The 1,153,433-nt window shown below is 35.1% G+C and overlaps 2 protein-coding genes, 1 long non-coding RNA gene and 1 other non-coding gene across 4 annotated transcripts; 1 reads left to right on the forward strand and 3 right to left on the reverse strand.

Moving 5' to 3' along the window:
- Positions 1-170,077: 170,077 nt before the first annotated feature.
- Positions 170,078-668,262, forward strand: LOC138694629 (uncharacterized). Its single transcript, XM_069818546.1, has 5 exons — positions 170,078-170,393; positions 635,156-635,368; positions 642,628-642,837; positions 661,402-661,592; positions 667,736-668,262. The coding sequence occupies exons 1-5, from the start codon at positions 170,216-170,218 to the stop codon at positions 667,814-667,816; spliced, it is 873 nt and encodes a 290-aa protein (XP_069674647.1). The 5' UTR covers positions 170,078-170,215; the 3' UTR covers positions 667,817-668,262.
- On the reverse strand, positions 437,326-443,514 carry LOC138694628 (uncharacterized). The gene is made up of 6 exons (XR_011330985.1): positions 442,871-443,514; positions 441,751-441,907; positions 441,394-441,644; positions 441,006-441,131; positions 440,566-440,773; positions 437,326-440,320 (listed from the first exon to the last, which is right to left on the reverse strand). It is a non-coding gene; the product is annotated as an uncharacterized lncRNA (long non-coding RNA).
- Positions 668,263-892,510: 224,248 nt separating the features above from the next.
- On the reverse strand, positions 892,511-1,090,833 carry LOC138694630 (mucin-2-like). Its single transcript, XM_069818547.1, has 4 exons — positions 1,089,979-1,090,833; positions 906,935-911,582; positions 904,917-905,056; positions 892,511-897,895 (listed from the first exon to the last, which is right to left on the reverse strand). The coding sequence occupies exons 1-4, from the start codon at positions 1,090,012-1,090,014 to the stop codon at positions 897,590-897,592; spliced, it is 5,130 nt and encodes a 1,709-aa protein (XP_069674648.1). The 5' UTR covers positions 1,090,015-1,090,833; the 3' UTR covers positions 892,511-897,589.
- TRNAY-GUA (transfer RNA tyrosine (anticodon GUA)) lies at positions 976,339-976,411 on the reverse strand. Its single transcript has one exon. It is a non-coding gene; the product is annotated as a tRNA-Tyr (tRNA).
- Positions 1,090,834-1,153,433: the final 62,600 nt, after the last annotated feature.

The following is a 1,153,433-nucleotide window of genomic DNA, read 5'->3' on the forward strand; positions in this document are numbered from 1 at the left end:
TTTGGATAGATTATGAAATCGTGATGCAAGGTATTTAGGGGTTGATGTATACAAAATCTGACAGAGGAGAGAAAGGCAATGCAAACTGCGCCTGTCAGCCAGCCGGAGCCAAGACAATTCATTGAAAGACGGTGAGATGTGATCATAGAGACGGATATTACATATAAACCGAACACAGGCATTATGGATACGCTGTAATTTTTTAGTCAGATCATGGCTGAGATCACTTAATAGAACGTCACAGTAGTCCAACTGCGGCATGATAAGTGTCTAGACTGAGATTTGTTTTAATTTAAAAGGAAAAAAAAAATTATTCGTCGAAGTGAATGCAGTATAGAAAATAGTTTGTTATATATGTTTAGTTTGTGTGGTCCAGTTTAATTGTTCATTAATATTATGTAATGTTATTTAATGTCGATGAGGTTGGTAACAGCGATGGTATTTGGCGAGATGAGGCCGATGGTTTACCAAGGATTACCTGATATTGGATTTACTGTTGGGGGAATACCTCGGGAAACCTAATCAGATTATCAGCCCAAGTGGTACTGGAACCAATGCCGAGCACAGCTTCAGCTCTCTAAGCAAACGCTCTTCCGCCTGGAGACTTCTTCTGAGGAAACCTACTGCATACCTGTATCCTAAATTGATCTTTCTTTATCTCTCACAGTTTTCCTATCTTTAAAAATAGACTAAAATGGATTCAATTTAATAACATCTCGTATTCCACTTTAATTTAATTTTGCATTTACTTTAATCAGTATAGAAGAAATAGACGACGATGAAGTCTATTTTTAAGGCCACGTATATTTAATTTAATTTTGCTTTTTTCAATCAGTAAAAGGACACGAGATGACGATCAAGTCAATTTTTCCTTCTGCAAAGAATTTTACAATGTTACAATTGTTGGGATCAAATTTCTACACATTTAAATGACAAAACTAATATTCTTTCAATCATTTATTATGACTATTACACTCTTACTACGCCATACTACTTTTGACCAATAAAACGGTACCAAAGGACGTATTTAAACCAATCATGGCTGCTTATCGCACAATTTTATCGCGTCCCTAGCATTTGTTTAATTTTATCGCGTCCCTAGCATTTGTTTCTTTGTTTAGGTACCAACATTTGAAACTGCGCTGGTCTGGACGTCAAAAATATATATAAAATTACAAACCACTCCAGTCGATGCACAGCAGTTTCAAATATGACTCGCATTGGCATTCAAGAACAAGAATTAATAAAAATCACTGATCATACCTATGCATCTTCTGAAATCCGATTTGCAAATAAATGAAGAGCACCATTCGGAAATCCTGAATAAGTTGAATACACCATGTAGGCCTAAATCCACGAGTTCCACTTCTATTACGCACACGTCCAATATAACATCAATTGAACCACCAACCACATTCAAATTTGAAAATTGTACATTCAATAATTATTCCTTTTAAAATTATTCATGTTTATTTTTTATGTCATCGTCGTTAATTAAAACTTTTCTAACACTTGTGTATATTAATTAGGTTATGTTATAGCTTCTGCTCTGAGAGGATAAAAAGAACTTCTGCTATATGATATTATGGATAGTCACGTATCAGAGATTGTTTAATATTAAGATTTATTGAATAGTAATCATTACAGTGTCTGTATAAAGACACTACTGCCATCTAGCATGCATCTAGCGTAATATTTGTAATGTTGAGATGGTACAATAATACATTTGAAGACAGTTGTATTTTCGTAAGTCAATTAATATTTTATTGCATTGGAGTACTTCGTTACTTCTAATCTTTATATACTTTCTTCTAATCGTGTAATAGTCAATTAAATCCCACTCGAGTTTTGATTTTCTCTAGATAAATCAAAACGTCTAGTGAGATTACTGTTGATAATACACTGCTCTCTTAAATTGACTGAGCATGTTTGGCTTTCCCAAAACACGCTATTAAATGCTTAATATAAAACTATTTTTATCTCGAAAAGGAAGCAAAAACGATAAAAATTGTATTAAACATTTTGTTTGAAATATCTCAAAGAATAACCTCCTGAAATTAATGACATTACTTACGGTTCATCCTGTACACGGAATTTTTGTTTTGTATGTAAATTTAACTGTACAAATAAACAAATGCTCCTTCTTCCACTGTTTCATAATTGTTGCTTTTATTTATTTTCCTAGTTCTGCCCTCTCATCCGCCAAGTTAGAATGCTAGAGCTTCATTTAGAACAAGACTTCGTGGCACTGTATTACGAATGTCTTTTAATTGTCTCTATGTAATTATAACTTATCTCCTTCAATATTTAATTCCTGTCTTCCGTTTGTGCTCATTATTAGATCTCGTATTTAAAAACAACTCCCATTGCTTAGCGCGGACGCCAACTTCTGAAGATATCCGGGGTTGCTGGCTCAGATAATTCCCATTGAGTTGTCCCCTGAGGAAATGGTATGGTACAGTAATTTTCTATTACTATTGAACTAGCAGTAAGAATCTTGAACTATGGAGAAATCAGTACACACAGAAAAATATTTCTGAACAGCGTCATTGTTGCCAAAAAAATTCAACCTACTTAGACTTTTAATAAATTGTCGTACTTTATTCACATACAATAGGCTCTATTATTCTTCTCTATGTTAATATTGTATTATATAACTTCATTGCAGCTGTAATTTTAATTTTAGTTCCTATTTTATTTTATTTGCTATATTTCTCTTATATTAATAATAAGTTATATCTGAACTGCGACCGAACACGAGCGCTGCTCATTCGGTCCACAAATTTTGTTAGTATTATTGTATTCTCTTTTTTATGTTGATTGTATTATTTTATTTCTATTTATATTGTAATTATATTCTGTATTCTGTACATTTAAATAATAAACAAATAAACTTAAACAAATTTGAACTCTGACCAACCGTCTACATCTGTCGCTCTTTGAGTCTTTCAGATTTCCATTCAAAGTACCTAATGTAATATTTTAGCTTCATTATTACTGTATTATTATTATTATTATTATTATTATTATTATTATTATTATTATTATTATTATTATTGCTAGGACGGTTCGTACCAAAACGTAGTTTTCATACTGACAGCAGACACGCATATAGATCTATTACACTAGCCTTTTTTTGTGTATACTATACTTTGTTCTCATAAATAATTCAGAAGTATACCTGCAAATGTGGATGGATGACTTTTGTAACTACATTGTAGCAATATGCACAGTTTACTGAGCGGTTTTTAGTATGGCAGAATTTAAGTCTTTCAATCACACGAAGTTGACTGCAATACTTCCAGGTTTAGGCCTACTGATAATCTACAAAACTAATATTAGTTCAGGAATACTACTACGAAATTACTGTATATATATATATATATATATATATATATATATATATATATATATATATATATTAATTTACAGGAGAAGAAAAAAACTGTCTTCACACTGGTTTATGTCGATTTGATTTTCTTTTGTTTGAATTATTGTAATGGGAGAAATACTTATGTCTCTTTTCCCAAGCGAGCAGATATTCCGTAAATTGTCAATAAATTATTAAAAAATGTTTGTAGAAACTAACTTATGCCACTTTTCCCAAACACTGCAGAATTATTGTTAGCAATATATAAATAAAATGGAGAACACAATGTATTTCATTACTTTAGTAACTTATAGTATCTATTTCTGTAAATTAAAGACAACGAAATTAAATTCCATGAGTCATGAGACCCAGTTTGTAAGAGTAATAGTGAAAATATCAAACATGCCCGAGATATTCGGAGCAAAATACCACCGCATCCATTAAAAGCACTAAGAAGGATGGCCGAGGGTACAAGAATTCAGAAATATGTCCATCAAACTCATAGGTGATTTGAAGTTGGACTTGGTTAATGAGAATTTTCAATGTATAAACTTCATGAGAGATATGTTTGGGCTACAACAGCCCTGGGCACAACGGGAAATTAAAAGGGAACTCAGAAACCCCGCCCAATTCTTTTCACTTACACCGCATTATAAACAAACAAACAAACAAACAGTAAGATATTATGAATCAGTGTTGGATTTTAGGCGAACAGCGAGAGCCGAAAGTTCGTAAAAGCTATGATTACTGCCGTATACAATCCGTCACTCAGCAATGTTTACTTTCCTGTGTACTCGTCTAGGGCAAAATATTACTGTCTCAGCCAGGGAAGGTGGAGTGGGGAGTTAAGGGGTGATCTGCAGTGACTCGATTGAGTTATTAGTCCCCAGGCTTGGGCTACAACTTGCATCATCCAAAGAACCAAACGTTCTCGGTGGATCCTGTATAGATATGGTCTTTGTAAGACATTTGGAAGGCCTCAGATGCACTCGCCATATTTTATATTTCTATCATCGCCCATAACTCGATGTCCAAGTATCTACACTAGTCGCCTAGAATCTGAGAGCCTAGCGGCCGTTAGCTTCGTCTGTAAAACAGTAATTGCGCATGCGCGAGCAAATACTAACACTGTTTCTACCCACCGCGTGGCGTCACTCATGCTTGCAGATCCCAGGCGGGAAGTGTACATATAGCTATGTGTAGAACCTGTAATCAAGAATAACGAAGAAAAAAGTCTAATCTACAATATTCATAGCTTACATTTACTGTGTACGTAGTCCAGTAGTTCTACGTTTAAAAGCTTACGGAATAACGCAGTTAGACCTATACTCCGGGAATTTTGTTAGGCCAATGTTTTTGTTTGCCGACTTCTTAAATGTCTCTACGTAATCGGAATATGTATTTCATTGCAACAAGATTTACTGCTTAATACTGGGCATAATTTGGGAATATAAACCTTAAAAACATACAATTACGAGCTATAACATGGTATAAGCTACTTACGAAAGGAAAACCTTTACGTAGTCAATAAGCGTAGTTGGACGAATAGCAAAATAAATACAATTACCATCATGAACCCTACCGCTATTTCGTGCTTAGCTGTGCCGAGGGAACCTTAGCAATAAAGAGTGCCAGTTGTCACGCACGCTTACAGATGTAATAATTGACCGCGAGATATAATCTATTGGCGGGCAGAGGGGTATTTAAAATGTTTTCTTGATCGTTTTGAGAGGCTCCACTAATCCCTATTAATAAACATGCAAATAGATATTCAACTGTATTGAATAGCATTAGAGCGAATGCCGCAATAACAGGCTGGAATCAGAAGCGGGGAACTTGGTAAGCCCCGCTCAACTCGTATTGTGTGTTTGTCGCACCAGGTTTACACTTTCGCTCTTGTCAACGTTTCAACGGGCTTCGCGGCCTCAGCACGAACTTGGGAAGAGTCCGAACGACCGGGTGCATCAAATTTGACTCCACTCGCAAACTAGCCAATACCACCGTCAAAATTATTACAATCTTTGGAAATAACATAGCATAGGCTATATAATATTGTTTATACCCTCAACAACTTCACAAATTGTCGAAAAATGGGCAGTCTTGCAGGTATGTATTGAATTTATCATTATTAAGTTTCGAATGTTTTCCTTTTATATACGCTCATGAAAGAATACATTTTGTTTCAATATCCTTACTATAATGCAAACAATTATTATTATTATTATTATTATTATTATTATTATTATTATTATTATTATTATTATTGTAATCTATGTCCTCCATTTTGTTTTTATCTCAATTATTTAATTTGTACCATAGTTGTTCATTTTATTGTATTAATTGTATCACTGTACTGGACTTTTATTGGCAATGGCTGTTGTCCAACAAATAAATAATAGTACATTATGCAACGAGCCTATAATGGTAGTAATTAAGACGCGAGTATGTTTGTTTATGAAACGAGCGCAAGCGAGTTTCATAATTTTCATACGAGCGTCTTAATTACCATTATAGGCAAGTTTCATACACTTTTTATGCTCGACCATATTTCTAACTTGAAATTATTCGTAAGAATTCATGTTATGGTTATGTAAGTGAAGAGCGGAACTGACCTGAATTGTGAGATGTGCGTAGACGCGAAAGTATTGATTTTTTCCGAGGCACGAATGTCATTGACCTTGATATAATCTAGAGAATAACATGACGATTAGTCTTGATATAACCTGGAAATTGATTTAGAATTGAAAAACGAGATGACAAATTGAATTTATTTGAATATTATTTACAATTAACGCTAATTATTATAGTAACAGAACATAACCTTCTGCGACAGTATTGGATTTCCAGCCTCCCGCTAATTGTCTTTCGATTGCATATCCGAGAATAATAGATACTTGAGGTTTCATAATGGTACAATGGTGATTTCTCATTGGCTGAACAACTGAATTATAGTGAATAGGTGTAATTTAATGAGGTGCATTAAAGGGCTACTACTAGGTGTATAATTACTACATTTCGGCATGATCGAGCATAAATAAATAAATAAATAAATAACTAAGTAAGTAAATAAATAAATAACTAAATAAATAAGTAAATAAATAAATAAATAAATAAATTATTGACCACTGTTTCTACACTGATGCTTAATTAATTTGTCACTGATTCTTCATACAATATTAATCTTGATGATTTTGACTTACAAGTTGTGGAACAACTGAAGAGTTATACACTTTCTTTTTCTTTGCGAGATGATGTGCTGTTGTGTCTAGTGTTTCACACAAAGTTTGGCTATTTTATTTGCTATTCTAAAATGTTTTACACTAGAAATTGATGCTTTTTAAGCCTATGAAAAAATTACACGTCATTTGGTGCATAAAGGAAACAAGTCACAATTTAATAAACTCGTTTTTCTCTATTAAAATATATCCTTACTTGTTTATAATATTGAATAATGTGTTAATATATGGAAAATATTTGGGCAAAAATTTTGTATTCAAGTTCAATTGCAAAGTTTTTAATAGTTTTTTCCTGTTCGCTAACATTTTGTAAAACTGGAGGTGCCTCCCAGTTGCTGCAAAAATTTCCATTTAAGTAAGTCAAAATTTTTCCGCGGATATTAAGTGACTCGTATCATTTGTCAACGTTTTTTTTAGCTTGATATAATAATGAAGAAGAATATCTTATAGAGATATTTGAATTTTAGCGCCATTGTATATTTTATTTCACTCGTTAAGTTTTTACTGAAATTATTATATTTAACGTGCATCATTCCGTACTGAATATAAGCTAAACAAAATCGGACCAATCACGTTCAGGCGGACAATTAGGATATATGATCTGAACCACTATTCCGGTATAGGATGCTTACCGCGAAAAATCTCTGATAAATATTATATGCCTTATTAGAACACTTTCTCTAGTGACAAAGTAAGACATGGTTTCATTGAAAGTAAAGATTCAAGGAAGGGAAAAAGAAGGAAACTGATGTCCATGTCATGGAAAGTCACACGTACTTTCTCGCTATGTTTTATGCGTTTCGCAACAATTAAGTTCATTACGCGTTACTAGTTATATTACATTTTGTAATTTGTTATATTTCTTTAAGTGTTATCAATTACATTCCAGCTTGTAGTTCGTTGTCCTTCAGTAATATTCCAGTATGTCATTTGTCTTTCTTTATGTTCTAACATTGATACTCGAGCTTGTAGTTTGTTGTCTTTCTTTATATTCTACCAGTGATATTCAAGCTTGTAGTTTGTTGTTTTTCTTTATATTCTACCAGTGACATTCAAGCTTGTAGATTGTTGTCTTTCTTTATTTTCTACCAGTGATATTCTAGCTTGTAGTTTGTTGTCTTTCTTTATATTCTACCAGTGATATTCAAGCCGGTAGATTGTTGTCTTTCTTTATTTTCTACCAGTGATATTCGAGCTTGTAGTTTGTTGTCTTTCTTTATGTTCTACCAGTGATATTCGAGCTTGTAGTTTGTTGTATTTCTTCATGTTCTACCAGTGATATTCGAGCTTGTAGTTTGTTGTCTTTCTTTACGTATTACCACTAATATTCCAGCTTGTAATTTATTGTATTCCTTTATTTGCTATCAGTGATATTACAGCCTTTAATTTGTTGTCTTTCTTTACATGTTATCAATGATATTCCAGCTTGTAGTTTGTCGTTTTTATTTACGTGTTACCTGTGCATTCGAGCTTACAATTTGTCTTTATTTACGTGTTACCAGTGACATTCCTGCTCGTAATTTATTTCCGTTCTCTACGTGTTATAAGTGGTATTCAAACTTGTAATTTTTAACACACTTTACGTGTTATCATTAATATTCAAGCATATAGTTTTTAATTACGTCTTACCATTGATAATCCAGCGTGTAGTTTGCCATTCTTTATGAATTATCAGTGATATTCCAGCTTATAGTTTGTCTTTAACTATCACTAAAAAACATACTGAAATGAGACCTTTTGCTGTACACCCAAACAAGAGAATAATAATTTCATATTTTACACATAAATACGTATTTATATAATTAAAAATGAGTGATATACAATGGCGTATTATAAAGTTTTAGAGTTTAAGACGATATACATTATATCCAAAAGTCGAACATCTTGCTTTTCAGTGTTTGTTGAATGATCCCATCAGACAAGTCTCTGCAGTCAGTGTGAAACAGTCTTCTGCAGCAAACAATTTAAGTCATTAATCAACAAGCTATTCTTTACACTGAAATACATTAACTAACTTATTCCTTGCATACGATTTCGCAAGATTGTGTATATTAAATTCAGTGTTCCTTAATTTTTTATAGTTATGATTTATTATTATATTGCATGTTGTTACAAAATACAGCTCTTACATACTTCCTATGAAATAGGGTTACAATAAACAGAGATTGAACAGTAAGTTTTATCTGATCCGTCTACCTCTTCACAGACGACCAATGTCTCTTCGTTCTCTCGGACTAGGACTTCTTTGGAATTCTGTCCGGAGGCAGTCCCATTACATGGCCATATCATTATTTTTATATTTTTTCACTACCTCTGTAATACTTATAGCATTCAGCTGGTTTCTTATATGTCTGCTTCTTTTATTATTCTTTAACGAGTAGCCTGGAACGTTTTAGTAGACATTTCTCTACAGCACCTATTCTTTAACTTTTGTTGTCCATTTTTGGATCAATACAATAGTACTGAAAAGTTACAGTTTTATGAAATGTTAAAACACTTTTTTCATTGCTTTGTAAAAATAAATTGTTTTCTTGATTTGTAAATCAGGTGCAATAATTTATGCCTTTTAATTTTAGAATTTCTGGAATGTGAAAAGAGTGAGACAGAATATTTCAACAAAAAATAATGTTTGTATTTTGTTACTAATTTTGATTTTAATATAACTTAGGGTATTTTTTTTTCCAAAACAACATCAGTTTGTTTCTACTGTAGATTAAAAAATATCTGTTTGTGCAGTCGTTCAAAGTACGAGTGTAAAAAAGTTTAAAGTTATCGCAGTGTTTGAAAATTAAATCTGACACTCTGCACAATTATACAGTTATAACGAGTTTATTTCTTTTCTTTCCTAGATGACAAAGATTATTTCTAATAAGCGGATGTGACGAGATTGTAATGCATAGTCACACAAAAAAACTCTAAGGCAAGCCCGAATAAAACTCCAGCGAGTCTAGTACGAATGGAGTTACAACGAAGAATTAATAAAATATTCCGAAATCAAATTAAATTCCGCCTTATAGAACGTTTACGCAAACGTTAAATTACAAATACCGTAAACTATATCACTCAGATGTTTAGACAACGACAGACTATTTCCCTGTTACCCTACGGCTGCGAAATGCGGAAAAACCTCAACCAGGTAGTTTGCCCCGAACGGGATTCAAAAATGGGCTACCTGATTTCACGGCCAGACGCGCTAGCCGTTACTCCACAGGTGTGGACTGCAAACTTATTTAGAGTACAGTGCGATCGAGAAGTCTCTCCGCAGTGCTTGTGTAGCCGAGAATCCACTAGGCAGAGAATTCAAATGTATTTGGTAGATAATTCAAGTGGCAGCACTGGCCGCTGAGCATATGATGGACTGGGGGTGTGAGGTTGTCAAACCGGAATGAATGGGGAAGTGCCAACTTTCTACAGAGTTGTATTCCAGGGTTACTAGAACAAATAGAGCTGCGGAGGGACTTTTAGATCGCACTGTATAAAAGCTACTGAAATCATGTTGATTACATTCGTAAGTTTCGTCGGAAATATCTTTAATCTCCCACTCTACAACCTACGGGCAAGCTTACGAAATCTATTTTTCGGTCTATATTGTTTTAATAATAATGAAGAAGAAATACAATTCTGAGACTTACTGAAATCCCACAAAATGTTCAATATAGTAAATTATATTCTGATTGAATACATGCTCCGCATCTTGTCAAGAATTTTCGAAACACGCTTGGGCTACACGATATTTTATGTACGAGACGCAGACTTCCTCAGATAATCTCATAAGTTAATTTACGAAAGCTTAACTGCTCTTGCTTGAAAATCAGCTAATTTTTCTTCTGTTAAAATACTTTTTCTTTTTACATCCTTTTTTCTTCTAACACAAAACTCAATTTACGCCATATAATTAGTGCACGAACATAATACGATTTCATTGGTAGGAGAAAGTCTGGGTATCTGTGACGAAACTCTACACTTTTAACACGTTTTACAAGATTTTTATTCTGTAAATAGGTTTGAAGTGAAATAATTCTCTACCCATTATTATGTCGAACCGTTGTGTTGGCATGACCTGACGGAAGCAAACTGCTGCTTATCAAAGCGTTATCTCGGTTAATTCAAGAGAGAGTGATGTTAAACTCTCTCAGTATTCTAGAAGAGTTTGTTCAGAAAATACGTGCAAATATTCTGTGAAATATGACTACAAAAGTGTTTAATTTCTCAGCAGTATCCCTCCAGATGTTATCACGGGTATTCCCATCCTTGTACGACTCGACCTCTGGATCAAATAATGGTGGGTTTTCTGCTACTAATTCTACCAATTGTTCGTCTTCTTGCCAGTGAATTTAATTTCCGACATTTTGGACAGGTATTTTACTCCACAAAACACGGGCTGCATAAGACTGCCGCGAGACACTGCTGGTCCGAAAGCAGTCTCGTGCGCTTTGTCTCAGTCGTCCGTCTCGGTCGCTTGTCTGTGTCTCTCGCTCTCAAACGTACTTCATATAATTTTATAGGAAGCAGACAGAAGACGACTAGTCTCGGTCTCTCGTCTGTGTCGCCTTCTCGGTCGCTTGTCTCTGTCGCGTGCACCCAAATGGTACCTCAAGTGTCAATAGCGTTTTGCATCGATGGTTGCTGTGACCGCTCTCAAATTATAAATGGATTTTTGTGTATGTAACGAATGGAAAAACGAATTCTACGAAAATATCTTGTACCACAAGCCTGGAGATTAGGAAGACATGAGTCCATCATACAACGGTGGAGGAGTTTGTTTTCATATCGAACAGATCAAGAGGGTTTATTCTTTTTAGGACAAGGAGAAGAAGAAAAACGTAAGATACACCATCGTGTAAAACAACATACGGAGAGATAGAACAGATTTAAATTAATATATTCGATTTTTGTCACAATTTCATGTACACTTAAGGGAATTTATTAACTCCTCTATTGTTCTCTAACATAAATATACGATCTTCATATAATAAAGGAACAAAGATGCGGCTTACGACTAAAGAAAATTAATTAAACTCGCTACAGTTTTCAAATAAGCTTAATAAGAACTTTATATAACGTAGCCATAGAGATATGTTACACAAGTTTTGTAATACAATGCCTGCACCGGTATTAACCTATGATTATTAAAATTATTTTACTGACAGAAATTAAGTTTACGAGAAACTTGGACAAAATTCCCTCATAATTACAATAAAAACCTCTAGACACTGATAAAGAACTGGAAGACAGAACACTTGAGATAAAATTCCATACTATGAAGTCGCGAAACTAACTCTTGAATACAACTGGTCTCGAGAAGACTAATAGAAGGGACGTGTAATATGAACAATTTATGAAATCGACCACGCCAAAAGTAGGCAAAGCGAGATGCAGCCACATAATAAACGACAATGTTAGGCATGAAATGAAATCGCGCCTATATGAGATTGGTTACGGAAACTGAGTTTTAAGTGAAACTGCCATTTATCACGCATGAATTCCACCACACTTGTCGAAATTGTAAAGGGCGAACACCGTTACAAAGCAATGGCAGAGAGCCAAACGACGGCGTTGACGACGCAATGATGACTACAATAACGAAGATGTTAATTACGGCTACGAAGACGCGATAATGACGAGATTATGGCAGTTATAACGACGAGATTATGGCTGTGATAACGACGATGTCAATGACTGCTGTAACGATGCGATAATAATGACAAGAAGATGACGGCGATAACGAAGAGATGATGACTGTGGTACCGACGATGTCAGTGACTACTGTAACGATGCGATAATAATAACGATAACGACGAGAAGATGACGGCGATAACGACGAGAAGATGACGGCGATAACGACGATGTATGTGACTGCAGTAACGATGTGATGATAATGGCGATAACGACGAGAAGATGACGGCGATAACGACGAGATGAATGACTGTGATAACGACGAAGTCAGTGAATGCTGTAACGATGCGATAATAATGACGATAATGACGAGAAGATAACGGCGATGTATCTGACTGCTGTAAGAATGTAATGATAATTGCGATAACGGCGAGAAGATGACGGCGATAACGACGAGATGAATGACTGTGATAACGACGAAGTCAGTGACTGCTGTAACGATGCGATAATAATGACGATGACGACGACAAGATAACGGCGATAACGACGAGATGAATGACTGTGATATCGACGAAGTCGGTGACTGCTGTAACGATGCGATAATAATGATGATGACGACGAGAAGATAACGGCGATAACGACGAGATGAATGACTGTGATAACGACGAAGTCAGTGACTACTGTAACGATGCGATAATAATGACGATAACGAGAAGATAACGGCGATAACGACGATGTATGTGATTGCTGTAACGATGTGATGATAATGGCGATAACGACGAGAAGATGACAGCGATAACGACGGTGTCTGTGACTGCAGTAACGATGCGATGATAATGACGATAACGACGAGAATACGACTACGATAACGACGGTGTCTGTGACTGCAGTAACGATGTGATGATAATGACGATAACGACGAGAAGATGACAGCGGTAACGAAGGTGTCTGTGACTGCAGTAACGATGTGATGATAATAACGATAACGACGGGAAGATGACAGCGATAACGACGATGTCTGTGACTGCAGTAACGATGTGATGATAATGACGGTAACGACGAGAAGATGACTGTGATAACGACGATGTCAGTGACAGCTGTAACAATGTGATGATAATGACCAGAACATGACGGCGATAATGACGAGATGATGACTGTGATAACGATGATGTCAGTAACCGCTGTAACTATGTGATGTTAATAATGATAACGACGAGAAGATGGCTGCGATAACGACGATGTCTGTGATTGAAGTAGCGATGTGATGATAATGACGATAACGACGAGAAGATGACAGCGATAATGACGAAGTCTGTAACTGCAGTAACGATGTGATGATAATGACGGCAAAGACGAGAATATGACAGTGATAACGACGACGTCAGTGACTGCTGTAAAGATGTGATGATGATGACGATAACGACGAGAAGATGACAACGATAACGACGATGTCTGTGACTGCAGTAACGATGTGATGATAATGACGGTAAAGACGAGAAGATGACTGTGATAACGACGACGTCAGTGACTGCTGTAACGATGTAATAATAATGACGATAACGACGAGAGATGACTCCGATAACGACGATATTTGTGACTGCAGTAACGATGTGATGATAATGACGGTAAAGACGAGAAGATGACTGTAATAACGACGACGTCAGTGACTGCTGTAACGATATGATAATGACGGTAAAGACGAGAAGATGACTGTGATAACGACGACGTCAGTGACTGCTGTAACGATGTAATAATAATGACGATAACGACGAGAGATGACTCCGATAACGACGATATTTGTGACTGCAGTAACGATGTGATGATAATGACGGTAAAGACGAGAAGATGACTGTGATAACGACGACGTCAGTGACTGCTGTAACGATATGATAATGACGGTAAAGACGAGAAGATGACTGTGATAACGACGACGTCAGTGACTGCTGTAACGATATAATAATAATGACGATAACGACGAGAGATGACTCCGAGAACGACGATATTTGTGACTGCAGTAACGATGTGATGATAATGACGGTAAAGACGAGAAGATGACTGTGATAACGACGACGTCAGTGACTGCTGTAACGATGTAATAATAATGACGATAACGACGAGAGATGACTCCGATAACGACGATATTTGTGACTGCAGTAACGATGTGATGATAATGACGGTAAAGACGAGAAGATGACTGTGATAACGACGACGTCAGTGACTGCTGTAACGATGTAATAATAATGACGATAACGACGAGAGATGACTCCGATAACGACGATATTTGTGACTGCAGTAACGATGTGATGATAATGACGGTAAAGACGAGAAGATGACTGTGATAACGACGACGTCAGTGACTGCTGTAACGATGTAATAATAATGACGATAACGACGAGAGATGACTCCGATAACGACGATATTTGTGACTGCAGTAACGATGTGATGATAATGACGGTAAAGACGAGAAGATGACTGTGATAACGATGACGCCAGTGACTCCTGTAACGATGTGATGATAATGACGGTAAAGACGAGAAGATGACTGTGATAACGGCGACGCCGGTGATTCCTGTAACGATGTGATGATAATGACGATAACGAGAAGATGACAGCGATAACGACGGTGTCTGTGACTGCAGTAACGATGTGATGATAATGACGGTAACGACGAGATGACGACGATAACGACTCAATACTGAAGAGGCTGCTGCAACGATGTTGGCGACGACAACGACGTAACGATTATTATAATAGTGTAGTATAACAACAATGATACTTTGTCATATTTTTATCGTCTTTGTGTGAATAATTACGTACGTTTCAATTAATACTAGAATTTGAGCTAATACTAATAACAACGTAGCACAGAAATAACATTCCAACTTCATTTTTGGTGAATAATTTCGAGGGAAAAAATTTTCCGTGGCCGGGTATCGAACCCGATATCTAACATAATTTGCCATTAAACACAACAAACCATTCCTAAATTTAATTTTGTTTTATATAGTACAGCTAACGTATTCTTCAGACTAATTAATATTATAACCGTTATCTGACATTACAGACTCTAATTTTATAAGCAATATAGACTAAATATTCAAACGCATCGATTTTGCAGTTCATTATGTTTAAAATCCCATCAGTGTCATATAGATCGACAACATTACGAGTGAGAACTCTTTAGTACAACATACAAGAGCGGTCTGGAATTTATTTTCCGTGTTAATGATAAATATCTAAAAGGTTATTACTGTAGCACGCAGATTTCCTACTGGATTTATGCCGTAATGAAATGTAAACCAGGCGGGAATACTGAGCACTGAATATCGCCGCGACATCTCTCAACTGAAAAGTAACCATATCAATCCATTACTTTTCGCCTTATTCCTTTGGGAGTTCTTCGGTTATTTAGTCTTTGTTTTTCAAAACTCAACAGTGTCGCAAAATGATTGATAGCTAAATATTTTCAGGCCATTAAATTGCTATGAAGAATAAGGAATATTTTTTAAATTTTTTATTATTTATGAAAATGAAATATACGATATTATTATTATTATTATTATTATTATTATTATTATTATTATTATTATTATTATTGTAAGAAATTGTTACCTACATGGTTTTAGCACAGTCTAGTATATACAGTCACGAAGCTCAATACGTAGTAAATATGCATCCATAGATAGTTGCTAACCACTAGGATCGCTACTATCGCCTCATTACAGACAATGCGAAATAGTCCCTGCACAGTCTATTGTTCCTAGTACCCTCATAAACTCAAGTTTCGTGACTGCGTATAGGCCTACTAGACTGTAGTTTTAGTATTAGATTTATTGATGGATTTTGATTATTTTGTCGATAATTCAAATTTTTTGTTCTCCATACCAAATAGATCCAAATCTCTATAATTAAAATTAAAATATCACATCTACTTTAATTAATAATTTGGTAATTTTATTATACTTTTTGCTAACTGATTAACCTAACAGAAGCTTGTATGTCTATGTATAAGCTGACGGATTCCAAGAAATGAGACCAAGATAAGAACACAAGCGGACTGCAATTTTGCCATGTTTCTTTTTATAAAAAACATAAGAAATTAGATAATCAGCTAACGAAAAAAAAAACCGAGGTCAGATTCATGTTTCTTGGCCCTGAATTGGTAAAAATTAACTATTTTGGGAAAAGAAACATGTGCAGTGTTTTTTGTTGTCCTGTGTAATTACCAAATAACCAACAGTCGGCAAAGGACTGGTAGAATAATATATGGTATTATTACAATTATAAATGCATAATATATGACAATTTACAATTAATCAATTTCAAAGGCTGTTCGTTGTGGCTTCAGGTATGTTTCCATTTCCTATGCCGTTCTTTTATAAGGACGCGTTACTAAGTTTTTGTCAGTATTTGTAATTTTCTTCAGTTCTTAAATATAATGCCAAAAATATACTGTTCCTTGAGGAATAGTGTAGTGAAGATTTCATAGCGGTATTTTTATTCTAACAAGTTAGAAATTCAGTTTGTCCCATATAAGTTATTATATTCAGAATGCATATTATAAACTTTAAAGCGGTTTTACTGCAAATCAGATTTATTTACATTTTAACTTAGGTATAGCCTACTAGAAATAACAAATTTCCTAAATGGTTGCATCTAGAGTAATGAAACTTTGCAAACATTTTCAAAACAGGTCTGTGCATGAAGTGCTGCGTTCATTATTTATACATTTCACTATTTAAGAAGCTGTGAATTTTTATGCCGGGAAGTGAAGTTAAAAAAGAAATAAATTATAATTTCATTATAGGGAGTCCTAGCTTAATTTTAAACTCTTAGGAAATTGAAGTGATATCCAGATAAACGATTTTTAAAAATTAAAATTATTTTAGATTAAAAAATATAAAAAAATATTCTGGGCACATTTTCCAACCTAACAATATGAAAAAAAAATTATACGCATGTGTTTTATCAATATCTATCATCATCATCATCATCATCATCATCATCATCATTATGAACATCACTCTATGGGCCGGTAGGCCCGTTCCGCTCCCCATAGGATTTCGTTATAGCGTATGTGTCATAGTCTTCATCTATCCATCGCAGTCTCGGCTTTTCCACGTTTTTGTCCTTTCGGTCTATATTTTAACATTATTTTTGGAATTCGATCGTCTTACATCCTTTCCAGATGCTGTGACCAATTATTTTTAATTTGTTATAGTTTTTCATTTAGATTACATATTTGTAGGTCGTTTCTGATGTCTTGACTTCTTCTCTGCTCTCGTAGAAAACTCTGGTCGAAGATCTCAGAAAACACATTTCTGCTGACTCAATCTTGCGTTTATTGTCCTTTGTTAAGGTCCAAGTTTTTGCTCCATATAAGTATAGGAACCGTCATTGTCTTGTAGAAGTTTAATTGAGTTTATCTTCTTGTTTTGTTTCTTAAGTTTTTTCCGAATTGTTACACATATCTGGTGGAATTTATTCAGCTTTCTTTCCATATCGATATTTTTTAAATATGTTATCATGCAGATATGGAGGATAGCTGTGAATATATTGAATAAGCAGTCGCGGACAGCTGATGAGGGGTGGTCCTCCAGCTTGGGGGTTGGGCGAAGGGATAACAACCAATCACCGTAAAAAAACAGCTTGTTACGAAACCTTCAAATAAGCCGCGGAATGGGACTGATTCTCTGGCACGACCACAGCAAAGGAATAAGGTTTTGAGATTTGGTATAATGGGCGAATCCAGAAATGCATATAGAGTGTTAGTTGCGAGGCCGGAGGAAAAAAGAACTTTGGGGAGGCCGAGACGTAGATGGGAAGATAATATCAAAATGAATTTGAGGGAGGTGGGATATGATGATAGAGACTGAATTAATCTTGCTCAGGATAGGGACCAATGGCGGGTTTATGTGAGGGCGGCAGTGAACCTCCGGGTTCCTTAAAAGCCAGTAAGTAAGTAAGTAAGTAAGTAAGTAAGTAAGTAAGTAAGTAAGTAAGTAAGTAAGTAAGTAAGTAAGTAAGTAAGTAAGTAAGTAAGTAAGTAAGTTATAATGCATCCCAAATAGTTAAAACTATGAACTTCTTCGATTATGTCGGATCCTATTACTATTTTCTATCTTTTATGCTGATTCCCAATAAAAGTCATGGTTTTAGTTTTCTGAACATATATTTAAAAATTAAACTCGCGTGATGACACAAGTGCTGAGTAATCAAGGCATATTGGCTAACATTGATATCATCTAGGTAGTCTTGCACTTGTTCAACCATGTCTTTGGGTTCCTTTCTTTCTAAATATGCTATGTTCGTGGAATAAGACAAATAACCAACTAGGTTGGAGCTCACGCAGTTACTACCTGCAATTAATTAATTAATTAATTCATTCATTTCATCATTAATTTATTGTATTCCATCGATCTTACATGAGCAATGAAGCTTTAAGATGTGGAACAATCAAAATTTTACAATATTACAATTACAATTTTTACAAATTTTTACAATATTTTAAAATTTTTACAGTTTTATAATTTAGTAATTTTCTACAATTTTTACAATTTTGTGCATTTTTTTACAATATTTTGGCGAGATGTAGTGAGATGAGATGAGGTCCGAGGATTTGCCAAAAGATTACACGGCATTTGCCTTTTGGTTGGGGAAAACCTCGGAGAAACCCACCCAGGTAATCAAATCAAAGCGGTGAAATGAAATAATGCCGAGGACTCGCCATAGACCCTCCGGCTTCAGTCCCACAGCTGGGGAAAACCTCGGAAGAAACCATTCAATGAGACCAAAGGGGGATCCAACCCAAGCCCGAACGCAGTTCCGGGTCAGCAGCCCAGCGAGTCTGCCGACTGAGTTACATCGATGGCTCTACTAAAAATATACAATACATAGCCAATCAGATTATTAAATTTACAAACGCAAACGATCATTCATCAGTTGAGCTATCTTGAGTTGTCTTACAATGACCAGTTTTCACGCACCTTTTAGTCTTCTCCTTCTATGCTCTTCCATTCCTTATCAATGCAAATTAATAATTGTTAAATATACGCTAATCCGAAAACAAATAAGAAATTAAAAGACTAATTTCTCCACGAATGAAATAATTCTGTAGAACTTGAAACACACGTGCGGTTAATTAGCTGGTTGACATTAAGTGACGCAGGGTGACCGAACCTGATACGTCCTGAATACTAGTGAAATTCGTCACTACTCCTGACAACTTGTGTAACTCACGTGACGTTAATTTTGAACGTGGGAAACCGCACGTAACTTTTGTCTATCGCAGAGCTAAACTTTGTTCAGTGTTAACTTAATTTGTTTACAGAACTATTACGTTGTTCCACGCCTACAGTACGTTCTGCTTATATTGCGTAACGTAGGCAGAATGCTACTACACTAATGTAATTGCAAGAGACAGAAAAGAGTTGCAACCTGCACGCGTCTTACAAAGTTAGTTACGAGAGTAGAGTATTAAATTAACGCAATTGGGGTAGTATTTTTTCGGAGGAATTCTGTGTCGTAACAGAGAAGATGAGTCGTCATATGATTATCTTCATCTCCACCATTATCAAGCAGAAATATTAATCTTTAGCTCTAGAGTTAAAAGACTGAGATGAAGATTAGAAGTCAATTTGAAGATCTGAATTGACCAACACCTCACGTCCATGGAAGTAAATTGTTCAGGAGAACAAAAAAACCACAAAGGTTTGCAATATTATAAGAGTAGGCCCTATTGAAATGAATATTTTATGATTCAAAGATAGAGGCCTAAATCAGACTTCGAATATTATTTTTTTAGAGGATAACAGCCTATAAAGAACACAACATATTATGTCAATAAAAAGTCGAATTCGATATATTTTGCGCTCGATGTTTGTAAATTCAGGCCTTTAATTATTGAAACCATCTGCCCCTTTTAGCTTTATCATATTATACAGAATGTCCCATTTATCTTGACCACCTAAAATAACTTTGTACGCAAGCACCAAATGAAAATTTGTTTCATACTGAAGGGGAAATAATACTGATGGGGAGACAACTTTGTAGCGTTATTTATTAATGAGATCCGAGTACTAACATTTTTTCTTTAAATGACACAAAAAGAAACATTATTCAATCGCTAGTGATGCCCCATTTTGATTAGGCTACTGCGATTCTCTCTTGACAAATATAACTGTCAATTTAACTGAAAGCCTGCAACGTGTTCATAATGTGTGTGTCCGCTTCATCTGCAATAATCGTAAATTTGACCATATAACGCCATCTTTTGAAGTTCTTTCTTGGGTTCGCCTAAAGGAACTTAGAATAGCACATTCTTTATCTGTTCTATTTAGAATATTATTCACTTCTACTCCTAAATATCTGTGAACTCGCTTTGAATATCTTACAACGTTACGGAATCAACATCAGGCCTTATTATCCATTCCTCGTTATCGTACCTCTTTCTATTCATCCTCTTTCACCGTGTCAGCTTGTCGCCTATGGAACTCCTTACCTCGTCATGTCAGGGATTGCCGAACGATTAATCAATTTAAATTAAGAATTAAGAATTACATACTTTTACATGAAATTGAATTGTGAGTGTTAGCCGAATTTTATAGGTTATTCTGTGTGTATATAAATCGTCATTTAGGCCTATCATAAAGTAGCATTAGGATATGAATTATAAATAACTTAATTATGTAATTATGTATCATGTTTAGTTAATATTTTATTATTATAGCCCATGTAAGCTTGTTAATGTGCATGAAAATTATTTTTATATTTAAGTATGATTTTCCTATTTTTGTCATTGTTTCATTATGTATTTCACTTCTGGTAGTGTGGAAGAGAAGGTCTCATGGCCTTAACTCTACCACAATAAATAAATAAATAAATAAATAAATAAATATGTACACTGCTCAAAATAATTAGAGGGTCACTTGTAATAAATTGAATAATTTAGTGTTTTCTGAAGCTGTGATGCTGAAAATTGTACCATATGTAAATTGGAACATTAATTTAATCTATGTATACATATTTGAAAGATCCATAGCCTTAATACAGAGTAATTACGTGAAATAACAAATATGGAGAATCTTTGATTACGGAAGGCACTGACAACTTCTAATTGGTAAGCTTTCTGACATTGCTATAGTGACGAATGCTGGTTATTGCCTTGTTTATTAAATTCTCTGACAAAATGAGTCACTTAAATGCCTTTGAAGTGTATCATGTTCTACTTCTTTTACGACAAGGTCAATCACTGAGATAAGTGGCTAGAGAGCTTGAGGTTTCTCCTTCCGTGGTGTCCAGATTACGCAACGGGCACAGAGAGACAGGTCAGTATTGTAGCAGACTGGCCAGGGATGTAAATGTAAAACAAGCCTCCAGGACGACAGATACATTGTCCTATCTGCTCTTCGACAGAGTACAAAAACTGCAAGATACCTGAAGAATGACCTCTGTATGGCTTCCGGAATCCGGGTTTCAGACCAAACGGTAAGGAACAGATTAAGGAAAGAGAATATTCGTCCAAAAAGGCCTGTTAAAAACAGCGTTTGACAAACGAGCATAAGGCAGCAAGACTTATGTTTGCTGAAAACCATGCGGATTGAAACCTGAACCAGTGGCAGTCTGTACTCTTCTCGGATGAATCCAGGTTGTGATGGTCGTTTAAAGGTGTGGGAACGGCCAGGGGAAAGATTTTCTATAGGGCTGTACAGGAAATTGACAGATTCAATTTCTTATATAGTGCAATGTTTTAAAACGTTATTTGTTGACATCATTCATTTCTTTTTATTGACATGGAGATAAATGTGACCATAAATAACAATAAATAATATACTTTATTAATTTCATGTCTGTACCTTTATCCAATGAAAACATATTTAAATAATTCATAGTGTTCCTCTAATTATTTTGAACAGTGTATTTATTATTCAGTATTTCAATCAAGCTCGTAAATACCTGTCCAAAAATGTAACACAGTGGGTCATTCTAATAAGCAGAACGTTAATAAACGGAACTTTATTGAAGCCTTGACGGCATGGTTCCTGTGCATAGTACATACAAAGGAAATGATTCTATTAACTTGGTGTAAACAATACATAGTAGGCCTACGTTGCAGATACCCAGGGTCGCGTAACCCACTCCACATAGCTTTGGTTTACAATAAACACATGAAACCAAATGTAGCACAGACCACTCACTCAGTCATCAGCGTTCAGCAGAATAAAACCAAAGCTACGTATAATGGGTTACGCGACCCTGAGTATCATCTGCAGTGTACTACGTATTGTTTACACCACCTTAAAGTCAAACTACTTTATGCTATGCACAGGAACTATGTCGTTAAGGCACCAATAACGTTCTGTTTATCAGAATGACCCACTTCGATACATTTTTGAAAAGTTCTTGACGACCTTAATTGAAATAGTGAATAGAAAATACATAGTGCGATTTAAAGAAACAATGTTACAGTCCACGTCACCGTTTTTGGCGTGTGAAATAAGTAATGGGAACGTTAAGTGCTAGTGTCTTACCTTTAGCGTAGTCAGTCTGACAAGTGTGTTTGACAAATGGCTGATGTGACGTGTATAGGAAGTGGTACCATTCTCAGCTGCACTAGCAACATGCTTACAAACTGGGCACTATATTATAGGACACACGCGAAAACGCTGGCGCCAGCTGTAATATTCATATCTCGTTAATAAATACCGCTACAAGGTTGCATCTCAATCAGTATTATTTTCCCCTTTCAGTTCTACAACTTTTGTACGAAACAATTTTTCATTTGGTGCTTGCATACAGTTATTTTGGGTGGTCAAGGTAAATGGGACAACATGTATAGCCTATAACTATAGCCACCAGCTTAACTCGGTTGTCTAAGATAGTACTTCTTAAGCTTTCAGAGACCGCGGGCTGGTAAATTCTTTTTCCATAAGACGAGGGCCCCGTCCCAAAATATTTAGCTACTCGTAAATACCTTTCAAAAATTTTTTTGAAGTTCATACGTTTAACTAACATAAATATTAATAATTAAGTATGGTGTCATCTTAAGACTTGATACACTATGAAAACAGTGTGATATGTAGACAAATAATTTACTTGATTAATGAAATTTTGTAACATGTAGTTTCATTAATTAATTTATGCTAATTTTCATTGACATAATATTATTCCTTTCTGACCACCAAAATCTTGTAGTAGTTATTTATGCAATAAGTGAATAATCTTGATGATTATGGCATGAGTGAATGACAGTTTTCACGAGTGTCATAATAAGATTATCCACGAGTTGGATACAACAGTTTATGGCATCTTAGTATTATAAATTGTAGGAAATGAATTATGAAAGAAATTCGGGATTCATAGCTGATAGAGTATTCATATGTTCGTATTGATTAGTTGCACCTGGCATTGACACTGAATAAAGAGAAATAGATGACCTTGCAGGTTATGTTACAAATGTCCCTTTATTTGTTTAATATACAGTCTGATCCGTTTGGGTATGGATAATATTAATTTATTATTATAAAGTTATTATGACAGTAGGAAAAATTTCTTACTGGTTATATTATAATTAAAAGATGGGAGTTTCCATACGTGACAATCAACAATGCATAATCTGAAAGGACGAATGAAAATCGTAGATGATTAAAATGGCTACTACAAATCAACAGCGGGCACAATGTGTTCTTTGGTATGCTAAATTTGAGAGTGTTAAAAGAGTTCAAAGGGAATTTCGACGTGAGTATGGTGTGCGTAATGCACCTAAATACGATTCCATAATGTTGTGGTATCGAACATTTGTAGAAACAGTTATGTGTTTAAAAAAAAAACACGCAGAAAGTCTCAGGCGAAACGCAGTACGAGAAACAGCTATATCTGGCTTGGTCCCCAAACTCCCCTCTTGACTTCTTCGTGTGCGGTTTTGTTAAAGACATTGTCTATTCACAGAAACCCAGGAACATTGATGATCTGAGAGTAAAAATTATTCAAGCTTTTCAACAAATCACCCCTCTTATGTTACAACAGAAATGGGCTAAATTGCATCACCGTTATGAGTTATGCAGGGTGCGCAATGGGGGTTATGTTGAGCTCTGAGGAATCTTCCATCTTTCAGTGTTGCATGCACAAAGTTTCAACAAATACAGTTCAGTAGTAAATGTTTTACGGTGTTTTTATTTTATCCATACCCAAACGGATCATCCTGTAGTTTCTCTGAACCACAGAACTGTTTTATGTGATATTGCAAAAGTGATACAAAATTGTTAAAGATTGGAAATAAATTTTACATTACCTTCTGTCCTGCATTTCATTTGTTACGTCGCGCGTAGAAGCGTTAAGCAAGATAGCAAGCGTTCTGGTATTACGTCATAGCAAACACGTCATTGCTTTCATTGGCACGCGTGCTATAATATGCCGATTACGCACGATATCGGATATAGTAACAATCTGCTTATAATGCTAGGAGATGGCATAAAATGTATAACGTTGGTCATTGTATTATTAAATTAGTCCGAAAAAGAAAATGGTAATGAGAAGAATTGTTATGCACTGTAATTCACCACAGAAGTCAGCTGAGTATGGAAAGCAACAGAAGACTGGCAATATTTCGGCGAAACACTTATTATACGTACACACGCCATATATTATATGCAATGTATGTAATTTTATGTATAAAATGTATGAATCACTCAATTTTAACACTATTTGAACACTAATTAATATTATGTATTTAAAAACGTAAAACATTAACACAGCAATAATTATAATTTATTAAAAAAGTTAAACTTAGTGCTTAGTATATTTTATTTTGTATCACACCTGAGAATTTTTAAGGTTTTAGCGAGATTAGTGAGCCTTTTGTTCCTGTTTTCTGTCCGTTAGCCTGTTAATTCTGGGACGAATTATGCAAAATGCATATTGAGATACATACAAAACCGTCTTTTGGCGCACGAATGAGTCACAGTTGAGCTACGACAATTTTGTATGATATTCTTATAAGGATGTTCCTCCCTTAGATTGAATAAAATGAAATTTGAAAAATTGGCACTTAGCACATTTATAATATTAAGGTCTTCAATTCATTCTACATAAACTGAAGTCAACTGGAACAAACACAGATAAATGACCTTAACAAAGTAGTGATCAAATGTCGCTGCTATGGGAAAAATTAAAGCCTAAAGCATGGACGACATTTATAAAGATAACCATAGTGAAGGATTCTAAGACAGAAAGACAGAAGTACGTAGTGTATATCTGCAACTTCCTTGTTGAAAAAAATTATTCTTAAGAGAATGTGCAATGTAAATATAAAGGTAAGTACGCATGAGAGTAAAAAAAGCAGAATAACATAATTTCATATTTTAAAGAATTTTAGGCACATTTTTCACATGAAATATCATGTAATTGGTGGTAATACATGAATATTTACTTGCTTTTCCAAACTGAACTTTGAACTAGTGAAACAAGAGCAAATTTAATCAAATGTTAGCTCAGTCAGTGGAAATGAAGCGAATTTCCCTTTGGAGATATCATTTTACTCAGAACTCCTGAACCCGTCGGCGTGTTATAATTGTTAAATAATTGACCGTCAGTTGTGGTTACCAAACAAAGGAAAAGTTTGTTTTGCACATTGAAACATTGAACACAGACATCAGGTTACAAATTTCTAATTAATTAAAAAATTATTAAAAATAAGGTAAAGTTTTTTTATTTTATTTGGTTATTTAACGATGCTGGATCAACTACTAGGTTATTCAGCGTCGATAACAGTGGTGAGAGCGAGATGATATTTGGCGAGATGAGGCCGAGGATTCGCCATAGATTACCTTGCATTCACATTACGGTTGGGGAAAACCTCGGAAAAAACCCAACCAGGTAATCAGCCCAAGCGGGGATCGAACCCGCGCCCGAACGCACTTCAGACCGGCAGGCAAGCGCCTTAATCTACTGAGCCAAGCCGGTGACTGGTAAAGTAAGAGTTTTGTCTTTTTTTAAATATATAAAATAGAAAACAAAATGTAAAATGATATTTGGCGGCAAGGAAATTTAAGTATAAATAAAAAACTATACGAAATCTTATCTCAAAGCCGTTTTGTCTTTAGAAAAACTGGAGCAGATTTTTTACTACATTGACCTCCCTTATACAGGATAGAAGTAATATAACCACAGCCTAGTACATACAGCCACGAAGTCAATACGTAGTCAATATGCATCCATAGATAGTTGCTAACCACTAGGATCGCTAATATCGCCCATTACAGACAATGCGAAATAGTACCGGCATAGTCTATTGTTCCTAGCACCCTCACAACTCAAGCTTCGTGACTGTATATATTAGTCTTTGATATAACTGTGCAGATTTTAATAGCTTACTCATTGGATAGAGTACAACAAAAATTTTAATAGCATATTAGTCCTTAATGAATGCTCTTCACAGAAAAAAATTCCCCATAAACGTTAAGGATATTTTACTCGATAAGTACTATTCGTACGATTCCGATTTTTACTCTTATCACTAGAGAAAATTATGAGAGATTATTTATCCCTTTGAATTTTTTTTAATAAAATGGACGGTTCTCTTACAAATTAAATAAGAAGATTAACACATATCGATATTTCCTGCCATTAGGAAGTCTGGCAACCCTACTGCAGTGACTAAGTGATGGAATGCCTGCTATTCAGACCTGAGTGCGAGTGTGTATGTTTGTAAGTGAGCGGATGTTGCGCCGCTGCCGAACTATGCAATGTTTCAGTGTAATTTTCTAATTGATTATGCACTTAATTACAAAACGCATTATAGTCTTTTTAAATTTATTTTAATGTATAGTATACTATTTTCTCCTTTAATCTGCACAGTTATATCACTGCCATTCTGTACACAGATAGAAGATTCATTATTTAATTTATATTACGTAACAAAAATAAGTTCATTTAATTACAAAATGCGTAATAGGTTTTTTCTTATTTTAATGTAGGTATATTCTACTTTTCCCTCCAATGTGCATAGTTACATTAATTCCATTCTTTATTCAGATAGAAGATTCATTATTTAGTCTCTATTATGTAACAACAATGCGTTCAAATTATGAACTTTATATAAAAAAGCTATTGAAACACAACTGCAATGTGATGCATGTTATGATTATAACGTGGTTCTTTAAGAAAAACCCATGCTAGACATGATAATTTGAATGTGATATAATAATATACGGTAATATTGCGTTGTCGTATATGGCACTGATGGTAGGAATTCAATTGATTCTTACACATTATTAGTGAATGCACGAATGAAACAGTCGTTGGTAGCAAAATGAATAACTGAATTTCTGCAGAACTTATGACAAAGCATTCATTGTCCGCATAATGTCGATTTTATTGTAAAATAATTCAATTGTTTCTAATTTATAGAAAACTGGATATTTTTGAGTAGGCCTAATTCAATTTTCAGATAGTGTTTATTGTAATAAAAAAATTTACCTCATGCGCGAAAATTAGCAGGCAGCTATCGACCAAGTGCGACTGGAAGAACTGTAATAATAATTGTTTTAATCATACGAATTTTAGAAAATAAATGACTACAAATTTAAACTTTCAAGAGTTTTTTATTTTTTGTAAAGTATCGAGAACAGTAGAGCAGAGAATGGAACAATTTAAATGTCTGACTGTAATGGATAAATATGGGTTCAGAATCGATATATTGATATTCTTTAATCTGTTATTGCCAGTTATTCTTGGAGAAAATAAAATTGGCTATTAAATGAGTCGCTTTTGTGCTATATTCCTTGGGAAAGGCTTGTATTTCGTAGCAACTGGGGAAGAGGTTTCAGTTAAAAGAGGTCCCAGAGCGGATTATACCCCTTCTCTCTATTGATTATTATTAGTGAAAAAATTCTCTGCATAGGTTAACAGGTGTGGTCTACTGCAAATATACATTTTTGTATTCGCTTTCCTTAACAGGGTCTTAGCAGTTATGTTTACACAACCTGGACTAAACATATTATGATTGCAGATGGAACGATAGAAGAATTTACCGATATTCTATAGCGATATTCGATAATCAATTTCTTATTCTTCAGTGAAACTGATTATATATTATACCGGCGACGAACTTACGCCCTTTGTAGTTACTAAAAGGAGAAAAACGCCAGGGACTGTATACATTATCACAACTGCAATATTTCTAGGTAGAATAAGTTTGAGGGTTCGCTGAGTTAGAATGGGACAACATAATTTTTTACAAGAATTTATTTATCACTTCTTCTTCTTCTTCTTCTTCTTCTTCTTCTTCTTCAGTAGGTGCTACAACTTCGCCGAAGTTTTGACATTCTCTGTTAATTTACGCCATTCCTTTCTGTTATGAACAAGATTTGGCCAATTCTTTACATTCATTGTTTTCAAATCGTTGGTTATGTTTGCCTTCCATCTACTTTTTGGTCTTCCTTTTGCTCTTTTACTGATGGGGTTCCATTTATATATTTTCTTAACTGTTTTACCTTCGTCCATACGATTGATATGGCCAAACCATGCCATCCTTTGCGCTTTGATATAGTTTACTATGTGTTGGTTTTGTGTTAAAATATTTAACTCTTTATTATTTTTAATTCTTCACTCATCGGTTGCATTTTTTATTGGGCCAAATATACTGCTTAGTATTTTTCTTTCAAAAACCAGGAGCTTTTGCTTAGACAATTCAGTTAGGGTCCAGGTTTCACTTGCATATGTTGCAATTGGTCTTATTACTGTTAAATAAGTCTTAATTTTGCTTGTTTTGATGCATATTTGCTTTTGAATAGGTTAAGATTTGCAAAACATGCTTTATTTGCCATAACAATTCTATTGTTTATTTCTTCCTCGATATTGTTTTCGTCGTTTACTATTGATTTTACTCCTTCAAAAATAGTATTATCCATCTGTACGTTTTCTGGTTCATTATTTTTGGTTGAGCAATTAAAAATAATTGTTTTCTTTCCATTTATGATTAATCCATATTGTGCTGATTCTTCCATTAAAGTTTCGAGCTTTTCAATTAATGCTTTCTTTGATCTTGCAATTATTTATCACTTACAAGCTTTATATTGGCTGAGATGCGTTAAAGTATCAGGGAACGAATGATTTGAGAAAAGGTTGGATGGATAAAAATTTTCTACAAATAAACGCTATAGTAGCCTATAAAAATTAATGATCCCCTAAAAGCCAGCAATCTGCATAAAACAGGAAAATTTCTTTTTAGTGTTAAAATTAGATCGGAAGAGAAAGTAAAAATTCTAACGGATATGGAATTATAAATGTTGAGTAGTCGGACACGATAGGAAACTATGAAAAGTAGTCAATGAAGTGAACAGAATAATTTTAAGAGACTGAGTACAGAAATGAAGTTAAAGTAAGAGTTTCAAATACAAGGGCTATACTTATTATTAGTTTCATTATTATTATTATTATTATTATTATTATTATTATTATTATTGTGTTGACACTTATAGGTTCAATATATATTATTGTTTGTAATAATTATATAGAGAGTGATGGCGGATTAAGAACTGGAACACATGTATTCCGCCATGACGTGAACAAAGATTGATGAAATAATAGTACATTATGCAACGAGCCTATAATGATAGTAATTAAGAAAGCGAGTATGGATGTTTATGAAACTCGCTTGCGCTCGTTTCATAATTTTCAAAAGAGCTTCTTAATTACCATTATAGGCGAGTTTCATACGACTTTTTATGCTCGACCATATTTCTAACTTGAAATTACCGGTATTCAGATGTATACACTTTATTTGTATCTGACAAGATCGGAAGTGACCTTGTTCTAGGTCGTGAATTGTGAGATGTGCGCAGACGCGAAAGTATTGATTTTTTCCGAGGAACAATAATGTCATTGACCTTGTGTAATCCCGTTAAACGTGGTATAACTTTGATTATTGAATTCGACATTGAAAAACGAGATGACAAATTGAATTTATTTGAATATTATTTACAATTAACGCTAATTATTATAGTAACAGAACATAACCTTCTGAGACAGTATTGGATTTCAGCCTCCGTGACTTTTCGCTAATTCTCTTTCGATTGCATATCCGAGAATAATCGATACTTGCGGTTTTATAACGGTACAAAGCTGACTTCTCATTGGCTAAACACATGTAAGCTGAGTTATCATTGGCAGAAGACCTGTACTTTAATGAGTAGGTGTACTTTAATGACATGCATTAAAGGACTGCTGCCAGGTGTATAATTAGTACATTTCGGCATGGTCGAGCATAAATAAATAAGTAAATAAAAAATAAATAAATAAATAAATAAATAAATAAATAAATAAATAAATAAATACATAAATAAATAAATAAATAAATAAATAAAATATTGGCTGAGATAGATCTATGAAATGATTATATGCTCAAAAATTTCATTTCTTAAGCGCAACCATTTCAAAATTATTTCCGTTCAAATTTCTCTAAACGTTACAGAATTTTAAATTCTGAATCGACTAACACCAAAACGAACACTTTACTATGTATAGTTCACGAGTTATGGTCGCTTGTGACACGTTTTCTCTCTCCACACTGTCACTACCTCCATCACTCCTATATCGACGACTCATCGCTCGGACCGCACGTATCAGAAACGTTCGTCCTTATAGTTAAAGTGCAACTTGGTTTATTTGAATATCTCTATTAGTTTACCACAGTAGGAGCTTTCAATCTCGTCCAATTCCGTGACACTTCCTAAGTAAATTTCGCTCCCTATACGTAGTGTGAACAAATACGTGTTCTATGTCAAAAGCAATTGAAGGGTTCAGAGCCATAGTGGGCCAGGCGTCATTTATTAAAAACGGAGAAAGCGAGGTCAAAGTTACGTGAATACCATAGTTTAATGAAGATTGACATATCATTTAGTTTTAATGTGTATACTTTATATTATTTGCTATATGTTTCCATTGAATATGGTAATAACTTCATTTTAACCCTTGTTTTCTGCGGTTTTAGTAAATGGCGCTTGGACCACTATGGTTCTGAACCCTTCAATTATGGATGACCGTGCTATACAAAGCGGTTAAGGCCAAACTTTTACACTACTTTAAATAAGTATGGGCTGATGGGACTGTCACTTCGGACAAATATATCTGGGATTGTCAAAGTAATGTCCTGTGTTTTCTTGGTGGAGACTCGGTGTCGAGCTTATCCCATGCAAAGGGAGAGCAACTGCACATCGGGGTTTATTAACTGCTAAAATTCAGAGCGTTCACTTAGATTCCGGACCAGAAACACGTGCATCTGAAATGACTGCATGGCCGGCGTAGACTGCGTCATTGCAAATCCGTAACCTCCCGCGAATTTTTACTTCTATAACTTTAGTAATAGCGTGTGAAAAATTATATTTTTATTTAATAATGAATACTAACCTCTGTTACAGGAGTTGTTAATAGTAGTGTTCGTCTGCATTCACATATTTCCGACGTAAATAAAATGTATAATGCACTCTATTTTTAAAGAAAATATATATATATATATATATATATATATATATATATATATAACTTATCTTTCCAAATTTCAAATAAAGTATAATGTTTACTGGTTGCAGTGATAATAACTCTACGGATTGAGGGACAATAGAATACTTTACAATAAATAAATAAAATACCCATTATGCATTTTATAATTAAGTGCAAGGTTAGTTAGAAAACTGGGCTGAAACTCTGTGTAGCTTGACAATAGCACATTACCTGCTCGCTTACGAATATAAACGAATTTAGATCTGAATAGCAGCATTCCGTCCCTTAGTTACTACAGTAGAGTTGCCAAACTTCCTAATGGCAGGAAATAACGATATGTGTTAATCTTCTTATTCAATTTGCAAGAAAACCGTCCAATCTATTTAAAAACTGCAAAGGGATAAACCATTTCTTATCAGTTTCTCTAATGATAAGAGTACAAATCAGAATCATACGAATAGTACTTATAGAGTAAAACAGTGTTAACATTTATGGGAAAATTATTTCTTTTCTGGGTATTATAAATTTTGTTGCAGTCTATCTAAAGAATAAGCTATTAAAATCTACACAGATATATTACTTCTTCTGTATACGTCTGTTTATTTTAATTAATTTTAATGCGTAAAAAACTATACGAAGCTCATGTAAAAAGGGGAATTTATTTTAATCTATTATAAGGACGTCTGTTATTTAAAGTCTAAAAATGGAGAACCCACCTTCTACTTTGAAGTAAAAACATTCTAAAATATTCAGCACATAAAAATATTCTGACAAAAGTTGTTGCTTTTCACATAGATACATATTTTATAACGTGCGGTTGGGCGACCTATAATGGACGTAAGTACTAAGTAGCGTGTGTGGTTACATATCTTTCGTTAAATATTAACAGTGAAATGTCGTCCATCCGAGTTAACTCTTGTGATGTGGTGAAATTTTTATGTAATGTCCCATGTGACATTTTCCAAGAGAGATAAATGCCCGTTAGCTTTCAAATTTATACTCTAGGTTCCCTTGTTGGAGTTAAAATGTAGCTAGATACCGATTATTAGATGTTATCCTCAGAGAGAAAAAAAAGGTTTAGAGGGAAAACGGTTGCAATATTACTCGTAGTGTTAATGACATAAAATATGTAATTTGGCTAGGTGCAGACGATTAGCCAAAGTCAATGTTAGTAGAATGTGGCATAACATTAATAGTACAACCAGCGTGGTATACGGGTTAGTGATTGATGTCCCGAGATTACACTTGGACGTCGATTCGAATCTAACTTGGGATGATTATATCCCGTGGATTTCTTTCGAGGTTTTTCCGAACTCTAAGACAAACCTCAGATTATTTCCTGGTGAATTCCCGGCCTCACCGCACCAAAATGCCATTTCGCCATCACCATTCCAGTGATTTTTTAGTTCGTTATTTAACGACGCTGTATCAACTACTAGTTTATTTAGCGTCCATGAAATTGGTGATAGGAAGATGGTATATATTTAGACCAGGCCGACGATTCGCCATAGTTTACTTGACATTCGTCTTAGACTACGGTTGGAGAAAACCTCGTAAAAACCCAACTAGGTACTGTAATAGACTCAAGCGGGAATTTATTTCGTACCCGAACGCAACTTCCAATAGTGTTATAAAGGGTGCGTCAGAAAGAACGGATGGATTTCAAACTATCGATACGCAACGAGGAGAGAGATATAGTGAGGGGGACCACGACTGTTGGGTCAGCCATAGAATGCAGTTTCAGTTGAGAATATGGTGTTGGTCTGGTGTACAACGTGCTTTCATCGTAGAGACATTTTTGAAAAATGAAGAGTCTGTGATCGCCACTCAGGACTCATTTCGACATCGGATGTCACGCTAGGATTCCAACTCGGAATACAATTTTGCGGTGGGTGGCTTCATTTCGTATCACAGTTCAACATTAAAGAAGAAATCACCTGGACGAAATTCTATTGCACTGAGATTGTCCGAGGCTACGGTAAGATCTCGCGCCCTGCGACTTCTTTCTTTGGGACCATTTGAAGGCGTAAGTTTGTAAACATCGATCACATACACTGGACGAACTGAAGACAGCGATTCGTGAAGAAATCGCGGCAATTGCACCAGCTATGACTGTGAAAGTGATGGCGAACATCAGAAAACGCCTCGATGCCTGTATTGAAAGCCAAGGACATCATATGGATAATGTTGTTTTACATAAATAAACTGCATGTATTGGTGAATATGTTGATAACAATACATTTTTGATTTGATGAATCTTTACAATTTTCTTGCCATGTGAAATCCATCCGTTCTTTCTGACGCACCCTGTATAACCGTGTAGTTGAAACAGCATCATTAAACAATCATTACAAACCTCGTTAATTATTCAGGAACGAAAAGCCTTTGTGACTAATAATAATAATAATAATAATAATAATAATAATAATAGGCGGCCGGGTAGCTCAGTTGGTAGAGCAGCTGACTCCGGACTTGAAGGTCCGGGGTTTGATCCCTGGTGGTGATGAGATTTTCTCGATGCCAAACTTCCAGAACGGCTCCAAGGTTCACTCAGCCTTTTGTCAAATTGAGTACCAAGTCTTTCCCGGAGGTAAAAGGAGGTCGGAGAGTGGTGCCGATCACATCACCTGATTCTAGTACCGAGGTCAAGAAAGTATGGGCCTGTACTTTCATGCCCCCCCCCCAAGTGCCTTCATGGCATGTGAAGGGTTACCTTTAGAGTAAGTATTACAAATATGAAATAGGGATACAAATATGAAATAGTGTGATATACGACTTGAGAAACCTTTCGGATTACTATGCACTGATACTTTCTTTCGGGGGAATGTGTTAGTTTGCAGTTAGAAGCTGAACTGTTGAATTGTTAATCATTATTGCGTTTTCGAGGAAAGTGAAAATTTTGGCGGCAAGTTCTTTTCTTGAATATAGATCTACATTGTTATCCTTCAATGTTAGAAATATTAGGCCTTACGATATATTATTAAATAATCTACGTGTTTAGCAATGTATGCTTAATTGATTTCGTTTTTGAATTATATGTTTTGAGGTTATGACTTATTACTTACATCAGAGTGTTACAAATATTAAATACTAGTATTATTAGTATTCCATCTTTATATCCTGGTTTTCCGTTTCTTTACTAGTGTTGGCACCTGTAGGAGGAGGGAAAACCTCACCTTCCAACGAACTTAGAAAAAAGTGAATTGAAAAGACAATGCAGGGAGCCGTAAAGCAAGTTCGACGAAAGACGAGAGAGACGATTCATCTGTATTCAGTATTACGGTTGAGAAAACACCTTCCAATGAAGATGCTCTGTGCTTTTCTTAGTAAAGGCCATTTTGACTTTGCATTTTTGTTAATAGTATTTCATATTTCTACCTCCACTTTTGTGAAGAAAATATGTTAGATTTTGAGAAAATTATTACTTTTCAAACGTTTTATAACATTTTACGAACTTCTAAGTCCGGTGTGCCATTCACAGGGACATTCAGCAATAAACACGACGATATTTTACATTCAGTATTCAAAACATGTAAATTCCAAAACGAAAAAAACTGGTATTCCATATTTGTAACATTTCCTCTAATAATAGTAATAGTAATAATAATAATAATAATAATAATAATAATAATAATAATAATAACAATAATAACAATAATAACAACAACAATAATAATAATAATAATAATAATAATAATAATAATAATAATAATAATAAATGAATGTAATTTGGTCAGTTTGGTCTTCAAAACCGGCGCATTAATATTGCAGTGTTTAACAGCTTCCTTAATAATTCCATTTCAGTTCTTCTTAGATCCGTATTACAATGATATCTGCCATACTGTGAAAAAACTTATACGTAATGAATGACAATATAAAGGCTTATTCAAAAGTCAGGGAAGATTATTTATTTTCACAGAAACTTTTGTTTCAATAGTTTCAGTATTGTTGCTATGGAAAATGAAATAAATAAACATCAATTCAAGCTTTCGTGAGAGATTTAATGTGTGTTTACCTTTCTCTGCAAATTCATAACACAAAATAATGGCTTTATGTCCATAAATGAGAATAATGGCCTTATTTAATGCTATTATGAATGCATTACACTAATAGAGTGTGTTTCAGCGCTCTCAGAAGATTCTGAACACTAAATGAATACTTAATATTGAGGTATGGACTCTGCAATTTGTCGTCATAGGGAAGCTTGTACAGCTGTCAAAAGAAAAAGTGGCCGCTCTCTAGAAGCTATGTTCCCATCGGGTATCTTCGCTACAATTCAGAGACAGGCGATGTTACATGTTGTTGGACCACGTTGATATCTACAGTTATAGATGAAAATAAATATCAAAGGTCCTTCAATAACTGTCTATATATTCTATATATATATATAAATATCAAAGGTCCTTCAATAACTGTCTATATATTCTATATATATATATATATATATATATATATATATATATATATATATATATATATATATATATATTGAAGGACCTTTGATATTTATTTTCATCTACTTGTTAACTTGTCGGACCAACATGCCTTTCAAATATACAGTTATAATTAAAGTGTTCTGCGTGTTACTGTTGTAGCGTAATGGTAGCGTTCCGGGCTGGTATTCGTGAGGTCGTGCATTCCAACACAACCTAATGCTTATGATTTTTTGTTGTTCTTAAGAGAGGGGGAGAGAGAGAGAGAAAGAAAGAGATATATGTCTGTTTACCGAAAATGTGGGACCGAAATAGTCGTTAATCAATTTAACAAGCATTAACGTATTATCATCAGTGACAAAAATAATAAAAAATAAAACTGCAGACACCGAGAATTTTACGACCTATGGCGAGTTTATGGTTGCACAAAATAAATGAAGAAATAAGAGTAAAGCAGAAATTGAAAACTCCGGCGACAAATCATAGACAATAAATGCTAGAAGAGCTGGATGGAATGCATGATAGCATACCAAAAGTGTTACTGAAACACAAATCCGCAGGTGAAAGAAATAAAGGCGGATCGAAGATATTACGGACAGACCAACTGTGTGAAGCAGTAACAAGCTACTGAATGATATTGTGAGAAAGAAGAAATAAATTTATATTATATTTTTCGTCTCCGAACGTCACAGCACGGAATAAGATTCTTTTTTCTTACTCTCCCCACGTACATTCCGAGTTCGCACCTTACAATAGGAATAAGAACACCTTACAGCAGTTGTCTCGCAAATACCGTTCTGTTCTGTTACTTCTACATCACTGATTCAATTTCATTTTCTTCCTCTCAGAAATCTAATATAACCTTACGTAGTCTCTCCTCTTCTATCGAATTCCAACTCGTTATACTCGAATCCAATCATTTATTATATACTCATGCAACATTACCTATTGCTCCATCAAACTCTCTACCGTGACTGATCGCACACTAATCTAAACCATTAAATAATACATCTTGATTACACAACTTTTAACATTACATCACACGGAATATGTATTATATGTCTTTCTCGTGTTAAATTTTACCGTAGCTGGTTAACATGTTTCAGCCTGACAGCCTGAAAGACAACAACACGCAGACATCATAATAAGGTACCTGGGGGTATTAAGGCCCAGCATGTTATAAGGCCCACTACCTACTTTTGCCATTAGTTAGGGTAACTAAGGGTAAATGGGGTCAAAAGTAACAAATACTTAATTTTATTGTTAATTTCATAATATATTACACTCAAAACATATCATTAGTTACAGCCACATGTAAGTACTACTATCCCAAAAATGTTTCTTTTTTTACTCTAAACTAACTGTCTGTACATGAACTGAAATATTTCACTGCTGTGACCCTCTTTACCCTTCTGTATAAGGATAAATGGGGTCAGTGTTTAGGGAAAATCGGGTCACAATTTTTCCCTCTATATACCTGCACGGAAGGTTAAAATCATTATTGAATTGATTTAATTTAACACTTTACACCTTCCACAAACGAACACTGTTTTCTTTTCTGCACCAACGAACTGTGTTGCAGTGTAGTCCAAAACCATATACGTAGGCCTACATGCATACAGTTTCAAAATTCTAGACATAAGTTCATTTTCTTGTTCTGGAGTAAACGTAGTTTGACGGCCTTTACTTTTCAAGTAGTTGACGTCGTTGCAGACTTGAATGAGGAACTCCTAACAACTCAGCAGCATGACGTTGGCTTCTTCCCTCGCGAAATGCTTTAATAGCCTTCTCCATGTTGTTCTCAGTCCACGAATTTGTCGTTTTCCTCTTACATTTAACCATCTGTTCAAAGAATTGAAAATAAATACTTAATTTGAGTGGACTGATTTGAAACATGTTGACCCTATTTTTCCGATATTTCTGACCCTATTTAACCCAAATTTAGAACTTTTTTGCTCTAGAGGTTGGTAGTACTGAATACTCCTTCGACGAAGGCGTTAATAGCCATAATCTCTTCTAAAAAGCTTAAAAATTAATATTGAAAGTTAATCGCACAAATTCTCTGCAATAGTTGTTGTAAAATAATAAAGGAGCCGTAAAGCATTATTTAAAATGTATAAAATACTCTTAACTCACCTTTATATTCTCTCTATTCTTTTATTGTCAACACAAAGAATACACACACCACCTAGCATCAATGGCACTCAACGTGTACAGGAAGTTCTCTTCCTGACCAGTATATTGGACTGGTTTGAGCTTGAATATGGAGAGATAGTTTTGAAACTGACCCGATTTAGACTGAGTTACCCTATACACTTTAGCAAAAGAGAGAAATTTTACCAAATTGTTTAAAAATACGTTTTTGGGAAGATTATTTATTTTAATTCTCAGTTGATTTATTTACTTCATGGTTTCAAACTTTTTCTTCTTTCTGCCCAATATGTTGTCATCTTACTATTTGTTCTTATTTTGTTTTCATTCTTTAATAAATTCTTGAGATATTGTTTTCCACTGTAGTTTCATGACTTTTTCAATTACATTGTACAACATATGTATATGTTCTTGTATAGCCCCTACATATGAGATATGCTTGTTGGGGCACACTCAATAAATTAAAAAAAAACAATGCTTTTATTCGGAAATAGGTTAGAACGCAGTATTGCCAGACGCGCAGAATTATCCGTCCTTCCCCTATATTTTTCTAGATGTATTTCGTCGATTGTTCGCAGCAATTCTAAGTTCCAGAAAAATTTCCAAACAGTAATCTGTCCAATAGGGCAACGAACTCATGCCCGAACGCACCTCCTGATCTGCAGGCAAAGGTGCCTGTCGAACCTACGTTTGCGATCTATGGAATGGAATGGAATTTAAGTGAGGGGGCCACGGATGGCCCAGCACTGCGACCTGTTGAGATCTATTGCGCTAACCCTCGATATGGAATTAGTTGCGTGCCATAGATCTCCTACGCGCACCTACCCAACCACATGACTCCCTGGAGACCGGTCCTTACAGCCAACAGAAATCCATCGGTATGGCATAGTTGCGCCCCACGGTCAATTGGAAGGCCTAGGCATGGCATAATTGCGCCCCGAAGAAATCAGGTAGCAGAATGGACATGGCATAGTTGCGCCCCGATGGGCATGGTACACACGAAAGTGATTGTCATAAAATAAATAAATTACTTAAAAATATTACAGTGATAGCTGCATTGAAGTCAGGTAGGCCTAGCATATGATCAATTTTGCTATTTAAAATAACACTTTTTTATCGATCACACACAATAAAAGAACTGCATTTTTTGTTTGTATAGCGATATCTTAACCCTACGGTACAGGGTTTCAAAAAATTGAAACTTAGAACCATTGTGAATTATTAACCCTTTACCCTTTTCACTAAACTTAACATTCATTTTAAATTAACCTCACTATACGCCACAGACGGTGTGAAAATCACTAATAAAATGTCAACACTGCTAAGGCCCCATATTCCAACGGCTTACTCATTTGAATATGTCAGTTAATAAAGTACTGCCAACTTCATGGTGTTTATTTTGACGGTAGGCTATTGATAATCACAGCATAAACAGTAGAAAAGTAGTTAATAAAGTACTGCCAACTTCATGGTGTTCATTTTAACGGTAGGGTATTGATATTCACTGCATAAACAATAGACAAACAGTTAATAAAGTACTGCCAACTTCATGGTGTTCATTTCAACGCTATCGATAATGAATATTAAATCGAATAAGAAATCAATAAGTTTAGTTGATTACGAGGCTCGAGTTTCCGTAGTGTCTTTTTCTCTATCTATTTCATCGGCGCGCAACTATGCCATGCCCCTTCTGCTACCTGATGGGAACGGGGAGCAACTATGCCTACAAAACAGGGACCCTTTTTTATCTGCTGCATCTTATCTGACCGTAGGGCGCAACTATGCCCTGCCCAAATCCATATACCATTCCTGCTTCGGCAATTTCCCCCAAGGCGAAACTCCTCCCCCGAGTAGGTCCGCCTCGGGTGTCATTGCAGAAACCATCCAACGTCGTTTAGCTACATTTCACGGAAGCCGGTCGAGAGAGCCAGTAGTTCCTGGAGGCCGCTTGTAGAGTGATCTGAAAAACCAGAAACGGGATGATGAGGAAAGAATGATGGGGGAGGAAAGGAAGTAGCGAAGATGAGTGGGGTTCCAATCCCCTGATAAAGTTACCTGATATTCATCCATAGGAGTGAGGGAAAAACCCCGAAAAAACCTCACCCAGGCAACTCGTCCTGACCGAACCCGGGACCGCTGGGTTCGGAGTTAGTCTCGCTAACCCCTCAGCCACAACGGTGGACTTTGCGACGTATACTATCCTAACATACCCTTTCCTATCAGAACCGTCCTCCATCCTATTCCAATCCACCCCAGCTGATATTCTCACAGAAGATACGTAATCATTGGGGTTGATAAGGCACCGCAGTTTAAAGATTATCATCTTGTTCCGCTTGAGAGGATCTGGCGACACGACCATCATCTCGCGTTCATCCCGCTTCATCTCGTGTCGTTATTGACTCGGTGCTCTCTCTGAATTTTAATTCGATATTAAATGCAGCGGATGTGAAAGTTGCTTGAGGCAGATCTAATCGTCGCTCTACATGGCTGATAGGGGCAGAAGCAGCAGAAGACTGGCTGGCAATAATTATTTTAAGCAAAACAACGCAAAGTTTGCAGATATGTCTGTACGTATCTCACAGTAAGATCTGAGCTCATTGTGAGGGATCGCATCGCGCGTGCTCGTATATCGTTTTTGTTGGCGTTTCGCTTCGCCTTTGTGGACGTATCCACAGAGACCGCGCTTGATATTGCTATCAGGTACACAGGTTAGGAAATGTCACACCAACAGTACACTCTGAGAATCAAATTATAGATACCCAAACTTACTGGTATTTATAGACAAAATTACACAATATGTAGGCCTACGACAACCTTAAGTAACACTTTTACAGTTTCAAAGTACAGCCTTCTCTTACTTCCTCATTATCAGGGTTGTGAAGTTCACATCATAAAATCTGTTGTAATATGCTGCAAGTATATCCTTAAAATGTATGAATTGTGCACGAAAACATACACTAAAATTACTAAATAATAATAATAATAATAATAATAATAATAATAATATTTTTATTTGGCATTAAATAATATAAATTAAAATAGGCTTCGTTAAAAGGAAACGTAACAAATTGAAAGACAAGTTCATTCACCCCCACAATAAAGAATCTGTCAACAGTATAAAAAGCCTTGTCGATCAACCAATTTAAAATAACTTTTATAAAATGAAAAACAAGATTAAAACATTTGGCATTAACTTTATAATTGAATAACTTTATTCCCACAGTTTCCCCAAAATTCTAGTGCTTTGGAATTGCGACAATACTTAAAACACAAATCATCACATGACCTAGTGCCATACTCATGAATGTTTGATCTAATTTCTTAATTATATTTAAGAGGAAGGTTAAAAAAGAAGCCAGAAAAATCGTGTACCTATTATTCACTGGCTCTTGATGACAGCAGTGACATTACTGATACAGTAAAGCTTGAGATTTTTATCCGCGGGATTGATCAAGATGTTAGTACAGGAACCACCACTGGTTGTAGTTTTCATGCCAAGTACCTTCCCTCCGTCTCCTTACTTCATAGGCTGTCTGTTGCATGTAATCACAATCACTGCAGTTCGGGTTTTGGTCACCGCTGGTCTAACTCCTTCTCAACTTCATCGGAACTTCCTACAGCGACAAAGCTGTTTGAAATTTCTTTGATTGCATTACAAAATTCTCACAAATTATTTAATATTTAGGAGTTATAAATATATGTACTCTATATATAAGTAAATAAATAAATGAATAAATAAATAAATAAATTAATTAATTAATAACTTAAACAATATATTTTTAAATAACAGTTGGGTCTTATAGATTTAAAAAATGAATAAGATATATTTAGTTTATAACTGAAAATTGAATAAGTTTAGAATATATCAAACTCATATACCTCATTCAAAACGAAACATGAAACGTGAAAGAAAATAACTTCGAGATAAACAATACTATAACAGAATGGGTCCGAAACTAAGTATCCGAGGCTTAGACATAAGGTTTAGAACAATGACACAAGTGTAGGTATGTATGTATGTATGTATGTATGTATGTATGTATGTATGTATGTATGTATGTATGTATGTATGTATGTATGTATGTATGTATGTATGATAGTTAACAGCATATTTATAATGAAGGACGAAGTAAGTGTTACTAAAATATTTCACGTTTCTGATATAAAAGAGAAAACTATGAAAGCTGGTTCCAAATATAACTTTTATTTTTGAGTCTGTACACGAATCGCATACATGTACCATATGCAATAGAAACGTTCATTGATCACTTGTTTTATTTTCGCTGTAAGGGAACATGAAACAGCACGTATGTGAATCTGACCGTGTGTTGATACTGTATGAAAGTTACTTTGTTATGTGTCTAGTATCATATCCCACACTTTGTGTCCCTCGACTCCGCTCTTGTCCCTGTTACGAAAGCGGGGGAGAAGCAGCGTTGTGGAATTGGAGTTAAACATGTTGTTTCGCCATAGAGCCTCTGGTTGCTGGGAATAGTGATCAAACGCTACACTAAAAAATAATTATTTGCTGTGTAGTTACATCACTGCGTGAAGTATACTGTAGTTTCCTTCAAGCCACAAAGTTCTCCACACCCACAATGTGCATTAATTGGACTAAAAACTAGTACATCTAGTTTAATGATACCCTACTCCTCCTCCTCCTCCTCCTCCTCCTCCTCCTCCTCGAAGTTTATATTCTAAGATGGAAGTACAGTTGGAAGAAGAGCAGTCTAGCTTCAGGAAGGGAAAAGGTACGAGGGATGCAATTGAACTACTACGAACAATCAGCGAAAAATACCTAGAGAAGAATAAAAAATGTGTACAGTATTTGTGGATTTAGAAAAGACGTTTAACAGAGTGAATTGAAACAAAGTGATGGGGATCCTAAAGAAAAGAGGTGTAGATTGGAAAGAGAGAAGGCTGCTCAGTAATCTTTATCTGAAACAACGAGTCAAAGTCAGAATAAGAAAATAAATGTCAGAAGGAAGTGAAATAGAGAGAGGAGTACGACAATGATGCCCTTTATCATCTACCCTGTTCAACGTTTACTTGGAGGATTTAGTGAAGAACAGTTTTCATAATATAGGAGGTGTGAAAGTAGAAGGAAGACGAATAAATTGCATAAGATTTGCTATGATCAGTATGGTATCGTCTCTTCCTTCTCCTCCTCCACCTAACAAAAATTCTTTTCAATGTCTTACCATTTCCTCCTACTGCTCCTGATAATTTTCCTTTTAATTGTTTCATCTCCACCTCTTTCCCTTAATTATTCTTGTCAGTATCTCACAACCTCATTTTCATACAAATTTATATTTTAATTCTTTAACCTCTTGCTCCTTCGAATTGTTTCTAAGTCTTATTAACTTTTCGTACTCCTCTTACTAATTCATCTTTTAATTGCTTCACCTCCTTTCTCATAATTTTTTCATTGCCTTACAATTGCTTCCTCTTCATTCTACTCCTACTATTACTTGTTTAATTTTTCCCATATTATTATTATTATTATTATTATTATTATTATTATTATTATTATAAATATTATCACCTAGTAATTTCTCGTTTGTATCATTTCCTATTTTTAAATCTCTTACTGTACCACTATTAATACTAAATTCTATTTCGTTACCACTACTAATATTAATTCTCTTTCGTTAAATTTCATCTTCCTTCTCCTAAGTCTTTTTTTTTACATAGTCTTACTTCCTGCACTTGTCCTCCTACTAATTTATCTTTTCTTTTATTTCACCTTCCTTCTCTTAATTATTTTCTTTGAATACCTTAATCCTCATATTCCTTCTCCTCTTACTAATTTCTCTTTTGTTTCATTCCATCTTCCTTGTTCTCATTATTTTTATTCAATATCTTACTATTTTCTTTTCTTTCTCCTTCTACTAACTTTCCTTCTGTTTCATTTTATCTTCTTTCTTCTCATAATTATTTCCTTTCAATATCTTACAATATCTCCTCCGCGTATTAATGTCCCTTGAGATTAATTTAATCTTACTACTTCCTATTATTTTCTTTTAAATATCTTATTATTTTCTTCTCCTCCTTCCATGAATTCTTCTTTTTTCTCATTTTCTTCTCCTAATTATTCTTTTTAATATCTTACTATATCCTCCTCCTTCTCGTGCTACTAATTTATTCCAGCATTCGTTTCATCTTCCTTATAATTAATTCTTATGTCTTACTATCTCTTCCCTCTCCTTCTATTAATTTTCCCTTCGTTTCATTTCATCTTCCTTCTTCTAATTCTCTACTGTTCCGTATCTTACCATGTCTTACTACCTACTCGTTACTACTTATTTCTTTTTTATTTCATCGTACATACCTTCTTAAATATTCTCTTCAATGTCTTACTACCTACTTATTCTTCTCTTCCTACTAATATGTTCCAAAATTTATTTTTTCTTTGTTTTAGTTAATTTTTAACGTCCTATTTTCTCCGTTTCTCTTCCTATTAATTTCTCTTTTGTTTCATCTCTTTACCCTTATACTTATCATTTTTTCACCAACTGCTTCTTCTACCATAATTTTTTTTAATGCCATCATCTACTATTCTCGTTTCCATAGTTCATTCCCCTCCTCCCGTTCTTTTCAATGTTTCACCTCCTCTTCTCTCTACTATTTTTTCGCATTCTCTTCTTCCCCTGCGCCTTCTAAGTCTTATCATTATTTACGTTCTCCTATTTTTATCCATTGCATTAATTTCTTCTTCTAATTTCATTTTTATTATTATTTCACCTCTTCCTATATCTATTATTCTTTTTAAAATTGCACGGGAAGCTTTACACTTACTTACTTACTTACTTAATCACTTAAGGCTTTTAAAGAACCCGGAGGTTCATTGCCGCCCTCACATAAGCTCGCCATTGGTCCCCATCCTGAGAAAGATTAATCCAGTACTACCATCATATCCCATCTCCCTCAAATTCATTTCAATATTATCTTTCCATCTACGTCTCGGCCTCTCCAAAGGTATTTTTTCCGCAGGTCTTCCAGCTAGCACTCTATATTCATTTCTGAATTAGCCCATACGTGCTACATGTCCTGTCCATCTCAAACGTCTGGATTTAATGCTTCCAGTTTTGTTAAATGAAGAATAAAATGCACGCAGTTTTGCGTTGTGTAACTTTGTCCATACGGGAAGCTTTATAGTGTAAATAAAAGTATTAACTACAAATTACTTCAATCTGTATTGAAATAATCATCCCCACTACATCATTCGGTACAATCACTGTTGTTTTACTTCGTCCTCTTCTTTGCCCAACTCTTTACATCGTTTCATCTCTTCCTCATCCTAATTCTTCTTTGTATTTTTTTATTATCTCCTACTTTTCCTAATTCTTCTTTGTATTGTTTTACTTTCCATTCCTAGTTCTGCTTCTTACAGTCCTCCTCCTAGTTCTTCTCTCCACTATTTATCTCTTCCTTCTACATTCCTTATTTGTTTAATTAGATTCTCTTCATTTTCTTCAATTCATTACATAGCTTTATATCCTCCTCTTTCTACTTTTCCGTTCCTTTTCACTATTTTTTCTCTTCGTTATTCTTCTATTTCTTACATTAATTAAACTTTTTAGTAGGTTATTTTACGACCCTTTATCAGCATCTAGGTTATATAGCGTCTGATGAGATGAAGGTGATAATGCCGGTGAAATGAGACCGGGGTCCAACACCGAAAGTTACCCAGCATATGCTCATATTAGGTTGAGGGAAAACCCCGGGAGAAACCTCAACCAGGTAACTTGCCCCAACCGGGAATCGTACCAGGGCCACCTGGTGTGGACTAACTAAACTTAAAACAAGAATTAAAAGCAAGAGGAACTCATCCTCCTCTCCCTTTTCTTTCGATTGTTTCGCTCTTTCCTTATAATTTTTTAGTTCTTTTACCTTATCTATAGTCTATCATTCATTTATTTCACTTTTTATATTCTTACCCATTCTCCTTGTTTACGTTGTTTCACTTCCTTCTGCTTCTCCTCTACTTCTCCTGCCATTCTCTCTTGCAAAGTTTCACCTTCTCCTTCGGCTTCTCCTTTTCTCTCAGATTCTTTTCCCTCTGTCATTTATTACGTCACTTTTTCCTCCTTTTCAATGTATAATCTTCTCTGCCACTAGCTAATGACTTCAGTGTTACATGCAGGACATTGGGCAACAATAACCTTTTATTAACTGTTTTGTTTCTTACATTTCTTTAATCTTCACATAATATGTTTTACTCAATGTCTTTACTCAATTTTCCAAAGACACACATAAAATTGCATTTGAAAGAAGTAAGGGCTTTGACTTTTCCCATTGTCGTTTATACATAGGAATTCACAAGTTTGCCTTTATTGACCAATGATTGTCAGGAGAATTTGGGGGAATGTATGCTAGAGGACCGAGATCATTCTGCCCCCCCCCCTTTTCTTCCTTACTTTAAGGAAAAGATAGAGCAAATATTAGAGGCATTGTGAATTTAACAGCAATGTAAATAGTCCAAGCCTTATACTGGGATTTGAACAGATGTACGATTAACAATGCACCGGTGTTCTATTGCACTGCAAAATTTAATAATTAGCCTAACAAAATTGGTATCTATTCTAATACCTTCGTAATATGTTTAAACCATTCAATAAAACATATTGGACAAGTGACATAACTAAATCGTAGTTCATTTTAACGATGTTAATATACGCTAAATATAGTGTTAAATTATAACTAGACACTAATAATGGGAACAAATCCTGTCAATGAAACAATGGTCTCATGTATCTGAAATGCGTAATATCTGTAATACTCTAAATGCATAGTTGTGGTAATGTTGACATTGAATTATACATAAATGTAGGCTACATATATTGGACATGTTAATTTGTATTAAAACATTATTTTGCTCTTCCAGTAAGTATCTCATATATTATATGGTATTATTATGTTTAGAATGAAGGTTTCAAATATATTTGCCCTGTTATAGACATAAATAAATAAATAAATAAATAAATAAATAAATAAATAAATAAATAAAGTAAGTAAGTAAATAAATTAATAATAATAATAATAATAATAATAATAATAACAATAATAATAATAATAATAATAATAATAAATTCCAGTCCAACCTGACATCTATTAGACCTACGCTTTTAATTTAATCAATTATCCAACCTGACATCTATTAGACCTACGCTTTTAATTTAATCAATTATCATTATAAAAGATTTCCATTTCATCATGTGTTAATTTCATTAAAAGATTACACTCAGTGTCATTTTTAAATATAACATATTATATATTATCTCAACACATTTTCATTTTTTATTAAAGCACTCTCGCTTCGATTGTTCTTCTAAGATGTAATCCCAATATTGTCACTGTCTTCCCAAACCTTCGGCACTACGGTTCATAGCCTATTATTAAATTTGTTTGATACTTATACTGCGTATATTCTCAAAAGACTGTTTTACATCTTGTATGTTTCATTGTTCCCTTCTTTTCATTCGTACTACGTATATTTCCTTCATAATATAAGCAAGTATATATAATGCTATTTCCTCTGCTTCTACTGCTCTTCTGTCGCTATTATTCATAATCCAGTCATATATTAACAGTTAACTTTCCTATTACTTCACAGAATTTCAACATAACATCTAATATCTTCTTAATGTTGACGTAATATTGACCAACACATTTACACTGTCAACAGGCATGTTATTATATTTCGGGTGAAAATTTTTATTTATTATTTTTTTCCTCCAATATATTACTCTCTACATAATACCCAAGACGGGAGCGATGTAAAGTTGTATTCACGTCAAAATTCACTTCAGACCTACCTTTCAAAGCAAACAGAAGGACATTAGAAGAAAACCCATTTACAGTAGAATCAACAAGAAATGGGAAGAAGAACCTGAAGAATAGAATTAAAATGCAGCGCTCTCATTTTAGGAGGAATTTTTTAATTTTTGCATCATTCCGCCGCCGGCCAACTTCCTGCTCTTCCGACCGCAGTGTGGGAAGCCAGTTATACAAAACATTCCAGCAGTTAGTTTCTTCTGAGAATTGTATCGAAACGTATGTGTGACTGTTCTTGGTATTAAGTAATGGATTGGAAAAGTGTACGCGGGGTACCGGTGCACTGTATAACATAATTAATTTCATACATAGTGTTCTGCCCAAGAGCAAGTCTTTCACTGAAAACCCAACATTCTCCAATCTTTCCTGTTTTCCGCTCCCCTTCAGTTCTTGAATATGATCCATGTATCTTAACGTTGCCTATCATCTGATATCTTCTTCTGCCTCGAACTTTTGTTCCGTTCGCCACTCTTCCTGTGAATTTTTCGGTAGGTAATTCCTTCTTAGCCAGTGGCCCAGCCAATTTCTTTTTCTCTTCTTGATCTGCTTCAGTATTATATTTTCTTCACTCGTTTTTTCTAATACAGTTTCATTTCTTATTCTCTCTGCCCATTTCAAAAGCTCCATTCTTCTACATATCCAAATTTCAAATGCTTCTAGTCGCTTCTCTTCACTTCGTCGTAATGTCCATGTTTCTATCCCATACAATGCCACACTCCATACAAAGCACTTCACTAGTCTCTTCTTTAGTTATTTCTCCAGAAGTCCGCAGAAGATGCTCATTTTTCTGTTAAAAGCTTTCTTTGCCATTGCTATCCTCCTTTTGACTTCCTGACAGCAGCTCATGTTACTGGTTATAGTACACCCCAAGTATTTGAAGCTGTTCACTTGCTCTACTGCCTCATTTAGAATTCGCAAGTTTATCTTCTTTAGTTTTATTCTCATATCCATGGTATTCGGTTTCTTTTCTTTCATCTTAATCCAATACTACTCACAGCTGTCATTTACCTTCAGCAACATATCCCTCAGTATCGTCTCCTCTTCTGCTAACAAACCCATATTTTCAGCAGAGTTTATGCACTTTATTCTTCTTCCTTCTTCTATCACCCCTGCCATGGTCCTCATTAAATCCTCCGAGTAGATGTTGATTAGGGTAGGTGATAATGGGCATCCTTATCGCATGATAACATGATAAAAACCGAATTGTTGAACATTGATCTCTTTCCAGCTGTAGAGTTTATTCTGCATCAGAATTTAATTTAAAGGAAAAATGGACGACAAAATCTGTGTTGAGCCTCTCTCAGGGACAGTGTTCTTGTACGTGATTTAAGTCCACGACACATAACCCACTGCTTTTATTCGTTTTCGGAGGAAGTCATGCAAAATAATTTATCGTTCCTTAAAATCCAAACCCTCGCTGGTTTGACACCGGGGATCTCAGACCTAATGACTAGCATATTGACTATTAAATCATCGCAGAATGTTACTGAATTGATTTAAAAGTCCTTCACCATCACCAGGGTTCGAATCCGGGTCCGCAATGCAGATATCATATTTATGCAGATGACGTTCAATTATACATTTCCGCCAGTCCTGATAGGCTAAGTGACTGTATTAATAGACTCAATAAAGATCTCGAATCTGTTTCATCTTGGTCTCAACATTTCGGACTTAACTTAAATACAGATAAATCACAGGCTATCTTATTTTCGAATAAAAGATTAATCCTAGATATTAATAAGTTGAATCTTCCTCCTGTGACTCTGAATAAAGCGATCATTCCATTCAGTTCAACTGTAAAAAACCTAGGAGTTCATTTTGAATCTAACCTTACCTGGGACACGCATATCAAATACACATGTAAGAAAGTATTTTCCACTCTTCACTCATTAAAAAGATTGTACCACTATCCAGCTAAATTAAAGCAGACGCTTGTACAGACTCTTATTATGCCACATTTCGATTATTGTGACGCTTTATTAAGTGATCTCAGGGTGGATTTATCCCAGAAACTGCAACGTGTTCATAATGCGTGTGTTCGTTTCATTTGTAATGTCCGCTACTACGATCACATTTCGCCTTATTTCGATAAATTATTGTGGCTCAGGTTAAATGAGAGGAAAAAGTTACATTCTTTTTCTCTCTTATATCGAATTTTGCACATCTCTGCTCCCTCCTACTTATTTGTCCGATTCCACAATCTTCCTCGTTATCATAACCTAAATACTCGGTCACAATACGATAACACGCTAGAAATACCACTCCACACATCATCTCTTTATTCTTCATCTTTCTTTGTTGCTACTTCTCGTCGCTGGAATTCTCTGCCGCCTGAAGTCAAGGGCTGCCGAACTTTAATTTCTTTTAAATGTAATTAGAAAAATATCTTATGATGAGTTGCCAGACCTAACGTGTTGCAAATATTTAATGCAACGTATTTCACTGTATTTATTTTTATTTGTTGTTTCTTATTTTATTGTGCAATCATGTAAATCGTGTTTATTTGTCACTTAACACCAATATGTATCCTACTGGGTGATTTTTTTATTATTATTAGTCCATTTTTTATTGTGTACATTTTATTCAATTGTCGGTTTCTGGTTTAATTGTGTGAATCCTACTTACTTATAATCTAATACTAATATGCATTTCAGTTTTTTTTTATTTTTACTGTGTTCATTTTTTTATTGAATTATCGGCTTCTGTTTTTGTGTAATTCGTATTTGATTCTAACAACATTAATATGTATTCCATTATGTTTTTTATGAGGCAATTTTTATGTACTACCTCTTTTGATCTCATTATGTACCTAAATCTTATCAGTATGTAATTACTTAATTCCGATCCAGTTCTATGTTCAACTGTAAGCAAGTTTTAATCCTGGTTGAGTGTAAGAGAAGGCCTTATGATCTTAACTCTGCCAGGTTAAATAAAGCCATTATTATTATTATTATTATTATTATTATTATTATTATTATTATCATATCGTAAGTGCTCTGATTTAGGCCTAGTACGGTATTTGATGCAGATGAAGGGAAAGATAGGGTGTAGGCCTAGTTTAGTTTAGGAGTGTCTACATTTTGACTTAGGAATTCCTTTTTTCCTATCCTCTTACATAACGAGTTTCGCGGTTCCAATTTTAGTTTCAAAAGGTGCCAACCCTATTAACGTCTATTGACTCGCATAAAATTCTGATTCTACTCTGTCGGGGAATACACGCAGAACATTTACATGCAATGAAAAGCGTGCTCACGTCGTAATAGGAACTGAAACATAAAGCATGAATCTTTGTCATTAGTCACGGTTTAAAAGACTTGTCTCATTTTTAACGCGTTTGCCGTTCTCATTACATATGAAACGTGACGCACAGAATGATTAATGAACGTGTATGATCCGTAAAAAAATTGTTCACAGCCTTTGTCACCTATGTGAACGGAGAGAAAAGACCGAAAATTTTGCGAGATCATTCTTTTTCCCCCTTTAGCAGGCACGCTCGAGTGTGGTGGGGTTGTGGGCGGATGAGGAGAAATCTGCGGTGACTGCGTACGGAAATTACATCTCCAGTTCACACGAACAAAAGAATCCCAAATGTACAGGCTGGTTCACGCGTTCCTAACTTCATTATTTCCATAACTTTTAAAGAAATGCTTTTTAGAGGTTTCTTAGCCCAAAGCTTTGAATGGTTTCACCACACCTTGTATATCTGTAAAGACTTTATAAGTCTATATAGCTTTTGTTGCTCTAACTTCTAAAACTCTCGCTTAAAGCAAGATTTCGTTTCAAGTTTAAATTCACTTGTCAACAAATATGGATGCTTTTTACACTTTAGACACACAATTCACGTTCACAATTTCGGTTCTGCCGTTTTATTGTAATCATATACTGCTAAATAATTCTATATCTTCAATAATAATTGAAAGCTATTCGAATGGTCTAGACCAGGGGTTCCTTGTATTTGTGTTGTAAGCAGACAGCGGATTTTCAGTCCCGATACAGAACGTTAGGTGTAGACCAGTCATGTCAACTGAAGCCCATAGGCGCAAACGGGCGCTTTAGAGCTCAGGAGAGCCTGAGCTCTTTACAGCGGAAAGGAGAGAGACAGAAGAAAGAGGTAGTATAGTGGAAGCTCTTAAATTCGACAGAAAACAAGTTCGACATTCTGTAGTTCGACTGCTAACGTAGGAGAATTAGACACGCCCATATAAGGCCACTAAGAAATGAGTTTGCCATTTGAATGTGTCTTGTAGTGATACTTTTGTTAAAGGAAAACAGGATATTTTATTGATTAGGACATCCATATTTAATCACTGATTTTAAATTAAAGAACTCTTCTTTTTCTATTTGGGAATTTTGCCGTTTGTGAGACGGAACTGTCGAAACCCACTGTGGTATTAGAAGAGCATACACAAGTCTCGGGGCGGGCAGGAAATGCAAGTACAGTACTGTATTCGTTGTCGGATAACCAATAAGAATTTGTATTCATTTCACCTGCCACACCCACTACCCTTAATGGACTGAACTTTCAATTCTGTTCAGTCGAACTTAGGAGAGTCCACTGTATATGCCGCTTGGTCGAGCTATATACAGGGATGGCAGAACTGATTCAATGGATAAAGGGAAGATAACTTATTAAAACTTTATCCATGTTAATTTTTTAGATTTGTCTGAGAAGTATAAGTACGTTATATGAATGTAAGTTTTAATTTTAATGTCCATTTTTCACAACTGTGCTTTTTTATTCAAAAGCAATATTTTCTTAACTTTTTTTACAGAAAAGTGAAATTTTCAGATACAGTATGTTTACTTAGTAGCCTTGCAGGGACTGAAACAATTTTTCCGCAAGTCTAATGTATCGTAAATATGTAATACTGAAGATACTGTATTGAAAATTTTGAAAATATTCGCATGAAAAATGTTTGTAAGGAAATGAATTAACAAAGCAACTACTGTTATATCATAAACAAAAGATATGTGCTCATGTGTTGTAAAAACGTCAGCTCTATAGCTTCAGCAGATTTCGAGAAAATAATTTAATATTTTGATGATAGGAAGTTGCGCGCCAATATCACCTTAAAAGCATATTGCGATAAGAGTTTTGTTACGTAATATTAGTTACAGTTAAAACATATACAGTACCTGGATAACTTTGCTTTGTACTATAATATCGTTTTTATTAGTTTATTGATTACTTCTTTATAAGGCTAAAGATGGGATCAATATCAATTCAAACTTATCATGTCATACTCAATCTCTTTCTCTGGGATAACACTTTCATTAAGAAAGATGTGTTTCATTCACTTATTACAGTATTGTAAGTTGTACTGCTATGGAATTTATGTAAATATTTCTTCTTAACTCTTTCTTATGTTATTAACGTTAAAACACAACTGAAATATTAAGAAATTGGTTTTAGTACTTTTGTAACATGAGCTGCTGGCAGGAAGTTCTGAAATATTAAGAAATTGGTGTTAGTACTTTTGTAACATGAGCTGCTGCCAGGAAGTCAAAAGGAAGATAGAAATGACCAAGGAAGCTTTTAATAGAAATAGGAGCATCTTCTGCGGACCTCTGGGGAAAGAACTAAGGAAGAGACTAGTGAAATGCTTTGTATGAAGTGTGGCATTATATTTGGTAGAAATATGGACATTACGACGAAGTGAAGAGAAGCGAGTAGAAGCATTTGAAACGTGGATATGGAGAAGAATGAAACGTGTGAAGAGGACAGTCAGAATAAGAAATGAAACTGTGTTGGAAAGAGTGGACGAAGAAAGAATGATGCTGAAACTGATCAGGAAGAGGAAAAGGAATTGGTTGGGTCACTGGAGGAGAAGAAACTGCCTACTGAAGGAATTGTGAACTGGAGAAGAGTTCGGGACAGAAGAAGAAGAACTCCTATCTGCAAAATATGAAATTTTTCAGTGGGAAGAAAAAAACACATTTATTCTTCCATGGCAGTAGTGCATAGGAGACTGTGAATTCTTACATTTTCGAAGAAAGAAATGTAATTACATATAGGAGACTTTATTATTTGCTGTATCACAATTTAAGTTATTTAATAGAACAAAAATCTGAAAATCGATAAATATGTCACATAGGAGTTATTACTGAAACAACGACGATATACTGTATGGATCATATGAGGAGACAAAGAGGAAAGCAGAAAATAGGAAAGATTGGAGAAAGCTGAGTTTGCAGTGAAAAACCTGCCCTTGGGCAGAACAATGAATGAATGAATGAATGAATCAGAGCCTGAGAGTTTGTCGCTGTGCTTTGAATTACAGAGAATGAAAATACTGAAATTTAAAAACTGAAATCATAAAATAAGCTCATATTAAAAGCCAGATTACCTCTAGTGAGACAACGTCGGCTAACTTACTACAGAGCCGCAAAAATATTATTATTCGTAGATGTTCCATAATCATAATCAAAAATCATCCTTTTATTCTCAGGTAATTGAAATGAAATTGAGCCCCTACAGTATCTTAATGGTATACGTGCACAATGAACATGGCTATGGGTCCTACGTCACATTTTTAAATGTCTGAGCGACCTTGAAAATTCAAGAAGCGGAATTACCCAGCTATTGGGAGTACATACGAAACCAGTTGAGTAGGGCCTTGCAGGCATGAGCTTATGTTTGCATATGACAAGCTTTGAAATACAGGTTCGCCGATTTTGTTTCCTGCCTCTTCAGCATGATGACTTGTAAATTTTTCAGACTTTGAAGGACATAGGGAAAAGTCATGGCGTTTTATTTTTACAAAAGGCTAGAACACTTAAATATTAAAGACCTACATGCAGCGTTGTCCACTAAAGACTTGTAATCCTAAGAAATTGAGTTCGATTCTCGTTATATATTGTAGTGTTATTCTCTCTATTTCTTCGCAAAGAACAACCTTCCACTCGTCATCTTTCAGTATGACCAGGAGCAGGTATTTATGGTGATTAATTTTATCATTTGTGTTTTTTACGTCTCATTTATTTAGCTTTATTCCAATTCATTCGCCAATATGGAATTTTAGGATGGAGAAATGCTTGTAATTCTAATCTCACTCCACTAATACTTATTCACGAAAGAATAATTAAAATATGCCTTAATAAACCAATTGATTACTCATCCGAGCTTTTGTTCACTGATTTTAATGTTTTGAAAATTAAACAGATTTATTATATTGCCATATTAAACTTCATACATAAAAATCGTAATAAATTCAAATTGTATCATCATCATAAATATGGAACTAAAAAATCCGATTTTATACGACTAGAGGAACCAAAGTGTTTCACAAGCACAGATTTTAGCCATGGTACCTACTTTGGTCCAAGGTTATATAATAAAATAATTGAAAAATACCCAAATTTGGAAAATTTAAGTGTCAGAAATTTAAAAATAGCGTTAGGAATTTAATTTTTAAAGAATACATATTGATTTAATATGTGTATGTATTTGTATGATTTAAATTATTAAAATTGAAATTGCATTTTTAAAGTTAATTTATTCCTATAATTTTTTTTCTTGACCCACTTTGTATCAAATAATTATCTTTGTGTTAAGCATGTGTTTAGATAACTCCCTGAGCACGCGTTTTTACTCCTTCAGGGAAGAATTAAGACTGTATTTTTGTACATGTTATTTTACTAACAATAAACAACAAATATCTCAATAATTTGTTATTTACATCTGAAGTTGTGAAGGTTTCATGTGAACATTCTGTATTATTATTACTCGTGTTTATTTCTCCTCGGATTTCTAAATTCCATTTATCAATTTTTTTCGTCTATGTTGGAATAATACTGCACAATTTTTTCTACTTTAATGCTGACTAATGACTTGAGAATAGCCCTGTAATAGCTTTCAGTGAATTATGGTACACAACCCTATACACGACGTAAGGAAGTTACCGTGCCCCTTCCCCTAGTGGGTATATGCAATGTGATTACACGGTGCTTATAGCGTAGCATCCAATCATACACACGCGCCCATGCCACGGGTTAATTATCTAAACAAATACGATTCCATTACTGTGCCTCCAATTGATTACCCGAACTTTGGCATACGGACTCAATCCATTAGCAGAACAAACATTACGTAACGTGGAGAGACTGAGAAAAACAACATTTTATTAATTGGTAAACACAAGTATATAATTTCTATATATATATCTATCTGCTATAAGTACTCTAACCTATTGATTTTGTACAATTTAGCTTAATTTTGTCTACTATGTTAGTAACATATTCTTCACTGTTAGTCAAGCAGTAAAATTTGTGCTTGCAAACCTAGCAGATCTTATCTGATCCGTTTGGGTATAGATAATATTAATTTTTTATTATAAAGTTATTATGATAGTAGGAAAAATTTCCTGCTGGTTATATTGTGATTAAAAGATAGGAGAGGCCATATATGACAATCAACAATGCATAATCTGGAAGGACGAATAAAAATCGTAGATGATTGAAATGGCTACTACAGATCAACAGCGGGCACCTTGTGTTCTTTAATATGCTAAATTTGAGAGTGTTAAAAGAGTTCAAAGGGAATTTCGACGTGAGTATGTTGTGCGTAATGTACCTAAATACGATTCCATACAAATATGGTATAGAACATTTATAGAAACAGGGTCAGTGCTAAAAAAATGCAGAAAGTCGCAGGCGAAACCCAGTACGAGAAACAGCTATCTCTTGGCTTGGTCCCCAAACTCTCCAGATCTAACCTCTTCTAGGGTTTTGTTAAAGACATTATCTATTCACAGAAACCCAGGAAAATTGATGATCTGAGAGTAAAACTTACTCAAGCTTATCAACAAATCACCCCTCTTATGTTACAACGGACATGGACTGAATTGCATCACTGTTATGATTTGTACAGAGTGCGCAATGAGGGGTCATGTTGAGCTCTGAGGAATCTCCCATCTTTCAGCGCTTATGCATAAAGTTTCAATGGATAAAATTCAGTAGTAAATATTTTTCGATGTTTTTATTTTATCCATGCCCAAATGGATCACCCTGTAGACTAGATTTCTATAAGAACAACGTCTGTACGCATGACCATTTCCTTTGTTCTGTTATGAGTCTTAAATTAACTTCTGACTTTGTATCATGTTTACACAATAATACGGTTGCATCGAATTCTTATGAATCTACAGTGATCAAAACTATTATCAAGTCAATGATGATGAACGGCCAGATGATCAAATCCTTAAAGGGTGGAGATGGTGGTGATAGTGATGGTGATAGTGGTTGTGCTGTTGAAATGTACGACGATGTGTCCCAAGCAAATGGTACCAGTAACTTTCGTCCCAATTTTTATGTTCCAGAGATGCTTAGTCCCTTCTTTTTGTGTCCCGATTTTTCGTCTCAAACGCCTGTACGTCCTAAGATGAAGTTAAAGTAATTTGTATATTTTATGAAATTCTGATAAAATGCAAACAAATTACAAATGATTTAACAGTGTACTAGCTTTATTTAATTCAAATATACATCAGACTAATGACCTGAAACAAATACTCATAACGATTTACGGCTTCATGAATTTTTCTTCTCTTTCTTGGAGATCTACCGACTTCAACACGCACGAATTCTCTGGCCACTACTGATGCCTTCTTTTGTAATTTATCTAGAAACTCATTAATAATAATTGATGGATGTGGCTTTTCCATGATTTGATTTATTTTGTTATTCTAACCTCCCACGGGGTTTCAATTGATGTGGAAGATACGTGTCGAATTATTATTGTTGTCGTACTTTCACTTGATGTTAAAGCGCCTTCCCTAATACTTGAAACGACTTCTGTGACCTTGCATTTACCCCAATCTGGAGCATGTGTATGTTTTTCATACAGTACCTGTAAGGTACCTATGGCCAAATGTACTCGACCTGAACACTGTTCTCTCTTCTCACATCTCCAGTCGGTTTTAACATCTCCTTCCCTGTGTTTTGTGTATAAGAACTCTTTGTAAATGATTTTGGGTTTCCCTCTTTTAGACATAGTCAGCTTGGCCGGTCCATTTACAGATAATTTTGTAATTTACGCTTCCAATTTAGAAACCTATTGATTTGTAATGCTGTAGCAACGACAACAAACACTGTATCTTTAAGTGACAATGTTGTATGAGTTCTGAGAATACTCTAACCATAACATATAGCCTTGTCTTTATATTAGTACCTAAAGAGTGGAACGAATAGAAACGTGAGAGAAAAGATTTAGGACAAAAATGTCTCGTTTTGGTCCCAGTCGCGTGATACGAACATTAATCTGGCAAGAAAACTATTTGCGACAAAATAATTTCTGGGACGAACCGCTCGGGACGGAAAGTCGTACTGCAGTGCTGCTGCTGCTGCTGCTTCTCGTAAATGACAGTAGAAGCGGATGCATTTATAAAAACTAATAATATTGATAAACGACATTTTATTGAAAAATTTTTTCTTGCTTCTAACAACTTTTCCTGAACTGCTTTAACGTGCTGGTTTCATTCCTTCCATGATACACAATTTTAAAGAGATATGACATTTTTAATACAAATAATACGCCTTAAAATCAAACGATATGGAGAAGAATGGAGCGTGTGAAATGAACTGACAGAATAAGAAACGAAATTGCTAAAAAGAGCAGATGAAGAAAGAATAATGCTGAAACTGATCAGGAAGAGAAATTGGCTGGATCACTCCCTAAGAAGAAACTGCCTACTGCAGGGTGCACTGCAACTGAAGAAAAGTTCGGGGCAGAAGAATACATCAGTTGATGGAAACATCATGATACGTGAATCGTATGCGGAGACTAAGAGGTGGGGGGGGGGAGAGGAAATAAGGAAGACTGGAGAATGCTGGATTTTCAGTGAAAGACCTGCCCTTGGGCAGAACAATATGGATGAATGAATCAAACTAGGAATTTTCGAATGTCTGTGCGGTGATCACTAGACATCGGATTTTTAGGCACTAAAAATTGCAGTTTTAGGCGCCTAAAATAAGCTCAAAATTTGTAAAATTAGGCTCTATTTTAATGAAAATACGCATTTTAGGCACATCAAGGTATCATACTTATTTCTTTCACTGAAATTTTTAGTTATACACTAAAATACGCACAAAAAATATGTTTAAACATTAAAAAAGAATACTATGTTATATTTATAAACAGAGCTGCACAAATTTAATATATTGAAACTAATGAAATAATGATTATTGATATCAAGATTACTCATTTTAAGTTATTGAAATTCAGTTCCATGCTCAGACTTTATTATAATTATCTGCACAGTACACCACCAGAATCATTTCTAAATTCTCCACAGTTAACCTTTGCCTTTTGTCACTGAGAATCATTTTGAAAGCAGAAAAACTTCTTTCAACCGAAACTGATGTGAGGCGCGCAAATTTTAAATTAGGTACAATACAAAAACATCAATACTTACTGGAACATTTACACTTTCCCCCGATATCACTCTTGATACTTTTTCCAACAATGAAAATCCTACATTCTTATTTAATACGTTGTCCCACTTATTTTTAACTTTTTTTTCCCAGTTTCGCCCAAAGCAGAATGTATGTTCACTTGAGCTTCCTTTACTATTGCTATTTGGCTACAAAGAGATTGTTTTTCACGTTCTAATTGTTCAATGCTTGCAGATATGAAAGAAAAGTTTGATGTTATGTAGGCAATATCGTTTTTCACTCGTGAGTCATTCAGACAATCTTTCACTGCTTTCACACACGCTGCACTATCAGTTTCAGGTAATTTATCAATAACTGTGACCACTTCTTTAAAATACTTAGAATAATACACCACTGACTGAATCCAGGTTCCCCATCGTGTAACAACCGGCTGAGGTGGGAGTGGGATATCTGGAAAGTTCTCTCTGAATATTGAAATCCTGGATGGGGCTTTACAAAAACATTTTTTTTTTGTGTTAGAAATAAACGAATTGACAAGAGGAAATTCATTCCGGATTGTTTCAGAAACCCTGTGAAGGCCATGTGCTAGACAGGTTACATGCGTGAGGTTAGGATAAAATGTTTTAAGAAGTGGAGCTGCAGCAACCATGTATGAGGCAGCATCAGTACAAAACAACATAACTTTAGAATCGTCTATATTACCTGAGTATAAAGACTGTAGGCCTTTATTTACAAAATAAGCAATGGCTTGGCCATTCACTTTCGAAAGTTCCTCAACACATACGAGGTGTGGAATCGAAGGTCCATCAGGACTAAGTTTTCCTACTACCATATTTGCTATATACCTATTCATAGGATCTGAGGTTTTATCCACAGAGACCCATATGTAAGAATCACCTATATCCTCCCGAATGGAAGCTAAAGTTTCATTGTACATTCTGTCTAAGTAATTTTTTCTTAGGGTCGACTCAGATGGGATATTTTGTTTGCAGTATTTTTGTAAAAACTGTCTTAAAACCGGATTTTCAATTGCATTCCAGGGAATGTTAGCAGCAACAAACGCTCTGGTTAAATCAGCATAGAAATTGCTGCTGAGATTGGATGAAGTAGGCTGTGTTAGTAAAGTTTGTTGCAGTTGATTTTTCTGCTGAGCTTTAGCCTTATGAGCCGCTCCTTGCACATGCTGCTTTAGGTGGCACTTCTTTTCTTGCGAAATCTAAAAATGTAAAGTACACTGAATTAAAATAAAATCCTAATTGTTGTATTGCCGTATTTCTATCACAAAGTTAGTGGGTTCGAACAATCAAAATTTTAATGACCTGCAAATACTTTAACTATCGGAATTTAAAAGGTTAAAGTGTAGTGGTCTTAAAAAGAATTATACGTCAGGATAGCTCAGTCAATGTATAAATATTATAGGCCTACTCATTAAAATTAATAGAATTTATATATTTCAACTATTGTTACATACCTGTTTGCTACAAACCTTGCAGAATATTATTTTTCCATCATAAATGAATTCTGAATATTCTGTTAGCCATTGCCGGATCAATGTAGATTTTGCACTTATATTTTTCGGCATTATCGCGTTAAACTTCACAGGAAAACGTCCTACCGCTCAAAACTTCTCAACACAAATAAGGTGAGGGAAAGAGCAACTGTTAACAAGCATTCAAATGAATCGTTGTTATTGAGATTCAATTGGACAAAAATACAAAGTTCCACTTATTGTTGCATTTCCTGGTAGTGTTAACACTAGGAGGGCCATTCTTTTAAATATTTTGTAACGGTTTACCCTACTAATTCGCAGTTTTACGACTTTTCATAAATATTTCAAAAACACTCTTTCTCCAAAAATTGTGATTTTATGACACTCTGAAGGGCAGTACAGCTAATCGGTTTCAGACCGAAAGCAGTCATTTTTATAGTATAGTATATCTCTGAATCGGTAGCAGCACATGTTGTGATTGTTGCCTGCTTCAAAACTAAGGTTGGTTCTTTGTCGGCATTTATGCCTCCAAACATGTTAAATTCGGTGAAATCTATTGCGAGTGTCGTGAGATTCAAAACATCTTGTTTCCTTTATCAATGGTTTCATGGCCGGTGTGAAGCAAACTTTCCACTTTTTAAATGCCTTAAATTTCGCAGTGAATGCATGTATAAATTATAAAAAGTAAGAGTAAAATGCGAAACTTTACAGTGAGTTAGGCATTTTTAGGCGAATATTAACAAATTAGGCTCTAATAACCGTTTTAGGGCATTTTAGGGCACTATAAAACTCTTTGAATACCTTTCAATTTCCATGAAACACAAATATTAATAATTATTTTTACTTTTCTCCTAAAGAAACAAAATAGGCATTTGCCCTAGAATCCGATGTCTGGTGATCACTGATCACTATGTGTGTTTATATGCAAAGTATATTAAAACGATTAGTTGTTGATTTTCAATTGAAATTAGCCTGAGAATTTCTCTGATGACACATTAATAAACAATAACATTCTTTTATTATTATTATTGTTATTATTATTATTATTATTATTATTATTATTATTTGGGTTATTTTACGACGCTGTATCAACATCTAGGTTATTTAGCGTCTGAATGAAATGAAGGTGATAATGCCGGTGAAATGAGTCCGGGGTCCAGCACCGAAAGTTACCCAGCATTTGCCCGTATTGGGTTGAGGGAAAAACCCGGAAAAAACCTCAACCAAGTAACTTGCCCCGACCGGGATTCGAACTCGGGCCACCTGGTTTCGCGGCCAGACGCGCTGACCGTATTATTATTATTATTATTATTATTATTATTATTATTATTATTATATTGATTGCTTCAATGTTAATCACATCATCCAATAGTCCGTCTCTATTCTTCTCTATTATTCCACCGATCCTCCTTGAGATGTACTGTAGTTCTAGTATAGCGCGCCTTTTACCATCTCTCCACATTGTTTTCGATCTTCCTCTCTTGAGCTTTCCTTGCTGTACCCATTCCAGTGTGCTGCTCTGTAGTTTTTGCTATTCCATCCGTTTTATGTGGTCATACCATTGCAACTATTTCATTCTAATGCAGTCCAAAATTGTACTATTTATATTCATTTCTTGTTGAGTTATTTCTAATTTTTATCTCTTCTAATATATTAGCTGCTTGTTCTACGCCAAAAACCAATTTGTGTAGCAAGTAATTTTAATTGTCTTCTTTTCTTTTGTGATCAAACTTCTGCTCCATAAGTAATATAGTCTTTCTAATGCTAGTGTAGAACTTGATTTTTGTTTCCTTGTGAATATTTTTGTCTCACAGCTGATATCGCAAATTTATCTTTATTATTTTTTTACTATTACTTCTTCTTCATTAATCTCCAACTTGATTTATCTTTATTCATAAATATTCGATTTCATTATGGTGTCTTATAATTTGCTCTTCATTAATAATCAAATCTTATGCCGTAACTCCAATTTTTATATATCTTGAGTTCTGATGATGGCCTATAACAGGCTGAAACATGTTAACGAGGTAATGTAAATTTAACACGAGAAAAACACATAATACGTTTTCCGATCCAATTTTTACGTATTTTAATTTATTTGTGTTTATTGTTAACATTCATTCCTTATATTCTTCTGGCATTATTATTATTATTATCATTAGGCCTATTATTATTATTATTATTATTATTATTATTATTATTATTATTTAATAGAAATTCTAAATCTTTCTCTTCGGTCTGCAGATGTATAAAATATGCTAACTTGCACGGATTAAACTTGGATCCATTTAATGTGTAGTATATACTGTACGTTTTGAGTTTTATTTCAGTTGTTAATAATAATTATGCCTTTTGTTTAAATATGTATTATAATATTATTCTCGTCATCTTGTATATTTTTGTAATACTATTTATATGATTCCATTCTTTCATTTGTAATTATCATTTTAGTTAATTCTCATTATTTTAATAATTATTCCATTATACTTTTATTGTAATTTATATCGTTTTCAATGTTTTTGTTATATTTCTTTGTGCTGAACTGTAATTGGCCACTGGCTGTTGTACAGCACATTAAATAAATAAATAAATAAATAAATAAATAAATAAATAAATAAATAAATACATAAATAAATAAATAAATAAATAAATAAATAAATAAATAAATAAATAAATAAATAAATAAATAAATAAATAAATAAATAAATATCCGCTCCCAATCGAACACGATCGTTTAATGGTTATCATTCTCGTCTAATTCGAAAAGTCCAGGTTTCGATCCAAGGAGCCAGCTATCCTCACTTGGATATTTTCCAATCCTCATTACCCTTTCATCATCACTTCTTATCTATTATCCCACCATCTCCCTGCGACGGGCCTGCCATCTGTCGGACGGAGTAACGCACTAGGCAAAGCTGTGCCCGATGTGTATGAGGTACGTATATGCCGTTTTGAAATACAGTACAAGGAGCAAACAATAACTGAAACTGGCTGAGTAGTGCAGTAATCATAGATGAATTGCACAACCTCCTTGATATGTTAACATCAAGCCTTATAGTAAACGATCGTCATCGACTCGCTTACAAATCACATTCTTCCTTGACAGCCTCAATTAGATTTTCAACTGCTTTAAATATCGTATTTCGTTTTTGTATCTTAGAAAAACAGCAAATCTCCCATTAATACTTCGGATATATTTAACAGGTTGTGCTTTCAGACACCGAACCATTTAACGTCGCGTTCTAGATGTCATAAAAAGGTTCTTTGTCCTGAAACGAATAGGAAGAGCTTCAGATACGTACATTTGTTTAAATGCGAAGTTTTCTTATATGGAATGAAGATTAGTTTTTATTGCTTGGCCCATGCTGTTAGAGGGTAGACAGACTTCACTGAGTAGTTTCGAAACGTTGGAAATGTCAAATTCCAGAACACGGTGAAATGCCCAAAAGCCTATTTTCAGAGTTTCATGAAATTCAACTTGTGTTTCTTTCTTTGTTTTATTTTGTTACGCTCTTCTTGATGTGCCACAAATGAAATTCATTTACTTATTTACTTTTCTTACCCATTATGTTACATGTTCAGGTCGCTGATTCTGTAACCAACAACACACACCTGGTGGTTTGCTACCTATCGTAAGTTGAGAGGGATGTAAGACAGTAATAAACAGTGACACCAGTCAGTACTCAGATGGAATGGTAGACGAAAGAAAAAGGAAATAAAAGAAAAAAAGAAAGTGGCAGTTACTGCACTACATAAATGCAAACATTCGACAAGTACAATGTTTAAGCTGTTAAAACTGCTAGAAATCAGCTTAAGTTTCATTTATCGTACTGTTAAGCGATACAAGAAACTTGGATATGTTGATGACAGAGAGAGATATGGTTGATCTTGTTCAGTTGATCGACAGCAGTGGTGGAAACTATTCGAGAATGAATTAGAAGAAATCCTTTAGTTTTCAAAGATCAAATAGTCCTCTCCGCTGGCACGCCAAAATTCGACACGAAAATATTCTCTTCACAGAAGAGAAAATTTTCCGTATTGAAGAGAAAAATTCAACAAAACGATAGTGTGTGCCCATAGCAGCCAGGAAGCCCGTCAGGTTGTTCCTCTTTTTCAATGAGATCATCCATCATGTGTGGTAGATTGGTTGAGGGTGTCGTATCTTTGTGTAACAGAAGTGCATTTTTTTAAAAAAAGTATGGAAACAAAGAGTAAGGTGTACAAAAATATTGTTTTAGAGAGGGTTGTGAAGCCCCTCAACCATGTTTAAAAATCAATATTCGGTCTTTCAAAAAGGCTCGGCACGTCTCACACATGCAAAAGTGGACTGGAAACATGCAAAAGTGGCTTAAGTAAAATATTTCATATTTTATTTGCATACAAATTGTTCATCCTCAAGTCCACATCAAAACTCACTGAATTCAATTTTGGAAAGGAAAACCTGCTTCTCACAACATAAAATTTCGGAGAGCCTGAAATGTAATTTGAAGCGAGAAGCAAACAATTTGGGTCTAAGTGTCATACGTGCAGCTATTATCGGTTGGCTACGCCATTTGAAATCCAAAGAAGACAATTTTGAATAATTTTGTATTCAGTCTGTTCTTAATATTCTTGATGTAAATATTGAGTGATGAGAATTTCGTAATTTATTTTTCTTTCTTCTGTCATTTTTCAGAGAATTTATTACAAAACAACCTCTACTCATACATGTATTAGAATTTACAGGCACTTTCTACTCCAAGCTAATTGATCATTTAGTCAAGTCACTAGAAAAAGAAAAATAAAATTCAGAATTTTGAGTTGTAATTAACTTTGCGTTTCCTTGAAAGTTGTCTGATTGTCCTCAAATAGAACAATATTAAAATTAAATCACACACTTAAAATTTCGTTTCCATTTCATAATGGCGGTCTCCGTAAAAACGCTGAAGAGTGCTGGAGGAAGTGGTTAGTCTTATTGAACACTCCGGTTTATTGTTGCTGTTTTATTGCACATCTTTTATTGTTTGTTTATTAAAATTCTTTTACTTTAACATAATCTTTTAATCACATTTATCAGGTGATTTGAGTAACCCTTTTCCTTTCATAATATTCCTCAGTGTCTTACGTACTACTTTATCAAAGGCTTTTTCATAATCTAAAAACATTATAAATGGGAAAATTGAATTCTCTCGTGTCCGTTAGCTAGCTCAGTAACCATTGGATCATTTAACGCGACATGAATTAGCCATTTAGACAGAGAGAAGGGTAACAGATTTTTATCTCTGAAGTAGTTTTCAAATTTACATTTGTTCAATGTTATTTTTCAATATATTCTATTTCTGGCTTCGTAAAATGTCGTTCTATATTTGCATTTCCACAAACATAAATATGTTTACTCTCTCTCTCACTCTCTTTCTCTCTCTCTCTCTCTCAAACGTACTGTGAAATTATTTTAATTAAGAATTCAACCTGAAACCAGTTAATAATTTTGTAGAATTATTAACAGAGTGCTCTGTTACGTAACTGAGTGTTTATATTTGTTCCCGATGGCATGAGTTCACAAAAAGTTATTATCAGATTCGCTCCGCATGCCATATGGCTGCAGCTCGGACATGCATGATGCCATACAATGAAAGTATTAATTGCAGAACATCAGCTGGTCGGCGAATCAAATTAAATTCCCATGCGTTTACGTGTTGTGACAGTACATGTTAGGATGTTACTTACATACCTTCGAGATGAGTTAGGTAATTTTAATTGATTGTCACAGCCCGACACTGGAATTATACGCCGTTTTCGAACGCGAAAAACATTTTAAATTATACAAGCTTTCACGTATGACCTAACAGTTTTGAGCTATTACAGTGGTGCACTGTAGCAAAGTGTTTTTTCTCGAAGGAGTTATGCTAGTGTTATCTCCTTCAGGATAGGCAAGCCTTCTCGCAGTTTTATTAATATTAATAAATCCTTGAGCGACAGCCCATGAAGGGTCAAGCTCGATCAGCCGTCTGCTGACTTCACATACCCTCTTCTGTCCTGTTTTAGAGTATAGGCTACGATACATAATTTTCTTTTAATTTTTTTGCAGTGTCTTGGATACTTTCGAATATTCTGAAAAATTAAATTTGATAGAAATGAAGAGTATCACTTTTGAAAAAATTCTGTACCAGAATTATAGATTAGAATTTAAAATTTAGAGGTACCATGAGCCTAAATTTCCCCAAAATTTGATTTTCTGTGAAGACTTTATTTGGGATTTTTGGAACCCCGGAATGATTATGTGACCGATTTTTTTTAAATATAAATTTGGGACTGAAGAGGATACTCATGCCTCAGCAGAGGAGAACGATCATCCAACAGGAACGGTGGTATCATATTGTTATTTCCAGGCAACATTCAAAACTTAGTGCTTCCGTCTTCTAGTAGTGCATGACGTCATTGTCTCACGCCCATTAGGTGATAACAAGAGGCATGGCAGAAAGGTATGCCATTTTATACTTTTAAGGGGACGTTTAATGTGATTTTTAAAACTTCTACAATTTTCATTCAAAATTTATTAATTTTAATCTACATAAACATGCATATAATACCATCACCTGTCAAAAATTTGGTGTCATTAGAGCTAATAAGTTTGAAAAAATATTTTTTAAATAAAAATGCTCCTTGTAACAAAGTTTTCAAAATTTTAGTTCATATTTGCTCAGAAGCTTGGAAAAAGTCATGTGAATAAAAATTAGTTAACGTTTGAGTGCAGTCTAAATGGAGGGTCACAATAAAATTTAAATTTCATGAATTTACCATTATAGCCTATTTTAATGTAAGTGCAATATAATTATTAGGTACTTAGTATTAATAATAATTATTAATGAATTAATTATTAATTATTATTAATGAATGAATTATAATTCATGCCAATTAAAATTTATTTATAAACATTTGACTGACCTCGGTGAGAAGTTTCAAACCAATATGACAGTAACTGTTGTGCAAGGAGTTTTTTTTATTCCAGAAACTACTTAAAAGTTTAAAGTCGAGAAAACAACATTAAAAAAATTCTCTCAACTCACGCAACGTGTGTTAGGCCACATTTGGTTATAATTGGATGGTACCTTAGAAGGATGAAGGTTTTCAATTAGAACGGGATTTGTCTGTGTAGCACAGAGAGCATTTTGTTTTTTTTTTTTTTGTTTTTGTTTTTTTTTTTTTTTTGCAATCTCTTTCTTCTCTATTACAATATATAAAAGTCATGTGACATAGTTTGAAGGGCTCTCAAATAGGAAACGAAACCATATTATGACACTAGAAGATTCAAATATAAATACGAACATAAAAACAAAACAGTAGATTTTTTAAAATTTTTAACCGTTATTTCATCATAGTTTCCCCTCAAGTTTGACCTAAAGTATACTAAGACAGCAGGATTAGAACAATGCTGTATTACACTATCTGGAATAAACCGTACTCCACAGAAGCAGATCTGTATTTATGAAGAGTCTCATGACAAAGGACTTAATCCCCATTCGAGACTGACCAATAGAAGCATTTGGTTTCTGTCCACGATTCTGGGTGGGCACCGGTCTCATACACTGACCAAAATTTCAACCTTTGAAAACTACATACATGTTCCATCATCAGGCATATAGGTAAGCCCAGTATACACAATACTACACATCCAGCCAAAAAACCAGAAACGCGACACTTTAGAACAATATGAAATTTACAAACACTAAAAAATACACCCACAACAACTTCTGAACACTCAACTGAATTTAAAAACACACAACGTTTTCGACATAATAATGAACACACCCCACCAGAACAAGAAACCAGAAGATAGAGCTGGAACTCTCTAGAATTCAGAGTATGGCGCAAACCACGTCGAAACTAGTCAAGCAGTCAACTTGCAATATTAACACAGTGAAGTAGTCATTACTTATTCAATAACGTTCATTAGTGATTATGTGAGTGTTAAAACAGTAATTTAAGCATATAATTTCTAGAAGTCTGTTCTTATTATAACGAGTTATTTTTTTAATCTTTTTAATTGTCATGGAAGAGCCCTCAAAAGCCGCTGTAAGCAACTAGTTCCTGTCTTTTGTGAGCCTAATTAAAAACGAAAACTTTCCTGTATTGGTCCTTTGTTTCCTGCTTTTAATTGTGTCATCATGATTTGCCCTTGAGTAATACATAGGAGGAACTTTTTTTCAAAACTTAATATGTCCAATAAATGAAAATACACTTCAAATGCCAAAAACTTACTTCTCTGCAATGAACAAAACGTATTCTATGGTGAAATATTAAAGATTTTTCTTTGCAATCTATTTGCATAAATTTTTACCGAAGAAAAATCTTCGTTTATTATAGAGACGCATATTTGTAGTAATTTCTAAAAATGGACATGTTCAGTTTTTAAAAAAAGCTCCTCTATTTAGGTTTTTAAATTCTTTTGCCTATGTTCCTACACACTGTGTTTTATACAGGATGGAAGGTAACCTTTTACAATCCTTCTGGGATATGATATTTCGAATTATGACAAACAGGAAAGTCTAATAATATTTTGTTCCCAGAAGGGCGGTTTTCGAAAAAAAATGGTCTTTTGTAACTTGAAATTATGATTAAGTTTTTCATGAAACTGCTCAAACTTGAATTTTTATCTCATGTAGGATGACAGAGTAAGGCGAGTAAGCTATATATGCATGTTGCAGTGGTATTTGCGTGGAAAATAACACAGATTTCGAATAAATCGCGTTAATACTCGTGTACACATTGCATGAGAACAGGGCTGTGACACTCTGGCAACACTGTTTCTTACGTACGCAAACCATGTGGCCGAGCTAGGTGTACGCAACTGGTGGACACTTTGAACAATACCTTTAAAAGACACTGTAGAGAATGGTGTACAAAATTTAACAGTGTACCTGACATTAATGTGTATCATTTTCATTTAGTTTCAAAGTTATTTATTTCTTTCAAACACTTCTTGTAATTGAGTTGTGATCCTCAATGTAAAATAATATGTATTTAATGGATTAATTTTGTTTTATGCATAATTTTTCATTCTACTGTATTAATGATGAAATTGTCTTAAAATGTAATGGAAACCAATTACATGTTTTTTCGTACTAAATTTAGTACTGAAACGATACAATTACGAACGTTTCATCATGGATAACGAATAACATAGTTCATATAATTAACATGTTATTATTACATAAATTTTGAATTGACTGCATTCTCAACAGATGTTTTTGTTTACAAAACGGTATGTGTGTACATTCCTCTCAAAATCTCTGCCAAGTAGGTGATTGAAGTGGCATTCATTATGCTGGGATGCAATAATCTCGCCAAGTAAACACTGCTACTATCTACAAGGTTGCAACATTTGTTTTCTCGAAATATTACAAAAACTATTGGGCGTATGAAAAACATTATTTGACAAAACGTTCCTAAATGACGTGATCTGTTATGTATTTGAAGGATTGTAAAAGGCTATCTTCCACCCTATATACGCCTTTTTTCTTCCTAGTTGCTAGAATTGAATTAATTAATATTATATTTATTTTATTTGTATACGGGCTAGAGATAGTTTCATGGTAAATATGATCATGTCCTGTTGCTCCTCGGACCCCAGCAACTCATCAACTCAATATCTAACACAAATTATTAAAATTACGGAACAAAAAATTAATAATAATGCAAGCGGTCTAAAATCGCGCTGGTATTGTCCAAGTTTAGCATTCTTTGACTCTAAATTGTTATATATTTTAATAAAATATATGTAGTCTCTTCAATTATTTGCACTGATGAAAATTAATTACAGAATATAGTGATTGGGTCGAAAGAACCTACATAATATTACCTTTTATATTTCAGTAAAGACATAATATATTGCATAATCTTACATTAAAACATACTGCAAGCTTCTGAAATTAATAACCATGGAAACGCTATTCCACCAGTGCCACATTTTGTCATTCTACGAAGATATTTTTCATCTCTGCTCAATAAATATTGCAATGTGTCGATATTCCTCCTTCCCGGAGAGAGAGCGGAGTAATTCATTGATTTATCGCGCAGAGGTTTTCGCGATATTTGTAGCCTTCGCATTGCGTATGGACGCCAGGATTTACACTAAGTCTGTTTATCGGATTCGTCATAATCCTTGCAGTAGAAAAAGATTAATCTTAAAGCATATTATGTTCCATATATCACCCGTGCAATGTAATTAGAAAATTTATGTCATAATCCGATGCTCTTCGACTGTTGCAGATGAAATGAATTACCTGCACCCACAACGCAATACTGTGTGGTTATAATTCACATTATATTTATTACCCTCTACGTGTTTCGTAGATAAAACGACTTTGTTTCTACTTTGATGAGTTGTGACACAGATTATATTCAAATTTCAAATAAAATTATACTTACCGTAGTAGGAAATGTGAGTGTAATAGGCCTACAGTTTCAGTCATCGTTATAAACTTAAAACATATTCCTATTTTTACAAGTGCTGAGTGTTACAAGTACCGATGAATAACATTAATATAATCATTAGGACTCGGAAGTTAGTAGCCAAACATAGTTTTCAGGATGAGTGCAAACACGCATATAGATCACGACAGCTCTATTGCACTAGCTGTCTTCTGTGTATAGTTACTATGTATACTCTGTTCACATAAACAACTCAGAGTACATCCACAAGTGCGGATGGATGACTTTAGTAACTATATTACAGCAACAGGCAAAGTAGAGAAGCAGTTTCATTACGTGCTAACGTTTGCAGTGCAGTTGTGCAGTTTAGTGAGCGGTTTTCAACATGGAAGAATTTAAATCTTCCAGTCACACGAAGTCAAATGCAGTAATTCAAAATTTACTGATAATCATATATCAAGAAATAAAGAAAAACTTTACTGGAAATATGTAATGTGGAAATAGGAAATATAAACTAGGAAATGAATATTAGTTCAGGGGACGCTGCTACGAATTATATATATATATATACAACTGATTACATGCATCCTAAGTCTGATCAGTGTTATATCACTAATCAGACTTAGGATGCATGTAATCAGTTGTTTTTTCTCTGACACATATAGACTAGTGAGAACTACTGATTGAAAATAAATGTACATATTAGCCAGAACTTAATTAGAGGTTATTATTATTATTACTATTATTATTATTATTAATATTATTATTGTTGTTATTACTATTATTTCAATACAAAGTAACAGAACTAATACCTTACATATTACTGATATTTTGAAGTTCAAGGGCGGACTCTGCTACTCTTCTGCAAAATCATATCAATACAAGCACGTTGTTTTGAATTTGGACATTTAAAAAATGAAGTATCACATACAGCTAGAAGGCACTCCTTAACATTCTCTGAATCTGTAAATAGTTTAATTCCTGCCACGTGGTACGATACTTTTGTTGTCATTGCGTTTTTTTATGTACTGTGGAATACATTATTTTCTGTTCAGATATTACGATATTTCAACATTTTCAGTTTTCCTATCCTTTATTGAGAATGTTTTGGATACTTGTTATCAAAATTTGTAATATCTATTAAGACAAAAACATTTGTAACCCATTATTATATCAAGATATAATAAAAGATTCTGACTGATATGCATACATCTACTGTATTATATGAGCCGTTCAGAGCAAAAGTGGTGTAAGTCAAAATTGGGTAATGAGGTTTAAAGTAAAAATTCTGTAAAATACAGCGCAAAGTAGCAATTAATATATCCTTCTTGCTATCCACTGACTACTAATAGTTTAAATAAATTGAATATTAATTGCTACATTTTTTGACTTACACCACTTCTGCTCTGAACGGCTCATATAACAGGCAGTACATCTCAACTGACATTTCTTGACCCTTCAGTAGCCCGCTCAAATGCAACGTTAGTGGTCGTGTGGATTACAGTTGTGGTCACATATAATTTAATTTTTTTTAACTTTTGTGGTTAATTATTAATGATGACACATTAACAGAGTTCAATTATATTCATTTCTTCAAATTTCACAAAACAATTGTTTGTTTAATTACATATGATAATAGGCCCTAAATTTTGTAAAAACATACATTTAGAGACTGAGAACATCTGTGTCGAGCACAGTCGTGATACAAAAACGCACCGACTTACTTACGTTCTAAGAAAACACTAGCTTAACATTTGTCAATTACAGCGACTAGCAGAGAGGTTAGAGAAATATATGAACGATAGATACCCAGATGGCAGATATAATAAGTGCTGCCATCTCGGATCATCAATCACAAATAAAGTATTGGATCACTATTATGATCCACGGGGCCACTGGAGGGTTAACAAATACGTGTTGTAGTTGAAAACCTTCATTGGCAGTAATGATACAGAAAAACGAAGTTTTCTCTAGTTGCGCATTATTACAGAAATAAAATTATATGTATATCCGTCATGTGGCTAATCGATGAGCCTAGAGAATTCAATCTTCCTACACTTCCGCAAAGGTGTATTACTTATATGCCAGAGAAGTTGCCTAGCAAGCACGGCGTTCATTCAGAAGAGTACTTACCAATACGTACAGTAACGCCGGTAGTGGCAGGAATGTGAACTGTTTCGAAACATGTACTGATGTGAGTTTTTTCTTACTGTCGGGATATGTGGTGAGGGTTAAGACGATTACTTACGTATTTGTTGACTTTAACTTCGACGGTCAACATGGACACGGAGCATTTGATTTGTGTTGTGGAATGTTGCCGTACTCAACCGATGATAACAAATACCCTGCGTACGACTTGCCGGCGCAAAACACAGTTCGAAAGAGGTTATGGTAGCACACAGACCGTACAGACCGCCATCTGTTGCTACGACGTTCAAGTTATACCGTACACTTTCTCAAGTTCAGATTGAACGCCTTGATTAATAGGCAACTTCTCTGACACAAAAGCTGAAACTCGCTTCAAATCGCTGACTCATCAATAGTCACGTCATGACACACTTTGAAATGAACACCCAGTATATATTTCTCAGAAAGCATTATAGTTCAAGAGCAGCAATAAATATATTTTGGGGCCACATGTGGCCCGCGGGCCACTGATTCAAAGTATAATAAATTATATTTAAGTCTCAATTTCTATGCGACTTGTTATCGCAATAAACGAGAAAAAATTTTATTAGGCTACATTTTTCGTTTTTTTGTTTTTTTGTTTTTTTTTTTTCTTAATTTGCTACGAACATATAGTAGTCGGACTGGACGGACATAATTACGAAACTCGAAAATGTTTTAAATAATAATGATAACGATATGTTAATTACGACATACATGATGTAAATTTCATTTTGTTGATATAATGAAAATTAGAGCTTGGGGCAAATTCACAATAAAACGCCCAGGTCGTTGTTTGCCATGAGTATGAATAAAATAACTTACAGCAACAAACACATAAAACAAGCCGATTTTTAGCCATCAGCCGTGATAACAGTTCTTTTTTTTTTTTTGTATCTAATCTAGAATTTTACAAAATGCTTTTTGAATTTTAGGTATTATTCTAGTCTAAATTTAATCCTAATCTGAAGCATTAAAAATCTGACGGTCGCCAGAAGCGGTGAGCAGTTGACCTGGTTTTTATATTCAGCTATTAAAACAGTTTATGAAACCAACGCGAACTAACTACCCTAATTTACTTCGTTTACGATCGTAAAAAGAGTTAACTCTTCGGCTGGACTTCAGGATAAGATCTAATCGTGGACTAGTGTGGTTCATTACCGAGCTCATTCCGGTTTTGTCAACAGCAAGCAGGGGAGTGTAAGTTTGAATTATCACAAGATTGCTTCCTAACACTGATAAACTGTTGTTGAACGAAATGAGTCGTATACGTATTTTAGCGCACACGAGAACACGAATCAGTCTTTTATAAAAGATCTGAAGGATTGTTCACTTCACCCATGTTACACTTCTCTTTGCTGTTCCTTTAAATTCTTCGTAGTTGTTGCATTTCATTCTACTGAGCATGTCTGTGATGTATTATCACAGTCTAGTATATACAGTCACGAAGCTCAATACGTAGTAAATATGCATCCATAGATAGCTGCCAACCACTAGGATCGCTAATATCGCCTCATCACAGACAATGCGAAATAGTACCGGCACAGTTTATTGTTCCTAGCACCCTCACAACTCAAGCTTCGTGACTGTATATACTAGACTGTGGTATTGTCTTCTGAGGCTTCCTTTTCCTTTCTTGCAAAGTGTTACCCCTTCCAATAGCATATATTATTATTATTATTAATATAATATATATTATTAATATAATAAGTATTTATTTACGTGTAAATAACTAATGGGAAATGCGTTTATTATTCGGTTGAGAAGCTTTTATCATCCAGTTTCCTCTCAAAATATTTGAAAGTTGAAATTTATAAAACAGTTATATTACCTGTTGTTCTGTATGGTTGTGAAAGTTGGATACTCACTTTGGGAGATGAACAGACACTAAGGATGGTTGAGAATAAGGTGCTTAGGAAAATGTTTGGGGCTAAGAGCGATGAAGTTACAGGAGAATGGAGAAAGTTACACAACACAGAACTGCATGCATTTTATTCTTCACCTGACATAATTAGGAACATTAGATCCAGACGTTTGAGATGGGCAGGGCATGTAGCATGTATGGGCGAATCCAGAAATGCATATAGAGTGTTAGTTGGGAGGCCGGAGGGAAAAAACCTTTGTGGAGGCCGACACATAGATGGGAGGATAATATTAAAATGCATTTGAGGGAGATGGGATATAATAATAATAATAATAATAATAATAATAATAATAATAATAATAATGATTCATTTAACCAGGCAGAGTTAAGACCATACAGCCTTCTCTAACACTCAACCAGGAGTAAAAACTGCGTTACAAAAAACACTACGAATTTACAAAGTACACTACAATTTTACACACAAAACTGAATAAGATAATAATAATAAAATGTAAACAACAAGGAAGAAGAAATCAGACGTAATATATAACATACAGAAAGAAAGAAAAAAATGTGAACAGCAGGTCAAAAATAAATGAGGCATACAAAGTATAAAAAAATAAGACAATATGATGGTAGAGACTGGATTAATCCTGGAACTATTTAAAACACACTGTTAGGAGTATATAGGTTGTCATTATTGTCCAATTTTGATTGAAAGAGTTCGCTATAATTGCAAAAAATAACTATAGGCCTATTTATTAGTAAAAACTTACGTAGGCTAGTTACTTTAGTACATTTTTTTTACAAGTTATAGGGCTTTCCTGTGAATTTAATTATCTTGGACTAAGCATTCAACATTAAACATTTTGATTCACGTACTGTATGTAGGAAATTATATTAAGAATTATTGCGCGTTACTGTTAAAGCTCATTCACAATGAAAATTAAACATAACGTAAGTGTTAACTTAAGAATATAAACGTTACTGTAAAATCAAGAAATCATACCATCATTCACGATGGGAACATAAACATAACAGCAAACATACTTGGTAACCATGGAAACATAACAACGACGCCATTTCCTCATATTCTATCATATACTTCAGCACTCCACGATTGTGTTCTGTTTGCAAATCACGTAAGCATAATCATGAAAGTTTGGAGTTTGCAAACTTTCATGTTAACGTCTTACGGTAATGTTTATGTCAATGCTTATGTGAATCAATTTGAATGATCCCATTTGATAACCTGGGGGCAAACTTGTGTGTTTATGTTACGGTCATGTTTAATTTTCATTGTGACTGGGCCTTTATACTATATTATTATTATTATTATTATTATTATTATTATTATTATTATTATTATTAATGTATCATTTAGAGGACCTAATTCTCTGTTGGGATGGACAGTATTTCTATATTCTTACAGCGCTGGTATTATCCACGTTTGTTGACTCTGGGTCGCTGCTGTTGTCACATGACTGAGTGGATGAGTGACAGTGAAATGTGGCGTAAAGCGTAGCACAACAAAGTATATAAACATCCTGCCCTACGGCAAGATTCGATCCCCACACCCTGCTGAAGTCATGTTCCTTCATAACAATGTGCTATCGACCGTAAATGCTGTTGCACAACGAATTTTACTGCATTAAGGGTGTATGGTAGCGGCAAAAATTTCCGTACTATACTTTGTGACGATTTGTGAACCTCAGAGCTCATCATCATCATCATCATCATCATCATCATCATCATCATCATCATCATCATCATCCCGTCGTCGTCGTCATGGTCATCGTCACCGTCGCTGAAGTCTGAAGTCGTCGCCGCCACTGTGGCGTCGTATTCTCCATTTTCTTCGTCTTGTCATCATCACTGTAATCTCAAGTTCTTCTCTCAGTAATCCACGAAGGAACACTTTTAATCTTTCTTATCTTTATCTTATATCTTGCCTCTCCTTCATGTTCCTTCTCTGCGTTATAAATCCCGGTGTTCGTCTTGGCAACGATCCAGCACTAAATGAATACACGATGGAGTTACAGTGGCATGGTGTCACCACAGTCTAGTATATACAGTCACGAAGCTCAATACGTAGTAAATATGCATCCATAGATAGTTGCTAACCACTAGGATCGCTACTATCGCCACATTACAGACAATGCGAAATAGTATCTGCACAGTCTATTGTTCCTAGTACCCTCAAAACTCAAGCTTCGTGACTGTATATACTAGACTATGACACAGGATAATGCATTTAAAATGGACGAACATGCATCTCCTAAACTAAATTTAAGTCCTGACGCTTCGTTTTCCATGGGCTGGTGGTTATCGCTATTGGCGGATTCAGTATCATCATCATCATCATCATCATCATCATCATCATCATCATCATCATCAGGATCCATATTCTGACCCAGAGTGCTCGGAGATAAGGTTAGTTGTTCATAGACTATACTGACGTGTCGTCATGTTTGTCGCGTGCCACAGGTACTATCACGAAATACTTGCATCTTGTTTGTGCTGCAGTTGACGTTCTATTTATGTTTCAAAACTAACACCTATCAGACTGTTCACAATGCAATTAGTGATACTATGATGACCTTTTATACTATTTAAATTGTGTATCGTATTCATTTATTTAATTAATTTATTTTTATTGACACAATTAAGGCAATAAAACCTTCTCTTCCACTAAACGAATATAAAATACATAGCAAATACAAATAAGAGAAATACAGAAAACAATTAAATAATAATAATAATAATAATAATAATAATAATAATAATAATAATAGTCAATGATAATAAGCAGGCTTAGGATCCGGGACACTTTAGCAACCAATGTACTTTCAACTTGTCCACACCTGTGGAGTAACAGTTAGCTCATCTGACCGCGAAACCGGGCGGCCCGAGTTCACTAAACTATTTAATAGTCTAATTTCACCTAATAAATTTAATGAAGGTTTCACTTTATTTTTGTTACTTTTAAGAGAATGTTTTCTTTGTTGGTCCGATCGGAGCAACTGACCTGGTTGAGGTTTTTTCCTGGGTTTTCCCTCAACCCAATATGAGCAAATGCTGGGTAACTTTCGGTGCTGACCCCGAACTCATTTCACCGGCATTATCACCTTCATCTCATTCAGACGCTAAATAACCTAAGATATTTATAAAGCGTCGTAAAATAACCTACTAAAATAAAAAAAATACAACTTGACTATAGAGTTCCTTGAACGTAGTAGACAGACATACAGTGAATGTAAAGAACGACGTCAATGTGCTGCGTTATATTCTACTGTTAATAGTACAATCCAGTGATATAACGGTGGAAAATGAAGTAAGATACACACTTCACAAGTTTTCATGTTCTCGGCGACGTTGAAGGAATTAGCGTTACAATGAACAACTATGTAGTACATACTTGCAACTAGTTCGAAAAAACTGTTCACTATGAATTGAAAATGCACTGTGATGTCCTGAGTTCGTTTCGTAGGGAGAGACGAAAGAATACTGTGCCTCTAATCACGAACCGGATTGTACACTAACGTAGAGGTAAATAAAATTCACCGCGATACCTCACTCCATCTATACTCCGTTGTACTGTTAACTTCACTTCATTCTTAAGTTGTCTCGCATCCTAAGCCCTATAATAAGTAAGAGCAAAATGTAGATGTGTTCAGTTATATGTAACTATAAGAGTTAAACAATTACAATTTAGTGTTAACTAAAATAATTTGGACGAAAGGCATGATTAACATAACTAAGGAAAATTGATATTTTAAAAGTAAAAATCATGTTCTATAAAAGTGATATCTGAAGAAAGATTATATTCAAGAGACGAAATAATATAGTACTTATAAATAAAATAAGTACTAGCATAGATATTCAGCCAAAAAATTGAAGCGAAATCACCTCTTCTATATTCAACATTAAATCCCGAAACTAATTCAGTCTCAGTCTTTTTAACAATCGGCTTTTGAAAGCAGTCAATACCTGACAGCCTCTTACACTGATGTATCAGAACACGCTATTTTTACTACTGACACTATCCTAAAGAATGTAGGCTTACATTGATCGAACATAGCCTATTTACACTAATATAGTATACGCTACTATTTATAAAATAAATAGGCTATGACAGTTTCTTCTCAACCAGTGACCCAACCGATTCCTTTTCCTCTTCCTGATCAGTTTTAGCATCTATATTATTATTATTATTATTATTATTATTATTATTATTATTATTATTATTATTACTGTTAAAACTTGAATTATTTTTTAATTTTAAATTTAATTAATAAAATTAAGTAACCAGTTTCGTTACAAACTCAACACATACCTAATAAACAGAATTTCATCACAAACTTGAAACATTAAAATGTCAAAATAAATAATTCCTGTGAGAAAAAAATTCATTTTCCTTATGAATTTGATGACGTTGTCATTGGAGACAAAACAGACGTTCACCATATTTCTAGCAAATTTAATGTCATATTTTATATTCTCTTCACGAAACGAAATTATATCGCATATTTCATAATTCTGCTTGCACACAAACCAAAATGCTATATAGATGCACAAATGACTGTAGGATGATATTTCTATGAAAGTTGTATGAACGCTTTTTTCCATTGTGTTTCTAAAATTCCTGCGTTTTCTTCTTCCTCCCTTATGAATTGCTAAGCTGCATAAAAACGTTTACTGGAGGAAATAATTCTAACGCAGCAGGTCATGCGTTTAAAATTATTATACGCATTGCGTTGGGAATGATATACTGCACGCTTGAATTTTATTATGTTGTTTCTTTCTCTTTCTGTGACAGTAATATAGCAGTAAAATTTGTATACAAAATTATTACTTTAAACTTTGTTACGTCATGGAGTAGGGAGCGAAGAGACTACATTTCATAAGGCACGTTCTAAATATGTGTTATTAAGATGAATGTAACACTGCTGTATTCATAATGTAATTTATAGCAACACCCATTTTCATGTGGAGCTACTGTATTTTATTATCCGATAATTTAAACACAGAATGCGAATAAAGAACTAAGAAGAAGTTTCAACTGCATATTTATATCTCTATCAGAAAGGATGTAGCTTAAATATAAAATAATCTATGTGCTCATTTGGTGTGCTTTGTATAGAGACAACTGCAGAGTTGTCAAACCATTCAATAAATCGGTAGACACTGTTAAAGGAATCAGAAGATTTCTATTGCCAACACAGTTAGAGCAGTGATTTGCAATAGACAGCCCGCGGGCCAAAAGGAGCCCCCCGAGGTTTAGTTCTGGGCCTCAGAGGAAACATTAGTGAAGAGAAAAAGAAAGCCAATTAGATAATACACTTTTGTGCGAGATCGTGCGTATTTGCTTGCTTTCCGCACAAAACCAATATGCGGTAAGTGTGAAATACCACATTCAGTATTCCCAACGTAACACACATAACAATTTCCCTCTTCTTACCGCTTAAGCGCCATATTCATTTTACTGCTTTAGGCTTTTAACATATTATTTTTAGAGACGTTTAACATAGTAATAATTATAAATTGGAAACTTACCACTGCAATTTCACCTAAATTGCACTGTTAATTATTGTTTTTAAATATTTGCAAAAATTAAATAAACTATATAACACCACAAAAGTTACTGCATTTGTAATGCAAGTAACATTAAGGAAGCCGTGAAAAAATCAACAAGATTCCAGATGCCGATGTTATTACTGCAATGTGTTATATAAATAATATTGTTAAAATATTAAAATGAAAAATAAATCATTCATAACCTTACCGTTTGTTTTAAGTTCGCATTTATAGACTGGAGGAAAAAAAAGACAGACGTATATCACGGCCTGCTGGAATATAGTAAACACAGAAAACATTTTATAGTAACAATGTTGAAGATAGATATTTTAGTTTTTAAACGTTGCCGTCATTGAACAGAAACCAAGATGGAGATTTCATTGCAATTAATTAGAAATTCGTCTTTCAGGTATGTAATAAACGATCTTCGCACAAAATAATGTACGATACACGAGCGGTATGTTTGTTTTCATGTTCACGGAAATTAAAAAAGCTCAACTACGTTTCGCTTTTTCAATTTTTTCCTCGAACATGAAAACATCAACATACCGCTCTTGTAACGCATATTACTATTTCTACTATAGTACATAAAGTTGCATTTTTCTCACTGTTATCTGTGCATAAAGACACTTGTGCTTAAAAAGTAATCACTTTAAGAACTGATATTCATTTTACGCATTGCCAAAGAAAATGCAATATTCAATGCACAACCTTAAAATTAATGCATTACCTCGATCTTTCATGACAAATATTACACGTAACAAAAACAAGTAACAAATTAGTATTGATATTTACATTTTAACCATAATTATTCCGAAGTTACATTATACAGGGTAGAAGAGCCTTGCAGATTAAAAGAGACGATATGGTATACGTACAGGAATAAAAAACCTATATTAGGTTTTGTGATTAAATACACGGTTAATGAGAAAATTAAATTTGAAGTTTCAGCAGTCCGGCAACAACGTCGCTAGAACACTGTACTGGTGATACAGATGTAAGAGGTCAACGAACTCGGTGTGGCTCCGTACGTAAGTTGCCAAGCTGCCAAGACGTTGCCACGCGTTCGCTTCGTGCAATAATTTGAATTTAGGGGTTTTTAAAATTAAATTTACACGAAAATCATGCACGGTATTGAAATACGCCAGAGGAATAAATTATTCTTTATTAGATTTCCTATCGATATGGACAAAATTCACGAGCCTACTCGCAATAATTACCGAATAAGAGATTGTTAAACTTCTGAGAAAAAAACATATTTTCTGAAAAAAAAAAAAATTATGAACTTTCCACCAATATGACATTATTGTTTTTTGTTACATTCAACATGAGCTATTCGCTCTGGAAATCTGCAAGGCTATTTCACTTCCACCCTGTATAGTACTCGTTGCAGCAAGATATAGCATATAGTGTTAGTTGGGAGGCCGGAGGAAAACAGACCTTTAGAAAGCCGAGATGTAGATGGGAGGATAATATTAAAATGGATTTGACGGAGGTGGGATATGATGGTAGGGACTGGATTAATCTTGCTCTGGATAGGGACCGTTATGTGAGGGCAGCAATGAATCTCCGGGTTCTCTAAAATGTATTTGTAAGTAAGTAAGGATATTTCAGTCAATATTGAATGAAAACAGTTGCCTTCGCGCATTTCTTATATTTCAATAATTTGTCATTAGAGTAGTGGTATACTGAATTTTCATCATCATTATCATCTTCACTTCATGGTTTAGGCTTAGTGGCTGTTCCGTCTTCACATTTTATTCAGTTCCACCTCTTCCTAGGACGTCCGACATCTCTTTTGCCTTTAGGTTGGTATTGTTGTATCAGTGCTGGAATTCTTTCATTATCCATTCGAGACAGGTGTTATTTCCACTTTTCTTTATAATCTTCAACTTTATCGTTTAGGTTGTATATATTTAATTCTTTACGGATATCCTCATTTCTTATCAGTTCCCTTCTGTACATCCATTTACTCTGCGAAGAAACCTAATCTCTGCAGCCTGTAATTTACTTTTATCTCGTTCTTTAATTATCCATGATTCGCTTCCATATGTCAACACGGGTACTGCCATAGATTTATAGAACTTTAGTTTTGTTTCTTTTCTAGTCTTATTTTTTAGTGTTCTATTTATTGTTCCGCATATCCACTGGAATTTGCTTATTTTGTTGTCAATATCTCTATCTAAATCATAAGTTATATGACAACCTAAGTAATCAAAATGAGATACTTGTTCTATGGGCTTATTATCAACTATTATTTTTGTACGAATTGGAAATTTACCACTGTGGGCCATTACTTTAGTTTTATGAGTTGATATGCTCAAATTATTTATAGTCTTCTTTTCCTAGTAGGTGTAGTTTGTGAATGGCATATTCCAATTTTTCTTCACTGTCTTGTATTAATGTTACATCATCGGCAAACATTAGAACATTTAAAAATGTATCTTTACTAATCTTTATACCTGGATTCACCTCCATTTTCCATCATTTAATTAAGTTATCTAGATATATGTTGAAGAGACTAGGTGATAGGCTACAACCTTGTCTGAGTCCTTGATTTATTCTTATTTCTTCTGTTTTCGATGTTCCTGTGTTTATTATTATCTTTGTATCTGTGAAGAGGCATTTTATTATTTCTATCAAATGTGGAGGGTAACCTTTATTGTACATTATTTTCCATAATTTGGATCGTTCTACACAATCAAAAGCTTTATCGAAGTCAACGAAAGCTATGTGCGTTTCTAGATTAACTTTTCGTCGTTTCTCTAAAATTCTTTTTATACAAAAAATATTGTCACTGCATAAGCGCCCATTTCTAAAGCCCATCTGCTCTTCTTCTAGATTCACTTCAGGCCTATCACTTTTAGACGATTATTAATTATTTTAGTATATATTTTATAAGTAGTATTTAAAAGGCTTATTCCTCTTATACTCAATTTTGCAAGACAAAATAGAAATATTATAACACCACTAGACTATAACTAAATAAATGACCGACTCATACAGCTAGCAGAATATAATACCATAAGTGATTATGTACATTAAGATTTACAGTACTTTACTTTAGAATTAATCTGCCTTCACAATTTGTTTTTCTAAATTGAAAATAAGTTAAAAACTGCTTGATAAATATCGACGGGATAGTTCAAAAGGGAAACAACTCAAAATTTACATTTTTAGGTTACTTCATTTAAAAGTCTCATGTTGATGTGAAAAATCGAAGGATCACTGAAATTATTTCAAATTCTGTTAATGATGTTTTATATATATATATATATATATATATATATATATATATATATATATATAGAATAAGTTTGTTAGAGTGATGTTTATTGGATTTTTCACAGCAATATAAAACTTTAAAATGCAGTATTGTGAAAATTTCAAATTTCGAGTTGTTTCCTGGGTAATTTTTCTCTAAATCGAGAAATTTTAGGTGTCTGGCGGGGAAATTTATTTACTGAACTTCACAACACTGTTTATTTATAAGCTATGAGTATAATATTACCAGCAGCATTGCTATCATATACAGAGAATTCTAATTTTTCTCTTTAACAGTATCAATTACTTGTGTTATTCATTAATTTTCTGTGACTGAAGTATATAAAATAATTCCCTGAAGGATTACTTGGAAATTGAATTGAATTGAATTCAATTACAGTATATAGGCCTCCTATATAAACAGCACACAATATTTTAATAATAGACATCCAGCGTTGAGAATAATACGGAATGACATATGAAGTAATTTATTTTGTAAATTGTAATCAACTTCATACAACAGATCAATTTTGAGTGAGTCTGCGAAGCGCACATATTTTGCGGGCACAACCCTAATTGGAATTTTATTTTTAATCTTTATTTCACGAATATGAAGTTATTTTAGTTTTCAGGAATTAGAAATAATTTATCATTTTATCATAACACTTTATTTAACAATGAGCACTGAGATGTGTTTTTACAAACATGATTATTCCCGAGCCTGTTCAGCCGATATTCGTCTAGGATTTATAACAAATAATTTGTGCGCTTTCACAATATTTTTCTCTGTATCTGCGATTTAAAGATGGAAACATCGAAATGTGATTGAAGTCTAAAGGAATGGTTCGTCAGTTTGCAGATTATTCAATTAATAGGGTAAATAATCTATAATTTATGTTTTGAAACGAAAAGAAATTTGGAATTTTTAATGCTATACAATTTATTTGTTTTATATGAAGTTATTTCTAGTTCTATTGTTAGAAATGATGGGCTATTGGTAATGTACTCTTACAAAAATATGTATTAAAGAATATGAATTCACCAATTACGTATTAACCAATTAATTAGCAATATAATTATATACAAAGTAAATTTATTCAATTATTTAAGAAATTAAGTTTCATTTAAACATAAGAAGTCATTGATTGTAAAAATTTCAGGAAGGATTTCAGGAATTGAGTATTAATTGTATTTTCAAACTCAACACACAGAATTTTTTTATTTTTTTACCACATAAAAACCCTATTTCACATGAGTATATTAGGATTAAAGTTTTCTATTTACTTGAGATAATATAAATACATTTTTAACATTTTTTTTTCTGTCGATGTTATGAATAAGAGAAGTGTAAACTTAATTTTACGACAGTTACAACTATCAACACAAACACATGAGAAGTCTGAATTGTAGGCCTACATAGGAAAGTTGTTGTTGTTTAGTCAACTGTCCGAAGACAGGTCTAAACTTCACAAATGATACCAAGAAGGCACCACTTATGAGGCAACTAGGCCAGGAGATTTTTTTTTAAATTTAGTAGGTTATTTTATGACGCTTTATCAACATCTTAGGTTATTTAGCGTCTGAATGAGATGAACGTGATAATACCGGTGAAAAGAGTCCGGAGTCCAGCACCGAAAGTTATCCAGCATTTGTCCATATTGGGTTGAGGGAAAACCCTGGGAGAAACCTCAACCAGATAACTTGCCCCGACCGGGAATCGAACCCGGCCCACCTGGTTTCGCGGCCAGACGCGCTAACAGTTACTCCACAGGTGTGGACAGGCCAGGAGATAATCTTCAAAAGGTGGTTGTTGAATAGAATCTAAAATTTCAATCAGTTATATGTACAGGGACATCATTTTATTTTTACTAACATTTTTAATATTAACCTGTCTATACTTTTAGAGAACCGGAAACACCGCTTGCTCCCCCCTTCAAGACTGGAGTTCGATGATACTGGCGTAAAACACAAATCACTCTACTAGGTATAGGAAGGAAGAAAAGTAGTTCATCCATTTACGTAAACTAGGAAATATCGTGATTTTGAGTTTGATAATTTTCATTAGGTTTTTCTTTAATGAAAGTACAGTACTGTATTAAGAATAAGTGTTTTTACTCACGAAGTGAGTCATCCATGCGAACGTATTCATTATGCGGTGTATATTATACTGTCTACAGCACATTAGCGTACAATATAGAGAAAGAAGTTAAATTGAAAAATAATCATAATATGAATATTTAAACACAATTTTGAAAATGGTGGCCGTTCATTTCGATACAGGCTTCAGTTCTTTTGTGCATATTATCGCACTATAGACTATTGCATCTAATTCCAATTGCCAGTTTCGTCCTTCGTACTAGTAACTCATGTTGAAATAATTCTATAACTACTCTACGTACTGTTAATTCAATCTTCACTTCTGCCCGACCCGAAAATATAAAATTACTCAGACATGCTATCTACTATCCGCCCAAGTGGTTATGTCGCATGATTGTAGAAAGGGAGGAAATCACGTGACAATTAATTACTTAACGAGGGCCTTTTATTTAAGTTAAATTAAACAGCTGTATAATATTACGTAAACGCCCAATTCCTAAGAGAAATTAATGTTTTCAGAAAAGAGCTAAGACAGCCCAGCTTTTACAGAGGGGCGAGCAGAAGCAGGTGGTGGAAATCGGGATGCGACGTAGGCAAACGGACAGTACCTGTGCGAAAATATGATTCAATATTGAAAGTTCTTTCGTCACTGGAAAACGCGAACATATTTCTGGAACGTACTATACTCAGTAACTCAGTACTGCTTATTATCTGCTGTCTTGGCTCTGTGTGGAGTTGGAACTTCATTAGTAGAAGGGGTGGGAGTGAAGTACATTCAAAAACTCAGGTACAATAAAAATTGAAGTAAAAATAAAATGATGTCCCTGTACTAAAGTTACACAATGGGTTAAATTACGAATCTGGCTGGACAGAAGTATTTTTCTTCATCATCAAAAAATCATTATTTATCCCGTGCATATTATTCACAAGTATCTGTTTCTAATTATCTATACTACAAACGTATGTCTGTGCAATATTGACAACACAGCACAGCCCCAAATCTGAGGAATATAATTATCTCCGCATGCGTTGTTTACATCATCTCGCAGAGTCGTTTGGCGGGTGGATGTCTGCGATTGTATTTATGTCATCTGAATGTTTATTGTGGTATTTTGAGATAGAGTATGTATCTAAAAGTTAGGAAATTTATATTTTAAGCAGTTTTAGTAATTATTTACAATAGATACTCTTCTCGCTAAGAAAACCGGGAAGACCCAGGAAGCTATTCTGTGAAAGTAGTAATGGACCTAAAAGAAGGGATAATCAACCTCTTGTGTCTGCACATTCGCAACAAGAAGTAAGGCATTAAATTCATTATTTGAAAAGGAAACTACTGAATTGACGTGAAGGGGCGTTAGTAAAATCACTTGTAGCTCCTGTACAAGTTTTCGAGAAAATCTATTTGACAGGAGGAAAGTTATTAATATTAATTTTGTTTAAAACCATCGCCTATAAAGGGGTGGTTCCTTCTACACAAACTTAATGAGAACTTGTACACAACAAATCTATGCTACCTGTAACTCCTGCACAAAGTTTCATGAAAATCTGTTGCATAGGAAAAAATTATCAATTTTATATATGTTTATATATATATATATATATATATCCCTCTAACTTCTGTATAAATTTTCAAGAAAATCTGACACACAAGAGAAAAGGAATTAAGTTTTTCTAAAACCATACCTATAGAGGGGTAGTTCCTCTTACACAAACATAATGAGAGTTTTTATATAAAAAGTATATTCTACCTGTAAGTTCTGTACAAAGTTTCACGAAAATCTGTTTGGTAGGAGAAAAGTTATTAATTTTGTCTAAAACCACTCTCTATAAAGTGATAGTTTCTCTTATACAAACGTAATGAGAATTCGTACACAAAAAATATATGCTACCTGTAACTCATGTGTAAAATTTCATGAAAACGTGTTAGAATATAAGTTATTTTGTCCCTCTAGATTTGCGTTTTGACCCACTGTGTGTTTGGCGTTTATGGGAAGAGACCTTTAGACCCAAATTAATTATTAATGATAAATCAATTGAACAGGCTTCGGATATTAAATATTTTAGGCTTTAATATATCACAGGATAGAAGTGAAGATACAGATATTAAACTAAACAAATTTGGAAGGATATGTGAAACTATTAGAAAATCTTTAAGACGAAAAGCACAAAGAAGTACACGTGTGAAAGTCTATGAAATCTTAGCATCTTCGATGCTGATGTATAGCTGGGAGAACTGGACACACAAAAACACACACACAGACACAGACACACACATTCATTTAGAAGAAATTATTATACAGCAAAAATACAACTAGTACCAGCACGTTTTAAGAATGGACAATAATAGGCTACCGAAAATGATATTACAAACCGTAAAGATACTGAGATATTGGACGAACTAAAGCAAGGTGGCAAGATGAATTCCTCTAAAGACGGAACAGGTCAAAGGTCTATCTCGTAAAGCAGATGATGATGATGATGATTATAATCTAGTACAAGTTTAGAAAAAGAAAGCTTTCCTGGCGACGTGTTACGGATATCTTTTCTTTGAACATACAATTGAGATTTTATGCAACAGCAAGTATCAAACTGTGAATAGTATAGAGCCTTTATTAATAAACCGACGTGAAAACTTGTATCTAGATAAATGTAATAAAGGGAAATTTTAATAATTTAAGATGAGATTTTCTGAGAAGTTTGATCGAAAGAGAGAAGACGATAAGGGAAGAATTAAATTTTTTTCATTTTGTAAAATATGTGGAGAATGAAACAAGAGACTGGTATCGTTATCTACTAAAAATGCCTAAAGCTAGAATCCTAAAAAGTTTAATTACAAAACAAGCAGTCGACATGCAACTGGAGACCGACCTATCTCGCAAAGAAGCGATCAATTTTTATAAGTTTTTTGTTGTCAAAGCAGACCGATAAAAGTAATCCTTGAAGCGAAAAATATGATGAAAATATGACTGAATAAAATATATTATCTGTATTAATGCACAACAGTTTAATTGTAGCCTATTCCATAGGCATATTATCAAATATTATGCAATAAGACCACACTGTAAATAAATCCTATTAAAATATATAGGCCTATACACTGTCCCATAACCCTTGGGACACTCCTGTAACTAGTGTATTTCAGTATAGGTCTATTTAAAAATAATTACTTATTTACGTTATTATTCGGTTGAAAAGCTTTTGTCATCCAGTCTGCTCTCAAAACAGCTGAAAGTTAGAATTTATAAAACAATTATATTACCGGTTCTTCTGTACGGTTGTGAAACTTGGACTCTTACTTTGAGAGAGGAACAGAGGTTAAGGGTGTTTAGAATAAGGAGCTTAGGAAAATATTTGGAGCTAAGAGCGATGAAGTTACAGGAAAATGGAAGAAGTAAACACAACGCAGAACTGCATGCATTTTATTCTTCACCTGACATAACATTAAATCCAGACGTTTGAGATGGGCAGGGCATGTAGCACATATGGGTGAATCCAGAAATGCTTATAGTGTTAGTTGGGAGGCCGGAGGGAATAAGACAGCGTTGTCAGACAGAGACTAAACGGAGCGGAGCGCTCCACTATGACTCGTTGCATGCTCCGGTGTTTCCACAGACATAAGCAAGTTCACGCTCCGACTGCACTCTCTAGCTCCACAACCGGTTTTGGGAGATTCCTCAGAGCTCCACATGACCCCCATTGCGCACTCTGCACAACTCATAACGGTGATGCAATTCAGCCTATGTCCGTTGTAACATAAGAGGAGTGATTTGTTGAAAAGCTTGAGTAATTTTTACTCTCAGATCATTAATGTTCCTGGGTTTCTGTGAATAGACAATGTCTTTAACAAAACTCTACACGAAGAAATCAGGAGGGGTTAGATTTCGGGAGTTTGGGGACTAAGCCAAGAGATAGCTGCTTCTCGTACTGGGTTTCGCCTGAGACCTCCAGCATGTTTTTTTTAAAACAGAACCTGTAATGTTCGATACCACAACATTATGGAATCGTATTTAGGTACATTACGCACACCGTAGTCACGTCAAAATTCCCTTTGAAAACTCTTTTAACACTCTAATATTTAGCATACCAAAGAACACATGGTGCTCGCTGTTGATTTGTAGTAAACCATTTTAATCATATACGATTTTCATTTGTCCTTTCAGAATATGCAGTGTTGATTGTCATATATGGAAATTCCGATCTTTTAATAATATAATCGGCAAGAAATTTTTCCTACTAACATAATAAATTTATAATAATAAATTAATATTATCCATACCCAAACGGATCAGACTGTATAATTTCCTTCCAAAACTTATCTTATTAGGTTATCATAGTATTATAACAAATACCTATAGACACTTTGAGGATGGTTGATTACATCCTATCAAGTAATTTCACTCAGTAAACATGTTACATTTAGTCTTTAACTTGTTCATATTTGTCCTTAGTGAGTAATTACGTAATTAGATTGAAATTGCTTATTGATCTGTAAGTTTTACCAGAATTCTCTTAATAAACCGAACTCAACTTCACAGCATACATTATGGCGATCCAATTAGCCTTCCTTTGAAGCTGTCATTGACCAACAATCCATAGTAACCCATTATGGCGAAATAATTTAAAAACGTTGAAAGAATTCTCTTTCATTAATACAGTTGCATAAGCAAAACTTCACAGGATTAGTTAAATCGGTTTTGAAACGAAAGAGGGCTGTTCAATATCTCTCCATTTATGTTCAAGTGAATTCAAATTTCAGCTTAAAGCCGGTATTAAATTGTGAATTTTCTTTCTTCTAAACGAAATCATTAATATGTGAGCTACATCAGGCATATCATTAGTCAAACGGCAAGAGTACAGGTCCTTCCACGTCATAGATCTTCTCCAAATCCAAGTGAAATAATTTGTATTTCAGAAATTATGCGGTGTTACGGCAAGTTTCTACATCCACAACTCCTCCATCGATTCGTAAATAGAGTCAGAATTTTTATGTAATATTCATCCTAAAAATATGTACAAAACTCTTGCACGACCAGTTCTTACATACGGCAGCGAAGCATAGACCATCAGGAGGGCAGATGAAATTATGAGGTTCCTGAGAATAATTGCTAGTTATTCCCTAACTGACCATAGAAGGAATGAGGACATACTCAAAGAATTAAAAATAGACTCAATTATTATTCAATACATAAATCAATATAGACTGAACAGGAAAGAACATTTTGCCAGAATGTCCTGTACCTGTTTGCCAAAACGAATCTTATCATACGTTCCAAGAAGTCGCAGAAACTTAGGAAGTCCTAAAAAACGATGGATAGAGATCGTAGCAGACCAGTAAGTCTAATACGTGGAATAATGTTGTCGTTGATGATGTTGATGATGATGATGCTGATGATGAAAATATGAACATAAATATTATGTAACTAAACACCTCGAAATATGTACTAAATATGAAATATCAAAATTGCATAGGAAGTTAAAATTGTTATTTAGGTCTATTTAAAATAGTATGAGTAGTTTTATTTTAAATAAAAGTATATAATGAAATTAATTTCGTAGGCCTACTATAAATTACACCACAGATACGTCACAACTCAGTATTTCGTGCGATTCTAAAGCTAATCAAGGCATAAAGCACAATGTTCCACAAGCTCTTTCTTCCTATTTTCAGGAGTAAAGTTCCGTCGATGATTGAACAATATGTTATTAGTGAAAACGAAGTCTCGGTATCACATGAAGTTACTGATTCACATTTAAGCAATTAATGGATGTGGCTGACAGAAATTTCTTCTTTGGGATTCCGCGTTTTTCCACTGAGGATCTGGATAACAGTAAATAAACTGCAGTAACCTCGATTTATTGCAAGAACTGCATCGAAGTTTTTGTCATCCAGTCTGCTGTCAAAAAAGCTGAAAGTTACAATTTATGAAACAGTTATATTAGCGGTTCTTCTGTATGGTTGTGAAATTTGGACTCTCAATTTGAGAGAGGAACAGAGGTTAAGGATGTTCAAGAATAAGGTGCTTAGTAATATATTTGGGACAAGAGGGATGAAGTTACAGGAAAATGGAGAAAGTTACACAAAGCAGAACTGCACGCATTGTATTCTTTACCTGACATAATTAGGAACATTAAATCTAGACGTTTGAGACGGGCAGGGCATGTAGCACATACGGACGAATCCAGAAATGCATTTAGAGTGTTAGTTGGGAGGCCGGAGGGGAAAAAGACCTTTGAGGACCGAGACGTAGATGGGAGAATAATATTAAATGGATTTGAGGGAAGTGGGATATGATTGTAGAGACTGGATTAATCTTGCTCAGGATAGAGACACATGGCTGACTTATGTGAAGGCGGCAATGAAACTCCGGGTTCTCTAAAAGCCGTAAGTAAGTAATAATAATAATAATAATAATAATAATAATAATAATAATAATAATAATAATAATAATAATAATAATCCTGCCATGTATTTTGCTGCCAGCCCTGGTACGGTCTTGCACAGTCTGTCCATCTCTTTCGAGGTCGCCCGAGAGATCTTCTCCTAACAAGGCGGTATCTTAAAACTGCCTTTGGCGTTTACTATTGCTTATCCCTTCCACTATCACGCTGTTTCCAATTCCGTTGATACTGTCAGATGTAGTCCATTACAGATTCACCCCAAGTTCAACCATGATGGCCTCGTTCCTCCTCTGAAATAATTACATTCCAGTCCGTCTCATGAATTTCATTTCGCATGATGTGATTCTACTAGTATCCTTGGTTCTTTAATATTCATGTTTCACCTCCATAAGAGAATACCGGTTTTGCAAGAATATTTTAGAGGTATAAGCGAGTATGTTTTCGGACATATGAAGGCTTGAAAACGTTATTCATACCCACTGTTTTTGTGTATTATCAATTTTCTAGGAAATACCTCGTTCACATTCCAAATATGTCCTAAATAATTCAATTCACTCGCTCTTTCAAGAATTTTCTTGTGTATACACATTTTGCTTTGAATTTTTTTAGTTGATTATTTAACGACGATGTATCATCTACTAGATTCTTTAGCGTCCATGGAATTGGTGATAGGGAGATGATATTTGGCGAGATGTGGCTGAGAATTCGCTATAGATTACCAAATTCATCTTACGGTTGGGGAAAACCTTGGGATAACCCATCCAGGTAATCGGTCCAAGCGGGAATCAAACTCACGTCTGAGCGCAGCTCCGGATCAGACGCCAAGCGCCTCCTTCGATTGAGCTACTTGAATTCCTTCTTTATCCTCAAAACGTCCTGATATTTTCTTTCTGAGATGAAAAAAATGTTCATATTGTATTGTCCACGAATTTTGTGCGAAATATAAAGTGACCGCCGTAGGTCATCTTTTGAAGCGCTAGTAATGCTAGATAATCAGCGAAAAGTGCGAAAGTTACGTTTCATTTTTAATGCGCAGGCACAACATTTTTCTATTCCGCTCCTATATTTATCACATCCTTCTCCCTTTAACGTCTCTTCAGACGTAGTAAATCATAATAATATGATCTATAAGGAGTGGAAGTGATATAACGCTGCAAGTTGAAGGGCGCAATAGAATATATTAAAATAAATAAAATATCTATTATTATACGTTTTGTAATCAAGTGCATGGTTAATTAGAAAATTAGGCTGAAAGACTGCGTAGTTTGGCAACAGCGCATCACCACGAGAACCCCACGCACTCGGTCTGAATAACAGCGTTCCTTTCCATAGTTATTGCCATTGTTGCTCGATGGGAGAGAGGCAAGTGGTTTCAGTTTAACCTGGTGTAACTGTGTTCTAGAGTCCCTCTACTATGTACAATACAAAGAAGGCGGCGTGGGTCGTGCTCCGTTAAACTACTGTGCCTTAGTTGTTCGCTATTTACATGCTTTGTGTTGCAGTCGACGAGTAACTTTTTTAATTTGTTATTTTACGACGCTTTATCAATTGCGACGAGTAACATCATGGGCTAGAGACTACAGAATTCCGTAGTAATTTCGAAAAAAAAATCGCGAAAAAATTTTATATTTCGCGTTTCATCGCTAATTAGTTATAAAATAATCGTAATAATTTCATATAAATTGGAAAGAGATTTTTACGTGAAAAATAACCCTATATTACGCGCTAAGCGTCAAAATAATGATAAAAAAGGTTTCATGCATCAATTTATTCAACACATGCACAAGGAACCCAGACACAATTCAACACAGCAGGTGTAAATTCGGGGTAATTCAACATGAGACCTTGTAATGCCTCAATCACGTCAATTTTAACATTGGAAGTGTTGGATGATTGTTTGAAAATTATTTCTTTCAAAGTAACAAATGCTACACTGCAATCAGTACTTTTGATATCCTTGAAGTAACTCATTGTTTTAATTCTATATGTGAGTGCATTAACATTATTAACATTTATCTGTATAACATTTGCTGGGTTGAATAGGTCATTTAAATCTACAAACAATTAATATGAATCACGTAACTCGTATTTTTCATTTTTCTGAATCACTAGTTTACTGACATGTTTAAATAATTTTTTATGTTTCAGTCTTTCAGTCTAAACTCAAATCGTTAATTAATTTGCATAACGACTCTCCTACATTATTAGAAATTACCACATTCATTCTACGCTTCATGTCTTTATGCGGAAATATGTGGTCTCTGCCCATCTCTCTCCACCGCACCGCTGACCATGACTACTCACGCGCAAGTAAACAAACCAGTAGCTATAGTCAAGGAACATCAAACCTGTTTCATTGAGCAACAAGTTTCGCTCCCTGCTCATTACACAAGACATCGAATCGGAGGACAATGTTCGATACAGCTGCCAGGATCTCATTCTCAGCGTTAACTTTGCTTCTACATCTAGATATTATCACCACTGAAAATCGTTCCACGCAAAAATAGGATGTGGCAAAAAAAGAGAATTACCCTCACGGCTTTCTTACTCAGTTCTGGTTACTCTTTTGCCACACTGCAGTGTCCTGGAAGAGAATGTCTGTGGAGTCTGAAGAGATGTCTCTTACTGTTTAGCCCAGTAGTGAAGTTTGATTGTGGATCTGTTGTGAATAAGTCTGTAACCCACTTCTGTTCATGTGTTACTGGAGAAAAGTAAATATATACTTACTTACTTGCTTGCATTTAAGTAACCCGAAGGTTCATTGCAGCCCTCACATAAGCCCGCCATCGGTCCCTATCCTGAGCAAGATTAATCCAGTCTCTATCATCATATCCCACCTCCCTCAAATCCATTTTAATATTATCTTCCCATCTACATCTCTGCCTCCCTAAAGGTATTTTTCCCTCCGACCTCCCAACTAACACTCTATATGCATTTCTGGATCGCCCATACGTACTACATGCCCTGCCCATCTCAAACGTCTGGATTTAATGTTCCTAATTATGTCAGGTGAAGAATACAATGCGTGAAGTTCTGCGTTGTGTAACTTTCTCCATTCTCCTGTAACTTCATCCCTCTTAGCCCCAAATATTTTCCTAAGCACATTATTCTCAAACATCCTTAACCTCTATTCCTCTCTCAAAGTGAAAGCCCAAGTCTCAGAACCATAAAGAACAACCGGTAATATAACTGTTTTTATAAATTCTAACTTTCAGATGTTTTGACAGAAGACTGGATGATAAAAGCTTCTGAACCGAATAATAACAGGCATTTCCCATATTTATTCTGTGTTTGATTTCCTCCCGAGTATCATTTACATTTGTTACTGTTCCTCCCAGGTATTTGAATTTTTCCACCTATTCAAAGGATAAATTTCCAATTTTTATATTTCCATTTCGTACAATATTCTCGTCACGAGACATAATCATATACTTTGTCTTTTCGGGTTAACTTCCAAACCTATCTCTTTACTTGCTTCAAGTAAAATTCCCGTATTATCTTTAATCGGTTGTGGATTTTTCTCCTAACATATTCACGTCATCCGCATAGGCAAGCAGCTGATGTAACCGTTCAATTCCAAACCCTCTCTGTTATTCTGGACTTTCCTAATGGCATACTCTAGAGCAAAGTTAAAAAGTAAAGGTGATAGTGCATCTCCTTGCTTTAGCCCACAGTGAATTGGAAACGCATCTGACAGAAACTGACCATTACGGACTCTGCTGTACGTTTCACTGAGACACATTTTAATTAATCGAACTAGTTTCTTGGGAATACCAAATTCAATAAGAATACCATATAAAACTTTTCTTTTAACCGAGTCATATGCCTTTTTGAAATGTATGAATAACTGATGCACTGTGCCCTTATACTCCCATTTTTTCTCTATTATCTGTCGAATACAAAATATCTGATCAATAGTTGATCTATTACGCCTAAAACCACATTGATGATCCCCAATAATTTCATCTACAAAGTAAATAAATATGTACACGAGCTGAAAATTTGCTTGTTCGCTTCACTGTATATTATAATTTGTAGAATCTCCTTATAACCGCGACGACGCTCCACAGCGTTGCGACGCAGAGTTTGGGAACCCCTGAGCTAACCGTCTACACTTATTGGCTTTAATGTGCATGATTCTGCTCTTAAAATTCTACACTTCGATTCGTGTTTCATTAAACCTTGAGTTTTCCCATCGCTCCCTTCACTTGCGAGTTGTGCTCCTAATTCATGACCTAGAATACAATGAAGAATAAATTAGACAAGGAAATTGTTGTACTGTAACTGCGAGACAGTCATAATTAACTTACAAAAGCTTATTATCAAATTTCTTGTCTTTAAATACGATTTCAGGACAAAGAAGAAGAATCTTTGGAAATCTGTTCCGATAAAGCTGTTTGGGGGAGGATTCCGTCGGTTATCCCGTCTACGTTACTTTGTTTCTGCAATTTGCCTCCAAGGTAAAGCTTAGAACAAGGAAACGTAATCCTGCCTACTATTATTTCTCCGCAAAAGACGGAGATTGTCTCCTATTTAAGCCAATGCTCTCCCTCTTCGTGTCCATTAGGAGAACAGCCAGAATACTGTTCTAATTATAAGAAAAGTCTCATGGGTATGTGTTTATGTAACGATAAATAGAGACATCATTACTGCATAATTTAAGCCTTCGTTTTGATCTGATGCGAAGCCCTTGGGGAAATGCATTGACGATACCAGAAAATATAACAAGCAGCACTTGGAAGTCAACAAACAAAGGAATGAAGGAAAACCAGAAAAGGAAGCAAAGAATAGAAACAAGGTTAAATCAGTGAAGTAGAATAAAAAAGTAGCAGAGGATAACGAAAATTATATAAGAGATGAAGACAATTAAATTATGAAGGCAAAATAGGTAAATTTAAGGTCGAAGCAATAAATGTAAAGTATTTAATTTAGTCTGTTATTTTACGACGCTTTATCAACATCTCAGGTTATTTAGCGTCTGAATGAGATGAACGTGATAATGCCGGCGAAAGGAGCCCGGGGTCCAGGACCGAAAGTTACCCAGCATTTGCTCATGTTGGGTTGAGGGAAAATCCCGGAGAAACCTCAACGAGATAACTTGCCCCGACCGGGAATCGAACCCGGGCCACCTGGTTTCGCGGCCAGACACGCTAACCGTTACTCCACAGGTATTTAGGAAGTGAAAAGAATAGAAATAAAATACGATAAAGTAAAGGAAAGAAGAAGAAAAAATTTATATTCATTCATTCATTCATTCATTCATTCATTCATTCATTCATTCATTCCATTAATTAATTCATTTTTAAGCTTGTCGAGTTATGGCTGTCAGGCCTTCAATACTACACCAGCAAAAATATAAATACAAAAATATAAAAATACAGGTACAGAGATATAATCACAATAGATACAAATAAGTAAAATAATAATGTACTAGTGTACACATTGCCTAATATATTTAGTGATGAAAGTAACTGAACTTCTACATATAAATAAGTAACTGATTGTACAGGGTGTCTAATTCAAGTCGTTCATATTTAGGCATCGCACACAACACGACTAGGGGTGGACACAATACTTTTCAACACTGGAATTCTCTAACTCGCAGCGCTTGCATTTGGTTTAAGTAATGATGGAAAACAATCAGAATAATAAATAGACATATTTAAGTTCGGTGGACTAATTGCTACATTAATTCATACTGTACTTCTGAGTCAAGAAATAAACATTTGAAGGGTTCAGAGCCATAGTGGGCCAAGCGCCATTTATTAAAAACGGAGAAAGCAAGGGTTAATGTTAAGTGAATACCATAATTTAATAAAGATTTACATATCATTTCGTTTGAAAATGTATACTTTATATTACTTACTATATGTTTCCAACGAATTATGGTAATAACTTCATTTTAACCCTTCTATGGTTTTATTAAATGGCGCTTGGCCCACTATGGTTCTGAACCCTCCATTTATAATACAGGATCTCTGGAGGATAGTTCATGGCTCTTAGCTAGAGTGATGTGTTCGTATGAATGTATCGACTGCCTGAGAGAGTTTGATATTCGGTCCTTCCTTTGGTACTTTTTAATTTCGAACTTCGATTACAGACGATTTTAGAATATTATAATTAACACTACTTTAAAATGAAAATACGCAATTCATCGTAATATCATATGAATAAGAATGTTCCATAGCAGTTATATAAGCTCGAATTCTACCGTTGGTAACCATTTACGGTTCGAATCTCCGAAGTTCGTAAAAGCACAATTGAAGGATATCTAAAGAATAATTAAGTATAAGTTGTTCTCGCAAGCGAATTTCGTCGAGATCGTCTAACTTCATGAGGGTTGTTATCGATCTCGTACGTCTTAGACCATATGGTTTGTCACAGCCTGAATCCATCTTTTTTCTTGATATATCCATATTCAGACGTTCTCATGGTAGTGCCACTAGGTGTGACATATTCAAGATAGGTACATTGAAATATATTAATAAATTTTGTTAACATTCTGCGCTGTCTGTGTTTTAAAGATACGTTGTTTACTTCGCATGAAACAAAACAAATAAATTAATTTGAAGGATTGGATATAACTTGTTGTGTTAAGAAAACAATGTTATAGGAAATATAAGAAGACCAAATGACTCAATAAAACATTATCCAAGAGAAGAATAAACGTTCGAAGGGAGAAATATAATAAATAACTAACATAACAGTTTGACAGGACGTGTTTAAGACAAAATTATCATATGAAGACTAAAATTGAATCGGTCATTGCAGAAAGGGGATGCCATAAAATCTTATTTTTGAGATAATCAATAAAAACTGTTTCTTCCAATACCGGAGTAATCATTATAAATATTTTTTCTTACTTTGTTTATGAATAGTGAAGTATAATACATCATGTTAGACATCTGACATCTCAAACACTTTTTTTTAAGTTGTTTAATCGAACCATGACTTATCCCCTTTCTGCAAGGAATTATTAAATATAAAAGAAAAAAAATATGATTTACAATTTTGGGCTAATGTAATATTTGAAAACAAACTAAATGTTAATATTTACAATGATAACGATGTTTTTGTGTGTAATTACTACATTACTGTCACCATTTACATAATTATTTTTGCATTTTAATCATTATTCCTACTACAGAAATGTACCAATATGTGATTTTATATCACTGTTTTAAATCAAAACTCTACTTTTAAACTAATACTTAAATACTGCATATAGGAGAGCACAATAAAAATACACTAAAGTACTACACAAAATCATTTGTTTCAATTGTTATAGAGTGTATTGTTAGACGTTGGAAGCCACGTCATTTGTAGATTCCTTGTCACAAGGTGGCCAGTTCAGGATCTCTCCGTAAAAGAAAGTGTGTTCCAATGGAATGTATTGCCTAACTTTCGATACGTCTCCAAGTTTTTTTTTTTTTTCGTATTAATGGGAATTTTCCCATGTATGCTTTTGTGTAGGCATTACAATGCGTCCAGAACCTGTTTTTTTCATACAGAATCTGTGTTTCCTCATTTCACTACCAATGAACAAACTGGCAGTCACACATCCTGGATCATCTTTAGAGTAAACAAATTCACTGAATTGTGCTGAAGAAAACATATTCTTATCTTTCCCTTTCTTCCTCAGTGTGTCTAATGAGCAGGTGGTTTTCTTGTAATACTCTGGCGACTAGTATTTAAAATTCAAAATATCATCAGTAGTAACTGATTCTACAGAAAATCTGTTGTTTGTGTTTGCCTGGTGGATCAAGGTATTGTATTGGTCTGGCACATATACCGTGTCTGCCTTACTTAGTTTGCGCTTCACTACACCAAAGTTGCGGTCACAGGGAAGAAATGAATGGCCTTGTTGTGGAAAATAATGAATGATTTTGTTAAATCTCCCCATTTGGGTCAGTGCAAGCAACAATCGAATTAAGGTATGATTTTTATTTTGCCCTCCACGGTTATCAGGGAAAAGATACAATTCCTTGACTGAAGAAGGGACATTATTTTTAATGTAGTTCAGAAGGAACACACTTCATTTGAAGATTTGTGGCCTATACCTTCATGATAGGAATAGAAGTGCGCCGTATGGTCTTTGAAATTGTGAATGTTGAAAATTGATGATTCAAAGTTGCTTCTAAACAAACAATGAGTAGTTTCTTACCCACATTGTTCTCCTGTCGTACGGGCTGCTACAGACTTCCCAATGGAATTGACGTTCCAATGCCTTCAGTCTATTTTTCTTATTTACATTTCTGCGGTAGTTAATTTCATTGCGTTTACGTTTACCACTAATAACACAGTTTTCTTCCCCTGGGTCACTTACTACTTCTAGCTTATCTGTCATTTTCCTTATCGGCACTCAGTTGCGTCACGTCGTCAGTCAGTGCTGAAAGAAGGTAAGTCGCTGACTTGTCCCCTTTCTGCAATGACTGCGCTGCTTATGGTACTCTGCTTTGCGTTGAGAATGAGCAAATTTGTCCCATAACTGTATGGAAATGTGTGTCTAGGTCTGGAGAAAGCAATGGCACTCTTAACTCATTTTCGCGTTTTTCATGACTTATCCCCTTTCTGCAATGACCGATTCAATTCATGACATTCACATGATGTGTCTCAGTGAACGTTATATCCACCCCTGATTCTATCTACGAAATCATTAAATACCTCCCATATGTCTCGATGTAATTTGGGCTGCCTAAGCAAAAAAGAAAAAGTCAGACACTATGTATACAAATTGGAGGAGAAACAAAACAGTAACAATTTCTAAATTTTTACAACAAAGTTAACATTTTCAGTTGACTGCTTTGTGATCTATTCAGTAAGAAAGTGCTTACAAAATTTGTTTTTGAATACTGTTAAATTCTGACAGTCTCTGATAGCCTATCACTGGGTAGGGTATTCCACAAACACGATAGCAATATAGTGAATTATGATGAATAAGTTGAAGTTTTAGCTGTGTTGGTATGACCAGATTACGGCTATTTTGCGTAAATGCTAATCGGCTAACTGAAGCGGAAGGCAAAGTAGGTAAGTGTAGACGTGTGAAGCACTTGGAAAAAGAAAACAAGGAAATGAAAATGTTTACGTTTATTAAGTCTAAACTAGTTTAGAGTTCGGAAGGATGGTTAATGTGGTCAGCAGGACGGACGTCGCAGACGAAGTGAACACAATATCATCTCTGAGGCTAGTTGACATTGAGGTCTTTGAACATAAAATCACAACAATCAAAATGAGTCATTACTAGTGTTTTACTCGTAACTGTTTTTTTTTCAGCTACAGCGGAAGCAAGAGGAAGGAAAGATAAATAAATTGATAGGAGGAAAAATTAAGGGGAAAGAGAGTAAAATATGGGAGAAGCAAACGAAAGTTAAAAAGGATAAAATAAAGTACAAGTAGATAGAATAGAATAAGACCAAAATAATAGGAGAAAATCAGTAGAAGAATAAGTATACGTATCCTAAAGTAAAGAAAGAAAAAGGAAGAAAAGAAAGTAGGTTGAATAAGACGGTAAGGAGAAAAAATGGGAGGAAAGAGAATATGAACAAAAGAAAGGTGGGACAAAGCTAAATAAGGAGGAGTAAGGTAAAAATCAGAAAAAAAATAAATACGGGACAAGGAAAAGCTGCAGAAAGATGCGGGAAACAGACGGGATAAATGAAAAGCGGGGCAAAATGAAAAGACGGATAAGCGCTAGAAGAAAAAAGCGGAGCAAAAGAAAAATGAGACGAAAAATAGAAGAGATGAAAAATTTATTGAAGAAATAGAAAAAATAACAAAAGAAACGAAAATTGGAAGAGAAGGAAGTTTAAAGGAATAAGAGTAGAAGAATGGAACGGCAGAAAAAAGGATATGGAAGAAAATAAGATATTAAGAAAGTCGATATAGTGTATAGTGAATTAAAGGTAAACAAATAAAAAAATAAATGAAATAGGCAAGGAAAACTAAAACAATGACAATAAAGAGTCATAATACAAAAAATGAAGACCGAAAAGCCTAGGAAAAAAAAAATTAAGAATGAGGGAAATGAGTGGAGAAAGAGAAAGAAATAAAGGATGTGAAATACATATAATTATTGAGATTTAGTAAATAATGATATACATTATCCGCAATATAGATATAGATTTTAATAAGTTAACTTCCTCTAACTTAAACCAACAACATTTTATTCTCAAACTGAGAAACTTGTTCCACTGACAGGAAGACTATTTTTACCGTATTTGAGAAACCCACAGAGTTGGAATACGTAAGATTCTTTATTTGGCACTTCCAAGAAGAATTTACTTGTTCATGAACCGGAAACAGCGAGCGTGACGTCAAGTTCGTGATGTCAGAGTCATCGACAACAGAACCTTTGTCGTCGTCGGTCCTTGTCATGAAACCTTTCATTAATATTTCATCAGGGATGCTATGGATTTTTCCGCTGCTCCATGACCTCGTATTATGATTTCAAACATTCCAACATTCCTCCGGTTACTATTACGCGCAATAGTGAAATTTCTTGTATATTTGTTTGAAATACTATATAATGATCTTCCTCAAAATATAAACTGATTAGCCTGGGGCTGCGAGAATTTCTAGAAAATTTAATCTAAAGAGCCAAAGGATTTCCAATATGAAAGGAACTTGACTGCAAAATGGAATAAAGGAAACTTCGGTATATTCGGAAAAAATAGGCCTTAGGCATTATGAATAATGTTATATGCGCTCTGCTTCGCTCTGGCATCCATTTTTTTCTCTTTGCCACCAGCTATTCTTTCTGCCATCAACTTATATTTTTAGTTGTAAACTTGTGGAACGGGTAACCCATTCATAAACTATTTCTGATATGAATAATAACTTTTCACTACAGAAACAAACTGTTATTTCCCGTTCATAAATAAACAATACTAATGCAGTCTGTTGAAATTCATATTGACCTTGTTCGTGGAATCTAAAAAAAAACGGGCTTTATTTTTTAATTACTATATTCCAGCATATGCACAATCATATTTCTCTATTAGCAGGATATATGTATGGCTAAACTTGTATTTTATATCACTGCAGTAAATCTAACGAAACATCCATTTGCATATATGAAATAAAGAGTTAATATCTACTGTAAACCGTTAAAGCTATACCGTTGTGAATAATCTCTAAATGCAATATAAAGTAATGAAGTTAGCATATTTTGAAATAAAACTCACCATTTCCGTCGTTTTCACAGAATGAATCCATCGATCACTTCCTGTAATAGATAACAGACAGTTATATACATGAATAACTACTTAAATGTACATTTAAGTAAGAATAATTGGGAACATTTTAATGTCACACAAATAATCTGGCATGCAAAATTCATCTTAAACATAATTCTGAATATTTAGTTTTTAATTGTTAATTTTGAAATACATTTTTATGTTATATGCTCTGATCCTATGGTTTCGAAAGAATTTTTCATCGCTTATTAAACTATCACAAAAATCATAACCATAGATCGGCGGAGGTTCCAAAAATAATCATCTTGAGTGATACCAGATTCTTATACATGATGACTTAAAAGATTCTGCTGAAAATGAAGAAGATTATAAAGAGGTTGGAATGTAACAGTTTTACAATAGGAACTCATGTTCAAAGATGTAATCCAGGGTCGTATAAGCCTGTGATATCAAGAACTAACTACATTATGGGTAATATACCAATGAAGTAATGGTAATTTGTGCACAAATTTAAGTAAGCAACGATTGCATGAACTTAACAATAAATTTTGTATTGCAACAAAAGTTGTTCAGACATTCATTGCAGGCATTGCATCGTCGAAGAAAACTCTCCCAAACACCCCAGGCACTTCCCGAACAGCCTTAGATGCCGCAAATATCCTAGCTAAAAGTGTCTCGTAAATTAGGCTTCTGATATGTCCCCGAAAGAAGTAATCTAGATGTAATCAGGAGAGCAGGCTGGCCATTCAATCGGACACCCTCTTCCGACTCAACGCCCGGGATATGGGAGAATTAGAAAATCTAGTACAGCAAGATAACATTCTTTTTTGTAGACTCGTGGACCAGTTATCGAGGTAGACAGGCTATAGAAAGAATAACTTCAGAAGGTAAAACGGTGGAAGTGTTAACAATTCCAAAGCACATAACTCCGATTGTTCAGCCTCTTGACGTTTATGGCTTTAGGCCTTGAAAAAATTTCATTCGGAATTTCTGATAATGTTTTGTTACTTGGCACAAATATTATATTGCATCAGAGAGATAATGTGATAAAATTGCAGTCAACACATAATCAGTTTTCACCTCTTAGATATATGAAGTAAGTAATGTACCTTGACAACAAATTAGATAAATTCGTCACTTCTGTAGAATTCTGTTTTCATATTAGTGTACAGAACTGCTCTAAAGCTGATTGTGAGAAACTTACTTTTATAAAATGTTGGTGGTGCAAAGTTCCACTGTGTTACACAGTGAGTAATTTCAGGTATGCTTACATTTTCTTATTATTTCTTCATAGAACATTGTATAGCCAATTTCATGAATATTATATTATATCTGATGATGTCATACTCATAACGTATATTATTATTATTATTATTATTATTATTATTATTATTATTATTACATAATTATTTTATTGGTATTGTGAAGATGAAAAGAATTGTCATTGTATTATATTAATTATGTATTATATTGTCTTGTATTGTATTATTGTATTGCTTTGAATTGAATTGTATTCTATTGTATCAATTATGTTACATTCATAGCATTGTAGTAATTTTCTATCATACTGGTTGAGTGGAAGAGAAGGCCGAATGGCCTTAACTCTGCCAGTTAAAGTAAACCATTATTATTATTATTATTATTATTATTATTATTATTATTATTATTATTATTATTATTATGGAGATTTTGACAGTAAGGTATGCAGCTAGATGAGATTTCCCTGATATATCTATTACATAGCACTGTTTGCATTAGCTGTTTTAGCTCTGGATGAAGAATTTGTAAAAATCGTATCTCGAAAACAAAGCCCTTTCTGGATGTAGAAATTTATAGAGAGGTTTTTTTATTTCAAATGGAAAGTATGGGGGAAAATCATTGTGAAAATCCATTATCATTTGGTGAGCCTTCTTTGTCAGTCATTTCTTTCTATCGTCTGACCAGCTATTGTTATGTTACAGTGCCACTTATAGCAAATAAGCAGACTTGTTTCGCTGTGTTTGAGAAACAATTTGTAAGAAGTCTCTGTAATGAAGCCATGAGGATACATTACTCAGATTTTATAAGACAACGGCTCTTCCGGTATTATTGTACGGCCGCGAAGATTGGATTCTTTCCAAAACGAGGCAAAAATTATTGAAAAGTAAGAAATAAAACTATTGGAGAAGATACACTCGCAAAAATAAAGAAAGAACTAAGCTATAGTAAAGTTACTTAAAGTGTGTAGTTTATTGAGTCCTCTGAGAGGCATGCCGAGCAAAAGAGACCATCGGACTGCAGAAAGCTATCCTCGACGACTGTGTCTTTTGAAAAGACGATAGAAATGTGAGGATTCTAAGAATTCAGAACAGGTCAAATAGACCTAGTGCCTGCTCAAGATAATTACTAAGAATTATGATTCATATGAAGGTCAAATTGGTAAACGATTAATGTGGTGAGAACTGATCATGGTGGTAGTGAAAATTCATTATGATGACAATATTGCTAATGATGATAAAATATGACAATAAAGCTATTGATCCCAAATAAGTTGATAAGGTTAGTGACGAGAAAGAAGTTGACGATTATGACGAAGTTAGTAATTATTAAAAGTTGACATAGATAAAGTTAACAAAGATTTTAAATTTTAAATTACAAAAGGGTTTATGATAAAGTTTACGATCATGAGTTAGCAGTTATGTTAACAAAGTAGATCGTTATCATCATCATTCTTATCTTTTACCTTGTTGGTCCTATTGACCCGTCGCAGCAGTCTCCCTACTAAAGTAAACAACTAAGATAAAATATACGATGGCGATAAAATAAACAGTTATGATAGGTAAGAGGATAAGAGCTGACAATAACTGAATCGTGAATTACAGAAACCTTGCATGCCCATTCAAGTAAAGTTTTCAGGAGGCACAAAAAAAGATTATCTTGAAAATCGTTTGGTAACTTGAAGTGACTATTTTTTCTTAAAGCATTATAAATAGTTCTGATGTTTGGCATACATACTTACTTACTTACTTGCTTTTAAGGAACCCGAAGGTTCATTGCCGCCCTCACATAAGCCCGCCATTGTTCCCTATCCTCAGCAAGATTAAGCCATTCTCTATCATTATATCCCACATCCCTCAAATCCATTTTAATATTATCTTCCCATCTACGTCTCGGCCTCCCCAAAGGTCTTTTACCCTCCGGCCTCCCAACTAACACTCTATATGCATTTCTGGATTCGCCCATACGTCCTACATGCCTGCCCATCTCAAATGTCTGGATTTAATGTTCCTAATTATGTCAGGTGAAGAATACAATGCGTGCAGTTCTGTGTTGTGTAACTTTCTCCATTCTCCTGTAACTTCATCCCTTTTAGCCCCAAATATTTTCCTAAGCACCTTATTCTCAAACACGCTTAACCTATGTTCCTCTCTCAAAGTGAGAGTCCAAGTTTCACAACTATACAGAACAACCGGTAATACAATTCTTTTATAAATTCTAACTTTCAGATTTTTTGACAGCAGACTGGATGATAAAAACTTCTCAACCGAATAATAACAGGCATTTCCCATATTTATTTTGTGTTTAATTTCCTCCCGAGTATCATTTATATTTGCTACTGTTGCTCCAAGATATTTGAACTTCTCCACCTCTTCAAAAGTTTGACATACATGAATATGAATTTTTTTCTTTAGTATTATCTGAAAAAAAAAACTTAATTTCCTGTAGGATGTGTGGTTTCTTCAATTCACGACTTAGTAACAATCATTTTACTTTATTTCTTTAAAACAATTTTTAGGTAAAGAAGACGGAGAAGAACTTTTTTCTTAATCTTGTGAAGAACTTTAAAGTTCTAGCTACGAAATTGAAAAAAAAGTACCCAAACATACAAAAATGCAGAGTTATGTGAATAGCATACCTAATACTTAGAATTTATTTGTTTCTATAAAAATAAAAGAAAAAGAAACTGAAAAGTTTTTCAGTTTCTAAAAAATTCCATATGCCCTAGATTTGTGGTTCTCCCGCAATTTCCTGCAATTCACTATAAACTACTGTCACTGTGAAATATACACTGAACACTGGACGTGTACAATTTCTGCACACTTGAAAGTCCTATGTGTGAATATTACAACCATATTAAAAACTGAATTTGAGAAGAAAATGTGACCTGTGGAGTTTTTGCAATGCACGATGCAATAATCACGAAGAAGAAGTTCATTATGATTATTCCAAAGTGCTGATAATAAAGGCACAGTTCACTATTCTTATGATAGAACTGAAGGTAGTGGTAGCATTAGTGGTGGTGACGTATTTTGACATTTGCCACAAAGCACAAACAGTATTACTGCCGGAATAAGACGAAACTCCACTCGAATGCAAGATTAATGCTGGCGTAGGCTGATCCGCTGAGCAATAATAGGAAACAACAGAATTAATTTGCATGTGGAAACAATGTCGAGGACTTGTTCCATAGCGCAGAAGAGCTTATAATGTTGCCCGATGGACATGGCCAGGCGAGGAGCAGATCCTGAAGTGTCCTTGTGTGATCTTATCTCAGGAGTTGAAATTACTCCCCAACCACAATCCATTGTATACAAGCTAGGCACCATGCTAATTATTCCGAACCACAAATAGTGGGAATTGTTTTGTGTTTGTAGTAGATTGTAGCAAAGCTAGTCAGAAGGGAATAACACCACCACCATCAGTCTTCAGGGTTCATTCGAAATAATTCTGTTCCGGCTACAAATCGTGTATGGAATTGGTCTCACAGTTCTTCTTTGGACAGTCCTATCTTCTTCTGCTTTATGTGACGTTTATTGTGACGTGTGATAATTCCATTCGTTTTTTTAATATAGGGTAAAGGTGCCTAATTCCGTAATACCCCTAATCCCGTGATAAATTTTCATTTGACTGCCATGGAGTTATGGTCTCTGATTTTTAAGTTTTTGAAATACCGAACAGATGCCAGATGTTTTCTTTTCAATTCTATTGACTACCCGCCTTTTGAATAGAAGCAGTCGACTGCAGAAGCTTTTGTTCAATGAAAGGTGGTTGACCAGTAAGTTTTTCTTTCTCTTTGACCGCTTTTGAAGAAACATTTTATATTTGAGGTAAGAATTAATATAGCATTATAAAAATGATATATTACTGTAGATTATAGTAGTTGAATCAATGTGTATGAGTATTTAAACATTATGAGACGATAACAATGCTACAAATGCTTTCCCATTTTTGGATTTATTTTCATATTTCTCCTTCCTGGCTCACTCGACCAGTGATGCCAACGCTAAATTGTGAAAATTAATGTCTATGAAAGAAAATAGTTCGTGGAAATAATAATAGAAATAAGTTATACAAAACATCAATTGTAATTATAATAAAATAATAGGGCATATATTTAACTTCATTACTGCTGTTGTTAGGAATATAATTAATGAGAAATAATTGTGTTATAATTCAATTTATTCAAATTTAATTTTGTATTGAATTTAACTTTCACTTTATTTTGTTTGTTATATATTAATATGTAATATGTATTCCTGTAGTTACACAAGTATTTTCTATGAAATTTGTCACTTAGGCCCTTTTTCTATGTTGTAATTTCCTGCTTAATCCATACTAAAACAATATACCACGATTTTAAAGTGTTTTCCCAAATACACATATGTTTTCTGAGCAGTTAATGAGGATCATTTTAGTATCACGGAATTAGGATATCACTCACGGAATTAGGAAACGACTATCACGGAATTTGATTCCCTGTCACGGATTTAGGAGCCACTGTATAACAATGACGAATCGTAAATATATATCAAACTTGTTAAACTGTTGACACTGAATATTGTAAAAACTGTAGGTAAAGGTCCAAATAACGTCATTTAGGTGTTATTTGAATATTTTTAGTACAAGTTTGGCATAAATATAGACATTATTAAATGTGTCGCGAAATTAGGCAACCTTACCCTACTGCATTGAATATTAATGATTTAGATCTCCAATCAAAAATAGGCCTATATTTCTTCATTAATATAAGTTATTTATCTAGAAAATTGTAACGGCGTACTTATTATCACAAATTTTATTTTCGATAGTTAATAGTCCACAAATCTCGTATGAAGGCAAGTTACCCTTGCATAATTTTACTTCTATGTCAATTGTACTTTCCTCTCGAAGAAATGTAATTTGTGGAACAAGGTTCTTGTATGGAATTAAGTCTGAAGAATGAATTGAGATAAAGATCCTGAACATAAGACCAATTTCCAAACAATGCTATAAATCCTACAGTTCTAACGTAAAATTGTATATGAAATATGAAAATCCTAAAATCCCACAAGGGCAACAACCTCTTACAATAGTGTATGGTGAGCTAAAAAGTCTACTACACTTGGGGAGCCACTCCAAGACAGCTTACACTATAAATTTACGAACTAAACACATAAACTATACAAACTGAACACACACAAAAAATTATACAAACTAAACACATACATTATACAAACTAAACACATAAATTATACAAAATTTACATAATGATACAAAGTTCACATAGTAGGCCTATTGTACTCGTAATGGTTTCTTCCAGTCTTTTCCATGCCTGTCTCTCGCTGTCCTCGTCCTCTGCGCTAGACTCTCTTTCCGGAAAGCATTCGACCACTTTCTTCTTGGACGTTTTCTGCTTCTTTTCCCAATGCGTGGGTCCCCCATGGTCGAGGCATAGGTCCGTCTGTTGCAGTCCATCCTACTCACTTGTCCGCCCCATTTCCATTTGAGACGCTGCGCCAGCAGTATTGCATCCTGCATACCATTTCTTCTTCGGATGTCAGTGTTATTTATCCTGTCTTGCAGTCTCAACTGCAGAATTTTCCTTTCCATTTTTCTCTGGCACACACAATCCATGTTCTTCTATTAAATTGTATATAGCCAATTTATTTTATTAAAAAATGACTACAACATGTCAAAGTTTCGTAGCTACTCTAATATTGAAATAAAAATATTTAAATTACAGATTAATATTGACAAAACCTGTGTTATTAAATGAGTTCATAATAGGAGACCCTTCAATTTATCTTTCAAATTATATGTTCTTGCGCCAAGTGTTAAATTATAAGACATATCTAGCTTTTTAATGCCTCTTGAAAAATTGTACAGTCATTGACAAAAGAAGACATGTACAAAGATTCAACACTTTTACATTAATGGTCATAATTAAAATGTAACTTACTACAAAAATGAAAGTCTGTAGTACATATTAATAGAGTTGTATCCAGTTATAAATACTAAATTTTATTTATTGATCATACTGTTCATTAAAAAATAATCTTAAAATGACACCGTGTCTTATATTAGGATCCAAGATCTTATATTATGTAGTCTACTTGAAAAACAAAGAAAAATAAAACAAACACATTAGTGTAGGTTCAGCGCCCAATAAATTAATAACATTAATATTTAAATATTGTGTATATTATACTACGCACTTACTTACAAATGACTTTTAAGGAACATGGAGGTTCATTGCCGCCCTCACATAAGCCCGCCATCGATACCTATTCTGAGCAAGATTAATGCAGTCTTTACCATTATATCCCACCTACCTCCAATCCATTTTTATATTATCCTCCCATGTTATACTTTACACTATTGCAATAAAAATACTTAGGGTCTACTTACATTTATAATTATAACACTATATCCAAAGAAAACGTGTTAGCTCTGCAAATACTTGCATGATTCTCCGGCGTCTTTAAAATGGTGGCTACTACAAGGTACAACGTTCAGTAATAGACTTTAACTTCTACTTAATAATATACTTTGAGGATTCAAATTGGGGGTTTCATATTACGCTTCCTTACACTAACTGATTTTTAAAATAATATACCGGTTGACTGATTTTTAGATTTCCTATATAAATTTATGGAAATATTTACATTAGAACAACTGTATCATAATGCCAATAAAATCTTGAAATTTTATTGGTTTTGTAATTAAATAAGAAATAAATTAGTCTATCGGGGACTTAAGTTAAATACAAATGTTATGTAAAATAAACAAATATTTAGAGATTCAATAGAGGAAAGAACATTGCTCATGTACAATATCCTTATATTTTATTACTCTCAAAAATACATTTTTCTCTACGTCATCCATATCAAATTTGAGGGATCTGTAGCGTTACAGTTAAGGCGTTGCGCTACAAGCCAGAAAGTCGCAGGTTTGATTTCCGATGGATCATGGATTTCTCCCACTAATTTAACCCTTTTATGACAGCTGAGGATAATGATAGTATTGATGATAATGGATATTGTGAATGATGATGAATGACTACCATAGATCACAGATAGTGATATAATGGTGAGTTATTGTGTAAATGATGATAGAAAATGAAAAAAATTACGATGCATTGTATGCCTTTCGGTACAAACATCAAAGGTTGACCGTCCGTAATTTAATAATAAAAAGAGTTTACCTTGAAATTCTAATCAATTTATATCGGAGGCAGAAAAACACCCGTTCACGACACGATATATATATATACATATATATATATATATATATATATATATATATATATATATATATATATAGTAAAATTTAGAAGACATATCGTCTTTATATTCGTACATCACACACATTTCTCGTGTGTACATAAGCTCTAGTCACTGTCTCGTGATTGTAGAATTATACATAGTGCATCATTTTTACTCTCTCATTGTAAGAAATATAAAAAAGAAATAAAATATATATATACAGGGTGAGAGTGAAATAGCATTGTAGATTTCCAGAGCGAATAACTCATATGGTATGTAACAAAAACCTGTAAATCATATTGGTGAAAAGTTCACAGTTTTTTACAGAAAAGATATGTTTTCCCAAATGTTTAACAACCTCTTATTCGGTAACTACTGCGAGTAGGATCGTGATTTTTGTCCATATCGATAGAAAATCTAATAAATAATAATTTATCCCTCTGGCGTATTTCAATAGCTTGCACGGTTGTCGTGTAAATTTAATTAAAAAAACCTAAATTCAAACCAATGCATGAAGCGAACGCGTGACAACGTCTTGGCAGCTTACGTACGGAGACTCGTTCGTTGACTTCTTACATCTGTGTACGAGTAGAGTGTTTTAGTGACAATGTTGCCGGACTGCTGAAATATGCTGAAACTTCAAACTTAATTTTCTAATTAACCGTGCATTGAATCACAAAACGTAGTATAGATTTTCTATTCATTTACGTCTGCCCTAACGTCTCTTTCAATCTGCAAGGTTATTTCACTTCAACCCTGCACACATATATCGCACTCCCAGTAAAACAGTGTCGTAACTCGAAAATTATGACATAAAGATATGGTATTGCCTAGGAAAATACTGTTGTAAAAATATTTTAATAAATAGATACCAAAACCTTTTCATTACTATAATTTCATACCTCCAATCAGGAAAACAGCGTTGGTAGTAATTTACAAAAGTAATATGTTATTTTCGACATATGACAGTATTTTGCTGGTTGTGCAATATATAGTCAATGTTTAATTTGCGGATTAATTCATGGCAACGTACCGTTTTTTTTTTTTTTTTGTTTTTCTTTTTAACTCCTATGTGAGCAGGTATGATATGTAATGTATTTTTTCTCCCATACGCGAACATATATACAAATTACCTGACCAGTAATAATGCATCAGTTCCCGTGAACTTTAGACGTAGTTGCCAGCCGGTCAATACCATTCAAAATTTAAACGAACCTCTATAAAGATCAAAGCGTACATTCCCGTTTTTATGCCTCCCACCCATCAATCTCATATGTAACCCCAATCCTATATAATACAGCAGAAGCCATTTTATTGGCTTGAAGATACGAAAGGAAGTAAAATTCAACAGACGGACGAATATTAAAGACATATGAAATTGGTTTGTTTAAAGTAGCTGTGTTCCTTCACTGAGAAACTTGAAATGATGTGGAGGAGAAGAAGAAGATGATTGCGTTGTTGAGATGTTTCTTTGAATCTTACATTTTATTGGCCCCGTTTTCCTCGCTTTTGCTTACGAAGGGAGGAGCCCTGTTTTAGAATAATGTCAGAGATGAGGGAAGTTCAAAAGGAAACTCAACATTTGTTAGTTTAGGAAGTATCTCAACTTTAATTTACTAGCAAGCAATCGCACTCATAGCATTTTCTTTCCATTAAAACAACGTAAATTAGGCACGTAGTGTTTTAATGTAAGCCCTAGATCATATATATATATATATATATATATATATATATATATATGCCTAACAGATAGCTCATTCCTATGTTAAAATCGGAAGCACTTTGAAGAGAACAACCGTCAGGATCGCCCCGTCCGCCGTAAACGAACACGAGATGGCAGTACAGTCGCTAATGCAATTCAAATGGGAGTTATGAAGTCACTCATGTAATAACTAGATGGCAGCATAATAAACCTGACAAAAGTTGTTACCGTCAAAGTCTATACGGCCGAGCAATCTGGATATATATGATCTAGGTGTAAACATACAAATAGAAATATCTAAAACATTTTTCAAAACATTCAGAAGATAATAAATTTTTCTGACACAGTTATTACTGAGATCACATCCCATACAGGAAAAATTCGTTCAAATCCCAAGGTAAAAAATGAACTCTGTAACGGTTAAGAACGGAATTGGGGTAGATTTTCAACTGCTCTAGCTTTCATCGATGTTACTCCACCTTTCAGAAATAGACTTCTGGGTATTCCAGTGTGTCCTAGAAATTCACATATCGGAAATTTGGGAAATATACCTATACAGATTTCAACAACAGGGATGTAGTTCTGAACGCCAAACATCTCTTTCTGCACACAATCACGGTGAAAGCTTAAATTCTCATACTCCACAGCTGTATTTTTCATGATATGAACTCCATCAGAGCTTACGGAAAGCTTTTATTTAACCAAGTACTAACAGGAATCCTTAAGAGTTGATGCCGACTACCTGAGTCATCAGATATAGTACACATAATAATGACTTTCCTCAAAAACTTTCACAAACGAGGAGAAGTCATCAATAAATTAAGGGTAAGGAGTAAAAACCAGGAAAGTCAATTTCTTTTTTCGAAATCGATGCATGATGAAGAGAAGCTTCTATTAGAGATATGAAATGAGATAAGAAGCAGTTTGGTCAAAAGTTATTTGCTCTCAAAATTTTGATGTATTGGGAATTAATCAGGGGAGTTAAGCGAAACAGTAAAAGAATCAGGTAAAGGCTGATTCACAATAAACCGGGAAGGAGAAGGAGAAAGGAAACGGGAAGTGTCGAACGAGAACGTGAAGATTTTTTATTCACAATAAACCGAGAACGAAAACAGCTATGCATATCGATATGTATGTCAATAACGATATGTAAAGTCGATATTACACATTCTGATGTTATTTGTGTATACTTGACCAATGGAGAGTACAAGCCGACCAACATAAACACAAGTTAGCCAACTTCGAAATTTAAGACGGAATATTTAAGAATTCAATTCACGTGGTACTCTGGTCACATTTACGCACGTAGCATATATTGAAAGTGATTCTACTGAATTTCTGCGTTAGTTACAAGCGATGAATAGACAAAATATTACATTACGGCCTCCTTACTACAAAATATACGACAACCAAATAGCTTTTTGATGACAACAGAATGAAGGCTGGTTCACAATAAACTGGGAACGGAAACGACAACGTTAACAAGAACAGAAAAATTGTTAAAATAAATGTATTTAAATGTGAGCACGTTTTCAGTTGTTTTATATTAATATACACATACCTTCTAGAGCCAGAATTATAGTAGAATTTCATGTGTATTTTTAGATCCTTATGGACGATTAGATATTACTACGATACACGGTTGTATAAATACTCTAGCCTCTAGAGTTCCTTACAGGCACATACATTAATTCCGAGAAGATGAAATTTCTACAGTAAGCAACAAATTACGGTATACACTTTTATGTCAGTGCATGCACAAAACAATTTCCTCGATTAAAAGAACCGTTCTCTTACTAAGCTGAAGAGGTAAAGTGTTTGTTTATATTGATACTAAGTGAAAATTACATTTTTATCGTTTATCTATACTTAATCCCCGAACGGATTTTTTTCTTGTAAAATTTTCTATGAATATGCAAAGGCGAACCCCGCATCGACGCTGTAGCCTACGATAGTTCGCAGACTCATTAACGGTTGGATCGAAGTGCATAGAAGCGGAAAGTCCGTACTGTTTTTATTTTGTTTTGAACTCGTAAAAGGATGTAACTTATGATTACCGTATCCATTTGCTAGTTAAAATAAAAGAGACTTCTTTAACCTTCATATTATGAGCAGACAAGTTTAGAATAGGCCTACATTCAAAATAACAGAACTTTTGCATATTTCAGCAATGTTCAAAATTTAATTTGTGTGTTTCTGTCACCAATACGCCTATATAAAATTATTATTAATATAATTTTCTTTAATATGAAATTTAACTATCAGAAACAGTCTACTATTGGAATTAACATTTTTCCTTTCTTTTAATTAACTTCTTTTCCCAATAATAACTAATTTATTTCCTTTGTAACGTAACGTTCCAGATGAATAAAACAACCAACAGCTATTACAGCAATTTCTTCTTGTGGTATGAAATTAACTCTCTCCTATTACCAGGAAACTATTATTAAAACAAGATTATGTTGATATAATGTAAACTAATTTATATTAGCAATAAGGACGCGAGTAGCGTCGTGGCTAAGGCATTGCTCTTCAAAACAGAAGTTCACGGGTTTGATTCTAAAAGTGCAACAAAAAATCACACAAGTGATTGAAATGGCAGTCATGATTATATACAATGTGTATTTCGTGAAGAATAAAAAACGTATTTCCAATATCAGATTTTTGTAATCATTTCCTTAAAAATTTAGATTTTGACGATTTTTTTCATTTCTGGCGGGACATTTTCTACAGAACACGATGAAGTCCATTTTCAGGACGTCTGACAGCCCGCTCTGCATTGCATTATCTGCTGGAGTTTTTACTGTAGAGGTTGACGTGCTTGCATTTAGAAAGCGAAGCACTTCTGTCTGCTCACGTGACTCCTGTTTGATTAAGTCTGGCAGAACAAACCACTTTAACAATTAGCTACATTAATATTTACAACTTAAATTGCAGGTATTTACACTATGTACATTAGAGTACACTATTTTAAAGAATATAGGCCTATATTGATTGGCTTAAATTATCTATTTTGATTTTTCCGAAATTTTCTCCAACTTAAGACGAAAGTCATGTGATTCCACGACCAATCCTCGGCTTCATCTCGCCAAATACCATCCGACTATCATCACTTCCATAATAACTTGGTGTAAATTGTTCGCCATCAGATATCACAAGGCAACAATCTGAATCGATCAATCAAGCAGTTCAAACAATGATAGGTAGTCGAATGCTCTACCACTAAGCTATACCACCGCCTACTTTTAATGTGAGAAAGTTTCACTAATTACAATGGGGAGGAATACATCAGTGGAGATGTCGGGGAAATTGTCGCTATATACAAGCACGACAAACGCCTGTGTACAAAACAGTTTACGACACATGTTAAAAATGATATTATTTTGTTTGTAGAGTTCGCAACTCTCGACCTGCAACCTAGTTTCGCAAACATCCCTACTCATAAAACAAAATGTATTTTTAATAATTCTATCTTGAATAATTATTCTTATTTCTTATTATATATTTATCATATTAATTCATTCGTAGTTTTCTGCCCAAGGGCACGTCTTCCGGTGCATCCAGCAATCTCCAATCTTTCCTATTTTCTGCCTTCCTCTTTGTCTTCATATACGATCCATATGCCTTAATGTCGTCTCATTTATCATTAAAGCTGTTAATTTTTTATAGACGTGGTCAAAATCACTGTCTCAATATTTACTTCACATTATTGTTATTGTTATGATTATTGTTATTATTATTATTGCATTATATTACATTATTTATATTATGTCATATCATATCATATCATATCATATATCATAATTATCATATCATGTCATATATCACATCATATCACATCACATCACATCATATCATATATCATATCATATCTTATATATCATATCATACCATACCATATCATATCATATCATATCATATATCATATCATATATACCATATCATATCATATATACCATATCATATCATATCATATCATATCATATCATATCATATCATATCATATCATATCATATCATATCATATCATATATCATATCATATATCATATCATATATCATATCATATATCATATCATATATCATATCATACCATACCATACCATATCATATCATATCATATCATATCATATCATATCATATCATATCATATCATATCATATATCATATCATATCATATCATATCATATCATATCATATCATATCATATCATATCATATCATATATCATATCATGTTGTTGTTTAGTCAACTGTGCGAAGACATGTTTGAATCTCATAAGTAACACCAATAAGGCATCACTCATGACACTCATGAGGCAACTAGGCCAGGATATAATGGGGTAGGATGGTCAGTTCCTTTCCCCCTCCAATGCATACATCACCGCCGATAGCTACATATTCTATTAATCAGACTTCAGATGCATACAAACAATTGTTCTTCCTCTGACACATCGTCAAGTGAGATGTACTATCTGATAATAGATATACATATCAGCCAGAACCTCAATCAAAGGTACATATCATATCATACCATATATCATATTATATTGTTACCAGCAATAGTAGTAGTAACAGTAAGTGATAGCAATGTCAGGAGCAGTAGTGTCAGTGATTATGTTCTGGTAATACCAGAAAATAATACAAATAAAAAATAAGTAACACATTTCCATGAATAAAATATGTTTTAACAGTGCGTGCACCCTCAAACCTGAGACATCAGATATTTTACAAATAATAGTAGAAACAGCGCTATAGAACATCATTTTCAGACACGCCCGAAGCGAGTAGTTAAAAAACGTATGAGCTATACAAATGTTTAACTTCACTTTCATCTTTGTTATCAATACAGCTTGAGAAGGAAAAGTGAATGTATTATTGTACATTATTTAATTTCTGTAACAGAAAGACTTTTTTTTCATACATATATGCATGTGTTTTATTCTAGTGTATTCTACTAGAATAAATCTCAGAATACCTAAGTTGTATTTTAAATATCATGTTTAATGCTTTTATATAGAGTTCAAGCTTAAACAATTGCAAATTTTAAGACTGTACGACAAATGCAGTTACTTAAGCTAGAAAAAAAATACGTAAGCAAATTGACTGACAGTATAAAGTTTACAACAATATACATTATTATACCTAACTCAACGCTAATTGTCTACAGTTTTAAGATTTTAGAAGCGAAATAATGAGATAGAAACATTTTTTTTCTGAACGACTATTCATGTCAGTTTACTTTAAGTTATAAAGCCAACATTATATCGGAATACCTAGCTATCATATATGTAGTATTTTCTAAGATAAATGTGAAACTGTCTTATTAGGTCTAAGAGACACTTATACAGTATAAATGTCTTCTCTGCTTCTATTGTGTTCGTATTTCCACACTGCAGTGTTACACAATACTGTATACCATCACATAAAATAAATATCCGATTTATTTCGTAGCAGTAAGTTATAAACGAAAATAAAAATATTTGTATATGGATTTAATTTTTGTTTTTAATATGCAAGTTACGGTTTATTTATTTATTTATTTATTTATTATTTCAACCGTAACGTTAATATGTAAAGCAGATCATGGTTATCCAAAAACAAACATTGGAATTTAAAGTAGTAGGCCCTATTTTTGTAGTGACAGCAATGCCTACCATCTACGCTTAGGAAATTACAAACCAAACAGGCATCATTGTTTTCTTAACATCATGTTTTTCTCTCTGATGTTTTCTATGCTAACGCTAGTTGAGTTGTGGAAGAAGATTATACTTGTCAGCGTTTATTTTACCGCTGTAACAGATATTCATTCAGCAAGGAAAACGAAGCTTTATTAAAATTAAATTCGGAGTGGCGAAAACCAGTCAGTACCAAAAAACGTTGCGAAAATATGTGGTGACGCTGCACTGTTATGCTATTAATCGCATTATCGATAGACGGGCTATTCTTAGCTCGAAGAGAGCAGGTGACCACGCGCAGTAGATACTTAACATCCATATTTTCGTGATACATATCCGTGCGAATTCGATCTCTTCTCGAAGATGAGGTAAACACTTGGAGTGATGCACACTTATTTCACACATCGGTCTAAAGCACTATATTCCCCGAGCGGACCAATCCGCCATGTTGATGACGTGACGTGACGTGACGTGACGTGATGTGACGTCTGTGTGGCGGGAACAACATACGGAAAGTAAAATATCTGACATGTGGATGCATTTTAGTTTTAAATATTAAACTATATTATTAATTTTACGCAATGGTTGGTTGTGCGGCTCCAAAGTGTACAAAATAATAATAATAATAATAATAATAATAATAATAATAATAATAATAATAATAATAATTGTAGAGCGGAGTCTACAATTTGTAGGTACCATTTTCTTCTGACAAAGAAAGAAGAAATAAGTGGCTCATAAATTCGAGACGCAAGGATTGAACGCCAAAAATAAATGATTAACTTTGTAATGTAAATATGATTCAACATATTTTATGGTCGACAAACAAAAGTAGATAATATTCAGTCATATGACTTATTTTTAATATAAAATAATGCAGTTGTCACTTTACATTATGTTATTAACATTGTGAACGTTTTCGCCATGTATTATGACATCTTCAGACATAGGTAGACGATATCTTATAAAACTAGCAATACATATTAAGATGTTAAAAAATACAAAAGTAGGCCTAATTTGTAAAAAGTAAAAAATACATTCCAGCATGTATTGCTAGTTTTATAAGATACTGTCTACCTATGTCTGAAGATGTCGTAATACCTGGCGAAAACGTTGACAATGTTAATAATATAATGTAAAGTGACAACTGCATTATTTTATATTAAAATAAGTCACATAACTGAATATTATCTACTTTTATTTGTTGATAGTTGACTTATTGGAACTTATTAAAATGAATTAAAAAAAATTATGGTCAAATATTCCAAGAAATGAAATGTGATTTCAATATTTGCATTCAGTAGTCATCAGGGGATTCTAAGTATATTGAAATATTTATTCAAACTGCAGTATTTCATATGGAGTGTTTAATTCATTGTTGTTGCTGATAGTCTAGTTGTTGAAATGCTGGTCTTTGAGTCGAGAGATCTAGGGTTCGAGTCTCCACCTGCAGATCCATTTTTTAGACTGTAATAATGTTTTCTATCTTTAAATTAATTGATTAATTTCCATTGAAACATTAATTGACATAGTATTCACCTTTCTTAATATTTTGTAATAAATTAATTTTTATCGAAACGTTAATGCACATACTTTATATTTTTAATTAGTTACTGAATTAATTAATTTTCATCTAAACATTAACGCATATGGGGTCTATTTGCTTTATATTTTATATTTTTAAATTAATTATTTACTTCAGCTTCTTGTCTATGCGGACAACATGAATATGTTATGAGAAAATCCATAAACTATTAGGGAAAACACGGAAATTTTACTTAATGCAAGTAAAGCGATGGGTTTGCAAGTAAATCCCGAAAAGATTAACTATATGATAATGCGACCAGAATTTTGTACGAAATGGAAATATAAAAATTGGAAACTTCGCCTTCGAAGAGGTGGAAAAATTCAAATATCTTGGAGCAACAGTAACAAATATAAATGATACTCGGGAGGAAATTAAACGCAGAATATATGGGAAATGCCTGTTATTTTTCGGTTGAGAAGCTTTTGTCATCCAGACTCCTCTCAAAAAAACTGAAAGTTAGAATTTATAAAAGAATTATATTACCGGTTGTTCTGTATAGTTGTGAAACTTGGACTCTCACTTTGAGAGAGGAACGAAGGCTAAGACTCTTTGAGAATAAGGTTCTTAGAAATTTATTTCGGGCTAAGAGGGTTGAAGTTGCAGGACAATGGAGAAAGTTACACAGTGCAGAACTGCACGCATTGTATTTTTCATCTAACATAATTAGGAACATTAAAGTCAGACGTTTGAAATGTGCAGGACATGTAGCATGCATGGGAGAATCCATAAATGCATACAGAGTGTTAGTTGGGAGGCGGAAGGGAAAAAGATCTTTGGGGGGTCGAGACGTAGATGGGAAGATAATATTAAAATGGATTTGAGCCATTTGTAACTAAGTAGGCCTAATGGCGGGTACTTGACTGTTCGCCGTTCACCCATATGAAGTCAGATGTGTAGATCAATTTACCTACAAAATCTTTGCCCAGGATGCATCACAGGAGACTGGTCTGTGCTACATCTGCTATGAGATGAAATGATTATGGAGATTTTTGGGATGCCACAGAGGAACCGGATCTCTCGGAGAAAACCGCTGTGTTACCTAGACCACGGACTTACCCAACACAAGTTGTCAATCGGGAATCGAACATGGGTCCTCCAAATTTATAAGTCGAGCGCTCTAGCGACTAAACCACCGTGGTAGCTTATATTGAATTAATTAAAACAAAAGGGCTATTCCATATGAAATCGATCAGTACAAAACCTCGCATTTTTTATACTCTTATTTTTCCCCTATTTATACAAGGTGCTGAGGAGAGTGCATTTGCTAAAATATACTATCGAAAGTCAAGCGGTTTTAATAATAATAATAATAATAATAATAATAATAATAATAATAATAATAATGGTTTTCGTATTGTTGAGCGACAAATTTAGCGTAGTTTATAAAAACAAGCCTCTTTCAGCGCTCAGAACTCTGGAACCATTTACTGCAGAACATTGAACAAGAGCTCATTTTGAAGCTAACATTTGATAGGTTATAATAAGAAGTAATCCTTATTTTTAGTTTTTACAGAGAGACAGATAATCTGATTTTACTTACTTTTAGGCTTTTTGCCCATTTGTAAAAATGTAAAAAAATATTGAGAAAAACCTTGCATTATTAAGAGGGATTCGGCATTGTTTGCTTAGTGTCACGGCAATAAGTTTCGGGGGTATTAAATAAATTATATTCACACACCTAGACTTGAAAGACGCAACACAGCAAGCACTGCCCGAGAGATGAAGATAAGCGAGCTTTGGGCGTCATTTTACTCCTGTGTTTATGAAAACATAGCATAGCTAGCCCAGCTATGCACTACTAGACGAAACATCACGTGTTATGTCTCCTGGCCTTGCTTGCCTAGGCTAGCTCCCGCCTCACAGTCAGCTGGTTAGCTCACGGGCGTACTATTTATTTTTTTGTTTGATTTTTCAATGCTTTCTTATTAACGTTGCACCAGTAAAGAATACGTGTTTATTTGTACTTTCAATGCGGAATCTAACCATATATTTTAAAAATATTTTTTCGTGGGCAAAGGTGTCTTAATTAAGAAAAATCTAAATTTCTCCATTTCCATAAAAAGTAAGAAAATTGTTTAAATGTCAATATAAACTGTAACTTTTCAGCATCAAAATAAACCATGATTTTGATCATTGGGTTTCGGAGCCACAACAGTTTAAAGTTGCTAATTGTATGAAAACACGATAAATTTAAATATTTTTAATTTAAACACTATGAAGTTCTGATGCCTCAAACTTTGCACAAAGCATTGTATCATAGTTGTCTACGGACAGAAAAAGTTTCATTGTATTTAAAAATTGCAAGGCTAATTTTCTCTATATTTCGGTCGATTTGAGATGGAATAGCCCAAAAGAATAACACGCAAATACTAAGAGAATAGAATGCAGAAAATACTTACTATTCTAGTTTCGTCAATTTCATCCATTTCTTTTTATTTCATAATATGAAATCGTCTTATTTTTGAACGTCTGTAATTACTATTCATTGATTATTTCAAATTCAGCTTCTGGTGATTTAATTTTTCATTAGTTTATTTTAAGCTCCTTGATTAGCTGCCGTTGTTTACTCTTCTATCTACATCTAATTTCGATTCTCTATGCAATCTTTAAAATTTAGTATAAAGTATTATAACGAACTCCTGTGTAACTATTAAAACATACATAAAATGATAGCATAAGCAAGAAATTCAGATGCGGCAGACACTTGACTGCGAACATAAAATATGCATCATAAATTAGACTCGCTACTTTGTGCAGTTTATTGCTGACGTCAAAAACTTCAGTAATTGAAATGTATATAGTATGTTGCATCGCTTTATATAGTATGTAACATTGGAGTGAGATTTCAATTAAAGAAAGCTATGCATATAAATTGGTGTTGGATTAAGTTAGATGAAAGCAATTCAAAACATCTGGATGAAAGGAACTTTTAACAGTAACACTCAAGACGTTTAGAGTAATGTATCTTATGCAAGAGCTTCAGAGAAGGCATCAACTGTTCTCATCCCACGCAATGGAAACCAATGTCTGTCTTCTCGTTTACAGTTGGTCTTACTGATTCAACATACAACATTTAAAGCGCCTAGAAATCTTGAAGTATATATTTTCATCATACATTTATTTTACGTGTTAGCAATCAACCAAATAACCGAAATCAACCTAATCATATCAATGTCTTCAAGGTCTATTCAAGGAAGTATGACATTGTACCATTTTAATAAAAAAAAATGAGAGGTTCAAAAATGGAAGTCATAGTGTACGTGCTTGCTGCAAGTCCGAAGTAAAATGGTAACCATTTGAATTAATGCATAATTATAATCCTTAAATTAAAGACGGCCTAGCTCGCTTTAATTTTGAATAATGATTGAACGTACAAGTATCAGTAATATGTTGCTGCATGTACACTGACGGTGTTGAAACATTTCAATAGACAGCGTCCTTAACAGTTCTCCAAAGAAACAAATCTAGTGTCGTGAGGTCAGGAGAACGAGCAGGTCAACTGACTGGTCCTCCACGTCTAATCACCAACCAGTGTATTTTAGGCCCAAAACACGATGGGCTCTGAAGTCGTTATGTGCTGGGCATTAATCATGCTGGTACCACAAAACCTTTCTGTTTCTCAAAGGTATGGCCTCCAAAATATCAGGCATATCGTCTGCCATTTAGAGTACAACTTATAAAATAAGGCCCTATAATGGTATTGTAATGCTACAAAAGTGTCATTTGACTTTAGATTTGCAATAAGTACGTACATTATGAGTTAGATATTTCTCTGCATCTCTCAATGATTTATTTATTAGAATGGAACACTGTTGTGCATTTTTGGACAGACCTTCAAGAGGTTAAATATTTCATTCAATAAATTGTACACTGTACCATTTAAATAAATGAAGCCTTTACTAGTATCTCCTTAACGAACAAGTTTACAAGAAAGATACACCTGTAGTAAGTTATTAATTTCCCTTTGCATTTAAACAATCTTTAGTTGAGAAAAACATATTTGGCGCCTAAGAAAACATTGGGTAAGCAAGATAAATGGGATAAACTGTATAATATAAGCATATACATATAGCCTACAGAGGTATCAAACCTGAGGGACCAACACTCCTGCCATCTCTCTGTACAACAGTCTGGCAAGTATATCGCCAGCTATTACGGATAACATACTTTACAATCTTGCAAGTAATCTTTCGCGTAATTAGTAATTAGATTATTCACTTATTTATACAGTTCATTATTTATTCATTTATTTATATTTTATTTATTTTGTTCTTATTTATTTATTGATTTATTTAAAAAATGGAGAGAATCTTGCCAGAACAATTTGCAAAATATCCTCGATTACGTTCTATAAAGGAAGTCGACAAAACCACCCAACGCACTTCTTGCTACATACCAATGTCGCAGATCGGTAAGAATGCCGGTAACTTAGGTTTGCTTTAAGCTTGGCTCAGGACACAATGCGTGATTTTCCTTGTCAGTTGTTGCAGCTGGCGACACAATTCTTCTGACGCTTTACATTGCCGATCTCAGTCTGTGAGTAGTACATTAAAACCATGGTTAGATATACGAGGGAGAGTCAAAAAGTAACCTTAATAATTGTTTTATTGATTGAATATGTACAATAAGACTACAAACATTTTATTATTTTTCAACATAATCCCAACTACGTTCAATGCAAGTGTTCTTGTTATTCTATGTTATTATTGATAAAGTGTTTATAGTCTTGTTGTACATATTCGATTAATAAAAAAAATATTACGGTTACTTATTGACTCTCCCTCGTACAATACCGTACTTCAATTTATTGTCATATTGGAAACGTGTCTACTGAAGAAAAAAAAAATAGTACAAATTGAGTTACGCAAGTTTCGGTGGCGTATAACACTTTCCAAAAACTACACAACCTTCGAAATACTGTGTTGTTAAATTATTAAATAAGTTGCGAGAATCAGGTACCATTCTTGATAAAGGAAAAGGATATTAAGATGTCTTTGTTAACACTTAAAATTCCTTTCCCTTAATACCGTTGGATTCTATTATAACCAAATGAAATGAAAAACATTGTCACGTCATTTAAAGGGAAGAAAATTTTTGTGGTTTAAATTTATTACCTTGGTTTAGCTTGATGTAAGATGGTTATCGCTGGTAATTTGGCTTCATTGATAACTTCTGGACCTTGTGTACTTTACATAATATTTTCATCACGTTATTGCATGTTGCAGGAATTCGCCGAGCTGTTTGCTTTTGTCATGCCTTTCTAGAGCATTATCGATTGATCGTTGCCAATACGCGAGGAGGTGGAACGAAAGTGGACAGACTTTTCAATTGCTGAAGCACGCCAAGGAATACCAACATTCAGCAAATAAAAATGAAGAGTCTCATATTACGTTGCTAAATTAATCAATAGGAAACGGTCTTTGTGAATGAGATTGGCATTGGCACTCCAGATAAACTCTGCCTAGTATGATACAGTATTTGAAAGAAACTTCGAATGAATTTTCAAACTCTGAAGCAGTTATTGTGATATACAATCATAATTTTATCAGTTATTTAATAACGCTGTATCAACCGCTCGGTTATGTAGCGTCGATGGGATTGATGACAGCGAGATAATTTTGACGAAATTCGCCGTGAAATTTTCTCACTTTCGCTTTAATGCTGGAAAATTTTCGGGATTACTGAACCGGATAATCACTCTAAACAGGATTCGAATTCACACTTTTGTCTCAGAACACGAATCCCATTCGCAACTCATAATCTTGCTGGAAGCCAAAAATACTAAAATGAAGTAACTTAATCGTGAATAAATATTAACTTCAGTACGGTCAATTATAGCCACTGTCCTTAAAGATGCGGATTACAACACCTTTGAAGAAGTACATGGTCTCTCCGTCACTGGCAGTACACGGCGCATAGATTTAATAGCTTTCAAGGAATCTACAAAATCTGGATACATAATTGATCCCAATGTGCGTTTCGAAACGGATGAGGAACAGCCAGCAGAAATGAATAATGAAAAAAAGAATATCTATAATCCTACCATTCCCTATTACCTCCAAAAATACCAGCTAAAAGAGCTTGAAGTAATCGGACTTCTGGTTGGAGCAAGAGGTACCGCTACTCTCTTCATGAAAGAAGTGTGTAAAAGGCTTGGAATACCTACATCTATTATTCTCGTTGTAACCTAAGCTGCATTGAAAGGATCAATTGCTCTTCTGAAGCATCACCTATATTCGAAATCAAACTAAGTTCATTAGCATTCTTTACTTTTTTGTAACACTTACCTCTCTAAAACTAGGTGTATTTTCACTAATCTTGAAATGTATTTGCAGCTATGTACTTGTAGGAGTTTCATTGTTAAAACAAAATCAATGGTTCAATAAACTTGTAAACATTTATATGGTTAAGTACTCTTTGTCCCTTGTGGCAGTTCACGAATGGTGAGAAGATTTATAAATTAATTAATTATGAGTGCAAAAATGTCAAAATAAGCTCGAAAAATATGCAGAAATACTTATTTACGATACAAGTGTAACAAATGGAATTTTATTTTATGAACAGCGGTGTTAATGAAATGAGGTCACAGGACGAGTGGAGCGAATCTGCGAACAAAATGGGTGTATGTAATGTGTGCCACTGTTAACCCTAATTCTGTAATTGAATGAAAATTATATATGTATAGTGCACGAAGATTTATAAACTACCCCACGTAGATTTGTAGATTGCGCCAGGAGTAATACGGTAAACAAAATCGAGGGAGTTCTATCAATATTGAATCTATCTATAGGTTGCTACGATTTGTCAACGGTTGGTAACAGCTGTTCTGTATCATAACAAAATAGATCACAACATACGCCCACTAAGCAGTCATTCACTTGTGTCTAAACTATCAAAGTTGTCATGAAAATGGAATGAAGTTCAAAGGAATGTTCATTTTATGTGAGAAAGGTACTAAGCCTAAGCCTAACATTTTAACCATTTTATAAGTGACAAATTTTCTAAGCCTAAGTCTAACATTTTTAACCATTTTGTAAGTGTCAAAGTTACTAAGTCTAACATTTTAAAATATTTTAGAAGTGACAAAGTTACTAAGCCTAAACCTAACATTTTTAACCATTTTGTAAGTAAGTGACAAAATTACTAAGACTAAACCTACCATTTTAACTATTTTATGTGACAAAGTTTCTAAGTCTAAGGCTAACATTTTTAACCATTTTGTAAGTGACAAAATTATTAAGCCTAAGTGTAATATTTTAACCATTTTATAAGTTTCCAAGCCTAAGCCTAAGCCTAAGCCTAAGCCTAACATTTTAAACCATTTTTAAGTGACAATTACTAAGCCTAACATTGTAACCATTTTATAAATCACAGAGTTACTAAGTCTAAGCCAAATATTTTTAACCATTTTCTGACAAAATTACTAAGACTAAACCTAACATTTTAAGCATTTTATAAGTGACAAAGTTTCTAAGCCTAAGGCTAACATTTTAAACCATTTTGTAAGTGACAAAATTCCTAAGCCTAAGCGTAATATTTTAACCATTTTATAAGTTTGTAAGCCCAACATTTTTAACCGTTTTGTAAGTGACAAAATTACTAAGCCTAAGCATAACATTTTAGCTATTTTATAAGTGACAAAGTTACTAAGCCTAACATTTTAAACCATTTTATAAATGACTAAGCTATTAAGCCTAACATTTTAACCACACCTACGTAATTTCGTAAACATTCCTAGTCTGGGAAAGTGGAAAGGAAAATATTAACGTGCCGTACTTTAAATATGTCGGTGACGTTATTTACACCATCTAGTTGGCGCACTTTACACATTTCGGGGGCGCAGTGTACGCCATCTCGGTTGGGAAAAAAGTGAAAGTGGCGCTGATTACCACCACTCAAAAAAACAGGCAAATATCATTTTCAATATACGTGTAGGCCTTCACCACTGCTGCAATTCGCCTTATTATCATAGTGAAACTTTAGCACGTTAATAGCAGCCGGTGTTGTAACACAATGGTGGAGCATTCAACTGCAGATTGAGAGGTGCCCAGTTTGAACTCGGTTGCTTCCTATTTTTTTAATTACGTACATTTAATTTTTCATTATTTATAAATAAAATAGTTGTTGAAGTTTATTTAATTGTGTGCTTTTGTTAACTGAAAGTTTATTTTCAAAGTAAGTCTACCTTTGTTTGAACCGCTTATTGATCGGTTGCGACTGCTTCCATGTGACATCTGGTGGGAAATTTGACAATTGGCGCAAACAGTTGAAAGTCAGTATTAAAATACTTTTCGCACTAGTGTTAAAAGTACTTTTAACATTCTACACTATAATAGTTAATTTTATCACTTCTACCTAGCGTTAAAAGATCTACTTTTATAGGAATGGCTGTATAAAGAATATTATTATATAGCCAACAGTGACAGTTAAATGATATTCTCTGCTGTTCTTACTTACTTACTGACTTTTAAGGAACCCGGAGGTTCATTGCCGCCCTCACATAAGCCCGCCATCGGTCCCTATCCTTAGCAAGATCAATCTATTCTCTATCATCATATCCCACCTCCCTCAAATCCATTTTAATATTATCTTCCCATCTACGTCTCGGCCTCCCTAAAGGTCTTTTTCCCTCCGGCCTCCCAACTAACACTCTATATGCATTTATGGATTCGCCCATACGTGATACATGCCCTGCCCATCTCAAACGTCTGGATTTAATGTTCCTAATTATGTCAGGTGAAGAATACAAGGCGTGTAATTCTGTGTTGTGTAACTTTCTCCATTCTCCTGTAACTTCATCCCTCTTAGTCCCAAATATTTTCCTAAGCACCTTATTCTCAAACACCCTTAACCTATATTCCTCTCTCAAAGTGAGAGTCCAAGTTTCATAACCATAAAGTACAACCGGTAATATAACTATTTTATAAATTCTAACTTTCAGATTTTTTGACAGCAGACTGGATGATAAAAGCTTCTCAACCGAATAACAGGCATTTCCCATATTTATTCTGTGTTTAATTTCTTCCCGAGTATCATTTATATTTGTTACGGTTGCTCCAGGATATTTGAACTTCTCCAACTCTTCAAAAGATAAATTTCCAATTTTTATATTTCCATTTCCTACAATATTCTCGTCACAAGACATAATTAATTCTCTGCTGTTCTAAGTAATAAAAACCACATTCGTGGAAAGAATTGTGTGTTTGTCGATTTTATACATCAAATTCATCTTTACACGTTTTAGTCCTTTATCTGTACCAGCACTGGTCTGAAATAGGATTAGAATTGCTAAATTTAGTTAACTGTCACATAGCGGCACTCAAAATGTTTGTATTTTTTAAAGTAAATATTACTGGACTAAATGTGAAATTGAGAAAGACAAGTACCAGTATATCTATTTCATAAGAAAAGGAAGACAAATACTTGAATTTTTTTCTGCATCGAAATAGGCGTTGCTGTGCACTTCAGTTATGAAATTATAATAGATTTTGAAAGCGATGTCTACGAGCATCAGGCCTGAATCCGTTTTACTTGCAAGCAATTCCACCTGTTCTTGTTTCCAAATGATCCCTGTAAGCTTATACGAGGTTATTGCAGCTTGCAGTTCACTAAGTGTACGTGGGAAATCTCGATACTATGCACAATTTGCTACTCCCCATGGATAAAAGTCTGGTAATAATAATAATAATAATAATAATAATAATAATAATAATAATAATAATAATAATAATAATGATTTATTTTAGCTAGCAGAGTTAAGGTCGTAAGGCCTTCTCTTCCACTCAACCAGCAAAAAGTATACATACATATGTATCAACTTACAAAGAATTCAACAATTTGATTTAGATAAGAGCTACATGTATACAAGAGTTATTTACGAATTAAACAACAAAATACTATGAACTATTAATTAAACACTGAAATACAGACTACGTAGCAGAATTAAGCTAAAATACATAGAATGTTAACATATTTCAAATAATGTTAGATAATACAAAGATATTATTATGAGACAATTTTGAAAATACAGCACTATCAGGATGCATGTCTAAAGGAAGGAGTAACAATGTAGACAGTGATAGTTTAAGTCAGTATTATTGGAGTGAAATGCTAAGAAGGTTATCTTTTAAGCTGTTTTTAAAAGTGTTTATTGTCTTGCAGCACCTAATACTTTGTGACAGGGAATTCCACTGTCGCGAGGTGGATACTGTAAAAGATGATGAATAACGAGATGTTCTATGAAGATGTACACTTAACGCGCCACAGATAAGTGATCTGGTATTTACGTCATGGTTAGAGTATAGATAAGAGAAACGAGACGAAAGGTAATTTGGTGCTGAAGTGTGCAGAATTCGAAAGAGTAAAGACAAAGAGTGTAAAGTTCTACGTTCTTTAAGTCGGAGCCACGAAAGACTTGCGAAGGACGGTGATATGTGATCATATCGTCGGATGTTGCATATGTAACTGACGCACATATTCTGAACTCGCTGTAACTTGACATTTCAGAACTTAGGTCACTTAACAAAACGTCACAATAATCGAAATGCGGCATTACTAGGGTTTGTACTAGGGTAAGTTTTAGTTGCTTGGGCAAGAAGTGAATGGAGGAACAGATTTTTTTTTATCGTTTCTTTAACTTGAAAATTCCAATTTAGATTATTATCGAAAAAGAAGCCAAGATTTTTTACGACAGATGAATAAGGGATTAGCGTGTTGTTAAGTGCAACAACTGAAATATTACTGTTATTAAGAGAGTTAACTAAACGTTTATGGCCAATAATTATAGCTTGAGTCTTACTTGGATTAAGTGCGAGTCCGGCTTGTCAGGCTTGAGAGTGTAGAGGCTATAGAGACGATGTGTTCTTAAAAAATCGCAGTGAAAATAGAATAGATTCATCAACTGTGTGTGTAGTGGTGCTGTCTTTTTGGAACCACGAGTACTTGATTTCATCTTCAAATAGGCAATGAAATTGTACAGAATATCAGAGCAATAACGTTCAGTATTTATTGCTCCATTAAAGAAAATAGAACCTACAATGCGGCGTCTGGAAATGCCAACCCAAGCTCCTAAACTTTCGATCATGTGTGGCATGCACTGTATACTGTGCGTTCTATGAATTGATGTAGCCGGAAAGTTGACATCACGTCTCTTCCGTGTAAATAGTAACATCAAGCACTTTGCCCACTCCTCTTTCGAATGAAATTTTGAAACTATTCGCAGTAGCTTAACCGGCTTTCGTGGTCAGCCGTTTACAGTTCTTGTACTGCCAAACATTGGAAGAGTTTTAATTATTTTCGAAAGACTTTATGCGCTATTGTAAGACCGATATCTGTTTATTGTACTAACTTACCTAAATTTTGTATCTTAGAGTTAGAAATATCCAGCAGCTTATCCTTGGCCAGTTTAGGTGGTTTCCCTACTCCTTTCGGCGTTCTTCACTTAGCTTGTTTTTCACGAAATTGATTGACAACTGCATTAAGATGCCGAACTGGAATTCCTCGAAATTTGTGCTATACTAATCCCGTATACCTTCCAAAAACACATTCTTTGAAAGAAAAACGCGTTCTTCTTGGAAAAGAATTATGGCGTCTACTCTACAGAACGCGGTAACTGCGAAATTATTATTGTAACGTAGGTAGCACTTCCAACTGTTAAAACTGAAAATAACCGTCACAATTTTATTCAGTTATTAACGTGGTCGTGACTTTGGAATGGTGGCAATTGCATTGCAAAAAAAGTTTGTGTGCCTGGGTCATACAATTTCACGATGATTTTCCGAACGCTCTGTGTATCTAAATCTTCGAGCAAAACATAATTTTTCAAGAATGTTATATCTCTAAATATTTAAAATTACTAAATGCAACACATAGTTTACAAGTGAATCCGTGGCCTATTAGTGACTATACAGGGCGATTCACGAGGAAAGGTAAAACATTTAGGATGTGAATTCTGAAGTCATTCTGAGCGAAAAAGTTCATATGAAAACTTCTGAGATTCCATTGCACTAACTCGCATTTAGAGACAGATAACGGACAAATTTAAAGTTTATATTCACGTATGCATACATACCTAATATTCTAGAAGTTGGGGTCGATGTTTTAGGATATTTTCAAAGGTACCTCCTTCTGCTTCACTGCACTGTTGCGCTCGGGCGTGAATCGCGCTCATCGCTCGGGAGAGTTGCACGTGGCTGTTCTTATGCCGCATCCAAAATACGTTCGAATAGCGACTCTCTCGTTTCCCCGTTCCTTTGCTATACCAAGTCTTTCATCCAACCCCATTGACAGTAAATACTCTGCGATATGGTACCCTTCTGTTTGGAAAGCGTCGTTCATATTCAGCGACGGCACGCAAGAAACTTCCATCGCACAAACCATAAACATACACAATATCGACATATTCTGCAGTCTAAAATTTATAAGGCATCTTGAAAAACACAACTTAACACTTCCCATAACTGTACTGTAGGTAGCTGACTGAACTGCTGTGAACCGATGCGATAGCGTATGTTGTGACATTTGTAATGGCCCACCACCCTGTTTGTTTCTCTTCTCTTATCTACATCGCTCACAATGCAGATTCCAATGTTAGTCATTCATCGGTGACCTTGTCTCACGTCAGCAGCATGGGGTAACGTCAGATTCACATTGGGGCGAGACGTTTTACCAAAAAAAAAAAAAATGCATCTAGCTCCGCCATCGTTCGAAAACGGACCTATGTTCATATCAACTTTTTCACTCAAAATGGTCTAAGATATTGTATCCTAAATTTTTTACCTTTCCTCGTGAATCGCCCTGTATGTACGTCACAGTACATAAAATTTGTCATGATGTAAAGAAAATAAATATTCAGTTCTTTCCCACTTCATTATTGGTAACATATTTATGTGAGATATTAATTTTTCCTCCAACATGAGTAAGTACCTAACATATTTAATTTCAATTTCAAATTTATTAGATTATATCTTGGATACATTTAGATTCTAATTAAATGTTATATCTTTTTTGTTTATCAACATGAATATTGATTGAATTATACTGCAGAACGTACATAGGTTTTAATTATGACGCATTAATTACTGCACTGTTCTTAACTTGAAATTAAAAAGAGACTTTATTTTACGAATTTCAAACGATTATGAATAATTGATAAATATACACTGCATTATTGCTAGTGTAAATATTGTAAATATGGTTGCAGAAATCATCTCACTCTATTTGATGCAATAACAGAACTGTTATTAAAGTTTCAAGAGAAATTTCCACAACGGCAGGTCGAAACACATTTTAGAAATTTATGAACGGGTACATAGCCCATAAAGAGTGCATATCCTATGAAAGCTGTTGTTATTGTTATTAAAATGTATTGCTTCTACAAAATATAGCCATCAACACAAACTGTAAGAGGCAGAAAATACGAGCAAGTTAGAAATGTACTTTAAATTTGTCTGTTATACTTATATTTTGAATATTACTTACTAACGAAAGCAAGCCAGATGTGTCACGCGATAAATAGCGAGAGGCAAAGTGGCAAATTATAGATGTAATAATTTAGCTAAGCCTATAAAAATCTTACTACGAACTGAATGTTATATAAGCAGTCCATTATTTTAATGTGTATGGTAGGCAAGCGAATTGCCATTTTTATGCAGTGGAATTCGTAATTAGCAGCTACAGACAACATAACCAATATGTACTCTTTAGGATAAATGGTTCAGTTACTGCTAAGCTAACTCTGCCAGTGGGTTAAATGTTAAGGATTTTCTAATGTGTGACTATCTGCCTGAATCACCATATGTCTGATCTTTCAATATATCTACCCAAGACTTAAGCCGCTTCATCAATGATGATGATGATGATGATGATGACGACGATGATAATGATAATGATGATGATGATGATGATGGAAGAATTACTAATTATTTACAAATTGCGACGAAATTCCCACTTCTTTTGTCCAATACAAATTCAGTGTAGTACAGACCGATTATTTGGTCCTGACAGCTCAGCGACGCGAAAGAGGGGAAGTAATAGGAGGAGTGGGGAGAGTTTCGGAGTAGAGATAAAGGCGTGTGGTCGGTAAAGGCAAGCGAGTGAATAACCCAAACACCCTTTGGCGTAACTAAATGGACTCGCCTGTCCCAGGCGCACATCTCCGGCGACTGTCAGGACTAAATAATCGTACTGTAGATGAGGTAGAAAACAAACCGTTTATAATTGATCTATAGACCTACAAGGATGGATGGTAAATGGTCACTGATAGTCGTGCATAGCATGTCTGATAAAAAGGCAACTAAAATGCATACCTTTTGTCTATTTTTTAAAGCTGCTACTTGTGTTTTACAATGTTACTATTAACAGCTAATCTCTTGTATTTATAATTTCCTTATAGTTTCGACTTATTAACTGTGAAATATTTTCTTTTCGTTACATGAACTTGCGTCCAAAATCACATGCATGTTCACTCAACCAATCACATAAAAATCCACTACACATTTTTCATTATGGATGAACCTTATGTTCGATGTATCACGCCGAATATGACGAATTACTCAGTCACCTTTTACATAAACAGAAAGCGGAATTAAAAATTACCATGTAGATAAAATAAAGAACCAAAACACGTCATGCTCCGCTAATGGAGTGGATATTTTGTGTTCGATAACTCTACCAACGAAAAAGAGGACGCGCCTCACAGTTTAGGAACTTCTGTCCCATAACGTCGAACTTTCCGATAGGGTAGTGTGAGGATAATCGATTTTGTTTAGATCTCTAGACAATTGAATCGGTCAACCGTGAAAAAATGGACGGGCAATGTGACAGTAATTATTTAACCATTAGGATATTCATGTCATTCTTCATGACATGGCCAATACAAATGATAAATTAAACATTAGAAATGGAGGCAATTAGTTATGGATACACACCCCAGACTGATAAACGTGCATTGTTCTCGTCAACAAATGGATATCCACAAATCCATCCGTAATTAACACAAAATTTATATGCAAATAAATTACAAATCACTCAGTAATGATTGCAATTATATTTTATCATAATAATCATAGTAATAGTGATGTTAGTAGTAATAATGATGACGATGATGATGATAATAATAATAATAATAATAATAATAATAGTCATAATAGTCATAATAATAATCATCATCATCATAATCATAAAATGGAGGATTCGTTATTTTCTGAGACTGCAAACCAAATAAATTAGATGCATAACATTTATTAGATGCAGTAATTTTAAGTTCATTACTGAAACATAACTTTCTGGTAAAATCAGGAATTTGATTTATAATTACTCCTACATTATAGGGGAAAGCTTCTTATTTCGTACCACCTCTGTATTTCTGACAAATGTGATTGGTAGGGCTAAGAATTGTATGCCGTTACACTGCGCTTCATGCGCCTCTGACTTTAGGTGAAATGAAATGAAATGATTAGCCTAAAAAATGTCCCGTTAAGGGCAAAGGCCTCCTCCTATAGAGGGAGAGCTCTATTTGTCTCACGCGGTGAGCTACTCCGCGTAAGAGTGGAATTGTTCACTTGGTTCACATTCTGCACAGTTTGGTATTGTTCATTTGTTTCTGTCGCACTGTCGCACTTGTTTTAGTCGCTGTTCGCTTGTCTTCTTAGGTTTTTCCAGTCTTCCCTATGTCTTGCTCTGCTTCACCAATGGCTTCCTACTCGTTCATTGAAGAGGTCGGCCCATCTTCGTCTTGGTCTTCCGGGTGATCTCTTGCCAATGCGGGGATCCCATAGTGTGACTTTCTGCGTCCATCTTCCGTCTCTAAGTCGTGCAACATGGCCTCCCCACTTCCATTTGGTATTGGTGGCTTGCAGTGCTGGATCGTCAATTGCTGCCATCTTTTGTAGCACTTCGTTTGGAACTCTGTCCCTCAGAGATAAGCCTAGTACCTTTCTCAGCATCTTTCTTTGGCACCAGTACGTAATTGCGTTGGAGTAGGCGATTTCAGTGTGTTTCGGTCAGCAGTTAACTTTAGTTGATCGGTTACATTACGACCGAATACTGCTAACATCTTGTGAAGAAGAATAATAGCAAGATGCCGAGGACGAAATTTGTGACTTAATTTCAAATGAGGAAATTTATAATGATGACACAGATTTTGAGATAAATAAGGTTTGTGTAAAATATTTTTCAAACCTGTCCTCATTGTTTCTGCAGAACTGGAACGAAGTTTCTCTAGATATAAGACTGTGTTTCCTAGCAACAGGCAATCATTCTCCTTTGAAAATTTGAAACTGTGGTCTGTTTTTCATTGCAACAATATATGAAACGAAAAACTATGTAAAACAAAAGCGTAATACACTATTATATCAACATAGTGAAATAATAAAGCTGATACTCGTCAATGTTATATTAGGTGTATTTTCTACAGACAGAAAATAACATGTAGTCAGTGATATTGTAAAACTGAATAGTTGGAACACGACATAGGAAAAAATGTAGCAAACAAGATGAAAAAAATACTCGATAAACATTATAGATATTTTAGCTCTATGTAAAATTTGTGACAATTTCAAATGAGAAAATTTATTAATAATGATACAGATTTTGAGATAGATAATGTTTGTGTAAAGTATTTCAAATATGTTCTCATTGTTTCTGCAGAAGTGGAACGAAGTTTTTCTAGACGTAAGGCTATATTTTCTAGCAATATGTACTCATTCTTTGAAAATTTGCAAATGTGATTTCTTATTCACTACAACAATATATGAAATGAAAAATTATGTACAACAAAAACGTAATACACCATCATATTAACATAGTGAAATAATAATGCTGATATTTGTCAATGTTATATTAGGTGTATTTTTTATAGACAGGAAACAACATGTCTTTAAAATAGTGAAATTTCTTTAACAAAGAAACTGATGTCTTTAAATTTTTCTTTAGCAGACAGTTGTGTTTCGAAGACAAAGGAGTGGCTTTCAACCACCCAAATGCTGAGGAATAACTTACCGTGATGATAAGTATGAGTTCAAACGAACGAAAGACACTGCGTTAACTCAAACATGAGATGTATTCAGAGTTATAGTCCCGTCGCTCTAATTTCCGGCAGCGAATCGCGTTGCAGGTCGGCGACATTTAAACGTGTACGTCTTGTGATTCGCTGATGAAGGCGTTATTCATTTCTTAAGGCTCGATAAATACTTAATATAATCGCCCTCCATTTTGGCTCTTTCGTTGGCGTTCGCAGAAAGCACACGAAGACGTTATTTGCCGCTCAATTATTTGCTGAATTCCAGTGCGTTTGATTTATTATCATAGGAGCTACGAAATGATAATGTTTAACAGTGTAGCAAATAAATTCCTCGTATGGTAGCTCGGCAATGAAAGAACAAAAATGGCGAACGGTACTACCTACCTAGACTTTATAGAGCCTTCACTTCCTAAGACGTAAGCAAAGAGGAGGAGTCACGCCGGGAATAACAGCGTCGCGACTATAGAGGCGCACGTACGCACTGATAGTATAACGGCATATATTTCTCAGGCCTACTGATTGGTATCGAGCTCTGCTGGCTAATAAGTGAAGCTGTTACTGTTCCCGCTAGTTGAGAAAAATAACGCTGTGGTGGATGTAGGTACGTTGTGAGTTGTTGCCGAACTATGATTGTTTCACTGCCTCTGGAAGTAGTTTTCAGACATCATTCGTAAGCTGTACGAAGCCAAAAGCTAAGTTTTACTTAAAAGCGGTAATTATTTTAAAATATCATATCCTGCAAATATTCAAAACTTATTCCTGGTGAAATACCACTATAAGTTTAGGTTTCAAGTGTTTGTTTCCATCTATAGAAGGTTTCCTAACTCGTACTGGTGGTACGATTTACGGACCCACATTCTTCCACATTTCAAATCTGTCAATAGCTAATTCAGGGTTCGAGTAGATCTATCTGTTTCGGATCTTTTTACTTTGGTATTAATAATTACTTCGGCTATTATATTCCAATACATTTTTCAATTAGCCTAAGTGCGAATTGAATTGTTAAAAGTACTCTAGTCCCGTCCCTCTTATTTCCGGCAGCCAATCACGTTGCAGGTCGGCTACATTTAAACGTGTGCGTCTTGTGATTTGCTGATGATGACGTTATGCATTTCCTAAGGCTCGATAAATACTTAATATAATTGCCCGCCATTTTGGCTCTTTCGTTGGCGTTCGCAGAAAGCAAACGAGGACGTTATTTGCCGCTCAATTATTTGCCGAATTACAGTGCGTTTGATTTATTATCATAGGAGCTACGACATGATAATGTTTAACGGTGTGGCAAATAGATTCCTCGCCTGGTAGCTCGGCAACGAAAGAACAAAAATGGCGAACGATACTACGTACCTAGACTTTATAAAGTCTTCACTTCCTAAGGCGTAAACAAAGAGGAGGAGTCACGCCGGGAATAACAGCGTCGCGACTATAACAACAGGATTCTCGATACTGTCGACATTGCTTTGTTGTATTTTAGAATTCGCATTAGCTCTCGCTTATTTGCAATACTCTTGCGGCATGCTTTTTATATGTTTGATTCCGCATTGGGTATCGTTGATGTTCTATAATAGCGCGGGGTTAATAAAATTAAAAGAACCAGATTCAGCAACACTTTACACTCCTTACCGAGTTCATGATCAGAAGTCATAGACCACTGCTAGGCAGCAAGTCGAATTTCTTATTGTTTAACCTGAAATCTGAGTATTTATTTCAAAGACTTCGCGAAACAGAGGTTCCAGTCATAAGTGTAGGGCCACAATCTGATGTTGAACCTTCTACTCTAGGGAAATGCAATATTGCACCTTCTATAGCTACTTCAGGGACATCTGATGTTGCACCGTCTACTTCAGGGAAATGCAATGTTGCACCTTCTATAGCTACTTCAGGGACGTCTGATATTGCACCGTCTACTTCAGGGAAATTTAATGATGCATCGTCTATTTCAAGGACATTATGTTGCACATTCTACTTCAGCGAAATCTGATGTTATAGAAGTAGTGGTTTGTCCCGTGTGTAAATATTGTTCTGTGGAGAACATAGTGCAGTGTTTGCAATGCGATACTTTACGTACATGAAATATGTGCTGGAGGTCTCAAACAATTTTTATGTGTACAATGTAAGTGAATAATTTGATTCAATGTAATGAAAACATTTTAATTGTATAGAAGTACGATTTAGGTACATTCTTCCTCCTCCTCCTCCTTCTTCTTCTTCTTCTTCTTCTTCTTCTTCTTCTTCTTCTTCTTCTTCTTCTTCTTCTTCTTCTTCTTCAGGCTCTACAACTCTCAGATGAAAGTTTTGGCATTCTCAACAATTTTCTTCCATTCCTTACGGCTTCCAACTATCTTTCTCCAATTTTCCACCTTCATCAATTTCAAATCATTCAGGACACCATCCTCCCATCTATTTTTTGGTCTACCTTGCTTTCTGTTAACTACTGGTTTCTATTTGTATATTTGTTTGACCAGTCTATTATTCTCCATTCTATTTATATGACCAAACCATCCTAATCTTAGTGATTTTATATGATTTATTATGTTCCTATTCTTTATCAGCTCATTCAGTTCATTGTTATATATAATTCTCCATGTACCATCATTCATTTTAGTTGGACCAAATATTTTTCTTAGTAATTATTGCTCTTTCAAAAATTAGTAGTCTGCGTTTTATGGAGTTTTTAAGGATCCCTGTTTCACTGGCATAGGTTACTACAGGTCTTATTGTAGTACAGTACAGCTTAAATTTGGACTGTTTAGATATCAATTTACTTCTAAATAACTGCTGGTTGGCATAGTATGCTTTGTTTCCCATTACAATTCTTTCTCTTATTTCTTCCTCAATAGTGTTGTTGTTATTAACAGTTGATCCAAGATATCTGAAACTTGGAAACTTGTTGAATCATTATATCATTTATTTTAAAATCTCCTAAAATTTCTCTTTTTTTGCTGCATTTTAAAAGTTTTGTTTTCTTCTCGTTAATTATCAATCCGAATTTTATTGCCTGTTCTTTTAAATTGTTAAATGTTTCTATCAAAGCCGATTTTGTTCTTGCAGTTATTATTACGATTTAAGTACCTGGTGGTAAGATTTCATATACCGGTTTCCTATATCGTATCCATTGCAGATATTAGAAAAAAAACATCTATTTTACTTAAAAATTTCTCGATATTGTAATTATTGCAGCTGAAGTATATCAGTAAAAATGTGAAGTTTTCTGAACTATTAAATTTCATATCATTGATTTGAAATTTATTATTATTATTATTATTATTATTATTATTATTATTATCATTATTATGAAAATCACGAAACTGTCTTTGTTACCTTTACTGCAATCTCTCTATACTTGAAGGAAAAGAATATATACCAGAGAAAATTAACACATACACTAGAGCTGCAGGAATTATTAATAGAATTACGAAGCCATCCCAGAATACACTTACACAGTACCTTAGCACGATCTATATTAGGCTATGGCGACGAAGCATGGGCAGTGAAAAAATCTCATGAGAACAGAATAACAGCTTATGAAATGCGATTCATGCGCAAAACGGCGGCATATACTAGTAGTGATCAAAAAATAAACAGATATTTTGCAAGAACTCAAAACAAAGTCAGGTCTGGAATACATCCATCAATATCAAATAGACTGGAAACACTATCTTGCAAGAAATAGCTCAACTGGGATCGCCAAAGCTGTTTATAACTACAAGCCAAGAGACGCTATGTAAAACGCTGGTATGGAAATTTTATTCAAGACCGTGAGAGACGGTAGGGTCTAAAATTTATCAGAATGATGATGATGATGATGATGATGATGATGATGATGATGATGATGACGACGACGACGTTAATAATAATAATTTATAATTCGCAACGCGTCAGTCTAGGTAAGAAGACAGAAGAAACAAACGAATCCAAACCAAACAGTCTTAGTTCTAGTTAGTATAATATGTAGTAGGTAAATTAACAAAACCACTAACAGATGAAGAATAGTTTTAAAGGAGGAATTTTATTAATTAAACATCGGATGAAAACTATGTTATTTGCAGATCTGATATTTTTCGAAGAAACAGAAGACGGACTACAAAGAGTAGCCAACAAAATGAAAGAAGTAATAGACACATTTAATTTAAATATTACAACTGCTAATACAAAATCCATAGAATTTAGAGGAAAAAAAAAATTGTTTTATTTAACGACTCGCAACTGCCGAGGTTATATCAGCGTCGCCGGTGTGCCGGAATTTGGTCCCGCAGGAGTTTTTTTACATGCCAGTAAATCTAGTGACATGAGCCTGTCGCACTTAAGCACACAAAAATGCCATCGACCTGGGCCGGGACCGAACCCGCAATCTTGGACACAGAAGGCCAGCACTATACCGCCTGTGCCACCCAGGGCGACTATAGGAAAAAATCACAAATGAGGTAAGGTAATTATGAACAGTGAAATAATTGGACACTTCTCTAGTTCTAGTTATCTGCGGCTTAATTTGTCAAATTGTGCTCAAGAAAGTGTAAATATAAAATTGAACAAACTCAAACAAGTTAATGGGCGAACATTGAAAGACAAGACACTAAAACTATGCAAATTAAATTTTACAAAGTCGCGGTGCGAATGAAAATTTACGGGCAGGAGAATTGGACTCTGAAAAAAACTGATAAAAGAAAAATAGAATCCCGATTAAATGACGTCCTTAAGATCGTTAGCTGGATTTACCCTCTTGAATAAAAAAATATATACACCAGCAATGAAATAGATGAATAGGAGTACAGTTTAAACACAAAAACTGCGAAACAAAAAAAGCTGGTTCAATATAAAGAAGGTTATTCAAAAGTACTGTAAGTTATATTTTGAGGCCGTTATAATCTTTTTAAGAATTAAGATGTTACACAAGACAAGAATATACTTAGCCTATACTCATAAAGATATGGGTTTTATTGGAGTCAGATTAAATGTTCAAGTTACCGAAAATACATATAAACATAAAAAAATACATTGCAATTCAAATTACTATAAGTACACTTTATCGTCATATTTCGTACTGTTGCCATAAGTAATTCTGTGATATTATATCGGTATTAAACTAACTTATATAATCAAAGGTCAATTTTATATAACATAAATAGAGCTAGAACTCAGTTCGTTTCCTTATCTTCGAAAAAAAAATGAACTCCAGTTAGCGGTTAGCGATGTTAATGCGACTGGGTTTCAGCCCTGAACACATACATATCAGATTGGCCATTCCTATGTATGAAATGCCAATACGAAAAGAGAACAATCACCAGAGCCTCCACTGTCGAAAAGGCATTTTTTGTTAACGAACGGTAGATGGAAGTACAGTTGCAAGCTATTACTGCATGCAATTCCATAAGGGTTATAACGTGACTTATTTTGCAGTCGCTAGGTGGCACCATAGTGAAATTGATAAAAGTGATTGTCTTAAACGTTCATGAAGCTGACCAGTCTGTTATATGCGATCAGGGGTTTCAGTCATCCAAGTGAATTTACTCGTCTCACCACTTTTAACTTTCATCTGAAAAATCTTGGAAACGTTGTAAAATAATATTATCAGAAATAGGAAAAACAAACTACTGCACTTCCTGAAAAATCCACCATTGGTATTCCCACTTTTAGAAAAATATCTTTCTGCTACTTATACCGAGGATAGATAACGGCGTAGTTGATACAACGTCGTTAAATAACCGATGCAAAAGACGACATGAAATTAACACAAGATATACTCATTCAATCACAGTGAAATTGAGTTTTTTAAATTTAGATGGAATTATGAAGAAGAAGAAGAAGAAGAAGAAGAAGAGTACTATACTATGAGTAAAAACTGCCCTATGTCTGTCTCTAGGGTCATAATTAAAGTTCATGTACCTATGTGCACACAGATTTGCAGCAGAATATGTAATACGGCGCTAGTTTTTTCTTAATAGTTTGCCTTTCCTCAAATTTAACAAAGCCCTGAAGGCGAAACAAATGCATGTCAAATGTCAACGCAATATGTTAAACCAAATATAATTTAGGTTTGTTTGTTAACAAATTCTATAATGCATGACCTTATGTATTCATATTTAACAATCATAAGCGTGTAATTATGGGAAAACAAAGCAAAATGTAGTTGTGTGAAAAAAGAAGAGTGACATTTTTGTATAAGCCATGCTGCAGTGATGGACAGACTAGAATGATTGCGACCTTTCTGCTCCTCTTGTCATATTTTTTATTGGATATTTTACGACACTTTATCAACTGCTAATGTTATCTAGCATCTGAATGAGATGGAGGTGATAATGCCAGCGAAATGAGTCTGGGGTCCAGCGCCGAAAGTTGCCCAGCATTTGTTCTTAATGGGTTGGGGGAAAACCCCGGAAAAAACTGAAAACTCAAAAAACTAACTTGTCCCAACCAGGATTTGAACCCGGGCCCGCTCGTTTCACGGTCAAGCAAGCTAACCGTTACCACAGTCTAGTATATACAGTCACGAAGCTCAATACGTAGTAAATATGCATCCATAGATAGTTGCTCACCACTAGGATCGCTAATATCGCCTCATTACAGACAATGCGAAATACTACCTGCACAGTCTATTGTTCCTAGAACCCTCACAACTCAAGCTTCGTGACTGTATATACTAGACTGTGCCGTTACTCCATATGCAGCGGTAGACTCCTGTCATCTCAAGGCAAAAGATGCATAATAGCCCTGATCACATATAACAGATTGATCAGCCTAATGGTCTTACAAGACAACAACTTTTATCAATTTCACTAAGCTGCCACCTAGCTACTGCAAAAGAAGTCACGTTATAACCGTTATGGAATTACATGGAGCAACTGCCATACGATCTAATTATCGACGGTGGAGGCACTGGTGGTTGTTGCCATTTCATAACATGTGAATGACCAATCTGATATTATGTAATCAGGTATAACATCAAACAATTTGAAGTTACTGCAGTGTATATTTTTCTAACATATGATGCTTTGGCGCGGGACTTAATTAGGGCCTATAGCTTATACAAGATCAATAAATCAACCAATTATGCTATATTCATATCCGGGCTTAATTTCAGCCGGGGCTGTCCGAAGCTCAGCTCCGGAATGTCTCACCAATGATGAAAAAAAGAACTAATATCAGTTGTAAACAGTATTGCGTGCGAGAGAGCAATGAATCTAATGATCACCTTTATAAGAGCGTCTCTTCAGATGAAAAGCGTGTGTGATTTACACATTATAAGACTTGAGGGATCTCCACTATATAAATGCCAATCTATTCAGTATGTAAAATCATGACTGATAAACGTAGGACACTCCGCCCCACACATTAAATCCAAAGATCGACCACAAAAAATTACGAGAAAGACAATTATGTACTATGGAAATGTTTTTTATGAACTTTATTTTATATTTCCTTGTGCACCAGCGGCTTGTATATCAGTATCTCCTGGTTCTTGTGTAACAATGAGTATTTCATAGTTTATATATGCTTAATGTTTCAATTTCCATAAAATATGATTATTTAAATCTACAAACATTTTGGTTAAAATAGATAGATAAGTGCATTTATTGATGAGTAATAAATTATACAAACTCATGTACACAAGATCCTTCGCACGAGCCCGTACGGCCATTCGTGCTATAACTATGCACAGTTTGAATCTTCAAAACGAAAATAATACTTCTAGTAATAAAATAGTAAAACAACAGTTATTATTATTATTACTACCGTTATCATTAATTATCACAATTAGAACTAATCTAACTTCAAACCAAATTTCACAAAAATAATAAAAATAAAATTAATGTAAGATATATATATATATATATATATATATATATATATATATATATATATATATATATATATATATATACAATTCAATTCGTTATTGAAACTGCACGAAATAATCCAGCTAATAAATATAAAGGTAATACATAAAAAAACATACACACCCAATAAAATACAAATAGGAAAAAAAAGACACAATAAATACAAAAAGAACATTATCCCCTAATTACCTCATTCGCTTAGTGATAATACTACTCATCACAACACTAATAAATAACTCTTTCCCTTATTTCCTAGGCTCCCTCCCCCTCGGCCAGTTCCACCCCCAACTGTCGAACTTTTGCCATAAATTTTCCCACACTGTCACAAAATTTAACGTTATTTAATATATTGTATGTCGCCAAGTGCCCCCTATTTAAACTTCACTAACCACAAGCAAATTTCATTGACAAATATTACATACTAATGAAAACATAACCAATTTTTTGGGGTTATGCATAAAAGGCGAATTAATACTGAATGTTTAATAATATTTCGAAATGATTATTAATTAAAAATATATTGCGACAACGACGTGAGATTCGAACTCACGATCAGCGTCCCGCGAGAAAACATATCGCGCGGGCTTCACGGAGCACTGTGGGACGGCGCGCGGCGGAGAGAAGACAGGGGAAAGGGTCCACGCGACGAGGGGAGAGTGCACGCGCAACTGCTGCATGCGGAGTAAGGGGGAATGGACCTTCCCGACTCTTCCAGAAGCCCGTCGAAGTGGAAAAATCGCGAATTCGAAGTCTCTCGGTTACGTTGCTGTGGTTATAAATTACGGACGCGAAGGAGTGTGAGCGTCATTCATGATTAGTTCAGTCAGTAAGCCAGTGAACAGAGCAAGCCTTGTGTACCGGAGTTCGACTCGAGTGTGCGTCCGAAACTGTATCAGCATCCGAAGGCCTGAGTTCGAGTACAGTGGACCGCAGTTGGAGGGACCTGAGTTCGAGTGCAGTGGACCGCAGTTGGAGGGACCTGAGTTCGAGTACAGTGGACTGTCTCTGAAGGTCTGGTTCGAGATACTGTGAACTCGAGTGACTGAGCTAGAAGAACTGTGAACTGAGAACTGATAGTTCTGATTTGTAAATAGTGCTTTGTAAATATTAGTTAAGATTAACAGTTCATTGTTGTTCGTACTAGTCCAAGTAAATTGTCATTGTCGTCGGTGGAGTGCTATAACGAATACTGTGTTGAGTGAAAATCCAATTGTTGACGAGAGCGTTTAAGGCGAATTGTAGAAAGGAATTATTGTTGGAAGAATAAAATCCTATTGTTGAGTGAAATAAAAGTTACAATATAAATCAAAGTAATATTCCTATTTTCATAACCTCCCGTCATTTTGAAAGCTACCATCTTGGATGGAATTTTGCAATTTGAAATGGAGAATGTGTCTTGTAATTAATCTGAATTGTGTGAAATTTGATAAAAAAGAAACAATATTAGACTGGCAGAATGGCCAACCAGATCTTCAGACTTAACGCCGCTTGACTTTTTACTTTGGGAATATGTAAAGAATTTGGTGTTACAGGCCTATGGATTATTTGAAGGAACACATCACTGAAACGTGCTAATATCACTTCTGAGATGCTATTAGCTTCAAAAATATCTAGCAACTAAACTAAGAAATCTTTTTTATTTGTGAACAGACAATCTGATTTATTGCTATACCCAGACATATTAGTTCGCAGAAACTTTCAGTCAAACCCCTGTTGTTATTGAAAGTATTTTCTGAGTTATGAAAGCGTCTAATGACACTGTATCTGAGAACAGGTCGTACGACGTGTACATTCGGACTTGGTGTGTGTGTGTGTGTGGTTGGGCGACAAGACTGTCCGTCCGCAATGATTGACGCCAGAATAATGGAGCGGATACATGTGTTACACCCCGGAGCGAGCCATGTGTTGTTACATGCATGTGTACTCCACTCCACTCTAATTTCTTATTAATGGAATGAAACACACAGTAAGAGGAAGCGACTTAGTAAACTTGTAGCAGTGTATCTTCATTTAATGATAACAACGACCCTTTAAAAACTATACAGTTTAGTACAGTCGATTGAATGTGACAGCGATAATGAATCAAAGGTAGTGTGGCTAGCTGAGTCAGCTGAACACTGGAAGAAAACGAAGTGCAAGTATTAAAGGCTGGTTCACAATAAACCGGGAACGGAAACGAGAACGAGAACGGAAATAATGTTAAAATAAATGTATTTAAATGTCAGGATTCACAATAGTTACATAGCACAAGAAAACGGATCCAACCCAAACATCATCATCATCATCAACATCAACATCAACCACAGGGATTAGGCCTATTGGCCTGTTCCGTCTTCAAAGTTTATGTCGTCTATCCATCTTGTTCTTGGTCTACCAACATTTCTGTGTCCTCTTGGTTCATAGTTCAGTATTACTTCAGGTAACCGGTCGTCATTCATTCTTCTTATATGTTGATACCAATTATGTTTTTGTCGTTGTATTTTCTCAGTCAAATTAAAAATATTTAATTGTTGTATATTTTTGTTCTTTTGACGATCTAAAAGAGTGAAACCAGTAACACTTCGAAGGCATTTCATTTCGCTGGTTTCAATTTTCTTTTTAGTTGCTCGGTTTATAGACCAATTTTCTGAACCATAGGTTAATAGGAGGCCAGCTAACGTTGTATAAAATTTTAGTTGTGTTGAACGTTGTGTTTTGTTTTTTAAGGTCCTTCGTATTGTTCCACACATCTGTTGAAATTTACTCATTTCATTTTTTACGTCTAGTTTTTTTAAGTATAATAATTATATTGCAGCCTAAATAGTTAAATGAGGATATCTGTTCTATGATTTCATGATTTAAAACTATTTTACATCTCCTGTGATCAAACATAATAAACAACATAATACGTAAGGCAAAACATAATCACAAAAAACATAAGAATACAACACAAACACAAGAACACAAAAAAATCATCACACTAACATACAAAAACAAAAACACACACAAGAACCACATTCAAGAAATTAAATTACAAAATCGCATACAGAACAAATAACACTCTACAAAAACACCTCAACACACAAACAACACAAACAACACAAACAAACAAATACAACCACACAGGCGTATACTAACTCAAATGTAACACCTGCAACAATTTCTACATAGGACAGAAAGGCAGATCATTTCAACACGTTACAAAGAACACATCACAGGCATAACAAAATTACAAAACATCTCCACATATGCAGAACACATCACAAATGCTAACTACACCTATAAAGATATCAACACAGACATGAAAATACTATACATCCAACCAAAAAGCCAGAAACTAAACACAGTAGAACAATGTGAAATATGCAGACACATAAAAACACACCCCAATGAAATTCTCAACACACAACTCAATTTCAGGACACACACACTCTTTGACTCCACATTACACTACACAAACACACCCCCACAGGAAACAAAACAAGAGGCGCCAAGACCAGCAACGACCAGTTCTGAAGAAGATCAATAACAGGTTGAAACATGTAAACCAGGTACGACAGAATTTAACACAAGAAAGTCATATAATACTCGTACATATTCCGAAGTGATACAGTGTTAAAAGTTGTGTAATCAAGATGTACATTTATTTTAACAATATGTCCGTTCTCGTTCCCGTTGTCGTTTCCGTTGCCGGTTTATTGTGAACCAGCCTTTACTCCAACAAGAAACTCCAGGCGTAGACACTGAGAAGTCACTGCGAGTTCAGAAAAGCTGAAAGTCATACAGTATAAAAAAAAAAGGTTTAAGAGCATTGTCTTATTTAAAATAAAACTTTACCGCTCTTATATATTTGTTGGTAAATTCTTCATGAATATTTTGTATACAGTTTAGAAATTCAGATTATCAGCCATCTAACTATTTTTTTAGTTGGTTATTTTAAGATTCTTTATTAACTGCTATGTTTATCTAGCGTCTGAATGAGATGCTACCCAACATTTGCTCTTAATAGGTTGAAAAATCTTCAATCAGGTAACTTGTCCCAACGAGGAAGTAAAAATTGGAGTAAATAGACAATAGCAGTACTGTAATGTAATCATTGCAAAATCTTAATTTACGACAAGAAGGAACACACTTAGGCCTATTACACTGCACAATCATTTTCTTTCTTTCTTTCTTTCTTTCTTTCTTTCTTTCTTTCTTTCTTTCTTTCTTTTCTTTCTTTCTTCCTAATGACGCGTACATGAAGCAAATTATGTAGACCAATTTACGGACAAAGTCGTTGCCCAGGGTGCGCCATAGGAAGCTGGTCTACGCTACATCCGCGATAAGATGATGGCGATTTCTTGGGATGTCACAGGGGAACCGGAGCTCCCGGAGAAACCCCCGTGTTACCTGATCACAGGCTTGCTCAAACAAGGTGTAAATCAGGAGTACGCCGGGGATCGAACCTGGGTCAATAGGATTATAAGTCCAACGCTCTAACCACTAGGCCACCGTGGCGACACAACGTACAATCCGCAGAAACTCTTTGGTCTTTAGTATAGTACCTGCCAGTTTTGTGAATTTCTTCAAGAATTTTGGTATCTTTTGATATTTCAATAAAAAGTTTTTATTTACGGAAATATTCGTTCAACCAGACAACTTGTCCCAACCAGGATTTCAATCCGAGCCCGATAGTTGCACGGTCAGACGTGCTAACCGTTACTCCACAGCGGTGGACGCCATCTATCTATGAATATAACATTAATTTAGTTTTCGAGTTGCATTTTTTATTACATGTCTGTTATTAAAATTTTAAAGTTTAATATCACTTAATTTTTCGGCACTAAACCATATTTTTTTGCGTTTGTGTAATGTTCTCAGTATTATGACATATTTGCACAAGGAAAAAAAATTCAAAATAATTTTCTATCATTTCAAATTCTTTATACTTTCTGAAAAATAAATATATAAATAATTTTTTGTTGAATATTTGACTACTAAGCTATTTAGCGTCGATGGAATTCGTGACAGTAAGACGGTATTTGACGACATAAGGCTGAGGATTTGCCATGTGATTACCTGGAATAAATCTCGGGAAAAATCCAACGCGGTAATCGGCCCAAGCGGATATCGAACCCACGCCTGAGCGTAACTCGATCAGCTACTTCTGGCAACAATACAAAGTTGAGTTACGTTCCGAAATCTGAAATGAATAAGGCATGTAGTACGTATGGGTTAATCCAGAAATTGGTATAGTGTGTTAGTTGGAAGACCTGAGAGAAAAAGCCTTTGGGGAGACCGAGACGTAGATGGGAGGATAATATTAAAATAGATTTCAGGGAGGTGGGATATGATGCTAGGAACTGGATCAATCTTGCTTAGAATCGGGACCGATAGCGGGCTTATGTGAGGGCGGCAATGAACCTCCGGGTTCCTTAAAGGCCATATGTAGGCTAAGTAAGTATTATCTTCTTGTTTTTCCCTTCAAGTATTAGGTCATATGGCCTGTTACGATCTCACAGTTGAATTTTCAATCCAGCGCTTCTTTGGACGACCGAGAAATCTCTTCCGGTTTGGACGATAGTGAAGCATGACTTTTAGGATTCCATCTCTACGCATGCGATGCAGATGATTTATCCAGTTGTTCCGATGATGTTTTACGTGATTAATTACAGGTTCTAGTTGTAATTATTACATCTTAATTACGTTTGTGATCCCATTTCGTATATCCCGCTATATATCTCATAAATTTCATTTCATTAGCCGTTATTATGCTTTCGTCTTTCTTCCTCAATGTCCATGGCTCACTGCCGTAAAAAAGTACAGGTGTCGCCAAGGTCTTCTATAGGCTAATTCTGCAGTGCTTGGGAAAAGTGACATAAGTCAGTTTTTCACAAACCTTTTTTGATAATTTATTGACAACTTACACTGGTTTATGTCGATTTGATTTTTTTCTGTAGGCCTATGAATTATTGTAATGGGAGGAATACCTATGTATTTTTTGCAAGCGAACAGATGTTCCGTAAGTTGTCAATAAATTATCAAAAAAGATTTGTGGAAACTGACTTGTGTCACTTTTCCCGAGCACTACAGAATTCTAGTATGCCTTTGTACTACGGAAGGTTTCATAATGTTGTTAATTATTCCCATTCTTTTGGTGTAGACCTATTTAGAAATTTTCTGTGAAATAACTACTTCATCGAAAAAAATAATGTGTATCCAAAAATATGTAAAATAATTTACTCTTTCTAATATTTTTGAGTCTAAACATATTTTGCTAGGCGCAGGGTATTTTCCACAGAAGACCACAATTTTAGTTTTTTCTTTATTGATTTTCATGAAATGAAATGATGAAATGATTAGCCTAAAAATGTCCCGTTAAGGGCAAAGGCCTCCTCCTATAGAGGGAGAGTTCTATTTGTCTCACGCGGTGAGCTACTCCGCGTAAGAGATGTTTATAAACTTGGAATTGTTCACTTGATTCACATTCTGCTCTATTTGGAATTGTTCGCTTGAATCTGTCGCACTGGTTTAGTCGCTGTTCACTTGTCTTCTTAGGTTTTTCCAGTCTTCCCTATGTCATGCTCTGCTTGACCAATGGCTTCTTACACGTTCTCTGAAGAGGTCGGCCCATATTCTTCTTGGTCTTCCGGGTGATCTCTTGCCAATGCGGGGATCCCATAGTGTGACTTTCTGCGTCCATCTTCCGTCTCTAAGTCGTGCAACATGGCCTCCCCACTTCCATTTGGTGTTGGTGGCTTGCAGTGCTGGATCTTTAATTGCTGACATCTTTTGTAGCACTTCGTTTGGAACTCTGTCCCTCAGAGATAAGCCTAGTATCCTTCTCAGCATCTTTCTTTGAAAAGAGGAGTTGAGCTCAGGTTCGAACCTATCATATCATATCATATTTAATTCCAATTTTGTTAAAATTAAAAACTGAACGTTGTAATTCATCTTCTGAGAATGCCACCAGAGCTAAATCGTCTGCAAAAAGTAATGAATCTAGTTATAAATGTCTATTGAGTTGATATATCCATGAGGTAATTGTTTCCATTCTCTAATTATTTGATTCATATATATAAACAGCAACGGTGAAAGGCCGCAACCTTGTCTTACTCCTGTATGAATTTCTGTCCACTGCGATAATTTATTGTCACACCTTACTGCAATTAGATTTGCCGCCCTCACATAAACCCGCTATGAAGTATTATTATTATTATTATTATTATTATTATTATTATTACTACTACTATTATATGATTGACTTATTCTGCATTCCGTTTATTGGACACATTTAAGTGTTACAGAAAATTGAATTTATTTACCCTAATTCCTATTCCCAGGGTCCTGTATGGACGTTACACACAATCATAGGGATTTTCTCAAATATCCAGTCACATTTTTTTAGGATTGAAATTTTACTCCTATATATTAAACATAAAAAATTAACTATTTACTGGCATTTAATTTGCATCCTTGCTACGTTGTTTCGAGACAGAATATACTATTAATAATAAATACATCGTTGAAAGTTTTTTTTTCATAGTACTACGTATTTGATGTAGCTATGGAAAAAGGAACGTACTTCTTGATATTACTGTATATCTATAGCATAATAAACACATGTAATGACTATTCTAACAGCTTAATCCTAATCCTACAAGTCATAATGTTAAATATTAGCAAAGTGACTCATGTAACAAGAGCGAGAGCTGCACTATCTAATGCCATTTCCTGTAACGCTGGTAATAGGAGTAATGGATATGACCTCTGCACTATCCTGGTTCATTTTTGCTATATAATATATGCTCATTGACGTTACAGAGTTCTCTGCCTATGCGATCTATGGAATCGAAAATGAGCCGTGGTCCCTAAATAATGTAAGCAAACGTGCGGCTTTCTCCGAGCAACAAGCATTTCAACTCTGAAGATTGCAAATTCGTTTGCGTTGTGGTTAAGGCATTATAAATGTAAGGCTTACATTACCCACATCTCGGGTATCAAAATGCCGAATCCGGGACTTTTTTTAGATACTGAAATAAAGTACAGTAACATAAAAAAACGTGTTTTCGATGTTACTCCTTTTTAGCGATTATCCAGTATTTTCAACCTAAATTATTTACCATACTTATGGCTTTTAAGAAACCCGGAAGTTCATTACCGCCCTCACATAAGTCCGCCATCGGTCCCTATCTGTGCAAGATTAATCCAGTTTCTACCACCATATCCCACTTCCCTCAAATCCACTTTTAATATTATCCTCGCATCTATGTCTCGGCCTCTCCAAAGGTCTGCCCTGCCCATCTAAAACGTCTCTGGATTTAATGTTCCTAATTATGTCAGATGAAGAATACAATGCGTAGTTCTGCGTTGTGTAACTTTCTCCATTCTCCTGTAACTTCATCCCTCTTAGTCCCAAATATTTTCCTAGCACGTTATTCTCAAACACCCTTAACCTCTGTTCCTCTCTTAAAGTAAGGGTCCAAGTTTCACAACCATATAGAACAACCGGTAATATAAATGTTTTATAAATTCTAACTTTTAGGTGTTTTAAACAGGCTATATGACAAAAACGTCTAAACCGAATAATAATAGGCATTTCCCATAGGCCTACTTATTCTGCGTTTAATTTCCTTCGGAGTGTCATTTATATTTGTTACTGTTGCTCCAAGATATTTGAATTTTTCCACCTCTTCAAAGGATAAATTTCGGATTTTTATATTTCTATTTCCTACTGTGTTTTGGTCACGAGACATAATCATACACTATGTCTTTTCGGAATTTACTTCCAAAACTATCTCTTTACTTGCTTGAAGTAAAATTCCCGTGTTTTCCGTAATCGTTTGTGGATTTTCTCCTAACATACTCACGTCATCCGCATAGACAAGCAACTGATGTACCCGGAAATAGTTTACCATACTTGATAAAATTGTATGAGTTACGTAAATAATTAAGATTAAGAACGAAAAATTGGAAAATTGAATAGTATGAATATCACCATTAAATACAAGTATCTCTTAGTAATAAAACGCGAATAGAACAAATTTGAAGTTTTTAAAAATTAAGTCGGTGCCAAATGTACCATGCAATGATGAAACGTGAATAGGCATAGTGGAAAAGAAAGTTAATTTATTACATAAACAAATAAAATGAATGATTGAGTAAATGGCAAACTTACTAGTGTTAAATTAAATAACCACGTGTGGCTTACAGCTGTTTCGGTGTATCCTTCACACCATCATCAGATCCTACTAGATCCCGGCGTCATCTCGACATCGCTGCCTGTTGTAAGGGTGCGTTTGCGTGTTGAAAAGTGGAGTCGAATTGTGTGTGTGTTCTGAAATTTATTTGTGTGTTGAGGATTTGATTAGGGTGTGTGTTAGTGTGTCTTGTGTGTTGAGGATTTGATTAGGGTGTGTTTTAGTACAATTTCAGAATACACACACTATTCGACTCCACTTTTCAACACGCAAACGCACCCCTACAACAGGCAGCGATGTCGAGATGACGCCGGGATCTAGTAGGCTCTGATGATGGTGTAAAGGATATACCGAAACAGCTGTAAGCCGCACGTGGTTATATAATTTAACACTATTAAGTTTGCCATTTAATCAAACATTTATATTTAAGTGTTAAAAGTAGTGTACGCAAGATTCAAGATGGAACATAAAATGACTTAAAAACGGTCACAGCTTTAATTGATAAGAAAACAACTGAACTAGAAAACAGATAAAAATAAAATGATAAGAAATTACAGGCGCCAATGGATAAATCATATAACCAGGATAGAAAATTATAGATCAGTGGTGACCACGTCGTGTTTTTTTTTTTTTTTTTGCAAGAGTACTCTTCGCTGAACACGAGTAGTATGCGAGAGCAGAACGTTCCAATGCTTGTAATACCAACGTTTACTCTTTTCCCCTCGTTGAGTGCATATAAATTTGTTTCGTTTATTGAATGAATGAATGAATGAATGAATGAATGATTTACAGAATAGGCTACAAAGTATTCTTACTGACTAGACTCATAGATTAACACTATGTTCTAGAAGTGGATGGTTGTAGATTCTCTTTATCAATTATATTATCTTACATCGACAGAGTTCACGGAGTTCTCTTGAGTCGCCAATCTCTTGTGTTATCTCTGTCGTCTCTTGCACTTCACAGCGGTGGTCTTGGGCTTGATTTCTTCCCCTTGGGATGCAATTTACTTATGTTATGCTCATCTTTACTTTTGCATTCTCTCAAAGTTTGAATCTCGAGGTATTTTGAAAGTTCACAAATTTTCATGAATACTTTTTTAAAATTTAGGGTTTAATTTATTCCGGATCATTTCTTTTTCGTGTTTATTTAGTCGACCCTGTCCATTTCGATCAATCGTTACCTCACACGTCTGGATTGGTTCAAATCTCACGAGGCTATGCGCTTAAAATATCCGTCGGAACGCAGTTTTCGAGGCATGTTTTGCCACACCCGTTTTGCCGGCCTAAAAGGTTGGACTGGTTTCGTGTGGATGTTTACGGTTATAGACTTCTTTGTATACATGGTGATATACTTTTCGTTTCACTATGTTTATTTCTTCAAAAGATATATGCGATTCTATTCTAACACTTTTTTTTTGGACATCATTACCAAGCGGTTGGTGATCTACCGTGCCGAATACAAAGACATAGTTCTACGTCAAAACTGGACAACAGCGAGGAATAGATCCTCAAAACTTTGGAATTGTTCGCCACAAAGAGAATTCCGTGTCGCGGAAATTTGGACTCAGGTCCCCGTCTGCCATGTACTCCAGCGCTCTGTCAACTGATCTACCAAGGTGTCTCTGATGATCATAATGTTTTAATAAGGTTATATTAGGCTACTAGAGTAAATTCGCAGCAAATTACGAAGATGCATTATTTAAGTCACTATTCAAGCGAATGGAGTGGCAGAAACATCCTGTTGTCTTTTAATTATTTAACGCGGAGAAGGGGATTTAAGTGTGCGAGAAGACAAATGTCAGGATTTACATAGCAGTGATCGGATGAATTCCGACACCTGGAGCAGGAACAAGCATAGATAACACGAATAATAGAAGAAATCTTTGTGACGAATGAGATTAAAGTGTGGTGTAGAATGGTGAGAGAGGCCTACGCTAGAATACTGAATGAAGACACAGAATAACATGAAATAGAAAACAAACGGGAATCGGTACACAGAAGAAGAAAAGAGTGGTATTACCAAGACTGGGAACTCAGTACATAAATTTAGACTCCGGCTCGCACTTCCGACAACTTTTAACGTATGAGAACAACATTGCCGACAAAGGATTACTAGAAATCAACCTTCACCAGGGCGTTATCATTTTTAGACAGAAAATTTTTGGGAGAGTTTTTAAAACATGAGGAAATGTCCTCTATTTGGGAGAGATATGGAAAATTTATTAACATTCTATGGTAAAATCTGATAATTATAGTATTTTCTTCCATATCAAAGTTTTGAAAAGGACAGTGATAATCTCAATTCGAAGCTCAAACTATCATTTTTGACGACCTCCTATTTATTTTCATATCGCCTCCACAGTCGTGCCACGCAAGAAGTTTCGATATCAAATTTTCGCGAGAATAGTGATATTTAAACAAATAAAATACGCGAATTCTTACACTAATATTAAAAAATGCTCAATTCTTTGTTGTAAAGTGGTAACATATTCATAAAGAAGTAATCGTTTGTGCCGAAAACAATGCTGAAGCGAAATATGTTTTAATGAACGATTATAAGATTATTTTCTTATTTTCTTATGCACATAAACTAAATTAATAAGTAAATATATACAGGCATAGAGATAAATTGTAAATATTCTTTTCTTAAATTGATCTTGTGGTAACACTATTCTACCAACGTCAACACAAGCTCCTTATTAAATGTCAATATGTAGTCAATTGATAATAATGAAGCAAATAGAATGGTAACACCAAAACTAGATTCATAAGGCTACCTTCAAGGTTAGTTTATCAAAATTGATTATTAGAGGAACTCAGATAAATTTTTCCTATACTGAACGTGTCTGTAAGTGTCACTCTTCCGCCAGTGTGTCACTATTAAGAAAGCTTTATGTTGTAAAAAGACATCGAAATCTAAGCTGGAGTCGGTAAGTGTTTAGTTACCATAATTCCGACTCCTGATTCCACTCAGAATCGCTTCCAGTTCCGACTGAATCTAGAATCGCTTCCAACTCCAAATCCATCCAGAATTGCTTCCCACTACAGTTATATTGTAATTCCTTCCGACTCCACCCAGAATTTTTTTCGGCTCCATTGTTTCCAAATGTGACTCAATCCAGAATTGTTACATGTCGGAATCACTTGGTTCCAGGATAAAACATGATAGGCCTACGCCTTATGAAATAAAGAAACAAACTAACAAACAAAGAAGTAGTAGAATATTCTATCTTGAAAGTATTTGCTTTATGCAATATAGTTCAGAAAATTATGAAAAAATAAACCATCAAGGTTCTGCATTTTATACTGACATAGGCCTATGCAATTACCTAATTAAAAATTGTTGTGAGAAGTTGAATCTGAGTTCATAGTTAATGGAGACTTTAACAGTTAAATTACTTACAAATGGCTTTTAGAGACCCCGAAGATTCATTATCGCCCTCACTTAAACCTGACATCGGTCCTATCCTGAGCAAGATTAACCCAGTCCTTACCATCATATCCCAACTCTTTCATACCCATTTTGATATTATTCTCCCATCTACGTCTCGGCATCCCCAAAGGTCTTTTTCTCTCCGGCTTCCCAACTAACACTATGCATTTCTGGATTTGGCCATATGTTTTACATGTTCTGTCGATCTCAAACGTCTGGATTTAATGTTTCTGATTGTGTCAGGTGAAGAATACAAGGCGTGCAGTTCTGTTTTGTGTAACTTTCTCCAGTCTCCTGTAACTTCATCGCTTTTAGCTCCAAATATTCTAATCACTATATTCTCAAATACCCTTAACCTCTGGTTCTCTCTGAAAGTGAGGACCCAAGTTTCACAACTATACAGAACAACCGGTAATATAACTGTTTTATAAATTCTAACATTCAGCTCTTTTGAGAGCAGACTGGATGACAAAAAGTTTCTCAACCGAATAATAACACACATTTCCCATATATATTCTGAGTTTAATTTCCTCTCGAGTGTCATTTATATTTGTTACTGGTGCTCCAAGATATTTGAATTTTTGAACATTTACAAAGGATAAATTTCCAATTTTTATATTTCCATTTCCTACTATGTTCTGGTCACGAAATATAATCGTATACTTCGTTTTTTTCCGGATTAACTTCCAAACCTATCTCCTTACTTGCTCCAAGTAAATTTCCCGTGTTTTCCGTAATAATATGTGGATTTTCTCCTAACATATTCACGTCATCAGCATAAGCAAGAAGCTGATGTAACCCGTTCAATTCCAAACCCTCTCTGTTTTTCTGATCTTACCTAATGGCATATTCTAGAACAACGTTAAAAATTTTATATCCTTTAGCCTCCAGTAAGATAGAAAAAATTATCTATACGGACTATGTTGTAAGTTTCATTGAGACACATTTTAATTAATCGAACTAGTTTCTTTGAAATACCAAATTCAATAAGGATATTATATAAAACCTCTCTCTTTACCGAGTCATATATCTTTTTCAAATCTATGAATAACTGATGTATTGTGCACTTATACTTCCATGTTTCTCCATTATCTGTCGAATACAAAAAATCTGATCAATAGTTGATCTATTACGCCTAAAATGACTAACAGTAGGCCTATCTGCAGAAAACTGTTGTCTGTAATCCTTCAATGAATTTTTAAGCAACTCTGTATAAAATGCGGGGTTGTAGCATTGATGAAATTTGTAATAGCGAGATATTTTGGCGAGGCGAGTCTAACGAATAACTGGCACGTTTATTACAGTTGAGAAATTACCTGTTTAATCAGTATCATACAGACATATTATAAATTGTATTTCTTTCATTCCTAATTCTACGTTAATAAATTTTCTTCTCTTTATTTAGAAACATTTCTGTATCTTGAACTGACTTTTTCTCGTTTTATAAATATAATAAATTGAAAAAAAACTCTTAAAATTTACTCGTGTGTTTGCTTGTGTATGTGTGTGTGCATAAGAATGTATATGTTACAGACAGTCATCCCGAGGCTGATTGGCCAAGTTCACAATTAAATCCTATGGATGATTGAATTGATGAATGGATGGATAGGTAATTGTTAAGTCTGTAGTCGAACATCAGATCCTTCGGCACATCATACTGGCAGAATGGTTTTGCTTACATATGTAATGTTATTGACGCACTTGGAAACGACCCTGTAGCTGTTTGACAAAAAATACCGGTGCATCTAGAAATTTTCTTTTTGTTATAACTTTAATGTCTTAAGACATTAAGGATTCAGAATTAAGGATGTACCTTAGTATACGTTTTCTACGTTACTTGCAAAGCAAATAATATTCGCCTTATTTAACTACTTTGCTTCATTTATGGCGGATTGCTAAGTCAAGACTACAAAGTATGTCTTGCTTCCTTCCGTAAACTAGAGTAATTTGTATTTAGATAATAATAGCAGCAAGTCATCCAAGGAACAATGAGAAATGCTGGTGTATTGTAGTCGACGAAGCAAAAGTTATATACGACAGCACGTTTAGAGTAATTTATAGCCTAAGGTTATGTCCTAACAGACTGCTTATTAGCAGAGCTAGGAACTTCGTACCGATCGCTATCGCCCTACGCAGGGTAAGACCAGCCACAAGCGACGGCATCAACGCATCAAAACAGCTACATATAGAAATAGGAAGGTACAGTGGAAAGGAAAACAAACTCGTCAAGGCAATATTCCCGTTTCCGGAAAAGAAAGACATTCGTAAATGTACAGCTAGTAACATAACTATGTACAACTATACAAATTGTTACATACATGTAGATTGACATTGATACAATATTTCTATTTATGTATTTACATCATTTACACCTTTAAAATATAACACAGTGTGTAACATTTACTGAAATTATGGAAACAATAGGTTAATAATAAAATAATATTGAAACGTTTAGTAAGTAAAAACCAAAGAAGAAAATAAACTGTGCAGACATACATGTACATACATCCTATACGTACGCACGCTCGCATACATACATACATACATACATACATACATACATACATACATACATACATACATACATACATACATACAGGTGTTCGGCGTGTGTAATGCTGAAAATGTGTTTTTTTTTTTTTCGTGAACATCGCGATAATAATAATTATTTTGTGGCATCACAGCATTCTATCTTCAAATTCTGTATAATAAAAAATTAAAAAATGAACGTCAAACATTCAACTAGTACGAACATTAAGCCTATATTAAGATGGAAGAACGCCATTTATAAAATCAACTCGTGTTCTTTAAGTTTACGAAGATGTCCGCCCCCGCACAAGAATGTTTTCTGTTCACGTGGATCAAGAGAAAAATATTTCCAAGAAACAGTTATGCAAGTGGGAGCATAGTTATTCACATGTCACCCGTTCCTAGAAACAGCAAAAACAGCATTAGCATTATGCAGGTAGAGATTATCACTATTTGTACAGTACACTCAGTGTAGGCTTTCATGAAAGGTCGAGTTCCTTCGGCATGTTATATAGTTTCAAGGAGATTATATCCTGTTACGACACTATAAAAGTGATTCTTATGTTGATCTCTATCGATTTAAAGGTTTTCTTTAGTTCTCCAGGCTCATATAACCTATAGTCCAACATTTTGCTCTTTATTCAGACATGGTTTTTACTACGTGTCGTGTCCCGGGATAGCTCAGTTGGAAAGAGCGCTCAGCGCGCAGAGCTGAGAGGTACTGGGTTCGATTCCCGGTGCCGGTACGAATTTTTCTCGTATTAAATAGTAATAATATCAGTTATATTTTAATAATGCATGTTATCTTGCCTATCAGTATTACCTCTGTACATCAAGCCTGTTCCGTCACACTGTGCAATCTCTGAAGATTTCCGCCATATCTTAAGGCCCATTCACAATGAAAATTAAACATAACCGTAACATAAACACAGAAGTTTGCGCCCAGGATACCAAATGGGATCATTCACAATGATTCACATAAGCATAGACATAAACATTACCGTAAGACGTTAACATGAAAGTTTGCAAACTCCAAACTTTCATGAACAGAACACAATCATGGAGCGCTGAAGTATACGACAGGATATGAGGCAATGGCGTCGTTGCTATGTTTCCATGGTTACCAAGTATGTTTGCGGTTATGTTTATGTCCCCATCGTGAATGATGGTATGACTTCTTGATTTTACCGTAACGTTTACATTCTTAAGTTAACGCTTACGTTATGTTTAATTTTCATTGTGAATGAGCCTTTATTCTTTTGACGTGCAGGCTGAATCGACAAATGGCACCTCACAGCTGAGCCACGACATCAAGATGAGCGCAATAGTTCGGACCCCAAAACTCACTACAGCTATAAGCGTTATAATCGCAATAGGCACTTGGAGGCAGCAGTACAAGCCTTCGGTCACCTCCACCGTATCATACAAAAAAAAAAAAACACACACACACACACACAGTAGAATTTCCTTAATCCGAACTAATTGGAGGAATAAATTTTCGGAATTAATTAAATTCCGGATTAACTGAAATATTTTAAAAGAACATTAGGTCAGATTGTGCATTAAAGCTAATTACGTTTACAACAATAAAACATTTCCTCTGATTGAGGTTCTAGCTGATATGTAGGGCCTACATTTACTATCAGGCAGTACATTTCACTTGACGATACGTGTCAGAGGAAGAGCAATTGTTTGTATACATATGATGTCTGACTTGTGTAATATGTAGCGAGTCGGCGATGTATGCAATGGAGGGGGAAAGGAATGACCACCCTACGCCATTATCTCCTGGCTTAGTTGCCTCATATGTGGTGTCTTCTTGGTATCACTTGTGAGGTTCAGGCCTGTCTTTGGACAGTTGACTAAGCAACAGACCTAATATTGTTGCTGCGCCTCTAAAATCCACTGTATTTTGAAAACGATTTTGCTGAAAGAAAAAGCATCGTCACTTTCAATTCCCTTGATTTTCAAAGCTATTGTCGGTATAATTTCATCATTTTTCTTGTAATTATTGAAATTATAACGAAAGTAGCTTTGAAAATCAAGGAAATTAAAAGTGACAGTACTTTCTTTCTTTGCCCTGCAAAAAAATAAAATAAAATAAAATAAAATAAAACATAACAGAGTTTGGAGGCGCAGCGACGTCATACCTTAATGTAAAGTGAAAATTATAATGAAGTGCTCGACTGCCCGCATTCTGCATTACTTTCTGCAGAAATCGGTTTAAAATATTTGTCCGTATTCAGCTGGGACTCTCTGTAATTTATTTTCTTCAGTAATAATTCTCTGAGGTCCCAAGTGGTCCTAGTACCCATATATGTCTTCATTGTCACCACTTACAACAAATTTGATTAAGTTGTTTTTAAGTGTACTTTCACGTTACTCAGCTTCATTTTTGACAAATTGTTGTCCCAATTAAGCCAAGCCTCGGATTATTGGTCCGGAATTAACCATATTTCCCAATTTTCAGATAAGATTCGGGTTTACATTTGTCACAGTAATAACAATATCATATTATTATTATTATTATTATTATTATTATTATTATTATTATTATTATTATTATTATTATTATTTTAACGTCAAATCAAAAATTATTTCCATAATCTGCGCTTAAGGTTCCTGGACGTATCTCTAGTCTTCAACTTAAAATCGTTTGGTTTCTCTGCTCACAAAAACATACTGCATTTACAGACACCCTGTAAAATATTAAAAATTAAATTTTATGTTACACATATTCATAGTGTTTGAGTACGTTCCAATACTACTGTGTTCTGCTATTCTATGGTTCTCTGTTTCCGAGGAACATATTTCAAGTAATGTCATATATCGTATAATCCCTTTATTGGGCTGTATAATTAATGGTATAATTTTTGTTGGTACTCCATATTACTCTGTACTACATTATTGACGTCGTCGTCGTCATCATCATCATCATCATCATCATCATCATCATCATCATCATCATCATCATCATCATCATCATCATCATCATCATCATCATCAACCTGGCGAGTTTTAGGCTCTAAAGTCTGTTATAGTCTTGGATTAAATTTTGATGCCAACGTTTTGCAGGTCTTCCCACACATCTTCGGCCTAATTATTGTGTAATTATAAACGTCTTTTGGTGATTCCAATTGAGATAATTCTTGCAAGATGTTGTTTCCAGGTTATTTGATACTAATGGATATATTCTTGAACTGATCTGATTTTAAATTATTTCAAAATATTCATGCTCGTTTTTGATCCTGCTTAGAGTATCTCGCTATTCTGTCTATGAATCGCATTTCACAAGCTGTTATTAAATCTATTCTCATGAGATTTCACTACCCATGTATTCCTGCCATAGTTTAATGTAGGTTCTATTAGAATATTGTGCAAACGTTTTCTGGGATGTTTTTGTATGAAGGATGGCTTCTACAATAGGTGTGGTATATCTCAATTTTTCATAGTTAACCTGTTTCTTGAAGAATAGATTGTCTGCTTCCAAATATTTTATTTTCCCGACAAATGCTACTTTTCTTAGCTCTTTTCCTTGAAAACCATAATTCTTGTCTTGTACTTTGATATTTGCATGTTATATTTGACCGAAACTGTCTGCAAAATTATAAATTGAACTTTGTAGGTCATCTTCTGGAAGTCCTAGAAGTACTAAGTCATCGACAAAGAGAATTGAATCCAGTTTTACATTTATATTGATTATTATGTACCCATGTCGTGTTTTCCTCCAATCTTTCATTCTTCTGTTCACAAAGATGATGAATAGGACTGTTGATAATCCGCAGTATTTTCTATCTCCAGTATTGGCACTTTTTTCAGTCAGATAATTTCCCATTTACTTTGATTCGTTTTATATAAAAATATTATAAATAATACATAGCATCATTATTATTACCATCATAATCATCGTGGTCACTAACGAAAGTAAATGCACAGATATTAATAATATTTCGAAGAAAAATTTTACAAACATTTGTGGGGCGGTGAAGAAACTTGTGAATGAGCAATGGAGAATTATAATGGAAGCAAAAATGTATTCATTTGATGAGCCAGATTTAGTTGCAAGGATTAAAATCAGGCACATTAAATGGGTTGGGCATATCGTGCTATATGCTGGAAAGACTGAGTAAAGCAATGATCTAAGGCGATACCAATACAATAATATGTAATAATAATAATCAGGGAAAGGATTTATATGTAAATACATATTTACTTATAAAGCTAATATAATTTATATTTTGCATTATCTTTATGTTTCACAATGTGTAGGGTTGAAAAATCCTACTTTTATTTTCCATATTTTTCCATATTTTAGAGTTTAGTATATATTTTCGTTAATTTCCATATATTTTCCATATTTCATATAAAACAGTCCATATTATATTAGGTTTAACAATAAAACAAAACAAAATTCCATTAACTTTTAAAAATACATTTCAACAATAGAGATTTAAACACATGTTCAGTAATCCCTTTAACATCAGAGTTATTTGAAAATTAGCAGTCCTATCAACAATGGGAAAGTAAGTTACAAAACTGTATTAATTTAATTTAAAATTTTTAACAGACTTCAGTTGTGCAGCTCAACAGTTAAATGCCAGTCAGAGTACACATAGGTTCAGTTTTGTAAATCATACTATAAAGACGGTAAATATGCCAAAAGTACGTCATTCAGTCAATTTAAAATCAAAACTAACAAGTTACATTTCAGAATTTAAAGAAGATGGTTTATCAACTGACAATAAAATATTATTTTGTAATTTGTGTCAGTGTGCAGTATCATCTACACAAAAGTTCCTGGTGCAACAACACATTACAACTAGTAAACATCAGGCCAACAAACAACTAAATTCCAAGCAGAGACAATTGTTTTTAACACAACCAACAACATCGAATGTAAGATCTGAGTTTAACATCGACCTGTGCCGTTCTCTCATCTCTGCTGATATTCCTCTCTACAAACTAAAGAATAAGGTCTTCAGGGAATTCCTTGAAAAATATACTCAACATACAATCCCGGATGAGTCAACACTTAGGAAGACGTATGCTCCATCCATCTACGATGAGACAATACAGAAGATAAGAGATGAAATTAAAGATAGTTCAATTTGGGTTTCCATTGATGAGACTCCCGACAAAGAAGGTAGACTTGTTGGTAATGTAGTTATCGGTTTGTTAAGTGAACAATATTCTGAACGAATTCTTTTACATTGTGATGTTCTAGAAAAGTGCAATAACAAAACTATAGTTAAACTGTTCAACGAAGCTATGGGTATCCTGTGGCCAAAGGGTATTATGTACGATAATGTGCTATTCTTTATTAGCGATGCTGCCCCTTATATGGTCAAAGCTGGACAAGCATTATCTGTTGTATATCCTAAATTGACTCATTTTACTTGTGTGGCGCATGCATTTCATCGTGTGGCAGAAGTGGTCAGAGACAATTTCCCTAAAGTAGATTTGTTGATTTCATCAGTGAAAAAAGTATTTCTCAAAGCTCCCAGTAGAGTTAACGTGTTGAAAGAAATGTACCCTGAAATTCCATTGCCACCAAAGCCAATTTTAACTAGATGGGGTACATGGCTAGAAGCAGTTGAATATTATGCCGAACATATAGACTCTATTAACAATGTTCTCCTTGCATTGGACTCTGAAGATGCAGTCTCAATTGATACTGCGAAAACAGTTACCTGTGACATAAGTGTGAAGAATGACTTAGCTCACATTCAGCATACATTTTCATGCATCATAAAAACGCTCAAAAGTCTCCAAAATAGGCACCTTTCACTATCTGAAAGTTTTGAAATTATAAATAGTACTGTGGAACAACTGAATCGTGGTAGAGGTAAAGTTGCAGATGCAGTAAGAGCTAAGGTGGACACTGTACTTTCAAAAAACCCTGGATATGAAGAACTACAAAAGGTTGTTGCTGTGATGAGTGGTGAATCAACAGTGAAGATTAACTTGGACTTATCCCCAGCAGACATTGTGAAATTGAATTATGTACCAGTTACTTCTTGTGACGTCGAACGCTCTTTTAGTCAGTATAAATCTATCCTCAGAGACAATAGAAGAAGATTCACTTTTCAGCACTTGAAAGAAATGTTTGTAACCTATTGTTATGGTAACAGACAATAAAAATTGTGTTTTGTTGAAACTACATTGGAAGATAAGGTACGTCCATTATATTTTTTGTTTAGTTTGATTAAAATGTACCAATATTTAACGTACATAGTCATTTTTTTATAATTTTAAGTCCATATTTAATTCCATATTTTGGTAAAAATCCATATTTAATTCCATATTTTGGTAAAAAATAACTACATATATATTTACATATTTCATATATTTTTAGTCCATATAAATCCGTTCCCTGATAATAATAATAATAATAATAATAATAATAATTATTATTATTATTATTATTATTATTATTATTATTATTATAAAGGAAATTCTTAGGACGTCCAAAATTATGATTCTTTGACAATTTGGAGAATGATTTTAAATACTGAAAGGTGGACAATGGTAAGACGTATTGTTTAGACAGACAAAACTGGTGTAATACTGTGAGATCAGCAGCAGAGAGCTAGCACAAGTTCTAATTTCTTGATAACAATAATAATAATAATAATAATAATAATAATAATAATAATAATAATAATAATAATAATAATAATAACAAATGACGCTTCAGCCCTTTAAGAATCCAGCCGGATGCTGGCCTCACGCCCACATGCCGAAGCAGAGGTGGACGATCATCCAACCATAATGGCGATATCGCATGGTTAGTACTATGGTCCCCCAACAGTCATAGCTGATCTTCGTAACCGAGTTTCGCTACCTATCGTAGGTCCCCAAGTGCATCACGATGCTGGGTGAGTATCGGTCCCATATACTGGCCGAAATTTCATGAGAAAATTTCTTCCACCAAGAGTACTCGAATCGGCGTGCATTTCAGAACGGGAGTCCTAGGCAGGATGCCTTAGACTCGACGCCACGGCGCGGGACTCATGTACTATCAGGATGATATTATTATTATTATTATTATTATTATTATTATTATTATTATTATTACAGGCGCATTTAGGTTGCAATGCCTTTGGCATCTTCCGATCCTAACAAGTTATTTTTTTAATATTCTCATGTTGTTTAAGGTCTAGTTAATGTATTACATTCGTATACGTATCAATTCTTTAGACTAAAACGATGAAGTGAGACCTTAAAAGGTTACCAGGCTTAATACGTGATAGGAAGAAGAAAAATAAGTTTAATTTATTAATGATTTTCTTCGATTCTTGTCTCTTCCATTTGGACAACGCTTGATTGCATTTTTTCCGTCTGTTGTTAAATTTTTTATACATCTTTTGCTCGCATAAAACAAATAATATGAGGCTTATATTTTAACGAGTTTTCAGAACTGAAATGTTAAAATATTATTATTATTGTTATTATTATTATTGTTATTATTATTATTATTATTATTATTATTATTATTATTATAACATACACTATTTTCACTCTTGGGGAAGATTGATAAGTATTGCTCATCAATCATAAAATGTTATGGCATACCTGCAATTGACAGATGGAATGTATCTCTTTGTTTCAGGGATTGTGGACAGGAGCGACGCTTTATGGAACATGGTTGATGACATATGGTGGCAGGTGCCACCGTAGCCAGCATCACACGCCGTTACTTCTAGTTTTATTATTATCTCCATCGTATAAAAAATAAAAGAAGATTTTTTATCACCCTGGTGCAATATCTGAACTTGGCAACGTTCGTTGTTACATCGAGTTAAATTTGGCACCGCCGTTTTCACTTGCAGTATTATAGAAGTGAGTGAGAAAGAACGTGTGCGGGAAAGAGAGAGAAGGCAGGAGTGAAGGAACTTGACCTAGCAAGCGAGTGAGAGAGACAGAAAGTAATTTCAAGTACCGCGAATAGATCTTGTCGGAACAGCTAACAGATCTGATGGCAAAGCCTTCCCCGTCGGCCCGGCTCTAAACGGAGTCTGGTGAGTGACTGATGGGAAAACGGTTCGAGAGTTCTTTACTTGCTTGGCCTTGGTAGTCGAATAATAAAAAAAGTCGAAGACAAAATAAAAAAAGCTGCGTCTGAATCCAAAATAATGGTATAGAGGGAAAAAAGCCTGCAGCTCGTCTGATACACTGAAACACGTGTAAGAGATTTTTAGAATGCGAGTGATTTTGTTCAAGACTGTTCTGGAATTGAACGGTTTGCGATAAAACGTGTCTGCTTATTTTATGGGGTCGTGAAAACGAACATTTGTGACGAGGAGATAAATGAAGTTTCGTGATTGTCTTATTGCAGCTGTGAAAAGACTGTACATTCTAATAAAAGTGAACTCGTCTCGAACAGTCGAGAGGGAGACTCCATAGAAAAGACGGAGAAAAATTATTTGTATCGCAAGTACGAGTTATTTATATCGAAATTTGTCTTCAAAAGCAAAGACGTCACGTCAGAAACAAATCTGCAATCAATAATTTTAAACTACACATCGAACTTTTTTCACTGGTATAAATTTTATACGACACTTAAAAGATATTACTACTTAATCTATACTTAAAACTCTTATGCCTGTGTTGCCTAAAACACAAGCCTTCTGTAATAAATAAATCTTGTTAATACCTTATTCCTCTCTCTCTCAAAATTAAGGTACGAAGTTGTAGTGTTTGTAAGCAGTGAATCATCAGACAAAGATAAAAAAGAGTATATAATTGGTAATAAAGACGTTTACCTGAAGAAAGAAGATGAACAAAATGGTAGGAAATTATATTCTACTCTTTCTATTGGTTACCAACAATCCCGTGTCGGCATGGGTGACCTGGTATTCTTCTACCCACCACGACACCAACACCACACCCGGGGCTGGTGCTGGTGACAGCAACGAAATTAATCATCAGACAGAAGACACCACAAGTATTCCAGGTAAGTTCCCAAAATGTGCATGAAATATGTTTAATTGCGTAGTGTTCAACAATGATCGTTGATGTTACAATTTACATGGTTACAGTTAACTTCTACCTATAAATTTAACAATCTGAAAACGCCTTTAAGCAATGCAACATAGATTTAACCCCGACAAAAAGAAATAAGTAACGAAATTTGAGAGTATAAAATACAATGAAATTATGATTAAACCATAACTATGTACATGATCGACTGTAAGGTTGCATGTTGACTGCCACCACCATTCGCAATACATAGCTTAAGGCTCCATTTGTGAAGTTACTATTTAGGTGCGCACGCACGAGAAAGCAGTGAGAATTCCGATTGTCAGTCGGTGGCAGAGCAATTGCCACACTTGGCTGGACTGAATAGAAACGAATGTTGTTGCTATTAAACGAATCATTGTTCAGAAAGAATTGGAACTCCATTGGGAGGAGTAACAATTCAGCCTCGATTTAATTAAAAGTGTGTAATAAATGTGATGGTTGCAAAAACTACCACCAGTATCTGTACTCTCCAAATTCATGTTTATTGTTTATTGTTAGTAAAATAACATGTACAAAAATACAATCTTAGTTCTTCCCTGAAGGAGTAAAAACTCTTGCTCAGGGAGATATCTAAACACAAAGATAAACACAAACAAAGATAATTATTTGACACAAACTGGGTCAAGAAAGAAACAAAATTACAGGAGTAAATTAACTTTAAAAATACAATTTCAATTTTAACAATTTAAATCATACAAATATATATACATATTAAATCAATATATATTCTTTAAAAAGTAAATTCCTAACGCTATTTTTTAAATTTCTGATACTAAAATTTTCCAAATTTGGGTATTTATCAATTATTTTATTGTATAACTTTGGACCAAAGTAGGTACCATGGCTCAGAGCTGTGCTTGTGAAACACTTTGGTTCCTCTAGTCCACCGTAGTTAGACAGAGACTAAACGGAGCGGAGCGCTCCACTATGACTCGTTGCGTGCTCCGGTGTTTCCACAGATATAAGCAAGTTCACGCTCCGACTGCACTCTCTAGCTCCACAACCGGTTTTGGAGCTTACAACTCTGACACTACTGCTCTAGTCGTATAAAATCGGATGTTTTAGTTCCATATTTATGATGATACAATTTGAATTTATTACGATTTTTATGTATGAAGGTTAATAGAACAATATAATAAATCTGTTTAATTTTCAAAACATTAAAATCAGTGAACAAAAGCTCGGATGAGTAATCAATTGGTTTATTAAGGCATATTTTAATTATTGTTTTCTGAATAAGTATTAGTGGAGTGAGATTAGACATACTTGCATGTCCCCATCCTAAAATTCCATACTGGAGAATGGATTGAAATAAAGCTAAATAAATGAGACGTAAAATATTAATTGGTAAATATGACCGAAGTATAACAAATATATAAATTGTTTTACGTAATCTATTGCATAAATATGTAATATGTTTATTCCATCGTAAGTGTTGGTAATGCCTAAATACTTAACTTCTGAGGATTCCGTTAATATGGGACAGTCACAATTTTGAGGACAATCAGAATGATGAATTTTGAGCCTAAAAGAAGATTGAGGAGATTGAAGACCACTGGACCTTAGTGAAAATGGAACAAGTGGAGAGAGAAATGATTTTTGTACCATACTCATCTTACGTAGGACGATTTTTCCTCATATATACATTCTCCTTTCGTATTTGTAGGTCGTTCCTATTTTCCCCTCTTTATCTTCCTTCGGTATTTCTTTACATATTTTCTCGTATTATGAATAGGACCACATTATGCAGAAAGGAATCAACCAACATAGTACTAAAGTTGAGCAAAATTGAGTTAAGTTAAAGGAAAATAAAAATTCATAAATAAATGTATACAGTTCGTTCTCATATTTGTCAAATTCGTATTATTTGGAACACCCAAATACTGAATTCATAAACCTTATATTTTTAAAATATAATATATTTTTGTGATTTGATTCCTCTCTGCAAAATGACACACAATACAAATGGCATTCTGCAGAAACAATAATCCAACTCATATTTAGTATATGATATATATTGCTACATACAATACAAAATAAATACAATATATTACACCCGTTTCAGCAAGTTCGTGTCCGGGGGTGATTCCTATAAATGACTACAGGGTTGTTTCCGATCTCTGATAAGGAATTTAAATGACGTCATGTGCGTCAAGAATCACACCGACAGCTGAATTGTGGCGAGAGGTGACAGACCAGTAGTGAGTGATTTCATAATAAGAGTGCACGGTGTATCACAGTAGCAATGCCCAAGAAAATCGAGCCTTTTTGGGAGGGGTACATAACTCTTTCCGATGCCAAGTACAGTTACGTGAAAATCATAGGAGCCTGCAAAACACGTGGTTTCGTTATTTCCAAGAAAGGCATCTTGTGTGTACCTAATAAGACTGGAAAAGCTCGGATGGGATTAATTCCAGAGTGGAAAAGCAAGCAAATCCATCCCCCGCCACAAGTCGCCGGACCCCACGAGGTGCAACAAATTAATTCCATTCGAGCTTTACCAATCTTATTAAGTACACAGAAGATGCCTTTCTTGGAAATAACGAAACCTCGTTTATTGCAGGTTTCTTTTATTTTCACGTAATTCTATTTGGCATCGGAAAGGGTCGTAATGTACCCTTTCCAAAAAGGCTCGATTTTCTTGTGACCTACTGGTCTGTCACCTCGCGCCTCAGTTCAATAAAATTACAAAATCGGTACAATTATTACAAAACAGGGATAATTACGAAGATGAAAGTAGAGAATCAAGTGAAGAATAGAATATAAGTTGGAATGAATAAATAAGAGGGTAAAAAGGTAAAAGTATCCCCGTCACATGTCATGAAGGCACTTGGGGGCTTGGAACTAGAGCCCCATGCTTTTCATGACCTCGGCACCACGCGGAATGAATAAATAGTATATTGAAATTAAGAAAAAGAAAAAAAAAGGACAAGAATACTAAGTAATTTGCTTAATGTTTTCTTAAATTTTTTAAACTCAAAATAACCTAGGTCAGGATTTATTATCGAAATAGTGTTGTATCACCTTGGCCCGTAATTCTGGCTATGATTTATTCCAGTGGTTGTGTAACATTCAGGTTCAACTAAAGGACATATCACATTTTTCTGATAGAATAAACATACTGTTCTTTATATTACAGACCATTTTTATGATAATAGTTTAATAATGTATATTTATATGTTTGTTCAATTTGGAAAACATTAAAATCGAAATAAATCAAATTTGTTGGATAATCAATTGACTTGTTTAAACAAATTTTAATTATCCACTTCTGAAACAATATGAGCAGAGAAAGTGTAAATTTTGTTGCTCCTCCCATCCGAATATGCCATATTGTATGACATATTGAACCAAACCTAAATAAAGTAATCGCAGAATATTTGTAGGGATGTAAGAGCGAAGAATTAAAAATTTATAAATACTTTGGTCGGCGGGAAAAGGTACACAAGTAAAAAAGTCGATTTTTTTATTGTAACTTATCACATAAGTCTAGTATTTTTTTCTAATTTTTTAAATAATAAAATTTATTTTATTTTAAATTGACAAGGGTCTTACTTTAACCAACATACTGTACATGACTTTCATTATTATACTTATATTCAGTGAAGAATAAATTAAAAAGAAAGTCTCTCCGGATTTTTTTATATGTGCCTTTTCCCGCCGACCAAAGAATTGTTTTACGAAATTTGTTACACAAAGAAGAAACATGTTCATCCCACCTTAAATGCTGATCAATAATAATTCCTAAGTACTTAATTTGAGTATATTATGTTTGAACACTTTTTTGATATTCTGCCCAAGGGCAAATCTTTCACTGCAAGCTCATCATTCTCCAATCTTACCTATTTTCCGCCTTCCTCTTAGTTTCCGCATATAATAATAATAATAATAATAATAATAATAATAATAATAATAATAATAATAATAATAATGTGGGTCCCTATCACCACGGCATAGCGCGTCCTCAGGTTGCGGATCGAGGAGACGGCCTCCAGATATGGAGAGTAGCTGTGAATATATTGAATAAGCAGTCGCGGACAGCCGATGAGGGATGGTCCTCCAGCTTGGGGGTTGGGCGAAGGGCTAACAATCCATCACCGTAAAAAACAGCTTGTTACGAAACCTTCAAATAAGCCTCGGAATGGGACTGATTCTATGGCACGACCACAGCAAAGCTTATATCATCCAGTCTGCTGTCAAAAAATCTGAAAGTTAGAATTTATAAAACAGTTATATTACCGGTTGTTCTTTATGGTTGTGAAACTTGGACTCTCACTTTGAGAGAGGTACATAGGTTAAGGGTGTTTGAGAATAAGGTGCTTAGAAAAATATTTGGGGCTAAGAGGGATGAAGTTACAGGAGAATGGAGAAAGTTACACAACACAGAACTGCATGCATTGTATTCTTCACCTGACATAATTAGGAACATTAAATCCAGACGTTTGAGATTGGCAGGGCATGTAGCACATGTGGGCGAATCCAGAAATGCATATAGAGTGTTAGTTGGAGGTCGGAGGGATAAAGACCTTTGGAGAGGCCGAGGCGTAGATGGGAAGATAATATTAAAATGGATTTGAGGGAGGTGGGATATGATGATAGAGACTGGATTAATCTTGCTCAGGATAGGGACCAATGGCGGGCTTATGTGAGGGCGGCTATGAACCTCCGGGTTCCTTAAAAGCCAGTAAGTAAGTAAGTAGTAATAATAATAATAATAACAATAACAATAACAATAACAATAACAATAATAATAATAATAATAATAATAATAATAATAATAATAATAATCTATTTTTACGTTTCCGCTCTAGTGATCGTGTTCTCTTACACAAACAGGCTGTGTTGTGTATACAACAAGCTTGAGTAGAAAGAGGTTTTCTTTTCTTCTGTCTTAGACTATAATTTGTATGCAAGAACATGTAAGTTTACAACTTGAGTCTGCACTTTAAGACATGTCACTCGATATCTTGACATATTCTTTTGCATTTCACAATGAAGAACGAAGGATCTAGTGAAACAAAGAACAACAGTTTATTTATACGACTTTACTGAATGAAAGAAAAGGAAACCGGAGTTAACGTACCGACATAACTTAGAATCGTTGAATTATGTTCCAACGTTGCTATTTCTTTTTCTCTTTCCGATTTAAGTAACGACATAATCCGACAAACTGAATGGAATTAACGACACGATAAAATATACGTATAGTACATTAATGCAAGTGCATTAGAGAAGGATTTATTTTTCTGTAATACAAAAGGGAATGAAAGGACTTGAGAATGGGAAAATTATACAAAATTTGAGATTCGGAGACGTAATATGATACGAAAATGACGCCTTTTATAGAAGCTCCAGATTCTTAATGATCAACAGTGTCTGAGAAATGACACTGGGTTCACAAGTCCATTTTCACTCTGACGTTGACAAAACACTGCTATTATCACAACCACCATTAAAAACAATATATTTATCTGTAAGACCATGGAATACAATGGAATTTTCGGGTAAGGGGGAGGGGCATTACGAGCCGGCACTATTGCGCTAATTCTCAAGCTATGTACAGTAGTGGCAAAAAAAAAATCGGACCGACCCTTGTACTGATTTCAGAGCCTTTTTCACTCCAGAGCACGATAGACTCTTAACTATGACTTTCGTGGTTCGAATCCTGTCTGAGAAGGAAACTTTTTTTTGTACCGTATTCAAATTTATTCCCAATACTTTTCGATTACAGCGATATTTTACTACTTATTTAACTTATTATTCTCAGAACATGAATTGTACCAGCAATCGAAAAGTATTGGGAATAAATTTGAATAAGGAACAAAAAAAAGTTTCCTTCCCAGGCAGGATTCGAATCATGAAAGTCTTAGTTACCAGTCTATCGTGCTCTGGAGTGAACAAGGCTCTGAAATCAGCTACAAGGGTCGGTCCGGTTTTTTTGCCACTACTGTACATTCACAAACCGACAGCGGCTGACTACACTAAGGTTCGCTGCGTAGCCAGATTTCAAGCAGGCAACCCCACTCATCCCTAGGCCAGCCCCCATCGTGCGTCTCCAGTCGGCGTTCGAGGAATGCTACGGAATGATGACGAAATGGAGAGATGTTGACGGAATGATGTAAGATGCCTAATAATATGGGGAAACGGGAGAACCCTGAGAAAAACCCCAACTGCGACCTTGTCTGCTATAAGTTTCACTATGAATTTTTCAATGAAAAATTCCAGGTCTGACCGGGACCCGAACTCGGACCTCCTGCGTGGCAGACAATGTCTGACCACTCATCCACCATAGGGAACTTCTGTAAGGCTAACTACAAAGGTTTTTAGAGCACTTACATTGCCTAAAACTCTCAACATACAGCATGATTTAAAAGAAAATGTCAACCAGCGAGGGAATAGATCAGAGTGATGTTCAGAGCAGGAAAGCTCTTTGTCATTATTATTTACAATCGCTTCACAGTTCAAACAGGTCAAACATTTAACAATTAATGTGTTATACTTGCTTCCGAGCATAATAATATTAGTAAAAATAATTTATCCTCAGTACCTTTTATTGGAGCAAATACTCAAACTGTCCTCCTTTTGCATGTAAGGATATATCGGCGTGTTTTCTAATAACGATGTGCACACTGTCCTACAACCAATTTTGTTGCCTAATGTTTACTGCAGCTGCATCAATTCGTTACAACAGAACACATCTCTATGCAGCATCTGTATCGTACACCTTTTCTTTAATACAGCTCCATAAAAAGAATTCCAAAGGCGATAAGTCAGGGCGTCGTGCCGGCCAAGCCATAGTACATCCCCTCCCTATCCATTGACCTGGATAATGTTCATCCAACTGCCAACGAACAGTATGTGTGAAATGTGCCAGTGCGTCATTCAGCTGATACATGTGCTGACGCGTATTGATACATCGTCCAGCAATCCGTGCAGAGTTTCCTGAAGGAAACTGAGAAAATATTATGTGCCTCTTATTCTGTCTGCCGGCATGTATGGAGCAATTAAACTACCAACAACTATTGCAATCCAGACATTAACACTGGATCACCTTATTTGTGAATTAAATGTTTAAATTGTAACTGTGAAACGGTTGCAAAAGTAAACAAAACGACAAAGCACTTTTCTGTTCTACATATCGTTCTGATCTACCTCCTCCCCGGTTGACCTTACTTTTGAATCATCCCGTGTAAAATAATAATAATAATTAATTATTAATTTTGTACAGTATTTATAATTATAAAAAACTTAATTATAAAATCTTTAAATTAAATTCACTTAAACGTGGAGAGTAGTAACTGAGATAGTATCAATTGTAAGATATACACACATCAAAACTAGATTAAAACCAAATAAAGGTATGAGATTGGACAAGATGTGCTGCTTGAAAGTTCCCATAAGCTCAAAACCTTCGGGAAATTGTATAAAATTGAAATCAAACCATTCTAATCTCTTCTTAATATAACTAGATTAAATTGGGTCTTCGGTAAGAACATTTTAATGTGCACTATACTCAGAGGATGGTAAAAAATTTAGGATGGAATCGTTTGATCAGTTCCACTTCTTGAGTCTTAGAATTGTTCACGCTTGTGTACTACAACTTTCCTGCTTCTTGTTTGTTTACAGCGTTATCATGAAACGTTTCAAGAGCTCTTGAACTTATGAATTGCTAGATTGGTGTTCAACACAATACTGTTCATGAATGACATGATGAGGTGAGAGTATACTGTATTCTAATAATAGAATTCCCTCTCGCAGTCGTCACTTCTAGTTGATATGCACACATGGCTGTCGTAATTACAAGTTATTAATATGAGCTGAATAGCTTACTTACATGAGATCGCATCCTTTGAGATCCTTGCATGTGCTAGAACGGAAAATGTAGTATGCGCATTGCATCCAGATTTACAGACTTAATGTAATAAGGTACTGAACGAGAATTGCACGTACTTCATGCAGGAAAGCTATTGTTGTAGTTTTATGTGTGTATCCAGGCACGGACTGTAAAAATGGTTTATTCTACATTAGTATTACTAAGACACCTCTACTTGATGCCGGATATTGTCTTCGAGACAAAATACGTGTGATATGATACACTGTATAGTCAATGACGAAATCATGACAAAAGTTTCAGCTTTATTCTTGGCATTTCATGGATACTTTTGTCTGGCATTTGTTCAGATTCTTAACGAACATTAAGGGCTCCAAACACGCAAAACCTAATCTGCAGGTAAGTCTGTGCAAACTTCACCTCCTAGACTTATAGCTCACCAAGAAGACGTGAGAGATCGTTGAAGTCAATTATTTCCCACGGAAAAATGCGATCACTCGAGAAATGCAGTTCCTCTATGGTTCTGCGTTCATTTGTTCACGATCCCTTACCGCCATTTTTAAATAGTATATATGTAGTTTCGCTGTTATGCTATAACTTATTTGATTGTCCATAAGCATGGAGAAGGTTTATACATTTCTATAAATTCTAAGATAAATGCATAAGAATAGTCCCTTAAATCTGAACTTTGGTAGCTTTCCCTCATTTCTCTGCAGAGAACTGCAAAACGTAACAAAAAAATCTCTTTTTCTATGAGGAGACATGCCTGTGGATTTAGGTTTGCACTGAGGTAAGACTCCAGCGTGTGTGAGGTCCTTTAATAGGAGTATGAAAGGCGTTAAGGCTAATGTTATATTTACCAAATTTACTTCCCTTTTTCTCTGGAAATATCAAAGGTAACAAATTTCACAAAGTATAGGCTCATATCTCGTAAATTCTCCGATCTGTCTTAATCAAAATTATCATTATTTCAAAGCAAGTGGAATTCATCGGAGCTAATACGAGATCTTTCCTAAGTAACTAATCACTCGAAAAATTTAACCTTTTCCTATTTGGTTACGTGTTTGCCAGCCAGAAGTCAGATTTCTTCACGAAAAAGCGTCATTTCTATTCCGTGTGTGTGCGTGCGTGTGTGTATGTGCAGATAAACCTCGCACCATATCAGAATTGATGGAAAGGATGGTGCACACGATACAGATTGTTACTCCCAACATACTATCGAAAGTGCACGAGGAGATGGTCCGATTCTTGCATTTGTGCATTCTTCGGGGCGGCAGACATGTTGAGAACTGTGAGCCATAATTAGTGTAAGTTCACTGCATTTTATCGTAATTTGTGGGTTTTTGGCACTAACCCTAAGTTTTAAGTTTCATAGCGGTAGAAACGTGGAAACTTCTGGCTGGCAAACGCGTAACCAAATCGAGAGTAAGGTCCGGTAAAGGTTCTTATTAGCAGAGATATATAAGACAGCCAAAAATCGTAAAAATTAACCAATTTTTTTGAGTGATCAGTTACTTTTGAAAGACCCTATATACTCACAGCCTCTTTGTTTTCCAAGTGCAGTAGAATCCCATCGAGATCGAACCTCGAGCTCCATTAATCATCATCTGTCAGCTGACTGAGCTACACTTGAGGGTACTTTGAACGAGAGAAGTTTGTTTGCATAGTTGTAATTTATACCGAAGCCTGGAGGTGCGAGTTGTATCTGTATTCAATTCAATAATCCATGAGTTCAGTTAATGAGGCAGTAGTAAATCACTCCAGGTACAGCACAGGTGTTGCGCAACTCTGCAGCATAAATCATCGTGATTAGTTCTTATTCATGAGTTCTACGAATTTCGATGTGCACTCGATACTCGCAAGTGCACGGAATTAATCAAACTATTCCAGGTGCCACAATGTGAATATCAACATGACGGCGACGCTCGGACTTTCAAAGACGGCTACTTCCGATTTTCGCACTATGTGAAGCACTGAGAAATCCAGGTCACTTGAAACAATCATGTGTTCAGCACAATGCAACATTTTTCTTTTTACACCTCGTGATGGATGAAGAAGCATATTCCGAAGTTTCTGAGTACATATCAGCTCCATGTGTAGCAGTGAGCCACTTCAGACGAGGCCTCCTTTAAAAGCACTACCGTTTGTGAATAATGGATTTAAATGGAGGCCTTCAGACACAACCACAGCCACAGAATAGTGGCGCTGCAGACGCTCTGAGTTGTTGACTTCGCCGTTGATGGTGGCCAATAAAAGTGGCGCTTTCCATCGCGATGCATAGGATTAAATTGCAGGTTTCAGATAGGGCCACAGCTACACCACTATTTTAGTGGCGCATGTGTAGCGCTGCTAACGGAAGACTGTTGGGCCACCAATCCCTACACCGTCACGACAGTGTACAGGCTTAATTAGACAAATATGTTACGACAGAATAACATAGAATGACGATAATAATAATAATAATAATAATAATAATAATAATAATAATAATAATAATAATAATAATAATATAATCATACACTACTAAATACCTGGACTATGCGAATTACGAATTTATTATGTATATATTATAATATAATATATCGACCCTCCCAAGTACTAACATTGTAACCCAATTTTTTATGGGCTTGAGTTATGCTAGTTAATATGGTCTTAAATTGTTTCTTTTTCTTCCAGTACTATCATTGTAGCTCTAAACCTTCCCAATCGTATGTAAAATCTTATTGTTACTATCTGTATACACTGATTTACATAAGCATTTTAAAACTTCATTTGCTTCTCCTCAAAAATGGAAGAAAGTGAGTTACAATGTTAATACTTGTGAGGGTCGATATTATATTATATGCTTGGACTGATGCTTATTATAATGCAAATTGCGACCTAAAATTAATAAAAAATGGTTCGATTTAAATTCACTTGTAATTAATAAAGATAAAACAATAGCCATCCCATTTTCTTTAAATAATAAAGGTAATAAACCAATTTCATCTATACTACAAATTAAAATGCATAATTCTGATTGTTCCGATATAAATTGCAATTGTTCAGTTATTAAAGAAGTTGATGAGGTTAAATACTTAAGTATAATTATTGATAATCATTTAAAATGGAATAATCATATTCATTATATTTGTAATAAATTACTTAAAACATTATGTTATTTTGTCAATTAACTGTTTACATATAATTTATTTAGCATTACTTCAATCTATATTTATGTATGGTATCATACGTTGGGGTGGAACTTATAAATCCAACCTTTATCCGTTAATTTTACTACAGAAAAAAGTATTAAAAACTTATTTAAAAAGCAGAAAGATTACCCAACTGAATTGCTATTTAAACACTTCAATGTTTTCAATATTAAACAAATGTATTATTTTATTTTATTAAAATATTTTCATAGAAATTTTAATAATTTTGAAAGGTGTATAGGGTAAATTAGGGTCTGTTGGACAATCGGGCTTGTTGGACACTTTGTACTTTAACGTGTTACCTCGCCACTTGTGGGCACCACAACCTGCTAGAAGTCAATGAAGGAAGTACTACGTGGCTACTTCCGTCATTGACATTCTAGCAGAATGCGGCGAAGTATCACGTTAAACTACAAAGTGTCCAACAAGCCCGATTGTCCAACAGACCCTAATTTACCCTACATAAATATAGAACTAAAAATATGAATTCTCTGCGTTTGTGTGAACCAAAATGCAAAACCAATGCAGCTTTTTATCATAGCATAAATCAAGGTCCCAGGTTATTCAACAAATTTTATTCCAATATTATTTTAACCACGAATTCTCTCCAAATTAATAAAAAAAAATATAAAAATTTGTATTGGATTTATAGTTTGGGTTTTAACATATTAAACACTTTTTAGTCTGTATTCACTTTCAATTTTAATTTTGTTTTTGTTTGTATTAGAATCTCCTCCTGAGCACGAGTCTTACTCATTCAGGAGTGGGCTAGTTTATCTTTCTTTGTATTTATTAATTTGTATTCATCTCAGACTTACTAGCAATAAAAATAAATAAAAATATTATATTATATTATATTATATTATATTATATTATATTATATTATATTATATTATATTATATTATATTATATTATATTATATTATATTATATTATATTATATTATATTATATTATATATTATAATATAAGGAGATATGCTTTTAGCAACTTTGCTCATACGGAGAAAGAATAGAAGAAGAGTCTGGATCCATCTATTAGTTTTGGAAAGACAGAATCGAGGACTACTTCATACCTTGTTTGATGATTTACATCAGGATGATAAAAAAGATTAATTTAAAATTAAGCAAATGAAGGACGATATGGGATAAAACATATTTTTGTTTAATATTTAAGAATTCTAAAATAAATACAATAGCCAGCAAACATGAAACCATTCTTAGCACATACTTCAACCAATATACTACAAATACTCGTAGGTTACACAAAGCAGTACTGGACGCATTGTATTCTTCACCTGGCATAATTAGGAACATTAAATTCAGACTTTGAGATGGGCAGGGCATGTAGCACGTATGGGCGAATCCAGAAATGCATATAGTGTTAGTTGCAAGACCGGAGGAAAAAAGATCTTTGGGGAGGCCGAGACGTAGATGGGAGGATAATATTAAAATGGATTGAGGAAGGTGGGATATGATTGTTGAGACTGGATTAATCTTGCTTAGAATAGGGATCGATGGCGGGCTTATGTGAGGGCGACAATGAACCTCCGTGTTCCTTAAAAGCCGTAAGTAAAAGTTTGATAGGCCTTTTATAACATAATAGTGAAACGTATTTTACTTTATAGTGCCGAAGCACAGACACTAAAACGGAAACACAAAAACAAATTGTTTATTACTGAGGAAGGATAAAGTGAGATATACTCGTGTTAAAGTAAGAGAAAAAATTAAAGTGACAAAACATATTTTTCAAAGAATAGAAGAACTGAAGTTAAAATTGTATACAAGAACTCAATTAAATAAAGAAGTTTTGAACTGGAAGCAACCTAGAAGAAAGAAGCGAAGAAGGCCACAACTTCCATGGGCTGATGAAATAAGGCAAAGCGCCTGCACTGTATGCTCATACTACAAGCAATACAAATCCAGCAAGGTTCACTTTTCAGCAAGATAAAGTACTACTGGGTGTTCATTTCAAAGTGTGTCATGACGTCACTGTTGTTGGGTCACCGATTTGAAGCGAGTTTCAGCTTATATGTTAGAGAACTTGCCTATTATTTTAGGCGTTCTTCAATCTGAACTTGAGAACGTGTACGGTATAACTTGAACGTCGTAGCAACAGATGGCGGTCTGTACGGTCTGTGTGCTACCATAACCTCTTTCGAACTGTGTTTTGCGCCGGCAAGTCGTACGCAGGGTATTTGTTATCATCGGTTGCGTACGGCAACATTCCACAACACAAATCAAATGCTCCGTGTCCATGTTGACCGTCGAAGTTAAAGTCAACAAATACGTAAGTAATCGTCTTAACCCTATCCCCATATCCCGTCAGTACGTATTTCCAAACAGTTCACATTCCTGCCACTACCGGCGTTACCGTACGTATCGGTACGTACTCTTCAGAATGAACGCCGTACTTGCTAGGCAACTTCTCTGCCTCATAGGTTATACACCTGTGCGGAAGTGTAGGAAGATTGAATTCTCTAGGCTCATCGGCTAGCCACATGATGACATACAGCGAGCCATGACACACTTTGAACTGAACACCCAGTATATAATGCAGTACAGTTTTCTTTCGGTTTATTGTAATATTAAAACGCAAATGAAATCCGTAATTTTTCACGAATTCTTGTAATACTTGGAGGAAGTGTCAAATTCATGTGTCTACACCAGTATCCATCATAGGTTTCAATTTTCGACGCAAAGAAGAAAAATTGTGAAAATTTAGATTTCGCGTGATTTTCAAAGACTATTATGTACACTCTTACTACGTCATACTACTTTTGACCAATAAAACGGTACAAAAGGACGTATTTCAACCAATCATGGCTGCTTATCGCACAATTTTATCGCGTCCCTAGCATTTGTTTAATTTTATCGCGTCCCTAGCATTTGTTTAATTTTATCGCGTCTCTAGCATTTGTTTCTTTGTTTGCCAACATTTGAAACTGCGCTGGTCTGGACATCAAAAATATATATAAAATTACAAACCACTCCAGTCGATGCATTGGCATTCAAGAACAAGAACTAATAAAAATCACTGATCATACCTATCCATCTTCTGAAATCCGATTTACAAATAAATGAAGAGCACCATTCGGAAATCCTGAATAAATTGAATACACCATGTAGGCCTAAATCAACGAGTTCCACTTCTATTATGCACACGTCCAATATAACATCAATTGAACCACCAACCACATTCAAATTTGAAAATTGTATATTCAATAATCATTCCTTTTAAAATTATTCATTCGGAAATTCTGAATAAGTTGAATACACCATGTAGGCCTAAATCAACGAGTTCCACTTCTATTATGCACACGTCCAATATAACATCAATTGAACCACCAACCACATTCAAATTTGAAAATTGTACATTCAATAATTATTCCTTTTAAAATTATTCATGTTTATTTTTTATGTCATCGTCGTTAATTAAAACTTTTCTAACACTTGTGTATATTAGTTAGGTTATGTTATAGCTTCTGCTCTGAGAGGATAAAAAGAACTTCTGCTATATGATATTATGGATAGTCACGTATCAGAGATTGTTTAATATTAAGATTTATTGAATAGTAATCATTACAGTGTCTGTATAAAGACACTACTGCCATCTAGCATGCATCTAGCGTAATATTTGTAATGTTGAGATGGTACAATAATACATTTGAAGACAGTTGTATTTTCGTAAGTCAATTAATATTTTATTGTATTGGAGTACTTCGTTACTTCTAATCTTTATATACTTTCTTCTAATCGTGTAATAGTCAATTAAATCCCACTCGAGTTTTGATTTTCTCTAGATAAATCAAAACGTCTAGTGAGATTACTGTTGATAAAAACATGAATAAAAATTGAAAAATCCCAACAGATTCGTACAAACATCGCGCTTAAGGAAATGTTATGCGGGTTCTTGAAAGCACGCAGTGCAGGTGCTTTGACATCCCTGGAATAAGGGAGAACATGAAGAAGAAGAAGAGGTGCATGGAAGTTGGAAATTTTCTGGATCGAGTTTTCACGAAATCGAAAACTCTATATCACATAAATATTCCACAGATGGAATAGTAGTAATAACAGAGATATAATATTTATTATTATTATTATTATTATTATTATTATTATTATTATTATTATTATTATTATTATTTCATACGTTACTCCAAATCTTTTATTGCAGACTGTTAATGTATTAGACATTTCAAGTGTAAAATGAACTATTTTCTCTTTTTTGTTTCCTAACAAGTGCATGTTTCATTTCCAGTTGGATGGTGCCTGTTTGACCAGTCGTTCAGTTACGGGTCATGACCCTCTACCGTCATAAACAATGCCCATGCGAAGTACGAGAGGAGCGGTAGAACGTCTGATTTATTGTTCGATTATTTGACGAACTAAAAAAAAAGTGGGGCTCTCTAATTCCACCACCGCTGTGCAAAAAGGGCAATAAAGGCTTTGATTAATTGATTCTCTCTTATATGCGTTTGTTAAACATAAAGCGAAGCTAATTTTAAAACTGTGTGAATGTAACGTGTTTTAAAATAAATTGCATTGTTATTTTATTGATCGGACAGGATCGATGTCGGGGTTAACTTGCGGCTAATGTTATCAACTTTTTAACGACCTAAAACAATACCTCGAGTAACTGTCTAAAATTTCCTCAATTCGAAACGATTCTGAGCTGTGTGTTCGTCTATGCTAATAGAATACATTATTTGAAAATGAGTAGATTTCAGAATTAAATTAGATGTCACTTAGTTGACAAAAAGTTTCAGACTATTCGTATAGGTGATGAGATTAGAGTTCTAGTAAATAACATGAATTTTTTAAAACAGAAATTGTATACCAGAATATACACAAACAACAAACATATAGGTTCAACACAAATAAAAAAATAAACTATTTTAACCGTACAGACGAATATAAACTAAATAAAACGCCTGTGCTTGTAATGAATATACCAGAATATACACAAACAACAAACATATATGTTCAACACAAATAAAAAAAATTAACTATTTTAACCGTACAGATGAATATAAACTAAATAAAACACCTGTGCTTGTAATTAACTACATTTGTATGTCGCACAAAATTCTAAAATAAGCTTACTAATGTAATGGAATTCAGTAGTTAGAGAAACATTAAATTAGACGAACTGAAATTATCTAAGAAGAGATGAATAAGTATTAACAGATCCGGCTTTAAGCAGATTGAGCCGATTTATCCCATCGGGCCCCGGGCCTAAGGGAGCCTCGCACTTGGATAACCCACTTCAATCCTATCTTATTTACTTACTTATGGCTTATAGAGAACCGGAGGTTCACTGCCGCCCTCACAAAAGCCCTCCATCTGTCCCTATCCTGAGCAAGATTAATCCTGTCTCTACCATCACATCACACCTTACTAAAATTCATTTATTATCCTCCCATCTACGTCTCGGCCTCCCCAAAAGTTCTGATATCAAATACACAAAATATTACTGCAACATACACATAACACCATAACAGTATACACGGAGAACAGGAACGATTTTAAATTTCGATAGTACATAAATTAAGTCACTAGGGAGTAGGGTATACGCGACTATTTCACCTCTAGTTTTATCATTCTTACAAACCTTATCCCAAGAGTAGCCAACACCAACTAGGTGGCTTTAATTTAGTCCAGGGATGCAAAACTGTGCTTCAATTGAAGCACGCGTCATAATCCGGAACACGTAACTCATCCCTTCCCTTCAACTCTCGCGTCGGTGTACGGTAGGGGAAGAGGAGAAGAGAGAACAGTGCTGGGTAACTTTCAGTGCTGGACTCCGGACTCATTTCACCGGCATTATCACCTTCATCTCATTCAGACGCCAAATAACCGAAGATGTTGATAAAGCGTCGTAAAATAACCTACTAAAAAAAAGAGAGAACAGTGTATATGCCAACGTCATACAAACGTCATTGAAAGATCCGGCCTTATGATTGGGAGAACGAAATGTTTCCCCATGTTTCTATCCCTCTCTTCCCCAGTTCTGCAACCCTGATTTAGAGCTTGGAGAGACGAAGTTGTACATGGAGCGTAGATAGCGATGTTAAATCATTGCACAGTAAATCAAACATATGATTTTCTAGCTATTTGAATTATCTAAATGTAGACCTAATCATTGTTTACTTGTGCCCTTACTTTGCATTAAATAGCATACACTTTCAATATGCATATCTTGATTCATTTCTTTGTATATAAGCCTGTAATAAACTATGTTTACAGTTATAGATTCTGCAAACCTTGTCTGAACATTGTGAACATGAAGCCCCCAAATAATTTTTCGAATTGGGCTCCGCAACTCCCAAGACCGGCTCTGAGTATTAATGGAGGTAGATAAAGGAATGTAGAAATTCTTCAGTAATTACGATTACATCAACTGCGGATATATAAATAAATGTAGATTTTAATTGTTAAATTATTTGCTTCGGATTAATGGTTCTGGTTTTCTACTCGTAAATCAAATTATACATTACGAATCTAATGGAACGCAGCTGTTAAGGTTAACTACAAGAAAATGAACCAAAGTCGTCGTTTTCGTCATCGTCATAGTCATCGTCGTCGTTGTCCTCCTCATCATTATCGTCATCGTCTTTGTCCGTTTGTCCGTCAACGGGTTAGGTCATTATCAGGCTTCGTATTTTTGTCACGCTGAATTCATCGAAGAATATAGCCTTGTAAGAGAGAGTTCAAATGACTGACGCTCTCTGCGTAAGTGACGGTAGGCCTGCGGTGGATGTAAAATATAACGGAGCATATCATGACAACACTGTAACTTAATTTTATTGTTTTGCACAATCGAAACGTTTTGAACAATTAATATGTTTGCCACGCCATTGTTCACAATTGAATTTCAAAATTAATAATCTGATAATAACTATACAACAGAAGTTTTATACATATATACAAGCAATTATTTACACCTATTTATTGAAATAACTACTATTACAATGACAAAAATATTCTTTCTAAGCATATGTTACCATTTGTTACACAAAAATAATAATTATTTACAAATTACAAAATAAACAACTGCAGTGTAGATATTTTTTATTGGGTTATTTTACGACGCTGTATCAACATCTAGGTTATTTAGCATCTGAATGCTATGAAGGTGATAATGCCGGTGAAATGAGTCCGGGGTTCAGCACCGAAAGTTACCCAGCATTTGCTCGTATTGGGTTGAGGGAAAACCCCGGAAAAAACCTCAACCAGATAACTTGCCCCAACCGGGATTTGAACCCGGGCCACCTGGTTTCACAGCCAGACGCGCTGACCGTTACTCCACAGGTGTGGACCATGTAGATATTGGTGGCGGCATTTGTCTCCTGATGTACTTCCTCTATGACTGAACGAGATCACAATGAACTCGTCGACATACAAACATACATAACAACGTGCGCTTCTACATAACACAAGGCAGAGGTCTTGTAACCTGCGTGTGTCTTTGACTGACGTCATCACTGTACCAAGAGAAACTACTCCATCCAATACAGCTCTTGTAGCAACCATGCGAAGCCTGGTCATTAAACCTATTCCGACATCAACCCATCGCGGCATTGCTTTCTAGATCTGCCTACAATCTCGTCTTCCTCTTGGCTTGTACTACAGTATATTATTTGTTTAGGATGTCTTTCTTCATTCATCTTGTGTATGTGACCTTTCCACTTTTTATTGCGATGTACATAATATGATATTTCCATGCAGGAATACTGCGTTATATGATGAAGGAACGTTGGAGCGGAGGGAAATTCTCTCCGGCATTGGGATTGGAACCCGGGTTTTCAGCTCTACTTGCTGACGCTCTATCCACTAAGCCACACCGGATTCCAATTCAGATGCCGAATTGAATCACACATTGGACATTGTGCCACTCTCACACATCTGTGATATAGTGCATGAGAGTTGATCACTAAAGGGAAACTAAGAGTTGGAGCTTAAACTGAGAGAATTCAATCCCGCATCGAAATTGAAATCCGGTGTGGCTTAGTGGATAGAGCGTCAGCACGTAGAGCTCAAAACCGGGTTTGAATCCCGATGCCGGAGAGAATTTTTTTCCGCTCCACCCATCCATCATCTTTCCACTTTTGTTGTTATGTTTCTATTTTCTTTGTTATTGCAAATATTTCAAGATCTTGTTTAATTTCTATGCTTTAAATCCTATCTTCCCTTGTACAGACTTTAACTGGAAGTAAACATTCATTTCTGCTGCAAATTTTATTTATATCTTGTTTTTTTATATCAAGGATTCAGAATCGTAGAGTGATACTGGTACTACAAATGTTTTATTAACTTTTAGTTGTCTCTTTTTTTTTTGCCACCTTATTGATTACATCACAGTCATAATCAAATAAGATTTCACATCCTAAGTAATTAAAATGGTTTACTTGTTCGATGAGTTTCTTTTCTATTGTCACTTTGGACTAATTTGTTATTTATCTTGGAATGCCATAACCCTGGTATTTTCAATGGATATTTTAAAAGTGTATTATTGACATATTTGATGTAATTTTAAAAGACTTTTTGCAATTCGTCTTCTGTGCTTGCTACTGTTATCTGGCTATGAATACAGTGTAATGTTTTCAGGTAATTTATATTCACGAATTTATTTGTTTCTTCATTCTATTTCTTTTACCATTTCATTTATTTGAGTCATCCTATGTTTATTTTAATTTTCTGTCAACAAATATTTATGTAAAACATTTAATACTCTAAAATTCAAATTGGAGAGTATACCGAGTCCTTCTGGGCTACCTTCAATGTGAGGCAGTTACCAAATTATATTAAAAAATTAAACAAACTTGTAGAAAGACTGCAACTCTATTGGACTTCTTGTTGAATATAAATTTGATTTTACTTACTTTGTTTTCAATTTTTAATGACAAATTTTGTGTTCTTACATAAACTTTTAATGGGTTCTATTAAGTGTCTCGGGTTCCATGTTCAGATTTTTATTCTGCCTACTTTGTCATTAACATAGTCAATTAATGCTGTGTTTGATGAACCTAATTTATTAAGGAAAACAGAGATGTGTACAAAGCGAGGTCGAAGAAGATATAAGCTATACAGAGTGTTCGGCCGAGTTTGTTACAAACTTTGCGGAGTGATAAGGGCTGTCGAAAGAAACAAGTTTTACCAATGAACACAAACCCGAAAGCGCTTGAGTACGACCTGCACATCCTTACAAGTAGAGCCTATCGTTTCGAACTTAGCCATTAATAATTCTTGTTTGTTTACATAGTGGGTTGCGGAAAGTTAGTGTTAGTTTCTCTTTTTACGTTGAACGTCTACATTCGACCTAGAAACTAGAAAATGTGCAGCACTTTGCGTAAAATGAAGTTCCTAAAGTTGATTACAGGGGCAGCACCATTGCTTTTGTTATTTCATCACCCGATATACGTCAGTTTCTAAATGAATGTCCATACAAGGAAATATTGACGTCGTACGTTGATATCATAACGGTCGGTCAGACGAGTATACAACAGAGGTTATTAGCACTAAGTTTGGTTGTTATAATGTGTTTGACAGGCTTTGGTACGAGCAAGATCTAAAGCGTGTGAATTTAATTAGATAGCCTACTACGAGTAAAGACGTTCCGCGTAATCCAAGGGATTTTATAAATTTCATGTCACTTTTAGGATCAAACTTTTAATTATACGGTATGTATGTTTTTATTTCTGTTTTAGTTACTTCTGACATACATGTTCTTGCATAGCTTTCATTATAATATTATAAGCTGTGTAATGTAGAAATGTGCTGATGATGTCTCTTGTCCAGTTCGTTGAACAAATTTAAAAGTCGCAACGTTGATTCTAATTCGTTTTTCTTCCGACGTCAAGAAAAATGCCTAAAATATTACCAGCTAAATATTCTTACACACTATCATAGTAGGCTTTCAACAAGGTACTAATTGAAATGTTCGAGGTCTGGGGAGCGTGGAGACTAAACATAATTAGCTTCTCTTCAGATCTACATACTGTATCGATTTAAGTGTGCCATCAGCGTATTCCGAATCTCACCGGATCAGTGGACAACAATGACGTCACGCTGCAGCGAAATAGGAACAAAACTGCTGGAAGGATCGATGGCTGTCATGGCGACTGTATAAGTTGTTGTCTGTGCTACGCTAGCAAAATTTTTCGAAATTTCCGTACTGCCATCTCATTCAAAGAAAAGAGAGCATAAACAATTTATTTCTTGAACCGGTAGTAATAACTGGTCCGTTGACATGTTCGCTCATAAGCCATTAACATATTGTTTTTACGTAGTGCTCATTACAAACAATACAGCAGAACTAAAGCAGAACACACCGCCATGACACAACAGTGCACGATGTCATTCGTCTGCTAATTCCCGCCCTATACAAGAACCAATCAGATTCACTGATGGCGGCTGATGGAGACTGCCACCACCTCTGCAAGCTGATGGAACCGGCGCGACACCGGTGGAGTATCAGTGACGCCATCGGTGAAATTCGGAACACCGTGATGCCATCAGATTGCTCAGCGCTGAGATTCGGAATACGCTCATATATGAGGACAAATAGACAGTACAGATGCGCTACTGGATATGGATTCATTACAATAACTTGTTCTTTCGACACTTATTATCCCTAGAATTTGTAACAGGCTCACTCGAATACGCTTTAGATATTGTTAAGGGATTAAAAGCTTCGTAATGCTAATAATATATACAGCTTAGATATTTATATACGTAATTTTATGGTAAATAACTTGCTTTGGACGAATGATTTTGGAATTGTATAGGGATATAAAATCCTGATCAATGGAAAAAGGTCGCATTAAAACTATAACAGAAAATGGATTAAAATTCTTAAGGACGACAGTAATGTATATTAATCTAGGCAGAAAAATAGGCCTATACATTTTATATGTAAAAATTCCGCAGCCACTGGCAGCTTCTAGCTTACAGCTTTACTTTAGTTATTTAACTCTAAATTTTAGAAAGCTTAACTTACGGATATCTGTCCATTAAATTGTTCTGCTGATTATTTTACGTGATTGAAAATGGTAAAAATAATAAGGAAACATTTTCCTAATTCGGTATGGAATTTTTAAAGGTTATTTAAGAGGGTATGTTGCTACTGATTTTCGTGTATCGCCATTGATTGTAATACCACTGAATCTTGACTTCAAATTGTAATTTTACCGAAAAGGCACTGAGCTGATTGTGAGTGATTATTTAACTTTATATTGTTGTGTCTATAAATTATATGAAATGATTTTAATACTCCGTAAACTTTATCAAATATAACTTACTCATATTTCACATCCATCACATTCGCCCCCTGAGCACGAGTTCTACTCTTTCAGGGGCGAGCTAAAGTTTTTCTCTATATATTATATGTTATGTTACAATTATAAGCAAAATAAATAAATAAAAAATAAATAAATGAATAAATTAATAAATAAATAAATAAATTATTAAATAAATAAATAAATAAATAAATAATAAATAAATAAATAAATTACATCCAAGTAATTTTATTCATTGGATGTAATCTCGGGAATCTTTTTTTCCTGTTGGATGTCGTTCCTGATCAATTCTTCCTTTACTTTAAAATGTAATCGGCGGCGCGCTTCACATTGCAGGTGGTCCTGGCCAGGCCTGGAATATTTCCATAGTGACACTTGTGGCGGGCAAGACCGCAGTTGGTGTTCTTCTCGGGGCTCTCCCGTTTTTCATTTATAGGCATCTACATCATTCCTTCAACATTCTTTAGCATTTCCCGAATGCTGGTTGGCGACGCATTGAAGGATCTGGCCTAGGGACAAATGGGAATAACTACTCGAAAATTGGGTGCGCAGTGCAGTCAGCCATCGTGGGTTTGAAAATGCGCCTAGCTTGAGTATTAACAAAATAGATCTTAAGGTCGCAGTGCTGGGTCGTAGTGCCTCCCCACAAATTCAATAAAACTCAATTCAAATCTAGCTATATCTAATTTTTGTTCAAACCGTACTTAGAATACCTTTCCTACAAACAAATTAGACAATTCAGTGTAATGTTTGGATACCATAAATTATTGAACTAAGTAATGAATTAAATATTACTTATAAATGTATATGAATATTATATCACCTAAATTGAACAGTGTGATCCCATAACTCGCTCTGTCCATTTGGCCATTTCTATGATTTATACATAATTTACGATTATGTTTGAGAAATCTATCACATTTTATGCTTGTTTTCTTCTGAAACAACTGCAATCATTGTCTGAAAGTTTGTATTATTTTTATTGTGCATGTCACTTGAAAACTCGCTTAGTCCTTAGATCGGTGGATAAAAACTAGCCCAGTCCTTTCATAAAAATGGACTTAACACGTTTTGGGATCACACTCTTCAATTCCTTTCGCAAACTTTATTGAAAAAAAATACGTTTTGCTAATGGCAGTGAGAATATCTCACCTCACATGCCTTTTTTTCCTAAATTAACCAGCAACCCACATAGCTAAGAAGCGTTGGAACAAAATCATGTGAATTATTAATATTTACATATTTCTAATTGCTCTTCTTCGTCTAGATTTTGCTCAGTCGACAAAAGTGTCACAAAGTTGGTACCGTTCCATAATTTAAACTTGGATAAAAATAATAGCTTCAGTCTGATTTAAAAATAAATGTCTAATTTAAACTTTGTACACCGTTATAGCTTTCCTATAAAATAAAAAAGACTCGAGAGACTTATTAGAAAGACAGTTGCAATCATGTCAGATGAGACCAGCCAAGTTTATATTTTAATGGTATTCACTGTAAAAGTCTGTTGCTCACAGTGATTTTTTTATTTTAGGCACTGTATCAACTACTAGGTTATTTAGCATCGATGAGATTGGTGATAGCGAGATGAGGCAGAGGATGCGCTATAGATTACCTTGGATCCATATTACGATCGGGAAAAACCTCGGAAAAACCCAACCAGGTAATCAGCCCAAGCGGGGATCGACTCACAGTGAAACAAATAACCTTTTTAAGTAGCCTATACATCTATTTTCACGTGAAAAGTCTGTATTCGACATAGAAACTGAGAAAATATGTAACATTTTATGTAAGACTAAGTTCATAAAGTTGATTACAGGGATAAAACCATTGCCTTCTTTATTGCATCAGCCGCTATATATGTTAGTTTTCAAATTGAATGTGTGTAAAATGAAATGATGGCTTCATACGCTGATAATGTGAAAGTCGGTCTTACCAGCGCAGGCTAGACCAGTAGTCCACTTATACAAGGGAAGTTGGACACTCAAAATTAAATACACGGAAAAATTCATTTTATTTATTTATAATATGAAATTTAAGATAGGAACTGTCACGGTACGATGATTAAGTTATGGAGATATTAGAGACAATACCCAGAATGGAAATGGGTAATAGTCACTTTTGATCCATAGCGCGTAATAGCCTAATTGGAGTAAAATGTCAAGAACACAACAACGATGTGAAGTATGTCCCTGAAATGATCGGATTTCTTGGCTTCACCGCAAGAACTGCGAAGAAAATAACTGTGACTGGTTTGTTTTCAAGTACTGTACTGTGAGTTCTCTGTGCAATGTCCCAGTTCAAACTGATGTTGCAATACGTATCTATTTCGGATTGTGAAGTAAGATAAGCACGTGATGTTTACATTGCATATGTCAAGCAGGCGCCGATTTCCATAGCGTGCTGCGCGACCCACCCGTTGTCAGGCGTTAAACTAAATCCTAGAAAACCTCTGTGCGCGATGTTTGGAGTGACAAAAGTGCAATTTGGAAGCACGAGATGTTCGACGAGGACATGAGCGGGTTACAGTCTGAGCTTAAACGCGTGCATACAGAAGTGTTTCCCACGGAGAAAGGCCCTAATACTTGCCCCATTAGACATTTGGGAAAAATTTCAGGGTAGAGTATTGGTTTCTATCTTAATGCATGATTTGATATCATCTATTATGCCCTGGTCTTCGAGGACGGCATTTAGTATTCACTCTGTACGTCAAGTTTCAACTGATAATTTTTATAACAATTAGTACAGCTGTCTTATGGAAACGGAAAGGTATCAATAATGAAAGTAAAAATGGTGTACCGGTAAAACTAAACTGTGATTAAAAAAAGAGTGGAAATAAACGCATAAGAGAGTGTATACAACGAAAAAGAGTGACAAAAATGTCATAAGTTACAGCAGCTATAAATAATAACAATCAGTGGAAGGGATTTGGAGCACTAAAACGTAGCCTAATATGGAACATAGTATATTATACAGGGACATCACTTTATTTTTACTTCAATTTTTATTGTATCTGAGTTTTTGAATGTACTTCACTCCCACCCCTTCTACTAACGAAGTTCAACCGTCTTGCACACAGATCCAAGACCGCATATAAGCTTACAGTTATAGTAAACAGTACGTTCCAAAAATATGTTCGCGTTTTCCAGTGACGAAAGAGCTTTAAATATTGAATCATTTTCGCATAGGTACTGTCGTCCATTTGTCTACGTCGTATCCCGGTTTCCCCCCACCAGCTTTTATTCGCCAGCTAGTAGTTAGGCTGTCTTAGATCTTTTCTGAGAACATTAATTTCTGTTAGTAATTAGACGTCTACGTAATGCTATACAACTGTTTAAAATAACTTAAATAAAAGGGCCTCGTTAAGTAATTAACTGTCACGTGATTTCCCTCCTTTCTACGATCCTACGACTTAACCACTCAGACGGACAGTAGGTAGTATGTTTGAATAATTTTATCTTTTCGGATCGGGCAGAAGTGAAGATTGAATTTACAGTACGTAAGGTACTCTTTTATAGAGTAGGTACAGAATTATTTCAACATGAGTTACTAGTAAGAAAGACGAAACTGGTAATTGGGATTAGGTACAATAATCTATAGTGCGATAATATGCACATTAGAACTGAAGCCTGTGTCGAAATGAACGGCCACCATTTTAAAAAATGTGTTTAAATATCCATATTATGGTTATTTTTCAATTTAACGTCATTCTCTATATTGTACGCTAATGTGGTGTAGACAGTATAATATACACTGCATAATGACTACGTCCACATGGACAGCTCAGTTCGTGAGTAAAAACACTCATTGTTAATGCAGTACTGTATTTTGATTAAACAAAAACTTAATGAAAATTATCAAACTCAAAAGCGCGATATTTCCTAGTTTACGTAAATGGATGAACTACTTTTCTTCCCTCCTATACCTAGTAAAGTGATTTGTTTGTATATTACGCCAGTATCATCGAACTTCAGTCGTGGAAGGGGTAGCAAACGGCGTTGATCCAGAGGTATAGCCAAGTTAATATTAAAAATGTTAGTAAAAATAAAATGATGTCCCTGTATAAGATATAGTCAAACGTGTACTGCACTTTTCAAGCAGGAGTACAGATCAATCAATGAAGATTACACGCAACTTACAGTAATACACAATTATTTAGGAACAACTGAATGCATAATAGCTTAAACAGATATCTTGGCGCACATACATAGTCTAATTGCAATATATACACTAAATATAGCCTATATTAGGGACATAAGCGTAGTTTCAAATGAGTTGATCTCAATTAGGTAAAATAGAAAAAAAAAAGAGCATTTTCCGAAATAGTTTAGTGAAACAGCACCCTCTTGTCCCCTTTTTTTGTCTCATTTTAGCAACATTTTCCCTCCTTTACTCCTATAAAAATTGCCCCTAAAAATCCTAACTTTGGTGATGAATTTGAGGAGCTGCGATATGTAGCGAAATCCGGTTACGAAAGCCAGCTCGGTTAGCACGTCTAGCCGCGAAACCAGGTGGCCCGGGTTCGATTCCCGGTCGGGGCAAGTTACCTGATTGAGGTTATTTCCGGGGTTTTCCCTCAACCCAATATGAGCAAATGCTGGGTAACTTTCGGTGTTGGACCCCGGACTCATTTCACCGGCATTATCACCTTCATCTCATTCAGACGCTAAATAACCTAGATGTTGATAAAGCGTCGTAAAATAACCTACTAAAAAAAAAGAAGCCGGCTATAACAGCTGGGCGATCATCGTGCTAACACATGATACCTCTATTCTGGATGGATGATCGTTCACCTCTGCTAAGAATGTGGGCATGAGATCAGCAGCTGGCTGGTCGGTATTGATCCTTCATGGGCTGTCGCGCCACGGATTATTTATTTTAATCAATACTGACAAAGTGCGTAGAGCATTTTTAACCACGTAATTTCATAGTCATTCATAAGTCTGGTAAAGTGGGACGAGAAATAATATGTCATTGGGCAATTATGAAACCTAGACACACCTGACACTATTTTGAGCAGAGAATCGTCCACTATATCGGAGGCCAGTTGAGGTGACCGTGGCGGATCTCGGTGTCTGCCTCTGGATTACTTTTTTCCTCTAGGTCGCCATTTGCGTGTCCGAATCAAGATGACAATTTAATTGTTTTATTTTAACACTACATGAATTTTATTCTTATATCTTTGTTAAATAAATATTATACTAATTTCAGTTGAAATCTTGTAGCGTAGTTACGAGTGACATACGTATGTTAGAAGACAGACACAACAAATACATAACTTCAGTGACTGAAAATTGTTAATTAATCAATCTACGCAAGGAACAATGTCTGTATGAGAGAAGATAAGAGTTCCTCTCTACATACTTCATTCACGTCCATTGAATTTTCCGACACATAGAACATACGGTCTCAGTGACAGGAAGTGAAATGAAGCAAAGTTTTATAAGGTGTCGTGATGTGAAAATCATGTTTTGTTCAGGAACTGCTCAGTGCACATTTTTCTTTGTAACGCCTCTTCTTGAAGCTCGCTAGGGAAGGTAAAGTTGAGGACATAAATTTGTCCTCACGCCTGTTTAATTAACACTTTGCAGCACAGGGAATGCTGACAGTGGTATGTATGCGTGGGTGAACTGCATCTCATGTTACTGTTGGGTTTACTTGAGACTGCCAAGTCAAGTACTTCTTGACATATCGTTCTTTATGGAGAATGAGGAGACTTTAAATTATCTCGAGCTGAAACTAACGCTTGTCTTGTCATCTAAACTTACTCGTACGATGAGTTTATAGCTTTTCAATTAGTTTCGCTCAAATTATATCAATGCCACAATAAATAAATATTTAACTTTGCAACCACGCATTAGTTTCTGTACTAAAAATATTTCAAATATACCAGACCAGCAGGAGAGTCAATATTTATCGCCCTTCCTTAGGGATTGGGTATGTTTTCTTTGTGTTGTGTGCTGTACCTGTGACGTCAGAAGGGATGAACTAGCACCGAACTGATCATATGACTAATAAATAGCCATTACCAGTGCTACTTCAGTATTCGTTCAAAATCTACAGAGTAAACAGGGAATAGGGACAACGACTTAATCTTCGAAAATAATAATAATAATAATAATAATAATAATAATAATAATAACAATAATAATAATAATAATAATAATAATAATCCATTATGTATTTTTCTGACGAACACGATAGTTCAGCTTTATACAGGTACATCATTTTATTTTTACTTCAATTTTTATTGTACCTGAGTTTTTGAATGTACTTCACTCCCACCCCTTCTACTAATGAAGTTCACCTGTCCTCCACACAGAACCAAGACCGCACATACAGTCATAGTAGCCTTACGGCCATAGTAAATAGTACGTTCCAGAAATATGTTTGCGTTTTCCAGTGACGAAAGAGCTTTCATTACTGAATCATTTTCGCACGCGTACTGTCGTCCATTTGCCTACGTCGCATCCCGGTTTCCCCCACCAGCTTCTATTCGCCCCTCTGTAAGGGCTAGTGGCTGGGCTGTCTTAGCTCTTTTCTGAGAACATTAATTTCTGTTAGGAATTGAACTTCTACGTAATGTTATACAACTGTTTAAGTAATTAACTATCACGTGATTTCCCCCCTTTCTACGACTCTGCGACATAACACTTGGACGGACAGTAGATAGCATGTCTGAATAATTTTATCTGTGCGGATCGGGCAGAAGTGAAGATTGAATTTACAGTACGTAAGGTATTCTTTTATAGAGTAGGTACAGAATTATTTCAACATGAGTTACTGATACGAAGGACGAAACTGGTAATTGGAATTAGGTACAATAGTCTATTGTGCGATAATATGTACAAAAGAACTGAAGCCTGTATCGAAATGAACGGCCACCATTTTCAAAAATGTGTTTAAGTATCCATATTATGATTGTTTTTCTATTTAACTTCATTCTCTATAGCGTACTGTAGACAATATAATATACACTGCATGATGAACATGTCCGCATGGACAGCTCAGTTCGTGAGTAAAAACACTCATTGTCAATACTGTACTGTATTTTTTTAAGCAAAGACCTAATGAAAATTATCAAATTCAAAAGCGTGATATTTTCTAGTTTACTTAAATGGATGAACTACTTTATTTCCCTCCTATACCTAGTAAAGTGATTTGTTTGTATTTTACGCCAGTATCGTCGAACTCCAGTCGTGGAAAGGGGTGTTTCCGGTTCTCAACCGTTGAACCAAAAGTATAGCCAGGTTAATATTAGAAATGTCAGTGAAAATAAAATGATGCCCCTGTATAACAACATTAAACTTTCACAATTTGAAAGTTCATCACTCAGGAAATAGGACAAAAACGAATATGAGACATCCACAGAACTCTTTTGGGAAAGATGTAACTTTTTACTTTTCTTCAGGAAATTGGAACAGGGCAGTTTCGATTTTCTTAGCATAGGCAATGCCACAGCTACTTGTTAACTTACAAAAACATGGTGGGGAAAAGTAATGAACAGAGAAACCTCTTTCGAAGTAGCGAGAGCTTATTTGGAATCAATGCTTCTGCAGTGTGTTCGCTAACAATCCTGGGAAGGAAAGCATTTGTGGAGAACAGAAAACTCTCTCTAATGTTCCGAAGTGATCAGACATCTCGCTTCTTTAAGAAACGGACCGACATACTCTACTCAATCAATTGAGACCATCGAGTTTAAACGATCCTTTATGGGAGCAGGTAAATCCATCGCTTTAAAACTAAGATTTGTCATTATGTTTTTGCTTTTTTTAATGTCGTTGCCTCCGGAAATACGTGCGAGTAAAATTGAAAACTATAACGAAATATATATTATTTAGACAGTAGTCAAAATATTTAATCCTATCCGAAGCCTATAAAGACAAACAAAGTAAGGAACAAACCAGATTCAGTCTCAGATACTCAACAAAAGCCAAGCTACAAATGATGTCACAACTCACTGAAATGTGGAAGAATTAAATAAAGACTTATGCAACATTTAAGTAATATAATTTGACATGATTATGGAACTGGTATAACACTGTACATTAGACAAATATATTTTTTTAGTTTTTTCTTTAAAATAGCATTTTGAAAGTAAGTCTATAAGCTTAATGTTTTCTTAAAAGAGAATAATATGTAAAATAAGTTCGAGATTCTCATTTGAGCGAAGTCAAGTGGAGTAAAGCAATAGTCAAATATGATCCACAGCATTAAACAGCTGTTAACAGTGATAACTGTATTAAAAACTCCTACCAAATCCTAATTAATCACATGGTGTCACATTAATAGCAATTGTAATTTTTCATGCCCTTTTCTAGGTTTCCTTTTTTTTTTTAATTTAATATCTATGTTTACATTGTATATTAATTTTTTTGAGGATATACTGATTCCGTAAGGGCTACCCTCAGTGGGGGGCAGTTTTTATAATAAAATAAATAGGAAATATCCATCTAATTATATGACAGAAATTGACAGGGCTTATTAATTATCAACAACTTTGTAGCATTCACTTAATTTACTAAACATGAGGTGTTTTGTGTACAAAATACAGTACAGTAGCGCATCGATTATCCGAATACCTATCAACCGAAACATCGGTTGACCGAAAGCGTTCCAGTCGGCAAATTCAAATTTGCGCGAACGCCATGTAGAAGTTTCGCTAGCGCTGTTTCCGAGATTTACCGGCAAAGAAACGAATCTCAGCTCTGAAGCAAAAAAAAAAAAAAAAATCTTCTTTCCTAAACTGTAGGCCTACTTTAATCACCATTTTGAATTTGTCAAACTAGGCTAGTCAGTTCTCTGTGTTATTTGCAAGACGTATGATACAAAGTATATACTTTATGTACAGTTTTGTGTTTAATATCAGTGTTTCTTTGTTTCATACTGCCCCTATGACACCGGTACAATTTGTTTTCGTAAATGATCGATTATCCGAAAAATCAGTTATCCGAATACCCTCCGTCCCCAATTGTTTCGGATAATCGATGCTCCACTGTATATATATATGTATATATATGTACAAGTTAAACCAAAAATCTGAGTAAATCAAACCTAGTCTATCAATGACACTCGCTTGTTTATTTTTCCATATATTGGCAGCAGTGAAATAAACATTCCTAGAGTCATCTGCCGGATAAATTCACAACTACATTCATTACCCTAAATCCAGTGAGCTCTAAACTGGAGGCACCACCACAATGCTCTTTCCTGTCTAAAATAGTGACTGTAGACGCCATGTTGAAGTGGGTATTGCTCTCTCTTTCTAACTAATGTGTTTCAATGAGTCTTTCTTTCATGTTCCACATGCGCAGTAAGCAATAAAAATACCGTTAATGCAAGATAGCATTCACTGCAAGAGAGACAAGGACAACACTATGTTAGAAAGAGGTAGGAATACCCCCAGCGCTCGGCATTCACGTCACGCTTTTAAAGAATTGAGTAGTGCTTCCAGTTTAGTATAGAGCTCACTGCCTAGATCAGGCCTGCACAAGGTTTGCGCTCTCCGAGCCGACTCACAGCTCATGAGCGGAATGCAGATATTAGCAGTGCTCTGTATAAGGGTGGACTGGAAGAAGGGGTGATCTCGTACAAAATATACACAAAAGGAAGTACTATTGCGAGTGTTCATGAAATGAATTCCCGTTCAGTGTTTGCAAAACTATCTTGGACTATTATTAATCAATAAAGAAATATTTATTTTACAGAAATAATAGAAATTCTATAGCTATTTAAATGTACAATATCATTTTGTTATATTTTTATTTATCAGTATATCAAAACGGGGTTTTATGCTGTTGGCAGCTGACAGTTACTCACAAATATAAATGTTGAGCCAAACATAGCAATCAATCCATGTAGTCGTGGATATTATTGCTAATGTTTAGTCTTGTAAAAACTCAACCAGGGTAGTAGTATTATTCAAACGATCTTTAGCCCTTAGATCACATTGAAGATCAATAAGTTCGAGCTATAAATCGTTAAATGTTTTCCGTCTTTTAGATTCCTTCATGCTGTATTGTAGCAGTAGGTAAGCAACGTGAAACACTTACTGAGAATATCTCTACACACTGCACCCCACTAGATAACTGAGTGGTCGTTTCCCTCTCCTCTACCTACAGCAAGTCTATGTCATTCTGACGTATCTTCCTCTCCGTTTCGGCGAGCGGTAAACACGGCTCTCCCGCTCCGAAGGAGCTCGCGCGCTCGTTGAGCGCTGTTTGTGCAGGCCTGCCCTAGATGAACATACAATTTGATTGAAATGTTTCTTGGATTTGATTGTAGAAATGTAGTATATGAAGCGACACTTCATTCAAAAGAGAGTTTATAAATTGATTAACGCCTAGAAAGAGGTTTGGAATCAGTTTATGATCTATTTGAAGAACCTCCAACTACCCGAATACTAACCCATATTTCATTCTGCGGTTTAATCGACTAGTGATGTTCCATGTTTTCTCATTCATAGTTATTTGCTCATACCACAATCGTCCTCTCCAGGTTGACGGTGACGTTAAATAAAGTCTACGAACGTAGCTAGTTGGTTATCTAAAATAGAATAGGCTATGTGAATTTAATATTATGTTCTTTTTCAGTTTTCAGCGTAAGGTTTACGACACATTACTCTAGTACAAGGCTTAAGATTGTGCAGAACTCTGCCTTTATGTAGGATTTTATGGGCGGGAGTATAATAAACAAGGTAATGTTGACGCAGTTTCGCCAAACTCGTTCATTCATATATAAATTCTGAATACAGAATTGTACGAGACACGTGTAAGGCCCAACTTATACACGCAATGAAATGTAACTATCTACAATAGCTACAGTACCTCAAAATTTTCATAATAGATATAAACGAAAAGATTGTAATCTTGTAATTTTCAATACATACAGATTAGTCTTATGAAGATCACTTCAGAAATTATATCGATTCTTAAGGTTATGGATCTGTGAAATTTCGAACTTCTACACTTTTACACCAATTAATCTGAAACTTTTACCACATATTTCCTACAATGTGCACATGCAATGCAATAAATTTTCACTTTTATATTCCAATTAGTTTATTTAAAATTAATTTTTGGTTGTTTCTTTAATACTGAATTCTAATTGTCTCAATTTTCAAGTTTATATAACTTTTATTTAAATTTATATTTCATTTATTCCTGGTAGAATTATGTAAAATATTATACATGCTTTCCATATTTTTCCAATTACTATTTGAGAAAAAATATTTACCCTTTTAGTTGTTAATTTTTTCATTTTTTTAACTTATCACATCCTCAACACATGGTGTGATTTGAATACTTTCAAGAGCAGAAGAAAACACATGTGTCAATTTACTTCACATGCTTTTGTGGACTTCTGCGCAAAAAATTTCACTGAGATTGAAGAAGAACTGCATTCATTAGAGTATTCTAACTGTTACAAAATGTTGAAAATTGGAAAATTGAGAAAACGAGTATCACATTAGAGCATGCATATGATATACAGGGTGAGTCATAAGTATGTTTGGAAAACGCGTGAGAGTGCTCCTGGATCAAAAATAAGAACAATTCCTTATATGAAAATTTGACGGAAAATGCTTATTTATTGGAGAAATGGTCATACTTGTTTTTTTGTTCTTTTTTTTTGTGTCACAAGTACATGTTTGGAAACTTGTCATTTAACGTTTACAAAAGGTGCTCAATGTGCCCCTCTCCATTGTTTACACATGCCTGAGCACTAAACTCAAACACCATGTTGTCATCACGAATCAATTTTCAACACGCTGCAATAGCTCCTCTGAATCATTCACTGGTGTTGCATAGGCAACAGCTGTCAAGTGACCCCAAAGGTAAAAATCTAATGGGTGAGGTCGGGTGATCTGGGTGGCCAAGGCACTGGACCACCGCGTTCAATCAAAACAATTTGTCACTATGTTGTTCGTAAACAAACTCTGGTACAAAATCAAAACAAAAACAAACAATAATATGATCAGAGACTTAATAAAACAAATCACTATTACTATTTTTTCCAATAAATAAGCATTTTTCGTCAAATTTTCATACAAGGAATTGTTCTTATTTTTTATCCAGGAGCACGCTCACGCGTTTTCCAAACATACTTATGATTCACTCTGTATACTATCGTTATCGTTAAATTGAATGACTTGAATATTATGGTTTGGGAGATATATTTCCTACATTATTTCACCAGGGACTGTAGCCAGAATATTATATTTTGAGAGGATAAGCTACTTTGTATTATTAAATCTTCCCTTAGTAATGTTTGTTGCTTGAATATTCATTACTGAAAGGTGAGAACCTTTCTAATGATTCTAGTTTTGGCATGAGTTTCAAGTCTAAACTTGCGTAGTTGAATGGGCAGATAGAGCTCTACGTCAGTTCCCAGAAATACAAAAGGCTGACTCAAAGTACTAGCCGGTTGTGAGCGTAATTTAACACTTTGGAGTAATCTATGCTTCCAGCAAGCTCTATCATCCATGAAAATCTCAGAATTGATGGTCCGAGGGTGCAGGGGCTTCGTTGCTGTTGGCTAAACAATTGAGTGAACTCGCAGAAACTTGCGAGAAGTGGCCAGAAATTTAGCCAGATTGTTTGTAGTGATCTTCAAATTCCTAACACGGTTCAGTTGTTTTACCCTTGCAGATCCTTATAAGGCCCGGATTTGCTAAAACGTGATCTGGGCCGCCAGTCGCAGAAACTGGCGAACAAAGGAAACCAGCTCTATAAAGCTTTTTTTCCGTACTTCAGTATTTAACAAGAATGATAATAGTGCTCTATTACATATTACTTTCACAGTTACTCCTTTAAACTGACAAAATTAGTGTCAAACTAAACAGAATAATAATTGAAAGACTATTATTATTATTATTATTATTATTATTATTATTATTATTATTATTATTATTATTATTATACAAATTCATTTGTATTATCGCCGCGGCCTCATACTTAACATGCCGGTATCATACAATAACGTGAGGTGTACTTTTAAAACAATTTTGCCGACCGATTGTTGCTCTGTAGGTTTCACACCAAGCGTCACGTTGTCACGTCTACTTCCTCGATAAGAATAAGCACTAGTTTGTTATATTGTTAAATGGCTATTATTATTATTATTATTATTATTATTATTATTATTATTATTATTATTATTTCATATACGAGTATGTTGACATTCTTGCTAATGCATTTCTGGATTCCCCGATACGTGCTACTTGCCCTGCCCATCTCAAACGTCTGGATTTAATATTCCTAATTATGTCAGGTGAAGAATACAATGCGTGCAGTTCTGCATTATGTAACTTTCTCCATTCTCCTGTAACTTCATCCCTCTTAGCCCCAAATATTTTCCTAAGAAACCTTATTCTCAAACACGCTTAATCTCTGTTCCTCAAAGTGAGAGTCTAAGTTTCACAACCATATAGAACAACCGGTTATTAATTCTAACTTTCAGGTTTTTTGTAAAACCAGATAATCATTCTCATTCCGAGACTTATTGTAAGGTTTTGTAACAAGCTGTTTTTTTTACGGTGATGGGTTGTTAGCCCTTCGCACAATCCCCAAGCTAGAGGACCATCCCTTATCGGCTGTCCACGACTGCTTATATTCGCAGCTATACTCCGTATCTGGAGGCGTCTCCTATATCCTCAACCTGAGGACGAGCCATGCCGTGGTGATACGGACCCACTATACTGTACTTGTTTATATTCTATTTTTAAACGACTATTTACTAATTTCGAGGGGATGATATAGAGTTCGGATTACATTTTTAATTTGAAATTGTTCAATAATCGTATCTATTTTCCGTGAAGTATTAAATATTTTTACTATTGAAATTCGTGATAATAAATTTCGCATTATCGTAGAAACTTCAAAAACAAGTCTGTGTTTTCATGGCAACTGAAAATAAATCAGAAACTACGGACAGGATATTAACAGGAGGGTACTCAATGTTTGAAAGTATTAAGATCCGATTTCAGCCATGAATCATATAGCATTAAATTACTAAAAATGACCGAATTATTATGGGAACTACGTTACACCTTCGCTAGTCGTATTACTTCTCCGGTAGTCAATACAATAGTTTCGTACCGATTCCTGTAAATTTTCCCCAATCTGTAATTCCCAATGACAATTTTATCCAATGTCTTTTTCCAAAACATATTTTTCCCAAACTGAAATTTCCTAAGAGTAACGTTCTTAAATTGGCCATTTTTTTCCAAAAATAATTTGCATTTGCATTCCCAAAAAATTCAAACAACATATAATTTTCCGAAACTGTTTGCTTAGAAATGAAAGACGATCAGTTGCAAACAGGAGTTGTAGCCAATGGATCTTAGAAAATCCAAAGTTCTGTTATCTTCTTTGTACTGATTGTAATTATCACGCATAATATTTCTTATTCTTTCGTTCATACAAACTCACTTTTGCTTAGACTTTGCCTTAACAGACTGACTCAGTGACAGTTGAGCAATGGATGCTTCGGTGTCTGCCTGTTCCTTTTGAAACTCACCAGCTAGTGTCATCTTGTAACAGTTTGGGATATCCTCTAAATCTTCTAAATTAATTGATTCTGTAGGCAGTTCCCTTTTCCTAACACGGCGTAAAGATTTCTTGACATTTTCTCAATCTGTGAGCTGTCTTAAAATTCCCGATTCAACTGTTGGAAGTTCTGTATGAAGGATTTGTACAGGAGGTATATTTCTGTGTGTTCAGTTGCAATTCTTTTCATTCGTTGAGCCACTAATTCTGCATTGACCTTTTCTTGGTTTGGAGCATGAGGATGAATACTTTCTTTCAGTATGGTAATTAGTTCTCCAACCCCTTGTGTAATTGCAGTAGCTCTTCATTCCTGATTTCGAGAACATTCTATAGCATACATGTCCATTAAGTAGTAATGTTTTTCCTCCTGCAGGTGAAATTATAATCTGTGCCATAATTATACTGGAATTTTGTATTACACTACTCCTAAATAGGATTACCATGGACACTCACCATAATATGTACTTGGAAAAAATGGATTGGGAGAAATAGCCATTATGATACCTTAACAGTAGGAATATTAGATTGAGAAAATTGAATTGGGAAAATTCTCTTTGGTACGAATGTTTTGGGATAAATGGTCATTGGGATAATTTAACAGTGAGAATATTAGATTGGGAAAATTGAATTGGGAAAATTCTCTTTGGTACGAATGTTTTGGGATAAATGGCCATTGGGATAATTCAACAGTGACAATATTAGATTGGGGAAATTCTCTTTGGTACGAATGTTTTGGGATAAATGGTCATTGGGATAATTTAACAATAAGAATATTAGATTGGGAAAATGCTCTTTGGTACGAATGTTTTGGGATAAATGGTCATTGGGATAATTTAACAATAAGAATATTAGATTGGGAAAATTCTCTTTGGTACGAATGTTTTGGGATAAATGGTCATTGGGATAATTTAACAATAAGAATATTAGATTGGGAAAATTCTCTTTGGTACGAATGTTTTGGGATAAATGGTCATTGGGATAATTTAACAATAAGAATATTAGATTGGGAAAATTCTCTTTTGTACGAATGTTTTGGGATAAATGGTCATTGGGATAATTTAACAATAAGAATATTAGATTGGGAAAATTCTCTTTTGGTACGAATGTTTTGGGATAAATGGCCATTGGGATAATTTAACAGTGAGAATATTAGATTGGGAAAATTGAATTGGGATAACTCTTTTCGAGATAATGCATAACTGGAACTATCAGATTGGAAAAATGTTTTGCGAAAACTGTCCTGTTACTTTCATACCTGTTACTTTTACTTATCTCCACTTTTTAGTAGGAGGGGCAGGAGAATAGAGGTAGCATTGAGGTGTTATTGTGCATTAAAGTGTATAACAGAGCACTAAGTCTTCATTAATCTTTCAATGCACTACATAGCTGTAGACTGTGATTAACTGTCGCCTGTTCTATCGGAATCGATTCTTTCAGGGCTAACTAGTTTGACCCCACTTACTCAAACAGCGGTCACGTAACCACGCAGCTAGCTATTATTCAATAACATTACCTTTATTTTCATGCCGTGTAACTGAGGTCATACAGAACCCAGGCATTTCTGTATATATTGCAACCAGCAGTGAGTTTGTGATGTGAAGTATATCGGTATTGTATAGAAGAATACCATAGTTAATAAATCACAAACAGAAATAAACTGCTCGAGTTGAAAAACGCACATTGATTTTTGTTTTAATTAGAATTTCAACATCAAAGATTGGTCTCTATCTCATGTTTGGAACTTTATATGGTTTGTACTGGTACAATAGTTTGGGAACATCTTCCTTATTATATTCCCATCGCTTAGTTGGATCATCTCAATTTTAACAACCAGTTCAAGTTTTCGACCTGGTGATCCGTTGCGGTCTCTATGGTTCCATGTCACCTTTTTGAGGGTATTCCAAAAGATCGTCTTCCTACAGGGCGATATCCTAAAGTTATTTTCAGCCATCTGCTCTCCGGTGATCTTGCTACATGGCTCTTCCAGTTAGCTTTGTATTCACATAGGAAACCAGTTATGGATTTATCTTCCATTTATTCCAAAATACACTCATTTCGTTTTTTATCCAAAATTATGTAGTGTGCTGTTTTCTTCACTAGCCGTTATTATCTGGATATCTCTCCTCGTCATTGTCTAGGCCTCAACACTATAGGCTTGAGTAGGTCTTGCCAAGATAATGTACAATGTTATGTTATGTTTTATTTAATGACGCTCGCAACTGCCGAGGTTATATCAGTGTCACCGTTGTGCCGGAATTTCGTCCCGCAGGAGTTCTTTTACATGCCAGTAAATCTACTGACATGAGCCTGTCGCATTTAAGAACACTTAAGAGATCGAACCCACAACCTCGGGCATAGAAGACCAGAGCTATACTAACTGCGCCAACTAGGTCGATGATAATGTACAATCTATTTCATTAATGCCATGTTTACAGCCAGTACTTAATCCTCCTCTCACTGTTACGTTATTAAGTTGTATACAATAGACAGACAGACAGACAGACAGACAGATAGATAGCCATTCATTAGAGCAGTGGCGTGTTGCTGCACCTCTGAAATGTTGGCATACGTACATCTCAAACCAGTTATAATACAACTGTGTAGCTGCTGCTCTAGCATGAACATCACTGAAAACTGGAATACAAAATACAGGCGAGTCAACCCGCATGCGCACAGTAGGGGTGGAGGTAGAAGAGTAGTTTTCGTTGTAAGTAAGACTAGGAAAGGAGTCGGCATTAATGGAATCTAGTGTACACTCTTAATTTATATCTTTCTCTTGTTCACATAATATAACGTAAGAATTTAAATGTGTTAATTTGTTCTAAAATTTTAGTATCGATGCAAACTTTGTTTCGCACAGGATATTTGTTATAAAATACCACTGACACCGAACAGTCAGCGATCTAGAATAGTCCACGCACCTTAATTGGGTGGGGGACATATTAAAAGAAGACAAACATACTTATTTAAAAACAGTGAATTCTATGCATAATGCTGATTCTTCTGAGGAAGCAAAATATATTGTTTTAAAAATACTGAGAGTAATTCCATGCTTGTCTTGAACGTTAATCTAGGGTTCTAGACTGTTAACAAGGAGATGAGATACACATTTCAATAGTAAGAGCAATGCCAAACTGTTTCTTGTAGTTCACACGACAACAAAAAACTATTTCGATTCTGGGATTTCGGCTTCCGTCAGCAAAGAACTCTGCATTCACTATTATTTGCTGAAGGCTCAGTTTTATCTTGCGCCAGTCCTTTATACAACTTTCACCCACATCATGTTTTCTTCCTACTGCTGGATTTTCGTTTTCTTCAGCATATTCAATAATTTTTATTCCTTCTTGTTCCACGAAAGAACGAGAAGGTAAGAATTTGGTGAACATCCTGCACAAAGCATAACCAGCGACGAGTGACTAATCACGCTATCCTCAAATTTTCCTCCAATAATTCATTAAAATTAACTTATCTCATGTATTCGGTCTATCATAATTTTCATCTGTACGTTAAAAAAGTACGCGAATAATTCACTTACTACAATATACTTTGTGTAATAAATTTAGAGTATTTAATTTGACTCTAATATTTCGATTTCTTACTTGATCGGTTCCTCCAATATCTATTTATTCCTCGTATAAAACTATTTCTTTATTACTGATAAATACGAGAAACATTTTTCTCGTATTTATCTCGTATTTATCAGTAATAATACAACTGACTAGCTAAGACTAGTCGTGTAATATTCAATGAGGTGGGCGAGACCTCATTCATATTTGATATATATATAACAACTTCTTTGTTGAGAAATTCTGCTCTGCCGAACTCTGCAAGTACAGTGGACTCTCCTAATTTCGACAAAACAGAATTGAAAGTTAAGTTCAATAAGGGTAGTGGGTGTGGCAGGTGAAATGAATACAAATCCTTACTGGTTACCCAAGAACGAATACAGTACTGTACTTGCATTTCCTGCCCGCCCCGAGACTTGTGTATGCTCTTCTAGTACCACAGTGGGTTTCGACAGTTCCGTCTCACAAAAGGAAAAATTCTCAAAGAGAAAAAGAAGAGTTCAAATTTAAAATCAGTGATTAAATATGGATGTCCTAATCAATACAATATTCTGTTTTCCTTTAACAAAAGTATCACTACAAGACACAGAACCAATTCCCATTCAAATGGCAAACTCATTTCTTAGTGCTCGTATAGGAGCGTGTCTAATTCTCCTACGTAAGCAGTTGAACTATAGAATGTCGAACTTGTTTTCTGTCGAATTTAAGAGCTTCCATTGTACAGTCGTTACCTTGTAAAACTTCAGGAAGTATCTCAATTTTTATTTTGCCATATGGAGACCTTTCAATTGTGTCACAAATCATTTGGAAATAATTCAGTTTTACGCCTAAATACATTAAAATTATTGAAACTAATGCTACATCTCGGGTATTTAAAACAAAAAAGTGTACTTTCAATATCTATATTGTACAAAGTAATTTAAAATCAAGTTTTTTTTTTTATTTTCGTACTATACAGGCTGAACCACAAGTAATGGCATTAATTTCAAAGGGTTATTTACCCTTTGAGATAGTTCAAACACAGAAAGTTTAATACAATTTTGAACGATTTTGCTTCCTTTCCGAAAAAAAACGTTCTACATGAAACATTTCCTAGCGTGTTGTAGGAAAGCCATTGATTTAATTCTCAATATGATCAGTCAATTTAAAAAAGCAGTGTATTACGATAATAAATGGATAATAAATGACTGAAAGTATTTTAGTTTTGTCCTTTAAGTGTGCAGAAATTTGATACGAACAAATGTAACATTTTAAAATTCCTTTGCAGAACGAGACTCCAGTATGAGAATCTGATGTCCCAGGCGTTTAGTTAAGGATATGACATGAAGTTTTAGTGTACTTCGAAAACGCGATTTCTCTGCAGATATTCACTTTCTACGTCACATTTTTTTGTAAATCTATAAACCTAGGATATTAAACGTTTATATGTCGCATATAACCAGTGGTACTCTTTGCGTATTTATTCAGAGCATTCGTGTTAAAGAACAATAACCTGCTATTCATATGTGTCACTTAGTATAAATTAGAGGGATAAAATCTTCATTATAAACACTAGTAACACTATTTTGCTTAGTACACTCAACACAACAAGACGATTGTGGTTTCAAAAATTATTTGTAGCAGGGAGGCACGCAATTTCATTCGTGTATTATTACTCATAATACGTAAATGCTGTTGAACTATACAGAATCAACTGTAAGTAATATAATTAATTTCAAGGGATTATTCTTTGAGATACTTCAAATAAAAAATTTAATACAATTTTGTCCGTTTTTGCTTCTTTTTCCAGAAAAAATTATGTTATCTGAAACATTTCATTGCGTGTTTTGGGGAAGTTTTGAATTTTATTAATTCCAAATATGCCAGTCAATTTAAGAGAGCAGTATAGTGTGACAATAAAGACTGAAAGAATTTTAGTTTTGTCCTTTAAAAGTGCAGAAATTTCATCTGAAGAAATGTAACTTTTCGTTCTGCAATAGTAATATACGTTACAAGAGCGGTATGTTGACGTTTTCATGTTCGAGGAAAAGATTGAAAAAGCGAAACGTAGTTGAGCTTTTTTAATTTCCGAGAACATGAAAACAAACATACCGCTCGTGGATCGTACATTATTTTGTGCGAAGATCGTTTATTACGTACCTGAAAGACGAATTTCTAATTAGTTGCAATGAAATCTCCATCTTGGTTTCTGTTTAATGACGGCAACTTTAGAAAACAAAAATATCTATGCTCCAGCAGGCCGTGATATACGTCTGTCTTTTTTTTCCCCCAGTCTATAAATGCGAACTTAAAACAAACGGTAAGGTTATGTAATGATTTATTTTTCATTTTAACATTTTAACAATATTATTTATATAACATATTGCAGTAATAACATCGGCATCTGGAATCTCGTTGATTTTTTCACGGCTTCCTTAATGTTACTTGTATCAGGAATGCAAAAAGTTTCGTGGAGTAGTAGACTTTACTTAATTTTTGCAAATATTTAAAAACAATAATTAACATTGGCAATTTAGGTGAAATTGCAGTGGTAAGTTTCCAATTTATAATTATTACTATGTTAAACGTCTCTAAAAATAATATGTTAAAAGCCTAAAGCAGTAAAATGAATGTCGCGCTTAAGCGGTAAGAAGAGGGAAATTGTTATGTGTGTTACGTTGGGAATACTGAATGTGGTATTTCACACTTACCGCGTATTGGTTCTGTGTGGAAAACAAGCAAATGCGCACGATCTCGCACAAAGGAATTTTTAAATGTTACATTTGTTCCTATCAAATTACTGCATATTTAAAAGATAAATTAAAATTCTTTCAACCAATTATTATCATAATACCACAGTCTAGTATATACAATCACGAAGCTTGAGTTTATGAGGGTACTACGAACAATAGACTGTGCAGGTACTATTTCGCATTGTCTGTAATGAGGCGATAGTAGCGATCCTAGTGGTTAGCAACTATCTATGGATGCATATTTACTACGTATAGAGCTTCGTGACTGTATCTACTACACTGTGATAATACATTGCTGTCTTAAATTTAATGAGCTTATTGCGAAAGAAATCAATGGCTTTCCCAAAACATGCAATGAAATATAAAACAATTTTTATCTCAGAAAGGAAACAAAAACGAGTAAAATTGCACTAAACTTTTTTGTTTGAAATATCTCAAAGAATAACTCCCTGAAATTAATGACATTACTTACGGTTCAGGCTGTATATCAGAAATTTATTAAGAATATAGACTATACATGAATGATAATACGTAAAATAAAATGAAAATCTTTGTTTTAAATAAAAAATACTTTTGATAGATGGCGTTGTTGAAAATGACAGGCCACTAGTGCCATCATATCAAATGCAAACTCTATCTAGCAGCATTCGTTTCAATGACAATCACGTGTCAATCCCCGGTATATGAAATCGATATGCAAAATAGTCATATTTGTCCAGACATTGCTAATCAGAACGTGCCAGGCCCGCCACATACATCTGCATATAGGGATAACTCTGCCATTAACATTAAATTTCATACAAAATATATAATTTATAATCAACAGGATTTCCTATCATCTCGCCATGTCCTCGCTGTCCATGTACAATGTTATCCCGTGTGGGAGTTAAAATACAATTTCTGTTATTTAACAACATATTTTTATTTCCCACATACGAGTAATCATTGAGATAGGAAACTAAGCGAATTTAATAATGATTAGTTTGCGGTCGTGTTTGGATAATGATTTAGTTTATTGCTTCTATTATCACTTTTGGAGCCGAAGTTATAATAATAATAATAATAATAATAATAATAATAATAATAATAATAATAATAATAATAACAATGAGGAAATTAAACGCAAAATAAATATGGGAAATGCCTGTTGTACGGTTGAGAAACTTTTGTTATTCAATCTGCTTTCAAAAAAGCTGAAAGTTAAAATTTATAAAACAGTGTTATATTACCGGTTGTTCTGTATGGCTGTGATACTGGAACTCTCATTTTGAAAGAGGAACAGAGGTTAAAGGTGTTTGAGAATAAGGTGCTTAAGAAAATATTTGGGACTAAGAAAGATGAAATTACAGGAGAATGGAGAAACGCAGAACTGTACGCATTTTATTCTTCACCTGACATAATTAGAAACATTAAATCCAGACGTTTGAGATGGGCAGGGTATGTAGCACATATGGCCGAATGCAGAAATGCATATAGAGTGTTAGTGGGAGGCCGGAGGGAAAATATCTTTGGGGACGCCGAGACGTAGATGGGAGGATAATATAAAAATGGATTTGAAGGAGGTGGGATATTATGGTAGAGACTGGATTAATTTTGCTCAGGATAGGGACCGATGGCGGGCTTATGTGAGGGCGGCTATGAACCTCCAGGTTCTTGTAGTCATGGATGAGATTCAGTAGTGAATCGCGATGTTTGTGCATCGTTTTACGATTTTCCTACAGATCTTCGTTCTACCGGATAATACTCGTAGTTTATCATCTGTAGGACCTGAAGTTCATGAATTTTCCAATTTTCTAATGCCAATAACTACATATTGAAAAATTATGTATAAGAATTATTAATTCTAAGGTCATCATCAAACACGGTCTTATGTTTCAAATTATGATATATATTTTCAATTCATATACTAGAGTGTCTCAAAGTCTTTTCCTGCAAATGTTCGACTAATTTTATTTTTTAATTACCAGATTTACGCTGAATAAGATGTACATCTGAAATTCTGTGGTCCCCAAGATTTCCGGATCTCATATCGTGTGACTTCTTTTTGTGGGGTTACATCAAAGACAGAGTATTCGTTAGTATCTTTTTTAAACGCGCCTCAAGAAGCATTAAACTGCATATGTATTTGCTGTATGTAGCCTAGTACCTATTATCTTCAGTTTTTCATTGAAAATTTGCAATGTTACAGTCGAATTTCGAGTGTTTCCGTATTTCTTTTGGGGATAAAAGCATGAATGCAAAATCAGCAGCTGAGAAAATACGTGAAGTAGCAAGTGAAGTGGTGGTCAATAGTATGGCAGTATCAAATTGCTTTAAGATGTTCAATGAGGGAGATCTAAGCCCAGAAGATGAACTTGCACAGTGCTGCCAAGACGCTGAATAAGACGTGCATCTGAAAGTGCTGTGGCCCCCAAAACCTCCGGATGTCATATCGTATGACTTCTTTTTGTGGGGTTATATAAAATACAGGGTATTTGTCCCACTGATGCCGCGCAATGTCGCAGACCTAAGGGAGGCATCGCAGCGGTTGACACTATCGACAGGTCCATGTTGATGCGTATGGCAAGAACTAGACTATCGTGTGCATGTGTGTCGTATCAGCTATGGTACCACATTGAACATTTGTAGGTGTAAAAAAAAACTGTTTGAATTCCCCATTCGTTCTGGAATGGTTTCATTAACCTAAGTTCAATAGTTTACTTGCAATAATGTTTTGTAACCCGTCACATCTTTACCAAACACGGTGTATTTAAATAGGCATTTAGAAGTATGCGTGATTTATAATATAACTATAAGAAAGTCCTTTCTGAATCTTAACAATGGATTTATAGCTTATTGGTAATTCTCCAATAAACAGCTCTCCTTTAACTTCTTTCTGTCCGAAGGAGGAAGGGAAATACTCTAAGAGTAAAAGTTAATTGAGAAATTTATCTATAAATGAAGAGTCCACTGCAAGAATGATGGATGTCACTTTCTTGTCGAAAATGAACCAAGACTCTCAATGCATAGCTTAAGACATATATAATGTAAGTACATAGAGAGTTATATGGATTAATGCTGATAGTCATTGTCCAGTAATGATCGGAAAATCACAGTTAAGCTTTGAGCGCTAAGCATTTCAAACTTTCAATTGCTTCTCCTGCAAAATGTATTCCAAATGACATCCATCATTCTTGCAGTGGACTATTCAAATGGATACAATATTTTAAATCTCACTATAAAATTAGACCAGTTTCTTTATTATAAAGTATATCTTCACATTAATTTAGTAATCATCTCTCTTAATGGCTACTATAGAGGAAAGCACAACGGTTGCTTATGATAGATTTGACTATCCAGTTTGATCAGAAACTAGTAAGTAAACAATTTATAACCGAAATTAATTTTGCGCAATCGTCGTCAGATGAACCTTTTTCTCTTTTCGAATTAATAAAACTCACATAATCGTAATACAGAGACGTTTAATTCACCATTACAATTCGAAGAAATAAACGAATACGAGATTTATTAATAAAATTGTGTTTTTTTTCCCTTTATCTATGAGACACTTCTCCGAGTCGTCCATGGAAATTATTCTAAAAGTAAATTTGCCACCTCCGAAATGACCACTAACTACTATATCAATGGTTTATTAATCACAGTCTAGTATATACAGTCACGAAGCTTGAGTTTATGAGGGTACTACGAACAATAGACTGTGCAGGTACTATTTCGCATTGTCTGTAATGAGGCTATAGTAGCGATCCTAGTGGTTAGCAACTGCCTATGGATGCATATTTACTATGTATTGAGCTTCGTGACTGTATATACTAGACTGTGCATTAATAATGAATCTCTAAGCAACTGTTTATTCGCAGTGTTTTATTTTTGAAACTTCTTGTGAAACATATTGTGTTTTACAAAAAGCTACTATATCTAGTAAAATATGAAACACATGGATGACTAGAATAATTTCGAGGGAAAAATTGTTTCAGAGCCCTGGAACAATTTTTCCCTTCAAATTACTCAAGTCAGCTTTACAGAGAACTATATCTGAATGCTAGATTTGTCGCGTCGCTACAAACTAAATCAACACACATACACTGCATCTGTGTGATTAAATAGCCATGATGTACTCATCTCTTCTATTTTCCAGTCAACTTACGCGATTTCAAATAAATAATCCATGATTTACTTTTAAGCCAGAAAGGTCATGCTTGCCTAACCTCATCGCCATATTTGACAAAGTGTATTGTAGTTATTTCGCATGCTTAATGCAAGCAAGTACCAAGGGTCGATAGAAACAAAATTTTTGTTTGTGAAGATATGTTGTTTGTGCCATATTGGAAGCGGAGTCATAAATTTCGACACAATCACTGTTGTGACACTCGTTACCTTAAAATGGCTACACATTACAAAACGTACAATGGCTTTGTTAATAGGAACAAAACCGACTATGCAAACACATTGCGTTTTAATGCCATTATGTGCGGACAGTTTATTCGAGAAATTATTTCCGAAAATGTTTAAACAGTTTCAAAGCTATGCTAAAGGGCTAACGTATTTTATTATCATACATTTTCATCAATTAAGTTAACAAAAAGTAATAAATACGAAACTAACAGTTTCAAATGTTTGTATTACGTTTCTGTATTTTTTTTGGTTGAAAATTAATTGATAATTACATACCGTACTTTTAAATTCATATTAAACGTGAGTCAAGAAGAATAATATTTAGAAAGAAGACTACGAATTGTAGGCTTTCAAACCCGTATTTAACTTTACTGATGTAACACAAAAGCAGCTGAATGAACAAGATTCGACAGAATTCCAGGGACACACAAATCATTATGAACCGTTTCGGTTCAGCTGAACCTGTTCCTGAATCTCAAGATCCTTTTGATGTGACCAGCATTGTTTAGGCAAATTATTATTTCATATTCTTTGTACATGATCTTAGTAATGGTGTCCAATATCTTTTATTTTACCTTTGATTAAGTTCATATTATTCGCTTCCGTGTAACATAATTTAAGAATATTAAACTCCTTTCACAACCCTTCAACCTCCGAAAAGAACTTCATTTATACGAACTAGGTCATGTAATACCTACTAAGATTTTTACTCCATTGTTTTAAGAATACAAAATAACGATTTAATTGTAAATTTTCTTCTTTACTTAGATATCACGTTTGAAATATTAGACATTATTTGTTTATAATATACTCCTAGTAAGTTATCTAAATATTATCTCAGTGACTTTTCCTCTTTGTAAACCGGATTTTAAGTCTTACTTGTGGACTTTCGAAGTTGTAATAGCCAATAGCATTTAAATTATATACATATTTTCTTTAAGCTTGTAGTCAGATTCTGTAACTACATTTAATAATTTGCAAAAAATGAAAAGTTTATCTAAGAATTCGTCTCTTTCTTTGTGTACTACTGATGTTTACTTATAGAAATTTGTTTCAAATTAAATTACCCATATATCCTTACCTTACTACTTCAATAATTTGACAAATGACAGACTCACCTGAAACAAAAAACAAACAAACACAAATAAGTTATACAATTTTACTACATCAAGTGAATCAATAAATTAAATATTCAACAGTATTCAATATCCCTGCTTTTTAAACTACAAGTTTGAGGAATCAATGAGCGTATTCCGAATCTCACCGGTGAGCAATCCGATGGCATCACGGTGTTCCGAATTCCACCGATGACGTCATTGATGCTCCACCGGTGTCGCACCGGTGCCATCAGCTTGCAGAGGTGGTGGCAGTCTCCATCAGCCGCCATCAGTGAATCTGATTGGTTCTTGTATAGGGCGGGATTAGCAGACGAATAACATCGTGCACTGTTGTGTCATGGCGGTGTGTTCTGCTTTAGTTCTGCTGTATTGTTTGTAATGAGCACAACGTAAAAAAATATGCCAATGGCTTATGAGCGAACATGTCAACGGACCCGTTATTACTACCGGTTCAAGAAATAAATTGTTTATGCTATCTTTTCTTTGAACGAGATGGGAGTACGAAAATTTCGCAAAATTTTGCTAGCGTAGCACAGACAACAACTTGTACAGTCGCCATGACAGCCATCGATCCTTCCAGCAGTTTTGTTCCTTATTTCGCTGCAACGTGACGTCATTGATGCCACCGGACCGGTGAGATTCGGAATACGCAGAATACAACTGTTCCGTTTGAAAGAGTTAACATTATGTTTAACATCTTTCATACAAAAATTCGTTTACTTATTTCAATAGGACTATGAACATTATAATCACTTCATTAAATATTGCAATTTGTCTCTGGTAATTACTCCCCGAGGGGACGAGCAAGTTGTCTGAAATGAAGCTACGTTCCCTTTCCGAGTGAATAATCTGGTCGCTTCTACCCAGCTGTTACTAATTCACAATTCAATCCTATGTACAGAAAACGTGTGGGATGTAAAAACTACTGAACCAATAAAAATAATAGAGTTGAATGTAATATTTAGTGATGCGTGAAAATTAAAGGCAATTTTGCTGGCAGGGAAAGTCGCCGCAGGATGCAAGCTGTAAAAATCAATTTAATAATTCAAACTCTCCCTACGTTTTTCCTATAATCTGTTTAATGGCTCTATATAACATCGGAGCCGTAGCTATAAAGCACCAACTAAAAATCTTTATTTTTAGATATATCTTATTAGAATCGATCTCCGAAATTAATACTGTACAAGGGGCAATCAGTAAGTTTTCGGACTGCCCTGAATGTAGGCGACACATAGGACATAGAAAATGGAAAAGTTGTCTAGGGAAAAGCCTGGAATGTATGCTGTATGCATCACTTGAAAGACAGAAGAAAACTAGCATTAGGCCTAAGGTTCATATGATGATATGGTTTATTCTCACGTTAATCTCTCTGGTTCTGCTGGTCCTTCACGGGCCAGTAGTCCCTTTCTTACACCATTTACAACTTTTACTACCAGACGTTTAATGATCGATTAACACATTCACTACTTTCCTTGTTCATCTACTATGTCCTCTAGAGATGAACAAAACTAACCGCCGCTCTCGCTCGCTGTGTTCGTTGCATTTGTTTTTCGAGTCTCGTCTCGTCATTCTCGTGCGCTTCGAGTCTCGCTCATCATTCTCGAAATAGCATTTGGCCGGCGTGGAAAAATTTCGTAACTTTGAATAACATACATCATTAAAATATGTAACAGTATAAATGTTTAAATGAGACAAAAAGACAAAACAGAACAGTATCTTAATTATCAAAATGTTCTGGTTATATTATATATCACCTATGGTTATATAAATAAAAAAAAAAACAATTCTCAAAAAAATTTTCATTTCTAAGAAACATAAAACATAACGCTAATATCTTTTTATTTGAGATTGCATACTTGATCTCAAACATATGAAAAGAAAAATCCTAGCCTTTTAATAAGGCCTAGTAATTAAATAAAGACTGGGGAACGGATTATTATACACTGAAAGGTAGAGATGATTTTTCAAACAGGCTACTTAATTGTTTATACATATATAACAGTTGCCAAAGTAGATAGAAGTTCAGATATAAACAACGAGTGGCGATTCAAGGCTGCTTGACGTTCGGGACTTCGAGAGTGATCAATCTCGGGGTCTCGAAATTCTCACAAGCAGTCTTTACGTCAACGACACGACTTATACAACATTGTCGTGCTGGGTTTCGGCCTTCCGGGAACTGTTATTCTTGCTTTCTTGATCGTTATTCATCTCTAATGTCCTCCATGTTCAATCACTACACTTTTACTCACTATATTTCTACATTTATTATCTAACCCTTCTTATATTCTAATCCTATCTCATTCTATTTCCTATTCATAACAATTTCCTTTACTATTCCTGCAGTCCCGCTTTATTATACGATTTACGCTACGATTCTATTATACTTACTCGATGTTATATTACTTTTACACTATATAATACATAACAATCTTAGTTACACTCTATTATTTCCTTCAAATCTGTCTATTTCACCTCTTCATTCTTACTGATATCTATCTAGGCTAATCCCTACTTTTAGTTCATCTATCTTACCATCTCTACAGTACGTACTACTCTTTGCCAACTATTTAAGTAAAATCATCATAAACTACACTTAATACTTAATCACTACTCATCCACATTTCACTACACACTTCTTAACTAATCCTTTATTCCACTATTCGTTCCATAACATTCTCTCAGTTTCTTTATAGTGAGGATAATACAATACAATACAATTTATTAATAGTTCACAAATATAGTACATACACTGAATAATTAAAACTAATCTATACGCAATTATTAATTTCACACAATAAATATAAAATTTTATAACGCAATTTCTATAATTTAAATATTTAATTTATGTTGTCTTATCCTGCACTTACCTGTACGTCTAGTTTTAGTGCAAGATTGAACCACTCTAGCTTATTGTAAACCATAATATTTATTTCGTTGCTTAAGTTGTATTTCTCATTTAACTCTACAATGTGCAGCGAGTAAATATAAATCATTCATTATGCTATTTTCTTCCATTCTTCCTTCACAACAGAAATATTTATAGTTCGTATAAGCCCTCTCTAGTTGGCAAGCCTTCATTTATTAATTAATTTCACAGTATTCTTTTGACATTCCTTCAAAACTATTAAATTCAGAAATAAAAACTTTATTCCACTAAAACATCTTTTGTTGAGATTATAAGATGACTTGTTCTTGCTGCTTTCCGCTCGATAACAAGGCGTAAATGGAGAGATTCAAGGAAAAGACGCAATAGATCTCTGATATATTTGTACAAAATCACGTATATAGGAGATGAGTTCTTAAAGACAATCGCAGGTTTGATAGACTGACTCAACAGGCATGGAAACAATGATTTCCAGTAACACGTGCATGTAGGCTATGTTATTTAACGGTACAATAAATACAAGTGAAGTTCGAAAACATATTGATTGCACCTTGTATTACAAGTAGCGCTCGATAGCGGGTCACCCATTCAACGAATTCGAATTTAGTTTCATTCAGTTGGTTGGGAAATTTCTCGAAACGCGCATTTTTTCTAATCGATTTCGTGGTGACAGCAGTGTACAGACCCAGTCTGTATCAGCAAACTGTTACATTTTGATTATAATTATTTAAGCACTTTAACGTAAAATATTGATTTGTAGTGTCGATGAGAATATACTGTTACTAATAGAGAGAAGAATATTTTCATTATACACGGAGAGCCGTTTTTTAATTTATCTTTTTACGTAATTTTAATGGCGGCCGGGTAGCTCAGTTGGTAGAGGAGCTGGCTACGGACTGGAAGGTCCGGGGTTCGATCCCAGGTGTAAATCAATCTTTCAGGTATAACTCCCTGTAAAGTTGATTTGAATAATTTCGAGGAAAAAATTGTTCCGGAGCCGGGTATCGAACCCGGGACCTTTGGTTTAACGTACCAACGCTCTACCAACTGAGCTGAGATACCCGGCCCCGGAACAATTTTTCCCTCGAAATTATACAAATCAACTTTACAGGGAGTTATAGCCTACCTGAAAGATTGATTTGCATAATACACGTCACTGTTCGTTAACAGAAAACCACAATTTAAGTCACACAGTTAGTGTGCACTCAACTTTGGTTGCTTGACGGTTGTCAGCCCACTTTGAGGTCTGTGGATATAGAGGGAAGCATTGGATCGGTATCTGGTAGAGTTCCCGGGTAGCTAAGTTGGTAGAGCGTTGGTACGTTAAACCAAAGGTCCCGGGTTCTATACCCGGCCCCGGAACAATTTTTCCCTCGAAATTATTCAGGATCTTTTCTCGTTGCCAAACTTTCAGAACGGCCCCGAGGTTCACTCAGCTTCCTATAAAATTGAGTACCGGGTCTTTCCCGGGGGTAAAAGGCGGTCAGAGCGTGGTGCCGACCACACCCCCTCATTCTAGTGCCGAGGTCATGGAAAGCATGGGGCTCTACCTCCATGCCCCCCCAAGTGCCTTCATGGAATGTTACGGGGATATCTTTACCTTTTTTACCTTTACGTAATTTTAATAATTTCTGTTGAATATTGAGTTGATATTTGGAGAGATTCCAGGAAAATTCGCTACGATATAGGTCCTTCACATATTTGCACAAATTCAGAACCAGAAAAATATTCACATAGATTACATTTTCTGTACGAAATACACAGAGTGGAAGTGACATTCGCCTTACGATTGGAGAAAACCTCTGAAAAAAAACCCAACCAGGTAATCAGCCCAAACGGGAATCGAACCCACGCCCGAGCGCAACTCCGAATTAGAAACTAAGCGCCTCTACCGCCTTAGCTAAGCTGGTGGCTTCAGAGATTTGTATTTTTCTAATGGAGTCAAAAACCGGTACGAAAGGGTGAGGTCGCGAACGGAAATCTCGATGAAAGTGGGTCGCGCCTTGAAAAAGTTTGGGAACCACTGCCCTTGAGTGAGAAACGTAAATCAGAGAGCATGACTACAGGCTCAATCTGCAAGTGAGGACAGGGTCATGAGTGTCGGCCAATTGAATGATTGTTGAGAGACGACTGGAAAATGAAACCATTCAATTGGCTTCTACACCGGCCTTTAAGCCTAGATTAAGTTATAAATCTTCATTACTCCAGATACTTGGCTGTACAGATAGTTAGCTGGGTAGTCTGGTGAGTATAAAGTAAAGATGTAGTCTAGAAAATCTATTGAAGCTTTGTCAGCTCAGAGTATCTTCAAGTAAGGGAAATGATCTTAAGTCAGTAGGACAAAAATCGAGGATATAATGACATAAATACGTGATAATCCAATAATATAATAGTATGACCACCAATAACAATTCTGCGATAAAATATAAAGGCAACTTGGCAACAGTCTCTACATTAAATTAATTAACAAATAAACAAATTAATTAAGAAATTTCTCAAAATTTTAAAGCAGGATAAAGGGTCTACATTATTAGATCATAAAATAACTATCGATATCAGATAGAATCATTTGCAGCTACGATTGAAAGATATAGAAGAAAGTGAAGGAATCGTCCTGCATACTGTGCCAGATACCGAAATAAAAATTAAGGCTGTCTCTCAGTACGGTCCTAAAGGAAAGAGAAATTCAGATCAATCCTTGAAAAGACGGTATAAAGAATTTTGAGACGGAACAGGCCGAAATGGCTAATTCTTGATAAGTAATAAAAATAAAAAAAATTAACAAGTAAAAGTAAATAAATTAATAAGTTAACACATAAACAAACAAAAATAGATAGGTAGATAAATAAATAATAAATAAATAAATAAATAAATAAATAAATAAATAAATAAATAAAAAAGGCTGCACTCTCCTTAACCATAGAATAACGAGCCTATACGTCTGTAATCAAACATTAAGTAGGCTACATCAGAAAAAATGAACGAATACAGAAGAAATTAGTATTTATATTTAGAGCCAATTCCTATAAGCCGAATCCGTAAGATATGTTGGCGAGAACAGCTATAAATCTTGGATACGGAACGGTTCAAGGGGTCTAATCTATAAAGTTTATGACGATGATAAAAGCCTATTTTAATAATAAAGTTAGTGTAGTTTAAATTTTTAGGGTGCTATGCTTAGACATTTCGCTAGCCCGCGCTACCAGCGTGCTAAACTAGCCCCGGCTATCGACTGATTACTTGTACGGGATTCATATCATATCATATCATATCATATCATATCATATCATATCATATCATATCATATCATATCATATCATATCATATCATATCATGTATCATATCATATATCATATATATCATATCATATCATATCATATCATATCATATCATATCATATCATATCATATATCCTATCATATCATATCATATCATATCATATCATATCATATCATATCATATCATATCATATCATATCATATCATATCATATCATATATCATATCATATCATATCGCTAACACTGGTTTATGAATACGAAAGACGTTAGTTCGCTGATCATCCACCGGAAGCCCGCGCTAAGAATGTCTATGAATATGACCCTTAAAAATTAATTTCATCATTTTTAAATTTATTTAATTGCCTTTAAAGTATCAAAACTTGAAAATAGATATAAATAAAAATAAAAAAAATTATTAAAACATTTGCAGCAAGAATATTAATATAATCGTTGAGGGCAGAAATTAAAAGGATCACAATTTCCTTTTCATCTCATTCCCTCCGCCCTTTCACCCTTAATTATGACAGGTAGGTCGTTTTAGTTCACTTTTAGAAAAAGGGAGATATCCACACACTACCAATACTGACATGACGGCAATTAAATATTTAAAAAAATGACAAAAACTCTTTTGAAATATCCAGAGAAAACTCTATCGCAAATCTTGCAACTTCATGCTGGATACGTACCCCGACCCCACAATTTAATAAACATGACAATTCTCGACTGAAATTTGGTTATTTGATATATCATCTTCTGTGCAAAATATGTACTAATGCAGTATGTGTCATTTACAGGTCACTGTTTCATTTGGAATTGTAGATTTTACATTAACGCAGTACAACTCAAGCATCTGCAACAGTTCAACACGCAATTCATGCTGTTTGCACGCAGCAGAGCCACATGTTGTTGGTCTCCTCACAAAAGCTTAACAGATTTCGATGAAACCTGGAAGTACAAGTCTCGCACACGAGAAAGAGCTGGTCGATAACCGCAGAGGTGGCGCTATCCTTTATACAGCACTAGTTTTTACAACACACGCCCACTCCTGCACCTCTGGGGAAGTGCGAGTGGAAGTAGACAGATAAAACATCCGTCCAGGATGTTCTCTGTTCTGTGAGATACTATCTCATCATTTCCCTGAGAGTAGACATTAAGCATGCAGCAGGTATATCATTGATTTTTGTGTCACAATATTAACTCAATGTAGTGTGTCTCAATTGTGCTTCAATCAGCGGGAGGATCACCACAAGGTCGTGAGCTTAGATCCCTGTCATATTCTGCCATGTTTACGACGCATAAAGAGAATGTGGTTTAAATTCCTAATTCCTTACTATTACTATTGCCTTATCTCAATCGGAGACATGATAGTTGTAAGGTGGATAAACGTAAGTATGTTTCAGGAAGAATAAGAAGAAAATAATAGGGTTTTTAATGCAATACATTCAGATTGGTTTTTAATGCAATATATTCAAATTGGTTTATACTGAATTTCAATCTCATAAAAATGTACAGTAGTGATAAAAAACCGGACTGTTCCTTGTAGCTGATTTCAGAGCCTTGTTCACTCCAGAGCACGATAGACTGGTAACTAAGACTTTCGTTAATATTTGAGGAGAAAGATTCGCTCCGGCGCCGGGGACAAATTCTATAGAACAAATTAATAAAGTCTTTAATATTCTCATAGCTAGCAGTGCATATTTCTGTACAGATTACTGTGCACTTGACTGCGGAATCCCGGCCAAACAAGTCACTCAGCTGAGTGCGCCCCTTGTATAATGACAGTTGACTTGAACACAACGTCAACATATATGCCTAACTTGGAGTCAGGCCACAAAGAGAAACATTGAAGGAGGAAGGTTCGATCCGGTGCTGTGGATTGAATTCGGCGTAGCTCAGTGGTCATAGCGCTTGGTACGTAGAACCAAGGACCCGGGTTCGATCCCCGGCGCCACGCCGGAGCGAATTTTTCTCCTTAAATATTAATTGTCAATATTACAGATGTTATTCTGTAGGACAAATTAATAAAATCTTAATAAGACTTTCGTGGTTCGAATCCTGCCTGGGAAGAAAACTTTTTTTTGTTCCTCATTTAAATTTATTCCCAATACTTTTCGATTGCTAGTAAAATTCATGTTCTGGGAATAATAAGTTAATTCAGTAGTAAAATATCGCTGCAATCGAAAAGTATTGGGAATAAATTTGAATAAGGAACAAAAAAAAGTTTCCTTCCCAGGCAGGATTCGAACCACGAAAGTTTTAGTTACCAGTCTATCGTGCTCTGGAGTGAAAAAGGCTCTGAAATCAGCTACAAGGGTCGGTCCAGTTTTTTTTGCCACTACTGTACGTACAGTATATTCGTGTTCTTTTCTATATGTTGGAGAGGAGGTAGGTATCAGAAGCGAAATATTACTTGTTTACACTTACTAATTTCTACAATATTATGGAAACTCTACCCATCGATATAAAAGATATGATAACGTTTAAGGGAATTGTATGGAGCTCAGATAATGTATGGAACGAAGAAATTTAATGAAAATAAAAATATGTGAGAAGTAGTGAAACGAAAGAAATGTAAGGAAGTTAAATGCAAAATGAACTAAATTAAAGATATGTGATAATGTAAATAAACTAAATGAAAGAAATGTGTCAATTTAGTGAAAAACACATATGAAAAATATAAAAAATTAAAATGCGGAATTAACGAAAAGAAAGAAATGTGCGAAATAAACTATATAAGAATAGAATAAATAATGTTAAAATGTTCAATCATATGACTTATCAATTTAATATTAACATTTGTTAATTCATCTTAAATATAAATAATGTATAAACGTTTTCGCCAATTTGATGGTTTACTATAAGTGAAAACAAAAGTTTCGCTATGTAATTTAGATATCGTAGAAGCAAATTGTATCTAATGATGCCGTAAAAGGACAGTCTAGTATATACAGTCGCGAAGCTCAATACGTAGTAAATATGCAAACATTAGATAGTTGCTCACCACTAGGATCGCTAATATCGCCTCATTACAGGCAAAGCAAAATAGTACCGACACAGTCTATTGTTTCTAGCACCCTCAAAACTCATGTTTCGTGACTGTATATAGTAGACTGTGGTTAAAGGCGAAAACGTTTATACATTATTTATATTTAGGCTAACATGTATTAACAAATATTAATATTAAATTGTTAAGTCATAAGATTGAACATTTTAACATTATTTATTGTATTTAATAACTGACATCTGAAAAACAAAACATGAATTCTAAACTATAAGAAACAATGTCCGAAGTTAACGAAACGGAAAGAAAACAATGAGCGAAATGAAGAATAAAAAGCGAAATGAACGAAACGAAAAATCAATTAGGAAAATGAACGAAACAAGAAAAACGAACGGGAAAAACGAAACGAAAAAGAAATGAGGAGAATTAAAAGAAACGAAAAAAGAATGAGCAAAATGAACGAAACGAAAAAGGATGAGCAAAATGAACGAAACGAAAATGGGTGAGCGAAATGAAGTAAACGACAAAATTAAGCGGAATGGAAAAAAACAAACAAACAAACAAAACAAAAGAATTGTGCGGAATGTTTGGAACAGGAAAAATTGTGTGTGTGATTACAGAAATAAAGAAATGTTGAAATGAACGCAAGAAAGAAATGTGTGAAATTAAAATGTGTTAAGCGAAGAAGATAGGAAAAATGTTTGTTGTGAAAAAAACGGAAGCAATATGTGGAGTGAAAGAAACAATGAAATATATGAAGTGAAAGTAACGGAAGAAATGTGTGAAGTGAAATAAATGGATAAATAATATATCAAGTGAAAGCAATGGAAGATATGGGCCTATGTAAAGCGTAAGAAATGGAAAACGAGAGTTAATGAATTATAGATCTAATAAAATTAGTTCATATGGTAGAAATGAATGAAACGATTAAAGTAGCAGGATCGAATGATACAATTGATACGGCAAATGAATGATGCAACACAGTATAAATTCTTTATCTTCTTTATACCACAGTCTAACTCTAGTATATACAGTCATTAACCTCAATACGTAGGGAATATGCATCCATAGATAGTTCCTAACCACTAGGATCGCTACTATCGCATCATCAGAGACAATGCAAAATAGTACCGGCACAGGCTATTCTTCCTAGAACTCTCAACAACTCAAGCTTTGTGACTTATGTACTAGACTGTATTTATACTGTGGATGCAATTGAAAATGATAGAAATAATTGAAATAACAGCAATAACTGAAACTTTAAAGTAACAAAAATGAAAAAGGATAACATAACAAAAATAAACAAATCGACTAAAATTATGCAAATAACAGTAAATTATAATATTGAAATTGCACAAATAATAATGAAAGGATTAGAATTATGCAATGTTTTAATAACATTTATAATAATAATAATAATAATAATAATAATAATAATAATAATAACATAATAACATTTAAGTTATTTAATACAGGGACATCATTTTATTTTTACTTGCATTTTTATTGTACCTGCATTTCTGAATGTACTTCACTCTCACCCCTTCACTAATGTCCTTGCTCCCGTCAGACACACAAACTTACGGCCGCTGTTGCATTCGAAGTCTTCAAGCACTGAAGTAAACACTGCAGTGCATAGTGTGTTTCAGAAATATGATTGCGTTTTCTATAGAAGAAAGAACCTATATTAATAATATCGTACTAAAAAATTATATTCAAGAAACGATAAATTCAATTTCAGAGGATATGCTTCAAAATGTTTTTAATAATATGCGTACTGAATTGAAGCCTGCATTGTAATGAACGGCAACCATTTTCAGCAACTTGTTTAAAAATTCAGATTAGCTTATTTTGAATTGAGGTGGCTAGAAGCAAAGAAATGCTAGTGACATTTGTAATACCATGAGTTAAGTGCATCCAGTGTAAGCAAAAGTATCTAAAATTTTAGTGGCAAAGGGATATTTTAATCGCATCAAACATTAAAATTTAAATAAAAATTTCACCGATTTTACGAAAGCTTAAATATTTAAACTCCATTTTCTCAAAAGTAACTTAAGTGCACTTACAGCCCTTTACTTATGACCCCCTCAATTTAAATGCACTCTCTATATTGTATGTTAACATCAATAATTAATATGCTAAATAAAGTAGACTTTACATAACGAACATAGCCGCCTGAGTTAAAAAAAAAATGTTACTACTCTACTGTATTTTGATAAATTCCGTAAAAGTGATGATCAAACTGAAAATCGTAATATCGTATTTCCCTACAACATAAATGGATACACTACTTTTCTCCCCTCCTATACCTAGTAAAATGATTTGTTTACATATTGCACTAGCAACATCAAACTTCTCTAATGGAAAGGGGCAACAGTGTTTCCGAGTATAGCCAGGTTAATGTTAAAAATGTTGGTAAAAATAAAGTGATATCCCTGTATAACTTAAATGGCGAATGAAATGTGTGAGATTTTAGAACTTAGTGATATCTATGGCATTAATAATACCATAAATTTATGGAATAGTTATATAAATGAACTGACAAAATTAATATACTGTAATTTATAAAGCAAAAGAAAAGTAAAATTAATACATTGCTAGAGGAAGGAATAAACTGGACTTTACACAAAACGATTAAAATGAAAGCAACAGTGAAGTAGGTAAATGTAACAACTGAATTGAAGATAATGAATGTAATTGATACAGACTAAAAGAAATACGTGATTTGAATTAATTTTGACTGAGAGGCTAAAAATCGTAAAATAATGATGTCTCTGAAAGCTAGGACGTGACGAATGAATGAACATTTGTTCGATCGTAAGTTGTTAACATGACGGTTTGGTAGCACTGATGTAGGCCTAGATTCTGATGATGGCGAGAGCACATCACAATCTGTGTGCTCTGGTTTCCACCATCCAGAGCTATTCTGAAGTGATGACGCATGGAAAAGAACCCTTGTAGTATACCTTCCGGGAATGTCACGCATGGTCTGGCAGCCTGTTGTGATAATGTAGCCTGATTTTGTCAATATTACAAGCATTAATATCCGGAGACGGAGTAAGCCAGTGCAAACACTGGAGTCGTAGTTTCAAAACCCGATGGAGGCGTGTGTGCATGTTTAAAGGTGATAAACTGCAATCAAATTACTAATATGGCAATCTGGTAGTTTTTTATTTTTCATACAAAGTATAGAAAAGTATTGTAATTCTACAAAAAATGCATGTTTCCATATTTTCAGAAGTGTATCTGTTCAGCACCCTGACGCCGAAAAAAAGTTTTTTTTTTTATCGTCAGTCCTGCAAAGAGCGTTGTCTGCTAGATTACTGAACACATTTGTTCGCACTATATTTTTATGCCTCAACAAACTGAAATATGCACATGATATATATATATATATATATATATATATATATATATATATATATATATATATATATACCAGGTGTTTCAGACCACTCATATCAGACTTTTTTCTCGAAAACTATCAATGATACTGGTTGTTCATAAAAAAATTTTCAATAACCCGTAACAAACCGAAAGTAGGGGTACCTGTGGTCAACTTTGAAATTTCAAATGAGAACGTGGGTCATTGAAGGTGCCATTGGAAACTATTGTTAAAAAGAGACAACTTTTACTGAAACTTTTTTTCTAACTTTTATTGTTTACTCACAAAGCAATAAAAATGGTATTTTCTGAGAAATGTTGTATGTTGTTTATGTACGTACACTCTTCACAGTAAGTGTTCAAAATGTCCGCCACCATGTGCAAAACAATGTTCTGATCTCCTCCTAACATCCTACGGGGTTAAGGGGACACTCAACTATATTTTGGAACTTTTTTCCTATTTGACCAATCTTTTTCAAATTTGGAGAAAAAGTTTAACATACACATGGAAAGGAACATGCAAAATCTCAGTTCATTAGATCCAATACTTTTCAAAATAAAAAATATTTCAATTTTTAATCAATCATTAATTGAAATATCACTTTTAATTATCATTTTTTATTTTTTGGCTGTGACTTCTCAATGAATAGGGGAAGAATTCTGCATATAGATTTAGTTGTCACGTAAATTAGTGTAGAAATTTAATTTTTCATTTCTATAACACTTTTTCTCCAATTTTTAAGTTGTGTGTCCCCTTAACTCAATTTTGCCATTAAATTTGTAGGCGTTTTAGCTTGCCCTTGAGCACTTAACTCATGTTCTTAGAAATGTCACTTGTACCCCTTTGCTTATGACCTCCTAAATTGAAAAAAAAAAAAAAAACCTCAGGCGTGTTTGTGCTCGCGAGCACTTTTCTCATATGACGAGAGCACCAAATGCCATTTAAAAAGAACAGATTGAGAGCGCCTGATCTAGAGGAACAGAAATATTTAGTTTACAGTAGTAATAATAATAATAATAATAATAATAATAATAATAATAATATGTTTATTTATTAACTGTTCCTTCATGCTCATCTGTGTTTGGTATCTGCTGATCTAAATTTAATTTGCGTACTTAAAGCTCAGCCGTTGCACTGTTAGAAGCAAACGAATGCTTCTCTGGTTCTATAAAGCGTGTTAGTTATTTATTAAATGGACTGTCATCTCTTCACAGATGGGTTCTCAATAATTACTTTCGATACCTCGATATCTCAATACTAGGGAGTATCAAGAGCGATCGATACCTTTGGGGAAAAGTGCTCGTTAATTTTTCGATACTTTTTAGTTCTTAGGGTTTTTCCCTTCCTTCCAATTGTTCTTTCGTCCGTTCCTTCCATCCTTCGATCTCTCGACATTTCTTTCTCCCTCTTTCTTTCTCTCTCTCTTCATTTCTTTAATTTTCTTTCTTTCTCTCTCTTTTTCTTTCTCTCTCTCTCCTTTCTCTTTCCCTCTTCTTCTTTCTTTTTCTTTCTTCTTCTTTCTCTCTCCATTTTCTTTCCTTCTCTCTTCTTTCTTCTTTCCGTTTCAGCAATGTATTAGACTTCTACTGTATTAAAAGTTTATGGGATCAAGTGTATACCTGGATATTCGTGTATATTTCGCCTTTTACATAGAGTTTAAATTTTACTGTCTTTTCTACCATTTAAATATATAACCGTAGGTTATAAAATAATAATCATTATCTCTAATAAAACAAACATTTCAATATCTTCAGTCGTGGGGTTGGAAACCTCCCAGGAACAGTGTGTAAGAGGAATATCTAGAGAAGTAGACATATTGTGAAAGGTTTAATATCGGCACCGTCTGCTCAGAATTGAATATCCCCCGGAGTAAAGATGTAACTCATACGGTGAAGTAATATAATTTGGACCCTTATTTCGAGGGTATTTAATATTTTTCCGGTCAGGTAGGTCTATAATACAGGCCTGGGCATCGGGAGCGGAACTATACTCTAAACGGGGATGCTTAATATTCATCCGTCACTGTATCAACGCTGCGCGGTGTTCGGCGGGGAAGAAAGGGGATGAAGAGAAATTATATGGCTCCCCGTGAGAGAGTAAAATCCGCTCTTGCTGCCCGGGCCTGCTATAATACGTGTGAAATAAGTCCAGATATGTAATAAAAATAGGCAAAGTCCGTATTTTCCAGAAAATAAGATATTCGAACCTGCTTCTTAAATAATTCATGACCACTGACATACGGAATGTATTAATAAGATGTAGAAAATTACAATGGCCTTTCATGTATTTAAATTTATTTATAGTGTTGTATTTTTAGTTTTAACCTTTAAACTTTTAATATCGAGTATCGAAGATCTGAAACAGATTTCGGTATCGTGTATTGAGTATCGAGAAACTGTGGTATCGACCCGTATCCAATCGCTTTGTGTCACATTGGTTTACTGATAAGCCCTATCCTTTTCAAACATCACGTTGTTGTCAAGTGTACCTAAAACTTTGAATGCCATAATCTCTTGAATTTATGTACACACATCACATAGAATGTAATATGTAAATTTCCACTGAAAAAAGTAATGATATTTTAGGAGAAGGTCCAATCCCATGCAAAATTATAAATAATTGAACGAGTTAATACATGTAATTACCTGGGATACAATCTATCTTATGTAAATGATGAAGATATGATCACAGCCTAGTATATACATTCACGAAGCTTGAGTTGTGAGGATACAATAGACTGTGCAGGTACTATTTCGCATTGTCTGTGATGAGGCGATAGTAGCGATCCTAGTGGTTAGCAACTATCTATGGATGTATATTTCCTACGTATTGAGCTTCGTGACTGTATATACTAGACTGTGATATGATCATGTACAGTATTTAAATCCTCTCAAGTTCAAAGACATACAATAATCCATGCACATAAAAGATTCGCATGACCGATATTGGCCTATTGCAGCGCCGGCCTCGTTTCTGCCTTGTTTACGTTTTGTGCATGTTGACATAGGGATGAGGGTAATGGAAGTCACTTAACCCGACTGCTATCGGAACATCAGGCGCGTCTTCCAGTGTTGCAGATTGTTTTCTTTCCACTGGGGAGCAAAAATAAGAATTGCGACAGCTTGTTTTTCAACACGAGAAAGGTCGTACAGTACGATTATTTAGTCGTGATAGTCACCGGCAATCTGTGTCTGAGTCAAGCGAGTCCATTAGTTACGCCAAGGGATGTTCAGGTTAGTCTGTTGCCTGCAGTCAGAGCGATCGGATGTCACACACGGAGTATAGCGTTGTGTTTCCAGTATAGTTAAGTTCTACTGCATTCCTTTACCGACTGTTCGCTCTTATCTCTACTCTGGAACTCTCCCCACTACTCCTATTATTTCCCCTCTTTCGCGTCGCTGAGCTGTCAGGACTAAGTAATCGGTCTGTACGCAAAGGGATATCGCCAGAATGTTACATATGAAAAATAATACGGTTGATGACATAATAAGGCGATGTGAAAGAGAGAACCTTATCGAATTCATACCGCACAAAGGGTGGCCAGAGGAACTAACAAATAGAAATATACGTTCTATAATCAGAAAAGTCCACACCTGTGGAGTAACGTCAGCGCTTCTGGCCGCGAAACCAGGTGGCCCGGGTTCGAATCCCGGTCGGGGCAAGTTACCTGGTTGAGGTTTTTTCCGGGGTTTTCCCTCAACCCAATACGAGCAAATGCTGGGTAACTTTCGGTGCTGGACCCCGGACTCATTTTACCGGCATTATCACCTTCATTTCATTCAGACGCTAAATAACCTAGATGTTGATACAGCGTCGCAAAATAACCCAATAAAATAAAATAAAAATAATCAGAAAAGTGAAGAAAAATTCACGGGTAAACGCACCACAACTAGGAGCAGACCTCGCAAGTAAATCTGGAAAGAACGTGCATTCCAGAAACAGTTCTAAAAGTTCTACGACGGAAGGAGTACCATGGAAGAGTGGCGAGGAAAAACGTCACTAGTCACTGAAGCCAACGGGAAGAAGAGGCTTCAATTTGCTAAAGATAACATTGACAAAGATGAAGAATGGTGGAATAAATAATTTTTGCAGACGGAAGTCCGTTCGATGTGTTCGATTCAGGTCATAGGTTGTTGGTGTAGAGTAAGCCTAATGAAGATATGAAAAAAGAAAACTTGCAACCAACTCTAAAACATGGTCAAGGAAATGTTATGGTGCGGGGCTGCATGTCAGCAGCTGGTGTTGGAGAACTAGTTCATAGATAAAACGATGAATAAGGAAGTGCAGTTGGGAATCCTTAAAGAGAATTTACACAAGAGTGCGGAAAAATTGGGGAGAAGAGATACATTCAAATTCTACCACGACAACGACCCCAAGCACAAAGCTTACATAGTGCGTAATTGGTTGCTCTATAATTGTCCCAAGGTGGTAGAAACGTCCCCTCAATCACCCGACTTGAATCCTATAGAGAATCTGTGGCAAGAACTCACAGAAGAGTCAGAGAAGTGCCAGTTTCTTCTAAAGAACAACTGAAGACACGATTTGAAGAGGGCTGGCGTAATATTAGTCGAGAATATACAAGAAAATCCGTAGCTAGTATGCCCAGACACTTACAGCTGGTTATACAAAAAAAAAAAAAAAAAAAAAAAAAAAGATATCCAACCAGATATTAAGTTTTGTTTCTGTAATTGTTGAAGGATATATTGTTCTGTTTTTGGTTTGTGACCGAATATTAAATTTACTGTGATATCTGTGAATATTTTGAATAATAAATGATTTTGTTAATATAGGAATTAATCAATTTGAAGTTTAATTTGTTTGTTCCTGTTAAGCTTATAAGAAGTTAAAATGTATTTATTTTATACATCATAATGCATTTATTTTATTTGGCATGATTGATAGAAGCTGTAAAGTATAATAATTACGGTCTGACCGAATATTAAAGTGACTATATGTACAGAGAGTGCAATTGGACTTTCCGTTCGCATCGACTCATCTGAACGAAGATTTTGGCTTACCAACTGAAGCTGACGTGAAGACCTTGACTACAACTGACTTAGAGATAGAAAAATTAATATTTAATTGAAATAATTATTATGACCTTAATATAAAGAAGCTATTTAAACAACATTCACAAAACAAAACAAAAACAAACAAAATCATTTAAACTCAAAGAACATGGTTATCTGATTATATCGTATCCATTTCTCAATGACAACTCCTGCTAGTGATAAGTTACTTTTAAACAGCTGCTACAAATGTTTGCAACAAGAGGCAGACAGCTTCAACATCTCCCTTCTTACTTCTGGCGAGTAAATAATGTTTTCCCGAACAGTGGGACGCCCAAGAGGCGCTGCTACTTCTACTTCTTCTACTAATTCTACTTCTTCTACCTCTACCATCTCTACATCTACTACATCTACTTCCTCTAACTCCTCTACCACATCTACCTCTACCTCCACCTCTAACACCTATACCTCCTCTACCTCTACCTCTGCTACCTCTACCTCTACTACCTCTACTTCCTCTAGCTCCTCTACCACCTTTACCTCTACTAACTCTGCCACTTCTACCTCCTCTACCTGTACCTCTACCTCTACTACCTCTACCTCCTTTAACTCCTCTACCTGTACGTCTACCTCTAACTCCTCTACCACCTCTACATGTACTACCTCTGCCACTTCTACCTCCTCTACCTGTACCTCTACCTCTACCTCTACCTCCTTTAACTCCTCTACCTGTACCTCTACCTCTAACTCCTCTACCACCTCTACCTCTACCAACTCTGCACTTCTACCTCCTCTATCTGTACCTCTACCTCTACTACCTCTACCTCCTTTAACTCCTCTACTTGTACCTCTACCTCTAACTCCTCTACCACCTCTACCTCTACTACCTCTGCCACTTCTACCTCATCTACCTGTCCCTTTACCTCTACTACCTCTACCTCCTTTAACTCCTCTACCTGTACCTCTACCTCTACTACCTCTACCTCCTTCAACTCCTCTACCTGTACCTCTACCTCTAACACCTCTACCTCCTCTACCTCTACTACCTCTGTCACCTCTACCTCCTCTACCTCTACTATCTCTGCCACCTCTACCTCTACTACCTCTACCTCTAACACCTCTACCTCCTCTACTATCTCTGCCATCTCTACTTCCACTACCTCTACCTCTAACACCTCTACCTCCTCTACTATCTCTACCACCTCTACCTCTACCATCTCTACCTCTAACACCTCTACCTCCTCTAATATCTCTGCCACCTCTAGCTCTACTACCTCTACCTCTAACATCTCTACCTCCTCTACTATCTCTGCCACCTCTACCTCCTCTACCTGTATGTCTACCTCTACTACCTCTACCTCCTTTACCTCTACCTCTACCTCTACCACCTCTACCTCTACCTCTAATTCTACTAAATATTGTTTTAACGGTTTCTCCACAATAGCAATATTTTACGTTAATAGTTTGTGATGTATGGAATGACCGATAACACGCTCTTTGCCGGGTTGCCACGTTGCAGTTTCTCTACAACTATTCATCCAGTGCTACATCGATCTCTGTGTCTTCTCACCTTGTTCTCTCATGCTAATTCGATAGCGTCCACTTTCCACAGAATGTTCAAGACATAATGCAATTTTATTTACATATTTATTGGCTGCTGACTGCGATGTACAAAAGGCTGAGGCGCACGGCTTTAATTCTGTGACGAGGTCAAGGTCGTCGTGGACATGGATGTTTGTTGTAGATGTGATGTTCTTTGTTATACTGATTGAACGCTCGGTTTCGTATTGAAACCGCCGGACTTTTAGCGTATAATCATACATGTATGATTATAAGTCCATAACATTCCTCTAACACTATGAAAAAGAAAACATTACAAATAGGTAGGCCTATTTATTGCACTCTCCTATAGGCTAATATTATTTCAATATTTTCGCAGTTCGAACATCTTTTCTGTAAATCGGGTAAGCAGGAAGTGAGTTTATACGCGTATTACTCGTATTTTATTTTTTCGCGTGTAAAGACGCTTTTCGTTTTTGGACAATCATATAGTACTGTGAGACTCGGAAAATGCTCTACCAAGCGCTCTTTTCTATTAGAACAAGGTTGCAGTAGATTCGTATCATTTAAACTTATTTGTTTAGAAAACAGTGGGTTTCAGTGATAAAGTGCATCTTGAAACAGAAACACAAAATGTTGCATATGATGGGATTGGTATTGCTATTTAGAAAACATATTGCGCGAATACCAAAATAATGTAAGTTAAGCAAATCTTGCCAGTGAAAATATCAAGAATTTCAAAATCTTAATAGAACCTCAGCGCTGCCTACGCTGCTATAAAGGTTTGAAACATGAACATTGGCAATGTTACAAGTAAAACGCATCGAGACAGCAGAGATGGAATTATTAATATTTTTCTTACGAGATGTACAGTTGCAGGAAAAAAATGGCCAGCCTAAATTTACTAAGTTCCAGATAAAATATATTGCACATGTGCAGTAAACAAGATCGCCTGTATATATATTTCTTATGGATAATCTTGCGAAGCTTGTTGCTACATACAAGTGGACTCCCATCAAGACTCGAATCATTTCTTTTTCTGTAAATGTAAATTATTTGACTATATGCTAAAATTATTTGAAGGAGCTAATATAGAACGAAAGGATGAACGGTTGAAAGGGGGGAGGAAGGAAGAAAAATAAGAGTGGTGCAAGAAAGGACGAAAAGTACGAAGAAAGGAAATCTGGGAGGCAGGGGAGCAGGAAAAAGAATCGCGAATGAAGGAAGAGAATGGAGAACAAAACAGAATGAAAGGAACTAGAAAAAGAAAGGAAGGAGGAATATAAGAATAAAAAGAAGAAAAGAAGGAAGAAAGGAGTGAATTTAAAAAGAAACGAAACTTACTAGAAATGGAAGGGAATGAAGACGATAAGGAACATTTAAAATAAGAATAACACAGAGAAACAAAAATGAGAAAGGCAGGTTTAAACAGAAAGTAGGTGAAGAACTGAAGAAAGAAAATAGCGTTGGAATTTGAAAGAGATTACAACTAAGACTGGAAAGGAGAAAAATTTTTAAATTTTTATCAACATCATCATGGTCATTACTAGGGCTCCGAAGTTGATGAAATATAATCTTTTTTCTGAGATATCATAGACAATACGGGATGCAAAACAAACTCATTTCACTTCAACACGAACTAATATAGCCTATTTTTATTTTGCATTTTTCGGTCTATTATTGTCTATTGGCCATTTTTTAGAAACTGTTCTACTGTTTGTTATATTTTTGTTCTTTTCTGCTTATCAACGGGCATTTTTTACAGTGTAGTCGTAGTATATACAGTATTCGAGAATCTACTGCAGATTGCTTACGCAATTCGATTGCGTCTTAAAAGAATTTTCCTTGTGGTTGCATCAGCCTTGACTCCTAATCACTTGTGTTACGTGCTTCCTTCCATTCAGTGCAACAGAACAAATACTGGAGCCGCATTGTTCGCATTCAGAATATTGTATCACAGAAGTGAAGATGTAAAAATGCTGAAAGAAAAACAAAGCAAACAAAGTTTTTTGTGATAGTTAGTGACTAAGTTGAGTGACAATTATAGATGAACAACGATCGAGAAAGCGAGACTAACAGCGCCGGCAAAACCGAAAAACCGCACGACAATGTTGTATTACGTTGCGTCCTTGACGTAAAGACTGGTTGTGAGTGTTTCGAGACTCGATACTGTTGACTCTCGAAGGCCCGAAGTCAAGCAGCCTTGAATCGCCACAGTTGTTTATACCTGACTGAACTTTTATCTACTTTGGCAACTGTTATACAGGGTTTTTCCGAGGTAGTGTCACAAACTTTCACATATATCAATTTGAGATAAGGAACTCTGGTCCGGAAATGACCGAGTCGAAAGTTACATGCAAAAATAGTTCTGTGGAAATGAAATAATTTTATTCCTCTGTAGGCCTACACCTTATTTATGTGTTTTTATTTGTACATCTTACACATATTGTATTCATCTGACGTTGTTTACGTTGTCTACTTACAGTATTCCATTCAGTGCGCTGTCTGAGGGATGGGGACATGAAACTACACTAAAGCAATGCAGATAGCGTAATGTGTAACGGACATGGTCGGTTCTGATATGCACATCTGTAGACAGCAGTGTATGTGTACAAGTTGCAGTGTCCTGTCGATCAGTCCTAGAGAAATGGAGGAGTACACGAGAGCAGAATAAGCAGACCTGATTTTCGAATACGGATGAGCAAATGGGAACAGTAGACAAACTCACAGATTGTATCGGGACAAGTACCCACGTAGGAGACATCCGGCCCATATCATTTTTCCACGACTATTCCAAAAGTTAAGGGAAGGAGGGCACGTGGTGCCAAATTACAATTCCATTTCCACACAACTATTTTTGTTTATAACCTTCGACTCAGTCATTTCCGGACATGTGTCCTTCCCCATCATCCCTGAAAGTTTGTAACACCGCCTCGGAAATACCCTGTATATCTATAAACGGTCAAGTAGCCTATTTAAAACATCATCTCTGTCTTTCAGTGAATAATAATCCGTTCCCCAGTCTCTATTTAATTACTAGGCCCTTATCAAAAGGGTAGAAATTTTCTTTTCATATGTTTAAGATCAAGTTTACAATCTCAAGTAAAAAGTTATTGTTATGTTTTATGTTTTTTAGAAATGTAAATTTATTTGAGAATTGTTTTTTTTTTTATTTATATAACCATAGGTAATATAATATAATAGAACAAGAACATTTTGATAGCTAAGATACTGTTCTGTTTTGTCATTTTGTCTCATTTAAACATTTATAATGTTATTTATTTCAATGATGTATGTTATTCGAAGTTACGAAATCTTTTCACGCCGACCAAAGGCTGTTTCGAGAATGATGAGCAATACTCGAAGCACACGAGAATGACGAGACGAGATTCGAAAGACAAATGCAACGAACACAGCGAGCGAGAGCGGCAGTTGGTTTTGTTAATCTCTAGTGACAATGTATTTTTCAGACATGGAAGTATACTATTATTTTGTTTGTATTTTACTATTCAAATCATGGTTTTCTTTTCTTTTTAATTTTAATATAATATTCTCAGAAATATTAGGTAATTTTATAATGATATTTATGTGATTTTTAGGCCATCAACTTCCGAACCCTAGTCATCACTGTCATCATCATTACTAGGGACCGGATTTTTATGTAATATCAAGGTGTGAAATATGTACATATTTATGTAAGAGAAATAAGCTAAATATGTACCAAAATATGTAAAATCATGAAAATATTTAATATCAATATCTGGCAGGTGTAGGATAGATAAAACTCTCCAGTTGTGATTTCATAGAATACTCGACTTTTTTGCCGCACACTTGACACATTACTATTTTTCCATCTGTAGTGAAAGCTTCGTCCATCGCAATCCATGATTTTATTTTTGTCGTTAGGATTGAAGGTACAGGGGCCATTTCAGTTAGTTAAAAAGCAGTAGATAAACTCACTTGCACTTTATAGGTACTTGAAGTACTAAAACTAGTGCTGAGTGAAATGAATGACACAACAGTACTGCAAGCATTGTTTCGCTTTACTGGATTAGGAGAAAATAAGAGGAGATGTGGGACACATGTATTTTAGCTGCTCCCTGTAAGAAACAAGTACCTACTAAAACCTCAAACTATATAGGCATTTACAAACTGTTGTTTGAAAAGTGACATTCATGTCTCATTCAAAAGGGTAGAAATATTCCAGCCGAGAACCATGCTTTCTAATTGGTCGGAAAATCCCATTTCCGTATAGGTCTACTAAATTTAAAATAAAGAGGTCAAGCAATAACCTGAAAGTCTCATGTCAAACTAGACACGGGTTTTCCCTGGAGGGATTAGGAAGAAGGTGAGTAAGATTGCAAATTGCATGGGAACGGCTTGTTAAGACGTGTGCAGAACAAATTATAGTTGGAGACAAATCATGTCGTCCTCGTCCTATCCACCGCATAAAGGCAACGCTACTTTCTGAGTGATTTTACAATACAAGGTAGTTGTATGAGAATTGTTGCCTTTTGTTCACTCATATTTACAGCGGGCGGTATGGGATGAGTGGCTCTATTACTTCCTGGAACTAAGGACGTTATGTTTCGTCCCGAAATATATCCTTTCTTGGGTAGGTAAAAAGGCTTTTTAAATCTGTGTATTTCAAATTGTAAACTTCCCCAGCATAAGTTTTTTTTTTTCCCTTTCAGAGAAGTAAAAATGAATAAAACCCCTAAATATGTAGATTTATGTAATACCAAGCCATAATATATAATGTGGGGTAAATATGTTAAAATATGTAGTATCAAATTTTAATATATTAATGGTAATTACCAGACCCCGGAGAAAGTATTGCTTACAGGGAAACGCGCGATCTAGTATAGCTAATGTTTATGAACTGAGGACTCTCGCACGCGTCACTGTGAAGGTAGGAGTAGCGCCGGCGTAGCTTAGTACAACGCAGTCAAAAGCAATCGACACGGGTCTTCAGAATGCCGAGACCAAAAGTACGCAAGATAGAAGTACTAAGGAAATAAGTTCGTCAATATGGAGAAAATGTCTTTTCCATCCATGGTAATGAACTGTTTTGTGAATTGTGTCACGTGAAATTGGCAGCCGACATGACATGCATCGTTAGGAAGCATATAAATAACAATAAGCATAAACGCGCATGTAACAGACAACAGAATCTAAGCAAGGTACAGCAGGAATCTCCTTCACAACTACACTTGAACGAACATTTTACGGAGACATGTGTGACGCATTTATTGCTTCAAATATTCCGTTAAACAAATTAGAAAACGCGAAACTCCGTGGCTATTCAGAAAAGTACACTGGAAGACAAATTCCTAAAGAAGGAACACTGCGGAAGAAGTATGTGCAACATGCATATGAGAAATGTCTGCGTGAAGTGAAGTGTAAATTACAAAATGAGAAGATATGGGTTTCTATAGATGAAGGCATGGACTCCGTTGGACGTCACGTTGCAAATGTGGTTGTGGCTGCCCTTAGTACGGAATGTTGCTGTAGACCCTATCTCTTAATGAGTGAAGTGTTAGACAGGGTTAATTATTCCACCATATGTGAACTTTTTGACAGTGCTATGGAGTTGCTATGGCCATCATATGTGCAATTCGAAAATGTGTTACTATATGTTATAGGTGCTGAAAGCTATATGAAGATATCTGCTAAGTTTCTTGAAACACGTTATCCGAATATGATACACGTTACATGTCTTGCACATGCATATCATAGTTCATTGCAACGCATCAATACGTAAATAATATTACCAGTATGTCAAGTACAATGAAATATTTAGGTCTCTTAATGAGAATAAATTACAATTGTACTTTGTAATCTTCATAGCTAATCACTGGAAACTAGACAAAAGGACGCATAAATAATGAGACTTTCATGTATTACTTCATTTCTCATGAACCAAACTGCACTACTGCCAGCGTCACGCTGTCTATCGTTATTTACCCCATCCCTCTCAAAGCAGGTATGCTATGTTGCATACTAAGCTGAGAACAATACTTTTCCCGGGGCCTAGTAATTACAAGATTCGCAAAGATTTGTTATTTATATACGGTAAGGTTGAAAGGAATATAATATGTAATTACATAAAAATCCGGTCCCTGATCATTACACCTCCGTCATCGGGACTACGCTGAAGCTTGAGGTTTGAGCAGGGTTGCCAGATAAAGGAATCGAAACCGTCGTACTAACTTATGAAAATTGTCGTACTTCAGCATAAAATTGTCGTACATTTCTCAACTTCCTAATATACTTCTAGTCCATCGCTGTGTAGTAATGGTTACCACGTCTGACTGTGAAACGAGCGGGTCAGAGTTCATACCCCGGATGAGACGAGTTATCTGGTTCCGGGTTTTCCCCTCAACCCATTAAGAGCAAATGCTGATTAACTTTCGGCACTGGAATCATTTCACTGGCATTATCAGCTTCATGTCATTACGCAGTTGTTAAAGAATCTCAAAATAAATATATCTATCAGTAAATTTTAGTTCCAATTAGAAATACTACTAATTATAGTTCACATCTACAATGACATTCAGCATTGAAACAAATCACCACCCATTTCTTCATTATCAATACTGTCATCGAAGTAAGGCGTGCACTATGACGCTTAGTTAGAATCAACTTTCTTATATTTAAAGTCAGCAGAATTTGATATTTGGCCAACGTGGCGGCAGATAAGCCAATAAATCCGGCAACTGAAAATTATATCAAATTAATTCATCTACAGTCGACTCAAATCCGACACCTCTATAATGTCGGCGCGTTTAGACTTCTTAATGCTACTGCGGTACTATTTCATGATAAAAGATTTCCTTTATCGAACAAACAAGGCATTTAATAAAATTAAACTCGTATTACTTTGATATTATGAAACTAAGAAAAAGAAACCGTGGTTTGATGAAGATTGTTGCATGGTAGTAGAAAGAAGGAAACAGGCAAAATTGAAATTCTTACAGGATCCAGTTGAGGAGAAGAGAGATAATTATTTCAATGAAAGACGGGAAGCAAGTCGTACACTTAGGAATAAAAAGAGAGGTTACTTGAAGGAAAAACTGAAAGAAGTAGAAACAAATAGTAAGAATAAAAACATTCGAGATTTATATGAGGGTATAAAGGAATTTAAGAACGGATATCAGCCAAGGGTAAACGTTATCAAGGATGAGAATGGTGACTTGCTTGCAGACACTCCATCAATCCTAAACAGATGGAAAAACTATTTTGCGCAACTACTAAATGTACATAGACCAAATAGAAATGATCGGGACGATATTGAAATACAAACTGCTGAGCCATTTATACCCGAACCCACGCTTTCAGAAGTCGAAATTGCGATAGAAAATCTGAAAAAGTACAAGTCTCCAGGTATCGATCAAATTCCAGCAGAATTAATACAAGAGGGTGGAAGTGCATTATATAGCGAAATTTATAAACTTGTACTTGCTATTTGGGAAAAGGAAATTGTACCATAACAATGGAAGGAGTCCATAATTGTACCTATTTTTAAAAAGGGGGACAAAACCAACTGTGGTAAATTTCGAGGAATATCACTTTTGTTGACGTCGTACAAAATTTTGTCCAATATTCTTTTGAGGAGATTAACTCCGTACGTAGATAAAATTATTGGGGATCATCAGTGCGGTTTTCGGCGTAATAGATCGACTATTGATCAGATTTTTTGTATTCGGCAGATAATGGAGAAAAAATGGGAGTATAAGGGTACAGTACATCAGTTATTCATAGATTTCAAAAAGGCATATGACTCGGTTAAGAGGGAAGTATTATATGATATTCTTATTGAATTTGGTATTCCCAAGAAACTAGTTCGATTAATTAAAATGTGTCTCAGTGAAACATACAGCAGAGTCCGTATAGGTCAGTTTCTATCTGATGCTTTTCCAATTCACTGCGGGCTAAAGCAGGGAGATGCACTATCACCTTTACTTTTTAACTTCGCTTTAGAATATGCCATTAGGAAAGTTCAGGATAACAGGCAGGGTTTGGAGTTGAACGGGCTACATCAGCTTCTTGTCTATGCAGATGACGTGAATATGTTAGGAGAAAATACACAAACGGTTAGGGAAAACACGGAAATTTTACTTGAAGCAAGTAAAGCGATCGGTTTGGAAGTAAATCCCGAAAAGACAAAGTATATGATTATGTCTCGTGACGGGAATATTGTACGAAATGGAAATATAAATATTGGAGATTTATCCTTCGAAGAGGTGGAAAAATTCAAATATCTTGGAGCAACAGTAACAAATATAAATGACACTCTGGAGGAAATTAAACGCAGAATAAATATGGGAAATGCGTGTTATTATTCGGTTGAGAAGCTCTTATCATCCAGTCTGCTGTCCAAAAATCTGAAAGTTAGAATTTATAAAACAGTTATATTACCGGTTCTTCTATATGGCTGTGAAACTTGGACTCTCACTCTGAGAGAGGAACATAGGTTAAGGGTGTTTGAGAATAAGGTGCTTAGGAAAATATTTGGGCCTAAGCGGGATGAAGTTACAGGAGAATGGAGAAAGTTACACAACACAGAACTGCACGCATTGTATTCTTCACCTGACATAATTAGGAACTTGAAATCCAGACGTTTGAGATGGGCAGGGCATGTAGCACGTATGGGCGAATCCAGAAATGCATATAGAGTGTTAGTTGGGAGACCGGAGGGAAAAAGACCTTTAGGGAGGCCAAGACGTAGATGGGAGGATAATATTAAAATGGATTTGAGGGAGGTGGGGTATGATGATAGAGACTGGCTTAATCTTGCACAGGATAGGGACCGATGGCGGGCTTATGTGAGGGCGGCAATGAACCTTCGGGTTCCTTAAAAGCCATTTGTAAGTAAGTAAGTATTACTTTGATATAACTGCGCCGTCTACGTGAAACCTAGAGCTCGATATGGCTGATTATGACTTGCATGGCAAGCTTGGTTACCAGATCGATTTGAAAGCATACCCCCCCCCCCTTAAAAGCATGTTTCTTTCATATTAGTCCAGGACAAATTAAATGAAGAAAACTTGTCTAAAAGGTACGAATTAACCATCAATTTCATTTTAATTATAAACCAATATTATACGTTCCCAATTATTTTTTTCCCTTCAGTGAAATAGTCGTACAAAATTGCGTACGACATAGAGTGCGGTCGTACCTCGTACAATTAGTCAAAATAGTCGTATGCGTACGACTATAGTCGTACGTATGGCAACCCTGGGTTTGAGGCTTGAGTCTTGAAGCTTGTACAACCTCAAAACAACAACAAATTCATGCATGAAGCAAATTTGAAGTTCTCTGTTCATTAACGAATTGGCCGAGCAGCTAGCTCGCGTTACAGTGGTCTGCGAGAGGTCGGGGCACGGCCTTCTCGACCTCCAGCGCGCCTAACAAGGATATCCAGTAACAATATACTCGAGGCTAATAAAATACTCTTCACTCCAACGGTGCATTTACATGTTACAACGAGAGAGGACAGTTCCTCGATTCCATTAGATATTTCCTGTAGGGGAGGAGGGCAGCGTTACATTAATGCGTCGCATTTTTGTCCCATCGCACTCTCAAGTTTTAACCGGTTTGTAGCATGACTGATGAGACATTTTCTGTTTTAAAAACTACAGGAACGACGAAGGGAGCGTATGACGGGTTGGCGGGGAATAGGGGATTTGTTACAGGGGAGATTTTCGTTGGCATGGCACGCTAGGAGGGTAGGAAAAGAGTGGGAGAAAAGAGGGAGAAGGAAGGGGGTTTAGCGAGGCAACTGTCGTCGATGATTGATCGTTTTAAGTCGAGCCACCACCCCACCCACCCCTACATCCCCCAGCAAAGGACCGGCTTATAGGAGTGATGTTTAAGTCACGCTCCACCATCGCATGTCACAAATCTGTATGCACGCTCCGGGGGACGGATACCCACTGAACTGCATTTCAATAACATCTGGAAAACATGTTTACAATATTATTATATGCATATTTGCTTTTATTTTAGAGTTTTCTTTTGTAGAACTTTGTAATGACTGTATTATATGCGGTAATCTACGTAGCCAGTCCAGCAGTGACTGTTGTAACTTCTACCCTAGATCATACATGTTACAGATTGCTCATCCCTATGTTAAAATCGGCAACACTTTGAATAGAACAACAGCCAGGATCGCCACCCATCCACCGTAAACGAACACGAGATGGCAGTATAGTCGCGAATGCAATTCAAATGGGAGTTACGACGTGAGTCCTCACGTAATAACTAGATAGCATAGTAAACCTGACAAAAGTTGTTACAGTCAAAGCCTATAAGGCCGAGTAATCTGGGTATATATGATCTAGGCTTCTACACATTCAAGGAAATTGTTGCGTCGTGTTGTTCAAATTATCTAATTTGATACTTGGTCAAAGTAAACAACGCAAATGAACGTATAATGTAAATTATGAAACCTCTTGTAACTATACATACAATTGTTATTTTCATCACAACTGTCTAAAACAGCCGTGGCGAAAAGGCCATGGTGCACCGAGCCACTGTGTAAGCTGCAACGTGCATAGCACTTATGGAGGGAGGCGGACAAACGAAGGGGAAGTTAATGTTTAGGACGTGTAACGAAGAAAGAAATGAACAAGAAAACATAGGACACATTATCATAACCTAAAATTAACTGTCTTCAGAATGTCTCTGCGACAAAGTTTCAAAATCAGGAATTATGTCACTTACTGCCAATCGTAGTTGATCACGAAGGTATTTGTCTGTCAGTCGTGATAATAATTTGATTTTTACTATTTTCATTGTTGAAAATAATTTTTCACAAACGCAAGTTACAGCGAACATGGCTTCAACAGAGCAAGCGAAGAAACGAAGCTTCAAATACTTATTTTTTTCCAAAGATTTGAAAAGTTCAATATCTGTCAAGTCCTTACATCTAGCTTTCATTTGACGTCACATTGTAAATCTGTGAGTTTAAATTGAAAATCTAACCCGCATTATTCGTACTTCTGCTGTAAAAGAATCGACGTACAGAGATGATAATGATAATAATAATAATAATAATAATAATAATAATAATAATAATAATAATAATAATAATAATAATAACACTTAACCTTTTAATGTTTCATCAGTAACATGTAGTAACTTATAATGTCGTTTTATGTTATACATCCGTTTTCCTAGTAATATTTGTGAACAAATCATACAGTTAATATTTTCATCATATTGTAAGCAAAAGAATGCATCCTCCCATCCTACTTGAAACTTTCGTTTTTTTATAGAGGTACATGGTTTCGAGAGAGATATTGCGACGATACGCCACTCGCAGGTCCGAGAAAAATACAAATAGAACGGAGTTTGACTCCAGTGAGTGAGAGGGTGGGGGTTGTAGGTAGGAAGCGAGGGTAATGCACTGCGAGCCACAATGTGCTCGTGAGTCGCATTTTCGCCGCGGCTGGTCTAAAATATAATTTTTCTCAGAATCTTTAAGCATCAAAGAATGTCATTTTTGACAACTGTAATTTTATTTACAGTATGAAACAAAATAAATTAAATTGGGCAGGAAATGTTATACATATGGATGACTCCAGCAGCGCAAAACGAATATATATGAACACCTTTAACAACACAAGATCACAGAGAAGACCTCGAAGTAGATGGAAAGATGAAATTCAGAATAAATGCATGGAAATGGAAATTACCAACTGGGAGAATCTAGCAAAAGACACAACAGAGTGGAAGTGTTTTGTGAACTCGACATGCTCCATAATGTCCTTTGATTGATTGATTTTTTTAGTCGTTTATTTTACGACGCTTTATCAACATCTCAGGTTATTTAGCGTCTGAAGAAGATGAATGTGATAATGCCGGTGAAATGAGTTCCGGGGTCCAGCACCGAAAGTTACCCAGCATTTGCTCATATTGGGTTGAGGGAAAACCCCGGGTAAAACCTCAACCAGGTAACTTGCCCCGACCGGAAATCGAACCCGGGCCACCTGGTTTCACGGCCAGATTCGCTAACCGTTATTCCACAAATGTGGGATTGATTGATTTATTGATTGTATGAAAAAAACTTTAATAACAAATTCGTACCTTAGTAACGTGTAAAACTTCAAACTACAGGTTAACAACTGAAAAAACTCCGTTGTAGGAGGTTACTAAACCTTACCGCTGCTCTGGAGGCGGAGTCGGAGTTTCCCTCCATTAATCTGAACCATTGTCGCTACTGATTGACAAGTCATCTGATGGATCACTGCCATCAGTTAAACATTCTTCTAACGAAATTATTCTGTCAGTTTCACTGTCTATTACATTAGCACTAGAAAAATAGTGTTCTTTGTTATTTTTAAAAGTGCTTAACACATTTCTTCTACTTGCCTTTTTCATATTTTGTGAAAAGGCGGAGACACAATCGTTCCTTTACATTAATTAAGTTTTCTGTTATAAAAACCAATTGAAAAAACTGGAGACAACTGACTAAACATTTTAGTCTGTCCCTTTAAATAAATGAAACCATTCAAAACAATAAACGCTTATTTTAAAGCATATTTTGGTTTTGAAGATAAATAATGTTGATGTACGCGCTACTTGACAGACCGCGAGCAGTCAGACAAACTTAACAAGTGATTATATCTTATCGACTCATTCTATTAACATAGAGTTTCTATTAACAAAGAAGAATGTATTTAGACGATTTCATATACTGCAAATACCTACTTATCTCTTCAAGAAAAAGAAGTTTATCGCTGATCTATTTTCTACTTCAAAAAATATTATTTTCCCAGACTTCAGTAGTATAAAACAAATCTCAATTAAGAAGTCTTACATTTGTTATATTGCGGTAACTCAAACATCTTAAAATCTGCAAATAATAATATTCAACATGCTTTTTCTCCTCATTAGAATCTGACTAATGCTTTTTGAGTTATTATTACGTATAAAAAATGCGAAAATATTCTGATTCGAAGAAAGTCTACGTAAGTAACGCCTTCTCTCGTTATTGAATGACAATTTGGAAGGAGAAGGTGAATAGTATATTGTGTCACTCTTTAAGATTGAAGCATGCGCAGACCAACGGAGTTTTCTAAGTTGTTCCCCTATAGATTGTTTGAGTGAAATTTGACTAAATATTAGTGAAGCAGTCAAGCAGCGAGGGACCCATTGCGCAGAAATTTTTCTCTTCTTCAAATTCTCTGCCAAAGTACGGAATACTGAATTTGGTCAAATCTTCGTAGCTTCTGAAATTTCTCACACGTTGCTCGATGATCTTCTTGTTCACTTTGTTCATGTGTTGATATTTTTTACCTTCCTGGTTTTGCATCCTCGTCTAAGCTGACACGAAAACGAGTAGACCAACAAGAAACTGCACTACTGCCCACTGTAAGCTCACCACAAACTCCGCTCCGCTGTGGATTCAATCGTCACAGTACCCGAGACACGTGTAGGCTCCATTTCTATCTCTCTTTACCTAAACACAGAATATTCTACGGACGAAACGAACACACAATCATGCCTCTTCCTCAATCTTTCAACTACAACTTACGTAATTTTTATTGGTGTTACGTCACCCAGTTCACAGTTCTGCCAAACTGTATTATTTATGAAATGACCGTCGTATATTTAAGATTCATTCTGTGTTAATCATAGAAATAGAAAAGTGAGATGCGGCATAAACCTGAACAAAATATACATAATATTTCCGAGGTGGTGTTACAAACTTACAGGGATGATGGCGAAGGGCACATGTATCAATTTGAGAAAAGGAACCCTCGTCCGGAAATGACCGAGTCAAAAGTTACAAGCAAAAATAGTTCTGTGGAAATGAAATAATTTTATTCCTCTGTACACCTTATTTATGTGTATTTATCTGTACATCTTACACATACTGTATTCATCTGACGTTGTTTACGTTGTCTACTAATAATATTCCATTCAGTTCGCTGTTTGAGGGATGGGGACAGGAAACTACAGTCAAGCAATGCAGATAGAATAATGTGTAACTGACATGGTCGGTCCTGATATGCACGTCTGTAGACAGCAGTGTATGTGTACAAGTTGCACTGTCCAGTAGATCAGTCCTAATGAAATGGAGGAGTATACGAGAGCAGAATAAGCAGACCTGATTTTCGAATACGGATGAGCCAATGGGAACAGTAGACAAGCTTACAGATTGTATCGGTACAAGTACCCACGTAGGAGACATCCGGCCCATACCATCTTTCCACGACTGTTCCAAAGGTAAGGGAAGGAGGGAACGTGGTGCCAAATTACAATTCCATTTCCACACAACTATTTTTGCTTATAACTTTCGACTGAGTCATTTCCGGACCAAGGTTCCTTATCTCAAATTGATACATGTGCCATTCGCCATCACCCCTGAAAATTTGTAACACCACCTCGGAAACACCTTGTATAGCGTATGAACTTTATAAAGTAAGAATGTTTAAAGAAAATTTACAGAGATCAAATATTAGGAACTTCTTATTTTGTAAATGATAACAATTGTAGCCTAATGGTGATAGTGATGGTGATGGTGATGGTGATAGTGATAATGACGATGATAATGATGAATGATGATGACAACGGAGATCGTTTGAAAAACTGCTCCATTAGCACTTCATCTAAAGTTCCCCTTTTTTTACGTTTCACTGTGTGATGACGTTTATAACTGATGATCTTGTGGTTATAAAAAGTACACAAAAATAATACTCTCTTAAGAGATGTGCCTGAACGTCGGCAACCCAACTGACTCCTTGCTCTTACGGGAAGTCTAAACAGTAAGGGGAACGAATTGTAAATGGTCATAAATCTCTCTCCCTACAAGACAATGTACGACCACCCACGTTGTGAGAAACCGGAAGGTCCCTCTATAAATTGAAATGGGAAGTGTTAGAAATTCTGCCGTATAGTCTTGGTTCAAAGTTGTTTGAGCTTCCTCCTTGTTCCTTCTTAAAATATACAAAATGTTTCCGCTATATATCGAATGACAAAGCATCGGAGATAATAAGATGCAAGAGGCAAAGCCAGTCACCGTCTTCAAATTGAAAGGAGAAACATAAACGTGATGTAAAAAAAAAAAAAAAACAAACAAAAAAACAAAAAAAAAAAAAACAAAGGAAGAGTGACAACGTGCTGATCACATCTGTTATAAATCCTTTGTAGAAAGGCGGAGTAGTCACAAAAGAGAGGTGGTAGAAAAGTCATGTTCCGGCAGCTATCGTGTCATGAACTTCACCTTTATTATTATGCTTATTTTCGTCTTCATACTCATTACTTCTTTTCACTTCAATACACTCGTCGACTTCTACACACTCACCGCCTTCAATACATTTGTCACAACATATTCGTCACATTCACATTCAGCACTTACAACACATTCGTCAAATGTAAAATATTTATCAACTTCAATGTCAAATTCATTATCTTCAATATAATATCTTCATCTCCATCTACAGCTTCACCTACTCCAGTAACTACATTTACATCATCTTCAACCTCTTCGACATCTTTAATATTATATTCTCCTACATTTTCATCTTCAACACCATCTTTCTCTCCTCTTCATTATCACTATGTCTTCACCTTCCTCTTCAATATCTCATCTTTTTCATCTTCTCTTCAACGTCTTCATTTCGTCTTCTCTCCAGCGTCCTCAGCTTCCTCTACTCTTGAACGCTTTCATATTCTCCTTCCCCTCAACGCCTTCATTTTCCTCTTCTCTTCAACATCGTCTTTTCCTTCCTTTCAACGTCGCCACTTCCTCGTCTCTTCAATGTCTTCAACTTCCTCTCCCCTTCAACGCCATCACCTTCATTTCCTCTTCAACCACTTTGCCGTCCTCTTCTCATCAATGGTGACAACGCTTTTTAGTTCTTTTAGCACTTTGATTATTATATTATTTATGTCTTTGTTATATTAAGAATTTTAGATAAGGGCGCAAATAGCCATAGTAGCTGACGCGCCCTTCTTAAACCCTACTACTACTCTTCTCATCAACCCTTCGCATTAATTTTCTTCATTATCTAAGTCTTCATACCTTTGAATTTCTTCACCATTATCTTCTTCTATATGTGCACATTTAATCGCAGAATCTTCACCTTTATAATCCCAGATCTTAACCGTCATTTTTTTCCACATCTGTACATCATCCTTTTCAATATCTGTAGACCACCATCATTTTTTATAACCATCATAATCTTCTTCCTAATGCTTTGATATCTACTCTTTAATGGTTTTTAACATCTACACCTTTACATTAATACCGTCTAAGTAAACATTTCTACTCTTATCATCATTTTCACCATCTACATAATCATTTCAAGCTACATCATTTTCACATCTACGTCAACCATCATAATCAAGATTTCTACATTTATAATCAATAATCTCACCTTCAACGTCAACATTGCTATTTGCATCAATATTTTCACCTCCATCAACATTTTTACATTCTTCTTAAAGCATTTTTATTACCTTACTCATCTTCACCCTTACTTTTCATTTTTATTACTATATTTTCTGTCATTTTCAGCTTCAGTTGCATCTATAAGTTAGAATTTATAAAACAGTTATATTACCGGTTGTTCTTTATGGCTGTGAAACTTAGACTCTCAGTTTGAGAGAGGAACATAGGTTAAGGGTGTTTGAGAATAAGATGCTTAGAATAATATTTGGGGCTAAGGGGGATGAAGTTACAGGAGAATGGAGAAAGTTACGTAACGCAGAACTGCATGCATTGTATTCTTCACCTGACCTAATTAGGAACATTAAATCCAGACGTTTGAGATGGGCAGGGCATGTAGCACGTATGGGCGAATCCAGAAATGCATATAAAGTGTTAGTTGGGAGGCCTGAGGGAAAAGACCTTTAGCGAGGCCGAGACGTAGATGGGAGGATAATATTAAAATGGATTTGAGGGAGGTGGGATATGATGATAGAGACTGGATTAATCTTGCTCAGGATAGGGACCAATGGCGGGCTTATATGAGGGCGGCAATGAACCTACGGGTTCCTTAAAAGCCAATAAGTAAGTAAGTATAACCATTTTTCATTTCCATTCTCATTTTCACCTTCATCTCGATATCAATCTGTATTGTCTGCCAATAAGAACAAAAAGGAGGGAGAGAGAAAGAAGAAAGAATGAACGAAACAGAGAAAAATTTAGAAATAAAGAAAGAATGGGTATAAGGAAGAAGAAAAGGGAGAACAGAAGAACTAATTAATGGAGGGGGAAATTCTGAAGGAGATTAATCTAAACGTATGAGAATTACTACGTCTTCGCAGGAGTCCTGCTAACTAATTACGTGAAATCTCGCGCATAGTTCTCAGCTCACTCCAGTTGTCGCTGACAAGAGATTGCTATGGCGGAGACTGAGGGGCGCAGATACATGAGATGTGAGGGTTACGCCTTGTACCTGATCCTACTCGTTCGTGAAGATTGACGTGCAACATGTTCTTCAAATAGCTATGAAGACCATTGAATGAAAGAGTTTTTCAGGTGGATCCAGGCACGTACAGTAGAGTAATATTAAACCGAACTTGATTTAATATAATTTAAAACTATCAAAAATAATAACACACAAACCATTTCATGAAATATAAGCTGAAATATGCACTCTCAGTTTAAGAATATAGTCATTATGCTTACATACACAAAACTTTGAAATATGATAAGTGCTAACATAAATAATCCAAAATTATTAAAGTCGATTATTTCTTTATGCTCGACCATGCCGAAATGTAGTAATTATACACCTGGTAGCAGACCTTTAATGCATGTCATTAAAGTACACCTACTCATTAAAGGTCAGGTCTTTCAGTCAATGACGACTCAGGTTACAACTGTTCAGCCAATGACAGGTCAGCTTTCTACCGTTATAAAACCGCAAGTATCGATTATTCTCGGATATGCAATCGAAAGAGAATTAGCGAAAAGTCACGGAGGCTGGAAATCCAATACTGTCGCAGAAGGTTATGTTCTGTTACTATAATAATTAGCGTTAATTGTAAATAATATTCAAATAAATACAATTTATCATCTCGTTTTTCAATGTCCAATTTTATTTCAATGTTATCTCTGTAGGTTCTTATGGCCTAGCAAGGTCAATGTGGACATCTGTTCCTCGGAAAAAATCAATACTTTCGCGTCTCCGCACATCTCACAACATACGGGATATTGCTCCAGGTCAGATACAATAAAATTAATAATATCAAGTTAGAAATATGGTCGAGCATAAAAAGTCGTATGAAACTCGCCTATAATGATAATTAAGAAGCTCGTATGAAAATTATGAAACTCGCTTGCGCTCGTTTCATAAATATCCATACTCACTTCTTAATTACCTTCATTATTGGCTCGTTGCATAATGTACTATTATTTTACAGTATTTCATTAAAGTATCAAAATCTAAAAGTTATTATAAATTCTGTTATATACGTAAGTACGTTTAAGAAATTTTAGTTACTTCCTTTAACTGTTAGCGATTACATGTCACTTGCTTAAATTAAATTTCCTCTAATTTGTCAAATATAAATCTGAGCCACTGACATAGCTCAGTCGGCAAAGGCGCTTGCCTGCCGATCCGGAGTTGAGCTCGACCGTGGATTCGATTCCCGCTTAGGCTGATTACCTGGTTGGATTATTTCCAAGTATTTCCCCAGCAGTAAGGTGAATTTCAGGTAAACTGTGATGAATCCTCGGCCTCATTTCGCCAAATATCTTCTCGCTATCACTCTAGATCATATATGTAACAGATAGGTCGGCCTTATAGGCTTTGATGTTAACAACTTCTGTCAGGTTTACTACGCTGCCATCTAGTTGTTGTTGTTACGTCATAATTCCCATTTGAATTGCATTAGCGACTGTACTGCCATCTCGTGTTCGTTTACGGCGGACGGGTGGCGATCCTGGTGGTTGTTCTCTTCAAAGTGTTGCCGATTTTAACATAGCGATGAGTTATCTGCTACATTTATGTTCTAAGCTATCACCAATCCCATCGACGCTAAATAACCGAGTAGTTGATACAGCGTCGTTAAATAACCAGGTAAAATATATAAATATATAATCACCAGATTCGATTCTGAACAGACCCTGTAAAATCTGTAATGAACACTGCGACTGTAGGTCAACTTTTGCGAGTAATTCGCTTTCCCCTGACATTTTCTGCGTAACACACGGCCTATATCATTATCCTGTATTGCATATTCGGTTTTTAATAAAGTTTGCAGTTAAAAAGAATGTTAATTAAAGAATTATATTATTACTACATATCTTAATCGGTGTGGAAAAAAATTTTAGAAATATTGTACCGTTATTCAAAGTATTACGAAACAAGTCCTTACAAATGGACAGTTCTGTTCTATTAGCCCTCACAACTGAAAAGCGTTGTTAGCTTGTCCTGACAACTGGACGCCATCCTTCTCCTAATTCTGATTAACTAAGCATACGAATAAGGTTATGTAGAAATAGTCGCGACAAAATCAAAGTATTATCCCTATTATCTTAAACAAATGGATAGTATTTTCCGGTTAGTCCTGACATCTGAACAGTGTTACCTGGGTAGGCCTGAAAACTGACTGTTATAGCCCAATAGTTTATTTTATTGGGTTATTTTACGACGCTGTATCAACATCTCAGGTTATTTAGCGTCTGAATGAAATGAAGGTGATAATGCCGGTGAAATGAGTCCGGGGTCCGGCACCGAAAGTTACCCAGCATTTGCTCGTATTGGGTTGAGGGAAAACCCCGGAAAAAACCTCAACCAGGTAACTTGCCCCGACCGGGATTCGAACCCGGGCCACCTGGTTTCGCGGCCAGACGTGCTGACCGTTACTCCACAGGTGTGGACCAGCCCAATAGTAAAGATGGGAACGATATATCGGTTTTTACGAAATACCGGTATTTTCGTTTCGATATAGCGATATATCGATATCGAAATTTTGATTCAATATATCGTATAACATATAGGTTTTCTAATAAATTTATCGATTTTTTTTGTGGAATTATTATCATTATCAACAACAACAAAATCCACACTAGACAACTCCGATAATTCCCGAGAAATGGCGCTACTGAAGGTGAACAGTTACATAATTGTGCAACCTTACTCAATACCTTGTGCTAATTGGCTGGACTGGAATTCGAACTGTTTAATTTGCAGCACCAAAATTCAAAATGCAGCGTGCACTAACGTGAGACAGACGGGAGGTTTATCTCTACTGTTCTAATATTGTAATTAATGTTCTCCAAGGCAGGAGAGCAACTCCCACCCTGAAAGGGTACTGTCTGACCTCAAAACGGGTATCAAAACTTTTATTTATATTAATATTTGAGGAGAAACATTAATAACATCTTTAGTAAATTTTATTTCTATATTCTGAAATGGAAATAGAAACAAGGATTTAATACCGATATGACATTTGTTTACGTCTATGAATTCTATGCACAACCTAGTGCTGACATTCTGTTTTCTTATTATATCCTTTAGTGCATAAAAATTCTATCGAACAGTGAGTTTCTTTCATCTACTACACGATGATAGTACCTGATTGACGTGGTTACGTTTCTGTGATGTCGCATAGAGAAACGTAATCATGTCATTCAGGTACTACCATATGGTGGTAGATGAAAGAAACGCACTGTCCGATACTACCCGATGTCCGATACTACCCGACTCTCCCCTACAGTATTACCACAGTCTAGTATATACAGTCACGAAGCTCAATACGTAGGGAATATGCATCCATAGATAGTTGCTAACCACTAGGATCGCTACTATCGCTTCATAACAGACAATGCCAAATACCGGCACAGTCTATTGTTCCTAGTACTCTCATCACCTCAATCTTCGTGACTGTATTACGAGACTGTGGTATTACCGGAGTGGTGCTGGCAACTGGACAGTGTTGTCCGCATAGCACTGGCTACTGTACAGAGTTATCTGAGGAGTCCTGACAGTTGAACTGTAGTGTCTGCGTAGCCCTGGTAAATGCATGGTATTGACTGAGCAGTCCTGGCAACTCGACAGTATTGCCCGCATAACATTGGCTACTGTACAGTATTATGTGAGCATTGTTGACAATTGAGCAATATTGTTCGCGTATCCTTGGTAACTACACAGTGCTATCTGATCATTCTTGATAATGAATAGTATTGTCCGTATATTATTGTCAATTTCACGATGATATCTGAATAGTCTTAACTACATTTTATGAGAATTAATGTAGACTTTCATTTATATGACGTCATTCCATTTTCGACAAACGAAATGTAATGATATTTTGAATTCCAACCAATCACAGTCATACAACGCGATAACTTTTGCAGCTCGATTTATCACTATCAATTTATCACATGGTCATTCTTTTTATTTAGTCTCAGTGTCGCCAACCTTTTCCATATACATGGATGGGCACGAATCCATTGTAATTACAAAATAAAGTGCGAAATCCTACTTCCACATCTACACCTTCATCTTCTAATTCAATGTCCATTGTATCTAAAGAAAATTACACTCCTTCATGACAATTGTTCAGTTAATTAATGTATTAATTACCGGTAGGTTATTATTCTGTATTTATATTATTAAATATTTAAATTAAATTATGATTTCAGCAGATAAAAATGTTTTTCTGTTATAAGAACAAAAGAAAAGCACAGTACATGTAATTAAAATTGTTAAAACTGTATTTCGCTTTTCTAAATTGGCATTACTGAATAACATCCAATTTCTTTATTGCAGTAATCGATATTCATCTATTTCAAATTCACAATATCTGAATAGGTTAAACATTCATAAATATACATTTGTTAACATTTTGTGGGCGAATTTTAGGGATATGTTATTTGCATTTTTATTTTTTTCACGAAATAGTCGTAATAAATGTCACTCGAGATCTGAGATTTCCCAAATAAATATCAGACCTCTTGTGACATTACTACAGATAATGCTGAAAAAAATTCCTGAAACGATGAAAGCTCGTTCTTTTATCATTTTTTTAAACACGCAACAATTATACGACAATGTAAATTTCAAATAACGTCTATGTAAATTACGATATCTAAAGTTGTTTTGAACAATATTTTATTATTACTTTGCACAAAGTTAAAAATATCTCTTCTCAAACCTGTTTTCCGTAACATTTGTCATGGAACTGCATATTCGTAATGCTACGGAATGTTAAACTACTCTAGAAAGGTCAAGCTGTGACAGCTTTCGAACACATAACTCTTAGAAAACATCTTTCCTTTTCGGGAACTGCGAATCTGGCCGCGCCGCCGCATTCTAATGAATGTATAAACGTCAATGCTGTATTCACTTTATGACGTGGCATCGCTCCAAAATGTTTTATTCATTTTGTTACATTCACTTATAACATTACCAAGTCAGACACTAAGAATTCGTCCATCACTCCTACAATCTCTTCTTCGAAATGCACTTCACTTCGTTTTTTGCTTTACTTTCCTTTCATTTCCACTTTCCTTTTTATTCAATCTTTTCTTTCCTCTTTACATATTTCCTCTTCTATTCGTGACAACAGAAGCTTAGTGATGAATTGTAAATTGTCGTGGAATAGGGTGTCACTATTGAAACTTTTTCTCTCAAAACATTAAAGCTACAACTTCCTTGGAATAATCCAGAAATTCTTTGTACAATGAGAAAAAATGGAATAAAAAATGTAGCAGCTCACATAAAATACAAAGAGAACTGAGGTAATGTGAGCTGGGGACGTTAGAGAAGTTGTTATCATTATGTCGTTATGGAGCAATAAAATTTCTACGAACAACAATCGTACAAGCCTTAATGCCTTACTTCCTCCTTTAAATGTTGATAGTTTTACCAAGTTCCTTATCCTCTATGTATGACTTTCAAATGTTGGTAATGCTTCCGTCTTGATAATGTTCTTTTGTATTGAAATTATTGCCCCATTGTATGTGCAACTCAGAAACAGATACTCGGGTAATATGAGTTTCTAAAAACTTGAATGTTATTCGTAATATCACAACATTTCTTTTGGCAATATTATAACTTTCTCTTCTGATTATAAAATTGTAATTTAAAACTATAACATTTTTAATTAAAGTATTTTTTTTAATTGTCGGGCTTGATAGGACTGTCCATTATCAGATTTGCATTTTATTATTTATATCAACGCCATTATCAGGCTTTGTAAATTAACTGTACACAAAACCATATACGTCAGAGGTCTGCATCGGACTTTTCGCTCGAGCGCCAAGTAGTTCATAGCATAATCCGATAGGTAGCGCACATGCACGATGGATAAAATTGTCACGAGAGATAAATCCTCGAACGGTATAAGCCGAGCGTTAGACATTCGTTCTTGTTACAGTGATGATAGATGTTTATCATTTCAAAACTTTGCAGTGTTTAACTAACTTCTCCATAGTACAACTAGAAAACTTGCTTTAAAATGTAATATAAATGTTGTAGGTAAAGGTTTTTTTTTTCCGCACAGGAGTGATTTTGTTTTTGCATATTTGATAGATGTTATTGGATGTAAATGTAATTATTATAAACGAAGAACACAATCACGATAATGCAAGAACTGTATCAAGTTTTCTAGTGATAATAATAATAATAATAATACTATAATAATAATAATAATAATAATAATAATAATAATAATAATAATAATCTCTAATAATTAGTGTATCAATCTTTGCGTCTGTAACAGTTGTGCAGCATGATTATTCGTTTTATTATATTTTGTGTGACGTTATCTCTGTACTAATATTGTTATTAATCTACTGCTACATCAATAATATTTTGTAAAACATTTCTACATTGTCGCAGTATATAGGGGGAACACTATGTATGGACCTATCATTATATATGTGGTAAATCAAATATTGAATAATTATTAATTAGCAATAATAACTGTATATCGAAGTTTTTCATGCTACTTTATTTATAATTTCATGTTCCTGTTTTGGTACGTTCCATTAAACGTTTGTCATAAACGCAGAAAATAAAGCCTTATTTCTACCGTGTGAGCAAAACACATGTGTATCTTCTCTGTCGCCTTCCATACAAGATAAGACATGTCAGTGAGATGATCTTGTACTGTGCTTCTATTTATTACGAGCGTATCAAGACCGATCGTATCTCACTCGAGGGTGCGACACTCGACCGAGTTCAAGCGAGCGATTTAACTCCAATGCAGCACTCTGATACGTGCTTCAGCATAATAACTTTCCCGATGCAGATAACCCAGTATACACAACTAATAATGAAGATGTGTTACAAAATTCAATGCATCGCCTCAATATTTTTTACTTGATTATTTAACGACGCTGTAACAACTACTCGGCCATTTAGCGTCGATAGAATTGGTGATAGTAAGATGGTATATGGCGAGCTGAGGCCGAGGATTCGCCATAGTTTACCTGACATTCCTTACCTCGAAAATAAACACAACCAGGTAATCAGCACAAGCGGAAATCGAAGCCACGCTCGAGCGCAACTGCGAATCTGCAGGCAAGCGCTTTAGTCGACTGAGCTACGCCAATGGCTACCTCAGTATTATTGGGGAACATTTTAACATGGCAATATCAACAGAGAAAACAGAAGTCATAGCATTTTAGGGGTGGAAATTCATTCCGTATTAAGATGTATTAGTTAAATTATTTTGAGACGTTTAAATTCTTTTCATTACTTTTAATAGATAAAAGGACGGCGAGGTCCTCAAAATAATAAACATACTATATATTTAATTACATGAAATATAACCTCTCCTACCACACTTCATTTCATTAAGGGTGAATGTCCATTTTTACTATTTTCGGATTCTTAATTATTCTTAATAAGAAAAGGATTATCTATCAGATCACAAAAGCTGGTAAGTTGAACTGTCAATAGTGTACAAGAATCTGTTTGTACAAGGTCGGAAATCAATGTCATTCCTGTAGCACTAAGGGTGAAAATGGATTTCCAACTTCTGAATTGATAATAATGCTATTTTCATGAATAGCCATCTAAATAACATCGACAACCACCTTTATTGTTAACAGTTTCTTCATTTTCATAAGGCTGTAGTACACAATTTTATTTTGTTTTTTTTTCCCTTTCCTGGAAACCTCATAATTGTTACAACCGTCCTTATGTACTATAGAAAAACATGATATTAAATTGACTATTACACTTTTACTACGTCACACTACTTTTGACCAATAAAACGGCACGAAAGGACGTCTTTCAACCAATCATGGCTGCTTATCGCACAATTTTATCGCGTCCCTAGCGTTTGTTTATTTTTATCACTACCTTAGCATTTGTGTCTTTTTTTGCCAACATTTCAAACTGCACTGGTCTGGACGTCAAAAAACAGAAAATTACAAACCACGCCAGTCGATGCACAGCACTTTCAAATATGACTCGCATTGGCATTCATGAACAAGAATTAATAAAGATTACTGGTCACATATGAAGAGCACCATTCGGAAATTCTGAATAAGTTGAGGGATACACCATGTACATCAACGAGTTCACTTCTTTTACGCACACGTCCAAAATAACATCAACTGAACCACCAACCACTAAAACATTCAAATTTGAAAATTGTACTTTCAATAACTGTTTCTCTTAAAATTATTCATGTTTATTTTTTATTTCATCATCGTTAATTAAAAAGTTTCTCGTTTATTTCATCATCCCTAATTAAAACTTTTCTAAGGCTTGTTTATATTACTTAGGTTATGTTTGTTATAGCTTCTGCTATATGAAATTATGGATAGTCACGTATCAGAGATTATTTAATACTAAGATTTATTGAAAATCATCTGTCAAGTGACGTTGATTACTGGGATCCGGATGATTGAAGTGGAATGCAAATGTTTTAATAAAAATGAAACTGAATCAACAAAGCCCTCTTGACTAGTAACCGTCTACAAAGTTCAATGAAGATTCCATAGTTGGCACAACTAATAACAAGCAGACATAATCATAAAACACTACTGCCATCTAGCGTAATGTTGAGATGGTACAATAATACATTTGAAGACAGTTGTATTTTCGTAAGCCAATTAATATTTATTGTATTGAAGTACTTTGTTACTTCTAATCTTTATATACTTTCTTCTAATCGTGTAATAGTCAGTTAAATCCCACTCGAGTTTTGATTTTCTCTAGATAAATCAAAACCTCTAGTGAGATTACTATTGAAAATTCACTATTTTATTTCACCTCTCAGAATAATTTATCACGCCTTCACGCCAACCAATGTACAATTAGATACAACAATTAAAACTAAATTACAATTTTGGTAGACAGTACTTCTTATGGAAATAAGGATACAACTCATCTGGTATCATATTCATTTTTAGTTGGTTATTTAACAACGTTATAACTACTAAGTTATTTAGTGTCGGCAGAATCTGTGACACCGAAATGGTATTTCGTCATGTGATAATTTGACATTCACAATGCAATTGGAGGAAACCTCAGAAACAACCCAACCAGATAATAGGTCCAAGCAGAAGTCGAACCCACAACCGAACGAAGCTCCGGATCAGCAGGCAAATGCGTCTTCCGTCTAAGTTATACTGGTCACTTTCTTTGGTTTTATGGTAACTGTTATGGATATTAGAACACAAGATGAATATCGAATTACTATAGCTCAAATTAAATTCTTGAGGACCATAAGAAAATCAGAAAATATTGAAAAGCCTCTAAATTATTCCATTAGTCCGGTACTTAAAGCAATATAGATACAACTAGCTTCATCGTGTTAATATTATGAACAGATTTAAGTTACGACGAATTTTCCATTACTTTCTGCAAGGGACAGAATCCTTGGAAAGACCACGCAATATATTGAGACTGTAATAAGTCAGAAGGTCCAACATGGGAAAGAATTATGATGATAATGGTAATAATGATGACAATATAAGCCTACCGGTATATTCAATTTATTTAGAAATTCACTGAATACTGGTATTATAGCAATTAAATAAAATATAAAATGCGGTAATTTAAAATGTTCGGTTTCATAGAAACATGAAGATGATAATCTGACTGTTGCATAAATTAGTTTAAATATTGTATTTCATAGAAAGATGAGTGCAAACAAATTACTTTGTAAAATAATTATAAAATGTATTTTATACAACGATAGAAGCAATAGAGGCATTGGAAAATTAATTGAAACCTTAACTATATTTCACATATTAACGCAATTTAAGTACAGTGTAAAATAACCAAGACAACTGAATTTCCCAGGAACGTGAAGGCAAGCAAATAACCGTAAAAATAATTTAACCAATTGTGTTGTATTTTAAAGAAAGATTGAGGTAACAGAAGTACATATTCAAAGAGATTTAAGCAATCGGAGTACCTATTAAACTAATTAAAGTAACTGGATTTTACAGAGAGATTGAGACTATCAAAGTATTGATTACAATAACAAACAACTTTACTTTACAGAAAGATTAACGCAGTCGAAGTACCGATTAAAATAATTAAAACAATTGTATTTCACAGAGACTGAAGCTATCGAAATACTGATTACAATAACAAACAACTGTACTTTACAGAAAGATTAACGCAATCGAAGTACCGATTAAATTACCGTATTTACTCGAATCTAATGCGCCATCGAATCTAATGCGCACCCCAAATTTGAAACTTAAAATTATATATAAAAAAGAGTTTGTTTTGAATGTAATGCGCATCAATGGTAGGATAAACGGTATTTATTTAAATTTATATTTAATACAACAATGGATCTGTACGTAAACCATCAGAACACAGAATTTATATAATTAGACTATTGTTACATGAAATACGGTAAGTAAATATTTCACTCACCACTATTCACTAATGCTTTCGTCATAGAATCCTCGGAGATGTCTACGTCAGTAGATTCATTTCCTCTTTCTCCGTCATCTTCGTCGTTCCAGAGCACGTCATCTTCGCTGCCATTCAAAGCATTTGAAATGCAATCATTCAAACGTTCTACGCAATAATAGGCCAATTAATAAATACCGGTAAATGAATTACTTTAACGAAGTCGAGAATCGCAGCATGCGTTGTGACGTAACAAACGATAAAATATCTGAATGAAGTTACCGGGGAACTACGTACGGAACGGATTTGCACTCGAATCTAATGCGCCATCGAATCTAATGCGCACCCCAATTTTGAATACTACATTTGGACAAAAAAAAAAAAGTGCGCATTAGATTCGCGTAACTACGGCAATTAAAACAATTGTATTTCACAGAGATTAAAGCTATCGAAATAGTGATTACAATAACAAACAACTGTAATTTACAGAATGATTGACGCAATCGAAGTACCGATTAAAATAATTAAAACAATTGTATTTCACAGAGATACTGAGGAAATGGAAGTACCGATTAAGATAATTGAAGAAACTGTATTTCATAGACAGATTATGGTAATCGAACTACTAATTAAAATAATTAATGCTACTCTAATTTACAGAGAGAGGCATTTAATCGAAATACCGATTAAAATAATAATTCAAGCAATTTTACAATAATCTTAAGACATTCTACGCAGAGATTACAATAATTGAAAGAACTCTATTGTACAAAGAGACTGAGGCAATCGAAGTAACGATTGAAATAATTAAAATAAGTGTGTTTTGCAGAATGCTTGAGACAATCGACGTAAAAGTTAAAATGATTAAAACAACTCTATTTTGCAGAAGAATTAAGGCAATCAAAATATCGTTTAAAACAATTAAACAACTCCATTTTTCAGAAAGATTGAGGTAATCGAAGTATTAAAAATATCAATTAAAACAATTTAATAGGAAGTTGCAGAAAGGTTAAAGTAACCGAAGTATCGATTAAAATGGTTTAAGGAACTGTATTTTACAGAGATATTCAGAGAATCTAAATACTAATTAAATACATGAACAAAAATTATTTTACGTTTAGAAAAAAGCAATTGAAGTGCCGATCAAAATAATTAAACCAATTATATTTTAGAGACAGATTAAGGCATCAAATTAGCAATTAATATAATCGACAAACAGTATTTCGCAGAGAGAATGAGGCAATCCAATAATTACGAATTAAAATAATTACAACAACTGTACTTCATAGAAAGTTTGAGGCAATCGAAGTAGGCCTTCTGATTATAATAAAAAATGTATTTTAGAGATAGATTAAGTCAACAGAGGATCAAATTAAAATAGTTGGCAAAACTTCATTTCTCACACTAGTTTATTAAACCTTGTCGGACTGTAAAGAAAACAACAATCGCAATGTCCATATTTTATATGTTGTACAATATTATACTATTGTGAAATTTTAATTTTCTTACCAATTTTTTTCTATTGTTCTATTAAAATTATAGCATAAGCCTATTAACACAGTCTAGTACTGGGACATCATTTTATTTTTACTAACATTTTCTATATTAACCTGGCTATACCTTTCTATTAACGATTTAAACAGGAAACACCGTTTGCTACACCTTTCACGACTGGAGTTCGTTGATACTGGCGTAAAATACAAACAAATCACTTTACTAGGTATAGGAGGGAAGAAAAGTAGTTCATCCATTTATGTAAACTAGGAAATACCGCAATTTTGAGTGTGATCATTTTCATTAGGTTTTTGTTTAATCAAAATACAGTACTGTATTAACACTTAGTGTTTTTACTCACGAATTGAGGTATCCATTCGAACGTATTAATTATACAGTGTATATTGTACTGTTACAGCACATTAGCGTACAATATAGAGAATGAAGTTAAATTGAAAAATAATGATAATATGGATATTTAAACACATTTTTGAAAATGGTGGTCGTTCATTTCGATACAGGCTTCAGTTCTTTTGTGCATATTATCGCACTACAGACTATTGTACCTAATTCCAATTACCAGTTTCGTCCTTCGTACGAGTAACTCATGTTGAAATAATTCTATACCTACTCTATAAAAGAATACCTTACGTACTGTAAATTCAATCTTCACTTCTGCCCGATCCGAAAAGATAAAATTACTCAGAAATGCTATCTACTGTCCGTTCAAGTGGTTTTGTCGCAGGGTCGTAGAAAGGGGGGAAAACACGTGACAGTTAATTACTTAACGAGGCCCTTTTATTTAAGTTATTTTAAACACTTGTATAATATTACGTAGACGTCCAATTCCTAACAGAAATTAATGTTTTCAGAAAAGAGCTAAGATAGCCCGGCTACAAGACTTAACAGAGGGGCGAACAGAAGCAGGTGGGGGAAACCGGGATGCGACGTAGGCAAGCAGGCGACAGTACCTGTACGAAAATATGATTCAATATTGAAAGCTCTTTCGTCACTGGAAAACGTGAACATATTTCTGGAACGTACTATACTCGCTAACTCAGTACTGCTTACGCGCCCTCGGCTCTGTGTCCTTAACGGTTGGAAGTTTACTAGTAGAAGGGGTGGGAGTGAAGTACATTAAAAAACTCAGGTACAATAAAAATTGAAGTAAAAATAAAATGATGTCCCTGTATATACAGTCACGAAGCTTGAGTTGTTGATGGTACTAGGAATAATAGATTGTGCAGGTACTATTTCGCATTGTCTGTAATGAGGTGATAGTAGCGATCCTTGTGGTTAGCAACTATCTATGGATGCATATTTACTAAATATTGAGCTTCGTGACTGTATGTACGAGACTGCTATTAACCTGTTGTATCATATAGGATACTTTGTCAATTTAAGGGTTAAAGCAATTCTTGTTTTACAGAAATATCGAAACGATCAAATTACCCATGAGTATTAAATAACTGAAACAAATGTATGTTACAGAAAGATTGTGACGATCGAAGTATCGATTAATACAGTACAATTTATACAACTCGATGGCTCAGAACGAGACTGTTACAACTCAAAAATAGAGATTTTTCAGTAGAGCCATTTAAAGTTTTCCATTGTATATGGCAAATTAGAGAATCATGGCATAACAATGTGCATTTATGTCCCACTAGGAAATTTTTAGAGTTTTAACACTTTCACATAGCATAGTTCTCAATTCAAGTGTTCAAATGATGGTAATAACTCAAAAAGTTAATTTTTTGAGTTGTAACAATCTCGTTCTGAGCCATCGAACTGTATTTTACACAGGGACTGAAGCAAACTAAACACTGATTAAGATAATTGAAACAACTATATTTTACAGAGAGATTAAAGCAATGGTAGTAACCTGAAAATTAATTGAAACAATTTGTTGTATTTTACAGGAAGATTGAGGCAATCGAATTACTGCGCAAATAATTAAAACTATATTAATTTATAAAAAGAATGAGGCAATCGAAACATGGATTAAAATAATTGAGACAACTATATTTTGGAAAGAAATTGAGGCAATAGGCATAATGATTACAATAATTGGAAAAACTGGATAATACGAAGGTAGAGCAACACCGACTACGCTGGCCACTAGTCACCAGGCCTTATAATCGAAATGGTGTAGTAAAATTCGCGATTATATTCTTAAATAATTGACTCGACTAATCAAGCCAAGGCTTACGGAGCATAACGGCGGTGTTCTGAACACACTGAAAAATGCAAATGTGGTAACATCTTATAGTAGGTTATCACAACGAAATAAAGGGAAAAAAAGGAATGGTTCAGGGAATATAATTGAAATGAACGAAATTAAATTTGTGGTTAATGTTCGCCAAAGTATTAGAGAAAATACCTCGTCATTTATAATATTTTTGTATTACATACGAGTAATAGAAATGAAACAGTTTATGTTTAAAGTTACAAATAATTTATTAAGTGTCTTGCAGCATGATATGATTTAAACTGGTATATGGAAAATGAAATGAAATGTTATGTTTAAATTAACAAGTTTTGTCACATGAGGCTCGCGACAGGGATAGTTTGGCTGTGAGTTGATAACTGCGCATGCACGGACTTAGTTAATAAAAACCTAAACTAACCAAACCTAACCTTCGTATATGCAAGATGTGTAACCGAGAAAGAAGAAAATAAGAAAAATAACAGTATATAATGCTAATGTCAATATATTTGAAAATATTGATAAGGAAGAACATAATTCTAATGAGAACATATTTGAAAATACTTTTAAAGAACACAATAATCCTAACGAGAGTAGGTATATTTCAAAATATTAATAAACCTTATCATTGCCCGTGTGTCTAAATTAGAGTAGATAATATAATTATCTGCACATCAAACTCTACCTAACCTTGTCGCTAACAGTGTTGCTATCTGCCAATAATGTTCAGAACGAAGGAGGTAGAGAGAGAAAGAAAAAACAAATTTCTCCTCCTAACGACGCCACAGGCCAACGTCATGCCCTTATGTTGGCGACATTGTGTATCTAGTTATATTTGGTCGTAACCGTAACGGCACGGTTGAAAGTCACCGTTGCTAATTCTCCATTTTAGCGAAACTAATTAAGATAATAATTGAAACATTTTAATTTCATGGGCAGATGAATGTAATCGAAGTATTATATAAAATAAACTAAGCAATTCTATTTGATAATATAGAGCTGAAGACAATCTAGATATACAGTGTGAAGTAGCTAATTGAAACTATTGTATCTCATAGAAAAATGAAAACGAAAGTAGGAAGGAATAAGGAAAGACTATTAATTTCATAAGATATACTCTCATGCCAATGGCTTACCGTTAATTCTGCTAACATGAATTAGATGATTATATAATTTTGATGTGTGTTAGAGGAGGAGAGTTGTTTTTAAATTTACTGGACTCAACCAAGTTGACATACCTGTCTAAGTGAAGGGCTCAATAATAAGTGTAAATTGTAATGCAGACATGAATTTATTTTTCTTGTAGGAATTTAATTATCTCTAGTTAATTTCTCACATTTAAGTTTGAATGAAGTTTCATGAAGTCTCGAAACTTTGCAAGATGATCCGAGTGGGATAATAGGAGGGACTCTTATTGTTTGAAAGAGAATCGAGCCGCAGGCGCGAGTTGCAGACACAGAACTCGAGGAAATAGCATGTCAGGTAGGCCTATCCAGTGAGACATCCAAGACTATGACATTAATAATTACCGGTGCCATCATTCGGAAAATTATCTACTCTCTAAATCTAAACTACAAGTGTGCCTTAACGTGCAAACGAAATTAATTTTCTGAGTTTGTATCAAGTTCAGTGGAAGCAGAGGAGAAGATTTCAGCAAATTTTAATTATGCCTAATTGAAAAAAATTAAATCATAAAAATAAATTAATATCCCAAATAACTGTAAGGAACACTATAAAATTCCTCTTCATCTTACTGAAATACACATAAGTAGGTAAAAGAATTTTAGAAAGATCCCCTAAATCAGAGATGCAGAACTGGGGAAGAGACGGGTGGAAGCATGGGGAAAGAGTTTGTTCCCTCGTCCACAATCCTCCAGCCTTCAATAACGTATCTGTGACGTTTGGCAAATACACTGAATACATATCTCTTCTCCCCCTATCATGTCCAATGAAGCGAGGATTGTAGGAAGGGATGAGTTACGTCTTCCGGCTTGTGACGTCTGCCATAATTGTAGCATAGTTTTGCATTCCTGCTCTAAATAGTAAAAGGGACAAGTTTATAGCTGATACAAACTTACATGAAAATAATTAACAACAGGTACGATGACACTAATGATAGTGACTATAACGAAGACGGCGTTGACGAGATTGCAATGGTGCAATACCACTGCCATGATTGTAAATGTCAAATATAGCGACGATGGTGATGTCATGAGTAACGATGATCGCTACTACGATAACAGGCAACGCTGACTTCTACGACCACAGTGGTGACGAACACGAGCGTCAAGACAAAGAACACGATCAAGACAGGGACGAACACTGTCACCATGGCGACGGAAATAACACCATGGAGACGAATGCGAGCATCGTGGCAGTGAACGGCGATTACGGCCACTACTGTGACGACTACAACCATCTGGAGACGATTATGATCATGGAAAAACTATGGCTACCATGGAGACTACAACCGCCTGGAGACAATTACGGCCACCATGACGACGACGACGACTACGACTACCATGGCGACGACTGCGACCACCATGGCCACGGTTACGGTCACCGTGGCGACGACTACGGCCACCATGGCGACGACTACGACCACCATGGCCACGGTTACGGTCACCGTGGCGACGACTACGGCCACCATGACGACGACTACGACCACCGTGGCGACGATTACGACCACCATGGCGACGACTACGGCCACCATGACGACTACGACCACCATGGCGACGACTACGACTACCATGGCGACGACTACGACCACCATGGAGACGACTACGGCCACCATGACGACTACGGCCACCATGACGACGACTACGACCACCATGGCCACGATTAGGGCCACTATGGTGACTACGACCATCATGACGACGACTACGGTCACCATGGCCACGATTACGGTCACCATGGCGACGACTGCGACCACCATGGCGACGACTACGGTCACCATGGCCACGATTACGGTCACCATGGCGACGACTGCGACCACCATGGCGACGACAACGGTTACCATTGCGACGACTACGGTCACCATGGCCGCGAGTCACCATGGCGACGACTACGGCCACCATTGCCACGATGACGGTCACCATGACGACGACTAAGATCAACATGGTAACGACTATGGTCACCATGGCCACGATTACGGCCACCATAGTGACGACTATGACCACCATAGCGACAACTAGGATCACCACGGCGGCGAGGACTACGATCACCGTGGCGACGGTGACCACGGCCAACATGGCGACGGCAATAACGAATATGACGAAGACTATAATGAATATAGCGATGGTTATAACGACGATGGTGATGATTCATTTGACCATTGTGACGACTAAAACGACGAAGTGAAGGTACGATGGCGACGGCTATTAAGAAGAGGGCAATAGCTACAACGATGACAGGAATGGTAAAACGACAATGGTGATTGAAATTAATATAATAATAATAATAATAATAATAATAATAATAATAATAATAATAACAAAGCGATACGACACAAAGGCGATGATTGTAACAAGGTACTATGATGATGACGACGACGAAACGACATGGCAATGACGACGATGTCTATGGTGACGTTCCTTCGAAACTGCAATTTAATACCGAATACTGATTAGTTCATAACTATTTGCTTTCCTATTTTACAAGTTTCAATGCATTACCAGGATTTTCACTCTCTTAGCGTTATCAACTGGCGGCTGTGCGAAATCGTGATCGTTTCCTAGAAAAAAGTCAATTCTGTATAGCCATCTGCATCTGGCATTACTAAGGTTAGTAGCCACCTGGCACTACATATGTATTTTGATGAAATAAAATATAATAATATAAAATGGAAAGTAAAGTAAAATAGAATTTGTTGGTGAAAGAAATTTCGTCAAATTGAACAAAATTGTAAAATTCTGGAAAACGTTTTCCACCACAAGTATGATTCCTTTGACATCGAAGCTGGAACTTGAGTCCGAGCTCTAAACTGAGCTATCGATGGAACTTCAAACCATGTGTCACTTTGTAGGTTGGTTATATTACGACGCTTTATCAACATCTTAGGTTATTTAGCGTCTGAATAAGATTGTGATAATGCCGGTGAAATGAGTCCGGGGTCCAACACCGATAGTTACCCAAAATTTGCTCATATTGGGTTGAGGGAAAACCTCGGAAAAACCTCAACCCCAACCGGGAATCGAACCCGGGCCACCTGGTTTCACAGTCATACGTGCTAACGTTACTCCACAGGTGTGGACTCATATGTCACTTGGTGTAATTATTGTGAATATTTAATTTCCATATTTTTGACTCACGATCGACCACCAGTTAGTCGCTGTATCAAATTTATACGTCCTGATATCATCATGTATTCCCTTTCTATCCTTCCCTAGCTGCATTTTCTCTTTTCGTTCTTCTTTCAGTTTTTCCTTCCTCTCAAATTGTCCGTTACTTTATGTACATAGATCTTTGCCTCAGGCGGGAGTCGAACGTATAAAAGTGAGCCCCACCTCCCGTGTCTACCTCTCCACGCTAGTCATAATTCCACACCGAAAGACCTGTCTTGAACTAACAGAGGTTATAATCTGTGCCATTGCCCCGAGAAATTAACACAATGGAAGCGGAACTCATTATAATTCCTATGTATATTTTATACATCACATTCAGTTCCACCCCTATCAAGAGTACAAAGATCAGTGTTTTCATTTTGTTTTACCAACACTTTCAATTTCACTTTTATTCCGTAGCAAGGCACGTAAGAGGCATCGCATTTAAAAGTAGAAAACGTGGCCACATGTCTCTGCGGTTACGTTCGATTGTGCAGAGATTTGTATATACGATAATAGCGAACAAGTTAGAACATTTGTAGCGGTAACCGATACACTGAATGTTGGGAGTAAATAAAACCACAAATGTGGTAGCATTTTATTGGATCACTCTGTATATTGAAAACGACTGTAACCACTTACACCATCTGTTGTAGATCGTTGTATAAATTTGGTTTCGTCCGACCATATCGGTCTACCATGGACTGTGTTCCAAGTCAAACCTAACTTCTAGTTTGTGGCTAATGTATTACCAATGAAAAATCAGTGCGAATTACAAGCAGGCACTGACACCTTACTCACCTAACTGTATAAATTATCCTTTTGTACAGACTATCTGAATCATATTTGTTTTACTATTTTGCGAATAAAAGAAATGTGGCATTATTAAAGATGTCTGGGCAGTTTTAAAAGCCGAAACTTTTTAAAAATTACTTCTACACAGAAATATGCTACAGAATGCGATTTATATGAAATTTGATTAATTTGGAATTGAAATATGACTGCTATTTTAGTCCTCAATAATTATTAGTAATCTTTCTTCCAGTTTTCGTATAGAATTTAGAAGAAAGGGTTTCGAAACGCATTTGGATTTCCTAAGCAGCGTACAAATATTGACATAAAAGCACTGAATAAAATTAATTTGCTACTGTCTCAAAGAAAAAATTTACGAAAAAAACTAAATTCACCCAAGAATACATAGACTGCAATATCTTTGATATATTAAATAATATAATATTATGACATTGAACCACATTATCTTACCAATAATAGCTTATCACTACGGGTTATATTGGTATAATATCATTACATAAAATTGTAAATACTACAAATTTCATTCATTACTAAAGATTAATGGACTTATTTCTCTCTTTATCCGTTTTACTTAAAGAACGCCACTACGGTTTAGAGTAGAAAGAGTAGAATGGATTTTCTTATACATGGGTCATTCTGTAAAATTATTAGTGGCAACAATGTTGTTTGTATGTGGCGCTATCAGCGGTAAATGATGCAAGCTGATAACAGTGAGAAAGAAGAGCATCTGATGTGTCTTATCTGGGAGCTTGAAGACAATCTCATTTAAAAGATTTATTTATTTATTTTATTGGGTTATTTTACGACGCTGTATCAACATCTAGGTTATTTAGCGTCTGAATGATATGAAGGTGATAATGACGGTGAAATGAGTCCGGGGTCCAGCACCGAAAGTTACCCAGCATTTGCTCGTATTGGGTTGAGGGAAAACCCCGGAAAAAACCTCAACCAGGTAACTTTCCCCGACCGGGATTCGAACCCGGGCCACCTGATTTCACGGCCAGACGCGCTGACCGTTACTCCACAGGTGTGGACCATTTAAAAGATATTTGTAGTGAATTTAATTTGTAGACTTATCTGTAGTGCTCTAAAATGTTTAGCAAATACGAACAAAGATGCTTCATTAAAATTCAGATTGCAAGAGACAAGAATACTCGACAATGCCATAGAACATTACTGGAAGCTTGTGGTAGACACATTTCCTCATGTCGTACCGTGGTTAGGTGGGCACCTGCATTTCGCTACGGGGGGGAAGATGTTAATAAAAAACGTGGAGCTGGCAGACAGCAATCGGCAAGTGATGATGTGCATGTGAACGCTGTAAGAGCACTGCTGGAAGAACACCGTTGTTGGACTTGTATTGAACTAGCAAGGAAAATTGGAACTGTTTCTGGTACGATTCTTCACGTATTTAAGAAGTTAAATATGGGGAAAATCTGGGGTCGGTGGGTTCCACACAATCTTAAAGAGGAAAACATGTGACAAAGAATGGAAACAGCGAGATTGCACTTAGAACGCTATGCACGTGAGGGCGAGAGTTTCCTTCGACGTAAGCTATCATAACTTTAGATGAATCCTAGGTTCGGTGCTACCAAACAAAATTGAAAAGACAGTAAAATGAGTGGCGGCACAATGATTCCCCACGGCCAAAAAAGTATCGGTAAGAAGAGGACCCACTTGAAGTCATGTTCATTGTTGTTTATGATTTTGACGGTGTCCTTGTCACTCATTCAATTCCTGCGGGAAATCATGTGAATGGTGCATAGGCAATTACAATTACTTTCTGGAATACCATTTACGACCAGCTGTGCGCCGTAAACTTCCAAATCTCCTGCATTCTCATCGTATTGTTCTACATGATGGTGCTCGCTCTCACATAGCTACCCCTGTGGTTAATGTACTTCGCAGATGGAACTGGGAAATTCTGGAGCATCCTCCATAGTCCCCAGATATGAGCCCATGTGAGTTTGAGCTTTCCAAGAAAATGGAATTACCACTTAGAGGAGTTCGCTTTAGAATCAGACAGGCAATTATAGCAGCAGTAGAGCAGTCTGTTCGAAGATTAGTACAACTAGACACTGTGGATGGCATCCGTCGTCTCCCTGAGGTGTGGAGGCGGCTCTTCATGTTGGAGGAGATTACTTCTGAGCACTGAAACAATGTGACTGTTCCAAAAATGTTTTCATTGTTTTTAATTCAAACGTTGCCACTAATTATTGAATGATCCATGTATTAGGCAGATTCAAGGTTTGTATCCTTTTTGGTCGTCACTGCAGTACTGCATTGTTAGGAGATTGTTTATCATTTGTTATTTGTAGTGTGCTTTCAATTTTGCGGATATGAAGAAGTTTGTGCTATTTGTGATCTAAAGAAGATGGAGTGTCAAATGGAAAAAAAGGGCACTTCCAACACATCCTTCTGTTTGAGTTTTACAGAAAGAGCAAAGGCAGCGAAGGTGGCTCGAAACATTTGTGCATGTACGCGGAGAATTCCATTGGAGAAAGCACCGCAAGAAAATGATTTTATCGCTTCAAAACACAATGCCCCTTACAAAAGTTTATGCAAGTAGCAGTGCAATAAACACACTAGTTACGTAAACGACCGAAAATTGGCGACTTTTGAGTCATTAGGATGGTGGGATGTGTATGTGCCAATAGCTTTAACGCATATGATGAGTATTTATGACTCAATACATTTCATCTTAAGTATGATAATGACAATGACACTTGGATCCTTATTTACTTAAAGTTTTCAATTTTTTATTTTTCAGTTTCTCGTTATCACAAGAAGATTCACAATAGCATAACTTTCTGATATACTTTCGTTCAAGAAGAAAAGTCCTAATGGTTTATCAGTCAAAACGTCATTTACAAGACCAACTAGCTCCTAGCATGTTTATAAGATTTCACCAACGTCTGCAGGAAATCTGTAACCAATCTTCAGAAAAATGGCCTGAATTCGATGCTGGCTGGCTACATTGACTACATTATATTAAGGCTCGTAACAAAAAAAAAATGTACAATAGCGATAACAAAGGAAGGCAGACAGCAATGACTCCCCCCCCCCCCCGCCATTAAAAACACTACCGGAGATTTATCTTTCGAAGAGGTGGAAAAATTCAAATATCTTGGAGCAACAGTAACAAATATAAATGATACTCGGGAGGAAATTAAACTCAGAATAAATATGGGAAATGCCTGTTATTATTCGGTTGAGAAGCTTTTGTCATCTAGTCTTCTGTCAAAAAATCTGAAAGTTAGAATTTATAAAATAGTTATATTACCGGTTGTTCTGTATGGTTGTGAAACTTGGACTCTCACTTTGAGAGAGGAACAGAGATTAAGGATGTTTGAGAATAAGGTTCTTAGGAAAATATTTGGGGCTAAGAGGGATGAAGTTACAGGAGAATGGAGAAAGTTACACAACGGAGAGCTGCACGCATTGTATTCTTCACCTGATATAATTAGAAACATAAAATCCAGACGTTTGAGATGGGCAGGACATGTAGCACGTATGGGCGAATCCAGAAATGCATATAGAGTGTTAGTTGGGAGGCCGGAGGGAAAAAGACCTTTGGGGAGGCCGAGACGTAGGTGGGAAGATAATATTAAAATGGATTTGAGGGAGGTGGGATATGATGGTAGAGACTGGATTAATCTTGCTGAGGATAGGTACCAATGGCGGGCTTATGTGAGGGTCGGCAATGAACCTCCGGGTTCCTTAAAAGCCAGTAAGTAAGTAAGTAAGTAACAGGATGGCATAGGAGAGAGCGGTTTGGGTGGGGTAGTGACATTCTTAGACAATTATGAATATATGCAAGGCATACCAAAAATCTAACTAACCTGTCACTGATTCGATCTCACGAAAACTCGCCTTTTCTCTGTGATCAGTAAGGAAACGCACGGAGATGAGCTGTATGTGCTGCCCCTCCCTGCAGCCTACGCCTTCTACCTCGACGGAGAGATCCCGCCTGCCCGCACCTCTGCCCCCAACTTTCACAGCAAATTTCCACTCTTATTTCGGTGCGAAATTGGTATCGGCCTCAATTTTTTATTTTGCTTGCGGTACATACGACTCGACTAGAAGCCAAGTACCAAAAGTCCACCGCTGTGGAGTAATGGTTAGCATGTTTGACCGTAAAACGAACGGGTCCAGGTTCAAATCCTGGTTGGGACAAGTCGTCTGGTTGAGATTTCTCCTGGAGTTTTTCCTCAACCCATTAAAAGAAAATGCTACAAATGCCCGGTAACTTTCGGAGTTGGACCCTGGACTCATTTCGCTGGCATTATCACCTTCATCTCATTCAGACGCTAGATAATCGTAGCAGTTGATAAAGCGACGTAATATAACCAATTAAAAAAGTACCTAAATATATTTGTGGTAACGTCGCATCTAGCACGTATGGGCGAATCCAGAAATGCATAGTGTTAGTTGGGAGGCCGGAGGGAAAAAGACCTTTAGGGAGGCCGAGACGTAGATGGGAAGATAATATTAAAATGGTTGTGAGGGAGATGGGATATGATGATAGAGAATGGATTAATCTTGCTCAGGATAGGGACCAATGGCGGGCTTATGTGAGGGCGGCAATGAACCTCCGGGTTCCTTAAAAGACAGTAAGTAAGTAACGTCGCATCACGCTTCTCCCATCTATTTCTATTGGCCCCTCTGTAAAGGGCTGTGGCTCGTAGCTCTTTCCTAAAAACATTTGTTTTTCGGAATGGGACTTCTACGTAACACTATACAACCGTTAAAAATAATTTAAATAAAAGGGCTCCTTAAGTAACTGTCACGTAATTTTCCCCATTCTTAACGTTGTAATGCAATTATAAAGAAATTCCAATGTAACTACCAAACGGAACTTTTTCGATATGAGTTCTTAAGTGAAATTGTTCAAATTGATAATGTCTATCACACGTAAAAGTTTGTAACAAAGTCACAGAATCATCCGGTAGGTACAGTACCATTATCAGTCCTGGCAGTCGCCGGAGATGTGCGCCTGGGTCAGACAGTCCATTTAGTTACGCCAAAGGGTTGATTGGGTTAGTCACTCGCTTGTCTTCGAAGCGATCGGATGTCATGCGTGCAATAGGGCGGTATGTTTCTAGTACAATTAAGATTTACTGCATTCCTTTACCGACAGCTCGCCCTTATCTCTACTCCGGAGCTCTCCCCACTACTCCTATTACTTCCACTCTTTCGCGTCGCTGAGCTGTCAGGACTAAATAATCTGTCTGTAAGAGACAATAATAAAAGAGTTGCAAAACTTGAGGTGAACATTTAACTACGGCTACATTAATTAATTAAATGTTCTGTCCACGGTCTGGTCTTTCACTGCAAACTCAGCTTTCTCCAATCTATCCTATTTTCTGCCTTCCTCTTTGTCTCTACAGAAACTCTAAAAAAAACGGCGTTACCTTTATTCCGATTCCGATTTTGTTTCTCGATTGGCATCTATTACGATCACGAGTGTTCTACCACAGTCTAGTAGCCTATATACAGTCACGAAGCTTGAGTTGATGAGGGTACTAGGAACAATAGACTGTGCCGGTACTGTTTCACATTGTATGTGACGAGGCGATAGTAGCGATCCTAGTGGCTAGCAACTATCTATGGATGCATATTCCCTACATATTGAGCTTCGTGACTGTATATACTAGACTGTGATTCTACTCTGGCACACACTATCTACCAGAGGTCTGCATCGGAAGTTTTCGCTCGAGCGCCAAGTAGTTCATAGCATAATCCGATAGATAGCGCACATGCATGATGGGTAAAATTGTCACTAGAGATAAATCCTCGAACGGTATAAGCCGAGCGTTAGACATTCGTTCTTGTTACAGTGATAAACTGTGTAGTAACATCATAGATGTTTATCATTTCAAAACTTTGCAGTGTTTAACTAACCTCTCCATAGTACAACTACAAAACATACTTTAAAATGTAATATAAATGTTGTAGGCATTTTTTTTTTCCCCCACACAGGAGTGATTTTGTTTTTGCCACATCTGATAGATGTTATTGGATGTAAATGTAATTATTATAACCGGAGAACACAATCACGATAATGCAAGAACTGTATCAAGTTTTCTAGTAATAATAATAATAATAATAATAATAATAATAATAATAATAATAATAATCTCTAATAATTAGTGTATCAATCTTTGCGTCTGTAACAGTTGTGCAGCATGATTATTCGTTTTATTATATTTTCTGTGACGTTATCTCTGTACTAATATTGTTATTAATCTATTGCTATATCAATAATATTTTGTAAAACGTTTCTACATTGTCGCTGTATATAGGCGGAACACTATGTATGGCCCCATCATATTATATATGTGGTAAATCAAATATTGAATAATTATTAATTAGCAATAATAACTGTATATCGAAGTTTTTCATACTATTTTATTTATAAATTCATGTTCCAGTTTTGGTACGTTCCATTGACTGTTCCATTAAACGTTTGTCATAAACGCAAAAAATAAAGCCTTATTTTTACCGTGTGAGCAAAACATATGTGTATCTTAACTGTCGCCTTCCATACAAGATAAGACATGTCGGTGAGATGACCTGGTACTGTGCTTCTATTTAATACGAGCGTATCACGACCGATCGTATCTCACTCGAGGGTGCGACACTCGACCGAGTTCAAGCGAGCGATTTAACTCCAATGCAGCACTCTGCTATCTACATTGCGGTACTTGGATTCAGTTTCAGAAAATTTTGTGAAGCACTTCTGATACAGGATTTTATAGCGCCTGTCATTATCTCTTAAAATAATTATATAAGTTACATTAGAAATAATTTCATTTGACCCTTTTTATTTATAAAAAAATACCTCGTCCAATTGGCGACGCCATGTTGCGATGTTCAGGTTGGATATCACCTCTACATATTTACCGTCTGGCTTTAATCCCATGTCCTCCATAAAGCACTCATGTTACATTTAAATGCGGTACCACTGTTCTGTGTGTTTACGGCTGTACTGCAGCATGTGCCTGCTTCACCCGCAACTTACTAACTGACAAGGAGGTAGGACAGCCGCTTTCCGTCCTCTTCCCTACCTCACAGCCAGTCATGTCCAATGTTTTAAGTGTTCGCGGCCAGAGTATAAACCAATTTTATTAAGCAATGCCAGAAATTTATTATTTCTAAACATAGAAAAGAAAGAGAGCTTCCGGATATTATCGAGAATGTAAAGTATAACATTAAAATTAAATATTTCCATTATTATTAGTGGAACCACTGTGCAATAATCTGTACTATCATTAATTCATTAATAATTTTCTGCCAAAGGGCAGTCCTTCACATAATAATAATAATAATAATAATAATAATAATAATAATAATTTATTTATTTATTTATTTAGAATATTAACGTGCAAAACAACAGCACAAGGCCAATTACAATAATAATAATAATAATAATAATAATAATAATAATAATACTTTATTGCAAAAACAAAGATACATATTGATTTTTTTAATATAAGAACTCACTAGCACCCCCAGAAAGAGTAAGTTACATACTCGTGCTCAGGGGGCATTCCACATAAGTTAATGTTAAGACATTTTATTGAATAACAGAGTAAAAAGTAATAAAAAAGAAGAAAAAACACATTTCTCTGTTAACAGCATTTTTTAAATATATTTTTTTCAAATAAGGAGCATTAGCAAATAGTATGTTTGGGAATTTAGCTATTATGATGTTATAAAGCCTTGGACCGAAGTTGCTACTGTGATTATATGCTACAGTTGTAGTACATTTAGGAACTGTCAAGCATATGTTGTCTGATCTTTTGGTTTTTATATTTATGTGAATATAAATTAAATATGTTTCTGTTTTTATGTACGAAATTCAGTAATACATTGTTATAAATTTGATGGAAGTCAAATACTTTAAATTCTGAATACAGCACCTCTGAAAGATAATCAAGAGGTTTATTAAGGCATATTTTTATTATTCTTTTCTGTAGGAGAATTATTGACATGAGGGAGGTACTATAAGCACTACCCCATCCTATAATGGAGTATCGTAATATAGCTTGTACTAATGCGAGATAAATCAGTCGTAAAGTAAACATAAGTATATGAATATGCATTGTGCTGTGGGTTTTTAATTAATATTACAGACTCCGATGTTTTGGTGGAATTCCAAATAATTCTAAATAATTCTGTCACCAAATTTTTAAATCTGATAAAAAGCACTCGTAAAAGTATTATTTCACTACTATTCAAATGTCACATTGCCAGAAGAATTTCTATACAGCAGGCCCAACATAAAATAATTGCAGTCACTATAGAGACAATAGTAAGAGATATGCTACTATAGCTAAATGACAGCTGTGAGCAACAGCACGGGATGAAGATTTAATGTAAACAAAGCGAAGACCTTGCTTATCTGAAGAAAAATAAAGAAGATAAACGTGCGAATTCTAAATGAAACAGTGGCACAAGTGGACAACTACAAATACTTGGACTGTACTATAGGCTAAGTTGTAACTTGAGCTGTTACCAGGAAGTCAAAAGAAGGGTAGCAATGGCGAAGGAAGCTTTTAAAAGAAAAGGAGCATTTTCTGCGGACCTCTGAAAAACAAACTAAGGAAGAGACTATTGAAGTGCTTCTTGTGGAGTGTGGAACTGTATGGGACAGAAACAAGGACGTCACGACGAAGTGAAGAAAAATGACTAGAAGCATTTGAAATGTGGATTGGAGAAGAATGGAACGTGTGAAATGGAAGAACAGAATAAAAAATGAAGCTGTGCTAGAAAGAGTGGGTGAAGAAAGAGTAATATTGAATGTGATGAGGAAGAGGAAAATAAATTGGGTGTGTCACTGGCTGAGAAGGAACTGTCTAATGAAGGATGGGCTGGAAGGAATAGTGAACGGGAGAAAAGTTCGGGGCAGAAGAAGATATCAGATGAAGATACATGGTTGTACGGAGACTAAGAGGAAGACAGAAAATAGGAAATATTGGATAATTCTGCGTTTGCAGTGAAAGACCTGGCCTTGGACAGAAAGCTATGGATTCAATGAATAGTTTATCTGCCTGCCATGGGCATTAACTTCTAGTATACAGCTGATATGTTATAATAATAATAATAATAATAATAATAATAATAATAATAATACGAGTATAATACAGTATTATTATTATTATTATTATTATTATTATTATTATTATTATTATTATTATTATTATTTAGTCTATTTACTCGTGGGTTTAAATTTGAACTTAGTGTTAACATACAAATTGGATTTACTTTAAATGTTATTTTAAGTGATCGTGCTTCATTTAATTTAGGATGCTCCTTGTTAATATTATTATACTATTCTTGTTATTATTATTTTATTTTTATTATTATTATTATTATTATTATTATTATTATTATTATTTATTTAACTGTCCGAAGACAGGTTTGAACCTTATAAGTAACACCAATAAGACATCACTCATGAGGCAACTAGGCCAGAAGAGAATGGGGTAATGTGGCCAGTTCCTTTCCCCCTTCTTGCAATTATCATTAATGGTCATTATTGAGTGTAGTTAATTAGTTACCATTGGCAACGAATATTTACCCATTTGCAATGTGAATAAATATATACTGTACATACTTACACACACACATTACATACATAGATGCGCGCGCACGCACGCACACACACATTACAGACTGTTCCATCTCCAAAAAGTTCTTTTTGTAACTGAATTCTGCACAATGTTAAAATATTGATAATTACAACGTTTTTGTTGTCTTCATTTACTTAGTTTTTATTTCGGTTTATATTTGGAGATTTTTGTGTAATTCTGTTGACTTCCATTCTTACATGTGTCAGCCAATTTCTCTTGCGTTCGGATATCTTGTCAGGCAGGTTGAAAATTCTCAGTCTGTGTCTTATTTCTTAATTAATAAAACAGTATGTTATTTTATAGGCTATCTTGCTACTGATCTTACGAATTTCATCTCTGAAACCTATATTCTATGTTTTCATAGATCAGCCAGGGTTTAGCACTCAGCGCCATGGAGTGGAATTAGAACTGCCATTACCTTGTAGAATCCGATAACAGCTTTAATACCAGTTTTTTCTTTTACAGTTCTTCTAATGATAAGGATAAATTTTGAAATTTACTTTATTATCAAAACATTTAAAACGGTCTATGCTTATTACGTAACTTAAAATGTATTTAAGGTCTCCTACTCATCTAGTTGATGATTAAGATTTTTGTTTTTGCTACCTACCTTCGTAGAAATGCTATTATTTCTGTTTTTGCTTTGGATGTAATTAAATTATTTTATGTTTTTGCTGCAGTCTACAGTCCATATAAGTATGGTTGCAGATTATTTGTTATTCTTATGCATCTCGACTCGCATCTGTTATAGATTATTTTACGAGTTTATTATTTAAAATTTTATCGTCTATAGTGGTTTATTGATGCCTACATTAAAGTGTTTTCTCTTTAAACTTCGTTCCCATTTTCTTATGGCGTCGTCAATATATTAATTAAAGGATATGGAGATAAAATACACCCTTGTCTTACACTCTGATTCATAACAACAAATTTTACTGTTTCTTCCTTCAGTTTCAATCTGAACCGTAGTATCTTTATATGTATGTTATCTGTGTGGCCCTCAAAAGACGCTGTGGTATACGTCTTTCAAGCACTTTGTTTATATTAAATCCATAAAAAGCTTTTTACGAGTATACATAGTCAATAACATCTATAAACTTTGAGATATTATATTCTGTATGTTTTCATACTAACTGTGTCGTACAGAAAATGCAGTCCGTGCAAGATCTGTCGTGCTGAATCATTGAGAGCATATAAACCGTACTGCGTCTAATATTTCAAGTGCATAAGGAAGCAAAGTTTACTGTCTAAGAATACATCAATATATTTGATGTTATCAGTACTTTTAATTTGGTTTTACTTTAAAATACAGCTGAATTGAAGAACGTAGTCTCCCTAGGCAATTGTATAACATTATTTTTGGAATTACATATATTCAGTTTCATGTCGTTCTCATGAGACCATCATTATAACAGAATTCAAGTCTTCCTGGAGAGATTGGTAGTATGCAATATCTCTGATTATTATAAGTCTTCTGAAAACAAAGGACGAAGCTAATTTTTATAGATATATCATAAATAAAAGTAATAATAAGAAAATATTCTAGTTTTTTCATCTACGAGTATAATATCTCTCTATTTATTCATTTATTACTACTATTTTAAGATGCTAACCAAAAGCGAATATTCAATAAGCTGTAAGCACAATCATAACTGCAATAATAATAATAATAATAATAATAATAATAATAATAATAATAATAATAATAAATATGTTAAATATTTCACCTTCTTGCCTGCCGATTCGAAGTTGCGTTCGGGCGCGGGTTCAATTCCCGCTTGGGCTGATAACCTGATTGGGTTTTTTCCGAGGTTTTCCCAACCGTAAGGCAAATGTTAGGTAATCTATGGCGAATCCTTGGTCTCATCTCGCCAAATATCATCTCGCTATCACTAATTCCATTGACCCTAAATAACCTCGTAATTGATACAGCGTCGTTAAATAACCAAGTAAAACGAAATATTTCACCTTTACACATAGGCCTATAAAGGAATCGTATTTATTGCTACACAAGTTTACAATTTTAATGCATCTGGTGAGAGAAGGAAGAAATGTAAACATATTTTACAGATAGTAGGCCTACCCTTGCCGCTGGCTAAAGTATTAATGAATGAATGTACAGTAATCACAACTTATCTCGTTATGTGAATTAAGAGCCGTAAGGCAGAACTCTATACGAACATAACCCTGAGACATTATCTTTAGATACTTTATTATGTAATCTAGTCAGTTGTTGTAACATAATTCCAGACTACAGATACCTATATATTCAAGTTCTGAGTTCACTAATTTCAAGTAAAGCATTAAAATGAATCTGGAGTAGAGAAAAACAAAATCTAGAAAGATATATTTTCTTGTCAAATATGCGTCAATAATTTTTACACTATCTATTCAGTAAATCTGATTATGATTTTAATTATAGTTAATTTTAGGAGAAGTAGTTTTCCCCGTAGAGTTTATGATGTTACGGCATTAATCTTGGAAACAATTTTCATGCCATTCTCTCCAGACCATTTTGCGATAGCGTCTATATGACGTTGACGAGAATTAACTCAGCAATATTTATGATTGTGCGTAAGATTTCTTAAATCGTGAGTAAATAATAAGCATAATTTTTCTTGTAGCTTCGTAATATAAATGAAATGAATCGGGAAGTTCAACAGTCGCACAAAAACTACCTTTTAAACGGCCCACAGACGCAACGATCGGTTGTACAATCCGTCGTATAATTGCACTTAGTTCGATGGTTTGAACGATAATTGCAACGTGCGTGGCTTTGTAGTACAACCTGCAGTACGTCGCGGTCGAATTGGATGGCAGTACGGAGCTTCCATAACGTCTGTCGTACTACTGGCGTATCGAACGACAGATTGCAACGTCTAACAGATAATGATATTTGTATTACATTTTCACATCTCTTATATCAGACGCTGTGATTGTTTTTATATAATTAGGCCTATATATTCAACATGGACTCAAAAAAAAAAATTTAGAAAGAATTTATGGGATCATAGGACAAAATAGTTGTTATTGGGATGTGAAGTCAAAATATTATCTTTATATGATTTTCCTCTTGCCAAATATCGTAGGGCAGCGGTGACCAAAACGGGTGTCTTGATTACATCGTGTAATCACAGACATTCAAATCGGTACGAGGAGTTTCCTGTACATTGCTGTGTGTTTCATTCACGTACTGAAGACAGGCAGTGGCGGTATCATGTCGCTCTACAAACTTTGTATCTACAAGCAGTAAGAGATGGTTTCGTAAAGAATGAGAAGAACTTTTTTGTTGTTCTGTCGGAAAAATTGTAATATATTTACTTCGTTCAACGGTTCAATTAGGAGTAACTTATATAGAAACATTAGGCCTAATTGCCAAGCTGAATAATGTATTATTATTATTATTATTATTACTATTATTATTATTATTATTATTATTATTATTATTATTATTATTATTATTATTACTGATCACTAAGCATGTGTTTCTATAATTCTTCTGCACATGCATGAATATTGATATTTTTAGATCTTCTCCCTAGAAGGATAAAGTTCTTAGGTTTTATCTCAATTTTAATCTTCTTAATCTTTAGATGAGGGTAACTATTTATTAGTTATTCATTTAATAATAATATTGTAGAAAAAAATTCACTATTATGTGCCAACGAACTATTGAACGTCAGGAATTGACATATCTTAAATCATAGCCAGGAAGGAAAAGATGAGATAAATAAATCTAAGGAAGTCAGCTACCTAATGGGGTTTGAAATATCTCGTGCTCTCAAGCCTTTTAATAGGACAGAATTTCTCAAAAGAGTAATGATTAAAATAGCTTAAATAACTTGTCCATAAGAAGTTTTTAATTTTGAAAAACTACGAATTTCTCGACCAGGTATCAAGAGAATAATTTAGAAAATTTCTGATTATATTCAAGACGAAGATTAAAAAAAGAAGCAAGAAAAATCGTATATCATTCACTGGCTCTTGATGACAGCAGTGACATTACTGATACAGGAAAGCTTGAGATTTTGATCCGCGGGATTGATCAAGATGTTTGTACAGGAACCACCACTGGTTGTAGTTTTCATGCCAAGTACCTTTCCTCTGTCTCCTTACTTCATAGACTGTCTGTAGCATGTAATCACTGCAGCTCGAGTTTTTGTCATCGCTGTCTTAGGGTGATAGATAATCTTCTCTCTGCAGTTATTAAATCCCTCATTATCATATTTCGCTTCCTAATTTTGTCTCTTACCGTTCAATAAAGACTTCATTGTTTCACTATCCATTCTTGAATAATATTTCTAATCATCACGTTCATATGGAAGTACATATTTCTTTTTAACAACCAGTTCTTGCAACACTTTCTTTACTTTTTCTTCTCTTCAATATCATCTAACAAAGAACTACCGCAAAAATCGAAGGTTTCTTCTTCTTTGACGGTATGGGAATACACTGATAACTGATAAGTTACTACTTTTTCCACCCCCGACTATTCCGTGAGCACCATCGACATGAAAATATTCACATTTTAGCAATTAGTAGAGATGGTAGATTTTCTAGTTTTCTAATCCTCTATAAAATGTGAAGTTGAATATAAAATATAAAAGTATGTGTTTCTGCGAAATAAGAGCGGAATTACATTTTATGAGACATTTTCGTTTTTTTTTTTTTTAAATAGAATTTATCTAAAGGCTCTGCCACATATAGGTTCTTATTTTTCCAAACAGTTTGGTAAATCTACCATGTCTAGCGATAAATAAAATCGTACTATCTGTCAAACTACAGTTTAATAGTTTATATTACATATCTAAGAACAATTGCAAAGAGATTGAACAATAAAAAAATTCGTCAAGATTATAAAAAGGATTTAAAATTAACCAACTAGAGTTGCGTGATTTGAGAACAACTCTACTTAAATTTAAAATATGTGATGGACACTTATTTGCAACCTTTAATGACATTTGAAAAAAAATTATTTTGCGATATAGCAAGTCTACAAGTTATATTAAAATCATTTCCTTGTCTTGTGTCATAGGAATGAATATGAAATCTTCATGTTAAAATTAAAAGATTGTCCTTAACATACAAAATTAACTCTAAAATATGTAAGTTTATTACAGCCATGATTCTGTTTTTCACAAATAATGGTGTGCAGAGTTCATTAAAAGTTGCATTGACATAATTCTTATGGTCCTTTTTTGAAGCAAAAGAACTCTATTTAAAAAAGCGCTGTTAACCTATAGCAATATTCCACAGGCAAGAGTACTCTGAAAGTAAACAAAATAAGCATCACAAATATAGTTTTCAGGTTACAATACTTTTTAATCTCTTAAGGAGAAACAAAATTCTTGAAAGTTTAGTAGAAATATGATCAATAATTATACTTAAGATATTAAAATGACTTTGTTCATGTTCATGATCAGTCACCTTTAAAGTAAAAATCACATCTTCAGTTTTAGCTGACTTCAACGGAAATCAATTTGCATTAAACCAAACTTTAGCATCTCTTAAATTAAGTTGAGCAAAGTTTTCAAAAGGTTAATATCACTATGATTAATTAAAAAGGTAGTATCATCCGCATATAGTACTTTATCGGCATTTGTATTATGGGCTATGCCATTAGTATTTACGTTTGTGGAGAAAAACAGCAAACGACATGTTTAAACGAATTTATTTCAACTTCTAGTACGACGTAACCTAGAACATGTCGTTTCGTCTGTGGGCCGTTTTAGTGCTTAAACCAGCATACATAGCCTGCAGAGGGACCAATGTTTCCCAATGTAAGAAGAAAGATATTACGTAGAACTACAGGGTGTAAGGGGTATAAGTACCATTATTTTAACTGATGATTATTCATGTCATAAGGAAGACAAAATGTCCTAACATTTTTTTTCTAATTGCAATATTTAACTAATTATTAAAGTTTACAATATTAGACGTTTTGCAACGTTGATGGATAGGGAGCAGTGGGTTTATAAGTACACAACCCACATACAGACATACCGGTACAGATGTTCTGTTCTAATGCAGGAGCGGACCATGATAATACTGTTGTTTACATAAAACGAGAAGCAAATACAATCTTTCAATCTCATTAATAGAACATTATGGTAAATTTACATTACATTTAACAATATTGCTCCATTTTTAATGTATGTCTAAAAAATAAACAATAATAGTTTTCTGCACAAACTCACATGAATTTTTTCTAATGCAAAATTTTAATCTCGCCTGCTTCCGTAAAACAGTATCATTTTAAAACAAACTTTTGGTTGTGTGATTTTCGAAACGGGGTAAGGGACTCCTAGTTTCTAAAAATCGTTGAGAAGCTGCTACAAAAGTTCGCCGATTAGTTAACCTTCTTTGAGGAAAACGTTGACGGAACATTATTTTTGTCTCATTTGAATTACGACGACTTTCTCCATAAATTAATAACATATGATATTCCTGAACTGTAAACTGTAAGTTGTTTATTGCGGCGCAACCAGTACGATTTTGAGAACCATGTACGGTGCCTATACCTATGGAGCTTGAACTCAGCTGACTCGTACTTAGTCTGTGCAGAGTAGACCCTACTGCCTGCTGAACACGTTGCCACGTCTCTCACGCCAGAATATTAACAAATTTAAGCAAGCATATTTATTTAATTTCACGAAAACGTAATAGAACACACAAATATGTATTTAAACTAATATTAACTCTTTGCTAGATATACTTACTGATATAATTGTTTTCGTAATTTTACTAACGATAGAAGCAGTATAACGCAAATAAAATAAGAAAAATATTTTTTGGGAAACTATCAAGTTTTGACCCTACGTTGTATGAACATTTTTGATCCTGTAGACCGTCCCCGACGACTGTAAAAAGGACGGCACTTATACCCCTTACATCCTGTATATTGAAAGTTTTAGTCAAATAGGAATAAATATGCAATCAGTTTGTTCGAACGCTTCAGTTACCACCTATGGGTACATTTTGACTAAAGTATGAAACCAGATTGGTTACTGTGGGTAGAGATTTTAGTTTTGTGGTCGGGAGGAAAAAGGTCTTACGTAAAAATTTTATACTTTTCAAGAGAACAGTAGAAAGATTGAAATTGGTGTCAATTATAGAGTTTCTTAATTAAGAGGTTTTTCTTGGATGTTATTTGTTCATATTTCTTCTAAAATAGGTAATGTTGTTCATTTAACAATTTTCTTGATTATTTCCAAAAATAACCGTACTTAAACCCTTTTGGGCCATATTCATAGACATTCTTAGTGCGGGCTTCCGGTGGATGATCAGCGAACTAACGTTTTTCGTATTCATAAACCAATGTTAGCGATATAATATGATATGAATCCTGTACAAGTAATCAGTCGATAGCCGGGGCTAGTTTAGCACGCTCGTAGCGCGGGCTAGCGAAATGTCTCTGCATAGCACCCTAAAAGACTAGAATTCAAACTGAATAGAAGGGACTATTTAAACATAAGACCATTTTCATGTCAAAATAACTGAGAAATGTAAATTATTAGGAATGCAAAATAGGTCTTAAACAATTATAGGACTGTTTACCTGGTGCTTAAAGTTTTAAAAGGAAAGGGCATCAGTATGTGATAAAATGGCTAAAATACAAGTTAGACCTTTTTAATAGGGAAGCATGGAAAGTAAACATGTGATGTTTGTAAGGAATAAAGTATTAAATATTCTTAAGTCCTTTATTCTGTGTGTCCTCGATTCAAAAAGTACTTAGGACATTTGGTAACGCTCTATAAATCCAGTCAGGACTCTTATTTAACTTTAACCGTTTTACCAGAATGTAGAGAATTGTCTCCGCTTCCAGAATATATAAAAATATCATTTTCACAAAATATTGACTTAAGACCTTTCTCCTCTCGGACACAGAGTTAATCCATTCTCTAATGAATTCAGTTTGTTGTGACATAATGATGATTGATAAATAATTATATCAACGATATGAGTAATTTCATGTGGCAGCATTTCTAATCCAGAGGAAGCAGGAAGATGTTTCTAGTACTTTACATTACCGGTCATGCACTAAAGATAATTAATGCTCTCTTGTTGTTCCAGGTAAGCACACACGCTCCGAAATGTCGACGTGAGGTCACAGTGTAAAGGTAAGCCTAATTAGTCCATGTACAGCACTATTATTCTGCGACTATGAGCCACACCTCATTAATAAGGTAAAGCTCAGTTTCAAGCGGCAAGTGAGGAAGGAGATATATTATAAGATGCCTCAGGGCATCTTACTTTGAAATGCCTGATATAATCACAGTAGTTTCATTGCCGACAGCACGGCAATCCACGGATACGGGGAACCTGGGTTCGAATTCCGACTAGGAAATGAAGAATTATCTTCCTTTCGTATAGGTTGTAAGGGGTATGCCGTCCTTTTCACAGTCTTTGGGTACGATCTACAAGATAAAAAAATGTTCATGCAACATAGAGTTAAAACTTTATAGTTTTCCCAGAAAAAAAATATATTCCTTTCCTTATTTTATTTTCGTTATACTGCTTATATCGTGAGTAAAATTACGAAAACAATTACATCAGTAGATATATGTAGCGAAGAGTTAATATTAGTTTAAATAAATATTTGTGTGTTCTATTACGTTTTCGTGAAATTAAGTAATAATGCATGCTTAAATTTGTTAATATTCTGGCGTGAGGGACGTGGCAACATGTTCAGCACGATTCATATTGCTGACTACTCTGCACAGACGTACAGATCAGCTGAGTTCAGGCTCCCTGTCCATAGGTCCGAGCGGATGGAAGTTCAGTACAGGTATTCGATAAACACTTACAATGTCATTCACAGTTCAGGATTATCATTACATGTTACAAATCTATGGAGAAAGTCGTCGTAATTCGTCCTGACAGTAGCCGGAGATGTGCGCCTGGGTCAGACAGTCCATTTAGTTACTCCAAGGGTTGTTTGGGTTAGTCACTCGCTTGTCTTCGAAGCGATCGGATGTCACGCGTGCAGTAGAGCGGTATGTTTCTAGTGCAATTAAGCTTTACTGCATTCCTTTACCGACAGCTCGCCCTTATCTCTACTCCGGAGCTCTCCCCACTACTCCTATTACTTCCACTCTTTCGCGTCGCTGAGCTGTCAGGACTAAATAATCTGTCTGTAAGAGACAACAGTAAAAGAGTTGCAAAACTTGAGGTGAACATTTAACTACGGCTACATTAATTAATTAAATGTTCTGTCCACGGTCTGGTCTTTCACTGCAAACTCAGCTTTCTCCACTCTATCCTATTTTCTGCCTTCCTCTTTGTCTCTACAGAAACTCTAAAAAAAACGGCGTTACCTTTATTCCGATTCCGATTTTGTTTCCTGATTGGCATCTATTACGATCACGAGTGTTGTACCACAGTCTAGTAGCCTATATACAGTCACGAAGCTTGAGTTGATGAGGGTACTAGGAACAATAGACTGTGCCGGTACTGTTTCACATTGTATGTGACGAGGCGATAGTAGCGATCCTAGTGGCTAGCAACTATCTATGGATGCATATTCCCTACGTTTTGAGCTTCGTGACTGTATATACTAGACTGTGGTTCTACTCTGGCACACTCTATCTACCAGAGGTCTGCATCGGAAGTTTTCGCTCGAGCGCCAAGTAGTTCATAGCATAATCCGATAGATAGCGCACATGCATGATGGGTAAAATTGTCACGAGAGATAAATCCTCGAACGGTATAAGCCGAGCGTTAGACATTCGTTCTTGTTACAGCGTCATTCCACGTCAAATCGCACAGCAATAAAACACGACCTTCTCGGAAATGGTCGAATTTTTTTTCATGAATTCCAGACATCAAATAAGGAGACCCATATTTTTTTATATTCACAATTATTAATTATTTGTGTAGTTATGAATATTTGAAGTTACGCAAGTTATGCGAGCACTGTTACATAAACTCGCTTGGAACTCTGTGTCTACATATAATTGAGATTTGCAGTTTGGCGCATTTGAAAGACGAAATACAACACTTTTTATTACTTTAGGCCCATCACAAATAAATTTAAAATTTGGCCTATTTTTAATCATTTCTTTTTCAAAGCAAAATTACTATATTAAATAGCCAAGTTAAAAATCTGAAAAAAATATAGACTCGTTTGCTGATGTATTATCTGTAAACTACTGCATTTATAAATATGGGATCGGCACCCATACATTTGTAACAATTTATTTTCCGGAGGCATGCACGCGCTCGCGATGCCCAGCTAATGAATTGCTTGCAGCCATAGGCTAGAAGGCTGCCCGTGGAAATTTCCCGTTGCATCTGATGTCACCATACTAATCATCAAATGATTAATACCTTAAAGAACAGTAAATATCTTATCTAAAATTATTTTATTATTGTCAGCTCAGTGGGAAGCCCTTCACAGTTTATACTGTAATATAGCCAAGTGCTTGATGATAGCAAGACTGGGTAAGGCAGTAAACTTTATGGCAGTAAACAGATGACATGAGAGAAAAATAATCAGTTTGGGTTTGAATTTCGCGCAGTGACGTGACTTCTATACAACATGAGTGATGGTAAAGATCGCGTAATATATAACAAGTGTTTAAATCCATTTACCTTCCTAATCACGCTTTTAAAAAGAAAAGTACACTAAGACGCGTAAGTCGCGACTTATTGATAAAGTTCAATTTAAAGGAGTCTTTCAGTGTGCAAATATGTGATTTGTTCCGTAAAAATCAATCAATTTCCGCATAGGTCAGGTGAAATTATATGTGAAGCCGGTAGTTCTTGTGATATTAATAAACATGAATCAAATGAAAGTGCGGACAGAGAAAGTGATTATCCCAGTATTTCTTCTAGCAGTTCTATGGATACAGTAATATTGAGGAATTAAACAAGAATTTGATGTCAATAGAATCCCCTATCAAGAAATGAAAGATACAACAAAACGATATCCCCGTGAAAAGTTTCAAAAGTAAAAGGCTCCCTAGCATGTTAAGTTTTTCATGTAGAAGATGCATCATCATCCATTCAAAAGTCAGCCATATTTTATTTTTGACGGAATGCAAAGAAAGTACAACCTGAAAATTACATAGTTATTGCAGACTTTTCTGAAAATTATTCATTTGTAATACAAGATTCAATACAAGGTGTGCATTGGAGCATATGCCAAGCCACAATACAGTACAATTTTAATTTTACTTCCTGCTTTATTTTATTTTAGCTATATTCTCTTATAGGCCTATTAATATTATATCTGAACTGTAACCGAACACGAGCGCTGCTCATTCGGTCTCAAATTTTGTTAATACTACTGCATCTCCTTTTTTATATTGATTGTATTATTTTATTTCTATTTCTCTTATTTGTAATTATATTCTTTATTCTGTATATTTAAATAAATAAATAAATAAATAAATAAATAAATAAATAAATAAATAAATAAATAAATAAATAAATAAATAAATAAATCCTTTCGTAGTATAGGCTACTTCAAAGGAGATACAGAAATTCGTTACAAAAGTAATGTCAGCTCAGAAACCATGAAACATGACACCGATCCCTTTCACTTTTTTCAGTCCGAAGCAATCAATTTCCTAAAGCAAGAATTCAACGATATGAAAAAAATCATCTACTTTTCCAATGGATCAAGTTCACAATATAAAAAAAAATAAGAATTTTAAAAATAATTGCTTACATGAAGACGATTATGGAATTAGTGCTGAATGACACTTCTTTGCAATGTCGCATGGTAAAGGTCCATGTGTTGGCATTGGAGATACTGTTAAAAGACTTGCCACGAGAGTTAGCCTATATAAGATCCTATAACAACACAAAAAAAACTGTTTAATTAGTCACAAAAAACATTTCTAATGTGTCATTTATATTTTGTCCATTCAATAAGCACAAAAACCACACTGAAAATTTGCAGGCCAGATATCATAATCTAAAACCAATAAGTGGTACATTAAAATTATATTATTTCATTCCGTTGTCGAAAACTGGAGATTTAGTAAAACAATTTTCTTTCAAGAAAGAAGGTAGGCGAATGAAAATTTAAAATGTGAATGAAAAGAAACATTTGAAAAGCATAATGTACAATTATTTGAAGATATCATAATAAGTAAATTAGCAGTGTTTCCTCGAGTAACTTGATCCGTACTGGGTGTAATGTTGCAAAGTTCAGTCAATTATCCAGCGCCGATAAACTCTTAGCGCGCTTTAAAGCTTCCCGTCCACTGCTGCTGCGCCGACCGCTACACATTCTGTTATAAGTAATTAAATTTGCATTAAACTATTGGAGATCCCATTCTAATTTTTTCTGGAATTATTAAGAATACTTCAGTGCACCTAGTAGGCATTTTTTTAGATTTTTAATAGGGCTATTTCACATTGATGTATATGTTTTAAAAATTTAATTATAAAAAAATATTTGAAATAATTATATTAAAATTAGTTAGTAAATATTTAATAAAGGACAGTACTTTAAGCTTTTAAATGCATTTTTCAAAAAAATTTTAACATCAATATCGTCAGAAATATGACGCTTTAAATGTTGCATTGTGCGACATTTTTAACGAATTTTAACATGTAATATTTTAAAAACATGTTGACTTAGGAGGAAATAAAAATAGACTTGTTGGTTTATGAGACCCATAGAGTTGGTAAAAAAAATATAAACGCAATCAGAAATATGAAGGTCAAAATTTGTATAATTTTGTGCGATTTGACGTGGAATAACTCTACAGTGATAAACTGTGTAGTAACATCATAGATGTTTATCATTTCAAAACTTTGCAGTGTTTAACTAACCTCTCCATAGTACAACTACAAAACGTACTTTAAAATGTAATATAAATGTTGTAGGCAAATGTTCCCCCCCCCCCCCGCCACACAGGAGTGATTTTGTTTTTGCCACATCTGATAGATGTTATTGGATGTAAATGTAATTATTATAACCGGAGAACACAATCACGATAATGCAAGAACTGTATCAAGTTTTCTAGTAATAATAATAATAATAATAATAATAATAATAATAATAATAATAATAATAATAATAATCTCTAATAATTAGTGTATCAATCTTTGCGTCTGTAACAGTTGTGCAGCATGATTATTCGTTTTATTATATTTTCTGTGACGTTATCTCTGTACTAATATTGTTATTAATCTATTGCTATATCAATACCGGTAATATTTTGTAAAACGTTTCTACATTGTCGCTGTATATAGGCGGAACACTATGTATGGCCCTATCATATTATATATGTGGTAAATCAAATATTGAATAATTATTAATTAGCAATAATAACTGTATATCGAAGTTTTTCATACTATTTTATTTATAACTTCATGTTCCAGTTTTGGTACGTTCCATTGACTGTTCCATTAAACGTTTGTCATAAACGCAAAAAATAAAGCCTTATTTTTACCGTGTGAGCAAAACATAGCTATGTGTATCTTAACTGTCGCCTTCCATACAAGATAAGACATGTCGGTGAGATGACCTGGTACTGTGCTTCTATTTATTACGAGCGTATCACGACCGATCGTATCTCACTCGAGGGTGCGACACTCGACCGAGTTCAAGCGAGCGATTTAACTCCAATGCAGCACTCTGCTATCTACATTGCGGTACTTGGATTCAGTTTCAGAAAATTTTGTGAAGCACTTCTGATACAGGATTTTATAGCGCCTGTCATTATCTCTTAAAATAATTATATAAGTTACATTAGAAATAATTTCATTTGACCCTTTTTATTTATAAAAAAATACCTCGTCCAATTAGCGACGCCATGTTGCGATGTTCAGGTTGGATATCACCTCTACATATTTACCGTCTGGCTTTAATCCCATGTCCTCCATAAAGCACTCATGTTACATTTAAATGCGGTACCACTGTTCTGTGTGTTTACGGCTGTACTGCAGCATGTGCCTGCTTCACCCGCAACTTACTAACTGACAAGGAGGTAGGACAGCCGCTTTCCGTCCTCTTCCCTACCTCACAGCCAGTCATGTCCAATGTTTTAAGTGTTCGCGGCCAGAGTATAAACCAATTTCATTAAGCAATGCCAGAAATTTATTATTTCTAAACATAGAAAAGAAAGAGAGCTTCCGGATATTATCGAGAATGTAAAGTATAACATTAAAATTAAATATTTCCATTATTATTAGTGGAACCACTGTGCAATAATCTGTACTATCATTAATTCATTAGTAATTTTCTGCCAAAGGGCAGTCCTTCACATAATAATAATAATAATAATAATAATAATAATAATAATAATAATAATAATAATTTATTTATTTAGAATATTAACGTGCAAAACAACAGCACAAGGCCAATTACAATAATAATAATAATAATAATAATAATAATAATAATACTTTATTGCAAAAACAAAGATACATATTGATTTTTTTAATATAAGAACTCACTAGCACCCCCAGAAAGAGTAAGTTACATACTCGTGCTCAGGGGGCATTCCACATAAGTTAATGTTAAGACATTTTATTGAATAACAGAGTAAAAAGTAATAAAAAAGAAGAAAAAACACATTTCTCTGTTAACAGCATTTTTTAAATATATTTTTTTCAAATAAGGAGCATTAGCAAATTGTATGTTTGGGAATTTAGCTATTATGATGTTATAAAGCCTTGGACCGAAGTTGCTACTGTGATTATATGCTACAGTTGTAGTACATTTAGGAACTGTCAAGCATATGTTGTCTGATCTTTTGGTTTTTATATTTATGTGAATATAAATTAAATATGTTTCTGTTTTTATGTACGAAATTCAGTAATACATTGTTATAAATTTGATGGAAGTCAAATACTTTAAATTCTGAATACAGCACCTCTGAAAGATAATCAAGAGGTTTATTAAGGCATATTTTTATTATTCTTTTCTGTAGGAGAATTATTGACATGAGGGAGGTACTATAAGCACTACCCCATCCTATAATGGAGTATCGTAATATAGCTTGTACTAATGCGAGATAAATCAGTCGTAAAGTAAACATAAGTATATGAATATGCATTGTGCTGTGGGTTTTTAATTAATATTACAGACTCCGATGTTTTGGTGGAATTCCAAATAATTCTAAATAATTCTGTCACCAAATTTTTAAAACTGATAAAAAGCACTCGTAAAAGTATTATTTCACTACTATTCAAATGTCACATTGCCAGAAGAATTTCCATACAGCAGGCCCAACATAAAATAATTGCAGTCACTATAGAGACAATAGTAAGAGATATGCTACTATAGCTAAATGACAGCTGTGAGCAACAGCACGGGATGAAGATTTAATGTAAACAAAGCGAAGACCTTGCTTATCTGAAGAAAAATAAAGAAGATAAACGTGCGAATTCTAAATGAAACAGTGGCACAAGTGGACAACTACAAATACTTGGACTGTACTATAGGCTAAGTTGTAACTTGAGCTGTTACCAGGAAGTCAAAAGAAGGGTAGCAATGGCGAAGGAAGCTTTTAAAAGAAAAGGAGCATTTTCTGCGGACCTCTGAAAAACAAACTAAGGAAGAGACTATTGAAGTGCTTCTTGTGGAGTGTGGAACTGTATGGGACAGAAACAAGGACGTCACGACGAAGTGAAGAAAAATGACTAGAAGCATTTGAAATGTGGATTGGAGAAGAATGGAACGTGTGAAATGGAAGAACAGAATAAAAAATGAAGCTGTGCTAGAAAGAGTGGGTGAAGAAAGAGTAATATTGAATGTGATGAGGAAGAGGAAAATAAATTGGGTGTGTCACTGGCTGAGAAGGAACTGTCTAATGAAGGATGGGCTGGAAGGAATAGTGAACGGGAGAAAAGTTCGGGGCAGAAGAAGATATCAGATGAAGATACATGGTTGTACGGAGACTAAGAGGAAGACAGAAAATAGGAAATATTGGATAATTCTGCGTTTGCAGTGAAAGACCTGGCCTTGGACAGAAAGCTATGGATTCAATGAATAGTTTATCTGCCTGCCATGGGCATTAACTTCTAGTATACAGCTGATATGTTATAATAATAATAATAATAATAATAATAATAATAATAATAATAATAATAATAATACGAGTATAATACAGTATTATTATTATTATTATTATTATTATTATTATTATTATTATTATTTAGTCTATTTACTCGTGGGTTTAAATTTGAACTTAGTGTTAACATACAAATTGGATTTACTTTAAATGTTATTTTAAGTGATCGTGCTTCATTTAATTTAGGATGCTCCTTGTTAATATTATTATACTATTCTTGTTATTATTATTTTATTTTTATTATTATTATTATTATTATTATTATTATTATTATTATTATTATTATTTATTTAACTGTCCGAAGACAGGTTTGAACCTTATAAGTAACACCAATAAGACATCACTCATGAGGCAACTAGGCCAGAAGAGAATGGGGTAATGTGGCCAGTTCCTTTCCCCCTTCTTGCAATTATCATTAATGGTCATTATTGAGTGTAGTTAATTAGTTACCATTGGCAACGAATATTTACCCATTTGCAATGTGAATAAATATATACTGTACATACTTACACACACACATTACATACATAGATGCGCGCGCACGCACGCACACACACATTACAGACTGTTCCATCTCCAAAAAGTTCTTTTTGTAACTGAATTCTGCACAATGTTAAAATATTGATAATTACAACGTTTTTGTTGTCTTCATTTACTTAGTTTTTATTTCGGTTTATATTTGGAGATTTTTGTGTAATTCTGTTGACTTCCATTCTTACATGTGTCAGCCAATTTCTCTTGCGTTCGGATATCTTGTCAGGCAGGTTGAAAATTCTCAGTCTGTGTCTTATTTCTTAATTAATAAACAGTATGTTATTTTATAGGCTATCTTGCTACTGATCTTACGAATTTCATCTCTGAAACCTCTATTCTATGTTTTCATAGATCAGCCAGTGTTTAGCACTCAGCGCCATGGAGTGGAATTAGAACTGCCATTACCTTGTAGAATCCGATAACAGCTTTAATACCAGTTTTTTCTTTTACAGTTCTTCTAATGATAAGGATAAATTTTGAAATTTACTTTATTATCAAAACATTTAAAACGGTCTGTGCTTATTACGTAACTTAAAATGTATTTAAGGTCTCCTACTCATCTAGTTGATGATTAAGATTTTTGTTTTTGCTACCTACCTTCGTAGAAATGCTATTATTTCTGTTTTTGCTTTGGATGTAATTAAATTATTTTATGTTTTTGCTGCAATCTACAGTCCATATAAGTATGGTTGCAGATTATTTGTTATTCTTATGCATCTCGACTCGCATCTGTTATAGATTATTTTACGAGTTTATTATTTAAAATTTTATCGTCTATCGTGGTTTATTGATGCCTACATTAAAGTGTTTTCTCTTTGAACTTCGTTCTCATTTTCTTATGGCGTCGTCAATATATTAATTAAAGGATATGGAGATAAAATACACCCTTGTCTTACACTCTGATTCATAACAACAAATTTTACTGTTTCTTCCTTCAGTTTCAATCTGAACCGTAGTATCTTTATATGTATGTTATCTGTGTGGCCCTCAAAAGACGCTGTGGTATACGTCTTTCAAGCACTTTGTTTATATTAAATCCATAAAAAGCTTTTTACGAGTATACATAGTCAATAACATCTATAAACTTTGAGATATTATATTCTGTATGTTTTCATACTAACTGTGTCGTACAGAAAATGCAGTCCGTGCAAGATCTGTCGTGCTGAATCATTGAGAGCATATAAACCGTACTGCGTCTAATATTTCAAGTGCATAAGGAAGCAAAGTTTACTGTCTAAGAATACATCAATATATTTGATGTTATCAGTACTTTTAATTTGGTTTTACTTTAAAATACAGCTGAATTGAAGAACGTAGTCTCCCTAGGCAATTGTATAACATTATTTTTGGAATTACATATATTCAGTTTCATGTCGTTCTCATGAGACCATCATTATAACAGAATTCAAGTCTTCCTGGAGAGATTGGTAGTATGCAATATCTCTGATTATTATAAGTCTTCTGAAAACAAAGGACGAAGCTAATTTTTATAGATATATCATAAATAAAAGTAATAATAAGAAAATATTCTAGTTTTTTCATCTACGAGTATAATATCTCTCTATTTATTCATTTATTACTACTATTTTAAGATGCTAACCAAAAGCGAATATTCAATAAGTTGTAAGCACAATCATAACTGCAATAATAATAATAATAATAATAATAATAATAATAATAATAATAATAATAAATATGTTAAATATTTCACCTTCTTGCCTGCCGATTCGAAATTGCGTTCGGGCGCGGGTTCAATTCCCGCTTGGGCTGATAACCTGATTGGGTTTTTTCCGAGGTTTTCCCAACCGTAAGGCAAATGTCAGGTAATCTATGGCGAATCCTTGGTCTCATCTCGCCAAATATCATCTCGCTATCACTAATTCCATTGACCCTAAATAACCTCGTAATTGATACAGCGTCGTTAAATAACCAAGTAAAACGAAATATTTCACCTTTACACATAGGCCTATAAAGGAATCGTATTTATTGCTACACAAGTTTACAATTTTAATGCATCTGGTGAGAGAAGGAAGAAATGTAAACATATTTTACAGATAGTAGGCCTACCCTTGCCGCTGGCTAAAGTATTAATGAATGAATGTACAGTAATCACAACTTATCTCGTTATGTGAATTAGGAGCCGTAAGGCAGAACTCTATACGAACATAACCCTGAGACATTATCTTTAGATACTTTATTATGTAATCTAGTCAGTTGTTGTAACATAATTCCAGACTACAGATACCTATATATTCAAGTTCTGAGTTCACTAATTTCAAGTAAAGCATTAAAATGAATCTGGAGTAGAGAAAAACAAAATCTAGAAAGATATATTTTCTTGTCAAATATGCGTCAATAATTTTTACACTATCTATTCAGTAAATCTGATTATGATTTTAATTATAGTTAATTTTAGGAGAAGTAGTTTTCCCCGTAGAGTTTATGATGTTACGGCATTAATCTTGGAAACAATTTTCATGCCATTCTCTCCAGACCATTTTGCGATAGCGTCTATATAACGTTGACGAGAATTAACTCAGCAATATTTATGATTGTGCGTAAGATTTCTTAAATCGTGAGTAAATAATAAGCATAATTTTTCTTGTAGCTTCGTAATATAAATGAAATGAATCGGGAAGTTCAACAGTCGCACAAAAACTACCTTTTAAACGGCCCACAGACGCAACGATCGGTTGTACAATCCGTCGTATAATTGCACTTAGTTCGATGGTTTGAACGATAATTGCAACGTGCGTGGCTTTGTAGTACAACCTGCAGTACGTCGCGGTCGAATTGGATGGCAGTACGGAGCTTCCATAACGTCTGTCGTACTACTGGCGTATCGAACGACAGATTGCAACGTCTAACAGATAATGATATTTGTATTACATTTTCACATCTCTTATATCAGACGCTGTGATTGTTTTTTATATAATTAGGCCTATATATTCAACATGGACTCAAAAAAAAAAAAATTTAGAAAGAATTTATGGGATCATAGGACAAAATAGTTGTTATTGGGATGTGAAGTCAAAATATTATCTTTATATGATTTTCCTCTTGCCAAATATCGTAGGGCAGCGGTGACCAAAACGGGTGTCTTGATTACATCGTGTAATCACAGACATTCAAATCGGTACGAGGAGTTTCCTGTACATTGCTGTGTGTTTCATTCACGTACTGAAGACAGGCAGTGGCGGTATCATGTCGCTCTACAAACTTTGTATCTACAAGCAGTAAGAGATGGTTTCGTAAAGAATGAGAAGAACTTTTTTGTTGTTCTGTCGGAAAAATTGTAATATATTTACTTCGTTCAACGGTTCAATTAGGAGTAACTTATATAGAAACATTAGGCCTAATTGCCAAGCTGAATAATGTATTATTATTATTATTATTATTATTATTATTATTATTATTACTATTATTATTATTATTATTATTACTGATCACTAAGCATGTGTTTCTATAATTCTTCTGCACATGCATGAATATTGATATTTTTAGATCTTCTCCCTAGAAGGATAAAGTTATTAGGTTTTATCTCAATTTTAATCTTCTTGATCTTTAGATGAGGGTAACTATTTATTAGTTATTCATTTAATAATAATATTGTAGAAAAAAATTCACTATTATGTGCCAACGAACTATTGAACGTCAGGAATTGACATATCTTAAATCATAGCCAGGAAGAGAAAGATGAGATAAATAAATCTAAGGAAGTCAGTTACCTAATGGGGTTTGAAATATCTCGTGCTCTCAAGCCTTTTAATAGGACAGAATTTCTCAAAAGAGTAATGATTAAAATAGCTTAAATAACTTGTCCATAAGAAGTTTTTAATTTTGAAAAACTACGAATTTCTCGACCAGGTATCAAGAGAATAATTTAGAAAATTTCTGATTATATTCAAGACGAAGGTTAAAAAAAGAAGCAAGAAAAATCGTATATCATTCACTGGCTCTTGATGACAGCAGTGACATTACTGATACAGGAAAGCTTGAGATTTTGATCCGCGGGATTGATCAAGATGTTTGTACAGGAACCACCACTGGTTGTAGTTTTCATGCCAAGTACCTTTCCTCTGTCTCCTTACTTCATAGACTGTCTGTAGCATGTAATCACTGCAGCTCGAGTTTTCGTCATCGCTGTCTTAGGGTGATAGATAATCTTCTCTCTGCAGTTATTAAATCCCTCATTATCATATTTCGCTTCCTAATTTTGTCTCTTACCGTTCAATAAAGACTTCATTGTTTCACTATCCATTCTTGAATAATATTTCTAATCATCACGTTCATATGGAAGTACATATTTCTTTTTAACAACCAGTTCTTGCAACACTTTCTTTACTTTTTCTTCTCTTCAATATCATCTAACAAAGAACTACCGCAAAAATCGAAGATTTCTTCTTCTTTGACGGTATGGGAATACACTGATAACTGATAAGTTACTACTTTTTCCACCCCCGACTATTCCGTGAGCACCATCGACATGAAAATATTCACATTTTAGCAATTAGTAGAGATGGTAGATTTTCTAGTTTTCTAATCCTCTATAAAATGTGAAGTTGAATATAAAATATAAAAGTATGTGTTTCTGCGAAATAAGAGCGGAATTACATTTTATGAGACATTTTCCTGTTTTTTTTTGTAAAAAAAAATAGAATTTATCTAAAGGCTCTGCCACATATAGGTTCTTATTTTTCCAAACAGTTTGGTAAATCTACCATGTCTAGCGATAAATAAAATCGTACTATCTGTCAAACTACAGTTTAATAGTTTATATTACATGTCTAAGAACAATTGCAAAGAGATTGAACAATAAAAAAATTCGTCAAGATTATAAAAAGGATTTAAAATTAACCAACTAGAGTTGCGTGATTTGAGAACAACTCTACTTAAATTTAAAATATGTGATGGACACTTATTTGCAACCTTTAATGACATTTGAAAAAAAATTATTTTGCGATATAGCAAGTCTACAAGTTATATTAAAATCATTTCCTTGTCTTGTGTCATAGGAATGAATATCAAATCTTCATGTTAAAATTAAAAGATTGTCCTTAACATACAAAATTAACTCTAAAATATGTAAGTTTATTACAGCCATGATTCTGTTTTTCACAAATAATGGTGTGCAGAGTTCATTAAAAGTTGCATTGACATAATTCTTATGGTCCTTTTTTGAAGCAAAAGAACTCTATTTAAAAAAGCGCTGTTAACCTATAGCAATATTCCACAGGCAAGAGTACTCTGAAAGTAAACAAAATAAGCATCACAAATATAGTTTTCAGGTTACAATACTTTTTAATCTCTTAAGGAGAAACAAAATTCTTGAAAGTTTAGTAGAAATATGATCAATAATTATACTTAAGATATTAAAATGACTTTGTTCATGTTCATGATCAGTCACCTTTAAAGTAAAAATCACATCTTCAGTTTTAGCTGACTTCAACGGAAATCAATTTGCATTAAACCAAACTTTAGCATCTCTTAAATTAAGTTGAGCAAAGTTTTCAAAAGGTTAATATCACTATGATTAATTAAAAAGGTAGTATCATCCGCATATAGTACTTTATCGGCATTTGTATTATGGGCTATGCCATTAGTATTTACGTTTGTGGAGAAAAACAGCAAACGACATGTTTAAACGAATTTATTTCAACTTCTAGTACGACGTAACCTAGAACATGTCGTTTCGTCTGTGGGCCGTTTTAGTGCTTAAACCAGCATACATAGCCTGCAGAGGGACCAATGTTTCCCAATGTAAGAAGAAAGATATTACGTAGAACTACAGGGTGTAAGGGGTATAAGTACCATTATTTTAACTGATGATTATTCATGTCATAAGGAAGACAAAATGTCCTAACATTTTTTTTCTAATTGCAATATTTAACTAATTATTAAAGTTTACAATATTAGACGTTTTGCAACGTTGATGGATAGGGAGCAGTGGGTTTATAAGTACACAACCCACATACAGACATACCGGTACAGATGTTCTGTTCTAATGCAGGAGCGGACCATGATAATACTGTTGTTTACATAAAACGAGAAGCAAATACAATCTTTCAATCTCATTAATAGAACATTATGGTAAATTTACATTACATTTAACAATATTGCTCCATTTTTAATGCATGTCTAAAAAATAAACAATAATATTTTTCTGCACAAAATCACATGAACTTTTTTCTAATGCAAAATTTTAATCTCGCCTGCTTCCGTAAAACAGTATCATTTTAACACAAACTTTTGGTTGTGTGATTTTCGAAACGGGGTAAGGGACTCCTAGTTTCTAAAAATCGTTGAGAAGCTGCTACAAAAGTTCGCCGATTAGTTAACCTTCTTTGAGGAAAACGTTGACGGAACATCATTTTTGTCTCACTTGAATTACGACGACTTTCTCCATAAATTAATAACATATGATATTCCTGAACTGTAAACTGTAAGTTGTTTATTGCGGCGCCACCAGTACGATTTTGAGACCCATGCACGGTGCCGATACCTATGGACAAGGAGCTTGAACTCAGCTGACTTGTACTTAGTCTGTGCAGAGTAGACCCTACTGCCTGCTGAACACGTTGCCACGTCTCTCACGCCAGAATATTAACACATTTAAGCAAGCATATTTATTTAATTTCACGAAAACGTAATAGAACACACAAATATGTATTTAAACTAATATTAACTCTTTGCTAGATATACTTACTGATATAATTGTTTTCGTAATTTTACTAACGATAGAAGCAGTATATCGCAAATAGAATAAGAAAAATATTTTTTGGGAAAACTATTAAGTTTTGACCCTATGTTGTATGAACATTTTTGATCCTGTAGACCATCCCCGACGACTGTGAAAAGGACGGCACTTATACCCCTTACACCCTGTATATTGAAAGTTTTAGTCAAATAGGAATAAATATGCAATCAGTTTGTTCGAACGCTTCAGTTACCACCTATGTGTACATTTTGACTAAAGTATGAAACCAGATTGGTTACTGTGGGTAGAGATTTTAGTTTTGTGGTCGGGAGGAAAAAGGTCTTACGTAAAAATTTTATACTTTTCAAGAGAACAATAGAAAGATTGAAATTGGTGTCAATTATAGAGTTTCTTAATTAAGAGGTTTTTCTTGGATATTATTTGTTCATATTTCTTCTAAAATAGGTAATGTTGTTCATTTAACAATTTTCTTGATTATTTCCAAAAATAAACGTACTTAAACCCTTTTGGGCCATATTCATAGACATTCTTAGTGCGGGCTTCCGGTGGATGATCAGCGAACTAACGTTTTTCGTATTCATAAACCAATGTTAGCGATATAATATGATATGAATCCTGTACAAGTAATCAGTCAATAGCAGGGGCTAATTTAGCACGCTCGTAGCGCGGGCTAGCGAAATGTCTCTGCATAGCACCCTAAAAGACTAGAATTCAAACTGAGTAGAAGGGACTATTTAAACATAAGACCATTTTCATGTCAAAATAACTGAGAAATGTAAATTATTAGGAATGCAAAATAGGTCTTAAACAATTATAGGACTGTTTATCTGGTGCTTAAAGTTTTAAAAGGAAAGGGCATCAGTATGTGATAAAATGGCTAAAAACAAGTTAGACCTTTTTAATAGGGAAGCATGGAAATTAAACATGTGATGTTTGTAAGGAATAAAGTATTAAATATTCTTAAGTCCTTTATTCTGTGTGTCCTCGATTCAAAAAGTACTTAGGACATTTGGTAACGCTCTGTAAATCCAGTCAGGACTCTTATTTAACTTTAACCGTTTTACCAGAATGTAGAGAATTGTCTCCGCTTCCAGAATATATAAAAATATCATTTTCACAAAATATTGACTTAAGACCTTTCTCCTCTCGGACACAGAGTTAATCCATGCTCTAATGAATTCAGTTTGTTGTGACATAATGATGATTGATAAATAATTATATCAACGATATGAGTAATTTCATGTGGCAGCATTTCTAATCCAGAGGAAGCAGGAAGATGTTTCTAGTACTTTACATTACCGGTCATGCACTAAAGATAATTAATGCTCTCTTGTTGTTCCAGGTAAGCACACACGCTCCGAAATGTCGACGTGAGGTCACAGTGTAAAGGTAAGCCTAATTAGTCCATGTACAGCACTATTATTCTGCGACTATGAGCCACACCTCATTAATAAGGTAAAGCTCAGTTTCAAGCGGCAAGTGAGGAAGGAGATATTATATTATAAGATGCCTCAGGGCATCTTACTTTGAAATGCCTGATATAATCACAGTAGTTTCATTGCCGACAGCACGGCAATCCACGGATACAGGGAACCTGGGTTCGAATTCCGACAAGGAAATGAAGAATTATCTTCCTTTCGTATAGGTTGTAAGGGGTATGCCGCAGTGGCGGTTCCCCGGGGGAGGGAAGGGAGGAACGTCCTCCTCACATTTTTCTTCTTTTGAAAGTAAATACCAAATAAAATATGTGCCTTGAAATTCAAGAAAGATTCGATAATTTTTAAGTTCATAGCTATAAGAAAACCTCGGTTGATCGAGTTTTAAACAATGCGTGCTCATGTGCTGCTAGAAAACTGTGAGAAAGATGCGAGATTGTTTGTGTGGAGGAAAGTCAATCCATTCCTCCTTTACTGCAGTTAGCACACAGACAACAGCGCACTAGCGGCCAGAGAAAGAAGCAGAGTTTTAAAGCGAGTAAATGAACGGAGAGGGAGGAGATCCTCCTCTGAATCAGCGCATGGGCGGGAAATAGAAACCAACTGGTCGTGCAGCAAGCTCGCTACCGCTGCCATTTAACGATCTTGCATTCAACCAGACTATAACACATCTAGGAGGAGGCACAATAAAAACAGTTTTAACGCAACGCTATGAAAGACACCATATAAACTTTTTTAAAAATTATAAATAAAAAATATTATTCGTTGCACTTTATATAGGCTACTATTCATGGTTTGAAACTTTCAAGGATATTTGAAAGTTAAAGTCGGGTTTATATAAAACAAAGAGGAAGTAGTTCTACGTTATTATCGCAGATCTTTTTGGCCCATGAAATTCACTTTCATTCATTGTGTACCAAACAGGGCAACAACCAAGTTGTCAGTTTTGTACAAATATATTTGAAATTGAAAGTAGGTACTCCAAACTACATTATTTTTAACATAAAAAAATTGACCACCGGCAACTTTGAACAATAATGGTAATATGACTTTACAAGAACTGATATTGTTCAAAAGCATGTGCTACTGAACTTGTAAAATGCACATGTGGCAACACCGACCACGTGGGCGGGTGCAGTGTTCTCGCTTTCCTCAGATTATTTCCATTCCCATTTCCGTGTTAGTAGCTATAGTCTCTTCCAACACGTGTGATGCTGTAGTGTGCTCGAAAAATGCTGCGAGGTGAATTTCCTTGTAATTGTTAATTTGTGCAATTATTCAACACTGAATGGAAGTGAAAACATTATAATATATTTTGGAAAATTTAGGAAACTCAGTTTACAAGAACAGATTATTGCTATACAGAAGGGAAGGCCAACCCCAACACTACCTGGTCTTATATGTATGCATGTAGGCTAATTTGTAGCATGTTTCATTCAAGAAGGTGTCATTTCGTCCTATTACCTTCTTTCCTCCTCTTAAGAAATACGCAGGAGCCGCCACTGGTATGCCGTCCTTTTCACAGTCTTCGGGTACGATCTACAAAATAAAAAAAAAATGTTCATACAACATAGAGTTAAAACTTTATAGTTTTCTCAGAAAAAAAAAATATTCCTTTCCTTATTTTATTTCCGTTATACTGCTTATATCGTGAGTAAAATTACGAAAACAAGTACATCAGTAGATATATGTAGCGAAGAGTTAATATTAGTTTAAATAAATATGTGTGTGTTCTATTACGTTTTCGTGAAATTAAGTAATAATGCATGCTTAAATTTGTTAATATTCTGGCTGAGAGACGTGGCAACATGTTCAGTACGATTCATATAGCTGACTACTCTGCACAGACGTACAGATCAGCTGAGTTCAAGCTCCCTGTCCATAGGTCCGAGCGGATGGAAGTTCAGTACAGGTATTCGATAAACACTTACAATGTCATTCACAGTTCAGGATTATCATTACATGTTACAAATCTATGGAGAAAGTCGTCGTAATTCAAGTGCGGAAAGAAAGATGTACCGTCAACGTTTTCCGCAAAGAAGATTACCTAATCAGCGAACTTTTCTACCAGTTTATCAATGATTGTTATTTTATTTTTTTAACTAGCTAGCTAGTGAGTACAAATTACATTTATAAAACAAAAATGTTTCTAGCCACTACCGTAAGAGCCAGGCTCGTGTACGGTGTGGTCTTAGTCAATAATATAACATAAAATAAAAGGTAAAAAAAAAAAATACATTTGTTAATATTATATATCATGGATAATTTTACAAATTTATTTTTAAAAGCTTCAATTTTAAAATATTTCAAATTTGGAAAATGGTTTGTAATTTTATTATAAAGTCTTGGGCCGAAACTAGCACCATGTTTAAGAGCTGCACTTGTATGACATTTAGGCTCAATTAATGGGAAAGTAGACTTTTGTCTTCGAGTACGATATGAGTCGATTAGATTTATGTTTTATTTGATTTCTGTGGTAGTAAGTTCGTAAACTATATTTATAAATTTCTTCAATAGGCAATACATTAAAATCTGTATAAATTAAATTTGTTGGGTATCAGAAACTGGGAATCTCTTACCCCGTTTCGAAAATCACACAATCAGAAATTTCTTTAAAAATAATTCTGATTTACGGAAACGGGAGAGATTACAATTTTGCATTAGAAAAGAAGTTCATGTAATTTTGCGCAGTAAACCATTGTTTATTTTTCAGACTTAGAATAAAAATGGAGCAATATTCTTAAATAAAATGTAAATTTACCACAATGTTCTAGTAATGAGATTCAAGTTTGTATTTGCTGCTCGTTTTATGTAAGCAACAGGTTGTCCTGGTTCGCCCTGCATTATAACTGAACATCTGTTTTGTATCAGTATGTCTGTACCCGCTTGAGCTGTACCGTGTACTTGTAAATCCCTTCTCCCCATCCAGCAACGTTGCCAAACGTCTAATATTGTAAACTTTAATAATTAGTTAAATATTACGATTAGAAAAAAATTATGAGGACATTTTTTCTTCCTTATGACAAGAATAATCATCAGTTAAAATAATGACACTTATACCTCTTGCACTTTGTGTAACAATGTCTGAAATTTAATTATAAAGCGTAATTTAATTAATAAAGATTATAAACTATAATAGAACTTTGTTATAACGTTATTCAAGAGGCTTGAAACATAGTGTTCCCACATACGAGTGTTGTCGTAACAGAGATGTATTGTAAAATTATTATGCTGTCAGCCAAAGGAGGTCGAACATGATGCAATTTTGACGTCACATCTTTCATACTTTCATCATCTCTTTATTTTCAATCTAGTATACTCATTTGCACCAACAACTTTGGTTCTGTTTCCAAATTGTTTGCACTGTTTAATGAATTAACCAGACAAAATTCAAGATACCTATCACCTTTTTATCTTACATTATTTTCATTTTTTGCATTAGTTGTTGTTTAGTCAACTGTGCGATTGGAACCTCATAAGTAATACCAGTAAGGCATCAGTTATGAGGCAACTAAGCCAGTAGATAATATGACAGGATGGCCAGTTCTTCCCCCCCCCCCCGCTTCCCTATCTGTGCATTTCGAACTAACAGATCAAGTCCACACCTGTGGAGTAACGGTCAGCGCGTCTGGCTGCGAAACCAGGTGGCCCGGGTTCGAATCCCGATCGGGGCAAGTTACCTGGTTGAGGTTTTTTCCGGGGTTTTCCCTCAACCCAATACGAGCAAATGCTGGGTAACTTTCGGTGCTGGACCCCGGACTCATTTCACCGGCATTATCACCTTCATTTCATTCAGACGCTAAATAACCTAGATGTTGATACAGCGTCGTAAAATAACCCAATAAAAAAAAACAGATCAAGGTCAAGCAATGGACTTCATTTGCCACGCATGCTTACCCCAATCCTGGACCATTATTCTCAACTTAATTCAGCTAGGACAGGCGGAATTACTAGTGCTTAATTTCACAGTTTTCAGTTCAGTGACTCGTGCGTGATTTGTACTTTTGTACGTTTATATGTGACCTTGATCCGCCAGTTCGAAATGGACAAATAATAGTAATATATTTCACTAAACAGACTTCAGATGCATAAAAACAATTGTTCTTCCTCTGACACATAACGTCAAGTGAGACGTACTGTCTAATAACAGATGTACAGCCTTAGACACAAAAAGTGACCGATCTCTTATAGCATGAATTTGTCTTAGTCCATGTCGGGCAACGCCTAGGGAAAATGTGTTTATTTTGCACCCAATTTACTCCTTGAATATATATTTCTTAGTTATAATACTTGATCTATAAACAGACAGAAAACTTCGGTTGATTCCCTGAAAGCTTAGGTTTATATTGAAAAGTGCTGGAAATTTGTAAGCTACAAACTTGTTTTTCTCCTATATTTCTGTTAAATACGTCAGGCGATTTATTTTTATTAATATTCTTGAATTCTGGTGCCAACTATGAATGATATTTATTAATTTCAAAGGAATATTTCCTTCATACACAATTTTCCATAGTTTATTAAGATTTATACTGTCATGTAGGTACTTTTCGAAACCAATGAAGAGTAAATAAGTAGGAAGACTGAATTCATTTTTTTCCTAAGACTTATTTCAAGGTAATAACATAATCCTTAGTGCTTCATGCTTTTCTAAAACTACACTGCTTTTCTTCTAAAAAATTTTTACAATGATAATTGTTTAATCTGTTTCCAATATATTTTCATATAATTTTGAGGTAGTATGGAGCACGAATTGCAATTGTGCTAGAAACTTTCTTGTAAATGTTGATCACAATACCAGTTTACCACTCTTATTGTATCTGTTTACCGTACTTCTCCGTAATTAGTTGAACATTTTACTAATTGTATTTTAATAACTAACCCTCGTATTTAACTAATTCTGCATTTATATTGTAAAACCCAGGGCCCTTTCGGTTTTTTATTTCTTTAAAACATGTTCTAGTTCTTTAAGGTTATGTTATCTTCTTATTTTTAAAAACATTATAATGGTTGTCTCTGTGGATTTTTCTACAGTAATCTCACTAGAGGTTTTGATTTACCTAGAGAAAATCAAAACTCAAGTGGGATTTAATTGCCTATTACACGATTAGAAGAAAGTATATTATAAAGATTAGAAGAAATAAAGTACTCTAATACAATAAAATATTGAGTTACTAAAATATGTACTAAACTGTCTTAGAAATTATTATTATACCATCTCATCATTACAAATACCCCTCTAGATGGTAGTAGTGTGTCATGATGAGCTGTTCTCTTGTTATCAGTTGTGCCAACTATACAATCTTCATTGAGCTTTATGGACGATTACTAGTCAAAAAGACTTTGTTGATTCAGTTGCATTTTTATTAAAACAATTGCATTCCACTTCAATTATCAATATATATTAAACAATCTCTGATACGTGACTATCCATATTCTCATACAGCAAAAGCTATAACATAACATAAATAATATAAAGAATATATTATTTTAATGTACCGAAGTACATAATGATGTTTCCTTGCAGTTATTCTGCGTCATTGTACGATGAAAGAGTAGTGGAACGGAGAAAAATTCTCTCCGGCACCGGGATTTGAACCCGAGTTTTCAGCTCTACGTGCAGATTCTTTATCCACTAAGCCACACCGGATTCCCATCCCGGTGTCGGATCGAATCCTCTCAGTTTAAGTTCCACCTCTTGGGTTCCCTCTGGTGGCCGCCCTCTGCACTAAGTCATAGATGTCTACGAACGTAGGACTAATGTCCACATATTATGTGCGGAGGTGCACTCGTTATGAGTGACTGGTTGGCCGGGATCCGACGGAATAAGCGCAGTCTTAAATCGCAAATGATTTACGCATATCATATATATTATTTTAATGTACCGAAGTACATATGATGTTTCCTTGCAGATATTCTGCGTCATCGTACGATGAAAGAGTAGTGGAACGGAGAAAAATTCTCTTATTCCGTTTATTCCGTCGGATCCCGGCCAGTCAGTCACTCATAACTAGTGCACCTCCGCACATATGTGGACATAAGTCCTACCTTCATAGACATCTATGACGTAGTGCAGAGGGCGGCCACCAGAGGGAACTTAAACTGAGAGGATTCGATTCGACACCGGGATGGGAATCCGGTGTGGCTTAGTGGATAAAGCATCAGCACGTAGAGCTGAAATCCGAGGTTCAAATCCCGGTGCCGGAGATAATTTTTCTCCGTTCCACTACTCTTTCATCGTAATATAAAGAAGATAAATGATAGAAAAGTTTTAATTAAGGGTGATTAAATAAACATGAATCATTTTGAAAGGTACAATTATTAAAAGTACAATTTTGGCAAACAAAGAAACAAATGCTAGGGTGATAAAAGCAAACAAATGCTAGGGAGGTGATACAAATTGTAGGATAAGCAGCCATGACTGGCTGAAACACGTCTTTGCATACCGTTTTATAGGTTAAACGTAGTATGACGCAGTAAGAGTGTAATATTCAATGGAAATCTCAGGCGTGATAAGACACTCAAACTCGATCACCTGTATAGAATTGTAGATCATTCAGCCATCGTTGGGACGATGGAGTGTAATAACAACGCCGGATTTTTAAGATAACACGGTACTTCACACTGGCAACAGACATACATCCATAAGCGAGATTATAATCTAAGTGACTTCCACACAAGAGTAGCAGTAGTAAATTTAATGATGCTTTCAAATGCAGAGGTTATTCAGTATCGAAATTAAACATGGACGAGAAGCGGCAAACATATTTTTGTTAGAGTCCATCACGGACAGGATTATTTATGTGCCAAAATTCTACGACACAAAACACACAGCTTTACTTGTTTTCGGAGGAAGCCATGCTAAGCACTGTATCATATTTTTAACCCTGCAATCTCCCCGGGGTGACGCATCACTCCAAATGACTCCATTTTCTTCTGTAGTTTAATCTATGATCTAATAACAGCTTGGGCTATTCATCGACAATAGAAGTTTCAATTACTGTAGTAAAGGGAGAGAGGAGGGGAAAGCCATAGGGTGATAACATACCCCAGATGAGGAGTAATGATATCGAAAATAGGGTGAGCAGTCAAAGTTAAATCTATCATCATCCTCTGTCAGGTCTGAACTCGCTGACCTCGAACCTAACGGTTGACACGGTAACCACTAGACCACCGAGTCGACTATCAAACGAGTCAGAGGTAAGTTTACGCCTTATCCATTACATTACATTATAATTGGCAGTTAAATTGTTAAAAAAATTCTGAAGTCAATTAAGCATGAATTTAGGCTAAACTAATTTTAGTGAAAAATTAATTATGGTATCAAAATACAGTACAGTACGTCAGACTTGAGTAAAATACTTTATACATTACTCTGCAAAATTTGGTATTTGATGCACACCAAATACATCGTAGCATTTTATTAGTTAGCTCAGTCTATAAAAGCCTTTTCTCCTCGCATCAGTTTAGCAGACAACGTGGAATGTGTGCATTACTGACATGACACACAAGTCCCTGTTAATAGTTTCTCCCCTCCATTCACGAAATTCCAGACATAACATTTTCCTATACATCAAATTCTGTGCTATACATAGCTTCCCAGAATAGGTCCAATATAATTTTTCACTTTGTAAAACAATTTAAATTAGTGTATATAACGGCACTTCTAGGACATAATTCACATAGCCCATGCCATTCACAAGAACTCACATAGTTACTCATCTGTTACTGCTCTTGTCTAATGTAACAATTTACTATCATTTGTTTACTGTATATATTATATTCTACATGTTCACATATTTTTAGTACTTGACTTGGCTTTACGAGAGCTGGACCCATTGGGGGGGGGGGTCCAGCCAGGTCCGTACACTTTAGGCATGCTTTAGCCCATTATGCGCCCTATATACATATATTATGTCTGATTTCTTCTTACTTCTTGTTTACATTTTATTATTATTATTATTATTATTATTATTATTATTATTATTATTATTATTATTATTATTATTATTATTATTCAGTTTTGTGTGTAAAATTGTAGTGTAGGCTACTTTGTAAATTTGTAGTGTTTTTGCAAAGCAGTTTTTACTCCTGGTTGAGTGTTAGAGAAGACCGTATGGCCTTAACTCTGCCAGGTTAAATAAATCATCATCATCATCATTATTATTATTATTATTATTATTATTATTATTATTATTATTATATACAGAGTGATTTATGAGGATTTACAGTCACTTACGGAGCTTATTTTCGAAGACATTCTGAGCAAAAAATGTTAAATAAACATGTGTCCTAATCTCAATATTTTCAGAGTTATACTAATTTGAAGTTGTTAGTAAAATACCTTGTTTTATTATAGTTTTACGGGTAAAAAGAATATCACAAATAGAAAATGAACTATTCAGAAGTGTCATTTCTTTAATTGGCTAGTCTTCTGAAGTTGAAAATGTGTTGTTAATTATTATTGCTTTGTACAGATTTTGTTTTTCAATTTTTAACTAAAAATGACATCATTCTTACGCACTTATCACAAACATTGTTACAAATCATACGACTTTAGGAACTTAATTCTTTACAGTTTAATTATACATTCTAATGTATAATCTTAAATAATTTACAAGAGTGGCGTGATTTGTAACAATTGTGATAAATATGTAAGCAAATGTAATTTTGTAGTTAAAAATCTAAAATATATAGCATATATATATGTATATATATATATATATATATATATATATACGAAGGAACTGTGTAATTCACAGCAAATGTTTAGCTTCAGAATACAAGCTAATTAAAGAAATGATACTCCTGAATAGTTCATTCTTTATCTGTAATATTCTTTTATCTTTAAAACTCAAGAATAATGATATTTTACAAACAACTTCAAATTAATGTAATTCTGAAACTATTGAGATTAGGACAAATGTTTATATGACATTTCTTGCTCAGAATGTATTTAGAAATAAGCTCTGTAAGGGTAAGTAGCTAATCCTCGAGAATCACTCTGTATACAATCATTGTCAAAGTCGACAGGTGGCATGGATAGCATTCGTGTATCCGATGCTGACAGGTAGACCATCTTGCCTCGGCACCTAATAGAGCCAAGTCTCGTTTCGCGGACGAGTAGCCTCTGAGTCCGGAGCTCCAAAGCCTGCCTATATCAGCATCGGAAACCATTACTACCCCAGAACTACACCCCAGTCTATTTTTACTATTGCAGATGATAGATGAAATAAGGGGAGGTGCAGAATATTAATGAAATTATAGACGGAAATAGGAGTACCCCGAGAAAAACCTTCTGGAACGTCTTTGTCCACCACAGATTTCATCACGACCTGCCCGACGATCGAACGTAGACCACCTAGATACAAGAACATCCCGCTAGCACTTGAACATCCGACGCGGTTAGTGAATACGATTAGTGCTACACCTGGAATCCTTGCGAGAGTCTGGTGATTTCATCAATGATTTTCCATTCTGAGCGTTAATTCATAGTGTTCTGCCCAAGAGCAAGTCTTTCACTGCAAACCTAGCTTTCTCCAATCTCTTCTATTTTCTGACTTCCTCTTTGTCTTAGCATATGAACCATATATCTTAATGTCGTCCATCATCTGCTCCGAACTTTTCTCCCATTCACCGTTCCTTCCAGTGCATCCTTCAGTAGGCAGTTTCTTCTCAGCAAGTGACCCAATCAATTTTTTTTTCTCTTCCTGCTCAGTTTCAGCAACATTCTTTCTTCATCCACTCTTTCCAACACAGCTTAATTTATTATTCTGTCTGTCCACTTCACACGTTCCATTCTTCTCCATATCCACATTTCAAATGCTTCTATTCGCTTCTCTTCACTTCGTCGTAATGTCTATGTTTCTGCACCATACAATGCCACACTCCACACAAAGCACTTCACTAGTCTCTTCCGTTTTTAGAATGTTCGAAGGTAAATATTGGCCACTTCGAGCACCTTACAGTATATGCACAACTGATGGGTACGTATAAAGGTCTCGCAAGAGGGAATACCGACGGAAGGAATGCGAATGAAACACTGCGATAAGGAAGAGCGGGCGACAGAAAAGGTCACGAGTTAACTTGAATTATATTCAAGAGTACAGTCGGAAGAGAAATGACATCGATAGAGTCAGTCTTGCACTGTGATAGTTACATTACGACTTTATTTTTTTCCATTACATGTGAATAGGCCTACGTGTCTTGTACCGCACGGTATTATTATTAATTTCATTAGTAAACAGATGTTACGTGTTTAATTAGCTTCGAATTTTTCTCTTGCTACGTTCTTTATTTCCACAGCGATGTCCTCATTTGTTCATCTTCTTGGAAGAGACAGTATTTCCATCAGGCCGCATCTCTTCCCCCTCGGCGGGCCTACATACACACGTCAAAACAGCAACGCCACCATTGCTTTTCGGTAATCGTTCCTTGCGCGAGCTATAACCGATTTATCCAACAAGGTGATCTAGGCCTTCCTACTGTGTGCGGTGTGACTCTCCCTCCTATCGTGCCGCTTACCGGACCAACTACGCAGCGCCGACAAATTAGATTTGTTGTGTCTCCGTCTGCTACACTGCAAATATTTGCACGAAATTTTAATCACCCTGTATGTAGGGCCTATTCTCGGAGAGCCTACTGTCTAATTCTTAGAGAAAGCCAGACAAAACGCATCCAAGTGTACAGGAAATCTATCACGTTTTTGGGTGACATGACCCTGATGATTGAACCTCTAAATACTTCTGAAATGTCGGAAATTTTGAATATGATAACACGGTTAGGAGCCAAACGTTCTTATGTACACTAAATCTAATATCTAAATCGAGTATCTTGTCAAATATTTTCCTTAATTGAAGGATTCAGAGCCATAGTGGGCCAAGCGCCATATATTAAAAACATAGAAAACAAGGGTTAAAATTAAATGAATACCATAATTCAGCCGTGGCGAAAATGTGACTCGCGAGCAAATTGTGGCTCGTAATGATAACTATGCATTTCTTTTGCTTCTTACCTCCCCCATTCCCCACCCTCTCACTCACTGGAGTCAAACTCCGTTCCATTTGTATTTGTCTCTGACCTGCGAGTGGCGTATCGTCGCAATGTCTCTCTCGAAACCATGTACCTCTACAAAAACGAAAGTTTCAAGTAGGATGGAGGACGCTTTTTTTTTTGCTGCCAACATGATGACAATATTAAATGTATGATTTGTTCACAAGTATTACCAGGAAAAGGGTTGTATAACATATAACGACATTATACTTATACTACATGTCACTCATGAAACTTTAAAAGGTTAAGTGTTGTTGTTGTTATTATTATTATTATTATTATTATTAATAATAATATCCAAAACTTCGTTCTTTCGCTTGCTCTTTTGAAGCCATCTTCGCTACAACTCACGTTTGTGAAAAATATTATTTTCAACAATGAAAATAGTAAAAACCAAATTTAGATCACGACTGACAAATACATTCGTGATCAACTAGGACTGGCAGTAAGTGACATAATTCCTGATTTTGAAACTCTGTCGCAGAGACATTCTGAAGTCAATTAGTTTTAGGTTTTGATAATATGTCCTATGTTTTCTTATTCATTTCTTTCTTCTTACACGTACTAAATATAAGTTTGTAACCTTACACTCTATAAAAATATATTTAAGTGCTGACGTAAGGAAAATGAAAATCCGTTAATAAGTCAGACAGTTGCTTCACTTCCCTTTCTGGTGTCCGCCTCCCTCCATAGGTGCTATGCACGTTGCAGGTTACACAGTGGCTCGGCGCAAGATCGCATTTTCGCCACGGCTGCCATAATTTAATAAAACATGTAGCAAGTAATATATAAAGTATGCGCATTAAAACTGAATTATATGTCAATCTTCATTAAACTATGGCAACCACTTAACTTTAACCCTTGCTTGCCCTGCTTTTAATAAATGACACTTGGCCCACTATGGCTCTGAACCCTTCAATTGAGTAGACGTATAGATATGACTGAAAGGGACAGGGCGCAGTACTCTGGTGGGAGATAAGGAAAACGTTGGCAGGGAAATTGTGGGTGGATTCAGTCAATACTTCGAGAATGTAATGTGAGAATGTGACCACTATCTTTGTTGTGGTTGCGGAACTCTCTCCGTAAACGAGCAAATTGGTCACAGAAACAATTCGATGTTCTTCCAACTAAATGTGCTATAAACTGTCGCACGTACCGTACATAAATTACTGCTATGAATCTGTAATGGCTTTGATTAGATATCTGTTCAACGTATTACAATTTAATATGTACTCGTATGTATTTATTTACACTGCAAGTGGGCAAACACCCGGTGGCAGTGGTAACTTAATGACACACAATAAAAATAATACACAATACAATTAAAATATTGTGCACAATACAAATAATACACAATAACTACATTAATAATGATAAATAAAATAACCTAATTAAGAAGTGAACCTAATTTTCTATTACAATCCACATATGTATAGGCCACACATAAGTTTCACATTGATACTGATAACTATGGCCGTGACATCGGTATATTTGTATTAGTCTGAGGTGAACATACGACGCTCCGGACAGAATGTAGTCGACGTGTTTCAAGTACAGGCAGTGGAAGCGAATTTGACACACGCCTAAGCAAGCACGTTCCGCGTTTTGTGTACGATTATTGCGTATTATAAAATCAAGACAATACAATTACTGTATAATAAGGGTTAATATAGGAAAGGTCTAAAATGCTGGTGAGGTTGAGAATAATTGTTGCAAATCATACTTAAATTGTCGCAAATGTGGTAAAACATAAGTCTGAAAAGATGTTCTTTTTTAATATTTAGAGTTCTGCATTACAGTTTTAGAATGTCGAAAACGTATATGGCGTATAATTTTGCCTTCTCTATATTTAACTGTTACATTAATTTATTTATCGCATCAATTTCGTACCTTAATTTTTTTGCATATTGTTCGCTTAGTTTCGGTTCCTGCTGCAATAAACAACAATATTCATTTTCAAAGTTTCAAATGAAAATGACCGTCGAGTGTCGGATAGTATAACCTATTATGCGGAAAAACTGCGTTCAACATCGGCTGAAACCAAGGGCGCATATGTAAAATATTTCATATTATCAATTTAATTTCTACATCACACAGTAATACAAAAAAAAAACGGTGATTTCAATTCATTATGCAAAATTGTAAAAATTTTATCAGATGATAAGTGCGATTGTTATAAACTTGATGTCGTCACGTGATCATTAAACTTCGCCGGCGGCAGTGCGACATCATTGGAGTGGACATGCTACCGCCGCTAATCTGGCTTATCGCCCTTGGCCTTCTAAGTCACCAGATTTGATACAGACATTTCTTTGCGAGTATGTGACGAATGTAGCGTATGTGGCCCTCTACTCCAAGATCTTGAAGAAGTAAGACATCGGAACATTGTTGCAATTGCATCCACAAACAGAAATATTTTTGAAAGAGTATAGCAAGAATTTGACTATTACATTGAGGTATGCCATGTAACAAGAGTTTTCACATTGAGTGTTTATAATGTGTCAATAAAACTTTGAGAATTCCTTAAATAATTTTTAATTATACACGAAGTTATTATATCATTAATACATGGACTCATACTGTAATAATCACATGAAAGTATTACCATAATTCTGAAACATGGTGTAATTATATGAAAACATATTTTCAATAGATTGAAAAAGTTCCAGTCAAAATATAGCGCTTACATTTTATCTTTCCACATTCGCGGACGTAAAATGTACCTAGCAGTATGAGTACACAGTGCAGCGGCACACGTAGGAGCGTGGAAAGATAAAATGTATGCACTGTACATTCTTTCATATTGTTCTTGGTCTTCCATTTTCATGATTTCTTTGAACTGATAATTTCAAACTATTTTTTAAAACTCGTGTTATTCCAAATTCAGAATATAGAATATTCCTGTAAAGTTATAATACATTAATGGTTTTAATGCAGTATTTCATTGTCAAAAAGAACACTTCCAGTTAACGATCTACTATTGCATATTGTACCATAGCTATTATTATAGCCTTTATATTGTGATATTGTGAAATATTATTTATATTCGAGCTAGTCTATTTATTAGTTCTGAGGTTAGGAATGATTTTAACTACGTATTACTCGTATTTATTGAAAACTCACTGAGAAGTGGTTTTTAGACTTTATATAAAGGACTTTTATGAGTGATGCAAAGTTTCATAAGGATATATTTTGAATATGTATTATATGTCCTACTCGTGTTAAATTTTACCGTACCTGGTTAACATGTTTCGGCCTGTTATTGGCCTTCTTCAGAACTGGTTGTTGCTGGTCTTGGTCCTTTTGTTTTGTTTCCTGTGGGGGTGTGTTTGTGTAGTTTAATGTGGAGTCAAAGAGTGTGTGTGTTCTGAAATTGAGTTGTGTGTTGAGAATTTCATTTGGATGTGTTTTTGTGTGTCTGTATATTTCGTATTGTTCTAGTGTGTTTAGTTTCTGGCTTTTTGGTTGGATGTGTAGAATTTCCATCTGTGTTGATGTCTCTGTAGGTGTGGTTAGCATTTGTGATGTGTTTTGCATATGTGGAAGTGTTTTGTAATTTTTTTATGGCTGTGATGTTTCTTTGTAACGTGTTTGAAATGATCTGCCTGTCTGTCCCATGTAGAAGTTGTTGCAGGTGTTACAATTGAGTTTGTATACGCCTGTATGGTTGTATTTGTTTATTTGTGTTGTTTGTGTGTTGAGATGCTTTTGTAGAGTATTATTTTTTCTGTATGCGATGTTGTAATTTAATTTATGGTCGACCATGCCGAAATGTAGTAATTATACACCTGGTAGCAGTCCTTTAATGCATGTCATTAAAGTACACCTACTCATTAAAGTTCAGGTGTTCAGCCAATGACAAGCCAGCTTTGTACCGTTATATCGATTATTCTCTGATATACAATCGAAAGACAATTAGCGAAAAGTCACGGAGACTCGAAATCGAATACTGTCGCAGAAGGTGATGTTCTGTTACTATAATAATTAGCGTTAATTGTAAATAATATTCAAATAAATTCAATTTGTCATCTCGTTTTTCAATTCTAAATCAATTTCCAGGTTATACCAGGAGTAATCTTCATGTTATTCTCTGCCAAGGTCAATGACATTCGGCCTCGGAAAAAATCAATACTTTCGCGTCTGCGTACATCTCACAGTTCAGGTCAGTTCGCACATAACCATAAGAAGACCTAATTTTAAATAATTTCAAGTTAGAAATATGGTCGAGCATAAAAAGTCGTATGAAACTTGCCTATAATGGTAATTAACAATCATACTTGCGTCTTAATTACTACCTTTATAGGCTCGTTGCATAATGTACTATTCTTGAATGAGGTTGTAATCTTGTGTGTGTTTTTGTTTCCATATGTTAATGTGATGTATTTTTTGTGTTCTTGTGTTTGTGTTGTAGTACGTTTTTTGTGACTATGTTTTGTCTTTAATATTATGTTGTCTTTTATGTTGGGGTTGTATCCGTATTTGATTGTGTTTAGCTCTTCTTTGTAATCATGTTGGTTCATTGGTATGTTGAGTACCACTGTTCGGAATATATTCGCTTTAGCTGATTTAATATTTCACCTTGTGACAAGACACTTTCGTATACTAATATATCCAATTGATTTAAAAAATGCTTTATAAAGCAGTCAGAAGCACGCACAAGTGAACCGGGAAGAACCCAAAATGAATGACAAGACAAGAAATCTATTACCGTTGCGTGCGAGCGTCTGGTATGACATAACTGAAAATACAGAGCGGAATATCACGCTATCCAGAGCACGGCCGAGGACACCGGTACATCGTATTTCGCTTGGACCTCATTCCACTTAAGAGTTCAATATCTTTGGATCCTTTGATGCAGAGAAATATGTTGCTGGTGCGGGATCTTTTGAAAGAAGCAGGAACTTCAATATTTTATAGCGAATACCTCTGCAAGGAGCAAGTCGTGCTGAGAAACATTCTTAGAAAAAAATTGTCTGCTCTTTCTAGACTCCCGATCGGCTTGAAAGTAAATGACAGCATGTACAGTAGGACGTCTATACTGAAAATGCACTAAACCAATCACTATTATACAACAATCCTAGGCCTTGTCTCAAAGTTCAAGTCCACTACACATTAGTGACTAACAACTAGGTAACTTCTAAACTACACGGTTATTTCCGATCTCTGATAACGAATTTGAATGACGACATGTGCGCCAGGTATCACACCGACAGCTAAATTGCGGCGAGAGGTGACAGACCAGTAGTGAGTGATTTCATAATCAGAGTGCACGGTGTATCACAGTAGCAATTCCCAAGAAAATCGAGCCTTTTTGGGAGGGTACATAACAACCCTCAATGCCTCACAAAGTACTTCATTATTCTCTTCCTTAGTTATTTTCCAAAGATCCGCAAAAATGTTTCTTTTCCGTTTGAAAGCTTCCTTTACCATTGCTATCTTCCTTTCGAATTCCTGGCAGCAGCTCATGTTACAACTCACAGCATAACCAAGTATATGAAGATGTCCACATGTTCCACTACGTCATTTCGAATTCACACTTTTACTTTCTTAATTTTTCTTCCGACAACCATGGTCTTCATCTTGTTTACATTTATCTTCATCAATGTCATTTAGATCCAGTAACATACCCATCAATATGATCTCTTTTGCCAACAACGCCCTGTCATCGGTAATTCTTATGCACTTATTCTTCTTCCTCCTACTATCAACCCTCCTATGAAAATAGTTTTTCACTAAATTCTCCAAACAGATATTGAACATAGTAGGTGATAAAATAAAATATAATAATAATAATAATAATAATAATAATAATAATAATAATAATAATAATTAGAACGGCTGGAATGAAGTTCACGAAAAAAACTGCGTGATATATTTTGTTGCATCACAAGACTAATGAAGAAATTTTAAATCAACTAGAAGTTATATCAGTTCTAGACAAAACACAAAAATAGAAAAATAACTGCTTTGAACATATCCAACGGCTGCCACGAGGTCGTCTCCCAAGAATAATGAAAAATTACCAACCTTGGAGAACAAGACGTCAGGGATGACCATTGAAACGAATACTAGACAACAGAGATCGGAACGGATCAACCATTTGTTCCATATCCATGAAAAGTGTTATGATGATGACGATGATGATGGTGATGATGACGATGACGACGACGATGATGACGATACAATTTGAAGCGACAGAAATTATCTATACTCCAACCACGACGTAAATACCAGATCACTTATCTGTGGCACGCTAAGTATACCTCTTCATAGAACATCTTGTTATTCATCATCTTTTACAGTATCCACCTCGCGTCAATGGAATTCTTTGTCACAAAGTATTAGGGGCTGCAAGACAATAAACACCTTTAAAAACAGCTTAAAAGATAACCTTATTAACATTTCACTCCAATCATACTGATTTAAACTATCACTGACTACAATGTTACTTCTTTCTTTAGACATCATTCTGATAGTGCTGTATTTTCAAAATTGTTTCATAATAATCTCTTTCTATTATCTAATATTATTTGAAATATATTAACATTCTATGTATTTTAGCTTAAATCTGCTACACAATTTATCTCAGTGTTTAATTAATAGTTCATAGTATTTTGTTGTTTAATTCGTAATTAATTCTTGTGTACATGTAACTCTCATCTAAACCAAATTGTTGAATTCTTTGTAAGTTCATGCATATGTATATACACTTTTTGCTGGTTGAGTGGAAGAGAAGGCCTTACGGCCTTAACTCTGCCAGCTAAAATATATTATTATTATTATTATTATTATTATTATTATTATTATTATTATTAAATTAAGTTCTCATCCTGTACCTGGGATTATTATTATTACTAGCCGTACCCGTGCGCTCCGCTGCACCCGTTAGAAATAAATATAAAGTAATTACATAATTAAAATAGAACATTTGATCCAGGGAACATTCGTGTTTGATAGAAGGATAAATCGCTTAATATGTTACTTAATTTAAATTGCATCCAAATAATTAAATGCGATCATTTTGGTCCAGAGACACTCATTTGGTGTAATGACAATTCCTTTAACATGTTTCTTAATTTTTATTACATGCAACCATAGTTTAATGAAGATTGACAGCATTTAGATTTAATGTGTATATTTTATTTTACTTGTTATAGGTTTCCATTGAATTATGGTAATAACTTAATTTTAACCCTTGTTTTCTACGTATTCAGTAAATGGCGCTTGGCCCACTATGGTTCTGAACCCTTCAAATAACTTAAATTATATAATATAATATTACATATTATATTATATTATATTATATTATATTATATTATATTATATTATATTATATTATATTATATTATATTATACAAACACAGAAACATTCTCTGTAGGCTATCTTTCATAGCTTTCGATTGTTGCTGTCCAAGGCCCCTTATAGACGAAGTCATTTGTTTTTTAATTCATTACACGGCCTTAGATGGCAGTTATTTTAATTTTAAAACTCAATTATCTCATTAAATATCAGTCCTATCAAAATTTTTCAAGGACTAAAACTTATCGCAAATTATTTTTAAAGAAACTTTTGTTATGTAACATTTTTCACAAAAATCAATAATAAGCGAGATATTTCGATTTATTTAATTCAGGCCCACTTATAACCCCCCTTTTAAGTAATGTATTTTGAATGCCATATAGCCTAAAATCTAAGTTACAACGAACTTAATTTATATTCCAATTTTCATCGAAATCCGTTCAGCAATTATCGCGTGAAAAGGTAACAAACATACAGACAGACATACAAACAAAAATTTCAAAAAAGCGATTTTCGGTTTCAGGGTGGTTAATTATATATGTTAGGACCAATTGTTTTTGGAAAATCGAAAATTACCAGAAAAATTTCGGCTACAGATTTATTATTATTATTATTATTATTATTATTATTATTATTATTATTATTATCATCATCATCATCATCATCATCATAATTATCATTTGTGGCATTATAGTGGGTGCTAAAGGAAGATTTTTGAATGAATGAGTAAATAAATAAATATAGGCTGTGAATGAATGAATTAATTAATTAATTAACGAATGAACGAATAACAGCCACTTTTAGCAAGTGCGGGTCGGACGATCAAAAAGAAGTAATGACACAAAATTGATGGACTAACGACAAAACAACGGATCAAGTTTTATAAATCCTATCCTAACATTATTTTCGTCCACCACAATTCCACTTGTATTTGAACGCACATGTTCTCTGTGGCGAGCCGAATTTCTAGCAGCTAGTTACTTTCTTCCGTATCTCTAGTTACATACTCTGTCCTATTGACATTTCGCCACTGAGCCATATGAAAAGTGAGGGTTGTTGGGGACGGATATACCGCAGCAGCTGGCAATTTCACAGCTCTGTTTACATTTGTATCATAATCAAAAGCGAGAGTACTGTCTATTTCGCCCTTGCCCCCTTCATACCTGCTTCACTCCATAGATCAGGTATGCAAATAAAAACAAATTCCCATCCAAGTGACGACGGCAATACAATGGAATATAATTCAGCATTGTTGTCCAACCGCCCTCCCCCACTTGATATGAAGTGCAGCCCCTACTCGATAGTTTGTTCACATTGCTTGTTTCTCACCCTCTGCAATATCCGTCGCTATTACTGGAAATATTCCACACACAAATCATGGATTGCTCTGTTGATACAATTGTTATAGGGAAGGAATGAACATATTTCGTCCCTATTGGATGTATTCATATCTCTGAAGAGGGAAAATTAATTGTGCCACACTTACTGGAAATTCAGTGATTGTTAATAATAGACGACTTTCCACGCTGGCAACCCGAATTCGAATTCCGGTGCCTTTAAAGGGGAATGTACATATCGTTGACAAAGACGGTGCTCTGTACTAGTTTTTGCTAGATACTCCCAACTCCTCTACCGACATTTCACCACTGCTCCACTAATCATAACTGGAGATCGGCAAAATATTTAAAAAAAATTGCAAAAAATGCGACATTTACTTTGACAGAGTATGAAAGTATAAAATAAATATTTCAAAGCTAAAATATATTCGTTCCTAAACAATTTGTAGCAGATTTACATAATTATCTACAAAATATGTATTTACAGATAGATAGTTATGTTTACATTTAATATGGTACCAAATAAAGTAGTCTACAATAAATCTAGCGGTTTTCAGCACATCGAATGCTTACCTGAATTCAAAAGTTGGTTTAACTTTAATTTTGACACTGATGATTAAAAAAATTATAGTCCTTATCCCGTAACCTTGGATGTGGGGTATATTCTACCCAAGCCATTTTAAAATCCTTCGTTAATTCTGTTATCCGTCGCCCAACACAGGAGCGCTACTGAGTACCTTCCTGGCAGTTCACTTTTCATTGTTAGATGTAACGGTTGTGTTCCTGTAGGTGAGTAATCACAACCTAAACCGCTTTAATTTCAGGCCCAGGTAACGTTAGTTTTTCCACATTTATCTCATATCTTCTCTAAAGGTAAACATGACATCCGCATCGAAGGACTGTATGCGGGCTGATGATCCGAAGTTCAGTGGTTGGACGCAGAATACTTTGGAAGCTGAAGAAAGTGATTTTAGTGACAATGACTGTGATATAGATCCAGTGGAGACTGCAGAAATTGTGTTTGTCACAACTGCCTAAATTCAACCTAAATATTTGGTACAAGTTTTGTAACAATGGAATTTATTTTTAGGTTAATTTATGCATTATTGTTTATCGTTCAATCTTCTGATATTCAATTTTGTTAATGATTAAGTTATGTGCTTCTATTCTTTGTTTATTAACAGAGTGTAAAACAGTGTCGAGGAATTTCTCAAAATACAAATTTGGTGGCAGAAACGCCTTCCTTTGCACAAAAATAGGCTATATATATTTTTTTTGTTTTTAATTATGAAATATTATCTCATGTTCCTCCAAACTTAATTTCATTGCCATATGTGACATAGACTTGAAAATAGCGCCTGGTTTTTACAACTGGGTAAAAAATACCCCACATCCAAGACAGTGTGACAAAAATAATACTGTATGTCCCAGGTTACGGATTATATTAGTTGGACTGAACACTGGTTACAATACAAGTAACATGTCTATATTTTCTGGCAAAAGATTACACCTTCTGCCAATTAGTACTTTTGCACTATGAAAATCCCATGAAGTTACAAAAAGAGAAGAAACTAAGCAGACAGCAACATTCATGTTTGAGACCCCTTTAATATACAGAAATGAATGGAGGGGTTTTATGAATTCACTGTGAAGCAAGTATTATGTGTAATGGATTGAAGGTGCTTGCAATTAGTTCAGTAACTCAAACAGTTTGAAGAATGTTACACAACGCAGAACTGTACGCATTGTATTCTTCTCCTGAGATAATTAGTTCAGACGTTTGAGATAGACAGGGCATACAGCAAGTATGGGCGAATCCAGAAAGGCATATAGACTATTAGTTTGGGAGGCAGGAGGGAAAAAGACCTGTGGGGAGGCCGAGACGTTGATGGGAGGATAATATTAAAATGAATTTGAGGAATGTGGGATATGATGGTAGAGAATGGAGTAATCTTACTCAGAATAGGGATCGATGGCGGGTTATGTGAGGGCAGAAATGAACCTAAATGGTTCTTTAAAAGCCATTTGTAAGTAAGTAAGTAAGTAATTAATAATAATAATAATAATAATAATAATAATAACAATAATAATACACAAAATTCAAAGTACCAATAATGTAAATTGTAAACAATTTTAATAATAACCCCCTTGACAAAAATCTTTCAAATTTAAACTTAATGAAAGAATTTCCATGTTCGGATACCCCCCTTCAGTGCCATTTTATCCCAATGACAATTACGGACAGTCTCGTCGTTCGGTCGGCCTGCCAGTCGTCCTTGAGAATTCCGTCTTTCGATTGTCGCTTGCCTCCGGAACTCCGCATCCCTCCGTATACAGTAAACACTCTCAACCACCTACGGAAGTACCGGAGATCACCGGAGGAGCGCTTTATTCGTAATATTCGGTTCCTCGTCCGCTAAACAGTACTAGTTAAGGCCATCAGGACGAAGACCATGGTCATGGGTGGGCAACTCGTACTCCCAAGGCGCTAAAAACCTTGGCACAATAAAAGCACACACCGAGGCAGCCGCTGCAGTTACAAGCTGTGTGTAGTTTCGTTACAGAAGCAGTTTACTGGCATGGTGGGTTGTGGCGGCTGGTGCAGGTGATCGTGATATCTAGGCCTACTCCATGATTTGTATTTCAGAAAGACGCATGGTACAATAATTACAGTAGTTTTAGACAGGCTGTAACTAAATACTCAAAGCTAAAGAGGCCTACTCCATGATTTGTATTTCAAAATTATGCATGGTACAATAATTAGGCCTACAGTAGTTTTAGACACGCTATAACTAAATACACAAAACTAAAATTCCATTATTGCCAAGCTTTGTAAATCATAATACGTTATTATTTAGTGCTGAGAACATAAATTAAACACAACCCTTTCAAGATACAACAAATATACTTGCATCACTTATTATACTGTTTGTTAATATCAGTTATTATTTGTCTCCATTGAAACATAGAAAGTAATCAGAGTTTACAAGTGTTTATAGAATAAACAGATTTCAAAAAAGTATTACATTCCTAAATAATCATAAAATCAAGGAAGTAATTTTATACATATAACAGAAAATGAAATAAACTTACTCCTGAACTCCTTCTGTACATTTAGACGTTTGGCATCTTTTTCTTGCTGTCAGAGCATTAAAATCTGGCTCAAGTTTGAAAACACATAAGCGTAAAACAGCCACAAAATTGTTTGGATCGCCAAACAGTTTTGTTGTTGGTCATCATAGTGAAAAACTACTCGCACACATATGTGGAACCAAACATGGCTGTTAGACTGGAGGCAAACAAGCATAGATTTGAAAATTATGACTTAGGCAGCATTACGACCTGTTCGATTCCTGATTTCGCCGAAACTCTGAGCGGCGTGCTGTTCTGCAGATTTTCAATTCTAGTTCCAAATTTTCTGGAGCTTTTATCTGCTGAAACCCAAAGGGATTGCAGAATAATCTCCATTCCTTGTCCATTGTCGCTATCTCTCCAAATCTACCAGTGAATTCTGTTCAGAGGTCTTGAAGAAAGGTTATATATTTGATAAGCTGACTTTCTTCATCGCTCTTGAAAACAGTTTCTAGTGAAGGAAAGTGGTGAATGTTGTTTATTTTCTACTTGATACTGCCATTCTTAATTTACCTACAAATGCTCTCAGATGGTAGATCATATTTATGATCAAGTTATCTTTTCCTTGTACATGCACGTTCAGATCATTAAGGTGTGTGCAAATGTCCGTAAAAAAAACAAGATCAGAAATCCATGCTGGGTCTGTTTGTTGTGGAATTTCTACACCTTCACTTATCGTAAAAATATCTATTTCTTCCTTGAGCATGAAAAATCTGTATAACATGGCACCCCTGCTAAGCTATCTTACTTTCGTGTAATGAATGAGATCATGATAATCACTGTCAATGTTCTTAAGAAATTTGTGACGTGTAAGAAAGTGTAGACGAACATATAAGACACACAGCTCTACCTTCCTTCTTAACAAAAAAAAAAAAATACTTGTTTTCCCATTCGTCACTAAAGGGAAAATATTTAAACGGATTACACTGTGATTCACTCATGACGAGCCGCCACTGCTGTAGACGCAAGCGAACCAACAACCACTCGTCTTGTAAGGCCCACGTACACTGCAGCTACCACAGAGTTCGTTCTACCTGACTTTGTTCACAGTTTGAGAGCACGAGTTGCCCACCCATGACCATAGTTATCGGAAGAAGAAAAGAAAAATATTTTTCTCTTTCACACCACCAGAAGTGCAATAAAACTATACAAGAAAAATAATACATCATGATACAATTAATCTAATGTAATAACATGTGACAAAATGAATATGACATTAAAAACAACTGAAAATACAAGTACAAATTTAAAACAAACATCAGTTTAACATATTAAATGATGCAAAAAAAAGAAAGAAAAGTGAAAACATATACTGTACAACAAACACAGACGCAAAATAACAGTGACACTCAGCGTCATTATTATTAACTAAGGGGCAATAAGCTGTCTAGTATCCTGGCACAAAGACAAGAGAAGGGGTTAATCTAACAGAAGAAAATTGTCAAAATATTAAAGATAAAAACTTCGGCATAAATCTAGCAAGTACTCAGAAACCGGATTTCGTGAGATAAAACATACTTCTCTAATTTACTTTTAAACTGTGACAGTGTCCGGCAATCCCTGACGTCACTAGATAACGAATTCCAGAGGCGAGGCAACGACACAGTGTAGGAGGATGAGTATAGGGAAGTTCTGTGACGAGGAATAGAAAGGAGAAATTGATGCTGATTTCGTGAAGTAATTAGGAACTAAGAGCGTGAGGACAAGTATTTGGATAAGAATTAAGTAAAATTTTGTACAGAAGTGAAAGAGCACGTATGATCCCTCGTTCCTTTGGATTTAGTGCAGGCCTACTTATATAAACATTTTAGGGGGTAAGCTTTTTAATTAATTTTATTGCTATTTCGCCGACATCGGAGCTACAAAATCACTCCGATATGGCAACTTATCACATAATTACAACAATTTAAAGCAAGCCGGAGAGAATATTGCTTCAATAAAAGCGTTTAGTCGGAACGCATTCACCAACTTTTCTCGTAGTTGGAAATAAATGGAGAGCGCGCTGAATCGATTATAGAATCTGTAGCTTGAATATTTCATACAAAAAAACGTAAAATTATAAAAGCAAAGGAATAAAAAAATAAAAAAGGATTTTTTGCCCAGGGTAATCCGAGTGGCACTGATGAACGTGAACACACGGCGGAACATCTGCCGCGGAAATGTAGCTGACAGGAGGCGCCCGAGGAGGGCGAGAAGGTCGTCCGACCGCTTGCGTTGCTGCTAAATTTTAAAACTGCAGATTATTTTATATCTCAGACTTGTGGCTGGTTATTAACAATTCACGATGAAATTTTATTCAGTTAAAATTACATAAAAGCTGGCCTTGGTGAACGCAACGTCGAAGTCCTATTTTTAACTTTGCAATGAAATCACGATCGGGCTATTCCATATGAAATCGATCAGTAAAAAACCTCGCATTTTTTATACCCTAAGTTTTTTTCCCTACTTATACAAGGTGCTGAGGGGAATGCATTTTCAAAAATATACATACTATTGAAAGTCAAACAGTTTTCGTATTACTGAGCGACAAATTTAGCGTATTTTATAAAAACAAGCCTCTTTCAGCGCTCAGAACTCTGGAACCATTTACTGCAGAACATTGAACGAGAGCTTATATTGAAGCTGACATTTGGTAGGTTGTGTTAAGAAGTAATCCTTATTTTTATTGTACACAGAGAGACAGATAATCTGATTTTACTTGTTTTTAGGCTTTTTGATCATTTTAAAAATGTAAAAAAATAATGAGAAAAAACATTGCATTATTAAGAGGGATTCGGCATTGTTTGCTTAGTGGTACGGTAATAAGCTTCGAGGGTATTGAGTAGATTATTTTCACACGCCTAGACTTGAACGGCGCAGTACCGCTCGCACTGGCCGAGAGCTGAAGATAAGCGAGCGTTGGGCGTCATTTTACTCCTGTGTTTATGAAAACCTGTGATAAAGCTAGCATAGCCATGACTGCTAGACGACACATCACGTGTTTTTCTCCTGGCCTTGCTTGTCTCGGCTAAGCTCCCGTCTCACAGTCAGCTGGTTAGTTCACGCGCGTACTATTTATTTTCTTTATTTGATATTTTCAATACTTTCTTATCAACATACCATCAGTAAAAAATATGTGTTTATTTTGTACTTTCAATGCGGAATCTAACTATATATTTTTAAAATATTTTTTTCTCGCCAAAGGCGTCTTAATGAGGAAAAATCTAAATTTCTCCATTTCCATAAAAAGTAAGAAAATCTGTTTAAACTTAAATTTTTCAGCATCAAAATAAACCATGATTTTGATCATTGGGTGAAAGGGTTTCGGAGCTACAACAGTTTAAAGTTGCAAATTTTATGAAAATGCGATAAATTTAAATATTTTAAATTTAAACACTATGAAGTTCTGATGCCTCAAACTTTGCACAAAGCACTGTATCACAGTTCTCTACGTACAAAAAAAGTTTCATTGTATTTAGAAATTGTAAGGTCAATTTTCCCTATATTTCGGTTGATTTGAGATGGAATAGCTCCGATCGCGGATTTAAATCCTATCGTGTAGTCGTAACACAGCGGCCTACCGGAAGGTATAGGTAGAATACAGTTCGGATTAAATCTCTGTAGCTAAGAATTTCATTAGCACTCAAAAGTTTTCCGTGCAAAGTTTCACAAATTTTTTTCCCTTTATGCAGTACTTCAATATACAGGGACATCATTTTATTTTTACTAACAATTCTAATATTAACCTGGCTATATCTTTGGATTAACGGTTGAGAACCGAAAACACCGTTTTATACCCCCTTCCACGACTGGAGTTCGATGATACTGCGTAAAATACAATCAAATCACTTTACTAAGTATAGCAGGGAAGAAAAGTAGTTCATCCATTCACGTAGACTAGGAAATATCGCAATTGAGTTTGATAATTTTCATTAGGTTTTTGTTTAATCAAAATACAGTACTGTATTCATTATGCAGTGTGTATTATATTGTCTACAGCACTTTTGCGTACAATATAGAGAATTAAGTTAAATTGAAAATAATCATAATATGGATATTTAAACACATTTTTGAAAATGTGTGGCCGTTCATTTCGATACATGCTTCAGTTCTTTTGTGCATATTATCGCACTATAGACTATTGCATCTAATTCCAATTACCAGTTTCGTCCTTCGTACTAGTAACTCATGTTGAAATAATTCTGTACCTACTCTATAAAAGAGTACTTTACGTACTGTAAATTCAACCTTCACTTTTGCCCGACCCGCACAGATAAAATTACTCAGACATGCTATCTACTGTCCGTTCAAGTGGTTATGTCGCAGAATCGTAGAAAGGGGGGAAATCACGTGACAGTTAATTACTAAACGAGGCTCTTTTATTTAAGTTATTTTAAACAGTTGTATAATATTACGCTGACTTCCAATTATTAACAGAAATTAATGTTTTCAGAAAAGAGCTAAGACAGCCTAGCCACTAGCCTTTACAGAGGGGCGAGCAGAAGCAGGTTGGGGAAATCGAGATGCGACGTAGGCAAACGGACGACAGTACGTGTGCGAAAATATGATTCAATATTGACGATTTTTTTGAAAATAAATGATATATTATTTATAGAGATGCAGTTTAAACCTTCGGGTTCCTCCTTCGTAAAAAAGAGAGACAAAACTACACTTATAAAGTTAGGAAAATCATACTGTAAACTAAAAATGTCCTTAATAAGGGGGAAATTTTTTAGATACATTAATAATGTTATTAGTACAATAATATAAAACTGAGCATAATCAATAACCAAGAAGGGAAAATTTATAATTACTCTATATGAGTCAATTTGATTATAAAACTTAGCAAACTCAATAACATAAAGAGATGCTGTATTTCTAGCGCCAAGTCTAAAAAATTTTCCCATTGCAAAGAATTTGATTAGGATTTTAATTTAAAGCACCGTGTAAAAATCACAGGCCATTCCTTGTCTCCAGAAAACTTGTAGCAATTTGTAACTAGAAGAACTGCCACTGCCGCTGTCGTTAACATCTTGTCTCGCAGAAAGGCACGCGGTGATTAGGAAGTGTCTTGATGTATGTAGCGGAGGTTATAGGTGTCGGAAGCAAACGCTTCTGCCAGGAACGCGAAGGTATTCAAAGCTCGTACTTTCTCCTTGAGGGGGTGGGTTGGGGGAGAGGGTTAAGCTAGGAGAAGGGAAGAGCAGAAATGCCAATAACTTGCTAGCTTTCTCGATAGTTTCAACACCTCTACGACTACGGCACTTGTTACCTCAAGGAATATATATCACAGCCACTGCATATATACGTGGAGGTTGTATATTTATTACATTTACGTCTTTAATGATTCTGCCTGCAAATGGCTCCCGAGGTAATAATCGTTACGCTATAATGGACCTGGCATGCTAAATGACTACACTAATGGAAACTACCAGACTCTCATAAATCGTCTGAAATACTTGCAGCCTATTATTACTAGGCTATTTTAATTTTATTTCCAAATTAAATTCAATTCTTCTAAAGCAGTAGCTTATTACGGATATTATTATTATTATTATTATTATTATTATTATTATTATTATTAATTCTAAGTTCTATTCCATATCTGTTACAGAACTCGCTATGTCGAAGGTGAAAGTAATCTCCTGAGAAACGCGAGTTCACATCTGGCCGAGAGCGATAACTAACATAGAAACGGTTTCCGTCATCTCCTTCTAAAAGGATTAATGGCGGGTACTTGACTGTTCGTCATTCACCCACATGAAGCCAATTGTATAGTCTAGGGATGGGCAAAAATAATCGGTTATTTTGATAACCGGTTAATTTCATACTGATAACCAGTTAATTACCGGTTATTTTTAAAAGATACATCGAATCAAATGTATTTTAAGTTTATCTCTAATTTAATATCAGTCGAACTTCGTTCTTTCATTATTTTGTACTGTATATAATCAACCTTACATACAAATTGTCTCGTGGACCATTCCTAGATGGGATATGGGTTACTGCTTTCCTTACTTCATATATCCGTAGATGGTAAAATAAAATGCGACTTCGAGTCAGTGTCTATAGTATAAGCCTATCTGAATCGCTGACTCTCTCTGATATATATATTTTTTTATTTCAGTAGGTTATTTTACGACGCTTTATCAACATCTTAGGTTATTTAGCGACTGAATGAGATGAAGGTGATAATGCCGGTGAAATGAGTCCGGGGTCCAGCACCTAAAGTTACCTAGCATTTGCTCATATTGGGTTGAGGGAAAACCCCGGAAAAAACCTCAACCAGGTAACTTGCCCCAACCGGGAATCGAACCCGGACCACCTGGTTACTCTCTAGCTCTAGCCGTTACTCCACAGGTGTGGAGCGTTTTTGAAAGAAATGACAAAGAAATATTTTTTGGACTTTTCTTCGCGTTGATATTTTACCACTCAAACGTCTCTACCCAATAGTTTTGTCATAAATGGGAGTCAAACTTCAGACACAATTTTTTTCGGCTAAACTGTTACTCAACTAGGCCTACCAAAATGACATCTATCTATTATCATAGCTCACTTGACGTTATGTGTCAGAGGAAGAACAATAATATTTGTATGCATCTGAAGTCTGATTAGTGGAATATGCGATGTATACATTGGAGGGAGAAAGGAACTGGCCACCCTATCCCATTATCTCCTGGCCTAGTTGCCTCATGAGTGATGCCTTATTGGTGTTACTTATGAGGTTCAAACCTGTCTTCGGACAGTTGACTAAACAACATATCCCTTTCAACCCGTATAACCATAGCAGTTGAAAAAGCGTCGTAAAATAACCAATTAAAAAGACGTCAAATGTATAACAACTTTTACTAAAATGAGAGAGAACTTAGTACAAAATATATTATCAGTCTTGTTTATGTAAGGAAGTTTCCTATTTCTCCGATGCACGTCTTAACAGGTCAACACAGACCTGCTACAGTACTAGCTATTGTGTAATGTGTAATGTTAAAAAAAAACACCGTTTACAATAAACGGCTACCTATATTGTAACATCATCAGTGTTTGCTTGACACCGGGAGTAGAGCACACACCTGTAGTGACCTTGCTCTCTCGGAATTGCCAATTCTTTCTGTCTTGTTACTGATTGGTAAGTGTACGACCTAGCTGTCTAGCTAGCTTGACGAGGGCTGGGCCAGGGAGGAGTCCGTACACTTAAGCACGCTTTGGCCATTGTGCGCTCTACATAATTAAGCGAAGATTATCCAATTCCGACAGGAGGCCGGGGTGGCATTCCCAAATCCGACGCTTACAGGTGGACCATTCTGCCTCAGACCCTAATAGAGCCAGTTTCTTTTTTCGCAGAAGAGTAGCTTCATAAACCCCAGGGACCCGGAGCCCCAAGCCCTTCCTGATCAGCCAACGCTGACAGGTGGGCCATCCTATCTCAGCCCATAATAGAGCGAGCCCAGATGCCCAAGCCCTTCCTATATCAGCATCGAAAACCCGTACTACTCACAGACTTCACCCCAGCCTATTTTTACTATTGCAGATGGCAGACGAAATGAGAGGGATTGAAGAGTGTTAGTGAAATGAGGAGAGAAACGGGAGTAGTCTGAGAATCCTATGCGACGTCTGCTTTGTTCACTGACCGGGGATCGAACCCGGACCGCCTAGATGGAAGATCAGGGCATTAAAATTTGAACGACAGAAGCGGAAAGATTTTCCTTAACATTTAAACTCAACGGTGGCAGCAAGTTTCCTTTTATAAAAAAAACAGAATATAGTTTTATTGATCTACTTAACAAAAGATAACTTGTAGCAATTTATGCGGGCTACTTTGTGTATTTGACTTGAATGTAACACCAGGCAGATATATGGCTGGAATTCCGTAGGGTGGGGTCAGCACGAGACGGGTCTACCACGGCTCCATGCACCAAAATTCTGCGTGTCTTTGTCGTTGTGTGCACGGTGACCGATGTTAAATCATGCTTGTTAAATTAAAACCCTGAACCATTAGAGAAAAGTTAATATTTGAACACACTTCCATAGTACACAGTGAGCTGTAACAACCTATAGCTGACACCGCCATGCCAGATTATGGTGTTCGCTAGAGAGACACGTCTGTTGTAGGTGGGGATGCATATTTTACCTCTGCATGGCTGAACTTGTTAATGTACAAAATTATATCAATTTTCTCTTTAATAACTCGTACAAATACAACGTACGTACAATAAATTACGCAGTAGGCATGAAAGCATGTCCTTAGTAGTGGTACGAAAAACATGGCTATTACTATCGTGCGTTGCTTTGAAGGGCAGAGAAATAGGTGATGGTGAAGTAATATTGCTAGTGGCATATTATACAATTAGGAGAGTAACAAAAACTATGATGGTTAAGTGCTTATTTTGGAAACTGTACAGCCTGTAGAAGAGAAATTACACTAGTCCCCCTAATGCAATTATTACAGACATAAATCTTGAGAAAAATGAACACATGTAATTTAGTAGGAAAAACTGTTTTAGCCACTATTGTGATATGTTTTTATGCCATACGTTGTTGCAATAAAAAACAAGCCAGATACTTACATTTTCCAGCAAAAATGACTGCAGGTCATCTGATAATATGGCTTCATATGATGAAAACCTGCGTTCCACGTTTGCTGAAATCAGATGTACATGCATGAATAAATTATTTCACATCATTCATATAAACATCGAGACGAAGAAATAAATGCATATCGTCAGAAACAGAATAAAAAGTAGAACATAGTACCTATAATTTTGTCTAACATGTTTAATTTGTCCCTATGCGATCTTGCGCACTATTCAGTTTACGTAAAATAGTTTTAAACCGCCTAATTTGATCTACCAGCGTTTGCCTGACTTACCCAAAGATTCAATAGTCCATAATGTGACGATACTATCTTTGCACTGTAAAAATACCGCGGCCCTTCAAAATTAATCAGTGGGCAGGTCATACTTCATATTAAAATACAAAAAAAAAAAAAAAAAGATATTTTTGACAGCATTATTGTTATAATAATAATATAATAATAATAATAATAATAATAATAATAATAATAATAATAATAATAATAATAATACTAATAATAATTATTATTATTATTATTATTATTATTACCAATACTTGCTGGTGAAATTACTACATTATTAACCGACCGAAATTTAAATACATTCTTTTTTGATCCTGCAGGATCGCTTTCTATATTCTGGTCGCTTAGCAGTTTTTTTGGAATGTTCTTACTAAAGCAGCGTCGTTTTTGCTGAATAATTTTAATCACTTTTTGAATACTGGTAAAGTTTTCGCGATAATAATTGCAGGATTCTAATCATGATCTCCATCGCGTAAGAAAAGAAAATTGAGACATAGGCACTCCAGCACACTGCCTATTAAATTCGCCAACTTGGTGAAGAGACATCAATTCCTTTAGTCATCTTTGGAAACAAGCTTTCGTAATGAGAGAATGACCACAAAAAAAAAACGCTCGTAACGAGAGAATACATCATCAAACACGCTCTCGGAAAGAAGGACTGAAACACAAAATACGTTCACGTAACGAGGAACTAAGTCACAAAACATGCTTTCATAACGAGGAACTGAATCACAAAACACGCTTTCGTAACGAGGAACTGAATCACAAAACACGCTTTCGTAACGAGGAACTAAATCACAAAACATGCTTTCGTAACGAGGAACTAAATCACAAAACACGCTTTCGTAAGGAGGAACTGAATCACAAAACACGCTTTCGTAACGAGGAACTGAATCACAAAACACGCTTTCGTAACGAGGAAATGAATCACAAAACACGCTTTCGTAACGAGGAACTAAATCACAAAACATGCTTTCGTAACGAGGAACTAAATCACAAAACACGCTTTCGTAAGGAGGAACTGAATCACAAAACACGCTTTCGTAACGAGGAACTGAATCACAAAACACGCTTTCGTAACGAGAAAATGAATCATAAAACACGCTTTCGTAACGAGGAAATGAATCACAAAACACGCTTTCGTAACGAGGAACTGAATCATAAAACATGCTTTCGTAACGAGGAACTAAATCACAAAACACGCTTTCGTAAGGAGGAACTGAATCACAAAACACGCTTTCGTAACGAGGAAATGAATCACAAAACACGCTTTCGTAACGAGAAAATGAATCATAAAACACGATTTCGTAACGAGGAAATGAATCACAAAACACGCTTTCGTAACGAGGAACTGAATCATAAAACACGCTTTCGTAACGAGTAAATGAATCACAAAACACGCTTTCGTAACGAGGAAATGATTCACAAAACACGCTTTCGTATAACGAGGAATTAAATCACAAAACACTATTTCGTAACGAGGAACTGAATCACAAAATACGCTTTCGTAACGAGGAACTGGATCACAAAACACGCTTTCGTAACGAGGAACTAAATCAAAAACACTCTTCAGTAACGAGGAACTGAATCACAAAACACGCTTTAGTAACGAGGAACTGAATAAAAAAACACTCTTTCGTAACGAGGAACTGAATCACAAAACACTCTTTCGTAACGAGGAACTAAATCACAAAACATGCTTTCGTAACGAGGAACTAAATCTCAAAACACGCTTTCGTAAGGAGGAACTGAATCACAAAACACGTTTTCGTAACGAGAAACTGAATCACAAAACACGCTTTCGTAACGAGGAACTGAATCACAAAACACGCTTTCGTAACAAGGAACTGAATTCACAAAACACGCTTTCGTAACAGTCCAGACACGGTTTCGACGTGATCTAGTATTGCGACTGCCTTGCAGACGACATCAGTCTGAGGAGACGTAGTATGCTAAGCTACGATATCTAGAAAGAAAGCGGTAATGTATACTTCAATATGTAGACAACTAAATTTTTGTGAAACGCGGAAAAGCATAACGATAGAAGTAGGCCTATGTGTCATATTTGAAATACACTTCCTTTGCTTTGTAAGGGAGCACAGCATTTAAGAGGTAGGCTATATACACCTTTCACTAGTATAAATTTAGTAAAAATTCAAAATTTAATTTCTACACATCCTGAACCAGTCTTGTGCTGAAATTTGTTATATAGTGATTAGGCAATACTTCTAGGTTATTAAAGAATATTTTAAATTAAAAACATGTATTGTTAATAATAATTATATTATGTAATTGGGGATGCAATTCGTATAGAGATATCCTGATATCTCATAATATGTGGACTTTTTTACTGCTTTATTCTCTGTTTCATTCAAAATGAATGTAAGCTATTAATAAATCCTGGTAAATACAAAAAGAAGAAAATTTTTTATTTTTTTTTTCGCCATGACTCATAAAATTTATTTTTATTATTTTACATAAAGAATTATTAATGAAAAAGAACAAGAAATAATTAAGCAGTGCTAAAGGCATGGTTTGTTAACACACTCATTATGAATAATTTTCCCTGCACAAATTGCATCCCCAAAAGAAAAAAATATAATAACCTTTAAAAAGAAAGTTTATTAATTGTATTACCTAATCCCTAGAACAAATTCAGGCATAAAATTAATTCAGTGTGTTTAGATATTAAATTTTGATCGTTACTAAATTTATACTAGCTAAAGGTGTACATACCCACTTAAAAACATTATAGGCTAGAACTCGGGTATTCGAAATCGAACATTCTGAATATGAAACCAACATAAGGAACTGCGTAGTGCTTTATTTATTATGCGACATAATTATCTTTTTTGGTATCTGTGGCTCTTAGCGTGGCAAACATTTCTATTACAAAAAACTTTCAATGCAATAAGACTAAAGTTCTCTGTTATAGTTTATCTATTTCATCGTATGACAAGAGTCATAAATCCTTTTGTAATGACCACAGAAAAAGGCCCTTAACTGCATTCAGACACTATCTTATAAATATATGGCGGAATCGTATAGAACTTTGCTCTGTTAATCCTAGCCAATTTATCATCCATATATATTTTTGTTGGTAAGAACAGTCTCTGCAAATACTGAAATATATAGCTTTATAACTTTATCTCTTACTGTCAGCCAGTGTTTTGACAGCCGTTCACTTCATTGTTGTGGTGCAATAGTTCTCTAACTCTGTGAAGTGTCGACCCCCTTTTGAGAGGTCATCTCAGTCACGCAAGTTCTCTTTCATGGCGAAGGCTATACCATTAGTCATGCATATGTCAGTTCACATTTTCCTGTAATCTATTCCTCCATTTCCAGCAAGGGATTATCTTAAGTGAAATTTCTTTGATGTTCATTGCATTACAGCCTTTAATTTAATCCTCTACATTTTACACTGTCATTTGTCGTTCTGTGCACATTATCACTTACAAATGACTTAAAAGTACCTCATATTTCTTATTTATTGGAGAAAAGTAAGTGTAAAATGTACATTAAAGCTCGATTCACATTATACGTCACATCAACGTCACGTCACGGACCAGCAGCGTTGCATCAGAACATTGTACAACGAATTTTATATGGTAGCGTTCACATATATACAGGCAACGACACGGACCATCAACGTCACGGACCGTCTGGGATTCTCGAGAAGAATGTTTTGACGTGACGGAACCTGTACGTGGACGGTTTTTTCTGCTAGACAGCTAGACTCTCGCAGCACCGTTAAACATTAACATGTCGTAGCTGCTATGAGAGACAATCAATTACACTTTAATTTTTAGGATTCACATATAAATGCCTAAGGAAAGCATAGAAAAAATTTGAAATCAAAATCTTTTTTGGACAGTGAGAAAAAAATTACTAACTTCGAAGTCACCTGTTCAAAATAGACATTGACACTTTCAAAAGTGATAAGCGACAAACTTTTCACGTTACATGGGGGGTCAAAGCGAGAGAAATGTTTAGAAAGAATGAAATTACTTTCAAAAGTGGCTGATATTCAAAACCTGTACCGATTTGCGAGTTACGGCGAGTTTAATGCGGGGGTTTGCGTGGCGGACTTTCTTATGCAGAGCAACAACTTTTATCTGTTAGAACCGCGGATTCTCATAGATCGCTCTCGCTTTGAACCCACATCTAACGTGAAAAATAAAAAAAGTTTGTCGCTTATCAACTTTTGATATGTCAATGTTTATTTTCAACGGGTGACTTCGAAGTTAGTATTTTTTTCTCTCACTGTCCATAAAAGATTTTGATTCTAATTTTTTTTCTATGCTTTCCTTAGACATTTATATATGAATCCTAAAAATTACAGTGCAATTGATTGTCTCTCATAGGAGCTACGACATTGTTTGAGAACACTGACTACTTCTCTATTCTTGATGACGCCGGCAAACTGACGGTCACTTGCCGTTAAGTGTGAATGAGTTTGCATTGGACGGGACGGTGACGGTGACGGTGATGGTCCGTGACGTTGATGTTCCGTATAATGTGAATCGAGCTTAAATCTAAGTGTAAATTGCACAGTCCCGATTTGTAGCAGCGTAAATTAACGTCTCAAACATTTAACTAAGAAAACGGAATGTACGCTTTTCGTTCGAGTTCTTACCGGGAAAATTTTCATGCACAGATGCACACCCAGCATAGTGATGAATTAGGGGAGCTACGATTGGTAGTGAAATCCGATTACGGAAACCAGCTAATCATAACGGCTGAGGAACAGAATAGAATGTTTATGACATTTTTTACACATGATTCCGAGTGTAACTATAAAAATTAAGGATACGAATTTTTAATTGATTTAAAAATATTTCATAGGAAAAAAAAATATTAAAAATGACTACCTACTGAAGTGTCTCTATTTTCCAGAAAAAAATGAGTAAACGCTATGTTTTTTGCACGATAGTGTTTTTGTTTTTACTTTCCGCTCCTTTTTATTTGAATTTAGGCTATTTATACACGCTTTAACATCCAAGGTTATATCGCGTGTTTAGGATCTTTAGGTATATCAGTAGGTCGTTGATTATTGTTCCATTCCTTATTCTATTTTATTGTATTATAGAGCGTTAGGAGTTTAGAAAATACTTTTGTGTATATAGGCTTCTTATTAGCGGACATCCCTCCTTTTCGTAATGTAGGCTAACTGAAGTAAGTTATTTACGTATTTTATAAAATATATAAAATAACAGAATAAATCTAAGTACTGTAACTAAACACTGATTCAAATATAAGCGCTTTATAGCCCTATTGCTTGCAAATGGACCTATATATTAGTTTATGTTATATTTCCATATTGTATTTCTTTAGTGTAATATTTATTTAATTAATTTATTTATTTATATAATTAGCCAGCTAGCTAGTGAGTACAAATTAAAATTATAAAACAAAAATGTTTCTAGCCACTACCGTTAAGAGCCAGGCTTGTATACGGTGTGGTCTTAGCCAATAATATAACATAAAATTTACAATGACAGTTTACTAAATACAGTATGTAACTTAATTCAACCCAATAAATAACACACAAAAGCAAAAAAAGAAGAGAAAGAAACAGAGAGAAAAAACACATTTAATAAAAACTGACAATCAGACAGAGGCCAGTGATATTCAATAAAAACATGAATATAGTCGACAGAAATAAAAGGTAAAAAATACACACATTTGTTAATATTATATATACCACGAATAATTTAATAATTTTCTATTTTAAAAGCTTCAATTTTAAAATATTTCAAATTTGAAAAATGGTTTGTAATTTTATACAAATCTGGCATTCAGGTAGTAGTTCCCTGTAAAGCAGGTTTGAATAATTTAAAGGAGGTACGTTAACAGAAAGCCACAATTTAAATTCACACAATATGCTAAATTGTGTGCACTCACAGTTGAGTTCTGGCGTCTTGTCAGCTCATGTGAGCTGTGTGGATATAAAAAGGAAGAATTGTGACGGTGTCGTGTATAGTTCCTGGGGTAGCTCAGTCGGTAGAGCGTTCGCGCGCTAAGCGAAGGGTCCTGGGATCGATACCCGGTTTGTAATTTTATTATAAAGTCTTGGGCCGAAACTAGCACCATGCTTAAGAGCTGCACTTATATGTCATTTGGGCTCAATTAATGGGAAAGTAGACTTTTGTCTTCGAGTACGATATTATTATATTTTATTTTCTATTCGTTACAAAATACGTACGTAACTTATTTTAATTATACAGTATTACAAAGAGGAGAAATGTCCGCTAAGAATACACCTATATACCTAATGACATTTACTAAACTGAGAACGCTCGATGGATGGCTAGTGTTCATGGGCCGTATTCATAGACATTTTTAGCGCGGGTTTTCGGTGGATTATCAGCGTTTTTCGTATTCATAAACCAATGTTAGCGATAGGATATGATTTGAATTCCGTACTAGTAACCAGTGGATAGCCTGGGCTACCTTAGTACGCTCGTAGCGCGTGCTGCGAAATGTCTATGCATACGGCCCCATGTGACTAACTTTGTGACAGAGGGAAAGCATGAAAAATCCCGATCAGATTTGGCAGCCATGAAGTATGACCTCAAGATCCCTCGAATGCGGGTTTCAAAAGTTACCGTCTGAGCCACCTCGCTCGTTCTACTTACCGCTCTTGTTAGCAAGTTGGATTTAAAACAAGCAGATTGATTGCTAGAGAAACAGATTATTATTGTTACACCTCATAACAGCACCAATGTATCCTATTACAGCCAATTTTCCATAACTCTTCAATATTTATGTCCACAGACATGTTAGAATCATCACTTTTAATAATCTTAGCTGCTATGATGTATCGGATGTAGGTACCAACTTTTACTAATATTTTCACCAAAATAATACTTCCTCGAATATAAATAATAGGCCTATTATTTTATATTCATCAAAATGATGAAGCATCAATAAACTCTATTCTTGGGTTTACTTAGTTACCGTACCTATTGGCCTACAATGAAACAATGCGCAAATCCTTTAGAAACAAATTTACTCTATATTTTCAACGAAAAAATATATGGTAAAATTTTTACAGTATTTGCATCTCTAAAAATATGATCGTGAGAAAAAAATAGTACTTTGCAATAAGTGCGTAATAGAATCTTGGACATGGAAAATACTCATTTCATCTACTTTTCTTGTAACGTTTCCTCAATTATTTTATAATGAACTTATACCTTTGTATCGCAGTATACTATTTTTCATTGCTCCTAACTCTAGTGATAAGTTTTGATACAGTAAATTAATATTATCGTGTGAAGATTGAGACTAAAATATTAACAGACTAATTTGTCATCTAAATAAAGTATTACACTACACTAATGAAAGTTTAATCATACTCGAGGGTTTTGAATGACAAGGTTCTACCTAGTGTTTAGTAAATTTTACGGGAGAGCATTTTAAAAGTTTGGTTGTTAATAAAATCAGTGCAGATAAAAACATATAATTTATATGGTGTGAAGTAGCAGAATTCAATGCAATAAAAATCTCAATTTGCTAAAAATGTCAGATAGAACCTTGTCGTTCTGAGCCCGCGACATGTACGAAAACATGTAGGAGATGTGTTCAAAATTTCAGAACTACACCTTCTACCATTTCTGAGGAAGAATGACATATGTTTGTAATACAGTAGTTATTTACGACATGAGTTACGATAAGATATCGTACAACGTGTTAGCCACTTTGATAAAAAATTATTTTAAAATAAAATTACAGTAGAGCGTCTCGTTTAGGCACAGTGAAAACGTAAACAAAGTGCAGGTAACGTGTGGGGGGAGGACGAGCCGTACGATAAACAAGAGGGATGCACAAGATTTTAGTTACAACATTTATGGCGGAGCATTAATTGAAATTATATTTTCCAAAAACACACAAAACAAAAGAACACAAATTGCATAACGTTATCATATACACATTTTAACAAACAAGGAATTGTAATGTTGAAATAATTCAATATAACAAATCAAATATTGCTTTCAAGCAGTTTTTTACGGTCATGAATTTCATTTTTTTGTATGACTAACATAATATCACCGTTTTCTGTGCTATACCTGAATAAACTGAATTTTGAAAAGGGATAATTATGTTTAGGAAATAGTGTTGTCACTACAGACCAATATATAGTAGTTTTGTTTATTCGGCCACAGAAGACGGTGATATGTTAGTTATATGAAATTCATGACCGTAAAAAATGCTGCTTGAAAGCAACATCATATAAGCAGCAAAATTTGATTTGTTATATTGAATTATTTCAACATTACAATTACTTGTTTGTTCAAATGTGCGTATGATAAAGTTTTGCAATTTGTGTTCTTTTGTCTTGTGTGTTTTTGGAAAATATAATTTCAATTAATGCTACGCCATAAATGTTGTAACTAAAACCTCGTCCTCCCTCCCCCCCCCCCACACGTTGCCTGCATTTTGTTTACGTTTTTACTGTGCCTAAACGAGACGGTCTACTGTAATTCTATTAATTTTATTAGTTTTGAACATGTCTTTTATGGAAAGGCGATTGTATTATTATTAGTTTCTTCCTATGAGAGGCGATTCGTTTATGTTTCTTTTAGTTTTGAACACGATAAGTTTTTGTTTATAACAGAAAAACAGCAGTACTAGGAGAAATAAACTTTGTTAAAATGAGTTCAAACGAGTATTCAGATACTGAAACTGCTGCAACTTTTGAAATTGAATGATTAGTACCATCGAAATCCCGCGTAAGATATTAAGTAAAATATAACAAATTTGAAGATTGGTGTTCCAAGAAAAATGTAGAAAGTGTGTCGAACATATTGTTGTTAATGTTTATAATAAATAAAATCAATTAAAGTTTAATTAATTTAATATGTGGTTCACATTAAGCAACCAGTTAGATAGTAGCTGCATCATTACCTAACTAGTTGTGTAATAAATGTGTTTACAACATTTTTATTAGTGATGTAGAGTCCACATTACATGAAGTGGATAAAAGTTCTTACGAGAATTGAAATGGACGCGAGACGTATTAAAAGAATTTTAGGCCTAAAATACTCGCAAATATATAAGTTCATATTTATTTTAATCTAACTCAATGCTGAATTTTTAACTCCAAAAGAGAAAAAACTGGCTTTTGATCATCTACACTACCCGTACCTTAAAGGTTCTATCATAGTATATGACAACTACTAATAAATGTACAGAAACCACAGTGAGGTCAGCATGTCCGTGCAACAAAGCTCAAACTTCCTGAACATTAAGCCAGTTTGCAACTGCGTTCGTTGTAAAAGACATTTCAATATTGTAACTATTCTGTTGATATACTGTATCTTCTGTTCAAACACTTCTTTTCCTTTAATTTTATTCCGACCGCAGCTCGTTTTTATTTCAGTATCAGTAATGTGCAATTAAAGAGAATATCTGTCAAAACCACTCCGTTCATTATTGACGTTCAAAAATTATTTAAAACATTTAATGCTTTTATCGTGTCTTTGTGACATGTAATCACAATTTGCTGCATAAATAACGAATATAGTATTTCACTGAAAGTACTAGATAAAATCATTTCGAATCCACTACCATGCGCCAACTCATGCTGTCACTTTTATATCGGCGAGAGTGTTCAATAACAGAGATAATGCTACTTCTCTGAAAGTATGCTATAGACCAGCACAAAGCACCCTGGGGCTAGCATCTCTTACCCGCGGAGAACACAGTGCACCATGATGCACTCGTAGCAGCTAGCGGGTATGCGCTCTACCTCTTCCTGCTGCACGACGGTGCACACGGGACGGCACCGCTTACCCTTTGCACATTTCAGCGAGTGCTGACGACCATTGCTATGGACTATATATTTACTTCGTAGACTTGGAAGTCAGTAGCCGATTGTTACTATGCGAAAATGTTTCTTTCCATTAAAGTGTCATATTTATTGCTTTTACCTCCGATCGAGATGGTCGCCTATATGTATATTTAATACTAAACAGTAATTTACATCTAACTTGACGGTATTCGTATGTTGTCAGAGGAAGCCTGATTAGTGTAATAATAATAATAATATGTTATGTTACTACCGTCAGCAATGCATGCAATGAGGGAGAAAGGAATTGGCCACTCAACCCCATTATCTCTGAGCAAGTTGAGTTGTCTCATGAGTGGAGTCCTGCGTTGGGTTACCTAAAGCCTCCAAACGATCCGCTACAATGTAGGTATGTATCGAGTATACAAATGTTATGTTTTATTTAACGACGCTCGCAACTGCCGAGGTTTTATCAGAGTCGCCGGTGTGCCGAATTTTGACACGCAAGGGTTCTTTTACATGCTAGTAAATCTACTGACATGAGCCTGTCGCATTTAAGTACTCTTAAATGCCATCGACCTGGTCCGGAATAGAGCCCGCAACCTTGGCCATAGAAGTCCAGTGCTATACCAACTGCGCCAACCAGGCCGACTCGAGTATAGATCGGTGGGACTCGACCCTACTACACACTTTAGGTCCGCTGTTCAAAACAAAACAAAGCTGGGCGCTTGGAGATCAGTGCTCTAATAGAAGAATTTGGTAGCGGAAAGAAGAGCTTGTATTTTATCAGAAAGAATGAGTAATTTTTATTTGAAACGCTTAAAATGTTTACAGTCATTCATCGTAATGTGTAAAGACTCGTAAAGCGCGCACTTATAATTTGTTTGTGCTGACATTTATGTTTTTCATTTGTTAATTCCAACTTTTAATCACATCTAAAGTATCTTAATGTGTTCAGAGAGAGAGAGAGAGACATTTAAAGAAAAATGAATCGTCCGGCCTTAATTAAGGATGTCCACGAGGATGCGGAAATTAATAGCAACAATACAATGAATTAAAGATAAATATTGTTGTAAAATAAATTCTAATAATTAAGCACTGTTAATATAAAAATAATATAAAATCTTAAAAGATAACCTTAAAATTAAATTTATAAATAAAAGATTTCAGTTAAAAATAACATATGGCTTATCAGGGGTAGACAAATTCCAAGCAAAGTGTAGTCATGGCGTATAAAAATTATTATGTGGTGCCTGAATTGTTTATTGAGTTCAGTAGTACATTGTGATGCAAGTGTGGTGAGTGAGATTTACGGGAACGAGGAAAAGTTTGAAAAGACGAGCCGAAGTCGAACACAAGCTTGCTCAAACGGGTGTGCATTACGTAAATTATATGTATTTATTTTGTAATTTATGTCGCAGTAGAGGGCCAAGGCTATTTTTTTTTTAGAGGAAGAACAATTTATTTAGTTACATTTCAAAAGATACAAACTGAAAACGCACTACACATTGTACCATATTCTATAATATTTGTCTAGACATTTTCTGTGGGTCACAATGCTGAATGTTGTGTACGAAGCAACTGTGGAGACTGAGAACTGGTACAGAAGATTGTTCTTGCAGACTCCATTAAGCAAATGCCAAGGATGTTTGAGCGAGTCCGTCAGAACATGGTATGCATGTGTGCAATGCATGCACTCAGAGTACCTGGGGGATTCCAATTTCAGGAATTTGTATGTCCTGTGGAAGGCATATTTATTGTATTATAGTTTAGCTTGAAGTAACAGGTATATCACCCTGTTACATGCAGATGATCAAGTATCAAGCACTTTCTAAGGCTCGATAAATATTTAATATAATCGCCCGCCATTTTTGTTCTTTCGTTGGCGTTCGCAGAAAGCACACGAGGACATTATTTGCCGCTCAATTATTTGCTCAATTACAGTGCGTTTGATTTATTATCATAGAAGTTACGACACGATAATGTTTAACGGTGCGGCAAATAGATTCCTCGTCTGGTAGCCCGGTAACGAAAGAACAGAAATGTCGAATGATACTACCTACCTAGACTTTATAGAGCCTTCACTTCCTAAGGCGTAAGCAAAGAGGAGGAGTCACGCCAGGAATAACAGCAACGCGACTATAGCTCACAAATACTTGAAGTAAACATTTCATATAGACTGATTAATACTTGGCATAAAAAGTTGGTGTTGGATAAAGAAAAGTAAACTTAAGGAAAAATGGATTTGAAAGTAAATGAATATCTATGTAACACATACCTATTAACATTCTCATTCCCTACATTCACCTAGTAACTCAGGGAGCCAACTTTAGAACAAAAAGTTACTAGATTTGTAATCATAATTTCGTAAAAGAGAATTATTTGATGAAAAAATTATTTTGACAGCTCTTTAAAAATACCACGCCCCCTTACAGCCTTAATTAAAAGTAAACGAGCATATTTGTAATCAGAATTGAACTAAATCCACTTGGAGTAAGAAAATATACATTCTAAAGACGTGAAATAGCCAATAATTTTTTTAAAGAAAATTTTCATAATTTTCAGTGGACTCTCCCTTTAAACGTTCGTGATACAGTAGGCCTATAGAATATGAACCAACAATCCCGTTCTATAAAGATAAATATAGTTTATCCCACATTGATGTAATAGGCTGAGGGTGGGAGCACGAGGTACCATATTCTCCTTCTTTGCCTACAAATGCAAAAACCTAGCATTGTGAATGAAATAGCCATCATTGCCTTCAAAGGATCGGTTCAGATATTGAGAAATCACTTGTATGGGCGTGATAATGGAAATTTCAAGTTATCTTAACCGATGGCTATTGATTGGTTTAGATATCAATGTCAATAAAGCCGTAGCTATTATTTTTCTCGCGGTATATGGCATTCAAATCATTTTAACGCTTCTGATGATACTACTATCCCTTGCTTACTGCAAATGAGTATATACGCTACTTAGGTAGACGTTGTGTATATTCTATTCCCTAACCCAGTGGTCGTCAGCACTCGCTGAAATGTGCAAAGGGTAAACGGTGCCGTCCCGTGTGCACCGTCGTGCAGTAGGAAGCGATCTGTTCTCCAACCAGGAGATTAACCGTGAAAGGAATGTGCTTACTATTGCGTCATCTATTGGAGCGAAGTAGATAGATAATATTACCGTTATAACTTCAGTTTAAAAAAACATGCGCTCTCCTGCATATGTTATTTCCTGTATGGAGGGATCAAAAGTCCAGGAGATTAACCGTGATCTAATTTTGTAACTAGGGTAGTACTGTATAAGCATGTGTGTGTCAGTGTTATCGTTTATGCTTTGAGAGTTAGCCAATGGAGATGTATGTACCCACGTGTGTGAATTTATGACATCTTATGGCATCAACATTCATTCACATCATTACCCCGCTGCGTCTCATTCCCCTGAGACTTTCTCCTGGTTGGAGTACAGTAGAGAGCATACCCGCTACCAGCTACGAGTGCACCATGGTGCACTGCGTTTTCCGCGGGTAAGGGACGCTAGCCCTAGGGTGCTCTGTACTGACGACTCCTGCTCTAACCGTTTCAAATGTAAATCATGTTGTGCGAGATCGTGTGTAGTTGCTTTGTTTCCGCACAAAACCAATCCGCGGAAAGTCTAAAATTCCACATTCAGTATTTGCAACCTAACACACATAACAATTTCCCTCTTCTTACCGCGTAAGTGACATATTGATTTTACTGGTTTAGGCTTTTAACATATTATTTTTAGAGACGTTCAATATAGTAATAATTATAAATTGGAAACTTACCTCTGCAATTTCACCTAAATTGCACTGTTAATTATTGTTTTTAAATATTTGCAAAAAATAAGTAAACTCTACAACTCCACTAAAGTTACTGCATTCGTGATGCAAGTAACATTAAGGAAGCCGTGAAAAAATCAACAAGATTCCATAGACCGGGGGGAAAAAAAGACACGTATATCACGGCCTGCTGGAGTATAGTAAACACAGAAAACATTTTAAAGCAACAATATTGAAGATAGATATTTTTGTTTTGCAAATTTTGCCGTCATTGAACAGAAAACCAAGATGGAGATTTCATTGCAACTAATTAGAAATTCCTCTTTCAGGTATGTAATAAACGATCTTCGCACAAAATAATGTACGATACACGAGCGGTATGTTTTCTTTCAATTCTCGGAAATTAAAAAAGCGAAACGTAGTTGAGCTTTTTCAAACTTTTCCTCGAACATGAAAACTTCAACATACCGCTCTTGTAACGCATATTACTATTACCTTTTAAGTGTGTTTTCATTATATACTTCGCTTTGCAAACCTGGCAACCTTTTCATAAAGGAAGCTTAAATTATTATTATTATTATTATTATTATTATTATTATGATTATTATTATTGTTATTATTATTATTATTATTATTATTATTATTATTATTATTATTATCTGTGAGCGCTATAAAACATAATGAAGTCAGTAAATATTAGCCTACATCCTTAAAACCAGTAATATTGACCAAAATTGGCATTTAATGGGTCTATGAATACCTTGACATACTACGTCAAGCCAGTAGTTGCATGGGCGTCCAGCATATTAACACTGTGTATGCATGACAGAAATAAACTCAAGAGTGTTCTATATAAAACGTCATTCTGCATAGAGACAGTTACATAACTTACTGTTACATAACACAGAGTGGGCGCATCTGGCCTGAAGAGGAGGAGAGGTCAGAGGGTTTACCAAGAACTCGGACCGTAGGTATAGGTGTAAATAAATGATTTATGACAGTTTGCAGCCTGAGTTGGATGTTGTCGGAGGTTGAGAGGTGTGGGGCGTTAGAGCCGTTATAAGCCTGCCGTTGTTTACGCGTCCAACGGCGCCATCATGGCGTCTCGGCGACTATTCTATTCTATGTTGGGGTAGAAACGCGTTAAATAAGTTAAGCGAATAAAATCTCGTGTCTGATGCATGTGTAGAAGAGGCCTCGAGTCTGCGTATGGCGGAGATAGAACTCTCTTTACCTGGCATTCTAAAATTGAGGAAATAATTTAAGTCTATTCCTGAAATAATTTTCTTGGAAATGAATTACATATTTATTCACTAATAGCTCTTTCGAATTCTTTTGATGCTAAAAAACTGATGAATTCAACCTTATATTTCGCTATACAAAGAGAATAGAAAACATTATGGTTCTTAAATTACATATTTTAAGATCCAGTTTTCTCAAGTCAATCAGGTAAAATATATATGAATAAAAAAAGAAGAAATTGAAGAAGAGGAAATAAAAAACCGAAATGAAAAGAGCAGAGCCGTCAACTGGAGTAACATTGGTCCAATTTTTTTACCATTCTAAAAGAAAACATTTGTAATTCATGTGTTTGTTAATTTATTTTATGCTCGACCATGCCGAAATGTAGTAATTATACACCTGGTAGCAGCCCTTTAATGGACCTCATTAAAGTACACCTATCATTAAAGTTCAGGTGTTCCACCAATCAGAAAATACCATTGTAGCAATATGAAAGCGCAAGTATCGATTATTCTCGGATATGCAATCGAAAGACAACAATAAATCAATAAATCACCTATATTTGAAATAAAGTCAGTTCTGTTACTATAATAATTAGCGTTAATTGTAAACAATATTCAAATAAATTCAATTTGTCATCTCGTTTTTCAGTGTCTAATTCAATTTCAAGGTTATATCAAGATTAATGTTTATTTTACACTCTATATTATATCAAGGTCAATGTCGACATTTGTTTCTCGGAAAAAATCAATACTTTCGCGTCTGCGCACATCTCACAATTTACGAGGTATTGCACAAGGTCAGTTCCGCTCCTCAGATAAGAATAACATGAATACTTATGAATAATTTCAAGTTAGAAATATGGTCGAGCATAAAAAGTCGTATGAAACTTGACTATAATGGTAATTAAGACGCTCGTATGAAAATTATGAAACTCGCGTCTTAATTACTACCATTATAGACTCGTTGCATAATGTACCATTAATGAAACATCTTAGGAGTTCTGTACGAAGTAATAATGGTTCCTAAGGCATTGTAAACATGTTGCTGTTTGAAATAACTACTGTTGCTGTCATCTGTTTTCTGAGTTCATCGTTTTTTAATATTGGGTCTCCATTTTTTTAACATTAGGCCTAATTGATATCCTCGAGTTATAAGCTAGGTTTGTTGGCAATTCAGACAGTAAATTTTCATCAAAAACTGACCAAAGAAAGAGTAAAAGTAAAAGTTATTGGAGTTTGATTTAAGTATTTTACATTTATTACGCATTATTTACGCGTATTTTACTGTAATGTAAATAATCTTTTTTACGCGTAAAGTCCCAACCCTGTGCTCCACAAATTCCATCACGACCTGAAAAGGGATCGAACCCGGGCCGCCTGAATGGAAGACCAGCAGCGCGCTAGCTCTTCAGCCACAGGCGCGGCCAATCTAGTGTATATGGCAAAGATAATTATAAAGATATGTAAGAAAACAGGTAACATATAAGGTAATTAGGTATGTAATATTTTGCTTGCTGTGTACAGTGCTAGCCGTCAAGAGCGAGAAATACGTGCACGCGTTCTCTCCTCTAAACGACAGCCCGATTTAACCCCATTTATCTCGGAGCAACATTGATCCGGAAAACAGGCTTCATTAATATCTGCCATAACTGCCGTTGTTAATTAGCAACACGACGTTCCAGAGCCTCGCTGCTGTCTGTTGGGTGGCGAGCGAGTTTTATGGCGGGAGAGAACCCGTAAAGTGCTCAAGAAACGGCACAGCATATTCTTTCCTCTCAGTGGCGGACTGGCTCTTCCACGTTAATCTCACCCTATTTTCACAGTTTCTCCCATTCCACAGTATTCTCCTTAACATTCACAAGAATTAATATAATTATTATACAGGAGTCCCGCGTCGTGGTGTCGCGGTCTAAGGCATGCTGCCTAGGACTCGCGTTACGGAATGCGCGCTGGTTCGAGTCCTCACGGGGGAAGAAATTTTCTCATGAAATTTCGGCCAGTGTATGGGACCGGTGCCTACCCAGCATCGTGATCCACTTAGGGAGCTACGATAGGTAGCGAAATCCGTTTGCGAATGCCAGCTGTAACTGCTGGGGGGGATCATCGTGCTAACCACACGATACCTCCATTCTGGTTGGATGATCGTCCACCTCTGCTTCGGCATGTGAGCGTGAGGCCAGCAGCCGGCTGGTCGATCTAAGCCCTTCACGGGCTGTAGCGCCAGGGATTATTATTATTATTATTATTATTATTATTATTATTATTATTATTATTATTATTATTATTATTATTATTATTATAATACAGGAAGCGTTCTTGGCTTTAGCTTTAACTTGGGTTTACGAGGGCGAAATTCGAGACGGGTCCGTACACTTAGGCACGCATTGGTCCATTGTGGGCCATGCATATGCCATCATTTCAGATGATCCAGGTGGTATTCGTAAATCCGACGCAGACAGGTGGGCCTCAGTCCCTCTTAGAGCAGGGTTTCGTTTCGTGGATAAGTAGCCTGATAAGCCCTAGGGGACCAGAGCCCCAAGCTCTTCCTATATCATCGTTGGAAACCAATAATAATAATAATAATAATAATAATAATAATAATAATAATAATAATAATAATAATAATAATAATAATAATAATAATAATAATAATAATAATGTGTCTGCAATTCCTACTCACTTCACTTTGCGTGATTCGGGTTCCGCATAATTACTGCGGATAGGTGGCAGAACTGTGACTCATTTTCAAATTGCACACCACTTCGTCGGGCCACTTTATGCATGATGTGTATTTGTGAAGAGTTATGTCGTGTACTAGGGTGTATGTTAAGTGTTAGTGTAAGTGTAGTGTAGGGAATGGGTGAGGATGATGATGAAGGTGAGGAAGGGATAACAAGAAACCCGGTGCCGACATGTAGCCTACTCCAGTCGGATAGCATCAAGGGGGACCGCCAGGCTTAACGTCCCCATCCCACGGACTAATCACTGTCAACAGTGACATATGCCTTCCCTTCATATGCACTGTGGAGAGATTTAGGATTTAACCCAGGAATATTGGTCACAAATTAGTGATTAGAAGTTATGCACCGCCATCTCTCCTAGTCCCCTCTCCTAGTCCCGAGGTAGAAATTTTCAAGAAAATTTTTGACCCCGCCGAGAATCGAACCCGGGCCAGCTAGTCTGAAGCCAGACATGCTACCACAGAGCTAACTCGGCGGACCCAAATAATAATAATAATAATAATAATAATAATAATAATAATAATAATAATAATAATAACAATAATAACAATAATAATAATAATTCAATAAGTTACACAATAGGCCTATATACATGGAAGACTGACAATCACTTGGTAAAGAGAGGCTGAAGATATAACAAATGTTTATTTTGCTTTTTTTATTTTCAAAGATTGTAACTAAATGAGAATCATAAAAATTTAGACGAAGTCAGATAACTTTATGCTTGTAGTCGTCTAAGTTGTCGAAGTAATTTCCACTGCTTTCTTTCTCCATAGTCGAGTTCCTCGTAACGAGGGGCCGCGGTCGAAGGGTTAAACATGCATTCATTCCTGTATTACTGCTCCGTAAATCGCTTTTTTTTTTGTTTCTAATTCTAAATGTGCCCCTTAGAATTATTTTGTTATTAGTAGATTATTTGTTCGTAGAAATCAGTTCGGTTATTCAGCCCCATAAATCTGATCGTTTAACAAGAACTAGATGAATCGGCTTCTGGCACCAGAGAAAGGTAAACTCACCCTTTTTCAGAACATTTTTAGTCTCGTTTCCAAGATAAAATTTACAAATATTCAAGAATTGCTCGTTTAGTATGTTTGATTACGAACTATTCTGCAGTGATCGGGATTCGAAGCCACTGCGACATCATGGTACTGCCTTGACTGCCACTTGCACAAACGATCACTTTGGTTATAGGGCAGTTCAGTCCTTTCTGACAAAATTGATGTTAATTTCCTTGTCTGTCCTTGTATCAAATGAAATGGTATATACGGAATAAAATGCTCTGTGATGAATTTACATCTGTATACTATACAAAATAAGTCTGCGATTAATTGAACCGTTTCGACGGAGTTGGGACGAACAGGGAAAGCTCAGAATAATTGAACTCTTTCCCTGCCTCATTTTTCAGTTCCGTTATTACGGATATGGGGATGAGGGGGTGAACCACGGTTATCGAATTAAGCCCATGACAGCTAATTGACACACCCTCATGTTCCTTGTCCATTGTTCCCGTATGAAAGAGCTTTTCTTTACCCCCTCTGTTCGCCCTTTGCGAGCGAGGCATGTTTTGATCCCCGTGACTACGCACTTCACTATAGGGGTGCATAGAAGCAGACCTTAACGTATTCTCTGGAGGTGAGTGGTCAGATTCACGTGTCTACATCTGTACTCGACAGATATGCTAATGAAATTCTTTATTTAACATATCTTTTCAACTACAGGGACCATTCAGTAACGATGAATCAGGGAAGCGTTGGTGGAGCAATGATGGAATGAGAAAAAAAGAGAATCAGCGAAGTAAATTCTTTCTTTGTTCATTACAAACCTCAGTGAGAAGTCACGAACTGACAAATTATGAGTCCTCGAGTTATATTGCATTATTAAAATCAGAAAACTTGTAACTGTAAATTAAAAAAAATAGTGGTACAATATTTAAAACACGCAATGTAGGGTGTACTCTTTTGTAACCGGACAGCAATATTTCGGCCTTCCTCTGCAGTTAGTGATCTACTGCATCGGCTGTGGCATTCATCCCTTGCTTTAGTAGACTATTTCCCGTCTTCTGTGATAAACAGATGTTTTGGTGGTGGTGGTGGTGGTGGTGGTGGTGGTGTATTGCGTAGTATTATGTCGAATAGTGTAGGTGTGTATTGTAATTGGGTGTAAAATATTATATTGTGATAAGTTACTGTGTACTTTTTTATATTTATTTTTATTTATTGTCGATCAGCTTTACATAATAGTTATAGGAGACATATTTCTATCTTCCAGTCCACCAGGTCTTAAAGCGGATAATTTTAATTTACATTAATTATAATCTGTAAATCTTAACGCACGCACGCACACACACATAACGAATAGACGAAAACTTCCTATCCTTTTCATAGTTGGGCAGAACTTGAGATTACCCGCAAAACCGTAAACACAGGGTGAGCCAATGAAACGGGTTTTTTTGTAGGTGTATAGGCTAACCTCTTCCAATTCTAGCACTTAACAAGGTTAATACCTTAAGGCAGGGGTCGTCAGCACAGAGCACGCTGGGGCTAGTCTCTCTTACCCGGGAAAACGCAGTGCACTAGGGAGAACTCAGTAGCTGCTAGCGGATATGATCTTTATCTCTCCCTGTTGCACGACAGTGCACACAGGACAGCACCGCGTACCCTTTGCACATTTCAGCGAGTGCTGACGACCACTGCCTTAAGGCGAGGGGACTGTTATATGGATCACACGCACTATACACCGACACATGTGAACCTTCCCTAGCATTGGGTCAGGAGAGCGTAGTGGTTTCCACAGAGACACACACAGGGCATAACGGTGACGAAGGATATCCATTCATACTCGTAGCGGAATTAGAATTCACGAAACATTTGACTGCGCCGCCAAAGACCGCGTTCGGTGTCGGACACACGTGACAAACTACGTAAAATATTGACAATCATTAAGCGCTCAGAAATTTGCGCTTTTGGTCTCAGGTAATGGGCTGAAAAATCTGCGGTTAAGGCGTATGTCTCCTATTGTTATTAATGTTGGAAGGAAATATGGCAACATTGGCAGAATACTTATTTTCCTTTGGTTGTTGCCATAGTCATAACACAAACTGTCTCTGATACCAAAACAATCCTGTGCCACAGTACTTGAAGACACTGAAGCCTATATGGGACAATCATTGGATTTACTGATAATGATCAAATACAAAATAATCAATGTTATCTGAATCCGTACCCAATTTGCACATAAAGTTCATAGTACCAAGGATTCATCACTTGCTTCCAAACAGATGATACATCCTGTTTCATCTTATGTTAAAGTCGATAGTTCTCTTTTATACATCTTGATTATACAACTTTTAACACTATATCATGTATGACAAGAACTTTCTTGTGTTAAATTTTAACGTACCTTGTTAACATGTTTCGACCTATTTTGGTTCATCTTCAACCTCAATCAAGAAATTAAATTACAACATCGCATATAACAAATAACACTCTACAAAAACATCTCAACACACAAACAACACAAACAAACAAATACAGCCACACAAGCGTATACAAACTCAAATGTAACACCTGCAACAACTTCTACATAGGACAGACAGGCAGATCATTTCAAACACATTACAAAGAACACATCACAGCCATAACAAAATTACAAAACACCTCCACATATGCAGAACACATCACAAATGCCAACCACACCTACAGAGACATCAACACAGACATGGAAATACTGCACATCTAACCAAAAAGCCAGAAACTCAACACACTAGAACAATATGAAATATACACACGAAAACACACCCCAACGATATTCTCAACACACAACTCAATTTCAAAACACATAAATTCTTTGACTGTACACTACGAACTCACCCTAACAGGAAACAAGAGGCGCCAAGACCAACAACGACCAGTTCTGAAGATGACCTAAAATAGGTCGAAACATGTTAACAAGGTACGTTAAAATTTAACACGAGAAAGTTCTTATCATACAGTTCTCTTTTATGATTCCATTTGCTTTGCCAGATTTGCACTGTAGTAATTGAATTCCCTGATTTTTATCTTCTTAACTATGTCTACTAAGATACTTTCAGGAACAGAGACATGAGCAGCTGCCTCTCTGATAGTGATCTCTTCCATGACTTTCTGCAATGAACATTTCATATTATTCTCTTCCCATTTGTCTCTCTTATTAATTTCCACGTCAGAATAAAGGCCTTTAAATAAGAAATAGGCTATGAAATCTTATCCTTAATGAAATTCACTTGTCCGGTACTGGGGGAACAGATACTGTCCGATACTGGGTGACTAGGGTGCTGACATAAAATTTCTCGCTTCGACATCATAATCAAAACCAATTATTTAGTACGTAGCCCTTTTAATATACAATGCAATAACTACATATAAAAATGCTACGGTCACCTCAAAAGACAGTGTAGAAAATAAGACATAGTACTTCGAAAACACACACCTCACACTAAAACATCTCACATAATCTACTGTAAAGACCAAACACGTGTCTCAGCCTGTCGAATGCAGTGAATCAACAAATACTCTGTAACGATACATAGTTGCCGTCTACCATTTACCGGGCATAGCAAAGAACTATGTTTGTCCGATACTGGGAGCTGTCCTGGGCTGGGAGACCTTCCCCTAAAAGAAAAACCGTTTTCAAGTTGGGCGTATGAAACAAAATGAGCTTACGAAGATAAGAGATATACACTACATTTACATATTAAAATAGCGGATGGAGGAAGACAAAATATAAAACTTCAATTTTCATGATATGAGAAATCTGAGACAATTAAGGTATATTGTTATACCTGTATTCTATTTCAGGGTGAAAATGAGTGGTCATCATAATCATCATCTTGTGGGATCTATGTCACAAAAAATTTTGAAAGAAAAGGCGCGAAACATCTTGTGTATAAAAAGATATAACGTAAAATACAGAGGGAATTCTATAGAATATCATAAGACAAGCTCATTCAGTCGACAGTCTCAAAAAAGGCGCTAGAATACTAACTTAATGGACTTCAGAAACAGGTGTAGACCGTGGAAAAAAATTATCATCAATTGTGAGACTGTAACGTAATTAAGTTTTAACAACAGTAGGAAAAAGTCAAACATGAATAAATACATTTATTACCGTGCATTTTAAATTGGAAGGACGCGCAGTCGAATGATAAGATTATCATAGAGCTATATGAGCACGAGACATAAAAGCAGGACAATTTTTGGTTCGTTAGTACTATTCCAGCCGACCTTTACATTACAGCGTCCACATTCTGTACGACGGACTTCCGTTGAGAATATTTACACATCCTAAAGCCTGCTACAGAGAACTACGTATCTGAATCAACACCTGTGGCAACGGTACAAGTTCCAGCTGTCAACAGACCCGGGAAAGTCCACAGTATTGCTTCTATGTAACTTGGAAGTTTTACACACTTATTCGAGAATGACATTTCACCGCAAAGGCGGGTATTATATTCGAGAAATTATGTGACATTTTAAGGAGGAAATAATTGTAGGGAAGCTGCTTACGTAGATATATTACATAGGATACATTGCACTACATACATACCTTATATATATATACTGTACATACATTACATTTACATACATACATACATACATACATACATACATACATACATACATACATACATACATACATACTGTACATACATAAGTTACTAAGTTATTTTGAAAAAAAGTCTTGTCATGTTCTGCAAACCACTCTTCCACACAACTTATTCATTCGATAGAAAAAACACACACACACACACACACTCACTCACTCTCTCTCTCTCTCTCTCTTTCAACAACATGGTGTTCGACTTCGATCTCAGGCCTTTCTCTCTTAAATTCCGCAACCTAATTTTTTATGTTGAAATACAAAGGACGATGATCTCTTATTGTATTCATGAAATCAGTATAAACTTTTTTTGTCGGAGTGCCCTTTCAAGAAGGGGTACTTCATCACCGACCAATATTTTTCCCCTGTTAATTGTTTTCACTTTTGTTTATAATGATAGTCCAAGGCTAAATATACGAGTGTTAAAAAAGTATCCAATATTTTAGGAGGTGATAGTATGCATCAAAACAAGAAAATAATGTCTAATAAACATGGGTCCTACAACACATACTTTCTGAGATCTGGACACTTGTTCATAGGAGGTGCTCAATGTGACGTCCATTCATGGCAATGCATTCCTCTGCCCTACAATACAGCAGACTACCAGGTAATCATACCGTAGTTGACATCTCTGGCATGGAATACTGATACGTCGCAAGGAATACTGAAAACAAAAGTTTGGTTGCGGATATAAGCGGGGTTCAGCAGAGATGGTGTTGTGAATTTTCATAATCAGCATGTGTGGGCTGATGAAAATCCCCATACACTTGAAGAAACAAGACATCAGCACCGATTCTCAATCAACGTATAGGCAGACGTTCTTGGCGACAGATTAATAGGGCCATATGTGCTACCATAGAGATTAACTGGGGCTCGTTATGAGCACTTGCTTTTTAACGTATTGCCTACCTTACTGAAGAACGTGCCATGTCAGCAAAGACTAAATATGTGGTTCATGCATGATGGCACATCAGCACATTTTCTTCGCAATGTGCGTGAACACCTGACGCTGACATTTCAGGACCAATGGATTGATCGGGGAGACCCCACACATTGGCCTGCTCGTTCCCAAAACCTAAATCTTTTAGACTTTTCGTTATGGTAAATTTCAAAGAGTGCGTGATTCCTTACGCCGAAGGGCAGAGGAATGCATTGCCATGAATGGACGTCACATTGAGCACCTCCTATAAACAAGTGTTCAGATCTCATAAAGTATGTGTTGTAGGACCCATGTTTATTAAACATTATTTTCTTGTTTTGATGCATACTAGCACTCCACACCTGTGGAGTAACGGTTAGCGCGTCTGGCCGCGAAACCAGCTGGCCCGGGTTCGAGTCCCGGTCGGGGCAAGTTACCTGGTTGAGGTTTTTCCGGGGTTTTCCCTCAACCCAATACGAGCAAATGCTGGGTAATTTTCGGTGCTGGACCCCGGACTCATTTCACCGGCATTATCACCTTCATATCATTCAGACGCTAAATAACCTAGATGTTGATACAGCGTCCTAAAATAACCCAATAAAATAAAACTAGCACCTTCTAAAACATAGGATACTTTTTTAACACCCTATATATCAATATTTATTAGTTCATACATAAGATATAATATATAAACATAATACATGTAGGTAGGGCCTATCGGTACATATTATATAAATAAGAAATATTGTTAAAAATTATGCAATACCTTTTTTTTTATAAATTTTACTTCGTGTTTTTTCTACTCATTCAAGAATAGATATGTTTTATGGGGAGAATGATTTAGTACTTGACATCGTGTTCGAAGGGATCTATAATTAAGTCAAAGCACGTTCCGGCTTCTGTAAACAATGCGTGGGCGTGACTTTATCGTCCTCAAAGACATGCGGTCATGATCCGTTGTTTGTTTCTGTACTTCCAACGATCAATTTTCAGTCAACTTTTTAAGTATCGGTATACAACACTTTTTTGCTCTTGTTGACACTAGTCAAGATAAAACACATCACAGTTCAGATTCTTCGTAGGAACAACCGGATTACGCTTTGTTATTTCACAAAAAAATAACATATTACATAATTTTATTATATTTCGAAGTGGTCCTGGAGTTTGTGTTAAATGACCTTTCTAATGCATTATAGTTTCCATTCATTCTGATGTTTTGACGCTTAGTCTGCTGAAATATAATCTAATAATATTTTATTTAGAGTTCAGTCTAATTGACATATCACAGTTTAAAATCAATAACACTCAGAAATGTAAGTGATCATTGCATATTATAAAATTGAAATGTACACGTTTTCGCCCTTGGGCATCATCAGGCATTTAACTCACAATATCTTATACAGTTTTTCATATCTTTGCTGCGAAATGTGTACCAGATAATTGAAATTTACAACCTTGTATATATTAATAAACAACTATTTACATGGTTAACTCTATGACAAATAACAATCTGAAAATTAAATGAGTACAGGTATTAAAATTATATATGATAAAAGTGTGACTAAAATGTTGTATTGATTTTATATTTCAAATTATAAAATTGCGATCATTAAAACAACACGATGAAAAACCATATGATTCCTCTTAAACTTCATAATAAGCCAATACATTTCCATTAGTTGAGTGTTTGTAGTGCGAGCATTGGTCTCAATGATTTGTCACTCCATTCAATGGTGGAATCATTCTGTAATATATATTGTTTATTATGTGAGGAACTGTTATTAATGTATTCAAATGGAAAATTTATTCAAAAGAAAATTATAAAATTACTATTTTAGAATACTCACATTTAAGTTCATATAAACTGCACTAGGTTATATGTAATGACTTTTTGCATTTACATTAAAACAATTTGTAGGGTTTATCTGTAACAAGCTATAAAATATCAGAATGTATGAAGTCTGCTGAGTTTATTTGTTTATTTCTCCATTTGTTGCTTTTCAAATATTTCAGATGGCATATTGTTGTTTAATTCTAGCACTTGTTTCCATTGCACACATGTTTGTTACACCTGATCAATAAGTAATATGAGATAATTGCTGAGCGATAATATAGTATGATCTATAATAAATTATCGATGTAGAGGATAATGATGGTTGATATGTAAATGTGATTGGTCTATATCAAATGACTAATGTGCAAGTGACATAGTCGAAATTATGAATGAATACTGTTCTCCAACCAGGAGATTAACCGTGAAAGAAATTTGCTTACTATTGCGTCATCTATTGGAGCGAAGTAGATAGATAATATTGCCGTTATAAAGTCAGTTTAAAAAACGTGCGCTCTCCTGCATATGTTATTTCCTGTATGGAGGGATTAAAAGATCAGGAGATTAACCGTGATCTAATTTTGTAACTAGGGTAGTATAAATATGTGTATATCAGTGTTATCGTTTGTGCTTCGAGAGTTAGCCAATGGAGATGCGTGTACCCACGTGTGTGACCTTATGACATCTTATGACAACATTCATTCACAGCATTACCCCGCTACATCTCATTCCCCTGAGACTTTCTCGTGGTTGGAGTACATTAGAAATAGCACGAGTTGACACTTTATTACGATGATTAAAAAGGTCTGTCCAATCGTCGTCCGTCCATCAGTCCATCCATCAACGTAACCTTCCCATCTATGTCCATCCATCTATCTAACTATCCATACAACTTTTCATCCACAGTTCATAAGCCTACCAAACCATTCGTTCATGCGTATATCTATTCACTCATCGACAAATGCATCCAAATATCTACATATCCATCTATTCATCTATCCATCGAACCAATTCATCCATAAATCTATCTCTTAATTCCATAACTAGGCTTATACAGAGTGGAAGTGAAAAAACCCTGCAAATTTTCAGATGATGTATGTAACAATAAAGTGTGAACCATATTGAAGGATAGTCTATAGTTTTCTAAAGAAATATATTACTTCATTTTCTATATACACTTTTAACACTTATATATCACCGATTAAATTTCCAACTTTTTTGATTTACCTGGCTGACTAGTTTCGAAGTCTTGTTCTTCATTGTCCAGAGCCTAGTGGAGATCTTGCGCTATCTTTTGGTTTCCTGTTGTGGTGGGGTGTGTTCATGATTGTGTCGAAAAGGGTGCGTGTTTTGAAATTGAGTTTAATGTTCAGGATGTGATGTGGGTATGTTTTTGTATGTTTATAAATTTCATATTGTTCTAGATTGTCAAGTTTCTGATTTTTTGGCTGGATGTGTACTATTTGTGTGTATTTTCATGTCGTTGTCTTTGTTTCTGTAGCAGTGATTGGAGTTTTTGATGTGTTCTGCGTAGGTTGAATTCTTGTGTATTTTGGTTATTGCTGTAATATACTCTTTGTAACGTGTTTAACTAGGCTTTGAACACTTAAGAACAAGACTTCGAAACTAGTCAGCTAGGTAAATCCTAAATATTAACGCAGTAAAGAAGTTGGAAATTTAATCAGTCAAAAAATATTATTTCCCAAATGTTTAACACCGTCTTATTTGGTAACTATTTCGAGTAGGATCGTGAATTTTGTCCATATCTGTAGAAAATCTAGTAAAGAATAATTTGTCCCTTTGGCGTATTTTAATAGCGTGAACAGTTTTCGTGTAAATTTAATTTGAAAACTACTAATTTGAAGCCACTGAATGATGTGACCAGCTTGCAACATTGCAGCTAGAGAGAGAGAGTGGGAGGTAGTTTGCTAAGGCAGACAGACCGAAGTTCTTTGATATCTTACATCTGTATTACGAGAAGAAAGAGCAGTGTGTTAGCGGCGATGTTGCTAGACTGCTGAAACTTCCAACTCAATTAACCGTGCATTTAATCGCAAAACGTAATACAGGTATTCTATTAATTTAAGTGTATCCTATCGTCCCTTTAAATCTGCAGGATTACTTCACTCCCATTCAGTAAGATATTATCTCCACAAATTATAGTGCACAATTTCTGAATTCAATCAGTTTACATTAGTGAGTTTTAAATTCAAGATTACAAGTTCACAAGTCTGCACGACTCATGACATCCTAATAAAATTCAGTATTCTCTTTTAGAATACATTCTTCTTCAGCTTCGAATTTCATGGAGAATAGTCCGCCATTGCATGTTGTAATATTCTCATCCTATGGAGTCCGCACGCGTTCGTCTTTGCTAACCAAAAAACATGCTTTTGTGGAAGGCGAAAATTGAATTTCCTGGTGCTTCTAGATTTAAAACCAAGAACCGAGGAAAAAAGACCACTATTTCCCCCGTCACCAATTCTTTTCTCCTTGTTTGCTGTCTTTCCTCCATTTCTCTTGGTCTTCTTTTTTTCACCATAATTCATCGCCACCCCTTTATTTTTCACGTTCTTAAGTCTTTTAGGATCTGTCCCAAGTACACGCCTTCCACCCTCTTTCCTGATCCCTTAGGTCATCAAAAGCTCTTGGTCTTATACCTTATCTTAAATCTGGCTTATCCCATAGTAAACATTTACATGATTCATGTGTTATCACACTCATTTCTTGTTCTGCTTACTACACAGAAGATCCCTCGTACTTCTATTATAATCGACAAGATATATGTAATCTTTTTCCTTCTAATCCTAGGCCTATTTTCTAAAGATTTTAAAATATTAAATACTGATAGCTTGCAACAAATCAATACACTTGTGAGTATACCAACGTGGAAATAAGATGTCGCTTATAAATAAATTTTTATTATGATTGAAAATAATAAACGTGGTAATAAATTTTTGCTAATCAATTTGTTTTCATGTACAGTAATAAACATATAAATAATATTTTGATTATCAGTTTGTTTTTATGGACAATAATAAACGTATAAATAATATTTTGTACGATTTTGATTATTATTATCTTCATGGGAAATAATAAACGTGTCAATATGATTTTGCGTTATTAATTTTTATGGCTAATAATACACGTAAAATTGCGGTTCTGCTTACAAAATAAATGAATGAATGAATGAATGAATTTTTTTTCGGTTATTTTACGACGTTGTATCAACATCTAGGTTATTTAGCGTCTTAATGAAATGAAGGTGATAATGCCGGTGAAATGAATCCGGGGTCCAGCACCGAAAGTTACCCAGCATTTGCTCGTATTGGGTTGAGGGAAAAACCCGGAAAAAACCTCAACCAAGTAACTTGCTCCGACCGGGATTCGAACCCGGACCACCTGGTTTCGCGGCCAGACGCTCTGACCGTTACTTCCACAGAATGAATGAGTGAACGAATGAATGAATGAATGAATGAATGAATGAATGAATGAATGAATGAATGCCTATGTATGTATTCCAGTTCCAGTTCCGATACCCTCGGATCCCGGCCACTTAGTCCCTCATAATGAGTGCACCTCTGTAAATAGTGATTTGGACAGTGTGCCACTGACACACATTCTGTGACACAGTACATGAGGGTAAGCCACCAAAGGGAAAACTGAGAAGTAGAACTTAAACTGAGAGAATTCGATTCGCATCGGAACTGGAATCCGTGTGGCTTAGTAGATAAACCGTCAGCACGTAGAGCTGAAAATCCCGGTTCGAGTCCCGGTGCCGGAGAGAATTTTTCTCTGTTATATCCATCCATCATATTCACTAGGATTCAGAAGATAGAAATAACATGGAAATTGATCAGATAAAACAACACCATGATTTAAAATGTTAACACAGTGAAGTCGTTGTTTATTTAATTTAAATAACTTAATAGTTTATCAGTGATTATGTAAGTGTTAAAAGAGTGTATTCGAGAATGAAGAATAAAGAATGAAATAAAATTTCATAGTTTATTGTAGTAAGACTAAGGTAGGGATGGGCAAAAATAAACGGTTATTTCGAAAACCGGTTATTTTCATTGGGTTAACCGGCTAGTTACCGGTTATTTCTGCTTGCCGGTTAAACCTGATAACCGGTTATTTCCCTCAATAACCGAACGACCGGTTATTTTTTTTAAATAAACACTGAATCAAATATATTTTAAGCTTATCTCAAATTTAACATCAATCAAACATAGTTTCTTTTTATTATTCTGTACTCTATGTAATATACTCTGTATAAAATTGTCCCTTATGCCATTCCTAGATAGGATGGGGGTTACTGCTTTAGTTACTTCATCTGTTCACAGATGGCAAAACGAAATTCGACTTCGATTTAATGTCAATAATCTATGCTGACTTTCTCTTATTGACTTATAATATATCTGCGGGTATTGAAACGGCGAGAAATTTTGACATGAGTATTTATTGGTTATACTCGTAGGAGAATAGATTGTCCGTCGGAATGTGTCTTAATCAAGATTATTATTGTAACAATTATGGAATTTGTGTTAATTTTATTTATCTTACCTATACGACACTAATGTGAGTGAAATAATTAACTAAATGCAATTTCATAGCCTCCCATTATTTTTTTTATTTTGTTTAAGGACGTCATTGATGATCTTCAACACTTAATGACGTTCTTGTAACTATATTCTGGTTGGTTTACAGTTGATTGCTAATTGTTACTTGATTTCTATTGTAAATAACCTCTCATTTTGTTTTCCAGACTAATTTGCTGACTTTAAAATGTTAAAATAATAATAACCATGAAAATAACCGGTTAACCGGTTTTTTGATCGGTTAATTTCCTTCAGGTTAAATTAATTTTAAAATAAGCGGTTAACCGATAATCGGTTATTTTCGAATAACCTCCCATCGCTAGACTAAGGTGTCACCTTGCTGAGTTTAGTCTATCGGATATTACGTGAAAATTCCCATGGCTACATCAGTATAATTTCCGTTTCACAAAATCCTTCCATTTTTTCTATTAGCACAGATCGAATGTAGATGTTACACGTCACAACGTAGAGAGAGGAAGAAGGAGAAGAAGGGAGACATGAACAAATGAATAAAAATAAAGGATGGAACTTAAAGGGAGACACGTATGAAGAAAACAGGGGTAGTTTTTATCTATCTGAGATTTGTTATCCTGAAATAAGCGTTAGGCACGTTGTAGGTGTTGTAAATCCGATGTCTGCGTGTTCGCAGTTTCGCTAATGATTCTTAATCCCTAGTGGGGATTTAGCCGATGCGACTACGCAGATAATGAGACCGCAGAGGTATAAGTACTGAAACCATCCGCCGTCTATCAAATCCGATTGCGGTGGCGATGGTCGTTACTCCGCAACAGCATGTGAGATTTTGATATCCGGATGCAGTCCGGAGTTGTAGTACACGATCTCGCGCTGCATTCATTACCGTGTCTAAATAAGCGTTCACTACAAACATGTTTATGTGCAACTACAGCAAAGCACTTTCTAGAGGGGTGGAGGTGTTTTTAAACCCATTAATTGCGTCAATAAATACAATTATATATTTAGAATGGCTGCGATCGTGGCGTACGCACTGGGTGTGACGCTATGTGCAAGTTAAAGCTGGTTCACAATAAACCGGGAACGGAAACGGAAACGAAAACGAGAAGGAGAACGGAAATAATGTTAAAATAAATGTATTTAAATGTGAGCATTCACAACAGTTAATTGTGAATACTCACATTATAATATATATATTTTTTATCAATATTTCCGTTCTCGTTCTCGTTTTCGTTTCCGTTCCCGGTTTATTGTGAACAAGCCTTTAGAGTTGTGGGATGGAATTTTCTCTACGTGTGAATATTTGTCCTTGGTCCGCAAGTTTATGCCTTGAAACCTGCTAAATATACATGCAATTGCCCACACCTGTGGAGTAACGGTCAGCGCGTCTGGCCGCGAAACCAGGTGGCCCGGGTTCGAATCCCGGTCGGGGAAAGTTACCTGGTTGAGGTTTTTTCCGGGGTTTTCCCTCAACCAAATACGAGCAAATGCTGGGTAACTTTAGGTGCTGGACCCCGGACTCACTTCACCGGCATTATCACCTTCATTTCATTCGACGCTAAATAACCGAGATGTTTATACAGCGTCGTAAAATAACCCAATAAAATAAAAAAAATAAAATACATGCAATTACAACCCTAATAGTTTGAAACAATCTTTATTAATACTGTATGCACTAAGATATGCAGGAAATCACATTTTCTTTATCGTGCGAATCATAAGTGAATATAAACTTACATTTTTTTTAAGCACAAGCTATTTCGTTGTTTAAATAAGGAAAGAATAATTACATGCATGGTAAACACTGCTGCAGCCACTGTAGATGGATTTTAGTCACCGGCGTAGGTCAGTAGTTTTCCCCAACCGTAAGGCGAATGTCAGGTAATCTATGGTCTTATCTTACCAAGTACTATCTCGCTATCACCAATTCCATCGATGCTAAATAACCTAGTAGCTGATACAGCGTCGTTAAATAACCAACTAAAAAAACATGGATTTTTATTGTGAAAAACTCTTTCACGTCACACTAAGTTATTGAGTTGTATCTAAATGACGGTAAAGTTGTACAGTTTTAGTACGATACAGGATTTCCTCATGTAATGTATCTAATTTATCATATATGCTGGCAGATAAGTATTTTTTTTAATTTAATAATCGATTTTGTAGGAAACTGATCAATATACGAGTAGAAAGTAATACAGATTCCCCGATTCGAAGGAAAAAAGACATTGAGTTTCCCGGGATTGGTCCCACCGCTAGTCAACCACGCATCATCTGACCGAACCACTGTATATAGAGGGGACATTCAGACATTGGCATCATCAGTTACCTAACGATGGCTACAGAGTCAGTAGTTGAAAGCTTGGAGTATTCCACAACTTCAACTCGACTGATAGCCCGTGAATTAGTGATGGGTCCAACCGGCTCTTAGGCGCGAGCTAGCTCGTCAGCTCGCGCTCCCAAGAGAGAGTCGTTCAAAAGAGTCAGTTCGTTCACGAGCTAGTTGACAGCTCCTTCGTTCGCGAGCTGATTGCCAGCTCTTTCGTTCGTGAGCTGACTGCCAGCTTGTTCGTTCACAAGAGGCTAGACAGCTCGCGAAATACATCGTTCAAGAGCTGGTTGCGTAACATATCGAAACTGTCAATAATATTGTAATCTATGACATTAGGAATCAGAAGGATATCAGGGACAATCGTATTATGTTAAACAAAATAGATGAAAAAACAAAGCCTGCAACATAAACTTTATACAATGTTATACGTATATTTTTCTACACACACATCAGCTGATATAAAGCCGCGTAATATTAGTTCCACATTCGTCCACTACTAGCGTATGGCGCGGTCTCACCTTCTCCGTCTTTCTCAAAGAGCGTATTCCGAATCTCACCGGTGAGCAATCCGATGGCATCACGGTGTTCCGAATTCCACCGATGATGTCATTGGTGCTCCACCGGTGTCGCACCGGTGCCATCAGCTTGCAAAGGTGGTGGCAGTCTCCATCAGCCGCCATCAGTGAATCTGATTGGTTCTTGTATAGGGCGGGAATTAGCAGACGAATGACATCGTGCACTGTTGTGTCATGGCGGTGTGTTCTGCTTTAGTTCTACTGTATTATTTATAATGAGCACAACGTAAAAACAATATGTTAATAGCTTATGAGCGAACATGTCAACGGACCAGTTATTACTACCGGTTCAAGAAATAAGTTGTTTATGATCTCTTTTCTTTGAACGAGATGGCAGTACGGAAATTTGGCAAAATTTTGCTAGCGTAGCACAGATAACAACTTACACAGTCGCCATGACAGCCATCGATCCTTCCAGCAGTTTTGTTCCTATTTCGCTGCAGCGTGACGTCATTGTTGTCCACCGGTCCGGTGAGATTCGGAATACGCTGAATGTAACTGCAGATGTCACGTGATCAAGCATTGAATGCCATTGGTTATTCGAAAGCGGGAGTCGTGAGACGAGCTGTGAGCTGTTTGAGAGTCGCGAGCTGAAGAAGCTGGAAGTGCCTCGCAAACGACCAGCTCTCAACGAGCGAGCTAGCTCGTTACTAGCTCGAAGGAGAGAGTCGTTCAAAAGAGTCAGTTCGTTCGCGAACGACCAATCACTACCGGAATCCATCATTATGAATCAACGCCGGGAAAGCCTGAAGTCATACATACATAGAAAATGATGGCGAGTTTCCCAAAATATATGAGAGAATGCCAGGTCCTCGACTCGGTAGGAACCAATAATTAGTTGTTTATGTGAAAGAAAGCAAACCGCCGACTCAATGGGAAACGATGACGAATTTTCTCATCTATATAAAATGTTGTCTAACACTCGGGAGGTGGGATACAATGACGTGTCTCCGGCTCTATAGAAAACAGTGACAATTCCCCGACTCGATGGCAAACAATGGCGAGTCCCCGATTCGATGGAAAACAATGACGAGTCAACCATCCGATGAAAAATAATGAGCCACCGACTCGATGAGCAATAAAGCTAGCCACTGACTCCAATAGCAGGCCTAATGACGAGACACCAATTTTATGAACAATAGTGAAGAGCTATCGATTCGATAAACAATAATGACGAGCCACGAACTCGATGAAAAGTAATGTCAAACTATCGATCTCATGACCAATAGCCACCGACACGAGAACAATGATGACGAGCCACCGACTCGATGATCAGTAATGAGTCACCAAATCGATCAAATAATGACGAACCACCAACTCTATTAACAATAATGTCGAACTACCGATCTCATGAACAATAGCCACTGACACGAGAACAATAATTACGAGGCACCGACTCGATGATCAATAATGAGTCACCGAATCGATGAAATAATGACGAACCACCAACTCGATGAACGATTACGACAAGTTATTTCTGGTTCTTGTAGAGCTCCTCACGTCCTCTTTTGCGCTAATACAAAACATCATTCAGATATCTATTCTAGGAAATCTCATTTCTACTACGCCCAATCTTACTTTTGTTTCTGAGGGTACCAAAGTTCGCTCCCACATAGGAGTGTCGTAACTTATAAATTAATTCATACTTCTGGTTTTTAATTTTTTAGACTTAAAATTAATTTAGTACATATATTGCATATTGAAATTAGTTTTATTTCTCTGCAAGTCTCTTTTGTCTTCATACAGTAATAGTGTAACAAATGTTCAATTCTGCTACAGAAAACAATAATAAAAATATGCCTTAATAAACCTCTTGATTATCCTTCAGAGCTGCTGTATTCAGAATTTAAAGTATTTGGCTTCCATTAAATTTATAACAATGTATTAGTGAATTTCGTACATAAAAACCGAAACATATTTAATTTATATTCACATAAAAATAAAATCAAAAGATCAGACAACATATGCTTGAGAGTTCCTAAATATACTACAACTGTAGCATATAATCACAGTAGCAACTTCGGTCCAAGGCTTTATAACATCATAATAGATAAATTCCCAAACATACAATTTGCTAATGCTCCTTATTTTAAAAAATCTATTAAAATTGCTGTTAACAGAGAAAATTTAAAGTTCAATTATTGTGATAGGCTCTATGTGTTCTTTCTTCTTCTTTTTTTTTCTTTTATTACTTTTTACTCTGTTTTTCAATAAAATGTCTCAACATCAACTTATGTGGAATGCACCCTGAGTACGAGTATGTAACTTACTCTTTCTGGGGGTGCTAGAGATTTCTTATATTAAAAAAATCAATATGTATCTTTGTTCTGGCAATAAGTATTATTATTATTATTATTATTATTAATGTTACTATCAAATACAATTTTATTAAAGTAGTAAGGAAGTTATAAAAAGTCCAAATTCTAGTCCATTATTATTATTATTATTATTATTATTATTATTATTATTATTATTATTATTATGATTAATGTTACCATCAATTACAATTTTATTAAAGTAGTAAGGAAGTTATAAAAGGTCTAAATTCTAGTCCATTCATAACTTAGCGAGTTAGCTGACGGCCTTTCAGCAAAGAGGACTAAAGTTTCTCATAGTAAACTATTTTTAAGATCACGTGACCAAGTGATTCCTGCATTCAAACTTCGTGGATTATACCTTCGTCTTCCTAAGCAAATCTTTGCGAGATGTTTAGGCTTGAATAACTTTTTCTCTTCTTTCCATTGAGTTCTTTGAAGTATGTGTATGAGATAGGTTCCAGAATATTGGTTTTTCGAGGAGACTTCCTGAGGGAGTGCGAACATAAGCCTCTTTCGTTGTGTGTAAAATTTGTTTACCTAGCACGGATTCACATTACAAGTCTTTTACAGACCATTTCCTGCATTTCTTCTATATCGTATTAGTCCCTTATGAACATTCGAACTTGTAATATTCTTGACTCATGGTATATACGATTTCTTGCTTCGCTAATTGCTGTTTCACTGCACCGGAAGTTACAGTAATTTCTAAAACTATAAATGTAGAGAGGTTGGAAATATTCTACAGCTATAAAAACTGTTGAAAGAAAATTTCGCAAGGCACGTTAGTGCTTCAAGAAAGAATTGAATTGGATTGGACACTGCAAAAGAAATATATAGCATACATGTTTCGAAGGTTTTATTAATCTTTGAAAAATCGTATATTTCATACTTCCTAATTATCTAAAGGATATAATTGTGAGTGTCTTCAATAAGCTATTCTTTCCTGCAACAATAATTAAATTTATATTTCTTGATTAACATTTTTTCTACTTCATAATCAAGGTAGAGTGAGAATAAAAGAAAAACACACTTCGCAACTACTTTAGCCATTTTGGTTTATTATAGCTCAGGAAATAGCTACTATAAACTATGTTATAATACAGTATATTTTCGAATAGTTGATTATATAAATAATTTCCGCAGAACATGGGACATAGATGTTGATACAGCGTCGTAAAATAACCCAATAAAAAAACATGGGACAGATTGTATTGTATTTATTAACATTCCATGATATTCATACATGCTTACAGCTAGAATATGGAACAAGTCAAAAAACTTAATACTATTATAAAATCTTAATTTATAGTCACAGTCTAGATGAAATATATACAGATGAGATTTACAATATAGTCTACTAGTACAACACATAGTTTTAGTATCAATTTCATGAAGTGTTATAGAAAGTCATGAATTCACTTACAAAATAGAAGGCGTGAGAAATTAGGTACTTCTTTAATTTGGCCCTAAATAATTTTATGTTTTGAGTTTCATTTTTTATATCGATAGGGAGGTTATTAAAAATTTTTACTGCCATATAACGCACTCCTTTTGATAGCATGATAGACTTGCCGATGGAGTATGAAAGTCATTTTTTGACGTGTATTTATGCTATGAACTGTTGAATTAGTTACAAATTTTTCACGATTACATACGAGGAAGACTATTAATGAAAAGATATACTGACAAGCCATGGGCATTATTTGTAGTTTTTTGAAAATAGTCCTACAAGATTCCCTAGATTTGGCACCTACTATTATTCTAATTACTCTTTTTTGTAATAGAAATATATTGTTACTTTCTGTGGAATTTCCCGAGAATATTATTCCAAAACTCATTACCGAGTGGAAGTATGCAAAGTATATTGTTTTTAAGGTATTGATATTTACTATCTTTTGCATAGATCTAATAGCAAAACAAGCTGAATTTTAGTTTGGGGTAATTTCTTTAATATGATTTTTCCAATTTAACACATTATCGATTTTTAAGCCAAGAAATTTGGTTGTTGTTGTTTCTAATAGGGATCTATTGTTAATTATTGCGCTAGAAATTTGCGACATTGAATTTGGACAGGATATGGATATAACACACGGTTCCATGAACTTCGATAGACCTATAATTGAGATCTAATCCTCTTTAAATCGGAATAAAAAATGAAAGTTACAAGGGGAAAAAAAAGGAAAAAGAAAACACCCTGAAAGTAGAGAGGATACTATGATGAAATAATGGTGAAAAATTAAGAATATATTTTTTTATATTAGTAATTATATTTGAACCTTCTAATTTCATAATACGGTTTCATTTCCTTTTTCAGAGTCCTTCAAACTACGTCACGTGACTTTTAAATATTGTAATAGAAAAAAATAAGCAAAAAATTACAAAATATTCTCTGTGGCTATATACCTATAGACGAACCCCGTTCTAATCCAAAACCTTCACCGATCTAAGGTACCATTCCATATTATCAAATGAGTTGACAGATTTTTTTTATTTATCCTGTTTTTTTACTTCAAAATTTGTACAGTTTCTTGAATAAAAAAATTCCTCGCACAACAGTTATTGTTAGATTGGTCTCAAAGGTCTCACAGAGGTCTATTAAATGTTGATAAATAGAAATTTAATTAGACTTTATGTGAAATATTAAGTTCCTTCGAAGCGTATTCATATTGCACTTAGGTTAAAATATGCTGTAATGGAAAATTTAATAACTTTTAAAAATTTATTGTGACTGTGTATTTAGGCTCACAAGCAGATAAAAAAGTTAATTTTTTTTCTTCCACCATGTTAATAACGTGAAAAGAAGTGCAGATACAAATTTTGGCCACTCGACCACAATTACGAAGGCCGTAAAAAATAAGTTCGCCAGGGGCCGTTAACATAAAAAGAACGCAATTTCATTGGAAAAATTTATTGGAACAGACACAGCAATTTTTGAGCTATTTTTCAACATATTTTCCACCGGAATTGAGACATTTCTCATATCATGGGATCGACAGAGAGAGCTGCAGACGCAGTCAAACGCTGGTTCCGACCTGAGGCGGCTGACTTCTACGACACAAAAATTGATTCCATAGTATGACAAATGTCTCAATTCCAGTGGTGGATATGTTGACAAATAGCGCAACAATTTCTGTATCTGTTTCAATAAATATTTCCATGCAATTGTGCTTTTTTCTATAAAATCCCCCAGGGAAAATCACTTTCTGGACGGCCTCGTAATTGCGGTCGAGTGACCAAAATTTGTATAAGCACTTCTTTTGACATTATTAACATGGTGTAAGAAAAACATTTAACTTTCTTATATGCTCCCATCAGAACGTTTGCTTGTCAGATCAGAAAGATAATTAACTTTTATTCCCATGACTATTTTCAAGCTTTTTCAGCAAATATGAACCAACTAAACATTTTGGAAACTTTGTCGCAAGGAGCCTTAGTGACAACAATACAAAATATATTTAAAAAGTATTAGCACTAATGGCACCAAATTATCTACAGACGATAGCATTGTAGGCATGTTTATGTTGTTAGAAATATAGCCTATAAATTTTGGATGAAAATTGTAGAAGTTTTAAAAATCACATAACCATTAGGCTACCTTAAAAGTAGGCCTACGTATAGCGTTCTTTTTTCAAAAGTAGGCTCTACCAATCGCTCTCTATTATTCTTTCAAGTATCGATTCTTTGTTTCTGTTATTAAATGGTTATATTTCGTATACATCATTACCGGATAAGGTGACACGTGATTATGGGTTACGGATCGAATCCGTCAAATAATAGGAAGAAAACGCTATAGACTTATGTAGACATAGGGTATGCCCAAGAACACTTTTCAGTACCAGGAATGCTGAAAACATAAATTTCTTTGAAAGCCTAGAAGTATAGGCCTATAAAACCGGTTAGAAACAACTTAAGTTACACTGAAATGTTATAAAAACATTAGGTAATTATTTTGTAGAAAGCCAACGCTGCTTAAACTATACCGCTTTTCATAATATGCAAATAACGATGAACTCTGTTCACATACAAGAAATGTCTCGGTTACTCTTCATTATTTTTTTATTATTTCGAGCTGAGTTATAAATGGTAAAATATCTACGGCCATTTGCTTGCATTGTGGCTAAAACGGTCGCTGTTATATGTGGGCTCTACAGAGCGGTTCATGCGAAATTACTCTGTAATTAAGACGGAATATTCTTTTGACCTTTGTCCGCAACCTTTTTATCCTCAAGAGACATTATTTATAATATGTGTCCCCGGTTTGTTGCAACCGCAGACAGAGCAGGACGGAACAATTCCATTTCTATGTACTTCTCTATGGGAAACGGAAAGTTCTCCCTTGTTGCTCTTTTTAGTTTCATAAATTCCACACTTTATTCCAAACACTTAATATAATGTGTGTCGTAGTTTTTCTTTTCTAATGTCACCTACTAACGTATTCTACATAACTGATTTCTGAAATGTTGCTGGGCTGAAATATATAATAGGAGAAAATAATAACAGAATCCGAATTTTATTTGCATTGGAAACTCATTTAACAGAAATGGTATTTGATATTACAGAAATATGAAAAATCAAGGGGACAATTAAAAGTATTTTGGTAAAACACAAAAAAAAAACAGTTTTGTAGTACAGTTTGAGATCTGCAATAAATTAATTAATCAATGAATGAATGAGTGACTACTGTATATAATTAAATAAATAAACAAATGAAAAATGAATAAATATCTGAGACAGTGAGTGAGTCATTGAGTCACTGACTGACTAAATGACTAACTAAATAAATAACTGACTCAATAAATAGCTAAATACTGATATAATTAACTGAATAACTAACTGAAAAGCTAAACAACAGAATAAATAACAAAGTGAACAAATCACTAACTGAGTAACTGACAAACTGAATAAATAGCTAACTGAATAAATAACCAACTGAATAACTAAAAAACTACATAATTAATTAATTGAATAAATCACTAACTGAATAATAAATATAATTAATTGAATAAATTTAATTAACTGAATAAATAACTAATTGAATAAATCACTAACTGAATAACTAGAAAGCTGAATAACTAAAAACCTGAATAAATGACTGAAAAAATCACTAACTGAATAACTAACAAACTGAATAAATAGCAAAATGAATAAATAGCAAATTGAATAAATAACTGAATAACTAACAAACTGAATAAATAACTAACTGAATAACTAACAAACTGAATAACTAACAATAACTATTGTTATTAAGGTATTAATTTATTCTGTTCATATTCCATATTTGCATTTTATATGTTAAATGTAAGAATTGGACATGTTCTTTATTTTATGCTAAAAAGCAAATGTAAGAATATTATGGAACGAATAAATCTATCTATCTAACTGAATAAATCACTAACTGCATCAATCACTAATTTAATAACTAACAAACTGAATAAATAATTAACTGAATAAGTATTTAACTGAATAACTAAAATACTGACTAAATAATTAACTGAATAACAAACTGAATAAATAATTAACTGAATAACTAACAAAATGAATAAATGATTAACTGAATAAGTCACTGACTGAATAACTAACAGACTGAATAAATAAGTAACTGAAAATTACTAAGTGAATATCTAGCAAACTGAAAAAATAACTAACTGAATAAATCACTGGCTGTCCAAAAAACTGAATAATAACTAACTGAATAAATCACTGACTGATTATCTAAGAAACTGAATAAATAAAATCACTAACTGAATATCTAACAAACTGAATGAATAAATAAATAACTGGATAAATCACTAACTGAATATCTAACAAACTGAATAATTAACTATCTGAATAAATCACTAACTGAATATCTAACAAACTGGATAAATAACTATCTGAATAAATCACTAACTAGATATCTATCAAACTGAATAAATCACTAACTGAATATGTAAGAAACTGAATAAATAACTAACTGAATATCTAACAAACTGAATAAATCACTAACTGAATATCTATCAAACTGAATAAATATCTGAATAAATCACTGACTGAATATCTAAGAAACTGAATAAATAACTAACTGAATATCTAACAAACTGAATAAATAACTATCTGAATAAATCACTAACTGAATATCAAACTGAATAAGTCACTAACTGAATATCTAACAAACTGATCAAAGAACTAACTGAATAAATCACTGACTAACTAACTAATTAACTGAATAACTACTAATTAAACGAATAACTAACTGAATGAATGAACAAACAAACGAACCAACGAATCAACGAACAAAACGACAGACAGACGGACAGACAGACAAAAAATAAATGAAGTGGAATATGCCATCATCACTGAGCGAAATCCCTTTTCAGGTGTATACCCATTAGTACCACATAAGAGATGACATCAGTACAAGAGAGCTTATCTTATGAAGTCTGTACAATTACATGCATATGCAAATGACAATACGATCAAATTATAAACACTTATGATACTGTATTAAGCCCAACGAATGGTTTAGACCACATAAACTATCACTCGAAACTTATAAAATCAGTTTAATGAAATTTAGTACACATAACAGTGCTCAGTTTTCCTACGGTATTACATTAAATGGAACGAACTAGTCACAATGAATCTATAAGCAGAAAGTTTCTTCGTTAATAATTTGGTAACTACTTGAATTGGAAAACACACATAGGATAAATTGCTGTATTATTCTTAAATTTGTATCTTCTTGTTATGCATTAAGATGCTTATCTTTCATTGGCGATATAAACACACTTAAAATGGCATATTTTGCATAATCTTAATCATTCCTGAAATCTGGATTAATATTCTGGAGCAACTGATCTCAAGCTAACAATATTTTTGTTTGATAAATGAAAGCTATAAAGATAATGAGAGGTATGTACAAAAATACAGCATGTAATACAATTTTCCAAAATTTAAAAGTCTTGACTTTATCTCGAGAGAACATTCTTTCTCTGATGTTTTATACTAAAAACCAAGATACGTTTAGTACTCATCGAAACATTGATAATTTTAATACAAAACACAGAAATCAGATCTCGATCTAACCTCTGTTAATGTCATCTGTTATAAAAAGGAGTTTACTATTCATGCATTACGGTCTTGAATGCATTACGTAATAATTGCCTTAACCTTAAAGCTTTCAAGGGGCAAGAGAAAAGTTTGAGAACAGAATTAAGCAAATTTTTCCATACTCAAACCTTCTATTCAACTGATGAATATGGTTGTAAATGGAATTCAAATCCATCGTGAACTTTGTAAAATTTATGGAAACTATGTAGAGAAAAAAAATATCTGTCAGAGTGGGGCCATATTCACTCAGAAAACAAATGGCCGAGGAAGTGCTGCCAAACTTTCTCTGCAATAAACTCATTGTCACTGTCTTTCGGAACTGAAAATATGGATTATTGCTAGTGGATTTCATGGGACGAGGCACCGTATTCAGTCATCAAAGAAGCTAAGGAGAACCACCAGCATTTGTACATGACTTTGATTCTATAGAAAGGGTAACCTAAAACTTGTGAAACGCTACGACAGGTATTCATTTGGCTGGAGACTACGTTCTAATATAGTTAGATGTTGTAGTTTCAAGTTGAGTATAATAAAACAATCTGAAACTGCATGGATACATTTTTAAAGAGTATCGGAAGTTACATTCCTATAGTCCCGTCGCTCTAATTTCCGGCAGCCAATCGCGTTGTAGGTCGGCTACATTTAAACGTGTGCGTCTTGTGATTCGCTGATTCATTTCTTAAGGCTCGATAAATACTTAATATAATCGCCCGCCATTTTAGCTCTTTTTTTGGCGTTCGCAGAAAACACACGAAGACGTTATTTGCCGCTCAATTATTTGCTGAATTACATTGCGTTTGATTTATTATCATAGGAGCTACGACATGATAATGTTTAACGGTGCGGCAAATAGATTCCTCGTATGGTAACTCGGCAATGTGAGAACAAAAATGGCGAACGATACTACCTACCTAGACTTCATAGAGCCTTTACTTTCTAAGACGTAAGCAAAGGGGCTGAGTCACGCCGGAAATAACAGCGTCGGGACTATAACAGCCTTCGCATTTGGTCTTTGACTATTAAACAATGTAGAGTAGTGGCAAAAAAAAAAAACCGGGCAGATCCTTGTAGCTGATTTCAGAGCCTTGTTCACTCCAGAGCACGATAGACTGATCGTGGTTCGAATCCTGCCTCGGAAGGAAAATTTTTTTTTGTTCCTTATTCAAATTTATTCCCAATACTTTTCGATTGAAGGTAAAATTCATATTCTGGGAATAATAAGTTAATTAAGTAGTAAAATATCGCTGCAATCGAAAAGTATTGGGAATAAATTTGAATAAGGAACAAAAAAAAGTTTCTTTCCCAGGCAGGATTCGAATCACGAAAGTCTTAGTTACCAGTCTATCGTGCTCTGGAGTGAACAAGGCTCTGAAATCAGCTACAAGGGTCGGTCCGGTTTTTTGCCACTACTGTACGTCCTACTTTTCTGACATTCTTATGTCCAGAGATACAAATACGTGAATGAAAAATTTCAAGCTAACAAAGAAATAAAATTCTGAAAATATCCGTATTTTATTTTATTCACATCTTCAGTGACTTGATTCCTGTAAACCTGTTTTGAAACCTGAATATTAGAATGTACATAGCAGTGAATACACGCTATCCTTCCTTAACGACTTCCTTTAGAAAGAATTCATTCGAGAATTGCATTCGAAGTTCCAGCTCTATTTTTCAGCCTGGGGTGATATTACTGTATCAGTCCATTGTTTCCAAGCATCCAGAAAGTTTTTACAGAATAGAATGACGAACTACGTAGAGATGACGAAACACAACGAGACAGAATGGAAGGAAAATTGAAACCTTTGGAAAAGGTCAAGAGTGTTGCAGTATTTCCCAGTGGCCCGCACCCTGCAAAACAATAAACCGCCCCATTCCCTACTGCTAACAAAAGTAATGAGCTCATAACAAAGCAGAAAGAAACGTTATTCGTTATTCTCCATTGTTTTGCATGAATACAGTGACTTATAGGGGAGGAGAGCACATCGACTGCCTAATCTATCACTGACTACACTGTTACTTTTTTCTTTAGACATCATCCTGATTGTGCTGTATTTTCAAAATTGTCTCATAATAATCTCTTTCTATTATCTAATATCATTTGAAATATATTAACATTCTATGTATTTTAGTTTAATTCTGCTACACAGTTTATTTCAGTGTTTAATTAATAGTTCATAGTATTTTGTTGTTTAATTCGTAAATAACTCTTGTATACATGTAACTCTCATCTAAATCAAATTGTTGAATTCTTTGTAAGTTCATGCATATGTATATACACTTTTTGCTGGTTGAGTGGAAGAGAAGGCCTTACGGCCTTAACTCTGCCAGCTAAAATAAATAATAATAATAATAATAATAATAATAATAATAATAATAATAATAATAATAATAATAATAATAATAATAATAATTATTATTATTATTATTATTATTATTATTATTATTATTATTATTATTATTATTATAATCTTAGAACTAGTCTTACATACCTGTAAAACCTATACTTCAGGACAAATCATTAAAAATTTCGTAAATACCTGTTTTAAGAACAGGAGAATACATTGACATTTTATAAATGAATTAAGGCCTCCCCACATCAATCTGAAATATTCCCAGCTGTGGCGGCGGAGACGAAAATTTCGCGTAAGCAGCAGCGCATTATGTCATAGCTCCTATGTCGTGTCGTATGATAGGCAATCAATCGCATTATTATTTTTATGATTGGTAGGTCAATGTCTGAGGAGAGCATATAAAAAATTCGAAATCAAAATTGTTCTTGAAAAGTGGGGAAGAAAATACTAACTTCAAGCTGTTGAAAATAGACATTTACACTTTCCTGTCGTATGATAGTCAGTCAATCGCATTATTATTTTTATGATTAGTAGGTCAATGTCTGAGGAGAGCATAGAAAAAATTCGAAATCAAAATCGTTCTTGAAAAGTGGGGGAGAAAATACTAACTTCAAGCTGTTCAAAATAGACATTTACACTTTCAAAATTTAGACAAAAATGGCTTAACCATGTCAATAGGATGGACCGTTCCAGACTCCCAAGATAAATTCTCCGCTATATACCACATGAAAGACGATCTTTGGGGCGCTCCCTGAAAAGATGGACGGAGACCGTAACAGGCCACTAGACCTAATACCTGCAAGGACGATGATGATGAAAATTTGGTTAATGGCAAAATTTTTTATTTTCCGCATCAGACGGAGGTCAAAGTGAGAAAAATGTTTAGAAAAAATTGGAAATTACTTTTAAAAGTTGCCGCTATTCAAAATCTTCACTGGTTTTCGAGTTACGGCGAGTTAGACAAACGACCGTTTTCGCTAGGCAGAGAACTGAAAACAACCTTTTGTCTATTAAAAGGGAAGGAAATGTGCCTTCTTACAGAAATCTTCGCGCTGATTTCAAATCCGCTTACAAAATATTTCTATCTCTTAATTTTTTTTCAGTTAATCGTGAAATTAGAAATTTATAATACCTACTAAAATAATTGTAATTAAGATATTAAAATAAATGTAATTTAAATATTAAAACAAATTTAATTCGAATAATAAAAGAAAATAACCAAAATGGCGTACGAGTTTAGAGAGCCTTAGACGTTGTGCTTGCGATTGCAAACGCTGTTAAAGTAGTGATAGCTCTGGAGGAGAGAACACATAGAAGAAAGAAAGAAGAGTGGGTGAGAAAGTAGAATATACGTATAAAACAAATAAGTGCATCGGAGACAAGAAGTTGAAGGTACCTGAAAAGATAAATTACCTATAAAACAAATATCCTGAGAATCCCTTATAACATGAATTATTTACCATTCCAGCACAATATAAATAGGGTAATTGAAAATAGTCAAATGAAAATTAAAGAAGATGCTTATTAATACTTGTTATTCCTATTCAAAGAGATGGCATTGGAAGATTCTCGGTCATTTAGCAATTTTCTAGGAATTGATGAGAATACGTTCAACGAAATCCTAACATGATATAAATGATGTTAATGCCGTAAAATCAACATATTCATATTTGGAAACAATTATTTTATATAAATTGTCCGCGTTTTTATTAAAATGGAATGTAATGCGTTTAATTTCCCCTCCCTCAATAGCATGCCTATTTTTCATGTGTTTCATTTCATAATTAGATAGAAAAACAAAACCATATCGACTCCTATTAAATTAAAAAAAAAAGTAATAGTACTTTGAATAAAATGCGTTTTCAATGCAAACAGTATTGCAAAATTTATACTATATTTGTAGTTCTAAATATATAATCCTGAAAAAATAATAACAATTGTGCACATGTGTTATGCATAACAGAATATAGGACACAGAAAAAACTTGACTTCGTATCGTGTTTTCTAATTTTTCCCAGATTTTGTTATAATGCGTCCTTCAAGACAAGGAAAACAAGAGGTGATGCCGAGTCTGAAGTATGGGAGGGGGTATGTCTCGCAAGGAGGGATATTAGTGATATTCGCGTGTAATTGATAAAATTATTCTGTTTGTGTATGTGTATTTTCTAAGCGTGCATTGGCTGCAAAGGCAACTTGATGGAGCAGTGTTTGCTAGGTGCAGATTTTTGCTAATTTATATATTTTATGATATTATTTATTATTAGTTTCCTTTTCTTAGTTTCATGATAACCTATGCTCTACTCAGTTGCAATTTTGATATTATCTCGGATATTCTCGCACACGCTATTAACATCTAACTCTTCCTCAACTCCGTCGGACGTTGCTAAAGTAGCAAACCTATTTGAAATTTCGACCTGATAATGTTGCTTAGTTTCCTTGTCTTTTAATGTCAGAATATTGAATCTATTAATATTAACTTGTTGCTCTACTCGCTTGGCACTATCACCTTTACTTTTTAACTTTGCTCCAGAAAATGCCATTATGAAAGTTCAGGATAACACAGAGGGTTTGGAATTGAACGGATTACATCAGCTTCTTATCTATGCGGATGACGTGAATATGTTAGGAGAAAATCCACAAACGATTAGGGAAAACACGGAAATTCTACTTGAAGCAAGTAAAGCAATAGGTTTGGAAGTAAATTCCGAAAAGACTAAGTATATGATTATGTCTCGTGACCAGAATATTGTACGAACTGGAATTATATAAATTGGAAATTTATCTTCGAAGAGGTGGAAAAATTCAAGTATCTTTAAGCAACAGTAACAAATACAAATGACACTCGGGAGGAAATTAAACGCAGAATAAATATGGAAAATGCCTGTTATTATTCGGTTGAGAAGCTTTTGTCATCTAGTCTGCTGTCTAAAAAATCTGAAAGTTAGAATTTATAACACAGATATATTACCGGTTGTTATGCATGGATGTGAAACTTGGACTCTCACTTTGAGAGAGGAACAGAGATTGAGGGTTTTTGAGAATAAGGTGATTAGGAAAATATTTGGGGCTATGAGGGATGAAGTTACAGGACAATGGAGAAAGTCACACAACGCAGAATTACACGCATTATATTCTTCACCTGATATTATTAGGAACATTAAATCCAGACGTTTGAGATGAGCAGGGCATATAGCAAGTATGGGCGAATCCAGAAATGCATATAGATTGTTAATTGGGAGGCCGAAGGGAATAAAACATTTGGGGAGGCGAGACGTAGATGGGAGGATAATATTAAAAAGAATTTAACGGAGATGGGATATGATGATAGAGACTGGATTGATCTTGCACAGGATAGGGATCTATGGCGGGCTTATGTGAGGGCGGCAATGAACCTGCAGGTTCCTTAAAAGCCATAAGTATGTGTTCTGCCGAAGGGCTAGTCTTTCTGTGCAAACTCAACTTTCTCCAATCTTTCCTATTTTCTGCCTTCCTCTTTGTTTCCTCGTATGATTCATACATCTTAATGTCGTCTATCATCTGATATCTTCTTCTACCCTGAACTCTTCTCCCGTGCACCATTCCTTCCAGTGCATCGTTCAGTAGGCAGTTTCTTCTCTGCCAGTGACCCAACCAATTTCTTTTCCTCTTCCTGATCAGAGACCGGGAAATCCCAATTGGCTAATAATAATAATAATAATAATAATAATAATAATAATAATAATAATAATAATAATAATTATAATTATAATTATTATTATTATTATTATTATTATTATTGTATAAAGAACAATTTTATCAAATATTCTAAATCTCTAGTGAATTACATCTTTGATTGAAATTGTCATTCAAGTATACCTGTTACAAAACCAAACATTTTTTTTCTGCACGTTGGATTATAAAAAAGACAACCAATTCTCAGAGAAAATATATTCGTATTTGTAATATATTTTCCCTATTAGAGTTCAAAATAGGATACTTGACTTGTGACATCGACTGAAGGACCCTTGGGTAATTAATTTCTTTGTTTTTCTAGAAAATAAAAATCAATGAGGTTACGGCACATTAAACCGTTAAGAATGAGAGAAAAGCAGAAGGTTCTTTCTTCGTAGCAGTTCGAATAAAGGTCTGATGGGAGAAGGAATTTAACAAACTCTCTGCTTGACTTCTGAGCATCTGTTTTATGGCACTGCAGAATTGCTTTGTAAAGCAGTTTATAGCCCTGTGCTTAAAAAGAATAAAACATTCCAATGAACGAGCATATAAGTGCTAGATAAAAAAATCAACCGCTGCATCACTATACAAAGGATAGACGCCGTCATATGTTGTTGTTTAGTCAACTGTCCGAAGACAGGTCTGAACCTCACAAGTGATACCAACAAGACACCACTTATGAGCCAACTAGGCCAGAAGATAATGGGGTAGGGTGGGTAATTCCTTTCCCCCTTAATTGCATAAATCGCCGATTAGCTACATATTACACTAATCAGACTTCAGATGCATACAAATAATTGTTCTTTCTCTGACACATATTTTCAATTGAGATGCAGAACTTAATAGATATAAAAGGTGCCTAGGATTCGCTACTGAACACATGGACGAAATATGTAGAAGAGTTATATGAGACAGGGAATCGTCTAGATAAGTTAGTCAAAGAAGACGAATTAACCGTAGGCCTATCAGAAGACGAAAAAGGATTTTTTATTTTAAGAGACGAAGTTGAAATAGCGCTTAGGGAAATGAAAAATGGGTAACAGCGTATTCCGAATCTCACTGGACTGGTGGACAACAATGACGTCACGCTGCAGCGAAATAGGAACAAAACTGCTGGAAGGATCGATGGCTGTCATGGCGACTGTATAAGTTGTTGTCTGTGCTACGCTAGCAAGATTTTGCGAAATTTCCGTACTGTCATCTCGTTCAAAGAAAAGAGAGTATAAACAATTTATTTCTTGAGCCGGTAGTAATAACTGGTCCGTTGACATGTTCGCTCATAAGCCATTAATATATTGTTTTTACGTTGTGCTCATTACAAACAATACAGCAGAACTAAAGCAGAACACACCGCCATGACACAACAGTGCACGATGTCATTCGACTGCTAATTCCCGTCCTATACAAGAACCAATCAGATTCACTGATGGCGGCTGATGGAGACTGCCACCACCACTGCAAGCTGATGGCACCGGTGCGACACCGGTGGAGCATCAGTGATTCCATCGGTGAAATTCGGAACACCGTGATGCCATCAGATTGCTCAGCGCTGAGATTCGGAATACGCTCAAAGCAACAGGAATTGTTGGAATCCCCACTGAGTTAGTAAAATGCTTGGATGAAGACAAAAAGGAAATTCTACCATTATGCAACGAAATATAAGAGAAAGGCGAATGGCCTGAAGGTTCTACGGAGACGGTGTTGCTGCCAATACCGAAGAAAAATAATGCCAAGAAGTGTAAGGAGTTCAGGACTATCAGCCTGATATCGCACTCGGCGAAGAGTCTCCTGCGAATACTGAATCGACGTTTATATTCTAAGATGAAAAAACAGTTGGAAGAAGAGCAATTTGGCTTCAGGAAAGGAAAAGATACAAGGGATGCAATTGGACTATTATGAACAATCGGTGAAAGACACCTAGAGGAGAATGAAGAAATGTGTATAGTATTTGTGGACTTAGAAAGGCAACTGCCTAAGATAGATTGTGTCCATCTGTGACTGTCCACGCAGAGAATTTGAACGGCAGCAACACGTAGGTTGTTTACATACTTATGTAGCTAAAAATGGTGCTAATATATATTATTTAGCCTGTTATCGGACGAAAAATATTTGCCTTGGACTCCCTAATCGCGCTCCAAATATTACACAGAATGTTAAAAAAGCATTCAACATTTTGAGAGTTGGTAGTATTAATCCAAACAAAAACCGAAACTAAGCAATTATAGGTAGCGAAATTCGGTTACGAAAACCAGTTATAACCAACGGCTGGGGGGATAATCGTGCTAACCATACGATATCTCCATTCTTGATTGATGATTGCCCATCTCTGTTTCAGTCAGCAGCCAGCTGGTCGGTCTGGGCCCTTAAAAGAGCGTAGCGCTACGGATTACTATTAGTAGTAGCAGTAGCAGTAGCAGTAGTAGTGGTGGTAGTAGTGGTGGTGGTGGTGGTGGTGGTGGTGGTGGTGATAGTAGTAGTAGTAGTAGTTCAGTAGGTGCTGCTAACTTTATGAAAGTCAAGTAGTATTAAAAGTTTTCATATTATAACCATAATTCATTTAGTGTTCTGTCCAAGGGCAGGTCTTTTTCACTGCAAACCCAGATTTCTCCAATCTTTCCTATTTCCTGCCTTCCTCTTCGTTTCCTCATATGATCCATATATCTTAATGTCGTCTATGATATGATATCTTCTTTTACCCCAAACTCTTCTCCCGTTGTGCCTTACGTAATATGTTTATATGCGTTGAATTACATGTACAAATGTATTAATGCAAGGTAACGGGAAATAAAGAAGGAATGAGAGACATTTAATAAAAATAAAACCTTGGAGACAACAATATTGTTGTTAAGGGAGGACAATAGAGAAAATGAAATATTCTACATTTTTCAAGATACAGCTTTAAATTTTGGTACACAACCTAACAGAGTTACCGAAGTTTCACTTTCATGATATACTTATTTTTTTCAGTTATTCAATGTTTTATAAAACGATGGGAAGTTTTAAAAATCCTACTACTCATAGATATTTCATTCAGTCAGTCTGAAGATTTTATACAGCAGAACAGCTATGTTAGGAAGAGAACTATGCGTTAATTTTTTTCAGTATTTCCAAATTACAGTGACTATTACAGTTTTACTACGTCACATTAATTTAGATAAAAAAAAACGGTACGAAAGGACGTCTTTCAATCAATCATGACTGCATATCGCACAATTTTATCGCGTCCCTAGCATTTGTTTAATTTTATCGCGTCCCTAGCATTTGTTTAATTTTATCGCATCCCTAGCACTTGTTTCTTTGTTTGCCAACATTTCACACTGCGCTGGTCTGGACGTCAAAAAAAAAAAAAAAAAAAATAGAAAATTACAAACCACTCCAGTCCGTGCACAGCAATTTCAGATATGACTCGCATTGGCATTCAAGAACGAGAATTAATAAAAATCACTGATTATACCTATGCATCTTCTGAAATCCTATTTACAAATAAATGAAGAGCACCATTCGGAAACCCAGAATAAGTTGAATACACCATGTAGGCCTACATCAACGAGTTCCACTTCTATTACGCACACTTCCAATATAACATCAATTGAACCACCAACCACATTCACATTTGAAAATTGTACATTCAATAATTATTCCTTTTAAAATTATTCATGTTCATTTTTATGTCATCGTCGTTAATTAAAACTTTTCTAACACTTGTGTATATTATTTAGGTTATGTTATAGTTTCTGCTATATGATATTATGGATAGTCACGTATCAGAGATTGTTTAATATTAAAATTTATTGAAAATCATCTGTCAAGTGACGTTGATTACTGGGATTCGGATAATTGAAGTGGAATGCAACTGTTTTAATAAAAATGAAACTGAATCAACAAAGCCTTCTTGACTAGTAACACTGCCATCGTGATATAGATCGATAACTTCTCGACGAGAAGGTATTGCTAGAAATCATAACTCACTACTGCCATCTAGCATGCACCTAGCGTAATATTTGTAATGTTGAGATGGTACAATAATACATTTGAAGACAGTTGTATTTTCGTAAGTCAATTAATATTTTATTGTATTGGAGTACTTCTTTACTTCTAATCTTTATATACTTTCTTCAATCGTGTAATAGTCAATTAAATCCCACTCGAGGTTTGATTTTCTCTAGATAAATCAAAACCTCTAGTGAGATTATTGTTGATAAAATAATTTCTGAAATAAATCCAACATTTTTAAAATTATTTTCTTCGTGTAACATTCACATTTTTTCTATTAAAAGTTGAAGGGTTAGAAAAATTAGGCAAATTTGTTAAGCGAGGTTTAGTGAATAAACAGAAGAAAGTTAGTTCCTTGTAGAAGCCTTAGAGTTTTGGATGAAGAGAAATATAGATGAGAAAAATGACTATTTATAACGCGGATATTTAATTATGACGTCATTAGGAAGATTTCGTGAAACTTTGCGAACATGTAGAGTACTGTATTGGGAACCATTTACAGGAAAAAATAAAATCCATATTTTGCCCAAAACTGTCGCATTTTCTGTATAGACCTCCTTTAAATCTAAAAATTGAAGGTGAAAGAAGAAAACTACAAACATGAAATAACAAATGTAATAATATTTCTTGAAGCTGTTGAATTATATCCTCTGATTGCCAAATGTATACTGTAAATTAAATTAACAATAAGAGGAGAAGGAATATACAAATAAGAGGAAAATTATAAATGATGACTACGATACTGAATGATAAAAAATGAAGGCAGATCTGAAAGGATATAGAGAAGCTGAAGAGGGAATGAACAATGTCAAGAAGAAGAAGAAGAAGAAAATCTCATGTCGAGAAGCTATTCCTGAATTTTCAAAGTTCAGTCGCTGAAGGAGCGCTTGGTAGAAAACACTTCCCTCAAGGATGTGTGTAATTAAAAGGCAAAGTCTACTAGAAGTCCTATAAATATTACACTTTCACTGACATACTGCTTGCATGTTGATTAGGGCAGCGTTGTGGACTTAAGAGAAATTCGATATAGCTCATTGGAAGCTTGTAATTACCTCCATTTTCCTATGTGCTCTTCATAGGAAAACCTCCCTTGAAACTTTAGTTCGCGTTTCTCCTATACAACACGTGATGAAAAAGGAACAAGGAGCAATACACAGTTCAACACGTTATGCAAAGAAAATGTTAGAAACCCTACACTTTATTTATATTACAGGGTAAATCAGTATCAAATATAAAGTATGTTAAAAATAATTTAATATTTTTAGAGGTGGTAGTATTAATTAAAAACCAAAAAGTCTAATAAATACAGATCTTAAAATTAATATTTTCCGAAATATACGTACTCAATCTATCTTTAGATGATTGCTTCCAACTGGCTAAAATTAAATATATACAGTGCTTTTCTTCTCGAGAAAAAAGGTGGTGGAACTCTGTGTAGAAAATATTGCAGCAGACAGGGAAATTATTACTGTCCAGTGCATGGAAATTTTTTGTCGTTTTTAACCTACTTTTCGTCTATCTTTAAGACTTCAAGGCTTAAGCGGAGTTCAAGAAAAAGCATGCAGCATTTATTAATACTTTTTCGGTTCTCTAATGAAAAAGTGTTAATTTAATTATTTTTCTTCATATAATATATATTATATTCCAACACCTTTCTGTTGTTTTTTCTTTATAGAACCGAAAAAGTGTTAATTATTTCTCGTATATATATATATATATATATATATATATATATATATATATATATATATATATATTATATATATATCCCATTCAATGCGCTGTTTAAGGGATGGGGACAGGAAACTACACTAAATCAATGCAGATAGCGTAATGTGTAATGGACATGGTCGGTCCTGATATGTAAGTCTGTAGTCAGCAGTGTATGTGTGCAAGTTGCAGTGTCCAGTCGATCAGGCCTAGTGAAATGGAGTACATGAGAGCGGAATATGCAGATCTGATTTTCGAATACGGATGAGCCAATGGGAGCAGTAGACAAGCTCATAGATTGAATCGGGCCAATTATCCACGTAGGAGACATCCGGCCCATATCATTTTTCCACGACTGTTCCAAAAGTTAAGGGAAGGAGGGCACGTGGTGCCAAATTACAATTCCATTTCCACACAACTACTTTTGCTTATAAATTCGACTGAGTCATTTCCGGACCATGGTTCCTTATCTCAAATTGATACATGTGCCCTTCGCCATCATCCCTGAAAGTTTGTAACACCACCTCGGAAACACCCTGTATATATATATTTAAGAAAAAGTTTATTGGGATATATACCTACTGATGGATGTTGAAACTAGACTTTTTTTCCATAGAGCGTAAACCATATTTGGATCAAAAGAATGCAAGAATACCTGGAGCTTGCAGAAGAAGCTCATACATTTTTGTAACATTTGCAACCTCGTATTTATGCAAATTAATTATCTCTTCTATGATTGCCATCAAAACAAAAGAGAAAAATCCTATCGAACTTGAAAATGATGTAACTGTGTTTATGTGTATCGATTATACAGTTCAGATTTGAGAAGCTATTTTCTGAAAAAGTGGCATGTTTATAGCACTATTTTTTTACTTCATAAATACTGAGACATTTTTATATTTATGTTCAACGTTGTTTATGTATATGTTTCTGAATGCAAAACAAATACATGTTAATAGATTTTTTCCGTTTCATTTGGTAAATCATCTCGAGATCCCCCTCAACTCTTTACAGGACACCCCAGGGAGTCACGACTCACACTTTGGAAGCACTGATCTTAAGTAACTTAATGATGTGATACTTAGCTTCACGTTTTTTAAATATCGAACGCGAATTCATTATTTAGCATCTAATACACTGTAGCCTATTCGGTCACTATAGTCATTATACACGCCTTTATGTTTTCCTACTTTTCTGTTTCTTCTATCTCACAAGACGCCGGTACCGAGCGAGCTGGCTCAGTAGTAAGACGACGACTCGGGTTTGGAAAGTCCATGGTCCAGCCAATCTGCTCGGATTTTTCAGTGGTTTTCTCAACAGTAAAATAAAAAAGACACTTACTATTTGAAAGACAAATGTAGAATTGGTTCCCACTTCCACTACAAAGGTAGGGACAGAAACTGACGGCGAACATGTCAGATATGGCCACTATATGGCAATACGTTCTTGCATGTCTTCACACTGACAGATAGACGACAGAAAATTTGAAGTTAAATGTACCATTCTCAACAGACAGTCGCGAAATGATTTCGTAGTTAAAACGATTGTAATTAAACCTAAGGTAAGCCCTTCAAACATGGGACTCATTTTATAAAATCTAAATACTTTTCAAAATACTAGTAAAATGTATAAAATAGAAACAGAAATGATTTTCAATATCAAGGTTGATTATGATTATTATTCTTTTCATATGTGATAATCGAATGAAGCACAACATCCTTATAAACGAATATACTGTATTTAGTCATATGTGAATTTATGTAAATTGTTATGTTAAGAGATACGGTTCCTAATATGAGAACCTTCACTTCATTTTCTTTTTAGCACGCTGAGGGCATACAAATGCTTTTCCTGTAGCCCCGCATAATTCGTGAGCCCAACGGTAAGACACAGTGCGTTGTAGCCTTTGTTCACCTAGCACATCATTTGAAAAGAGACAACCACAAAACAAATACTCTGCATCGTTATCTTCTACCATTAATATGAATATTATAATGAGATCTATTGGTGTATTTTGAAGCACTACTGTCCTAAAAATATATGAAATTGAAAAGGAGACAGCAAGCATTTGACTTGTGTAGCTGTGTCACTTTGAACAACATGCACTGTTCAGTTCCTAAGAGACCGGTTTCTGTTATGAGACGGGTCTCATATTCAGCGACCATTGGTGTCTCATAATTGGGGGGACCCTAGCATAAAAACAAAGAAACATTCTGAGGTTAAGAGAATGTGAACATTAAAAACGAAAACACTGATTGGGGGATACATTATGTTTATTATAAGTTAACATTACATGCAAAGTACAGCACTTTCAACTTAAGACGCAACCCAGGCACCGTTAGGCGGGCAGTACTCTCAAGCGGTAACACCCAGCCGCGTTGTCCGATAACTGAACTGCTAAGTGGCTCGGCATGCATTCTTTCTACCCGTATTTAGTGTTAGTTTATCTTCCGTAAAATTAATTTAATGGTGTTTATTTCCTTACCTTAAGACATAAGATGTTCAAAATGTCCTCCACCAGTTTCAATACAATGCTCACACCGGTGTTATGTTTTAACATACCTCAAAGATAAAAGTCACATGGTGGTAAACACTATGATAAATTTTAACTTAAACAGAGCACTGTTCATCAAACACGTTAAATGAAAACTAAAACTGACCGAACACCTTCACACCTTACAGAAGACAAACTAACACTAATTGCATGCTAGGTCGCACAACACCGCTGGGTTTTCCCGCTTGAAATACCGCCCGCCCTCCTGCCGCCGCACAACACCGCTTTGTTTTCCCGCTATACAGACCGGCCTATCGCCCGCCCGCCTGCCGTGGCCAGGGTTGCGACTTAAGTTGAAGGCGCTGTTACCGGTATCTAAAACCTGAACTTCAATTGAAATAATTATTTACAGATAAACTCCAATGAAAAACTTTACAGTAACTTTTTTTTACATTAAATTAAAAAAATATTCTAAGTTAGGAATCTTTCAATCTTTCAAAATTCAATAAATCAATTAGAACTAAAATATCATTTATGTATATAATATATTACTTCATTATATTACTGCATAATATTTTGTATTTATTTTACAATTGTATTATTTAATACTTTTCATTTCATTTTATTATTTTTTAAAGGTGCCATCGGCTCCTGCACTTTCTAGTTAACCGAATCTTCTATGTTTTACCTGATATAATTTCATTGTATTTCTTGTATTATTATTTTGATATTCATCACTTTCTTTTGCCTACATATATTTGATATAATTTCAATGTATTTCTTATATTTCTTATACTTTCTGTATGTGATTTGATCCTGGTTGAGTGGAAGAGAAGGCCTGAAGGCCTTAACTCTACCAGGGAAAATAAAACTAATATTATTATAACTGTTATTATATTATTCTTTCTTGTATTATTATTTTGATATTCATCATTACTTTCCTTACATATATTTGATTATTTAAATTAAACAATTAAATAATTATTTTAGTGTAGGCTTAAACTTATAATATTACTTTTTTATTATTCGATGTAAACTCCACTCCCAGCCACAAACTTTTCCTTCATCGGGAGTGCCAACCAAAAGTGTACTATTATTATGATCGTTCAAATAAATTATTATTATTATGATCGTTTAAATAAATAATAATAATAATAATAATAATTATTATTATTATTATTATTATTATTATTATTATTATTATTATTATGTTATCTAAAGAACAAAATATACACTCAACATGCATTAATAGTCGCAAACCTAATGGCGGTGTACATTCGTCTCCCGAACACGTGACTGCAACCATTTCAAAGTCCAGCACGTATCGGAAGAGAAAAATCACGGTCTCATATTAGGAGGAGCCTTTACCTTAATATTAATTTTTTTTTATTTTAGTAGGTTATTTTACGACGCTTTATCAACAGCTTAGGTTATTTAGCGTCTGAATGAGATGAAGATGATAATGCCGGTGAAATGATTCCGAGGTCCAACACCGAAAGTTACCCAGCATTTGCTCATATTGGGTTGAGGGAAAACCCCGGAAAAAACCTCAACCAGGTAACTTGCCCCGACCGGGAATCGAACCCGGGCCACCTGGTTTCGCAGCTAGACGTGCTAACCGTTACTCCACAGGTGTGGACTCCTTAATATTAATACACATATGTATATACTGTATGTAGTAGTTTATTCAGTAGAGATGTGTGCGTCAAACAGAGGACTTGATGCGGCGAGAAACTGCTGATCAGTAAATTTTGCCTGGAATCCTCTTAACTAAGGACAGAGTCTCTTGACGTGCTGTAAATATTCATGAGACCCCGACTTTACCTCCCCACCTTGACAACTGTAAATTTTACTTTCCGACACGCAAAAAGGACACCACAACCCAATCGCTATTAAAGTCTGAAACTTCGAATATCTTCTTTGATGATTTTGCCGAGTGTTTCGCATAAACGCTTCATACTATGTACACAGACGCAATAGCTTTCAGAGCAGATATGAAATTAACACTAGAATACACACAGCAGACTTGAACCAACTTGGTCATGGTTCGTGAAATGTTCAAGTTATTGGTTTCGAGAAGTAAGTCACTCAGGCTTGAATGCTATGTTTACCAAAACCACTTGAAAGCCTAGAATGTAATCTACACCTCTGATGTGTTGATTCCCGAACGTCGAGGTACGGGGCCTGAAGAGGGGGAAAGCATTCCAGGAAAACCTACAGTCCAACATTTTAGAGTTTGGATGCATCACTGAAGCATGAGAGATCTGATATTTTTATTTTTTTCTCATATATGAAAAAAATCTAAATTTGTCAATTTTTGACGTGGATTTTATAGTGAGATATATTTATTTAGAAACCCTTTGTGCGTTACTGGAGCTATCAAAATCGGTGCTACGGTTAGATTAGAGCTGTGTTGGAAATATGAGAGATTTTTTAGTCGCGATTACGACCATCACACAGTCACATTCACCCAGAAGACGCCTGTGATGCGCAGACAAAATGATACAAGGCCTCCATACTTCATTGTCATTCATTTATAGTATTTCGCTCAAGGCAGGTCTTTCACTGCGAATCAAACATTCTCCAATCTTTCAAATTTTTCGCTTACCTCTTAACCTCCGCATATTATCTATTCTGTATTGAAATGTAATATTTATTGTCGTCAAATCAAGGTTATATGGTATTCCAGTTCTTCAGGTCCGTCTTAACTCTAGGCCTAATTTCTGCGAGAGTACAACTTAATAGTGTTGTTACATAGAAATGTCGAAACGTGGTTGTGTAAATGATCCAAATTTGTTTTGCTATATATGTGGGTCATAAACGTTGGTAAAACAGAGAGAGAATACAACAGCTTTTGTAAAGAATACTTACTTTCAATATTTTGGCATTAAGTTAGGAGGCCAGGACAAATTCTGGTGCCCCCATAAAGTGTGTCGTAGTTGTGTTGAAGAGTTGAGGAGTTGGAAAAATGGAAAAAGGAAATCATTGTCCTTTGGTATCCCTATGATTTGGAGGGAAGCTACAAATCATGGAGACGATTGTTATTTTTGTGTAGTTAAGGTAGCTGGATATACTGCCAAAAACAATAAAGATATTCTATACCCTAACATTCCCTCTGCCGTTCGGCCCGTACCTCATGGTCCTGATATTCACGTTCCGGTACACCCTGAATCAGATACATTGCCATCTGCATCCAACAGCAATGAAACTGAATCTCCAGTGGATCATACTTATGAACCAGACAATACTGGCGATGATAGATGTTTTAATCAAAATGAGCTCAATTATTTAGTGAGGAATTTAAATTTGCCTAAAGAATCAGCAAAACTATTAGGTTCTAGGTTAAAAGAAAAGAAAGTATTGGCTGAGGATACATATTTCTCATGGTACAAGCATCGTGAGAAGGAACTTGTCCCTTTTTTTGCTGAAGAAGAAAATTTAGTGTATTGCCAAGACATCCTTGTCGTCTTAAAATTTTATAACATAAACTATAATTCCAAAAAGTGGAGGTTCTTCATAGATTCGTCTCAGAAAATTCTTAAAAGTGTTTTGCTTCATAATGGAAACATTGCTGACAATTGCTGGATGTTAAAAAGGGACTGCTCTGAACAACATGCGAGGAGGTCAAAGAGGAGAAAATTTGAAGTGTAATACTGAGGTAAGATTATGAAAATGCTTATAATTATTAATTGATATTAATTAATGATTAATTAGTGGCAAACAACAAATTGTGGCCTGGCTTTTCTCATAAAATTCTTGTTGAAAATAATTTTTATGACGTTTCACAAAGCTATAATTTCATTTCTAGTTATTCATGAATTGTCTGAAATCCTGACGTGATGGGGGGAAAATGGATATTATTTTCGAATTGAGCACAAAAAATCCGTTTAGAATCGCTGATCAGATTGAAAACAACAGAAAATAAGTTTTGAAATGTAGAACGGTGTAATCAAAATATGGATTTTTAAACAAACTGTTGAAAATGGTGGACGTTCATTTCGATATAGGCTTCAGTTATTTTGTGTATATTATCGAAAACATTTTTAAGCATAGTCTATGTTCTGAAATTTAATATATTTTTTCTTGAATGTAATTCTTTAATTATTCTTCTATTGTTGTAGGATGTTCAGCAAACACAACTGTTTCACAGTTACTCCAAAAGAAATAATGCAAAGCACTCAAATCAGTCGACATGGTGGGCCGTAATCCTGCGCCTCTCGAAGTAAGTTAATTCTGTACCTACTCTATAACAGAGTATATTACGTACTGTAAATTCAATTTTCACTTCTGTCCGATACGCACAGATAAATGCTATCTACTGCCCGTCCAAGTGGTTATGTCGCAGGGCCGTAGAAAGGAGAGAAATCACGTGACAGTTAATTACTTAACGAATACATCTTATTTAAATTATTTTAAACTCTTTATAATATTACGTAGGCGTCTAATTCCTAACAGAAAACAAGCTAAGACGGCCCAGACATTAGCCTTTACAGAGGGGCCAGCAGAATCGGGTAGAGAAAACCGGGAAGCGACGTAACCAAACGGACACAGTATCTGTGCGAAAATATGATTAAATAATGAATTCACGTTCTTCTCTGAAAAAATATGACCATATTTCTGGAACATACTATAGTCAGTCACTTAGTACTGTACACTGTGATCGTAAGGCGACTTTGACTGCATATGCGGTCTTGGATCTGTGTGGAGGACGTGTGAAAGTTTGGTATTAGAAAGGGTGAGATGAAGTACATTAAAAAAACTCAAATACAATAAAAATTGAAGTAAAAATAAAATTATGTCCCTGTATAAGTCATGCAGCATAGCTTTCGGCTCCCGTTGGTCCCCTAAAACCCACCACTGGTGCACAGTGCTTCACTATGTGTTCGTTTCTAAAGCGGTGAAGCGGAAAGGACATGAGCGGGGTATCTCCTTTCCTTTTTCCTTCCCCTTCATGTCCAGGCTGCTCTAAATGTTTTTTTTTTAATACAGGGATATCATTTTATTTTTACTTCAATTTTTATTGTACCTGAGTTTTTGAATGTACTTCACTCCCACCCTTTCTACTAAGGAAGTTCCAACACCACACAGAACCAAGACCGCAGATAGTAAGCAGTACTGAGTTACTGAGTATAGTACGTTCCAGAAATATGTTCGCGTTTTCCAGTGACGAAAGAGCTTTCAATATTGAATCATATTTTCGCACAGGTATTGTCCGTTTGCCTACGTCGCATCCCGATTTCTCCCACCTGCTTCTGCTCGCCCTTTGTAAAAGCTGGGCTGTCTTAGCTCTTTTCTGAAAACATTAATTTCTCTTAGGAATTGGACGTTTACGTAATATTATACAGCTGTTTAATTTAACTTAAATAAAAGGGTCTCGTTAAGTAATTAACTGTCACGTGATTTCCTCCCTTTCTACGATCCTGCGGCATAACCACTTGGACGGACAGTAGATAGCATGTCTGAGTAATTTTATATTTTCGGGTCGGGCAGAAGTGAAGATTGAATTCACAGTACGTAGAGTAGGTACAGAATTATTTCAACATGAGTTACTAGTACGAAGGACGAAACTGGCAATTGGAATTAGATGCAATAGTCTATAGTGCGATAATATGCACAAAAGAACTGAAGCCTGTATCGAAATGAACGGCCACCATTTTCAAAATTGTGTTTAAATATTCATATTATGATTATTTTTCAATTTAACTTCTTTCTCTATATTGTACGCTAATGTGCTGTAGACAGTATAATATACACTGCATAATGAATACGTTCGCATGGATAACTCACTTCGTGAGTAAAAACACTTATTCTTAATACAGCACTGTACTTTGATTAAAGAAAAACCTAATGAAAATTATCAAACTCAAAATCGCGATATTTCCTAGTTTACGTAAATGGATGAACTACTTTTCTTCCATCCTATACCTAGTAGAGTGATTTGTGTTTTACGCCAGTATCATCGAACTCCAGTCTTGGAGGGGGGGAGCAAGCGGTGTTTCCGGTTCTCTAAAGGTATAGACAGGTTAATATTAAAAATGTTAGTAAAAATAAAATGATGTCCCTGTATAAAGATCACGTACATATCATTAGCAAATAAAGCTTCCATAAAACCTATAAACGATAATTTAAATTTAATGCGACATAATATTATTTACAAAACACATTAAATTTTAAGCCTTAACCTTTCCTTCCCTTTTCGTCTTCACTGTAAATGAGCATTTACCTAACTTTTCAAATTATTAACATAGGTGGAACTACATAATATTTATATAGCTTATAGAAAACTAAGATTCAGGATTTTTTGTCGATCCATAATTTCCTTAAATTATCCATTTCAAGACATACTCTGTGGATCGCATACTCTTTCAGACACAAAAGGAGCAGATATTCTTTCCTAAATTAACCCTCTTGTTCCTTAATCTCCACCAAATTATGTCTAATCTCTCTTCTCTACTGTTCGTCTCAAGTATTCTCCCCGTTTTCACGAAGTTTTTAAATTATTATAATTAATTAATTAATTATTTATCTTAATTTCTTAAAGTATTGGCATAGCTCTTGTCTTGTTATTTCATTAGGTTTACTCTTTTCTTTTACAATTTTACAAACTACATTAAGGTTCATTGCTCTGATTTCTTCCCATAATGAATTAAGAGCTAATCTGCTTACATTATGCTCTAATTTCGTTTACCAATACGATTTCATGTTAGTAGTTTGTAGAATTGCAGACTTTTTCTGAATTGTACTATGATATTTTAACATAGAATTGTCTAAAATTTTTTTGTTTTCTTACTGACATAAATTGATTGCTTTATTTAGGCGGGTTCAATTAAGAAATGTGACTTTGAATTTAATTCAATGAAGTGTTGCATAAAATATATAATATAAAAACAGCTATTTTTTTATATTTCATGATAATTTATATTCTTATTTCATACTTTAAGTACCGCTCAGCAATGGCTCACGTACCACCAGTAGGACGCGTACCATAGGTTGAGAACCTCTGGTCTACATCATCTAAATCTCACATTCCTCGAACGATGGATTGGCCGAGGTGGTCACATTCACTGGCCACCAAGATCACCAGATCTTACTCCTGCCGATATTTGTCTGTGGAGGTGAATGAAAGGCGAATCCGTTTTATAATGTGAATTCTTCGAGTCATCCGTAAATAGTTTTTTAGTTTTTATTGACCTGTGTTTATTATGTTTATATGACTATGTCTTTAGTGTCATCATTTGATGCTCTACAACTGGAATATGGGTGGCTGGGTGGGTGGGTGGGTAGGTGCGTGTGTGGGTGGGTGGGTGGATGGATGGCGTATAAATTATATTATGATATAAAAATTTGTTATATTTATATTTATCTAGATATTTCAATGATAGAATTAGAGCCAAATTTTGTAAAAAAATCTAGGAATCCCTTGGAATGCATCATACTTAGCTCCTAGACATGAAATGGTTCTAGGTAGAATATTGGTCACTATTATTATTATTATTATTATTATTATTATTATTATTATTATTATTATTATTATTATTAATTATTGGTATTGGATTATAGAAACTTTTATTATGACCCTAGGAGAGCGACACATGACGTATTCCCATAATCAATTTCGTTAGTGGTACAGCTAATGTTCTAAATTAAAAATTGCGGTATGTCACAGAAAAAGGTTTAGAACCGCTGATGTAGACTCATCACCTGGCGGCTAAAATGTACAGGGGCTTCGTCATGCTGGAAGAACATGTCCATCTGACTGACTGACTATATACAGCTGCGTCTTTACATCCATTATGAGCAGTGCTGACCTCACACGATTTACAGCTTCACGTACTATTCGTTTGTACGTAGTCAATAGCAGGGTACAGTTGCCTAATTACGTGATATCCCTAATTCCGTAATAGGTTTTTCACTGAATGTCATGAGATTGAGTATCTTGCTAGGAAGTTCACCGATGTCTCAAAAGTAGGCGAAAGATGCACTCTTTCAAGAAAGATGTCTGGCGCTTTGGTCGAAAGGCAAAGTTTTGACTTACATTAAATTTTTAAAAAGTGTCACGGGATTAGGGATAACACGGCTACATAGTCATTTGTCATTCCTCCATAAAATTTGTAAGGTCTGTTATGCGTATATTCAAACAGCTGTGTCTCTACCCTCATTGAAAATGAGACACATGTTTATATGTTTTGACTTAGAATAGTCCATACTATCACCCCAAAAATATTTACTCTTTCTCCTGAATTACACTGTATGTACAAAAATGATACTCAGCCTCTATCACAGCGGCTACGGAATGTCAAAGTTACTTTGCTGACATCTGATTGGACAATTATTATGACGTTAAGTGGAAACTACGCAGAATCTCTACGTGAGACGACACTGAAAATTACGTAAACAAAATCAATTATATCCTACCTGGGATTCCACCCAAAACGTAACCTCTACGCAACGTCGAAAGCAATATACTGTATAGGAATCTGACGCTACTCCCATGATGTTATGGTTAAACACGAAACAGAGTTTCAGAGTAAGACAATGAAAGATACCACTTTAATAATAGACTACCATCTGCAAGGTATCAGAACCCACAGCCGTGGTTTTCTTATCACAGAAAGCTGCGGATTAATTACTGTGTACGTCACGTAGTTACAAGTAGTCGGTTTCTTAGTAAAGTGGGGCAGACTCTGACCCTACGAAAGTCCTCACAACATTATAAACGACCTTGCGTGAAATACTGTAATTAATCCAAAGTGAACTCAATTCATTAACTTCGAAACTACAAGAGTTCAAGGGAATGCAGTTTATGTTAAAACTAGCAAGTAGCCTAGTTTCCATAAATTTTATTGTTTATAAATTATTACCGTATTAAAGAAGATGAACAATGACTATTATTAAGAAATCAGAAAATGAATAGGATTTTTAATAATAATAATTATTATTTATTTATTTATACTGGCAGAGTTGAGGCCATAGTGACTTCTCTTACACTCAACCAGGTCACAAACTACACAAACAGTGAAATTTAACAAAAAGTGAAAGAACAAAATACTAACAAATGGAAAATACATATGACGTGATCCCTTTTAGCCAGTCATATAATAGAATTATTTGGAGCACTGCAGATTTCAGGGGTCCAATTCCTGTCCTCATCTTTTTCAATCAAAATAACTCTCGTAAGCTCTTCCAACTAGTGTAGTAAAAATTCGCCTCGTGTTTTCAAAGTTAACTAACCACAAACGTAACAAAATTGTTTATGTGGTTTACACAATATTTAGAGATATGTTTCACTTTATAAGATACTTTTACCATACTTAAAATTAGGACAAAGAGGTTATGAAACTTGTTTCATGTAAGTTCCAACTCAACTGAGAATTAACACTAACTTTTACATCGGAATATGTATTATATGACTTTGTGTTAAATTCTATCGTACCTGGTTTACATGAAATATTCTCCATATCAATAAAAATAATAATAATCACAAGTATAATTATACTTACACTATTGATAATTAATAATTCAAAAAATTGAATTACCAACAAATAAGAGAATAAATCCATTAAAAAATAAAACTGTGAACCAATAAAGAAAAAAATCTCTTAAAACAATAAAAATAAAGTGCCTGAGTAAAGGATGTTTCGACCTTTTATGGGTCATCCTCAGAACTGATCGTTGTTGGTCTTGACGCCTCTCGTTTTGTTTCCTGTGAGGGCGTGTTCGTGTGGTGTAATGTAGAGTCAAAGAGTGTATTTGTTCTGAAATTGAGTTGTGTGTTGAGAATTTCATCTTTGTGCTGTGGTTTTTGTCCCATAAAAGGTCAAAACATGTAAACCAGGTACGATAGAATTTAACACAAGAAAGTCATGTAATACATATTCCGAAGTGATACAGTGTTAATAGTTGTGTAATCAAGATGTATAACTTTTACAGTCTAATGAGGAATAAAATTTGTTTTTATGAATTCTGACTTCACAGGCAACAATTATCTAAAGCTATTGTTATTATTAAAGCATTAAAATGAAATATTTGAAGTATTTCCTTTCCATTAGCATGTTAAGGACTATATGTCTTGGAAAGGGCAACAAAGCCGAAATGGAAGTGGGGAGGACACGTGGCAAGGCTAAATCCAGAAAGATAGGCATACGCAGCTACAAATGGGACCCATACACGGGGAAGAGAAGACAAGGGCGAACAAGGCGCAGATGGGCAGACATACTCGCAGCGAGGGCCGGAAAACAGTGGTCAAGAATAGCAGGAGACAGGAAAAAGTGAAAGGAACTAGAGTAACACTTAAGTGAAGTCAACATTGTATAATCTAAAGTGTAAATAGCTTGTAAGAGGAAAGTTAGTTTCAGTGATATATATCAGAGTGCCACAAGTCTTACTTGGAATGGCTCACAAAGTAAGTTACATCGAGTCACCCCTTTCTTAGGAGGACTTTGCACTACACGGGACATTACCAGGCTATTCATTCATTCACCTATAACAATAAAAATAAACCAATTTTTCTAAAATTACAAAAAAATGGTGGGTGGTAGAAAATTTTTAACTTCATTTTTGGAATCAGGAGATGAAATTATTACAGAAGAAACTGCAGAAATTTTACATTTAACAAAATCACTGTTGACCAGTGTTATGCCCTCTTTTTTAGCTACAGAGGGATATAAGCCTACTTGTGTACTACTAAATGTAATTAAATAAATTATTGTATTCTCCATTTAATTTGTCTGTTGCTAAAATCAAAAACGAAACATTATCTACAAAGTCTGAATCGCAGAAACATTTTCATGTCATTTACAGCAGCTCTGTTTCCTCTACACACTGAAGCGAATTTCCACTCTCGTGTTCTACCTTCAACCGCGCCCTACACTCTGGTTTTCGGTCAGCTTCCGACACGTGAAGTCTTTTCTAAATTTTTGTACACTCGGTCATCCCTCTTAGTGAATTTGGCCGGTCGTGGTAGTATTTTGCTCCGAATTTCTTGGAAATGTTTAAAATCTTCACTACTACTCTCACGCAGGCAGTCCGGGTTCGAGTCCCGGTGAGGCCCGGGGTTTTTCATCGAAAAATAAAAATCTATAGTGATATTTGCGGAGGACAAGGTCACAGTTGGAGTTAATCGCGGGTTTCTCCCGTTTGCCCATATTAGGCATCCACATCATTCCGTCAACATTTCTCCATTTCGTCTTCATTCCATAGCATTTTCCGAACACCGTCTGGGAAATTATGGAGGGACGAGTGGAGTTGTCTGCTCGAAACCAGTACACGCAGCGAACCTCAATGTAGTCAGCTGGTGTTGGATTTTGGAAATGCGCCTAGTTTGAAGGTTAGCGCAACAGATCTTGTAAGGTCGCAGTACTGGGCCATAGTGCCCTATCTTCCGAAATTCCATTCCATTCCACTCTCAGATACTTGGTTTCTGGTAATCCATGGGGGTTGCAATTCATTCATTCATTCATTCATTCATTCATTCATTCATTCATTCATTCATTCATTCATTCATTCATTCATTCATTCATTCATTCATTCATTTAGTGTTCTGCTCAAGGGCAAACCGAGCTTTCTCCAATATTTCCTATTTTCTTCTTTCCTCTTTGTGTCCTCATATGATCCATATATCTTAATGTCGTCTATCATTTGATATCTTCTTCTACCCCGAACTCTTCTCCCGTTCACCATTCCTTCCAGTGCATCCTTCAGTAGGCAGTTCCTTCTCAGCCAGTGACCCAACCAATTCCTTTTCCTCTTCCTGATTAGTTTCAGAATCATTCTTTCTTCACCCACTCTTTCCAACACAGCTTCATTTCTTATTCTATGCCCATTTCACACGTTCCATTCTTTTCCACATCCACATTTCAAATGCTTCTATTCGCTTCTCTTCACTTCGTCGTAATGTCCATGTTTCTGCCCCATACAATACCATACTCCATACAAAGCACTTCACTAGTCTCGTCCTTAGTTCTTTTTCCAGAGGTCTGCAGAATATGCAATATACTCTTTTTTTTAAGTTATAGTATTCAGTTGTGCTTTGATATAGACGCGAAACAATGCGAGCACAATACATGCGTAAATACTGAGTGATAATACAAGGTTGGAATTACTCACACATAGATAAATAGGCCTAACAGTAACAATATTTACGGGATGTTCTCATGTGCTAGTATACAATACTCGTATATCTGTTAAATTGCTGTTTATTTCTGCTCTTAATAACACATTTTATTTGAATGCATCATGCTGCTGCTACTGCTACTACTACTACTACTATTTTGTTGTTGTTAGGAATGAAATGACTATTATTTATAGTTAATTTCGTTCCGTTTATTAGACATACGTAAAGCTTAGAGCAAAATTTATTTATTTAAGATCCTAACTCCATTATCATATAAATGTTAGACGCAATGACAGAGATTTTCTCAAATATCCTGTCACTTTTTATTTGCTCTCTAAATTTACATAATATATGTTTATCTCTTTGTTTCAGGTAAGGCTGGCACTGTCTCAAAACTGTGAGTTAAGATATTTTTATTGAATGTATATTATAGGCCTAATATTAATCGTTGTTGTGCAATAATTAATTGTGGCTTTTTAATGTTCACATTATTCATTATATTGTATCAGCAACACTTCCAACATGTTTAGCTGCAAATTTAGTGAACCGGATTTGATTCCTGACCAGAGAGGTAAGATTTATCTTTTAATAGGTGAAATTGCGTGCACAATTGTAATAATTATTGTATACTGTTGTAAGCTACTAATCACCAGACCAGGTAGTCCGAATACTAATATTGAAGGTCTAATGTTGCTTAAAAATTTGAATTAAGTGTGTTCTCTGAGATAGCTGTCTTGCAAGGCCCAATAATAGAAATTCTCTTGTAGGCTAATTAAAGAACTCGGCTAACGGCCCGTTCTTCAAAGAACATCCAGCAATAATGATGTACTTATTCCAATAGCTGCACAAATAATTATTTCATATTTTATTTCGTATTTAGTATTTATTGCTACATACAATACAAAATAAATAAATATATATTACTGATGTAGCGCACACCCGTCTGAGCAGCTCATGTTCGGGGGCAGTTCCTATTTTGTACTAAATGGAATATGACAAAGTCTCAATAAAATTACAAAACCAATGCAATTATTACAAAATTTGGACAATTACGAAGATAAAAGTAGAGAATCCAGTCAAGAACACAATATAAGTTGGAAGGAATAAATAGTATATTGAAATTAAGAGAAAGAAAAAAGGAAAAAGAGACATGAATACTAAATAATTTGCTTATTTTTTTCTTAAATTTATTAAACTCAAAATAACTTAGGTCAGGATTTCTTATCAAAATAGAGTTGTATAAACTTGGGCCGTAACTCTGGCTATAATTTATTCTAGTGGTTGTGTAACATTTAGGTTCAGCTAAAGGACATGTCACATTTCTGCAGGTAGAATAAACATGTTCTTTATATTTCAGACAATTCTTATAATACTTTAATAACGTACAGTATAATTATATGCAGTTTGGACTTCAACAGCAACATATCCATAATCATGCAGTTATACCACTTTTTAATTTTAATCAACTTGGCTTTATTTTAAAGTAAAATAAAATAATTAATTTTTGTAAAATAATGACGCACACGATTCAACTGACGAATGGAGGAGAAGGGAATTAGATGAGTATTGAGAAAATAGTGGCGCACTGTAGTCTATGAACAGGAAGCAAAATAAACATTATTATTATTATTATTATTATTATTATTATTATTATTATTATTATTATTATTATTATTATTATTATTATTATTACTATTTTCATCTCTATTATCGTTACAATCATCATAAAACCCTTCATCTACAGAAAACAATGCAGACTATAGAATCAAGTACTAAATTCTCTCCTCTTAACAACTTGAAGAGCAGTAATGACATCGTATGCAATCCGTAAGCTCATCTCAGACAAACTATACAAGTTACTGAGGCTCTCTGTAGCTGAACATGTTTGTTCATATTGTTAACTAACATTACACATTCACAAGTAGCAGAACTATATGGCCTTGTTATTAGAATAGTAAAGATTACAGTTCCAAACAAATAGAACACCACAATACAAGGGACGTAATATTCTTCTCATGGAAAAGGAAATAAATCTCGCTTTTCAATAAGAAATCGAACCCGGTTCCACTGATATTTTAGCAAAATCGCTACTACAGTAGAGTGTTAGTAAGTTGTAGTGTGTTGCGTTGAAGAGTTTAATAGTAAAATTGTAAGAAGATGAATGAAAACTCTTTCGTTCAATTGTAATCTGAAAAAGGAAATTCGTGGAAGTAAAGTAGCCTAGCATAATATTCGCTGCATTTATATATTCTGTTTGACTTCTATCAGTATAAATATTCGAGAGGAAAAGTCTCGTTTGCAGAAGAAACCTTTCATTTCTTAGAAAGCTGGAAGTACCTCAAGGAGAAGATTTAAATACAATTCAAGCAGTGAACGCTAAGATATCGAGGAACTGCAGAAGCCCATCCAATCTACGATCTGAGGTAGACTACTTGAGGGAAGGAAAGTGTGTATGTGTGTGTTTTGCACTTGAGTTCGCTCTGTCGGTGACCGTGGAAAATACGTCAGTGGGCCCATAACTCGAGCAGCCTGCGAATATAAAATTAAAATGTCACAACGGCTCAAAGCACTCCAATCGATAGAATTCAATGGGAGAGCCATGTAAAGTGGAAATGGTTATTTGAATTGGAATAATAAATACTTTACCGTTTAAAAGTCATAATCTTTGTAAATGCGATGGTAAAGAAGCACTTTCAACATTGCGTGGAAAACAAGGCAGTTAAATCAAATCGTGACTAACAAGGCCCCCAGCCCCTCAAGTAAGTTACCTCTGTCAGTGTTGCCAATTCAGGAGAATGAAAACCTGCTAACAGCCCCTCGAAAAACCGCAGAATCTGAATAAAAACTGTCATACGAGTATTTTATGGGCATGTTCGACGAATAACCGAAGATTCTAGACTAGACACTACCTGGAAGCACTTGGATGGATGATATAAGAAGACGGATGAGAGAATATGGTTTAGAAAAATATGGACTGGGAAGACAGATCAGAATGGAGGAAGAAAATAAAAATGGAATAAGCTTTGGAGACAGGAAGATCTCTTTACATTGCATGCCTATTCATGATGATGATGGTGATGATGATGATATTATTATTATTATTATTATTATTATTATTATTATTATTATTATTATTATTATTATTATTATTATTATTATTATTATTGAAGGAAAATCCACAAACGATTAGGGAAAATACGGGAATTTTACTTGAAGCAAGTAAAGAGATAGGTTTGGAAATAAATCCCGAAAAGACAAAGTATATGATTATGTCTCGTGACGAGAATGTTGTACGAAATGGAAATATAAAAATTGGAAATTTTATCCTTTGAAGAGGTGGAAAAATTCAAATACCTGGAAGCAACAGTAACAAGTATAAATGATACTCTGGAGGAAATTAAACACAGAATAAATATGGAAAATGCCTGTTATTATTCGGTTGAGAAGCTTTTATCATCCAGTCTGCTGTCAAAAAATCTGAAAGTTAGAATTTATAAAACATTTATATTACCGGTTGTTTTTTATGGTTGTGAAACTTGGACTCTCAATTTGAGAGAGGAATATAGGTGAAGGGTGTTTGAGAATAAGGTGCTTAGGAAAATATTTGGGGCTAAGAGGGATGAAGTTGCAGGAGAATGGATAAAGTTACACAACACAGAACTGCACGCATTGTATTCTTCACCTGACTTAATCCAGACGTTTGAGATGGGCAGGGCATGTGGCACGTATGGACGAATTCAGAAATGCATATAGAGTGTTAGTTGGGATCTCGGAGGGAAAGAGACCTTTGGGGAAGCCGAGACGTAGATGGGAAGATAATAATAAAATGGATTTGAGGGAGGTGGGATATGATGATAGAGACTGGATTGATCTTACTCGGGATAGGGACCGATGGCGGGCTTGTGTGAGGGCGGCAATTTACCTCCGGGTTCCTAAAAAGCCAGTAAGTAAGTATTATTGAAGGACTCACTCTTACTAATAGCTTATTTCAATATTAAAAGCTCCGTAGCGCGACAGCCCATGAAGGGTCAAGGCCGACCAGTCAAGTGTTGGCCTCACGTTCACGTGCCTGATCAGAAGTCAAACATCATCCACTCACAACGGAGGTGTCGTGTGGTTAGCACGATTATCACCTAGCGCCCTAGCCATTATAGCTGGTTACCGGATTTCTCTATCTATCGTAACTCCCCAAATTCATCACGATGCTAGGTGGGCACCGACCCCGTACACTGGCCGAAATTTCATGAGAAAACAACTCTCACATGAGGAATCGAACCAACGCACATTCCGTAATGCGAGTTATGGGCATGATTCCTTAGACCACGACGCTACGGCGCGGGACTAATTATTTTGTTTACTTTACGGCGCTTTATCAACTCGATGGTTATCTAGAGTTCGAGTTATATGAAGATGATAATGCCAGCGAAGTGAGTGCAGCGTACAGCGCCGAAAGTTACCCAGCATTTGCTCTTAAAGAGTTTAGGGAAAATACCTGAAATAAACCTCAACTATGTAGTTCATCCTAACCAGGATTTGAACCCGGACCCGCTCGTTTTACGGTCAGACATTCTAACCGTTACTCCACAGCGGTGGACATATTTATTAGTCACACTTAAATCTTACATGAGATTGCATTCTTTCGTTCATTTTGTTTAATTTCATTTATTTCATTGATTGATTGATTGTTTCCTCATTTATCGTAGCTACACTACCCTTATCCCTGCATACACGTTATACGAAATCGTAGGGTGGTCCTTCAATTCCCCGTTACTTTTTCCATTCTTTTATTTGTTAGGCATTTTACCATTATGAGGTTTTGATAGTATGAGACATACAATGTAAAATTATGAGTTCAGTTTTCAAGTAACAGCGGTACACTGTCTTCTTTTAAGCCATGAATATTCAGCGCAGAGATTTTTATCGTATAAACGACGTACAACAGTAAGGTAGAACCTTAGAATCGCATGCAGGCACACATTTAAAATGTACTCTACATCATTGTTACACCTCGTTTAAAGGCTAGAATTGCCCGCGCTAAGCATGCCTGTATTTAGGCGACAGCTTTCGGCAGTCTTCGGTCTCCGACATGACTTTCCACCATTCATCTCTATATTGGACTGCAGTTCAATTACAGCGTCCTATTTTCATAAAATTTTTCCACATTTATCCAATCATCTCAATCCTGGTGTTCAACATCCTCTGTGTCCTCCTAAATTCTGAACTGAATCTTCCTCTATGATCATAATTCTTTCTATGTGATCAGCACATGTTATTCTAGCTGAATTTAAGAAGGCGATGACATCGGGCTAAGTACATAATAATTCCATTTCATTACTTCTTCACTTACCAATATCTCACTGCACTCTAAACTCTGTGCAAGAAGATCCTTCCCCAAGTAGACTATTTTCATCACATTTTGACGATGTTCACATCTCATGATCACTTTATTTTTACTTCAATTTTTATTGTACCTAAATTTTTTAATGTACTTCACTCCCACCCTCTATATTAGTAAAGTTCCAACCATTCTCCACACAGAACCAAGGCCGCGTATGCGGTCATAGTAAGCAGTACTGAGTTAGTGAGTATAGTACGTTCCAGAAATACGTTCGCGTTTTCCAGTGACGAGCTTTCAATATTGAATCATATTTTTGCACAGGTACTGTCGTCGGTTTGCTTACGTCGCATCCCAGTTTCCCCACTCGCTTCTACTCGCCTCTCTGTAAAGGCTAGTGGCTGGGCTGTCTTAGCTCTTTTCTGAAAACATTAATTTCTCTTAGGAATTGGACGTATGCGTAATATTATGGAACTGTTTAAAATAAATTAAATGAAAAGGCCTCGTTAAGTAATTAACTGTCACGTGTTTTCCCCCCTTTCTACGATGACCCTGCTACATAATCACTTGGACGGACAGTAGATAGCATGTCTGAGAAATTTTATCTTTTCGGATCGGGCAGAAGTGAAGATTGAATTTACAGTACGTAAGGTACTCTTTTATAGAGTAGGTACAGAATTATTTCAACATGAGTTACTACGAAGGCCGAAACTGGTAATTGGAATTAGGTGCAATGGTCTATAGTGCGATAATATGCACAAAAGAACTGAAGCCTGTGTCGAAATGAACGGCCACCATTTCCAAAAATGTGTTTAAATATCCATATTATGATTATTTTTTAATTTAACTTCATTCTCTATATTGTACGCTAATGCGCAGTAGACAATAATATACACTGCATAATGAATACGTCCGAATGGATAGCTCAATTCGTGAGTAAAAACACTTATTGTTAATACAATTGTATTTTGATTAAACAAAATCCTAATGAAAATATCAAACTGAAAAAACACTTATTGTTAATACAGTATTGTATTAAACAAAAACCTAATGAAAATTACCAAACTGAAAATCGCGACATTTTCTAGTTTACGTAAATGGATGAACTACTTTTCTTCCCTTCTATAACAAGTAAAGTGATTTGTTTGTATTTTACGTCAGTATTATCGAACTCCAGTCGTGTAAGGGGGTAGCAAATGGTGTTTCCGGTTCTCAACCGTTAATCGAAAGGTATAGCCAAGTTAATATTAGAAATGTAAGTAAACATAAAATGATGTCCCTTTATATGTAAAGTTGCGGCCGTGAAAGTTTTTTCCAGGTTTGATTTTGTCTCAAGAGGAAGCTCTCCGTCATTCAAAGACCAGCAAAAGAAAAATTTTATATTGTATGTATCTATGCATTTAATTTAAATAAACTGTTCTTAGTCATGTGTCTGTTTTGAAGACAGATTCCAGACCAAAGTATGGACTGTTTTGAATTTGAAGTTTGATGTAGAGATCGAAATTGATTTAGTGACCCCACCCAAACCAAAATACTGATTTTTGTTTCTAGCCATGAGTCTGCTTTAGACAACAAACGAGACTGAAATTCCCTCTGTTTGATGTTTAATTTCTACTTTTGTAAGCACATAATAACATACTACACGATTATTATTAGTAGAGAACAATAGCTGCATTTCCGCACAATGGTGTAAGTCACTGAAATTTACTTATCTATCTGCATGCTGAAATGTGCTTTAAATTCGAAAGCTGTTGATATTTGGATAGTAAACATTTTCCACAGCAGGCTTTTGTTTTTAGAATTCTATTTTATCAATAAATTAACGACTGTTTTTCTTTTATTACTGTCAACTGCTATTCCATTGTTCTCTGTCGCATGGAGTGCTTACTCTATGAAATTACGTTCTCTGTTTATACTGAACGGTTTACAGCCATCTCATCAATATTTCCATAAAGTGACTCAGCGATATATCTGCCCAATAGCGAAATGGAAATGTTTAGTCGAGAATAAAGGGATTCTTTATTAAGAAGTAATACAGTTAAAAGTTACAATTTTTTTCGTATTATTAAAAGAACATATTTTTGAACAGCAAGTCGCAACTTTGATTATGTACGAGATTAACGCTTGTGATTTCATGTTGCATGAGATTATAGGAAAAAAGTAAAAAGAGAAAAAGAATAATAAGTAAAAAAATGGTGAAATAATAATAATAATAATAATAATAATAATAATAATAATAATAATTATTATTATTATTCTTTATTTAATCTGGCAGAGCTAAGGCCAGTAGGCCTTCTCTTCCGCCTAGCCAGACTCTAATTCTAATTGAATACAATTGGTTACATAGTTATTACATTAATATCTAGAACATAAAACAACATGAAAGTAAATAATGAAAGTTGGATATAATAATAATAATAATAATAATAATAATAATAATAATAATAATAAAAATAATGAGATAATTTAAATATTTATTCTGTGATATTATATATATATATATATATATATATATATATATATATATATATATATATATATATATAACCATTAAACATTGAGAAACCTGAAAGAGCTATTATTGTTAACAAGAATTGTTAGAAAAATATTTCGTTAGTCTATTCTTAAATTTGTTTGATGTCTGACAGTCCCTGACATTACTCGGTAAGGAATTCCAAAGCCCAGGAACAGCCACAGTGAAAGAAGATGAATATGAGGATGTTCGGTGGGAGGGAATGGATAATATTGAGGAGTGTTGTGATCGTGTGTCTAGGTTATGTTGGGTGGATAAATTTTGAAAACGAGACGCAAGATAGACAGGAGTGGAGAAATGCAATATGTGAAAGAGAAGGGAAAGACAGTGGATTTTCCTACGATCTTCTAGACGGAGCCAGGGCAACGTTTCGAGGGATGGTGTTACGTGATCAGCCCGGTGAATATTGCAGACGAAACGGACGCACATATTATGAACATGTTGTAGTCTCTGGACCGAAGTAACGCTTAGGTCGGTAAACAGAATATCACAGTAATCGAAGTGGGGCATCACGAATGTTTGCACTAACATCTCTTTCATAGAAAAGGGTAGAAAATTCTTCAATCGCCTAATGAAATGACAAAAAAAAGAAGAGAAAAGCCAACGATTAAGCAAAGGATATAGAAATGAAAAAGGTCGTGGAAGACGAAAGGAAAGAAGATACAAAGGAAGACGTAAAGTATAAAGAGGAATTAAGAATAATGGAAAAGAGAAACTAAATATCAGAAAGGAGAAACGAATAAAACAAAAGACATAGGGAAGATTGGAGAAAATCATACAGGAAGGAAACAAAGGAAGAGAGACGGAGTGAAGCAAAGACTGGAAAGCCTTCTTTCCAAGAAAGTGACGAGACAGAATATATAGCATTTGTGATGGACAAAACTTTCTTTTTTCATTTGTATAGATTTCTTCATGTGTCTGAATATTTTCGTCGCTTCTGAATATCCTCTTACGTTGAATAGAAATTTTGTTTGAGGAATTACAGCTAAAATACATAGAGCATTTTGTAATGCGGTGTGAACACGGCAGAGGTTTGCAGCTGATAAAACACATGAAAGCAATTTGTGCTATATCACAATACTCTGCTCGCTTTCTTTGATGAATTAAAAATTAAGTTAATGTGAAAACCCCTGCGTGCATAGAATATGACAAATATTCGTACTGTACATTTGACGGAAAGCTCCCATTTGTTATCCCGGTTTATAGTCCTGAGTCTTCTTTTGTATAAGTTGGTGATAAATAGCTTTGACAGTGGAAATAAACCATATTCAAAGAAGTCGTTTGTGACGTATTTTAATGAGACCATTTCATTTGAATGAGCCACACGAAGTCTTCCAACCGTTCTCATCAAACTAAAACATTTTGTGAACAAGGTTTATTTTAGACTCGTCTGGAAGAGCGAAGCTTATAACGCAAGAAGATGAAAAGAGAGATATAGAAACACGTACTGTAGCTTTTAATAGAAACGCGAACATTCCATATCATTATGTGATTTAAACTTCGTTCTTTTGACAATTTGTGTTTAATTTCACGTGAAACGTTGGAAGGAAGGCTTGCAAGCGTAAATGGTTTTTAGTAAAGCTATATAGGTACACAAGCAAAGTTACATATCACGTTCTATAGAAATGATTTTTAGCATTCGTAAAGTAACTCGTTGAGGCTTTTGTACTACTATTCTGCATTAATGACCTTCTATAGCCTACTCCCATGAAAGCGCGAAAATTTTACTCATGGCAAGTATAATACTGCTACATTGAGAAATAAAACAATGAACAGCTAGCTATATTCCTTTACCACACATTCACGAAATTAATGCGTGATATATTATGCCACAGAAAGAAACATTTTTAAAGCAGATAGATGAGCGTCTAGGAAGCTGGTTTTTCATTACATTGAAATTGTAGAACTTAAAATGTAATTAAGTTCGGAATAAGGATTTTTCGCCTGTAAAAGTGCCTATTGTAAAGGCAAGATTTAGTTGTAGCAACAGCAGTAGTAGTAGTAGTAGTAGTAGTAGTAGTAGTAGTAGTAGTAGTAGTAGTAGTAGTAGTAGTAGTAGTAGTAGTAGTAGTAGTAGTAGTAGGGACTTAAAAGTAATAGTAAATACCTTATTATAATAATACCGGACAGCCGTATACTAGCAGCATTGACGTGAGTACAAAATGTGGCGGAGCTGACATCTAACGGAGAGGTGTGGTATTACGACCACAAATACAAATATTAACATAGCGGGAATCGGACTATTATTTCTGCAGTGCTCGGGAAAAGTAACAGAAGTCAGTTTCCACAAACCTTTTTTGATAATTTATTGACAACGTACACTGGTTTATGTCCATTTGATTTTTTTCTGTATGAATTATTGTAATGGGAGGAATACTTATGTATTTTTTTTCCAAGCGAGTAGATGTTCTGTAAGTTGTCAATAAATTATCAAAAAAGGTTTGTGGAAACTGACTTGTGTCACTTTTCCCAAGCACTGCAGATTTACAACGTGAGGTACTTAATAATATGGAATAATGTATGAAACACTTAAGAAATGTTGAATAATATTTATTTTAATGTAACATTATTATTTTATATCAAAGCTGCGTATTATTTTCTGTAATATTGATTGTTACCGGTACATATTTTTTCTTTGCTTTAGTGAGCCAAAATTAATTCTGATATTAAGAATGAATTTACAATAACGCTTTATATACCCACTGCTGACAACTGCAAAGATAAAATTGGTAGTAATCTGATGCTTGTAATAATTGAGCCGTTCAGAGCAAAAGTGGTGTAAGTCAAAATTGTGTAATGAGGTCTAAAGTAAAAATTCTATAAAATACAGCCCAAAGTAGCAATTAATATGTCCTCCTTACTATCCACTGAGTGCTGATAGTTTAAATAATTTGAATATTAATTGATACTTTGCGCTGTATTTTACAGAACGTTTACTTTAAGCCTCATTACCCATTTTTGACTTACACCACTTCTGCTCTGAACGGCTCAATTAGTAAAGGCATGTGGAAAACATTAAAACTTAATTTGCTAAAACATTAAAATTTCCAATATATTTTAACCTCTATTCATTTATTAGGCCTAAATAAAAAAATTAATTTTTATTGTTCTATCAACACAGAGACGAAGGCATTAGGCCTACAAAAAGAATTTTGTTGACTCACGTTTTATGATCCCTTGGAAATCGAAAGTACGATTTGAAGCAGTTGAAGGGTACACGGGAATAACGATCAAGGTCCATTTTAGAAAGTTTCGAGAAAAACGAATTTTAAAGTTTAAGCACTTAATACTTTGTTATGAGTGTATTTAATAGAAATTGACGTAGTGGAATGTCAAGAACGATTATTTCTTATTACTAGCTAGACCACATGTTAGTACTTCCTTTCCACTATAAGATAGCATTATTAACTCAATTTCGATTTTTGGTGGACCTTGATCGTTTTTCCCGTGTACCCTTCAGTTTGTAATGTTGTAATTGTAGCAGTTATAAACAGCACATATACACTCTGACACTTTAACACAGCACTAATTAATAAAACTATATACTAGCCCAGGAACAATCTACATTGTAGTAGATTACAACTTGCTTTGCGGGTTTCAGCACACCATGCCATCTAGGTAGCAGCACCTGCGCCGTTCGCACGCAGAACTGTTAGCTGTCCGGTATTATTATTATAGAAAGGTAATAGTCATAATAAATCGTTCAGAGTCGACTGGATGAACAAATGACTATCATCGCTTTCACACAGTCAAAATAATCTCAATCTTCATCGTTTTGACCACCATCACAACTTCCAAACCCAGCAATGTATTCGTTATATAAGTTTTACAAAATAAATAAAGAACAATTTTTTTACTTTAAAAGTTTTCATATAATCATCACTTTATCATGACTATTATATTTTTATTTATTTTTGTTAGGTTTATTTACACACTCTTAACATCTGTGGTTATATCGCATGTGCAGTATCTTTGCGTATATTAGTTGGTCGTTTTACTATTATTGAGTTTCTATTTCTATTCTCGTGTATTACAGGTGACTTGCGTTCACGTCACTGATTTTAGATTTTGATTAATGTTTATTATGTTGGCGATTGAGACAGTGTAAATCACGTCATGTAAATTCACAATCCTGCACTTGCCTTTGTGACTGAGGGAAACGTAGTAAAACTCCAGTCAGATTAGTCGGCCACAGGGCTTGAACCTGGGATCTTCCGAATACGAGTCTCAAATACAGTGGATACAAAAAATATTTGCACACCCTTGTTTTTTTAATGCTCAAAGAAATAACAACGATGATTTTCTGAATACAAGTTTAGTAAGTAGCAGCATGGAAAGAACAACTTATATAATCAATAAAAATTGCATATAGTTACAAAATAAAATTACAAACTAAAAACTGCATTTTTAGATGTCAAAAAAAGTATTTGCACAGCCAGTAAATTAAATAATAAACTCATGAAAACTAGAGAAGTCTCTCTCAGTACTTTGTGTGCAATCCATTGGCTTCAACGACGGCTTCTAGTCTTCGTGGCATGGAGTGCACTAACTTTTTTGTCGTATCGGCAGGAATTTTAGTCCATTCTTCCATAAGAGCATTATGAAGATCTGTCTTGTTTGATATGCGGTGTTTTCTGATTTCTTTGCTCAATAAGTGCCACAAATTCTCAATTGGATTCAGATCAGGAGATTGAGGTGGGGTCACAAGCCTTCTGGGTGTGTTATACAACAGCCACATCTTTATTATTTGAGCAGTGTGGTTGAGGTCGTTGTCTTGTTGGAAATAATAATTTTCAATATTTCTGCGCTAAGTAAATTATGGCGCAACAGCTCGATTTACATTCTGTAATTCATTATTCCATTAATTATTTCCAAATTTCCCACCCCAGAGGATTCCATGCAACCCCAAACCAAGATATGACCGTCATCGTGTTTTACTGTGACTGTAAGATTTTCATTTTTCAGGTCCTGATTAGGTCTCCGCCACACTTTCTTTCATCAGAACCAAATAGATTGTAGTTGCCCTCGTCGGAAAATATAAACTTGTCCCAAAATTCCAGGGGTTTATCTTTGTATTCTTTTGCGAAATCCAACCGTTTCTTCCTATTAATTTCACTAAAGTAGGGTTTTTTTTCTCGGAGTTCGGCCATGGAATTTAGTACTATGCAAAACATTCCAGATAGTCTGAGGACTAACCTGTTTGACCGACGTTGTAGAAATGTCAGCAGCTAAGGTTACAGCGCTTCGGAATGGATCTTTGATGACAGTGTGAATTATTTGATCTCTCTCCCTAAGTGTAAGAATTTTTGGTCTTCCTGTTCGCGGTTTATTGACTGTTGTTCCAGTCTCCTCTTACTTCTTGCACAAATAACACAGTAGAAAAAGGCAGGGACTGATCTTTTCCAATTTTACGGCAATTCTGGCCTTGCCAAAGTTGAAAAACAGTTCTACCCCGTATGGATTCTGGTAACTCTTATGCTTTCGGATTCATGTCGCTTATTGGTGCTCTATCCTTCAATACACATACTAATCCCCACTATAACATCAAATATTTCATTTGATGTGATTTGGCCAATAAAATAGGACTTATGCATTGAGAGTTTTAATGTGCAAATACTTTTTTTACTACAAGAAATTAAAGTTTTCTGATCCTTATTTCAATTTGTAGCTGTACGCAGTTCTTATGAAGTACATAGCTCTTAATATTACTACTGTTACCTGTTACAATTGAATTTATAAAATTTTCTTGATATTTATTTATATATTAAGAAAAACAAGGGTGTGCAAATACTTTTTGTATCCACTGTATTTATAAAGATTCTTCCAATAAGTGTGTCCTACTTTTAACATAACAGCTGCCGTGTTTATGAAGCTATAGCAGTCATATTTTTCCCATGGTTACAGTAATTGTTTTAGACAATCATGGGACGTTATACTACAGTCTAGTATATACAGTCACGAAGCTCAATATGTAGTAAATATTCATCCATAGATAGTTGCTAGCCACTAGGATCGCTAATATCGCCTCATTACAGACAATGCGAAATAGTACCGGCACAGTCTATTGTTCCTAGCACCCTCACAACTCAAGCTTCGTGACTGTATATACTATACTGTGGTTATACCATTCCAAAAGCTTAGAAATCATTAAAATATGTGATCAAAATGAGTCGTCCGTTCGTCAAGTATCACGTTAAATGTACGGTTTGCGTAATCGTTCCTGCGAGAGAACAATTCGAAATTTGATCGAAAAATTTCAGGCGACTGGTTCTGTCTTAAGTCAAACAACGCATGTACGTGAACGACGCAAACTCTCCAATGAAAACATAATCGCTGTTCGTGAGAGTGTTCGCGAGAATCCACGGAAATCAATTTTTCAGCGAGCACAAGAATTTGTCTTTCATCGACAGCAACTTGGCGGATTTTAAATCTGGACTTGAAGTTACATATTATTTACAAAATTATTTTGACTTAAGAACTGAAGCCAAATGATCATAGATTGCGCAGTTTATTCTCTGGTTGGCCTGTAAGCAATTTATTTGAAGTTGACCTTGCTTTTAGCTGAAAAATCATATTTAGCGACTAGGCCCATCTTTTGATGTACGGCAGTCATGTCAACTGATACCCATCTGGGCAAGAGCGCTTTAGAGCTCAGGAGAGCCTGAGCGCTTTACAGCGGAAAGGAAAGAGACAGACTAGAAAGGTAGCATATACTGCTTGGTCAAGCTATATGTATACAGGGATGGCCAACACTGATTCAATGGATAAAGGAAAGAGAACTTATTAAAGTTATATCCATATTAATTTTTGGATTTGTCTGAGAAGTATGATGCATTATAAGAATTTAAGTTTAAATTTTAATACTCAATTTTCACGAGTTTCCTTTTTATTCAAAAGCAGTATTTTCTCAACATTTTGCAGAAAGGGGAAATTTTCAAATATATTTATTTAGTAGCCTTACAGGTACTGTAACAATGTTTTCGTAAATCTAATATATCGTAAATATGTATTACTGAAGATATGTATTGAAAATGTTGAAAATATTCGCGTGGAAAATGTTTGTAAGAAAATGAATTAACAAAGGAACTACTTTACATCATAAACAATTATGTGCCCATATGTTGTAAAAACGTCAACTCTATAGTTTCAGCACATTTCGAGAAAATCATTTAATATTCTGATGATAGAAAGTTGCGCACCAATATCACCTTGAAAACATAATGCGATAAGAGTTTTATTATGTAGCCCCTAATATTAGTTACAGTTGAAACATATACCTAAGTAACTTTGATTTGTACTATAATATTGTTTTGATTAGTATATTGATTACTTTTATAAGGCTAAAGATACCATCAATATCAATTCCAACTTACCATGTCATACTTAATCTCTTTCTTTGGGATATCACTTTCTTTATGAATGTTGTTTTATTCACTTAATATAGTATAGTTTTGCTACTATGAAATTTATGTGAATATTCCTTCTTAACTCTTTATTATGTCATTAATTGCAATATTAAGAAACTGGTGTTAGTACTTTGTTTTACAGACAATATAGATAATATCAAACAGCAAAAAGCCATATAAAATAACGACATAAAATTTCACGTTCTGTTTGACATTTGTACATCACTGTTTTCCAACAGGATCCTTATTCATATACATAATCCTTGCTCCTTACATACCGTACCTAGCGCTTAATGCCCGCGCACGACGTCAAGGTCAGAAAAATGCACTTGCTTTGACATCACTGATGTATGGTTTCGTTAACAAACAAAATTGCCGCTTTTGGAGCAATGAGAATCTATTGGAGATTCAAGAACGACCACTTCATCCCCAAAAGATTATGGTCTGATGAGGATTTTGGCACGGCGGAATCAATAGTCCATATTTTTTCTAAGATGAACGAATAGAGGCTTTGATTGTCAATGGAGAAAGATACCGGGGTATGATAAGGGATTATTTTTGGCATCAATTGGAAGGTATGAATCTCAGGCATCGTTATAGTTAAACGTCCTATATTGAGAGATGAAATCCTGGATGGCTAGGTGGTTTCTTTCAGGAAATGCTGTCTTAGAATATAAATGAGAATGGATCAGGAAACATAATAAGCACAGACCACACATTCCATTTGACCAATGTTGTAGTGTAAGCATTAGAGACCTGCAAAACTGCGCACGCAACCGGTTTAGATTCGACAGGTCTGAGCTCAACCGGCTACGATGAACATCGGGCCGAATAACTCGGTTGTCGAGCGGTTACGCCTGATGTATTGCAGAGTAGACAAAACATCAGGCGCATTTACATGAAACTAACGTTTTTCGAGTACACAACCGAAGTAACAAGGAAATTTACGTTGTCTTATTTAAAAAAAAAAAAAAGTGTTTGCAAGTATTCTTACAGTTCACTCGACACTATAACACATATATTTTCTTTATTATTCTAAACTTGCAGTAACTTTATAAGTACCGTTTATATTTTAAACTTTTAGAGTTTTACTAATGAAAGTTGCTTATAGATATGTTAAACGATGTTATAGTTTTTCACAGAACAAGACGTGCACAAGCCATGTATATTTTTCTTACCAATGAACGCTATATAGCTGGCGTTTTTCTATACCAGTGTTAAACAGTATAGTAATAACTTCATCATTCGATTACGTCGTAACTCTTTCTTGTCACATATTGACTGAATCTTGTTCGATATGTATAACCCAATGAGCGATATTACATAAGTTCATGTAAGATCGCGAATTATTTAGAACACAAATCTCACACAGAAAGAAACGGTAAGGAGGAAGAAAATATGATCTCCAAATAACACCAGGTACATTTCATCATACAATAACTCTTTAACATTTTCTCAGTATACAAGCAGAATAATAATATTGAAGGATATTTATTTTGTTTAATTACAAAAATATGTTTGCTTCAAATAGGAATACAAATAATTTTACACTTAAATACATTTATTTTTGTATTTCGAACTTGCAGTAATTTTACTAGTAACGAATAAATGAACAATGGACACAGTAACATCGAAGGAAATAGACGTAATGTATAATATGAAATATCATAATGTAAACATATTCAAAAATATAATTACAATTCATTATAAAACAAAATAGGAAATAAGTACATAAGTCCATTATGACGTTTCTACTTTAAACTAAAAAAAAAATGTATAGGCCTACCTCTAAAACAATAGTTGCATGTTTTTTAATTATTCTAATCAGTTGCAATGTTATTTATTAAGAAATCAATTTAAAAAGATAAACAGTAATGTTATTTTCAACAATACAATTACTTTGGCTCCCAATGGTGGTTGTTCTGTACAAAATAAGTATAATTTACACATTTCTAAACTACGAATAACAAAAGAATAGCAAGGTTTAGAAACAAATCATTCTGTATAGAAAAGATCTACTTCAGAGAAAACAAGTGTCATTCAAAGAACTATTTTATTACACACGTATTAATATCAACTATTTGATGTTCACAGTTATTATTAGGGCCTATTATCATAGACTACATGATCAGAGTTGACTTCTTGTGTTTATGTATTAATAAATCCGTTTTACTAGTCTAAAGTTACGCTCGGTGGAAGCACTTATTCATGGAACGGCCAATATTCGTTTCACAAGTGTTACTAGAGAGGCCAGAGTTGTTTGGTGATCTTTCCATCAATTTAGTATGTAGAAAATGAAATGAGCATAATGTATAATGTGAGATATAATAAGTAAATAAATCCAAAATAAAATTACAATTAATCACAAAACATAAAATTAAATAATTATTAATTCTAAATGCATTCCTCCAAAACAGTAGCTATTCATATACAGGGTAGAAGTTAAATAACCCTGCAGATTGTACGGGGGCGATAAGGTTCACTTAAAGGAATGGAAAACCTATATTACGTTTAATTCTCTAGTCATAGTGAACACACTAAAAGCATTGGTTGTAGTAGGTTTCAGAAGATATAAAGTTATTTTTGTATTAGTTTTACTATTGATCGAGTTTACTGTTTTTTAAGTGTGTCATTATTGTAATATTATAATTCAGTTTTCTAGTGTAAGCAAAAATTACAACCTTGGTAATTTGTGGATACCGAAAGTTTTTTTTCTGCAATTTACGCTTTACAACGTCTGTAGTTTCACGCTGCATGCTGTTTGTTCCTCTTGATGATCCGCAGCTATAATATCTGGATGGTTCACTGTGATCTTCATTTTATACTCCAGAGTCGTCCACCCACAGAGAGATTGAATCAACTCGAATACACGTTAAACCGAATACTGAGGCAGTACGCAAGCAGATGTACTTCGCATACTGCCTATAAAGCCAGGCGTTCAGTAGCGTTATGTAAGTTTCTTCGGTTTTAAACCGGTTTTGCAGGACTCTACTAAGCATTTCCTGGTCCATGAATGAACAAATGAAGTCCTTTAACTGACAAATACATTGCGGGCGGTATCGATGCAACTCTCATAGATGACAATTTTTAATTATTGTTACAAATTTTCTCGAGTGTTACTCAGAAAAAACGCGTCACGTTAGAAATAATAAAATAAAGCAATAAAAGAAAGACGAGAAAGTGAAAGACAGAATCCAGGAAAAAGAAGAAAGAAAGAAAATAAAAGTTAATTCAATTTTTAACTTTTTTTTTTTCCAGAAACAGAAGCCTGTAGTTTATACGCTTTTATATAGAGCAGAATTGCACCACAGGTGACTCCAACACTTTACATTTGAAGCCGGTGTAGAAAAGAACGTGGGAAGAATTACGTCTTTTATTTCATTTAGAACACGCTGGTCTTGTATGGCTTCGCTACGGTTGCAGAAAGAAATGAAACTCGGTTGCTCGTGAAGCCTCACATAAGATTGTGGTCAGCATTCTCCGAACAAAACACAAACTCGAATGTAGCACTGTTTCTGCCACACCAGTTTACAGCGAATGTTATTCAATAAAAATTAAGGAGGAGCAGAGAACAACGCGTGAAACTGTGTAGTACAGCCAAATTCCAATACAGAACTGAGCACCATTCTGAATTTTCGTAAAGTGCAGACAAAATTTCACGCCAACTTTTGTTATAGGTCTGAAAGGAAGAAAAATTGATTTGTGATTATAATATAATATAATATAATATAATATAATATAATATAATATAATATAATATAATATAATATAATATAATAGTAATAATAATAATAATAATAATAATAATAATAATAATCTTCTCTTTCTTCTTCCATTCAAGTATTCGGCCATATGGCCTGTTACGATCTCACAGTTGAATTTTTAATCCAGCGTTCTTTGGACGACCGAGAAATCTCTTCCCGTTTGGACGATAGTGGAGCATGATTTTTGGGATTCTATCTCCACGCATTCGATGCAGATGATTTATCCAGTTGTTCCAATAATGTTTTACGTGATTAATTACAGATTCTAGTTGTAATTCTTCTATTACATCTTCATTGCGTTTGTGATCCCATTTCGTATATCCTGCTGTATCTCTCATAAATTGTCGACCTGGTTGGCGAGTTGGTATAGCGCTGGCCTTCTATGCCCAAGGTTGCGGGTTCGATCCCGGGCCAGGTCGTTGGCATTTAAGTGTGCTTAAATGCGACAGGCTCATGTCAGTAGATTTACTGGCATGTAAAAGAACTCCTGCGGGACAAAATTCCGGCACATCCGGCGACGGCGAAGCTGATATAACCTCTGCAGTTGCGAGCGTCGTTAAATAAAACATAACATTCTCTTATAAATTTCATTTCATTGGCCATTATTCTAATAATATAATAGGCCTATAATATAATATAATATAATATAATATAATATAATATAATATAATATAATATAATATAATATAATAATAATAATAATAATAATAATAATAATAATAATAATAATAATATAAGGTCTGACAATGGAATATGACGATTTTCATAGCCTTCTTGTAGGACACTGAGTCGAATTAAAATAAACACTTAGGCTATTGTAAAAAAAATAGAATATGATGAAAATTTTCCATCTGTACTTATTTTTTAAATCACATTCTTTAAATAACCTCCATAACAGGCAACACATTCTTGTAATATACTTGAGAGTTCTACATAAACTATATGTAAAAGCATTATCTATGACTATAATGTAATTGGTTATGCTTATTTTTTACTCCATAATGGTGTGTAGCCTATTAAGATACAATTTACTTTTTAAATACCCCCACAGGAAGCAGCTAGGTGCGTCAAATCAGGAGATCTTGGTGGCCAGTTGATGTTTCCAAATCATGAAATGATGCATCCATGAAAGAAGATTCCTGCACCGAATAAGCCGTATAGTCTTCTACTTCATTAATGCAATGTTAGGAGGAATTGCATAATTTGAAATTCACACAGAACACTATGCTTCCTTTTCGACACAAAACTGCTTCATTCATTGTCGTACTCGGTATATTCGCTGCAAGAAATTGAAGATTATTTTGTATTTGTTTTGTATCGCTTTGAGTGGTGAGCTCGCACCATGTTGGCCATAAGACTAAGAATATATGATAATTAAGGACATGTTCTCCTACCCAATAAATCGCTCCCCTTTCGAGCAAGTCCTCTTCAGTTCTCCCCAGACATTCCCGTTTTCCCTTTCTCCCTCTTTTTCAACGTTTTCATCCAGTCTACTTCCTCTCCTCCCACTCACATACTAACTCCATCGCTACCTTCCCCTTTATCTTTCTTCACTATTTCCCCAGGCACTCCCGTTACCCTTCTCTTATATCTCCAGTCCTAGCATCAGCACATCTTCGAGTTAACTCTAATCAGAGTCGTAGGACATACAATTTCAATATTCGAGATTTTTTCAACGGCACTCCCATTTCCCCTCCCAACGAGCTAGTGAAGAATACCAATTGTTGAAAATAAATAACTATATCTGTAACTACAGTTTTTCCCTTCTACATTGTCACAACAACTCCCACAAGCTTCAATCCATCTTCTCCGTCACTCCCGTTTCCCCTCTCCCCACCTGTGACCACAGTATAGCAGAGACCGTCGCACGACAAAGTACATACCCCAAGATATTCTACCAGTAGAAAGAAAAAGGACTGAGAACAAGGGGATGGCCAGCCATGCGGTGAAAGGATCCATTTGTGGAGTCCCTTGTGAAGACGAACAGTCTAACAAGACCAATCCTTGAAGTTGATTATGATAATAATGATGAGTCATCTATGTCTTCCACTCCAACAAAGTTACAGCAGATCCTGTAGCTCTGAGGCTTATTGTGCTTACCTTCTTAGATAGGGATGATTGTATTAAGTCCGTAAGACCTCATTTCTGTAAGTAGGGCTATCGTGTTTCACTATTTGATACCATCTATCAATTCAGCCACACATCTTCCAGTTCCGACTCATTCCGCTACGAAACCCTTCCGTCTCCCTGGGACTTCTGCAGCTGCCATCTGTGTGCAAGTGACGATACTACATCCTGCTGCATCTTCTGTCGACCTGAATCTATTGAAAATGATAGATGAAGTTGAAGTTAATGGACGCGAAATGAATCCGAGGAGCAACGCCGAAAGTTACCAAGCAATTCTATTTTAATTATTGAGGGGGAAAACCTCGGAAAACCCTACTAAGTAACTTGTCCTAAACAGTATTATGAACCCAGCTCCTCTCGTTCCACAATCAGACAGCTTTGGACAACTCAATTGCTACGAAGCTGTATTCAATTATATGAGAAAATATAATATTACATCTTCATCACATTTTTTTATTTTAGGTATATACGGCAACAGTAACTATTGAGAAAAGACCGTCCGATAATCATTTGAAATTGGCCTCACAGGGAACTGAAGTCGTTATATTGCAGATTTTACTGTAAAGAGAAAAATCTCTCTCCCTCTCTCCCATGCGAGGTATTGAACCGACGTTCTCCTGCTTCCCTCTATAAACTTCGTGAACTAAATTACTCTTTAAATTGAGTAGTCTTTTTTTTAGCACTGCACCATGACAGAAGGGGAGTTTGGACAAACTTTGTTGTTAAAATTAAGCTGCAATTATTAAGGGTTAGGGTCATCTTGGTCTTCCACTCGAACAAAGTTAGAGCACATCCCGTACTTTTGGGGAATGGGGTGGGGCTTCAATGGTCGCTTGTGTGTGGTGAGTTGGGGCAGCTGATAAGTCCGAAACACGGGAAGAGAAACACTTTATGGTATGACATTTATGCGACGAAGATTAGTTATAGAAGTTTTAGGAACACCGAGACCAACACCAGAGAGTTAATTAAAAAATGTAATGACTGCGAGATAAAAATTAAATAAAACGTGCCTCAAAACATTTTCTTCACACTTATCTCATATTCCTTCTAGCGTCTTGTCTCAACAGCCGTGCAAGTAAAGACTCCATTAAATTAAGTAGATATGGGAGTGAGAGCAGGATGAATTTTCTGTGAAACATATTGTGTAGTTTCCTCGCCGTAAAACTGCAAATAACACTCTGCTTTTGGCACTAAAGACATCTTATTACTCACATTTAAAAAGTTACAGAAAATTTCTTACATTGAATATGTTTCAGTTCCGCTTACTTTTCCTTTAAGCGCTGTATGCAGAAAATATTGCGTTGCAGAGAAATATCAATTTCTATATTTTCAAAGAAATGTGTGTTCACAATCCCTCTCATTCAAAAAGCAATTTCTCTCGTATATGCTTGCCTATTACCATTCATCCGTCTTAAAAATGTACACGAATTTAGAATTCAATATGCAGGTAAATTTACCCTCCAAATTTTCAAGTGAAATTTAACATTTTCTGCATCATAACCAACAAAGAAATATCAAAAACAAAAGATTGTATGTTCAACGTCGGTCGCCGTGCTTATTTACGTATCCTTCCTGCAGACTTGAGTTCATATCAAATTTTGTCGAAGTCAGTGTTTGATGAAGAAAAATATTTGGTGCAGTATTTGAGCTAATCAGTTTGGAAGCAGAAGCTCAAAAAAACGAAAGAAAGTTCATATTTTCTACAGAAATCCAAACGTAGTTGCACTAAGCAAAGTTACAGATTAAAATGATTAGGACATATCGTAGAAGCTTGAAATGGAAACAAAATGAAGAGAGATTTCTCACAACTACGTACGTACAAATCGACGCAAGGCAATGGCAAGATCAAGATTTCGATATTTATGAGTAACTTAGAAAAAGACATGAAGACGTTCAAATTTTGTGACCGGCAGATAGAGCACAATGACATTTTGTCGTCAAGAACTTAAAGAGTTTGAAATGATAATGGTAGTAATAATAATAATAATAATAATAATAATAATAATAATAATAATAATAATAATAATAATAATAATAATAATAATTAGTGTAGGGCCTATATGAGCTAGACGGTGATATAATAGTATGTTTCAGAGAGAAGACGCTGATGAAATCAGAATGGAGTAGTAAATATTTTAAATGATGGGTAACGCTAAACATACTCGTAGAGTCACAACTCGAAGATCCATGTTCAGAAAACTGAGGAATCTAGTCTCTTAATATTTTTCGGTACATAATTTAAAACTTTCATCCAACTTTTCGTAGCTCGGTATGAATTTCATCTGCAGGGAAACCAAGATATATGTTGGATTCATTTGCAACATCCAGTCTTCAAGAACAGGTCTTGGTAACGATCCGGCACGTTGCTTCCCCTTTCCTTGAACTTCTTGTGATGGAATCAATGCATTGCTACGAAATTTTGGATATTTCTGCTCTACAGTATATCTCGATAAAAATAAATAAATAAATAAACTCACAAATAAATAAGTAAATAAATAAATAAATTATAACTTACTTACAAATGGCTTTTAAGGAACCCGCCGCCCTCACATAAGCCCTCCATCGGTTCTTATTCTGTGCAAGATTAATCCAATTTCTATCACATCCCACTTCCCTCAAATCCATTTTAATATTATTCTCCCATCTACGTCTCGGCCTTCCCAAAGGTCTTTTTCCCTCCGGTCTCCCAACTAACACTCTATATGTATTTCTGGATTCGCCCATACGTGCTACATTCCCTGCCCATCTCAACGTCTGGATTTATGTTCCTAATTATGTCAGGTGAAGAATATAATCTGCGTTGTAAAACTTTCTCCATTCTCCTGTAACTTCATCCCTCTTAGCCCCAAATATTTTCGTAAGAACCTTATTCTCAAACACCCTTAATCTCTGTTCCTCTCTCAATGTGAGAGTTCAAGTTTCAGAACCATATAGAACAACCGGTAATATAACTGTTTTATAAATTCTAAGTTTCAGATTTTTTGACAGCAGACTAGATGACAAAAGCTTCTCAACCGAATTTGCATTTTTCCACCTCTTCGAAGGATAGATCTTCAATTTTTATGATTCCGTTTCATACAATATTCTAGTCAGGAGACATAATCATATACTTGGTCTTTTCGGAATTTATTTCCAAACCGGTCGCTTTACTTGCTTCAAGTAAAATTTCCGTGTTATCCCTAATCGTTTGTGGATTTTCTCCTAATATATTCACGTCATCTGCATAGACAAGAAGCTGATAAATAAATAAATAAATAAATAAATAAATAAATAAATAAATAAATAAATAAATAAATAAATAAATAGATTGAATAAATAAATAAATAAATAATAAATAAATGATATTAGCTTTATTAGTAAATATGTATTTACATAGAAATACTTTCCCTGCTAACTAGTAAGGTTCTACTATACTAAACTATTCTTTAGCACTTTAATTTCACCATGATATTATAATGCCAATCTCAACAATATCCTTCACCAATATGTTTGAGCATTCCATGTGACCAACTACTTGAGACGAATATAGATTGAAAGAGACACATAAAAAAGAGCAGATGTCTTAGAAGTTTTAGTCTCTTCCTCACTAGAAACAAGAAGGTTGATAAAGAAATAAAACGTGAAGTGTCTAAGAGGACATTCTAGTTAACGTTTATGGCTCAACTTTCTTTGATGTCGACTGCAAGAGGCTCTCTAGAGCGACAGAGTTACATTCCAACCTACGTACTGAGATGTGGCCTTAATTGTGAGCTTCAGATCACTTGAAACTCACTTGAACTAGGAGCCGCGCTCAAACCTTTGTTCGGAATTATTTCTCTACTGCTCTGTGCAGAAGCAAATACTAAAGGAGTAATAGAAGTTGTCTCGAGTCTTAAAGAAGTACCTGCAGCGATGTAGTTTGAAGTTCTGGAAATAATTGCACTGTCTTGTTGCCGTCATATTCGTACTGATTTCCCTCATCATCATCATCATCATTATCATCATCATCTAGATCAGCAGCAGGATTACCACCACTGCCACCACAATCACCACCACTCTCACGGAAACTTGTAGTTTTAGGAATAGGGGTGCCATCTCTTATTCCTTGAATCTCAGTGCTCCGTCTTAATTTTTCTGACTTTCCGTCTCCCATTTTTAACTATGTAAGGCAGAGATGGGGAACAGTCAGCAGTCAGCAGTCAGCATTAGTACGGACATATTACAGCAATAAGACAGCGGGAGAAGCTAAGCTATCTGAGAGAGATTGTTCCCGTCCCTGATATAAGATGACAATCGTGACAAATATACCGTGCATAAATGGGTCCCGGTAGTCTCCAAATAGGGGAAGTCGGGCAAATATGGGCACCATAAGGCATTTTACTCTATACCTTGCACTCGAGTAATGATAACAGCTTTAAAACCTGAAACGTTTTAGAGTATATCTATTTTAAAAGGTATAACCCATTCAAATGTTAAAATTATTCTTTTTTGTCGCATATATATGCTTTTTACTAGAACGTTAAAGTGTCCATATTATCTGCACTGTAAGTATAATATGGGTGCATATGTTGGTAATGTGGGCAGTATAAGAATTTAATGCATTTTAAATTTTCAAGCATATATTTTATAAAAAATATATGTATTTAATTCTTCCTACACTAATCATTCATAGAATAAAGTTATTGGCGAAGTAACAGAACACTGAGCAAATGGAAAAAAAACTAATAACACTGAGACTACATTAAAATTTGATTTAACACGTTCAATTAGGAAGAAAGGGTATAAAAATTCTTTAAGTAGTGACAAATGTTATCTCAAATGGTATAAATCCCTAAAAGACTGAAAAACAAAATTCAAAAGAAGCCAAAATAATGTTCTACATTTCTGAAGTCATCACAGAAAAATTAATTACTTTCCATCTCAACGCATTCTTCATTGTACCAGAAAGCACATGATCCTTCACACTGTACTCACTTTTCTCAATTTTGCTCAGTATAAAAATTTCTTCCACATGCAGGACAAATGCAAAAAGCAATTGTAGAAGAAGATGCGTTCGTATTCAAGGAGTTTCAAGTTGCTGATTTTCTAAATTTATTGGCTCTTGTTGCCACTCTTTTGGTAACTTCAGACAAACAAATGAAAACAAAGAAAAATATTCTACCTTTTGTGTAAGATAAAATTCCATTTTTATAAACTAAACTTTGTATATAATTTGTATTATTATAATCAATAAAATTGTAGCAATGAACTTAAATAATTATTATACGACTGTCCTTGTATTGAGAAGGAAGTTACAAAATCATCGAATATGTTTTTTGTAATTGGAATGGAAAGTTAGAATAAGTAGGACTTATAGTGAGGATCACGTAAGTTCAGTTCCCAAACAGCAAATATTTCCGCCTTGTCAGTGTTGCCAACTGTTACCAGATATCACCACATGTAGTAAAATCACGATCCTATGTACTGAATGACTTCTTTACTCACCGTACTTTACCTTAATGTTGGAAGGTTATTCTAAATAGTTTCAATAATAATGAGAAATGTATTGCTATGTTCTATTCTTTTATTCCTTTACATTATTATTAGTATTAGCATTAATAGGTTACTAGACGTAAATATACAACAAAGTATAGTATATAATATTCAAGAATCAAATCTGTTCCAAGACCAATTAAATTATTGTCACTTCACTGCATAGATTCCAGCGTACATATACTGTACTTCCTAAAGGTAGATAAATTAATAACCAATTGACTTTTGGTTGGAATTCGAATGAACTTCTGATTATCTTTTGAAATTAGTAAGGAAATGGATAATACAACTATGCTAAAACTGAAATAATAATAAATCAACTTACAAAAATAATTTTGGTCCTTAAAAGCCATAAGTAATTTCACTTCTAGATACCTTTTTAAAGATTTCATTTGTTTGTAAATTGCTTAATAATGCTACACTTACACTTATTATTTCTGCAACTCCACGTCTGTCATTGAAAAAATGTATGATACATAACTGTGAAGTCTCTTTTTGGCTCTTGTGTCCTAAATTTAAATAAGAAAAAGCAAATGATTCAAGAAATGTGAGCTGGCGAAAATTAAATACTCAATTAATAAAATAATTACTACCAAAAGAATATTTTATTAATTCTATACAAAAGATGGATTACACAGAACAGATGGCCAGAAATCATAGATTTATACACAACATACAGCATGAAACGATCATCAAAAAATGCTTTTTGTACACAATAACATCTTTCAAACGAAGTGAAATAGCCAATAAGTTCAATAAATATTATGCTAATAAGTAATAACTATAATTAATAATTATCTACAAGCTGTAAAAGGGAATAAAATAGTATATTGTTGAAATTAGGGGGTTATGGTTTATTACGTGTATTTATAATTTTAATTACTTTTACTACATTTAATTATATTTTAATTTCTATTAGATTAGTTGGTGGTGTGGTTGTTAGTTTTATCTGTGTACGTCAGACTATTAAGGAAAAACTGAAAGAAATATTAAATCTACTATCTACTTTATATAACAATATTTAATCAAGAACTGAATATTACTATTAATTTAATAACATAAGACCCAAAACATCTCCAAGTCCAGACAATACACATGCTGATTTTCTTAAACATGTTGGCAAACAAGCAAACTCACTACTTCTATCTTGTAATCTCATCTAAAATACAATATCTGTCTGGAGAAAATCTATCATAACATCAATTTTGAAAAGCAATTATTCAACTAATATCTTTTCGAGTTATCGACAGATACCACTTACTAGTATGATAGCCAAAATTATGGAAGAGATGATTTCATAGATTGAATTGGTTCCTGGAATCTAGTAACTAACTTTCATTTTATTGGGTTGACTTTAGAGAATTGCATTCAACAAATGGACAGATTTTAAATTTTAGTCAAGATATTAAAGATATTTTAAACAGAAAACAAAAGAACTTAACAATTTTAATTTATTTTCAAGAATCATATGGCTCTGTAGATATAAATCACTTAAGAAATTGCAAACTTAGGGTGTCCATGATAAAGTGTTACACTGGGTCAGTGACTTGATTATTTGATTCATTGTCACAAATATGTAAATAGAGACAGATTCATCTGGGCTTCCCACATTGTTGTTTTCAGGAATACATTTTCCAATATTAATGTCGATGGTCTAACTAAAGAAATAGATCTTATGATAATCTCATCATTTGCAGATAATATGGTTGTCTAGAACAAAAAATCACAGTCCACAAATATTAATAAACTGAGCCAAAATCCCAACAGACTTTTTGACTCTACTTGGAGAACTCAAACTTGCTCAATTAAGGGAAACTTTACTAATAAAACACAATCCCAAGTTATTTCAAAATGAATAGTATATAAGTTAACTTTAACAGATGATGTTAAGAAATGTGATACTTCTCCAGACATTTTAAAAATCATTAGAAACGATAAATGATCTGGTCAGTGAGTGACTACATACAGTATTTTTTATAGATGGATCCTGTTTACCAAGCCATAGATGTAGTGGTGTTGTAGTACAATACCAGTATATTCCCTTTTACAGGGAATTATATTCAAACACTTGTTTGCCCCATTTTAACCATGACAACGCTTTTTAGCTTTTTAAACATTCTGGTTATTGTATTGTGTTTGTGTTTAGTGAAAGATTTTAGATAAGGGCGCAAATAGCCATAGTAGCTGACGCGCCCTTTTTAAACGCCACTAACTAACTAACTAACTAACTAACTTCAAACACTGACTAATTTTGATAGTGAAAATTTAGATACACTTTTAAGCTTACAAAATCTCCAGTATCGACTTCATAAATCTGAGAAGGCTGTCATACTATCAGATTCAAAATCAGATGTTCTTGCTGCAGTAATGGACGTAACAGCATGAAATCTCAATATTTTACAGTGTTTTAATATTTTAAGCAAAATGGTCGAATTACATCGACGACTGGTACTTCTGTGGATCCATGAACTTTATGGAGTGGGAGGTAATGAGGTAGCTGAAAGGTAGCAAAATTACTGTAAGGTTATCTATACCTGCATCTTACCACACTGTTAAAAGAATAACAAGATCAGAACATGACAATGTGGTAACAAAAATCGGAATGATTCTAAAGCAAATGAAAAAATTGCAATAGGCCATCCGGCGTCTGCTCCACGATGGAGGAAAATCCTCAGAAGAAACCAACTAATCAGACCAAATGGGGGATCCAAACTACCCTCGAGTGCAGCTCTGAATTTGCAGGCCAACGAGTCTACCGACTAAGCTACATTGGTGGCTCCACTAAAAATATGAAGTACATGGCACTCAGATTATTAAATTGACAAACCTAAACAATTATTCATCAGTTAAGCTATAAAATATAATACATAGCAAGCAAGTTAATTCAATTTAAAAGTATAAACAATTCAATCAGTTGAAATATACAGAAACTGATAATAAATATCATGCAAATTACTTCACATTACAAATACAGCCTACTATTTAATTTACAGCACATACAATTCATCAGTTAAGCTATAGACCTACAGTCTACTATTCAATTTACAGCATATATAATTCATCAATTAAGCGAAACAAAAATAGTGTACAATACATAGTAAAAATAATACACCTAATTTAATAACTGAACTTCTATGAAAATCTACAGTGGCAGTACTCATATTATCACAGGCCACGATTGTCTCAAATATTTACAAAGAACTGATATTTCAGAATCTCCCCATGCCATTTCTGAAATCTCAATGAAGATATGGATCATTGTCTTGACTGTTTAACTTTACACAGCTTTCAATCATCTGGTTAAATATTGGAGTGCAAGATAACAAATGACATCAACTGCTGAACACTTGGTATCAATCAACCAACAACTTCATTACATTAAAGGGGAAAAAAAACTGAAAGAATTAATTGTATATAGACACAACACATAAGACAAGGCCGCTTCAGTAATTGGCAAGGCTCTGTTGTTTTAGGATTCTTATGTAGATTCAATTTCACCTGAAAGAAAAAAGTAGCATCTATAAGTAGTAGTAGTAGTAGTAGTAGTAGTAGTAGTAGTAGTAGTAGTAGTAGTAGTAGTAGTAGTAGTAGTAGTAAAGATAATAATAATAATAATAATAATAATAATAATAATGACTGTAAGGTATGGAAATTAATATTGCAATGTAATATCAAAAGGTGATTTCACACCATCAACTCTTATCATTTAGTACAACAAATCTATTATATTCAGTTGCAATCACCAGTAGCTGTTCTTTCCTCCATTTTGTTGTTGGCTGATTTTTCACAAGTCTGCTATGATATGCAGCACTATCCATGACAATAACGCATTGCCCTAATGTTCTCAGGTCAACAACTGTGTTTGCACCCACTTCTCAACTACAGGGCTATTCATAGCACTATGGTAGTCCTGACTTTTCTTTCAATTGCATGAAAAAATTAAATCAGCACCTGCAATAAAAATTATACCTGGGCATATAATTACGTCACATGAATTCACAGCATTTAAATAAAGAAAATAAAACATAACATAACATAACATGACATGACATGAGATCCTCTTTGGTGAAAGGCTTTCCCACGTTTTTATTTAGTCACCAATTTTTATATTTTTGTACCCTGATTTAAAAAATTACTCTTGCCAAATTTATGTAAAATATAAATCAATATAACTATAACTTACCGAGTATTAATCCACCTTTCGTTCCGGCATCTAATCTTCCACCCTCGTTTGTTGGTCTATGAATAACACCATTCATGTCACTGGAAACTTCACCTGGTTTATTTCATGAATAAGTGGGTGATCATACTTAAAAAAACAGAGAGAGAAAAGCAATTCACATTGACACTCTAAGAGACACAAAAATTTTAAAGACAGGAAAACCGTTCAAGAATTTTATAACTAACCTCTAGTTATAATATGAAACTATTAATTGCAAAACATGTTGTTCCCACCTGAATTCATTACTAGTAGCCTATATTAATTGCAATTTCATATTCCACATAAGTGTTAATCTATTTGTTAGTAAAAAATTCAATCACTCAATGTCTCAGAATACATTGAAATTTACCATTCATAAAAATCCAAGTCTCATCCAAGAATACTACGGGTTTAGGGTTCTCACGCTCCACATTTCTTATATATTCTCTTAAAAACGAATAACATCACTTTCTCATACATGTGTATAAGGATCCCCTTTGCTCCATAGAAATTTCATCTCTTTCAAAATTTTTTCCACCGATGATAAGGATACTCTAAATAAATATGTTTCATAATCATCATTCATATGTTCCAGAACTTTTGCTGCTGTTAGTACTTCCCCTGTAACAGTAAATGAAAATTATGCCATATTTTTATACATAGGCCTATGACTAATATCAGAATTACATTGCATAAATCAACACAATAATTCCTGTAACTTCCCTACCTTTATGTAACTTGTCATAAATAAATCTCGCAATTGCATCTTTCGTAAAATCATCAGCATCAGTCACTGGATGTTTACGTAGTCTATGTTTTCCTGGTGTCACGAGTGGGGTCCCCTTGTGTGAATTTATCACTTTCGTGGCTGTAGTTAAGCCAAGCTGTAATAACAAACAATAACATAATACTTCTAAAAATTGTTATATCATAAAATTCATGCATAATACCAACATTTACAGCTATATGAATAGAAAATGATCAACATGTTAGGTTGGGTCTACGATAGGTTTAAGTAGGCTAATATTTAGGTAATTCTCCAGAAAAGCTACACCAAAGAAGGCATAATTTTATTTTGTTTAATTGATTTCTGTGATATTTACATAGTGATGAACACGTGGTTTTAGTGCACAGCCACAAATATTTTCAGCACAAAAATCCTTTGACACTTACCTGTATATTCTAATGCATTGTTGTAGTCCCTCCCTCAAACTTGTTACTAATTACCAATATAACATGCGAGAGGTCCAGGACGAAGAGAAATGGTTAGTTTCCCAGTAGTGCGTCCTCGTCCTCTCGAGTGTTATATCTTAACAAGTACTTTGGGTGGGGTAGCTTTTCTGAAGAAACACCATATTTAATATTACTTAGACCAGTCATGAATAAATTATTCAGCCAGAGTCAACGTTCCTATGCTTTATAGAGTATGTTATATAGTTATTATATAAAACTGAATTATTTTTAAGCACCATAACAGGCCAACATTCATGTAATATTTGCTGCAATATCAAGTTAATAATTACAATATGACTTGTATTTTCTTCGGCCGATGTGGCATGTAAATTGTGATCTGAACGGTTAATTTAATACCAAAAGAGAAAACTGGAAATTTACTTTCGTGCTGTTTGATTACTTGTTCGTCTAATTTGTAAATGTATTTAAGCCATCACCTACTGCAGTATTACAGTATCTTAAATGTATTTAGTTTGGCAATATGAAAATCACTGACTTGATTAAACATTAGGCCTAACCTAAAAATTTGTTTTGTTTGACCACAATCATGAAATTATTAGTGCAAACTCCTAAAACTGAATACCACTTTGAAATGTATGCTTAAGAATACTTACTCCTAATAATTGTCCTATTCTGGTTGTAATTGCTGTCTCCGTTAGCATAATTCCTTCTTCATTATCTTCTTTCTTCAACTCATTATACACGTGAACTACAGATTTCTGAAGCGTACTCTGAATGCCACACATTTTCTTCCTTGGAGGAGTCACTGCAACACTATTTCATTTTTTTTGACATAGTAATAAAAATCTAAACACGAAAGAAATTCATTAAAATTTGAAATAATATTTCTATCCATTACCCACGTGCATTATCACGCCCAAGTATATTATATTCATTCGTACTTATCTGACTATTCTTGAATTATAACCACAACGCAACACATAACATAACTATTATGTATTAATATTAATACTAATATTAATTAATTATTAATAAGTTCGAATTTCACTATCTTCCAGTAACCGGCTGAGAAATCTAGTACAATTTTAATTTCATGGAACTCCAGTACCGGCAAATATTGTCGATATTTGCCTCAGCTGCCAACATACCGGTTACAAAATCACTACCATTTATAGTATTTGTCAGTATCGAAATTCGAAACGAAGTTGGCAAAAGAAAATTCAACCTTCAAACTAGAAAATCACCATAATCCACTAGCATTTGTAGTAATGGGGGAAAAATGGTTAGGTTTCACCCTTAGGGTATCAAGTTACCTGGTCTTCCCTATAGTATTTGACAATAATTTAAATAATTAAGAGTATATGAGTAAATTTGAATTATATAAATAATATATATATTATTTATATAATTCAAATTTACTCATAGAAATGATAGTCTTCCAAATCTTGGATTTTAAATATCGGTATCCTAATCAATTCAAATGAACAAAAAAGAAAATGTAAATTAATGTTAAAAAATACATAATGAAATTAAAAAAAAAAATAATATTCTGCGACAAAATGTGGTAGCTATCAAAACGATAAAAATTTATTGAAAATAAATAATATACATTGAATATTATAAAGATGAATAGAGATGTAGAAAAAATATGAGTGAACGATTAAAAAAAACAGCATTCAATGTTTGAGCCCATAATAACCTGAATGATAGCGCCCATATTTGCCTTAGTGTATTATTTCAATAAATGACCAGTCTGTCTCGGATACTTTTTCCAATTCGTTTTGTCCAAAGATATATTTCCCAAAGTAGTTTTTACCAAAACACTTTTTTTCATTGCATTTATTTCCAATTGTAGTGTTTACCAATCCACATCTTTCAATGACAGACTTCCCCTTTCTCACAAATAATAATAGAAACCTTAGGAAATTAAAATCTCTGATTGTTCAATGTAGGGTAAAAGTATAGCCTAGTAATTCCAAATTCCTTTTTGTATCAAACACTATAACTCGATCGGTCTGCTCTTCTTTCTCTTCTCGTTGGCCATAACTATCACACAGCAGAAACTGATCATTACTTGATGTTCGTTTATAACGTTGTGGGATATCTTCAATCTCTTCAATTGACCTGGGATCTGTTAATTGGTTTCTCATCAGTTCACGCCTAATACTCCTTAAATTCTCTCTCTTGGATGTGGTTCAATATCCCAGACGGAGCTCCCTGCAGCTCATAACGCAACAATTGAGATGGGGTAATTTCAGGATGTTCATTTGCCGTTCTTTTCGTTCTATTTACAAGAATGCCTGCTTGTACTTTCCTACGTTCGATGCATACGTGTGTTGATTCTCTTTCAATACTTCGATTATATTTCTAATGCTTCTAGTAATTGCAGTTGCAGTACACTCAGGTTTACTTTCACAACACAAACCCAATAGGCCTATTCGTTCTCTCCTATGGTATCTCTTCGATTACACAATAGTCCGTTCAATGCAAGCTTTTTACCATCCCTTGCAGAGATTATAATTACTGCTTCATTAGACATTTCACAACAAATTGTTATATGATCAATATAAATTTAACTGTTAAATTTCTGTATATTGTTAGACGTTAACTGATTGCATTGTTGTTGCAAAAAATTTAATTAGATTCTGTATGTATGTATATGTATGTATTTTTATTTTATTGGGATATTTTACGACGCTGTATCAACATCTAAGGTTATTTAGCGTCTGAATGAAATGAAGGTGATAATGCCAGTGAAATGAATACGGGGTCCAGCACCGAAAGTTACCCAGCATTTGCTCGTAGTGAGTTGAGATAAAATCCCGGAAAAAAACCTCAACCAGGTAACTTGTCCCGACAAGGAATTTGAACCCGGGTCCCCGGGTCACCTGGTTTCGCGGCCAGACGCGCTGACCGTTACTCCACAGGTGTGGACATCATGTATGTATGTATGTATGTATTAACACTGCAAATAGGTAAATATCCGGTGGCAGTGGTAACTAATTACACTCAATAATGGCAATTAATAATAATACTAATAATAATAATTAATGCTAATAATAAATAACAATAATAAAATAATAACAACATTAGTATAATAATATTAGCAAGGAGCATCCTAAGTTAAATGAAGCACGATCACTTAAAACACCATTTAAAGTAAATCAGATTTGTATCTTAACCCTAAGTTCTAACTAAAACCCACGAGTATGATATGTCCATACATGCACAAGTACCTGCTGTCAACTCACTCAGTGCACTGGAACTACGACACATTTCACTGAAACTATCCTGATTTCACTATACTTCAAGAACATTTCAATGTTCAAATACTTTGCACTACCACTATAAACTATAAAACTTCTCTGACACAAACACACTTCACTGACACAACACACTTCTTCACTGATACAACACTTCAAATAACAAAACATCAATTACACTCTTTAAATAGTGTGCATAATATATTAATTTTGATTGAATTGTTGTTACATTTCATGTCAAAAGATAACATTAGACTTTTGGGTAGATAAATTGGATAACAAATTCATTGACAATTATGGCTGCGGGGAAAAACATACTGGACGAAATTTATATTTGGAATTAAAGGAACTGAGAACTGTTGTTTTGGGAAAACGAATTTGGGAAAGTGACCGGGAACGATCAATTTCGTGTAATTAGTTACCACTGCCATCGGGTATTTACCCATTTGTAGTGTGAATAAATACATATATTACTATAAAGCAGTGATTTCCTTTCTGTTCCCAAGCATTTCTATATTCTGTATATGGTCATTGTAAATTTAAACTGTTAAATTTCTATATATTGTTAGATGTTAACTGATTGCATTGTTGTTGCAAAAAATGAAGTTAGATTCTGATTGAATCGTTGTTACATTTCATGTCAAAAAATAAAATTAGACTTTTGGGTAGATAAATTGGATAACAAATTCATTGGGGATTATGGCTATGGGGAAAAAACTTTTCGGACGAAATTTATATTTGGAATTAAAGGAACTGGGAACTGTTGTTTTGTAAAAACGAATTGGAAAAGTGATCGGGAACGATCAATTTCGTGTAATTAGTTACCACTGTAGTTACCACTGCCACCGAATATTTACTCATTTGCAGTGTGAATAAATACATACATTACCATAAAGCAGTGATTTGCTTTCTGTTCCCAAGCATTTCTGTATTCTGCAATAATTGTACATTATGCAACGAACCTATAATGATAGTAATTAAGAAGCGAGTATGGATGTTTATGAAACGAGCGCAAGCGAGTTTCTTAATTTTCATACGAGCTTCTTAATTACCATTATAGGCAAGTTTCATACGCCTTTTTATGCTCGACCATATTTCTAACTTGAAATTATTCAGATGTATACATTTTATTTGTATCTGACAAGATCGGAAGTGACCTTGTTCTAGGTCGTGAATTGTGAGATGTGCGCAGACGCGAAAGTATTGATTTTTTCCGAGGAACAATAATGTCATTGACCTTGATGTAATCCCGTTAAACTTGGTATAACCATGATTATTGAATTCGACATTGAAAAACGAGATGACAAATTGAATTTATTTGAATATTATTTACAATTAACGCTAATTATTATAGTAACAGAACATAACCTTCTGTGACAGTATTGGATTTACAGCCTCCGTGACTTTTCGCCAATTCTCTTTCGATTGCATATCCGAGAATAATCGATACTTGCGGTTTTATAACGGTACAAAGCTGACTTGTCATTGGCTGAAAACCTGTAAGCTGAGTTGTCATTGGCTGAAAACACCTGTACTTTAATGAGTAGGTGTACTTTAATGACATGCATTAAAGGACTGCTACCAGGTGTATAATTACTACATTTCGGCATGGTCGAGAATAAAATTAATTATACAAAGCTTTTCGGTAGTGTTTTCATTTTCTTTCTTCGGCAAAGAATAAATTGCAGGGTTGTTGTAATGCCTTTCCCTTAGACTCCTCGTATAACGCAGGTGACGCTTGCTGTGGGTCATTTCAATTTACGCTTTCTATTCTAGTGCCATTTGTAATGAAGATGTCATAAAATTTGCGCCGTACCGCCTGACTTTACGACGCCGTTGATACCATGCGCAGCCGACTCTACAAATCAAATAGAAGACACAGAACATGGAAGACATTGCAGGCAGAATGCTTGGATTTTTATGGTTTCTTTCCTTTTATATAATCTCGAGAAATTTAATAATGTCTAAATCCATCAATTTTTACGACAATTCACCAAGAAACTTCTAACAAAAGTTATGAAGGAAATATTTATCATATTTTGCTATCTTTCTTCACCTCATTGTCCTTATACGTAACTTCTCTTTCATCATCACCATTTTCTTCTCTTTTCTGAATAAACGTCATACAAGTAACAGTTCAATTTTTTCCTTTTTCTGTTGAATTTTCAATACAGTTCCAAGTGTTTTAGCTTTATTCAACTTTTATTTTAGCTGAAGAAGCTATTCATAAAGAGTAAGAAGATTTCATGACGATAGTAGGGAAATGATGGAATGGTAATGAAAGGAAATAATAAATCATCCTATATTTTCTATTTGTATTATTTGTCTTATGATTTATTGTTTTTTATTTATTTAATTTTTACTTAAATTTATTTCATTTATTTTCTTTTATTTCTTATTCTGATTAATTCTCTTTCTTTCCTATTTTGATGTAAAAGATCTATGTTCGACCTACAAGCCAGGAAAATATGTAACACTTTTGTGTAAGATTGTTTAAATGAAGTTCATGAAGTTGATTGTAAAGGCAGCGCCGTGCAAGTGCAAGCTAGAAGAGTCCACTTATTTAAGGGAGGTTGGATACTCGCGATTAAAAAAGTATACGTAACAATCCATTATAATATATCTATATGTGAAGGTTGAAATGTATAACTATTACAGGAGTTTGCATTGCTTTCTTATGGGACCAAAAAATTCGAAAGCAAATTACACAGTGTTTATCTCAAACGGCAGAAAACAAGTTACCTAATAGTGAAAGTAAAAGTGGTGATCCGATAAAACAAAAAGTGCTGAAAACAGTGGAAAACAACGTGTGAGAAAATAAAGATAACGCAAAGGGGAACGACAAAATTTTACAAGATTTGGCTATAAATAATAATCATCTACATCAGCCATAAATGTGATCAATATTTAGAACTGACATCCCTTCTGCTACCAAAGTTGATTATCTTCAAAAGTGAGAGCCTTAATATCACGCCAACAAGCAAACATTCTCATGGGAGCAGATAAAGAAGTTGTTTGTTTTTTTTTTTCACCATGTTAATAATGTCAAGTGTTTATATAAATTTTGGCCACTCGAGCGCAATTACGAGGGCTGCTAGAAAGTAAGTTTCCATGGGGTCGTTTACAGAAAGAAAACACAATTTCATGGAAAAATTTATTCGAACAGATATAGCAATTGTTGGGCTAATTTTCAACATATTTACCACCGGAAATGAAACATTTGTCATACCGTGGGATCAATAGAGAGGTGCAGACGGCTGTCACATACTGGTTCCGATCCTAAGCGGCACAGGAAGTTGATCCCGAGGTATGACAAATGTCTAAATTCCGGTAGAGAATATGTTGAAAAATAGCTCAACAATTGCTGTAGGCCTATTTGTTCTAATAAATCTTTCCAAGAAATTGTGTTTTCTTTCTGTAAACGGTCCCAGAGAAACTTACGTTCTGGACGCCTCGAAATTGCGCTCGAGTGGCCAAAATTTGTATAAGCACTTGTTTTGACATTATTAATATGGTGGAAGAAAAAAAATAACTTTTCATCTGCACCATGAGAATGTTTCCTTATAAGCTGCAAGCTTCAATAAGTAACTTAACCTTCCTTACTTCTTCCTTCATAATTTTATCATTTTCAGTCTCTTATTTTACTGTAAGCCAAATTTGTCTTCTAGTTCCAAATCTACAATTCGTAAACAAGTTATACCTCATTCTCAAACTAAACTTTTTTTTTTTAATTTAAAGAGAATTATTAACATAAATGCTAAATAAAAGCATATTCATTTTTCCCTTTAGTTATAACTTTAATCAACTCGGAGATAATGAAAACACAGTTGATGCGAGTTTCACCCTATTCTTTTTATGAATTGCCATAAATAAATTAAGTTTCTAGAATGCTTGAGATGGTCAACAACTTGAAAAGTCATTTAAATGACATGATTTATGGCACTTATTGGCAAATACCTTGAAAATCGCAGCTTGATAGCTGTGCGTGGAGTGTATCTGATTCCAGTAATTTGCGCGATCAGATGTAGCGTGTGCTGTAACACTGTGGCCCGTGTTATCTGAGAGAGATAAGGGCGCGTGTTCACGACACGGGTATATCAAAGTGTTTGCTTACGTGACATTTAGTCCATGCTACTGCATTTAATCGAAATATATTTTACGTCGTCCCCTCCCAACTACCCCTTTCATTTGATCACTATCATTTCCAACCCCCTCCTACCAAAACTCTGCAGATAATCCTCTAAAGGTTTGAGAGTGCACGTTCACACTTCCAAAGGCGTCACAAAAATATGGCCGCAATGCGCATTTACCCTCATATTGCGACAATCTTTTGCGTGCTTGTAGAGCGTCGTTTTTCCGTTTGTTAGAAGAACTTCCATGAAGTCGTTAGCTCCTAACAAACGATTGAAGCGGATGTTCAAACTTGTAAGGGCTTCACAAAATGATAGCTGTAATGAGTATTTAATTTTACACGGCAAAGAACATTCACTTCTCTTTAGCATAGTTAATATGCTCGATGCATTTAATACATTACACAATCGCAGAAATTTAGACGTGATATACCTTGACTTTTCCAAAGCGTTTGATAAAATTGACCATACAATTTTAATTAATAAACTTTCAAGTTCTGGATTATCTTTTTCATACTTACAGTTAATAACATCATATCTTACAAACAGGCAGCAGTATGTTTCATTCAATGAACTAAAATCAAAACCATTCACAGTAACTTCAGGTATACCCCAAGGATCCAATCTCGGCCCCTTGTTCTTTTTACTTTATATCAATGACTTACCTAAACAGATTTTCCACTCTAAATGTTTACTATATGCTGACAAACAATAAGACATTTTTGATCTACAGCATGATTTGGACAGACTATATAGATGGAGTATCGACAATTTTCTTCTGTTAAATCGTAATAAATGTTGCTTTATGACGTATTGTAAAAATAAGATAGTTGCTCAAAATTCGTATGAAATTATGGTGTGAACTTACCTAGAGTAGAATCATTTAAGGATTTGGGTATTTATTTTACACACAATTTATGTTTTAAATGCACTTAAATCACGTGATAATTGTGCTTATAGAAAATTAGGTTTTATAATCAGAAATACAAAAGAATTAAAAAATATATATAAATACTATCTATACTCTATATAAAACTCTAGTTAGGAGTAAACTAGAGTATGCGCTGTAATATGGTCACCTCAGTTTCAGTCCCATCAGATGCAAATAGAAACGATACAGAAAAGATTTTTACGTTATTTATATTTAAAAAAAACATCACGTGTCGTCTTATGAAAAGCAAATTTCATATAATCAGTTACTTTTTGAATTTAATTATAAAACTTTAACATCTCGACGATGAATAAATAGTCAAATTTTACTCTATAAGACTGTTAACGGTATATTGAATAACTGTGATTTTCTTAAATTCCTTCAGTTTAATGTAAAAAAAAAACAGAATTACGTCATAAGCAACCTTCTATTATTCCCATTCCTAGAACTGTTTTCTTCAAGAACTCTCCACTGTTTGTTATGTGTAATACTTGCAACTCTCTGTCTTTAAGCTGTGATTCTCAATTAGATTTCAGTATAACAGTTGACAAATTTCATACAATATTAAAAAGAACTGTATTTCCTTAGATATTTAAATTATGAAGAAGTGTATTATAATGTTTTTACTCTAGTTTTTAAATAATTTTGCATCATTATATTGGCATTTGGCACTATATTAACTGCAATACTATATTCTAGCATCTATTACCGTTATGTATTTTCTTTCTTTCGTTTGTGTTGTTTGTTTTGTTTTTTTTCTTATTATATATTTTGTGTATGTATCTGTGTCCGCCACCTGTAATTGGAAGCCTGCTTCTATTGGTGGTGGATTTAAATAAATAAATAAATATATGGGGGGTGGGGTAGTCTGGAAGTCTGTTACAACAGGTTACTCAGCTAAATTAGATATGTATCCAATGCATTCATATCTTTGTATTCACTATATATTTCTGCTAAGTCACTCTAGCAACAGTTATAGGAGAAATTGTGATTTATTCAAAGATATTATATATTCCAGACTTCACTATCTTGATACCTTGCTTTTATTTAAGGTCTTTAAATACAGGGTGTCCCATTTATCTTGTGCACCAATTATAACTTTGTGTTTGGATAGGTATTAGAATTTTTGTTTTTGAGCGTTATGTTAGAACGAGGCGCTAACTTGAGTGTGGAGATTTGGTGCATGTAACTACATTATGGTACAAATATACGTGGCGTTATCAATTTTTCAAACAGCACTACATATTTTAATCATGTTACAATGATTACACACATTAAGACGAGTTCAAAATGTATCACACTTAACGACAGCTTCAAAAATCGTAACAATAATATTAATCGTTGTACACGGAGTATGATTGCATGAATAAAAATCAGGCGTAACTTTGTACATATCCGGTATATAAACATTTAGAATAAGTAAATAGAATGAATTAAGACTGCGAAACAAATGTTACAATATAAATAAAGGAAATACGTGACATAGGGGTACTTAGAAAGAGGAGGGCTGATTTCGAAACAGGACAAATCACCTAATTTATGTGTAAGAAAGAGATGGAAAAGAATATTATTATAATAATGACGTATTCGTTAACTTAATTATTTTTCGTCGTAAATATTAATTTAATTGCTGTATCATGCTTCAATTATCCTTAATCAGACTTACTGCTAGACTATAATGTCTTTCCTCTGCCCGTAAAGAACGCAATTGGTACCTTCACCTATCAGGACTTCACTGATCTTTGCCGGATAACACTGTACTGTTGTGTTTAGGTAGCTTGGCCGGTATTATGAGCGAACATATGAGTAGGGATGATGTGGTGTGAGTCAGTTTCTCAGCATATTCAGTAGGTAGGAGGGGGAAGGAGGGGAACTGCATGCATGCTGACGTAAGTTACAGCTATGTTGAAAAACATTGGTCACGTATCTTCACTCCATGGGTGATAACAGATTTTCCACTCACTGCTATCCGAACCATCTTACTTAAAACAATGCAGTTTTCTCTTTTCACTCTTCCCCTCACAATAAAATAAACGAAAATGTCCTTATTAGTTTCATTGCGGTAGTAATGTTTTTGAGATAGTTAGTACATTGATAGGTTTGGAAATAAATCCCGAAAAGACAAAGTATATGATTATGTCTCGTGACGAGAATATTGTACGAAATGGAAATATAAAAATTGGAAATTTATCTTTTGAAGAGGTGGAGAAGTTCAAATATCTTGAAGCAACAGTAACAAATATAAATGATACTCAGGAGGAAATTAAACACAGTAAATATGGTAAATGCCTGTTATTATTCGGTTGAGAAGCTTTTATCATCCAGTCTGCTGTCAAAAAATCTTAAAGTTAGAATTTATAAAACAGTTATATTACCGGTTGTTCTTTATGGTTGTGAAACTTGGACTCTCACCTTGAGAGAGGAACATAGGTTAAGGGTGTATGAGAATAAGGTTCTTAGGAAAATATTTGGGGCTAAGAGGGATGAAGTTAGAGAAGAATGGAGAAAGTTACACAACACAGAACTGCACGCATTGTATTCTTCACCTGACATAATTAGGAACATTAAATCCAGATGTTTGAGATGGGCAGGGCATGTAGCACGTATGGGCGAATCCAGAAATGCATATAGAGTGTTAGTTGGGAGGCCGGAGGGAAAAGATCTTCAGGGAGGCCGAGACGTAAATGGGAAGATAATATTAAAATGGATTTAAGGGAGGTGGGATATGATAATAGAGAATGTATTAATCTTGCTCAGGATAGGGACCAATGGCGGGCTTATGTGAGGGCGGCAATGAACCTTCGGGTTCCTTAAAAGCCAGTAAGTAAGTAAATACATTATGCACTTGCACAAGGAAAAGATTGAACTGCATAGGAACTGCATAGCCACTAACCAATACCCCCTTTTTTCCGTATCAGTATCAAATGGACTACGCATGTCATGGCCGGTCAGTAATTCATCATTTTACAGATCTTAGCAAATAAGGCCTACATCGCCCCCACATTTTAGGCTCTGTTATTTGAGTTTTACTGTAATTATATTCCTATGTGATTGGTTGTTTAAATACTATTAAGGTATACTTTTATACTCACAAACGTTTACTAAAATATGATCATATCTGAATAAACACTTCGATGCATGTGAAAAGCAATTATTTTCCCAATATGTTAGATAACATTTACAAAGTCTATATCTCGTCTGAGATTAAGATATACGTTCATCTTTGTAAAACCGCCAAATAAACATGGCAGCAATATGCGTTGATCTCTCACATTGCGGCAACCACTTCGTGCAGATGAAGCGTTATTCTTTTGTCAGGTTAGTAGAAGTCAGTAACATAAAGTCGTTAGTTCCCTTTGAACGATTGAGATACAGAAAAGTTCTGGTTTGTAATGGGGAAAGTGTCTTATACATTTAGGAAGGAAAGATTAAAGAAAGTTATTCCCTTCATTTATACTTTCCGTGCTTCATTCCATTTAAGACGTTCTTCTAAATGTAACACAATGGAACCTTCCTTAAACGTCGTAGGGACCTTCTCCTGATAGTCTTTCCTTCTTGCATTAGATTCTGTCCATTAATTTTAGACTATTAATGTAGTGTATTTGAAACATTGATGGAATAGATGTAGGCCTAAATATTCCGCAAATTAAATCGCTTTTCAGAAAATCATTCACACTCTGCAAACTTCAACTTTGACACCGATTTAGTTGCTCTGAGTGGCGCAGTTGGTATAACGCTGGCCTTCTGTGCCCGAGATTGCGGGTTCGATCCCGGCCCAAGTCGATGGCATTTAAGTGTGCTTAAATGCGACAGGCTCATGTCACTAGATTTAGTGGCATGTAAAAGAACTCCTGCGGGACAAAATTCCGACATACCGGGGACGCTGATATAACCTCGGCAGTTGCGAGCGTCGTTAAATAAACCATATTTCTTTGATACCGACTTAGTGCATTACATGCTATTCATGAGTGCGCAACAGTAGTAGTAGTAGTAGTAGTAGTAGTAGTAGTAGTAGTAGTAGTAGTAGTAGTAGTAGTAGTAGTAGTAGTAGTAGCATCCATCAATTACGACCACTTCGACAAGAGGCGATTTTTCGCCTCATTTATTAGAGTTCTTCAGCAGCTGTGTCTTGATGACCTTCTACTAATTGGAAATCACTGTACAGACCGATTATTTAGTTCTGACAGTTCAGCGACGCGATAGAGGGGAAGTAATAGGAGGAATGGGGAGTGTTCCGGAGTAGAGATAAGGATGAGCGGTCGGTAAAGGAATGCAGTACAGCTTAATTGTACTGGAAACATACCGCTCTACCGTACGCATGACATCCGATCGCTCCGAAGGCAAGAGAGTGAATAACCAAAATACCCCTTGGTGTAACTAAATGGACTCGCCTGACCCAGGCGCAGATCGCCGGCGACTGTCAAGACTAAATAATCGTACTGTACACTATGTTCTTCCTCTCTAGTAGTTCTCCATCACTTTACGGAGTAGATTTGTATGGTCTCAACGTAGATCATGACCAAACCACGAAATCTTAGACATTTCCAACGTCACTATATCAGGATCAGTTCTTAATTATTTATTGTTTAAAATTCTGTAAGAGTTGTTATTAATAATGGTGTCCAAAATCTATCGCATTTTATTTTTCCAAAACTGGAAATTGATTTAGTATATTTTTGTTGCTGCCCGAGTTTCTGCTGAATATTACAATAATGGTGGGATTATTGTGTTATAGAACGTTAATTTTGTTGTTCTTAAGAGGAATTTGAAACCTGGAATTTACGAAAAACTGCAGTAGTATTTGTTTGAATTAGATAGACAATATTCAATTTCCATTTCAAACAGGTTTTTGCCAATAATACAATCCAGATTACGTACATTTTCGTGTACATTTTATAATTATATTTTCTTAATTGGTTATTTTGCGACGCTTTATCAACTGCTATGAATATCAAGCGTCTGAGTGAGATGATGATGATAATACTGGCAAAATGAGTCCAGTGTCAGCGCCGAAAATTACCCAGCATTTGCTCTTGATGGGTTGAGAGAAACCCCAGGAGAAAACCTCAATCAAGTAACTTGTCCCAACTAAAATTTGAACTCGGGCCCGCCCGTTTCATGGTCAGGCACTCCACGGCGGTGACCCTTCTATATGTTCCCAGTCATCTATTAAAAGTAAATTTGTATCATTAATATATCTTCGTAAAGTAAAGTCATCCCTATCACAGAGCGTGGAGGTTCACAGTGTGATAGGAGATTAAGGTTGTCACCTGTACCGCACTAATGGCAGTAGGGATGTCAGTTCTATATGCCAGCAGCCGTTACTCCCAACGCAATGCCCCTGGTAATCATGTCTGTTAAATGTTGAATAAACCCCAAGGCATAGTGCTACCGGAAGGACTAGATCAATGGAAAACAATCTATTACACTAAAAGGAACGAACCCACGACTTTCCGATTTCCTAATACTTCCATGTCACTTAGTTAGTTTTAAAGGAATTGATTTTTAAACCAATGTCTTTCCTCTCATTAACCAAAATTCTGAACATATGTTTGACATCCTTCTCAGTTTCGCAAAGTAATATTACATCGTCTGCATATTATTGATAGTAATAATAATAATAATAATAATAATAATAATAATAATAATAATAATAACAATAATAATAATAATAATAATAATAATAATAATAATAATAATAGTGTTGAAGAATGACACCAGTTTTATTTTCTAATCACAAACCGGGATAGAAACAAAAAGACATCAATAATATTCAAGCAGCTAAAATGAAATTTCTAAGACCTGTAAAAGAATGCTCCAAACTAAATGAAATAAAAAATGAGGAAGCAAGAAAAGAATTAAATGTAACTATATCCCATACTTCATAAAATCAATGAATATAAAAAGACATGAAAAAACATATACTAAAAATGAGTGTACGAAAATTAACGAAATAAATTGGAACTTATAATCCACGAAAAAAAAACACACACACTCAACAAACAATCTTGGTATACTACATGAAACATGATTGGACTTCTGAGAACGGGACAGATATAGATTTCCTTAAATCGCGATGAGAAGAAGCAGGATATAGAAAATACAACACATGTAAGGCATCGAAGTTAAAAACTTTACCACTTATTTTTGCTCAACTGGGAATATATTACATTCACTACAAAATTATCTGAAATATTTTCCCAGAAAAAAAATACAGCGTCATGAATTGATACAAGAGATAAATATACTGTAAACTGCACACATACTACAAATATGTACATTGTAGAATTTCACTAGTATTTATTTAAGCAGAATTTGTCTGTAGTTGTGTTTTTGAAATCACAAAATTAAATTTTAACTCTAGTGTTAGGCCCGTATACAACCAATCTGAAAAGAAAATTATAGTTCCTGGAAATAAAGCTATCCTTGATGTGGATATCATTTTTTTCATTTGTAGAAAGGACCCAAAGGCAAGCACCGTACCCTCCAGTGGTCTTATTGTGCCTCACCACAGCTTTGTCCAGAAATAATTGTTGAAATCCAAACAGTTACATTCTTTGTGGAAATCGTGATTCAGCAATGTGCACCATCTGTCGATTCATGTTTGTACAGATACGGAAATAAAATTTGGAACTTCCTTATTGTATAAGTTTCGCTTACAACACACTGCTCACTTGCAGTAAACAAAAGTCCCTGTATATATGCTACTTGTGGAAAATGGTGCGAAACTGTTGCCTACATGCAGGTGGACTCCCATCAAGACTCGCTCCAAATTTAATTTCGTATCTGTACAGAGTTCCGATGGAATCTCACTAGAGTGACCTTGCACCTCTCCCCGAAGAGTAATGCGTCTTAGACTGATACCATCTGTGTGCCAGTCACAATACATCACGCCGCACTGTTTTGCACGTTTACTATTGAAATTATGATAATGAATGCTAAAATGGAGGTGACGGCAGGATGATGAAAGACAACAAGAGAACCGCGAGATGAATTCCCAGGAATCTTAGCTGTATTGACAACAAATATAATTAAGTCCGGTATGGCATAGTTGCTCCCCACGGTCAATTGGAAGGTCTAGGTATCACATAGTTGCGCCCCGAAGAAATCAGGTAGCAGAATGGACATGGTATAATTGCGCCTCGAAGAAATCAGGTAGCAGAATGGACATGGCATAGTTGCGCCCTATGGACATAGTACACGCGAAAGTGATTGTCATAAAATAAATAAATTACTTAAAAATATTATAGTGGTAGCTGCATTGAAATCAGGTAGCATAATGGAGAGGGCATAGTACACACGTGTGATTGCCATAAAATACGGTACAGAGTTTCGCAAATCGAAACTTAAAACCATTGTAAATTATTAACTCTTTACCCTTTTCACTAAACATAACTTTCATTTTAAATTAACCTCACTATACGCCACAGCTAATATGGAAATCAGTAATAAAAATGTCAAGATTGCTAAGGTTCCAAATTCCAACGACTCACTGATTTGAAATGTCAGTTAATAAAGTACTGCCAACTTCATGGTGTTCATTTTTACGGTAGGCTATCGATAATCATTGCATAAACAGTAGAAAAACAGTTAATAAAGTACTGCCAACTTCATGGTGTTCATTTTACGGTAGGCTATCGATAATCACTGCATAAACAGTAGAAAACAGTTAATAAAGTACTGCCAACTTCATGGTGTTCATTTTAAGGGTAGTCTATCGATAATGAATATTAAATCGAATAAAAAGTCAATAAGGTTGGTTGATTACGAGGCTCGAGTTCCCGTAATGTCTTTTTCTTTACCTATTTCATCGGGACGCAACTATGCCATGCCCTTTTTCTCTACCTGATGGGAACGGGGCGCAATTATGCCCACAAAACAGGGACCCTTTTTTATCTGCTGCATCTTACGTGACCGTGGGGCGCAACCATGCCCTGCCCATTAAGTCATCACCGGAATTTCAACCCGGGACCGCTGTCATGTTAAACTAACGCTTTTCAAACTGAGCTATCAAGTCATAATAATAATAATAATAATAATAATAATAATAATAATAATAATAATAATAATATGAACTGGCTTCTGTTCTGTTTTAAAGTTTGCAAATAGGTTTCATATTTATTTTACAAGAGTTACAGAAGTGAGTGAAAATTATTGCAGGGTCATTTGATGACAAGTAATAACGGAGCTTATCTCGCTTTTGGAGGGGAGAAAATGAACCTTCATGCTTGATCGTATCATTTCCCTGTTCATCTCAATTATTTTCACGATTGTGCTAATACAATTGGACGAACAACAGAAGCTTATTGGAGGTTGCAATTATGATATGAAAGAGGTATATTTTAAACTGATTGAAGCAATTACTTAAATGAAAGAGACGGTCATGCAAGACAGCGATCCTTTAACGCCCCAGGGAGACAGTTCCGAGTATTATTGCATTATACAAACAAGGTTATGCACTGTTATCAATACCGGGAATTAATTAGCTTTAATGGCTGACGTGATTGCTAAATAGAGATACAATGTATCTGCTGTCATTGCAATATTTAATATATCTGCTTTCACTGTACAAATGAATGCTTTGATAATATTACTAGTTATCTGATAGCACAAGAGGTCTCTCAAGTTGACAAATGATATCTGTCCATCTAGTTATTCTATAATAAATTCTTTCTTTAAGCAAACTTTATTTATATTGTCCTGAGATCGAGTTATAAAGAAAGATGATAGATTGTAATGATCCTAAAGTGTTAATAAGTTAGTTGCAATGCTGTTTCTAAAGGTAGGGCGCAGTTTCGAGGCTGTGTAACAGCGACGTCTTGCATTCTTATCCTGTCCGTTATCATTACGGTGTTTCATGTTTTCTTACGTGAAAGACTGTGTTGGGTATAGATCTATAACATGTGAGCTATCCCACGTCTTTGTCCAGTATCCATGGTTTAAACTACCTGAAAGGACAAGAAAACAAATCCTAACTAGTGCCAAATTACTTAAAAGGAACTTAAAATAAATATACAGTAGCGGCAAAAAAAAAAACCGGACCGACCCTTGTAGCTGATTCCGGAGCCTTGTTCACTCCAGAGCACGATAGACTGGTAACTAAGGTGCTATTCATAGACATTTCGCAGCACGCGCTACGAGCGTACTAAGCTAGCCCCGGCTATCCACTGGGTACTTGTACAGAATTCAAATCATATCCTATCGCTTACACTGGTTTATGAATACGAAAAACGCTGATCATCCACCGAAAGCCCGCGCTAAAAATGTCTATGAATACGGCCCTTAAGGTACGTTTTCCTCGGTGCGACTATTGCGATGATCGTTCAACGATGATCGTGCAACGATAATCGTTGAGCACTATTTCTTTGTATTTTCTAGAGTCGCGGCAATCGCTCGGAGGAAAACAGCTCCATAGAACATACAAAGAAACAGTGCTCAACGATTATCGTTGAACGATCATCGCAATAGTCGCACCGAGGAAAACGTACCTGGTTCGAATCCTGCCTGGGAAGGAAACTTCTTTTTGTTCCTTATTAAAATTTATTCCAAATACTTTTCGATTGCTGGTGAAATTCATGTTTTGGGAATAATAAGTTAATTAAGTAGTAAAATATCGCATCTCACTCATAATTGAAAATCCACTAATTTTCTATGTACTTTTCTAGAAATTCCCTAAAATGGAGATTATTTAATTTATTAATTGGGATGTTGGCATTGAACATCATGGTAGGCTATACAAATCCATTCTAAATGTCGAGTTAATATCTTCATAATTTTGAAATTGTTGTGGTACTGGTTCTTTTTTATTACGTTCAACACACTTTCTGTGCCTTTTGGTATTTCAGTGTCTTTCAGTGCACTGTTTTTGTCGCTTTTACGTTTATTTCACACAACTTATATGTAATGTTGTCTATATTGACAGTGAAAATATTAGTTCAAATATCCTCAACTATGCCCCACAATATTACACGCTCTGCAATGAATCTTCAATCAGTCACAAAGGTGTAGTTATTTAAGTAGCCCTAAAACAACTAGTATCGATAAGATTACTCACTATGGCTGCGTCCCGATTTTCACTTTCTAGAGGAAAAGAGCAGAGGATGCATAACTATTTTGTATACGAACGTACCTGAAATCTGCGCTGTGACGTCACATATACTTTGTGTCAGGCAACTTCATTCCCGTTTATAGGTAGCTGGAATACGAAGCCTATTCATAACAATGTGATTTTACCCTCTTTGGTGATATCTAGTCTGAAGAGACGGCCAAATTAGCCTTTTAGGAACTACCCTTATATGATCCTCACTATACATTAGGATTGTTTAATCACTTGCACGTAGACATTGTGGTACTTCAATAAAACTTCAAAGATCAATACAAAAATAAACAGCTATGGCAATACTTCAGCTAAAAGTTCAACATCAATATGTACATAAATAAACACAAAATAGCTAAGGCATCACACTGAATCCGGGATCTAGAGCAATGCTTCTAAGATAAGATACAGACACTGATTATAAACAGTTAAGCCAATCTGAAAAGATGTACTGCAGAAATTCCTCCCAGTAAATGAATTCCCTACTGACTTGCAATGCTCTCAGCGACATGTCTTGCAAAGTAACTTGATTCTATTGTGAAAATACCGTACATGATATAAAAAATCAAGGAACATTTCTAAAAACAGCATAAAATGTGACCTACGAATATAGATTGGTTTTCAATCGTCAAAAATCATGAAGAGCTGTATAATACCTCTAAATGTTTTACATTTTCATAGAATTTATGACAGGTAAAAATAGAAACCGAGATGCAAATCTGTTTCTATGTCTATTTCGTACTTTACAGGGCAAGGCGCTGGATTAATGCCGCTCTTAATAAATGGGCGTCAAATGCAATAAAGCATCGCACCTTTTAACACAAGGAGATGAGAATTCCTTCATAGAAGTTGAGAAATCCAGAGCTGTATAACCGCATCTTAAGAGAATGAGAGGGGTGGAGGTTTAATAACGGAGGGAAGATTGATTTTTCGCGTAAGAGCATTTCTCGCTGAATATTCTCTCTCCGGCATTACATGCTGGAATGATGCGTTCGTTCCCGTCACCTCGAACTTGGGGAGGAGCTCTCGATTGCACACGCCATTCCAGTTTATTCCCACAGACATAATGCTTACATTTCCTCTATCTGCAAAGTGTAGAGAGGGTAGGACCCATTTCTACAATACCAGACTTCGAGATGCTTCACAACATAAGCTTTTATCACGACTATTCCAAATCTGGCAACATATGCATGCAGACAAGCTTCCACACACCTCTTTCTATACTTCGTCGTTTCCTGGATTCCTAATTATTCGAGTCGAATACTGCACAGACTGATTTTAGGTCAAATGGATCGCTTCGATATGCATTTGGCACAAATTCTAGCGCATAGATAAACTTCAGAGGAGGTACGTCTTCTTCTTAGTATTTTTATTTGCCTTGATTACAGATCTGTAGTCTGCTTCTGCAATGTAGGTGATCAAAGACTCAACATCCAGCTTCTATTGTTTTGTGTGTCTCTCTATGTATTTTCTTCCTGCAGGATGTTTTTTTGCCAACCTCTGTCTACCTCTATGAAATCCCAATCTGTCTTCGTACTTTTATGTATTTAGCATTATTTATTGAACAACTTGTGTACTTTTCATACCAATTTCAAGTAAAAAATATTGGCATATAAGCTTACTTAAGATTATTGTATTGTACTGCATTTATTAACATTCCATGGTATTCATACATTGCTTTACAGCTAGAATATGGAACAAGTCAAAAAACTTAATACTATTATAAAGTCTTAGGGCCGTATTCATAGACATTTTTAGCGCGGGCTTCTGGTGGATAATCAGCGTTTTTCGTATTCATAAACCAGTGTTAGCGATAGGATATGATTTGAATTCTGTACTATTAACCAGTGGATAGCCGGGGCTAGCTTAGTACGTTCGTAGCGCGTGCTGCGAAATGTTTATGAATAGCATCCTTAATTTATAGTCACAGTCTAGATGACATATATACAGACGAGATTTACAATATAGTCTACTAGTACAACTCATAATTTTAGTATTAATTTTATGAAGTGTTATTGAATGTCATGAATTCACCTACAGAATAGAAGGCGTGAGAAATGAGGTACTTCTTTAATTTAGCCCTTAATAATATTATGTTTTGAGTTTCATTTTTATATCGATAGGGAGGCTATTAAAAATGTTTACTGCCATATAACGCACTCCTTTTTGATAGCACGATAGACTTGCTGATGGAGTATGAAAGTCATTTTTTGACGTGTATTTATGATATGAACTGTTGAATTACTTACAAAGTTTTCACGATTACATACGAGGAAGATTATTAATGAAAAGATATACTGACAATCCATGGGCATTATTTGTGTTTTTTTTAAATAGTCCTACACCATTCCCTAGATTTGGAACCTACTATTATTCTAATGACTCTTTTTTGTAATAGAAATATACTGTTACTATCTGTGGAATTTCCCCAGAATATTATTCCAAAACTCATTACCGTGTGGAAGTATGCTTCTGAAAGTTTCAGTCCCAGTATTCCCATTTTTCTTTGCATGTTCAATTATCTTTATATCGTTAAGGGTAATATATTATCATCATGGTTATACTTTTCATTGCATTTTACGCTTTATTTTTTATTTGTGTTGGTTATTTAATGGCGCTATATCAACTACTAAGTTATTTAGCGTCGATGAGATTGGTGATAGCGAGATGATATTTGGCAAGATGAGGCCGAGGATTCGCCATATATTACCTTGCATTCACATTACGGTTGGGGAAAACCTCGGAAAAAACCCAACCAGGTAATCAGCCCAAGCGGGGATCGAACCCACGCCCGAACGCAACTTCAGACCGGCAGGCAAGCGCCTTAACCGACTGAGCCACGCCGGTAGCTTTTACGCTTTAAAATACTTACTTACAACTTACAAATGGTTTTTAAGGAACCCGCAAGTATATTGCCGCCCTCACATAGGCCCGCCATCGATCCCTATCCTGTGCAAGATTAATCCAGTCTCTACCATCATATCCCACCTCCCTCAAATTAATTTGTAATATTATCCTCCCATCTACGTCTTGGCCTTCCCAAAGGTCTTTTCCCTCCGGTCTCCCAACTAACACTCTATATGCATATCTGGATTCGCCCATACGTGCTGCATGCCCTGCCCATCTCAAACGTCTGGATTTAATGTTCCTAGTTATGTCAGGTGAAGAATACAATGCGTGCAGTTCTGCGTTGTGTAACTTTCTCCGTTCTTCTGTAATTTCATCCCTCTTAGCCCCAAATATTTTCCTAAGAACCTTATTCTCAGACACCCTTAATCTCTGTTCCTCTCTCAAAGTGAGAGTCCAAGTTTCACAATCATACAGAACTACTGGTAATATAACTGTTTTATAAATTCTAACTTAAATTCTACGGTTTAAAATATGTTCCTATAATATTCAAAATTACAAGAATCCTGAATTAATATAGTGTACGCAAGAAAAATATTTAAAACATGTTATAATGTACACATGATTGTCATCTGTTAATTGAGCTTGACAAATGTTTGTCACGATTATTATTTCGAGGTCGCAGGTCGAGAAATAATTACCTCATGGCAAGAAAAATTAGCTTGAAAGAGAAACTAAATTATTGGTGAAAACTGTTTTTCACGTGTGAATTTCGGCTAGATTTTTCCTATGCGACCAACTGGATCTTACTACAAGAGTGCATTCTAATATTTATTCTGTGAAAGAAGTATTTACAAACAAATACCAGCCTCCTACAAATATGAAATTCATATGTAAATATTCTGAAGTGATAATATCGTAACACTTAATTATGAAATAGATTTCATTTATTTATATTTCAAAGTATTAATTTTATTATGAACTCAATTTTGTAAAACTTACTGCATGGATTACTCGCTCCCTCTCTACTATCACCACTTACTTTTCTTTTTCTCCTACCTCAAGCGGCAATCATATTTTCTTCTGCCACCGACACCGTCTCTCACATATCGGCTATTGCGGGATATTCCGCATTCACTGTAAATTGACTCCCGCAGCAATCCGTACGCTGATGGTTTTACCCTCATTTATTTCTTTCAGTGTTTGTTAGTGTTAAATGTTCTATAGCTTCATTTATTCTTCGTATATTTTCACATCCACTTCGAGAGCTTTAATCAAATCGAAACCGGAGATGAGAGGAATAAAACTACAAAAATAATATTAAACACAAATTAAACTTACAAAATGGAAGGGGCAAATGATTCAATTTTAAGTTACAGGTCTCCATTGATTCACGTGTAAGGAGAAAATATTTTGTTTTATTTATATCTGTGGTCCGCGATAAAAAGAGTGTAAGTCAGGAATTAGTGGTTCTGTGTTACGACCTCCATGTCAATACAAAAAGTTTACTTCTTCAGATGGTATAAAGCAGGCCTGTAGAACTCGCAAAATAGAGAGAACTATGACGTCAGTCTCACTCCACTTCTATTGGGGATGATCGACTTCCGCCCCGAGAATGAATGTTGATGCAGCCGAGCGTAACTAGAACGCCATGACCGCACAGGTAGAAAAGGTGGGTGGGGTAAAAAGGGGAGGAAAGCAGTCGCTCTCAAGAGCTACAGTTCTGCAGGCCTGGTATAAAGTCATATGTCTATCCTCTTCCATAATGACGTAGAGCGTCAGAGTTCCACCATAATGATACTGCTCCTCATTTCAAATTTGGTTTTGCTCTACTGAAACTGGCATATTATGACATAAACCCATTTTTGCCGAGCGCTATAGATATTTATCTGTGTTCAGAGCCTTCGTGAGAGTCGACTAAGGGTTGTGTAAATTATTCAAAACCAAGTTAAGGTTATATCTACTGTATAATATATAAAGATCGTGTCTTATTATTTCGATGATAGCATCACACTGAGTAAAGTAAGTTTATATTTGGGGAATTATCCAGAGACTGACCGGCATCATCATCGTAAATTGCACGAATTAGGCCTCCTGGCCTGTTCCTGTTTCACAAAGTTTAGTTCGATTTTAAAATTGTTCTCTCTACGTTTTCTAGGTCTGCCAACATTTTTCGTTTTTTTTTTTCAATATGTTTTATTATATATTTATAATTATATTCTAAATGGTTTCATCCTAAGTATTTGCGTAAATCAAAAGTTCCTACATTGTACTATTTTACGTACTGTAGGCCTATTATTCAATTCCACTTTGGTTCTTATGCTTTCACTTCTTTTGCAATCCAAGATTATGTATCCCACTAAATGTCAGAACAGTCTCATCTCTCCTACTTCTGTTTGTTGAATTTCTTTCATAATAACTGATAAGATAGGGATTTACTCACAGAGACTACAAGGTTAGGTACGCATAGAGTGTTTGTTGTTGAAAGAAAGAGTGAGCGTAGCTAGCAATGCAGGTGCATGTTAGGGAACTCTGCGGTCATATAAGCAGGGTGAGATTGTAGCTTTATGTGGTTAACCAATCAACGAATCGCAGTTCAATGTAAAGAAACCAATTGTCGGAGCACAATGCTGAACCCTACGCACGAGAAACGTATCCCCATTCAATTGCTGCTATACAAAACACATTTCAGTTGTAGGTGACCTGGCCATGCCTCAGGCTTCACGTCATTCATGACGTAACGACAGTCTAAACACAACTAACCTAATATCTTCATGTTGTGGTATAAATTCCTACCTTTAATGTTAAGTGTCCAAATTTCAGACCGATGTGTTAACAATGGAATAAGAAATTTTAAGATTGAATTTTTTTGTAATAATGTGTAATTTAAATGTTACCTTTTATAAATTATGTTCTGAATGTGCAAACTGTAAAGTGAACAGTACATTATTCAAATGTTTATCTTCTGAAATAAAAATACTGTTTAAAACTTTGGGCCACTCCTTAATGATTAAGCTGCTATAGAAATTAGACTGATAAGAGGACAACCTCGTGTGAAACTTTGATTAATTTCTCTGGATTCAATACACCTTATTTTAATTTGAAATGTAGTATTTACGTATAAAATTTGAATTACCGCAATTAAGTGTTCAGAGATTCCTTAATTTATTAGAATATTCCAAAATTTCTTTCTATTCACAGTATTAAAGCTTTAATGTAATGAATGAATTAAATGTAAGTACGAATGACTCGAAGCCGTGGAGAAAGCAACAAATCTAGAAGAAAGACACTTGGAAGAAAAATCCTAGTCTTCCAGGTTGGAGGTTGTGTGGAAGGCTGGTTTCATCCCATGTAAAAAATCTTGCTATTAGTTTCACAAAGAACTAAGTGATAATCAATACAAAAATACCGAAGGAAAGAGATACAAATATTGATCCAAAATGAACGTAAATTAGTAAAACCTGCAATATTATCATCGTGTATTTCAATGATTGTGGAAGTTTTCAACCATCGCTGGACTTTCAGAAGCAGAGAGAGTCAGACATACTATCAGCATGGCGCAAATCACAACGCAACTAACACCCGACGGAAACAAGGCAAAAGTGATGAAATTTGTTCTTATTGAAGTGAGACAAAATCTCCATTCAACTACCAGAAATAGAGCACGTGGATATCACATTATTTCATGTAAATTAAAGCGTGAATGGCAGCATTCTGCTCGTGTGTTTATTGTAATGGCGCGGCAAACTTAATTGGCTGAATATTTATACATTTTATTGGGGCTGCGTAATTATTCTACACTGACCAATAATTGGAATGCACATTGGTTAATTTTACAGACCCTAGCTTTAAATCACGGAATCTATGTATGAATACATGGCTGTCATCGACCCAGTGACATCGATAGAAGAGGAGTAGAGTATTTAGTACTTTACCTCTCTCCCACCTTACCTGTTTTTATCTTCCTTTTTCGTTTTCTTCCTTCACTTATGTATTCTTTCTCCCTTCCTTCGTTTCTTATATCACTTCTTTCTTTGTTCACTTTCTCTCCATTTATTATTAAATTCTCCTTAGCTTCTTTCATTCTCTCTCTTTTTCTTCGTTATTCTCTCTTTATTTGTTTGTTCTGTCTCCAATTTTTTTTTCGTTTTTCTCTCTCCCTTCCTTCGTCTATCCTTCCTCTGTCTCTGACTTTGTTTAGTCTCTCTCTCTCTCTCATAAATTATTATTTATTTTCTTTTTCTTACTTGTTCACTGACTCTTCCTCACTTCATTTCTTAGCTTCTTTTATTTCGTTTCTTAACTCTTCCTTCGTTTACTAATCCCTCCTTCCTTCATTTATTGACTCCCTTTCTTTCGTTCATTGTCCCTGCCATCCTTTGTTCACTTACTCTTTTTTTCTTCGTTAATTGACTGTTCCTTCACTGCTCATTCACTTACTCTTCCTTCGTTCATTAACTGTTTCTTTCTTCGTTTATTAATATAACTCTTCTTTCCGTCTTTTATTATTATGTAACACTTTCTTCCTTCGTTTATTACTTTAACTCTTTCTTCTTTCTTTCCTTCTTTCTTTCTTTTTCTTTCTTTCTTTCTTTCTTTCTTTCTTTCTTTCTTTCTTTCTTTCTTTCTTTCTTTCTTTCTTTCTACGTTTATTAATTTGACTCTTATTTCGTTCGTTTATTAGTTTAACTCTTCATTCATTCGTTTATTAATTTAATTCTTCCTTCTTTCGTTTATTAGTTTAACTCTTCCTTCCGTTGTTTATTACTTTAACTCTTTCTTTCTTTTCTCTTTCTTTCTTTCTTCGTTTATTAATTTGACTCTTACTTCGTTTATTACTTTAACTCTTTTTTCTTTATTTATTTCTTTCTTTCTTCGTTTATTAATTTGACTCTTACTTTGCTCGTTTTTTGGTTTAACCCTTCATCCATTCGTTTATTAGTTTAACTCTTTCTTCTTTCGTTTATCAGTTTAACTCTTCATTCCTTTATTTATTTACTTATTTATATCTTCCTTACTTAGTTTATTCTCTCTTACTTTCTATATGTGTTTTCTTTGTTTTCTAATACATTAACTCTTTCTTTCCTTTTCATTTCTTCGCTTTCTCTTTCCCCTTTACTGCTTAATGTTATTGAAAAACAATGCTCTAAGTATATAATCTCATTTTTTCCAAGACAAGTAACAGTAAAAGTCTCGTGACATGACTGCAGCATATCGTCGACCTTTCATATGAGACAATACAGGACACCACATTGACAAGGCGTTCGGGTGCGGGTTCGATTCCCGCTTGGGATGATTACCTGATTGTGTTTTACGAGGTTTTTCCCAATATCCTTGTGCACACAGTTAAATTTCAATATTGCGCTTAATGCAAAATAGGCCTTATTGGCTGCAGTGATTCGACTCTGTACTTCAATTAATTCGTTATTGTTACTTGTCATTACTGTTCCAAGATATTTAAACTTCTCAGTTTCTTCAAACATGTTTATCGTCAGATTGGGAGGGTTGTAGATATTCTGTTTATTTCTTATTTGTGTCATCCGTTTGGTTTTACTTGCATTAATCTGCAACCCGATTTTAGCGGCTCCTTGTTCCAGGTCTTTATACACTTCTTCTATTGCTGTCAACGACCGTCCCATAACATCCAAGTCATCTGCGTATCCTACTATTTGAACACTTTTGTAAAATAAAGTGCTGTTAGTATCTATACCTGTCTGTGTTATCACCCAATGTAAAGCAAGATTGAAGAGCATTGGTGCTAGAGCATCCCCTTGTTTCACCCCATTATCAATATTAAATTGTTCTGTTGAACCACCATATATCTTCACTTGAGCCTTGGTTTCTGCCATGGTCATCTTGACGAGTCTGATTATCTTTGGATGTATCCCTTGATGAATCATAATTTTGTATAATTCTTGTCTATTAATGTTGTCATAAGCTGTTCTGAAATCTACAAACAAATGGTATAAGTTGAGATTATACTCCCAGAACTTTTCTGTCATGCCTTTAACAGTGTAAATTTGATCTATGGTCGACCTTCCTGCACGGAAGCCGGCTTGGTACTCGCCTAAGATATTCTCGTAGTATTTCTCCAATCTTTTCCGGAGAATGTAAGTGAATATTTTGTACATTGTACATAGGAGAGTTATGCCTCTATAATTTTGGCACTCTAGTTTGTCTCCTTTTTTATAAATTGAGCAGATTATTCCAACTTTCCATTCACTAGGCATTTGTTCTTCTTGCCGTATCTGTTTTACCAGTTTGTATATTGTCTCTACCATATCTTTCCCTCCTGCTTTGATTAGCTCTGCTGGTATTTTATCAATACCCGGAGCTTTACCATTTTTCAGCAAGTCAATTGCAAGGGCTACATCCAACTCATCTGGTGGCTCTAATTCTTCTTCCTCTTCCTCTGAAAGATTAACTTCATTTGATTCTTCATTTATCTCTGCGTTCAGTAATTGTTGGAAATGTTCTTTCCATTTTTGTAGAACTCCTTGTGGTGTGCTGACAATTTCCTCTCCATTTCGAAGTAAATTTGTTCTCGGTACATATCCTTTTCTGTTATATTTCACTTCTCTATAAGCACTTTCGAGGTTGTACTCTTTGAAATTGTTTTCCATTTCTATAATGTGTTTATTCCACAATTCTCTCTTTTTACGTCTGCATATATAGTTTGCTTCCTGCCGTTTCTTTTGATATTCATTGTACTTGTTCCTTGTTGGACAAAACAATTATTAGAAGTATTCTCTGTTATGCAAGCGAAACTTGGACATTATCTAAGGAGACAGAAGCTAAACTAGGTATATTTGAACGCAAAATACTCAGAAGAATTTTTGGACCGGTGCAAGAAAATATGCAGTGGAGAATGCGTTATAATAACGAGCTATATAAATTATATAAAAGTTTTGATGTTGTTACTTTCATCAAATTAAGGAGGCTTGAATGGGCCGGACATGTCTATCGGATGGAAGGGAACAGAATACCAAAGAAGATCTTAGAAGGGAAAATACATGGTAAAAGACCAATTGGAAGACCCAAAAATAGATGGATAGCTGCGGTAACGATCGATTCTCAGGACTATCTCGGAACAACTGCCTGGAGGAGATTAGCACAGGACAGGGACAGTTGGAGGAAGAAAATTGAGGAGGCTAAGGCTCGACTTTGGGCTGCGATGCCATCGCAGTAGTAGTAGTAGTTCCCAATATCAGGTAATCTATGGCGAATCCTCGGCCTCATCTCTCCAAATATCATCTCGCTATCACCAATTCCATCGACGCTAAATAACCTCGTAGTTGATACAGCGTTGTTAAATAACCAAGTAAAATAAAAAAAAAAAAACATTGACAAGGGACAGCATTCGTGTACTGGACGGCATTCGAACCTACTATCGCGGTTCCACGCAAAACTGTAATAGGCTAAGTGTTACGAACCCTGGTCTTTGCATACACTTCAGTTGGCCTACGTCGAAATAACAAAAACTAAGATACCAGAACTTTGAAGAGTTTGATGATAATGTGTACTTTTTAACATGGAGCTCATTTCCCCAGTGAATTTTTGTACGTCCTTTAAAACTTCTTTCTAATTTTAGACAGAAAGTTTAAATCACCTCATAGTCCCTAACTCGTTCCCAAAGTTGATTCTTTTAGGAAAAAAAGAAGCGAACTCAATTTTGGTTTGGAATAAGAACAGAGATTTGGTTGTGCTTCGTTTTTCATTACAAGCCAGCCTTCTAAAATATCTGCCCCTTCCTCCTCTGCCCGTTACGTTGTGGACACGATCTCATAAACTTCAAAAGCGCCTCTTTCCCCCTGAGAGAGGGAGTCGGATAGAAATGTACAAGCTAATCTTTTCCCTCCCTGCTCGCAGAGGGCAACACTGATGCCAGACTCACGCCTGGCTCCAGACATTCAAAGGCATCACATTCTTTTTTATTTAAATTTTGCTGTGCATTTAACGGCTCGGAACTGTTCCTGATTATTGGCCATGCCTTCTATATTTTTTATAACAAAAGGGTGTCTAAATTAATAGCCTTAAACAGACCCTTTCAGCTTTTGACATTCCTTCATTGCACATGAGTATAAAAGCTTATAACTTGTGTCGCAAGTTAATTAGAGTCCACATTCTTTGTGAATGATTGATGGATAAAATAAATAAACTATTGTGAATTGCTGTGAGTTATCCTTCTCTTCGTAGAAAGGAAATCGCGCTATTAGAGACAATTCACATACAAAACTATCACCGTTTCATTTATACTATATAATAAATATTCAATCATAAACATCACTTTGCCGACTGTCAAATATTTCGAACGATAGCAAACGACTCAAGAAGAAGGGTACTTGAGTATAGAAATTTCAAATTAAAATCGACCGAGACTTACTTTGTGCAACAGCAGTATCGGGCGGGGTTCTCTTTAGGGTAGGCTACTGAAAATAATGGTTAGGCCTATATACTTTCTGTTGTTAAGTGTAGTTGGTATACCTGTTATGTTGCTGCAAATAAATGAAAAAACAAAAGCGAATATGCAAGGTGAAAAATCCAAAAGTGAACAGTGTGCTGAAATAATTAATTTTTAACTACAGAAGGGTGTACACCCCTAAAATTCATTGCAGAATGGTTTCAGTTTATGAGGAGACATCTAAGGAAATCAGCTGTAAAGGTTCCATGTGCGCTGTTTCGTCTCAGTCGAACATCTCTACAGGACAAGCCACGACCAGGCAAGCGCTCAAGGCTGCCACGCTGAATTGAACATGTTTATGCTTTTGTCCGAGAGTATAAGAGAATAAAAATAAGCAATCTCTTGTTTATTACTGTTTATCAGACAATCAGTCAGTGTCAATCAGTCGTTTATTCGGTCGTCATAAATTTCAATTTCCTTTTGTTTCCAACATTAAATAGAAAAATTTAATACTGTAATTCGACAACTTAGTAAGAAAAACACTCACAAGGCTCGTCTCCACTATTAAACATTTAACAACAACATGTTAAATGTTAAATTGTTTACCGTTAGCATCCCAGCATGTTGGTTGAACATGTTAATGCTAATTTCATTTAACACTTTGTCCACACTGTTAAACATATTAAACTTGACTTTCTTTGCGTTGTCCACCATAAACAATCTATGATATTTTAATGTCTTATTTTCAAACCTTGGACAATGGACTCAGATGATGATTTGACTTTTGCAATTGCCTCTGTTGCTTGTTACAAAGCCTTGAAAAGGAAGAAAATTAGAATGTGGGTGCGACAATATCTTAGTAAAAGACACTATGCAGAAGACATTCTAAACGAGCTTAAAGTTCAGATCGATTTGGATTCAAAAACTTGCTGAGAATGTCAGAACACGATTTTAATATAGTGCTGCAAAAATACTTCCTGTTACATCAAAGAAAGACACAATTTAAGAGCAGCCATTTCATCTCGATAAAAAAAATACAACGCGATTAATTGACTATCATAGGACCTACGACTTAATAGATGTTAAAGGAGCGGGTAATATCGTATAATTATTCTTTCCGAAGTTTTACGAACGTTAACACACATCACCAAATACGACCATTACTGACGTCAACATAGCATTAACGTTTAGCGTAAGACGAGAGTGCGAAAACTCTCTATTGTATTCTCGAGAACAACTAAATAATAATTCCAGTTTTCTAAAATAGGCGGCCTTCTTTGTTTTGTCTCTGTATTCTTTTGCAGACAGATCCCACAAACAAGGCCTTTCCATCAGTGCATTTTTATTCTAACGTATTTTCTTTCGTCCATTCCATTACTTCGAACAACTTACAGCCAACACCAAGGACCAATGATAGTATAAAAATGATCAAGATACGCGCCACAAAATCGGAAGTTAGTTGTTGCTATGGAAACTGTACGAACTTTGTCGAATTGTACCGACGCTGCACGAGCAAATGAATTGACTTGACATGTTTTCCATTGCTGCTGGAAAACACGCCAACATGTTAACAGTGTTAACTTCAACATACTCAGTCAACATGTTAAGTCAATTGAGACTTGAAATGTCCATATACATGTTAAATTCAACATATTACATTCAATATTTTGTTGTTAAATGTTTAATAGTGGAGACGAGTCTTTAAGAAATGGAGTAGTTATATAGGCCTACATCCAACCGGGTGAAGAAAGCAAGTCTGATGTGAAGGCAATATTGTATGTATATTTCATGTCAGCAAATACATACGTGTAATGTGGACCTCACAACTTTGCATACGGTGCCACAATTACATTTATTACATAAACACTTTCTGGCGGAATCCTCTATTACACCTAAATTGCATACCTAGTATTTTTTTTATTTCCTCTTATTAACAAACGTCACATTTGTGCCTCCCTTTCCGCCCTTGAAATACAGTTTTTTTATGTATAGTCACTGCTTAATATCAATCATGAACTTATCTTACATTTTTCTTTTAAGTCATATTTATTTTCCAGTTACATTTTTCATCATCATCTAGTAATATTAATCTATTTATTTTACTATACTAAATATTCATTATTTTACTTTCTTTTCTATTTTTAACTAGTCTCATACTATCTTTCCTACAATACTTATCAACAGTCTTTACTTTGCACTATAACAGTTTCTTTTTCTTTTCACTATTTTCTGGAACCTCTTATATCCACCTCCAACTAATGTCTTCTGCTGTACTCCAACTAGGAGAAAGTCTCAGGGGAATGAGACCAGTGGGTGATGCTATCAATGAATGTTGATGTTATAAGATGTCATAAGGTCACACACGTGGGTACACGCATCTTCATTGGCTAACTCTCAAAGATCAAGCGATAACACTGATACACACATATTTATACTATCCTAGTTACAAAATTATATCACGGTTAATCTTCTGGTCTTTTAATCCCTCCATACAGGAAATAACATATACAGGAGAACGCATGGTTTTTAAACTGACGTTATAACGGTAATATTATCTATCTACTTCGCTCCAATAGATGACGCAATAGTAAGCACATTCCTTTCACGGTTAATCTCCTGGTTGGAGAACAGTACTCTCACCTTCACTACAAAACTAATGACTTAATCTAGCGTATTCAAAATTGTCACTTCGCAATTTCTGTCGTGTATTGTTATGGCAGACATCGGTGACATTGTATGTACACGGGTCTTAATAAAATTATTTCAATTAATCACTAAACTTAGAAAAATATATAATAATTGGCACGAAATAGAAGTAACATAGCTCACTGAACCATAAATTTAATTCGGAAAATATTTCCTGTGCTACTTTGACGCTCTCTGACATTTGTATTTTTCTCAGGCCGTTTTCTGTTTATGCCCATTTTACACTCTCTGACTTTTCCCGGAATAAAACTGTAGCATAAATCGATAACTTCTTATCCCTTTAAGGCGAGGGTTGAGAAATGCAAATGCGTTCTGAAGTATGAAGGGAAGAACCTATTGAAGTGTACCAGAAGAAGATGGAAACATAATATTAGGATAGCTTAAAGAGAGGCTTTGTATGACGTAGTGAATTGGATTGGCATCGCGCAGATTACCGTTAAATGACGAAATTTTGTAAGAATGTTAATTAAGTTCAAGATATATAAAGTTTGTAATTCAAGAATTACTAGTCACATATAAATTTTTCCATCGTATATCCATTCCCGTTCCTGATTTGTATGCAAATTAATACTTCATAGTTTATTCGACATGATGAGCACTCGTCTATAATTATTCTAATATGAAAATATTCATGCAATTAAAATATTCTATTAGAACAATGTGTTAAATTATACAATGAATCTCTTTTTTCCCCCTTGAGGTTAAACGTCACCTTTCACTAGCCGCAGCTGCAATAACTGTTTTCCTTATGCGGCCCACAACATAGTCGTAAAAGAATCTTTGAGACACTCGCTCATTATTACCACTAATTATTATTACTAGGGACCGTACTTTGTCCCAGCAGGCTACAAGACCAAGTCTTAGTGGAGTTTTTAAGTGTACGACGTGCGTGCATCTAGCAAGCGAAATACTTAACTGACGGCTCACGCTACTATTCTTTCGTAAAATGGAGCAGAACAAAACATGGACCATTTTAAGAATTACACTAATATTTACAATTTAAATTGTTTGAACTATATACACTAGAATACGTTATTTTTACTATTTTCAGTAGTAAAAAAATAAATTATAATTATTACATACCATTCGGAGTGAAGTCGTCTATCTCGTTCATATAACTTCAGACTTCTGGAAAGAAAGAAAGTATAATGCATTCAGCAAAATAGAGGTGTGAACCAGGAATGACTTGACGTAACTTCTAATGCATATTTTGTAGTCATAACTTTTGTTGCTATTGTACATTTGTATAACTGTGATAGGGATTGTGAAAGTATATTGTTTACTGGATAATGCTTGATAACATATGAGCGACATAAATGTTACATATACGGCCTATTAATATTATGTCTGAACTGCGACCGAACACGAGCGCTGCTCATTCGGTCTCAAATTTTGTTAATACTACTGTATCTCCTTTTTTATATTGATTGTATTATTTTATTTCTATTTCTCTTGTTTGTAATTATATTCTTTATTCTGTATATTTAAATTTAAAATAAATAAATAAATAAACAAATAAATAAATAAATAAATAAATAAATAAATAAATAAAAACGGGTATCCTTCAAAATGTATTGGAAAACAGATCTAAAAATTTAACAGTAAACATCATTATCATCTTTATCCTTCTAAACATTATCAATACTATCCTCATCATCAGCACCACCACACCACCACTATTCTTATCATTAACATTGCTATCTTCGTTATAATCATCACTAACCTCATCATCACATCACCTTTGTCATCATTATCACCATTATCACAATCTTTACCACAATAATCACTATTCCCAACACCTTAATCAGCATTCTTCTCCTCTTCATAACATCTATGTTCCTCAGCATAGTTATTAATCTCGTGTTCACTATCATAATTATTATAATCATCATAATCATCAAAATCCATCAATTTCAAAAACTCACACTCATTAACTCCAACCTCATAATCCTCACCTTCTTCCTATTAATTATCACGTTTTTTTTTCCATAAACGTTACATTCTTCATTCAACATCACCCATCCCCTCATAATCGTCGCTCTCCTCTCCATAAACGTTATCTTCCTTTTTAAACGACACTCTACTTCTCATAATCGTCACCCTCTTCCCCATGAACGTATATTTCCCATTAAACGTCGCCCTAAATCTCATAATCGTCACTGTCCTCCTCATAAACGTTATCTTCCTCGTTAACGTCACCCTACACCTCAAAATGTCACCTTCTTCCCCACAAATGTTACCTTCCTAATTTAACCTCACCTTATTCCCCATAATCGTCACTCTCTTCCCCATAAATGTTATCTTCACCATTAAATGTCACCCTATTCTCATAATCGTCACTCTCCTCCTCATGAACGTTATCTTCCTCGTTAAACGAACCCTACTCATAATCGTTACCGTCATATAAACGTTATCTTCCTCATTAAGCGCCACCCTACTTCTCTTAATCGTCATCCTCTTCCCCATAAACGTTAGCTTCCTAATTAAACCTCACCCTACTCATAATCGTCATTCTCCTCCCCATAAACGTTATCTTCCTCTTTATACGTCACCCAACTCCTCACAATCGTCAACCTCTTTCCCATAAACGTTATCTTTCTTATTAAACGTCACCCTACTCCTCATAATCGTCAACCTACGCCCCATAAACATCATCTTCCTTATTAAACGTCACCTTACTTCTCATAATCGTCACCCTCTTCCCCATAAACATTATCTCCCATTTTAAATGTCACCTTAGTTCTCATAATCGTCACCCTCTTCTCCATAATCATTATCTTCCTTATTAAACGTCACCTTACTTCTCACAATCGTCACCCTCTTCCCCATAAACATTATCTCCCTTTTCAAAATGTCACCTTACTTCTCATAATCGTCACCTTCCTCCCCATAAACATTATCTTCCTCATTAAACGTCACCCTATTCCTTATAATCGTCACCTTCCTCCCCATAAACATTATCTTCCTCATTAAACGTCACCCTATTCCTTATAATCGTCACCTTCCTCCCCATAAACATTATCTTCCTCATTAAACGTCACCCTATTCCTTATAATCGTCACCTTCCTCCCCATAAACATTATCTTCCTCATTAAACGTCACCCTATTCCTTATAATCGTCACCTTCCTCCCCATAAACATTATCTTCCTCATTAAACGTCACCCTATTCCTTATAATCGTCACCTTCCTACCCATAAACATTATCTTCCTCATTAAACGTCACCCTATTTCTTATAATCGTCACCTTCCTCCCCATAAACATTATCTTCCTTATTAAACGTCACCCTATTCCTTATAATCGTCACCTTCCTCCCCATAAACATTATCTTCCTCATTAAACGTCACCCTATTCCTTATAATCGTTATCTTCCTCCCAATAAACATTATCTTCCTTATTAAACGCCACCCTATTCCTTATAATCGTCACCTTCCTCCCCATAAACATTATCTTCCTCATTAAACGTCACCCTATTCCTTATAATCATTACCTTCCTCCCCATAAACATTATCTTCCTTATTAAACGCCACCCTATTCCTTATAATCGTCACCTTCCTCCCCATAAACATTATCTTCCTCATTAAACGTCACCCTATTCCTTATAATCGTCACCTTCCTCCCCATAAACATTATCTTCGTCATTAAACGTCACCCTATTCCTTATAATCGTCACCTTCCTAACCATAAACATTATCTTCCTCATTAAACGTCACCCTATTCCTTATAATCGTCACCTTCCTCCCAATAAACATTATCTTCCTTATTAAACGTCACCGTATTCCTTATAATCGTCACCTTCCTCCCCATAAACATTTTATTCCTTATTAAACGTCACCCTATTCCTTATAATCGTCACCTTCCTCCCCATAAACATTATCTTCCTTATTAAACGTCACCCTATTCCTTATAATCGTCACCTTCCTCCCAATAAACATTATCTTCCTTATTAAACGTCACCGTATTCCATATAACCGTCACCTTCGTCCCCATAAACAATTTATTCCTTATTAAACGTCACCCTATTCCTTATAATCGTTACCTTCCTCCCCATAAACATTATCTTCCTTATTAAACGTCACCCTATTCCTTATAATCGTCACCTTCCTCCCCATAAACATTATCTTCCATATTAAACGTCACCCTATTTCTTATAATCGTCACCTTCCTCCCAATAAACATTATCTTCCTTATTAAACGTCACCCTATTCCTTATAATCGTCACCGTCCTCCCCATAAACATTATCTTCCTTATTAAACGTGACCCTATTCCTTATAATCGTCACCTTCCTCCCAATAAACATTATCTTCCTTATTAAACGTCACCCTATTCCTTATAATCGTCACCTTCCTCCCAATAAACATTATCTTCCTTATTAAACGTCACCCTATTCCTTATAATCGTCACCTTCTTCCCCATAAACATTATCTTCCTCATTAAACGTCACCCTATTCCTTATAATCGTCACCCTCCTCCCCATAAACTTTATCATTCTTGTTAAACGTCATACTTCTTATAACCGTCATAATCCTCACAGCTGCTACCGTTATCTTCATAATCGTCACATACATCGTGTTGATGGTTGTCATCATCATATAAGTGATAATTCTCATATCCTCAAAATCGTCGTCCGTAGTGTAATGGCTTAACATACTAGCCTCTGGATTCAAGAGTGGGGAGTTCGAACCCTACCAGAGGCCATAGATTGCGAACAATAGAACTCTTGGCATGGTTATCTCTGAGGGGGCAGCGGATCTGTGAGTGCAGTATCGTAGATTAACGTTACATGCAATAACGTTGTCCCTGATAAGAGAGCTTCACGAAATATTTTCCGAACCTTTCTCAGCCACTTGTATTTCGACGCTGAGCATCCTCTGCAGTTGAAATCGTCGTTAAATAATAGAATATGCCCTACTAATTCTACGACATGGGCTTATTATCTCTAGTTTTCCAGGATTTGATAAATTTGAACCAGAAGTAGAAGAGAGACTTCTTGTTAATAATCAACTTTATAGACAGAAACAAAATAAAAATGGTGTAATTTTGAAATCACTAGCGTTATTTGTCACTGGAGCATTAATTTCTCTCTGCACGCGGTATACAGTACATGCGTGCGTACTAATGACGTCCTATTCAAAAACTCAATGTGCGTGTGAAGGAAACACATGCACACTCACGCACACACTGTCACACTTCCATTCACTCTAATATGCAGTATATAATTACTTCATTAGTGTTACTTTCAAGTTCTCGAAAAGTTCTCTCTCTCCCCTCATTATTTCCCAAGTTTATCTTGCGGTGTAATATTACTTATATTCTAGAGCCTCAATTTAAAAATCCTGATAATGACCATGTTTACTGTTATCGATAAATCATAACGTCTTGAGTGACAGCAATTTAGGAATACCGTAGCAGACATGCGGTAGATTTAACCACTGGATATTATGCCTGAAATATTTCATTTCTGACTCTAATTGTACAAGTTACTTGGGGAAAGTTGTCCAAATGTATCGATTTTCTAACAGAATGTCGAATGCTAATTATAACAGGGGTGCACAGTGTTTTTATTTACTGCTTAAATGTCTTATTTATTGTACAACGGCTTACCTCATATGATTAAAGTTCACAAAAAACCTGCTCTCCCAATTTCTTGGTTGTGTAGGGCTATTTCACCAAGTTTCAGTCTAAGCCCTTATCTAGAGTATCTAGACATTTCTTCGAGCAGTAGACAAAGAAAAAAACTTCCATAATCTACCGTCGAGATAAAATCTGTCCATAGTAACAACGGTAATCATGATGATGATGATGAGGATGATAACAAGAAGCCGATATGTCGTTATCAGAAGAGGAGATAATACTAAAGAATATGCTTCTAGAGCTATATGACAACTGTGAGCAATACAGGATCAAGATAGACGAAGACAACAGCTATCGAATGACATGAACTGCTGCCAGGAAGGCAAAAGGCAAAGGAAGCTTTTAATAGAAAAAGAAGCATCTGCATACCTCTGGAAGAAGAACTAAGGAAGAGACTTTTGAAGTGCTTTGTGTGGAGTGTTTTATTGTATGGGGCAGAAACATGGACATTACGACGAAGTGAAGAGAAGCGACTAGAAGCATTTGAAATGTGGATATGGAGAAGAATGGAACTTGTGAAATGGACAGATATAATAATAAATGAAGCTGTGCTAGAAAGATTGCGTGAAGAGAGAATAATGCTGAAATTGATCAGAAAAATGAAATTAAATTGCCTGAATCACTGACTAAGAAGAAACTTTTTCACTAAAGATTATTATTTGTTTTGCTCCTACAGAATATATATGTTACTTTTTAGTAGGTTATTTTACGACGCTTTATCAACAGCTTTGGTTATTTAGCGTCTGAATGAGATGATGGTGATAATGCCGGTGAAATGAGTCCGGGGTCCAACACCGAAAGTTACCCAGCATTTACTCATATTGGGTTGAGGGAAAACCCCAGAAAAAACCTCAACCAGGCAACTTGTCCCGACCGGGAATCGAACCCGGGCCACCTGGTTTCGCGGCTAGACGTTCTAACCGTTACTCCACAGGCGTGGACTATATATATCTGTTACGGTAATAATTAATATTAGAGGAGAAAAATTCGCTCCGGCGCCGGGATCGAACCCGGGTCTTTGGTTCTACGTACCATAACAGATAACAGATATATTCTGTAGGACCAACAAATAATAATCTTTAGTAAATTCTTCTAGCAACAATGCATATATTTCTGTACAGATTACTGTGCACATTACTTTGGAATCCCGGCCACGAAGTCACTCAACTGATTGCGCTCCTTGTATAATGGCAGTTGACTTAATAAAATGTCAACATACATGTCAAAATTGGAGTCAGGCCACAAAGGGAAAAACACTGGAGGAGGGGAGTTCGATCCGGTGCTGTGGATTGGACTTCGGCGTAGCTCAATGGTGAGAGCGCTTGGTATGTAGAACCAAGGACCCGGGTTTGATCCCTGGCGCCGGAGAGAATTTTTCTCCTCTAATATTAATGTTAAGGAGAAGCTGCCTAGTGAAGGATGCACTGGAAGGAACAGTGAACGGGAGAAAAGCTCGTAGGAAAAGAAAATATCAGATGATAGACAATATTAAGATACAAATAAGAATAATATATGTAAAGCAGAAAATAGGAAACGTTGGAGTATGCTGGGTTTGCAGTGAACAATGAATGAATGAATGAATGAATAATGACAATAAAGCTCAATGGAAATAATAAGATATACCGAGAGTCATAATTTACTCCGGGATTTTAGTCAGCCCTAAAAATGCAATGGTAATACAGTAGCGTGCAAATTAATCCGAACAACGTAATTACTTATGCAAAAACACTCAAACGGGATAAAAAAAGGATCTAAGACATACCTCAGTAATTTATGTGGCCTCCCTTGTTCCTAATAACAGTTATGAGACGAATGGATTCCACTAATTTCCCACAAATATTCTTCATTTCTTCATCGCGAAACCATACAACAATGAGGGCAGAAATCATCTTCTCCTTTGTAGAACAATCCATTTTTTGCATTCTTCTTTTGCAAATTGACCACAAATTCTCAATGGGGTTGATGTCGGGTGAGTTGCCTGGCGAGGGGAGTACCTGAATATTTCCTTGTTGAAGAATTCTGTAATTTTTCGAGACGTATGGCATGGTGCCAGGTCTTGTTGGATCACACCTCTGCCATCCGGAAATGATTTTTGCAGCTGGGGTACGATTCTGGTTTCCAATAAATGAATTATATTTGTCAGAATTCATCATTCCCTTGATAGGTATTAATGCTCCAGGCCCTTCATGTGTAAAACGATCCCAAAACATTACTTTAGGGGGGTATTTGGGTGCTTGTTGGAGATGAGCTGCTGTTACTTTTTCGGATCCTTTCCGTACGTAAGAAACACGATGGCCGTGGACCTCGAAATGAGACTCATTGGAAAAAAGTACATTCTTTCAGTCATTCACTGTCCAGTGTTGATGTAATTTTGCCCACATTAAGCGTTTTTTGCACATAACAGGGGTTAGCAGTTGCTTCTTAATAGGCTTACGGGCCTCTTGTCCAGCTTCCAAAAGCCTACGCCGCACTGTTGTGACGTGAATATTCGCCCCAGTGGTAGCCATTAACTCGCGGGTTATGTCGACAGCATTAGTCTAGGATTTAATTTACTTTTCCTGACAATTAAACGATCATCTGCAGGTGAAGTCTTCCTTTTCCGGCCACAGTTTCCTTTCTTCTGGGGTGTGATGGATCCAGTCTCCCTGTATCGTTTTATGATCGAATTAACAGTAGCCAAACCGATGTGACATTCTGCAACAATTTGCCTCTGTGTCATAGAAGAATGCTCTGCTAATGTTATAATTTTAGACCGTTTTCGTGGAGTTGTATCCATTTGTGAAGACGACAGAATGTACACAGGATTGCAGTATTAAGTCTTCAACACAACTGAAATGCTTATAGTCTAAGTACAAAACGACAGGCAAAATGTCACATATTATAAAAAAAAATGACAGACCTTCAACAATGGAATTACACGTACTACAGATGTCAATTAAAGCGGTATGAGCAGCTGTGAGGCCAACAATGACAGAAAATGTAAAAATGTGTCGTGTTCGATTAATTTGCACGCTACTGTAGATAAAACAAAGGAGTACATGTTGTTTGAAGGGGAAAGTTTCAAATATTGTTGAGTTTTACTTTGATACTTTTATAAAGCAATGTATTCATGGACTCTTGAAACGTAAAAGAAACTGAAGTTACAGCTACAAACAGAATGTGGACATGAGCTAAGAAGATTTAGGTGTAGTACGTTCTAGAGCATTCCTGCACAAACAGCGCTCAACGAGCGCGCGCACTCCTTCGGAGGGGGAGAGAGGTGTTTACCGCTCGCCGAAACGGAGAGGAAGATACGTCAGAATGACATAGACTTGATATAGGTAGAGGAGACGGAAATGACCATTCAGTTATCTAGTGGACTGAGTGTGTAGGCATATTCTCAGTAACTGTTTCACGTTGCTTACCTACTGCTACAGTACAGTATGGAGGAATCTAAATGATGGAACATAACATTTAACATTTAACGATTTACAGCTAGAACTTATTGATCTTCAATGTGACTTAAGGGCTAAAGATCGTTTGAAGAATACTACTAGCCTGGTTGAGTTTTACAAGACTAAACACTAGCAATAATATCCACGACTACACAGGCTGGCTGTGAAAATGATTGCTATGTTTGGCTCAACATTTATATTTGTGAGCAACTGTTTTCTATAACCAACTTCAATAAAGGCAGACATCGAACATCTGTAACTGATGTTTCATTACGATCAGTAGGCTACTGTTCCTTTCAGCTGCCAACAGCATAAAACCTCGTTTTGATGTACTGGTAAATAAAAATATAACAAAATGATATTGTACATTTAAGTAGCTATAGAATTTCTATTATTTCTGTAAAATAAATATTTCTTTATTAATTAATAACAGTCCAAGATAGTTTTGCAAACACTGAACGGAAATTCATTTCATAAACACTCTTAATAGTACAGTATTTCTTTTTGTGTATATTTGTACGAGATCACCCCTTCTTCCAGTCCACCCTTATACAGAGCGCACCTAATATCTGCATTACGCTCATGAGCTGTGAGCCGGCTCGGAGAGCGCAAACCTTGTGCAGGCCTGTTCTAGAGCTTGCAAGAATCAATTCCTTTATCATTTTGCAGCGACATTTTCGTTCTAGATTTCACAAGAGTGCATCTGCAGATAAAACAATAGCCCCAATCACCGTTAAAATAAATCTTGCAACGTGGCCACTGTCGTGGTAACCGACTGAGTATCTACAGCAGAGGGAGGGGGGAAGGTAAGAGTGTACGCCGTGCTTGCTAGAGTAGCCGTGCTGTTGCGAAATGTTTCATAGGAACATAACGATGAATGTTAGAGAAGAAAACTTAATTAGATTTTCAAATCTCTTCTATCTATTACCAGTTTCATTTTGCTGCAGAGGTTACCATCCACCCTGTATTCAGGAAAATTAGTCATGAATGCTATTTAACACTTATGGTGAAAACGTTATTCGAACTATTCAACTGCTAAAGCCGAGCACAACCAGAAAAGGAAGACAAGAAAGATTCAACCACTTGCTTTTTATTAATCTTTCACTACATCGTATCGATGTGATGACATGTAATTTTAACATGAGTACAGTGTTCTTCTCTAATACTTATAAAATAATATAACGTTATGAAAATCTCTGAACTCTACCGACTTCTGAGGAAACATATATATATATATATATCAGTTATCTAGGTCACATGTGAAAGAGCATTCTCTACATGTACCAGTATGTCAATATGGAAACTAGGTCTCCGCGCAACACGAACTAGAAATAGGTCACTACCTTATATTTGATCATACTATCTTCCTACTCACGACTGTCATAAAGTTGTCTAAGTTGGCACATAGACTAATAAGAGACGTCTATTATTGTATTACGAAAAGATAACTGACAGATTACTAGGTGAACTATGAAAGGAATATATTTGTTATAATTACTTTAATAAAATAAAAAACTCTTGAACTTCAAATTTTACACGACAATCCATATTCCATCCTTCTCCTTTATTATTGAGCACTTGGTCTCTCTCTATTTATACTTACAAATGGCTTTTAAGGAACCTGGAGGTTCATTATTGCCCTCACATAAACCCGCCATCGCTCCCTATCCTGAGCAAGATTAATCCAGTCTCTATCATCATATCTTACCTTCCTCAAACCCTCAAATCCATTTTTATATTATCCTCCCATCTACGTCTCGGCCTCCCCAAAGGTCTTTTTCCCTCCGGCCTCCCAACTAACACTCTATATGCATTTCTGGATTCGCCCATACTTCCTACATGCTCTGACCATCTCAAACGTCTGGATTTAATGTTTCTAATTATATCAGATGAAGAATACAATGAGTGCAATTTTACGTTATGTAACTTTCTCCACTCTCCTATAACTTCATCCCTCTTAGCCCCAAATATTTTCTTAAGCAACTTATTCTCGAACACTCTTAACCTCTGAATAATTTCAAGGGAAAAATTGTTCCGGGGCCGGGTATCGATCCCGGGACCTCTGGTTGAACGTACCAGCGCTCTACCCCTGAGCTACCCGGGAACTCCACCCGACACCGTCTCAACTTTTCCCTTTATATCCACACAACTCGCGTGGGCTGACGAAACGCCAGAGACCCACAACGAGTGCACACAATCTCTGTGTGACTTGGAATTGTGGTTTTCTGTTAACGTACACAGTAACGTATATATTATGCAAATCTAGTCTTTCAGGTGAAGCTCCCTGTAAAGCAGATTTGAATAATTTCAAGCGGTGTCGGGTGGAGTTCCCGGGTAGCTCAGGGGTAGAGCGCTGGTACGTTCAACCAGAAGTCCCGGGATCGATACCCGGCCCCGGAACAATTTTTCCCTTGAAATTATTCAAATCTGCTTTACAGGGAGCTTCACCTGAAAGACTAGATTTGCTTACTCTTAACCTCTGTTCTTCCCTCAAAGTGAGAGTCCACGTTTCACAACGATACAGAACAACTGGTAATATAACTGTTTTATAAATTCTAACTTTCAGGTTTTTTGAGAGCAGACTGGGTGAAAAAAGCTTCTCAACAGAATAATAACATGCATTTCCCATTGATCTTACTATCTTTCTACTCACGATTGTCATAAAGTTGTCTAAGTTAGCATATATGGGTAGACTAATAAGAGCCAAGTCTATTATTGCATTACGAAAAGATAACTGACAGATTACTAGGTGAACTATGAAAAGAATATATCTGTTATAATTATTTTATTAAAATAAAAAACAGAACGAATATTTCTGTATGTAAAAAAAATTAAATAGTATATGATTCAATATTCATGTTTGAAAATGTTACACTTCTGGGGACCTCAAAATCTGGTAAAGATTTAACAAAACATTCTCTTTATTTCATGAAATAATTGAAAATTTGTTTAAAAATAATACGAATATGATTCTCAAAACGGTATTTAGAAGCTGAATTCATAATTTTTGCTTCATATGAACAAATTTTACTCTAACCTGCATGAAATGTCATAAATAATAAAGTTCTGCATGCAATAATCTAATACAATAATGCATTACACAAAAGAGAACAACATTATTATAGCAAATCCAAATTTCAGACACAAAATAATTAATTTACCAAACACAGCAGCTTAGACCAGTGATGTCAAAGCAAGCGCATTTTTCTGACCTTGACGTCGTGCGCAGGCATTAAGCGCTAGGTATGCTAGGGGGAATAAGCAGCCTGTTGGATTAAGAAAACAGTGGTGCACAAACTCTTCAAACGGAACGTGAAATTTTATGTCATTATATTTATATGGCTTCTTTCTGTTATTTTCTATATTCTCTGTAAACAAAAGTACTAACACCTATTTCTTAGCCTAATATTGCAGTTGTGTTTTAAACGTTAATAACATAATAAAGAGTAAAGAAGGAATATTCACACAAATTCCACAATAACTACAACTATACTGTACTAAGTGAATTAAACACATCATTCATAAAGAAAGTGTTATCCCAAAGAAAGACACTGAATATGACATGATAAGTTGAAATTGATATTGATGGTATCTTTAGCCTTATAAAAGTAATCAAAACAATATTATAGTACAAAGCAAAGTTGTCTAGGTATATGTTTTAACTGAAACTAATATTACATAATAAAACTCTTATCGCATTATGTTTTTAGATGATATTGGTGCGCAACTATCTGTTATGAGAATATTACATTATCTCGAAATCTGCTGAAGCTATAGAGCTGACGTTTTACCAAAACATAGGCACATATCTTTTGTTTGTGATGTAACAGTATTTGCTTTGTTAATTCATTTCCTTACAAACATTTTCCATGCGAATATTTTCACACATTTTAATATACTATCATCAGTAATACGTATTTAGGATATATTAGATTTACGAAAACATTGTTTTAGTACCTGTAAGGCTACTAAACAAACATATCTGAAAATTTCACTTTTCTATAAAAAGAAGTTTAGAAAATATTCCTTTTGAATAAAAAAGCAAACTTGTGAAAAATGAGCATTAAAATTAAAACTTACATTCTTATAATGCAATTATACTTCTCAGACAAATCTAAAAGTTAACATGGATACAGTTTTAAAAAGTTCTCTTCCCTTTATCCATTGAATCAGTGCTGGCCATCCCTGTATATAGCTCGACCAAGCAGGATATACGACCTCTTTCGTCTGTCTCTTTCCTTTCCACTGTAAAGCGCTCAGGCTCTCCTGGGCTCTAAAGCGCGCGCTTGCTCCTATGGGCATCAGTTGACATCACTGGCTTAGACTATAGTTTTGTTCATCCTCTGTCAGCCTTGTCACTGACTTATGGGCCTTCTCCACGAAACCTAATTTTGAAGCGCATATGTCACAACAGAAATACCGTTTGACTTGGGGTATTTTCCTACAAAATCGTATATCTATCCCTATAAAACAGAAATTAGCAATAAACTCAATTTTGCTAAAATTTAACTTAAGAGATTTCTCATAAAACCGATTCATTTACTGTGATAACGAGAGAAAGGGAAGATAAACAATGCAGTTTAAGAGTACAGTGTCGAAACAGACCAGGCAGAGCATAGTACACAATGTCAGGCAACGCGGCCATCTGGACTATAAGCCAAGAAAAATTTCACCTCATTCCATAACCACTTAATCTGTACTTGTTATCAGAACAACATACCGACTATATATAATCTAAAAGCAATGTTTTGGCTCAGTCCTATTTGAAGGGTTTCAAACCCGACATGACTAATACACATGAAATAGTTCCGGAGCTGCTCAAGGTTAAATCCATATGCTGCCAAATTTAATCACACAACTGCGGGCTTCATAGTTACAACAAGGTAGATCAAGATAAGAAAGTGTGATTAAGAAAATAAAAAAAATTTTGTGATATTGTGCGATAGTCACGTATGGCTTGAAGCCCTTCATTTATGGGTTATATTTGAACAAAATCATGACACACAATATCATAAACGATAGCGCGTGATACATAGTTTTTTTTAAGTTGGTTATTTAACGACGCTATATCAACTACTAGGTTATTTAGCGTCGATGCGAGATGATATTTGGCGAGATGAGGCCGAGGATTCGCCTAGATTACCTGGCATTTACTTTAGGAAAAACCCAATTAGGTAATCAGGCCAAGCGTGGATCGAACCCGCGCCCGAGTGCAACTTCAGACCGGCAGGCAAGCGCCTTAAGGGTATATGTACTGTACGTGAACAAACACAAATATTATCAGAAAGTCCAGGCTCTAAATTTCTAAAATTTTATAAGAAAATGAACTCACAATTGGACAAAAATTACAAGGTACCACAGCAAGACTTAGAACTGAAATATCTGACAAAAGTATAAAAAAAGGTTACTAATAGTATTTTTAAAACCAGTTTTATCAAAATTTGAAAAATAAACAAACAAACAAAAAATTCTGCAGTTACATCGTTTGGTAACCATAACATTATTATGGTCTCTCTGACATCTTTAATACTTTTCCTGTATGTAATAAACACTTATTTCTGAAAAGTAGACTACTCTCAGATATGTAGAGCTGTTAATTTTAATATAATTAATTTTTTATTTTCTATATAAAATATATTACAATTTACATAATGTTTTGAAACCTAATTTTTCTATTTTCAAAGAAATGGGCATCATTGTAGTCTACCTTTTGCATAAATGCATGTTAAATCAGTGTACAACATTTCAGAACTCTATCTCTAATGGTTGTAGAGTTATGAAATAATATGTATGAAAATTTTAAAATTTTGGAAAATATAATTTAAAGTAAAAAGTGAATTCTAAAAAAAAAAATTATTAGTAACTTTTTGTATACTTTTATCAGATATTTAAGTTCTAATGAATCTTGTTGTGGTACCTTGTAATTTTTGTCCAATTGTGAGTTCATTTCCTTATACAATTTTAGAAATTTAGAGCTTGCAATTTCTGATAATATTTGTGCTCGTTTACGTACATATACTCTTAACCTACTGAGCTACGCCGGTGGCTGGTTCATAGTGATGCTTTCATTTTTACCAAATAAGTCGCCATATCTCCGTTCCAAATCCGATCCATGATCATATGAAACTCATTTACTCGAAATGGTTTCAAGAATCATATTCTAAAGTTATGAGCTTCCTGCATAAATCATCCTGTATTTCCTAAACTTTCCGTTAAATTAACAATATAATTGTAATACTGTTAAAACAACTTTCTTCGTTCTCGAATGGTGTACGTAGTCATCCGTTCCGCTCCTTCTAAAAGTGTGTCAAATGACGTGTACAGTATCCTAGAATTTTTCTAGGCGCCATACTATTTTTCCGCCATGCGCCATACTACGTAATATCGCAGTTCAGCCGCCAGTTCATATGTTACACTATTATCTCGGAAATGTTGAAACCTGATATTTCAGGTGAAGTTGAAACACATGGACAATTGCAGAAAAAGAACAACTTTTTCCATTTGTGCTGTTCAACAAATTGCATCATCTTAGATATTGTGCTGTGCTGCTCGTACCCATGCGGTTATCTCCGACAGTCTGCTATCTGGTTTGACTCACTCTCAAGACGCTGCGAACGGACTATAGTCTGCACTTGCCCGTCGCCACCATTAGCGACGTTAAGATGACCCGGACGACGCCTGGCTAGGTCATGCCCGGAAATGTAGGTGTGGTCACTTCTAATATCGTGCAATGTAGGCTAACTGACAATAAAACTATTTTTTTTTTGTTTCGAAGATCGTCTGTCCTATATGCTGGTTTCTCCGTACATATTGCAATACATATCATTGTGGAAGATCCAGACAACTCATTTCTTTACCTTTAACGCCAATTATCGTGTTTTGTTGTAACGTACCTCTTACTAACTACTGATATTAATATGACATTTTCTGTATTTAATTTAATTATTGCTTGTCCTTAGCATGCCCCGCACATAGTATCCATTTTGTATAATCGCCTTAGTATCTCGATTGAGAGAACTACGAAGGAGAGTCAAAAAGTAACCTTCATAATTCGACCCTCCCAAATATTAACATTATAACTCAATTTTTTATGGGTTTGAGTTATGCTAGTTAATATAGTCTTAAATTGTTTCTTTTTCTTCCAGTTCTATCATTGTACCTCTAAACCTTCACAATCGTATGTAAAATCTTATTGTTACTATCTGTATACACTGATTTACACGATCATTTTAAAACTTCATTTGCTTCTCCAGAAAAATGGGAGGAAGTGAGTTACAATGTTAATACTTGTGAGGATCGAATTGTTTTATTAATTGAATATGTACATTAAGACTAAAAATCACTTTTAACATAGTATAACAGGAACACTTCAATTGAACGTAGTTGGGACTATGTTGAAAAGTGATAAAGTGTTTGTAGTCTTATTGTACAGTACTGGCAAAAAAAAAAAACCAGACCGATCCTTGTATCTGATTTCAGAGCCTTGTTCACTCCAGAGCACAATAGATTGGTAACTAAAACTTTCGTGGTTCGAATCCTGCCTGGAAAGGAAACTTTTTTGGTTCCTTATTCAAATTTATTCCCAATACTTTTCGATTGTTTTACTACTTAACTTATTATTCCCAGAACATGAATTTTATCACCAATCGAAAAGTATTGGGAATAAATTTGAATAAGGAACAAAAAAAGTTTCCTTCCCAGGCTGGATTCGAACCACGAAAGTCTTAGTTACGAGTCTATCGTGCTCTGGAGTGAACAAGGCTCTGAAATCAGCTACAAGGGTCGGTCCGGTTTTTTTGCCACTACTCTACATATTCAATTAATAAAACCATTATTAAGGTTATATTTTGACTCTTCCTTGTAGTTTATGACAACCGGTTCTGATTTCAAACCTCGGCGATGACGGTGTTCTAATTGTGGCGAGAAAAGGTGAAAGCACGCTTCCTGTCTAACAGGATTACGCGATAGCACATACAACAGACCATTGCATGGACAAACTTCATAAGGATAACATTATCAGTAAACATGTGTGGACCTCTCCATCAGCGAACCTTTGTGATTTATCTCGGAAGAACTCTAAAAGATAAAGTCCTACAAAAGTAATACACGTATTCTGGAAGAATTGAAAAAATGGCACCTGGGAAATCTTCGTCCCCATTTCTTATCAGTAGGGTTGGCTGTTTCCGACCCTGAACCTAGAAGTTGACTGTTACAATTACTGTTGATAACTAGGGGAAGGGACATCGGTATGGTGTAGTTGCGCCCCGCGGTCAATCGGGAGGCTTACGCATGGCATAGTTGCGCCCCGAAGAAATCAGGTAGTAGAATGGACATGGCATAGTTGCGCCCCGAAGAAATCAGGTAGCAGAATGGACATGGCATAGTTGCGCCCCGATGGACATAGTACACAAATATTATAATGGTAGCTCCATTGAAAGCAGGTAGGCCTAGCATATGATCAATTTTGCTATTTAAAGTAACACTTTTTTAATTGATCAAATACAATAAATGAAATGCATTTTTTGTTTGTACACCGATGTCTTAACCCTACGGAACAGGGTTTCAAAAATTGAAACTTGGAACCATTGTGAATTGTTAACTCTTTACCCTTTTCACTAAACTTAACATGCATTTTAAATTAACCTCGCTATACGCCACAGACGGTGTGACAATCACTAATAAAATGTCAAGACTGTTAAGGCCCCATATTCTAACGGCTCACTCATTTGAATATGTCAATTAGTAAAGTACTGCCAACTTCATGGTGTTCGTTTTTACGGTAGGCTATCGATAATCACTGCATGAACAGTAGAAAAACAGTTAATAAAGTACTGCCAACTTCATGGTGTTCATTTTAATAAATATTAAATCGAATAAGAAATCAATAAGATTGGTTGATTACGAGTCTCAATTCCCGTAACGTCTTTTTCTCTACTTATTTTATCGGGGCGCAACTATGCCATCCCCTTTTCTCTATCTGATGGGAACGGGGAGCAACTATGCCCACAAAACAGGGACCCTTTTTTATCTACTGCATCTTACCTGATCGTGGGGCGCAACTATGCCCTGCCCAGGGACATACACACTATAGTTTAAGAGTAGGCCTACTGTGCCGAAACAGATCAATCAGAGCTTAGCAATGCGAACACACACTTACTCACTCGCTGAAACATCAAATAATTTATTTATTTACTCACATTGTAGGTGAAGTTAGCCAGTCAGAGAAAATTAATTTATCCACTCACCCACTCATTCCCCCTACTCACTCATTCATTCACTCACTATAAGTGACACTCACTATGAATCATCACTCATTCATTCCATGAATTCAAGACTGTGATCCCAAAACTCGCTCAGTTCATTTGGCTATTTTTATGATTTGTACTCATATACTCGCATCATTTTTTTTTTCTCTGAGACCTCTATCTTCTTCAAAAACAACTCCAATCCTTGTCTAAAAGTTTGTGTTATTGTGCATGTCAATTGCAAAATCGCTCAGTCCGTAGACCGGTGGATACAAAACTAGCTCAGTCCTTTCAGAAAAATGGACTGAACGCGTTTTGGGATCACACTCTTCAATTAATTAATCAGTAATGTCATACAATAACTCATTGAGACATTCAGTCACTCATTCATTTAGTCAGTAGGCTATTTTACGTTATCAACATCTTTAGTTAATTAGCGTCTGAATGAGATGAAGGTGATAATGTCGATGAAATGAGTCCGGGGTCCAATACCGAAGGTTACCCAGCATTTGCTGATATTGGGTTGAGGGAAAACCACGGAAAAAACCTCAACCAGGTAACTTGCCCCGACCGGGAATCGAACCTGGGCCACCTGGTTTCGCGGCCAGACGCGCTGACCGTTATTTCACAGGTGTGGACTTAATTTAGTTAGTCACGGCTTCTTAGTGTAAGGAATAGGAGCTCGATCCCGATAAATCCTGTGGGATATGTATGGAGCATTTCTGTGGGTCTCATTTTCAGCGAGAGATTAGGGGTTTCCCTGTAATTATAATTTTGTCTTTGCTCCAATAATAACATATCAATTGAGCTTTTTTTCTCAATGAGTTATTCCATCTCAAATCGACCGAAATATAGAGAAAATTGACCTTACAATTTCTAAATACAATGAAACTTTTTTGTACGTAGAGAACTGTGATACAATGCTTTGTGCAAAGTTTGAGGCATCAGAACTTCATAGTGTTTAAATTAAAAATATTTAAATTTATCGTATTTTCATAAAATTTACAACTTTAAACTGTTGTAGCTCCGAAACCCTTTCACCCAATGATCAAAATCATGGTTTATTTTGATACTGAGAAATTAAAGTTTATATTGACATATAAACAGACTTTCTTACTTTTATGGAAATGGAGAAATTTAGATTTTTCCTCATTAAGACGCCTTTGGCTAGGAAAAAATATTTTAAAATATATAGTTAGATTCCGCTTTGAAAGTACAAGTATGTTGATAAGAAAGTATTGAAAATATCAAATAAAGAAAATAAATAGTACGCGCGTGAACTAACCAGCTGACTGTGAGACGGGAGCTTAGCCGAGACAAGCAAGGCCAGGAGAAAAACACGTGATGTGTCGTCTAGCAGTCATGGCTGTGCTAGCTTTATCACAGGTTTTCATAAACACAGGAGTAAAATGACGCCCAACGCTCGCTTATCTTCAGCTCTCGGCCAGTGCGAGCGGTACTGCGCCGTTCAAGTCTAGGCGTGTGAAAATAATCTACTCAATACCCTCGAAACTTATTACCGTACCACTAAGCAAACAATGCCGAATCCCTCTTAATAATGCAATGTTTTTTCTCATTATTTTTTTACATTTTTACAAACGACCAAAAAGCCTAAAAGCAAGTAAAATCAGATTATCTGTCTCTCTGTGTACAATAAAAATAAGGATTACTTCTTAACATAACCTACCAAATGTCAGCTTCAATATAAGCTCTCATTCAATGTTCTGCAGTAAATGGTTCCAGAGTTCTGAGCGCTGAAAGAGGCTTGTTTTTATAAAATACGCTAAATTTGTCGCTCAATAATACCAAAACCGTTTGGCTTTCGATAGTATATTTTTGAAAATGCACTCCCCTCAGCACCTTGTATAAGTAGGGAAAAAATTAGATTGTAAAAAAATGCGAGGTTTTTTACTGATCGATTTCATATGGAATATCCCCAATAGACTATGAAGTAGGAAAGGATTGTGTACTAAATAATGCTTGTGTTTAATATCAACCTATAACTTGTTGTATATACTGTATTATGTACAGTAGTGGCAAAAAAAACCGGACCGACTCTTGTAGCTGATTTCAGAGTCTTGTTCACTCCAGAGCACGATAGACTGGTAACTAAAACTTTCGTGGTTCGAATCCTGCCTGGGAAGGAAACTTTTTTTGGTTCCTTATTCAAATTTATTCCCAATACTTTTCGATTGGTGGTATAATTCATGTTCTGGGAATAACAAGTTAATTAAGTAGTAAAATATCGCTGCAATCGAAAAGTATTGGGAATAAATTTGAATAAAGGGACAAAAAAAAAATTCCTTCCCAGGCAGGATTCGAACAAAGAAAGTCTTAGTTACCAGTCTATAGTGCTATGGAGTGAACAAGGCTCTGAAATCAGCTGCAAGGGTCGGTCCGGTTTTTTTTTTTGCCACGACTGTATATCGACAACGAAATTATCGCAAAATCTTTCTCTCTTTGGAAGTAGTTGGAATTTTTCACGAGCTTCTGTTGAAATGTGGTTTTTCTTCAATATTCATTAACTATCTCGGAAATGCATTAAAATACTTGTTGTGCATTCCTTGCAAAAAATTATACATCATTAATCTGAAAATTTCCTCTAAGTGCAATTATATTTTTAATTTCCGACATGCAATTTATATGAAGTGAAATTTTCAAAACTATTAAAAGTGGCTGAGTGTCTGGCTTATAGTTTTGGGTGACTTGTGAACTTCATTCACATCAGAAATCTACTGTGTTTGTTATGCGATACGGTGTTCCTATTTTCCGTTTCTCTCTCGACGAAGAGGGCGAGAGCGGGAGATGTAGTGGAAACGAGACATTTCCTGAGGGAAAACGATCCATCACTATCTTTCCTCATCACAGAACCTGATTGGACTCGCCAGATTTTGAACCTGATCTCTGGCGCAGAAAGCCGTTATCAATAGTGTGTTTCGTAATTAGATTAGCACAGACAAATCATATTGTCGTTAATTTTTATCAAACTACGTACCTACAGGTATTATCACTGTTATTATTTTTACCTATATTTATTTATCACCGCTTTCTCTTCTAGATCATATCGCGACTGTCTGTAGTTTACTGTTGGGATCGCGGTATTGTACTGTGTTTATTACTCCGTTAAATCCGGTATTCGTCTCTGATATTTAACTGAAAACTAGTTACAATAATCATTTGAGGAAAAACAATGTGAAACCTCCAACAGAATGATCAACACCGAATCGCTGGACTTATAATTAGGGATATAAACACTGCGAATCTATGAGAATATAGGCCTCCGTATACTTTATGACAACAAAAAAGAAATATAAGGCAAGAGGCACACCTGTTCTTGTGGTACAGTTCAGAAAAATTCTTACTTCCTTGCCAGCAACTGAATTTTCCTCATCTATTGGAATCGCTTAGTCGTATGGTTAACATGAAGCAAGTATACGATTTTAATCATGGGATAAACACACAAGACAAGGCATACACACAAGAATAAATCTCTTTTCTCTGCTGGTTGTCTGAAACACAAATACCGGTATTAGTACTTTCTGGTGATCTAGCTAGGTGGGAAAACAGCTGAATGACAACTATAAATGACAATTATATAATCCATTATTCAATCTGAACGCACACAGTACACGTGATGGGTTTTCAACCTACCACTATTCTCCCCCCCTTCCTCCATCAGCTGTGACATAGTTTACGTAATTTTTGTACACGGAGCGCACCGACCAGTTGCTTTCTGCCTCCAGTGAACTCAAGAACACATCCTCATTCATCGTAGTAAGTTACAGTTCATACAGTTTTAATTTAAGACACAGTCATTTACGTTTTCTCTTATTAATTTTGTATAGATTTGCCCTCTTAATAATTAATAGTTCAAACTTTTAACTAATAAACAACTGTTCCGTGCGCTTACGTACATATAATCTCTACACGAGATGTTCTGTAATAGATTCATGTGAATTATTAAGATCATGGCATTAATAGCATTGAGATATGTATATACTTTGTTCTGGTAACGAGCATCTTTGAAAACTTTTGAGTATAGTTATTACATTTGATACTTTCTTCCCCACAGCTGTTGCCCCAGCTCCTACCAAATATGGAAAGCTACATAACCATCAAACTGGACGACTATTAATCTTAACAATTTTAAAGTATTTTAGTTAATTTTATTCAGCAATTGTAACACTTTATTACGGCTCATAGAGCCGCTTTGTATTTATATTGTAATTTCTGCCATACAATTATTGATTTTACATAGAAACATGTCATTTTAAATTTTAATATTAATTGAGTTTACTTGTACGGCAACATATAGTGTATTCATACCATACATATGGGCTTACTTGTTTCTGATGATGGCTCCATAGAGCCGAAAACGTTTAAATAGATATATTATGTAACAAAATATTGTATAACCAATATATTTGTTAAATAAGGATAAGCATAGACGGCACATGTAATAAAATTTTAATTGTCATTTATAGTAATTAGCTTATCGGCCCCATCATGCCTCTTAAATTAAAAAAAAAAATTGAATGACAACTGTTAATAAGTTTACAGGCTTTATTAAATGTAAATGTGTTTACGTTAAATATTTATGTATCGTTGGTGTTTAGTCAGAATATGATAACTCCAAAAATTGCCTTTTTCTAGCTGAAAGCGGTTGTCACTTTCGTAGCATACTCCAAATGTTTACAATTTAATTAATCTCGTACAGGTCTAATGTTATGTAAAACAGTGCAGTATAAATAATAAGCTCGATTTATGCAATCAAACAAAATTTAATAATATTAGATTTTGCGCTAATTACGATTCTAATAGAAAAAATAACAATGTAATGTTTACCATCCACTATAAACCGACGGACAGAGACTTAATTTGGAAATAAATACGGAAATGAAAGCCAAACGAGCTTCACTTACTCGGTTCCCAGTTAATCTACAAAGTTAGGCGAGTAGCCCAGGCAGATTCTCAGATCAAAGTCATTCAGTCAAGGCTGACATGCCGAGCTATGTAGTCTGAGACAACTAACAGTTTAAGTGAAGGGGAGGATAGGTGAAAATCAGAGGAGGCGATTAGACATCTTTAAACTGAGAATAAAGCATAAGTTTGGAAACGAAAACCTCTGCGATAAGACAAGAAAATTAAACGGTGTAGGATAGAATGCTTAATATATCCGCACAATGTCTGAGGATGGATTTCAACACTGTGCTCTCTTTAAATCAAGATGACAGAAGACATACTTATTGAATAGAAATAAACATTCGGTTAGTTCAAATGAAAGGTGACCAAGGCTTAATATGTGCTGGAGTTCGCTTTAGGGACAACAATGGTTATAGACTTCCTAATGGTAGGTGTAGTTGACATACGTACCATTCTTGCTCCGAATAAATGAAAAAAAGAAAAGCGAATGGAGAAAAATGGAAGCGCCCAAAGTAAACAGCATGCTGTAATTAGTTTTTGAGTTCAGAAGGACGTACACCTGCTGAAATCCAATTCAGAATGTTTGCAGCATAATATGCGGATAATGCTCATGGAAATCAGCTGTATAGGATTGGTGTGCGTGGTTTTTGCTGAAATCCAATTCAGAATGTTTGCAGCATAATATGCGGATAATGCTCATGGAAATCAGCTGTATAGGATTGGTGTGCGTGGTTCTATCCGGCCGAACATCTCTACAGAACAACCACGACAAGGGCAAGCACTCAAGACTATCACGCCAAATTCAATTGAACATGTCGATGCTCTTGTTCAAAATTTTCCACAAACACCTATAGTACCACAAAGTTGGCGCGCAATGGGTGCCACATTATTTAGCTTCTGAGCAGAAAATAAAACGTGAGAGAATCTGCCAACAGAACCTCAGACGATATCAGAAAGAAGGTGATCAGTTCTTTCATCACATTGTCACAATTGGCGAATCCTGGTGCCACCATTTTGACTCATACTTCCTTCGGTCTAGCATGGATTGGAAACATAGCATACACTAGATCTCCTCGCCATAAAAAGTTCAAGTTACAAGGAAATGTAGGGAAAGTCATATGATTACCCTTTTTTTCTATTACTCTTGAGGTCCATTGTTGGTATAATTTCTGGAGCATGGACAAATGATCAATGCCAGCGCTATAAAGACACTCTCGGGCATCTTAAGCAAAACATCAAGAATAAGCGCCCAGGCCTTTTGACAGTAACAGTGATTTTACTCCATGAAAATGCTCGAGTTTACACTGCCAGATCAACCAGGCACGAATCGGACAGGTTTCGCTGGGAAATATTACCTCACACCCCTTACAAGCCCATGCAATTTCCATATTTTTTAAGAATTGATGAAAAGCCTCAAGTAAACCACGTTCCCATCGGATGAAATGCTACAAAATGCTATTAAAAATTGGTTCAACTCCAGGCAATACCTGATATCAGTCACCAGGTGTCACAGTGAGAGTGATGTGTTAACCAATGCGAGTATTAAGCAACGAGCTCAATTTATTTGTTTCCATTTTCATGCCCAGTTTTCATTTTAAGGATCTAGTATAAACATATCTCCCGGAAATAAAAATCGTGTTCAAATTCGTTTACATGACGGAAGACGATAATAATTTCGAGCAATGCAGAAATACACAAACTGAATCACAATGACGGATTAATGCATATTTCCCAAGTGAAAATAGAAGCCGATTTCTATAGACTTCTGACCACTTGAGCTACATTAGAGGACAGATGATATTACAGTGAATTAACACAGTGTATGAAGAAACGGAATGCTTTTAGCAAAGGAACTAAGGCTTAACAACGGAGGCTCATGCCCGCTTGGAGTCTTACGTTCACGCCACAGTACACCATCGATTGCATTATTGCGTGCAAAACTTTTGCTACAGCAAAGCTTGTACGGTAGCCTTAGTGGAAGATTAAGTGCCTGCTGTGTATCCAGCAGAAGAGTCACTTTGCATTCGGTGAAAATCCCCTTTCAGAAACTACTCAATGCATACTGACGCATCGACTTCCCACTGACAGAGAATTATCGCTTGCTTACGCCCAGATAGTAATTGCCTGGTATTAATCAGTTTTGGCTCCTTGCTAGATACATTCCCCCAGATACGGCCAGCCTTCCTAACGCTTTATTGGCGAGCCTGAAACTTTAACTAATTCGCTCCACAGGGGTTCACGAGCGTATTTTAATTTTGGCACGCACATCGTTCTAGTACATCATTTAGCTCTTCCGTATCAACTATTTGTGGCTCAAGTTATAGCATTTCAGACTGCATATCCAGTGGCCACGTGCTCAGTTCCCGGAAAGTCGGAGTACTTTCGATAAACAGAGATTACTAAAAGACTATGAGAATAAAGCAATACCAAGTCTGTATCATTTATAATTTCCCACTTTTACCTATTCTTCTTCTTCTTCTTCTTCTTCTTCTTCTTCTTCTTCTTCTTCTCAAACTTAATGAAATTAGGGCTTAAGTCTGTTGACAGATGAAGAAACTAAAATTTGTCTTGCCATTCGGTTATGTGGTGTCTTTTCCTTTCTAATTCTAATAAGATGGCCAAATGATAGCTGTGAGTAGTAAGGGATGAAAATAAATGCAAACAAGACGAAGACCATAATTATCGGAAGAAAAATGAAGAAGGGAAACGTTGCTGTTTCGAAATGAGGGAGTACAACAAGTGGACAACTTCAAGTACTTAAGGTGTACTGTAAGTGAGCTGCTGCCAGAAAGTGAAAAGGAGAATAGGAATGACAAAGGAAGCTTTAAGTAGAAAATGGAGCATCTTCTGCGTACCTCTGGAAAAATAACTAAGGAAGAGAATAGTGAAGTTTTTTTGTGTGGAATGTGATGTTGTATGGGGCAGGAACATGGACATCACGACGAAGTGAAGAGAAGCGACTAGGAATATTTGAAATGTGGAATTGAGAAGAATGGAGCGTGTGAAATGGACAGACAGAACAAGAAATGAAGCTGTGCTAGAAAGAGTGGATGAAGAAGCAATAATGCCGAGGAGGAGAAAGAGGAATTGGCTGGGTAGTAACTGGCTGAGAAGATGCCTAGTGAATATGTTTAACACTAGACAGGTGCATTGAAAATGGATTATTTTGCGGTAGCGCGCGAAAAGTATTTTAACGCTGACTTTCAACTGTTTGCATTGATTGTCAATTGTTTCCCACCAGGTGTCACATTGCGGCAATTGCAACCAATCAGTAAACCGGTTCAAACAGTGGTAGGGATAAATTAAAAAATGACTGTTTTTGGCGAAGATGGTGGACTATGAACAAGCTCTGAACGTTTAAAGGAAGACATTTTCTGGTTACGTGGACAGCATGACGCTAGTTTATTGTATAAGGTGAACGAGGGAAATGTAAGACAACAAACGCCTTTTCATTTCCTTCCTTGTCTTAATTAGTCTCAGGACGCCGATTTGATGTCATAAATTCTCTTCTTCTTCTTTTTTTCTTACTTGGTTATTTAACGACGCTATATCAACTACCAGGTTATTTAGCGTCGATGGGATTGATGATAACAAGATGGTATTTGGAAAGATGAGGCCGCATATTCACCATAAATTACCTGACATTCGCATTTAGGTTCGGGAAAACCTCGGAAAAACTCAACGAGGTAATCAGCCCGAGCGCAACTCCCGATCGACAGGCAAGCGTCTTAGCAAACAGAACTACGCCGGTGGTTTCCTTCTTCTTCTTCTTCTTCTTCTTCTTCTTCTTCTTCTTCTTCTTCTTCTGTCACCAGGATGAGCGATATTATGCCTGTGCCGTCTCAAATGGTATCCGCCAATTTGAATATAGGACTGCCAACTGAACGCCGACCTTCAGGTTAATATTGAAGTATTTGCTTTGTAAGTCTGTTGAATCCGTCTGTTTAATGTGTTGTAGTCAGTTAGATTTTATATCAGTCATTTCATCATTTAAATCATATACATTTAGACATTCTGGAATTACCATGTTGCGGACATGATCTCTTAAGGTATATTCTGAGATTCCTTTTAAAAGTCGCATTTCCGCTGCTTAAATTAGAAGATCTTTTTGAAGGAAAAATCTCATTTTGTATATATAGGACAAAACACTAATATTTTATACTTTTGTCCGCATGAAAACTTTTTTCAATGCTTGATATCGTAACTATTTAATAAGATGAATATAACCTAGGCATTATAACCTACGATGTTTTTATTGCAACGTTCACATTAAAGAAACTAATCGTATGACTTTCAACTCATTTCAGGGTACGATTTAATGGCGAACTTTATGAAGTTACAGTCTCAATCTCAAATGACTTACATCTAACAAACTGCTGATGAGGCGTTGTGGTGCAATCTTCTTAGTGCATTAGGATAGTAAACTGCAGTAACAAGGATCTCATCTGAAGTAGGTCACAGCGTCAAGCGTAAGCGATTTATTATGGGTCAGCTCCCGGTAAAATAACTGTCACTGTTAGCCAAGAGCGGGGATGAAGTAAAGTGGAGGAGGCGGAACGCGATGGAGGTGGACAGATAATTTAAAATCTTGCTTGGAGGAAATGTCTAAGATGGCAAAGGTTTGCACGAGTAGAAACAAACAAAAAAAACAAGGTAATTACGGAAGAAAAATGTCTTACTTAAAATAAATTAATTTAGAATAACAAGTACAAACTACTCCTGCTGCTTTCTGGATACATGAATCGCTAATATCTAAGAAAAATATGAGATTCCAGGGCAGAGGATGGGAGAGAAAACGAACCGAGACATAGTTATTCAGACTAGTTCAGGCTTGCAGAACAGGGCGACAATTGTGGCGTTGCGTCACTCATCGAAAACGTCACGCATCCCTTCCTTCTACCCCCGCGTCATTGACTTGGTAGGGAAAGGGATTTATATTCAGTGTCTGTGTTATGTCGTAGGCTTCGAGACTTCGGACCCAATAGAGCATTTCGGTGGGAAATCCGCATAACGGCGTACTGAGTATAGTGGCAAAGCGTACAGTGGGTGGGGGTACCGTAGAATGGATGCCAACAAACACTCAAAGGAAAACGCTCTGGATTTGAAGGTTCTGACGAATAATTTGGTTTTTATACAAACCTATTTTCAAACTGTAGGCTATCTGAAACTATTACACAGTTAGAAAAGTCAGCGCAAGAGATGCCGGAAGCCCTCAAATTAATTGAGGGAATGACACAGAAAATTAGTGAGACACCCAGTACACCGGTTACTGAACGTGTAAAACAGAAGTGGAAATCAATTTTATGTAAAAATAACGGATATGGAACATTGTGTAATATAAACAGCAAATTAGTGGACATAGATACACCCGAGAATGAAGAACTGTCTCTTAGAGACTGCAATGATGTTAGGTTTTTCTGTACTGCTCCTATCACGTCATGCCACGTAGAGCGCATCTTTCCACAGTACAAACTTTGGCAGATAACCGAAAAAGATTTACGTTTGAGACACTGAGAATGTATCTCGTAGTACATTGCAATTCGGTACTGTAACTGCACTTCCTAAAGATGACCAATAGGATAAATGAAGAATTTAAAATTGCTACATGTTTATTTCCACCATTAACACTGTGTATAACTAAACACAAATGCTTATAAAAGACAGGAGAATAAATGCTTTTCACATTCTTTTGACATTGTCATTGTGTAATGTATATTCACTTTCAGAATGTACATATGTGTGTGTTTCCCCATATTACCGTACTCTACTCTAAATAGCAACGTTGTTACCTCAACACATCTCTACCTTTCACTACCTGCAGCGAGTCAACAACTTATAGTCCATGCACAGTAAACTTGTATCGGGTCCCAAGTCTCGAAGTCTAGTTATGTGATTGCTTACGGGGCACAGTGACGTCATTCAACGCCAGTGGGCTGTGGACGGGGAATCAATGCTTTCCCCATGCATTCCACCCCTCTCTCGCCAGTTCTAGTTGGTCTAGTTGGTAAATTAATATTGGAGGTCATGAAAACCCAACACTGTTGTTAGACCATTATCCGATTTCCAGCTAGGTGCATTCTCACCGACATCGGTCGACTATGCTAAGACACTCTGTTTTTCAAGGGTACAGTACTCTGAATCAGCCTTCTCCGCACGTCTCCGTCCGATGACCGGATAAATTTGGATTATTTTAATAGTGAACTGTAGATAAGTTGACGAAATTACGTCGATGATATGTGAGCAAACAAAAGAATCCCTGAAAAAAAACCCAACTCCGACCTTCTTCGTCCCCAAGTGTTACAATGAATTTTTTCAAATAAATTCTACTAACCTGTATTTCTTTTCTCGCTTGACTTGGACGAATTTAAGGGGTTAGGAACAGCTTACAGCAGTAAAATTTTGAAAATATTGTACAATTACGAAAATTAGTGTGTGTAAAACACTGTGCTTCTGCTATGTGGAAAAAAAAATTTACGATTTAAAAAAATTACTTTTTTCTTTTTTTTTCCACAATTCATTTCACTGTGTAATGATGAAGCGTTTTCCCACATAACTCAAAAACTATCCAACATTCTGTGATGAATTTTTTGTGTGTATTTTTATGCATGTCGTATCTACAATATGATGCAAGATCACTTCTGCAACTTTGTTAGTGTGTCTGATGAAAAATAAATTGTTTTAAAAAATGGTCAAGTATCAATATTTTCTTCTAACATAAAATAAAAAAAATATATATTATTTATTAAGGAATGTAGTTGACAGGGCATGATATTGCAAACATGCGTTTTAGTAATAAAATAAAAGAGAGACAAAATGAAAAAGTTAACAAGGTTATGAGTTATGAGGGAAACGCTTCATCACTGCACAGTGAATTCCCACCGTTTTGAATTAAAAAAAAATAATAAGTTAATAAATGTATATATCTTTTTAAATCGTAAAAATATTTTTTTTCATATAGCAGAAGGATAGTGTTTTACAAATACCAATTTTCATTTTTGTACAAGATACAGTAATGGGGGAAAAAAATGTTGAATATTTCCAAAAATTTTACTGCTGTAAGGTGTACCTAACCCCTTAACAGCATTATTTCCATAATTTCTCTACCAACACTGTTTACTATTAGGGGTAAATAATATCACACCAAAATTAATTATTCAATCAAAGCCTTTGCTAATGCTGCAGACATTATTTTATGAAAGTAATTATCATACATAAATTTGCATATGGTAGATTATCGGAATGCCCTTTCTTGAATTTATCAACCATCGCTTTGGAAAAAATGAAAAATCGTCATGCAGCTAAAACGCAATAAGAAAGTGACCATAACCTAAAACACGGCAAACTAGAGGACTATGTCAGCACAATACACGGTGTCTTTCATAGATCACTCGAAAACTGTAACTGATCACTTGAAAACTTCATACCGACAGGAATAACTCATGTTAAAATATTCGCATGTACTTTCCAATAAAAATATTTCCTAGTGACGCACAACCAATTTAGTCACAAATATGTCCGCCAGAAAAAGTCACTTTTTTTATCCGTATGTGCATTTGCTGTTGGTATACCTGGTTAGATGTCGTCAAAGCATTGACATACTTTCCACGTGGAACAGACGGACAAAATACCCTACAGGCGTTTAACTCTTTTACAAGCAAGAAATATCGCTGCCTGGTTTTAGATCAGGGACAGCGGCTGAATTTGAGCCACATCAAACCCGGCAGCGATTTTGTTTTCTTTGTAGCAGATTAAAACATCTGCTCGGAATTTTGTACGTCTATTCCACGCCAACAGAGTGTCAATGCGCAGGGCACATTACGCATGGGGAAGTGGCGCTTTCTAGCGGTCATGTTAATTTGTGGCTAGATCGACGGTACGGTACCAAGTAATATTTTTATAGGAAAGAATAACACGTCTGACGATCAACCCTGTGGGTACTCCTGCGATGTCTAACTGGTCAGACCTTCAGTCTGTCACGCAGGCGTCCGGGTTCGAGTCCCGGTCGGGCCTGAGGTTTCTCACTGAAAAATTCATAATGACAATTGTGGCTGTCCAGGCCGCAGTTGTAATTTTTTTCGGGATTCTCCCGTTTCCCCGTATTTGGCATTTACATCATTCCGTCAACATGTCTCCATATTTTCATCATAATTCCACAGCATTCCCCGAACGCCGGCTGGCGAGACAGGGAGGGCAGCGAATAGGGATTACAAAGAATGGACACTGAGCGAATTTTCATGTGTTTTGTTTCTCTGTGTCCTGGCGTTTAGTTTCACTTTCAAGCGCTAGAGGTTAGTGTAATCGAGCACACGCTACTGTGCTACAACCACGAGAAAATCTTTGCGGAATGAAACGCAGCGGGGTAATGCTGTGAATAAATGTTGATGTCATAAGATGTCATAAGGTCACACACGTGGGTACTCCTATCTCTATTGGCTCGCTCTCACAGCGCAAACAATAACTTTGTTACACACACATTTATACTACCCTAGTTACAAAATTAGATCACTGTTAATCTCTTGGTCTTTTAATCCCTCCATATAGGAAATAACATATAATGCAGGAGAGCGCATGGTTTTTAAACTGACGTTATAACGATAATATTATCTATCTACTTCGCTCCAATAGATGACGCAATAGTAAGCACATTCCTTTCACGGTTGATCTCCTGGTTGGAGAACAGTAAGATGATAATTGAGAATAGAGTTGAGACACGGGATCCAAAGATCACCTACCTTATTGCATAATCCAGAAACGCTTTACTTCAAATAAATTTAAGTTAACAGCTTTTCCTTATTTCTCAGAGAAAAACTAGTTGTAATAATAATTGTTTATATTTTATATATAATAAATTTTATTATAAAATAATATAATACATTATAAAATTATGTATCAATTTTTTTAATATTTGTATACAATATAATATAGGTATATGGTTTTACTTCTCATAGGAGTTTTGTTTTTCCATTTTCAGCGATATCAAATCGTTACATATTTTAATTGTTGTTGGAGTCAACGTCTCAACTCTCATTATAAAGGAACTCTAGAGTCTAGACATTACAGTTAATGACGGATTTATTATTTCATCGGTCCAATTTTATTTGAGTACATAATGTACCTAGATGTATTAATTGTATGCGTTATGTTTCCGCTGTGTCGACTGCTAGCTGGTGCGATGTCAGTGCCAACTCCTGGGAGAAAGAATCTCACGCTCAAACTGGTTTGAAGGTCACTAAAATCAGTCCTGCTACATCGAAGGTACCGACGCGAAGTGTCCATACTGTATAATTGTCTATACTCTGGGGAGGACATTGGCCTAGGGACGAGTGGGGTTGCCTGCTAGAAACCTGGTACACAGCGAACCTTAGTGAAGTCACCCGGTGAGGGTTTGCGAATGCATCTAGCTTGAGGGTTAGCGCAACAGACGTTGGAAAGTCTTCGTGCTGGGTTGTAGTGCCCCTCAATTCAATTTATTCCTGTGAGTAAAGACTATAAGTGATCAGTTACTTACGACAAATATGTATAGAGATCTTATGCTATCGATTCAAATCGTTTTTCGAATGTCTCACAATAATAACAATTAAAATATATCATTTTCTGCAATAAAGAGGAATCTAGATTAAAGCATGTACAAAACTGTTCAAAAACAAGAAATTAAAATTTCATATTTTCCGATATAGTTTCCACAGGAAAACAATGATCTCAACTTTTCTGCGAGGAATCGAACCGGTCTCCGCTAGATTCAAAGCAAACAGTTAAAAATAATTGCGGGCTTAAAGAGTTGAAGGTGCCACAGTTTAACTTGTCCTTCATATTGTGTGTAATATCCTATATTATGTTTATTAAACACATGACGTGGGTAACACATTTAACGAAACATGAAATAAATATGTGCTATAACAGAACTATTTCTATAGCTATCTCAGAATGTGACAGTGAAAAATGGAATCTGTCACTCCAATCTGTCCCCTGAATGTGTCAAAACAGAGTAAAATTTCAAGTTTATTTCCCAAGGGATGTCTCTTCTAAGCCACCACAGTGTCTCTAACGGTATTTCTAGATACTTACGTGACCATACTCATATTTTAGAGGCCTAATAGAGTTGTCATGGATGAGCGAGAACTTTTATTCGCACGTAACATTGTAATTCCACTCAAGGCTGGCCAGAAATAATCTCTCCCTCCCTCTTGCTAGAAGCTCGCCTGCTCTTACATGTAAATTTATCTTTTTTATATCACAGTCCAGAATTAGGCTACTCTAAACAACCCAAGGGAAAACGATGTGTTAATAGTGCAGAATCTTCTTAGTTTAAAGTTGCAATAAAATATTTATTTCCAAAAGCGCCTGTTCCTGTGTTTTGGTTCTCCTCTATAAATCCAGTGGACTCTGCTCAATTCTCTACAGGAAAGAAAATAATTGCCTCCTTTCCATAAGTGTGCTTCACCCCTTGTGTTCACGCTACGTTGCCTTGGTCTATGCTAATCATATGATCATTTACCGGTACTACTATGAAGAAAATAAATTGCATACTAGTATAAATATACAGTTCGACAGTGGGATTCGCCCACAAGTTTCACGACTTGAAGTTTTGGCGCTTACCAGTTTGAGGATTCGTCATTGTCGTTTGTCACGCGATTAACTTCAAAGTTACTTTCGTGAACCTGAGTGTGATGCGTTCCATATTATGATAGTGAAACCATTTTCTAATGCGCTGACGTTCTGCGTCAACATGCATCGACTATAAGTGACAATCCTCATAATGTTTTTTTACAAAAGTGGGGCCAGAAGATTTGCACCGCAACCTAAGAATTATTGTGCTTACCACTCCTGTTCTGGGAATGATATTTGTCGCCGAACGGTCGCGCTCTTGTACGAGTACAGCACACTGCACAGTGAATTTGTCCCGGGCTGCAATATTAATGACAATGACATTTGACTTAATGATGGAAAAATGAGTCGGAGGACAAACGCCGAAAGTTACCAGCAATTCTGCTTCATTTGGTTGAAGAGAAAACCTCGGAAAACCCCAATCAATAACTTATCTTAACCAAGATTTGAACCCGGGTCCGCTCATTTCATGGTCACACAAGCTACAGCGGTGTCCCAGGGGGACGGAGAGTCAAAACCCTCTTGTCGGGTCTCGGCGAAGTGCAGCCAGTCGATAGATGGCATCAAATAATGAATCACGATATAGGTCTCGCAACCACGGATTACCGACGGAAGGAATGCGAATCAAACACTGCGATAAGGAAGAGCGGGAGAGAGGAAAGATCACGAGATAACTTGAATGATATTCGAGAGTACAGTCGGAAGAGAAATGACATCGATAGAATAAGTCTTGCGTCGTGATAGTTACATTACGACTTTAGTTTGTTTCATTGCATGTGAATGCGTGTCTTGTATCGCACGGTATTATTATTTCATTCATAAACATATGTTGCGCGTTTAATTAGCTTCGAATTTTTCTCTTGCTACGTTCTTTATTTCCACAGCGATGTCCTCATTTGTTCGTCTTCTTGGAAGAAACAGTACTTTTATCGGCTCGCACCTCTTCCCCCTCGGCGTGCCTACATACACACGTCAAAAAAGACAGCAACGCCACCTTTGGTTTTCGGTAATCGTTTCTTGCGCGAGCTATACCTACAGTAATCTATCTTCAGTAGGCCTATAGGATGCGGCAGGGATGTAGTGTCGTAACTTGCATACAGTTTATATCGATCTCAGGAAGCTACTTAATTCCTAGGAGGGGAGGAAGTATGAGCTCCGTCGGAATATAGTAGGGTAGCTGAATCGATAGATGGCACCAAATAGTGAATTACGATACTTACAGGAAAGCGGTCCTCATGACTATAATAATCATCCCATAAAAAAGAGGTCGGCAAAATATGCCTCTGGCTGCGTGGCTTGTAAGTCTCGGGACATCCTCAGTAAGAAAAAAAAAAAGTAACGACAGAGCATACATTTTAATCTCAACGTTCATTGTACAAGTCCCGATGCCGGAGAAAATTTTTCTCCGTTCTACCGATTCTTCACTATGTGGAAACGCAGAATTACTGCACTGAAACTGCATATGTACTTCGGTATATCATAGTAATATGATAAAGCGTAAGTAATCACTTTGTTCCGTCGGATCCCGGCCACTTAGTCACTCGTAATGAGTGCACCTCTGTACTTGTGGTTGGACATTGTGTCTACTGTCTCACATACTGTGACACGGTACACGAGGGTAGGCCAACAAAGGGAAATACAGTAGGTAGAACTTAAAATGAAAGGGATTCAAACCGGCATCTGAACTTGAATCCGGTGTGGCTTAGTGGATAAAGCGCCAGCACATAAAGCTGGAAACCCAGGTTCGAGTCCCGATGCCGGAAAGAATTTTTCTCCGTTCTACCGATTCTTCACTATCTCAATTTTTTGGCTTTCACGGTGACTGTGACCAGAATTGAGCTTTTAGGTATTCCACCGTATCCTGAAACTTGACATTTCCGACGTTTAAGAATATTAAATATATTCCATGATCGTTACGAAGGTAAGACCAAGGCGTCCTCTCTGGTCTTACCTTTTGCCCTGATGATGGAACTAGTAGCCTATGTAGTTCCGAAACATTAAACGTGTCAAGTTCCTGGACATGGTGGAATATCCTATAGCCTAATTTATTTCAAATTTGTAACAAAAGTTTTCATAATCTTAATTCAGTAATAATAAAGTTTATCACAATCATAATTAATGTATTCTATTTCGTCCCTCCTCTGGCAAACTAGCGAAAGTGAAAATAAGCGCCCCTGCACTTAAGGTCTATATTGTACTTAGTACAATATAGACCTTAAGTTCAGGGGCGCTTATTTTCACTTTCGCTAGTTTGCCAGAGGAGGGACGATTTGTTACCGTTAAAGCCCCGAAATCCATCATACCCAGTTTCAACTAATAAAATCTAGTTCAAATAAATGTAGATAAATAGCGAGTCTTCTTAAGGTCTAGGATCGGTGACAGATTAGGTTTGGTTTCTTTAGGCTTTTGGTAGGCCTTGCATATACGCTATTTGTTAATGCTTTTGTTTCTTTAAACACGTTTTTACTAGTTGAAACTGGTTTTGACGGACTTTGGGTTTTGGCGGTAATATATATCATTTAATTTATTAAGTTATTTTACGACGCTTTATCAACATCTAAGGCTATTTAGCGTCTGAATGTGATGAAGGTGATAATGCCGGTGAAATGAGTCCGGGGTCCAGCACCGAAAGTTACCCAGCATTTGCTCATATTACGTTGAGGGAAAACCCCGGAAGAAATCTTAACCAGGTAATTTGCCCCGACCGGGAATCGAACCCGGGTCACCTGGTTTTTCGTCCAAACGCGCTAACCGTTACTCCAAAGTAATATGTATATCATAATCTATTTAATAATCTATAATTAATGAGAGAATAAGTAAATAATCAAATGACAGGTGATGGATTTTCAGATTATGTCTATACTCTTCGTACTTGCTATAGCTTATATACTGTATTTCACAGAATTGTAAGATAACTTATGAAAGCAGCCACGTCGAAATTAATACGGACAAGAAATGATCGACAAATTTCCCTTGAAGTCTCTTAAAATCCAAAATAATCGTTAAAATTAGGGTGCACGAAATACGCGGAGGCTCAAATTAGGTAAGCGAGAAAATACTCTATTTATATGTTAAAAAGTTTAATTTGTTGGTTTGGCAACACTTTCAGCTTAGGCATAATAGACGAAATCTTCTTTCCACACTCTTCTGTGGAGAATTTCAGTTCTAAATTTGGTCTAAGTATGGCGAAATTCATTATTCTATGGCGACTTGTGCGAGAAGGATCTGTAGCAGAGTTGAATGTTGGCGTGGGGATGAATTATTATCAATAATTTTGCCTAAAGTGCTGTTATTTGGAGACAAAGATATTTTAATTATCGTAAAATAATAATAATAATAATAATAATAATAATAATAATAATAATAATAATAATAGTAATAATAATAATATTAAGAATAATAATAAATAAAGAACTGATGCCTTACGTTTATTTTCCTTTATAAGACATCCATGCCAAGGACTTCTACAACTCTTAAAAATCCATCGCCGTATGGTGCGTTTGAACTCACAACCCTCCGTAATAATTACGGTAACCATTCGACCACCGAAAATGACACTACGCGGAATTTGTATGAAGGAAAATATTCAGTAATTTAAGTTACAGACTTTACCATTAAAAAAGCATTTTAAAAAAAACTTGTAGACTAAGTTACAATCTACCAAGCGCGAAATTAACAATTGCACAACACAACTTAATGCATGAAAAATTTTATGGATCAGTAGCTATCACTTTGGTAATTCTCAGGCTGAAAACCCATGTTTGGAAAGCTGTCAATCGTCGTTCGATATGTTGTCTATTTACCATGAAAACGTCTGAACGGTCGAACGGATCTCATTCATGACCAGTATTGATGAGTATTTCCATCAAATTTTGATGGATTTTTAAAGTAGAAGAGTCTGAAATCATAAACATAACAAATAATGAAGACTTAAGAATATTCCGCACATTTCTATTTGTACTTCCGACATTACATTTCTATACAAGGTTCTAATATTTTGAGAGAATGTAGTATTCATCCAAATAAGGAAAACCAAGTCTAATAAACACGAGTCTTAAAATTAATATACAGGGACATCATTTTATTTTTACTTCAATTTTTATTGTACCTGAGTTTTTGAATGTACTTCACTCCCACCCCCTCTACTAGTAAACTTACAAACTTCCTCCACGCAGAACCAAGGCCGCATATGCAGTCAAAGTAAACAGTACTGAGTTAGTGAGTATAGTACGTTCCAGAGATACGTTCGCGTTTTCCAGTGACGAAAGAGCTTTCAATACTGAATCATATTTTCGCACAGGTACTGTTGTTCGTTTGCGTAAGTTGCATCCCGGTTTCCCCCACCCGTTTCTGCTCGCACCTCTGTAAAGGCTAGTGGCTGGGCTGTCTTAGCTCTTTTCTGAAAACATTAATTTCTGTTAGGAATTGGACGTCTACGTAATATTACACAACTGTTAAAAATAATTTAAATAAAAGGGCCTCGTTAAGTAATTTCCTCCCTTTCTACAACACTGCGACAAAACCACTTGGACGGACAGTAGATAGCATGTCTGAGTAATTTTATCTTTTCGAATCGGGCAGAAATGAAGACTGAATTTACAGTTCGTAAGATACTCTTTTGTAGAGGAGGTACAGAATTATTTCAACAGGAGTTGCTAGTACGAAGGACGAAATTGGTAATTGGAATTAGGTACTATAGTCTATAGTGTGATAATATGCACAAAAGAATTGAAGTCTGTATCGAAATGAACGGCCATCATTTTCAAAGATGTGTTTAAATACCCATGTTATGATTATTTTTCAATTTAATTTCATTGTCTATATTGTACGCTAATGTGCTGTAGACAGTATAATAGACTAGACACTGCATAATGAACACGTCCGAATGGATAGCTCAGTTCGTGAGTAAAAACACTTATTGTTAATACAGTACTGAATTTTGATTAAAAAAACCTAATGAAAATTATCAAACTCAAAATCCCGATATATTCTAGTTTACGTAAATGGATGAACTACTTTTCTTCCCCCCTATACCTAGTAAAGTGATTTGTTTGTATTTTACGCCAGTATCATCGAACTCCAGTCGTGGAAGGAAGTAGCAAACGGTGTTTCCGGTTCTCAACCGTTAATCCAAAGATATAGCCAGGTTAATATTAGAAATGTTAGTAAAAATAAAATGATATCTCTGTATTTTAAGAAGAAGTACTGTGATATTGGAATTATAACAACATCATGTCTTCTAATATGAGCTCTTTGCTCTTTGCTTATTGCAGCGCAGTAAATAAAAGAATAAACAGGCAGACATGACATACCCAAAAAGAAACTAGCAAAGAGCTCACATTAGAAGATACTGATGCCGTTACAATACCAAGTAGGAAGATTTGTTACAGTTGCTAACATTTTACACGAAACAGAGAATTTACATGATTGCAGCCGATATGAAATATCTCTATTGATATTCATAACAATATCGAGTAAAGCCAATATGAGTTCGCAGAGGTATACGCATTCATTTTTTCGAAGAGAAATAAATTGGTCAAATACCACTCATATGGGATCAAATCGTTATTAAACTCAAACAACTCTTTATAAACAAACTCGCTGAAATGGTAGCTGAGCGCTAATGTTAAATATTCCATTTATGCTTTATGATATAAAGAAGCAGTGCCCAGATTTTCAACGTTCAATAAAAATTAGCGAATATATTAACAATTTCAATTATCTATTACTAATATAACAAAGAAATAATAAATTGTGCATAGAAGAAAATATTGTAGAAAATCTTGGGCATTGTTAAGGAGAATAAGGAGGCCTAGGTAGCGCAATGTGCTTAAATGCGACAGGCTCATGTCAGTAGATTTACTGGCATGTAGAAGAACTTCTGCGGGACAAAATTCCGACATACCGACGACGCAATTGCGAGCGTTGTTAAATAAACAATAATTTAATTTTTTTGAGGAGAATAAAAGGATAAAAATACACGTTTTCCAGTTTTTTATTTAGAGGATAAACGAATAAAGACAAAGCTTTAGAACATTTTATAAGAACATTTTACAGAGAAAGCACGAAACTGCCGAACATATGTATGTCGTAGCAGTTAATATTGAGTATTTTCTTATTTCTTACTTACTTACTTACTAGCTTTTAAGGAACCCGGAGGTTCATTGCCGTCCTCACATAAGCCCGCCATTGGTCCCTATCCTGAGCAAGATTAATCCAGTCTCTATCATCTTATCCCACCTCCCTCAAATCCATTTTAATATTATCCTCCCATCCAAGTCTCGACCTCCCCAAAGGTCTTTTTCCCTCCGACCTCCCAACTAACATAATTTGAAGGTTTCGTAATAAGCTGTTTTTTACGGTGATGGGTTGTTAGCCCTTCGCCCAACCCCCAAGCTGGAGGACCACCCCTCATCGGCTGTCCGCGACTGTTTATTCAATATATTCATTAGTTATGTAGCTTCCTCAAAAACTTAAATTTTTGATAGAAAACATTAACATCTGTCGAGAGTTTTTCGGTAGAAACGGTAGAAAGATTTTGTCACAGAGAAAATAGAGTCCGAGATTCCGACCTTCGGAGCACATGAAATAGGTTGGCGTAACCTCTGAATGTAAAGCAATATTGTGTGAGCTAATATTTAATTCTGTTACTAGGTCACGACACTCGCCAAACGTATCTTCAAATTCTGTTTACAGTCAAAGTCCAACGCTCAATTATTCACATCTATTGGTTTATTTAATCGTTGAATAATCGAGAAAACAAGCATGTAAGCCAAGTTTATGTCACGACGTTTCAATCCAATGATGCCCCTTTCAACAACACCGGAGAAGCTGATGCAGCGATAGGGTTTGAAATAGGAGGCGGGGGTTAACTGTGAGAAAACCAAAACAGCTTTACACACCGTTTCTCTTCCCTCCCCATATCACTCGAGCAAGCATTTAACCTGATTCTCAGAAGTTGGCTGCAGAATTTCAAAGCCACTTGGAGTTGTGAGGATATCTCTGACTCTAGCAACTTACAGCTCACGCTCTCGCTTTCAATGTCATAAACAGTATTATTTGTATCATGAATTACGGAGGACGTAACACATGAAACTGGTAGTCTGTGAATACTCCAGACACACGAATATTGTTTAAAACTTAAAAGTAGCAACTAGTGAGAAGGAAAATTTACTTTATTTTTTTTTCGGATTTTTTTTGGTAATTTAACAACGCTGCATCAACTACTAGGTCATTTAGCGTCGATGGAATTGGTAATAGCGAGATGTTATTTGGCGAGATGATGCCGAGGATTCGACATAGATTACCTGACATTCGCCTTACGGTTGGGGAAACCCTCGGAAAAAAACACAACAGGTAATCAGCCCAAGCGGGAATCGAACCCGCGTTCGAGCGTAACTCTGAATTGGCACGGAAAATTTTCCACCTGAACAAATTGTTCCTTCCTTCGCTTCTTTCTTACATGTATTGCTCACACAGTATTCTCATTAGACACCAGCTTATCAAACGAAGATCGTATATCGTTTTACCTTTGATGGGTGTGTCAATACTGACTCCTAAAGAAGCCTCATTCTTAAGTTTGTTTGCCATAGGCAGGGTTCGAATTAACGGGAGGATGGGTGGATTCCCCCCCCCCTCGTTGAAAAGTTAACCCTCTCATAAATTGTCCACACCTTTGGAGTAACGGTCAGCGCGTCTGACCGCGAAACCAGGTGGCCCGGGTTCGAATCCCGGTCGGGGCAAGTTATCTAGTTGAGGTTCTTTCCGGGGTTTTCCCTCAACCCAATACGAGTAAATGCTGGGTAACTTTCAGTGTTGGACCCCGGACTCATTTCACCGGCATTATCACCTTCATATCATTCAGACGCTAAATAACCTAGATGTTGATACAGCGTCGTAAAATAACCCAATAAAATAAAAAAAAATTAATCTCCTAAATTCATATTAACATCCCTGCCAGGGATAACTTCTATCCCCATTGTTTTAATACGAATATACTTTATAAAGTATAAAATAAGCAAAGAAAAAATATTGATTTATTATCATCACCGACAAGGTGACAATCTTATCTTAAGCCTGCTCATGGATATAATTATTATTATTATTATGATCAAAATACAGGGACATCATTTTATTTTTATTTAAATTTTTATTGTACCTGAGTTTTTTAATGTACTTCACTCCCGCCCCTTCTACTAATGAAGTTCCAACTGTCCTCCAGACAGAATCAAGGCTGCATTAGTAAACAGCACTGAGTTAGTGAGTATAGTACGTTCCAGAAATATGTTCGCGTTTTCCAGTGACGAAAGAGCTTTCAATTTTGAACCATATTTTCGCACAGGTACTGTTCGTTTGCCTACGTCGCATCCCGATTTCCCCCACCTGCTTCTGCACGCCCCTCTGTAAAAGCTGGGCTGTCTTAACTCTTTTCTGAAAAGATTAATTTCTGTTAGGAATTGGACGTTTACGTAATATTATACAACTGTTTAAAATAAATTAAATAAAAGGGTATCGTTAAGTAATTAACTGTCACGTGATTTCCCCCCTTTCTACGATCCTGCGGCATAACCACTTGGACGGACAGTAGATAGCATGTTTGAGTAATTTTATCTGTGCGGGTCGGGCAGAAGTGAAGATTGAATTTACAGTACGTAAGGTACTCTTTTATAGAGTAGGTACAGAATTATTTCAACATGAGTTACTAGTACGAAGGACGAAACTGGCAATAAGAATTAGATGCAATAGTCTATAGTGCGATAATATGCACAAAAGAACTGAAGCCTGTATCGAAATGAACGGCCACCATTTTCAAAAAATGTTTTTAAATATCCATATTATGATTATTTTTCAATTGAACTTCATTCTCTATATTGTACGCTAATGTGCTGTATACAATATAATATACACTGCATAATGAATACGTTCGCATGGATAACTCAGTTCGTGAGTAAAAACACTTATTCTTAATACAGTACTGCATTTTGATTAAATAAAAACCTAATGAAAATTATCGAACTCTAAATTGCGATATTTTCTAGTTTACGTAAATGGACGAACTAATTTTTTCCCTTCTATACCTAGTAAAGTGATGTGTTTGTGTTTTACGCCAGTATCATCGAACTCTATTCGTGGAAGGGGGTAGTGAACGTTGTTTCCGGTTCTCGAAAGGTATAGACAGGTTAATATTAAAAATGTAAGTAAAAATAAAATGATGTCCCTGTACAAGTCAAGCAGTTCAGTGCAACCAAGCGCTGAGTGGTATCGAATGAGGATAATAATTATTTTATGTATTGCATTCTCTATCTAGGATTCTATCTCTCCTCCCACCAGAAATCTTAATTCGCACCCTAGCTATAGGTACATTAATACCGATTAAGAAACAAACGCTTATAAAAATTCATTAAAACTCTACTTATCTAATCGAAATTATAACAAAACTTTTGCTCCACATGGAATTGATGTAAGCCGATAATTAAAAACAAATGCTCATTTGCTGCGAAAAATATTAACATAGGTGTGGTTCGTGGTTCGTCGACTTCGTTTTTTATCTATGGACTCCCGACTTTATTTTTTGCAACGCATGCATAACTCATTCAGTCACCGTATCCAAGCAAGTGCAAAGTTCAACGTTGCATTGAATGTAGTCTATTATTATCTTAGAAAATAAATTGTTCTTTGCAGTTTATTTTCAGATACAATTTGTTTTTAAATACTGATCCGTTCTGAATTGCACGCGTACAGTTTTCGTGTCATTGCGTAATACAGATTATAATATCTGCAGTGCTCGGGAAAAGTGACATAAGTCAGTTACCACAAACCTTTTTTGATAATTTATTGACAACTTACACTGGTTTATGTCGATTTGATTTTTTTTCTGTATGAATTATTGTAATGGGAGAAATATTTATGTTTTTTTTTTTTTCCAAGCGAGCAGATGTTCCGTAAGTTGTCAATAAATTATCAAAAAGGTTTCTGGAAACTGACTTATGTCACGTTTCCCAAGCACTGCAGATATATAGTACATTGTGCAAATTTTGGTTATTTGAGCAGCTATATTAAGTTCACGTACCGATCAAAAGTGGTCAGTGATAAATTTAGAGCCCGGATTTATGTGCAGTAAAAGTTAATATTGTTAGTCGGTATGGTTTATAAACATAAATGGCATGTCCCCACTCCTTTTAGATGCCATTCTTGTCATTCATTATTTCCCTTTGGTTTTTAATCCTCCTAACCACCGCTTACAAGATGCACCGTCTAGTCCTTGTGACTAAATTCAATATTATTACAAGTTTAATTCAGGGAGTTTGGCCCTTACAAAAAGTAATACTGTGCTCCAACCACGAGAAAGTCTTTCCGGAATGAAACTCAGGGGGGTAATGCTGTGAATGAATGTTGATGTCATAAGATGTTATAAGGTCACACACGTGGGTACTCGTTTCTCTATTGGCTAGCTCTCACAGCACAAACAATAACATTGACACACACACATGTTTATACTACCCTAGTTACAAAATTAGATCACTGTTAATCTCCTGGTCTTTTAATCTCTCCATACATAAGCAGGAGAGCGCATGGTTTTTAAACTGACGTTATAACGGTAATGTTATCTATCTACTTCGCTCCAATAGATGGCGCAATAGTAAGCACATTCCTTTCACGGTTGATTTCCTGGTTGGAGAACAGTAGATCGACTAAGAGCGAGTTACTCATTAGTCATCACTACTGGCGGGCTGGGTCGCACAGGTCAGGCAGCACAGTCATAACACCTAACACTTCCTTCTTATCATGTCGCTGTACACTCCGTCTTAAAACACAATATTCTTCCACACGTCCCGTTACTAACCACTACGTCAATTGACTAAACAGTATCATGATGACTTATATTTTCTTGTCCCTCAGCTACGAGCATAGATATTATTTTCATTCTTTCTCTTCCCTCCTCTCCTCCTATGCACGTTTGTGATTAAAAATTTATTTCTTATGGCGCAATACACAGCTCGCTCACTAGTCAAACGAGCAAGGACAAGGGCCAATAACGTTGAATCAAGCTGTACATTTCGGATTCTAGTGCAGTGATTACAGATCTTTCAATAAAAGAACCTAAGAACAACAGACAATGATGAATCAAAGCGCATAACAACAACAAACAATTGCAATGTGGCAAATAGTCACAACACTAAAACAAGTGCAGCGCCATACCGATGCGAGATGAGACACACACTGATTAATGAAAAATGTTTGTTTTAGTACCCTCTATCTACCATACTCTTTTGTAACAAGTTCTGTATCACCCTGTATAATACACAGCAAGTAAGTTAATTCAAATTAAAAGCATAAATAATTCAATCAGTTGAAATATACAAAAATTGATAATTCATATCATGCAAATTACTTCAAATTATAAGCATAAACAATTCATCAGTTGAGCTAACAGAATACTATTCAATTTAAAGCCTACATAATTCATCAGCCAAGCTATACCAAAATACACAATTCATAGTAAACATATTAATTCAATTTACATGCATACTTTAGTTAAGCCGTACCAAATTGTACAATTCTTCAGGTTCAAAAACCCTCTTAACCAATATCACAGTCATTCAAATAGACTCGGTGTCATTCTATTTTTAGTGCATATAAATCCGGGCTGTAGTGTTAATTATAGCTAAAAAAATTAGTTAAGAAAGAAAAATTAATAAGCTCAAATAATTGCTTAACAAGAGTGGAATCTTTAGGTAAATCTTTAAGCTGAAAAACTGTTTAATAAGGAGAAGTATACCAGTATGCAAAACTTAACAAAACGAGTAAAATCTAAAATATTGCTTAAGAAAGAGAAATTTTTCAGAAAAATTTGTAATCATGTCAGTATAATTACAACACTTAGCAAAATCAATATACTAAAACACCGTTTAAAACTTTCCGGGAAATTTTCATCACTATAGGCATTCAACAAGGAAAGCTCAGTGCGCAGAAAACAGCGGGCGTGACTGTCTCGCGCAGATGACGTATGCTCCCGTTCCCGGCATGCTGAAGCCTACTGCAGGGGGGGGGGGTAAGAGGGATATAGCATGTGCGCCGCGAGGAGATCGAGCTGAGTTTTGTTTGTAGGATATCTATAGTAGTAACTCGATCAGTTAGCTTATCACGAAAGAAGACCGACATTTGTTATGTGGCGTACGATTATTCTACGCGAGACAATCAGTGAAAGAAATAGGAGTTTTTTAAGGGGAAGAATAATTTATCTTACGTTTTGTACATTTTACAGCAATCAAGAAAGCTCTCGGGAGTCTTCTGGTTACAATGCTAACCCTTGGACCCGTTGTAGGTGGTATGATGATGATGTTGGTGGAATGGTTATGAAGATAGTGAAGGGTCATATCGGTGAAAGTTATTGAAAATTGCTGTGGCGGTAGAATGACGACGATTGTAATGAAATGACAAAGGTGTTCTGATACCTGCGGTAGTATGGTGTTTATCAGAAGATGGTATGCTAATGAAATATATATTCACTTAGAAAGTATTTGAATTTAAATAAATGTTAAATTTTAATGAACTGGTATGGCATTAGTGGATGAGCGATGGACAGGAAATTACTCTCAGAATGAATACCTCAAGTCCCCTTTGTCCGTTGCAAATTTTGTAGAATATATTGGAATAACAGGAACAACCATTGATGTATAACGTTGGCTATTAAGGTTTGACCCGCGAATTAAGTTGGAGTGCTGGGGAAATAGATTAATTTGAGAGATACCATCCACGGAATTCGATCATTTAGTCGAGGATTGAGGCAGACAAGTGAACTGGGAATTACTACAGACGGTAATATCGGAATTCTTCCGAGGATATTGAGGTTATAGATTTTCTTAACTTCCTTTAACCGCACAGTTTTCAGGGTCTGGGCGTGGTCACTTCCAATTTGCAAATTAACCTTCCCTTGTTATCAAGGATGTTGCAGGATGTTACCGAATAACAACAACAGTTAAAATACTGTATGTAGTCAAACAACAAATCATTCCGTGTTTCTGCAACATCAAAATAATCATGTTTTATGTTTAAGTTTTTGAACTAATTTCAAATCCAATTAAGATTGTTAGTGCTGTATCCTTCCATTTTTTCTTAGAGTTATAGGGCCTAATTTAAGGGTTCAGAGCCATAGTGGGCCAAGCGCCATTTATTAAAAACGGAGAAGGCAAGGGTTGAAGTTAAGTGAATACCATAGTTTAATGAAGATTGACATATTTAGTTTTAATGTGTATACTTTATATTACTTGCTATATGTTTCCATTGAATTATGGTAATAACTTCATTTTAACCCTTGTTTTCTACGGTTTTAACCCTTCAATTAGGTCTACTTAAAGTTCTTGTAATTTTTGTTGCTGAGTAAGTTGCACTAATTCGTCTCCTTTAACTTCTTCATTTTTAGTAATAAAATTATTCAATAACGCTCTACATTTCCACTACATTTCCCCTTTCTCATTATTCATAAAGGTAACATAGGTACAACTCTTGTAACACAAATTGTGTTACTTGTCACTTTAAAACATTAAGTTGAAAAATATTATGGATATAAGGATAAATAGTCTATATTAAATAAACGAAAATATTGATGACTAGATCACGGAACTTCATGCACTAAAAAACATCTATACAGTAAAAACTATTAAATATGCGCTAAAAATTAAAATATATCCAGTAAAAATACATATCAGAGATTCAATAATATGAAATAAATGAAAATAATTGAAAGTAATAAATGTTAAGAAGCCATATTGCACAGAAGACGATTTTCCCATCAGCAGAAAAGTATTTGTCTTCAGAAACCCATTTCTTCAATAAATCTTTTTTGCTACATTTTTCTTTCGGGATGTCGGCGGTTAAACTTGTAAGAAGATCGATTATGTACTAGTTCTTCGCTTGATTGTGCACTAAAACTTGTTGAAATGAAAATTCACAGTTCACGATACTTTATTGTCGCAGGTGTCTAAATACATTCATGTTTGGTTTAACGAAATCAGAGTAAAAATAGTGAAGGTCTTAATGACATCTAGGCAACGCGTATTTTCGTCCTGGCTCCTGAAAAATTACACTTATACGTACACAGACAGTAGTTAGCCTCATGTTGAAGTGGAAAATGACCCAAATTATACAGTAGAAAATAGTATCCATTGTCGTCGCAGCAATTTCATGTCCTCAATAGTAATTAAATAATTAGGCCTATTGGTTTTATTTCTGACATAATTGTGATATTTCTTGGAAATTATTCTTATTATTAGCAGAGAGAAATTTTGAAATTAGATAATAAATCGGGAAAAAGAAGAAAAGATATTAATATATACATTTAAATATGCAAAATAAAAACATATATGCATTTAAAAGGGAAAACCCTCGAAATATGCATTTAAATAAAATTAAATTGACTTCATTCGAACGTAAAAACCATGATCGGCAAAGATGCCAAATTAATAATAATAAAAACATGCAATTGCACGAAGTTCCGCAGTCTATTAATGGCAAACGACTTCGATGGCTTGACTATCTATTACGAATAGGGGAGAAAAGATGACCAAAGCAACTACATCCATGGAAATGAACGGGCAAGAGAAAAGGATCAGGCCCAAAAGAACATGGCAAGAGGACATCTTGGGAGAACCGAAGAATAGGATCCTCACAATCGAGGACGCAAATAGTAGAGTGCTTTGGAGATTACATCCTTCCATCATTATCATTAGAGACCGGCAAGATATGAAGAAAACTTTGGCAAAATATGAAAATATCAAATAAATATTTCAGTGCTAGAATATCTTCCTTTCTAAACTATATCGAGTAGGTTTACATCGTTGTTTATAAAATAAGCCTTTATAAACGACTATTTTTGTTTATATTTAATGTTACTAAATAAATTACAATGAATCTGTATAATTAAATATTTTTCAGTATCATCGAATTCTTACCAGAATGTAAGAGCAAAATAGCTCAAATTTTTACACTGAAAAAAAGTAGTTCTTTCATTGGCTGGGTTCGACATTGGTTACAACACAAGTAACTTTTACTTCGTATAATTATATTTTCTAGCAAAAGTTTACACCTTCTGCCAGTTAATATCGTTTTGTACGCTGAAAACTTCATGATGTTGCGAAAAGAACAGAAATTATTTAGACCGCAAAATTGACGACTGAAAGAGTTTAGAAGGTTAATTTACTATACACGCATAAAGGTGAACACGGCAACACTGAAAAGACTTTCACTGGATTCGAAAGACTGGGCGAAGGTAGAATAAAAACCACTTATTTTGTTTTGGCTTCTCGAATTTCTCATTTCTCGACTCTTAGAGCTTAAAGATTCTAAGGCAGAATATTAAGATTTCTTTCGCTCTTGGGTATCCCGGAATCTTGGTGGAATGGGTGACTTGGATTTTTCAAGTGTTTCCTGGACAACATCTCTATTGCTTTCTTGTAGGCCTAGTGCAGAGGTCGTCAGCACTCGCTGAAATGGGTAGAGTGCATGGAGGGTAATGAACTCTGCTCCGTCGTGCACAAGGGATAGAGAGACAGCATACCCGCCAGCAGCGACGATTGCACGCTAGGGCTGTGTCTTGTCCGCGGGTAAGAGACGCTAGCCCGAGCGTGCAGTGTTTTGATGACCGCTGGCCTAGTGTATGGGAAGCCTCATTCAGTGGTAGTTAAATAAATATTAACGGAAGGAAAAGGATCGTGCAGAATGTGAAAAAAATGTGAAGGTATTTTATGAAATGTGAAAATTTAGCCAAAATATTGTGAAATATGAAATACTTTTGGCATTAATGCATTCTGCAAATTGTGAATCGTGGAAATCCTTGTTCCCATACCGCTAACAGAAATGTTTTAGAATATGAAATTTCGTATTTTGCCTGTCTCTCATAATAATAATAATAATAATAATAATAATAATAATAATAATAATAATAATAATCATCATCATCATCATCATAATCATCATCATCCTCATCAATCATCATGATCATACCAACCATGTTCTTCTGATCTCGAAATTTTTTAAGTGTTTTAGTTGGTTATTTAGCGACGTTGTATCAATTACATAGTTCATTTAGCGTCGTTGGAATGGTGATAGAAAGATGGTATTTGGCGAGATGAGGCCGAGGATTCGTCACTGGATTAGCTAAGCTTCAATGAGTTGGTGGAAACCTCGGAAAACCAGGTAGGCTTAATCAACCCTAACGGATATAGAACCCACCTATGCCCGTTCGCAAATCTGGATCACCAAGCAAACAGACTACAGCCTAAGCTACGCCGGTGGCTTTTTATGAGTCCCGCAAGTAACTACATCCCAGGAATCTGTTACTGGCCTGGCTCGAAAAAAAAATGCAACCAGATAATTATAGCAACGGGATTTGAGTCAATGACCGTGCGCAGTATCGAAGTCCGACTCAAACTTATTGAACTAAGCTACTCCGGTGGTTCCTGGCTAGATCTGCGGGTGCGTATTTCCTGGTATTCGCACCTACGAAACGTGTTCCTTTGACATTCCTTAGCTGTCAACTAGAGATCAGACAGATAAGGGTACCGAAATTCCAATAAGTTTCTCCTTGTAGCAAAATGTTGCACTTTTACCACCCCTGCTGTTAATGTCTGCTATGTCAGCGCAGCGGCCAACGAAACGAGGCTTTTAAGGAAAGTTCTTTATAAGAGAAATCGAGGGCACAGAGGGGGCTTGAACACAGCATATAGTGTATGTGGGTGGAGAAGAGGGTGGAACACGCTATCCTCCCCTACTGGCCATATGTTGCCAGAAGAACTTATCTACCGCACAGATGAAAGAGACTAGCTGCGCTGTCATTTTGCAGTAATTACATATTGATGAGACTGCACATGTCTCCACTAGAATTCTTATGACCACTTTGACTATAAAAATACACGGACTGTATTCACCATTTCTATTAACAAAGGTTTAACCGCAATGACCGTCATATAAACGGAAAAAAAGACAAACAGATTGCCATTTCAAACGGAATGCAACGCATTTCATATGTTGCTGGCTATTCGGAGTTTGGAAGCTTATTGACGGACGATTTCGTGGTAAAATTTACACAATCATGAGTATTTCCGAAAACGAAGAGAAACGACTGATTTAAACAAACTTCAATTGAGGGGTTGGATGGAAGAAGGGCGTAATTAAAAAAGGTTTGTTTTGAGATAAAGAAGAAAAGTTATCTATAAGCCACACATTTTGTACTACGACTGAAATAAATTTGTATGTTGCAGATATATTGTCAACTTAAATATATACAGGGTGATTCTAGAGGATTTACCGCCACTTACGGAGCTTATTTCCGAAGACATTCTGAGCAAAAATGTCATATAAACCTGTGTCCTACCTCAATATTTTCAGAGTTACACCAATTTGAAATAATTAGTAAAACACCTTTTTTCTTTAGTTTTAAGGGTAAAAGAATATCACAAATAGAGAATGAACTATTCAGAAGTATCATTTCTTTAATTGGATACTGTTGTGAAACTAAAAATGTGTTGTTAATTGCTTTGTACAGATTTTGTTTTAGAATTTTAAACTAAAAATTGCATTATTCTTACGCAATATCACAAAAATTGTTACAAATAATACGACTTCAGGAACTTGATTCTTTACAGTTTAATTATGTATGCTAATGTATGTATTGTCTTGAAGAATTTACAAGAGTGACGTGATTTGTAACTAGGCCTATTGTTGTGATAAATGCATAAGAAGAATGTAATTCTGTAATTTAAAAAAAAAACACATATTTTTAGCTTCAGAATACTAGCTAATTAAGAAATTATACTCCTCAATAGTTCATCCTTTATCTGTAATATTGTTTTACCTTAAAACTAAAGAATAATGGCATCTTACAAACAACTTCAAATTAATGTAACTGAAAATATTGAGATTAGGACACATGTTTATATGACAGAATGTCTTCGGCAATAAGCTTCGTAAGTGGCGGTAAATCGTCGTGAATCACCCAGCATATAGAATCCTATGCCTTACCTTAGATGCAATTACTCTTAAATGATTTAAAAAACATTAAAGTTACGCCCATATTCCAAATATTCATGGTTTATGAACAAGATTATTTGAATAAAGAATATTTATCTTTATCTAAACGTCATATTTGTACATTTATGGTTCAATACCAGAATACTGACAACAGAAGCTGTATCGTATAAATTATAACTATTAACTATTAAAAGATGACTAGCAACAAAGGCGTTTTTCTTCCATAAAAGAAACTTATCTTGTACCAGACTAGAGTAGGCCTAATTTTGTGATATCTCAACACTGTCATCTTGTGTATAGATTAGTGCAACATATTGCTGTATGGCAACTTTCACACCACCCATTGGTGATTGAAGGAACTAACTTCCATGTTGTATAAATAACTGATCTCCAGAAAATGGGTGTAACTTGACTTATGCGGTTCTCCCATTCACCCCCTCAATTGGATTATTTTAGTAAGTCATTTTACGACGCTGTATCAACATCTTAGGTTATTTAGCGTCTGAATTAAAATAAAGTGATAATGCCGGTGAAATGAGCCCGGGGTCCAGCACCGATAGTTACCCAGCATTTGCTCGTATTGGGTTGAGGGAAAACCCCGGAAAAACCTATTAATTTGTAATTTAACTTAACCCGAAAAAAATATATTAAAAATATGCAGAACATGATTTCACCTCAATCGGAACTTAAAAAAAAACTAAATACAATGAAAATAAACTTCACTCACCATGTTACTTACCCTCCTAGGTCCTGGGGTATAATATACTATACAGTACTTCAGAAATACATTTACTTTAAATTTTTCTAGTAGGTGGAATCGTTATCGATCACTGCTTTTCTGTGCTTGTCAAGCTCCTGACAACTCTTGGGACTTATAGGAAGCACAAGAAGATCGATTCAATCATTGCAATGCGTGTTTCAACTATTTGTAAATTAAAATGACGACCAGCAACTCAACGCCAAGGCACCGTAGGATATGCTTCCGAAGTAAGTAGGTGCACAGTCAACGTTATATTTTAAGCGTGAAAAAATATGATATAAGATGTATGTGTAGACCCGAAATACGAGTATAGTATAATATACTGTAGGCTACTTGCATTTGTGCCCTAACTGTAACCTGCAGAATTTTTTCAGCATTTTTTGTCATTCAGAGACTTGTTTTGAAGTGCAGAATTATATTGAACTTTAAAAATAAAACAAAAAATATCTCAGGACCCAGGAAGATAACTAAGGAAAAACTTTTGTCTTCTTTTCATTCGGAAATATTTTCTGCAAACTTCAGTTAATATAATTAATTTGAAAAGATTATTAGTTATATTTAACTTAAAGTTAAGACGAAATAATTTAAATTCATCAAGTTGATTTGTTTCAAAACGCACGTGACAACCAAAAATTCGCAGTTAGTAAAGCTGAAGGTTAATTTTATGCCTTAATGTGAAGCTAATTGTTTATACAACTAAGTAACGCAAAGAAATAATAAAAATGTAAGTTACCAGTGAAATGAATTAGTGAAGAATCTTAAATATAGGAAAGTATTGGTTTAGGCAACTTCATCATCATCACCTTATCTACTTACAAGAACTGGGCTCTCTGACTCGTTCTGTCCTCATTCCAATGAAAATTCTGAACCAATAGACAGGAGGGGAAAAATACTGAAGAATACTGGGTTTGTCGTGAAAGACCTGTCCTTGGGCAGAAAACTATGAATGAATGAGACGTTCATAAATGAAACTCCATCATGTGGTCATAATGGTGAAATTCGGACTTGAAATAACAGAGGAAACGCACATAACAGGAGATTTAAGTATATACCACCGACGGGAAAACGAAATTGTATTTCGCTCGAAAATGATTAATTTTAATGTGGATAAACAACATTACCTGAAAACATAACTTCCTCTAACTGTTGAACACATACATGTAATATAATAATAATAATAATAATAATAATAATAATAATAATAATAATAATAATCTTCTTCTTGTTCTTTCCTTCAGTTATTAGGCCATATGTCCTGTTACGATCTCAGAGTTGAATTTTCATCCAGCGCTTTTTTGGACGACCGAGAGATCTCTTCCTGTTTGGACGATACTGGAGCATGACTTTTGGGATTCTATCTCTACGCATGCGATGCAGATGATTTAATCAGTTGTTCGGATAAAGTTTTACGTGATTAATTACAGATCCTAATTGTAATTCTTTCATTACATCTTCATTGCGTTTGTGATCCCACTTCGTATATACCACTGTATATCTCAAATTTCATTTCATTGGCCATTATTCTGCTTTCGTCTTATGCTGTATAGGTGGGAACCCCACCAATTCTACTCTTTCGGGCCGGCAACCCGTTGGGCAGTAATTTCATAATTGCTTTCAAATCTCACAATAAGCCTCGGATGAACCGGATTGATGATGATGATGACGATGATAATTTATTTATTTATTATTAATATTTGTGTGCTGAACAACAGCCAGAGGCCAATTATAGTTCAGCACAATACACAAACAGAAGATACAAAGGTACAAAAACAATTAAATAATATCTTCAATAAACAAAAACATACATAAATAAAATAGATAACAAGAACAATAAATACTAATAATCAAAACGAAACTATACCTTAAAAGGATCTAAATTGTGCCCATGCAAATTGGCATATTTTATGCATCTACAGACTGGAGAAAGTGATTTAGAATTTCTGTTATAAACATTTTTTTGAAATCTTAAACCTTTTGTAGGAATACGAAGGCTGATATTGTTTATGATAGACTCACAATCAATATCACCATTGATAACTTTGCAAAGAAATTGATAATCAAGATTTTGACGTCTAGAATAAAGGCTACAACAGTTAAAATATTTACAGGTAATCTCATAGTTAAAGTCAGAGGAATTGGGTATAAATCGAAAAGCACATAAGGAAATAAATTTTCTTTGAATATTTTCCAATTTAACCGAATCAGTTGAAGTAATGGAATTCCAGGCTACAGATGCATAATAATAATAATAATAATAATAATAATAATAATAATAATAATAATAATAATAATAATAATAATAATAATAATAATTTATTTATTTATTTATTATTTATTTATTATTAATATTTGTGTGCTGAACAACAGCCAGAGGCCAATAATAATAATAATAATAATAATAATAATAATAATAATAATAATAATAATAGTAGTAGTAGTAATACATCAATACAACGACAACGTAACATTAGACACGAGTTTACCTCTAAATCCCAGAGATTATCGTGTTAATGAGGGAGAGCGGAAGTCGCGAGGTAATTACGAGTGACGCGCGCATTATGTATGAAAGTTAGGTCTGTAATTTAACCACAAACTAATGACAACAAACCTATAGCAACGACCTACTTCCAATACTATTCGTCCTTTGGGCGCACAGTAAATTATAATTTGTTCATCATAGGTTGAAAAATATAGGTAACTTGAACACTCATGCTATAATTGATAGATAAAAGTTACAAATACTTACGTAATAGATTTTAATTTTCATCAAGTATTTTATGTCATTTTAAAGAAGAACCTTGCTGTCGTTACTCTGTAACAGAAAACAGGACTTCTGACTAGCAAAATCGTTGCCAAGCGAGCGGTGACTATAGGACACACTCTCTTGCTCTCTTTTTTTGTACGTCTGGTTCCTTTATTCTGAAGTGAATTTCCTCTCGGCGGACTTGAGGCTGACAGAGATGCGCTCGGACAGGCATTTTCCTATTTTCCGGTTTCCTTTATCATTTACCTCAAGTCCATTAATAGTCTTAGCTACATTGAGTAAGCTTTTAGGTCTTTAAACAGCCAATCATTGTACCTTATACACATTAAGGAGAAAATTGGATTAATAAACGCTGATGACAGAATGTAACATTAACGACGAACGAGATTGATTTTTAAAATTATCCTTCCACAGTTATTTGCCAATATAGGCTTAATAATGATTTAACACATTATGCGAAATATAAATAATGCTCCTATTTCTAAAATATCTGATATTTTGTATATATTTCAACCGTGTTCCATTTATATAAAGTACCGTGATATAAATTTGTTCCATACTGTAATATTTCACAGTTAGATTCGTTGTTTTGGCTTATTTAATTAAAAGTACAGTAACACCGTTGAAAATTATGTTTTAGAGAATAGATATAAACAATACAGATTTATTTGACGCAACTTCGTTTAAAAGGATAGGCAATACTATCTGATAAATTGAAGGCACATAATCTATTATTTTTCGTATGTGAGTGAACCTCAAAATCTGGGACTTCATTTACAAAGTTTATAATCCATGCAAATGTAGTAAACTCTCTACATAAATATTACGCTCCAGTTTCACAATCTGAGTTTGTAAAGTTGAACATTACAAAGAAAGTAATACCATAGTCACGAAGCTTGAGTTGTAGAGGGTACTAGGAACAATAGACTTTCGCATTGTGTGTCTGTAATGGGGCGATATTAGCGATCCTAGTGGTTAGCAACTATCTACGAATGCATATTTCCTACATATTGACTTTAGTAACTGCATTATACTAGACCTTTATAAGTGGAATTTCAGATACGTTACAAGTGGTTTGTCTGACAATGAAAAAGTAATTTTACAAATGTGCAAATTTGACTTGTAAAAGCTAGCACATTTTTATTATTGTTCTTCTTTTTTAGTGGTTTAGGTTTATTTTACGACGCTTTATCAACTGTTATGGTTATCTAGCGTCTGAATTAGATGATGTCAGCGAAATTAATACCAGGGTCCAACGCCGAAAGTTACTCAGAATTTGCTCTTAATGGGTTGGGGAAAAACCCCGAAAAACCTCAACCAGGATATTAATCCCAACCAGGATTTGAACCCGGTCCCGCTAGTTTCATGATCAGGCACGCTAACCGTTACTCCACAGCGGTGGACTTACTACTGTTCTTACTTGAGTAAAGTTAACCAATTAAACATAATGAAAATAAACATAAATTTATTAAATTCATTAAATGGTTTCATGCATAATTGAAAACAATTAAGATTTAAATTAAACCGCCATGGTGGTCTCGCGGCTAGGGCGCTGGACTTATAATGCTGTGGACCAGGATTCGATCCCCGGTGTATCCCCGATTCATAACTTGTGTTGAGCAAGCCAGTGGTCCAGGTAAGACAGGGGTTTTCTCCGGGAAACACCGGTTCTCCTGTGACATCCCAACAAATCTCCATAATAATCTCATCGCGGGTGTAGTGAAGACCAGCCTCCTATGGCGCACCCTGGGCAACGACTCTGCCGGTAGATTGGTTTACACAACTGGCTTCAAATGGGTGAATGACATAAGTCAAGTATCCGCCAATAGTTAAAAAAATAAAGGAACTGTAATGCTATTTAGCAGTGGTTTTAGTGACTCAGATGAACATATTGAATTGCATCAAAGAAGACTTAAAAAGTAATAACATATTCATATCACTATATGAATGATAATTGAAGTTTTCAATAAGCCCCGATGCAATAGAAGCATTGCTGCAAGATATAGATCATCATATCCGTAATTCAACATGGTAAAGTAGAGCCTAACTTCAAAACAATAAATTTGTATTGCTTTCGTTGTATCTGTGAAAGGTATCAGTTACGTGTAATAACAGACATTCATGAAGTTTCTAAGTCCTGAGTATGCAGATGTACTTTTCCTTCCTTACCTCTGTTAACACTGCACTTTTATTCTCATTAGGAATCTGACCTATTCTAAATCTGTTATATTTAGCGAATCTTATGGTCATTAGATCGTATACTAGTCAACGCATTGGTATAACCGACCAATGACATCACAATACTCCACCGTCGCCAGTGTAAAGAGATATGGAGACTCTTATTGGATTTTTGACGTTATTTTATATTTTATATTGTTAAAATATGATTTCACAATTTTATGTAATCCATTTTAAGATAAAATATAAACATACTCATTGATAGTGTGCAAATACGACGACTTTGGCTCTGTTTCATTGTAATTTCTTTTGGCGACATTGCACAATATACACAAATATTTCGTACTAATAATTATAACAGTTTTTATTGATTATCTCAAAAGTAAGATTTTATGACTTATCCCCTTTCTGCAATGACCGATTCAATTGTACAGTAGATTTATTTAGCTTATTTTGCAAAGCTTGTCTGACTAAAAAATTAATAAATTTGCATTAGGTAACCGAGTATTCAAGCACTTGTAATTTGTAAATTGTTAATTTATAATCTGTTAACACTGTGAAACGGGCTCCGTACCCATTCAATTGAAATTTGTTGCGCATGAAAATGGTGATAACACAAACTTTCTCGATAATCATTTACCCTGTTATCAGTAGACCCTACCATTATGTCAGTATAATCGAGAGTATCAGTATGAATTATATGACAACAACTCTCTGCGTCAAAATTGCAATCTTATTCTCAGAGTAACTAGGAAAGGAGTCATGGTGATTAAGTTAATAATAGTAATAATAATAATAATAATAATAATAATAATAATAATAATAAATAATTCCAGGCCCCTTGTGTCACAGACTGACGATCTAGACCACCCATCTGCCCTAAGAATAGCGTATTTTTTTTATCCCTTATTGCAATTGCACAGTTGTACAGTTTCAAATATCACAGAAATTGATTAAATATTTCATACATAAGTGTTGAATAGTTTGTGGATGTAACCTATACTAGAGGAGGCAAGACCTGTCCTGTAACCTTATAACGCACCGTGGCTACAATTGTCACCAATGGGTATGAAGGGAAAAATAAGTTTTTAGTCTGAGATTCACTTCCGAGTAGGTAGATTCGTGTAATATTAACTAAACCCAAACAAACTTAGTTTCTGATCTCCCATTCTTTCCCCTCTCGTATAGCTGACATGCCAGGTCTTGCCTCTCGATCTGTACCTCATTACGAGTGATATTATTTACAGAGCTTCATATTCTGTTAACGAAATATAACTAAATGCGTTTAAAATTTAGAATGTGTTCGATGGCCTAGAATATTTGTTTTACTTATTGACTTTTGTCCTTCAATTACGTTTATTTATCTTAGATTTTTCTGCGAAATAATACTATAAACAACTGACTTCTTTATATTTGATACATTAATTTTTGTGGGTGTTTTCATGATTTTCAATTCCACTTTATAGTGTACAGGTTTGATATATTTTATGCTATCAGAACCCTATTCCTAGAAGTGTGGTCGGCACAATGCCCATTTATGGCAACATAAGGAGCTTTACGTTAGTGCGGTAAACAGATTTTAAATGTTTGAATTAAAATTGTTTATCCACTATTTCCAGATAATTACAAATCTTAAGATAAACTGTGTTTCCTTTGTGATCTTAATTTTAGGATAAATTTCTTGAGCAATTTTTAGAATGTTTTTATCGCGTGGGAGCGTAAGGCTTATCATTTTGGTTACGAAAACGGGGGAATAATTCACCAGCCATTTCTCAACCCCTATCCCTGTAAGAGAGGGCTTAAACTAGTATAAGGCATCTTCACGAAATAAGAAAATGTTTCCTTTGAAGCAAATTTAAGGGAAATAAAAGGCGCTTTTCGGCGATGCTTCCAGCTTTCCTCATACTAATCTACAATCTAATCTTACACCCCTGCCTTCCCAGTATACGTTAGGGTTCCGCTCTTGATAAAAGCGACGGATGTGGGGATTTATTTTCCATAAAAAATGTTATAAAGGGGGGAAAAACGTTCGCATCTTATCCGCCTACGCCGCCAGCATAATCCTTTCGGTCTAACCACAGAAGCTTTTATAGTGACACACAACGCTGTGTTGCGTAAATAAAGCGTCGCAATTAAATATATCTGGACATTTAGTAATTTTACTGGGAGAGAAAAATGTAAGAGTAAATTTTACTTCCTATCTGAGCTGAAAAACAAGCAAACAAACAAGAACGTTTTTATAGATGTAGATTCATTTTCCGGGCTGAGAGGCCGTGGTCTATTAGTTGGTTTTATACCAGACGTTTCGTCTGCAACTGCGGCAGACATCTTCAGTGGAGTGGTATCCGAGGTCGCAAGACTCAGGTACGCCGAGAAGAGTCTTGCGACCTCGGATACCACTCCACTGAAGATGTCTGCCGCAGTTGCAGACGAAACGTCTGGTATAAAACCAACTAATAGACCACGGCCTCTCAGCCCGGAAAATGAATCTACATCTATAGACTCCGGCCGTGAAAGCCTACACTGCAAGAAGAACGTTTTTAGTAAGTAGGCCCTTCATGCTTATATTTTCAGTAGCTGAATTGCAATTTGTATTCAGAAATACCATTTCAGTGCGAAAAATGATATAGAAGTTTATCGACAGTAATCTCACTACTGGTTTTGATATAGGCCTACCTAGAGAAAATCAAAACTCGAGCGGAATTTAATTGACTATTACACGATTAGAAGAATGTAGCTATATAAATATTGGAAGAAATGAAGTACTCTAATACAATAAAATTTTAATTGACTTACTAAAATTCTATTTCACTAATGTTAGCTTCACCAAAACGGTTCAACGGAGCCGCTATTTTCAGTTGACTATCTTTGCGTTAAACAAATATATGTATATGTTTATGTATGTATAGAATTTGCAGTTTGAAATGTTGGCAAACAAAGAAACAAATGGTAGGAAGGTGACATGCAGAGGTATGCTATCAATAGCATTGAAAATACATCTTTACTAACTGATTCGACCCTTCATGTAACATTAGAACCATGGGTACATTTTGGAAAAACCCCTCCTTGTGTTGATTAAGCATTAAAAGCAAGATCCCTAGAGTGGTAATAGGAATACAAGTAAAAGAAAAAAGAAAATATATGAAGATTAGAGGAAATAAAATACTCTAAAACAATATAATAAGTATTAATTTACTTATTAAAATTCTATTTCACTAATGTTAGCTTCACCAAACGTTTCAACGAAGCCACCATTTTCAGTTGAGTGTCTATGCGGGAAATACATGACGATCGCAAAGCATGTTTTATAGTACCGTAAAGAATTTGCAGTTTTAATGTTGGCAAAAAAGAAAGAAAGGCTACGGAAGTGATAAATTTGTAGCGATAAACAGCCATGATTGGATGAAACACGTCCTTTCGTAATGTGTTATTGGTCAAAAGTAGTATGATGTACTAAAAGTGCAATAGTCACACAAATATTGCTTTTCTTGTTCATGTGCAGTTCCTCTCACTTAACTAGATAGTCATCAAAATGTGTTATTTATTTATCTTCGAGTTGCTAGGCAACTCAACTGTTACATCTGGTATTAGTAATGTTTGTTTTATTCGTATTATCTTTGCTAATAGCGGTACCTGACTTTTCGGTATTCATCACTCATATGAAGCCAGTTGTGTAGACCAATTTACAGACAGAGTCGTTGCCCAGGTGCACCATTGGAGGCTGGTCAACGCGCGATGGGATGAAATGATGGCGAAGATTTGTTGGGATGCTACCGCATCTCCCGGAGAAAAGCCCTGTGTTACCTGGATCACGGGCTTGTCCAACACAAGTCATAAATCGAAGGTACACTGGGGAGTGAACCAGGATCTACAGGATTATAAGTCCAGCGCTTTAGCCATTAGACCACCGTTACTCCATATTAGTAGCATTTTAAAATATATTTCAAGAATCATTTAGCCTAACTTCATAATACAGTGTCCGGCAGAAACAATTATACGATTCACGATTCGGCACGTAACACTTTAATTGAAATTAATATTAAACACCAAACTGAAGATACAGGCCTACCTTAAAGTATACCATTTCATTTACGTTTATTTCTTGAAAATAACCTCACTCAGGTGAGTTCCACCAGACCTGATACAAATTTTTTCACGACTCTTGACAGTGTCCATCACTCTCTGCAGCATTTCCGTGGGATTTCTTGAATTTCGGTTCGAATTTTATCCTTGAAATTTGGATCGTATGATGTCGTTCTTTGACAAATATTTACCTTGAGTTAACCCCATATGAAGATATCAGCTGCTAATAGAGCAGGTGGCCGCGCAGGCCAATTTATGTCGCCAAAACGAGAATTTCAGAATACTGCATTCATGTATGATAATCATTGGGATTTATATAATGTTTACACAATTTGTAACAATTGGACAGAAGTGTAAATCATAATGTAAGATGCGCCTAAAGCTTCTCTTTGATATACCCAACACTTATGAATGCTTAAGATTTTTTTCATTTTATTAGGTTATTTTACGACGCTGTATCAACATCTCAGGTTATTTAGCGTCTGATTGAGATGAAGGTGATAATGACGGTGAAATGAGTCCGGGGTCCAGCACCGAAAGTTACCCAGCATTTGCTCATGAATGCTTAAGAACAGATCAGCGTGGACTCTACTGGACTCTCCACATTTTCTGGATTACATACGGTTCTAAGGTGACCAGGAGGCTTCTTGTCGGTGGTTGACGCATGTTTCGCTATTGTAACGAGCAGCATGCTAGTGACTTCCAATTAATGTCATCTCAGTCTTCATAATTTCGGTCTGTTTTTCCCCAGACTTCAAGACTTTACAAAGTTACACACTGTGAGGAAGTTAACAATTACAACAAAGAATATTAATAAAAACACATGCAATTTTTTTAATTTAACGTTTCATTGTAAAACTTCCTTTTTATATAAGGGAGTTGCGGAAATTTATGAGGAATTCAAGAGAGGCGTGTCCAGGAAGTTTGTGAAAACTATAGTAAACACATAAGTTCGCGTTTTTTTGCTTTCCATGTGGTTAGGGACAACGAGCTTTGGACCGAAGTCAGGTGATGTCATGTCGTGTTTTTTTGGTTGTTTAACGACGCTGTATCAACTACTGGGTTATTTAGCGTCGATGAAATTCGTGATAGCGAGATGGTATTTTGCGAGACGAGGCCGAGGATTCGCCATAGGTTACCTGATATTTGCCTTACGGTTGGGTAAAATCTTGAAAAAAAAAACAACCAGGTAATCAGCCCAAAACGGAAATCGATCCCACGCCCGAACCCGCAACTCGGGATCAGTGCGCAAACGCGCTACCGCTTGGGCTACGCAGCTGGCTAACGTGAGATATTCCCGCCTATAATCATATGTTTTTTATAGTCAGGTGATAAACGACGTTCGTGAGGTTGTTGTTTAGAATTGTCCAAAGACAGATCTGACTCTCACAAGTGATTCCAAGAAGGCACCATTTATGAGGCTACTAGGCTGGGAAATAATGGGGTAGGGTGGTCAGTTTCTTTCCCCCTCCATTGCATACATCGCCGACTATTCTAGCAACATATTACACTAGTCAGACTTCAGATCCATACAAACAATTGTTCTTCCTCTGATATATCATCAAGTGATACGTACTGCACTACTTAAATGGTGTAATTGATGTTTTATTATTTGAAGCAGCTATGGGGACTATAAGCAAAGTAGGGAGGGAACGTTCCTACTCACCCCACATTCGTTTGATTGACAGGCGAGGGGTAAAGCAGCTGTTTTGCTAAGGCAAGTGCAGTGGTGGATTCGACACACATCATCTCATCATCAGTAATATCTCCGCTCTTATTTCTTGTTTCAAAATCTTTACAGTATTTTGTTTATAGGAAGTACACGTATCATACAATAATAAATTATGACGGCCACCTACTGTCATTAGGCAAATTATATATTTTTCAATTGTATAACTACTCCTTTATCATGTGCACAAAAAATTCTTGAACTGCCTTGTGATCGACATAATAAAGTATTTCTTTTTTAAAACAATAAAGAAAAAAGCAAAGCTCCATTGTCATTTAACTGCACAATATATTAAAAGATACAATGCTCAACATAATAAATTGTTTCTTTTTAAAACTAATAAAGTAACTAAGCTCCATTGTCATTTAACTGGAAAACATATTAAACACAATATAATGATCAACAAAATCAATTGTTTCTTTTTATAAATACTAAAGAAAGTAAAACTAAGCTCCACTGTCATTTAACTTTAAAACATATTAAACAAAATACATGAGATATGAATGAAACGAAGTACTACTGTAGGCTTATACTGCTGGTTTTCATTTTTTGTTGTTGATTGTCCTCGAAATTTCTTGTTATTAACTAAAAAGGATATATTTGGCTCTAAAATAGAACAACTCAACCGTAATACTGAAACTAAATGCATGTCTGTGATCCTAGACCTGGAGATACTTTTGGTCATATTCATTTTGAAAAGAAAAACAGCTCACAACAGTAAGTTGAGCCAAACATAGATACCATACGCATTGCAAATGTGCGCAGATTAGGGAATTGCTCCTCTGGTAAGTAATCCATTTTTTCCTAAACACTTTAGTGGCGTGCTCTTTTGCATCTCTATAGTGGCTCTGATGCTTGGGTAACATCAAATACAAATGGATTATTGAACAGACACATCTCCATGCTCATTTCATTTCTTCTGAAAATCTTTCTTGGAAAGAGAACGCATCAAGTAGGCCTAATATGCACTCAAAGTTTTAAATAACTTCAGTTCCAGATACTACTTAATAAAATAACAAGTATCTAAATCCTGAAAATACCATAAACATATTTTGTTTTGTATCTTTTCACAAATATTACGAAAATAGCTTTTAAAATTGTAAATAAATACTTGTAAGATCACCGAAGTCAGCTTTAGCCTATGCTTCCGATTAAAGTGGCGTTTAATATTGAAGCGTTTTATTTGCGCAATTTTAAACCCACATATTAAGCAACAGACTTTCTTCTTTTTGTAAGTAACAAAAAATTATTTCTGCCGCTCTTCCTGAAACTGACGTCCCGAGATCGAAGCCATACCCACCACTGAATGAAGCGTGTCTAGAGAAGCACCAGGCGGAGGAGAGAGTCGGTGGAGTGGGGTAAGGCGGCTTTGAGTGCAGTGGCCCTTCGGAGCCATTTTTCCCCATGGTTGATTTGAAGTGTTGCATCAGTGAAGGAGTGTGTTGTGTCAGTGAAGTGTGCTGTGAAAGTGAAATGTGTTTGTGTCAGTGAAGTTTTATAGTTTATAGTGGTAATGTAAAGTATTTGAACAGCGAAATGTTTTCGAAGTGTTAGTGAAATCAGATAGTATCAGTGAAATGTGTCGCGGTTCCAGTGCAGTGAGTGAATTGACAGCGAAATGAGTGTAGTGCTGAAAGGTACTTGTGCATGTATGAATATATCATACTTGTGGCTTTTAGTTCGAACTTAAGATACAAATTAGATTAATTTAAATGTTATTTTAAGTGATCGTGCTTCATTTAATTTGGGATGCTCCTTACTACCACCACCACCACCACCACCACCACCAATTATTATTAGTATTATTATTAATTGCAATTTTTTTATTAATTGCCATTATTGAGTGTAATTAGTTACCACTGCCACCGAGTATTTACCCATTTGCAGTGTGAATAAATACATATCATAGATGTACATATCAGCCAGTATTTCCGCCTACAATCATATTGTTTATAGTCATGTGAAAAATGACGTTATATCTACGAAGCTCACAGAGAATTAATGGCCACAAGAAAAATCTGTCATTAGAGACAGAGACAAGATTCTGAAAGAATCTCTTCATGCATTCTCTACTTCCGGCTCGCCCTAAAATATATTTTACTACGGATTTCCGTTGCTGATATAGGATTTAAGGGATTCGGGGTTCGGGCTCTGAGCCCTGGGGTTCATCAGGTACTCGTCCGGGGATGGAACCTGGTTCTATGAGGGCAGAGGCAGGATGGTCCGCGTATAAAAGTTTGACCTACCTCACATCTTCTTTTCTTAGGAATCCAGTTCTTCGCCTGTTTCTTAGAGAATGTACCTATAAACTAGTTTCTTATTAAAAATGTGTCGTTACGAAAATAATAAATCTCATTTGTTCAATATCTACAAATAAAAATCGTACTTCTTAGTGACTTGTTGTAGCCGAGGTGCTGCACTAACCGTGGTTCTATTACCAATTTCTGCGGTATAAAATTCAGATCTTTAGCTTTACTTTCATCTGGAGGAAGCTATACTCAGGATTTTTATAGCCTCTAAGAGGGTTTACCTAACTTCCGAGTTTGAACCTGAAAACTTCAATCTATTGATAAATATTGTAATTGATCAGCACGATTCAATGCTACCGCTCGAAAAAGCACAAAGTCCGGGTCCACCGCTGTGCAGCGGTTAGTGCATCGGGCCGTGAAACGAGCGGGTTCGGGTTCAAATCCTAGCTGGGACAAGTTACTTGTCTGGAATTTTTCCGGGATTTTCCCTAAACCAATTGAAGTAGAATTTCTGGGTAACTTCCGGCGATGGACCTCGGACTTATTTCGCCGTCATTAATTCACATATCATCATCCATACAATAGCCCACAAATATTATCAGAAAATACAGGCTCTAAATTTCTAAAATTTTATAAGGAAATGAACTCATAATTGGTAAAAAATCACATGGTACCACAATAAGACTTATTACAACTTAAATATCTGATAAAAGTATAAAAAGGTTACTAATAATATTTTTTTAGAATTCACTTTTTGCTTTAAATTAAATTTCCCAAAATCTGAAAATTTTCACACATATTATATCATAACTCCACAACCATTAGAGATAGAATTCTGAAATTTTGTACACTGATTTAACATGCATTTATATGCAAAAGGTAGACTACAATAATGTCCATTTCTTTGAAAAAAATTAGTCACAAAACATTATGTAAATTTTAATATTTTTATATAGGACAAATAAAAAATTAAATGTATTAAAATAAACAACTCGACATGTCTGAGAGTAGTCTACTTTTGAGAAATAAGTATTTATTACATGCAGGAAAAAATAAATAAAGATGTCAGAGAGACCATAACAATGTTATGGTTAACAAATGATGTAACTGCAGAATTTTTTGTTTTTTCATACTTTGATAAAACTGCTTTGAAAAATATTATTAGTAACCTTTTTCTATACTTTTATCAGATATTTAAGTTCTAATAAATCTTGTGGTACCTTGTAATTTTTGCCCAATTGTGAGTTCATTTTCTTATAAAATTTTAGAATTTTAGAGCCTGCATTTTCTGATAACATTTGTGGTCGTTCACGTACATATACCTTTAAGTTCACGTTGCGGCTTGCTGTACTTGTACAAGAGCACTGCCGTTAGGCTACCCATTCATTCACAGGATAGGAGTGGTAAGCACGAAAAGTTTCAGGCTGCAGTGCAAGCCTTCGGGTCCCTCCTCCGTACGCGGTAAAAAAAGGTCCGAACCCTGGTCCCTTGGAATTATAAGGAACTCACTACCACTTAAGTCGCATCAGAGGACACTAACTCAGCCAGTACGGATTACAGAACAAAGAATTTTCACTCGATAGAGCGGTGTAAAATCCTGAAGCGGAAGGGGCGGGACGCGCGTGGAAATCAGAACATGTTCCCTAATTGATGAACGCTGTATACGCGACTCGGCGTGATCTCGCTTGTAGAAACGTTGGAACTGTGCGTGTACATCCAGCGCCCAGGCTCGTCGCGCTGCTGCATTCTTGTAAAAGCTTTCACGCACTCCAATCTATTACATGGCTAATGGACTACGTCTTCTTGAAACGCTAAATACTGGTCGTAGCCTGTCGCTGAAACTAAATGCCTTCGGAAAGCAAAGCGACATAAAAAATCGCATTTTCTAGTGGTGTCATATAATGAATGTTTCAACGAAGAAATCTTTGAGTCGAAAACAATATTATTTCTGAGAAAGCGATAATGGTTTATTTCAATACAATTTAGAAGCGTTTTCTTTCATTATCTTAAAAACAATTAAAAAAACGAAATAACGTAAAGTAATATATAGGCTTCGTATTCCTGCTAAAGTCTGTGTGAAGTATCTTGTCTCACTGTGAAAAGAGAGAGAAAGGAGATATGTCTTACTTCGTCTGTGTTGTTACGGCAATGAGGGAGTGGAGCGGTGCCGTCCATCCATCCAGTGGCGGAAGGGACTAGTTGATACATTCTGTAGCGCAAAATAAAATAACAAAATATCTCTCTTCGTACTGTGTAGTTCCGTCACTGAGCTTGTCTTTCAAGATACTGAGTTCCAGCAGCCTGTACAATAACAAGATTTTGAAAGGAATCCTGAAAATTTACAACCCTCCTATAATCTCCACCCTCATTTGAAGAGACTTGGTTTTATTGCTATTGAGACAAGATAAACCTTACCAGGTATACCTGTAAATTGGAATGAAGTTGCCTGATTCGAAGTCTAAGTGACGTAACAGCGCAGGTACAGGTAAGTTCGTATACAAAATAATTACGGATCCTCTGCCCTCTTCCTCTAGAAAGTAAAAATCGGTACGCAGCCATAGTGAGTAGTCTTATCGATCACTGCTTTTACTAGTCGTATTATTTAAATAACTACATCTTTGAGGCTGATTGAAGGTTCATTGCAGAGGTAAAATGCCTTGAGTAAGGCGTTTAAGAGTGTAATATTGCAGGGCATAGTTGAGGATATTTGAACTAATATTTTCACTGTCAATATAGACAACATTATATAGAAATTGTGTAAATTAAATATAAAAGTCACAAAAAAGTGCACTAAAGAAATGTAATATCAAAAGGCACAGAAAATGTGTTGAACGCAATCCGAGAGAACCAGCACCACGTTTAGTATGGATTTGTGTAGCATACCATTGTGTTCAGTGTCAATATCCCAATTAACAAATTTAATAATCTACATTTTAGGGAGTTTCTAGAAAAGTACATAGAAAATTATTGGATTTTCAGTGATGAGCGACATACGCAATATCCTAATGAAACACGAAAAATATCAGATAATAAAAATATCATGACTATATAATAGGCCTACACCATTAACGTCAAGTGCTACTGAAAGAATTTCTTGCAATATAAAATCATTTCAAGTGACATCTGCCTTTGTTCAAGTTCCGTAACTTATGAATGAACGTTATTATTCACTGCAAAGATCACGACGAAAATGAACATCACGGCTCAAGCATGTATTTACTAGTGTAGCCTCAGGACGTCGGAGTTGACTGTACTCCACGAACACGCAGCGACGACCTGTTTGTTTATATCCTTATCCGTTGCATTACCTGTGTTCGACATACTATATACCCAATGTGTCTTTAACGTCAGTCTTTAGGTAGATGGAATAAGAAGCCTAGTAATATAATTACAAAATTTAACAGAGTTAACCATAAGTTAGACATATATCTTGATTAGACACCTTTTAACACTACATCACTTCAGAAATTTAACAGGAGGAAGACACATAATACGTTTTCCGAAACATAAGTTAGCTCCTAGATCATATATATCCAGATTGCTCGGCCTTACAGGCTTTGACGATAACTTTCCTTACTATGGTGCCATCTAGTTTTTACATAAGGAGTCACGTCACAACTCCCATTTGAATTGCATTAGTGACTGTACTGCCATCTCGTGTTCGTTTACGGCGGATGGATGGCGATCCTGGAGGTTGTTCTCTTCAAAGTTCTGCCGATTTTAACATAGGAATGAGTAATCTGTTACATATATGATCTAGGGTTAGATATAGAGTTAGTGTTACAGATATGAAATAGGGGAACAAATATGAAATAGAGTGATAAAGGCCTACGACCTGAGACGAGTTGTATTCTAGCGGAAGCCTTCCAAATTACTACGCACTGATATACCATTTCGCGGGATTGTGTTAATTTGCAGTTAGAAACTGAACTGTTGAAACGTTTATCATTATTGAGTTTCCGAGGAAAGTGAATATTTTGGCCGTAAGTTCTTTTCTTGAATATACATTGTTATTCCTCAATGTTAGAAATATTAATGGTATTCTTAAAGAGTAAGAATCCTTGTTTATAACAGTGTTTAATTGATTTCGTTTTTAAATTATATGTTTTGAGATTATGACTTACAATATCACTGTGTCACAAATATGAAATAAGTACAGTAGAGGATCGATTATCCCAAACAATTGGGGACGGGGGGTGTTCGGATAACCAATCATTTACGAAAACAATTTGTAACGGTATCATAGGAGCAGTATGAAAAAAAGAAACACTGATATTAAACACGAAGCTGTACATACAGTATATAATTTGTATCACAAGTCTTACAAATAACACAGAGAACTGACTAGCCTAGTTTGAAAAGTTCAAAATGGCCATTAAAATAGGCCAAAAGTTCAGGAAAAGAAGTCCACACTTTTTTTTTTTGTATCTGAGCTGAGATTGTTCCCCCCCCCCCCCCGTTAAATCTCGCAAACAGCGCTAGCGGAACTTCTGCACGGCGCGTGCGCAAATTTGAATTTGCCGACTGGAACGTTTTCGGTTAACCGATGTTTCGGTTGATCGGTATTCGGATAATCGATGCTCTACTGTAATACTATTAGTATTCCATTTTATACCCTGGTTTTCTGTTTCGTTACTAGTGTTGGCACCTGGAGGAGGAGGGAAAACCTCACCTTCCAACAAACTTAGAAAACAGTGGACTCAAAAGACAATGAAAAAAAGCCATAAAATAAGTTCGGGAAAAGATGTGGGACATGATCCATCTGTATTCAGTATTATGGTTGGAAAAACACCTTCTAATGAATGTTTGCTCTGTGTTTTTCTTAGTAGAGGCCATTTTTACTTTGTAATTTTGTTAATCTTGTAACTTGTTAATAGAATTCCACATTTGTACCTCCATTTTTATGAAGGAAATATGTTCGATTTTGAGGAAATTATTTTTTCAAACATTTTATAACATCTTACGAACTTCTAAGTCCGGTGTACCATGCACAGGGACATTCAGCAATAAACAGGACGATAATTTACATTCAGTATTCAACACATGTAGGTTCCAAAACGAAAAAAAAAAAAAAAACAACAAAATGGTATTCCATATTTGTACCTCTTCCTCTATTATTTTTCTTTGAACAGCTGCGCTAGAGCGTGGATTCGATTTCCGTTTGGGGACTTAACCGGTTTCCCCCCAGCGCAGTGTGCAATAACGCAAATCTAGCTGGACAAAACTAATTACTTCTCTGCATTCTGACAAACTGTTATGAAACTTTGTACAGACCTTATAGGTAGTACACATTTTTTGTCTACAAACTCTGGCTACGTTTGTGTAAGAGGAACTACCCTTTTATATGGGATGGTTCTAGACGAAAATAATCTCTCTCCTAACAGATTTTTATGAAACATTGTATGGAAGTTAAGGCAGAATTTTAAAAAATATGTTTCGAAGTACACATTGCAATTGCAACAAATCAGCATTGAATTAAAGGCTTGAAAACAACTACTTTTTTGTTTTTCAGTTTGTATGTATTTAGGTGTCAGTATTTGTTTCTTTCTTCCAATGCTTCGTGACACAATATAGTTCAAGTACAGTACATAATGTTTTCCCTTAGAACAGGGGTCGTCAGCACAGAGCACGCTGGGGCTAGCCCCTCTTACCTGCGGAAAACGCAGTGCACTATTGTGCTCTCGTAGTTGCTAGCGGGTATGCTCTCTATCTCTCCCTGTTGCACGACAGTGCACACGGGACGGCACCGCGTACCCATTGCAAATTCTAGCGAGTGCTGACGACCACTGCCTTAGAAGAAGTGAAATACTGTTAATTTATAAGTAAAAGTCATAAATCATAATTACATTTAAAAAATATTTCAATTTCCAAATAATTTTATGGAAATATGAACAATTTATAAATATGCGTTTTGAAAATGAGATATATGCTAAAAATCACCACCACCATCACCACTACCACCATAAAATGCCTAAACAACTTAGTTCCCCGACTCTTATTCTCCTCACAGACATTCACATTAATGATCTTAATTGATTTTAGAGCTTTACAACTCCCCTCTTCTGTGAGTTTACAAAGAGATATTTTTGTGATGGTGACTGACCGGTACGCTCTGAATATGACTATTCAGTTTGACACACAGTAGGTGTTTCATTTTATTACTATTATTATCACTATTATTATTTATTTATTCTGCCGGATTTAAGGCCATAGGGCCTTCGCTTACACTGTGCCAGGCCACAAAATACACGAACAGTGAAATTTAACAAGAATTGAAAAGAACAAAATACTAACATAGTTATTACAGAAAATAACATAACGAAAATTTTATTGACACTATACAAAATGACAATGCTACCAGAGTGTCCACCGCTGTGGAGTAATGGTTAGCACGCCTGATCATGAAACGAGCGGGCCCGGGTTCAAATTCTGGTTGGAACAAGTTACCTGGTTTTTCCGGGGTTTTCCTCAACCCAGTAAGAGCAAATTCTGGGTAACCTTCGGCGTTGGATCCTGGACTCATCTCGCTGGCATTATCACCTTCATCTGATTCAGACGCTATATAACCATAGCAGTTCAAAAGCGTCGTAAAATAACCAATAAATAATAATAATAATAATAATAATGATAATAATAATGATAATAATAAAAATAATAATACCAGATCTAAAGACTGGAATGTAACATAAACAAGTCAATTAGTACAAATAGTTAAGAGTGTATCCGGTAATATAAATATATGTGATCCTTCCTATTATATTCACTGCATTTTATCTTTAATAACATTGTGTTCCTAAGATTTTGCGTCCATTTTCCCAACTTCAATTCTTTGTGCCTGTTTTCCTTCCTCCGTGTTTCGCCAGAGATCACAATAATTCGACAGCGTTCAATAAGGCTGAATTGCTATTTTCGTGGTCAATTTTAAAACTGTTCCATTGTGAATATTGGAAGAACTCTCTTTAGATTTAGGCAGATATATTTAAAGTTACTATTTTTTTTTTGTATCAACATCTACAAATTTATATTGGAGATAATGTATTTAAAATAATTATGACATAAACAATTTAATATACAACAAACGAATGTTTGTCTCCAGAGGCTTGCAGAGTGATTTGGCCTAATCCGTAAAGCCGAAGTACCTTGAACCGAATCAAATCACATATAAGCCTATTCTTTGATAAAATATTATGTTGATTGTGATGATAGTGTTGATGGTGGAGAGGATAGTAGTTGTAACTTTCTCATTGCTTACTCTAATAATTTTTTTTTTTACTCATAACTCTCAAGTTTCGTCGGTGAAGCTGAAGACGATGACGTGTTTGACATTATAAGAGTAGCTAATCTTCTTGTAATTAATTATTTATTACTGACATGCATTTCGTACTAAGGCGCTTGATATCCGTCAGCAACCAGAATTGAGTGCAGCAAGTGGAGGGAGCCCCATTAGCGGTGAAGATTATTTATCACTTTACCTCATGTTCCGTATCTCCCACTCGCCAGACAGTTATCTCCTCCCCACGGACCCCAAATTGCACGACATCACAAAGTCTTGGTGCGCAGCTTAAGTGCAGGCACGAGAACTTCTACAGCGCATTTTGTTTCACCAAAAAGATTACCACAAGGTCAAAGTTTTGCAACAGGGGTGAGCAAACAATTTGCCCCACACTAAATATTATATTAAACACATCAACTTAACAAATTATCAAGTTTAGATACAATTGCAGACACTGTTGAAATGAGAGGAACGGCTTGTTATTGGAGATGAGACTCATCAATTGGAAATCTGCCTCGCGTGGTAAATTTGGAAGGGAAGATCATAACAGCTACAGAATATTCCAAGCATAAATGAATCTATATGCGCGCACAAACATACCTAGTTACGCACGCATATACAGTAGGTCCTATATACAGAAGAGGAAGCAAGATCTGTCCTGTGACATCATCAGTAAATAATGTCATTAATTTATAGGAGGTTATTCTTTGAAGTATTTCAAACAAAAAAGTGTAATGAAGTTTTGCTCTTTTTTACTTCCTTTTGGAAATAAACATTCTTTTATATTTAACATTTCATAGCGTGTTTTGGGAAAGCCATCGATTTAATTTATACAGGGTGTTTCAGAAATACTTTGACAAACCTTGGGGGCATGTTTCTCACACAAAAATAATAAAAAAATTCATATAAACATATGTCCGAAAACCCTTAGTTTTTTAGTTATTAATGAAAGAACATAATGAAACATCTGTTAGATATTGTCAGCTTGGTAGCAAATGTTGCAACTTAAATCAATTCAGAAACTCATAAAAAAATGTAAACAAATGACAAATGACTGTTGTAAACAAGTCTCCTTGGCAATACATAGCCATCTAGGATACAATGGGTGCATCAGCAGACTTGTATCGATAACATCATTCGATTATCTAAAAAAAATGAATATATTATCGGTTACATATTTTTATATGACCTTTTTCTTGATTTGTTGTGAGGAACATGCCCCCAAAGTTTGTCAAAGTATTTCTGAAACACTCTGTATAGGTCATATATATATATATATATATATATACAATAGAGAAGGTAAAACCTATCAGGTGACCTTATCATGCACTGTGGCTATACAGAGTGAACCATAAATAATGTCATAAATTTCAAAGGGTTATTCTTTGAGATATTTCAAGCAAAAAAGTTTACTAATTATGCTGGTTTTTGCTTTCTTTTGAAAATAATCATTGTTCTTCTATATGAAACATTTCATAGCGCGTTTTGAGAAAGCCATTGATTTAATTCCTGATATGCTCAATCTATTTAAAAGAACACTGTATATTATGATAATAAAATATGATTCAAAGAATTTTAGTTTTGTCCTTCAAATGTGCAGAAATTTGATCCGAACAAATGTAATATTGTTTCCTTTCATTGGTTCGATCAAATTTTTTCACATTCAAAGGACAAAACTAAAATTCTGTCAATAATTTATTATTATAACACACTTCTCTCTTAAATTGACTGAACACTTTGAAAATTAAATCAATGACTTTCCCAAAACACGCTATGAAATGTTTTACAAAATAATTTTAACTTAAAAAGAAAGCAAAAACGAACAAAATAGTATTAAACTTTTCGTTTGAAATATCTCAAAGAATAATGCTCTTAAATTAATGGCATTACTTCCGGTTCAATGTATACAGACATTATCTGTATTTTTTTTACTTGGTTATTTAACGACGCTGTATCAACTACGAGGTTATTTAGCGTCGATGGTATTGGTGATCGCGAGTTGGTATTTGGCGAGATGAGGCCGATGATTCGCCATAGATTACCTGACATTTGCCTTACGGTTGAGGAAAACCTCGGGGGGGGGGGAACCCAACCAGGTAATCAGCCCAAGCGGGAATCGAACCCGCGCCCGAACGCAACTCCAAATCGGCAGGCAAGCGTCTTAGCCGACAGAGCTACGCCGGTGGCTCATTATCTGTGTTACATATATACATAAATACGAGTTAATACATACAGTACAAACATACATACGAGTACCTACATACATAACATAACATAACATAACATACGATTAGTGAATACGGTGTTGAGGTGGAAACGAGACTGAATTGCACTGTCGTCGGTATGTTGTAAATAGTAATATTACAATAACTTCTTCCCGCTTAAGTGTCCATTTGTTCTGTCAAGTGTGTTGATTTATGAGCAGAGGAATGCCCAAAGGTTATGGTTTATTTCAGTGAGGGTAATAGGGATACAAATCCCTCGTTCGTCATAGTAAACTAGCCTAACTTTCGGTACTTCAATCATATTCATATTAGCTCGGTGAATATTCTTTTTTCGCAGCTGTGGGAGTTTAATCTCGGTATTGTGTTCGTCAAATAGGAAATTATTGAATTAGCGGTTTAAATATACGGCTCTGCACTGATGTACTAAAACGATTTGGGGCAATTTTATTTATATTTCCTCTTTTCATTCGCTCTATACCAGAATTTATCTGGAATGCATTTAGCTGTATATAATTACTTGGGAAAAACTGTATAGACAAAAATGAATTCCTCTCTGCTTGTCCCATTCAATTTATAAATTAAGTCTCTCTATATAAAATTATTAATATGACTAATGTTTTAATGATAATTACTCTATTATTCATTTTATTTATATTTTCGCTGATAGAATAATGTCCATAATATTAATTACAAACACGGTCGAGTATTATTGCCTGACTTTTTGCAGACACTCGTATGAGGAACTGCTTATGCTAGAAGAACTGGGATGAAGTGTTTTAAATATAAAAGTTTTGCATTCACAATGCGAAATATGGATTAAATCCTAAGTAAATTTAAGAGACATGATGAGGAGCGATAAGCTGATACATTGAATTAGGGATGAGCAGGGTCCGTCTATGCTTATCTACTTAACAAATATTAAATATTAAAATATTTGTCAAATTTTATTAGCTTGAACGTTTTCGGCTTGAATAAGCCATCTTCAGAAAATTATGGCTGAGAATACTGTACATATAAATGTAGATTGGTACATGCGTGTTATGTAGTACAATGTGAACAATGGCTATAAACAATGTGGACTACGGAACTACCATCATAACACACACGATACTGAATTATCTCCATTCAAGACATCATTGGAGCTTTGTCACAGGTGGTTCAGCAAATTGCAACTCAGGACAACATTTTATATTTTAATATTTTAACATTTTAATATTTTATTGACCACAGTTTATACAGTTTTTTATTTTATCCATATTTTAATTAATTTGAGTCCACCATTGTTTATAGCAGAGGCTCATAATTAACTCATTGTTCACACTGTACTACATAACACGCATGTACCAATCTACATTTATATCTATTCTCAGGCATAATTTTTTGAATATGGCTTATGCCTAAAACGTTCAAGCTAATAAAATGTGACAAGTATTTTAATATTTAATATTTGTTAAGTAGATAAGCATAGACGGAACCTGCTCATCCTTAATTAAATCCTAAGGTTTAAATCGCCATGAAATGTGTCTGTGCTCAGTTGACGTTCCACATCTTTTTATACAGATTATTCACATATTTTCACATGTATGTTTATTTTTTTTTGCTTATGTTGATTTCATGTTACGGTTTAGAGCAGTAGTGTCACAAAATGAGCATTGGAACTTATAGTTTTGAAGTTTCGGGAATGCCGCGTGCTTCTCTGTAAAATATTGCATATAACTGTACGACTACACAGAGTTCAGAAAGGGTTGTACAAAGTATTACAGTAAGCAAGGGATTGTAATTGTAGGGAGAATCACAATCATACAAATGAGACAATTTTTAAGTGTCTGAGATACGTCATCCATAATAATGACCAGCAGCAGTAAGTAAATTGCAATGAATTTATATAACTTCTACAACTTTGTCCAATGTATGTATGTATGTATGTATGTATGTATGTATGTATGTATGTATGTATGTATGTATGTATGTATGTATGTATGTATGTATGTATGTATGTATGTATGTATGTATGTATGTATGTATGTATGTATGTATGCATGCATGTATGTACTTGTATTTATGTATGTATGTATGTAGTCTTGTATGTATGCATGTATGTACTCGTATTTATGTATGTATGTACGTATGTATGTATGTATCCATGTATGTAGTCTTGTATGTATGCATGTATGTATGTATCCATGTATGTAGTCTTGTATGTATGTATGTATGTATCCATGTATGTAGTCTTGTATGTATGCATGTATGTATGTACTCGTATGTATGTATGTATGTATGTATCCATGTATGTAGTTTTGTATGTATGCATGTATGTATGTACTCGAATTTATGTATATATGTACTCGTATTTATGTATGTATGTATGTATGTACGTACTCATATGTATGTATGTATGTATGTATATATGTATCCATGTATGTAGTCTTGTATGTATGCATGTATGTACTCGTATTTATGTATGTATGTACGTACTCATATGTATGTATGTATGTATGTATGTATGTATGTATGTATGTATGCACTAGGATCCCAGTTATGATTTCAAATTTCTGAAGCAGTTATACTAGTTACTATGTAGACAATGTTGTTACAGGCAGCTTCAAAAATTTATTGAATACATTTATTGCAAACTGTCATCCTAATAATTTTTAGTAACTTTAAATTGGGTACATATTTGTAACGTAACTGTAAATAACCATAACCTTAATTAACTTACTAAGTAAATTAAGATTCTCTACTATAATGGATATTTGATGACGATGATATAATAATGGTAATAATAGGTAATAATGAAAACAGGTGTGGATTGGAAAGAGAGAAGGATGTTCAGTAATCTATTATGAAACAAGTCAAAGTCAGGATAGAAATGTCAGAAGAGAGTGGAATAGAGAGAGGAGTAGGCTATGTCAAGGATGCCCTTTATCACCTACCCTATTCTACTTGGAGGAAGAAGAATAAAGTGTATAAGATTTGCTGCTGATATGGCGTTGTTAGCAGAAGAGGAGATGATACTAAGGGATATGCTACTGGAGCTAAGTGACAGCTGTGAGCAGTATGCAATGAAGATAAATGCAAATAAGACGAATGCCATGGTCATAGAAAGAAAATTAAAGAAGGTAAACTTGCAAATTCTAAATGAGGGAGTAGAGCAAGTGGACAGCTTCAAATACTTGGGGTGTACTATAAGTAATAACATGAGCTGCTGCCAGGAAGTCAAAAGGAGAATAGCAATGGCAAAGGAAGCTTTTAATACAAAAAGGAGTATCTTCTGCGGTCCTCTGGAAAAAGAACTAAGGAAAAGACTAGTTAAGTGCTTTGTATACAGCGTGGCATTGTATGGGACACAAACATGGACATTATAACGAAGTGAAGAGAAGCGATTAGAAGCATTTGAAATGTGGGTATGGAGAAGGATGAAGCGTATGAAATTGGATAGACAGAATAAGAATTTTTAGTAGGTTATTTTACGACGCTTTATCAACATCTTAGGTTATTTAGCGTCCAAATGAGATGAAGGTGATAATGCCGGTGAAATGAGTCCGGGGTCCATCACCGAAAGTTACCCAGCATTTGCTCAACCAGGTAACTTGTCCCGACCGGAAATCGAACCCGGGCCACCTGGTTTCGCGGCAAGACGCACTAACCGTTACTCCACAGGTGTGGACTCAGCATAAGAAATTAAGTTGTGTTGGAAAGAGTGAGTGAAGAAATAATGATGCTGAAATTGATGAGGAAGAGGATAAGGAATTGGCTGGTTCACTGGTTGAGAAGATAGTGCCTTCTGAAGGATGCACTGGAAGGAATGATGAACGGGAGAAGAGTTCGGGTCAGAAGAAGATATCAGATGATAGACGACATTAAGATATATGGATCATATGCGGAGACTAAGAGGAAGGCAGAAAATAGGAAAGAGTGGAGAATGCTGGGTTTGCAGTGATAAACCTGCCCTTGGGCAGAACAGTATGCATGAATGAATTTTATATTCTACTATAATGTGAACCTATCGCCTTCGAAAGCTACATTTGCAGTAAATTTGTATTTCGATTACAGCGTATAGATAATTTAGCAGCTGATAACGAGAGTTTATGGAAATGTAGCAGAGAAAACGCTGAGATCCCAAGAAACCCTCCTCGACATTACGTTCAACCACGACAAATCCCGCTTCGGCTGACCGGGATTCCATTCCGTGTCTCCCGCACAATGTAGTTAGCCAAGTCTTTGAAGGCAAACCGCAATGATCTCTTCATGGTGTCTTTGTGATGCTGGGCTTGACGAATAGAGTGTGGCGCTGTGAATGGCTAAATGTACATAATTACATAGAAACCTGAAATGTCAGTCTCTCTAGTTACTCGGACATAGGGGCTGGCATTGTTTCTGAACTCACATTTCTATATGTGGCACCTGCGAGATAGACTCTCTGTGGATCATGGATCGACCTCTCATCCCCCTACCACCCCCGGAACCTGGATCACTCCCCGAGGGAGTTCTCACAATCGATATTCCGGTCGACACCAGCCCAGAACCCTCTCCCACCCGCAGCGGGCTAGTCTGCCTCTTCGTTTGTCTCTATGTCCCTCTACAGTCGTTCAAAACATGGACTTGTTATGTTTCTGAAGCTGTAATCAAATTACGGGGCCATGCTTCATTGTGCTTGTTTTACTTGTCATGGCAGGTGGTCATGAAATATAATCCCATCTCGTTTAATCCCCTGCAATAAAGACAGTTGTCTATTAACGACACACCTGCGTCCGTGGAAACAAAATCCACGTAAAAATATGGGTGTGTCTGTGTTTAGTATGTACGTACCTTTAATGTATTATTTCACAAATGCAACAAAACACATGTAAAATATATCGGAGAGAAGTAACATGAAGTGTGCAGTAAACATGAATCGAAGTAATACCAGAACATACTCCCTGAAGAAATGCAGAAAGAAGAAGCTTCAAATAAAAACAAAAGAAAGATGCTACGAAAGAAGAAAAGAAGTAAAAGAAAGAAATGAAAGGTAAGAAACGTAGACAAAAATATAATAATAATAATTCTTTATTTATACTGGCAAAGTTAAGGCCATAGGGCCTTCTCTTACACTCTACCAGGTCACAAAGTATATAAGCAGTTAAAATTTAACAAAAAGTTAAAGAACAGAATACTAACATATTACAAAAAAAGAATAATAATAATAATAATAATAATAATAATAATAATAATAATAATAATAATAATAATAATAATAATAATAATAATAATAGCGTAATAAAATCGACACTAAACAACATAAAAATATACCATAACAGAAAAAAAAGAAAGGAAAATACATTGGAATATATTGACAGCAACTCATTTAGTACAAATGGTTAATATGGAAAAACGTAAGGAAGAATATATCAAAATGGAATGTAATAAAATAATAATAAAAAGAAAGGGAAACCGAAGATTAAATAAAATTCACGATAAAAAGGCTATGATAATAAATTCATCGGCTGATAAAGAGAACAAAAAGGGGAAATGAAGGAAAAAGAAATATATAGCCTATATTTTTACAAAACTATGGCAGAGAAAAGGGCTTATAACTGAAAAGAGTTTAATTCAAAAAGTGCAATTTTAAGTTATTTTTGAAACTAGACAATGTCCGACAGTCTCTGACATGTTGTGGTAGAGAGTTCTAGAGATGAGCTCCAGAGACGGTGAAAGATGAAGAGTAAAAGAATGTTCTGTGTAAGGAAAGGAAAGAAAAATAGTATGAAATGAGTGTAACGAGAAATGAAATGAGAGAAACGTGAAATGAAATGAGAGAAGCATGAAATGAAATGAGAGAAAATTGGAGGAAAATGGCAGAAACATGGAATAAAATTAGAAATGCATGGAAATATAATGGGAGAAATGTGAAATAAAAGGACAGAAATGCGGAATGAAATTATAAATTTGAAATTAAAGGACAGAAATGTAAAATGAAATAAGATAAACGTGGAATGAAATGGCATAAACATGGAACAAAATGACAGGACCGTGGGATATAAGGAAAGGAACGTGGAATTAAATGAGTGAGACGTAAAATGAGATGAAGGAACGTGAAATGAAATGGGAGAAACGTGGAATAGAAGCATAAATAGGTGGAATGGAAGGAAATAAACGTGAAAATGTATTGAAAGAAACGTGGAGTAAAAGGAGAGAAACGTGGAATGAAAAGAGCGAAACGCGGAATGAAAAAAGAGAGACGCAGAATGAAAGATAAATTTGAAATTAAGGGAGAGAAATGCAGAATGAAAATATAGAAAGTTAAACGAAAAGATAGAAATGTGGAATGAAAGAAGAGAAACGTGTAATAAAAGAAGAGAAACATGCAATGAAAGACGAGAAACATGGAATGAAAAGAGAGAAATATGGAATAAAAGGAGAGAAATGTGGAATGGAAGGAGAGAACATGGAATGAAAGAAGAGAAAGGTAGAATGAAAGGAGAGTCACGTAGAATGAAAGGAGAGACACATGGAATGAAAGGAAAGATACGTGGAATGAAAGGAGAGATAGTGGAATGAAAGGAGAGATAGTGGAATGAAAGGAGAGATAGTGAAATGAAAGTAGAGATAGTGGAATGAAAAGAGAGTAATGTGGAATGAAAGAAAAGAAACATAGAATGAATGGAGAGATAGTGGAATGAAAGGAGAGATACGTGGAATGAAAGGAGAGATAGTGAAATGAAAGTAGAGATAGTGGAATGAAAAGAGAGTAACGTGGAATGAAAGAAAAGAAACATAGAATGAAAGAAAAGAACCATTGAATGAAAGGAGAGATACGTGGAATGAAAGGAGAGACAAGTGGAATGAAAGGAGAGACAAGTGGAATGAAAGGAGAGACACGTGGAATGCAAGGAAAGATACGTGGAATGCAAGGAAAGATACGTGAAATGCAACGAAAGATACGTGGAATGCAAGGAGAGATACGTGGAATGAAAGGAGAGACAAGTGGAATGAAAGGAAAGACACGTGGAATACAAGGAGAGATACGTGGAACGAAAGGAGAGACAAGTGGAACGAAAGGAGGAATACGTGGAATGAAAGGAGAGAAACGTGGAGTGAAAGTAGAGAAACGTGGAACGAAAGGAGAGACAAGTGGAAAGAAAGGAGAGACAAGTGGAAAGAAAGGAGAGACAAGTGGAAAGAAAGGAGAGACAAGTGGAACGAAAGGAGAGAAACGTGGAACGAAAGGAGACACAAGTGGAAAGAAAGGAGAGAGAAGTGGAACGAAAGGAGAGACAAGTGGAATGCAAGGAGAGATACCTGGAAAGAAAGGAGAGAAACGTGGAAGGAAAGGAGAGACAAGTGGAAAGAAAGGAGAGATAAGTGGAATGGAAGGAGAGACAAGTGGAATGCAAGGAGAGAACATGTAGAATGTAAGAAGAGGAACGTGCAATGAAAGGAAAGAAACAGAGAATAGGAAGTTAAATTACATTTGATATAATATAATATTATTTATTGTAATACGAGTAATTTTATAAACTTTGTAATATGATTTCAATTCTGATTGCTTACAATCTCTATTTATTAATGGAATTCACTGGATCAATTCCAGTATTATCTGTAATATTTTTCCTGTAACATTAATATTAAAAATATGTACCACCTACAGGAAACAGAAGATACAAAGATACATTTTTTTAACATAGTCCGCAAAAACGAATTTCTTCGCAGAAAGATATCCGAAAGACGCATAAATCTTAAAAATTAGAACACTAAATTGTGATAATAGTAATTTATTATTATTATTATTATTATTATTATTATTATTATTATTATTATTATTATTATTATTATTATTCATAATTGTTGGCTTAATTATCTTACTGCTTCTTCACTTGTCTAAGTAGTAGGACTGAATACTTGCAAAACTGTGCATCCTTTCGAGCAAAAATGTACAAAATCACTTCGATGGTGAGTAATTTTAGTCAGTATTTTATTAGTCATAAAAGAAAGAATAAGTAATAGCCTATATATTTATTTTAATAAATCCTGAATTGTTTAACGTTTGTATGAAATGAATATACTCGTGGTATTGAGGAAAGAGATAATATCTGAATACGAAATATCAAATTCAAAAACATTGTACGGTGACAAAGAAATGAATGTTTATTGGTAGCCTGAAATTCTTGTTGGGTTTTGCCGCTTCCATTCTTATCTGCTTGCATATTCAACTTCTTTTATTCTTTTCAAAAAAACGTATTTTCCTTTGTACCTATGAAACTTTATTATATTTCCTTGTATTTCTTGGAGGTTGTTTATTTTACTTGTCTTTATATCCTTTCTAAGCTTCCCCCATATTCACACTTCAAATATTCTTTTGTTTTTCACAGTTGACGTTAACAACACATTCTCCCTGCTCTTCCTCGATGTCTACATTGTCCTCCACTTGTTCAGTGAAATGGATGTAAAAGGAATTTCAGTGTCACTCTCTTTATTTCTAGATCGAATACCGAAGTCACAGAGCTACATACACGACATTCAGTGCGTTACAGCTGGCTCAGTAGAAGTACATAAAAATTAAACAGGAAATAGGGGATGCTTTACAGAACATTTCGAGATGGGTAACTTGAGGTCTTCGTAGTCAGAATAATGAAATATCAATATCGCTTACTGTTTTTCGTAGTATTATCTTATTTTATCATTTACATTTATTTAAATTCTGTTTTAAAGCGCTCGACTGCGATCGGCTGTCAGATTTGGGTATAGCTCAACTGCGCGCGGCGATCCTTCCCATTTTTTGGACACGTAGGACTCTCTATGAATGCTAGTCTATTTGCCATTTAAAGATATGGTTACAATGCAGCGTCATATGCATGCCGAAATTAGTAAGATAGGACATTTATTAAGAAGTTAAAATACGCATAGGCCTACCCGTATTGGAACAGGGCATTTGTGAAGAAGTTAAAATATGTACTTAAATTATATGGCTTTATTGTAATAATAACAAACACTTTTTAGGAAATGCAATAATGAGATAATTCCTTGCCTATATTTTAATAGTACATTACGCAACGAGCCTATAATGAAGGTAATTAAGAAGTGAGTATGGATATTTATGAAACGCGCGCAAGCGAGTTTCATAATTTTCATACGAGCTTCTTAATTACCATTATAGGCGAGTTTCATAAGACTTTTTATGCTCGACCATATTTCTAACTTGATATTATTAATTTTAATTGTATCTGACCTTCAGCAATGTTCCGTATGTTGTGAGATGTGCGCAGACGCGAAAGTATTGATTTTTTCCGAGGAACAGATATCCACATTGACCTTGCTAGGCCATAAGAACCTACAGAGCTAACATTGAAATTAAATTAGACATTGAAAAACGAGATGACAAATTGAATTTATTTGAATATTATTTACAATTAACGCTAATTATTATAGTAACAGAACATAACATTCTGTGACAGTATTGGATTTCCAGCCTCCGTGACTTTTCGCTAATTCTCTTTCGATTGCATTTCCGAGAATAATCGATACTTGCGGTTTTATAACGGTAGAAAGCTGACCTGTCATTGGCTGAACAGTTGTAACCTGAGTCGTCATTGGCTGAAAGACCTGACCTTTAATGAGTAGGTGTACTTTAATGACATGCATTAAAGGACTGCTACCAGGTGTATAATTACTACGTTTCGGCATGGTCGAGCATAAAATTAATTTCTCTATTATTATTAAGTTAATACTTGTATATCGGTATGTATTTTTCTGTAGGCCTATGTGCTTTGATCCTGGTTGAGTGGAAGAGAAGGCCAGATGGCCTTAACTCTGTCAGGGAAAATAAAATAATAATAATAATAATAATAATAATAATGACAATAATAATATATACACACATATACAGGGTGTAAGGGGTATAAGTGTCATTATTTTAACTGATGATTATTCATATCATAAGGAAGAAAAAATGTCCTTACAATTTTTTTCTAATTGCAATATTTAACTAATTATTAAAGTTTACAATATTAGGCGTTTTGCAACGTTGCTGGATAAGGAGGAGTGGGTTCATAAGTACACAGTAGAGCTCAAGCGGGTACAGACATACCGGTACAGATCCTCTGTTCTGATGCATTAGCGGACCATGATAATACTCTTGTTTACATAAAACGAGCAGCAAATACAAACTTTCAATATCATTCATAGAACATTGTGGTAAATTTACATTTTATGTAACAATATTGCTCCATTTTTTATTGTATGTCTAAAAAATAAACAATAATTGTTTTCTGAACAAAATCACACGAACTTTTTTCCAATGCAATATTTTAATCTCTCCCGCTTCCGTAAAGCAGTATCATTAAACAAATTTCTGGTTGTTTAATTTTCGAAACGGGTAAGACCTCTTAGTTTCTAAAAATCGTTGAGAAACTGCTACAAAAGTTCGCCGATTAGGTAACCTTCTTTCAGGAAAACGTTGACGGCACATCCTTCTTGTCTCACTTGAATTACGACGACTTTCTCCATAAATTAATAACATATTATGATATTCCTAAACTGTAAATGACATTGTAAGTTGTTTATTGAATACCCAGTACTGAACTGTCATCCATTTGCCAGTATAGGCCTACCTATGGACAGGGAGCTTAACTCAGCTGACTCGTACTTACGTCTGTGCAGAGTACTGCCTGCTGAACACGTTGCCACGTCTCTCACGGCAGAATATTAACAAATTTAAGCATGCATTTTTATTTAATTTCACGAAAACCAAATGGAACACACAAATATTTATTTAAACTAATATTAACTCTTTGCTAGATATATCTACTGATGTAATTGTTTTCGTAATTTTATTAACGATATAAGCAGTATAACGCGAATAAAATAAGAGAAGAAATATTTTTTCTGGGAAAACTATGCAGTTTTCACCCTATGTTGTATGGACATTTTTAATCCTGTAGACCGTCCCCGACGACTGTGAAAATGACGGCACTTATACCCCTTACACCCTGTATATATCCCTCTGTAATATCGAACTCCGATTCCATCATTCCCCAAAAGCTATCGTTCTGTTACGATGGGACCTAAGTGTTACATGTTAGTACTTCAACTTCAGTTCTGTATTAACATCGCCATGAGCACAAAACCAATCTTATCCTGTGCCGTGTTGTTGTGTTGGGGACTTAATAACCCTCACGTGGGTTGTTTTTTAACGTGAGGCATCCAGAATCTATTCCCTAAGCTTCGTAACCGGCTGTAAAAATGTTCTGGAAGAAGAATACACGAGCCCTCTTGCGTGTTGTTTCGGAACTACCATCTAATCCTGACGCAGCATGCAGTTAGATAAATCATACAGCTCGTGTTATGGAAGGCCAACAGATGTGAAGTGTCTAAATTCTTATATACCAGATGTGAAGATCTCAAGACACTTGTGTTACTGTGAAGAAGGGTTAACTGCTGACAGAAATGGCTGTCCTCACATTTCGAATGAAATGTGACAAGGGGACGTCTTCTAAAATAACGAATATGTTCTTATGTGATAAAGAGGTTACAGCGAGTTTATAGTGACACTGGGGGAAAAAAGTTATTCAAATTTGCGTGATAGATTATTTCATATATTGCATGGTTTTTAATTCTGAACCACGAAAAGGATAAGAACATTTGAAACAATACACATTACGCATTTACGAAATAATTAGTAATACAGACTGACAATTTAGTGTTAAATAAGATAATTTGGACCAAAAGAATGATTAAAATAATAAAAGAAAATTGATACATTAAAAATAAAAATCATATTCTACCACAAGTAATATCTGAAAAAAGATCATATTCTAGAGACGAACAGCGGTTTTTTGACAATCATATTTTGTAAGTAATCAATAACTGACAGCCCCTTTACACTTCAACATTACAATGCGCTATTTTTACTTTTACTGTATTATAAAGAATGTGGACTTACATTGGTCAAATATAGGCTATACAAAATAAGTAGGGAATACAATTATTATATAAAATACTCGTACCTTGCATTACAATACAGAACACTGAACATAAAAGTGTAAATAATGTGTGATCAATGTAGGCCTACATTCTCTATGATAATCAGGCTTCGTTCCTGAGCACAGAAACGCATGCACCTCAAAATGCAGGGCGATAGTGTTGTATTGTTCGAGTGAAGTGGGAGATGGAGCGAGTCGTTACTTCGTGTCTCAACATGTAAACAGTACGGCATGAAACACATATACAGTTGTATTTATTCACGAAAAAGTTGGTTTTTACTTAACGATCCGCGGTCCACAAATAAGTATCTACAAGTTAATTCATTCCATAATAATGCACAAAACTGTAATTACTAGATAAAAATATTCAGGATTTTTATGTTATATCACCATTCATCAACATAGTGCACCCTTGGGCTAGTGTCTCTTACCCGCGTGAAACCGTGGCTGCTGACGTGTATGCTATCTTCCTCGCCTTTCTACACGACGATGCATATTCCGATACACTTCTTACTCGTTACCCATTTCAGCGAGTGCTGATAACCACTGTGTTATACAGTGTCATAAAATGGCGAATTGTACATAATCGACAGAGACGATTTTTTTTTTCGCTTTTACTTATTTATTTATAGAATTATGCCTTTGCTTGAACATTTCTTCGAGAAAATTTTTGGGCTTCAAGACACCTACATGAATTACTTTTAGAAATAGATGTAACGGAAATAGTGACATATAGGTGCTTTTTCTGAGTAAACTACTATCATGCATTCGAAAATTTACTTCTTTCTACAGATGACAATGTAGCCTATGTATGGTCATGACATCGAATTTCGTATTTTCGCGCTGTCGTAACAAGAGAACAGCAACTTTTCCCGGGTGTATTCTTGAAGTCACATAGGGTGAAAAATTTAACAAGAATATAACTTCAATTCCCAATATTCTGTAGTTATTTCTTATTTTAATAAATACGACATTGTGAACGAGGCTGTGGCTCAGCGGTGACCAAAGCGGGTGTCGTGATTACATCGTGTAATCACAGACATTCAAACGGGTACATTGCTGTGTATTTCATTCACGTACTGAAGGCAAGCAGTGGCGGTATCATGTAGCTCTACAAACACTGTCTCTACAAGCAGTAAGAGGTGGTTTCGTAAAGAATGAGAAAGAGAAATTGTTGTTCTGTCGGACAAAATGTAATATGTTTACTTTGCTCAAAGGTTCCATTAGGAGTATATAGAAATATTGTCACGCTGAATAATGTATTTATTATTATTATTATTATTATTATTATTATTATTACTGACCAGTAAGTAAGTTATTTGTTTCTATAATTCTGTATGTGCATGAATATTGATATTTTTAGCTCTTGTCATTAGAAGGATAAAATTATTAGGTTTTATCTCAATTTTAATCTTCTTAATCTTTAGATGAGGGTAACTATTTATTAATTATTCTTTCTTTCCCTTAGTTTAACCTCTCCCTTTTAGGTGCATTTACACGACCCACGCCACACGGGCCTTACAGGGCCGCGACCTGTCGGGAGAGGAATTAAGCTATTGGATCACATATATACTTTTTTGACCACACAAGGACATGGAGGACCTCCCCGAACGAGGGATCAGCTCAGTGCCAGGGCCACCTCCGATACAACACCTCCGTCCATGGCCGGACTTTCAAGAGGTACAATCCCGGCATTTGCCTGGATATAACTGAGGAAACCATGAAAAACCTCAGTTAGGATTGCCGGCCCCTGGGATCGAACCCCGGACCTCCCGAATGCAAGGCCAGCCCTCTACCACTCCGCTAGCCCGCTCGGTTATTAATTATGATATAATATTGTAGAAAAACTGATTCAATATTATGTGCCAACGAACTGTTAAACGCCAGGAATTGCTATGTCTTAAATGATAGTCAGGAAGAGAAAGATGAGATAAATAAATGTAAGGAAGTCAACTACATAATGGGTTTGAAATATCTCGTGCTTTAAAACTTTTTAATAGAAAAGAATTTCTCACAAAAGTAATGATTAAAATGCCTTAAAGAATTTGTCCATAAGAAGTTTTTAATTTTGAAAAACTACGAATTTCTCAACCAAGTATCGAGAGACGAATTTAGAAAATTCCTGATTATATTAAAGAGGAAAGTTAAAAAAGAAGCAAGAAAAATCGTATATTATTCACTGGCTCTTGATGACAGCAGTGACATTACTGATACAGCGAAGCTTGAGATTTTTAACCACGGGATTCATCAAAATATTAGTACAGGAACCACCACTGGTTGTAGTTTTCATACCAAGTACCTTTCCTCCGTCTCCTTACTTCATAGGCTGTCTGTCGCATGTAATCACTGCAGCTCGAGTTTTGGTCACGGCTGCTGTAGCTCGTCTACGCCCACGCAGTTTCATCAAACGTAACCAGATCAAACATGCGTTTACTGATTCTCCACATATCTTTGAAGGTCGCGCACGTTTCACGTGCTTGCTGTCAGGTGCACTGAAGCGGTAAATAGTCTTTTTAATCTGCTATGAACGTTATTTTGCGTAGGAAGGGTAAACCAATACGTGATTTACACAGACAATTTAAAAATCGCGATTATTCTTTTACACTCTGTAAAATAAAACAACTCTTTTCGTTTCCAGTAACAGGAGAAATGTTAGGATTTTTTATTTCAGCCTCACGAACGAAAACTATTCCTGCTCTATATACTTTTAGGTATTTTACGGTCTACTTAGGTCGGCCTGTAATAAAGAGGTATTTTATGTAGGCTAATTGATCATTCAATCTGTCACTTTGTTTGGAGTCTGTTGTACTGATATTACTGTATATATTCGACTTGATTAGCGGCTGTTTCTGTCCCACATTTTCGGTAAACATACAGATGGATGGATGGATGGAATAGTATACATAGAATAGGATAGATAGATAAAATACTATGTATAGATAGAATAGGATAGATAGGATAGGATAGGATAGGATAGGATAGGATAGGATAGGATAGGATAGGATTAGATAGGATTAGATAGGATTAGATAGATAGATAGATAGATAGATAGATAGATAGATAGATAGATAGATAGATAGATAGATAGATAGATAGATAGATAGATAGATAGATAGATAGATAGATAGATAGATAGATAGATAGATAGATAGATAGATAGATATAGATAGATAGATATAGATAGATAGATAGATAGATAGATAGATAGATAGATAGATAGATAGATAGATAGATAGATAGATAGATAGATAGATAGATAGATAGATATAGATAGATAGATAGATAGATAGATATAGATAGATAGATAGATATAGATAGATAGATAGATATAGATAGATAGATAGATATAGATAGATAGATAGATATAGATAGATAGATAGATATAGATAGATAGATAGATATAGATAGATAGATAGATATAGATAGATAGATAGATAGATAGATAGATAGATAGATAGATAGATAGATAGATAGATAGATAGATAGATAGATAGATAGATAGATAGATAGATAGATAGATAGATAGATAGATAGATAGATAGATAGATAGATAGATAGATAGATAGATAGATAGATAGATAGATAGATAGATAGATAGATAGATAGATAGATAGATAGATAGATAGATAGATAGATAGATAGATAGATAGATAGATAGATAGATAGATAGATAGATAGATAGATAGATAGATAGATAGATAGATAGATAGATAGATAGATAGATAGATAGATAGATAGATAGATAGATATAGATAGATAGATAGATAGATATAGATAGATAGATAGATAGATATAGATAGATAGATAGATATAGATAGATAGATAGATATAGATAGATAGATAGATATAGATAGATAGATATAGATAGATAGATAGATAGATAGATAGATAGATAGATAGATAGATAGATAGATAGATAGATAGATAGATAGATAGATAGATAGATAGATAGATAGATAGATAGATAGATAGATAGATAGATAGATAGATAGATAGATAGATAGATAGATAGATAGATAGATAGATAGATAGAGTAGGATAGATAAATTGGATAGGACACTTGGGCCACGCTTTTTCGGTCATTGGTATCTTTGGGTCACTGCATATTGGTAATTACTTTTTGGGTAATTATGGCATATTGGTACCTAGTTCTGTCATTATATCCTCAAAATAAGATGAAATGTAAGGAATTGTCACCATTAAGTGTAAGCCTATAATGTCTAGTTGCCTGTATATCTCCAAGCTGTCGAGGATTCATACACTAGGACATGTGTTAGGTTTGTGCCGAAAGACTGAGTTACTGCGGAACAATCGTCATCACAGTTTAAGGACAATGCTTGCTGACATCCTATTATAACAAGGATTAGAAGTCCGTGAAGAAGTGCATTGTATCTCGGAAGATAGTTCAACAAGACGAGCAGATATTGTTGTCATTGATAGAAGAAACAACACAGGAACTATACTAGATCCGACTATCAGGTATGGAAGAGATGCACAACAGCCAGAACTTACTGATGTTGAAAGAAAACTGATTTACGAATCAAGCATTTCTTATTTTAGCAATCAGTATAAACATCATGGTCAATCGTTAGTCAGTACGCTGACTTCTTTTTGGAGTTCGTGGTGCCATCTCCAAATATACCTATAAGCTTTTAAAATCAAAGGGATTCACATTTTACAATGTTGAGAAAATCCTTAGAGAAATTCTAAAGGACTGAATTAAAATTTTGCAATTTCATCTCTATTTCAAGTAATATGACTCACTTTAATTTTCTTTTGACATTTATTGTATATATTTCCATTGTTTCGTTGTAAACTTTGATACATGTATTTGTTTTCTGGATCCTTGTGGTCTCCCTTATTGAAGGGCAGATAGTTTTATTTTATTTTATAAATGCGATATATATATATATATATATATATATATATATATATATATTATTTTGAATTTTATTCAGCTTCCTCCAAGTGAAGGCTGCCTAGAAGACAAAGCTTACCAAAAAATTTTTGTTTTGTTTTTTTTTTTTTTTTTTGAGTAAATGGTAGGTACACAATTATAATAAAAAAAAACAATGGAGAAGGAAAAGAAAACAACAAATTGTTGTCTAGGAGTCCAAAGATAAATGAGTGTAACATTTTTAGAAAACATTTGATACTACCCAGTAATAATTAATAGGATACAGAATTATGTTAACCTTTTGACCAAATGAATTTTTGTCGATGGAGTTCCTATGAAGAGAAAAAACCAGACAGAGCTGATTGTTGCGAAAAGATCTGTGAAACATCTCAGGTCAGTTTTAGTAAAACTTAAAAGCAGGTGAAAGAAGCACATGCCAACGAAAAGTTGGAGAGATAGAAGACTGGAGACGGACCAGTATCCCCAGCAGTAAGCTGAAATGATTCTGAAGCATTCCGATCTCTCTTCTATTTTTTGTAACACTTTTGCTGTAACCATTTTAGTTAACTCATTCAAAAACTATTGTTGAGACACAGTAACAATAATTGAGGGCTTTGCCGGAAGAAAGGCGGATAGACCTATACGCCCTTCTTCGAGAAAACGGTTTAAAATGTAGTGAATAATTATAGTAGCGAAATTTTGTTTTGATTGTACTGTACATACCTGCAGGACAGGGCTGCGTGCGTGTATAACATTTTATTCAGGTGCCTTTTTAAAATCTTAGATTGCATGTATCTCAATTCGTCATATTGACGTATACGCCCTTTTTCCGGCAAACCCCTCAATTTCTTCTATTTAAATAATCAGTATATTACAATTATGTTTAGAAAATATGTTCCCTAGCTACAATTTTAAACAAAAACTTACAATTTAAATGACAGATAATGGACACTTAAATTAACGGGACACTTAAATATTTCACAATAATTTATTCAACCTACGCAGAACACATCAAACTCCAACCGTAACTACAGCAACATAGCACTGACATGAAAATACAAAGCATTCAATCAAAAATACAGAAATTTGACACTTGAGAACAATATACAATTTACAAACACACCCACAACAAATTCTCAACAATCAACTGAATTTCAAAACGTACACCCTTTTCGATACAATCCTGAACACATCCAACCACAACAAGAAACCAGAAGATAGCGCTGGAATTCACTAGGATTCAGGGGATGACACAAAGAACGTCGAAACTAGTCATTGAGGTAACATAACACCAAAATTTATAATATTGACACAGTGAAGTAATTACTTCTTCAAATAACTTAACAGTTCATCAATGTTTAAACAGTTGTTAACCTACGGACCTGTATCATACCGACCCTAACATATGGCAGCCAAACCTGGTCGTTGACTAAAAACAAGCACAGAAGATGTAGGTATGCCAACGCAAAATCGAGAGAAAGATATTAGAGATTAAACTACAGGACAAAGTAAGAAATGAAGAACTGAGATTAAAAAGCGATATCGAAATGGCCTGCAAGACAGCGAGAAGACTAAAATGGAAATTGGGAGGACATGTAGCCAGACTACCCGCCGACAGATTGGCGTACGCCACTACAGTCTGGGACCCAAGGAGGGGAAGACCAAGAAGGAGATGGGCACAGGACTTCGTTGACGTGATAGGACCGCAGTGGACGCGTATTGCGAAAGACAGAGAAAAGTGGAAAGACATGATTTTAGATTTAGAATAAGTAACAGTAGAACACAAAACAGTGAAGAGAAGTGAAGTGAAGTGAAGTGACTCAACTTTGAGTAAGGTCCACAGGGACTAGCTCACTCCGTGAGCAAAAGTAGAGCTGCTCTACCGATGGTAGGAGGCCCTTGCCTGCTAAGGATGTAATGGGTTTTTCTAATTTATAATTCTAATTTGTAATTTCTAACCTTAACAGAGGTACGTGAAACATATTTGTTAAAAACATTTTAACGGTTAATTAAACTTTAACGACTGTTGATGAAACTGGCCATAGGTGAAGCTTAGCACCCGTGTCTTTACAGTGTGAACCATTGTCTAGTCGAAGCTCTATTATTCAAGTTCCTACGACTGAAACAAATTCTGTGAATCCCAGTGAAAGGACACATTTCCGGCGACAAACAGAAAGCATCCGAAGTCGTGAGCCACCCTGTCCCACTACAGGATGCACTTTATATCTCCCGGGAGACCGGACTCCAACAGGACCTCGAAGAATCATCCGCTGTCCGGCCGGATCACTAATCAAATTCCGCCCTAACCCAATATAACCTTTGTGGCGGGGAAACTGGTCGAAGGGAAGGCACAGGCTGCGACAGGCTTATTGTATTTGCTCTTTTGTTTGCTGCCGGGCCCCCCACAACTCTGCGGCGACCACCAAGTCCAATCGTGCGTGCATAACAATCCCATTATGATTGCCAATAAGATTAAGAGTTTAAATTTGTTTCACCATAATTTTAAAAGAGAAGGAAATGTAATTTTGGAACCTCGCTTTACTCATGCATAGATGTAGATGTTATTATAGAAGCAGTAAAATGGATGTTAGCCCAGCGGATAGAGCGTCTACTTTCCACTCCTGAAAACTGAGCAATTTTATCAGTTACTGAACGATGCTACATCACATGCGAGAGCATATAGTGTCGGTTATAGGAAGGAAGAATTTTGGGGAGATAAGTCCGATAATTATACCGGATGTTTCACGAAGATTATAAGAAAACATTTTGAGCCGTTTGAGATAGAGAATGCATGTCTACCGAAGCTTCCTTTCAGATTTACCTTATTATAAAGGTGCTAACCTCTGCAGGTAGGCAAGTTCTTGAAATTAAAGGCCCTTTTGATGCCTGATAGGCATGCACTTTCTCTCACAAATGGCTCCAAATGTCTTGCTCTACCACCCCACGAAGTTTTTACAATCTTTCTGAAACATGAACACAGTTAGGGGAGACTCGGCTAATTCCGCAATATTAAATAAATCGATAATATTTTTATCAAAATGCTTATTGAAAAATATTATCAAGGTATGTAGACATGGACGAGATAAAGAGACCTACTAAAATGCAATTATATTTAGTCGTACATACATTACAGTTGAAAAAGGACTCGGATAATTCCGCAACAGTGCGGTTAAATCCGCAGTAGGACTTGGCTAATTCCGCAATAGTAAATAATTATGAAATACATTATGAAAGTAACTTAAAAAGGAACAATTTATATGTAACAATGCTCACTTTCTTCATAGCTGTGTAGCAAAACACAAAAAACAGCCAACTTTCGATGTTTCATTGTATTGCCGACAGAGGTGTCAACCAATATCCTTGATTTGTTTCTATTCCACTACAGAGGACATGCCTCCTGTTGACAGCCTCTCAAAACTTACGTTCACACTATTGTAAAGCCGCAGTAAAATCATATATGCACTACTGCGGAATTATCCGTAATGCGGAATTAGCCGAGTTTCCCCTACCGCCTATCCTTCTATTAACTCCAATATTACAGATAAATATTAGCCTGAAGATGTACGAAAACACGGCTAATTGAAAATAAACACGCTACATTTATCGAAAAAATCAGACTTCTGTTTAGACCTCCCAAAATTCTCAGTCTAATCGGGTCGCGAGAAAATCCCAGTGATCTCTTAAGAGCCTAAGGGAAAATTTTCAGCGAACTTTTAGTAGGGCGTCCTAGATTCTTTATAACTCTTTATCTAACTAATCAAACTTAAACCTAAGAACAACACAAACATCCATGCAATACTTACCAAGGAACAATTTCTAATCAAGGAAATTCACAACCGAAGAATTTTCTACGACATAGTCAGGAATGAAACACGAGAGACCAGGTTAGTATCCAGGATTACTAACTACTAGGCCAAAATGTTGGCCTTATAAGCTACATGTACACTAAGTACATCGGGTCGCGAGCTTTTTCTTATGATAACTTAAGGGGATATTCTCAGCGGATTTTCGGTAGGGTTCGCTTAACACTTAAATCTAAATTAAACCTAAGAACAACACAAACAACCAGGCCATACATACCACGGAATAATTCTAATCAAGGAAAGATTCCTTGGCAGAATCGGGACTTGAATCGAAACCTCCTTGTTAGGAGCAAGCGTTGCCAACCACTAATCCTCATTCCGTCCAAGAAGGCTCCGCATATCAGCAAACATATCACAAAATTCTTCCGTGCCCCAACCGCTGATTGGTCTTACGTTTGCGCCGTAAAATGAGGCATACATCGAGACGTGAGATGACGTGACGTAATATATAATTATTTTAAACTAACCACCTAACATAAAGCATCGAATACATACGGGATTTTCACAAAACTGTACTTACATTAAGACACGGCCATGTCAGGTAATGAACTATTAAATACTTTTCCCTTATGCTGTTTTAGGCCTGAATTACCGGCAACAGGCTGAGTCATTGGCAGATATTAATAAAACTGCTTGAGAGTGAGTGAGATGTATCGGACAACTCAGTGAGTGGTAAAGGGTCGAGTGAGTGATTAGTAGACATCGGATTTTTAGGCACTAAAAATTGTAGTTTTAGGCGCCTAAAATAAGCTCAAAATTTGTAAAATTAGGCTCTATTTTAATGAAAATAGGCATTTTAGGCACATCAAGGTATCATACCTATTTCTTTCACTTAAATTTTTAGTTACCGGTATACACTAAAATACGCACAAAAAGTATGTTTAAACATTAAAAAAGAATACTATATTATATTTATAAACAGAGCTGCACAAATTTAATATATTGAAACTAATGAAATAATGGTTATTGATATCAAGATTACTCATTTTAAGTTATTGAAATTCAGTTCCATGCTCAGACTTTATTATAATTATCTGCACAGTACACCACCAGAATTTTTTCTAAATTCTCCACAGTTAACCTTTGCCTTTTGTCACTGAGAATCATTTTGAAAGCAGAAAAACTTCTTTCAACCGAAACTGATGTGAGAGGCGCAAATTTTAAATTAGGTACAATAGAAACATCAATACTTACTGGAACATTTACACTTTCCCTCGATATCACTCTTGATACTTTTTCCAACAATGAAAATCCTACATTCTTATTTAATACGTTGTCCCACTTATTTTTAACTTTTTTCCCAGTTTCGCCCAAAGCAGAATGTGTGTTCACTTGAGCTTCCTTTACTATTGCTATTTGGCTACAAAGAGATTGTTTTTCACGTTCTAATTGTTCAATGCTTGCAGGTATGAAAGAAAAGTTTGATGTTATGTAGGCAATATCGTTTTTCACTCGTGAGTCATTCAGACAATCTTTCACTGCTTTCACACACGCTGCACTATCAGTTTCAGGTAATTTATCAATAACTGTGACCACTTCTTTAAAATACTTAGAATAATACACCACTGACTGAATCCAGGTTCCCCATCGTGTAACAACCGGCTGAGGTGGGAGTGGGATATCTGGAAAGTTCTCTCTGAATGTTGAAATCCTGGATGGGGCTTTACAAAAACATTTTTTTGTGTTAGAAATAAACGAATTGACAAGAGGAAATTCATTCCGGATTGTTTCAGAAACCCTGTGAAGGCCATGTGCTAGACAGGTTACATGCGTGAGGTTAGGATAAAATGTTTTAAGAAGTGGAGCTGCAGAAACCATGTATGAGGCAGCATCAGTACAAAACAACAGAACTTTAGAATCGTCTATATTACCTGAGTATAAAGACTGTAGGCCTTTATTTACAAAATAAGCAATGGCTTGGCTATTCACTTTCGAAAGTTCCTTAACACATACGAGGTGTGGAATCGAAGGTCCATCAGGACTAAGTTTTCCTACTACCATATTTGATATATACCTATTCATAGGATCTGAGGTTTCATCCACAGAGACCCATGTGTAAGAATCACCTATATCCTCCCGAATGGAAGCTAAAGTTTCATTGTATATTCCGTCTAAGTAATTTTTTCTTAGGGTCGACTCAGATGGGATATTTTTTTTGCAGTATTTTTGTAAAAACTGTCTTAAAACTGGATTTTCAATTGCATTCCAGGGAATGTTAGCAGCAACAAACGCTCTGGTTAAATCAGCATAGAAATTGCTGCTGAGATTGGATGAAGTAGGCTGTGTTAGTAAAGTTTGTTGCAGTTGATTTTTCTGCTGAGCTTTAGCCTTATGAGCCGCTCCTTGTACATGCTGCTTTAGGTGGCACTTCATTTCTTGCGAAATCTAAAAATGTAAAGTAAACTGAATTAAAATAAAATCCTAATTGTTGTATTGCCGTATTTCTATCACAAAGTTAGTGGGTTCGAACAATCAAAATTTTAATGACCTGCAAATACTTTAACTATCGGAATTTAAAAGGTTAAAGTGTAGTGGTCTTAAAAAGAATTATACCTCAGGATAGCTGTCAATGTATAAATATTATAGGCCTACTCATTAAAATTAATAGAATTTATATATTTCAACTATTGTTACATACCTGTTTGCTATAAATCTTGCAGAATATTATTTTTCCATCATAAGTGAATTCTGAATATTCTGTTAGCCATTGCCGGATCAATGTAGATTTTGCACTTATATTTTTCGGCATTATCGCGTTAAACTTCACAGGAAAACGTCCTACCGCTCAAAACTTCTCAACACAAATAAGGTGAGGGAAAGAGCAACTGTTAACGAGCATTCAAATGAACCGTTGTTATTGAGATTCAATTGGACAAAAATACAAAGTTCCACTTATTGTTGCATTTCCTGGTAGTGTTAACACTAGGAGGGCCATTTTTTTAAATATTTTGTAACGGTTTACCCTACTAATTCGCAGTTTTACGACTTTTCATAAATATTTCAAAAACACTCTTTCTCCAAAAATTGTGATTTTATGACACTCTGAAGGGCAGTACAGCTAATCGGTTTCAGACCGAAAACAGTCATTTTTATAGTATAGTATATCTCTGAATCGGTAGCAGCACATGTGATTGTTGCCTGCTTCAAAACTAAGGTTGGTTCTTTGTCGGTATTTATGCCTCCAAACATGTTAAATTCGGTGAAATCTATTGCGAGTGTCATGAGATTCAAAACATTTTGTTTCCTTTATCAATGGTTTCATGGCCGGTGTGAAGCAAACTTTCCACTTTTTAAATGCCTTAAATTTCGCAGTGAATGCATGTATAAATTATAAAAAGTAAGAGTAAAATGGGAAACTTTACAGTGAGTTAGGCATTTTTAGGCGAATAGTAACAAATTAGGCTCTAATAACCGTTTTAGGGCATTTTAGGGCACTATAAAACTCTTTGAATATCTTTCAATTTCCATGAAACACAAATATTAATAATTATTTTTACTTTTCTCCTAAAGAAACAAAATAGGCATTTGCCCTAGAATCCGATGTCTGGTGATTAGTCTGAATTTCATATTAATAAATATTTTCCCCTCCTGAACATATCTCACTCGTGACTCTGAGTTGTTACTCGCATTTTATCGCCTAGACATAGCTGTGCAAGTTATCAATGTTTAGACTAGAGCTCCTTGCAGAAGGAAGTCTTCGTCACATTCGATTTGTAAATATACTTTTGTTTCGATCATAGCGGAGGAAAGTGTGCAGTTTCAAACTTCATTTGATAATATTTTGAAACAACACCACATATTATTCACTAACTCAGTTACCGGAAATGAGAAATAGGAAGTCTTTTCTTCTTCACAAAAAAAAAAAATGTTATGAATGTGTAACAATATAATGTGATGATAAACTTACCTATATGTGTACGCTGTATATTATTAGTATTTCATTTCTAATGACTCGTCTGAGTGATACAACCTGTTCGGTAATTCTACTCTATCTTCCTTCACTTCGTCCTACAGTAATGAAACTTCATAATCTTCAAATAGGTGTTTAGTTACATTGTGCGATATAACGCAGCACAATATGATCAAAGACACTTTCCATTGTAACTCTTATTTTGCTTCGGAGAATTGGAAATTGTTGCTTCACTTGGCCGAAACACCTCTATAATCGCACGTTCTTTCGTTACCGGTATATATTTATTGTAGGCTCTTTGCTGTGGAGTGATGGTAAAGTAATAAGCCAAGGAGCAATTCTGTGACTCCAAGGCAAAATGTGTTAAACCTCTATGTCATTCCTTTCACTTTTCAAGAGTGAGCATGTACAGATATAATTTGAACAACCTTATAAAATCGTAGGAATCGTGTTTCATAACAATGGATTAGACAAAAAAATAATAGAGATATACATGTTATCTTTTGCCACAATAAAGATATCAGCAGGATGCACACATTATCGCAAAATCTCATTTTCAACAAAAATTTAAATATCATGTTTTGCCTTGGAACCACAGAATTCCATAGCCCTTATCACCTAGAAGAAGTGCATTGGCATTATTGCCAATCATTACTCTAGAAACATCCGAATTTCTCCATATAGGCCTAATATAGAAATAATTATCCACGCTTGTGAATTCTTCCTTGACATTGCAGGTAGCTCGTACATTAAGGCTCGCAACACCTTTTTGTTATGCTAAAATACTCATCGGCATGTTCATTTTTTTAAATAAAAATATTGGTATAATTCACAGCTTCAATGGCGTCAGGAAATGAATACTTCCTTTTTGCATTATATAACTCTTGGACAGTTGTTGGAAATTGAACTCAATTAAATGCTTTTAATTTCAAAGAATCTGCAACTTCCCAGCAGTTAGAATTTGTTTTATAAAAGAAAGCTATAAGGATAATGACTGGGGTACATAGAAGGACATCATGTAAAAAGATATTCCAAAATTTAGAAATCTTTACTGTACATTGTGAGTAGGTCTACACTCTTTCACTGAGTCCACACCTGTGGAGTAATGGCTAGCGCGTCTGGTCGCGAAACCAGGTGGCCCGGGTTCGAATCTCGGTCGGGGTAAGTTACCTGGTTGAGGTTTTTTCCGAGGTTTTCCCTCAACCCAAAATTTGAGCAAAAGCTGGGTAACATTCGATGCTGGACCCCGGACTCATTTCACTGGCATTATCACATCTCATCTCATTCACACGATAAATAACCTGAGATGTTGATACATCGTCGTAAAATAACCTACTCCAGGTTAACTTACGTTAGTCGGCAGACTCGCTAGCTGCTGATCAGGAACTGCACTCGGGCTTGGGTTAGATTTTTCCTTGGACTGATTACCTGGTTGAGTTTTTTTTTCCGAGGTTTCCCCAAAGGTAAGGCAAATGCCAAGTAATCTATAGCGAATCCTCGGCCTCACTTCATCCCACCAAAAAATTGTTTAACTCTTGTTTCGTATCTTGAAGCTTTAATGCTAACACAAGATCTATGGAATACAATGAAATGAAAAGTGACACGGTACCATGGGAAATATCCATATCCTCTGGAACGCCCATTTGAATACCTGGATCGCCCACAAATAGTAAGAAAATGCTCATTTTCATTTCATTATCGAGAGCTCTTCCTCTTCTGCCATTTGAATCTTGCAAGAAATTCCGCGCTAGCCACTGTACGTTCTCCTTCTTAAATTTATACAAATCTTTGTAACTGTGTTTACAAGCTTGTCTACGATGTTTATACCTTTTCTTCTGCGTTATACAACAATAATATACCTCGTCATTACGATTTTTTAACTTCACTCAACCGCTTTGAGTCACCTATTCAGTTAACTCAGAAAGTTGATAGTATAAACTCAATTATATGAGTGAGTAGTAACGTTTATTAATATAGAATAGTGACTTGTCTCTCGTCTGTTGCGTCATCGAGAGTTGTAACTCAAGGATCAGAGGTCAGTGCCAGACTGATTGAGAGATAAGTATGTTTATTAATAAACATGCGAGTTAGAACTCGGAATTGTCGAGTGATAAGTAACAACTCAAAATTATTAATATCTCCCATTATATAACTTATTCTTTTACTTACATAATATTAAGTCGCAGGATGTTAAGTTTACACAATTTAACACATCATAGCACGGACACTGTATTGAAATATAGTACATGGAGCAAACAATAACAGAAACTGATTGACTGATCATCGTTTCCAGCTCTTTGTTTGGGTTAAGGTTTTGAATGGTGACGCACCATTACTCTACTTCCTTGTTATGTTATCACGCCTCACAGTCCGTTATCGATTTCACCTACAAACAAGATACTTTGTTGAGAGCCGCAATTAGTTTTCCAACTGCTTCGATTATCGTATTTCCTTCTCATGTTTAGGAAATCAGCAAGTTTAGTAATAATACTTCGAAAAAATATGAAAGGCATATTTTCACGGAACTAATTAATGTCACGTTGTAGACGTGCAGCCAATAGGAAGGGCTTCAGACACGTGAATTTGTTTACATGCGGAGTCTTCTTGTATGGAATGAAGAATAGACCAAGAGGATGACTCCTTATAAGGTATACATAATATAAAATACAATACACATTGAATTATGAAAATTCACTCTCAATTTGCTTTCATTAAATTATTTTCCCATTTATTGACGTAGATTACATCTTTCCTTGTACCGAGTATGGACACTCAGTCCGAAATCCATGGCGAAAAAAAAAAGTCAGAATTTCAAGTTTTTACTGCACTATAACCACAGCGGAATGCTAGTGTTATTTGTTAGGCCATGAACCAATGTAACTTGCGTGATCACGCCCAATGACACTACTTCCCATTGTTATGGGCACGAGAGCGCCGAATTTGCGTATAAAATTAGCCGTGCCGTACTGCCTCTATCAATAGTATCTCGGCATCGAGAGCTGCTACAGATCTGTGCGACCACTCGTTTGATTTTTAATAGCGAGTTCCGTAGTACAGAAGTCATAATAGATATGTATGATACACTTTGAGTGAAGCATAGTGGAAAATTTGTTATGGGATAAGACTAATTTCGGAATGTTGCTTCATTCATTAATTACTTATCTTATGATACATCCATATCCTCTATTTGTAAACCGAAACAGAAATAAAACATTCAAACCAACACGACTTACTGTGCTTTCATTCTCAAAATTGGGTGACATAAGTTCAGGTTTATCTCCGATACAGCGCAGATTTTTTTTTTTTTTTTTATATTTCAGTATATTAATCTTTTCTCTTATATGTATGTATTTATTTACACTGCAAGTGGGTTAGCACCCGATGTGTACAAACAATATAAACAATACACAATACACAATACAATTATATAATACACAATACAATTAGATACACAATACAATTATACACACAATACAATTATAATACACAATACAATTATACACAATAGTTACAATTAATAATACATAAAATAACCTAATTAATAAGTGAAACTAATTTTACATTACAACCTTTAGGCCCTACATAAGTTTCACATTGGTACTGATAATCTTTCAGTTTACTCTCATCTCACTCACTGTACTGGCACTATGGCACATTTCACTGACACTACAGGACACATTTCATTGACACTATAAATTATCACTGATCGGAACTATTCACTGCACTGTAAAACCATAACTTCACTGACTCACCACGCTTCACTGATACAACACTTCAAATAAGACAAACAATTACACCCTTATTCATACTTATAAACAGAACTACATTTAAACTAAACATTTATAACCTAAGATCCCCTTACAAGCTATTTTAAATAATTTACAATCCAAACCAAGGGAGTAACTCGTCAGGCTAAATAAATACATGTCACCTTAAAAAATAAATGTCATCTTAATTTTAATTTACACTTTATACACAACGTTTTAAGTTATTCTTGAATCGCCTTAAAGGAAGGACAGCCCTCAAAGACCGCTGCAGGTAGGTCATTCCAATCATTTATAGTTCTATTTAAAAATGAGAATTTACCTACATCCGTTTTCTGTTTCCTACATTTGATTTTAAAATCATGATCGTTCCTACCATAGTACGTTGGCTTCTCTAACCGAGCCGTTATGTCTACTCATGCTTTTTTAGATTCCATAGAGTATAATCGAAACAGTGTTGCCCTGGATATTATAAAAACACATACATTTTTGGAGGAGAAGCAATGAGGAATTTTTCGATTGCTTCATCTTGACATTCTTACGTTTGCGAGCACATTTTGTTTACAGTATATCTTTTTTTCTATTTTCATTCTGTTATCAATAATAAAAGTGTAATGATGACGCATAGAAAATTCAGGACTCTGATAATCTGTGCACAGATAATTGGGCGTTTGCGGTATATTCATATTAAAACCAACCTCAAGAATATAAGAAAACGTACTCATGATATTAATTCAAGAAGATAGGCTATCAACTTATTTGTCTATAATATGTATGGAATATCTAGAGAAGTGTAAATTATTCTTTACAATGCAGAGAACACAAAATTCCGCGTAAACAGGCAAAAGGCAGGGTCCTATAGTCATTCATACTTTATACATTCCATTTTGATTTCATACGTTGCAAGATAACAGAAGGAAGCTCCAAACATATTGCTTCCTTTCCGTGCGACAATACGTGGTAAATAAAGATTCAGCGATTTTGCTGGCACTGCATTTGTAACTGAACTGTTCTCAACTTCATCGGAGTCAAGTCCGCTTTCAGAGGCATTCAAACCACTGCTGGCTATTCCACACCACACGAGATAACACAAAAGCAGGAGTCTAGATTTTCTATTTTGTTATTCTTACTTTTTATTTGTCTTTTCACGTACTAGTTCACAATGTTTTTCTTGTGGCATGATTGCGAAAAACAAATATTGTTCCAAACGATTTTAAGGTAAGCATAAAAATTACCCCATTACAACTCACAGATCTTATCCTGGCTTTTAAGTGAGAGAGAATTAAAGGAATTAATTTTTTCTAAAGATTATTATTTTATTGGTCCTACAGAATATATCTGTTATGGTAACAATTAATATTGGAGGAGAAAAATTTGCTCCGGCGCCGGGGATCGAATCCTGGTCCTTTGTTCTACGTAATAATCTTTAGAAAATTCTTCTAGCAACAGTGCATATTTCTCCACAGATTACTGTGCATACTACTGTGGAATCCCGGCCATCAAGTCTCTCAATTGAGTGCGCTCCTTATATAATTGCAGCTGACTTAATAACTTCGGCGTAGCTCAATGGTGAGAGCGCTTGGTACGTAGAACTAAGGACCCGGGTTTTATCCCCGACGTCGGAGCGAATTTTTCTCCTCCAATATTAAAGTAATTAAGTTCAGGGAGATTCTTTACACCTAAAAGAAGCGACAAGAAGATTAATAATAATAATAATAATAATACAATCAACCGCCCGCTATGAATGATTATAATCCTATATGTACTGTAGATGATGATCGTTGGAGTAACATTTTGTTTTGTCAAACAAGCTTTCATCTCAAGCTTTCACACTTGACAATTTGAACAGTGACATGCACGTGTGTAAATGTTTGTACCAATCCAAATCGTGAACTCATTAAGCGGCTTTCGACTGATGTTCTACAATCTGATTTTAAAACAGGAGCTGAACAAAGCGGATAAATCACTGATTTTATGTGACATTTTACTTTCTGTTAATTAAAACACTGGGCCCACGTATTGGAATGTAGACAACGGCATATATTCTTTCAAGTCAAGTTTAGTTTCCATTGCGCCATTATTTTGTTTATAGACTTCAGTGTTCTCTTTTATTGTAAGCAAATAATTGTTTGTAGGCTGTTTAAATATCTGCAAATTATTATAATTTATTCAAGAAGATGAACTAGCTAATACTAATATTGTGTTTCGAATTCAAAGAATCATATCGCTCTAAAATTTTATTATGAAGATTGTGGTGCTAATAATGGAGGTGACATTCGCTGTGGTGATGGCGCCAGAAGCGTCGGTGGTGGTGTTCGTGGTGGTGAAACACGCTATTCACTTCTGTATGTCACGATATACAGAGTGAACCGTAAGTAATGTCATTAATTACAGGGGATATTCCTCGAGATATTTCAAACAAAATAATACATTTTTTTCGTTTTTGCTTCTTTTCCTAAATAAAAACTGTTTTATATGAAACATTTCACAACGCATTTTGGGAAAGCAATTCATTTAATTCCCAATGTGCTTAATCAACTTAAGCGAGCAGTGTATTATGATGACTATTACACTTTTACTATGTCATACTACTTTCGACCAATAAAACAGTACGAAAGAACTTCTCTCAACCAATCATGGCTGCTTATTGTACAATTTTATCACTTCCCTAGCATTTGTTTGTTTTTATCACTTCCCTAGCATTTGTTTGTTTTTATCATTTCCCTACCATTTGTTTCTTTGTTTGCCAACATTCCAAAGTGCAAATTCTTTACGGTATTATAAAACATGCTTTGCGACCGTCATTTGTTTCCCGCATAGACAGTCCGTTCAAACGTTTTGGTGAAAGTAACATTAGTGAAATAGAATTTTTAGTAAGTCAATATCTATTTTATTATATTAGAGTACTTTATTTCTTCTAATCTTTATGTACTTTCTTCTGTTTCTATCACCGCCCTACCATTTGTTTGTTTGCCAATATTTCAAACTGCAAATTTTTTACGGTAGTCTACTAAAAAAACATGCTTTACGATCGTCATCTGTTTACGGAATAGACAGTCAACTGAAAATGGCGGCTCCGTTCAAATGTTTTGGTGAAGCGAACATTAGTGAAATAGAATTTTAGTAAGTCAATGTTTTATTATAGGCTACAATGTGGTTATAATTAAATTGACAGTGTTCAGTGTGGCACAGCACGGACTGTAATGATCATAGATTTGTGAGAAACATCGTAAATATGCTAATTAAGCACTGGGCTCGCGAATTATGCTAAAAATTATTAGTTCCAAGTCTTGCCACCAGATTAAAAATATGGCTCTGTAAGCAGTCAGAACGTGGTATGGGAGCAGGAGAAAGGCAAGAAAGATCAAATACATGCAACACGTGATTCCAGCTTTGCAAGAACGCAACTGTCACCACGCAATTATTTACATGCAAGATGGGGCAACAACACATGTCGCTTGCCAGGTTAAAGACTTGCTGCGAAAAACTTTCAATAATGACCGCATCATCTCTAGCAATTTCTAGATACGTGGCCTTCAAGATCCCCCGACCTAAATCCATGTAATTTCTGGTTGTGGAAATATTTGAAAGGTCGTGTATATCAGGGGCATATCCGGTCTCTGCCTGATCTGAATGCTAGCATACGACATGTCGCTCTGATTTAACCAGATGTTCTGCGAACAACTGTCGATCATACCGTATCATGGATGGAGGTTATGTTGAACAGTGTTTGTAACCATAGTTCCTATTAAATATACCAGAACTACACTTATCATGTGTTTGATCTTTCCTGCCTTTTTCCTGCGCCCATACTACTTTCTGAACTTTGCGTTCTGACGCCTTACAGCGCCATATTTTCACCTGGTGGCAAGACTTGGAACTAATTATTTTTTTTCCTAATTCGCAAGCGCATTGCTTAATTACATATCTACGAGGTTTCACACTCCTACGATCATTACAGTCGGCGCTGTGTCACGCTGAACATCGTCAGTTTAATTATAACCACCTGACATTAGAGTACTTTATTTCTTCTAATCTTTATATACTTTCTTCTAATCGTGTAATAGTCAATTAAATGCCACTCGAGTTTTAATTTTCTCAAAACCTCCAGTGAGATTACAGTTAATAAATTACTGAAATAGTATTAGGCCTAGTTTTGTACTTTAAATGTGCAGAAATTTCATCCGAACAAATGTAACATTTTATAATTCTTTTTCACAACGAATAGTTACATGGAGTTATAAAATGTGACGATTTTTATTAAACTACATTTTCGAAAAATGAACTGTGACCATGGTGGTTAAAGAAATATTTAAAATGCTATTGAATATATTAGACCGGTATCACACTTGGACAAAACGAATTTCATTTAACGGCAGAAAGTGACTGTCTAGTACTAATATCAACCTGATAATTGTGTAGAAAGTATAGGCGTATTACAAGAAAAACAGACGACATGGTCTTGAATTCCTAAAATGTGTAATGATAGGATATTTCAGTCACTCTTTGTACGAAAGCAATCCACGAATTTTATCAGAGGGCAGCGTTTTTCTTGCAGGCGCGTGTTTAAGTTACCAAGCTGTTCTGCTGTCGGGCTAAAGCCATCTCTCCACTAAATTGTGGCGAGATCTTTCCTTTCACGTAGTGAGGTTATCAGTCCCTTCGTTAATTCCAGAGGGATGAGCCTCGAGGGATTGATGGACCAGAACATGGACATGTCCAGCAGCAACAGCGTCCGATACAAAGCTCCACAGAAGAGAAAAGCACGTATTTCATTCCTGTCGTCTCGCTTACAAAACTGACGAAAGGTTTGAGATGTTTAAGTAATAAGTGTGATGGAATGTTATTTTTACTCTTTCAGTGCAGAAGGAATGGAAAGTATTATCATGCTATGAAAAATGAACTTCTGAGGTGCTATTCATAGAAATTTCGCTAGCCCGCGCTACAAGCGTGCTAAGCTAGACTCGGCTATCGACTGGTTATTTGTACAGGATTCATATCATATCATATCGCTAACACTGGTTTATGAATACGAAAAACGTTAGTTCGCTGATAATCCACCGGAAGCTCGCTCTAAGAATGTCTATGATTATGGCCACTAGATTTTAACAATTCAATTCAGTTGTTGTATAGTTGTATACGATGGATCTTGAGTAGTATTATAGTTTTGATAAGTAAAATTATACAGAAATATACTGTATAATACATAGTGAGCAAGTTAAATCAATTTATAAAGACTATTACACTCTTACTACGTCATACTACTTTTGACCAATAAAACGGTACGAAAGGACGTATTTCAACCAATCATGGCTGCTTATCGCACAATTTTATCGCGTCCCTAGCATTTGTTTAATTTTATAGCGTCCCTAGCATTTGTTTCTTTGTTTGCCAACATTTGAAACTGCTCTGGTCTGGACGTCAAAAAAATATATAAAATCACAAACCATTCCAGTCGATGCACAGCAGTTTCAAATATGACTCGCATTGGCATTCAAGAACAAGAATTAATAAAAATCACTGATCATACCTATGCATCTTCTGAAATCCGATTTACAAATAAATGAAGAGCACCATTCGGAAATCCTGAATAAGTTGAATACACCTTGCAGGCCTAAATCAACGAGTTCCACTTCTATTATGCACACGTCCAATATAACATCAATTGAACCACCAACCACATTCCAATTTGAAAATTGTACATTTAATAATTATTCCTTTTAAAATTATTCATTCGGAAATTCTGAATAAGTTGAATACACCACGTAGGCCTAAATCAACGAGTTCCACTTCTATTACGCACACGTCCAATATAACATCAATTGAACCACCAACCACATTCAAATTTGAAAATTGTACATTCAATAATTATTCCTTTTAAAATTATTCATGTTTATTTTTTATGTCATCGTCGTTAATTAAAACTTTTCTAACACTTGTGTATATTAGTTAGGTTATGTTATAGCTTCTGCTCTGAAAGGATAAAAAGAACTTCTGCTATATGATATTATGGATAGTCACGTATCAGAGATTGTTTAATATTAAGATTTATTGAATAGTAATCATTACAGTGTCTGTATAAAGACACTACTGCCATCTAGCATGCATCTAGCGTAATATTTGTAATGTTGAGATGGTACAATAATGCATTTGAAGACAGTTGTATTTTCGTAAGTCAATTAATATTTTATTGTATTGGAGTACTTCGTTACTTCTAATCTTTATATACTTTCTTCTAATCGTGTAATAGTCAATTAAATCCCACTCGAGTTTTGATTTTCTCTAGATAAATCAAAACGTCTAGTGAGATTACTGTTGATAAATATTTCATCAGTTGAGAAGGTATGAATGTGGAGACATTTTTGTCAATGAAGACCTATCTTCCAAAGGGGCTAAGTGCCAATTTTTTTAAATTTAAATTTATGCAATCTAAGGGAGATACGTCCATATGAGAAAATCATCTAAATGGGCTCTGTCGTAGTTCAACTATAAGTGACTCATTCGTGCGCCAAAAGACGGTGTTGGAGGTTATCTCAACCTGCATTTGGCCGCGTTTTTTAATCAATATCTCAGAAAATCGTTTTGGCGCTTAACCTTTTTGGAAATATAGGTCTTCAGTTCTGTTTTAAACTCTCTCTCTCTCTCTCTCTCTCTCTCTCTCTCGATCCTTAAAATATTACGATAATTAAATAGTGCACTAATCACCGTAATACCACAGTCTAGTACCTATATACAGTCACGAAGCTTGAGTTTTGAGAGTGCTAGGACCAACAGACTGTGCCGATACTATTTCGCATTGTCTGTAATAAGGCGATATTAGCGATCCTAGTGGTTAGCAACTATCTATGGATGCATATTTACTACATATTGAGCTTCGTGACTGTATATACTAGACTGTGGTAATACTCCATTATTGAGCTTCTTCTTGTATAACATCTGAGAGTAACAGAGGATAGATGGAAATCAGATTTGCGTCTTGTATTATAATAGTTTATTATTAATGTTCTGATTATTAATAAATGTTCCTTGATTTTTAACACAATAGTCAAAGAAAGAATATATTCACAATATTACGATCAACATTTCTATATTTTGGAAAATCTTTTCACATAATATTCTTCATGCACACCTGTCATTATTCTTAAAGCTTTCTTTTGTGAAACAAAATGTGTTTAGCTTCAGATGTAAAATGACATAACTGTTTGACTCTTATGAGGTTTCAATACTTCATGAATGACTTTAACTTCTTTATCTCCATCTTGTCATCTCCCACAGTTCATGAGGCTCATCAGACAGAAATCATTCCTTATACGCCAGCAATAGGCACATGGCATGACTGAGTTATGAGATCAATATTAATTAAGATCAGAATGCTGGATTTGTACCAGAACTAGTTCCACATCCAGACCCGCCTAGAAATCCGCCGGGACAAAATTCATTTCCAACTTTGATCACTTGGGAATTACTGTAATTTGCCACAGCACATGAAGATAGATCGATATTTTCATACGTCAGACGTAGAAAGGGTAATGGAAGTTTGCATCATCCTCACCGACACTATTTTTTTTCCTCTTATAATACAACGTTAATCTTTCTACAAACAATGAAATAACATCTACTAAATACAAATAAATATGGAAAGTTTGATGCAATCATCTCAAATGGCTCTGAGGAAAATATTTCATTTATAAGACAATAACGTAAATGTAAATATACTACAAAATACAGCAGTCCACATTTTGTTCTGTAATCTCATCAACTTTTAAAGGTAGTAATTTGTAATTTTGAAGACTAATTAAGGAAACACCGATGAACAAAACCTGTCAGTTTCAATATTTTAGCATGCATACATTAATTTTAATAAAATATGTTTTTTTTTTTTAAATTGCGTGAAAGAAAGAAACTGAAAACACAGAAATATAAATGCCAATTTTTCTGATGAAATAATGGAAGGATTTGAATAATATTCTTTTCACACAGTCTACAGGCATCATTTAATTTTGATGACTAGAATTATTTTTCTATGTTGATCTGGGAATGAGATACGATTTATTTGGATGTTTGATAAATTAATATACATAGTTAATATAATTCTTCGTATTTCCAGACTAATCACTTAATTCCCAGATTAACATAGGAAAATAATTCAAGTTATAAAAACTAAATTGTGTCTTAGACTGTGTGAAAAGAAAGTCATTCATATCCTTCTACTAGGGTAGTTTATGAGAAAAACTAGCATTTATGTCTCAGCGCTTACAGTTTTTTCACAAGATTTTTCTGAGTTATTTTATTAAAATTATTTATATTTTCGCTAGATTTTTAAAATTCACCGGTTATGTTCATCAGAATTTCCCTAATAATTATTCTTAAAAATTACAAATGGATAGCTTCGAAAGTTGAGAGACAGAGCAAAATGTGGGCTGCTCTATTTTATAGTAGATTTACACTACTTGTTACCTTAAAGCAGTCATGCCAATTGATGCCCATAGGAGCAAGCGCGCGCTTTAGAGCTCAGGAGAGCCTGAGCGCTTTACAGAGGAAAGGAAAGAGATAGACGAAAGAGGTAATATATGCCGCTTGGTCGAGCTATATTCAGGGATGGCCAGCACTGATTCAATAAATATAGGGAAGAGAACTTATTACAACTGTATCCATGTTAATTTTTAGATTTGTCTGAGAAGTATAAGTGCATTATAAGAATGTAAGTTTTAATTTTAATGCCCATTTTTCACAAGTTTGAATTTTTTATTCAAAAGAAATATTTTCTCAACTTCTATTTATAGAAAAGTGAAATTTTCAGATATAGGCCTTTTATTTAGTAGCCTTACAGAATGTTTTCGTAAATCTAATATACCGTAAATGCGTAATCGTATCTTAACGACAGAATTCAAATAACGAAAATTGACAATTATTCAAGTGAACCTTTAATTATTAATATAGGTGTTCCCCAAGGCACAGTTCTAGGCCCTATTCTATTTTTAATATATATTAATGACTTATTAAAAATTGACTTACAACAATACAGTGGTGTTCACTATTCTTATGCAGATGACACGGTTTTACTTTTTGGTGGAAAAACCTGGTATGACGCATATAATAATTCAAATAATGGACTTAAATTAATAAAAAAATGGTTTGACATAAATTATCTATCAACGAAAATAAAATCATAATTATTCCATTCTCATCATCTGAAAATGTAACAAATCTCCTACATCTATATTAAGTATTAAATTACATAATTCTGATTGTTGTCTTATACAGTGTAATGTCCGATTATTAAAGAGTCCTCTGAAGTTAAGTATTTAGGCATAATTTTCGATAATCATTTAAAGTGGAACCAACACATTAATTACCTTTGTAATAAATTACGTAAAATAGTACATTATTTTGTTTTATTGAGGAATTACTTGTCAATAAGTTTATTACGTAAAATATATTTAACTTTATTTCAATCGGTAATTATGTATGGAATTATAGGATGGGGTAGGTCATTTAAATCCCATTTTAATCCACTTTATTTATTACAAAAGAAAATAATTAAAATATGCCTTCATAAACCTATTGATTTTCCATCTCAAAATTTGTTTCTAGACTTTAATGTACTTAACGTAAGACAAATTTATTATATTGTATTAATAAAATTCATACATAAAAATCGAAATAATTTTGAATTGTATTCTCATAGTTATGAAACAAAAGGTATGAATTCTTTAAGATTCTTTGAACCAAAATGCAACACTGTTACAGTATTTAATCATAGTAGTAATTTAGGCCAAGAATATATAACAAATGTATATTTAAATATCCTAATCTTGTCAATTCGAATAGTTCTAGTATTAAATTAAAAAGTTATGTATGGATTTTATAAAAATTGAAAAATTGTAAATTTAAATGTATGTACTATAATTGCAAATTGTATTGTATAATTATTAATTATAATTGTATTGTATAATTAGTAATTTCAATTCAGCAATCCACCCCTGAGCACGAGTTCTACTCTTTCAGGGGCGAGCTAAAGTTTCTCTGTATATTTTATATTTTATGTTACAATTATTAGCAAAATTGTAAATAAATAAATAAAACTTTGGATTGAAGAAATGCAGCAGACCACTAAGGAAAATGACTAAATACCTAGCAAAGAAAGAATAATGACTGCTTGTTTGTTCGTGGGTTATTTGCTCTGAAACAGACTAATTGCATGTTTTATTTATGAGTACTTCCCACCATCAGTTATATTATATGAATTGACCTGTACCTAACCAGTAATTATCACCCTGGCATTAACAGATTACACACAATTTGTATCAATTACCTAGAATATGCAGTGATTATGAATATAAACAATCAGTTATCCCTTCTTACTTGACATATTGCAATTATCTCTCCGACGACAGAACAGACAAACCACTCGATAAATTTTGACCCATTCCTCTCTTCACCACTCATCTGGCCTGAAAAGCAGTTGTAATTATTGGGTAGGACTTCCGTTATAATCCAGTGAAGAGAAGATACAAATTTTCTCCTGAATATTGGCTTTATTTTGCACTTTGAAGGAGTTCTTCCAATATAATCATCATCTTGACCTGCAATACCGCAATGCACTATTGAAAATCTCGTAACGACCTCAACAGAAAGGTTATATAGGAGCAGAATCTTTGAATTCATAATAGATATAGTCGCAAATAAGCTTCATTATCCTTCTCATGCTCTATACTCATAAAAATCAATCTTGCAACTGTGCATGACTTTTGTAGCGGATCTTAGCTTGGCTAACTCAGTTCTTAATGGGAACATAGTAACGATGTAATTGGTGTAGCAGAACCTTCTCACAGTTTTTTAAGGATTAGCATGAAGGTTCATTTGTTGTAGGGAATTACTAATATACAGGATGATTCAAAACTTATGTCACAGAAGAATATAGTAGATAGAGGATACTAAAACAAACATTCTTTATCACACCTGTGGAGTAACGGTTAGCACGTCTGATCGCGAAACCAGGTGGCCCGGGTTCGATTCCCGATTGGGACAAGTTACCTGGTTGAGATTTTTTCCGGAGTTTTCCCTCAATCCAATATGAGCAAATGCTGGGTAACTTTCGGTGCTGGACTCCGGATTCATTCCACCGGCATTATCACCTTCATCTCATTCAGACGCTAAATAACCTAAAATGTTGATAAAGCGTCGTAAAATAACGTACTACTAAAAAAAATTCTTTATTAAGAAATATTTGTTCTATAAATTTTTAACGGCCATACTGATTCTATGGCGTTAGCTGTAGCGCACAGATAACAATAAAAAGCATATCATGCTAAACTATATACACTGCTAAAGAACAAATGAATCGTCCCATGCAGAAAGGGCTTCAGTCCATTAGACCTAGTTTTGAGAAAACTAAAGAAAATATTCTGTACACTATATTCTTTTCTGCATAGAACTTTGAGTCTGACACTTCAGTTTCTATCTTTCCAAGCATTGGACTGAATACCTTTCTGCACAGGCCGATGGACGACTATTCACATACAGGATTTGGTCTACAAGACATTTCACATACTGTCTATTGACACACTGTCATTCAGTATACAACCAATTCACTTACTGACATTTGACATATTCCGTTTCGCATACATATTTTTACATACACACATTCACCTACATATATTTCATATACCATTTTTATACCTATTTGTTGCCATTTCCGTGGTGACATATTTCATATACCATTTTTACATCTATTTGTTACCGTTTCCGTGATGATCAAGATATTTTGGTTGACAAAATTGACTAGTACTGATTTTATGATGGAAGGAGAATTTATTGAAACTTCACGGGGAGGATAACGCCTTACATACGGAGGATAGATTTATCATAAGCAGAGATATAATGGAAGTACTAACAAGCCTTACTGGATATATGCGATACCCTCATTCTTGGTGGAATCAGTATGACTCATTGCTACGCAATGAACCAAGGACTAACAACCTAACTGAAGCCTGGCACATCGCTTTCAGTTGCTTGCAGGAAAAGCGCACCCATCACTGTATTCACTCATACGAGAAATTATTAAGGAGCAAGAGGACATTGAAAAGATGATGAGAGAATTGGATACAGGAAGGAAAATCCGTTCACAACTTCGAAAGAAGTATGCTACACTTAACCGTAGGGTGCAGAATGTAGTTGGAACGTACCAAGAGTACAAAAATGGCAACCGAGTACTACAATAGGTATATAATATCTTTGGGTTACAACTTCACTTTGTAAGTTTTAATAAATGTATTTGAGTTAGAAATTCAATCTTTTTAATCATTAATAAAATATGTAAATTACTCTATATGTGAAATGTGTAGTACCGGTAAGTGATATTATGGGTGGAATTCATACTCGTCACTTAAAAATGAGTGAACCCTTAAGTAATAAGGGATTGTTTATAATAAGTGAACCCTTAAGTAAATCCCTAATTCATAGACAACACTTATTCTCACATAATGAGTGTTCACTTACAGCTGCCGGACATGACGTCATAATAAAAGCTGGCTCTCATTGGACTAATCAAAGGCAGTTCTACATGTGGAGTTGCTATAACAACGAGTTATCAATATTATTGTACTAAATAACAATAAACTTAGCTGAAAATAAGCAGGTTATGCTGAAAGGAAATAATTTTTCCGAAGAGGAACGACTTCTACTTGGAGAGCTTGTTTTAAAGCATAAAGACATCGTAGAAAACAGGCAATCTAATTGTGTCTCTTTATGAAGAAAGAAAGCTGCTTGGGAAACTACTGCGTCAGAATTCAATTCCAACCCCGAAAATATTTCAGGGAATGTCGAGCAGTTGAAGAAACTATGAGAAAATATAAAATTTCTTACAAATGTAGAATTCGCGGCAGAAAAGAGAAGCTTACTGAAAACTGGTGGTCGTCGTCCAGCATCTGACACATACGTTAAAGATGACCCTGAACTCGATTCCTGTGGCATTGATATTGAAATGTACACATACATACGTGCCATCATTAACACTGATAACTCCCGGGAAACTCAGCTTTCTTAAAAAAAAAAGTCCACTTTTAATGCATTGAATGCCTCTACAGATGCTGAAAATTTTAAAGAACCTCTTAATATGACGCGATACTGCTTCGGGGACTTTTGAAATTATTCTGCACACTATAGGCTGAATCACGTGGTACATACCTGCACACCAGTTGTAAAATAATGTATTCAGTGTTAATAAATTATATTAATTCTATTGTGAGAAATAGACCAAGTGTATTACGACCTACTTGAAATGATGATGCTGCATAAAATCTTAGTGCTATCAACATTTTCAACAGCGATGGAAATAGTAACTCTCTGCTGTTTGCTGCATACAGTATTTGTCTATTAGAGGCAGTAAAATATCAATAACTCTGCTCTTGCGAAAATGATATCGTTTCTTAAATTCCAGTCCACTATACATTTCCAAAGGATTCTCCATGTCTCTAACATACCTTTTTGGGACACATATGCCTTCCTCATTTCTTTCAACAAAATCCACAATATCTTCAAAATCATTCTCGGTATCCATTTTGAAAATGAGTGGTCACTTAAGGGTACAGGTGAGCTCACTTAAGTAATCACTCTTATGTGAATGAGGGACAACTATGAATTAGAAATGAGTATAAGTAACCACTTAAGGGTTCACTCATTTATAAGTGACGACTATGAATTCCATCCTATGTGAAAAATATAGTAGGCCTATGTGAAATGGCGTATGTGAAGTATCTAGTATGTCAAATGACGTAGGCCTATTCGAAATGCGCAGTATGTGAAATGTCGTATGTGAACTGTCTTGTCACGCACCCATAGAGATATGATTTCCATCGATATCTCGTTGTTGCAAAATTTGTGACTGAAGTCCTTTCTGCATGGGGCGATTCAAATATTTTGAACGGCTATTGCTTAGTATGTATGGATGAAATGGACTGAAGGAACGCCAGACTTACAGCATTAGTATACAGCTTACTTGCACTCAGTACAGTTATTTTAGTTCGCGGCAATGTGGTGCCCACTTGAATAGCGAATCTTCTTTTAGAGTAAGTGTATTACGAAGACTGTACAAAAAGTGTCCTGCTATATTACCAGCAGTCGACAGTTCCAGCACTTATTATAATGATTTTCTGTTATGGTTATTATGTATTATTAATTCTGTATGCTTAAAATTAATAATAATATCATCATACATATCTGATTGTCAAACAGTACATAACTGTTGGTTCCCGGCTGCCCAAGTCAATATAAGAAGCTATACAAATGCCCTTCTGCATAATGACACACTGTATTTCGAAGTATGGAGTAGGCCGAAAGGGAAAAACTAAGAAAAGGAGTTCGATCCGGTGCTGTGAATGGATCCCGGCATAGCTCAGTGGTAGAGCACTTAGTACGTACAACTGCAGATCCTGGGTACGATCCCCAGTCCGGTAGCAAATTTTTCTCCGTTAATAAAAAAATATTAACCAAAACAAAGAATTATATACGGTAGCCTTAAAATTAATAATAATAATAATAATAATAATAATAATAATAATAATAATAATAATAATATCATATAGAACTAATTAACTAGAGTGAACGTGACCCGGTCATTTTCTCCACCATAAATCTTGTAGAATATTCTGCAGAATCGAATACCGGCTGGCTTTCTGTTAGTTAGTGGACTAATAGGAAAATGAGTTCATTCTACACAATTGTTTGTTTTTCGAATATGCAAATATATTTTCAGACCACTACCACTACCACTACCACTACTATCTCTCGCCGGTGTCCTCCTTTCCTCCGGTCTGCAGATATATAAAATATGTCAATTTGCATGGATTAAATTTGGATCCATTCAATGTGTAGTATTTACTTTATTTAGTTGTATATCATTTTGTTATTAATATTTCCAATTTATGTTTTGTTTAGAATTGATTTTATTAAATTGTTCAATATTCATTTACTATTCATGTTTAATTAATTTTACTACTGACTTGAGTTATTCTTGATTATATACGAGTATTTTAAAGTCATCCATTATTCCGTCCATTCATTGTCATCAATTGTAACTGTCTTTATGTGTAATAATTATTTTATGCAATTTTATTATTATGTTGTCATCAATTTTGACAAATTGTAATTATGCTTTGTGCTGAACTGTTATTGGCCTTTGGCCATTATTATTATTATTATTATTATTATTATTATTATTATTATTATTATTATTATTATTATTATTACTGCTTTAATCAGTGTTTGAAATTTCTTATTTATTTCATAGGCTATGTGATGTTACCATATTACATACAATAGAGCAGGGAATATATTCATTTTGAAACATTTTAATACATTTTAGATATGAAAAATGTACAAAGGAATTATCAACAATATTTTAACATTAGGAATGCGTAGTATAAATATTGCATAATGCGTTTTTGATAAAAAAATTAGGAAGAACTGTGACAGAAACAATTTGACGGAATAGAAAGGTGTGATAAGATGTAAAAGATATATATAGATGAAGGTAATGTGAACTGCGTACGAGAAACAGCCGAGAAAATGCATAAAAATCAGTTGCACATCCTGCCTATGTCATCGCATCAAGTATTGGATCAAGTATTGGATTTGATAACATTTCCGTAACCAAATTTATGAATAACAGATTCAGAAAACCAAATAAACCCGACTGCGTTTTACTCTCGAAACAAATCTGAGCATCATAAACAAAATTTGGTTTACGGATGAAGCAGATTTTTATTTCGACGGAATGTTCAACAAATACACGGGAGAATTCCAGGGTCGGAAAATCCAATCACGAATACGATTCACTATAACCAAAGAGCACAGTTTATAGTGTTCTCTTTCTGCTTTCTGTATTATTGGACCAATATCTTTAAAGGAGACTAAATGCAACCCGTCATATTTTTATACTTAAGTGTGTGATACAGAGAGTTCAGCTGGGCTCTCGGCGGGGAACATGGGAATCAGACATGCTTGCATGGTTAGAGCAGACTACGTCATAATCGCACAAGTATTTTTACTTATATAATCTTGATTAATAATAACATGCATACAATTGCAAGTTAATCCATAAAGTGTTAAAGTATCGAAGTTTTTTAAAGCGGTGTCCGTCTGTATTCACACATTTCAGACATTTTTTTTTATGTAATTGTTATTCGCACACAAACATTCTACGTATTTCTGTTATGCTTGCAATAAAATTTATTTTATTGTCTATAAGTTCATCCACAGGTTCACACCTGTGGAGTAATGGTTAGCGCGTCTGGCCGCGAAACCAGGTGGCCCGGATTCGATTCCCGGTCAGGGCAAGTTACCTGGTTGAGGTTTTTTCCGGGGTTTTCCCTTAACCCAATATGAGTAAATGGTGCTGGACCCCGGACTCATTTCACCGGCATTATCACGTTCATTTCATTCAGACGCTAAATAACCTAAGATGTTGATAAAGCGTCGTAAAATAACCTACTACTACTTCATCCACAGAATGGGTGTTATTCTTGTATAGGTTTACACTATTTTTAGCGATTCGAAATACACTAATGCGTACCGGTAATGAAGCACACTTCCATCTGTCTGGATATGTTAGTATACAGTACATCATTTTCGACACTGGGCAGAGTAAATGTTTTTTATATAATCAATCAGTGCCATAATTATTAATATTTTTAAATGATGGTGCATTTTTCCATTCTGTTGTTAAAGAATTTGCATAAAATAGTCGCCCTCGGTAGCGTAGTTGGTATAGCGCTGGCCTTCTATGCTCGAGGTTGCGGGTTCGATCCCGGCCGAGGTCGATGGCATTTAAGTGTGTTTAAATGCGACAGGCTCGTGTCAGTAGACTTACTGGCATGTAAAAGAAATCCTGCGGGACAAAATTCCGGTATACCGGCGACGCTGATATAACCTCTGCAGTTGCGAGCGTCGTTAAATAAACCATAATGTTTTACATAAACTATGAAAAACAAGATAGATAAAAGTTTTGAAGCCTTCCTTCGTATTAGATTTCCAACCAAAGCGACAATTTCCGAAACTTCTGATTCCAAGTTGTAAGACATGGACTTGAAGTCTGAAGTTGTGAGTACTTGAGTGAAATTCCCGTAAGGCCTAATTCCATCTACATTGCTAAATGGACTTCACTTTTGATGGAAGATCAGGAAATGATCTGATTTTAACTCTATGTTGTATAGCATTGATTCTAGATTGTATGAATTTGGTTTAGCGCTGAAAAACAAGTGACAGTGCTAAATATAAGGGAAAATTATGTTTATATTTAACTGGCTTGCAATGCATTGTTCGTTGATGTGCCTTCTTGTTAACACGCATAACCAAAAAGATAATCATAGAAGAACACAAGAATACGAAATGAGCGCAGCAAAATATTAAAAAAACGAAGAGAGTTATTGATTGAAATTGTTGTCAGACATCATTATGCATATAATTACGCTTGAAATATTAATAAGAACACTCTATGCATACGATTAAAATAAGCTTCATTCTCCATTTTACTTGCAGGAACAGTATGAACTCTTTTTTTATTTTGATGAACTATTATTTACTTTTACTAAATCTAAATTAAGTTTAAGCAGCTTAAACTGAGAAAAACCGCTAGTTAGATTTGATCTTAGATCAAGAAGAATGAATGGCGCCAGATAATTTATTTCTGGTGGCATTTGTTTAATTATTTTATTGTTTCTTTTTAAATACTAGATATAGTCTGAGAACTGCTCACTTTTATGTTTTTTTTTTATGTATCACCTTCTTGAAACTGCATTTGTTTACCTCGTTTTAACCGTGACAACGCTTTTTAGTTCTTTTAAGCATTCTGGTAATTGTATTGTGTTTCTGTTTAGTGAAGGATTTTAGATAAGGGCGCAAATAGCCATAGTAGCTGACGCGCCCTTTTTAAACCCCACTAACTAAATCAAGAAGAATGAGCTTACATTAGTCTTTATACAATACAACAAAAAATTATAAGTTAAACTTGACTAAAAGTTAATTTTTTTTCCTGTTTATACATTAACTACTTACTGTATACAACTGGCCCTAATCGTATTTACGTGCAAATGACCGTTTCTTCATTTATTTGTCATAAAATAATAATAATAATAATAATAATAATAATAATAATGGCTTTATTTAACCTGGCAGCGTTAAGGCCGTAAGGCCTTCTCTTACACTCAACCAGGATTAAAACTTGCTTACATAGTTGAACATAAAACTGGATCGGAATTAAGTAATTACATACTGATACAATTTAGGTACATAATGAGATCAAAAGAGGTAGTTACATAAAATAAAAATAAACATAGTGGAATACATATTAATGTTGTTAGAATCAAATACGAATCACATAAAAACATAAGCCGACAATTCAATAAAAAAAATGTACACAGTAAAAATAAAAATAAACACATTAGTATACATATTAGTATTAGATTACAATTAAGTAGGATTTACATAATTAAACCAGAAACCTACAATTGAATAAAATGTACACAAAAATAGATTAATAATAAAAAAACAACACAATGGGATACATATTGGCGTTAAGTGATAAGTAAACACGATTTACATGATTACACAATAAAAGTAAGAAACAAAAAAAAAATAAAACAAAAATAAAAAATAAATACAGTGGAACATATTCCATTAAATATTTGCAACGCGTTAGGTCTGGAAACTCATCATAAGATATTTTTCTAATTTACATTTAAAGGAAATTAAAGTTCGGCAGTCCTTGACTTCAGGCGGCAGAGAATTCCAGTGACGAGAAGTAGCAACAGTGAAAGATGAAGAATAAAGAGATGTATAAAATGTATTTACTATAATTAAATGTATCTTACGTTCAAATGTTTATATAATGTATTACGAGTATTTAGCAATAAATTTCACATATATTATTCTGACGTAAAATATGAAACTCTAGTCATTCGCGAAACAGCAGATTCAAAATAATATCAAATATGAATTAAATTACGGAGTGATGCATTCTAATTTACAAACGACGTGCAAATATTATCACAAAACTCCGTTCTATGCGAAGCCCTGAGCTTATCTCCCACTACAAGCTCGGTTACAAAACAACATACCACGTTCTTATCCTGCAGCGTATACGGCCCGCTACTACATTTTATTAGAGTGAAAAAGTCCCCAGAGATATTACGCTATTGTTAAGCCTGCTAGAGCAAAGGTTAAAACAATTCTTCATAGAATATAAAGCCACTATATTCCTGTGCGAGTGTTTTGTTCCAAGCAGAGCCCAATGTTGAATAGCATAGTGGAACGATTTCATTTAGTCACTCGCATTTCGTTTCATTTTAAGTTGTATAAAATAGCTAAATCAGACCGCCTGGAAATGGTTCAACTAGCTACATATATATCCAGTTCCTTTGTGAAAGAAAAGTTACGTATAGGTGTGTCCAACTGTGTGTGTAGTTCTGGAGCAATCCATCTTGTTTTACAATGGACTAAATGAGATCTAATTGTGAGTTCGTTTAAAGAATACGGTAGATTTATTTCGACTGAATTCACATAAGATACTATCCTAAAACAATTAATTCCTAGCAGCATCTACTATCCTACTTAACCGAACGATTGTACAGCAATGAAAAACTGCTGATATGAGAAGATTGAAAGTTCTGAGATATCTCGAACGAGATGTGATATCGCATTATCAATTAAAAAGTGATAATAATAAAAATAATAATAATAATAATAATAATAATAATAATAATAATAATTTATTTTACTTGGTTATTTAAGGGCACTGTATCAACTACGAGGTTATTTAGCGTCGATGGAATTGGTGATAGCGAGATGATATTTGTATGTATGTATTTATTTACACTGCAAGTGGGCAAGCACCCGGTGGCAGTGGTATATACAATATTAACAATACACAATAAAATGATAACCAATACACAATAAAATTTACAATACACAATACAATTTTACAACACATATACAATTTTACACACAATACAATAAGAATACACAATACAATTTAACACAATAATAATAAAACATAAAATAAAATACCTAATTTTATAATACAACCTACATAATTATCTATAGGTCCTACATAAGTTTCAATAGTCTTTCACTTTACTCTCATCTCATTCCCTGTAGTGGCACTATGACGCATTTCACTGACACTTTAGCACACATTTCACTGACACTCTGTAACACATTTCACTGACACTATAGAACACATTTGGCGAGATGAGGCCGATGATTGGCTATAGATTACCCAACATTTGCCTTATGTTTGGGGAAAACCTTGGAAAAAACCCAACCAGGTAATCAGCCCAAGCGGGAATCGCACCCGCGCCCGAACGCAACTTCGGATCGGCAGGCAAGCGCCTTAGCCGACTGAGCTACGTCGGTGGTTATAATAATAATAATAATAATAATAATAATAATAATAATAAATTATTCTACTTGATCACCATATTTCCCAGGATCATATTTGCTATTTTTCATGTTTACCATAATCTTCTATTTTTTCTCCAACACCATCACCACAATTATCATATCATTACTATAGTCGTCATATCATCAAGAACGCCGTTATCATCTTCATCAACACTATTATCACTATGTTAATCATTATGATCATTGTAATCTTCTTCATTGCCACTTATTAAATGTCATCATATTCACCGTCATTATGACCATCTTCACGATCATAATTGATGCTATCATGGCAGTCACTACCATCATTACTATCATCAACATAACTATCTTAATTAGCACAGCATCATAATCATAATATCATTATCATCTTATCTCTGTCTTTATTCGTTACAAAAGAAGAGAAATCCAAATTCAATACAGTAAAACAATTTCAAAACAGCTCTCCTCTGTGGAGGTCAATGTTTAACTCTTCACCAACACGATAAAAAAGCATAAACTATGTAATCTTGAGGGACAGCAGTGACGAAATAGAAATAAATGGAATGCCGGAGGAATATTAGAAGTAATATAAAAAATACCAGTAAAAACTGAATAAACACGTTCTTATGATAGTTCTACTATAGGCTGTGACCATTTACACCAGAAATTAAATTAAAAACCACAAGGAACAAGAGAATCAGGAAAACTATACCACCGGGCGGTGGTTTGATCAATAAATTCCTGTAGATGTGTATTGGATACTCAGAACTGAAAGAGGAAGAATAAGAACTATATTCTTCTTCTCGTTTCTCTTCTTCATACACTGGATTCTTAAATGTCTTGTGGTTATAATATTTCAGTTTTGTCAAAGTCCCTTTTCGATTTATTTTACAATTTATTAATAATCTGTTTCATATGTCGCTTTAACATCAATTCAGAGCGTACTAATTTAGTCATGTTATTTTATGAAATAATCTGATATTTTATTGTTTTAATTCTTTGCAGTTGGTTCCGTTTTTCTCTAGTACTTTTAAGTTCCAACACATTTATTTAAAACCTAAATCTGCTACATGTAAAAAAATATACAAATATTCCGCGTTTTTGTATATGCACATGCTGAGCACCACGCTCTGGCCGCCATTTTACTTTCGGAAGTAACAGATGCTCAATTTTACAGGAGGCTGAGTGAATACCGGCGTCGTCCTGGAAGTTATAACAAAAATTCTTTCATCAGCAGGACGCCAAACCGGTACCTTCCAGTCTGTTACACTTTCAGTTCAGAATACTTCATCTGCTACATGCAATCTATTATATTTCTTCTTTTAATGTTTTTCTGGCTCTCATCGACTTCGTTTTCCCAAATCTTATCTCGCGCTCTCTGTGGTATTGCTTGCAGATATTTTGGCAGCCTATTGTTTCCAGGTGGCGACAATCTTTAATTTCATCTTTAAAATATAATTAATGTTTATAAAATATAACATTTAACTTCCTATCTAATTGAAAGTTTAGTAGAAACGAATATTGTAGGTATGGTAGGAAAATTATTATGATGTAGGCTACCGAAGCGTCAGCACGTAGAGCTGAAAATCCGGGTTCGAATCCCGGTGCCGGAGAGAATTTTTCTCCGTTCTACCCATTCTTCACCTTATGGTGGGACAATGTTTACATAAATATTTACGCTTTCGTTTTATATTTCAAAGTTATCATGTTTCCGTGTTGACATTTTTGCAGCTTAGAATATGATAAAAAATCTATTTAATGCAAGTAAGACTTAGCTACGTACCGGTACATTAATAAATCGCTGTTGTGATTTTATATCGATTCTAATCGAATGCAACTACAGAGTTCTTTCGTGGTTAGCTTTTCATCCATTAATTCCGAGAGTGAAATTTTAGGGAATTATGCAGCCAATTTGCTTGTTATTATAGCCGCTGATACGTATGTTATTACATAGAGTTCTGTGAAATGAGAACACGAAAGGGTTAGAAATCGGGTTTTATTAGTATTTTATCCATTATGGCTAACTAATGAACGTATTTATATTTTTAAATAATGCAATTTACGTCAATGTTTACTGCAGTTCATGATCATTATCTTTGTTAAGATTAAATATATTAGCTTCGTAATTATTTCTGAAAGGTACGATATTCGAGAGAAGTGAGGGTGGAACAATGATTGAAAATGTATAGGAGCATTAAAAATGTAGGATACTGTTCAAATTGCTGAAGTATTGTTAAAATAAATTTTACTTAACAATTTACGCAAAAGAATAGGATTTGACGTCACAATACGCCACGTGACACAATTGTGCAGTCGGTCTGTGTTCACAGTAGCTCTACTCCTAGTCTATGTAATAACTCTATAAATGTAATACACTAATTAGTAGCACTTAACGGAAACATTCTGTCAAAAATGCATTCTACTTTAAAACGTTGCACTTATTGTATTTTCTACATCCAGATTTTAATACTTTGAAAATTGTCAGTACAATGCAAAATTTGGGAGAAACCTACGTTTTAGATAACCAATATACCTATATATCGCCTTTAATGGACTGGTTATTATGAATTTCATTAGGAAAATTGCAATACGCTCTCAGTAGACTATTGAACATTTTGATACACACGTTATATGCAGGGATTTTTTTAACAATCAAGCAATTTTCTATTTATGTATCAATGTATAAGCTCATACAGTATATTAGGGTCTTGGACATTACCAATGTTATTTCTTGAAGCTGAAAAATAGTTAATTAAATTTACCAAAGCGAGTTGGTTCACGAAATCCTTTCAAATATCCAAAAATTAGGCCTACTATTTCAATATATTTTAAACTCACTTTCTTTTTTTCATATTTAAATACGCTATAGCAATAATGTAACTATTAACGACCTTCGAAATTCTGTATTATACGCCCAGCTTAGAAATGCTTGCAGAAACAAAAATTCGAAAAACATTAAATAGTTCTTATCTTTTTCGTAAATTTTGCAACTTTTAGAGTTTTCCTGTGAATTTCATTAGCAAAATTGCACTAGTATTATAAATACCGAATATTTTGATATATAGAGGGAACTTATTTTAAGAATTAAGCGAGTTCCTATATACGAGTATATACAGGTGAACCATAAGAAATGTCATTAATTCTGGTGGATAATTCCTTTAGTGAAGAGCAACAGAAAAGTAAATACCATTTTGCATTTTGAAATTTTTCCAGAAAAAAGTGCATTTTACAATATATGATTTACGAGATCGTGCAATGCTGTGTAATCAGCAGGGAGTACACATAAGACTGTGTTGCTCTGAATAACCCCTTCACTTGGTTTATTATGAACAGGGAAGTTGTATGTCATTGCCACATATATAGTTTTCGAATTCGTAAGAAAAACTACAGATGACATACCGTTTAATTTTTGTGTTTAATCTGTGTTAGAGAGCGGATAATGAACACTGCTCATTTCACGTTAAATAAAGTCTTGGAAATTTTAAAATAAACTGTACAACCTAATTTTAATTAAATGTTCAGAAAACGCAGACGATAAGATATGCTTATTTCAAACTAAATTGAAAAGACTGACATATTTCTACTATCTCATTTCAATCAAATATTCTAGATAACGTAAACAATAATGATGCTTATTTTAATTAAATAAAAAGAAAATTTTAAAACGTCTAAAATTCTAAAGGGGGAAAAATATGATATGCATATTTTACGTTAAATGAACTAAATTAAAAATATTATTTTAAACTCTTCGATTTAATTTTAATTAAATATTCGGTGAACACAGACAACAAGAAAGCTTATTTTACGTTATTCAAATCTAAGTAAAGATTAAAAAATTCTTGTTTGTCGTACTACAAGCATTTTCTTCAGCCAATTAGAAATAGTTCCCCTCCCACTTTAATTTTTTAAGTAGTAACATGTAAACTTACATGCAAGAAATCAGAGTTCTCTTAAAAGCAATTGTGTGTGTTATGTTTATATTTCTCGTTGTATCATCAATCTCTCGCATTACGAGAGCTGCATCTCTCCAGCAGGCAATAACCTTTACAATATTGTCAGAGTGCATCAAGTTTTAAAATTCCTTTTCAGAACGAAAAGTTGCATTTGTTGGGATCAAATTTCTGCACATTTAAAGGATAAAACTAAAATTCTTTCAATCATTTATCATCATAATACACTGTTTTCTTAAATTGACTGAGCATATCGAGAATTAATTCAATAGTTTACCCAAAATACGCCATGAAATTTGTATATTCGTATACATGTCCATTCGTAAATTCGTTCTGTAGTCAATCGTACATTCGTACTCTTGTCATTTGTACAGTCGTAAAATTGTCCATTCGCAAATACGTATTCTTGTTATTCGTACATTTGTAAATTGTGTATTTGTACATTAATTCTCTTGTCATTCATACATTCGTATGTTTGTCCATTCGTACATCCGTACACTTGTCCATTCAATAATTCGTAATCTTGTTCATTCGTACTCTGGCATTCTTATCATTCGTATACTTGTCCATTCGCACATTCATATTCGTGTCATTCGTACATTCCTTCTCTTGACAATCATATATAAATTTTTCATATAAAATAATTTATCTCGAAAAGAAAGGAAAAACGAGCAAAATTGTATTAAACTTTCCTGTTTCAAATATCTCGAAGAATAACACCTTGAAATTAATGACATTACTTACGGTTCATCTTGTATATTGATTGTCATACACCCGTACCAAATCTGAGAATTCTGCACACCTCAAATTTAGCGGGTGACGTGACGGAGATTGATTTTATTAGATTATTACTGATAATTGAATGTCAGTTTGCGTTACATGTGAACTGACAGTATGTTTGATACAATGGGAGATGATACAGTCAGGACATTAACTATGTGTGAAATTTTCAAGGTGAACACTGATGCATTCATTCATTCATCCATTCATCCATTCATCCATTCATCCATCCATCCATCCATCCATCCATCCATCCATCCATCCATCCATCCATCCATCCATCCATTCACTCATTCATTAAGTATGTTAATAAATTGTAAGTGAACGCATAGAAAAAAATTATTCCAAATCTGATAATGTCTAAACTGCAAATCCTCAAAAACTTGTATCTGTAATTTGACGTGATGCTCACAGCATTATAAAAGATAAATTATTATAAATATTTTAAGCTTCGGAATATGCATGATAAGACTTTGTGTTAAAATAATGTACCTTGTTTACATGTTTCGACCTATTTATGGGTCATCCTCAGAACTGGTTGTTGTTGGTCTTGACGCCTCTTGTTTTGTTTCCTGTGAGGGTTCTACATAGGACAGACTGACAGATCATATTCCGAAGTGATACAGTGTTAAAAGTTGTGTAATCAAGATGAATATTTTAAGGTTTGAGACAGAACTTTTTTTTTCTCTTTAGTTACTATTACATACTACATAATATCCTTAAATTTGCAAATAGCACACACATATAAAAATCAAATTATATTATGAAGCTGAAATTTTATGTAGAATTCAAAATGCTAGACCACTAAAAGTAGACAATGATTTCAAAACACGAAAACGCTGTTGAATTAAAACTTGATCGTTTTGAGACAAAAAGCAGCAATTGCTTGTGTTAATTCCACCATTAAGAAGTGAGTGCGTTTCGTCTGTTGAGGAAGCTTGTCTAAGAAGACAGACTAATATTAATGCATCTGCTAACATAATTGAAGTAAAATCTGGTATCAACCGCTTGCTAATTTAATGCAAACACTGATTTTAGTTTATAATTGTGAGCACTAAGTTTTTATGGAAACTGTGCTCGAAGATACTTTCACATGAAGAGTATTACTAATTGCATAATAATAATAATAATAATAATAATAATAATAATAATAATAATAATAATAATAATAATAATAATAATAATAATAATAGCAAAATGTAGATGTGTTTAACTACATGTAATACTAAGAATTAAAGAATTAAAATTTAGTGTTAAATAAGATAATTTGCACCAAATGAATGATTAACACAAAGAAAAACAAATTACATATTTAAAGTAAAAACCATATTCTACAAAAGTTATATTTATAAGAAAAATCATATTCTAGAAACGAAAAGTACCTAGTCTTTTTGACAATCGGTATTTGAAAGTAGTCGATATTTGATAGCCCCTTTACACTATGTGCACAATAATACGTATTTACACTATTATACACTATTTACAAAATAAGTAGGCTATAGTGTTATTAAATAAAATACCTTGCGTTACAATACATGGCAAAGTAAATAGTGTAAATAATGTTTGATCAATGTAGGCTTACATTCTTCAGATAGTGTAAATAAAAAAATAGTGTTATTCTAGTGTAAATTATTTGAATTGTGAATATTAGTGTAATTGTTAGATTAGTCCATGTTTTGTTATGCCTAACTTGACAAAACAAGATCCGTGTGAGCATTCAGTCAAGTACGTCGCTAGATATGCATGCGCGTCGTTCACTTAAACACTTCAGTAATACTTAATCTTGTAGGGACAAAGTAGGGTCCCTATTTATATTATTTTAATCAACAAAATATTTCAAATAAAATAATTGTTATAGTTTTTAAATATCTTAGTAAGCATGATAATAGTGATTTTCCGATAGTCAATAATATAATATAATTTTTATTTAATATTCAGTCTAAATGACATATCATGGTTAAAAAAAAACATGAACAACACTTACAAATGTAAATATTCATTGAATGTTATAGACAACTAACGTGCTAACGTTTTCGCCCTCGGGCATCTTCAGGCATTTGACTCAAGAATATCTTATACCCGAAGATGCCCGAGGGCGAAAACGTTAGCACATTAGTAGTCTACAACATTCAATGAATATTTACATTTTTAAGTGTTGTTGATGTTTTTTTAAACCATGATATGTCATTTAGACTGAATACTAAATAAAAATTATATTATAATACATAAAGTTTGAAATCGTATGTGTGTAATCTGATAACTTGCCGTTTAAATGTTTACTTCAGTCTTTGGGTTGGTTCCATTCTGAGCACTTTCTAATCCCCTTTATCAACAATAAATCAATCGAATAAGTCCAAAGAGGAAATATTCCGTAGATATCCTGCAGAAGAAAAATTGCGAACAGGTCAGCCAACATCTGGTTTCTGCACATTTCGACAGTTAATTTTGAACGGATTATACCATATCGTAATGTTCGCTGTGCAAACATATTGCCTCGCGGAAATTTGTTTTTTCCTACATTTATTTGCCGTGAATTACAGAAGCAGGTAGATATCTGTGGGGTCTGGGCTAGCGAACCGCGCTGGGAGAATCAATACCCTGGTTGTATGTCTATCTGCTGTCGATATGTCCCCTGTGTTGAGTGACTGAGGTTTGCGTATCTCTTGCAGCCTGGTCGGGAATTCGTTAGGCAGCATCATCCCACTAAACACACGACAAACAGGCTGGCCCCTGAATATTTATACGAATGGCGAAAACGCTTCCCTTGTTCGACTATTCCTCATTATTCCCACCTCATTCATCGACGCTATTTCAGATTATACGACCAATCCTTGCGTTCTGCTGATAACATGTCCACAAAATTCCATCTACACATCCGTCCGTACATTCTTCCATTCAATCCTTTACCTGTCCACTAACTACACACAGTCTGCATGCGTGTTTATCAAGCTATACGTCAAAGAGTCGACCAACCTCTGCCAATGAGTAGATCAATCTGTACCAACGAGCTGATCAACATCTTCCAATGAGCGGATCAACCTATCAGTATACCAGTCTACTCTCTAGCACACTAATAAAACTCTCAGCTTACCGACTAGCTCATTAGCATAGCAGTAAATCTAGCAATACATGAAATACGTCAATAGAGCTATTAATACATAAATCAAATCAACAATATATCAAAACTAATAATACAGTAATGAGTGTTATCAACATATTAATGGATATATAAACAAATGAACATAAAATATAAATAAACGTTGCAAAGATATCAATAAATATCTCAAGATTTTTTGTTCGCTTATTTAACGACACTGTATCAGTTACTGTTATTTAACTTCGATGGAATTGGTGATAGCGAGATAGTATTTGGCGAGATGAGGCCGAGGATTCGCCTTAGACTACCTGACATTCGCTTTACAGTTGGGGAATACACGGGAAAAACCTCAAGCAGGTAATCAGCCCAAGCTGGAAACGAACCTACGCCCGGACGCAACCCCAAGACGTCAATAAACTAACCAAAATATCAATAAGAATACTAAGAGATCAATAAACCTGCCAATTTATCAAAAAACATTCTGACATATAAATGAACCTTCCAGGATATCAATAAAACCACAAAAATGTTAACAAACCGGTTATGATATAAAAAAAACAATATATTAATGAGCCTTCCAGGGGTATCAATAAACTTTTCAAAGTATAAATGAACTTTCCTGGAAATTAATGAACCTGCCATGATATCAATACACTCCCAATATATGAATAAATTTACCAATATATCACTAAACATAGTCCACACCTTGGTGTAACGGCTAGAGCGTCTGGCCGCGAAACCAGGTGGCCCGGGTTCGATTCCCGGTCGGGGCAAGTTACCTGGTTGAAGTTTTTTCCGGGGTTTTCCCTCAACCCAATATGAGCAAATGCCGGGTAACTTTCAGTGCTGGACTCCGGACTCATTTCATCGGCATTATTACCTTCATCTCATTCAGACGCTAAATAACCTAAGATGTTAGTAAAGCATCGTAAAATAACCTAAAAAATCACTAAACATACGAATATATAAATAGATATACCTGGATATCTAGGAACCTACCAACATCTGAATGAACTTGCCAAAATATGAAGAAATCTACCAAAATATCGATAAGCCTACACCTACAAGCACACCAATAAACGTACCGGCATGTCAGTAAACCTATCCACATTTAATGTTATCAGTAAACCTGCAAACATATCAATAAACGTCCGAAAATAGTCAATAAACCTATCAACATATCAATAAACCTATAAGAAAGTAGATGTATAGAAATATTCCAATACAGGATCTCGTTCACAAGAGGTTATAACAAAAGCCACTCATACAAGCCCACTAGTAGATTAAAAATTATTGTTATAGGCATCCAACAAGGAAAACTCAATGCGCAAAAACTAGCGGGCGTGACTCTCTCGCGCAGATGGCGTATGCTCCCGTTCCCTGCATGCTCTCACGCCTACTGCATGGGGGTAAGAGGGGTATAGCATGCGCGCCGCGAGGTGTCCGAGTTGAGTTTTGCTTGTAGGATAACTAGTGATGCGTTGTCAAGCACTTTATGAACAGGGCCGTTTTAAAGAAGTAATATCTTTAAAAACTAGAGCACTGCCTTCAAATAGAATTAAATGTATATGGATTTCTTTTAAAAAAAACACCGTGTTTATAGATCTCAAACACCTGTTGTTAGTACTGATATCTTTGAAAAAGCGAAATCATATCAAAAAGCTTTGTTCAATGGTTAACACAAACGAAACTGACATAGGCCTACACTATGAACACCATTTAGAAAACGGTAATTGAAAAATACACACAACAAGGCGAATCTTTGTTGCAAAATCAATAAAACAGTTTTTTTGACGCGTTGCATTGATACTCCTGGTATTGTGTACAGTGTTTTCATTTTATGAGGAAACTATATTGCAGAGGAACCCCGGCGTACACTTTTCTGCGTGTCGTGGTTACACCAGCGGTAAGCGTGTCCCGTTACTACCGGCAAATCAACTAACTGCTGAGATGTTTTCTAGAACTGACTTCCCACCCTGAGGTCGGGAGTGCAGGAAGTCGGCCTACGGCGGAATGATGCGACGTTTCCTCCTAAAATGAGAGCACTGTATTTACCATTCAGATCCGAGATCAAGAGATGATACTTATTTACTTACTGGCTTTTAAGAAACCCGGAGGTTCGTTGCCGCCCTCACATAAGCCCGCCATTGGTCCCTATCCTGAGAAAGATTAATCCAGTCTCCACCATCATATCCCACCTCCCTCAAATCCATTTTAATATTATCTTCCCATCTACGTCTCGGCCTCCCCAAAGGTCTTTTTCCCTCCGGTCTCCCAACTAACACTCTGTATGCATTTCTGGATTCCCCATACGTGCTACATGCCCTGCCCATCTCAAACGTCTGGATTTAATGTTCCTAAATTATGTCAGGTGAAGAATACAATGCGTGCAGTTCTGTGTTATGTAACTTTCTCCATTCTCCTGTAACTTCATCCATCTTAGCCCCAAATATTTTCCTAAGCACCATATTCTCAGACACCCTTAACATATGTTCCTCTCTCAAAGTGAGAGTCCAAGTTTCACAACCATAAAGAACAACCGGTAATATAACTGTTTTATAAATTCTAATTTTCAGATTGTTTGACAGCAGACTGGATGATAAAAGCTTCTCAACCGAATAGTAACAGGCATTTCACATATTTATTCTGTGTTTAATTTCCTCCCGAGTATCATTTATATTTGTTACTGTTACTCCCAGGTATTTGAATTTTTCCACCTCTTCAAAGGATAAATTTCCAAATTTTATATTTCCATTTCGTACAATATTTTCGTCACGAGACATAATCATATAGTTTGTCTTTTCGGGATTTACTTCCAAACCTATCTATTCACTTGCTTCAAGTAAAATTCCCCTATATTCCCTAATCATTTGTGGATTTTCTCCTAACTTATTCACGTCATCCGCATAGACAAGAAGCTGATGTAACCCGTTCAATTCCAAATCCTCTCTGTTATCCTGAACTATCCTAGTGGCATACTCTTCTAGAGCAAAATTAAAAAGTAAAGGTGATAGTGCATCTCCTTGCTTTAGCCTACAGTGAATTTATTGGAAACGCATCTGACAGAAACTGACCTATACGGACTCTGCTGTACGTTTCACTGAGACAACAATAATAATTATTATCATCATCATCATCATCATCATCATCATCATCATCATCATCATCATCATCATCTACTTCACGGATGAAGTATTCTCGTCTATTCCTTGGGTCCACTTTTCCTAGGTCGCCCTACGTTTTTTCCATTTGATTCATACTACAAGGCTACTGTAGTTTTGGCAGGCGATAATTTCCCAATCTTTGAATATGTTGGTGCCACCTCTGCCACCTCGATTTTATAATTCACAGCAAATATATTTAGTTTTTTTCGGAGTATCTCATTTCTTGTAAGATCCATCTTGTACTATGCCTAATCGAACTTTCAGCACAATCCGTTGTCGTCAAATCGGCTGCAACGAGACAGAAACTCTTGGACATGTGCTGGGGTTCTGCCGAAGCACGGATCTGTTGCGAAACAATCGTCACCATCGAGTCAGAGCATCTATAGCTCAAGTCTTACAACAACGTGAATGGGAAGTGCATGAGAAAGCTGACATCATAGCACTTTAAAGAAATGAAAATATAGCATTGGTTTTAGACCCCACCATTCGCTTCGAAAGGAACACCACACAGGCGGAGAAAGTAAATGTTGAGAAACAAGCTATCTACGAACCCTGCCTGCCATTCCTGTCAGAAAAATAAAAAAAAATATTCAATTAATCAATGTATTGTGAGAGGCATCCTGTTTGAAGCAAGAGGTATCGTACCAAAATTCGCCGGTGATGTCCGTAAAAGTCTAAAAATTAATTTCTATGAAATTCAAGAAATTCTAATTAAATTCTTAGAGAGTCTCTCCAAATAATAAATTACCACTTATATGTCAAGTTAAATTAATTTTCCTTTCACTTCTTAATAACACTGTATTAATAAATTTTAATCTTAATCTTCAACTTTGTTTGTAAATGCATTATTGTATTATTGCGTTCTGGATCCTTGTGGTCACTCTCAGTGGAGGGCAGACGATTTTTTCTAATTTTTCTCTCTCAATGAAATTTATTTCCGTCGCCTGTTTTCCACTTTTACGATGTATTTTCACGGTAGTGTGCGACTTCGCGTTCCAGATATTTGAAATGTGTTATTTATTTTGCTCTGGTGTAATGTTGTAATGTTGTTTAGACATATGTTATTATTACTACTTCTCTCATGTACCAATTGCCCAATAGAGTGTAAGAATCCGTTGAATTTCAACCAATCAGAGCCAACTATCACTGCAATATTGTAACATTTGTCTTGTCGCTGATGATTTGCAATAGTTTTCACAAATCAATCCATAACACTATAACCTAATTAGCAATAAACTCAGAAATAACCAATGAAAATCAAGGTCCTCATCATCAAGTACACCCAATAAATTTATTTTTACGGAATGCCACTTCGATAATAATTAATATTTAATTAAATGGACTTGTACTTAAATTTAATTATATTTAAAATTAAAATAAGTATGCCTGTCATTCCGTTGTTTCGGTCATGAATGATTCATGTGTAGTTAGAGTAGTTAATACAAGATGTAAAATACTGTAATAAATATTTGCATATTACCCAATGTAAGCAAATCAAAATACCTTAATCAATAATATTCTACGTTATATTTTTATGAAATATCCATTTTTTATTCCATTCGAGAAATACCAGTCCAATTAGTTACCACGCGAGATTTTCATTGTTTTTGAATAAATTCACTAACGCTTTTGTAAAGTTGTCAATGATTATGATGATGATGATGATGATGATGATGATAATAATAATAATAATAAATAACAGTATTAATAATAATAAAAGTAATAATAATAATAACAACAATAATAATAAAAGTAATAATAATAATAATAATAATAATATTAAAGTAATATTATATATAATCTATATTTATGTATGGTATTATAGATTGGGGTGGAACTTATAAATCTAACCTTTAGCCGTTAATTTTACTACAGAAAAAAGTTTTAAAAATTTGTTTAAAAAAAAACAGAAAGATTACCCAACTGAATTGTTCTTTAAACATTTCAAAGTTTTCAACATTAAACAAAATGTATTATTTTATTTTATTAAAATATTTTCATAGAAATTTTAATAACTTTGAAAGGTATATACATAAATATAGAACTAAAACTCTGAATTCTCTGCGTTTGTCTGAATCAAAATGTAAAACCAATGTAGCTTTTTATCATAGCATGAGTCAAGGTCCCAGATTATTAAACAAATTTTAATCCAATATTATTTTAACCACGAATCCTCTCCAAATTAATAAAAAAATATATAAAAAAATTGTATTGGATTTATAGTTTGGCTTTAAACATATTAAACACTATTTAATCTGTATTCAGTCACAATTTTAATTTTATTTTTGTCTGTATTGGAGTCCCCTCCTGACCACGAGTCTTACTCATTTAGGAGTGGGCTAGTTTATCTTTCATATTTATTAACTTATATTCATTTCAAACTTACTAGCAATAAAATAAAAAAAAAATATATATATATATATTATTGCTTCGAATTTCAGTGAAGAAGATAACTCTTCAAAACAGAGGCGAATTAAAGAAGAATATTTGTTAGGTGTTCTCGAGGTAATTATTTGTTACTTTAGTCATTAATAAGCCATGATTCTTGAATTATGTTTTTTTTTTTATAATTTGAGGATGAAGACGATGACAGCGGTAAGATCACAATAACGTGATTTTGAAAAATTAAAAATTGAATTAATACTGCTTTAACTTTCATTCGGAGAGTGTTACAGCACGCAAAATAACGAACGAAACATTTTTACTTATTTTTAGTCAGCAGTGCATAAATAAAAATTAATTTCATGCCCATTAAACATAATCACTTTCACGTTCGAAAAGTCTGTGTTTCATCTCCTGAGTAACCAAAAATATGAATTTATGTATGAATTGAGTTCAGCATTAAACAGGCTCTTGGCGTGTAACCGTATACAAACTCAATTCCATCTCGTGGTCTTTCTGCTGTAATAAAATTCTATGTCCCTAATTTCTGCGAGTATACGAGACTGATTATTGAAAGGTAGCCCGTATTTCCATATTTCGTGAGGGAACGTTAATAAACCACGGTAATCGGGCAAGGGAACCGCATTTGATGGGATTGGATTTGAGATCTCTTAATGCGATTTGGATGCATTGAACATACCAGCTCCAGTAAAAAGCTTTATGAGAAAGTAGACAATATCATGACGACTACAATGAAATGGAAAGAGAAGAATTGATGCCGGTGTTGAATATTGATCCCTGGACGTGGGCATATTAAAAGCAGCTATCAAAGTGGAGTCGCTTATTGGAATTCAAAAGTGCTGAAGACTGGACTGTTCAGTGATCGAGGTCCAACGTTATCTATCTTTATGCTTTATTCCGTAATTCTAAATTACCAACAGAAGTAACTGACAGAAGATGTGATATTAAAATAGTGCATAATGGATTAATACCTCTCCTTTCCTTACTATAATGTGACAAAGTAGAAAGAGAGAAGAAATCAACCAAAAGGGAGAAAAAATTATTATGGGAAAGGAAGAAAGAATAAAATAATGTGAAACAATAGACAAGAAATGTAACAACAGGAGAAAAAATTAATGTAAAACAGGAAGAAAGAGAGAAGAAATGCATCAAAGGAAAGAAAAAATAATGTGAAAAAGGAAGAAAGAGAGAAGAAATGCAACGAAATGAACAAAAATTAATGTGACAAAGGAAGAAAGAGAGAAGAAATGCAACAAAAGGAAGAAAAATTAATGTGGCAAAAGAAGAAAGAGAGAAGAAATGCAACAAAAGGAAGAAAAATTAATGTGACAAAGGAAGAAAGAGAGAAGAAATGCAACAAAAGGAAGATAAATTAATGTGACAAAGGAAAAAAGAGAGAAGAAATGCAACAAAAGGAAGGTAAATTAATGTGACAAAGGAAGAAAGAGAGAAGAAGTGCAACAATAAAAAGAAAAATTAATGTGACAAAGGAAGAAAGAGAGAAAAAATTCAACAAAAGGAAGAAAAACTCATGTAACAAAGGAAACAAGCGACAAGAAATACAACAAAAGGAAGGAAAAGTAATGTGACAAAGGGAGCAAGAGAGAAAAAAAATGTAACAAATTGAACAAGAAATTAATACCACAGAGAAAGAGAGAGAAAATAAATACAACAGAAGGAAGAAAACATAAACGATAAAGGAAGCAAAAGAGGAGAATTTCGACAAAAGAAAAGTAAATAAAATGACGAATGAAGAAATAGAGAAGAAATGCAATAAAAGGAAGATAAAGTGAATGTTATAAAGGAAGGAACAGATGATAAATGTAATGAAAAATGAAATAGATAGACATATGACAAAGGAAATAAATTTGACAAAGAGAGAAAGAGAAAATAAATATGTCAAAGAGAGAGAAAGAAAGAAATAGATAATATATATAAGAACGAAGGCAATAACAAGGTGACAAAGAGAGAAAGCGACAATAAATATTACAATAAGAGAAACAGAGAATGAAGTCACAATGGAAGGACGTGTTAAATGTAACAAAGGAAATAAAATAGAGAAGATTCACAAAGAGAAGAGAAAATAATATGTAATAAAGAAAATAAAAATTAATAAATGTGGGAAGAGGAAAGAAGAGTTAATAAATATGGAAAAAGAAGAAAACTTCATGAAGGTAGCAAAAGTAGGAAGAGTTAATAAATGTGAAAAAATAAGAGTTAATAAATGTGAAAAAAGAAGAGTTAATAAATATGAAACTATAAGATTTAATAAATGTGAAAAAAAAGAGATTTAATACATGTGAAGAAATAAGAGTTAATAAATGTGAAAAAAGAAGAGTTAATAAGTATGAAAAAATAAGATTTAATAAATGTAAAAAATAAGATTTAATACGTGTGAAGAAAGAAGAGTTAATAAATGTGAAAAAGAAGAGTTAATAAATTTGAATAAAGTAAGATGTGGCAAAAGAATGAGTTAATGAATGTGACAAAAGAAAATCTTAATGAATACGGAAAAATGTAAAGTTAATGAATACGGCAAAAAGAATATATAATGAATTGAAAGAAACAGATGGAATTTAACGAATGAGAGAAAGAGCGATGGGGGGGAGGAGTGGAAGGAAGGTAGTGGAGTAAAAAGAAAGGAGAAATAATGAAAGGAGAAAATGGATAGAGAAAGAATGTTATAAGGAAGCGGTAATATCACAGTCTAGTATATACAGTCACGAAGCTCAATACTTACTTACTGGCTTTTAAGGAACCCAGAGGTTCATTGCCACCCTCACATAAGCCCGCCATTGGTCCCTATCCTGAGCAAGATTAATCCATTCTCTATCATCATATCCCACCTCCCTCAAATCCATTTTAATATTATCTTCCCATCTACGTCTCGGCCTCCCTAAAGGTCTTTTTCCCTCCGGCCTCCCAACTAACACTCTATATGCATTTCTGGATTCAATACGTAGTAAATATGCATCCATAGATAGTTCCTAACCACTACTGTCGCTAATATCGCCTCATTACAGACAATGCGAAATAGTAACGGCACAGTCTATTGTTCCTAGCACCCTCACAACTCAAGCTTCTTGACTGTATATGCTAGACTGTGGTAATATATAGAAGAAGAGAATAAGAAAAGTTAGGGAATGAAAATGAATGAATAATAGAAGGAAGAAAATTGTAGATAGAAGAAACAGTGAGAACAAAACAGTTAAAGAAGGAGCGAATTAATTCACGAATAATAAGTGTTTATATACACAAACGTGCCAATAAAAACTTCTGTAAAGGAATTAAGTTAATGGAAGTTGCTTCATACAACTGGATAAAATATAACTTACATACAGTATGTTCATATATTTACAAGTTCTCCAAGGAATACACGTGCTTCAGTCTGAAAAACAATGCCTTTATATATAATTCCTGATAACAAGAAATATTCGCATTTTCACTTATTCAGGTCTGTTGTGAGGTGAATCTCCAATTCCAATCCGTCGCTCCGCATACGTGACCTCCTATTCTTCCTCCCACTCACTCGTAAACAAGGGATGCGGCCATAATCGTTTTTTTCTGCTTACATCCTCATTCTCTTCCTCCCTCTTTGTTATGGTGGAAATTCAATTAGGTCATTGTTGCACGATACAAAGCCTATGGCTAAAATTAATTTTTTTGTTAACCTTCCTGATTCATTAAGCAATGCAGGTATATCGTGTATATTGACCTTTTCCGTAATGCTGACACAGCGCAATTACAAAGAGGGGATGAGAAGCCTGTAAGAACATTACACAACCACGGTATAGTCACTTCCACTGAAGTCTGCCCATGTTACCTTTCTTTTGCAAACGTTGATGAAAGAAAGGCCTATTTGACAACAATTTGTAATTCGAATGGTGTTGATGGCTTTTATGCCCACCACCACCACCGGTGGCGATGAATTTCAATTTTAATAATGTTTTATCCTTTTATGTTACATTGCTGTATAATTGTTTCCAAGTCTCGTTTCTCTTATCTATACTCTAACCACGACGTAAATACCAGATCACTTATCTGTGGCGCGTTAAGTATACTTCTTCATAGAACATCTCGTTATTCATCATCTTTTACAGTATCTACCTCGCGACAATGGAATTCCCTGTCACAAAGTATTAGGGGCTGCAAGACAATAAACACTTTTAAAAACAGCTTAAAAGTTAACCTTCTTAGCATTTCACTCCAATCATACTGACTTAAACTATCACTGTCTACATTGTTACTCCTTCCTTTAGACATGCATCCTGATAGTGCTGTATTTTCAAAATTGTCTCATAATAATCTCTTTCTATTATCTAACATTATTTGAAATATATTAACATTCTATGTATTTTAGCTTAATTCTGCTACATAGTTTGTATTTCAGTGTTTAACTAATATTTCATAGTATTTTGTTGTTTAATTCGTAAATAACTCTTGTATACATGTAGCTCTTATCTAAATCAAATTGTTGAATTCTTTGTAAGTTGATACATATGTATGTATACTTTTTGCTGGTCGAGTGGAAGAGAAGGCCTTACGGCCTTAACTCTGCCAGCTAAAATAAATTATTATTATTATTATTATTATTATTATTATTATATTATATTATATTATATTATATTATATTATATTATATTATATTATATCGTCGTTGTTCCTGCAATAACTCCTATGTGCAAAATATACAGTTTTTCAGTACGAGGAAAAAAAAAATCCTATGGCAGCCGTACATAGTGGATTGTGAATTCTTACATTTTCGAAAGAAAGAAATATAATTACATATAGAAGATTTTATTATTTGCTGTATCGCTATTTAAGCTATTTAACAGAGTAAAAATCTGAAATCGATAAATATGTCACATAGGAGTTATTCCAGGAACAACGACGATTTGAGAACGGATAAGCGTTAACTTAATATTATCTACTGTTTTATTATTATATTATTATTTATTATCCAATTTAATAAACCCTATTTCTCCCTGAGGTATGTTAGGGTTATAGTCGGCATCAAAATACATATTTTATAACCAATAAACAATAGTAAATTTATAATATAAAATAGTGGTCAGAGTTACAATTTACATGAATTATGTAGAAGAATGCACCTTAATGAAAGAATGTATCCTGTTAAAGATTAAGGAGATGTTTGAGGAATAATCAATGCAAAAGACATACAAGAATGTCTAACCGTTTCAGAGTAAATACACGACCTTAAAAATATAATCAATAGTAGATTAATATAACAAAGTTTGACTTTCACTTTCAAATTAATACTTAATTCATGAACAATGGAACAGTTGAGAATAATAAAGGGATATTACAAGCAATGATTTACGGTTACAAGTTTCATACGTGATTGAGGAACAAGTACAATAATTAAAATAATAAGACAAGTAATGACTTACAACTAACGAATAACGAAATTCTTGAAGGGCAATATATAATAGTAGGGGCAATACAAAATATTTAAAAACAAATGGAAACAGTAAATGAATAGTAGAAAAATTGACTTAAAATTACAAGTTAAACACATTCTTTTTAAAGCAATAGGTAACAACAAAGAGATGATAATAACAATACACTGACTGTAGTTACAGATTAAACACATTATTTTAAAAACAAACACGCAAGGATCAATAGCTATTTTCAGGCTACTGTTATCTACTGTTTTAAAGAGACTGTTACACCATTTATTTTCTTTAATGACAGTCATCTTTCCTGTGTTTTCAAAATCCAAATTGTTCCTCCTGTCCTTGAAAATAAACTAGTGTACAGAAAAAGGTTATTTTTACTTCATGAAGTGAGGGGACAAAACTTAAAATGTGATAACACGGTAGAGTATGTCCACATCTCTATAGCATCCTTGAAGAATGTGGATATGGAGAAGGATGGGGCGTGTGAAATGGATAGACAGAATAAGAAACGAAGCTGTGTTGGAAAGAGAGGGTGAAGAAAGAATTATGCTGAAACTGATCAGGAAGAGGAAAAGAAATTGACTGGGTCACTGGCTGAGAAGAAACTGCTTACTGAAGGACGCACTGAAAGGAATGGAGAATGGGAGAAGGTTCGAAGCAGAAGAAATCAGATAATAGACGACATTAAGATAAATGATCTTATTTGGAGACTAAGGGGAAGGCAGAAAATAGGAAAGACTGGGGAATGTTGGGTTTGCGGTGAAAGATCTGCCCTTGGACAGAACACTATGAATGCAATGAATAGGCCAATAATCAAGAAACTACAGTAGAGCGTCTCGTTTAGGCACAGTGAAAACGTAAAGAAAGTGCAGGTAACGTGTGGGAGAGGACGAGCCGTACGATAAACACCCAGGGATGCACAAGATTTTAGTTGCAACATTTATGGCTGAGCATTAATTGAAATTATAGTTTTTAAAAACACACAAAACAAAAGAACACAAATTGCATAACTTTATCATACACACATTTTAACAAGCAAGCAATTGTAATGTTGAAATAATTCAATATAACAAATCAAATTTTGCTGCTTAGGTATATGATGTTGCTTTCAAGCAGCTTTTGTTACGGTCATAAATTTCATTCTCTGTATGACTAACATAATTTCACCATCTTCTGTGGCCGAACTACAGTATATTGGTCTGAAGTGACAACACTATTTTCTAAACATAATAATTATCCCTTCTCAAAGTTCAATTTATTCAGGTACAGTACAGAAGACTGTGATATTATGTTAGTCATACAGAGAATGAAATTCATGACCGTAAAAATGATGCTTGAAAACATCATATAGACTAAGTAGCAAAATTTGATTTGTTATATTGAATTATTTCAACATTACAATTCCTTGTTTGTCAAAATGTGCATATGATAATGTTATGCAATTTGTGTTCTTTTCTTTTGTGTGTTTTGGAAAATATAAGGTCAATTAGGTAATGTTAATTAATATAAATAATTGTAACTAAAGCCTTGTGCATCCCCCTTGTTTATTGTACGGCTCGACCTCTCCCACACGTTACCTGCACTTTGTTTACGTTTTCACTGTGCCTAAACGAGATGCTCTACTGTAAGTGACTTTTTTATGGCAAATAATTTGAAGATTTATATGGCTTGTGTTTTGTTTTCGTAGGTTTATAAACTATGGTAATTTTGCCGACTCTTTTGCTTTTAGTGTATATATTTCGGCGTTTTTAAGTGCATATTTTAAGGCTTTGATGCATATAATTCTCAACCCTACTGAGATGTCGCTGTTGTTTGGTAAAGTCATTTGAAATAAATCACAATGGTAAATCCTAGATAACTGTATATGTATAGAAAACTATCGTTCCAAAACTTGGACATGAATGTGCTGCCGCTTCAGTCACAGAGGACGACATGGATTTGCTGAAGTATTTCGTTGCGGGAAACATAAAAATATATATAAAATACAGAACACAGCGTAGATTTCACAATCTCTGGAATTCTTAGAATTCCGGATGTTGACGTGAAGCTGGAATGATTCCCGAGCTCTCGCTTCAATCAAAGTAATGCACAGCATTCGCAGAATATTCTTCTTCAAGCTTTTTTCTCTCAGTTAAATCTGAACAACAAAAAGTCCTCTTTCTCTGCATCTCGGAGAACTATTTTCCCTTTTCTCCTCTGCCGACCTAAGATACGTTTACTTCTTGCTTTGAAATGCTACAGAAATTATCCTGCAGAATAAGAACCTGGATCAAGAGGCTGAGCATGATAAGGGACAAAAATGTTTTGTTACGCGTTCCTTCCATCACATAACTTATTAAACGTGATGACATTCTTTGAAATTTAAGTTTTAATGAAGATGGACCGACGAACATTTGAAGGCGAGATAAGATTAAATAATGTCATAAGAGTGAGATGCACCGTAAAGGAAAATATTTACGTAGAGAATGAGTTTGTTGAGGTACAGGCTGTGATAACGGAGAAAGAAGAAAAGACGAGATTGAGTATGAGGGGAAAACAAAAGAATATAATAATGAGAAGGTGTAGATGATGACAGGAGGTGTTGTTTCAGCGAATGAGAAGCTAATGAAGAATGAACGAGATAAAGGGAAATATAATCTTAAAAATAGGAGAAGGGGAGAATGTACACTGAAAACGAAGCCAAGAAGAAAATGAAAAATAAGACTATAAGAAATAAGCAAGATGAGGAAGCGAGAAAGACAGAAAATATTATAAAATATATGAAAAGTGCAAGTTCTAGTATAACAACAAGCATGAACGCGATAGCCCATAGAGGGTCAAGTCTGTACCAACAAGGTTGTGGAATTACACGTAAAAATTGAAGGGTTCAGAACCATAGTGGGCAAGCGCCATTTATTAAAACCGTAGAAAACAAGGATTAAAATGAAGTTATTACCATAATTCAATGGAAACACATAGCAAGTAATATAAAGTATACACATTAAAACTAAATGATATGTCAATCTTCATTAAACTATGGCATTCACTTACATTTAACCCTTTCTTTCTCCGTTTTTAATAAATGGCGCTTGGCCCACTATGGCTCTGAACCTTTCAAATGTCTTCTATGTGATACATAATTACGCGTAAATATGTAGGAAAACGTAAAATACGTAAAAGAAATATAAATAATAAAATCATTAAAATAAAACCTGGTTTTTGCGTTGGTTATTGCTGTTATGTTTGTCAGGAAACAAAAAGGCTTTAAAAACAAACGTTCTCTTCGGAATATGTTTATGTATATGTGTATGTGTGTGTGCTCTCAACGTTTATTGGAACATTACAAACTGCCACATCTACATCATAAGTAATTATGTAATTAATTACAATTCGTATACGTGCCCATCTTATTCTATGTTTTAATCCTAGCCTTCACATTCACTTAGAAAAGTCCTGTCTATTTTATAATGATTGTGATCGACAAAGGAAATCAGAACTCCAACATAAGGAATAGTCAGAAGTTTCTTTAAAGTTGCTTATCATATCAGTATCTTCAGTCCAACTTGAAAAATTTTACTTTTTTAAATTGGTCCTTTCTCCATAACACCACAAGCAACCGCTCAGCTTCGAATGTTTCAAGAAACTCCTTCAAACACATTACACACTGAAGTTACAAGACCATCCCAGTGATGAAAATTAGCGAATTTAAGGATATGTGAGAATGAGAATCATAAACAGCAAATCAAGCTTTCAGGTATAACTCCCTGTAAAGTTGATTGGAATAATTTCGAGGGAAAAATTGTTCCGAGGTCGGCTCAGTTGGTAGAGCGTTGGTACATTTAACCAAAGGTCACGGAACAATTTTTCCCTCGAAATTATTCAAATCAGCTTTACAAGGAGTTATACTTGAAAGCTTGATTTGCATAATACACGTCACTGTTCGCTAACAGAAAACCACAATTTAAGTCACGAAGAGTTAGTGTGCACTCAATGTTGGTTGCTTGACGGTTATTAGCCCATTTTGGGGTCTCTGGATATAGAAGGAAAAATTGGATCGGCGTCTGGTAGAGTTCCCGGGTAGCTCAGTTGGTAGAGCGTTGGTATGTATAACCAAAGGTCCCGGGTTCGATGCCGGCCCCGGAACAATTTTTCCCTCGAAATTATTCAGAATCATAAACATTTTTCAGTATAAGTTAAAGTAACGAGTAAGTGTTATTCAGTGGTATTTTCAATGTAGAAAGCAAAATTAGCTACATTTTAAAGTAAATAATCAATTGTTCTTTTCAATGAGCAGATTTGTTTCTGCTGGGTATAACGATCAAACTTTTTTCTTTTCTACAGTCATATGAAAATGCAATCGGGAAATTTAAAGATGTTTCCTAAACTTTTGATTCAGTCCAAATAAATTGTCATTATATAAGTATCTACTAATGCTATAATGTATAGGCTGTACCAGATATCACCAGTTGTCTCTTTTATGAGGCATTACATCTCACTTCTCAGAGGAAGAACAATAATTGTTTGTATGCATCTGAAGTCTAATTAGTGTAATATGTAGCTAATCGGCGATATATGCAATGGAGGAAAGAAACTGGCCACCTTACCGCATTATCCCCTGGCCTAGTTGTCTCATAAGTGATGCCTTCTTGGTATTACTTGTGAAGTTCAAACCTGTCTACGGACAGTTGGCTAAACAAACAATAGGTTGCTGTAAAAACAACCTTAAAAATAATTATATCGTGCTGAAATACAACAAAATTAAGTTTAAGATGTTATACTCGTATAATTGAAATGTTTTTATATTATTACTACACCAAAGAAAATTAGTTTTTTATGTTTCTGTCTTGAAAAGATATCAAGTTTCTAACCTATTTTGAAGGCCGTGTCTCAAAGCTACGTTTTCAGTTTAAGTGAACTAAAAAGCCGGATGTGACGTAGAAGTCATGATCCAAAGCTAAATAGTGCATAGAAATCAAATCCGAGTAGCTAGTAAACGAAAATGCTTGTTTGATTGATGACTGTTCACTAAAAAATATGAATACCTCGTCAGCAATTGGGATTATGATATCTGAAGATGCTCTGGAAGTGAAATAATATAAATATAATGTAGAATAACACAAATTTGAACACTTACATTGTTAATACCTTCTTTACAATGTTTTAAACATTATTTTAATATATTAAGCCCTTATCTTTTCCACGCAACCCGTAATGAAACTGCATTATGACACTGCTTTTTTAATTCAGTGTTGCACCGTGACGTCATGGTATATAGAAAAATAGTCTATGAAGAAGGCCGTGTTTCAAGCATACAAAGCTTCCTAGTATACAGTATATAAATCACCTAGTTGCTAGGTACTAGTGTATAGTATAGACTTGAGTCTTGAGACACAGCCTTACTATCAAAGTAGATGCAAGTATACTTTTATAACTTATAGCAGAATGGTTGCATTCTTATCACGCAAAGAATTCAGTTGATTTGAGTTATATGCATGAAAAACGAACGTAATTTGCTGCGCTAAATGAAGATTTATATACTTCCGCGTCACCCATTAGAATAAAACAAACTCTTGCATGCTTATCGAAGTTTGCGATTTAACTTTCTTAAGTAACATGAGAATCTGTATTATGCTAATCACAGGTTGTATAATATTTGGCACAAGTTCAAGATAAATAGATAACCCAGAAGAGAGTTGTTCATGTAAAAATGAAATTAATTTAGATAATGCTTATTGTGTCCATTCTCTGTTATTATTACCATCACAACTTCAATAATTCACTCTGGCAACACTTCAGAAACACCTACTGCTACTACTGATAACATCTGATTTAGATTTTAGATTTTTTAAGAACCTTACTATAGGAAACATGGCCTGTAGCAGTGCAGTAATACAGCTCTCTTTGGCGGCTTTTAATCTGATATATTATGGAAAATGATTTGTTATTATAAAGAGACAAAAGAAAACAAATTCGTTGCGCAACAGCCATAAGTCACCAAGGTCTTTAAGCAGACTGCTTGTCTAACGTCCAAATGCCTCAGCAGAAGTGAATGATCATCCAAGCAGTACGGAGGTAATTTGTATTTAGCACTCAATGTAGCTTCCTGAATTTATCACGACGTTGAGTGGGCAGCGGTCCCATACACTTGTCGAAATGTTACTTGGAAATTTCTTCCCACATGAAGATTCAAACCAGTTCTATTCCGTAACGCTAGTTCAAGAAATGACGCCTCGGTCCACGCAGCTATAGCGGGGGGGAATTATATCACTACTTAGTTTATTAACAATCTAATAATTTATGTGCTTTAAATAAGAATAGGCCTACTGGCAGAACAGAATCTAAGGATGATAATTTGAATTTCTTTAACTCGAATTTATATTTCTGAAGCATTAGTGTCTTCTCTTATACAAGTCCAACGTATTGATTTATGTTTACTCGAAGTATAAACAGATGAGTACTGAGGCGCCACAAAATAAAAATTCCGAGATTTTAGCGGAATACGTTTTCGGCATAATTGATGTCGAAAAAGTGCTTATGCGCAACTCGTCCGTCCGTCCGGCTGTTTGTTAATTTTTCTGACCATTTATCCGACCGTTCAACTGCCTGTTCTGCTGGCCGTTTATCCGTTCATTAGTATGGCCGTTTGTCCGACCGTTCGTATGTCCTTTTGTCCGTATATTCGTTCGTCTGCCCGTTCATCCATTCATCTGTATATTCATCCGCATGTCCGTTCGCCCATTCATCCGCCTGTCCGTACGTTCATCCATGTGTTCGTCTGTTCGTCTGTCCGTCCGTCCGTATGTCCATCCGTTCATCTGGCCGTATTCCGTCTATTGCCATTTGTCCGACTTTTCGTCTATCCGCTTGTATCTCCGTTTTTCTCTACGTCTGTCTGACCGTTTGTTCATCCTCCCGTTCGTCCTTATAGGCTACAACGATTTCGCTTAACTGTTGGTCGGATGTATTTACTGTATATCCCATTTGTCTGGAAATGGTGAAAATTAAATATATGAATTATCAGTAAAAATTAATGGCTATTAATTTCTAAATAAAAACAAACAGTAAAGGTGCACTCATTCCAGACATTTATCTCGTGATTTCTTTCTATAGGCCTATTGCGTAGAAGAAACTCACAATAATATTAGTGACTGGTGAAATTAGTATCAAACAAAATATTTTATTCTTATTACGTTGTACCGAAGTACATATTATGATATTTCCGTGCAGAAATTCTGAGTCATCATAGGATGAAGGATGAGTGGAACGGAGAAAGATTCTCTCCAGCACCAGGATTTGAACCTAGATTTTCAGCTGTACGTGCTGACGCTCTATCCACTAAGCCACACTGGATTCCCATTCCGATGCCGGATTGAATCCGTTCCACTCATCCTTCATCATATGATGAAACAGAATTACTGCACGGAAATATATACTTCGGTATATCGTAATAATATGATATGCGAAAAATAATCAGTGATTTAAGACTGCACTTATTCCGTTGGATCCCGGCCACTTAGTCACTCATAATGAGTGCAGCTCTGCACATGTATGGATATTGAGGCACTGTCATACATCTATGAGGCAGTGCTTGAGGATTGGCCACTAGAGGGAACCCAAGAGGTGGAACTTAAACTGAGAGGATTCAATCCGACATCGGGATGGGAATCCAATGTGGCTTAGTGGATAGAGCGTCAGCATGTAAAGCTGAAAACTCGGATTCAAATCCCGGTGCCGGAGAGAATTTTTCTCCGTTCCACTCATCCTTCATCAAAATATTTTCTGCTAATATATAATAATAATAATAATAATAATAATAATAATGATGATGATGATGATGATAATAATAATTCGTTGCGTAACAGCCCATAACAGGCCAAGGCCAATCACGTCCACATGTCTCAGCAGGGGTGAACGATCATTCAACCAAAACGGAGGTATCTTGTGGTCAGTACGATGATCCCCCAGCCGTTGTAGATGTTTCTCGCAACCGGATTTCGCTACCTATCGTTGCTTCCAAATTCATCAAAATGCTGGGTGGGCACTGATCGAAGTTTTACGAAAAAATCCCTTTCACATGAGAATTCGAACTAACGTGCGTTCCATTATGTGAGCCCACGAATGAAACCTTATGCAACGACGCTACGGTATGATACATATAATTATTTCTCATTTTCGTTTCTGTTTTGTTAAATTTCAAAACGTCATAAGATAACAGTGCAGTGGACAATGTCTAATTCATCGTTAGGGTTCGGTAGCGGTTGCCGATCACAGAGATTCCGTGTAACGAATGTATGCCGTCACTATCTTGGAGTAGGAGACGCAACAGTCGGTTAAAAATATTAAAACACCAAACTTTACGAAAGGGATTATTATGCGTAAATTCGCTAAATATGTGCCTGACATCTTTATGCAGCTAAAGCATAAGGCGCAGGGAGAGAAGGAGCTACGGAGAAAGACGCCGAACATAGGTAAGGAAGACAGATTGAAAAACGCAAAGCGAGCTTCGGTTCTACAGGAATTTGGCAAATATGCACCGAACATACAACGGACTCGGTTATGTTAGTTAACATTCTCCACTTCTACGTATTGTTGGATGCCTATGGAGTAGGGCGAAGATTGTAGTATCTTAATATCCCCTCTCTTGTTCGAACATTGTATGACACTAAGAGTATTTCATTTCATTAAGGCTTCATGCGTGAAACAGATAAATCTTACAATTTGAAACTATTACATTAGTTTTAAGGAATTATACTGTCTGTCGTAACTTTACAAAACTTCTACTCTACCCCATCCCACCCCACCACACTTTCTACTGACCGCTTTCTGCAAGGAAAAGAGGACTATCAACACTCCTAACCGTCATTCCTGCTGGTTTTCTTGTTTCTCGCAGGAAAAGTGATTTCCGAATCCAAAGTCGTTATAAACGTACGGTAACTTTAAAAATAAAAGCAATTATTAAAACGAAGTTGGTTCATAAATAATTTTAACTTCCTTTGAACATATTATATCCATTATTTTTGCACGCAAATGTATATTTCTAGGAAAAGTACATATAAATATTAAAACATGTATTCACTTTTAATGTACTTCGTATTCCTCGGTGAAGAAAGCGTTTCAAATAACGGTTATTACTGTTAGGTATTACTGAAAAGTCACGCAATACAAACACTATCTTTAGCTTTCATTTTATTTTTCATGTCATTTTGCATGTCAACGGCAAAATTTTATAGTACTTTTTAGTCTTCTGCCAACAAAAGAATTCTGCCTAGACAGATTAAAATACTGCACACATTCTTCACCTTAGCTAGTAAGTATTTTTATTAAAACTTCCTTAATGAATTTAAAATTTAGTGTAGCTATAGTTTAATGGTAATCATAAAATTATACAATTTAAAATAGTTACATGACCACAATGAATTTAAAGTTCTTAGCCTTTGAAAAAAATTATGAAATAGCAAGCTCGAGACAGAAGAAAATGTCTTGAAATATTGCAATGACGATTTGGAACAGAATTTTAAGCCTAATTTTTTTATGGGTGAAAAGGTTTATGATGACGATATTTAACTCTTTAAATACGAAAAATGGCCTTTGAAAACAGATATGTTGTTATAACTTAGAGTTAAAATGATTATTTAACTCAGAACACTTTTTCTTAACTCTCAACGAGACGCGCACTTTTAATAACATTACCGGTCGCGCAACGCATTTTGTGCATTAATACGATCAACTGAGCATACATTGTTCATGTTACCAATTCAATGAAGTACAAACCAAAATAATATATTATATTGCAACTTAATTACTTTAGTTATTGCACTGAATTTAAATTTTATTACAAAAATATTCATCCACTATTTAGCTTTCACCGCTGTGGAGGGTAAGAGTTAGCATGCCTGACTCTAAAACGAGAGGGACTCGGGTTCAAATCTTGGTTGGGATAAGTTACCTGGTTGAGGTTTTTTCCGGGTTTTCCCTCAACCCAATAAGAGCAAATGCTGGGTAACTTTCGGCGTTGGACCTGGACTCATTGCGCTGGCATTATCACCTTATCTCAATCAGATGCTACATAACCAAAACAGTTGAAAAAGTGTTGTAAAATAACAGATTAAAAATATTTAGCCCGCTTTTTGGGATTGCTGTAGAATAGACAAGGCTTAAAAGGGTATATAATTTTTCATTCACCGTTTTGAACATTTTTATCCTATAAGATTCTTAAAATTGATCACATATTGATCGAAAATCGATCGAATAGAAACTAGGTTTTTTACCAACTCTCTTCACCTGGTGCTTTTATAGTCGAAGCGGACACTACGTGAATCTTACTTAGACTAGTTACTTCAATCCCTGAGTCATTTATGGCCATAATCTAGTGATATCAGCATGGTTTTCCTTTCTCGATTTCGATCACATACAGAAATTCCAGAAAGTTTATACTAGGTTAGTTCGTGTAGCAAGCTTGTGATGGTTTGAAAACTATTCCAAACTCACCTATTGTGCATGATCCGTTTGAAAATTAATTTCAAACCATCCGTGATTTCAGCTTTACGAACGCATTTTCAAACTGGTTGTAATCAATGGCGTCTGGATAAGTGTTTGAACTTACGACAGCAGAATAAATTAATTAACATATTGTGATACTTCAAATGGTTGAGAGAGATTTTCTGCTACACGGAAATGATAAATTCGCTGTTATTATACCTAGGGATAATATTTTTAAAATAAGTTTCATTTTGGGCCTGTCTCTTTACTCAAACAATTCCAGGAAGCCTACCTCATCCCCATTGGATATATATTCCATATCGTTATCACTAGAAGTGTTTGAATGAGACATCTGAAAAAACAATTACAGGTCTAAATTAGTCTAACTACTATTTTAAAACAGTTCCGGAAAATAATTTTATTAGAATGAATCTGGAAACGACTTAAGAATAATACCACAGTCTAGTATATACAGTCAAGAAGCTTGAGTTGATGAGGGTAGTAGGAACAATAGACTGTGCCGGTACTGGTTCACATTGTATGTGATGAGGCGATAGTAGCAAGCGTAGTGGTTAGCAACTATCTATGGATGCATATTCCCTACGTATTGAGCTTCGTGACTGTATATACTAGACTATGATAATACCGTGTAAATACATATATGCCGTTATTTCATCATTAAATTATTTATTTTTGGTGCAAGAGACATCTCTTTTTATGTACTTAATTCTTCATCTACCCTTGTACATGTTTTTAAATTATTTTCAATTTACACAGTCTTTCTACACAAGTACTTACGCGGTATTCTGAAGTAAAACGTTAATCTTTATCAAGAGCATACTCATCATAATCACAAACTGTGGCTTTTGTTTGAAAGTGAACTAAAATAAAAACATTAACTTCGTCAATGCTATATATTTTGTAAGTTAATTAAAAATAGCTTTACATGACGTATACAGAAAATTAAATGTTCGAGCAATTGAATAAAAATAATAGTACGCTTATAACTTATGCGGTAAAACGTTAGAATAGTAGGAACGTTTATATTATTACCTCCCTGAAATATGTAAATTATACGAAGACAACGGTACTAAAATACAATTGATTAAATATTTAGGGCACATTCGTACATGTTATGTTGTAAATAACATTCGGAAAACAATGGCAAAACTATCTTAATGCGCATGCGTCATCTATGATTAGGGATTGGTTTGTACTTGATTCGCAAATCAATTCTGACTGTCAGGAATCGATTTGTGACAGTTTGACGTGATGTAAAAATGCATGACTATTAGTCAGAAACAGCCAGAGCTAGAAATTTGTGCTGTGCGAATAGTAAAATCCATGTGCGCATGCTCGTGACTCTTCAAATCAGTTTGGAACTGCTGTACAAACAAACCTACTAGCTCCTCTTTTAATTAATAAGTTTGCTTTCATGTCTCTAGAATATGCAAAATTCCCTTCTTTGAATGTGAATATTTATATACTGTATAGGCCTATAGTTTATTTCTGTGAATCATTTCAAGCGTAGGCTTATTTACTTTCGTTAATGGGTACTTTTAGCATGCAACACTTTTCCTAATACAGTTCGGTAACGGAACTATTTTGTAATAATTTTACTGATCATTTTTATCGCATCTGAAGCGATATATTTTGTTCCTTCCAATAAATAAACTTCAAGATAAAAGAAAATAGTTTGATGCTTTCGTTTGAAGAGCATCATATTCTTGCTCAAATTCAGATTCGTGAGCACTAGTTATTGTTTTCTGCTCCAGCCCAAGAATTTCATAGACTGCTAGACTTCTAACTATCCTGGATGGAATGAACACTTCCAAGTATAAAGCAAGAATTCAGAACTTCCAGTAAACAGATAGCTCGATGTGCATGAGATCAGACTGAATTCCAGATATTGCAATGAGATTACAAAGTTGAGGACATAATGTAACTCAAGTAAATATTATCTTTTTATGTAATGGTAACTCGTGTAGAAAATTCGAGTCTTTGCAATTCCATAAAAAGTCTTATTTCAACACCATCAACATCATAATTATTATCATCACTTTCAAGAAGTGAAGACCCAATGTTCGTTCCTATTACTAAGATAGAGAGACTACCTATTTCATTTCTCATAGCAACGTGTCTTAAAAATTTAATTCGTATACTTTCAATTTTTTATCTTCTACTCCAGACGACTCAATAGGGCCTTCTCGGAGCACATTCTCCTCTCTCTCTCTCTCTTTATTAATGTAATATTGGTGACAGACTACAGTCACTAATCGCGATTATCGACCTAATCGCGATCGGGTTTGTAGTGTGTCACCGTCCCAATCGCGATCAGGAGCTAAATCCTGTTTCCAGAACAAGATAATCGCGCTGAGGCACGGCCCAGTGGACGACAGAAACATTTTAGTAATCTGGTTTCGAATCACCTTGATTTATATTATTTAGGAAGTGGTGATAGCTGCTTCTGTGGAATTTTGTTACCCCTTCCATTGTATTATATGAAATAGAAACGAAAATTAATGGCTAGAAAATGAATTTGGCTACTATTAGACGTAGTGGAGAAATTTAATGAAGATGTGAGAAAAGTAAAAAGAAATATATTAACAAATGACAGGCGAATTATTCATATTTCATATATATAGAGAGCAATAGAAGGCTGCTGAAAGATGTTTCATTTCAATAAATAATGGATTAGAAACTAGAACGGGTTTCTTTTTCAGATTTTCAATTTCAGTCTCCATTACGACGCTATCGTTGAGGTTAGGGTTCATTTTAAAAATGTGTTTTATTACAAAATAATATAATTTTTTGGAATGATATAAATTTTATAGGTTATAAAATCTCTTTTCAAAATAATATAAATAGTAATGATATGAATTGTATCAGTTTACATTGTAAAGCACATAACAATTTTAACAAATAAATTCCCATATCAAGCTGCAAGAAACAACAAAAAAAAAAAAGGAAAAAAAAAACCAGTGAACAAACATCAAAAGAAAGTATGAACTTTATGTGTTGTCCAGGAGGAAAACAAACATATACGTATGTACATAGAGAAAATTGTTTCCTCTATGGTAATTCAGCTGTTGACCAGACGGGACCAAGCGTGACCTAGTGTGTCACCACATTTTCGGTAATCGCGATCGGGCCTGATCGCGATAAGTGCTAATCGCGATTAGTACTGTAGTCTGTCACCAGTATAAGAGTGGAACAAGTGGAACAAGATGCGGGAACAGTTCGTGTATCTCCGGATGACGTCGTTGACCGCGATGTTTGAGTAGACATCTCCAACCGCTACGATGTGACGGTCAGTCACAGAGGAAATAATGTCCTTATTACCGCAAATGTATGAAGAAATAAAAGCTTTCATAGGAAAAGTGAAATTGTGGGAGACGCAAGTTTCAGTGGGTAACTATTATCACTTCATTAATCTAAAATGTTTACCTAATTTGAATCAAGACCAGTGTAACAAATAGGTATAGTGAAGTAATGAAGGACTTGAGGAAAGAATTTGAAACCAGATTTAAGATTTAAATAGTTCTAATTTGAAAGAATTGTTTGTGAATTCTTAAGATGTTTTGGTTATTTTTACTGATTGGAAATATTACGAAACATATTATTTACCTATTATTGTAATGAGTACCGTATATTAATATTGGCATATCATAAGAATACGTACTTTAACAATCAACAAGTTTAATAATTGTAATTTTATTATTATTTAATTGAATTTTGTTTTATTAAATATAGTATAAACTTAAAAGAAAAGAAAGATACTAAAAACCATTTACTAGAAATGAAGTATTGTTGTTGTTTAGTCAACTGTCCGAAGATAGGTCTGAACCTCACAAGTGATATCAGCAAGTAACCACTTACGAGGCAACTAGGTCAGGAGATAATGGGGTAGAGTGGCCAGTTTCTTGTGCTTAAATAATTACGTAACATGTATGCTTCTTCATGTTTCAGATTTTTCTTTTTACTCATTGATATATTAGAAAATAAATTTATTATTATTATTTCGAATTCGATCCCTTCAATGTATAGACTTTGTTTGCTCTTGGCAACGATTTATCATTTATGTATTCTTTTAGGCATTATACTCAATTAACATTGTCTCATAGTATTCTTAGTTATCCATTCATCGTCATTATTGTAATTAATTGTAATTATATTTGTGTAATAATTATTTCTGTTTTATGTTTTTGTTATATTTGTGCTGAACTGTAATTGGCCACTGGCTGTTGTACAGCACATTAAATAAATAAATAAATAAATAAATACTATTATTATTATTATTATTATTATTATTATTATTATTATTGCAAACTACTTAAGAAATTCCTTCCGGAAAGAACCGTCTATTGTGACATGCATATTAAGTACAACTCAAAAGTGCAGCTTTGTAGCATTTCTCCCGCGACAGTTACAACTTAGATCGATCACGTTTGTAACATGAATCAACGATCGGCTATCTTCGGGTATTATGCTTATCTCTTCACCTGACTACGCTATCTACACTTGCTCTCTGTAACAATTCTATGCGTTGTCCTTGAGACGCCTGCTCTACTCTGTACTAAAGTTTCACAACATTAAAGGTACATAAATGTGACCATTAGGTACTTAACGACATTTTTCTGTTTTCTCTTATTCTGAATTTGCAAATGCGTTATAAATACATACAGTTATAATTATGTTTGTTTCATTCTATACCATTAAACAAAAGGTTGTTGACTCCACACGACTGAATAGCTAACTTATCAAAAATGACTGTCACTGAGGTAATTTTGTAGCTTAATAGTTGGTACTCACGAAGTTAGCACACATTATGTGTTATCCACTGTAACATGTCAAGTTAATGGCCGAGATATACGTTTTACAGTTACTGTAACAGCGTAAATAATCACTCACTTCGACGATAAACGTAGACAGTTCTATGAAATCGCTCTTTAGATCAGAAACCAGTTCAAATATTATATTTTATTTATAGCATTTTTTACATTAAAACGACACTAACCTTTTACAGTTAAGAACGACGGGCTACCGCACACCACAGATAAATGCTAACCAATACAGTATGGCCATCATTACGTTTATAGTTTGTCGTTTCGTATAAGAATTTATGCTCTGTGTGATTATGTATGATCAATGAGGAACTGTTGACAAAGACATCATGAGCTTCTTCCCCATTTTCCATCATTCTCTTAGACTGTCCACATCCTTCTTACATGTTAAAACTATGATATATATATATATATATTTTTTTTTTCAGTCAATCTCAGCATTCTTCTGATGTCCAATCTGTATATAAAATACCTCATGTGTCTCGCTCAACAAAAATATATTTTGTGCGAGATCGTGCGTATTTGCTTGGTTTCCGCACAAAACCAATCCGCGGAAAGAGTAAAATTCCACATTCAGTATTCCCAACCTAACACACACAACAATTTCCCTCTTCTTACCGCTTAAGTGACATATTGATTTTACTGCTTTAGGCTTTTAACATATTATTTTTAGAGACGTTCAATATAGTAATAATTATAAATTGGAAACTTACCACTGAAATTTCACCTAAATTGCACTGTTAATTATTGTTTTTAAATATTTGCAAAAATCATTACATAACCTTACCGATTGTTTTAAGTTCGCATTTATAGACTGGCGGGGGGAACAGACGTATATCACGGCCTGCTGGAGTATAGTAAACAGAGAAAACATTTTAAAGCAACAATGTTGAAGATAGATATTTTGTTTTACAAATTTGCCGTCATTGAACAGAAACCAAGATGGAGATTTCATTGCAACTAATTAGAAATTCCTCTTTCAGGTATGTAATAAACGATCTTCGCACAAAATATTGTATGATACACGAGCGGTATGTTTTCTTTCAATTCTCGGAAATTAAAAAAGCTCAACTACGTTTCGCTTTTTCAAACTTTTCCTCGAACATGAAAACTTCAACATACCGCTCTTGTAACGCATATTACTATTTCCTTGGGCGCCAGATGAAAAAAATTAATTTCAAACAAAGTCCTGTAAGTACAATAGTGCATCTTTCTTACAACCTTATTCATTAAGGAAATACCAGTAATTACTTATTTTATTTAAATGGCACAAGGTACATTTTATTTAATGAATCATTTAACCTTTCCAAGGCCTGGTCTAAAATGGATCACAATGCACAATTCTAAGAAACAGAACATTGAGGGGTGCAATAGAATATGGAACTCATAGTGTACGTACTTACTGCAAATCCGAAGTAAAATTACACTATCTATAACTTTCTAGCATTGCAATATCATTACTGAACCTCATTTTTTTATAAATGGTACCGATACCCTAAATGAAAGACGAATAGCAAGGTTCTTAGGAATCATTCTTCCTGATCTTTTCGATGCCATACTTTTGAGGAATAGAATAGTTATATAGTATTAGCATGGATGCCCATCGCATAGCGTCTGAAAGAATTCGTAGTGCTCCGGACTGAAAATCTCCAGGTAGGTGGAATGGACGTGATGGACCACATAGCTGACCTACTTGTTCTCCTAACCTTACAACACTAGACTATTTTCTTTGGGGAGTGATCAAGGACACTGTCTATCAAAATGTTCCGTCAACACCAGAGGACATACAGCATCGTATTATTGATGCTTGTACTCTCATGCAGCGGGAAACACTAGAACTATCTGAGACGCCATTAATCCAAATATTGTAACTATGCAGTTTATTGTGCGATTTCGTGTGACTTCTAGACTGAATTACTAACCGTACACTACGAATTTTAATGTATGTGTCTGTCTGTAGTGACTTCAGAACTTGCTAAAAGTTAAAAATATGTGGATTTTGATGGTAAAATTTGGAGTTGAGGTACACATGAAAAGATTATGATACATTAGTGGTATAAAATTATCATATATGAAGATAAACATCGCCTTTTTGAAGAACTCCGTCCTGTGTACCAATTTACGCATCCAAGTCGAATCATATCCTGATTGTGTAGGAACTTACATACGCCCACTGAAATATCTTCAATTTTAATCTATATTCCAGATAGAAATCTGGAATTTGAGTATTTTGATTTCCACCAAAGGATCGCATGATGTAACGAATGTCCGCCAATTGTCTTTACTCTGTATATTTTAATGTTTACTTTTCCTTGTACTTAGGAGAACTATAGCGATTACTGCATCTTCATCGTAATATAATATTAGTGTGAAGTGAACACTACACACTAGCGTTAAACTCGAGGGTTAGAAACTCCAACTAAACGAGGGAATAGAGGTGGATATTAAAAACGTGTACAAAAGTTGAGGGTGACACAATTGGAATTCACAATCTGTATTTGTTGCAGGGGAGTTGGACATCCTAAGGCTGCTGAACGTGACCGGAGCGAGCCCTGGTGTGAGTGAGGTGCTGGGCCCCTCGGCGCACCTCCCTGCCTACAAGTTCCGACCCGGCTACAATAACGTGCTCGTACCAGGCCCAGGGGCCATCGCAGCGGCCCTTACAGCCCCCGCGGGATTCACACTGCTCTTTGTATACAGGCAGCACCGCAAGTCTCTGGGTGAGGAGCTCCATAAAACATGTTGATTCATTGAGCGTCTCAAAAATGAGCATGTGCGGGCAATTCAATTTCCTCTTCCAGTTTAATATTTATACCGAACATGAGTAGAGGCTTAAGCACCCAGGCTGATTTATGTCCATTGGTGTGAAGAGAATAGTTTGTGCCTCTAATTTTAGGTTTCATGTCGTGATATGAAATATACGACAAATTATTGATCAAAGTTTCTAAGAAGTATCCAGAGTTTGTGCCTATAATTTTAAGTTTCATGTCGTGATATGAAATATACGACAAATTATTGATCAAAGTTTCTAAGAGGTATCCAGAGTTTGTGCCTCTAATTTTAAGTTTCATTTCGTGATATGAAATATACGACAAATTATTGATCAAAGTTTATAAGAAGTATCCAGAGTTTATGCTTCTAATTTTAAGCTCCATGAAATTTACAACAAATTATTGAGCAAAGTTTATAAGAAGTATCCAGAGTTTGTGCCTCTAAAATAAATTTCATGTCGTGATATGAAATATACGACAAATTATTGATCAAAGTTTCTAAGAAGTATTCAGAGTTTGTGCCTCTAATTTTAAGTTTCATGTCGTGATATGAAATATACGACAAATTATTGATCAAAGTTTATAAGAAGTATCCAGAGTTTATGCTTCTAATTTTAATTTTCATGTCGTGATATGATCTATACGAAAAATTATTGTTCAAGGTTTATAAGAAGTATCCAGAGTTTGTGCCTCTAATTCTAAGTTTCTTGTCGTGATATGAAATATACGACAAATTATTGATCAACGTTTATAAGAAGTATCCAGAGTTTGTGCCTCTAATTTTAAGTTTCATGTCGTGATATGAAATATGCAACAAATTATTTATCAAAGTTTATAACAAGTATCCAGAGTTTGTGCCTATAATTTAAAGTTTCATGTCGTGGTATGAAATAACGACAAATTATTAATCAAAATTTATAAGAAGTATCCAGAGTTTGTGCCTCAAATTTAAAGTTTCATGTCGTGATATGAAATCTACAACAAATTATTGATCAAAGTTTACAAGATGCATCCAGAATTTGTGCCTCTAATTTACAGTTTCATGTCGTAATATGAAAAATATGACAAATTATTGATCAAAGTTTATAAGAAGTATCCAGAATACTCTTGGCGCAACAACCCATGCTGGTCTCACGTTCACATGCCTGAGTAAGGGTGAACGATTATCCAACCAGAACAGTGGTTAGGACTATGATATCCCCAACCGTTATAGCTGATTTTCGTAACCATATTTCATTACGTATGTAGCTCCCCAAATTCATCACGATCCTGGGTGGACACCGATCTCATACACTGGCCGAAGTTTCATAAGAAAATTCCTTCACCATGAGAGCTCGAACTTGTGCGCATATAAGAAGTATGGTCTTGAAATAAGTGTTGAGAAAAGTCACTATATGGTTATTTGAGTAACTGGTATATTTCGTGCCATGTTAAAAAAAATCCTTCGCCTATAATTCACAACTCTATAAATGATGATTCAGGAGGAATAGTACTCGTAAATATTTTGTGAGGTAGTAGTAAGGACTATTCTGAGTAAAAAAGTTGTTATAAAATGTTTCCGATTTTCAATGTGTGTGTCTGAATGCTACCCATAACAAGTGTTGTAAATGTGTGAAAGATCGTGTTGATATAACCGATAAAAATTAATGAAGGAAAAGCCCTTTCAAAGAAACACATTGTGTCGTATTGAATAATAATATTATATTAAATAGGAAAGAGGCAGATTTTTAAGACGATTATTCAAAGTTGTTTGATATATGGAGCAAAAATTTGAATAATGAAAGAAAGAACGAAGAAAAAGTTAAATTCTGAAGAAATTAATTTTTTGGAGAACGTTCTGCAAAATTAAGCTATACAGTATTATATGAAATAAAAATGATTAAATAATAAAAAGTGAAACAAATTGTATTAGAAACTATTGAGAAAAAACATTTGAAATTTTACAAGTATTTGGGCCCAAGCAGAATGCCTAAGCAAATATTTCAGTAGATTCACCCTTGAGAGAAGAAAACGGAAAAGACCTAGAGCAAGGTGGAAACAAAACATTGAAACAGTAATGGAAACACGAAATATTCCACAAGATGTTTATGAAGACTGAAATTTGTGGCGTGTAGGCCTATAGTGTAATGAATGTCCGACAGCTTGTAAGTAGCAGTCTCATATTACAGAGAAGATTAAAACAGAGTCGAACACAATATTTAATTCATAGCATTTATAAAACGAACAAAAGCTTTTGTACGTGGCGCTAACGTCTCAATTTGGGATACGATGACTGAGACCAGTATCTACCATGAACTATAAGGGATGTAGGTTCGAATAAGGATATTGAATTAGTAATTATTTAAAATTCATTTTCAATTATGAGACAAAAATATTAATTCACAAACATTATGAATCAATGTTAAAATGAAACTGGCAGTGAGATATATTCCTTTAAAATATTCCTCTTTAATTACAGTCACATTTCGAGGCTACAATATCGTAAGTGATAACTAGCCTGAGAAATATATGCCGTTATACTAACACTGCGCTTCGTGCGCCTCTGACTTTGAGTAGGTCTCAGAGTTGGGGTGAGTTAACGCAGTGTCTTTCGTTCGTTTGAACTCATGCTTATCATCACGGTAAGTTAGTCCTCAGCATTTGGATGGTTGAAACCCATTACTTTGACTTCGAAACACAACTAACTGCTAAAGAAACATTTAAAGATATACCTAATTTTCTTTGTTAAAGAAAAATTGCACTATTTTAAGGGAGGAGATAGGTGAAATTTCTAACTTCTGTAGTTTTTGAGCTAGTTGGTTCATTTTTGGCACATATATTCCACATATGATATAATATACATGCTAGAAATTTTTATGAATATCACCCAGATATTTTCTAAGATGCCTTTTTCTAAAAAATTGGGGCATATTTTTAAAATCTATCTCCTCGTACAAATTTTAATTATGCGATCTAGAAAAAAATTACAATATCTTTGATGTACCTAGAAAAGCACTAACCATCCATATTTTAGAAGCATATCCTTAGAATAGAGAAAACATATATTATAAGCTTATTGTTTTGTCAAAAGTTATTATTTTAATTTTCTAGTACATATCGTTATACAAATTAAGTTTTAATCTAGAAATTTATTAACATATAAAAAATCTGATACTTTATAGAACATGCAGTAAATATTTCATGCACCTGGCATGAAAGTTGTAAGAGGCTTTATACTTCTAACCTGACGATATGTGCTGAAAGAAAATGTGTGAGAAAACAGCTTGAAAAATTTGCATGGAATTGAAGTTCAAGGGTGCAACCATTTATATATTGCGTAATTCTTATGCTTTACATCGCCGCAGAGCATTGAAACTTGCTTAACATATAAATAAAAGATTGCTGATTCAATTTTTACAAGAAAACGAAAATGCGATTTTTGACTGAATATGACCAAAATTTCACCCGTCGCCCCCCTTAAAGACATTTTATTTTCTGTCTGTAGAAAATACACCTAACATAACATTGACAGGTATCAGCCTTTTTACTTCACTATGTTTTATTACATTTTGTTTTACATAATTTTTCATTTCATATATTGTTGCAGTGAATAACAAACCACATTTTCATAGGAGAATGATTAACTGTTGCTAGAAAACTAGCCTTACATCTAGAAAAACTTCGTTCCACTTCTGCAGAAACAATGAGGACATGTTTGAAATATTTAACACAAGCATTATCTATCTCAAAATCTATATCATTATTAATAATTTTCCTCATTTGAAATTGTCACAAATTTTACATAGAGCTAAATATCCATAATATTTATCCAGTATTTTTTCATTTTGTTTGCTACATTTTTTCCTATTTCGTGTTCCAGCTATTCAGTTTCTTCACAATATCATTGACTACATGTTATTTTCTGTCTGTAGAAAATACACTTAATATAACATTGATAAGTGTCAGCCTTATTATTTCACAATGTTAATATGATAGTGCAGCCGTGGCGAAAATGCGATCGTGCGCCGAGCCACTGTGTAACCTGCAACGTGCATAGCACCTATGGAGGGAGGCGGATATCCGAAGGGGAAGTGAAGCAACTGTCTGACTTATTAACGGATTTTCATTTTCCTTACGTCAAGCACTTAAATAAAATTTTATACAGTACAAGGCTACAAACTAATGTTTAGTACGTGTAACGAAGAAAGAAATAAACAAGAAAACATAGGACACATTATCACAACTTAAAATTAACTGTCTTCACAATGTCTCTGCGACAGAGTTTCAAAATCAGGAATTATGTCATTTACTGCCAGTCCTAGTTGATCACGAAGGTATCTGTCTGTCAGTCGTGATCTAAATTTGGTTTTTACTCATTTCATTGTTGAAAATAATTTTTCACAAACGTAAGTTGTAGCGAACATGGCTTCAAAATAGCAAGCGAAAGAACGAAGCTTCGGATATTTAATTTTTGGCAAAGATTTAAAAGCTTGAACATTTGTCAAGTCCTTACATCTAGCTTTCATTTAACATCACATTATAAATCTGTGAGTTTAAATTGAAGATCTAACCGCATTATTCGTACATCTGCTGAAAAGGGGTCGACGTACAGAGATGATGATGATGATGATGATGATGATGATAATGATAATAATAATAATAATAATAATAATAATAATAATAATAACAACACTTAACCTTTTTGGGTGGTATTCATAGACATTTCGCAGCACGCGCTACGAGCGTACTAAGCTAGCCCCGGCTATCCATTGGTTACTAGTACAGAATTCAAATCATATCCTATCGCTAACACTGGTTTATGAAAACGAAAAACGCTGATAATCCACCGAAAGCCGAGCTAAAAATGTCTATGAATACGGGCCTTAATGTTTCTTCTGTAACATGTAGTAACTTATAATGCCGTTTTATGTTATACAACCGTTTTCCTCGTAATACTTGTGAACAAATCATACATTTAATATTCTCATCATATTGTCAGCAAAAAATGCGTCCTCCCATCCTACTTGTAACTTTCGTTTTTTTAGAAGTACATGGTTTTGAGAGAGCATTGCGACGATACGCCACTCGCAGGTCAGAGACAAATACAAATGGAACGGAGTTTGACTCCTGTGAGTGAGAGGGTGAGGGCTGTGGAAGGTAGGAAGCAAGGGAAATGCACAGCTATCATTGCGAGCCACAATGTGCTAGTGAGTCACCTTTTCGCCACGGCTGTGATAGTATATTACATTTTTGTTTTACATCATTTTTCATTTTATATATTGTTGCAGTGAATAACAAACCACATTTTCAAATTTTCAAAGGAGAATGATTTCCTGTTGGTAGAGAACACAGTGTTATATCTAGAGAAACTTCGTTTCACTTCTACAGAAACAATGGGGAATATTTGAAATATTTTAAACTAGCATTATTTATCTAAGAATCTGTATTATTATTACAAATTTCCTCATTTGAAATTAAGTCACAAATTTCGTCCTCGGCATCTTGCTATTATTCTTCCTTACAAGACGTTGAATGTTGCCTGTTACGAATAGCAGTATTCGGTCGGAATGTAACCGATAAACTAAAGTTCACTGCTGAACGAAACACACTGAATCCCCACCCCAACGCAATTACGTACAGATACCTAAATCAGAGGCGCATGAAGTGCAATATAACGGCATACAATTCTTAGCCCTAGTGATAACAGTGTTAAAAATGACGCAAAGACTTAAAAAAAAAAAACAAGGAAAGCAAAGTACTGAAATTCTACCCCACGGTCACATTATTCACCACAAATACAGGCACATCATTTCATTTTTGCTTCAATTTTTATTGTACCTGAGTTTTTGAATATACTTCACTACCACCCCTTCTACTAATGAAGTTCCAACTGTCCTCCACACAGAACCATGGCCGCATATAGTAAACAGTACTGAGTTAGTGAGTATAGTACGTTCCAGAAATATGTTCGCGTTTTTCAGTGACGAAAGAGCTTTCAATATTGAATCATATTTTCCCACAGGTACTGTCGTCCGTTTGCCTACGTCGCATCCCAATTTCCCCCACCTGCTTCTGCTCACCCCTCTGTAAAGGCTAGTGGCTGGACTGCCTTAGCTCTTTTCTGAAAACATTAATTTCTGTTACGAATTGGACGTCTACGTAATATTATACAACTGTTTAAAATAACTTAAATAAAAGGGCCTCGTTAAGTAATTAACTGTCACGTGATTTCCCCACTTTCTACGATCCTGCGACATAACCACTTGGACGGACAGTAGATAGCATGTCTAAGTAATTTTATCTGAGCGGGTCGGGCAGAAGTGAAGATTGAATTTATAGTACGTAAAGTAGTCTTTTATAGAGTAGGTACAGAATTATTTCAACATGAGTTACTAGTACGAAGGACGAAACTGGTAATTGGAATTAGATGCAATAGTCTATAGTGCGATAATATACATAAAATAGCTTAAGTCTGTATCGAAATGAACGGTCACCATTTTTTAAAATGTGTTTAAATATCTATATTAGTATTATTTTTCAATTTAATTTCATTCTCTATATTATACGCTAATGTGCTGTAGACAGTACAATATACACTGCATAATGAATACGTTCGCATGGATAACTCAGTTCGTGAGTTAAGACACCAAGTGTTAATAGGCTACTGTACTGTATTTTGATTAAACAAACACCTAATGAAAATTATCAAACTCAAAATTGCGATATTTCCTACTTTACGTAAATGGATGAACTACTTTTCTTCTCTCCTGTATCTAGTAAAGTGATTTGTTTGTATTTGACGCCAGTATCATCGAACTCCAGTTGTGGAAAGGGGTAGCAAACGTGTTTCCTATTCTCAACCGTTAATCCAAAGGTATAGCCAGGTTAATATTAATAATGTTAGTAAAAATAATATGATGTCCCTGTATAACGCTCTTGCAAGGACTAAGTATGACCTTCGGCGAGAAACAGCAGCTTTGTGATTCATGACAGGGCATAAGCACACACATGCACATGCACGCATATTTCCACGCACATATACACACAGATATACTCAGACATGCGGGAATACCAAGTGTTAAATACAATTTCCTTGTATAGCGATTGTCCTGGCATATCCCTTTAATGTCCCCTCTAGCATTAGTCGTCCGGCTATTTGAGGAATGTCGAGTGTGTACTTCCTTTCAGCGAGAACAATCGCTGCTTTACTGAATGAGCTGTTGTTACAGGAACACTGCTGTCTGTACACTCGCCTGGGCGAGTGACGCCCTGGTTCCAGGCGACGTCGAACCTACGTACCGGTCAATTGGTGCTTCACTACAGGGTTACCTCAGATTCCAAACTCCACCAGAATTCATGGGCTCTCCAGCAGCAACAGCCAGTCCCAGTACAACATCCACCAAGAGGCAATGGCATCCCACCCACGGAGACTAAGAAAGGTATTACTCGACGTTCTTTCCCAACTGCAGACGTCATTAAAAATTAAGCTATGGCTACAATAGCTTAATCATGGAATAAGAACAATTTACTCGGAGTTAAATATGGTCAATATTATACAGGATGTATCTTCTATGCGAGATATATCCCTAAGATGAATTCAGCATCTAAAACCAATTAAATTAGACAGTATACTTTTTTTTAAAGATGGGACATGACAGGAGCGTTGCGATCGGAAAAACAACTGAATGTCACGTAGCGTGGTAGGCCTGTTGCTATGGTAACAACGGTTGAGTTGCCAAACTTAGTATTCCCACGTGGCGAGTGCTTAATAGCTCTCTTTGCGACATTTATTGTGCACACAATGTTAGCATTGGTACGTTTCGTCTTTGATTCTCTGTCGATTTTTGTATTGTTTTCTTACCTTCGCGTCAATTGTCAATGAATGTTTTAACGTCAGCCATCTTAACATCAATTGCTAGCTTCCATCAGCTGGCAGCATGGTAGTCCATGTTGGCAACATAGCACTGTAGTTCCAAGCTCGGCCGCTTAACTGTCATGTTCCATCTTTCAAAAAAACAAGTATAGTTACATTTGTAAAGCTCCGCAAGGAAAGAAGCAATTTTTGACAGCTTCATGACGCATATTTTTGAACTCCCATCCGTTCCTCGAATCTATTTTTTTTTCCAAATGTTTAACATCCTCTTATTCGGTAACTATTGCAAGTAGGATCGTGATCTTTGTCCGTATCGATACAAAATCAAATAAAGAATCATTTATCCCTCATCATGCCATGTTTGAAGTTTTTCTTGGGAAAGATAAATGCGGTAGTTTTCCTTTCTTTTTAATAGAAAAAGGAGCATCTTCTGCGGACCTCTGGAAAAGAACTAAGGAAGAGACTACTGAAGTGCTTTGTATGGAGTGTGGTATTGTATGGATCAGAAACATGGACATTACGACGAAGCGAGAGAAGCGAACAGAAGCATTTGAAATGTGGATATGGAGAAGAATGTGAAGTGGACAGACAGAATAAGAAATGAAGCTGTGTCGAAAAGAATGGCTGAAGAAAGAATGATGCTAAAACTTATCAGGAAAAGAAAAAGGAATTGGTTGGGTCACTGGCTGAGAAGAAACTGCCTACCGAAAGATCCACTGGAAAGAATGGTGAACGGGAGAAGAGTTCGGGGTAGAAGAAGATCATATATGACATTAAGATATATGGATCATGTGAGGAAATGAAGAGGAAGGCAGAAAATAGGAAAGATTGGAGAAAGCTGAGTTTGCAGTGGAAGACCTGTCCTTGGACAGAACACTAAATGAATGAATTAATTATCCCTCTGACGTATTTCAATAGGATGGACGGTTTTCGTGTAGACTTAATTTAAAAACCATTAATTTAAAGCCACTGAACGATGCGAACAGATTGCAACGTTGTAGTAAGTGAGCGAGGTGGAAGGTAGGGAGACAGACCTGGTTTCGTTGACCTCTTACATCTGTATTACGATAAGAAAGAGCACTGTGTTAGCGGCGATGTTTCCAGAGTGCTGAAACGTCCAACTTAATTTTCTAATTAATCGTGCATTTAATCACAAAACGTAATATAGGTTTTTCATTCATTTAAGTGCACCATATCGTCCCTTCAATCTGCAGGTTTATTTCACTTTCGTCCTGTATAATTATCAGGCTTCGAGACTTCGGACCCGATAGTGTAGTTCATTGGGAAATCCGCATAACGGCGTACTGAGTATAGTGGTAAAGCGTACAGTGGGTGGGGGTACTGTATAATGAATGCCAACAAATACGCAAAGGAAAACGCTCCGGATTTGAAAGTTCTGACGAATAATTATTTGGTTTTCATACAAACCTATTTTCAAACTGCGTCTGAAACTATTACACGGTTAGAAAAGTCAGAGCAAGAGATGCCGGAAGCCCTCAAATTAGTTAAGGAAATGACACAGAGAATTAATGAGACACCAAGTACAACGGTTACTGAACGTGTAAAACAGAAGTGGAAATCAATTTTATGTAAAAATAACGGATATGGAACATTGTGTAATATAAACAGCAAATTAGTGGACATAGAGTCACCCGAGAATAAAGGACTGTCTCTTAGAGACTGCAATGATGTTAGCTTTTTTCGTTTTGCTCCTATCACGTCATGCGATGTAGAGCGCAGCTTTTCACAATACAAACTGTTTGGCAGATAACCGAAAAAGATTTACAGTATGTTTTAGACACTGAAAATATATATTGTAGTACATTGCAATTCGGTACTCTAACTGGACTTCCTAAAGACGACCAATAGGATAAATGAAGAAATTAAAACTGCTACATGTTTATTTCCACCATTAACACTGTCCATAATGAAACACAAATGCTTATAAAAGAAAGGAGAATAAATGCTTTTCACATTCTTTTGACATTAACTCTGCCAGCTAAAATAAATCATTATTATTATTATTATTATTATTATTATTATTATTATTATTATTATTATTATCATTGTGTAATGTATATTTACTTTCAGAATGTACATATGTGTGTTTCCCCATAATACCGTACTCTACTCTAAACAGCAACGTTGTTACCTCGACATATCTCTTGATATCTCTGCCTTTCACTACCTGCAGTGAGTCAACAACCTATAGTACATGTACAGTAAACTTATTGTATCGGGTCCAAAGTCTCGAAGCCTGATAATTATATAAACTCTCTCACTTTTCTTTCGCGCTTATCTGCCTGCCTGTCCACCCGCCCTCCATTCAGCTGACTGCCGTCGGGGTGACAGAAGGGAGAATGTTGTTATTTGCAACGTCGAGCTTTGACTCTGTACATTCCATGTCCTTTACTAGGAACGTCAGAAGTTGCATATTTCTTCGTGACCACTGCACTGAATATTGTGGTTGTGGAGCTTAATAACATATAAGTTAAATATTTCGTTCCCCTTGTTATTTTTATTAGTCTTCGTGTCATTATTACTAAGCAAATCCGTTGCGCGACAGCCCATGGAGGGCCAAGACCTACCGGCCGTTACTGGCTTCGCGTCCATATGCCTGAGCAAATGTGGACGATGATTCAACCAGTACAGAGATCAAGTGTGTTTAGTACGATGCTCTCCCCAGCCGTTATAGCTAGCTTGGGAAATCAATTTCGCTACCCGCTAGGCCTATAGCTCCCCAGATTCATCACGATGCTGGGTGGACACCGGTCTCATACATTGGCCGAATATTACTTCTACATAGAAACAATAATTGAAAAAGAACGCTAAAAATGTATTTAACAGCCACACCTTCATGTTAATAATGATTCATTGTTTTTGTAGAATTATATATATATATATATATATATATAAAGGTAAAAGGTAGAGAGCCCCATGCTTTCCATGACCTCGGCACTAGAATGAGGTGGTGTGGTCGGCACCACGCTCTGACCGCCTTTTACCGACCCGATACTCAATTTTATAGGAGGCTGAGTGAACCTCAGGGCCGTTCTGAAAGTTTAGCAACGAGAAAAAAATCCTGTCACCACCTGGGATCGAACCCCGGACCTTCCAATCCGTAGCCAGCTGCTCTACCAACTGAGCTACCCGGCCGCATATATATATATATATTAGTAATGTTAAATTTATAATTACTACTAAAATATCGGATTCAAGGATCCTTAGTATTTTGTGACATGTTATTCTCTTACCCATCGTGCCAAGTTTTGCTCCAGAGTATGACTTGCACCGGAACCTCAAGGTTGGGTACGATTCTTGCAATCATAACCGGATTAAAAACTACGATGTTTTATACAGAAATATAAAGAAATAAGATTACTCCAGTTATATACACAGGCTACATCAAAATTGTCTAAGGAACAGATGAAATTTTATAAAAAATTCTTTGCATATCCAAATAAATCATAAACACTGTATATACGTAAGTGAATTATTTGTATATCCACTAGAGACCATGGTAACCAGTGTTTTAGTTTATTGACATTATTACAATGAAATTTCTTAGTGGCTCAGATAGGATAACCAGTTTATTGGTAGTGGAGGATTTTGGTAGCTTTAGCAATGTAAAACATGGAACTGTTAAGACACTGAAAATGGCTGCTGAGCGTCGTCATCTAAGCCGTGATTACATGTTTAGGGCGATTAGTATACAACTAAAAATGGTGGAGCACAAGCTAATACAGTAAGGGTTCTGCATACTGGAAAAGGCATAATATCGAGAATTTGGAAGTCTAGAAGGACGACAGATTCTATAAGGTACGATTGTATACACGTTTTAAGTAGCGGGATTGACGTAAGACCGGCTAAGACTTGTCCACCGCCGAGAAGCAAAACACTGCGCCTGCGGTCAGTACTGTACATGTAATAGAACTCCAAGAGGCAACAGAAAAAGCTCTTTATGTAGCCTATTAACGCAAAAAGGTAACAAATACGGTATATGACAAACCGACATATTAACACAACAGATATAATAACTGGTGGTCAATCGATATGATTGCTGCAGTAAATCGTTGTCTACGAGCTTAAGATATCATGAAAGTTACATATATAAGATAAACCTATACAAAACCATCATCAAACCTATTGTGGTATATGGCAGTGAAACTTGAACTCCCTCTGGAAAAGTTAAATCTATCTTGAATGTATGGGAAAGGAAGGTACTCAGAAAGATTTAGGTCGAGTTTTTTTAAATTGTGTGTGGCATATCCGAACTAATTTGGAGATTCAAAACATGTACATAAATATAGGTATCATCACTGACATTAAACTCAAAAGACTAGCATAGCTGCGCCTTGTAGCCAGGATGACACTCGCGATGCGCAGTAGGGGAACAACGTTTCTTTGATGGGAGTAGGAATAGAAGGGAAGGTCTGGCGTGTGTCTACCGAGTTCAAACCAAAGGCTAACCCATTCCCCTATAATTTGTAAGTACTCTTCCAATCTCCTGCGCAGTTCTGTAGGAAGAGTGGGAGAGTTTCCAGGCATAATGCATGAGCTGTAGAACACAAACATCATCTTTGGATGCTAAAATAATTGAATTGGTCATTGCTAGAAGGCCCTTTGTCCAAAAATGTTAGTTCTGAATAAATAGAAAAAAAAAACTGTTTTTAAGAAAAACTAATCTTCGTAGAGCAATGTGGTGACAGTCCATTTGTGCTTTCTGGAAGCACAATTTTTATTTTGTTGTCACATGTAGTTTGTATAATATTATTAATTAAAAATTCAAATTTAAGGGCCTTTTAGCAGTGAACTTAAAATAATTTCACATTTGGTTAAGAATGGAGTACTGTAATAAAATACAGGATTGTAAATTAAATAAACTACCATTATTTCAAGTTAAAAGTATATTTCTCTTCTTAAAATATATTTTAATTACGTATTACAAAGTTTTAGGCCTTTGTTTTAAATCTAACTTGACGATTTCATTCTGTATTCTCTCTATGTTCTGCTGGTGGAGAATTTACAACTTTCTCATAATAAGGTAACTGTTCATGAGGAATGTAGCATAGAATTTTCTTGATATCCTGCATTTTGTCTGGGTTGATTGCAATCAATTCATCATAAGTAGGACGTTGGGGAAGGACTATGTTTTCAATTCCAGGTAGACAAAGAGCAAAGGTATGCCTAATACAACCATTAATGAACTTGAATGTTGAAACAATATGAGGAAGAGTGGCATTGTACATATATTCATAATAACTCGCAGGGGCGAATGACAACTTCGAACACCGAGGTATCTTTCTACCATAAGATTCTACAGAAAGACCTCCTCTTTTGTAAAACATGGGCGACCAGTTAATGAGTGACTTTATTTTTGTGCATGCATAAATATTTTATATAGCCTATAAAGATTTTTGTGGCCTAAGGAAATAACATTTTTATGCAATATTCATTTACGTCAGTGATTCAGTGTAAATATTCTGAACTTACCTACAATCCTCACCAGTTCGTCTTTCAGCCACCAATTCTCCAGAGTAAGTCACATGTTCAGTGCCTTTAACTTTGGCTTTCTTTAATATATTTCATTTCCAACTGCAAGTATCACTACATCTCTTTTTGCTTTTCAAACTCTCAGTCTCCATTTTAATTAGCCGAAATTGCGTATAATATAATAATTTGTATTAAAACACAAATAAAGATCAGAGCAGAATAAACAGACCGCTTCAAACAATGAAGATAGCTGATAGTATAGTAAGTATAAAGGTTTGTCATCAGATGGAAACACAGCTAAATGAGAAGTTCACAGCTAGAAGGCCCTCTATCCTGGAGTAAGGGCATTTTAGCATGACACGAAAAATGAAATGCTCAACTGTGAGTGTGTATGAAGGCTTGAGGAAAGTCCTTTTAGCACAGATTGTGTATTTATGTGTAAGGATGTTGAATCTGTAGTTAACTCATTTTTGCAAAAATACGGAGAAAGGGCCTTTTAGCAATGACCAATTCAATTGGATCAAGGGAAAAAGCTGGAAGACATAAACTGCGCTGGTTTTATAGTATTCAAAGTGGCATAAAGGAAACTGGGGTTAAAAGATGGAGATTGAAAGCACAGGATCGGTTTGACTGGAAGGCTGTCGTTAGGGAGACCAAGGTTACACTGAAAGGCCCATAGTGCTATAGAACAAGAAGAAGAAGAAGAAGAAGAAGAAGAAGAATTTGTCCATATTCAATATTTTCGAGTCGATATAAGAAATTATGCATGCAAAGTATACTTTTCTCTAAAGAATTGATAAATAAGCTTATCGGTACTCATTTAAAAAAAGAACATAAATGCCGATTTATTCCAAATCTAAATGCTAAAATTTGTTAAACGTTATTTTTTGCGTAAGATTTATGGTATACAATAAAGGCAGTGATGTAGGCCCTCTATAGATGTTCCGTTTCGTTATGGTTCTCTATTTCCACCACGGTGGTATTGATTTGATTTGAAAGGTGGATCAATACCCGACCTCGTGCAACGTACAGTAGCTTTCAATATCAGTACGTACCCCTTACTCTCAACTTATAAACAGTAAAACCTATAGCCTTAATTTGGAAATGAAGGCAAGAGTGTATAATATTATCTAGAGTGTTATTTAATTATACATCAATGAGATGGTGGAAGAATGGCAAATAAACTTGAAAACATATTTTAAAATTAATGATTCTACGTCAGACACCCTTCTACACGCAGGAGACCAAGTAGTGATAGCAAATTCTGAAGACAACTTGCAGAGAACTCTAAACAATAAATCTAAAGAGTTTACAAATATCCAGAACAAAGACCAAAGCCACAGATTTCACAGGGGTTTACTTAATTAGAACAAAAATTATTATAAACAATAAAATTATTGATCAGGTCAGTAATGTTAATGATTTAACCTACCTACTAATAAAGATTTGACAGGAAAAATAAACAAATTTAATCGTATGTGTGGTATAATCTAAACTATACCGAGCGAGGTGGTTCATGCGTTCCGCACGTGACTCGAATTCGGGAAGTCCGCGGTTTAAATCCCAACCGACCAACCTAACTGTGGTTTTTCTGTGGTTTTACACAGTTAATTAGGCAAATGCCGAGTTGGAATTTTCATTTCCACGGTTCACGTACCGTCCTCTTCCCTGTAGAAAAAGAATTTGGATTTCATATACTAGAATTCATCTTCATCATCTCATTCCATAGGCATATTCAGGTCATGACGCATGTCCTCGTCCACTTGCAAGAGGAGCGTTGTCTCCGAAACCGTCTCTGGATTCTGAGCCTTTCAGAATATCTCTTCCAAGATTCATTCGTTAAGAGCACTTCCAAGAGCGCTTCGACATTTTAGAAGGGCTATCGGGATGGATTCTGTCCTGTTTGGCCACCTGGGCGGTATGAATTTAAGGTGGGGGGAATGTAAGGGGCCTATTAGGTGAGCAGGTGAGGAGTCTCATGCGGTCGGTGGACTGGTACACCTCATTCTCATTCATCGCATAATTCGGGGTGCACAATAGGCCATTGTCGAGCCGAAGTTCTGAAGGGTCGTCCCTAACCCGTCCCTAATCATTCAACCCTGCTCCTGCTGCTACTACTAAAAGGAAAACACGCCTAAAATTTTAAAAAGTTGTGGCTGTTCGGGTACTATTTTATGGGTCCGAAAACTGGACTCTAACAACACACCAAATGCAAAGAATTGAAGCTGCTGAAATGAGGCTCCTGAAACATGTGGTAGGATACACTATATAGGATCTAAAAGAAATTAGGAAATACGTCAAAAACTAGTAATTACCAGCGCTTTAAAATTAATTGATCGATATCGAAATGATTCGATAAAACATTTCCATAGAATGGACGACGGACGCTTTTCCAATCAGACTTACGAATATAGAAACGTGGGTCGCCCCATAATAAGGTAGAGGGAACAGTTTCTACCTCGTTAGACACAGCATGAGATCAGAACCACCAAATGTTTTAATCCTTGATTTAATGGATTCATTGATTGATGCATGATGATGATGATTGATTGATTGATTACAGTGTTCTACAAGGGTCATTTTTCTTATATGAAAATATGTGTTTCCAAAGGATTTTCATATGGCAAATTCAAATTCGAAAACAGAAGTTCGCTATCAGGCACAGATTTTTAGTTATACGAGAATATACGTCTCATTTAACTAACTTGAGTTTAACCTGGAATTCTTGTTAGAGGAAGTGAGTATTGTTTGTTTACACGAAATATTGTTTCTCCATATGCACAATTCAACTCATGATGACATTCTGCAATGATGTTTGTGACCTAATGAATACTTTGAACTTCAAATACGAGCCACAGGAGTGGAGACTTTTTTATAGATGCCTCAAAATACAGTCTAAAGGGAGTTCTCCTCCACAGTGGGAACATAATGCCTTCTGTCCCAGTTGCCTATGCAAGTATGACTAAAGAGTCATATGATATTTTAAAAAAATATGCTGAGATCAATCAAATATAATGAGCACAAGTGGAAAATATGTGGTGATTTGAAAATAGTTGCCATGATATTAAGTATGCAACAAGGCTACACCAAATATGGATGTTTTCTGTGTGAGTAGGATAGTCGCGATAGAAATTCCCATTATAAAAGAAAGATTTGGCCTGAACGTAAGTGAAAAGTTGGAGAAAAAATATACTGAATGAGAAATTGGTAGCCAGTGAAGATGTTCTGCTGCCCCCTCTTCACATCATGCTAGGCCTTATTAAACAATTTGTTAAGGCCATGAACACATCTAGAAGAGGATTTATGTACCTTTCAAAAAAGTTTCCTCGTCTTTCTGCAGCAAAAATAAAAGAGGGCGTGTTTGTGGGTCCCAAAATTAGAGAACTTCATAAGAACTCAGATGTTGAACAATGCCTTGCACCAAAAGAAAGGAGAGCATGGTCTTGTTTCAAGAATGTAACGAAAAATTTTCTGGGAAGAAAAAGAGCTAACGACTTCGAACAACTGGTTCAACAAATGATAAATGCATATAGGAATCTAGGATGTCACATGTCTTTAAAAGTGCATTTCTTAGATTCACACATACATTATTTTCCTGAGAGCTGCAGTGATGTCTCCGACGAACATGGTGAAAGGTTTCATAAAGATATAATGTCCATGGAAAAGCGGTATGAAGGGAAATGGATGCCTGCGATGCTTGCTGACTACTGCTGGAACATTATTAGAGACTGCAAAATTGAACACAAGAGAAAAAAATAAGACTTTTAAATTCTTAAGAAAAAGTGTATTTTGTTCATATTTTCTAATCTTAAATACGTTTTTCCATATAATATAATTATTATATTAAGGCTTGTATATATTTTTTGTTTTATAGTGCATAAAATGTTTGTAAATAATTTTGTAAGTGACTAAAATATTAATATTTACATATTTTACCTACATAGATACATAGTGTGGAAACGAAAAATATTTTAAAAATGAAATTGCATATAACTTGAAAACTATGCGTGACACAGAGAAACTAATTACAGATTTGAATTCAGGAGGTAAATTTCCATATTAATCAAGAATGTTATACCCAGAAAAATGAATTTAATTTTTTTTTTGTAGAACAGTGTTACTGTTTCTTCTGTCTTGAAATATTTATAACAAGAGGCTTCGACCTCAAGCGCCCAGTCACAATGAGAAAAAGATAAATTTCCAATTTCCTGTCGAGAATCGAACCCAGATCTGCTTAATTTATTGCTACAAATACTTTCCTTTGAGCCACAATGGAACGCAGAACACAAAGTATGCAACAAACTGCCAGTTTTGTAATAAGCTATGCAGTAAGTTCAGGTAATTTGTTAAACTACAAGAAAACTATAGTAACGTATAGATACAAATTGGTTTCATTTCTAGCATGCTAGAAAAAAATTCGCTTCACCAACATGGGAGTCGTTTTCCGATAACAAAAGGGAAGCGTCAAGTGTCATTCGTGGAAATCTCTGGAGAATGAATTGGCAATCACCGGGAACGAACATCTAAATTTCAGAACCTGTGACGTAAAATAGCCTCGTACTTCAAACGTTTCAGTGACTGATTACAGGCCGATTTTCCGGCCAATCCGCTGAAACATTTATTCTCACCAGTGCGCAGTGCTTGTATAATGTCTTTCACTTTCACCCCACTCTGAAGTTAATGCATCAGTAGCTTAAAGCTCGCCGTGTGTCTACGATAAAATGTTAAAATAAATATGTAGGAAATTATGTTCCCACGTCCAAGCATTCATCCAACCTCAGTGACGAGCGATGCAATTATATGTGAGAGAAGCAATAATATGAATTTGTATTATATAATACGAAACTGATAGCAGCCAACTCACCTAAATATATTTGAAGACCAAAGCAATTCTATTCTCTTTAGCAGCAAAATCATCGAATGGAAATAAACGAATCCGCCTCGACCAGAACAGGCACTCAGAGAAAATACTTTTGAGGTATTTTAAGATTAGAGAATTCATAGTTCTCACGAGTAAAATATAATTTCTGCAATAAATTTCTTCTTTTTCGCTTTATGAACAGGGAAAGCAATGCTTCCCTTGTCCTGTGAGAATGTCTGGCAAAATGAAAGACCCAATGAGGAAGTCTCGTGCGTTAATCACTAAGGGCCGTATTCATAGACATTCTTAGCGCGGGCTTCCGGTGGATGATCAGTGAACTAACGTTTTTCGTATTCATAAACCAGTGTTAGCGATATGATATGATATGAATCCCGTACAAGTAACCAGCCGATAGCCTGGGCTAGTTTAGCACGCTCGTAGCGCGGGTTAGCGAAATATCTATGAACAGAACCTCAAGGGCCGTATTCATAGACATTCTTAGCGCGGGCTTCCTGTGGATGATCAGTGAACTAACGTTTTTCGTATTCATAAACCAGTGTTATCGATATGATTTGATATGAATCCCGTACAAGTAACCAGCTGATAGCCGGGGCTAGTTTAGCACGCTCGTAGCGCGGATTAGCGAAATATCTATGAATAGAACCTCAAGGGCCGTATTCATAGACATTCTTAGCGCAGGCTTCCGGTGGATGATCAGTGAACTAACGTTTTTCGTATTCATAAACCAGTGTTAGCGATATTATTTGATATGAATCCTGTAGAAGTAATCAGTCGATAGCCGGGGCTAGTTTAGCACGCTCGTAGCTCGGTCTAGCGAAATGTCTATGAATAGCATCTCAAGGGCCGTATTCATAGACATTCTTAGCGCGGGCTTTCGGTGGATGATCAGCGAACTAACGTTTTTCGTATTCATAAACCAGTGTTAGCGATGATATGATTTGATATTTATTTATTTATTTATTTATTTATTTATTTATTTATTTATTTATTTATGCCCCAATTACAATAGACAGTACAGATATTCGTTTAAAAACATAGAATTGCATATGACATGAAAAAAGAGATGAAACAGATACAAATGCAGGATACAAGTGAAAATACAGATTAAAATGGAAAATGATACATGATATGATATGATATGATATGATATGATATGATATATGATATGATATGATATGATATGATATGATATGATATGATATGATATGATATATGATGTGATATGATATGATATGATATATGATATTTTTATTAATTTTTTATTTTATTTAACTAGCTAGCTAGCGAGTACAAATTACATTTATAAAACAAAAATGACATGATATGACATGATATGATATGATATGATATGATATGATATAATATGATATGATATGATATGATATATGATATGATATATGATATTATATAAGATATGATATGATGTGATATGATATGATATATGATATGAATCCCGTACAAGTAACCAGTCGATAGCCGGGGCTAGTTTAGCACGCTCGTAGCGCGGGCTAGCGAAATGTCTATGCATAGCACCCTAATATTCTAGGGGAAAATCTTATGGCTTTGCTTGGGTCAGTCTCTAGACATGATCTCTCCCACGGCACTTCAATCCCTGAAAAAGATGGCAGAGCTAGTCATCGAAAGCTTGGAAGCAACAATCCAACTCACCTGGCTGAGAACCCGAGAAGAGTTATTCCATATCCAACGCCGGGAAAGCCTTAAGTCCTACAACATTCATTCTCGGAACTGAGTGACATGCTCAGTGCCGTTCTATTCCTGATACAGCGTAGATTTTTTTTTTTACGGGTGGAGAGAGGGCCGGAACGCCGGGTAGCCACACCGTCACACTTGTCATACTTCCCTTCACAATCACTACGGGAGTGTAAATTTGAGATAACCACAAATAAACCCACCTGAGCATATAATTACATCAGCCATACTTCTCGGGATGTAAAATTGTCGTAAATGAGAACATTTTGTTCATACTTCTGGAACAGACTGCGAAATTAAATGAATCCTGATCAGCAATATATGGATTCATTTGTCATATAAACACATAGGCCTAATAATACGTTGTGTATATTAAGCAATTTTAGATGATAATTAGGCAACGTGTCTCATTAAGTCCAGTTTTATTCAATTTAATAGTGGCGGATACAATTATCATAGATATGAATAAATTAACAGGATACGTAATGAGATGCAGTTAAATTACCTACATTAATTTGTGGATGAAAATGTGCGCAAGTTATCGAATGTCTGTTAAATGCAGAGTACCTGTGAAATGCAAACACAATAAAACTGCGTCAGATAAATACACGGTTTAAGTAAAATAAATGTGCGGATTTTCACAACTTATTCCTTGATATAGGCCTAGTACAACAAAAAATTCTAATGCCACATTAGTCCCCCTAAATGAACACTTTTCTCAGAAAAAATAAATTTTTCCCTAAATGTTAACACTTTTACTAGATGACTACTATCCATCTGCACAGCTATATTACTTCCATTTTGTATAAGGTCCAAAATCGCACTGTTTAAGTTTAAGATAAAATCTTTTACTTTCTGGTGGCAGAGTGGATTAGGCCTTTGGCCTGTCATGCAGGTGGTCCGAATTCGAGTTCCGGCAAGGCCCGGGACTTTTCACTGAAAAATTAATAGTGACATTTATGGTGGACAGAATCGCAGCTGGAGTTCTTCTCGGGGTTCTCTCGCTTCCCCATATTAGGCATCCACTTCATTCCGTCAATATTTCTTAATTTTGTCATAATTCCATAGCATTTCCCGAACGCTGACTGGCGACGCACTGAGGAAACTGGCCTAGAAACAAGTGTAGTTGCCTGTTCGCAACCTGGGTAAGCAGCGAACCTTAGTGTAGTCAATCGGTGTAGATTGAAGAATGCGCCTAGTTTCAGGGTTTGCGCAATATATTCTGAAAGGTCGCAGTGCTGGGTCATAGTGTCCCCACCCAAAATTCCATTCCATTCCAGCACATAGTCCTACATCTCTACTTTCCTGATCAATGTTAAATGAATTCGTCCATGAACCAATGTGCAACTTGTTGACATAGCAAAGATCTTTCCCTAGAATGTTAGGGCTGTATTCATAGACATTCTTAGCGCGGGCTTCCGGTGGATGATCAGCGAACTAACGTTTTTCTTATTCATAAACCAGTGTTAGAGATATGATATGATATGAATCCTGTACAAATAACCAGTCGATAGTTGGGGCTAGTTTAGCACGCTTGTAGCGCGGGCTAACGAAATGTCTATGAATAGCACCTTATGTGACTATCGCACGAGACTGCCTCTTGGACTTTTCATTTTGCCAAACAACCTCACAGGACAAGATTGCCTTGATTTTCTTGTTAGTATATTGCCAAAGTTCCTTCAAAATGTATGCTTAAACATAAGATGTGGCTTATGCATGATGAGGCACCGGTTCCATTTCTACGAAATGTTTGCCGTCACCTTGATGTTCTTCATGAATAACAGGTTACTGCGGGTTCTGTTACTTGGCCTACTTGCTTACCGAACTTCAATCCTTTAGATCTCTCCTTGTAAGAAAGTTTGAAGTTAATTATATCCAAAAATTGTAAAAACATATTGTTGGATGAACCATTTCTGCAACATTATCATTGTTAGAACATTTACGACGGACTATACACTGTCGTGTCCAGTCTTGTGTTGAAAGAGGTACATTGTATTCTGCAAACACTTACAAGGGTTCTAGCTTTGATTTGTTTCGGGTTTAAACGTATGACATGTGTAGCCTATACGAAATGCTTTAATTATTTTTGTGTCTGAAACCATCTCTCGAAGTTTGTCGGATCATTTCACAGACGTCCAGTATATAATGGTAGATAAAGATAATAATATAATGTTATGCTGGCACAGCATAATTTCAAATAATAAAATGATATGACTACTTCCACAATATGTAGAATGTAATATGTAGAATGAATATTATGCGAACTTGAGGTAAATTCAAGATTTAACACAGTCGATATCTTCAAGAACAGATGACGTAGACTGTCAACAAATCAGAAGAAAGAAGTCGAATGTCGTGTTATGCATTTTCTTGATGATCCCATTAAACTCTTGGGATTATTGAGACTCGTTCAAGCTGTACATCAGTTAATCAGATGGCGAATTCTCATGAAAAAAATTAATTGCCAGTCTTCGGCATTTTTATTTAACGCAAATTTCCAACTTTGAAGAATAATGTGGTAGTAATTAAGGAATAGTGAAGTAAGAATTTACGGAAGATAGAAGTACTTGACTTGCTTTATCATTGCTTTCATAACCATAACTCACATAATCTGCCTCAAATGAAGTATCATTAAGTTTATACCACAGAAATCGTATTGATATTGATATTGCTTTATTACCATAAAACACAAAGTATATAGTCAAACATATATATTAAAATTTATATTTAAAAAATCATTAACATTATACAGACGTTCCTTTGTTAAAATATACTTAATTTTACTTTTAAACACATTGTTAGGCAAACATCCCATATTAAGAGGTAAACTATTATAAAATTTATCTGACATAAAATACCAGTTCTTTAGAGACATACTAAAATGATAAAATTTATTTCTGAATCTTTATTTTTCCTGGTATAATGACTATGATGAGTATTATTTATTAAAATGTATCTTTGCCTTTCCTTACGAATTAAAAGTTGATAAAATATATAAAGATTTGGGACAGACATTACTCCTAATTTTAAAAACAATGACTTGCAGTGAGCTAGATAAGATTCCTGACATTATTCTAAGACCTTTTTTTTTGTAATTTAAATATTTCATTACTAGGCTTCGTAATCCAGCTACCTAAAGACTGAAGTTAAAGACACGTTGGGTATATAGAACGCCGAACAGAGATGATGCAACAGATAAGGATACAAACAAACAGGTCTTCGCTTCGTCTTCGTGAAGTACAGCTAACTCCTGATGACATTATGAAGCTATAATAGTAAACACATGCTTGAGCCGTAATGTTCATTTTCGTCGTGATCTTTGACTGAACTTGAACATTTGCGGATGTCATTTGAAATTATTTTATATTGCAAGAAATTCTTTCAATAACACATGACGTTATTGGTGCATGATTTAGTACAAGATGTTCCTATAGTCTGATATGTTTTAATGTTTCATTAGGATATTGCATATGTCACTCATCACTGAAAACCCACTAATTTACTACGTATTTTTCTAGAAATCCCCTGAAATGTAGATTATTTAATTTATTAATTGGCATGTTGGCATTGAACATCATGATAGGCTACACAAATCCATGCTAAACCTAGAGTTAATATCCTAATAATTTTCAAATTTTGATGGTACTGATTCTTTTGGACTACGTTAAACACAATTTCGTGCCTTTTTAGACAGGTACATCATTTTATTTTTACTAACATTTTTAATATTAATCTGGCTATACCTTTCTATTAACGATTTAAACAGGAAACACCGTTTGCTACCCCTTCCACGACTGGAGTTCGATGATACTGGCGTAAAATACAAATAACTTTACTAGGTATAGGAAGAAAGAAAAGTAGTTCATCCATTTATGTAAATTAGGAAATATTGCAATTCTGAGTTTGATAATTTTCATTAGGTTTTTGTTTAATCAAAATACAGTGTTTTTACTCAAGAATTGAGCTATCCATTCGGACGTATTAATTATGCAATGTATATTGTACTGTTACAGCACATTAGCGTACAATATAGAGAATGAAGTTAAATTGAAAAATAATCATAATATGGATATTTAAACACATTTTTGAAAATGGTGGCCGTTCATTTCGATACAGGCTTCAGTTCTTTTGTGCATATTATCACACTATAGACTATTGTATCTAATTCCAATTACCAGTTTCGTCCTTCGTACGAGTAACTCATGTTGAAATATTTCTGTACCTACTCTATGAAAGAGTACCTTACTTACTGTAAATTCAATCTTCATTCTGCCCGATCCGAAAAGATAAAATTACTCAGACATAATATCTACTGTCCGTCCAAGTGGTTTTGTCGCAGGGTCATAGAAACTAGAAAGGGGGGGATCACGTGACAATTAATTACTTAACGAGGCCCTTTTATTTAAGTCATTTTAAACACTTGTATAATATTACGTAGACCTCCAATTCCTAACAGAAATTAATGTTTATAGAAAAGAGCTAAGATAGCCCAGCTACTAGACTTTACAGAGGGGCGAACAGAAGCAGGTGGGGGAAATCGGGATGCGACGTAGGCAAACGGACGACAGTACCTGTGCGAAAATATGATTCGTCACTGGAAAACGCGAACATATTTCTGGAACGTACTATACTCAGTAACTCAGTACTGCTTACGCGCCCTCGGCTCTGTGTCGTGAACGGTTGGAAGTTTACTAGTAGAATGGGTGGGAGTGAAGTACATTAAAAAACTCAGGTACAATAAAAATTGAAGTAAAAGTAAAATGATGTCCCTGTATAATTGCAGTGTCTTTCAGTGTACTGTTTTTTTGTCACTTTTAGGTTTATTTTACACACTGTATATGTAATGTTGCCTATACTGACAGTGAAAATATTACTTCAAATATCCTCAACAATGCCCTGCAATACTATACGCTTGAGCATCTTACCGAAGGCATTTTACTTCTGCAATGAACCTTCAATCAGCCACAAAGATGTAGTTATCTAAATAACACGACTAATAAGAGCAGTGATCGATAAGACTACTCACTATGACTGCATCCCGGTTTCGACTTATTATAGCGAAAGGCAGAGAGTGCGTAAGTATTTTGTATACAACCTATACCTATTGTATACTTATACCTGCGCTGTGACGTCACATATACTTCGAATCAAGCAACTTCATTCCAGCTTATAGGTAGCTGAATTACGAAGCCTATTCATCACAATATGAGCTATTGCCCCATAACGGGATACCATAAAAAATTAAACTGTGTAACTGTGCATAGTATACTTAAAGTAAAATACTGTATTTTGCTATACAGCATCACTCTGTCTAGGTAACATAACTAATCCTTTAGACATTTTTTAGCTATATATTGTATATAGACGTTCCAGCTTAATGTAAAGTCAATACAAATACCAAGAAACTTTAAAGAAGTATTAACATCAATCGTTTCTCTAGCAACAGTAAACAAAATTTCACACGTTTTATCCTTGTTTAATGATAGGTTATTAGAGGAACACCAGTCCTGTAACACTGTACTGTAATTTTATTATACAACTGTTGTTTTAAATTTATTAGAGAGTTACAAGAAACCTTTAATCCAAAGTCATCAGCAAATAAATAACTATGACTGCTAATATTATCAATGTTACGTGGTAAATCATTTATATAAATATTAAAAAAAAATGGCGAATAAGCGTTTCAAATGAGAACTAATGTAAGATTAAAGTATTAGAGGAAAACTTACTTCTTGATGCTTACATAACTACATCAGCAACTCACGCATAATATGCCCCAAATCGAATATCAACCTATTTAATGCTATAAAAAATATATAACTCGCCAATACAGCTTTCACTCAACCCATATCTCACAATTCGAAAATGCATATTTTATGGTTCCTTAAAATACCGAATAAAAATTAATTTACAAAGGAAATGTGTATAAATTTATTATACACCCAGTAACATGAAAATTTTGCTTCTAACTTTATTACAGTAGAAATGTTCTAAGCAAGAATTGTAAGTGCTCGTAATTAAACTTGGTATTTTTAATTTTTTCAGGAAATGGTTGGACATATCTTGCTCTGGTGTACAATGCCAGTTCAAGTACTCTGACACTCTATCTTGATTGTCAGACACCAAAAGAACAACCAGTTGCGGGAAATACAGGGTCAGGGACCTTGGGATTTCATATACCACAAGATGCCCTCGTTTACTTCAGGCAGGAACCAGGATTCAAGAAGAAATTCCTGGTATGTATAAAACATTAGTTAACCGCGTAATGCGGCATGACTAGGGCTAGGATTTTGATGAAATTTCATCTTCTTTCTAGTAAGCCAGAAACATTGCTGCTATGTGATAAACTGAGTGTTTTAAAACATATTTGTTAGGACATTATTTGCATTTTTTGCCTCTTACAACTCATAAGAGCATTTCTTGTTTTATTCAGTCATTTTTGGGGTATTTTTGTTTAATTTGGCCAGAAATCCCCATTATTAATGTAAAATATTATTTATTTCCTTTGATATTTTCTCTACATATTTTGTCAATTAATATCCATTATTTTGTATATTATTTTAATCGTTTTTCTACGTAAATATTGTCATTTTAACGTAGTACACCCCCATGTAATGGATCAGTCCAACCACCCCTTCAATATAGACTCCTCTATACGTGCTAGTTTCGGATAAGAGTGGCCTTGTGGTGGACAACATGGAACTGCATCAGGTAATTATTAATTAGAGTGTACTACTTAGAAAAAGTATGTAAAATTAAATAAATTGAATGTTGGTACTAGAATTTAATTTAATTATTAGTCTAAATATTAATATTCCTACTAAGCCAATTATGTAAGATCAATTTTAGGGCATTTTTAAGGTCATTTTTGAAAGATATTTAGGTCACAACGGCATTGTTTTAGGACTTTTTTCATGATTTATAGGTCATCAAATTCCTAGCCCTAGACATGACTAACTTAATAGACATATAGACACATGTATATATATTATTTACGAAATATTTTCTTTAAGAGGTAGAGAGGTGACGGCAATTGGAACAAAAAACAATAATATGCATATATTTTGGTGTCTATTTTGACATTTAATTTAAGGTATCTCTTAACCTTAACACGATGGTATAATGATTATCATTCCCACCTTTCATTCGGGAGGTCCGGGTTCAATCCAGGGGCCAATTATCCTGACTTGGCTTTCTCGTGGTTTCTCAAGTCCGTCCAGGCGAATGTTGGGATAGTATGAATTTAAGGATCACGACCCGATTCCTTCCCAATCCTCATTACCTCTTCATCATTATAACCTTACAACAGTGCAATATTTGTACTACTAGTATTGCAAGTGTTGTAACTAGAGATGGGTAAAAAAAGCTCGAACTGTTTATTTGAAACTGTTTCACAATTGAAATAACCTGTTCCAACTGTTCCAAAGAGTGTTACACAGCTCCAGTGATAACTTCAACGTTACACATGGTTCCAACAGATAAACAGTTCAGTTTCTAAACAGTTTTCTTCTTCTTGTCTGCAAAGACCACGTGTAGCGCTATCATTGACCTCCAATCGAAAGTAGATATAATATCCAAGTTCCACACGGCCTTCGTGCAATATTAGCCTATGTAGTATCGCGCAATTTAATTGTACGAATCAAATTCCCTAATAAATCTCCTAATTATTAGCTGTCCATTGATGGAGAATATGTTCATGGTGCCCTGACATAGTGTTAATTATTTATTAATACACCGCGAAAAAACATCATCGGCTAATGTCATCGTTATTAAACTCTCCTAGGGTTAAATGCGTTATTTTTACTAAAATCGATTTATTTTGAATTGTAGTTATTTACTGTACCCTTAACAGTAATCTACAAAAACTGTTTTTCGTTGTCATAATACACTGAACAAGTCATTTAAAGACGATTCAAGGGCCTTGAAACATGTTCCCGAAGCAGATGAGAGGTTGAAACAGTTCGAACACTTGGAACAGATGGCACTGATGTTGTAAACATAATATTCTTATGAAACTGTTTCTTTGAAACTGTTATTTTGGAACAATTTCGTTCATGAAACAGTTATAGTGAAAACTGTTTCTTAAAAAAAAAAAACAGTTTATCCCATCTCTAGTTGTAACGTTATCTATTATCCACCCTTTCTCCTCACTCCGCGCTCGTATTCTCCAGAGTCACCGACAGTATTTATCGTCTATCATCCTATTATGTCCCCGCGAACAGCCCTGGCATCTATAGATTAGCAGCGTTGCCAACTGGACGGAATTTAAACGTAGCAGACGGGAAAAAAATGACTGACGGTTGACGGATTTTCTGGCGGAATTTAGATTTATATCGTCTTTTGACTTTTTTTAGTTGCTGTCATTTTAAGTGTTTACTTTTTGGGGGATTTTACTTTTTATTTGAACAGCCCTGCCTGTGTCGTACCATGTTAAAGAATCCCGTTTCAGATTTCCTCTTAATCAAGTCGGAGGTTGATGAATTATTATTTTAATCAAGATGGGGTAAGTAAGTTGTGTTAAAAAGTGATTTTTATTTGTATATAGATATATTGACTTTTTTACTTTGACGGATTCTGATGGATTTCCAGGTGTTAGACTGACAGGAATACAATTTATGTGTTGGCAACACTGGTCCGATGGAATAGCGCATGAGATAGACTTGTGCGTAGGCCTAATAGATACGACGGTAAACCACTGTCTTGTACCGAAACGTGGGGGAAAAAATGGATTCAAAAGATAAAATTTTCATACTTTCTTCATCTGGTTTAGAAGGTGGTATTACCACAGTCTAGTATATACAGTCACGAATCTTGAGTTGTGAGGGTGCTAGGAACAATAGACTGTGCCGGTACTATTTCGCACTGTCTGTAATGAGGCGATAGTAGCGATCCTAGTGGTCAGCAACTATCTATGGATGCATATTTACTACGTATTGAGCTTCGTGACTGTATAGACTAGACTGTGGTGTTACTGTAACTGTTAAGCTAGAAACAAGCACTGTTTGAACAGCGGCTTATACAGAGTGGAAGTAAAATAACCTTCGAGATTGAAAGAGACGATAGGGTACCCTTAAGACTGAACAAAAAAACCTATATTACGTTTTGTGATTAAATGCATGGTTAATTAAAAATTGAAATTTGAAGTTTCAGCAGTCCGGTAACATTGCCGCTAACAACTCTTCTCGTGACACAGATGTAAGAGGTCAACGAACTCTGCGTGTATCGCTTATGGACTGCTCTCTGGCACTATTTTGCAACGAACTCGTACCGTGCAGTGGCTTGAAATTAGAGGTTTTAAAAATTAAATTTACACGAAAACCGTCCAGAAATACGCCAGAGGGATAAATTATTCTTTATTAGTTTTCCTATCTATATGGACAATATAAAAACGTAGAGAGAAAGTTATAATGTTTTTAATTACCAGGAAAGCATAAAGTCCAATTTACATCTCTTCTAAATCTGTGTCCTTAATTAATGTTGTCAAAAATGCGAGTCAAAAAGCGGGATAATAATAATAATAATAATAATAATAATAATAATAATAATAATAATAATAATAATAATAATAATGGTAGTTAAATAATGATAAAATAATAATAATAATAACAATAATAACAATAATCCTGTGCGCGACAGCTCCACAGAGAGCCAAGGTCTAAAAGGTGACTGCTCGTCTTACATCCACATGACTCAGCAGAGGTGAACGATCATCCAACCTGCACGGGGATAATGTTTGGATAACACAATGATCCCCGCAGCCGTTTTAAGTGGCTCGCGGAACCATATTTCGCTATTTATTATAGGTCCCCAAATTCATCACGATACTGGCTGGACACCGATCCCATACAATACACTGGTCAAAATTTGATGAGAAATTTCTTCGCCCCTTAGGACTCAAACCAGCGTCCATTCCGTAATGTTATTCTAGGGTATAACGTCCTGCAACATGACGCTGCGACGTCGGATATTAATTATTATTATTATATCGAAAAATTATTTTTTCTATTACCCCGTTTCAGAGAAATATATTTAAATCGCTGAATGTATGCAAACGAATGCAGTAATTCTGACAATATTTAGTTTACATCTTTCAAAGAGCTCATTATAAAGTTAATATAATATCTCAGCCACTACGAGTATTTTAAACCACTGCATTGCAAATATGCTTACGTAATGGTTTCTATCTGCATTAGTTTTCATAAAAATGCAGACTATTATTGGAAAATCGTTTCTCTGCTTTCATATTATGGTCGTAAAGATTAAGCCGCAATATTTTCAACGCTAGAGAGCTGTAAATATTGTCATAAAATAACTTTAAATTGGTTGTACGTGTAGTTTATAAGCCATTGAATCTGTAATGAAGTGGGTAAATAGTTACGTATTTTCCTTGAACTGTGCTATAAATATCCCCGTAAGAATACAAGGGCACTGTGTCCATATAAATGGTGCAGTCAGGAAATAGTTTGCTGAAGATCTTTATCTTTATTCCGGGAGTACCACAACACAAAACAAAGTACGGTAAATAAAACGGCACAACTGAGTCGTAGCGATAAGAGGTACTGATATATTGAGGTATAACGTCATGAATAACATCATGATATGATTTTATATCGAATATTGATTTCAGTGCATCATGTTGCGGTACTTTCGATTGATCTAATGCTTCCCAACTTTGATGAACGCTGATACAGGATGTAAGCGAAATAACCCTGCAGATTTTCAGATCGAATATCTCATGTTGTATGTAACAAAAAAGTATAATAGCATAACTTATTGGTGGAAAGTTCATAGTTTTCTCAGAAAAAAAAATGTTTTTCTCAAATGTTTAACACCCTCTTATTCGGTAACTTTTGCGAGTATGATAGTGATTTTTGTCCATATCGATAGAAAATCCAATAAAGAATCATTTGTCCCTCAGGCGTATTTCAATATCGTGGACGGTTTTCGTGTAAATTTAGTTCAAAAACAACTAATTTCAAGTCACTGAACGGTAAAATCAGATGACCAGTGGCGATTCCTCCATGAAGGATATGTGGATGATCTTACAGTTTAATTTCGTGCCTCTGATGATAGAAAATATATGTTAACTCCTGCGAAAACATTTTAATTACAGATTTTGATTTTCAATGCATCCCGACTTATTAATTTCCTTTAAGCTTCCACTTTCTGTCGTGAATTGTCGCCACTGCACAGCTAAGAAATAAGTTCCGAGGAACCATCCAAATATCTTACAGCAAACGGTATGTCTAACAGTGAAGTTCGTGGTCAGGGGAGGGTGCGGAGGGCAGGGTATGGCTTGAATTTAACCGCGTTTGAGGATATGACCACGTATCCTAATACTACGATCCTTCTTTCTGGGTGATGGAGACCTTGTCAGGGACTACAATAAGAATTTTCAAGTATCCTTATAGCCTCTTTAAATGCAATTCATCGGTAATTTTAAAAGAATAGAATAAACGAAATAATAAATAATTTAAAATGATATAATATAAAAATAAAATTAATAACAAACAAAATTACATAAAAATAAATAAAATACGCTATAATAAATACAAGAAATAACAGGACTTTCAGATGACAGGACAGCCGAAAAAATATCAAGTTGTATTTGATCATTTAGAAGAATTTAACTGTAGCAAGAAATAAATTGCGCAAACGTACGACGGAGTATCGGTAAATATAGGGCAGTACAATGGTTTAGGAACCATCTTCACAACTAAAAAAGGGAGGAGAATCGAACTTAACTACACATAAATTGCCAGTTCCAGAAGGGCGAGTCAAAAACCAACATAGGCCTACTTGTATTGATTTCGCATGCTCTATTATTGCATTATTAGGCCTATTATTATTATTATTAGGCCTATTATTATTATTATTATTATTTTCATCATCACCATCATCATCATCATTACTACTACTACTACTACTAATATTATATTATTATTAATATTAGTTTCTGTCATGGTCATCAGTCATCAATCTCATATCCTACATACAAAAAAATATCACGAGTCGCCACTGCAGAAGACAACGTTGTAGCCAGAGAGGAAGATGGGAGGTAGTTCACGTAGAGAGACAGACCTGTGTTCATTGATCTCTTACATCTGTATTAGGAGACGAAAGAGGACTGTGTTGGCGGCGATGTTTCCAAACAGCTAAAACTTCCAACTTAATTTTCTAATTAACTGTGCATTTAATAATAAAGGTTTTCTATTCATTTAAGTGCGCCCTATCGTCTCTTTCAATCTGCAGGTTTATTTTACTTCCAACCTGTATACTAATGCATTTGAGGATATGGAAGACAATTCTTTATTTTTTGTGATCATTTTTATATTTTGCAAGAATTGAAGAAATTAAAATGTGTTTCTCTTCTTGACAGGGTTCCATGCAAGTGGCGAAGATCAAGTCTTACCCAGTATCCAGAAAGGATATTGGTTGGTCCTGCAATCCAATTCCTTAGCAGAAGAAATATTGGAATATCACATGGTTCCTGGAGGCTAGACAGCCCTGGTTACGTGGAGAAGCCGGCACTAGTCAAGATTGTGAAGATGGTTGTTGACTGATTTTGTTTGCGAGAGAATTTTTTCCGGTTTATTATGAATTTCAGTACTTTTCTGTTTTCTCTCTAAATATCCATGGGACTACAGGAACCCTGACTTATAGCTTGTAGTTCTAATTAGGTATCTGCCTGTTTTTCGAGTTATACATTCATTTTAATACACCAATCTGACAGTTGCATAACAATCACGCAATATGAATAGAGCATACATGAAAATTTCATTGCACAGACAAATATATAAACTTGTTTCATTATTCATGAAGTTATGTCTTACAGTACAAGCTTTTAGGTTTGTTTCTTTTCTAATTGGATATTAGTTTCAATAAAGAAATAAATATTACAATTTATTCTGCATTTCATTTACACCTTATCCTTATTCATCATTATTATCAGTATGTGAAAACACACTTGAAATACGTAAAATGTGACTAGTTGCAGGAAATGGGACCTAAAATAGGATTTTTGTGGTTTCAAAAAGAGGATGAAATACTGAGCATTTTAAAAAAAATTATGGTTCTAGGAGCTATAGTTTTTAATATATTACTTATTGAATATTGATATTACATTATGTACTTTTCGAGAAAAATGCAATTAAAGATTTCACTTGTTTTCTTAGCAACTATAAGAAAGATTTAGGTATTTAAGAAGTACTGTGTAAAACTACGTCCTAGTTTAGTATATAAAAAAGCCTACAGGTAGCGCAAGATGTCAAAACATACAAATGCAGTTTTTACACAGCAAATTCGTAATTTTGTTCTCCTGTAAAATTTCCTTTCAAGACTTTAGATCCCTTTTCGCGCAACGGTTCACAAATATAGAACAAATATTTACATTTATCTCCTTTTCATCTCATATTCTTGCTTCTCTTCCAAAATATAGTGGTTTTCCAGTCAACACTACTATATTATTAAGCAGAGGAACTCTCTGGTCATGTAAGTTCTTAAGCAAGACATCTACGTGCGGCTCAAGATACTGCAGAAAAAAAAAAGACTGCAAGGAAATAAAAGTTTAATTTCTTTACCAAGAGACTAACACTATGTCTCTGGATACGCAAAATTTGAGGGGGGGAAATTTTATTCTCACGTATGTTAAATTTGTAAGAGAAAATATATATAAAAAAAACTCCGATAAACGCACAAAGATTTCTATTTAGTTGAAAATTGTACAAGAACTGGGGAAAATTATAATGAGTATTTCAGTAATATACTAATTTAGGAATGGAGAACCAAAATCCCATTAATTTCAATGGATTAAAGCCAGCTATCACTGCAATATTATTACTTTCATATTGTCACTTTTGTCTCACCGCTGACTATCCACAGCAGTTTCTATAATATTAAGGAATATTATAGCATAATTCGATGGTGTTCGGATTAAGAGAATTGTCATTTTTTGTGCAAATGACTTTTTTTTCCCCAGGTGAATACACAAGTTAAATTCTACAAGTTGGTGTGAAAAAAAACGAAAGAATTCCAGCATTTGATGTGTTTTATTTGTGTAGAAAATTATTTGCAATGAAGATCCGAAGCTTAATTTTCACTTATCTCAAAATTAACTTTAATGACTTCTCTCTTTACCCAAACACCATCGACTTATCAGTAAACTCGGAAAAAATCAATCAACATCAATTTCCTCCACATGAAGTACAGCCAATAAATGCAATTCTTTTCGGTAAATATACTTACATTTCATACAATTTCTACCTTGGAGTTAGTACAAAGAAAATTCAACAGATGCCATCCTTGCTATAGTTGGAGTCCCACAAATTGTGATGGGTTCTACTTACCCCGAATTTCCACTTATCCTGGTGTACCTTATATTCTGTTCGTGATTGGATCCTCTTTTTATCTTAGTACTTACTGTTTTGTAATTCTTTTATTAAATCTTGTAATTTTAGGCCTACTGCAAAATCATTGTTTATAAGAACTGCCCTAGAACAAGAGCTTGTTCAATCCAGTATGCGCTATATATCTTTTCCGTTTGTTCATTGTTAGGGGACGAATCTGTGTGTGTTGTCCCTGAAGTTTAGTATGCATGGACAGTGTTGCTACTGCTGGCGTAGTATGCATGGACTATGTTGCTACTGATCGCGTCGTATGCATGGACTGTGTTGCTACTGTTCGCGTCGTATGCATGGACTGTGTTGCTACTGCTCACTTCGTATGCATGGACTGTGTTGCTACTACTCGCGTCGTATGCATGGACTGTGTTGCTACTGCTCGCGTCGTATGTATGGACTGTGTTGCTACTGCTCACTTCGTATGCATGGACTGTGTTGCTACTACTCGCGTCGTATGCATGGACTGTGTTGCTACTGCTCACTTCGTATGCATGGACTGTGTTGCTACTGCTCGCGTCGTATGCATGGACTGTGTTGCTACTGCTCGCGTCGTATGCATGGACTGTGTTGCTACTACTCGCGTCGTATGCATGGACTGTGTTGCTACTACTCACTTCGTATGCATGGACTGTGTTGCTACTACTCGCGTCGTATGCATGGACTGTGTTGCTACTACTCACTTCGTATGTATGGACTGTGTTGCTACTGCTCGCGTCGTATGCATGGACTGTGTTGCTACAGCTCGCGTCATATGCATGGACTGTGTTGCTACTGCTCACTTCGTATGCATGGACTGTGTTGCTACTACTCGCGTCGTATGCATGGACTGTGTTGCTACTACTCACTTCGTATGCATGGACTGTGTTGCTACTGCTCGCGTCTTATACATGGTTTGTGTTGCTACTGCTCGCGTCTTATACATGGACTGTGTTGCTACTGCTCACTTCGTATGCATGGACTGTGTTGCTACTGCTCGCGTCGTATGCATGGACTGTGTTGCTACTGCTCACTTCGTATGCATGGACTGTGTTGCTACTGCTCGCGTCGTATGCATGGACTGTGTTGCTACTGCTCACTTCGTATGCATGGACTGTGTTGCTACTGCTCGCGTCGTATGCATGGACTGTGTTGCTACTGCTCACTTCGTATGCATGGACTATGTTGCTACTGCTCGCGTCGTATGCATGGACTGTGTTGCTACTGCTCACTTCGTATGCATGGACTGTGTTGCTACTGCTCGCGTCGTATGCATGGACTGTGTTGCTACTGCTCACTTCGTATGCATGGACTATGTTGCTACTGCTCGCGTCGTATGCATGGACTGTGTTGCTACTGCTCACTTCGTATGCATGGACTGTGTTGCTACTGCTCGCGTCGTATGCATGGACTGTGTTGCTACTGCTCACTTCGTATGCATGGACTATGTTGCTACTGCTCGCGTCGTATGCATGGACTGTGTTGCTACTGCTCACTTCGTATGCATGGACTGTGTTGCTACTGCTCGCGTCGTATGCATGGACTGTGTTGCTACTGCTCACTTCGTATGCATGGACTGTGTTGCTACTGCTCGCGTCGTATGCATGGACTGTGTTGCTACTGCTCACTTCGTATGCATGGACTATGTTGCTACTGCTCGCGTCGTATGCATGGACTGTGTTGCTACTGCTCACTTCGTATGCATGGACTGTGTTGCTACTGCTCGCGTCGTATGCATGGACTGTGTTGCTACTGCTCACTTCGTATGCATGGACTATGTTGCTACTGCTCGCGTCGTATGCATGGACTGTGTTGCTACTACTCGCGTCGTATGTATGGACTGTGTTGCTACTGCACGCGTCGTATGTATGGACTGTGTTGCTACTGCTCGCGTCTTATACATGGACTGTGTTGCTACTGCTCGCGTCGTATGCATGGACTGTGTTGCTACTGCTCGCGTCTTATACATGGACTGTGTTGCTACTGCTCGCGTTGTATGCATGGACTGTGTTGCTACTGCTCGCGTCGTATGCATGGACTGTGTTGCTACTGCTCGCGTCGTATGCATGGACTGTGTTGCTACTGCTCGCGTCGTATGCATGGACTGTGTTGCTACTGCTCGCGTCGTATGCATGGACTGTGTTGCTGCTGCTCGCGTCGTATGCATGGACTATGTTGCTACTACTCACTTCGTATGCATGGACTGTGTTGCTACTGCTCGCGTCGTATGCATGGACTGTGTTGCTACTGCTCACTTCGTATGCATGGACTGTGTTGCTACTGCTCGCGTCGTATGCATGGACTGTGTTGCTACTACTCACTTCGTATGCATGGACTGTGTTGCTACTGCTCACTTCGTATGCATGGACTGTGTTGCTACTGCTCGCGTCGTATGCATGGGCTGTGTTGCTACTACTCGCGTCGTATGCATGGACTGTGTTGCTACTGCTCGCGTCGTATGTATGGACTGTGTTGCTACTACTCGCGTCGTATGTATGGACTGTGTTGCTACTACTCGCGTCGTATGTATGGACTGTGTTGCTACTGCTCGCGTCGTATGTATGGACTGTGTTGCTACTGCTCGCGTCGTATGTATGGACTGTGTTGCTACTACTCGCGTCGTATGTATGGATTGTGTTGCTACTACTCGCGTCGTATGTATGGACTGTGTTGCTACTGCTCGCGTCGTATGTATGGACTATGTTGCTACTGCTCGCGTCGTATGTATGGACTGTGTTGCTGCTACTCGCGTCGTATGCATGGACTGTGTTGCTACTGCTCGCGTCGTATGCATGGACTGTGTTGCTACTGCTTGCGTCGTATGTATGGACTGTGTTGCTACTGCTCGCGTCGTATGCATGGACTATGTTGCTACTGCTCGCGTTGTATGCATGGACTGTGTTGCTACTGCTCGCGTCGCGTCTAACCTGTTTCGTTTCCTAACCGCACACAGATCCGTCTCCATTCATTGTAGCCTATTATGCTATATTTTTTATTCTATTGGGTTATTTTACGACGCTGTATCATCATCTAGGTTATTTAGCGTCTGAATGAAATGAAAGTGATAATGCCGGTGAAATGAGTCCGGGGTCCAGCACCGAAAGTTACCCAGCATTTGCTCGTATTGGGTTGAGGGAAAACCCCGGAAAAAACCTCAACCAGGCAACTTGCCCCGACCGGGATTCGAACCCGGGCCACCTGGTTTCGCGGCCAGACGCGCTGACCATTACTCCACAGGTGTGGACTTTTATGCTATATTATAGCAATAAATAAATTTAAAAATTACTGCCTGAATATGTGCAATAGTTAGTGGCGCTGGCTTCTAATGGAGTGGCTTCGAATTCGATTCCCGACTCTGCGAAGGTGTTTCTCTTTGGCAAGGAATTGTTCCTTTTTATGTATGGTCTGGATGCCAGTGTTATCTTTAGGTTTAAGTTAGATTTAGATAAATATAAGTGTTAGGAGGAGAATAGCGCACCGTACAAAAATACGCTGTGTATATTCCCTTAATTCCATCCACTGGTCACAGACAATATTTATGTCGATAGGCAATATCTACAGTATAATAACTGTGAAATGCCGCCTGACATAATATCTGTTAGCTTGCTAGCAAACCATACTCCCACGTTCTCATCATCATCATCCCTAGGCAACACGATATTGTGGCATATGAGAGAAGATGAGAGCGAGTTCTCAGCACCATAAAAATGGGACGTTAACCTAAGGGCCCGCTCTAACAGAACGCAGGCATGCTTAGAGACTTTGAGAGTTAACAAAAGAGTGGTTGTTCATTCTGAAGACATCTTTCAAACTAAGAAGGAAAAAAGGATAATAATAATGATGATGATGATGATAATAATAATGATGATAATAATAATAATAATAATAATAATAATAATAATAATAATAATAATAATAATAATATCTTGCAAACAAAATGTTGTGCCAAAGGAGACTGAAAAAAAGAACATATAATGGAACTACCGATTGCGCGAAAAACCAAAATTATATGTGGTCTTAGAGTTTTCAAATGCGATCTGTGGCTATTCTAAGGATCGTGCCAATTGCACGCAGAGGTTAGTTTCTGGTTATTCCTGCATTTTCTTTCCCATTTTTGGAGAGTTTGGATTCTTTTGAACAACCATATGCCATTAATAGATGTGGTCAAGAATGCAGTGAATTGAAATATTTTTGAACTAAAATGGAATACAAGTCAAGAAGTTAAAATGTTGGTATCCGAAATGAAATACAGGTCAGAAGTTACAACGTTCTTCTCCGAAATTGGATATTGGTAAAGAAATTAAAATATTCGTATCGGAAATGGGATACAGGTAAAAATATAAATGTTCATATAGAAAATGGTATAAGCCCTACATGTCATGAAAGTACCATGTTCGTATCCAAAATGGGATACAGGTCAAGAAGTTAATATATTCGATTCTAAATATCAAGAAGTTGAAATATCCATACCCGAAATAATGTGATTTAGATCCAGAAGTTAGAATGTACGTATCCGAAATGTTATAAAAGTCAAGAAGTTGAAATGCCCGTAGTCGAAATGGGATACCTGTCATTAATTAATTCATTCATAGTGTTCTGTTCAAGGGCAGGTCTTTCACTGCAAACCCAGCATTCTCCAATCTTTATAATATTCTGCCTTCCTATCAGTAAGTGAAAATGTCCGTACCCAAAATGGGATATATGTCAAGAAGTTAAATGTTAGTATTCGAAATGGCAAGAATTTGAAATAGGGTAAAATTACCTAATTCCGTGATACGTGTTTTTTACTGAATGTCACAGGACTGGGTATCTTGCTAGTAAGTTCACCGATGTCTCAAAAGTAGGCAAAAGATGCATTCTTTCGAGAAAGATGTCTGGCGATATGGTCGAACGGCAAAGTTTTTATTAATATTCAATTTTTAAAAAGTATCACGGGATTAGGGGTATCATGGAAATAGGCAACTTTACCCTATTCGTATTCGAAATGGAATAAGTGTCAAGAAGTTAAAATATTCGTATTCAAAATAGGATACCAGTCAGGAAGTTAAAATGTTCGTATCCGAAATGTGTCAACAAGTTAAAATGTAGCCTATCTCAAATGAGATACTAGTCAAGAAGTTAAAATTTTTGTATCCAAAATGAAATATAATCTATACATAATGTGAAGTAAAATTTTCTTAGGATACTCGTTAAAAGCTCGGAATATGTGAAAAAGTGAAAGAAATTGTATCCATTGCATGGAGTCAGGAATACAAAATTATTCGTACTTATATTGTTTCTTATAATAAGATATTTATTCGTGAAATTATAAAAAATAATAACAATATCAGTGTCATCACACATACAGCCCTGACATCAAAACTTAGCTTTTCCTTGCTCGAACTTCGCTTGTTTACTCAGGAAAGATCTGCGCGCAGTTGACATGTTTACAGTGGCCTACAGGACTTCGCCCAAAGTTCGTAAAAAGAAATCCTTTCGCGCGCAGTCGTTACCCACTCAATGTAAGAAACCTAAAAATTAAACGACTCATTATGTCAATTATAATTGAGAGATTCAAGACTGCGCGCGAAAGTATTTATTTTTTACGAACTTCGCGCGAAGTCCTGTAGGCTACTGTAAACAAGTCAACTGCGTGCAAATATTTTCCGAGTAAACAAGCTAACAAGCAAACATTATGATGGGGACAGATAAAAAAGTTATTTTTTTTCTTCCACCATGTTAATAATATCAAAAGAAGTGCTTATACAAATTTTGGCCACTCGACCGCAATTACGAGGCCGTCCAGAAAGTGATTTTCCCTGGCGTTGTTACAGAAAAAAAACACAATTGTATGGAAAGATTTATTGAAACATATACAGCAATTGTGCCGCTATTTGTCAACATATTGCCCACTGGAATTGACACATTTATCATACAATGGGATCAATAATTTCTGTATCCTTGTGACGTAGAAGTCAGCCGCCAGGGACAGGAACCAGCGTTTGACAGCAGTCTGCACCTCTCTGTTGATCCCATAATATGACAAATGTCTCAATTCCGGTGGGGAGAATGTTGAAAAATAGCTCAACAATTGTTGTGTCTTTTTCAATAAATTTTTCCAATAAAATTGTGTTTTCTTTCTGTTAACGGACCCTGGTGAACTTATTTTTATGGCTCTGTAATTGCGGTCGGGTGGCCAAAATTTGTATAAGCATTTGTTTTCACACCATTAACATGATGAAAGAAGAACAATTAACTTTTTTATCGTGTGTGCATGTGTGTGTGTGTGTGTGTGTGTGTGTGTGTGTGTCTGTCTGTGTCGATATCAAAAGCAGTAGTGTAACAGCATCAACAGCAGTAGTGTAATAGGATGGACAGAAGTAGCGTAACAATATCAACAGCATATAGTTGAAAATAAATTCGTTAATTTCTTTTGTCATTTTTTTCAGTTGAATATATTATAAATAACGGGAAATAAAATATTGTTTTGATGGTAGCGAAATAATCTGTGGAGTAGGGCTCTGGAGAGAATTTTCCCCACTCCCCCGAAAAATTCCCTAAACTCATCGCTGCTCAGAATCCCTTGCTGGTTCAGGTTTCAGAGCTAACAGTGTACAACAACCCCAAGAGAATAGGCGATCCATAAGGACTTGGGTATAATGATATTGATAATTAAGCCTGTAAGAGGATTCGAAGCATCGATATATTAAGCCTCAAAACACGGTTGGGAGAACCAAATTCTTCTTCATATGGAGGAAATTTATCGTATAGAAAAACTTGCGAACAAATGAAGTGATACCGTGGCTCTGAAGCGAACTCAACTGAGGTTGTCTGGTCCATTAAACAGCAAGCTGAACTCACAGCATTGACGCAACAATGTACCCACCTGTAAACGCGTGTGCCACGATATTTACAGACTCCCACGTGTTAATCCCACACGAAGTATAACCCTCTCTTTGATGCAGCATTAGACTCCTACAGCTTTGTTGGTGTTCGCGAGGCAAGCAAATACAAGTCATTAATCATCACTCGTTATCATCATTATCATCATCGCAGTCCTAATTATCATTATCCACAAGAATTAGGTCCTTTGAACCCGTTCCGGTTATAAAGTTTTCACAATTTAAAATTATTAAGCTACATTTCCCTTATTAATTGTAAAATCGACCTTAAGTTGTTCTTTCAACATGTTCCTTGCAAATAATTAAAGTGTACATTAATTTGTGTACGGTATATGACCAATTTATTTTCAACTACAGCATTAGTTTATTTCGCAAATACATTATTAAATTTATTAATGTTTTAGCTAGTGTTGTGGGATTTAATCGATTAATCTAATCCATTAATCGATCAATTTCTGTTGTAAGATTAATCGATCAAAAATAGTTAATCGGATAATCGAGTCGATTAAAATTAATTGGTACTAACTCCGAAAACTTACCTGACTATAGTCTTGAATTAATAACCACAACGCAACACATAAAATAACTATTATGTATTAATATTAATACTGATATTAATTAATTATTAGTATGTTCAAATTTCACTAGTTTCCAGTAACAGGCTCAGAAATCTAGTACATTTTTAAATTCACGGAACTCCAGCACCGACAAACATTGTCGATATTTGTATCAGCTGCCAACATATTAGTTACAAAATCACTACCATTTGTAATATTTGTCAGTATCGAAATTCGAAACGAAGTTGGCATAAGAAAATTCAACCTGCAAACTATAAAATCACCACAATCCACTAGTATATGTAGTAATGAGGGAAAAATGGTTAGGTTTCACACTTGGGGTATGAAGTAAGCTGACCCGGACTATACCTGAGTGGTATTCAATCTTCTTTGCTAGCATACCCCTAAAATATATATTTTGTACCCCCAAACTGCATTGCAATTACATGAGAATTAACGAAAGACTATGATTGATGTATAATAATAATAATAATAATAATAATAATAATAATAATAATAATAATAATAATAATAATAATAATAATAATAAAAAATTATTATTCAAAATGTATTCAAGCAAGGAAAAACAAGGGTTGACAATGCAAAAGAAACTATAATATAAAGCAATAGGACTAATTATTATCAACAAGCATAATTAAATAAATAGCCTATGTCAGAATTTTTACATAAGTAATCAGTGGGATGCGTACCCCTTCAGATATAGCAGTATCCCAAGGTGTACGCGTACCATAGATTGAATACCACTGCTCTATCTAAACATGATGCTTGCCGATTGCAGGGGAATGCTCCGTGTGTTATATTTAAATATGTAGACATTGGCTTTCTACTATATGGATGGAGTGTTGTGTACGTGAACACGAAGTTAAGAAAATATGATCTTCATCAAGAACTAACAACCAAATATATAAATCTCCCTCTTCTTTTACGAAAAATAACGTCGAACCGAAATTCAAGAATTCATATTATTTTTTATTCTTTCGCGTTCTTTTCTTTAACTAGTAGTTCAGGATCATGAATCCTATATTATTATTATTATTATTATTATTATTATTATTATTATTATTATTATTATTATTATTATTATTATTATACCGTTTCGTAATTTTAGAACAATTTATGCTTCGTAATTTAGAGGTAATTTCTGCTATTCTACTCCCTTTTGATGTATCCTTGTTCATTTTCTATTATGCATATTTCATTTCTTCATTATGCCACCCATTATCTCTTCACCGAATCTTGTGAAACTATTTAAATATTTTACATGTCTCATTAGGCTTCTTCCAATTGCTATTGTACCAGTTTCTTTTAACTTCAATGTCTCATTACAATGGCTATATTCCAGTTTTGCATTTGCACAATGTGTCGGCAGTATTTTCTTTGCCATACTCCTTAGTACTGCATAGATAGGAATTTATTTCAATGTTCCAATTTTTCACTCAGGTTGTATCCTGGGCATAAATATTGTTGTACTTTTTATTGACAGAACAGTTGGGCACCGATTGTCTCAATGTATTTCTGTTTATCTGAGATCTTCACACCAACTGCATCATTATTAATACAGTTATATTAGTAGTTATTGTTATTGAACTACATCCTGTAATTAAGAAAGTAGCAATATAGAAAAATAGCATTTTCAGTTGTCAGTTTCTAATCATTAATATTAAAACAATATATCTGGGCTTTGATCTTACACGTTACCCCTTGAATCAAACATGTTTGGCGGTATCGATTTAGATGTCTTGGTGCTAATGCAATAGTTACGCTGTCAACAGCTCGCATGACAAGAACAAGTGTAGCCACTATAGAGCCATCTCCATCATGTCCCATACGTTGTGACATCGAGTGCAAGCAGAGAGAGGCACGTTGATGTCCGGCTAATTTAGGTACAAGGTTCTCAACTAAGTTCAATTATCTTCGGTCTGTTAACCTTTCGATCGCTCGGTTAGTCGCCAAGTTAGTCTGTTAGATAGTTCTATTGTCAGGCTACTGTTTTTTCTGAGAGTCTGACGTTAAGTCTGTCAGTTTACCTGTCAGTATAATCTCTCAGTCTACTCGGTATAAGTCAGTCAGATAGACAATCGAGTCGAGTCATTCAGACAGTCGAGTCAAGTCAGCCAGACAGTCGAGTCAGTCAGACAGTCGAGTCGAGTCAGCCAGAGTCGAGTCAGACAGTCGAGTCAGTCAGTCAGACAGTCGAGTCAGTCAGACAGTCGAGTCAGTTAGTCAGACAGTCGAGTCAGTCAGACAGACAGTCGAGACGAGTCAGTCAGACAGTCGAGTCTCAGTCAGCCAGACACTCGGGTCGAGTCAGCCAGACAGTAGAGTCGAGTCAGCCGGCGAACCAAACAGTCGAGTCGAGTCGGCCAGTGAACCAGACAGTCGAGTCGAGTTAGCCGGTGAACCAGACAGTCGAGTCGAGTCGGCCAGTCAGCCACACAGTGGAGTCAAGTCAGCTAGCCTGACAGTCGAGTCGAGTCAGCCAGTCAGTCGAATTGAGTCAGCCAGTCAGCCAAACAGTCGAGTCGAGTCAGCGAGTGAACCAGACAGCCGAGTCAGCCAATCAGCCAGACAGTCGAGTCAGCCAATCAGCCAGACAGTTGAGTCGAGTCAGTCAGTTAGGCAGACAATCGAGTCAGCCAGACAGTCGAGTCGAGTCAGCCAGTGAATCAGACAGTCGAGTCGACAAGTTCGATTCAGCCAGACAGTCGAGTCGAGCCACTCAGTCAGTCAGAAAGTTGTATCAGGCCTCCAGTCACCTAAGTCATTGAATTTAGCCAATTAACTCTGTCACCCACTTCATTCACATTGTCAGTGAAGTCAGTCACCTGAGTTACTCAAGTAAGTCAGTCACCCGAGTTACTTAACTTGTCACTAGAATTTCTCAAATTCGCAAGTCATATGAGTTTCTCATATCAGCATGTCACTTGTTTTTCTCAAATCAGCTTGTTACTCACCCAAGTTACTCAAATCAATCAGTCACCCAAGTTACTGAAATCAGTCAGTCATTCAAGTTCTTCAAATCGTCAGTCTTCCAAGTTACTTAAATCAGTCATTCACACAGTTACTCAAATCAGTCACCCAAGTTACTCAAATCAGACACCCAAGTTTCTGAAACCAGTCACCCAAGTTACTGAAATAAGTCATCCAACCTACTCAATTCAGTCAGTCATCCAAGCTACTCAAATCAGTCGGTCATCCAAGTTACTCAAATCAGTCATCCAAGTTACTCAAATCAGTCAGTCATCCAAGTTACTCAAATCAGTCAGTCATCCAAATTAATCAAGTCAGTCAGTCATCCAAGTTACTCAAATCAGTCAGTCATTCAAGCTACTCAAATCAGTCAGTCACCCAAGTTACTCAAATCAGTAAGTCATCCAAGGTACTCAAATCAGTCAGTCATCCAAATTACTCAAATCAGTCAACCATCCAAGCTACTTAAATCAGTCAGTCATCCAAGTTACTCAAATCAGTCAGTCATCCAAGTTACTCAAATCAGTCAGCCATCCAAACTACTAAAATCAGTCAGTCATCCAAGTTACTCAAATCAGTCAGTCACCCAAGTTAATCAGTCAGTCACCCAAGTCACTCAAAACAGTCGCTCACCGAAGTCACTCAAATCAGTCACTCACCCAAGTTACTCAGTCAGTCACCTAAGTTACTCAGTCAGTCACCTAAGTTACTCAGTCAGTCACCCAAGTCACTCAAATCAGTTACTCACCGAAGTCATTGAAATCAGTCATTCACCCAAGTTATTCAAATCAGTCACCCAAGTTACCCAATCAGTCAATCATCCAAGTCACTCAAAAGAGTCACTCACTCAAGTCACTCAAATCAGTTATCCAATTTACTCAATCTGTCAGTCACCTAATTTACTCAGTCAGTCACCCAAGTCACTCAAATCAGTTACTCACCTAAGTCATTGAAATCAGTCAGTCACTCAAGATACTCAAATCAGTTACTCGCCCTAATTACACTAATTATTCATCGCCCTAATTACACGAAGTATTCAATCTCCCTAGCCACAGTCACTGAATCAGAGCAATTGGTCTGGTTAGTTACTCAGTTACGCAAGCAGTGCGTCAATAAAATTAATGTGTAGTCGGTTAACGGGCCAATCAGTCGGCCACCCTGACTAAGCACATAGGATATGAAAGGTCGAGAATAATTTAACGAAACAATATGAAGAGAAAACTCGATTCCTTTCTTGTGCGAAACAAATTTGTTTTATATACTTTTAATTGCTTATTTAACGACGCTGCATCAACTACTAATTTATTTTTTCGACAAAACAAATATTAAATTTTTGGGATATAAAATAAGCCAGTCATCATCTGAGCTGATATCTCAATCACAGTGATTCTAAATCGATTGTGTACAACATATATATCGACGTAGTCCCTCGAGGCAGACGACTCCCACCCTCAAGACAGAGCTAGGCGTGATTGATGTTTGAAGCGTGTGAACTGAAGACAACTCTTTCTCAGCATTCACAGACTCAATTCGATTTGATGTGTTGGTAAGAGAAACAACATCTTTGCGATAAAATTCCATTCTGTTCCCTGTTGCAATTTCATTCGATAAGCAACGTCTCTGATATCTTTTCCAAATCCAAATTTGAACAAAAAAACAGGCGATTTTTCAAGTACAGTAATTTAGGTACAATACTAAACGTAACTAGAAATGAAAACGCAATGTATTGCGAATAAGTTAATTAAACAATAAACAAAACAATAAATTATTAATGTTATCATATTTGACAAAAATTGAAAATAGTCTTTAAAAATTCTTATTCCAAAACTATCTTTCAGATAGAGTGAAATTGATGCATAGTGTTAGCGCAGTGTAGTTTATACAGTCACGAAACTCAGTACGTACAAAATATGCATCCATAGATAGTTGCTAACCACTAGGATCGCTACTATCGCCTCATTACAGACAATGCGAAATAGTACCTGCACAGTCTATTGTTCCTAGTACCTTCACAACTCAAGCTTCGTGACTGTATATACTAGACTGTGGTATTAGTTTAAATAGCATGCAAAAGAGATTGTCCTTTATTACGAGTATTTATTTTATCGGAAATACAAACCCAGGTCCACCAAAATTGTAAATCAAAACGGTAACATTTGCCTCATAGTGGAGCACATTTAAGATAAAGGTTTGCTTGATATTAGGTAAGTACTAGCATCGTGCATTATAGGCGCTATGTTCGGTTCAAGTTTGCCGAGTACGGTGAAGTTCGATATTCGCCTATGTTCGCTGTGCAGAAGGAGGCTTGTCTTGTTTGTGCCATCTTATTATAAAAATATTCGCTCCCTCCACTCCATGTTTAATCCGCTTACGGATTTTAGCACAGATCTTGTGATTAGTTTTTCATAAAACGAAGTTTGTAATGTCTTGGTTGCCGCTCTCATGTTCGAACATTACAGGACACTAGTAAATACAAAAAAATAAACCAAAGCATAATTAGGAAACAGCTGAAAATATGCGAATGGAGAGATAATGGCATAAAAATGGAATTGTTCTGGGGGGGGGGGGTGCTTGACAATCAAGGACTGACAAGCAGTGGACGAAAAGAAAAACTCTAAAAATTAGAACAGTAAGAAAAGAATGAGAAGAATTTACGAACCTAAAAAAATATTAAATTATATAAGTTTTCATCTAGGAAACTAAAATTACTGTGTCAGAAGCAAAGGAAGGCAAAGGAAAGATTGTAGGAAGAAGAACAGTGAGACAGAAGAAATCGAGGAAAGTCGAAAAACATTGAGTACAAGAAATAGGAAGGAGGAAGAGTGGTACAGGAAATAGAATAAGAAGATGATGACGTGAAATGGGATGAGTAGGAGAAGTATAGGAAATAGGAGAATGTAAAGGAATATAAGAAACGGAAAAAATTTAGGAGAATAAGAAATGGGAGAAGTATTGGAATCAGATGAGTAAGTGATACAAGAAATAAAATTTAGAGTATAATAAATATAAATATAAGACATGGTTGCAGTAGTAGTTCATGAAATAGGAAAGAAATAGTTTACTGTAAATCGTACACGAATGCCAGTGAAGTAGCTACACAAATATATATTATGCACTCCATAAATATTGGGTTATTTGTAATCCAAGACGTTTCTCAGATGTTTTACAGAACGCCTCTTCTGTGCTTATAGTTTTGTGTGTCCGTACTTGATTGTGTGGACTGGGAATGAATTAAAAAATCGCCTTTGTGAAGAGCTTTAGCCAATTAGCGCCTTTTATAACGCGTTCTATTTTATCCGATAGGGAGTGATAAGGTTGCTTCTGCATCACAGCTAATTGGATTCAAAAGAGTTATTCTCTCGTAAATCTAATTGGTTTAACGTACTAAGGGCGAAAGGGCAAACTCTTGACTGCTACATTCTATGTAACACCCACTCGCTTGTGAGGGGTGGAGGTAGACTGATTCGTGTGGTATAGACAACAGGCGCCAAATTTCCATTTGTGATATTGCGATGCTGACCCTAACGTACATGGCAAGATATTTTATCTGCTGTTCAGAGTTGGACGAGTTTAAACTTCGTAATAACGTTGTCGTAAATAAGGTGTATAGCACTAATAAAACGATTCATTCAGAGTTTTAGGAGACAGAGAAAATGGCCAGATATTATAATATAGATTGTACGGTACGTTGAAAATAACTGCGATTGTTTAAAAGTAATATAATTTCAGTGGTATAATAAAACGATCAATGTAATATGAAAAGCGGTCTGCTCAAAAAGAAAATAAAACGTGATCTCCGTACTATAGCGGAGCCAACAGACTATTTCAAACAAAAGTTCACGTGAGATCCTTAAATTGTTTGCACTTTTAAAGCAGAGTACCTAATTTTTGTACAGTCTACAAATTATTTTGCTTCTTATTTCTATGATGAAACTAATGACTAGGGAACGGATTTTTATAAAAATAAATACTTTTCTTCCTTATAACTTGGACAAAAATTACAAAGCAGAATACGGTAATTTATATATGCAATTTTATTGCACAAAAATACATGTTTTTTTGTAACATTTTATCTAAATACATATTTTAAATAACTGAGCTATAAATACTTAAATTCTTATTTTTTCTTTGTTCTAACTTTTTAATTCAATCCAAAAACTCGTACGTGCTACACATAAATGAAAATATAAGAAATGAGGATATCCGTAAAGAATTAAATATATACAACATAAACGATAAAGTTGAAGATTATAAAGGAAAGTGGAAAGAACACCTATCTCGAATGGATAATGAAAGAATTCCAGCACTAATACAACAATACCAACCTAAAGGCAAAAGAGATGTCGGACGTCCTAGGAAGAGGTGGAACTGAATAAAATGTGAAGACGGAACAGGCACTAAGCCTAAACCATGAAGTGAAGATGATGATGAAATATACTGTGTCGTGATCTTGACTGCACGTGCTGTCTCGCACTCTCGAAAGGAAATCTCTTATTTATAAACTAGCCGTACCCGTGCGCTCCGCTGCACCCGTTAGAAATAAATATAAAGTAATTACATAATTAAAATAGGACATTTGATCCAGGGATAAATCGTTTAATATGTTACTTAATTTAAATTGTATTTAAATAATTAAAATGCGATCATTTTGGTCCAGAGACCACTCATTTGGTGCAATGATAATTCCTTTAACATGTTTCTTAATTTTTATTGCATGCAACCATAGTTTAATGAACATTGACATCATTTAGATTTAATGTGTATACTTTATTTTACTTGCTAAATGTTTCCATTGAATTATGGTAATAACTTAATTTTAACCCTTATTTTCTACGTATTCAGTAAATGGCGCTTGCCCACTATGGTTCTGAACCCTTCAAGTAATTTACGTTACATTACATTACATTACATTACATTACATTACATTACATTACATCATATCATATCATATCATATATCATATCATATCATATCATATCATATTATATTATATTATATAAAAAGTGTGTTGATAACGGATGTAACTTATATAAACATTATTTTAAGAAATACAGGAAACGAATATACAGAATAGCCTATCAAGTTTTCTGTGCATAAGAAGCTATTTTAATCTTACCTATCCTCAATTCACTCAGAAGTTACTGTAATAACGTTATAGCATTATGTCCATTTAGAGAAACTACACTTTCAAATGGTGAAATAATAATTAATTATACAAATCGGTTAATTTAGATTCCGATATTACTTCATACAAACACAGAAACATTCTCTGTAGGCCATGTTTCATAGCTTTCGATTGTTGTCCAAGGTCCCTTATAGACGAAGTCATTTGTTTTTTATTTCATGGCCTTAGATGGCAGTTATTTTAATTTTAAAATTCATTTATCTTATTAAATATCAGTCCCATCAAAATTTTTCAAGGAATAAAACTTATCGGAAGTGATTTTTAAAGAAACTTTTGTTATGTAACATTTTTCACAAAAATCGATAATAAGCGAGATATTTCGACTTAATTCAGGCCCCCTTATAATTCCCCTTTTAAATAACGTATTTTGAATGCCATATAACCTAAAATCTAAGTTGCAATGAACTTAATTTATATTCTAATTTTAATTGAAATCCGTTCAGCCATTATCGCGTGAAAAGGTAACAAACAAACAGACAGACAGACAGACAGACAGACAGACATACAAACAACAATTTCAAAAAAGCGATTTTCGGTTTCAGGGTGGTTAATTATATATGTTAGGACCAATTATTTTTGGAAAATCGAAAATTACCAGAAAAATTTCGGCTACAGATTTATTATTAGTATAGATTACGGCTGAAGCAATGCAGGAAAGAAGAAAATTTGAAGCATATCTTAAAGCCTCTACCTTAGAATCCACACCTGAAAATAATGAGTACTGTACTCTTCTAAAAGGTTGTATACGCATTACAGCAGAAGAAATAATAGAATACAGAGAAGATATGAGAATTAAAAAACCTTGGGTCATAGGGAAAATGTTAGAGAAGATGAAGGAAAGGAGAAAATGGGAAAGCATAAACACAGAAGGAAATAGGAGAAACTACAGGAAACTACACAACAAACCAAGAAGAGAAACTTATAAAGCAAAGGAAGACTTTTGAAAGAGAAATTTAAAGAAATAGAGGATCTAGAGAGAAAGGAAGATGTGATTTAATGTACCCCGAAGTAATATGTTTGGACTTCACAATAAGAATAGGAAATCCATGTGGTTGATAGACGACTACATCGGAAATGAAAGGACAGACAAAGAAGGAATACTGAACCGATGGACGAAATATGTAAAGAAGTTACATGAGACAAGGAATCGTCCAGATAACTTAGCTATAGAAGATGAAGCAGACGTATTAGAAGACGAAAAATGATTTTTAATTTTAATGAAACAAGTAAAACTAGCGCTTAGGGAAATGAAGAATAGGAAAGCAACAGAAAAGCTTGGGTGTAGACAAAGAAAGCATTCTATCATTCAACGAAATATATGAGAAAGGCGAATGGCCTGAAGATTTTACGGATACAGTGTTGTCGCCAACACCGAAGAAAAATAATGCCAAGAAATGTAACGAATTCAGGACTGTCAGCCTGATATCGCACTCAGCGAAGATTCTCCTGCGATTACTGAATCGACGTTTATATTTTAAGATGGAAGAACAGTTGGGAAAAAAAAAAAAAGCAGTTTGGCTTCAGGAAGGGAAAAGGTACGAGAAATGTAATTGGACTACTACGAACAATCTGTGAAAGATACTTCGAGAATAATAAAAAAAAAAAGCGTTTGACAAAGTGGACTGAAATAAACTGATGGAAATCCTGAGGAAAATAGGTGTGGATTGGGAAGATGGAAGGCTGTTGAGTAATCTTTATGTGAAACAACGAGTCAAAGTGAGCATAGGAGAAGAAACGTCAGAAGGAAGTGAAATAGGGAGAGGAGTACGTCAAGGATGCCATTTATTGCCTAGGCTACCCTGATCAACTACTTGGAGGATTTACTGAAGAACTGTTTTCAGAACATGGGAAGAGTGATAGTAGAAAAAAGAAGAATAAATTTATCGTATTTTTATACAATTTGCAACTTTAAACTGTTGTAGCTCCAAAACCCTTTCACCCAATGATCAAAATCATGGTTTATTTTGATACTGAGAAATTAAAGTTTATATTGACATATAAACAGATTTTCTTACTTTTTATGGGAATGGAGAAATTTAGATTTTTCCTCATTAAGACGCCTTTGGCCACGGAAAAATATTTTAAAAATATATAGTTAGATTCCGCATTGAAAGTACAAATAAACAAATATTTTTTACTGATGGCACGTTTATAAGAAAGTATTTAAAATATCAAATAAAGAAAATAAATAGTACGCGCGTGAACTAACCAGCTGACTGTGAGGCGGGAGCTAGCCGAGGTAAGCAAGGCCAGGAGACAAACACGTGATGTGTCGTCTAGCAGTCATTACTGTGGTAGATTTATCACAGGTTTTCATAAACACAGGAGTACAATGACGCCCAACGCTCGCTTATCTTCAGTTCTCGGCCAGTGCGTGCGGTACTGAGCCGTTCAAGTCTAGGCGTGTGAAAATAATTTATTTAATACCCTCGAAACTTATTGCCGTACCACTAAGCAAACAATGCCGAATCCCTCTTAATAATGCAAGGTTTTTTCTCAATATTTTTTTACATTTTTACAAATTGGCAAAAAGCCTAAGAGTAAGTAAAATCAGATTAGCTGTCTCTCTGTATATAATAAAAATAAGGATTACTTCTTAACATAACCTACCAAATGTCAGCTTCAAAATAAGCTCCCGTTCAATTTCTGCAGTAAATGATTCCAGAGATCTGGGCGCTGAAAGAGGCTTGTTTTTATAAAATACGCTAAATTTGTCGCTCAATAATACGAAAACAATTTGACTTTCGATAGTATATTTTTGAAAATGCACTCTCCTCAGCACCTTGTATAAACAGGAAAAAAATTAGAGTATAAAAAATGCGAGGTTTTTACTGGTCGATTTCATATGGAATAGCCCAAATGACAGCTCTGAGCAGTATGAGGTGACGATAAATGCAAACAAGACGAAGACCATCGTTGTCGGAAGAATAATAAAGAAGATAAACGTGCGATTCAGTACAGCAAGTAGATAGCTTCAAACACTATACTACAAGCAGTAACGTGAGCAGCTGCCAGGAAATCAAATAAGGATAGCAATGGCAAAGGAAGGTTTTAAGAGAAAAAAGAGTATCTTCTTCGGATCTCTGAAAAAAGAACTAAGGAAGAGATTGGTGAAGAACTTTTTTGGAGTGGCATAGTATGAGGCAGAGACATGGACATTACAACGAAGTGAAGAGAAGCGACTAGAAGCATTAGAAATGTGGATATGGAGAAGAAAGGAGACAGTGGCATGAACGGAGAGAATAAGAAAATGATGTTGTATTGGAAAGAGTGGGTGAAGAAAGAATAATGCTCAAACTGATGAGAAATAGGAAAAGAAATAATTGACTGGGTCACAACTGGCTGAGAAGAAACTGCCTACTGAAGGATGCACTGGAAGGTATGGTGAACGGAAGGAGAGTTCGGGGCAGAAGAAGATATCAAATGATAGACGACATTAAGATATATGGATCATATGCTGAGATTAAGAGGAAAGCAGAGGATAGGAAAAATTGGAAAATGCTGGATTTGCAGAGAAAGACCTGCCCTTGAGCAGAATATTTTGAATGAATGAAAAAAAAATAAATTATGGTTTATTTAACGACGTTCGCAACTGCAGAGATTATATCAGCGTCGCCGTTGGGCCGGAATTTTGTTCTTTCACATGACAGTAAATCTACTGACATGAATTTGTCGCATTTAAACACACTTAAATGCCATCGACCTGAGCCGGGATCGAACCCGCAACCTGGAGCATAGAAGGCCAGCGCTATATCAACTATGCTAACTAGGTCGACTGAATGAATGAATGAATGAATGAATGAATGAATGAATGAATGAATGAATGAATGAATGAATGAATGAATGGAGTTTTGATCGAATGAAGCTGTAATAAGTGTTACGGAATAGTAGTTTCCAGACCAAGAGGATTTTTTTTAATCGTAATTGATAATGATGATATTTAATAACGTGAAATAGTGAAAGTTTGCGATAAAAATCAATGGACAAGAAGAGTGAATATTACCGCACTGAGGATGTCCATATCCAAAGCCATATCGTATAACATAATCTCTAACAAATGTTTGGACTCTGTTTAGTTGGCTCTCCCTCCGATCAGATGTTAAACTGTACAAATATCCACATTAACAATGGGACGTTGTATAAACTAGCCTGCGAATAATTCACAAACTACAGTATTGAAATACCTATTACACTACTACCGACATATGTATACAACCATCCAAAGTTAGACTGAGGGAGGTAGAGAGTGGGGGAGGAGGTTAGTAGTGTGATGGTTTTGGAAAACGCATGTTCTATCCCCTTCCAACTACTACCCCCCTTGTATGGGCAAGACAATTAAGCAGCTGCAGGTAATGGGGGTTGGGGAGAGGGGGAGGTTGCGAGAGTGCGGCAGGGTGGTAGCTGTTGGGGTGGTGGAGAGGGGAATAGTGATTAACACAGCTTTCATCAACTTTTCCATTTAGTAAATGAAAGTTATGTTAGATTCTCTCATGTTAGCTTATAGGCACTCTATTTCTGATTAAATTTTCGTACAAAATACGTCAAGGTTGCAAAAGTTTATACTCTGCATTGCTATAATTTGTTATCGTTCCCTATTACAAATTCCACCTGCTAAGTGCTACAATTTTCACTTTCATCCACGTGATATAACTCTATATGCAAACACAGTGCCTCCTGGTTACATTACGTAAACCGTTCTAACAAACTAGCAACGATAACAATGAAGTCATGTGATGAAATATAATTATGTTTGCCGTATTAGATGGCGTTTGTTAAAAGTTAATCACATTGTTCAACAGGTTACCGTTATGAGAGACTATTTCTTACGGAGCTGGCATGAAAAGACAAATTCTAGGAGAACTCTAGTTGCGTGGCACAGTGACTGCTGACACAGGTTTTCAATATAATCCCAAAGTGGGATTCACAGTTCAAATAAAGCGACAAGCAGATAAAAATCTGGTATGTATTCACAATCTTCGTACGATGTAACATAAGGTTAGAAGTTGGATAATAGTGAAAGTGATAGATTTTATTGATGTTAGTTCACAAAAGTACAAAATTTAATAATTAAAAAAAAAGATCTATATACAAAAATAGTTATACATAATAAATATACAATTTCCTAAACTAATTAATTTATCGCAAATTTCAATAATTTATTGGTTCAAACTTGCACTTAGGTCTGGTTTTAGTGCATGTTTAAACCAATCGTAATAACCATTAAGGGCCGTATTCATAGACATTTTTAGCGCGGTCTTTCGGTGGATTATCAGCGTTTTTCGTATTCATAAACCAGTGTTAGCGATAGGATATGAGTTGAACCCTGTACTAGTAACCAGTGGATAGCCGGGGATAACTTAGTACACTCATAGCGCGTGCTGCGAAATGTCTATGAATACGGCCCTAAGACTTTAAACCTTACTTATCTGCTTCTTTTCACAATTTACTACCATAAATATTTTAAAATCAATTATTCTTTTTTTTTTACTTTAAACATCTAAATTTAATCTATAACTTTCGTATTTATGTTCAGTGATAAGTTGGATAATAGAAACTAATTCTTCTTATGTTTCAGCCTATTATGTCTTTCAACCTGGCAACAATAACACCCGGGGTCGATAAACGTTTTCATTTCATAACGACATTATACGAGAATAAACCAAAAGAACAGTTCTATACAGTAATAATAATAATAATAATAATAATAATAATAATAATAATAATACCTACAAATGGCTTCACAGACACCGGAGGTTCATTGCCGCCCTCACATATGCCCGCCATCGGTCCCTATCGTATCTCACCTCCCTCAAATCCATTTTTACATTATCTTCCCAACTACCCAAAGGTGTTTTTCACTCCGGACTCCCAACTAACTAACTCTATATGCAATTCTGGATTCGTCCATACGTGCTACATGTCCTGTCCATCTCAAAAGTCTGGACTTAATGTCAGGTGAAGAATGAAATGCGTGCAGTTCTGTGTTATGCAACTTTCTCCATTCTCCTGTAACTTCATTCCTCTTAGCCCCAAATATATTACTAAGCATCTTATTCTCAAACACCCTTTGACTCTGCTCCTCTCTCAAAGTAAGAGTCCAAGTTTCACAACTATACAGAACAACCGGTAATATAACTTTTTTTTATACATTCTATCTTTCAGGTTTTTTGAGAGCAGACTGGATGACAAAAGCTTCACAACCGAATAATAATAGACATTTCCCATTTTTATTCTGTGTTTAATTTCCTCCCGAGCGTAATTTATATTTGTTACTGTTGCTCCAAGATATTAGAATTTTTCCACCTTTTCAAAGGATAAATTTACAATTTCTATATTTTCATTTCGTACAATCTTCTGGTCACGAGACGTAATCATATAGCTACTTTGTCTTTTCTGAATTTACTTCCAAACCTATCTCTTTATTTTCTTCAAGTAAAATTTCCGTATTTTCCCTAATCGTTTGTAGATTTTCTCCTAGCATATTCACGTCATCCGCATAAAAAAGCAGCTGATGTAACCCGTTAATTCCAAACCCTCTCTGTTAATATGAATTTTTCGAATGGCTTGTATTTGCCTTTTCATAGCTTGATCTATTATTATTATTATTATTATTATTATTATTATTATTATTATTATTATTATTATTATTATTATTATTATTATTATTATTTATGTCAATAATGACAGCATCGGAGAAATCTTGTTTTTTTCCACCATAATAATTCTTATATTATCAATTTGCTAGTGTGCTGGTCTTCATCTAGGCGATCCAGATTCGGTCCCCAGCCAGATCGTGGTGGAATTTGTGGTGGACAAAGGAGACGCTGCAGAGAGTTTTTCTAGAGATACTCCCGTTTCCTCTTGTCAACACACTCATCTTCTCCTTCATTTCATCTATCATCTTTAATAGTAAAAATAGGTTGGTGTGGTGTGGGGATAGTACGTGTTTCCCATGCTTCAGGTTCTGGGGTCAGACTCGACAGTAGATGTTTGGATTTTGTCTGCAGGCCTTTCAGCGTCGATTCACAAATGTCATCCTGGCCATCCGTTGGACTTAATCACCGGACCTAAACGGCCCAAATGCAAGGATCCATCCCGGATCCAGCAATCGTGAAACCAATTCGAGTCCTCGGCCTCACTTCACTTCACTCCCGTTTGATCTGATTACCTGGTTGGTTTTTTCCGAGGTTTTCCCCGACGATAAGGCGAATGCCAGATAATTGTTGGCGTATACTCGGCCTTACCTCATCTCACTACATCTCGTCAAAAAATTGTAAAAAATTGTAATTGTAAAGGAAATTGTAACAATTGTAATTGTAATCTTGTAAAAATTTGACTTATTCCACATCTTAAAGCTTCATTGCTAATGTAAGATCTATGGAATATAATAAATAAAAAAAAAAATCAATATTAGTCATTACCTATTTCAATTTGAAGAGTCGCCGTCAAACAACTTAGAAATCATAAAAGGTACGAATGTTCTACATTTATTGACCTGTCGCTCCAATTAATAAATTACGTTACAATTATTCAATTAGGTACTTAATTATGTTAAAAGTGTCCGTCAACAAGCTGTTAAGACAGAGCTTCATCCTTTCGAGATCTCGTAACTGGAAGAGGTGATGCGAGCACGACTTTTCGAGTACCTTACTATACAGGGTGATTCACGAGGATTTATCGTCCTTTACTGAGCTCATTTCCGAAGACATTCTGAGCAAAAAAGTCATATAAACATGGGTCCTATTCTCAATATTTACAGAGTTACGTTTCGTTATTGGAACACATCGCTGTGAACGCGTGATCTTGGTCAGCGTGCAGCCAGTGCGAGCACTACTGAAATAAAAGATAGCCGTATGCAGTTACGTAGAGCGACGAGTGCCGTTCACAAGTGTACGGGCAAGTGTACTCAAGTGGCCGGCGACATTTTTAAAATGTGTTGTAAACTCTCCAAGAGTGTAAATTAGAATGTAAAATTGAACTGCAAATAACTAAGTCGGTGGAAGTGTTGTGATTCGTAATAATTTTTGTGCGTAAGAATAATGCAATTTTATAGTTAAAATAGAAAAATATGTCTGTACGAAGCGACTAAGGAGTTCACAGCACATTTTTAGCTACATAATACTGCCAATTAAAGAAATGATACTTCTGAATGGTTCATTCTCTATTTATATTATTCTTTTACCTTCAAACTAAAGAAAAAATTTATTTTATAAACAATTTTAAATTAATGTAACTCTGAAAATATTGAGAATAGGAACTATGTTTATGTGACTTTTTTGCTCAGAAAGTCTTCGGAAATAAGCTCCGCAATGGACGGTAAATTCTCGTGAATCACCCTGTATGTTAAGTCTCAGTACTAAAGTCAATTATAGACTGAGGTGATCCAGGAACCTCTCTCTAAGTACTAATGACGTAACGAGAAATCCTTCCCGGGTTTTAATTCAGGTTTTTCTATTGTGTTATCTGTAAACCGAAATAACTCTTCTACATGCGATGTGATGGAGGAAATGGTAGCTCCATTAGTTACATCGAGAACTGACAGTTAATTATAGAACTCCACATTCTGAACCAAGGGTAACGTGAATTTTGAAATACAAGTTAAATGACAAGCATTTTATACAAAACCAAAAATTTCCAACGGATTACTTTCGCTTTTGTATATGCACAATTATGTTTGAATTCTGCGGCTGAATTACACTTTATACGTCATGTATTTTAAGCTTCGTTTTAATGAACAGAGCGTCCAGTCCACAACGTAATTTTATTCGTAAATTAAAATATCCCTCAACTCCATCGTGGATGGTTATAGAGATATTTGTGGTAAGTGGGCATATATATGTGTACGCATTTCCCAATGAACAAGTATAATAGCATACAGCGAATGTAGATAAAAGTTTCAAATGAGGTTTGAAGTCACGTAATGTAACCTACTTACTATCGCATGTTCACAAAAGCGTTTACCGGAGCTGTAAATGGACACTACCAGTTTGATGAGACCAGTCGAAGTCTAGGGGGTGATTTTCAACGTCGAAAATTTGGGGTAAATTCCTGATAAAATGCAAGGTGGGCAAATATAAGTTTAAAGCAGTATCTCCGGAGTATTCTCGTTTCTATGATGCCCTTTTCTTTTAGCACGCCAATTTACTCTCATGATTATTTTTTTATAAATGCATTATAGTGATGTATTTATATAATAATCATTAATTAATTAATTACAAACTGCCCCCATTGAGTGAAGACCTTACGGACTCAGTACATCCTCAAAAAAATAAATATGGATATGTAAACATAGAAAATTAAGCAAATCTAGTCTTTCAGGTGAAGCTCCCTGTAAAGCAGATTTGAATAATTTCAAGGGAAAAATTGTTCCGGGGCCGGGTATCGAACCCGGGACCTCTGGTTGAACGTACCAGCGCTCTACCACTGAGCTACCCGGGAACTCCACCCGACACCGTCTCAACTTTTCCCTTTATATCCACACAACTCGCGTGGGCTGACGAAACGCCAGAGACCCACAACGAGTGCACACAGTCTCTGTGTGACTTGGAATTGTGGTTTTCTGTTAACGTACACAGTGACGTATATACAGTATTATGCAAATCTAGTCTTTCAGGTGAAGCTCCCTGTAAAGCAGATTTGAATAATTTCAAGGAAAAATTGTTCCGGGGCCGGGTATCGACCCGTGACCTCTGGTTGAACGTACCAGCGCTCTACCACTGAGCTACCCGGGAACTCCACCCGACACCGTCTCAACTTTTCCCTTTATATCCACACAACTCGCGTGGACTGACGAAACGCCAGAGACCCACAACGAGTGCACACAATCTCTTTGTGACTTGGAATTGTGGTTTTCTGTTAACGTACACAGTGACGTATATATTATGCAAATCTAATCTTTCAGGTGAAGCTCCCTGTAAAGCAGATTTGAATAATTTCAAAACCACAATTCCAAGTCACACAGAGATTGTGTGCACTCGTTGTGGATCTCTGGCGTTTCGTCAGCCCACGCGAGTTGTGTGGATATAAAGGGAAAAGTTGAGACGGTGTCGGGTGGAGTTCCCGGGTAGCTCAGTGGTAGAGCGCTGGTACGTTCAACCAGAGGTCCCGGGTTCGATACCCGGCCCCGGAACAATCTTTCGCTTGAAATTGTTCATAGATAATTAAATTTAAAAAAAGAAACAAAGAAAAGGGCATGAAAAATTACAATTGCTATTAATGTGGCACCATGTGATTAATCAGAATAATACATCAGACTACAGAAAATAATTACAACAATAAAAATATAAATAAAATAATACATCAATATAAAAAGGGGTTACAATAATATTAATCAAATTTGAGGACCGAATGAGCAATGCTCATGTTCGGTTGCAGTTCAGATATGTTATTAATATAAGAGGAATATATAAATAAAATAAAATAAAATAAGAACTAAAAGCAAAATTACAGTTACAATGGAATTCATAATATAATATTAACATAGATAAGAATAGGCCTAATATCGTACGTGATTCAAGTAGAGCTCGATCGCAAACTCGTGGCACCGACATGCGCTATCTTCTTTCTAGGCTTCGGAGCGGGGGGTTCTGTGTGAGCAGGCTACTGCTTACTCATAGAGCGTACTGATCAAACTCCCCCCAGCAAGAATATTGGGCGAGTCCATGTAAGTGAACGCCAATTCGTCTTTCGCGCAGGTGCCACGAGTTTGCGATCGGGCTCTAGGACAATTTATGAAAAATATATATTCCGAAATTATAGAATACAAATATTGAAATAATATAGCCTGATTAATTCATACACATAGGTTATACATAACGAGAAGTTAGCCTATGCCATTTGATAAAAAAGTATACCAAAATAAAATTGTGACAGAAGAACACTTTATTACAATTAACCTATCTTTCGGTGGACTGTGCTGTACCATCTACTGGCAAAGCATACTGTTTACACCCTGTATCTCGAAGTACAAAGAACTATAATTATAAATATATTAAAATATAAGGATTACTCCGAATTACCTGTTATCGAGCTTTCAATTTCTTACAACTCTTCGAAACCGACATCAAGCACTTCTTTCTATCCCTCATCATAGAACGTCATATACTCATCTTTCTATACTGTAGAAATACCTCGCCTCTGGAATTCGTTACCTAATGACGTCAGGGACTACCGGACTTTATCACAATTCAAAATTAAATTGGAAAATTTTGTCTTAGTTAATGTTTTTAGATATTGCTAGAAGTATTGAATTGTGTTTTTTTTTTCTGTTTTAATCTAGATTAAAATTGCAAGTTTCTTGTTTATGTTAGTTAATTAATTAGGATACAATATTAATTAATCATTTAAAGTTTGTGTGACTGCAACCTGTGTATATTTTTGTGTGGCTTTACTTTGTTTATAGTGTTTTTTCTCTCTCTCTCTCTCTTTTTTTTCTTGTGTAGCTTTACTTCGTATATAATGTATTTTTTTCTGTTTATTTATATTATTGTATTTGTATTCCTGGTGTTGTGGAAGAGAAGGCCTGATGGCCTTAACTACACCAGAATAAATAAATAAATAAATAAATAAATAAATAAATAAATAAATAAATAAATAAATAAATAAATAAATGTGTAGTTATTTAACATTAATTTAATAATATTAACAAATTCTGAATAAATATGTATTTTACAAATCAGACTAGGCAAAATTAAAAAAAAAGCTAACTTCCATTATTTAAATAGAAGATAGATTTAATGTAGCCTCCTAACACATTTAGGGAATGAATTTTTCCAGTAGCAAGTTAGAGAGCAATTTTTTGGTCTGCTCAGCTACACTGATGTCCTAAATAATAGAAAGTATGCATATCAGGAGAACACATGAGAGAGAGAGAGAGAGAGAGAGAGAGAGAGAGAGAGAGAGAGAAATATCGTATTGATCAAGACAGATCCCAACCGACTGATGGTGAAGGTGTCACAGGTAGACTGAATAGTGTTTGTCTAAAGACGATCCACTTTATGTAGAGATGTAAACTTTTAGTACTATGTCGTAAAGATAAGTTGACAAGGAAAATATTTGTTTAGCTGGTTGCGGCTACAGTGAGCATTTTCCTAGTAGAAGATCTCTAAAGCAAAGAAACTGAAGTCCCAGTCTAACCTACTTTCGGCAACAGTTCCTCTGATTTGCCATTTTAGAGTTTGTACATTACATGATACTGCATAAATCAAATTTAATGAAGTTCGTATTTTTCTTCCATTTTTAATAGACATGAATTTAATTTTTAAGTTTAGATGAAATGAGACTGCTAAGGCCAATAGCAGGATATAGCTTATTGGACCACAAGCGAAATGAAGACATACGACAGGAACTAAATATGCCAAATATTACAGAAACTATCACAGAATATAGGAATAAATGGCATGAACATATATGTAGGATGGAACCAACTCGCATTCCATACCGACTACACCATTATAAACCCCAAGGGAGAAGACGAATCGGACGCCCTAGAAAACGCTGGAAAGACCAATTTTAATATTGGTATGGAGACGAAACGGGCCAATGGGCCCAAATCGTATTGTTGATGATGATGATGAAGTTTAGATGTAGAGTAAAATGCTATACAGGTTTGGAAGGGGACCGATGCACCAAAATTTAAGAAGTGATTTTACATGTTTTTTTTTTTATTTTAGTAGGTTATTTTACGACGCTTTATCCACATCTTAGTTATTTAGCGTCTGAATGAGATGAAGGTGATAATGCCAGTGAAATGAGTTCGGGGTCCAGCAACGAAAGTTACCCAGCATTTGCTCATTTTACACGTTAAATGTAACAAAACTTTTATTAACTTACACTTTTCCTTCGATGAAGCACAGTTAAGCAGGAAAAAAATTGTCTTTGTCCAATGTTTGCAGATCACTATTGCGGTAATGGCCCGAGGGAAAAGGCTATACAAGCAAATAGGTAAAAATAATCTGAATAAAATAAAGTCATTGCCACCTGTTAGCGAACAAATATTACTGAAGACCTAATCTGTGATGGTGGATGTGTTGTTGGTTATGATGGTGTAACGCTGGTGGTGATCGTGGTGATATTTATATGACTGACTTAATAACAAATTTTCCCATAATTTTTAAACAACATATTCCAACTATTCTAATCCAATAAATTAATATCTCAGTACACGAGGCAATCAATTAGAAAATTATTCTTCTCGAGAGTAAATACGATTAAGTTTTTCAGTTATTGTACAATTTTGGATAAAATAGAAAAATAACCACTCGAATTACTCACACAAGAAAGACGAGGCAACGAAGTAAAATTCAGGCACTCTGTCCACCTGAAGTTCTCGATGAGGAACTCACAACTGTTTTCTCTTCAAGTCTGATCGACGGAGACTCTCTGCAATAAGAAGAAAATTCTACCTGTAGATATAGTTTGTTCAAAATGGAGGTTTGTACTTCGATGATTAAAACGGAGCTGAGCCAAGAATGAAGCTTGTTTGCCTTAGCATTAAAAAAGTTCAAGTTATTTATTACGTCCATCTACTGTTACAGCGGTTACATTCATATTTTGCATTAGATATTATAAATGCATACTTCATATTACTATACAGCAGCCCTGGGCACAACGGGTAAGTGAAAGGGAACTCAGAAACCTTCTCCCATAACTATTCTTTTCGCTTACTCTGACTTATAAACAAACGCACAGTGGACATTGTACCTCAGCGATGGATTTCTGGTGGCCAGCGGGAGCCGAAAGTTCGTAAAAGTCTTATACAATCCGTGACTGAGCAATGCTTACCTTCCTGTGTACTCGTCTCAGCCAGGGAAGGTGGAGTAGGCAGTTAAAGGAAAATCTGTAGCGACTCGGTTGCGTTATTAGTGCCCAGGTCTGATATACAAAGTATTCCAGAAGGGATGTAAAATACTTCATATGTAGTTTGAATTAACCTACATCGATTTGGCCTGCTATATGTATATCCGAAATCTAACCGTTAGGGAGATACCGATGTGTGAACTTTAAATGGATAGAGGCATTATAAACGCATTTCTAAATATTAGAGCAATGTGAAGTGAGACATTATTGACAATGATTTAACTTGATGTTCTAATAAAGTTACTTCACATTACGCACAAACTCCGCAAGAAAGTAAAATAATTATACAAGACAAATTACTGAGGTCATCCCTCTAATGGATTTCATGAACTGTACCACTATATAAATATTCATGTTTATATTTATGTTACCATTGATCTCCACACTGAGTCCAGAAAGCATCCACGGTAAGTATATAATTTCTTTTTACCAGATGGATAAGTACAGAAACAAAATACACTAAACATACAAAATATTACAAATTTCAGCACTACCAGAGTACAGCAGTACAGGTCATGCATTTTGTCAAGACACTCACGATGTGCACTACGGGAACAACGTTTCTTTGGAAGGGGTAGTAATAGAAGGGAAGGTCGGGCGTTTCTCTACCGAGTTCAGCACAAAGACTAACCCTTTCCCCTATAATTCGTAAGTAGACTCATTCGATCTCGTGCGCAGCTCTCTAGGAAGAGTGGAGGAGTGTCTGGACATAATGCATGAGCTGTACAGTTATGCTTATCCACAATTTTCTTCAAATGATAATTTTATTATGTTATTCTTTAAAAATATTGTTTTAAAATATAGGTCTACTGCTTCAACAGATGGAAAATAATAAGAGTAATAACTATAACTTAATGATTGATAATATAGAGGGCATCATGTCTGAAGAGCGTATCAACAAAACTGCCATTTTACATTAGAGACATTTAAATACAGAATAATTTTTCCTATCCTTGTCTGCATAACAAGGTACTTTCTTGATTCCTCCTCATGCCCACTTTAATTCTTAAACTTTTGTATTCAAACATAAATAGGTTCCATTAATATACAGAGTGATTTATATAGAACTGACACATTTCTTTCATTAATTGTTTCAAAACGAATTGTGCTAGCGACAACTTATTATACCTAAAATGTAGAGGAATTTTGGGAGAGTATTTACCTCTATAGCAAATGTTGAAAATGTCCTCCATCCTGCATAAGGCACAACTCAACACGTCGTTTCATGTTACTGGCCACTCGTTGAAGGACTCTGTTGTCAATAGCTTGAATCTCCTGTGTGATGTTGTGCTTCAGATCGTCCAACGTCTGGGGACGTGTGGCGTAAACCCTGTCTTTTAAGTAACTCCATAGAAAGAAGTCCGGCGTTGTCAAATCCGGAGATCTCGGTGGCCACATGTTCCTGGAAATTATTCGGTCGTCAAAGAACCTTGCAATGGATTCATTTGATGTATGGCATGTAGCGCCATCTTGCTGAAAACATCCTTGACTCAGCTCTAGATCGTCCAGTTGCTCAACAAACTCCATGAAAATCAGTCGGTACTCTGCAGTGTTCACAGTCTGGTTAAAGAAAATTGGCCCCACTATTCTCTGTGCGGATATTGCGCACCAAACTCCAATTTTAACCGGGTGCATAGGTACTTCATGGATGACATGTGGACTTTCGATGGCCCAATGAAGAGTCGTTGATTTAATGTGTACTGCATTTTCACGTTGACACAAAATGTCGAAAACAGCTGCCAACAATAGGAATATTACATAAACATCTGCGCATCTAGTGCTGCCAACAATAGGAATAAAACATAAAAATCTGCGCATCTAGTGACAAGGAATCGAAACTCCAGAACATTCTGCTTAATTTGGTGCTAAAATTGGGTCATTGAATGAATTTTCAACGGAATAATTACAGAAAGAAATGTGTCAGTTCTATATAAATCACTCTGTATTTTAATAACACTGCATTTATTGTTACGCCCTTTTGGTAAAATACCCTCGATATAATTATCATAAAGTATATATATATATATATATATATATATATATATATATATATATTGTTTTTATATTCTTTCACAAGGATGTTTTATTTTCTCGTAAAATTCTATATTAGTACTTATAAAATTATAAAACAAAGTAATTAAATCAATTTTTTTTAAGCTAAAACTCTATATTCGACCTACAGACCGAAAAAAGCGTTCAACAGTTTTGCGTAAGCTGAAGTTCCCAATGAAGTGCGTAAAGATGTTTACTATAAAGGAGCAGCACAATAGTTTTCGTTGTTTCAGCTAATAGATAGTAGGCCCTAATTTCCAAATAAAATGTATATGAAAGAAAATAATGACATCATACATTTATAAGACATAGTCTGCCATATCAGTTGAAGCTAGACGAGTGCACGTATAAAAGGGAGCTTCAATATTCAAAACAATAAAAAGATATCTATTACATACCTATATGTGAAAGTTGAAATTGCTATCTTTTACAAGAGTCCGTCAATATTGCTTTGTTATGAATGCGAAAACGTCGCAAACCGGTTATATGTATGCTTATCGCAAGCAAAAGAGACAAAATAATTATGAAAGTAAAAATGGCGAACCGGTAAAACCAAGACGTGCCAAAATGTGTAAAAGAACGTGCAAGTAAGTTTAATGTAGACAATGCAAAAAGGAACGGTAAAATATTTACAAGATATAGTACCTATGAATAACAATTTATCTATATAATTAAATGTGCACACTATAATTTTATTGTAATCGAAGTTCAAAAGACAATGTTACAGTATAATGATATTTTAGTTCTTTTAATAAACATCCTCTTAACAGTAAGTTTGATTACATTTGTGTAATGTGTGTGTCAGAGAGTGATACGAGCAAAAATTATAGTCATGTCGCTGTTATTTCCGGCGTGACTCCTCGTCTTTGCTTACGCCTTAAAAAGTGAAGGCTCTATGAATTCTAGGTAGGTAGTATCGTTCTCCATTTTTGTTCTTTCGTTGCCGAGCTACCAGACGAGGAATCTATTTGCCGCAGCGTTAAACATTATCATGTTGTAGCTCCTATGGTAATACATCAAACGCACTGTAATTGATCAAATAATTGAGCGGCAAATAACGTCCTCGTATGCTTTCTGCGAACGCCAACGAAAGAACCAAAATGGCGGGCGATTATATTAAGTGTTTATCGAGTCTTAGGAAGTACATAACGTCACCAGCAGCGAATGATAAGACGCACACGTTTAAATGTAGCCGACCTGCAACGTGATTGGCTGTCGAAAATAAGAGCGACGGGACTATACAACCCGTGAACTTCGGCGTTTGAGCAATCCAAGGGAATTAATAAATTCCCTGTCACTTTTTATATCCATAACGGCTAATTTTAGTTAATTAAATTCTCTAACAATTATGAAGATTACCGGTACGCTAAACATGATGTATCGTGTAATGTTTGAACTTACATTGACTAACTCCCATGTCAATTTGAAACAATTAATCAATGAAAACATTACTCATTTCCGAATAATTATTCTTATCCTTAGAATTTCTCCGTTACATTTTATATTGACTTTTACATTTGTTATCAATTTTTGTTCTCTCATTTTGTAAAACGAAGTACCGTGACGCTGAAAAGATCTACTATAGCTAACAGAAATAAGCTTTCCAAAATGTCTAACACCTAATTTTATTTTCTTGCTATTCGTCTGTATACAGTCATTCCTCTTACATTTTCAAGTCTATAGGCCTACACGAGTACAAAGAAAGTAGTCACAAAATAATGTTCCAATAATATAGGATTAGAACCATACTTGTGCAGAATGCTAACACGCAGAGGATTGCTATAAAACTGACTCGTTTAAAATCCTTATTTTTTATAATACAAGCAATAGTTCAAGCAGATTATCCATAAGTATAGGTTCATTAACTCGCAGCACCTCATACCTGTCAGCAGAAAATTCCTTAAGTTACCGACCTTATCATCAAGATAAAGCAGTTGTGAATCAGTTAAGGAAAATTCAATGTAGTTTTCTTGCTTTTTTTATTGTGCCCATCAACTATTGAAAATTTTAACTTAGGAATATAGTTATTATAGACACGTTCATGTGTCAAAATAAATTAAGTTGTAATTATTTAGTTAACTAGTTTCAGCTTATATCAGTCACAATCAGAAACTGATTCTAACATAAGCTGAAGCTAGTTTATTTTAACACATGAAAGTGGATGTATTAACTATATTCCTAAGCGATATAAAATGTTAAAAGTGTGTAATCAAGATAAAAATTTTAAGTGTCGTATTTATACATTAAAATGGCGAGTTATCAACCTTCGAGCATCCTTCAACATGAAGATCGAGGGTTTTTCTCTTGGGATTACCTTCCTTTAGACGGTTGTCTCTACCTCGGCTTACGAAAGTCCTGTTCTTGGTTTTATGTTCAGAGTTTCCCTTCTCTTACACCTTTTCCAATGACTCATATATTGTGTAACATATGTCGGGGCAGTTTATCGACAGCCACGTCTACATCAGCCGCGTTTAGTTTTAGGAGGACTCTTCTTGCAGACTGTTGTTTCTCACTACGCATTTGTATTAAATATATGTCTTGACAAATGGATTAGATATTTTATACATTCTTGAACCAGTCTGTAGGTTAACATAAATGATTTTAGTTTACCTAAAGCAGACTGGCTGTTTGATAAAATGTAGATATTCATATTGTTTTTTAAATGTTGCGACATAATATATACCAGTTCGTCAAGTTCTCTTTCTCTTTGGAGTCATCGATAAACCTACCAACTTACACCTGCATATTTCACTTGTTTTATAATAATAATAATAATAATAATAATAATAATAATAATAATAATAATAATAATAATAATAATAATAATAATGGTTTATTTTAACTGACAGATTTAAGGCCATTCGGGCTTCTCTTCCACTCAACCAGTATAATGGAAAATTATTACATTGCTATGAATATAACATAATACAATACAATACAATTCAAAGCAATACACTACTACAATACAAGACAATATAATACATAATAATTAATATAATACAATGACAATTCTTTTTCTCTTCACAACACCAATAAAATAATTATGCAATAATAATAATAATAATAATAATAATAATAATAATAATAATAATAATAATAATAGTCATACCTAAATTAAATTAAATTATTAAACTCGATCACAATTATAACTTCAATTTGACTGCGCCCGTAAGAAATCGTTTAGCCTTTTCTTGAAAGTGGTTATTGTCTGGCAGCCCCTAATCTTCTGAGGTAGAGAATTCCATACACGGGGGACTGAAACAGTAAAATAGGATGAATAGTGGAATGTTCTATGGGCAGGAATAACACAAGAATACCATACAACGTATATATATATATATATTGGGGGGGGGGGGGAGCGAAAGAGAGACTTCAGCACATTCTTTATCAGTAGACCTCGGATCTTCATGCAATTGCATTTTTTTACTGATTTGGCATAGTGAAAAAGTAAAAGTGGATCTTTAACAACCATGGTTTTTACGTTTGAATGAAGCCAACTTCATTTTGCATAAATGCATATTACGAAGGTCTTCCCTTTTAAATATTTATTTTGCATATTTAAGCGCATCATATATATTAACATCTTCTCTTGTTTTGCCCACTGTATTATCTAATTAAATATTTTCTCTCTAACAAAAATAAAAATAATTTCCAAGAAATATAAAAAGTAGGCTATATCAGAAATAGAACCAATAATTAGTTAATAACTGTTGAGGATATGAAATTGCTCCGACGACAATAGATACTTGTCCCTAGTGTATAAATTCTGTCGCTTTCCACTTTAACATGAGCCTAGCTACTGCTCTGTTACATTCTAACCGTGTAAGTGTAATTTTTCAGGAGTCAGGGTGAAAATACACGTCGCCTAGATCTCATTCAGACTTTTACCACCTTTTACTCTAATTTCGTAGAACCAAAAATGAATGTATTTATTAGAGATGAACAACGATCGAGAGAGCACAAGACTAATAGCGCCCGCAAAGCCGAAAACCCGCACAACAATGTTCTATTTGTCGCGTCGTTTACGTAAAGACTGCTTGTGAGTGTTTCGAGACGTCGAGATTGAACACTCCCGAAGTCCCGAACGTCAAGTAGTCTTGAATCTTGTTGTTTATACTGGATTGAACTTTTATCTACTTCGGCAACTGATATATATATATATATATATATATATATATATATATATATGTATAAACAATCAAGTAGCCTATTTTAAATATCATCTCTACCCTTCAGTGTACTGTATAATAATCCGTTCCCCAGTCTTTATTTATTACTAGGCCCTTATATGTTTGATTTCAAGTGTGCAATCTCAAGAAAAAAGATATTAATGTTATGCTTTATGTTTCTTAGAAATGCAAATTTATTTGACAATTGTTTTTTTTTTTATATTTATATAACCATAGGTAATATCATATAATAGAACCAGAACATTTTGATAACTAAGATACTGTTTTGTTTTGTCTTTTTATCTCATTTAAAGATTTATAATGTTATTTATTTCAATGATGTAAGTTATTCAAAGTTACGAAATCTTTCCACGCTCATCAAATGCTATTTCGAGAATGACGAGCGAGACTCGAAGCGCACGAGAATGACGAGATGAGACTCGAAAGACAAATGCAACGAACACAGTGAGCGAGAGCGGCAGTTAGTTTTGTTCATCTCTAGTATTTATACACCTACAACAATAAAGTCACGCATTGTTGCGGTCGTGGAACTACTGAACAGAAACAAAACTGGATGTATTTAAACACCTACGATAATAAAGTCTCATTAATAATGAAGTGTAAAATTTCATTTCCGCAAGTTTTTTACTGCACAATCAAGCGAAGAACTAGTGCATGATCGATTTGCTTACAAGTTTAACAGCTGACATGTCGAAAGAAAAATGTAGCAGAAAATATTTACTGAAAAAAATGGGTGTTTGAAGACATATGATTTTGTACTGATGGAAAAATCGTCTTCTGTGCAATATGGCTTCTTAACACTTATTATACTTTAAACTATTTTCAATTATGTCGTATTATTAAACCTCTAAAATATATTTTTACTGCATATATTTACATTTTTAGCCCACATTTCAACAGTTTTACTGCATAGTTGCATGCACATTTTCAGGTTTCTTAGTGCATAAAGTTTCATGATCTAGTCGTCAGTTTCGGGAATGTCATATAAAATACCAAGCTCATAAAGACATGAAGTTCTACCTCCATGCTCCCCATACGCATTCATGGCGTTTAAAGGGAATATCTTTAAATTTACTCTAAGTTGTATAAACTCTAAAGCTTCACAGTTTTTGAAATCTGTGAAAAGACTAGGGATATCTTTATCGCTTTATGTGGATTTCTTTTTACACTGTCCCTTCATACAAATCCTTTTTCCTATTTCTGTTCTCCATCTTCGTCTCCATCTGCATTCTCTGAATATATTTCGCTTTCTCGTGCTGAGTTTGAAGTCTTTATCCTGTCATTTTAGTACTTCCTTTTCCAGCTAGGTTTTCTGTTTCGCTGGTTTCCTTTACACATCTTCCTGTAACATGCTGCTTCATTCTTATTATTTGTCATTATTTCGGCTTTTGACTCTTTTAATGATCCAGTTACACAAGGCTCAAAGAATACCATTATGGGTCGCCTGTCAAAAGAAAAAAAGAGACGTCGTCTCTTGAAGGAAAGAAATTATAATGACAATTTATATGTCTGTAAAATACATATCATTGCTCGTGTTGCTTTTTCGATTTATTTTATTCTCTCGCATAATTATTTCTTACACTAGTAGCAAGAATACTAAAAACAAAAAGTCTCTTCTTTTGTACGGGATTTTAGGCTCTCATGACCACTGGATTGTGAAGAATTAACTGGAATTAACACTCGTGTCTTCAGATTTACTGATTGCTCAGAATTATTTACAGGTTTTATCATTAAGATTATATTTCATTTCATTCCATAAATCTTACATCTCACAAGATGTAAAGTTCGTATATTTTACTAGGCCCATTATAACAATATACCCCAAATAACTCATCTATACCAATAAAAAAAGACACACTGAACATTCTATCGCCGTTTACTATGCACCAACCCAGTTTACAGCAGAAAGCCGGAGAGAGCAGTCTCGTGTGCACAACTCGCTTACACAGTATAAAGGCTATTGGTCTGAGGAAGAAGCGAAGAATACAGTAAGAGAAGATGGAACAGTGATTACAGAAAGAGACATCAGGAAATGATAAAGTAAGTGAATTAAGTAGAGAGGAAAGGAATAATAATGCAGGCTTGAATCAAGTAGAAGAAGAAATGAAGAACAAGGGTTTAGAAAACTTAAGACTAAAAGTAGAAAACGTCTGTGAAAAGATAGAAGAGTTGATAGCAGACAATAACAAATTAAAGAAGAAGATGAGTGACTACGATCTCAAGTTGAGAAAAAATAACTTAATAATTTTCGGGTTCGAAGAAAGGGGCCGGGAAAAAGAGATGGATACCTTTGAGAAAGTGAGAGATTTATGTGAAGCGATCTTTAATATAGAGTTGAGAGAAGAACATGTCGACCATACATACAAATTAGGGAAAGGAAATAAAAGGCCTATCTTCTTGAGCTTTAAGAATACAAAAGTAAGGGAAGTTATTCTGAACAATCTAGGACGGCTCTGGGGTTCAGGAGTGAGAATGGAAACAGATATGCCATTTGAAGTAAGAAATAGAAGAAAACGGCTACTAACTTATATGAAAGCAGCGAGGGCGAAGGGTCACTTTGCTAAAATGTACGAAGATAAACTGAAAGTGAACGGAAAATGGTATGATCTGGAGTTTTGCCTGAGGAATGAAGATCATCCAGAATTTGGACTAACGAGAAGAACGAAAGAAGACAGTGGACATATTTCAACTTTGCAGAGGGAAGCAACGAGAAGGCAACAGAGAGTCGACTACATAAGCGGAGGGAAGGAGCAGGCATGGTGGAAGAAAATCATCCCAACTTCAAGGACGGAACAAGTGATTGTCGCAGATCAACACATGGTAACAGGAGCGAAAAGTAAGGAGTTCAGGAACCCTCATACTGACGTACGAGGAAGTGTAAAGGTGATAACACAACAAGGAGAAGATAAGTGTAACGTGATCATGCAGCGTAAGCGGATTCCTAGTCTCCATACGATGGCGGTAAGGTTAGCGCACTCCAGAAGGAATGCTGACAATAACGGAACAAGAAACACGGGCGCTAGAAAAAAGGCGAGTGGAGATAAAAAGAGAAACCGAGAGCCAGGAAGTGATAGGGAAGAAAGTAGTGAAAAGATTAAGGGTACGAGTGTAAGTGGAAATCTAGGGTGTGAAAGTGAAAGCGTGGGGGGGGGAAATAAAAGAGGAATAGAAGAAGAAGAAAGAAATAGAAAGAAAGACAGAGATAGAAATAAAGCAGAGACGAACAGTAAAGAAAGGTCAGAACCTGCGACAGCTGAGGATATAGCAAAGGTATTAGATATGATTAAAAAATGTGGGGATGTGATCAAAAAGTGCTAGTAAAGGGAAATTGTAAATGATAGAGAAGTATAGGGGAGAGAGAAAGTGTATAAGCTGATGTGTAGAGATAAATATAAGTATTTATAGGAAGTGAGAGTAGTGTGAAAGGATTAGGTGTAAGTGGAATAGTGAGAAAGTGAAAGTGAGCGCAAATAGGAATGAGTGAATATAGTGAAAAAGGGTTATGAGAAATGAGCAAGTGACAGCATAAAATTAGTACTAACATTTGAATGTTGGAACAGTAAATGAATATAAGAAAACGATAGGAGAAAAGGTCAAAGAACAAATAGGGCAAATAATTCAATATGATAATTTATAGAGAATAAGTGAAATTGAAATTTTAGTGAATAGTAGTTAGAGGGAAAAGGGGGTTTGAAAGGAGTATATAATTTTAATGATCAAATAGAGAATAGCAAATGAAATGTAGGAGAAATACTGAAGGGGAGATTGAAAAAAGAGTACATAGTGTAATTGGGAGTATTTGTGTAGACGCGTACTGCAAATAATATATTACTGTAATATGTTAATGGTGGTACCGGATACAGAAATGCGAGGTACACCATTATATGTAAAGAAGTGCTGTGACCAAATATATCATATCATATGCACCAACCATTCAGGTGGATATGAGCTCCTGCATTTCTAAAATAACACAAAGCATCATGGTACTCGTTCGATCAACAAGGACAATTGCACACATTTCATACAAAACGGGGAGGGAAGTAAAGAAACTTGGGTAAACAAAAAAGAAGATAGATAGCTGAAAACTATGTAAAGCAAGGTTCACTTCTAAAGCCAGTTGAGAATGAGAACTATGCCGATGGATCTTCCAAATTGGTTGCACCTTAAAATAATGACTTCTAAATTGGTGTCGCTTTAAAGTAACAGTTCTTCCGAAGCACCTCAAAATAATGACTCTTCTCAATTAGTTTCACTTAAAATAAAGACCTTTCTGAATCGGTTGTACTTACGACTCTTCCGAATTGGTCCCTCCTTCATAATTACTTTTCCGAATTGGCCACTCCTTCAAATAATGACTCTTACGAATTTTTCGATATGTAAGTATTTATGGCATAATATAATATGTACCCAGGTATAATAACAATAACCCGACGTCACATAAGAAACCATGATAATTATTTAGGCAATAATTTAAATATTAGTATTTATAACAAAAATTGACAGCGGAATCTTGGTTCCGAAGAATTAAAAAAAAAACACGTATTCTATTAAGATTACTTTTTATACGTAGAGACCCAGACTCATGAAAGCATGAAGTTCTACCTCGTTGCTCCCCATGCGCATTCATGGCTTGTAAAAGAAATACCTTTAATTTTACCATAAGCTATATAAACTCACATTTAAAATTTGTGAAAAGGGGCATCTTTATCGCTTTATGTGGATTTCTTTTTTACATTGTACACTGCTGTATGTCAAAAAAATTCACAAAATTACTATGATTTCCAATCTTTATCAGATTTTGAAATGCAATGGTCCAATTATCATAGCCCTATTAAATAATAATTAGAATATTGAGCGAGATGGATCACAGTGAGTGAGTGAGTGAGTGAGTGGAACGAATGAATGAATGAATGAATGAATGAATGAATGAATGAATGGAGAAAAATTAAGTTTAATAGGTAGGCGTACAGATATTTATCGCGTCCTTGCAAGAGCTCCTAGGACTTATCTTAAACTTTCTACGAGCTCCAAGCACAAAGGTCACTTGTCTCGCTTCGTTCACACTATCCCACATAAGGGACTCGAGTAAATTTTGTAGGGGGTAAAGTTGAAAGGACCGTCAACTAGTAAGAACGTTATATGGTTGGGAATTTTTTCTAGCAGCGCAAGAATACTCCCAAAAGATAAATTACATAATAAAATAATAAGTATTAGAATGTAATGCACAAATTACGTAGTAGTAGTAGGCCTATAGTAGATATAAAAAGGAGAAGGAGATTGAGTGTACGGAGATATAAGAAATAGTAATAAAGAAGTAGAGGTAGTGACATCTAGTAACTAATATATTTTCTTGAGTAATAGTTGAATGGAAAAGTCGTATATGTGCGGTCCCGGATACTAGGAAAATACTAATGAACTGTGAGGTAAAGTTTATTTCACTAGTGAAATAAAGTAATTTTCAATAAAAGCCTACTTTAGAAACGCAAAAACATTTAGTAAACGCAAGTTTTTTGTTATAGTCATGGATAAAGGACTTCAACAGTTGAAAGTATCTTACATTTAAATCTAATATAACTCTTTTTTTGTCGAATAATCTTCTCGATAGACGTATTTACGTCAAAATAACACATGATTGTAATAACAAACGTAGGAAAAACTAAGTAACTTAATGTGTAAAATAAATAGAAAATAACAATAAAGGAATAAAGTAGAAATAATGGAAAATTAACAACATGTGAGTCTAGTAGGATTGAAATAATAAATGTCAATAAGATTAAAAATAAAATTAACAACACAGACAATTCTTTTCGGACTTCCCTTTCCTCTAACTGCTGTATAATGAAAGACTGAAAAATTCTTTGGCAAAATACAGTAATGCAATAACAATTTTGAGTCAGTACTGGATGAAATGTCTATGGCGTGAAGTTCAGAATGCTATCAAAGTTTATTTCATTTCCAAGTGCACGTAGGAAGGAAACATTATGTTGTTACAGGATAAATTAATAAAAAGTAAAGGAAGTACTTTCTGTTAATAGTAACTGTTCTCTTCAAAGTCTGTAGTACGGAATGAGATGAAAGTAAATACAAGTGGAGAGACGCGAGTTCTATGCTCTGTTAATTCAACTTGCGAACTGTAAAAGTACTTTACGAAATTGAACCTAGCTACTTTAATATTAATAGCACTACATTCTCGGGCTCTGAAACGTCAGAGAATCTTCAAACTCCAATCCATTTCACAATGTACATCTGTTACTGAGAATTTTAATACCGAATTATACAAAGATAACATATAATACTTAAAATTCGGTTATTGATACAAGAAGACAACTGGCATAGCCTAGGCAGTAGCGCGTTTTCCTACTGATCCAGAGCTGCGTCCGGGCGTGAGTTCGATCCCTGCTTGGGCTGATTATCTGGTTTGGATTTTTCCGAGATTTTCCCCAACCATATGGCGAATGTCCATAATCTATGGCGAATCCTCGGCCTCATCTCGCCAAATACTATCTCGCTATCACCAATTCCATAGACGCTGAATAATCCAGTAGTTGATACAACGTCGTCAAAACTAAGTAAATAAAAAGATAGAAGAATATTATTTATCAATATGTATGACATATATAACATTCTCTTCATGGCATATAGAGGTCTTAGACATTTCTCATTGAATCCCTAAGTTTATTCAGTGAAGTAGGAAAACATCATCATCATCATCATCATCATCATCATCATCACCATCACCATCACCATCACCATCACTATCACCATAATCATTTTCATCACCATCAACAACAATAACAACACTTCAAGATATAGGCATTTCGCCCGTACCGGCTTCACAATATTTCAGCCCACCTTTTTCTAGGACGCCCAACATCTCGCCATCCTCTTGCTTTGTAATTTTTACCGTTAGTGAATAATATCTCTCATCACTCATTCTGTTCATATGATCAGCCCATTGTTGTCTATGTGCCTTATTGTATAGGGATCCTACATTTAGATCGCTTCTTGTTTGTTCATTTTTAATTTTATCCATTTGGTTACAACCTTTCACTTATCTGAGGAACCTCATTTCTGCAGTCTGAATCCTGCTTATTTGTTTCTTCGTTGGGACACAGATTTCACAATCATAAAGCAATGCAGATATCGTCATAACCCTATAGATCTCTTCTTATTTTGTTTCTGAATCTTCTCTGAATTCTTACACAAATTGCCTGAAATTTAGGCCTATTATTTGTTTCATCTATAGCAACCATGGGGAAAAATGGCCACTGCACTCAAAGCCTCCTTGCCTCACTCCACCGATCATCCCCTCCAGACTACCATCTCCTCCGTCTGGTGCTTCGTAAATACACGCTTATTCAGTGGCGGGTATGGCTTCGATGTCGGGAAGTCAGTTTCAGAAAGAGTGGCAGAAAGAATTTCTTGTTACTTACAAAAAGAAGAAAGTGTGCTGTTTAATATCCGGATTTAAACTTGCGCATATAAAACACTTCAATATTAAACTCCACTTTGATCGGAAGCATAAAGCGGACTTTGGTGATCTTACAAGTATTTATTTACAATTCGAAAAGCTATTTTCGTAATATTTGTGAAAAGATGCAAAACAAAATATGTTTATGGTATTTTCGGCCTTTCGGGGTTTAGTTACTTATTATTTTCTTAAGTATCTGGAACTGAACTTACTTATTTAAAACTTTGAGTGCATATTAGGCCTATTTGATGCGTCCTCTTTCCAAAAGAGATTTTCAGAAGTAATGCAATGGACAAGGAGATGTGCCTGTTCAATAATCCATTTGTATTTGATGTTACCCAAGCAGCAGAGCCACTACAGAGTTGCAAACGAGCATGCCAGTAAAGTATTTAAGAAAAAATGGATTAGATCTCTTTAAATACCTACCAGAGAAGCAATTACCTAATCTGCGCACATTTGCAATGCGTATTGTATCTAAGTTTGGCTCAACTTACTGTTGTGAGCAGGTTTTTCCAAAATAAATATGACCAAAAGTATCTCCAGGATAGGATCATAGACATGCATTTAGTTTCAGTATTACGGTTGAGTTAGTCCCGCGTCGTGGTCTAAGGCATCCTGCCTAGGACTAGAGTCCTCATGGGGGAAGACATTTTCTCATGAAATTTCGGCCAGTGTATGAGACCGATGCTCACCCAGCATCGTGATGCACTTGGGGAGCTACGATAGGTAGCGAAATCCGCTTGCGAAAGCCAGCTATAACGGTTGGGGGGATCATCGTGCTAACCACAAGATAATACCTCGATTCTGGTTGGATGATCGCTCAACTCTACTTCGGCACATGGACGTGAGGCTAGCAGCTGGCTGATCGGTCTTGGCCCTTCATGGGCTGTAGCACCACGGATTATTATTATTAGTATTAGTATTATTATTATTATTATTATTATTACGGTTGAGTTGTTCTACTTTTGAGCCAAATATATCCATTTTAGTTAATAACAAGAAACTCAGAAGGCCATCAACAACAAAAAATGAAAACTAGCAGTATAGGCCTACAGTAGTATTTCGTTTCGTTCATATCTCATATACTGTATTTTATTTAACATGTTTTAAAGTTAAATGACAATGGAGCTTAGTTATTTTCTTTTGTGTTTTTACAAAGAAACAATTGATTATGTTGATCTTTATATTATTGTGTTTAATATTTTTTTCAAGTTAAATGACAATGGAGCTTAGTTACTTTCTTTGTTGGTTAAAAAAACAATTTATTACGTTGATCATTATATTTTTTAATATATTGTACAGTTAAATGGCAATGGAGCTTTGTTTTTTTCTCTCTTGTTTTTAAAAAGAAACAATTTATTATGTCGATCACAAGGCAGTTAAAGAATTCTTCGTGCACATGATAAACGAATGGTTATGCAATTGAAGAATATATAATTTTCCTAATCACAATAAGCTGCTGTATTAATTATTGTGTGACACATGTACTTCATACAAACAAAAGACTGTAAAGATTTTGAAAAAAAGAACTAACAGCGGAGAAATTACTAATGCGCAAGTTGTGTCGAATCCACCACTGCACTTGACTTAGCAAAACAACTGCCTTACCCCTCGCCTGCCAATCAAACGAATGTGGGGTGAGTAGGAAACGTGCCCTCCCTACTTTGCTGATAGTCCCCATAGCTGATCTATAGCCTTATGAATCTTTAAACTTACATCACAATCTAAATATTTAAAATTATAACCTAGTTTTAAAATATTCTGTTCTAAAAGAATTTTTTATTAGAAAGGATATTTGCACCTAAAAGCCATAATTTTTGTCTTCTTTATTTACACTTTAAAATCGTAATACCTACATACTTGGTTTAATAAAATTGATAAATATATTTTTGTAAATCATTCTCACATTTTTGTATTATTATCAGATGATCTGCAAACAATAGATTATTTATGTACGTAGTAATATTAACTTTAATTCCTTGGTTTACTAACAATTTCCATTTATTTAAAAGGAGTATGCGATAAACTACACCCTTGTCTTTACCCGAATTATTTTTTATTTTTTCTGTTATTTTGAACTTCGTATCAATTATTGCATATGTTTATTCATATAATTTATTTATTACATTTATAAGGTGTTAAGGGCATTCTCAACTCATTAAAATGTCCCAAAGTTTTTTCCTATTAACTCGATCAAAAGCTTTAACAAAATCGATAAACGCCATGTGAGTTTCTAGATTAATCTCTCTTATTTTCTCTAGTAGCTGTTTGATTATGAAATTATTGTCTATGCATGATCTTCTTTTTCTTAAATATTAGGAAATATTACAATTATATTGCGTACTTGTTACTTTTGTATAATTTAATGATGGGCAGATACCACAATTTCTCACACTTTATACTGATGTAGTTTCAGGGTTTATATATACGACACTACAACTTCAATTAGTGTTGTAATTTCTAAGTTTTATCAATACTGTATAGAAATATTGCAATAATTGTGTACCGGTATTTATTATTTTTGTATAATTTAGAGATGCGTAGAAATCGTTACTCTATACTTTCTCAAAAGTGCAATGTAAGAATTAGCAGTTTAATATTTACACGACAATGGCAGTGGTCACTTACGTATAGGTCTATTGTATGAATTTTGAATAATATCACAAAAATAGTAGCCTACCACAAAACAGTAACTATCCTGTAGTTTATTGCCAACATTGGCAATGGAATTAATATGTATAAAATATGTCAGATTATTTCTGAGAATTCCTTAAATCAATTGTGTAGAATCACAGGATTTTACTGTCTGTTTAGTGTGTTACAGAAATGTGTTGTTTCTTCCAACATTCAAACATATTTTATAACAGTGTGATGTAAATGATCCTCACCTCTAGTACACCAAAAGTTTCGAAAGACTCAGTTGTGGGATTTGAATATATCTCAGTAGTGGTGCTTAAGAGGACTTTCTAGAGAACTAACGTATTGTAAAAGTTTTTTTATATTGCCACCGTTTCCCCAGAATGATGGATTTTATGTAGAAACATTTCGAAAGATTAAATTCTAAAGAGAAGAGGTTTGGTTATATTTGATGAGACGATTGCAGGATAAGTTACTGCTTCGCTAACTCTACATAACTGAAAAAAAAAACTGAAGTTTCACGAAAACTATGGCCATACCAGTATTACTTTACGAGTATAATAAAACTGTGCATAAAATTTCTGTTAATACATATTTCATTTTAAGAATATTGGTTATATTTGATGAGACGATTGGAGGATAAGTTACTGCTTCGCAACTCTACATTAGTCTACATAACTGAAAAAAAAACTAAAAAAAAAAAAGAACTAAAGTTTCACTAAAACTGTGGCCATACCAGTATTACTTTACGAGCATAATAAAACTGTGCATAAAATTTCTGTTAATACATATTTCATTTTAAGAATTGAAAGCTGAATAAAAATAGAAAGATTATAAATTAAGAAAAACAGATAAATAGCAAATGTTGCTTTCAGAAAATGAACAGGGGAATTTCAATTGAGCAGAAAATTACTAATGAAAGAATAACAGAGCAGGTTTTCTCGTAAAAATGAATGAATGACACATTGGTCGTCCATGTCAAAAATAGCAGACTGAAGTCACAATAGGAAATTCTCCAAACTTCTGGAACTATAGTAATAATGTTAGTGATAATTATTGTGAAACATAATGCATGATAATTTTAATATAACCATTATTAATATAATTAAAACGATTATCACAAATTTTAATAATTAGGGAGAGTCGATTTTATAGTTCCATTTTCCACCTTGTACGAATATTATGAGGTCTGCAGTCTTAGGATTATATAAATTGTCGGTAGTAATCATTATCATTGTAAACATAAATCACACAGCATGATGGTTTTGTGCTTTGATATTTTTAGACCGTCTTCAGCAATTGAGCGATCACCAATTTTGAAATCACAAAAGTAATCTTAGTGAGAACGTAAAGATATGCGTCCTTTGTTCGACATATATTTAGGACACGTAAATAATCCTGACCCCAAATGAGATGGTTCCAGTAAAAGCATTGTATGCTTCCACTGTGCAACTTGATCAATCCACATCACCTTTACCATCCGACTTATTAGCCGTACCCAATATGTGGTGAGGCGTGGTGTGGCTTTTCATAACACAGCAATGCAGAACCACAGGTTGCGGTCCATTCTGAGAATCCAGGAATGCAATCATTAGTAAACGTTGGTAAGATACCATATTGACTGTGCCACAGCACTAAACTGGGGGGAGGGGGATGTGGGAGGCGATGGCGGTGGCTACTGGTTCCCCGTTAAGAGCAGAGCTTCAGTATTGAGTTCTTCAGAATCGTTCCCCTGGTGTATAAATTTTTAATTGAAAGCCCTCTGCCTCCCAACTGCCGGGCTTCCGTTCGTTCCATATAAGGAGGAACGTCTAGTCGTATCTAGAGTTGGAAATACTCTGATCAAAGAAAATTGAATGAGAGGAGTGCCATCTAGTTTCAATTTCGAAAGAAAAATAATTCCACTGGGGAAGAAGTTTAAGAAGCTACATCTTCAAGAGACTTCGTGTTATTTTTTACGTTTATTTATTAAAGAGAACTTCTCTTCTTCTGCCATCTATATTCGTATCACTCAAATTGGGTTTCCACTAATACGAATTTAGCCTTCCTTCAGGAAAAGAAACGCTCAAGAGAGAAGAATCATTCCAGTCGACTGGAGACACAGAAGCTTTCTGCATCTTCAAACGCAGTATTATTATAAACGTATACAAGTTGCATAAAAATATCTTACCTATTGTCAATTAAAAAGGGATTAATAGTACTTACATGACTAATTACAAAAGTGCAGTTCTCTACAAAAGAGGGACAGATTAGAACAACATAGGCTAGTGCAAGAACCACTAGTGCAGTAAAGCTACTTGTGCAACTTGTATACGGTATTCTATCCACGTGCTGTGATTTTGGTATAATTAGAATAAAGTAAATTCGTAAAAATACTGTTACATTTTAGTTTCTTTTAAATAATCCAGTATAGGCTATCACGTTATTATTTCTTATAACCAGGGAAAGGATTTATATGTAAATACATATTTACTTATAAAGCTAATATAATTTATATTTTGCATTATCTTTATGTTTCACAATGTGTAGGGTTGAAAAATCCTACTTTTATTTTCCATATTTTTCCATATTTTAGAGTTTAGTACATATTTTCGTTAATTTCCATATATTTTCCATATTTCATATAAAACAGTCCATATTATATTAGGTTTAACAATAAAACAAAACAAAATTCCATTAACTTTTAAAAATACATTTCAACAATAGAGATTTAAACACATGTTCAGTAATCCCTTTAACATCAGAGTTATTTGAAAATTAGCAGTCCTATCAACAATGGGAAAGTAAGTTACAAAACTGTATTAATTTAATTTAAAATTTTTAACAGACTTCAGTTGTGCAGCTCAACAGTTAAATGCCAGTCAGAGTACACATAGGTTCAGTTTTGTAAATCATACTATAAAGACGGTAAATATGCCAAAAGTACGTCATTCAGTCAATTTAAAATCAAAACTAACAAGTTACATTTCAGAATTTAAAGAAGATGGTTTATCAACTGACAATAAAATATTATTTTGTAATTTGTGTCAGTGTGCAGTATCATCTACACAAAAGTTCCTGGTGCAACAACACATTACAACTAGTAAACATCAGGCCAACAAACAACTAAATTCCAAGCAGAGACAATTGTTTTTAACACAACCAACAACATCGAATGTAAGATCTGAGTTTAACATCGACCTGTGCCGTTCTCTCATCTCTGCTGATATTCCTCTCTACAAACTAAAGAATAAGGTCTTCAGGGAATTCCTTGAAAAATATACTCAACATACAATCCCGGATGAGTCAACACTTAGGAAGACGTATGCTCCATCCATCTACGATGAGACAATACAGAAGATAAGAGATGAAATTAAAGATAGTTCAATTTGGGTTTCCATTGATGAGACTCCCGACAAAGAAGGTAGACTTGTTGGTAATGTAGTTATCGGTTTGTTAAGTGAACAATATTCTGAACGAATTCTTTTACATTGTGATGTTCTAGAAAAGTGCAATAACAAAACTATAGTTAAACTGTTCAACGAAGCTATGGGTATCCTGTGGCCAAAGGGTATTATGTACGATAATGTGTTATTCTTTATTAGCGATGCTGCCCCTTATATGGTCAAAGCTGGACAAGCATTATCTGTTGTATATCCTAAATTGACTCATTTTACTTGTGTGGCGCATGCATTTCATCGTGTGGCAGAAGTGGTCAGAGACAATTTCCCTAAAGTAGATTTGTTGATTTCATCAGTGAAAAAAGTATTTCTCAAAGCTCCCAGTAGAGTTAACGTGTTGAAAGAAATGTACCCTGAAATTCCATTGCCACCAAAGCCAATTTTAACTAGATGGGGTACATGGCTAGAAGCAGTTGAATATTATGCCGAACATATAGACTCTATTAACAATGTTCTCCTTGCATTGGACTCTGAAGATGCAGTCTCAATTGATACTGCGAAAACAGTTACCTGTGACATAAGTGTGAAGAATGACTTAGCTCACATTCAGCATACATTTTCATGCATCATAAAAACGCTCAAAAGTCTCCAAAATAGGCACCTTTCACTATCTGAAAGTTTTGAAATTATAAATAGTACTGTGGAACAACTGAATCGTGGTAGAGGTAAAGTTGCAGATGCAGTAAGAGCTAAGGTGGACACTGTACTTTCAAAAAACCCTGGATATGAAGAACTACAAAAGGTTGTTGCTGTGATGAGTGGTGAATCAACAGTGAAGATTAACTTGGACTTATCCCCAGCAGACATTGTGAAATTGAATTATGTACCAGTTACTTCTTGTGACGTCGAACGCTCTTTTAGTCAGTATAAATCTATCCTCAGAGACAATAGAAGAAGATTCACTTTTCAGCACTTGAAAGAAATGTTTGTAACCTATTGTTATGGTAACAGACAATAAAAATTGTGTTTTGTTGAAACTACATTGGAAGATAAGGTACGTCCATTATATTTTTTGTTTAGTTTGATTAAAATGTACCAATATTTAACGTACATAGTCATTTTTTTATAATTTTAAGTCCATATTTAATTCCATATTTTGGTAAAAATCCATATTTAATTCCATATTTTGGTAAAAATAACTACATATATATTTACATATTTCATATATTTTTAGTCCATATAAATCCGTTCCCTGCTTATAACCATATATTATTAACGTAAAACAGTGATGTCAAAGCAAGCGCATTTTTCTGACCTTGACGTCGAGCGCGGGCATCAAGCTCTAAGTATGGAATGAGGAAGGGTTGTGTATATGAATAAGCAGCCTGTTGGATTAAGAGAACAGTGGTGCACAAACTTCAAACGGAACGTGATTTTTTATTTAGTTATTTTTATGTGGCTTCTTTCTGTGCCCCCTTCCGAAAATTTAATTCCATTCTAACAGGAATAAGTAGTAATAACATTGTTAGTAATAGTAGCGGAAATTCCACGCATTGTATTCTTCACCTGACATAATTAGGAACATTAAATCCAGACGTTTGAGATGGGCAAGGCATGTAGCACGTACGGGTGAATCCAGAAATGTATGTAGAGTGTTAGTTGGGAGGGACCGAGGGACCGAGGCCGAGACGTAAATGGGGAGATAATATTAAAATGGATTTGAGGGAGGTGAGATATGATGATAGAGAGTGAATTAATCTTGCTCAGGATAGGGACCAATGGCGGGCTTATGTGAGGGAGGCAGTGAACCTGCAGGTCCCTTAAAAGCCATTTGTAAGTAAGTAGCGGAAATTTGTTGCAATATTATTAGCAACAGTAGTAGTAGTAGTAGTAGTAGTAGTAGTAGTAGTAGTAGTAGTAGTAGTAGTAGTAGTAGTAGTAGTAGTAGTAGCAGTAGTAGTAGTAGTATCCATAACACTAGCAACAACAGTACTAAAACAGTAGTGACAACTGTGGCAATAGTAACAGAAAAACTGGCATCAGCATTAGTAATATTATTTTTATAGCAGTCGTAGGTAGTAGGGACAATGTTAGTAACAGTAAAAATTGTATCAAGAGATTAACAGTGGTGGTGGTGGTGGTGGTGGTGGTGGTGGTGGTGGTGGTAGTAGTAGTATTGATTGTACAAAATATCAACCATTCAGATGAAATTACGATAAGAATATTAAAAGATTCTGCACGTGTACCTATAAAATGGCACATAGCCTATGAGTGTAAGAAACAAAATTGGGGCAGTTTTTCTTCCATCTCCCGTGCCGTGATTCCATCAATTCACTATTATGACCCGCTCACAGGGAAGCAAGTCTTGATCATTACATTGCAGAACACATTGCGTTAAAAATTATCTCATCAGGATATAAAGCCTATATCCATCCTGCTCATTTGTTATATTCAGTTAACACCGTTATCTTATGATGCGATAGATTTAGATAACTCTCGCAATAATTTGCTCTAAAATGGTAAAATTTCATTATTACAATGATTAATGCTAATTTTATTCTTATCTACAATTAATTGAACGTAAAGAATTGCCGTCATTATCTTGAAACAAATTGCTTCAAATTTACCTATTTAGGTCAACATTCTGTCTCTAATGTAGCTGAAACGTTTCGATCTACGAACCCATTCCGCGACTGGATAAAGCAAAACACAAACCAGTGAGGAATTACCCGTCAGCGTACAATCACCTAGTGATACCGCTAGCTCGTTTAATTATCAAAAGGGCACGTGGTCCGCTGCTGGCGTGAGTGATAATTTTTCATTTCATTGAACTCTGTCATTATAGTAATTTGTTAACGTACCAACTCGCATGTTGGCAAAAATACGCTAATTCTTCAGGCCTCCACTATGCAATGGATCGTTCAACAGAGCGACTGCGCTTTTGATTGCTATTTGCCTGCGGTGATAAACTTGCCAGTTCATACATAATCGAGGTTCTCAACGGAAGATGGCTCTAAGTGGCAAAACAAGTGCAGTGAAACTTCCCAAAAAGCTGATACTCTTAGAAATTAATGTGTTCGTTATTGCGAAAATCAGCAGACAATATATTTTGACCCGTAAACTTGGATGTGGGGTATATTCTACCCAAGCCATTTTAAAATCCTTCATTAATTCTGTTATCCGTCATCCAACACAGGAGCGCTACTGAGTACCTTCCTGGCACTTGATTATTCATTGTTAGATGCAACTGTTGTGTTCCTGTAGGTGAGTCATCATAACCTAAACCGCTTTAATTTCAGGCTCGGGTAGATTATACCCCATGTTCCAGGTAACGTTAGTTTCTCCACATTTATCTCATATCTTCTCTAAAGGTAAACATGACATCCGCATCGAAGGACCGTATGCGGACTGATGATCCGAAGTTCAGTGGTTGGACGCAGAATACTTTGGAAACTGAAGAAAATGATTTTAGTGACAATGACTGTGATATAGATCCAGTGGAGACTGCAGAAATTGTGTTTGTCACAATTGCCTAAATTCAATCTAAATATTTGGTACAAGGTTTGTAACAATGGAATTTATTTTTAGTTTAATTTATGCATTATTGTTTACCGTTCAATGTTATGATATTCAATTTTTGTTAATGATTAGGTTATGTGCTTCCATTATTTGTTTGTTAACAGAATGTAAAACAGTGTCGAGGAATTTCTCAAAATACAAATTTGGTGGCAGTAAAGGCTTCCTTTCCACAAAAATACATATTTATTTTTATTTATGAAATATTAACTCATGTGCCTCCAAACTTAATTTCATAGCCATATTATGTCACACAGACTTGAAAATAGCGCCTGGTTTTTAGAACTGGGTATAAAATACCCCACATCCAAGACAGTGTGACAAAAATAATAATATGTCCCAGGTTGCGGGTTAAATATAAATGAAATATATAAGTGTCATTTCAATTTTATAATATTACACGGCACAAAAAATATTTCTTGGAACTGTGGATCCTAATGAAAAGTCGTTTTAAAAATGTGTATTTCTAAATGTGTGTTTGAAAGAGAATGAAATAAAAATTATATCAAATTATTCTGAAAAATGTAGGCTAGGAGCAAAGGAACATGGGATGCTAAGAATTTGGTCTCTTAAAGAATGGTCATTAAATAACTGCTTTGTATTTATAGTTTGGAAACATTTTCTAGGAAGTAAGAAAAGCAACGAACCACTTCAGTTCAACTGCAAACGTGGAAGATATCGTGACCAGTCTGACTAGGAAATGAGCCCGTTAAGCGAACAGCTAGTTCTTTCGGTCGCTCTACTAGTATTAGAAATAGTGAGAGATTTATGTGAGGACGGAAATGGACGTTAAGGAATCACAAAGCAGCACTCTGCAGGAATTGAGAAGTGAGGGTGAGTTATCCGCGCCATCCACTATTGCAACAAGCTTCGATCATATCACGGAATGCAATTCTTTCCCCCATTCAGACTGTACCCGCTCCTCCCATATTTCAAGGGAATCTCCCATTTCCTTAGTTTCCTTCCATATTTCGCCGCTCGTCCACTTTGTCGCTCCCGACGCTGGGAAGCGTCACAAGTAATTTGTTACCGCCAAGTCACGTGACAAAGTACTCTGCGATGGAACAACCCTCGCCTGCCCAACCTTTCTCAAGACTTTCTCCGGATTTTCACTACAATAATATGTTTTGGTTTAACACGCACAACAGCTAAAACGATGTTTCCAGTGTGCATATAATAAGAACTTGTTACATTTTGCATGATATTATAATAGACTACTATGCAATAAAATTTGCGACTATTGTTAATGTTACTCTCTGCAAATAGAGAGGTACTGACTTCGATTCCTAGTAGGAAAGGAGAGATTCGCCTTCCTCCAATTTAAGTCTGTACTTTTTCATTAGGTCTCTGTTGTTTTAGAAACGAACATTTTCCATCATTCTGATCACGTGATCAAGGAGTTCCGCTGCATCATGTTTGTGTATAATTCCACAAACAGATAAGATGGATTAGTGAATGACAAGTAGACACCTAAACAAAAACATACATACATACATACATACATACATACATACATACATACATACATACATACATACATACGTACAATAGGTTGCCACCGGCGTGGCTCAGTCGGTTAAGGCGCTTGCCTGCCGGTCTGAAGTTGCGTTCGGGCGCGGGTTCGATCCCCGCTTGGGCTGATTACCTGGTTGGGTCTTTTCCGAGGTTTTTCCCAACCGTAATGTGAATGGAAGGTAGTCTATGACGAATCCTCGGCCTCATCTCGCCAAATATTATCTCGCTATCACCAATCTCATCGACGCTAAATAACCTAGTAGTTTTCAATTTCATATTGTCATAGTCAAACCTAGTAGTTGATACAGCGTCGTTAAATAACCAACTAAAAAAATACAATAGGTTAATTTGTTAAATAGTATACTTCTAAACATAGTATTTAAAAGGATTAACAATAGTATTGATTTTTTTTTAAATTTGTAAACAGAAAAACAGAATAGACTCTAAAATAGTGTTGTACAATGTATTTCAAAGATTCAACAGTAGCATAGATGTTGACATGTTGTAAATAGTAAATTTAAGTAAAATAGGTTAATGTGTTAAATAGTATACTTCTAAACATGGCATTTAAAAGGATTAAAAACAGTATTGATTTTTTTAAATTTGTGAACAGAAAAACAGAATAGACTCTAAAATAGTGTTGTACAATGTATTTAAAATATTCAACAGTAGCATAGATGTTAACACGTTGTAAATAGTAAATTTTGGGAACGTAGAATAGGCTAGCAATAATATGTATACATTGTATTCGGAAGAGTTAGCAGTATTGTAATGGGTAATCTAGGCCTATTAGCATGTAGTATTGCATTTTTGTAATAGCACATGCTTGTAAAGAAGGATAAAAAACACACACACACAGTAGAATAGATGTAAACGGAGTTATAGACAACAAGATGGGAGAGACAGAAAACACATAATGAGAAAAGACAAGGCTAAACAGATGAGGCACATGTGGCGAAGAGAAGACAGAGCAAGACATAGAAAGCAGCAACAGTTCCCAAGTTCCGTTGAATAACGTTAGTTAATGTAGTTGTATATACCATAATATATTTTGAATTTTTGTAACAATGTGTAAAATATTGACTGTGGAATTACATTCATATTTTGTAAGTTCTTATTTACTCTTTAATTTACATAATAGGTTTGTGTTAATTTACATATAGATTTTAGGCTAAGGTACTGAGTTAACGATGTTACGCTCTAGCATGACTTAAATTTTTTGCCTAGTGTAGGCTCGTAGATAAAAGTTAATCAACGTCAAAAATGAAAATTAAAATACATAGCCTATATCATTATAAATACATCATGGTAATCACACATACACAAGAATGTAGCGCTTATTCCCTTCTTGAGAATATTCTGCATGCCGTTTACGGAAGAAGCTTGAGGTCCAACAGTATCTTTATGTATATACAGTGAAGCTTAATTAATTCAGAGTAATAGAACATGCATGTAGCCTGAGTTAATAAATTATTACAGACTCGCATTCTACTGCAAATGCTGCAACAAATACCGTTCCCTATTCAAGAAGAGAGAAGATGGAAGACAGTGCAATAATTGCAATGAACACTCAGGGCAGTTACTTAATCACATCCAAACAAAGAGAGCGTTGTACGCTATAACGTCTTTCATAAATGTAGGTATAATTCCGGAAACAAAATACATCTGCTCTTTATAAATACTTTAAGTGTTTGACCCGAAGTGCAGGTAATACCTAAAATTCATTTAATTCTTTTCACTATCATATTATGATTCCATATCTCTTCTCCTTGGCAAACTAACCATTTATCTGTGGCTTTGTTCTAAAATGGTTAATATATTTGATCTAAATTGAGATATTAAAAAATCCTGAAGCAGTTTCTGGTCTACAACATATTAAAATTGAATGTTTTATTAACCCCTTGTTGGTTATGATATGTGATTAATAAAGATAAAATGGCAAATGTGAACATAATCCCGATATACTGTTAGAATTTTTACTTCAGTACGGTCAAATTTAACACAGACCATCGCTTAAAATAAATCAGTTTGATATTGAACTAAAACCTGCGACAAGGACTCAAATTAAATGAAAAGAACAAGAAATGCGCGAGAATCAAAATTTCTTTAATTAGTGTTGGTTAGTTGGTTGTATTTCAGTGAATTAGAGAAAACTGTTCACAGGAACTCATGTTTGAAAAAGGCGGGAAATTATTGGCATTATGTCAAAGGCACAATATAATTTAATTAAAGGTATGGAATGAAACAAAACGCTATGTAGAATTGTAGATATAGTTTTATTCACATGCATTTTATCTGTTTATTTATTTATTTTTATTTGTATTTTATTGTAATTAAATTTTATTTTATTTGTAATTTTAGAATTTCCCAGTGGCTGTGGTTATGGGAAAGAAATTCTCGTTTAATCTTAATGAAAGACCTGAATGTGAGTTATGAAAGATTTACTAGATCCAGTCGGCCTGAGTAGCGCAGATGGTATAGCGCTAGTCTTCTCTGCTCGAAGTGCGGGTTCGATCCCGGCCCAGATCGATAGGAATTTAAATGTGCTTAAATGCGACAGGTTTATGTCAGTAGATTTACTGACATGTGAAAGAACTCCTGCGGGACAAAATTCCGTCACATCAGCGACGCTGATATAACCTCGGTAGTTGCGAGTGTCTTTAAATAAACCCTATATGTTTTTTAGATCCAATAGAGAGCTGAGTAGAATATATTGGAAGATTTTGTTGACAGCAGCAAACGAGAGGAACACTTGGTCAGAAAATATACTCTGAATCTTCTGAAACTAAGAAAACAGAAAAAACTTGCAACATGTTCTAATAATTTATCAACAAAATCGAAATGCAGAGGAAGGAAGAAAATTCATTGAAAATATTTATCCAAAAAAAAAAAGGAAAGTGAATCCGAAAACTTGAAAAAAATATCGGGGAAAAAACTAAAAACACTTCGTACAGTGTATGTTTTAATTTTAAGGGCTGAATAACGTAAAGTCAAAATGTTCTGCAATTGAATAAAAAAATATAATTGTGTTATTACATGATTTCGTATTTTACCTTCAAATAATGTTCAAGGAGTAATACAAAATATTAGTATGAAATATTTTCTTTGAAAACAGAGAAAAGTTCATCAAGTAGATTTTCATACTTACAAAGAGAATACAAAGACAAATGTTCCTTTGCAAGAGATCTCAGTTAATGGTATAGTACTACAGGACACTCTTATGTGTTCGAATCCTACAGTTTTCTTAACCAACAATATTTTATAATTATCATTATCATTATTATATGTCCTACTGAACTATAGAAGCCAATGAGACTTACCTTTTCACACAGTTGCTTTGTAACTCAAAAATTTCATGACGCCGTCCAACAAAATGGAACTACGGTAAGATATTGGTAGTTAACTAAAGTTTCAGCTTTAAAAGAAAGAAAGCTACATCTATTTAATAGTATACAAGCGCGGTAAATGCATTATAACAGAATAGAGGAAAAGTTAAAGAAAATGAGACGAAGTCGCGTCTTCTCCATTTCCGAGATTCTTTTATGCACTTCACACATGCATTGCATACTATTTTTCGGAAAATCTTAATAAAAATTGTTATTAATTGTTTTTAATTTAAATAAATAGTTTGTTTTTGGACGCTAATATTTTCATGTGTGATCGCCATTTCTTATTTGTCGATAGGTGTTATTCATTTGTTATTATTCGTGTTTGTCATTAGGTGTTATTCATATGTTATTGTTCGGCGGCGATTGTGAAAATGTTGTAACAAAATAAATCATAGAAAGTTTAGTTTTGTCTTCAAAGAAGTAGATAGGCGACTTACTTACTTACTGGCTTTTAAGGAACCCGGAGGTTCATTGCCCCCTCACATAAGCCCCCATTGGTCCCTACCCTGAGCAAGATTAAACCAGTATCTATCATCATATCCCACCTCCCTCAAATACATTTTAATATTATCTTCCCATCTACGTCTCGGCCTTCCCAAAGGCCTTTTTCCCTTCCGGTCTCCCAACTAACACTCTATATGCATTTCTGGATTCGCCCATACGTGCTACATGCCCTGCCCATCTCAAAAGTCTGGATTTAATGTTCCTAATTATGTCAGGTGAAGGATTTAATTGTAATTGTAATTGTAAATTTAATACTAATTGTAATGCTATTTGTAATTGTAATTATAAATTTAATACTAATTGTAATTTTATTGTTCATATTGTAGTTGGAATCTCCTGGTAGAGGGGCAGAGAAGGCCTGACGGCCTTATCTCTACCAGGTTAAATAAATAAATACTACTAAATACTAATACAATACATGCAGTTCTGTGTTGTGTAACTGATAACTGTAGGTAACACATTAATTATTATAAATATAAATTAATAGCATATAGAAAATGTTTGTAGGTGACACATTAAGTATACATCAGTGTAAATAAATTGCATACCGGTATATATTAATGCTTGAATACGTATGGATGTTTTCGCGTTCAGCCACGATCCCACGAGTGGCGCTCAGAGCTACAACCGGAAGTCGTCAGAAATGGTTTCCAGGCTTACGTCCTATCTACATTAATTCCTGTTTTCTTAAAAATCTCCCACTCCAATAAATTAATTTAGAAAGAATACAGGTACAATAAGACATTTAGTTATTTCCTCATAGCACATAGTAGTGCACAACACTGATACTTCGTTACTTTTAAGTAAATAAATGAAAATTGATTTGATGTATTTACTTACCGCACGCATGTTGTAATTTTAACTTACAAGGCCTACCAAAAACATCGGTAAGGTTGTTAAAAAACACGATCGACCAAAAAATAATCTAAACATTTTAGCCACGATATCACTGCAGCAATCAAAATGCGCCTGGATTGTTGCATTTTCTCTCGTGCTGTGACCACTAAATAAATTCAGTTCAGAGAGTAAAACAACCGAAGTATACAATTGCTCGTGCTATAAATGTAAAATATTACATCCCGTTGGACCTTTCTGTTGTTCATACGCAGGTGGAGCCCGGAGTACTCGCACATAAACTCTCGCACAACTCTTTTTGGAATCATGGTAAAAGAGCAGAACGTTTAACTAAAACAAACATTCAGCGGTCTTGAAAGTGCAATAGGAAGCAGGGGACCTTGGCTTCACTTCATCATTCTTCTCAGAGGCTCAACTTCTCTACAGCAGGAGGAAGAGGAGGAGGTTGAGGTGGAACCGGGGGAGGACTGTCCCCACGGAGGGTCAGAGCTCTGTCCACGCTCATTACATTTCCGGTGCATTCAGCCTGTCTTCGCCCATTTTTCTACATTACTATACATTATCTCACACCAGAGACTTTCCACTACCCCTCTCCCAACTGCAGAATCCCGTCCACGTAAAAAAATTGTAACATTTTTCATGCAGACTCCATTAAATATTCTTTTTGTGGTTCTGGCTACGTCCTCATGTGTGATCTTTACTATCTCTTTTAAATAAAATCGTTTTCTCTCACTGTACTTGCATATTTTCCGAATTTTTTCTTCCCTCCCCCCGATGCAATAGCCCAAAACAAACTACGTATTTATTCACATTTCCACTAGAAGTGACCAGTGATTATCTTAGGACTGATGCTTCAAAGAGCAAATGAATGCATCGGTTTCTGGAAGATTGCGCTAATAGCTAAGTCTTCGGATTTGGTACACGATGATGATGATGATGATGATGATGATTATGATGATACGTACTCTACAGCGATTACTGAATACAGTTCTCACATTGTAATGGAAGTACATACAGTCAATGAACAAAATAAATTGGTGCCTCTCTCGAGACATACATTTCCGTAAATTTGTTGGCAGTAGATTTTGCAATAGAACACCCATCCGTCCTCATTATTCCCATTGTAATATTATCTAAAATCACTGGCAATATCAGAATACATAAGTATACAGAACTTAAGAAGTACAGACAGTCCAGTCCACAGCTGTGGAGTAACGGTTAGTGTGTCTGGTCGCAAACCAGGTGGCCTGGGTTCGATTCCCGGTCGGAGCAAGTTACCTGGTTGAGGTTTTTTGCGGGGTTTTCCCTCAACCCAATATGAGCAAATGCTGGGTAACTTTCGGTGCTGGACCACTGACTCATTTCACAGGCATTATCACCTTCATCTCATTCAGACGCTAAATAACCTAGGATGTTGATAAGGCGTCGTAAAATAACCTACTTAAAAAAATAGATAGTCCATCCTTGTTCTATCCCACGTTGAAACTGTTTTTGGAGTAGGTTCTTGTTCGCCAATGTGAATGTTTCTGATTCTAATAGTGCTATGTAAAAAGTTAAACTTTATTACTTGAGTGGAAAGGATATCAGCACAAGCCGCAGTGAGTGCTCAGACTATACGAGTGCAAAATGTTCACGCCACGCACAAGTTGTATACGTAATTTTATTTATTATCATAAAAAAAACAGGTTTTCTTAAAATATCTATTTTTCAATGGAATGGAATTTAAGTGAGGGAAGCACGGATGGCCCCGTCCTGCGACCTGTTGAGATCTATTGCGCTAACCCTCGATATGGAATGAGTTGCATGCTATAGATCCCCTACGCGCACCAACCCAACCACATGACTCCCTGACGACCCGTCCCTACAGCCAACAGAAATCCATATACCATTCCTGCTTCGGCAACTTCCTCCAAGGTCCCCCTGTCGGTCCGAGGCGAAACTCCTCCCCCGGGTAGGTCCGTCGCGGGTGCTCGTTGCAGAATCCAACCAACATCGCTTAGCTACATTCCACGGAGGCCGGTCGAGAGAGCCAGTAGTTCTGGGAGGCCGCCTGTAGAGTGATCTGAAAAACCAGAAACGGGATGATGAGGAAAGGATGATGGGGTAGGAAAGGAAGTGGCGAAGATGAGCGGAGTTCCAATCGTCTGATAAAGTTACCTGATATTCATCTTACTCTCGTAATAAAAACATATGCTACTATGTTCAATATTTGTAGTAAATTACAGAAAGTCATATATCTATTTTTAACACTAATAGTGGGCTTAATAACATTCTGTTTCTTTCGTGGCAAGCAATATAATAGCGAAGAATTGTAACTCAGCATGGCAATGCCAGGTTTATTCTGCTTTTGCACTTTGTCCACAGACTGTTGAATACCACCGACTTGGAACGCTTCTCCTAACGATTTCTGTCACGTAATAGGTACATAAATCATGATAACTTAGAGGAAGAGGAAAACACATTTGAAGCTTTGTAAATTTTTCTTGTTACTAAAGGAAAGTAACTTATTACGATGCTGAAAAAAAAAACTGTTGCAAGATATTCAGAAATATAGGCTATTATGTTTTCAACATCTCTAATATCAAAAAGTTACTTTATGTAAATCGTGTATCTATTTACAGAAATTAACACTAAATCATTAGGTACACCTTGTTCATATTCAATAATTATATCAAAGCAAATTTTTCCAGGAATTATGCATATGAAATACAATAATATTACAAACTAAATAATTGATTTTAATTGTAAACTAAAAATGTAAAATGAAGATCGATTCCAAATAAATCTAACAATTTTTTTCGTGGCTTTTTATTGTGTTGAATAAAGAAATAAATGAAACTATGTAATTCGTATCAAAAGACGATATAACTTATTAAAATAAATTATTATTATTAAAATAAATTATTATTATTATTATTATTATTATTATTATATTTCATTGCTCATTTTCACCTTATCCACTTGGATGACTTCACAAGGCAAAAACACCCTCTTCTCAAAAGAATTAAGAAACATTAAACTTCTCTGTGTTTGGGTTAATATCCATAGAAACAATTTGTATTACAGAAATTACGTCTGAATGACATAACTCATACAATCTACTTCAATCTTAAAATTCATAAAATGAATAAATTATTGATCTAATATTTGATGTTAAAATAAATATCTTTGTGTGAAATCAAAACAAGATTATCTTCTTTTTATTTCAGTTTTATTTACAATTGCTTTCACTGCGATGTCATATCTGTTGGAAATGGTACACTAGGTCTTCATTTTGCTACAAGTCACTATTGACAAATATGAATTAAAGTCTCGTGAATTAGTATATGTTTGTTGTAGTTGAAGTGACAACCAATCCTACATTTCTTTTTGGGGTAACTGGCCAAATTCAGAATTTGAAATCTGGACCTTCAGAATGCGAATCTAGTGTTTCATCTCTGAGCCACCTCTTACTTAGCTTGAATTTTAGGTCCTTGCAATAAAATGAGGCTTATACATGGTCCCTTGTGCGTCATATATAGGGTATTTCAAAAAGATTGTAAGAACTTCGTTGAATTGTAGGGCAGGACATTTGGAGCCGTTTGAGATGGGGAATGCATGTCCACTGAAGCCTCTTTTCAGAATTAAGGCTGGTTCACAATAAACCTGGAGCGGAAACGAGAACGAGAAAAAGAAAAATTTTGTTAAAATACATAATATATTTAACATTTCAGTTCTCGTTCTCGTTGTAGTTTCCGTTCCAGGTTTATTGTGAACCAGTTACGCCATTGTAAATGTGCTGCCTTTGTAGGTAGGCAAGTTGCTGGAAATTAAATGCCCTTTCGGTGCCTCATTAACGTGCAATCCTTATCTCAAACGGCTCCAAACGACCTACCCTGCCACTCCATGTAGTTTTTTCATTCCTTTTGAAATACAGGTCCCACGCCGTGGCGTCGTGGTCTAAGGTATCCTGCCTAGGACTCGCGTTACGGAATGCGTGCTGGTTCGAGTCCTCATGGGGAAAGAAATTTTCTCATAACCGGTACCCACCCAGCATCGTGATGCGCTTGGAAAGCTATGATGGGTAGCAAAATCCGGTTGCGAAAGCTTAGTGTAACGGCTGGGGGGATCATCGTGCTACCTCCATTCTGGTTGGATGATCGTCCACCTCTGCTTCGACATGTGAACGTGAGGCCAGCAGCCGTGTGGTCGGTCTGGGCCCTTCAAGGGTTGTGGCGCCACGGATTTCTTGTGTTCGCTTCGTCTGCGATGTCCGTCGCGCTGACCACATTACCCCATCCTTCCAAACTCCAAACTGGCTACGGCTTAACGAACGTAGAAATTTTCATTGCCTTGTTCTCCTCTTCAAAGTTCTTCACACCTCTACACCTACCTACCTACCTTGCCTCCTGTTTCAGTTACCTGTCATATCATAATCTCTTCACACGCACGCAAAATAGCCGCATACTAGCCACACCAACACATAAGACATCATCGTATTCATCATCATACAAAATCTCGCTATCACGCTTATGGAATACTCTACCCAGTGACATCAGAGACTGTCGGAATTTAACAGTGTTCAAAAACAAACTTATTAAGCATTTTCTTACTGCGTAGAGTAGGTTTAATTTTTACTTAATTAATAAAAAAATTCTTTCTTTTTAACTTCTACAATAAACTGTCTAGCCTTTATTAATCAGTTAATCTTTTAGTACTTTGATTTTTATTGTACTTGTTAATTTAATATTAATTGTAATTATATTTGTAATTGCATTCTTAATATTGTAGTTATAATCCCCTAGTAGAGGGGAAGAGAAGGCCTAGTGGCCTTATCTCTACAAGGTTAAATAAAATAAATAAATAAATAAAAATATTATTAGACGACTATTGTTATTATTATTATTATTATTATTACTTTAAATACTGACATATTCACCGGGCACAAAGAGGGTATTTAATATGAAAAATTACAAACATTAATGACGTTCTTAACATGATAAAGGAATTGGATTGTTACAAAATATGTAAAACATATAGTGAGAAGGAATATGTCATCGTTCTGACACTTGCTTTGTAATATTCACGTATATTTCTTATAGAATAAAATTTATGACCTACAATAAAATGTAGGGAAAAGTGGAAAGTTTGCAGTTTCGTAATAACGCCTGCGTTTAGTTACCTACCTAGCAAGAGGAGTAGCTACTCCTCTTGCTACCTAGCCACTCCGCGCCAGTCTATAAAATACTAGGTTTCTCGAATTCCTAGCCACAGAATGTGATGTTCCTACAGTCAGTTGCATGGATAACGATTCATGTTGAAGGTCGACAGAATTTCATTCTATTCAAAGAAGACGTGAGTATGAAACTGAGAAGAATTTAAGTCTTTAGGTATAAACGAAATCTATAGAGAGACGCTTCGAGGATACCAGCCGTGTTGTGCGCAACGTTCAAGATGCTGCTTCAATACCTCGTAGAAAATACTTTCAAGGGTTCTTATCCCGCTCAGGAAAGGCATATATTTCTATCCTTTTTCATCTTTGAAGAAATTCAGACGTCGAGAATATTTCACATCTCAAGAGACATACCGAATTAGTTTGCAATTTTTCACTAACTTAAAGAATTGTGACGTTGGAACATGTAGCTATCCCGGGATAATTACGACGAAATTTCCTCTTGCTGAATTTGTAATTTTTTTTTTTTCAAATAATTACTGTATGTCCAGAGGTTAGGTTATCGAAAACAACCTAAACAATTGTGTTCGGCCGCCGAGAGTCATAATTAGAGGTAAAAAGTTCGTACGAAAACATACATTTCAGGTTGTGTGCAGCCACACATATACTGGGTGTTCATTTCAAACTGTGTCATGACGTCACTGTTGATGAGTCAGCGATTTGAAGCGAGTTTCAGCTTTTGTGTCAGAGAAGTTGCCTATTAATCAAGGCGTTCAATCTGAACTTTCTCAAGATTGAAGTGTACGGTATAACTTGAACGTCGTAGCAACAGATGGCGGTCTGTATGGTCTGTGTGCTACCATAACCTTTTTCGAACTGTGTTTTTTCGCGGCCAAGTCGTACGCAGGGTATTTGTTATCATCTGTTGCGTACGGCAACATTCCACAACACAAATCAAATGCTCCGTGTCCATGTCGACCGTCGAAATTAATGTCAACAAATACGTAAATAATCGTCTTAACCCTCTCCACATATCCCGACAGTAAGAAAAAGCTCACCTCAGTACATGTTTCGAAACAGTTCACATTCCTGCCACTACCGGCATTACCGTACGTATCGGTAAGCACTCTTCTGAATGAACGCCGTACTTGCTAGGAAACTTCTCTGGCACATATGTAATACACCTCTGCGGAAGTGTAGGAAGATTGAATTCTCTAGGCTCATCGACTAGCCACATGACGGCATACAGCGAGCCATGACACACTTTGAACTGAACACCCAGTAGATCATCTCGGCTCTATTGCACTAGCCGTCTTCTGTGTATACTATCCTCTGTTCACATAAACAACTCACAGTACAGTATATCCTCAAGTGGGGATGGATGACTTTCCTTAATACATTACAGCAATATACACAGTAGAGAAGCAGTTTTATTACGTGCTAACATTTGCAGTGTAGTTTTACAGTTTAGTGAGCAGATTTTAACGTGGCAGAATTTATATCTTCCAGTCACACGAAGTTGAATGCAATACTTCAAGATTTACTGGTAATCATACAAGCCTATCAGCAAATGGAGAAACATATTACCGGGAAATTATACAAGGTAAACCATAAATATTATTTCAGGGACACTGTGCTACGAAATAATTTTATGGAATACTTTTCTTTGTATGAGGGATACAACAGTCAAGAAAAACATTTTACTTCAAAATCTGATTAAAAATAGACATGACTTTGTGCTTTCTCGACCTAGCCTATATATGATGTTGGTATGTTTCAATATTCTTTCAAACAATTTCCTGTAACAGTCACTCTGCTGCAGTCCAGAAATATAGAAATGACTGACGCCGCGAGATGTGGAAAAATAATGATTGCTCAAATATATATAGGCCTACCAATCCACAGAAGTCCAAATAATCATTAAAGCAAAAAAATGAAAAGTGTTCTTGAAACGAATTATGTGTTTAATGTGATGCCCCATATACAAAATGCACTATTTTATTCACAAAGCTGTTTTTCACTTGCTGACACAATAAGGAATACTGTATCACATTTCATATTTTTCTCCAGTAGAACGAACATTTTCAGCCTACAAATATTATTTTTCTATACATAGAAAAGTATATTTTTTATAAACTGAAAATGTACATTATTACTAATTGCAATAAGGCTAGATACATTATATTACGTATTTTGTTTGCTATTCTTATATATTCATTCATTCATAGAGTTCTGCCCAAGGACAGGTCTTTCGCTGCAAACCTAGCATTCTCCAGCTTCCCTATTTTCTGCATTCCTCGTCTATCATCTGATATATTCTGCCGCGAACTCTTCTCCCGTTCACCATTCCTACCAGTGCATCCTTCAGAAGACAGTTTCTTCTCAACCAGTGACCCAGCCAATTCCTTTTCCTCTTTCTGATCATTTTCAGCTTCATTCTTTCTTCATCCACTCCTTCCAACACAGCTTCGTTTCTTATTCTGTCTTTCCACTTCACACGCTCCATCCTTCTCCATATCCACATTTCAAACACTTCTATTCGCTTCTCTTCACTTCGTCGTAATATCCATGTTTCTGTCTCATACAATGCTACACTCCACACAAAGCATTTCACTAGTCTCTTCCTTATTTTTTTTCTCCAGAGATCCGCAGAAGATCCAGAAGATATTAAAAGCTTTCTTATGGGTAAATTATTTTATACTGAAAATTACGAAGAATGTAATTGCCAATTATATTTTAAACAATGTTATTTGTTCATTTTGTGTCTTGTTTTGGATCATTGGCACAAAGATAAGTTTGGTTATTACCCGACTATACATGTTTGTTTTGCTGATTTGTTGACGTTGAGAGCTTCTTCACTACAGTGTGGGACTCACTTCACCTGCCCTGGCCGGAGGAGAACGTCACAGGGGAAGCTTGGAGTGACGATGTAGTGCAGTGATGTCAAAGCAGGCGCATTTTTCTAACATTGACGTCGTGCGCGGGCAGCAAGCGCTAAGCATGGAAAGAGGAAGGGTTGTGTATATGAATAAGCAACCTGTTGGATTAAGAAAACAGTGGTGCACAAACTTCAAACGGAACGTGAAATTTTATGTCGTTATTTTTATATGGCTTCTTTCTGTTTAATATTATCTATATTGTCTGTAAAACTAAAGTACTAACACTGATTTCTTAATATTGCACTTGTGTTTTAAATCTTAATAACATAATAGAGAGTTAAGAAGGAATATTCACTTAAATTCCATAGTAGTATAATATTATACTGTATTAAGTGGATGAAACACACCATTCATAAAGAAAGTGATATTCCAAAGACAGAGATTGAGTATGACATAATAAGTTGGAATTTATATTGATGACATCTTTAGCCTTACAAAAGTAATCAATAAACTAATCAAAACAATATTGCAGTACAAAGCAAAGTTACCTAGGTACTGTATCTGTTATAAGTGTAACTAATATTCCATAACAAAACTCCTATCGCTTTATGCTTTTAAGGTGATATTTGTGAGCAACTTCCTACCATCAGAATATTAAATTATTTTCTCGAAATCTGCTGAAGCTATAGAGCTGACATTTTTATAACATATGGGCACGTATCTTTTGCTTGTGATGTAACAGTAGTTGCTTTGTTAATTCATTTCCTTACAAACAATTTCCATGCGAATATTTTCAAAATTTTCAATACACTATCTTCAGTAATACGTATATACGATATATTAGATTTACGAAAACATTCTGTAAGGGTACTAAATAAATAGGCCTATACCTGAAAATTTCACTTTTCTATACGAAAAGTTGAGAAAATATTTCTTTTGAATAAAAAAATCAAACTTGTGAAAAATGAGCATTAAAATTAAAACTTACATTCTTATAATGCACTTATACTTCTCAGGCAAATCTAAAAATTAACATGGATACAGTTTTAATAAGTTCTCTTCCCCTTATCTATTGAATCAGTGCTGGCCATCCCTGAATATAGCTCGACCAAGCGGCATATACCACCTCTTTCGTCTGTCTCTTTCCTTTCCGCTGTAAAGCGCTCAGGCTCTCCTGGGCTGTAAAGCGCACGCTTGCTCCTGTGGGCATCAATTGACATGCCTGATGTAGTGGAACTGATAAGAGGTGTTAACATACTAAAGGTCTGACCATTGATCTACCGCAGGAGTTATTACATGTGTAGTGATTCGTTAATGTTTTATGAAGCTTGTACTGTAGACATTGTCAGTTCGGAAGCTGGCAAATAGGGGCGTGGTTTCGAGTAGCTTTGGAGTGAGTAACAGTTGATGCATTCCTTCTGCATTCTTCGCAGGGCCGAAGAGATGAGTCCCGTGTAATACTGTTCATTCGAAAGATACAGTATATAGTCCAAGTTCACACAACTTAACGGTTTCGGTACGATCTTCTAATCTCGGTCATAACCAGTCTTATACGCAGCTGAGTTGTGAATGCTATTCTAGTTTCACATAGACTATTTATTGCTCTGTACGCGACTAATTATATAATATTGTGTAATATAGAAAGAATTCGATATAGTTTCGAGGGAAGAATATTCACTTACAACTGTTACGTGAAAACATTCCTACAAATCCTGCAAGAGAATATATCGTCGTAATTATTCCGACATACGTATTACATTATCATAAACTTTCTTTAAGTTGGTACAAAATGCGAATACATGATATTCTCTGAGGCTGTTATTTACAGACTACCCGTAAAGAAAACAAAGTGTACGCAAGCAATCTATGTAAGCTGGAGGCTTTAAAGAAAAGTAATCGTCAAGCGATTTTTACAATACAAAAAACTGAATGTAACTCAGTTTCCTGTTATATTTTAACAGGACCGACGCATGTTTTGAAGCAGAGGATTAATACTATGATTGTCTGATTGTCAGTACCATTCCAATAATGTCTAATAAATAATTAAGGTATGTCACTAAGGTAAATATTACAACAATAACATCGGAGCGGTGTAACGTTTTATAGACGGCAAAACATGACTGAATCAACCTGACTGATAGATAACTGACATTACTAGCAATAACAGTAAAAACGCTATTTCTGACTGCAGCTATACTAGGTGACCATACTAGGTGAAACGTAAACAACGTTAATTTGTAATGCAGTAAGTACATTACATATATATATATATATATATATATATATATATATTCTTTGTTCTTAACTTCTATAATAAGTTGTCCAGCTTTCATTAATCAGGTAATCTTTCCGTACGCAAAGAAAATCAGACCTCAGTTCCGTGCGTGGTGTGGGAGAGTATACAAATTACGGTTATATTAATAACCTTGACTTCAGTTAAAATTTCGTTCCAACTCTGGAAGTAACTGAATCGGCTGCGAGTTTATAAAATAAAAATTAATATGTAAATAATAAAAAGGTAAACCTTACAGAATAATTAATGCTTAATATGTGCCGCGTGTATATTTGTAAAGTTATTTCATCTCTCACTTTCATTTGGTCATGAAATAGCGCAAAGAAAATCAAACATCAGTACCGTGTGTGTTGTGGGAAGATATGAAAGTTTCAATTATATTCCTACCGTTGAATTCAGTCACAATTTCTTCTCGCATGTTTTTTTTTTTAAAGTAACTGAATCGCTCTTTTTATTTCTATCATGTTTATATAATTTAATTTAACAGAAGTATATCTAACAGTTCGCCCATTTGTCTTTGCGAGAAATTTGCAGATCGTTGTTTCTTAGTTACATTCACATCTATAATTTACTCGTTCTTTGTAGTCACTACACTATCACGGGGTGCAGGATTGCATTGTTGAGTATTATCCAACGAGCAAACGAATTTCATAATAATATTAATTTGTTTGAGGTTTTGCAACGTCCAATTTTCATAATTGAGATTACATTTGAACTAGATTCATATAAACCGAGTTCAGTATTATACAACGCGACCAATTCGGAAATCGGTTCATTTTCTGAACTTGGTTCTAATTAATCTCCAGTCATTTCTCTTTATAAACAACCGACCCTAAGTGTACTACGAGTATTATTGCTTCATTTTATGATTTTTTTGTGATTTTGATATTTCCAAGTTCTGTTGTCAAGACTTTATTGTTTGATTCTTTACGCTTTAAGAGAAAGGAAGATGACAATACTGACCATGAATACAATGACCGATCTTAAAATAGAAATATATATATATATATATATATATATATATATATATCACTCCTAAAAGAGATTTACAGTACAGTACCTACATTAAGGGGAGACTCCACTGAAAATGATGACAATTTTCCAAAAAAATTATAGGCAATTTCACTTCTTTAGATTGTATATTTTCATACCCCAAATCGAGTTAGTTCAATTCTGATTACACAATATGTTTAATTTTTTTAAAATTAAGGCTGTAAGGGGACGTAGCATTATATAAATATTTTTAAACGAAATAATCTGCCCTTAATGAGGGTGACCACAAAGATCCACAATAAAAGCACTACAGAATAATTTAGAAAGACAGGAATTATATAGTAAAAAATCCAGAGAAATGCAAATCCAATAGAATCATCAACGGCCAAAATATAAATGGTAATGTAATATTTGAATTGAATCCTTAAGAATATTCAACAATTTTTTTAATTTAAAAAAATCGGAGACCGAATGCTTTTAAAATATTATATGTGAATTTAGGAACTGTGCCACGTGCACCAAACAAAAGACCAGAAACACTCCACTGACTAGTGGGAATGTTATATTTCTCACTTAGATAAGGGATGCAGGACTCATAAATGGATTTCTTCTCCTCATCAACGTGTTGTGCCTGCATGGCATCCCTCTCAAACCGGATTGTAGGATCAAGAACCATTTCCTTAGATTGAGTCCTGTGGATGGCTACAATATCTGCTCTTCTGTTCGAATCCAAGGATGAAACGCAGTGGATCTCCTCTTATACTTCCCATCCACGACGCTTGAGGACATCAGCAATACCGGTTCTGGCCTTATGGTGTCGATTGTTGTGCAGCAGCTCCGTTTTTCGACAGAAACCCAACACATCAAGAGCTGTCAAAATTAATTTTTCATCAAATAACTTTTTTTTTTAATTTCTGACTACAAATCTAGTAACTTTGTGTTCTAAAGTTTGCTCCCTGAAGTTACCAGATGAATGTAGAGAAGAAGACTTTCAATAGATATGTGTTACATAAATATTCATTTTACTTTCAAATCCATTTTTCCGCAAGTTCATTTTTCTTCATTCAACACCAACTTTCTTATACAAAATATTAATCAATCTGGATGAATTTTTTTCTGCAAATATTTATGAGGTACCTGTATGTTTCTATACATTTATTTTGCACGAATTACTGCTGATTTATTATATTTTTTTCAAGGATTATAGAAAAAATAACATTTTCAAATTTTCAAAAAAAAAAAAAAAAAAAAGTGAATAATGTGGTAATATTATATTATATTATATATATTATAGTATATGTATAATATATATATGTTATATATAATATATATTATATATAATATATATTATATTATATTATATTATATTATATTATATTATATTATATTATATTATATTATATTATATTATATTATATATATTATATATACTATAATATATATTATATATATTATATATTATATTATATAATTCCATTGCCGCTGTAATTATATTTTAGTTCCTATTTTATTTTACTTATTTATTTATATTATTATTATTATTTTTTATTTTAATATTATATCTGAACTGCGACCGAGCACGAGCGCTGCTCATTCGGTCTCAAATTCTGTAAATACTACTGTATCTTCTTTTTTTTATATTGCTTGCATTATTTTATTTGTATTTCTCTTTGTTTATTTTGTAATTATATTTCTTTATTCTATATATTCGAATTTAAATAAATAAATTTAAATAAATAAATCAGATATTCCATACAATGAATGCATAGAAATGTTCCTCTATATCTTGTGAATGCAACCAAAACAAAATAAGCTCAAAAATTGAGATCTTATACTAAAAACTTGGGTTTAAAAATATTTCTAAAAAAAATAGAAAAATAATAAAAAAAAAAGTCAGAAACATTTGGGAGTTCAAAATTTGGATTCTGTTAGTCCTTTACATAGCAAACATGCTCTCAAAATTTAGTTAGAAAAAAAGTTATTAGGAAAAAAGTTGTCATTTTTAGTGAAGTGTCCGCTTAATGCCCGAGGGCCAATTTAAAACCATGTATGCGTTTTGAAGCAGAATTAAAGATTCACCTTAATCGTTGCGTATACCACTGCAGAAGATTGTGTGTTTGCGGAATCATCAAATGAGCTGTTAGCTTGTAGGGATCCCCAGGTGACTCATATTCACAATAATTGACAATTATATTAGCAACGGGAGAGCACAATAATAATTGTTAAGAGAGGTGGAGGTAAAGGGAAACCGAGTCTCAGGTGGAACAAATTGCATAAAACAAAAAAGCATGGAAGATAGTCAACGTGAAATAATGTCCGAGTTTACTCTCCCTGTGGTTTTATTTCAAGATTGAAACCGTGCAGAACTGCGCATCCCGCGTAATAATTCCCTTGTTGGTGGCACAGATACGAATCTGTTATTTTTTACTGCGAGCGATTTAATGCAACTTTATTCTCCTCTACCCCTCTGTGCCTTCATCCTTTTTGATACACAGTTAAAATTAATAAATTCTGCACAAGATAACTGTAATTGTTCAGCTCCGGGTTCTATTGTGTTGTACGTGGAAGCGATTTTCATTGTTTGATACACACGGTCCGCTACTCCCGTTACGACCGTCTCTACACGCAATATTATCTTATGATTACTATTAAATCTCGTTTTAAACTAAACTAAAATAAATTCACTGTCGAAAGTGACACTTGTGAAATATGTATATATCTTTTTTCCAGGTCGTAAGTATTACAGAACTAGAAAAGTTTTAGTACAGCTAAAAGGGTGGTTCACATGTATCATGAAAACAAATGAATAAAAATTGACTAAATGCCTCTAAATTTTTCGATAATCTTTCATTAAAGGCACAATAAGCCCATTAGAAGTTGCGATGGTAGCCTTCGAACCCCTCTTCGTACAGAGTAAAATACAGTACAGTTCAATTTAAGATTTCTGTATAGGCCTACGTTTTATATTCCTGTTGCAGTAGGAATGCAATAGAATGATTATTCGAAGTGACTCTTCCCGACGATTTTTTATACTTCAAGATGGAACAAATAATTCAATAGCATTACGGAAATGTCTACAATATTTTAATCTTGTATACAGGTGACAAAAGATGGAAGTGCAGGGTGACGTGGAATACCTTCCAGAAAATAACAAATTTGTGTTCCTTGCGAGAAACTGGGCTTTTTTTACGTCAAAATATTCCTGAGGGTGTCGCATATTTTCCAATAATATATTTCAATGTTATGCTGAATCACCCTATGTAAACATTGCTACAGTGACCACGTCATAAAATTGTATTAAGATTGATCTTCAGTATCTTTCTTCTTCTTCTTCTTCTTCTTCTTCTTATTATTATTATTATTATTATTATATTATTATTATTATTATTATTATTATTATTATTATTATTTTGCTTCCTGAAATTTGACCTGATTCCACTTCAAAAGTTCGAATAATGAATATTCTAAGAAAATGTCATGAGGCGTCAAATTGACAACAGATAAAAAATTTAACGTAGAATTGGAATGTGTACACCGCATTAAAATAACCAAGTTTGGAAACATCTACCCACAATTCTTAATATCTAAATGACACAGTAATAAAAAGTGGACAGCTTCAGATACTTCGAGTGTAGGCTTACTACAAGCAGTAACATGAGCTGTTGTCAGGAAGTCAAAAGGAGGACAGCAATGACAAAGGAAGCTTTTAATAGAAAAAGAAGTATTTTCAGCGGACCTCTGGAAAAAGAAACTAGTGAAATGCTTTGTGTGGAGTGTGGCTTTGTATAGAATAGAAACATGGACATTACGACGAAGTGAAGAGAAGAGAATAGAAGCATTTAAAAGATAGATATGGAGAAGAATGGAGAGTGTGAAATGGACAGACAGAATAAGAAATGAAGCTGTGTTGGAAAGAGTGGGTGAAGAAAGAATGATACTGAAACTAATCAGAAAGAGAAAAAGGATTATTTCGGTCACTAGCTGAGAAGAAACTGCCTACTGAAGAATGCATTGGAAGGAATGGTGAACGGAAGTAGAGTTCGAGGCAGAATAATAGGCTATATCAGATTGATAGAAGACATTACGATATATGGATCATATGCGGAAACCAAAAAGAATGCTGAGTTTGAATTCTTGTTAGAGTAACAATTTTCCTTTTTCCGAATTACGTAGTTTTTCCAGTCAACACTGTTAAACGAAATGTTTCTATATTTATAGATATTAATAGTAACTGTGACATGACGAGGTTGATAAATGATTTTCGTTTTATACAAACGTATGGATTTAAATCGCAGAATAGATATTCCGCAAACGTACTATCACCTTTAACTAATTCCGGTTGTTTCGAACTGCCATATTATTAAAGTGGCTCTCCAACAAATTGATGTAGATAACTTTGATGGCAGTTTACTGGTTTATCAAACAACGCTTTATTTATGTTTTCATTACGTAATGAGATTAAGGATGTTTTCTTAAATCTAGTATGGAAAAACCTAGATATAAATAGGTAGAACATTACATACTAATTCAACTGCAATTCTACGGGTCTTCTGATGGCTTCTTATTAAAGAGATAGGATCGCGATTACATGAAGAACTGTGAGGAGAGATTTGGTGCGATTAAAACGATAGTAAAGTCAGAAATTTTAATTTTGCTATGAAATTGGATGTTTATTTAATTAACACACAAGTTCGTATTAAGAATATCTTTTAATACAATAATTGCACAAAATTTTCCATATTGTACTTTTGATTCATGTCATTCTCAGTCAAGACGAAATCAAACAACCGGCAGCACGGAAAAAACCGAGAGCACGTAACAAAAACTGACCACACGAAATAAAAAAACTGACCGCACTTAATAAAAAACGTCTGTATGAAATAAAATCCTACCGTACGAAATCAAATAACCGACCATATGAAATAAAAATCCGACGGCACGAAATCAAACAACCGAACCGCACGTAATAAAAAAAGAGACGGAAGGGAATATAATAAAAAAACTACCGTACGTAATAAAGAAACATTTCACAAAACTACAAACCTACCTCACGAAATCAAACAACCGAACCGCACGTAATAAAAAAAGAGCCGAAAGGGAGTATAATAAAAAACTACCGTACGTAATAAAGAAACATTTCACAAAACTACAAACCTACCTCACGAAATCAAATAACCGAACCGCACGTAATAAAAAAGAGACGGAATGGAATACAATAAAAAAACTACCGTACGTAATAAAGAAACATCCCACAAAACTACAAACCTACCTCACGAAATCAAACAACCGAACCGCACGTAATAAAAAAGAGACGGAAGGGAATATAATAATAAAACTACCGTATGTAGTAAAGAAACATCCTACAAAACTACAAACCTACCTCACGAAATCAAACAACCGGACCGCACGTAATAAAAAAAGAGCCGAAAGGGAATATAATAAAAAACTACCGTACGTAATAAAGAAACATCCCACAAAACTACAAACCTATCTCACGAAATCAAACAACCGAACAGCACGTAATAAAAAGACACGGAAGGAAATATAATAAAAAAAAAACTGCCGTATGTAGTAAAGAAACATCCTACAAAACTACAAACCTACCTCACGAAATCAAACAACCGAACCGCACATAATAAAAAAGAGACGGGAGGGAATATAAAAAAAACTACCGTACGTAATAAAAAAATATCCATAAAACTACAAACCTACCTCACGAAATCAAACAACAGACAACATGAAATAAAAAGCCGACAGCATGAAAGAAAATCTACCGTACGAAATCAACCGACCACACGGTATCAAAAAATCCACCGCACGACAACAAGAGAATTTATTTATTTTTTATATATATATATATATATATTTTTTTTTTTTTTTTTTTTTTTTTTTTTTTTTTTGCTTAGACTCAATAATTATTAGGTTCAAAGCCAGACACAAATTATTTTCTTCAAAAAGAAGGTGTAATAGAGTTAATTTTGAAAGTATTTAAGTGTTTTGATTTAAGATGAGGGAGTGCCTTTTTAAGGGCGAATTTTTACAAGTATTTGCAAATTACCCAAATATTAATGACCGTTTCACTTTGGAAACATTTCGGCAGATTTCACATTTTCCTACTTATGCATTAGAATAGTTGGACATTTAGAAAACTGGATTCGGGAAAGTGGATTTGGTAAAATTTATATTCGGAAAAGTGACCATTAGGAGTACTGGGTTCGAAAAATAGTCGAAAACGATCTCAATCTACTTTGGCCATTGTCTTGACATAGAGTGCATTCATTTGGCACTTTATTCATATTAAATTAATCTCTATTAATAACAACGGCAACTGCTCGATCATGTTGACGTAAGCTAAGTTTCCTTCCATTTGGGACACACCGTCTCTTACTGGATCGTTCCACAGTGACTGCTCTGCAGAGAAAACTTAAACTCCAGATCCCTCGGTGAAGAACTGCGTGCTGACGGAGGTGCGGCTGGTCCATATCTCTTAGCCGAGGAAGAACGGTGTAGTTATATGGGATAAATAGTTTGAAACAATGGTTAAACCGCGCTTTAGCTACTTCAACAGATGTAATCGCCATTTTGCAGCCAGCATGCGTTTAATACGTGTTCTGTAAACAACGCAAGAACGTGATATAATGAAAAGGAGGCAAGACCGCGTGCAAGCCTGGACGGCGGCGCGGCGCAGTGGTTTGTTTGCACCGAAATATGCGGAGCGCGTTGTAGACAAGTGTACTGTATGAAATTGGTGGGTTCAAAGTGCCACACCACCTACGCTAATTGACAAACTTCTCCTCAACTCCCTTAACGGCAGATTAAATAAATTTCGCAACTCAGCTACACGCACACTCGAATTAAAATACTGTTCCAGTTCAGTGCATTCCACTTTTAATAAACGTGTACCCCCTAATTAGGTTTCATTTCCGACGATTCTACTGCTTCTAATGGGTGAATAGCTATATTCGCCTGTTAAGTCGGCTTTCGGCTCTTCCATCTTTCCTTTTCCTTCTCCATTCTATCTCCCTTCCTTCGCATTTCCCTCGTCGTTTGTCCATTCTCCATCACTTTTATTACCAACTTCTCACTTCCATTCTCATTCGACCTCTTCTCCTCCCCACACACATTGCTGTCCTCATTCTTTCCTTTCTAATCTATCTTTTTTTCTCCTGTCCTCTGCTTATCTTCATTAATCTTTAATTCCACTTCATGTTTTCCTATATGTCTTCCTCCAGTTGAGTTACTTTCATCTTTCGTTTGTTTCCATCAATCTCGTCTTCCCTTCTTTTCATTCAGTTTTTTTCTTTTTTTCTCTCCTCTGTTTCCGTTTAATCCATTTTCTCACTTCTCCCGGTTTAACTCATCTCTCATTTCCGTTCAACTACTTTCCATGTATTGGAGTAGTGGTCAGCGTGACTGACTGCGCATAATATTTGCTCGATGTCATTCCACTTAAAGTAAATACAATAGGAGAAGAGTTATTCCAAGCATGAAGAAAATGTATAGAATAAAAGAATCTGAACATAAAGCAACTTGTATCTGTAGTAAGAGATTGAGCTCGAAATATGACTGGTTTAAAAAATATATCTACTAGATGGAGTGACGTTATTAAAAGAAATAAGTGAGGACATAAAATGTTTCCATTGTATAACACATCAGACTGGCTTAGATTTATTAAAATATTCTCCACAGAAAAATAATTATAGGCCTACATTAGGTCGCCTGCCACTACCCTACTGTACATAACTGTTATGTTTGGCTCTATATTCAGTATATTTCCGAACAATTGATTTCTGAACGAAAACTCGTAAAATCTATATTCTTCTTCTTCTTCTTCCCTTCAAGTATTAGGCCAAATGACCTGTTACGATCTCACAGTTGAATTTTCAATCCAGCGCTTCTTTGGACGACCGAAAGATCTCTTCCCGTTTGGACGATAATGGAGCATGACTTTTGTGATTCTATCTCTATGCATGCGATGCAGATGATTTATCCAGTTGTTCTGATAATGTTTTACGTGATTAATTACAGGTTCTAGTTGTAATTCTTCCATTACATCTTCATTGCGTTTGTGATCCCATTTTGTATATCCCGCTGTATATATAATAAATTTCATTTCATTAGCCGTTATTCTGCTTTCGTCTTTCTTCCTCAATGTCCATGCCTCACTGCCGTAACAAAGTACAGGTCTCGCCAAGGTCTTGTAAAGGCGAATTCGAGTATGCATTTGTACTAGGAAAGGTCGTAAAATTTATACAAAGATCGCAACTAACAGACGAAAATTTACGAGTTGTATTAAGTGACAAATTACGACGCATTTTCCTACCTTGTTGTGGCACAATAAAAATTAAAGTGAAATGAAATATAATTTGTCCATCTATAAATAATTAACGTGTAGTCTACGTCATATGCCCGTGTTGAGAGTCCGCCACTGGGATCCGGAGTGCTCTATACTCCTCGATTGATGTTACTTCATATATATTGCCGCTTGCGTCCAGTAATTTCATCGTGAGTACAAATTTGCCAATGGCTGCTCTACAAACACATACGCCTCAGCACAGGGGACGCGCACCACAGTTTTAGAATCACTGGGCTTTCCTGTTTAATGACCACGCTGTAAGTTAATTTATAAACGCAGTTTACCCAGTTAGCATCTCCACTCTACCCTCGTTATTAGTGTTCAGTCTCCCTACACATTGACCACGGAGACGATACGAAGAAAAGGCCTACGGAATTAATACTAAGCCTTTGGAGAGCCTAATGAAATGTCACGTAAATTTTCTCTACTGCGAAAACCATTTCTTTGTGTTCATGGAGCTAAACGCGGACCGGAACCTCGCCCCAGCCACCATTATGATTGTAACAGAGGATAGTTGCAGAGAGTTTTAATGGTCTATCACAAATAACAATATCAGCTTTTGTAAGAACTTTCATTGTCCACCACAAATACAACCTAGAATTTATTTAATGAAACTCGACCATGAACGATGGATTTTTAAGAGAGATAAAATAAGTTTCTTAGAAATGATGGTCAAAACGGAAGCTCCCAGTCATAGCTTTATACCACCTAAAAATTTTGCTTCGTATTTTCTTGCGTACATCAGAATTTGAATGTTTATAAAGGTAAAGCCATCCTTAGTACAGTTCATGAAGACCCATAGGGTGGCAGGAGGTTATAAGATTCTCACTTGTACAGACAATCGGCATTAAAAACAGTAACGATATCAGTCCTACGTGCCAGCCGCCTTTACCCCCAAGGAAATGCCTCTGGTACTCATTTCCGGCCATAGTGCGGCCTGTATCAATGAAGAAATTTTACGACCCCCTTTGAAGTTGAACCCGCATCGTTCCAGCTTGAAGCCTTACGTCTTAAGGGTCCCATATACGCTCAGTTAAACTGTGCAGTATATCATGTGTGATGTCGTACCTGACATTAACTGAGTAAACTGTGCAGTTCGTACCGATAATAATGGAAGCCTCAGACCTGCGCTAGTGGAGCAACTCTGCAGTTTACACAGTTAACCTGTACGTTTCCTCAATCTACATTCCGCCGCGACCATAACTGCAACTGCTACCAAGAAAGACGCTATAGCCTACTCACTTTTATTCAGTGGAGTTTTAACGCATAGACAAACCCAGCGGAAGCCAGGGGCTTCGGGTTGTAAGGGGGTCTAATAATAATAGCCTAATAATAATAATAATAATAATAATAATAATAATAATAATAATTATTATTATTATTATTATTATTATTATTATTATTATTATTATTTCAACTTACCCCATGCAGTTTGTCACATCTGAGGTTCTCTCTCCATTTTTAATTCGGCATATAAAAAAAAGAACAGTAGGCCTAATCGTTTAACAATAATTTCGTTGTCTAAAGTTCCCTCTTAATCTTGAAGAAATTTGGTACTACGGAAACTTTTCATTACTTATTTTTGTGCGTAGAAGTTTTAATTAATTATTACTAGTTATATTTTCGGAACTGAGTATTTGAAAAATATATTCGGAAAAATTATATTTAGAAAATTTGGTTTCGATTCCAGAAAACGACCATTCGGGGAAAAAAGTTCCTTCGCAATTCTGAATTCGGAAAAATTTGATTTTGAAAAATTGGCGGAAAAGGGCTTTAGGTATTTAAATTTACATTCCATGTTTTATTTTGAATAACATGTGAGACGTTTTCTGTAATTATTACTCAATATCACCTGATCGCCAACATAAGAAAGATTTGTGGGTACTGTACTAAGATTCGTATTCCTTGTATGTCTGCTCCGGTCTTCACTAACTTAGTTTATAAAAATGTTAAACGAAAGTACTCTGGTACTATTTCTCTAACACTCTTAATATACTATTACTGTGCTTAATTTAAATTTACATGCAGATTATAAAATTCTTCATCCCATATTTAGTTGACTTGTTTGGAATATATTGTTTGAATGAAAAAGGCCTCAAAAGGCTTTCAATTTTCCATCTACCGTACGAACTTATGCTATGAGTTCCTACAGACTGACAAACTAGTCAAGAGTCGTCGGAATGACAGCTCGTTTGTCACAAATTCTCATTCTTATAGCAATCTCTTATCACCGGAGAAGACAACACAGAATAAATATTTATCTTTTGAAGTCCATAACTGAACTCGTTGCCTCAATCTCTGAACAATTAATGGTTCATAGTTCGGCAATATGAATGTTTCCTCTCATGATTTCTATCTGTTAGACAGCGGTTCTCAATCTATGGTACGCGTACCATCGGTGATACGTAAACCACTGCTGAGTGGTACTTAAAGTGTGAAATAAAAATAAAACTTATCATAAAATATAAACACATACAGCTGCTTTCTGTATATTTTATGGAACACTCCATTGAAGAAATTAAAATAGTAACTGATTTTTTTTTAATTTAAGCACGCCTAAACAAAACAACTTTTACTGTGACCGTGGGAGCGACACTTGACTATTTGTAATTATAAATTTGGTTAGTGGTACAGCAAATGTGCTAAATTAAAAAGAGTGGTACGTCACTGAAAAAGGTTGGGAACCGCTGACTTAGAGTAATCCAAGCAGTTCCATTCCCACGTTTCATGTTGTTTCTTTTGTGTCCATTTATGTTAAAATTTGAACTTTCATTCGTTGTTGTCGGATGTAAATACAGTGTGAACTGTAAATAATGTCATTAATTTCAGAGGGTTATTCTCAACACATAACTCAATTTCAGAACACACACACTTTTTGACTCCACATTACACTACACAAACATACCCTCACAGGAAACGCATACAAAAGGCGCGAAGACCAGGACCAACATAGCCCATAACAGGCTGAAACTAGTCAACAAGATACTGTATCTAATATTTAACACGTTAAAGCAATAAACTACATATTTTGAAGTGATATAGCCTAATTTTAAAAGTTGTGTAATCAAGATGTATAAATGTATACTTATAACCCCAAAAAGTGTCCGACTTGAAATATAAATCATTCCTCTTTAAGGTGTCTGAATATCGCCTATGTTAGTGTTAGGAAATACTGTAGGTCTATGTGATAAATATAGTACAAGAACCCATATAAATGGAATAATATGTTTAGAATACAGAGTAATAATTCAGTTGTTCCCATACATAATAGGTAATAGGAATGGCCTACAGTTCACCTGCAGAACAAAGTGTTGCATGTATTACACTTCATTTCTCCAATAAATTCCATGAATATAACTCCATTAACTTTATTGGGAGTTTACTATAATAGATTAAGTTACTTTTAGGCGAATTTTGCATATGATATACAACGCCACTCAAAATTTTCTAAATTAGAATTCTTTGCTTTTGTTTGTATTATTTTTTTTAATATTTCCTGCCTACCTAATTCACAAAATCATGAATGTTCTGCAATTTGGAATAGTAAAAGCAGAAAATATTTTCTGAAATAGTCTTTGAACTTCACTGGCCGACTCTGCTAACAAGAATCGTAAATGTAGCCTTGTTCAGAGGATACCTAACCTGGAACATTTTATGCTCAGAGAATAAACACGAGCACACAAACCAAACAAACCTGCAACCTCAAGTGTTCCTTGTATACTCTTTGCACACAACAAAACTATCATGGATTCAGTCGAGACTTCAGTGGTAACAACAGCGCCCGCATTTAGAAAGCTCCAGGGAATAACATACAATCCCGCATGGGGTTATAACAAGGTTTTCCTCTCGTCATGTGCATATTTATCACTTAATAATAAGTTCAAGAGCTTATTTTCCATAATTACTAAATTTAACAGCTATTATATTAAATGTTCTTCTGATGCCTACGGGTTTATATACAAATAGGTAAATATTTACACACTGCCACTTTGAAACGTCATTTCTGTCTACTAGTTAGGGCAGGCATAATATTCTAAGCCAGCCTTCTGGGTCTCGAAAGACTGTTTCTTGGACGAAATCTGTAAATGCTTGAGAAACTTTGCTGAGATTAAATTTTAACATATGGTTACAACCAAAAGAAAAAAAAAATTAAATGTGATAAGTCATTAAATTAAACTTAATTCTATAACACCAATAGCAGTGACCACATAGTAGCAAAGATTCCATTTATTGTTTGAAGGAACTCATGTTACAATCACGAATTTTGAATCCGCATGGCTAAGTGACAAGACTTTTCGTTAGTGGAAGAGAGTCCCAAGTTTTTTGTCGTCATAATTATATTCGTGAATGTCAGGTCTGATTAATGAACTATGTTACTAGTCAGCAGTGTATGGAAAGGAGGTAGAAAGGAACTGGCCACCCGACCCCATTATCTCCTGGTTTAGTTGCCTCATGAGTGGAGATAGGTTTTTTTTCACTATTATTACTATTAGATGACATAATACTTCTGGGAAATTCAGAAAATGGGCTACAACATTCAATATATCAACTTCAACTCCTTGCTGAAAAATATAATATGAAAATTTGAATATCCAAAACGGAAGTTATGGCGTTTAAGGGATGAATTCCTGTTCGTACCAAGATATGTGTAGGCTACATGATAAACCTATTGAACAAGTTTCTTTATTTAAATATTTAGGATATAATGTCAGTTATGAAAATGAAATAGACATATCTGCTAAAATTTTACATTATAACCGAGCAATGGCAGTCATCAACAAAGTGTTTTAACCCTCACTAGTGCAGAAACATACAAAGGTTAAAGCTTATAAAACATTGGCAAGACCAGTATTAACTTATGGTTGTGAGGCCTGGTCTTTGAGGGAAAGAAATAAAACCCGAATAGTAGCCAACGAGATGAAATTCCTGCAAAGAACAGCTGGCTATACTAGATTAGACCGTAAGAGGAACGAAGATGTTTTTCAATAGCTTCTGTTTTGGATTACATCTATAGTTACAGAACTAATTGGCAGCAACATGTTCACCGCATGAAAAGGACTCGCATTCCTCGTCAAATTTCCACCTAGAGGAAAAAGAACACTAGGAAGACCTTTAAAAAGATGGCTTGAGACCGTAACGGGCCATTATGCCCAAGCATTGTTAGGATGATGATGATGATGATGATGATGATGATGATGATCAATGTGAAATGTACCCAAATGCTGCCAAAATAGGCTAAGTAACACATCTACATTTTTAAATTGTAGGAAAGAGCATCATAGTGCCAATCTTTATCACTAGAATGCATTGTGAATAGTCTAATATATCAATTTTCCTTTATTATATTAACACTTAGGAGCCGGAAGACTTGTGCCACTATTCCACGAAAATGCCTAATTCTTAACCAGGGGTTCGTATATCTGCATACTGCAGTTGAAATGATTTTGCTCCATTTTTAAGAAAAAAAATTTAAAAAAAATTATTGTTTTAATCAAGTGCAATGTCTTTAATGTTATATAAAATTAAAGAATATCAAGGTATTTTATATATAACATACAATTTAAAACATATTATATCACGTCATGACCATAATACTAGCTGGCCATTATAATGGATGCACGGCTCCTAAAGATTATCATTCTTTTGGTTCAAACTATCTTATTTAACGCTAAATTGTAATTGTTTCATTCTTAAACTCATATGCATCTAAACACAATTACATTTTGCTCTTACTCTTAATACAACTATTATTATTATTAATTTATTATTATTATCATTATTATTATTATTATTATTATTATTATTATTATTATTACTATTTACAGTGTTTCCTGTATTGCTATTCCAATATCTGCTACATATTTTTATACTGCTCGAGTGGAAGATAAGGCTTTAACCCTGCCAGTATAAATAAATCGATCAAATTAATTAATAAAGAATTTAAATTGTAGGAAGCAGCATCATAGTGTCATTCTTTATCACTAGAATGCATTGTGAATAGTCTAATATATCAATTTCCCTTCATTGTGTTAATCATTCTTTTGGTTCAAACTATCTTATTTAACACTAAATTGTAATTGTTTCATTCTTAGACTAATATGCATCTAAGCATCTAAACACATCTAGATTTTGCTCTTACTCTTATTACAATTACTACTACTACTACTACTACTACTACTACTACTACTACTACTACTATTATTAGACAATTATTATCATCATCATTATTTTATTATCATCATCATTACTATTACTATTATTCCAGTGTTTTCTGTATTGCTATCATAATATTTGCTATATATTTTTATACTAGTCGAGTGGAAGAGAAGGCCTTAACTCTGCCAGTATAAATAAGTCAATCAAATAAATTAATAATGAATTTGAATTGTAGGAAAGAGCATCGTCGTGTCATTCTTTATCACTGGAATGCATTGTGAATAGTCCGCGGGGTCCAGTTTTGAATTATAAATAGAACGTCAACTGCACACAAACAGGATGCAAATGTTCCCTAATAGTACGTGTGTCGCGCGCGAAACATGTCACGCCACTATAGCCCATGAGCAACTAACTTTATCTGCATACGCCTTGGGACAGAATACGGTCCATGATGATGATGATGATGATGATGACATAAAGGGGGACAAGGACGAAAAGATATGTTACAAGAATTTATTCTAGAACTTAAGAAAAATCTGGTCTTATTCACAAAAGAGATAAATTGTACAACATGAGCTAATAGGCCACTAACATTTATTTTCATCTCTGTGATCCCCCCCAAGAAGCAGGCTAATAACTTACAATAATAGGGTCCCTCTCCATTCCAGAGAACACTCTTTAATCCTGCGCAGTAGGACCACTGGGTTCCTAGTTTTATGAGTCACCCACGGCTTCTGACTCGAACAAGAGTAAAGTTTACTAACTAGTCTTTAGGCTTTACATTACATACAGTCTTGCCTCACGTCTGCTAGAAGGAAAGCAGACTGGTTGAGCAGGCAGGGAAATTAAACCCATAAACTACATACTGGGAGAAGGAGGAGGGTTAGGGATTCTTGCAACTATAGAGAGCCTCCCCACTCACCCTGCTGGTGTATATGGCATCCCAGGGAGATATAAAAACCATTAGAACGTAAGGAACACCCCAACCACCTCCTTCCATACTTACACCAAAAACCCTTGACTTCCCATCTTTTCGTTCATTGGTGAACGAGGAAGGAATAAGATCGGGTGCTCTTAATATGTGACTACATTCAGACCATCATATAACGATGTCCAAAAGCCTTTGTTTTCATGAAGTGCACTTTACGATACGCGAACACATGAAGACGATCAGAAATGTGGATAGGTGATTAAAACAGAACATTAAGCAAGGCATTACTCTTTAGAATAATTGATTAAATGGCGACTTACTCGTGTTAATTATGTAAGCATGTGCGGCTTACAGCTGTTTCGGTGCTAATCGACACCATCCTCAGAGCCTACTAGATCTTGGCGCTATCTCAACTTCGCTGCCTGTTGTGTGGGTGCGTTCGTGTGATGAAGTGTTGTGTCAAATAGTGCGTGTGTTCTGAAATTGATCTGTGTGTTGAGAATATGATTGAGGTGTGTTTTAGTGTGTCTGTATATTTCATATTGTTCTAGGTAGCGAAGTTGAGATAGCGCCAAGATCTAGTAGGCTCTGCGTATGGTGTCGAATAGCACCGAAACAGCTGTAAGCCGTACATGCTTACATAATTAACACGAGTAAGATCGCCATTTAATCAATTTTTTATATTCAATTGTTAAAAGTAGTGTACGAAAGATTCAACATGGATTACTCTTTAGCTTCCATTCAACTGTATCATTCGATACGTCTTGTAATTTCTTATTTCGGCTATCTAGAGTCGGTAGAATACTGGTGATATGATATGAAAGATATGATTTTGGTGAGATGAATACAGTGTTTCCTATGGAACTACCTAACTTTCGCATTCTAGTTGGGGAAAACCAAGGAAACATCCCAAACATATAATCGCCCAAGAGGGATTCGAATCAACGCACCAACGCTACCTCCGGTCACGGGTTCCAATCGCCACCCCTAGACTACACCGGTGACTTAACATTTTACTCTTTGCACTTACGTTATTATTTTAGTCTAATATTAACCGTATCTATTTGTAGGTTATGTTGGATTTGCATTACATGCTGTGAAATTATAGTCTGTCCAAAACTACTTTCGACCTGACAAATGGCGCCTTTAGCATGTTACCATGGCAACCATTCAAATCAACCAATCACGAGAAACGAGTAACCATGGTAACGGAACGGTGTTGCTGTGTCTATGTTTACAAGTTGCACGTGAATACCACGGCCTAGTGGTGAATACAGTGCCCGGAATGATTTTGAGTTGGCTGGTTAGAGCGTCCTTTGTGTGAGTTAAAAATATTGAGTAGTTTTATTATTATTTTAGTGTAATGATAATTATTGTATTTAAATTATATTACACGTATTATCTTCGTTGTCATTGGTGGAGTGTGTGACTAGTGTGTTTTCTAGTTTCTGCGAGAGTTTCTGAACTGGTGACTTGTGCAATGTCGGAAGGAAGGAAAGGCAGGCGGAGAACAAAGAATATTGTACAAGGTGCCCCATTAAAGAGTCAAGCGCAAGAGATGATGTGTAATGTAAGAGAGTATATTTTGAAAGGGAAAACGATAATGGCGGGCATCTTTTATCTTTGGCGTAAGTCGTAATGATAACTGCTGCTTTTGTTAAAATTAACAAGATCACTGCTATTGATAATGGAAAAGAAAAAGGCCGTGTAGATTTTTAATCATAAATATTTCTACAGATTACAATTTTTTCAACGCCTTTTTAACAATATTACAATGAAGAATACCGGCACTCATAAAAGTAAAGGCTTCGTATACTCCATTTTATTTCAAGGAGTGCAGTTCGGTGGCTCCTTTGAACACCCACTTACAGATTTATGACTTCCTACACAAACACCTCTGACAATTCCATCTTGTCCTCTCATTCCGACAGTGCACAGTTGCCACAACCCTGGTGACTCTCGAAATGAGACACTGAAACTGACGGGATTCTTGGAATTCGGAAAAGATGCGGCAACTCTGCCTCCACGTGGATTTGACGGGAGCCTGTCAATTCTTCTGAACGGTTGTGATTGGTTACTGACAGGAAGAGACAAGATTTCCGTCACAGTAAGGAAGACATTTATTTATGACAACCAATTAGTAGGAGGGCAGTAGAAGGTCTGTCGGCAAAATCCTTTCTATGGAACTGCACCAAATGAAATAAAATACAGTATATTAAATTTAAACCTGTTTTTACAGTTTACAGTCCTTTCGACGCTTTTCTAATGGTATTACATTGAAGACGACTACTGCTACTACTACTACTACTACTACTACTACTACTACTACTACTACTACTACTACTACTTATAATAATAGACTAATAAAAACAATAATGTACTCCAATTTTAATGTCTAGTGTTCAACAAATTGGTGAGAAATATGTGTGTTTATGTCAGCCGTTCATTACTGCACTCTATCGGCGGCGCGCTCGCTTACATGAAAGATGGGCAACATGATAACACTGCTCCCCCTTCTCTGTAAGCTGTCAAGTCGGAAGTAGTTTTGGTTAAGGTATAGTCTCGATATATACACGTAATTATGTTTCTGAAGAAAGCCTTAAAACTTAGAGCGCAAAGGAGCAGATTTGGAGCACAGCTTGCTCGGAAATTTCTCTCTACTATGTGTGAAAGGGGAAGAGTCAAGAATTTAGTATACATGGCCTATCTTCGTGTGACGTCATTTAGCGTCAGATTCTCTTACAGGTATGGTTCAGTTTCAAACATATTTTTGTGCAGTGCCAGGCACTTAACCTGCAGTCATTCGCTCCGACTCTACGATCGTGGCTCATAGATGTCGCATGTGTCGAGAAGCATAGAGCACTTAATTCGTCAGAGACTATCCAGAACGCATCACAGACAGTGGATCTCCAGTACATTACATGTATAAAGGATGATGGAAGTTGTTGAGATGTCACAGGGGAACCGGAGTACGAAAACGAAATCCTGTGTTGCCTGAACCACGGGTTTGTCAACACAATCATAGTGATTCGACCGGAATTTGGGCACCCTGGCTTAAGCCCAGTGCGCTAGCATTGACCCACTATGGCGGTCTCAGCATGAAACATTAAGGATTCATAGCGAGTCAATTTTTATTTTTGAGGTTAGTATAATCTCGTAAGAAGAGTGATTCACTTTTACATAATTCACATATTTCACCATTCACTGAACATTCAAATTATGATGTATATATCCTACAGAGCTAACCTAAGGTAGCAAAAGCATGGCCTTAATTTATATCAAATTTTAACGTAGGTATCTGTGATGAAGTCAGTATGAAGTTTTTATCTTGGGGTGCCTAGTAGGTGGGTAATTTAAAGATCTAAGTCCTTTAACAACCAAGGGCTGCCAATACTACTGTATGTTTATTGAACAATCGGAAAATATGAGTTGATAGTACATAATGATGAAATGAAACTTAAATTAAACTAAGAGACCGACACGTCTCGTAATCTTGTCTGAATATCTGTGTGTCTCCCAGCTCACATTATGGAGTTTCATATGCCTCGGCATGACTGACGTCATTGTGACCCTTGTACTGTTTACAAGTATGAAAGGTCACAGAATAATCTGGCATAGTCTAACTCATGATGTGACTTGGTTTGTACCGAGACATCATTTTATTTTACTAACATTTCTAATATTAACCTGGGTATACCTTCGGATTAACGGTGAGAACCGGAAACACCGTTTGCTATCACCTTCCACGACTGGATTCTGGCGTAAAATACAAACAAATCACTTTACTAGGTATAGGAGGGAAGAAAAGTAGTTCATCCATTTACGTAAACTAGGAAATATCGCGATTTAGAGTTTGATAATTTTCATCAGGTTTTTGTTTAATCAAAATACAGTACAGTATTAACAATAAGTGTTTTTACTCACGAACCTAGCTATCCATTCGGACGTATACATTATGCAAAGTAGGCCTATATTATACTGTCTACAGCACATTAGCATACAATATAAAGAGTGAAGTTGAATTAAAAAATAATCATAACATGGATATTTAAACATATTTTTGAAAATGGAGGCCGTTCATTTTGATATAGGCTTCAGTTCTTTTGTGCATATTATCGCACTATAGACTATTGTACCTAATTCCAATTACCAGTTTCGTCCTTCGTACTAGTAACTTACAAATGTTGAAATAATTCTATACCTACTCTATAAAAGAGTGCCTTACATACTGTAAATTCAATCTTCACTTCTGCCCAATTCGAAAAGATAAAATTACTCACACATGTTATCTACTGTCCGTCCAAGTGGTTTCGTCGCAGGGTTGTAGAAAGGGGGAAAATCACGTGACAGTTTAATTACTTAATGAGGCCTTTTTATTTAAGTAATTTTAAACAGTTGTATAATATTACGTAGACCTCCAATTCCTAACAGAAATTAATGTTTTCAGAAAAAAGCTAAGACAGTCCACCTACTAGCCTTTACAGAGGGACGAGCAGAAGCGGGTGGGGGAAACAGGGATGCGACGTAGGCAAACGGACGACAGTACATGTGCGAAAATATGATTCAATATTGGAAGCTCTTTCGTTAGTGGAAAACGCGAACATATTTCTAGAACGTACTATACTCACTAACTCAGTACTGTATAGTATGACCGTAAAACGACTTTGGCTTCATACGCGGCCTTGGTTCTGTGTGCAGGACGGGTGAAGTTGAGTAGTAGAAGGGGTGGGAGGGAAGTACATTAAAGAGCTCAGTTACAATAAAAATTTAAGTAAAAATAAAATGATATCCCTGTACTCTGACTATGAATAAGCGCTCATATCAATAATACATAGACTCATACGCAAATACAGTGGCGTCCATCTGCGTTACAAGCGCTGCTATGAAATAATTAATTTCAATCATAATAGTAATAGTATCACCCGTAATATTAATAATAATTTCCTTAGAGTAAGTGGATACTTATCATAGCTCAAGTTTGGGAGATACGTTACATGAATTGCCAATGCTTCTTGACAAGTTTTGTTCTGTTCTTAAACCAGTCTAAAGCTGCGAAGTTTTGTGATTTGTTATGTGTGATTCACCCAACTTCATTTAAAAGAGCAACATTTGAAAGCAGAAGAGCGAGGAGTTAGGCGGGGGGAAATTACTCATTCTTGATATAGTTTCAATAACATTGCACACTGTCGAGGAGGCCCATAACGATATTGTTATTCAATACCCAGCGCGCTCCACACTGAGTCACTGCGTGAGTAATATGCTCCGGTGTCAACCAGATTAAAGGGGAATGAAATAGTGCACCGAGGGTGGCCATAAAACAAGGAAGCATAAGGGTAATTCCGTTTAGGAAAACTCATAAGAAGCAAGCCGGCGGGTTCGGCGGGTTTATGTTCGGCTTGAGCTGACAGCTACTTTGCGAGAACAAGTGAGGGGATGGGGGTGCCAAGGGGAAGGATTCAATGTGTCGCTCGTTCATGAGCAGTCTCTGACTTCCACTCACTTTTTATTTCTGCGTCCGGTTTTACGGTCTATAAAATTACTGCTAACTTGAATACTTTCTTCTTTCTCCTTTGAATTATTTATTTCCAGTGTCGTTACTGATATTCCTTTGCAACTGCTCCCCACATAATTTACAGTAACCTTGGAAATGCAGTAGACGTTGATTTCTTAAAAAATGAAGATCAGAATTTTCAAAATAGTCTACTAACCAAATGTGTAAACGACTGAACCAACTGGTGGACAGGTGGACAAACGACAGTGTGAATGACTCAACAGACTTGTAGACAACCGACAGTGTAAACGACTCAACCGACTGGTGGTGGACAACCGACAGTGTGAACGACTCAACAGACTGGTGGACAACAGTGTGAATGACTCAACCGACTGGCAGTCAACCGACAGTGTAAACGACTCAACCCACCGGTGGACAACCGACAGTGTGAACGATTCAACTCTCTGTTGCACAACCGGCAGTGTGAAAGACTCAACCAACTGATAGATAATCGACATTGTGAACAACTCAACCGACTGGTGGGCAACCGACAATATGACAGACTAAACCGACTGCTGGACAAATGACCACGTATGGAGGATTCAGTCGACTGGTGAACAACCAACAGTGCGACTGACTCAATCGACTGAAAACAACAGAAAGTGTGACTGAACCTTCTCATTGGCAACTAGCAATCTGAACGATTCAATCGACTGATGAGTATCTGACAGTGTAAACGACTCGACCGACCGATGGATGACAGACAATGTGAAAGACTCAACCCACTGGTGGACAAGATAATATGAATGACTCAACCGACTGATGGACAACAGATAGTGTGAACGACTCAACAGACTGGTGGACAACAGATGCTGTGAACGACTCAACAGACTGGTGGACAACAGATAGTGTGAACGACTCAACCGACTGGTGGACAACAGATATTGTGAATGAGTCAACCGTTTGGTGGACAACGGATAGTGTGAGATACTTTAACAACTTGAGGACAGCTGGCAGAATGACTCAATGGTCGGTCAACCGACATAACAACTTATGGTTGGTCTGCGGACAGAACGACCTCAACAGCAGGTCAAAATGCAGAACGACTTAACGATCGGTCAATGAATAGAAAGATTCAACGACTGGTGAACGACCGACCATCACCAGTCGACAAACCGACCGACCGACCGATTAAATGAAAGGTCTATAACAGATTTTTATACTCGATTTCTGACTGGGAACTATATTATTTCGATATTTGGTAATAATTTATTGAAAAGAATGATCCTGTTTTTCTGAATTATTAAATTTAAGCTAGTTCTAATAATTGTGATTAAACTTTCATCGTTCTCTAAGAAAATAATCGGGAAGATATATCGAATTAATGAACGATCAACCAACCAACTGATTAATAGACAGAATAAATGTCCGACTGAACAACCTACTTTCACTGTTACTGTTTGACCGATCGACTGAGAAGCAGGGCTAAACAGACTTTATGATTGACCGAACGACCAACCAATTCAACAATCGGTCGACCTACTGATTCGATGACCAATCAATCATCTGTTTTAATAATAAGTTGAAGAACCGATGAATGACCGACAGATCGACTGACCAAATGAGCGACTGAATAACAGATTGGAGTATTAATTAACTACATAATCGGCCGATAATTAGTCTGAATGGGGCGACAGACCCACGTAATCTTCTTGAAAAAAATATAATTGCAAAATTTAATACCCTTGACAGAAGCGTTCACTAGTGGTGCATAATTTTAATCATTTACATTCCATAACAAAAGATTTCTAATATATGTAAATGGTGCAATTTACAGTAAAGTATGATTTGTTTAATAATGAAATCACCCAATTGTAAATTTATTATTTGTATTAAATAATATTTCATTTTCAGTAATAATAATGTTATTATTATTATTTACCTGAATAAATAATGACTATTTTGCACACAAATCACTATCATTGTACATCAGTACGGTTAGGTCCGACAAACAATATATACAGTATAACTTGTATTAATTTTAGAAACAAATCTTTAAGCTTCGAATAAAAATAGAGCTCTTTACAGTCAGAACAAAACATTAGGAAATAGGTACAAATATATTTTCTGGCCTACAAATTCTTGAAAGAAACATTTTAAATAATCTGTCAAAAATCTTATTTTAAATTGTATAGGATATATTAGCAATTTCACTATTGTAAAGGCAGAATCATATTCAAAACAAATTTAAAATTTCTGGAATATAACTTTCAAACTAATTAATGTTATGTTTTTCATTTAACGACGCTCGCAACTGCAGAGGTTATATCAGCGTCGTCGGATGCGCCGGAATTTTGTCCCGCAGGAGTTCTTTTACATACCAGTAAATCTACTGACATGAGCCTGTCGCATTTAAGCACACTTAAATGTCATTGACCTGGCCCGGGATCGAACCCGCAACCTTGGGCATAGAAGGCCAGCGCTATACCAACTCGCCAACCAGATCGACAACTAATTAATCTAGATATCATTATTCTCATGAAGAAAGGCAATGAACAGGCAGATTACAGTAAGAATTTCTTCTTTACCCATACAAATATTCATCACCAAAATTCAAGTCCCATATATTTACAATCAGCCCGGAATCGCTCGCGTCTATTGTTGTCACGCGATAACTCCCGCGTTAGATTCTAACATAATTAGGGGAGAGTTGGGTAGTATCGGACATCGGGTAATATCGGACAGTGCGTTTCTTTCATCTACCACAGATGATAGTACCTGAATGACGTGGTTACGTAACTGTATGCGACATCACAGAAACGTAACCATGTCATTCAGGTACTATCATCTGGTTGTAGATGAAAGAAACTCACTGTCCGATATTACCCGATGTCCGATACTACCCAACTCTCCCCTAATTTTTCTGTTTATTAGTTTATATGTGCATTAACAAATATGTTACACACACAAAGATTCTTTGTGTTAATATATCTATATTTTTACATGCAATAAATACAATTTTAAATGATTTTTTCACCAATACATAGAACTGTTTTATAAACAAAATAAACAAAACTCAAATCTGTGTTTTCCGCTGACACAAATAATTATTTTAGAATTCAATATATTTTTATAACTTATTTTACTGTTTCAGGTACATACATAACAGTTACTTTTTATTTTATAATAAGAAGAATTGTTTTATAAACAAATTATACAATATTGGAAATCTGTATTTGAAATAATCGTGTACCGGTAACAATAATTTTCACTGAAACAAACAAATAATATTTTACAAATTCAAATATTTTCAGTCTTCATTTTATTGATCTGAGTACAAATAATATATTTTAATATTTTATGGTACTTATTGAATCTCACGGCACGTTTCCACCAGAGTGGTTCTACACTTTTACTCACACCAGTCTAATCGGAAATTAATTAGTATACTCCTAGAATTTTAGCTGTTAATTATTTTATAATTTAATTAGTTTGGCAATTACGAGATCAATCTTAATTCCTTCCCTTGCTGTCGCCTTCCGTTATTCGCTATAGAAATCGAATGGCCGGAGACTTAGCAAAATTTCTGACACTTCTCTCCTTTAAACTTCCATGTTTCGATAATTACAGCATATATTAGGCCTAACAACACGAAAGGATACCAATTACATTTTCAGAATACGTTGTTTCATTTTCTTCACAGTTAGCTACAACTCAGGTTACTTCCCTTATCGTCAACTCTTCGATCACTGAAAAATAGTACTACTTTTTTTTTTTTTATTGAGAGTTGATCTTTTGAGGTAAAATATTATTTCGAAGTATGAAACATTTGATTCTGTTACAACACAGCAGAGACGCAAATTAAATTATTTTAGATTACTTATAATCATAACACTTTAGTTTACATACAATGAGGACGGAGGAGAAAGAAATTAGGAGAAGAAGAGAAAAAGATACAAAGTAGGAAAAGCACAATTCCATTAGGACATTAGGTAAACGAACTAAACATTAAAAAATGCAGTGCTATAGAAGCGTCACAAAAGAAAGTGAATAAATAAGAGAAGGGAAGAAAGAAAAAAAGGAAATAAATATAAAGAGGAGAACTGAAGAAAATAAATAAAAACAGGCAGGAATAAGAGAGGGAGAAATAATAATAGGGACAAATAAACAAGAAAGAATTGATAGAAAAAAGAGGGGGAAACAAACAGAAATAGAAAAAGTATAAAGTGAAAAAAGGTACAGAGGAAAATATAAGAAAAAAAATTAAGAAACATGTAAAGGAAAGAAAACTAAAGACAGAAAAGAGAAATGAGAGGAAAATTGGGGAAGAAAGAGGAGGGAGTAAAATGAAGGTCGGAAAGAAGAAGATGAGGAAAAAAGAAGAGAAGAAGAAGAGGAAGAAAAAAGCAAAAAGGGGGAAGGAATGGAGGAAAAATGAATAGGAAAAGAAATGAAGGAAGTAAGCAGGAGGAAAGAAATTAAAAAGAATAAAAAAGATGAAGTAATGTAAAGGAAGAAACTGAGAAGAAAGCTAAGAAAATAGATGCAGTAAAACGGAAAGAAGTAATGAAAAAAAGCACATGAAAGGAAAATGAGAAAGGAAATGTAAGTTATATAAAAGAAACAAACATATTAAAACGTGGAAACTGCTTGATTCTTCCTCAAAATGTGTTCTATTATCTATACAGCAACAATAAATCGTCATTAGAAAAATGACACTAAATTTGGCACAGTGACACGCGAAACGATTTAAAAAAGGACTTATATTTAATGAAGAATTAGCCAAGTGTGACTTAACTCAGTTTTGGTGAAATCGCCCCTTAATCAGATATATTCCTTAGTTAGAATTCAGTATTGGAAGATTAAAATTGTTCAAGGCAAAAGAGGATGTCGGAACGACATGATAAAAGAACTTTGATAGGAATCATGGAAAATTGAAAGGATAGCATTATTTTATAGAGCATTACAGGTCCAAAAGCATGGATAGACATAACGGGTCGGTTAGAGACACCAACTCACCAATGATTTTGAAATTAAATAAAGGCAACAAAGACCGGACGTTAGGTAAATTCTCCTTTTTATATCGAACTATAAACGACTGGAATGACCTAACTTGAACTGTCTTTGAGGATTGTTCTTCCTCAAGAAGATTAACTTAAAAAGTTGTATGTAAATTGTAAATTTGTTACAGAAATTACATTACGTTACATGAGATGAGGTGACAAGTATTCACTTAGTTTGACGCGTAGTCACTTAGATTTGAAATGTAAATTAGCGTAACATACGTCTTGTAAAGGGTCCTAGACTAGATAATAGAGGTTAATATAGGTTAGGGTAAGTAAAGGTATTAACGCGATGCAGGTTATAACACCATCTAATATTTTATAATTAGTTACGTGAAAATCTGTGTTGGCAGCTATAGTTAGAGAAGTGTGGTATTTAGAGAAATCTTTTTTAAACATCTGGAACTGATCGTCGAGTGATGTGAATATTGTATTCAGAATAAAGTAAGTACAGATAGTTGAATTTTAAATGTAGTGAATCATGAAATGTTATGAGACATTCGTTTATATGTTTTGTTAAATTTAGTGGAGTGGTGTTGTTTTAAAATTTATAACATTATATTACTTACTTACTCACTTACAAATGACTTTTAACGAACCCCTCCGCCGCCCTCACATAATCCCGCTATTGATCCCTATCCTGTGCAAGATTAATCCAGTCTCTATCATCATATCCCACCTCCCTCAAATCCATTTCAATATTAACCTCCCATCTACGTCTCGGCCTCCCCAAAGGTCTTTTTCCCTCCGGCCTCTCAACTAACACTCTATATGTATTTCTGGATTTGGCCATACGTGCTACATGCCCTGCCTATCTCAAACGTCTGGATTTAATGTTCCTAATTATGTCAGGTGAAGAATACAATGCATGCACTTCTGCGTTATGTAACTTTCTCCATTCTCCCGTAACTTCATCCCTTTTAGCCTCAAATATTTTCCTAAGAAACTTTTTCTCAAACACCTTAATCTCTGTTCCTCTCTCAAAGTGAGAGTCCAAGTTTCACAATCATACAGAACAACCGGTAAAATAACTGTTTTATAAATTCTAACTTTCAGATTTTTTGACAGCAGACTGGATGATAAAAGCTTCTCAACCGAATACTAATACTATAGTAATTATCAATTTAAAGTAGACTTTGCGCCTGCAGGTAACAACGCCATTTTGCTGCGAGAATAAAATTCGATTTAGCATGTAATAATAGCGGTTAGTTTGATCATCTCTAACTTACGGATAATCGACCGAACTTGGGTACCATGAAACTTGCGACATGAGTAGCATAAAGAAAACTGGACTCTGTTCACTATGTGAAGATTTATGCACCACTCAATGACACTTGATTCAATTTTTTAAAGTTATGTGGTAATGAGTATTGAGACATTTTTGTTGTCCCTATTAATTTATAAAATGACATCAAAAACTTTTTCCTTGCATTTTAGCTATGTCCTGATTGTACCTACGCAGTGTAAAATATTACTATGGCAACTAAAACTTACCATTAAGCAAAGCCTGCATGGTAGGTATAATAAAAAACAAGGTACAATAAAAATGTAAGGAAAAAGTGTTTGATGTCACTGTACCTGTTTAAATTATTCTAAAACATAATCTTGCATTTGTTACTTTTGCTTATAAACACGTTTCTTTGTTCTAAAATAGTATAGTACACAACGAACCTATAACGGTAGTAATTAAGACGCGAGTATGTTTATGAAACGAGCGCAAGCGAGTTTCATAATTTCCATATGAGCGTCTTAATTACCATTATAGGCAAGTTTCATACGACTTTTTATGCTCGACCATATTTATAACTTGAAATTATTCATAAGTATTCAAGGTATGGTTATGTAAGTGAGGAGCGGAACTGACCTGAATTGTGAGATGTGCGCAGACACGAAAGTATTGATTTTTTCCGAGGCACGAATGTCATTGACCCTGATATAATCTAGAGAATACCATGAAGATTAGTCTTGATATAACCTGGAAATTGATTTAGAATTGAAAAACGAGATGACAAATTGAATTTATTTGAATATTATTTACAATTAACTCTAATTATTTTAGTAACAGAACATAACCTTCTGCGATAATATTGGATTTCCAGCCTCCGTGACTTTTCGCTAATTGTCTTTCGATTGCATATCCGAGAATAATCGATACTTGCGGTTTTATAATGGTACAATGGTGATTTCTCATTGGCTGAACAACTGAATGATAATGAATAGGTGTACTTTAATGAGGTGCATTAAAGGGCTACTACCAGGTGTATAATTACTACATTTCGGCATGGTCGAGCATAAAATAAGCAGCGTTATTACCTTCATTGCAGGTAATAGCGCCAGTATGCTTTTACTTTTATTTGCTTGTATTCTTGTAAAACCTTGTCACAATTACAACTGTTGAAACGTGAATTCTACAGGAAGGGCTACAAATTATCAATAACTAAACAATCAATATTATTATCTGTATTTATAGTCATTTGTAACTAATTTTTTGAGTTAATGGTGTTAGTACCTTCACTTACCCTAAGCAAGTTTCTACAGAAATTAAGGGTGTAGTTATTAATATATTTTATTTTATATTTTCCGGTTATCACTTCCACCGAATTTATACCGAATATCAGTGCAAATATATACAGATATTAACTACATTTTCTAAAGATGTCAAAAATCAAATAATAATCGAATCAATAAATCAATAGATAGATGGTGCAATGGGTGAGTGAATGTGTTGACACGTGGGTGGGCGAATTGATGGGCAAATACCATTGATCAATGGCTGGCGGGTGTGTTGATGGCTATTCGGATGCGTGGGACTGAATGGAGTAAAAATATAACGAGTCAAGATGTAAAAGAACGAAGAAAAGCAAACTGAAGGAAGGGTTTCACATATAAATAAAACATTAACTCTGTCTGGCCTTTATTTTTACCATGGTATTCATTCTACGGCAAAGACAACAAGTCGAGTAGCCATATTAAAAGTCTTGTGTAGCAGATCCCTTTCCCTGGCCAAGATCGAATCGACACTCTTTCCATTTTACAGACGAAACAATTTCAAATTCGAATGCCACACGACATCAAAGGAATACGATTACTGTCTTCAAAGCTAAAAAGGCGTAACATTTTACCTCAGTGTACCAGGAAGAAATTTCACTCCTACTTCTGTGCTCTTCTAAAAAATTTAATAAATGTACGTGCATTAGAAAAAAGACCCTCCCACTAGGACGACGCCGCCTGCGTCTACATAGGCTATAGCCTACGTCCTACGACACGAGTCTTCTCTCTCAACTCGACGAATGCCCAGCGTACGATAAAATCAAGTTAGCGACTCATAGACGGCGAATTCCCTTCACACATGCATGCAGCGTTCGAGATTAAACTGTTTCATAATGGAAGACAAAATAATTTAATTCTAAACTTGAATTCAGCCCTTTCCTTAAAAATATAATGCTTGTCCCAAAACACATTTCACACTCGGTAATATCAATGAAAAAAGGGCACAAGACACAGTAATAGTGCTTAACATTAGAGAAGGGACTAAGAGGTTTCTACGTAAAGAAACTCGGGTTTACATCTCGGTTAGAATTTTTAGAGATATGGAAACGGTTATAGGCCTAATATTGATATTTATTGATATTCGATAAGCGATGTGATATATTGCCTGTCCAATAGAGATGAAGAAAACTAACTGCCGCTCTCGCTCGCTGTGTTCGTTGCATTTATCTTTCGAGTCTCAACTCGTCATTCTCGTGCGCTTCGAGTCTCGGTCATCATTCTCGAAACAGCATTTGGTCGGCGTGAAAAGATTTCGTAACTTTGAATAGCATACATCATTGAAATAAATAACACTACAAATGTTTAAATGGGACAAAAAGACAAAACAAAACAGCCTCTTAGTTATCAAAATGTTCTGGTTCTATTATACTCGTATTATATTATGTATGGTTATATGTAAAAAAATAAATCAATTCTCAAATAAATCTGCATTTTTAAGAAATATAAAACATAACATTAATATCGTTTTACTTGAGATTGCACACTTGATCTTAAACATATGAAAAGAAAATTCCTAGCCTTTTAATAAGGGCCTAATAATTACATGAAAACTGGGGAACGGATATTATACACTGAAAGGTAAAGCTGATGTTTTAAATAGGCTACTAGATTGTTTATACATATATAACAGTTGCCAAAGTACATAAAAGTTCAGTCAGGTATAAACAACTGTGGCGATTCAAGGCTGCTTGACTTCGGGAACTACGGGAGTCATCAATATTGAGTCTCGGAACACTCACAACCAGTCTTTACGTCAAGGACGCGACGTAATACAACATTGTCGTGCGGGTTTTCGGCTTTGCGGGCGCTGTTAGTCTCGCTTCCTCGATCGTTGTTCATCTCTACTGTCCACGTATGACTAACCCCTTATTATCCGATGTTGGTACAAGTGAACGTAAAAATATTGTTTTCATATAGCAGGACAGTGTTTTACACATACCAATTTTCATTATTGTAAAAGATACAGTAATGGAGGAAAAACATGTTGAATATTTCCAAAAAAATTTACTACTGTAAGCTGCACCTAACCCCTTAATTAGTTAAAATGATATTTACCTCGTCGTAAGAAGACTGCATTTCGACATTCCTTTCTTCGCCGATAATATGAGCGTGGGTATCAGAATATTTAACTTCAAAGTGACGCTTAACGTTGTACGTTTTTGTCCGTACATTGATATGGCATAATATTAAACATTGAACATTGTTGTCGTCAGATTAGACAAGATACAAGCCCTCCCAAGAGTTGTTAAATCCTGAACCGACTGTCGACGCACTTCTCTTCATTCTTATTCAAAACAGTTAACCACAAACGTTAGTACACGAATTGAATGAATGAATGAATGAATGAATGAATGAATGAATGAATGAATGAATGAATGAATGAATGAATGAATGAATGAATGAATGAACGCATAATCCAGTAATGCCTGCAGAATACCATCGAACAGACGAGAAGAGTTAATGATCGCATGCATTCGTACACCACCACAGCCGCAGCGACAGAGAGGAGTGGTGGTCCGCCCTGGGTAGACACAGGGCAGCGTCCGGGTGCCCTAGCCCTCAAACGTTGTTTTGGAAGGGTCTGCCGTAAAATACGTGACATATTTATGGAAAAACTATAAGGGCAACGGAAAAAGTAAATAGGACGTCATTTCACTTGCATTTTTCTTAAACAAATATCAAAATAGTTGCACGTATACCTACCCCTCTCACCCTGTATAGAAATAAACTAAGGCGTCAGAAAAGGGTGTAGTTTAATACGCTACTCTTATTTACGTAAAGACGACATTTTAGATCAATGGAATAAATAAACACAGCAAACAGTTTATTTAGAGTAAGGCACATATATTACAAAATTACTATGCGCAGATGAGCAGGTAACTGTGGAAAAACTTAAGACGACTGAGAACGATAATTTTTACACTTAATCTGGTATGTACAAAATATAATTCTGAAATCGGAACTGAAAAAACCAAGAAAATGACATTCCAAGAGAGAGGTCAGAAGATAAAAGATTGTATTATATAATAGAATATTTGGTCCCGTTAAAAGTTTTAGCTGTTTCGATTACAATACTTCTTTTCATAATTAATTGTACATAAATAATATTTAGCAATAAAATTTAACAAATTACAGTAAGTGTTACAGTCAAGAGACCATTAAGTGAAAAATAACTAGAGAGACAAAGTTGTAATTCTATAAAATCTTAACTGTACCTACATTACGGTTTAAAATCTTGAATAATAAAGAAGGAAAATAAAACGAAAATTACAGCATCTGAAATAATGTTTATCTTTTCTGTCAAAAAAAAATCACAAGATAACATAGAATTTTTAGTAAGAGTGTTGTAAAGATCTCAAAATATTTTCAATTAAGGAAGAAATACAAACATAATGACAAAATTGTAAAGTCCATGTTCATAAAATGGACAGTTATCGTAAGAAAATGTTATCTGACCAACCTGTAAGTAAACCTGTAGGTAGAATAAGATGGCACTGAAGTTGGAAGAGGTTAATAAAACTTAAACCAGGTTTGATGATGATGATGATGATGATGATGATGATGATGATGAGTTTGCTACATAATATGAATTAGGTATTTCTCTTCGTACACATAAAAACCTGTTTATAATGTTTATTCTTAACTGCAAGAGCACTATTAATTGGTTCGTTTTTACTCCAATGCCGACGATACTGAAAAACATTTGACATCCCAACAAAATGTCCATAATTATAATTTGTTACAACAAGTTTGTGGATTTCCAATTATTTCATTTCCAGTCGTGACAGCATTAATCTAATGCTGTTAAAATTTGCACGAGTTTATGTAATTAGCACAACAGTATTTCCACTCTTCTTTTTGTAAGTCTACTGCACAAATAACGTCAATGCAATAAATTAAATTATCTCACATAGTAATTTCATATTGTTTGGCAAAACAGTTTGATAAATTACATAAGTATTACAGCCATAAATAGAAATTTCGCTATGATTAAAATGTCACCTTTTCTCCCACAATGTTATTTAGAAGTGCAAAAAAAGAAGTGTCGTGTGGTATGTATTATTTTCAAATACACGTTGTAGGCGATTCCTAAACAGGGGGCAATGAGAATTGATCCCCAACGTTTCCTGAGAGTTGGTTTATAAAACATAGATAGGTAAGAAATTTAATATCCAATGTCCATTCCTAAGTAATCAACACAAACGTGAAACAAACCCACGCCAGAGCGTAAAGGCTGGTTCACAATAAACCGAGAACGGAAACGACAACGAGAACGAGAACGGAAATAATGTTAAAATAAATGTATTTAAATGTGAGCATTCACAATAGTTAATTATGAATGCTCACATTTAAATATATTTATTTTAACAATATTTCCGTTCTCTTTCTCGTTGTCGTTTCCGTTCCCGGTTTATTGTGACCCAGCCTTAACTCCGGATTAGCAGGCAAACACGTCAACCGCCAAAACTACACCTGTTATTTACTGGTACTGTCATTATCAGTATCATTATAATCATTACTGTCACGATTGTGATTATTATCATTATAATTATCGTTATTATTGTCTCCATTATCATTATCATGATCATTATTAGACCTATTATTATAAAACGTAAAATTCTGGAAAATAACTTCACTCACAAATAATGATTTATGGGACAAGTTCGTAAAGGTTATCTTTCTGTCACGTTTTATTTCACAAACACACGAGGGCCAAAAAGATAACTTTACGAATGTGTGTTGTACAATGTTTCTTCTACGACAGCACAAATTACCATTAAATAAATATTTCAAGTTTAAGAGGTTATAAGATCACAATGTCATGGCCGTCTAAACTCAGGACCATTAAGAAGTAAGTATCCATGAAATGGCAGCCAGTTTTATTCATCTTCACGATTTCATGGCCGTCTAAACTGGCCATATAATTAACAAAGCTGTTAGGTACAGTTGAATGATAAATCCAGTTACAATGAGTACTATATGTAACTTCAGAATAATAAGCGCTAAAATATAGATTTAAATATTAATTTTGTTACTTATCTGTGTTAAGTGCAATATTTAAGTTATGAAAGATCGAGATATTGCATTAATTTCTTATTGAATTATGGTTGAAACAAATATTTTATCACCTACTACACAAATGCCAACACATACACGCACGCATATAGGCTATAGGCATACACGCACACGTACACATGTGCAACATAACGCAAGCATATGTATACTCGTATGCTTACACATACACACATGTATACAAGCACAAATACGTACATACACAAACGCACAATATCCACATTAATAATACATGCACGCATACTCAAATTCATGCACGAACACAAAAGTGTATAAAAAACTACAATCACAATTCATGCATCCATGTATGCAACAAACTCATCTACTCAGTTACCCATCAGCTGATCCACCCATCCATCCATCCATCCATCCATCCATCCATCCATCCATCCATCCATCCACCCACCCACCCACCCACCCACCCACCCACCCATCCATCTATCTATCTATCTATCTATCTATCTATCTATCTATCTATCTATCTATCTATCTATCTATCTATCTATCTATCTATCTATCTATCTATCTATCTATCTATCTATCTATCTATCTATCTATCTATCTATCTATTTATACACTCACTCACTACACTCTAAGCCATTTACTCACTCTTCCACTCACAGGTTCCTCTTCAATTAATTCCAACTCTAATTTAACATTGAAGAAAAGTTATGAAAAATTTAATTAATTGCTTGGAATTTTAAATAGGCTACAGCTAGTGCAAGGCATCACGTTTAGTCGGGAGTATTAAAGAGTACTGTCAGTTACTGCATTACAATCGATCACAGTTTATCTCAAATGATCAATGGAAGGCCTATTCGAGCGTTCTGTTCCTAACCTCCTGCCCTCTCCAGAGCCAACATAATGGCTGTAGACTGAACAAGTCTCCCTTGTCACAATATAGATTGGGGCGATGTGGTTGAATGCGTACACGAACATGGAGCAAAAATATACAGGCATGCATCAACAATAGATCCGACCCCAGCGGTACAAGCAAAATTCAACAAGCTAATGGCTAAAGTACATACGCAGCATGAAGGTTCGAGGATAGTGTATTTGGAGTCCCAAAGTTTATTTGAATTTCAATTATCGGTTATCTAAAGGATATGCCTCGAGTTTGTACTTCAATCTTCACTCAGTATCATTGCTTCCTCTTAAAATGAACGACTGTTATTCAAATGACGTTATCATCCACAAAAGTGCAAAAAATCAAGGCTGTTACAATAAGTTGCACTACAACATAAAGACGATAAAAGAAAAAACAGTTACCATATGGCAATAAAAAACAATTTCAAACTAAAAATTAACTCAAATGAAACACATTTTTGACAATAATGAAGTTAACACTTTTTAAGCCTAATAACCAGACATCATCATTATATTTTTCTACGTAACAACGTAAGTCTGTTTACATGCATTTATATTATTTTTATAACACATGAACACTTACGAAATTTCCATCTTACAACATCAAACATTTACGAAGCATCAACCATGTAACACTGTTACTTAATAGTAAAAGAATCTTAAATTATAAATGAATTATATATGTCTATCTACATATTACTTCACAAACCATATGTTGTAATATATTTCAACCACAAAATATCTCGATATCCTCTACAATACTAACACCAGAACACATATCCTACTATATTACAAATTTACCATATTTTTCAAACTACAAAATCATTTTAATAACCCTAATTAAATATAAATTGTAAACTGAAGTTGTATATCTATTCTAATGTAAACATAGATCAATTGGCTTCTTCTATTTAGAATATTATGCGACAATTTTACTGAGGGTAAACATTACATATTTCAAATATAATGGGTCATATTGTAAGCGAGCTTTCACTTACATTATCCAATATAATTTAAGACCAATTTTGCGCACACTTTTTTAGAATGTAAGTGAAAACTCGTAATATATTTTGTAAATATTTGTATTCTCACATATTTTATCTAAACGTTAACTCAACTCATTATACTTGTTTTATTATTTTATCTATTTTATTTAGTGATAATTGATGATTGATACCTATTCATAAAGTTTTATCTGATGATGTCGCTGGACGACGAAAACGTTAATAAAAACATTAAATGTAATAATTTATAAAGAGATAAATCCTTATATAAGGCCTATTATACGATAAGTCATTGCGTGAAAAATAAACAATATATTTATTCAATTAGATCTCTTTAAGACTTATCTAAAAAAATCAAAATGAATTGCAAATATAATACTTTTGGCAGTGCACACAGTAATACTGCACTAGTGTGAAATTCCGGCCTATCGAAGAAAAGCACTTATTAATATTAAAAACAACAGCGATGTGACTGCAATACAACTGTTTACACTTGTTAGATCACTAAATAAATTATAAAATTCCATAGAAATTCTATAAATCACGTCCGTTAGTGACAAAATTGATACGTGCAAATTGGATGCAACTTATTACAAGAATAAGAAGAGACACATTGTCTCTACAAACTTTAGACTACAAGCTTCAAACCCCCCCTTCCCCACCCGACAAAGCAAAAGATAACGCTGCTCCCATAGAGAAATACGAGGGAGAGTCAAAAAGTAACTATAATAATTGTTTTATTAATTGAATATGTACAATAAGACGACAAACACTTCATCACATTTCAACACAGTATAACAGAAACACTTACATTGAACGTAGTGGGGACTATGTTGAAAAGTCATGAAGTATTTGTAGTCTTATTGTACATATTCGATTAACAAAACAACTATTAAAGTTACTTTTTGACTCTCCCTCGTAAGATAAAAACAGAAATAAATTAATCAAAATAACCAAGATAAAGGCAAAGGATTAAACGGAGAATAAATATGGGAAATGCGTGTTATTATTCGGTTGAGAAGCTTTTGTCATCTAGTCTTCTGTCAAAAAATCTGAAAGTTAGAAATTATAAAACAGTTATATTACGAATCCTTCAAATAAGCCTCGGAATGGGACAGTTATATTACCGGTTGTTCTGTATGGTTGTGAAACTTGGACACTCACTTTGAGAGAGGAACAGAGGTTAAGGGTGTTTGAGAATAAGGTTCTTAGGAAAATATTTGGGGCTAAGAGGGATGAAGTTACAGGAGAATGGAGAAAGTTACACAACGCAGAGCTGCACGCATTGTATTCTTCACCTGACATAATTAGGAACATAAAATCCAGACGTTTGAGATGGGCAGGGCATGTAGCACGTATGGGCGAATACAGATATGCATATAGAGTGTTAGTTGGGAGGCCGGAGGGAAAAAGACCTTTGGGGAGGCCGAGACGTAGGTGGGAAGATAATATTAAAATGGATTTGAGGGAGGTAGGATATGATGGTAGAGACTGGATTAATCTTGCTCAGGATAGGGACCAATGGCGGGCTTATGTGAGGGTGGCAATGAACCTCCAGGTTCCTTAAAAGCTAGTAAGTAAGTAAAGGCAAAGGAAGGAAATGTAACTAAAATAAACAGAAAGGAGAATGGGAAAGGGGAAGAGAAACAGTGTAGAGAAACAAACGCTACGTCATAATCATATGAGCTGCCTTGTCTTTTCGGGATTTACTTACTAACCTATCTCATTACTTGCTTGAAGTAAAATTTCCGTGTTTTCCATAATAGTTTGTGAATTTTCTCCTAACATATTCACGTCATCTGTATAAACAAGTAGCTAATGTAACCCGTTCAATTCCAAACTCTTTTTACCTCGACTTTCCAAATAGCATATTCTAGAGCAAAGTTAAAAAGTAAAGGTGGTAGTACATCTCCTTGCTTTAGCCCACAGTGAATTGGAAGAGTGTCATACAGAAACTGGCCTATACGGACTCTGCTGTATGTTTCACTATTCATTTTCAAAAATTATATTTGTTGTTTTTTGCATTAATTTCTAGACGTTTTACGCGTATTAAATCGTTTACCGAGTACAGTTGTTATAACATTATTTTGTGTTTCGCGTCTCCCATGGATATTGCTACACGTGAGCAGAGTGTTGCACACCTATTAGGGGATCATTCCCGAGCTGTGCCACTCATACTGTTACATAAAATTCCGTTGCACGTACTAAATTGTACATTTAACTAACCAGATAACTTTCCACAAGGGGTTTGAGTAGCGAACGAGCCCGTTTGTTACATCGGTATCTGAATGTAGAGTTTAGAGCCTACTTTCGCAGTGATTATCTTAGTTTATGTAACATGAGGTATAAACTTCCCTCGTCCCTTGATGAATTTTTTTTTCAACTCATTATTTACACTGTGCACTGTTAGTCGAGCGTCAGGTTTCTACGCTGAATTCAAAATTCCGGCGAGTCCAAATGGAATTTGTGATGGAATGACAGTCTACTAGTATAGTTTTCCGTGTAATCCTGTTCTTCCTGCCTTAAATCTACCACTCTTAAATTATTTTTATCATGTGTACAGTAATGTAAAAGAGCAAATCTCTGAACAAAATAACATCATTTTAACTTGTCGTACACAATCTGTTAGACAGCCGTTCGTCCGTGCTGGTATAAACACATTTTCCAAGTTTCTTCACTGGTATATTCCCCTTCGTTGTAATAGTAAAACTTTATTATATCACAAAACAGGTGGTGTTGTCAGTGCTATAGCATTGTACTGCCGATCTAGATGTACTCGATTCAAACCTGGGTGCCCCCTCAGAGGTAAGAAATTCAAATTTATGGCATCTTCGATATATGGGAATTGCATGATGGGTAAATAATTACATGGAGAAAGCAGGAAAGAGAAGGAAGTGTAGATAAAAAATAATAGGAAATTGAAAGTAAGAGAAGGGGTAAGATTAGAAAATAGTCACCTAAGAGTAGCTGGATGAAGGTTGGAGGAACAAGAAGGAATTTAATAGGAATCGTTTAGAATCATGGAGAGCAGTGTGATGAAGTACCAGTATATAAGAAATGTATAGAAAAGTATATTGAAGTGAAATGGTTTCTTATGAGATGAAAGAAATGATCTGAAAATGGAACAAGAAATTAATTTATCAGGATCGGTATTAAAAATAGTAATCGTTAGGAAAGGAGAAAACAAGTTAAGTGAAGAGAACAATTAATAAAGTACAAATTATGGAATTTCGAAATTCGGTGAAAATGAAAAAATGGCATGAAAATAGAGCAAGAAAATGAATTTAGCTATAGAATCGGAGCTAAAAATGAAGTTCATTAGTTAGGGAATAAACAAAGTAAAGGAAGAGAGCTAGTAATAGTGATAGGTTTTATGTTGGGAATGCAGTGAATAAATTAGGGTTAGTAATATTCCTAATATAGATCTCAATGACGGGGAGAGCAATGATGGATTAATATTTGTTAATATATCATCTATAAGCGAAGAGGATGTCGGTGTAATTTACATTTCCTTTTCATGAGAAATATTTATATGCTGATATTGTTATGTTATTACTTAGTCTACACTCCGCGGAAAAGCCTAGTTTCAGCATTCCATCAGTAGGTACATTATATATACAGTATGTATATATATATATATATATATATATATATATATATATATATATATATATATGGGTTTGGAGTGAAAGACCTTCCCTTGGGCATAACACTATGTATGCATTAGAGATGAAAAAACTAACTGCCGCTCTCGCTCGCTTTGTTCATTGCATTTGTCTTTCGAGTCTCGTCTCGTCATTCTCGTGTGCTTCGAGTCTCGCTCATCATTCTCGAAATAGCATTTGGTGGGCATGTAAAGATTTAGTAGCTTTGAATAACATAAATAATTGAAATAAATAACATTATAAATGTTGAAATGAGGCGAAAAGACAAAACAGAACAGTATCTTAGTTATCAAAATATTCTGGTTCTATAATATGATATTACCTATGGTTATATAAATACAAAAAAATAATTCTCAAACAAATTTGCATTTCTAAGAAACATAAAACATAACGTTAATATCTTTTTACTTGAGATTGCACACTTGATATTAAACATATAAAAGAAAATTCCTAGCCTTTTAAAATAAGGACCTAGTAATTAAATAAAGACTGGGGAACGGATTATTATACACTGGAAGGTAGAGATGAAGTTTCAAATAGACTACTTGATTGTTTATACATATATAACAGTTGCCAAAGTAGATAAAATTTCCGCCAGGTATAAACAACTGCGGCGATTCAAGGCTGCTTGACGTTCGGGACTTCGGGAGTGATCAATCTCGACGTCTCGAAACACTCGCAAGCAGTCTTTACGTCAACGATGCAACGTATACGACATTGTCGTGCGGGTATTCGGCTTTGCGGGCGCTGCTAGTCTTGCTTTCTCAATCGTTGTTCATCTCTAGTTTGTACTCGTATGTACTTGCCATATGACATGTAGCTAAATTTTCCACGAGTTTTTTAATGCAATGGAATGCATCACATTTCTTCCTATAAAATGATGTAGATCAGAAATCAATTTTTTTATAAATCCTTTGTTTTAACTCCTGGCTGTTATTATGTTAACATCTTAGCATTGTAAACTCGTACTATTTAAAGTGTTTAAAGTTATAAGCAAAGTATGGTACTAGTGATGATCGTCATGTAATATTTCGTGTCATTGTTGCACTATAGTTTTTATTTTGGTTCTTATTTGAGTGGTTTCCACTAATTTCGAGTAAAATTATCGTTGTTTTCGATTTTACAGGAATTTGTATTTCTCGAATGGGGTTAAATGCCCATTCGGTAGAGGCGAGTCGCATACAGATGTCTCGCCCAAAAGTGGGTCACGTCTTCAAAACGTTTGGGAATCACTGCTAATAAAGTAATTTTATTTCCTGAATTAAATGTACAGTGGTTCTCATATTTTTCAATATTACGCATAATAAATTTCCTTGTATGCCTATTTTATCGAATTCATTTCCGTAGTCAACAAATAGATAATAGGCTATGTAGTTGAACTTAAATTCTCCTTTCTTTTCAATAACATGCGTTACTGCAAAAAAATGCAGTCCGCATAAGATCTTCCTTACCTAAAACGATGTTATGAATCTGAGATAAGAATCTCAATGATCGCTGTCAGTCTTCCATTTAGACTTTTTACGGCACAATGTGACACAAACATATAGTCTACATACACATCTAATGTGTTAATCTCTATACCAGGATAAACATTGTTCAGTGCGCCACTGTTTATTTGCAAACTCGAAACACGTTACGTCTAGGGACTTCCCTGCAGCAAATACACGCATAGACCGCGGTCACAAGTACTTGCGGGATCCGAGTTACAGACCACAGTACTGTGAGCGATACTGTCACTCACACATTTAAGTAAATAAACTAGTACATCGCAAATAAACTAGTACTCAATGCTGATAAAGCCAGTGTATCAAATTTAGTGCAACACAGTAGTGCGGAGTTTTCACAGAATATTAGCTTAGATTAAATTAAACTGACCTCAAAGAATAGTTAATCACAAATTTTCTTGGCTTAAGGGAACGCATAGGTGAAATTACTAAATCTACAGTTTTCATTTTTTTTCTCAAAGACCAAGGACACCAGAATAAAATTATGTGACACGTTTCCTTATTAAGATGCAATAAAAGGCAGGAATTTTTTCAACGTGATTTTCTTTAATTTTCGACGTGTGGAACCATTCATATATTAATTAATTAAATTAATGTATAAATGGTTCCACACGTCGAAAATTAAAGAAAATCACGTTGAAAAAAATTCCTGCCATTTATTTCATCTTAATAAGGAAACGTGTCACATAATTTTATTCTAGTGTCCTTGGTCTTTGAGTAAAAAAATGAAAACTGTAAGATTTAGTAATTTCACCTATGCGTTCCCTTAAAATTGAATAATTACTACAGTATTTTATCGAACTCATTTTCATAGTCAAAAATAGATAATAATATGTAGGTGAAAAATTCTCTATTTTCAATAATCTGTACACTCACACAGCTCTTCTAACATATTTAAGCAAATTTATTTATTTATTTATTTATTTATTTATTTATTTATTATTTTGCTAATAATTGTAACATAAAATGTAATATATACAGAAAAACTTTAGCTCGCCCCTGAAAGAGTAGAACTCGTGCTCAGGGGCGGATTCCTGAATTTAAATTAATAATTATACAATACAATTTGTCTAATGTCTGCTAGGCAATTATAGTATATAAATTTAAATTTACAATTTTTCAATTTTTATAAAATCCATACATAACTTTTTAAATTCAACATTAGAACTATTAGAATTGACAAGATTAGGATATTTAAATATAAATTTGTTATATAATCTTGGGCCTAAATTACTACTATGATTAAATACTGTAACAGTTTTGCATTTTGGTTCAAACAATCTTAAAGAATTCATACCTTTTGTTTCATAACTATGAGAATACAATTCAAAATTATTTCGATTTTTTAATGAATTTTATTAATACAATATAATAAATTTGTCTTATGTTAAGTACAATAAAGTCTAAAAACAAAATTTTAGATGGAAAATCAATAGGTTCATGAAGATATATTTTAATTATTTTCTTCTGTAATAAATAAAGTGGAATAAAATTGGATTTAAATGAGCTACCCCATCCCATAATTCCATACATAATTACCGATTGAAATAAAGTTAAATATATTGTGCGTAATAAACATATTGACAAGTAATTCCTCAATAAAACAAATTAATATACCATAAAACAAAATAATATACTAAAAAACAAAATAAACTAATACTTCTCAAATAAACTAGCACTTAATGCTGATAAATCCAGTGTATCAAATTTAGTATACATAGTAGTGCTAAGATCTCACAGAATATTAGCCTAGGCCAGTCATGTCAATTGATGCCCATAGCGCAAGCGCTCGCTTTAGAGCTCAGGAGACCCTGAGCGCTTTACAGCGGAAAGGAAAGAGACTGACGGAAGAAGTGGTATATGCCGCTTGGTCGAGTTATATACAGGGATAGCCAGCACTGATTCAATGGATAAAGGAAAGAGAACTTATTAAAACTGTATCCATGTTAATTTTTAGATTTTGTTTGAGAAGTATAAGTTGATTATAATAATGTAAGTTTTAATTTTAATGCTCATTTTTCACAAGTCTGTTTTTTCTTTTTTTTTCGAAATGAATATTTTCTCAACTTTTGTTATAGAAAAGTGAAATTTACAGATATAGATCTATTTATTTAGTAGCCTTAAAGGTACTGAAAGAACGTTTGCGTAAATCTAATATACCGTAAATACGTATTACTGAAGATAATGCATTAGAAATTTTGAAAATATTCACATGGAAAATGTTTGTAAGAAAATGAATTAACAAAGCAACTACTGTTACATAATAAATAAAAGATATTTGCCCATGTGTTATAAAGATGTCAGGTCTATAGCTTCAGCAGGTTTCAAGAAAATAATTTAATATTCTGATGATAGAAAGTTGCTCACTGATATCACCTTAAAAGCATAATGCGATAAGAGTTTTGTTATGGAACATTAGTTACACTTAAAACATATACAGTACCTAGGTAACTTTGCTCTGTACCACAATATTGTTTCGATTACTTCATTGATTACTTTTATAAGACTAAAGATACCATTAATATCAATTCCAACTTACCATGTCATACTCAATCTCTTTTTTTGGAATATCACTTTCTTTATGAATGATGTGTTTCATTCACTCAGTACAGTATAGTTGTACTACTAAGAAATTTATGTGAATATTCCTTCTTAACTCTTTATTAAAATACAACTGCAATATTAAGAAATTGGTGTTAGTACTTTGTTTTACAGCCAATATAGATAATATCAAACAAAGATACCATATAAAAATAAAGACATAAAATTTCACGTTCCGTTTGAAGTTTGTGTACCACTGTTTTCTTAATCAAACAGGCTGCTTATTCCTCCTTCCACACCTAGCGCTTGATACTCGCACACGACGTCAAGGTCGGGAAAATGCGCTTGCTTTGACATCACTGGCCCAGATTAAATGAAACTGACCTCAAAGAATCTTTATTCACAAATAATTGTCTTGGTTTCAAATTGGATAATTACATGAACTGGAAAATACATACACAACATACTAGCCTATTCCTAAATTGAGTTCTGCCTGTTATTCTCTTCTTCTATTCGCGATTAAACACGCTTGAAATTGCATAGCACTTTGTATACCGGTACTTCTAGTATGTAAAGAAATATGAGTTAATGTTCTGGGCTAACTCATCATCTTGCTTTCACAGTATAGATCATAGATTTGTTCCTATCTCACACTTTTCCGCCATCTTTTTCTACGCCTTCCAAAGTCGCGGTATTCTTGTGGTCTGTAATTTAAAATCATCTTTAGAATGTGTCTGACATTCTTTCTAGATGATGAATCCATCCCATTATGTTAATTTTTTTTGTTATACTTTCCATGTGAAGTTAATTTCTTGTGTTATAGTTTGATATTTGATCTTTCGATGTGTAGCCTTTTACAGGTCTTAAAATTTCATATCAGCAGCATCAATTCCTTTTAGGTCTGTTTTCTTGATTACCCATGTTTTACTAGCATACAAAAGTGTGAGAAAAGTAATAGCTTTATAAGATTTCACGTTTCTTCTGTCGTTTGTCCTTCTAAATTTTTTCGTAAACTTTCACATAGATTTTGAAATCGGTCCAGTTTCGCCTCAATTATATGCCCATATATCTAAAATTTGAAGCCTATACTAAAACACTGTCTTCGATCAAAAGTAGCAACGCATCTGACCCTAAACATTTTCATTTTATGAAAGAAAAACCCCAACGATAAACCATTTCTAGAAATGTATAAATATTGACAATAACTTTTCAATAGGCCTACATTCCTTTCCTTGATGTTTTAAGTTAAAAACCAAGATACATTTAGTACTAATCAGAATATTAATAGATTAATACAAGATAAATCAGATCTGCATCTACAGTCTATTTGTCGAAACTGTTATGAATAAGGAGTTCACTATTCATATTACGGTCTTCAACGCATTTGCTGTCTTTCTTAATTGGTTATTTGACGACGCTATATGAACTACTAGGTTCTTCAGCGTCGATGGAAATGGTGATAGCGAGACGGTATTTGCCGAGATGAGACCGAGAATTCGCTTTGGGATTCCCTAACATTCGCCGTACACTTGGGGAGAAACGTCCGAATAAATTAATTAGCACAAACGGAAATTGAACCCACATCCAAGCACAACCTCGGATCTACAGGCAAACACGCTACCGCCTCAAATAATTTACTCAATTGATGGATTGTTTACACTTGTAAATTCAGTTACTCTGCTTCCTATCGTTACATCTGTTTGCATTACTTTTAATTGTTCCACATCTCAAAGCACATTCCTATGTAAGATCCACGGAATAGAACTAAATCAAATAAAAGTGAAATTGATAATGTGGAAATTCACTGAAATATTATGAGAGAGACGTAAAATCTGTAACCGTTAACATATTAAGAAAGAAGATTATCGAAGTGGCTCACGAATAGCGAGCTAAACTCGTGTGCTGAATCTGCCCTCTTAGACTGATTAACTGCTTGATTTTTCCGAGGATTTTTCCAACTTCAGGGCGAATGTCTGGTAATCTCATTGCGTATCATCGGGCTCCTTCCCTAAATAATATCTCGCTATCACTAATTCCGCCGAACCTGTACGGTACAAAACGGCGCTGTTGATGCAGCGTCGTTAAATGAATACTAAAATAAAACAACGAAGAACATTCCACATGCCATTCATCTCACCGTAAGGGGTTACAATTAAAATTAAAGTCACAAATATACATTTATAAACGATTAAATAAGTTACATGACAATACCTCTCCCCCTCCCCCCCCCAAAAAAAACAATTTTCTTAATATCTAGTGCATTTTACGCAAAAACAATGGCAAATAACGCGTTACATTTGAATAAGAGAAATGCCATGTTATGTTTTTGATTTAAAATTAGATTTATTAATTGTATACTAGCATAATTAAATTTCAGATGTATGTATGTATTTATTTATTTACACTGCAAGTGGGCAAGCACCCGGTGGCAGTGGTATACACAATATAAACAATACAAAATAAAAATAAAAGAATAAACAATACAGAATAAAATCATAAACAATACACAAAATTTACAATACATAATACAATTATACAATACACAATACAATTATATACACAATACACTAAGAATACACAATACAATTTAACACAGTAATTACAATTAATAATAAAACATAAATAAAATACCTAATTTTACAATACAACCTACATATGTATAGGACCTACATAAGTTTCAATAGTCTTTCACTTTACTCTCATCTCACTCACTGTAGTGGCACTATGACGCATTTCACTGACACTATAGAACACATTTCATTGACGCTATAAATTATCACTGATCGGAACTGTTCACTGCACTGTAAAACCAAAACTTCACTGACTCACCTCGCTTCACTGATACAACAGTTCAAATAAGTCAAATAATTACACCCTTATGCATACTTATAAACAGAACTACATTTAAGATAAACATTTCTAGTCTAAAGCCCTCTTACACGCTATTTTTAAATAATTTACAATTCAAACTGAAGCAGTAATTAGGAGAGGGAGAGACCGATTTATTAGCGAAGTGATATCTCCATATTTTTATTACATGTATTCGCGGGGATGTTCTGGCGACTTCGTTAGAATTAGCTTCTTCACACAGGTGTTTCGTCACTTGTCAGGATCGGACAGATTTAGGGCCACCTTGAGCGGGGTTTCGTATAGAGACTCGATGAAGCATAAAGCCCTAAAGTTAGACTGGACCCGTGGGAAAGATACTGCCAAGCTCGGGTTTTCCAAAGAACGGGTATTCTTGTGAGATATACAAACTAATTTGATGTTATGGGAAATCCAAAGTTTAAATTTAGAGATGACATATTTCGCGCCCAATAAGAAGAGATCTTGGTCCAGCTTATGAGGTCACTTTGGACCAATAGGGAATAGATTTTAGGCCAGTTAGTGACGTAGTTTTTAACCAATAGAATAGTTAGTTTTAGCGTAGGATAGGTTTTTATAAATAAGGGTGACGGGGAGCGGAGATGAGGACTACTATTCCGCTTCGGAGCGGAGATCATCAAAACAACTTTACATCGTGTCGGCGGCCCTACATACAGGGCAGAATAACTACTTCGTTTGGTGTCGACAGGACTACTATTTCGCTTCGTGTCATAGTGTACTCGACAGAGTATTGAATTTGTAGTATCGGATAGAGCTTATTCAGAGCCGCCATAGAGTCGATACAGAAGTGCGACCAACGATTGAATTATATGTCAGCCGGAAATACATATTCTAGGGTTTACCAAGTGGATACGACAATAAACTTATAGTTTTGAAGTTTACGCTGCCTTTTATTTAAGTAGCCGGCTTGGTATTATTCCCGACATCAACCTGCACCACAACCGTACCTCGGCTACCCTGAGTGAATCTCACGCAACATCGAGACGCACCCACCCTCAAATGGCGCCCAACGTGTGGTCACCATAACCACTCACCCTCAAATGGCGTCCAACGTGGGAACTCAATAACGACATACACCCACAAAACCAAGGAAGTAACTCGTCAGGCTAAATAAATACATGCCACCTTAAAAAAATGTAAATGTTAAATGTCACCTTAATTTTAATTTGCACTTTATACACAACTTTTTAAGTTATTCTTGAATCTCCTTAAGGAAGGACAGCCCTCAAAGACCGCTGCAGGTAGGTCATGCCAATCATTTACAGTTCTATTCAAAAATGAGAATTTACCTACATCAGTTTTCTGTTTCCTGCATTTGATTTTAAAATCATGATCGTTCCTACCATAGTAATCGTTCCTACCATAGTACCAGATGCACTTTTCGTGGATAAATATACGCGTAGACAACGTATATATACAAAATTCGCTCAATAATTTATGAGAAATCGTTGTACAGACCCAGAAACAAAAACAAAATTCAGGTGGTCCAAATTTTGTTTCTGGATCTGTACATAGACAACACCTTCTCGTTATCGTTTCTAACTCTGGCATTCAGTAAAATCACTTTCAATATATGCTATGTGTTTATGTGACTAGATTACCTCATAAATTTAATTCTTAAATATTCCGTGTCATAAATTTTGAAGTTGGTTGACCTGTGTTTATGTTGGCTGACTTGTACTCATGAGAGAACGCCATTGGTCAATTATACACAAATAACATCAGAATGCGTAATATCGACTTCACATATCGTTATTGACATACATATCGATAAAAATTAGTCGTTTTCGTTCTTGGTGTATTGTGAATCAAAAATCCTCGCGTTCAAGTCCTCCGCTTCCCGTTCTAGTTCCCGGTTTATTGTGGACCAGCCTTTGGTCGACCGTCAATGTGATGTGTGTTGTGGATTAGCCCGTGCTTTTCCAGCTCGCATCAATCTCTTTAAACATATTTTCAGCTAGGCTGTTTGGCCTGCTCTGTTTTCAAAAGCGATCTTCCCATTTAATATCGCACTTTTGTATGTTCCATTATGTTACGTCAGCTTGTTTCTCTTCAAAATTGCCTTCGGTGGGACGGGCGTACACTGCGGTGTGACAAGTGGCCAATAGACTTGCAGATTACACAGCTACTCTATTAGCTCCGAGACCCTTTATAAGGAAGCGATATTTCAGATTTTTCTCTCTCCAACTTCCCCTCTTCTCATCTCTTCGTGTGATGTTGCTACTTTCATATGAATTGAACGGCGTACAATGGGGGTCCAGTATAACGAGACTTGGGAGAAACTTGGAAAAAAAAAAAAAAATGCAAGGAGTGCCTAATCTTCGGTTGAAGCAATTTTTAGGTTTAAATACCTAAACGGTGAGCGATTGTAATAATGTTCATCTCCGAACGAGTCTAAATTTGCAAGTCTCCGAAACTGAACTGGCGGTATCTTACAAATTATTGCATTGCAGCTGAGGTTTAAGTTAACATATGTTTCGTATCCATCCATCCATCTATCCATCCATCCATCCATCCATCCACCCACCCACCCACCCACCCATCTATTTATTTATTTATTTATTTATTTATTTATTTATTCATTCATTCATTCATTTATTCATTCATTTATTCAAATATTTATTTATTTATGCATTCAAATATCTATTTTTTATTTATTTATTTACTTGTTTGTTTGTTTGTTTGTTTATTTATTTAATTTTTTACGGCTTTACTGTTAAAGTTCTGCACAATGTTTTTGCAACATTCAATTATTTACCTCTAATATACAGAGTGAACCGTAAGTAATGCCATTAATTTCAAGGGGTTATTCTTTGAGATATTTAAAAAAAATAACACAATTTTGCTCGTTTTTGCTTCTTTTCCGATGTAAAAATTACTTTATATGAAACATTTCATAGTGTATTCTGCAAGAGACTTTGATTTAATTCCCAATATGCTCAGACAGAGAGAGCAATGTCTTATGATAATAAATGATTTAAAGAATTTTAGTATCGTTCCTTAAATATGCAAAAATTTGATCCGAACAAATCTAACGTTTTAAAATTGTTTTTTTAAGCACGAAAAGTTACTTTCCTTGCACAAAATTTGTGCACATTTAAAGAGCAAACCTGAAACTCTTTCAATCATTTATTATCATAATACACTGTTGTCTTAAACTGACCGAGCATATTGGGAATTAAATCAAAGGCTTTCGCAGAACACGCTAAGAAATGTTTCATGTAAAAAAAATATATATATATATCTCGAAAAGGAATAAAAAAACCCAGCAAATTGTATTAAGATTTTTTGTTCGAAATATCTCAAAGAATAACTCCCTGAAATTAATTATATTACTGTATTGTACATATACAGAGTGTGTCACAAATACTTTGACAAACCTTGGGGCCATGTTCCTCACACCAAAACAAGAAAAAAAGTTCATATAAACATACTTCCGAAAATCCTTATATTTTTAGTTATTAATGAAAGAACATAATGAAACATCTGTTAGATATTGTCAGGTTGGTAGCAAGTGTTGCAACTTTAATCAATTCAGAAACTCATAACAATGAAAGTGGAAGCAAGAGGAGAACACTTTGAACATTTGTTGTGTTTAGGCTATATAAACTTTGAACTTTTTTTTTGTTTTGGTGTGAGAAACATGCCCCCAAGGTTTGTCAAAGTATTTCCGAAACATCCTGTTTGTGTGTGTGTGTATATATATATATATATATATATATATATATATATATATATATATATATTCCCCTGTTAAAGAAAACTAAAAATTTTCATGAGCCATCCCCTTTATTTTAAGGACAGCACATTTTTTCCCCACACATGTAATGAGAAAACTATTCGACTTAAGCTGATATATTTACTGAAATATATTAAACAATAGTGAATATCTATGCAATTCATACACACTGTCTCAGAGACGCTCTGTACTTTCCACTGAACTGAAAAAATAAAGATGACCAAGAAGAGCATTGAATCTAAAGGTGAAAATAAAGTGATCATCAGGAAGACCACAGGAAGTATAATTGGACCAAATTAAGATAAACCTACAAGAAAAGGGATATAAATGGGAAGAAATATAGCCTACAAAGGAAAAGCATGGAAAGATACATACATTTAAAAGCATATTTGGACTCAATCTTACGAAAGGACACTATATAATGATGATGATGATGATGATGATGATGATGATGATGATGATGATGATTCCTATAGTTGTGACATTTTCTGGACAACCAAAGAAACATACGCATATAAACATTTTAGAGCACACTGTTGTCAACATTACCAATCGTTCCTAACTTCAGATGAGGTGATGCACGGAGTTTATCACTGATGACTAGGACTCGGTAGGCTAATTGATGAAATATAATCTTTTTTCTGAGACATCACAAACAATTAAGGATGCAATATAAATTCGTTCACTTCAACACGAACCAATATAGCCTACTTTTATTTATTTAAATATTTATTTATTTATTTTGCGTTTTTCGGCCTTTTATTATCTACTAGCCGTACCCGTGCGGTCCGCTGCACCCGTGTAGGCTATCTTTCATAGCTTTTGATTGTTATTGTCCAGGGCTCCTTATAGACGAAGTCATTTGTTTTTTTGTTTCATTACACCGCCTTAGATGGCTGTTATTTTAATTTTAAAACTCATTTATCTCATTAAATATCAGTCCTATCAAAATTTTTCAAAGAGTAAAACTTATCGGAAATTATTTGTAAAGAAACTTTTGTTATGTAATATTTTTCAGAAAAATCAATAATAAGCGAGATATTTCTATTTATTTAATTCAGGCCCCTTATAACCCCCCTTTTAAATAACGTATTTTGAATGCCATATAGCCTAAAATCTACGTTACAACGAACTTAATTTATATTCCAATTTTCATCGAAATCCGTTCAGCCATTATCGCGTGAAAAGGTAACAAAAATCCAGACAGACATACATACATACAAACAAAAATGTCAAAAAAGCGATTTTCGGTTTCAGAGTGTTTAATTATATATGTTAGGACCAATTATTTTTGGAAAATCGAAAATTACCAGAAAAATTTCGGCTACAGATGTATTATTAGTATAGATAGATTAGTCATTTTTTAAGAAATTTCTACTTTTTGTTGCATTTTGGTCCTCTTCTACTTTTGAACAGACTTATTTTTACGATGTGGTCGTAGTCTACATTCGAGAACTCACTGCAGATTGCTTACGCAATTCAATTGCGCCATAAAGGAATTTTCCTTATAGTTGCATCAGCCTTGACTCCTGATCGCGTGTGTTACGTGCTTCCCCATTTCAATGCAACAAAACAAATACTGCAGCTACAGTGCCCGCTGTCAGCATATTGTATCCCACAAGGGAAGACATAAAAATTCCGAAAGTAAAGCAACCGGTAATCCTTCAAACCCGAGACATTATGAATGCAGATGTTTCTTTAGTGAAATGCTGAATAAGAGGTATGTCTGAGAATTTCAGCTCCTTAATAATGTGGCGCCATGCCGGAATGTTCTGGTTGCGTCAGGGAGTTGCGCGCGCATCTAGCAAGAAACAGGTGGGGGAAACTCGAACCCCAGACACTAGCCGTGGTACGGAGCGAGGGGAGAAGGCTACAGTGACGGCGCGGAGCGGAAAGAGCAAGGGAAACATGTAGAAGCGTATTTCTCTCGAAGGTTCTGAAAGTCACGCGAATCGAAGATTCTGGAAAAGAGATGGTGTAAAAAATAATACCGTGAGTGCCAACAGAAGAGTCAGTCTTCAAGTGTTGTCTTCGACAGTAGCAAGCAAGGGGGATCTGAATTCGACGTGCAGTGAACTTGAGTCCGTAACTGTGACTGTGTCCACAAGGCGAGTGTGACGCAGCTCGGGGAGATCCAAGTTCGACGTGCAGTGCACTTGAACAGTGAGCTAGAAGAACTAGCTAAGGCAAGCGAACTGTGAACTGAGAACTGACAGTTCTGTTCTGCACATAGTGTTTTGTGAACATTAATTGAAATTAGGAGTACATTGTTGTTCCTCTCAATAATACACGTCGTGTATTGTCATTGTCGCTGTGTGGAGTGCAAAAACGACTATTGTGTTGCTGTGTTGAGTGGAATACCCATTGTTATAGGGTGAATTATTAAGAATAAAAGTCACATTGTTGTCGGGTGTGTGGTGGTTAAAGTAGAAATAAAAGTCGCAATATTTCAAGTGCATTGACGTGATTTCGGAGACATTCAATAATAATAATAATAATAATAATAATAATAATAATAATAATAATAATAATAAATTTAAATTTTGGTCTTTTTTAACATTAATGTCATATTTCCAGAAATGTAAGGTCATTTTTCTATGATTTTTTTTTTCGAGCCCTATTGATGACTAATACAGAAATTCAGGACATTGCAAAGGATGGCTTTATCCTCGTCCTTAGATAAACAAAATGTGGGAATAAATGGATTATGTGGGAATGGATCAGCAGGATACCTTTCTCGCTAACTCCTATTATTCACATGAAGGTTGCGGCAACTCCCGAAAAGTCGTGAATTCATATATTCATCAGCATTAGTGGAAAAGGTCCGAACCTTATCTCTTCAAAATTATTCATAATCGCTTTCGCATTCATTAAGAATAATTATTATACCTACTGGACAGCATCAAATCACAACTTGATTTTTGGTTTTACTTCTTCAAGTCCAGGTGTAATGTGACTTTGATATCACTTGATTTTGCTTTCCCCTCGTATTAGCCATTAATTATAAGTGCTCAAGCGTTAAGATTAAATGAAAGCGTTATGTCTGCGTACCAAAACTATTTCCCTTTTACGATAATTGTATACATCTTGCAGATAGGTGTTTAACAATGTCTATGGCTTAACCAACCGAGCTAATATGGTTCGTTATACGTAGGGAAATTCCTATTCCCTAATTCCAGGAAATGGTGAGACCATTGTCTGCTGGGAGTGCTGTTACGCAGTACAGTATTTGGATTATCCCACGCTGAATATTCACAACACTAGACAGGAAAGGATGTCGAATACTCTCCATGTTTCACAAAATCCCACAGGACGTCGTGGTACTTTGCCACAGAATAGTCAATGAAAGAGGAATATGCCCGTGAGATCCTACTCTACTCGTCGTTGGGAATTTCAACCCTCAAACTTGGGGCAAGTCTATTGAAACTGGAGTCCAACTCGCGCAGGAAGTTCAGACAAATGTACACATCGCGAAACTTCGTTTTCGTTAGATATTATTTACGTTTATATGTTTAACTGAATTTGTAATTGCTACACAATACATAAACACTGGAATCAGAATTTACAAGTTAAAAATTTAACGTAAACAAAAATAACAGCATTCTCAGTAAACCATTTATGTTGAAGTCAGTAACTAAAAATTATAAACTTACTGAATAGATTCCAACTTTTTACAGCAAAGTATAAAAATTGACGAGTATATAGAGGTTCTTTACATTTTTTAACTTTATGTAAAAAGATCTGTGTACGAATGAATGCACGATTTGGTACACAAACAATAACTTTTAATAAAAAAATATTTTCCGTCAACTGGCTCATTTGAGTTTGTTTCTAAATGTAATAAATTAAAGCTATTCAAAATCAATTAATCCCAATGGATTATTCCGTTTTTTTAATAAATGCGTCTGTATCGAAGGATCACTAAAGAAATCAAAGTGACGGAATTTGTAACGGAATCAGGAAAAGAAAGATGTAAGATTACAGTACTTAAACACGTGATGATAAAAAAAAGAAAGAGACTTATAATACTGATCCCTATACAAGGGTGGAAGTGAAATACAGTAGCCTTGCAGATTTCCAGAGCGAATAGCTCATCTTGTATGGAACAAATAACTGTAGTATCACATTGGTAGAAAGTTCATTGTTTTTTCCACAAAAATTTTTTTTCCAAATGTTTAACAATCTCTTATTCGGTAACTATTGCGAGTAGGATCGTGATTTTTGTCCATATCGATAGGAAATCTAATAAAGAATAATAATTTATCTCTCTGGCGTATCTCAATAGCGTGCAAGGTTTTCTTACAAATTCAATTAAAAAAAACCCTCAATTCAAATCGTTGCACGAAGCGAACGCATGGAAACGTTTTGACAACTTACGTACGGAGACTCAACGAGTTCGTTGACCCCTTACATCTGTATACGAGTAGAATGTTTTTTAGCGATGATGTTGCCGGACTGCTGAAACTTCAAACTTAATTTTCTAATTTTATTAACCGTGCATTTAATCACAAATCGTAATATAGGTTTTCTATTCATTTACGTTTACCATATCATCTCTTTCAATCTGCAAGGTTATTTCACTTCCACCCTGTATGTAAAATGATCAGAAAATAAAAATCTTTATGATTGTATTATGGAATTATGTTTGCTCCATCTTTGACATTTCGTAGTAAGGACGATGAACGTGGAATAATAGAATCTGCATACACCTTATCATAAGGAGTTCCAATCATTTTCTGTGATTAAGCATCTCTTAATATACTTACACTATTGCAATACAGCTTTATATATTATCATTTCGGAGATGCAGCAAACAAAAGGGTAATAATTTGCGATTCCCTAAGAAGTAAGGCGCAAGAAAGGATGGAAATCACATTGAACATATCCTACAATGTTAATGAACAAGTACTCATATATCGGAAGATATTAATTTTAGGACTCAGGTTTTGTTCTCTTGCTTCGATGAATTCTTTCACCTCTCACAATACTAAATGCTTATTTTAACACTCTGTATGTAGAATTTTATTTCTACACTTTTATAAATAATAATGCCAATAGTAATACTTTTCTGGCTACTGTATCCAGTAGCCTCAGGTTCGATTCCTTGCAGGAAAGCGATTCATTTCCTTTTCTACAGAGACTGAGTTCTAGTATTTATATTTCGTTCTCTCAAGTGTACCATGTACCATGGTAATCACCAGGCTTCGAGACTTCGGACCCGATAGAGCAGTTCAGTGGGAAATATGCATAACGGCGTACTGAGTATAGTGGTAAAGCGTACGGTGGGTGGGGGTACTGTAGAATGAATAACAAATACGCAAAGGAAAACGCTCTGGATTTGAAGGTTCTGACGAATAATTTGGTTTTCATACAAACCAATTATCAAACTGCGTCTGAAACTATTACACGGTTATAAAAGTCAGAGCAAGAGATGCCGGAAGTCCTCAAATTAATTGAAGAAATTGCACGGAATTAATGAGGCACCAAATACACCGGTTACTGAACGTGTAAAACAGAAGTGGAAATCAATTTTATGTAAAAATAACGGATATGGAACATTTTATAAAATAAACAGCAAATTGGTGGACATAGAGTCACCCGAGAATGAAGGACTGTCTCTTAGAGACTGCAATGATGTCAAGTTTTTTCGTTTTACTCCTATAAAGTCATGCGACGTAGAGCGCATCTTTTCACAGTACAAACTGTGTTTGGTAGACAACTGAAAAAGATTTACGCTTGAGACACTGAAAATGTATCTTGTAGTACATTGCAATTCGGTACTGTAACTACACTTCCTAAAGACGACCAATAGGATAAATGAAGAAATTAAAATTGCTACATGTTTATTTCCACCATTAACACTGTGTATAACTAAACACAAATGCTTATAAAAGACAGGAGAATAAATGATTTTCACATTCTTTTGACATTGTCATTGTGTAATGTATATTTATTTTCAGAATGTCCATATGTGTGCGTTTCCCCATACTACAGTACTCTATTCTAAATAGCAACGTTGTTACCGCAACACATCTCTACCTTTCATTACCTGCACCGAGTCAACAACCTATAGTACAGGCACAGTAAACTTATTGTATCGGGTCCAAAGTCTCGAAGCCTGGTAATCACATAACGGTAGAATGTGTGATGCTGTTTGTCGACAATGTCCAATAAGAGTGGAACGGGCGTAAGGTTTCAAACTTGATGATAATAGATGATAGAGTTGCAAGCAGAATTCTAACTCCGGCCAGCTTATAGCTACACTACGCCGTTTGATCCCCGTAAAGCGTTTGTGGGCAATAATTGCTGCCATAAAATTTGTGTGTCCGAGAACGTTGTTTTCTCTGTAGGTGTCGACGCACGTTACAGTGCATGTCTGCGAATATAATGCTAAACAGTTCCTTGGGTCACTCATGTCAGAACTGTCTCGATATAATTTCGTAGCTCTCCATGGCGTGGAGCCAAAGGAGAGATGAACACATGGAGGGAGGGGGTTGAAGGCACAGAGAAGTGACTAATGGAATTTCGGAGAGTTCCCTCTTCATCCCCCCAACCGAGCAGATGACGTCACGTTGCAGTAGCGACTCTCCGCCTCTTGAGATGTAGTAACGCATAGTTTTCTTTCTGAGTGGAGAAGAAGAAGAAAAAATATATATAAAAAGGAGAACATTTTTGCTAGGATTTTGAAGGTGGACGCATGATGGAGAATTTATTATATAAGTTATATCTAGTAGGATGGGTTTGCAGGGGGTGGGCGAGGGTAGTTTAGTTCCTAGAGACTGGAGAACACGTCCGGTGAGATTAAGTTTTGGACTTTACTTTGCTTGGTTCTCGTTCTTCTCTGAAGATGTCAGGACCAACAGTTTCGCCCTCCTTCAGAGTTTATAATCCTTTACTTCGAGCTGCTGCTCCCCGCATTGGGGCCCCGATCCAACCCCCTTCCAAACCTCTTACTCTACGTCATTCCATTCGTTCCTCTATTTCAGGGGTGTTCAACATCAGGCCGGTCAGACACCTACTAAATTAAGAAAGCAATTAAAGGGAATGCTAAACTCCATTTCGAAAATCATTATACTCCTACTATGGAGTCCGCCTGATTGAATATGAAGTAACTGATTAATAAAATAGTGACATTCGTTTATTTAAGGAGAAAGGCGGCTGAAATTTCAACAATTTCTTGTAAAAAATCACTTCTTTGTTAAGCGAAAAAAATCTATAGATCCTAATTTATGTATCACTAAAGTCCATAAGTATCGTTTATGCAATGGGCTACTCTAACTGTGAGCCACCAGGCCTTCTACATACAGGGTGTTAAAATAGGGATTCAGTATTTTAGGAGGCGAGGTTTTTAATTAACTGTGAGCCGTTCAGAAAATATTTTTCTTTTTTTTTTAATGTAGTACATCAAGGATCTTGATCCTCAAACGTCTACCAAACCATAATGACAATGAGAATGATAATGGTTGTTTTTAAGTTAATACTGATTGTATATATGTATTCAATCTCTCTTTTTACATTATTATTATTATTATTATTATTATTATTATTATTATTATTTCTTTTTAAGTTAATATTTGTATACCAGTATGTATTTTTCTGTATGTGATTTGATCCTGGTTGAGTGGAATAGAAGGCCTGATGGCCTTAACTCTGCCAGGGAAAATAAAACTATTATTATTATTATTATTATTATTATTAACTGTTTGAGCAGGACTCTAATCCGAAATACTCGTATAATAGCACAGAAAATGGAAAACTTTGATATTATACTTTATTTTTTTGTTTCTCAATTTTGCTGGTTTATTTAAACATTTTGCGAAACATAATGTTGTCTGTTAAGTATTATTGATGTAAATATTTTCATTATTTCATATCGTATCATTAATAATATTACTGAGTATAAAACCTAAGATAATAGCAGTCCAAGTTTAGAGCTTCCATTTATGTGTTCATATTTTTAAATTTCTGCAAATAAAATATGAAGCCATATTTATCTTCACTTCTAATATACTAGGTCCCCTAGGGTTAATATACTGTCTCTTTTAGACATAAGAGCAAGATGGAAGTAGAAGGATAATGACACCCCGTCCCAAGAATAAACGCGGTCGTTATTTCACTTCTGGTTATATTCCACATATCTAGGGCCGTCGTCGTCTTTTTTCCCTGGGCTCATTAGTAGAACTTTGTATCTTGTTTTGCTATTAATTTTAATTACATTAATTGAAATCTCTAGCGGCTATAAACTCTTGTACATATAGTTAGTATTTTACTCCTTCTAGAGTTTCTACATCGTCTACGTTAGATATTAAGTTCATTTTTTATACGAGGAAGCGAGCTTGTGTTTATTACTGGACTTCATGAAGGTTTGGTTTTCTTTTTCCGTCCATTAATGAATGAGTAACTACGAGCGTGCTGTATTTTCCCATGGAAACAAAAACGAACCCTGAGCTATCTTTTTCAGTTTGACTGATGAGCAGTTTGACCTCCAATTCATTGCGAGTGGAACTTTATTTTCTTATTTATTTTCATTCACATCGTTGATTACGTAATAGTACACACCGTTCAGTTTGAATACATTCAGAAATTCAAAAACTGGATGAATAGCTTGTAACAAGAAAGTGAAAACCAAACGCCGTAATGAATTACTTGCCAGATATTCAGAATATTATTTTTATATTGTATATCAAGGATCATGATCTTAAACAGTGTACACTGTAGTGGTGGTGGTGGTGGTGTTGTGGTAGTGCTGGTGGTAGTGGTAGCAGTAGTAGTAGTAGTAATAGTAACGATAATAATATTAATAATAATATTAATAATAATAACAATAACGACAATAATAATATTAATAGTAACATTAACAGCACAGTTAAATATATGCAGAAATTAAAAAAACTAGTGTAAGAAATATTTTGTGTTTCCAGTAGAAAGTAGGCCTAAACACAAAACACCATAAGGAAATTAACTGTGAGCCGTTCAGAAAACATTTTTCTTTTTTTAATGTAGTACATCAAGGATCTTGTCCCTCAATCGTCTACCACAATAATGACAATGAGAATGATAACGGTAAAAAGGATAATGACAAAATTGCATACAGGAATAAAAAAAAAAAAAAAAAAAAAAAAAAAAAAAGTAAATATATTTTGCGTTTCTAGTAGAAACTGAAAATGAAACGCATTAACGAACTAATAAAATAACGAGCCGTTTACAAAACCTTTTTTATTAATAATGCACATGAAGGATATTGAAATCTTGATCTTCAACCGTGTACACAACAACAATGACAATAATAATAGTAATAATAATAATAATAATAATAATAATAATAATAATAATAAAATTGTATACCGGAATTAAAAAATTGTAAATATATTTTGCGTTTCTAGTATAAACTGAAAACCAAACGCCTTAACGAACTAATAAAATTTCGAGCCGTTTAGAAAACCTTTTCTTTATTAATAATGCACATGAAGGATATTGGGATCTTGATCTTCTACCGTGGTCACAATAATAATAATAATAATAATAATAATAATAATAATAATAATAATAATAATAATAATTATTATAATAATAATAATAATAATAATAATAATAATAATAATAATAATAAGAAGAAGAAGAAGAAGAAGAAGAAATAAGAATAACATAGTTAAATACATGTAGGAATTAAAGTGTAAGATAGGTTTTGAGTTTTCGCTACGAAATGGAAACCAAACGTCATAATAAATTTGTTGCCAGATATTCAGAAAATTATTTTCTTGTGGTACGTCTATAACCGTGTACCTACCACAAACTGACGAACATATCTTAAGAAAAGTTAAAATGAAAATGCTTATGAGAAATTGTGACATGCGTGGTGTCCAACAGAATTACTACCAACAACAATCAAACTAAATCGCTTACGAAAAATGTACTGCCAATAATAACCGCATATTTACATTTGCAAACGATATGCTGCTGTACAAACTTTTTCTTCCTTAAAGTTTTCATACTGTCTCTTCTTTCCATTGCACATGAAAATTTATCCGTAGTCAATGTAATTTTCTGTATTACCTTACATGGAGATTCGTGTTTATGTTACATGACGAGAGTTCTGCAATTCCCTGTAGTTCTTTTGTACGGTAATATCTAGGCTTGTAATGTTGGGGACCGTTACGGTGATTTTAATTTGACTATCCGTTCACCAGTCAGTACTCTAGCATGCATAAACAATGTACCTGCTGAATACTCCGTTCGCCAGTCACTACTTTAGCATACGTAAACAGTGTACCTGCTGAATAATAATGCCGAAGGTTAAAGGTTCTCAGACGCATATTTTTGCAGCGGAATTTGGTGAGCGTTTTGAAGTGAATGACGGGAACATGATATAAATTATATAATAGGCTACAAACATACGAGATGACAAGCGATATTATATACAGAGACATTGTAGCACAAGAAAAGAAAGGAGGAAACTCAAACCCACAAATATTTCTATGACTATTTCGTTTATTTCGTTTTCGAACAATGAAATGTAATGAAATTTTGAATTCCAACCAATCACAGTCATATATCGCGATAAATTTTGCTCATAGATTTATCGCTATCAATTTATCGCATGGTCGTTCTTTTGTTTAGTCAGTGTCTCCGGCTGTTTCCCCGTAAATCGATGAGCATGAATCCATTAAGATACATCGACACAGTTAAACTTTTCTTTCAACTTTACGTATTCAAGCAATAAATGCAAGATTTATATTTAATAATAATTAATATATTTACGCAGTGAAGACGACGTTCAAAACGGTGCACCATGTAGACACAAATTGAATGTACGTTTTAAACTTGATTCTTTCAATATTATTCCCAAATTGCATGCATACGCGCATGGAAAATTGAACTGTGTAGATGCAGCTTTAGTCCCGTTACACACTACAGCGAGAATGCGTTTGTCGAACTATGGAAAATGCTTTCCTGTAGCACGGAGTAACGGGTCGAAATAAGGCATAGTTGAGTCTTATGGGCTACTCAACATGATTTTACTTACTTATTTGTCTCAAGTTTGAAATCCACGAAATAAATTTAATAAACGGTTAAAAGACATGAGACGGGTGAATGGGTAAAATTTCTACACATTCATTCGTAACATTTAATGAAAATTTTGAATATGTAAATTTTAATATAAGGTGCAATTTAAAAGCAATTAAGTTTAATGTGACACTCTGCATGCCTGAATAACTTTTTTCGAATACTGGTATCATATTGTATGGTTTATCTCCAACAGCTTTTGTATAAAACTTTTTTTTTTTTGTAAAATTAAAATTTAAGAATTTATTAGCAAATTCCGTAATTCTTATTCGCTCTGTATTTTTTCTTATAGCGACACTCTTATATTACATCTTTTCTATTGTCCTTTCGATGAAGCTATAATCAAGTTCAACTGTACAACTATCGCCGCTATTGCCACTAATGTCGCCGTCTGTTGTTGTTTATTGACATTTCTGGCTTTGAGCCAGAGGCTGATTTAGGGTCTTATATGCGCAGAACGCCCTCTCCAACCATTGTACATAAATAACATATAAAAATATATTTACATATATGAAACTATTTCTAGCATAAGTGCCAGTAGGTGTGTGATGCAGTGACTGATTCCTTTTATTTTGTGTAGGCCTAATTTGTTGATTTGTAGGGGAGTAGGTAATATTAATATAATATATGGTACATATCAGAAATGGTGAACGGGAGAAGAGTTCGGGGTAAAACATATCACTTGATAGACAACGTTAATGTATTATTATGGGGAGATTAAGAGGAAAGAAATAATTTGGGAAGAATGAAAAATGTTGGGTCTGCAGTTAAAGACCTGCTCTTGAGCAGAACACTGTGCATGCATACATACATACATACATACATACATACATACATACATACATACATACATACATACATACATACATACATACATAATATGTACGTACATTTTTTTTTTCGAGATTTTAAAGTTTCTCCTTCCGGTGGCAGAAGCGTCTGAATGGTTATGGAGACTTTCATGGTGTAGTGTTATTTTACTGATCTGCCTCTCTGTTGTTGTCAGACCGTATTCAAATTTCCAGCACGTGTTTGCGCTTTTGTTTGTGTGTTTTAGTTTGGTGGTTGGGGCTGGTGGTAATTGCAGAGGAGTTTCTCCAGTGTTGTTCTGTTGTTTGTGTTCGGTGGATTTGCGAAGATGTGTTGTGTATATACGCGATTTACTGCCGAATGCGTGTATTTCCTGTTTATGTTGTTTAGCTGTGTGAAGAGTGGCTTTGTTTTTGTCGTAGTGTAAACCGTGTTGTTTCTGGTGCGTCATCTAACGTTAGGTAAAAGTAACTACATAAGGACGGTCAAGAGTAGATCTCTCTAAAGATGAGAGCAGTCGAAGAAGATATACTCTGTTTCGTCTCTATCACAGCAGACTCAATCTCTGTAAGCAAGACAATGCTCACTCTGATTTGTCTTAAAGTTGTAACTTGAGTTCCCTCAAGAAATGCATCGCTGAGGGGAATAGTGAATGAATTGAAACAGGATTACATACAAGCGTTCGTTAGTGCAGATTCTGGTTAAAATACAGAGAACTAAGAGAGGAAGAGAGTGGGTGAGTGAGTGCATTGACTATTCAGAGCTCCAGTGAACGTCAGATCAAGTCTCTGTTAACTTATGTCTGTGTTGTGTGTAAGCGGGGTTCTCCGAAACTTCTCCCAATTGATTTGCGATGTTCTACCTTATTCACAACTGTGAAGTTTGTATCCAGTTGAACACGCTCTTAAATTAGCCAGACTTTCTAAAGGATAGTGCAAGGGTCATTCTGAAAGGAGCAACACTGCAACTTCTAAAACTCTGCCTTTACCGCGTATTAGAATCTGGTTGCTATGGTAGTAATGCGTTCACCGACAACAAACTTCTCTAGAATTTAACACAAACTTTGCTATGCAACTCTCTGGATATGGTGGAGAAAGATAGCTTTCTGGCTGTAAATCCAGCGAACCCTAATTCGATTCTCGGCAGAGCAGTTGAGATTTATTTCCCTTCGCGATGCACTTTATGTATGTGATGTGTGATTGTCATGTTTCGTATGAAATAACGGCCCTATATAATTCCTAATCACAGAATAAAATGCTATTTTTAACATTTGTATAAAAATAACTATTTTGCACGAATGTTTTTTTTTTGTACTTATCGCTATTGACAGACCTTGACTTACAACACGCGGACTGGTTACTAGATAAGCAGATTGTTATTATAACTCATAACATAAAGCTGTTATAAATAATTATTATAACCGATTTTCCATAACTCTTCAATATTTATGTCCATGGACATGTCAGAATCATCTCTTTCAATCATTTTTGCTGCTATGATGCATCAGATATATTGTAACACCAAGTTTTACCCATCTCTCTTAGCAAAATAGGCCTAATACAGGGCTATTCAATAAGAAAGAGCAGATTTCGAATATTTATTTTGAACGAACTATAAACACTAAAAGCATTTACCGCACTTCAGTGGATAGAAGAAGCTTCAATTTTTTTTTTTTTTTTTGACGTTTGATTACACGCGATGCTCGGTCCGGGGCCATAAGAAAAGCGGAAACAGCAATGGCCTGTCTGCCGCAGTTACTTGCCAGTCCAAATTTGAGGGACTGAAAATTCTTGCGTAGTCGTCGATCATGCAAGAACTCACCGAAGGTGAATGCTTTTTATGCCGTTTCTGTAAAGAAAATCTATGAGCTTTTTTTAGTGGAGCATTATCCGAACGACACCATTCCGGGACGTTGGGTTGGAAGAGGTGGAGAAGACTGTGTTCATCGTCTCTGGCCCCCCAGGTCCCCCGACCTTACTCCTGTGATTTTTATCTGTGGGGGTACATAAATGACAGGGTGTTTGTAACCTCCCCGCTACTCTTCAAGATCTACGACATCGAATTGTTGAAGATGTGGATTCCATAACTAGGGAACAGTTGATTCTTGTGTGGCAAGAAATGGACCACTGTTTTGAAGTTCGTCGCGCAACACATGATGCGCATGTTGAGTGCCTGCAACCTCATGGACTACAAAACTTTGAACCTTCCTCTATCCAATGATGTGCGGCAACTGTTTCTATTCTTTATAGTTTGTTTAAAATAAATATTTTCAATCTGCTCCTTCTTTTTGAATAACCCTGTACTTCCTTGAATGTACAAGTATAGCTACATTGACTAAAATGACGGAGAATGAACTCTATTCTTGGGGTTACTTAGTTTACTACTACTACTACTACTGCTGCTGCTGCTACTGCTACTACTATTTAAGTTAACACTTTCCTGCTTGTGATTATGTGTATTCAATCGTTTTCTTTTAATTTAATTTATTATTATTTTTTTAAGTTAATACTTGTATACCGGTATGTATTTTCCTGTATCTGCTTTGATCCTGGTTGAGTGGAAGAGGAGGCCGAACGTCCTTAACTCTGCCAGGGAGAATAAAACATTATTATTATTATTATTATTATTATTATTATTATTATTATTATTATTATTACAAAATGTTGTCCAATATTCTTTTGAAAAGATTAACTCCATATGTAGATGAAATTATTATTGGGGATCATCAGTGTGGTTTTAGGCGTAATAGATCAATTATTGATTAGACATTTTGTATTCGACAGATAATGGAGAAAAAATGGGAGTATAAGGGTACAGTATATCAGTTATTCATAGATTTAAAAAACGCATATGACTCGGTTAAGAGAGAAGTTTTATACAATATTCTTATTGAATTTGGTATTCCCAAGAAACTAGTTCGATTAATTAAAATGTGTCCCAGTGAAACGTACAGCAGAGTCCGTATAGGTCAGTTTCTGTCAGATGCGTTTCCAATTCACTGTGGGCTAAAGCAAGGAGATGCACTATCACCTTTACTTTTTAACTTCGCTCTAGAGTATGCCATTAGGGAAGTCCAGAATAACAGAGAGGGTTTGGAATTGAACGGGTTACATCAGCTGCTTGTCAATGCGGATGACGTGAATATGTTAGGAGAAAATCCACAAACGATTAGGGAAAACACGGAAATTTTACTTGAAGCAAGTAAAGAGAAAGGGTTGGAAATAAATTCCAAAAAGACAAAGTACATGGTTATGTCTCGTGACGAGAATATTGTACGAAATGGAAATATAAAAATTGGAAATTTATCCTTTGAAGAGATGGAAAATTCAAATACCTGGGAGCAACAGTAACAAATATAGCCTAAATGATACTCGGGAGGAAATTAAACACAGAATAAATATGAGAAATGTCTGTTATTATTCGGTTGAGAAGCTTTTATCATCCTATCTGCTCTCAAAAAATCTGAAAGTTAGAATTTATAAAACAGTTATATTGCCAGTTGTTCTTTATGGTTGTGAAATTTGGACTCTCACTTTGAAAGAGGAACAGAGGTTAAGGGTGTTTGAGAATAAGGTTCTTAGGAAAATATTTGGGTGCTAAGAGGGATGAAGTTACAGGAGAATGGAGAAAGTTACACAACACAGAACTGCACGCATTGTATTCTTCAAAATCCAAACGTTTGAGATGGGCATGGCATGTAGGATTAATGGATGAATCCAGAAATGCATGTAGAGTGTTAGTTGGGAGGCCGGAGGGAAAAAGACCTTTGAGGAGGCCAAAACATTGATGGGAAGATAATATTAAAATGGATTTGAGGGTTGTGGGATATGATGATAGAGACTGGATTAATCTTGCCCAGGATAGGAGCTTATGTGAGTATTATTATTATTATATTATTATTACAATACCCACAGCTCTTCAAAAATACTTTTACTCTACACTTTGAAAACAAAAAAAATATCGTAAAAATTTTAAGTATTTTTAATTCTACACATATAATCGTGCAAATGATAGTATGCAAGTCACATATGTTAAATGCATACCAAAATCTCAGAAATAGAAAAGAATCAAATAAATTCGTCTATGCTTTCCTAACCTTTCCTCAATTCTGAATAATGCACTTACCATCCTTGTATCGCAATATAGGTCTACTATTTCCTAAACCAAAGGACTTCACGTCGACATTGAGGTATCCCAGAAGCCTTTATAACAGGCCTGAGTGAAAGTGAATTTATCCTGCTTTCCATCTGTAATCCATACGGAATCGAATTTGTTCTATCAGGTTTCCTCATCCTGAACTTAATTTAATTTAACTTAATATATTTAAAACCGGAGTGGTCTGCTTAACGTGACAAAGTATACCTAGCAAAATGTAATAATTTTTATAATAAATCAAGAACAAAAATATAAATTTGGAGTATGGTACATAATTATAACATAAGTCAATTAAATTATGTGTTGTTATATAAATTTTATTTCAAAGTGCAAAACTTACGTTTGGAATGCTGAAATGTGTGTATTACATTTCAGTTAATTTAAAGACGCTAAAAACATAAAAGACTGCCAGCTCGACCTTTTTTAAAGGAAAGTGTCGTAGTTTTGATTCCCCTGGCTCTCAGAGCTTGAAGGCTAAATGGCTGGTTTACCAGGCAACTTATTCTTTCCAAACTTTTTGACGTATCATTCTTTTCCTGCATTGTCACATAGATTGTGAGAAAGTGATAAGGAAGAATGAAGGATCTGTTTATATGGACCACAGAATTACAGTCCCTTTTTTAAGATTTATAGTTGGCAGAGAGAGAGAGAAGAAGATATTTCAAAATCATAGCATTGTTTTGATACAAACTTGTTTTGCATGCGGAATGTAGCCACAAGGAAAACAAAACCATTTATTGTTGTCATGGCTATCTGTTATTCTAAACTTAATTTTTCTCTATCGCCATATCACGGCATAAATAATGGTTCAGTGTCTCCTAGCATTAGAACGCTACTTCTTCCATATTTCATTCAAAAAATATAATCCTCTGCTATGTAAGAAACGTCCAGAAACTTACGTTAAAATTAATCTCTCTCAGAAAATACCTAATATATGAAGCATGTTTTAATTGGTTTATTTTATTACGTCTTATCAACTACGATTGTTATTTAGCGTCTGAGAAGAATGAAGATGATAATGCCAGCGCAATGAATCCAGAGTCCAGCGCCGGAGGTTATCCAGCTTTTAATAGGTTGAGGAAGAAAACCTCTACCAGGCAACTTGTCACAACCAGATTTTGAACCCGGGTCCACTTTTTCACTGTCAGACATGCTAACCGTTACTTCACAGCTATAGATAGAACAGCACATTGGTAAGAGCAAGCAATGTACATTACGATTATTTAGTCCTGACAGTTGCCGACACTGTGCGCCTGGGTCAGGCGAGTCCATTAAGTTACGCCAAGGGGTGTTCAGGTTAGTCTGTCGTTTGGTTTCAGAGCGATCGGATGTCACACATGCGGTAGAGCATTGTGTTTCCTGTAAAGTTAAGCTGTACTGCATTTCTTTACTGACGGCTCGCTCCTATCTCTCCTCCGGAAGTCTCCCCATTACTCCTATTACTTCCCCTCTTTCGCGTCGCTGAGCTGTCAGGACTAAATAATCTGTCTGTATACGGAATATGCTTGCATGAACAGAAATCGGGCGCAACTTGGTAGGCTACATACTCGGTATTTAGCAATAGTTGAGTCTCTACTAAGGTACGGTATAACTGATTGGGGAGGAACTGCTAAATCACATCTTATTCCACCGCTGTGTTTGCTTAAAAAAATAAAATAAAAAATTGTTTCTTAAAACCTGTTGATTACCCAACACCAGGGACGCAGAAATGATAATTTCTTCGTCCCTATATATATATATATATATATATATATATATATATATATATATATATAGTCCACACCTGTGGAGTAACGGTCAGCGCGTCTGACCGCGAAACCAGGTGGCCCTGGTTCGATTCCCGGTCGGGGCAAGTTACCTGGTTGAGGTTTTTTCCGGGGTTTTCCCTCAACCCAATATGAGCAAATGCTGGGTAACTTTCGGTGCTGGACCCCGGACTCATTTCACCGGCATTATCACCTTCATCTCATTCAGACGCTAAATAACCAAAGATGTTGATAAAGCGTCGTAAAATAACCTACTAAAATATATATATATATATATATATATATATATATATATATATATATAGAGAGAGAGAGAGAGAGAGAGAGAGAGAGAGAGGATGGATGCATGGGGAAAGCATTTGTTCCCCTTCCACCGTCTACCGGCGTTGAATGACGTATCCGTAACCCATCCGCAACCTTGTAGCAGATTACAAGAGACTGGTGCTCATGAACAAAATGACGAAAGTATTTCGGACCACAATAATAAACAACACTTTAACTTAACCAACAAATTTGGATTAAGTGCATTACATGTCTATAATCTTTTTTCTGTAAGAAAAATCCTAATACAAACAATAGCACGTGACTGAAGTGAGGCTTCATTGGCCGCTGTTTGGCGCCATAGATTCTCAGTACATGATCTCGCCCACTGTTGTACATTGTTTCATGTTAAACATTTCCCGTTACTCGTCAAGTAGGCCTAACCTCACTACTATGCATTCGTTTGCTTAGGAAACATTTACTTTATTATTAGGCCTACTGTAATTAAAACTCACATAACATATATACATTTAAGACTATTTGTTTTTATCCGCTTTTGAGAGGGTTTCCCCTCTTATGTTTAATAACTACACACACCGAGAATGCAGAAGCCATACTTCAGTACCACGTGAACAGCTACGAGCTCAAGTGACGCCAGCTTGTTACAAGAACAGACTACCTCGGTATTACTGTTGGTATTCATCCGCGTTCATAGTACATAACAAAATATAAAAGTAGCTTTTCTTTTACATAGCGTTTTACATATGAGTGAAGTTATATGTTTCATTGTATTTAACAACTAGAATTCAATTTTTTATTTTCAAATAATACAAGATGATAGTTTCCAAATACGGAAGTATATTTTCCTGCGTCGTGTGAGTGTTTCGTCTGGGAGCCAATCACGGGAATGACAGCCACGTGCTTGTGTTTACATTAGGATTTTTCTTTCAGCGAAAACAGTATAGTGGTGGTATGTAAAAAAATACAGCACATCTATGTATATGCAAAAAAAAAAAAAAAAAAGAGACATTTGGAAATACTTACATGCACAATTTCTCTTTTAAATTCAATTGGTTAGAGTGAACTGATAATAGCACCAAATGCTTAAACAATACATATTCATTCATGTTGTAGTCTTAGCAGAATAGGGAAACATCAGTCATGAATAAAATTACTTAAATCAGCTACTTCCTTTCGAAACATGTTATTGCTACAAAAAATCAGATTAAATACCTTACCCTTGTAGTATCCCTAATACTTATTATACGCTCATAGTAAGACGAAAAGCCAGACTGAATTTATTCAAATATTACTAATATCTTCTAAATGTTTAACTCGTTCTCTGTCAAGTAGATCAGCATAAGAGATCGTAAGTAGTCGAACAAAATCTGCCCTACATATTTTAAACCATCGTAACAGCCATACGTCCGCAACTGTTTGTACCCTTTTGTCATAAGCCATTAGCCTACTGAAATGTTCTAAAAATTATTGTATAATACATTTTAGTACCTCCCCATTTCAATAAAAGCGTAGGCCTATCTTTTCTGGGTATAAAAAGTTGTGCACATTTGTTACTAGAATAATATTTTAGAATTGTTGTTTTTAATACTACAAAACGAAAGCATAGATGCATGAAATAGATTTGAATTGAATTTGAGAGGTTTTTCATGTGAACGTGGGATGCAGAGGGCGGAGTGGCGCTGTATGAAATGATTTTGTTCTGTATGGAACACTGATGGAAATTTCCAGTTCTGTGAAAACGACAGCTTTTCAACTGACTGAGAATACCTTCTCTCTATTAGTTACTTCATTTTCCACACAAACTTATTACGTAAGAGTTATTTTTAGTCCATGTTCAGCATTGCGCTCTCGGAGTTCCTATGAAACATTACGAAATAGATTCTGCAGTAACGAAACATTCATTCAGTTGATCAGAATTTACTTTGCAGAGAATTTATATGTCCTCTCACAGTTCTAGTGAAAGTTTATTACTTTAACTGTGTAAATGTTTTCAGAGTGTTTTTATTATCATCTGTTTCCAAGTTACCATTGAATAACTTTATGTAATATATTTGTATCTCCATGTTTTGAATTTTAAGGGGAGTGATGGGTGAAATTTCTATTTTATACATTTTCAAGCTACCTACGTCCTTGATTCTTTGTACATATACTCATTGTGTGATAGGTAATGATGTGGTAAAGTTTAATTTCTATGAATCAGTAAGTTTTTGAGTTAACAAAAATATTTTGAAAAATTTACATAATTCTAAATGAAATGTGTCGCTCAATTTTTGAGTAAAATATTTGAATTCTTTTTTGCAATACCAGTGGCATATTTATTAAAATGTTTCGCATTAGTTTTCCAGTATCTTTACTACAAAAGGGGGAAAAAAGTTTACAACCACTTCATACCTAAAAATAGAAATTTTCCATTGCCACTATAATTATTTCATTTTTTATTTAAAAAATTATTCATTTAATCAAAAACTCCATGCACTATTTTGTTAACCTCAGTATATAGAACATGCAGTAAAAATATAGGGCCCTATTCATAGACATTCTTAGCGCGGGCTTCCGGTATATGATCAGCGAACTAACGTTTTTCGTATTCATAAACCAGTGTTAGCGATGCGATATGATATGAATCCCGTACAAGCAACCAGTCGATAGCCGGGGCTAGTTTAGCACGCTCGTAGCGCGGGCTAGCGGCATGTCTATGAATAGCACCCATAATGTTCCTAGCATCAAAATTGTAAGAGCGTTTACACTTCGAGTCTGACGAAATGTGCTGAAAAAATGTGAGAAAACAGCTTGTAAAATTTGCATGGAATTGAGGTTCAAGGGTGCAGCCATTTATATATTGCGAAATTTGTATGCCTTCGAGCGCCGCAAAGCACTGAAACTTGCTTAACATATAAATAAGAGATTGCTGATTCACTTTTTTACAAGAAAACAAAAAATGCAATTTTTTACTGACAATGACCCAAATTTCACCCGTTTCCCCCTTTTAATAAATATTACAGTAAAATAGATACATTTACTATATTGTAAGCTAAAAGTTCTTTATGTACTCTATAATTTACATACAGGTTTGATTTGTCCATCTTTTACAGGTACTGAATTATTCACATTTACTATGTTACGCACCAGAATGACATATTTACGCCTAAATTTAGTAGTTTTATAGTGTACTTGAATATTTCACATTCAATTTGAGAGAAACCTAAAACCCACAAGTATTTTGTAATGTGTATTTGTGTTCTAAATTTTGTAATTATAAATTCAGCAATTTTGTAGTGTATTTGAACATTTCATATTCTGTTTGTGAGAAAACTATATGTATTTTGTAGTAAATGTGTATCTTGTAGTGCATATCTATATTCTAAATGTTTTAATTTTATAGCATACTTGAACATTTCATATTCGGTTTGAGAAAAACCAATGTGTATTTTGTAGTATATGTGCGTTTTAGGGCATATTTATATTATAAATTTAGTAGTTTTATAGTGTATTTGAATATTTCACATTCAATTTGATAGAAACCTAAAGCCCACAGGTGTTTTGTAATATATGTTTGTGTTATAAATTTAGTAATTATAAATGTAGTAATTTTATAGTGTAACAGAATACTTTTTCATTTTATTTGAGAGAAATCTATAGGCATTTTATATCATATACGACTGTGTATTCTAAATTTTGTAATTTATAGTGTACCTGAACATTTTATTCGTTTGAGAGAAATTTACATATATATTTTGTATCGTATTTCACATTCTAAATTTTGTAAGTTTCTTCTCTAGTGTACTTGAATATTTCATATACAACACAGAAGGAATTTTCATATAACAAAAAATACATTATGCTTCACTTGATGCATATTACAGACGAGAATTTACAGTTAAGCATTTTAGTATAATTCTAGAATCATCTTCATTTTTCTTAAATGGTTATGGCTTGAGGGATGCGTCGATCTTCGAAATTTGTTATGAATATTGAAATTCTATTCACTTTTATGACTAAAAATCATAAATATTTCCTAAAACTGAGGCTAATCTATGGATACAGCCTCTCTTGTTTAACAGTTGTTATTTTCCTTTCTAAAGTAGAATTTCCTCGGTCAATCTTCTTTTCCCCTTCCTTCTTGCCTCTCTCGTTTCCTTTTCTGCCTATTCTCTACCTCACCCTCTGAACATTATTCTTACTACTTCAGATCTTCTCACGTCATTTTCTTTTTATGTTTCATCTCGCTCCCCAAACACTTTCTTTCTCTTCTCAGATTACAGTTCTGGCTCATATTGCGTAATTTATTATTTTTCATTCGTTGCACGCTATGTAGCTAGTTCGCTTTTCATTTTCCTATCTTGTGTTTTCTGTCTTTCTTTGTTGTCATCGTAAGCATAACAGTTTCATTTAAAACTGTTGTATTCAGATAATATTATAGTTACTGATGTTAGAAATGTAGTCTATGTGTCTCGTTGTCTTTATTTTCATGGGAACACAAACATATTCTGACTCTTATTAAAATAAAATTTGTATTTTAAAATTCAACTTTAAAAACATTAATAAGGTATGGTTAGTACAGAATGTATTACTTATCACTTGTACGAATACGGAGACATATTTAATACAGAAAACAGTATGCATTTCGAGATATTCGTAACTCGAAATAGAATGTAGGCCTAATTTATGCAGTATTGAATTAATCTACTTGATATAAATTGTAGCTATAATTTTATATAGCTTAACGAAAGTATGGTGGTAAATTGAATTAATCTGTTTACCTTGCATTTTATATGCTTGTATAATTTGGCTGATGAATTGTATATGCTTTAAATTGAATAGTAATCTGTATAGCTCTGCTGATGAATTGTTTATGCTTGTAATTTGAAGTAATTTGCATGATACGTATTATCAATTTCTGTATATCTCAACTAATTTAATTGTTTTATGCCTTTAAACTGAATTAACTGACTTGCTATGTATATTATTTTATAGCTCAGCTGATGAATAATCGCTTGGGTTTGTAAATTTAATAATCTGATCTGATATGTACTGTATATTTTTAGTAGAGCCATCGATATAGCTCAGTCGGCAGACACGCTGGCCAGCTGATCCGGAGCTGCGCTCGAGCTTGGGTTGGATCCACCGTTTGGTGTGATTGATTGGTTTCTTCCGAGGTTTTCCCCAGCCGTGGGACTAATTCTGGGTGATCTATGACGAGTCCTCGACCTTACTTCATCCCCGTTTGGTCTGATTACCTGGTTGGGTTTTTTCCGAGGTTCTCCCCAACTATTAGGAAAATGCGAAGTAATCTGTTGGCGAATCCTCGGGCTCACTACATCTCGCCAAAAAATTGTAAAAAATTGAAATTGAAATTGTAATCTTATAAAATTTGACTTGTTCCACATCTTCAAGATTCATTGCTAATGTAAAATCTATGGAATATAATAAATGAAATGTAATGAAAAACATATACTTGTCTGTACATAATTGTAAACGCTATAGTACTTTCAATGTATTACACCAGGTTTAAAAAGCAAACATTGCGATTTTGAAAAATATCGACTTAACAGATACTATTCAAGGGAGATTCCTGAAAAACGAAATGTCGTTTTCAGTATTCCATCTCTCTTGGAGTAAAGGTTTATTCTTAACTGTTTGACACACTTCGTTCATATTTATTTTAGTATCAAAGATTCTAATTCGGGGTTTATGCAGGTAAATTATAATGACGTTCTTTTAATGTTATGTATATTTTAAATTATATATAATTTGTCTTTATTTTAAATGCGAATAAAGTGAAGAAATGTCGTTAACACCTCATCTTTTCAGAGTAATTGAAGAGTATTTATATGGGACAAAAAGTATTGGACAGGTACATTGGATTTCATTAATGCCGTCTGTTCAGCGGCCGTACTGATAACGAAACTACGTCTTCCGCCCCTACTCCGCGTCTTCACTGAGGAGAAATTAAATGAAATAAGTACCAGACACGAACAACCTCCATTAAAATCTTTAAAACGCCTAATTTAGAAAACTAGAGTGTCCCACTCATCAGCAGTGTGAGGGACCAAAAAATTTTACGTACATCTATATAATATAAAACAATAGTGACCCGTAAATTAAAGTGAATATGATTCAGCCTCAAGAGTAAATTATTGTAATTGGTTTCTCCAGTCTGTGTATATTATAGGAGTTTGCTCCGACACTTTAATAAGGCCATAAAAGATATTAAATTATTATAAAGCAAACAACAAACAGAAAATTGGGCAATGCAGGAAATGACCAACAATTTTTTTTTTTTTTTGGCTCAGAGTCACGGAAGGAATTATATATTCTTATGAAATGAGGGAGTGTATTTGCTTTTAAAAAACTGAGCACCATAACAGATTTTCTACATCTATACAGAAGATATTACAATAACTTCCACATTTTTATTAAGGTGTTAGTAAATAAATATATTTAATTCCAATATTCAATCCAATTTTAAAATTATTCTTCATAAACAGTTACCATTAAAATAGAGATACTAATAATTCCAGTAATTACATTTCATTTTCTGTAACGATTCTGAAGGCATAATTTTTATCAAGCGTTCAAATAAACAAAGGGTATACTGAAAGATTGATGTTTTCTTCAGAAACTGACACAGACTGAACCTAAACCGTGCAAGGAGGAAGGAGGAGAAGAAAAGAGAGGAGAAAGGCAAGCGAGGAAAAGGATCAAATAAGTAAAAGCATTGCAGATGTAAACTGAACTGCATTCTCCTTCTTTTCAACAATATTGCATACTTCCATGCACGAGGAAAAATGTTTATATTTTATATTATGACATACATAGCTGTGAGCGTTTCTTATGGATAGTCTTCTATATGGCAGCAACGTACACTACAAATCGCTGTGTCACAATAGACTTCATGTGTACTTCTGACACAGCTCAAAGGTGTGGCCATTTTCTATCCAACACAATACCACTCTCTCCGCGGCCCAAAGAACCCAAGTGTTGCAAGAAGTATTTTTATTACTGTTGTGAATGGCACAGAGATGATCTTAATGGTGACCATTATCATTTATTTTCCAACATTTTCCGCTGCCAGTGGCAGACTGGTAGGAGTATAATGGTCTCTTCGATTCTCTTTTCTGCAATATACTCTTTCAGTTACTTTCTCGTTGTATTATAAAGTTTCTTTTGATGATATGGCTGGCTGTCAGCTGGTAACAACGATGCTGGGAATAAGTTCCTTTGATGAAGAGTTAGGGCATTAAGGGATTCTGATATCTAGTGGTTACGATTTTAGAAGATGAAGGAAGCAGTCTGGAATTGCGTCTGTGAATCCAACATTTAATTATTTAATTCGTAAAGCGGTACGGAGAAATTACATCAACAGAATAATATATGATGTCTAGGATTTAATTAATTTCAATACCAGTTTCATAAAACGAGAAAGTGTTTAAAATTCATTGATTATAAAAGCTATCTACCAATTATAATTCTAATATCTTTTTCAGAAAAATTACAAGTTTTTAATTAAAAATTACTGTAAGATGAGTAGCAGTAGCAGTAGCAGTAGCAGCAGCAGCAGCAGCAGCAGTAGTAGTAGTAGTAGTAGTAGTATTATAGTAATGGTGTAGTAGTAGTAGCAGCAGTAAGAGCAGCAGCAGTACTATTAGTAGTAATAGTGGTGGTGGTAGTAGCAGTATTAGTAGTAGTAGTAGTAGTAGTAGTAGTAGTAGTAGTAGTAGTAGTAGTAGTAGCAGTAGCAGCAGTAAGAGCAGCAGCAGTACTATTAGAAGTAATAGTGGTGGTGGTGGTAGTAGCAGTAGTAGTAGTAGTAGTAGTAGTAGTAGTAGTAGTAGTAGTAGTAGTAGTAGTAGTAGTAGTAGCAGTAGCAGCAGCACTATTAGCAGCAGCAGCAGCAGTAGTAGTAGTAGTAGCACCAGCAGTAGTAGTTTTGACGGTAGCAGTGTGTTTACTTTTTATTCTGTATTACAAATGTAATTAATTTCAAATTCTTTCTTAATGTAGTCTCCTTTCATTTTTACATTTATTATTTATTTATTCATTCACTTATTCGTTTATTCTTTTATTTATTTACTTTTTACTTGTTTGCTTATATTTATTTATTTGTTTTCAAAAAGGTAATTTTTTTCACCATGCTAACAATGTCAAAAGAGGTGCTTACTCGTATACAAATTTTGGCCGTTCGATCGCAATTATGAGTGCCGTAAAAAATAAGTTCACTAGAGGCCGTTAACAGAAAGAAAACACGATTTCATTGGAAAAATTTATTGGAACAGACACAGTAATTGTTGCATTATTTTTGAACGTATTCCCCACCGTATCGGAGTCAACATATGCTAGTGGATTGTGGTGATTTTTTAGTTTGCAGGTTGAATTTTCTTTTGTCAACTTCGTTTTGAATTTCGATACTGACAAATACTACAAATGATAGTGATTTTGTAACTGTTATGTTGGCAGCTGAGGCAGACGTTGTCGGTACTGGAGTTTCTTGAAATTAAAACTGTAATAGATTTCTGAGCCGGTTACGGGAAGGTAGTGAAATTTGAACCTACGAATAATTAGTTAATATCAGTATTAATATGAATATATAATAGTTATTTTAGTTTTATTTATGTGTTGCGTTGTGGTTACAATTCAAGATTATAGTCAGGTAAGTATAAATAAATAATGATAATGCAGGTGGGTAATCGATAGAAATACCATGTCACATTTTAATTAATTTCTTTCGTGTTTAGATTTTTATTACAATAATGTCAAAAAGAGAAAAAGCATGGCGGCGACTGCACCAAGAAAACGTAAAGCGTGCTGCGAGAGTGGGGATAACTTCCCCTGCTGACGTTCTGTTCTTTCAGAGTTAACCGAAAGAAGATAATGAAGAAAGAATTATGTTCACAGAGACAACAATTATAACTATAACAGAAAAATTATTAGGAGTAAGTATTCTTAAGTATACATTTCATGGTGATATCCAGTTTTCGGAGTTAGTACTAATAATTTCATGTGGTCAAACAAAACATATTTTTAGGTTTGGTCTTGTGAATCAATTGTTTAGTCAAACCAAATGAATTTCATATTGCCAGACAAATTACCTAACATGTTGATCCCTTTTTCGTATAGTTTGCCTACGAAAATATGTTACAAATTATTGAATTATTTAGAATAACCTTCCAACAAAAAGGTAAAGTACGGTAAGTAAATAAGTCATTCAGTACGTAGGATCGTGTGATATCTGGTAACAGTTGGTAACACTGACAAGACGGCAATATTTTCTGTTTAGGAACTGTTCTTACGTGACCCTCACTATACATGGGACCGGTTTGTATAGGAACGCTCTGTAGACCTACATCCTGCAGTTGGTGTCAACTCTGTGACGAAGCAGCACAGAATCTACCGTATGCTTGTGAAGTCCTAGCTAACAGCGTATTCCGAATCTCACCGGACTGGTGTACAACAATGACGTCACGCTGCAGCGAAATAGGAACAAAACTGCTGGAAGGATCGATGGTTGTCATGGCGACTGTATAAGTTGTTGTCTGTGCTACGCTAGCAAAATTTTGCGAAATTTCCGTACTATCATCTCGTTCAAAGAAAAGAGAGCACAGCCTAAACAATTTATTTCTTGCACCGGTAGTAATAACTGGTCCGTTGACACGTTCGCTCATAAACCATTAACATATTGTTTTTACGTTGTGCTCATTACAAACAATACAGCAGAACTAAAGCAGAACATACCGGTGCGACACCGGTGGAGCATCAGTGACTCCATCGGTGAAATTCGGAACACCGTGATGCCATCAGATTGCTCAGCGCTGAGATTCGGAATACGCTCTAAGGTTTGGTATCGGAACTGTGTACGATATTTATCAAAACAAAGGACTTCCATGAAATTCTAATCAGACAACTGTATCTCTTCGTTGAGAACACAGGGCTGAATGAGGAGTAATTATGAGACAACGTAACAGTTAAGAAATTACTTACATTTTGCTTAATTAATTCAATTCATGAAGAACAAGAATAAAAAGGAGAAACTAAAAAACTATAACAAAAAGAAACAGGAAGGCAAGAAGAATGAGAATGTGGGGAAATGAAGAAAGGAAAAAACAAAGATGAGGAGAATGTAAAAATTCCATGTGAAACGTTTTTTCCAATTGTATGATTTCTTTCATTTTAAAAATTGAATTCTGGTCATGTAGGCCTATAAAATTTCTGAATCACTAATATCGTACGCCATGTGTAGTAAACTGGGCCAATAAACAAAATCATAACGACAAAAAAAACGTGTTCTATAAGTATTTAAACCATGTCTGTGCAAGGTAATTTAAAAGCCGTAAATGAAATCAGAATGTCCTCTACTCACATTGGATGGATAAAGTTGACCCAGAGTCTTCAGTTCAAATACTGGTAGAGGCGGAAATAATCCGTATGGCTCCATATCAAACAGAAGTCATGTAGGGAATTCCACATCAGAAATGCATGGAATATAAACGAGACCAGATCCTGGAAAACAAGTTAACAGATAACATTATTAGACTCTACCTTTAATAACATTCGAAGCAGGAACATACTTAACTTAAACAGTTACTTAAACCGACTAGCTGCAGTCATGTCAGACATTTCATTTGTTATCAAATATTATTAAAACTAGGTAATACTAATAATAAATAATTCACACGAATTCATTATTAACCCTTAACTTGGAAAAGCTTCATTTCTCACACTAGTTTATTAAACCTTGTCGGACCGTAAAGAAAATAACTATCGCAATGTCCATATTTTTATATGTTGTACAATATTATAGTATTGTGAAATTTTAATTTTCCTACCAATTTTTTTCTATTGTTCTATTAAAATTATGGCATATAGCCTATTAACCTATTGTATCCTATAGAAAACATTATCAATTTAAGGGTTAATGGACAACAGAAGATTATTCTCACAATAAGTAAAAGGCATCTAGATTCTAGATAGGCCTACTTTTTTGTTTCACAATATATATTTTTATTCAAAAAGTAAAATCCAATGTTTATTATTTGTCTCCTATTTACAGAGTTTTGAATATTGAAATTGCACTTTTTTAAATAAATAGATATATTTTATGAACGTGAAAATTAGTTTATAATTACGTAATATGATAATTTATTGAAATGATTGAAATTTGAATATTCACATCTAAAAATGAATTAATATTGAAACATATAAAAAAAATAAATTTCGGCTCTGGTGTTTCAACTTCTGTTCATTTAGAAATATCTCTAGGTTATTTTTAAATCCACTATAATGTTACATTATACATCTATAATTATAATTTCAGTTATTCATAGATTTCAAAAAGGCATATGACTCGGTTAAGAGGGAAGTATTATATGATATTCTTATTGAATTTGTAATAAAATAAATATATATATATATATATAAATTTCAATCATAAGATACATCTGTTTGCAAATGTTTATTTGCTATATGAATATGGAATATATTAACGTTTTCGCTTTATTGGGCATCATCAGATATAATAAAATATGTAATCTGAACCTTGATCAAATTGAGCAAATAACAAATGAGCAATATATTATATATGGTGTTGGATCTTCATGAGCTTTATGTATAAAACTATAAATAAAATTGGAGGATAATTAATTTCAATGTGATGCAAACTTTTAAAATTGAAATTGATTGTGTATACATATAACTCATGTTACAGTATAAATACAAATTAATCAATTAGAATTATACGAATTATCAGTAATGAAAATAAATTGTGAATAAAATTACTGATAATTCGTATAATTCTAATTGATTAATTTGTATTTATACTGTAACATGACTTATATGTATACACAATCAATTTCAATTTTAAAAGTTTGCATCACATTGAAATTAATTATCCTCCAATTTTATTTATAGTTTTATACATAAAGCTCATGAAGATCCAACACCATGTATAATATATTGCTCATTTGTTATTTGCTCAATTTGATCAAGGTTCAGATTACATATTTTATTATATCTGATGATGCCCAATAAGGCGAAAACGTTAATATATTCCATATTCACATAGCAAATAAACATTTGCAAACAGATGTGTCTTATGATTGAAATTTATATATATTTATTTTATTATATTACTAGACATATCTGAAAATATAAAATGAATTGTAAATTATTGAATTTGGTATTCCCAAGAAACTAGTTCGATTAATTAAAATGTGTCTCAGTGAAACATACAGCAGAGTCCGTATAGGTCAGTTTCTATCTGATACTTTTCCAATTCACTGCGGGCTAAAGCAGGGAGATGCACTATCACCTTTACTTTTTAACTTCGCTTTAGAATATGCCATTAGGAAAGTTCAGGATAACAGGCAGGGTTTGGAATTGAACGGGTTACATCAGGTTCTTGTCTATGCGGGTGACGTGAATATGTTAGGAGAAAATACACAAACGATTAGGGAAAACACGGAAATTTTACTTGAAGCAAGTAAAGCGATCGGTTTGGAAGTAAATTCCGAAAAGACAAAGTATATGATTATGTCTCGTGACCAGAATATTGTACGAAATGGAAATATAAAAATTGGAGATTTATCCTTCGAAGGGGTGGAAAAATTCAAATATCTTGGAGTAACAGATATAAATGATACTCGGGAGGGAATTAAACGCAGAATAAATATGGGAAATGCGTGTTATTATTCGGTTGAGAAGCTTTTATTATCTAGTCTGCTGTCAAAAATCTGAAAGTTAGAATTTATAAAACAGTTATATTATCGGTTGTTCTGTATGGTTGTGAAACTTGGACTCTCACTCTGAGAGAGGAACATAGGTTAAGGGTGTCTGAGAATAAGGTGCTTAGGAAAATATTTGGGGCTAAGCGGGATGAAGTTACAGGAGAATGGAGAAAGTTACACAATGCAGAACTGCACGCATTGTATTCTTCACCTGACATAATTAGGAACATTAAATCCAGACGTTTGCGATGGGCAGGGCATGTAGCACGTATGGGCGAATCCAGAAATGCATATAGAGTGTTAGTTGGGACACCGGAGGGAAAAAGACCTTTGGGGAGGGCGAGACGTAGATGAGAAGATAATATTAAAATGGATTTGAGGGAGGTGGGGTATGATGATAGAGACTGGATTAATCTTGCACAGGATAGGGACCGCTGGCGGGCTTATGTGAGGGCGGCAATGAACCTTCGGATTCCTTAAAAGCCATTTGTAAGTAAGTAAGTCTAATGTTACATTACGCAAATTGTAGTATGCATAGGCCTACTTGTTTTACGCATGAACGTTGTAACTGGACAAAACCTATGTATGTACAAATAAATAAATAAATAAACAAATATAAATAAATAAAAATAAATAAATAAATAAATAAAATAAATATAAATAAATAAAAATAAATAAGTAAATAAATGGTGGAAATTACAATAATACAATAAATCACAATAAAAACAAAATTATTTACACTGACTACTTGCTTTACGAGTCTCTATACATTACAAAGAGAGACTTTATAAACATTTTAAGTGTTTCAAAAGAAAAATTTCTCCTTCTTTCTGATAAAAAAAGTTTTCTTCTTTCCTAATGAAGTGCTCGCTATCAAAATCTTCTATTTGAGCACTCATATTCAACCGTTTAGCTTTGTTTTGTTTCGACATGGCTCGCTGAAGATCGGACCTGAAGTGTGTACACTGCGCTATACACCGAACATAACTAGACTGTGGCGCGTTGCTCGGAGGCTTTAGGTAACTTAACGTAGGACTCTAATAATAAGGTAGGTACGGTAACAGCAACACTAGATGTGTAACATAAAATATAACATGACGTAACATTGCACACAGGTATAGGCTACAAACATACGCAAGTACACATTCATACATGCCAGTTGTTCCGTTAAGCTTTATAAATCTGTTATTCCACATATTAGGCTGTAGACCTACTAGTGCTAATGCGCATTACTTGGACATTTCAATAACTTGACAACTTTATTTTATTTTTATTTTAGTTGGTTATTTAACGACGCTGTATAAATTACTGGGTTATTTAGCGTCGATGAAATTGGTGATAGCGAGTTGATATTTGGCGAGGTGAGGCCGAGGATTCATCATAGATTACCTTGAATGCACATTACGGTTGGGGGAAACCTCGGAAAAACCCAACCAGGTAATCAGCCCAAGCGGGGATCGAACCCGCGCCCGAACGCAACTTCAGACCGGCAGGCAAGCGCCTTAACCGACTGAGCCACACCGGTGGCCACTTGACAACTTCTTATTCTGTCTGGAACATTCTTGTACCATAGTCTAGTATATACAGTCACGAAGCTTGAGTTATGAGGGTGCTTTGAACAAGAGACTGTGCCGGTACTATTGCACATTGTACGTAATGAGGCGATATTAGCGATCCTAGTGGTTAGCAACTATCTATGGATGCATATTTACTACGTAATGAGCTTCGTGACTGTATATACTAGACTGTGCTAGAACTGTGCAGCTTATTCAGAATAACTGTCTGATATATGTCCCTTTCCAACTCAAACGAGAGAGAAGGAACTGTGAACATTTTCCCCAGCAGCTATCACACTTTATAACACTTGATCGCCTCGGTCATCCAAGCTAATTTCTAAATCAACAGTGATTTTGTCTCTTTCATAAGACTATTCACAGCCCATTCATCTTTGCAGCAGTCTGGAGAAAATGTCATGACTTGTTCCTGGTCATCACAGTGAAACACTCTCTAACGAAAGTCTCAAGAATTAGTAGAAATTTAGAAGACCTTCGATAAATCCAAGATAAAAAAAGCCCCATTTCTGACGTCACGCAATCAATCGCTGAGTAAGAGGATGTGAAAGTTAACGACAATTTTATGATTCCTTGCTAAATTGCACGAGCTAATGAATAGAAATCTTAATGTACACCTTTAAAATGTAATTGCGTTTTTACACAAATGAAGCGAATTTAATTCAATCAGGCCATCACAGAAAATAAAAATTTTGTAATAAAATAATTTAGAACTACGTTTTATGTTACGAATGGATGTGTATAATGTACGTACAGTCTATGTTCACATTTGTACATGTACGTGTATGTACGTAGTGGCAAAATAACTGGACCGACCCTTGTAGCTAATTTCAGAGCCTTGTTCACTCCAGAGCACGATAGACTGGTAACTAAGACTTCCGTGATTCGAATCCTGCCTGGGAAGGAAACTTTTTTTTTTTTGTTACTTATTCAAATTTATTGCCAATACTTTTCGATTGCAGCGATATTTTACTACTTAATTAACTTATTATTCCCAGAACATGAATTTTACCAGCAATCGAAAAGTATTGGGAATAAATTTGAATAAGGAACAATCCCGGGCAGGATTCGAACCACGAAAGTCTTAGTTACCAGTCTATCGTGCTCTAGAGTGAACAAGGCTCTGAAATCAGCTACAAGGGTCGGTCCGGGTTTTTTGCCACTACTGTACATTTACATATTTTACTTATAGGTACAGATGTGCGTTCATATTCACAAGAATGTGTGTGCATACTGTGACTTAGATGTATACGTGGGTGTGTACACACGGATGTATGCGCACAGTAATTGTAACAAAGAGTGTACATTCCCACAATATTTTTAAATCTGTTATTTAATGACGTAGTAATTGCGCAGTTATCTCTCATCGATGAAACTGCTGATAGCTAAATGGTACTTTGGCAAAATGAGTTCAACAGTCATGAAATTACCAGACATTCACCTTAGAATAATTGGAAAAATCCTTTCAATAAAAGACGCATCAAGTTACCAGTCCAAATAGGTTTCGACCTCACTCTCATGCACAACCCCCAAGCTCGAGCCCCTTGCGTTAACCTCTAGACCACGCCGATGGTTCACACAATATTTACACATTTATGTATCTATTTACTTACGTAAGGTTAGGTTAAATTAGGTTATGTTAGATAATAGTGGCTAAGGGAAGTTACGTACGACACTTTGCACGTCGGCCATAATAAGGCCTATTGGACAACTTGAATTTATGGAATGAGGATGAGGTGTACCACCCCACCGACCGCATGGGTCCCCGCCCTAAGTTCATACCGCCAAGGTGACCAAGCAGCACAGGATCCATTCCAACGGCCCTTCCAAGATGTCGAAGTGCTCTTAAGGAATGAATCCTGGCAGAGATATTGCGGAAGGCTGGGAATCGAGGAACGATTGCGGAGAGGACGCCCCTCCCCCCGTAATCGGACGAAGACATGCATCTTGACCTGAATATGTCTATGGAAAGAGATGAAGAAAATGAATGATATGAAATCCAAATTCTTTTTCTACACAGGAAGGGAAGGGAAATGGACCGTGGTAACAAAAACTCCAACCTCAAATTTGCCTAAGTACCTATGAAAAATCACGGAAAACCATAGCCAGATTGGTCGGTCAGGGAATCGAACCACAACCTCCCGAATGCGAGTCCATGCAGAGCGCATGAGCCCCCTTGCTCGGTATTTATATATGTAAGAATGTAACTTTCCGCTTTCTGTGGATCTCCATGGTCTTTAATAAGGGTATCAGTAAGCATGTACACACGTTGTAATACAGGGTGATTCATAAAAACATATTAAATATTTATAGGGTGAATATGTGTTCAATTTTCAACGGGTGAAGAGATATGGCTGTTTGAATGTAACGCATAACAAATGTTACAAGTGGCAAGAAGGAAAGACGAAATGCCTTAATTGTTACATTTATTGCTTATTTACATGTTATCAATACATTTCCAACAGTTCAATGCACATTCGCGGTTGCTCTGATGAGATCGTCTTGTCATTCTTTTATGAGGGCAATATTATTCATAAAGCGATCAACCAATTCTCCACTTGCGTTTACTTTGTTTTTGTACACTTCGCTTTTCATTCAACTCCACAGACAGAAATCGACAAGAGTGAGATCTGGGGACATTGGTGGCCAATGCACTTGACTACTGCGGCTGATCCTCATTCGGGAAATGTGAGATTTAGATTAAGTACCACCTAACGATGAAAAAAATTTACAGGGGATTCGTCATTCTGGAAGAACAAACCTGAACGTTGTAGCCAAGGAAACCTACTGCAATAACAGTGTTGCCCTCAGAAGAGCGACACGTACTTTTCCTTTGTACGTTGTTAATAGTATGTAGACATTCATACCATTTGCAAAGTTTGTTATTCACACATTCTACAACATTGAAAATTGGACACATGTTTATATGAACTTCTGTACACAGAATAGTCCTTACTACCATAGAGCGTATTCCGAATCTCAGCGCTGAGCAATCTGATCGCATCACGGTGTTCCGAATTTCAACGATAACGTCATTGATGCTCCACCGGTGTCGCACCGGTTCCATCAGCTTCCAGAGGTAGTGGCAATCTCCATCAGCTGCCATCAGTGAATCTGATTGGTTCTTGTTTAGGGCTGGAATTAGCAGACGAATGACATCGTGCTCTGTTGTGTTATTGGCGGTGTGTTCTACTTTGGTTGTGCTATATTTTTTGTAATGAACACAACGTAAAAAATATGTTAATGGCTTATGAGCGAACATGTCAACGGACCAGTTATTACTACTGGTTCAAGAAATAAATTGTTTATGCTCTCTTTTCTTTGAACGAGATGGCAGTACGGAAATTTCGCAAAATCTTGCTGGCGTAGCACAGACAACAACTTGTACAGCCGCCATGATAGCCATCTAACCTTCCAGCAATTTTGTTCCTATTTCGCTGCAGCGTGACGTCATTGTTGTCCACCGGTCCGGTGAGATTCGGAATACAATGATACCCTAAACATTTACTATTCTTTCTGAGTCACTCTGCATATGAAACTAAGTGCAAATGGTAATCGGGAATAATACTGCCGTTTGTATATCGATTTTATAATACAAAATTGCAAGTATTAATACCGTACAAATACTAATTCATATTTCGTTCTTAACTTTGGTATTTTTACGTACGTTCCACTGTCATGGATTAAACGTTATGAAACACTGCGAATAGTTCTCGACCAGCCATGAAGAGCAGAAACGTGTGAAAGCCGCATTCAGCGACGCTGTCACGAGGGTTGGTTTGTATCTGCGAAGGTTCCCCATCTCTTCCGGTTAAGTATTGTGCGACCCTCACCGGAACTCCAAGAAATCTGTAAGCGCAGCATCCGGGATGGTTTCTGCTGTGTATAGGAAATTTCAATACCTCCAGCAGCTCACTCAAGTTTTACTTCTATATGCTATGTCTGCTGAATTCACAACCACGATTTCTAGCTGGAGTTCTGCTTGGCACAATAATTGCCGACTGCATTATTCACAGAAAGAAGCTCTAGATTCATACCTCTCGAATCACGGTTTTTTATTGGTATTATCAGTAAATTCAATAAGTAACCTATAGATGAATTAAGAAGTCTGTACAACGTTTAAAAAACTTATCGTATGAAATGGTTTTAATTATTCAATGACCACAAAAAAAAGGCATTTTACATATCATATTGTAACGCTATGCAGACATTATTATCTAACAAGACATTCTTTAAAAGGTATGAATTCTTTAAGATTGTTTGGACCAAAATGCAACACTGCTACAGTATTTAATCATAGTAGTAATTTAGGCCCAAGAATATACTCGTATAACAAATTTATATTTAAAATATATCCTAATCTTGTCAATTCTAGAAGTTCTAGTATTAAAATCAAAAGTCATGTATGGATTTTATAAAAATTGAAAAAATTGTAAATTTAAATTTATATATTCTTATTGCGTATTAGACATAAAACAAATTGTATTATATACTTTCTTAATTTCAATTCAGGAATCCGCCCCAGAGCACGAGTTCTACTCTTTCAGGAGCGAGCTAAAGTTTTTCTGTTTATATTATATTTTGTGTTACAATTATTAACTAAATAAATAAACAAATAAATAAAGTTAATTAAATAAATTAAAATAAATTAAAATCAATTTCATTAAAATTAATTTAATTTAAATTTAATTTGCTTTGAATTTAATTTTATTTGAATTGAATTGAATTGAATAAAATTGAATAAAAGAGAATAAAGTAAAATAAAATTAAATTAAATTAAATATAAACAAATATATATATATATATATATATATATATAAGCAGAAGTGTATAATGCCATTTATTGTAACATAATCTACTACTGTAAAATAATTGATTTTATTGAAATATCTAAAACTAAAAATCTGTTTGTCAGTCTTTCATTTCAATCACATGGACAGACCGGCTTCAAGATTCGAGTAATTGATTATGTGGTTCAAATTTAGTGCGGAATTTATTTTTCTTGGATTAAAATAACACTTTCTCGTAGTAATTCATTACCTATCTTCCGGTTCTGTTAACAATAATTAGACAAACAATTCTGCGCTAATCAGGAACAGACTACAATTGCATGTAGATTATGTCACCCAGTTTCGGGAATGAAACTGTGGCTATAATGATTACAACATTTCATTTTTGTTTCGGTTTAAAATCGAAAATACGGGTCTATATTAATGGAAATGATTAATTAAGGACATGCAATATATTTTCTCTTCATATGGATCGACATTCGGAAATTAGATTCAGTTCACAACAAATTTTTCACTATAGTTCACTCAAAATGTATCGTATGTGCCTATGATCACTTTAATACAGTAGAACTCGCGACTGCAAATTAAACGAGTGGCCACACAGATCTACAGCTTCTCTCGATGCCGAGATATTACTGATAGAGCCCGCGGGACATGCCTAATTTTTATACGTAAATTCGGCGCCTTCATGTCTGTAGAGAGGGGAGATCGTGGTGCTTTATAATACCCTTATACTATAATAAATGGTCATACTTTCTGAAAACGTAATCTACTGTATGCTATCCAATACTAAACCGTAAGTAAGATTCCATTATATTGAAATGCCTATATCTAACTGCGTTAATGTTTGTCTAAGAGTTTAAATTAATTAAATCACACTATCTGTCACTACTTTAATATTCATAATAATTTATTTCTAGCATATTTTTGTCAGAAAAAGTAACTCAATTATATTAGGGCTTATGTACAGAAATAACTAATCTATTATTACCTTCATATGTTTATATTAGGCCTATACGAGTACATTTAATTATGAGCACATATTTCACAAATTTTAATCTCATAATTATGTACATACTTTGTACGTGGATATGACAAATTTATTACTAATACTCGTTACCACTTCAGAAGTGAGAGAAAATCTGTGCAGAATACTGGAGTAGGCCTACCTACTCTTGCCAGAAATGATTCTACAGGCTTCGAAGTAATCGCGATGAATGCAATGCGAACATATTTTACTAATGCTTCTATCGGGGGTTGTCTTTTTCATTTCGCCCAGTGGTTAATGGAGCCTGAAAGCGACATTCAACAAAGAAGATTTCCCTGTCAGACATGAAATTCGACAGCTTATTACATTGTCTTTTGTACATCCAGATGATGTGAAGAGGTCTTTGATGTTTTATATGAAAACATCAGTGGCAGTGTTGAGCCCGCTGCAAAGTACATGGAGAGAACGTACGTCGAGGGAGTCCCTAAAGGGGGGGGGGGGGAAGACAAGCAGTTTCACAACGTTCCGTACTACATACTTAGATTGCGTATGAACAATCTGTATCTAGGCAGGCATCTATTATCTTAATGTATGCTGCTAAGATTGCGTTTTTTGTAACTCATTCATTTCTTCAAAGTGTTCTGCCCTAGGACAGGTTCTTCACTGCAAACTCAGCATTCTCAAATCTTCCTTCTTTTCTGCGTTCCTCTTAGTCTCAGCGTACGATCCATATGGGCCGTATTCATAGACATTTTTAGCGCGGGCTTTCGGTGGATGATCAGCGTTTTTCGTATTCATTAACCAGTGTTAGCGATAGGATATGATTTGAATTCTGTACAAGTAATCAGTGGATAGCCGGGGCTAGCTTAGTACTCTCGTAGCGCGTGCTGCGAAATGTCTATGAATAGCACCCTTTATCTTTATGTTATTATGTCGTCTGATATCTTTTGCCCTCAACTTTTCTTCCGTTCACCATTCTTTCAGTGCATCCTTCACGAAACCGCAAACAAAGACAGTGAACCAGCTGATTTCTTTTTCTTTTTCTGATCAGTTTCAGTATTATTCTTTCTCCACCCACTCTCTACAGTACACTTCATTTCTTATTCTGTCTGTCCATTTCACACGCTACATTCTTTTCCATATCCACATTTCAAATGATTTCAATCGTTTCTCTTCACTTCGTCGTAAGGTCCATGTATCTGTCCCCAATTGTGCGCAAAATTAGCTCATTCTATTACTTTTTAAAAATATGTTATCACGAGTCCTGCGTTTGGTTACGTGGAGTCACCAAGCAACCCGTATCAGTGTAGCTGTGAATCAGTGGCATTGAACCCAAGGCACAGTTTAGAGAGCAAGGCAGTCAACATGCCGAAAGAAAACAAGAAACAAGTAATCAGTGTAAATCACTTTGTGTTGTCGTGGTTACGACAAATTCAATCCGTAAATTGTTGTCATGATGACTTTATAGGATTGATTCCTATAATAGTCCATTTTACGGACTGTTGTTTGTCCCTAAGCAACCACTCAACCACTTCAGGGACTGAGTAGGGTAAAGTTGCCTAATTCCGTGAGACTTCTAATTCCGTGAGACTTCTAATTCCGTGATACGGTTTTTTCACTGAATGTCACAGAATTGGGTATCTTACTAGGAAGTTCGCCGATGTTTCAAAAGTAGGCGAAAGATGCACTCTTTCGAGAAAGATATCTGGCGTTATGGTCGAACAGCAAAGCTTTGACTGACATTCAATTTTTAAAAAGCATCACGGGATTAGGGGTATCACGGAAATAGACAACTTTGAATGAATGAATGTTAGCCATGATGTCCCATGTTGGGCACACGCTTCCTGTGATGGGGTTAGAACCCCCTCGACAGGGATGGCTCAAGTGTACTCGCTTAGTGAGCCAATCCAGGCGAGCTTGTCGTGTATACTACTTTTGTGACATGGTTAATGACCCTGTTAGACTTTAACTAGTCTCAGCACTCTATTCTTTGTTCATTTTGTTTTTGCATTCTCCATATAATACTAACACCAGCACTTTGACAAACACCGATTGCTATTTACACTATTTACCTGACACTTTCTCAACACTGACTTTACTATTTACAAAACTTATTTTACACTTTCACTAATACTGACTTTACTATTTACAATATCTTAACACTGATTATATTATCTATTTACAATGACCTTCCCTAGTTCTTTCCACAAAACTCTGTTCTTTGTTGTCCTCGATCATTGTTTCCCCGCCTCTTTGGTAAACACGTCAGACCATCTGAGCCGTGGTCTTCCCTGTCCTCTCTTTCCGACATAGGGGTCCCACATCGTGACTGCATGGGTCCATCTTGTTTGATGTAGGCTCGCCACATGCACCCCCCCCCCCAGGTCCACTTCGTTGCGTCAGTAGTGTTCGTCAGTCTTTGTAGTATTTCATTTGTCATTCTGTCCGTAGCGTGGTGCCTCGTATTTTTCTTTGCATCTTCCTCTGGCATGTTTGTATACTTGTGCGTTGTCTCTCGGTCAATGTCCAAGTTTGACAGCCGTATAGCAAAACTGGGATTATACATGTCTCTAGTGCCTCGAACTTGAGATTGCGGTTGGTTGTCTTGTCCGTCCATATGAACTTCAGGCTCCAGAACGTCTTCCAAGACAACTTTACTCTACTAAAAATAAATGTAATTGAATCAATGCAACGGAAACGTTAAATAAAGTAACACGATATAAAGCAATGTGACAGAGAATTTAAGTGAAATATAAAAATGCAAGATTTCAATTTAATTAAATGTTATACTATAATAAATTGAGAGACGTCAAATAATGCAACTCAAATGGAAAACAGATAAAAATGTAACACTAAAGAAAATCAAATCAGGAATGCAATGCAAAAGAATAGTAAACATAGAATTTCCGTCCTCTATAGGAATTAGGCCTCGTTTCAGGCGTGCCACCATGAGGTGTATAACATTCAGCACAACACGATGTAACCTAATTTACATACCGCGATGCATTCCGCGTAGTAATAAGGAACAGCTTCCATGAATGTGTCAATAATGGTTGGTTGAGGCTACACCAAACATTCCAGCCATACGCAGGATAATATGCGGAGTTAATTGTTTCTAAATGTTACTTTATTACGTGCACCTAACTTAGAGTATTATAGTTTGCGTCATGGCGTGAATACCAGAAACACGAGTGCAATTCTGTGGTTTTGCATTCCGCTCTGACAATCCGCAGATTATTATAGTTACGCTTCATGGCACACAAAAATACAGTATACTCTAAACGCACAAACACACAGCAATTCGAGAAAACGCACAAGGACTGCCCTGTAAATGAGCACCTAAATAAGTTAATTGCTTCCATTTTATTTTAATACTGACAAAAGACTGTCTAAAGTAATGAAAGTTGCTAAACAGTAAAGGAATTTGACTTCATTATTATTAGATATACACTATTTATAAGACATGCATAGAGATTGAAGGGATTATGATTTTTTTTGTATTGGGTTATTTTACGACGCTGTATCAACATCTAGGTTATTTAGCGTCTGAATGAAATGACGGTGATAATGCCGGTGAAATGAGTCCGGGGTCCAGCACCGAAAGTTACCCAGCATTTGCTCGCATTGGGTTGAGGGAAAACCCCGGAAAAAACCTCAACCAGGCAACTTGCCCCCACCAGGATTCGAACCCGGGCCACCTGGTTTCGCAGCCAGACGCTCTGACCGTTACTCCACAGATGTGGACGATTATGATTCATTATTGCAGCTATGAAAGAGCACAAAGAGGAAAAGTCTTACTCCGCAAAAGAACGAAATATGATTTCAGCTCTAATATAGGTACGGCAAAGTTTCTTTCCCGTTACAATGCCTGAAAAACACTATATTTCTGTAATATACAGGGTGAACCAGAACTCTACCGACAAACTTCAAAAGATTATTCAGAGATGTTGACTCAATGTTTTGATGTAAGGAACCTATGGTCTTCGGTGACTTATTACCAGGCTTCGGTCCTGGGCGCAGAAACGCATGAAGTTCAGAACGCACGGTCGATAGTGTTGTGTTGGTCGAGTGGAGTGGGACACGGAGCGCGGCGTTACTTCGTGTCTCAACATGTAAACAGTCTGTCACAGTACGGCACAAAATATATTTCACCCTCTACAGATGCAGTATATACAGTACTTTCCTAGTGTAAATAAATGTCTACCATTAAAGTATTAACGTGAGTTGTAACATTCAATCAGGTGTCCCTACGCCGAAAACTGTGACACGTACCGCAGTAAAGCAGCAATAGGCCTACACACAACGGTAATGCACATTACGGACCCACCTGTGCTGTTGTAGTCGGGTGACTGCACCTGGATCATGACGTCATTTATACTCCGTGTACTCTAAACCTCATACTGGTTACTCTGTGTCCCTAGGCCAAAGCCTGCTTATTACTGAGTAATGTGTTGTTGATGTGTTTACTTGTTCCTGGAAAGCGTGCCGCTGAGTATTCGCAGGGAAATATGATTTCAACATAACAGGGTGCCGGCACACTTTGCAGTCAATGTTAGAGAATACCTTCATACACAGTGTGGTCAAAGATGGGTGGCCGTGGTCATCCTGTTCCATGGACAACTCGATCACCAGATCTAACGGCGATTGACTTCTTCTGGGATCATGTGAAGAGCTTTGTTTACGAGACTCCAGTCGACACTGAAATGGATCTGGTTGCAATAGTTCTCGCAGCCGCTAAAGAGGTGCGCCAATCGCCTGGGCTGCTAGAGCGTATGCAACAGTGCATGGTGCGTCATTGTACAGTTTGTAATAGGCGCTCGACATTTTGAACAGCTGCTTTAAACGAAGTGAAGCGTACACAGTGTACTGTATAGTGAAGTGTTCAACAAACAAGACGTATGCGTTTTGTTCTAAGATTTGTTTCATTACTGATGCAATTTTTGTATTGTTTGTATTACAGTTTATGACATTATAGTACCTGCTTCAGAACTTAGTTGATTACTTTTTTATTTTTCCTTATAATCTATCAGAACCCATCTTATCACAGTCCAAACGACATGCTACAAGTAAACACATCAACAACACATTACTCAGTAATAAGTCACCGAAGACCATAGGTTCCTCGTATCAAAACACTCAGCCAACATCCTTGAACAACCTGTGAAAGTTTGTCGGTAGAGTTTTGGTTCACTCTGTATACGGCAACTCTGCGAGCTATTTGTATGTCAGATTTACAATATTTGTGCTCCTTGAGTCACTCTGTACACATTCAAGCGGTAATCCATCTCTTGCCAAATACGTTCAACCAAATCTGGTGTGACTGCATGAACAACATTATCAATGCTGTATTGGAGTTCAGGCACATACTGGAACATCGGTGGTTCGTACTCTATGTTCTTCATGTATCCCCATAATAAAAACTTACATGGACTAAAGTCCGGAGACCAGGATGGTCATCAGGGAAGGAGTTGGTTTTTTTTGCTCTGGTACGTCCTATAAATCATAGGTCATGGTTTTAACAGTTACCTCACGTGATTACGAAAAATGCAAACGTCTTAATCACTGTGAAAATCATCTATTTCGAGCATTTCTCCCTATGTCGCACCAGTCACTGTTTAGGAGAAATAAGCTATGTTCGTAATTATTTTCATAATGCGGACGCTCGGTGTCCCAAGTTGTACCAGTAGCGGCTGACTTTGCCGCTAAGTTGAAATACTGCTGAAAGGCATTCTGAGAAAGCGTAACCCCCCTTTTCCTCTTGCACATCCCCTACGAAACCTACTTGCTGTCTTGCTACTTTGTTCTGCTTTCAAAGCGTAGAGCAACTGCAGGTTTTACGGTTTACATCCTATACCTTCCACATTGTCATCGTTGGCATTTGTAAATCCGACTCTGTCTTCTGTTGGACTTCTATGGACTCAGCTAAAAAATTTGACTCGACATTGGCAACAGTCAAATGTCGACAGTCTTATTTTTTCGCTTTGCGAGAACACCAAAATTGAAGATACCACTTGCAGATATTTTTCTTAGACGGAGGATCCTTTCCGGATCGTGAACGAAGGTCAAAGCCGAATTGTGTCAACCAATTCACACTTTTATAGCAGTAGCATAAAGAACGTATTTGCCTGTGTTACCAATATTGTGCCACGTCACGGAAATCAAGTGTGACATCAATTTGAATGTAATGAAAGAGAGACTCTGGCAGCTGCTTGTTCGATCAGTACGTGTTCCATTTAATAACACTGAATGCGGCAGAAAATATACTAACTACTGAAAACTAGAACATTATTTTATGTACACCCTATAGAATTAATCAATGTACATAAAAAGTTTATGAACCTTTGCTGTCTCCAATTAAAAGTTTAATACATAAATTATAAGCAAGATTATATTTATATATCCAATTTAACTACCATTCAAAATAAATACAGGACAAAATGTACCTGTTCATCCAAATAGAGAACTTATTTCTCTCCAAATTCTGTACAACGACACTTTCATAATCCCGAAGAGCAAGCAGTCAACCTCATTTATAATTTTGTGCGATTTAACTAAGAAACGCATAAGTTTTACAGAAGGAGATGCGTTAATTTTGTACCGTGTGCTGGAACTTACATAGGTTCGATTTTCAGGGCAATACAGTAAGACCTGAAGGGACATCTACCTTGTTTTCATGCATCTCTCAATCCACAAAAACTTCGGAATTTCTCGTAAATAAAGCCTATGAAATCCGAACCTTAGCTTTCGCATATTACCTTCGGTACTTTGGGACAAGTTTACTAAGAGCGTCACTCGCACAGTGTAAGGGCTCGGATGCCTTCTCTTGCGAGGACTGCGGCAGTACCTCTATGTGCAGGCTTTAACATCTTCGGTGATCCTGTCCTGTTACTGTTCTATCGTGTTCCCCCACTCTTGTGAAAGCTGTTAGATTACGTCCATTCTCGGCTTCCCCCTTCAAAATTCTCTAATATTTCTTCAATGGAACTTTCAGATTTTTTGACACCAGACTAGATGACAAAAGCTTCTCAACCAAAAAATAACAGGCATTTCCCATATTTATTCTGCGTTTAATTTCCTCTCGAGTGTCATTTATATTTGTTACTGTTGCGCCAAGATATTTGAATTTTTCAACCTCTTCGAAGAATAAATCTCCAATGTTTTTGTTTCCCTTTCGGCCTCCAGATATGGAGGGTAGCTGCGAATATATTGAATAAGCAGTCGTGGACAGCCGATAAGGGGTAGTCCTCCAGCTTGGGGGTTGGGCGAAGGGCTAACAACCCATCACCGTAGAAAACAGCTTGTTACGAATCCATACAATACGCCTCGGAATGGGACCTATTCTCTGGCACGACCACAGCAAAGGAATAAGGTTATGAGATTTGGTACACAATAGTCTAATCATATAGATATTGGGCATATGAATTATGTCTATAGTACATGAATATCAAACACAATATACTGGATTGTTAAGAAATTACATACTGTACTTCATTATTTCAATTCAATTACAGACGTCTGATGCAATCGTTTACATTTTCTTGAACCCACTGTAAACATTTTTTTTATCAACAATAATCTCACTAGACGTTTTGATTTATCTAGAGAAAATCAAAACTCGAGTGGGATTTAATTGACTATTACACGATTAGAAGAATGTATATAAAGATTAGAAGTAACGAAGTATTCCAATACAATAAAATATTGACTTACGAAAATACAACTGTCTTCAAATGTATTATTGTACCATCTCAACATTGCAAATATTACGCTAGATGCATGCTAGATGGCAGTAGTGTCTTTATACAGACACTGTAATGATTACTATTCAATAAATCTTAATATTAAACAATCTCTGATACGTGACTATCCATAATAATATCATATAGCAGAAGTTCTTTTTATCCTCTCAGAGCAGAAGCTATAACATAACCTAACTAATATATACAAGTGTTAGAAAAGTTTTAATTAACGACGATGACATAAAAAATAAACATGAATAATTTTAAAAGGAATAATTATTGAATGTACAATTTTCAAATTTGAATGTGGCTGGTGGTTCAATTGATATAGAAGTGGAACTCGTTGATTTAGGCCTACATGGTGTATTCAACTTATTTAGGATTTCCGAATGGTGCTCTTCATTTATTTGCAAATCGGATTTCAGAAGATGCATAGGTATGATCAGTGATTTTTATTAATTCTTGTTCTTGAATGCCAATGCGAGTCACATTTGAAACTGCTGTGCATCGACTGGAGTGGTTTGTAATTTTATATATATTTTTGACGTCCAGACCAGCGCAGTTTCAAATGTTGGCAAACAAAGAAACAAATGCTAGGGACGCGATAAAATTAAACAAATGCTAGGGACGCGATAAAATTGTGCGATAAGCAGCCATGATTGGTTGAAATACGTCCTTTCGTACCGTTTTATTGGTCAAAAGTAGTATGACGTAGTAAGAGTGTAATAGTCTGAATAAAACTATCAAAATTGTATGTGCATAATCTCCGGGTAAATTGACTCGTAGATACCGTACTAGATATGTTCAAAATCATTTAAATGAAATCTCTGTAGGCCTAACAAAACAAGGCAGGTCACACTTGTGCTATCAGGAACGCTGAAAACTTGCAGTTCTCCGGAAAAAGATCTCAAAATCAATTTTCTCGGCATTACAATGCGTCGCTATTATCATGAGAAAGCGAAAGGCTAACTTGAACTATGACGAAGTGAATTGAGAGAGAACTTTATAACAAACTTCTCGTTACACTGCTTGTGTCTGAATAACACCCCTGAAAAAGGAACAAGTTTTAAATGTGTATAAGTCTCCTTGCAACATCAAGTTCTTCATCTTAAGATCTACTGTCTCTTGCAGCAGATCTCCATGTCATTTTCCAGTCCAGTCGCCCTCTAAGTTGTGTGTTGTTGACAGATGGCTGCAAAGCGTCAGATCCGGATGGATGGAAGTCACTTATTAATTTTCCGTTTCTTTTAACATTTAAACTGCAGTAATTTATACAATAAACAACTCTTAGTCCTAGGTTATAATCCTCTTTGCGTATTTAATAGGCTACTTTTCTCAGCGTCGGCTTTCATTCACGTCGAATTGAAGGGGAGCATTTAGTACAAGTAATAATCATAAACACTATTACAGTACCTACCGGCCAAAAGTTTAAGACCACAGTAAAATATAATGAAATAACTTAGACTTCTGCCTCAAGAGCTCTGCGGATGTTTTCTGAGCACTTACATCAGCGGTGACCAAAACTCGAGCTGCAGTGATTACATGCGACAGACAGTCTACGAAGTAAGGAGACTGAGAAAAGGTAATTGGTATGAAAACTACAACCAGTGGTGGTTCCTGTACTAACATCTCGATCAATCCCACGGATAAAAATCTCAAGCTTTGCCGTATCAGTAATGTCACTGCTGTCATCAAGAGCCAGTGAAAAATATACGAATTTTCTTGCTTCTTTTTTTAACCTTCCTCTTGAGTATAATCAGGAATTTTCTAAATTCTTCTCTCGGTACTTGGTCGAGAAATTCGTAGTTTTTCAAAATTGAAAACTTTTTATGGACAAGTTATTTAAGCTATTTTAAACATTACTCTTTTGAGAAATTCTGTTGTATCAAAAGGCTTTAGAGCACTAGATATTTCAAACCCCCATTAGGTAGCTGACTTCCTTACATTTATTTATCTCATCTTTCTCTTCCTGGCTATGATTTAAGACATGTCAATTTTTGGCGTAACAGTTCGTTGTCACATAATATTGAACCAGTTTTTCTACAACATTATTATTAAATGAATAACGAATAAATAGTTACCCTTACCTAAAAATTAAGAAGATTAAAATTGAGATAAAACCTAATAATTTTATCCTTTTAGGGAGAAGATCTAAAAATATCAATATTCATGCACCTACAGAAGAATTATAGAAACACAGACTTAGTGGTCAGTAATAATAATAATAATAATAATAATAATAATAATAATAATAATAATAATAATACATTATTCAGCGTGGCAATTAATGTTTCTATATACTCCTAATTGAACCTTTAAGCAAATTAAACATATTATATTTTGTCCGACAGAACAACAAAAAAGTTCTCCTCATTCTTTACGAAACAACTTCTTACTGCTTGTAGAGACAGAGTTTGTAGAGCGACATGTACCGCCACTGCTTGCCTTCAGTACGTGAATGAAATCCACAGCAATGTACAGGAAACTCCTCGTACCCGTCTGAATGTCTGTGATTACACGATGTAATCACGACATCCGCTTTGGTCACCGCTGACTTACATCTATCGCTTATACACTTCGCTATAGTGCACTGGGTTAGGAAAATATTGTAGAAGTAATGAATTTTCAAGTGCTGGAAGACCACACCAAAAAAAAAAAATCAGTTTTAGACTTATTTATTTATTTATAATTTATTTATTTATTTATTTATTTATTTATTTATTCCTCCATTTATTTATTCATTTATTCATTCATTTATTTATTTACTCTGATGGAGTTAACGCCATCAGGCATTCTCTTCCACACCACCAGAAATGGAATACAATTACAATAAAAATTATACATCAATGCATATACCGGTATAGTATGTGTTGAGATTCCCCAGTCGTTGAAATTTATTATTACCACCAAAATTGTTTGATAGATATAATATTACATAGATGTCACTGTGGTATAAATACAAAAATTCCGAAAACAAAAATTCTGTAGGCCTACAGTAATTTTTTTTCATATATGGCATTTCCTAACCTATGCTTTGGACTATTTTAATTGATCTTCTCACATTATCCTCAACACTGCTGAGCGAGCTTTGGGAATCTGATCTGAGTACATTTTGACCGCAATCAATCGTAAAACACACTCCTCAAAGCCGGCTCCGAAGTCTCGCTCAGTAATCTCGAGTGAAAAGAGCAAGGAAATTTGCCAAATTTGAAAAATATGTTTATGCACAAAGAAATAAATAACAGGTACAGCATCTTTTTCGAAATGTTTAGTTTTGTATTAAAATGCCACCTATCTAAATAATACTGCATCTACAAAATATCAGTATATACCATTATTTAAATTCGATATTTCTACAATACATGGCTTACTTCAATGACATGTATTTAAATATAATATACCAATAATGTTCAGAGAAAAATCCTTAGACCTCTTACAGTAAAAGTTAAAGTTCCAGATGTTATTTCACTGTTGTCTTAAAATTTTTAAAGATATTGTACTGTCATAATTATTTATATCTCAGAAATTATTAGATCAAATATGATATAAGATAATACAACAAATGCAGAGAATGGATCGAAAGTTATCAGAAAATCTAAGAGAGAGTGCACAAAACTGCAATGAAAGAAATGTTTGTATGTAAGTAAGTCATCAACTTGCTGTTGGAAGCATCTCTTGGATCCGTGCAACGAAACGCATTCTGAACACAGCTCGGTTTACTCATTACAAATTGATGTATTCCATATCGATTTCAAGATATCATGCAGGACTGTTTTCGTGTTTACCGCACAAGGACGCCAGCACGAAATGCTTCCCATCCCTCCCATTCGTTCATACTCTCGCCGAAAATCAACTAGCATACAAATCGCTCTTCAAGGCGCAGCCAATCTATATGGAATCTGTAATTGACAAGGCTACACAACAGGCCTGGATCTTCATCGACTTCCAATACCCTTTCAATCAGCCACTCTTTTCTATCACATTTTCAGCCCTTCTGGAGGTAATACAGCATAATAGAACGTACTTACGTCACCCGCACTTAGTCTCACCGCTTATTGAACACACATTTCTAGTCAAAAATTCCAACGGAGGTTTCGCTGTAGGGCAGCGGTGACCAAAGCGGGTATCGTGATTACATCGTGTAATCACAGACATTCAAATGGGTACGAGGAGTTTCCTGTATAATGTTGTGTTTTTCATTCAAGTACTAAAGGCAAGCAGTAGCGGTATCATGTCGGCCTATAAACTCTGTCTCTACAAGTAGTAAGAGGTGGTTTCGTAAAGAATGAGGAGGAGAACTTTTTTGTTGTTCTGTCGGAAAAAATGTAATGTGTTTACTTTGACTATTACACTCTTACTACGTCATACTACTTTTGACCAATAAAACGGTACGAAAGGATGTATTTCAACAAATCATGGCTGCTTATCGCACAATTTTATCGCGTCCCTAGCATTTGTTTAATTTTATCGCGTCCCTAGCATTTGTTTCTTTGTTTGCCAACATTTGAAACTGCGCTGGTCTGGACGTCAAAAAAAAAAATATATATATATATAATTACAAACCATTCCAGTCGATGCACAGCAGTTTCAAATATGACTCGCATTGGCATTCAAGAACAAGAATTAATAAAAATCACTTATCATCCCTCTGCATCTTCTGAAATCCGATTTACAAATAAATGAAGAGCACCATTCGGAAATCCTGAATAAGTTGAATACACCATGTAGGCCTAAATCAACGAGTTTCACTTCTATTACGCACACGTCCAATATAACATCAATTGAACCACCAACCATATTCAAATTTGAAAATTGTACATTCAATAATTATCCCTTTTAAAATTATTCATTCGGAAATTCTGAATAAGTTGAATACACCATGTAGGCCTAAATCAACGAGTTCCACTTCTATTACGCACACGTCCAATATAACATCAATTGAACCACCAACCACATTCAAATTTGAAAATTGTACATTCAATAATTATTCCTTTTAAAAATTCATGTTTATTTTTTATGTCATCGTCGTTAATTAAAACTTTTCTAACACTTGTGTATATTAGTTAGGTTATGTTATAGCTTCTGCTATATGATATTATGGATAGTCACGTATCAGAGATTGTTTAATATTAAGATTTATTGAAAATCATCTGTCAAGTGACGTTGATTACTGGGATTCGGATAATTGAAGTGGAATGTTGCATTTTAATAAAAATGAAACTGAATCAACAAAGCCTTCTTGACTAGTAACATTGCCATCGTGTATAATAGATCGAGAACTTATCGACGAGAAGGCATTGTTCACTACTGCCATCTAGCAAGTATCTAGCGTAATATTTGTAATGTTGAGATGGTACAATAATACATTTGAAGACAGTTGTATTTTCGTAAGTCAATTAATATTTTATTGTATTGGAGTACTTCGTTACTTCTAATCTTTATATACTTTCTTCTAATCGTGTAATAGTCAATTAAATCCCACTCGAGTTTTGATTTTCTCTAGATAAATTAAAACGTCTAGTGAGATTACTGTTGATCAACGGTTCAATTAGGAGTATAGAAACATTAACTGCCACGTTGAATAATGTATTATTATTATTATTATTATTATTATTATTATTATTATTATTATTACTGACCCCTAAGTATGTGTTTCTACCATTCTTCTGTACGTGCATGAATATTGGTATTTTTAGATCATCTCTCTAGAGCATGATAAAATTATTAGGTTTTATCTCAGTTTTAATCTTCTTAATCTTTAGATGAAGGTAACTATTTATTAGTTATTCATTTAATAATAATATTGTAGAAAAACTGATTCAGTATTATGTGCCAACAACAGTTAAACGCCAGGAATTGACATGGCTTAAATCAAAGCCAGGAAGAGAAAGATGAGATGAATAAATGTAAGAAAGTCAGCTACCAAATGGGGTTTCAAATATCTCGTGCTCTAAAGTCTTTTAATACAATATAATTTCTCAAAAGAGTAATGATTAAAATAGCTGAAATAACTTGTCCATAAGAAGTTTTTAATTTTGAAAAACTACGGATTTCTCGACCAAGTATCGAGAGAAGAATTTAGAAAATTCCTGATTATATTCAAGAGGAAGGTCAAAAAAAAAAAAAAAAGCAAAAAAATCGTATGTTATTCACTGCCTCTTGATAATAGCAGTGACATTACTGGTTATAGTTTTCATGCCAAGTACTTTTCCTCCGTCTCCTTACTTCATAGTCTGTCTGTCGCATGTAATCACTGCAGCTCGAGTTTTGGTCACCGCTGCTGTAGCATATAATGTTTACTTTTTTAGGTCAGGGAATTTGTACGCAATACATAGTATCACTAATCTAGTCAAAATTAGTTGAAGAAAATAAAAATGAGAAAATCTGTAGCAGGAAGTGAGTACAAGAAAGGAAGAATATAATCAACAATTAGGATTAAAGTAACAGAAAAGCCAGAAAAGAATTATGGGTGAACATAAAGGAAGAAGAATAAGGCCATGTAGCGAATGAAGAGAATCAAGAACAACGAGAATACGAATAAGGCAAGAAGTAATAGAATAATTGGCCTAAGTAGAAATGTAAGAACGAGGAGGAGGAAAAGGAAAGAAGAAAAGTAAAAGAACATAAAAAAGATAAAAAGGAGTAAAAAGAAAGAAGTAGGATGAATATAGACAAGGAAGAAAGTGAAACTGTAGGACGAAAAACCTATATTAAACGGAATGTCGACAGCTTAACTATTTGTTCCTTCAATCATGCCGAGAAGAAAATTAGTAGTCAATAGGGGTCCGAACTCCAGCGGTTTGTACAGAAAGTCATGAGAGAGAGAGAAAGAGTGAGTGAGTGAGTGAGTGAGTGAGTGAGTGAGTGAGTGAGTGTTGGAAGTAATATTACACCTTATTCCTTGGACAGAGCAAAAAATTCTAATACCATCAGTTATAAACAATACTTTCCTCAGAAAAAAGAAGCCTAAATGTTAATACTGTTTTACTTGAAAAGTGCTATCCGTACGATTCTGATTTCTACCCTTATCATTAGAAAAGTTCATATGGAATGGTTTATCCTTTCAGTTGTTTTAATAAAATATATACTTTTTTTGTTTTTGTTTCGGTTTTTTTTTTTTTGCAGATTAAAAATATTAACGCGTATCGTTATTTCCTGCCATTAAGCAGTCTGACAACCCCACTGCAGTGACTAAGGGACTGAACTCTGAGTACGTGTGTGATAAAGCATTTTTCTGCTGAATATTTACTTTGGTCAAAGAGTGACTTACAATGTTATTCCAGGCAGTCCAATTTCCAGCACATATTTCAGAACGTGTATTATTTCTCGTAAATTGAAACCTACACACAAGAGTAAACGCGTAGGCTACAGGTAAGCCTATGTTTTTTTAAACAAAGCACTGCAACAAATGAACTGTCACCTATTTAGAGGAAATTAACTAATTTTTCTGCCAATCACATCTGCTCGAAAAAAAATGCATACTTTTTCAACACAAAAAAATTCCAACAGAATTACAAAGGTTCGTTTCTGTGCTTAATGTAAAAGCTAAATTAAGATCAGAGTTCACACATGGCACCGGAACAGTAGAAAAAGTCACAATTTTGCGTAGAATCTGTATATGATGTTCTCTGTTCGCTAAATATTAATTTTAATTAAATATATATTCGTGAAATGCGATTTTTTTTTACGTATTCGACCATCGTTGCACCTTTATTTAAAAATTACAAGTAAAGCAATACCAACATCCGTTCCCTCCGGTAGTTTATTCTATTACACTTTTACTACGTCATACTACTTTTGACCAATAAAACGGTACGAAAGGACGTATTTCAACTAATCATGGCTGCTTATCGCACAATTTTATCGCGTCCCTAGCATTTGTTTCTTTGTTTGCCAACATTTCAAACTGCACTGGTCTGGACTTCAAAAAAAAAAAATAATAATAAATGAATAAAAAATACACAGAAAATTACAAATCACTCCAGTCGATGAACAGCAGTTTAAAATATGACTCGCATTGGCATTCAAGAACAGGGATGAATAAAGATCACTGGTCGTACCTATGCATCTTCCCTGAAATCCTATTTACAAATAAATGAAGAGCACCATTCAGAAATCCTGAATAAGTTGAGGAATACACCATGTACATCAACGAGTTCCAATTCTTTTACGCACACGTCTAATATAAAACTCTAACACCAACCACTAAAACATTTGAAAATTGTACTTTCAATAATTGTTTCTTTTAAAATTATTCATGTTTACTTTTTATGTCATCATCATTAATTAAAACTTTTCTTGTTTATTTCATCATCCCTAATTAAAACTTTTCTAACACTTGTTTATATTATTTAGGTTATGTTATAGCTTCTGCTATATGATATCAGAGATTGTTTAATACTAAGATTTGTTGAAAATCGTCTATAAAGTGACGTTGATTACTGGGATCCCGATAATTGAAGTGGAATGCAACTGTTTTAATAAAAATGAAACTGAATCAACAAAGCCTTCTTGAGTAGTAACCGCCTACAGAGTTCAATGCAGATTCCATAGTTGGCACACCTGATTACAAGAAAACTGCCATCTAGCATGCATCTAGCGTAATATTTGTAATGTTGAGTTGGTACAATAATACATTTGAAGAGTTGTATTTTCGTAAGTCAATATTTTATTGTATTGGAATACTTCGTTACTTCTAATCTTTATATACTTTCTTCTAATCGTGTACTAGTCAATTAAATCTCACTCGAGTTTTGATTTTCTCTAGATAAATCAAAACCTCTAGTGAGATTACTGTTGATAATGACACCAGACCCAACGTAGATAAAAAGAATGACGATCGCCGGAGAAGGGAAAATATGACATAGATCAGGATCTTGAAAATTGGTCAATTAATTCGTCACATGCTACACATTAACAATTCGTCACATGCGATACTCGTCACACATTAACAATTCGTCTTAAACGTAACCCGTCACAATAATTCGTCATATCTGTGACTTCACATGTAACATTTCGTCATAACTATTAGGTCTACGGTAAATTTTAATTGATATTGTTACTACGTAGTATTTGTAGGCCCTAATAATTATACTTGTTTCCACAATATTATCTGGTACTAGTTAAATTGTGGATATTCACTGCTTCTAAATTTCGAAATTTTTATTAAATTGTGGATGACGATTTAAAAATAACAAGAACAGAGCACTGCCAAACAAAATTAGGCTAATACATGCGGGATACAAGTACAATAAGCATCGCGCTGTTAGGAATGGTGTACTATTGCGGTGTGATAACCGCTGTGAATGTAATGCAACGATCACGATTACATATGATCTCACAAGAATAATCGAATATCCTACACCTCATATAAACTTAAATCATTATTCAGATTGGGGACGAAATTGGGCACTGGAATGTATGGAAACTATGAAATAAAAAGTAGGAACGTCAAGCGAAACTGTTTCTTCCATTACCCAAACTGGTGTGCTGCAAGTAATGAGTCAGGTAAACATCAAACTTCCGAAAAAAGTAGCAATAAAATGAACCCTGCGAAATGTCCGAAGCAGAGATTGAAATGGACAAAGGGAGAGCTGAGGCAGGAGGTTCACCAACCAAGAAGAAAAGGAAATATATTAAACTTGATAATAGGACAGCAAGAATTTTAAACAATTACGAAAATTTTAAAGAAGAAAATAATCCATTTCGATATCTTCTGGCCATTGGCCACATCTTGTCCGCGAAATTTTTTATTAGAATTATTGAAAATATTAAAACATGTAAGATAACTTAACTTAAACTTTGGGAATAAAATTCAATACAAAATCAGAAAATATTGAAACAAATTATAGAGTATTCCAACTTAAGAAAAAAGCATTGGTCTTACGGGTCTTGGCTAGTACACTGTTGCCGCTAGATGCCTCCGTTAGTAGAACGAGTGAAGTATAGTATCTCTATCTCACTCTCTTCCTAATACGTACAGTGTTCAAGCAAGTTTATCGCACAACATAGGTACGTGGAGTCTGTTGAAATGATAAAAAAAACCTATTAATGCCACAATGATGCCTGCAAAAGCATACATTATACATAAATTATAACTAGACTTCGGATATTTAGGCCATTAACCAACTTTTAGATACCTCAACTAGGCTCCATAATGATCGAAAGTAGGCATTAAAATACAGTTTTAGGGACCTAAAACGTTACTGCAATTACAAATAATAATAATAATAATAATAATAATAATAATAATAATCATAATAATAATAATAATAATAATAATAATTCTTCATAGTGTTCTGCCCAAGGACAAGTATTTCACTGCAAACCCAGCATTCTCCAGTCTTTCCCATTTTCTGCCTTCCTCTTTGTCTCCGCATATGATTCATATATCTTAATGTCGTCTATCATCTGATATCTTCTTCTGCCGCGAACTCTTCTCCAGTTCAGCATTTCTTCCAGTGCATCCTTCAGAAGGCTGTTTCTTCTCAACTAGTGACCCAACCAACTTCTTTTCCTCTTTCTGATCAGTTTCAGCATCATTCTTTCTTCATCCACTTTTTCCAACACAGCTTCATTTCTTCCTCTGCCTGACCATTTCACACGCTCCATCCTTCTCCACATCCACATTTCAAATGCTTCTATTTGCTTCTCTTCACTTCGTCATAATGTTCATGTTTCTGCCCCATACAATGCTACACTCCACACAAAGCATTTCATTAGTCTCTTCCTTAGTTCTTTCTCCAGAGGTCCTTTTTCTATTAAAAGCTTCCTTTGCCGTTGCTATTCTCCTTTTGACTTCTTGACAGCAGCTCGTTACTGCTTATACACCTCCAGTATATTAATAATAATAATAATAATAATAATAATAATAATAATAATAATAATAAAACTATTATTTTATTGGGTTAAGAAGTGCTTATAATACAGACTTAAGATTATTTGCAGCACACGTTTTCCGCTATTAAATGTTACGGAGCGCTTATAGGCCTAATACAAATTTAAGATTATGTTCAGCACGCTTTTTTCGTTATTAAAAATGTTAAAAAGTGCTTATAATACAAATTTAGGATTACATACAGCATACTTTTTCCGTTATTAACTTCACACTTTAATCAAACAAGAACCTAAGTTACATACCTAATGCCTTTGTTGTTTTGCTCACAATTAAATTTTGTGTACTTTTTAAAATAAGCGCAGACAATGTTGTGGTACGTGTTTCAACAGTGTAAAATCTTACTTAGCCTTAGCTGTACCACCTCTACTTATCTGTTAAGTTTACAGCAGAGATGTTCGGCAAGAGAGCGGAAGACTGTTCCGTCAATTTAGCGGTTAGCCAGTTATTTGTAAATTAAATATATGGTAATTTTAGAGGTGCAGCACAATTTTGGCACACGGAAGCGATCTAGTTCTCAATTAAATAATGTTCTATGAATTAAATGAAACTAATTAATTCCCAGTTCTCAAGAAAAATACTTATAAATAGTTTATGGAACAGCCTCCATATGTTCAATGCTACTTTCTTAAAGTGGAATCCTCTATAACACTAAAATGAATACTCCTCCATGACCAATAAACATTATGACTGATACAATTATGTGACAAATTAACACTGTGACAAATTTCTTCTATGTGACGAAGTGGAAGTGACTAGACACACCTATGACAAGAGTAAGTGTAATCAGTTTACCTAGACCCAGCGTTGATAATGTTCAGAATTTGTGTTGTAATCATATTAATATTTCAATTTATGTTTTCAATTGGAAAGGTTACTTAGCGTCGAAATTCAACATCGGTGAGAAATGGCCTACACATTTTCCCTCGAATCCTCAACAATGGATACGGTTCTTTGACTTACCGTAAATCTATGGAGATGGAACGTTAGCGAGGAAGGAAACAAAACATATAACTATTTTCTGAACAACGTATCACAGCAAATATCAAAAGCAAGAGAAAAATTCCATAGAAGGCAAACCCAACTGGACATAGAGCAATACTAGATCCAAGATCAGATGGATGCATCAAGTTCATCTGGACCTGGAACGCGTCGGAAGAAATGAAGATACAGCACAGAGCAACAGAAGGGAGGAAGCCTGTGAATGATGATAAAGAAAACTCCTGAGTTTGGAGCGACACTGAACTGTGGGTAATTAAAAACAATTCTGCAGATTTCGTTGATAGAATTTTAAGTGACATGAGCAACGAATAAATGTTAAAACTGCACTTTTTGCTTATTCTAATTTCACTGTAAATTATGCTATCATTTTTCGGGGCAGTCAAAATGCAGAATTTCATCTACAAGGACATATCACAGCCATAATTAAATCACACAACAATTCAACCTACACAGAACACATCACAAACTTCAACCACAAGCACAGCAATATAGAAACCGATATATAGAACTAAATCCTACACATTCAACCATAAAGCCAGAATGTGGGCATATCAGAACAGTGCAAAATTTATTGACACAAAAACACACGCACAAGAATTTAAATGTGTAAATGTCCATATAAAGCAGGCATTTCCAACTGCTGACTCTGTGACGTTACTTGTCTATGCTCTCGAGCTGCTTGATGAGGTAGCTATAAGAGGAAGTAGGAAGAATGGCAGTGGGAGGGATGGAGATGTTTAAGGGGGTTTGTGGAAAATTTTGAATTTTTTTTTGTCTCAATCGATAGAGTATACTTTTCTGCATATATTTTCAAATTTTCAGAAATATGTTGTTGACAGGGAGGGTGTAACATGTGTAGCAGATGCTTTTTAGTGCAGGACGTAAGTACAAGCATGTCCAAAATTTAGACTCATTTTACCGATTTACATTTCTCGATACAAAAAACTTGATATTTCAAGAACTGTTTGTCTGATTCCATTCAAATTTTGTACACTTGTCTTTTGTAATAATCTCTATAGGTTAATCACAATGGTTAAATTTGAATGAAAAATGAGCAATTTTCTAGTAAAAATACACTGAAAAAGAAACAAAATTTTTAGCGCAAATTTAAAAATCTATGAGCCATATTCATAGACATTCTTAGCACAGGCTTCCGGTGGATGATCAGCGAACTAACGTTTTTCGAATTCATAAACCAGTGTTAGCGATATGATATATGAATCCTGTACAAGTAATAAGTCGATAGCCGGGACTAGTTTACCACGCTCGTAGCCCAGGCTAGCGAAATGTCTATGCATAGCATCCTATAAATTTAATATGAAGTCAGCTGTCATGTTCACTGAGGACGAATCTTTAAATTATGATCTCAGATTTAAAGAAAAATATTAATTACTATTATTTTCACAGTTGAGGTTAAATCATGTTTTTGTAAAACAATTCTTTTTCTTGAAAAATTCCAACTTTCAAACATATTCATGGTTACGAGATGTATTATATATAAAATTAAAGCTAAAATCATGTAGAATAAGCCTAAGTGTTAAACATTTGAAGAATATACATGAAGTGGTAGTCAAGTTATTTAATATTTTGTAAAAAGCGCAACTGCTACTGTATGAAACCCCTTACATAGCGGAGATACAACATTACCCTCCCTCACGTGCTCTACTAGCTCTGCACCGAGAGAGGAAACGCTCTTCGACGTCACAGTTTGTCCAGTTCGAAATGACTGGTATAAGGTAACTAAACATTTGATGCACAGGTTAAAAAATGAATATCACAGATATTAAAACTTGACATTCCCGGTTTCCCTCATTACCATTCAACTTATGATAGGGCTACTAGTTAAATGAATATGAGGTGACCAATAAGACATCGCCCAATTGATCACTGCTAGAAGTGACTACAGTCAAACTATTCTATTATATACTAACATCAAATACTTTACTATAATAATACCAGACAGCTGTTATACTAGCAGCATTGACGGGAGTGCGAAATATAGCGGACTTGACATCTAGCGGAGCGGCGTGGAATTACGTCCACAAATACAAATATTAACATAGCGGAAATCAAACTATTGTTTAAAACATGAAGTTCTAATGTGGAATAATATACGAGACACTTAAGAAATGTTGAATATTACCGTATTTAATGTAACATTATTTTGTATCAAAGCTACATATTATGAGAAATATTGCATGCTTATTATTTTCCGTAATTAATAGTTGGTATGTTTTATTTGTTTTAGTGGGACAAAATTAATTCTGACAATAAGAATGAATTTACAATAACGATTTATATACCCATTTCTGACAAATGCAAAGATAAAATTGGTAGTAATCTGATGCTTGTATTATTAGTAAAGGCATGTGGACAACAATAAAACTTAATTTGCTAAACCTTAAAATTTCCAATGTATTTTAACTTCATCATCATCATCCTTCACGAATTAGGCCTCTGTAGACCTATTTTGGCCCCATCTAGGAGTCTTCTAAAAGGTCTTCCTGGTCGACGATGTTCTTTAGGTTTATACTGCATCATAATTTTTGGGATTCTTGAATTTTCCATTCTTCTTACATGATCTAGCCAATTGTATTTGTATCTGCTGATTTTTTCTTCTACTGACTCTACTTCTAATTGTTCCAAAATTTCTTCATTCCTTTTTCGGTCTAAAAGAGTATATCCTGCTGTCCTCCTGAAAAATTTCATTTCCGTTGCTTTGATTCTGTTCATGTATTTTTTCTTTAATGTCCAAATCTCGCTTCCGTATAAAAGGGAGGGTAATGCTAGTGTATTATATATTTTTATTCTTGTAGATTTTTGTACTAATTTAGCTTTTAATGTATATATAAGAAGGTGTTAATAAGACAAGAGCACAGGCCGGAGTAATGATTTGGATTCATAAATCAATAATTTTAACTTCTATTCAGTTATTAGGCCAAAAGAAAAAAAGCTTACTTTTATTGTTCTATCAACACAAAGACATAGGCATCAGGACTAATAAAGAATTTTGTTGACTCACGTTTTATGAACTCTCGGAAATCGAAAGTACGGTTTGGAGCAATTTGTAATGTTGTAATTTTAGCAATTATAAACAGCACTTATACACCCTAACATTTTAACACAGCACAAATTAATAAAACTATTAACTAGCCCAGCAACAATATACATTGCAGTTGATTACAGCTTGTTTCGCGAGTATCTCCACACCGACCGCCTAGGTAGCAGCACCAGCGTCGTTCGCGCGAAAAACTGCTAGCTGTCCGGTATTATTATAGTAAGGTATTTGTTAACATAGCAGTAAAAGATTTTGTGCGAGATCGTGCGTATTTGCTTGCTTTCCGCACAAAACCAATACGTGGTAAGTGTGAAATACCACATTCAGTATTCCCAACGTAACACACATAACAATTTCCCTCTTCTTACCGCCTTAAGCGCCATATTCATTTTACTGCTTTAGGCTTTTAACATATTATTTTTAGAGACGTTTAACATAGTAATAATTATAAATTGGGAACTTACCACTGCAATTTCACCTAAATTGCACTGTTAATTATTGTTTTTAAATATTTGCAAACATTAAATGAACTCTACAACACCACAAAAGTTACTGCATTTGTAATGCAAGTAACATTAAGGAAGCCGTGAAAAAATCAACAAGATTCCAGATGACGATGTTATTACTGCAATATGTTATATAAATAATATTGTCAAAATATTAAAATGAAAAATAAATCATTACATAACCTTACCGTTTGTTTTAAGTTCGCATTTATAGACTGGGCAAAAAAAAAGACAGACGTATATCACGGCCTGCTAGAATACAGTAAACACAGAAAACATTTTATAGCAACAATGTTGAAGATAGATGTTTTAGTTTTTAAAAGTTGCCGTCATTGAACAGAAACCAAGATAGAGATTTCATTGCAACTAATTAGAAATTCCTCTTTCAGGTATGTAATAAACGATCTTCGCACAAAATAATGTACGATACACGAGCGGTATGTTTGTTTTCATGTTCTCGAAAATTAAAAAAGCTCAACTATGTTTCGCTTTTTCAATCTTTTCCTCGAACATGAAAACATCAACATACCGCTCTTGTAACGCATATTACCATTGTACAATTTTAAAGAATAACTAGCTATCCTATGACACCTACGGAGAATGCTATGTTCTTATCCCTTAAATTGGCAAAACTTCATTTCTCACACTAGTTTATTAAACAGTGTCGGACTGTAAAGAAAACATCTATTGCAATCTCCATATTTTATATGTCGTACAATATTAGAGTATTGTGAAATTTTAATTTTCCTACCAATTTTTTTTTCTATTGTGCTATTAAAATTATAGCATATAGCCTATTATCCTGTTGTATCCTATAGGGTACTCTGCGAATTTAAGGGTTAAAAGTCGCAGGATGAAGTGTAGTACAAACGACTGAGCAACGTTGCCAATTCTTGTTTGTATTGAAACAGACTGTGATGCTCGAATATCGGTGGAAAGTGACGTAACAGTCGAATACAAATCGTAAACAGCTCCCATTAAGCATAAACTGATGGAAGCATCTACCCCCTTGTTCTCCACAAGTGAGGAATAATTGTTGAGCGGGTTTCCAAGCTTACTCATTAAAACCCATCACAATAACAGAAATTCTCTTCTATTGATATGTGATGTTTTGCTATTCTATATCAGTGGCTATTGTGTTGAATACAATGCATAGCATGCACAACACTAATTGGCCCTAGCTTAATCGTAGTCCGATTTCAGTACTCTCTATTTTATATAGCATCCTTTTCGAATCAGGTTCAACAAATAAGGCAATTACACACTACACAGAACACAATATTGTTCCTGGAATTGGTATTCGATTAATACACAAGCATTTCTTCGGCTTTAGTTAGCAGTAATATCAAATGAAGCAAACGATTCTCTGTACTTGCCCAGCAGTAAGTCCTGCAAGCTTAGAGCTCATCAACAGAATGCATATTCGATTCCCTGAAAGCCGTTATGAGATTTTTTGTCAGTAATGAATTTCCGAAGAAAGATTTCTGAATTTTTGTTTTATCATGTTACTCTTCTTCCATAACTAATAACAATCCATATTCTTTGCCGTCATTATTTTAACAACGTCATCAGTTTTCGTATTTCATGAGATCTTATCTTTACAATCTATGTACAGTAGTGGCAAAAAAATCGGACCGACCCATGTAGCTGATTTCAGAGCCTTGTTCACTCGAGATCACGATAGACTGGTAACTAAGACTTTCGTGGTTCGAATCCTGCCTGGGAATGAAACTTTTTTTGTTCCTTATTCAAATTTATTCCAAATACCTTTCGATTGCTGGTAAAATTCATGTTCTGGAAATAAGTTAATTAAGTAGTAAAATATCGCTGCAATCGAAATGTATTGGGAATAAATTTGAATAAGGAACAAAAAAAAGTTTCCTTCCCATGCAGGATTCGAACCACGAAAGTCTTAGTTACCAGCCTATCGTGCTCTGGAGTGAACAGGGCTCTGAAATCAGCTATAAGGGTCGGTGCGGTTTTTTTTTTTTTGCCACTACTGTAGGCTATAGAAAGGCGTACTTCAACGGATGTGAAATAGTATATATCAATGTTTTATAATTTACTTCTGCATCAAATACTAATTATAAATAAATATAGTATACGCGGTAGTACTGATATGTTCTTAACCTAATATGGGGAAAAAATGACTACGTCAAAACAGATTTCTATATTTGGTTCAACACGATCATATTATTTTTATTCTATACACACATCACAACGTTCACGAAGCAATTATAAGCCTACAAAAATCTACGCCGGTATCTGGGATACACCAACACTTAGAATACGCCACATAGTTTGGGGAATGAAAATACAATTGTATTGCTTTGAATGTTTTTAATGGAACAACATAAAAAAGGATCGAAATACAGACTCGTTCCTTTTTCGTTTTATTAGGTGTTCATAGATGGCGGGACGTGTATGTGCCAATAGCTTCCACATATCTTACTACTCACGTTCCTAGAATGAGTGAAAAGGCACTTAAGTTGCATTCTTAATTACTTTAAGTCTCCATTTTGGACAGGCATTTCATTCTAAACCGAGCACTGTCCAATCTTCCCTATTTTCTGATTTTCTCTTCGTTTCCACATATGATCCATATAGCTTAATGTTATCTATCATCTGATGTCTTCTTCTGCGAACTTTTCTCCTGTTCACCATTCCTTTCAGTGTATCTTCAGTGGGCAATGACCCAGCGAATTTATTTTTCTCTTCCTGATCAGTTTCAGCATTACTCTTTTTTCATCCACTCTTTCTAATACAACTTCACTTCTTATTTTGTCTGTTCATTTCACACGCTCCATTCTTTTCCATAGCCACATTTCAAATGCTTCTAGTCGCTTCTCTTCACTTCATCGTAATGTTCATGTTTCTAAGCTATATAATGTTACACTCCACACATAGCACTTCGCTGGTCTCTTCTTTAGTTATTTTTAGAGGTACGCAAAAGATGCTGCTTTCTCTATTAAAAGCTTCCTTTGCCATTACTGTCCTCCTTTTGACTTCCTGGCAGCAGCTCATGTTACTTATAGTATACCCCGAGTATTTCAAGCTGTCTACTTGGTCTACTGCCTCATTTCGAATTCGCACGTTTACCTTCTTTATTTTTCTTCCGATAACCATGGTCTTTGTGTTGTTTGCATTTGTCATCCTATACCGTACACTTTATTCCTCTGCATCCTAGTACCACTCCTTCCATGTTCTGAAAACAATTCTTTACTTCCCAAGCAGATGTTGAACAGGAGGGATAATAAAATGGATCCTTGGCGTACTCCTCTCCTTATTTCACTTCCCTGTTATATTTTTCTTTAATATTTGAAAAATTAACTGTAAACAATGATATCATAAGAATATAATAAAGAAACAATTGTTTTTGAAATGCGTATGTTGTTGTTTAGTCAACCTGTTCGAAGACAGGTCTGAACCTCACAAATTTGTAATTATAAACTGTGTGTCAACTTCGTGCCACTCTGTCGTAATATTCACATAAGGAGCTAGAAATCGTAGGTCACTTTTCCTCTCCTGTGAACATTTTTAAAGTGTGTTTCGGCCTGAATTCGTGGAAGGATACCTTTATTAATTTATTCGGAATTGCTCAACTGATCATTGTGCGGCAATGTACTGTAGAGCTGAAATATGAGTTACATATAAACGAATATATGCCAAAATAGTATGTCCATAGTCTTTCACTTATTAAAAATCTCACAAAATCAATCTGTGAATTTTGTAAAATCTTAATCAAACTTTTCTTAGAATAATTAAGATATTATACCTAATATTGTTATTATTATTATTATTATTATTATTATTATTATTATTATTATTATTATTATTATTACAAAGAATCGATGGCATTCTACAGTAATTCTGTTTTCAATTCGCAGGCAATTCAAATAAAAATCCTCAACCCCATACGAATATTATTTCGAATATATTTAATATTTCGAACAATAATAGCGCTTATAAATCAAATAGTGTTAGGCCTAATTACTTTTTGCTGTACTCGGATTATAGATTCTTTTCCTGGAAACCACACACTCATTTTTGGTACAGCTTCGAGGGATGACAGGACCCGTGCGACACTGAATTCATCTCTCTTCCTCCACTCCATCACACACACACACTCACGTACAAGGGAGAAATAAGTGGTCGTGCCTGGAATATTCTATGCCATCCATTGAATTCGATTCAGAGTTCGTTTCACATTTAAATCTCCAGCACCATGTTTCGTTCGATCCCGTCCCTGGAGAAGGCTTCAGGGATCGAGGCAATATATGTACAGTCCGGCAGAAATAGACTACAGAGCATCTTACTCACAAAAACTGCACTCGGACATTTAAAAAATAAAGGTAATAGCAATACACCGTACACCGTCGTAACATAGCACTTCATTTAATTAATACGAGCATACTATGTATACAACAATTGAAAATGTAGCGGACACATTTCAAACCATAAGACTGATTATACTTCCTTGGAGAGATTTTTAGAGAAAATGACTATCCCCGATTACACGACGAATAGGGGGATAGAGTGAAAGTATGTGAAGAGAGAACACTTGGAAACATTTTCAAATACAGTGCTTTAATTCAATTTATATTTTGTGTTACTTCTTTCACCACATGCACACATTCATACACCTGAAGAAAAGTTGATAGAAACGCGCTTATTACATAAGCTTAAGAATTCAACTGAAAGGTGTTAGAATGTAATATTGAATGCTTCCATTCATATCACGCTTATAATATGCAAGAATGTAACAAGCTTTCCATTTTGATACACTTAAATCACTTCAGAATATTCAAATGCTTATATTTAACTAGAAATGTGTAACGTAGCCAGGAAAAGTAAATAAAATTATATTAGAAGTCAGTATATAGCCTAAACTAATTTTATATGACATGGTGATGAATCCTAGCATTGTTTCAATACGAAAAATTTCACTGAAAAATTAATTCATCCCTAATATAATTGAAGATCAATATTTAATTTTTCCGTACCTTAACAAAGCACAGTCAAATCCCCACTATTTCGGACTTCGCTAATTCGGAATTCGTGATAATTCGGGTAGCTCTTTTTTAACTTATGATACTCTTAGATTAATATTCCACACATTCAAGGTGGAAGTGAATAAAAAGAGTGAACAAATATGGTTATTAATTCTAATTATCCAACATATTTAGATATAATATTAATTGGCTTCGTAGACTGTAATTCAAACTCAATCTTTTTTTTTTAATTTATGTTGTTATTTTCATATGTTTCTCAAAGCTAGTTACAGTATCTAGGCTACTTTCTGTGCAAAATTTCAAACTAATTCTTTCTTAAATTAATGTTTTGTGTTTCATATATCTGAAACTAAAACGATTAAACATCAAGTTAGTAATTAAACACCTATTAGTCCGAATTAGTGACGTTCTACTGTATTTACCTCTGGTTGAGGTTCTGGCTGATATGTATCTGTATCTATTGTCAGGTAATACATCTCGCTTGATGATATGTGTCAGAAGAAGAACAAAATTGTTTGTATGCATTTGAAGTCCGATTAATGTAATATGTAGCTAATCGGTGATGTATCCAATAGAGGGGGAAAGGAACTCGCCACCCTACCCAATTATCTCCTGGCCTAGTTGCCTCACAAGTAGTGCCATGTTAGTACCACACGTAAGGTTCAGACCTATCTTCGAACAGTTGACTAAACAACAAACTACTCTATTGTTATTTTATTTTTATATGGGAGTATAACGGTACAGTACAACAGTTATTCATAGATTTCAAAAAGGCATATGACTTAGTTAACAGAGAAGTTTTATATAACACTCTTATTGAATATGGTATTCCCAAGAAACTAGTTCGATTAGTTAAAATGTGTCTCAGTGAAACTTACAGCACAGTCCGTATAGGCCAGTTTCTATCTGATGTTTATCCAATTCACTACGGGCTAAAGCAAGAAGATGCACTATCACCTTTACTTTTTAACTTCACTCTGGAATGTGCCATTAGGAAAGTCCAGGATAACAGAGAGGGTTTGGAATTGAACGGGTTACATCAGCTCCTTGTCTATGCGGATGACGTGAATATGTTAGGAGAAAATCCACAATGGATTAGGGAAAACATGGGAATTTTACTTGAAGCAAGTAAAGAAATAGGTTTGGAAGTAAATCCCGAAAAGACAAAGTATATGATTATGTCTCTTGACGAGAATATTGTACGAAATGGAAACATAAAACTTGGAAATTTATCCTTTGAAGAGGTGGAAAAATTCAAATACCTGGGAGCAACAGTAACAAATATAAATGATACTCGGGAGGAAATTAAACACAGAATAAATAAGGGAAATCCCTGTTATTATTCGGCTGACAAGCTTTTATCATCCAGTCTGTTGTCAAAAAATCTGAAAATTAGAATTTATAAAAGTTATATTACCGGTTGTCTTATATGGTTGTGAAATTGTGAAACTTGGACTCTCACTTTGAGAGAGCAACAGACATTAAGGGTGTTTGAGAGTAAGGTTCTTAGGATATTTGGGGCTAAGAGGGATGAAGTTACAGGAGAATGGAGAAAGTTACACAATGCAGAACTGCACGCATTGTATTCTTTGCCGGACATAATTAGGAATATTAAATCCAGACATTTGAGATGGACAGGACATGTGGCACCTATGGGCGAATCCAATAATGCATATAGAGTGTTAGTTGGGAGACTGGAGGGAAAAAGACCTTTGGGGAGGGTGAGACGTAGATGAGAGGATAATATTTAAATGGATTTGAGGGAAGTGGGATGTAATGATAGAGACTGGATCAGTCTTGCACAGGATAGGGATCGATGGCGGGCTTATGTGAGGGCGATAATGAACCTGCGGGTTCCTTAAAAGCCATACGTAAGTAAGTATAACAGAAGAATGATTTTGCATTTCCAAATATGTGTTGAGAATATCATGGGCGTTCCAGAATTATTTGCAGCATTCTGCAACAGAGTCGTATGCCCTCTTGAGTTTATTATGTCTGCCCAATACAAATAAAGGCTCATTCACAATGAAAATTAAACATAACGTAAGCGTTAACTTAAGAATATAAACGTTACGGTAAAATCAAAATCATTCACGATGGGAACATAAATATAACAGCAAACATATTTCGTAACCATGGAAACATAACAACGACGCCATTTCCTAATATTCTGTCGTATACTTCAGCGCTCCACGATTGTGTTCTGTTTGCAAATCACGTAAGCATAAGCATGAAAGTTTGGAGTTTGCAAACTTTCATGTTAACGTCTTACGGTAATGTTTATGTCAATGCTTATGTGAATCATTGTGAATGATCCCATTTGGTAGCCTGGGCGCAAAGTTCTGTGTTTTTGTTACGGTTATGTTTCATTTTCATTGTGAATGGGCCTTAACTGTCTTTCATAGGAACTTATGATCTAGTAAAATTCTTATCAAATATAGTTACTCAAGATACTTGGAAATTCGCCACATGTGGAAAAGTCCTTTACTCAAACCCTAAATAATCGTAAACCTAACACTTCGGCTATTTTTCATAATTATCTTTTTGCTGATTATCAAATCACTTTGCAAGGACTATGATTATCAGACACAAATTTTAGACTAAAATAACATTTAAATACGAGCAGTTTCGCAATATATCGACATATTTATCTTGTTTACTATATTGTAATTATGAGAAAGAGATGAGGAGATTTCTCTATCTGTAGCTATTTTCTTTTTAAATAGTTATTAATAAAGTTAAGAACATATCTACAACAAAACAGTTGGTCAAAAATTAAAACTCCTCATTGTCATCGTCATCATTTTCCTTCTATATTGTCCTGAAACAATCGTTACAGTCTACAAGAAATTTCTCACCCATCTCTTTCTAGGACGACCCAATGATCCTTTACCGTTGGTTATCAATTTTTTTTTTTTAATTTCCTTAGTGATTCTGGATCTGAACATGCGATTCACATATTGGCGCCAGTTTTGTTTATACTGACGAAAGTAATCTATTATGGGCAACATTTCCAGCTCTATTTATAACTCGATATAGGCCTAGAAATACGCAAGAACTGAAGATGTGTTGGAAAGAGTGAGTGAAGGAAGAATGATGCTGAAACTGCTCAGGAAGAGAAAATGGAATTGGTTGGGTCACTGGCTGAGAAGAAGGATACCCTGAAAGGAATGATGAACGGGAGAAGAGTTCGGGGCAGAAGAAGATATCAGATGATAGACGACATGGAGACTAAGAGGGAGGTTGAAAATGAGAAAGATTGGATAATGCTGGGTTTGCAGTGAAAGACCTACCCTTTGGCAGAAAATTATGAATGAAATGAATAAAAATACAAAATTATAAAAGTTCAATTAATTCTTCCCATCACCGCAACAAAATAATTAGCATAAAAATTTTAACAGAAAGAAATTTTACAAATTAATTGTTACTAAAGGGTAAATAAGAAAATTTATGGAAATCTAGAAAAAAGCTTTGCTTATATTGATTATGTAGAAGATATATTCATAATCAGGCTATACTGCGAGAAAAAAACTTTTATTATTGAAAAAATAAAGCAGTCCAGTTGAGATATTCTCAGATCATGGTTGAAAAGCTCAAAATTTCCAAGACGTAACTGTTATTTGTATTGTGCATCAGACAAATGAATGAGCCCTCGAGGAATGCTGCACGTAATCACAGCTGTCCATTAGGCAGTACGTAACAACGGACTGCTCCATTACTAAATAACGCGTGTGGTCAACACTAACATCATTAGACAACCTGCGGCTGAGTGTTCGAGTACAGCAAGCAGTACATATTGTGTCACATCGATACTCAACTGTCCCATATGGAACTCTCAACGCTTTCCTGCAACATTCTAATAAGAGAAACGATATTAACAACAAATAATATATTACCATTATTATTATTATTATTATTATTATTATTATTATTATTATTATTATTATTATTATTACGGGTAACGTTTGAGGTTTTTCTTCCCGGGAATGTCGAGAGAAACACTGGTACCAAGCGAATGTTTGTTTCAACTATTTCCTCATGTTTATTATAGTATGACGAGACACACTGGCATAATACAAACATTACAGTGACTTGTTTGATGGGAAATGAAATAACAGTATTTCTATCTTCATCATATATACCTGTCAAACATGCTATTACATTTATAGCTTCGCTATGTATAGTTTTTTCACGTCTTCTTTTCATTATACTGTAATCGCTATAGGCCCTAATTTAGGAAATCTCACAAACTTCTCACAAAGTAATCATAAAACAGTCACTGCACACAAGTTACAGAGATATACCGTTAAGTCCACACCTGTGGAGTAACGGTCAGAGCGTCTGGCCACGAAACCAGGTGGCCCGGGTTCAAATCCCGGTCGGGGCAAGTTTCCTGGTTGAGGTTTTTTCCGGGGTTTTCCCTCAATCCAATACGAGCAAATGCTGGGTGACTTTCGGTGCTGGACCCCGGACTCATTTCACCGGCATTGTCACCTTCATTTCATTCAGACGCTAAATAACTTAGATGTTGATACAGCGTCGTAAAATAACCCAATAAAATAAAAAAATATACCGTTAAACCGTTGTGAATGTTGGAACGGTTTAGTATGTTTTAATAGTTCCATTTCCAGTTTCTTTCTGCGATGTTAAGTCATTCATTAAAAATTAGCATCAAAACTAAGAGTGCCTATTTTTGTCTCCAATTTTTAAAGAGAAACGTTTTGTACATTTCAGTGACGCTAAAGAAGAAAATATTCCACAAAATTTAAAGTAAAATTCTGGCGTTAATTGCTAAAAATAAGCAATTTCATTAAATCCACAATATTTGCCTCTCATAATACTACAAATCACTTATGCTAAATTGTTTTCTAAAACTTCTCAGAAACAAAGTAGAATGTTTTTTTTTTCCCCCCCGGAAAACTTTAATGGAATGTTCCTTTTCCATCTCATCGATTCAATTATACAGCGAATCATTAGACTTGTCTTATTATTAGCTTTGAGACTTCGTATTTACATGTTTAATAACAATTTGTGCTTAAAAATCTAATTAAGAGTGTCCAAAACAGCCAATTTTGGCGTTTTTGCCCATTTAAATTTAACTCTCTTAAAAATACGTATCCCTTTGTTCCAAGAACTCTATCAATGACTCCTCTCTTTCTGTTCCCCTCTCCCTCTCCCTCTCTCTCTCTTTCTTTGTGTGTAGGAATGGTGGGAGCGCGTTCATGATTGACTGTTTAATCTTAATGGAACTAACTTCACTAGTAAATAAGGTGAGGACTTAGAGGCACTAAGTAGGAAATAGACTAAAAAAATAATTATGATATAAATGTATTATCACTTACAATAAGCACTTTGGAAATAACATTTAATAATATTTCAGTGCTAACAACAATATATTATGTGCTGTAAAATCCAATAATATCTTCAAAAATGATAGAAACTGCTAAAGAGCCAGCACAGATTAGTCCTCTTCCTCACTGTCGTACTGCTGTAATGGGTTTCCATCCAATGAGTAGTAGTTTTCCAATTCAAATTTTCATAATAAAATCCCGTATATTCATCTTAGATATAAAAGTAAAAACCGGAAGATTTAAACTTCGTAACATCGTAAACCACGCTTTCTCAACAGCAATGCACAGTAGTGGCAAAAAAAAAAAACCGGACCGACCCCTGTAGCTGATTTCAGGGCCTTGTTCACTCCAGAGCCACGATAGACTGGTAACTAAGACTTTCGTGGTTCGAATCCTGCCTGGAAAGGAACTTTTTTTTTTCTTGTTCAAATTTATTCCCAATACTTTTCGATTGCAGCTATATTTTACTACTTAATTAACTTATTATTTCCAGAACATGAATTTTACCAGTAATCGAAAAGTATTGACAATAAATTTGACTAAGGAACAAAAAAAAAGTTTCCTTCCCAGGCAGGATTCGAACCACGAAAGTTTAGTTACCAGTCTGTCGTGCTCTGGAGTGAACAAGGTTCTGAAATCAGCTACAAGGGTCGGTCCGGTATTTTTTGTCACTACTGTACATCACGCCAATCCAAATACCGTTCATGTCATTTTATCATAACAAAATGTATGGGTCTTAAGTTAAATATATACAAAGTATCAATACTATTCTGTAGTGCATATACTTACGATCCCTGTGATTTCACGTACTGTTTGCAATGTTCTGTTATACACAAATATTAATGTTGGTAACATGTTCCTTTTATAGACTTTTCTACGAATACAAGGGAGGTAATATTTTGAGTCATTACACATTAGCATTTTATAGAGTGCATTTACAGCAACTGATTTAAATGTCTGACAAACTTGTAGTGAATGTTGTGGCGAAGCTAATGAGATTTGCCGCGTTTTTAGAGGAAGAAAAAAACTGTTCTATTTTTGAACAAGGTTAAAAAAGTTACTTGTTTGAATGACATGAATATACGTTATAACACTAACAATTTATACAAGCGAAACAATGTCTACTCCTCTACTGAACACCAATTACAATGCTAATTCATTTATACCTTTTAATTATTTATAACATCACAAAAACATAGAGAACACTTGAATTCAGTTCTGCGAAAGTAAGTGAATCAATTACGATGTCGTTGGTTGTATTAACCAATAAAAAGAATAACGAATCTGCTATTAATATGCAAATATATATATATATATATATATATAAATTATGGTTTATTTAACGACGCTCGCTATTGCCGAGGTTATATCAGCGTCGCCGATGTGCCGGAATTTTGTTCTGCAGGAGTTCTTTTACATGCCAGTAAATCTCTGTCATGAGCCTGTCGCATTTAAACATATTTAAATGTCATCGACATGGACCGGGATTATTATGCGAAGTACAAAAATACAACTTCATTGTAAATTGTTTCACCATACTTTTGTTAAACAGCCTGTTATTGTGTTCGCTAAATGAAGATGCTATTTCCAAATTCGGAAACCAGTATATGCAGTATATTAATTCTTAATTCCATGTTTAAATGGCAAAAATAATCTCATGGAGCGGAAAATGTTTGACACCTTTTATTTGTGAAAATTTTTCATTGTACATGTTTTCATATTTCTATCTTCATAATTATCTGCATATCATTTTCCTTCATTTTTAACTAATAGAAAGCACAATGAATGTGCACATTTTGTAAACAGTAATAAAATTAGCATAACTTTTTTTGTTTTCTGCTACACGCGGTCTCATAATCGCTGAAAAGTTTAAGTTGGTAATCAAAGTACATACATTCTGCGTTCTTGTTCGTATTTGCAAGGCAGAATTTTAAGTCAGGCTATCATAAATCAATTAACTATTACTGGATTGCGGGAAATTTCCCGTGGCAGTGTGACCCTTTTTGAAGATGTGCAGGGGGGAAAAGGGAGAATTTTTGTTAAAGTACGAGCAACTTTAAGCTACGGTTTGTTTATGGTAGGGCTGGGCACATTACGTGATTCTGAGAAATGAGCGCTGTTTACTTTAAAGAGCATTTCTCCCGAGCGGTGTGACGTTTGCATACTGTACGTCACTTGCTGTCATTGCAGTGGTTGACTCTGCAGTAGGATGGCGAACTTTGAAGATGCACCCACCTGAGAAGCTTTATGTCAAACGAAAACCTAAATTATATTTTGAACATGGCTAATTCATTTGTTCCAAACATTAAACGACTTCTGCAAATGAAACGATCTCATAAGTCTCGGAAAACAACCACATAGTTATTTTGGTTATTGAGTTTGAAAAAGTTTTGTTTCAATAGCAAATATTTATTGATTTCAGATTGATAGAAGTACGATTTTGTTACAATAGTTTATTCGTACAAAAAAAAGGTGTAAGAGAATGTTTATTATTAACTTTGTTATTGTGTTTATTTTATTTATAAACACAAATTAAATTTATAAAACAAAAGTGTTTCTAGCCACTATCGTAAGAGCCAGGCTCATGTACGGTGTGGTCTTAGCCAATAATATAACGTTAAATATACAAGGACAGTAAATTTCTGATTTAAATACTTTATTGCATATGTTTATATTATTAATACCATTATGTAATTGTTAAAGCATTGTGCATATAGCCTAATTATTTTTGTTTGTATGTGTATAGAGCGAAGTTTATTTCATTAAATTAATGAGTGTTAAAAAGTCTGTACTCTGCAATGGATTGATGTAATATCCTTATAAACTATTACGTACTGACAGACTGAATGAATAGAACAACCGTAGCTCTTGTTATATTAATGCAGGGAAGGTAGCTGCAATGTGAGTCCGCCACTGCGTGAGCGTTCTGCTCCGGCTTGGAATTGAAGTGCTTTGCGGAGCGAGAGCAGCTCTGGCCAGCTATACGGAGCCGCTCTCATGCCCGGCGCTGGTTTACGGCGACCATCGCCGGCGATTATAAATGCTGGCGATGATCGTCAGGAAGTGGTTTCTTTATCAGCGTACATCGCTGTCAATTCTCATTTGTTTTGCTGCCATAACTCAATTCAATATTTCTACATGGCCTTCTTCAAATATCGATTATTGAACATGTACGCGATGATATGCGTCCTGAATTTGCTTCAGAAGCAACCTCCAGCGATCTGCGTCCCGTCCAACGATCTACGTTGGCGATCATCGCTGTAAAGAAACCATGCGCATTCATTTTAACTGCTAGCAACCCCAGGAGACAATCGCCTGCGATGTGCGCCCGGTGATGATCACAGTAAACAAACCGTAGCTTTAATGTTCGGTCAAAAGAATATTCCAACGGTTTTGTAAAGAAGGAACTGCTCTAATTATAATTAGCTAAATGAATTGATCAACTAAATGAATATGTCGTTACAACAACAAAACATTTCAATTCTTTGTTAATCGCTACAGAAAGGGATGAACTACTGTCCGTCCGAGTGATTAAGGCTTATGTTGCATTTCTGTTCCCCCACCCGTCTCTGTTGGTCTTTCTGTAAAGTCTTGTGGCTGTACTGTCTCAGCTATTTACTGAAAATAAAATTATGTACGAAATATAATTGGACGTCTGCATGTTATAAAACTGTTTCAAATAACTTAAACAAATGTCCCGTTAAGTAACTGTCACGTGATTTCCCTCGTTTCGATGACCCTGCGACATAACCAATTGGACGGACAATTAACGAACTCTGAATTCTGTTGCAACAATATAAATATTTTTATACAGTATAACTAAAAAATAATTTGTGTCAATACAGCACAATGCTGGGAGAGAACATGCTTTCATTGTTGTATACGAACGCTTTCTTTGTATAAGCATAGGACAGGTGGTTGGACTTCGAAATATTTACATATGCGTCACAAGAAATGTCACGGAATAATTAGATATAACCAAAGCCACCACTTTTGGCGAGTGAAATAAGTAATGAGAACGTTGAGAGCGAATATCTTATCTTTTCCGCAGTCTGTAAGCGAGAAAGCAGACAACTGTGATTAGCAGATTGCTAAAGTGACTTGTGTCTAGAAGGTGGTACCACTCTCAGCTAAATTGGCAACAGATGCCACTGACTGGACACTGTGCACAAGGACACGTCCCAGAAACACAAAGTGCGAGTATCTTGCCTTTGCCGCAGTGTGGTGGCGATAAGACTAACGACTATGATTCGCAGATTGCTGACGTGACGTGTATTTGGGTGGCATCATTCTCAGCTGCACTGGCTCACTGACTGGGCTTGTACTGAAGGACACGCGCCGAAAACGCTGGCGCTGGCTGTATTATTTATTCGGGAAACGGGAATTTTTTCTTTAAAACGGAAAATTTTAACCACTTTGGAGTAATAAATTGCTTGGAGAATCTCGCAACAGTGTCAATGAAGTACGAAAAACAGAAGTGGTTATTATATCTAGCCACTTGAATTGCATTTATTATGAAGGATTTTGATGAATTACGTAATTTTAAACATTGAAGATTCCGGTAATATATGACTAATTGGCTTCTTCGCTTCTAGGGAATGACTGATCCACACAGTCTCTATGGTCACATGCTTTTTAGGACGTTTCTCTGTTTTTGATATCAAGCTCCCAGTCTTTCGTACGGTTCTATCCCACTTGCAAATGGGTTTGCGTATGGGAGGATCAACATTTCATTCCCTTCATGCACGCCGCTGACCACGTGTAACTGATTAAATTCTGCAAAGCGGAGCACGCACTGCACTTTACACTGTGGCGTCCACATCTCGACTGACAAGGAAATGTCCGATGCATAATCTGTTCTCATTCCGCTTCTAGCTTGCGCGGCATATGACGCAACTATGATCTTGCAAATGTGACAGAAATCTCGGTGAGATTTTCTATCGATTATTATTTCGTTACAAATAATTATAATGTAAAATTCTCGTCTTGTACGCTGTTATTTATGTATATCTTTAGCCCGGTCACCCTTAATTTAGAAGAAAATTGTAGTGTGTCCTTGCAAATCAATGAGGAATGCACAACTCAGATAATTTCAACAAATTTCCTCAGTATCATACATACACCCAATGAATTCATTCTAACGGAACCTCCCTTCCATAATTTTACGCTTAATTAAATTTCCTTATCCTAAAATTACATGATATTTTTAACAAAAATGAATATTAAATTTGCATTATACCGTTGTTTGCATTCAAACAAAAAAAAAAATGACAGGATGTCACATGCTAAGTCCCTTTCGGAAGACTTCGGTTGATTCCGCGAAATCTTAGGTTTACACGTGAAGGAATTTCTTATGCACGACTTCGCTCTGTTTTTCCTTTGTTGCGTTTGTTGCTCTTTTTCTGTCTGTTTATAGGTCAAGTGTTATGAATAATCTATGACGAAATATATTCAAGAAGTAAATTAGATACATAATAATAAACATCTTTTCCCTAATCGTGTGAACCAGGCGCTGTTCGAAGTGGACTTAGACAAATTCACGCTACAGGAGAATGGTCTTTTTTTGTGTCTAAGGTTGTACATACTGGGTAGTTAACACTGGATGGCTCCGGTCGTATTTGCAGCTCGGCTTACAATGAAGTCTTCAAAGTAGGTTACGTAAACATGTTGTCTCCCCTTGTGTACGGGAATGGTCTCGTTTACATTGTTATTTTTATCGAATCTGGCTGAAGTATTTCCATGGTAATTGAGATCAAATTTCCGTCCCACAAAACCTTTCAATTTTTTATTCGTAGAGGTCAAATATAGATGACATACGTCAAAATAACTTGGCATACTAACTGTACGGTTGAGTAATTCCGCAATCAGTATACTGTTCACTTAGCCGGCGAAATGCATCGAGTGCAAATGTTATCTCCCATATCATGTAAGCATTCATGTCGGATGGAAACTCAACTATTCTCTCCATGTACGCTTCATTGTTTCTTAATGTTACATTCCAAGCAAGTTTTCTTATCTTTGCAGTTACTATAGCAGGCTACAATTTTAAATTTGTGTATCTGAGAGAGAGAGAAGGGGGAGGGAGGGAGAGAGAGAGAGAGGGAGGGAGAGGGAGAGAGAGAGTGTATGTGTGTGTTTTTTATTACTATTAAATCCTACAGCATGTTACATTACACAATGTAATACTACATGCCTTGGCAATCTTATTAGCTGTTTATAAATATTTTCTTAATTATTTACAATGCTATAATTATAGTTAATGTTCCAAGAAAGCTAAACATAATCACCACCTCTATACTATGGGATCTTATCATTTGATATCAACTTACACGCTTCTTCCGAATTACACAAACACTAAATCCTGGATGCTGTAACAATTTGTGTGTGTGCGTGCGTGTGTGTACACACTTTGAGAGAATATTTCTAGATGAGCTTCTTCGTAATTCTCTTGTGATTGGAAGTGGCCGTTTAGGAAAATTTTACTGTAATTTAATAGAAAGGACTAGAAGAGTTCTTTTCGCAATAAATGTATGGAACACGTATTGACAACTAAACTATTAATAAATTTTAACAAAATTATAAACCTATACATCATTGAAATGGGACTTGTATATTTGTAAAAGTAATTGAGGATAAAAAGAGTCGTTGTTCAATTCGTATGAAAACAACAGTCCACTGAGCTAGGGTTAAAAAAAAACACCACTGTGATTTTTGTTGCAGTCGAAGGGAGAAATTTGTACTCTGCTGACTGTTTCATGATATTAAACGCTTGAAAGAGTGCCGACATACGCTGCGCCATTCCCATCAGTCTTTGCGTCGTTGCTATTAGAAACACTCGATGCCAGCAGTACTAAAAAAAATCGACATCCTAAATCTCCAATGTCAACTGCCACGGACACATGTTGAACCTTTTTTATATAGTTAAATTAAATTCCAATCTCTAGCGTTAAAATTTACGGCAAGGATTTGCACATCGTAAAAAGGGGCTTCAGGGTTAACATTATGGACACTATAGATTCTCCTTTCTGCCTCTTCTTCTCATCGATGCTTCTACTATAGTTGCGATCGAGGGTGGAATACCAATCAGTCTTCAACTTCTAACCCTCCTCTCTTATCCAACTCTACACACAACCCCATGGGGCTGACGCTGAGATGTGGTGCTGTGTCGCTACGGGAGTAGTGGTCAGGGGGAGGTTGGAATTATTATTAGAAGAGATGAAGAAGGATGGATTAGTGATGACTGAAAGGTATTAGAGCTGCTGTATAAGTGGGGAAATGAATTAGATGATGGATTAGCTGCAATAAGTATATCTAAATTACGAGGGATTAAAGAGATATGCCCGAATAAGAAGGAGCAGGGACCACCCCAACACAAAACGAGTTCTCAATAAGGGACAATCCACACCTGTGGAGTAATGGTTAGCGCGTCTGACCGCGAAACCAGGTGGCCCGGATTCGATTCCCGGTCGGGGCAAGTTACCTGGTTGAGGTTTCTTCCGGGGGTTTCCCACAACCCAATGTGAGCAAATAACTATCGGTGCTGGACCCAGGACTCATTTCACCGGTATTATCACCTTCATCTCATTCAGACGCTAAATAACCTATGATGTTGATATAGTGTCGTAAAATAACCTTGCTAAAAAAAACAAGGGACAATACGGCTACTTCCTTATAGATCCTTCGATATTTTTCATCATCATCAGTGCCACTACAACCATATCCGATAGGCCTATTACGATAAGGAGCGGGTTCGAAACTCCGCTCGGTCAGATTAACTGGTTGGAATTTTTCCCAGCTTAACCCAAAAGTAAGGCCAATATCAGGTTATCCCCAGTCTCATCTCGCCAAAATACAACCTCATTATCGCCAATTGCAATTGCAAAATATAAAGTATTGTTATATGTTTCTACAGGTAGTGCATGCTATTTTAAAAACTCATTTGTAGCATGTATAGGGACGTTGCTTAATTTTTTAGAGGATTTTTTGCAGCAAGAGGAAATTTCCATCAAAATAGAGGGACTTAACAACTGGGATGTTGACAACACTAACTGCGAGGCAAGGTATCTACTGAGCGATTCAAGTATCATGAGCAGCCTCGCGAAGCAGAATAGCTTTGTGGATACGCGGCTTAAGACAAAATTATCAACCAACTGGGAGACGTTATATGTACAGTACTATAAACGAGATAGAGAGCCAGAACAGGCCAAGTGACCTAATTTTTAAGGAAGAAAAAATAACTCAAATGTGTAATTCCTATCTATGGCCTATATGTAGGAACAATAACCCTTAAACTTTACTTACGAGATTCTTATGTTGCACATATCACTTGTTAATGATTATTTCTACAGTAATCACTGAGAAGCTGCAATACTGGCAATTATACGACAAGTTTATTAATTTCACGTGTTAATTTGAATTGTAACATTGCTCTAAAGCAGTCATAAACACGCATTTGAATTAATAGAGTTGCATTCTCTCTGCTGTGAGCAGATGGTGGTAACTCAGCTGGAGAAACGCTTTAATGCACAAGGTAGTCTCCCATTTTACGTGGCAGCATAGGTCAATGTCGGAAAATGTTACCCGTAAGAGAGTTTCACCTTGTACGGACGAGCATGTAAAAACAGCTTTGTACCAGGGCAGGTTCCACTGCTTCCCCTCTCTTTAGAGCTGGAGAGGGGCTGATGAGACGGTTGTTTCTTGCTGAACAAATGTGACCACGAGTTCTAACTGAACGTAAATCAACAAGCGAATTTAACTATGGTGCAGTGCATAATTCTTTTTTAAAGATTTCAGATGTGAAAATCACAATGTGTTAAATGTAAGATGAAACTTGTCATATGTACAAAATATAATTTAAAGCTGCATTATGATGGTTTCAATGCCGATAAATACAGTAAACAGTCACTATAACGAACATCAGTATATAGAAATATTTATTTTTGCGAAATTATTTTGTGTCTCCTATCTGTTTCTCATATAGTAATTCAATATTAAAATAATTCGATTTAAATTTCACTCCCTTGCCGAAAAAAATCTCCCTTTCTAACGAAAATATGTATAAAACCCTGGGGATAAAAATTGGAAAATGAAAAAGCACGCTGTGGAAGGACAGGGCTCACATCAGGCTGTAGAGCCAGGAATGATGATAATGACGAAGATGATTTTAAAATATGGGATAGAATTCGTTGGGAAGTAGGAACATATTTTATAATATAATAATATTGCAAATGCATAGTGGCCAAGTGGTCATTAAATATCTAGCTAATACAGTATATCTACTACTGTAAATGCAGATGTCTGAATATTCTGTTACTTTTTTCATGTAGTTGTTCCCCTATTCTCCCCATTTAGTTTCCTTCTATCAAACATAACTCACTAATCTCGCAACATGGCGCCTCCAATCACAGCTCACTAATTTCACAATATGGTTTCTCAAGCAACATGGTGTCTGTTGTCATACAAAGCGCTTAGTAAAACTTGAATTTTGTACTTTGACTATGCATTTTTCTTACTTTTTAAAAGTGCAATGCAAGTTCAGCATTTTATTTAATTTAAAGATATTTTTCAGACTTACATGTAAAATATGCGGAACTTTTGGCGTAAGTAGAGACAAATGAATAAGCTTGCTTTTTTGTTTAGAAAAATAGCAAATAACGTACAGTAGAGCGTGTCGTTTAGACACAGTGAAAACGTAAACAAAATGCAGGTAACGTGTGGGGGGAGGACAAGTCGTACTATAAACACGAGGGATGCACAAGATTTTAGTTACAACATTTATGGAGGAGCATTAATTGAAATTATACAGTATTTTCCAAAAACACACAAAACAAAAGAACACAAATTGCATAACATTATCATATACGTATACATTTTAACAAACAAGCAATTGCAACATTGAAATAATTCAAAATATCAAATCAAAATTTTCTACTTATATGATGTTGCTTTCAAGCAGCATTTTTACGGTCATGAATTTCATTCTCTGTATGACTAACATAATATCACCGTCTTCTGTGGCCGAATTAACAAAACTACAGTACAGTAATTATGTTTAGTTAATAGTGTTGTCATTATAGACCAACTAATTCGGTCATACATAGTATAAATAAGCTTACACGCAGAAAAAATTATTTTCGTACGCCATCATCAAATTTAACATGCTATCATGGCGATAAAAAATGTTCAATAGTATTCCTGAAGACATTAAGAATCATAGCCAAAACCCTGCATTATTTAAGGTAAAACTAAAAAAATTACTTAATATCTCACACTTTCTATTCCGTAGATGAATTCTTGACATTTCACAGTACTAGGCCTATGTAAATATTTTAATACTATTAAATGGTACACATGTTGCATTGTATAAAATATTATTGTAATTAAGGTATTAATTCTGTACATACACCATATTTGCATTTTATATGTTAAACGTAAGAATTGGACATGTTCTTTATTCTATGCTAAAACGCAAATGTAAGAATATTATGGAACGAATAAATCTGTCTATGTATGTGATGTAATGTAATGTAATGTAATGTAATGTAATGTAATGTATGTATGTATGTATGTATGTCTGCCTGTCTACACAACACAGATTTTCAAAACAAGTAGGGCTCAAAAATGTTCAAGAAATTGAAACATTAGTTAAGCCAAATTAAACATTACTTGAAAAAACTGGTCATAAGTTAAACAAAAATAAACCAAACCGTTTTTTAAACATATAAATTTATAAACTTTATTGAAAAGAAAACAAAGTCCGGCTGAATGTTAGACACGGCAATTCTGTGTGTAAAATTTTCGTCCGTAAGACGAGACCTGTTTTTTGTGTCTGGTAACTTGTGAAAACAGCTGTTCACATAATATATAAGCAGAAGAAAAGACTCTAATGTCTTAGCTGCAAAGGTTTTAAGCATTGGATACTTTGTTTTACATATTGTTTTAAATATATCAGCCCCTCTCAAACCTAAGTTCCTGCTTGTTATATTGAAACTTAAATCTGTTCAAGTCAATAAAATGAAATTCCTCTTCCCATTCTATAAGAAACCTGTTCTCGCTTGTAGACGGAGGGTTTGGAGAGCGACATGATACTGGCACTGCTTTCCTTCAGTAGATTTTTTTTTATTTTAGTAGATTATTTTACGACGCTTTATCAACAGCTTAGGTTATTTAACGTCTGAATGAGATGAAGGTCATAATGCCAGTGAAATGAATCCGGGGTCCAAAACCGAAAGTTACCCAGCATTTGCTCATATTGGGTTGAGGGAAAACCCCGGAAAAACCTCAACCAGGTAACCGACCGGGAATCGAACCCGGGCCACCTGGTTTCGCGGCCAGACGCGCTGACCGTTACTCCACAGGTGTGGACCCTTCAGCAGATGAATGAGGCAGCAATGCACAGCAAACTTCCCTTGCCCGTTTGAATGTAAATGATTACACGATCTAATCACGATACCCACTTTGGTCACCGCTAGTCTAGTTCTTCAGTAGAATTACCAATTTAACCAACACGCTTTCCAATCATCAATTTAGACTTATCAAACCACAGAATACTCTTCTTACGCTTATTGCTAGACCGCGGGAGTGCGGGCCCTAATACGGCGATTGCAGTTGACTATGCAGACGGGTATAGAGTATGACGTAAGTCTCTCTCGCCTTTCGCCGTACTGTTCCGTGTATCGAACCCGAAACATTCAGAGTGTGTTTAGCTGTCGTACTGAAGAGTTGGGTATGTGAAATGAGACACATTACAATGCCTAAAACAACTTTTTCACGAAGTGCAACACTAAATAATTTTGTAGAACAATTCGGACGCGATATATTTAGACTATTATAGAAGGAGAAAGTGTTGTGTGTCATGTGTAATTTCATATTATTACGAACTAAGAAGTACTATTATGAAAGACACTGTAATAGTAAAGTACACAAGGAAAATGTTGAACGTAATTCAAACAAGAACCAATCGAGTTCAAATAGTCGGTCACAATTCAATATAGACTTATGTGACATGATGGTACACACAAACATTCCATTCAGAACTTTGGACAACCCTCACTTTAGATAATTTCTGGAAAAATACACAAATCAACATATTCCAGGAGAAGCAACAATACGTAAAGAATATTTACCATTTCGTACCAGAATACGATTGCCAAAATTCGAGAAAGCGTGAACGATCAGAAAATATATGGGTTTCAGTTGATGAGTCTACAGACGTAAGTGGTAGATATGTGGCAAATGTGGTGGTCGGTATACTTTCCGAGAACTGTGTAGGGAAAAAATTTGTGCTAACTTCAGACAAATTGGAAAAGGTAAACCATGCAACTATTGTCCAAGTTTTTTTTTTATAAGGTTATGACCTTTTTTGGCCGGAAGGAATTAAATATGATATACTTTTTTTCGTCACAGATGCAGCTCCGTAGGGCCTATATTATTAAGACAGCAAAACAACTTGAAGAGCGGTATACCAATACGGTGCATTTAACTTGCCTGGCGCACGGACTGCATAGAGTTGCTGAAGCTATTCGTCTTTTATATAGCGATGTGGACTGTTTTATAGCGTCTGTGAAAAAAAAAATTCTCAAAGCGCCTTCAAGAATATTAAAATTTCGAGAAATTTCACCAGATATCCCCCTTCCACTCAACCCGTTGTTACAAGATGGGGCACCTAGCTTGAAGCTGCCTTATATTTCGCAGAACATTACAATAAAGTCAAACTAGTTATTCATGCATTAGATGGCGAAGATTAAGTTGCCAATACAACAGTAAAACCTGACTTAAGAAAATATACATCAAAATCTACAATTCATAAAGACCAATTACGGAAACTTGCCACAAGTTATAACTCAACTGGAAACGTCTGGTCTACAAATGTCCGAGGGTTTTAAATTAATTGAGAAAGTATAGGAAACAATTAACAAGGTACCTACCCAAAGGATTGTATCCTGATAAGGTCAATGACAAATTACGTAGTGTAATAAAAATAATGACTATGCAGTGTTGAACAGTTTCGTGAAAAATCACGACAAAAACTTAAATGAAAATGTAAACCTTTTCACGTACTCTCCATTAACCTCAAGCGATGTCTAAAGAAGCTTTTCGCAGTACAAGCATATTCTAACTGATAAACGCTGAAGTTTCTCCTTTGGCAATCTACGTATGTACATGGTTGTACATTGTAATTCCTTATTGTAAAGAAAAAGATTCCGACGATATCGCGTCAATTAGATACGTACGAAATATATGATTATTGTATGTATGCAATTCATATACTCTAGACTGTACGTCTGAAGCACGCAAGGTGAGCTGCTTACCTGAGACTTCATTACACTCTCCACGGAACGCTCCAGTCATAGTTAACTTGACGGCAAAGGGCCCGCACTCCCGCGGTTTACTTATTACACTTAAATTTATAGGTAATATTCAGTAAATCGTTCCTCCTCATTACACTTTCTGCAACATTTCTACAGTCTACATCATTTCTTTAAATCACAAGAAGGTAAAGAATTATATTCAAGATTTTTTTTTTTCACAAACATCGAATAATGTGTAATTCCCTTGTAACTACTTTCAAATCATAGTTCAAAACAAATTCTTTTTGCATAAAACTTGAAATGATTCAAATTAATATCCACAGTGAGAAACATCTATGTAGACTATAGGCTATCTACAAAAAATATACCAACATTATCAAACAAATATCAAATTCGAAAACTTAAAAACAAAAGTTGGTCACATTTAAGTGCATTTGACTCTGTGTGGCATACTGGTATAATTTATAAATTAATCTAATCAGAGGTTCCTGATGCACTGATTCATATAATTGCTGATTTTCTTCGGAACAGACGTTTCTGTGTTAAGGAAGACGGCTGTTTATCAAGACAAAAGAAAATTCAAGGAGGAGTTCCGCAAGGCTCAGTACTGGGCCCTTACTTATATTGTGCATATACTTCAGATCTTCCAGAAACTGACGTCACCAGGTTGGCCTTATATGCAGATGATACACTAGCATACACTACACATCGTAATGCCGATCTAGCCATTGGTCGACTTCAACGGCATGTCCACCTTATAGAAGAATGGTTCCAACATTGGCGCTTAACTGTAAATACAATGAAGAGTCAAGTCATAGCCTTCAGTAGAACTCGAAGTGTACCACAAACTAAACTCACACTGTATGGTACTGCCCTTGAATTTCAGGATTCTGTTAAGTATCTTGGAATCCATTTGGATAGTCGTCTGTTATGGCATACCAACATTGCAAATACACGAGCAAAAACAATAGCAAGAATGGTACAACTATATCCCCTTTGAAAAACACGTGCATTGTCAACATCTAAAAAAGTGACAATTTATAAATTGCTGATTAGATCAGTGCTTTTGTATGGTTCTACAGTATGGGGATACGCACCTAAGACAACATTAGATCCCATTCGAGTTGTACAAAATAAAGTATTACGTGTAATTCTTAACAGCGGGTGGTACACAAGAAACGAAGAGATACATCAAGATCTAAAAGTGGAAAGTATCCCAGTTATCATTAGGAGATTCGCTGAAACATTTTATAAACAGGCACATTCCCACCAAAATGTGTATGTATCAAAACTAGGAACTTATAACCCTCAGTACTACACAAGACATCGTACATCTTTGTTCCTCTTCTCATAGTTATCTGTCAAATATGTTTTCACGCTGTTCATCCTGGTTATGACGGGAGTGCAGCATCATAAATGAACTACCTCTCAGCAATAATGTAAAAGTAATTAAGAACAGTCGGGAGATCACGCAAGATTTCGATACTGTATCCAAAAGTTGACGAATTTAAAAGAAAAAAAAATGGTCACATTTAGTACTTCCGGAACAATCCAACAGAGGACACAGCTTCTATGGTAACACTATGCAAAAGCATTAATGTATGGCTGTAAAAAATAATGAAAATATCTTGAAGAATTAGAATCATCTTAAATATGATTGCTAAGAGCTAAGGTAGATTTAAGATTTAATATTACTCTACAAGAAATATGACATAAAATAAGAAATTAATTGAGAAAAATTCGGCCAATCTTCGATATCACCTCACACCACACACGGAACTGACGTCTGAAAACTAAGTGACATTAAGCCGAGGTAAGTGATAAGGTTAGTGGGTTACTTGAGGGGATTATTGGCTTTTCTATAGTACGCGACACTGAAACTTCCAACTTGCATTTTTATAAGTTCTAGGTCAATCTAGAGCATCCACCAGCCACTGAACGAATATTGCACCCTTTTGTCACTGCCAATGTGGCGCTATAAATCAATTTTCAATACTTTTATCACAACCACAAGCCATTTAAAATCTTATTGTACTATATATATAGAGAATTACTACTACATTAACACATGTAGTACATCACGAAACATGTAAAATGTAATTATTATTAAAGTCACCTTTGCTTCTTCTTCGCATTAATAATATTAGTACGATCCACTTCCACTAGATAGACACCGACACGATTGGCAGAGCCGGCAATACATGAAAACGAAATGCTAATTGTGAGGAATATTAATACAGGTGTGTAGTATTATATGACAGGTTAGGTTAGGTTTGATTAGGTGTGTATTATGTGACAGGTTAGATTATGTTTGTAGTATTATGAGAAAGGTTAAGTTAGGTTTCATTAGGTGTGTATATCATTACTATGTTGGCAACTCTGAAACCCACTGTTACATTAAAGAAATATGGCGGTATTCTTCGTTCACGCATGACGATTTTCGTTAAGTAAGGTACGTATTTAGCGCGGGACGGGTAGGCTTACAGCTCTTTCAGTGATCACATCAATTTCTACTACTCAATGCTTTAAATCCAAGACATTTTCAAGGTATTGTTTTTTGTTTATTTATTAGTGGCTGGGACATAAAGATTCACCAGTTCGGTCCACCAGTTCTACTATGAGAGAATCTGACAGGTTAGGTTAGGTTAGGTTAGGTTAGTTTAGTTTAGTTTAGCTAGGCTTTTCGTATGCCTTGCACATACGAATATATGACAGGTTAGGTTAAGTTAGTTTAGGCTTTTAATGTCTCAAATACATGTATATATTAGGCTAGTTTAGGCTTTTGATATGCCATGAATGTATTAAGCGGAGTGAAATGTGCGTTCCGCATTAATTTTGAAGTATTCCACCTCTTTATTTCACGTGTTAAATAATCACTTTTATTTTACCTACACCGATAAATTCTTTTCAATTTTTAGCTATTTTCTCATATGTTTTCAAGTCAACTGACGTCCTATATGAATTCTTAAAATTCCACACTAGGCCTACCTTCATCCTGAAAATTAGACATTTTCTCACTTTTTTCGTCAAAAAAAATCCTAAGTTTCGCGTGCTATAGAAAACTCGGATTATATACAGTAAGTGATATGAGGCCGAGAAATGTGAAAATTACTTAAGTACGCTTTCTCTCCCGTTTTAGTGTGGGGGGATACTGAAATTTCACCAAAAACTTTATGTAGTTACGGCAGACAACGTCACGGAACGCTCAAACCAAGATACGAAAACAACGCTAGTTTATATGACGAAGGTAACCACGTGACCGGCGAATGTAGTCATATTTCTTATTGGCTATTCTGTAATGGCTGGTTACATGACGCATGTGTTACACTTCACTAGAAAGTCCAACGTAAAATTAATATAAAAACTAACCTCGTGTTGATGAAATAGATGTATTCCAGGAACGTAAAACGTACGTTGTTGACTCTCAGTTTCTGCTAAGAATACTCGAGAAATCCCGCGATGCATGCCGTTTTCCAGTTGTTATGGCGCTCAGAGATTAATTTTCTCCCGAACAAAATTTTACAATATTTTGCTAGTAAATGCAAGAAGAAGAATGAACGGTAATTATTACAGTACATCAGCAGTTTCTAGAAATGTTTCAACGATTATTTATTTTTGTAATGTAGTGTCTTTAGATCTTGATTATACACTGTAGTACATAACCACTTCCCTGTCAGTAAAGTTACGTTTCAAACATCCTACCCAACACCGCAATCAAGAAGTTCCGAATTTATCAATCAGGTTAAATATGTATTTATTTAAATCACTTTCCCTTGCAAACTTGAATTACAATTCTTTGCAGACACTAATATGAATTATTTAAATTTAAATTTTATATCGTATTTTCGATAAACAAATTACAAGACATTCGCTTTTTCTGATCACACCCTTACTGGAAGCCTACTGAACTATAATTAATTTTCCAGTCCTCGCCATATTTGATGGCGTTTGTCTACTTTTCCGTTTCTAGCAACTTTCGTTTGTGTAGCCTACTTTCTGTTCAATATTCAGCCTGTAGTTTGAAGTAGTTAATCGGATTATACAATATAATATACTGTACTTAAATAGAGACCACAAATATAATAAAATGATAGTTTTCACCATTTAATAATATATAAATTATGCACGAATTACTAAAAATGTCATCTACGAACACACACGGCTCGCTTGACCGCAAGCTATTGCTACTACAGATGACATTAGATAGACAGGCAATAATCGTTGCCGAAGTTATCATCCAAGGCCATTGAGTTCTAGTAAGGGCCACAGAGTACTGTAGCTTCAAATCCGCTTACTCTGCTTAGTTAGGTCTAGCCCTATCGGCTGCCATTTTCAGTCAGTTAAAAGGAATTATTTTGTGAAGTCTTCTTTCTTTAAAGCTAAAATTACTTTCCTTTAGAACAATAATTTTGGTTCATAGTTTAGAAGCTCTATAGGCAGACGTGCTCTGTTCATATGCAGAATATGGTGTTGTCAGTTGAGTGTGTATGTTTGTATAAGTAGCTATATCCGTAATTAGGCCTATTTATTTTTAAAAAGTTGTAGAAACTTCACAATGCAAAGTTAAATAAGTAGATAATTAGGTGAAAAAAAAGATATTCTACAAGTCTAAAACCTGAATACATATTTCTAAGTTAGTAAATTTACACTGACGTTCAAAGGTATCCGACCTACGATTTTATGATCGTATAAGCGAACTTTCCAACCACCGGATGTCAGAACCAAAGATATAAAAAAATTGACAAACTTTGAAACAGTTCCCCTAGTTCCCAATAGATGATACCATTATTGGGACAGTTAAAAAAAGTGTCAGAAAAACAACATAACATAAGTTATAGCCACAGTCTACTATATACAGTCGCGAAGCTTGAGGTGTTTTTTTGCAAATCTCGTGATAAAGCGCTCCAAGCGGTTAGCAACTAGAAACAATAGACTGTCCATGGTCGACTTTGGACTGTGTCATATTTCTATCGAGTGCTAGCTCGTTGCGTATTTCACATTGATGCTTATGAAATGTTCGTTATTGGTTGTAATGAAAATGTTAATGGCTAAAATATAATAATTGGAATAATAATATGGGACAAGGAGGAGACTTTGTAGTGCTATAAATTGTAGCAACAGTAAGAGAAAGAGGCCAGAGTTATCCGATTTCCGAAAGATTCAGAAACTGTGCAGAAACAAAACTGTTAATTTGAAGTTCTTTGTGACTCTTAGAATACATTATATCCTTAAATTTTACAATGAAATGTTTCAGTCTAACCGAAAGGACATTAGATACCGGTTAAAGTTCTGTCACTTAGGCTGCTAAATTTCCAGAGAAATGAAGGTTAGGTCTACTTTTTTTTCAGAGGATGTATTTTTAATTGTAGCTATTAATTTTGTTATTATTTTATGTGTTATTTTACTAAAGACGTAGAAAAATTAAGTTTGTTTTAATGAAATTTATTGATCACGTTTTATTTCCAATTCTGGTGGGATTATTATTGCTTAGGCCTACTTTTTTTTCAAACTATATGTTTTAATTATAGCTGTTAATATTGTTGTTATTTTTATTTGTTGCTTTACTAGAGACGTAGAAAAAGTCTGTTACAATAACATTTATTGATCACGTTTTACTTCCAATTCTGGTGTGATTATTATTGCTTAACCTCATCCCACTTTAACTACGTAAGCATACACTACAAGTACCGGTACATGTAAGTTACTCCATTAATTCATATTTCCATTATTATTGTTGTAAAGAGAAATGTAAATTAATATTTATTGGTTTCATAGTTAATTATCGATATCGCTATAATCTTGAATGAGTGAAGCTATTATAGTAAATTTCAGTTCGTTTTGCACAAACAAAAATTATATTAACTTATTTCTTTGAGGTATCTTCGAGTTTATGGTGGAATTTAATATGCATTCATTAAAATTATAAATTAACTTTATGCATTTAATATTTCAATAATGGAACAAAGGTGTTAATTTTTTCCAAAAGAACACGACAACAAAAGTGTAACATATTTTGTCGGCTGCTAGGAGAGAGATCTGCGATGATGAGGCGATAGTAGCGATCCTAGTGGTGGGCAACTACCCATGTTTGCATTTTTACTACATATTAAGCTTCGCGACTGTATATAGTAGACTGTGTTATAGCTTTAACTGACATTCAAAGATATCTGATCCTACTAATCGATAGTGACCGATAATTTGCTGGTGTAAGTGTGGATTCTTTAATTATTACATCTATGAATAGATGGCGAAGGTAATAGTCGCTATTGTCAATCGTAGATAAATATACCCATTTAATAAAATTCAATTTTTCATCTCACTCTATTGATTGTAAAACAACACTGAGTTTGGGTGGAAACCGCTGATATTGTCTATTAGAAGAATAATTTATGTTTAATCTACAAAATCATTTTCCCTGATACTTTTTAGCGGCTCTCATTAATGGTGTCACCTATTGATAACTAGCGGAACTCTCTCAAATTTTGTCAATTTTTCATATCTTTGGTTCTGACTTATCCCGTGGCTGAAAAGTTCGCTTACACGATCATAAAATCGTAGATCGGATACCTTTGAACGTCAGTGTACGAATACAGCACGGCGCACTGTGAACTTAACCAAAGCTATGGTAATGATAAAGATATTTGAATTAACGATGGCGAAATGAGTTCGTACTCCAACGTCGAAAGTTAGCCAGCAATTCTGCTTCAATTTATTGAGGGAAAACCTCGGAAAAAACCCAACCACGTAAGTTATCTCAAGAGGATTTGGCCCAGTCCTTTCACGGTCAGAGATGCTAACCTTACTTCACAATGGTGGATCTAGTAAGATTTTACTTGTAGCGTTTCTTAAAACCACAATTTAAGATAATCATGGAAACTTTCTGAATGCATTACACTTCTCCCACTAGTGTCTAGAGATTAAAAACGCAATTTTCTCTATTTTCATACTCAGTCTTTCTTTTTTCCTTTATACTTTTTTAATTTATTCCTCACAACTTTATATTTTTCTAGCCTCTTCTCCTTCCCTCCACCTACTCTTATTTCCTTTCTTCCAAATTCATTCATTCATTCATTCATTCATTCATTCATTCATTCATTCATTCATTCACTCATTCATTCACTTACTCTTTATCTATTTATTTATTTATCCATCAATTCATCCATCCGTCCGTCCGTCCGTCCGTCCATCCATCCATCTATCTATCCATCTACTCATTTATATGTCTTTTTAACATACGTCATAAGAACCCTAATTTTACTTCCCTCCTGAGAAAAGTAATGCTAAGAAATTTTATTGTCCTTAAAATCTATCGTCCCCAGCGAATGTGAAACTCTCGAAAATAGATCCGTTCGTGTTAATAGACTCTCTCGGGGAGGAAAAGCATTTAAAAGCCTGCTACATAGCTATTAATCTATCTCTGTCATACAGATGTAAACTCAGTTAAAAGCTGAAGTAAGATATATCGATGATTTTAACAGTCCAGTATTGCTGGGAATTGTGTTAAATTATGTGCTCTCTTGATGTATTGCAATTGCGATTCAGTCCATGCTCCAGATGTCGCCCCGTTTAACGTCACAGGCTCAGCAATCCGGAAAATTAAACATTAATCAAAGAGTTGATTTGTTAAATTGGGTACTTCATCTAACTGAGCACTGAAACGTGGACATCTGCTTTTGAATTCCCAGCACTCATCACTTAACATTCGAACATACGTAATCATTTAAGTGTGCAAGCACATAGCTAAATAACCAAGTTTCAATTAAAATATGAGTTGTTGCACTATTAATTACGAAATTATCCAATGGTTCCATGTTCACTAATACTTCCGCGGTTCGCGGATTTAAATTAAGGCGACTGTGATTGACTTTTTCAAGGACAGCAGAGGTTCCCCCTACAGACAACAGTAATTGGATTATTCATTGCAAAGACACCGCGATTGATTTTAAAATCGTACATTTCAGTGAGAAATCAATAAGTTACATTTTTATAACTTAACAGATTATACTACTGTACTGTATTTCATAGATCATACATCAGTATTGTAGCTTTGAGATATCGGAAAAGCAAAAAAATTATTAAAATATATCGTCGTTGTTCCTGCAATAACTCCTATGTGCAAAATATAAAATTTTTCATTAGGAAGAGAAAATACATTTATTCATCCTATGGCAGCCGTACATAGAAGACTGTGAATTCTTACATTTTCGAAACAAATAAATATAATAACATACAGGAGATTTTATTATTTGTTGTATCACGAACAACGATGATGTACAGCTTGATATATACAGAGTGAGTAAAAAGTTTTTATGCTCGACCATGCCGAAATGTAGTAATTATACACCTGGTAGCAGTCCTTTAATGCATGTCATTAAAGTACACCTACTCATTAAAGTACAGGTGTTCAGCCAATGACAAGTCAGCTTTGTACCGTTATATTTTTTTAGTAGGTTATTTTACGACGCTTTATCAACAGCTTTGGTTATTTAGCGTCTGAATGAGATGAAGGAGATAATGCCGGTGAAATGAGTCCGGGATCCAACACCGTGAGTTACCCAGCATTTGCTCATATTGGGTTGAGGGAAAACCCCGGAAAAAAACCTCAACCAGGTAACTTGTCCCGACCGGGAATCGAACCCGGGCCACCTGGTTTCGCGGCTAGACGTGCTAACCGCTACTCCACAGGCGTGGACTGTACCGTTATAAATCCTCAGCCAATGACAAGTCAGCTTTGTACCGTTATAAAACCGCAAGTATCGATTATTCTCGGATATGCAATCGAAAGAGAGTTAGCGAAAAGTCACGGAGGCTGGAAATCCAATACTGTCGCAGAAGGTTATGTTCTGTTACTATAATAATTAGCGTTAATTGTAAATAATATTCAAATAAATTCAATTTGTCATCTCGTTTTTCAATGTCTAATTTAATTTCAATGTTATATCAAAGTTAATATTTAGTTCACTCTGTAGGTTCTTATAGGCTATCGAGGTCAATGTGGACATCTGTTCCTCGGAAAAAATCAATACTTTCGCGTCTGTGCACATCTCACAATTTACGAGGTATTGCTCAAGGTCAGTTAGATACAAATAAAATGAATAATTTCAAGTTAGAAATATGGTCGAGCATAAAAAGTCGTATGAAACTCGCCTATAATGGTAATTAAGAAGCTCGTATGAAAATTATGAAACTCGCTTGCGCTCGTTTCATAAACATCCATACTCGCTTCCTAATTACTATCATTATAGGCTCGTTGTATAATGTACTATTTTTCTGTAAGGGGTGCTATTATTAATTACTTTCAGGAAGATATTGGAATGAAATAACCATTGTTATTCAGTTATTTTTATTAGATTTATTCACTTGGTTTCTATCAGCTTTTGTGTGAAATCGTTTAATCCAAAGCCTCCTCAAATTGATGTACTGAAGCATTGAAATTTCCCTTTGTTAAGTACACATACATTGTTCAAAAGAGGTAAATAGTTTATAAATAGCGAAAAAAAAAAATGATTTTGTACGTACTGAGATCTGAAGAATCCAAAAATGGAAAAATAATCTATGGTGCCATTTAAAAAAAAACAGACTCATTGACACATCCTTTATAAATGAAAAGCATAGTATTTGAAAGCATGTTCAAAATATTCCTTCTTTGATACCCTACAACTTTTGTGTAAACAGTTTCTTCATAAATTTAGAATTAAGAAAGTTACAAGCATTGTTCCATATTTTTTACTCACTCTGTATAATAATTATTAATAGAAAGTAAACATGTTAATTTATTTAATAAGCATAAACAGCTTATCAGTTAAGTAAATAGTATGAAAATGGAGGTATTTAATTCTGTTCTAAACTTTTCTCTTGGCCCTTCACAGCTTTAAGATATTTGGCAATGCATAGAAGATTGTAATACATGAATAGTGAACTCCTTTTCCTAACAGCTGAGACTAACAGAGGATAGATAGAAATTTGATTGGTATTCATTCATTCATTCATTCATAGTCTTCTGCCCAAGGGCAGGTCTTTCACGGCAAACCCAGCATTATCCAATCTTTCTTATTTTATGCTTCCTCTTAGTCTCTGCATATGATCTACATATCTTAATGTTGTCTATCATCTGATATCTTCTTCTGCCTAGAACTTTTCTCCCGTTCACCATTCCTTCCAGTGCATCCAAAGTAGGCAATTTCTTTTCAGCCAGTGTCCCAGCCAGTCCCTTTTCCTCTTCCTGATCAGTTTCAACATCATTTTTAGTTTATTATTATTATTATTATTATTATTATTATTATTATTATTATTATCAGCGCTGACTTATGTTATTGATGTTTATGAAAAACTAGAAACTGTGTATGGGTTTACTAACATTCTCTCAAAAGTAAAATATGACTTTTTGAATATAACTAAAAATGTTATCTTCCTGAAAGATTTCCCTACAGTCCTCTAGTACATCAACAGTGATGTGAAAAATATACAGCTTTTGCAGACTTCAAAGATTATTTTAAATGGTAGAAAGCAGGCAGAAATACTGGATTGTGGTTCTTTGTGTTACTTCATGACCTTCAAAAGATATGAATGGAACATTCAAGAATAGAAATGCGAGGAGTCAAAGAAACGCATCTCGCTCCTCCATGCTTGTTCTGTACTATATATTTTTTTATTTCTATACTTTTGGCGTATAAAATATCATCCATTACCGTATTACGTCTTTTTTCCACCTACTCTGTCTCTTTAACCCCTGCACTGCTAGTCAAGACCTAACAAAAAAAGAAAGAACTCTTTCTCTTTTGAATTCATTTGAAGAAGAATGCATAATAAGAAGAGTAGGCTATCTGTAGATTGGATGGATGTGTGAATGATTCTTTCAGACTTTCATGTTTCTTTGTTGTTGGTTTAGTTTCTTTTCCTTTCTTATCTTTGCATCTTCCTCTTCCTTTTCTTTTCACTCAATAAATCATTCTCTACCAATCAATTCTTTACTCACACATTCAGTTCGAAACGAGCCTGCCTGCTAGCCAAACAAAGTAAATATATACAACATTATACAATAAAATTTACAAACAAGAATAATATACAATTTATGAAACTGTGTCCGTCTTTCAATCACATAAAAGGTTCAAAAGGGAGCCATCAGAGTTATGACAGTCGGAGAAATAAGTTATATCAGGCAATCACGTAATCGTGCTAGTGAACGAGTTGTGTCAGAGTGCCAGTCATGGCAGTTAGTCAATCTTGTCAGTCAATCAGTCAGTCATGGCAGCCAGTCAGTCATATTAGTCAGCCAATCAGGTCTCCAGGCAATTACTCAATCGGACAGTTATTTCAGTGAGTCAAAACAGTTAGACACGACAGTCAACCACATTAGTCAGTCATCAGTAAAGAGCGGAATTTAGGCTCCTTGTTACATACAGGCTTGAGATTTAATATTTACATTTTACATGGAAATATACGTATAAATAAAGGGGTTTTATAGTGCCTAAAATGCCTATTTCGACGTTAGTGCCTAATTTTATTTATTTTTTTATTTTTGCATCATTTTTCGTAACTGTTTACTGTTTTTCTTAACATTCTGTACCGTTTACATTCCAAGACGAATAACAACTCCTTCCTAGCAGTGAACAACACAATAGAGAAGTACCTCCGGGCTATCCCTTCTCATTCTCAAAATCTTTCAATCTTAAAATTCTAACTTTCAGCAGGTCTGAGTAGCGTAGTCGATATAGCGCTGGCCTTCTGGGCTCGAGGTTGCGGGTTCGATCCCGGCCTAGGTCAATGGCATGTAAGTGTGATTAAATGTGACAGGCTCATGTCAGTAGATTTATTGGCATGTAAAAGAAATCCCGCGGGACAAATTATTATTATTATTATTATTATTATTATTATTATTATTATTATTATTATTATTATTAATCTTCCTCTGTTAGCAATTTAACACAAACTCGCTGGGTTGTATCCGAATAATTCTCTTACATTCCAAGACAGATAACAATCCCTTCATTTTTTGTCATCATTAGTAAGTACAGCAATGAGCGACACAATAGCCACAATAGGTGTTGATCATCTACTGTGAAGCAAACTATGGGAATGTGATTGGTGAATGAAAAACACTATTGGCGAATGAAAAACACTAACTTAAAGACAGAATGTCGTCATTTTGTATGTGCATGTGTACCCTTGTAAAATGTGAAATGTGTGGAAGTTTGTTTTAATCCTAGAATTTTGCATTAAATAAATGTTGAATCTTATACTAGTGACATTTTTTAACAAAAGAAGCCTATTTTTTTATTTTATAGAGCCTAAATAAAGGCGTTTAAGAGCCTATTTTAGGCACCTAAAATACCACTTATTAGGGCCTAAAATTCCGCTTTCTAGTCATCAGTCAGCAGCCAATCGATTCTCCTTTTGATCTTTTCTTATTTACTCTTTTAATTCATAATTTCTCATCCTGTATTTTCTTTGTTCTTTTCTTCTCATATTTTTTCCTAGTCTCTTATTTACCCGTCGTTCCTTTTCTCCTTTCGTCCTCTCTGTTTCTCATCTTCTTTTCTTATTTCTTCCCTTCTCTTAATTTTTCTTTTTTCTCCATTTCTTCCTACTGTTGTCCTCTCGTTCTGTTAAAATTTGCATCCGCTTCCTTTCCAGCACGTCACCAGCATGTAATGTGATAGCATAGAAGGACCCTCACACTAACGTTAAAGTTGTCACTAGAAAGTATACAGCACTCGGGCTATAGCTATGACTTTAATTACAATAATATTTCAGCTAATCAAATACTCTGTGGTGAACGAATTCAATGTTCAGCTCGCAGAGTGTAACGCAGTGTTGCAAGATCAATCGTAAAGATTTTACCACGTAGGGCCTACCTACAATATATGTATACTTCATAGCGTTTGTGGTGAAAATGGACACACTTCCTTTGTGTAACAGTATTTAAATGTAAGGATTTATGGATTTTATTATTATTATTATTATTATTATTATTATTATTATTATTATTATTATTATTATTATTAGGGTATTATTATTTTGAATGACAATGCAACCATGCACAATATTATTGAAGTAACAATCTTTTTGATATTAATCTTCGACTGTGGACACGTGTATGTCTGTTTGTAAAATTGGATCAACGAAGAAAGAATTAAGGGGGAGACTATACTGAAAATATGGAATTTTTGGTGAAAAAATAACTTTTTTGGAATTCTGCATAAAATTGTTCCTTTGTAAGTCTGCAAAGTTTTAAAGACCTACGGCTCTTCGAAGTACTTTATTTGACGCCATATTTAAATGCCTGCGCCCTCTTGGAGGACGTGGCATGGGTGTATTTTCTATATTTCTTTTATAAATCGTTGTAAGGTAGGTGTCCCTGATATGGCCATGCTAAGGTTTGAGATTTTTTCTAGCCACCATTTAAAAAAAAAAAAAAAAAAAATATACACCACTTTTTTCTTACTCGTTCTCAGTCTAATGGACTTTCTTAAAACAATTTCCTTTCCCCATAAAAATAGATTTAATTGTCCAAAAAGTCCCAAATTCCAAAAGTCTACCTAGTGGCCATATCAGCAGCATGTGCACATGATATGGCCACCCTTGTTCCATGTTCTACAAATCGTGATTGTTTTCAGTTTGATAGCGCAGTTGTGCTAAAATTAAATAATTTTGGTGTAAAATGAGTAAAATTACACTTAATAATCCTTTTTATAATTCAAAAGTGTAGTCAAAATAGGTTTTTCCATAAAAAAATTAAGTTGTTTTTCTTAAAATACAAAATTTTTGCGTAATCCCAGCTATAAGGCATGTAAATTTGTCAGGTGAAAAAATAAAGGTTAAATGAACTTGATATGGCCATGGTGCATTTGATATGGCCATATCAGGAGCAGGTAAGCTTTCACGAAAATCGTTTGATTATAAACAACTCGTAAAAGATACGCCATCAACTACAACACCAATCAACAGAACATTAAAAACTGAATGGAGTACGATGGTTTTCATGAAACAAGTCTTTGAAAAGCATGGATAAAACAAAGGAGACTTACCAGATAAAAATAAGAAGAGGTCACATGAAAACCGCAAAACAGACAACTGACGCCATATTGCTCAACCTGACTGGATGGAAAACGATCAAGTGACATACCAGGATGTCCTTTCACCGGATGCTGCTGCAATTTAGCGGATTTTTTGGTTAACTAACTCACAATAGTGGGGGGGGGGGTGGCCATATCAGGAACATGACCATAACAGGAGCACCCACCTTATTTTGAGTATTTTAATGGATATTTTTGCTAAGAATCTAAATATATGGGCATTATAGACCATGTTGGGAAGAGATAGAAACTGCTTTAAGGAATGCAGTAAATGATAGGAGAACGAAAGGTAGCCTATGACTTTAGGTGGTCGACGCCATTCTACTCCAAAAGCACCAGCATAGCAAAATTGACCTCATACTTTTTTTTTTATCTTAGTAGGTTATTTTACGACGCTTTATCAACATCTCAGGTTATTTAGCGTCTGAATGAGATGAAGGTGATAATGCCGGTGAAATGAGTCCGGGGTCCAGCACCTAAAGTTACCCAGCATTTGCTCATATTGGGTTGAGGGAAAACCCCGGAAAAAACCTCAACCAGGTAACTTCCCCCGACCGGGAATCGAACCCGGACCACCTGGTTTCGCGGCCAGACGCGCTAGCCGTTACTCCACAGGTGTGGACGACCTCATACTACCAGAAGACAATTAGAAATAACTGTACAGATCTGTATAGATGAAAAATTCAGTTTATGCCAACTTATACCATAGTATCTCCACTGATAAAAAATCTCAGCATATGAAATGTCCTAAATGAGAGGATTCTTGGTGTTTCTTCAACAGAACTATAGCTAAGGGGAAAAAACCTGGGGCGAATTTAGAACATGTTGGGGCACCATTGAAAGAACAATAACTTCTAAAAATTATGTCGTTATATCAAAGACTAGCATCTGATGATTTGCTGTAGAGGTGTCCACAGGGAAAGACTAAGAACGCGAATGAAAGTCTCTATAGTAAAATATGAAAGTTCTTCCCAAAGGAGACTTCTGGTTCCAAGGATCGAATCGATAATGCTGTTGGACTAACAGTGAGGAGTTTAATTCTGGCACTACAAGAAGTGTAAATGAAATTCAGCTGCAGGATTCTCACCAGGCAACAGGACAGTGTAGTTAGGGATTCGAAGGGATACCTGTCGCGTAAAGAAGTTCAGCATATCGACGTGCTGTGAAGTTAGCCAGATTTAGAGCAGAGGAGGCAGCCAAGCTTCAGGAAGGTCCTACATATGATACATGTGTGATGATTTTCAGTGTAACATGCATGTAAAACTTTAACCTCATTTTTCTCCGTTTCTATTTTTTGCACATTTTCTTGGAAAATGCTTAGGATTCCACAAATTTAGTGCTAGGAAACTGAAATTTTGTTTACTTGTTCAATGTACTATGCTTAATTACTTGGTCATTGTAAATGTTAAATATTGTAAAATTTTCAAAAATAATTTCATTATTCAATAGGCCTATAAATGAATCCAACACAAAATATAAAGTTTTAAAGTTTCATTACATTTTATTTTTTATTTCTGAAACGAGACCCTATTCGCAGAATGTGAAATGATAGTCCTTTTTATACTTAAGACAGATAGTATATCTACTTTTTCCATGTGTAGCATTACATTTTTACATGAAGAGTAGGGTTTTGCAAAAAGGACATTATTTTAAAGAATATCTCAAAAACTATTTGTGTTAGGAAGGTGAAACTTTAAGGACTGCATTGAGATACTAAGAGGACTCTATGTACCAAAAATCAAGTCTCTAGCCCAAAAAATATGGCAAATTTATATTTCACTATAGCCCCCTCCCTAAGAATTGAAGACATTAAAGAAGAATTTAAGACAAAAGGAAGCTAGCTGTAGCCAATTCTACATCGTTATGACAATAAATAGACTTGGGCTGTATACTATTGTATGCATGACTAACATTTTCTTTCGAAAAACGAATTTTTCTTCCATATTCCTCTAGTGAATAAAAATAATAATATAAGAATGGAAGAAGAGCAAATAAGAGAGAAATTGAGAAAGGATGAAATAATGTATAGACATTAAAACTATTGATTTAAAGAATAAAATAAATTTTTCACATTCTATTCTTTCATATAGGTCTAACTTGTCAATTAATTTCTTACAGAAGAGTTGTATACTGTAGCCTATATAAGTTCTTTCAGAAATGAAAGAGACAGAAGAAACTGTAAATAGATCCAGTTCTGAGATCCAATTAAGTATTTATAGAGATACGTTCTAGATACGTCCCATTGTATTCATTGTATGTTCCGCAATTGTTTTAGAAGTTTGAATGAAACTACATTATAACCTTGTTCATTCCGAGTCTCGAGACAATGAAACCCTTCCAGAATGCTACCGTGTTGCTTTACTTAACTTCATTCAAACCATCCTTATATTATAAATAAGAACTATACTATGCTTTTTTATATTTAATTTTCAAGAGAAAAAGTTATAGTTTACAATCATTATGCTACTTTCTATAAAATAAAAATCTCACAAGGCTGACACAGTTTCTCTGCGAAGAAAGAAAAAGAAATAAATAAATATAAATATAGAATACTTAAGAAAAGGGCGAAAAAGCATAAAACAAAGTGAGATAGATAAACAAAAACAAAGAACAGAAAGAAAGTAACATGGCGGCAGGAAGAATATTTTAAAAAGTTAAAATAATTAGGAAGTAGGCAAAGAAGTAAATAAGATAATATTATGATGATTAAGAAGAGAAAAACAGCTATATGAAGAAAAGAAAGAAAATAATTTTTTATTCAACGACTCTTGAACCATACACGCTTCTTCGAATTGATGGATAATAACAACACAATAACATAGCAAACGAGAATGTTCCGACAAACAGAAAAGTTGTGCAATGGTTGGAAATTCACTTCTTAGAGGAAGACGTTTCAAAATATTCGATAGGAATAACACCAATATAGGCCTAAAGAAAAGGGGGAAACTTCAAGCGTCCTACTGTTTCAAGATTTATAAAAAAAATTATATTAAGAACTGAAATAAATTATTATTTATGTAGGAATTGTGGAAGTTCATATTAATAACAAAAATCTTTGAAATAAAACACAAAGTTGGCATCATGTATAAGAAATATGGAAACATATTGGTAACAAAATATCTACATTTTCCATACGCGATTGCAGACAATTGAAATTCAATTATCAAAATTTGTACTAATGTTTCAGAATACCGAAAAATTATCTCTTGGTTATCCTAGAGTTGAAAATTCATTTGCTCTGAGGGAGATATTTCTAAACATTAAATTGAAATAAATTCAATACAATAAAATATATGGGAGAAGTCCAGGTGCCCTTTTGATTTCAGACTTGTAACAAAATTAATTTAAGATCTGAAAGAAAGAAATTATGTAAGAAATCTAAGTGTGCACATTAACAATAAAATATCATTGGCATAAAACACAAATTTGGCACTATATATGGCATTACAGAAAAATCTATTGGAATATTAGCATAGGTATAGGTAATACTGAAAAGAAATAAAAATATTTAAAGTATTTTATTTAAGAAAGATGGAAATATATTGGTAACAAAATACCTACAATTTTTATACGATTGGAGACAGTTCATACTTAATTATGAAAATTTGTGCTAGATATAGTACGTCAGACATACCACAAAATACAGACACACTTTTCTATTATTATCATAAATACTAATTCACACACAAATCTACTAGTCATACAGATGTTATAAACACATACTCTAACAAGTAGAATAACAATAATATATTTTACACAAAGGAATAAAACTAAATCTATAAATATTTCTCATTCTGAACATCATCTTTCTTACAATAAAATACATTTACAGTATTTATGTCAAAAACAGTTTCAATTATATGTAAAATATCTCCTTTCTTATCAAATTGACTTTAATACTAAGAATTGGTTCAGCATAAATGTCATTCTTGCTTGTATGTGAATGCTATTCACTCTGTCTAAAATTTTAATTGAAATTTTCTAAGATAATTTAAAAACATATCATTATTAAATTACCCTCTCTTCAGTCTTCCAATTGTCACAAATTATTACATTTTTTTACATCACGTATCAATGAGCTGTAATTCATGGCCATTAAATTAAGGGGAGTGTGTAGTGATTAGGATTCAAAAATCCGATTTTTTATTTTGTTTTTCAAAAAGGTAAATGATTTTCTCTTTAAAACAATATATGTATACTGTGGGGGTATTTCTACAAATAAGCCCTTTAAATGTCCTCTTTAAATTTGGTGGTACATGTAATTCATAATCCCTTATTTTTTTAAATTCAGTATTACGTAAATTGATATTTTTCAAACTTAATTGTATTTTTCTCTGAAACCACTGAATCTATTTACATGAAATTTTTACAGTGTTTTCTGTACTACAAAGCAAAACAACAGGTTTATGAATATTACACACATAAAATGAAGAAAACAATTGTATATACGTTGAAACAAATGACAAAAAATGTTAATCAAAATTCAATATTTTTTCTCTTTCACTAAGGGTGAAATATTTAACTATATTTTGCTTCATATTCACACTTGATAATTTAAAAGTAAAAGGTATGTGAGTAAAGATTGTAGCAAGTAATGTGCACCTGAAGATTGAAGTACATTTAGCAAAATGGCAAAACAGGTTATCAGTTAGGGCCTTTCTTTTGCACTTGGATAAGAAACTAATTACTGCATTCTACACCACTGAATTCAGAATGATTTACTGTATAACCATGACAATATTATTCCGATCTGAAAACAAAAAACCTAGAAATATTGAACTAAACTTTTGCACTGAAATTTTTTAATCACACAGGCATCACTACTCACACCCCTTAATATAATAATCTCATATTAAATAACATATTCGCATTGCAAACCACTTACATAGTGTATATTCAAGTAAAATTATTAATGTGGTTCTTGAAAAAAATTATTGGTTCACTTTTAACTTGATTTTCAGTTCGTAAATGAATAATGCAGATAAATAATAATAGGATTATAATATCAAACATGATTTTGCCCTAAGCGAAAATTTGTTCTGAACTAATATAATGATCATTTTTATATTACAGGCACAATACAATTAAAGAAGGATTACATCTACATTTCTGCTTGATTTGAAAAGAAGAAAATATAATCCTGTGTCTTGAATTTTCACCGGAAATAATGCAATATAAATCACAATAATTGTTCATCTTATTAATGACTTAAACTATTGATTTTAATAGCATCGTAATTTTTTGGTACATAAATCCCCATTTCTGAACATCAAATTAATTTTTCGATTGGGGGCTACAGTAGCCTTTATTATTTAAATTACACGGAAGAATCAGCTCTAGTTACGAAATATACACCATTTAATCTATTATTAATTTAACAACAGACTAATAAATATGAGGTGCGTATTCTTACCAATTCAAATATTCCAGAAGAAATATTCTTCTGGTTCTAAAATAAGACTATTTGAATTTTAAAAATTTTGATTTTTCATTTGATTAATTCTGAATTAATTTTGTTCGAACTGAGATGTTTACGTAAATATTAAATATATAAATTAAAAAAAAAGAAACTTACTGTCAGAGCACATGCAGTAACATACGAATGTTTGTCCTAACCAAATAATACAAGTAAATATGAACATTTAATTTACCTTATATTGACTTCGACTTGTTACTTTAATAGATGACCATTTCGGCAATATATGTTTTTTCTTTCTGCACTCATTTAAAAATCATTTCTTTGGTTTCTCAATCCTTTTCTTTGTTTTATTACCTTAAATGACTGTTTTATAAATGGTAGAGTGTAAATTTTCATAAAATATTTAACTTGACTTGATGGAGTGGAACCATCTTATTGTTTTCATATGCATTTGATTGGAGTTTGCATTTATCACTATTACGTGGCTCTAGAAATGAGCCATTTATTGCACAGATATTTGTACACGGGTTGTTTCAAATCCAGTACATCTACATATGTCTCAGCATTCCTTCAGCTTTACTGAATAAGCCGAATGAACATCTGAAATTACGTCCTGAGTTCTGGTGTAAGTCACAAGATCCAGTATCTTCTTGCCTTAAATCATATCCTTGCCATTCAGTAGACAGAGTGATAAAAAATAGTTATGTTCGTCGACATTTTTGTTTATTATTATTTACAACACTGATATAAGAAAGTTCTTTCAGTAGGTCCTTTTCCTGACGATTCTTTCAATCAGTTTTGTAACACACATCCTAGCACGAATAATACTAGGCCTAGAGCCATGAGCATCGCTCTCACTAAACACATATTATAACTGAAACACAATCTCTGTAAGAGAAATTCTGTTATATTTGTATTAATGTTTACAAATTGGCACTCAAAATCCACTGAAGTCACACCTCAAATCTGGCTTAATTAAATTACCTATAATAACGTCACACGTAAACTTATCCACAATCGGTGATATATAATGGAGTTTCTTTATCCTTACATTATCTTTTAGGTTAGAACAGATTATATTTCTGGCTAATACAAAAATCTACAAGATAACCTAGCAAGACGACATCGTATTTTAAACACTGTTTTTATTGTAATTGCAACATATTCTGTGACGTTACCACCTTAAAATATTTAACAACTTTATTATTCATGCTTGATGACACCCTTTTAGCACTTATACATCACTGAAGAACTATTAATTTAGTTAAATAAATAAAATACACTGTGTTAATATTTAAGTTGTGTCATTTTAACCCATTGACTAGTTTGGATCTAGTTTCCATTATCCTCAGAATTCAGAGAATGATAGAAACTACAACGAAATTAGCCAATAAGGTAAAATAATACGTACCACAATATTAACACAGTTAAGTTGTTACTAATTTATTTAAATAATTTAAAAGCTATTCTCTTATAGTTTTAATAAGTACGAATATTTCAACCTTTTTATTACTTTCCAAAACATTACACGTTTATTTTCAAACTGCTGTATCTAACAATCTAGTCAGTATTTAATTTCTTCCCTAGATGATAGTTTGTGGTAAAGTGTGCTAAAGGAGTTCCAATTAGATGAAATCAGTGTCAAATATTGTGACCATGACGAAGTCCGTGCTCTAACTTTTCTATATAAAGGAATTCTACTGCAGCAAATGTACAAGAAATCATATCAATGAAAAGTTCTAGATATTAATCTGGTACCAAATGTAATATTTGTTATTAAATTTTTTATATTGAGCAGTAGGTTATGAATTGATGTATCACGTCAGTATTCCAGCAATCATTGTGTGTCATTTAGCAGAAACTGGCAGGGAAACAAAAACTGTGTCTAAGGAGATATATTTAAGACTAGTAAATAGAGATATTTGTAGGCTATATTGGTATATTCATTGACTCTTCGATTTCGCTACACACCACACACGGGGCTGATGTCTGATTTACAGTATTTTCCTTTATTTCATGATGAAATGAAACTGAAAGACTTTACAAATACATTTTATATATATACGTAGAAAAATAATTAAGACAGTGACAAGTTAGGTTAGGTTTGTTAAGCCTTTTGGTATACCTTGCATATACACTTTTTGGTAGATAGATGCATAAATAAGTTTACTTTAGACCGAGAAAAGGAGTGCTTTCCCGCGCAGTGCAACATAGGGTGATACCAATGGATTACGTGATGATTTCATGTTAAAATATCTGAGAAAATCACCGGTCGAATATACTATAAGAAACGAAGACAATTCGGAGGGTTGGGTGGGTTTAAACCTTCGCAGTGATCACATCTTGTCTTTAGAGTGGTGTGCTACAATTTTAAGTTTATTTTTAATGATTTAAGTATTTTTTACATGTATTGTGCGTAATGGGCTCGAAGATTTGCCGTATTTCCTTGTGTGTCATATAATCGGATGGTATTTAGTGAATTTGTCCTGCGCCCTGGCGTCGTGGTCTAAGGCATCCTGCGTTACGGAATGCGCGCTGGTTCGAGTCCTCATGGGGGAAAAATTTTTCTCATGAAATTTCGGCCAGTGTATGGGACCGGTGCCCACCCAGCATCGTGATGCTCTTGGGGAGCTGCGATAGGTAGCAACATCCGTTTATGAAAACCAGCTATAACGGCTGCGGGGATTATCGTGCTAACCATACGATAGACTACCTCCATTCTGGTTGGATGATCTTCCACCTCTGTTTCGGGATATGGACGTGAGGTCAGCAGCCGGCTGATCGGTCATGGTCCTTCATTGGCTGTCGTGCCTCAGATTATTATTATTATTATTATTATTATTATTATTATTATTATTATTATTATTATTATTATTATTATTATTATTATTAAGTGAATTTAAATTGCATTTAAATTACAGGCGCAGTTAAACTACAATTAGGTGGTTAAATAACTTTTTATTTTTGATCATCTTCTGGTTTGTTCTAACCTAAAAGTGTATGTAGGAGAAACATACGGTACTTATGTTTAATTATTTATATTTCACTAAGAGGACGTTCAAACGATGGTGTTGAGAAGGAGGTTCAACATGGAAAATCTGCAAGAAAACTTACTTGTTCCTTTCTAAAACTGAGCATATTTCAAAGCTCTAGGAAAAATATTTCATGATGATCTCTCCTTTTTCAGTTCCAAAACGGCATCTTCAACAGCTGCCACGTCTTCGTCGTTGATCGACTCTCCGGTGAGTTCTGGGAACTGCCACTTGTACGACCCTCTGTTAGGTCTGAGATTTCTTAGATTTGCTCTAGACACACCTCCTCGAGGTCTAGGTAGAGGCACAAGTGTCGAACGTGGAGCTTTTGTCGTAGTCACTGGGAATAACTTTGTTGTTGCAACAGTCGACTGTTTCTTGTTCTGCTTCTTCCATGTAGGTGGTAGGACTGTTGCAGTGTTCACAACAGTGACGACCTGAAATTGAATTAAAAATATGATTAAAATGATAATTATAAGAAAGTGTGACATAAATCGAATAAAGAGAATATTTATTTAGAAATTTCCACATCTGAACTGTAAGAAAACACTAAGGTTTGAAAGTCACTTTCACACTTTTATGTCGTATTTACTGTATATCTTGGACTAGCAGTTCAGAATGAGTGCTGAATCGAGCTTCATGGGGGAGAAATTTTCTGATGATCTTTTGGTCAGTGTATGAGACCGGTGCCAGCAAGTACGTTTGTAAGTAGAGGTTCTAATTGTACTACTACTTGAAGTACAATGAGGTCTTCTTCAATAAAGCTGCATCTACACGGTTCAATTTTCCATGCGCGTATGCATGCAATTTCGAAATAATATTGAAAGAATAAAGTTTAAAACGCGCGTTCAATTAAGATGCATGAAGATTGTGTGTATATCTTCTATATATACGTCATCTTCACTACATACAGAGTGTTAAGAAAAAGTATCCAATATTTTAGGAGGTGCTAATATGCATCAAAACAAGAAAAAATGTCTGATAAACATGGATCCTACAACACATACTTTCTGAGCTTTGAACACTTATTCATAGGAGGTGCTCAATGTGACGTCCATTCATGGCAATGCATTCCTCTGCCCTTCGGCGTAAGGAATCACGCACTCTTTGAAACTGACCTAGTTGCTCTTGATAACCAAAATTCTAGGGGACTTAGATTTGAGGAACGAGCAGGTCAAGGTGTGGGGCCTCCCCAATCAATCCAGCGATCCTGAAATGTCAGAGTCAGGTGTTCACGCTCATTGCAGAAAAAATGTGCTGGTGTGCCATTATGCATGAACCACATCTGTAGTCTTTGCTGAATGGCACATACGCCAGCAAGGTAGGCAATACATTAATTAGAATTCTGATAACGAGCCCCAGTTAATCTCTTTGGTAGCATGTATGGCCCTTAATCTATCGCCAAGAACGCCTGCTCATACGTTAGTTGAGAATCGGTGGTGATGTCTTGTTTCTTCAAGTGCATGGGAATTTTCATCAGCCCACACATGCTGATTATGAAAATTCACAACACCATCTCTTCTGAACTCCGCCCATATCCGCAACCAAACTTTTCTTTTCAGGAGGCTTATTCCTTGCGACGTATCAGTATTCCATGCCAGGAGTGTCAACTACGGTATGATTATCTGGTAGCCTACTGTATTGTAGGGCAGAAAAATGCATTGCCATAAATAGATGTCACATTGAGCACCTCCTATGAACAAGTGTTCAGATCTCATAAAGTATATGTTGCAGGACCCATGTTTATTAGACTTTTTTTCTTGTTTTGAATCATACTATCACCTCCTAAAATATTGGTTATCTTTTTAACACCCTATATACATATGTAAATTATATATATGTATGTAAATTAATGTTAAATATCAATCTTGCATTTTGCTTGAATGCGTGAAGTTGAAAGAAAAGTTGAATCGTGTAGATGCACCTTAAGGGTGGTGGCCAACTTGCTTAGTCTGGAGGCAGTTTAGACTTTGAATATTTGCAACCGAAAGTAGTAATAATTCTACATATAATACTCAATTTATATTAAATATAGCGATCTGGGGACAAAATGCATTGATTATTTCTTTTCCCCTCTTGTCGCGTCTGTAACTCAAGTATCAGCGCGCTAGCTACGCATTGAAAGCTCACCAAAATCTACCAATGAGAAGCGCACACGACTTTATGGACCTGATTAGTGTCACCGAAAGTGGACAGCAGAGTTAGCACTTTTTCCGACCACATTCTTGAAACCTACGTCGCGGAAGATAGTTCCCTTCCTCCTATATTTTGGGTTTATACGGGTTTACACACTCCTCGCTCTACTGATGGAGCCGAATACTTCCACAAGCATCTCAAGAAGAATTTTCATACGCCTAATCCATTCATTCATATAGTCACTGATGTATTAATAAAATTTCAGGCTGAAACATATTTGAAATTTCAAGGTGCCAGCAGAAAGCAGTTCACAAGAAGGCAGCAAAATAAACACATATATAGATTGGAAGTGACATAACTTCGCAGATCGAATAGAAAACCTATACTACATTTTGTGGTTAAATGCACGGTTAATTAGAAAATTAAGTTTGAAGTTTCAGCAGTCCGGCAACATCGCCGCTAATACACTCTACTCCTGACACAGAGTAAGAGGTCAACGAACTCGACAAGTCTCCGTTAATGGTCACCGTACGTAAGCTGCTTTCTGCCAAGACGTTGCCACTCGTTCGCTTCGTGGAATGGCTTGAATTTAGAGGCTTTTAAATTAAATTTACACGAAAACCGTACACGCTATTGAGATACGCCAGAGGGATAAATTATTCTTAATTAGATTTCCTATCGATATAGATAAAAATCACGATCATACTCAAAATAGTTACCGAATAAGAGATTGTTAAACATTTGGGGAAAAAACTTTTTTCTTAAAAAAACTATGAACTTTCCACCAATATGATATTATCATTTTTGTTACATACAACATGAGCTATTCGCTCTGGAAATCTGCAAAGTAATTTCACTTCCACTCTGTATATTCGTAAATGTCAGTAGTCCGACAGAAAAAATATCAGCCGATTACAGTTTCTAAAGGAGGTCAGTCGTCTAAACTTGCCCGTAAACTGCAACCGCAGACGTATGTGTCTACATGTACCATAAGCTTTTAGCGCATAAAATGTTTAACTACACCTACTGCTAACCCTATACTCTAACCCTACAAGGAACTACAATTTTACACTCTTACCACAGTCTAGTATATACAGTCACGAAGCCCAATATTTAGTAAATATGCATCCATAGATAGTTGCTAACCACTAGGATCGCTAATATCGCCTCATTCAGACAATGCGAAATAGTACCGGCACTGTCTATTGTTCCTAGCACCCTCACAACTCAAGCTTCGTGACTGTATAGACTAGACTGTGCTCTTATTCTGTGGTTACCAGTTGACAGTCCTAAGTCTGTAAAAGTAGGGAGGTAAATTTTGTGTACTTTTATGCTTTCCGCGGTGCATTTACGAAGCATTTCCAACGTTATTTTGTATCGCTTTTGATAGAAAAATACAATACCTGGTGCACTTTCAATGTTCTCCGAACGCGCTGATCTCCATCCAGGTAGCCCGGGTTCTATCTCCGACCAGCTAGTGGTTTAATTTTGGAATTTGTGATGGACAAAGTCGACATTTCAGAGGATTTTCTCGTGGTACTTCCGTTTCCATCTATCATTCTACCAACACTATTCACCTCCCCTTTATTTCATCTATCATCTACTATAGTAAAAGCAGATCTTGGGGGTAGTACGGGTTTCCGATGCTGATAATAGGAAGGGCTTGGTGCTCCGGGCCACTGAGGGCTTATCAGACTACTCGCGTGCGGATGGGACGTGGCTGTATCAGGGGCTGGGGTAGAATGACTCACCTGCATCTGATTCACGAATGTCACCCTGACCATCTGTCGGACTTTGACAATCATCGTATATACTCAGCGCACAATGGGCCAAAACGTGTACGGATTCATCCCTCGTAAAGCCAAACAAAATTTCATTTCCCTTTTCATTTTACGTAAGAAGCAAAACAAAATCATTTGGTTACATTTGAATATCACGTCCAGGGTCATATTGTATTTTTAATTTGAAATAAAAACCCACCAATTTTCCAATATACAGGGTGTTTCAAAATAAGGGGAATAATTTCAGGTATGTATTTCCCACATGTAGACAATCAAAATAGTTCATTACAACATGTGTCCGGAAATGCTTCATTTCCGAGTTATGGCCTTCACAACATTGAAATTCACCGGAACGTTTTTCTTTCCGCAGGCCGTTGTCATTACAGAAGATGTTCAAAATGTCCACCTCCTGCTTGAATACAGACCTCACATCGATCTCTCATTGACCTGCGAACACGATCCCAAACTCCACGAGTATTGCGTATGTCCTCAGAACATGCCACAATTCGATTCCGAAGGGATTCCAAATCAGGCACCGGAGACGAATAAACCAAGGATTTTAAATCGAGAGGGTTCAGATCAGGTGAGCGTGGAGGCCAAGCAATTGGGCCACCTCTACCTATCCATCGATCAGGAAACCTTCGATCCAAGTACCGGCGAGCCGTACGACTGAAGTGTGCAGGAGCGCCATCATGCAAGAAGTGAATGTGTTGACGATTGATCAGTGGAGTGTCTTCTAAAACATGAAGTATGGAAGTTTGTGTACGCCTGCCCCGTAAGTCTGTTTACAAGTACATGGGGTCCAACTAATCGATCACCAATGATACCGGCCCACATGTTGAGGGAGAACCGCACCTGGTGATGAGATGGAGGAACAGTTGCACGTGGGTTTTCATACGCCCATACATGCTGATTGTGGAAATTTGTTAAGCCATCTCGTGTGAACTGTGCTTCATCTGTAAATAAGGAAAGTTCAGATTTACACCACACTGCTGCAAGAACCACTGTCAGAACCTAACTCGTGCAGGGTAATCGGCTGGTGACAGGGCCTGTACACGTTGCAAATGATAAGGATACAATTGATACTATTTCAACAGTCTCCAGACAGTCGTATGAGGAACATTGACTTGCAACGCTACCCTTCGTGTGCTGATAGAAGGAGTCATGTTTACAGCCTCCAGAATCTCCTCCTATACTGTACTTCTGGAGTTGTAGATCTTGGTCGTCCCCTTCCCAAACCAGGAGAGTTAAATTTTCCATACTCGCACAGACGGTAATGGAGACGTACAAATGTCTTCTGATCTGGACATTGTCGCTGTGGGTACCTCTCCTGGTACAAACGACGAGCCAGCGCAGCATTGCCGTCCGCCTTACCGTACATGAAGTGTATCTCTGCCAGCTCTTGATTTGAATACATGTCGCACAGTCTAACGCCTACACAACACTGAATGTAACCTTCGCCTCGGAATGAACTATCAGAGTGCCCTCTTAATGTCTCCTTTGACGGCAACGACCTGCGGAAAGAAAAACGTTCCGGTGAATTTCAATGTTGTGAAGGCCATAACTCGGAAATGAAGCATTTCCGGACACATGTTGTAATGAACTATTTTGATTGTCTACATGTGGGAAATACATACCTGAAATTATGCCCCGTACTTTTGAAACACCCTGTATATCCAGGGTTGAAGTGTAATAACCCTGCAGATCTTTAGAGCGAATATCTCGTGTTGTATGTAACAAAAGAACTGTAATACCATATTGGAGGAAAGATCATACGAGTAGTTTTCACAGAAAAAAATGTTTCTTCCCAAATCTTTAACACCCTCTTATTCGATAACTATTATGAATTGGATCGTTGAATCGTGATTTTTGTCCATATCGATAGAAAATCTAATAAACAATCATTTATCCCTCTGTCGTATTTCAATAACGTGGGCGGTTTTCATGTAAATTTAATTTAAATATCACTAATTTCAAGGCCCTGAACAATGCAATCCACATTGCAACGTTGTAGCTAGAGAAGGGACCGCTAGGCAGTACTCGTACGCTGAATTCGTTGATCTCTTACATCAGTATTGCGATACAAAAGGAGACTTTTAGCGGCGAGGTTGCCGGACTGCTGAAACTTCGAACTTGATTTTCTAATTAACAGTGCATTTAATCACAAAACGTAATATAGGTTTTCGATTCATTTGAGCGTATCCTATTGTCCCTTTCAAGATTATTTCACTTCCACTCTATATATGTAATTTGCATCATTCCCACGCAAATTGATATTATAGGCTATATGAAGAAATTTCGTCCAAGAGTTCACGAGAAATCGCTGTACAAGGATAGATAGATTAGACAGTGGAGGGGGATTATTAGGCTGAAGTCTTCCTCCATTTTTGAAGGAATATTTTAAAACTGTATTAGTTTCAAAGTATTAAGAAAACATCCACCATTAGCGTTGCAAGTGCAACACTGAAAAAAAAAAAAAAGAAAATATTGTTTGTCTGTCTCTACCGAAAATGACCAATATTTAGAACAATAAATACTTTATATTTCTGCTTATGCAGTATATTCTTTTAAATTGATCGATGGTTTTCAAAGAAATTATGAAGATACTATCCTCAACACAGTGACTAGATAAGTAATTTAGGTTCTGCAACTGTTGACGAAGACTGAATTTTCTTTTGAAAGAACTTTCGGGAAGTCTAAATTGCTTTTAAATTGCGTAGTATTGTATTATTATCTTTTTAATATGTTGCATATAAATTATGATCAAAATTTGTCAAGTGATGTTCCCAAATCATAGTTGCCCCAACTTACATTACGCCACTGAGATAGACGGTATATTCAGAACTATGTAGAGATGTTGAAAGTGTGTATCGCTGGGAAAATTTCGAGACGTATTTTTCAACATCAAAATACGATACTTTCTTTTTATACTCGAATAAACGAGCTTCGGTGGCGGTTTTTCAGAGACTTCACGACTATCGAAATAATTATTTAAGATATTGATGATAATATTGATGATGATGATGATGATGATAATGGCGATAGTGATAATTAAATACTGTAAAAAAGTTTATGCTTTAATGACAATATTAAACTGTTTTCTTTCTCGGCTTCAATATTATGTGAATTTTTTCCTTTCCAAAGAATGTTAATTACCTTGAACTTATACGTCTGTAATGATCTCAACGAACAGGATTCACTTTCCTCCTCCTTGATCCGCATACTTCTCCTGTTCCACTTTCTCCTCCTCATTTGTATAATTCCTGTTACTACTTTTAGCAGCGAGAAAAAATGTACGAGTATAGAAGCTCTTCAAAATGAAGCAATGCTGGAACCACAATAGCTGGAAAAACGTAAATATATGAAGAAAACCTATTCCTGTGCCTCTTCGTTCACAAAAATAAGAGGATCTATCAACGATCGGAACTCCGACTCCTTTGTTGATAAGTCACCAGCAGATGGAATGGACTACGGCTGGATCTTCAGTAATTTCATCTAAATTTGAAATCTCTGAATATTACGAGAGATAAACGCTCCTTACCTTGGAATGACCAGAATCCGTTTGCACATGAGTGCCGTTAGGTGGCGTGTAAGTCGGTAAGTTCGGTAGTTCAAGAAGTAGTCGATTTTGAGGTCTTGGTGTTGTGGTGGTTTCCTTCACTGTCGACTTCTTTTCGAGAGCTGTCAACAAACAATCAACCAGAAAAATAATCCATTTTATTTCTATTTCTGCACTTACTGTTAATTTTATTACATGATTTATTATTTTGTCTTTTTTTAATTTTTTCGTATTGTTAATATTATTTTCTATGTAACTGAATTATAAACAAACTATGAAAGTTATTAGTTGGTACTTAATAAGAGTTAAAATGTCAAATAAAAACTTTAACAGAAATAAAGTAAATTCAATCAAGGATATAGATACTGAACTAAACTACCTACTAAGAGATAGGCATCAACAAAGATTAAATTTTCCTAAAATTAGAAAAACTTATTATTAACTAAATAAGATAAGAAGACATAAGATAGAAAAACGTCAAGGTTTTTAAAATAATAAAAAGAATTGAAAATAAAGAATTAATGAAGTTATTAATGTATTCCGATAGCTATATTAATTAGTAAAAGTTCAGAAGATAATTTGACTTTATAAATTGGTAAACTTCTATATTTTAAATTCAATAAGAATGCATTTATAATAAATTTATTAGTCATCATAATAGCAATGAATTGAAAATGAGTGCATGCGATACAATGATGAAACTAAATTGAGGTTGATTATGTAAGTAACTTGTCAAGTTTGTGTTTAAAAGGTATGCGGTAGTCTTCATAGAAATTACGCAAACGTTTCTGCTGAAAAGAAAATATTGCAAGTAGTAAAGATTCACCTACGTATGGAATGTACCGATTCAGCTATTTCAGGCTCATGACTTACAGTATGTCGACATCTGCTCACCTATTTGAAATAATAAGTTATTATGCAAAATAAGACCTAAAAAATTACACTTGTTTATTGTAGAGTTAAAATTTAAAAAAAGTATTAAAATATTGATGGTAGTAAATTGTGAAAAAGAGCAGATAAATAAGGTTTAAAGTCTTAATGGTTATTACGATTGGTTTAAACATGCACTAAAACCAGACGTATGTGCAAGTTTGAACCAGTAAATTATTGAGATTTGCGATAAATTAATTAGTTTAGGATATTGTATATTTATTATGTATAACTACTTTTGTATATAGATCTTTTTGTTAAATTATTAAGTTTTGTACTTTTTGTGAACTAATATCAATAAATCCATCCATCCATCCATCCATCCATCCATCCATCCATCCATCCATCCATCCATCCATCCATCCATCCATCCATCCATCCATCCATCCATCCATCCATCCATCTATCTATCTATCTATCTATCTATCTATCTATCTATCTATCTATCTATCTATCTATCTATCTATCTATCTATCTATCTATCTATCTATTAGTTGGTACGTTGACAATCCAGATCCAAGGCATCCTATTTTCATTAACGGATTTCAGATAACTTATTAAGAGTTTGGTAATTACCCCAGTACATTAAATTAACTGCACGAATAAAGTTTATTTCATAAATGAATTTAGCAATTCAGTAAGTAGATTCTATTTAAATACCTTTTAAACGTACTGTGTCAAGTTTAGTAAATTAAATTTTATTTCAAAAAATAATTTTTGTATTCACATCACTTAATAAGTATAACATACTTACAAATAGCTTTCAGAGAACCGGGGCTTCATTTATGCCCTCATGTAATTCCGGCATCGGCCCCTATTCTAAGCAAGCTTAATCCAGTCCCTACCATGAAATCTATATTAAAATTATCCTCCCATCTACGTCTCGGCCTCCCCAATGGTTTTTTTTTCCCTCTGGCTTCCAATTAACACACTATTATGCATTTGTGGATTCGCCCATACATGCTACATGACCTGCCCATCTCAAACGTCTCAATTTAATATTCCTAATTATGTCAGGTGAAAAATACTAACTAAACATTCATGAAGGAACTACTCCCGCTTATTTTTACCTGTTTTTCCATCGATTTCATTTAGCTTTGTCGGCTTTACTGTTGTCTTGATATTATTCCAGTTGTCATCGTCTTCGCCATCCAAGGACGTCACAGTAAATGATCTATGGACAGTTGTCCCTGGAGTTGGTCTGATTATGAATCTTGGAGACTTAAATGAAAATGGAGGCGACGCTATAAGTTTCTGTACTGGTGCGGGACCATTTCTGAATGGGAACACATCGTTTATGGAAGTCGAATGAATGTTTGAGTACGGTGAAGTTCGATGTGGTTTGACAGTGGTTGTGTCAGGCACCCAAGTCGTAACTGGCGTAACCACATATACCTTCTCATTGGTTATAGGAGATATTGACAGCGGAATCTGGTCCCATGTTGTCTGTCCCGTGTTCGTATAGATGTCAGTGATATCCTCTGTATTTTGAGTTGTGGTGGGCTGAGGAGTAGTTGTGATAGTAGTGGGGGTAGTAATAATATTAGTAGTTGTCGTTGGCCTCTTGGTAGTTGCTGCTACAGCTTCTGGTATAATGTAATTTGTTTCAATAATCTTCCATTTGTGATTCTCTCCTTTCCTTTGATGATTAATTGGCGTGCTCTCTATTTTCAATGTAGATTCTCGATCGTTTGGTGTGGTTCTTACTGTATGAGTATGGCTTCCGGAAGCATCATGATCGTAGAATGGGGATGGAGAAGTTACAGCAGTAGTAGCTGAAAAACTTGAAGGGGTCGTGCTCCTGCTCTTCTTGAAGCTCGGAACCGCTGTTGCAACTGAGTTCTCAGTTTGTGTAACATCATCAAATACAGATGGAGTTGTTGTTAAATATTCTTCTGGTATTTTCTTCGATGGAAGAAGTAAACGTTGTAGTGAGGTTCTCGCGAATGTCGACGCCGTTGTACTTTTCTTTCCATCATCGCTATTTCTTGTGGCATTCAATCTGGCATGATCTTTTCTTTTAGAGTACTCTAACGCCGTCCATTCATCAATATTCTTTTGTAAACGTTGTAACGTTACAGAATCAGGTACTTTCTTAACATCTTCCTCCCCTCGTAACAAATCTCGGATGTTTGTTGCAAAAATATGCTGAATTTCACTATAGCTCTTTTGTGGATACGCCTGTATTATATCTTTCACATTCTGAGCTGCAGGAGCAGTAGCTGTTACAGTTCTAGATTCTTGGTGTTGATGGTAGTCTTTTTGTTGTTGGAATGAGTTAGCAGTCTTGCATTGTGGTTGCCAAGACTCACTATCATTACTACAGTTTTCTGCTAACAAAGGCACTTTTCTTCCCTGTTGTTTTGTAATGTCGCTGTTGCCTGTTATAGGCAACCAGCCAGTTGTATCAAAGATAGGTTTATTTTTGTCTTGCACTTGGAACTGCATCAGTTCTTTGCTTGATGTATATGGAACTATTATTTGTATTTGTTTTGTCTTCTTATTTGATTGGTTTGATGCGTCAGTCTGTGAAGGTGGAGGTGGTAGGAGACCTGCAGCTTCTGCAAATGCTGTAATAACGTTCTCATTTGATAGTTTCAATGGTTTCGGTGGAGCGATTGTTGTTGGCGGTCCCCAGTTGTTTCCAACGTTTATTGAAGATGACGACGAGGAAGTGAAAGGTCTGGAAGTTGGAGTCCAGAATGTGTAATCAGGAGTCACTGTGTTGGTAACAGTGCTATACTCTCCGTGCTTTTGAGGTGGTGGGTTCAAGAACGATGCAGGAGCTTCAAGTTTCAATGCGTGCTCAAAAGGTGTTGTTGGAGGCTGTGGCGTACTTTGCAGGAAAATATGCGAGCCTTGTGATTGTGACTGATATGGTGTAAGATATGGGTTTTGTTGGAATGTGCTGTGAAATGGCGTTGGAGGAGGAAGCTGCTGTTTAAGAACATCTGCAGAAAGATAACTTAGTGGCGGCTGAGGAAAATTTTGAAACAACACATAACCTGAACTTTGTTGCTGCTTGTAAGTGTTCTGGAAAGGCGCAACAGTTGCTGAACTGGAATGTGATTGGAAAGCATTATTTATTTGATGAATGAGAGAATTTCCTTCGGCTGAAGTTTGAATAGAAGGTTGAATTTCAAACGTTGTTGATCCTTGTCCGTTGACTGTAGAAGATACTTGCTTCGTTACATGTTCACCTATGACATTTATATTTACTTCTGACTGACCTTCTTGGTGATCTTCTGTGACTGGTTTTATCTGATTGTCACTTGCAATGTAACCGTTACCTGTAGATGATTTTATAAGTCCTGGTGCTGGAGGATGGTCTAGCACTGGAGGCCCTCCTCTAATATGTTCTTCAGCACTTGTTTCATGCACTGCTGATTGCTGTTGCTTCTGATCCTGAGCTTCCGAAGTGTTTTGGCTGTGAGAAATAATTATGCCGTAACTATTCTTTATATTACTATCGTTCAAACTTGAAATTCCCAAAGCTGGTTTTCCCACGATTATCTCTCCTTCGTCATACGATGTTTGAGGGCGGGTGTTAGCATTACTGTCGTAACCTTGCTGTTGGCTGCTTTGAGTAACAATATGTCCAGGAGGCTCCGTTACATCAATATACGGTGATTGCACAATTTGAAGGGGGTATTCCACTGACGACAAATAGTCAGCAACTTGTATACTAGGTATTACTTCCAGACCGGGATCGTTCGTGTGATTTTCTTGAGGTCTGCTGTTCTGATGTGAGTTTTGTTCCTGTGGTTTATATCTTTCTCCTGAAGATAAATGTAACTGGTCGCTTGGGGGATACGTTGTTTCTTCCTTGTGCCATGCAGCAATATTAAATCCCGGAGTAGTTGGTGCCAAATGAATGGATGATACACCTGTGTAAGACACGTCATTGGACCCACTCGTACTTGGATGTTGTGAAGCTATAGGATGAGAATCTTCTATCAATGTTACAGACTGAACAACGTCGAGGCTATTATGGTTATTTCCAACTGCACCTCTTTCACCAGAGTTTCCTCCGTGATGACTTGTTTGAGGTTTATAGTTTGCGACATTGTTGTTTCCAGGATTTGGAGGAGGGACGAGGAAATGTGATACTGTTGAAGGAGGAGGATCATCCTTAAAGCGTTCAGGCTCGTAGACAGGAGGAGCGGGTAAGTAACTTGGGGCTAGCTGCGGCGAGCTGGGTTGTTTGATTGTGTCTCGGGGAGGCGCTCCATATTGATTTGCAGGGGGAGGAGGACCTCTGTAATCTGATAGAGGTGGACGTGACGGTGGTCCATATTCATTTCTTGGAGGGTGAGGAGGTGGAGGTGGCGGTGGCTCATATTCAGGTTCAGAGAGTTTAGGAGGACTAGATGGACCAAATTTTGTTCCCGAATGTTCTAAAACTGGTGGAGCTTTGTATTCGTGTGAGTAAGAAATAGGTGGTGGTTTGAATTGAGGTTCATTGTGATGAGATGGTACCTGTGATGGTGGAGGTGGTTTGTATTCAGGTTGCACGTGTTGTATTGGAAGCGGCGGTGGCTTATACTCGGGTTGAATATGCTGGGAAGGTGATGGTGGTGGTGGTGGTGGTGGAGGACCATATTCCACAACAGGTGCAGGCGGAGGAGGTGGCGGGGGAGGATGATGATGCTGTGTTCCAACGTATGATACTGGGGGTGGAACAGCAAACTGTCCGTCGGTTGATTTTATTGGAGGTGGTGGCGGCGGAGGCGGTCCATACTGATCTCTGGGTGACTGTAATGGAGGTAAAGGTGGACCATATTCAATGCCAGGAGACTGTAAAGGTAGTGAAGCTATAGATGGGGAATCATATTGAGTAGATAGGTTTGGTGGTGGTGGTAGGTATTGATTCGGACTGGGTGCATGACTGTTAATAATCGTATCCGACGAGCCATGGTATGAGGAATCAATATGAGGTCTTGTCATTGGAACCCATGGTACTTTATTGCATGGGTTACATTCTTTAACTTTTCCATGGTAGGTTTGTTGATGAGGAGGACGATATGAAGCTATTGCTCGATGGTGGTGCGTTTCACTTGGTGTCTGTTCGTTCGGACCTTGGTTTGTTTGGTGAGTTGATGGGAAGTCTAGTGATCTTGGAGGATGTGGAGGCGGAGGTGGTCTCAATATTTCATTGGAATTCGGTTTCCTTTCTGAGTGAGGTCCGGAGTCCCCTGAAGAGAACCACCATCGAGATATGCGTTGTCCGGGAGACGTTTGTAGTTTCTCGTTCGGCGAACTTCCTGCAGAAGCTGTTATAATCCTTTCCGCCGAAGAGGAGGGGTTTTTACTGGAAGGAGAACCTTTCTCTGAAGGAAGGACATGTCTGACATTTCCTCCAGGTGGAGAATGTGTATTAACACTGCTTAGACCACTTGGTGCAGGAGTGTGCGCCCCTTTATCCGTTTGGAGAGATGAACTTTGGCGAGTATTTCCGGTAGGAGGCGAAGGTGTATGCGGACTGCTCCTGACTGGCGGTGGCCCATTCACTCGTATACTACGCAGCCGCGTGGGTAGACGTCGGTGTGAGCCATCTCGGGGCGGAGGTGGTGGCTGCAGGTATTCATTCGGGCGTCGTACTGCAGGAGGTGACTGCTTCTTAGCTGGTGCTGTATTGGGTGGTGTGCTCTGGGATGGCGGATTCTCTCTAGCCAGGGCCTCAGTTATCACGAGACAGATGACAGCAAATTTTAACACCTGAAACCGCCAAAGAAATTTCATAAACAACATTTATTTTCCATTTCGTTCTGAAATGAAAGTTGTACAGAAGTGACAAAAAAAAAACCGGACCGACCCTTGTAGCTGATTTCAGAGTCACAGATTCAAATTTTGCTAGTCACAAAACACAACCATCTTGTATAATTAATTGTAACAATGAAATTTATTGCATTTGTTCAATTATTACCTTCATTGTTTCCTTCAGTGCCTCAAACTTACAGACGAAACAAATTTGCGAGTTTTATTTTCAGCTGGCATCAATATTACATTTCTACCTCTATTCGGAAAAGATAACTGCGTATTTTTACATTAAATATCAGTACATACCTCTTGCTTCACTATCCATATTGAAATTACCACAGTTTGACACAATACACAGCACAGGGTTCTTTTGTATCAGCTACAAGAGTCGGTCCGGTTTTTTTGCCACTACTGTACTCTCTTATCCATTCGCATATAAGAGATATTAAGCCTACCTAGCAATAAAGCCTCTTTTTAATTTATCATCACCATCAGAAAAACCTATAGTGATTAGGCCTCTTTAACCATTTCGTCTTTACAAAGTTAATTTGGTTCTCGGAACTATTCTTTTCAAAGTTCTATTGGTGTGCCATCACTTCTTTTACCTACTGATTTGTAGTTGCTGATTATTATATTTGTAATGCTACTTTATATGGTTCCATGCTTAACGTGTGTAAACAGATTACATTTATACTATTTTAATTTGAATTTTGATTTCTAATTCATTTTATATAGCTTCACTTCGTTTGTAGTCAAACGTTAGATCTATATGTTCCGCCTATGATAAGAGTAATTTAGATATTCTACTACTAATTTTGTTAGATTTGTTTCTTTATAGTGTCAATTCTTCAGACTCGTAAGACACCATTGAGATGGTCATAACTTTGTAACATTATTAAACTTTCTCCTGATATATGTACTAGTTTTTAAGTATTTTTCATTTGAGTAGTTATTACTTGTAGAAATATATTTAATTTATTTTATTTTATGTTAGGTAACACTGAAGCCAGTTACTTTTGTTTTTTTATTTTATCAGAATTTTCATGTAGGCCCTACAATATTGCTTTGCAACTGTGTATAACTTAACCCTTTCCAGCATAGTGATTGTTCAGAAGAACCACAGTTTTATTTCTTTCTAAATTTTATGGCACAAATATTTCACCAAGGAACCACTTCGAGTATACTTAGAGATGTCATCTGTGTTTTGAAATTGTACGCAGAGTTAAAATATTGAAAAAAATTGATCGAAGCTTGGTTGTGATTCATGATATGAAAAACATAAAAAATTAATTTGTGCTGCAAAGGGTTAAATATTGATATCTGAAAATTATCCTGCAAATTTGTAAATTTGGCTTTGCCGTCCGCGAACAGCGTAGTATTAATGTTATAATATTTTCTAATTTAATTCAACTTTTCGAAATATATCTGCAATTCTTCCTGTGACAATTTTCAACAGTCTATTTGGTGCTACAGCGAGTCATTAGAACAACGATCACCCCTCGAAATATGAAAATAAAAAATGTATGAAGAAATAAATTGAATATTTTTGACCGAGAGAGGTGTCTCAGACATATGAAACTCGCATTCGGAAAGTCCCTGATTTAAACCCCAATCTGACTTGTTTTTCATGGTTTCACTCAGCCATGAAGGCAAATGCCGGATTGGATATTTAGGGTAAAATTGCCTAATTCCGTGATACTTTTTTTTCACTGAATGTCATGAGGTTGGGTATCTTCCTATGAAGTTCACCGATGTCTCAAAAGTAAGCGAAATATGCAATCTTTCGATAAAGATGTCTGGCACTATGGTCGAACGGCAAAGCTTTGATTGACATTCAATTTAAAAAAAGTATCACGGGATTAGGGCTATCACGGAAGTAGGCAACTTTAACCTATACATCATGATTCATCACCGCCTTAATCTCCAATATCATAAACAATACATAGGCTACATACATACAAAAAAACCGGTTCAATTGCGAACTTCTTGTGTCGGTTCATTTTATTAATAGAAATGGACACACAACGAACGAAAGATTCTAGTCCTCATAGATAAGTAACTATACTGATTTAATAATGCTGTTTGGAGCTCAATGGAACTAGAATCATTAGGCCTATAATCAGAAGATTTATTACATTGTAAGGTATGAGTGAGTCTAAATGTCTGAGCGTGTGGCAGCCATTTGAGAGCGGCTAACGATTGAACACAGAGGCAGAGGGGAAAAGCAAGGAACTTATGACACAGAGTTCATTCATACACAAGTCCTATTCATCGCATGATTCAGACTGCCCGCCCCAGGAGACGAGAAAATGACGGGTTGCATTCAATTGGTGTACTAAGATCATTACGATTATATTAAAAGCAAATGGCAATTCAATTTGGTTCAGTAGGCCACTCGAAACTATAATTATGTAGCCAATAATGATAAAATGGTATGTGTGAAGCCGAAACGAATTATAAAAACAAGTCTGGATTAAAATTTGTAAAAAGAAAGAGACTATGCAATGAAAACTGACCCAGTATTTGAGAAGTTCTCTCTCTTACTCAGTGCCTTATTATTTTCGCATATTACTTTCACAGTTAAATGTATAGCGGTGAAATACATAGAAGTCATTTTCGTGGGTTTGAATCCTGCTTAGAATATGAATTTCCGTTTCTAGAACGATGTCCTTGTCTTAGACAGGTATAGATATCTATTTTCAGTATTCTGTTTCACACTGCTGGACTGTGTTGCCATGAATGTTCATATCATATGCTGTGTTAATTGGCATTTATATCTATTACCTATGTGTTGTACTTTGTATTTATTTATTTATTTAAATATTTATTTATTAATTTACTCATTTAATTGCTCACTTAGTCATTCACTTGTTTATCTGTTGACTTAATTATTTTTTCACTTATACAGAAACTTATTTATTTATTTACTTATTTATGTATTCATTTAGTTTGTTGTTTACATATTCGTTCACTTATGAAGCTGTTGCTTATTCATTCACTTGTGTGTTTATCAATTTATTCATCCACTTATTTAGTTGTTCGTTTATTCTTTCATTTATTTATTCACTTATTCACATATTTATTTATTCACTTATTCCTTCCTTATTTATTTATTCATTCATTGAGTTTGTTGTTTACATATTCGTTCACTTATTAAGCTGTTCACTTATTCATTCACTTGTATGTTTATTAATTTATTCATCCACTTATTTAGTTCGTTTATTCCTTCATTTATTTAGTTATTCACTTATTCACATATTTATTTATTCACTTATTCCTTCCTTATTTATTTATTTATTCATTGAGTTTGTTGTTTACGTATTCGTCCACTTATTAAGCTGTTCACTTATTTATTTACTTGTATGTTTATTAATTTATTCATCCACTTATTTAGTTCGTTTATTCCTTCATTTATTTAGTTATTCACTTATTCACATATTTATTTATTCACTTATTCCTTCTCTTATTTATTTATTTATTTATTTATTTATTTATTTACTCATTTCTTTACATATTCACTTATTTAGTTACTAACATGTTAAGTGAAATTACTGTAGACGCACGTAATGTTCTGTTCAAGGACAGCGCTTTCCTTAAAAACTTTGCATTCTCCAATCTTTCCTATTTTGCGCCTTCCTCATTGGCTCCTCATATGATCCACATATCTTAATGTCTTCTATCATCTGATATCTTCTTTTGCCCTGAACTCTTCTCCCGTTCACCATTCCTTCCAGTGCATCCTTCAGTAGGCAATTTCTTCTCAGCCAGTGACACAACCAATTCATTTTTCTCTTCCTGATCAGTTTGAGCATTATTCTTTCCTCATCCACTTTTTCTAACACAACTTCATTTCTTATTCTGTCTGTCCTTTTCACCAGCTTCATTCTTCTCCATATCCACATTTCAAATTCTTTTGTTTTTCTTCACTTCGTCGTAGTGTTCATATTTCTGTCCCATACAATACCACGCTCTACACAAGGAACTTCACCGGTCTCTAACTTAGAAGTAAACATTCTCATGTGGACAGATAAAGTTATTATTTTTCTTCTACCAAGTTGTTAATGTCAAAAGAAGTGCTTATAGAAATCTTAGCCACTCGACCGCAATTACAAGGCCGTCCAGAAAATGATTTTATCGGAGGCCGTTTACAGAAAGAAAGCACAATTTCATGGAAAGATTTATTAGAACATATAAGCTACAGCAATTCTTGCGCTATTTTTCAACTTATTCCTAACCAGAATTGAGACATTTGTCATAACGTGGGATCAACAGAGAGGTGCAGACGGCTGTCATACACTGGTTCCGATCCCAGGTGGCAGACTTCTACGACACAGAGATACAAAATTGATCCCATGGTTCCAGTGGGGAATATGTTCAAAAATAGCGCTACAATTGCTAATAAATCTTTCCATGAAATTGTGCTTCCTTTCTGTAAACTGTCCCAGGGAAAATCATTTTATGGACGGCCTTGTAATTGCGGTCGAATGGCCAAAATTTATATAAGCACTTGTTTTGACATTAATAACACGAAGGAAGAAAAAAATTTAACTCTATCTGCCCTCATGAAAATGTTTGCTTGTTAGATCTTTCTTCGGAGGTCCGCAGAAGATGCTTCTTTTTCTATTAAAAGCTTCCTTTTCCATTGTTGTCCTCCTTTTGACTTCCTGGCAGTAGCTCGTTTTATTACTTACGGTGCATTCCAAGTATTTGAAACTGTCCATTTCTTCCACTGCCTCATTTCAAATTCGCATGTTTACCTTTTTTAGTTTTCTTCCGATAAGCATGGTCTTCGTCTTGTTTACATTTATCTTCATCCTATACTCCTTACATCTGATTTCTGTTTTTTTTATTTAACTAGCTAGCTAGCGAGTACAAATTAAAATTATAAAACACAAATGTTTCTAGCCACTACCGTAAGAGCCAGGTTCGTGTACGGTATGGTCTTAGCCAATAATATAACATAAAATTTACAAGGACAATTTACTAAATACAGTAAGTAACTTAATTCAAACAAATAAATAACACACAAGAGCAAAAAAATAAAAATAAAAAGGGAGAGAGAAAGAGAGAAAAAACACATTTAATATAAATTGACAATCAGACAGTTCTTAACGAGGAAACGTCACTGGTGAAAAAGAAAAAGAATATGAATAGCGAAAAACACCCACCACAATGAAAACTAGTAAACTTCCCTATTGGAAATCGAACCTGAGTCGACTAAAATTTTGGTCGGCTGTGTTACCAATTGAAACACGGCAAAAGCAAATTTTCCATTACTTTAAAGTCTTCATTCACCTGTTCGCAGTGTTAACATCCAACATGTCATTAATTATTGTTCAATTATTAAAAAATTAATTTCGCAATGTAGGTGAGAAGAGTTTAGCATGTAACACTAGATGTAATCTTATTTGCCTGCATTCAAAGAATGAACATATCCTGTTCTTCCGTTTGTCATGTCTGTGTCGTAAATTAAGTTGTATTTAATTTTAATTACCATAAACAGCAGGTGTTGCGTGCAATCGCTTAAAATAACTCTCAATTTTTTTTTACTTCGCGTTCTTTAAGCCTCGTTCACACATTTCAAATAACCTGAATTCAAGTGGCAGTTCAGACATATTCAAGTTATTTTGTTTTCAAGTAGGATAAAATGGCGTCGATGGAAGTTGTGCAATTAGAAATTTCAGTAGTAGCAAGCCTCCATGGCAGGGGAATGATAAATATATTGAAGAAATGGAAAACGCGTTGTTCAGTTAGATTAGTGAGAAATACATGATCATTGACCACTAAAAATTGAATAAGTGAAATCTTCAAGCAAATTTAATAATTCTTAATACAACTTAAATGTAATAAAATACAAGCAGGTCTGATTTTACCATAATTGAAAGTGATTATCTTGAAGCACAGTTTCAAAAAAAAAAAAATCTATTAGCCACATTGAACTATGCTAGTTTCGACTGATATATGTCATCTCTACAAGCAACACTTTTCTTAATCCCTCCTATCTTCCTCACTTCTTCTCTATCTACAGTTTAATGGTTTTTAATTGTCTTTCATATCTCATCTGTGTCCACGTTAAAATCTCTGCTGTTGAATGTTTCAATGAACTCTACCTTCCTTGATAGTTTCCTTTGCATTTCTGTCATGAAACTTTGCAGTTCCTATAATCCACAGGCCTTCGTGATTTTTATACAACTTCAGAAACTCAAATATTTGGTCATTATTTCACTTGCTATTGTTTCCTATTATTTTTACGTTCCATAGAACGGAAAAACAATAAGCTGTTAATTTAACGCTCTTAAAACAGCTGTTAATTTAAATTCCCGCGCTTTTCTCCTTGAATTCAAGTTATCAAGCGACGTTCACACTCTCCAAGTTCTTTCAAGTGTCCTTTCAAGTCAAGTAAAGAGTAGAAAGGGATCCAACTTCACTTGAAACTTGAATTCAAGCCGTTACTTGACTTGAAGTCAACTTGAAACATAGTTCACACTTTTCAAGTTCCTCGAATCAAGTGACTTGAATTCAAGTTAGGCACTTGAAAAGTGTGAATTAGGCTTTATATACAACACGGAATCAGATGTAACCGGAGGTCAATTCCTGGCAGAATCTGTGGGAGTTACAGGGAACAAAACAATTGTGAATAAATTTAGCTTTTGTATTTTGGTTATCCCTAAAATTACCAGCTATAATGGAGAGGCTATTTTTTTAAATTAATTATTTTACGGCGCTTTGCTATGTTTATATAAATGAGATGAAGGTAATAATGCTAGCGAAATGAGTGCAGAGTTCAACGCCGAAAGTCACCCAGCATTTGCACTTATTGGGTTGAAGGAAAACCCCGAAAAAATCTCAACCAGTAACTTGTCCCAACCAGAATTTGAACCCGGGCTCACTCGTTTCACAGTCAGGAATGCTAACCGTTACTCCACAGCGGTGGACGAGAGGATTTTAAGAGACGAAATAATAAGATGATGTTATCTGAATACCAGTGATGAAAGAATGGCAAAGTAAATGAAATTGCTGAATTACTTACTTACTGGCTTTTAAGGAAGCCGGAGGTTCATTGCCGCCCTCACATAAGCCCGCCATTGGTCCCTATCCTGAGCAAGATTAATCCACTCCCTATCATCATAACCCACCTCTCTCAAATCCATTTTAATATTATCCTCCCATCTACGTCTCGGCCTCCCCAAAGGTCTTTTTCCCTCCGGCCTCCCAACCAACACTCTATATGCATTTCTGGATTGCCCATACGTGTCACATGCCCTGCCCATCTCAAACGTCTGGATTTAGTGTTCCTAATTATGTCAGGCGAAGAAGACAATGCGTGCAGTTCTGTGTTGTGTAACTTTCTCCATTCTCCTGTAACTTCATCCCTCTTAGCCCCAAATATTTTCCTAAGCACCTTATTCTCAAACACCCTTAACCTATGTTTCTCTCTCAAAGTGAGAGTCCAAGTTTTACAACCATGAAGAACAACCGGTAATATAACTGTTAAAGTAAATGAAATTATTTGGAGAAACTCTCCCACAAACGATTTTTTCATCTCAAACTGTACAGCAGACATGTCCAGCATAAAGCAGAAGAGGGAGAATAGAATTGAATGGAATGAAATATTTTCGATTATTCACTCATTAAAGCGACTGAAGCACTTTCTTCCTGGTAAACTAAAGTTAATCCTTGTACAAACACTCGTGATGCCACACTTCGACTACTGCGATGTTATATTAAGTAACCTAAATGCAAATTTGAGTAACAGGCTACAACGTGTGCATAATGCGTGCGTTCGTTTTATTTGCAATATTCGTATGATCACATTTCTCCGTCTTTCCAAACTCTGTCTTGGTTAAGGCTAAGCGATCGACGAACCCTGCATTCTCTTATTTCAAATTCTGCGCACCGCTACCCCAATCTATTTGGCTTCTCGTTTTCAAAATTTATCCGCATATCATCAGCTAAGTACCAGGACTCATCATAACAATTTACTCATTATACCTTACCAAAAGACATCTTTATATTCTTCATCCTACACAGTTGCAGTTGCTAGAAACTGGAACTCGCTTCCGAGTAATTTAAGGGGTTGTTGGACAAACTTCATTTAGGTCAAAATTACATAAATTCTTACTTAACAGATTAATTACTGATTAATATTTATTACTCATAATGAAACTAACATCTGTCCATTCTTATTATTACCATTAATTTCTCTAAATAGAATACAAAACCTCTAATGGCAAAATCTCATTACATTAGTATTTTCATTATATCAATATATTTTAGTTTTATATTTTGCTCCCTATAACATAGTTCTAGTAAGCTTCTATTAAATTAATTCTCATCATTTAAACACTATCAAAACTTAATTACGATTATTTACATGTTGCATATAGACTGAATTGAATTATATTATCCCATAAATTATTATTTTTTCATACCGGTATAGGTTTTATCTCAATTGAAATAAACATGTACTTACTAGTCGTTAAAACTTAACTGAAGAATAATGTGGAGAATCTTTAGTGTATTGTAAATATTCATAATTTAAATATGTATCCCACTATTGTATTGATTAAGGCTAGTTGAGTGCAAGAGAGGCCTTATGGCCTTAACTCTGCCAGCGAAAATAAAACTATCTATTCTAATTACGGGGGAGAGGGGCACTACGACCTAGCACTGCGACCTTTCACGATCTATTGCGCTAACCCTCAGGTCTCCCACGCCTCTTCGAATTTTATTTTCGGCTTCAGATCTTGTGTTTACAGTTTTACTACAGGTGTGAAATGAACAGGAAATATACCTTCCATGTCTCAGAATAATTTCATAAATTCTCTCGCAGAAGTATATATTTTCAATATTCAACTTACTTTCTGGAATAAATTCATGGATACATTTTACGATTTCGAATTATATCTAGGTATGCTATAAGATGTCCTTTACCACCTTCCCTGTTCAAGATCTACTTGGAGGATTTAGTAAAGAACTGTTTTCAGAACATGAGAGGAGTGATAGTAGGAGGAAGAAGAATAAAATGCTTAAGATTTGCAGATGATATGGCGCTGTAAGCAGAAGAGGAGATGATACTAAAGGATATACTACTGGATCTAAACGACAGCTGTGAGCAGTGTGGGATGAAGATAAATGCAAATAAGACGAAGAGTATGGTCATAGGAAGAAAAATACAGAAGATAAACTTGCGAATTCTAAATTAGGGCAGTAGAGCAAGTGGGCAGTTTCAAATACTTGGGGTGTATTATAAGCAGTAACATGAGCTGCTGCCAGGAAGTCAAAAGGAGGATAGCAATGGTCAAGGAAGCTTTTAATAGAAAAAGGAGCATCTTCTGTGGACCTCTGGAAAAAGAACTAAGGAAGACACTAGTGAATTGCTTTGTATGGAGTGTGGCATTGTATGGGGCAAAAACATGGACATTACGACGCAGTGAAGACAAGCGAATAGAAGCATTTGAAATGTGGATATGGAGAAGAGTGGAACGTTTGAAGTAGACAGACAGAATAAGAAATGAAGCTGTGTTTGAAAGATTGGGTGAAGAAAGAATGATTCTGAAACTGATCAGGAAGAGGAAAAGGAATTGGTTGGGTACTGGCTGAGAAGAAACTGCCTACTGAAGAATGTACTAGAAGAAATTGTGAGGGGCGAAGAGTTCGGGGTAGAAGAAGATAAGAGATGATAGACGACATTAAGATATAGGGATCATATGAGGTGACAAAGAGGAAGGTAGAAAATAGGAAAAATTGAAAAAAGTTGGGTTTGCAGTGAAAGACCTGCCCTTGGGCAGAACACTAAATGAATGAATGAATGAATGAATGAATGAATGAATGAATGAATGAATGAATGAATGAATGGATGAATGAATGCCTGTATTTCCGTCAGATGGAGGACCAGCATTGTGCCTAACGTCAGATAGAAGGGAACCTAAATATGGACTCAGATATGCGTATGGAAACTCTCTAAGCAAATGAAGGTAAAAGTAGATCATCCTTGAAAAATGTGGGCTTCAACCTTGGTCCTTGGAACCTGGGGCAACAATAGCAGCAATATCAGTAGTAATAGCATACTTAAACTTATAATTTACTACTAATTTCTCTAATAGAAAGAGCTCCTGAATACCCAGAATGATAAAATCAAAATGTAGCTGATCTAGTCATGATATACCACGAGAGATGGTTTGGTCATTCTGTCTTCATTGTTATTACTTCCTGTTCTGTCGGAAGAGTGGAGGCGGGAAGAGATAGTATTTCCCTCGACTTCTTGGCGTGGGAGTTTCCCACCTTTGGTCTTAGAACAGAGATAATTACCCGGGTAACCAGCGTACCTGCTACTTGTTGACCTACTGCGACACTGACCTGCATCTTAATGTTGCATTTTGAAATCACCCCAAAAATGTGCACGTTGATTAGTTTTCAATTCTTCACAAAATACATCCTAATTAAATAACATATAACATTAACGCTGCGATATAAAAAGCTTTTTATCAAGCTTAATATTTAGATCAGGGATCACCAATATTAGAATTAAAACGCTATACAAAGTCTGAGGCCCGGGCCTATAAACATATGAACTTATGACAGGGAATTGGTATGAGTATCGATATGCAGCACATAGATACATACAGGACTTTCATTTCAAAACTTCCCAGTCTAAATAACTAATTATTTAAATTGAATTCAATTTAAACAAAAAAGGACGTCAATTTATATATTGAGGGGGAAGTCTGAAACCAGACTTAATTGCATTTTGTATTTCACCCCCCACCCCACAGCCACCACCATTTTGAAACTTCAAATGGCACCCCTATATTTATATACTTAAATATGAAAAAGCAATCAATTCTTTATACATCTCATTCGTTTTCGCATCTTTTGTTTTCTGTCGTCGCCTGGCAACCTGGATTGTTGTCATTGTTGATTAGGGCTGAAGAGAATAAAGCTACAAAAACTTATTGAGCATTTCGTGTAATAGTTGTGTTTGTGCTTTAAGTTATTTTAAAATGGTGTACATACCCATCAAGAAAGAACATAAATCATCCGTATTGATTAAATTTAGGAAATTACACAAAATAAGCTGTTTTTTCATCCTACAATCAACTGATAATAACAAAAATATAGGTTGCCAGGGGACAAGATCTGGCAAGATCTGTTAGATTATATCGAAGAAACTAAAAATCAACAGGAATGTAGCATGGACCCCTCAAATATTAACAGAAGTAAGATATGGGGACCTTGGTTGCCAATGCACGTGACTTTCGCGGTCGATATTGTCGTTCGGAAAATGTGAGATTTAGATGATGTGTCACCTGACGGCTATAACGTGCAGACATTCCGTCATGCTGGAAGATCATGTCTACCCTTGTAGCAAAAGGAATTACAAACAGCTGTCTCTGTACACCCATTATGAACAGTGCTGTCCTCAGACTATGTCAGAAGATTGACAAGTACTATTCCTTAGCATTCATTGTTCCTACATACCATTTGTAAGGGTTTGCGGGCCTTTCGTCCACTACCTTTTGTCCACAAACGATTGGTCCATACAATTTATGTCCATCTATACATTTTGTCCACACCTTTTATGTCCATAACCTTTCGTCCATCTTACAATACATATTTGTGTTTCCCACCTACGATTACAACACCGGAAACATGGTTATGGAATGTGTACGGAGCAGTCTTGAGTGAGGAACAGAGTATTAACAATTCCGTCGAAGGTTGGCGTAGTAAATTAAAAAAAACTCATGGTTGTTCATCATCCCATAATTTGGAAGTTTTTGGAAGTCTTGCTGGATGAACAGGAATCAAATGAGCAGGTGATTACTCAATTGTTGGGAGGACACACGCGAGTCCATGCACCATTAAGTCAGACATAATATGTATGTCAATGACCATGAACGCATCAGGGAAATGATTACACGGTATGAAGACTATACTGTGTTTTATTTCATGGAGTGCAGTTTCATAGAAAGGACTTTGCCGACAGACCTTCTACTGCCCCCTACTAATTGGTTGTCTTCCTTACTGTGACGAAAATCTTGTCTTCTCCTGTCAGTAACCAATCACAACCCTCGTACAGCAGAATTGACAGGCTCCCGTCAAATCCACGTGGAGACAGAGTTGCCGCATCTTTTCCAAGAATCCCGTCAGTCTCACTCTCTCATTTCGAGGGTCACCAGGAATGTGGCAACTGTGCAATGTTGGGACCAAGGGACAGGATGGAATTGTCAGAGGTGTTTGTGTAGGAAGTCATAAATCTGTAAGTAGGTGTTCAAAGGAGCCACCGAACTGCACTCCTTGAAATAAAATAGAGTATACAAGAACGCCGGCCGGCTGGAAATGTATCTGAGAAGAATTTCATATAGTTTAAAAATTAACCCTGCTGAAGTTCTTCAGGAAGAAGAAAAAGATAACTAATCATGTTCATAATGCAAACAGTATGTACATTCAACAACACATTTAAATTTAAATAAATTACTTTTCACCAAATGAATTATGTTTCATGATATATTTTTTTATCATAGTGGACGAAATAGTCAGTGGACGAAAACATAATGGACGAAGCATGAAAATGGACTAAATAGTCAGTGGACAAAACTTAATGGACGAATCATGAAATGGACAAACGTATCAGTGGACAGAAAATAATGTGGACGAAATGTAGTGGACCAAATGCCCTAGGGTAAGGTCGGGTGAGTCGCCCCACATTTTAATAATCTAATATTAAGACCAGTTAAATGTAAAATTTATTAACAAAATACAAATGAAATTGTAAAACAAGCACTTAAGAATATGTTAAAGAACATTTACAGTGTCTGTCAGCACTCTGTTTCTGCTTGTTTATAATAAAGTAGAATACCACTCAACGGCCAACTCTCCCGACAGTGCGGGTGAGATGCCCCACGACTGAGGGTGAAATGCCCCACTCACTTCTTTCTGTTTTGCCTTTTAAATAACTTTCCACACAAATTGCAACGATCAGCATACACTGTACATTCTTCATGAATCCACTTTTTGAAATCCAAACACTTTATCCAGTCGCAATTGCTTGTGGTTTCAGTATAAATTTCCTCACATTCAGCACACATTTCGTCCTCATCTTCTACGATTAAGGGCTCAGGGTCGTCCTCATCCTCGGAGTCAGTCCTGTGCTCACGTTTGGAAATAGGTACGTTTGCTATCGGTCTCTTGTGAATTCGACCTTTTTCCAGAAATTTTGAACGGCATGTTTTCGTCTGAAGTCAAGACGGCTGCCGACTGTTTTCTTTTTGGCCGGTTTTGTAGCAGTGTCGGTACAGAGAAATTTACTGCAGTATTTTACGTGGTGTAGCTACTACCATGCCTCCATCATTTTGGTCGTCGTTACCACCCACAGGATAGCCAGAAGCTGAGGAAGTTCCCAGAAGATCAGGAGGTCCTTCAGATCTCACTTCCATAATCTTTGGAAATTTAGAAGGCTCATTTTTATTTTGACTGTTTTGGTCCAGGTCTTCTTTAACAGCTTGGCCAGAGAGGAGGAATCCATGTTCCGGGACTTCAGAAAGTTCGAAAGGGAATATCCCCGTGGTTCTAAATCCAGACATGTCATTTCCCGTTGTTGCAGCTTTCCCCCAGGTTTTACCCAGAAGATACCCAAATCGTAGTCTCCCTAGCTTGCTATTTTCATTTGTCACCATCCACGTACGACAGGTTTCATAAAAGCAAGACTTCAAGGATTTGAAGAAACTACCATCTAGTGGTTGTAGGTAATGAGTCGTATGACTGGGCAGACACAAGAGGATTATATCATTGGCATTGGCGAAGTCTAGGATTTCTATGTCGCTTACATGTGATGAATGTCCATCGAGGATAATTAATATTTTGCCTGCTGGTTTCCTTGGGAGGAAATGTTCCCTCAACCATGTCAAAAATATTTCCGACGTGACACAAACTGACTTTTTTGACATTAAAACTGTAGAACCAGGTGGCATGCCATCTTCGAATTCTCTCTTCTTGTTTACTCCTTCAAATATGCAAAACGGATGGACAAGCAAGCAAGAACCGATATGGTTTCACCTTTTTCTACAGATGTCAGAAGATGAACATCTTTCGAGCACTCCTTTGGGACAACATAACCAAGCTTGTTGTTCAGCTGGAGTCCTGTTTCATCCATTTAAAAACATAACTGGGCTTTTGCAACAATTCTTCCTCTTGAAGTATTTTTTCCAGAAGTTCAAAATACTTTCAGATTTCATCCTTGCTCATTCCTTGAGCTATGCTCAAAGACACACCTTCAGCTTTCTTAATACTAATTTCAGAATGGCGCCTTATGAACGAATTAAACCAGTCCTTGGCAGCTTGCCCTTTGTGGACGGAAAAGGATGTTTGATTCCCAACTTTTGAGCCATTTTGAATGCAATGATTTTTACATCGTTTCTGGTCATAGCAAATCCAACTTCTTGCTTTTTCTGAATATGCGTCAACAGCTTATTCTCCGCTTCATTGCCTAAACATGCAGATGGCCCAAGTGACTTCATTCGCCTTCTTAGTGTTCTAGATGGAATGCCAAAATTTCGAGAGGCTTCATTCACATCTATTTTATTCTCCCAAACGGCATCGATGGATCTCTTCAAATCGTCCTCTGTCCAACGGCAACGGACATCATTTTTCTTCTTCTAAAATGTTTCCTTTAAAAGAACATTTCATTGTGCTCTTTCTTCATTCTTACTTTTTATCAATAACGAGTGTGTACCAATTTATTCGCAATGAAATTGCGTAACTAGAAACAGACTTTTATGTATCAAATAATATTAATAATAATAATAATAATAATAATAATAATAATAATAATAAGGTAATAAAAATCTAATATCACCTGCAATAACTGAAGACAATATTAAGAATTTATAATTTAATGGCTTGATTTTACTAGGCATGTTCAATGACACTTCGATTAAAATTGTCAAAATCTGCAAGTGATCTGAATAATTGTGATGAATATTAACATTTTAATATGGATTATTTTAATATTTCAATTGCATCAGTGATGGAATAATGATTGTAATAATAATATTCTTTCTAAACTAAACTTTGTCATGTGGGGCATCTCTCCCTCAGCGAAGTGGGGCATCACTCCCTCACATGGAGGGTGAGAAGCCCCAGCAAATAATTTGTCTTCCAGGAAAGAATTAGCTTTGAAAAGGTCACTGGCATATAACTTGATTGTTCAACTAACATTTTAAGTGACAAAAGGTTTTAAATAATCCCTTACTTCGTCTATAAGAAGGTTTCACCAGAGTAGCAGAAAAATTTCTTCCAGGTAGATCGGCTTCTCGTCTTCAACCTAACGGTATACTGTAGATATTTCCGCACACAAAATACAATAGGCAGCTACCGTCGAACGTTAACACCAAACTGAAGATACGGACAAGAAAGAATTTCTTTCCTAACATTTCTTATGTCCTTTTGAGAGGGTGGGGCGACTCTCCCTCTGGGGCGTCTCACCCGAACTTACCCTATAAGGTTTGTAAGGCTTGTCATGCGCAACATTCAAAAAGCTGTATCTCCATAGCTTTGAAAATTGGATATATGTTTATATGGACTTTTTTTACTGATAATAGTCCATACTATCAATAACTAAAATATTTACCATCCCTTCTGGATCATTCTGTATATGTGTACACACATACACGAATACATGAACATATTATTATAAAGAATAAGTAAATTAGCACTCGTCTAATTCCTGCAATTATTTATTTTCTTTCTTAAAAATAAACATAGAATGAGAATAAGACCGACTCGTTTTAAAATCTTTTGAGCCCGGAACATTTAGCCAAAAGAGGAAGGCTGAAAGGGAAGAGATTTGAATAGGTTCCACATCATGAAGCCTGAACAACCACAGAATATTCTGGATTAGTATTACAGAGAACGTATTATATATGTAATAACAGACTTCCTTTCTCAACGCCTTTCATGGACGATATAATTCCGCATTGAATAGCATGTTGTAGGCTTCATGCCCTTACTACAATGTCCAATGAAACGGACATGTGTAGGTTTGTTCGAGCGGGCCACTAATCCCAGCACACGGCATTCACCTACGACACTCAGAATATCTGACTAATGCCAACCGACGGGACTCAACTCTGAAACACAGCGTGTACGCCTAGTAATAAGAGCCAAACTTTATTTGTTAAATAATAATGAATACAGCCTCCTATGACGTACAGTACTATAAATGTTTAGGAATAACTGCACTGTGCGTAAAAACACCGACTGTGGTCTCAGATCTTTTTGGCTCAGTACACCTCTTTCCCCGCACCGAGTATGGGCAAGCATGTCAGAATCCGTGGTGAAACAAAATAACTGTAAGAATTTCAAACGCTTGCTATAACAACATTATGAGCCACAGTCAAATGCTAATGTCCTTAATAGTTAGATCATGAACTAATGTAACTTTGTGTGACTACGCCCAATGACGCCATCTCCTCTCGCTACGGACATGAAGGTGCCGAAATTGCGTATAAAAATATCCTTGCCGTGAGGATTCTCTCAATAATATCTCGGCATAGAGAGCAGCTACTGACCTGTGCGACCACTTGTTTGTTTTGTAATAGCGAGTTCTGCAATATTAAAGTGATAATAAACGCGTACGATAGACTTTGAATGTACAGTAGTGAAACATTTGTGAGCTAGGCCAAATTTTGAATGTCGCTTCATATGAAGAGAAAATATTTGCATGTCCTTAATTTATTACTCCTCTATATCATTATCGGAGACCCACAATATTGTCAGGACTTCACTCCAGACTATTTTTAATTATTGCAGATGATAGATGAAATGACAGAAAAGTGGAGTTTGATGGCAGAATGAAAGAGGGAAATTAAAGTACTCGGAAAAAAACTCTCTACAACGTCTTACCCACCATAGATGCCTTCACGAACAGGCCGAGAATCAAATCTGGGCCTTTTGGATGGAAGATCAGCATGCTAGCGCTTGCCAAAGACGCGTATTCTGAAGACCTTATGTAACTTTCGTTATAATTCGCTTATCTTGTAACCTATCTCGAACTGCGTCACAAAATATTTTCTTTATTTATATTTATAATTTTATTAGATTTTTTGTCAAATTTTTAGTAAGAAGTACCTATATTCATTTTTAATTTTTTTGTCAGTGCCAAAGATTGTGGCTGTTGAAATATCCTTTTATTACTGATTTTATCTTTTAATATTAGCCTATTCAACGCAAAGATGCTGCTAACATGAAAAAAATTTCCTAATTCATATTCTCATTTCCTCATCTCAAGATACAGACGTCATTACCGTAGATAGATTTATAATTTTTTCTTTTATCACAGAGAGGACAGATAAAGGTCTTACGACTCTGTGGCCATTCCGTATAGTGCTTGTATCTTCTAAGGTAAGAAAACACGCTAGAGAGAACTTCGAGATTGAACATGCAGCTCTAGAGATATCACAGAAATGGCTTAAATAGTAGCTAGTTTATATTTTACGATACTACCACTGTACTATGACCACAACAATATTTAAAGTATGACCAATGTAATACTGCCGACTACTACGACTATTATTGCCAAGTACCATAACTACTATAATACTGTTCTTAAGACCGTACATCATAGGGACTACTGGTACAACAAATACTGTTACTACAACCAGTAGTCTACAATAATGATAATACGACCAGTACAATACTATTACTACAACCAGTGCAATACTATTACTACAACAAGTACAATCTGCTACTACTACCAGAAGAATACTGTTACTACAAGAAGTAAAAAACTGTTATTAGAACCAAGCAATTCTGTTACTACAACCAATAAAATAATGTTATGACGACCAGTAGAATATGTTACTTCGGACACTAAAATAATGTTACTTCGGCCACTATAATACCATTACTACGACCAGTATAATACTATTACTACGATCAGTATAATAATGTTACTACGACCAGTACAATCCTGTCATTACGACCAGTGTAATACTGTTACTAAAACCAGTATAACATTGTTACTAAAACCAGTACAATACTATTATTACGATCAGTATAAATCCGTTACTACGATCAGTATAATACTGTTACTAAGAGCAGTACATTACTGTCATTACGATCAGTACAATACTGTCATTACGACCAGTATAATACTGTTACTACGACCAGTACAATACTGTCATTACGACCAGTATAATACTGTTATTAAAATCAGTGTAATATTGTTACTATAACCAGTACAATACTATTATTACGATCAGTATAATTCCGTTACTACGATCAGTATAATACTGTTACTAAGTCCAGTACATTACTGTCATTACGACCAGTACAATACTGTCATTACGACCAGTATAATACTGATACTACAGCCAGTGTAACACTGTTATTACAACCAGTACAATACTATTATTACGACCAGAATAATATTATTATTACGACCAGTATAATAATGTTACTTAAACCAATACAATACTGTCATTACGACCAGTATAATACTATTAGTACGACTAGTATAATACTGTTACTACGACCAGTGCAGTAGTAGCATTACTATGACTAGTATATACCGTTACTACAGCCAGTACAGTACCGTTAGTATTTCGAGTTCAATATTGTTACGACTGCCAGTACTAGATTGTTTATACGATTGTTACAATATTGTTAACTACTTCGACTAGGTACTGCCTTATTGTTTCTGAGGTCAATCCTGAAGAAGGAATTGAGCGTAAGCCTAGACGTCCATGATGTCATTCACCGGTTCATGGTCATGTACATTGCATAGGATTTAATGCATCGTTATAAAACATCGATATTAATTTTGTTCTCATCGAAAATTCTACGCCACCCTGTGCTATATTTTTATGAATGAAATGGTATGGAATATCATGACGTGCACAGTGAAATGTGTGTTGATGCAAGCATGAGTATCTCGGAAAAACTCATTCTATCTTTTCTACTTCAAGTATTCATTCCTTTGAACACGGGGAACAAATCTATGTCAACAGAACGTACGATAAGCTTTCCCTGTAGCACTGAAATACACGAGAGGAGTTTCTATTACTTTTACCGCGAAAAGTTTGTCGTATGAATCCCGTAGCTTTTGTCTGGTGGTGTATTTGCCTTCTTTTGTATGTATCACGGGATTTGAATCCTATGTACCGTGTAAGACACGCTGTGGCACTTCCAAATGATAAATCTTGCCTCCGGTAAAGTTCAAGGAGCTATATCTTTTTTGTGGGCAAATAAATTGTCAGCGATCGGTACAGCTTTCCCAATCGAATTGTTATTGGAAATGAGACATAGCTACATCACTTCACTTCTACTAGGAGGAAAACACACATGGAATGAAATGCATCGATTCACCAAAGAAGTACATTAGTTTAAACTGAATCTGTCCGCTGGAAGACTGATGGCCTCCGTCTAATAGCAGACCCCTAATCTTCTAATGTGTTGTTAATGGATTTATCAGAGCACAAATGAATTATTAACTTACAATAAGTATTGTGAAACGTCAAAAATTATAATGAAAATTTTTAAATTGTTATTTAACGCCGCTGGGTCATTCCATATAAAATTTTAAGAATATACCAGCGATGTCAAGAATTTTTTTGGGCTTTTAATATAATAATATTATTATGAAAATAAATTAAACTGCCAACTATGGCCGCCATATCATTAATATTTTAGTAAACCTGAATAACCATATTTTAATACCTTAAAGACTAATCCGAATAATATTAAGCCATGCTCATAAAAACGCCTAATTGAAAAAAAGAAATAGTTTTATATTCGAATGCACCAATTTAAATTCATGCGAATTCCATTTGTATTAAAGAAAATCTTATTCCTAATCCATGTCCCAAGTTTTACGACATAATCTCAAAAAAACCTATGAATAATTAAATTAATAAAATTATTAATCTTTGTTCCGACGATCGAAAATGGCTTGCTGTGTGGCAATCGCAGCGTTCGCGAGACTTCGTAACGATGAGTAATCTCAAACGACCGTCTCCCTGACCTTGATCGCGCAACATTCTGTACGACGGGAGAGCCTATCTGCTGAGCTCCTTTGTTCCGGTGAGTTATTTTTTTATTAAAACTGACATGATATGTAAGTTTGCATTCTGAAATTTTCACAGTGGAATCAATATACCCTAAAGAATTAAACACATATTTTTTCGTCTGTAAAAATGAGGTGCATTTTGTGTTCTTAATTTTTTTAAATTATTTTACTGTGGATAACTATTTAAAAAATTATGTATATATATATATTTTTTTTTTCATTTTAAGGGAATTTATAAACAAGGCTCTCCTTTTTCGAATTGCATTGAAATGATTTTTCCGTCTTTCTTTACATAGTAAGAAAACTTCAATGAATGAAACCGTGTTCTTTGTTAAACCAATATTTTAAATACTGATTGCTGCCAAATTAAGAAGGATATAAATATAATATTGCGTGAAATTCATATTTAGAACATACAAAATAATCTACTACAATATTTTTAACTTTTGGGACATCATGGGTTTTTGCATGGAATGACCCCGCTGTATCAACTAGTTACTAGGCGATTATGTGGCTTCGAAGAAATTGGTATTAGCCAGATGGTATTCGGTGCGCTGAGGCCCAAGAAACGTCATGGAACCTTTCTCTTGAGAAGTTCAGGAAAACCCCAAGGAAACCAGGTGCTTCACTGCCAGAAATCGTTGAATTTATTGGAAATGTACCGACACCACTACTTCAGGGACAGCGAAAAAAAAAATAGAAAAATATAAAGCGAATGATAGAACAATGATTAGCGCGTGCAACTGTTGTGGTAAACACACTGTAGTTCCAAGAACAGAATCCTTGTCAACATGCTCCGCAGGGAAGAGCTAGCAAGTTTTATGTTTGATATCCGGTTAATAATTCTCTGAACTCGTTTTCTTTTTGAGTCAAACTAAACATAAGATAAGATTTATTTGCTAATTCCCAGAGTCTCGCTGGTGGGTTTTTAGTGGCACACATTTGGCATGGAATAGAGATTTACGTGAAGAGACAGTTATTTTTTATATTCGTAACAATGCCGTAAGAGATTAAATCCGTCAGAGTAGTCAGTCTTTCGTAAATTTAAGCTAAACGTAATAAAAAGCTATTAATTAGTTGTGTTGCTTGAGAATATGAAAGATCCCTAACTGAAGCAAAACTTATAACAAAAACTTCAAAGTTGGGAACACGAAACTATGAAATTAGAAGCCACTCGATCAAGCAAATATATAATAGCAATAGAACGCTTTTATCGTGCTTAGGAATAAAGTATATACATATAGAAATATATTACTAGCGGTCGCGGTAATACTAGTGTTTTGGTGATTGTGGCAGTTAGCGACGTTGTAGTGATTGTAGTAACAACAAATGAAATTAATCAGAAGTATTGTAATGGTCCACTTAGTGACCTGTAATTTAATGATTCCTACTGTCAGGGGGATGATGGGTGAAGTGTCTATTTTCTACATTCTTCAAGCTACGTCCTCGATTATTTGTACACATAATCACAGTATGATAGATAATGATGTGGTGAAGCTTCATTTCTATGAGTCAAATAGTTTCTGAATAATTAACAAAAATATTATGAAAAATTTGCAATTTCAAAATGAAATGTGTCGCTCAATTTTTCAGTAAATGTTCGATTATTTTTTGTAAGAACAGTGGCATATTTAGAAAAACATCACGCATCAGTTTTCCTATACTTTTACTACAGAATAGGGGGGAATTTATAACCACTGCATATACCTAAAAATATAAATTTTCCATTACCACTCTAAATATTTCATTTTTTATTTCAAAAAGTGTTAATTTTATCATAAAACCAGTGCGCCATTTTGTTAATCTCAGTGTATTTATTTATTTATTTAAATCCACCACCAACAGAAGCAGGCTTCCAATTACAGGTGGCTTACACAGATACATACACAAAATACATAATAAGAAAAACAAAACCAAACAACACAAACAAAAGAAAGAAAATGCATAACGGTAATAGATGCTAGAATATAGTATTGCAGTTAATATAGTGCCAAATGCCAATATAATGATGCAAAATTATTTAAAAACTAGAGTAAAAACATTATAATACATTTCTTCATAGTTAAAAATCTAAGGAAATACAATTCTTTTTAATATTGTATGAAATTTTTCAACTGTTAAACTGAAATCTAATTGAGAATCACAGTTTAAAGACAGAGAGTTGTATTACACATAACAAACAATAGAGAGTTCTGGAAGAAAACAGTTCTGGGAATGGAAATAACAAAAGGTTGCCTATGACGTAATTCTGTTTTTGTTTTACATTGAACTGAAGGAATTTAAGAAAATCACAGTTATTCAATATACCGTTAACAGTCTTATAAAGTAAAATTTGACTATTTATTAATCGTCGAGATTTTAAAGTTTTATAATTAAATTAAAAAAGTAACTGATTATATGAAATTTGCTTGTCATAAGACGACACGTAATGTTTTTTTTTAAATATAAAAATCTTTTCTGTATCGGTTCTATTTGCATCTGATGGGACTGGAACTGAGGAGACCATATTACAGACGCATACTCTAGCTTACTCCTAACTATATATATATATATATATATATATATATATATATATATATATTGCACGTTCCTAGCATCATTGTAAGAGTTTTTACACTTTCAATCTGACGAAATGTACTGAAAAAGTGTGAGAAAATAGCTTGTAAAATTTACATGGGATTGAAGTTCAAGGTGCAGCCATTTATACTGTATATTTCGTAATTTTTATGCTTTCGAGCACCGGGCCGCAGAGCATTGAAACCTGTAAATAAGAGATTGCTGATTCATTTTTACAAGAAAAGGAAAATGCTATTTTTGACTGAAAATGATACAAATTTCACTCGTCACCCCGCGACTGTCTATAAAGGTGGGAATCTTAATCTACAGTCTCCCTCTGGGCAGATTTTGCCTGTAATGGAATTGGCTTCTAATACAACTGTCAATACTTCTTACAAGTTAGTAGGTGGGCTATTATAATCTTTAAAATAGTATTAACTAATGCGGTCGCTACAATACTGTAAATACAGGGACATCATTTTATTTTTACTAACATTTTTAATATTAACCTGTCTATACCTTTAGAGAACCGGAAACACCGCTTGCTCCCCCCTCCAAGACTGGAGTTCGATGATACTGGCGTAAAACACAAATCACTCTACTAGGTATAGGAAGGAAGAAAAGTAGTTCATCCATTTACGTAAACTAGGAAATATCGCGATTTTGAGTTTGATAATTTTCATTAAGTTTTTCTTTAATCAAAGTACAGTACTGTATTAAGAATAAGTGTTTTTACTCACGAAGTGAGTTATCCATGCGAACGTATTCATTTTGCAGTGTATATTATACTGTCTACAGCACATTAGCGTACAATATAGAGAAAGAAGTTAAATTGAAAAATAATCATAATATGAATATTTAAACACAATTTTGAAAATGGTGGCCGTTCATTTCGATACAGGCTTCAGTTCTTTTGTGCATATTATCGCAATATAGACTATTGCATCTAATTCCAATTGCCAGTTTCGTCCTTCGTACTAGTAACTCATGTTGAAATAATTCTGTACCTACTCTACGTACTGTGAATTCAATCTTCACTTCTGCCCGACCCGAAAATATAAAATTACTCAGACATGCTATCTACTGTCCGTCCAAGTGGTTATGCCGCAGGATTGTAGAAAGGGAGGAAATCACGTGACAGTTAATTACTTAACGAGGCCCTTTTATTTAAGTTAAATTAAACAGCTGTATAATATTACGTAAACTTCCAATTCCTAAGAGAAATTAATGTTTTCAGAAAAGAGCTAAGACAGCCCAGCTATTACAGAGGGGCGAGCAGAAGCAGGTGGGGGAAATCGGGATGCGACGTAGGCAAACGGACAGTACCTGTGCGGAAATATGATTCAATATTGAAAGCTCTTTAGTCACTGGAAAACGCGAACATATTTCTAGAACGTACTATACTCAGTAACTCAGTACTGCTTACTATCTGCGGTCTTGGTTTTGTGTGGAGTTGGAACTTCCTTAGTAGAAGGGGTAGGAGTGAAGTACATTCAAAAACTCAGGTACAATAAAAATTGAAGTAAAAAGAAAATGATGTCCCTGTATATACAACTACCTCTTACAATATTGCTAATGAATACGGCGATTACAATGCTGATCTCTCATTGGAAATTACAGTACAGAATGGGGTGACCACACGGCTAGAAAATAAATATTAATACAGTGAAGCGCTTGTTTCCAGACCACGTATCTCCAGGTACGGGAATATATGGAAATATTATATGACCCTTGGAATCACCAGATCAAACAGTATGCAATTTTATTCTGTGGGGATATTTGAAAGATAAAGTGTTCAAGACGTAGTGTTCGAAACACAGTATTATGAATTAGGTACAATTAAACGCTATTATATTGTGGACTATAAATTTAAACTACATGTTTTTTAAGCTATCAGTGTCATAATTCATAATTATTGAAACTTTATATCGCCTTTTCATTAGCTCACCTTTAATATTTATTTCAGTGTAAAACTTACTGTAGACACTATTATTATATTCCCAGTCTGAGCGGAACAGCACAGTTCTTATCGCTTGCGTACGGAGCATGCTTGGATGACGTCACACTATTAAGAGAAAATGTGGCTATATTCCTCGAATGTGAAAGGCATAAAATAAAAGTTTCATATTAAAAAATACATTCATAATGTTGTCACATTCGTGTCCCCGCTATGTTTTATCACGGCTGGCTGAATTCAAACCTACTTTGTTTTAAACATATCATAATTTCAGTCATCCAAGGTCTACTGTAATTAACGACCTCATCGTTTTAACGGAACGCATACACAAATAGATAAGATGACCCCCAACTTACTGTATACGATCGAGACTCTATTGGAATAAATTACAGTAGAGCATCGATTATTCGAAACAATTGGGGACGGGGGGTGTTCGGATAATTGATTTTTGGATAACCGATCATTTACGAAAACAAATTGTGCCGGTGTCATAGGAGCAGTATGAAACAAAGAAATTCTTATATTAAACACAAAATTGTACATACAGTATATATTTTGTATCACACATCTTAAAATTACACCGAAAACTGACTAGCCTAGATTGACAAGTTCAAAACGGCCATTAAAGTAGGCTATAGTTTAGGAAAAGAAGTCCAAACTTTTTTTTTATTCAGAGCTTAGACTCGGTTTTTTTTTTTAAGCCGCTGAATCTCGGAAACAGTGCTAGCGGCGAAACTTCTACATGGTGCGCGCAAATTCAAATTTGCCGACTGGAACGCTTTCGGTTAACCGATGCTTCGGTTGATCGGTATTCGGATAATCGATGCTCTACTGTACAAGTGAATTATTGTAAGTAGGGGGGAAAAATCGTAAATACAACTTATTGTACATAGTCCGATCGGTATTGAAAGTTGATCAGAAAGACGGTATGAACTTTATGAACAATAGACAGCCCTCACCATCTGTAAGATTCGCTCTGCACTCCGAAAGAAAGTGAAAAATACAGAATATGAATTTCTTTATCATGAAACAACAGTTTTAAAAATATTGAAATTCAAGGGTTTAAAATTCAAGGCGTAATGCATACCAACACCGGAAATGGAATCTATACGAATTAAAATTTGGAGTTGAGAAGGAAAAAAATATCATAATAGACAGTGGATGCGGGATGACTTATCGTTGAATGTACTGTAAGTGCACATTTACTATATGTTACATTTTTTCATTCAGACCATTGGCTGAACAGGTTTTTTCAAACGTAAACAGACGACGTCAACATGCTACTGTATCTCCGTGCAGTCAGAAGGAAAAGAAAAATACGTACTGTAATACTATAGTACATGCCTCCTCGTCATCATTGATGCAATTACCAGCGTTGCAGTAAACGACGATATATTCGCGTAAGTTGTCGAAGCTGAATCGTCTACGCCTATCGCTTAAACAGTTTTTATACCGAGAGAATTTCTGTAGAAAACCTCTAAAATGGGGATCATTCAATTTCTTTATAGGAATATTCGTCCTGACCACTATTGTTGCACATGTCGTTAGACCCGCACAACTAAATGATGACGATGACGATGATGATGATGATGATGATGATGATAATGATGATGATGATGATGATGATGTAGATGGTTCCTCAGATTTCATTTCAACGCATTTCCTGTGCGATGTACTGTTGCAATGTTTCTCTATAGCCTGAGTTGTTCTGGTTTTTATTTCAATTTTACATACATTACACACGATATTGTCTTCGTTAATAGTCTACATAAAATGTCACGCTCATACTTCTTAATTGCATTTCGTATCTTCGAGCGAATTTAACGTTTTGCCATTATGAATGGATCAGCACAACATATTCAACGCGTACTAAATACTTGAGCAGGATAACACAACTGCACACATTGCGTTGCAATGTTACTATGAATAGATCGGGGTTCATTCGTTTTGTACGCTGCTGTAATCGCCAGGTACACAAAAGACGGACGTCGCGGCACGTGCCATATACTCTGATACGAAACAACTTCACTTTTCCTTAAGTCATCCCGCATCCACTGTCTAATTATAGCGTTTCAGAAGTAAGTTGAAAATGTCGTAAATTAGATCCACACAATCAATCATTAGCTCAACTACATACAACATTGGTTAAAAAAAGAAAACGATTTCCGAGATTCAGATGGCGTCATAGAACTTGCAACACCATTCATAATTAACATGGAGGAGCATGGTACTACTTAAATACTCTACTAAAGGAAATATTGTAACCCAGCAGTCACACTTTCAATGGATTTTATTGCTGTAGTTACTACTCGGCAAAGAGAACTTGCGACGCGGAAAATGTGTAAAAAAAACACACTGTGACGTCATTGTATCGTAACAAACAGTCACCTGGTCGACTGTAGTGTCCTTGTAGGTTAATGCACTCCAGTCTATCTACTTCCCCACTTAAAACCTTCCTCCGGCCGACCGGTCGAAATAACTCCGTTCAACCTGTTATCAGCCACTAGACCTCGGATATTTAGGCATTTAGGACCATATTCATAGACATTCTTAGCGCGGACTTCCGGTGGATGATCAGCGAACTAACGTTTTTCGTATTCCTAAACCAGTGTTAGCGATATGATATGATATGATATGATATATGATTTATGTACAAGTAATCACTCGATAGCCAGGGCTAGTTTAGCACTCTCGTAGCGTGGGCTAGCGAAATGTCTATGCATAGCACCCTTAAAAACTAAAATATGCACTAAACACATAGATTTAGGCACATAAAAATACAATTTCAAGCAGCTAAAACTACTACTTCGTGCAGCTCAAATGTAATTTATACCACACAAACTACAGTAACTATAAAATTGTATTAATCGGTGAGTATTAAGCATTATTTATTTAGTATTTATTATTTATTTATTTATTTAACCTGGTAGAGATAAGGCCGTCAGGCCTTCTCTGCCCCACTACCAGGGGATTACAACTATAACATGAACAATAAGATTACAATTAATATTAAATTTACAATTACAATTACAATAAAATTAAAGTACGACAAGAATACCTGATTAATGAAAGCTAGACATTTTATCATAGAAATTAAGAACAAAGAATATTTTTGTATTTACTAAATTACAAATTAAACCTACAATAACAAAATTCTATAGTGATGAAATTACCGGATATTGAAATATTTTGTGATAGATTAAGAGAACTATTTACAAGAAACCATGTCTGAACGAGTCTCAATTACTGACCAAGTGCCTAGTAAGTTTGCGTTTGAATTGAGTTTTATTTCGACAGTCCCTGATGCTAGCAGGTAACGAATTCCAGAGTCTTGGCAGGGCTATTGTGAAAGAGGATGAGTATGAGGAGGTGCGATGGGCTACATTATAGTATACAGTAACAAAAACAGTAAAAAAATATTGCAGTTGGAAACTTTAATTTTGTTAAGTCTTCAATTATGAATACCGGTACGTAATTTTTTATGAATTCATCGGCCTCATTGCTCTAAGGCTGCTAATGTATGAGTGATTATATTACAATTAAATTAATTAAAGTTCCAATGAATTACAATTAAAATATTACTCATAACTGACATCATAACAAATTTTTCTCTAATTTTCTATTTTGAAACTTAGCCTTTTCTTAGACAGAATAATTTTATAAGCGAAAAAAAAAATCTTCCCAATGATACCGAAGCAATGGATGCATATTTAAATCTAGAAATATTTGCCACGCTGATTTCTTTAGGGAGGACTCAACAAAACCAGACATCTTCCAGGAATTTCTTCATTCTTACAACCAAACTATTACAGGATATTTGAACCAAACCTACTCCATGACATTCAAAACTTTCTCTTTCACCGCTACACTGACATTTAAAAATATAGGCCTACACGTAACAAATATAAATAGGCAATTTTAGCTTCTAAAACCTTAAAAATAGGTCTTAATGGGCAAAATAGGCATTTTTAGGCACGGTTTCAAGCGTTCATTTTTATTTTTTATTTTATTGAGTTATTCTACGACACTGTATCAACATCTAGGTTATTTAGCGTCTGAATGAAATGAAGGTGATAATGCCTGTGAAATGAGTCCGGGGTCCAGCACCGAAACTTACCCAGCATTTGCTCTTATTGGGTTGAGGGAAAACCCCGGACAAACCTCAACCAGGTAACTTGCCCCGACCGGGATTCGAAACCGGACCACCTGGTTTCGCGGCCAGACGCGCTGACCGTTACTCCACAGGTGTGGACGCAATCGTTCGTATTTTATATAAAATGTGAAGATATTTTAGTTTATCCCTACAGAAAAGAATAGGCATTTAACCTAAAATCCGAGGTCTGAACTAATCACAAAAGTAAGGGAGACGCAGAGTTCATGTAAAAGGAGATAACTATTCAATTTTCTGTCAAGAATCGAACTCTATCCCAGAACTTGCAGTCAGTGTAACTGTCGACGGATCACAGATAATGACTTACGTATGGTAGTATTAATCTTTTATTTACATAATTTGCTTACCGTCTCTGATTCAGAGCCAACGTACGTAGATAAAAAAAAATGACGTTACTCAAAATTCGAATGAAAGAACACGTGAAGAGAGATAAAACTTACATCAAGCGTCATGTAACTATAATTTGTGGTTTCGGCATACAAATGATTTTTTTTTTTTTTTTTTGGTGGCGATAAAATTACAATGCTTGTCATTGTCAGCATAATCTGTGAGCTTGCTGGGGTACCGGAGATGATATGATCACGTACGAGTGTAAAAGTTCAAAGGAAAAACTGTCAACACGGGAATTTTTTTTATTATAGGACAAAAATTGAATTCGGTTTTTGTCTGTATCCCTCCTCATTTATTGAATAAAAAGTGACAGGTATGACAGTATAATCCGCTGAGAACTTGCATCGCATTTAACTCAGTAATGACACCATCCGCAGTGGCATTTGTATGTCACTTCGAAAATAGGAGGTGTAATACAAGAATCAAACAACGCCTGGAACGAAGAGCAACAGCGATTTTATTATTAACTAGCCGTACCCGTGCGCTCCGCTGCACCCGTTAGAAATAAATATAAAGTAATTACATGATTAAAATAGGACGTTTGATCCAGGGAACTTTCGTGTTTGATAGAAGGATAAATCGTTTAATATGTTACTTAATTTAAATTGCATCCAAATAATTAAAATGCGATCATTTTGGTCCAGAGACACTCATTTGGTGCAATGACAATTTCTTTAACATGTTTCTTAATTTTTATTACATGCAACCATAGTTTAATGAAGATTGACATCATTTAGATTTAATGTGTATACTTTATTTTACTTGTTATAGGTTTCCATTGAATTATGGTAATAACTTTATTTTAACCCTTGTTTTCTACGTATTCAGTAAATGGTGCTTGGCCCACTATGGTTGTGAACCCTTCAAATAACTTGTTATATTATATAATATTACATATTATATTATATTGTATTATATTATATTATATTATATTATATTATATTATATTATATTATATTATATTATATTATATTATATTATATTATATTAGAATTTACTGTAATAACATTATAGCATTATGTCCAACTAGAGAAACTACACTTTCCAATGGTGAAATAATAATTAATTATACAAATCGGTTAATTTAGCTTCCGATATTACTTCATACAAACACAGACACATTCTCTGTAGGCTATCTTTCATAGCTTTCGATTGTTGCTGTCCAAGGCCCCTTATAGACGAAGTCATTTGTTTTTTAATTCATTACACGGCCTTAGATGACAGTTATTTTAATTTTAAAACTCATTTATCTCATTAAATATCAGTCCTATCAAAATTTTTCAAGAAATAAAACTTATCGCAAATTATTTTTAAAGAAACATTTGTTATGTAACATTTTTCACAAAACTCAATAATAAGCGAGATATTTCGATTTATTTAATTGAGACACCCTTATAACCCCCCTTTTAAATAATGTATTTTCAATGCCATATAGCCTAAAATCTAAGTTACAACGAACTTAATTTATATTCCAATTTTCATCGAAATCCGTTCAGCCATTATCGCGTGAAAAGGTAACAAACAAACAGACAGACATACAAACAAAAATGTCAAAAAAGCGATTTTCGGTTTCAGGGTGGTTAATTATATATGTTAGGACCAATTATTTTTGGAAAATCGAAAATTACCAGAAAAATTTCGGCTACAGATTTATTATTAGTATAGATGAAATTAAGCTTTTTAGTTCACTTGACAGAGTACTGGCTTACAATAACTCAGTTTCGAATCCGGTGATAGCGGAGTTGTATTTGTAGTGGGAAAAGTGAATGTTCTGAGGAGTTCTCCCGTTTTCGTTTTTTTATTGGGTTATTTTACGACGCTGTATCAACATCTAGGTTATTTAGCGTCTGAATGAAATGAAGGTGATAATGCCAGTGAAATGAGTCCGGGGTCCAGCACCGAAAGTTACCCAGCATTTGCTCGTATTGGGTTCAGGGAAAACCCCGGAAAAAACCTCAACCAGGTAAATTGCCCCGACCGGGATTCGAACCCGGGCCACCTGGTCTCGCGGCCAGACGCTCTGACCGTTACTCCACAGGTGTGGAACCCCGTTTTCGTAAGTCACTATAAAATCACTCTTCATTTTGCACTAAAACTAGACGTAAGTGCAAGTTTGAACAATTAATTACTGAGATTTGCGATAAATTAATTAGTTTAGGAAATTCTATATTTATTATGTATAACTACTTTCGTATATAGATAATTTTTTTAAATGATTAAGTTTGTACTTTTGTGAACTAATATCAATAAATCTATCAAATCTATCACTATCACTCTTCATTTTAATATCCATTATAATTAGATATGGTAGATTTTCGCAATTACAACAATAGCGAAGCGTACCCAAATGCTGTCAAAATAGGAAACTTTATGTACAGACACACAAAAACACACCCCAATGAAATTCTCAACACACAACTCAATTTCAGAACACACACTCACTCTTTGACTCCACTTTACACCACACGAACACACCCTCACAGGAAACAAAAAAAGAGGCGCCAAGACCAGCAACGACCAGTTCTGAAGATGACCCACAATAGGTCGAAACATGTAAACAAGGTATGTTAGAATTTAACATAAGAAAGTCTTATCATACATATTCCGAAGTGATACAGTGTTAAAAGTTGTGTAATCAAGATGTATATATAAAAATATGTTACACCTGTAAGTATACTATTGTACTTTATAATTCACATAAAACGCGAAATTGAGAATAAAAATGCGAAATATACGTATTACTGCGAAATAAGAGCGAAATTAAATTTTATGAGACTTTTTGTTTTTGTAAAAAAAAATCTGAATACGTGTCAAGGCCAGTTTTATGCAATATTCTTATTGCATTTGGTATAGCCAAGAAGCTAGTTCGATTAATTAAAATGTGTCTCAGTGAAACGTACAGACCACACCTGTAGCAGAGTAACGGTCAGCGCGTCTGACCGCGGAATCAGGTGGCCCGGGTTCGAATTCCGATCGGGACAAGTTACCTGATTGAGATGTTTTTCCGGAGTTTTCCCTCAACCTAATATGAGCAAATGCTGGATAATTATCGGTGCTGGACCCCGGACTCATTTGCACTGGCATTATCACCATTTCATTCAGACGCTAAATAACCTGAGATGTTGATTAAAGTGTCGTAAAATAATGCACTAAAAGAAAAGAAGAAGAAGAAGAAAAAAAGAAACGTACAGCAAGCTTTTCTAATTCACTGCAGGATAAAGCAAGGAGATGTAATATCACTTTACTTTTTAACTTTGACCTAGAATATGCCATTAGAAAAGTCCACGGAAACAGGGAGGGTTTGGGATTGAACGGGTTACATCAGCTCCTTGTTTATGCGGATGACGTGAATATGTTAGAAGAAAATCCACAAACGATTAGGGAAAACACGGGAATTTTACTTGAAGCAAGTAAAGAGATAGGTTTGAAAGTAAATCCCGAAAAAAAACAAAGTATATGATTATGTCTCGTGACCAGAACATAGTACGAGTCCACACCTGTGGAGTAACGGCTAGCGCGTCTGGCCGCGAAACCAGGTGGCCCGGGTTCGATTCCCGGTCGGGGCAAATTACCTGGTTGAGGATTTTTCCGGGGTTTTCCCTCAACCCAATATGAGCAAATGCTGGGTAACTTTCGGTGCTGTACCCCGGACTCTTTTCACCGGCATTATCACCTTCATCTCATTCAGACGCTAAATAACCTAAGCTGTTGATAAAGCGTCGTAAAATAATGTACTAAAAAAACATAGTACGAAATGGAAATATAAAAATTGGAAATTTATCTTTTGAAAAGATGGAAATATTGGAACAACTTGGAGCAACAGTAACAAATATAAACGCGACACTCGGGAGAAAATTAAACGAAGAATAAATATGACAATTCCTGTTACTATTCGGTTGAAAACTTTTGTCTTCTACTCTGCTCTCAAAGAAGCTGAAAGTTTGAATTTATAAAATAATTATACATAATACAGGTTGTTCTGTATGGTTGTGAAACTTGAACTCTCACTTTGAGAGGGGAACAGATGTTAAGAATCTTCGAAAATAAGGTGCTTAGGAAAATATTTGGAGCTAAGAGGGATGAAGTTACAGAAGAATGGAGAAAGTTAAACAACGCAGAACTGCACACATTGTATACTTCACCTGACACAATTAGGAACATTAAATCCAGACGTTTGAGATGGGCAGGGCATGTAGCAGGTATGGGAGAATGCAGAAATGCATATAGAGTTTAGTCAGTCAGCAACTAGATCTCAAGTCGTATAGACCTACTGTTGTGCTAGGAATTGCAGAATCAACATAGAGCGATGCTCTAAGCTAAAGTAAAAAAAAGAGTCGTCGGGCAACAGGAACAGCAGTAGACGAAAGCAAAATGGATGTAAATTTATATGTGTATACTGGGTGTTCAGTTCAAAGTGTGTCATGGCTCGCTGTATGCCGTCATGTGGCTAGCCGATGAGCCTATCAGCGTATTCCGAATCTCACCGGTCCCGTGGCATCAGTGACGTCACGTTGCAGCGAAATAAGGAACAAAACTGCTGGAAGGATCGATGGCTGTCATGGCGACTGTACAAGTTGTTGTCTGTGCTACGCTAGCAAAATTTTGCGAAATTTTCGTACTGCCATCTCGTTCAAAGAACAGATAGCATAAACAATTTATTTCTTGAACCAGTAGTAATAACGGGTCCGTTGACATGTTCGCTCATAAGCCATTAACATATTGTTTTTACGTTCTGCTCATTACAAACAATACATCAGAACTAAAGCAGAACACACCGCCATGACACAACGGTGCACGATGTTATTCGTCTGCTAATTCCCGCCCTATACAAGAACCAATCAGATTCACTGATGGCGGCTGATGGAGACTGCCATCACCTCTGCAAGTTGATGGTACCGGTGCGACACCGGTGGAGCATCAATGACGTCATTGGTGAAATTTGGAACACCGTGATGCCATCGGATTGCTCACCGGTGAGATTCGGAATACGCTCAATGAGAATTCAATCTTCCTACACTTCCGCAGAGGTGTATTACTTATGTGCCAGACAAGTTGCCTTGCAAGTACGGCGTCCATTCAGAAGAGTACTTACTGATACGTATGGTAACGCCGGTAGTGGCAGGAATGTGAACTGTTTCGAAATACGTACTGAGGTGAGTTTTTTCTTACTGTCGGGATATGGGGAGAGGGTTAAGACGATTAGCTACTTACGTATTTGTTGACATTAACTTCGACGGTCAACATGGACACGGAGCATTTGATTTGTATTGTGGAATGTTGCCGTACACAACCGATGATAACAAATACCCTGCTTACGACTTGCCCGCGCAAAACACAGTTCGAAAGACGTTATGGTAGACCGCCATCTGTTGCTACGACGGTAAAGTTACACCGTACATGTTCCCAAGTTCAGATTGAACGCCTTGATTAATAGGCAACTTCTCTGACACAAAAGCTGAAACTCGCTTCAAATCGCTGACTCATCAACAGTGACGTCATGACACACTTTGAAATGAACACCCAGTAGATCAATAAGAAGGTGAAAGAAGAAATAGGACGGGAGAGCGGGGAGAAGAAAGAACTAAAATGGACGATTGGAGCAGTCATAGTGATGATATCAATAATGAGAGGAATTGAAGTGAATCCGGGGCCAACGAGTGTGAAGAACGAGGAATTGAGAGAGTTAATTAAAGAAGAAATGAAATTGGGGTTCATAAAAATGAATCAGGAAATAAAACTACAGCTACAAGATTTCAGTCAGACAGTAACAAATTTGAAGGCAAACATGGAGAGCAACAACAAAAGAATTGAAGAGCTACAAAAGTTAAATAACCAGTTGGAAAATATAATTAGTGATTTAGAAGATATCAGAGGAAGAAAAATGTGATAATTTTTGGTATAAATGAGGAAGAAAGAGAGTATGGTAAGGAAACTTACAATGCAGTCCGGAGAGTGTGTTGGGAGCTTTTCGAAGTAAATATAGATGGCCATATAGAAGAAGTATATAGAGTGGGGGAAGGAAAATTTCGGCCAATCTTGCTGAAATTTCAAAATTTAAGAACGAAATAAATGGTTATGAATAGAGTGAAAAATTCGAGGGGGTCAAAATTGAGCTTTGAAAATGATCTTAGCTACGAAGTAAGAAGAAAAAGAAGAATAATAATAAGAAGAGAACTATTGTTAACATATCTGAAAACAGCGAGAAGCAAAGGGCATTTTACGATCATGATTAAGGACAAATTGAAAATTAATGATAAAGTTTACGATCTCGAATATTGTGAAAATAATTATGACAATCCAGAGTTTTGGACCGAAATAGAGCAAAGTCAGTTGAATCAAGTTGCAGTCAAGGAGAGGTTCAATGAACGTGAAAATATGCGTACGTCAAGACAGCACGCTAGGAACAAAAAAATTAGTAATGATAAGAAAATGGCATAGATTACAAAATATGTAATTGATCAAATAAGTAATTACAATTCAAAGACTTCATAACTAATGTAAATAAGTACAGTAAATAAGATTAATATAAATTAATTATCGTATATAAGATCTAATTTGTTATTTGCTTGGATTGCCATAACCTTGGTTTTTTCAATGGATAATTTAAAATTGTATTGTTGACATATTTTATGTAATTAAAAAAATATTCCTTTGCAGTTCTTCTGTACTTGCTAGGCCTACTATTACCTAGCCGTCAGCATATAGTAGGCCTAATGTTTTCAAGTAATTTGTATTATCCAATTTTATTCCATTATTTGAGGCACCTCTGATGTTACCAATAATTATATTTTAAAGAAACGAACAATGTGCTGTAGTATTGTAGGACATTAGGAGCAGCCGCCACTGCTCATAACTGTGTTAAAGGTTTGGGTTTATTTTGTCAGAACGCAGTAGAACGACGCAGCAGCTGGGAGCCTGGGAATCTGATGTGTCACGGGTGAGAGTGGCCCACTTCTGCGTCTCAAGACTCACAAGCATTGTCCATCGCGAAACTTAACCTTCAGCTGGCAATCGCACCACGTTTTCGCTCGTCTTGTCTGGCAACCTCCCGTAATTTGAAATTTAAATAGCGTATTCTCCCAGAATGCAAGGAACTTTGAAAACAATGGTGTAGAAAACGGAGAAAGGGAATGCAAAGATTATCAAGAATCGTCTTTGCCAGAAACCGTTTTAACTATTTCAAGGAGGTTGAGAGAAGGAAGAAAACTTTTATTCTACTGTAATTGTGTTTTGTGAAATTGGATTACACAGTACGCTTGGATCACTATAAGTTTCAGTTGTGTTGGGGCTGTTTGGAGAAGTTACAATTTCGAACTGTCGTTGAATGAACTTCGAAGTGCGTAATAACACTACCGTGAACTGTAACAATGGTTCTTAATTTACATTTTCGATGACGTGAAATTTTTTTTTCAAACAAATACAGGTAACTTAGATAATAATATACCACATACATATTTTAAATTAAAATAAGCAAGCCTAAAGTTCTATAGCATCAAAATGTACGCTTATCATATAATCATATTTTCTGCAATTCAATACCAAATTAACAGAATTTCTTATTTTGGACTGAACCACAAAAGACCCAACTCCTTCGATTTGTAATTTTCTCTATATATTTGTCTGTCTTCCCATCTATCTTTCTCTGTCTCTCTTCCATAACAATCTGATTATCTGAAGTTTGATTTCTTTCTTTCGTTGGTTATTTAACGACTTCGATGGAATTGTTGATAGCGAGATGATACTTGGCGGGATCAGACCGAGAATTTATTTGATTACCTCAAATTCGGCTTACTGTTGGGAAAACCTCGGAAAAACCAACCAGGTAATAAGTCCAATCGTAGCTTAAGATCAGCAGGCAAACGCCCTAGCTAACTCTGTAACCAAAGCTTGTTTCAAACGAGCATATTTTTTTATCAGTAATTATTTTGTGTGATTTTTTATTCTGCCAGATACTTATGAGTAGGCTTCGGTCCTGGGCACAGGAAGTTCAGAACGCACGAGCGATAGTGTTGTGTTGGTCGAGTGGACTGGGAGATGGAGCGCGCCGTTACTTCGTGTCTCAACATGTAAACATTCCGTCACAGTACGGCACAAAATATATTTCACCCTGTACAGCTGCGGTATATACAATACATTCCTAGTGTAGACAATAAATGTCTACCATTAAAGTACTAACGTGAGTTGTAACCTTCAATCAGGTGCCCCTACGCCGAAGCCTGTTACACGTACCGCAGCCAAGCACCAATATGCTTACACACAACGGTAATGCACATTACGGACCCACCTGTGCTGTTGCAGTCGGGTGACTGCACACGGGTCATGAAGCCTGCTTATGAGGATGATTTCATGTTTGCCTCTTATTTTATTCCATAATCGAAAAACATAATATTTAAAATATTTCTTAAATACTCCATTATCAAAATTACAAAAGTAGAAAAATCTGCTCAGTATTTCTTTACATTACATTGCATACATACGTACATACATACATACATACATACATACATACATACATACATACATACATACATACATACACACATACATAGTACGTACATACATAAGCTAAGCGAATTATCTCTCTATTGTGTAATAGGGAACTTCACTGTCGACCCGATGCTCTCCCACGCGCTGGTTACGGAAAGTGTGTGTTTTCGGTGATTCCACAAAAAGAACGCAATGTTATTTCCACACGCCTCTCGGCATTAACAGTTTGTTAAAAAATGGGACATTTTATCCTCTCAGTACTCATAGATACCATACTTCAATTTTCACATAACTGGAGGGAGAGGAGGAGGGACATTCATGACATTAGGGTCAATTTTGCCATCAAGTTGTAAATTTAAAAGCCACGCCTGATTGAAGGTAACCTGGTCGCAGTTCTTGAAATATTGTAAATTTGCAAGGTTCTAACTTCAAGAGTTTTGTTGCAATTTCCAATGAACTTTAAGATCTGTGCGTATCAGTTTCTTTCGAATATCGATTAAGTCACTTTCGGGGGAATTTTCCAAGCAATGACCATTCAGATTTTACTAGACGAAAACACTAGCCTATACCGTCCTCTGCGTTCCTTATCTGTAACAGTTCCCATTTCCCGAATTTTAGTCACTAGACCTAGGAATCTCTCACGTGAGCAGTGTGACCTTAGCCGTCTCGGCTAAGTGAGTATGTCTGTGCCGTACGCTACGCAGTCGCTTGCCGATAGCAATGTCGCCGCGTTCCGGTCGGGAGATAATTCACTCACATGTTATATACACGCATGAATATAATTAAAAATATAATTCAAAATTTATAGGTCGTGGGGGATCGGTATTCTTGTCTGCTCGTTAGCCTGACTTCAATTCATTGGACTTTTATTTATGGGGATATTTAAAAGAAATTGTGTATTTAAAACCTATTGAGAACAGTGAAATTTTTCTCCAGCGTATTAAAGAAGAATGCTAGCAGATACAACAGATTCCTGGAATATTGGAGAGAGTAAGATGGTCCGTGATGAGCGCTTAGAAACCTGTACTAAAACTCATAACGGTCGTTTTGAGCACTATCTGTAAAATTATGTATAGACTTTGTAAACAAAAATGTAAAAATATAGTTTCAATAAGCAAAAATGAACAAAAAATACCTGTAAGTAAAAAAAAAAAAAAACCGAAATTGACTATACGTTTATATGAACTTTTCGCTTGCTTCTATTCATTCCCCAAAGGTATCCCACATCCTGTATTTCATTAATTCATTTATCGAGTGCTAGCCTGAAGTTGGTAGTAGTTTACGTAATTTATTTAATTCTCATGGTGATTGCTGAAGAATAGAACCGCACTTTAATGACTTTATACATTTTAATAATTAACGTTATTCATAGTACAGCCAAAATAGCTTCGCGAAATTTCGTATCGTAATGCCATTGCATTGAAGAACAACTAATCTGCCACTCGCCAGAATTATTCCGCACCGAGCTATATATAGACTATTCAGTCTAGGCGTTAATCCGGCTCTGCTATAATTGCATTTCGTGAAATTCAATTACGTAGGGTCCTTCCGTCTATTCGATGCATTTAGGGTGTTTGAACACATTTATTTTTTCGTTCAATCATTGACTGCAATTCACAGAATTTCCGTGTAGATTTACTGTAAAAGCAAAGTGGCTAAAATAAATACAAATTCTTGTAGCCAGACAACACTATTTAAAATTTTCATTGAATGAACTTTTAGACACATTTATGTCCGCTTCTAAAGCTGCGCTTCCCAACAAATCGGTTCTTACTTCGATTCCCGATTCCCATTCCTTAAGACTGGGTGATATGGCGGACAAAATTTTTGCATATCGGGTTTTCACTACAAATAGCATTTCAGTCGGGATTACCTGTACGTGAGCCCGTGTCTTCGGCGTGGAAAGCTGCTAATGTATTCGATTAGTTAATGATGGAGTGTATTCAAATTATAATTAAATCATGGAACTCTGTGTATACAATGCTATTATAGTTTTCTGTTCCTGGAAACATGCGAACATACTGTTCTATTGAGGCATTATTCATTCACTTATGCATTCCTTTATCTATTTATTTATTCATTTACTCATTTACTCTTTTATTTATATATTTATTTTTATTTACTTACTTTTATTATTTACTTACTTATTTAACCATTTATTTAATTTACTTTCTTATTTATGCATTTATTTACTTCTTCACTTATTTATTTTATTTATTTATTTCATTTACGTGCTTATTTACGTACTTATTTACTTCTTCACTTATTTACTTACTCAATTCTTCACTTATTTACTTACTCACTTCTTCATTTATTTATTTATTTATTCATTTACTCATTTACTCTTTTATTTATATATTTATTTTATTTACTTATTTTTATTTACTTATTTAACCATTTATTTAATTTACTTTCTTATTTATGTATTTATTTACTTCTTCACTTATTTATTTTATTTATTTATTTAATTTACTTGCTTATTTATGTACTTATTTACTTCTTCACTTATTTACTTACTCAATTCTTCACTTATTTACTTACTCACTTCTTCATTTATTTATTTATTCATTTACTCTTTTATTTATATATTTATTTTTATTTACTTATTTAACCATTATTTAATTTACTTTCTTATTTATGTATTTATTTACTTCACTTATTTATTTTATTTATTTATTTATTTATTTATTTCATTTACTTGCTTATTTATGTACTTATTTACTTCTTCACTTATTTACTTACTCAATTCTTCACTTATTTACTTACTCACTTCTTCATTTATTTATTTATTTACAGGTAAATTTAAGACCTTTAGGCGTCCCTTTCACTCACAGAACTATAGGGCCTATATAAACTTCTAGAAAGTACACCAAATAAAGAAGAAGGGAAGTAAAGACAAAATCCGTATTGACGTCTTTTCTATAGGTCATTAACGATGCTGTATGAAGTACTAGCTTGTTTAGCGTCGATGGAATGGTAATGGCGAGATGAGGCCGAGAATTGGATGTAGATTACCTGACATTCACCTTACGATTGCGGAAAACCTCGGAAAAAACACAACCAGGTAATCAGCCCAAGCGGGAATCGAACCCGCACAGAGTGCAACTCCGGATCAGCAGGCAATCGTCTTCGCCGACCGAGTTACGACGGTGGTCTCCGCATTGGCTTATATGAACATATAGCATAGGGTTTTTCATTAGTAACAGCGTATAGACTAATTGCAATTTTATTAAAATTGACTGGAGTGGAAGGAATTTTGGACAAAAAGCTATCTCGCGCCAAACGTTGCGTTTACAAAATAACATGTTTTTATGGAAAGAAAATATTTTTGTGCGAGTGTTGACGTCATCGAGGACATTTGTAAATAACAGCGTCTATTTTTTTTAATGACATCTGAAAGGGTACTTTTTATGCAGTACTTCATTTATTTTATACAGAAGCGCTATGGTTATGGTTACTATGGTAACAATTTTATTGTTCATATATTTCGTTAGTCCTTGTGTAAAGAAAACAGTTTGATTGATGAAATCAACATAAAACAAGATATTTTAAACAGAAAATTAGAAACTTGAGATCCTGATGATTTAGTGACAGAAGACGTGCACAGCAGGAGATATGCATACTTTGCACACTTTTAACGAAACTCATCCAAGTCGTCACCTATTTCTTAGTAAACTATTAGCAAAATAAAAGCGAAATTCAGAAAACATGAATATGTCAGACACATAACAAGATATTGGTAAAATTCCACTGATAACAATTTGAAACTTGACGTTTTGCCAGTGGTCAAAGAGAAACCATAATCTTCACTCCGTGAAATAGACGTAACTAAGTCTGTATTAAATATCTCAAAAGAAACTGCATGATGAACATCGCACAGTACTAAATATTACCCTTAAAAAGTTCAACCCCTACAGGTATACTACTTTCAGCTATTCCGAATCTCACCGGACCGGTGGACATCAATGACGTCACGCTGCAGCGAAATAGGAACAAAACTAATGGTCATCATGGCGGCTGTACAAGTTGTTGTATGTGGTACGTTAGCAAGATTTTGCGAAATTGCCATACTGTCGTCTAGTTCAAAGAAAAGAGAGCATAAACAATTTATTTCTTGAATCAGTAGTAATAACTGGTCCGTTGACATGTTCGCTCATATGCCATTAACATATTGTTTTTGCGTTGTGCTCATTACAAACAATACAGCAGAACACACCGCCATGACACAACAGTCCACGGTGTTATTCGCCTGCTAATTCCCGCCCTATACAAGAACCAATCAGATTCAGTGATGACGTCTGATGGAGACTGCCACCACCTCTGCAAGCTGATGGCACCGGTGCGACACCGGTGGAGCATCAGTGACGTCATCGTTGAAATTCGGAACACCGTGATGCCATCAGATTGCTCAGCGCTGAGATTAGGAATACTATCAACGATAGACGGTTGTGCTTTATTTTCTTTGAATTTCGTTTATTTTTTACTTACACTTATATGATAAATAACTGGCGGATATATTAACAATAAAACTGTTGCCACAGTAAACATAAATGAAGTAATAAATAGACAATATGCTCTTTCAGATGATATATGTATTTTTTTAATTTATTGAGTATGCCCCAACGAGTATAACTCATATGTAGGGGCTATACAAGAACACATACATATATTGTACAATGTAATTGAAAAGTCATGAAACTACAGTCTGTGAAAAACAAATAATAACACAAGAATTTATTAAAGAAAGAAAGCAAAATAAGAACAAATAATAAGATGACATAAAGTTTTGGGCAGAAAGAAGAAAAAGTTTGAAACCATGAAATAAATAAATCAACTGAGAATTAAAATAAATAATCTTCCCAAAAACGTATTTTTAAACGATTCTTAAAACACCGGCAATTTGATAAAATTCTATATTCTAAAGGAAGTTGGTTAAAAGTTGTTGTTAAAAAATGGTTAAGTCCTTTCGTTCCATAAGTTACTGAGCTATGCTGAGAAAAAAAATACTGTCTTTTTGTCTTGTTAAATAAGTATGTATATCTTTATTAAACTGAAATATAATATTACTATGTATTAAATTGTTAATAACTTTGTACATGAAAATGGCAGCACCTAATATGATAATTGATTCAGCTGGTAGAACGAAAGAAAATTGATATAGATATTTAACTGGAGGCAAATAATGAAAACCCAATAAATTTCTTAAAGCTCTATTTTGAATAATTTGTAAAGGTCTCAAAGCAGTTTTCTTATTATGTCCCCAAATAAATGACATATACATTAAATGAGAATGGATAAAAGTATAATAAACATTCAAGAGTCAAGATATAGGCAAAGATCTTTTAAGCCTTTTCAAAATACCAGACATTGGAGCAATTTTCTCACAGACAGCCAAAATACGCTTATCCCATGTTAAATGTTCATCAACAATCAAACCTAAAAATTTAACTGATGCAACTTTTTGTATTACAGAATCATTAGACTTTAATTCTTTCGGAATAATATAATAAAATGAAGGTTTATTAAAAAACTATAGTATAAAAATATTCTCGAATAACGTCATCGTTCGCACAACAATAGTCACAAAATTATTTCGTTCCCATAAAAATATACATTTCTAAATACAGATTTCATCAACACTATTTACATTCGCATTGGAGTCATTCTTGTCCTTAGAATCTGCACAACGGACAGCGGAGAATATTTACAAAACTTTCCACCGAGTAGCCTGCCTAAAATGGCAAAATATACCTAAAAAATGCAATAATATTAAATAATAAAAGAAGAACATAAGCATGAATTTAGAATATACAGAGTGAACCGTAAGTAATGTCACTAATTTCAGGGGTTATTCTTTCAGATAGGCCTATTTCAAACAAAAAAAAAGTTAAATACAATTTTCTTCTTTTTTGCTTCAATTTCCAGATAAAAATTGTTCTATATGAAACATTTCATAGCGTGTTTTTGGAAAGTCATTGATTTAATTCCCAATATGCTCAATCAGTTTAAGAGAGCAATGTATTATGATAATTAGGGGGCAGATGTTGTTGAAAAGACGTCATCTTCTTTTTATTCACATTAGGACGATGCCTATTAATATAGAAATCCTTTCTATGTTAATATCAACGTAAAAAATTAATTTCTTAGTTTGCATTTTTCGACGTTTTTTAACTAATAGGTCATTTTTATATTTTTTCGGCTTTTTTTTATCATTTTTAACACTTTTAAGAACTTTTAGATCATTTGGAATGCATTTTGCTTTCTTCTTTACCGATAGGTCTGTTAAATCTTTTTCTAAGTAATTAGGTTAGTAGTAATTACCTACTGAATAAGTGAATAACAGTGAAGTTTGAGTTTTATACAGGGACATCATTTTATTTTTACTAACATTTTTAATATTAACCTGGCTATATCCATGCGAACGTATTCATTATGCAGTGTATATTATACTGTCTACAGCACATTAGCGTACAATATAGAGAATGAAGTTCAATTGAAAAATAATCATAATATGGATATTTAACACATTTTTTAAAATGGTGGCCTTTCATTTCGATACAGGCTTCAGTTCTTTTGTGCATATTATCGCACTATAGACTATTGCATCTACGTAATTCTAATTGCCAGTTTCGTCCTTCGTACTAGTAACTCATGTTGAAATAATTCTGCACCTACTCTATAAAAGAGTACTTACGTACTGTAAATTCAATCTTCACTTCTGCCCGACCCGCACAGATAAAATTACTCAGACATGCTATCTACTGTCCGTCCAAGTGGTTATGCCGCAGGATCGTAGAAAGGGTGGAAATCACGTGACCGTTAATTACTTAACGAGCCCCTTTTATTTAAGTTATTTTAAAGAGTTGTATAATATTATGTAAACGTCCAATTCCTAACAGAAATTAATCTTTTCAGAAAAGAGCTATGACAGCCCAGCTTTTACAGAGGGGCGTACAGACTCAGGTGGGGGAAATCGGGATCCGACGTAGGCAAACTAACAATACCTGTGCGAAAATATGGTTCAATATTGAAAGCTCTTTCGTCACTGGAAAACGCGAACATATTTCTGGAACGTACTATACTCACTCAGTGCTGTTTACTATATGCAGTCTTGATTCTGTCTTGAGGACAGTTGGAACTTCATTAGTAGAAGGGGTGGGAGTGAAGTACATTCAAAAACTCAGGTACAATAAAAATTGAAGTAAAAATAAAATGATGTCCCTGTAGTTTGAAACAAACTGTAAAGACTATCCCTAATTACACTTGAAGGCTTTACCTCACACAACGGAAATAATATAAAATGCTTGACAACAGCTTAGTTTAAGTGAGGGCTTTGGTCGCTATAGTTCATTTGTCGGTACGAGTCTGTCTTTAGAATTTATGTTTGGGAATAGAGAAACTTTAACCGTCTCCTGGACAGGACGTCGTGTCCTCATGGAAGGAAAGGGATAGTATTTTTAACACAAAGATTGCAAGAATGCACGCTGCACCCACAATGTTTTTTGTCATTCACACTCCCCCATCTGGAAGACCTGGTAACAGAAGTGAAGAAAGGAAGTAGGAGAAGACGGAGAATGAAGGCATGACATGGACCACCACCAATTGAAGCACATTGTAAACCCTCATTAAAATCTATAGTTTTCCCTTAAAGCCTTCATTTTTTGCATACCGTTTTTTCCTTTATCTTAGCCAAATTCCAGAAAGTTGCCTCCTCTCTCCGACATTTGCAGGGCAGTCCTTGAAACAAGGTGGCTAATTTTTAAGAAGTTGTGGTGTGAGTACTTTGAATAATATTTAAATGTCATTTTCTTTTAATTTTACGCCATTTTTCCATTAGTTTAAGGGCATTTTAAAGATCATTTTAAGTAGATTTTTAGGTCATCAACTTCCGCCACCTAATGATAATAAACGATTGAAAGAATTTTATTTTTGTCCTTTAAATTTGCCACAAAACTATTAGTTATACATGGAAGTAAGTATTTTTACATTTTTATGTGTATGACTATGAGTATCACATGTTATTTTTTTCATAATTAGTAGCACAATATATTATCAAGATTTTCTCCGAATTTTCAACAGTTAGGCTATGCCTTTTGTCTGTTAAAATCATTTCATTTAAATTTATTCTGCTTTTAATTTTCTCTCTAGTGTATAATTTATATTTTGTTGCAGTTGCTCGAAGATATTTGAATTTTTCCACCTCTTCTAAGGACAATAATAATAATAATAATACATTTTTATAACTCCAAAGGCCTACGATTTTACATTTCTTCATTCTTATAATTTCAAAGAAGCAAAGGTCTACGTTGAGCAGTATCGAATGAGGATAATAATAATTTTTATGTAGCCTATGTTATTCTCTATCTAGGATTCTAACCTCCCCCTCATCAGAAATTTTAATTCGCACCTTGTGGCACACTTTCGCTCTAATTTGACTGGTGAAACTAGATTTTACCGCCTTTACTCGTCAAAATATTAGTTAGTATTTTGGAACGCTTTTAAGAGAAAATACATTAGTTCTAGGAAATATTTTAAAACTTAGTAACTCAGTTCGTTGACGGATATCCTTGAGTTTGAACTCGTTATGACGTCACCTGACCTACACGCATTACTCAAGAGCCTTGTCTCTTGATTCATTAGCGAGCATACCTAAGATCTCCCCAGCGTCATCTCTACTTTCAAATCCATCATCGCTTGGCAAGTGTTTTTCTTTAGAGTTTCTCACAATCCACGTGCAGTTTTTCTACCTTCCTTCAAGGTGTTCCATTTCCCTAGGGGATTTCCGTACTTACGGCTTATTTTCCAAGAGCATCAAAGCACGAGGATCAATGTTTTGTGATAAATTTGGGAGCGGAAGGTCAGACTATGTAGAGCAGGCATCATTTTCAGCTCTTCGCCTCGCTAATTACACGGATGATTGCTTTTAACGATCCTTCGCTAGGGTCTAAGTGAAATGTAACCTCGACGTCGGGCGACTAAAGGCTCAACGCTAATGTTGGGGCGGGCAGGCAGGAAGCGATCCATTGAGAATAACACACTCTGCTCAGATTAGGTAACAAATTATGGAAAACATTAATATCACGTCCGTAATGATCACGGTCCTCCGCGGCGGTTATAAATCCCGCAGAACCACCTTCAATTTTTGTATGAAAAGCAGATATTTGTCTCTATTCTGTATGAATTTAATTTAATTTTTATTTATTAATTTTATTTAACTACCTAGCTAACGAGTACAAATTAGAAATTATAAAACAAAAATGTTTCTAGCCACTACCGTGTACGGTTGTAGCCAATAACATAACATAAAATTTACAAGGACAGTTTACTAAATACAGTAAGGTCCGGTTTTATAAATACGTTTAATCAAAAGATTATTTTAAACCTAAGTTAAACCTAACCATGAGTTTAACTCAACGTGCCGTATTACACAGTTTCGGTTAAGTTAAACCGTAGTGGGATACGATTGGTATTAGCCTACTGCTAGGAAATAAAAGAAGAACATCGAAATTGTTTAATTATATTACTTACGTACTGGCTTTTAAGGAACCCGGAGGTTCATTGCCGCCCTCACATAAGCCCGCCATTGGTCCCTATCCTGAGCAAGATTAATCCAGTCTCTACCATCATATCCCACCTCCCTTAAATCCATTTTAATATTATCTTCTCATCTATGTTTAATTATGTTATTGATTTAAAATAGCCGACGTTCGTGGAGAATCTTCATTAAGAAACATTTTTGTTCTTTCATATCAGAGAGAGTATAATAAAAAAAACCTAAAGAGGACCAATACCGCGTACTTTAGTATGCTTGTCAGACTTAACCTCAAATAGTTTCTTAACGCTGGCTACCAACGTTATACTCCCAAACATAATGCAATCAAACTAATAATTTTTATACTAATTATTGTTTTCTGTTAATAATTTAATTGGAATATATGAGAAATAATTCATGACCATCCGCGACTAACTCCATACAGAATCAACTGAGTAATTAAAAAATATTATTAGTGTGCGTATTTTATGTGTTGTCTAGAATATTTATGAAACAAAATTCAGTCAAACAATAAAATTACTTTTACGAGTCTAGTAAAATTAGGTAATATTATTAATGGGTTTATAAATCAGGCCCCACAGAAAATCTTACCAGGAGACAGCCTGCTACACACAGTACAATGCACAACAGGTTTATAGTAGATTTACGGACACCTCCGAAATCTTCTATCTTCTATCTTGAAATGATCTTATATTGCAAGAAATTCTTTCAATAGCACATGACGTTATTGGTGCATGATGCAGTAAAGGTATTCCTATTGTCTGATATTTTTTCGTGTTTCATTAGGATATTCCTTGTCCCTCATCACTGAAAACTCACTAATTTTCTATGTACTTTTCTAGAAATTCCCTAAAATGTAGATTATTCAATTTATTAATTGGTATGTTGACATTAATTTTAACATCATGGTACGCTACACAAATCAATGCTAAACGTCACGTGAGTTAATATCTTCATAATTTTCAGATTTTGATGGTAGGCCTACTGGTTCTTTTGGATTACGTTCAACACACTTTCTGTGTATTTTGGTATTGCAGTATCTTTCAATGCACTGTTTTTTGTCACTGTTACGTTTATTTTACACAATTTATATGTAATGTTGCCTATACTGACAGTGAAAAATAAATATAACTTCAAATATCCTCAAATATAATGCCCTCTAATATTACACGCTTGAGCGTCTTACCTAATGCCTTTTACCTCTGCAATGAACCTTCAACCAGCCACGAAGATGTAGTTATTTAAATAATACGACTAGTAAGAGCAGTGATCGATAAGGCTACTCACTATGGCTGCGTCCCGGTTTTGACTTTCTAGAGGAAGAGGGCAGAGGATACGTAACTATTTTGTACACGAAAGTACCTGTACCTGTGCTGTAACGTCACATACACTTCGAATCAGGCAACTTCATTCCAATTTATTGGTAGCTGGATTACGAAGCCTACTTATGATGATGGTTAGTGTGCTAGCTAGCTGCAAGTGGAAGCGTAGTGAGGGAGAGAACCTTTCCAACCCACTTTCTTGTTCCCCTTACGCGTAAGTTGTTTTGACGAGATAACGAATGACCTATATATATATATATATATATATATATATATATATAAGGAGAGGTTTCACTGTATATATATATATATATATATATATATATACAGTGAAACCTCTCCTTACGGACACCCCAAGATAATGACACTCCTCATATACGGACAGATATTTTATGTCCTAACTGAAATAATATAGAAATAATGATAAATTTAACTCTCGTTTACGGACACTCTCAGACACGGACACGAACAGCTGTTTAAAAGTCTTGAAGCTTGCTTTACCTCCTGACTGCGGACAGAACTTATTTCAAGACCTAATGTGTTACAAAAATGGAAAATTTAGTTTTGAGAACTGTACAGAAATTTTTTGACATGAAAGAAGACAATAAGAGTCTGATAGGCTACCACTAGCCCAGCCGACTACCCCTTGTTAGCTGGAATTGGGTGGATAAATAAAATCATAAAATTTAACCTGTCTATTGGGTCCAAGTTTTCCGCGATCATAAAATTGTATTCGAAACATGATAGTATTAGTAGGATTATTCTCTTCACTTCAATCACTTGTACTCTTTCGAGAGACATGGCACCTGAACGTAAAGGTTAAGTTGAAAACTGTAAATTACAGTACTGCATAACTGTAGAACTAGAATAAAATTGCATGGCACAGTACTGTATTTTCCTTTTTAGGTCTTATCTACTGTAGTTCAAAGTTGCAAAGAATTTACTGTAGTACAGTAATCTGTATTTAGAATTAAACTACAGTAATACATTTCATTTAAAGCGTGAAGGGATACATAATGCATATTATAAATTTACTATTAGAGTGGGGAGCCTCCCTCCCAATAAAGGACACCTCCCAGATGCGGACAGATTATTACATCCCGTCGATGTCCGTAAATGAGAAATTTTCACTGTATATATATATTTTTAGTAGGTTATTTTACGACGCTTTATCAACATTTTAGGTTATTTAGCGTCTGAATGAGATGAAGGTGATGATGCCGATGAAATGAGTCCGGGTTCCAGCACCGAAAGTTATCCAGCACATGCTCATATTGGACACTGTATATATATATATATATATATATATATATATATATATATATTGACATTAAGGTCCGATATGTAGTCCTACATTTTATTCCCTTCTTTACCTCACTTTTTCTGGTTGCAAAACACAAACTATATATATATATATATATATATATATATATATATATATATATATATATATATATATTGACATTAAGGTCCGATATGTAGTCCTACATTTTATTCCCTTCTTTACCTCACTTTTTCTGGTTGCAAAACACAAACTATATATATATTGACATTAAGGTCCAATATGTAGTCCTACGTTTTATTCCATTCTTTACCTCACTTTTTCTGGTTGCAAAACACAAACTATATATATATATTGACATTAAGGTCCAATATGTAGTCCTACGTTTTATTCCATTCTTTACCTCACTTTTTCTGGTTGCAAAACACAAACTATATATATATTGACATTAAGGTCCAATATGTATTCCTACGTTTTATTCCATTCTTCACCTCACTTTTTCTGGTTGCTAAACACAAACTATATATATATTGACATTAAGGTCCAATATGTAGTCCTACGTTTTATTCCATTCTTTACCTCACTTTTAATGGTTCCAAACACAAACTATATATATATATATATATATATATATTGACATTAAGGTCCAATATGTAGTCCTACGTTTTATTCCATTCTTTACGTCACTTATTCTGGTTGCAAAACACAAACTATATATATATATATATATATATATATATATATATATATATATATATATATATATATATATATTATATATATATACGGTATATATATATATATATATATATATTGACATTAAGGTTCAATATGTAGTCCTACATTTTATTCCCTTCTTTACCTCACTTTTTCTGGTTGCAAAACACAAACTATATATATATATATATATATATATATATATATATATATATTGACATTAACGTTCAATATGTAGTCCTACATTTTATTCCCTTCTTTACCTCACTGTTTTTGGTTGCAAAGCACAAACTAGCAACTTTTCAAGATCTTCTGTTGCCATACTTTGTATATATATTTTTAGTAGGTTATTTTACGACGCTTTACCAACATCTTAGGTTATTTAGCGTCTGAATGAGATGAAGGTGATGATGCCGATGAAATGAGTCCGAGGTCCAGCACCGAAAGGTATCCAGCATTTGCTCATATTGGACACTGTATATATATATATATATATATATATATATATATATATATATTGTGACAGCGACGTGAGATTCGAACTCACGACCAGCGTCCCGCAAGAGAGAAAATCGCGCGGAGCACTTTGGAATGGCGCGCGGCTGAGAGGGGAAAGGGCCAACGCGGCGAGAGAGTGGAGAGAGTTTGCGCGCGCATCTTCTGCTTGCCTAGAGAGGCCGAGAAATCCGTCGAAATGGAAGACTCGCGAATTCGAACTTTCGAGGCTACGTCGCTGTGGTTATAAATTACGGTCGCGAAGGAACGACAGCAGTTTTCAGTTATTCAGTCAGTGAGTAAGCCAGAGCAAGCAAGCCAGACTTGTGCGCCGGAGTTCGACTCGAGTGTGCGTCCGCATCTGCGTCAGCATCCGAAGGCCTGAGTTCGAGTGCAGTGGACCGCAGTTGGAGGGACCTGAGTTCGAGTGCAGTGGACCGCAGTTGGAGGGACCTGAGTTCGAGTACAGTGAACTGTCTCTGAAGGTCTGTGGTTCGAGTGACTGAGCTAGAAGAACTGTGAACTGAGAACTGATAGTTCTGATTTGTAAATAGTGCTTTGTAAATATTAGTTAAGATTAACAGTTCATTGTTGTTCATACTAGTCCAAGTAAATTGTCATTGTCGTCGGTGAGTGCTATAACGAATACTGTGTTGAGTGAAAATCCAATTGTTGACGAGAGCGTTTAAGGCGAATTGTAGAAAGAAATTATTGTTGTGACGAATAAATTACATTGTTGTTACTAATAAAATTCACACTGGTGTCAGAATCGGGACATTATCGACAATGGAGAACCTACAGCTGATCCTGCAAGCCATCGCGGAATTGAAAAGCGATATAAGTGGAGTGAAGAACGACATAAGTGAAGTGAAAACGGAGATGAAAAGTGACATAAGTGAAGTGAAAGGCGACATAAGCGGAGTGAAAGGCGACATAAGCGGAGTGAAAGATGACGTCACTACACAAATCGAAGGTGTTTCGGCCCACGTAGATGGAATTGTCGCCATTGTGAGAGACGAACTTAAGGCCGATCTGGATAAACTAAACCAGAATTTTACAACTATAAACGAGACAGTAGCCGAGTTGAGACAGGATGTAGACCATTTCGACGGAAAAATCCGCGATCTCGAGCGTCGTCAAGATCAGACAAGTGAGGTGATGGACCGACATGCTGAAGAAAACAAGCACATACTCACGTTGATGGACCGACATGCTGAAGAAAACAAGCACATTCTCGCGTTGGTGGATCGCCAGGCTAGAGAACATAAACAGATAGTTGCCGAGGAGGTTCGACGTGCCATGCAAGAAGCGGCCACAGAGTTGAGGACTCCATATAGTGGCCCTGCGGAATCATCGCCTTCAGCCACACATCACAACGTCAAGACGCCGAAGTTCGACGGTACCACGTCTTGGGCGATATTCCGTCGCCAGTTCGAGGCCACCGCAGCACATAATGGGTGGACCCCAGCGGAGAAGACTACTCAGCTGCTGACCGCACTTCAAGGACAGGCGTCGGAGATTCTTCACAGCGTTCCAGAAGATGGGACAGCCGCTGAGATAATGGCGGCCCTGGAGGGACGTTATGGTGACCATCAACTTGCTGCAGCATTTAGGACCCAACTAAAAACGAGGGTCCAACAGTCAGGCGAGTCCCTACAAGAATTCGCGATGGCGGTGGAACAACTGGCCCATAAGGCCCTCAGGGGCCTACCTAATGATTTCATCGCTGGAGAGGCGGCCTACACCTTCGGCAGCGGAGTTCGAGACCCGGAAATAAGACAACAGCTACTCTTAGCAGAGCATCGCACCATCAACGCAGCTCTGGCGGCGGCCCTCAGGATGGAGGCAGACAAGTTGACTGCGAACGTCTCGGCATCGCACCGGATTAGGAGCGTCGCGGCGGCCGACGTCGAGGAGCGTCAACCGAAATCACCCGAGCGACGAAGACGAGGAGTGCCTACCTGCTGGTCCTGCGGCGAGCCTGGACACCTGAGGAGGGACTGTGACCGATCTGGTCACAAACAGAAAAACTAAAAGGGGCCGATGCGATGAGGGGCACGTCGGCGCCGTCATCATCATCCCCTCGGCTGATCTTGAAGACTGTTAACAGAAGATGCGACGATGGGCTGATTGCTGACGGATGGATAAGAGGCCGCCCATGCAGAGTACTGGTAGACACCGGGGCGTCGCTCACTATCGCCAGACCGGAAGTCGTGCGTGGACTACCTGGGAGGACGCCGCTGCGCCGGTATGAGCTACTTACTTGCTCAGGCGAGAACCTGCCCATCCAAAAGGAGGTTTTCCTGGATCTGACATTGGGAAAGAGGAGACTGGAGATGTGGATGTTCGTCGCCAACATCACTGACGACGTCATCCTGGGACTCGACGCCATGCGGATTTTCGATGCAACGGTGGACGTTCGGCGCCGTGTCCTGCGTTTTGGTCAGGATGAAGTGTTCCTGAGAGACGTCGAAGACCAACCCATGGCCAGCAGACTCACCTTGGAGAATCAAGTGACAATCCCAGCAGGCTGCGAGATGGTGGTGACGGCAAGACTGGACGGACAACCTAAGAGAAACCTGCTCCTCGATTCGCAAACAACTCCGATAGATGGGGTTTATGTGGCCAGATCCCTACTCTCGAATCAGAAGGTGGTACCAGTGAGGGTCCTGAATGTCACCAATCGGGACAAGGAGGTGCCTAGTGGAATTGTACTAGGTAACGTCGAGCCGGTGGTGTCTGTGACGTCGCTAGCAGATAACGAGGAGTGTCACCGACCACGTCCAGGTCTAGACCCATCACTGAAAGAGCTGGCTCGAGAATTGCCGGCGAATTTAAGCAAAAGAGAAAGAAGACAAGTCCACGATCTACTGACAGAATTTCAGGACGTGTTCAGTCTGTCTGAAAATGACTACGGGAGAACGGAGAAAGTTCAGCACCGCATCGACACCGGAAATGCACGCCCAATCAGACAACCTCATCGACGCGTCCCTCTAGCTAAACTGAGGGAGATTGACAGCCAACTGGAGGGCATGAAAGCAAGAGGGGTCATCGAGGAATCCGACAGCCCTTGGTCATCACCTGTGGTGCTGGTGAAGAAGAAGAATGGGGACCTGCGTTTCTGCGTGGACTACAGAAAACTGAATGACGTCACCAAGAAGGACTGCTTTCCCCTTCCACGAATTGACGACACCTTGGACACCCTGGCCGGAGCAGAGTGGTTCTCGACGTTGGATCTCAAGTCAGGATATTGGCAGGTGGCGCTACATCCTGAGGACAAGGAGAAAACGGCATTCTCTACAGGCCAGGGACTACGGCAGTTCACCGTTATGCCGTTCGGCCTCTGCAACGCCCCGGCTACATTCCAGAGACTAATGGAGTTCGTAATGAGAGTCCTGACATACGACACATGTTTGCTGTACCTTGATGACGTCATCGTGGTCGGCAAGACTTTCGGCGAACAACTGTCGAACCTGAGGAAAGTGTTTGAGAGACTGCGACAAGCCAGACTGAAGTTGAATCCGAAGAAATGTAATATGTTCCAGAAGAAAGTCAGCTACCTGGGGCACGTAGTAGGAACCAACGGAGTGGCCACGGACCCGGAGAAGCTACAAGCCGTCAGAGGATGGCCGAGACCGAGGGACAAGCAGGAGCTGCGCCGCTTTTTCGGCCTCTGCACGTATTACAGAAGGTTCGTAGCTGGGTACGCCAACATCGCTAAGCCTCTAACCCAGCTGACCGAGGAGAAACGACAATTCCAATGGACGGACGAGGCGGAATCATCCTTCCAGTCACTGAAAGAGGCGCTCTGCACTGCTCCTGTACTGGGATATCCCATCCCTGGAAGGAAGTTCACGCTCGACACGGACGCTAGCAACGTAGGCATCGGCGGAGTACTCTCTCAGGAACAGGACGGGCAAGAGAGGGTGATTGCCTACTTCAGCCGAACACTATCCAAGGCTGAGAGAAACTACTGTGTGACGCGTAGAGAACTTCTTGCCATTGTGGAAGCCCTGAAGCATTTCCACAAGTATTTGTATGGCCAGGAATTCCATCTGCGGACAGACCATTCTGCACTCACCTGGCTATTGGGCTTCAAGAATCTGGAGGGGCAGACCGCCCGTTGGGTTCAACGACTGCAGGAGTACAACTTCACCTCCGAACACCGCCAAGGGAAGAAACATTCCAACGCTGATGCCTTATCACGACGTCCGTGCCCGGATGGCTGCAAACACTGCCTGAAAGTAGAAGAGCGGGATGGCGCCCACGCAGTCCGAGCAATTGCCGCCCAGCCGAGCCCAGGATGGGATAACGCCGCCATAAGGAGGGAGCAGCTGGATGACCCAAACATTGGACAGCTACTGCGTGATGTGGAGTCCGGCCAGAGACCAGTATGGGCCGATATCGCCAACCGTAGCACCACTTACAAGAGCTACTGGGCCCAGTGGGAATCCTTAACTGTCAAGGACGGTATCCTGAAGAGGATTTGGGAGTCGACCGATGGAAGGACCCGCATAGAACAACTTGTCCTGCGTAGGAGCAAGGTGAAGGAAGTGCTGGAGGAGACTCATGCTGGAGTGACTGGAGGACACCTGGGAGCCAACAAGACGCTGGACAAGTTAAGACAGAGGTTCTACTGGTTGCATCAGAGAACCGACACGGAACAATGGTGCCGAAGATGCGACACCTGTGCTGCCAGTCGCGGACCAAGGACACGCAGCAGGGGAGCCATGCAGCAGTACAACGTGGGAGCTCCTTTTGAGAGGATCGCCATCGACGTTGCTGGACCGTTTCCGGTCACGGATCGCGGGAACCGCTACCTGCTAGTCGCCATGGATTACTTCACAAAATGGCCAGAGGTGTACGCGATTCCCAACCAAGAGGCTTCGACGGTGGCCGACACGCTGCTTGACAACTTCATCTGCCGATTCGGGGTGCCCCGAGAATTGCATAGCGATCAGGGGCGCAACTTCGAATCCAACCCGATGGGAGAATTGCTCGAGCGTCTGGGGGTGCATAAAACCAGGACCACTCCCCTCCACCCACAGTCCGACGGCATGGTGGAACGATACATCAAAACCGTGGAGGAGCACCTGCGGAAGGTGGTGTCCAACCATCAGCGAGACTGGGATGCCAGAGTCACACTGTTCCTCTTGGCCTACAGAGCTTCGGTCCACGATACAACAGGGATGACACCGGCAAACATGGTCTTCGGGAGAGAGCTGCGCCTGCCCTGTGATCTGCTGTTTGGCACGCCACCCAGCGCCGACCAGCCAGCAACTGACTATGTAGCAGAACTCACCGAGAAGTTGAATGGAATTCACCAACTGGCCAGAGAACACCTCAAGATGGCCAGCGACAGGATTAAAGTGCGCTACGACAGATTAGCCAACTCTGCAGGATTCCATGAGGGCGACCTGGTGTGGCTGTATCGACCTACCAGGACCAAAGGGAAATCACCAAAGCGGCAGCGTGCCTGGGATGGACCATACCGCATGGTGACCCGGATCAACGACGTGGTGTACCGCATCCAGCGACAACCTCGAGGGAAGATGATGGTGGTGCATCTGGACCGATTAGCAGCCTACCAAGGGACTGGCCGGGACGAGCAGCCCTAAGGAGGGAGCAATGTGACAGCGACGTGAGATTCGAACTCACGACCAGCGTCCCGCAAGAGAGAAAATCGCGCGGAGCACTTTGGAATGGCGCGCGGCTGAGAGGGGAAAGGGCCAACGCGGCGAGAGAGTGGAGAGAGTTTGCGCGCGCATCTTCTGCTTGCCTAGAGAGGCCGAGAAATCCGTCGAAATGGAAGACTCGCGAATTCGAACTTTCGAGGCTACGTCGCTGTGGTTATAAATTACGGTCGCGAAGGAACGACAGCAGTTTTCAGTTATTCAGTCAGTGAGTAAGCCAGAGCAAGCAAGCCAGACTTGTGCGCCGGAGTTCGACTCGAGTGTGCGTCCGCATCTGCGTCAGCATCCGAAGGCCTGAGTTCGAGTGCAGTGGACCGCAGTTGGAGGGACCTGAGTTCGAGTGCAGTGGACCGCAGTTGGAGGGACCTGAGTTCGAGTACAGTGAACTGTCTCTGAAGGTCTGTGGTTCGAGTGACTGAACTAGAAGAACTGTGAACTGAGAACTGATAGTTCTGATTTGTAAATAGTGCTTTGTAAATATTAGTTAAGATTAACAGTTCATTGTTGTTCATACTAGTCCAAGTAAATTGTCATTGTCGTCGGTGAGTGCTATAACGAATACTGTGTTGAGTGAAAATCCAATTGTTGACGAGAGCGTTTAAGGCGAATTGTAGAAAGAAATTATTGTTGTGACGAATAAATTACATTGTTGTTACTAATAAAATTCACAGTATATATATATATATATATATATATATATATATATATATATATATATATATTATATATATATATATACACTGATGTTAAGGTCCAATATGTAGTCCTACATTTTATTCCCTTCTTTACCTCACTTTTTCTGGTTGCAAAACACAAACTAGCAACTTTTCAAGATCTTCTGTTGCCATACTTTGTATATATATTTTTAGTAGGTTATTTTACGACGTTTTATCAACATCTTAGGTTATTTAGCGTCTGAATGAGATGAAGGTGATGATGCCGATGAAATGGGTCCGGGGTCCAGCACATAAAGTTATCCAGCATTTGCTCATATTGGACACTGTATATATATAGATATTAAGGTCCAATATGTAGTCCTACATTTTATTCCCTTCTTTATATATATATATATATATATATATATATATATATATATATATATTGACATTAAGGTCCAATATGTAGTCCTATATTTTATTACCTTCTTTACCTCACTTTTTCTGGTTGCAAAACACAAACTAGCAACTTTTCAAGATCTTCTGTTGCCATACTTTGTTATCTATAAGGATGTTTTTGAATGCTAAAAATGATCGTTGAGCAACACAATATGTGGTTTCTGGACAAAATTTTTGTGCATAAATTGTAAATTTGTAAAATCCAGGCTCAAGCAAGCCTCGCTTTCTTGACACAATACGTTCTTTACTTTAAGCACAATGCTGTGGCCAGGTTTTTCCTTCAAGGAATCATGTCTAACTTTATCTTGACAGCACACTGTGCTTAGGAATGTGTAGCCTTAGGGATTCTACGACTTCCATAATTTTGCAGGCGGCATCACGAACGAAAACACAGACCGCGCTTAAACACAACAAAATCACGCACTTGACACTCGGACTGCTGGCGCACCAAGTGAAAATAAGTTAAAAACAGAAAAAACGTGGTTACAGAGTGTTAGAGTAAGGTAGGTCGGGATATTTGTAGGTTTCTTGTTGTGCAATAGTTCAATGTAGCTTACTCCATTCCCGACTCAAGGGCAAGTGGCACAAAAGCAGGGAGTGGTTGTTTTGGTTTTTCTATAGCTACCCTTCACATGCAAGGAATTTACAGCCGTGGAGTGCAGTTAATAAAAAAAAAATATTTTTTGCTGACAAACAATCCAGTATATATTATATTATATACAAAATATTCCAATTTGAAGGTTTTTGCAATACAATTCTGAAAATATATTTCAGTATCTGCACAATTGTCTATTACATGCAGGAACGCCTGAAATATGCACGATAAACGTTGTATATTCGTCATCACACAATGACGTTCAAAACATTATAAAAAAATTCTTACAGGTCTTTCAACTTTCCAGTAAAAATATGTATTTACATAAGAATCATCGCTCTAATTATAACTATTACCAATATTGCACGCCGTTATGCAAAAGGGAACAAATCCACAAAATCGTGATTTTTTTATGTTACCAGGAAGCAGGGCAATGGTTATTATGCATTATATTAAAATCACACAACCCACCTCTTGATACAACTGTAGAAAAACGAACTGTTTCAAAATTTTAGTAAATTAATTTTGAAACAAAAGGAAAATTTTGAACTTAAAAATCTCAGTTCCTACTTTCTGTGGGTTGGATCCCTTTTGTATAAGTACGTCCAATTACTTATCATTGTGCTTAGTTTCCATGCAGACTGAAGTACTAACCAACCACTTCCTACTTCAAATTTCACCCGTAAACGACAACTTGTAGCAATAACTGCTGAATCCAATAATTGTGTTAGTGAGATTCTTAGTAACAGCTGGAATTAAGAGTATATTCAGAAAGAAGGAGGAGAGGAAAGTTAAAGACGATGAGCAAAGAAATGTCGTTAGAATGAAGAGAAAAGGAAAGAAGGGAAAGAAATGAGAAAGAGAAAGAAGACAGTAGAAACGGAGGAAGCTGATACTAAAAACGAGTAGGAAAGATGCCGACAAAAAAGAATATGGAGAAAGTGAAAGACTAAGAGAAAGTCGAGGACAAATTATATCAAAAGGAGGAGAGCGAGAAATATGGAGAATACGAGGCATGAGAAAGAGGAGAGAAGATAGACTGAGGAGGAACTCAAGGCGAGAAGAAAAATAATGTATAGGACGAAGTAAAAAACGAAATATTATGTAAAGATATAGCACGCAGCTAGTGAAGTGAAGAAGAGGAAAAAAATAATGACGATGTCAATGATGATAGTAATGACAAAGAGACAGAAAGAATGTCATTAGAGGAAAAGCATCATCTCGCCAAATACAATCTCGCTATTATCAATTCCATCGACGCTAAATAATATAGTAGTTGATATACTTGCTTACAAATAGCTTTTAGATAACCCGGAGGTTCATTGCCGCCTTCACATTAGTCCGCCATCGGTCCCTGACCTGAAAAGATTAATCCGGTCCCTATCATGAACAATATTAATACAGTCCCTAGCATCATATTCCAACTCCCTCAAATCCATTTTAATATTATTCTCCCATTTATGTCTCGGCCTCTCCAAAGGTATTTTTACCTCACGTCTTTCATGCATTTCTTGATTCGTCTATACGTGCTACATGCCTTGTCCATCTGAAACGTCTGGTGTTTAATGTTCCTGGGTGAAGAAAATAATACGTGCAGTTCTGCGTTGTGTAACTTTGTCCATTCTCCTGTATCTTCACCTTTCTTTTTTATTGGTTATTTTACGACGCTTTTTCAACTGCTATGGTTATATATCGTCTGAATGAGATGAAGGTGATAATGCCAGCGAAATGAGTCCAGGGTCTAACGCCGAAAGTTAGCCAGCATTTGTTCTTATTCGATTGAGGAAAAACCCCTGACAAACCTCAACTAGGTAACTTGCCACAACCAGAATTTGAACCCAAGTCCGCTCTTTCACTGTCAGGCGTGCTAACCGTTACTCCACAGCGTTGAAATCATCCCTCTTAGCCCTAAATATTTTCCTAAGCAATTTACTCTCGACCACCCTTAAGGGGTTAGGTACAGGTTACAGCAGTAAAATTTTGGAAATATTCAACATTTTTTCCTCCATTACTGTATCTTGTACAATACGCAAATTAGTATGTGTAAAACACTGTCCTCCTGCTATATGAAAATAATATTTTTACGATTAAAGAAAATTATTTACATTTTTTTTTCAAAATTCAGTTCACTGTGCAGTGATGAAGCTTTTCCCACGTAACTAAAAAACTATTCAACATTCTGTGACGAAATCTTTTGTGTGTATTTATGCATGTCATATCTACAATATGATGCAAGATCACTTCTCTACCTTTGATAGATTGTCTGATAAAAAATAAATTATTTTAAAAAATTATCAAATATCAGTATTTCCTTCTAACACAAAATAAAAAACATATTATTTACTAAGGAATGTAGTTGATAGAGTATGACATTGTAAACATGAGTTTCAGCAATAAAATAAAAGAGAGAGAACATGAAAAAATTAACAAGGTTGTGAGTTATGAGTGAAACGCTTAATCACTGCACAGTGAACTGCCACCATTGTGAATTTGGAAAAAAAAAAAAAAAAAAAAAGTTAATATTTTTTTTAAATCGCAAAAATACTTTTTTAATATAGCACAAGGACAGTATTTTACACCTAACAATTTTAATTATTGTACAAGATACAGTAATGGAGGAAAAAATGTTGAGTATTTCCAAAAATTTTATTGCTGTAAGATGTACCTAATCCTTTAACCTCTGTTCCTTTCTCAAAATGAGAGCCCAAGTTTCAAACCATATAGAACTACCGGTAATATAACTGTTTTATAAATCATAATTTTCACTATAGTCCCGTCGCTATTATTTCCGGCAGCCAATCACGTTGCAGGTCGGCTACATTTAAACGGCTTGTGATTCGCTGATGATGACGTTATGCATTTCTAAGGCTCGATAAATACTTAGGTAATATAACCGCCCGCCATTTTGGCTCTTTCGTTGGCGTTCGCAGAAAGCACACGAGGACGTTATTTGCCGCTCAATTATTTGCTGAATTACAGTGCGTTTGATTTATTATCATAGGAGCTACGACATGATAATGTTTGACGGTGTGGCAAATAGATTCCTCGTCTGGTAGCTCGGCAACGAAAGAAAAAAACTGGCGAACGATACTACATACCTAGAATTTATAGAGCCTTCACTTCCTAAGACGTAAGCAAAGAGGAGGAATCTCGCCGGGAATAACAGCGTCTCGACTATAGTAGTTGATATAGCATCGTTAAATTACCGAATAAAAAGAAGAAAGAAGTAGAAGAAGAAACTTAAAGGAGACAAGGAAAGTGTGTTCAGTAAAAGAAAAATGAAAGAGAGATGAAGAATAGAAGTAGTAAATGAAAGAAAGAGGTGGAAAAAGGGACGTAAAAATAAGGAAGACGAGGAAAATTAGTAAAATAAGAGAAAATAAATAGAAAAGTAATGAGATGAAAAAGAAAAGTAAGAGTTAGGAGAAGGTGGGACAGAAAATGAGAAGAAAGAAGAGGAGATAATGATAACCAGTAAAGTAAGACGAGAAATAAATGAAGAAGAAGATCTAGGAGAATAAAACATCCCGGAAATTTTAGAAATCTGAGTAATTACGGACGCCAGTAGGAAGGACTCCACGGTATAAAATTTACATTAAGAAAATATCAAATATATAAGTCTGCAACCTAAATTGAGATTGCTAGAGAAGTGCTGTCCTGAGATATGTGGGATGGTAATTAAGGCAACATCTGTTTTCTACGCAGATGCTGAATGTATATTAAAATTAAAATTAATTCTACTTGTGCTGCTATGAAAACAAACGCAGTGATTAGTAATCTCTGACAGAGAATCCTCCCGACTGACGAGCATTATTACAAGACAGAGATTAATGCTTTCGTGCTACATCATTACGCTTATTGACTCTGGAGGAGGAAAAAGAACGTCAAGGAGAAATGAAACTTCCTGAATGCATGCTTTATTACATGGGAGGAACTTACTGCTACATATTCAATACCAACAAACTCTGGTACAATAGGAGAAATGGCATTACATTGTCGACAGAAGACATACAGTAAAACACTGTAACATACGGATTCAAGGATCGAAAAAGAAATTTTTTCTGCGCTCTATTAGGGCTATTCCGGCACGTAAAATATGCGACCCAGATTAGGGAATTAAAAATTAAACTACAGTTGGTTGGTATGAATGTTTCTTTTTTTCTTTTCGATTTACAAATGGAGAGAATTGGTCTACGACAAGAGAAGCAATTAATGAACAGCATCCATATACTCGTACTTTCTTTTCATACAATAATAATAATAATAATAATAATAATAATAATAATAATAATAATAATAATAATAATAATAATAATATAATCTTGATATATAAACGTGAATATCGGCACGCACGCGCGCGAGCACACACGCACACACATACATATTAAAAAACATTAGAACGTAAAAGCACGTTTCGTTGCCTGATGAAATTGAGTTAATCCTTTCAGGCATTTGGCTAAGAAGTTCATTAATTCATGTAAGTGATGCTATGTAAAGATTCATCTTTATGGACGAGGGAAGCTTAGTAAAGACAATTCCTTTTGGTTGTCTATAGTTGAGTTTCTGAGATTTCCGAAAGATCTAACGAGTTTAATTTAAAAAAGAAGAGAAAAGAACAACCCGCTAGTTCAGATAATAATAATAATAATAATAATAATAATAATAATAATAATAATAATAATAATAATAATAATAATTTATTGCTAAAACAAAGACACGTATTTTTTATAAAATTCTCTAGCACCTCCACAAGGAATATATATTATTCGAGATTAGGGGACATTCCACGAACTTTTAAGATAAGTATTTTATTAATTAACAGAATAAAAAGCAAAAGAGAAAAAGAAAAACTTAGATATTATACAATAATTGAAACTTTATATGTTCTCCCTAAACAATAATTCTTTATAGATTGTTTTAAAACAAGGAACATTAGCAAATTGAATGTTTGGGAACACGCATATCCCATATTTATTCTGCGTTTAATTTCCTCCCGAGTTTCATATATATTTGAATTTTTCCACCTCTTCGAAGGATAAATCTCCAATTTTTATATTTTCATTTCGTACAATATTCTGGTCACGAGACATAACCATATACTTTGTCTTTTCGGGATTTACTTCCAAACCTATCGCTTTACTTGCTTCAGGTAAAATTTCCGTGATTTCCGTAATAGTTTGTGGATTTTCTCCTAATATATTCAAATCATCCGCATAGCCAAGAAGCTGATGTAACCCGTTCAATTCCAAACCCTCTCTGTTATCCTGAACTTTCCTAAAGGCATATTCTAGAGCGAAGTTAAAAAGTAAAGGTGATAGTGCATCTCCCTGCTTTAGCCCGCAGTGAAATGGAAAAGCATCAGATAGAAACTGGCCTATACGGACACTGCTGTAAATTTCACTGAGACACATTTTAATTAATCGATCTAGTTTCTTGGGAATACCAAATTCAGTAAGAATATTGTATAAAACTTCTCTCTTAACCGTGTCACATGCCTTTTTGAAATCTATGAATAACTGATGTACTGTACCCTCATACTCTTATTTTTTCTCCATTATCTGTCGAATACAAACATTTTGATCAATAGTCGATCTATTACGCCTAAAACCGCACTGATAATCCCAATAATTTCATCTATAACGGGAAGTAAAATTTCAATGCATATTCTACCGGCTTTACTTGACATACGTACTGCATAGGTAAACTGTAAACTCCCTGAAAGTGGGACAACATGACAGCATTTCTCAATGTATGACAATAAAGGCTATTTATTATAGCTAATATTGGCAACGAACATACGATTCATGCCTTAGGCATGCTTCAATGTGATATCAAAGTGGCGCTTTACCCACGGTCGGCTAAATTAACGCATACATGGATTGAAACAACATTCGCCAACACATGTACGAGTATTTTCAGTAAGTTGTCCATACGCCTTACTTAAACGCAAACAAGTTTGAGTCGGAAAGGATGTCCGTTGCCCATTGAAGAAAGTGGTTACACCCAGAAATGGTCTTTTCAATGACACACTGTCAAATGTATGACGCCGTGGGAAAGTTCCTTAAGACGGCTTTAACTGGGACTGCAAGGCCGAGGTTAGTCGTGACAGGTTTTCGAGATAACCACGTTACAGGTGTGTCAGGTACAAGAGAACTTTATATCGCATGCCTAATGTTTCAGAGAGCTATTAGCGGTACAACACGAGATTATAGTGCAGCTTTTAACGCTGTGTCGAACAGTGGGTTTGAATTCTGCTTAGAGTATGGAAGTTAGTTGTCAAAGTGGTAAATATTTAATATTTGAGGAGAAAAATTCGCTCCGGCGCCGGGAATCGAACCCGGGTCCTTGGTTCTACATACCAAGCGCTCTGACCACTGAGCTACGCCGAATTCAATCCACAGCACCGGATCGAAACTTCCTCCATCAGTGTTTCCCTTTGTGGCCGATCCGGTGCTGTGGATTGAATTCGGCGTAGCTCAGTGGTCAGAGCGCTTGGTATGTACAACCAAGGACCCGGGTTCGATTCCCGGCGCCGGAACGAATTTTTCTCCTCAAATATTAATTGTCAACATTACAGAGATTATTCTGTACGACAAATTAATAAATCCATAATATTCTCATAGCTAGCAGTGCATCATAACAGCGGAATCCTGGCCAAATAAGTCACTCAACTGAGTGCGCTCCTAGTACAGGGACATAATTTTATTTTTACTTGCATTTTTATTGTACCTGCATTTCTGAATGTACTTCACTCTCACCCCTTCACTAATGTCCTTGCTCCCGTCAGACACACAAACTTACGGCCGCTGTTGCATTCGAAGTCTTCAAGCAGTGAAGTAAACACTGCATTGTATAGTGTGTTTCAGAAATATGGTTGTGTTTTCTATAGAAGAAAGAACCTATATTAATAATATCGTACTAAAAATTATATTCAAGAAACGATAAATTCAATTTCAGAGAATATGCTTCAAAATGTTTTTAATAATATGCGTAAAGAATTGAAGCCTGCATTGTAATGAACGGCAACCATTTTCAGCAACTTGTTTAAAAATTCAGATTAGCTTATTTTTAATTGAGTGGCTAGAAGCAAAGGAATGCTAGTGGCATTTGTAATAACATGAGTTAAGTACATCCAGTGTAAGCTAAAGTATCTAAAATTTTAGTGGCAAAGGGATATTTTAATCGCATCACACATTAAAATTTAAATAAAAATTTCACCGGTTTTACGAAAGCTTAAATATGTAAACCCCATTTTCTCAAAAGTAACAAGTGCACTTACAGCCCTTTACTTATGAGCCCCTCAATTTAAATGCACTCTCTATATTGTATGTTAACATCAATAATTAATACGCTAAATAAAGTAGACATTACATAACGAACATAGCCGCATAAAAAGTTGAGTTTTTGAAAAAAAAAATGTTACTACTCTACTGTATTTTGATAAATTCCGTAAAAGTGATGATGAAACTGAAAATCGTAATATCGTATTTCCCTACAACATAAATGGATACACTACTTCTCTCTCTTCCTATACCTAGTAAAATGATTTGTTTACATATTGCACTAGTAACATCAAACTCCTGTAATGGAAGGGGGCAACAGTGTTTCCGAGTATAGCCAGGTTAATGTTAAAAATGTTGGTAAAAATAAAGTGATGTCCCTGTACAATGGCAGTTGACACTAGACATATATGTCAACAATATATGCCTAACTTGGAGTCAGGCCACAAAGGGAAACACTGATGGAGGAAGTTTCGATCCGGTGCTTTGGATTGAATTCGGCGTAGCTCAGTGGTCAGAGCGCTTGGTACGTAGAACCAAGGACCCGGGTTCGATTCCCGGCGCCGGAGCGAATTTTTCTCCTCAATATTAATTGTTAACATTACAGAGATTATTTTGTAGGACAAATTAATAGATCCATAATAAATCCATAATATTGTCAAAGTGATGTCATGCGTATCGTATGTTACTACCTGTCCATGTTGATTTCCTAAGTTGAATGAATGACGTCCATATTTGCACTCCTCCTCCTGTTTATATGCAGTCCGTTTTGATTCCGCTTTGCACTCCTTATGTTTACATACCGTCCGTGTTGCTTCCTCTTTGCTCTTCTCCTATTTATATGACGTCCATGTTGATTCCGCTTTGTATTAATGCTTCTGTTTACGTGACATCCGTGTTGATTCCGCTAAATATAAAAATGTGTGTGTATGTGTGTGTATATTCTTTAAATATCTTGCAGTCTCTGCTGTCTCCATTTTTCTCGGTTTTTAGTTTTTGCATTTTCCCCATGTTAAAAATCTATCTCCTACCGCAAAGTTTGAGCTAGCAGCATGAAATATTTTCCATGCGCCCTTCAATCTATATTAGAGATGTCAAAGCATCTGCACTGCGTGCTCTCAAGAACCCTCACAACATTTCCTTAAGAGCGTTGATTGTACTTTATCATGCTAAAAAATGAACCTTGTTGGATTTGTTTTGCTTGTAGTATGAGCATGCAGTGCAGGCGCTTTGAAATCCTTGAATGTATTAGTAGGATTTCAAAAAGACAAAAATAAAAAGTACAATCGTGGAAATTTTTTTCTCATTCCAGCTACAGCAATGTAATTATTTCTTTTAGGCAAAACTAATTAGCACGCTTAAAATTTGCATACAATTATTATTATTTTATTACTATTACTATTATTATTATTATTATTATTATTATTATTATTATTATTATTATTATTATTATTATTAATGACAGCATGCTGAAATTAATACTATCGGTAACATTTCAGTTAAAATAACTTTTGTATCCGAACATGAAAATATTGAAATTGTTATTTTTTATGAAACCAGTTAAAATGTGCAAATATTTTCCAATTGAGCTGAAATGTTATAAATATCATGTCAAATAATGTGTGCAAAAAATGAAAACTTAAGGTTCAATTTTTTATTTATTTATTTAATATACTTCTGTATACCTTTAAGTCATATAAATCTTATTGTTTTAGTTATGAAATACATGAAAGAAAGACTTTCGTTACGATTCGTCAAGATTTGTGCACCGACCTCCGGCGTGTAAAGCCAAGTTTTCCAGTCTTTGAACTTATACCAGAATTTCTTTCTTCTGAGAAATTATACAGGCTGAACTGTAAGCAATGTCATTAATTGTAAGGAGTGATTCTTTGTGATATTTCAAACAAAAAAAGTTAAATGCAATTTTGCTCATTTTTGTTTCCTTTTCGAGATAAAAATTGTTTTATATCAAATATTTCATAGCTTGTTTTGGGAAAGGAATTCCTAATATATTGTCAATTTAAGAGAATAGTGCCTTATGATTAGGGACCGGATTTTTATGTAATATCAAGGTGTGAAATATGTATATATTTGTGTAAGAAAAATAAGCTGAATATGTACAAAAACATGTAAAATTATGAAAATATTTAATATTAATATCTGGCAGGTATAGGATAGGTAAGACTCTCCAGTTGTGATTTCATAGAGTACCCGACTTTCTCACCGCACACTTGACACATTACTATTTTTCCATCTGTAGCGAAAGCTTCGTTCATCGCAATCCATGATTTTATTTTTGTCGTTCGGGTTGAAGATACAGGGGCCATTTTAGTTAAAAGCAGTAGATAAACTCACTTTTACTTTATCCTGTAAGTACTAAAACTAGAGAACTGAGTGAAATGAATGACGCAACAGTACTGCAAGCACTGTTTAGCTATACTGGATTAGGAGAAAATCAGAGGAGACGTGGGACACAAGCACTTTAGCTGTTCCCTGTAAGAAACAAAGTACCTACTAATATAATCCAAACTATAGGCATTTACAAACTGTTGTTTGAAAACTGACATTCCAAACTATAGGTATTTACAAACTGTTGTTTGAAAAGTGACATTCTTGTCTCATTCAGAAGGGTAGAATTATTCCAGACGAGAACCATACTTTCTAATGCTCGGAAAATCCCATTTTCAATAGGTCTACTAAATTTAAAGTAAAGAAGTCAAGCAATAATCTGAAAAGTTATTTGTTTTAATCTTTCAACATCTTTCCAGTTTGTTCCTTTTACAGCTTATTTTCAAAAGTCGGCTACTTTATTGCGGCTCATCTCAGACTTGACACGGGTTTTCTGAGGGTAGGTAAGGTTGCAAATTGCATGGGAACGGCTTGTTAGACGTGTGCAGAACATTTATAGTTCGAGACAAATCATGTCGTTCTTGTCCCACTCCACCGCATGAAGGCAACGCTACTTTCTGAGTGATTTTTACAATATTAGGTAGTTATATGAAAAAGGTTGCCTTTTCTTCACTCGTATTTACAATGGGCGGTATGGGGTGAGTGCCTCTATTACTTCCTGGAACTAAGGACGTTATGTTTCGTTCCGAAATATATCCTCTCTTGGGTAGGTAAAAAGGCTTTTTAAATTTGTACATTTGAAATCGTAAACTTCCCCAGCAGAAGTTTTTTTTTCCTTTTAGAGAAGTAAAAATGAATAAAAGCCTTAAATATTTAGAATTATGTCATACCAAGCCATAATATGTAATGTGGGGTAAATATGTAAAAATATGAAGTATCAAATTTTAATATATTAATGGTAATTGCAAGATACGCAAAGATTTGTTATTTATATACGGTTAGGTTGAAAGGGATATAATATGTAATTACATAAAAATCCGGTCCCTACTTATGATAATAAATAATTGAAAGAATTTTGGTTTTGTTCTTTAAATGTCCAGAAATTTGGTCCGAACAAATGTAACTTTTCGTTCTGCAAAGGAATTTCACAATGTTACATTTGTTCGGACTAAATTTCCGTACATTTAAAGGACAAAACTAAAATTATTTCAATCATATATTATCATAATATACACTAGTCTCTTAAATTAACTGAGCATATTGGTATATAAATCAATGGCTTTTACAAAACACATTATGAAATATTTCATATAAAATAATTTTTATCTCGAAAAAGATGTAAAAGCGAGCAACATTGTATTTAACTTTCTCGTTTGAAATATCTCAAAGAATAACCGCCTGAAATTAATGACATTACTTACGGTTCACCCTGTATACATGGAAATATATAAATGAGCCTAATGTGTGTGTATGTATGTATGTATACACACATTACTTTGCGAAGAACTGAGCGAGGCCTTATATGTATTGCAAGGATGTTCGAAAACTTGTTTGGTCCGAGGTCTGCTGTTTGAAAAACTTTTTGTTAACTCTCTACGCACGATAAGAGGGTTAGTTTGAGCATCATGTTAGAACGAAGCCCTTATCTGTTTAAAGGAAGGTACCCCACAGGATCTGAATGGGCTTTGCGAAAGACGTGAAATCCCAGGCGAATTGTAATCTAGCACACTATCCATTAGGCTACTTCGGGTCGGTCCCCTTGTTTTACGAAAGTCACTGTTACAGTCCCTCCTCTACAACCTTGCACAAAGACTGTCATTAACCATGAGAACGAAATAAGAAAAATCTGATGCACGAACTTCCTAACAACAATAACTTAAAATAACGTAGAATGTCAAAATAGTCTGTAAAGGGGAACGAATTTAAAATAATTTGAAAAGAAATAAGCCCAGACTAATTTAGAAAAGATTACGGAAGAAATGAAGCGAAACAAATTAGATTTACTTCGAAGGATGAAATGATGTACAAAAAGAGATCAGATAAAATGTTGACATGAATTAATTAAAATATAGATATTCTGAATAATATAATTGAAGAACTTCGTAATAATTGGATTCGAAGCATTGGAAGAATTCAAAAGACAAGAATAACAAAGTTAGCATTGGACTACAAGCTTAATGGAAATGAGACATAGACAGACTCATGGAAAGATGTAACGAAAAAATTGCGAAGAAGCAGACAAACGCCTAATCCCTGAAAGCCATGGAAGGAAAGGTATAAGGGAGGAATAAGTGTATTTACTTCTATTGCTCAATTGCTGGTATTGATGCGCTCAACAGTTAAAATGTAGCTCTGATCATAATTCAAACTCCATCACAAGTCTAGATCCTTGTTGCTCAGCAACGTGAAGCTTTGTCTTCTAATCTAGAGACAGGTATCGGAATAGTTAGGGCGATAACTTATATTACAAATATTGCATCGTGAATTTGTAGTGTTAGGTTGAAATTAGAATATTTATAGTACGGTCAACCCTGCCAAAAGCATTTCGTCGTTGTTCCTGCAATAACTCCTATGTGCAAAATATAAAAATTTTCAGTAGGAAGAAAAAACACATTTATTCATCCTATGGCAGCCGTATTTAGGAGATCGTGAATTCTTACATTTTCGAAACAAAGAAATATAATTACATATATAATATTCCATTATTTGCTGTATCACTATTTAAGTTATTTAATAGAGCAAAAATCTGAAAATCGATAAATATGTCACATAGGAGTTATTGCAGGAACAATGACGATTTAAACAATAGAAAAAGTGACTTATTGACAGACCGATCGAGCTGCTAGTATTTGCGATTGTCTAACCAAATGACTGAGTGAACGAATAGGCTTCAATATTACTGAATGGCTGAATGAGTGACAGAAAATGACTGAGTGAATTAATGAGTGACTGAGTGATGAAATTACGTAGTAAGTGAAGAGTGTTTCAATGAATGAATGAATCAATCAACGAATGAATGAAAGACAGTGTGACTAAATAAATTAGTGACTGAGTGACTGAATGCATGGGTACCTGAGTGATAATGAATGATGAACTACTAGGTATTCAAGTGAATGAATGACTGAGTGGCTGAATAAGTGACATTAAGTGACTTATTAAATAACTCAGTTTAGACTAAATGAATCAGTGAACTGAATGACAGAAAGCGATTCAGTGTGTGTTTCAGTGAATAAGTGTCAGAGTAAATGAATGGCTGAATAAGTAAGAGTGACTGGGCCTGTGGTTGAAATAATGGCTATATGGGTAAATGCTTGAGTGACTTAATTACAGAGAGGCTGATTGACAGACACTGAGTAGCTGAATCAATGAGAGAGTGAATGAGTGAATGTGATCGAGTGAATGAGTAGCTGAGTGACTAAATAAGTTACTGAGTGACTGAATAAGTAAGAGTGACGAAATGAGTGACTGAATAAGTGCTTCAGTAAGTGACAATATGACTAGAAATGTTTTAATGGAGCGGGAAATATTGTTTGTCTCCCAGCTGCAACCGGTAGACAGAAGAGTTTCGTAAAAACATAGCTACCTTAAAGGCACATTCACAATGAAAATTAAACATAACGTAAGCGTTAACTTAAGAATATAAACGTTATGGTAAAATCAAGAAGTCATACCATCATTCACGATGGGAACAAACATAACCGCAAACATACTTGGTAACCATGGAAACATAACAACGACGCCATTTCCTCATATTCTGTCATATACTTCAGCGCTCTACGATTGTGTTCTGCTTGCAAATCACGTAAGCATAAGCATGAAAGTTTGGAGTTTGCAAAATTCCATGTTAACGTCTTACGGCAATGTTTATGTCAATGCTTATGTGAATCATTGTGAATGATCCTATTTGGTAGCCTGGGCGCAAACTTCTGTGTTTATGTTACGGTTATGTTTAATTTTCATTGCGAATGGGCCTTAACTTTCAGTATGGCCACTGGATATAGCGTACAAAGCAAACATTGCGTACATATCGTAGCGCTGTGTGTTGCCTCAGCATAAACGAGTGACTAAGTGAGAAATTGTTCGAAGGAATGTCTAAGTCTCTATGTGAGTATGTGTGTGGCTGAATGTCGCTTAGATTGACTGAGTGAATGATTGAATGAGTACTGAATGGGTGAATGTGTCTGAGTAAGTGACTGAAGTAACTAAGCGAGAAATTGAGCGAATTAATGACTATGTAGATGAGAAAATGACTAATAATGGCTAAATGAGTTAGAGAGAGAGAGAGAGAGAGAGAGAGAGGAGGGGGTGACTAGCGGAGTTATTTATTGCAGGCATGAAGTTGAATAAAACTGAAAGGTAATATAAATGAAAATAATTATATGAAATAAATAAAACAACTAGTAATATGAAAGCTTTAAATGTAAATATAATTCTACTTCAGCCATACAGAAACATAAGAGGTAAAAAAAAGGTTTCTCGCCAACGTGAATCCGTTGTTTAGTATTTCGTCGTCGTTCCTGCAGTAACTCCCATGTGACATATTTATCGATTATCAGATTTTTGCTCTATTAAGTAACTTAAATAGTGATACAGCAAATAATAAAATCTGCTATATATTTTATATTTCTTTGTTTCGAAAATGTAAGAATTCACAGTCTCCTATTTACGACTGCCATAGGATGGATAAATGTGTTTTCTCTTCCTACTGAAAAAAAAAATATATTTTGCACATAGGAGTTATTGCAAGAACAACGACGATTTGTTGCACGATTTTTAATAGGTTATTTAACAACTACGTATTAACTGCTATGTTATCTAGTGTCGATCAAATTTGCGATAGCGAGATACTTGTTTTATTTCGCGAGATAAGGTGGACAATTCGCCATAGAATTACCTGACATTCTCCTTAGAATTGGGGAAAACTTAACCAAAAACCAACCAATTAAACAGTCCAACAGTAATTCAAACCCATGCTCAAGCGCAGCATTGGATCAATAGGAAAACGCGCTACCGTCTGAGCTACGCTGGTAACCTTTCTACTTTGGGTTAAGGAAACTATTCTTGCCATTATGAACAGTAAGTCTCGCTTCTTCTATATACCTGGTTTTATTTGAAAATCCTCGGAATAGAAACGGTGAAGGGGTCTACAAGGTCCAATCTTTGTAACAGATAATTATTCAACACGATAAGTTATAATTTAAGCATAAATACTATAAAGTTCCAGCATATAAATTAGTGACACAACCGAATTAATGATCTGAACAAAACAGAACGCTGTTCCCGACCATTAGTTGATAATACGCTGCAGTCTGTACTATACTAGCAATGTATTCGTGTCATAATTGTGAGCTGTGCTATTGCATGTTTTTAATTAATGCAGACGTGTTATTACATCAGACTTTCATACCAAGGGGAGTTTACTTAGAGTGCAATGACATTCCGCATGTTTTCAACATCCAGATATTTATTCATGTAATTACACACAAATTGACTTACAAATAAGTCAACAGTTTCTAATACATGGGTTCAGTAGCAGTTGACGTGAATTATATACATTATTTCTTCACACAAATGACAGCAGCAATTACTTACATGGTAAAATATAGAATTATCATTCTATGTACGAAAGTTGGTAGTTCTTAATTCTTATTTCGTTTCTACATTTCAGCTTTGATTTTTCGTATCTTTCTTTCCCTTTTCTTTCGTTTTCTTCTCCCTTTTTATTCTCTTCGCCGTTTCTTTTGTTTTCTACATATTTTTTTATGATTTTTCTGTATATTTACTAACCTTTGTTTCACTTTTCTTCAGTATTCTTTCCTCTTCCTTAATTTTTTTTCAATCCTTTCACATAATTTTCTTTTTTATTTAAAGTTCCTTCTCTTGTCTCAATTTTCTTACATAAAGTTTGTGGATTTACTGATTTCTGATTGTTTTACTTATCGTTAAATATGATTAGACCTGTGTTTTATTACATTATACAAGACTACCAGAAATTCATGCTTTAAATTTAATGGATGGTAGAAGACACAAAAACAAACATTCTTTGTCATATAACTTTGAATTGGCGTTGCGCTGTTAGCCCAATAGACAGCGTTAGAATCAGAAGTATTGTTTATTTAGCTGGAATGCTATCTTACATCCAGCCCGTTTCAACGGCAAAAACCTACCTGCACTTTCTCCAAGAAACCCTCTCCCCTTTACTGAAGGAAGTTCTTTTGACGATAAGACAACGCATTTTGTTGCAGCATGATTGCCACTCAGCATATTTTACAAATAATATTTATGTGTTCCTATAAAATGTATTTGCAGACAGGTGGATTGGCCGTAGGGGACCTATTACTTGGCCATCAAGATCTCCTGACCTTGCTTCGAGTTATTCTTATAGTGTTACATGGTTATGTTAGTGTACGCTACTCATGTACATGATGAGGACCTAAGAAACAAGATTCTGACCGTAGAGGACTCGATCCCTGAGATCTTTTGAGAGATTCCGGCAGACAATGGTTCGTCGCTATGAACTATGTTCAGTGTTCAATGGTGTTCACTTTGAGCACGTCCTTCAATTGAAGACCTCCCCGGAAAAAGGATGTAACATCAAATTATTGAAATATGCTTCTTAGATGGAAAAGGTAATCTTGAAGAATTCATTTATAACAATAAATTGTTGTATTAAATAGCTGAATTAACTTGTAACCTTGCTTAGCCAAATGGTTCTGCTAGAAAATATAGGCCTAATGAAATATCCTCCTAAAATTATTTTTATTTCCCCTCAAACATGAATTATAGATTTGTTGGTTACATCCTTATTCCCGAGGAGGTTTCCAATTGTGCAGACGGTGGAAGTTGTCTGATAAAATATGTCTGACTTTTGTACCATCCATAAAATTTTGCACTGACTTATGGGACACCCGGTCGTTTTGCCGCAGTCAGGATGACATCCTGGAGGGCTTCGGTGCCTCTTATGCAGACTTACTATTAAGTCGTCTAGAATTCACTACCACCGCCACCTACGTATCTTTTGACAAACCGTGACTAACACCCGTAATGGCGTATGGCTGATTCGGCATCACGCAAACACAGGAGATGCCCCAAAGCCGAATTGTGATGAGTATTTGGTGAAATGAAGAGGAGGAAACAGGAGAACACCGAAAGAAACCCTCAAACCTTGGTTGTTTTCACCAAAAATACAATTCCACACCGCCGAGATTTGAACTCAGGTCCACAATCGTTTCAGGCTTGCGATTGTGAAAAGCACCCACTTACTGTAGGGACATATTGGTATGATTGAAATTAATGTTTAGAGTGACATTATTAATACTGTAAATCTAAAATGTATTCCATCCTCATAACTCGTCCAGACTTGGCCTAAAATTTATAACTTGAGTCATGTATGTACTGGGGTTAATGACTAGGGGTGCTATTCATAGACATTTCGCTAGCCCGGGCTACGAGCGTGCTAAACAGGATTCATATCATATCATATCATATCATATCATATCATATCATATCATATCATATCATATCATATCATATCATATCATATCATATCATATCATATCATATCGCTGACACTGGTTTATGAATAAGAAAAATGTTAGTTCGCTGATCATCCACCGAAAGCCCGCGCTAAGAATGTCTATGAATACGGCCCTAAAAGATTATCTGTCAAAGTCCAAAGGCAGGTCACCGCACTGGCCACGGCGTGGGTACGCCATCGAGTAGACGCGAATCACGCGGATTTCAAGATCACCGTACCGTCACTGGCGCGAGCCGATAAAACGGCGAGACGATCGTTGGAGAAGCATGATTATTATCAGTGTTGCCAAATCAGCGGTTTTGTAGCTAAATCAGGTGTTTTCAGGACTGTGGTCAGCTACAGAATTTTACCATCCGCGGCTAGCTATTTATTTGGCGTTTTTTTTTATGATTCCAGGCAGAGATGATATTTTTAAGTTTTTTTCTGTAAAGATGTTATAATTTTTTTATATGTACTTCCGGACAATGTTAGTTCATCATAAACCAGAATTCATTATGGTGCGAGTATACAGTATCAACGTTTTATGTGAACTCGATTTGGTGCAACCACGTCCATTTCCTGCTTCAACCATTGTTGTACAAATAAAGTTATTCGTTAACCTCTTAATCTAATGTATGCATTGTTTTTGTAAATGAATTGATGTACTTAATCATAAAGAATACATAATGAATTGATTATTATTTTCAATTTTATGATATATGATATATTATTTAATTTATCATTCCCCATTATAGTTTATGTAACACATATGCTTAAAACTTAAAAACTTAAAACTAGACTCATTGTTAGCAGGCACGTCTCCAGCTCAGTATGAAATCAGATTTCGAACCGACTGGTGTGACTGTGAATGTGATTATTTCCGAAGTGTCCAGTATATTCTTGATCTACTTCATTCAATTTTGAAGAAATATGCCGCATAAAAGTCCATACGTACAAAAGTTTAGAGATGAGTGAAAAAAATGAATGTGTTGAAAGATTGAGTGGAAGAAGTTGCCGGTGATAGTTCGAAAGCTCGGTGTAAATGGTGTAAGCAAAATATTCAGATTTAATTACCCATGCTGATAATTATACACACAAAAAGAGTAGCGAGTGTTTTTCTGTTGTTCGACAACATAATATTGCATTCACAAGCTTCTGGATAGAGATGAATGTTATTTCAATTTCCAGAGTAGACTATCATAAATATTAGAATTTTTTTTTTAATTTGAAACCTAAAATTCTCCAGTTCCTAAAACTATATAGTTTGTATTTCAAATTTGGAAACAGTGTGTTAAGAAAAATCTGGAGTTTTTAAACTTCATTTTAGCGGTTTTGTTAAGCTTGTGCAGCGGTAAATGGAATTCTGAGTTGGCAACACTGATTATTATTATAATAGCTCTGCAGTCAGCAGAAGTGCTGGGGAGGGCGACGAGTGGCCCACGTGGCAACGAGTAATCATCATCATCTTCATTTCATCACTTGTACTACGCCTTGTATTTCAAGATGGATTAATAAAATTAAGTATTGGCAGCCCTTGGATGTTTAAAAAGACTTAGGTCTTTTACTAACCCACCTACAACTCACTCCAATAGAAGTTATTCCAACAAAGTTCATCACACCGTGAATGAAACCCTGATCCTCTGGAAATGTTGTGAGAAACGCTATCATTTAAACTACAGAAGAGAAATGTAGTTCCATATCCGTGAAATAAGAAGGCGAAGAGAAACAAAAGAGGAAATTTGCCTTCGAGTGAAAGAATGTATCAGTTCATTCGACAAGAAAGAACGTTTAAAATTCCATCTTCAACAGTGGCATGGATTTATAACGTTACCTATTGTGTGTGCTACATTGCAGGCTTGAATGACATCCTTAGCTTCAAATCCGTACGTCATCTTTTCTTCTTCTCATGTATCGAATTCACTACTCACGGCTCACAATAATGAGAACCATATGCTTATCTTAACCGTCATCTCTCAATTAATTGCTTACCAGAGGCCTGAGCTCTAGTCTCCCCCTCTGTAGTGTTTCCTGGTGCAACTTTCCTTTAACTGATTTTGCTGCAAGCTGAAGCTATTGTTAATTGCTAACTTCCTTACATAGCTTCCAGCCAACATCTCCATTGTATTACGTACCATCATTTATTATTTCATCGGAAGCCCATTGCTGTGTTATTGTCCTGCAGATCTAAATAGTTTCATCTTGATTTTATGTAACTCATTACGAGAGAACGGATTTCTAGTTCCTTACCTATTTTGTTTGCTACATCCAAAACGTATGTTATTCATATATCTTTACGTTTCATGTACACAGGATCCCCCTATTAAAATTCTATGAAACCTAAACCGCCTAAATGAACATCAACTCCTATAAATGCCTAAAAATAATGTTTGTGCCTGGGAAACGCCTTTTAGTATTTTTGCATATATTTAAAATAAATATACAGGTACTAAAAATGTGTGTGTGTGTGTGTGTGTGTGTGTGTGTGTGTGTGTGTGTGTGTGTGTGTGTGTGTGTGACTAATGCCTACCTACTTCACTTGCGTGATTCGGGTTTCGCATACTGCAGATAGCAGGCTGGACTGTGACACATTTTCAAATTGCACACCACTTCGGCGGGCCACGTTATGCATGATGGGTATCTGTGAAGACTGATGTCGTGTATTAGGGTGAGTGTATATTAAGTGTTCGTGGAAGTGTAGTGTAGAGAATGAGTGAGGATGATGATGGTGAGCAAGGGAGAAGGGGAAACCCGGTGCCGGGCCGGGTAGTCTGTAGGCAGACACGCTCCCACAGAGGTAACTCGGCGGACGGACTATAAAAGTGGTATTTGAAATATGCATTAAAAAATCTGCTACAAACACTGGTATGGCAAATTCGTTCCATATTGGTTTTAGAAGGGGAGGAAAGGAGATTGTGCCTAATTTTCTAGAGCCAAAGTTCGTTCGGAAAAGTCCATCCTGGCATAAAAGGGGTGGTAGGTTGTTCAGGTCGGGCAAGTACTTACAAATTAGTTTTCGCATCAGTGCACCCCCGTTATTCGAAACGAAACTGTCCAATCAGCAATCGGTTCTTTCACTGTCTGCATTTGAATTTTCAGTTCAGTAGCACTTATTGTCAGCACCACTTCTTTGTACATAAATTCCACCTAAACTGGAATATTTATCGTATTTTTTTTCAATTATTAATTTTATTGTTGATTTTATATAAATTCCTGAAAGTCCTAAACTGGATTTTATAAAGACCTAAATCTTTCTTTTTTAGCAACTAGAAATCTCGTTGTATACAGAATGTAAATTAAGTGTACGCAATAAATATATGCATATAATGCAATATTTTAATACCGAATAAAATGTTTCACATTCATACATAATGTCAACTGCTCTGCTACGGAAACATTAGGATCTATAAAAGGTAGTTCACGAAAGGAAAATCGGTTCTCAAAAGTGACATTTTCTCAATTTAGGTTTTAAGTGTTTCTCAACAACTCACCTCTTTTATATGTTGCAAATGATAATGAAACTCATATTTTATTTTCTTACACTACCATTTAAAATAGCCTATACATAAATATGATATCTTTACTATGCAGTCAAATCAGAAAATAAATTCTTGTTCTTTAGACAATAGAATGTTTTTGTAGCAGCAGCAGCAGCAGCAGCAGTAGTAGTAGTAGTAGTAGTAGTAGTAGTAGTAGTAGTAGTAGTAGTAGCAGCAGTAGTAGCAGTAGCAGCAGTAGCAGTAACAGTAGCAGTAGCAGTAGTAATAATAGTACACAGCGTTTAGCTCACGTAAATTTCTTCAGTCATTTACAGTGCCTGGTTATTACTCGACCAAAGCGAGTGGAGCCGTGGGCGTAATGTGAACTATCGCAATGCGGTATTACGAACGCAGGAGCAGTAGCACCACGGCTCCGAGCTGCAGGACTCCACTGGTCTTGGTCGACTAATACATTAATAGAATCATCTACAAACAACTTTTCAAATACTTTATTTTATAATTCTACATTGACTGCAATTTTATATTGGAAAATACAACTATATTACCTCCACTACATTTTCATTAGGCCTACACATTTCTAACACTATATATATTTTTTCATCTTACAAAATGACAGCGCTGTTTATTTAACCCTTTCCGCTTGAATGAGTACATTTGGAATTATAATCTCTGACTCATATGATTTGTCTGATGATTCCATTTGGTATCCTCTGAAGTAGTTTCGTTCTTTACCGACAGAGTACAGCACCAACCAGTTCCTTGACAAGCTGTTATTACGAAAAGGATTGCTTTGTTTTGTTTTCTTTTCTTTTTGTTTCCCCATGTTCTTAGGTCAAAATACAAGATAGATGCGAGGAAAAAATTGTTTCTCTCACAAAAACAATCCAATTCAGAAAGGGTTAAGTCCATATGGAGTTAAATTTTATGGGTCCTCTTTTTGTTTTAATAATATCCTCAGTTCTACGTGACATACTCTAAATCACTTAGATTGTAGTAAAATGTTTAGGCATTTCCCTTTTCACCACTCTCCACAAATTCTCGATTGGATTCAAATCGAGAGCACTTCCGGGCCAAGATAAAAGAGGGATGTTTTTTGACAGAAAGGTTTACACACTTTTAACAGTGTAACAAGGTACCCCATGATGCATAACTGTCAGTTTGTAATCTGAAAATGTAAATATTGATCCATTTTTTTTTTCAAAATGTAGTGGAGATAAGTTGTGTGTATATATATATATATATATATATATATATATATATATATATATATATATATATATATAATTGCAGTAAATGTAGAATAAAAAAATTATTGAAAAATTGTAGATAATTTTACTAATATGGCCAGATACTGTATAGGCACAGTCTAGTATATACAATCACGAAGCTTTAGTTGTTGAGAGTACTAGGAACAATAGACTGTGCCGGTACTATTTCACATTGTCTGTGATGAGGCGATAGTAGCGATCCTAGTGGTTAGCAACTATCTACGGATGCATATTTCCTACGTATTGAGCTTCGTGACTGTTTATATTAGACTGTGGTATAGGTTTCATTAAGGCAACAGTCGTACATAAGTTTAATGAAAAGAAATCACCTGCATAGGGTTCAATGCTCTATCGACAGAGATGAAACCCAGCGAGTGGCTACAGTAACTTATAAATATTTTCAAAATATGTGAAATTTGCATTAGAGAAGATCGTCTACAATTGCGGTACATATTATAATGTAAGCTAATAAATTAAATCTCTAATTTAATGTACAAATGGACATAATTTAAAAAATAATAATCACCATCAGGATCAAGAAAAAAGTACACATCGCTGTGAGGGTGCTGTGTATAGGTCATTCGTTATCTCGTGAAACCAAAATTGAAGGGTTGATAGGAAAAACAACCCATGTCAAAAAAAAGACTTTTTTCGGGGGAGCGAAAAAACATTATATCTCGTTATGTAAAAAGGATAAGAAACTTAAAGTATAGGTATAAATACCCCAATGCTTTATAAATATATTGCTTGTATTTTAAGTATACACAGATTCCACATGACTTTAGCTTTCCATTAGTACCAATATCTCATTTTCGGCTAAAACTGACATGGGTTGTTTTTCCTATCAACCCTTCAATTGTATGCGTGCGCCGTTGCTCATAGCCTAGATCATATATGTAACAGATATGTCGGGGTTATAGGCTTTGAGGTTAACAACTTTTGTCAGGTTTACTACGCTGCCATCTAGTTGTTACATAAGGAGTCACGTCATAATACCCATTTGAATTGCATTAGCGACTGTGCTGCTATCTCGTGTTCGTTTACGGCGGACGGGTGGCGATCCTGGCGGTTGTTCTCTTCAAAGTGCTGTCGATTTTAACGTAGCGAGGAGTTATCTGTTACATATATGATCTAGGCTCATAGTAAGAATCTTATGATGGTGTTAACCAGGTCGCTGGCTACAAGTGGAAGTGTAGCGAGGGAAGAAAACTTCTGAGTCCATTTTTTTCTTCCCCTCACGCGCAAGTAGGTTTCACGAGATAACGATAATTAAATAACATGTATTATTATTATTACTATTATTATTATTATTATTATTATTATTATTATTATTACGTTAAGACTCGTTCTCTCCAACAATCGATTCTGTAGACCTATAGGCCATTCGTTATCGATTCTATCAATACTACATATTGTGTAAAATATTTTGCGGAAAAGCTGATGTCACCGCTTAGTTCTAAAACAAACCACGTCTATTCCTTTCCTGTTCCACTTATAAATGATTGAAACTAAATATATGTGTATAGTAAACACGTTATTATGTTTAGAAATGAAGCTTTTAGTTTCCTGAAGCAAGGGTATCGTAAATTGAGTTATGGGACATCAAAGCAAGGCACTGCTGAGTAATAAATTCTATGCAGGTACATAGCTACGAGATTAATATCGCAAGGAGAAGTTTCCATTTAAAGCGTGGGATCATTCTGACGTCCGTTGATACAACCACTCAATCAACACGAAGGGAGGGAGCAGACAGGGCATTTCAACTTGATTTATTTAAATGGGCGTAAGACCCGTATAATTACTTTCCTCCTTGATGTTATACAAGTCTTAAAATCAATGAGAAACAAACACAAAACACGCCTGAAACCATTTTCACTAACGTATCCCATTCTAGGACTGGTAACTAGATTTCTACAAGCTACTCAACTTTGTTAAGTAGCTTGTATACTGTCTGGCAAGCCTACACAAACAAATACACATACATACAAATTAGAGATGAACGAAACTAACTGCCGCTCTCGCTCGCTGTGTTCGCTGCATTTGTCTTTCGAGTCTCGTCTCGTCATTCTCGTGCGCTTCGAGTCTCGCTCATCATTCTCGAAATAGCATTTGGTCGGCGTGGAAAGATTTCGTAACTTTGAATAACATACATCATTGAAATAAATAACATTATAAATGTTTAAATGAGACAAAAAGACAAAACAGAACCAGAAATGTTAGGCCTACCTATGGTTATATAAATAGAAAAAAAAAACAATTCTCAAATAAATTTGCATTTCTAAGAAACATAAAACATAACGTTAATATCTTTTTACTTGAGATTGCACACTTGATCTCAAACACATGAAAAGAAAATTCCTAGGCTTTTAATAAGGGCCTAGTAATTAAATGTAGTTTGGGGAACGTGTTATTATACACTGAAAGGTAGAGATGATGTTTCAAATAGGCTACTTGATTGTTTATATATATATAACAAATGCCAAAGTAGATACAAGTTCAGTCAGGTATAAACAACTGTGGCGATTCAAGGCTGCTTGACGTTCGGGACTTCGGGAGTGATCAATCTCGGTGTCTCGAAACACTCACAAGTAGTCTATATGTCATCGACGAGACGTATAGAACATTGTCGTGCTGGTTTTCGACTTTGCGGGCGCTGTTAGTCTTGCTTTCTCGATCGTTGTTCATCTCTAACACAAAATACAATCTTATACGTTATCTTATGTGAGATTGTCCCTGATATAATTACGGGGGAAGGGCAAACGTCTTCCACTGCTTTCATAATTTTGAAGAAAAACACAAGCCATATGTATAAACTTAGACAAAAAATAGCCGGCTTCCATACGTCTGGATGCAAACAACTGAACAACTATACAACTATGGCATTCACCACGACGAATTAGACTGCGTGCTCTCCCACCAACAGCATTTGCATCACAGCTTCTCCATCTCTTTTAAATTTATACATTATATTTAACATTTAACATAGTTAATATCAAACTGTACAAATTTAATTTTAATGATACGATCTAATGAGAATACTTAGCCTTTAATTGTATAAGGTTAATATCATGCTGTGCTCCTTGTCTTATATACACACGAAAATCTAACATCAGTGTTCAGCTTTACCATGTACAGTTTACCTCAAGAGGCACGAAATTTATATAATTTTAAATGCCAGTACGTGCATTACTTACCATGTTATTAATTGCTAGATCAACTTATCACCTATTTTTAAATATTGTTTGCATCTTATGCACCTGAAGATGACTTTTTAAAGTCGAAAATATTAGTGACTTCGTACTAAATATTGTGATGTAACAGATTATCTGACCTCACAAATTGAAAAGTGTATTTGACTGAAAACTTATTATTATTATTATTATTATTATTATTATTATTATATATAATTATTAATTTTGTACTGTAGTTCTATTTTCAACTGTGAGGTTCTGTCCGATACTTTGTCTAGCTCCTTAAATTCCACCGTTTCAGACTGAATTCGAAACCGCGAACTACATGACTAATGATAAACCTAAGTAGGTCATCAACGATTAATTTATCATAATGTATTCATTTTTGTATAGTAGGCTAATCAGAGTGAAAAGTATCACACAGTCACTCCAGAATACACGAACAGAACTACTTCAATAAGATTATTTTTTTTTACAATATTTAGTGCCCTCCCTTCCATTAGGAGAGACCAATTTCACCTGTTACTAAGATTTGCTTATTTGATTAGTTAAACAGGTTACTAATCTACTTATCGAAAGTTTTCATTCTTTTGGTAATGTTTAATCCAGGTCTGAGGAATCGAAACATCTTTCTGAGTCGAAAGAAACTTGAGTGAAGTTGAGACAGGAAGGAGATTTTGGAGGAGACGGAGTAGGAAATCAATTTTGGGCTGAGATAATTGAATATAATTTTTCATAGAGAGTGATTCCGATGCAATTTTGAGAGGAGAGGAGTCGGGTGCAATTCCAAGTTGAGACGGAATCGGATGCAATTCTCAATGGAGACGGAGTCGGATGCAATTCTCAGTGGAGGCGGAATCGGACGCAATTCTCAATGGAGACGGAGTCGGATGAAATTCTCAGTGGAGGCGGAATCGGACGCAATTCTCAATGGAGACGGAGTCGGATGCAATTCTCAGTGGGGACGAGGTCGAACGTAATTCTCAGTGGAGACGGAGTGGAATGCAATTCTCAGTGTAGACGGAGTAAGATGCAATTTTCGAAGGAGGCGGAGTCGGACGCTTTTCTGAGTGGACATGGAGTCGGACGCAAATGTCAGAGGAAACGAAGTCGGACTTAATTCTCAATTGGACACAATTCTGAGTGGAAACGGAGAATTTTCGGAAACAATTCTAAATGGACACGGAGTCAGATTCAATTCTGGGTAGTGGCGGAATCGGAAGCAATTTTGAATAGAACACAACCGGAAGAGTTGGAACGGAATAGGAAGCAGTTTTAAGTTGAGTTGGATTCTAAAGTTCTGGATGAAATCAGAGGCTGAATCAATAAAATGTTTTTGCTATTGATGAAGATAACGACAAAATACTGACGAAGCCGTTGATGGTGCTCATAGTGATGATGTTGATAAGGATCATTTTAATCATGTTTATATTGAAAATGTTGATTATATTTTTAGCACCGATGTTAATGATGACCATGATAGCCACATTTAAGTAATGTACCTACATATTGACTTGAATATTACATGCAAAATTGCATACTGTAACGTTGAAAACTCAATATTATCAATTCAAGACTTTCATTCTGCAAGATGTAACTATATATATATATATATATATATATATATATATATATATATATATATATATATATATATATATATAATTAGAACTGGTAATGGAGATTACGGGAAAACGGCTGAACGAATTTTCATGAATGAACCGTCATTTTGAAGCTTGGCATCCAAGGATATTCAGAAAAATAGTAACTTTCAGTGAAGCGTTAGTTTTCCTACATAATTTTCCTATTTTCCAAAGTACATCTTTCGTCAGTTTTGAGAACTAATTGCATTTCAGAATAAAACAAAACACACACTACAATAAACAATAGGCTATTACACGAAGGCCATGACCTGCAGAATTGCTGACATATTTATAGCTCAAATTCAATTGGCTATTAAAAACTTCAAGACTTACTAAAAATAATTTATTGGTCTGATTCTGCGGTGTGTAATTTTCTGAGTGCAATTGTGTATTGCATATTGAAATCTACAAAACTTGAGGTGGTTTGATGACATTATTACCATTAGAAATGAAACAGTATTTTAGTTAATGCCAAGATGTGACTTTTTCATTAATGTTACATATTAATGCTATATTGATGATATGAAAGTGAAACGTTTTGGAGTTTTTAAGTAGATGTAGAGAATATCTTAAATTAGTTCTCCATTTCTATAATTTACTGAGTGGCGGCTTATAACTACAAAACTTATGTAAGATAATAATGTTGTTATTAAAAATCAAATATTTTTATAGTTATGAATCAAGTGGGGTTGGGTCTTTTTCATATACTTAATGGCGGTGTGGTATAGATATCTAACTTATATGCGTCATTCTCTTCAGTATTGGCTCGAGAGAGCGCAAAAGTTACAGTTCCTAAGGTAAGACCAAAAGGTATTGCTTACTAATAAAATAAGAAGCCTACAAAATTATGTAGTCTCCCGATCATTTCAGCAAGATCTCTTAGCAGGATAAAATGATTTTACCCTCTACATTTCAAGCTCTACATGCAGCAGCTATACCAAGATGCTATATTTATTGTTCGAAAGCATACCAAACCTCACATTTTTTAACTTTCACCTAGAATCCACAATGACCTGAAATAGCTATTGCTTTAAGCCTACTCCCACATGAAAAACCCACTGATCATCCTGACATTGTTACTTGCGTTTTCGCGTTGAAACTAAAAAACTGATGGTGGATAGGTTCAAGAAGAAGTATTTGGCATAAAAATCCATTCAGAGAGAGTATGTTTCATCATTACGGAAGCAAATAACTTTCAAAATGTCTGGTATTCTTCACTGAAAATAAATCTTAAAAATTTTTATGTGAACGTCTAATGAACTTAGTTTGCAGCATTTTTTGCACAAGCCACTAGTTTTATATAAACACCAAATTTAGGTGATGTGCAGAAAAAAATAAAGTAAGGAGAGGAAACGTAACCAGTCCGTCTCCACTTTGTCGTGATGTATATTCAGCAATAGCCGAGTGACATGAAAAAGTGGTTTGCATTTGCAATTCTTGTAGGATTTTTTTCTCGATTCTGAGAAAGTGCGAAGTGGGATAAGAAAAATAGCTTCAGAATCTTGTAGCTGTACCATCGCCACTGAGAGCCTCGAAGCAATACGGAAATATCGAGAACGAAACACGTTTAAACACTTCGTTTCAAGATGCCATTCTCCGTGGTAGAGTGCTCACCATGTCTGCTGTGCTATTAGATTCAAGGTTCGCGTTCTCAAATCCCGCCTAGGGCGATGAAATTTTAAGGCTGATAAAAATCTCGAGCATGATTTCCTACGGAGGAAGAGTATAATCTGAAAGTTCCATTAAATAAATTTTCGGCGTGTAAAAGAATAAGAAATAACAAAGAAAATATCGACACCTTGAAAACGCCATCTTCTTGTATGTTTCACATGTTTCATAATAATTCGCTAATGTATGATAACATCAATGAATATGTGGTTTGTAGTTTAATTTTTGTAACTGTTACGTAAGACACATGAGTAACTCTATACTAAAAAAAAGAGTTTACTGCTTTTCATATAAGAGAAATGTTGGTCTCGTCTTGCTAGTATTAGGACGCTAGTCTTTCATTCAGGCAGCCTGCGTTCGATTTCCTGTCTGGTTCTAAAGTCTATGGTAGACAAAGTAGATGTTATAGAGGTTTTTTTCTGAGAGTACTGCTATTTCCCCACTTTCATTCCACTAACACTGTCCAAATTCCACTTATTTCATCTATTATATTTATTTTTTTAGTTGCTTATTTAACGACGCTGTATCAACTACGAGGTTATTTAGCATCGATGAGATTGGTGATAGCGAGATGGTATTTGGCGATATGAGGCCGAGAATTCGTCATAGATTACCTGGCATTCACCTTACGGTTGGGAAAAACCTCGGAAAAAACCCAATCAGGTAATCAGCCCAAGCGGGGATCGAACCCGCAACCGAGCGCAACTTCAGACCGACAGACAAGCGCCTTAACCGACTGAGCCACGCCGGTGGCTATATTGATGGTGTTGAACAGCAACCTCGTATGTCAAAATACACAATTTTACAGGAGAGCGAAAAAAAAAAACATTTTAATGTCTAGATCATGGATGAAAAACTGTGCCACAATTGAAGCACACACGTCATAAGCCGAAACACGTAACTCATCCCTTCTCTTCAACCCTCGTGTCATTGTACGGTAGGGGGAGAAGACAAGAGAGAACAGTGTGTTTGCCAAAAGTCACACACACACGTCATTGAAGGCTCCGACCTTGTGGATGGGGGAATGAACTCTTTCCCCAGACTTCCACCCCTCTCTTCTCCAGTTCTGCAACCCTGGTCTAGATAAGGAACAAATATCTGACATAAGAAGGTATTTAAATACCTTCTTATAAACATACCTTCTTGTAAAGTTCGTATCCATGCCTGGACATAAGATGTGTTTGCAGAAGATTGGAAAATATTTTTTTATAGAGATAAAGTGAAATCTCATTTTGTTATTTTTTTACTTACGAGGTTGCAGTACAACACCATCATCGATATGCAATAATTAAAAAATAGGCTAGGGTGAAGTCTTGGAAACAGCACTAGCAATACGCCGTGGGAATCTTCAGTTCTCGTCTGAGTACAAGACCTGTCTCTGGCGGGGTTAAGACTGAATGGTTCACCTGTCAGCGTCTGATTCACAAACGCAACCCATGAAGATTTAAAACAATCATGACATATACGAGTAAAAGAAGCGCACGATGGAACATTTTAATCACAAGTGCATAGATCAAAAGCCAGTCCAAGCCAATACAATGTACAGTTGAAGTTAATGTAATTATTAATTGTTCATAATGGGATTCTAAGTGTACTACTTGTTTATCAAGTAAGCAATGCCACAAACGATAAATTGAGTGGGATCTACGAAAGTTATAAAAAAATCTATGCCATAATGGACATCTACTCACGCATATACAGAGTGATTCAAAACCTCTGCGACAAAGTATGAAAGTTGATAGATCTAACACTAAGAAACCCATTTTGTTAAACAACCTATGTGTTTTGAAGAGTCATTTCGAAGTTCCCATTAAAAATGTTCTTACGCGGGCGTACGTCAATGTATGCGAATTTGTGTACCCCTCTTTGTTTGTTGAGATGTTTGTAAGAGAAGAGAAGGGTTGTGCTGTTTGTTTACGTGTAATGTTCAATACCTTTTCCTTTCAGTTCAGTGTACGCCTAATCATCAATTGAGAATGGATGTCTACTCAGTCTTCCACCAATGCGCAGTAGACGAAGAGACCCATCGTCTCGAAGGCGCTGATAAAGTCGAGCAAACATTGTGTGGTGAGGGTGATTTCTGTTTTGAAACTGTTGTTGATACATGTGGAGAGCTCTTCTTCCGTTTCCGCGATCCTCTCCGTAACACATTACTATGTCGGGTAACTCGGGAAAAGTGTAGACATTCGTTCTCAATTGATGATTAGACTGAACTGAAAGAAAAAGGTATTGAACATTAAACGTAAACAAACAACAACAACCGTTCTCGTCGCTTACAAACATGTCAATAAACAAACAGGAGTGCACACATTCGCATACATTGACACCTGCCCGCGCAAAAACATTTTCAACGGTAACTTCGAAACGACGCACAGTGTACAATTTTCCCAATCTAGGTGGACAAAAATAAAATTTCATGTTCTTTAACATTTGGAGAATGTTGTGAGAAATACTTTTTACTGTTTTATCAGCGGCAAGCTATGTTTAGAACGATACGAACAATGAGTTCTTCCTAGCACTTCTAGCTCCTGTTCAGCCGTAGATAAAGAGGCTTACTATGTGGGTGAAAAAGAGCCAATTGTTAGTGAGTTATTGTGTTGTGAGACATGGAATCTGTTCAGATAGGTACGTTCTTACTAATGTAACTTCAATTGCAAGTTTGTAAAGTATTATTCTTCTTACAGAAGGTTTAAACATTACAATTGAAAAAAATATTATTTTGAAGTTCTCCAAATATAATGTAAGTTTTAGTACCTCCGGTAACGTCCAGTTACAACATTATTTTTACCATTCAATACAGCATCATTTACAGTGTTGAATTCTTGTTTTGAAGTTTGCGCTTTCTTGCGCATTTATCAATAATTAATTCTTTTTTCAGTTGTGGGGCATACGGTAACTGTTCCATATTTGAATTATGAAATAAGGAATTTTTTAATCACTTGTGAGTGTTTTAGACCTGCAAAATTATTCACATCAGGTTAAAAATACATTGGACACATTTTTATCTAAGCTTAACAAACACACAGTGAATCGGAACGCAAATCACTAGCTGGACAAAATAACTTCTCTGCATTTCAACGGATTGTTATGAAACTTTGTACATGCCTTACAGGTGACACACGTTTTCTGTATAAACTCTGATTACGTTTACACAGGAAAAATTACCCCTTTATAGCAGATGCATTTAAACAAAATTAATAACTTCTCTCCTATCTAACAGATTTTTATGAAACTTTATAGGCTATACGGTAGAATTTACAGATGGAATATTTTATTTTTTGTCTAGAAAGTATGATTATGTTTCATAATAGAAACTAACCCTTTGTAGTGGTGCAGTTACACAAAATTAATAACTTCTCTCCTATATAATATATTTTTATGAAACTTTGTACAACAATTAGGCCTACAGATAGCATACAGATATAATCAGAATTTGTACATAAAATATATGCTACCTGTAACTTCTGTACAAAGTTTCATAAAAATCTGTTATGTAAGAGAGAAGTTAATTTTGCTTAAATTCACTCCCCGTAAAGGGGTACTTCCTCTTATGGAACCGTAAATATAGTTTGTACACAAAAAATATATTCTACCTTATACTTCCGTACATTGCTTCATAAAAAATCTTTTAGGGCCTAGATAGGAGAGAAGTTATTATTTTAATCTAAAACCATCCCCTATAAAGGACTAGTTCCTCATACACAAATGTAGTCAGAGTTTGTATACAAAAAAATGTGATATTTATAAGGTCTGTTCAAAGTTTCATAACAATCTATTGGAATGCAGAGAAGTTATTAATTTTGTCCAGCTAGATTTGCGTTATTGCACACTGTGCGACGCGTCAAAAGACATAGGTTGTTTAACCAAAAGGGTTTCTTATTGTTAGATCTATCACCCCTCAGAGTTTGTCGCAGAGGATTTAAATCACCCTGTATAAGTAGTACCCTCAGCAGATGTGTCTAATCTTAAATCTCATTAGTGCTAAGCTGGCTCCATAATAAGGACAGGCAAACAGTCAAGGTATCAGTTGCCAAAGGTACCTCTAGCATAAGACTTACACCTAGGATACCTCATCACTGAAGATGTCTGCCGCAGTAGTAGACGAAACGTCTGGTAATATCTACACCAGTAGACCATTGCATCTTAGCCCGGGAGCTCCATATCAAGTAGACACCGGCCGTGAAAGCCTACATGCTAAGATTATCAATTACATTGTTATCTCGAGACTAGGCCTCATGGAGTGAGGAAGGGGTTATGGAGTAGTTAGCGAAAACGCTCCGTCTTGTTAAATTTAAATGCGGAAAGTATGAAAACAAAATGAAACGAAATGTCAAACTCTTATTTCAAATCCAAAACATCCTTACAATCCGAAACATGCCCATAATAATCACGAACAGGATAAACGTTTCACGCAACTATAAAGACTACCATGAATCACCTGTCACTTTTTGTGTCTCTCTTAATTAAAACCAAAGTTCTTGGAGAAAGTGTGCCCATAGCGACTTTTCTACAACTGATCTTACAGGATCTGTCCTAGATCTTACTCAGGTTCTATTCTGTGAAATATTTATTACACACAAATGTGTACAAATTTCAGCCATTTTTTTTTTATTTGTCTGGCGGCCTGGTTCGGAACCTCGAGTGAAGATGATTGTGAAGTATGGTGGAATAATGATAATGGTTAGAGGAATCGAAAATAGTCCGAGAAAAAACCCTCACGCTCGATTTGTTCATCTCAAATTCCTTCGTGACTTAGACGGGGATCGAACCCGAGTCGCCACGTTGGAAGATAGAGAGGCTAATCACTCCTCCACGGGCAACACTCCGTTTTTGGTAAAAAAAAAAAAATACACCAGAAGACAACTATTCTTAGATCTTGTTTTGCTAGTAAAATTAGATTTATAATATTACCCTTCTGAATACATGCAAGACAATGGAAAAATAGGAATTTAGTGCGTTGGATGTCTTGTCTGCAGTAACCGGAATACTGGTTTAAAGAAGAACGGAATCTAAAGGCGTCAACGGCTTATTTATTGCCACCTCGGTATGCACTCTAGTGACGTGTGAACCATTCCTCAGGCTACCACATTTTGAATTGACAGTTTTACGTTAAATTTTCACGGATGAAAGCACAGAAGTGGAACTTTTTGTTAAAATTATCACCTTATACCAAACCTGGCACATTTTACGGCTGAAGCACTTTACACTTGAGGGGTATTTCTTGAGAAATCAAGACACGAGTTTATCATCGTTTATAGCATATTACTTTAACACAACCTTCACTTTCTCGCAATTGGATTTAGTGTATTATTATTATTATTATTATTATTATTATTATTATTATTATTATTTCTTCTTCTTCTTCTTCTTCAGTTCAAGGAGTAGGCATATGTCTGTTTCGGCTTCATAGTGTACCTCTCCAACGCTTCCTTGGTCTTTCCGGACGTCTTTTCCCTTTAGGTGTATAGGACATCATTCTTCTAGGGATCCATTCTGGTGCCATTCTATTAGCATGTTCTGCGCACTGATTTCTATAATTTGTGATACTTTTTCTAGAGAAAATATCTTCAGTTCTTCTCTAATTTTATCATTTCTAATTTCATCCGACATAATGGATCCTTGACTGAACTTAGGAACCTCATTTCAGCGGCCTGTAATTTTTTACTATCAGTTGCGGTTATTGTCCATGTTTCTGATCCATTAAGTTATACAATTTAATTTGTGTTTCTTTTCTTGATTTATTTTTACGATTCCTACTCATTGTGCCACACATCTGCTGAAACATGAAGAGTTTATATTTGCAGTCTCTTTCATGTTTATATGTGAGCTGGATACCTAAATATTTAAAGCTTGTTACTTGTTCTAGAGGAGTGGCATTTACAACAAACTAAACGAAATATAAAATACACGTAATAAGTAGATATACATACATAAAAGTTCAGCAAATAAGTGTAACTAAATTCCTTGCAGGCACTGAAACCTCCATCAGGGTGTACCTATATTCTGTATCAGAACGATGCGTTAAATACATACAATAGTGAATTAAAAAAGCCAAAATAAACACTTTCTAGGTAATATTTATGTATGAATAACTCTTGACAATCTACAACAAACAGCATCTATAAGGGGTTGTCATGTCGGTTTAGAATCAATATGAATACCTAATAATTTTACATGTGTTTCCAACATATCCCCAATATCATTTTTTTTAGAGTTTTCTTGGCATTAAGATAGAAATTATTAGCTGAAAACCATTGATTATCTTCACAGAAAGAATCAGACACAGCTCTGCTTAAAATATTCATGTTAGGCATAACATTTGCTAAATAAAGAGTAGTCAAAATATTGATTCACATCATCACATATAAGGTTATTATTCCCAAAAATAATACAGGAATCAACACAGATCCTTGGGGAACACCACTAACATCAGGGGATTATTTTATTTTATTGGAATAATCACCATTGACGTACTGGGTAAACAATTCCCTGCGCGCCCAATTCCTCTGCATGCTGGTCTCGAGCGAGTCAAGCCGATAACCGCGGTGAACGGGTGTTAGCAGTGAATCTACTTTCAGTTTGCCACGCGAGTAATTAAAAATAAACAATAGTGAACATTTTTAAAAATCTAATTAGGAATCATACATGAATACTTTAGGGAATAGAACACCAGAATTAATACATATTAACTTAATGAACACCCTGTATTACGTCTCCTAAGAACACGTGCTTGTTTTGTAAGAGTACAACTCACACTGACGCTTGACGCGACCTTCAGCTCGGTGGGAGACGGGAGGCTCGGTATCTGGTACCACCGATTAGCCGTAAGCCGTGAAAGCGCGAGAGCGCGAAGGATTGTTCAACCAGTAGATAGACTGTTTATGATTAGATAAATAAGATCTTAGTAGCCGGAAATCCCTGCCAGCCATAGTAATCTAATTTAGATATAAGAATAACTTGAGATATGCAATCAAACGCCTCGGAGAGGTCATTTCATGTAATTACCGTCAGTTCCTTTTACTTTCCTTTACACAGAGATCCCTTTATGAACGCCGCCATGTTATGCGACAGCTGATACAAATCCGTAAGTAGCTACCCTTACAGTATCTGTGTCCATGAGATCAAAACGGCCTGAGAGAATGACACTTCTCTACATCCCTGTTCCTTGGCAGAAGGATGAGAGATAAAATGAAGGTATTTCCAAACAAAAGTGACAAACTGGTGCGAGGGCTCTCACAAACTGAGAGTCGAAGTTGCGGGCAAACTGCACAACTGTTCGGAACGTGATGTACTGGAGTTGCAACGTCACGCCCACACAGAAGACAGAGTTTCTGTTTACACAATATCTATGATCTTTCAGTTCTTTCAATCGTGTGGCGAGCGTGGGCTTTCCATACTGGAGAAGTGAGCCTTGTCAAGTTCAAGGGGATTTTATAGTGAACAAAAGTAGAATTTAACGCTGTACAATCTCTGATAAAAATCATAATTATCATCATCGGTATTACGAATTTTTGTGATCATATCAGAGATAACTTTTTATGTATTACATTAGCATTAAGCTTCAAAATGTTTCAACAAAAATGTTTTTAATGCAATCCAGGCTTGAAAATTAGTGAAACGGTTAATTTTTTTCTTACTCTAAAATATTTCCCTGAAATTTCCTCATTCTAATGATAATAATCACTTATATAGAGCTTAAATTTTTCAGCAACCCACCTAATGCAACTCAGCCATTTCAGTTGTCACGGATGTTACATTTTTACTATTTTCAAACCCTATTCATTGAAAATCAAATGACTTCTGTCAACTCTTATTATTAGAATCAATTTAGAAGATCAGTATCATTTTACAGACAAAAAAAGGTGAATAAAATTTATTACTGCAGAGAATAAAGAAAATATTTCGTCATGGATGTTACAAGATTTATGAACTTACTTCACTCCTCATAATCAAAAAGTGTAAAACACAAGTCTTTGCCTCAAGAAAAAAGATATTCATTATCATAGGGTCCATGTGAAAGCTATTCAGATTTCATGGCATCCAATTAGTTCACAAAAACATAATCGGTAAATATTTTATAGCTGTATCTTCCATGTCACGGATGTTATAGATGAGTTCCAGTTTAAAAATAACTGTGACATTTCTAAGTGAAAATATTCAATTGAACTGTAAAATTAATAATAATAATTGTTATTAACCCAAACTACTGAAAGTAAGTGACAGAAATAATATAGTACACAGTAAAAAGTTCCTTGATCCTGAAGCTCTGGAATTAACAGTGCAGACTCTCAAAACATTTCTTCAACAATACCTCCTTGAAAAATATACATTAACAGCTGCTCTCTTATCAGTAAGTGCAGCAAACTTTAGGGAAACATAACAGTACCTATTATCCAGCCAAGACCACTTAGAATCAATGTTCATAAAACTTGTAAAATATTTTCCTTTTGAAAATAAAACATTACTTACTTATTACATTATTATTGACCAACATTTAAAATGGGACAAGCATATCTCCTTTCTGTGTAACAGATTGCGTAAAACAATCCACAAACTTTCCATTCTACGCTCTTATTTACCTGTTTATGTTCTGCGTACTGTGTACTTAGCTCTGTTTCAATCAATAATTCAGTATGGTATTTTAGGTTGGGGAGGAATGGCAAAATCGACTCTCCGTCCTTTAAATCTGCTCCAAAAAAGAATTATCAAAATTTGTCTATATAAACCTTTTGATTACCCAACAAAATTAATTTTTCAGGAATTTGGCGTATCAAATCTAGAACAAATTTATAAACAAAAATTGCTGATTTACTTCCATAAAAACCACAATAAATTTAAATTTGATCCTCATGAATACCAGACGAGACAAAACTACAGTTTCTTTCTAAATACTCCCAAATGCCACACAACTGCTGGATTAAAACACAGCAGAAATTTTGGACCCAAAATATATAATACATTAATTAGAGCTTACCCTGAGCTAAGTACACTTAACACACATAGATTTAAGAAACAAATCAGATTAATTATTTAATTGTTTAAGCTAATTGAGTTAAAAATTGATACTCTAATATTCATGTACTTTTGTATTTTCTATTTGTATATAGACCCTATTATTACATGCTGTATGTATTTTACCATTTATTAATGTGATTGTGCTCAATGAACTCTCGTAATTTTGTGATATATTTTGTATAACTGATCTGAACTGCGCCCGAGCACGAGCTTCTGCTCTTTCGGGCTGCAATGCCTAATATAGCTCAAGTGTATAGTATTATTAATAAATATGTTCCTCTCTCAAAGTGAGAGTCCAAGTTTCGCAACCATAAAAAAAAAAAACTTGCAAATGGTTTTAAGGAACCCGGAGGTTTATTGCCGCCCTCACATAAGCCAGCCATCGGTCCCTATCCTGAGCAACATTAATCCAGTCCCTACCATCATAACTCAACTCCCTCAAGTTCATATTTATATTATTCTCCCATCTACGTCTCGGCCTCCCCAAAGGTCTTTTTCCCTCCGACCTCCCAACTAACATTCTAAATGCATTTCTGGATTCTGCGTTGTGTAACTTTCTCCATTCTACTATACATTCATCCCTCTTAGCCCCAAATATTTTTCTAAGCACCTTATTCTCGAACACCCTTAACCTATGTTCCTCTCACAAAGTAAGAGTCCAAATTTCACAACCATACATAACAACCGGTAATGTAACTGTTTTATAAATTCTAACCTTCAGATTTTTTGAAAGCAGATTGAACGACAAAAGCGTCTCAACGGAATAATAACAGGCATTCTCATGTTTATTCTGCATTTAATTTCCTCCCGAGTGTCATTTATATTTGTTATTGTTGCTCCAAGATATTTGAACTTTTCCACCTTTTCAAAGGATAAATCTCTAATTTTTATATTTCCATTTCGTACTATGTTCTGGTCACAAGATATAATCATAAACTTTGTCATTGACATCGTCAATCTCATCATCATCATCATCATCATCATCATCATCATCATCATCATCAATTAATAAATAATAAACGTATTTTAATGCATCTTTATATCAGTTCTTCACATACGTTCATACAAAATGGGCCGCGTTAAAACAGTTTCTGTAGATCTGTGATTTCGGTATCAGATGGACTTGGAAAAGATTCACGTGAAACTTTTTTTAATGTATAAACTCTTAACGAAATAATAAACTTTATTTTCATTTTATAAAAATTTATTTCGGAAAACGTATTATTTGTCTTTGTGTTAAATTTTATATTACCTCGATAACATGTTTCAGTCTGCTATTGGCCATCTTCAGAACTGGTTGTTGCTGGTCTTGGCGCCTTTTAGTTGTGTTTTCTGTGGGGGTTTGTTTGTGTGACTTCACATTACACTACACAAACACACCTCCACAGGAAACACAAACAAAAGGCGCCAAGACCAGAAACACCAGTTCTGAAGATGGCCAATAGCAGGCTGAAACATGTTAACGAGATAATATAAAATTTAACACAAGAAAGACAAATAATACTTTGTCCGAAGTGATATAATATTAAAAGTTGTGTAATCAAAATGTGTAAAAAGTTATTATTCCTACACAAGTGAGAGTGATTTATAAATGCGAGTAGCATAAAGACAGAAATAATTAGATTAACATAGTCTAATTTTAAAGTACTTAACTGTAGTATTAATTAATTTCCAAATGAATCGAATTTTTTGTCATGAATATGACATATCATTATTCATTACAATTTCATATTGGCGTCATATCGATCTGTGAATCGTTGGACTATCAATATTACTGCATTGAGACTAGGTCTCATGGAATGAGGAAGCGGTTATGAAGTAGTCAGCGAGAAATCTCCGCGTTATTAAATTTAAATGCGATAAGTATGAAGACTGAAATCAAAATAAATATCAAGCTTTTCTTAGAAATTCCAAACATCCTCATAATTCGAACCACGTTCACAATAAACCGGGGGAAAAAAAGTTTCTTCCAAAATTTTAGTCTTAATATAAAATTATGTTCAAATTGTTTTAGCTTTAATAACATCACACAAAGCCACCGGCATAGCTCAGTCGGTTAAGGTGCTTGCCTGCCGATGAGGAGTTGCGCTAGGGCGCGGGTTCGATTCCCGCTTGGGCTGATTACCTGGTTGGGTTTTTCCGAGGTATCCCCCAAACCATAAGGCGAATGTCAGGTAATATATGGCGAATCCTCGATCTCATCTCGCCAAATACCATCTCGCTATCACCAATCTCATCGACGCTAAATAACCTAGTAGTTGATAAAGCGTCGTTAAATAACCAACTAAAAACAGAAACAGTAACGATGTTTAATAAAAGTAACCGCTACTCATATATCAACAGATTCTTCTTAAGATTTATGGTAAACTAATTCATACCGTCATTCAATTTTTATTTTCTTAGTATTTCGCTTTCGTTGCTATTTTAATCAAACGCTCTTTTATTATCGCCATATTATTAAAAGGAACGTTTCTCTATTTCGAAATGCTTCGTAAAGAAACAGAGAAATAAATATAATAAATAAAAATTCACTAACAGGGTTTCATTTCTGATTTTTAGAGCTTGAGATTCGATGGTTCTAAATAACTTATTTCCGAGCAGCTTCTGAAATTAAATCTAACGGCTCTCGTTATGAAAACAGAAATAATTGCTTCGGATGACAGCTACATTGCCACTAACGAGCGGATTTACCAAAATAAATTAACATTTTGAGCAAAAACTTGTTCATCAGCTTCTAAATTAGCGAAAATACCTCGTTATTTTCTACTTATAAAACAAAGTGAAATAACTCGTGAATTAATGTGTCCCTATCAGTTAATTATATGATATTTCACTTTCTTGACACTGGCACAGTGACCGAAAATCAAGGTTAGGGCCTTGATAGTTTTAAGTATAACAATCACGATACACGACCACTTTCGGAAGAGTGAAATCAACTTCATCGTGGAATTTTCTCCTCCACTGTGACTGAAAGAATGATACTTCTAGCTGCCAATTATTCTATCAGATCCAGGCGTGATATCTTGCAGGGAAAGGAAATGTTTTTGAGTGTGTTATTTAATGATGCTGTATCACCTATGAGGTTAACTAGCGTCGGTAGTGTTGGTGATAATGAGATGGTATTCAGCTAGATAAAACCAAGGATTCACCTTAAAATTATATGATCTTCCCAAAATAATTGAACCGGTCGTTGTTAAAAGGCAATAAGTAATTTCTTTCCATATTCTGATAATCGAAGGAAACTGTTCTACAGCTTAACAATTTTAAAGTTATGTTTCTATTGTGTTTAGGCCTACATGTCACTCACCATGATAATACAAATCAAAAATATATAATTAGATTGTTTCATCCTCTATGAAATTCAGAAAAAAACTTATGAAATCCATCAAGATGTCCATTTCGTGAATTGACAAGATGCTTTTAGTAGAGCCACCAATGTAGCTCAGTCGGCAGACTCGCTGATCTGCTGATCCGGAGCTGAGCTCGGGCTTAGGCTGGATCCCCGTTTGGTCTGGTTGGTTGGTTTCTCCCGAGGTTTTCCCCAGCCGTGGGGCGGATGCCGAGTGGTCTATGGCGAGTTCTCTGCCTCATCTCACTTCATACCTGTTTGGTCTGATTACCTGGTTGGGTTTTTTCCGAGGTTTTCCCCAACCATAAGGTAAATGCCAGGTAAACTCTTGGAGAATCCTCGGACTCATCTCACTACATCTCACCAAAAAAATTGTAAAAAAAAATGTAATTGTAATCTTGTAAAATTTTGACTTGTTCCACATCTTAAAGATTCATTGCTAACGTATTTTTATTCGGTTATTTCACGACGCTGCATCAACATCTAGGTTATTTAGTGTCTGAATGAAATGAAGGTGATAATGCCGGTGAAATGAGTCCGGGGTCCAGCACCGAAAGTTACCCAGGATTTGCTCGTATTGGGTTGAGGGAAAAAACCTCAACCAGGTAACTTGCCCCGACTGGAATTTTGCTAATGTAAGACCTGTGGAATACGATAAATGAAATGAAATGAAAAAATGAATATTGACCGATTCAATTGGTAAGAAAACTCCATATGTAAGATTAAATAAAATTCCAAATGTTTAAAAAATGTTGGTACAAAACTGTAAAATTTATTGTCCGTTGTTGTAAAATGTATGAATGTATGACATGGACTTTTTAGGTTTATTATAAATATTGGTTAATTCGCAATTGTGTATACAGTGTTACTAAATTAAACAAAGTAACTGGATTTGTATTTTGATATTAATATGGAAATATTTAATTAAGTTAATGCATTATTCTGTTTCATATTACACTTGTACGTAAAACTTGACTTCGTCTAATACGGCCATTCCATTGAAACAAACCAAACGAACCCAGTAATTGACCCACAACGGATTCGAACCTAAGATCACGAATCTCACGACTGCATGGGGAAGTAGAATACCGTATCTCCCACAGGGACTATACTTCCTAAAGGCCATTTGTAAGTTATTATTATTATTATTATTATTATTATTACTATTATTGTCATTATTATATTCGTTAGACTCAAACTTTGAAAGCTATATATTTGTTATTTTAGTAATTAAAAACGAAATTATGCATGTGGTTTGCAGTTCCATAATATCTGACAGGAGAAGTAAACATTGCCTGCAGAGAAGGAGAGAAGTATAAAATTCTTACTCAACCACTGGCAGAGGTCTCATTCCACGCTTGTCTTGAAGTTGGTTGGGGTAGAACGCTTCAAATCGCCCAACTTCAAGTCAAGCGTGGAATGAGACCTCAACGATTGGTTGAATAGCAATTAAACTTCTCTCCTCCTCTTCAGGCAATGTTTACTTCTCCTGTCAGACATTATGGAACTAAGTATAGGAGTATATATCCTGCGCCACGCTGACCACATGGCTTGAGACTCTAGCTACTTGTCAATGTCTAATGCTGATTCATAACTGTCACAATTTCAAAAAGATCAAAATCAATTCCTGAAGGTAAATGATATTAGTTATGATTACGATTATGATCTTTAAATTTTTATCTCGTTACAGAATACTGTAGGCGTCAATTTGAAACGCAGAATTCGGAACGAAGAGTTTAGGAGTATGACAAAATAATGTCAAAGATGCCCCAGCGACAGCCAAGTACAGCTCATGCATTTTGTCAACACACTCGCGATGTGCAGTACGGGAACAACGTTTCTGTGGAGGGGGTAGGAGTAGAAGGAAAGGTCGAGAGTGTGTCTATCGAGTTCAAGGCAAAGGCTGATCCATTCCCCTATAATTCGTAAGTAGACTCATCCAATCTCGTGCGCAGCTCTGTAGGAAGAGAGGGCGAGTGTCTTGACAAAATGCATGAGCTGTACAGTTACAGAAAGAAAGAAAGAAAGAAAGAAAGAAAGAAAGAAAGAAAGAAAGAAAGAAAGAAAGAAAGAAAGAAAGAAAGAAAGAAAGAAAGAAAGAAAGAAAGAAAGAAAGAAAGAGCCGTTCGAATATTCAAAGTCCCAAATACAAGACACCGCGCATGATGAGAAACCCAGAGTATAGATAAGTTACACAAGATAACGCATAATTGAACTATTTGAATTCAACGTAGTTGGTCTCTTGTTAGAACTTCTTCTGAAACTCACATGAAAATCTACAAGAAAAATGTTCATTCATTCATTCATTCATTCATTCATTCATAGTGTTCTGCACAAGGACAGGTTTTTCACTGCAAACCTAGATTTCTCCTATCCTTCCTATTTTCTGCCTTCCTCTTTTTCTTCATATATGATTCATATACCTTAATGTTGTCTATTATCTGATATCTTCTTTTGCCACGAACTCTTCTCCCGCTCACCATTCTTTCCAGTGCATCCTTCAACGTTAGTAATTAAAAAAATCACCCGGCATCGATGGAATTAATAAGAGTTCATTAGATATACCCCGTTTACTCTCATAACAAGGATTTTAAACTTGTTGATTGCATGTTGGAAAATAGGACACGTAACAGAAGAATCGCGAATGCTGTAATTATTCCAATATTTAAAAAAGAGAAAGGTATGGTTGTGAAGATTATAGAGGAATCAGTCCGCTAAACACATGTTATAACATTTATGCCGATATTCTAAAAAATATATTAACTGCAATTGCAGGAAATATTGAAGAATTACAGAAAGGCTTCAGAAAAAGGAGATCTTGTATTGATTACATATTTACAGTGATACAAATAGCGAAAAACGTAAGGAATTTTATTTATCAACGAGTATAGCTTTCGTAGTCTACAACAAGGATTTGATAAGGTACAAAGGAGTAAAATATGAGAAATAATGTTAAGAAGAGGCCTAACAAACATATAATGACATCAATACTGATCATTTATCCTGATACAAGGAAGGAATTCTATAATGTTACATTTATTCCGATCAAATTTCTGCACATTTAAAGGACAAAACTGATATTCTTTTAATAATTGCGGACCGTTTTAACAAAACTCAACAAACGCCATTTTTTTCGAAATGCGGGTTTTGACGGATTCTGGTCAATTGTAAAGAGAGGAAAATGATGCAGTGCTCATAATATCACAAAACTCAACATTTTCCGTTGAAAAGAGTGCCTCAATGTAGAGAGTTTTCACAAAACTCAACATCTCCAGTTCTTAAATTTTCACAAAATTCAACATATCCTCTAACTCAACATTTCACACTTCTATCCTTTTTCACAAGCTACAATATTTTACAACAATGTAACACATTTGCATTTTGACAACAGTGACACATTTCGGAGCTCAAATATTATATAGTATTTTGTTGTTTCTTGCGTTAATTCAGTATAAATCTTGTCGCTGTTGTAAGTGCATGTATTTTATGAATGCTGATGAAAATTGGATAAGAACCCTGAGTATTCTAAATCCGTTCAAGCTACTGAAAGGGGCAGAAAGAGTAGCAGAAGAGTACGTTAATGTAAGAGTAAGAAATATATAGTTGCGCCTAAAAATAATGACATACCTCCAAACTAGACTGTAATCATTGAGAAAAGGGAAAAAGAAAACGTGCTGCAGGTTCCTTCTGCTTAAATTATCTAATTAATTTTCGAGACAATTTATGCAGAAGTAGCACAAAAGTTGAACAGGATAATTTTTTGCCAAGACAAATGAAAGTTGATCTACCTAAGCGGCATAGAAGGACTTCAAAAAGCTAGAAAGATTTGTGTCTATTTCATATTTCGTAAGAGGTGAAAATGGAGAAGGTTTCCCAGTAGGCCTATGTGATGCTACGTTTAGAAAAGTGACAGGTATGTTATTACGACATTGAAGGATGACATAGGTAATTTAGAAAAAATGTTTACTAACAGAAAAATCCTGAAATTAACTCTTAGAGATTGTTTTCTGATTCTTGTGGGTCTCAGAATAAAAATTGCATACTGATTGCCATGCTTGTTGGTTATCTGGAAAGCTCTGAAGTTTTTAAAGAAATTAAACATTTCTTTCCTATCCGTGTCCATAGCTATATGCCTCCGGACCACGTGTTTATTTATTACGAAATTATGGCAATGTTTGGGGACGTAAAACTTTTGGGCAAAGGCTGGCATACTTGTGATTTAAAATCGATGACAAAAAATAATGTAAAAGTCAAATTACCATTTAAATTATCTGAGATGAGAGTATTTACGTACCAAAGAACTTGTAAGAATCGTGTAAAGTGTTATTTACAAAACACAAATTTTTCTGCACCAATACAAGTTCAAGTGTTTAAACCAAGAAAGACAAGTGTTTCTGTAATGTCTAAAGCATCTGACCTTTCACTGGTGAACCATGTCAGCAAAAACAAAGCTAATTATATGAGGAAGTTAATGAGTTACTTCCATAATTGTATTTCGGAGAGGGGAAGCAAGGTATTTTATGGTAAAGTTTTAAAGGGATATGCCAAAGATTCTGATAATAGAATAGATTAGGATGAACCATTGCAATAAAATTATTGTGCACGATTTTGATCTTCAGTGATCTGTGTAATGTATTGCACAAATAGAAACAGTTAATTCGTGCAAATAAAGAGTTCTTGTAAGTCAATAACAAATTTTGGAAAAAAAAAAGCTTGAAATTAGGTTTCAGTGTGTTCAATTAACTGTTTTTTAATTCAGGAGTACTTAAGCATTATTTTAAAATACATATTAATGATTTTGATGAGGATTTTACAGCTGCGAATGAAAAATAATTAAACATTTTAAGGTATGTGCATTTAAAAAAGTGGATATGTTGAGTTTTGTGAAATTCTTAACTTTTGTCATATTTTTTTCCAAATAAATAAGACAACAATAATAATTGCACTTCATATCAATTAATGCATCTCTGAAAGAGGAACAATGCCCAATTTTTTTTCAGAATTATAGCATCAAAGGTCTGAGAATAAACTAAAAAAACGTTTCCTGTAAAATTTTTGAAGTGGCGTTTGTTGAGTTTTGCGAAAACGGTCCTCATTATTATTATCATAATAACTGCTGTCTTAAATTTACTGAGCATATTGGGAATTAAACCAATGGCTTTCCCAAAAACACGCTATGAAATTTGATGTTTGACATTAAAAAATTATTATCTAAAAAAGGAAGCAAAAATGAGCAAAATTATATAAAACTGATGTCTATTGATGTTCGCAGTGCTAATTTAAATTTACAGCAAGAGCTAATACAAGTGCGGAAATATATAATTTTGAAAAACAGAAGTTTACGTGGAGAACATTTCTTTATAGTACTTTAAAAATCAGGTTATCCTAAAAAAAAGAATTATTATTCCGCTCGCTGCTTGACAGTAGATCGACATGGCTTGGTTTCAAGGTCGTGAATCCAACGTGGTCATCATTGCCATATGTGCTTCAACCTAACAATATATCCGAATATTAATTCTCTCTCTTATAAAAAATCGGGTATTTTGTCTAGGTTTATAGTGAATGTGATGTTCTGAATCAAATGAAGTGGGGGCTCGGCATTATATTGAATCCGTATCCTTAAATTCCTATCGTATGTCTGTACAACGTAAAGTTCAAATAAAATAACACCGCAAAAATAGTAAAAGACAACGTAACGAAACGAAATGAATACAATGAAAGAGTTTGAATAATCTAAAAGATGAATTGCTAAATTGATTTGACATGTGTTATGCCTACACGCATGTCAAAAAACTTTCAAGTTAATTTGTTGCAGACTTTCTTACGTTAGTAGGTTCACGGAACTGGTTCTGTTGGCTTTTCCTCCCATCTTTCTCGATTTGCATACCATCAAAAGTGATAGAATTATTTTCACAGCTCGGTAGGCATTCTAGAACAAGGTGCATGGATCTCGGCGTTATTACAAACCAGTTTGCTCGTACACTTTTTTTATTGGTCTCTGTTTTAATAATTTGTTTTCGCTGGTCATCGTAAAGTAAGTCGATGCTAAGCGCTTATCGTTATGGCTTTATTAATGTCTCCTGCGAGAGCCGTTTTCTCTGTACCGCACACCACTGCAGTATGTGAGGCGGTTTCGTGTAAACAAAATGACTTATCGCATGCAGAGTTACAAGGGTGGACATTTTTGCATTCCTGCCACAGTTCCTACAAATAATACAAGAGTAACACGGAACTTGCATGGGATTGTGTGCTACGCTATGCAGGATATTTATAGAGACCTCTCTTCTTTTCAAGTACTTCTTTGGTCAACACAATGATATGGTCCAATTCCCTTGGGGTCTTGCGAATTTTGTAGTTTTAACAGAAAGACTTAAGGGTAAACTGACGTGAAATAATGACCTTTCACGAAAAATATCATTTCTTTATACTTAAAAACATCTCGATGCTTACAGATGGTCCTCGCAAAATTTCACAGATACTTGCGCTCTTGAGGACACTTGCTTTCGCAGCTATTTTTAAACATCTGCTCACTTTAAATCCCCTGTGGTCTGTACCGTTTATAAAAAAAAAAAGGTCTCGCAAGCAGGGATTGCCGACGACAGGAATGCGAACGAAACAATTCGATAAGAAGAGCGGGCGACAGGAAAGGTCACGAGATAACTTGAATGATATTTAAAGGTAAGCGTTCACTACATCGCATCGTAGCTACTCCTCGTACGAATAGCACGCAATGGATATTTTAAGTGAAGTGCGTTCACTGTAACGGCTCTACCTCATCGCCTCATCGGATTCCATATCAGCTGTTTAAGACATGACGTCGTACGATATTGACATTGCTGAAAACAAAGGAGTTTGAGGTTAGGTCTATTAATTATGAGTGTTAGCGAATAAGAATTTGTAATTGCTTCATACGTCTTAATTGAAGAGGAAGAAACGAAAGAGATATTGGTTACATAATATATATGCAAGAAACGACTTGATTACTGTAATGGGAATGCCTCAAATTATATAATTCTTCGCAATTTTGTACAAGCGAAATAAGTTTTCCGTCTGCCATTTTGGCGCGAAACTGAACATGGCACAACATAACAGTAACAGTTGAGCAATTAAAATTGATTTATTAAAGAAGGCCATGATCGCACGCATTGGAAAAGTTACTCATCCGAGAAACGTAGACAGATTTTCCGAGAGCCGATGCGTGCGATACGATGTAGTGAACGCGGTTACATAACTATTTCAGCGAAGATTATCTTTTTCCGATCCGTGCGATTCGTCCGATGAATGCGATACGATGTAGTGGACGCTTAGCTTGATAGTTACATTATGGTTTTAGTTTCAGTTTCACTGTATGTGAATACGTGTCTTGTTCCAAGTTCGTTAATTTTATTATGTAGTGATGGAGCGTTCCCCTTGCAGAGTATCATTATTTTATTCGTAAACATAATGTTGTGCGTTTAATTCGCTTCGAATTTTTCTGTTACTACGTTCTTCATTTCCACAGGCGATGTCACCAGCTGTTCAACTTCTTGGAAGAGGTAGTACTTCCATCGGTCCGCACCACTCGCCCCCTCGGCGTGTCTACATACACACGTCAAAACAGACAATAACGCCACCATTGTTTTTCGGTAATCGTTCCTTGCGCGAGCTATAACTCCATTTTTCTCTGTTTTTAGCTTTCGCATTTTTTCCCATGTCGAAAACCTATTTTCACAGATTTTGAGCTAGCAGAATAAACATTTTTCCACACCTTTCTCAATCTATACTTCATAAAAGGTCTAACTGATATCTCAGTAGGATTCCAAAAGAATAAAAAAAAATTGTACAATCGTGGCAATTTCGCATAAAAAAATTGAAATTATTTTTTATGGAACACGTTAAATATATACAAAATATTTAGCAATTGAGCTCAACATTTGTGTTTATATCATTAATATGTCAAATAATGTGTGTGAAAAAATTAAATTGTAGGTGCAATATTTTAAAATTTCACTTCGGCGTACCATCAGCGCAGTAGATAGTTGGAGAATGTAAGGGCTATTCCATATGAAATCTATCAGTAAAAAACCTCACATTTTTATACTCTAATTTTTTGCCTATTTATACAAGGTGATGAGGAGAGTGCATTTGCAAAAATATACTATCGAAAGTCAAACGGTTTTCGTATTACTGAGCGACAAATTTAGCGTATTTTATAAAAATAAGCCTCTTTCAGCGCTCCGAACTCTAGAACCATCTACTGCAGAACATTGAACGGGAGCTCATTTTGAAGCTGGCATTTGGTAGGTTATGTTAAGAAGTAATCCTTGTTTTTATTGTACACAGAGAGACAGACATTCTGATTTTACTTACTTTTATGCTTTTTACTTATTTGTAAAAATGTAAAAAAATATTGAGAAAAAACCTTGCATTATTAAGAGGGATTCGGCATTGTTTGCTTAGTGGTATGGCAATAAGTTTCGAGGGTATTAAATAGATTATTGTCACACGCCTGGACTTGAACGACGCAGTACCGCATGCACTGGCCGAGAGCTGAAGATAAGCGAGCGTTGGGCGTCATTTTACTCCTGTGTTTATGAAAACTTGTGCTAAAGCTAGCCCAGCTATGCGCTACTAGACGACACATCACGTGTTTGTCTGCTTGCCTTGCTTGTCTCGGGCTAACTCCCGTCTCACAGTCAGCTGGTTAGTTCACGCGCGTACTATTTATTTTCTTTATTTGATATTTTCAATACTTTCTTATCAACATACCATCAGTAAAAAATATGTGTTTATTTGTACTTTCAATGTGGAATCTAACTATATATTTTTAAGATATTTTTTTCTAAACAAAGGCGTCTTAATGAGGAAAAATCTAAATGTCTCCATTTCCATAAAAAGTAAGAAAATCTGTTTATATGTCAGTATAAACTTTAATTTCTCAGCATCAAAATAAACCATGATTTTGATCATTGGGTGAAAGGGTTTCGGAGCTACAACAGTTTAAAGTTGATAATTTTATGAAATTACGATAAATTTAAATATTTTTAATTTAAACACTATGAAGTTCTGATGCCTTAAACTTTGCACAAAGCATTGCATCACAGTTCTCTATGTACAAAAAAAAAGTTTCATTTTATTTAGAAATTGTAAGGTCAATTTTCTCTATATTTCGGCCGATTTGAGATGGAATAGCTCGTAAACAGTCACACAAGGTCACATGCCCTTTACCGCCCCGTCTGATTGATCCATATGGGGAGCGAAGAGATTACGGCGTGTTTACATTCTCCAACAATCCACTGCGCTGGCTATAGGTCTACCCTTAAGGCTTGTTTATAATTGGAAAGAGATTTGATTCAGTCACTTGAAAATAAAATTTATTTATGCTTTATCCTAGCGAAAATATATGATCTAGAATTGGAATATAATTAATGGAAAGAAAGTAATTATACTTTATTGGTGGAAAGAAATCAGATCTAGTAAATAGAAAAGGTATTTAATATGAGCAAATTATTATAACTTATGCTACTGGAGCTAAATGACAGCTCTAGCAGTATGAGATGAAGATTAATCAAAAAAAAGACAAAGACCATGGTCATAGGGAGAAAAGTAAAGAAGGAAAACTTGAGAATTCTAAATGAGACAGTAGAGCAAGTGGACAGCTTCAAATACTTGGGGTGTACTGTAAGCAGTAACATGAGCTGCTATCAAGAAGTCAAAAAAATGATACCAATGGAAAAGGAAGCTTTTAATAAAAAAAAATAGGAGTATCTTCTGCCGACCTCTGGGGAAAGAACTAAGGAAGAATCTAGTGGAGGGCTTTGTGTAGAGTGTAGCATTGTATGAGACAGAAACATGGAAGTGAAGAGAAGCGAACAGAAGCATTTGAAATATTGATATGAAGAAGGATTGAGCGTGTGAAATGGACAGAGTAAGAAACGAAGCTGAGTTGGAAAGAATGGATGAAGAAAGAATGATGCTGAAACTGATCAGAAAGAGGAAAAGGAATTGGCTGGGTCACTGGTTGAGAAGAAACTGTCTATTGAAGGATGCACTGGAAGGAATGGTGAACGGGAGAAGAGTTCGAGGCAGAAGAAGATATCAGATGATAGACGACATTAAGATTAAGATAAATGGATCATATGCGGAGACTTATTGCTTAATAAGTGAAACATTTGGGGAAAATTCGTAAGTATATCATCAAGCACATCTTTCTATCCCTCAACACAGGACGTCTTTATACTCATCCTCCTACACTGTAGAAATACCTCACCTCTGGAATTCGTTACCTAATGACGTCAGGGACTGCGGACTTTATCACAATTCAAAATTAAATTGGAAAATTTTGTCTTATTTAATGATTTTTAGGTGTTGCTAGAAGTGTTGATTTGAGTTTTTTTTTACTCTAGATTAAGATTGCAAGTTTCTTGTTTATATTAGTTAATTATTTTAGGATATAATAACGATACTTAATCACTCATCTAAAGTTTGTGTGACTGCAACCTGTGTATATTTTTGTGTGGCTTTACTTTGTTTATAGTACGATTTTTTTCTTTTTATTTCTACTATTGTATTTGTATTTCTGTTGGTGTGGAAGAGAAGGCCTGATGGCCTTATCTACTCCGGAATAAATAAATAAATAAATAAATAAATAAATAAATAAATAAATAAATAAATAAATAAATAAATAAATAATGTATAATTATAAAAGTTAGCAGAAACAATAAGTTAAGATAACAGTGCTTAATGAGGGGAAAAGGTTTGGAAAAAAATATATAATTATATCAATACAATTATAAAACACAGCGAAAGCAATAACCTAAAAATTGCTTCATACGGGAATTTTTTTTCAGAGAAAATTATAATTATACCATTACAATATTATAAAACATAGCAAAAGCAATAGGCTAAAAATTGCCAATACGGAAAATGTTTTCAGAAAAATTCATAATTGTATCAGTACAACTATAAAACTTTACAAAATCAATGAGCTAAAAGTCTGTTTAATAAGGGAAAAATTTTCATACTACCTCTAACCAAAAGGGTCTTCATTCTATTTCGCGAATGTCCTGTGAGAGTTACAATGAACAACGCACCGAGTGCGTCATTTTCCCTGCATCCTATTACTCCACTGCTCGTCTCATTGTTTGCGAGAAGCTTACATAGCTAAAAGAGAGCTGTCAAATAAAGAATTGCCATTGCCTTCAAAACTTGAAGCCTCGCGGATTGACGGTTTCATTCCGTGGCCCGCCGGTCGTGAGTTGAATAATGAACCGGCGGGGGATGACGAAGTTGCAGCGACTCGCTCCAATATACTCAAGGGACAAACTTTTCCCCCCTGTTTACTTAAAAGAGTTCTGGAGACAGCAGAAATTTGATTTCAGAAATGATTTCAGTGTAATAGAGGAAACAAAAGTTGTTGACATTAGAGACCATCCCAATTCCCTCGCATCCCAAAGGGGAAGCAGCTATGATATATTGTAAATCTTGCAAATACAATATTAGGGAATATAGTAATATATGAGCGCTTGGAGCTCCACAGGGAGGACTTTGGATACCTTTCTGTCCAAACGACAGAACAAAGCCACAAAAGATTCATAACAGAAATTTTATTTTTTCTGTCTGCCAACAACATGCTCCTGAAATATAAGTGACTGTGGTTAATACAAGACCACAAATTGACGTATATACTGTAAATAAATATTTTTTGACATAAAAATAAGATCTTACCAATCTAATTGAATAATTTTTCACTCTACATAAAACAATTTATCTTATGATTTCTACTTTTATATTCTCATAGCCCTCCTTGCATTCCCATTGTTCTTCTTGTGCTCCCTTTCTTCTCCTTATCTTCCCCTTGTTCTCCTTGGCTTCCTTTGTTCTTCTTTCGATGTTACCTTCGATCTGCTTGTGGTGATCCCCTGGTTTTCCTTGTGTTGTTACCCTTGTTTTCCTTGAGTCGTTCCCCTTGTTTTCCTTGTGTTGTTCCCCTTGTTTTCCATATGTCGTTACCCTTCTTTTCTTTGTTTTGTTCCCCTTTTTTACCTTGTGGTGATCCCCTGGTTTTCCTTGTGTTGTTCCCCTGGTTTTCCTTGTGTTGTTCCCCTGGTTTTCCTTGTGTTGTTCCCCTGGTTTCCCTTGTGTTGTTCCCCTGGTTTCCCTTGTGTTGTTACCCTTGTTTTCCTTGAGTCGTTCCCCTGGTTTTCCTGGTGTTGTTCCCTTTGTTTTCCTTGTGTTGTTCCCCTTGTTTTCCGTATGTCGTTACCCTTCTTTTCTTTGTTTTGTTCACCTTTTTTTTTTCCCCTTGTGGTGATCCCCTGGTTTTCCTTGTGTTGTTCCCCTGGTTTTCCTTGTGTTGTTCCCCTGGTTTCCCTTGTGCTGTTACCCTTGTTTTCCTTGAGTCGTTCCCCTGGTTTTCCTTGTGTTGTTCCCTTTGTTTTCCTTGTGTTGTTCCCCTTGTTTTCCATATGTCGTTACCCTTCTTTTCTTTGTTTTGTTCCCCTTTTTTTACCTTGTGGTGATCCCCTGGTTTTCCTTGTGTTGTTCCCCTGGTTTTCCTTGTGTTGTTCCCCTGGTTTTCCTTGTGTTGTTCCCCTGGTTTTCCTTGTGTTGTTCCCCTGGTTTTCCTTGTGTTGTTCCCCTGGTTTCCCTTGTGTTGTTACCCTTGTTTTCCTTGAGTCGTTCCCCTTGTTTTCCTTGTGTTGTTCCCTTTGTTTTCCTTGTGTTGTTCCCCTTGTTTTCCATATGTCGTTACCCTTCTTTTCTTTGTTTTGTTCCCCTTTTTTACCTTGTGGTGATCCCCTGGTTTTCCTTGTGTTGTTCCCCTGGTTTTCCTTGTGTTGTTCCCCTGGTTTTCCTTGTGTTGTTCCCCTGGTTTTCCTTGTGTTGTTCCCCTGGTTTTCCTTGTGTTGTTCCCCTGGTTTTCCTTGTGTTGTTCCTCTGGTTTTCCTTGTGTTGTTCCCCTGGTTTTCCTTGTGTTGTTCCCCTGGTTTTCCTTGTGTTGTTCCTCTGGTTTTCCTTGTGTTGTTCCCCTGGTTTTCCTTGTGTTGTTCCCCTGGTTTTCCTTGTGTTGTTCCCTTTGTTTTCCTTGTGATGTTCCCCGTGTTCTTCTTGTGGTGTTCCCCGTGTTCTCCTTGTGTGTTCCCCTTCTTCTCCTTGTGGTGTCCTCATTATTCTCCTTGTGGTGTTCCCCGTGTTCTTCTTGTGGTGTTCTCCTTCTTCCCCTTGTGGTGTTCACCTTCTTCTCCTTATGATGTTCCCCTTGCTCTCTCTTTGTTAACCCTTGTTCTGCTTATTCTCCTTTTGGTGTTATTCTTATTTTTCTTGTGGTGTTCTTCTTGTTCTCCTTTTGTTCCCCTTGTTCTCCTTGTGTTATCCCTTGCTCTCCTTGTGTTTCTCTTGTTCACATTCTGGTGTTAATTTTGTCCTTTTTTTCTCTTCTCCTTCTTCTTCTTCTTCTTCTTCTTCTTCTTCTCCTCCTTTCGCTGTTTTCTTGTTATCCTTGTAGTGTTTCATTTCTTTCCTTTTAGTGTTCCCTTTGTTCCCTTGTGGTGTTCCCTTTATTCTCCTTCAAATGTTCCATTAGTGCTCCTTGTGATGTTTTCTCTCTGTAATGTTCCCCTCGTTCTCTTTGTGATGTTCCCTCATTCTCCCTGTGATGTTTCTGAGTTCTCCTAGTGATATTCCCCTTGTTCTCCTTATTACATTCCCCTGGTTCTCCTTGTCTCCTCCTCGTTCTTCTTTTCTTTCTCTTGTTCTCCTTGTCTTCACTTTAATCTTCTTATATTTCCCTCGTCCTTATATTCTCCTTGTCTCCTTACATTCCCCTCGTTTTCCTTATCCTTCCCTTGCTCTCCTTGCATTGTCCTGGTATTCCTTCTTCTCCCCTTGCCCTCCTTGCATCCCCCATTTTTTACTTATCTTCCTATTATCCTTATATTATTTTTCCTTCATTTCTCGCACCAACCACATGTAAAGATATGCAGCATAATTAAAATATGTACCTCTCGATTTTTTGCTGCACTTCCTTCGACTCTTTCCCTTTCATTCTTACCTTGTATCTTTTTGTTTCGTTTTCTACTTACTCCTCTCCCTTCTCCATCATTTTTAATTCTTTTTTATTGTTTATGCACGCTTCAATTACTGCCTTATCTACATCGCACATAGTACTCACCTGTCTACTTCATTGATAGCTTCGTACCTGTTCTTGCCTGACAGTTACATTTTGTCACGGTGTTAATTATGTCCAAGAGATACGAACCGACTGGTCCATCTCTCACTTGCTGGTTGTCCCCGATTGTTAGTATCCAGCACCCACTTTTGAAAAGTGAGTGCGGCATGTTTGCTTTGGCTGACGAATCTTGTTTAGTCACGTCACACATATGCGGTCTCATGCTCCACCACGATGGAGCGCTCAAATGAGAAAGCGGGTACAGAGAATAAAAAATAAGGACATGTTAATATACTCCCTTGTTTGGTATCGACTGGTCTTCATTTAGGAAGTGTAATTACTTTATAATAACTGCTATGAAATCTGCATTTTGATTAATGAATTGGATTAGAGATAACAATAGTGCCAGCCAACTAAGAGGCAAGTGATTTGCAGCCCACGGCCAATGTGCGATCAGAGATGAATACTTGTAAGGAAATATTATCTCCCTACATCCAGAATAGGCAATTATTATTCACCGCTATTCTACAGCTATAAACAAGCCCGGTACATACAAGTTTCATTCCTAGACAAAAAGTGAAGACTTATTCTTTTATAATAATCTTATTCCGTTGTGACCTCATCCATTAAAAACAGGTTAAAGGCTCATTCACAATGAAAATTAAACATAACGTAAGCGTTAACTTAAGAATATAAACGTTACGGTAAAATCAAGAAGTCATACCATCATTTACGATGGTAACACAAACATAACCGCAAACATACTTGGTAACCATGGAAACATAACAACGACGCCATTTCCTCATATTCTGTCGTATACTTCAGCGCTCCATGATTGTGTTCTGTTTGCAAATCACGTAAACATAAGCATGAAAGTTTGGAGTTTGCAAACTTTCATGTTAACGTCTTACGGTAAAGTTTATATCAATGCTTATGTGAACCATTGTGAATGATCCCATTTGGTACCTGGACGCAAACTTCTGTGTTTATGTTACGGTTATGTTTAATTTTCATTGTGAATGAGCCTTAATATTTCCAAGATTATAGATTAATTCATTATTTATGTATTCATTTATTTCCTTCTTTACTTACGTCTTTACCAATTTCTTTACTGATTTTATGTTTGTTTATTCATGTATGTACTAATTCCTCTCTTTCCTCATTTACATATATTATTTTAGTTATTTATTTGCTTATTTACTTCATTATTCACTTATTTACTCAATTATTTAGGTCACTTAACTATTCAGTTATTCTCGTAATTATTTGATTACTTACATAAATATTTATTTATTTATTTATTTATTTATTTATTTATTTATTTATTTATTTATTTATTTATTTATTTATTTATTTATTTATTTATTTATTTATTTATTTATTTACGTAACTTGAATTGAACTAAATGTAATATTTTTATTTATTTCTTCCTGTAACCACTGCAGGTTGCGATTGACAAAGAGTACCATAATACAATAAATAGAGTAAATGCCTTGAGGCTTAGCGATACATTGTTGTTAGAGTGAAAAATAAAAATTTGACTTAGATTGAAACACACGATAATAAATGAAGTAACGTCAAGAAGATGCGAATTAAAGTCATGGTCCATATGTATGATGCCTGAAAATAGCTATTGAACCTTTGAGTGTTGCAATTGTTAGATCTCTTAAAATATCTTTATGCAGGCCAAAAGATTTACTTAATCACTTGAGTTGAATTAAATTTAATATAAACACTTAATTATTTATTTACAAAATTATTTGCTTAGATAATGTTTCGTTAATTATTTAGTTTTTATGTCACTTTCACTTCCCAATGTGCTCAGACAGTTTAAGAGAGCAGTGTATCATGAAAAATATTTTGTTTGTGGCCCCCCCATTAAAGGAGGAGATAGGTGAATCTTTGGTCACTTTCGAGAGAAAAAACATTTTCGATTTTTGCAGAGAAAAAAAATATTGACCTTTCATTCTGGCCAATTTTATCAACAGTAATCTTAGTAGAGGTTTTGATTTATCTAGAGAAAATCAAAACTCGAGTGAAATTTAATTGACTATTACACGATTAGAAGAAAGAATTGTAAAGATCAGAAGAAATAAAGTACTCTGTAGTTTGAAATGTTGGCAAACAAAGAAACAAATGGTAGAGAGGTGATAAAAACAGAAGTATATAAAAGTTAGAAGAAATAAAGTACTACAATACAATAAAATAGGCATTAATTGGCTTACTAAAATTCTATTTCACTAATGTTAGCTTCACCAAAACGTCTGAACGGAGCCGCATTGACTATATATGCGGAAAACAAATGACGATCGCAAAGCATGTTTTATAGTATCGTAAAGAATTTGCAGTTTGAAATGTTGCTAAACAAAGAAACAGATGCTAGGGAAGTCATAAAAACAAACAAATTCTAGGGAAGTGATAAAAATAAACAAATACTAGGGAAGTGATAAAATTGTAGGATAAACAGTCGTGATTAGTTGAAATATGTCCTTTCGTACCGTTTTATTGTTCAAAAGTAGTATGACGTAGTAAAAGTGTAATAGCCAACATAATTGCCCTCAAAAGTCATGTTTAGTTACTTTTCACAATTGCAATTTTAAAGCCATTTTTCTAAATCTCATGCTAAGAAGTTAAAATATTTCATGCATGTTCTAAAAAGTATGGTTAATTAAAGTGAAGAGCCTTTTTGGATAAAGTAAATATTATCCGGACACTAAACAAATTAATTTTTTAACTGGCTTTCAAACCACTTATAGACCTACATTCAAAATTCAAATTATGGCTCTATTAAATCATGTGCATGTAAAAGATGCTATACAATTTATTTCAGGCTTGAACTTATAATTTGTGGAAGTAGATACATTTTTTAAAGTCAAAAATAAAAAAGCATTTATGTAATAACCAAACTACTCAATAACTTTAGTACAATCATTAATACAATATGGTATAATAAATTGGGATGGAGTAGCATCATCTGTACTTAATCCATTAATTTTATTACACAGAAGATTAATAAAAATTTGTCTAACCAAAAATATGGATTACCCAACAAATTTAATTTATACAGATTTTTAAGTATTAACTATTGAAGAAATTTATGAATATAATTTACTAACTTACTACAACAGAAACCAAATAAAACATAAATCTAATCGACATGAATATCGTACTAGAAGACAAAAGTCTACTTTCCCATCAATTGAGCTTAAATGTCATACAAGTGCAGCTCTTAAACATGGTGCTAGTTTCGGCCCAAGACTTTATAATAAAATTACAAACCATTTTACAAATTTGAAATATTTTAAAATTGAAGCTTTTAAAAAAAGAAATTTATAAAATTATGCATGATATATAATATTAACAAATGTGTGTATTTTTTTACCTTTTATTTCTGTCGACTATATTCATGTTTTATTGAATATCACTGGCTTCTGTCTGATTGTCAATTTATATTAAATGTGTTTTTCTCTCTCTTTTTTTTTTTTTGATCTTGTGTGTTATTTATTGGTTTGAATTAAGTTACTTACTGTATTTAGTAAACTGTCCTTGTAAATTTTATGTTATATTATTGGCTAAGACCACACCGTACACGAGCCTGGCCCTTACGGCAGTAGTGGCTAGAAACATTTTTGTTTTATAATTTTATTTTGTACTTACTAGCTAGCTAGCTAGCTAGTTAAATAAACCATTATTAAATTAGCACTAATGAAGCTTGAGGACATTATACTGATAATAAGAGGTTACTGTAAAAAAAAGTCTCTAGCTTAAAAATTGCAGTAAATAGAAATTTCAACCATTTCATCCCTTAACTGCTCTTTTGACCACCAAAGGGCCGCGGTTTCCTGAGTGAGAATCACTGTTCTACTCTTCGTCTTAGGCCAGGGGATCGTTTTGAAGTAAAATGAGCAAAAGGGGGGCCTCATCATCAAACATCTTGAGAAACGCTACTAGAGCACTCGGATCAAGTGCACCGAAACGCATTAAGTTCTGAACGCACGGACCACTGTGTTGTGTAGATCGAGGGAAATGGGATATGGAAAGTGCAGTTACTCCTTGCCTCAACATGTAAACATTCAATTACAGGAGGACACAAAATACATGTTCACGTTTAGAAATATATAACATATACAGTGCATTTCTAGTACAAAAAAATAATTGCCTAACATTACATTTTTCAATTTACATTATATTGTACAAGTTTTAACAATATAAAATAATCATTTGTGTGTAAGCGAAAAAGAAAAAAAATACAGTACTTACATAAAATACATTTGTTCACAATTCAACGCACCGAATCATAAGGTACATTTACAATGTATCAAGAGCAAAGTATCTCCTACTTTCACTCAAAATAACTTTTTCAAGAAACGCTTTGAAATATTGTTGAAAGGTATGTTTGCATGTACCAACATTATACACAAATCTCGATTAAATTCTTTTTTGATGTTGAAGGCCAGTTTTGACTGTATAATTAAATATTTTCCATTTACCTTTTGCTGTTACACTGCTTTAGAAAGAATCGAGTTCTATCTGTCCTTATATTCTTTTAACAACTTGAAAAATTTAGTGTTTTTATCCTTTAATAAGAAAATATTCCTTTCCGAACTTCTCTATAAATTCTTTCTGAAGGGAACGCTTGATGCTCTTAATTTTCGACATCTTAGTATGTGAATTATAAAACAGAGAAATTAAGACTAAATAAATATGCACGTATAAATAATCAAATAAATAATGGAAAAGAAATAAATACACTTGTTTACTCACAGGATCTCAAGTACGAGTGGTGATTGCAAGGACTCACGCCAAGCAGAATCAGAAAGGCGGTAATGTAATTTCTTACGAAACCAACTGTACTCCCACAATGCCATCCAACTCCATGGATCATGACGTCACTTATACTCCGTGCGTTCCAAACTTCAGTCTCGCGAATCGGTGACCCTAGATCGCAGTCTGATTATAACATTAGTATCGTATTTAATTAAATACAAAAGTGTTGCAATCTGAAGTAAATTGTAGCCGCTGCAAGATCAGTCAGGCGAATGTAAATAAATCATATTAAAAAATTTCATTTGGGAGCACGGCTAGTTCATTCATAACACGGCCCAAGCAAGCTTACAGAATAGCATCATCCAGGAATTTAGTTCTTGCAGTCGACCACACATAACGCCGAGGATTCCGACGTGTTTAGAGCGATGCCTACGGCAGAGAAAATGTCTTCGTTCTAGTGATCGAATTCTTTAAACGGCGCAACGTGCTCTCAATTTGTAGACCGCCCATAGGTAGGGGAAAGGGATTCTCTGTTTTCAAACAAGCTGCTGACGAGCAAAGAGAAAATGATACCCGATCAATGAATGTGATTAAAACTTACAAAAATTGCCGGTTGCTTCTGAAACAGAATCGACACACGAACAAACCGGTATTTCCACCGACCGCTGCATTCGGTGCTTCTCTGCGGTGCCACGCGCATCATTTTGTCAGTATACCAAAGTCTTCAGACCAGTTTTTGTACCTTCCCCAAGTATTTAACTCTCCCTTGATCCACTTGTTACCCATTTCAAATTTGGAACACTCTTACTTGACTCTTCGTCGACTGATGTATAGCTTACAACGACTTACTGTTAGTGAAATGTAAGGCAAGGCAATTATTTGGTGACGTTTCTAACCTACGTAGGTGTTCTTTCGATAGCTCAGTGCTAGAACACGGACTATCCCTGCGAGATTATCTATCGTCTATGAAATTGCATGATAGCAAGATGTTATTTTGGAGAGGCGAGGCCAAGGATCTGCTATGGGTTACCTGATATTCATTTTAAACTCAACTGTGTAATCAACTCACCGGAATTGGAACCCACGCCCGACAGGTTTCATTTTGCCTGTAATTACTTATAGTGAACAAGTTAGGAGGATGAAGTCTTCTCTGGGATACCAGCATTAAAAATAACATTCCACCAATACTCTCACTTCTGTGTCCTTCACCTTATTTCATTGCATTTACAGTATAAGGAATGATTCACGAAAAAGATCTAAAATGTACAGAAGCAGAGCCTTTCAGTTACAAGCCGGAGCCATACGTCGGCAACACTGTAATTATCTGTCAAACGGAGGCCTACTATCCAGAACACGTGTTTTTGTTAATGCCGATTTTCAATGTGAATTCATGTTACAATATAAGTGTGTAAAAAGGTAAAGGTATCCCCGTAACATGCCATGAAGGCACTTGGGGGGCATGGAGGTAGAGCCCCATGCTGTCGATGACCTCGGCACTAGAATGAGGTGGTCTGGTCGACACCACGCTCTGACCGCCTTTTACCCCCGGGAAAGACCCGGTACTCAATTTTATAGGAGGCTGAGTGAACCTCTGGGCCGTTCTGAAAGTTTGGCAACGAGAAAAAATCCTGTAACCACCTGGGATCGAACCCCGGACCTTCCAGTTCAAGCCAGCTGCTCTACTAACTGAGCTACCCGGCCGCCATGTGTGTCGATGGAATTATTTTCGCGGTCGTACCAAACGTTAATTGTTGATGTATTATAAACTAAGTGCGTGTTGGCGATAAAAACAAGACAATAAATGAAAATGTGGCTGTAGTCTTTGGCAATTTTTACGATTATTATTTATTATGACAAAATGATTGACAATTTTTCGAATATTAAATAATGCATAAACTACATTTTTATAGTCTTACTTGTGGTTTGTTGTGTATCAGAATTCTAGCCAAATTGTTGGGTCTCGCCTGCTTGCCTATATCAATAAAGCTACGCCGTTGATTTTCAAGTTCATTATAAACAGCTGTTTTGTGATCCCATAAATGTTCCAGTTTTGTTGAAGATTCGGAATGCCTGCTATACTTACGTCAGAACTGTCTATATTAGTGATGCATACACTCACTTTGTTGGTTTTCAAAGTTTGTTTATTAATATTATTTCTTTTATAATAAATTAGTTATAAACATATTTCTTTTCACTTCGTATTTACAGGACTTAAAGTTCACTGAGTTCTATTTCGTCAGTCTGAGAGAGTCCAGTTCCGGAGGAGAATTCTCAATATTTCCGGCGCTTGTCAGCTGAAGTGGCGAATAAATAACCAGCAGTAATCTTCTACTCGTATATCAATTTGTTTTAACTTTCAGTTTTGAATTTAAAATCTTGATAGTTTTGTTGCGCAATATTCTCAGGCTGGAAAATTTTAAACGTGGTTTTTTATATGTAGTTATCTGTAATGTGTGTATTTTGTTATTAGCATTTCTAGTGCCATGTCCACTGTGTGCATTGCTTTTGACAATTAACTATATGTCCTATGCGTAGGCCTAGGCTAAATTTTTAAATGTTGATCTCTACTTTTGTTCTAAAGCCTACTTTGATTCTTATTTGTAGTCAATGCCCACAAAGATTAATTAATTTGTCTTAGTTCTTGCTATAGGTGAGCTGATATGTAGGCCTATTATAGACAGCAATAACTAATTACTTTTTATGCTCGACCATGCCGAAATGTAGTAATTATACACATGGTAGCAGCCCTTTAATGGAACTCATTAAAGTACATCTATTCATTAAAGTTCAGGTGTTCCACCAAACAGAAAACACCATTGTAGCAATATGAAAGCGCAAGTATCGATTATTCTCGGATATATGCAATCGAAAGACAACTAGCGAAACGTCACGGAGGCTGGAAATCCAATACTGTCGCAGAAGGTTATGTTCTGTTACTATAATAATTAGCATTAATTGTAAATAATATTCAAATAAATTCAATTTGTCATCTCGTTTTTCAATGTCTAAATCAATTTCAAGGTTATATCAAGATTAATGTTTATTTTACTCTCTAGATTATATCAAGGTCAATGACATTCGTTTCTCGGAAAAAATCAATACTTTCGCGTCTGCGCACATCTCACAATTTACGAGATATTGCACAAGGTCAGTTCCGCTCCCCAGTCAGATAAGAATAAACATACTCGCTTCTTAATTACTACCATTATAGGCTCGTTGCATAATGTACTATTAGTGTACATTGACCACCTTACATCACAAAACAATTCTATTTCTTTCTGTTTCGGGATATGACGTTTCCTCTTTCAGCCGAACGTGGTTACAAGAATGGCACGCAGATACTTCGGTCTCTGTGTAAATACTAGACCACTCAGGATGATTTATGAACCTGTATACAAACAACTGGAAAAAAATCTTCATTACATACATGCAATCCTTCGCATGATCTGAATCCGCAAACTTCGAACAAGGTGACTATGTATCGCTCTTTTAAACATAAAAATATGCTTCATATAAAAGCATAAATATTTTAGCTATGCTTCACACATGAGAAAGTTAAATGGATCAAGCAAAACAAAAAAGTAATCAAACGTACAAAGAAAGAGAACACCAACGTGAGTTGTATTGGAAACTTTCGAGACTCATAATTTACAGCGCTCTTGACATTGTTAAGCGATGTTTCGTCACCGGAAGCCCGGAAATATGTAATAAAAAATAAGCACCAAATAAACACACATCCAATTAGCCGAGGCTACAGGTCGTGTGCCACTTACGTACGAGTCGCGCGACAGCCTCACGCGCTACGGGCGAATTTCAGACTCGGCAATAAGAGAAGTGAAAGAGGTAATATACAGTTCCTTGAACAGACGTGATGTACACATTCCACAACTTTAACAAATGCTCAAACTTGATTCCTGAAACATCAGTTCATTGACTTAACACTTCAAAAATATTCGTCTATAGATAGGCTAAGAATTGTTCTTTTCATAAATGCAAAGCAAGAAACATTTTAATTACATAAACATATGTGCAAAAGAAGTTAATTACTAAACTATGAACATGTCAATAATACGAAAATTTATTTTTAGTTAGGGAATGTTGTTATACTTCTATGCCAACATTAACTTTAAAGAATTAAATTAGCTACATCGTTCCATGTCGTGTATTTACAAAAGAGAACCAACAAACATATAGGAAGACAGAATAAATACATTATGCAAACAAAACTGGTGCAAACAAGAAAAGATAGTGGTGCAAAAAGAAATTAAACCAGTCCAAACAAGAAAAGGGAAACGAGCAAGCAAAGAAAGAGGAATGATCAAGCAAGGAAGGAACACGAGTAAGAAAGAAAAAGGACACGAGCAAAGCAGGGAAAGACACACTACCAAGCAAGGAAACATATGAGCAAAGGGGGATAGAGATACGACCAAGCAAGGAAACACACACGAGCAAGCAGGAATAAACACACTATCAAGCAAGGAGACAGCAGCAAGCAAAGAAACAGACACGAGCAGGCAAGAAAATAGACACGAGCACGCAAGAAAACAGACACGAGCACGCAAGGAAACAGACACGAGCACGCAAGGAAACGGACACGAGCACGCAAGGAAACAGACACGAGCAAGCAAGAAACCATACAGAAGTAACTGAAGAAAGAGAAACGAGCAAGCAAGGATAGAGTTATGAGCAAGTAAGAAAGAGACACGAACAAACACGAAAAGAAACACGAACAAAATGAGAAGAAACACAAACAAGTACGAAAAGAAACATGATCAAACACGAAAAGAAACACGAACACACACGAAAAGAAACATGAACAAAACGAGAAGAAACATGAACAAAACGAGAAGAAACACAAACAAAACGAGAATAAACACGAACAAGTACGAGAAGAAACACGAACAAGTACGAGAAGAAACACGAACAAAACGAGAATAAACACGAACAAGTACGAGAAGAAACACGAACAAAACGAGAATAAACACGAACAAGTACGAGAAGAAACACGAACAAAACGAGAATAAACAAGAACAAGTACGAGAAGAAACACGAACAAAACGAGAATAAACACGAACAAGTACGAGAAGAAACACGAACAAAACGAGAATAAACACGAACAAGTACGAGAAGAAACACGAACAAAACGAGAATAAACACAAATAAAACGAGAAGAAACACGAACAAGTACAAAAAAAAAATACAGTAACACTACCAAACAAGGAAAGAAAAATAAATAAATGCAAAAAATTACGCAAAGAAACGAGAGTGAAATAGGAATTTAAAAGCAAGAAAAAATATTGAAATAAACATATGTAGAAGACTGAAAAAGCACGAGGAAAACACGAAAAGGAAAACAAGAAAAATACAGAAAGAAACATAAAAGAGATATGGAGAGAAACATAAGAAAAATGCTGACAAAAACACAAGAAAAATATAGAAACAAACACAAGGAAATGCGGAAACAAACATGAGAAGAATACAGAAAGAAACACATGAAAATTAACACAAGAAAAACACGAAGACAAATGCAAGGAGAATATGGAAAGAAACATAAGATATCGAAGTAAACAGAAAAGGACATGAAAAGAAGCACGATCAAACACAGAAAATAACATAAGAAAAACACAGAAAGAAACTTGAAGAAAATTCGGTAAGAAAACTAGGAATGGTACCCAAAAAACACAAGAAAATACGGAAAGAAACACAAAGAAATACGGAAGGAAATACAAGAAGAACACAGAGATAAATATACAAAAAATAAGGTACGAAATACAATATAAACACGGAAAAAACACAAGCAAATACTGGAATAAATAAGAAAAGGCACGGAAAGAAACACAAGAATGACACGTGAAGAAACTCAAGAAAGATACAGAAAGAAACAGAAGAAAAATACGTAAAAAGACGTAAGAAAAGCACAGAAAGTAATAAAAGAAGAACACGGAATGGAACATATGAAAACATGGAATGGAACACAGAAAAAATAGATAAAGCAACACGAGAAGAAAATGGAAAGTAACACAAGAAGAACACGGAAAGTAACACAAGAATGTCGCGAAAGTAACACAAAAATAACATGGAAAGTAACAAAAGAAGAACACGGAAAGTAACACAAGATAAACAGGAAAAATAACACAAGAAAAACAGGAAAAGTTACACATGAAAAATAGCAAAAATAACACAAGAAAAACAGGAAAAGCAGCACAAGAAGAACACGTAAAGTAACGCAAGGAGAACACGAAAATTAACACAGAAAAACATGGAAAGGAACACAAGAAGAACACGGTAAGCAACGCAAGAAATATATGTTATGAAATGCAAGAAAAACACAAAAAGAAATACAAGCAAACACGAAAAGGAACACAAGCAAACACCAAAATAAACAAGCAAATACAGAAAAAAACAAAGGCAACATGGAAACAAACACAAGTAAATACACAAAAGAACACGATGAAAGACTTAAACAAATAAGCACACAACAGAGAGCACAAAAACAATTAAACATGTGAACATGAGTAAACTCGCATAGAAGATGAAGGTAAAGGAACATTTTACGTAGGAGAGCGTTCATATGAGCAAATGTTTCATATATATAAGTGAAGCACATATGAGCACAAAAACATACAGACACACAAGAGCATACGAACACATACAAGATAGAAGAACACACAAGAGGAAATGAACATAAAAGAGCATAAGAGAGCAAACAATAAGAGTAACTGGATAAACACGAAAAAAAAATATAAACAATGTTTATATGTAATGATATTTTTTTAACAAATACAGAAACTGCTTGGTAAACAAAGTCAGTGGTTAAAACAGAGAAATAATAATAGAGAAATAATCGAAAAACATAAATAACCAACAACAAATAAACTTGCACTACTTGGCAAACAAAGAGACAACGCGTATACGGGGTATCTATTCGCAAAGGAACCTACAGATGCTTGCAGACGAAGTCAGACAAGTAAAGAAAATAGCCTAAACGCAAAGAGACACAAATAAAGATGGTCTGTATATATGTATACATATATAATATAATATAGGCCAATAAATATATGTATATGTAAGTGAGAACAAACTTTTAAGTCTTTTTTCCTTATTTGAAACCAGGTTAAAGATATAAGACGTCTAGAATTCTAGACATACAGAATCAAGGGAATAATGAAATCATAATATTGTGATCAAATAATACCAGGAAGAATAAAGAAGTAGGAAAAAAACGTGAGGCTGCGATGCGTTATTGTACCACCAACTTTAGCTAATTGAAACCCACGCGCAACTTAATACCACAGTCTAGTAGGCCTATATACAGTCACGGAGCTCAATACGTAGTAAATATGCATCCATAAATAGTTGCTAACAACTAGGATCGCTAATATCGCCTCATTACAGACAATGCGAAATAGTAGCGGCACAGTCTATTGTTCCTAGCACCCTCACAACTCAAGCTTCTTGACTGTATATACTAACTGTACTAATACTCGCGGAGATCTTCCAAATCATATAATATATAACTTGTCCCCGTTGTTTCTTGTTTCGAACATGAAAGAGAGGTAAAGAGATTTCACCACTCTTGCTGACTAGTGTATACCCCGGTAAAAAAGGTAAAGGTATCCCCGTACACCCGCTATATGATCTGAAAAATAAAACGTAATTCTACGTATCAAAATAATTAATCGAACATCTAGCGAAATAATAAGAATATTTTTTGAAGTCTGCAAGTTCTGGAAAGAGATAAAATAAAACTTAAGGCAATCTTTTACACAGTCCATTTGATTCTGTATGTATCATGTCATTATACATCCTTCGATATCCATACGATTATGTAAATTCAACGTGAAGAGTTATAGGCCCGCAGCATACTACATCGTACATTCTATCTCGGACAGGACGGTTTTGTCTCGGATCGTCCAATGTGAAGGTGATTACATCACGCATTTTTGTGAAGCCGCAACATACTGCACAGGACATTCGTCTCGATCAACCGCGGACCGTCCCGGACGATCTCGAACAAAAAGGTGATGTCACCTAAAGTTTCATCCGCTTGCGGACACGATCGAACATTTCGTTTTACGCATGCGTGAAGTCTGTTGTCTGCTCACACATCTGATTTGCTCTATGTCCGATGTGGATTATATTCCGGGAGATAATTTTATTCCTACATTGTATTTACAAGTATTTTTGAATTTAATTTAGAATGGATGAAGACGCAGACAGACTTGTTTGTTTTGCATGCAAGGTCCCCGTTTTTTGATACATTGTACATTGAAAAAAAAAAACAGCATAAGAAGGCCCTGGTAGATACGCACTGTGGCAAGAAATTGCAAAAGGAACTAATGCATTATTTATAAAACCTAATACGTATATTACTTTTTTGATACAGTGGAGGAATCGAACAACTTCTATTTCTGTGATTTTCTTCACCAACGCACATAAAATCATTTGCGAAATTGTCTGCCCCTTTCCATAGAAAGGAACATTGTTCAATCGCTAGTGATGCCCCATTTTGATTACTGCGGTTCTCTCTTGACAAATATAACTGACAATTTAATTGAAAGACCACGTGTTCATAATGTGTGTGTCCGCTTCATTTGCTATGCTCGTAAATTTGACCATATAACGCCATCTTTTGAAGTTCTTTCATGAGTCCGCCTAAAGGAGCGTAGAACAGCACATTCTTTATCTGTTCTGTTTAGAATATTACTCATTTCTACTTCAAAATATCTGAAAACTCGCTTTGAATACCTTACAACCTTACGGAGTCAACATCAGGCCTTATTATCCATTCCTCGTCACCGTACCTCTTTCTATTCACCCTCTTTCACCGTGTCAGTTTGCCGCTTATGGAACTCCTTACATCGTCATGTCAGGGATTGTCGAACGGTTAATCAATTTAAATTAAGAATTACACACTTTTACATGGAATTTATTTGTTAGCGTTAACCGATTTTTGTAGGTTATTCTGTGTTTGTATAAATTGCCATTTATAATAATAATAATAATAATGATTTATTTTAGCTGGCAGAGTTAAGGCCGTAAGGCCTTCTCTTCCACTCAACCAGCAAAAAGTGTATATACATATGCATGAACTTACAAAGAATCCAACAATTTGATTTAGATGAGAGTTACATGTATACAAAAGTTATTTACAAATTAAACAACAAAATACTATGAACTATTAATTAAACACTGAAATAAACTGTGTAGCAGAATTAAACTAAAATACATAGAATGTTAATATATTTCAAATAATATTAGATAATAGAAAGAGATTATTACGAGACAATTAAAATACAGCACAATCAGGATAATTAGGCCTATCATAAAGTATAATGAGCATATGAATTGTAAATCACTTAATTATGTACTCGTATCATGTTTAGTCAATATTTAATTATATGTAAGCGTGTTAATGTGCATGAAAATGATTTTTATATTTAAGTATGACTATTAATAATTATTACTATTTTTGTCATTGTTTCATTGTGTATTTCACTTATGGTAGTATAGAAGAGAAGGCCTCATGACCTTAATTCTAGCAGAATAAGTAAATAAATAAATAAATAAATAAATAAAATACAGTAGAACCCCGATTTTCCGTCACCCTATTAACCGATTGGTGGATTATCCGACTGTCTTTCTCTCTCGCTCTTTTTTTTCTGCAAAAAAAAAAAAATATGAAGTACTGTACATTATATTAGTATGACTTTTTTCTACAGAGTGTTTTTTTTTTTTTACAAATTTTTACTCTTAAATAGTATGGCCTACTCTTTGAGGGGCCTAAATTCTATGTAAAATGCCTTCCACAAGTGTCAAAGAAAAGGAGTTGTGCTACGAAAAATAGTGCAAGTAACTGAGTGGTTTGAGAAAAGAGAAATTGTGGTTCAACTCGCATTAGAATACGAAATAGGAATTACACTTGTGCATGATTTAATTAAAAACAAATGTAAACTGTAATAAGTATGTAAATCTACAACATGAGACCTGTACTATTCCTATCTTTCCACAGACAATCGTCATAAGGAGTTTCCTTGGCTCTTAAAAATCTGTCATTGAAAACCAGACTTAAATTATGAACTTCTGATCCACTACCTGGCATGTTAAAAAACACAAGACTACGGAGGAAATTAGGAAACTGTATTATGCAGTTAGTTTATGAAATGGTACGGATTATCCGATTTTTTTCGATTAACCGTTTACTCCACACCATTTATTACCACGGATAATAGAGGTTCTACTGTAATACAGGGACATCATTTTATTTTTACTTCAATTTTTATTGTACCTGAGTTTTTGAATGTACTTCACTCCCACCCCTTCTACTAATGAAGTTCCACCGTCTTCCACACAGATCCAAGACCGCATATACAGTCATACCAGCCTTACCGTCACAGTACGTTCCAAAAATATGTTCGCGTTTTCCAATGACGAAAGAGCTTTCAATATTGCATCATTTTCACACAGGTACTGTCGTCCATTTGCCTACGTCGCATTCCGGTTTTCTCTCTCTCTGTAAAGGCTAGTGGCTGGGCTGTCTTAGCTCTTTTCTGAGAACATTAATTTCTGTTAGGAATTGGACATCTACGTAATATTATACCCATACAACTGTTTAAAATAACTTAAATAAAAGGGCCTCGTTAAGTAATTAACTGTCACGTGATTTCCTCCCTTTCTACGACCCTGCGACATAAACACTTGGACAGTAGATAGCATGTCTGAGTAATTTTATCTTTTCGGATCGAGCAGAAGTGAAGATTGAATTTACAGTACGTAAGGTACTCTTTTATAGAGTAGGTACAGAATTATTTCAACATGAGTTACTAGTACGAAGGACGAAACTGGTAATTGGAATTACATACATTAGAACTGAAGCCTGTATCGAAATGAACCGCCACCATTTTGAAAAATGTGTTTAAATATTCATATTATGATTATTTTTCAATTTAACTTCATTCTCTATAGTGTACGCTAATGTGCTATAGACACTATAATATACACTGCATAATGAATACGTCCGTATGGACAGCTTAGTTCGTGAGTAAAAACACTCATTGTTAATACTGTACTGTATTCCGATTAAACAAAAAGCTAATGAAAATTATCAAACTCAAAAGCGTGATATTTCATAGTTTACGTAAATGGACGAATTACTTTTGTTCCCTCCTATACCTAGTAAAGTGATTTGTTTGTATATTACGCCATCGAACTCCAGTCGTGGAAGGGGATAGCAACAGTTGATTCAAAAGTATAGCCAGGTTAATCTCATAAATGTTAGTAAAAATAAAATGATGTCCCTGTAGATCGTTGCTACGATTTCGTCGTGGGTTACCATCATGTCATAATAAAATATTGAGAGAAGCAGTGCATGGGAAAAAGCAACTACGTACATCGTGGCGAAATCCTATTCGAGATCGTTCGAGACAGTGTTCTAGAATCTAGACAAACCAACAGTCTTGTTCGCTATCGAAAGGTCCGAGACGAAACTGTCCCGTCCGAGACAGGATGTTCAATGCTGATGCTGCAGGCCTTAGAAGACATTCTTAGTTGCGAAGTGCGTTGAATATCACATCGCCTTTAGTGTTTGTGCTATGCACACAATGGGGAACCTAACTACTTAGGCCGTGTAATAGGGTTTGTATTTCTTCTCGGCCACCGCCGAGCCCGATCTCTGCTGAGATAAGGTCCGCCAAGTCATTAAGGAAGCAATTTCTTGCTGACCATTTAGAGTTAGCACTAGTTAATAATAATGGACCATAATTCAGTGCAACAGATTTTAAGTGCCATTACTGAATCCCTATGCTATAATAACGACTTGGATTGCACTTACGCAGTATCAAGAAAATTAATTACATTTAACTGGTTCTTCGAAATCAATTTCCCTACAAAACATTAGCATTTAAATTATAATTATTATAAAACTATGTTCCAATTATCTAATTACTTTATTAAAAGTAAATACGAAATGATTTTTTGCTAACATCGCCATCATCACCACAACCACCAACTTCATAAGTTACGATACACTGTATTTTTCATAGATTATACCGGGTGATCCACTAAAAGCGTCCAAAAATTAAACAGGAAATTACAGATGTTCTACTGAACATTTTCAGTTAGGAAGCTCGGGATCTGCGAAACCTGATTAAGGCGGAAACGCATTGTAGTGTACGTATTGGTTAAATCTTCGAATGGTAGAGCTATGTAGGAGTCCTTCGTTAACCCATAGCATATTTTGTCATGTGGGAATGTAAATACCACAGAACCACCTTATGGACAAACAACAATGCATGGTGTACTTACTTATAGCTTTTAAGGAACCCGGGGGTTCATTGCCGCCCTCACATAAGCCCGCCATAGGTCCCTATCCTTTGCAAGATTAATCCAGTCTCTATCATCACATCCCACTTTTTTTTTACCTTGGGGATTTAATTGAAGTGAATTTTTAATGTCAGGCAGAGTAACTATCTCATGCCCCCATGTTTTAAATTGCTACCAGTGCACTTCATTAGAACCAGGTACCCAGCTTCGAAGCAGTTAGCCCTGTGAACTTACAGTATATTTATTTTCCCCTATTATCATAGTACAGGGTTGTTATCTAAGAAATTAGCAAGTTATTTTAATATTATACTCCCATGTACGTCTCGGCCTCTCCAAAGGTCTTTTTCCTCTGGCCTTCCAACTAATACTCTACCTATGTACATTTCTGGATTCGCCCATACGTGCTACATGCCCTGCCCATCTCAAACGTCTGGATTTAATGTTCCTAATTATGTCAGATCCTCTGAATGAGGGTTCTGGCTGATATGTATAGGGTATTTCAAAAGTCAGTTCAAATATTAAACCGCTATAAATATTATAAAATTTGAGATAGGCAAAAAACAAAAACATCAGAGTGTTGGGCAAACAACGGGGTTTACAAAACATTGGGAAGATGTCCGCCGTTCTCTTGTTCAACGTACATCATTCTGTCTGCGACACCATGCACAGTATTTTGCAAATCATGTCTTGGAATAATGGCAATTTCTTTCAGTTGCAGTAGTGACATTCCCGGCTCAGGTCGATGGCATTTAAGTGCGCTTAACACGACAGGCTTATGTCAGTAGATTCACTGGCATGTAAAAGAACTCCTGCGGGACAAAATTTCGGCACACGTCGTCAGTTGCGAGCGTCGTTAAACAAAACGTAACACTTTGAAATGGAATAACAATGGCGGCCGACTAGTTGATTGCGCTACTCTACTACATCCACTGACTCTGTGCATGGAGCAATACTTCCATCTAGCGGTCGTTAGCAAAAAATGCCTTTTCGACAGTGAAGGCTCTTGTGGTTTTCTTTTTATGTTGCCATTTCGTAACATGGAAATGACTAATGTCATACACACATACACATACACACACCAACACACACACACACACACACACACACACACACACACATATATATATATATATATATATATATATATATATATATTCTAGTGATATTTAACTTATTTTATGTTTTTGTTTTCATATTTTCCGATAATGGTATATCTATAATGTGATAAGTTGAGCTATATATAATCATAATTTTCCTTACTGTATGTACCTAAAAATATTGTATTCATTGTATGCTTTGTACTGCACTATTTTATTCCTACTATTATTATTATTATCATTATTATTATTATTATTATTATTATTATTATTATCATCAATAATTGTCTTATTTTTTTATACTTTATATGTCTCATTTATTTTGACCTGCTGTTCACATTTTATTATGCTTTTTCCTTTCTTTCTGTATGTTATATATTATGTCTGATTTCTACTTACTTGTTGTTTACATTTTATTATTATTATTATCTTATTCAGTTTTGTGTGTAAAATTGTAGTGTACTTTGTAAATTTGTAGTGTTTTTTGTAACGCAGTCTTACTCCTAGTTGAGTGTTAGAGAAGGCCGTATGGCCTAAACTCTGCCAGGTTAAATAAATCGTCATCATCATCATTATTATTATATTATTATTATTATTATTATTATTATTATTATTATTATTATTATTATTATTATTATTATTATTATATGTGTGTGATCAGGGGTTGTTTCGGCTTTCCTCTTAAAAATTCTCTAACGTTCCTTCATATGGAAGGGCGAAACCCAATACGCTTGGAACTCACACAGACACTTCTTCTTAGTCCCATATTTCCCATACAAAAATTAAATACAGCCAACAGAACAGATATTTAAGAGCGGTAAAAGAATGCACGAAACCGGACGGTATGAGACAAAGATATAAGGCAAGATTTAAAAGTGGATCCAATACAATTTAAAATAAAGGACAACAGACGAATAAGTTTAAAACATGTGAAAATAAAATCTGGTAAACTAAACCAAAAAAGCTTCATTATAGGCCTAAAATACGAATTGATCACGAAAGGCGTTGAAAAAGTTTGATTTCGTGAAATCACAATAGTGGACAGTCTAATCTTCACAGTTATGACATGAAGAAGAGGCAGATGTATAACACGTTGGACTACATTAAGCCTTACTTTCATTAAGGACATGTCATTGTGGTCTACGTGATCACTACAGTACATGTAGCATAGGCCTATAATAGATACTGCACTAATACAGATTATCCTCGTGGCCTACTATTGACTTGGATTTTTTCTGTCGTTTCGGCTTAGATTAGAAGAAAGAAATGAAGGCAATTGAATTGCATCACTAATATCGTCACGTGAATTTAATAACAATAAAGCATAACACATTGTTACCAGAAGGGAACTTCCCACGCGTTGCTGTGAGTGGCACAGGGAAAACTGCTACTTCCATTCAAGGAAAAAAAAAGCGTAACAGGGCCAGTGTGTTACTTAGTTACCATGACTACACAATGAGAAGAGACGGTCCTCGATTTCTTTTAAATGCGAAGCCAGGATGAAGACGTGGTCTTGTGCCTTGAATCTTAACTTATTAGCGGAACAAAACAAAGCTCTTAGATTGGACACTTAAATGCCTGGATCCTTAATTCATCGCGTCATTTCTGGCATGTAATTAAGATGGAGATTAATAAGATATTCTCAACAGTCTAGAGCTCACGTTTAAAAAATTATTCTGCTGCCAGCTGTCATAAATTCCGTCCGGTTGTAATATAACGTGATTTTCAGGCTATGCTGAACACCACAGAAGACTGAGACAATGCCAGAGTTTCTCAAACTATGGTTCGCGGACCACCTGTGGTCCTCGAGGTCTGTCCTTGTGGTCCTTCAAAAGAAGACAGAAGAAAAAATAAAATTCAAACGAATTGCGTATCACAATATAGCTTAAAATCTCAGAGTTTGAAAATGACATATGGCAATCGAATTTCACTTTTTTTTCCCCAGCACTGCATTTTATGAAATTTATTATCCTAGACGCCTACCGACTTCCCGCTCGACTCTCAGCAACCAAAGACGGATTTAAAGCACTATGAACATGGTGTTTCTCGCCATCTTTTCCCTACACATCTGGCGCCGTGCCTGTAACCCAGACAGGGACCACCCGAATTCATAACAGAGGACCAAAGTACCGAACCTTAATCACATTTTAACATACAATTATACTGGTATTAAAATATGCTACAAAAATGATAAATTTGCTTTTGAAGGGAACAAGAGTAAGGTGGTCCGCCGAACTTTAATGAGTTTAAAAAGTGGTCCCCACTTCAAAAAACTTTTGAGAAACGCTGCTGTAAGTTATACTATATATTTACGTTAAATGCTTATATTTATGTTTGCTATAAAATATTTATGTTTTCCACTTCTCCCCCAAAAAGAATATTTGAAAAACAGCGAACAGGAGACCAATGGGCAGGATAAGGACAAACATACCTTTGTGGAATAGCCTCCTGGTGTAGTAGCCTTATGCAGCATTCAAAGGAATATTAGTTTCAAAAGTAACTTCTTACATTATGTTAAAAAATGTCTTTAATTTTCGACAATGAAAGGAGATCAAAGAGAAAGAAATTATTTTTGTTGACTATTTCGTTTATATGACGTCATTCCATTTTCGACCAATGAAGCGTAATGAAATTTTGAATTCCAACCAATCACATTCACAATTTGCGATAATTTTAGCAGCAAGATTTATCGCTATCAATTTATCGCATGGTCGTTCTTTTGTTTAGTCGTTGTCGTCAACTGTTTCTTCGTAAATTGATGATCATGAATACATTAAGATGCAACTACACGGTTAAACTTTTCTTTCAACTTTAAAGCAATGAATGCAAGATTGATATTTAATAGTATTAATTAATATATTTACGCAGTGAAGATGACGTTCAAAACGGCGCACCATGTATACACAAAATCTTCATGCATCTTAATTGAACGTACATTTTAAACTTGATTCTTTCAATATTTTTCCCAGATTGCACGCATACGCGGTTGGAATATTGAACTCTGTAGATGCAGCTTTAGTTCCGTTACACACTACAGCGAGTATGCGTTTGTCGAGCTATAAAAATACTTTCGTGTAGCACTGATTGTAACTAACGGTCGAAATAAGGCACAGCTGACATTGGTCCTGCTCCCACAGGTAACTTAACCTATAATTGTAGCCTATAAAATTTGTATTTTGTGAATGAAATTAAACAATTAATAGAAAGTCAGATGTTCAAATTTATGTAACATCATCGCATATCAAACCCTAAGACCTTGCATAGTAATAATGTCTTTGATCAAACTGCCTTCCGTATGGCGTAATAAAATTCGTGTTTTAATTATGCCTGTCTATACAGAGATGGCTTCACTGTGTAGCGACATGTCTCGCTGTGAATACATAAGTATTGGTATATAGCTGTCCCCACTGTTACTGTTAAATTAAATTATGATTTCAGAAGATAATGAAAATGTATTTATGTTATAATAATAAGAGAAAAGTGCAGTACATGTTTTTCGCTTTTCGCAATTGGCATTACTGAATAATAACATTGAATTTCTTTATTGCAGTAATCGATATTCATCTACGAGTATTTCAACTTCACAATACCTGAATAGGTTAAGTATTCGTTAAGATACAATTATTAACATTTTGTGATCGAATTTTAGGAATATATTATTTACATTTTTATTTTATTCACGAAATAGTCCTAATAAATGTCACTCGAGGTCTGAGATTTCCCAGATAAATCTTAGTCATTACTACAGATAATCAAATAATTCTTCCCTGCAGCATATAAGACTTCCGCTTCGTTGTTGGTTCCTAAGAGAAGCCAGTCTAATAAAGGGGCGTGACTACTTGCCTGTCAGTTGTTAAAATGGCTCACAATGTGGAGTAGTGTGAGCTCTTGAGTGACCATGCACTAAATTGTTACTAAACTGCGCGGCCGGTGGTGCTAACTCCTTTTGTTACTCCTCGTCTAGATCTGAAAGTGAATTTTGTTTTCTTCTCCGTTCGCAGATTGTTCCCATGTGTATCGGAGCGTTCACGCGTATCAGCAGTTTATCTAATAACGAGAACAGAGTGAGGTAATGGCAATGAACAATGGAATGTACCGTCTGTTTGTATCTTTTTATGTCCTTTCTATTTTCTCTTACGAAGTCGGAATACGAGAAAAAAAAGAACAAACGTTATCGACGAAGAAAAATAAAAGACGTTTGAAAGGGACATAGAAATTGAATTGTAAAACTCAATTATTTCAACTGATGAAGAGCATATTAAATTTTCTTTTCCCTCTCTTCGAAGAGGCGTGGTTCTTCTGAATAAAATGGAGAGGAAAATGTGATTACGTCTCGCTAACTAGCATGTAAGGGACGTCACGAACCGGGCTTGTTTAAGTTCTTTCCTCAAAACAATCTCGAACATCCATGTCGAAGACAATTCTATTCCTCAAGCAAATGACATAACTTAAGAGGAGACAAGAGTTAAGTTTGATTTTTTTTTTCTAATTGACGCACAATTTCCATTTTCTGTAAGTAGAAATATAATTTATGCAACAACTTAAATTCAATATTAGTTTTCAAAAACAAACATGGAGCCCAAATTTAACAAAAATACCAGCATACAATAATTCACTGTAATTTACATATCTCGGCAACTCTGAAAGAAAAATTCAAAATTTTTATATCATTCTAGTCCTAAAAGCACGTTCTTTAAAAATATCATTTACACAATTTTGATTATTGTTTTTGTTGACTGAATTGTTCGAAGACAGGTCTGAACCTCAAAAGCGATAACAAGGCACACTTATGAAGCAACTAAGCCAGGAGATAATGGGGTAGGGTGGCCAATTCTTTCCCCCCTACAATGTTGATATTAGTTTTCAAATTTTAACATGAACAATAACATTTTAAGAAACTATTTTAGAAATATGAAGACATATTTTTCAAATGTAACAAAATAACAAATTTCTATTAGAGAAAAGTTTCCCAATAACCTAAAGAGTGTGCGTACCAAATATCATGCATCCAGCTTTTACATTTCAGAAGACGTGTAATTTTCTGTATGGAATAAAGCAAAAAATTCAAGTAACGGGAAATTGCATTCAAAATTTAGTGTCATTTAAAAACCTTGTGAAACAGAACTTTAAAAATGATGTCATAACAGCTGAAAAGACCATAAGAGCGCGTTTAATTTTCTGTACTATATTTTATACATATCTAAAGGTATTTTAAACGGAGAAATGGTAAAAAAAATTAATCGTAAATTACGGAAAATTACAAACAAAATTTACTGTAATTTAAAACCCTGTGTACCAGAGCTTTAAAAATGTTTCACAGTGCGTGACAAGACTATAAATGCGCAATTAATTTTGTATAATATATTTTTCACATATCATAGAGCTGTCATTTCCAACTGACAACCTGTGGTGTCGGAGCGCATTTCCCTTCTTGGAGCACAGCTGGTAGAGCACGTGAGGGAGGATAATGTTGTGTCCCCGCTACTTAAACATCTCCAGCCTTCCACTATCACTCCCCATACTTTGTTCTTATAGCTATGCTTCCCCTCTCAAAGAGCCGAGACCAGAGACGTGTCACGTCACAGAGCCAGCAGTTGGAAATGCCTGTCAGAGTATTTTAGGAAAAGACAATAAAATTTAAAAATCCTCGCCGCCATAAACGGATAAAAGATATCCAAGTTTAAAACCCCAATATAATAATAATAATAATAATAATAATAATAATAATAATAATAATAATAATAATAATAATAATAATAATAACTCACATTACAAAAGTATAAAAAATAACTTCAAATTATTCTATTGTCACACAGGTTGTTTTCATATCCTTGTTAATAATAATAGCGAGCACTCGGTGTGATCTAGGGGTAGCGAATAGGGCTAGCGCTCCGAGGCTTTCACTGATTATCTGTTTAACGTGAATGTCAGCTACATTATAACGAATTTGTCGGAGCCAAGTCTCAAAAATGGTAATTCGTTATTAACTCCAACGACTGAAGGTAATCATACAGTTGAGACAACGTTATTAAATAGAATATTTGGAAAACACAGATCATAATAGAGAATTTACATATCCAGAGGCAAACAAGACATCACTCAAAGCGAAGAATAATGCATAAATTTGGAAGCACAAAACTTGTTTACCTAAGTTATGTAATCATAATAATTTTTTAAGTGAAGCGTTGTTTACGTACCACTCGAGGAAAACTGTAAAAAAATTACAGCATTGCTCCTTAAGGGAGTTGCACCGATGCAACCCGCAATATATTTTTTGGTCAAAGAGCTTCAGTTGTTCATTCGTGGTCAACCGACAACGTTGATCAAATGGAATGCGCAACCTATACTTAAGATGTTAACGAATCCATTCCCATTTGTTCTTATATTTCATGAGGTTATGTACATAATAGATTACTTAAAATTACCACTCAGACATCTGGGATGTCGTCCCTTTGTGTAGACAATTCCAACAATAACGATGACGTATTAATTCATTAATAAATTTATTTTGATGCTTAATTAATACAGCGTTAAAGACAATTTCTCTACATCTGTGGTTTGATATCAGATAGACTTGGAAAAGATTCACGTGAATTGAACTTAACTTTAATGTGATCAGGAAATATTATTCGTACACAAATGGGGTGGTTAATAAATGAGGAAAGTATAAAGACAAAAATAGTTAATTTAACATAGCCCAATTCTATAGTACTTAATTGTGGTGGTAGTTTTTCTTTGTGACATCACACATCACGTTCTGTAATAATTACTAAACGAAACGTTTGCGGACCCGGATTCCTATATAAAAGTTATTCAGAATGATCTTTTTCATCTCTAGACGTCGTAACAAAGTTACAGGACCACCGTGTATAGGTATATTCTTTTTATATATAGACCATTATTATTCTTTTATTATCATTATCATTATCATTAATTTCATCATATGCATTATCATTTACATACAAATACAACCACACAGGCGTATAGAAACTCAAATGTAACACCTGCAACAACTTCTACATAGGACAGACAGGCAAATCATTTCAAACACGTTACAAAGAACACACCACAGCCATAACAAAATTACAAAACACCTCCACATATGCAGAACACATCACAAATGCCAACCACACCTACAGAGACATCAACACAGACATGGAAATGCTGCACATCCAACCTAAAGCTAGAAACTCAACACACTAGAACAATATGAAATATACAGACACACGAAAACACACCCCAACGATATTCTCAACACACAACTAAATTTAAAACACATACACTCTTTGACTCTACACTACGAACGCACCCACACAGGAAACAAGAGGCGCCAAGACCAACAACGACCAGTTCCGAAGATGACCGAAAATAGGTCGAAATATGTTAACAAGGTACGTTAAAATTTAACACAAGAAAGTTCTTATCATACATATTCCGAAGTGATGCAGTGTTAAAAGTTGTGTAATCAAGATGTATATACAAAATTGAATTCTTGGCGCTATGATGTGAGTAGTATGAACTAATATTAGACACAGACATAGCGAAACGCTCTAGTTTTTATAGCTAATAAAGCGTAGTACTCAGCACAGTCTCTTCGAGGCAATACGGATTCCGATCTATGATTTAATGTCGGTGTACTGACTTTTAGCTTGAAACTTTGCCTGCCAGCCTGCATGCCTGCCTATCTATTTACTATGACATTCGAAAAGTAATGGCAAAAATGTTACGGTTTCACACTAAATTAATGTTGTTACTTTTAGCATTACATACTTCAAATCAGTGGCGATTCCTCCATGAAGGATATGAGGATGATTTTACAGTTTAATTTCGTGCCTTTGAGGACAGAAAACATTTTAATTATAGATTTTGATTTTCAATGTGTTCCGACGAAATAATTTCCTTTAAGCTACCACTTTCTGTCGTGAGTTGTCGCCACTGCACAGCGCAGAAATAATTTCCGAGGAACCATCCAAATATCTTACAGCAAACGGTTTTTTCTAGCTATAAAGTTAGGAGACAGGCGAGGGTGCGGAGTGAGGGGTATGGCTCGAGTTTAACCGTGTTTGAGGATATGACCGCGTATCCTAATACAGTACTACGACCCTTCTTTCTGGGTGATGGAGACCCTCTCAGAGACTATAATAAGAATTTTCAAGTACCCTTATAGCCTTCTTAAATTCAGTTCATTAGTCATTTTAAAGAATAGAAGAAACGAAATAATAAATAATTTAAAATGATATAATATAAAAAATAAAATGAATAAAAAACAAAATTACACAAGGATAAATAAAATAAGCTATAATAAACACAAGAATTAACAGGACTTTCAGATGACAGGGCAGCCAAAGAATATCTGAAGCTATATTTGATCTTTTAGAAGAATTTAACTAAAGCAAGAAATTAATTATGCAAACTTACGACGGAGCATCGGTAAATATCGGGCAGTACAATGGCTTAGGAGCCATCTTCGCAAATAAAAAAGGGGAGGAGAATCAAACTTCACTACAAATAAATTGCCAGTTCCAGAATTGTGAGCCAAAGACTGACATAGGCCTACATGTATTGATTTTGCATGCTCTATTATTATTATTATTATTATTATTATTATTATTATTATTATTATTATTATCATGGTTATTATTAATATTAATACTATTATTATTACTAATGTTATATTATTAGCCTATTACTACTAGTTTCTGTCTTGGTCATCACTCGTCAATCTCATATCCTACATACAAAAAATATCACGATTCGTCACTACTTCAAATATAGTCCCCCTGCCTTGTGAGTAGTACGTTGGCAAATCGTTACAAGACGGCGGACATCATTTGCAGCATCATTTAATTTCTGGACGTCTCTCTCGCTGATCGATCTAAAGCTCAATGAAAATAAACTCTTGATTCCAAGCGAATGCTAGTTCATTATGGTAGGACTTCTCTTCCACAAGTTTCTTGTAATGCCGTAATGCACTGGGTTGCACTTCTTCCTCTTGCAACTTATATTTTTATGAAGCATCTTTGTTCATACCTACTGAACATTTTTAGGGCAGTATTACTTAATACAAATCAGAAACAGTCCCTGTATTCACAAATCCTTTGCAATCATTCCGAAGTTCTCGCGCAAGTGGTGTAAAATCTTTAAAATATGCATCAAAACAAAGCGTTTTTAATGGGTTAAGTACTATTTATACTGTTCCATATATCTCAGTGTATGTATGTCTAGTAGGTTAATACTGTCCAACTTTCCACCACAGAGTGAAAGAGAACAGTCCGCGCAGAATGTAAACTAGTTGCATTTGAAGATAATCGCCCAGTCTTTTGAATGGGTGCCAGTTGTGCTTTTATTTATGGCAGCCATATCAGATTTCACTTTCCGCATTCGCGCAGTTTCTGTAATTGAGCCACTTTTCTCAGCTGCACTGTCACATTAGTCTCGATTGGCTGAAACTATTGCATACAAGTGTAATTAACTTATTTTGCTATTAGACAGTATCATAATATGTCAAAGTTATACATTTGTCACAGTCGGCCTATGCCTGTTCGGTCACTGCAAGTCTCAATAAAATTAGTAGATAAGAATGTTTTATGGATTATGTACAAGAAAGACCAGTGCCATGTATAGCAATTTGAATATTTTGTCAAAAGTCTCTGTTTTAATTATTACAGACCTTATTCGGAAAATATGAAATTTAATGATGACAATGCAATAAGACGGAATGGAGGAATGCCAGTTGCAGATAAAACTGAAATACTTGGAGAAACTTGACCCAAGCTCAGAATGTTTTCCATAAATTTCACACAAATTATAGATGGGTCGAACATCAGTCCATTTTGGAGGTGACGTGCCAGCTCTTAACATACAACAGCAGCATTACTCTGAATTGTTTCATATTCTGCTATGATAATAAGCACATTATTATTATTATTATTATTATTATTATTATTATTATTATACTCTTATTCTTAGATTTTAACGGATTTTTACAAAAATTCATTAAGATTATTATGAATCAATTCTCCATGCCTGACATTTATCTTCATAATTCCAATTATTGGAGTAATCTACGTGATAAATATATTACTTACTTACTTACAGATAACTTTTAAGGAACCCGCAGGTTCATTGCCGCCCTCACATAAGCCCGCCATCGGTCCTATTCTGTGCAAGCTTAATCCAATCTCTATCATCATATCCCATCTCCCTCAAATCCATTTTAATATTATTCTCCCATCTACGTCTCGGCCTCCCCAAAGGTCTTTTACTCTCCTGCTTCCCATTTAACACTCTATAAGCATTTCTGGATTCGCCCATACGTGCTACATGCCCTGCCCGTCTCAAACGTCTGGATTTAATGTTCCTAATTATGTCAGGCGAAGAATACAATGCGTGCAGTTCTGCGTTGTGCAACTTTCTCCTTTCTCCTGTAACTTTATCCCGCTTAGCCCCAAATATTTTCCTAAGCACCTTATTCTCACACACTCTTAACCTCTGTTCCTCTCTCAAAGTGAGTGTCCATATTTCACAACCATACAGAACAACCGGTAGTATAACTGTTTTATAAATTCTAACTTTAAGACTTTTTTGACAGCAGACTAGATGACAAAAGCTTCTCAACCGAATAACAGGCATTTCCCATATTTATTCTGCGTCATTTATATTTGTTACTGTTGCTCCAAGATATTTGAATTTTTCCACCTCTTCAAAGGATAAATCTCCAATTTTTATATTTCTATAGCGTACAATATTCTGATCTGGTCTGGTCTGGTCTGGTCTGGTCTGGTCTGGTCTGGTCTGGTCTGGTCTGGTCTGGTCTGCTGCTGCTACTGCTACTGTTACTGCTACTGTATTATTATATGCTTGAAGACACGCAATTTATATTTGTTATTTCATTGCTTGTAAAGTTACAAAATGTACAATGAACCTAAAAAATTTCGATATATTTATTGCACTATCTTCTTGTGAAGTGGCAAGAGTCATTAAAAGCATTTTTGTAATGATGTTAAGATGTACAGTTCTTCACATATCCCAATGCAGATTTGATATTCATCTGATACTAGTATCGTAATTAGGGGTAATTTTGCTTTCCTTCTTCCTTTCTTTCTTTCTTCCTTTCTCTCTTTTTTTTATCTCTTGAGACAAGTACACACATTATTTTGAAGCTTGACTTTAGTGGTGGTGTTATCATCATTAACAGTAAGCCTACTTAACTACTGGATGTTTGACTGTAGCTATTTTCTGTGTGCATAATTATATTCAGTCTAATAATAATAATAATAATAATAATAATAATAATAATAATAATAATAATAATAATAATAATCGCCTAATAATTTTGTATCTCGGATTGGCATACGACCATCTATGATATCTACATTATATAGAATTTTTAAGCCGTACTGAATTATAAATCTGTGTATTATATTGCGTGTGAATATATTTTGGACAATATTTCTTCCGTTGGTTTAAGTTCTCAAATAATACTAGTAGTAATCAGAAGACAGTTCTTCTCTACCTTATGAATTCTATAAGGGCAAGATTGGCTGTTTCAAACTGCATTTAAAGGACGCAAGAAACTGTATAGAAGTTACGAAAAACTGCTGTTCATTTCAGTATACGTAAAGATTAATTTTTTCGTCCTACACAATACGTCTGTTACGGTGACAATATTAGAGAAGAAAAATTCGCTCTGGCGCCGGGGATCGAACATGGGTCCTTGGTTCTACGTACCAAGCGCTCTAACCATTGAGCTACGCCGAAGTTCCATCCACAGCACCGGATCGAATCCCTCTCCTCCAGTGTTTTTCCCTTTGTGGCCTGACTCCAAGTTCGACATATGTTAAGTCAACTGTCATTATACAAGGAGCGCACTCAGTTGAGTAACTTGGTGGCCGGGATTTCACAGTAATATGCACTGTTGCTGGAAAAAAATTTATGTGAAGATTATTTTTTTTTGTCCTACAGAATATGTCTGTTACGGTGACGAAGAGGTGGTGCTGTGGATTGAACTCGGCGTAGCTCAATGGTTAGAGCGCTTGGTACATAGAACGAAGGACCCGAGTTCGATTCCCGCCCCCGCACAGTGGTCTAAAATCCCTATTTAGGAGGACAAATGCAGAAAAATGACATATAAAAAAATGAGATTAAACCCTTAAATTATTTTTCCTATATAACTGAGTAACACTCAATTGATTATCTTAATCAGCGGAGGTGGCTGCATAGCGAGATAAGAAGCCGATAACATGCCACATTTCGCCACCCAGCATTCTTACTCAGCAAGCGCCGCGAGTCTGCCGTTTTCCTCGTGCTGTAACTCTGTTGTAAGTGGTCGATTCCATTCATATTTGGTACCAACATGTCAAGTAGTTCTTTAGGTATGTAACATTGTTTGTTTTTGTTACATTTAATGTTTTTATAGTATGTAAAATTAGCATGAATGGACACGGGACAAAATATAAATATAACCATTGAGTGCAGACTTTGCTAAGGTAGAGAAAAAAAAAACCCCTTTGGTTCGACCAAAAATGATTTTTTTTTTCACTTCCTCCACTATTTACCTCTATTTTAAATCTAGTCTTAAGGTGCGCAGATTTGCGAAAGTAATAATTTATGAACACTTTTCTTTAGAGGTGCAGTAGTGCAATTTTTCTCGGTTGCAGTTATTTCAATATCTGTGAACCGAATCTGCTTCCGCAGTATAATTCAGGGAATTCAAGGTGACAGCTTTGTTAATTATGTACCAAATAAGCTTCCCGAGTGTCCAAAAGGTGCAATAGTACCTAAAATGTTACATTTTCCCATCCATAAGATTTTGTCTAAATGCATCCCCCTGTAAGGGGCACTTCTGCTTATACCAACGTAAACAGAGTTTGTACACAAAAAAAATGTACTAAGTGTAACTACTGTATACAATTTCATAAAAATCTGTTAGATAGGACAAAAGTTACTAATTTTGTCTAATTGCGCCCCCCCTATAAGGGGTAGTTCCCCTTATACCAACGTAACGAGAGCTTGTATACAAAACATACATGCTACCTGTAACTACTTTGTAAAATTTCATAAAAATCTGTTAAATAGGAGAAAAGTTACTAATTTTGTCTAATTGCGCCCCCTATAAGGGGTAGTTCCCCCTATACGAACGTAATCAGAGCTTGTATACAAAACATATATGCTACCTGTAACTGCTGTGTAAAATTTCATAAAAATCTGTTAAATAGGAGAAAAGTTACTAATTTTGTCTAATTGCGCCCCCTATAAGGGTAGTTCCCCTTATACCAACGTAATCAGAGCTTGTATACAAAACACATATGCTACTTGTAACTGTTTTGTAAAATTTCATAAAAATCTGTCAGATAGGAGAAAAGTTTCTAATTTTGTCTAAATGTGCCCCCCTATAAGGGGTAGTTCCCCTTTACCAATGTAACGAGAGCTTGCATACAAAACATATATGCTACCTGTAACTACTGTGTAAAATTTCATAAAAATCTGTTAGGTAGCTGAAAAGTTATTAATATGTCCCGCTAAATTTGCATTCTAGACCACTGTGCGCCGGAGCGAATTTTTCTCCTCTAATATTAAATGTTCATTTCAGAGCAATTTACCTTCTCTGTGATAAACTTGTGTATTTATAGTCCTGCCTGTGCTTTTCGTCAATGCTGTTTGCGGACGATATATTCATCCGTCGGGAATATTGTCTTTAATATTTTATTGGTAAGCATCATACCTGGTTTATTATGAACTATCATGGTACGTAATAATGTTTCCGTCTAAATGCAGTCTATAACCTCAATGTATTTGCAGTGTGGCAGGGATTAGCGTTTGTAAATTACTTTTTTTTTCAGAGATAATTTCCGGACAATAATCATTTCACGTATTGATCGTACTTGATAGTGTATTGCCTCTCTGTTAAAGCCTTCCATCCACAGACTATTTTGGTAATAACTTGTTTCATTATCTTGCAACATACAGTATTGCACAGATAGCATTAATAAATTATGATTGTTATTATTTGTGTCACTATTATTATTATTATTATTATTATTATTATTATTATTATTATTATTATTATTGTCTGTTCTTTTTCCTTTTTTTTTCCTTTTCTAATTTTCGATTTTAATTTGTATTTACACTTGTATCTGTTTCATCTCTTTTTTCATGTTCTATGCAATTCTATGTTTTTTTACGAATATCTGTACTGTCTATTGTAATTGGGGCTTTGCCCTGTTATAGGCATAAATAAATAAATAAATAAATAAATAAATAAATAAATAAATAAATATTATTATTATTATTATTATTATTATTATTATTATTATTACAACCTTTGTCATTATTATTTACATCTATATTTAATGTTGTAATAGAAGTTCTCTTCTTTTTTTGATAGACTTACGATAAGCAATCGTCATTAGATGATGATGCTTCAATCGTGTGAAATTTAAAAAAAAATCACGAAAATTTAGTCTTTATTACAAACGTTGATAACCACTTATATCCATTATAGGTGGTGGTGGTGGTAGTGGTAGTAGTAGTAGTAGTAGTAGTAGTAGTAGTAGTAGTAGTAGTAGTAGTAGTAAAAAATTTAAATTGTTAACTGCCTCCCATTGGAGGTAGCTCAGAAGGACTCAGTATACTCTCCTACATGAATTTTACAATATTAAATGTTTACATAAATTTTTTTTACAAAAAATTAAAATAAACAAATAATAATAATAATAGTAATAATAATAATAATAATAATAATAATAATGACCAGTTTTATAGACCTATTGCACTTAATATTAAATTAAGTTCTTCGTTAACACCATAACGCAATTAAATTCAAATGTTACTTTATCTGTATGGGCAATCTCAGTGTTGTTGCTCTATTTCAACATACTCGTACAAGCAAAAATTTTGCTATTGTTTATAAGTAAATTCAAAATATGTTTCAATATAAAATAATATTAAGAGAGTGTATAAATATTAAATGACGACCGGGTGGCGCAGATGGTAGAGTAAATTTAACGTCGATCGGATAGCTGAGTTAGTAGAGCAACTGGCTACGGACTGGAAAGGTTCCATGTTCAATCCCGGGATTTTTCTCGTTACAAAAACTACCAGAACGGCACAGGAATCAACTCAGCCTCCTGTTAAATTGAGACTTCATATTTTCTGGACATAAAAGGCGGTTGGGGCCAACCACACCACCTCATTCTAATGCCGAGATCACGAAACCTTGAAGCTATACCTCCAGACTATCCATGCGTCTTTATAACGTGCATATTGGTTAGGGTCAAGTAGGGCTAATATGATACAGTAAAAGAAGTCGGGCTAATTTGATACAGACTTTAAAATGTATCAAAGTCTCAGTCTGAAAATGTTTAAATCTGCGATTATGGAAGTATAGTTCTCGCCAAGCTTAGACAACCTCACTCACACCACTCTGCTGACTTATGCCCTAACCAAAACATAATAAATCATACGATGCATGCCTGTTAGTTATGCATCGTTGTCACATATGACTCTGAATTAGCCCAGCCGCTGAGCTGAGGCAAGTGCGATTTTTTTTAACAGAGAAGTTAGTAGTTGTCTCTTGCGAGAAGACCCTACATTCTTGCAATACCTCTGAGGTATCACGTGCCTATTTGATTTTAAAATTTATTGTTTTGGTATTATTCTTAACATTATATATTTATTTAAATAGTTTTAATTATGAATTTCTTTCAGTATAGTTTTCTTAACATTATCGGACAGTACAAGAGAAAAGATAATCTGACCTTTTTACTTGGGCTGATGCCATCTATGTTTGGCAACACTGTTATAAAGCAATTCAGTCATCGGACGCGGCCAACTGCATAACAAACATCGAGAGCATGTTGACGTAATCTCTTTGACTTCTTTCCTCTGAGATGAGGTTGTCTAAGTTTGGCGAGCACAGTATATTTTACGCTCTTTAACCCTTTGCAACATAGTAAGACAAAACATGAAAACAAAATGTGATTTTTTGTGTTTTTCATATCATGGACCATAACAAAGTTTCGATCACTTTTTTTTTTTTTTTCAAAATTTTAACTCTGCACACAATTAAAAAAAATTATGGTAACTCTGAGCGACCACTCTGCCACAGTAGCATATCAATATAGCATAATATGACATTTACAATGGTTTTACAAATAATTTATTAATGTTGCTCTTTTTATAGTTCAGGTACAGCATTCATTCATTACTTTTGATGATACAATTTTTATCGTTCAGGCACAACACCACTTTGACGCTGAACACAGATGGCACTTCTATGTATCCTAAAGAGGTGGTTGCATGGTGGAACATCTGTGCTGTAATTGCAGAGGGAGAAAGAAAATTGTGCTTCTTCTAAACAACCACTGTGCTGCAAAGGGTTAAGGAGTAATATTGAACAAAATAAAAAAAACATTATGAGCCTCATAAATGTATTAAAAGAAAATACAGTTTTGTTGCTGAAAAAACTTTCACGTGATACTCGCTTATTTTTGTTATTGCTCTTGAAATAATAAAGACAGACTAATTATTAAATTTTCCTTTTACTCAGAACAGTGTTAGCTTCATTTTTCTTTAAAGAAAAGTTATGAATGTTGATCAGTCTAGCAGTAATTAGTGTATGAATGAGAAAGGATATTATGATACAAATTTTAGGGCAATTATGTTACACTTTTTAGAGTTATTATGATATGCTAGAATAGCTATTATGACATTATATTTACTAAGAAAGAAAGTGACCAAGTTGATCAATTTTCCAACTTAAAGTAAATTATTACTTCTTGAGGGGTATGGCCATATCTCCTTAGCACGGCCCCATGATCATATGAACCTTTTTACTCAAATGGTTTGAAGAAGCTATGCAAGAAACTAAAGCAATGACCTTCTTTCGTCAATAAGCCTATATATTAAACTTATAATACTGTAGGCCTATACTGTCTCTTTAAGTTCATGCAACAAATTATTTTTTTTTTATTTAAGAGAGAATCGATTTAAAAGATAATGATTTGAATTAAGTTGTTTATAAATAGTTACTATAAATGCAGAGAGATATTGATCAGGTTACCCACACAAAAATTATATTTTGTCACAGATATGCAAAATACAGTATATTAACGAAATAAAATGTGTGCTCGCACAATTTCTTATAATATATCTAGGTTGATTACAAAATCTAATGCTCTATATTTTTATTCTATTCAAAAACACTTCCAAGGCATCCCAGATAGAGCCTCTATTTATTAGCAAGGGAGACATTTCCGCTGAACACGGAGGAATAAAAATATGCAAGGCTGGAGGATTTCTTCTCTTGTTACTTTAAGAGAAATACGAACAGCGTGTTAAGAGTGGGGAATTCCATTAGGCTAAAAACGACTTCTATTATTTAATGGAACAACATCCTTAGGTGGGAGATACATTACAGCGAATCTTGATATCAGGTAAAAAGTCCCATCCTTACATTACCTTATTCTAAACTCCACAGTTTTTTAAATGATTATTCATAATGTAAGACGAACTTTACTTTTAAAAGGCTTATACTACACAGTATACAGCTAGCCCCGCAGAAGCTGCATAGTATGTACTAACTTCATTTCCATGCATTACTCCTTCCATAGAAATTGTTGTTAAGTTTATATTATTTATATTACATTACCTCACATTTCGCTAGTTACATTATATTTTTTTAAATATTGCTCGTATTGTCGCTTTATCTTTCTATAAGCAAAAATTCTGATGTTACACCAAGGGAAACATTTCAAAGAACACAGTGGAACAACTGCAACGTCAAATCGGCTTTCTATGCCGGAGGATTGTATTCAAGAATCAGCCACGATGGGACAAGTATTATTAAAAATATTGTCGCTTCAACCGCTATTACATCCCTCTTTCTGTGTAACTTTCAATAATCCTTATCAACGGTGCAAAAGTCCGTGAAAAACTGCATCTCATAATTAAAGGAGACTAACAACATAAATTCCGCAGATGAGTAATCCTAACTATTATTATTATTTATTTATATTATTATTATTATCATCATCATCATCGGCGTCTGGAGCTCAAGTGCTAGCGCGTTAGTCTTCCATCCAGGGGATCCGGATTTTATCCCCGACCAATGTGTGATGAAATTCGTGGTGGACAAAGCAGAGTTGCAGAAGGTTTTTGTCATGATACTCCCGTTTCCCTCTTTCATTCCATCAACGCCCTCCATCTCCCCTCATTTCATCTATCGTCTACAGCAGGCATGTAAATTGATGCCCACAGGAGCAAGTGTGCGCTTTATGGCCCAGGAGAGCCTGAGCGCTTTAGAGCGGAAAGGAAAGAGACAGACGAAAGAGGTGGTATATGCCGCTTGGTCGAGCTATATTCAGGGATGGCCAGCACTGATTCAATAGGTAAAGGGAAAAGAACTCATTAAAACTGTATCCATGTTAATTTTTAGATTTTCCTGAGAAGTATAAGTGCATTGTAAGAATGTAAGTTTTAATTTTAATCTTCATTTTTCACAAGTTTGATTTTTTTATTCAAAAAGAAATATTTTCTCAACTTTTCGTATAGAAAAGTGAAATTTTCAGATATAGGCCTATTTATTTAGTAGCCTTACAGAATGTTTTCGTAAATCTAATATACCGTATATACGTATTACTGAAGACAGTGTATTGAAAATTTTGAAAATATTCGCATGGAAATTGTTTATAAGGAAATGAATTAACAAAGCAAATACTGTTACATCATAAGCAAAAGATACGTGCCCATGTGTTGTAAAAATGTCAGCTCTATATCTTCAGCAGATTTCGAGAAAATAATGTAATATTCTGATGATAGGAAATTGCTCACAAATATCACCTTAAAAGCATAAAGCGATAGGAGTTTTGTTATGGAATATTAGTTACACTTATAACTGATACAGTACCTAGGTAACTTTGCTTTGTACTGTAATATTGTTTTGATTAGTTTATTGATTACTTCTGTAAGGCTAAAGATATCATCAATATAAATTCCAACTTATCATATCATACTCAATCTCTTTCTTTGGAATATCACTTTCTTTATGAATGATGTGTTTCATCCACTTAATACAGTATAATATTATACTACTATGGAATTTAAGTGAATATTCCTTCTTAACTCTCTATTATGTTATTAAGATTTAAAACACAAGTGCAATATTAAGAAATCAGTGTTAGTACTTTTGTTTTACAGACAATATAGATAATATTAAACAGAAAGAAGCCATATAAAAATAACGACATAAAATTTCACGTTCCGTTTGAAGTTTGTGTACCACTGTTTTCTTAATCCAACAGGTTGCTTATTCATATACACAACCCTTCCTCTTTCCATGCTTAGCGCTTGCTGCCCGCGCACGACGTCAAGGTCAGAAAAATGCGCTTGCTTTGACATCACTGGTCTACAGTAATAAAAATAGGCTGGGGTGAAGTCTTGGGGTTAGTACAGTTTTCAGATGCTGATGTAGCGAAGACTTGAGACTTCAGGCCCCTCGGGCTAAACAAGCTACTAGTCTGCTAATAGAACCTGGCTCTATCAGGGGTGAGGCAGGCTAGGCCACCTGTCAGCATCGGATTCACGAATGCCATCCGGGCCACCTGTCGGATTTTGACAATTTCGCAATGGGCCTCTAATAGTGTTCTTGCTATTGATCAGGATGATGATGATGATGATGATGATGATGATGATGATGATGATGATGATGATGATGATGATGATGATGATGATAGTGGTGGTGGTGGTGGTGTTTAAAATTATCGCATTCGTGAAGAGGGACTCGATCATAAAATGTTGCATCTCGGAGTAAACAGTACTTCTCAAATACCTTCCTTGACTTCATGACTACATTCAGAATAAGAACATACAAGACAATGTAGCATTCCAACTACAGATGAACAACGATCGAGATAACGAGACTAACAGCGCCCGCAAAGCCGAAAACCCGCACGACAATGTTGTATTACGTTGCGTCCATTGACATAAAGACTGGTTGTAAGTGTTTCGAGACTCGATATTGATCATCTCCCGAAGTCCCGAAGTCAGCAGTTGTTTATGCCGGATTGAACTTTTATCTACTTTGGCAACTGTTATATATGTACAAACAATCAAGTAGCCTATTTGAAACATTATCTCTACCTTTCAGTGTATAAGAATCCGTTCCCCAGTCTTTATTTAATTACTATTAAAAGGCTAAGAATTTTCTTTTCATATGCTTAAGATCAAGTAAAAAGATATTAATGTCATTTTTTTATGTTTCTTAGAAATGCAAATTTATTTGAGAATTGTTTTTTTTTTCTATTATAACCATAGGTAATATCATATAACAGAACCAGAATATTTTAATAACTAAGATACTGTTCTGTTTTGTCTTTTTGTCTCATTTAAACATATGTAATTTTATTTATTTGAATGATGTACGTTATTCAAAGTTACGAAATCTTTCCACGCCGACCAAATGCTATTTCGAGAAAGATGAGCGATACTCGAAGCGCACGAGAATGACGAGACGAGACGAGACTCGAAAGACAAATGCAGTGAACACAGCTAGCGAGAGCGGTAGTTAGTTTTGTCCATATCTTATTCCAACCTATGTGTCGAACAATACAAATAACTTTACTTACTTACAAATGGCTTTTAAGGAACCCGAAGGTTCATTGCCGCCCTCACATAAGCCCGCCATTGGTCCCTATCCTGTGCAAGATTAAGCCAGTCTCTATCATCATACCCAACCTCCCTCAAATCCATTTTAATATTATCCTCCCATCTACGTCTCGGCCTCCCTAAAGATCTTTTTCCCTCCGGTCTCCCAACTAACACTCTATATGCATTTCTGGATTCGCCCATACGTGCTACATGCCCTGCCCATCTCAAACGTCTGGATTTCAAGTTCCTAATTATGTCAGGTGAAGAATACAATGCGTGCAGTTCTGTGTTGTGTAACTTTCTCCATTCTCCTGTAACTTCATCCCGCTTAGCCCCAAATATTTTCCTAAGCACCTTATTCTCAAAAACCCTTAACCTATGTTCCTCTCTCAGAGTGAGAGTCCAAGTTTCACAGCCATATAGAAGAACCGGTAATATAACTGTTTTATAAATTCTAACTTTCAGATTTTTGGACAGCAGACTGGATGATAAGAGCTTCTCAACCGAATAATATGTAGGAATTCGTAACAAGCTGTTTTTTTACGGTGATGGGTTGTTAGCCCTTCGCCCAACCCCCAAGCTGGAGGACCACCCCTTATCGGCTGTCCACGACTGCTTATTCAATATATTCGCAGCTACCCTCCATATCTGGAGGCCGTCTCCTCTATCCGCAACCTGAGGACGCGCCATGCCGTGGTGATAGGGACCCACCATACATGGATACAAATAACTTTAGGAAATAAAAAAGACATTTCAGATTTTATTAGCTCATGGGAGTATGAATAGTGCAGAAGTAAAAAATGAGCAATATTTAAAACAAAACAATCAGACAAGAAAGCAGAGAGTCAAAAGAACAGTAAGTCAAACTATCACGAAATCTATCAATTATTATTTAAGAAATTCAGAAATAATGAAATGATGCAGATTAGCGCTCATTATTATTTATTACGTTTAACGATTCCATATCCTATACGGGATTAAACTCATCTTGCTACCGTTATTTTTCGACTTGAAGTGTCAGGTTTACTTACTCTTGTTTTGTAAAGTCGTAATAATTCCGGGCGCCTACGTAGTAGATCACGTGGTGGGAATATAATGGTGTAGCAGACGGTCGACTCAAACTCGTTTTCTACTGCGCATGTCGTCACTTGGGAAGCAGCAGCGGCGCGCTAATTCGCGCCGCAGTGCTCGAGGAACAAAACAAACAGCTGTTGTGTGTACGTGCACGGTGTTAATTCTTTGTTTATATATATATATATATATATATATATATATATATATTATATTGAATGTTATTCTTGTATCAGTAATGCTATTAATGTGACACATGCTATTAGTATGCCTGGATGTGCAGTATCTGGTTGTTTGAGTTACAATCGAAAAACAAAAGGAACTGACATAAAATATTATAGGTTTCCGAAGAATGAAGACTTGGCATGACAAAGGTTGCATGCTTGTAGAAGGGAGGATGAAGTCAATTTACAGCACGGTGAGTTTTCTCGCATGTTACTAAATTTTATTTGCTTCGCAACTCATTTGCAAAATATATTTTCATGTTAAACTTATTGTCTGACTTATTCCATTGATTGCTTTGAGGGAAAAGAAAGGGGATAAAAATCTTAAGACTTAATGTTGTTTCAGCTCGAATATGTTCACTTCATTTTGAGGAGTCAAATTACGAAGTATCTTTAAAGCAGAAACTCCTAAATTATGAACCAAAAAAAAAAACAGTCGTAATCTGAAAGTAGACGCTGTACCCACAAAAGCTCTGGCGCAGTCTTGCTTGAAACGAAAATCAAGAGATAATCTGAGATTGGACAGATGTGAAAAACGGAGAAGGAGAAAAGAAATTCATGACATCATTGCCAATAGTTCATGTACTGTTCAGGCCACTTCAAAACCAATTCAGACGAATATGTATCAGAGGATAGTGCATTAGGCCTAAATAACGAAACGTGAGTAATTACAGCAATTATATAATTATAACTATTAAATGGTATGTTCCTGTGTATCATATTGTTAAAATTTTTCACATATATGAGTTGCTCCGCAGAAGGGAATAATTTTCTCATAATTCTTGGAAACTTTCTAAGCTAAAAGGACTTAATTACATGTCTTATAAAGTGTTAAAGCTGTGGTACCTTTTGACAAATTTCAGACAGAAAAGGCTTCAGTAAATGGAAGGATTCGATTGTCTCGAATGTCAATAGAGGAGCAAGAAAGGCGTCAATCAATGGTCATAAAATAATTATTTTCTCGCTTAACCCTAGCATTATCACGGTTGGGAAAAAATTACCCACCCTTTTTATTTTCTAAATTTTTTTGAATTAATGAAATCTGACAGCTTTCACCTTTACTCTATTTGTCTCTAACATGATAAAGTATACACACATGTGTTCTGTTTTAGATTTCAAACAGCAGACTAATAATTTGAAGTATTTGTTAGTGGACAGATTTTACCTACCCTTGGCATTTCATATGACCTACACTTTTAAACATTTTCAAGTTTGAATTCTGTAATTTTTGTCCATTGTTGTAACTGTTGATAATGTCGTTAAGGTCGTTTACTGTTTCAATTCTCCACTTTACCATTTACTTGCAGTGTAGAGACTTGAGTTGGTAAATTTGTTCTTTCTTTATTGGTGTTTATTCAAATCTAGTAGTATTCAGGGATACAGAACATAGACATGAGTTGTTTTGTGGATAATAGCAGCCTTAATGTTTTGGGTGAAAGTGATATTATAGTGCTATTGGAAATTGATTTACCGGCGGAGTTGAAGAAAGAAAGTGGTAGTGAGGAAGATAATACAGAAGTGGTTAGTGGGGGTGAATCAAGGTCTATTTCAAGTACTAGCTGCCAACAAGAAAGCCGTTCACATTACGAAAATTAATGTCAGATGTGGAAATTGTGGACTTAATTTGTGTAAAAAATATTCAAATATTAAAATTGTGTGCAGGAGCATTTTACTAAAAGGAATATGCAGAATCACTGGAATGAAAAACTGATGTGGTTTTTTTAAGTATGAAACTTTATTAAACGTATTTTAAGTAATATACATAATTTAATTTGGTGGGAAATTTTTGCTAACTCTTGGTAATCCACGTCAGAAAAAATTTCTTGATAATGTTAGGGTTAATACTCATTGTAAAATATTTATTTTACCATACAGTAAATTATTTCGAAGATGATAATCACTCAATATTGATCTTAGACACAATTATTTTCTAAACTCTATTTTTCTTTTAGCTGCATGGAGCGATTCATAGTAGTGTATATAATACATATAGCTAATTCTAAAACAATGTTTTTTTCAGCAATTCTCAAACGAACGAAGCGCTATGTCTAGATGAAATTGATATCTTAAGAAAAAAAATTGTGGCTTTAGAGGAAGAAAATGAAAATTGGAAAGTAAAGTATGAAGACTTATCTAAGAAATACGAAATCATGTTGGAAGACATTAATAAAGAAAAGAAAAAAAATGGAAATCGTAAATAATAATTTGACAGACAACTTCACACCGGGGCAAATGAAGATAATAAATTCCGAAGAAAGAAGGAAAGTACAGTGGTCTTCGGAAGATATTGCCACTGCAATATCTTTAAAAAGTGTCAGCCCCAAGACATAGCGCTATGTGAGAAGAAACAATTTTCCTTTGTCAGCACATTCTACGTTAAGGAGCTGGGCATCAAATTTTAATTTAGATCAAGGTTTATTGTCTGTCATATTTTTAATGGAAGTCAAATCTAAACATTTGTCAGACTTGAAACATTGAACAGTTCTAACTTTCGATGAAATTTATATTTCCAACAAGATATGTATTGACGGGAAGAATCAAGAAAGGTTGGGACCTCATAGGTGTTGTCAGACTGTAATGGCCCGTGGTTTAGTTGGCCGTTGGAAACAACCTGTTTATTATGATTTTGACCAAGTAATGAAGCCCAGAATTATTAATGACATTGTCTCTAGTCTGTACAATGCAGGATATATTGTTGTCGCTATGACATGTGATATGGGTTCCGGTAATATGAGGTTCTGGTCAGATTTAAATATTGGATATGACAAGAACTGTTTTATGAAGCACCCTTATGATGATTCCTTGAAAATATTCGTGTTTGCGGATGCTCCCCATCTCCTAAAACTAGCAAGAAATCATTTTGTGGATCACGGATTCCATATCAATGGTAAATCCGTAGACAAATCATCACTCGAAATGTTATTAACTGCTTCGAACACAGAACTTACCATTGCCCATAAACTCACAAGGTATCATTTAGACTTGAAAGGAAGTGAAAGGCAAAGAGTTTTGCCTGCTGCTCAACTGTTTTCTAATACAGTTTCTAAAGCCATCGAATATCGTGGAGAAAATGATTACTATAAAGATGAAGGCAATGACTGGAAAAAATGTTCTGAAGTAATCAAGTTGTTCAATGACTGGTTTGATTTATTTAATGCGAAATCAAAGTACGGTTTCCATTCAGGTTGTAATGCTTTTGGTGTAGACAAAGAAAACCAAATTGCTTTGTTAAATAATATTACCCCTGTAGTATCGGCAACGACTGTAGGTAAACACAAAGCATTAATCCCCTTTCAGAAAGGAATTTTACTCAGTAACTCCTCATTGATTCAAATGTATGAATATATGGCATCTAAATATGACATGGAATATATTCTAACTTATCGTTTGAATCAGGATGTGCTAGAGAATTTTTTTCTTATATTCGTGGAATGGGGGGCAAATGACCACCCTTCTCCTTTGGATTTTAAGCACAGATTCAAATGGTATGTCATGGGTAAACATTCCTCAGCTATATTTACAGCGAATCAAACACACAAAGGAAAACACTGAATCGTGCTTAGTAAATCCTATAAAGGAATGCGATGAAGATGAAAGAAATGATGATTCTTGTCTCTCGAAACATTTTCTGGCACATACAAACAAGATAGTTAATAGCATGAACGATGTATGTGTAAATGTAGCAGAAGAAATTGCCTCTGATTCGTTTGTTAATCCGCAATATGATCCCAATCAACTTGAGATGGTAGAGTTGACGGATTTGCCAGAAATATCGTCTTTCGGAGACCACATTAATCAAGAAGGCTTGAAATACATAGCTGGTTATGTTGCTCACAGATTCCGCGACAAATATTCCAATGTAGGTAGTACGACAGGAAACGTAACGGGAAAGAGGCCAGATTGGTTGAGTTGCATATCCAAAGGAAACCTACTGTGTCCAAGTGAAGAGTTGTTGCAGGCTACTGTAATTCTAAATAAAGAATTTGAAGAAATTCTTGGAAATTTTATTGCCGAGGGCAAATTAATCTTTGACAGTCTAGCGGAGCAAGCTTCCCAAAACAATTACCATCCCACATGAAGTTATCCTGTGTCTAGCTCGAACAAGGATATATATAAGATTGAGAGATGTAAATCGAAAACTAAGTTTCGAAAACTCCAAAAGGAAGTTATTTCGAAAAATGTCAAAATTAATTAACGTTAAGAAGTGAAATTTATGGAATAATAATTGCACTTTTAAATCGATGATGTGCTTGGAATAACTGACATCGCACAGTGACATTTGAGCATTACCACAGTAAATTTACCAAAACTACGTCTTTGCCAATAAAGTGAATTGAAAATAACTGAGAATAACCAATTATTGCTTATATAATCCTTTCAATACAATTTTAAATATTTATTTTAAACTAGTTTTGCGATATGAACTATTAATAAAACTGGGGTACGAGATATTGCAATATTGCAATCACATCATCGATATTCCTTCTTAGTGTCAACATAAAATCAATTTAAATATTATTTTTCATAAACTGTATGTGTAATGTAAAATCAATTTGAATATTATTTGTCATAAACTGCATGTGTAATGTAAAATCAATTTGAATATTATTTGTCATAAACTGCATGTGTAATATAAAATCAATTTGAATATTATTTGTCATAAACTGCATGTGTAATGTAAAATCAATTTGAATATTATTTGTCATAAACTGCATGTGTAATGTAAAATCAATTTGAATATTATTTGTCATAAACTGCATGTGTAATGTAAAATCAATTAGAATATTATTTGTCATAAACTGCATGTGTCATGTAAAATCAATTTGAATATTATTTGTCATAAACTGCATGTGTAATGTAAAATAAATTTGAATATTATTTGTCATAAACTGCATGTGTAATGTAAAATAAATTTGAATATCGTTTGTCATAAACTGCATGTGTAATGTAAAATTAATTTTAGTAGGTTGCTTTATAGTTATTTTTATCTCACAAGTTATAATGCTGTTTCAATAATTTAATTATTTACTGTTAAATATAATATGTAGGGCTATTGTAGACGAACTGAAGAATTGTTACATCTAAATTTTGGTGAACTTGTTTATTATTATTTTTTTAAATTTAGATTCAGATTTTTTCGACGCGTTTTGTTATTTTAAATTCATAATGGAATGACGCTATTCACCTCTTGTAGGCTACTTAAAATTGTTTTATGTTTTAAACATACAGAATTAATAAAAGTTAGTGTATTTAATTAATAACATGTAATATTAAATGTCATTTTTGATTCTGGTTTCTTGGTATTCATAATCAATTAACCTACCCCACTTCCAAAACCATACGTAGCTGAGCTGAGCTAAGCTAGCAAGCTGCGAGAGAGTCTGTAATGCTTCCCGCGTGACGTCATCACGTAGTAGGAGAACGGGCGAGACTGCGCATTGCTTCACCATTATATTCCCACCACGGTAGATCAGTGCCTGTGACATTGGAGCATGTGTTCAGTGAAAGAAAGCCAACTCACTCCAGAATATACACAGAGTACGCAGCACCGCTCCGTCTTGTACAGTACAGTTGCAGAAGAGAATAATACACACATCCCTCTGAATTACTTTCTATCTTATTTAACTTCATTTCAACTATTAGAAAATTCCATTCAACACATATTGGGTTAGATTTATTATCTATTGTGTGTTTAGTCTGTAATTACAGTGAACAACAAGATGCTTTCTCAAAGTTTCGAAAGCGAATGAGTGTCTACTACTGTCTAGTATGGATTTGAATGCAGAAAAACTGCGAAACGTCAGTTGCATATGTGAAATATTCGACATCTAAATTATTTACAGTGTATTCGTCACCCGGCAGAATATTAGCTACCCGACAGGGTAAACAGTGATGTTTACAATCTTTCTGTATGTTATTTCATATTGAAGGTATACCGATAAGCTATCACAATTTGACTATAATTATGTGTGTGTGTTCCGCCTTTGCTTATCATACAATTAAAATGGTGAAACTAATAAATCATATTTTCATTAACGTTTTCGGTACCTAGCAGTTAACCAAAACCAACATCAGTTAAAGGAATTTCCAAAATTAACAATTTCAAATATTCTCAATTTCAAATTCATAAATTAATACTTAATCATTGTTACAGACACGCCAGGCGATACTAAATCCATGGACTTGACAACCTTCAATTTGTTCTAACAATACATCTATGGGTACAAATTACAGCAATACCATTAACTATTATAGAAGTGCCACAACATCACTTTCAACATAGCCATGTCAACGATACCACGTCTAGCTCAACGCCAATAAACAAGATCACCACAACTGCCGCATTCAACTTCACATCGGCAAACACCGCACAACAAGTGATCTCCAACTGCATATATTTAAAGTGATGCACAAACCATGTGTTTTTAAACAGTTTTAAATAGTGTTTTAAACAGTGTTTTAAATATTGACTGAAACATTTAATTTTAATTTAATTCTGATAGTATGTTGTACCAACAAATATTATTTATTCAATCATGGCAACACCTCATCGATATAACACAGTACGTACAAAAACACTGATTATTTAAGTTCACGATACATGCACCTAGAGGCTTGGTTATCATTTAGCATTATATACACACATGGTACATAGGTACCGAAAACGTTAATGAAAATATGATTTATTAGTTTCACCATTTTAATTCTATGATAAGCAAAGGCGGAACACACACACATAATTATAGTCAAATTTCTGTATGTTGTTTTCAACGTAGTTACTGCCTTTAACATATAGGGTGCTGAAACGGTAACAATCAGAAGTACTTTGTCATTCTCTATACCTACTTGATGGCCATAATAATTGTATTACATAATGAGAAATCCCACATATTGTAGAATTCTTCACAGCATTTATCACATCACACAACAGTAGGGTATGATCCAGCAGGGCCTTCCGGATCCAGAGCCCTAACAATCACATTGAATACATGCCGTCCAACAGCATCCGTCGTCTCTTCAATTGACACCAGTTGTGTTAGTTTACAACTGATCTCAGTGTTGTAAATTTTCTCGACATAGTACTTCCGTAACGTAGTCTTATGTGGAATTTTTCTTCTAGTGTATTTCTGTAAAAGCTCGCGGAACGCCGTATTTGCGAGTTTGTTAAATGGTATGTCGGCAGGTATAAATGCCTTACACATGTCTTCATAAAATGTTGAATTTGACATAGGATCCTTCTGCACATTTCCTTGTTCCAGCTGTTTATGTTTCATTGTACCTACGTGCCTTTGAACGTTACATTCCTTGATTTTAGCAGACGTAATTCTGACATTGCAAAGTTTACAATACAGATTGTTATTTAGAATGCAAAATACATCTGCACCATACTGTGAAACTAAATATTCTAGTTTCCAAAACGTGTTTCTTTCCTTCTGAGCCATACTGCGGAGCGCACTACACTTCACGACGGTTTGCATTATACTCGAATGAACTGTACCGCGGCGGTTGTGTCTCTCCGTACACACATACACTTGCGTACTCTGTGTATATCCTGTAGTGAATTGCCTTCCTTTCACTGTAAACATGCTCCAATGTCACAGGCCTATAGATCACAGATCCTCACATTCTAGAAGACATTTCGTCGTTGTTCCTGCAATAACTCCTATGTGCAGAATATAAAATTTTTCAATAGGAAAAAAAAAAACACATTTATTCATCCTATGGCAGCCGTATATAGGAGACTGTGAATTCTTACATTTTCGAAACAAAGAAATATAATTACATAAAGGAGACTTTATTATTTGCTGTATCACTATTTAAGTTATTTAATATAGCAAAAATCTGAAAAACGATAAATATGTCTCATAGGAGTTATTGCATGAACGACGACGATATGTAGCTTATATGTATTAAAAAAAAACTGAGTGTACCCCGGTCCCGTTGGCAAGTTAAATTTATATTAAAAATTCTGCCTTTACGTGGGCTTAAACTCATACTCTCCCGAGTCCTCTGTCTGCAATCTGCCGACAAAGCAAAATCAGTTCCGCTCTACCTGCGGATACTATTCAGTTATTTGCCTGAAGACACTAATAAAATTTAACAAGGGTAACATGACTTTCGTATCGGACTTTACATATATCCTACATCCCAGACTTCATCCTCGATCTTTACAGCATTTAGGCAAAAAGTGAATCATAATTTCCTATGTTAGATCCGTCCAGAGTTCTAACCATTATCATTAAAAGAGGTTTCACTGAGCGACCGTCATTTGTATAGATGTGTCTGATGAGATGATACAAAAAGCTTCCTACTTAGCAAGATTCAATCTCCTGTCACCTCATGAACGAGTGAAGCCCCGCATCTCGCACTGTACTACTAACCTGTCTAAGAAGAAACTGAACGTTTATCGTGGAAGAGCACGTGAAGTTACGGACACTTTCACGACACAGTTATCCCGTATGTAGTATCAGATCCTCCTCTCTACTAAATTTGAATCTCTTTTTCTACCAAAACCAATTTATTCTGTGGTTTTGCTCATTAATATTGAAATTCAAGTCTATTATGTACTGTACAGATCAGACTAATACATAGGGCTTATTTCCATTACAGAACACTATATATTTCGAAGGCAGGTCTGTGCCAGGGGTTCCCAAACTGCATGGCAATGCCTTGGGAAATCACGGCTATAAGGGAAAACTACAAATTGTAATTAGACTTCAGATTTTTACGTTCTAGATATTAGATTTTAGGTCCCTAAACAGACTCAATGTAACTATTAAATAATAATAATAATAATAATAATAATAATAATAGTAATAATAATAATACTTTATTGTCAAAACAAACATACATATTCCTTTTTTTAATATAAAATACTCTAGCACCCACAGAAATAGTTACATACTCGTGCTCAGGGGGCATTCCACATAATGTTAAGACATTTTATTAAACAACAGAGTAAAAAATAAAAGATAAATAAAAAGAAGAAAAAAAAGACATATCATAATAATTGAACTTTAAATTTTCTTTCTAAGCAGCAATTTTTAATTGATTTTTTTGAAATAAGGAGCATTAGCAAATTGTATGTCTGAGAATTTAGCTATTATCATGTCATAAAGCCTTGGACCGAAGTTACTACTGTGATTATATGCTACAGTTGTGGTACATATGTTGTCAAGCATATGTTGTCTGACCTTTTGGTTTTACAGACTCTAAGATCATATCTAAATGGCCTTTCATCACATTTTACTCAAAATGAATAAATATCTCTTATACTTACTATAATTAGTTGAATATTAAGGTAAACCGCGAGTGAAATTTGGAAATCTAAAACTATTCATCCAATCCTTTTGAAATATTTACCACATACTCTCTTAAATTATAATAAAATACTGAAAAATTTTGAAATCTTCAGGCTAAATAGTTTCTGAGTTACAAAATAATTTATATATTTTTCATTACGTCACAAAAAATATCCCGTATTATATTTTTTTTTTTGTAACGTGTTCGTTTTTTAAGAGATTCCCCACGAATACAGTTTTAAAATTTTGAATTAATTTTTTATGTATCTTGATTAATTTCGCAGGTAGAAATTGTTTCTTATGTGACTTCAAAATTGAATTAAAATAATCATAATACATAATTAAACGTCTGGGGCTCACTGTATAATGGCTGTCCTCTTTATCACTGTATAGAAATCTTTCTTAACTCACAGCAAGACAGAACATCTATGGTCTCTATTCGGTGACGAGGCGCTATTAGTCTACCACGTGATTTAATATGAATGGAAATTTAGCCACCGTTAATAAAGAATTCCTGTGAACTACCACGCAACTTTTCGTCGGGATTTTTGCGTTGGAAACCAGGTATTACTCGACCAAGGCCAGTGATTCCTGCAGCCCGGAGTCTTGCCGCTACTGCTCCTGCGTTCGTAATACCGCATCGCGATAGTTCACATTACGCCCGCGGCTTCACTTGCCTTGGTCGAGTAATACTGCCCTTGCAGTGTTTAGAGATGATCGCAGGTTTACCTCTGCAATAGTTTAAATTTCCCTTTATAACACAAAATTTCCCGCTGACAAGATAAAATAAACCTTTTCCTGGCACAAAGTCAAACTCGCACCATACAGTCATATTCATCTGCCAATCAGATTTGTCGCAAAGAGAAAAATCACTGCGAAACTGCTGTATAATTAGTCATTATTTTAAACAATTTTCTCTTTGCACTTTTTTTGTTCGTTTATATTATTATTATTATTATTATTATTATTATTATTATTATTATTATTATTATTATTATTATTATTATTATTATTATTAACATCATTATCATTATTATTAGTTATTTATCTTTTTGGTGGTTAGTGAATGGTTTTCAGTTGGATGTGAATCACTTTCAGTTGAATTTAAAGTAAAATAAAATATCAGAACAAATTTCACACACTCGAATGTAAAGCAGTAGGCCTACATTGTTCAAAATAATATAGATTATAGTCAAAGCACAGTCTAGTATATACAGACACGAAACTCAATACGTAGTAAATATGCATCCATAGATAGTTGGTAACCACTAGGATAGCGAAATATCGCCTCATTACAGACAATGCGAAATAGTACCGGCATAGTTTGAAATCTGCTCCTTCTTTTTGAATAGCCCTTTATTAAGACAGAGATTTGACGCCGCATGGAATTTATTGTCGTTCTTAAAATAAATTCCATTCAAAATACGGATGTTTTACAAGTGTCAATGTGACATTCTGTTCTAAATTGTGATCTGGCGTCATGTTGACCCCACGTCTTTGCATCACGCCTTAAATCTGTGTAGGGTAATGTAGAAAAGAGCACAAACGGATTTTAGACACGATTCTACTGGGGTATGAAGACTGTTGATTGAGACGAAGTAGGATATTTACAGAAAGAGAGAAGTTCTACACTAACTATGCACATCAAGAATGTGTATAGGTATGCCTACAGAAACTATTTGTGTTGCTAATTAGAAAAATAAGAGCAGAATATTATGAAATTAAAACTAATTTATAGCTACAATAAATTTTAATAAAAATAAACAGGTATACGTTAGGAAAATTAGAGAATAAAGTAGTTTTCTGAGCTTGGTTTCAACTACAGCACCAGGAAGGGAAGAGCAAAAAACTTGTAGATATAAACTTGTTATCTTACGAACACCAGATCAACCTGTTCATAGCACAACGTTTTTGAACGTGTAGGCCTATATACCAGTTAGCAGAGACTTCGATAACTTTGAAATGCATTAAAAGTACTGTTTAATTTATTCTTAAATGGTGGCAACTTCAATTCAGACTTGAAACCAATTATACGAAATTAAATTACCGTGTAATTTAGAACCACACATTCAATTACGTATCTAATAAGGCATTGTATTTAACGCTATCTTGAAGATTGGTCACGTACGGATAATGGGAGGAGCACAAAATGATTATAACAACAACATTATCATCTGAAGATTGTAATTTCAAAACTTAAAGTAATAATAGAAGTGCACATCTTCCCTACAAGGTTTTGGAAACGTGATACGACTTGGGTTTTAAGGAATTCGTGTCATCATACGTAGATGCCTACAAATTTTTTGTCACTTTGAAAACATATGCGATTGTACAGAGTGGGGAAAAACTTATTACTTTAATCCACACAAATTATAAATTAGATCATTATGAGAAAAATTTGTACATTTCTTCTGCTTTGGTGATAATAGTGATTATTATTATTATTATTATTATTATTATTATTATTATTATTATTATCATTATTATTATTGATAATAGCAAAAATATGCTATATATTGAACAGTAGTCAGTATAGCTCAACTGATGAATTGTTTATGATTATAAATTGAATTAATTTACTTGATATGAATTGTACAATTTTGTATAGCTTAACGAAAGTATGCTTGTAAATTGAATTAATCTGTTTACTTTGGTATTATAGGATGTTTGTATAGTTTGGCTGATGAATTTTATATGTTTTAAATTGAATAGTAATCTCTATAGCTCTACTGATGAACTGTTTATGCTTATAATTTGAAGTAATTTGCATGATATGTATTATCAATTTCTGTATATCTCAACTGATTGAATTGTTTATGCTTTTAAATTGAATTAACCTACTTTCTATGTATTATATGTTATAGCTCAAGTGATGAATAATCGTTTGGGTTTGTAAATTTAATAATCTAATTGGCTATGTACTGTATAGTAGAGCCATCGATGTAGCTCAGTCGGCAGACTCGCTGGCCTGCTGATCCGGAGCTGCGCTCTAACTTGAATTGGATCCCCCGTTTGGTCTGATTGATTGGTTTCTTCCGAGGTTTTCCCCAGCAGTGGGACTGATTCCGGGTGGTCTATGGCGAATCCTCGGCCTCACTTCACTTCACCCCCGTTTGGTCTGAATACCTGGTTGGGGTTTTCCGAGGTTTTCCCCAACCATAAGGCAAATGTCAGGTAATCTGTTGACGAATCCTCGGCCTCACCTCATCTCACTACATCTTACCAAAGAATTGTAAAAAAATGAAATTGAAGTTGTAAAAAAATTGTTAAAAATTGTAATTGTAATCTTGTAAAATTTTGACTTGTTCCACATCTTAAAGCTTCATTGCTAACGCAAGATCTATTGAATACAATAAATGAAAAAAGTGATGGCGTTCCTTTTTCGGAAACCAACTTTCCGAAACAGTTATTCATAATACACATTTTCCCGAAAGGAAATTCTCCCGTTAATAACCATTATTTCCGCATGAGAATTCATGGAAGTATAATATTTTTATGTTTCTAAGTATTGTTTACGTTACATTATATTTCAAGGGAAAAATTGATATCCTTTATTAACCTACAAGAACAAATGCAGTGAGGGTCTACAATAGTTACGTCAGAAATGAGAGCTACGAATCTGATATTGAATGGATTTGTGTTTTATAAAACAAGATCTGGAAAGCAGGGAAAAATTGATTGGGGATGCAAGCGACTTCGAACAAAAGAATGTTCTGCACGAGGCATCACCATCAGCAATGGGCGACTTCTTTGAGTGCTTAAGGGTGACGAACTGTGATGCTATTCTCATCATCCGAACTGAAAGAGCCAGAGCGAGTAAAACTATATATGAGGCGTTCAGAGCTAAAGTGGATCAAGTCACAAATTTTCATAATTCGAGTTTAATTCATTTTCTAATTATCTGAAGTTGGATCTTTTCCGAGCAGTAATGGATCAAGTCTTAATTCCAAGCATTCGCCGGTAGGTGACACCAGTCACTTTTGGCTCAGATTATTTGTTGACGATGTTCTGAGCCATAGTGGATCAAGTCACCAAAGCGTTGCATCAATTAACATCACAATTGTTTGTATTTTAGAAATCTAGAATTTGAGAATGGAGCAATAAAAGTATTGCTAGTGAAATTAGATAATCCACTAGAGCAAGTTAACTTTGAGTGTTAGTATCTCAAAACTACGTCTCATGGACTTGATCCACTTTAGCTTTGAACGCCTCATATGAGGAGTGCAGTCCAGATCATCCGGAACTTCTTCCATCACAAATGTTGCATAATGAACTATAACTTAGGCCTAATCAGTTTCTTCTGGTGTCAAGTTTTGGGAAAATTTAAAGAAAAATTAATCGAAGGAAGAGGAGTAATGATAAAAAACCCAAATCCAACATCACTAGAAGATTTGTTTGAGATTCCAAACATGTAAAAAAAACTGTTCAGGTGGAGAGCTTTATATTATTTGATTCATTTCTAGAGAAAAATAATAATGAAAACCGGATAATTATATTTGGCAATAATGAAGATCCTCAAGTGGTTTGTAGACAGCATGTTCAAAATTATCCCCTATATTATAGCCAATAATATAAACTGCAGCTATATTCTTTTTAATTATTGTTAACAATTCCACTATTAGAAATTAGTAAGTTTCGAAAGACTGACTTTCGGAATTTTGTTTTCAAAGACTTGAAAATAGGATTACAGTCTCTTGGAAAAATGGATTCAGAAAGATGTACTCAGTGGTGGTAGTGATGATGGTGATGATGATTTTTTATTTATTTATGTAGGTTATTTTACGACGCTTTATCAACATCTTAGGTTATTTAGCGTCTGAATGAGATGAAGGTGATAATGCTGGTGAAATGAGTACGGGGTCCAGCACCGAAAGTTACCCAGTATTTGCTCATATTGGGTTGAGGGAAAATCCTGGAAAAAACCTCAACAGGTAGCTTGCCCCTACTGGGAATCGAACCCGGGCCACCTGGTTTCGCGGCCTAATTCGCTGACCGTTACTCCACAGGTGTGGGATGGTGATGATGATGATGATTATGATGATGGTCATATGATAGTGATGAAAATAGTTACAGAAAATGATAAAAATTGTTGTAATTATGACAATAATAACGATAATGATTAGTGTGTAAGTATTATTATTATTATTATTATATTATTATTATTATTATTATTATTATTATTATTATTATTATTATTATTATTATTATTATTATTATTATTATTATTAGAAGTGTTGGTTTCAGACTTTGAACCCAGAAGTTAACTCACATTTAGGGTCTACTATTGGTAAAGAGGTGAAGGAAACATAAACTGTACAGTTGAAGAGCACTGTGCCGAAACAGACCAATCAGAGTGTAGTAAACAATATCAGGCAACGCGACCACGTGCACTATGAGCCAATAAGAATCTCACCGCTTTATTTCATAACCAATTAACCCGACTCTGCTTGTACGTGTTGTCAGAATAACATATCGACTATGTCTAACCTAAAAGCAATGTTTTGGGCCGGAAACCGCCAGCTATAATAATAATAATAATAATAATAATAATAATAATAATAATAATAATAATAATAATAATAATAATAATAATAATAATAACAAATCCAGATATGTAAGTGATTAGGCCTAGTAGTTACTCTGGAAAATGTTTATAAGTTATATCCAAGCTGTCTTATTGAAGAAGAGGAATGTTGTATTTTAGTTTAATAGCTGAATGATACCATCACGAACCTTCTGGGAAAACATCAAGAGGAGTAGTTATCATTTGGCCTGCAGAGAAAAACGAATAAAAATGAGTAATTGAAATGTTACATGAGAGAGAAATGAGTGGTTGGTGGAATCAATTACAAGCAGATGGCAAAGGTCACTAACCACCTGGCCGGCCGTGTAATTTATGTACACGCAACGCAAGCTAGAGGCTGCCTCTACATGATTTACTTGGGCACAACACAACCGAACCACTGCTCGTAGCATTCACAGCATTTATGTTGACGAAAAAAAATCCCTGTCAGATTCTTTTCACAAAATATCACAAAAACTGAAATATAGAACACTCTGGATTATAATAATAATAATAATAATAATAATAATAATAATAATAATAATAATAATAATAATAATAATAATTATATGGATATATTGTAGAGGATTTCAGTTTAAGAAAAATGAATTGGGCATCCATTCCATTCCATCAAATGACCAGTCGCCAAAGAAATGCCCACCTATCACAAAGGTTCTACAGTGTAAGTTACTAGGAAAGGACCATAAAACCAATGCTTTTATCTTTATCTTAACCTGGAATCCTCTATACCCATACTAAAAAGAAGCAAAATATTGTTATTTAATCATCAAAATTACTATGGCATTGCTTCTTTCAACGGTATGAAGAAATTAAATGTAAAATTTATCCATTTATATATATCGTATGCTTTTTTTTTTTTTTGGATATAGGCCATAGGGATTTAACATTGCCATAAGAAACTTACGTATATAAACAATGAAGCAATAATCAGTGGGCCAAGTTTAGAAATTAGAAGAGTTTGGCAGTTTGTAAAACAAGAAAACATCAACTTTGACTGAATGAATGAATGTTAGCCATGATGTCCCATGTTGGGCACAGGCCTCCTGTGATGGGGTTAGAACCCCCTCGACAGGGATGGCTCAAGTGTACTCGCTTGGTGAGCCAATCCAGGCGAGCTTGTCGTGTACACTACTTTTGTGACATGGTTAATAATCCTATTAGACTTTAACTAGTCTCAGCACTCTGTTCTTTGCTCATTTTTTCTTGCATTATACACATTATACTGACACTGGCACTTTGACAAACACTAATTGCTATTTACACTATTTATCTGGCACTTTCTCAACACTGACTTTACTATTTACAAAACTTATCTTACACTTTCACTAATACTGACTTTACTATTTACAATATCTTAACCCTGATTACGTTATCTATTTACAATGACCTTCCCTAGTTCTTTCCACAAAACTCTGTTCTTTGCTGTCCTCGACCATTGTTTCCCCGCCTCTTTGGTAAACATGTCAGACCATCTGAGACGTGGTCTTCCCTGCCCTCTCTTTCCGACGTAGGGGTCCCACATCGTTGCTGCATGGGTCCATCTTGCCTGATGTAGTCTCGCCACGTGCCCCCCCCCCAGGTCGACTTCGTTGCCGTGGCTCGTTCTGCTGCGTCAGTAGTGTTCGTCAGTCTTTGTAGTGTTTCGTTTGACTAGTAACCATAAATGATGTTTTACAAATTAACAAAGCCTACTAATTTCTAAACATGGCGCGTTGATTGAGTTATTTCTTCATTGTTTTTATACATAGGTTTCTTGTGGTAATGTCCTATAGCCAGAAAAATCCACAGTATTATATACATAGTGGATATAGATTAAATAGGGTGAGTTATACACAAAAGTCTAATATCATTGCGATCTTTTAATTTGTGAAGAGGAGTTGAGAAAAGCGACATTTTTAGCTGAATTTTATAATGATTATTCCAGGAAAACGTATGAAGTTGTAAAAGGTATTTTGGGGATTTTGTAGAGCAAATACCAGAAAATGTGTATTTCATACATTTTTTACGCACAGCAAGTACCAGCATATGTGTTCTTCATAGGTTTGTTGCATAACTTTGATGACTGACACCGAAGAAGAAAAACAAGAAGAAGAAGAAATAAGAATAGAATATGCAATACAACATCGTTTCTAATGATGACGACGCTGTACTAAATTGTACGGTATAATCACGGCCAACAAGACTTACACTAAGTGTGCTATTTAATATATGTACCTAATTTCTGTCTTATTAAAATTAGATATACGTAAAATCTGTTATACATTCAGTGGAGCTCCCGCTATACAGGATGATTCATTATTACGTGTAAATACTTTGCGTGTGTATTGTAGAGATGACACTAAGACTAAAGCGTTCTATACAACTTTTTCTCAAAACCTTTAAATCCAGAGTTACAGTAGATGGCACCTACGTCGTAGTAACTGCATAGGCATTACTGTTCTCCCACACATTTGGTGTGGTATTGTGGGGAATCAGTTACTCGGACCTCGAGTTCTACCTCCGCGGTTGACTGGGAAAATCTACCACGCATTCTTGGAACTCGAATTGCATGATCTGCTACATGATATCCCTCTTGCAACGCGAGTGAACTATGGTTTATGCACGATGGTGCTCTGCGTATTACTGACGCAACGTAAGGGCGTATCTCTATGTTGTGTATCCAGATCAATGGATAGGCCACGCAGGGCCAACTCCTTGGCCAGTCAGATCACCGGACATGAACCCTCTGCCTTTGAGGCCGCCTGAAGTCGTTAGTGTATGCCTCCGCTGTACTTAATGTAAAAGTACTACAACAGCGAATTGAACATGCGTGTAGAATTGTTCGTAATGAGTTGAACGGGTTGTGTAACGTTCAGAGATCACTAAGGCGGCGAGCACAGGTATGTCTTCAAGTTGAGGGACAGCACTTTGAACATGCATTACACTAAGAATTATGCAAATGTGTAAAGTCTAGAAGAAATTGCTTTACATTCTTTACTGTGTTTAGTTTTAGTTAATAAAACGTGCGTAAGTGGACTTCCGAGGATATGGTTTTAGTGACTTTGGTTGTTTTTGTATTGAAGTCCAAATGCAACGTACGAAAGTGATAATTAGTTTACATTTGGTGTGTTATCCTTTCTTTGTTTGGGAGCGCAAGTTTCACGCAAAATGACGTTAACTCTGGAATTAAAGGTTTTGAGAAAAAGTTGTATAGAACGTTTTAGTCTTAGTTTCACCATTACACACAAAAAGTATTTACACGTAATAATGAATCATCCTGTATTTTTTCTGGAACTGTCAAGATTGGTATTCAGGCAACTCGCAATATAATACCTAACTTATATTTTCCTTTCTACATCACACGTAGCTGTCTATACCTAGCTGTCGACACATTATTATAAAAAGATTCAAGTTTGTGCTGCTTGCCAAGTTAAGGCTGCAGATAATAGAAACAAAATATCACATACTATAAACATGTTCTCAAGTGTATCATGAAACTTCGCATCTCCAACGTTTTAGAACTACACACACGTGTTCCATCATCTAGGCAAATGACCCTAATTTTAACTAAGTTCTTACGAAGTGATCATATAAAATTATTTAAGGTGCATAACAGAGTAAACGTAAGCGCTCGGAGCAAAATCTAAGTTAGTACGGAAATTCTGTCACCATCACACTACGCGGAATCAAACCGCTGTCTCTTCGAATGAGAAGCTATGGCTGAAGATGAAATCAAAAGCAAATGTCGCCACAGCTGTCACAACCATTTCTTTTGTAGCTTAGTTTTTGAAGATCGCTTAAGTGAAGGAGATGGTATGGAACGCCGTTGCTCTCAGGCAATTACGGTAGATGTCCTCTTTATGACGTTTTGAAGTAGGACTTCTATGGTAACCAACTTACCGGCTGTTGTTTGCATAGTCCCGCCCCCGCAGATGTCACAGCACGCTATGAATAATGCTGACAGTGCCAGAGTATTCCAAACTCATGTTTAAGCAATGCGGTAACTAGGCTTCAAAGCCTATCAATACAAGGATTTGTGTTACCTACACACACATTACATGATGCAAAAGCAAATGTTTTCAAATTGGGTTTTACTAATTCGAAATTCAGTAAATTCCTAAAACTCGAAATAATTTTATTATTTTCAAAATATCTTTATTATTTCAGTTTTAATCAGATGATTTAATCATAAAACAGAAAAATGAAGATGACTGACAGAAATCTTTACATGAATTAAATAAAATATGTAAATTATATCACTTAAAGATATCGGTAAAAAAAACAGAGACAATGGCATTTAGAGGAAAACATCCATTGAGGTCCAAAACTATTTTAGAAAATCAAAGTATAGAACAGGTGTCTAGTTTCAAATATTTGGGCTGTGATATTAGTTACAATATGGAAAGAGACTTTTATTCTAAAATAAATAAATTTCAGACGGTATGTGGAACAATACAGAGAACTTTCAAAAATAAAATTAAAAAAGAAATAAAAGTAAAAATGTTTAAAGTTATGGCGATTCCCACAATATTGTATGAATGTGAAACTTGGGCTCCAACGAAAAAACAGAAAGATAGAATACAGACGGTGGAGACGAGGTTCCTCAGACAAGTCAGAGGATGTACAAAACTTGATAGAATTAGAAATGAGCATATAATAGAAGAATTAAAAGTACAGCCTTTATTGGATAAAGTCACGAATGACAGACAAAAGTGGATTGAACACATGAAAGGAATGAGTAAGGAGAGATATCCATTGTTAGCAAGAAATTATCAAGCAAGAGGAAGGCATGACGTCGGGAGACCTAGAAAACTTTGGGCTGAATTATTATGAAGTCGGAACGGGCAATTGCCTAATCCTTGGAGTGACGATGATGATGATGATGATCAGATTTTTTTTTAAATTTTTGTTATCAGCAGAGTTGCAAATTTGTATAAAATTACAGTACGAATTTTGTTCTCTCTCTCGTCGAGCGATACAGAATGCATATCTCTTTGCGAATTAAGAACATTAATTTTGATAGACTAATATTTTTAGTTGATTATTTAATGACGCTATATTAACTATTCGGTTATTTAGCGTCTATGGAATTGGTCACAGCGAGATGGGATTTGGCGAGAGATACATTAATATTAATGTTGCGTATTTTTACACATCTAACGAATATTACATATATGAAATATGAGTTATTTTTAGCCAGAAAACATGACAAGAAATATTATATTTTGTTCCTTTTTCTTAAATAGCCCTATACTGTCCTTTCCTATCAGTAAACAGAGATTTTTATGTTCCTCTTATTGTATTTGTAACCTTAGCCTTGAGATTTCCACTGCTTTATTGTGGGTGTTATTATTATATGTTGTAAATGACCCACATGAACAAGAAGAGAAATACTGCAGTGGCTATTTCAGACTTCGGGGAGAAAAAGTTAGTACGTAGGGTAAGAATTGCAGATGACGAGTAAACCTATATTTGGGCCTAATGAAGTGATTATTTAAATCATTTCTTAAAAATGGTTTGTAGACCTATCATTCACTGACAACTTAAAGTTGTTCAAATTCCGTGAACATAGAGAGTAAATCAATTATAAGAAAAAAAATACTCTTATAAAAAAGGATGCACAAGATTAGATCACATAAAGAATGAAGATATACGGAAAGAACTACTGATTTATAGCCTTAATGATAAAATAAAGGAATATCGCGAGAACTGGTTTCAGCACATGAATAGAATTTCGGACACAAGACTACCCAAAATAGTGTTTCAATCCAAAGCAACAGGGACAAGGGACGTGGGACGACCGAAGAGCTTTGGAAGGAGAAATTGTGAAGCCGGAATAGGCGAATGCGCCTATCCCGTGAATTGCAGAATAAGAAGAACAAGAAGAAGAAATATTCTTATAACATTGTCTATCATCCGTTGTTAGTTTTGGAACAAGTTTCGTTTAAAGATTTAAGTAATCGTATCTACAATTGTACCGTTCTTCACAATTATTATTATTATTATTATTATTATTATTATTATTATTTATGTAATGTGTGTGCGTGTGTATATATTCATTTATTTATACATTCTTTAAAATTGTGTAGGATCTTTGGCTAGGCAGCAGTCCGTTGACTATTGCTGAGTTCCTATTCCTATTGTGTGCTACAGATGGCTTGTGTTCATGTAGACCTAACTGATGTATATTTTCGTCGTTGTTCCTGCAATAACTCCTATGTGACATATTTATAGATTTTCATATTTTTGCTCTTTTAAATAACTTAAATAGTGATACAGCAAATAAAATCTCCTATATGTAAATCCATTTCTTTCTTTTAAAAATGTAAGAATTCACAATCTCCTATATATCACTGCCATAGAGTGAATATATTTTTTTCCTTCCTACTGAAAAATTTTATATTTTGCACGTAGGAGTTATTGCAGGAACAACGACGTTTTGTTTTAATGTTTAGGATACTATTGAATGAGGCACCGAAGAATCATAACATGTAACTTTTCAATCCGGAATTTTATTTATCTCTGGGACTGGGGGAAACCACAAAAAAAAAAAGTTCGATTGGCCACCAACCACGGGGTTTGAACCCGGAACCTCGCCAATGCGAGTCTCAAACTTTACCATCTGAGCCACCTCGCCTCCCTCGGTTACAATATCTTCTTCATTTATGTGTAATTATGTAATATTTACGGAGTTAATTTCTTTACCTATTTTATCATATATTATGCAAATTGTACTACGATATAACGATTTATTAAAAATATTTTACTGACATTTTCATGTTCTTTTTTTTATTTAACAGAAAATAGACGGGGTCGTTAACTTAATTGGTTTTACAACGTACGGAAATAGACAAAAAAACTATACAGAATATAAACAATACAAGCCTCTACATTCGTGTACATGGTACAATACATTTCAGCAAATAAAAATAATATTAATATAGTTTAATTCTATCTCGAAGTTACATTTTAATATAATGAAGTATCACGGATTTGGGATGGATAATAGTCACTGGTCACATCATATTAGATTACATATTTATTTTAGTCTTTGCTCACGGGTGCCCAAATCCTGATCAAGCAGGGAGGGGTCTACGTTATGGAAAATGTTATTGATAAAATTGAAGCGCTGGTCTCGTGACACATCACACCTCTCCACTAATTGAGTGAACGTCACGACGTTTGTTAACAGAAAGTCCCATCCAAATATGTCACGTAACTGCAAGTAATTTACTTTCATTACTGATATCAGCTGTGTAATGCCGCCGATCCTGTTAGCTACTGCCATGTGACCTTGTTCAGTTGGGTTTGTCAACCCTGCAATGTGATTCACTTTTAAAAGCAGTGACTTGCAAAATTATTATTGGATAGAAAACCTTTAAAATTATTGCTATAATTGCTATATTAGTAGACTATGCAGTAGCATCTGTAAACAGTAAATTTGGCTGCTTACATAATTTATACTCTCTATAACTCTTAGATTTAGAATTTTTAGGGTCTAAAATTAGTTTTTAGATACCTAAACTGGGCCTAAAGGTCATACTATCTAAAGTGATCTTTCATCACATCTATTTTTTTTTCTCTTGTACGGAGGAGGGATCCGAAGGCTTAAGGCCCATTCACAATGAAAATTAAACATAACCGTAACATAAACACAGAAGTTTGCGCCCAGGCTACCAAATGGGATCATTCACAATGATTCACATAAGCATTGATATAAACATTACCGTAAGACGTTAACATGAAAGTTTGCAAACTCCAAACTTTCATGCTTATGCTTACGTGATTTGCAAACAGAACACAATCGTGGAGCGCTGAAGTATACGACAGAATATGAGTAAATGGCGTCGTTGTTATGTTTCCATGGTTACCAAGTATGTTTGCGGTTATGTTTATGTTCCCATCGTGAATGATCTTGATTTACCGTAACGTTTATATTCTTAAGTTAACGCTTACGTTATGTTTAATTTTCATTGTGAATAAGCCTTTACACTGCAACCTGAGACTTATTGTGCTCGCCACTCCTATCCTGTAACTTACTGGGTAGCCGAACGGCCACGCTCTTGTACAAGTACAGCAAACCATACCGTGAACTTAACCTAGGCAGTGGTATGAATGATACTGATATGTGAATTAATGACAGCGAAATGAGTCTGAGATCTAACGCCGAAAGTTATCCAGTAATTCTGTTTCAATTGGTTGAGCGAAAACCCCGGGAAAAAACTCAACCAAGTAACTTGTCCCAATCAGGATTTGAACCCGAGTCCGCTCGTTTCACGGTCAGACATGCTAACCTTCCTCCTCAGCGGTGGGTCTTCTTCACATCTTACTCAAAATTAATAAATATCTCAAACCTACTATTATAAGCTGAGTATTAAGTGTCTTATAAAAATGTTGTACTTTAGAATTGCCTGAAACAATAATTGTGCTTTTTCCTAGGTGTGTATATTATGGTATATTATAATGGAATAGAACTGAGTATAGATGATGAAAAACTGATATCTAAATTTACATTAAGACTAATTCATTTCAACCACATGTATTTTTCATAATTTGCACTCGTAATACACAACCAGTAACCTTCTTTGCAAATCCTCGAGGGACAATTTAGACTTTTCATCTATTTGCACAAATTCGTAAGAGAAAATGAACGCTTGTCTACTGATGTGGTGGGAGCATGCTCAAATTTTGGAACTGTTTCTACTGGAAAGTCACGCTTTCCTATTTTGTTACAATTCCCCGACATAACATTCGCTGCTGCATTGAAATCACTAAATCCAGGATTCTTCTGGAGAATATTCTTTTAGTTTTTCACGTGTAGGCCTACACATTTTTTTTCTAACAGGCTCGAATGCCGATTTAAATTTCTCTCTATCATGAGCTAAAAGGTGAAGTTGCACATAAATTGGCTTCCCTGCGGTTTCTATAAAAGCAACCACAACAACCAAAAACGTAAAATATGACGTGACGTAAGCCATTTCGACATGAATGGAGTCATCCTTAGCACAGAATATGTAAGTTACCTTGTTTTCCGAAGAGGAAATATAGTCTGCTACTTCAAGATGAAGCGAGTTGATTTGCAATGTTGCAAAGAAAGAGACAGAAACAATTAAAATATTTTAGAACAAAATAGACTAAAATAAGTTCTAATGTCAAGCTGGATATTTTTTGGTTTCATGAAATTAGTAGTATTACTTATAACTCATGAAACGTGTTAATATACAACTTAATATGGATCCATCCCTTCAGGAACAATATAGGCTAAGTTTTTAGCTAAAAACCTATGTCTAATAATAAATTATAATTCTTAAAGACAACGACAGAAAAAATAGAACTACCAAAGAAAATGGTTAAATGGTTGATTTTGACAAAAAGGTCTTTCTAGATTCTATTAATCTGGAAAAGCGAAGAACTCCATCTATGAAGAAAAAGCACACTAGTAAGGCGAAATTCATTACCCCGATGATACGATGATAATCAAGGATGATAACCAGGAGATTTTAATTTCGTTGTGGGTGAGAAATGGCCGGTAAATTTTGTCTGAATCCGCCTCACATAAATAGAGCTTCTTTAAAATGCGTTAACTCTACTATACGAGACTACAATCTTTACTTCTCTTTCGAAGAAAAGAATGTCGGTGACAAATTATCGCCCTTCAACTCGAGAACCTGGGATACAGTGACGAGTAGAGCATCACGGAAGACGAATAAAATATGAAATGACTAATTCTATAGTGCTCGGGAAAAATGGCACAAGTCAAAAATGTTAATTTTACAGGAGAAGAAAAAAAAATGTCTTCACAATGGTTTATGTAGATTTGATTTACTTCTGTATGAATTATTGTAATGGGAGAACGTCTCTTTTCCCAGCGAGCAAATGTTCCGTAAGTTGTCAATAAATTAATAAAAAAGTTTGTGGAAACTGACCTATGCCACTTTTCCCAAGCATTGCAGAATTTTAATTCCATGTGGTCAGAACACTGTACTACAGGTATACCGATGATGATGATGATGATGATGATGATGATGATCCCCACTTACCTTGATAATCATGGTGCAGTTGTTGAGTTTCTTCATGCACAAAAATGTCCTTTATGAGTAACAGTGTATCACGTAGTGGCACAACATTTCCAGTCCATCACTTGTGTAAGTAAAATATTTAGAATAAAACGCTAAGCTAGTGTTTTGCGGCAAAACTCTTCTTAAGTCACAAATGCACAATATACTAAAATCTAAAAAAGACCATCTGCTTCTTAAATTTTGTCTTACACATTCACAAACATCTTGCTACAGCCTCTTCATTGCAATAATTTATGATTTCTGGAACACTTCAAAGAGTCACTTGCACACCAGCCAATTCAAGCACGGTATTTGTTCTTTTTGTAAACTCACTGTTTTCTTCACTTTCCTTAGTAAGGCACTATTAAGAGTACAGACACTATTGTCCATTATTTTCGTGTAAAAGTAATTCCGTTCTTCATGCAACTATCACTAAATCTTTTTCAGCGTCTCGGCTCCTTCCAGGTTGGAGCGTTCTTGAACTAGCAGCGCACTCTGTCCCTCGCAGTGTCAAGGCCGGCTCGTCTCTCAGGCAGGCAGGAAGGAAGGAGGCAGCCAATGTACCACTAAACAACATCAACTTCGAGACACCTTAGAGAAATACCCGTAAAAAGTTGAGGCACAAACGTTTTATACCTACTGACCTAATTCTCGTCTACCTTTGCACGTTTGCTTTTGTTCCCCCGACGTTTCTCTTTCTCACTCGCTACCTGCTGGCAAGGTTTGGTCATCATGAGTTGCGATGGTATGTGTACCCCTTCCCCCCGCCTGCCGTACATGGTATCTTCTTCTTCCTCTCCTACTTGTCTTCCGATACACCGGTTTGCATTTTCTCTTTCAAACTCAGCCATACTTGGCGGCGATGGAATCTAATGGTGCTGTCTGTCCAGCTGCACGTGAACCTGAAACACATACAAAATCGAACTGAGCAGGAGCGCACAGACGGATTTAACAACACATGCTGTAATAATAATAATAATAATAATAATAATAATAATAATAATAATAATAATCATCATCATCATCATCATCATCAACATCACCACAGGCTACACGGTTTAGTCCTTGCGGTCTATTCCGTCTCCAGAAATACAACTAGTCTTTCATCGTCATAATAATAATAATAATAATAATAATAATAATAATAATAATAAAATTAATAGTAATAATAATACATTCATTTAGGGCCATATTCATAGATATTCTTAGCGCAGGCTTCCGGTGGATGATCAGCGAACTAACGTTTTTCATATTCATAAATCAGTGTTAGCGATATGATTTGATATGAATCCTGTACAAGTAACCAGGCGATAGCCGGGACTAGTTTAGCACGCTCGTAGCGCGGGCTAGGGAAATGTCTGTGAATAGCAAGTGTTCTGCCCAAGGATAGGTCTTGCACTGAAAGTCCAGCTTTCTCTAATCTTTCCTATTTTCTTCCTTCCTCTTTGTCTCCTCATATGATCCATACATCTTCGGGCCAGAATTATAAACGCCGTCTAAACCTTACGTTCAGTTTAAACTGAAGTTTTTCGTTCTGCTTCGTATTATAAACCTTAACTACCAGTTAAACTTGAGTTAACTTGAGTTTAACATGATCGACAGTTCTCTGCCGTTTTAACTGCAGTTCAAGGCTCAACGTGCAAGATGGCGGTTCCCGCAATACACATGGATATTACAGATGTTTTTCAAGAACTTATGACTGACTATAACTGAGTGCTCAATATTACTGAACTGCCACGGCGGCCAAGAATTTTTCAAAATAGAGTGACCACTTTGAAATGTACATATATGAACATAAGTTTTAAAACAGATTGTAGTTTTCGAAGCAGACATTCCTAACCTTCAGAATTAGGCATCCTAACCTTATTTCGAAAAATTGAAACTCGGATACAACATGCAACAGAAGAATGAGAAAGTGCAAAAATATTGTTTTAGGGTTTGAATTTAAAGATTATTTGAAAAGAAAAATTATTTATTTTTTAAAACATTCTGTTGAATCTCTGCATCAGTTATAGTTGCGCTGCGCTATTTTTCCTCTGGCAGTAGGCATACTGAAAACGATAGAAGATTTTGAAGGTGTCCATAAATCTACTATAAACCTATTGCCCATTGTATTGTGTGTGGCAGATAGTCTCCTGGTAAGATTTACTATGGGGTCTGATTTATAAAGACACTAATAATATTACCTAATTTTACTGGACTCATAAAAATATTTTTATTGTTTGACTGAATTCTGTTTCATAAATATTCTAGACAACACATAAAATACGCACACTAATATTATTACTTCATTACTCAGTTGATTCTGTATGGAGATACGTCGCGGATGGCCATGCAAGGTTTAGTTTGGTTGCATTGTGTTCGGGAGTATAACGTTGGTAGCCAGCGTTAAGAAACTATTTGAGGTTAAGTCTGATAAGCATACTGAAGTACGCGGTATTGGTCTTCTTTAGGTTTTTTATGATACTCTCTCTGATATCGAAGAACAAAGATGTTTCTTAATGAAGATTCTCCACGAGCGTCGGCTATTTTAAATCAATAATAAAATTAAACAGTTGTGATTGTCTTCCTTTCTTTCCTAGCAGTAATACCAATCGTATTCCACTACGGTTTAACTTAACCAGGCTCTGTAATGAGGCACATTGAGTTAAACTCACGGCTAAGTTTAACTTAGGTTTAACATAATCTTTAAATTAACCGTATTTATAAAACCGGGCCTTAATGTCGTCTGTCACCTGATATCTCCTTCTGCCCAGAACTCTTCTCCCGTTCACCATTCCTTCCAGTGCATCCTTCAGTAGGCAGTTTCTTCTCAGCCAGTGATCCAACCAATTCCTTTTCCTCTTCCTGATCAGTTTCAGCATCATTCTTTCTTCACAAACTCTTTCCAACACAGCTTCATTTCTTATTCTGTCTGTCCACTTCACACGTTCCATTCTTCTCCAAATCCACATTTCAAATGTTTCTATTCGCTTCTCTTCACTTCGTCTTAATGTCCACGTTTCTGCCCCATACAATGCCACACTCAATACAAAGCACTTCAATAGTCTCTTCCTTAGTTCTTTTTTCAGAGGTCCGCAGAAGATGCTCCTTCTATTAAAAGTTCCTTGACCATTGCTATCCTCCTTTTAACTTCCTGGCAGCAGGTCACGTTACTGCTTATAGTACACTCCAAGTATCTGAAGCAGTCCACTTGCTGTACTGTCTCATTTAGAATTCGCATGTTTACCTTCTTTATTTTTCTTCCTATGACCATGATTTTAATCTTATTTGCATTTATCTTCATCACATACTGCTCACAGCTGTTATTTAGCTCCAGTACCACATCCCTTAGTATCATCTCTTCTGCTAACAAAGCCATATCAGCAAATCTTATGCACTTTATTCTTCTTCCTCCTACTATCACTCCTCCCACGTTCTGAAAACAGTTATTCACTAGATCCTCCAAGTAGATGTTGAACAGGGTAGGTGATAGAGGGCATCCTTGATGTACTCCTCTCCTTATTTCACTTCCTTCTGCCATTTCTTCTCCTATCCTAACTTTGATTTGTTTCATATAAAGAATAGTTGGTTATAACCTATGCTGCGAGATGAGTTAAGAAATGATATCAGAATTTAACTGCAAATATTTAAGATTAAGTAAGGGATATAGGTCAATAGCAATAGGAAGAAGTAGCATGAACATCTCATACGAATGGACCATCAAAGGCTGGCCCAACAAATCATGAACTACATTCCTTAAAGTCAAAGGAATATGAAACGTCCAAAAAAGAAGACGGGAATTTAAATTATAAAGGTTTCCAATATGGACGGAACAAGCGATATTGGCCTACCACGAAGATGATGATGATGATGATGATGGTGATGGTGATGGTGATGGTGATAATAATAATAATAATAATAATAATAATAATAATAATAATAATAATGTTTCTCCGCTGAGTCCTTCGTTATGGCCCGGTGGATAGCGCGTACGTTTCATAAGCAAGCGGTTCGTGGTTCATTTCTAGCGCGGGAGAATAATTATCTAATTTCCCGGAATTAGACATTCGTTCCTTGACTTGTACACTAGGGCGTATCGAAAAAGGCCGAATTTTTTTTCACCGAAATAAAAAATTTAAGGGATCGTAAACGTTGCATTATGGTGTCAACGTTTCGCACAAAAGATTTTGACCTCCTAGAAGCACTTTTAACCGAGCAGCAGGAGGTCTAAAGATTAGGGTATAAAGTAGATTTTTTTTTTAATTTTTTATTTTAATAATTCTTCGGTGCATGATCAATGGTGCTTAAGTCACTCCTTCTTACAATTCTTAGTTTCTGAAAAACTATTAAAAATTAAAATTTGTATGTAGTGAATAGCCTAAATAGCAGTAAATAAATATCAGTCACTAAAATCATGATTTTAATTTCATTCTAATGTATAGAGCGAATCAAATTTGCCTATTTTATACCCAAAACAGAAATACCTAAAAAAAATACTCCTATTAAAACATTTACCTACCTTTAACAGTGTGAGCTTGCTTTTGTACAAGAAGAGCCATTTTCTTTCTACTATAGAACATCTTAACAACACTTTCAGTACCGTAACTCGTTAATCCTATTGTTTCATATTCTATAATGTAACAACAGAGAAAATATAAATCTTACAAGCTTTCTCATTAATATAGTGTTGGCAACTGTTAGTTTAAGTACAGAGGCATAAAAATCTTAAGTGGTCAACATAATATTTCTCCAGTACACCATACAGTGATGGTACTAAGGGCATATGTCGATATAAACCATTAATACCGACAAAATATTAGAAAATAATACTTAAGGCAAATTGATCATTTTATTGTATTATGACATGTATTCCACTTGGACTCTCACTTCGAGAGAGGAACATAGATTAAGGGTGTTTGAGAATAAGGTTCTTAAGAAAATATTTGGGGTTAAGAGCGATGAAGTTACAGGAGAATAGAGAAAGTTACACAACGCAGAACTGCACGCATTGTATTCTTCACCCGACATAATTAGGAACATTAAATCCAGACGTTTGAGATGGGAAGGGCCTGTAGCACGTATGGGCGAATCTAGAAATGCATATAGAGTGTTAGTTGGAAGGCCGGAGGGAAAAAGACCTTTGGGGAGGTCGAGACGTAGGTGGGAGCGTAATATTAAAATGGATTTGAGGGAGGTGGGATATGATGATAGAGACTGGATTATTCTTGCACAGGATAGGGATCGATGACGGGCTTAGATGGCAATGAACGTGCGGGTTCCTTAAAAGCCATTTGTAAGTATGACTTGTATTTCACCTATACACAAGTCCGTAATACCAAATGAAAACTTAAGTTTTTCTTTTTAATAGCCTTTCAGAAATTATAAATTGTAAAAAAAAGTGATTTAAGCCGTTGACTATGCACCGAAGAATTATGAAAAAAAAAGTAAATAAAAATTATACTTCATACGCTAATCTTTAGACCTCCTACGACTCGTTGAAAAATGTAATCAGAGACCTAGTTTTTTTTTTTTTTTTACTGATCATAGTAGAGGCTACAAGATGACTTTTGTACACTCTGACGTTTTGAATTTCGATTTTTTTTTTTCGATACGCCCTATTGTACATGTCCTGTGACGTAACCGCTGTCGCTCTACATAGTGCTTAATTAGAGAGGTCCGCCTTGTGTGAGAGTCTAGGGTTGGTCCAAAGAAATGACAAACTATTAACGGTAATGTGACGCTGTAGCACCTCCAGGAGAAGAAGCTCTCCGCTTTAGTACGGTTTCTAGAGGATCCGGCTTCAAGTCCCAGTAGGAAAGTGAAGATTTATGTATCCCTCTCTCACAGAGCGGTGTACATGTTCTTTGTTTTGTAGCTTTCCTACATTGTCTTAAATGATGGACTCGCACTAGACTTCAAGGAGTCCCGTTATTTAAGCACGTGTATTATTGATTTGGGTGTAGAATTCTCTATGAGGACAAAACAGACAGAAGGCCCTAACCTTCAAAGTAGATAACTATAATGATAAAAATCATCATCATTAGTATCACCATTACTGCCACCGTAGACATGAATGCTAATAGCAGTAAAATTTAAACAAATACAATCTGCGAAGATAAGGTTACTACTTAAGTCTTACTATGGATCATATACAAATCATATACAACTGGATCTTAAGAAAAATAACTCCATTTTACAAAGCAAAATGTATACAGTAATAAATTAGTAATATGTTACTTTAAGAATTTTCAATCTTATGCGGATGACGTGAATACGTTAGGAGGAAATCCACAAACGATTAGGGAAAATACGGAAATTTTACTTGAAGCAAGTAAAGTGATATGTTTGGAAGTAAATCCCGAAAAGACAAAATATATGATTATGTCTCGTGACCAGAATATTGTACGAATTGGAAACAAAAATAGGAGATTTATCCTTCGAAGAGGTGGAAAAATTAAAATTCCTTGGAGCAACAGTAACAAATATAAATGACACTCAGAAGGAAATTAAACGCAGAATAAATATGGGAAATACGTGTTATTATTCGGTTGAGAAGCTTTTGTCATCTAGTCTGCTGTCAAAAAATCTGAAAGTTAGAATTTATAAAACAGTTATATTACCGGTTGTTCTGAATGGTTCTGAAACTTGGACTCTCACTTTGAGAGAGGAACAGAGATTAAGGGTGTTTGAGAATAAGGTTCTTAAGAAAATATTTGAGGCTAAGAGGGCTGAAGTTACAGGTGAAAGGAGAAAGTTACACAACGCAGAACTGCTCGCAGTGTTTTCTTCACCTGACATAATTAGGAACATTAAATCCAGACGTTTGAGATGGACAGGGCATGTAGCACGTATGGGCGAATCTAGAAATGCATATAGAGTGTTAGTTGGGAGACCGGGGAGAAGAAGACCTTTGGGAAGATGGGATATGATGATAGAGAGTGGATTAATCTAGCACAGGATAGGGACCGATGGCGGGCTTATGTTAGGCGGCAATGAACCTGCGGGTTCCTTAAAAGTCATTTGTAAATAAGTAAGTAAGTAAATGACTTATCAAAATGGAAGTATGAAAAAACTTATGTTTTCGCCTCTTGGCATTATCTACAGTAGTTTACATTTGTTTTTGCAGTAGTGCGACAAAACATTTTCCAAGACTGTACATTTAAGTTCATGATTTATCATAAGTTATCTAATATAGATTTGGTCTTATGTTATACGTGTGATGAATTAAATTGTTATAATCTTTTAGGTAAAGTTAAAATATAGGCACTGCATATTTTAAAAAATTCAGGTGGTAAATAGATTATAAAATTTACAGAATATATCATAGTTTAAAGTTATTGACAGTTTCTCTTTTGTATAGCTCTACATTTATATAAAATAGACACTGTCAATATCTTAAAAATAAGGTAATCTCATAAGTTAAATACATAAAGTAATGTTTCGAGTCCTCATGAGAGAAGAAATTTTCTCATGAAATTTCGGCCAGTGTATGGGACCGGTGCAACCAAGTATAGTGAAGAATTTGGGGAGCTAGGATAGGTAATGAAATTAGATTACGACAACTAGCTATAAAGGCTGAGGAGGGGATCGTCGTGCTAATCACACAATACAGCCATTCTGGTTGGATGATCGTTCACCTCTACTGAAGAATGTGAACGTGGGAACAGCATCGGCTGGTCAACCCTCGCTATTATTGGGCTGTTGTGCCGCAGTTTTATTTATTTCCTTTTTTAGAAATGTCATTCAGTAGATAATTCAGTCAGTCAAAAAATTCATTCTATCTAGTCAGTCAGATTAATTAGTAAAATAAATTAATGAGTCAGTCTAGAGTTGAGTTATAGTTAATCTACTTTTGGAATTATTGACCAGATGATAATGAAGTAGAAACAGAATGGCAGTAATTGGTAAAAATTTTATCTAGTCAGTCCTCGATTGGCTATCTCATTGGCTACTAGAAAGTAAATTGTAAGTCACGAACATTGTAATTTGGCTTTGCCTGTAAATAAACAAATAAATAAATAAAAATAAATAAAATAAATAAATAAGTAAATAAATAAATAAGTAAATAAGTTAATAAGTAAATAAATAAGTAAATAAATAAATAAACAAGCAAGTACCATAAAGTAAATACTAATTACCTAAGTAAATAAACGAATATATATATATATATATATATATATATATATATATATATATATATACGTATAAATGAAGACATTATTACAAAAACAACCCTTGTAAAAATTGCTATTTTTCAGGAGAACAATAAAAATAAATAGAACAACACATCAGTTGTTTCCGTACAACTGGTGTTATTCCTGTAGTTATTGCCCTGATATGTATCATTTTTGGAGCCAATGAACATTTGAAATAGTAGCAAATGTGTCCTTAACTCAATTTCATTAAAAATGACTAGGGCTTTTTTTGTAATAATATTCATATAAGTAAATACTCGAATGAGTGAATGAAGATTGTTTGATTCAATGCCAGTTGGGGACAATGGATCTTATGAGCTATAAAAGTTTATAATATGACTTCTTTCGGGAAGGAAGTGAAACCAGTGGCTCACCTCTAGTTTAAAAAAATGTAAAAGAACCCAGATGCTGTATGAATGTGACAGCTAAGATGTAACTGTCTTTCCTCACTCTTATGAAAATTAACTAAAGTAGCCTTCATCAACACGCATCATTTTACCTACCTCCGCAACTTAAAGACCTCCTATGGTTAAACATAATAATCACAATGCTTTTCAGAACTCTATCACCACTATTTTAGATATGTGATGAGAAAAAATCTACATTCCTCTTTAAACTAAGGCATGGTTAAAATTGTGTAAAGCTTTGTTTGGATTAGCTTTCATCCGTTCCAGACGTAATCTTTCCAGAGAGTTTAGTTGTAGAATTTGGCTTCGAGTCGTGCCATTAGAACATCAAGTGTTGGGGGGTGGGGGAAAAAGTAATTCTGTTCAGTCGCGTGGAAAGGGATGGGCTACTTTCGTGTTTATCAGCAATCAACTCGCTCTCCGAGATTAGAACGAAAAGTATGTGTTTTAAGAGAAACTAGCAAGAGAGAAACATTACATTTTCTTCTGTTTCGAAATAAGCATCCAGCCACTTGGCTATAGGAATGCATTAAGGAAAAACGCTTTCCTCCAGATGAAGTTCTCAAAGCACCATTACCATGATAACATCTGTTACGGTTCACTGGAGATAAGCATAATTCATTATCATTTTTTTTCCAGCGTAGGTGCTCGAAATTTTCTACAAACTTCAGTAATGAAGTTCTTCTATGGGAGTGGTTATCTTAATTGAGAGATTGTTGTCTTTCGCTGTGGTTCAAGTGCTAGCTTTACCGGCAGTAGAACCAGCACAGCAGGATTTTATTTCTGGTAGGGAGCAGGAGATTTAACTCTGTCACATAGATCCTCTTCCCTTGTGATTGTCCTGTGCTGTGGTGTTACGCCATACAGATCACACGATAACACCAGTGTCGATCTGTAACATGACGGAGTGAACAACGAAAAAACTGGAGAGACCAAACGTAAAAACGTTTACATTCACTATGACGATGATTACGACGATAATGATGATTATTATGATTATGATGGTGGAAGTGTGATCATGGTACACATATTTATGACTGTGATTACTATGGCGACGATGGTAACAAATGATAATGACAACGGTGATGAACTGGTAATAACGGCGATAGAGGTGACGGTAGTGACCATGTGATGATAATCATGGTGATGACAATGGTGATGACGGTGACGTTGTTAACCGTAGTAGTGATAACCACGATGTAAACGACGTTGATGGTAATGACGATGGTAACGTTAGTAACGGTAGTGATGGTAGTAACGACAGTGATGATAATGGCAATGGTGACGGTAGTGATGATAGTAACAACAGTGATGATAATGACGATTGAGACGACGTGTCGATAATGATAATAGTAACAATAGTGATGATAGTAACGATAGTGATAATCCTAACGACAATGACGATAATTATTGTGATGTACCGAATTACATAATTCGCCATGTGAATGCAAGAACTAGGTAATTGATCGAACGATACCAGCGACACCTGTTTTCCAATGTAACAAATAGGTAAAAGAAAATGAGACATATTCCTTAGTGCAATAAATAAGTAAATAGGCAATATCTCAAAATAGGAAAAATTGCGTTACCTAGTTTTTGCATTCAGGTGACTACTGTATATATTATTTCCGTGCAGGGATTCTGCATTACCATATGATATGCGTAAATAAATAATCACTTAGTGATTTACGACGGCGCTCATTCCGCCAGATCTCGGCCACTTAGTCACTCGTAATGAGTGCACCTCTGCACATAGTGTTTTGGACATTGTGCCACTGTCACACATCTGTGACACAGTGCATGAGGGTTGGCCACTAAAAGGAAACTAAGAGGTGGAACTTAAACTGAGAGGATTCAATTCGGCATCGGAACTGGAATCCGGTCTGGTCAGCACGTAGAGATGAAAACTCGGGTTCAAGTCCCGGTGCCGGAGAGAATTTTTCTCCGCTCCATCCATCCTTCATGAAATGACGATAATGATTGATAACAGTGACGATAGTGATGATAGTAATAACAGTGACAATAGTGATGATAGTAACAATAGTAGGCTAACGATAGTAACAATAGTGATTACAGTAACGATAATGGCGTTAGTGTTAACAATAACGATGGGTGACGTTAATGATAACGGATAAAATTCGCGACAGTGACAATAGTGATGATAATTATGACAGTAACAAGAGTGACAATAGTGATGAGAATAATGATAATGACAATAGTGTTGATATTAATGACAGTAACGGTAGTGACCAAAGTAATGACGGTAGATAGTGAGAATAGTGGTGATATTAAAGATAACAATGACAGTCGCGATAGTGATGATAGTCTCGATAGTGGTAGCAGTAACGATAGTCACAATAATGATGATAATACGGATAATAATCACAGTAACTAAAGTCACAATGTATGAGGATAGTTACGACAGTAACAATAGTGATAATAGTGACACTAGTACTGAGAGTTGCGATAGTGATGACGGTAACAACATTGACGGTAGTAACGGCAGTGATGATACAATAGTATAAATAGTGATGTTAGCGATGAAAATGACTATATTGATGATAGTGTTGTTAGTGAGATATTGTTGATAGTTATGTTAGTGATGATAGTGATGTTAGTCATGTTAGTGACTTATTTTACGACGCTTTATCAACATCTTTGGTTATTTAGCGTCTGAATGAGATGAAGGTGATAATGCCGGTGTAATGAGTCCGGGGTCCAGCACCGAAAGTTACCCAGCATTTGCTCATATTGGGTTGAGGGTAAACCCCGGAAAAACCTCAACCAGGTAAATTGCCCCGGCCGGGAATCGAACCCGGGCCACCTGTTTCGCGGCCAGACGCGCTAGCCGTTACTCCACAGGTGTGGACTAGTAATGTTAGTCATGATAGTGATGACGGTAACAATATTGATGATAGTGATGGTAGTAACGGCAGTGACGATAGTGATGTTAGTGATAAAAGTGACGATAGTGAAGATAGCGATGTTAGTGAGATAGTGTTGATAGTTATATTAGTGATGATAGTAATGTTAGTTACGATAATAATGATAGTTATGTTAGACATGATAGTGATGACGATAACAATATTGATGATAGTGATTGTAGTAACGACAGTGACGATAGTGATGATGGTATAGGTATTGACGATAGTGATGTTAGTGATAAAAGTGACGATAGCGATGGTAGTGGTATTAGTGAGATAGTGTTGATAGTTATGTTAGTAATGGTAGTGATGCCAATAACAGACATTGATAATAGTGATGTTAGTCACAATAGTGATGATAATGATGTTAGTCATGATAATGATGACGGTAACAGGTGTTGATGATAATAACGATAGTGATGACTGTGATGTTAATCACGATAGTGATGACAGTGATGTTAGTCATGATAGTGATGCTGACGACGGTAACAGATAGTGATGTTGGTGATGATATTGATGCTATTCACGATAGTGATGATAGTGATGTTAGTCGTGATAGTGATGAGTGATGACGGTAACAGATAGTGATGATAGTGATGTTGTTCACGATAGTAATAATAGTGATGTTAGTCATGATAGTGAGACGATAATAGGTATTGATGATAGTAATGATAGTACTGCTGATGATGGTAACAGGTATTGATGATAGTGATGATAATGTTAGTCACTATAAGATTAGTGATGATAGTCATGATAGTGATGAGTGATGACGGTAACAGATAGTGATGATATTGATGTTAGTCACGATAGTGATGACGGTAATAGGTATTGATGATAGTAATGATAATCATGATAGTGATGTTAGTCATGTGTGATGAGTGACGATGGTAACAGATCGTGATGATAGTAGTGATGTTAGTCACGATAATGATGACGGTAACAGTTATTGGTGATAGTGATGATAGTAATTACAGGGACGATGTGATGATGATGATGATGATGATGATGATGATGATATGAATATAATGAGAGGTATGAACGAATATTGTACTCTATACTCACAAATAATGGAACTGAGCAAATCATGGTATTCAGAAAATATTATAAATTATATCTTCCACAAAAAAAAAAAAATATAATAAACCCTGATTAAAATGTTTTTAAGTCCTCTGCTCTTTCTGTTTCCTGTGTAGTGAAGACGAAATTTGTCAGATTGGACAGTGATGTGTCTGTCACTGTCATTGTAACAAGTGGAGTACAATGCCAGACAAGCTCAAGAGGTTATAAATCTAAATTATCCCAATACACAGGAGACAATGGTCTGAGATGTACTGTACAATAACTTTAACGTCTTTTGTTTCTAATACTCGTACAAGTTGAAAAGTGAAATTCCATTCACAATTTTAAACTGTTCTTTCCGGCAGTTTACCGAGTCTGATAACTGGACACATGAGTTACATTTTGCACTTCCTATTTTCCGCATTTGATTGTATTCTTTCAATCCTTCTTTATACACCGCCTTATGGGTAACAGTGTTAGTTAATTCACTATGTACCTTGGTATGTTATTGGAGTGTATACAATATTTATACTATTCGTAATTATGCTATTTCCTAACACATTAACATGTAGTGAAAATTATAGCACAACACCAAGTAACAATATTATTATCATTAATAGTTTTAACTGAAGAAATTGCAGTGCCAGCAGCAGTGGTGTTCATGCAGTAGGACAAACAGTAAAATTGTGGTTGCAATAATAGTATTGCTGGTGTAAGCTGTTGTATTATTAGTTGTAATAATAATAATAATAATAATATGAATATACTTACTGGCTTTTAAGGAACCCGGAGGTTCATTGCCGCCCTCACATAAGCCCGCCATTGGTCCCTATCCTGAGCAAGATCAATCCAGTCTCTATCAACATATCTCACCTCCCTTAAATCCATTTTAATATTATCCTCCCATCTACGTCTTGGCCTCCCTAAAGGTCTTTTTCCCTCCGGTCTCCCAACTAACACTCTATATGTATTTCTGGATTCACCCATACGTGCTACATGCCCTGCCCATCTCAAACATCGGGATTTAATGTTCCTAATTATGTCAGGTGAAGAATACAATGCATGCAGTTTTGCGTTGTGTAATTTTCTCCATTCTCCTGTAACTTCATCCCTCTTAGCCCCAAATATCTTCCTAAGCACCTTATTCTCAAACACCCTTAATATAATGTTCTTCTCTCAAAGTGAGAGTCCAAGTTTCACAACCATATAGAAAAACCGGTAATACAGTATAACTGCTTTATAAATTTTAACTTTCAGATTTTTTGACAACAGACTGGATGATAAAAATCTTCTCAACCGAATAATAACAGGCATTTCCCATATTTATTCTGTGTTTAATTTCCTCCCGAGTATCATTTATATTTGTTACTGTTGCTCCCAGGTATTTCAATTTTTCCACCTCTTCAAAGGATAAATTTCCAATTTTTATATTTGCATTTCGTACAATATTCTCGTCACGAGACATAATCATATACTTTGTCTTTTCGGGATTTACTTCCAAACCTATTTCTTTACTTGCTCCAAGTAAAATTCCCGTATTTTCCCTAATCATTTGTGGATTTTCTCCTAACATATTCACGTCATCCGCACAGACAAGCAGCTGATGTAACCCGTTCAATTCCAAACCCTCTCTGTTATCCTGGACTTTCCTAATGGCATACTCTAGAGCAAAGTTAAAAAGTAAAGGTGATAGTGCATCTCCTTGCTTTAGCTCACAGTGAATTGGAAACGCATCCGACAGAAACTGACCTATACGAACTCTGCTGTACGTTTCACTGAGACTCATTTTAATTAATCGAACTAGTTTCTTGAGAATACCAAATTCAATAAGAATATAATATAAAACGTCTCTCTTAACCGAGTCATATGTCTTTTTGAAATCCATGAATAACTGATACACTGTACCCTTATACTCCCATTTTTCTCCATTATCTGTCGAATAAAAAATATCTGATCAATAGTTGATCTATTACGCCTAAAACCACACTGATGATCCCCAATAATTTCACCTACATATTGGGTTAATCTTCTCAAAAGGATATTGGACAAAATTTTGTACGACGTCAACAAAAGTGATATTCCTCGAAAGTTACTTCAGGTACGATTATGGACTCCTTGCAATTTTCTTTTCCCAAATAGCACGTAGCCTACAAGCTTATAAATTTCGTTGGATAATGCGCTTCCACCCTCTTGTATTAATTCTGCTGGAATTTGATCGATACCTGGAGACATTATTATTATTATTATTATTATTATTATTATTATTATTATTATTATTATTATTATCATCATCATACACCACGCACGAAATTACACAATTTTAATCCGTTTCGGTCTCAGCTCAAGAGGATCCAGAAGTCATTTCTGTGTACGTCCTGGTCTTCGTTGTCCTTGCGAGTGATACTATAAGAGTACTTTGGGATCCTGTTTGGCGACATTCTGAATACATGCCCATCAGTGTCCATGTATTTCATTTGCAGCTCAAGGAGAAAGGAAATGAAAAATCATTGAATACCTGAATTAGGTTTTGTCCACAAGAATTTCGCTTCCGTGGAAAGTGTATGGAATTACATCCTGTTGGAAGGTCGTCGAACGACAGTTCTTGGCTTCTTACATCCGAATGCAAATGTCAAGCACCTATGTACTGCACCATTGTATTTCCTCGATTTCTGCCAGATGCGCATCACAACCTTTTAACCCTGAAGTACCTTCCGTTGCACTTTCTTTTTTTCTTATGTAAAAACCAAATGCTCTTAAAAGTTCCGGATCACATTTCCGTCAAAGTAAAACATATAACTTCTCACTGTATAGATTCTGTGCTTCAAATATCTTATCATATCATAGCATGTTTATTGTTGTGTAAATTCCCGACTAATAATCATATACATGTATAACAATACAACTCTTAATGAACTATGTCATAGTCTCGTCAGTAATTTATTACGAAAGGTAAGAGAATAATTATTGTAATTCTTTATTGCATCCGATAGTGTACGTTAGTGTGCCGCGCCAAGTATCGATAGTGCAACTAGGCCTAATTGATTAGCACGCTATATTTTTTATCAAAGAGTATACAGCTACAGTAATATTATTCTAATTATTCTGTGCTCTCTGATTTGTTGTTATGTGGTTACAAGGCAACCATCATCATAAAATGACAATCGATACGAACAGCTGTTAGAGATGCGGCCATTTTTGCTCTCTATGCAACGCTTAAACAGCAAACTGAAACATATGAAAAGAAAATGCCTTGCCTTTTAATAAGGGCCTAGTAATTAAATAAAGACTGGGGAACGGATTATTATACACTGAAAGGTAGAGATGATGTTTCAAATAGGCTACTTGATAGTTTATACATATATAACAGTTGCCAAAATAGATAAAAGTTCATTCAGGTATAAACAACTGTGGCGATTAAGGCAGCTTTACTTTTTTTGTATGGGGATTTGTTAAATCCAAGATCTACACAAGGAAAGTGTCTAACGTTGATGAACTGAAACAAAGAATTCGTGATGCAGTGTCACTAATCACACCACAGTTTCTGCGAAATGCATTCCGTGAAACCGAGTCCAGATGGGAATTGTGCAGGGACATCAATGGACAACATGTCGAAAGAAACCAATGAGTGTGTATGAGTAAGTTTGTAGTGTACAATCGTCTTATGATTACAAATATCATGAACTATATCGTTTTCATGAAAATAGTTATTTATTTTATGGACAACCTGTATTGTACACCAGTCATAACTCCTCTTTCAAGATAATGGGGTCAAAATTGTCATTTAAAATAATATAATTATTTCTGGGAAATGTAAGCGAAAAGAAAATAGTAGAGGACTTTTCTACTTACAATACGCCTAGGATTCGTCTCTTAAAAGGAAGTATTGAACACCTTCCACTCCGTATATCGTCATATAATGTATTAAAATCTATATACATTTATATAATACTAGTGGCTTGTGCAGCAAATGCTGCAAAGTAAGTTCATTAGACGTTCAAATAAATATTTTTCAGATTTATTTTCAATGAAGGATACCAGAAATTCTGAAAGTTATTTGCTTCCATAATAATGAAAGATACTCTCTCTCGAGCCAGTACTGAAGAGAACCACGCATATAAATATCTACACCACACCGCCATTAAATATATGAAAAAGACCCAAAACCACTTGATTAATAGCTATAAAAATATTTATTTTTCATAATATTATTATCTTACATAAGTTTTATAGCTTTTCAGTAACATATACTATATATAAATATATATACTACGAGTATATAGCCGCCACTCAGTAAAATATAGAAATCAAAATCTAATGAAAGTTATTCTCTACATCTACTTATATAACCCCAAAACGTTTCACTTTCATATCATCAATATAGCATTAATATGTATAATTAATGAAAAATAGTCACATCATGGCATTATGGCATTAATCACAATAACATTTCATTTCTAATGGTAATAATATCATCAAACCACCTCTAGTTTTGTAGTTGTTAATATCCAATACGCAGCTGTACCCAGAAAATTACACACCACAGAATCGAACCTGTAAATTATTTTTAATAAATTAAGTTTTAATAACCAATTTAATTTGACCTCTAAATACCTCAGCATTCTTGCAGTTCATGGCCTTCGTGTAATATTGTTTACTGCAGTGTTTTGTTTTATTCTGAAATGCAATTAGCTAGTTCTCAAAGCTGACGACAGATGGATTTTGGAAAATAGGACAATTATGTTGAAAAATTGACATTTTACTGAAAACTACTATTTTTCCTAAAAACTTTGAGTTCCAAGCTTCAAAATGAGGGGTCATTTATTAAAATCCGTTCAGCCGTTTTCCCGTAATTTCCAGTACCAGTTCAAATTATATATATATAGATGTTGTGATAAAAAAGAAGATAAGACTTTAGAATCGAGAGAATAAAGCACAATAAGTATGAAAATGGAAATGAGAAATAATAGGTTTAACCCATTAATAAGAGGGCCAATATGTTTTTCTTAATTTGGCTATTACACTTTTACTACGTCATACTACTTTTGACCAATAAAACGGTACGAAAGGACGTCTTTCAACCAATCATGGCTGCTTATCGCACAATTTTATTGCGTCCCTAGCATTTGCTTAATTTTATCGCTTCCCTAGCATTTGTTTATTTTTATCACTACCCTAGCATTTCTTTCTTTCTTTGCCAACATTTCAAACTGCACTGGTCTGGACGTCAAAAAAAAAAAAAAAAAAAAAAAAACGAAAATTACAAACCACTCAAGTCGGTTCACAGCAATTTCAAATATGACTCGCATTGGCATTCAAGAACAAGAATTAATAAAGATCACTGGTCATAGCTATGCATCTTCCCTGAAATCCTATTTACAAATAAATGAAGCGCACCATTCGGAAACCCTGAATAAGTTGAGGGATACACCATGTACATCAACGAGTTCCATTTCTTTTACGCACATGTCCAATATAACATCAACTGAACCACCAACCACTAAAAGATTCAAATTTGAAAATCGTACTTTCAATAATAAAATTGTTCCTTTTAAAATTATTCGTGTTTATTTTTTATTTCATCACCCTAAATTAAAAGTTTTCTTGTTTATTTCATTATCCCTAATTAAAGCTTTTCTAACAGTTGTTTATGTTATTTAGGTTATGTTATAGCTTCTGCTATATGATATTATGGTAGTTACGTATCAGAGATTGTTTAATACTAAGATTTATGAGAAATCATCTGTCACGTGACGTTGATTACTGGGATCCGGATAATTGAAGTGGAATGCAACTGTTTTAATAAAAATGAAACAAACAAACGAAGCCTTCTTGACTAGTAACCGCCCGCAGAGTTCAATGAAGATTCCATAGTTGGCACAACTGATAACAAGAAAAGAGCTAATCATAGGAGTGGATCAGGACAGCACGTTTGCACATCTCCTTTTTATGTTAGGTTAGGTTCTTTTCAAACTGAAATGACGAGTGAAGATTTTGTCACAGTTAAAATTACTCTAACCTAACCTAACCGTTTAATATGCATATGTTTTTTTTTTAACAAAGCAGGGATATCCAGATTGTATATTTTAAATTCTTACATATTTTTCAAGATGCTCAAGAACACTGGAAATATAAGATAAAATACTTTCAAAGCTCCTTTTTATGTTATGTTAGGTTAGGTTAGGTTAGGTTAGGTTAGGTTAGGTTAGAGTACAGTAATTTTAACTGTGACAAAATCTTCACTCGTCATTTCAGTTTGAAAATAACCTAACATAACGTAAAAAGGAGATGTGCAAATGTGCTGTCCTGATCCACTCCTCTAATCATAACATACTACTGCCATCTAGCGTAATATTTGTAATGTTGAGATGGTACAATAATACATTTGAAGACAGTTGTATTTTCGTAAGTCGATTAATATTTTATTGTATTGGAGTACTTCGTTACTTCTAGTCTTTATATACTTTCTTCTAATCGTTTAATAGTCAATTAAATCCAACTCGAGTTTTGATTTTCTCTAGATAAATCAAAACCTCTAGTGAGATTACTGTTGAAAATAACTTATCATCGCAGTAAAATATTACATATCGAGAGTGACATGAGGGACTCTGCTTCGTATGCAAAGGATCGCCATGAAGGTATTTGGAGCGTCCAGCTCTGTGCCAAACGCAGATTTCTATAACCCAGTAGCCCAGTCACTCACTCAAGTAATATCTTGTGTGCAGTCGATAACGTTCGAAGCGTCGCCGTCGTGCAGGAAAAGTTCTCTTTTGAATAAGTGCGTGAAAGGAATTCTATTATAGCACAATATTCATTCAGGATACATTGCGCCGTTTGGGGACAAGAATTGCAATTCCTGCCGACGTATTACTAAGCCATAAAATAAGTGGAATAAAAGTTCACTAATTTCTATAAATTTATTACCCTAAATATTATACAGGGGCGTGCGGTAGCGTTCGGTTAAAGCGTAACCCTGCAAAGCCAAAAGGTCGCGATACCGACTCCCGACGGGGTCATGATATTCTCCACTGATCTAATCATCTAACAAGTTTGAATGTTTCAACGTATTTGATATGTGTAAAAAGTGTTGTGCATTAAGATTGAAAAAATGCCATGTTATTTTAAGAAATTCTACTACTGAATAGTAAAAACATCCTAAAGAAATAATATTTATTTATTTATTTATTTATTTATTTATTTATTTATTTATTCATTTATTCATTTATTCATTTATTCATTCATTCATTCATTTATTTATTAATAACATATACATAAAAACGTTACATTAAAATACCCCGAAAGAGCAAAGCTCGTGTTCGGGGACAGTTCCGTTACATAAATATACATACTTTGTAAACAAAATACTTAAGAAAAAAAGGTCACATAAAGATGATAATAAATTTAGTAAATAATAATACTAGTAATAACTGAGTGAAAAAAGAGACGATGTTGAGATTGGTGGATTAATATTAAATTATTATTATTATTATTATTATTATTATTATTATTATTATTATTATTAGTATAATTAGTACAGGTCATGTTAATATAGTAACCGAGATAAGGTAGGAAAAAATATAGTTAGGATAGAAATAAACTTGTTTTAAATACATGGTACATAATAGAAATACAGGGAAGTCTGTCATATAAATTTTTTAATTCTGGATCTGAAAATTTCATTGCTTAAAGTAGTCAATTCTGGATGAAATTTTATTATCGAATTATACAGACGTGGACCATAATTTGTACTGTGTAGTAAAGCAGCAGATGTGAAATATTTAGGTTCAACTAATTTAAGAATTTCATTTCGTCCTGTATTATGATCATGTGGCTGAGCTACTAATTTCATTCTATTTTTATGATAGAATTTCATTAAAGAGTATTTATAAATTTGGTCAATTCTAAAAACATTCAATTCGTAATGGATCAAATTTGTTGGATAATCCAGTGGCCTTTTCAAACAAATTTTGATTATATATGAAGCGGTAAAATTAGTACTCCATACATATTAATCTCTAACGTACCTATTCCTCCGCTACTTACTTACAAATGGCTTTTAAGGAACCCTCAGGTTCATTGCCGTCCTCACATAAGCCCGCCATCGGTCCCTATTCTGAGCAAGGTTAATCCAGACCCTAGCATCATAATCCCACCTACTACAAATTCACTTTAATATTATCCCCCATCTAGTTTCGGCCTCCTCAAAGGTCTTTTCCCCTCAGGTCTTAAAATTAACACTCTATATGCATTTCTGGATTCGCCCATACCTGCTACATGCCCTGTCCATATCAAAGTTTGGATTTAAAGTTCCTAATTATGTTAGGAGCAAAATATAATACATGTAGTTCTCCGTTATGTAACTTTCTCTTTTCGCCTGTAACTTCATCTCTCTTAGTTCGAAACATTTTCTTAAGAACCTTATTCTCGAACATCCTTAACTTCTGTTCCTCTCAGAAAGTGAGAGCGCAAATTTCACAACCATACATAATAACAGGTAATATAACTGCAAATCAAGCTTTTCAAGTATAAATTCCTGTAAAGTTTATTTGAATAATTTGGAAGGAAAAATTGTTCCGGGGCCAGGTATCGAACCCGGGACCTTTGGTTTAACGTACCAACGCTCTACCGACTGAGCTACCCGGGAACTCTACCAGACACCGATCCAATTTTTCCCTCTATATCCACAGAACTCAAAGTGGGCTGACAACCGTCAAGCAACCAACGTTGAGTGCACACTAACCCTGTGTGACTTAAATTGTGATTTTCTGTTAACGAACAGTGACGTGTATTATGCAAATCAAGCTTTTTCAGGTATAACTCCCTGTAAAGTTGATTGGAATAATTTCCAGAGGTCCCGGGTTAGATACCTCGCCCCGGAACAATTTTTCCCTCCAAATTATTCAGGTAATATAACTGTTTTACAAATTCTAACTTTAAATTTTTTTGGAAACGTGACTCGATGTCAAAAGTTCCTCAACTGAATAATAATAAAGAATTTCCCACATTTATTCTAAGTTTAATTTCCTCTCTAGTGTCATTTATATTTATTACTGTTGCTCCAAGTTATTTGAATTTTTCCACCTTTTCAAAGGATAAATTTCCAATTTTATATTTCCATTTCGTACTCTATTCTGGTCACGAGACATAATCATATATTTTGTTTTTTCGGGATTTACTTCCTAACCTATACTACCTCCTTACTTGTTTCAAGTAAAATTCCCGTGTTTTCCTTAATCCCCCGCTATACGTTGTAATAATCTATCGCTACACGCGCTGCTAGTTTACAAGGATAAACTGATACACAGTCAAAACTCGTAACGTCGGCACCGTTTTAAAGACCTTTTATTATACAGGGTGAATCATGAGTATTTGCCGTCACTTACGGAGCTTATTTCCGAAGATATTCTGAGCAAAAAATTTAATATAAACATTTGTCCTAATCTCGATATTTTCAAAGTTACACTAATTTGAAATTGTTTGTAAAATGACTTATTCCTTTAGTTTTAAGGGTAAAATAATAATATTAATAGAGAATGAACTATTCAGAAGTATCATTTCTTTAATTGGCTAGTGTTCTGAAGCTTAAAATGTATTGTCGGTTGCTTTCTACAGATTTTGTTTTTCAATTCTTAATTAAAAATCACATCATTCTTACGCACTTATGACAAAAATTGTTACAAATCATACGACTTTACGAAATGGATTAATTATGCGTTCCAATGTACAGGATGCCACAAGAGTTGCATGATTTGTAACAATTGTTGTGATAAAAGCGTAAGAAAATGTAATTTTGTAGTTAAAAATCGAAAAAAAAAAAAAAAAAAAAAGTCTTTACGAAGCAACTATGTAATTCACAACACATTTTTAGCTTCATAATATTGCTAAATAAAAAAATGATACTCCTGAATAGTTCATTCTTTATTTGCAATATTCTTTCACCCTTAAAATTCAAGAATAATGGTATTTTACAAACAATTTCAAATTAGTGTAACTCTGAAAATATTGAGATTAGGACAAATGTTTACAGACATTTTTTGCTCAAAATGTCTTCGGAAATAAGCTCCGTAAGTGACGGTAAATCCTCGTGAATCACTCTGTATTATTAGAGCCATTCAGAGCAAAAGTGGTGTAAGTCAAAAATGGGTAATGAGGGTTAAACTAAACATTCTGTAAAATACAGCGCAAAGTAGCGATTAATATTAAATTTATTTAAACTTTTATTACTCAGTGGATAGCAAGAAGGCCATATTAATTGCTACTTTGCTCTGCATTTTGCAGAATTTTTACTTTAAACCTCATTACCTAATTTTGACTTACACCACTTTTGCTCTGAACGGCTCATTTACTCACTTACTGCGTAAGCCTATGATGTAAGTGTGTTGGAATCTACTCTACAAAGATTACAGCGCGTCAATTCTTTAAAACATAGAGTTATGTACCAACTCCAGACAACCTTTTGTTAGTGAACTAGGCGTGGCGGACAAGACCAAAAGCGTGTTTTCAATCGATAATACTCGTACATTTTTTTTGCATTATAAAATGGTAAAGCCTCCTCTGACAAACGGTTAAAACAGTAGGCTGATTATCCTGAATTCTGCTTCCATAGGCTATTAATACTTTCTTACAGTGCTACTGGTCATTGAATCAGAAATGTATTATCAAAAAAAAAAAAAAATACAAATAGAACAAAACAAAACTCAGCCAGCATAGGTTACTGAATTTGTCAGAAATTTCTGCGAAGTTTTTCGACATGCGCTCGCATTCAATATGCATGTTACCCGGGTAATATTTCACACTTCACGTCAGAGCTTCAAACGGCTCATTAAGTCCGATGACAGAATTCAGGTAGACAAAGTGGCTTTCAACATTTCAAACGCTGAATAATTTGCACTGTCCATATTTGCAAGTCCAGATACGTTCTGGCTGCACAACTGTACGCTTTATATTTTCGCCTCTACTTTTATATGTGTGATATCATGTAACAGATTTGATGGGACCATTACTTAAATAATTAGTAATTATTTAGCACTTTGACTTTTATTATAAGAACCGTAACTTACTCATAGAAAGATTCATAAATTATTAAATTAATATAGAGAAATTAATAAATATAAATAAAAAAGTAATGCATACATACAGAGAAAAATTATGTTAAAAAGCTCTCCTTCTATAACAAAATAACTAGTAATAAAGGAAATATTAATATTAAAAATATAATATTTGTTATTTTAAAATAAGTTTCAAATGCAGTACGCAAATTATTAGTACCCAAAATTTGTTTAAAGTGAAGGAAATCGGAAAAATTGGAGTACAATTAATTGAAATGAAAAAAGTATGTATGAAATAATATAGAGAAAAGAGAAGGAAAAAATCTGTAACGAATTTCGTTAACATTTCTTTTTGTAACGTCATTCTTTTACCATAAAAGTGCCTAACTATAAGATAAAATGCGGTAATATATGAAATCAGACGAAAAATATGCTATAATACACGATTGGATATGTCTATACGATCTGAGACTGTAATATGTATTAGCATATTTGGTGTTAAGCGATTATATACTTCACGCTAACATACGATAGCATAATGTACCACGAATTGAGGTATAGTACACAATATAATAAGAAACATACTGTTTATATATCTTATTATTATGATGAATACAATACACATACAGGGTGGAAGGGAACCTGTTGCCACAGTCTAATATATACAGTCACGAAGCTTGAGTTTATGAGGGTACTAGGAACAATGGACTGTGCAGGTATTATTTCGCATTGTCTGTAATGAAGCGATAGTACCGATCCTAGTGGTTAGCAACTATCTATGGATGCATATTTACTACGTATTGAGCTTCGTGACTGTATATACTAGACTGTGCTATTACATTCATTCACAGATCAAGTCAATGCGAACAAGTTTTGTCAAATAACATTTTTTTATACGTCCAATAGTTTTGAAAATACGAAATGCAACGTGTTGCAACGCTGCAAAGAGTAACAGTGCTCCTTGAGATCATTGCTCCACAGTGGCTGTGAGAGTAACTTCAATCATTCACTCCACAAGACTTGCGAGAGGAGAATGTAAACAAAAAACGTCTCATCCAGATAAGTTTCGATCAAATTACTCTAGATCAAAACATAAAGTATTCAACTAATTAATTACCCACATTATTTAGTTCTTAGCACACTTTATTACGCTATAACCGCATTAACTCTAATTTAATACCATTAAACTTATTCAACATTTACAGTATCTGTTGTGATTTCTTTGGTTTTTACGTAATTACAAAATAGTAAAGAATGTACAGTCTTATAAAACAAAACTATTTCCAATAAAGATTCCTTTACATTTGATGCAAACTCAACATACCATTATTACCAATACACATTATTTAACTCAATCTTAGTTTTAAGTTATTATCTTTGAAGAAATTAAAAATTAATTAATTTAGAAAATAAATTAGGTTCACAATAATGTTAAATAATCCTTTTAAGTGTTACGTATATATAGTAATTTGATCCAAACGTATCTGATGAGACGTTTTTGTTTACATTCTCCTCTCGCAAGTCTTGCGGAATTGATGATTGGAGTTACACTCACCCCCATAGTGGAGCAATGACCTCAAGGAACACTGCTACTGTTTGCAGCGTTGCAACACGTTATAGGCCATTCGATATCTCATGAAACCTACCTAAAGGTCAGGGGAAAAAGAAAGTGAACTGAGAAGCTTCCCTCCCTCGCTACGCTTCTACTTGTAGCAAGCGAACTTACTTACTCCCACCATAAGAAGGTTCTTACTAAATGCTATAGCGCACGCAAGCATTTGGTTTCAAGAGATAACGAATGATCTATAGGCCTACATTTCGTATTCTCAGAACTATTGGACGTATCAAAAAACTTATTCGATAAATTTATTTAAAAGTTTAAAATACAAATACATTATAATTATCACAGTATTAAAATAGGCCTACGAATAAATAATATTATGTGTTTTAATATTGTGATAATAATTTTAGTGGGCCACCGGCGTGGCTCAGTCGGTTAAGGCGCTTGCCTGCCGGTCTGAAGTTGCGCTCGGGCGCGGGTTCGATCCCCGCTTGGGCTGATTACCTGGTTGGGTTTTATCCGAAGTTTTCCCCAACCGTAAGGTGAATACCAGGCAATCTATGGCGAATCCTCGGCCTCATCTCGCCAAATACCATCTCGCTATCACCAATCTCATCGACGCTAAATAACCTTGTAGTTGATACAGCGTCGTTAAATAACCAAATAAAAAATAATTTTAGTGTATTTTTATTTTAAACTTTTAAATCAACTGAAAAAAAAAATTGTTGAAATATGACTAGTCTCAAACATGTCTGTTGTAAGCACGTCTAACGTTATTTGTTAAAACTTGTTCACATTGACTTGACCTATTACATTTGTGAATAAATAATGTAATAGGTTCCCTTACACCTTGTGTGTGTATCAGGTTTAATGTGCAGCTATGTGTTTTTATACTGCGTGTTCAGTTCAAAGTTTGTCATGGCTCGCTGTATGCCGTCATGTGGCTAGCCGATGAGCCTAGAGAATTCAATCTCCCTACACTTCCGCAAAGGCGTATTACCTATGTGCCAGAGAAGACGCCTGGCAAGTACGGCTTTCATTCTGAAGAGTACTTACCGATACGTACGGTAACACCTGTAGTGGCAGGAATGTGAACTGTCTGGAAACACATACAGAGGTGAGTTTTTTTCTTACTGTCGGGAAATGGGGAGAAGGTGAAGACGACTACTTACGTACAGTATTTGACATCAACTTCGACGGTCAACATGGACACGGAGCATTTGATTTGTGTTGTGGAATGTTGCCTTACGTAACCGATGATAACAAATACCCTGCGTACGACTTAAAAAACACAGTTCGGAAGAGGTTATGGTACAGACCGCCATCTGTTGCTACGACGTTCAAGTTATACCGTACACGTTCTCAAGTTCAGATTGAACGCCTTGAATAATAGGAAACTTCTCTGACATAAAAGCTGAAACTCGCTTCAAATCGCCGACTCGCAACAGTGACGTCATGACACACTCTGAAATGAACACCCAGTATAGAATAAATCGTCCCACCAAGAGTTTTAAACCGTTCGGTTAAGCCAACCGTGGCGAAAAGGCCATGGTACGCCGAGCCACTGTGTAAGCTGCAACGTGCATAGCATCTATGGAGGGAGGCGGAAAACCGAAGGGGAAGTTAATGTTTAGGACGTGTAACGAAGAAAGAAATGAACAAGAAAACATAGGACACATTATCACAATCTAAAATTAACTGTCTTCAGAATGTCTCTGCGACAAAGTTTCGTAGTTGATCACAGAGGTATTTGTCTGTCAGTCGTGATCTAAATTTGATTTTTACTATTTTCATTGTTGAAAATAATTTTTCACAAACGTAAGTTACAGCGAACATGGCTTCAACAGAGCAAGCGAAAAAACGAAGCTTCAAATATTTATTTTTTTCCAAAGATTTGAGAAGTTCAATATCTGTCAAGTCCTTACATCTAGATTTCATTTAACGTCACATTGTAAATCTGTGAGTTTAAATTGAAAATCTAACCGCATTATTCGTACATCTGCTGTAAAAGAATCGACGTACAGAGATGATGATGATGATGATAATAATAATAATAATAATAATAATAATAATAATAATAATAATAATAATAATAACAACACTTAATCTTTTAATGTTTCATCAGTAACATCAGTAACTTATAATGCCGTTTTATGTTACACAACCGTTTTCCTAGTAATACTTGTGAACAAATCATACATTTAATGTTTTCATCATATTGTAAGCAAAAGAATGCATCCTCCCATCCTACTTGAAACTTTCGTTTTTTATAGAGGTACATGGTTTCGAGAGAGATATTGCGACGATACGCCACTCGCAGATCAGAGACAAATACAAATAGAACGGAGTTTGACCCCAGTGAGTAAGAGGATGGGGGTTGTGGGTGGGAAGCGAGAGAAAAGCACTGCAAGCCACAATGTGCTCGTGAGTCGCATTTTCGCCGCGGCTGGGTTAAGCCAATCATATTTAGGGATTGCAGGTAATAAGAGGAAGGACATAAGCAACCCCTAAATGTCATTGGCCTGCTCATTTAAAACTCTTGGCGGGACGACACCTTGTGCATAAAAACATACTACATAAAAATGAATATGAAAAATCTAAGTGTGTCACTTTCTGGAATTCTTTCAATTTCTTCGCAATTGCGAAAACTTAGATCTTCGATATATTAATCTCATTGACTGTAAATAACTTCGATAATAAAAATGCCATTAAGTCTCTGATCTTGCAGAATGCGCTGTGACACTGCGGGCTAGGCATCACGACTTGGCAGTTAGCAGTGGTCATCTTATTGACCATGCAGAGCGGCGAGCTCACAGGCAAATGCCGCGACCTCACTTTCTCTTCCCGTATTCCGAACACAGCAACACACGATGCAGCAACATCTCGGACTAAGGACAGAATAGACAACGCCTCCATGTCGGAGACCGAGTTCAATTCCCTGTTTCCTCAGAGTAAAATTTGAAGTGGAGGAAACTGTTGGCGAGGCAGCTACTTTCGAATCACCTCTTCTTTCTATTACATCACTTTACTGTTTCCCCATAATTCTCAGTTATCATGAAAGCTATCTATCTACCTAGTCGACCTGGTTGGTGAGTTGCTATAGCGCTGGCCTTCTATGCCCAAGGTTGCGGGTTCGATCCCGGGCCAGGTCGATGGCATTTAAGTGTGCTTAAATGCGACAGGCTCATGTCAGTAGATTTACTGGCATGTAAAAGAACTCCTGCGGGACAAAATTCCGGCACATCCGGCGACGCTGATATAACCTCGGCAGTTGCGAGCGTCGTTAAATAAAACATAACATTTTTTTTTCTATCTACCTATCTACTTGTCTACCTGTCTATTTACCTACCCGCCTGGCAGTCTCTCCTGAACACCCACCCACCCACCCATTCGATGACCCAACCATCCATCTAATGAATGGAAAAGACTAATATATTATACCTCTTCTTAAGGGAACTAGGTAGTCTGAGCATATGACTGTTGTGTGTAAGTGAAATAAGTGAAGAAATTTTGCTGTTATTCTTCAACTTTTAAATCTATCAATTTACAATTTTCACAGTATACACACAATAATTACAGGTATATTTCAGTTTTTAGATTATCTTTCTATCTCGTATACTTGATTTTATAAACAATTTTAAATCCGAAAAATATTAATTAAATTTAAGTTGAAAACATAGATAATTTAGGAACATTTTTCTAAAAAGCTACTGGGTCTAGCAGGCCGAAATTTGGTATAGTCCTAATTCATATGGTAGTGAAGATTCATGGCCACATTCATATGGTTATCAAAATTATTATGGATTTCACAGCCAGAAAAGTATTAAAGAATATGAAAATTTTTAAATATTTTTTTTTTTTCAGTATGGAAAATATTTTTTTTAATTCAACGAATATATATGATGTGATTAAAATGACTGAAAATATAGTCGACTGCATTTGGAAATATGCTTGAATTTTTATGAACCTGTAATGCAAATATTTTCTGGGAAAAAATGTTCCTGAAATATTTATGTTTTTAACTTAAATTTAATTCATATTTTTCAGGTTTAAAATTTGTTTATAAAATCAAGTAAAAGACATAGAAAGGTAATCTAAAAATAAAATATACCTATAAATAATATGTGTATGTTGTAAAAATTGTAAATTAATAGATTAAACACTTGGGGTGCTATTCATAGACATTTCGCTAGCCCGGGCTACGAGCGTGCTAAACAGGATTCATATCATATCATATCGCTGACACTGGTTTATGAATATGAAAAACGTTAGTTCGCTGATCATCCACCGAAAGCCCGCGCTAAGAATGTCTATGACTACGGCCCTTGAAGACTAATAGCAAAATCTCTTCACTCGTACACAACAGCCATATGCTTAGAATACCCAGTCCCCTTAAGTCAATAACAAGCAATTAAAAAAACAAAAGAAATTATATGTTTGTAAAGAAATATGTAAATATCATGCGAGTAAAGAAAATAAATAAATAAGAAGGCAGGAAAAGAGTGATTAAATAAGTACGTAAAGAAAATAAATAGATAAGCCACTGCAGAAACAAGTAAATAACGATGCAAGTATAGAAAATTAATAAATATATAAATAAATAAAATAAAGATTCATAGTTATTTTGCCCAAGGCAGGTCTTTCACTACATACCCATCTTTCTCCAGTCTTTCCCATTTTCTGTCTTCCTGTTAGTCTCCGCATATGATCCATATACAGTATCTCAATGTCGTCTACCATCTGATATCTTCTTCTGTCACGAATTTTTCTCCTGTTCATCATTCCTTCCAGTGCATCCATCAGTAGGCAGTTTCTTCTCAGCCAGTGACCCAACTACTTCCTTTTTTTCTCTTCCTGATCAGTTTTAGCATCATTCTTTCTTCACAAACTCTCTCTAGCATAGCTTCATTTCTTATTCAGTCCATTTCACACGCTGCCATGTTTGCAGTTTTTCTCGGCAAAGATAAATGCTTTAGCTTCCCGTTGCTTTCCGCACACTACTCTCGCTTTCGTATCTTAAAAATGCCCAGGGGGCCCCAGCGTGGTGGTGAGGAGAATGGAATTGGCTAATTAGGCCCTCCGAACTTCACCGCAAGAATTAAATGTCAGTTCTACCATTCTTTTTGACCCGAACAAAGACCGGAAAATCCCAATTAGACTGCTAAGAAAACACGGAATTATGCCGCTCACAAAGATTCAGAACTTACTGAGACCAGTTAAGGATAACCTTGGTCTTAGGATACCTGGTGTCTATAAAATACCTTCTGAGTGTGGAAAATGCTATATTGGCCAGACGGGACGCATTATTATGGAACGCTGCAAGGAATATCAACTACATTACCTCGATAAATCGATAGTAACGTAACACGGATTGGAGATGGGCCACAAGATAGATTTCGATGTTACCACCGTCTTGAACAAGGCATCGGGTTATTGAGATCTGGTTATCACGGAAGAATCGAAATCAAGTTAGGGATCTACAACTAAGCACAGGAGTGGAAACCTGTAATCAATATGCTTCGACCAACCAGAACACGGAAGACTACGAACTAGCTCCTGATTGGCCAGTAGCGGGTAGCCCTACTGAACGCTTATTTATACCGGCTAGACATGGTACCTTGGGAATTCCTGAAGAATATGACATAGCTGTTCATCGAAAGCTTGGAAGAAACAATCCAACTCACCTGGATGAGAACCCGAGAAGAATTATCCCAAATATAATGCCGGAAAAGTCTAAAGTCCTACAATAAATAGGAAGCCAGCAAAAGAAAGAAAGAAATTATGTATCAGTAAGCAAATAAGTAAAGAACAAGCCAATTAGAAAATAAGTAAATAATAAGCCAGTAACGAAATAAATAAATAATGTACTAGTAATAACGAAACTCAATAATCTGCAGTAAAAAATAAGTAAATAAGCAATTAAAATTAATTAAGTAAGCTATTAAAAAAGTAAATAATACTTCAGTAACGAAATAAGTAAATAATGAGACATTAAGAACAAAATTGAATAATCTGCAGTAGTCTAAGAAAATAAGTAATAAATTATTATAAATACGTAAATAACACGTCAGTACGGATTATGTAAATGATAAGCCAATAAAGAAATAGATAAACAATATGCTTGAACGAACGTAAGTAAATAGTAAACCGGTAAGAAAATAAATGAATTAATAAGCAAATAATAAATAATATGTCAATGAGAACGTAAGTAAATAGTAGTACACAAGGAAATAAGTAACTAGCGGCTAAGCAACTAAGATTAAACTAATAATAAGCCAGTAAGAATTTAAGTAAATAATGAATTAGGAAAAACATGAATTACAAACCATTATGAAGAAAGTAACAAGTCTTTAAGAAGAAAGTAAGAATTAACAATCCAGCAAGAAAGTACCTTAATAAATAGCCTAAGAATTTAAGTAAATAGTGAGTTAGTAAGAAAAATGAAATTGACAAACCATTAGGAACGGAGTAATAACTAATAACAAGTCATTAAGAAGAAAGTAATTAAAGATCCAGTAAGAAAGCATCTTAATAAATAGACTGAAACATAATAGAAACATAAACGCAATTAAGATTAAGAATAAAATAATAAATTATGAAATAAAAGTACAAAATATATTCAAGAAATACATGAATAATGAAGCATTAAAAATATGTAGCTTAATTAACAAATAAGGTGATAAGAAACTGAATAAATATTAATAGTAAATACAGGAACTGTCTTTTACAGGAAATACACAGGTAAATTAACAAGCAAGGAAGTAAACACGGTAAGTTATACAATTAAGAAAAGTAGTAAGTGGTTAAATTTTAAGAAAATAATTAGGTTAATCAATTATGCAAGAAGTGTTTAGATAAATTGGAGAAAAAGTAAGATACATATGGAAAAGTAAAGATGAGACAAATAAAAATCGGGTTAAAGTAATTAGGTAAGTTACTAAAATAAGTATACATGTATGTAAATTTCAAGAGAGGCGTGAATTCTTTCTTCTTGACTTTCTGGTCTCGTATGTCCTCCAAGGCTCTTTCTCCATCTCTCTCCCTTGCAGCTGTGTAACATTACGGCCTTTGTACAGTTCGTCATTTGAGCGATCATTATTTGACACAGGAGGGAACGAACCGGAGGTTTCCCATGTAGTGACAGCCTGAGTGAAGCATCTGAATAATTTATAAAGAAAGTCGTCGTGATCTCTATTGTCAACGATTCTGAACTCAACCCAGACCATCCTCCCCTCGCGCCCAAGAAAAACATGAGCGTTCTTTTACTGTCCTTAAAAATAGACATTGTAATTCCAATCACACACGAAAATGTTTTCTTATAACACGGCTTGTTTGTAGTCTGTCGGCCGGCTTCAAAAATATTTGTCTTTCGTGACAACGGAACAGGAAATACACGCACATGATGATATGCTTATTTAATTTGCCAGTCAATATTATACAGTGTGTTCGAGAGGAAATGGTACAGTTTCTCTTTTTCTATGTTATTTAAGATCAGCAGTTTACCGAAGTTACAAAAAGTATTCTTCTAAACATTATTTTAATAGAAGCATTTTTAATAGTAATGTTGTTTATTGCCAGAAAAATACAATGCAAAGAAATTGTAAATTAACAAAATTCTAGCACTCCCCCGAAAAATAATGTTCTTATGATCATTTAAATATATAATTACATTAGACTTAAATCAAATCCAAATAATAAATTCTGAACTTTCAAGTCTCCATTCGTGGAGATTTCAGATCATTTTAAACCTAGTACTTTTTAAAGTTATAAGTTTAATAATGCCAACTTATCCACATTTATTCCCTTATAGTAACAACTTTATTATTGTACTGAATGCAATAATCAACTTTGAATTCATTGACTCATATAAGGCAGAAAATAGCAAAGATTGGAGAGTACTGGGTTTACAGTGAAAGACCTGCAATTTGGCATAACTCTATCTATCTTATCTTATCTTATCTTATCTTATCTTATCTTATCTTATCTTATCTATCTATCTATCTATCTATCTATCTATCTATCTATCTATCTATCTATCTATCTATCTATCTATCTATCTATCTATCTATCTATCTATCTATCTATCTATCTATCTATCTATCTATCTATCTATCTATCTATCTATCTATCTATCTATCTATCTATCTATCTATCTATCTATCTATCTATCTATCTACATACATATACATATACATATACATATACATATACATATACATATACATATACATATACATATACATATACATACATATACATACATACATACATACATACATACATACATACATACATACATACATACCATTGTCATTGCCATTGTCATTGTCTCAATGTAACCCGTGCTGTGCTGATCATATTAATTGTACTATTCCTTTAGTTGTGAGATTATATTCATATGTATTAATTCTTTTTTTTTAAGTTAATACTTGTTTACCAAAGAGGCGGGGAAACAATGGTCGAGGACAGCAAAGAACAGAGTTTTGTGGAAAGAACTAGGGAAGCTCATTGTAAATAGATAACGTAATCAATGTTAAGATATTGTAAATAGTAAAGTCAGTATTAGTGAAAGTGTAAGATAAGTTTTGTAAATAGTAAAGTCAGTGTTGAGAAAGTGTCAGGTAAAAGTGTAAATAGCAATCAGTGTTTGTCAAAGTGCCAGTGTCAGTATAATGTGTGTCGTGCAAGAAAAAACGAACAAAGAACAGTGCTGAGACTAGTTAAAGTTGAACAGGATTATTAACAATGTCACAAAAGTAGTATACACGACAAGCTCGTCTGGATTGGCTCACCAAGCGAGTACATTTGAGCCATCCCTGTCGAGGGGGTTCTAACCCCATCACAGGAGGCCTCTGCCCAACATGGGACATCATGGCTAACATTCATTCATTCATTCATTCATTCATTCATTCATTCATTCATTCATTCATTCATTCATTCACTTCTATACTAGAATGTATTTTCCTGTTTGTGATTATGTATTCAGTCTCTTTATTATTATTATTATTATTATTATTATTATTATTATTATTATTATTATTATTGTGTAGGCCTATATGTATTCAATCTCTCCTTTTATTTCATTTTTATATTATTATTATTATTATTATTATTATTATTATTATTATTATTATTATTATTACTATTATTTTTTAAGTTAATATTTGTATACCGGTATGTATTTTTCTATATGTGATTTATTTGACCCTGGTTGAGTGGAAGAGAAGGCCTGATGGCCTTAACTCTGCCAGGGAAAATAAAACTATTGTTATTATTATTATTATTATTATTATTATTATTATTATTATTATTATTATTGTTATTATTATTATTACCATACATCATACATACATACATATATACACACATACATACACACATACATAGAATCAACTCTCGATTTATTGAAAAAGTAATGAATAATGAATTAGGCTAGTACTTATTTTATAATTACATTTATCACATGTACTTGAATTTATATAAATTAAGGCCACAAATATCAAACTTTGTGAAAAGCTGTAATGATAAATAAAAGATTAAATGTTTCCGATTTCGTAAGATGTTAAGACTATCTACACACATATTATATATATATATATATATATATATATATATATATATTATTGAGATCACTACTCATATCTACAGAACGAGTCAAACTTAAGTTACCAGCATTCTTACCTAGCCATGAGTTTGTTTTTTGATCGGCAGCGCGTTGGGTTTTCCCGGTTAGCTCTTTCCACTCACCCCGCGCAAGACACAATACGTGAGTTTTCCTTATTAATTGTTGGCACTAAGCCGGCGATAAAATTCTACTGGCAGCTTGCACTGTCAATCTCTCCGTTAGTGACTTGTCTGAACTGTACTGAGAAAAGTTAAAAGCTTTCAAATATTCAACTTTCAAATACACCGAGTTTCAAAACCCATCAAAAGTAATTAAACCAGATTTAAAACAAGAGTGGGCATGTCAGTTACGTACTTGGCAGAGTAGAAATGTCAGCAGGAGTTTTGAACAGTAAATAATAGAATGAAGAGTGGAAACCTGCAAGTATAAGTAATTCTCGTCTCCTCCACAACATTCCCAGAGGTGAGTAATACCTGAATTTATTTGTGCGTATCGTGTGAAATATTGAATATCAATATAAAATACCCTGAAGCGTAAAATAAACACATTACAAACACTAGAGGTATTTTTAATAGAGCAGAGGTGGAAATGCGATATGATTGAGTTAAATAAATAGTAAGGAATTTCAAATTAAATGTATTTAGTCTTTAATTTACACTTTGCTCTTTCTCGCTCTCTCTTTCTCCCTCAAGTGGAGAGGGTGAGAAAGCTGCTTTGTTCTTCAATTATAACCACCACAGATGCACCCTCTGGCTAAGTGGTCCAGGTTTTAGAGTCTGATGCTGCATTCAGCAACTTAGTTTCACTGCAGAAGTTTCAAAGAGGTTTTGGTGTTTCCCTTATCCTTTCGTGCCTTCGCTAAAATAAAACTTCTGTTCTTATTGTGTCGAAGAATTAAGATTGTCAGTGCTAAAACCGATTATCTCGATGGTATTCAGTTCTTGGATGATAATGAAGATGATAATGATGATAATGATAATAATACTAATAATAATAATATTTATTTATTTATTTATATTTATGTACTGAACAACAGCCATTGACTAATAAAAGTCCAGCACAGTGATGCAATTAATACAATGATAAAATGAACAAATTAACTACATAAGAGTGACAATAAAAATAAATTGAAAAATACAGTTTACAATGGTTAATTTAAACAACAAACGAAACTAATATATTCTAATCAGTGATATAGCAAGGAATGAAATAGGCCTATTACAGAAAATATTACAAGTTTGGGTAGAAATAGATTGCAAATCGCCGTTGTTCTTGCAATAATTCCTATGTGACATTTATCGATGTTCAGATTTTTGCTGTATTAAATAACTTAAATAGTGATACAGAAAATAATCAAATCTCCTGTATGTAATTAAATTTCTTTGTTTCGAAAATGTAAGAATTCATAGTCTCCTATGTACGGCTGCCATGGGATGAATAAATGTGTTTTTTCTTCCTACTGAAAAATTTATATTTTGCACATAGGAGTTACTGCAGGAACAACGACGAAATAATATAAAAGCATATGACACTACTGTGATCTAATAATAATAATAATAATAATGATAATAATAATAATAATAATAATAACAACAACAACAACAACAATAACCACAGAAATGTTGAAATTAAACTAATATATTCTAATCAGTGATATAGCAAGGAATGAAATAGGCCTATTACAGAAAATATTACAAGTTTGGGTAGAAATAGATTGCAAATCGCCGTTGTTCTTGCAATACTTCCTATGTGACATTTATCGATGTTCAGATTTTTGCTGTATTAAATAACTTAAATAGTGATACAGAAAATAATCAAATCTCCTGTATGTAATTAAATTTCTTTGTTTCGAAAATGTAAGAATTCATAGTCTCCTATGTACGGCTGCCATGGGATGAATAAATGTGTTTTTTCTTCCTACTGAAAAATTTATATTTTGCACATAGGAGTTACTGCACGAACAACGACGAAATAATATAAAAGCATATGACACTACTGTGATCTAATAATAATAATAATAATAATAATAATAATAATAATAATAATAACAACAACAACAACAATAACCACAGAAATGTTGAAATTAAAAGGATTTTAGTCTCACCTACTTGTTCTTTCGATATCACACCTTCACTTCCACTGACTTGCTGTAAATGCCGTAGTACTTGATCTCTAACAAATTCTCGGCCTAGCTAACCTCTGTCTGGAAGTCCAAGCAGTGCTGAATTTGTAAGTATCAGTTACGCAGTTCGAATTTCCCATGTGTTATTTCTATTAACTGGCCATAAAATTATTCGTAGCACTTTCTTTTGAGGTAGGACATATGCGCAGCAGTTTTTTACATTCACTACCCAATTTTCTGCACCACAGAGAAGAGCAGTTGAAATAATTGTATTGTCATGTAAATCCTGAATTTTGTGTTTCTAGATAAAAAAAATTGAAATGTAATAACTTATTTATCACAAAATTTCATCTACTTGACTTTGATTCTAGTTTTCATTTATTTATAATCCATATTTATTTCATTATATTTTATTCCGAAATATTTCAAAACCTGAGACTCTCTGAAACAATAAATGAGGACGTCACCCGAATAAGGACGTATACAGCAAAATGTAGTTCTGATATAAACTGATTTCAATGTTTGTAAGCTGTCAGGTTCATCATAGTTGCGTCGAAAAAAATTATTCATTATTGTTAAATAGTTTCGAGGATATTTAAAACAAAATTATTAAACATAACAGCAAATAGTATGTTCTGCTATTAGTAAATAAATATAATATGAAACTCAGTATACGCCCTTTTTCCGGCGACAATATGTTTTAGTAGTGTTTTTAATTATTCTGATGTTCTAGGTGTCTAACTTTGCATGAAAATTAATTATGTATGAGAACATCTCGTACTTTATTAATAATTTTGTCTTAAAAAGTAAAATAAAATAAATTCAACACAATAAAATATACATTTACTATAACAAATTAAATAAAAATATAGAATAATTACGCAAGTAGACCTACAAAATAACATTACATTTTCAGTTTATGGTTTTCTTGTTCTTATATGTTCTTTTCTTTTTTGTGCATCATCACTATTGTTGCTAGAGTCATCTTCGCCATTGTGTGATGATGTCCTGGCTTTATTCAGAATTGAGCTCAGCCAACGTTGGCCATCTTCATCTAAAAACTGTAACAGTTTTCTTAAGTTATTCGCCTTGGAGGGTTCCAAAGGCACTGGGTTTATTTGTGTTGGACTCAAAAGTTTCAGCTGCGACACTTCCATTCTCGTCTTTCAAATGTTGAAGGAAACAAATGATGCCGAGTATGAGGTTCAAGCTGAAAATACCCCTGATGTACTGTATTGCACTTGTTTATACTTTTGCATCATGATTGTATGATGACGATTTAAGTGTGTACCCCTTTTATCATTGAGGATTCACCAGTTTATTCTGAATTGTTGTTAATCGTTTCTCTAAAATTTGCAATAGAATCAATAGAAAGTATCGACACACATTAATTTTTTTTTATCCCCATTATAGAAAACACTATATTTCCACAAATTATCCCTATTCTTGAATGATTGAAGTTTCTTAGTTTTTAGATGCACTATTTCAAGGCAAGAAGTAATAAAACGATGTTGTTCTAATTTCGAACCCATGTCGCAAAAGAGTTTGAAAATAGACAGTTGATCGTCCTTTGAAATTTCGTCTGTACACATTTTCATATGTCATGTTCTTACTGGTGTAATGACTTCTTTTCCATTTCCTTGCCTGTAAAAGTTGTGTATGATTTGTTACTGTTTCTATTTATTTTCCTTTCTTCGGTTTTCCATTTAGTTTTGCTCATATTTTTTTTCCCCCATATTTTCGGTCATGATTCACTGCTGCATCTGACAACCTGAAGTAGGCTTAAACATCGAATATTAGCCAACTACAGTACGGCTTGCAACAGCACGTGACTGCCGCTGTAGTAGGCGCGTTCACTTGTTCAACGTAAATATTATGTAACATTGTGTCCTGTGTTACGTATTGAAGCTAGACTTGCGAAAATTTGCTACAGTGTACTATACGCATTCAAATATCTAATCTCTTGATCGTCGGAAAACGGGCGTATAAGGGTGTACGCCGTTATTCGGGTGATGTCCTCAAATAATAACACCATAAAAAGGATACTAATATTTAAAGAATTTTCTTGTTCCGAAAACCAGACTAATAATAACACGATCCAGGAGAAGAATGATGAATCCAGAAACAGAGTCATCTTAACTTCACTATCGTAAAGGCGACGACATTATGACAAACTTGTTCTCGAGAGTCATTAAAGATGACAGATGAGCCTTTGTCAGAAGCATCATAAAATCGTGAAACAATTGATCATAACGTTTCAGCACACCTCATCCTAACGGACAATGAACAAGTACAATGATTGTGTGGTTGAACGCGAATTTCAACACCGGCAGACATGTTTTCTCTAGTATATAATTATATTAACGATTTAACACGTGTTCGTTCCTTCTTTACATTGTGTCGTCATCTTTTTCTTCGTCGTCACACTTCACTTCTTCGTATCGGTTAGTAATTACTGAAACATCGTATTACGTAGTCTTTCTTCACTCATTGTATTGAGTGTTCCATCCAGTTATTAAGGGATTGATCTATTTATTCTTTAATCCATCTACTTTAAATCCACTTTGCATAGTTTTAATGTCCTATTTTATTTTTCCCATGCGGTACTTTGTTTTTCTCAAAAATCGTATCTCTGAATTTTATATACTGGAAAAGTTTGTTTTATTAGGGGCACAGCATAATTGATATACAGCAAAGCAAAATATATAATATAAAGTGTCTTTATTATTTCTTCTTGCTTTTTCCCTGGATCTATTTATGTTTATTATAATGAAAATTGCGGCTTATAATTAATAAAAAAATAGTTCGATTTAAATTCACTTGTAATTAATAAAGATAAAACAATAGCTATCCCATTTTCTTTAAATAATAAAGGTAATAAACCAATTTCATCTATACTTGAAATTAAAATGCATAATTCTGATTGTTCCGATATAAATTGCAATTGTTCAGTTATTAATGAAGTTAATGAGGTTAAATACTTAGATATAATTATTGATAATCATTTAAAATGGAATAATCATATTATATTTGTAATAAATCACGTAAAACATTACGTTGCTTTGTTATTCTAAGAAATATTTTGTCACTTAACTGTTTACGTGTAATTTATTTAGCATTACAGTATTTCAATCTATATTTATGTATGGTATTATAGGTTGGGGTGGAACTTATAAATCCAACCTTTATCCGTTAATTTTACTACAGAAAAAAGTATTAAAAATTTGTTTAAAAAACAGAAAAATTACCCAACTGAACTGTTGTTTAAACATTTCAAAGTTTTCAACATTAAACAAATGTATTATTTTATTTTATTAAAATATTTTCATAGAAATTTTAATAACTTTGAAAGGTATATACATAAATATAGAACTAAAAATATGAATTCTCTGCGTTTGTCTGAACCCAAATGTAAAACCAATACAGCTTTTTATCATAGCATGAGTCAAGGCCCAGATTATTAAACTAATTTTATTCCAATAACATTTCAGCCAAGAATCCTGTCCAAATTAATAAAAAAATAAAAAAATTGTATTGGATTTATAGTTTGGGTTTAAACATATTAAACACTATTTAATCTGTATTCACTCTCAATTTTAATTTTATTTTTATCTGTATTGGAATCCCCTCCTGAGCACGAGTCTTACTCATTCAGGAGTGGGCTAGTTTATCTTTCATTGTATTTATTAATTTGTATTCATTTCAAACTTACTACCAATAAAATGAATAAATAAATAAATAAATAAATAAATAAATAAATAAATATCGTTCACACAAATACTTAACAATTTTATCGATTTTCTTTTTTATACAGGATGTAACTGTGACTCTGTTACACACTTTCAGAGGTGATAAAAGGATCAGTATAAGTAATACTGACATAGGAACCAATGTTCAGAAAATTTCCGTTCGATAATAATAATTGAAAATCTTGGTGTGTGTGATCAGGTTGTTTTCATTAACATATGAATAAATATAAACTTTTTATTCTAAGAAATAAAGGGATCATTGTAAATCATTCTTTTTTCTTCAATTTTTATCTTTATGTTACCATGGTGATATTTGTAACCATTACAAATGTCTTATGAATGCTGTATAGAACTTCGTTTACATCGTACATTACGCTAGCTTCAAACTCGAGGTCAGTGCACTGAAATATCATCTGAGATTAAACGTAATTGTACTTTAAGAGATTAGGTCCTTATTTATTGTCGCTAAAAATAATAGTAATGGTAATAGGCCCTAGTAATGGTTATTATGAACGTTTTAAAAACAGCTATCAAAAGCTATGTATATATGGACTGAGGTGGGGAGACCAGTCATGACAACACAATGCTTTGGTTTGAACCCAAGCTTGCTGGCGGACAGTTTAATTTTATTTAATTTTAATTGAATTAACTCGAGCCATAAACATAACAATAGGGGCATAATCAATAAACCAATATCTACAAAATTAATATACAATTAAAACTGAAGGATTCTTGTCTATTGAAAATATTCATTCACATTATAAAACAAATGTCGACAAGCCATATTCATAAAATACTTCTAAATCTAGATAAATTGACATTATCAGTTTAATGGGATAATTTGTTAATAATAATTTTAGAGATATTTAATTTCAACAACATTTTTATTTAAATTATTTCAAGAAAAAAATTGTTCCGGGACCGAGCATCGAACCCGGGACCTCTGGATGAACTGAGGTGAAAGCCAGATTTGTATTTATACGTTACTGTTCGTTAACAGAAAGCTACAAATTTAAATCACATAGGAAGTGTGCACTCAATGTTGAGTCTCTGACGTCTTGTCAACTACTTGAGGTTTGTGGATAAAAAGGGAACATTTGAGCCGGGGTCTGGTAGAGTTCCTGAGTAGTTCAGTCGGTAGAGCGTTGGCGAGCTCAGCCAAAAGTCCCGAGTTCGATGCCCGATCCCAGAATAATTTTTCCCTTGAAATTATTCAAATCAGCTTTACAAGGAGCTATACCTGAAAGCCAGATTTGTATAAAATTTTGATTTGTTCAGTCTAACTTATGACTCAAGAAGAAGGGAATTAGATGTAGTATTATGAATATCCTGGCCACTATTATAGTTAGATTCTATTAATTCCCTTCTTACTCTCAACAAACATTCAAATTACACAGATTCATTGCAATCAGAATTTTCTCTTATTAGAACAATGAACTGCAATGTTCATTCAAAATGCCACCCGTAATAATGCGTAAGGTTTCTTTGGTAAAATAAGTAATTTAGGCAGAAATATTTCCCAAAATACGAATGCCATATATTAATAGGCTATTGAAAAAGCCAAAGTATGATATTCTTAAATAAGATTTCAGTACCGAAGTTTTCAGTTATCAATAGGAAAATAACGCAAGACAATGTTGTATAAAGTTAATCTATTTGATGATCCCAAGTCAATTTGGGATCGAGTATTAAACCAGTCAATTTAACGCAAGTCTGAAATTGAACAGACTTAATTTCTTTTAAAGAAAAAAATATTTCATGCATTTTATTGAAGCTGTTACTAAAACTGTTCTCCTGAAACCAAGAGATGGTATTGTTTAATGATTCGATTGTAGAATTTATAAGCAAAGGCAAGTGTTTTGCTAAAACATTAGGGCTATAATATGTATCATCGGCAAACAAATCACGTTCGTTGGCAACAGTGTTGGGACAAGAAACTGTACGGGCTCCAAGACAGACCCTTGAGGAACTCCACATTCAACAGAAGTGACTTCAGAGAAAATAGCATTAAAGTAAACTTTCTGAAAGCGATTCTGCAAATAAGATTTAAATCCATATCAACTCCGGTTAAACTACAATACTGAAACTTAACAAATCAAAAAACATACGAGATATGCAATCAAAGCCATTGAAAGAAGAAATAATGTAAGCATAATACTACTATGTTTTTTTAAACCGTTAATAATATAAGATATCAATATTTCAGCATCTTTCCACGGTACTTTGCTGATCTCTGGAAAGAGCTTCCTTTCGGCAACAACTGTGGAGTGGATGAATTAACACATTCTTTCTAGGGCCTCGTTACCAGTAACAAACGCCGAAGAAACCACTGTCGCACTCTAAAGTAACGTCCGATATTCATGTTTCTAATCTGGTTTCTGGCGTGGTTTCAAATCCCACTTGACCTCATTCACTGGTTGGCTTCTTTCAGACATTTTCACCAACGGTGAGACGAATGTCAGGTAACTCCATGATTCCTCGGACATAGGCCTATCTCATTAACTCCATAATGCTAGCTAGCCTTGTACTCGAAATAGCGTCATCGAATAAGATTTCGAAAATTTGCTCAGGAATTAAGAAAAACAGATGTGCTCAGAGCATAACGCTTCCACAGTCACTTTATTGTCGGAATATTTAATAGGATCTAACAGGGATCGAACTCTGGCATTTCTCTTCGAAATTAATCATGGAACTGTCAGCAACAAAAGCTCAACTAACCAGAGTAACGTAGAGGTAGTCGCTGGTCTTTATCATGGTCACAAGGCCCAGAGAGAATCTCCACCCGCGCCTGCAGAACACTTTCTACAGGACCTGCTAACCTGATTTGAACCTGAGAGGAAGTGAGGAAGAATGTCCAGGCGTAGCGATAAACAGGGGGCAATTATTTCGCCAGGTCGTTCAACTTACTACGCAGAAAAGACAAAGCCACTGGATGACGCCACAACTGCCGGTGGCTTCAGATCACCTGCGTGTCGAAGTAGAAAACAATTCCGACTTCCATTTCTGTATAAGCTTTAAGCAGTGACAAGTCGAGGACAATTTCCGTGTTTCAAAATAGTTTGCAATAGTTTACACGTAAGAAGCGGAATGCTGGAAAAATGTTCGCCTTTAATTTGGGGAAATTTTGTCGTTTAATGATAATGTAACAAATGTTGCCTCGAGGCAACGATGCAATTCATAGTCGAAACAATTCACATATCGATTTGATTTCAGTGACTTGTTTTAAATAATGTAATGAATAATACGAGTAATATGTCATAATAGCGAACTAGATTCATTTGGAAATTAAAACCACAATTAAGTATTTTAGAAGTTGGCTATTTTAAATTAACTATTTCTGTCTTTATATTCCCCGAATTTATTAATCACCCTCATTTGCGCACGAAAATTAAATTCAAATTAAGTTGAACATTTTACTAAATATTTACATTTGAATAATTTTTTTTAGGAAACGTGTAAGTCAAATTTTAACAAAATTGAATTCACTGCTAATTCCTGTTCTATAGGGATAGATACAGAATTTTGTGGAGAAATACCACAAGTCAAACTTACTTCTGTTTTGACACGTGTACTTGAAGATGACATTTTATGGAGAAGGCTCATAAGATCATAAGCCAGTGACAAGCTGACACGGAATGAAAAAAACTATAGCCTAAGCAGTTGTGTTTGGTAAATTAATTATTTTGTGTCTGAATTTTGGATTTGTTAGAATAATGTGTCTTTTGTGTGACGTATTATTGTATTAGATTATTTCATGCAGAACTTTATTATTTATGTCCTTAGTGACATTTTATACAAGTTAGAGTAAAATTTGTTCACATAAAGCAAAAATTATGAAGTCAGCTTCTAAATACTGGTTTTGAGAATCATATTCATATTTTTTAACCAAATTTTCAATCATTTCATGAAATAAAGACATTGTTTTGTTAAATTTTTACAACATTTTCAGAAACCCCATAAGTCCAACATTTTCGAACATAAATATTGAGTCATAGTCTATTTAAAAATATTATTTTGCATACAGAAATATTCATTATGTTTTTACCAACATTTTCTATTTCAAATATTCCAATTCTTAACTCATACATTTCTTATAAACAGGTTTTTGTGTTTCCTCAAAACTTTGTATTTCGTGACTTAAGGGGTTTCTCAAAAAAACCCTATTCATTTACTATACGTATTCCCAGCCTGAATGGAACAGCGTAGCTCTTATCGTTTGCGTGACGTAGCACACTTGGTTGACGTCACTGTATTAACAGAAAGTATGACCACATTTCTCGAATGTCAGACGGATAAACGTTTCACGCCAAAACGTATTTCCAACAGAGTAGGTGAGCCTCGAGATCTTGGACTATATACCTTGATGATGGGAGCTGTAAGTAGTAGTTCCAAAACTAGGATAACTTGTTAAGTTACAATCCACGGTGGAAATCTCAAGAATTCTTCTTCTAAAGACGAGATTGTAGTCAAACGTAAGTAATGCGTAATGGAGCAGTCTATAAGCAAGAAAATGCTCCTGGCTGTTGCCAAACTAAAGTTGAGTTTGGATTACAACTCTTAAGCGTTGCCAAAGTTGCGCAAAGTGGTGAATACTGTGATGGAAGCCGTGGTCTAAATTTACGCGTGCGTTCTCTGCCTTAAGTACGAGAGCGCTTCCTTGCATTACGGAGAACAATGCCTGACTACGACTAAGAGAAACGCAAATTGAAGTACCGGTAATTGAATAGTGTGATCCCAAAACTCCATTTGGTCATTTTTATGACTTTTACACTACATAATTTACAGAGTGGAAGTGAAATAGCCTTGCAGATTTTCAGGTCGAATAGCTCATGTTGTATGTAACAAAAGACTATAATATATTAGCGGAAAGTTAATAGTTTTTTTTTCTCAAATGTTTAACAAACTCTTATTCGGTAACTCTTACGAATAGGATCGTGGGTTCTGTCCATATCGATAATAAAACTAGTTACTTACTTACTGGCTTTTAAGGAACCCGGAGGTTCATTACCGCCCTCACACAAGCCCGCCATTGGTCCCTATCCTGAGCAAGATTAATCCATTCTCTATCATCATATCCCACCTCCCTCAAATCCATTTTAATATCATCTTCTCATCTACGTCTCGGCCTCCCTGAAGGTCTTTTTCCCTCCGACCTCCCAACTAACACCTTTGCCGTGGTCGTGCCAGAGAATCAGTCCCATTCCGAGGCTTATTTGAAGGATTCGTAACAAGCTGTTTTTTTACGGTGATGGGTTGTTAACCCTTCGCCCAACCCCCAAGCTGGAGGACCAACCCTCATCGGCTGTCCGCGATTGCTTATTCAATATATTCACAGCTACTCTCCATATCTGGAGGCAGTCTCGTCGATCCGCAACCTGAGGACGCGCCATGTCGTGATGATAGAGACCCACAAAAATGGAATAAAACTAATAAAGTATAATTTATCTCTCTGGTATATTTCAACAGCGTGGATGGTTTTCGTGTAAATTTAATTTTAAAATACCTCTATTTGAAGTCGTTGCTCGATTCGAGTTGGTTGCAACACAACACCAGAGAACAGCTGATCTTACATCTGTATCACGAGAATAGTGTGTTAGCAGCGATGTTGCCGGACTGCTGAAATTTCAAACATAATTTTCTAATTAATCGTGCTTTTAATCACAAAAAGTAATATTCATTTCAGTGTACTCTGTCTTCTCTTTCAATCTGCAAGGTTATTTCACTTTCATCCAGTCTGTATGATTGTTTTAAACCTCAATAATTAGTTTTTATGCTTCTTTTTTCCAAAAAGAATGCCAATCCTCGTTTAAAAGTTTGTGTTGTGTATGTCACTTGAAAACGCGCTCATTTTTTTGACCGGTGAATAAAAAAACTAGCCCAGTCTTTTCATAAAAATGGACTGAACGCGTTCAGGAACACACTCGTCAATTGTAAAATATCGACATTGTAAGTATGTAGACAAAAATAATACACAACTGCTTATGGAGCTACGTTATATTAACTCTTCTTCTTCTTCTTCTTCTTCTTCTCCTCCTCCTCCTCCTCCTCCTCCTTCTTCAGTACAATAGCCAGAGATCTGAATGTTTGCTAGCATTATGGAGAATTTCTATCGCCACTGAAATATCCTGAGTAATGGTGAAATTCTAGGTAAATTTATTCCGCATATTAACCTCCTTTTCAAAATGTAACGTTACTTAAATGAAACCCTATACAGAGTCATTAAATCACACTTATGTAATCGCAGATATTCTGTACAATACGACTAAAGCTTATAGATAAAATCATACACGAAAGTACCTAGAATGGATCACAGACGAATTCACAAACATATATACTTAATTAGGAACCATTAAGAAGAAGAAAGTCGAAAGACCTAGTAAAAGATGGTTAAAAAGTTCTTAAATCCAATAGAATCTTCCATGAAATGAAAACGTGCCCTGAGGTTTAATTCTTATTGTTTATGATGATGAAAACTGCCAAAGGTATTTTCAATGTCCAAAATAAAAATAAGCAAATTGACTTTTCTCCGTAAGTATCCAGAATAGTATCTATGATGCTGTGAACTTGTTGTGGACTTGAATGCTGAAGACAGATTTGAACCTTATAAGTGACACGAATAAGTCATTACTCATACTACAACTAAGCCAGGCCAGTTCTTTCCCCCCTCCATTGCATACATTGCTAGGTAGTTACATATTACACTACTCAGATTTCAGATGTATATAAACAATTGAAGGCTCCCTGCAAAAAGGGGTGGTTCCGTTTTTTTTTTTTTTGGCCAAATTTATGTTTTGCTTGTTACATACGTTAAAAAATATGTCCGATCGTTTAGTGCAAGAAAGGTGTGATTCCGAGCATTTAGTAGTAAGTTACAGTGGAACTGGAGCTGAGTTTCCAATCGTTTTGTTGGAAAAGAAGGTAGCTCCTGGAGCTATATACGGAATGAACCGAAAGTAATGTCATTAATTTCAGGGGGTCATTCTTTGAGAAATTTAAAACCATAAAGTTCAATACAATTTTGCTCATTTTTACTTCTTTTTCGAGATAAAAATTGTTTTATATAAAATATTTCATAGCGTGTTCTGGGAAAACCATTCATTTAATTTCCAAACTGTTCAATCAGTTTAAGAAAGCAGTGTATTAGGACAATAAATTATTGAAAGAATTTCAGTTTTTCCCTTTAAATGTGCCGAAATTTGGGCAGAACAAAACAAATGTACATTTTCATTGTGTAAAGGAACTTTTAAATGTTAATTTTGTTCGAATCAAATTTCTTCACATTTAAAGGACAAAGGTAAAATTCTTTCAATCATTCATTATGAAAATACACTGTTGTCTTAAATTGACTGAGCATATTGGAAATGAAATCAATGGCTTTCCCAAAACACGCTACATAATACTTTATACAAAACAATTTTTATTCCAAATACTTTTCGATTGCAGCGATATTTTACTACTTAATTAACTTATTATTCCCAGAACATGAATTTTACCAGCAATCGAAAAGTATTGGGAATAAATTTGAATAAGGAACAAAAAAAAAATTTCCTTCCTAGGCAGGATTCGAACTACGAAAGTCTAGTTACCAGTCTATCGTGCTCTGGAGTGAACAAGGCTCTGAAATCAGCTACAAGGGTCGGTCAGGTTTTTTTGCCACTACTGTACATATCAGCCAGAACCTAAATCAGAGGTGGATGCTTATGTAGTCTATAAATCCAAATAATTATGTGGATGGTAGGACTTCCTTAAATGTATTTGCAGATGACAGCGATTTTTCAACAGCTGAAGCAACATAGCATACGAGATAAATATCGGGTGTTCATTTCAAAGTGTGTCATGACGTCACTGTTGTGAGTCAGCGATTTTGAAGCGAGTTTCAGCTTTTATGTCAGAGAAGTTGCCTATTATTCAAGGCGTTCAATCTGAACTTGAGAACGTGTACGGTATAACTTGAACGTCGTAGCAACAGATGGCGGTCTCTATGGTCTGTGTGCTACCATAACCTCTTTGGAACTGTATTTTGCGCAGGCAAGTCGTACGCAGGGTATTTGTTATCATCGGTTGCGTACGGCAACATTCCACAACACAAATCAAATGCTCCGTGTCCATGTTGACCGTCGAAGTTAATGTCAACAAATACGTAAGTAATCGTCTTAACCCTCTCTCTATATCCCGACAGTACGAAAAAAACTCACCTCAGTACGTGTTTCCAAACAGTTCACATTCCTGCCACTACCGGAGTTACCGTACGTATCGGTAAGTACTCTTCAGAATGAACGCCGTACTTGCTAGGCAACTTCTCTTGCACATAAGTAATACGCCTCAGCTGTGGAAGTGTAGGAAGATTGAATTCTCTAGGCCCATCGGCTAGCCACATGACGGCATACAGCGAACCATGACACACTTTGAACTGAACACGCAGTATATTCTGATGATGGTTTAATGGTCCAATGCATCAGAACGACAAGAAAAATCAATGTATTCGGAGGAACAAAAATATCTCTTAATAACAATTCCACATCGAATCCTGATCCCCCTTAATGAAGAGCCGACAGTTGAATTATTTCGGTGTGCTCTGTCTTGCTCTTAGAGTTGAGAGCCGAGCCGTGTAAATTTAGCTAGAGATACTGTAGTTTTAGAAACCCCGGTTTAGGGAATGTAAACAACGGAAATGCAATCACAGTGACTTTCCTTTCACTGAAAACTTCGCTTGTCAGATAAAATTTCCATGTTACTCTTGTGAGAAGACGAAAGTGAAAGTGCTGCGTGAGTTATCTGTTTTACAGCAAATTCGTTCAAACCCTTCTCATGTTTCTTCCAGTGTCCTGTGGCTTGCTACATTGTAATTCACTATATATTACGATTAACCCTTACATTGGAAAGTGTTCGAAAATCCGGAAGTCAGACCAGCATTTCTATGAAGTTGACTTCGTAGACAATTCAAGTTTGCCAAAAGCACAGCCAACTTAAATTAACAAGCTATGCTGTTGTTATAATGTTGGAATAGGGCTGAGTCAAACTCCGAACTGGAGTTAGCATATTTACGTGAACGACCATAAATAATATCAGAAAATGCGGGCTCTACATTTCTAAAATTTTACAAGAAAATGGATTCACAGATGGACAAAAATTACAAAATACCATAACAAGACTTATTGAAACTTAAATAGCTGATAATAATATGAAAAAGTTGCTAATAATAATTTTTAAAACTCATTTTTATCAGAATATGAAAAAAAAAAAATGCAGTTATATCATTTGATAATCATAACATTGTTAGGGTTTCTCTGACATCTTCAATTTTTTTACTGCATGTAATCACAGTCTAGTTTATACAGTCACGAAGCTTGAGTTTTGAGGGTACTAGGAACAATAGACTGTGCAGGTACTATTTCGCATTGTCTGTAATGAGGCGATAGTAGCGATCCTAGTGGTCAGCAACTATCTATGCATGCATATTTACTGCGTATTGAGCATCGTGACTGTATATACTAAACTGTGATGTAATGAAGACTTATTACTAAAAAAGTGGACTGACTATCCTCAGACATATTGAGTTGTTAATTTTAATACAATTAATTTTTATGTGGCTTATATAAAGTGTATTAATATTTAGGCCTACATCATATTTGGTGACTAAATTTTTTTTTATTTTCAAAGATACGGGCATTATTATAGTCTACTTTTTGCATATATGGATGTGAAATTAGTGTCCAAAATTTCAGCATTCTAACTCTAATGGTTGTCGAGTTAGGAAGTAATATGTGTGGAAAATTTGCAACTATAGGAAATTTAATTTAAAGTTAAAAGTGAACGTCTTAGCTGATCTGTATTGTGTTAGAGCATGTCCATTTAAATAGCAAAAATAAATAAATAAATAATATTAACTATGTATCACTGGTTTCAGAAAACTTTGCGAGTTTTTTAATATAAAGAATCACAAAATAAATAAATAAATAAATATTCACGTCCATATACCCTTAAAGTCAAGTGCGAGAGAATAATTGGATATCATAGTGCAACTTTATTTAAATTAAGATTTAGTTTTTTAAGGTTGGATATTATTTTCAACAGCTGTATTCTTTATTGTATTGCGGGAAAAATATAAGACTAAAAATTACTATAATCGTTTTTTATATTTATCTTTCCCAACCTCAGAATTTCCACGCTTCATTTCATACGTACATATTTGTATCGTCAGAGTGTAATTATTTATAATTTAGATGCCTAGACGATGTTGTGTTCCCGAATGTCTAACTACTATAGTACATTAAAATCAAGCACGCCTATAACAACGTTTTCATTCCCCAAAGATGAAAATAGAAGAGAAGCAGTACCTCGGAAAGATTGGTCTTCTTCCTCTTCATCATCTGTGTGTGCATCCACCACTTTGACGAAAAAGTTGTAATTCTTTATGACAACTACAGACAACCTGATGCCACACTTATGAAATTACTTCTTACGTATCCTAAACTTTGAAATGGTGCTGTGCCTCACAAATTCCATAATGAAAAACATAGGCTTAACCAAAATAATGGAAGAGAAACCATAGACAAACTAAATAAGTAAAAAACAGGTACTATTGAAAATAGGTGTAATAAGTGATTTTAATAATTTTGTGGAAGATTTTCCTGCAAATTTAAATCTGTGAAAATGGTTCTTTAAACAAAATAATGATTCTGTGTGGCTATACAAATTAAACTATGGTGCCAACGAAACAGTAAGTTGATAGTGGCAAAAAGGTAGGCAGTAGAAATATGATTTGTAACAACCTAACTTTAAAAGTAGATTTAAAAACAGTAAAATTCCTTCAAATAAACTGAAAGATTTGCTTCTTATTCAATTGGCAGAGTTTAGTTTGAAATCTAACAGTGTGTTGCTAGATAAACAATGTGTAACTTACAAGGGCAGCAATGTAATGTAATAATTCACAGAATTTTTCTGTGTTTGCCAACATAATTTTGAAGAATTACACAAAGTGTGTAAATGAAAGTAGAACAATCGAAAACTTTAGGCCTACATTGGATTATTGCCTAGTTATTTTTTTTAATTTACCAATCAATTCAATCACTTAAGCTTCAGATAGTGTAAATTTCAAATTATTGTCTAATAAAATTTTCTAGCCCATCATAATTATTATTAGTATAGTAATATATTCCACATAATTTGATAGACCTAATGGTTGACTTCAGATGCAGTCCTACTGGTTTTTAAAAAGACCTATTTTTTTAATAAATTAGTTAATATTTTACTGCAAACCAAGATGAACCATTAATTCTGTTTAATGTTTTCATTTTATCATGTAGTGTGTTGTGTGTCCGAAGACAGGTTTGAACCTCACAAGTGATACCAAAAAGGCACCACTTATGAGGCAACTAGGCCAGGAGATAATGGGATAGGGTGGTCAGTTCCTTTCCTCCTTCATTGCATACATCGCCGACTAGCTACATATTACACTAGTCAGACTTCAGTTGCACACAATCGTTTTTCCTCTGATACATATCGTCAAGTGAGATGTACTGCTGATAATAGATGTAGGCCTACATTTCAGCCAAAACATCAATCAGAGGATTGTGTTGTAGAAATATCCTTATTAAATTAAGTCCATAGCTTGATTACTAATAGCCTACACCGCAACTGCATATAATATCAATACAGGTTTTGTGTTTATACAGTGTGTCCCATTTATCTTGTGCATCTATTATAACTTTCTTGTTTTGATAGATATTGGAATTTTTGTTTTTGAGTGTTATGTTAGAACGAGGGGCTAACATGAGTGTGGAGATTTGGTGCATGTAATTACATTATGGTACAATATACACGTGACGTCGTCAATTTTTCAAATAGCACTACATATTTTAATCATGTTACATTGATTACACACATTAAGAAGAGTTCAAAAATATATCACAATGTCACCTTCCTAATTAATAACAACAACAAAACGAAACAAAAACATATTTCCAGTGTGATGTTAAGCTTTTAGAGTTACAGAAGATGTTCAAAATGGTGACCATTCACATTAATGCACATTGGAAGGCGTTCCCCGAAAGACCGTATGAATGCCCGGCATGTTGCTGGCTGAATGGACACACAAGCCTGCTGAGTGCGTTGCTGCATGTCGTCTGGTGCTGTCAGAATGTTCTGGTACACACTGTCCTTTACAGTTTCCCACAAGAAGAAGTCGAGTGGCGATAGGTCCGGAGAACGTGCAGGCCACTGTACGTGGATTGTGGCGTCGACAGTTGTTGTGGTTTGTTTACATGTTAAGACAGCAAACACACAACTCACGACGTGTACGGACGTCAGTTGTCTTTCATTTTGTGTAAGTTAATGCACAAGATGAATGGGACACCACAACAAAAGGCAGATTCTGATGGCATTCATTCTGCATTTTGTTACTGTTATTGATTGGGAACATTACATTGTGATACATTTTTGAACTCATCTTAATGTGTGTAATCAATGTAACATGATTAAAATATGTAGTGCTATTTGAAAAATTGATGACGTCACGTGTATCTTGTACCACAATGTAGTTGCATGCACCAAATCTCTACACTCATGTTAGCCCCTCGTTCTAACATAACTCTCAAAAACAAAAATTCCAGCACCTATCCAAACAAAAAGGTTATAGGTGCACAAGATAAATAGGACACCCTGTATTCCCTAATTCTGAAATAAAATGTGTATAGATCATTAATCATTTTCATGCTGAATTCGTTTATAAGCTTTTCCAGTTACTACGAAATCATAAAAAACGAAATTTTAAATATGTTTCGTAACTGTGTCGTCTGCTAGGTTTTCTGCAATCGGACCACTATAATGCTGGAGTAGCAACGTTGCCAAGTGTATGAACATGGCTTATTAATTTACGATATCTATGCCAATAGGAAACAGCAGACTAAAGACATTTATTTACTTTAGATATTGCACACCCAGTAAAATACTGTCTTATGTCGAAAATCACACATTACTTTCGTAAATTTTTTCCAACGCTGTGTTCCTGATTGGAGGTGTGAAATTCTAATAATGAAATAGTACCTACATATTTATTAAAATAATTTTACAGCATTATTTTACTAGGAAAAAGCGTATCTTTACAAATCACAATTTTTCAGTTACGACACTATTTTAATGGGAGTGCGATATGTAATGACTGTATGGAGTCCAATAACATGTCATCGTTTAAGCTGTGACATTTGTAAGAAGAAAATTTCAGTCTTTGCACGAAGCGGACAGCAATTTATCCTTACCTCCATTACCTTAGAGGGTAGATCACTTTTGATTAGTTCCTCCTCCTCTTTTATGCGAATTTGAATGAAAATTATATATTTATTTACACTGCAAGTGGGCAAACACCCGGTGGCAGTGGTAACTTTAATTACTTCCCAACCTTTATCTTAATATAATATTAATACAGAAAAAATTATCGCAGTAGGAATTAAACAAAGTTTTGTCATTAATAAATTATCACAGGATTAATAATTTTAGTATTACTTTACCTATAAAATATCTAAAATATCACATTTAAATACTAAAATTAAATTGTAATCAGTTATTTAAACTGTCACCTGTCTAAAACGATCTCAGAGAAGCAGCAACGAATGATCGTAAGTTGGCCAATTTTCATTTATATATTACGTCATATGCAGTACTCTATATGGATCATAGTCTATGCGGAGACAAAGAGGAAGGCAGAAAATAGGAAAGACTGGAGAATGATGGGTTTGCAGTGAAAGACCTGCCCTTGGCAGAAAGAACATTATGTATGAATGAATGAATGAATCCAGCATTCATGTCTCTACTACGTCATAACTTACATTTTGTAAATTCATAATAGTTTTTTACATATCTAATACTAGATTAGCATAAAACGTTGTATGTATCAAGTGTATAATCTTCATTATAAACACTCGTGAAAATTACTACGCTCGCTTACGCTCACGCGCTAAACATTCACTCTTTCTCGGCTTGTCAAAGCGTAACACAAGTTATTTTAAACTAACGCTTTTCATCGGAAGTACCCTAAGTCGTAACTATTAATTAATACGATGGTTGGGGCGTAAGTCATGACAACTATTTTTTTTTTCAAAGTTCAGTGATGGTATCACAAGATATATGTTGTATCGTATGGTATCCATAGTATGTGGTCGCATCACAAAAATATACAATACAATATAGGGAACAGATAATTCAATTTATAAATATATTTTAGTTGAGCTATACACAATTGTACAATTCATATCAAATAGATTAATTCAATTGTTCGGTCTTGTTATAGAACTATTCGCTATCCTCCACTTCCACCCTTTCATGTTTTAACTGCATGAAGCTTGAGTTAAATGACTTTTGTATTTTCTTAAAATCATTAATTTAATTAATTTTTAACTGTGAACAGACTAAATGGATTGTTAAGAGCTTTAAGAGTCTTAAAAAACTGTTAGGAAAATATCACACCGTGGACCTTAAGTTTAATCTAAATTTCTATTTCCAAAACTTGCTTCTTACTGATGCTCAAACAATAATTACATAAGACATGCATTAAATTATTCTTCTAACATGAGTAGAGAAATTATTATGAAACATTGTAAATGGAGATTAAATGTATTTTAAATAAAACTGAATATCAACCAATGAATTTATAAAACAACTTCGTGAAGGACACAAAAGAAATTAACTCTGTCAACAGATTTAAATATTATAGTCCGAATTTAGAAATTAATGATAAAAAACCTGGATAGTTTGTTTTCGTCATGTTAGCGGAGTGGGACGTGCATTATCGTGTTGCAGTAGCATTTGATGCAATCTTTCCGGTCATTTTCCTTCAAATGTAGCCGCAAGACACCTAAGTTGTTGGCAGTAAATATCAGCAGTTATGGTTACATTCCTGGGAAACAATTCGTAGTACACAACGTCTTCTTTATCATATCAGACGCATATTATCATCTTCTGTGGATGGACACTAACATTTGTGCGGGTTCTTGTGTGTTGAAACAACAATCATTTTGTTGCAGTGTTTTCTCCAATGGTATTCTCCACATACACGACACGAATATTTCGAGTCGCCTCCGCTGCCTTTGCTCCACTACTAAACTGAAACCGAAGACTACAGGCCCTATAGGAAGTGTTCGTTTTTATTCAATTGACATTCCATCATCTTTAGTCCACAAATAGCACAAACTTTCTTCAAATCCGCAAAATACTAGTAAAAGGCGTATTTACAAACATTACATTCCAAATAACAATTTACAAGTGACAAGGGATGTACAACAACGCAGTGTTGTGTAAACGAAACAAAAACGCTAAGAACTTATGCATCAATTAATCAAATAGGACGAAACCTTGTATGATGGGAATCTGAAGATGATGTTCAGATACGCAGATGGATGAACTATTATTTTCTCTCTTTCATAATATTTCTTATATTTGAAAAGAAGTTAAAGAAAAATGTAACTGTAATAAAAAGCTGAAGGAAATAAACTAAGTATACAAGTTATGAACAAAGTATCATGGACAAAATTATTTTGTTAAAAAAATCTGTCATTTTAGATACTGGTTTTGGTTTGTAAGTTACCGCAGAACGCCGCTAAATTAACTATGTACAAGTATAAGGAAAGTAGGTGGAGTACGTGTTCCCAGAACTGCTTGTTTATTCAGTGTCGCATCTGAAGAACTGGTTGAGCACCTCTAGGCACCTATTTCAAATTCCGGCAACAGATTCAAACTATCTCACCCAAGCCTCACGGGTGAAAGTTTTCACATCATCTGATCTTCACTGTTATCTACTCGTACTAACGATTCACGGAATATAATCAAGTACAGACGTGACATTACAGTTTGCGGATTACTCCTTCCTTTTCTCGTTTCTTCCAACATTTCTTCCTTTCTCCTTTCTTCCTTCCATCCTTTACTCCTTTCTTTCTTCCTTCTTTCTTTCCTTCATTCTTCCATCCTTTCCTCCTTCCTCCTTTCTTCCATCCCTTACTCCTTTCTTCCTTCCTTCGTCCTTCTTTACTCCATTCTTCCATCCCTTCCTCCTTTCTTCCTTCCTTCGTCCTTCTTTCCTTCATTATTCCATCCTTTTCTCCTTCCATCCTCCTTTCTTCCTTCCTCATTTCTTTCTTTCTTCCATCCTTTTCTCTTTTCTTCCATCCTTTCCTTCTCTCTTCCATCCTTTCCTCCTTTCTTCCTTCCCTTCCTCCCTTCCCTCCTTTCTTCCTTCCATCCTTTACTACTTTCTTTCTTCCTTTCTTCGTCCTTCTTTCCTCCATTCTCCCATCCTTTCCTCCTTCCTTCCTCCTTTCCCCCTTCCTTCTTCCTTTCCTTCCTCCTTCCTCCTTCCTCCTTTCTTCCTTGCTTTACTCCTTTCTTTATTCCTTCCTTCTTCCTTCTTTCCATCATTCTGCCATCCTTTCCTCCTTCCCTCCTCCTTTCTTCCATCCTTTTCTCCTTTCTTCCATCCTTCCCTACTTTCTTCCTTCTCTCCTTCATTTCTTCCTTCCATCCTTTACTACTTTCTTTCTTCCTTTCTTCGTCCTTCTTTCCTCCGTTCTCCCATCCTTTCCTCCTTCCTTCCTCCTTTCCCCCTTCCTTCCTCCTTTCCTTCTTCCTTCCTTCCTTCCTCCTTTCTTCCTTGCTTTATTACTTTCTTTATTCCTTCCTTCGTCCTTCTTTCCATCATTCTGCAATCCTTTCCTCCTTCCCTCCTCCTTTCTTCCAACCTTTTCTCCTTTCTTCCATCCTTCCCTACTTTCTTCCTTCTCTCCTTCCTTTCCTCCTTTCTTCCTTCCATCCTTTATTACTTTCTTTCTTCCTTCCTTCGTTCTTCTTTCCTGCATTCTTCCATCCTTTCCTCCTTCCTCCTTTCTTTCTTCCTTGCTTTACTCTTTTCGTTATTTTTTCCTTCGTCCTTCTTTCCTCCATTCTTCCATCCTTTCCTCCTTTCTTCCTTGTTTTACTCCTTTCTTTATTCCTTCCTTCGTCCTTCTTTCCTCCATTCTTCCATCCTTTCCTCCTTCCATCCTTCCTTTACTCCTTTCTTTATTCCTTCCTTCATCCTTCTTTCCTCCATTCTTCCATCCTTTCCTCCTTCCGTCCTCCTTTCTTCCTTCCTCATTTCTTCCTTTCTTCCATCCTTTCCTCCTTTCATCCTTCTTCATTTCTTCCTTTCTTCCTTCCCTTCTTCCTTTCCTCCTTACTTTCTTCCTTCTCTTCTTACTTTTTTATTACTATCGTACATCCTTTCTACCTCAATCCTATATTCCTTCAGTTCTTTACTTTTTTCTAGACAGTTCACTCTGTCACTCCGTCAATTCTTTTATCTGTTTATTTTTTCTTTCCTACCGTCAATTCTATTTGTCTGTCTGTCTGCCTGCCTGTTAGTTTGTCTGTATTGCTACCTAACTACTTACGTAGCTGCTAACCTTTCTTTCTTTATTTTTTTTCCTTATTTCTTTTTCTCCCTTCCTTTCTCCCTCTCCCTCCCTCTCTGTTTTCTTTAAACTAAAAGAGTTACAAAATACAAACGTGTCATATCATCGCCATGTAATCTTCACAAGATACCACGATTGTGACATGTTTCAAGGGAATACGAGCATTCGACGCTTCCCGATCAGCATAGCATATCTTGCTTGAGTTCAGTAAAACGTTTTCGTTGTGCTAAACGAGTCCTTGGCAATGCCTTGTATCGGATGACCTTTTGAAGAATTTAGAGTAGACTGTACAATTGCGCCCCGTTTCCGAGGCAGGGCAGACACCAGCTACACCTGTTTGCTACGGACTTGATTTCCCCGACTGCATGCGAGAGACGGAGACCGACAATTGGGAACATGGCAGCGGATAATCGACGTTTCAAGTGTTTTCTCCCACCTGATTGCAGCTCGTCGGATGGAGGTCAGGCTGCGCTTTACTTTCCCCACACACGGCTCTCAGCTAATTGATTGCTTGATTAGGCAGTTGACTCAATTCGCAGGCTAGGGCTCGCTGTTTGACCTCCTATAATTGCGCTCATACACTAAATTATTGGTCCTCTGATTGACGATCTATTAGTTGATTGAAGGGAAAATACAGACGCATATTGACTCTTCGGATAATGCTGGGTCTTATTCATTATTTTCTCACCTTTCATCAGCTGGAACTGCAGACCAGATACGTAAACGTTCTTGTGTATGACATTGAATTTCTATCGGCAGATAGTAGGGCCTGTGCAGCAGATAGAGATGGTAGATTTTCGCTATCTATATAAATGCGAAAAGTGGCAAAATGCTGTCAAGCTTAGTAAATTTATGTTTAAAAGCATGTTAAACATATTACTGTAGTTTTTTTTAAATCCCGATAAAATGTGAAGTGTCTTTCTACTATATATGAGCGAAATTACATTTTATGAGAGGTTTTTCAATGTATGTATTTATTTAAACTGCAAGTTGGCAAACACCCGGTGGCAGTGGTAACTTTAATTACAATTAATGCACAATAAAACAATTAGTACAAATTAAAACAATTAATACATAATAAAAAACTAATACACATTGTGTTTTAGTAAAGAAGATCAAACTTTATCCATAGGCCCCGACACATTCAAGTTCTTACATTTTTTTCAAGTAGTGCGGTCACCCAGTTATATTACCGGTTGTTCTGTATGGTTGTGAAACTTGGACTCTCACTTTGAGAGAGGAACAGAGATTAAAGGTGTTTGAGAATAAGGTTCTTCGGAAAATATTTGGGGCTAAAAGGGATGAAGTTACTGAAGTATGGAGAAAGTTACACAACACAGAACTGAACGCATTGTATTCTTCATCTGACATAATTAGGAACATTAAATCCAGACGTTTGAGATGGGCAGGGCATGTAGAATGTATGGGCGAATCCAGAAATGCATATAGAGTGTTAGTTGGGAGGCCGTAGGGAAAAAGACCTTTGGGGAGGCCGAGATAATATTAGGGATGTGGGATATGATAGAGACTGGATTAATCTTGCTCAGGATAGGGACCTATGGCGGACTTATGTGAGGGCGACAATGAACCTCCAGGTTCCTTAAAAGCCATAAGTATGTAAGTAAGTTCGGTTATCCCTCCATATTAGCGTTTACAGTATGAATAACACAGGAATGTGACTAACTTGATACCCTCTTTGTTGTTATTTGTACCAATATCTCATGTTTTCAATTAATCTGCCTGGTGCTGGTAAAAGAATATTGGCTGCCTATGTGATCTCTGCACGAACTGAGTCGTGAATTGCAGAACACCACATGTCCATTTGAAAACATTTTTCAGGAAGCACAAAAAATTGATTATCTTCAAATGCCTTTGGTATTTTTAACAGGAAAATAAGAGTTTTAGTGTTTAACATGCACGAACATTAATTTTTTTCTTTACTATGTTTTGAAAAAAAAATTGAATTGCCTGGGAATGTGGGATTTATGCAATTCACAACTAGTAATAATGATTTTATTTCCTTAGGTGAAAAAAAAAAAACTTTATCTGATAAAGAAGGCTAAATGTACTATATTTAAGCCAAGAAATTGAGAATGACACAAACCATACAAAATGGAAAATTATGTGAAGAGCATATTAAATTCTTCAAATTCCTTTAATATTATAAGAAAACAAAGGAAAGCAAACTGAAGTTTTCTAGTTTCTAAAAAAATTCCACATGCCTTGGATCTATGGTGTCCTTGCAGTTTCCTGAAACTCACTGAAAATTATTACCTCTGTAATGTAGGGTAAAGTTGCCTAATTCCGCGATACTCCTAATTCCGTGATACGTATTTTTTTCACTGAATGTCATGGGAATGGGTATCTTGCTATGAAGTTCATAGATGTCTCAAAAGTAGGCGAAAGGTGCACTCGAAAGATGTCTGGTCGAACGGCAAAGCTTTGACTGACATTCAATTTTTAAAAAGTATCATGGAATTAGGGGTATCACGGAAATAGGAAACTTTACTCTACACTGAGCACTGGATGTGTGAGGTGGCTTATGTAATTTTCCAAGATTGCCTATGTATAGAGAGGTCACAAAGTGGGTGCACATCCCATCCCATGTATTACGACATTGCGATGGGTATGATTAATTGATTGATATGGACATGTATCTTATAGTTTAACGATCCAAGACATCGGTATGAAGACCTTCATTTTCATAGCACAGCTGAATTCTGCGCCATGTCTTGGCAGATGTTATGCGGATATAATCAAAGGTCACTTCGTTGAAGGCATCTTCCACAGCTTCTCGTAATTGTGGCGTTGTGTTATAGCGGTAATTTCGCACTTTGTCCTTGATGAACCTACAGAGAACATTATGAGGTATAGTGAGGTCGGGACTTCTTGAAGTTTGATCAACTGCAGATCTTCTTCCAATCCACCGATTGGAAATGGTCGTATTCTAATATCGGCGCACTTGCAATGCAAAGTGTTGCGAATGCACGTTTTTCCCCACCCCCAACATTGTTGCTTTCCTTGGCGGTTCCGCACCAAAGCATTCACGAAATGTCTTCTTCACTGTTTCCACGGTATCGGCGGTATGACGGCCTTCATGAAGCCATAATACACTGCTGTCTTAAAATGACAGAGCATATAGGGAATTAAATCAAGGCTTTCCCAAAACACTTTATGAAATGTTTCATATAAAACAATTTTATCTCTAAAAGGAAGCCAAAACGAGCAAAATTGAATTAAATTTTTTTGTTTGAAATAGTTCTCTCCAGCGTTTCCCTGATTGTCCTCGATCTCTTCTTCCCCTCGGCATATAGTTTAAGGCTATTTTGGGAAGTCTATTGCCGTCCATTCTTAATAAATGTTCAGTCCAATTTAGTCTATTGTCTTCTATTTCATTACCTACTGACTCAATGTTAAATTCTTCTCTTATTTCATCATTCCACATTCTAATTTTGTACAGCCTTTAACACTTCTGAGGAATGTCATTTCTCTCGATTGAATTTTACTTATTTCTCTTTGAGTTGGTATCTAAGTTTCGCTGCCGTAAAGCAATGTGGGTAACGCCATCACCTTATAAAATTTCATTTTAGTCTCTTTCCTAATCTTATTCCTAAAACTTCGTTGTATGGGCCCACATATTGCTTGAGATCAAAATGAAATTCTGGCTCTACCACGTTTCTTTATGGTAGTGAAACCTGGGTATCAACTTAAAAGCAAATTAACGAAATTCAATCGGCATAAATGAAATTTCTTAGAAGCATTGAAGGCTGTCAACCGTAATAAAATAAGTGTATAATAGCCTAATAATATATATATATTGTTAATACACGCATGTTTTAACATCGATGGTCATATCGCGTGTGTAAGGTGAATCAACAGGCCGTTGACCATTGCTGAGTTTCTATTCCTACTGTCTTGTGTTATAGCTGGATTGTGTTCATGTTACCGAGTTTAGACTTTGTTTTAATATTTATGATATTTTTAATTAAGGCAATGGAATTCCTCAAGGATCAATATTAGGTCCCCTACTTTTTCTAGTGTTTATAATTGATCTTACCCACCTAATAAAAGATGTAGGTCATCCCATATTATTTGCAGATGACACAAGTAAAGTAATTACAGTCAATAACTCCAACACATTCCAATCTTCAACAGAGGAAATTCTCTTCAAAATATATGACTGGTTCTCACTCAATAAATTAGTATTAAATTGTAACAAAACTAACATAATTCAATTTAAATCCTGTCCAAATTCAACCTCGCAAATTTCTAGCAAAATAATTAACAATAGATCCCTATTAGAAACAACAACAATCAAATTTCTTGGCTTAAAAATCGATAATGTGTTAGATTGGAAAAATGATATTAAAGAAATTACCCGCAAAACTAAATTCAGCTTGTTTTGCTATTAGACCTATGTAAAAGATAGTAAATATCAATACCTTAAAAACAATATACTTTGCATACTTCCACTCGGTAATGAGTTTTGGAATAATATTCTGGGGAAATTGCACAGATAGTAACAGTATATTTCTATTACAAGAAAGAGTAATTAGAATAATAGTAAGTGCCAAATCTAGGGAATCGTGTAGGACTATTTTCAAAAAACTACAAATAATGCCCATGGCTCGTCAGGAAGTCTTTTCATTAATAATCTTCCTCGTATGTAACTAATTCAACAGTTCATAGCATAAATACACGTCAAAAAATGACTTTCATACTCCATCGGCAAGTCTATCGTGATATCAAAAAGGAGTGCGTTGTATGGCAGTAAAAAATTTTAATAGCCTCCCTATCGATATAAAAAATGGAACTCAAAACATAAGATTATTTAGGGCTAAATTAAAGAAGTACCTCATTTCTCACGCCTTCTATTCTGTAGGTGAATTCATGACATTCAAAACACTTCATGAAATTGATACTAAAACTGTGTGTTGTACTAGTAGACTATATTGTGAATCTCGTCTATCTCGTCTGTATATATTTCATCTAGACCATGGATGAGCAACTCGTGCTCCCAAAGTGTTATAAACCCTTGAAAAACAGAAAGACAGGCGGAGCCAGCCGCAGCAGTTGCAAGTTGTTTGTAGTTTCGCTGCAAAAGCAGTTCATTGCCGCGGTGTGCTCTGACGGCTCATGCAGGTGGTCGTGATATTTACTCCTTGATTTGAATTTCAGAATGAAGCATGGTACAATAATTATAGTAATTTTAGACAGACTATACTTACACACATAATAAAATTATATTATTTCCTAGCTTTGTAAATTAGTTTAGTACTGGAAACACAACCTGAATACACCTTTTCAAAAATCTTATTTATTACTACCCGTAC

The sequence above is a fragment of the Periplaneta americana genome, chromosome 2 (genome assembly GCF_040183065.1).
Source record: "Periplaneta americana isolate PAMFEO1 chromosome 2, P.americana_PAMFEO1_priV1, whole genome shotgun sequence".
In the NCBI taxonomy this organism is placed as follows: domain Eukaryota; kingdom Metazoa; phylum Arthropoda; class Insecta; order Blattodea; family Blattidae; genus Periplaneta; species Periplaneta americana.

What these genes read in the sequence shown, in the direction of transcription:
- LOC138694629 (XM_069818546.1), top strand. Translation starts at nt 170,216, where the DNA reads ATGAACAAAATGGTAGGAAATTATATTCTACTCTTTCTATTGGTTACC. An exon ending in GCAGCACCGCAAGTCTCTGG is followed by an intron (nt 635,369 to 642,627) that starts GTGAGGAGCTCC and finishes CTGTTGTTACAG; the next exon opens with GAACACTGCTGTCTGTACAC. An exon ending in ACCCACGGAGACTAAGAAAG is followed by an intron (nt 642,838 to 661,401) that starts GTATTACTCGAC and finishes TAATTTTTTCAG; the next exon opens with GAAATGGTTGGACATATCTT.
- LOC138694630 (XM_069818547.1), bottom strand. Translation starts at nt 1,090,014, where the DNA reads ATGAAGAAACTCAACAACTGCACCATGATTATCAAG. An exon ending in ACTGCACCATGATTATCAAG is followed by an intron (nt 911,583 to 1,089,978) that starts GTAAGTGGGGAT and finishes TGGCGGTTTCAG; the next exon opens with GTGTTAAAATTTGCTGTCAT. An exon ending in TGAAATCGATGGAAAAACAG is followed by an intron (nt 905,057 to 906,934) that starts GTAAAAATAAGC and finishes GTTTGTTGACAG; the next exon opens with CTCTCGAAAAGAAGTCGACA.